Genomic DNA, 990,000 nt, shown 5'->3' on the forward strand with positions numbered 1-990,000 from the left:
CCAGGTCCTCCACCTTGGCTCTGAGCCCTTTGTTAGCCTCCGCCACCCTACAACTCCTCGTCCATCGAAGTGAACTGGTCACAGCCCTAGACAGAGCTTCCTTCACCCCATTCAACTTCTCTCCTTATTCCCGTACCTCGGCCGCCTTCACCGACACAAGCGCCTCCTCCACACACTCCTTCGTCTCAACCGTCATCTCCTTTCGCAGCACCTCCATGTGCTTAATGAACTGCCTCTCGAATTCTCCGGTCATCACCTCGGTCAGAGTTTCCACTGTGTGGGGAGTGGCTCCACCCAGCGATCCAGCCTCCGCCACAGATCAGTTCACTTGACGGCAGACATTCGGTCGCCCCCTTTCCAGTGGCTTCCTTCTGAGTCTTCGAGATCCCCCACCTTCCTTATGCCTTGCTGCACCAGCTTGTTGAAAACTGCCCCTGAAATCAGGATTAAAATCCAAAAACTAGAGCCTCGAGCAGGAGCCATGCAATGTGTGACTCCACCTACATGCTGTCACTGGAAGTCGCCCTATATCATGCCCTTTTACGTCTATTTGTGCGATGAGTTCATCCACTTTATTGCAAATGTTCCACGCGTTAAGGCAGAAAAGCTTTACTCGTGTCTTTTTAACATTACGTGTCCCGCTCCCAATATTTTTCACTGTGGCCCGATTTGAATCCGGCCCTTGTTTTTTCTGCCTATCACTTTCTTATTCCCCTTTCTGTCTTTTTTTGTCCTTGTTTTCTCTTCTTCTAACTCCTTGTATAGGTTCCCATTCCCCTGCCTTTTTAGTTTAAACCTTCCCCAGCCAAGCAAATACTCCCCCTAGGTCCTGCCCAGGTGTAACCTGCCCAATTTGTACCAGTTTCACCTCCCCCAGAACCGGTCCCAATGCCTCAGGAATCTGAAACCCACCCCCTTACATTATCTCTCCAGCCAGGTATTCATCTGATATATCTTGCTATTTCTACTCTGACTAGTATGTGGCACTGGCAGTAATCCTGAGATCACTACCTTTTGAGGTCTGACTTGTCACTTATCAACTTTCTTCCTAACTCCCTATTTTCTGCTTTTAGGACCTCATCACTTTTTTTTTTTTTTAAACCTATGTCATTGGTACCGACATGTACCATGACCACTAGGTGTTCACCCTCCCCATCAAGAATGTCCCATAACTGCTCCGAAATATCCTTGATCCCGCACCAGGGAGGCAACATACCACCCTGGAGTCTCGTTTGCGGCCACAGAAACACCTATTTATTCTCCATACAATTGAATCCCCTATAACTATTGCATTCCCACACTTTTTAATCCTCCCCTCTGCAGCAGAACCAACTGTGATGCGACGAATTAGGTTGTTGATGCTTTCCCCTAAGTGGCCATTCCCCTCAACCGTATCCAAAGCGGTACATCTGTTTTACAGGGAAATAGCCACAGGAGATTCCTGCACTGCCTGCCTAACTCTCTTGCTCTGCCTGGTGGTCACCCATTCCCTTCCTGCCTGTGGAGTCTGAGCCTGCGGTGTGGCCACCTCTCTATACGTGCAAGAGTTTGTTAAACTTGGTATTAAAACATTATTTTTACGAACAGTTGTGGAGAATAACTTCTTGAGTTTTTTAATGATTTTTGAAATCCTCATTTTTAAAAACAAAAATATTCAGTTTTGAGATTTTCAGCTGTTTATTACATCTAGTTTGGGTGGGATTTGTCAAATAATCTCAGCACATGGCATCCACACTCAGTGAGGTGGGGAGAAAATAATTTTTCACTTTTAATTCCTTTCCATAGTCACAGTTCTCCATTAGTGTTTATCTCTGCTTACAATAAACTTCAGCATTGTGTGGTTGGAAAGGAAGAAAATCAGCTGGGATTGTCACTAACTGATATGCTTTCCTGAAAAGAGCATGGGAATATAGCTTTCTTGTAAAGAGCATGGGAATATGGCTTTCTTAGAAAGAGCATGGGAATATGGCTGTTATTTGCCCATGATGCCAAACCACAGTTGAATTGTTTGCTGGCATTCAGTAGCACCTCTGACCAGGAAGAATGGTTATTTGAGCATGGCACTGGTCCATAACTTGCTGTCAAAATAATGGCGTGGTTGTAATGCTCCCTTGGGCGGCACCGCAGCACAGTGGGTAATACTGTTGCTTCACAGCGCCAGGGTCCCAGGTTCGATTCCCGGCTTGGGTCACTGTCGGTGCGGAGTCTGCAAGTTCTGCCTGTGTCTGCGTGGGTTTCCTCCGGGTTCTCCGGTTTCTTCCCACAAGCCCGAAAGACGTGCTGTTAGGTAATTTGGACATTCTGAATTCTCCCTCTGTACCCAAACAGGTGTCGGAGTGTGACAACTAGGGGCTTTTCACAGTAACCCCATTGCATGTTCATGTAAGCCTATTTGTGACAATAAAGATTATTATTATCATTTATCTGTAATTGCGAGAACACCTTTAGGCAAGGGCAGAAACATGATTAGATGTGGAAATCGAAAAATTGTTGCCTGCAATGCGCCATGCCAACAATAATTTTACATTTCAATGTCTGCCTCACCATTGAAATATAATGAATAATGTGAAGTTGCTGTACTTGTGTGGGAGATGCGCACTAAACTTGCCACAGAAAGTCAAGTCTTGCCTATTTCAGCCCAAGTATCATTTAACACTGATGAGTGGCTTAAAAGTACAGAGCGGATGAAAATTTTGAAAACCTGTAAATATTGGACCAGTTTTGAATATGAATGAAGATTACGGAGAATTTCATAAAATTACATGCATTTGCTCTAGAGTTGTAATTTCTTTCAGCTCAACCAGTCCATTATGGTGCTTATCTCCACCAAAATAGTAATCCTAATCTTGTGCCTGCTGTTTCCGTATCCCTTTAATTCTTTTTCTTGGGAATATGTGGTCTAAATAACGCTGTAAACAATTCAACATGAATAGTCTGTACTTCAGTTTTAGTGTATTCTGTTACCTCACAGTTGTTTGAAGAATGCTTCTTTTGTTCTCTGGCCTGGCAGTTAAATCTTCATAGTTCCTGGAGTTCCCACGTGGCACAGGATCTGTTTTATCGAGATTGGAGCAGCCCTGCAATTTTTCTTTTTATTAGTTAACCTTGCTACTGTTGATAAATCTTACCAATACTAATAAACTTTACCAGTAATACTGATAAAGCCTACCAATACTTAATACACCTTAGTAGTGATCAACCTTATTTGAAAATAATAGATAAAACCAGCAACTCGCTTGTTAATTATTATTGACACTTAAATGCTTTTTATTGTTTAACCTGCCAGTTGTTTAGACGCCGTCCCTAAACAGCAATACTCACTGGACAGTCAACTTGGTGACTTCCCTGTGACGTTACACCTCAATTTTTGTTTTTGAACCCACAGACTTTAAAGCGATGACACTGCTCAGCTGCTCTAAATTCCTGCTCTCTATTAGCACTTTTTAAGCCCTGAACTCTCACTCCTTCACTACCTTTTGAGGTCCTACTTTTTAGTTTAACTCCTAACTCCCTAAGTTCAGCTTGTAGGACCTCGTCCAGTTTTTTACCTATATCGTTGGTGCCTATGTGCACCACAGTAGCTGGCTGTTCTCTTTCCCCCGCCCGCCCCCGCCGAATGTCCTGCAGCCGCTCCGAGACATCATTGACCCTTGCACCATCCTGGAGTCTCAATTTCATCCGTAGAACTGCCTGTCTATTCCCCTTACGATTGAATCCCCTACCACTACAGCCCTGCCACTCTTCTTCCTGCCCAGCTGCGCAGCAGAGCCAGCCACGGTGCCATGAACCTGGCTGCTGCTGCCTTCCCCTGGTGAGCCATCTCCCTCAACAGTATCCAAAGCGGTATATCTGTTTTGCAGGGAGATGACCGCAGAGGACACCTGCACTGCCTTCCTACTCTTGCTCTGTCTTTCGGTCACCCATTTTCTATCGCCCTCAGTACCTTTCACCTGCGGTGTGACCAACTCGCTAAACGTGCTATCCATGACGTCCTCAGCATCGCGGATGCTCCAAAGTGAGTCCATGCGCAGTTCCAGAGCCGTCAAGCGGTCTAACAGGAGCTGCAACTGGACACACTTCTTGCACGTGAAGGAGCTAGGGACAATGTCCCTGAGCTCTCACATCGCACACGAGGCGCATGACACGGGTTTGAGATCTCCTGCCATGTCTTAAACCTTCGGTTAACTTCAACAATTACAATTTCTCCCAGAAAAATAAATAAATAAACAACGAAGAAAAAAATAAATAAATATACCAATGAGAAGAAAAAGAAAACAGAAAAACTACTTACCAGTCACTTACCAGGGATAAAAAGCACTTCCTTCCCACCTAGATTCAAATTCCCAAACTCACTCTGGCTGTCTTTTCTCTGGCTCACTGAGAGAACTCACTGGGATGAGTTTACAAGTTGCTCTTTTTAAATTGTCCTGAATTGACTCCCCTCCCCCACCTGCTTTTAGATCAAGGTAGATTTAAGTGACTGACACTTAACTGCCAACCAGTTATGTGAATGGGTGGGGCAGCCCTTGTTAGCCTACACTGCACAATTCTAGCTTCATTTAAATTAATTTAAACTCCTGAAATTTAAAAGGAGCTGCCTTACTGATTTGATTCAATTCCCACCTAGATTCAAATTCCCAAACTCACTCTTGGTTCTGTCTCACCCTGGCTGTGTCTTCTCTGGCTCACTGGGAGTGAGTTACAAGTTACTCTTTTTAAATTGGCCTGAGTTGACTCCCCTCTCCCACCTGCTTTTAGATCAAAGTAGATTAAATTGACTGACATTTAACTACCAACCAGTTATGTGAGTGGGTGGGGCAGCCCTTGTTAACCTACACTGCACAATTCTAGCTTAATTTAAATTAATTTAAACTCCTGAAATTTAAAAGGAGCTGCCTTACTGATTTGATTCATCTTTGTATTTTGTTATTTATGGCAACATCCTGGTGAATCAGCACTGTGCCCTCTCTATTGCCCAAACGTTGTTCCTGCAGTTTGGACCCCACAACTATACTGAGTATTTTGTGGATATCGGCTAACAATTATGGGATGGATTTATGCAAAGTCGGGGAGACTCCTCAGACCTAATGATAGGCGGGGCTCTGATCGTGAAGTCAGGCTTCTATTTCCAGCGGATCCCTTTTTCGTCAATAAGGGAAAGGGGGCAAGGTATGGTTCACACATGATGGAAATCAGAACTCGGCAGGACCATTTGAACTGCTGTGTTGAAACAGACTCTATTTTCGCTGTTGCCAGGACCTTCATTGCAGGAATTACAAATTTACGAAAGAGATGTAAATGCTTATGATGGGCAGTTAGGGTCTGTTGAGCTGTAAAGCCTGTATTGTTTAGAGCTAAAAAGAAATCTGGTCTAGCAGTGAGAATAGTTTTTGTTGGAATGTGAGCGTGCGCGGAGCGGTCGAGGGGGGGGGGGAAGGAAAAAGAAAAAATAGTTTTTGTTACCATTGCCCCAAGGACTGTAATGTCATTGTGATGTTTGGTTGTTTTCCACAACCTACAATTATCCCAACCCCGGGGGTGTTGGTAAGTTCACTGTTTGATTGACAACATAAGAGTTTATTAAATTGGTGTGGGGTTATGAATACAAGTAGGTTGCATTTTATAATTAAGTATTTTAGGGTCTTTTAAACTTTTCAATGGATTCTATGAATGGGAGTATTTTTAACTATAGTAAAGGCTGTAAGAGATAATTAGACATATTTCATTCATGTAATTGCAGCATGGCTTCTGAGGTCAGCCCTTGGTGTATATTGGGTGAGGTGGCATGGAGAGTGTAAGGTGGTGTGTGTGGGGGCATGAGTTGACATGAGTCCGCATGGGGCTATAAGGGATCATGGGAGTCATGAATTGGAATGGAAGGGGCATGGGGGGGGGGAGGGATGAGAGGCAAGGGCCTAATATGTGGCAACTGGGACAAAGATAATTGAGTCGGGCCTCTTAACCAGCCCACCTCGGCATTTGGCAAACCCTGCAACAAACTCCAATCTGCATTGAGGCTCATGGACCTGACGACATTCTACACCCTGTTATGACATCCTGGGCTAGTGCTTGGTCAATTCCAGCCCCACAGGCCCTGTAGTCCCAATATAAGTGAATTAACCAATAATTTGTATGTTTCCCAAAACTCTTTGACCTGTGACTGCTCCAATGATTTACAGGCACCAGGTTTGCCAGTGAAACATTTTTAAAAACTTTATTTGTAACAAGAGAAGATGAAATGTTATGGAAATAATAGAACAATGGTCTACTAATCTAACTATTTCCCAAACCCTGTCCCATCCTCCACCTCGACACACAAGACAGACGCACAGTGGAGGTAGGAAAAGGATCAAAAATAGCAGGGATTAAAAGGGTGTGAGATTAATCTTGCTGCGGAGGTGGTAGTCTTTGTAGGCAGCTATCTTCCAAGGACACACAAATGTTGAAACCATCGGTTGTTTTGGATAAGCGTATATTTCAGTTAGATCATGCAGGCTGTGAATTCTCTCTGCAGAGTCACTTTCATTTGAATGACCCCCACCAGACTGGCTCTCAGTCTCACTGAGATAATATCAGAATTCTTCACCTGAGGGCTTTATATAGATTTTCAATCAGCCCATTTTCCTGCAGGTGGTGCTGGACTGGATCCTCCCGCAGGTTTAACTGACTGCAGAGAGAAAGGTCTTTAAACACAGGCCATCTTTTGAAAGAAATGCAATTCAGCTCCCCAGCCTTTTAATAAGAAGTGAAACTTTCACAGGCTGGACTGAAAATTATTTTAACCGCCAGCCTTGACTGGTAGAACCTGCCGCTTCCTAGGTTTTAATCAGAGGTTAAAATGTTGCTGGCCTGGCTGGGTAGCAGTGTTTGAAAACTGCTTCTGGTTGCTCTTGACGTCTAAGAACTGAATCTTGGCTCTGAAAGTGGAGACTGTCTGTGTTTTTGGAGCATTCAGAAACCAGGCCCCCAATTAGAATCAAGAGCCCGCCAAAGACCCAGATTTCAAAAAAGCAGGTTAGCTGACAGCCAAGTCCATTAAAGTGACATCCCATGACCCTGCGACATAGCACAATGGATCGAGGGGTGTGCCTGGGCCAGTTCAAATAGCAGCTTGCAGCAGTGGGGGTGGGGGATGGTGCCAAATGTCTGCAGTTTAAAAGCAAGACCGGAATCGGAAAGGGTAACCAGGCAAGGACTTAAGAGGTTCCTTGAAGCTCCATCCGCCTTGCCACCCCCAGAATGGAAATTGGTTCTGATAGGGCACTTTTCCCTGAGAGCCAAGAAATATTCCGAGTCGCGCTATGAGCTCTGGGAGTGAAACTCCAGCCCTGCCCTGCATCTTGTCTTTCTTTCCATATCATTTTTACATAAATTTAATTTACTTGCATACCAGCTCAAACTTTGTTTTGAACACCTTCACTGAAAAGTGTATAATATGGGGAAATAGCATTTGCCAATATTGAAGAATATAAACAAATTTGAGTAATGAAAACCCAAGTAATTTGGAAAGGAAATGGATAGGTTTTTGGAAATAGACATTGGTAACAGGGTTAAGGAGTGGGATCAGGATCAGTTGCTTCATTTGGAGAGCCCAGCACTGGGATAAAACAGTGGGCTGAATGGCCGTCTTCAGAGCTGTAATTTCTGTATTTTAATTGGCATTATGATCTGGAATACACCACCAGAAGGGGTGGAGAAGCAGATTCAATAGTAACTTTCAAAATTGAATTCATTATATACTTTGAAAAGAAAAGATCTTTAGGGTTGAGGAGAAAGACCAAGTTTGGGGCTGATTGGTTAGCTCAGAGAAAATGCAACACATGATGTGCTGAACGCCCTCTAAGGTTCTGATCACCAGTTTTTATGGCAATATCCAAACAGCACAGAAGACCCCTGTTGGCCTCTCCCCATCTCTCCACCTATTTTTACTAGCTTGAGCCCTGTTTGATTTTTGACTATCCGTGTGTTGCAAGCAGAAATGTTTTAAGAATTCAACCCAGCAGCTGCTGTCTCCCGAAGAATCGATAAGGTGTCTGTCTACACCTTTAAACTTCCTGACACTGAAACCAGAAGGACCACCTAGCTCAGCATGGTTCCGAAGACAGCAACCTATAAGAACCGCATTGCTTTAATCTCCTTTGCACTTTAAAAATATCATTTACTCTATCCTCACTTTGTAATCTATCCTTGTAAATGTGAACCGTGTGTGTGTGTCTGAAAGTTGGTGCATTTTATTACTCATACCGATTGAAGTACCATAAAAACTATAATTTTTCGTTTTTAAAAAACACTCTAGGAAACTTGTCTGTGGCTTTACAATTATAGCACATAAACAGTTAATCATTTGCTGAATTGGCAAGCATCTCTTTCTCGCTTCAGGTACCATGCCCTAAAAAGGCTTTGGCGACCATGGACTCTTGATTGGTCATTGGTTATGTTTGGCAAGGTGATGGAGTGGTTTTCTGTTGCCTTCTGTAGATGGCTGACCAGGAACCTCTCTTGCTCGTAACACCTTCCATAGGCATCTCAAAAGGTTTGCATATTAACAATCAACCCTTTTGACTACGTTGTGAACGCACCTTCCATGGCCAGCAAGTCCTGTCAGGGACTTCAACCCAGAGCTTCTGGCCCACAGATAGGGACAAAAGACTTCTTGGCAAGCGCGCACTTTTTTTTAAAAACGGTTGCGGTCCAACAAGGGATAGGAAAAGAGGGCAGCCATCCTACCTCTCCTTACCTGATTGTAACAGTGTTGTCACTTGTCAAAGGCTTGCTGAAATTTCATGGGCAATACGGTAGCATAGTGGTTAGCACAATGGCTTCACTGCGCCAGGGTCCCAGGTTCGATTCCGGCTTGGGTCACTGTCTGTGCGGCGTCTGCACCTTCTCCCCGTGTCTGCGTGGGTTTCCTCCAAGTGCTCCGGTTTCCTCCCACAGTCCAAAGATGTGCAGGGGTCGGTGGATTGGCTAAGCTAAATTGCCCTTGAGTGTCCAAAAAAGGTTAAGTAAGGTGGGGTTACGAGGATAGGGTGGGAGTGTGGGGAAAGGGTGGAGGTGTGGTAGGTAGGGTGCTCTTTCCAAGTGCCGGTGCAGACTCGATGGGCCGAATGGTCGTCTCCTGCATTGTAAATTCTGTGAATACATCCAGTATATTTCACATATCCATCCGACCAATCACAACTTCAAAGAGCTTGAAAGGGCTTGTTGAGCATAGTTCTTTCCCCCTCCCTCCACGGCCAGACATCCACTTTAGCCTCTTATTAATCTAGATGTTTTCATCTTTATGAACTTTTGCTGACTATTGAAACTAATTGGCCTGTAATTACCTGGGCTAACTGGTGATATAGGTTCATGGATAAAGTGAGCTGTTTTTATGTTTTGATCTGATAAGCAGATGTGCCAATTGCAGATTGACCTCTCTTTTGTGTACACCAATCTTCTCTGGTGGCACAGTGACACCAGTAGTTAGCACTGTTGCCTCACGCCGCCAAGAACCCGGGTTCGATCCTGGCCCCAGGGCACTGTCTGTGTGGAGTTTGCATATTCTCCCGTGTCTGCTTGGGTCTCACCCCCACAACCCAAAGATATGCAGGGTAGGTGGATTGGCCACGCTAAGTTGCCCCTTTAATTAAAAAAAAAAATCAAATCTTCTCTGCTGCTTGTGATCCCATTTTCACCATTTTTCGAGCAATCTGTTTATCTTGCCTGTGCTGCCCATCTTCTACACACTATAAACAGATATCTATTTTCTATTTTTGTCCAGCTGTGGAAAATCAAATCAGTTTTTTTCTCCTCCACTTCTCTAGGTGATTAGATGTTGAAAATTGTTGCTCTCTAGGGTACATTGTCAAAATATAATAATGTTGCTGAGTTCTCTACCTGTGCAAAATCTATTATGTTAGATCAGAAATGTTTAGCAGAGAAAAAGATTTCAGGAAACTTGGACTTGAACAAATAGAGGAGGGCAGGCAAAGGTTGGAGAGCAGGGATAGAACAAGGAGGGGCTAGCACAGCTGTTAGCTATTTCATCTAGGTAGGGATCATTGAATCTACTTATTTTTATAAATGTCTAAGGAAGAACGAAAAACCTCCCTAGAATCTATGAAAGATCCTTCACTTTGAACGAGGGTTAGTTTTTTTTAAACGGAGGTCAGCAAACAATCTGTTGATTTTCATTAAAAAATATAAGTTGCTGCTATTTACTTTTCTAGTTTTTTTTCATGTCCTCATGATGTCTCAAACGTGCTTCAAAGCCAATGTTTTTGTTTAGGAATGCGCTCACTATTGTTATGTAAGCAAACATAGCATCCAAGAGGCATCAATGGGTTAAATGTTCAGCCAATCTGTTTTGATGCTGTTGATGAGTGACAAAATGCTGGCCAGGACATTGCAAGAATTGCCCTTTGTGAATTGTAGTCTCACCAGAGAGTTTTAAAAATGGTGGATTCAGAGCTGATCTCTGGGCTTACTGTCCCTGGTAGATGGAAAGATCTTCTGAATCCCAAGGTCAGAGCATGACAGTTGAGCCAAGTTGAGGTTTTGTGTGCATTTGTCTTGCATTGTGAGGAATCTTTAAATGGACCAATATCCATTGTAGACTTTGTTCTCAAATACTGAGTGCAGTTTATATAAACCACTGAGAGAATATATTATGACAGCAAAGTGACTGAGCAATTCCTTACATAATTTTGGCTGTTTGAGAGAAGAGAAATTAAAATTGCATTTGAGACAATTTGGCAGCTCCTGCAGATTCGGGAATCTGGTTGATTGAGGAAATGTAGAACTCTGAGAATTCAGCCCTAATTTTTCCAATCTGTTCACTGCAACGGGATTCTGCGCCTAATTCTCCATCCCCGCTAGCAGCAATAGCGAGATGGACTCCAGACCCTACAGTGGCAACAAGAAATAAAGACTGGAGAAAGTTGTGAAAACAAGAACAAAAAATAGGAGCATAGATGCAAATATGCAACTGGGGAGTTCCTCCGTTGTCATTTAATATCTACACACATTCCAAAACAGTCTGTTAAAGAAGATGTGTGATGTCACCGCGGCGATTCATTATTCGGAGGTGTCCATGTATGGAATGGTTATAAAGAGGAGTTCAAGATTAATTTACACGAAAAGGCTATTGATTATTCAGATGGTATTTTATCATGTACTTTTAGTTGTGTGTCCGAAAGGAACAGATTTTGGGGAAGGTGCAAAGCATCTTAATTTTGCCCTGCATTTTTGTGTAATCTGCATTTAGCACAGTCTGAGTTAATTTCAGTGAGTTAATGAGTATTTGGAGGCATAGTGCACCTGTTACCAATTGTTTTTTTGACAGCAATGGAGAGTTAAAATTTGCAGTCATGACACGTGGAAGACCGTAACAAGGGTATCAAATTGCAGAGTGCATGTATTCATAAGAAAAGTTATCTATAGCCAGGTTTCACGTTATCTCCTTCACAAGAGCAACAGAAATCTCTCATAGAAGGCACTTCAAAATTGTTACACTAACTAGCTACAAATTTCAATAAAAATATAGAGCCTACAGATTCGATCCTCAAATCTAAGAGTTATTACTCAGCAGGCAATTGGTGCAAATTTTCAGAGCTAGTGTTTCAAAATGGGGGATAAAGTCTATTCTTAGCATTGCTGTTTAGGAACTTGGCCAGTAATGAGAGCCTAGATATTATAAACCCTTAATTCCAAACCTAATTAATTTTAAATGATGTTTTACGCAAGATTAAGACACCAGGAACAAAGCGGGACTACATAATATCTTACTACCATTTATTATGGTATTGACTTGTATGAGGAGGCAAGAAGATTCCTGTGCTTGCCTAGCTTGTAATCAGGTCAGCAGTAGGTTTCTTACCATTGGCTTCAGTATCCATACACTGTAAAGACGCTTCAGCTGCTTCAGCTGTTTCTGCTGAATATATGTGATTTCCTCGCATTCAGGATTGGATCTGGTTGTGGAGAATGGTCACCTGTGTGAGGTTCTGGAGATTATACACCTCTAGAACCATATGACCGGAAAATCAACCATATCCCAATAGGAGTATAGTGCCTTTAATGTTGCTTTTTTAACATTATGCGCTATTCTGATCCCATTTGATGCTTGCCTAAGCTTTATTTGCCTTCTATTTTGCTTTCTACCTATTACCAGTTTTGCTTCCCTACTACCTGAGTTCTCTTTCAGGTTCCCATTTCCTGCCAGTCTAGTTTTAACCCTCCCCAACAGCATTGGCAAGCTTCCCTGCAAGGATGTTAATCCTGGTCCTACTAAGACACGGCTCGTCCATCTTGTACAGATCCCACCTGCCCCAAAACAAGTCTCAATGCCTCCGAGATCTGATACCCTCCTCCTAAACTAATTCACCGGCCACGATGGTGCAGTGGTTAGCACTGCTGCCTCATGGAGCCGAGGGCCCGGCTTCGATCCCAGCCCCAGGTTACTGTCCTTGTGGAGTTTGCACATTCTCCCCGTGTTTGCATGGGTCTCACCCCCACAACCCAAAAAGATGTTCAGGGTAGGTGGATTGGCCATGCTAAATTGCCCCTTCATTGGAAAAAAAAATTGGGTACTCTAAATTTTAAAAAAGAATTCTCATGTTTCTATGCTCACTCGCACATGGGAAGTAATCCTGAGATTGCTACTTTAGAGATCCTTGCTTTCAATCTCCTTCCTGGCTCCCTGAAATCGATTTTCAAGACCTTATTCCCCTTCCTGCCTAGGTACTTGGTATCAACGTGGACCACGATGCCTGGATGTTTGCCCTCCCTCAGAAGAATGGCCTGCAGCCTCTCTGACATCCTTGGCCCTGGCACCAGAGAGGCAACATGGTATCCTTGGGTCACGTCTACAGCCACAGAAATGCCTATCTGTTCTTCCAGCTAACGAACCCCTTATTAATATTGCTGGTCCCCTCTTCTTCCTCCCCTCCTTTGCAGCTGAGCCGCCTGTGGTGCCACACACTTGCCTGTGACTGCTCTTATCCAGTATTCCAAAGCAGGAAACCAATTAGGCCCATTCCCTTTCTGCTTCCATGCTCCTAGCATGTGTTTTGACCACCTCTGAACATGCTGTCCTTGTATCTCTCGGTCACATGCATGCGCCACAGTGACACCAGCTGCCACTCGAGCTCTGAAACCTGGAGTTTAAGATTCTGCAGCTGGTGACATTTCTTGCACCTGTGGTCGCCTAGCCCCGTGACCTCCCACATATTACAGAATGTGCCTTCCGTGCAACCAAGCTGTCCTGCCATGTCTTTACTTTACTTATATTAACTTTATTAAGCCCTGAGCAATACCGATAAATCCGAATAATACTTAACGCACTTTGTTAGTTGCAATAGGCCATCTGTAATGTGCCCCTTTCCCGTGCCCTGAATTCCCACGTGAACATAATTCACTATTCACTCAGTCCACATCTCACTCAGGAGTTCGCAATGGGCAAGATGCAGCCTATGCTTGAAAAACTCAAAACCGTGTCCAACATTAGATGTGATTCCACAATTGGATAGAATTGGCTAAATAATCCACAATGTGCTGAGAATTACTCTGACAACCAATTTAGGATCGTCAGTCGGGCTCGTAGTGTGGCACATTTTTGTGTACTGGAAGATACATATGTTAATTTACAAGGCTCTGTTCTTTGCACACAAAAGTTGCACCTGTTTCAGCTAAACAAAATAAGTAACAACCATTCGCTGACTCATCCCCTAGGGTAATGCCTTGACCAATCAGGGTCAAACTGCCTGGTTTTAATTTCAATCAATGCTTGGCAGTTATCTGTCGGCCACCATCAACTGGTGCATGCTCTAATGGCATCACCGCTCCCACTCCAAGTCCACTTGCCAATCAATCAGCACTCTGTTCTCATGCAGCAAATTGTTCCCCTTGAAGTAAGCTTGATGGATTTATGTACATCCCATAGTTAGTAATAGCTGTAGCCACAGTGCACCAGTGGCTTTGGAAATGAATGTTCAGCCTAGTTGTGGTTGCTCTGTCTTAAATGGTCTTGAGCTTCTTGATGACAAAGTGCCTTAAATTTCAGAAATATTCCTTTCTTCGCCTAACCCTAATGGGTTTCTCTACCTGGGGTTTAGTTCTTCTTTTGGCTTCAATTTTATCTCTCCTTTTCTACCTGTCTACTCCTTCGGTGTTGGTAAAGACTGCAATGGCTGGAGGTAGTTTCTGAGACTCTGCAGAGGCTTTCTAACATCTTGGCACCAACCCCCATCTATGTTGTTATTGACCATTTTTATTGTGTCCATCCCATTTAAATTTGACTTGTACACTTCTTTTCTCCCCTCGACTGTTGGACTTCTTCAAACCTACACTTGAAATCCTACCACTGGGATGATCATTCCCATTTGAGTCTGTCTAAAACTTGTCAATGGCCATTCTGGCAGTAAAAGTAGCAGAAGAGGAAAATCTAAATTGATGCATCAAATGGGCACCACAAGAATAAGCTGAGGTCTTTTATACATTTGCATGCCAAGTTATTCTCCATCTCTCGAATTGTGCATTTGAAAATCAGTACACCCAAGCAGAACCAGGGTTTCAAAACTCTTTGACGTTACTATTTGACTTCAGAACCATGCCTTATGTGAATCCTTGAATGAAGTAGCATTCAATTCTTTTGACTTCTGAAGTTCTTGTAAAATCATGTAATTTTCCATGCCGGTGAATTTTTAAGTTTTCATGTTGCTAAATTGTCAAATCATTTCTCCTTTGCGAGTGCTAACAAAATTTTTTAAACATCCAAAATGAAATGAAAATAGGTGCCAGTGAGTCGATTCAAAGGTGGAGAAGGAAAGCATTTATTTTCTTTCAAATCTAGGAAGACAGCTTGATGGTGCCTCCTTGAGGGGTCAAATAATCCCAATTATCCTGCAGCATATGAACTCCAAACTTTACCAAAGCAATATAGGTAAGACGATTGATTCAAGGAGCTAGACAGAATTAATATTAGCTACTGATCATATCTGTGTTTACCTGTGTTATCCTCAAGGCTGCCCAATAGTGCCATGGATTTCACTGCAGCGAAGCTGGATAACACCAGCATTTTCTTATTGGTAATCTTTGTGAAAACTGAATCGAGTTTATCCATTCTACAGTGTTCAGTTATACCAGGCAACAGCAAATCCTTTGTTCTTGAAATGAGCGCCTGAAAAAATGTATCAAAAAGCAGCGTATGGAAGTTTCAATGGGCTTAAATGTAAAATAAAGTGCCTTCTTATTTTCTTCAGTAATAGCTGATCATGCTTAGCATGGCTACATTTATACAGGAATCATACTTCTGTGAGCAAACTAAACATTTTTCAAAAATTATTCTTGTGACTCGTCCCAAAGTTTCTTGTGGGAATGGAGGGTACTGGAGCTCTGTGGCAAGCTTCCTCCCTTTAGGATGTTAGTGATTGCTTTCAAATGAAATCATTGTTATTTAAAATGCAGGTAGCCATAGCAAAGAAGAGAAAGAAAGGTGCTAAAAATTCAAGTCTTTCACATTCATCAGATGTCCTGAAGCACTTTATAGCTAATGAAGTACTTTTTGAAATGCAGTAGTCACTGTAACAAATGCAGCAGATATTTTGGATATTGCCAGATCTTACAAACAGTGTGATAATGCAAGATAATCTCTTTTAGTGATATGAACTGAGAGATGAATATTGACTAGGACACCAGGGATGATTCCCTTGCTCTTTTTCAAAACAATGTCATGGGATCTTTCACATCCACTTTGGAGGGCAGACACCTCTTAGCAGAGTAGAACATACTCTACTGGAGTGTCAGCGTAGATCATTTTGCTCAAGTCCAGGAATGGGACTTAAATATTCACACCCTCCTGACTTAGACGTGGTAGTGCTATTATTGATCCATGGTTAACGCTAAGTGGAAGTTTGATCTATTTAGTGTTTATATTTAAAACAAAAGTTTGGGTTTGCTCATCATCTTGATGTTTCTTTTCAAAAGAATTTGGAGATATCATTAGTTATCAGGCAAATTGGCCTTTTAGTGAATACCTAAATTTCAAAAAGCTGCAATGTGTGTCAGCATGTTTAGATAAGGCACGTTTTGTGATCTCCTGGAATTTGTTGTGATTCCCTTAAGAGTTCTGAGAGAAATTTTCTAGATTTTCATTCTATTGGCTCAGAATTTTTGAAATATCGATTTTACCTCCCGTAAGATCAGAGGACTATGTGAGAGGATACACTGGGAGTCATGGTTATGCAGCACAGAATATGTTCCACAAAGAAAAAAAGGGTGGATCTCCCGAATCTGCAATGCCAAAGAGCATACAAAGCGGGATGAGGGAAAAATAAAGCCCGTGCAGGATGCCAGCACCTCGATATTGCAGAAAGTCGAGAAAAAGTCCAGAAAGTATAGATAATTTTACCTCTGCACTGACGATGGAATCACAGAATGGTCAGAGTACAGGAGGAGGCCAATTGTCCCTTTGCACCTGTACCAGCTCTCTAGACCAATCCCTGTAGCCCTGCAAATAGTTTCTGCTCAGATGTGTATCCTTTTCCCTTTTGAAAGCCTCAATTGAATCTGCCTCCGCCACATTCTCGGGCAGTGTATTCCAGACCTTAACTACATACTGCATAAATTAAGTTTCTGCTAATGTCTGCATTGGTTCTTTAACCAGTCACCTTAAATAAGTGTCCTTTAGTCTCTTACTCTTCCACCATTGGGAACTGTTTCTCCTTAGCCACTTTGTCTAGGTCCCTTGTGATTTTGAACACCTCTATCCAATCTCCCCTGAATCTTCCCTTCTATATAGAACATAGAACATTAGAGCACAGTACAGGCCCTTTGGCCCTCCATGTTGCGCCGACCTGTGAAACCATTCTAAAGCCCATCTACACTATTCCCTTATCGTCCATATGTCTATCCAATGACCATTTGAACACCCTTAGTGTTGGCGAGTCCACTACTGTTGCAGGCAGAGAATTCCACACCCTTACTACTCTCTGAGTAAAGAACCTACCTCTGACATCTGTCTTGTATCTAACTCCCCTCAATCTAAAGCTATGTCCCCTCGTGCTAGACATCACCATCCGAGGAAAAAGGCTCTCACTGTCCACCCTATCCAATCCTCTGATCATCTTGTATGCCTCAATTAAGTCACCTCTTCGCCTTCTTCTCTCTAACGAAAACAGCCTCAAGTCCCTCAGCCTTTCCTCATAAGATCTTCCCTCCATACCAGGCAACATTCTGGTAAATCTCCTCTGCACCCTTTCCCATGCTAACACATCCTTCCTATAATGCGGCGACCAGAATTGCACGCAATACTCCAAATGTGGCCGCACCAGAGTTTTGTACAGCTGCAACATGACCTCATGGCTCCGAAACTCAATCCCTCTACCAATAAAAGCTAACACACCGTCCGCCTTCTTAACAACCCTCTCAACCTGAGTGGCAACTTTCAGGGATCTATGTACATGGACACCGAGATCTCGCTGCTCATCCACACTGCTAAGAATCTTACCATTAGCCCAGTACTCTGTCTTCCTGTTATTCCTTCCAAAATGAATCACCTCACACTTTTCTGCATTAAACTCCATTTGCCACCTCTCAGCCCAGCGCTGCAGCTTATCTATGTCCCTCTGTAACTTGTAACATCCTTCCGCACTGTCCACAACTCCACTGACTTTAGTGTCATCTGCAAATTTACTCACCCATCCTTCTACGCCCTCCTCCAGGTCATTTATGAAAATGACAAACAGCAGTGGCCCCAAAACAGATCCTTGTGGTACACCACTAGTAACTGGACTCCAGTCTGAACACTTCCCATCAACCACCACCCTTTGTCTTCTTCCAGCTAGCCAATTTCTGATCCAAACTGCTAAATCTCCCTGAATCCCATGCTTCCGTATTTTCTGCATAGCCTACCGTGGGGAACCTTATCAAACGCTTTACTGAAATCCATTTACACCACATCAACTGCTTTACCCTCATCCACCTGTTTGGTCGCCTTCTCAAAGAACTCAATAAGGTTTGTGAGGCACGACCTACCCTTCACGAAACCGTGTTGACTATGTCTAATCAAATTATTCCTTTCCAGATGATTATTACACCCTATGTCTTCTAAACCTTTCCAAGATTTTGCTCACAACAGCGGTAAGGCTCACTGGTCTATAGTTACCGGGGTTTTCTCTACCCCCCCCCCCCTTCTTGAACAAAGGGGCAACATTTGCTATCCTCCAGTCTTCTGGCACTATTCCTGTTGACAAAGATGACTTAAAGATCAAAGCCAAAGGCTCAGCAATCTCCTCCCAAGCTTCCCAGAGAATCCTAGGATAAATCCCATCCGGCCCAGGGGACTTATCTATTTTCACCCTTTCCAGAATTGTTAACACCTCCTCCTTATGAACCTCAAGCCCTTCTAGTCTCGTAGCCTGAATCTCTATATTCTCCTCGACAACATTGTCTTTTTCCTGTGTGAATACTAAATATTCATTTAGCACCTCTCCTATCTCCTCGGACTCCAAGCACAACTTCCCACCACTGTCCTTGACTGGCCCTACTCTTACCCTAGTCATTCTTTTATTCCTGACATATCTATAGAATGCTTTAGGGTTATCCTTGATCCTACCTGCCAAAGACTTCTCATGTCCCCTCCTGGCTCTTCTTAGCTCTCTCTTTAGGTCCTTCCTAGCTAACCTGTAACTCTCGAGCGCCCTTACTGAACCTTCATGTCTCATCTTTACATAAGCCTCCTTCTTCCTCTTGACAAGTGTTTCGACTGCCTTAGTAAACCACGGTTCCCTTGCTCGACCACTTCCTCCCTGCCTGACAGGTACATACTTATCAAGGACACGCAGTAGCTGTTCCTTGAACAAGCTCCACATTTCCATTGTGCCCATCCCCTGCAGTTTTCCTCTCCATCTGATGCATCCTAAGTCTTGCCTCATCGCATCATAATTGCCTTTCCCCCAGATATAACTTTTGCCCAGCGGTATATACCTATCCCTTTCCATCACTAAAGTAAACTTAATCGAATTGTGGTCACTATCACCAAAGTGCTCACCTACCTCCAAATCTAACACCTGTCCTGGTTCATTACCCAGTACCAAATCCAATACGGCCTCGCCTCTCGTTGGCCTATCTACATACTGTGTCAGGAAACCCTCCTGCACACACTGGACAAATACTGACCCATCTAAAGTACTCGAACTATAGCGTTTCCAGTCAATATTTGGAAAGTTAAAGTCCCCCATAACAACTACCCTGTTGCTTTCGCTCCTATCCAGAATCATCTTTGCACTCCTTTCCTTTACATCTCTGGAACTTTTCGGAGGCCTATAGAAAACTCCCAGCAGGGTGACCTCTCCTTTCCTGTTTCTGACCTCAGCCCATACTACCTCAGTAGACGAGTCCTCATCGAACGTCTTTTCGGCCACCGTAATACTGTCCTTGACTAACAATGCCACCCCTCCTGGTAACAGCGAGGAAGGCGCTTTTTTTGACTCTGTTCATGCGTGTTCTCATACTTTTGTATCTCCTGCCCGATGGAAGAAGTTGGAAGAACTGCTGACTTGTCATTTTAATAATCCATCTTGCTCTCATGCTGACATCCCTGTTTTCTGCCTACTGAACTATTTCAGTGAAGCTAAATGTAAGCTTGAAGAACAGCATCTCATCTTTCAATTAGGCACTTCACAACACCTTCTGGACTCCACATGAGTTAAGCAATTTCAGACTGTAAATTATTTTGTTTCCTTTTTCCCCCACATGTATCAGTTTTCTCCTCTCTTCTACTTCAGTTAGCACCACATCTGCTCTGGGCACATCTTTTGTTTCTTTTTTTCGCCCGTCATCATTCTCTCTCGCCCAATAAGACTCCGTTTTCTGTCATTCGACCTGTCACAAACTTTCCTCCTGTCCTTGTCCTGTCCATTCCTTGCTCAGAACTTTTCCCAACTCTGATGAAAGGTCACGACCCGAAATGTTGACTCTGTTTCTCTTTCCACAGATACTGCCAGACCTGAGTTTTTCCCCAGCACCTTCTGGTTTTATTACATGTTTTTATCCGTTTGCATTCTTTGTTCCAGTGTTAAGCTACACTGGGCCAGAATTTGCAGCAAAAATAATGGCAGGTTTAATGCTGCTTACCATTTATTACGGTGTAAACCTTCCAGCAACCCAGAGTGAGGATGAGATACCATGGGAATTGCTAATCACAAGTTGGACGATTTGCACTTTCTTAACCTTGCAAAAACAACAGTTGGCCATTAATCTCCGTGTGAGTTACATGAAGTAGCTACATTTGCACTTTAAATGCCCATTAAACTCGCTACAGAAAGATATGACTAGTACTTAACAGCGCAAGTCTCTTTTTAATGAGATTTGTGATCCTGCAAGGCTAATCAACCACTCCAGACCAGAGAGGATACTGCTTAAACTGTAGATGTGTTCTCACATTTCGTTATTTTCTCCCTATCAAATATTTATTTCCCTTTTTCGTTTTCTGTACTGATTTGACTCTGATTCACCCTATTTATTTTGCCACCATTCCTGTTTCTTTCTGAATACTTAAAACTCATTGATTGAGATCTAGCTGGGCATACTCTCCCAATTTCTTTTGTCAGTAGTCATTTAAAAAAAGTTTACTTGCATGTTTGGAGGACGAGTTTGGCTATTTTGTTATCTTAACATATCCGACCACACCACCGTAGCCAATGGGTATGCGGTGTTTGCAAAGTTGAAGCATAAATGTGTGAATATAGAAATGGGGACGTAATACTTCAATTGTGCAAACTATTGGTCGGGTCACATCTGAAGGACTTTCGGCTTTGGCTTCTACACTTCAAGAAAGATATATTAGCCTTGGAGGTGGAATGGTACAGCTATACCAGAATGATACTGGGGCTTGGGGGTTGATTACATTATGGGGGTAGGCTTCGAAAAACTATTTTGCATTCCCTTTAGTTTAAAAGGTATGGAGTGGTCCAGTCGAGGTTTTAAAAATACTTCATTTGAGGGGAGACAGGTAAACTCGTTCTAGCAAGGAAATTCAGAACAAGAATAATTTTGCAATTGGATCTAAGCCATTGAGATCTGAAATATATTTACTCACATAAAGGGTGGTTTAAAAACTTAGACCTGTTTTCTCCAAAGGCTTTGATTGCTGAGTGAATTGAAATGGTCAATACTGAGATTCTTAGATTTTTGGGGGGGTAAGAATATTGAGAGATTTGGAGCAAAGCTAAACAGATAGAATTGAGATACTAATTGACCGTGTTCTGAAGCAGGCTCGAGGGGCTGAATGGCCTCCTCTTCCTGCGTTTGCTCTTCCATTATTAAAATTTGTATAAATATAAATACTTAATATGGTATTTAATCAATGATGCTTTTATTGTATCTAAGGGTATGGGCAATTGTTCAGTTTAAAAATGATGTGCAAGTTGAAAGATTTAAGCGTTAGAATATCATTAAATAGATGCTTTCTTTTTATGTCCTGTTCAAATATGAAGAACAATTGGCTTTACGTGTAATGCTGTCCCACAGGTCAACACCAGACCCAGGATGGTGGAGATACAAAATGGCATCTGAAAGTACAGCCTGCAACTGTAACTCCAGTTACAGTAGCTGTTGGCAGCATTGCCAATGCTGCACTGGGCACCGTTAGCCCTAACAGCATCACCCAAGTACAGCTCCAAACAGCTAGTGAGCAGGATGTTCAGCCTGGCAAAAGGCTAAGAAGAGTTGCCTGCTCATGCCCCAACTGCAGAGATGGAGAAGGAAGGTGAGTGATGATAGTAACATTTCATTTGATATTTTTATTTTTACCACATTTCCTAATGCCTGAAATTTTAAAAGCTGTATTAAAAGTTATTTGGACTTAGTGGGTGTTCTGTAAAACATAGCACCAAAAGTTCACTTTGGCATGGAGAATGGGAAGGACTTATTTTTAAATGGTATGTTTTCAATTTTGTTTTCGCCCCAATTTTGAAAACGCCATTACAGTTTACCTTTCATTTCCCTCCAGACTTATCATCAGCACCTTATTTCCCCCTAACAATAATGTGGAAATATGCATATGTAACTTTTGGTTGCAAATATAAATTGGGGTTAAATGCAAGATGTTTGAGAATGGCCCTCCTTTTCAGTCGGGGCAAAGAAAGAAGGGTGTAGTTGGCGAAACTACTTCAAATCTTCAAGACTCACCTGCAGACATTGGAGTAAAATGGACACCCGAGTATTTTTTTTTAAACTGGAATCATTTAGGAAACAATTTGAATTTATGATTGACAAGACAATGAGTCTTTAGGAAATAGATGAGCAAAGATTAAATATACTGTGTTGAAAGAAGCAGCAGCCCGGTTGAACTAGCTCTGTGGTGCTTCAGATGCGGAGCATTGTTTTCAAGTGCATGCAAATTTAATAATACTGTACCAGAATTGGCTGAGGTTGGATTATTCTCTCAAGCAAATTATTAAATTGCATGATACCAGGAAGTAGTGAAATGTGGAATTCACAAACACAGTGAGTAGTTGAGGCAAATAGTATAGATGCATTTAAGGAGAGTTAGATAAGCATATGAGGGTGAAGGGAATAAAGGGGTATGCTGATAGCTAGATGAAGAACACAAAAACTAGGAGCAGTATTGGCATTTCAGCAGCTCGAGCTTGCTCTGCCTTGCAGTATGATCAGGGGTGATCTCATCTCCACCTTCCTGCCCACTCCCCATAACCCTTCATCCCACTACAAATTAAAAGCTTATTTATCTCCTCAATTTTGTTTAGTGTTCTGTCATCGGCTGTTCTGTGGGGTTGAGCATTCCACAGATTCACGACCCTTTGAGTGAAGTTATTCCTCCTCATTTCTGTTTTTAAATCTGCCACCCCTTAGCCCAAAAATATGGCCTCTCGTTCTAGAATCTCCCAACAAGGGGAACCATCCACTCTACATCTACCCTGTCAATCCCCTTTAGCATCTTGTACCTCAATTAGATCTCCTCAGGGCAGCATGGTGGCACAGTGGTTAGCGCTGGGACTGCGTCGCTGAGACCCAGGTTCGAATCCCGGCCCAGGGACATTGTCCGAGTGGCATTTGTACATTCTCCCCGTGTCTGCATGGGTTTCACCCCTACAACCCAAACATGTACAGGGTAGGTGGATTGGACATGCTAAATTGCCCCTTAATTGGAAAAATAATAATTGGGTATTCTAAATTTATAATTTTTTTAAAAATTAGATCTCTTCATTCTTCTAAACTCCAGCAACTATAGGCCTAAACTGCTCAATCTCTCTTCAAAGGCGTGTCCTTCATCCTTGGAATAAATCTCTGAACTGCCTCTAATGCATTTCTGTCCTTCCTCACGTAAGGGGACCAAAACTGCGCAGTACTCCAGATGCGAGCACGAATGGGAGGAGGCTCAAGTGGACCATAAATACCAGCATGGATTGATTAGGCCAAGTGGCCTATTTCTGTGCAGTGTGGTCTATATAATTCCATGCTATCATAAATTCAGCAGCTACATTATCCAGATCAAAATAATTTAACTTTTAGCTGACTAAGTAGAGCTTTGAAAAATATCATGCAGCTGACTCTTTAAGCAAGAGCTGTAAAAAGCCCTGGACTTTCCTCCATCTCGATTCTAATTGTTGTCAACATCGAGTTGACTATTTGACTGGTGTCGGTACTCTTCAGACTGCTGATGGGGGCCTTGCTTGGTTAAAATAAATGCTGTTAAATCCAGGTTCCATTGACTGGTGGCAGGCATGTCTTCTTGGAAGCTGTTCTCCACAAAATCCAGGAGTTTGCTTTGTTTGCAGTCAGCTATTTGAAACCTATGCTTGGAGAACCTGGTGGCACTCGTGCAGACGTTGCACATAGAACATAGAACATTACAGCGCAGTACAGGCCCTTCGGCCCTCGATGTTGCGTGTCTATCCAATGAAGAAACTTTAGGAAGAGAGAACAGTCTGTTCAGCCCTATCAAGTGCGCTCTGCCATTCCATTAGATTGTGGCTCACCTCATCCAGACCCTATTTTATCGGTCGTTGCTCTAAATTCCCTAGATAGCCTTAACTATCAAAGATCTATCTCCGTCATAAATTGTCCTTAACCTTTACATTCTCACCTTTTGGGGGCAAGGTTTTCATATATCTGGTACCCTTGGATACACAACTTCTATTCCTTTATCCAAGTCAAAATATTTGTTATGGCACCCTGGGCTAGTGCATGGTTAATTCCAGCCACACTTGACCTGGAGTCGCAATACAGGTGAAATTAGATTTTATATTAATATCCATGGCTTTGTTTTGAGCTAAATTGACTACAGTCAGCATGTTTGTAAAATTTAAACACCAGTAATCTTTTATTATGAACAATAATTATAACCGGGAGAAAATACAACTGGCTACCTACTATCTGATTCCTAAGCCCTTCTAACTGCCCCCCCCCCCCCAACTCTATATAATATATACACACAGACAAATAACACGGAGGAAAAAAGGTGGTTGAGAGGTTAAAAAAAAAGAAGATAAGGATCTTTGATTCAGATGGATGTCTTCCAGTTAGTTTCTTATGGTTAGGCCTCAGTTGGGTACGTTTCCTTCGCGTCACTGCAGACTCACAGCAGACAGCAGGCAACTGGCAGCAGAGAGAGGAAGAAACACAGTTCCTTTTTCTTGAGGGTGTAGAGGCTTCTGGTTTTATCTGACAAGATAGTTTACTTTTTCTGTAGATTCTGAATTCTTCAGGTTTACAGCAAAGATATGTCATGCACGCAATGCTTTTAGAACAAGAAAGCACCTCTTTCAACAAGTGCATTCCTTCTTGCAAGGTCAAAACACTTATGCCCAACTCTCTCAAAGCATCACACAAGAACCAATCATGGACTGTTGTCGAGCAGAGCACTGTCACTGGCCAACCTACAGATTGCCAGCCAACCAATCGAACTGACGTCCTCCAAAACTGGTTCTGTGATTCATCCGGTGCTATTGAGTGGTATCTCCTCTCCGAAATACGAAACCTAGGAACACACTGCCCTGACAAGCACTCTTCTGCTTAAAGGCACATTCTGGGGCCTTGGACCAAAAATAACAAAATAAATGGCAACAAAGCAAATAAACTGGAAGGGCTCTTATTGAAAGTGAAGGAATTAATCGTCAACTGAAATGGGACCAATTTTCAAGCTTTGATTTCATGTTAGGCCAACTCCGAAGAACTTTGTTTTCCTGATCTGGCCTGTTTATATGGGTTTGGAGTATGGATTATATATTCCACTGAAGCATGAAACTTTGCTAAATATTACAATTGGTCACAATTATTACTGCTCTTCGGCATTTTAATATCTTTGTCTCCAGTGCATTGAGCAATAGCCAATTATTAAAAGTTAACTCCGCAATCTAGCAGTGACATGCCAAGAGCTGGGAACATAACTTGCACTCTTGCTTTGGAGAGCAGAGTCCACATCTCGTATAGACTGGTTCATGCTGCTCCCAGAGTCCACATCTCGTATAGACTGGTTCATGCTGCTCCCTCTAGGGGGCAGATGTTGCCAATCATTGCTAATTTTGTAAAGGAAATTAAATATGCCATCGGTTTAATTTCTTAATACATGGCTGATGTATGCCGTTGAATAGGTTAATCTTGCAGTGCACCATTATAGGGCTATTAGATGAATTCGGTCGGTTTTCAGGATACAAATTGAATAAGGGCAAGAGTGGTGTCTTTGCGATTCAGACGAGGAGGCAGAGAAGAGATTGGGTGAGATGCCGCTCAAGGTGGTGGGAGGGAGCTTTCGATATTTGGGTATCCAGGTGGTGCGGGAGTGGAGCAGCTGCATAAACTGAATTTGGGGTGGCTGGTAGAACAGATGAGGGGGGACTTTCGCAGGTGGGACGCGCTCACATTGGGGGGGGGCAGATACGGACAGTGAAAATGGCGGTCCTCCCGAGGTTTTTGTTTGTTTTCCAGAGCCTCCCAATTTTTATCCCAAGGCGTTCTTCAAAAAGGTGAATGCAGAGATCTCAGGAATTGTTTGAGCGGTAAAACCCCATGGGTGAAAAAGGTGCTGCTGGAGTGAGGGGGTGCTGGCCCTCCCAAATTTCATTAACTACTACTGGGTGGCAAATTCTGCGATGGTCAGGAAATGAGTAGTGGGGGAGGGGTTGTTATGGGAGCAAGTGGAGGCGGTGGGGGCACTGTTAACGGCAGAAGTGCCGGCTCGGTACTCCACAAGCCCCAATAGTAGTGGCAGCCCTGAGAGTGTGGGGACAAATATGGGGTTAGAGAGGGCGTTGTGTGGGCACCGATATGTGATAACCACCGGTTCGCCCTGGGGGGGTTGCTGGATGGGGGATTTTGGAGTTGGCAGCAGGCGGAGATCGAGAGATTTGGGGATCTCTTGATGAGGGTTTCCCTGAGCTTGGAGGAGCGGGGGGAGGAGTTTGAGTTGCCAGGGGGGGAATGGGTTCTGGTAAGTGCAGATGAGGGATTTTGTGCGAGGCAGGTTTCAACCTTCCCACCTGCAGCACCGGGGACTGCAGGATAAGGTGGTGTCGAGAACAGGAGCAGGAGAGCGGACGGTCTCTGAAATCTATAAGGAGCTGATGGAGTGCGAGGGAGCCCCAATAGGGAAGGTGAAGAGAAAGTGAGAAGAAGAGCTGGGTGGGGAGTTGCAGGCCAGGTTATGGGAGGATGCCCTGAGGAGAGTTAATGCATCCTCATCGTGCGCCAGGCTCCGCCTGATACAGTATAAGGTGGTCCACAGGGCATACATTTTAAAAATAAATAAATAAATTTAAAGTAGCCAATTTTTGTTCCCAATTAAGGGGCAGTGCATCGTGGCCAATCCACCTAACTTTCACATCTTTGCGTTGTGGGGGTGAAACCCACGTAAACACGGGGAGAATGTGCAATCTCCACACGGACAGTGACCCAGGGCCGGGATTGAACCTGGGACCTCGGCGCCATGAGGTAGCAGTGCTAACCACTGCGCCACTGCTGCCCTGTCCATCGGGCACACATGACTGTGGCCTGGATGAGCAGGTTCTTTGAGGAGGTGGAGGATAAGTGTGGGTTCTGTGCAGGGAGTCCTGTGAACCATGTCGATACGTTTTGGGCATGTCTGAGGCTGGGGGATTTCTGGCAGGGGTCTGCTGACGTCATGGCAGAGGTCTTAAAAATGAGGGTGGTTCAGAGTCCAGCTGTGGCGATATTCGGTGTGCCGGAAGACCTGGGAGCCCAGGGGGTGAGAGAGGCTGACGTCCTGGCCTTTGCCTCCCTGGTGGCGTGCAGACCGATCTTACCAGTGTGGAGGGACTCTGAGCCCCTGTGTAGGTTAGCGACATGGTGGGGGTTCTCAGACTCGGAAAATTCAATTTGCCTTGAGGGGTTCATTGCATTGGTTTGCTCGGAGGTGGCAGCCGTTCATCGACTTCTTGGAGAAAAATTAAGCTGTCAGCGGGTGAGGGCATGGGAGAGATGTGCAAGGATAGAAGAACCAACGGTGGGGTGGTTGGGGAAGGTGGCATTGTTATGTAAGCCATGTTGGCTGGGGTCTGTGCCCAGGGGGATTGTTAGTTATATTGTTTTTTTTTGATGAAATTTGATGTTTACAATTGTTAAAAGTTTTTTTTTAAATTGTGGAGTGCTCCAAATTGAAGTCAAAAATGCCACCAATGCATCGATCAGCATTTGAAACAAAGTTGTGATCCTGAAGGGAAGAAATTGTCCAAAATAAACCATATCAGCGCACTGCTTTCCTGCTTTAATTCCTGACAATCGTATGCTGCAGACTTTCGGGGAATGTCAAAAATTATTGAAATAAGGATTGCAAATAAACCACAAATGAAACTGGTTACATTGTGGACTGATTATTGTTGTTGGAGTCCAAATGAGCTTATGCTCTGGCTGGCAGTTATTGGGTTCATTAAAATTGGTATTTACCAATTTCCTATTGAAATCCGCGCATACCTCCTACAGAATGTTCCCTTTGATTGTGGCCATGGCTCTGTGGTTGCCTGGGAGGAATTGATTAACGAAATAGCTAACCTATTAAAAAACCATGTTGCCTGCCCCAATTATCACAAGTGTGTATACCCCTTATTATAGTTTCTTAACACCATCATCAGGTGGGTGGAAACTGCCATAAGACTATCCTGGGGCAAAGCAAACATAATGCCAGCACTCCGTGTATCCAGCTCCCGGCCACACTCGCACCTGTGTGCTAGTGGTCTCTCACTGAATTTATAGCAGGAATCTGCTGCAACAACCAAGCAGTTTTTTGTGCCACTGGAGGAACCTTACTTAATTTGAGCAATCTTTAATTGCCCTTACTTTTAATGCTTCAATTGCGAAAAAGCTGCTATTTATACTTAACTGTGGGAACATTTTCACTGGCTTACAGAAAATGTTGGCATGCTTTGTAATTTTTCTCTTGGAACCTTCTAATTGCGATTTCTGTTTAAATAGGGGTCCAATTGAACCAGGGAAGAAGAAACAGCACATTTGTCACATGGAGGGTTGTGGAAAAGTCTATGGCAAAACCTCCCACTTACGGGCGCATCTTCGCTGGCACACTGGTGAGAGACCATTTGTGTGCAACTGGCTGTTCTGTGGTAAACGATTCACACGGAGTGACGAACTGCAGAGGCATAGAAGAACTCATACAGGTTCGTAAATTTCTCTTTGCTGAAGTAACATTCAAAACTTGGGTGTTTGTAAGTGAAAACTGCAACTGAAATTAAAGCCTGTTTTCAATGTTCGAGCCTGTTCTCTCCCTTTTCCGCTGGCTATCGCATTCTTCCTATAATCTGGGGAAAGATACTTTGAAAGAATGTTATTAACTCTGCTCTCGCCAATATCACTTCATAATCAGCCAATCGGAGATTGAGTCGAGTATTAAGGGCTGTGTTCCAACACAGCCTCTTATCAAAAGGAAGAAAAACATGAGTCGCTTAGAGCAGTTATGAGGGGGCGTGAGGGCTCACAAATGTCCCAGTTGAAAGTGAACTTCCTATGAAAGTTTTGTGGTTTTAAAAAAAAAACTTACGGTCTTTATCACTGATTATCTTAAACTCAAAGCTAAGACTTGGGTACAGCATAACCCTGCTAGTGTGAGTATACAATGTTCCCAGTGATCTAACTTTTTAATCCTTATCACATGATTCCAATTCATTCTCTACCCGATTTCATTTAGAAGCATCAATGAATGTTTTGAAGTCCAATTCTTTAATGTAGGGATTTTGTGTATTTCCTGTTCCGATTTAAGTTTTTATTGAGTGGACCATAATGCCAAAAGAAGCTACTTGTATCTGAAATTGGTTGAAAGCTTCCTGATGCCTTTTCGTGCCAGTTGAATATTCAAATTAGATGCATGTCTGAGACAATGTAAGCATACATTAATATTAGTTTATTGTGCTTTTGAGGCAAGACATAAATCAGAGAAGCATTGCCATCTAACGAAGTAGCCATTAGAATAGCTTCAGCAGTTATCCAGTAACACCGCTAAATTATTTTCTTGTAGTTTATAGGAATGTTAGATACTGATGGCACTTAAAGTTTACATTGCAATCTTAAGTGCCAGCATGAAGGCACTGAATGTTCTTCTGTCTTTCCCAACAGAGAAAAAGATCAACTACATAATCATTAGTTTGACAGGAAGATGTACATGTAATTTTGTTGTACAAATATATTGAACCTCTAGCAACATTGTATTTTTATACTATATATTTTTAAGCGCACTTTTTCTTGAAGATCTCTGACCTGTCGGTGTCAGTTCCTTGAATGTACGCAATTGGTACGCCTGCAAATTCCCCAAACGTAGCGGATCAGTCAGCATCTGAAAAGACAAGTTAGTGTTTGAGATTTAAACTGCTATTATTAGATTTGGTTTACTGTGGTTTATAAAACCTCCTCTATGTATGTTGCGCCTTTAATGTAATGAAATTGTTCAAAGAATTTTACAGGAGCATTATGTACAACACCCAGCTATACAAAAAGATATTGGGTCAAGTGACCAAAAACTTGGTCAAAGCGGTAGGCTTTAAGCAATGTTTTGAAGGAAGAAGGTGCTTCGGTCCTAGGCAACAATGACCACCAATGTGGGGCAGTGAATTGGAGATGCACAAGTGGCCAAAATTAGAAGAGTGTGGCTATCTCAAGATTATGGGACATGGGGAGATAACAGAAATGGGAGGGTGGAATTTGAAAACTCAGATAAGAATGTTCAAATCAATATGTTTCACCAGAGAGCCAGTGTAGGTAAGTGAGCACAAGGTTGACGGGTGAGGAGGTCTTGCTGTGAGTTAAGGCACAGGCAGCAGAGTTTTAGATGACCTCCAGTTTACAGAGGGTAAAGCGTGAGACACCAACCAAGAATGGTAATTGGAATGGTAAAGTCTAGAGGTAACAACGTCATGGGAGGGTGAGAATTTCTACAGCATGATAACTGGAAATCTGTATGATTGGTCCAATTGTGTTGCCAGTAGCTTCCATTCTGCTGAAAAATAGCTGATAAAGATGTAACAATCAGTCAAAAGCACTTTCATAGAACCAGTGGACTCGAGCACCTCATTGACTGCTCCCCTTGAGGCAAGGGCAGCACGGTAGCACAATGGGTAGCACTGTTGCTTTGCAGCGCCAGGGTCCCAGGTTCGATTCCCGGCTTGGGTCACTGTCTGTGTGGAGTCTGCACGTTCTCCCCGTGTCTGTGTGGGTTTCCTCCAGGTGCTCTGGTTTCCTCTCAAGTCCCAAAAGATGTGCTGTTAGGTGAATTGGACATTCTGAATTCTCCCTCTGTACCCAAGCAGGTGCCGAAATGTGGCGACTAGGGGCTTTTATGTGCAAAACAGGGTTTTGTTTCCAGGCTATTTTACAAGGGCATTCCAAAATAATGGGCTGTGCTTTATTACAGGACAACCATAATGCTGCAACGGTTTCATAGTTAACTGTTCCGTCGCTCTTTTGGTGGTATTTGGATGTCGATAAATACATTGTTGAATTTAAATAATTTTATTTTCTAAATGTCTACTGGCACCTTTTCTCCCTGTATTGCTAATAAATTGATATCTCTCTAAAGAGAGCTGCTGGTATCAATTAATATTGCTCCCTGTAGCTGAGATATCAAATATATATTTAAAATTACCCTTTCTGTATTCGTTTTTGTCTATGATGTAACTATCTCCCTGTTAGTTGCTTCCTCATCCAATTTTATGCTAGTTCAAATTCGAGGAGACTGCCGTTGCAAGATGACTTCATGTTCATACAATGAAACCCATCTCTTGTTATCCCGGCACCAGATTTTGTGGGTCTACCAGACTGCTATTCAAATGAGGAAGCTGGATTTAGTGTTGTAAACAGAGGGAATGGTTTATTGATATGAAGGTGGGCATACTCTCCATTTCTATGTTGTACTACACTAGCCTCAATGTGCCCAGATCTGTTGCTTATTAAGGTACTATCCCTTGGCTCAGAGGTCATAAGATAATCTGGTCATTGGTTTCATCCCCTCTGCAGAAAATTGAGCATGTAGCAACTACAAGTTTTAAGATTTTTTTTAAAAAAGAGACATGACTCCACTTTTGCAGAACATTGTGTTGCACAACATTTCTCTTTGTGGTCACAGATGTCCTGCTATGCTAGAAATGCTCCCCATCTTTTGTTTGTTAAAGCAGACCACATCAGACAAGAACAATCTCAGCAGGTCTGACGGCATCCGTGGAGAGAAAAGGGAGCTAACATTCCGAGGCTGGGTGGCTCTTTGTCAAAGCTAGAACTGGAAATAGGGTCAGATTTATACTGTTGTGGATAGGGGGGCAGCGATAGGTAGGGATTGACAAAGATGTCGTGGACAGAAAGTCAAAGAGAATGTAAATTGAGGTGATTAAGGCTAAGAAGGGTGCTGATAGTCACACATAAAGAGATTAAAATGTGTGCATGGCAGAACAAAGATGAGCAGGGGAGTTGGGAACAGTTGGCCGGGGGGGAGGGGGGGGGGGGGGGGGGGCGCGGGGAACAATGGTGAGGGAAAACCGATCAATGGACGAAATAAAAACAAAAATTAATGGATAGAAATAAAAATGGGGTGAAGGTGGAGGAGAGAGTTCACAGTCAGAAGTTGTTGAACTCTATTGTTAAGTCTGGAAGGCTGTAAAGTGCCTAATCTGAAGATGAGATGCTGTTTCTCCAGTTTGCAGTGGGCTTCACTGGAACGTTGCAGCAGGCCAAGGATGGACATGTGGACGTGATAGCAGGACGGGGAGTTGAAATGGCAAGCGACAGGAAAGTCTGGGTCCTGCTTGCAGACAGACCGGAGGTGTTCTGCAAAGTGGCCACCCAGTCTGCGTTTCGTCTCTCCAATGTAGAGTAGACCGCACTGGGAGCAGCAAATGTAATTTCTTACATTGCATAGTCAGAAAAGTTACAGGATTAACCATTCTCTCAAAGATACAGAATTTCTTTAAAAAAACATTTTTTCCAATTAAAGTACAATTTAGCGTGGCCAATCCACCTCTTTAAAAAATAATTTACAGGTTGAGGGCATCACTGGTTAGGCCAGCATTTATTGACCATCCCATGTTGCCCTTCAGAAGGTGGTGGTAAGTTGCCTTCTTGAACTGCTGCAGTCCTTGAGGTGTAGGTATATCCACCGTGCTGTTAGGGAGTTCCAGCATGTTGCCCCAGCGACCGTGAAGGAACGGCGACATATTTCCAAGTCAGGGAGTTGATTGACTTGGAAGGGAGCCTCCAGATGGTGGGGTTCCCAAGTAACTGCTGCTCTTGTCCTTCTAGATGGTAGTAGTCATGGGTTTGGAAGGTGCTGTCTAAGGAACCTTGGTGAGTTACTGCAGTGCATCGTTACTGCAGTGCATCTTGTAGATACTACACACGGCTGCCACTGTTCATCGGTGCTGGAGGGCTTGAATATTTATGGAAAGGGGAGCAATCAAGCGGGCTGCTTTGTCCTGGATGGTGTAGAGCTTCATGTTGTTGGAGCTGCACTCATCCAGGCAAGTGGAGAGTATTCCATCACACTCCTGACTTGTGCCTTGTAGATGGTGGACAGGCTTTGGGGGTCAACAGTTGAGTTACTCGCTGTAGGGTTCCTAGTCTTTACCTGCCCTGGTAGCCACAGTATTAATATGGCTAGTTCAGTTTCTGATCAATGGTAACCTTCAGGACGTTGATTGTGGGGGATTCAGCGATAATGCCTTTGAATGTCATGGGGTGGCAGTTAGACCCTCTCTTGTAGGAGATGGTCATTGCCTGCCACTTGTGTGGCGCGGATGTAACTTGCCACTTGTCAATCCAAGCATGGGTACTGTCCAGGTCTTGCTGCATTTGGACATGGACTGTTTCACAAAGGAGTCGTGAATGGTGCTGTACATTATGCAGTCATCCGCAAATGTCCCCACTTCTGACCTTATGATGGAAGGGAGGTCCGTGATGAAGCAGCTGAAGCTGTTTGGGCCCAGGACACTACCCTGAGGAACTCCTGCAGTGATGCCCTGGAGCTGAGATGATTGACCTCCAACCATCACAATCATCTTCCTTTGTGCCAGGTATGACTCCAACCAGTGGAGAGATCTCCCCCTGATTCCCGTTGACTCCAGTTTAGCGAGGGCACCTTGATGCCATACTCGGTCAAATGCTGCCTTGATGTCAAGCGCAGTCCCTCTCACCTCACTTCTGGCATTCAGCTCTTTTTCCCATGTTTGAACCAAGGCTGTAATGAGGTCAGGAGTTGAGTGACTCTGGCAGAACTCAAACTGAGCGCCCATGAGCAGGTTATTGCTGAGTAATAGATCAAAAACAGCTTCTTCCCCGCTGTTACCAGGCTCCTAAACGACCCTCTCATGGACTGACCTGATTAACACTACACCCCTGCATGCTTCACCCGATGCCTGTGTTATGTAGTTACATTGTGTACCTTGTGTTGCTCTTTTATGTATTTTCTTTTCTTTTATTTTCATGTACTTATTGATCTGTTGAGCTGCTCGCAGAAAAATACTTTTCACTGTACCTCGGTACACATGACAATAAACAAAATCCAATCCATCCAAGTGCCACATGATAGCACTGTTGATGACCCCTTCCATCATTTTGCTGATGGAGGGTAGACTCAATTACCCAAGAATAATTGGCTGGGTTGGATTTGTTCTGTTTCTTGTGTACAGGACACGCCTGGACAATTTTCCACATTACCGGGTAGATGCCAGTGTTGTAACTGTACTGGAACAACTTGGCTAGGGGTGCGGCAAGTCCTGGAGCAGAAGTCTTCAGTACTGTTGCCGGGATATGTCTGGGCCAATAGCCGTTGTGGCATCCAATGTCTTCAGCCGTTTCTTGATATCATGGGGAATGAATCATATTGGCTGAAGGCTGACATCTGAGATGCTGGGGACCTCCAGAGGAGAGATAGAGATGGTTCATCCACTCTGCACTACTGGCTGAAGATTGATACAAATGCCTCAGCCTCGTCTTTTACACACATGTGCTGGGCTCCTCTAACATTGAGGATGGGGATATTTGTGGAGCCGCCGCCTCCAGTGAGTTGTTGAATTGTCCACCAACATTCCATGGCCGGATGTGGCAGGACTACAGAACTCCGATCTGATGCCTGTGTTGTGTAATCGCTTAGCTCTGTCTATTGCTTACTGCTTATGATGTTTGGCACACAAGTAGTCCTGTGTTGTAGCTTCATCAGATTGACACTTCATTTTTCGGTATGCCTGATGTTGCTCCTGCCATGCTCTCCTGTACTCGTCATTGAACCAGGGTTGATCCCCTGGCTTGGTGGTAATGATAGTGGGGAATATGCCAGGCCAAGAGTTGCAGATTCTGGCTGAGTGCAATTTTGCCGCCGTTGATGGCCCACAGTGCCTCATGGATGTCCAGTATTGAGTTGCTAGATCTGTTTAAACTCTATCCCATTTAGCATCCACCATGCCACGCAACACGATGGAGGGTACCCTCAATGTGAAGATGGGATTTTGCCTCCACAAGGACTGTGCAGTGGTCACTTCTACCGATACTGTCATGGACAGATGCATCTGCAGCAGGCAAATTGGAGAGGATGCGGTCAAGTATGTTTTTCCCTCTTGGTTCCCTCACCACCTGCTGCAGTCCCAGTCTAGCAGATATGACCTTTAGGACCTGGCTAGCTCTGTCTGTGGTCGTCCAACTAAGCCACTCTTGATGATGGACAAGTCCTCCACCCAGAGCATGTTCTGCACCCTTGCCACCCTCAGTGCTCCCTCCAAGTAGTGGATGGTGGAATACTGATTCATCAGCTGATGGTGGCCGCTACGTGGTAATCAGCAGGAGGTTTCCTTGTCCATTTTTAACGTGAAGCCATGAAACTTCATGGGATCCCCAGTCAATGTTAAGGACTCCCAGGGCAATCCCCTCCCAACCGTATACCACTGTGCCATCACCTCTGCTGGGTCTGTCCTGCCAGTGAGACAGAACAGACCCAGGAATGGTGATAGTGCCGTCTGGGACATAGTCATACTCTCAGAATGTATTATACCTTACAGACTATGTCAGGCTGTTGATTAACTAGTCTATGAGACAGCTCTGCCAACTTTGGCACAAGCCCCCAGATATTAGTGCAAGGACTTGGCAGGGTCGGCAGGGCTGGGTTTGCTGTTGTTGTTTCCGGTGCCTGGTTCAATGCTGGGTAGTCCGTCCGGTTTCATTCCTTTTTATGTTTTCGTAGCGGTTGAATACAACGGAGTGGCTTGCTAGGCCATCTCGGAGGGCATTTAAGAGTCAACCACATTGTTGTGGGTCTGGAGTCACATGTAGGCCAGATCAGGTAAGAAATAGCAAATTTCACTAAACTATATTAGTGAACCAGATGGGTTTTTACGACAATCAACAGTGGTTTCATGGTCATCGTTAGACTTTAATTCCAGATTTTTTTTTTTTTTCATTTAATTTAGCTTCCTTCACCTGCCGTTGTGGGATTCGACCTTGGGTCCCCAGATCATATTCTGGATCTTTGGATTACTAGTCCAGTGACAATACCACTATGCCTCCACGCACGTCTTTGGGTTGTTGAGGTGAGACCCACGCAGGCACGGGAAAAATGTATAAACTCCACACGGACAGTGTCCTGAGGTGGGATCGAACCCAGGTCCTCGGCGCGTGAGGCAGCAGTGCTAACTACTGCGTCACCATGCCGTCTTAAAGATAACATTTCTAAATATCCAACCTCATCTGCTGCCTTTCAGATTCTCTCATCACCTTAAAAGAAAGTATCTACTTGGTAGTATTGATACCTTTTTGATTTATTTCGTGAAACTAGTACAGCTCTAGTGCTTGAACTTGCCTCAAAGGACTTATTGCATTGCAAATTTGTATTTTGCACTTGAATTTGAGAAATGCTTAACAATATCCTGATTGTGCCTCCATATTCATAGATATACATGACCTAGATTTGAAGAGCTATGGCAATATGGTGGACATGGCATTGGTCTAGCAAGCTAAATTATGCAAGTTCTGAAATTGAACTCTATAAAAGCTGTGGGCTAGCAGCAGAAAGAAACTGATCATAAAAGTTGCTGGATGCTGAAAAGTCCAAACTGGTTTGCTGATGTACTGCAGGGAAAGGTACCTGCTGCCCCTAGTGGAGAATGAAATCCCTCTTCACACAGACCACTCTCCCATGTTGTGTATCACTACCATTGTGAATGGAATGAATTGGAACAAACTTAGCGGCTCAAAATTAGGCATCCATGAGACACTGTGGGACAGCTTCAGCAGCAGAATTATATTCGACCACAATCTAATGTGGCTCAGCATATCTCGTTACAATCAAGCCAGGGAACCGACCCTGGTTCAGTGAAGAGTGTAGAATAGCAATCCTGTTAGGAGCACCAGCCAAACCCAAAATAGAGGTGCCAACCTGGTGAAGCTACGATACAGGACTAAATGTGTGCTCAACAACAGCAGAAGTATGCAGTAGAAAAACTAAGCGATTCCTACCACCAATGGATCAGACCAAAGTCCTCCAGTTTTACTGCATCCAGTCATGAACGGTGATGGGCATTTAAAGAACAGATAAGAAGGAAGTTTTATGAAAATCCCGATTCTCAATGGTAGCGGGTACAAAAGATGAGGCTGAGGTGTGTACAACCATCGTCAGCCAGAAGCGCCAAGTGAATGATGATCCACCTCCTACTGTGGCCCCACATTCACAGAAACCAGACTTCACCCAATTTTGTTCTCTCCATGTAGTATCAAGAAACAACAGAGTAGGGTTATGGATCCTAACAGCATTCTGGCTGCAGTGCTGAGGATTGAGCTCCAGAACCAGCTGCATCTTGCCAATATGTTCCAGTAAAGCTACAACATTGGCAACTACTCGACAATGTGGCAAATTGTCCCGGTATGTGTGGTCACAAAAACTAGAACAAGTCCAATCCAGCCAATTATCGTCCCATCAGTCAACTTTCTGACATCAACAAGTGATGGAAGGTGCTTCAGTAGTGCTATCAAGTGGCATTTATTCTCCAATTAACTTGGTCACTTACTTGTGTTCGGTTTGATTTCAACCTGCATCACTTGGCTTGAGATCTCATTAGGGCATTGGTCCAAACATGGACAAAAGAGCTTAGATGAGAATAACTGCCCTTAATATCAAGGTAGAATTTAGAACCAAATGTTACATCAAATAGCCCTAGTAAATTTCAGGTTAGTGACTTAAAAAGCTCCCCTGGATGCACTTTTAAGAATTCTGCCTTCTCTGAGCCTTTCACACTCTTGATTATCCCAATTAATATTGGGGAAGTTGAAATCACCCACTATTATTACCCTAATGTTTTTGCACTTTGCCTTCATATCTGATCTTCTATTCCCCCATGACTGATTTGAGGCCCATAGTACACTCCCAGCAACGTGATTGCCCCCTTTAAAAAAAATAATCACCCACATGATCTCAATTGAGGAACCTGCTAACATATTAGCCCTTCTTACTGCAGTTATTGATCAGTATTGCGACACCACTTCTTTTAGGGGCCCCCGTCTCGCCTGACACTAGAATATTGAGCTGGCAGTGCTGCCCTTACCTCAACCATATCTCTGTGATAGCAATAATATCATACTCCCATGTGTTAATAAATACACTCAAGTTTATCAGTCTTACCTGTAAGACTTCTTGCATTAAAATAAATGCCATCTAGTCTTGCCATATTCCATTGTGCCTTAACATTTCTATCTTTACTCTGCCTTCCAGGCTGACTTGGTTTTTCTATTGTGTTTGGCTGTGCATGGCCCCCTACTCTACCTCCACATTGTGACCTATGCCCCAGCCAAATTAGTTTAACCCCCCCCTACAGCACTAGCAAACCACCCCCCAAGGATATTGGTCCCATTTTGATTCAATTTGTACAGATCCCACCTTCCACAGAAATGGACCCAGTGATCCAGAAAACTAAAGCTCTCCTGCCCCCATCTCTTCAGCCATGCATTCATCTGCTCGATTCTCCTATACCTCTACTCACTAGAACGTGGCACTAGAAGTAATCCAGAGATTACAACCTTTTTGAGATCATGCTTTTTAATCTGCTACCTAACTCCCTAAATTCTTCTGAGTTACCAAATAGAAACAATTTTTTATATTTTTATTTATATATATATATATATATATATATATATATATATATATAATGCCAAAGATATACATGTGATATAACTTTCATAAGAAGCAAATACTAACTTAACCCCCCCCCCCCCCCCCAACAAGCCCTCTAACATGCCCAGGTCCTTAAAGAACAAATTAATTGCAGCCATATCTGGTGGAACTTCCCCACCGAGCCTCTGATGGTATGCTTGACTTTCTCCTGATGCAAGACTGATATCAAGCCTTCCATCCAGGCCAATGCGTTGGATAGAGATGGAGGGGGGGGGGGGGGTCTTCAGTTGAGCAATATCCACCTGCTGGCTATTAAAGAGGCGAAGTCAAGAACATCCGCTCTCACTCGCGAATAGAAAGCCAGTGAGTCTGGAACCCCACATTTTTTGGTTTTAAGGTTGTCCGCAAAATCTTGGATATTGTGTCAAAAAAGGAGGTCCAGAATCCGGCAAGCTTAGGACAAGACCAAAGCACATGCATGTGGTTAGCCGGTAAGTGAACAGCGGTCACACTTGTTCTCCAGGCCTTGAAAGAATCCACTCATCCTTGCTTTCATCCAGTGGCACAAGACTGGTGTCTAATCTACTCCAGTTTGATTTCGAGTCGGACTGCTGTTGTAGGATTTTCTGTATGTTGGCAGCCCATTAATAAAACAGGATATTCGGAAGGGCCTCCCTATCCTCTGTCTCTCTGAAGCAGAGTGCTGCGGACTTTGGGACTCTTACCTGCCCAGACAAATGTTGATATTAATTTGTTGGCCGTAATAAAAAATGCTTGGGTAATAAAATGGGTCCTTACACTCTTTTTTGGAGCACCGAGTTTGTGGCTTAGGCCAAGGATGGGGATAATGATCCCTTAGTGAAACATTGAGCATGTCTAAAATTAATGGTAGTAGCTGCTCTGAGAACCTCTTACAAAATTTGGGTGGGAAACCGTCAGGACCGGGAGCTTTGCCAGACTGCAGCCAACCGATACATTTCTGTATTTATTCTGGGCTTATGGGGGATTCCAGTTCCCGGTTCCTGCCTTCCTCAATGGTCGAGATGTGTAAACCGTCTAGAAACCTCATCATGTCTAAAGTATCTGGAGGAGGCTCTGACTCATATAATTCACAGTAAAATGTACTGAAAGCCGCATTTACCTGGAGAGGGGCTGATATCGGGTTACCTTCTTGCTCCAAATCTGAGGAATTTCTCGGGAGGCTACCTGTTCCTTGAGTTGATGCGCAAAAAGACGCCTGCCTTCTCCCCACGTTCGTAGAGGTGCCCCGAGAACGTCATAACTGATGCACCGCTTTGTTCATAAAGATCAATTCAAATTGCAGTTGCAAGTTTTTTCTGTGAATCAGTAATTCTGGCCTTGGGGCAGCAGAATATTGGAGGTCAACCTCCAAGATGGAGCCCACCAGCCTTTGTCATTTCTCTCTCTCTCGTTTTTCACAATGTGAGCTTTATATGAGATAATCCCCCCCCCCCCCCATGATGGCCTTTGGGGTTTCCGTAGTGTCAACAGAGAAATTGACTCTGTTTTGTTGAGCTGATAAAGTCTGCTATAGCAGCAGACAATCGCTCACAGAATTTGTCATCAGACAATAAGATGGTGTCTAGTCTCCAGGGTGGACACTCAGGAGGGTCAAAATCAAAACAAAATTCAGCAAGGTGACATGATCAACATGGTCCGAGATGGCAATTGCTGAGTATTCAGTTCTCACCGAGGGGAGGAGGGATTTGACTACAACAAAAATCAATTCAGGAGTAGGCACAGTGAACATGTGGGGGAAAAAAAAGAAAATTATTTACTCTTTGAATGCAAAACGCCACGGGTCAACCCCTCCAACCCTATCCACGAAAGAGGTCAATGCCCATGACATCCCAGTTTGGGGCTGGGATTTGGACATGGAGCGGTCCATTTTTGGTTCCAGTTTAAATCTTGTCGCAGAATCATCCGATGTGAGTCTAAATCGTGGAGGGCGTTCACAGGGGAGTTTATGAAGCTTGGGTTGTCCAATTGAGAGCATAAATATTCACCAAAATAACCATTCAGCAAAATAACCAGAGTATTTCCCAGTGAACCACAGCCGATAATGTAGTGACCATTGAGGTCAACTATGATCCGGAAGGGAGTAAATTGTTCTTTTTTGTGGCTTGTCCCACCCAATTTTTATGAAGCCTCATCTGGTCCTTCGCCCCATTTGATCTTTCATCCGTAAGTGGGTCTCCTGTAGGAACACAACACCCGGGTCCAGACCCTTCCAAGTGTGCAAAAATCTTTGCCCCCTTCACTGGCCCATTCAAATCCCTCACGTTCCAGGTTATAAGGCGGAGAGTAAAACCTCTACCCCCCTCCCCACCATGGTCAGTCATAACATCTGTAGTTCAGCAGACAACAACTTGTAACGGCAAGGCACAATGCCACCAGGACAGTAGTCTGTGCTGGTCCTAAAGCCGGACAAGTACAAATTAGTAGACAGCATCAGACTGCCCTTCTGTTCTTTCTTTCCCCCCCCCCCCTCCCTCCCTCCCCCCTTTAACCCCGCAATCCCCAACAAAGAAACCAAATTTATATAAAACCTAAACTCTCTAACACTAAAGCCTAAGCTCCCCCTCACTGAATATCTGCGAGTGGGAGCTGCAGAATACCCACGCTTACGACTTCCCTTCTCTAGGCCCATCTCTCGCTTTAGCTGAGAGGCTCTCCAACAAATCCTATTTTAAAAGTTTCATTAACATTATTCAAAAACAAGAATTTTGCAAATAACAATCCTGTGGTAATAACTGCACTATAAGAACAATATATATAACACTAGCAAAATGAAGGAGGAAAAGGGAGGGAGGAAACTTCAACAGTAATAACTTTACAGTGTAAATCAGCCTAATAAACAACAATTTAACTTTTCAACAACAATAGCGAAATATTTATACAGAATTCGATCCCTGTTTCTTAACAAAAGTGTTTGGCTCTATTGGAGAGCCAATGAAGTGATCCTTTCCCTCGACCAAACTTTAAGGCAGGCCAGGTAAAGTAGCACTAACTGGATACCCTTCTTGAATAGGGCAAATTTTGCCCCATTGAACGCTGCTCTTTGCTAATTCCATGCTACGGTCCTGGTAAAGTCAGATTGAGTGACCATCCCCCCCCCCCATTTAATGTTGTGGTGCTCCCTGGCCCATAGAGGATCTGCTATTTTACTTTGAAGTTGTGAAACCTCAAGTTCAGCACTCGAGGAGGTTCCTCTACAAGACGTCTTGGTCGCAGCAGCTCCGCAGGGAGGGGTTTAAGCACCTCGTTCACCATTTTAAAGACCACATCGGCTGTGAATTCTGTGGGGTTGTTGCCCTCCATTCCCTCCGGCAGACCCACAAGGTGGATGTTTTGCCTTTGAGACCTATTCTCAAGGTCATTTACTTTATTTAGAAACTTATTTACGTCCAGGACTGAAGACCGGTTTTGTTCCAGTGCCGTGATCCACTCACTGGTCGGTGAGGGCCACCTCCATATTCTGGACTGTGTCACCCCATGCTTCCATATTTTTATCCATCACCTCCAATTTTCTCGAGATTTGAGTTAGAGACTCGTCCACTGACCTTTTTATTTCTCCGGCCATATCCCAATGGTGTTTTTTCAATTTGTTCGCCACAATGCGGCTGATGTCTTCACCTGATGGCCACGAGGTCGCCTGCGGGGGGGGGGGGGGGGAAAGAGGAGCATGCCGCCACCATTTTGTCTTCTGCCGACTCCAATGAAGCCTCAGAGTCTGAGCACATTTGGCTCCCTCCTTTTTTATTCCTGTTGCTTTTGGGCATATTAAAGTACTATGCGTTTCCCCTGGTCTCCTGTTTAATTTGTTTTTTGAAGCTAGCGCTGCGCTTTGAGAGTCAGGTTGGAGCATATGCGTGTCTCCCGATGCTTGTCCTCTGCTTATATCTGCCGCCGTAAGTCCCAATTCTCTAACTTCTTGCTGTAGGACCTCATCCCTCTTCCTGCCAATGCCGTTGGTACCAATGTGAACCTCTGACTGTTCACCCTCTCCTTTGAGAATGCCCCGCAGCTGTTCAGTGACATGTTTGACCCTGGCACCAGGGAGGTAACGCAGTATCCTGGAATTACATCAGTAACTGCAGAAATGCCTGTCTTCATCCCTCACTATTGAGTCTCCTACAAATATTGCTCTTGCACACACACACACACACTCTCTCTCTCTCTCTCCCTCTCCTCTTTTTCTCTCCCCCCCCCCCCCCAGCCCTTACAAAGCTGAGCCACCACAGTGCCGTGAACTTGTCTCTGGCTGCACTTTTCAGAACTGTCACAGTTTTCCAACACAGAAAAGCAGTTCTTGAGTGAGATACGTCTGGGGCTTCCTTGACTACCTGCCTGCCCCCTTCTTCTGACTGGTGGTTACTAAATCCCCTTCGGACTGAACTCCCTTAAGCTGTGGGGTGACCATATCTAAAAACATTGTGTCCATGAATCTGAGCCTCACTGATGCACCGCTATGCCTCCAGCCAACGCTCAAGCTCCAAAGCCCAGCTCTCAAGCTGGTCAAACCGGTGACTTCCTGCAAATGTGATTATCCAGACTGCATGGAACAAAGCTAAAAGTAGACCTACACTGCAGCAGCAGATGTGTATCTTGTTTTGCTGTATCCAGGTTGGAGAGTTATACAGAAGGCTCTTCATTCTGACACCAATTTCACGTCCCTTTATAGAAGTGCGCAAGTAGGCGTTTAGTGATGAAAAGATTGGGCCAGAGCTTGTCAGATGAGGTTGGTAGGACTCCGAAGACTTGAGAATAAAAATCACGGTTGACTTTCCAGTGCAATGCTGTGGGCAAGCTGCACTGTTGCAGGTGCTGCCTTTTGGCTGAGAGATTAAACCAAGGTCTCACCTGCCTTTTGAGGTGGATGTAAAAGATCCCATGGCACGGCTTCGAATAAATGCAAGTACTGCAATAACTCCAGTGTCCTGGCCAATATCTATCCCTCAATAGACACCAGAAATAGATTATCTGGTTTATCACATTCCTGTTTGTGGGAGTTTGTAATGCAAAATTGGCTTTCCCTCTTGAGTGCTAAACAGGCGGAAAGTGCATTGAGACGTAGAGTGGTCATGAAAAGTCTGCATTTTTTTCCCTTTCTTGGCTGTGATACCACTTTTAGTCAAATAATACTTTGAGTCTCGTACATGAAGAAACGGTCTCTTGGATAAGGTACCAGGGATGACTGCTGGCTGAGGAACAGTTGCTTTTCAAGAGCGGAAGGCAGAAATTTGAAAGCTCTTTTTTTGTGTTTCTTCCTTTTAGGCAAAGCATCAGGGCACAGCACAACGTAGGATATTGTGATTACAATGCAGCCTCATCCACAATTCCCATATACTAAAGTATGCTTTTAATAAAAATGTAATATTGTAGGAAAATAAAAACTTCTACAATGATCACCTTTGATAAGTGTGTTGACTGCCTGACTTGAGACCCCACAGTAATAGCCAATGGATGAGAAGAGACCATGAAGTTTCTTGATTTATGATGATCTGTTACATGGAGCATTGAGGGAAGTGACAAATAGTCTGTCTCCTTCACAAATCCATTTTAAGCATTTGGATGATTAGCAAAGCTCTGGAGTGGCAGCGTGCACATTATTTATGCACAATTTATCGCCATGCAAGAAAATGTGCACGTCTGTTTTTATTTCTGCTTTTTGTCATTCAGCCAGATGGCTAAAGCAACCGCATAGCTTCTTAATCAGTCAAGGAATGTGAAATTTAACAATGCAAAGACCAAAGGAAGTTTGGAGTGGACAAATTCAATGTCAGATCATGTACAAAAGTTGTGGGGGGGTTTTACATTTTATATGTAACTTTCAAAAAAATCTCCAACAACAATTGAAATCTTTAGGAATGAGATCCCACACTTATAAAAGTTAATTTTTATTGCCAGCGAAGTTGCTTGACAAGAATTACTTAGACTGGTCCGCACGGCATGGTAGCACAGTGGTTAGCACTGTTGTTTCACAGCGCCAGGGTCCCAGGTTCGATTCCTGGCTTGGGTCACTGTCTGTGCAGAGTCTGCACGCTCTCCCCATGTCTGCGTGGGTTTCCTCCGGGTGCTCCGGTTTCCTCCCGCAAATCCCGAAAGACGTGCTGTTAGATAATTTGGACATTCTGAATTCTCCCTCCATGTACCCAAACAGGCGCCAGAATGTGGCAGCTAGGGGCTATTCACAGTAACCTCATTGCAATGTTAATGTAAGCCTACTTGTGACAATAAAGATTATTATTATTCACTTTATCTTCTGTGGTTAGTGCATATGTTAGTCAGCTTCTCATATTGTACCCTTGGTCAACATGAGCTCGTCCATGCTCCTGGCTGTATCCTAACTCTCTCAGAATTGCATTCATCCATCAACCGCTGATCTACTGTGGCTCCTGGTTAAACTAATGTTTCAGTTTTAAAATTCTCATTCTTGTTTTCAGGTCTCTCTAATGTAGCCTGTCCCCATCTTTGTGACGTCCTCCAGCTGTGCAACCTTCCAAGATACTTGCTTTTTCAATTCTGGTGCTTTGAGGATCCCCTATTTAAATCACTCTACCTACCATTCGCAGCCATCCCATTCGCTGCCAGGCCATGAACTCTGAGATTCCCTCGCTAATTACTCTGCTCCTGTCCCTTGCTTTCCTGCTTTCAAGATGCTACTTAAGACCTACCTCTTCGACCAAACTTTTGATCACTTGTCTTTGTATCTCCTTTGTTGCCTGTTGCCAAATTTTGTTTGATAATGCGTCCACGAAACGCCTTGGGATGTTTCATTCTGTTGAGCGCTGCATAAGTGCAAATTCTTGTTCTTATCTACCATGCATTCACTGCAACTTCACAGCATTTAATACATTTCACTGGTGAGTCGGACAGCAAGATAGCATTTTTGAGAAACCAACAGTGGATCAGTGCAACTTTTAGATATTTGAGTTTAACCATGCATCTGGTCCTTGCCTTTGAAGTTGCTCTCTCTCTCTGCATAAATAACAGCAATCACCATTAGGCTCACTGTTACTTTGCAGGAAAGTCTGAGCCAATGCACCCCAGTGCAGCTTAACAAAACTTGATCACTAAACCAGGGGAATATCCTGTTTAGGGCAGCCTTAAGGTTCATAGAATAGAATCAGAGAATCCCTAAAGCGCAGAAGGAGGCTCCTTGGCCCATCAAGTCTGCACCAACCCTCTGAATGAGCAATCCACCATGCACACTTCCCCCATCCTGTCCCAATAACCCAACCTACGCACATTGTTGGACACTAAGGTGCAATTTAGCATGGCCAAGCCACCTAACATGCACATCTTTGGACTGTGGAAGGAAACCGGAACACCCAGAGGCAACCCACGGGGAGAAAGTGCAAACTCCACACAGTCACCCAAGGTTGGAATTGAACCCGGCTCCCTCGTGACGCATCAGTGCTACCCACTGCCACCGTGCCACCCCAATTTGATTCACTCTATGTGATATCACTAAACAGCTAACGGTACTGGAGACCACAATGGCTGAGAACTCTGGCAACATTCATACAGTAGTATTGAAGACTTGTGCTCCAGAACAATTTGCACTCTTGGCCAAGCTATTCCAGGACAGAAACAACACTAGCATCTTTCCAGCAATGTGGAAAACTGCCCGAGGCCTGCCCACAAAAAACTTTTTGTTAGAAGATTGAACATTCAGTCTGAATTTGTCAATTGATCTACAGTTCTAATATGGACTTTATTATTAATGATCCAGGTTTAAGAGATTTATTCCTTGTTTCACTTTAGACATTTTGTGTGCGTTTTTACAATAGAGTATGAATCAGAGGGGGTCGGAGTTGCATTCTGATCTGGTTGTGCTGACATAGGTTTGTAACATTTTGTTGTACAGAACTGGCCTGAATCAACCTGGTGAATGGGCCATCATTGCCAGTGGCATTTTGCCCAGAGGGAGTTCTTTGTTGCATCTGATAGGATGAAACATGGTAAATTATTAATTTGCCTCGGGGCACTGTATTCTAAACGCAGTCATATTTTTATTGGCTGGAGCTGTCTGACAGACATGTTGGTAATGACAATATAGCAACAAGTTGAATGTGTCTCCAAATAGTAGTAAGGTTCAGGCCGACAGCAGCAAATAGGATTCCATTGTCATGGGATTTGGGTTCAACCTTTATATGATTCGATTAGAATTTGTGCATGGTACCCAGTAATTAGATGTGTAAACATAAATATTAAATCAAAAGATAGATTACAATAGATGACCTGGTGAAAGATGTCATGCGCACACAGTGAAAATGATTTGCTGCAGGTTGCCAGAGAACCAGATAATTTTATGCTGGTTTTAAGGGTAGGGCTGTAGCAATGACTTGCATTTAGAATTGACTTATTTCATTGAACGTCTATAGATTTCATAGAATTTACAGTGCAGGAGGAGGCCATTCGGCCATTGAGTCTGCACCGGCTCTTTGAAAGAGCACCCTACCCAAGCCCACACCTCCAGCCTATCCCCATAACCCACTAACCCCATCCCACAAGGGCAATTTTGAACACTAAGGGAAATTTTATCATGGCCAATCCACCTAATCTGCACATCTTTGGACTGTGGGAGGAAATCGGAGCACCCAGAGGAAACCCACGCACACACGGGGAGAAAGTGCAGACCCCGCACAGACAGTGAACCAAGCCGGGAATCGAACCTGGGACCCCAGAGCTGTGAAGCAATTGTGCTAACCACCATGCTGGATATTGAATTAAATAGATTTGGGACTTCAAAATATAGATATATTATCGGTTTACAACTAGTTGAAGAAGGCGGTATCAATTTACTTTGAAGAAATATTTTCGGAGAAAAATGACAATGGGCCAAATCTTGCTTGAAATTTAACGTTGTTAATGCTGCACACTTATTATTGTAACAAATCCACAGACTAGATCGTTAAGTGACACAATGTGAGTTGTTGATCTCCAGAAATTGCTGTTCGATTCACACCATCCCATCATTTGTTTTGAAAACATTGCATCTCATCCTAACCTCCGTCATAGTTTAAAGAGCGGGCTGAAAGAATATCTTCACTAACCATTAATCTTGCCACAGGAAGTTAAGATTGGTAAATAGCAACATGGGTGCCTTTTTAACAATGTGCCAATTGGTGGAAAAAGAGAATTTTTAAATCTTGATCTTACCCGGACAGATTTGTAAGAATACCGATAGTAAAGGGAACAATATACCGCTACTTTACAAATTGGTATTCTTGCGAACTGTTCTGATGAGTGCAAAGTGAAAAGCTTCGACAGCATGTCTCTTTTTTTTTTTCAGCAATACTCTCGAGTTCTGTACTACTGAACGACTAAATGTGATAATTGTTAATGCTTCCCCAATCAATTACTCAGACCCAGAAACTGCAACCTAAACTCTGCAATTTTGTTTCTTTGGTTGGAATAATGTTCTTTGGGATTTTAAAAATGGTCAATATTAAGCTTTTTTTCAACTTTTCGTTTAGTCTATTTTCTCTCTCTCTGGCTCCAATCTTCCTTTCCCTCTTTATATCAGGTTTTTTGTACCTGATTTGGCAATAATTACCCTCCTCCTCAGTCCTTCCTTTCTTTCTACCTCACTCCTTTAGTTTCATTGGTTAAGGAGGTCCACTGTTGGGCCCATTGGTCACACAGGTCCCTCGCCTTGCCGCTGTCTGCTCAGTTGTCTGCCAAGTGGCTGTGGAAAAGTGAGTGGAGGGCTACAGAAAAAAGTCTAATTAACGGGGCACAGAGTTAGTAGATAAGTTATTGGAGAGAATTCTCAGGGACAGGATTTAAACCCATTTGGAAACAAGCGGACTCATAAGCGACAGATAGCATGGCTTTGTTAAGGAGAGATCGTGCCTCACTAACTTGATCGAGTTTTTTGAGGAGATTACAAAAATGATTGATGAGGGCAGGGTGGTGGATGTTGTTTATAAGGACTTCAGTAAAGCCTTTGCCAAGGTGCCTCATGCAGACTGATACAAAAGGTGATATCACATGGGATCAGAGGTGAGGTGGTAAGATGGATAAAGAACTGGCTCGGTCACCGAAGACAAAGGGTAGCAATAGAAGGGTGTTTTTCTGAATGCTTGGGCCTCTGTTATTTGTGGTGTGCATTTGGAGGAAAATGTAGCCGGTCTGATTAGTAAGTTCGCGGATGACACCAAGGTTGGTGGAGTGGCAGATAGTGTTGAGGATTGTCAGAAGATACAGCAGGACATAGATAGGTTGGAGACTTGGGCAGAGAATTGGCAAATGGAGTTTTATCCGGACACCAGTGCCACGAGCTAGTCCGAGTAGGAATGTCAGGATAGATAGGATGAATGCGTGGCTCGAGAGATGGTGCAAGAGGGAGGGATTCAAATTCCTGAGGCATTGGAACCGGTTCTGGGGAGGTGGGACCAGTACAAACCGGACGGTCTGCACCTGGGCAGGACTGGAACCGATGTCCTGGGGAGGGGGGGGGGGGGGGGGGGTGTTTGTTAGAGCTGTTGGGGAGAGTTTTAACTAATGTGGCAGGGGGATGGGAACCGATGCAGGAAGTTGGAAGGTAGTAAAACAGGGACAGAAACAAAAGACAGTAAGAGGGAAAGTGTAAGGCAGAGAAGCCAAAATCAAAAAGGGTGACAGTACAAGGTACAGTGACTGAGGGGACCTCAGTGAATAGGACCAGGAATACTAAAAGGAATAAAACGGGAAGTAAAAACATTAATGGTAAGCGACGCAGCAAGTTGTTAAATGAAGATAAGGGTTCAACGACAAGGAAAATTAGGAGAAAGGTTAAGAGGCAATATAACTTAGGAGAGGTTACTGATCAAGGTGTTAAGATTCAGAACAGAGGTAAAAAAGCCAACATAGGTGTACTTTACCTGAATGCTCGTAGTATTTGGAATAAGGTAAATGAGTTGATGGCGCAAATCATCGTGAATGACTATGATTTAGTGGCCATTACTGAAACATGGTTAAAGGAAGGTCACGACTGGGAGTTAAATATCCGAGGGTATCAAACTATTCAGAAGGACAGAGTGGATGGTAAGGGAGGTGGTGTAGCTCTGTTATTCAAGGATGACATCCGGGCAATAGTAAGGGATGACATCGGTGCTATAAGAGGATAAGGTTGAATCCATTTAGGTGCAAATCCGGAATAGTAAGGCGAAAACGTCACTGATAGGAATAGTCTATAGGCCACCAAATAGTAACATTATGGTGGGGCAGGCAATAAATAAAGAAATAACTGATGCATGTAGAAATGGTACAGCAGTTATGGGGGATTTTAATCTACATGTCGATTGGTTTAACCAGGTTGGTCAAGGCAGCCTTGAGGAGGCGTTTATTGAATGTATCCGCGATAGTTTCCTAGAACAGTATGTAATGGAACCTACGAGGGAACAAGCGGTCCTAGATCTGGTCCTGTGTAATGAGACAGGATTGATACAGGATCTCATAGTTCGGGATCCTCTCGGAAGGAGCGATCACAATATGGTGGAATTTAAAATACAGATGGAGGGTGAGAAGTTAAAATCAAACACTAGTGTTTTGTGCTTAAACAAAGGAGATTACAATGGGATGAGAGAAGAACTAGCTAAGGTAGACTGGGAGCAAAGACTTTATGGTGAAACAGTTGAGGAACCGTGGAGAACCTTCCAAGCAATTTTTCACAGTGCTCAGCAAAGGTTTATACCAACAAAAAGGAAGGACGGTAGAAAGAGGGAAAATCGACCGTGGATATCTGAGGAAATATGGGAGAGTATCAAATTGAAGGAAAAAGCATACAAAGTAGCAAAGATTAGTGGGAGACTAGAGGACTGGGAAATCTTTAGGGGGCAACAGAAAGCTGCTAAAACTATAAAGAGTAAGATAGATTATGAGAGTAAACTTGCTCAGAATATAAAAACAGATAGTAAAAGTTTCTACAAATATATAAAACAAAAAAGAGTGGCTAAGGTAAATATTGGTCTTTTAGAGGATGCGAAGGGAGATTTAATAATGGGAAATGAGGAAATGGCTGAGGAACTGAACCGTTTTTTTTGGGTCGGTCTTCACAGTGGAAGACACAAATAACATGCCAGTGACTGATGGGAATGAGGCTATGACAGGTGAGGACCTTGAGAGGATTGTTATCACTAAGGAGGTAGTGATGGGCAAGCTAATGGGGCTAAAGGTAGACCAGTCTCCTGGCCCTGATGGAATGCACCCGAGAGTGCTAAAAGAGATGGCTTGGGAAATTGCAAACACACTAGTGATAATTTACCAAAATTCACTAGACTCTGGGGTGGTCCCAGCGGATTGGAAATTAGCAAACGTGACACCACTGTTTAAAAAAGGAGGTAGGCAGAAAGCGGGTAATTATAGGCCAGTGAGCTTAACTTCGGTAGTAGGGAAGATGCTGGAATCTATCATCAAGGAAGAAATAGCGAGGCATCTGGATGGAAATTGTCCCATTGGGCAGACGCAGCATGGGTTCATAAAGGGCAGGTCGTGCCTAACTAATTTAGTGGAATTTTTTGAGGACATTACCAGTGCGATAGATAACGGGGAGCCAATGGATGTGGTATATCTGGATTTCCAGAAAGCCTTTGACAAGGTGCCACACAAAAGGTTGCAGCATAAGATAAAGATGCATGGCATTAAGGGGAAAGTAGTAGCATGGATAGAGGATTGGTTAATTAATAGAAAGCGAAGAGTGGGGATTAATAGGTGTATCTCTGGTTGGCAATCAGTAGCTAGTGGTGTCCCTCAGGGATCAGTGTTGGGCCCACAATTGTTCACAATTTACATAGATGATTTGGAGTTGGGGACCAAGGGAAATGTGTCCCAAGTTTGCAGATGGCACTAAGATGAAAGGTAAAGCAAAACGTGCCGAGGATACTGGGAAGTCTGCAGAGGGATTTGGATAGGCTAAGTGAATGGGCTAGGATCTGGCAAATGGAATACAATGTTGACAAATGTGAAGTTATCCATTTTGGTAGGAATAACAGCAAAAGGGATTATTATTTAAATGATAAAATATTAAAACATGCTGCTGTGCAGAGAGACCTGGGTGTGCTGGTGCATGAATCACAAAAAGTTGGTTTATAGGTGATTAAGAAGGCAAATGGAATTGTGTCCTTCAGTGCTAGAGGGATGGAGTTTAAGACTAGGGAGGTTATGCTGCAATTGTATAAGGTGTTAGTGAGGCCACACCTGGAGTATTGTGTTCCGTTTTGGTCTCCTTACTTGAGAAAGGACGTACTGGCACTGGAGGGTGTGCAGAGGAGATTCAGTAGGTTAATCCCAGAGCTGAAGGGGTTGGATTACGAGGAGAGGTTGAGTAGACTGGGACTGTACTCGTTGGAATTTAGAAGGATGAGGGGGGAGATCTTCTAGAAACATATAAAATTATGAAGGGGATAGTTGTGGGCAGGTTGTTTCCACTGGCGGGTGAAAGCAGAACTAGGGGGCATAGCCTCAAAATAAGGGGAAGTAGCTTTAGGACTGAGTTTAGGAGGAACTTCTTCACCCAAAGGGTTGTGAATCTATGGAATTCCTTGCCCAGTGAAGCAGTAGAGGCTCCTTCATTAAATGTTTTTAAGATAAATATAGATAGTTTTTTGAAGAATAAAGGGATTAAGGGTTATAGTTTTCGGGCCGGAAAATGGAGCTGAGTCCACAAAAGATCAGCCATGATCTCATTGAATGGTGGAGCAGGCTCGAGGGGCCAGATGGCCTATTCCTGCTCCTAGTTCTTATGTTCTTATATGTGAGGTAATGCATTTCGGTAGGTCTAACAAAGAGGGGAAATATTCTGTAAATGATAAAACTCTTGGGATATTGAAAGTCAGAGAGATTTGGGCATGCAGGTCCACAGATTTTGAAGGTGGCAACAAGTGGACAAGGTAGTCGAGAAACGTTGTGACTAGTGTTGTTCCCCTGGGATTTGTGCTTAGGTCTCCGTTATTTGTGGTGTGCATAAACAATTTGGAGGAAAATGTAGTCGGTCTGATTAGTAAGTTCGCGGATGACACCAAGGCTGGTGGAGTGGTAGATAGTGTTGAGGGTTGCTACATTTTCCTCCAAATCGTTTACACAAGTGGACAAGGTAGTCGAGAAAGCATACGGAATGCTTGCCTTCATTGGACAGGGCATCGAGTGTAAAAACTGGCAAGTCATGCCACAGTTGTATAGAACCTTGGTGAGGCCGCACTTGGAATATTGCGCACAATTCTGGTTGCCACACTACCAGAAGGATGTGGAGGCTTTGGAGAGATGCAGAAGAGGTTTACCAGGGCGTTGCCTAGTTTGGAGGGTGTTAGCTATGTGGAGAGGCTGAATAGACTCTGAACTGTTTTCATTAGAAAGACTGAGGTTGAGGGTGACCTGATAGAGGTCTACAAGATTATGAGGGGCATGGATAGAGTGGATGGGCAAGCACTCTTTCCCAGGGTGGAGGGGTCAGTCACCGGGGGGCATAGGTTTAAGGTCCGTGGGGCAAAGCTTTAGAGGAGATGTGCGAGGCAGGATTTTTATGCAGAGGGTGGTGAGTGCCTGGAACGCATTGCCTGGGGAGGTTACGGCACAAGGAAGATCTGAGGGCTTTGGCAAGGTTGGTATTATGACCGGTACAGGCTTGGAGGGCCGAAGGGCCTGTTCCTATGCTGTTTTGTTCTTTGTCCTTTGTGATTTAGTTCAGGTTTTGCTTCCTTGCATCATACTTTCCTGAAGTTTGACTGAACCCGATCCAGTATCTGTAGTGGGCGAATGTTAAATATGACTGAATGGCCATTTATTTTTATTGCACTAATCGATGGCACAATATTGAGTACAAACTAAGTTTGTAATCTTAACGTTTAGGTTTTATACAGAAGAGTGATAGTAAAAGAGATTTTGTGGGTGCATCTGCACTAAGTTTACTACTAAACATTCTAAACATTGGTTGCTTAGTATCTGGGGAAAACAAATACCATTTCGTAATTTGTATTGTGTATTTTTGGGAATACCAGTGCGCGGAGTTGGGGTGTAAAAGTTGGATATTTGGTGAGAATGGAAATTCTCTACTAAGTATTGGGTGAACATATAATGGTGTAAACCCAGGGTAAAAGTTGGGAATTCGGTGAGAGTGCAAATTCAGTGCTGCTTTTGCCTCTAATACTAAAGGTGGTTTGTGTAAGCTTGCGTCAGTGTGTATTTGAAATTCTTCTCCAGTGTTTTAATGTTTATTGCAAGTTAATGTGTAGAAAAAGGGGACAAAGAAAAACAAACTAAATAAAAAGTATATATAAATAATCCAGACTAAGATCTATTTTTGTGTCTGAACTGCAGAATGGTGACACGGCATGGTAGCACAGTGGTTAGCATTGTTGCTTCACAGCACCAGGGTCCCAGGTTCGATTCCCGGCTTGGGTCACCTGTCTGTGCGGAGTCTGCACGTTCTCCCCGTGTCTGCATGAGTTTCCTCCCACAAGTCCCGACAGACGTAAATTAGGTGAATTGAACATTCTGAATTCTCCCTCTGTGTACACGAACATGTGCCGGAATGTGGCGACCAGGGGTTTTCCACAGTAACTTCGTTGCAGTGTTAATGTAAGCCTACTTGTGACAAAGATTATTAATTAATGGTGAGAGTTTGTGATCATTGTGACTGTACAGAATATCTCTTATCTCTCTGACAGTGATTGAGCAGGAGCTGGACATAGAAACAGAAAATGCTGGAAATTCCTCTAGGGTCTGACGATATCTGTGGAGAGAGAGCAAAGCTAACATTTTGAGTCTGAGTGGCTCTTCATCAGAGTCTGGGTGGCTCTTCATCAGAATTGGACATACTCAGAGCCACAAATGAGAAGGAGTGGTATATTTTGCTCCAGTCTCGGTAACAACTCATAGAGAGATACAGGGTCAGAATGGGGCTGGTACAGGGCAGCACGGCAGCTCAGTGGTTAGCACTGCTGTCTCATGACGCTGAGGACACTGGTTCGATCCTGGTCCTGGGTGTCACACTGTGTGGAGTTTGCACATTCTCTCCGTGTCTGTGTGGGTCTCACCCTCACAACCCAAAGATATGCAGAATAGGTGTATTGGCCACGCTAAATTACCCCTTAATGGGAAAAAAGAATTGGGTACTCTTAAATTTAAAAAAAATAAAGAATGGGACTGGTAGACCATTAATGTACAGAGTAAGGGGAATCCAAGTTAGATGGAGAATGAGGAACTACAAAACTAATCATATCCCATCACACGTAAGGACCTTCAGAAGGACAGATGGGATGTGGACTATTGCAACTGGAAGGCTGTAAAGTGCGTATTTGAAAGGTGAGGTGCTGTTCCTGGAGCTTGTCTTCTGTTTAATTAGAATACTATAGCGGCATAAGGTCAGAGGTAAAAGCCAGGTGTATATAGAAATATGGACTGGATACCATTGAATGTTGGAACAGGCTTCAGGAGCCAAATGGCGACTTATGTTCCTTAAATTTTAATAGCTCATTTGGATTCTGCTTTTCCTGAGGAACCCACCAGTGGTATTTTGGGGTGAACCTTAGCTCATATGTTTTCTTTATGTATGGTGTGTGTTTCCTTTTTATTTGATGTTTCCAGTTGCGTCCATAAGTTTGTACTGCAGGGTCAGCTTTAAACTATAGAAACTCTGAGAACAAAAGTGCTAATAATCGGCATAATAAAATGTAAAAACTTCCCCTATGAGAGATATCAGAAAATAACAAATATAAAACACACTGATTTATAGTTTTTTTTCTGTTGCTCCCCACCCATACTGAAGGCAGTGACTTTTGCTGAGGTACAGTTGCTGACATATAGTACCCCTGACCTCCGATACCCCACTGAACTGATCATTCTTGTGTAAAGCTCAATGCTGAGGGTGAGCAGGTTATTTTGTAGTAAAATGCATCATAATCAAACCCAATCCTGTATACCTCCCCATCCCCCACCCCTGTGAGCAGGCTGACCGGTTGTGGGAGAGCACATAAAATTGGGTGGTGTGATGGAAGGATTACTGTTGCCTACCTGCCTCCTCATGTATTTTATTGGCAACAGGGTAGCTAACAAGGCAGTGAAGTTGTCTGATTAATCGTGGCTGCAGGCTGGGGGTTCCCCTCTTGTTTCGGCTCCTATATAAAATTTAACCCTATGTTTGCACAGGCTGGGAATTGAACTTGCTATTTGTGGCAGTTATAGTTGGGTATGCTGTAGATACCACCTTGGTACAGTGACACCAGTCTTTAATTTTGTGAAGATAACTACCGCTGCCTATATTAGCTTGTATGATAACATGAGTCAAAGGTATAACCAAAGTGCTTCCTTTCTACCTAAGCATCTTCCATTTCTCCTGAAGGTGGACCGAGCAAACATTTTGGTAGTAGGCCTGATGAGTAATTATGCTGTTTAACATTTTAGTATAGTCAACATACAGAATAGTTACTTTGATTAGATTTGTGTAATTCAATCTATACAAAGTTAAGAATTTGGCATGTTGGTCCACTTTAGTGGGTCACCTTATTTTTGACCTTAAATAAAATAGATTCTAAGTATCCTCTAACCTTTGGCTTTTGTGAAGGGTCTGACAGTTTTGTCTTCAACAAATTAACTATGTTCAGTTTTCCAGTTTAAGTTGTGCTCACACTGTAACCTCCCACTCTTTATAGATTTCTTGACACTATGGGTTTGCAGTATCTCAAGCCAACAAATGACATGTGATTTAGATTGTGCCATTTGAAATACTAACTGCTTCAGCGAGATTACTTTTTCAAAAGAAAGCTTTTAGAATCCATTGTACCTCAGGAAATCCATCGTTGGTGCTGCCTGGTGTTTGTTACAGCAAAATCTTTCTTTAAACCCTTTTCTGTGAAAGCATGGTGAGAAAACTCCTCAAATGTGAGAATGGCTTAGCACAATGCAATGCACTTTTCTAATGAGCAATCTGGACAGTTTTAATAAACTGACTAAATAGGAAATAATGAAGAAAAGTGCTCAGACCTGCAAGTGTGTATTCATTTATTTGAGTGTGTTTATATTCATTTTTAAAATAAATTAGAGTACCCAATTCATTTTTTCCTATTAAGGGGCAATTTAGTGTGGCCAATCCACCTACCCTGCACATCTTTGGCTTGTGGGGGTGAAACCCACGCAAACACTGGGAGAATGCCCAAACTCCACACACTGACCCAGAGCTGGAAATCTGGGACCTCGGCGCCATGAGGCAGCAATGCTAACCACTATGCCACCATGCTGCCCTTATATTCATTTGTTAACCATCAGCATCGGTTTTGCCTTTCCTTTCCTCGAAAAATGGTCAGCATTGTGAAATGTTCCCTAAAATGTTTTAAAATTTAAAATGAAAGAAAACGAGTTCCACTTGTTCAATCACCGTAAACCAATGGGAACAATTATGGACTAATAGAATTGTAGAATGTAATCCCTAAAATTCCCATCTTGCTTGTAATAGAAACGGAATTTGACTTGGTCACAACAAACCTCTGCCCATGCTTCTAGGTAATGAAACAGCTTAGACTTCGAATCAACCAGCTTGGCAAGATAGAGCTCTTCTATATGGTGCGAAATGCAACTGATGATTGTTAACAAAACTTTCAAAGTGGAAACAAGAACCCCAAGTATTTTTTTTTCTCAAGCTGACTGAAACATTAACAAGCTCTGGCTGAAATATGAATTGGATTGGTTTATTGTCCAGTGTACCGAGGTACAGTGAAAAGTATTGTTCAGCGTGCAGCTCAAACAGATCATTTCATACATGAATACTAAATACGTAATGGGGCAAACATAAAATGCACAATGTAAATACATAGGCATCGGGTGAAGGTGTGTGAAGTGATCAGATCAGTCCATCAATCTATAATAGGGTTGCTTAGGAGCCTAGTAACAGCGGAATCCTAAACAACCCTCTTATAGACTAACGGGACTGATCTGATCATAAACTTGAGTATTCTCCCCTCCTACACATGTTTTCTTGGGTAATCACTTTTTAAAAATCTCATCTCATTTGTTTTCAGGTGAAAAGAAGTTTTCCTGCCCAGAGTGCTCGAAGCGGTTTATGAGAAGTGATCATCTTTCAAAACATGTTAAAACCCACCAGAACAAGAAAGGTGCTGCTGTTGTCCAAAGCGTTGGGAGCACCTCACCAGACATGGAGGCATCTGTGGCAGAGGTTCTTGTGTCTCCCAGAATAGTCGCCATAACCACCGCCTCCCAGGATTCCAGTCCTACAATGCCAGCTATGGCAAATAGCATAGATGAATTCTGATATCTTTTAACATGCAGCAGTCCAGATTCAGCACTTATCAGCTTATTTCAAAGAAGTAGGAACAATTTTTAAAATCGACAAGAGTGTCGTGGGCGATGAGGTGGGGGTGGGGGGAAGAAACAACTCCTAGATTGCAATTCGTAACCTGTTGTATAGATTTGGATCTAACATTTTAACTGAACAAAGTAGCAATATACAAAATAGCTGTTCAGCACCTGCTGTTTATAAATTTATTGAGTACTGTGGTTTAAACAATCTGACAGTTTACCACTGTTTATTAAAAATGCCATTATTAGGATAGTCCCTCTTGTAAACAAAATTGCTTGTTTGACACTATCCAAACTAAGTCTATTGTTTAGTTTTTAATTGTACAATCTTAATAAACAGACTTCTGTAAATTATAGAGAGCTCTTTGCAGAAAACTCCATTTGAAAACAATAAAGGTCTCAGAAAGCTTGGTTTCTACCATGTTTTGAGCAGAATGTATCTTAATGGTCATAGTGTAGTAACCACATTGATTATTCTAGGATTACTGATCTTGAACAGAAAATCGGTTTCTCAACTCTCCATCTCCAGAGTGGATGACAATCGGAATTTTAAAATAATTCTATATACTAGAACCATTTGCTTTAACAAGTAACCAAATTACAAAGAATATATCTGAAATAAGTGGATCCAGATACATTGGTAAGTAGCTGCAATAATGTAGAGAGGCTTAAGGTGATCCTATTTTGATTCAACCTCCCGGAGGATGATTTTATTCCAAGTTTTATTTACATGTGGAATAGATCTCAATTTGTTGTTGACATTTAATTGTGATGACCGTTTTTGTAGAAATCTGATGTCTGCAGCTGTTTAGTTATTGGAATAGCTTACTAGGATCCTGTGTTGAAGATGTCAGCGAGGGGGAAATTGTGGATACAGGGTGGCAATAGCAACTCCCCTGGATGTCTAAAAAAGAAAACTACTATTTTTTTTTTTTGTGTAAAATATTTGTTTCACAAACTTTTTCAATTAAACGTGTGCATGATTTTATTTTTTACTCCTATACTTTTTTTTTCTTTCTCACCTGTCATTGTTTAGGCAGAATTTTGTTGATTTTTTCTTAATATTTTCATGGACCAGTTAACTGTTAGCCCTGCGGGAGAGGGTTCATTTTGTTCAAAACCTTGCGAATTGGCTTTTATATGTGCATGTGTCTGTGTCTGTCTTTTTTTCTTTTGTTTCCTAGCTCCACCTTCTAGGAATCATAAATTTATATACAGTCTGCTTTTCACAAAGCTATCCTTGCTAGAACCTTCTGGAGATGGGCTAGGCACTGACCTGATCTTGTGTCTCAGTAAATCTCTTCTTGGACACTGTTTCAGTGCTCATTCCTTTTTGTACAAATATGTTTATACCACCGACTTATTCATGTATTTTGTTGGTCTTGATCCTTGGTACAGCTATATGAAATTATGATATATGTATAGTTCTATGAATGGTCAGTGTTGCCATTAGTAATACTTGTGGTTCCTTTCCCCCCCCCCCCCCCCCCCCCCCCCACCCCCACCCCCCAGTGAGTTACTGTCTGTTGCAAGTGGACATCTCTGTAGAAAATTACAGTTCTGAAATTTGCATCTCAATTTTATTATTTATCACAAGTATTATTTACTTATTGTGTGCAAGGCCAGGAATGAAGGAAACGTATTTGTAGGTGCAAGTAAACTTGTCCTTTTTGGGAGCAGTAAAATATAAAATTATATATAGATTTTCATCAATATAGTCATTCACTACCGTATTGTAATTATACAGTTTGTTTCTGGCCTTGCAAAAGTACTTTTGCTTTAACTTATGTCTGCTTCCATTTGTAGTTATATAATCATGCATGTAATGATTAAAAATAAATAATTGCCCATCAAACTAAATTCTAACTTACAGATGTTTAAGAGTAAGAAGTACACAATTTGTGTAAAAAATATTAAGAGGGAATATTGTTGATGGTAGTGTTTAGGGAAAAAATTTTGGTTTTGAATATCAGACTTTCTACAACAAAATAATTAACCTGAATATTTTGTTACAATAATTCACTTGTAAATCTTTTTTTTAAATGTGTTTTCCTGGCATCATAAACTTTTAATAATGGATTCTGCCAGAATGGCCTTAAAGGCACGATTTGTTCACATTTTTATAATGCAAATTTGTATAAAAGAGTGCATTTTGTGGTGAAAGTGTTTTTTCACCTGCAGCAGAAAATTGAACTTGTCCATTAAAATATCCTTTAAGTTGAGATGCTTGTGCTTGTTATTTTATTGATTGAATATTCCTGAAGGGAAGGTTTCATAAAGCTGTTCTTATATTTTCTTAACATTTTTATTTCTCTTTTTAGTTAAATGACAAACACATCCATTTATTTTTGAAAGGAAATAAAGCCATTTCTTAAATGGAAAAAAATCACTTCAGTGTGTTGCCCTTTTTAATACTGAGTGGGATACTATCCCACCAGTGTCACCAAGAACTGTTGCCTATTTGCACCGGAGACACCAATAATGTTGCCAGTTAATAATGATGATATTGCTTTTCAGGTATCAAATGATACCCCCACAAGGTTCAACCGGATGTTGCTCAAAGACCCAACAACCAGTCAGTTAGTTCAATAATGGTTTATTTACACACAAGATTAACTCACATATGCAACATAAAAACACTACAAGCTAAATTATACCTAACACTACAACAACCTGTACTTAACTTCAGGCACCCCGGCTTTGGCAGAGGAACAAGGCCTTTGTTCGGGGCTGGATCTGGAGAAGTAACTTCGGTTCTGCTGGGCTCATCCGTCTGGTAGCGATCGTTGATCTTGAACTTGCTTATGGTCGTGGTGCTGCAGTTGGCTTCAGGTATAGGCCGGGCCGAAGAGTGCCAGTGTGCCAGGGCCAAAAGAGATCGAACACATGGCAGGGGCTCTCTTTATCCTTTGGGGTTTTGAACTCTTTTGGGCTGACCTTAGCTTTGGACCCAATAATGCGGCAGACTTTGGTTACTGCCTTCGATTTGAGCAAATAAAGGGGTGAGTGCCTTGATGGCTGGGCGTGTCCTGAGTGGTCATTAACCTTGGCTGTTTGGGCTTCCTGGGTGAAGGGAGTGGCGTCAATGTGTCTGGAATTGTCTCTGATACCCGAGTACCAGTCCTTTGTCCTGGGGCAATGGGCCATTAGAATGCAAATCGGCTAGGGGTTTTGATACTATCTGGTTCTCTATGCAAATATACATTTAGGCTCTGAGTTTGCCTGAATTCTGTATTGGCCATATTTCCCTCGAGTCTTTGCAAGTATCTATGTTTCCTTTGTAAGTGGCCATTCCAGATGGCAACAGTCCGTCCTCTTGATCTTAAACGCGAAGCGTCGTGGATCACAATACTGATCCTTCATCCATTCTTTGGTGTGCCAGGTGCCCTTGATCAAGGACAGGTTCTATACTACTTTGTCCTATGTATTGGAGCATTTACCTAAGTTTTTAATACATCACACATTTATAAATTCTAAGGGGGCACTACAATATTTCATCATTCATTTAACTTCTTTTTTTTTATTTTTTATTTTCCAGAGACGCGCGCCCGGGCCCGAGACGCGCGCCCAGGCCCGAGACGCGCGCCCACACACACACACACAGGTAGAGAGACGCGCGCCCAGGCCCGAGACGTGCGCCCAGGCCCGAGACGCGCGCCCACACACACACACACACAGGTAGAGAGACGCGAGCCCAGGCCCGAGGCGCAGGCCCGAGGCGCGCGCGCACACACACACAGGTAGAGAGACGCGCGCACACACACACACACACAGGTAGAGAGACACGCGCACACACACACACAGGTAGAGAGACGCGCGCACGCACACACACACACAGGTAGAGAGACGCGCGCACGCACACACAGGTAGAGAGACGCGCGCACACACACATACAGGTAGAGAGACGCGCGCGCACACAGAGACGCACGCACACAAACACAGGTAGAGAGACGCGCGCACACACACACAGGTAGAGAGATAGACACACACACAGATAGAGAGATAGACACACACACAGATAGAGAGACACACACACACACACACAGATAGAGAGACACACACACACAGATAGAGAGACACACACATACACACAGATATAGACAAATACCCACTGAGTAATCAGCTGAGGCTGTTGGTGGCACTTCCCAGACAGGCCTCGGACCCCGCACTCAGTGAGACTCAGCAGACAGGAGGAGCGGCTCCCAGCTGTTGCCGAGAGTGCGCGGGGAGGGAGGGGGCTGAGAACAGGTTAAGGAAGGAGCCGGGACCATAGCTCCTCATCCCCTACCCCACCCCCAAAACCCAGCAGCAACATCTCCATCCCTTTGTGTGCCGACTGAGCGCTCGCTGAGCTGACACGGTGTGAGTGAGTGTGTGAACGGAGGCAGTGACGATACCTGCTCTGTCTCCCCGGATAATATTCCTGTCTCTTTTGCAGGTTCCGCACCGGGTGTAAAGGAATACTATCCGCCATCTTAAAGTGGGTACGTTCGCCTCATTCATTTAACTTCTTTACACAAGGGGAACCTCTAACAGTCCTTACCTAAACTACACTTGTGCTGCTAGCTAATAACCAAAAAGAACTTGTATTACAATACAAACATTTTAAACAATAGCAGCATCACATTCCTACTTATTACATTTACTGAAACGAGAACTTTATTTATCAGAAAAGGGTTCAAAAAGAGTGTGGGGGTCTTTTGAAGTCCAACAAAAGGGGCTCGGAGTGTATATAGCGGGGAGCGGGAGGCTCTCATTCGCCATTTTAAAAGTCTAAGTGTCTGAATGATACTGCCGAGTATTGCAATAACTAATAGGGCTTCTACCGTGTATGAGAGGGAATACCATTTTCGCACCATGTGGGGGTGTCGGTGTTTATTTTCATGTGAAGTGTGGTGTCCGGGCTAGGGGTCTCATATTGTATGGTCATGTCTGGGGCCAGTGGTGTGGGTTACAGGGGCCGTCGACGCACGCAACTGTAGTGATCGAACGCTGATCATAATGGAGGTCACCAGTTCTGTCTTCATCTTGTCTTTTGTTCCTTGTATTTTCCTGGGGGTGCAAGCATAATATCTATTATTACCTTTGTTTAATATCTCGTTTGTCTCTGTTTCTCCTTAATATCAATTTCCCATTAGAATTGTCACCATGTGTGACTCTTTTTTTATTAAACCAACCATTTTGGAGATGAGACATCCGAAAAGAACATTCTGATAAAGTGCAAGGAATTCTCGCAGCTTGTGGTCGATGCGTTGAGTGGGGGGACAATTTGTCTGTCCAGCGCTGAGGTAGTTTTGTATTGGCAGCAAATTTTGTTTCAACCAAGTGTGTTGAACATGTAAATAGCAGTTGGGGTTAGCGACCGAAGGGTCGCCGGAAACTAAAGTTGAGTGCAGAGACTGTGGCAAAGAGCATTCTTCAAACCACACACAAAAAGAACAGATCAGGGGAAACAAAGACCTGCCAGAGACAGTAAAGAGTTTTGAAAACTTTTCCAAATCAGTGATGGGAACATGGAGTGGGTATGAGCCACGTCAGGGCAAGAATGGGTGGAATCCCCGGGTAGGGCGGTGATCAGTGCCATTGCTCCACTACCCGAGCTTGGCTGACTGAATACATAGGGGGTCTGCAGGCAGGGCGGGGATTAGTGCGGTTACTCCACTGCCTGGGTGATCTTACACGAGCGGAAAGAGTTTGTAACATATGGACTCCGACAATCTGCAGACGAGTAATCATGACTGCATCAAGAAATTTGGTGGACAGGCGACATTAATTAAACATCTGAGACCGGAAGAATAAAGTGTATCAAGAAATTCGAGAAAGAAAGGTGGGCAGCCTCCATCACAAAATAGGACACCATAAATCTCAATCGGTTCCTTTTTCTCATCATCTGGACACCCCAGGGTTCCATATCAAAAAGCATCGTAAAGGGGTTACCATAACGAGAGTCGGACTCTTGAGTCATCACCCATCTCCCGGTTGCCAAACCCGTGTCTGGCGTTTTCGTGCCGTGGCCGTCGTGGGATCCGAGTCTTCGTTCCATATCAATCGACAAGAGTTATCATGGTGCCAATGGGGAATTCTTTGGTCAGAAGGGGCGGTAGCTGCAAAGGGCAAATTTCTATCGTCGAGCGGTGGCTCTGGTTGCGGCAATGAAAGGGGGTATGAGTGGCCAAATATATCTTGGTCGGGGTTCCTGGGGCTGTAGCAACAGTGGCCTGGGCGGTTGTGCCATTGGTCGTTGATTTCAAATAAGTCTGGAGTGCTGTCGCTAGCGTCCGAATCAAGTTTAAGGTGGAAAGTCTTTCCTGGGGGCGGGGACAAGGTTGGGTCTATGGCCATGCTGTCCTGGCTGGGGGAGGGTCGGTCCAGGTTGTCAGTGGGCGGGGCGTAATCGTCTGCTATTGCCAGGGAGACGTGTGAGTGGTTGCACTGGGTTCCATAAACCTTAAGTTGGTTGATATGAAACCATCCTGACTTTCTATTCGGATACGTTATTTTATATACCTAGGGGTTTACTTTATCTGAAATCGAGTAGGGTCCTGCAAATTTAGGGGAGAGGAATGAACTGGGGTTATATAGGGAAACCATTACCTGCTGACCGACTGTATACTGGGTGTACTGTTTTATCAAAGCAGGCCTTACTCTGCTTTTTCCTAGCGCCTAGTCGGACAGCTGCAGCGAGCTGGGCTGCTTTAATATTTTCCATTACCTGTTGGACTGCTTTTTCGTGGGTGCGGGCAGTAACTGCAGGGCTGGCCAAATCCAGTGCTCATAAATATTCAGTTCCTTTCATGGGTCGTCCTGTCATAAGGGTGTGGGGGGTGAAACCTGTGTAACTTGATACCGTGTTCCTAATAAACATAAGTGCAAATGGGAGAACTGTGTCCCATGTAGTTTTGTGCTGTTGCCATTTTCCTGATAGTTGTTTTTAGGGTTCTGTTCATACGTTCCACAATGCCGTTGGATTGTGGGAGATAGGCAATATGGAATTTTTGTTTTATCCCAAAAATCGTCAAACGTTCTGCATCACTCTTCCTGTGAAATGCGAGCCTTGGTCCGATTCAATGCTGCGGGGGAGTCCCCAGCGTGTAAATATTTGCAGTGTTAAAATCTTGGCTGTTGCCTTAGCCGTGTTTGTCCTGGAGGGAAATGCTTCCACCCATTTTGTGAAGGTGTCGATCACCATCAACACATATTTAAAACCATTTGCGCAGGGGGGAAGGGGACCAATATAATCTAGCTGTAAATTCGTCCAAGGGCCATTAACAGGGTGGGTGTGTTTTAACTGACCATTTCTGGAGTATCTTTCTGGATTATTTTGAGCGCAAATTAAACAATTTTCAACATAATGTGTGACGTCTGCTTTTAAATCTGGGCACCAGCACAAAGGTCTTAAGTGGGCAATGGTGGTTTCTATCCCCTGATGTCCGTGTCCGTCATGAAATTGACAATCTGGTTCCTGTCCTGTGTGGGGACCACATAAATTCCATTCTTTAATGCAATTCCGTCCTGTACCGTCAGTGTGTCCTTGAATTTGTCGTAGGGGGCTGGGAAGTTACCGTGTAAAATTTGCTGAAGAGTGTCGTCGGCCTTTTGGGCCTGTGCTAAATCTTGGATATTTGTCTGTGAGACCTTGAGTGCGTATACTGGGTCACTCTCCGGGGGGGGGGTTGCCAAAAGTGACCGTGTCGTGATCCTGCCTTTGCTACGGTCGTCTGCTTTTACGTTACCGGGTGGGGAGGAACGATGATGGCTTCTGACTTTTATTATGCCATATTTGCGGTCTTTAGCCGTTTCAAGAATGTGGGTAGGGATTTACCACCGGCGGGTATGAATCCTCCAGATTCCCACAGGGGCAGGAATTCTGTCAAACTGTCACAGACATATAAACTGTCCGTATCTGCGGGGGTCGGGAAAGAATCTGAGTGCTGCACTTTATGCGATGGCTGCTAACTCGGCTGGCTGCGATCCTAAATGACCTGGTAATTTTAGCGATTACTCCTCTAATGCACGTCCCTGCGCGTCTTCCACATATATCCACATCCTGTAATCCGTTTTCCATTATGAACGGTGGAGGCGCCATCTACATAAATTTTTAAAGATTTATTCGTGGGCTGGGTTCTCTGCGGTCTGATGCCTGCTTTTGTGGGTAGCGATTTAGGAATAAAGGGTCCTGTGTTGTGCCTGGCTGCGATGATTTCACACTCGTGGGGTTCCTTCATACTGCAAATTATCTGCTAAAAATGTCTTTGCCCTCTTTACTGTGATGTCCCTTCCTTGTAAGAGTAGGGTCCAGCACGCTGCTCTAATCTGGCTAACTGAACCGTCCTTTAACCTACCATCTTAACAGTAGTTGCGTTGTGGTGTGCTCGGTTAAAATCGTTACAGGGTTGAGGTCTGTGATGTATGCGAAGTGCCTTTCGCAGGCTGAAAATCCTTGCTCCACTGGGTCCAAAACTCGTGAGGCATAGGCTACGGGTCCTAAACGATCGTGCCTTTCTTGGAGTAGTACGGCCGATAGGGTTCGGTCGGTGGTCGCTACTTCTATGGCGTATGGGGAGTGTGGGTCTGGTACCTGCAAAGCGGGGGCTGTACCTAGGGCGCATTTTAATGCATCAATGGCATCCGTATGCTGTGGAAGCCATTCCCAAGGGGCGTTCTTTTTTAGGAGCTCTGAAAGTGGGGCTGCCTTGGTGGCGAAACCGTCTATGGTTCCTACAGTAACCAACCAGACCTAAAAATGACCGGAGTGCAGTGACATTATGGGGCAACGGCAATTTAACAATCGAATCAATCCATTTTTGCTGTATCTCTCTTTTTCCGTGCGTGATGACTGCGCCTAAATAAAATACCTTTTCTTTTAGGATTTGGGCCTTTTTCTGGTCGAATTTACATCCAATTGAGTGTAGGAGACCTAATAGTTCGTAAAGAAGCTAAATGTGCTCTTCCTTGGTATCAGTTTGTAGGGGCAAGTCGTCCACATACTGAATGAGGCATTCGGGTCAGAAAAATGTGGATAATCCATTTGCCAATTGTCAGTGGAAAATGGAGGGGGAGTTGTGGAAACCTTGCGGAAGGCATATCCACGTATATTGCCATCCTTGGAACATGAAGGCAAATTTGTATTGACAATTCTTATCCAATGGAATGGACCAGAAGCCATTGCTAATGTCTAGTACCGTAAAATACCTTGACTGTAGTCCCTGCTTTAGCATTGTCTCGGACTCGTGGCAACGGTGGGGGCTGCTAAAGGAGTTACTTTATTGAGTTCTCTGTAATCGATGGTCAGTCTCCATGAACGGTCTGGTTTCCTTACGGGCCAAATTGGGGCATTGTTTGTTGAGGCTATGGGCCGAATCACACCTTGGTCTAGCAAACGTTGAATCACTTTTGCAATTTCTCCCGCTGCTTGCTGTGGGAAGCCATATTGTTTCTGGGGTTGGGGATCGGGACCTGTAATGGTGACTGTTCTTGGAATTTTTCCACAATCGTGTTTGTGCTGGGCGAAGAATGCTTTGTGTTTCCTTAGGACCTCTCTAATCATCCTATCTGTACTAATGGCTTGCGGATCAAACCAATAGTCGCCTACTGAGCAGATTCTGTGTTTGTATTCTACTGTGAGTGTGGTGGGGACTCTCGCTGTTCTAGCCATTTTCCGTACACATTTATTCATGGGGTCAAAGGAAAAGTGTGAACTCATGAAGTCGATCCCTAAAATGTGTTCTGCTGTTCGGGGCTAATCTACTAAAATAACGGTGTGCTTGGTATTAACTTTTCCAATTTGAATATCTACGGGGGGCGTAATATATCCCTGCTGGATATGTCCTGTAAATCCGCTAAGGGTGATAGTGTCTGTAGTGGGCCATTTGACTCGGTGAAATATTGTGGAGGAGTTTAAAGTGGTGCGGGACCCTCCTGTGTCCCAAGGGAACTCTACAGGGTGTCCCCGGACTGTGCCTGTGACTACTGGTCTACCTGACTTGTCCCAGAGTGTGTCACAGACCCAAGTTGGGGAGTCCGAACACCGTCAATCTGTGCTATTTATGGCAGAATTGTCTGAGCGGGCGCTAATACTGTGTATAGGCCTGGCATTGTTCCTATATGGGGAGTTTGCCTGCTGATTCCGTTGGTGCTTTGGGAGAGCATTGCATTCGTGGGCGTAATGTCCCTTTTGTCCACAGTTATAGCATCCCTGTGCTCTGGTGCTGTCCGACATGCCTACCTTTGTTTACCCATGCAGGGTCCTGATGTGTCCTTACTGGATTCATATTTGCTTCTGCCTTCTCCTGCTCTTGTCTTTTTATGTAGGGATTGGTCCCAAGCTCTAGAAAGTCTCTTCAGAACCCACACTTCGTTATGTGTGGCATCTGAGGGGTCATAATTCGCACAGGCTTTTTGACCTGCTTCTGTGGCATGGGAGACTAAAATACGGGTCCATTTGGTTGTGTTTTCGACATTTAAGTGTGTGCGGACTAAATCTCCAAATACCACTTGTATCCAAAGGCGCCCTGCGTATGCAGTCGGGTGCTCTCCCTTCTTTTGTCTGCAGCGATTTAGACCTACGGGATCTCCTCTGTTATGACCAATTGCATCTAAAATAACTGCCTTCATGTCCTGGCGGCTTCCTCCTCCTACATTCTGTGGATCGGGTAATGCTGAACCAGCAATGGGTCAAGGCTCATCACCATAAGCTTCACTTCTTCCGGTTCATCCAGACCGTACATAACTGTCTGTTTTCTTACTCGCTCAAAGAAATGGTGCGGGTCTGCTGTGGGTTGGAATGGTTCAATTTTGGCGCAGGCATCTCTCAATTGTGTGATCAGATAATGGGGTGGTGTACACGAAATCAGGTTCGTCGTCAATCTTGCGCTGCGTGGTGACTGGATTCATGGGATTGTGTGCTGCCTGTGCAGTCGGTGGTGCGGGTGCTTTCCTTTTCGGGGCCTGGGGGGCTCTATTGCAAATTTTGGTGTCTTCTACATATATATAGGCAGTTTCATTGAGTTCCTGCCAATCGAGGCCATCTTGGCCATTCCTGGTCTAAATTTGGTCCAAAGGTGTCTCTGAAACCATTTTGCACTGAGAGCAGTGACTGTAACCTTGAAATTTGCTGCCTGCATTTGGCGTGGTCTACTGAACTCTGCCTTTGTTCCGTTGTGGAACTGTGGAGTGCTCGTAAAGCTGCCTTCAAGTCTGCGCATTGCTTCTTTAACTGTTCTACCTGTTGTTCCGTCTCTTCTCTTACCAAGACTGCGCGTTTTGTATCTTGGTAGGCTTTATCGTATTGTGTCTGAAAGCTGCTTAGGTGGATTAAACAAGATTGGTGTGCCCGTTTGACATCAGCCATCTCCTTGTCTTTTGCCGCTAGCTGCTCTCGGAGTTGCTCATTAACCTTCTTTTTTAAAAATTATTTTTATTCAAATGTTTGTCAAAAAACATAATTTTTGCGTAACCGTAAGCAACAATTAACAGACCAAAGAGAAAAGAAAAAGTTAACCGTATGTATAAAGAAAGGAACAATACAACGTAATGATTAACCTCCCCCCGGGATGCTGCTGCTGCTGACATTCAGTACCCTCCTCGAAAGTCGAGGAACGGCTGCCACCTCCGGGTGAACCCGACCATTGACCCTCTTAAGGCAAACTTTATTTTCTCGAGACTAAGAAACCCAGCCATGTCACTAACCCAGGTCTCTACACTCGGGGGCTTTGAGTCCCTCCACATTAACAAGATCCGTCTCCGGGCTACCAGGGATGCAAAGGACAATACGTCGGCCTCTTTCTTTTCCTGAACTCCCGGATCCGGACACACCAAAGATCGCTATCTCTGGACTCGGCACCACCCGCGTGCCTAAGATCTTGGACATTGCCGTAGCAAATCCCTGCCAGAATCCCTTGTGAGCCGGGCATGCCCAGAACATATGGACATGATCTGCAGGGCTTCTCGCACACTTATCCTCAACCCCAAAGAGCTTGCAAATCCTGGTTGCCGTCATGTGTGCCCAGTGGACCACCCTAAACTGGATTAAGCTAAGCCTGGCACATGATGAGGAGGAATTGACCCTGTTTAGGGCGTCCGCCCACAGGCCCACATCCAGCTCCCCACCTAGCTCCTCCTCCCATTTGCCCTTAAGGTCCTCCACTGGGGTTTCCTCCGCCTCCTGAAGTTCCCGGTAAATGTCCGAAACCGTCCCCTCCCCTACCCAGGTGGCGGAGACCACCCTATCCTGTATCCTGCGTGGGGGTAGCAGCGGAAATGATACCACCTGCTTTTTCAGAAAGGCGCGTACCTGAAGGTATCTGAAAGCGTTTCCAGGGGGCAAACTGAATTTCTCCTCCAGCTTCAGGCTGGGGAAGGCCCCGTCTATGAACAGGTCCCCCATCCTTTTAATGCCTGCCCTATGCCAGCTTTGAAACCCTCCGTCTATCCTGCCCGGGACAAATCTGTGATTGTTGCGTATCCCTCCACCCCCCTGTGCCTTCTCCACTGACCCCAGATCTTTAATGCCGCCACCACAGGACTAGAGGCGTAGCGGGCCGGCGAGAACGGCAGAGGACTGGTGCTCCTAGGCTGGTACCCCCAATACCCATTTCCTAATCATGGCTATGTTAGCTGCCCAATTGTAGCTGCAAATGTTTGGCAGCGCCAGCATTCACCCACCCCCCGACTGCGCTCCAGGCACAGTCTCTTTACTCGCGGGGTCTTATTTGCCCATACGAATCTTGTTTACCCGCTTAAAGAAGGACTTAGGGATGAAGATGGGAAGGCACTGGAAGACGAACCAAAACCTGGGGAGCACCGTCATCTTAACGGTCTGCACCCTCCCCGCTAGAGATAGCGGGAGCATGTCCCACCTTTTGAAGTCCCCTCCATCTGCTCTACCAGCCGAGATAGATTAAGCTTGTGGAGGGCATCCCACTTTTGAGCCACCTGTATCCCTAGGTACCGAAAGCTCTTCTCAACCAATTTCAGCGGGAGCTCTCCCAGTCCCTTTTCCTGCCCCTTAGCTTGGATCACGAACATCTCACTTTTCTTCTCGTTTAGTTTGTACCCCGAGAAATTGCCAAAGACCCTCAGAATCTGCATGACCTCTCCCATCCCCTCTAGTGGGTCTGAAATACACAGGAGCAGATCATCCGCATAAAGCGAGATCCAATGCTTCCCCCCCCCCCCCCCCCCCCCGAACCAACCCCCGCCAGTTCTTTGAAGTCCGCAGCGGTATAGCCAGTGGCTCTATCGCAAGGGTGAATAATTAGGGGGAGGGGGGCACCCCTGCCTCGTCCCCCGGTGGAGCCTAAAGTATTCCGACCTCACTCTGTTCGTGCACACACTTGCCACGGGGGCCTGGTAGAGTAGCTGGACCCAACCTATGAACCCCTCACCGAATCCGAACCTTGTTAGCATTTCCCACAGGTACTCCCATTCCACCCGGTCAAAGGCTTTCTCCGCGTCCATTGCTGCCACCACTTCTGCCTCCCCTCCCTCTGAGGGCATCATGATGAAGTTTCGGAGCTTCCGTATGTTGGAGTTCAATTGCCTGCCCTTGACGAAGCCTGTCTGATCCTCCCCTATCACCCCAAGGACACAGTCCTCAATCATATCAGCTAAGATCTTGACCAGCAGTTTGGCGTCTACATTCAGGAGCGATATCGGTCTATAAGATCCACACTGTAGCGGATCTTTCTCTCTTTTGAGGATGAGTGAAATCGAAGCCTGTGACATTGTTGGGGGGAGGGTGTTGCTCATTAACCTTTTCTCACTTGCTAACGTTTCCCTCATTCTTCTCCTCTTTCTCTACAAGCTGTTTGCGGAGCGTCCTCACGATCTCCTCTGTGCCTCGCAATTGTGCCAGACAGGATACGATTGCCATCGGCTTACGAACTTTCCCTAAACTCTTCTTGTGTATCTCGGTTAGGTTGCCCCACCACATTTGTTCTATTAATCATGACCTGACTCTTCATTCGAACAAAACTCAGACCAAAGGGGCCATCCTTTCCCCTTTAGGTACTTCCTTAGTTCCTCTTCCCATATGGGACACTGCTCTGCTCTACTGGTCACTGCGACCTCGGGTTCCTGTGGGTTCATAAGGCGTTCCATTGCCTTTGCTGCCATTTCTACTGGTATTTCTTTTCTGTATCCTAAATTTGGGACAGGGGGGAATAGGGCGGCGATGCAAACAGCGGGTATGGCCTGAGCTATTTTTTGGTTCACAAAACTCCTGATAGTTTTAGGCAACAAAATCTAACAAGTTTACTTTATATCCCTGTTAGTACGCATGCAAATTACTACACACTTCCAAATCTTGGAGGTTTGATCAATACGGGTCTTACACTTGTGGTTTCTTTCGCTTTTCCAATTGGGTTTCTAATTCTCTCGGCGTGACAAAATCATTTCGAGGTCGAGTCCCGTCAGAGGTCGCCAATAACTGTTGCCCTTTTTAATACCGAGTGGGATACTATCCCACCAGCGTCACTAAGAACTGTTGCCAATTTGCACCGGAGAAGCCAATAATGTTGCCAATTAATAATGATGATATTGCTTTTCAGGTATCAAATGATACCACCACAAGGTTCAACCAGATGTTGATCAAAGACCCAACAATCAGTCAGTTAGTTCAAGTTCAATAATGGTTTATTTACACACAGGATTAACTCACACATGCAACATAAAAACACTACAAGCTAAATTATACCTAACACTACAACAACCTGTACTTAACTTCAGGCACCCCGGCTTTGGCAGAGGAACAAGGCCCTTGTTCGGATCTGGAGTGGCTGGGTCTGGAGAAGTAACTTTGGTTCTGCTGGGCTCATCCGTCTGGTAGTGATCATTGATCTTGAACTTGCTTCTGGTCGTGGTGCTGCAGTGACTTCAGGTATAGGCCAGGCCAAAGAGTGCCGGTGTGCCAGGGCCAAAAGAGATGGAACACGTGGCAGTGTCTCTCTTTATCCTTTGGGGTTTCACGCTCTTTTGGGCGGTCCTTAGCTTTGGGCCCAATAATTCGGCAGGCTTCGATTACTGCCTTCGATTTGAGCCAATAAAGGGGCGGGTGCCTTGATGGCTGGGCGTGTCCTGAGCGGTCATTGACCTTGGCTGTTTGGGCTTCCTGGGTGAAGGGAGTGGCGTCAATGTGTCTGGAATTGTCTCTGATACCTGAGCACCAGTCCTTTGTCCTGGGGAAATGGGCCATTAGAATGCAAATCGCCTAGGGGTTTCGATACTGTCTGGTTCTCTGTATGCAAATATACATTTAGGCTCTGAGTTTGCATGAAACCTGTTTTGGCCATATTTCCCTGGAGTCTTTGCAAGTATCCATGTTTCCTTTGTAAGTGGCCATCCCAGGTAGCTACAAATGCACATCAACAGTAAAGCCTGCAGTGCAAAATAGTATGAAGGGTGACTCTGAATATTGAGATAGAATACTTATCGAAATGTCAGTGTGTTATAATAGAAATAGTCTGAAACGCATTCCTTATGTTGAACTTGTTGATTCATTTATAGGTTTGGAAAAAGTAATGTAATGCCCAAGTTCCTTTTTATCAATAAGACTTTTTGTAAGCTATTTTTATGCAATGTTACCTTTCGTTCTGCAATTATTTCCACCTTTGTTTGACTGTGACCTGGCACTGCTGCCAGCTATCTGCCCCCGGTTTCCCAGCATTGCTTTTGTATGGCTGGTTGCTGTCCAGGTAATAATTCCGTCAGATTTCACCTCCTACCCCACACCTTCCATTGTTGGAAAATATTGCCTCCTGCTTGGAATGAGGAATGATTGCTTTTGAACTTTGAACTTTAAACATGGTGATTCCCCATTGCATTGGTACTAAATATGGCTTCTTTTTCCATTTGCCTCTCTCCACATGCAGTGTGATTATTCATGGAGCATTTTTTTGGGTCATCCCAATACGGTGCAGCTTATCTTTTACGATAATCCATGGGCTTGGTTTGATTTGCAATAATATGTTGGCAATACTTGGAATTGTCTCTCGATATTAAAATGGACTGCCCTCACTGTTCATTGCAAAAGTTGAAGTGGAGCAGCTGTAGTCCCAGCATTAAACTAAGTGAGAGGTTCTAACTCCAGTTTCTCAAGGGAGTTGTCATTTTTGAATTTTTGGAAGGCATATTTATATAAAATTGCATAGAATATACAGCAAACAAACAAGCCATTTAGCCCAACACATATTTGCTGGTACTCCCCCAGGTTTCCTCCAATTCATTTAACTCCTCACAGCATTTTAAAATAGCTTTCTATTCCCTTATGTACTCCTAGATTCCTTTCGAAAGCATCTCAGTTATTTGCCTCAACCATTTCCTGTGGTAGCATGTTCCACATTCTAACTACTCTGAGCAAAGACGTTTCCTTTGTTTTCCTTTTGGATTTATGAGTAAGAAACTATGGTCCAATTCGAAAATTTGCAGATGGCACTGAATTGAGGAGGGTAGTTAATAAAATGGGAAACAGTGACAAAATAGAGTTGTGGAATGGGCATTTAATAGTCAAATGAATGTCCATATGGATCAATGGGAGATGAAGCATTTGTAGGAGAAATAAAAGCGATCACAAACTGGTTAAATGTCAAGATGAGATGGAGGCACTGAGGGATCTGGGGTGGCAGTGGTGTTATAGATTAATCACCTTACTGTAGTTATGTGGGTTAATAAAGCCATTTTTAAAGCCAAAGCACTGGGGCTCATTTCAAGAGGGGTAGAATTGGAAGGTGAAATTTTATTGAACATTGGTTCGAGCAACCTTGGAGAATAGTTATGATCTCCATACTGTGATGAATGTAAGAATTTCAGATGTATTATAGGTATTTGGTGCAATAAGTGTTAGAAACGGTTTGGTGTATGTGACTGCTCCAGTCTTGTTTTAAGAGAAGTCCAGGTTTGAAAAGGTGGGAGATAGGGGTGCAATTAAAGCATCGTAAAGACTTGGGCTATTGGAATTTAGTTTTGATTGAGGGGATTCCTGTGGAGTTAATTTGTTTTCAGCTTGTTAAGATGATGATGCTGTTGGGTGGAGCAAAGACATCAGGCATTTTGAGAAAGCAGTTCAGTTCTGATCTGAATGAAGATGTGACCAGAAGTGAAGCAATGTTGCTCTCACTGCAGTTCAGTTAAAAAAGATTAATAGTCTTTAAAGCATTGCAGACTTGTTGTAGAACAAGGGGAGCTCAAACAAGCTGGGAAACAGTTTATGAAGAAATAAGCCAGAGTTTCTGTATGGGTCTGACAGGAGTCAGATCTTTTCTATAAAGTAGTGTGAAGAGATCACTTTTTCTCAAAGAACATCTCTGTAAAGCAAGTATTCCTATCTGCATTGTTAGTTAAAAGGAGATTGAGAGCAGAGATTTTTTTTCCTTCTTTAAGTGGGAATAGAGATAGCAGTTGTAGATATTGTGTTCACTGTATTGAGTAGTATTGTTTAAGGGGTAGTATTGTTTAAGGGGTAATTGTAAGTTTTCCCATGTGATATCACCACTGCGAGTAACCTCAGTATGACATGGTGGTGTAAAGAGAGGACGCACACGAGGTGACTCCCAGTGAAGAACTTTTTTGCCCTTTTACTTGGCGCCAAGGGTTGATTACCCCTTGGAAACTCATGAAAGTTATCGGGGTAGAGTTCTTGCTTTGCTGAGATGCCCAGAAGAAAGAAAGCCAAGGAAGCTTTGAGCATAAACTCGTCAGTGGAGTCTGAAGCCTCTCGGGGCTCAAGGGCATGTAAGATGGCAGTCGGTTTATTTTTCTCTGTCCGCTCCACTAAGTATTCTGGTGAGGGTTTGAGAAACACCGACCAATCTCATCGGAGGATCTTAAAAGATCGATTGAAGAAGCTTTGGCCCCAGTTTGTGTGGTTCTGGAAAAAACTAGTAAGACTAGTCGAAGCACGATTCAGAACATGGAGGCAGCTTTATTGGATCAAAGAGATCAGATTGCCACTCTGGAGACCGATCAGACTTTGGTGGTGGAAACGAATAAATTGTTAAGAACCAAGCTAAATAACCTATAAAACAGGTCCAGGAGGCAGAACATTCGGATTGTGGGGTTGCTGGATGGGATCAAGGTCCATACCACAACGGAATTATTCTCGAACATGTTCCTTAAAATGGCGAGTGAGGGTGGATTCGCATCCCTGCCTGTATTAGACTGGGCCCATCACTCACTTCAACCAAAACCTCGTTCTGAACATCCACCACATGCGGTCATTGTAAGATTTCACAGTTTTACAGAAAAGAAGAGGGTTCTTCAATGGGCGAGGGAGCACCGCAATCACAAGTCGGAAAGCATTCCATTAGACTGTATCAGAACACATGTGCGGAGCTAGCGAATGAAAAGCCATGTTTAATGGAATGAAGGCTGCCCTATACAAGAGTGGAGTCAGGTTTGTGATAGTCCATTCAGCTCGCCTTAGAGAGCCATTTGAGGAAAAGTTTTTTTTATGATACTCCAGAAGATGTGGACTCTTTTCTGATTAAAAAGGCACAAGTTGTGTGCTGTGTAATCTGGTTTATGGCTCTGTTGACAGGCAGGTTGTATTTTTTGTATTTCTTGTTTTTCCTTGTTCTTGGTAGGGTTCTGTTCATAATGCCTTTGATTAGATTTGAGGTTCTTTACTACTTGTTTTGTTTTGTTACATTAATACCTGGGGCGCGCGATATGAATAGCAGGAGAGGCGAAAATTAGAACCGCGGCAGGTGACAAACAGTTTGCGATGCAACCGGCCCACTCCTGTCGGCGAAATCATGATCTTGCCATAGCGTGACGAGAAGCCAATTCTCACCACTTAAATCCTATTTTCATATACTTAAAGGGAGCCACCCCTTATCCAATGGCATCCTATGATTAATCGGTCTCCCCAGCAAGTGGTCACGCTGGCACCAATTAGTATTCCTTTTTAAAAACGTGAACCTGGCAGACAGGCTTCTATGGGGAGCAGAGGAGGTGAGTAACCATCTTTGTTCACAGTCAAAAGAGCCCAGGGGTGCTGGGTTTGCCACCCCTATGCTCAACAGGGGATGTGATGGGGGTGGGCGACCCTCCCTAGGGGTGGGCCGCCATGGAAGGGGGAGGGCAACCGCATGCAGCACTACCAAAAACTATGAAAACTTCCGGTCTGCGAAAAGTAACAGAGGGCAGCAGAGCGGAGCTGCTGATTGGCTGTTGCAGGGAAAATTTGCATCAGTGCATTGCGGTCACTGTATCCAGAACATGTACCTGAGCAAGACACCCTCCTTGTTCAAGTGAAGGCAAGCATCCAGCAAAGGGCAGCAGAGCAGAGCTGCTGATTGGCTGTTGCGGGGAAAATTTGCATCAGTGCATTGCGGTCACTGCATCCAGAACATGGGGAGTAAATTTTTTTTTAAACTTACTGTTGGGAGTTTCCAGCTGAATCCGGTCGGAGTGAGGACAGAGTGACTGCTGGGTAAGTACTAAAGGTTTAAATTGTTTGCGCGGGCCCATAACAGCTGATTTCTGTTCTCGTGCGGGGCGCAGTGGTTCCTGGTTAAGTGTTTTATTTTTACCTGTATTTAAGTTGGGCGGTTCCGAAACCCTAGAAAATGCACTTATATTGTCCCCCACCCTTCCACCTCCTCTAACCTAAGGGGTAGAGTGAATAACAGGTAAGCTCTTTCTTTCTTTTTCTTGTTTTATCTAGAGGGGATGGCAGGGAAGGCAGTGCAATGTTCCTCCTCCAGAATGTTTGAGGTGAGGGATGCCGTCAGTGTCCCTGCTGATTTTACCTGTGGGAAGTGCATCCATCTCCAGCTCCTCAGAAACCGTGTTAGGGAACCGGAGCTGGAGCTAGATGAACTTCGGATCATTCGGGAGGCAGAGGTGGTCATAGATAGTAGCTTCAGGGATGTAGTTACTCCGAAGAATCAAGGTAGATGGGTGACAGTGAGAGGGGCTGGGAGGAAGCAGTCAGTGCAGGGATCCTCTGTGGTCGTTCCCCTCAGTAACAAGTATACCACTTTGGATACTGTTGAGGGGGACGACCTACCAGGGATAAGCCATGGTGAACGGATCTCCAGCACTGAGTCTGTCCCTGTGGCACAGAAGGGAAGGAGGGAGAGCAGGAGAGCAATAGTTATTGGGGACTCGATAGTTAGAGGGACGGATAGATGGTTCTGTGGCAACGAAAGAGACTCACGGATAGTATGTTGCCTCCCTGTGCCAGGGTCCATGACGTCTCAGACCGTGTTTTCAGAATCCTTAAGGGGGAGGGGGAACAGTCACAAGTCGTGCTACACATCAGTACCAACGACATAGGTAAGAGAAGAGACAGGGATTTAAAACAGGAATTTAGGGAGCTGAGAGCCAGGACAAACCATGTTGTCATCTCTGGTTTGTTGCCGGTGCCACGTGCTAGCGAGGTGAGGAACCGGGAGAGAGTGCAGATAAACACGTGGCTGCAGGGATGGTGTAGGAGGGAGGGTTTCGGTTACGTGGATAATTGGAGCACATTCTGGGGAAGGTGGGACCTGTACAGACAGGATGGTTTGCACCTGAACCAGACGGGCACCAATATCCTGGGAGGGAAATTTGCTACGGCTCTTCGGGGGGTTTAAACAAATTTGTCAGGGGGATGCAAAACCGAGCTGTGGTCCAGAAGCCAGTGTTGAGAGTCGTGAGGTACTGAAGAGGGTATCAAGGCCGCAGGAGTGTACCAGCAGACAGAAAGGTGGGTTGAAGTGTGTCTACTTCAATGCAAGGAGCATCCGAAATAAGGTAGGCGAACGTGGAGTGTGGATTGGTACTTGGGACTATGATGTTGTGGCCATTACGGAGACATGGTTAGAACAGGGACAGGAATGGTTGTTGGAAGTTCCGGGTTATAAATGTTTCAGTAAGAGTAGGGAAGGTGGTAAAAGAGGTGGTGGAGTAGCATTGTTAATCAAGGATAGTTTAACGGCTGCAGAAAGGCAGTTCGAAGGGGATCTGCCTACTGAGGTAATATGGGCCAAAGTTGGAAATAGGAAAGGAGCGGTCACGTTGTTAGGAGTTTTTTATAGACCCCCAAATAGTAATAGAGATGTGGAGGAAGAAATTGCAAAACAGATTATGGATAGGTGTGGAGGTCTCAGGGTAGTTGTCATGGGTGACTTTAACTTTCTAAATATTGATTGGAACCTCTATGGGTCAAACAGTTCGGATGGGGCAGTTTTTGTACAGTGTGTGCAGGAGGGTTTCCTGACACAATATGTGGATAGGCCGACGAGGGAGGGCTACATTGGATTTGGTACTGGGTAATGAACCGGGCCAAGTGTTAGATTTGTTTGTGGGAGAGCACTTTGGAGATAGTGACCACAATTCGGTGTCTTTCACTATTGCAATGGAGAGGGATAGGGCCATACGGCAGGGCAAGGTTTATAATTGGGGGAGGGGTAATTATGATGCGATTAGGCAAGAATTAGGGAGCATAAGATGGCAACAGAAACTGTCAGGGAAAGGCACAAATGAAAAGTGGAGCTTGTTCAAGGAACAAATACTGCATGTCCTTGATAGGTATGTCCCTGTCAGGCAGGGAGGAAATGGCCGTGTGAGGGATGCATGGTTCACAAAAGAGGTTGAATGTCTTGTCAAGAGGAAAAAGGAAGCGTATGTAAGGATGAGAAAACAAGGTTCAGTTGGGTCGCTTGAGGATTACAGGGTAGCAAGGAATGAGCTAAAAAAAAAAGGGCTTAGGCGAGCTAGGAGGGGGAGAAGTCCTTGGCAGGTCAGATCAAGGAAAACCCCAAGGCTTTTTACCCTTGTGTGAGAAATAAAAGAATGACCAGGGTGAGGTTAGGGCCGGTCAAGGACAGTAGTGGGAACTTGTGCATGGAGTCAGAAGAAATAGGAGAGGCATTGAATGAATACTTTTCTTCAGTGTTCACCAAGGAGAGGGGTCATGTTTTTGAGGATGGGAGTGTGATACAGACGGGTAGGCTGGAGGCGGTAGATGTTCTGAGGAAGGATGTATTAGCAATTTTGAAAACCCTTAGTGTCGACAAGTCCCCTGGGCCAGATGGGATATATCCAAGGATTCTTTGGGAGACTAGGGATGAGATTGCAGAGCTTTTGGCTTTGATCTTTGGGTCCTCACTGTCCACGGGGATAGTGCCAGAGGACTGGAGAGTGGCAAATGTTGTTCCTCTGTTCAAGAAAGGGAATAGGAATGACCCTGGTAATTATAGACCGGTTAGTCTTACTTTGGTGGTCAGTACGTTAATGGAAAAGGTCCTGAAGGATATGATTTATGACCATTTGGAAAGATGCAGCTTAATCTGGGATAGACAACACGGACTCGTGAAGGGTAGGTCTTGCCTCACAAATTTGATTGAATTCTTTAAGGAGGTAACTAAGTGTGTAGATGAAGGTAGAGCAGTTGATGCCGTACACAAGGATTTTAGTAAGGCGTTTGATAAGGTTCCCCATGGTCGGCTTATGAAGAAAGTAAGGAGGTGTGGGATCGAGGGAAATTTGGCCAATTGGATAAGTAACTGGCTATCACATAGAAGACAGAGTGTGGTGGTGAATGGAAAATTTTCAGACTGGAGACCAGTTACCAGCGGTGTACCACAGGGATCAGTGCTGGGTCCTCTGCTATTTGTGATTTTTATCAATGACTTGGAGGAGGGCGCTGAAGGGTGGGTCAGTAAATTTGCTGATGACACCAAGATTGGTGGAGTAATGGATGAGGTGGAGGGCTGTTGTAGGCTGCAAAGAAACATTGATAGGATGCAGAGCTGGGCCGAAAAATGGCAGATGGAGTTTAACCCTGATCAGTGCGAGGTGATTCATTTTGGTAGAAAAAATTTGAATGCGGATTACAGGGTCAACGGCAGGGTTCTGAGGAATGTGGAGGAACAGCGAGTCCTTGGGGTTCATGTCCACAGATCTCTGAAGGTTGCTACTCAAGTGGATAGAGCCGTGAAGAAGGCCTAAACTGTGTTCGCTTTTATTAACAGGGGGCTTGAGTTTAAGAGCTGCGGGGTTATACTGCAACTGGTGCCCTGGTGAGACCACATTTGGAGTATTGTGTGCAGTTCTGGTCACCTCACTATAGCACTATAGGAAGGATGTGGAAGCATTGGAAAGGATGCAAAGGAGATTTACCAGGATGCTGCCTGGTTTGCAGGATAGGTCTTATGAGGAAAGGTTGAGGGAGCTAGGGCTTTTCTCTTTGGAGCGGATGAGGATAAGAGGCGACTTAGAGGTTTATAAGATGATGAGGGGGATAGATAGAGTGGACGTTCAGAGACTATTTCTCGGGTGGATGTAGCTTTTATAAGGGGGCATAACTATAAAGTTCAGGGTGGGAAATATAGGAGGGATGTCCGAGGTAGGTTCTTTACTCAGAGAGTGGTTCGGGTGTGGTATGGACTGCCTGCTGTGATAGTGGAGTCGGACATTTTAGGAACTTTCAAGTGGTTATTGGATAGGCACATGGAGCACACCAGAATGACAAGGAGTGGGATAGCATGATCTTGGTTTCGGACAATGCTCGACACAACATCGAGGGCCGAAGGGCCTGTTCTGTGCTGTACTGTTCTATGTTCTATGTTACCATGTCGGCCTCTGGATCGTGTGTATCCAATTCAAGGGCAACCCTTGTCTCGACCCATCTGCCCCACCAACCACCCATAACATCCCCATAACCCAAGAACTAAATAAGTACTTTGCGTCAGTCTTCACAGTAGAAGACATGAGATATATCCCACCAAGGGTCAGGGGGCAGAGTTGAATATGGTAGCCATCACAAAGGAGAAAGTGCTAGAGAAATTAAGAGGTCTAAAAATTGATAAATCTCCGAGCCCAGATGGGCTACATCCTAGAGTTCTAAAGGAGATATCTGAAGAAATAGTGGAGGCGTTAGTTATGATCTTTCAAAAGTCACTGGAGTCAGGGAAAGTCCCAGAGGATTGGAAAATCGCTGTTGTAACCCCCCTGTTCAAGAAGGGAACAAGGAAAAAGATGGAAAATTATAGGCCAATTAGCCTAACCTTGGTTGTTGGCAAGATTCTAGAATCCATTGTTAAGGATGAGATTTCTAAATTCTTGGAAGTGCAGGGTCAGATTAGGACAGGTCAGCATGGATTTAGTAAGGGGAGGTCGTGCCTGACAAACCTGTTAGAGTTCTTTGAAGAGATAACAAATAGGTTAGACCAAGGAGAGCCAATGGATGTTATCTATCTTGACTTCCAAAAGGCCTTTGATAAGGTGCCTCACGGGAGACTGCTGAGTAAAATAAGGGCCTATGGTATTCGAGGCAAGGTACTAACATGGATTGACGATTGGCTGTCAGGCAGAAGGCAGAGAGTTGGGATAAAAGGTTCTTTTTCGGAATGGCAACCGGTGACGAGTGGTGTCCCGCAGGGTTCAGTGTTGGGGCCACAGCTGTTCTCTTTATATATTAACGATCTAGATGACGGGACTGGGGGCATTCTGGCTAAGTTTGCCGATGATACAAAGATAGGTGGAGAGGCAGGTAGTATGGAGGAGCTGGGGAGGCTGCAGAAAGATTTAGACAGTTTAGGAGAGTGGTCCAAGAAATGGCTGATGAAATTCAACGTGGGCAAGAGGTCTTGCACTTTGGAAAAAAGAATAAAGGCATGGACTATTTTCTAAACGGTGACAAAATTCATAATGCTGAAGTGCAAAGGGACTTGGGAGTCCTAGTCCAGGATTCTCTAAAGGTAAACTTGCAGGTTGAGTCCGTAATTAAGAAAGCAAATTCAATGTTGTCATTTACCTCAAGAGGCTTGGAATATAAAAGCAGGGTTGTACTTCTGAAGCTTTATAAAGCATTAGTTAGGCCCCATTTAGAATGCTGTGAGCAATTTTGGGCCCCACACCTCAGGAAGGACATACTGGCACTGGAGCGGGTCCAGCGGAGATTCACACGGATGATCCCAGGAATGGTAGGCCTAACATACGATGAACGTCTGAGGATCCTGGGATTTTATTCATTGGAGTTTAGGAGGTTGAGGGGAGATCTAATAGAAACTTACAAGATAATGAATGGCTTAGATAGGGTGGACGTAGGGAAGCTGTTTCCATTAGCAGGGGAGACTAGGACCTGGGGGCACAGCCTTAGAATAAAAGGGAGGCAGGCAGTGTTAATGTAAACCTACTTGTGACAATAATAAAGATTTTAAAAAGATTATCCTGGGGCAGTCGGTCATCCCCGGCTTATCTGAGGGCTGCACCAGGATGGGTGGTTGGCTCTTGGGGATAAGGGGTACCCGCTGAGTGTCATGATATTGAGGACCTGGCCAATGATGGCAGTACGAAGGCTGGAGGCCTAGTATGAGGTTCATGCATCCACCTGGGCTGTCTTAGAGTGCTGCATCGGACTTCTAAAGATGCGCTTCCCATGCATCGGCCGCTCCGGTGATGGGCTCCAGTACACCCCCTGGAGGGTTGCCCGCTTTGTGATGGTCTGCTGTGTCCTCGCGCAGCAACAGGGCTACAAGATGAAGGTTGGGGATGAGTATGTGGCCATCTCCAAGGAGGGTGATGATGAGGCGCTGGAGGACCAGCTGGAGGCTGCAGGACAGGCGGCCCTCATACTCGTCCGATACACATAGGACGTGGCCTCGTCCATCATCGCCACCTAACCCACTCCCATTTCCCACCCTCCCAGGGTCTGTGGCACATCACTCCAGGGTACTGGGACTGTGTCAGCAGCACCAGCGGGTCAATATTAAGGGCATGGGGGTGATGACCCGTAGAGCGCTGACTGCCGGTGCTCCACAATCTATGCTATAGTCCGGTCCCTGCCTGTCTGCTGACTGCTCATTCACACCCATCACCTGCACCTGGTGTGCCCGGGAGGGAGGGGGAGTTGCCTGGAGAGATGGGCCAAGGGTCCCGGAGATCGGCCCGCATTGCAGGAAAAATGACAGAGGCGTCATACTGGTTGAGCACAAGGCTGTTTAATGTGTAATACAATTCTCCACTCTCCCAAAGATGCTGCCTCCCCCCCCCCCCCCCCTCACCACCTACCTACCCGCGCCGCCCCCCCCCCCCACCCCCACCCCCCCCCCCCACCCCCCCTCCTTCCCTGGTGCCCTCAGTGATCCTCGATGTGCTTTGCCTTCCTGACTCTACCGCTAGTCTAGGTGTGTCCCCAGGATGCACATCAGAGGTGGAGGCAGCCAGCTGCTTACCTCATCCCGTGGTCTTTGATGCCCCTGGCGGATGTCCTCCGGGGGCTCTAGTGCCAGAGGCCCTCGGCACACTTAGCGGCACATGCACATCTGTTCCACCTTGTTCCTGGTGCTGACTGAGAGACACGGCCTCAGCAGAGGGGTGGAACTCAGGGGAGCTGGTAGCCACTGTCGCCATTCCATGGGACTGGTCCGGGTTGGCACCTCCCGGTTGGTGGCCATAGGGCCTTGGGGTTTACATTGGGGTGGAGGGGCAGCTGGTTCAAGCCCCAGCTGCCCCGCATCATCTGACTCTGCCATCCCTGGCGGCTCCCCGATGCCTGCACCATCGTGTCGTCACCTTCGACAATGCTCCTCAGTGACTGGGCCATGCTCTGCAGTGCCTTGACAATGCCCACCTGAGACTGCGACAAGCTCTGCAGCGCCTCGGCCATTCACATCTGAGAGCTGGAACGTCTCGAGATTAGCCCTGATTAACATCCCCCAGCGAGTTGGATATTCTGCCGAGACCATCCGCCATGGCCATCGCTGATGCCCTATACAATTCCAACAGCACTTCTTTACTTTTCTACTCAAGTCCTTTTGCAATAAATGCTAACATTCCATTTGCCTTTTTAATTACATGCTGTACCTGCATACCAAATTCATGAACAAAAACACCCAGATCCCTCTGCCCAGACAGATTTTGAATCTACTTTCTATTTAGATAATTTGCCTTTCTATTTTTTTGACCAAAGTGGATAACCTCACACTTATCAGACTGTAAAATCTTAATCTCCTCTTCACTGTCTGCTTTCCCACCAATTTTAATATAATTTGCAACAATCTCTCCTTCTGAATAAGTCTTTTATGCAGCACCTTGACAAACTCCTTCTGGAAGTCTATATATACCACATCCACATGTTCCCCATTATCAACCTTGCTGGTTACATCCTCAAAGAACTCAAGCTAATTTGTGAAGCATGACTTGCGCTTCATAAAACCATGCTGACAATGGTGGATTGAGCTTTGTCTTTCCAAATGTTCAGTCATCTCCTCAATGGTTGATTCCAGCAACTTCCCCACCACAAAGGTCAAGCTAACTAATGGGTGGCACGGTAGCACAGTGGTTAACATTGTTACTTCACAGCGCCCGGATCCCAGGTTCGATTACCACTTGGGTCACTGTCTGTGCGAAGTCTGTACGTTCCCCCCGTGTCTGTATGGGTTTCCTCCGGATGTTCCGGTTTCCTCCCACAGGTCCCGAAAGACATGCTTGTTAGGTAAATTGGACATTCTGAATGCTCCCTGTGTGTCCCCGAACATGTGCTGTAGTGTGACGACTAGGGGGTTTTCACAGTAACTTCATTGCTGTGTTAATGTAAGCCTACTTGTGACACTAATAAAGATGATTATTAACTGGTCTATAGTTTCCTACTTTCTGCCTCTTGTTTCCAAATCACTGGGACCCTTCCAGAATCCAGGGCATTCTGAAATATCATGATCAATGCATCCATGATTTCTGCAGGCAACCCCCTTAATACCCTAGAGTGCAGGGCATCAGGTCCCTGAGACTATCTGTCTTTGATCTAATTAGTTTATTTAATACTGTCTCCCTAGTGGTGGTTATTGCATCAAGTTCCTCTGCATTAAACTGTAGGTTTTGGAAATCTTTTATTATCTTCTACCGTGAAGACAGAGGCAAAATATTGGTTCAGTGCCTCCGCCAGCTCTGTGTTCCCCATTATTACCTCACCATATCAGCCTTTAAAGGGCCAACATTTACCTTAGCTATTCTCTTCCTCTTAATAAACTTATAGAAGCTTTTGGTATCGGTGTTTGTTTCCTGCTAGATTCCTTTCGTAGTTCAGATGGTTCTTTTGATTTTACTTTTATTCGACTTTTGCTGAACCTAAAGTTCTCCCACTCCTCCAGCTTACCACTAGTTTTTGCAGTATGGTACGTCTTTGTGTCTTCCTTGACTTCCTTGTTTATCCATAGAACGTTTTTCTCCCTTTTACAATTCCTCTTCCTCTCACTTGTGTCGTGTGTTCTTTCTCTGTAGCAGCCACCTTTTGTAGCTCTGAATTAATTGCCACTTAAGACAATGCAACATTTCCTCCTTTAAACCTGTGGGGCCCATATTACAATACTTAATTAGTTGACTAGTGTTATATTTCAGTTAGTCAGGATATGAAGACCAGATTAGAACTCAAACACTAGAACCAATCACAATTCAAATTCTTACCCAACCATTTACTGTGTAGAAGTAGGGCAGAAAATATTTAAACTAGGTGCATTTAGTGGATCATGCACTTGGATTTTCAAAAGGCAGGCGAGAGCCTTGTGGCAACAGGTGAAACAGCTGTAACTTCAGAGCACCCGGGGGGGGGGGGGGGGGGGGGGGGGGGGGGGCAGGGCAGGGCAGGGCAGGGCAGGGCAGGGCAGGGGTACCCCAAAGGTGAGCTGGGGAATCTTCCCCGGACCTTCACAGCTAAACACTTAAACGACAACTCCGCAGAAGCACAAGCTTTTTGTCTGGCCCATTGCTGTGCACCATCCAAAATTGTGATTTAAATTGCAAACTTCAGATGGTTTTGGCTGATATATCAATAGTTACTGAGTAGGAGATTAAAACCTCTCTAATTTCTGTGTAAATATCGTAGACCAACCCCCTCCCCCCGAGATACCACCTCACCCTGACTGACCAGGTGTTCTCCCCCAACCCCAGGCCTGACTCATCTCCGACCCACAACTGGAATACCCTCCCCCCCCACCCACCTCAAACTGGACAATCCCCATGGATCCTGACTTTTCTCTCCAGCTGCCCTCAATCCCCTTCAACCACCAACCTGACCTGACCCCTAACCGACACCTCCTGCCCACTCCTCCAATGTCCAAACCACCCCATCCGATGTCTGACACCCCCCTCCCTCACAATGTCTGACCCACCCTCCTCCACCCCCAAATCCTATCCACTTATCTTAGGCACTTACCTTCTTCCTGGCCTTTCAATTTCAGGAGGACCTTTAAATTTACCTGATTTACAGCAGATAGTGCTGTAAAAAAGGAGGTGGTGTCCTTCAATCTGACTCTACTGGTCTGCATGGCTTGGTAGAGCCAGCTGCGCTACCTCCATCTCTCCTGGCCTGAGCTGGAAAGTTTGGGCAAGGTTGACACCAGATAAATTTGGCACAGGTAACAGCATGGACTGGCAACCCGATGCTGAATGCCGCTCCAAGGGAGTTCAGGAAAAAACAGGCCAGGTGGGAAATGGACTGCATGTGTGGACCTCACCAGAAATTGGATGGAGGGAGGAATTACAGCAGCGTGTGGAATTGCACTGAACAGAAATTCTCCATCCGCTCGTGGACTACAGCTAATTATGGGTGGACAGCTGAGGCATGAGCAGAGTCGGGTAATGTTACAGAGGTGATGATAAGTGGTCTTAGTGATGGCACAAATGTGGTCAGAAGCTCATCTAGCAGTCAAATATGACACCAAAAATTGCGAACAGACTTGGTCAAGCGTCAATAGCTGCCAGAGAGAAGGATGTAACTACTTAGGGAAGAGAGTTTATTGTGGGGACTGAAAACAATGGCTTTAGCCTTACCAACGTTGGAGGATAAGAAACATGAAGAAGTCAAGAACAGATCCGTGGGAAATACCAGAGGCAACAATGCAGGGGCAAGAGAAGCTATTGCAAGTGATGCTCTGCATATGACTTGATACATAACTAGTGAGAGCAGTCCCACCCACCTGGTTGATGGTGCAGGCGCGCTGGAGGGAGATGGTAAGGTCAACAATGTCATCGGCTGCAGACAGGATGAGAAGGACAAAAGGGGATAGTTTACCACAGTCACATAGGATGCCATCTGGGAATAAAGCCCATTCAGTACTTCGGCAGCATGGAGGCCTGATTGTAGGGGTTCAAACATAGAATTTGTGGAAAATGAATTTGGGAGGTTAGCACTCACGGATTTTGAAGAGGAAAAGGAAGAGCAGATAAGCTGGTAATTTTAAAGGACGAGGGGATCAAGAGAAGGGAGAGAAAGGTGGATTTGAAAGAGAGGGAGGCAGTACTCGAGGAGAGTGAATTAGTAACAATATCAACTACAATGAAATAGGGATACTTGGAGACCAAGTTTATATGCTTCTTTTGGGCAGTTCTAATATTGATGCTATCCCTATGTTCTATTCATTTTTGAATCGTTAATTTTTAATAGATTGTTTCTTGACTACCAGAGTTGACTTAAACCTTTTCAGTTAAACAATTAAACTGACTTAAATCAGTGTGATCTATCTAAAAGGATTTTCTGTTGCCTTTTAATATTTTAATTATGTAAACTAAAGGAAAGTTTGTCAGACAACTGATTAATCATAGGGCTGAGAGAGCTTAACCAGATTGAAGACTGAACATATTCAATTGCTGTATTGTGAAAATAAATTTGTTCCTTTAATGAGCCCCAAATCAGAAATCAGGTGCACTTTGAGATTTTTCTGTACAGCTCGGTATTGACAATTCAAAAATCCCTTATGATCACTGCACCAATTGCCACTAAATACACAAATTAATTTGTATGCCACCTGGCATCTAAGTTTGACTTGTTTCGACATGCAGGGAAGGTCAATTATTGGAGAAAATGAGAGGTTTCTTTGATCCCTCCAGAGAGCTAGGATGGAAGCTCAGAACTAGAACAAACAGAGTTGTTATCTCTGGGTTGTTGCCCGTGCCACGTGATAGTGAGATGAGGAATAGGGAGAGAGAGCAATTAAACACGTGGCTACAGGGATGGTGCAGGCGGGAGGGATTCAGATTTCTGGATAACTGGGGCTCTTTCTGGGGAAGGTGGGACCTCTACAGACAGGATGGTCTACATCTGAACCTGAGGGGCACAAATATCCTGGGCGGGAGATTTGTTAGTGCTCTTTGGGGGGGGTTAAACTAATGCAGCAGGGGCATGGGAACCTGGATTGTAGTTTTAGGGTAAGGGAGAATGAGAGTATAGAGGTCAGGAGCACAGATTTGACGTCGCAGGAGGGGGCCAGTGTTCAGGTAGGTGGTTTGAAGTGTGTCTACTTCAATGCCAGGAGTATACGAAATAAGGTAGGGGAACTGGCAGCATGGGTTGGTACCTGGGACTTCGATGTTGTGGCCATTTCGGAGACATGGATAGAGCAGGGACAGGAATGGATGTTGCAGGTTCCGGGGTTTAGGTGTTTTAGTAAGCTCAGAGAAGGAGGCAAAAGAGGGGGAGGTGTGGCGCTGCTAGTCAAGAGCAGTATTACGGTGGCGGAGAGGATGCTAGATGGGGACTCATCTTCCGAGGTAGTATGGGCTGAGGTTAGAAACATGAAAGGAGAGGTCACACTGTTGGGAGTCTTCTCTAGGCCTCCAAATAGTTCTAGGGATGTAGAGGAAAGGATGGCGAGGATGATCCTGGATAAGAGCGAAAGTAACAGGGTAGTTATTATGGGAGACTTTAACTTTCCAAATATTGACTGGAAAAGATATAGTTCGAGTACATTAGATGGGTCGTTTTTTGTACAATGTGTGCAGGAGGGTTTCCTGACACAATATGTTGACAGGCCAACAAGAGGCGAGGCCACGTTGGATTTGGTTTTGGGTAATGAACCAAGCCAGGTGTTGGATTTGGAGGTAGGAGAGCACTTTGGGGACAGTGACCACAATTCGGTGACGTTTACGTTAATGATGGAAAGGGATAAGTATACCTTACCGCAGGGCAAGAGTTATAGCTGGGGGAAGGGCAATTATGATGCCATTAGACGTGACTTGGAGGGCATAAGGTGGAGAAGTAGGCTGCAAGTGTTGGGCACAACTGGATAAGTGGGGCTTGTTCAAGGATCAGCTACTGCGTGTTCTTGATAAGTATGTACCGGTCAGGCAGGGAGGAAGGCGTTGAGCGAGGGAACCGTGGTTTACCAAAGAAGTGGAATCTCTTGTTAAGAGGAAGAAGGAGGCCTATGTGAAGATGAGGTGTGAAGTTTCAGTTGGGGCGATGGATAGTTACAAGGTAGCGAGGAAGGATCTAAAGAGAGAGCTAAGACGAGCAAGGAGGGGACATGAGAAGTATTTGGCAGGTAGGATCAAGGAAAACCCAAAAGCTTTCTATAGGTATGTCAGGAATAAGCGAATGACTAGGGAAAGAGTAGGACCAGTCAAGGACAGGGATGGGAAGTTGTGTGTGGAGTCTGAAGAGATAGGCGAGATACTAAATGAATATTTTTCGTCAGTATTCACTCAGGAAAAAGATAATGTTGTGGAGGAGAATGCTGAGCCCCAGGCTAATAGAATAGATGGCATTGAGGTACGTAGGGAAGAGGTGTTGGCAATTCTGGACAGGCTGAAAATAGATAATTCCCCGGGACCTGATGGGATTTATCCTAGGATTCTCTGGGAGGCCAGGGAAGAGATTGCTGGACCTTTGGCCTTGATTTTTATGGCATCATTGGCTACAGGAATAGTGCCAGAGGACTGGAGGATAGCAAATGTGGTCCCTTTGTTCAAAAAGGGGAGCAGAGACAACCCCGGCAACTATAGACCGGTGAGCCTCACGTCTGTAGTGGGTAAAGTCTTGGAGGGGATTATAAGAGACAAGATTTATAATCATCTAGATAGGAATAATATGATCAGGGATAGTCAGCAGCATGGCTTTGTGAAGGGTAGGTCATGCCTCACAAACCTTATCGAGTTCTTTGAGAAGGTGACTGAACAGGTAGACGAGGGTAGAGCAGTTGATGTGGTGCATATGGATTTCAGCAAAGCGTTTGATAAGGTTCCCCACGGTAGGCTATTGCAGAAAATACGGAGGCTGGGGATTGAGGGTGATTTAGAGATGTGGATCAGAAATTGGCTAGCTGAAAGAAGACAGAGGGTGGTGGTTGATGGGAAATGTTCAGAATGGAGTACAGTCACAAGTGGAGTACCACAAGGATCTGTTCTGGGGCCGTTGCTGTTTGTCATTTTTATCAATGACCTAGAGGAAGGCGCAGAAGGGTGGGTGAGTAAATTTGCAAACGATACTAAAGTCGGTGGTGTTGTCGATAGTGTGGAAGGATGTAGCAGGTTACAGAGGGATATAGATAAGCTGCAGAGCTGGGCTGAGAGGTGGCAAATGGAGTTTAATGTAGAGAAGTGTGAGGTGATTCACTTTGGAAGGAATAACAGGAATGCGGAATATTTGGCTAATGGAAAAGTTCTTGAAAGTGTGGATGAGCAGAGGGATCTAGGTGTCCATGTACATAGATCCCTGAAAGTTGCCACCCAGGTTGATAGGGTTGTGAAGAAGGCCTATGGAGTGTTGGCCTTTATTGGCAGAGGGATTGAGTTCCGGAGTCAGGAGGTCATGTTGCAGCTGTACAGAACTCTGGTACGGCTGCATTTGGAGTATTGCGTACAGTTCTGGTCACCGCATTATAGGAAGGACGTGGAGGCTTTCCAGCGGGTGCAGAGGAGATTTACCAGGATGTTGCCTGGTATGGAGGGAAAATCTTATGAGGAAAGGCTGATGGACTTGAGGTTGTTTTCGTTGGAGAGAAGAAGGTTAAGAGGAGACTTAATAGAGGCTTACAAAATGATCAGGGGGTTGGATATGGTGGACAGTGAGAGCCTTCTCCCGCGGATGGAAATGGCTGGCACGAGGGGACATAGCTTTAAACTGAGGGGTAATAGATATAGGACAGAGGTCAGAGGTAGGTTCTTTACGCAAAGAGTAGTGAGGCCGTGGAATGCCCTACCTGCTACAGTAGTGAACTCGCCAACATTGAGGGCATTTAAAAGTTTATTGGATAAACATATGGATGATAATGGCATAGTGTAGGTTAGATGGCTTTTATTTCGGTGCAACATTGTGGGCTGAAAGGCCTGTACTGTGCTGTATCGTTCTATGTTCTATGTTCTAGAGCCTGCAGGGAACTGTGATCAAGCATTCTTCAAAGTAACTGCACCACTGGAATTTAACCCATATTGTTGCTCAAATCTTCACATTGAGGCAATGTTTTGTAGCATTTCAAATTATTGAAGCCATTTAAGTATTTTTTTTCAAGAAATGTTGAAGGTCCATTTATTTCCCTTTACAAAGTGTTGATATTTTCATACTGTATAGTAAATTTGATGTCAGATCTTGGTGTTAGGCATTCTGCTCCTTCAATGATCCCATTTTGCAGGTGTCTGGAGCCTAAAAGATTCATTCAATTATATCCCTATGGGAGATGTGGCGGAGCCTGATTTGTGTAAGAGAAACAAACGATTCTTAAAGTTCGTCTTCCATTTTGAATAAGGAATCTCTTCCAAGTGTTGATGATAACTTCTCCAGAGCACTATTGTTGATAAAAAAGAGAGTTATGATCTGCCGATGGATAGATCTAAAATGTAAATAAGCAGACTTATTGGACCGAAGATATTTGATGAACAAATCTTTTTTGTTGCTTAGAGGTGTATTATACTGATTTAGATAAAGGTGTTGATAAATCGAGGTATATTTTTGTAAAAATCAACTGCGTGATTAAGTTTGCAAAGCTGAAAGAGTCTGTATTTGCACCTTAATATTTATTTCACTCTGATTATAAATGGTCTGCAGACTGTATAATTGAAACATTGGGCCCGAGAGATTATTATCATTTTGCTTGCACTCTTGACACCAATTTCGCAAAGAATAAATTATTTGTTCCTAGGCAATTTAAAATGCTTCCAAGAGGTACTTGACAGGTTTACGGGACTGACTAATAATTCCCTTGGTGAAATGATGTAAATCCAAAGAAACTGAAGAATACCAAAGGGAAAATTTGTGTGCACTAATTATAGATATGAGAGAATTATTGGATGTTCATGAGGGCTATACAACTACAAGCAAGGAAACGTAGTTCCTACATTTAAAAAGCGTGATGAATGTGAATCAATCAAGTAAGAGTCCTATTAGCCTAACATAGGTGGAATCAATGAAGGTGCAGAATGAAGGTAACTGTTTAGCACCAATGTTAAAAACAAGAGGCGTATATATATTAGGAAAAGGAATATTCTGCTTGAAGATCTCTGATATTAAAGAAGCAGCAAATATATTAAATAGTGGAATGAAAATGGAAAATTCTGGAAATACATAGCACATTAGTCAGCTAAGGTGGAGAGAAATGATAGGATATGGGGCTGGATTCTCCATTTCAGAGACTTAAGTGCTGACACTGGGACTGAATCGGTGGTGTTCGACGACCACGGAAGCAGCGCAGGTCCTGGAGAAATTCAGGATGCGTTAATGCACTCGCACTGGCACCATGTGGAACTAGAGCAAATCTAATGAAAAACGGGGTCCGATTCACTGGGGTCGGGATTGGCACTCGAGGCTGACAAGCTACAGCTGCACATCAGCACTCCACTCCCCACACACTTATTCCAGCCAATAAGATGGCAGCCCGAAGAGTGGCACTGCAGTTCGCCGATGCGGAACTCGAGACCCTGTTGGAATCTGTGGAGGAGAGGTGGGGCACCCTGTTTCCCGGTGTGGAAAAGGGGCTGCCACTCTCTGCCGTACACCGGGCTTGGGTGCAGAAGGCAAAGGCCATGAATGCTGTAGGCCTCACCGCCAGGACCCAACAGCAGTGTTGCAAGAAGCTGCATGTCCACCTCAGAGAGGCCACGGTGAATAGTCAGCACCGTGTCCCAGGCACCAACACCTGTCCCAGACACTCGTAACCACCTCCTCCTCCCCTCCCCCCTCCAGCCATGAGGGCGACCGAACCTCAGCCATCCGCCGGCAGTCTGTTTGCACCCCACCCTGCAGCACATGCCAACGCACATACCACCCGCCATGCCGGGTGCCCTGTTCACAATGGCCACCCACCGGTTTCCCACCCCATATACTGCCCACATCCGACTGCCGAATCTGCATTTTCTGTTTCCCATTCCCCCAGGAGAAGGCAGTGCATAACCGCTGTGAGGGAGAAAAGACTGGAGGCGTAGGGCCGGAGCTGTGGCCCTCACCGTCCCGGAGCGTCGGGCACTGGATCTTTTCACTGAGCCCAGGAAGAGGGCAGTCGCCAAGGCAGAGGTCAGCATTGGGAAACCAAGTGTACCCCTGCTGAGTTACAGTGTCCCTATGGCATGCATGGCACCACCCCCACACCACCACCCCAACCCGTGATCCAACCATGCGTCATGTCTTGGATGTCTTGCACAATCACCCGGAGATGAGATGGACCCTTCTGGTGTCCCCTACCCCAGGCCACAACCCCAGGACATGTCCAGCGAGGAGGCAGTAATTGACAGTGACGCAAGTCCCCAACGCCAGCCCACGACACCCTGTAACACCAGTCCGGGGAGACACCGACTTTCCGTCACTTCTCCAACACCCTCCACTATCCCAGAGACGCTCACTTTGGTTGGACATGTTGGTGAAGAGGCACCTGGAGCACTATCTGGTGCGCACCATACACGTGCAGCGGTATATCAGGTGGAGGTAGGAATCCCCAAGGGGACAAACAATATTGTGGAGGATGTAGCAGGCCACCACAATTTGAGAGACTCTCCTAGTGCTATATTGGAGGGCACCTCCAGTATGGTCCAGGCATCTGAACCACATCTCCAATACACCGATGCACCACTCAATCATGGCCCTGGTCGCAGCATGGCATCATTGTAGCGGGTCTCCGCATTGGTGTGTGGCCTCCGGAAAGGCCTCATCAGCCACGACCACAGAAGAAAACCCCTGTCGCCCAAGAGCCAGGCGCTCACCGAAGGCATTGTGCCCACTGCCCGGGTGTCAGACGCAGACGTGGTTGCACACCATGGAGTGATGCCTCTTTTGTTTTGTGAAGATCACCCGCTCATGTGCCAGTGCTGGTCGGGGACTTGCGTCCCATCAATCACCCTGCTGGACCTGTTGCATCCCGGCGATGGCGGTGAACCCCGCTGCCCGGCCATCCTGGTGGGCTCGGTCCACAAAGAAGATGATATATTATGCCGACTGGGCATACAGGGCTTCCGTGACGTCATGAATGCATCTGTGCACCGAAGTTTGCAAGATCCCGAACAGGTGGGCAACACGGTAGCACAGTGGTTAGCACAGTTGCTTCACAGCTCCAGGGTCCCAGGTTCGATTCCCGGCTTGGGTCACTGTCTGTGCGGAGTCTGCACGTTCTCCCCGTGTGTGCGTGGGTTTCCTCCGGGTGCTCCGGTTTCCTCCCACAGCCCAAAGATGTGCAGATTAGGTGGGTTGGCTATGCTAAATTGCCCTTAGTGTCCACAAAAGGTTGGGTAGGGTTACGGGGATAGGGTGGAGGTGTGGGCTTGGGTAGGGTGCTCTTTCCAAGTGCCAGTGCAGACTCCATGGCCTGAATGGCCTCCTTCTGCACTGTAAATTCTATGATGGTTCACACTTGGCAAAGAAGGTCAGGGCGACCATCACATTGATGGCCACTGGGAACGGTTGTCCTCCACAATACCCCCGCAGTTCCAGATGCACAATAATCCAGCAGATATGCCGTACGGTCCTCCTGCTCGACCAGATTCTTCGACGGCATGCCCGGTTCGGCAGGTGCCGAATGACAGGTACTGCCGGTACACACAAAGCCTTATTCGGCACCTCCTTCCCACCTCCTCCTTGGCCTGTTGGGCAGCCGGTTCTCCATCCTCACCGGCTGCCCAACCTGTTCCTCTGGGGCAAGCTCCACTGCTGCACGGCCCTCCCTGAGCAGCTCCCGCTCATACAGCCTCAGTGCGTCCCTCAGGGCTGCGGCGACTAGGATGATGGCAACCATTCCATTTCTGTAGATAGTGACAGGCAGACATGTTAGCATGATGCATACCCTCATGCCCAGCCAAGTCCAACGGGCTGCAAAGTGGCCCTGACCTGCACTGCAGACCCTGCCCTCGCATGTCACCCCCCCCGCCACCACCCCCACCCCCCACTGGCCGCTCCCCCAGCACTCTGTCCTCTGCACCGCATCCTTGGCCCTTTATGGAATGGCACCGTGGGGGCCTCTGGCCCGGGCACCCATCCTTGCTGGCAAGGAATGGTGGTCGAGGGAGGGGGTGGAGGTGGGGTGGAGGTAGGGAGGGGTTGGGGGTGGATGGAGGGGTTGGGGGGGAGGAGGGTTGGGTGGAGGGAGGGGCCATTCTTCATGGCGGAGGCGGAGCATCACATCAGTCTCACTTTTACCGGGAGGTGCCAATTAATGATAAGCCAACGGTGTTTCCTGTACGTGTGGCGTAGGATGCATTCACGCCACTGCCGAGACACCGGAGCATGGCATTCCGTCGGGCGCCTGGCGCCAACCTCTATTTTCGGCTAAAGCTGAATTTTCTGCTCAATCGTGTTTCCCAATTCCAGTGTCGGCCAACGGAGAATCCCGCCCATAATGTCTTGTGTGTTTTTCCATCATCAGGCTGTCAGTTAAAAGACAAACTAAAAGTTGGATGAACAGAAGAAGGAGGTGGCAAAAGATTGTGGAGAGAATGAACACGTACATCGGTCACTATGTTGGCGGGTCAGCTCCGGAGACAGGCTGCGGCAAGGGAAATTGTCCAGGTGCGGGGCAGGGCAGAGAAGTTGGTGGTAGCTCCGGATCAGATTAACAATGTCTTTAAGGATTGTTATGAGAGGTTGTACAGGTCAGAGCCACTTGGGGGAGGCCGGGAGATGCAGGAATTTCTAGATGGGCTGGAGTACCCGAGGGGAGGGGGATAGGGCTACATTAGAGGGGGCGATAGTGGAGCAGGAGATAAAGGATGCGATTTTCAGAGAATGCAGTCGTGGAAGGTGGCAGGGCCGGATGGGTTTCCGGTGGAATATTATAAAAAATTCAAAAATAAGCTGGTACCGCTGATGGTGGGGATGTTTGAGGAGGCGATAGGGAAGGGGGTGTTACCGCAAACATTGGGACAGGCATCGATTTCCCTGTTACTTAAGAAATTTAAGAATCCGACGGAGTGTGGGTCGTATAGGCCCATTGCACTTTTAAACGTGGACGCTAAGATATCGGCGAAGGTACTGGCGGGTAGGCTAGAGGAGTGCCTCCTGAAGGTGATGGATGAAGATCAGACGGGCTTTGTGAGAGGAAGGCAGCTCTTTTCGAACGTTAGGAGGGTATGGAACGTGGTTATGGCACCGGCGGAGAGGAAAGAAACAGAGGTGGTTGTGTCATTGGATGTCGAGAAAGCATTTGACCAGGTAGAATGGGGGTATTTGATGGCAGTTCTGGAATGGTTTGGGATTGGAGACAGATTTGTGGACTGGGTAAAGCTACTATATAAGGAGCTGAGGGCCAGTGTCCGCACAAACAACATCAGCTCTAGATACTTTCCTCTCCACCGTGGGACTAGACAAGGATGTCCTATGTCCCCCCTGCTGTTTACACTCGCGATTGAGCCATTGGCCATCACGTTAAGAAGTTCGGGGGTATGGAAAGGGATAGGGCAGGGGGGGGATTGTTGCTAACTTTCTCCTTGGTTCAATTGCTCTGTTTTATTACCTTTGCTCTCGAGTCGCCAGGTATCTTTATGATGCCGCCACGAGGTTCAAGTCCGAGTAATGATCAATAACCCAATACACCGATTAGTAAGATTTAAATCAAAGCACATTTATTTTTATTTTTTTTAAATAAATTTTATTAAAGTTTTTCGATCAAACAAAAACAAAAATTTCCCATTTTACAACTTTGTAATAATATATACATTGATCGTTTTTTAAATAAATAAGATGCTAACTAACGGCAACTGCCAACAACAAAATAAGAAACAACAGAAAACTAACTAAAATAGTAACTTCGTAAAATCTAATATAAATAACTAATATATAAACACACCCATAAAACCCCTGAGGACCCAAATGAGTCCTCCCCCCCCCCCCCCCCCCAGGGGTTGCTGCTGCTACCTTTCCTATTTTCCCTTATCGCTCTGCGAGATAGTCGAGGAACGGTTGCCACCACCTGGTGAACCCTTGAGCCGAACCTCTTAGTACGTACTTTATCCGCTCCAATTTTATGAACCCTGCCATGTCGTTTATCCAGGCCTCCACGCCCGGGGGTTTAGCTTCTTTCCACATAAGTAGAATCCTTCGCCGGGCTACTAGGGACGCAAAGGCCAAAACATCGGTCTCTCTCGCCTCCTGCACTCCCGGCTCATCTGCAACCCCAAATATAGCCAACCCCCAGCCTGGTTCGACCCGGACCCCCACCACCTTTGAAATCACTATTGCCACACCCACCCAGAACCCATGCAATACCGGACATGACCAAAACATGTGGGTGTGGTTCGCCGGGCTTCCCGCGCATCTCCCGCACCTATCCTCCACTCCAAAAAACCTACTCAGCCTTGCTCCAGTCATATGCGCCCTGTGTAGAACCTTGAATTGTATCAGGCTGAGCCTGGCACACGAGGACGAAGAGTTTATCCTACTTAGGGCATCTGCCCACAGCCCCTCCTCAATCTCTTTCCCCAGCTCCTCCTCCCATTTTCCCTTCAGCTCTTCTACCATCGTCTCCCCCTCGTCTCTCATTTCCCTATATATATCTGACACCCTATCATCACCCACCCATGCCCCCGAAATCACTCTGTCCTGGATCTCTTGCGCCGGGAGCTGCGGAAATTCCCTCACCTGTTGCCTCACAAATGCCCTCACTTGCATATAGCGAAATGCATCCCCAGGTGGCAACCCATATTTTTCTGTCAGTGCTCCCAGACTCGCGAACGTCCCGGCTAAGAACAAGTCCTTCAATTTCACAATTCCTGCTCGCTGTCAAGATTTCAATCCCCCATCTATCCTTCCCGGGACGAACCTATGGTTGTTCCTTATCGGGGACCACACTGAGGCACCCGTCACTCCCTTATGTCGTCTCCACTGCCCCCAAATTTTCAGAGTTGCCACCACCACTGGGTTTGTGGTGTATTTTTTCGGGGAGAACGGTAACGGCGCCGTCGCCAGTGCTTTTAGGCTAGTTCCCCTACAGGACGCCATCTCCAGTCTTTTCCACGCCGCTCCTTCCCCTTCCCTCATCCACTTACATATCATTGACACGTTGGCGGCCCAATAATAATCACTTAGACTCGGCAGTGCCAGTCCCCCTCTGTCCCTACTGCGCTGCAGGAACCCCCTCTTTACTCTTGGGGTCTTTCCAGCCCACACAAAGCTCATAATACTCTTGTCCACCTTCTTAAAAAAGGCCTTTGTAATCAGCACAGGGAGGCACTGGAACACAAAAAGAAACCTCGGAAGGACCACCATTTTAACCGCCTGCACCCTGCCCGCCAATGACAGGGGCGCCATGTCCCACCTCCTAAAGTCCTCTTCCATCTGCTCTACCAGTCGTGCCAAGTTAAGCTAATGCAAGGTTCCCCAGTTCCTGGCCACCTGAATCCCTAAATACCGGAAATACCTTGTTACCCTCCTCAACGGTAAATCATCTATTCCCCTGCCCTGTTCCCCGGGGTGCATCACAAACAGTTCACTCTTCCCCATATTCAATTTATATCTGAAAATTCTCCAAACTCCCTGAGTGTCTGCATTATCTCAGGCATCCCCTCCACTGGGTCCGCGACATACAACAACAAATCATCTGCGTATAATGACACCCGATGCTCTTCTCCTCCTCTAAGTACCCCCCTCCACTTCCTAGAGCCCCTCAGCGCTATGGCCAGTGGCTCAATTGCCAATGCAAACAGTAACGGGGACAGGGGACATCCCTGTCTTGTACCCCTATATAGTCGGAAGTGGTCAGATCGTTGCCTATTTGTAATCACACTTGCCACCGGGGCCCTGTACAGGAGATGAACCCATCTAATGAACCCCTCTCCAAATCCAAATCTCCTCAGTACTTCCCACAGGTAGTCCCACTCCACTCTATCAAATGCTTTCTCTGCATCCATCGCCACCACTATCTCCGCCTCCCCCTCCGGTGGGGGCATCATCATCACCCCCAGCAGCCTCCGTATATTAGCATTCAATTGCCTCCCTTTAACAAACCCCGTTTGATCATCATGCGCCACCCCAGGGACACAATCCTCTATCCTCGTCGCCATCACCTTGGCCAAAAGCTTGGCATCTACGTTCAAGAGGGAAATAGGCCTGTATGACCCACACTGCAGCGGGTCTTTGTCTCTTTTCAGGATCAGCGATATCGTCGCCTCCGACATCGTCGGGGGTAGTGTCCCCCTTTCCCTAGCCTCATTAAATGTTCTCGTCAGAAGTGGGGCCAGCAGGTCCACGTATTTCCTATAGAACTCCACCGGGAACCCATCCGGTCCCGGGGCCTTCCCTGCCTGCATGTTCCCAATTCCTTTTACCACCTCCTCCACCTCAATCTGCGCTCCCAGTCCTGTCAACTCCTGTTCCTCAACCTTCGGGAACTCCAGCTGGTCTAGGAAACGCATCATTCCCTCTTTCCCTTCCGGGGGTTGAGCCTTATATAGCCTCTCGTAAAATACCCCGTTCACCCTCTCCGCTCCCCGTTCCATCTTTCCCTCCTCGTCTCTAACCCCTCCAATCTCTCTCGTCGTCTCCCTCTTCCTAAGTTGTTGGGCCAGCAGCCGGCTCGCCTTCTCTCCATATTCATACTGCACTCCCTGTGCCTTCCTCCATTGTGCCTCCGCCTTACCCGTGGTCAACAAGTCAAAGTCCGTGTGCAATCTCCGTCTTTCCCTGTATAGCCCTTCATCTGGAGCCTCCGCATATTGCCTATCCACCCTCAAAATCTCCCTCAACAATCTCTCCCTTTCTTTACCCTCTTGTTTCCCCTTATGGGCCCTTATGGAGATCAGCTCCCCTCTAACCACCGCCTTCAGCGCCTCCCAGACCACTCCCACCTGGACCTCTCCGTCATCATTAATCTCTAGGTACCTTTCAATACATCCCCTCACCCTTACACATACCCCCTCGTCCGCCAACAGTCCCATATCTAGTCTCCAGAGTGGGCGCTGTTCCTTTTCCTCTCCTACTTCCAGATCTACCCAATGTGGGGCATGATCTGAAATGGCTATAGCTGAATACTCCGTTCCTGCCACCTTCGGGATCAGCGCCCTTCCCAGGACAAAGAAGCCTATCCGGGAGTACACTTTGTGGACATGGGCGAAGAAGGAAAACTCTTTACTCCTTGTCCTAGTAAATCTCCAGGGATCCACTCCTCCCATCTGCTCCATAAAGCCCTTAAGCACCTTGGCCGCTGCCGGCCTCCTCCCGGTCCTAGATCTGGACCGGTCCAGCCCTGGGTCCAGCACCGTGTTGAAGTCCCCCTCCCCCCCCATTACCAACTTTCCCATCTCCAGGTCCGGGATGCGCCCCAACATACGCTTCATAAAGTTTGCGTCATCCCAGTTCGGGGCATATACATTCACCAGCACCACCGCCTCACCTTGCAATCTGCCACTCACCATCACGTATCTACCCCCACTGACCGCCACTATGGTCTTCGCCTCAAACAATACCCGTTTCCCCACCAGTATTGCCACCCCTCTATTTTTCGCATTCAAGCCCGAGTGGAATACCTGTCCCACCCATCCTTTTCTTAATCTGACCTGATCCGCCAGTTTCAGGTGCGTCTCCTGAAGCATGACCACGTCTGCCTTTAGCTTCTTTAGGTGCGCAAGTACCCTTGCCCTCTGAATCGGCCCATTCAACCCTCTCACGTTCCACGTGATCAACCGGGTTGGGGGGCTCTTTACCACCCCCCCCCTCGTCGACTAGCCATCCTTTAGACCAGCTCCTCACCCGGTTCCCACGCACCCGCTTATCCTCCCGACGGCGCCCTCCCGTCCCGACCATCCCATTCCGTAACAGCTCCCCCTTCCCCTTAGCAGCAGCAACCCAGTTAAACCCCCCCCCGCTAGATCCCTCTCTAGCTTAGTTGCTCCCCCCATATTGCTTCCGGAAGTCAGCAAACTCTGTCTGACCTCGGCTTCCCCCGTTTATCCTTAGCCTCCCATTATGTGTGGCCCCCTCCTTCCTGGACCCCCTTTTCCCGCCACAATTTCCATAGCACGAGAACAATGCCCGCGCTTCCCTCTCGGCCCCGCCCCTGATGGCGCAGCTCCCTCTCTCCTTCCCCCTCCCCTTCCCCACCGGCGCCCACATTTCTTCGTGTCCCCCCCCTTCGAGGGGAAAGAAAATTTTCCCCCATCTGATTCACAGTCCCTTGCACCACCTCACTACTTAATTTCAAACACTCTTTCTCCAATCTAGTCCAACCTCTCCTCTTCAATAAATGTCCTCGCCTCTTCTGTCGTCTCGAAGTAGTGGTGTTTACCCTGGTGTGTAACCCACAATCTTGCCGGCTGCAACATTCCGAACTTCACTTTCCTCTTGTGGAGCACCGCCTTGGCCCGATTGAAACTCGCCCTCCTTCTCGCCACCTCCGCACTCCAATCCTGATACACGCGGATCACCGCGTTCTCCCACCTGCTGCTCCGTGTCTTTTTCGCCCATCTCAGGACCATCTCCCTGTCCTTGTAGCGGTGGAACCTCACCACTATTGCTCGAGGTATTTCTCCTGCCTTTGGTCTTCTCACGAGGACTCGATACGCTCCCTACACTTCCAGGGGGCCCGTTGGGGCCTCAGCTCCCATTAAGGTATGAAGCATCGTGCTCACATACGCCCCAACGTCCGCTCCCTCTGCCCCTTTGGGAAGACCCAAGATTCTTAAGTTCTTCCTCCTCGAGCTATTTTCCAGGGCTTCCAGTCTCTCCATACACCTCTTATGCAGTGCCTCGTGCGTCTCCGTCTTCACCACCAAGCCCTGTATCTCGTCCTCATTTTCGGCAGCTTTTGCCTTCACTCCACGGAGCTCCATCTCTTGGGTCTTCTGCGCCTCCTTTAACCCCTCAATCGCCTGCAGCATCGGCGCCAGCACCTCCTTCTTGAGCTCCTCCACACATCGCCGGAGGAACTCCTGCTGTTCCAGGCCCCATACCAACTGGCCTCCCTCCCCCGCCATCTTGCTTCTCACTTCCCTTCTTTGCCGCTGCTCCAGAGGATCCTCCGCAATCTGGCCACTATTATCTCTTCAGTCCATTCACATCAGGGGGGACTCCCTTCTATGTCGCCTCACAGTGGGTTTAGCCTTCGAAAATTTCCGTTGGGGCTCCCGATAAGAGCCCAGAAGTCCGTTAAAATGGGAGGTGCCGAAACGTGCGACTTAGCTGGTCATCGCCGCACCCGGAAGTCCAAAGCACATTTATTATACACAGTAATCGCTACTCATGCACAAATTCTACGTCTAAGCTACTTCTACAACTAACAGGCCTATACTTAACTGCGGACTGGCCCACCAGGTCAGGGGAACAAATGGCCTTTCGTTCGGGTTCTGAGTCTGCGGGATTCGAAGTTGGTACGGATTGGTAGCTAGGAGCGCCTATCTCGTAGCGAGCGTTGAATTAAGACTTACGGGCTTTCGGCGATCACTGCACCGGTCACGGTCAATGTTGGTTCGTGTTGCTGGGTGACCTGGTCAGGAAGAAGAGGTGAAAAGTGAAGAGAGAGCATGAAGAGAGAGCGATTTGAACTTGGGGCTCAACTCTTATAGTCCCCAGGGACTTCCCGCCTTTCGGGGCGGACCCTGTACCTGGTCCCAAGTGATTGGACTTTGTCCCAAGCGCTTGGTTTGATTTTCTCCAATACTGGAGCGGTTCCCTGATCGATGGGCGGTCTTGAGGTGCTCGTTCACCTCCTTTGCGTTGGCTCCTGCTGGCGCCGAGGAGTCTGGCTTTGCTTTGTGTGTCCAAAACGTTACTTATTGTTCCTGGGGATTGCTCATCAGTATGCAGATGCCTGCTACTTTGATATGCTGATGGTCGCTGGTATCTTTGTTGTCTGGCCTTTGCAGAGGTAAATACACAGCAAACCTGCAGCTGCTGGTTTCTGTCTATGTTGGCTGACTTTCCCATCAGCCTTTGCCATTCGCCATTTTCAATCGGGAGTTGGCCAATTTAGGTGGCTTCAGGATAGAGCATAGAGTGTCCTTATATGCCGATGACTTGTTATTATACGTGTCGGAACCGAGTGTGTCAATAAGGGGGGATATTGGAGCTACTTCAGGTGTTTGGGTCTTTCTCGGGGTAAAAATGTAATCTCGACAAGAGTGAGTATTTTATGGTGGTGGGGGGGCTGCCATTCCGTAGGGCAAGGACTCACTTTAGATACCTTGGAGTGCAGGTTGCTCGAGATTGGGGGAGGGGGGGCAGGGGGGGGGGGGGGGGCTCTGTAGATACAACATTTCTAGTTTGATGGGGAGGGTGAAAGCAGATCTGGCAGAGTGGGATGGTCTCCCTCTGTCACTGGCAAGTCCGGTACAGGCAGTTAAAATCAGGGTGCTGCCGCGTTTATTTTCCAATGCCTGCCGATTTTCCTGCCAAAGGCATTTTTTAGAGAGATTGAAGGGATGATTACCTCGTTCATATGGGGAGGGAAGTTGGCCAGAGTTAGAAAGGTGCTACTACAGAGGAGAAGGCAGGCAGGGGGTTTGGGTCTTCCGAACCTGATGTATTACTACTGGGCGGCGAATGTGGGAAGTACGGAGCTGGGTAAGAGGGGTTGACTCCCAGTGGGTCAGAATGGAGGAGAGTTTGTGTAGGGGGTCGGGATTGAAGGCGCTAGCAACAGCGCACTCCCGACGGCCCCGGGGAGATACTCAGTGAGTCCGGTAATAATAGCTTCATTGAGAATTTGGAGGCAGTTTCTACAGCACTTCGGGTTGGGGGCAGGGTCAAGGGAAATGCTGATTCGGGGCAACCGTAGATTTGAGCCAGGGAAGTGGGATGGACATTTTCAGAGATGGGAGGAGAAAGGAATTAGGACACTAAAAGATTTGTTTCTTGGGGGTCGGTTTGCAGGATTGAAGGAGCTGGGAGCGAAGTATGGGCTGGAGCAGGGGGAAATATTTTGATACATGCAGGTTTGAGACTTTGCCAGAAAGGAGATATAGAACTTCCCATTGCTGGAGGAGGTGCTGACGACAGGGGGACTGGAGAAGGGGGTAATATCGGAGGTTTATGGGGCTATATTGGAAGAGGAAAAGGCGCCGCTGGAAGGGATCAAGGCAAAGTGGGAGGAAGAGTTCGGAGAGGGTTTGGAGAAGAGGTTCTGGTGTGAGGTGCTCCGGAGTGTGAACGCCCCTACCTCGTGTGTGAGGTTGGGGCTCAAACAGCTGAAGGTGGTATCTAGAGCACCCCTCACAAGGGCGAGGATGAGCCGGCTCTTTGAGGGGGTAGAAGATGTGTGTGAACGTTGCTGGGGGGGCCCCACAAATCACATTCATATGTTTTGGTCCTGTCCAAAAGCTGGAGGATTACTGCAAGGAGGTTTTTAGGGTAATCTCTAAAGTGCTGCACATGAAACTGGACCCGGGCCCCCAGGAGGCCATATTCGGGGTGTCAGACCAGCCGGGGTTAGAAACGTGTGTGGAGGCAGCTGTTGTAGCCTTTGCCTCGTTGATCGCCCGAAGGCAGTTAGGGCGGAGATCAACCTCTCCACCCTGTGCCCAGGCATGGTGGAAGGACCTGCTGGAATTTTTGATGCTTGAAAAGGTCAAATTTGCACTGAGAGGAATGATTGAGGGGTTTTACAATTCATGGACATTATTCATTATGCACTTTCGAGAATTGAATTACATCGAACATTCCGGCTCTGGGTCACTGTCCGTGTGCAGTTTGCACATTCTCCCCGTGTTTGCGTGGGTTTCACCCCCACAACCCAAAGATGTGCAGGGTAGGTGGATTGGCCACACTAAATTGCCCCTTAATTGGAAAAAATGAATTGGGTACTCTAAATTTAAAAAAAAAAGGTGTGCCATCATGTGGCAGATGTGTCCGACAGTCTCCCGGCTCATCTGCAGTCTCCTCCTGCATACCCGGTCCGGGAATTCCTCAAAGGACATGCGGTCGTGGTAGATGCATGGCCTCATCCGGCGTCTCCTTGGCACCACCTCCTCCTCTTCCTCCTCATCCTGTCCCACGGTGGCCAATATCGATGGTTGATGACCGAACATGATTATCTGCAGGAGGTGAGGGGAAAACATGTCATCATGGTGTATACACCCGTGCACAACCAGGTACCGTGGGCTACATGGTGGCCCCAGTTGTCACCGCGCGCCCCAGCCACGCATGACCCCCACCTCTGCAACCTGGCCCCATCGGTGCCCCTGCTCCTGGCCCACATCCCTGCTGCCAGGGCCACCGTTTGAGGGCACTGCCCTTACTGGGGCTGCTGTCGGTGTGGCCCTGGGTAATCCGCCGGTTGTGTGGGGTTGCCATGGAGGGTGGCGGCACCAACCCATACGGCTGTTCTCTCGGCATCCACCCAGGGGCCGGGGTGGGTGGCCAACATGAGGCTGCCGTAATGGCGCTCGGTGCCTGGGCACTGTCCCTGTCCTGTCGGGAGCTCCCCGGCTGCTCGGCCTGTCCACCCTCCCCTCCCCTCCCCCAGCCATGACAGGCCCCCCCCAACCCCAGTAGGAAGCATGGCCAGTGACCAATACGGGAGCCCGCAGTCCCCCCACGCCAACCTCTACCTCCGCTTGCAGCCGCCTCAGCCAGCACGCCGGCTTTATGATTTTTTAAAGGATGTTAGAAACACGCCATCGGGACATCGGCCCATCCGAGGCGCAGAATCGCTGGGGCCCTGGAGAATCGGTCGTCAGGGCAGATAAAGAGATGTATACTATACTTTCAGGCCGCGTGGCGGGCGCAGCGATTTCGTCGAGTTGGGTGGTCCGGAGAATGCGGAATCGGCCCAAACCGCCGTCAATCCCAATTTCGACGTCGGAGCTGATTCTCCGGCCAATCGCGTTTCGCGATTTTGGAGTCACCGCATGGATAATCCAGTCCACTCTGTTTGCGTGGGACTGTATTGCCTCGCTTTGATCAGAAAGATCAGATCACAGGGAAGGGCACACAGGTGAGTGTGAGGCATAGGCAAAGGGAGCTGACAGTCAGTGGGCATGAGACAGGGATAAGACCAGTCCGGGAAGAGGGCCACCACACACGCGGGGAAAGCTAGCGCAGGATGTATGATAGCAAGGGCGGCGCGGCATACCTCCCGGTAGGGAGGGACCGTCCGCCTGGCGGGGGGAACCCAGGGGCATGGAGGGGGAACGTAAAGGGGGGACACAGTGGGGGGACAGTAGGGGGCACAGTGGGGGGAAAGGAACTAAGGGGAACACAAAGAGAAGAAAGGGAAGGGTGTCAGATTGATTTTGGCAGGTAAAGGACAGGTTGACGATACAAGATGGTGCCGCACGCAGCCACATTGGAGGATCCCTAAACAAAGGGAAACCCCGGAGTGCAGGTGCTCACCCATGTGGTGGACACACAGTTGGTGGCTATGTTGGGAGCCCACTGGACAAAGGGAAACCCCGGAGCGCAGGGGCCTGGCCTCATGGTGTGTACGGCGACTGCAGCCATTTTGGACAGTTCCTCGATGGACTGGACATGCCAGTCATGGCCGCCGACAGACTGAGGGAGCTGGAAGTACCAATAGGATTGGGAGAGGTCATGGAGAGCATCAGCCCCATGTAGGCGGGGAAAGTGCCGTGACCCAATGGGTTCCCGGCGGACTTCAAGAAAACATTCGCACCAACCCTGGCCTCGCACCTACAGGAAATGTTTGCAGATTCGCTAGTGAAGAGCACCCTGCCTCCAATGTCAACACAGGCCACAATATTGCTAATACACAAGAAAGACAAAGACCCAACGAAATGTGGATCGTACAGACTCATTTCACTGCTCAACGTAGATGTGAAAATACTCGCAAAGGTCCTGGCTAAGAGACTGGGGAACTGTGTAACAGAGGTGGTCGCAGAGGACCAGACAGGCTTTGCCAAGGGTAGACAGCTAACTGCGAACATCAGGCAGCTGCTGAATGTAATAATGACCCCTTCCGGGGAGAGAGCACCAGAGGTGATCGTCTCCCTCGGCGCAGAAAAGGCCTTCAACAGAGTCAAATGGAAGCACCTCATAGAGGTTTGAGCTGGGGAAGGGGTTCACCTCTTTGGTGAAAATCCTATACAACGCCCCCAAGGCGAGCGTTCGGACCAACACCACCTACTCTGAATACTTCCAGCTCCACAGAGGAACCAGGCAGCATTGCCCGCTCCTGTTTGCCCTGGCAATAAAAGGCTGGAAGGGCATCCAAAGAGGAGGCAGAGAGCACAGAGTTTCACTCTATGTAGATGCCCTCCCCTCTACATCTCGGATCCACATAACGACCTGAAAGTAATCATGAAGCTCCTGGAAGAGTTTTGGGCCTTCTCGGGCTACAAACTCAACCTAGGCAAGAGCGAGGCCAAGGATGCTGAGGGAAGTATGAGGAGTTATTGACCTTGTCGTCCAATTCTCCTTGGACATAAGGGAGGTCTCAGAACACTGGAGAGCTAAAGAGCCTTGTTCGAAGAAGGGTTAAAGGAAAAACCCAACAATTAAGATCAGTCAGTTAAATTGGTGAAGGGGAACCTTGTTGGAAACAATAATACAGAATAAAATTAAAAGTCATTTGGACACGTGTGGATTAATTTAGGAATGCCAGCATGGATTTGTTAAAAGTAAACTGTACTTAACCAGCTTGATGGCATTTTTTTGCTGAAGTATCATTACGATTTTTGAGGGTAATGTTCTTGATGTGGCATATCTGGTCTTCCAAAAGGTGTTTAATAAAATGCCACACAATAGGTTTCTCAGTGAAGTTGAAATCCATGAAATGAAAGGAGCAGTTGTTGTGTGTATGTGAAATTGACTAAATGACAGAAACAGAGTAGTGGTAAAGGGTTATTTTCCAGACCGGAAGAAGGTATATAACCCTTTACCACTACTCTGTTTCTGTCATTTAGTCAATCCCCCAGGAACTGGTACCAGGACCATTGCTTTTCTTGATGGATATTGATGACTTGGATTTGGGTGTACAGGTCATGTTTTCAAAATTTGCAAATGACAGAATTTTTGGAAGTGATGGACTTCAATAGGACATAAACAGGCTGGTTCAATGGATAGGCAGGTGAAATAACGCGGAGAAGTGTGAAGTGATACATTTTGGTTGAAAGAATGAGGAGAAGCAATATATAATGCTTAGTTCTAAAGGGGGTCCAGAAAAAGACAGCCTTGGGATAAATGTGCACAAAATGTTGAAGCTGGCAGGATAGATTGAGAAAATTATTTTTTTAAAAGCAACATAAAGCATTTTGGGCTTGAAAATAAATGCATAGTGTACAAAAACAAGGAAATGATGATGATGAGCCTTCAGAACAATAATTTGGCCACAGCTGGAGTATTGTGTCCAATTCAGGGCGCAACACTTTAGGGAAGTGTGACACCTTAGAGACAGTGCAGTACGAATTCACTGCACTGGTTCCAGGGGTGGGGGAAATTCAGTTACGTGGAGAAGTCGGGTTTGTTCCCCTTAAAGAAGAGAAGGAGTAGAGGAGATTTAATAGAGTTGTTTAACTTCAGGAAGGGTCCAGCCAAAGTAGATAGAAAGAAACTGTTCCTCTTGGGAGAAGGGTTGAGAACAAGGAGACAATGATTTAAGGTGGCTGGCAAAAGCACCAATGGAAACACGAGGAAAAACTTTCTTATGCAACAAATAGTTATAATCTGGAATGCACTGCCTGAAAGCTTGGTGGAGAGGCCGATTCAATCATGCCACTGGGGAAAGGGCAATGAAGGGGGACCAGTTGGACTACTTTTGCAGAGAGCTGGCATTGCTTTGATGGGCTGAATGACCTTCTCTGTACTGTAACTGTTCTATGATTATATGAAATATTTTAAACAGGTGACAAATTGATTGTTTGCCACTGGCAGGCAGTAATGTTAATTTGAACAATGTTACCTATCAGAATGAGTGGGTGCTCTGATGCGCTGCTTTGGCTGACTTCCCACAGTGCAGAGTACAACTGACTGCACACACGTGGCAATCTGGCCAGCCCAAAACAGTCAGGAATATTAATCAACCACTACAGCTTCCACTCATTAATACACAGCTGGTTTGCAACAATAAAAACTGTTTTGTGCAGGTATACACAGCTGCCATGTTGCTTTCATCCTGCAACAGTCAAGCCCACTGATCATTCAGATCTGAAAGCAGGCATAAGGAATGGTTGCTAGGCAACAATGTATAGCTACTGCAAACATGGTCCCACACACCTGTCAGAAACTCCAGCATCAAAGCCCAACAGCACTACAATAAATTCTACATCACCGACAGCTATGCGATTGAACCGACCATCGGCATGCCAGGGTCTCCAGAATGATCACGATTTACTGTGCTCTGCATAATGTTACACAACGGTGAGGGTTGGACCTGCAGGAAAGACATGGTGAAGAGCTCAGATTCCCCCAGGAAGTTTCAGAGGGGGAACTGGTGAGCACAATTTCAGATTGCTACCAGGGTAGCCCTTATTAATGTGAAGTTTATTGATGTTGCACCTATGGACCCTTGTCACCAGAAAATGCAACTGCCATTCTTCCTGTCCGTGACCCAACTAATGCCACCAAGACAAAACAGTGCTGCAACCAGCCAGCAATCCCTACACCAGCCCCAACATTGGTTTCCATCAATTTATGCCTTCCCATTCATCATTAAACACATTCGAAGACCGTGGACCATTCAGGACCCAAGAATGGACAAAGTGGGAAAGTGGTGAAAAAGAATAACATTACTGTGAGTAAAATAAAGAACCAAAACCTGTCAAAATGTTTTATTCAGCCACCCATGTGTATGTTATTGTGCAGCTACAAAGTCTTGCAAAGCAACTCCAAACCCTTCTGCCCATGTGAATAGTTTCTCACTGCATACTATGTCTGAGTCCCCCTGATTCTAACAGCTTTATCAAATCTCACGATCAGCCAGTGACTCAGTTAGTAGCACTATTGCCTTGGAGTCAGAAGATTATGGGTTCAATTCCTGCTCCAGGACATTAATGGACTAACTTTCGGCTGATGCTCTAGTGCAGCAGTGAGGGAATGCTGAGATGTTGAATCAATCTTTTAGCTGAGATGGTAAACAAGGTTTTGTTTGCTCTCTCAGGAGCAAATTGGTTGTCAGGTTTCCTACATTCCAACAGTCACTCCTCTTCAAAAGCATTTCATTGGTTGATTAGTGCTTTGATAAGCCTGGTGGTCATGATACGTCCTACAGAAATATATTTCATTTTTTTCCTCCTTTTTTGCTATTTTGCACGGTGCAATCTATGTGGTTTCAGCAGATTGATAGGTAAGCTGTTGAGATTCTTACTGTCACTGCTGCAGTGGTGTTGGCTGACATCCTCTAAGTTTTGGAGTGCATGAGGGATCCACCAAAGATTGTTCCACGTGCACCTGAGCACGGTTATACTTAGTCATTGAGAGACAAGACAGCATGTGGCTGCGGTCTGAGGGATGGGTTGTGGATGAGAAGTGGAAGCACCTTGAGCAGAATCTCCAATTCCATCATCCTTCCACCATCAGCACTATTGAGGCCAAGCTTCACCCAACTGCTACTACACCGCTGGAGGGTACTTTGGTGCAGATCAGCACCTCATGGTCAGGCCAAGGTTAAGGATCTGTCAACCTGTTTAATGTGGCCAACATATTGACATCCAGCGTCTCCATAGTGGTGTTGAAGGCTTACGTGGGCTCATTTTATTAAAGCACTTGGCATTCCGTGGCATTGTCTGGCCTCTCAAAGATGAGGGGTATCTAGCTCTTTGAGACCCGATGAATGATACCCAGGAGTGCTGTAATGAGCACCATGTGACTACCAAATGAAACCATTGGAAAGTTGCACATGTACTTTTAGGTGTCTGAACAGATCAGACGCCCCCTTCCGTATGTGTCAGCCATGGTCTGCAGAACGGTCGTGGTTTAAGACCATCAGATGTAGAAGTGGGCCATTCGGCCCACCGAGTCTGCTCCACCATTCAATGAGATCATGATCGATCTGATGTTATTATCCTCAACTCCACTTTCCCGCCTTATGCCCATAACCCTTAATTCCCTAACTGATTAAATGTCTGTCAACCTCAGCCTTGAACATACTTAATGACCTAACCTATACAGCCATCTACGGTAAAGAATTCCATAGATTCACTGCCTCTGAGACACAAAATTCCTCCTCATCTCAGTCTTAAATGAGTGACCCTTTACTCTGAGATTATGTACTCCGGTCCTTAATTCTCTCATCAGGGGAAACAACCTCTACCATCCATTCTGTCAAGCCCCTGAGATGGCTATGGGCTGAATTCTTCCACTCCGTCCACCGCAGGACACAGACAATATGAAGGACCAGTGACATCGGGTGGGAATTTCAGTCCTCGGGCAGGCGCGACCGACGAATCCCACCCTATATGTCTCAGTAAGGTCACCTCTCATTCTTCTAAACTCCAATGAGTACAGGCCCAACCTACTCAACCTCTCCTGATAAAATCCCTCCATACCTGGGATAAACCTAGTGAACCTTCTCTTGACATTCAATGGCATTACTATCGCTGAATCACCCACAATTAACATCCTAGGGGGTTACCACTGATCAAAAACGGAACTGGACTAGCATATTAATACTGTGGCTACCAGGGCAGGTCAAAGGCTAGGAATCCTACCATGAGTAACTCACCCCCTGACCCCCCAAAGCCTGTCCACCATCTACAAGGCACAAGTCAGGAGTGTATGGAATACTCTCCACTTGCCTGGATAAGTGCAGTTCCAACAACACTCAAGAAGCTCAACACCACCCAGGACAAAACAGCCCACTTGATTGCTCCCCCTTTCACAAACATTCAAACCCTCCACCACCAACGAACAGTGGCAGCCTTGTGTACCATCTACAAGATGCACTGCAGTAACGCACCAAGGTTTCTTAGATAGCACATTCCAAACCCACGCCCACTACCATCTAGAAGGACAAGAACAGCAGATACCTGGGAACCCCATCACGTGGAGGTTCTCCTCCGAGTCACTCACCACCTTGACTTGGAAATATGTCGGCATTCCTTCGCTGGAACTCCCTCCCTAACAGCACTGTGGGTGTACCTACACCTCAAGGCCTGCAGCGGTTCAAGAAGGCAACTCACCACCACCTTCTGGAGGGCACCTAGAGATGGGCAATAAATGCTGGCCTAACCAGCGACACCCGTAAATGAATTAAATAAAAATCCTTTTGCTTTGCAACCCGTAACTAGTGGGGTCCCTCTGGGATCAGTGTTGGGCCCGCAGTTGTTCACAATTTACATAGATGATTTGGAGTTGGGGACCAAGTGCAATGTGGCAAAGTTTGCAGACGACACTAAGATGAGGGGTAAAGCAAAAAGTGCAGAGGATACCGGAAGTCTGCAGAAGGATTTGGATAGGTTAGGTGAATGGGCTAGGTCTGGCAGATGGAATTCAATGTTGCCAAGTGTGAGGCTATCCATTTTGGGAGGAATAACAGCAGAATGGATTATTATTTAAACAGTAAGATGTTAAAACATGCTGCTGTGCAGAGGGACCTGGGTGTGCTGGTGCACGAGTCGCAAAAAGTTGTTGTGCAGGTGCAACAGGTGATTAAGAAGGCTAATCGAGTTTTGTCTTTCATTGCTAGAGGGATGGAGTTCAAGACTAGGGAGGTTATGCTGCAATTGTATAAGGTGTTGGTGAGGCCACATCTGGAGTATTGTGTTCAGTTTTGGTCTCCTTACCTGAGAAAGGACATATTGGCACTGGAGGGAGTGCAGAGGAGATTCACTAGGTTGATCCCAGTTGAGGGGATTAGATTATGACGAGAGGTTGAGTAGACTGGGACTGTACTCATTGGAGTTTAGAAGGATGCGGGGGGATCTTATTGAAACATATAAAATTATGAAGGGAATAGATAGGATAGATGCGGGCAGGTTGTTTCCACTGGTCGGGGAAAGCAGAACTAGGGGGCATAGCCTCAAAATAAGGGGAAGTAGATTTAGGACCGAGTTTAGGAGGAACTTCTTCACCCAAAGGGTTGTGAATCTCTGGAATTCCTTGCCCAGTGAAGCAGTTGAGGCTCCTTCTTTAAACGTTTTTAAGAAAAAAGTAGATACCTTTCTAAAGAATAAAGGGATTCAGGGATATGGTGTACGGGCCGGAGAGTGGAGCTGAGTCCACAAAGATCAGCCATGATCTCATTGAATGGCGGAGCAGGCTCGAGGGGCCAGATGGCCTACTCCTGCTCCTAGTTCTTATGTTCTTATATAAGACTACATATCCCCTCTCCAGAACCATCTCCCTCTATTTAGTTTGAAGCCCTTTGCACAATGTTTTGTGACTGCGAGGTTTGGACATAAGAAAGAAAAGGGTGCAGTGCACTGATCCTTTTTGAATGATTCTGAGGGGGAGCAGGAAGACAAAAAGTAGGAGGCAGAAAGTGATATGGGTAATATGGACTTCTGGGTGTCCATGGAGTGAGTGGTCGCACAGTTGGTGGCTCCCACTCAAGGTGGATTTTTTTCAGTCCTTCCCCACCCATATGGGGTTTGTTTTTAGAGCAAAAGTTGTGTGAGTGCCCAGGGACTGTAATACCCCTCTGGTTAGTCTGGTGTATGGATCAGAAGATGTGAAGGAGGGATTGGCGAGGGATTGAGCAGGGATGGGGGTGGGAGGGAAGGGGGATGCCAAGCATAGATTTTGTTATATGCAGATGATTTGTTATCATATATTTCGGACCCAATGGCAAGCATTGGATAGATTATGGAGATTTGGGGGGAATCTGGCCGGTTTTATGCGTATAAATTGAACATGGAAAAGAGTGAGGTGTTCCTAATCAATGCCAGGGGGCAGGAAAAGAGATCATGAGAGTTGCAATTTAGGGTGATGAGGACGAGCTTTAGGTACTTAGGTACCCAAGTGGCGCAAAGCTGGGCACAGCTGCATAGATTGAACTTGGCTCCATTGGTGGAGTAGTTGAAGGCGGATTTTAAAAGGTGGGATGTGTTGCCACTATTGCTGGCTTGGCGGGTGCAGACAGTGAAAATGGCGGTGCTGTCTAGGTTTTTGTTCATGTTTCCGAACCTCCCTATCTTTGTCCCCAAGTCTTTTTTTTTAGGAAAGTCAATGGAATGATTTCTGGGTTTGTGTGGGTGGGGAAGGCCCCACGGGTGCGGTGGACATTTTTGGAACGGGACAGAGGGGTGGTTGACGTTGCTGAATTTGATAAATCTTTATTGGGTGGCAAATATTGCGATGGTGAGGAAATGGGCTTTGGAGGAGAGGCCGGTTGGGGGGCGGGTGGAGGAGGTGTCGTGTAGGGGAACATGTTTGAGGGCTCTGTTGTTGTCGCCTCTGCCGTTCTCGCCTGACAGGTACTCTGTCAGCCCAGTGGTGGTGATGCCATTAAAGGTGTGGGGACAGTGTAGGCAGCATTTTGGGCTGGAGGGCATGTCGTTATGGGCGCCGATCTGCGACAACCATTGGTTTGTGCCAACCAGGCTGGACGTGACGTTCCGGGGTGGTGGAAGGTGGGGATAGAGTATTCAGGGACTTATTTATAGGGGACAAATTCACGGGGCTGGAGGAGTTGGAGGAATTGTGTGAGTTACCCAAGAGGGATGGTTTTAGGGACCTGCAGGTTCGGGATTTCATGAGGAGAGAGGTGCTGTCCTTCCTGGGGCTGCCAGACAAGCTGTTACCGGAGGACAAAATAGGGGGGGAAGGTGTTGGATATTTATAAGGAATTGATGGAGAGGGAGGGTGCTCCGGTGGAAGATATTAAGCGCAAGTGGGAGGAGGAGCTAGGTGGGGAGGTTCAGGCTGGGATTTGGGCTTGCAGAGGGTGAACACGTCCTTGTCGTGTGCTAGGTTAAGCCTCATCCACTTTTAAGTGGTGCATAGGGCCCACATTACTGAGGCGAGGATGAGCGGTTATTTGCGGGGGTGAAGGATAGATATGGGTGGTGCGTGGCGGGGGTGGGGGGGGGGGGGTGGTGTTGCCGTGGATCACGTCCACATAAGTTGGGCGAATCCGAGACTGAGGGGCTTCTGGCAGGGGTTCTTGGATGTGATGCCCGAGGTGTTGGCTGTGGGGGTGGTTCTGAGTCCTGAGGAGGCGATATTTGGTGTGTCGGAATACCCGGGCATCTGGTGGGGAGAGAGGCTGATGTGTTGGCTTTTGCCTCCCTGATAGCCCGGAGACGGAGTTTGCTTGGGTGGAGGGACTCAGAGCCGCCCAAAGCGGGGGTGAGTGACCTGGCGGAATTCCTGAGGTTGGAGAAGGTCAAGTTCGCATTGGACGTGGAAACCATTCATTGATTTCTTCAAAGAGATTTGAGGGGTCAGCAAGGGGGAGGGGGTGGGTTCGGGGGAGTAAGGGGGTATAAAATGGGGAAGGCAGGATGTGGTGAGATGTTGGTGTCAGGGGGTGTGGGATCTGTGTTTGTTTGTTTGGTTGATGTGTTGTTTTTCTGATATTCTGTATTCTGTGCATTAATATAAAATGCCTTGAATAAAAATATTTTTTTTAAAGTGATATGGGCTATACACCACCAGCGGTACACATTACTGTTCTTGTTGTATGGTCCACTTAAGTTCCATGCACACACACCATGAAACTAATAAAAAACAATTCTGCAAAGAACTTAGGTTCTTTTTCATAGTTCTCCATTGTTCAGCATCAATAATAATAATAATCTTTATCAGTGTCACAAGTAGGCTTACATTAACGGGGAAAACATGCAGACTCCCCACAGACAGTGAGCCTAGCCAGGAATCAAACCCGAGTGAAGCAACAGAGCTAACCACTGTGTTACCATATTGCTATTAATCATCACGCAACCAAAAAGGCTACGTGCCGGGCAAGGTGGAAGAATAGTGCAAAAGGATTATATTTGTGTAGCGTTCTCACAAAACAGAAACTTAACAATCCAACATTCTGAAAGAAATTCATGTGCATACCTTTGTGCAGCTACAAATCTTTATTCTTCCTTTTCCAAGTCCTTCTACATTTCACCTGTGGTTTCAGAAGAAGTCGAGTTAAGTTCCTCACATCCATACTTTGATGACTGAGATGCTCTTGGCCAATATCCCCTTGATTTGGGGGTACATAAGGGTCCCGCAAAATACTGCTTAACCTGCATTTGTGCAAGGCCAAACTCAGCCAATGGAACATGAGGTAACAAGCGGTGCCCTGCTGGGAGAGGTTGTAGTGGGGCGGGGGGCCTGGGGGGGAGGGATACAACAGCAAAGAGGGGCATGTCCTTTGAGTCAAATCCCAACTTTCATGTCCCTACTTTCACCTGTAGGGCATATGAAAGGGCCAACTGTGAAGATAAGAGCATTTAACGTTTTCATTACGCACACGGCTATGTTTCATTTGCAGTTGACATCAAGTCATCATTAGTATCGTATGCATGTAGCTATGCAATATTTAATTACATCATCAGGTAGTTGGAAAGACCTTTCTTTGATAGCCAGGCACATCAAGATGCTACTGATTTCCAGTGACTGCTCCTCTGCACTTCCAGGCTGTCAGTTGGCTGGAGGCTGCCTCCAGTTCTCTGCTTCTCTCTCGTGCTCTCTGCATTTCTTTCCCCTGCAAGGTGGGAAAGAGGAGAACAATGAGGGAGAATAATGGCAAGTATTGAATGGATGAGGGCAGCACGGTGGCACAAGTGGTTAGCACAGTTGCCTCACGGCGCCAAGGTTCCAGGTTCGATCCTGGCTCTGGGTCACTGTTTGTGTGGAATTTGCACATTATCACCGTGTTTGCATGGGTTTTGCCCCCACAACCCAAAAGATGTGCAGGGTAGGTGGATTGGCCACGCTAAATTGCCCCTTAATCGGAAAACATGAATTGGATACTCTAAATTTATAAAAAGAAAAGTATTGAATGGATGGATGAAAATCAGCGATTGAAGTTGAGGGAGAGGCTTGGCATTGCATGGTAATGTAAGTGCGTGCCAGTGATGGAGAGACAGGTGGGCATATAAGCAGTTTCAGAGGTAGCGAGAAAATGGTGCACCTGCAAGGTAACTTGGTGTGAGCAGTAATGTTCTGGAGATTCTTTGGAAAACAGAGTGAAGGGATTTGAGGTGATGTGCACATCAGGATGTAGATCAATGTATCATTGCTTTCACCTTTCCTGCACTGTTTAGGTTGTTGAAACACTTGCTGCTTTGGATCCGGGATTGGGGCACCATGCCCCTGATGCCGACCTCCATTGCCACCTCCCACCATGCCTTCTTGTTGTCACCAGCTGGGCTATTCTTCCTGCTGCTTGCGAACAAAACCTCCTCCAGGCCCTCGCAACCCCAGTGGCACATCCAGGAGTAGATAGTGAAGTGAGACACTGCCATGGACCTTCTACCTTCCGTGGCAACTCTTCTTTCTCTCTCCTTCAAACCTTCAACTGTTTCAACTTCCTTTAAATAGTGGAGTTGAAATTGCATCAGGCAGATAAACATCATGCCTGCTGCCACTTGGGAAACCTGGAAATCATATGTTAATGCAGTAGCTGTGTAAAAAAGCCCTTGATTGACAGATGCATTTCACACATCTGTGTTTCCTACATGTTGTATCTTCCCCTCAGCCTGCTGCCAATGTGCCTGAAGATTAAAATCCTGGCCTACATCCCTTTTTCAATGTTCCTATCTCTATTGCAATTACTTAAATGACTCCACTTGCGGCAGTATTAAATTTGCTTCTTCCCTCTCTACAAACATTTCCCTTGGCTATGATCAAGAAGGTGCTTTTCCCCATTCTCAATTCTTTTCACTCTTCCAACAAGAGTAGCTTTTGTTTGTACATTCCATCCTACTGCATCTATCAAAGTGTGTTTTGTACTTTACCTACAATGTTATCATGCCATCAAATACATTCATCCTTCTCCATTCTCTTTCTGCTTTCTGGGAGGCACGTTGCTTGCGTGATGCTGTTCAATCTTCCATCACTTTGTTGCACAAGCACTCTTCCTTGAACAACAACAAAAATAACATACTTCCTTACAAATTGTTGTCCAACGTCCCAAAGACATTTCTATCTGAGACAGTGATTTATATCTACTTCTGCAATCCTCTAGGGTACTGTTGTTATGAAATGTGCGTTATGAAATGTGCATTAGGTAACCGCTTTGCCATCAAGATTAACACAGACTCCAGGAGCAATATTTCTTCTGCCTTTTGTACTGAACAGTGATTTCACAAACTTCACATCTTATCTCACTCTTTGTTTTTGCCAAAAACTCTCAGAGTCTGGATAATAATAATAATCTTTATTGTCACAAGTAGGCTTACATTGCAGTGCAGTTACTGTGAAAAGTCCCTTGGAGCAGCTAGGGAGAAATTGTTCCCTCTTGTGAAAGGATCTGGGAGGAAACGGCCCAGATTTAAAGTGTGGTAGAGGCTGATTCAATCGAAGTATTCAAAGGGGAATGAAACTTTTATCTGAGAAGGAAGAATGTGTCTGTTTATTGAGGGGGGCGGGGGGGGGTGCGGAATAGCACCAGCTGAATTGTTTATTCAGAGTCGGTGCAGTCATAATGGACTGAATGGCCACTTGTGCTGTGAAAATTCTGTGATTCTATGAAACATATGAAGGTGACCAGATCCATTCAGCCTCTTCAGATGTCAGGGTGCAAGTTATGCACACAAAGATTGCCGTCCATCTATCCCACCCTCAACAATGGATCATACAATCTCCTGAGAGAGGCAAATAAACATTGGGCTAATTTAAGGTAAAACCATTTGGCAATTCCTCATTAACCCCTGAAGATAATCAAAGAAGTTCGAGCAAGCTACTATGATGAAAATGAAATGAAAACCACTTATTGTCACAAGTAGGCTTCAAATGAAGTTGCTGTGAAAAGCCCCTAGTCGCCACATTCCGGCGCCTGTTCGGGGAGGCTGGTACGGGAATTGAACCGTGCTGCTGGCCTGCCTTGGTCTGCATTCAAAGCCAGCGATTTAGCCCTGTGCTAAACAGCCCCCGTGGTGACTCATCCCAATACACACAGGCCTCCTATATGTAGATGGTTCGGCTACAGTCAGGCATTCACCCAATTTCCCTTTTGAATGTTTGCAGCTAATCTACATTTGCTGCATGAGTTGGCCATTTGTTCTCAAGGTTGGTGGAATTAAATTTCTTTGTGAAAGGACGAACCTTCTGGCATTTAACTTAGATCTGTGCTTAAATAATTTGTACTCGTATCCCCTGGTTCTCCCTAATTTCCCGAATTTACTAACATGGATTTAATCCTTTTATTGTTTTAAAGACCACAATCTAATCTGGAAGTTTAAATGAGTAAAAATCTTTTGTAATAATAAGGGTCTTTAAAGTGGGCATCAGTCTAGTGGCCCTCCTTTAAATCCTACATGGGACTTCTATATCATCCATCTTTTCAGGGGATCAAAGTGTATTCAATAAGTTGCTGACTATTGGGGACGATATTGAGAATCAGATTGGAAATTAGAGTGGTGCAAGTGCTGTAGTCAGTGATAATAGGAACTTCAACGTAGTCTGGGGTAGTATGGTGTAAAACGCAGAGAGTGGGAAGAGCTTCTGAAGTGTATTCAGGAGAATTTTATTGAGCAGTGGGATTTCGGTCAAGAATGAGTTGGGTCAACAGTCAGTAGGGTAGCTTTTAAGGAACACTAATCATAAGGTCTAGATTAGCTGTGAAAATGATTTAGAGCAATCTAGAATTTTAAAAAATTTAATTGGAGGAGGGCCCAATTTTAAGTAGTGGAGCACAGATCTGTCCCAAATAAATTGGAATCAAAGGTTGGCAGACAAAACAGTGTTAAGAACATGGCTGATGGTAAACGCTGGATTATTCCAAATCCCAGAAGCAAAACTTGAAACAATTGCCCTCAACTGTAATTTGCAATTTGATATACCGTGAGGAAAGTTTTGAAATCCAGAAAATGATGTCCCAGACATTTTGTGATCATTTAAAATAAAATAAATGTTTATTAAATAATAAAATAAATATCAATAAACTCAACTAGAAGTACACTTAGCTGAAACAATGACTATGCACAATGTCACTAACTTTATCCCGTCTCAAACATCTTTATTTAATTACCTTCAGAGCTAATTCTCTCTCAAATTCCACAAGCTCTGATAGGTTTTTAAAAGCTATATAAAAATCCACATCAGGCAGTTATATCTCTTTGTTGTTGCTTCTGAGGAAAAACAAAACAACCGTTTTCAAGGAAGCCTTTCTTAACAGACATGTCTTGCTGGGAATTAAAACAACTATTCCTGCTATTGGCTGAGGTCTCAAACAGTTACCCTTGCATGGGTTGAATACTTCTAATATAGTTTTTCCCTTTTGATCTTCCCTCATCTGACCTAACCTCCTTAAAAGCCAAACTTAATTATCATCATTCTGTGAGTCTGCTTTTTAAAATGTAAATGCCAAATTCACATCTTGGGCGGGATTCTCCCCTACCCGGCGGGGAGGGGGGTTCCGGCGTAATGGAGTGGCAGGAACCACTCCGGCGTCGGGCCGCCCCAAAGGTGCGGGACTTCGGCCCATTGCGGGCCGGAGAATCGGCGGGGGTGGGCCCGCCAACCGGCGCGGCGCGATTCCCGCCCCCGCCGAATCTCTGGTGGCGGAGACTTCGGGACACGGCGGGGGCGGGATTCACGCCAGCCCCCGGCGATTCTCCGACCAGGCGTGGGGTCGGAGAATCCTGCCCCTTGTCTCCTCCTTTGAACCTCTAACACCTTATTCAAACCCTTCATGTTCTATTCCCCATTGTTGTCAGCTTGCCTTAGGTGAACATTTGAGGAGTTTCAATTTTCCAATAGTTTTTAAAAAACATATAACCAGCAGAAAACATAATTTCAAATGTATTGGATTCCCCTGATATTTTCATGTCATCACTATTTATCCTGAAAAATGTAACAGAACAATAATCTACCCTGAAAGAAGTGCAGATAGTACATTCCCGTGAATGATAAAGATGGGGCATCCAAAGCCTGAAACTTCTAGGTGGCAAGAGAGATAGAGTAAGATGAAGCAATAAAAAGAGATGATATGACTGATGTCAGGTTGATAATATAAATGAGAACCAGACTGAATACAGCAAGTGAAGAAAGAAAGTGAAAAGGAAATATGAAAGGCAAAGAGAGAGCATGAGAAGATACTGGCAACTAAGATGAAAAGAAATATAAGTGTCTTCTTTGGGTATGTAAATAATAAAAGGGTAGTAAGAGGAGGGGTGGGGATGACTTGAGAGCAAAAAGGATACCTGCACATGGAGGTGGACAGCATGGCTGAGATACATAGTAAATACTCAACATCTGACTTTACCAAGGAAGTAGATACTGCCAAACTCATGGTCATATTGAAAGTTGTGATACTGGATATACAAAATATTGATTACGAAGGGGCGATAGAAAGGTTGGTTGTACTTAAAGTTGGGAAATCACAAAGATGGAATGCATCCAAAGATGCTGAGGAAAGTAAGAGTGGAAATTGTGGAGGTACTGCCAAAATCTTCCAATTCTTTCTAGATTTAGGGTGGTGCCAGAGGACTGGAGAATTGCAGGTAATTCAAACTTGTTTAAAAGAGGGCGCAAGCTGCCGATTTTCCTGCCAAAAGCATTTTTTAGAGAGATTGAAGGGAAGATTACCTCGTTCATATGGGGAGGGAAGGTGGCCAGTGTTAGAAAGGTGCCGCTACAGAGGGGAAGGCAGGCAGGGGGTTTGGGTCTTCCGAAGCTGATGTATTATTACTGGGCGGCGAATGTGGAGAAGATATGGAGCTGGGTCAGAGGGGTTGACTCCCAATGGGTCAGAATGGAGGAGAGTTTGTGTAGGGGGTCGGGATTGAAAGCACTAGCAACAGCGCCACTCCCGACGGCCCCGGGGAGATACTCAGTGAGTCCGGTAATAATAACTTCATTGAGAATTTGGAGGCAGTTTCTACAGCACTTCGGGTTGGGGGCAGGGTCAAGGGAAATGCCGATTCGGGGGAACCGTAGATTTGAGCCAGGGAAGTGGGATGGAAATTTTCAGAGATGGGAGGAGAAAGGAATTCAGACACTATAAGATTTGTTTCTTGGGGGTCAGTTTGCAGGATTGATGGATCTGGGAGTGAAGTATGGGCTGGAGCAGGGAGAAATATTTTGATACATACAGGTTCGAGACTTTGCCAGAAAGGAGATACAGAACTTCACAGTAGAGCTCGCTTCCACATTGCTGGAGGAGGTGCTGACGTCAGGGGGACTGGAGAAGGGGGTAGTATCGGCAGTTTACGGAGCTATTTTGGAAGAGGAGAAGGCGCCGCTGGAAGGGATAAAGGCAAAGTGGAAGGAAGAGTTGGGAGAGGATATGGAGGAGGGGTTCTGGTGTGAGGTGCCCCGGACGGTGAACACTTCCACCTCGTGTGTGAGGTTGGGGCTGATACAACTGAAGGTGGTATATAGAGCACACCTTACAAGGGCGAGGATGAGCCGGCTCTTTGAGGGGGTAGATGATGTGTGTGAACGTTGCGGGGGGGGGGGGGGGGCACAAACCACATTCATATGTTTTTGTCCTGTCCAAAGCTGGAGGATTACTGGAAGGAGGTTTTTAGGGTAATCTCTAAAGTGCTGCACATGAAACTGGACCCGGGCCCTCAGGAGCCATATTCGGGCTGTCAGACCATCCGGGGTTATAAACGGGTGCGGAGGCAAGTGTTGTAGCCTTTGCCTTTTTGATCGCCCGAAGGCGGATACTGTTAGGGTGGAGATCAACCTCTCCACCCTGTGCACTGGCGTGGCAGAGCGACCTGCTGGAATTTTTGACTAGACAAGGTCAAACGTGAACTGAGGGGTGGAGGGGTTCTACAATTCATTGGGCATTATTCATTATGCACTTTCGAGAATTAGATAATATCAAACATTAGTGGGGGAGGAGGGGGGCTGGGAGGGTTTGGGGGAGGGGGACTGTATGTGTTAATGGTGACTATGGGTGATTCCTGATTCCTTTTTGTCATTTATTTATGTTAACATGCGGGCTAATGTCTGGGGTTTGGTGGGAGGATGGGATCGTTTTTATTGATATGGGGATTGACATTACATTTGTTACTGATTATTGTTTATTGTCGGGTGTAAATTTGGGAGAAAATGTGAAAAAGGAGGAGAATAAAAATATTTTTTAAAAAGAGGGTGTAAGGATAAACTCAGCAACTACAAGCCAGTCAGTTTAACCTTGGTGGCGGTAAAGCATTTTCGAAATGATGATCTGAGACAACATTAACAGTCACTGGACAGGTTTGAATGAATTAAGGATTTGCTAAAGGCAAGTTACGTTTAACAGACTTGATTGAGTCTTTTGGTGAGTAACAGAGGTAGCTGATTAGGGTAATATGGTTGATGTGGTGCACATGGACTTTCAAAAGGTGTTTGATAATATACCAGAATAAAGTTGAAGCCCATGGAATAAAAGGCAAAGTGGCAGCATTGATATGAAGTTGGCTCAAGGAAACAGGCAGTAGCAGAAAGGCTGTTCTTCAGGCTGGAAAAATATATACAGTGGGGCTCCTGAAGTGTTTGTACAAGGTGCATTGGTTTTCTTCATATATTGATAATTTTGACTTGATGCACAGGGCAAAATTTCAAAATTGGCAGATGACACAAAATTTGGAAATATTGTGAACTGAAGAAGCTGGTGATAGTCTTCAAGAGGCTGTATACTCAAATACCTGAAGATGAAATTTAATACAGAGCAATTCAAAGTGACAGCTTCTGGTAGGAATAATAATGAAATCCAATGTAATCTAAAAAGTACAATTCTAATTGGGCTGCAAGCACAGAGAGAACTGGAGGTACATGTGCACCAATCTTTGAAGACAGTAGGCGGATAGCAAAAATGTTTAAAAAGCCATATCAGATCATGGATTTTATAAATAGTGGTACAGGTTACAAAATGAAGAAAGTTATGATGAATCTTTTTCGGTACATTTGTATTTAACCTGTAGTGGGTCCAATACTGGGTCCTGCGTTTTAGGTGTTAAGGAATGGGTTAAGAGACGTTCCAATTAGATGTCTCATTGATGTTAAGTATCCAATAGTTGACACTGATATGTAAAGAGGCTGCAGGTGGCCTTTGAGGCGTGTGATGTGGTGATAGAGTTTTGTACAGAGTGTGTTCAAGGAAAATAAAGGTGTTTGTGTAAAGGAGCAGAACTCTTGAATCTTTACTCAACAGCAGCTGGAAACTAACAATGGTAGCAGAGAATGGTTGCTGTGCAAATCTAAAGGGTTGAAACATACAACTTTTCCAGAAGAAAAAAAAAATTCTGCATCAACCAAGGAGTGAGTGAGATGGAAAGAAATATATATATATAGCTGAACCTAAAATAAAGATGTCCGGATATGACTATCTGCCATTATTTTCTGAAAGGGGATCGTACGACAAATGGAGAAGTGAAGTTGTCATGTGGACTAAGGTAACTGCCTTGGGAAAGAGGAAACAAGGTATGGCATTGGCTCTTTCTCTACCTTATAAGAGTAAAATCCGAAGTAAAGTGTTTTCTGAACTGGAATTGGAAGGGTTAGACTCAGAAGAAGGTCTGGAGATTCTATTGCGTTTTATGGATAAGATTTATCAAAAGGATGATTTCTTAAGTGCATATGAAGCCTCGACAGAATTTGATAGATTCTGGAAAACAGAGGATATCTCTATTGAGGACTACACAATGGAATTTAGCAGACTATACAAAAGACTGCACAAACACCGCCTGGAAATTCCACAGTCCGTGTTGGCATTTAAATTACTGGACTGTGCTAAAGTGTCCAATATGAATAGGCTCCTAGTTTTGACAGGAGTTAAGTTTGCAGATAATGATACCTTTTTCGATCAGATGAAGTTTCTGGGGAAACATTCAATCCCTATAGCTCTTATGACAAAAATGGGTCAGTCAGCAATAAAGCAGACAATGGAAGATAACTACTGACAGGATGGCGAAATCATACGTCTACGAACAGGTTACGAGAGTATGGAAGGAGATCGGGACCTGGAAATTATGAGGACAGAAACCCATTTAAAACCTATAACAGGAGGAGAGACATAGAGAATGGTAATAGGAAAATGAACCCCAGAAATGCCCGGGGTATGATAAATCAATGTTTTCGGTGTGATTCTCAATACCACTATGCTTTCAACTGTTCAACACGATATATAGAGTGTTTGAAGCTACACATGACACGGAAGAGTCAGAAGAGGAAAAAGATAGTGACCAGAAAGAAGGCATTGTCCTATTAATGAGCAGTTTTACTCCGGTAATGAGAGTGCTGGTTGCAGAATCCTTCAATTGTGCTATATTGGACAGTGGCTGCACATCTACTGTGTGTGGAATTGACTGGTTAAAATGTTACCTGGACTCTGCTGAAAATCGTAACAAGGTTAAGAAATTTGAAAGTTCCACCAGTTTCAGGTTTGGGGATGATAATACTCTGAAGTCGCTGAAAAGAGTGGTGATCCCTTGCAATATTGCCGGAGTGAATCATTTCATTAGCACAGATATTTTATCAAGTGAGATACCTTTGCGTCTGAGCAGACTGTCGATGAAGAAAGCACACATGAAACTGGATATGGAACAGGATAAGGCAACAGTTTTTGGAAAGACGGTGGACTTACAATTTACACAGTCGGGACACTATTGTATTTCATTATTGGCAAATAATATTTCAGGTACAGATGTTAAGGATGTGTTATTGGCAGCTGGAAATGAGACTTTAGCTGATAAAAAGATTGTTGTATTAAAACTGCATAGGAAATTTGTGCATCCATCTCCTCGGAGGCTGAAAAATTTATTAAAGGATGCAGGGGTAAGTGATGAATACTATGCTAAAATGATAGAATAGGTTAGTGATCACTGTGAGGTTTGTAGGAAGTACAGAAGGATACCATCACGACCAAGAGTACCCCTACCTTTGACCATGGATTTTAATAACATTGTGGCCATGGACCTTAAGATCTGGGATAAAGCCAACAATATATTTATTTTGTAGATTTAGCAACCAGATTTAGTCAATCAACTATTGTATGAAGTAAAGAAAAGAGAGTAATTCTAGATTGTGGAAAAATGGATAGGGACAGGAATGGGCCCACCGGCAAAATTCCTTACAGACAATGGGGGAGAATTTGCTAATGATGAGTTTAGGGATATGTGTGAAAACGTGAATATCACAGTTAAGAATACGGCTGCGGAAAGCCCATTTAGTAATGGTGTGTGTGAAAGAAACCATGCTGTAATAGACGACATGCTTCGGAAAAAGATGCGAGAGCATCCTGAAACCCATCGTACAAGGAACGGCCAGCTTCTGTCACGATACAACGGATTCTTACAGAAACTCAGCAACGATAGACCAGTTGAACCAGGAACATTCCTCGTCACAATGGACACCTCGGCACTCTACACCAGCATCCTTCATTTTCATATTTTTAGTAGGGTATTTGCAAGTTTTTATAATAATAACAATAACAATGACATAAACGTGGTACAATAAACATTTCCACTCCCATCACAATCTTCACACACCCCAACCATAAAACAACAATCCGGCCCTCTCTCTGTCTTTGCCCCCCCCCCCCCCCCACTTTGGAATACTGCATCTGCTGTCATTTTAATTTTCCCCAAGAAAGTCAACGAAAGGCTGCCACCTCCAGGTGAACCCTACCATTGACCCTCTTAAGGCAAACTTTATTTTCTCGAGGCTGAGAAACCCAGCCATGTCACGCACTCAGGTCTCTACACTCAGGGACTTCAAGTCCTTCCATATAAATAACATCCGTCTCCGGGCTACCAGGGAGGCAAAGGCCAAGACATCAGCCTCTTTCGCCCCCCGACACTCCAAAGATCGCCACCTCCGGACTCGGCACCACCCGTGTTTTTAGCACCGTGGACATTGCCTTAGCAAAACCCTGCCAAAACCCTCTAAGCTTCGGGCATGCCCAAAACATGTGGACATGATTTGCTGGGCTTCCCGTGTGCACCTCGCATACCTGTCCTCTACCCCGAAAAACATGTTCAACGGAGCCACTGTCATGTGTGCCCGGTGGACTACCTTAAATTGTATTAGGCTAAGCCTGGCACATGATAAGGATGTATTAACCCTGGTTAGGGCATCTGCCCACAGACCCACCTCTATCTCTCCTCCTAGCTCGTCCTCCCACTTGAGTTTCCTCCGCCTCTGAAAGCTCCTTGTAAATATCTGATACCTTCCCCTCTCCTACCCAGGTAATGGAGACTACTCTGTCCTGTATCCCCCATGGTGGCAGCAGCGGGAAGGCCGGAACCTGCCTTTTCAAGAAGTCTTGCACCTGCAGATATCTAAACCCAGTCCCTGCTGGCAATTCAAATTTATCCTCCAAGGCTTTCAAGCTGGGGAAGCTCCCATCTATAAATAGATCCCCATCCTTCTAATTCCTGCCCTATGCCATCTCCGGAACCCACCATCCAGCCTACCCGGTACAAACCGATGATTATTATAAACGGGGTCCAAACCGATGCTCCCTCCACTCTCTTATATTTCCTCCATTGCCCCCAGATACACAGAGCCGCCACCACCACCGGACTTATGGAGTATCGGGCCGGTGAGAACGGGAAGAGGTGCCGTTATCAATGCTCCCAAACTTGTGTCTTCACATGCCGCTGCCTCCATCTGCTCCCATACCGACCCATCCCCCACTATCCACTTCCTATCATGGCTATATTAGCCGCCCAGTAGTAGTTGCAGAAGTTCGGCTGCGCCAACCCACCCTCCCCCCGACTGCGCTCCAGCAACACTTTCTTCACTCGCGGGGTTTTACCTGCCCACACAAAGCCCGAAATAACGTTATTCACCCGCTTGAAAAAGGCCCTCGGGATGAAGATGGGGGGGCACTGAAAGACAAACTGAAATCTGAGGACCGTCATTTTCACGGTCTGTATCCTCCCTGCCAGTGATAGTGGGAGCATGTCCCATCTTAAAGTCCCCTTTCATTTGTTCTACAAGCCGGGTTAGGTTTAACTTGTGCAGTGCCTCCCATTCGTGGGCCACCTGGATTCCCAGATACCGAAAGCTCTTTCCTACTATTCTATGCGGCAGCTCTCCCAGTCTCTTGCCTGGATCGTGAACATCTCACTTTTCCCCATGTTCAATTTATACCCTGAAAAATTGCCAAATTCCCCCAGGATTCGCATTACTTCCCCCATCCCCTCCAACGGGTCTGAAATATACAAGAGCAGGTCATCTGCGTAAAGCGAGACCCGGTGCCCTCCCCCCACCGAACCAGCCCTTTCCAGTTCCTAGAGGCTCTTAACCATGGCCAATGGCTCTATGGCCAGAGCAAACAGTAGCGGGCACCCTTGCCTCATCCCTCGGTGTAGTTTAAAATACCCCGACCTCAGCCGGTTTGTATGCACACTCGCTACTGGTGCCTGATAGAGCAACCGCACCCAGTCAATGAAGCCCTCACCAAACCTTCCCAGCGCCTCCCACAGGTAATCCCAGTCCACCCGATCAAAAGCCTTCTCCGCATCCATCGCTACCACCACCTCCATCTCCCCTCCTTCCGAGGGCATCATAATAACATTTAAAGGCCGTCGAACATTGGCCTTGAGTTGCCTGCCCTTTACAAATCCCATCTGGTCTTCCCCTATCACCCCCGGGACACAATCCTCTATCCTTGCGGCCAGTATCTTAGCCAGCAGTTTTGCGTCCACATTCAGTAGAGAAATTGGCCTGTATGATCCGCATTGCTCCGGATCCTTCTCCCGTTTCAGGATCAGTAAAATCGAGGCCTGCAACATTGGTGGGGGGAGGTCTCCCTTCTCTCGTGCTTCATTAAATGTCCTCACCAGCAGTGGGCTCAATATCTCTGAAAACATCTTACAGAATTCCACCGGAGAGCCGTCCGGCCCCGGGGCCTTGCCTGACTCCATGCCCTCCAGCCCCTCGATTATTTCCTCAATCTCAATTCAGGCTCCCAGACCTTCCACTAGATACTCATCAACCCTCGGGAACCTCAACTGATCCAAAAACTGCCTCATCCCCTCCACACCCGCCGGGGGTTCCGACTCATATAATTTACTGTAAAAGTCCTTAAACACCTCATTCACCCCACTGTGTCCAGGACAGTATTCCCACCTCTACACTTTACTCTCCCTATCTCCCTGGCCGCCTCCCTTTTTCTGAGCTGGTGCGCTAACATTCTGCTTGCCTTTTCACCGTACTTGTAGATTGCCCCCCTTACCTTCCTCAACAGTTCCACCACTTTCCTTGTAGTCAACAGCCCAAACTCCGCCTGTAACCTCCGCCGCTCCCTCAGTAGCCCGCGTCCGGGGCCTCCGAGTATCTCATGTCCACCTGGAGTATCTCCTCAACTAACCTATCCCTCTCAGCCCATTCCGCCTTTTCTCTGTGGGCCCGTATAGAGATTAATTCCCCTCTGACCACTGCCTTCAAAGCTTCCCAAACCATCACTGCAGAGACCTCCCCCATATCATTTGTTTCCAGGTAGTTCTGGATGGATTTGTTCACCCGCCCACAGATCGCTTCTTCCGCTAGCAACCCCACATCCAGCCTCCACAGCGGGCGTTGCCCTCTCTTCACACTAACCCGTAGATCCACCTAATGTGGGGCATGATCCGACACTGTGATTGCCGAGTACTCAGTATCCACCATCCCCGGTATTAGAGCCCTGCTCAGAACAAAAAAGTCGATGCGAGAGTATACCTTGTGGACATGGGAGAAAAAAGAAAACTCCTTCGCCCTTGGCCGTGCAAACCTCCATGGGTCTACTCCCCCCATCTGTTCCATAAACCCCTTCAATTCCTTTGCCGTAGCCGGCATCCTCCCTGTCTTGGATTTTGACCGGTCCAATTCCGGATCAATGAGTGTGTTAAAATCTCCTCCCATAATCAGGTTATGTGACTCTAAGTCTTACCTAACACCCGTCTCATAAATTCCACATCGTCCTAATTTGGAGCATATATGTTCACGAGTACCACCCGCTCCCCCTCCAGCTTCCCACTCACCATTATGTGCCTCCCCCCCTTGGCTGACACAATTCTCCCTGCCTCAAATGCCACTCGTTTGCTGATCAAGATCGCGACCCCCCCTGGTCTTTGAGTCCAGCCCTGAGTGGAATACTTGGCCAACCCACCTCTTTCTCAATCTAGATGGTCTATAACCTTTAGGTGTGTCTCTTGTAACATTGCCACGTCCGCCTTCAGCCCCCTCAAATGCACAAACACGCGAGCCCTCTTTACCGGCCCATTCAACCCTCTAACGTTCCATGTAGTCAGCCTGGTCAGGGGGCTCTCCCCCCCCGCCGACTAGCCATCACCCTTTTTATGCCAGCCTCCAGCTCGCGCCCCCGGCCTCCTTGAACCCCCCCCTCGGGCATTCGCCGTCCCCGACCTCCCATTTGTCCCCTAGTAACAGTTCCTCCCCTGTCAGCAGAGCAGCTCTGCCCCCTCTCCTTCCCCCCCTAGCAACAGCACTAGAAACCCAACCCCCCATCAAGCTCTGCTTAACACGCCCGCCCATGGCACAAAACAGTCTGTTTCCCCATTGTTCTCTCCCCTCTCCCCCCACTTGGACAAACATATTCAAAGCATCACATTCCCCAGTAAACAAACATCAGAAAAAACAACCACAGAAGAAGAAAAAAAAACAGCCCCAGAAACCACCCCCCTCTAACCAGCTCCCTATAAGACAAAGTTAACTTTAGCCATCAAAACAGCCCCTTATTGCACACAACACTACTTCTACAACCCAGTACAACAAATCACCACTACAGTACTATCCAAGGCTTCAGTGTCTTTTCGTTCACCTCCAGTCTTTTTTCTTTGATAAAAGTCCATACATCGTCCAGTGTTTCAAAGTAGAAATCCTGTTCCTCATGCGTGATCCACTGACGGGCTGGGTACAACATCCCGAACTTCACCCCCTTCTTAAAGAGGGCCGTTTTTGCCCGATTAAACCTAGCTCGCCTCTTGGCCAAATCCGCGCCCAGGTCCTGATAAATGCGCAGCTCACAATTCTCCCATTTGCTGCTCCGTTCCTTCTTGGCCCACCGCAGAACAGTTCCTTGTTCAGGAATCTATGTAAACATACCACCATGGCCCTCGGCGGCTCGTTCGCTTGGGGCTTCTTCGCCAGGGCTCTGTGCGCTCTATCCACTTCCAGGGGCCGAGGGAACATCTCAGCCCCATCAAATTCTCCTGCATGTTCGTCACATAGGCCCTCGCATCCGATCCCTCACTGCCTTCAGGGAGGCCGACGATTTTCAGGTTCTGCCTCCTGGACCTGTTCTCCAGGTCCTCCAGCTTCTCCTGCATTCTTTTCTGGCGGTAATTCATCAACTCCACCTTGGTCTCCAGCACGGTTATGTATTCCTCGTGCTCGGACACCTTTTTCTCCACCTCCTGGGTCGCTCGTCCGTGGGTCTCTTGATTCTGCACCACCTGATCAATTAAAGCCTTGATCGCGTCCAGCCTTCTTAAGCTTGGCGAAGCAATCTTCAAAAAACTTCACCAGCTGCTCCGTCCACCACTGTGCCGTCTCCCTGCGGCACTTACTCTCCGCTGTGCTTTCCCGCGTTGCCAGCTCTATTCGCATCTTCCTTGTAGGACTTTGTCTTCTCACACGGCCACGTCTAGTCCAATTCTCCATACACCGGAGGGGGATTTCTCCTCACTGTCTCACTCTTCACTGATTTATCCCATAAAATCCAGAAAAAAACAGGGGAAAAGGTCCAAAAGTCCGTCACAGGCAGGAGCTATCAAATGTGCGACCTACTGCTCCATGGCAGCCATCGGAAGTCTACCAGCATCCTTCATGACAACGGCATTGCTGCAACTGCCTCAGTACTCAACACCGACAACTGCCAATCTCCAGGTGCAATTCTGCAACTCATCCGCTTCATTCTGGATCACAACGTCTTCACATTCGACAAGTTCTTCATCCAGACACACGGAACAGCCATGGGAACCAAATTAGCACCTCAATATGCCAACATCTTCATGCACAAGTTTGAACAAAACCTACTCACCGCACAGGACCTTCAACCGACGTTATACACCAGATACATCGATGACATTTTTTTCCTTTGGACACACGGCGAAGAATCACTGAAACGACTACACGATGACATCAATAAGTTCCATCCCACCATCAGACTCACCATGGACTACTCTCCAAAATCTGTTGCATTCTTGGACACACTCATTTCCATCAAGGAGGGTCATCTCAGCGCTTCGCTTTACCCACGGATAATCTCACAATGCTTCACTTCTCCAGCTTCCACCCTTAACACATTAAAGAAGCAATCCCCTATGGACAAGCCCTCCGTATACACAGGATCTGCTCAGACGAGGAGGAGCATAACAGACATCTATAGACGCTGAAAGTTGCCCTCGTACAAATGGGATTTGGCGCTCGACTCATCGATCGACAGTTCCAACTCGCCACAGCAAAAAACCGCACCGACCTCCTCAGAAGACAAACACGGGACACAACCGACTCAGTACCCTTCATCATCCACTACTTCCCCGGAGCGGAGAAAGTACGACATCGTCTCCGCAGCCTTCAACACGTCATCGATGAAGATGAACATCTTGCTAAGGTCATCCCCACACCCCCACTGCTTGTCTTCAAACAACCACGCAACCTCAAACAAACCATTGTTTGCAGCAAACTACCCAGCCTTCAGAACAGCGACCACGACACCACACAACCCTGTCATGGAAATCTCTGCAAGACGTGCCAGGTCATCGACATGGGTACCACCATTACACGTGAGAACACTACCCACCAGGTACGCGGTACATACTCGTGTGACTTGGCCAACATTGTTTACCTCAAACGCTGCAGGAAAGGGTGTCTCGAAGCGTGGTACATTTGTGAGACCATTCAGGCGCTGCGACAACAGATGAACGGACATTGCACGACAATCGCCAGGCAGGAATGTTCCCTTTATGTTGGGGAACACTTCAGCAGTCAAGGGCATTCAGCCTCTGATCTTCGGGTAAGCTTTCTCCAAGGCAGCCTTCAGGATGCTCAACAACGCAGAATCGCCGACCAGAAACTGATAGCCAAGTTCTGCACACATGAATACGGTCTCAACCGCGAGCTTGGATTCATGTCGCATTACATTCACCCCCCACCATTTGCCCTGTGCTTGCAAAGTCCTACCAACTGTCCTGGCTTGAGACAATTCACACCTCTTTAACCTGTGATTACCCCTCTCTCTTGACCTGTAAAGATTTAATTACCTGCAAAGGCTTGCATTCAAACTATCATCCTGCATCTTTGACTTTGTCTATATATATGTTTCTGGAACCTACCTCTTCATTCACCTGAGGAGGGAGCTGCGCTCCAAAAGCTAGTGATTTGAAACAAACCTGTTGGACTTTAACCTGGTGTTGTAAGACTTCTTACTGTGCTCACCCCAGTCCAATGCCGGCATCTCCACATCTTAAATATATTGGACTGGAAATCGGACAGACTAAGTTAGGAGCAACTTTACATCAGCAATCTTATTTGGAGTGCATCAGCCCAATAGCAATTAGTCGTGGTCAGGTTTCACAAAAAGATGCAGTGGTTTCAAAGATGGAAAAAGAGCAACTGCGTCATTTAATTGGGCAACTGAATTGGTTAGGTAGACAGACTAGATCATACGTTAGTTTTAATGTCTTAGAGTTGAGTACAAAAATGAATGATCCTAAAGTGGAAGACATAATGAGAGCAAATGCATTGGTCAAACTAAAAATGCAGGAGTCTGTTTTGAGGTTCCCGGTTTTAGGTGATCTTCGGCACTTGAAACTCATAGTTTATAGTGATGCGTCCTATACAAATTTATGTGATGGGGTTTCAAGTGCAGGAGGTTTTATAATTTTTCTGTGGGGAACAATGGTAAATGTTGCCCTCTTGTGTGGGAAACAAAGAAAATAAGGAGAGTGGTCAAAACGAGAAGTTAAGCCTTGTAGAGGCAGTGGATGTGGCCTTTTATACATCTCAGATATTGACAGACATTTTGGGATTGGGGATTTGGGTAACATACCCATTGAGTGTCAGATTGACAATAAATCCCTGTGGGAAAATGTGCACTCTACAAAAAGTTTGAATGAGAAAAGGTTAAGGAAAGACATCGCAAGTTTGAAGCAGGTGTTGGACAGAGGGAAGATAGCACAAATTAAATGGGTTGACAGTAGCTATCAATTGTCCGATTGTTTTACAAAAAGGGAGGCTAGTTCACAGAAACTTTTGGATATTGTTAATGAATTGTTTCTGTGACTTTGGTTTTTTTTATTCCAAAAAATGAAAAAAAAGATGGGCGGGAAATTGCATGTGTTTTTGAGTTTCTTGTAATTTTGTTTTCATCAACTTATTTTTTTTTCTCCAAGGAAGGGTAGACTTTTAAGTAATGGGTTAAGAGACATTCCAATTAAATGTCACATTGATGTTAAGTATCCAATAATTGACACTGATATGTAAAGAGGCTGCAGGTGGCCTTTGAGGAATGTGATGTGGTGATAGAGTTTTGTACAGTGTGTGATCAAGGAAAATAAAGGTGTTTGTGTAAAGGAGCAGAACTCTTGAATCTTTACTCAACAGCAGCTGGAAGCTAACATTAGGAAGGACGGGAAGGCTTTAGCGAAGGTGCAGTAAAGATTTATGAGAATGATTCCATGGATGGGGGATATCAGGTATGAGGAGAGATTGATAAAGCTAAGTTGTTCTCCTTCGAGAAGGTTGAGAAGAGATTTAATGGAGGTATTCAAAAGGAGATATAATGAGATATTCATATGGAGGTGCAGTATGAGTTGATCCAGATAAACTGCTCCCATTCACGGAAAGGTCAAGAACCAGAGGACAGAGATTTATGGTGAATGGCAAAAGCACCAAAGACAAACAAAATGCTAAATTATTTTACACAGCGAATAGTTAAGATCTGGAATACACAGTTTGAGAAGGTGGAGGAGGCAGGGTCAATTGAAACTTTCAAAAGGGAATTGGATATACAACTGAAGGGGGAAAAACAATCACCATGCTCTGGGAAAGTGTGGGGGAAGGGAACAAGTTACTCTTGCAACGAGCTAGTGCAGATTGACCTCCTTCTGTGCCATAACTATTCAATGTTTCCTTGAAGTACTCTGAATACGCATGGTACCTTCTGTTTCTTTTATTACCATTTTGGAATTAAAAAGCCCCTTGTGGCTTTCATACACTGTATTGCATTTCTCATTTCAGCTTGTTGGAGTTGGGTAATAGGCTGTTAAACGTATTTCTGTCAATTTGTGAATACTTAAACTCTGCTGTTTGTTCTTTCTCCCACTCTTTGTTTCCTTAGGCGTGTGGTGACTTGTTTTGGCCAGTGCTAATAAAAGGTACATCTCCACCCTGACAGTTTCAATTGTGAACAGTCACACCCAGAGTATTAACATTATTGTACCTTTTCTGATGCCAGTTACTCTGCTGTCCATTTTTAGTCTTTCTTATTTTCATTTTAGATTTCCAGCATTTGCTGTTTTTTCTTTTGTCTCACTATCAGTTTTCCAGTCCTTAAACTTCTTAACTTCATGAGCATTTATGCAACATGTTGATTTCTTTTAGCTCTGTGTTCTTGTCATGGGATGATCGGGATCTGGAGGGTAAGGCAGCGGTCAAAGAAGTAATTTACTTAGACAGCATGGGCCAGATTTTCTGATTCTGAGGCCACGTGCTGAGGATCTGTGGCGTTTTACGCGGAAAGAATCGGCGACGCCCCCACACCGATGCTGTGACCGGTGAGGGGCTAACAGCCACGGCACGTAAACCTCCCGGCCTCCACGACATAAACGGCCGGAGAATGGCCGGGCCCGTGCCCGCACATGCGCAGGGCGATGACCTGCAGTGGTTGCGCCATAAAACATGGCAGCGGCCGTGCGTGGACCCGACCTGCCAGATAATGCCCCCCCTGGCCACCCTCTGGCCACCACCCACCAATCCTCCCAGCCCTCGCAAAAGTACCCCCCCCCCCCCCCCCCGGCCAGCAGCATGGCTCCCGCCCGACTGTGGCGGCGCTAGACACGGTCCTCAGCCACCACGCCAGGTTCCTGCATGGCTGAGATCACAAGTGAACCGCGCCATCGGGAAGTTGGCCCATCGGAGGCGGAGCATCGGGGGAGGGCCTTCAGGTGACGTGATGAGGCCGTCCCAATGGCGCATGGGGCATGCCACGATGATGTCGTTTTTTAGGGGGCGGAGCCACGAAATTGCATCATACTGGCAATTTGACTTCGGCGTCAAGAGGGATTCTCCTCCTGATCGCCGATTACAAAACTGACTTTGAGGACCGGAGAATCCCGCCTCATACTCTTCTGTGTGTCAAATTCTTACAATTATTTTGTAATTAAATTATATGATGATCCCATGTTTGTAATCGAAGTTATATGCCTTTGAAACTATAAAGACTTTGCTTTGAAATCACTTCTAAAAGCCACCTAACAGATCAGTTTTCCTAACATTCACGAACGAAAGAAGTCCCAGTGAGCTCTATTTTGAGGCTTCCTTATTCAAAATGAAATATATTTCATTTACAGCACGGTGGCACAGAGGTTAGCACTGCTGCCTCACCGCGCCAGGGACCCAGGTTCGATTCTGACATTGGGTGACTGTGTAGAGTTTGCACGCTCTTGTTATGTCTGCATGGGTTTCCTCTGGGTGCTCCGGTTTCCTCCCACAGTCCAAAGATATGCATGGATTGGCCATGATCAATGCATGGGTTTACAGGGTAGGGCGGGGGAGTGAGCCTAGGTAGTATAATAATATGTATACAGGTACGCCAGTGAAGGGTTAATTATTACATCTCAGTGTAATTCACACACTAGAAGGCGCCACCAGTTCCCAGTATAAATATCAGACCTCAGGGAATCTTGGGTAGTGTTAGCAGAGGAGAAATATTGATCACAGCTCAAGTAGTTTAGATTAGAGAGAGTTTGCACGAGGACATCGTTAGTTAATACTAGATTATAGATTATTAACAGACTCAATCTTACTTGATTAGTAGTTATGGCTCTGTAGTGTGTGCGAACTCTATTTAAATTAATCATTATTCAATAAATTACTTTTGCTTCAATCTAAAGATTGGTAGTTTCTTTATCATCAATTCATCCGACCATTCTGGATTACAAGGCAAAGAATAACGACATATTATCACAAAGTGTAATATAACAGGTCGAGCGCTCTTTCGGAGAGTCAGTGCAGACTCGATGAGCTGAATGTCCTCCTTCTGCTCTGTAGAGATTCTATGGATATATTGTGCTTCTATTTTATATCTGATCGAGTCACCAGGAAGAGGCATAGGTCTAATGTGAGGATAACTGCTTGCTGCTCAGTGTACCCATAGATCAGAGGTTGACCAAGTGAATAAATGAGCACACTGAGTTAAAGAAACAAAGAAAATGTTGGATTTGATCTCTCGTTTGTGCTACCATAATGTGTGAAAATGTTGTACTTCTCATCAGTAAGTTAATGAGACATTGATCAACATTTAGTATAAAGGTAATTTGTGGGAACATAACCAGTCAAGCGCCTTTCAGACTGGTGAGCAATGTGCCTTATGTCGCGTTATGTTTAATTTTTCAGTAACTATTTATTCATGAATTATTATTTCGCTATTAATGGTATTGTGTGTGATATTAGAATAGTAATCCACACTCACCCAAGTCCCTTCCTGGTAGCTCCATCAGGCTGAATCAGGCTGTGAGAGTCTTACGCGTGGTATGGAAAGGAAATTTGGGCGTGGTCTTTAATAAGCAAACAATCTGCTATTGTTTGCTTTCATAGGCAACAAGGTGGCACAATGTTTGCACTGCTGCCTCACAGCGCTAGGGACCCAGGTTCCACCCCAGCCTTAGGTACTGTGTGTGTGGAGTTTGCACTTTCTCCCTGTGTCTGCGTGGGTTTCTTCCGGGTGCTCCAATTTCCTCCCACAATCCAAAAATGTGCAGGTAGGTGGACCAACCATGCTAAATTGCCCCTTAGTGTCCAAAGGTATGCAGGTTAGGTGGGGTTACGGGAATGAAGTGGGCTATGTGGGTCTGGGTGGGGTGCTCTTTCCGAGGGTCGGTGCAGACTCAATGGGCCGAATGGCTTCATTCTGCACTGTAGGGATTCTATGGATCAGATCATAGAATGGTTCCACCCCAGAAGGAAAACATTTGGCCCATCATGCTGGCTCTCTGCAAGAGCAACTCAGTTAGTCTCATTCAACAGCTCTTTTCCTATCCACCAGTGTGGTAGTGTGTCCCCTTTAGGGTGTGGAGTGCTCCACAGATCATGTGACTGGCTCGGGGTCAATCGCGCGGGAGCATGTGAATCCCGAATCACGGCCTATGAGGTGTTTGCGTGGGGTCACGGGAGCAGGGCCCCAGCAGTTTGGACCAGGGAGCTGAAGCGTAAGGACCTGTTGTATAGTTTTCTGTGCCTTTATCATGACACCCTGGGCTAGTGAATGATCAATTTTAGCACACTTGACCTGGAGTTGCAACGCAAGTGAAATTAGATGTTATTTTTAAGATACCTGAGGTTCTTGGCTGGGTCCAATAAACTGTAACTTTAACAAAGGTAACCTTTTCAGAAAAATGTAACTATCTAATACCCCTTTCCCAAACCCCCCCTTTCTAACTCCCACCACTCTATGTACACACACACAGACAAACAGCACACACACACACAAAGAACACAGAGGGGAAAGGGTGATTGAGAAGTAAAGAACATATTAATAAAACTAAAAGGAGAAAAGATCTTGGCAATGAAGTAAAAGGATTTGATCACAGCCGGCAGTTGTCGTGAATCAAGGGGGGAAGGAAGGAACAGTTGAGAAAGTAGAGAAGCTCCAGCAAGAGTCAGAATCATTTAAACCATGAGTGAGAATGCCTACCATTGGGAAAACTAAACCCATTTGACCAAGGGGTTGAGTCATGGAGTCAGTACAGCGAACGGCTCCGCTTCTTCTTTACAGCAACCACAATCACAGGCGAGGACAAGCAGACGATGATACTTTTGACAGTTTGCGAACCCAAAATGTATAATTTGATTAAGAACCTCATGTACTCGGAGGCACTGTACTTGAAGACCTTTGACCAGATTGTGAAATGGTTAAAGAACATTACAACCCAAGGCCCTCGATTATCCTCCAATGTTATGTTTAACTCTGCAGTGAGGGACCATGAAGGGTCTGTCTCAGCCATTCTAGCCAGGCTTCGCCAGCTTGATGAACACTGAATGTGGGACTGCACTCAGTGACATGTTGCATGACCGGTTGGTTTGTGGGATCCATAACTTGTTGCCACATGAGGCAAAGTGTGCCAATGCAAAAAAAAGCAGCAGCATTCCACAGCGCCACTGAAGATATTAGGGAAGAGCTCTGAAGAAGAGCTTGCAATGTATCGGTTGCATGTAGTCTAATTGAATAAGATGGCTCTGATTGAATTTGACTTAAGGGTAAATGGTGGACATCTTAAAATGGAAGTCGATACCGGAGCTCTGGTGATCATAGTGGGTGAGCAGACGTTTCAGTATCTGTGTGCAAGAACACAGTCTTTAAGCTTGAAGAGTACTACAGCCAAGCCAAGCCTTTAAATGATTCTGACTCTTGCTGGAGCTTCTCTACTTTCTCAACTGTTCCATCCTTCCACCCTTGATTCACGACAACTGCTGTGAACAGCCAAAGACCCTAGTGTCCCACAGAGGGTGGGAGGACAATCTGCCTTCAGTTGTCATGGAAGGACATAGACCCAGTCTGTTGGAAAGAGATTGGTTCCAGAAGATTGGGCTCAACTGGCAGGAAATCTTCAAAATACTTGATGGAGTCCTTCAAGATGTCTTTTTTTTAAATAAATTTAGAATGCCCAATTCTTTTTTTTCCATTAAGGGGCAATTTAGTGTGGCCAATCCACCTACCCTGCACATCTTTGGGTTGTGGGGGCGAAACTCATGCAACCACAGGGAGAATGTGCAAACTCCACATGGACAGTGACCCAGGGCCAGGATCGAACCTGGGTTTGGCGCAGTGAGGCAGCAGTGCTAACCATTGCGCCACCATGCCATTCCTCTCTCCAAAATGCCTTAAGGAGGTTTGAAGACATCTTCCATAAAGAATTGGGCCACATTCAAGGAGTAAACGGTAAGATATATGTCAATCCGGATTCGATACCCAAGTTCTTCAGAGCCAAAGCAGTGCCATACGCATTGCAACAGAAGGTTGAAGCAGAGCTAAAGAGATTGTAAGAGCTGGGAATAAATAAGCCGGTTCAGTTTTCAGAGTGGGTGGTGCCGATAGTCCCCTTCCTTAAACCTGACCGGTCAATAAGGATTTGTGGGTGACTATAAGATGGCCATAAATCAAGTTGCCCGGGTTGATCGGTATCTTATTCTTCAAATTAAAGACCTCTATGCCAAGCTAGTGGGGATGCTTCACATATTCAAAATTGGACCACAGTCACGCCTACCTGCAACTAGAGTTGGATGAGGAACCTCGGCAGCTTACGTCAATCAATACCCACAAATGCCTCTTCCAGGCTGCCATTCAGCATCTGTTCAGCCTGCGCTATCTTCCAGCACACAAAGGAAAATCTCCTCCAGGGAATTCTCACGGTGATGGTTTACTTTAATGACATGCTCATCACCGGCACTGCACCAGAAGAACACATGGCCAGCCTTGAGGAAGTATTAATTAGGTATTGTGATGGAGGGGTCCACCTAAAATGTAAAAAAACTACTTTTCAGGCCTCAGAAGTGATGTACCTAGGATTTCCCGTTGGTGCAATAGGGTTGTAATCCATTTCAAGAAAAGGTCAAAGCTATACAAGATATCCCTGCACCCAAAAATTTCAATGAGCTTAAGTCCTTCCTTGGTACGGTCAATTACTATGGAAGATCTATTTTGAATCTAGCCACAACATTGGCAACATCGCATCAGCTATTAAGGAAGAATCAACAGTGGCAAAGGAGGGAGCCTCAAGAGGAAGCCTACCAAGTTGTGAAGCAAGTATTACAGTCATCAAACCTCTTGGTGCATTTTGACCCGGGGAAACCAATCATGCTGACGCGTGACACATCTCCTTACGCTATAGGAGTCGTTTTTTCCCATAAAATGGAAGATGTTTGCTTCAAGGACCCTTTCTGAAGCAGAATGAAACTACACCTAGATTGTGAAGAAGGGCTTAGCATTTATATTTGGTGTGAAGAAACTCCACCAGTATGTATGTGGTCGACGGTTTGACATAGTGACTGACACAAGCCACTACTTGGCCTCTTAATGGAAGATAAGCCCTTGCAGCCCATAGCCTCAGTGAGGATGCAACGTTGGGCCCTGATGTTGGTGACTTATAACTATGCTTTTCAGCACTGGCCTGGGATGCAAATTGCTAATGCGGATGCATTAAGTTGCCTGCACCTACCCAAGAGCATTCCGTCACCACCAATACCCCGGGAGATTATTCAATTTCTAAAATTCCTAGACACCCTGCCAGTGTCCACAGGGTACATCCGCAGCTGGACCCAAAGAGACCTTGTTCCTTTAAAGGTCAAATGGATGATACAGTCTCGCTGGCGTTATGAGAAATCTGAACTGAGGCCCTACTTCACTCATCAAGACTAACTGATCAGTGGTCATCCCACCTCAGGCAGGCGGCCTCCTTCAAGAGATACGCAGCTCCCACCATCATTGCCTGGGCAGGCAAAGATGAAGATATTGGCACGCAGTTACATCTGTTGGCCAGGCACAGGTAAAGCTATTGAAGAACTAGTACAACAGTGCCAACCTTGCAGCAATCATTGCCGCCTTCAACCACCCTTCACCTGTGGGAATGGCCAGATTGCCTGTTGCTCAGGGTCCACGTTGATTCCATGGGTCCGTTCCTGGGCAAGTTGTTTTTGGTGTTGGTAGATGCCCACTTGAAGTGGCTATCAGTTCAAGAGGTAGGGACCACTCCCTCGGCAGCCATGGTAGATGCCTTGCACCGAGTGTTTGCCGTTCATGGCCTTCCAGAGTCAATTGTTTTGGACAATGACACCCCTTCACTGGTGATGATTTCCATTGTTTTGTGAGAGCAAATGGTATATGACATACAAGGACAGCCCCCTACCACCTCGTGTCCAAAGGGTCTGGGTGAGAGGGCCGTTCAAACTTTCAAGAATGCCATGAAAAAACAATGTAATAAACCATTTCACCAGACGTTGGCTAATATTTTGTTGTTGCACAATTCACCCCTCACCCAACCACAGGGGATACATCAGCTGAACTGCTCATGAGTTGTCATTTGAAAACCTGATTGGAGCTTGTATTTCCAAATTTGCTGGGGAGGATGGAGGCATGGCAGGCCTCCCAGAATGGTCATAGCAGAGAGGTGGCAGGTAGTTCTCCAGATGAGAGACCTGGTTTTAGTCTGAAATTTTGCTGCAAGTTTGCCTTAGTTAGAAGGACCCGGAGTCAACAGGTCCAGTGAGCATTGTGAATACTCCTGTAACTCGATACAGCCAAGGGGAGCCAGGGACTCCAGTTTCTGGTCAATCTGCCGCATCAGTCGAGGTCAGTGAAGCTAGTTTGCTTGTTGTCGAAATGAGCCCTTCTGAGGTGGCATCGACTGTGGATTACTCAATCGCCCAAAATTGTGCTGAGCCTGTGGCTAAGCTATGGAGGTCCGGGAGGACCCGGAGGGCTCTGGACCGATCGATTTTTTGATGGACTCTCTTTCCTTGGCTGTCACTGTTAACAGTTGTAACTTTTGTACATATTTGTGGCGTAGTGTGTTAAGGGACTTGAGGGGGGAGCAATGTGATGGCGTGGCCCCTTTAAAGGGGGGGCAGGCTCCACGTGACCAGCTCAGGGCCAATTGCACGGGAGCATGTGAACCCCAACCAATAGAGAATTTGCGTGGAGCCCCGGGTGTAGGACCAGTGAGCTGAATTGTAAAGTAGTGTTCTGCGTCTATTATCTACCTGCCTTTGCCTTTAAACAATTAACCCTTTTTTACTACTGGAAGCCTCCAGGGAATGTCTTGAGCCACCACACCAAGCAATTGTTTCTCTCTTCAGTTGTCTATCCAATTCCCTTTTGAAAGCCCTAACTGTATCTGCCTCTCCAAAAGTCTCGGGTAGTGCATTCTATATCTTCATCGTTTCTAACAGTAAAGGTTTTTGCTCATGTTGCTATTAGTTCTTTTAATCAGTATCATCTGATTCTTGACGCTTCCACCAATAGGCACAGTTTTTCTTTATCCATTCTTTCCAGATCCTTCACTATTTTGAACATTTCCATCTAATCTCCTCCCAACCTTCTCTTCTCTAAGGAGAAGAATCCTAGCTTCTCCAAACTATTCCTTCATCCTTGGAACCATCCCGGTTCACATCCTTCATAAAGTGTGTTGACCAGATCGGACACAATTTTTCAGTTGATGCAGAACCAGAGTTCTGTGAAGGTTCATCATAAATTCTGAATCTCCGGGACTTCTGGTGGCGACATGAAGGTGGAGGTCACATATCAGGTGGCTCCTGTTAGAGTCTTTGTTTTTTGTGTTTTTATGCCTGATCTCAGGGGTATCTTTGGGATGAGCTGGTGTGGAAGTCATAAGGAGTTGGTGGTGGAATGCCAAAGTCCCAGAAGAAAGGCCTTGGAAAGAAGGGACGGGTGAAAGTCCGCCGGCGAGCGTGCAGTGAGTCCAGCAGGAGGAGAGGTGGGAGGGCTGGTTCGTCGGTTGGGACTGCTCCCATCATGGTTGAAACTCTGACCAAAGTGGTGTCGGTGGAATTTGAAAGGCTGTTTGGAAAACATTTAGAGATGCTTCGGAGGGAGATGATGGCTTTGCTTAAAAAGTGGGTGGAGGAGGCACTTGCCCCAATAAAGGTTGCTTCGACAAAGTCATCAGTCGAGGTGCGGGAACATGGGGAGAAGATGAAGGAGGTGGAGAAGGCATTGTCGCAACATAGCTCTCAGTTCACCTTGATGGGTGAGGAGCTGCGGAAGGTGGCAGAGATCAATATATGGCTCAGAGCCAAGGTGGAGGACCTGGAGAACAGGTCAAGGAGGCAAGACTTGAGGATCGTGAGTCCTTGTAGGCCTGAGGGATGGATTACCCGACGCTGACCAAGTATTTTGTGGAGATGTTTGCCGAGTTGATGGGGGAGGCTCTGGTATATGCGTATACCAAGGTCTGCCGGTGCAGTTGGCGAGATGGCAGGCGGCCTTTGGATGGGTGAAGGTGGCATTGTACAGCAGCAGGATAAGGTTCGGAGTGGCTGACCCTGTGAAACTGAGAGTGAATCACAATTTGAAGGACTTTTATTTTTTTTAATACATTTAGAATACCCAATTCTTTTTTTTCCAATTAAGGGCCAATTTAGCGTGGCCAATCTACCTACGCTCGACAACTTTGAGTTTGTGGGGGTGAGACCCTCGCAGACAGGGGGAGAATGTGCAAACTCCATACGGACAATGACCTGGGGCCGGGACCGAACCCGGGTCCCCAGCACCATGAGGCAGCAATGCTAACCATTGCGCCAACGTGCCGCCCTCGGGACTTTATTACAGAGGCAGCGGAGGTGTTCGTTAAGGCTGAAGGACTAGGACTGAGATGAGAGTTGGGATCTGGACTTTGTTGATGTAGTCTGGGAATGTTTTCTTTTTGAGTTTTTTCTTGGATTGTTTTTTTGTCTCTTCATGTTTTTTTTTACGTGTGATCTTGTTTCTTCTTATGGATATGCTTTTTTCTTCGTTTAGGGGATGTGGGTTATTAGGTGTGAGGGGCCAGGTTATTGAGGATGGGGTGGGGAGGAGGGGGGGCGTGGGTGGGTGCTGTGGCAGGGGTCACCCTGCCAACAAATCAAGGTTGGCTAGTGAACGGGAGTGTGGTGGAGGGAGGGGCCGTGGTCATTGGAACCTGGTCGAGCAGGTTTTTAAAAAAAATATTTTATTGAAAATGTTTTCCAAACAACAATTCTTCCCTCTTACAAAGCAAACGAAACAATAACAAAACAGAAATTTTTAACAATACACAGGTAACAAAACCCCATTGTCTATTGACCTAAACTAAACTAAACCCCCCCTCCCCCTGGGTTGCTGTTGCTGGTCATCTGTCTTCCCTCTAACGTTCCCCTAGGTAGTCGAGAAATGGCTGCCACCGCCTGGTGAACCCTTGAGCCGATCCTCTCAGGGCAAACTTTATCTGCTCCAGTTTAATGAACCCCGCCATATCATTTACCCAGGCCTCCAGTCGGGGGGGTTTCGCCTCCTTCCACATGAGTAGGATCCTGCGCCGGGCTACTAGGGACGCAAAGGCCACGACATCGGCCTCTTTCGCCTCCTGCACTCCCGGCTCTTCCGCAAGTCCAAATAGAGCTAACCCCCAGCCTGGTTTGACCCGGGCCTTCACCACCTGCGAAATCACTCCCGTCACTCCCTTCCAATACCCTTCCAGTGCCGGGCACGCCCAAAACATATATGCGTGGTTTGCCGGGCTCCCGCCACACCTCCCACATTTGTCCTCCACTCCAAAGAACCTGCTCAATCTTGCCCCCGTTATGTGTGCTCTACGTAGCACCTTAGATTGAATCAGGCTAAGCCTGGCGCATGAGGAAGAGGAATTTACCCTGCTTAGGGCATCAGCCCACATACCCTCCTCTATCCCCTCCCCTAATTCTTCTTCCCACTTTCCTATTAGTTCGCCCACCGACTCCTCCCCCTCTTCCCTCATCTCTCTATAAATCTCTGACACCTTGCCCTCTCCGACCCACACCCCTGAAAGCACCCTGTCCTGTATCCCCTGTGTCGGGAGCAACGGAAATTCCCTCACCTGTTGTCTAGTAAACGCCCTCACCTACATATATCGCAAGAAATTTCCCCGGGGCAACTTATACTTTTCCTCCAATGCTCCCAAGCTCGCAAAAGTCCCATCTATAAATAAATCTCCCACCTTCCTAATTCCCAACTGGTACCAGCTCTGAAATCCTCCATCCATTCTTCCTGGGGCGAACCTATGGTTGTTCCTGATAGGGGACCCCACCAGGGCTCCCCGCACCCCTCTCTGTCGCCGCCACTGTCCCCAGATATTCAGTGTTGCCGCCACCACCGGGTTCGTGGTAAACTTTTTAGGTGAGAACGGTAGCGGCACCGTCACCAGCGCCTCTAAACTCGTCCCTTTACAGGACTTTCTCTCCAGTCTTTTCCACGCCGCTCCCTCACCCTCCATCATCCATCTACGTATCATTGCCACATTGGCGGCCCAATAGTAATCACCCAAGTTCGGTAGTGCCAGTCCTCCTCTGTCCCTACTACGCTGAAGGAACCCCCTCCTTACTCTCGGAACTTTCCCTGCCCACACGAAGCTCGTGATGCTCCTATCTATTTTATTAAAAAAGGTCTTGGTGATTAGTATAGGGAGACATTGAAATACAAATAAGAACCTCGGGAGGACCATCATCTTAATTGCTTGCACCCTGCCCGCCAGCGATAGAGGCTGCATGTCCCACCTCTTGAAGTCCTCCTCCATTTGTTCTACCAGCCGTGTCAGATTAAGTCTGTGCAAGGTTCCCCAGCTCCTAGCGATCTGAATCCCCAGGTATCGGAAGTTTCTTTCCACTTTCCTTAGCGGTAAGCCTTCTATCTCTCTACTCTCTCCCCTGGATGTATCACAAATAATTCACTCTTCCCCATGTTTAGCCTATACCCCGAGAATTCCCCGAACCCCCTCAAAATTCGCATAACCTCTATCATCCCCCCCGCTGGGTCCGACACGTATAACAATAGGTCATCTGCGTATAACGAGACTCGGTGTTCTTCTCCCCCTCTAATCACCCCTCTCCATTTCCTGGAGTCTCTCAACGCCATGGCCAGAGGTTCAATTGCCAACGCGAACAACAATGGAGACAGCGGGCATCCCTGTCTTGTTCCCCTATATAAATCGGAAATACTCCGATCTATGTCGACCTGTAACTACGCTTGCCGTTGGAGCCCCATAAAGAAGTCTAACCCAGCTAATAAACCCGTTCGCAAACCCAAACCTCCTTAACACTTCCCATAAATACTCCCACTCCACCCTATCAAATGCCTTCTCTGCGTCCATTGCCGCCACTATCTCTGCCTCCCCCTCCACTGGGGGCATCATTATCACCCCTAATAGTCGTCGCACGTTAACATTCAGTTGTCTCCCTTTTACGAACCCTGTCTGGTCTTCGTGCACCACCCCCAGGACACAGTCCTCTATCCTCGATGCCAGTACCTTTGCCAGCAATTTGACGTCCACGTTCAATAGTGAAATAGGTCTTTCGGACCCGCACTGCAATGGATCTTTGTCCCTCTTCAAAATTAGCGATATCGTCGCCTCCGACATCGTCGGGGGTAGAGTCCCCCCTTCCCTGGCCTCATTGAACGTCCTCGCCATCAACGGGGCCAACAAGTCCACATATTTTCTGTAATATTCCACCGGGAACCCGTCTGGCCCCGGGGCCTTCCCTGCTTGCATGCTTCCCAGTCCCTTAATAACCTCGTCCACCTCAATCGGCGCCCCCAGGCCTGCCACCTCCTGCTCCTCCACTTTCGAGAACCTCAATTGGTCCAGGAACTGCCGCATCCCCTCCTCTCCCTCTGGGGGTTGAGACCTATACAGTTCCTCATAGAAGGTCTTGAACACCTCATTTATCTTTCCTGCCCTTCGCACCGTGTCTTCCCTTTCGTCTCTAATTCCTCCTATCTCCCTCGCTGCTGCCCTCTTTCGCAATTGATGCGCCAACAGGTGACTAGCCTTTTCCCCATGTTCATATCTCCTCCCCTGTGCCTTCCTCCACAGTACCTCCGCCTTTCTGGTGGTCAGAAGGTCAAACTCCGTCTGGAGTCGTCTCCTCTCCCTGTACAATTCCTCCTCCGGGGTCTCTGCAAATTCCCTGTCCACCCTTAAAATCTCCCCCAGTAATCTTTCCCTTTCCTTGGCCTCAGTTTTCCTTTTGTGGGCCCCAATAGAGATCAGCTCTCCTCTGACCACCGCTTTTAATGCTTCCCAGACCACTCCCACAGGGACCTCGCCGTCGTCATTGACCTCCAGGTATCTCTCAATACACCCCCGCACTCTTGCACACACTCCCTCATCCGCCATCAGTCCCACATTTAATCGCCAGAGTGTTCTCTGCTCCCTGTCCTCTCCTACTTCCAGGTCCACCCAATGTGGGGCATGATCCGAAACTGCTATGGCTGAGTACTCAGCTTCTTCCACCCTAGAGATCAACGACCTTCCCAACACAAAAAAATCTATCCGGGAGTACACTTTATGGACATGGGAGAAGAAGGAAAACTCCCTAGCCCTAGGTCTAAGAAATCGCCATGGATCCACTCCCCCCATTTGGTCCATAAACCCCTTAAGTACCTTGGCCGCTGCCGGCCTTCTTTCGGTCCTTGAGCTGGATCTATCTAGTCCCGGGTCCAGCACCGTATTAAAGTCCCCTCCTAAAATCAAGTTTCCTGCCTCCAGGTCCGGTATACGCCCCAGCATCCGTCTCATGAATCCCGCATCGTCCCAATTTGGGGCATACACATTAACCAACACGACCTCCATTCCCTCCAGCCTACCACTCACCATTACATATCTACCTCCGCTATCTGCTACGATGTTCTTTGCTTCAAATGCTACCCATTTCCCCACCAAAATGGCCACCCCTCTGTTCTTTGCGTCCAGTCCTGAGTGGAACACCTGTCCCACCCATCCTTTCCTTAGCCTAACTTGGTCCGCCACCTTTAGGTGCGTCTCTTGGAGCATAACCACGTCTGCCCTTAGTCCTTTCAAATGCGCGAGCACTCGGGCCCTTTTTATCGGTCCGTTCAGGCCTCTCACGTTCCACGTGATTATCCTCACTAGGGGGATACCTGCCCCCGTCCCGTGTCGACTAGCCATTACCTTCTCTAGGCCAGTCCCATATCCCGCCTCCGCGCTCCCGCTCGCTCCCCCAGCGTCGCACACCATCCCCGCCCACCCACTCTTTAGCCATTTCCTTTTGGATTTCCGCAGCAGCAACCCAGTTGTCCCCCCCCCCCCACTCCCCCCCCCCCCCCCCCCCCCCCCCGCTAGATCCCTATCTAGCATGATTGCTCCCCCCATATCACTTCCGTAAGTCAGCTGACTTCAACTGACCCCGGCTACTCCTGCTCACTCCTCGACCCCCCCCGTGTGGGGGAACTCCCATCCGCCTTGCGCCTGTCTTCCCGCCTTATTCTTTCTGGCGCGGGAACATCCCTTTACCTGACCCGCCTCTTATGGCGCAGCTCCCTTTCCCCTCCCCCTCTCCTTCCCCATTCTCCGACTATGTCCCGTCTTTCCCCCCTCACCGGCGCCCACATTTCCCCAATGTCTCCCCCCTTCCCTGTTTACTTCTCAATTAACTTCCACCGTAACATTAACAAAACAATAACAATAACATTTCCTGCAGCATCAGTCCCTCAGTTCCGGTCCAATTTCTCTTCTTTGATGAAGGACCATGCTTCCTCCGCCGTCTCAAAATAATAGTGTCTCTCCTGATACGTGACCCATAGTCTTGCCGGCTGCAGCATCCCAAACTTCACCTTCCTTTTATGCAACACCTCTTTGGCTCGGTTGAAGCTCGCCCTCCTTCTCGCCACCTCCGCACTCCAATCCTGGTATATCCGTACCACAGCATTCTCCCATCTGCTACTCCGCACCTTTTTAGCCCATCTCAGGACCTCTTCTCTGACCTTAAGGCGGTAAAATCGCACGATTATCGCCCTCGGTGGTTCTCCCGCTTTTGGTCTTCTCGCCGGAATCCGATTTGCCCACTCCACCTCCATGGGGCCCGCAGGGGCCTCAGCACCCATCAGTGAGCTCAGCATCTTACTTGCGTACTCTCCACAGTCCACTCCTTCCACACCCTCAGGGAGACCTAGTATCCGAAGGTTCTTCCTTCGCGCTCCGTTTTCTAGGGCCTCGATCCTTTCAGTACACTTTTTATGAAGTGCCTCGTGCGTCTGAGTCTTAACCGCCAGGCCCAGCATCTCGTCCTCAATATCTGTCACCTTCTGCTCCACCACGCGGAGCTCAGTCTCCTGGGTCTTTAATGTCTCCTTGAGCCCCTCAATTGCCTGTAGCATCGGGGTCAGCACCTCCCTCTTCAGCAGCTCCACGCACCGTCTCACGATTTCATCCTGCTCAGGCCCCCATGTCGCCTGCGCTTTCTCCGCCGCCATCTTGTACTTCTCTCTTTCTGACCCTTTGGTCGACGATTCCTTGCGCTGCAGCCACCGCCGCCGTTTTTTTCCTCCTTCGTTTGGGGGGGACTCCCTTCTCACACACCCCACACCGGGTTGCGTCGTCGAAAAATTCCCCGTTAGGGCTCTTAAAAGAGCCCGAAGGTCCGTCGGAGCTGGAGCCGCCGAAGCGTGCGGCTAGCTAGGCATCACCGCAACCGGAAATCCCTTCAGTGGCCTTGATGAGATCTTTTCACAGTTGTTCACTCTGCTGCTAGAATTCACCTTTGATACAGGCCCTCAGGTCAGCTTGCAGCTTTAAGCTTGCCCTTCCCCCGCCTGCATGCTGGAAGAGGCCCTGTTTATCCTGCAGTTGCAGCCAAATCTTTTACTGTTTCTGCCGTGTCTGGCAACCAAGAGACATACCCTTCCTGGGGGACACTGTCGGGGGAATGTTGCAGCCTTCTTCCCACACCGGGAAATGGCAAACAAATGCCGTGGGGGCCCTGTAACGAGCCCAAAAGTCCGTTCCAAGCAGGAGCTACCGAATATGCGACCTAGCTCTGCATAGCCGCACCCGGAAGTCCTGGTCGAGCAGGTTTTGATGCACCTGGGAGGTGTGAATGGTGGGGTGAGGGGTTCGATACTGGGTGAGGTGTTTGCAAGAGGAAGTGGATGGGAGTGGAGGTGGTTGACCGTAACAAAAGGATGACTTGGGTCCGGTCGCTTGGGCAGGGCCTGGGTTAATGGTAATGGAGGATAGGAGGGGCGGAGGGGTGAGAGACCCCTGGTCAAAATGGTGACATGGAATGTGAGGGGGTTAGGGGGACTGGTAAAGAGAGCGAGAGGTTTTGCGCATTTGAAGAGTTTTAAAGCCAATGTGGTGATGCTGCAAGAGACCCATCTGAGGGTTAAGGACCAGATGAGGCTTAGGAAGGGTTGCGTGACTCAGGTGTTTCATTCGGGGTTTGATATTAGGGCTTGGGGGGGTGGCGATCTTGGTGAACAAGCGGGTGAGGTTCCAGATGCTGATGGTGGTGGTGGATTGAGGGTGGGTAGGGGGAGCGCATTGGATGGATGTGGTCCTGGAGAAGGGGACAGCCCAGAAGCCGGGGTGGGGGATGGTTTTGATGTTGTCGGCGGATCAGAGTTCCTGTGATAAGGTAGGTGATTGAGGTGTATGTGGGATTCAGCTGCTTGGGGGAGGTCTCGCCATCGGGAGATTAGGAGGGTCTGAAGGCAGAGGTGAAGGGGAGGTGATCTTGTTTAAGGCTAAGGTGGATAGGGAGGAGAGGGAGGAACTTCAATGGTTGATAGCAGAGATTTTGGAGGTGGATGGGTGGTACGTGGGGGACCCGGGTCTGGGGCTACTGATGAACAGAAAGGAGTTGCAGGTAGGGTTTGGTCTACTGTCCATGGGGAAAGTGGTGCATCAGCTGAGAAGGGCGAGAGGGGCTGTCTATGAGTAAGGTTGTATGTTGGCAGGTCAGCTTCATAGGCAGGCCGCAGTGAGGGAAATAGTTCGGCTTTGGGATAGCACGGGGAGTTGGTGGTGGCACCGGAGCAGATTAACAAAGTGTTCATTGGGACTTGTATAAGTCGGAGCTACCAGAGGATGAGCAGGAGATGAGAGAGTTTTGGGGGGGGCTTAGAGTGCCTGAGGTTGGGTGAAATGGAGAAGGCAGGGCTGGAGGACCGGTGGTGGCAGAGGAAGTGAAGGTGGGAGCCGGGAAGATGCAGGCAGGGAAGGGGGCGGGGCCAGATGGGTTCCTGGTTGAATTTTACAAGAGATTTAAGGACAACCTGGCGCTGTTGTTGATGGAAATGTTCAAGGACAAGATGGTCAGGAAAGTTTTGCTGAAAATGAGGCAGGTTTCCGTTTCGTTGCTGCTTAAGAAGGATAAGGACCTGGACTTCTGGTTGCGGCTATGCCGAGGTAGGTCGCACGTTTGGCAGCTCCCACCAGGAACGGACTTTTGGGCTCTTTAGAGGGGCCCCAACGGCAATTGTTCGACGGCTCCCAGTGTGGGAAGGTGACAGCAAGGTTCCCCCGGCACTGTATGGATTGGACTAGGAGTGGAGCGGTTAAGAAAGTGATTCTGGTGCAGCGGAAAGTGCGAGGGAGGCGAAGCAAGATGTCGGCGGGTGGAGACCAAGCAGCGTGGACGCAGTGGTCGCAGGAGCAGCAGGAGTTCCTCAAACTCTGCTTTGAGGAGCTGAAGGCAGAAATGCTGGCGCCAATGAAGGCGTCGATTGAGAAGCTTGTGGAGACCCAGAAGGCCCAAGAGGCGGCAATCCGGGAGATGTGGCAAAAAGCCTCGGAGAACGAGGACGAGATCTTGGGCCTGGCGGTGAAGATGGAGGCGCACGAGGCGCTGCACAAGAGGTGGGCGGAAAGATTTGAGGACCTGGAGAATAGGTCGAGGAGGAAGAATCTTCGGATTCTGGGTCTCCCTGAAGGAGTGGAGGGGCCCGATGCCGGGGCATATATGAGCACGATGCTCAATTCGCTGATGGGTGCGGGAGCTTTCCCGAGGACCCTGGAGCTGGATGGGGCTCATCGGGTCCTGGCAAGGAGACCCAAAGCCAACGAGCCGCCAAGGGCTGTAGTGGTGAGGTTCCACCGCTTTATGGACAGAGTGTGCGTCCTGAGATGGGCCAAAAAAGAACGGAGCAGCAGGTGGGAGAACACGGAGATCCGAATCTACCAAGACTGGAGTGCGGAGGTGGCTAAGAAGAGAGCTGGTTTTAACCGGGCTAAGGCGGTTCTCCATCGGAAGAGGTGAAGTTCGGGATGCTGCAGCCAGCGCGATTGTGGGTCACGTTCCAAGATCGGCACCATTATTTTGAGACGCCTGATGAGGCATGGATTTTTATTCAGTCTGAAAAGTTGGACTCAAACTGAGGGTTTGTCGTGGGGGAACTGGGTTACTGCTGCATTGGCCAAAGGGGAGCTGGAAGTAGGAGAGGTAGTCGGGGTGGGGACCGTCACCTGGGGGACTGGAGGGTGCGGGAGGCGCGGGCACGTGGCTGGCCTAGAAAAGGAGATGGCTAGTCGTCGGGGGGGGGGGGGGGGGGGGCGGGGTTAAGTAGCCCCCTGATCCGGCTGATAACTTGGAATGTGAGGGGCCTGAACGGGCCGGTCAAGAGGGCCCGGGTGTTCGCACACTTAAAGGGACTGAAGGCAAACGTGGTTATGATCCAGGAGACTCACCTGAAGGTGGCAGATCAGGTTAGGCTGAGAAAGGGATGGGTAAGGCAGGCCTTTCATTCAGGGCTGGATGCGAAGAACAGAGGGGTTGCAATACTGGTGGGGAAGCGGGTGTCGTTCGAGGCACTGAATATTGCAGCGGATAATGGAGGTCAATATGTGATGGTGAGCGGTAGGTTGCAGGGGGTGCGGGTGGTACTGATGAACGTATATGCCCCGAATTGGGATGATGCCGGATTTATGAAATGCATGCTGGGTCGATTTCCGGATCTGGAGGTAGGAAGCTTGATAATGGGGGGGGGGGGGGGGGGACTTCAACACGGTGCTGGACCCAGCACTGGACCGTTCTAGGTCCAGGACGGGTAAGAGGCCGGCTGCGGCCAAGGTGCTCAGGGGGTTTATGGACCAGATTGGGGGAGTGGATCCATGGAGGTTTGCCAGGCCGCTGGCCAGGGAATTTTCCTTTTTTCCTCACGTCCATAGAGCCTACTCCCGGATAGATTTTTTTCATCTTGAGTAGGGCGCTAATCCCGAAAGTGGAGGGAGCGGAATATTCGGCCATAGCGATTCGGCGATGATCCGAAAGTGGGTAATGGAGGGAGAGGGGGCGGCGTGGAAGAGGCTAGAGATGGCGTCCTGTGTGGGCACGAGCCTGAGGGCGCTGGTGACGGCACCGCTGCCGCTCTCGCCGACAAGGTACACCATGAATCCGGTGGTGGCGGCGACGCTGAAGATCTGGGGGCAGTGGAGGCGACACAGGGGCGAGGTGGGAGCCTCAGTTTGGTCACCAATTCGGGAGAATCATCGGTTCGTCCCAGGAAGGATGGATGGGGGGTTTCGGAGCTGGCATCGGGCAGGGATCAGAAGAATGGGGGACCTGTTAATTGATGTGACGTTTGCGAGCCTAGGACGCTGGAGGAGAAGTGATGGTCGACTTGTTGGGGTGGGACAATCTCCCTCTGTCATTGGAGGGCATGGTACAGGCAGTAAAGATGAATATTTTACCGTGAGTAGCGCACAAAGACTCCGAGAGACGAATAGAGAGAAGTCGATGAGGCTTTATTAAGCGTGACTGTTCCCCCGCAGTTCAGTAGTAGACTGGCCTGCGGGGGAGGACTCCTGGTTCTTATACTCCGCCTTCAGGGTGGAGCTAGAGGTCAACGGCCAACCAGGACCCGGGATCTGTCAGCCAATGACATCACGGCTTCACAGTCCCACATGACCCCTAATGCATACTACCACATTCACCCCTTGTTAAAAATGAACCCGGCGGGGTGATGCTTCGCATGGTGGTAAGGGTTTACAAGGCTGGTCCTGGGAGGAAAACTTTCGCATGTTATTACAGTATGTACAAGGTTTTTTTTTGTTTCGAACTATTTACAGTAATCGTCAGGAGAAAAAGACAAAATGTTCTCGTTAAAAGTCCACATATTGTAGTGTTAGATCGACGCCACGAGTCGGTAGGGTGGTCTGGTCGTCCGTGTCGATCGCCTCGGCCCCGGTGGTGGTGGTGGTGCTAGTTCCGGTGTTGTCGTCTCCGGGAGCCTTACGGTTTCAGCTTGGGCTTCACTCCTGGTCGGGCCTGGGAGGAGGACTGATCCTCCTGGGAAGGGGGCGGTCGCGGGGTGCGGCGGTGGCAGGGAGGGGGTGATTGGTGTCGGGGGGGGGTGTGTGTGTTGCCGGCGGGCGCCAGATCTCGCAGGGAGACCGTGTCCTGTTGGCCGTCGGGGTACTCCACGTAAGCGTACTGCGGGTTCGCGTGAAGGAGGTGAACCCTTTCGACCAATGGGTCCGACTTGTGCGCCCGCACATGTTTTCGGAGCAAGATGGGTCCTGGGGCCGCCAGCCAGGTCGGCAGCGACGTTCCAGAGGAGGACTTCCTGGGGAAGACAAGGAGGCGCTCATGAGGCGTTTGGTTAGTGCTAGTACACAGTAGTGACCGGATGGAGTGGAGGGCGTCCGGGAGGACCTCCTGCCACCGTGAAACTGGGAGGTCCCTGGACCGTAGGGACCGTAGGACGGTCTTCCAGACCGTGCCGTTCTCCCTCTCTACTTGCCCGTTCCCCCGGGGGTTGTAGCTGGTCGTCCTGCTCGAGGCTATACCTTTGCTGAGCAGGAACTGGCGCAGCTCGTCACTCATGAAGGAGGACCCCCTGTCGCTGTGGACGTATGCGGGGCAACCGAACAGTGTGAATATGGTGTTCAGGGCTTTAATGACTGTGGCCGCGGTCATGTCAGGGCAGGGGATGGCGAATGGGAAGCGGGAGTACTCGTCCACCACATTAAGGAAGTATGTGTTGCGGTCGGTGGAGGGGAGGGGTCCTTTGAAATCCAGACTAAGGTGTTCAAAGGGGCGGGAAGCCTTAATCAGGTGCGCACCATCCGGCCTGAAAAAATGCGGTTTGCACTCTGCGCAGATGTGGCAGTTCCTTGTGACTGTACGGACCTCCTCCAAAGAGTATGGGAGGTTGCGGGACTTTATAAAGTGGTAGAACCGAGTGATCCCCGGGTGGCAGAGGTCCTCGTGGAGGGTTTGGAGGCGGTTAATTTGTGCGTTGGCACATGTGCCGCGGGATAGGGCATCGGACGGCTCGTTCAGCTTTCCGGGACGATACAAGATCTCGTAGTCGAAGGTGGAGAGCTCGACCCTCCACCTTAAGATCTTGTTGTTTTTGATTTTGCCCCGCTGTGCATTATCGAACATGAAGGCTACCGACCGTTGGTCCGTGAGGAGAGTGAATCTCCTGCCGGCCAGGTAATGCCTCCAATGTCGCACAGCTTCCACTATGGCTTGGGCTTCCTTTTCCACTGAGGAGTGGCGGATTTCTGAAGCGTGGAGGGTTTGGGAGAAAAAGGCCACGGGTCTGCCCGCTTGGTTAAGGGTGGCCGCTAGAGCTACGTCGGAGGCGTCGCTCTCGACCTGGAAGGGGAGGGACTCGTCGATGGCGCGCATCGTGGCCTTTGCGATATCCGCTTTGATGCGGCTGAAGGCCTGGCAAGCCTCTGTCGACAGAGGGAAGGTCGTGGTCTGTATTAGGGGGCGGGCCTTGTCTGCATACTGGGGGACCCACTGGGCGTAGTATGAAAAGAACCCCAGGCAGCGTTTTAGGGCTTTTGAGCAGTGTGGGAGGGGAAATTCCATGAGGGCGCGCATACGTTCGGGGTCGGGGCCTATAAACCCATTGCGCACTACGTAGCCCAGGATGGCTAGCCGGTTTGTGCTAAAAACGCACTTGTCCTCGTTGTACGTGAGGTTCAAGGCTTTAGCGGTCTGGAGGAATTTTTGGAGGTTGGCGTCGTGGTCCTGCTGATCGTGGCCGCAGATGGTTACATTGTCGAGATACGGGAACGTGGCCCGTAACCCGTGTTGATCAACCATTCGGTCCATCTCTCATTGGAAGACCGAGACCCCGTTTGTGACGCCAAATGGGACCCTTAGGAAATGGTATAATCGCCTGTCTGCCTCGAAGGCTGTGTACTTGCGGTCACTTGGGCAGATGGGGAGCTGATGGTAGGCGGACTTGAGGTCCACGGTGGAGAAGACCTTATATTGGGCAATCCGATTGACCATGTCGGATATGCGGGGGAGAGGGTACGCGTCTAGTTGTGTGTACCTGTTGATGGTCTGGCTATAGTCTATGACCATCCTTTGCTTCTCCCCTGTCTTTACTACTACCACCTGTGCTCTCCAGGGACTATTGCTGGCCTGGATTATGCCTTCCTTCAGTAGCCGCTGGACTTCGGACCGAATGAAGGTCCGGTCCTGGACGCTGTACCGTCTGCTTCTAGTGGCGACGGGTTTGCAATCCGGGGTGAGGTTTGCAAACAAGGATGGGGGTTGAACCTTGAGGGTTGCGAGGCCGCAGATAGTGAGTGGGGGTATTGGGCCGCCGAATTTGAAGGTTAGGCTCTGTAGATTGCACTGGAAGTCTAATCCCAGTAATGTGGGGGTGCAGAGTTGGGGAAGGACGTAGAGCCTGTAGTTTTTGAACTCCCTCCCTTGCACCGCTAGGGTAACTATGCAGAAGCCTTTGATCTGCAGCTAGGGAAATCTTTTGTGCGCTGGGACGGATGGTCAAAGAACAGCGTCTTACCGTGTCGGGGTGGATAAAGCTCTCCGTGCTCCCGGAGTCGACCAGGCATGGTGTCTCGTGCCCGTTTATCAGCACCGTTGTCGTCGTGGTCTGGAGCATCCGGGGCCGTGCTTGGTCCAGCGTCATTGAAGCCAGATGTGGTTGTAATGGTTGAGCGTCTTCTTCGAACCCCGTGGAGCCATCGACACTGGGGTCCGTTGTTGCCGTCCAAGATGGCGTCGGGGGTGAACAAGATGGCTGCCCCCATGCATCGCACATGGCTGGGGGGTCACAAGATGGCGGCGGGGGTGGACAAAATGGCCACCCCCATGCGTCGCACAGGTCTGGGGTGGTCCAAGATGGCGGCGCCCCTCCTCCCCTCGTGGTGGCCGGGACCCAAAATGGCGGCGCCTGCGGGTCGCACATGGGGCGCTGGGGGGGTTGGGGAGTGTTAGGAGCACGCAGGACTCCCTCTTCTCTGGGGACAGCAGTGGCTGGGACCCTAAGTGGTAGCGCCGGCGGGTCATACATGGGGCGCTGGGGGGCGGGGGGGGGGGGGGGGTTGGGGAGCGTAAAAGGCGTGCAGGGCTCCCTGTTCTCCGGGGAGAGCGGTGGTCGGGACCCAAAGTGGTTGCGCCTGCGGGTCGTACATGGGGCGCTGGGGGGGTTGGGGAGCGTAAACGGCGTGCAGGGCTCCCTGTTCTCCTGGGACAGCGGCGACGTCCCGGGACCGGCACACAGCCGCGAAATGGCCCTTTTACCCGCAGCTCTTACAGATCGCTGCGCGGGCCGGGCAGCGCTGCCGGGGGTGTTTCGTCGGGCCGCAGAAATAGCAGCGGGCTCCCCCGGTGCGACTTGGCGTTTGAACCGCGCAAGCCTGTGGGGTGTCCGGGGGGGGGGGGTGGGTTTGTCGCGACGGGTGCGTACGGAGCCCATGGGCTGCCGTGCGGTCGGGGCCGTAGGCGCGGGTGTTTCGCGCGGCCACGTCTAGGGAGGCTGCTAGGGCCCGTGCCTCTGAGAGTCCTAGCGACTCTTTTTCTAAAAGTCTTTGGCGGATTTGGGAGGAGTTCATACCTGCCATAAAAGCATCACGCATTAACATGTCCGTGTGTTCATTTGCGTTCACCGGCGGTCAGCTGCAGGCCCGTCCCAAAATTAGTAGCGCGGCGTAGAATTCATCTATCGATTCTCCGGGACTTTGCCGTCTTGTTGCGAGTTGATAGCGAGCGTAGATCTGGTTTACTGGGCGAACATAGAGACTTTTTAGTGCTGCGAACGCCGTCTGGAAATCCTCTGCGTCTTCGATGAGGGAGAAAATCTCCGTGCTTAACCTCGAGTGCAGGACCTGTAGTTTTTGGTCTTCTGTGACCCGGCCGGGGGCCGTTCTGAGGTAGGCCTCGAAACAAGTCTGCCAGTGCTTGAAAGCTGCTGTGCGTTCACTGCGTGGGGGCTGATCCTCAGGCATTCCGGGATGATCCTGAGCTCCATAGTCCTTTAGTCACGCTTAATAAATTGTAGCGCACAAAGACTCCGAGAGATGAATAGAGAGAAGTCGATGAGGCTTTATTAAGCGTGACTGTTCCGCCGCAGTTCAGTAGCAGACTGGCCTGCGGGGGAGGACTCCTGGTTCTTATACTCCGCCTTCAGGGCGGAGCTAGAGGTCAACGGCCAACCAGGACCCGGGATCTGTCAGCCAATGACATCACGGCTTCACAGTCCCACATGACCCCTAATGCATACTACCACACCGTGATTCCTGTGCTGGATTCTCCGTTTGGTAGACTAAATCCTCATGCTGGCGTGAAAACGGTGGTGTTTTTCGCCAGGACAACTGGCACAAAACGGACACAGATTCCCTGCTCCGGGGGGTGGGGGGGGTAGGGGGGGCGGGGGGTGCTAGCAGCCAGGCAGTTTAGAGCTCCCAACACTAGCTACCCATGCGGCGTGGAGTATTGCCGGGCCCATGGCCGTGCTTGCTTCATGGCGGACACAGCCTGCGGACCCGGCCTGCAAAAATAGTCCCCCCCTCAGTCCAGCTCGTACGCCCCAGACCGCCCCCCCCCACAGGCCCCCAGCCCTAATAAAGCCCCCCCTTGCCCACGGATCGACCCTCCCCCAACTGTGGCGGCGCTGGACTGAGTCCGCAGTCGCCATGCTGAGTTCCCGACGTGTGAGACCACACGTGTCCTACGCGGTCGGGAACTTGGCCAATCGGGGGCGGAGCATCAGGGGGAGGGCCTCAGCTAACGTACGGAGGCCGTGGATACGGTGTACAGTATACTCCGATAGTACGCCGCTTTTCAGGGTGCGGAGCATGGCGAAAGCGGCGCCGCCTCAATTTTGTTGTCATCAGAGATTCTCCGCCCCATCGCTGAACACGATTTTGGCATCGGGGGTCGGAGAATCCAACCCCCTGTTTTTGTTTCAGTGCCTGATAGTTTTTTTGCCTTTGCCGTTTTTTAAGTGGGTGGAAAGGCTGATCTCTTCATTTGGCTGGGCGGGAATGGTGGCCAGGATAAGGAAACTGGTCTGCAGAGGGGAGGATAGGCAGGGGAGTTAGCCCTCCCGAATCTGATGTACTATTATTGGGCAACGAATGCAGAGAAAGTTCAGGGATGGGATAGGGAGTTAGGATCTTTGTGGGTAAGTATGGAGGCAGATTCATGTCAGTGTCAGGATTGCGGGCGCTGGCAACGGCACCGCTTCTAATAGCGCAGGGAAGAATTCAGTGAGTCCGGTGGTGGTAGCTATGTTGAAGATTTGGAGGCAGTTTCGGCAGCATTTCAGGTTTAGAGCGGAGTCGGGGGAGGATGCCGACCAGAGGATATCACTGGTTTGAGCCGGGGAGGATGGATGCAAGGTTCCAGGGAAGGGAGGAGAAGGAGATTAGGGAGATGAAGGATCTGATTCTGAGAGGGTGGTTTATGAGCTTGGAGGAGCTAAATGAGAAGCTTGGGAGGCGCAGGGGGAGAGTTTTCGGTACATGCAGGTACGGGACTTGCGAGGAAGGTCTTCCCGACCTGCCCGATCGCGCCCGCCTCCTTGTTGCTGGAGGGGTTGATGTCACCGGGCGCTTGGAGAGGGGGGCTGCCTTGGTGATTTATGGAAGGATTTTGGGGGAGGATAAGGTGTCCTGGGAGGGGGTTAAGGCTAAATGGGAGGAAGAGTTGGGGGTGGCACTGGAGGAGGGATTGTGGTGTAAGGTGCTGCAGAGGGTGAATGCCTCGACATTGTTTGGAAGGCTGGAGCTGATACAGCTGAAGGTGGTGTACAGGACACACCTGACAAAGACAAGGATGAGCCGGCTGTCTGAGGCGGTGGAGGATGTTTGTGAGCGATGTGGGAGGGGCCCCGTGAACCATGTACATATGTTTTGGTCCTGCCTGAAGCTGGAAAGGTTTTGGAGGGAGGTGTTCAGCACCATTTTCGGGGGTTTGCATGTTGATGTGGAGCCTCTGGAAACCATATTCGGGGTGTCGGACCAGCCTGAGCTGCAGACAGGTGCGGGGGCAAATGTCTTAGCCGTTGCGTCGCTGATTTCTCGTAGGCAGGTCTTGCTGGGGTGGAGGTCAGCTTCTCCATGCTGTGCCTCAGTGTGGCGAGGGGAACTTGCTGGAGTTTTTAGCCCTGGAGAAAGTGAAATTTGCTCTCGGGTGGGGGGGGGGGGGGGGGGGGGGGGGGGGGGGGGGGGCTTGTGGGTGGAGGGGGGGGGCGGTTGCGGTGTGAGTGATGAGTTCTACAAAAGTTGGAGTTTGTTCATTTTGCATTTTGGAGAATTGGTTACCGTTTGGGGAGAGGGGGGAGGGAGGGGAAGGTGTGGGTAGGTGGGTGGGGAGTTTAATTTGTTGGGTGAGTCTTGTTACTGTTGTAAATTGTAAAAATGTTGAAAATTTGGAAGAAAAATACTTTTTAAAAAAAGATAATTTCTGAGTCTCCTGATCGCTGAGTCTAACCCTGCTCAGGTGCAGATGGAACAGTCTTGGGCTTCAAAACCCAGAGGATATCAGCCAAGAGCTGTCAGAGTAAGAATCAGAACACCTTGCCTCTACCTCTGCAAAGACCACACAGATAGCACCATGTAGGAATATTAGAAAAAGAAAAAGGACACACATTTATATGGTACTCTTCACAGCTACCAATTGTCTCAAAGTATTTTAAAGCCAATGAAGTACTTTTGAAGAATAGTCACTATTGTAATGTAGGAGTTGTGGCGGCCAACATGAACACAGCAAGTTCCCATAAGCAGCAATATAACATAGACCAGATCATATGTTTTTGTGATACTGATTGAGGGATAAATGTTGGCCATGAGTCAGGATAACTTCTTTGCTCTTCTTCACAATTGTGGCATGGGATCTTTTATGTTCACCTGATGGGGCAGAAAAGGCCTGGGTGAACATTCCAGCACTGCACTAGAGTCTCAGCCTTGATTTTTAATGAACAGGCCCTGGAGTAGTACTTGAACCCATAACCTTCTGACTCAGAGGCAAGAATGTGACTAACTGAACCACAGCTGATTAAGGCATTCAATAGAACTGTTAAAGTCATGAGGGGTACAGATAGAGAGATAAATTATTCACACTGACAGAAGGATTTGGAGTTACATTGCAAGGCTTTGTAGCGGCAGAAGATTATATACGTGGATGCCTGAATAAAATGCTATGACAAGTGCCGTTTCCTTTATTTTACTCACAGTAATGTTATTCTTTTTCACCACTTTTCCACCTTGCCCATTCTTGGGTCCTGAATGGTACCCAGGATTTGAACATGTTTCATGATGAATGGGAAGGCATAAATTGATGGAAACCAATGGGTGGGATGGGGGGAGGGCTTGTGTAAGGATTGCTGGCTGGTTGTGGCACTGTTTTGTCTCGGTGGTGTCATGTGAGTCCCTTTAAGAAAAGGGTGTTTTATCAATGGCTGCAGTGATGTCATTGTGTGGGTGGAGCTGGGCTGTGATTCTGTCTTTTACTTTTGTTTTGAGCTGGAAGCTGCTTTGTGGCTCTGAGTTTTGTTGGTTTTGTTTTCAGTTGGGGAGCTGCATTCAAAAAAAGAAGGTATATTTTGGTCTCTCTCTCTGCATGGTAAAGAATGTCTCCAGACCACGTGATAACTTCACAGTAATACCTGTTTCTGCAAGGAATGCAAAACCACTGTTTTGGAGGGAAAAAGGGTGTTTGGCTTATGGATGTTGTGAGGAAAGATATTAAGGGTTACCTATAGAGTACTATATGTTTGGGGGGTATTTGTGTTGATAGTTGATAAGATGTTTACTGTGTGTTTATAAAATGTTAACTGGATTCATAAAAATATTTAAGACTTCGGTTGCATAACACCAGGAAAGTGGGCTCTTGTGCCCCTCATAACCAAAATCTATTAAATGTTGTAGGTCAGGTGAACTCCATGATATACTTTGGTGTTCTCTAAAGCCTGGCCCATAATAGTGGGATTAGTTGGGTCACAGACGGGAAGAATGGCAGTTGCATTTTCTGATGACATGGGTCCACAGGTGCAACCTCAATAAACTTCACATTAGGTGGCATGGTAGCACAGTGATAAGCACTGTGGCTTCACAGCTCCAGGTACCAGGTTCAATTCCTGGCTTGGGTCACTGTCTGTGCGGACTCTGCATGTTCTCCCCGTGGGATTCCTCCGGGTGCTCTGGTTTCTTCCCGCAGTCCAAAGATGTGCAGGTTAGGTGGATTGGCCATGCTAAATTGCCCTTAGTGTCCAAAAACGTTAGGAGGGGTTACGGGGATAGAGTGGAAGTGTGGGCTTAAGTGAGGTGGTCTTTCCAAGGGTCGGTGCAGACTCGATGGGCCAAATGGCCTCCTTCTGTACTGTAAATTCTATGTCCATGTCTTAATGAGGGTAGCAATTTAAAATTGCGCTCACCTGTTCTCCCTCTGAAAATTCTTGGGGGAATCTGAGCTCTTCACCATGTCCTTCTGTAGCTCTTATTAGCCTTAGTTTTATTAGCTCTAATTCTGTCACCTTTGCTCACGAGTCGCCAGGTATCTTTCTGATACCGCCACGTGGTTCAAGCTCAAGTAATGATTAATAACGCAGCACACCGCTTAGTAAATGTTAAATCAACGAGCATTTATTATATACAGCAATGAATACTTTTTTAAAAAATATATATTTTATTCAAGTTTTTTGGCCAAACATAACAATACGTAGTGTTTCTTTTACACAACAATAAAGCAATATAAATAACCGTGGCCAGTTTTAAACAAATAAATAAGTAATATATAAACAAAAACAAAAAACAAAACTAAATGGCAACTGCCTTTTCCAAAATAAATACTCTCCAAAAATACAATCCAACAATCCAATATACAATTACATGTACCAAATACCTATACATATACAATAACATCCCTGAGAGTCCGTCCGATTCCTCCCTCCCGCCCTTCACCCCCCCCCCCCCCCCTTTCCCCCCCCCCCCCCCTCCCCCCTGGGTTGCTGCTGTTGTCTACTTCTTTTCCATTCCCTCTATCTTTCTGTGAGGTAATCGACGAACGGTTGCCACCACCTGGTGAACCCCTGAGCCGAACCACTTAACACAAACTTAATCCGTTCTAACTTTATAAACCCTGCCATATCGTTTATCCAGGTCTCCACACCCGGGGGTTTGGCTTCCTTCCACATTAACAATATCCTGCGCCGGGCTACAACGGACGCAAAGGCCAACACGTCAGCCTCTCTCGCCTCCTGCACTCGCGGCTCTTCTGCAACCCCTAATATAGCCAACCCCCAGCTTGGTTCGACCCGGACACCCACCACCTTCGAAAGCACCTTTGCCACCCCCACCCAGAACCCCTGCAGTGCCGGGCATGACCAAAACATGTGGGTGTGATTCGCTGGGCCTCTCGAGCATCTCGCACACCTATCCTTTACCCAAAAAAATTTACTAAGCCGTGCTCCAGTCATATGCGCCCTGTGTAGCACCTTAAATTGTATCAGGCTTAGCCTGGCACACGAGGACGATGAGTTTACCCTACGTAGGGCATCAGCCCACAGCCCCCCGTCAATCTCCTCCCCCAGTTCTTCTTCCCATTTCCCTTTCAGCTCATCTACCATGATCTCCCCCTCGTCCCTCATCTCCCTGTATATGTCCGCCACCTTACCGTCCCCCACCCATGTCTTTGAGATCACTCTATCCTGCACTTCCTGCGTCGGGAGCTGCGGGAATTCCCTCACCTGTTGCCTTGCAAAAGCCCTCAATTCCATATACCGAAATGCATTCCCTTGGGGCAACGCATATTTCTCCGTCAGCGCTCCCAGACTCGCAAACGTCCCATCTACAAATAGATCTCTTAGTTGTGCTACCCCAGCTCTTTGCCATGCTCCAAATCCCCCATCCATTCTCCCCGGAACGAACCTATGATTGTTTCTTATCGGGGACTGCACCGAAGCTCCCGTCCCTCCCCTATGCCGTCTCCACTGCCCCCAAATTTTCAATGTAGCCACCACCACCGGGCTTGTGGTGTATTTCTTTGGTGAGAACGGCAACGGCGCCGTCACCATTGCTTGCAGGCTAGTCCCCCTGCAGGACGCCCTCTCCAATCTCTTCCACGCCGCTCCCTCCCCTTCTCCCATCCACTTACACACCATTGAAACATTGGCGGCCCAGTAGTACTCACTTAGGCTCGGTAGTGTCAGCCCCCCCTGTCCCTACTACGCTGCAAGAATCCCCGCCTCACTCTCGGGGTCTTCCCAGCCCACACAAAACTCATAATGCTCTTCTCAATTCTTTTGAAAAAAGCCTTCGTGATCACCACCGGGAGGCACTGGAACACAAAAAGGAATCTCGGGAGGACCACCATTTTAACCGCCTGCACCCTACCTGCCAATGACAGGGACACCATGTCCCATCTCTTGAAATCCTCCTCCATCTGTTCCACCAACCGTGTTAAATTGAGCCTATGTAATGTACCCCAATTCTTGGCTATCTGGATCCCCAGGTACCGGAAGTCCCTTGTTACCTTCCTCAACGGTAAATCCTCTATCTCTCTGCTCTGCTCCCCCGGATGCACCACAAATAACTCACTTTTCCCCATGTTCAGTTTATACCCTGAAAAATCCCCAAACTCCCCAAGTATCCGCATTATCTCTGGCATCCCCTCCGCCGGGTCCGCCACATATAGCAACAAATCATCCGCATACAGAGATACCCGGTGTTCTTCTCCCCCCCTAAGTACTCCCCTCCACTTCCTGGAACCCCTCAGTGCTATGGCCAGGGGCTTAATTGCCAGTGCAAACAATAACGGGGACAGAGGACATCCCTGCCTCGTCCCTCTATGGAGCCGAAAATAGTCAGACCCCCGTCCATTCGTGACCACGCTCGCCATCGGGGCCCTATACAGCAACCGTAGCCACCTGATATACCCGTCCCCAAAGCCAAATCTCCTCAACACCTCCCACAAATAATCCCACTCCACTCTATCAAATGCTTTCTCGGCATCCATCGCCACCACTATCTCCGCTTCCCCCTCTGGTGGGGGCATCATCATTACCCCTAGCAGCCTCCGTATATTTGTGTTCAGCTGTCTCCCCTTCACAAACCCAGTTTGGTCCTCATGGACCACCCCCGGGACACAATCCTCTATCCTCATTGCCATTACCTTGGCCAGAATCTTAGCATCCACATTCAGGAGGGAAATGGGCCTGTATGACCCGCATTGCAGCGGGTCTTTTTCCTTCTTTAGGAGGAGCGATATCGTTGCCTCTGACATAGTCGGGGGCAGCTGGCCCCTTTCCCTCGCCTCATTAAAGGTTCTCGTCAGTAGCGGGGCCAGCAAGTCCAAATATGTCTTATAGAATTCAACTGGGAATCCGTCTGGTCCCGGGGCCTTCCCCGCCTGCATGCTCCCAATCCCTTTCACTACTTCCTCCATCTCAATCTGTGCTCCCAGCCCCACTCTCTCCTGCTCCTCTACCTTAGGAAATTCCAGCTGATCCAGAAAGCACACCATTCTCTCCTTCCCGTCCGGGGGCTGCGCTTCATATAATCTTTCATAAAATGCCTTGAACACTCCATTCACTCTCTCCGCTCCCTGCTCCATCTCTCCCTCCTCATCTCTCACCCCCCCCTATCACCCTCGCTGCTCCCCTTTTCCTCAGTTGGTGGGCCAACAACCTACTCGCCTTCTCCCCATATTCGTACCGTACACACTGTGCCTTCCTCCATTGTGCCTCTGCATTACCCATAGTCAACAAGTCAAATTCTACATGTAGCCTTTGCCTTTCCCTGTACAGTCCCTCCTCCGGTGCCTCCGCGTATTGTCTGTCCACCCTCAGAAGTTCTTTCAACAACCGCTCCCTTTCCCTACCCTCCTGCTTTCCTTTATGTGCCCTAATAGATATCAGCTCCCCTCTAACCACTGCCTTCAGTGCCTCCCAGACCACTCCCACCTGTACCTCCCCATTATCATTAAGTTCCAAGTACCTTTCAATACACCCCCTCACCCTTAAACACCCCCCCTCATCTGCCAATAATCCCATGTCCATTCTCCAGGGTGGAAGCTGTTGTTTTTCTTCCCCTATCTCAGGTCCACCCAGTGTGGAGCATGATCCGAGATGGCTATAGCCGTGTACTCCATCCCCGTCACCTTTGGGATCAGTGCCCTTCCCAAAACAAAAAAATCTATTCGTGAAAATACTTTGTGTACATAGGAGAAAAACGAAAACTCCTTACTCCTAGGTCTACTAAATCTCCAGGGATCTACTCCTCCCATCTGCTCCATAAAATCCTTAAGCACCCTAGCTGCAGCCGGCCTCCTTCCGGTCCTGGACCTCGATCTGTCCAGCCCTGGGTCCAGCACCGTATTAAAGTCTCCACCCATTACCAACTTCCCCACTTCTAGGTCCGGGATTCGTCCTAACATACGCCTCATAAAATTGGCATCATCCCAGTTCGGGGCATACACGTTCACTAATACCACCGCCTCCCCTTGCAGTTTGCCACTCACCATCACGTATCTGCCCCCACTATCCGCCACTATAGTCTTTGCCTCAAACATTACCCGCTTCCCCACTAGTATGGCCACCCCCCCTGTTTTTTGCATCTAGCCCCGAATGAAACACCTGCCCCACCCATCCTTTGCGAAGTCTAACCTGGTCTATCAGCTTCAGATGCGTCTCCTGAAGCATAACCACATCTGCCTTAAGTTTCTTTAGGTGTGCGAGTACCCGTGCCCTCTTAATCGCCCCGTTCAGCCCTCTCACATTCCACGTGATCAACCGGATTGGGGGGCTCTTTACCCCCCCCCCCCCCTCCTTGACGACTAGCCATTTCCTTTTTCAATCCAGCTCCTCACCCGGTTCCCACGTAGCTGTATCCCCCCCAGGCGGCACCCCCCCCGCCCTGACCCCCCCCTCCCATAGCAGCTCCCCCTTCTCCCCAGCAGCAGCAACCCAGTTAACCACCCCCCCCACTAGATCCCAAGCTAGCGTAATTGCACCCCCCATGTTGCTCCCAGAAGTCAGCAAATCTGGCCGACCTCGGCTTCCCCCCGTGACCTCGGCTCACACTGTGCGAGGCCCCCTCCTTCCTGCTCCCCTGTTCCCGCCATGATTACCATAGCGCGGGAACAAAGCCCGCGCTTCCCTTTTGGCCCCGCCCCCAATGGCCGGCGCCCTCAGCTCCTCATCCTCCCTCACCCCCTCCCCCACGACATGGGGAAGAGAGAGAAGTTACAGGGTCGCAGGTTTAACAACTTGGGATGTCCTCTCTTCCCCCTTTTCCCCCCTTCATCCCACAAATTCACTCCCCCACTTTTGTCCCAAACGTTCTTTTTCTGGCCCGCTCACTCCAGCTTCTCCTCGACAATAAATGTCCACGCCTCATCTGCCGTTTCGAAGTAGTGGTGTTTCCCTAGATGTGTGACCCACAGTCTTGCCGGTTGCAGCATTCCGAATTTGACCTTCCCTTTTATGCAACACCGCCTTGGCCCGATTAAAGCTTGCCCTCCTTCTCGCCACCTCCGCACTCCAATCTTGATATACGCGGATCACCGCATTCTCCCACCTACTGCTCTGAGTTTTCTTTGCCCATCTGAGGACCATCTCTCTGTCCTTATATCGGAGAAATCTCACCACTATTGCTCGAGGAATTTCTCCAGCCCTCGGTCTTCGCGCCATAACCCGATAGGCTCCCTCCACCTCCAGTGGACCCGTCGGGGCCTCCGATCCCATTAATAAGTGCAGCATTGTGCTCACATATGCTCCGACGTCCGCCCCTTCTGGAAGACCAAGAATCCTTAGGTTCTTCCTCCTCGCATTATTCTCCAGCACCTCCAGCCTTTCCACCCATCTTTTGTGTTGTGCCTCGTGGATCTCCGTTTTCACCACCAGGCCATGTATGTCGTCCTCATTCTCAGCAGCCTTTGCCTTCACGACCCGAAGCTCCTGTTCCTGGGTCTTTTGCTCCTCCTTTAGCCCCTCAATCGCTTGTAATATCGGGGCCAACAGCTCCTTCTTCATCTCCTTTTTGAGTTCTTCCACGCAATGCCGCAGGAACTCTTGTTGGTCAGGGCCCCATATTAAACTGCCGCCTTCCGACGCCATCTTGCTTTGTGCCTGCCTTCCTGGCTGCTGCTCTAGAGGATCCACCGCAATCTGGCTACTTTCCTCTCTTTTTTCCATCCGTGACCAGGGGGGATTCCCTTCTGGATTACCACACAGTGTTATTTGCCGTTAAAATTGCTGATGGGGCTCCTATTAAGAGCCCAAAAGTCCGTTCCACCGGGAGCTGCCGAAACGTGCGACTCAGCTGGTCATCGCCGCACCCGGAAGACACCACAGCAATAAATACTTATACAATAATCCTACTTCTAGACTATTACCTACCACTAACGGCCAATACTTAACATTGGTGATGGCCCACCAGGTCAGGGAAATGAATGGTCTATCGAATGGGGTCTGGCCTGCGGGATTCAAAAAGGCTGGTACGGGTTAATAGTCTGGAACACCTATCTGGTAGCGATCGCTGGAGTAAGACTTACTTGTTCTTTCGTCGAAGGGTCTCGAAGGTTACGAGTAGGAGAAGAAGGGTTGATCTGAACTTGGCCCCTATTTTTATAGTCCCTAGGGGCTTCCCGCCTCTCGGGGCGGACCTTGACCCTGGTCCCAAGTGATTGGACTTGGTCCCAATCACTGGATTCGATATGCTCCAATAATGGGGCGATTCCTTGATCGGGGGGGTGGTCGTCCACCGTTCTTTGTCTCAGCCACTGCTGAGGTCTGGATCGGCTTTCAATTGCTAATTTGTAGCAATTGTTCCCGGGGATGGCCGATTAAAATGCAGATGGCTGGGTTGATGTGCTGTTAATGGTTGCAGGTATCGGTCTGGGCCGACTTCCCCAGAGCCGAATACACTGTTCTGCCTGCAGCTGTCTGTTTCGAGTCCTGTTGGCTCATTTTCCCATCAGCCTTTTTAGTTCGCCATTTTAGATCGGGGTTTGGCCAAATACTCGGGAATCAGCCATTTTAGGTTGCTACACTTCCTGCAGGTCCAACCCTCACCGTTGTGTAACATTATGCAGAGCACAGTAAATCGTGATCATTCTGGAGACCCTGGCATGCCGATGGTCGGTTCAATCGCATAGCTGTTAGTGATGTAGAATTAATTGTAGTGCTGTTGGGCGTTGATGCTGGAGTTTCAGAAGGTGTGTGGGACCATGTTTGCAGTAGCTATACATTGTTGCCTAGCAACCATTCCTTAAGCCTGCTTTCAGATCTGAACAGATCAGTGGGCTTGACTGTTGCAGGATAAAAGCAACATGGCAGCTGTGTATACCTGCACAAAACAGTTTTTATTGTTGCAAACCAGCTGTGTATTAATGAGTGGAAGCTGTAGTGGTTGATTAATATTCCTGACTGTTTTGGGCTGGCCAGATTGCCACGTGTGTGCAGTCAGTTGTACTCTGCACTGTGGGAAGTCAGCCAAAGCAGCGCATCAGAGCACCCACTCATTCTGATAGGTAACATTGTTCAAAGTTAACATAACTGCCTGCCAGTGGCAAACAATCAATTTGTCACCTGTTTAAAATATTTAATATAATCATAGAACAGTTACAGTCAGAGGAGGCCATTCAGCCCGCCAAAGCAATGCCAGCTCTATAAAATCAGTCCAGCTTGTCCCATTTTGCTGCCCTTTCCCAGTGGTATGATTGAATTGGTCTTTCCACCAAGCTTTCAGGTAGTGCATTCCAGATTATAACTATTTGTTGCATAAGAAAGTTTTTCCTCGTGTTTCCATTGGTGCTTTTGCCAGCCACCTTAAATCATTGTCTCCTTGTTCTCAACCCTTCTCCCAAGAGGAACAGTGTCTGTCTACTTTGTCTGGACCCTTCCTGAAATTGAACAACTCTATTAAATCTCCTCTGATCCTTCTCTTCTTTAAGGAGAACAAACCCGACTTCTCCACGTAACTGAATTTCCCCCACCCCTGGAACCAGTGCAGTGAATTCGTACTGCACTGTCTCTAAGGTGTCACACTTCCCTAAAGTGTTGGGCTTTGATGCTGGAGTTTCTGACAGGTGTGTGGGACCATGTTTGCAGTAGCTATACATTGTTGCCTAGCAACCATTCATTGGACACAATATTCCACCGTAAGATTTTTAATATCCATCTGAACATGCAGATTAGGCTTTGGCCTAACATCTCAATGATGAAATTCGATATTTTACAAGTTCCCCATCGAATTCACTTTTGGCGATTTATACCATTTGAACTTTGACGTTTTACATTATGATCTCAGCTCCAATCTTAAAGGTTACTTTTCATTGTAATAAGCACTACTTTCTATCACAAAGACCATTGGTGACTTTTACAAAATTCCTTGTTGGAGGTGGAACTGCACATACAGCAAATGCTATTTTGGAAAATTACAGATGAACTACCTGCAATGTTATGTTAATTTAAATCAATGGCCAGAAAATTGTGCAAGTGCATCCTTTTGTTTTGGCAAGCCCCCTGTTTTGATATGAGGTACATGTATCTTTAAGGATAAGTATCTTAAACTGCTGGTAATCATTGCCACTTCAACAAGATGTGATGTATTTGTCCTATGGCTTGTATTTTGTCAACAAACAGCAGGAGTCGGATAGTATAGTCTTGCAGTTAACTCTATTTATATATTGTCTTATCTCCAAATAAAGAATCCACGTTATTAAAGATAATTATAATAATTATTATTTCATCAATCTTGTCCTGTGGTTGAACATTTATGTCCAGGACTTAAAGCCACCTACTACTATGTGTAAGATCCATTGGTGGTTATAGGTCTTGGGGCATTCGTTGAAGTTTTGTTAGACATTTTGCAGTATGGTACTGTCGATCTCGGCATGTGTTATTTTGTTTCTTTGATAAAAAGTTAAAAACATATTAAACTGAATATTTGAAGAATTACTTTTCACCTTTCTGTACATGGCAGTGAAATAATATGGTGGGCGTTTCAGAGATCTGACCCATGTCCACACCATCACACCCTCCCCCCAGTAAGTAAAGTATAACACTATTATGAATTGCTTTCCTGTGAAGGTTCTCCAGTGCATGCAAGTTTGTTATTTACTCCTGTGATTCATTGTGTGCACAGGTGCTACACTTTTCTACTCATTTCACTTTGGTAACATGTACTATCTTTCCTGAAGTTTTTGCTTGATAATCGAGATATTTGTCAGTTAATGTATGTCTATGAGCCTGTCAAATTGACGCGCAGGTTTCATTGTTTACATTGATACAAACTGATACAATTGTAACACTTGTTACCAGTGCCCACCCCCCTGGTCGTGTTGGTTTGATCCGGTGAGACTGTGTGGATCGAAGGCATCAACCTGAAGTGGGATTGTTCACTGGCGGAAGCGGGGAACAGAGGTGAACGAGAGAAAGGCTACATTTCTTTCCCATTCCCCAGGAAACCAGTCTAGAGCAGAGTCCGGTTCGGAGAAGTCTTCTTCAGTCTGTAAAATGCGCAGCTTCAATACTCCCGCTGAATGAATCGGATACGCAGTGAAAATAAAAGTTGAGCTCCATTTACTTAGACAAAATATACATTTTGTTGGAAGTCTTAAGTGCCAAAAATCAAAGTGAATCAAATGGCCGAAGAAGATGAAGAAAACCATGCTGAAAGTTTCGCAGACGACGAGAGGGTGCAATACATCGCAGACTGGATTGTCTTCTCATTGAGACTGCGAGCTGACAAATGGGTCAAATTCATCGCGAGCAAAGAGAATGAAAAACTCTTGTCCGATTTTCTTGAAAGAGAGTATATGCTGGTGTGGTTTGTCAGCGCCACTGGGCTCCTTTCAGCGTCCTGGGAGGTAAGAAAAGTCCGTGTTTCCACCATCCGCTCGCTCTATCCGGATCAGTTAATGAAGATTAAACGTTGCAACAGGTTGTGTTTAACATCCCTTCCCCTGAGTACCTGGGAAAAACATTGAAAACAAAGTAAATTAATCTTTTCTCATCCTCTTTCACGTTGGTTAACTGCTGCAATGTAAAAATATTGCATGTGTAAAAAATGCCACGAAAAACACAAGTTTTCTCAAATAAAAATGGAGTAAGGTAAAACAATTAATGGACATAAATCCTGTTTGACAAATACGAAGCGTTGCTTTTTCTTTTTAAAAAGAGATGAAGTGTTTTGGTTTTATTAAAATTGTATTTGAAGAAAATCAGCCTTAACAAGTTTCGTTAAAACTTCTAATCGAGAATTTGAATATTGCTGCTATATATTTGCTTACAGCACCGAAACAGGCCATTCGACCTAGCATCCTTGTACTTGTTTATGTTCCACACGAGCCTCCTCCTTCACCCTTCGTATAAAACCCATCAACATATTTTTATATCCCCATCTCCCTCCTATTTATCTAGCTTCCCTTTCATTGGCATCTATGTTATTCACCGTGACTATTCCTTGGGGAAACGTGTTTCACAGTCTAACCACTTTTTGGGTCGAGGTTTTCTCCAGAATTCCTCATTACAGTTATTAGTGACTATCTCATATTTATAGCCCTTACTTATGATTGTGCTTTCAAGTGGAAACCTCTCTGTGTATCCTGTCAAACTCTTTCATAATCTTGTCACCGCTCAGTTTTCTCCTTCGAGAAAAGAGTTCCAACCTGGCAATCTGAATAGGTATACTCTTTGGGATACAATATTCTAGTAAATTTTCCATCTTCTCCAGTAGCTCTGTATCCTTTTTTAATAATATGGAGACCAGAGCTATTTACAATACTGTAAGTATAGTTCAATCAAGGTTCTGTGCAAGTTTAACTTTTCCGATTTTTCAATTCGATCCCTCTGGAAATGAACCCCAATGGTTTGTTTGTTACATTGTTTAATGGTGCTGCTACTTTAATAATTTGTGTATCTATTGTTAACCGTAGATAGTGTTTAATTTATGTAGGTGCTGAGCATTAACTGGTGATTCATTTGAATTCCTTTAAATAGACAAAGACTGAAACTGTGGATGTTGGGTTATGTGTAGCTCTGTGTGTTTTATATATAATTTACTTTCTGGAGTATAATGTCTGTACATCCAGATCCCTCTGTTTCTCTACCCTATGTGGACAGTTATTTTCCAAGCAGTATGCGGCCTTTATTCTTCCCACGGATATGTTCTACCTCACACTTTAGCTATATTTTTCAAATACGTGACTTGTCTACAAGTTTATTCATGACTATCTGTAATTTAGTCCTTTTCTGCATTAATTTGGTGTCGTCTGCAAATTTTGAAATTGTAATTCCAATTCCCATGTCCAGTTATGTGAACAATGATCTGCATTGAATACCACTTCCGCCTTGAACCCCCTACTCTCTGCATTCTGTTTTTTATGCTGCTTGTTATCCATTCTATTTCTTGTTCTCTGACCCCTCGTGTTCCAACCTTAGTCATGGGTCTGCTCTGTGTTTTTTTAATCTTTTGGAAGTCCAATTTTATTAGATCTGCTACATTACCCGGATCTATCATTTTTGTCAATTCTTTCAGTCAGGTTGGTCTTTTGAAACCCATGCTACTACATTTTCTGTTTCTAGATATTTTTTCTATTCTATATTTGATTAAGGATTCCGTTGTCTTTCCGGCCAACCGTAAGCTAATTGGTCAATAGTGCTTTGACTTTTTCTACCTCCCTCTTTAAACATCGGTGTCACACTTTGTCAGCCAGTCTTCTTAACAGCTCTGACAGTAATGACCTTTTATATACATATGTATGGTATAGTGTCTTCACTGTCTTTCCTTAATTGGTTAACCACACATATTAAAAGTTATTTTTATTAACAAAGTAGACCAATGCCATTTTATTCATGTATGTACATGTTGCAGACACAATGGGCCAAATGACCTCCTTCTGTGCCATCACAATTCTGTGATGTTCCAAATGCACTGTTACATGAATATACTATTTTAAAAATTAATTCTTTCAGACAGCTTGTTAAAGGAAGGAGAAAAGATTAAACAGGGTTATTGCAGTGTGTAACTGACCAGATAAACTTGGGCGTTCAGATCCAGAAGTGACTGCGGCCATTCCTACATCAGAACAGTGACTACAATTCAAAAGTGCTTAATGGGATTTAAAGTGCTTTGAGCCATCCTGAAAGATGCTACATAAATGGAAGTTTTAAAAAATAATTCCTGACGTGTGCGTGCAGATGGACAAAGCCTTAAAAAAGCCAAAGGAATTGTGGATTTTATAAAATGGGACCGTAGAATGCAAGAGTGAAGAAGTAATAAATTTGCACAAAACATTGATTAACATACATGTGAAGTATAATGCTGGTTGACATACATGTGGAGTACAGTACAATCTGTAGCAATGGGCGCTTTGTTATACAAGGATCATTAAAGACATAAGCCTAGAAATTTGGGCCCAGCTGTTTGTGAATGAGGAGAGGGTCAAGGAATTGATTTGTGTTGCTGAATGGTGAGGTCTGAGGTGACCCTGGTTTCCTGGAGCCTGCGATTGTGCTGAGTGGGGATTGAGGGAGCTGGAGATGTGGGAGATCACAGGTGGGGTGTGGGACTGAAGTGGATCAAGGTTTTGGAGCTGGCACCTTGGTAATCATAGGTTGGAAAAAAAGACTGGTATGGTTTGGGAATGGGGAAGGGGGGTATCAGGAGTGACAAAGATCAGAAGAGGAGTTAAATGTGGGGTTGTTTTCCACAATCGGGTAAGTTGCTTTCTTTGTTTATTTCAGGTTCCCTAGGGCTGGTTTCCCTGCGTGCAGTTCATAATAGCACTGGCTCCAGAAAGAGGGCAAGGCACCAGGATTAGTTTTGGATTGCTCCATTAAAGAGTTGTTGAAAACACATTGGGATAAGTGGCCTCTTTCAGTGCTGTAAATAATCATGGCTGCAAAAATTATTAAAAGTTAAAACTACTTCAAAAGGCTAGACACAACCATTGAAATGTGACAGCTCTATAAAACTCCTGAATATAGGCCTGATACTTGTAGTTCAGAAATGGGGCTGCAACTTGTTTTAATTTAACCTGCAAATATATCCAAAATGTTACTACTTGTATAATGGAAGCTTTTCACAGAACATGTCAATATTCTTTATTTCTTGAGAAATTCTGGGCTTTTGTGATTATTTACTGGTACTCTCTTACTCAATCTGAATGTTCCAACTAATACAAGCACCATAATGAATTGAGGTACTCTTGTCCCTGCCCCTAGTTCATACAAGCATTCTTCACTTCTGATTTATTTATGCTGGTATTCATTCACTTCCCTCTCTTCCCTTGCTTTACATTGGAACTTTGCTCCTTCCCTCCCCTTTCCTTCATGCAGACGCTGTTATCCCCGTTCCTCTCCGCTTCAAGTTGCACACTCCTCTCCACCTCACCCAACCAAGCTCCCTCCCTCAATTAATGTTGACAATCTTTTTCTCCACCCTCAATTCAAGTTGGCACAATTTAGGCTGATAGTCTTCTCTCCCTATCTACTGCGCCCTCAGCACACTTGTTCTCGCCACTTGAGTTCTCACTGGCACTCCTTTTCCTCCCTTATCCTCCTGGCACTTTCCTTCCTTTCTTCCTCCACACTGCTCCCAGCTCTCACTAGACGATGCTCAAGAGGATTAAATGATGGTGTACACTATGTGCATAGTATAGGCTGTTGCTATAAGACCAACATTTATTGGTCTACCTTTGTTGCCTTCTTGACCTGCTGCAGGTACTCCCACAATGATATTGGGTAAGGAGTTCAAAGTTTTTGACACCACGACAGTGAAGGAACAGCACTATATGTTTAACTTAGGACAGTGTGTGACTTGGATGTGAATTTGGAGATGATCATGTTGTCACATGCACCTGTTGCCCATCTCCTTGAAGGAGATCAAAGGCTTGCGAAATTGAAGAAGTCTAATTTACTGCAGTGTATCCTGTAGATAGTAGACAATATAGCCATTCAACAGTGCTGCAGGGATTGGATGCTCAAAGTGTGGATGGATTGCCGTTGAAGTGGACTGCCCTGTCCTCGATGGTTGTGCTTCTTGAGTGCTGTTCTAGTTGGACTCAATCAGTCAAGTAGAGAGAAGTCCTACTCCTGACTCCTACCTTATAGGTGTTGGAGAGGCTATGGGGATTCAGGAACAATGTTGCTGCTAAGCTGTGTGAGTACGTGGTCACAATGAAGTTCGGAAGGTACTGCGCATGCCTTGCTGAGTTAAATGACGTATGTTGCTATGGCCGCACAAAAAAAAGTCACTGTGCATAGAAAAAATTGGCTGTGCACCACAACAAGATTGTAAGGGGAATATCGATCTGGAGGTGAGCCACTTTCCATAAAATACCCAGCCACCGACCTTCTTTAGTTGCCTTAGTATTTATGTAGCTGGTCCAGTTTAGGATCAGTGATGAATGTCATGGGGAAGTGGTTAGACACTCCTGTTGGAGATGGTCATTTATGTGGCATGAATGTTACTTGCCGTCCAGCTCTTGCAGTTTATGGATAATGGACTGTTTCATTATCTGAAAAATTGTGAATTGAACTTAACACTGCAATCATCAGCAAACCGCTTGTGTCTATAAAGCATTGTATGTGCTGCAGTAGAGTGAGATGCAGTCACTCCACCTCAGAAAGGATTTGAAAGCAGCATCAGGATCTTGAAACTGGTTCATTGAGGCATGAGGAGCAAATGCAAATTAGCTCAAAAGATCAGGCAAGATGCAAGTGAACTTTTGTACTGATGCTAGGTGGTCATTGTGAATGAGTTTTAATTTGTCAAGATCAGTAAACAGAATATTAGAGACGCCAAGCCTAAATCAGTTCTCAGCCACACAAGTGGGGAACAGCAGTTGCAGTACCCGTGTTGCTATTGTGTACATAGAAGTGTAGCACATTGCACATTACAATATTTATGTTTAACAGCTGGCATGTAAAACTCAATTAATGCGTGTAAGTGACTATGTCTAATCACATTTTAATTTATTTTCAGTTACCGTCAAATTTGAAAAGTAAAGTTGTTTATATAATCAAGAAAATTAGAGGTCCAATTCTAAAAGAGAATTACAGAAGAACTCTACTGTTTGGGCACCTGTCTGTAGCTCCACTGAATCAAATAACCACTTTGGTTGAAGAGGTGAGTGGCTTCTCAGATAAATTAACAAAACTAAAGGAGCCGAAGTGCTTCATTTAACACTCTTTTTCTATGAGTTTGCTCTTACCTTGGTTTTAGTACTTCGATAATTATCTTGCCAAATTGAATTTCCGCATTATAACGCTAAAAATGGAATGAAATGTAATATTTTAATTATATGGTCACAAAATCAGCAACTATTCTGGAATGACTGAAAACCAGGTCAATTGTAGGCCCCAAAAACTGGGATAGGGGTTGTGCGGTTAAAACAGATACTCAAACCAGCTTCCAGTTTTAATGGAATCAATTTTTAAAAAAAAATATTTTTTCTTAAATTTCGAGTACCCAATTATGTTTTTCCCAATTAAGGGGCAATTTAGCGTGGCCAATCCACCTAACCTGTACATCTTTGAGTTGTGGGGGTGAGAACCACGCAGGCACAGTGAGAATGTGCAAACTCCACACGGACAGTGGCCCAGGGCCGGGATTGAACCCGTGTCCTCGGTGCCGCGAGGCAGCAGTGCTAACCAATACGCCATTAATGGAATCAAGTTGATGGTAGGACAGTAACTGTTTTCTGGAGGTGAGATGATCATTTGAATATTTTAATTGGGCTGCTTGCCTCAAATTTCAGCAGAGTTTTACTTTTAATGCCCATGGGTCGAGTTTCCTATAGTTCAAGAAATGCAGAAGCTAAAGGGACGAGAGAACACTGGATACATCAGGTGTGGTGTCTTTACTTCTGGAGGTAATTAATTTCTTCCTCTTCTCCCAGAGGAAGTGATTCAAGTTTCCAAGTTAGCGCCTTTCATTTAAAAATGTATGTCTGAATATTGAATGTCAGCAGGTTACTTAATTCGTGGGAGATAGGGGAGCGTACTGGTCCTGTTGTCACCTATTCTTTGCCTCTCAGCAGGAGTCCTTTCTCTGCCTGAGGCTACTTGTAGCACTTGCATTGCTATTCCCGGCTAAGATCTGCTAATTCAACATGCACCTGAGGTTCAACTTGGACACTTCTTGTTCTGTATAGTGCAATATCATGTCAGGTATTGCAATGCCCCTTAGCAACTGAGACAGTGTTCGTCTTATTTAAACCTTTTGTACAATGAGTGAGTCATCACTGGAGATGGATAGACATGACTTATTTTCCGATTTCTACAAGTTCAGCCTCATTTAGCCACTAAGAAATGTTATGTAGAATGACTCACAATTCCCTCCTCCTCAATGCTAGACCTAGGAAGATCATCATCATGATAATAGTGGTTAGAATGGTCTAGTAATATAATTTAAACCAATCTTGCCCACAGTCTAAAGGTTTCATCATTTTTGTAGTTGCTAGACTGTATGTTGAGATGCCGGCGTTGGACTGGGGTGGGCACAGTAAGAAGTCTTACAACACCAGGTTAAAATCCAACAGGTTTGTTTGGAATCACTAGCTTTCGGAGGTGAATTCACCCGAGGAAGGAGCTGCGCTCCGAAAGTTAGTGATTCGAAACAAACCTGTTGGACTTTTAACCTGGTGTTGTAAGACTTCTTACTGTGCTAGACTATATGACAGCCATAGCATAGATTTGGTAGGAGATATTCCCTATGCTTGATGATTTTCCGAAAGTATATATTTATTAAACTTTTAATTTGGACAGCTGTCCACCCATCTTGTCCTGCTGCAATTGTGAGACACCTGTGTAACAGAATGGGAGAAATTTAATTGATGCACATTAATGCAGTGTTAGCAGGCCCACAGCCCCTGGAAGGGAAGGCGGAAATTGAGAATGAGATGAGTAAATATGCTTTCAAACACTCCATTGATTTGGAACTGTTCCATAACTAAAAAGTAAAAATTACTTCTACATCCTGTGTACTTCCTTTAAGCTTTGCTTTTCTTCCCCTGGTGCTACTGTTGGTGCACAGAATAGTTCATTGTGACTGAAGTCAACTGCATAACATAACTTGCACTCTACTGTTTACCTGGTATTAGTCATACCCTGAAGAAATTTGTGGGTTGAGTGCTTGAAAATACAACTATACATCTCTGCCAGGTTTAATATTGAGGATAGATTTGAGTTTGCATGTCATTGCCTGTGATGAAGTACCTAACCCACACTGAACATAAATTGGAGAATTTCAGGTCTGCTGCCTATGATTTTCCAACCATTTGATTTAAGTTTAACCAATCTAAGATATAGATTGGGGGAAAAAAAGATAATGCAGCGGAAATAGAATGAAATCTCACCAGGAAGATTAACTGAAGTCAAAATAAAACTGATGCTGCATTTGTACAGTACTGTCTGGATTCCAGGCAGGCAGTATCCAATTAAAACTCATTGGCTGGACTGTTCATGTTCCAGGCAAATATGATTATACATTTGTGCAAAAAGTCTGTCCTTTAGTTCACAGTTTAAATATTTAGAGACCAGGATTAGCAACATCTGCAAAGACTGAACATTTACCCAAGATACTTTTTAAAAAGAAAGTCGGAGGCCATTTAACATTAAAAAACAAACCTCATTTGACATTTTTTTGGTAGTTGCATATTTTTGATTAATTGTTCAGTTTTTGCTGCATTTCCTCTGCACTAATTCAGATTGCTTTGATCTACTGATTTGTTGCATTGCAAGACAATTGTCTCTAGCTGAAACATAACTTGCAGCACAGTGTTAATGTCAGATGCATAAACACCTGAAGCACCACGTCTTCACTGACTGTTATTTAAAGACCTTCATGTTGCAACAGATCTCTGTGCACTGGGAGCTGCCACAGAAATATACCATTGGCTCCAAGCTGATTTGGAGATTGATTTCTACATTAGAGATTGTTGGAAGGTTGGATTAGACTGGATAGCTTTCAGCCAGCATGGACACAGTGGGATGAATGGCCATCTCCCCTGTTGTCAATTTTTCTATATGCAAATAAAGGACCTTACTTGTAACTTTGACTTGCACTTTGAGCCAGTCAGAGGTAGTACATCATTATAAGAACATTATGGTGGGATAACAATGACAGATGCATAAACACCTGAGGCACGATGTCTGCATTGACTATTGCCTAAAGACCGCCCTGTCACAGCAGATTTGTGTGCACGGGGAAACCAATGCCAAACAGCTCAGTCCTGGTCCAGAAACCTCCAAGTTGATTCCTACCTTCGACCTCCTAGCTCCCCCCTCTCTCTCCCCCCCCCCCCCCCCCCCCCCACCCCCCCATCTCCAATCACACTCTGAGGTCCCTCAATGAGATGGCTGTCCCTCACATCAAGTTGGTCAGGGAGGGTGACAGTGAGGAGCATACAGAGATCCAAAGTGTGATTGGACAAGTTGAGAGGGCAAATGTATCTGAATGGTCAGAGAGAGGAACGTACAACAAGACCTGGGTGTCCTCATACACCAGTCACTGAAGGTAAGCATGCAGGCGCAGCAGCAGTAAAGAAGGCAAGTGTTATGCTGACCTTCATTGCGAGAGGATTCAAGTAAAGGAGCAGTGATGTCTTTCTGCACTTATACAGGGCCTTTGTGAGGCCACACTGGAATATTGTGTGCAGGTTTGGTCTCCTTATCTGAGGAAGGGTGTTCTAACTATAGAGGGAGTGCAGCAAAGGTTTACCAGACTGATTCCTGGGATGGCAGGACTTGCGTACGAGGTGAGATTGAATCGGTTAGGGGTGCATTCGCTGGAGTTCAGAAGAATGAGGGGGGGGATGTCATAGAAACCTATAAAATTATAACAGGACTGGACAGGGTAGATGCAGGAAGGATCTTCCCAATGGTGGGTGTGTCCAGAACCAGGGATCACAGTCTGAGGATACGGGTAGAGCATTTAGGACAGAGATGAGGGGAAATTTCTTCATCCAGAGAATGGGCGGCCTGTGGAATTCGTTAGCACGGGAAGTAGTTGAGTCCAAAACATTGTTTATTTTCAAGAAGCATTTAATACAGCACTTGGGTGAAAGGGATCAAAGGATATGGGGGAAAGTGGGATTAGGCTCTTGAGTTGGATGATCAGCCATGATTATAATGAATGGCACAGTGGGCTTGAAGGGTCGAATAGACTCCTGCTCCTATTTCTTCTTTGATCTTACCCAGCCACTTACTTTCACATTAGCGCATGATCAAGCTTATACTGTAGTGCTTTCTGCATGACCATAAGGCCCGAGGACCAAAATCCCAGGCTTCTTGGACTTCCCCAATACTGCTAGAATTCTGTGGGTGAGGAGTCAAAAATGAATGCTGCCGATGGGTGAGTCATCCAAAAATGAATGCTTCAGAATTTTGGGTCTTGCATATCTTAAAGAAAGTAGCCAGGATAAGGAGGAGACGAAACCTGAGATGCTGCGGAGTGGATGTGACAGTTGCAGAGAAATAACGATTTTAAAAAAATGTGAGGTGAAGGAAAAGCCAATTAAAATTCTACTTGGCATCAATCTGTTAAAAATTGCAAGGTAACAATGTCTGCCCCTTGGATGCCCAAGTGCAGCTAGCTCCCCTTCCCCTTGTACTGACTACTTTGACTCCGCTTACCTGTGAAGCTGTAGTATTTCCCACATCACCATTCTATAGTAGTCTTACTAATGAATGTAACAACATTTTAAGTCACTGCATCGCAATATAGTATTACAGTGAGTTAAAAATATGCGTTTTGGTTATGCAAGTCATTATAAAGTGCAATTGGTTCTTACTGGCGAAATGTTTACACAAAAATAGAAAATTTTATTGTAAATTCATTTGATTATAAGCAGTAAGACTAATATGTCACTTTCTTTGTTACTTGTTACAGAAGAAAAATATGCTTGTTTTCTGTTCCTCATTTTGTTTATTTAAGTTGGTGTGTCGGAGTGGTTAAAGGAAATCTCAGTCTCCTACGCTAAACAAGATTGCAACATGTTGTTTCTTTATCTGGGCCAGATTCAGCTACTGGTTTTCTATTATGTACAAAGCACAGCAAAGAGCTTGTCTGTTCCATCTGTTTTGTTTAATGCACTAGTAACCATGGAGTTAACAAGTAACTATCACCAATACAACCACAGCTAAACTGTTTTGTAGCTATTTGTTTATGCTTACAATAAAATATTGTGGAGAAGATTTATATGCTAGGAAGAGATCTGTGCGTTTGATAACGTAAAACCTCATGATGGTCACGGTTGAGATGCCAGAGTCAATAGCTATACTTGCTAGATATCTGTGTGCTCTAATGATGTAGTGGCAACTTCAATAGGTTTAAGTAAATTCATTGTGGGGTAATTTCCTGAATGCTCATTCCTGGGCTGAAACCATGGACTGAATTCTCCGCCGTTGGGATTCTGCGTTTTGCCAGCAGCCCTGGGGTTTCCCGACAGCGTGGGGCTGCCCCACATTGGGAAATTCCATTGACCAGCCGGTGAAACGGAGAATCCTGATGGCGTGCCGCACCAGAAATCTGGTGTGGCGGGACGGAGAAATCCGCCCCATATCTGCAAACTGTACCCATGCAGCCACATTGGTTAAACCTTGACTTTGTGCATTAGTTTAAAACGTATGGTAGTGAATCAGCAGCCCATTTCATATTCTACTTTAATTTCCATTGAAATCACATTGTCATGCAAAGTCAAAATTTATCTCCTGTTGTGGATGATATCCAACTATGTTGTTTGTAGTGAGATGCCACGCTGTTACTTCCAAATGTTTGTTTAGGAAATTTCAAGGAAAAGATTTTGGAGAAACGACAATTAATTCATTTCATGGGAATCTCTCTCTATCTCTATCTCCCACTCTCTCTCTCTGGAGAGATGTTGGGAGTACCATACCTAGGAGCAACATGCCAACTCTGTAACCTGTTCAAATAATTGTCATGGGAGTGTCCCTTTAAGAATAGTTTTTGTCATATCACATGGCTTCAGTGATGTCATTGTGTGGATGAAGCTGGGCTGTGGCTCTGAGTTTTACTTTCGCTTTGAGTTCGGACTGGCTTGAACTGCACAGGGTGAAAGAAGTGTTTTTCTTTATCTTCATTTTAAAAGCTGTTCCAGACTCTTTGGTAACATAAAAGAGATAATTGTTTTCTGGAAGGAATTCAAATCTGCTGTTTGAAAAGTGGAACAGAGCATCAATAACCAGTCTTATACCAGTGAGAATGCCGTGTGCTGGGCCACGCCTTTGAAAGGGAGTTTCTAGTTTTACTTGGATTTTGTTATTGAATTGGAACAGTTAAGGGGGAATTTGTTAAGTGTTATACATAGATTACTGTAGCTGTGTGGGATCTTTGTGTTTGTAATTGATAAAAATTCTTGCTGTGTGTGTTTATACAAATGTTACCTAAGTTCTCAGAACAAAGCTTATTTTTTTGATTAAAAGTGCCTAAGAAGTTGAATAATACCTGAAAGGCAGGCCCTTCTCACCCTAGCCAAATTCAGCAAAAAGTTAAAGATCAGGTGAACTGTATAATTTGGAGTTTTTTTAAGCCCTGGCCCATAAAAAAACAAATATGTGTTAAGCAGATATGAGGGCATGTTTACAGTCTAAAAACCATGCCAAGCTCATAGGATGGAATTTTCAGGCCCTGACACCAGTGAGCATAGAGGGTGGGACAGGAAAGGTTGGAGGACTTTACAGTCAATGGAGTGCTTATGAAGTGTAGTCACTTTTGTCATGCAGCAAGTATGGCAGCTAATTTGTGGTCAGCAATCAGGCGCAAAAAGCAATGTGTTAATGGCCTGATCATCTGTTGTGATAATTGAAGGATAAATATTGACCAGAACACATGGGACAATTTCCCTGCTCTTATTCAAAATAGTGATTTTTGAGTCCACCTGCGAGGGCAAACAGAGACTCAGTTTTGCCATCCAGAAGATAGCACTTCTGACAGCACAGCAGCCCCTTAACATTACACTAGAGTGCCAAGCTAGATAGATGTGCTGAAGTACCTGGAGTGGGAAGTGAACCCATAACCTTCTAACTCAGGGGTGACTGGACCACCAGCTGAGCCAAGGCTGGCGTACATCGATGAAGGCATCAGCAACAGATATGCAAAGGCATATTCTGATGACATTATGGAAGGAAATTGGCAATCATGGTGATGGCGTAGATTAGTTAGGGTTTGCAAAGCTCTGCCTGATAGGATGGTGGATAAGAAATTGAATAAATAATTGAAGGAAAAATAATTGTACGGCTATGGAGAAAGTGTGGGGGAAGAGATTAATTGTTCTTCAAAAGAGCTGGCTCAAACCTTGGCTGAATGACGTGCTTCTATGCATTACTATAAGATAATTCTTGGTACACTGGTTTATCTGTGCACTAGTTTGGGACTATTTCCCTCAGGTTTTCTGAATTGGTCTTAATATATAATGAAGCCTTTGGTGAGATTTTCTATGCCTCCCTGCAGCACGTTTCGCAGAAGAGAGGCGGCCTACCATTGACTAGTGGCGGGATCTTCTAGTTCACCATCAATGGGACCAGAAGATCCCTCCAGCAGGAATAAATCTTTTAATAAAACAATGCAACTCTTAAACGAGTTTCATTATAATCTTTCTCCAGCTTTTGTTCCAGTATTCTCCCCTTGTCCTGCTGTTTTAAAGGTGGAGGCCATTACTTTGGTAGAGTCAATGATGGTCCTCCAGAATCTCACCACACTCTGATCTTCACCTGAAAACCACGCACACACTGCCAGTTCTGGTCATTTGGATATGATCCAGAAGCGAAATCCTCTTATGATTATTTTTCTTCCTCGCTGTCATGTTGTAATTTAAAATCATGCAATAATATATTTTAAAATTCACAATCTCCTATTTAAGATCACTGAACTGCGCAGAGATCAAACCTGGGCCAAAATGGCCCAGTTACACACAAGATCTAAACTTTGGCCATAGATAAGAAAGGACAGATTACCACATCTGAAAGTGTTTTATGTTCGTCATGACAAAGAACACCAGCTATGTCATAACTAGGCTGAAATGTTTTGATACGTTTCCAGGTTTGGTCACGTTATTATTACTTTGTAATTGTAGCACATATTATTAATGCAATCAATTAAACTAATGAATGTTCTCCTGACATTTTCTTCAGGTTTTGGTGCCAGTTCTTTCAAACAAGAGAAGCCACAGAACATGGCCACAGTTTATTTCACAAGATGTAGACCGTCATGTGGAAAATATGAGAAACCAGGTTTATGTTGTGAAAGGTCAAACACTGGGACGGACCCTCCTGCCTATACCAAGCATCACAGCTAGAATGGGAGGCAACAGTCAGAAACAGGGGAATGGGAACAAGTAAGGTGAAAAAGTTAAATACTTGTAACAAATGCAGGTGTTAACACTGCTCTCATATACAGTTGAAAGTGACATCTTGTTCAGTTAATTACTTTAGAACTCGCCCATCTATGTTAATCAGTAATTTAAGAAAGCCAATTCATGATACTGTGGACACGAAATACACGCTGGCGTAGTTTTGAGTTTTGCTAGCCGTGCAGTAATGTGGCAGAGTGGATTACCTGCCCATCATAGAAATCATCCAATTTGTTATCCAGTGTCACCACTGTCTGCGCATTCTGGCCTGCCACGTTACAGACCAGGTGGTGCAATTCTAAATTAGCCCCTTTGTGTCTCATACACTGATAACTTTTCACGAATGTTCACAGCTGTCTAGGTGGACTGCCTAATGAATGCTAAATACAAAGATCATCAGGGTGTTAGAAACTTTTTAATTGATTACATCTGCTTAGGACCCTGCCAGCTGTCTCATTGGTGAGAAAGATATCATGCTGAATGTGGGCCTCGCTGAATGTGGGCCTTGATCTTTTTTATTAACAGTTCTATTAATATCAATTAATCATGTCGTTTCTTGGTGCTTTTGAAAGTATTTATGATTGGCGCTTTTATTTATTCATTGAAAGATACTATTCGTGGCTTGTATCAGTTAGGACATGTGCCATGTCAAAGTTTCTTGAGTAATACCTTTGCTCTGCTAGGTAGTTACTAGCAGCCTTTTGGAACACTAGAATATTAGATTTCACCTAAGTAGCATCATGGGCATTGGTCCAAAGTGCAAATATCTTTTTTTAAAATTTAGAATACCCAATTCATTTTTTCGAATTAAGGGACAATTTAGCGTGGCAATTTAGCATGGCCAATCGACCTAACCTGCACATCTTTGGATTGTGGGGGCGAAACCCACGCAAACACGGGGAGAATGTGCTAACTCCACACGGACAGTGACTCAGAGCCGGGATCGAACCTGGGACCTTGGCGCCGTGAGCCAGCAGGGCTCACCCACTGCGCCACCATGCTTCACTTAAAGTGCAAATATGATGCCGCTGAGAATAGCTAGAATTTTGAGTTATTTTATTGTTTGAAACAGAGACTACACAAGGATCTGCAACATAGCAAAACCTGCTATTTGCCTCTGCTTCAGTTTGATTTTACTTACTGAATCTGCCCTGTAGCTCTCTACCCTAAGTAGAAGGTCTGCCAGAGTGATATATGTTTGTCAGGCAGAGAAATCAATCGTTCCCTGTGGAATTTTTATTAATTAGTACCTATGCTTCAATGGCGGCAGCATTTAATGTTTGCCCTATGGCTAACTGGTCCAGATTACTTTGTGCATATTGCTAAATGTTGCATAATAGTGAATGTGGCCATGCTTCTCGAAGCAGACACTTGTTTTTTTTTACAGCCAGTGCATTCTAAGCGTGTTTAAATCATAATGTTTAGCATTTTTTGAAGCATGCACATGCATTGCTTCCTACTTGCCAAATTGCTTAAATTAAACACTTAAGTCCTACAACAGAACAGGAACTCGGCTCCTACTTTGTCAGCACAAATGTGGTTTTTCACACCACTGTTGTGTGTCTGCTCCGTACTCCCCACTCCCGTGCCATTCAGTCCCTGCTATCTGCCCTTCCTGTTCTTTTTGCTGCTTTCTTTGGCCATTTTGGCCATTCCCTGCTATTCACTCTGCACCTCCCACCCACTTCCGGTTTCCTCCCATTCCCTTTATCCCTTTCCTCCTCAAGTGGGGGGGAGTGGGACTGGGAGCAGGAAGAGTGGCAGAGGGAGTAGTGAAAATAATGTTCTTTCCTCTCTTTGTTTGCTCTCCGCCATCGTTTTGTAAACAGCTTCCTCATCTTCTTCTTTGGCGATCACTTGCTAAAGAGTATGATCGTCCACCTGAGACACTCTGTGTCACTGGTCATTGGTTTTGTGGGTCCTTTCGTGACTGATGAGCTTTATCCTACAGACGCATCTTTGACCGCACATTTAGCAGATGTTTCCACGACGCGGAATTGGTCTTGTATGGTAAACCACATTATTGTCTTATATTCACTGTGATGTATTGTACATGCCTGAGCTTGTCCAGGCTGGCTCCGCCTGTGGCTCCTCCCCTCGGGATTCTGTATAAAAGTGGCAAGTCTCCACCTCTGGACTCAGTTCGGGTCCAGAGGCAGGAGGCTTGCTGTTTAGTGTATTAAAGCCTCAGTTACGTTTATCACTCGTCGTCTATTATTTTTTTTTAAATATTTTTTTATTCTACATTTTCACATTTTCCTTCAAAGATTTACACCCCACCCACAAACAGTAAATGGTAACAAATACAAAATCAATCCCTTAACAATACGAATTATCCCATCCTCCCACCATCCCAAACAACGGCCCACCTGTCAATATATGCATCCAATAAACCAAACCCTCCCACGGCGGAAACAAAAAACAAAGGAGAAAAAGAAAAAGGAGTCCGGGACCGCCCATGGTCACCATTGACCTATAGAGTCCACTCCCCCTCCCCCCCTACACTCAATGCCATCCAGCCTCTGAAAGAGTACCGTACATGATACCCAAGAGTTGTACACTCCCCCCCCCCCCCCCCCCCCCCCCCCCCCGCCCCCGCCCCCCCCCCCCTCCATATAAATCTTCTAGGGGCCAGCAGCGCTGCCTGCTGCCTGTCGGGGCCACCCCCAGCTGCCGGCCACACGCCATGTGTGACCCGTGGTCGCCGCCATCTTTAATTTCGTCTGACACGTACGACCCACGGGGGCCGCCACCTTGGACGCCATCTTACACCTCACCTGCCACGTGCGACCCATGGGGGCCGCCATCTTGGATGCCATCGTACACCCCACCTGCCACGTGCGACTCACGGGGCCGCCATCTTGGGACCACTCGGCGGCCTCCCGGGTGCCCTGTTCACCCGACTGTATGCTGGCCGCCGCCACCTCCGACCGGCCTACCGACACTCACCTCCGTCACACTCGACCAGTCCTGGCCGCACCACCTCGCAAAGTCCACAATGACCGTCCGGATCAACGGGCACGAGACGGCCTGCCTTTTCGACTCCTGGAGCACAGACAGCTTCATTCATCCAGATACGGTAAGGCGCTGCTCCCTCCCCATCCTACCCGCAACCCAGAAAATCTCCCAGGCTTCCAGATCCCACGCAGTGGAAATCCGGGGGTACTGTGTCGCGACCCTCACTGTGCAAGGCGTAGAGTACACCAACTTTAGGCTCTACGTCCTCCCCCATCTCTGCGCTGCCCTATTACTGGGGCTCGACTTACAGTGCCATCTCATGAGCCTTACACTAAATTTCAATGGACCCCTGCCCCACCTCACCGTCTGTAGCCTCGTGACTCTTAAGGTCGACCCACCCTCCCTCTTCGCAAACCTCACCCCGGACTGTAAGCCCGTCGCTACCAGAAGCAGACGTTACAGTGCCCAGGACAGGGCCTTCATCAGGTCAGAGGTCCAGCGACTCCTGCGAGAGGGGATCATCGAGGCTAGTAACAGCCCCTGGAGAGCCCAAGTGGTGGTCGTCAAGACTGGGATGGTCATCGATTATAGCCAGACCATCAACCGGTACGCGCAGCTCGATGCATACCCCCTCCCCCGCATATCCGACATGGTCAATCAGATTGCGCAGTATCGAGTCTTCTCTACAGTCGACTTGAAGTCTGCGTACCACCAGCTCCCTATCCGCCTGGAGGACCGCCAATACACTGCCTTCGAGGCAGACGGCCGCTTCTATCACTTCCTCAGGGTTCTCTTCGGCGTCACCAACGGGGTCTCGGTCTTCCAAAGGGAAATGGACCGAATGGTTGACAAGTACGGGCTGCGGGCCACGTTCCCGTACCTAGACAACGTCACCATCTGCGGCCGTGACCAGCAGGACCATGACGAGAACCCCTGCCGCTTCCTCCACACCGCAAAACTCCTGAACCTAACTTATAATAGAGAGAAATGCGTCTTTCGCACAATCCGCCTGGCCATCCTCAGCTACGTCGTGGAACACGGAGTCCTAGGGCCCGACCCCGACCGCATGCGCCCCCTCCTGGAACTCCCCCTCTCCCACTACTCCAAGGCCCTGAAGAGATGCCTGGGGTTCTTCTCTTACTATGCCCAGTGGGTCCCCAACTACGCGGACAAGGCCCGCCCACTAATCAAGTCCACCACGTTTCCCCTGACGACGGAGGCCCGACTGGCCTTCGATCGCATCAAAGCAGACATCGCCAAAGCCGCGATGCACGCTGAGGACGAGTCCATCCCTTTCCAAGTGGAGAGCGATGTGTCGGACTTTGCTCTGGCCGCTACACTCAACCAGGCGGGTAGGCCCATGGCTCTCCCGTACCCTCCGAAATTCGACACTCCTCCGTCGAAAAGGAAGCCCAAGCCATAGTGAAGCTGTGAGACATTGGAGGCATTACCTGGCCGGCAGGCGATTCACTCTCCTCACTGACCAACGGTCGGTTGCCTTCATGTTCAATAACACACAGCGGGGCAAGATTAAGAATGACAAGATCCTGAGGTGGAGGATCGAGCTCTCCACCTACAGCTATGATATCTTGTATCGACCCGGGAAGCTCAATAAGCCCCCTGATGCCCTATCCAGTGGTACATGTGCCAGCGCACAAGCAGACCGACTCCGTACCCTCCACAACGACCTCTGTCACCCGGGGGTCACCCGCTTTTTCCACTTAATCAAGGCTCGCAACCTGCCCTTCTCCATCGAGGAGGTCAGATCCGTGACCAGGGACTGCCAGGTCTGCGCAGAGTGAAAACCGCACTTCTATCGGCCAGACAGAGCACATCTGGTAAAGGCCTCCTGCCCTTTTGAGCGCCTCAGCATGGACTTCAAAGGGCCCCTCCCCTCCACTGACCGTAACGTGTACTTCCTCAACATCGTTGACGAGTACTCCAGATTCCCCTTCGCCATCCCCTGCTGTGACATGACCTCTGCCTCCGTTATCAGGGCCCTGCATAGCCTTTTCACCCTGTTTGGGTTCCCCACCTACATCCACAGTGATCGGGGCTCCTCCTTTATGAGCGACTAGTTGTGTCAGTTCATGCTCAGCAAAGGCATCGCCTCCAGCAGGACGACCAGCTATAACCCCCGGGGAAACGGACAGGTGGAGAGGGAGAACGCGACGGCCTAGAAGGCCGTCCTCCTGGCCCTACGGTCGAAAGGTCTCCCAGTCGCCCGCTGGCAGGAGGTCCTCCCCGATGCGCTCCATGCCATCCGGTCGCTTCTATGTACGGCCACAAATGAGACTCCTCATGAGCGTATGTTTGCCTTCCCCAGGAAGTCCACCTCCCGGGTTCTCGCTTCCGCCCTGGCTGACAGTCCCGGGGCCCGTCCTTCTCCGCAAGCATGCGAAGAGCCATAAAACCGACCCCCTCGTCGAGAAGGTCCTGCTGCTCCATGCGAACCCCCAATATGCCTACGTGACACACCCAGACGGGCGGCAGGACACGGTCTCCCTTCGTGATTTGGCTCCTGCAGGCTCCCCGGCGACCATCACCACCGCACCCCACCCTACACCGTCTTCCACCACCTCCGCCCACCTCCCTCATGAACTGACTCCAGCAGGCCCACCGAGGACAGGCACCACCACCTCCGCCCATACACCGCCCCCCGCTTCGCCGACTCAACATCTGGGTGAAGAAGAAGAAGTCAACATGCTCCCGGACGCGCAGGTCTCTACGCCGGCGCCCACACAGCCGTGACTGAGGCGGTCACAGCGGAAGGTCAAGTCCCCCGACAGATTGGACCTTTAAGACCACTTCACCCCCACCGGACTTTTTTTAAACGGGGTGAATGTGGTAAACCATGTTATTGTCTTCTATTCACTGTGCTGTATTGTACATGCCTGGGCTTGTCCAGGCTGGCTCCACCTGTGGCTCCTCCCTTCAGGCTTCTGTATAAAAGTGGCAAGTCTCTGCCTCTGGACCCAGTTCGGGTCCAGAGGCAGGAGGCTTGCTGTTTAGTGTATTAAAGCCTCAGTTACGTTTATCACTCGTCGTCTATTATTGATGGTGTATCATCTTGTACTCGAGGTCGCTGGTATTTCTTTCTCATGCTCTTCCTGCCGTCGGGTATTCTCAAAGAATTGTGTCCCTTCCATCAGGGGGTTCCTCAAAGTAGTCTCTTAGGAGCAAGGGTCTCCCAGTCATTGATGTCTATGTTGCATTGCTTGACGTAAGACTTTAGGGTGTCCTTTGAAGCTCTTTTTTTTGTCGTCCTCTGGTTCAGATGCCTGCCTTGAGCTGGGCAAAGAAGATTTACTGTATCTGCCCTGTCCCAGTCAGGACTTTGACATCCTAAATAATAATAATAATCGCTTATTGTCGCAAGTTATCTTCAATGAAGTTACTGTGAAAAGCCCCTAGTCGCCACATTCCAGTGCCTGTTCGGGGAGGCCGGTACGGGAATTGAAGCCGCGCTGCTGGCCTTGTTCTGCATTACAAGCCAGCTGTTTAGCCCACTGTGCTAAACCAGCCCCTAAAGGCGTGCCAGGTCCAGCGGTGTTGGTTTTGGATGATGATGACCGCGATCTTGGTGCTCTTGGCATTTTCAAGCACGCTGATGTTATTCTGCCTGTCCTCCCAGCTGATTTGGAGAGTGCGTCTCAGTGAGCATTGATGGTATCTTTCCAGGGCAATGAGGTGGTGTCTATGTTTCTGAGCTGGGGGGAGCTTTGCCCCTGTGTATGTGTGGGGGATAGGGAGGTTCCCCGGTGCTTGTATGTGGTGTGGTTTCCCTTCTCCATGTAGGGACGGCGTTGCTCAAGTGCTTGTGTGAGTTGGGATGGATCCCTTTATCCATGGCGAGGCATGTGGCCTTGTATTTAAAGTAAGTCAAGTCAACATTGCCCCAGGTGACCATAGGCTGCTTTCCCCTTTGAGGGGGAGAGCTGACTGGCGATGATTTAACCTGAGGATCAGCACACCTCAATCGAGGGACAAGGTTAAGAAGACTGAGCTTTCATGACTAACCTCAGTTGGAACGGGAATTGAACCCGCGATGTTGGTCTTACTCTGCAACACGAACCAGCTGTCCAACCAACTGAGCTGAACCTGCCCCGTTGCATGTATGGGGGTAAGGGAGGAAAGGTTTTTTTTCTGTAAGTGCAGATTGAGGCATCCACCTGTGCCAGCTCCATCAGGCCCTGCCAGCATGATGGCGTCAGAGACGCCTGTGTGGTGAAACCACTGTGTTGTATTGTGCTGCCACATATTACGTGTTGTACAGTATTGCCACTATATTACATGTTGTACGGTTTTGGCTCTGCCCGTGGCTCCTCCCCATAGGGCCTGGGTATATAAGCTGCGACCTCTCACACTGCCTCATTCTGGGGCATGCTGCCAGCTCTGTTGTAAGTCAATTAAAGCCATAGTTAATTCACTTTGCATTCTCCGTCTTAATTGATGGCATATCAATTTAATTGACTTACATTAAATCAAAGAGCTGTTTAACATGGATCCGGGTCTCAAACCGGACCACCTGCAGTCGACCCCTACCCAGCCGATGCCGATGTTTTCTTCGCACACTGGCTACGTTGTCTAGAATCTTTCATCAATTCTGCCGCCGTCGCCGTCACCGAGGAGCACAAGCTGCGAGTCCTCATCTCCCGGGTGAGACCGCAAATTTTTCTCATCTTCGGGGACATGGCCTCGTTTGATGAAGCCATTAATCTCTTGAAAGGACGGTATGTGAAACGGGTTAACGGACTGTTCACCAGGCACGTCCTTGCCACGCGGCGTCAGCGCCCTGGAGAGTCGCTGGCAGAATTTCTGCGCGTTTTGCGGGTGCTCGGCGGGGCTTGCAACTGCGGGGCAGTGTCGGCGACTAAGCACACCAAACTTCTGATCTGGGACGCCTATGTTGCCGGCATTGACTCGCATTGCGTTCGCCAGCACCTGCTGGAGAGGGAGACACTCGACCTCGGGGAAAAGGTGCAGCTTGCTGAATCGCTGGAGGTGAACTTCTGTAACATGGGTGCCTATGCCTCCGACCATGCAGCACCCTCATGGACATCATCTTCGATGCCATTTTTGAAGTCCACCGCCGCATCTCCGACGCCATTTTTGAAGTCCACCGCTGCATCTCCGACGCCATTTTCGAAGTCCACCGCCGCATCTCCGACGCCATTTTCGAAGTCCACCGCCGCATCTCCGACGCCATTTTCGAGGTCCATCGCCACCTCCCGGAACCCCGGTTCGCCAGTCTGTCAGCAGGCCTCTGCTACTCTCAACCGACCCGCCCGCTGTCCGAAGCCCGCCCGCCGTCCGAAGCCAGCCTGCAGTCCCATGGCCGCCTCCATCACCCTAGACCAGTCTCGGCCCCGTCACCTCGCAAAAGCTATGATGCCGGTCCGGATCAACGGCCATGAGACGGCCTGCCTTTTTGACTCCGGGAGCACAGACAGCTTCATACACCCGGACACGGTACGGCGCTACTCCCTTCCCGTTTTACCCGCAGCCCAGAGCATCTGCCTGGCCTCTGGGTCGCATACCGTGCAAATCCATGGGTATTTTGTCGTGACTCTCACGGTACGGGGCGTAGATTTCAAAACCTTTAGGCTCTACGTCCTCCCACACCTCTGCGCGGAAGTTCTTCTGGGTCTCGACTTCCAGTGCAACATCCAGAGTATCACCCTGAAGTTCGATGGACCCCTGCCCCCACTCACCGTCTGTAGCCGCTTGACCCTTAAGGTCGCCCCTCCCTCGCTCTTCGCCAACCTCACCCCTGACTGTAAGCCCGTCGCCACCAAGAGCAGATGATACAGTGCTCGGGACATGACCGTCATCAGGTCGGAGGTTCAGCAGCTCCTGCGGGAAGGGATCATACAGGCCAGTAACAGCCCCTGGAGAGCTCAAATGGTGGTCGTCAAGACTGGGGAGAAGCATCGGATGGTCATCGACTACAGTCAGACCATCAACCGGTACACACAGCTCGATGCGTCCCCCTCCCACGCATATCTGACATAGTCAATCAGATTGTGCAGTACCGGGTCTTCTCCACCGTGGACCTGAAGTCCGCGTACCACCAGCTCCCTATCCGCCCGGAGGACCGCCAATACACTGCCTTCGAGGGACCTGGCCGCCTCTGTCACTTTCTCCGGGTTCCCTTCGGCGTCACCAATGGGGTCTCGGTCTTCCAGCGAGTGATGGACCGAATGGTTGACCAGTACAGGCTGCGGGCCACGTTCCCGTATCTAGATAATGTTACCATCTGCGGCCATGATCAGCAGGACCACAACGCTAACCTCAAGAAATTCCTCCATGCTGCCCAGCTCCTTAAACTGACACATAATAAGGGGAAATGCGTTTTCCACACAACCCAACTAGCCATCCTTGGAAAACGGAGTCCTAGGGCTCGACCCCGATCGCATGCGCCACCTCCTGCAACTCTCCTCCCCCGACTGCCCCAAGGCCCTGAATAGATACCTGGGGTTCTTCTCGTACTATGCCCAGTGGGTCCCCGATTATGCAGACAAGACCCGCCCACTTATCAAATCCACCGTTTTTCCCCTGACTGCTGGGGCCCGCCTGACCTACGACCGCATCAAGGCGAATATTGCCAAGGCCACGATGCACGCTGCGGACGAATCCATCACGTTCCAGGTAGAGTGTGATGCATCTGACTTTGCCCTGGCCGCTACCCTTAACCAGGCAGGAAGGCCTGTGGCTTTCTTCTCCCGTACCCTCCAGGCTTCCGAAATTCGACACTCCTCAGTTGAAAAGGAAGCCCAAACCATTGTGGAAGCTGTGCGACATTGGAGGCATTACCTGGCTGGCAGGCGATTCACTCTCCTCACTGACCAACGGTCGGTTGCCTTCATGTTCAGTGACATACAGCGGGGCAAGATCAAGAACGATAAGATATTGAGGTGGAGGATCGAACTCTCCACCTACAACTATGATATCCAGCATCGTCCTGGGAAGCTTAATGAGCCCCCAGATGCCCTTTCCCGTGGTACTTGTGCCAGCGCACAAGTAGACTGATTGCGGGCCCTCCACAATGACCTCTGTCACCCGGGGGTCACCCAGCTTTTCCATTATATCAAGGCCCTTGGTCTGAAACCCTCCATGTGTCTATGCTGCATGGTGTCTGTTTTTTGTTGTAACAAAAATAACTTTTTAAAATGGAAAAATATTTTTATCTATATCACATGATTGTGCATTTTATCCCTCAGTAGAGTTTTATAGGTTTGTGCAGAGCAAAACGGGATGTAAAATACATTGCCTACAGAATATTTAATAGAATACCCAGCATTCAATCCAGGAAAATTTAATTGTGTAATTAAAGTCAGTCTTCCAACCTCTCCAGAAGCATCTTTGTACATTATCCTTTTTTTAGGTTGCATTCTGCTTGTTCTCAGCAATCTTCATTGCTTCTGGGTGGGATTCACCATCTTGGGACGCCCGGATTGCGTTCCCCAATGGGACGGAAAAGGGCGACGATTAGATCCCCCGCTGGCAGCGCGAATGAGGTCCACGTTGCACACCAACGGGGTTGGGGGGGGGGGGGGGGGGGGTCATGAGCTCGCTATCAGGCCACCCGCTATCGGGCGGCCCACTCGCAATGGCGACCCAACAGCGGGATTCTCTGGGAAACCCTTGTATTCCATGCTATATCATTTGCATTGCAAGGAATATGGAAGGGCAGCATGGTAGCACAGTGGTTACCACTGTTGCTTCACAGCGCCAGCGTCCCAGGTTCGATTCCCGGCTTGGGCCAATGTGCGGAGTCTGCACGTTCTACCCGTGTCTGTGTGCGTTTCCTCCGGGTGCTCTGATTTCCTCCCACAAGTCCCGAAAGACGTGCTGTTAGGCGAATTGGACATCCTGAATTCTCCCTCAATGTACCCGAACAGGCTCCGGAGTGTGGCGACTAGGGGATTTTCACAGTAACTTCATTGCAGTGTTAATGTAAGCCTACTTGTGACACTAATAAAGATGGTTAAATTGCATGCCGCATTACAACCCCAGGGAATCGTAAAACAGGTGCAATTTAGCTTCGGCGGTGTCGTGTTTGGTGCTCTGATACACAGACGAACTAACACGGTTGCGGATGGTACAACTCAATTTTATTACTAACAATATTTACAATGGTAAACTGGTTACTGTGGTTCGTTCATTACCCTTTAATCTGTGGATCTATCCCTAACACTATCTTGGAGTAGCACTCAGCACATAGTGGATGTCTGAGTGGCTTGCTGTGAGCTCTGTGCCCTGAGCTGTCTCCTGCTGGAATGAACGGGAAGTGTCGTGTTCCCCGTTTTATCGTGTGTCTGCTCTTGCCTGTGATTGGCTGTGGTGTTGTGTGTGTATTGATTGGTCCGTTGATCTGTCCATCAGTATGTATGTATGTTTGCACCATGATGTTTACCTGAATATCATGACAGGCGGGTGAACAGTTTCCCAAACGGAGAATCCAGCCCTCTATTTTTGAAAATAAAGACTTTTATTTATAGCATCTTATCACATCACAAAAATGCTGCAGGCTGTGAATTATTTTTGAGGCACAATCATTGTTTTTGTAGGCAGCCATTTTGAATACAGTAATAGCCCATAAACGGCATTGAAGATGTATTATTAGTTAATCTGTTTTGTTGGTGGCCAGAACCCAGATAGACTTCAAATAGAAAATCTTTAACCTCCACCCGAACTTGCAATTTGACATTGTCCCCAAAAGCAATACAGCATTCCCTCAGCAACTGACTGAAATGTCTGCCCAAATTAGGTGGATTCACCATGGCCTTAGCATCCAAAAAAGTTGGGGTGGGGTTATTAGGGGGACAGGGTGAAGGTGTGGGTGTGGGCTTGGGTAGGCTGCTTTTTCCAAGGGCCGGTGCAGACTTGATGGGCTGAATGGCCTTCTTCTGCACTATAAATTCTATGATTCTATGAATTATGACCTCCAGTGTGACTTAATTCTGCAACCTTCTGATTCAGGTGAGGAGATTGCCGAATGAGCCAAGTTGTCAAGGTAAGTACACAAAAATACAGCAACAAATTCATCTGGTGTCTGGAAAGTACTTTGCATGGCATCAACAGCTATACACATTATATGAATGTATATAGTTGTTTCATAAGTTGGACACTGTTCCATGTTGTAATGACCTCCAATTGACATTATTGGTTGGCCAATTGGAGTATGAGCTCCCTCAATTATAGCTCATTGAGGAGGCCCATATAAGCACCTGTGTAGGCTTTGTGAGGCAGTCTGAAGTTGACTGGAATGCTAGCAGCACTGTTTGGAGCTGCTCTTGTATATAAGTTATTGCAAATAAATACTGGTGTGGTGACGGAACCCCTGCCTCCTGTGGATTATTACAGTGGCGACGAAGATGGGATCCTATTATGGGGAGCCCGGGTAATAGTCCCAGCTCAGGGCCGTCGGGCAATCTTAACCGAGTTATATCACGGACACCCAGGGGTGTCTAAAATGAAGATGCTAGCTCAAAGCTACGTTTGGTGGCCAGGATTGGACATAGACATAGTAGCCTTGGTACATCGGTGCCAGGAGTGCCAACAGGGGCAAAGAGTGCCACCAGCTGCGCCATTGCACCCGTGGGAATGGCCAGCCAGACCGTGGACCCGCCTGCATATTGACTATGCCGGCTCTTTCATGGGCTCAATGTTAGAACATAGAACATAGAACAATACAGCGCAGTACAGGCCCTTCGGCCCACGATGTTGCACCGAAACAAAAGCCATCTAACCTACACTATGCCATTATCATCCATATGTTTATCCAATAAACTTTTAAATGCCCTCAATGTTGGCGAGTTCACTACTGTAGCAGGTAGGGCATTCCACGGCCTCACTACTCTTTGCGTAAAGAACCTACCTCTGACCTCTGTCCTATATCTATTACCCCTCAGTTTAAAGTTATGTCCCCTCGTGCCAGCCATATCCATCCGCGGGAGAAGGCTCTCACTGTCCACCCTATCCAACCCCCTGATCATTTTGTATGCCTCTATTAAGTCTCCTCTTAACCTTCTTCTCTCCAACGAAAACAACCTCAAGTCCGTCAGCCTTTCCTCATAAGATTTTCCCTCCATACCAGGCAACATCCTGGTAAATCTCCTCTGCACCCGCTCCAAAGCCTCCACGTCCTTCCTATAATGCGGTGACCAGAACTGTACGCAATACTCCAAATGCGGCCGGACCAGAGTTCTGTACAGCTGCAACATGACCTCCCGACTCCGGAACTCAATCCCTCTACCAATAAAGGCCAACACTCCATAGGCCTTCTTCACAACCCTATCAACCTGGGTGGCAACTTTCAGGGATCTATGTACATGGACACCTAGATCCCTCTGCTCAGCCACACTTTCAAGAACTTTACCATTAGCCAAATATTCCGCATTCCTGTTATTCCTTCCAAAGTGAATCACCTCACACTTCTCTACATTAAACTCCATTTGCCACCTCTCAGCCCAGCTCTGCAGCTTATCTATATCCCTCTGTAACCTGCTACATCCTTCCACACTATCGACAACACCACCGACTTTAGTATCATCTGCAAATTTACTCACCCACCCTTCTGTGCCTTCCTCTAGGTCATTGATAAAAATGACAAACAGCAACGGCCCCAGAACAGATCCTTGTGGTACTCCACTTGTGACTGTATTCCATTCTGAACATTTCCCATCAACCACCACCCTCTGTCTTCTTTCAGCTAGCCAATTTCTGATCCACATCTCTAAATCACCCTTAATCCCCAGCCTCCGTATTTTTTGCAATAGCCTACCGTGGGGAACCTTATCAAACGCTTTGCTGAAATCCATATACACCACATCAACTGCTCTACCCTCGTCTACCTGTTCAGTCACCTTCTCAAAGAACTCAATAAGGTTTGTGAGGCATGACCTACCCTTCACAAAGCCATGCTGACTATCCCTGATCATATCATTCCTATCTAGATGATTATAAATCTTGTCCCTTATAATCCCCTCCAAGACTTTACCCACTACAGACGTGAGGCTCACCGGTCTATAGTTGCCGGGGTTGTCTCTGCTCCCCTTTTTGAACAAAGGGACCACATTTGCTGTCCTCCAGTCCTCTGGCACTATTCCTGTAGCCAATGATGACATAAAAATCAAAGCCAAAGGTCCAGCAATCTCTTCCCTGGCCTCCCATAGAATCCTAGGATAAATCCCATCAGGTCCCGGGGACTTATCTATTTTCAGCCTGTCCAGAATTGCCAACACCTCTTCCCTACGTACCTCAATGCCATCTATTCTATTAGCCTGGGGCTCAGCATTCTCCTCCACAACATTATCTTTTTCCTGAGTGAATACTGACGAAAAATATTCATTTAGTATCTCGCCTATCTCTTCAGACTCCACACACAATTTCCCATCCCTGTCCTTGACTGGTCCTACTCTTTCCCTAGTCATTCGCTTATTCCTGACATACCTATAGAAAGCTTTTGGGTTTTCCTTGATCCTTCCTGCCAAATACTTCTCATGTCCCCTCCTTGCTCGTCTTAGCTCTCTCTTTAGATCCTTCCTCGCTACCTTGTAACTATCCATCGCCCCAACCGAAACTTCACACTTCATCTTCACATAGGCCTCCTTCTTCCTCTTAACAAGAGATTCCACTTCCCTGGTAAACCACGGTTCCCTCACTCGACGCCTTCCTCCCTGTCTGACCGGTACATACTTATCAAGAACACGCAGTAGCTGATCCTTGAACAAGCCCCACTTATCCAGTGTGCCCAACACTTGCAGCCTACTTCTCCACCTTATCCCCCCCAAGTCACGTCTAATGGCATCATAATTGCCCTTCCCCCAGCTATAACTCTTGCCCTGCGGTGTATACTTATCCCTTTCCATCATTAACGTAAACGTCACCGAATTGTGGTCACTGTCCCCAAAGTGCTCTCCTACCTCCAAATCCAACACCTGGCCTGGTTCATTACCCAAAACCAAATCCAACGTGGCCTCGCCTCTTGTTGGCCTGTCAACATATTGTTTCAGGAAACCCTCCTGCACACACTGTACAAAAAACGACCCATCTATTGTACTCGAACTATATCTTTTCCAGTCAATATTTGGAAAGTTAAAGTCTCCCATAATAACTACCCTGTTACTTTCGCTCATATCCAGAATCATCTTCGCCATCCTTTCCTCTACATCCCTAGAACTATTACGAGGCCTATAAAAAACTCCCAACAGGGTGACCTCTCCTTTCCTGTTTCTAACTTCAGCCAATACTACCTCGGAAGAAGAGTCCCCATCTAGCATCCTCTCCGCCACCGTAATACTGCTCTTGACTAGCAGCGCCACACCTCCCCCTCTTTTGCCTCCTTCTCTGAGCTTACTAAAACACCTAAACCCCGGAACCTGCAACATCCATTCCTGTCCAAATGTTTTTGGACGTCCACCGGGTAAACGCGGCAAGCACAGCATCGACAATTGAAAAGCTCAGGGCCTCGTTTGCAACACATGGACTTCCGGAGGTATTGGTGTCGGACAACGGAACGGCATTCACAAGTGGGGAATTTGGAAAATTCCTAAAGGGAAACGGAGTCCGCCACATCAAAACAGCCCCTTACCATCCAGCGTCCAACGGCCTGGCCGAGAGAGCAGTCCAGACACTAAAAGCGGGACTCAAGAAGCAGCCGGCAGCAGCACGTCAATGGACACAAAGCTCTCCCACTGGCTGTTTGATTACAGGACCACACCGCATTCCACAACGGGCATACCGCCAGCTGAACTCTTAATGGGAAGGCGGCTGCGAACGAGGCTGAGTCTCCTTTTCCCAAATTTAACGGGGAAAGTGGAGAAACAACAGGAGGTCCAACGCAGGGGGCATGATAATAGTCGGCAGCAGAGACATTTCCAGGTGGGGGCACCAGTTTGGGTCAAGAATTATGAGAATGGACCAACGTGGGTCAAAGGCACGGTAGAGTCCCAAACAGGGCCCATATCCTATAAAGTTTTGATAGGAGGTAAGGTGCTGAAGAAACACCTAGACCAAATAAGGGCAGCAGAACCACACCTGGAGGCAGTCGAAGCAGGACCGCCTCAAGCTGGGATAGCTCAGACGGGAAAGATACCCACACCCCAGCCCCGAGCAATTTCTCCAGACCCCGTCATCCAGTCGTCAGAGTCGGAGATGGACACGTTCGACGAGGCCGCCGCGACACCTCTCCCCGAGGAGGAGGAAGTACAACTTCCAAGGAGGTCGTCAAGGAAAAGACGGGCACCTATAAGGTACACCTCACCCACGTCGGAGAATGACCCGGACAGGAGGAGCAGGAAGAAGCTCAGGAATGCCAGCTGGCAAGAATTCCTCGGACCTTTGGGGGGGGGGGGGGGGGGTGTAATGACCTCCAATTGGCATTATTGGTTGGCCAATTGGAGTATGAGCTCCCTCAATGATAGCTCATTGAGGGGGCCCATATAAGCACCTGTGTAGGCTTTGTGAGGCAGTCCTAAGTTGACTGGAATGCTAGCAGCACTGTTTGGAGCTGCTCTTGTACACAAGTTATTGCAAATAAATACTGGTGTGGTGACGGAACCCCTGCCTCCTGTGGATTATTACACATGTCCAAATTAGAATGTCATCATAAGATTACAATATGTACTCAAATTTTGTTTACATCATTCCCACCAGGGCAGGAGCCTCCCAGGATCATTAACTAATATTCAGCAGGAGTTATCTTTCTGCTGTTGTCCTTTTGAAATGCTGTATATAGCTCTGCGGGTCTCTTTTTTTAAACAAAAAAATCTTTCTAGTTGTTTGAGACATCTGGCTGGTTGGCTGCTTAGCTGAGGGATCATTTTCTTGGTGGGAAACAACTTGAAAATGGGAGAGTGCTGTTCAGATTGATAATCAAGAATGACATTTATCTATTAAGGGTGTGTGAATTAGACCCATGAGGTTGAACAGATTGTGTACACAGGCTTTTAATTGCCTTGGTTGTGCCTGTGGTTCCAGTGAACAGGTTAAGTTTATTTTGAACATTTTAATCGGGCCAGATTTCACAATAGATATAATAGTAAATGTGTCGGCGTTTGCCGTCTTGATTCTTCTGAAGCATGGAATCACTGACTGCAACTTCTAGAGTCCACATGTGCACAGTTATATGTGGAAATGCAGAAACTATTGTTAATGATTCTCTGCTTCTCCATACGGCACACTGTTGAAGTGCTCCTTGAATGCAAACAAGTAGAAATTACTGAAGTTGCACTGCTGTCTTGCGTATTATTGAATGAAGTACTATCTGGGTTTTTAAACATGACTACTTTGGAAAAGCTAATTTTTTGTCTGTGAAATGTCAAGTTTTTCACGATGATAAAAGAAAACTCATCACTTTAACATTTATTTTAATGTTTGTTAATGGTATTTTACCATCTACCATAATCCATACGCATGTTCCAATCAATTATTCCACTCTCTGTAAAATTTTAATGAAAAGTGGGGAAAAATGTGTGCCGTTTACTTCCTAGTTTGTTGTCTGAGAAGACTTCAGTATGATTGACTGCTTTCTTTGCTTGATGATATTGGTGCTAGTCACTTGGGGTGCGATTGTACGGCCACATTGCGCCTGAAAGGCAGTGTGCTGTGTTGCAATGTGGCCATAGAAGCCGGGAGACCCCACTCCCTGCATATTAGAGCGAGACAGCTAGCCTCACTCTAATATGCAGTTTCCTGAGTCACGCAAGGCGTTGGGATCTTGGCTTTCGGAGACCTCAGGTGAGCACTGTTCAGTACCGGTCTCCACAAATGGGGACTAGATGGAAAGGCACCCATGGGGGTCTTCCATGAGATTGAAGGCCCCCAGGTGCTTGCTCTTTGGGCAGTGTGGTACCCTTGCACTGCCAGCCTGGCACCCTTGCAGTACCACCTTGGCGCCAGCCTGGTACTGCCAAGATGCTCAGGTGGCACTGGCGCTGACATTTTTCACGTGGCGAAGATTGGGCTGGGGGTGGGTGTTGGAAGGGTGTGGGAGAGCCCAGGGACTCCCCCGTAGTGAGGTGGGGATCGGGGGTTACGCTGGGAGCCCCAGGGATTGGGATGCCATTTTTAATTGGCACCCTGATCTCGCTACACTGAGGAGTTCCGGTGAGCGGAGCTCCTCAGTGCAGAAAACGGGGCTATGTGTGGCCTTGGCCTTGCGTTCCCTGCTGAGACTCCTATCTAACCGGGGGCGTGTTAAATAACGGGGTGTCTCTCAGCATTGTGAGCACCGGGAAACACCCGACTAACCACGCTCGCTATGGAACTTTGTTCTCATTTGGTTAAATCGTGCCCTTGACCTCCTTGACTTGGCGCTGATTCAATTAACATCAGAAAATCCACACCACAGAAGTTGCTGGATCTTTGTGGGCAGTTTTCTTTTGAGGTTACTGGCGAGTTATGTCCCGTTGCCGTTAACCCCAATATCCAGGCTTGAGCTGACAAGTGGCAAGTTACATTTGCGCGACACAAGTGTCATGCAATGACCATCTCCTAAAAGAGAGGATCTAACCATCGCCCCATGACATTCGATGGCATTACCGTTGCTGAACCCCCCACAATCAAAATCCTGGGGGTTACCTGTAATAGGTCCACGGAGGCAGAAGTCTCGTCACCAGAATTCCTTTTATTTACAAATCCAACAGCTGAACAACCATGATCATTCAGTCTGCTGTCTACACCGGGAGTGCAGAGGATCTGACACTCCCTGTTAGATGTACAGAAAGGGCTTCCCTGATTTGGCCACTAATCAGGGAACTCGTATTCTAATTGGCCAATCTCAATATCTGGCCTAAATCATTATATTATCATTGATCAGAAACTGAACTGGACTAGCCACTACCAGGGCAGGTCAAAGGCTAGGAATCCTATGGCGAGTAATTCACCCCCTGACCCCCCCAAAGCCTGTCCACCATCTACAAGGCGCAAATCAGGAGTGTAATGGAATACTCTTCACTTGCCTGGATGAGGGCAGTTCCAACAACACTCAAGAAGCTCAACACCACCCAGGACAAAGCAGCCCGCTTGGTTGCTCCCCCTCCACCACTGACAAAAGGTGGCAGCCATATGTACCATCTACAAGATATACTGCAGTAACTCACCAAGGTTCCTTAGACAACACCTTCCAAACTCACAACCACTATCATCTAGAAGGACAAGAGCAGCAGATACCTGGGAACCCACCACCTGGAGGTTCCCCTCCAAGTCTCTCACCCTCCTGACTTGGAATTATATTGCTGCTCCTTCATTGTCGCTGGGCCAACTAGGCAACATCCTGGAACTCCCTCCCTAACAGCACTGTGGGTTTACCTACACCTCAAGGCCTGCAGTGGTCAAGAAGGCAATTTACCACCACCTTCTGAAGGGCAACTTGGAATGGTCAATAAATGCTGGCCTAACCAGTGATGCCCACATTCTGTAAATGAATTAAAAAAAAAAAAAATCAGGACCATGTTTTTTTCCCCCCCCCCCATGTAGTTATCCTTGCTAATTAACTTTGCTTGCCCTCTGTCTTCCCAGAACCGCATCCCTGAATGATTGTTTAGTTGCCTATACACTAACATTATTATTGAAACAAAACCTTATGTTAAGAAACGTAGCAAAATCACACAAGCCAGTATATTTATTATTGTGATGCTGTGCTACAAATCTATAAAAACAAAATTCAATTTTAATTTAAAAACAAGAAAGTTAAATACTTGTCTTTTTTTTTTCCATTTTCTACTATTTTAATTTTGCAACTACATTTTTCTTAGTGGAAATGATTCTAGTCTTTTTCCCTTAATTTTAACTTGAATATGTGTTTCTTATTCCTGCCCTCCCCTCGATTCTGTTGTCTTATTTGGAGTTGGGAGCTATTTAAGAAATTTGACCTTTTGGCTAAAGAAGAATCTTTTCCAGAGGTTAATTTCTCAGTCACCAGACGGCGAAGATTGTTGTGTAATGAGTGTAGAACATTAGAAAATAGTAAGGCTACTGTAAGCTATAATATTCAGTTGCTCACTGTTAGCTGACAACAGCAACCACTGTAACCAACACAGAGAATTCTGGAAACAGTCGGCAGGTCAGTCGTATCTGTGAAGAGAACAAACAAGTTAATAATTCAGGTTTTCGCTCTGTCAGAGCTGAAAGGCATTACAGATGAACAGCATTTTAACAGAACAAGAGGAATGGGAAAGTAGCACAAACACAGGACAAAGAGAGGATGGCTGGCAAAGTGCTTAAGTGTAAATCAGGAAATGATTGAATGACCGAAGTGATAAAAGCAAGCAAAGATAGGAAGCAGAATGAGAAAAATCAAAGAAATAAATGCCAGCCAAGAGAGCGGGGTGAATTCTCCGCCTCCCCGGCTGCGTGTTCCCCTGCGGGGCACCGTCACTAGCAGCGGGATTCTCTGTTCCTGTTGCAGGCCAATGGGATTTCCCATTGTAGCTATGCCACGCGGCTGGGAAACCAGCTGGCAGGGTGCGCTGCCGGTGGAACGGATATTCCTGCTGGCGGAGAATTCATCCCAGCACCATGTGGTGCTTTGGATTCCCTTTTAGTGGTTTAAGTGCAGTTTCAATTAATAATATTTAATGGAAGGTACATTCTTGGGGCTTTTCTGTCGTCTTTCTCCTTTGTGCACTTTAGGCTGGATCGTTATGACCGGTTAATAGTTCATCCAATTGAATCGATGGTAATCAAATGGACTCATCAAATTCGGGATGTACTGAAGAAGGATTCTTCGGAACCATTGCTGCAAGGATTAAATCCAGATCCAAAGACAGAGTTGGATTTCTGGAAGGCAAGGAAAGAAAACTTGCTGTGCATTCATGAACAAGTAAGTGGAGTACAAACAGATATAATGGAATACTTGTTGATTCTTACTTTACTTTCAACTTTCAGTCAGTACCATAAATTGGAGAAAGTTCAGTTTCCATTGTCATAATTGTTTATGAATCTCCCCGTGCTTGCGTGGGTTTTGTCCCCCACAACCCAAAGATGTGCAGGCTAGGTGGATTGGCCACGCTAACACGCTTAATTGGAAACAATGAATTGGGTACACTAAATTTATATTTAAAAAAAAAAAAAAAAAATTGTTTATGAATATGAGCAGGAAGTTAATCTTGATTTAACTGTCACATTCTTCTTCCAGCTTCAGGCACCAGTTGTTCGAAAAATGGCCAAAATTCTAGAAACAACAGAAAGCAGCTATTTTCCCACTTTCAAGCAAAGTTTACAAGATGTTGTCGGTGGTAGGTACTGCTCATACATTTTGTAACTAACGTGTGGACTATTTTCTAGAGCAAATATGATCAGTAGTGACTCTAAGTAGTGTAAATATTAGTTCTAGCTTGTTGATATGATTGGTACTAAACATTTTGTATCAATCAAAATGATTTTGCATTGTGTTGGTAGAAAACTCTTCCATGGGTGTGAAGTTGCCAAACTTACCCTTTTTGTTTGAGAAAAATCTACAAAGAACATTCTTACTCCACATTAGATCCATATAGGCCACAGTTGGCAGTTAAGATTCAAGAAATTCTCAGGAGGTAAACTATTTTAAACTTGGGATATGATATCCACAAGGATTCTGCTGAGCTCCAGCTTTTTATGCCATTTTCTCCAGGATTTTGTTCAATCTTTTGTTGGCTGGATAGCAAAACAAAGTCAACTCCAGAATTGTTGTTATCTTTTTAATATTATTGGAATACAGAACATTAAAATGGGATGGACATTTTAAGGTCATTGAGTTACGGACACCTGGTCACCGCTCAACTGTGGCTAAGAGATTGGACCAGAACCATAATGTTTTAAAGTTTTAAGACGGTGTGGAAAGATCGATTTGTTCCAGGAGTGATAACATAAGAAATAAGGCTTGGTTATTTTATAAACAAGCTTTATTCACAGAAAAGAAAAATAGTATTTAACCATTTAAACTTCAACCCGAACAATAATAGATTGCATGTAGTTTCTTAACCCGAACACATGAGTTCCCATTAAACAGCACTTCAAAGGAACATGTAGTTCTCGTACCACTTAGGCAGGCATAGGTTATACTTGCATTTATGAAGCAATTTTTCTTCAGTTAGTGAAGTTACTCCAGAACCATTTTCGAACACCTGACCTCTCTCTGTGGCTTTTCAAATCCTTCTCCCGCTACCTGTTCAAACAAGATGCTTTATCTCTCTCACCCTCACACTTATTCTCTCTCTCTCACTCACTCTCATTCTCACTCTCACTCTCTCTTGAACCCATTATTATAGCTGTCTGACTTCCCACTCCCGTTTATACAAAAGAACAGAGCCAAGCTATTGATATGCAACTAACCTCCATTTATGGACAAAAGAGGCCATCAGACTCTGTAATAGGCTAATGGTGGTCAAACAACAGTGTCCCAAAGAAAAACTGATCTCGAGTGGATCATCCTGGGTGAGCAGGGGCACTCTGTGCATTCCCATTAACGGGTTTAAGTCTGAATAAGACATTATAACTCCGGCCAGGTGTGGGCATATCCCTTTAATTCCTTGCTAGCAGCTTTTCCCTCAGTCTGTTATCCCCTAAATTGCCTGCTTCGTCTTTGACCCCATTTCTGGTCCCAAGTTCTTAATATCGCCCTCTCTCTGTTTTTCAAATTAAGGGGCAATTTAGCGTGGCCAATCCACCTAGCCCGCACATCTTTGGGTTGTGGAGGTGAAACCCACGCAAACACAGGGAGAATGTGCAAACTCCACACGGACAGTGACCCAGAGCCGGGATCGAACCTGGGACCTTAGCGCCGTGAGGCAGCAGTGCTAACCCACTGCTCCACCGTGTTGCCCCATATATCGCCCTCTCTTAACAATTTAGTTTACCATACAAAACTGTAAAATTGAGCTGAATCTTTTAAAAAATAAATTTAGAGTACCCAATTCTTTTTTCCCCAATTACGGGGCAATTTAGAGTGGCCAGTCCACCTGCCGTGCACATATTTTTGGGTTGTAAAGTTGAGACCCACGCAGACATGGGGAGAATGTGCAAAGTTCACACGGACAGTGACCTGGGGCCAGGATTGAACCTGGGTCCTCGGTGCCGGGAGGCAACAGTGCTAACCACTGCACCACCATGCTGTACAAAATTGAGCTGAATCTGCAACTCGAGTTTGTTGTCTCAACTTTGCAAACATACTTAACAAACTACTGTGCTCTGAATCCTTATCAAAACAGATAAATCTGATTGCTAGGCCACTGTCTACAGAGAATTAAAACCTGTTATCAGTCTGTAGCACTTGTTCTTACCCCCCCCCCCCCCCCCCCCCCTCAACGCCATTCAACCTCTGAAAGAGTACCGTACATGATACCCAAGAGTTGTACGCCCCCCCCCAGTCTCCAACTCCTCCCGTCCACTGCCTCTTGTAAAACTCCTCCCCCCCAACCTCTGTTCCTTCCCCCCAACTTTCCACCCCGGCTAGACCACTCGGAACCTGTTCTGTCAGGCTCCGATGGCTGCAGCACCTCACTCCCGTTCACTGGCCGGCTTAAACCGGCCAGCATGGAGGCCCCCACCTGGGTCCCTTTCCCCCTTGCCCGGCCCTAGGAAAGCCCAGAGATCCCCTTTTAGCACACAAACCCCGCATATCCACCTACACCCCAAAGAGCCCTCATTTCGAGTGACAGTCCCATCACTTCCCTTGTCCAAATATATACAACATTGGCTCCTTTAGCCCATACACCCGCACGCAGTGAAACAAAAAAAGAAGAAAATACAGTCAGTCATGAGGTCACATCGGCACATGGCCATTTCTCAATTTCTCAGTTCTGCCACAGTCCTTCTGCCTTCGCAAACTCCTCTGCTGCTTCCGCCATTCCAAAATAAAAGTCCCTGGAGCTTGTAAGTCACCCTCAGCTTCGCTGGATATACAATGCCGCACTGCACCTTGCTAATGTACAGTGCCCTCTTCACCCGGTTGAAGGCAGCCTGCCTCCTCGCCAGCACCACCGTAAAGTCCTGGTATACACGTATACCAGCTCCAGTCCACTGCACCGCCCGCTTCTGCTTGGCCCAGCTCAGGACCTTCTCCTTCACACTGTACGTACGGAAGCACAGAGTCACTACCCTTGGTGGCTCACTCGCCATTGGTACAGGCCTCCACGACCGATGAGCCCGATCCAGTTCATATCGGGAGGGATCCTCCCCCTCCCCCAATAGTTTCACCAGAATCGCGGCAAAATACTCAATCGGCCTCGGTATTTCAACTCCTTCGGGCAGCCCCACAATCCTCAAATTCTGTTGCCTGGATCTGTTTTCCAGGTCTTCCATTTTTCCTCGCAGATCCTTGTTAATGTCCATCACCTTCTGCATCTCCTTCCCCATCGACGCAAGTTGATCACCGTGCTGCAATAATGTCTCCTCCACTTCCTTCAGTGCCGCCACTGCGCTCGCCACCGCCGTCATCACCGGGGAAATCGCCTCCTCCACCAGCACACTCAAAACCTCTCTCATCTCCTTCCTCATTGTCTCCATGTATCTTGTAAACTGTCTTTCAAATTCCGCAGCCATCACCTTAGTTATTTCTTCAGCCGTAAGCAATGTGGCCTCCACTGGTACTCTAGTCTCCATTTTCCTTGGTGACCCCGCGGTGACCTTTCCACTCCCCGACAGACCTTCGGCTGTTTTCTTTACGGACGATTTTTTGCTTACCCTCGACATTCTTCTTCATTTGCCTTTACTGTTTCTTCCTGCTTTTGCCGCCTCCGTGGACCCTGGGACCGGGCTTAAAGCCCCGAAAATGCCGTTCCCGAATGGGAGCTCTCCATTGTGCGGCCGCCTCCCGCCCACCGTCACCAGAAGTCCACTTGTTCTTATTTTAAGGAAACAATTAATGTAGACTGATCTACATCGATTTTGTTTGTGACGCTGCAACTAATTTTACCAATATGACCTCTGTTACATGAAGCTTATACAATATTCATTTCATTCAAATTTAAAAATCATTAGGTAAGGATAGACACAGATGACCATAGTCAGCTTTCCCCTTTTGAGGGGGAGAGCTGACTGGTGGTGATTTAACCTGAGGATCACCACATCTTGGGCGAAGGGCACGTTGGAGAAGGCAGGGCCCTCATCAATAACCTCAGCCAGTACAGGAATTGCTGCTGGCCTTACTCTGCATCATGAACCAGCTGTCTAGCCAAGTGAGCTAAACCAGCCCATTGGGGGGTGGGGGGAGGGTTTTTTCTTTTAGTGCAGAACGAGGCACTCGTATCATTAAAATCCAGTAATAACTACACAAAAAAGTGTTTTGAAAGTTAGCCACAGGCCGCAATAGCATGTGACTTACCTTGTGAATTAGGGACATTCAAATGGTGCCTACAGTGGTTCACCAATTTGTTCCTGTGAAAAAGTTGAAGCATCTTGGAAATTTAATGAACTATTATTTGATTTCCTGTGGCATAGCATGCAGCGAATTGGAGAAATGGATACCCACTTTTCTGCCTTGGATGTCTTCCATCTTGTCTTCTATTTCCATTTCTATTTCTCGACACAGCTGGATCTTTCTGTTTAGTTATTTTTGATTCTCTTCCTTATGCATCTGCTTTTTTCTGTCTTTTATCTTTTCTTTTGAGTGGGAGATGATGGGTACAGTTTGACGGGGAAAGATGCAACCAATCAAAGGCAAGAGGCTGGTCAGAAATGTGTTCAGGTAGTTAAGTCTAGAGGTAACAAGAAGGTATGAGGGTTTGATGAGCAGATAAGTTGAGGCAGCGGTGCACTCAGGCGATGTTATGAAGGTGGAACTAGGTGGTCTTGATGATGACAAGAAATGTGGTAGGAAGCTCAGTTGAGCCAAGGTTGTGAACAGTCTGGTTCAGCCTTGGACAGTTGTTAGGGAGATGGAATCTGTATCTAGGGAATGCAATTTGTTGCAGGGACTGAAGACTATTACTTTGGTCGTCCCAATAGTCATTTGGTAGCAAAAAACTTGAGTATCGCTGAAAAACAGAATTTTTGTTAAAGCTTTTAATCTTGCACTTGATCAAGACATTTGCAAGAATACAATGCAAGGGAAATCAACAAATTTATACCAAATGAGAGTGCTGATCAGTTGGCAAGTGGACCCTGATTGGTAGAGGCTTTGCCATGGAGAATGCACCAGTTGATGGCGACTGACCGCTAACTGCCAAGCATTGTTTGAAACTTAAAGCGGGCTGCTTGACTCTGGTTTGTCAAGGTATTGGCCTGAGGAATAAATCAGCTTATTTTGTGTTTAATCATTACTGTCACTGGGCTAGTAATCCAGAACACCAGTGTAATGCTCTGGGGACCTGGGTTCGAATCCCATCATGGCAGACGGTGAAATTTGAATTCAATAAAAATCTGGACTTAAAGTCTATTGATGACTGTAAAAGCGTTGTCGATTGTTGGAAAAAACCATTTCATTCACTAATGTGCTTTTGGGAAGGAAATATGCCATTTTTACATGGTCTGGCCTACCTGAGACTCCAGATCCACAGCAGTGTGGTTGACTCTTAACTGCCCTTTGAAATGGCGTAGCTGCCACACAACTCAAGGTCAATTAGGAATGGGCAAAAAATGCTGTTGCCTGTGATGTCCAAATCCCATGAATTAATTTTTAAAAAAAGTGTCAGGGAGGTAAATATCAGTGTACAGGTGAAAAATAATGCTATGTTTTCGGATAATGTTGCCAAGGGACTACCTCTGGATGTTAAATAGGGGGCCAAGGATGGATCATTGGGGAACACCAGAGGTAATGAGTAGAAAGGAAAGCTATTCCAAGTGATATTCTGGCTCTGGTAAGATCATTAAAGGTGGAACCAGGTGAATGCAGTCCAATCCAGCTGGACCCCCTTTTAATTTTCTCACAGGTAATAGAAATTAGATGACCCACGTTTTGGTGTGATTTGTATTAAAGTAATAGATTACATTCTCTGTTTTCTTTGGTCCCAATCTCTCTCCTTCCCCTTTCTTACCCTTCCTGTACTGTTGGTTTAATATACTTTCAAAAGAAGAAATCTAAAGAACGCAAAACAAAAGTAACAGAGCATTTTCTTTTATGTTTTTCTGCTCCTGGCACATGGAGACAGAGAGACTGGTGGGCATGCATGCACATCCTCATTTTTAAGTGAAATACTTGGTATAAATCTTGCCTCAGTAAAACATTTGAAATTTGCCCTCTTGTTTTCCTAATTATGTAATATTATGCAACTGGAGTAGAATTTTCTCGGAGGTAAAGAAAAATGTCCCATCAGTAGAGCTGATTGAAGGTTATTGATCCATCCAGGGAAACTAGGGACACTGCACATGTTCAGACTGCACAATCTAACTTCAGCCCACAGCTATGGGTAAAAATATCATGGCTCAGCACGGGCCAAAGCCTCCAATAAAAGCTTTAGTGAAGGCACTGAAAAATGCAAAGGGCAATTCCGTAGACACATTTATTCAATATATTGCAAAATATGCGTTATAATGTTTTGTTTTAACCTTCATTGGAGCACTTTCCCCTATGCATCAGATTCATGTACTAATATGAATTTTTACTGTTGTAATTTTATTAAGCACTCGTGGAAGTCCAAGACATCGACCTCCACCTCAGACCACTGCGACGCCATATTAAAATTATGCAAGAGGGCGAACTTGCAGAGATTCTTGTGTTCATTCCAGCTCTCTTTCACACCATCTGTCTCATCTGGAGCCACTCCAAATTTTATTGCATTCCTATTCGCATCATAGTTCTCCTGCAGGAATTCTGCAATTTGTTGATTGAAAAGGTAATTTTAAATAAGCGACAAATTGACTTATAGTTTTCAATAAGCAAAGTGATGGTGATTAGCAATGAAGCAATACCGTTTATTAGGCAGCTATTATTCAGTAAGACATGGTAGACTGTGGTCGTTAACAGCGATAGGTAGTCTAATGAAATCGGAAGGATTTGATCAAGTTACAAATGGTTAAAAAAGAAGAAGCCAATTAGCTCCCATGAATAAACAGCTAAGCAGTCATGGCTTTATTATCTTGAAATATAAGATTATGGGTGTGATTCTCTGGCCCCCCCGAGGCGTGTTTCTCGGTGGGCAGAGGCAGTCCGCTATTGGCCGGCAGCGGAATCTTCCGGTCCCGCTGCTGTCAATGGGCTTTCCCATTGAATCCACCTCACGCCGCTGGGAATCCCGTGGCAAGGGTGTGCCCAGGGGGCAGCTCTGAAGACTAGTCATATGGACTTGAAACATTAACTCTGTTTCTCTCTCCGCAGAGACTGCCAGACCTGCTGAGCTTTTCCAGCATCTTGTATTTTAATTTTTTTTAGTTGTTAACAGTAGAAATGTACATTTAAAAGTAATAGTTCAAATTCAAATATTTCTACTGTCTAGCAGTGGTCTGAACTAGTTTATATAAAAATAATATTGCGTTTAATGACATATATATCTGCCTACATGTTTTTAAAACATTCCAATTTTTCCCCCATTTCTTCTTCCTTTCCCTTTGCTGGAGTGTGGTATTAGATTCACTGAAGTGTGAGGTGTTGTTGAATGTTCTACGTTACCCTTTCCTTATAATCATGCAGAGGTATATTTCGGAATGAAACACCCTCAAGATTGAGCCTCTGACTCATTTACTTTCCATAGCTCAGAAATAGTTAGTGTCATGATATGCACTCATGCACATAATGAGATACAGACAGGCAGTGACAGACACCCAGTACAGCCAATCAACACACAGGACAGAACACAACCAATCACCAGGCAGAATACTAGAGGGGGGGGTTTCCCACTATAAAACACACGAGGCATCAGCACTCTGCCTCTTTCCACTGGTGACAACTGTAGTGACAGTCAGGGTGTATATATCAGTTAGCACGTTCTACACGAGTCTGGTCTAGTTAGTTATAGTTAGCACACTTAGATTAGTAGAGGGTCAACCCACAGCGAACTGTGTGCACTGCTCAGCAAGTTCAATAAAGCGTATTGAACTTGCATCGGTTTGGTGTCTACTTTCAAGTACAACTACATCCAGTTGCAGTCCGTGTTACCCCAGGATGAATAACACAACAGTTAGTTTTGTTTTGGGTCCAGCACAATACAACCCCATTTTAAGATTAGTTTTCCTTTGGTTTTTTAATCTGTTACCAAACCAGCACAGCAAAATCCTTTGCATTGAGTGTGGCAAATTGAGATGTGAATTAATTAAACAGATTAATATGGTGATCCAGTAATGCTTTTGCGAGGTTTCATCCTCAATATATTTGCATTCACTGCAATTTTAAGATCGTTTTGAATGATCAGTCATCAGTGTAAGTTCCCTTATTATAGCTGACATGTGAGAATCAACATTTTAAAAACTTTGAAGACTTCAATCAGTAAAGATCAATGAGTGGAAAAATACTTTCAATCTGGGGCTGTTCTGTTGCCATGACAATCCTCACAATAGGATTGATTCTTGGATACTAGTGCTGAAATTCTGTTGCAAACATGTGAAGAAAATATTTGCCTGTGCATTGTTACAGAATAAGAAAAAATAAACTCTATTGGACAATTAAATAGTACAATAGTTTGAAGAGGTATATTTTCCCATGTTAAACATACCTTCTGCTGACTCCCTCCCATCACCAGGATGGGTGAGTAAATTTGCAGATGACACTAAAGTCGGTGGAGTTGTGGACAGTGCAGAAGGATGTTACAAGTTACAGAGGGACATAGATAAGCTGCAGCGCTGGGCTGAGAGGTGGCAAATGGAGTTTAATGCAGAAAAGTGTGAGGTGATTCATTTTGGAAGGAATAACAGGAAGACAGAGTACTGGGCTAATGGTAAGATTCTTGGCAATGTGGATGAGCAGAGAGATCTCGGTGTCCATGTACATAGATCCCTGAAAGTTGCCACAAGGTTGAGAGGGTTGTTAAGAAGGCGTACGGTGTGTTAGCTTTTATTGGTAGAGGGATTGAGTTTCGGAGCCATGAGGTCATATTGCAGCTATACAACACTCTGGTGCGGCCGCATTTGGAGTATTGCGTGCAATTCTGGTCGCCGCATTATAGGAAGGATGTGGAAGCATTGGAAAGGGTGCAGAGGAGATTTACCAGAATGTTGCCTGGTATGGAGGGAAGATCTTATGAGGAAAGGCTGAGGGACTTGAGGCTGTTTGTGTTAGAGAGAAGAAGGTTAAGAGGTGACTTAATTGAGGCATACAAGATGATCAGAGGATTGGATAGGGTGGACAGTGAGAGCCTTTTTCCTCGGATGGTGATGTCTAGCACGAGGGGACATACCTTTAAATTGAGGGGAGATAGATATAAGACAGATGTCAGAGGTAGGTTCTTTACTCAGAGAGTAGTAAGGGCGTGGAATGCCTTGCCTGCAACAGTAGTGGACTCGCCAACACTAAGGACTTTCAAATGGTCATTGGATAGACATATGGACAATAAGGGAATAGTGTAGATGGGTTTTAGAGTGGTTTCACGGGTCATATAAAATACAGTACAGAACAGGCCCTTTGGCCCACGATGTTGTGCCGAACCTTTGTCCTAGATTAATCATAGATTATCATTGAATTTACAGTGCAGAAGGAGGCCATTCGGCCCTTTGAGTCTGCACCGGCTCTTGGAAATAGCACCCTACCAAAACTCAACACCTCCACCCAACACCAAGGGCAATTTTGGACACTAAGGGCAATTTGTCATGGCCAATCCACCTAACCTGCACATCTTTGGACTGTGGGAGGAAACTGGAGCACCCGGAGGAAACCCACGCAGACACGGGGAGGATGTGCAGACTCCGCACAGACAGTGATCCAAGCCGGAATCGAACCTGGGATCCTGGAGCTGTGAAGCAATTGTGCTAGCCACAATACTACCGTGCTGCCCTTAAGAACAAATAAATCTACACTATATCATTTTACCGTAATCCATGTACCTATCCAATAGCTGCTTGAAGGTCCCTAATGTTTCTGACTCTAAACTACTTCCACAGGCAGTGCATTCCATGCCCCCACTACTCTCTGGGTAAAGAACCTACCTCTGATATCCCTCCTATATCTTCCACCTTTCACCTTAAATTTATGTCCCCTTGTAATGGTTTGTTCCACCCGGGGAAAAAGTCTCTGACTGTCTACTCTATCGATTCCCCATATCATCTTATATACCTCTATCAATTCGCCCCTCATCCTTCTCCGTTCTAATGAGAAAAGGCCTAACACCCTCAACCTTTCCTCGTAAGACCTACTCTCCATTCCAGGCAACATCCTGGTAAATCTCCTTTGCACCTTTTCCAAAGCTTCCACATCCTTCCTAAAATGAGGCGACCAGAACTGTACACAGTACTCCAAATGTGGCCTTACCAAGGTTTTGTACAGCTGCATCATCACCTCACGGCTCTTAAATTCAATCCCTCTGTTAATGAAAGCGAGCACACCATAGGCCTTCTTCACAGCTCTATCCACTTGAGTGGCAACTTTCAAAGATGTATGAACATAGACCCCAAGGTCTCTCTGCTCCTCCACAATGCCAAGAACTCTACCGTTAACCCTGTATTCCGCATTCATATTTGTCCTTCCAAAATGGACACCCTCACACTTTTCAGGGTTAAACTCCATCTGCCACTTCTCAGCCCAGCTCTGCATCCTATCTATGTCTCTTTGCAGCCGACAACAGCCCTCCTTACTATCCACAACTCCACCAATCTTCGTATCATCTGCAAATTTACTGACCCACCCTTCAACTCCCTCATCCAAGTCATTAATGAAAATCACAAACAGCAGAGGACCCAGAACTGATCCCTGCGGTACGCCACTCGTAACTGGGATCCAGGCTGAATATTTGCCATCCACTACCACTCTCTGACTTCTATCGGTCGGCGCAACATCGAGGGCCGAAGGGCCTGTACTGCGCTGTAATGTTCTATGTTCTACGTTCTATCACCAGACTGCTTCGCAAATCCTTATGTGATGATATGCATCACTGTAAATACACAAGGGGTTAATGCAGATACACAAGAACTAAATAAACACTAGAGGGAGCACCAGAGACATCATGACACACAGACATTCAACCAATAGGTCAGTAAGGTAGGACACGACCAATGGGCAGTCAAGACACACCCAGAGTGACACTACCACAAGGGGGCTACCCATATAAAAGGACAGGGCACAATGTTCTTTCTCTTTTCCACAGGCGACACTCGGAGACACGGGCAGATCAGAGAGCATCACATCCACCGAATGGATTAGAGCAGACTGGTTAGTTAGATCGAGTTACTATAGTAAGATTAGCAGGAGAGTCGAAGCCAAGTAGGAGAATTGTTTTTTGTTTTTTTAAAAATATATTTATTAAAGTTTTTAACACAATTTTTCTCCCTTACAAACAATAACACCCCCCCCTCGGTAACAAAAAAAAAGAAACGAGAAATCGCGCGGAGCAAGATATATACATGGCAAAATATTATATTTACATAGCTTTGTACACTGGCTCTCTCCCGTACGTGCCAGTTTCCCCGACTCTTCATGTTATCTCTTGCTCATCCACCCCCCCCCCAGCCAGCTCCCCCTCCCCGGACGTCCCCCCCTCCCCAGGTTGATGCTGCTGCTGACCGACCCTCCTCTAATGCTCCGCGAGATAGTCTAGGAACGGTTGCCACCGCCTGTACAACCCCTGCGCAGACCCTCTCAAGGCGAACTTAATCCTCTCCAACTTTATGAACCGAGCCATATCGTTTATCCAGGCCTCCACGCTGGGGGGCTTCGCCTCCTTCCACATTAGCAAGATCCTTCGCCGGGCTACTAGGGACGCAAAGGCCAAAATACCGGCCTCTTTCGCCTCCTGCATTCCCGGTTCGTCCACTACTCCGAATATTGCTAGCCCCCAGCTTGGCTTGACCCGGACTTTCACCACCTGAGATATTGCTCCCGCCACTCCTCTCCAGAACCCCTCCAGTGCCGGGCATGACCAAAACATATGGACATGGTTCTCCGGGCTCCCTGAGCACCTTCCACATCTGTCCTCTACCCCAAAGAACCTGCTCAACCTCGCCCCCGTCAGGTGAGCTCTGTGAACCACCCTAAATTGTATCAGACTGAGCCTGGCACACGAGGAAGAGGAATTAACCCTACCTAGGGCATCCGCCCACAGACCTTCCTCGATCTCCTCCCCAAGCTCCTCCTCCCATTTACCCTTCAACTCTTCTACCAGCGCTTCCCCTTCTTTCATCTCCTGGTGTATTTCTGACACCTTGCCCTCCCCGACCCATGCGCCCGAGATCACTCTGTCTTGAATTTCTTGTGCCGGGAGCAACGGGAATTCCCTCACCTGTCGCTTTACAAAAACCCTCAGCTGCATATATCTAAAGGCATTTCCCGGGGGTAACTCAAACTTCTCCTCCAGTGCCCCTAGGCTCGCAAACGTTCCGTCAATGAACAGGTCCCCCATTCTCCTGATCCCCGCCCGATGCCAGCTCTGGAACCCCCCATCCATCTTCCCCGGGACAAACCGATGGTTACCCCTGATCGGGGACCACACCGATGCTCCCATTGCATCCCTGTGCCGTCTCCACTGGCCCCAGATCCTTAGCGTTGCCGCCACCACCGGGCTTGTGGTATACTTTGTCGGCGAGAGCGGCAGCGGTGCCGTCACCAACGCGCCCAGACTCGTTCCTTTGCAGGACGCATTCTCCATCCTCTTCCATGCCGCCCCCTCTCGCTCCATAACTCACTTGCGGGTCATCGACACATTTGCTGCCCAGTAGTAGCTCCCCAGGTTTGGCAGCGCCAACCCTCCTCGGTCCCTACTGCGTTCCAGGAACCCTCTCCTTACCCTCGGGGTCTTATTCGCCCACACAAACCCCATAATACTCCTGCCTACTCTCTTAAAAAAGGCCTTAGTGATCACGGTGGGAAGGCACTGAAACACAAACAAAAACCTCGGAAGGACCACAATTTTGACCGACTGCACTCTATCCGCCAGCGAGAGCGGGAGCATGTCCCATCTTTTAAAATCCTCCTCCATTTGCTCCACCAACCTCATCAGATTCAGTTTATGTAGGGCCCCCCAACTCCTGGCTATCTGGATCCCCAGATACCGAAAGCTCCCCTCCGCCCTCCTCAGCGGTAGGTCCCCTATCCCTCTTTCTTGGTCCCCCGCCTGTAATACAAATAGCTCACTCTTCCCTACATTGAGCTTGTAGCCCGAAAACTCCCCAAACTCCCTTGAGTCTGCATGACCTCCACCATCCCCTCCATTGGATCCGCCACGTACAGCAACAGGTCATCCGCATATAGCGACACCCGATGCTCTTCTCCCCCTCGGACCACCCCCCTCCATTTATTAGACTCCCTCAATGACATGGCCAATGGTTCGATCGCCAATGCGAACAACAGGGGGCACCCCTGCCTCGTCCCTCGGTACAGCCGAAAGTACTCCGACCTCTGCCGGTTCGTCACTACACCCGCCACCGCGGCTCTGTAAAGGAGCTTAACCCAACTGATAAACCCTCCCCCGAACCCAAACCTACGCAGCACCTCCCAGAGGTACTCCCACTCTACTCGGTCAAAGGCCTTCTCCGCGTCTATAGCTGCCACTATCTCCGCTTCTCCCTCCACCGATGGCATCATTATCACGTTTAAGAGCCGCCGCACATTGGTGTTTAGCTGCCTACCCTTTACAAATCCTGTCTGGTCCTCGTGAATCACCCCCGGGACACAGTCCTCGATCCTCGTGGCCAGCACTTTTGCCAGCAACTTTGCGTCCACATCAAGGAGCGAGATCGGCCTGTACGATCCACATTGCAGTGGGTCCTTGTCCCGCTTTAGGATCAAAGAAATTGTCGCTTCCGGCATTGTCGGAGGTAGGGTCCCCTCCTCTCTTGCCTCATTAAAGGTCCTCACTAGTAGCGGGGCCAACAAGTCTACGTACTTCCTGTAGAACTCCACCGGGAAACCGTCTGGCCCCGGGGCCTTCCCCACCTGCATGCTCCCTAAACCCTTGCTCAGCTCCTCCAACCCAATTGGTGCCCCCAGACCAGCCACTTCTTGCTCCTCCATCCTCAGGAATCTCAGCTGGTCTAGGAATCGTCTCATACCCTCTTCCCCCATTGGGGGCTGGGATCTGTACAGCTCTTCATAGAAGGCCTTAAATACCTCGTTTATTTTCGTCGCACTCCGAACTGTGGCTCCCCTTCCATCTTTGACTCCCCCTATTTCCCTCGCTGCCATCCTTTTGCGGAGCTGTTGTGCCAGCATCCGACTAGCCTTTTCCCCATACTCATAGGTCGCCCCCTGCGCTTTCCTCCACTGTGTCTCCACCTTCCCTGTGGTCAACAGGTCAAACTCCGTCTGGAGCCGTCGTCTTTCCCCAAGTAATCTTTCCTCCGGGGCCTCTGCATATCTCCTGTCCACTCTCAAAATCTACCCCACTAACCTCTCCCTTTCCATGCCTTCTGTCTTCTCCCTGTGAGCCCTAATGGAGATTAGCTCTCCCCTGACCACCGCCTTGAACGCCTCCCATACCACCCGTACCCGCACCTCCCCGTTGTCGTTGGCCTCCAAGTACCTTTCGATACACCCCCTCACCTTCCCACACACCACCTCGTCTGCCAGCAGTCCCACATCCAGCCACCACAGCGGGTGTTGGTCCCTCTCCTCTCCCAGCTCCAGTTCCACCCAGTGCGGGGCATGGTCCGAAACGGCTATGGCCGAATACTCCGTCCCCTCCACCCTCTGGATGAGCGCCCTGCCCAGAACAAAAAAATCTATCCGGGAGTAGGCTTTGTGTGCATGGGAAAAGAAAGAAAATTCCCTGGCCTGCGGCCTTGCAAACCGCCATGGGTCCACTCCCCCCATCTGATCCATAAACCCCCTAAGTACTTTGGCCACCGCCGGCCTCTTTCCAGTCCTTGATTTGGAGCGGTCCAGTGCTGGGTCCAACACCGTATTGAAGTCCCCTCCCATTATCAGGCCTCCTTTCTCCAGGTCCGGAATGCGCCCCAACATGCGCTTCATGAATCCTGCATCATCCCAGTTCGGGGCGTACACGTTTACCAACACCACCCACGCCCCATGCAGCCTACTGGTCACCATTACATATCGCCCTCCATTGTCCACCTCAATAGTTAGTTAAAAAAAATTCCCTTGGGGCTCTTCTCGCGAGCCCGAAAGTCCGTGGTAGTGGGAGCTGCCGAATCGTGCGGCTCAGCTCCGCATTGCCGCACCCGGAAGTTCCAAGTAGGAGAATTGTTAACTGTTCAATAAATGTGTTAAATCTATCTTCAAGTCTGAACCTCCCTTTGTCAGAGTATATATCAAGGAAGCAGCTTATGCTACATGAAGAAGCATAACACAACGCCTTGAATTATACTTCAAGTTCATTTCTGCTGAGAATATCTCTCTCCTGAAATGCTTGATTCAGATGAGAAACTCACATTGCTCTTGCATAATACGGTTCCATATTGTGATTTAATTTTGCTTAAAATCTCAATACATATATTCCTTAAAAATTAGCCACTTTTGAAATGGTGTGAGCCAAAATAGATATATTTTCCTTCTATTATTTAGAATATTGCTGTTCCCAGTCCCGTTCATGAAAATCCTGTTCCTCCGAGTGGGGATTTAGTAGATAACATTTATTTTGCAATTTACTGGATAACAGTGGTGCCTTTTATATTGCCATATTATTCCAATATGATTTAGGTATTGTATGTTCATGCATGTATGCCCTACATCATTCACTACTGTACAACAAACAGGGTGTCGAGCAACGGTGTATCAGTCTGAAGCACATGGTGGGACCTGGAAATAAAAGCTTCAGCATTTTCAATCTGAAAGCGTTTACTACTTTGAACTTCTGGAAATCGCAAGACATGATAAGATGGTGACAGTAGGCGGCTGTGAGTAAAATGGATGATAAAAATCAACCCACGTTGTTGCCAGAGAGAGATAAAAGACTTGAGTAGGACGCCGCTGCAGCGATGAACACACTGCTCCAACTCTGGATGAATTGGCTGATTTATGTCCGAGAGACATTTGAGAAGTTTAAACAAGGATGCAGTTTGATAGCTTTCAAAAAGACGCCAACAAGGAGGGAATGGCCAGTTGCAACCTTGTTTGGGATGAGAGCAAGAATTGGTCTGTTTGATAACTGGGAGATCCGTGAGGATGAAAGTTAAAATCCCAACAACATTGAGGAATTCATCATGCTACAAATTTGAGGCATGAGTCTCCGGCCTCGTTATGCTCTCGCTCAAGCGAAACGAGGCCGGTGAATAATGGGAGGGGCCAAAAACGAGAACTGCGCCAGGCGACAAACAGTTTGCAATGCAACAGGCCCGCTACCGTAGGTGAAATCGGGATCTCATCATAGCGTGGCGAGAAACCAATTATCACCACTTCAGCCCAATTTCCATACAATTAACTGGAGTGACCCCATATCCAACGGCCTCCTGTCATTCAGCGGCCTCACTAGCAAGGGGTCACGCTGGCGCTGATTCGTACTCCTTTTGAAAATCGTGAATCCAGCGCAAGGGCTTCTGTGGGGAGCCGAGGAGGTGAGTAGTCATCTCTGCTCACAAGGAAAGAGCCTGGGGGTGCTGGGCTTGCCACCCCAGTGCTTGTGGGGGTTGGGGGACCCTTGGCTGGGCGTGGGGACCCGCCGCAGGGGAGGGCCGCCATGGGAGTGTGGGTGGGGTGAGTGGGGGGAGGCGCTGTGGGGGCAACCAGGGGCAATCGCTCGCAGCACCACATGCCACCCCTGGATCATGTGTGCCCGCTCCTGGGACAACCCTTGTCCCTGCCGTCTGCTCCACTGACCACTCATGGGCAGCACGGTAGCATAGTCGTTAGCACAGTTGCTTCACAGCTCCAGGGTTCCAGGTTCGATTCCCGGCTTGGGTCACTATCTGTGTGGAGTCTGCATGTTCTCCCCGTGTGTGCATGGGTTTCCTCCGGGTGCTCCGGTTTCCTCCCACAGTCCAAAGATGTGCAGGTTAGGTGAATTGGCCATGATAAAATTGCCCTTAGTGTCCAAAAAGGTTAGGTTGGGTTACGGAGATGAAGGGGATAGCATGGAGGTGTGGGTCTTAAGTAGGGTGCTCGTTCCAAGGGCTGATGCAGACTCGATGGGCTGAATGGCCTCCTGCACTGTAAATTCTATGATTCTATAACCCTCACCGACTGCTGAGGCCTCTGGCTGTGAGGCTGAAGGCTATTGCTAACAGGGAATTGGCAATCGTGGTTAGGTGAGCACTTCCCACAACCCAAGTGGAATCCTGTGGGTAGGTGGGCTATGTAGCATGTGGGAGTCATTGCCTAGCATCCCAATCACACTTTGATGTACCAACACTGTGCTTGAACACTGGGAGGCAACACCACACATGCAGCAGCCAACATCTTAACACCAGGGGATGGAACACAGCTCCAGGGACATGTCCACGGCCGGAGGGTGGGTGAGTCCAATGGGGAGAGGGAGATGCCTGGAGAGATGGGCCAAGGGTTCGGAGGTCGGCCCGCATTGCGGAAGAAAGTGACAGAGACATCATACTGGTAGCGCACAAAGGTGGTAATTGTTTTTGACAATTTCCCCACCCTCCTGATGGTTTTGCCCCCAACACTTTTCCCGGTGCCCTCAGTGATCCTCGATGTGCTTTGCCTCCTAGCTCTCCCACTACATCTAGGTGTGTCCCCAGGATGCACATCTGAGGTGAAGGCAACCAGCTGCTCACCATGTCCCGTGGCCATTGATGCCCCTGGCGGGAGTCTCTGGAGTCTCTGAGGCCGGAGGGCCCCGGCTCATTTGCCAGAGGCACATGCACAGCCATGCCACCCTGTCCCGTGTGCTGACTCTGAGACGCGGCCTCATCAGAGGGATGGAACTCGAGAGATAGTGGGATGGGCACATGTTGGCACCCAGCGCCCCCCACTCCTGGTCAGTGCCATAGGGCTCTGGGGCCATCTTGGGATGGAGGGGAAGTTGATTTGAGGCCCGGCTACTCCTGCATCATCTGGCTTTGCCAGCCCTGGCAGTTCCCCATGGTCAGCACCATGTGTTGATGCCCTTGGCAATGCTCCTCAGTGATTGAGCCATGCTCTGCAGTGCCATGTCCATGTCCATTGGAGAGCGGGACATGTCCCGTAGAACCTCATCAAGGTCAGCCTGGTACTGGGTGACATCCCCCAATGAGACATTCTGTCGAGACCCTCAGCCATGGCCGTCAACGACGGCTCCATGACTTGGACACCTTCACTAATGTTGCCGATGTGGTGCGCCAGGCTCTCCACTGTGGCTGCCACCCTAGCACTGTTGGCCTCGGTGCCACGCATTGCCGGTGACATCACCTGCGCCTGTAGCCTCTGGGACTCCTTCAGCAGCTATGGATCTGCTGTAGTGACGCTGACATCTCCCTTTGAATGTCGCAGCCACACCCAAACGTCTCCATCAGCTGGGTCCTGGGATCCAGCAGACATCTGACTGCTGTCTCACCTGGGGGTTCCTGCCTCCACCTGATGTACATCAGCAGCTGTGTGGCACTCACCAGATTGTGCCTCAGAAGCCTGACTACTAACGTTTCACACTGAGCTGCATGTATCTGCGCTGGTGGAGGTCAGCGATGGCAGCTGTGACGTGGCTAGTATGGTGGCATCCTTGGAAATCTCCTCCAAAGTGGCCTCCCGGGATGCTGGAGAGGGTACCACCTGGGATGGGTCGGCACCATTGCCTGGAGGACCTGCGGGAGAATGGACATGTGGTCATTGGGAGGGTGGGTCAGCCAGTAAGGCAATAACAACTCACGTTTGACAGGTCCTTTGGCTGGGGCGCGGTGGTTCCTCACCTCTGCGGCGTCTGCCAGCCTCCACGTTGGTGACCACCCTGTTCTTGGCCACACCGGTCACCTCCAGGGTGGTGAGGATCCTGATGTCTGGCATACCACCACCAGTCTGGGTCCTCGCCCGGCGATTGTGGGAGAGCTTTTCCTGAGGAGACACAGAAAGGGCATTGTCAGCCACACCCGTGGTTCATGGTGGTGGGGATGTGAAGGAAGGGTTTGGGGGGTTGAAATAGGAGGGGAGGGAGCAAGGGTTGAGGGGTTGGAAGAGAGAGGGGTGTGCGCGCGCTCCCTTTGCGGGGGGGGGGGGGGGGGGGTGGTGCGGCGGGTGCCTACTCACTCATGAAGCCCGGTGTAGGTCGTAGACCCTCTTCCTGCACTGGAGGCCAGTCCTCCTCGTCGCACTCCCTGACCTCGTCCCAGGCAGCACTGACTTCCCCATGACTGACCCTCCTTGACCCTCGAGGGAACAGGACATCCCTCCTGGCCTCCACAGTGTCTAGCAGCCTCCCCACGCCTACGTCCCCGAATATTGGGGCTGGTCTCCTCGGCACAATTGTTGCGAGCTGGCTGCGGTTGGCCACCTAAGGGCTGCTTGACCTTGCTAGGGGGGTGGCTGGCCAGCCTTTATTTGCGGCGAGAAGCCTGTGAGGCCTCGTTAAGTGGACCAATTAACGTTGAATAACGTTGCTGGACCGAGAGCTGAGAAGCTTGCGGCAATTCCCGCTTGCTACAACATTTAGAAATCTTTCTGGAGAATCACGCCCGGAGAAATTCAGCATGCCTCGCCAGCCAGAGTCAAAGCATTGAATCCATTGATACGAATTTGAAAGCCTGAGGCAGAAGTCAGGTGAGCCCATTGGGAGATTGAGGAATGCAGTCAGAAAATGTAAATTCAAAGAAGTGGATGAAGCCTGGTAGATCAGCTCGTTTGGGGCTCTGCACACCCTGATGTACAAATCCTGATTGGAAAAGACAAGCTCACAAAATCACACTGTGGACACTGCCAAGGCACGTGAAGGCACAGGTAAACAGATAAGGTGCTAACAACCCAAACAGCTAGCTTTCAGTTAAGTCAAAGAAAAGGGAACCAAATTAATGCAGTGAACCAGCAACAAAATAATGCACACCAGATGGAGAGGAAGATGTGCAAGAACTGTGGACGATCACGTGAGTTCACAGACGGAAAGAAATGTACCGCATATGGACCAAACTGCAGAGCTTAAAGAAAGCCAAATCACTGGGAAAAGATGTACAGAACAGAGAAAGAGGATGGTAAATGAATTATTAGAAGCAGAGCAATGGGGCGAATGAGAAAGAAAAGAAACAGAAACACCCATACCCTTGAAGACGACAATGAGTTGAGGACATAATAGATAAATGAACCATAAAACTGGATGAAATGCCAGGGTGCAACAGATCCCAGAGAAAATAAATTCTCTATTCAAATCACAAAGTAACTGAGACATAAGCCCACAACAATAAAGCTTGATGCTTGAGCACAGAGTAACATCATCCCACTCGGACTAAACCAAAATTTGATAGAAAATGGTTACCCAAGGAAAAATGTGCTGAAACCGAGCAATATCAAGCGAACAGAGATTTGTCAGCTCGGAACAATCCAAATCACAAGGACGGATAAAGGAAAATAGATTAACTGCATGTTCAATGTCACTGAAACAGATTGTTCTGCTATCATAGGGTGGAGCAGTGTGAAGAGCTGGAGCTGATCTTCGTGAACCATGAGATGAAGGAGGTGACACTGAGGGTTAAGGTAATACACCCATTGGTCCAAATGTATGCAAAGTGTTTTAACGAGATGATTGGATGCTTTTGAAGGTTTTGAGCTTCACCAGGAAAGTAAACAGTTACTTTGCACCTGTCTTCACAGAAGAAGATACAGAATCTCCCAGAAATGCGAGGAAACTAAGGGACTTGTGAAACTGAGGAACGAAAAGACATTAGTATTAATAAAGAGGTATTACTTCAAACATTACCTGGATTGAAGGTTGATGAATCTCTTGGAGCTTCATCCGAGAGTGTTACATGGCCCGCTCAACTGGGAATTGCTTCCAATTCACACTAGCATTTGCATATCCTGAATCACGGAATGAATAGTGTCCCCCAGTGGATATGCGAATCGCACATTATTCAGCTGGGAGGATCCGGCGAGTGCATACGGCTCATTTTAAATATGCTGATCTGGAGCGCGGCCACGAGGGCGAGAGCCAGAACACGCCATCTCGTTGAGTTTTGGTTGAATCTCGCAAGAAGTCTCGAGCGTTGTGAATCTCTTGAGGTCTCTCGCGAGATTCAATGGTCCTGCCGCATCACCAAGTCGGGCACGACAAGGCCGGTACATCGCCCAATTAGTCTCCCAATCTGAGAATCCATCCATCCATCCCAAGATGCATTCCCTGGCAGGTGAGTCTAAAACCTGAGGATAGAATCTCAGGATTAAGGGGTAGCTCATTAAGACCCAGTTAAGGATGAATGTCTTCATTCAGAGGGTGGTGAATCTTTGGAATTCCCTACCCCAGAGGACTGTGGAAGCTCACTTATTGAACATGTTCAAGACAGAAATCGATAGATTTCTGGAGACTAATAACATTAAGGAATACAACGATAGTGCCGGAAAGTGGATTGATGATCATCCGCAATCAAATTGAATGGCGGAGCAGGCTCAATGGGCCGATTGACCTCCTCCTGTTCCTATGTGTTCCTACACCATTATTGATCCAGAGAAGAAACCAGGAATTCATGCACCATGTTTTCATTCTATAGCTTTGCTGTACAGTAGCAATAGAACTGAAAGAAAAGCTTGAAAGAAAGCTCTTAAGAGATGGAGAAAATAAAGTGATTGCCAAGTTACAGCACCTACAGATGGAGTAAATTCTATCATTGTGAGAGAGAAGCCAAATGGAAGACTATGAATTTACTTGAATTCCAAAGATCATAATCAAGTCATAGAGGAATTACTACCCTGTTCCACGTTGGAGGAGATCACACCATGCTACTATCTATGAAGCAGAACATGACACAACTGAGAGGACCACTGCATCCTAGTTCCAATGGGAACGAATGACCTGAATTGCAACAGACTGCAAGCTTGGGAGTCATGCAAAGGGCTTTGAGCACTGACTTCTTCCCAACAAACATCCAGTCCTACCCAAGAATACTGCTGTTTGCCAGTGCATCGAGTTATCTGATAGTCCTTCCAGCTTTGAGCTGATAGTTGAATTTGACATGGAAATGGTGGATCAAGAAGTGGAAGAAACAAATCCATCTTCTGGAAAAATGAACGCCTCTGATGTGAAGGTTACGTGTTCTGAAAATGCAAATAGCAGCAGCATCGGTTGAGACAAGTGGAAATAAATAACACAGCCTTACAGAGAGAGGTTTATCACCAGTGTGTGGGTTTTGAAACCGAACAAGACTGAATCTTGCGGGAGTTCCTGCAGAGTTCAGGTGAAAGCAAACAAGATGGAAAACCTAAACAAACTGAAGTGTCTAAGTGAGCATCATAGTGCCTAGAAGCCATTGCCTGAAGAGGTGTGTGTGTGTGTGAACAGAGTCCTCTGTCAACAATTCTGTGAAGTCACCTGTCATTTTAATGAGATCCTCAGAAGAGTAAGGTTATTTTGTGGCACCACATTAATTTTAATTAACCAGTACTTGAAGTTGAAAGTTGCCAGGCTGAATATTCATTTCTAAATTCTGTTTATATTTACATGTATCTAAAGGTACGGTGCATGTTCTTATTCAATTAATTCACTTTGCAGCAAAATGAGAGGTTGTGGGGTGATAGAAAGAGATAGTTAGGTCAAGCTACAAATTTGACATCCTATTTAAAATATCATTTCCAAATTGATTCAGATCAAAATGTAATTAGTTACAAGCAAAGTTTATCCAATTAAAAAAAAAAAGTGGGATGGCACGTCGGTGTAGTGGTTATCTCTACTGCCTCATGGCGCTGAGGACCCAGGTTTGATCCCGGCCCCGGGTCACTGTCCATGTGGATTTTGCACATTCTCCCGTGTCTGCGTGGGTCTCACCCCCACAACCCAAAGATGCGCAGAGTAGATGGATTGGCCATGCTAAATTGTCCCTTAATTGGAAAAAGAAAATGCCATTTTGTTTCGTTTAAATTGATAATATGGTAGTTAGATAATCAGGTATGCTATTTTTTAGATGGGTATTCATGTTTAAAGTTAATTTCCATTGTGAATGTTCTCTCTTTCTAGGCCACGGTTTCTTTGTCACCAGAGGAACTTCTGAAAGAGGAGATTGAGGAGTCTGTGGATCGTGTGCAAATATCTGTGAAAATCTTCAAAGCTTATAAAGACTGTTTCTTGAAGCACAAAGAAAAGTTAGCAAACTATTACACGAACTTGCAAGATTGCATCCTCTGGGACTTCCCATTATCAATGGTTTTCACACGGTTTGACAGGTTTTTAAATCGGCTACTACAACTTGAGGTAAACAAATATTTTGTTCAATAATTACTTTTAACAATAGTAAACCTGAATAATAATAATAATCTTTATTCATGTCACAAGTAGGCTTACATTAACACTGCAATGAAGTTACTGTGAAAATCCCTGAGTCGCCACATTCCAGCGCCTCTTTGGGTACACTGAGGGAGAATTCAGAATGTCTAAATTACCTAACAGCACCTCTTTCGGGACTTGTGGGAGGAAACCGGAGCACCCGGAGGAAACCCACGCAGACACGGGGAAAACGTGCAGACTCTGCACAGACAGTGACCCAAGCCGGGAATCGAACCCAGGTCCCTGGCGCTGAGAAGCAACAGTGCTAACTTATGTGACATTTCAGGCTTTAATAATGGATAACAATGGCTACAGTTCCACATTTATATCGAATTAAAAACCTCCCATCTATAGACACTTTCTGTTTGTATGTCCTGACTTTCCTGGCATGGGGTGGGTCCCAATGTCGGGACCATGTACAGGATCTGAGCCCATGCAAGATGGCCTGCGGAATCCCTGCGGCAATCTTCGTGGCAACAGCTAATTATGTGGCTGCTGCCAACCTCAATGCCCAATTAAGGACACTTTCTGGCTCTCCACGTGGCCTTGGCATCGCCACTGGGCGAGGTGGTTACAACTGAGGCTTCAAGGATAACGATGGGCCTCTTCGCAGGAATGATAAAAGATTTGTTCCTGTGCTGGGGTCTGGTAGGCAGGCTCTGGCATGCAGAGGGGAAACCTCTCGAGCAGCGGAGCTGGGGCCACAGGAGGCAGCCTATGTGACCAGCAGTTTCCTCCAGAGGTAATTGGGCAGTGGAGCCTCCGGGGGTGATGTCTGTTTTGTCATTATAAATTTCTATGTCCACATTTATAATGGCTGCTACCTATGTAAATTGATCACTCTTTCCAGAAATTACTCTGAAAGTATTCTGAATGTTTTCTAGAAAGGCTTTATAGACAGAATTGAAAACTACATATTTTGTAAAATGATTCAATAAATGCATCTGTTGAATTACGCTTTGTGTGCTTAGTGCCTGCATTAAAATGTTTTGCTTCAAGGCTTCAGTTGCTTCTAAAAGCCAAGCCTAGCGGCTGGATTTTCAATCAGGTGTCAGAATCTGAGCATGTGGGCTAATTCTGGGTCTTGACTCCACCTGTAGCATTCCGACTAGGGCTTTTAAAGCTGCATCCAATTAAAGGGAACAGAGAGGGAGTAGGCTTGCCATGCAATCAGGAATCAGCCAATAGTAGGCCCTCCAGCATTCGGCCCCATTCGGGTTGGGATCTGCCACCCTGAAGATGGGGCGAGAGAGAAGGAGAAAGTCAGGCATATCAATATCCTTTTTAAAAATGCCACAGCTGCCTAACCATTATCGTGGTGGGAAACCCCTCCAGCGTTTGGCTGGCGGGCGGATGAGACTGTGGCCTGACAGCAATTAAGAATCCTGGATGGAGGCCTTTCCTTGCCAGATCCATCAGTGCCCGTGCCCCCCCCCCCCCAGTACGTTAAATCTAGGTGACCAACTTAAAGGTGATGAGAATATTCAGTAGGATGTGGCAAACAATATGGCTGGGTGAAGCAATGGATGGTGAAGCTTAATGTTTAAAATGGGAAATATTGCGGGCTGGATTCTCCGTTCTGGATACTAAGTGCTTCAGCCAGCGGAGACTCACTACTGGTCAATGCTGGCACTAGGAGTAGCACAGGTGTGAATCCCTCTCTCTTACCATGCTAATTTATGCATGGACCCCCACCCCACAAAACAGCCGCAATACCCAACTTTTGTGGACTTAGCCCTTCCATCTCAAGCCACCTCTCACTTCTCCCCCAACTTATGGCCCCTTATAAAGTTGTTCACCTCCTCTAGCATCTCAAAATAGTTCTCACGGCCGGTGAATGTTACCCAAAGTCTCGCCGGGTACAACACCCCAAAACAAATATTTATATGCACAACACAGACTTGGCCTTGTTGAATCCCGCATGCCTCTTTGTCAGCTCCATGCCATGCCACGTCCTGGTAAATCCGGACGTGATTACCCTCCCATTCATGGACTCGCTTCAACCTGGCCCAGTTCAGGATCTTCTCCTTGTCCACGAACTTGTGCAGCCATGCAATCATGTAATCACCACCCCCGAGTGCTTCCTTGCTCTTCGTCTTCTACCTCAAGGACCCGTGCGCCTATCCACTCCTAGAGCCTTGTCCAGCACTTTCTCCTCCACCAACCTGGCCAGCACCCTTGAAATGTACTTTGTGGTGCTCGTTCCTTCCATGCCCTCTATGCGGCATGGTAGCACAGTGGTTAGCACTGTGGCTTCACAGCTCCAGGGTCACAGGTTTGATTCCTGGCTTGGGCCACTTTCTGTGCGGTATTTGTACGTTGTCCCCGTGTGTGCATGGCTTTCATCTGGGTGCTCTGTTTTCCTCCCACAGTCCAAAGATGTGCAGGTTAGGTGGATTGGCCATGATAAATTGCCCTTAGTGTCCAAAAAGGTTAGGAGGGGTTGGGTTACTGGGTTAGGGTGGAAGTGTGGGCTTAAGTGGGGTGGTCTTTCCAAGGGTTGGTGCCGACTCAATGGGCCAAATGGCCTCCTTCTGCACTGTAAATTCTATGTTCTCTGGCAAGCACGCAATCTATAAGTTCTGCCGTCTCAATCTGTTCTCCTGCTCCTCCACCTCCTCCCACAGCGACTTGCATAGATCCCCCAAGATCTCCACCTCCGACTCCAAAGACACAATCTGATTGCTCTGGCCGGACACCACCTTTTCCACCTCACATATCGTCCCATGCGCCTGATTGTACTTCTCCACCTGATCCAATGGCCACTGCTCCCTCAATCGCCTTTGACCAGTCTCTGTGCATCTCCTTCCTTTGCTGGCGTAATTCCTCCTTGATGAAGCTCATCAACTGCTCCATTTGTGGTTTTCCCACCGACCTTGACCCTTCCCCCTCCGCCATTTTCAAAATTAGTGCTGCGCCGTCTCCTCCGTATCCTTGTCCAGGTCGTTAACTGTCTTTTGCGGGGACTGATGTCCAGTAAACATGACAATCTTGGGGAGAACCTCTCCTCCTACACCTTCTGCTCCACTTTTCTGCCGGAACTACCCCACTAAAACGTTTCAAAAACCAATGCCTTTGAGCCGGAACTGTCTTGTGTTTGACCACTCACTCCATGGCCGCCACCGGATGTCCACCTCCTCTTTTGCCCCCTCCTTTGTCTTGCCTGAAGATTCCATATCCCGGGATGGTGAGTTGTCAATCCTGCCCTTTCCTCAACCACGTCTCCATGACTACTATATCACAATTGCGCTTATCAATCGTCGCACTTAACTCATCCGTTTTACCTCTAATACTCCTGGCATTAAAGTAGAGGCCATCCAGCCTTGTCTTACTCCCTTGAAACGTACTACTGTAGTATTCCCTCCAACTTGATTGCTTTTCTGTGCTATGCTGTGTCCCTATTCTGCTAACAGTCTGCGTCCCCTCCCCCTGCTGAATTAGTTTAAACTCCACCCAACGGCACGAGCAAACCCGCCAGCAAGGATGTTAGTCGTGCTCTGGTTTAGATGTAGACCGTCCCAATTGTACAGGTCCCACCTTCCACAGAAACGGTCCCAGTGGTCCAGGAATCTAAACCCCACCATCCTGCACCAACTCTTAAACCACACATTCACTGTGCTATTCTCCTAGCACATGGCACTGGAGTAATCCAGAGATTACAATCCAAGAGTTCCTGCTTTTTGGTCTACTACTTAACTCCCTGAATTCCTGATGCAAGACCTCATCCTTGTTTCTACCTATATCATTGGCACCAGAATGTACCATGATCTCTGCCTTATCACACTTGCCCTTCAGAATGCCCTGCAGCTGTTCAGTGACATCCTGGACCCTGGCACCAGGGAGGCAACAAACCATCCTGGAATCACAGTGACGGCCACAGTAGCATCTATCTGTGCCCCTGACTATAGAATCCCTTATTATTATTGTTCTTCATTTCTTTCCCCCTTGACCCACTGCAGGGTCCACCACGTCTGGGCCATGCTTGGAAAACTTGCACCAAATCACGCTGGGAGGGTTCCCTGCTGCAGTGGTCGGTGCTAACCGGGTGGGGAGTGGGAGGGGCGACACTCTGGCTTCCAGCCCATTAATCAGATGCAAATGGGAGCAAATCACTGATTTGCATCCTTCCAGTGGTGCGGGGTGTGTAGCTCACTGGCGGGGGACCAGAGTATTCGGAACGGGGTTGGCACCCAATTTTCAGCCGACACTCCATTCTCCGCAGGATCGGGTAACTTGCTACTGGTGTTGGGCAAGGGAAAATCCACCCCTTAATCTTTTTCTGCAAAAAATTAATTCAGGTTGTTAAAATTATATATGCCTTAATAAAATATTTTCCAAAAAAAAATTAATCTGGGATGAATTTAATCATGGAGAGCTCAGCTTTCTCTCACTGTTTGCATATATTTATGCTCTTGGCTGCGATCTTGAGCCCGCACTCGCTGTCCACGGGTGTGGCGGCGAGGACGGAAAAGCTTGTGAGAATTGGGAAACGCGATTCTCGCCGGAGAGATCGCATTTTCTGATCTCCCCCCCCCCCCCCCCCCCCCAACCCTCCACCCAACCCTCCACCCTCCGCTGGCAATGTCCTGAGATTCACGCCCAGAAAGGGTGTGAATCTCATTTTAATACATTTCACAGTTATTACCGGACCCCCTGCCAAATGTGTTCAGGTTGGCGAGGTTTATAACAAGCTTGGCCAGACGTGAGGCAGTCTAGGGGATCCCTGTGGGGAGGGGCGGGGTGCGTTGGCATCTGGGGTTGTAGGTGGGTGGGTGGGGGAGGGGGGAAGATAGAAGAGAGATGGGGTACCGGCAATGAATGTTGGGGTGAGAGGAGCCTCTGATACCTCGGTGATGGAGGCTGGAGGCCAATAGGCTCCAGCGTCAGTCGAGGTGCCCTCTTTGGAGCCAGTTCCCAGCTCTGAGGTTGCGTCCCACCAGAGTGACGCCGGAAACCACACTTACTTTATTTTGGCAAAAAGGCTCAAGATTCCCTGAGAAAATTAATGTGTGCAGCTGGAGAGTTAAATGCCAGTTTTCTGTCTGAGCCTGACACTTTGCCAAATTCTGGTAAGGTTCTGTGCGTTGCCTCTTTTTCTCGCTCACATGTAGAAGTGTACCTGTGATGGTGCATACACATGCCCTCATACCTATCGTTAAGTGATGATCATTTTCAGAAGTGAATGTTTGCAGTCTGTTTAACCTGAAATGTTTGTGATGTTGTTTTTATTACAGGATTTGTTTATTACCATGCTGGAATTCCAAAAGCTGGAAAAGCTGGAGTTTGGTGGCATGAAAGGGAAAATGCTAAGTGAAAACATTTCTAAAATGAACAACGAATTCTTGGAATGCTGTAAGGTTTTCAAGGAAAGCACCTATAATCCTCTGGATTACGAAAACACGGTAAAGATGATTCTTTGTCTTTGGTCACAATTATATGCAAAGGGAAGCTTCAACTCTTGAAATGGTGTGGCCCTGCAATTCTCCTACCCTAGCACCATAACTTTGAGGTGATAAGGCAAAACCCTTGGCGAAGTGACCGGGGTTGTTTCAAAGTGGTAGACAGGATAACCTTCAAAGAACTTGGCCGGGATTCTCCGAAATCTCGGCCAAGTGTTGACGCCGGAGTGGTGTACGCCGGCGTCAACGGGCCTCCTGGCCCAGTTATTTTCGGGATTTCAGGGGGCTGTGCGCTGCTCCGACGCCGAAAGCCGGCCCTGCACAGCCAGCGCGGGTCCGCGCATGTGCGCGAAGGCCATCTCCGTGCCGACGCATGCGCGTGGTTGCCGTCTCCGCGCAACATGGCGGAGCCCTACAGGGGCCTGGCGTGGAGGAACAGAGCCCCCCCCCCCCCCCCCGAATGAGCTTGTCTGCTGATTGGTAGCCCCCGATCGTGGGCCTGGCCACCGTGGAGGCCCCCCCCCCCCACCAGGACGGCCCCCGCAGCCAGAACATTGAGGCACCGCCGGGTGGGAACATATGTGAACCATGCCGGCGGAACTCGGCGGGCACTCGGCCTGTTGAGCGCGGAGAATCGCCGCGGGGGCAAGTTGAAACCGAGTCGACATTCCGAACTGAATGTAGAGATAGGACAGGGAATTGTTTAAAAGATAGAACTGCCATAGCTAACTGAAAGAAAATAAATTGGCCATGATAATACCAACAATAGACCCAACAAAACGCTTCTTGAGTAAGAAATTCAGGCCAATTTAAAATCTTATACAGTTAAATGTAATTTGTAATGCTTTGAAAGAGTGATTTTGCAACAAAAATATGTTCAGTTACATTTAGCAGCCACTGCATCAATGTCACTTTAAACCAGATTTTATTTTTCTTGGAATACTGTGGATATGAAATCTCTTTCTGCGCACGAAAATCAGTATGTACTCATTGACATGCGATCATTTCTTGTAGTGGAATTGCTGCCTGGTGTTATGAAATGCATCCACTTGTAGCAGTATTTTATGCTTATGTCAAGTTTTGACAGATGCCCATGTAATCTTGAAAGTTAAAAATGTTCTTGTGCATTGTGCAATCAACATATTTATGCTGCTTTTGACGAACCATGTTCCAGCATCCTCACATTGTTCTGAAATGCTTTGGAAAATTCTCAGCTTCATGGTTCGAATGAAGAAGATAGCTGCAGGATTTGAGCTTTGGAATTTGAGGATATTAGCAACGCAGGGTTAATAAAAGCCGAAAGCACTGGAAAGTCTCAGCAGGTCTGGCAACATCTGTGGAGAGAGCGAATCATCCGTGACTCCCTCTCAGAACCCCACCAATTTTGGACAGGACCAGAACATGTGGACATGATTTGCAGGAGACCTGGCACATCCTGCACACTGATCAGCCACTTCTGGGAAGAATCGGCTCAGCCTTGCCGGCGTGATACGTGCTCTATGCATGGGTCTACAGGACAGGCTCCTCTCGGAGAATAATATTGGGGAGGGCAAGGTCTCCAATGTGTATGCCGCGTTGGCCAGGATGGTGGGGGTTTCGATGTGGCAATGCGGCAAAAATGGGAGGAAGAATTGGGAGTCACGGTGCGAGGTTGGATTTGGGAAGAAGCATTGCATAGTATTAACATATCCTCATTGTGTGCTAGACTTAGTCTTATTCAGCTTAAAGTTCTCAGTATCATAGATTATCATAGAATTTACAGTGCAGAAGGAGGCCATTCGGCCCATTGAGTCTGCACCGGCTCTTGGAAAGAGCACCCTACCCAAGGTCAACACCTCCACCCTATCCCCATAGCCCAGAAACCCCATCCAACATTAAGGGAAATTTTGGACACTAAGGGCAATTTATCACGGCCAATCCACCTAACCTGCACATCTTTGGACTGTGGGAGGAAACCTGAGCACCCGGAAGAAACCCACGCACACACGGGGAGGATGTGCAGACTCCGCACAGACAGTGACCCAAGCCAGAATCGAACCTGGGACCCTGGAGTTGTGAAGCAATTGTGCTATCCATAATGCTACCGTGCTGCCCTTAACAAATCAATCTACACTATATCATTCTACCGTAATCCATGTACCTATCCAATAGCTGCTTGAAGGTCCCTAATGTTTCCGACTCAACTACTTCCACAGGCAGTGCATTCCATGCCTCCACTACACTCTGGGTAAAGAACCTACCTCTGACACCCCCCCCCCCCTATATCTTCCACCATTCACCTTAAATTTATGTCCCCTTGTAATGGTTTGTTCCACCCGGGGAAAAAGTCTCTGACTGTCTACTCTATCTATTCCCCTGATCAACTTATAAACCTCTATCAAGTCACCCCTCATACTTCTCCGTTCTAATGAGAAAAGGCCTAGCACCCTCAACCTTTCCTCGTAAGACCTACTCTCCATTCCAGGCAACATCCTGGTAAATCTTCTTTGCACCTTTTCCAGAGCTTCCACATCCTTCCTAAAATGAGGCGACCAGAACTGTACACAGTACTCCAAATGTGCCCTTACCAAAGTTTTGGACAGCTGCATCATCACCTCACGGCTCTTAAATTCAATCCCTCTGTTAATGAACGCTAGCACACCATAGGCCTTCTTCAGAGCTCTATCCACTTGAGTGGCAACTTTCAAAGATGTATGAACATAGACCCCAAGATCTCTCTGCTCCTCCACATTGCCAAGAACTCTACCGTTAACCCTGTATTCCGCATTCATATTTGTCCTTCCAAAAACCCTTCCTCACTATCCACAACTCCACCAATCTTCGTATCGTCTGCAAATTTACTGACCCACCCTTCAACTCCCTCATCCAACTCATTAATGAAAATCACAAACAGCAGAGGACCCAGAACTGATCCCTGCGGTACGCCACTCGTAACTGGGATCCAGGCTGAATATTTGCCATCTACCACCACTCTCTGACTTCTATCGGTTAGCCAGTTTGTTATCCAACTGGCCAAATTTCCCACTATCCCATACCTCCTTACTTTCTGCATAAGCCTACCATGGGGAAACTTATCAAATGCCTTACTAAAATCCATGTACACTACATCCACTGCTTTACCTTCATCCACATGCTTGGTCACCTCCTCAAAGAATTCAATAAGACTTGTGAGACAAGACCTACCCCTCACAAATCCGTGCTGACTATCCCTAATCAAGCAGTGTCTTTCCAGATGCTTGGAAATCCTATTCTTCAGTACCCTTTCCATTACTTTGCCTACCACCGAAGTAAGACAAACTGGTCTGTAATTCCCAGGGTTATCCCTAGTCCCTTTTTTGAACAGGGGCACGACATTCGCCACTCTCCAATCCCCTGGTACCACCCTTTTTGACAGTGAGGACGAAAAGATCATTGTCAACGGCTCTGCAATTTCATCTCTTGCTTCCCATAGAATCCTTGGATATATCCCGTCAGGCCCGGGGGACTTGTCAATCCTCAAGTTTTTCAAAATACTCAACACATCTTCCTTCCTAACAAGTATTTCCTCGAGCTTACCAGTCTGTTCCACACTGTCCTCTCCAACAATATGGCCCCTCTCATTTGTAAATACAGAAGAAAAGTACTCATTCAAGACCTCTCCTATCTCTTCAGACTCAATACACAATCTCCCGCTACTGTCCTTGGTCGGTTCTACCCTTGCTCTAGTCATTCTCATATTTCTCACATATGTGTAAAAGGCTTTTCCTTGTTCCTACCTGTCAAAGATTGTTCATGCCCTCTCTTAGCTCTCCTGATCCCTTTCTTCAGTTCCCTCCTGGCTATCTTATATCCCTCCAGCGCCCTGTCTGAACCTTGTTTCCTTAGCCTTACATAAGTCTCCTTTTTCTTCTTAATGAGACATTCAACCTCTCTTGTCAACCATGGTTCCCTCACTCGGCCATCTCTTCCCTGCCTGACAGGGACATACATATCAAGGACACGTAGTACCTGTTCCTTGAACAAGTTCCACATTTCAGTTGTGTCCTTCCTTGACCGCCTATGTTCCCAACTTATGCACTTCAATTCTTGTCTGACAACATCGTATTTACCCTACCCCAATTGTAAATCTTGCCCTGTTGCACGCACCTATCCCTCTCCATTACTAAAGTGAAAGTCACAGAATCGTGGTCACTATCTCCAAAATGCTCCCTCACTAACAAATCTATCACTTGCCCTGGTTCATTACCAAGTACCAAATCCAATATTGCCTCCCCTCTGGTCGGACAATCTACATACTGTGTTAGAAAAGCTTCCTGGACACACTGCACAAACACCACCCCATCCAAACTATTTGATCTAAAGAGTTTCCACTCAATATTTGGGAAGTTAAAGTCACCCATGACTACTACCCTGTGACTTCTGCATCTTTCCAAAATGTGTTTCCCAATCTGTTCCTCCACATCTCTGTTACTATTGGGGGGCCTATAGAAAACTCCTAACCAGGTGACTGCTCCTTTCCTATTTCTGACATCAACCCATACTACATCAGTAGGCTGATACTCCTCAGACTGCCTTTCTACAGCTGTCATACTATCTCTAATTAACAATGCCACCCACCCCCCCCATCCCACCTATTTTACCACCCTCCCTAATCTTATTGAAACATCTATAACCAGGGACCTCCAACAACCATTTCTGCCCCTCTTCTATTCAAGTTTCCGTGATGGCCACCACAAGTACCGATCCATGCCTTAAGTTCACCCACCTTATTCCTGATGCTTCTTGCGTTGAAGTATACACACTTCAACCCCTCTCCATGCCTGCAAGTACTCTCCTTTGTCAGTGTTCCCTTCCCCACTGCCTCACTACACGCTTTGGCGTCCTGAATATCGGCTACCTTAGTTGCTGGACTACAAATCCGGTTCCCATTCCCCAGCCAAATTAGTTTAAACCCTCCCGAAGAGTACTAGAAAACCTCCCTCCCAGGATATTGGTGCCCCTCTGGTTCAGATGCAACCCGTCCTGTTTATACAGGTCCCACCTTCCCCAGAATGCGCTCCAATTATCCAAATACCTGAAGCCCTCCCTCCTACACCATTCCTGCAGCCACGTGTTCAGCCGCACTTTCTCCTTATTCCTAGCCTCGCTATCACGTGGCACCGGCAACAAACCACAGATGACAACTCTGTCTGCCCTGGCTTTTAACTTCCAGCCTAACTCCCTAAACTCGTTTATTACCTCCACACCCCTTTTCCTACCTACGTCGTTGGTACCAATGTGTACCACGACCTCTGGCTGCTCCCCCTCCCCCTTAAGGATCCTGAAGACACGATCCGAGACATCCCTGGCACCCGGGAGGCAACATACCTTCCGGGAGTCTCGCTCGCGACCACAGAATCTCCTATCTATTCCCCTAACCATTGAATCTCCTCCTACTATTGCTTTTCTATTCTCCCCCCTTCCCTTCTGAGCCCCAGAGCCAGACTCAGTGCCAGAGACCTGGCCGCTAGGGCCTTCCCCCGGTAGGTCATCCCCCCCAAACAGCATCCAAAACAGTATACTTGTTTTGAAGGGGAACGGCCACGAGGGATCCCTGCACTGTCTGCCTGTTTGTTTTCTTTCCCCTGACTGTAACCCAGCTACTCTTGTCCTGTACCTTGGGTGTGGTTACCTCCCTGTAACTCTTCTCTATCACCCCCCTCTGCCTCCCGGATGATCCGAAGTTCATCCAGCTTCAGCTCCAGTTCCCTAACACGGTTTTTGAGGAGCTGGAGTTGGGTGCACTTCCCGCAGGTATAGTCAGCGGTACACCGGTGGTATCCCTCACCACCCACATCCTACAGGAGGAGCATGCAACTGGCCTAGCCTCCATCCCCTCTTACCTTACAGAATATAGCTGCCCTGTGGACCAACTGGATCTCCGTCCTCCGACTCTGCTCAGTCAGCTGCACTCTCTATAAACTCGTGGCTCCCTTCTCGCTCTTTGCGGAAATGTAGGAAACAAAATGAAAGGAGCACCTTACTCCCTCCTCACCTAACTCCCTCAGTCACCAAACTCTCACTATCGCACTCAAATGCACCAAATTCAGCACTAACAAAGTCTGCACTGTAGGGGATCACTTTTATACTGTGAATCTAGCCTCTGAAAACTGGCTTAATCCAATTAACTAATTAACAAGCTCCAGCTGCAAGTACCTACAAGTAGAACCTTTGTTTAAAGCTGAATGAAAATTCACCTTCTTCTAAACCAAACAGCAACTTTTAAGTTAATTAACTAAATAAAAGAAAGACTCGACTTTAGATAAAAATGAAGCCTTATACTCCCTCAGTCACCAAACTCTCACTATAGCACTCAAATGCACCAAATTCAGCACTCAGTGCAATTGGGGTAATTCTGATTGCAAGTCCCTTCCACGAACTCTTCTTCGCCTACCTGGCCCACCTCAGAATTCATTCCTTGTCCAGGAAATGGTGCAGTCGCAGTATCGTCCTTGGTTGCTCACCTGCCTTTGGCATTCTTCTCAGCACTCTATGTGCGCGATCAATCTCGGGGTGTGTGTGGGGGCAGGGTGGGGGGTGACTGAACACTTTCTCACCTGCCAGCTACTGCAACATCTGTGCAACGTACTCTGAAGATCGCGAGCCCTCCAACCCCTCCGGCAGACCCACTATTTGGATATTTTGCCGATGCTCTCAATCCTCCAACTTGTCCACCTGATCACGTACTTTATTGAAGCTGTCAGCCATCAGGGAAAGCTCTGCCTCCACCGAATCCAGCCAACCCTCGTGATCGGCGAGACACTCCTCCATTTTTTAGACACAATGCGCCCTGAGCCTCCAAATGATGCTTAACTCTCTCCACTGCCGCCTTAATCAGAGCAATCGCCCGTACCAGGTCTTCAGAGGTTTGCATCCCTCAGTTTCCGGAACTGGGCAGTTAAAAAGTCGCCAAACTGAGCAGTAGACCATTGGGCCGGAAGAGTTGACTCGAAGCCCACCACCATCGCGCCTTCATCCGCACTTTCCATTGCCTTGCGCTCGCGCCGGCTTGCAGCCGCCACCACCCCCCCCCCCCCCTCCCGTTGCTCTTCGTCGCATGCACTCCGGACCCTGTGCAACACCTTCACCAGCAAGAATCAGAACCTCGGGGCCACATTCAAAGGTATGACTGGCATTTATGGGCAGATAAGAGTTTCCTCACGCAGGAGCCACCAAGTACACGGCTGTTTGGTGCATGGCCATCACCGGAGGTCTACCGACCAATTCTTAACTAATTTCCGTCTTCCAACAGTTATGAGTTACTTATGGTACTTTGTCGCCAAGGTAGACATCATCCATCAGCTGTTTCCACTGCTTCCTCCTCACCTCATCCACCTAACTGAACCTTCTAGCATGACCTCACAGGAGGTCTGTGATATGCCCTCAATTAAGACGGCAAACGCAGAGTGAATTAACTATGGCTTTAATTGACGTACAACAGAGCTGGCAGCATGCCCCAGAATGAGGCAGTATGAGAGGTCAGCAGCTTATATACCCAGGCCCTAGGGGGAGGAGCCACGGGCAGAACCAAAACCGTACAACATGTAAGATAGTGGCAATACTGTACAACACGTAATACTGTGGCAGCACAATACAACACAGTGGTTTCACCACATTCACCCCCTATTTTAAAAAAAGTCCAACAGGGGTGAAGTGAACAAGTTGCGTCAGAGATTGAGTCTGACGGGTGCTTTGATTGTCTGCCGTGACCGACTCAGTTCCGGCTGTGGTGTGGGTATCGAAGTCGGCTGAAGCTTTGAGGCCTGTGTGTCCGGGAGCAAGACAGCTTCTGTGTTCTCAGGCGGGTGGGCAGCAACAGGGGAAGGGGGTATAGGGTCGGGTCGAGTAGTAGTGGAGAGGGGAGGAATAGAGTCGGGAGCGCCGGTGACAGTCGCTGGGGAACCTGCTGGTGCCAAATCCCGAAGGGAGACTGTGTCCTCCCGCCCATCATGGTGAGACACGTAGGCATACTGGGGATTCGCATGGAGGAGAAGAACCCTCTCGACTAGAAGATCCGACTTATGAGTCCTCACATGTCGTCGGAGGAGGATGGGCCCTGGAACCGTCAGCCAGGTCAGGAGCAAGACCCTGGAGGTGGACCTTCTGGGGAAGGCAAACATCCTCTCGTGGGGGTCACATTAGTAGCGGTGCAGAGAAGCGATCGGATGGATTGGAGCGCATTGGGAAGGACCTCCTGCCAGCGGGAGACCTCTAGACCATAGGGCAAGAACGTCGGCCTTACAGACCGTCGCGTTCTCCCTCTCCATGTTGTCCGTTCCCCCGGGGATTGTAGCTGGTAGTCCTGCTTGAGGCGATGCCCTTGCTAAGCAGGAACTGACGCAGCTCATCACTCATGAAGGAGGAACCCCGATCACTATGGATGTCGTGGAAATCATAATGAAGACAAAGTCCTCGAGGTTCGATTTAAGGAAATTTATTGACACAAATACATTTGTGGAGAGAGAGTGTTCCAGCTGCAAAAGCTAGTGTGCTGCACTTTGTTATACAGTTGAAAATCATTAAATTTATAGTGTGAAATAAACAACTTTGAAGAGATAAAGCTTGGGAACATACATAAGAGGAAATATGAATGTTTTGCTCTTGGTTTTAAAACAATTCGAGTACGCATTTTGTTGTCCTTCGGAAGAACAACTTATTATCATAATAAGGCCAAGTACAACATACGAAGCAGTATTTAGTTTCATTACTTGACCTACTTATTTTCGCTCAAAAGCAGTGTCAAAATATAGTCAATATTCCCAGCATGCTTCTAAATTGGTAATTCATTAACTTCCCTTCCACAATGGATGTAAGTGGGGAAACCGAACAAGGTGAAGACACTGCTCAGGGCCTTGATGACTGTGGCAGAGGTCATATCTGTGCATGGGATGGCGAAAGGGAAACGTGAGTACTCGTCAAGGATGTTGAGGAAGTACACGTTACGGTCAGTGGAGGGGAGGGGCCCTTTGAAATCAATGCTGAGGCGTTCAAAGGGGCGTGAGGCCTTTACCAGGCGTGCTCTGTCTGGTTTGCACTCTGCGCAGACCTGGCAGTCCCTGGTCATGGTCCTGACCTCCTCAATGGAGTAAGGCAGGTTGCGGGCCTTGATATAATGGAAAAGCTAGATGACCCCCAGGTGACAGAGGTCATTGTGGAGGGCCCGCAGTCGATCTACTTGTGCGCTGGCACAAGTACCGCGGGAAAGAGCATCTGGGGGCTCATTAAGCTTCCCAGGACGATACTGGATATCATAGTTGTAGGTGGAGAGTTCGATCCTCCACCTCAATATCTTATCGTTCTTGATCTTGCCCCGCTGTGTGTCACTAAACATGAAGGCAACCGAACATTGGTCAGTGAGGAGAGTGAATCGCCTGCCGGCCAGGTAATGCCTCCAATGTCGCACAGCTTCCACAATGGTTTGGGCTTCCTTTTCGATGGAGGAGTGCCGAATTGCGGAGGCATAGAGGGTACAGGAGAAGAAAGCCACGGGCCTTCCTGCCTGGTTAAGGGTAGCGGCAGGGCAAAGTCAGACGCATCGCACTCTACTTGGAATGGAAGGGATTCGTCCACAGTGTGCATCGCGGCTTTGGCAATATCTGCCTTGATGCGGTCGTAGGTCAGGCGGGCCCCAGCAGTCAGGGGAAAAACGGTGGATTTGATAAGTGGGCGGGCCTTGTCTGCATAATTGGGGACCCACTGGGCATAGTATGAGAAGAACCCCAGGTATCTATTCAGGGCCTTGGGGCAGTGGGGGGAGGGGGAGTTGCAGGAGGGGGCGCATGCGGTCGGGGTCGGGCCCTAGGACTCCGTTTTCCATGACATAGCCAAGGATGGCTTGTCGGGTTGTGCGGAAAACGCATTTCTCCTTGTATGTCAGATTAAGGAGCTGGGCAGCGTGGAGGAATTTCTTGAGGTTAGCATCGTAGTCCTGCTGATCATGGCCGCAGATGGTGACGTTATCTAGATACGGGAACGTGGCCTGCAGCCCGTACTGGTCAACCATTCGGTCCATCGCTCGCTGGAAGACCAAGACGCCGAAGGGTACCCGGAGAAAGTGGCAGAGGCAGCCAGCTGCCTCGAAGGCAGTGTACTGGCGGTCCTCTGGGCGGATAGGGAGCTGGTGGTACGCGGACTTCGGGTCCAAGGTGGAGAAGACCCGGTACTGCGCAATCTGATTGACTATGTCAGATATGCGGGGGAGAGGGTATGCATCGAGCTGTGTGTACCGGTTGATGGTCTGACTGTAGTCGATGACCATCCGATGCTTCTCTCCAGTCTTGATGACCACCATTTGAGCTCTCGAGGGGCTGTTACTGGCCTCTATGATCCCTTCCCGCAGGAGCTGCTGAACCTCCGACCTGATGAAGGTCATGTCTTAGTGGCGGCGGGCTTACAGTCTGGGGTGAGTTTGGCGAAGAGCGAGGGAGGGGCGACCTTAAGGGTCGCGAGGCTACAGGCGGTGAGTGGGGGCATGGGTCCATCGAACTTCAGGGTGATACTCTGGATGTTGCACTGGAAGTCGAGACCCAGAAGAACTTCCGCGCAGAGGTGTGGGAGGACGTAGAGCCTAAAATTTTTGAAATCTACGTCCCGTACCGTGAGAGTCACGAAAAAATACCCATGGATTTGATGGTATGCGACCCAGAAGCCAGGCATTCTCTGGGCTGCTGGTAAAATGGGAAGGGAGTAGCGCCGTACCGTGTCCGGGTGTATGAAGCTGTCTGTGCTTCCAGAGTCAAAAAGGCAGGCCGTCTCGTGGCCGTTGATCTGGACCGCCATCATAGATTTTGCGAGGTGATGAGGCTGAGACTGGTCTAGGGTGATGGAGGCGGCCACGGGACGGTGGGCTGGCTTCGGACGGCGGGCCGGCTTCGGACAGCGGGCGGGCCGGTCGAGAGTAGCAGAGGCCAGCTGACGGACGGGCGAGCCTGGGTTCCGGGAGGCGGTGGTGGACTTCAAAAATGGCGTGGAGATGTGGCGGCGGACTTCAAAAACGGCGTAGAAGGTGGCGGTGCCCCCGACGTTCACGAAGGTGCCGCGTGGTCGGAGGCAGAGGCACCCATGTTACAGAAGTCCACCTCCAGCGATTCAGCAAGCTGCACCGTTTCCCGGAGGTCAAGTGTCTCCTTCTCCAGCATGTGCTGGCGAACGCAATGCGAGTCAATGCCGGCAACATAGGCGTCCCAGATCAGAAGTTTGGTGTGCTTAGCAGCCAACACTGCCTCACAGTTGCAGGCCCCGCCGAGCACCCGCAAAACGCGCAGAAATTCTGCCAGCGACTCTCCAGGGTGCTGACGCCATGTGGCAAGGACATGCCTGGCGAACAGTCCGTTAACCCGTTTCACACACCGTCCTTTCAAGAGATTAATGGCTTCATCAAACGAGGCTGCGTCCCGGAAGATGAGAAAAATTTGCGGGCTCACCCGGGAGATGAGGACTCGCAGCTTGTGTTCCTCGGTGACGGCGACGGAATTGATGAAGGATTCTAGACAGCGTAGCCAGTGTACGAAGAAAACATCGACATCAGCTGATTAGGGGTCGACCTGCAGGAGGTCCGGTTTGAGACCTGGATCCATGTTAAACAGCTCTTTAATTTAATGTAAGTCAATTAAATTGATATGCCATCAATTAAGAATAGAACGCAGAGTGAATTAACTATGGCTTTAATTGACTTACAACAGAGCTGGCAGCATGCCCCAGAATGAGACCGTGTGAGAGGTCGTCAGCTTATATACCCAGGCCCTAGGAGGAGGAGCCACGGGCAGAGCCAAAAGCGTACAACATGTAGTGGCAATACTGTACAAGTAATACTGTGGCAGCACAATACAACACAGTGGTTTCACCACAGTCTGTCTATTTGTACCTGCCTTTTGTTCCTTTCCTGTCTGTCCTCATGATCTCCAGCCCATAGGTGGAAATAAACAAACCCAAGGCATGTCCATAGGCACAACAATAACTTGGGCTTTTCTAGTACCTTTTACGGGCATTTCACAAAAGTGACATTGAGCACATATTAGGACTGGTGACAAAATCCTTGTCAAAGAGATAGTTTGGAAGGAACATGTTAAAGAAGGAGAAAGAGGTTGGGAGGTTTAGGGAAAGAATTCCAGAGCTTCGGTCATGTGCCGATGAAGGCTTGCCCACCAGTGATGGAGGCGAAGGCCTTGAAAGTCCTGTGAGAGTGGCATTCAGGTTGACTCTAAAGGCACCTACTGAAGCTGTAGTAGCTTCCACTTTGGAAGCCACCATAGATATGTTCCCGGTGTCTTGATGGTGCAAGAATCTCTCACCTGTCTTATCACCAGGTGACCTGCAAGTCATGGACCGCATTGTGATTAATGAACCACCGTTTGTCCATAATCTAAACCACTTGTGTTGAAATCATCTTGATTGCCTGTTCCCTTATAATAGCTGTTTTAGGTCCACGAGCACCTTCCCCCTCATATCCTTTACCGTCCCAATTTCCCTTGCCTGTTTCCTCAGCTGATGTGCTAACATCCGACTAGCTTTGTCCTCAAATTCGTCCACCGCCCCTTTTTACCCTCCTCAGCTGCCCCTCTGCCTTACCTGTGGACAGGAGCCCAAATTCCATTTGAAGTCTCTGACACTCCTTCAGGAGCTCCTCATCTGGAGACTCCGCATATCTCCTGTCCACCTGTAAAATTTCCCCTACCAGCCTGTCCAACTTCGCCCGTTCAGTCTTCTCCCTATGGGCCCGATTCGAGATGAAATCCCCTCTGATAACCGCCTTCAGTGCTTCCCAAACCACCCCTGCCGCAGTCTCACCCGTATCATTGCTCTTTATGTTGAGTGGAAACTCTTTAGATCAAATAGTTTGGATGGGGTGGTGTTTGTGCAGTGTGTCCAGGAAGCTTTTCTAACACAGTATGTAGATTGTCCGACCAGAGGAGGATTTAGTACTTGGTAATGAACCAGGGCAAGTGATAGATTTGTTAGTGGGGGAGCATTTTGGAGATAGTGACCACAATTCTGTGACTTTCACTTTAGTAATGGAGAGGGATAGGTACATGCAACAGGGCAAGGTTTACAATTGGGGGAAGGGTAAATACGATGTTGTCAGACAAGAATTGAAGTGCATAAGTTGGGAACATAGGCTGGCAGGGAAGGACACAAGTGAAATGTGGAACTTGTTCAAGGAACAGGTGCTACGTGTCCTTGATATGTATGTCCCTGTCAGGCAGGGAAGAGATGGTCGAGTGAGGGAACCATGGTTGACAAGAGAGGTTGAATGTCTTGTTAAGAGGAAAAAGGTGACTTATGTAAGGCTGAGGAAACAAGGTTCAGACAGGGCATTGGAGGGATACAAGATAGCCAGGAGGGAACTGAAGAAAGGGATTAGGAGAGCTAAGAGAGGGCATGAACAATCTTTGGCGGGTAGGATCAAGGAAAACCCCAAGGCCTTTTACACATATGTGAGAAATATGAGAATGACTAGAGCGAGGGTAGGTCCAATCAAGGACAGTAGCGGGAGATTGTGTATTGAGTCTGAAGAGATAGGAGAGGTCTTGAATGAGTACTTTTCTTCTGTATTTACAAATGAGAGGGGCGATATTGTTGGAGAGGACAGTGTGAAACAGATTGGTAAGCTCGAGGAAATACTTGTTAGGAAGGAAGATGTGTTGGGCATTTTGAAAAACTTGAGGATAGACAAGTCCCCCGGGCCTGACGGGATATATCCAAGGATTCTATGGGAAGCAAGAGATGAAATTGCAGAGCCGTTGGCAATTATCTTTTCATCCTCACTGTCAACAGGGGTGGTACCAGGGGATTGGAGAGTGGCGAATGTCGTGCCCCTGTTCAAAAAAGGAACTAGGGATAACCCTGGGAATTACAGGCCAGTTAGTCTTACTTCGGTGGTAGGCAAAGTAATGGAAAGGGTACTGAAGGATAGGATTTCTGAGCATCTGGAAAGACACTGCTTGATTAGGGATAGTCAGCACGGATTTGTGAGGGGTAGGTCTTGCCTAACAAATCTTATTGAATTCTTTGAGGAGGTGACCAAGCATGTGGATGAAGGTAAAGCAGTGGATGTAGTGTACATGGATTTTAGTAAGGCATTTGATAAAGTTCCCCATGGTAGGCTTATGCAGAAAGTAAGGAGGCATGGGATAGTGGGAAATTTGGCCAGTTGGATAACAAACTGGCTAACCGATAGAAGTCAGAGAGTGGTGGTGGATGGCAAATATTCAGCCTGGATCCCAGTTACCAGTGGCGTACCGCAGGGATCAGTTCTGGGTCCTCTGCTGTTTGTGATTTTCATTAATGACTTGGATGAGGGAGTTGAAGGGTGGGTCAGTAAATTTGCAGACGATACAAAGATTGGTGGAGTTGTGGATAGTAAGGAGGGCTGTTGTCGGCTGCAAAGAGACATAGATAGGATGCAGAGCTGGGCTGAGAAGTGGCAGATGGAGTTTAACCCTGAAAAGTGTGAGGTTGTCCATTTTGGAAGGACAAATATGAATGCGGAATACAGGGTTAACGGTAGAGTTCTTGGCAATGTGGAGGAGCAGAGAGATCTTGGGGTCTATGTTCATACATCTTTGAAAGTTGCCACTCAAGTGGATAGAGCTGTGAAGAAGGCCTATGGTGTGCTCGCGTTCATTAACAGAGGGATTGAATTTAAGAGCCGTGAGGTGATGATGCAGCTGTACAAAACTTTGGTAAGGCCACATTTGGAGTACTGTGTACAGTTCTGGTCGCCTCATTTTAGGAAGGATGTGGAAGCTCTGGAAAAGGTGCAAAGAAGATTTACCAGGATGTTGCCTGGAATGGAGAGTAGGTCTTACGAGGAAAGGTTGAGGATGCTAGGCCTTTTCTCATTAGAACGGAGAAGGATGAGGGGCGACTTGATAGAGGTTTATAAGATGATCAGGGGAATAGATAGAGTAGACAGTCAGAGACCTTTGTTCATGGGTGGAACACACCATTACAAGGGGACATAAATTTAAGGTGAAAGGTGGAAGATATAGGAGGGATATCAGAGGTAGGTTCTTTACCCAGAGAGTAGTGGGGGCATGGAATGCACTGCCTGTGGAAGTAGTTGAGTCGGAAACATTAGGGACCTTCAAGCAGCTATTGGATAGGTACATGGATTACGGTAAAATGATATAGTGTAGATTTATTTGTTCTTAAGGGCAGCACGGTAGCATTGTGCATAGCACAATTGCTTCACAGCTCCATGGTCCCAGGTTCGATTCCGGATTGGGTCATTGTCTGTGCGGAGTCTGCACGTCCTCCCCGTGTCTGCGTGGGTTTCCTCCGGGTGCTCCGGTTTCCTCCCACAGTCCAAAGATGTGCGGGTTAGGTGAATTGGCCAATGATAAATTGCCCTTAATGTCCAAATTGCCCTTGGTGTTGGGTGGAGGTGTTGAGTTTGGGTAGGGTGCTCTTTCCAAGAGCCGGTGCAGACTCAAAGGGCCGAATGGCCTCCTTCTGCACTGTAAATTCAATGATAATCTATGATTAATCTAGGACAAAGGTTCGGCACAACATCGTGGGCCGAAGGGCCTGTTCTGTGCTGTATTTTCTATGTTCTATGTTCTATGTTCTATGTACCATCGGATGGCCTCCCTCACCTCACAGATCTCATCCTCCACTAGCAGCCCTACATCTAACCTCCATTGCTCGCTGGGTCTTTCCTATGCTCACTCGTAGATCTATCTAGTGTGGGGCGTGATCCAACACCACGATTGCTGAATATTCAGTGCCTGCCACCCCATCTAACAGCGTTTTGCCCAGTAGGAAAAAGTCTATCCTGAAATACACCTTGTACGGTGCGAGTCCAGGTCTGGAATCTTCCCTAGCACCCTCCTGACAAACGCGACATCATCCCAGTTTGGGTTGTATATATTCACCAACACCACAGCCATTCCCTCCAGCTTCCCACTGACCATAATAAATCTACCCCCCAGGTCTGCTTCTATCTTTCCCACCTTGAATGCCACCTTTCTATAACCAGAATTGCCACTCCCCCTTGTTTTAAAGTCCAGTCTTGAAAGAAACACCTGCCTGACCCATCCCTTCTTCAATCTAACTTGGTCTCTCAGCTTCAAATGTGTCTCTTGCAACATAGCCACTTCCGCCTTCAGCTGCCTCAAGTGTGCGAACACACGGCCCTTTTAACTGGCCCATTCAGCCTACATACGTTCCACGTGATTAACCTGGTCAGGGGGCACTCTACCCCCCTCCCCTATCGATCAGCCATGACCTTTCCCAGGCCAGCCCTTGGCCCATGCCCCGCACCTCACCTGGCCCGCCCCCTGGCAGCTACCATCGTCCACTCTCCTCCAACACCTTGAAAGTCCCCTCCTAGTCAGAAGTTCACACCCCCATCCCTACATTGATCTTCAGCTCACCCCCCCCACTTTACTTCCGTGGACTAGCCCTCCCAGCTAGTCTGGCAGCTCCCGCCCCTGGCGCCTAGCATCCTACAGCTGCTGGTTCCCCTCCCCCACTCTTAATATAAGTTCCCAGAACAATGGCAAAGAGCAAAAAAAACAAACAAACCGTCCCCCCCAAGGTCCGAGCACAAAGGCCCACCCCTCCTCCCTTGACAAAATCTTATCTAGTCAAACACCTTCAAACAGAACCAAATGATAAAGACCGGAAAAAAAAAAAAAATTATACATGCAGAATCTCAAACATCGTTTCAAACCTCGCAAAATTAAATTAAAAGTTAATAGTCTAAGGTTTTTACAAAGCAAAACATTACTCCTAGCTCAGTTCTCCACAGTTAAGGTTCAAGGTCCTTATTTCCCATTAAATTATTGTACTTCATAAAGTCTGCCATGTCCTCCGGCGAGCCAAAGTACAGCTCCCAGCCCTCATAGGTCACCCATAGACGGGCCGGGTAAAGCAGTCCAAAGTTTATTTTCTTCTCATACAGGGCTTCCTTGACTTTATGAAAACACGCCCTCCTCTTTGCGAGTTCTGCCCCTGTAGCACAATCAATCACTCACGAGACGAGATGAGAAGGAGTCAAACGGTGGCTTTATTACACAGACTTGTTCCCCAGCAGCACAGTTACAGAATGCGGCTGCTGGGAGAACCCGGGCTCTTATACTCTTATACCGGGCTGATCCAATCGGGACCCAGCGTCTATCCACCAATAGCCTCTCGGCATCACAGGGTACCGTAATACCCCTAATACATACCACCACATTCACCCCTTGTTAAAAAAAGAACCCGGCGGGGTTAGTGGGCCATATGGTGGCAGGGGTTTACAGAGTCGGAACTTAGGATGCCGCTAACACGGCGGCTATGCTCCGATATCAACTACCAGTACTATTTACAATGCCACTTTTACTGGGCAACTGAATTATTTATTTCTTGCTTTGTTATACGGATTTGATGAGTTGAATGGGTGCCCTGGTCATCCTCGCCGATCGTTCCAGCCCCGGTGGTGATGCAGATGCCTGTTCGGTCACCGTTGTATCTGGGAGCGTAGCGATGCCTCTTCCCGCTCCACTACCCCTAGGTGAGGCCGGGGGAAGGACCAATCCACCCGGGAAGAGGGCGGCTGTGGGGTGCGCCGGTGGGAGGGAGGGGGTGATTGGTTTTGGGGGGTTGTGTGGAGCTCCGGCGGACGCCAGATCCCGCAGGGAGACCGTGTCCTGTCGGCCGTCGGGGTACGCCACGTAGGCGTATTGAGGGTTCGCATGGAGATGATGGACCCTCTCGACCAATGTGTCCGATTTGTGCGTCCGCACATGCTTTCGGAGCAGGATGGGTTCCGGGGCTGCCAGCCAGGTCGGAAGTGACGTTCCGGAGGAGGACTTCCTAGGGAAGACAAGGAGGCGTTCGTGAGGTGTTTGATTCGTTGTTGTACAGAGCAGTGACCAGATGGAGTGGAGGGCGTCCAGGAGGACTTCCTGCCAGCGGGAAACTGGGAGACTTCTGGACCGTAGGGCCAGCAGGACGGTCTTCCAGACGGTTCCGTTCTCTACCTGACCGTTCCCCTGGGGGTTGTAACTGGTCGTCCTGCTCGAGGCAATGCCTTTGCTGAGCAGGAATTGACGCAGTTTGTCGCTCAAGAAGGAGGACCCCCTATCGCTATGTATGTAGGCGGGGAAGCCGAACAGTGTAAATATGGTGCCGAGGGCTCTAATGACCGTGGCCGCGGTCATGTCGGGGCAGGAGATGGTGAAAGAGAACCGGGAGTATTCGTCAATCACGTTCAGGAAGTACGTGTTGCGGTCGGTGGAGGTGAGGGGACCGTGGACTGAATGAGGGGACCTGTCCGCGTAGTTGGGGACCCACTGGGCGTAATAAGAGAAAAAGCCCAGGCAGCGCTTCAGGGCCTTGGAGCAGTGAGGGAGGGGGAACTCCATGAGGGGGTGCATGCGTTCAGGGTCTGGGCCTATAACTCCATTTCGCACTACGTAGCTGAGGATGGCTAGACGGTCGGTGCTAAACACGCATTTCTCCCTGTCGTATGTGAGATTCAGGGTGTTTGCGGTCTGGAGGAATTTGCTGAGGTTGGCGTCGTGGTCCTGCTGGTCGTGGCCGCAGATGGTGCCGTTATCGAGGTACGGAAACGTGGCCCTCAAACCGTACCGGTCAACCATTCAGTCCATCTCCCGTTGGAAGACCGAGACCCTGTTAGTGACGCCGAATGGAACCCTTAAAAAGTGATAGAGCCGCCCATCTGCTTCAAAAGCCGTGTATTTGCGGTCGCTCGTGCGGATGGGAAAGCTGGTGATAGGCGGACTTAAGGTCCACCGTGGAAAAGACCTTGTACTGTGCAATCCGATTGACCATGTCGGATATGCGGGGGAGAGGGTACGCATCCAGCTGCGTGTACCTATTGATGGTTTGACTATAGTCTATGACCATCCTCTGCTTCTCCCCGGTCTTTACAACTTTACAACCTGAGCTCTCCAGGGACTATTGCTGGCCTGGATTATGCCTTCCCTCAGCAGCCGCTGGACTTCTGACCGGATAAAGGTTCGGTCCTGGGTACTGTACCGTCTGCTCCTAGTGGCGACTGGTTTGCAATCCGGGGTGAGGTTCGCAAACAGGGAAGACGGGTCGACCTTGAGGGTCGCGAGGCTGCAGATAGTGAGTGGGGGGTATAGGGCCGCCGAATTTAAACGTTAAACTCTGGAGGTTGCATTGAAAATCCAACCGCAGGAGTGTGGCAGCGCAGAGGTGGGGGAGGACGTAAAGCCGGTAGCTCTTGAACTCCCTTCCCTGCACCGTGAGGTTCGCGATGCAGAACCCTTTGATCTCTACAGAATGGGACCCTGCCGGCAGAAGTTTTTTTTGATTACTCGGGTGGATTGGAAGGGAACAGCGTCTTACCGTATCGGGATGTATAAAATGTTCCCTGCTCCCAGAGTCGATCAGGCGGGGCATCTCGTACCCGTTTATGAATACCGTCGTTGTTGCCGTTTGGAGCTTTCGGGGCCGTGACTGGTCCAGGGTCACCGAAGCCAGTCGCAGTTGCTGCATCAGGGCGTTTTCTTCAGGCCCCGTGGGGCCGTCCATCCCGGGGTCCTAAGCCGTCAGCCAAGATGGCGGCGTTCACGGGTCGCACACGGTCGGGGTTGGACAAGGTGGCGCTGCCCATTGATCGCACGTGGCCGGAGGAGCACAAAATGGCGGCGCCCATCCCTCCCGCATGGAATCCGGGGCCCAAGATGGCGGCGCCCGGTGGCCACACATGGATCGTTGGGGGGGTTGAGGTTGGGGTTCTGATTCTCCCCCGGAGATGCGGCGACCCCCCGGGCCTGGCACACTGCTACAAAGTGCCCCTTTTTGCTGCACCGTTTACAGAGGACTGAGCGGGCCGGGCAGCGCAGTCGGGGGTGTTTCGCTTGCCGCAAAAGTAGCAGTGGGGCCCACCCAGGTGATCTGGTGCTCTGGCAGCACAGGCCTGCGGGGAGCAGGGGGTGCCAGGGGTTCGGTCGCGGCGGGGGTCCACGGTGCCCAAGGGGCTGCCGCGCGGTTGGGGGCGTAGGCACGGACATTCTGCGATGCCACATCGAACGAGGCTGCGAGGGCCCGTGCCTCCTTGAGGCCTAGTGAGTCTCTTTCCAGCAATCGCTGGCGAATTTGGGCCGAAAGCATACCTGTCACGAAAGCATCTCGAACCAGTAGCTCCGTGTGTTCGTTAGCCGAAACCGATGGGAAGTTGCAGTTTCTCCCCAGTATTAACAGCGCACTGTAGAACTCATCCAGCGATTCCCTGGGGATTTGCCGTCTCGTCGCGAGCTGGTGGCGTGCGTAGACCTGGTTGATGGGCCGAACGTAGATTCCTATCAGCATGGCGAGCGCCGCTGGAAATCGTCCGCGTCCTCTGAGAGTGTAGATTTCCGGGCTCAGCCTGGAATGCAGGACCTGCATTTTCTGGTCTTCTGTAGGTATGCCGCCGGGGGCCGTTCGGAGGTATCCATGAAAACACGCTAACCAGTGTTTAAAAGTGGCCGCTGAGTTTGCCGCGTGGGGGCTGATTCGCAGACACTCCGGAATGATTCGGAACTCCATGTCCTTTAAAGTCTGCGTAATAAATTGTAGCACAATCAATCACGCACGAGACGAGATGAGAAGGAGTCAAACAATGGCTTTATTACGCAGACTTGTTCCCCAGCAGCACAGTTACAGAATGCGGCTGCTGGGAGAACCCGGGCTCTTATACTCCGCCTTACTGGGTGGAGCCAGTCGGCAGCTGATCCAATCGGGACCCAGCGTCTATCCACTAATAGCCTCTCGGCATCACAGGGTACCATAATACCCCTAATACATACCACTACAGCCCCCAAGTCCTGATACACTCGGATATCAGCATCTTCCCACGTGCACCGTTTCGTCTGCCTGGCCCACCTCATGATGCGTTCCTTGTCTAGGAACCGATGCAGCCGTACCACCATCGCCCTCGGGGGCTCACGCCCCTGGGGCTTATGCATAAGCGCCCTGTGGGCCCGGTCCACCTCCAACGGCTTGGGGAACGAACCCTCCCCATCAGCTCCTCCAACATCTTCCCCACATATGCACCAGCATCCGCTCCTTCCTTCCCCTCTGGCAGACCAACGATCCGGATATTCTGCCTCCGAGAACGGTTCTCCAGGTCCTCCACTTTCTCTAGTAGTCGTTTCTGTTGGTCCTGTAACATCCCGATCCCTGCTGCCATCGCGGTCGACTGCTCCTCTCATTCTGCTGCCAGCTCCTCCAGCTTCTGGATCGCCTGTCCCTGGGTCGTCAATCTTTCCTCCACAAGGTTGACCACAGCCCTGATCGAGTCCATCACCCGGGACAGATCCTCCGCACACTCCCTGCGATGTTGAGTGAACTTCTCGGTCAAGAAGCTCACCAACTAGTCCGTCGACCATTGAGCTGGCAAGGTCAGACCCTACGCCCCTGCCATTGCCTCCCACGAACTCTGGTCCTCACTTTGAACCAACTTTTGATTCCTCCTTTTTCGATTTTCCCCTGAGTGCAGCTCCATAAACTAGGGGTCACCTTCTCTTCTCGCTTTTGCACCTTTATTTTGAAAATTCCTGTCGAAATCCAGCTTAAAAGCCATAAAAAGACCACCAAGAGCGGGAGCTGCCAAATGTGCAACCTTTCACTTCATAGACGCCACTGGAAGTCCGCAAACACCATTTCAGGTATTAGTCTGGTAAATGTTCTCTGAACTGCTCCCAACATATTTACATCCTTCCCTAAATAAGGAGACCAATACTTTGACACAATACTCCAGATGTTGGTCTCACCAATTCCCTGCATAACTGAAGCATAATCTCTCTACTTTTGTTTTCAGTTCCCCTCACAACATATTATAACATTCTATTAGCTTTCCTAATTATCTTCTATATCTACATATTGACCTTTTACGATTCATGTACTAGGACAATCCGATCCCTCTGCATCTCAGAGCTCTGCAATCTCTCATTTTGATAATATGCTTTTTAATTCTTCCTGCCAAAATGGACAATTTCACATTTTCCCACATTACACTCCATTTGCCAAATTTTTACCCATTCACCTAACCTATCTATATCCCTTTGTGGCCTCCTTATGTCCACTTCACAGCTTACTTTACTATCTATCTGTGTCAGCAGCAAATTTAGCAACTATTCCTCTTTTGCACAAGAGTAGAAAGGGAACTGTGGCTAAACCATGGCTTACAAGGCAAATTAGAGACAGTATTAGATTCAAAGAAGAGGCAAGAAAAAGCAATAGACCTGAGGACTGAGAACAGTTTAAAAGTCAGCAAAGGCAGACCAAGAGATTGATTAAGAAGGGGAAAATACAATTTGAAAGTACACTTAGCGGGAAACATAAAAACTGACTGTAAAAGTTTCTATAGGTAAATCGAAAAAGATTAATAAAAACTAATGTAGGACCCTTACAGTCAGAAACGGGGGAATTCATAACAGGGAACAAAGAAATGGCTGAGGAACTAAATTTGTACTTTGCTTCTGTCTTCACAAAGGAAGACATGAATAATGTACCAGACGTTCTGAGAAGCATAGATGCAGGAATTTCCAGATGGGTTGGAGCACCCGAGGTTAAGGGAGGGAGACAGGACTACATTAAAAGGAGCGAGAGTGGAGCAGGAAATAAAGGATGCGATTGGGAGGATGCAGTCGGGGAAGGTGGCGGGGCCGGATGGGTTTCCGGTGGAATACTATAACAAATTCAAGGATAAGCTGGCACCCCTGATGGTGGGGATGTTTGAGGAGGCGATATGAAAGGGGGTGTTGCCAAAAACTTTGGGGCAGGCATCGATTTCCCTGTTGCTAAAAAAAAGATAAGGATCCGACGGAGTGTGGGTCATATTGGTCCATATCACTTCTGAATGTGGACGTAAAAGTATTGGAGAAGGTACTGGCGGGTAGGCTGGAGGAGTGCCTCCCGAAGGTGATAGGTGAAGATCAGACTGGGTTCGTGAGAGGGAGGCAGCTCTTTTCAAACGTTAGAAGGGTATTGAAAGTCGTTATAGCACCGGCAGAGGGGAAGGAAACAGGTGGTTGTGGCATTGGACGCTGAGAAGGCGTTTGACCAGGTAGAATGGGGGTACTTGATGGCAGTTCTGGAGCGGTTTGGGATTGGACCAAGATTTGTGAACTGGGTAAAGCTACTATATAAGGAGCCGAGGGCGAGTATCTGCACAAACAACATCAGCTCGAGATACTTTTCTCTCCACCGTGGGACTAGGCAGGGATGTCCTATGTCCCCCCTGCTGTTTGCACTCGCGATTGAGCCGTTGGCCATCGCATTAAGAAGTTTGGGGGTATGGAAAGGAATAGTGCGGGGGTGGGGGGGGGGGGGGGGGGAGAGGAGGAGATAGAGCATAGGGTGTGCTTATATGCCGATGACTTGTGTCGATAGGGGGAATATTGGAGCTGCTTCAGGTGTTTGGGTCTTTCTCGGGGTACAAACTAAATCTAGACAGGAGTGAGTATTTTGTGGTGTCTTGGCCGGGGGTGGGGGCAGAGGTGGGGAGCTGCCATTCCATAGGGCAGGGACTCACTTTAGGTACCTGGGGGTGCAGGTTGCCCGGGAGTGTGGGGGGGGGGGGGGCTCCGCAGGTACAACATTTCTAGTTTGGTAGGGAAAGTGAAAGCTGATCTGGCAAGGTGGGATGGTCTCCCTCTGTCACTGGCGGGTCGGGTACAGGCGGTTAAAATGAACGTGTTGCCGCGATTTCTGTTTATTTTTCAATGCCTGCCGATTTTCCTGCCAAAGGCTTTTTTCAGAGAGATTGAGGGAAGGATTACTTTGTTCATATGGGGAGGGAAGGTGGCCAGAATTAGAAAGGTGCTGCTACAGAAGGGAAGGCAGGCAGGGGGTTTGGGTCTTTCGAACCTGATGTATTACTACTGGGCGGCGAATGTGGAGAAGGTGCGGAGCTGGGTCAGAGGGGTTGATTCCCAGTGGGTCAGAATGGAGGAGAGTCTGTGCAGGGGGTCGGGATTGAAAGCACTAGCAACAGCGCCGCTCCCGATAGTCCCGGGGAAATACTCAGTGAGTCCGGTAATAATAGCTTCATTGAGAATTTGGAAGCAATTTCGCCAACATTTTGGGTTGGGGGCAGGGTCAAGGGAAATGCCGATTCGGGGGAACCACAGATTTGAGCCAGGGAGGTGGGATGGAAATTTTCGGAAATGAGAGGAGAAGGGGATTAAGACACTAAAAGATTTGTTTCTTAGGGGTCGGTTTGCAGGATTGAAGGAGCTGGAAGCAAAGTATGGGCTGGAGCAGGGGGAAATGTTTAGATACATGCAGGTTCAAGATTTTGCCAGAAAGGAGATACAGAGCTTCCCGGTGGAGCCGGCCTCCACATTGCTGGAGGAGGTGCTGACGACGGGGACTGGAGAAGAGGGTAGTGTCAGCGGTTTACGGAGCTATTTTGGATGAGGAGAAGGCACCACTGGAAGGGATCAAAGGAAAGTGGGAGGAAGAGTTGGGAGAGGATATGGAGGAGGGGTTCTGGTGTGAGGTGATCCGTAGAGTGAATGCCTCCACCTCGTGCGCGAGGTTGGGGCTGATACAGCTGAAGGTGGTATACAGAGCACACCTCACGAGGGCGAGGATGAGCCGATTCTTTGAAGGAGTAGAAGATGTGTGTGAACGTTGCAGGGGGGCCCTGCTAATCACGTTCATATGTTTTGGTCCTGTCCAAAGCTAGAGGATTACTGGAAGGAGGTTTTTAGGGTAATTTCTAAAGTGGTGCACGTGAAACTTGACCCGGGCCCCCAGGATGCCATATTCGGGGTGTCGGACCAGCCAGGGTTGGAAATGGGTGCAGAGGCAGATGTTGTAGTCTTCGCCTCGTTGATCGCCTGAAGGCGGATCCTGATAGGTTGGAGAGCAACCTTTCCACCCTGTGCCCTGGCGTGGCGGGGGGACCTGTTGGAATTCTTCACTCTTGAGAAGGTTAAGTTTGAACTGAGGGGAAGTATGGAGGCGTTCTACAATTCATGGGGATTATTCATTATGCACTTTCAAGAACTGGATAACATCAAACATTAGTTGGGGCTGCCATTATCATGTCACATTACATTCATCCCCTACCATCTGGCCTGCAAAATCCTACCAACTGTCCTGGCTTGATGCAATTCACACCTCTTTAACCTGGGGTTACCCCATCTCTGGATCTGTAAAGATTTAATCACCTGCTAATGCTCGCATTCCAAGCATTGTTTGGCATCTTTGAATTTGTCTATATATGTGTTTCTGGAACATACCTCTTCATTCACCTGAGGAAGGAGCAGCGCTCCGAAAGCTAGTGACATCGAAACAAACCTGTTGGACTTTAACCTGGTGTTGTAAGACTTCGTACTGAATTAGTTGGGGCGTGTGGGTGGGAGGGACTGGCGACTATGGGTGAGCCCTAATTCCTTTTTGGCATTTGTTTGTGTGAACATGCGAGCTAATGTTTGGGGTTTGGTGGGAGGATGGGATGGTTGTTATTGATATGGGGATTGACATATTTGTTACTGATTATTGTTTATTGTTGGTGGGTGTAAATTTGGGAGAAAATGTGAAAAAGGAGGAGAATAAAAATATTTTTAAAAAAGTTCTGAGAAGCACAAGTTTTAGTAAGGACCTGAAGGAAATTAAGATTAGTAAAGAAATGGTTTTGGGGAAATTAATGGGATTGAAGGTGGACAAATCTCCACGGCCTGATAATCCGCATTCCAGCGCACTTCAGGAAGTGGCCCTAGGCATAGTAGATCCATTGGTGGTCATTTTCCAAAATTCTTTGGACTGTGGAATTGTCCCTACAGATTGGATGGGTAGCGAAAGTAACTCCGCTATTCCGAAAGGGAGGTAGAGAGAAAACCAGTGAGCCTAACGTCGGCAGTAGGGAAGTTGCTGGAGTCCATTATCAAGGATTTCATAGCACAGCATTTGGAAAGCAATGGTGTAATCACACAAAATCAGCATGGATTTTGCTTGTGCAATAATCTAAGAATTGAAACTCTCAATACGCAGCTTTTTTCCAACCCTGCATTGAAAATTGAGTTAAGAATAAACAAAAACACATGACCATTTAAACCTCACACAGGAATATTTTTTATGCATAGGAAATAAAGTCCTGAGTTTCAACACTCATTACACCACTGTTATGAGTTTAGATTTATATCGTCTCTTAAACCCACAGCTGAACGCGGGTTAATCAGTAGGAAGGATGCCCGCCAGCTCTATTTAAAGCAATCATCAACTACTTGCAGGGTAGTTGCTGGTTGATTTTTTTTCCAGCTATAACTTTGATTTGACAAGTCTGTGGTGCTTTCCATAGATGTTTAAGTTGTAAATGTTTACAGGGAGTGGTGTGGCAGATGCAAGGATATTTTGCTGACTTCAAGGAGTCTGTACACACAGGCTGCTCCCAGAGAGTGATGCACTGGTAGGCCCTCTTATTGGAATGAAGCTTGAATGGGAGAATGAGCGGAGGCCATGCAAAGCAGCACAGGCTGCCGGAAGAGGGAAGGTGGGTGAGTGGGAGGCAGAAAGGCTCTCAGCTGGAGGTTGTATCCACTCGGTGCTCAGGGAAGAAGGCTGATTCCTGAACCTCTGCGAGGAAAGCTCTGCACCTGCTACAGCCACAACTGTCACCTCAGAACAGGGCAGGGACTGCATTGCCAGTGGCTAACTTTTGCTGGTGCTGAGTTAATGAAACCACTGTGAACTATTATTGGAGGAGCTTTGATAACTTTTTCAAGGAAGTGGTGCTGAATCTTTACAGGGTCCTGCATTGTTGTAGAATCTGGAGGCCATTAGAAAAGACAGGCAGGTCCTGCTTTTGAGATTCCTGCTCCCTGATTCCCATTTTTAATCTGCCTGCCTTGGCATTTGCGAGTCGCCATGGTCACATCTGAACTGCTATCAAGGCCACTGTTGTCTTAATTTTCTATGCTAGTGGATACCTCAAGTGGGAAGATGTGACACCGGTGACATCTCACAGTCCATCATTCATCGCTGCCTTTGGGAGGCCACATAGGCCTTTTAAATGAGGGAAGGGAACATTATTGTCCAACGGACCAGAGTGAAGCAGAAAGGGAGGGCATGTGGATTTGCCAGGCCGCTGACAGGCTCAGTGGTTCATGATGCAAATAACTTCAGAGTTGGCTCTATGGCCCCACGTGTTAATGGGGAGATGATCCATAACCACAAGGCCTGCCTGTCTATAAATGCCCAGTTGGTGCGTGACCGTGATTGAAGACCTTTTCTACGGTTATCTGCTATCCTGGCATTCGTGCTGCCAACCTCAAATGGAATGTGGTGCACATTGCAACACCTGCACCCGAAAATGGGCCCTGATTCTTCTGTCACTCCTTTGAGCCTTGTCTAACCGAATTTGGAATTTTTCTGGATTTAAATTTTTGCTATTAGTTACGATCTTGTTTTGCTCTTCCCTTTCTGCCTTGAGGCTCTTTGTCATAATGAGTTTAGAGCTATTTTGCCTTTGTGATCAGAACTGGACCAAATATTTAAGTTGTGTCTGAGGAGAATCCTGTACATTTTGAGCACAATTGTCTCTAACTCTTCAAATTTGGTTCTATATTTCAACATTCTACTACATTTGCATTTTGCACATGTTGAATACCAAGTCTGCTCCTATTCCTGATTTATTATAATTTTTTCCTCTGATATCTTGACACCATTCACGCTCTCTGTCTTCATGGATTGATAAAATATGTCAATGATGGAAGAAACTGTATTCATTTAATCTGACAGATGCATTCTCATTTAGAGATAAAGCAGTGAAATGTTGTAGCTGTTTTGCGATTATGGGTAGCAGTTAAATAACGGAACTGTTAGTGATGAGGGATTTGAGTAATAACATTTGCATTTCCATTGAAATGTAATTTCACAATACCTAGGTATTCTATCAATGGGATTGAGTATGGGGCTGAGAGAGGTGCTGGATAGTGTCAGGGGTATAAAATTGGGGCAGGTCCCTGGGCCGGATGGGTACCTGGCAGAATTTTATAAGGAATTTGCGACAGACCTGGCACCACATCTGTTGGGGGTGTTTAATGTAGCACTGGAGAAGGGGGGAGTTGTCGGAGACGATGACTCAGGCAGGAATCCTACTAATCCCGAAAAAGGGGAAGGACACGGTGGAATGAGGGTCGTACAGGCCCATATCACTATTGAACACGGATGTGAAAGTATTGGCTAAGTTGTTGGCGGGGAGGATGCAGGACTGTGTCCCCGGGGTGGCGGCAGAAGATCAAACGGGCTACGTGAAGGGCAGACAGCTCGCGAGTAATATAAGCCGGCTGTTGAATGTGATGATGACTCTTATCGGGGGCTCTGGTACCAGAGGTGGTGGTGTCCATGGATGCGGAGAAGATATTTGATTAGGTGGAGTGGCTGTACTTGTTTGAGGTTTTGGGAAGGTTTGTGTTTGGGCCAAGATTTGTGGCATGGGTACGGTTGCTGTATGTGGCACTGAGGGTGAGGACGAATGATATGAGCTCACAAAGCTTTGACTTACACAGGGGTATGAGGCAGGGATGCCCGCTGTCGCCTCTGCTGTTTGCACTGGTCATAGAGCTGTTGCTGATGGTTCTCAGGAGGTCGGCGGAGTGGCGGGGGATTATAAGAACATAAGAACTAGAAGCAGGAGTAGGCCATCTGGCCCCTCGAGCATGCTTCACCATTCAATGAGATCATGGCTGATCTTTTGTGGACTCAGCTCCACTATCCGGCCCGAACGCCATAACCCTTAATCCCTTTATTCTTCAAAAAACTATCTATCTTTATCTTAAAAACATTTAATGAAGGAGCCTCTACTGATTCACTGGGCAAGGAATTCCATAGATTCACAACCCTTTGGGTGAAGAGGTTCCTCCTAAACTCAGTTCTAAATCTACTTCCCCTTATTTTGAGGCTATGCCCCCTAGTTCTGCTTTCACCCGCCAGTGGAAACAACCTGCCCACATCTATTCTATCTATTTCCTTCACAACTTTATATGTTTCTATAAGATCCCCCCCTCATCCTTCTAAATTCCAACGAGCACAGTCCCAGTCTACTCAACCTCTCCTCGTAATCCAACCCCTTCAGCTCTGGGATTAACCTAGTGAATCTCCTCTGCACACCCTCCAGTGCCAGTACGTCCTTTCTCAAGTAAGGAGACCAAAACTGAACACAATACTCCAGGTATGGCCTCACTAACACCTTATACAATTGCAGCATAACCTCCCTAGTCTTAAACTCCATCCCTCTAGCAATGAAGGACAACATTCCATTTGCCTTTTTAATCACCTGTTGCACCTGTAAACCAACTTTTTGTGACTCATGCACTAGCACACCCAGGTCTCTCTGCACAGCAGCATGTTTTAATATTTTATTATTTAAATAATAATCCCTTTTGCTGTTATTCCTACCAAAATGGATAACCTCTCATTTGTCAACATTGTATTCCATCTGCCAGACCCTAGCCCATTCACTTAGCCTATTCAAATCCCTCTGCAGACTTCCAGTATCCTCTGCACTTTTTGCTTTACCACTTATCTTAGTGTCGTCTGCAAACTTGGACATATTGCCCTTGGTCCCCAACTCCAAATCATCTATGTAAATTGTGAACAGTTGTGGGCCCAACACTGATCCCTGAGGGACACCACTAGCTACTGATTGCCAACCAGAGAAACACCCATTAATCCCCACTCTTTGCTTTCTATTAATTAACCAATCCTCTATCCATGCTACTACTTTCCCCTTAATGCCATGCATCTTTATCTTATGCAGCAACCTTTTGTGTGGCATCTTGTCAAAGGCTTTCTGGAAATCCAGATATACCACATCCGTTGGCTCCCCGTTAACTACCGCACTGGTAATGTCCTCAAAAAATTCCACTAAATTAATTAGGCACGACCTGCCCTTTATGAACCCATGCTGCGTCTGCCCAATGGGACAATTTCCATCCAGATGCCTCGCTATTTCTTCCTTGATGATAGATTCCAGCATCTTCCCTACTACCGAAGTTAAGCTCACTGGCCTATAATTACCCACTTTCTGCCTACCTCCTTTTTTAAACAGTGGTGTCACGTTTGCTAATTTCCAATCCGCCGGGACCATCCCAGAGTATAGTGAATTTTGGTAAATTATCACTAGTGCATTTGCAATTTCCCTAGCCATCTCTTTTAGCACTCTGGAATGCATTCCATCAGGGCCAAGAGACTTGTCTACCTTTAGCCCCATTAGCTTACCCATCACTACATCCTTGGTGATAACAATCCTCTCAAGGTCCTCACCTGTCATAGCCTCATTTCCATCAGTCACTGGCATGTTATTTGTGTCTTCCACTGTGAAGACCGACCCAAAAAACCTGTTCAGTTCCTCAGCCATTTCCTCATCTCCCATTATTCAATCTCCCTTCTCATCCTCTAAAGGACCAATATTTACCGTAGCCACTCTTTTTTGTTTTCTATATTTGTAGAAACTTTTACTATCTGTTTTTATATTCTGAGCAAGTTTACTCTCATAATCTATCTTACTCGTTATAGCTTTTTTAGTAGCTTTCTGTTGCCCCCTAACGATTTCCCAGTCCTCTAGTCTCCCACTAATCTTTGCTACTTTGTATGCTTTTTCCTTCAATTTGACACTCTCCCTTAGTTCCTTAGATATCCACGGTCGATTTTCCCTCTTTCTACCGTCCTTCCTTTTTGTTGGTATAAACGTTTGCTGAGCACTGTGAAAAATCGCTTGGAAGGTTCTCCACGGTTCCTCAACTGTTTCACCATAAAGTCTTTGCTCCCAGTCTACCTTAGCTAGTTCTTCTCTCATCCCATTGTAATCTCCTTTGTTTAAGCACAAAACACTAGTGCTTGATTTTACCTTCTCACCCTCCATCTGTATTTTAAATTCCACCATATTGTGATCGCTCCTTCCGAGAGGATCCCTAACTATGAGATCATTAATCAATCCTGTCTCATTACACAGGACCAGATCTAGGACCGCTTGTTCCCTCGTATGTTCCATTACATACTGTTCTAGGAAACTATCACGGATACATTCTATAAACTCCTCCTCAAGGCTGCCTTGACCGACCTGGTTAAACCAATCGACATGTAGATTAATGTCCCCCATGATAACTGCTGTACCATTTCTACATGCATCAGTTATTTCTTTGTTTATTGCCTGCCCCACCATAATGTTACTATTTGGTGGCCTGTAGACTACTCCTATCAATGACTTTTTCGCCTTACTATTCCTGATTTCCACCCAAATGGATTCCACCTTATCCTCCAGAGCACCGATTACATCGCTTACTGTTGCCCAGATGTCATCCTTAAATAACAGAGCTACACCATCTCGCTTACCATCCACTCTGTCCTTCCGAATAGTTTGATACCCTCTGATATTTAACTCCCAGTTGTGACCATCCTTTAACCGTGTTTCAGTAATGGCCACTAAATCATAGTCATTCACGATGATTTGCGCCATTATGAGGGGACAGAGGGAACATCAGGTGTCGCCCTATGCCGATGACCTCTTGCTGTATCGTTCGGATCCGTTGGAGAGTATGGGAAGGATTATGGGCCTGCTGGGGAGGTTTGGAGGGTTCTCGGGGTACAAACTGAATGTAGGGAAAAGTGAGTTATTTCCAGTGAATCAGCTGGGAAAGCGGGCTAATTCAGGGGCGATGCCATTTCTGGTAGCGAGGGATTGGTTTAGGTATTTGGGGATTCAGGTAGCGAGGGAATGGACGGGGCTCCATAAGTGGGACATAACAAAGCTGGTGGAGGAAACTAGGGGGGATCTCAGGAGGTGGGATACACTGCACTTAACGTTGGCGGGGAGGGTCCAAGTTGTGAAAATGAATATACTGCCGAGGTTCTTGTTTATCTTTCAGGCTCTCCCGATCTTTATACCAAAGACCTTTTTTCGTAAAGTGGACAAGATCATTTCGGACTTTGTATGGGCGAGGAAGGTGCTGAGGGTGGAGAGGACCCTGCTACAGAGGCAGAGGCAGCAGTGGGGGGTTGGCGTTGCCGAACTTGCTTCATTATTATTGGGTGGCGAATGTAGACAAGGTGCGGCGATGGTGGGAATGAGAAGGGGTAGAGTTGGTTAGGATGGAAGAGGAATCTGATAAAGGGTCTCGTTTGAGGGCTATGGTGATGGTTGCGTTGCCAATGGCTCGGAATAGGTATTCAGGGAGCCCTGTAGAGAACATATAGAATCAGTTGAGGAGGCATTTTAGAGTGGAAGGGATGTCGGTGCTAACGCCGAAAATCATGGGTTTGAGCCGGGGGGGGAGGAGGGGGGATGGATAGTGTATACAGGAGGTGGAGGGAAGTGGGGCTGGTCGAGGTGAGGGATTTGTATTTGGAGGAAGGGTTCGCCAGTTTGGAGGAGCTAAGGGAAAGGGTAGAGCTGCTGAGGGGGAGTGAATTCAGGTATCTGCAGGTAATGGACTTTGTGCGAAAGGTCTGGGGGGGATCCGTAGGTTGCCGGGATACACCCTGCTGGAGCGACGGCTGCTTTCAGATGTGGAAGAGGAGGGAAGAATTGGGGATATATACAAGTAGCTGGGGGAGCAGGGAGGCGAGCGGGTGGTGAAGCTCAAGGAGAAATGAGAAGCGGAGTTGGGTGGGGAGATCAGTTGGAGAGTATGGAGTGAGGCACTGCAAAGGTTAAACAGGACCTCCTCTTGTGCAAGGATGAGCCTGATACAGTTTAAGGTGGTGCACAGGGTGCATATGACTCGGGCGAGAATGAGTGGGTTCTTTCAGGGAGTAGGAGATGAGAGTGAAAGGTGTGGGCGGGGGCCAGCGAATCACGCGTACATGTTTTGGAGATGCGAAAAATTGGGAAGGTTCTTGTGGGATTGTTCGCGGTCTTAGCCAGGATAGTGGAGGAGGAGATTGACCCGGACACTTTGGTGGCGATATTTGGGGTTTCAGTGAAGTCGGAGCTCATGGACAGAAAGAAGGCCGATGTCATGGCCTCCGCCTCTCTGATTGCACGGCGGTGCATTTTGCTGGAGTGGCGGTCGGCATCGCCACCGGGGGTAGCAGGTTGATTGATCTGTATGACTTCCTGTGATTAGAGAAGATAGAGTATGAGTTAAGGGGCTCAGCGGGGGCGGGGGGGAGGGGGGGGGGGGTTGAGAAAAGGTGGGGGATGTTTGTGACCCTGTTTGAGGAGCTGTTCATCGCAGGGGGGTTGGGGGAGGGGGGTGAAAAAGGGGAAATATCTGTACAGACTGTATAGTTGATTGTAGGGAAGTATTTTTCCTGGAGTGTTTATTTGCTGTAACCTGTTTTGATAGGTTTGTAATAAAATACATTAAAAAAAAAAGAAAATAGTATATAAGTTAGCAAGAATTTTTTAATGTCAGTGGACTCCTGTCAAAGGGGAAAGAGGTGAATTTGAAGACTTTAATCGATGGACATCTTCATCGATGGGCTAATCGAGTGGTAGTAATCATTATGTGGGTCTTGTGGCACAGTGGGTACCGAGCCTATCCTTGAGACAGATGTTCTGCATTTAGGTCCCACTCGAAGGCTTGATGGTTTTAGAAGGTGTGTTCATAACGCAGCCAACCAAGTTGAGTATCAACTGCTAAATCCTTATAACAATAACAGGTGGTGAGAGTGGGAGGGATTCCTGGTCAACCATGTGATGGAAATAAATTGGAGCCTCTACCATCACTATTACTCCAGACTACAACATGCATGTGAAAGTGCATTACAATTGCAACTCTGATTCCTTGGACTCTTTGAGGGCCTGCTTGGCTCAGTTGGTTGGATGGTTGGTATGGAACAGATTGGTGCCAACAGTTTGATCCTCATTCTCACTGGGTGGATTTGGGACCTGCCTACTTGCTCTACCCATGGTTTAGGCTGTGGCACTGTTGGTCAGACTAGCCTTTGGGCAAAGAACTCAAGAAGAACCATTATGAAGTAGTGCCATCTCAGTAATCAAGAGAAAGAAATCTGATTTGATATACAAGCAGTTCCACGTTAATTTAAAAAAATGTTTAATAAGGTTTTTAAGAGCCCAGATTATCCCCTCATACTGCTTGCTAGTCTAGTTCTATATTCCCTTTCATCTTTCTAATCTCCCTTTCAAATTCTTCACTACAGTTTCTATATTTTCTGTGGTTCTGATTGATCGCAAGTTGCTTCGCACATTGGAGGAGAGAAATGCAACATTACTTTGCCTGTCGTTTTGGGTGAATAATTTCAGGAGCATGTCCTATACAAAAGAATTTATTACATAGATGTTGCTGACGGGGATTCAAAGAACATTGGGGTTGAGCATTGATGAAAAAGAATACGAATAAAATTTAGCCACTTTAGATGTACGTTGGTATCCGGAATGTCCTTCAAGTAATTAGTGAAGTCTGATTTTCTTCAGTGGGTTGCAACTTAAATCTATGTCCTACTGTCAGTGGAAACAATTTCACCTTATTTTATTTATCAAACTCTTCATCATTTTGAAAACCTTTACTAAGTCTATCTATTCGAGTGAAAACCAATACAAGTTAGATTCCAGAAAGCTCCAGCATAGTTTACTCCCTGCAGGATTGTTGTACATAGTGGATTGAATGTAACACTATTTGCAATTACTGAGGTTGATGGTGCAACTAACTTTGCAGTAGCACTTGAAAGCGATGCAATTTATGACCTTTGTTCTGACACTTTGGCATGCCCTAGCAGTTCGCAATTGAATTATTTTTGTTTGGTCTGGTATCCTAGGATATATGTACAACACACATGAACGACTCCAGCATTAGCCATGCAGAAGCTAAGAAATTGTTCTCTCATTGTAAGTTTCCATTTGCATGCACCTTGCAGTAAATTATAGGATAAATGTAAACTTCAGGCAGATTGTTCTCCATATTCAAGAGTGTGGTGGCTCGAGATGTACAGTGGAGGCTTCCAGTAGTTAACAAAGGGGTTTAATGATGAAAGGCAAGGGCAGTCAAGTAACAGGCACAGAACACTATACAACAGGTCTTAACACTTCAGCTCACTGGTCCATACTGCCTGGGGTCCTGCTCCCAGGGCTCCGCTCAAATTCCCTATTGTCTGAGGTTCACACGCTCCCACACGATTGGCCTTGAGCCAGTCACGTGGTCTGCAGAGCCCACCCACTTAAAGGCCCGTGCTACCACAAAGAGCATAAAGTAATTGGAATACATGCTTGCTTATGCGGGCTGAAAAAATTAACTATGACTTTAGATGACAAACTAAGAACCACTTGTAATCATGTGACAGGGTGGACCGGAAGTGTACACAACCATTGTCACCTGGCTCAATTAAATTTTTGGGTGGGCTATAGAAGTCCCCCCTCTGCGAACATCTAGTGTCTCAGATGGCCTGGATGGAGATCGCAGAGGAGCTTCGCAATCATGGAGTTGAGCCACAAACATGGATACACTGCTGCAAAAATAGTCAGTGATCTGCCAGGGTAAGTGGAAATGTGGTGTTGCATTAAAGGCCATCTCATGAGTATATGAAGCGGTAGAACTTCACAAGTGGAGAGAGTGGCCAGTCTGAAAACTGCTTGGTCATTTTCATTACTGCATGGCAATAGACAACAGACGTGTGACAGTGGTGAACGATAAAGTATTTGGAATGTGGGACAGTAAGTGGAACATGGGTGCACGAGGACAAGGATAGGTATCTCTTGGACATGCCACAAGTCTCCGCCTTGTAATGCAGGAAAAAGAGACCTTCAGCTCCAAGGAGGGAGCCAAGACTGATTGAGGTGTTCTCGAATTGAAGGTCCTACTGCCATGTGAGGTGGAAGCCATGGAAATTGTGGAAGTCCAGGGTGTACATCTCAATGCAGGTGGTGAGGCTGGATACGCATTTAGCTGAGTGAGAATATCTGCAACTTGGTGCTGAGGCATGGGCATCCTACAGATACGTGTGAAAATGTGGTTCCCTGATAGATTGAACTTCTCCTTAATGTGTTTCTTTTTGTTCACCATGGGATGCAAAGATCCAAATTCGACAGAGAAAAGCGATGATTCCATCTCTTGTGAAGACCAGCAATGCCCAGAGAATACACCGACAATTGCTTCTCCCACATCCTCCACCGGCACAGTGACACTCGCATGGATCTCAGAGGGGTGAACAGTTCACAGACACATGCCAGCAGCTGAAGGAGGCTGTGTCGGGGAGGTACCCGACAGTCGGAGACTGCTAGGAATCAGGCCTACGCTGAGCTCCAGACTGATGGTGGGCCTCAGATCCTAGCCATAATAAGCAGACACAGGGAGAGGAAAATCCCATGGGCATGTCAGAGGTTACTTTGCATGGAAGATGGGGGAGTCGAACTAAGCCATGAGTTCTGCCATGGCTGTGGCATGCAAGAGCATGAATTCCTCCATGGAGAGGTTGGCAACTGCCATGGAGAGCAAGGTCTAAGATATGACTCGCATGCAGGAAGACCTGAATTCTGTTCTGGCCATGCAATCAGTGCACCAGTGGATGGGCGAGTTGGGAATGAGGCATCCGGACCTCCTCCCAGGTGTCCCTTCCCCCAGGGATACAGGGATGCACATTGAAAGGGAGGAGGGGCACAAGCCAACTGCCCAGGGGCAACCTTTAAGGGCATTCCCAGGATGCAAGTTCGCTCCTCATTCTCTCTGCCTCTAGCAGGCACAGCCGAGGAGGGTGTTCCTGCAACTGTGCAGTAGTCACCAAGTAGGCAAGAGTCCTTAAAGCTTTGGGCCACCAGAGCATGGCAGTCAAGGTAACCATCTGAAATTGAGCATCACTCTTAGCAGCCTTCCTGCTCCTTAGCTGCGGATGTTGGTTACACGTCAAGGCTTAGGAGACAAATTAAAAGACATTTTGAGGAAACAATGGTGGCATGGGTGTTGAGACACTGTGGGCGAATTGCCCGATTGGGTGGTGAGTCACATGTTGGCCGAGAAACAGGATGGGCGCCAGGTGGCAGACCCCTCGTGAGTCTGCGGTCCTGCCTCGCCGACCAAACTCCTGCCCATAATTATGTAAATTCCATCTTTTCAATATTAGTGGGCTTGAACTACGATGCTTAGCCCTCCCCCTATGCTCCAGCCCCCTCTTGCGGGAACGCCACAAGGCAAACTTTGGTGCAGGTTTTTACAAGTGCAGACATGCCGCGATGGACCCTGAGGGGGTCAAGGAGGTAAGCCCACTTCCCATGTGCCCCTCTGCCATTCCCAGGCTGCAGAGAGTGGGTCCCCAAGGGTCCTGGGTGTTGGGTGGGCTTGGGTTGGGGGCAAGGGTTTGAGCTCGGGATGCTAGCCTGGGATAAGACTCTTGTGTCTGGACTGCGCCTTCTAGCCCTGGGCAACCTGAAGATCACTCTCCACATGGTGATTTTAGGCAGCTCACAGTTCAAAATCATTATCATTGTTAACTCTGAAAACCTTGAAGTTGTGTTCTCACTTTGAACTGCTCTGCCTGACAGCTGATGAGCAGATCAGACAATTCATTGACGATACAATCCAGGAAGCGTCAAGTACTGTTTCTGGCTCACAACACAAGGCTCTGAAATCCCCTGTGATCCTTTGAAATTCATTGTATTCATTCAATTCACAGTGCAATACCGTTAGCCTTTGATTGACAGCTTAATAGTTTAGATCAGTAGGTTTGTTTCTTTATATTTCCCTTTTGAATGCACTGATGCACCGGGGTGCCCATTAAAAATGACGCTGTGAGATCAGTAAGTATAAGCTGGCCAGCATGCTAGCCGCTCTGCATATTTTAGCATGCTAAAGGTGAGGGCATCTCATCTCGGCAACGCTCCTTAAGGAAACACTCTGATTTTTCCTCTAGCCGGAATACTTAGTCTCTAAACCGGCGATTCAGGCTCACTATAAACTTGTAAATACCTTGCATGATAATTGTGTGCATCATGTAAAATTTGTTTTAAAAGTCGTGAAACTTCCAAATGTTGACACACATGTTAACTTTTGCTGTTTGTTGTACATGTTAGTACAATAAGGGATTAGGAAGGCAAATGGTCTTTATTGCCCGGGGATATATAAGTGTAAAGAAATCTTGCTACAATTGAATTGGACTTTGTTGAGTCATGTGCACATTTTTGATCGCCATATCTCATGAAATGTATGATTGCCTTTGAGGTCACACTGTGATCACTTGATTGGTTCCTGGGAACAGAGGGTTGTCCCATGATGAGAAGCTGAGTAAATTGGGCCTATTTTATCTGGAGTTCAAAAGAATAAGAGGTAATATCACTGAAACAAACAATATGCTGAAAGAGATTGGCTGTGCAATTTAGGACATGGGCACAGTGTTTGGATAAGGGCCAGCCATTTAGGACTGAGATGAGGAAAATTTTCTTCACTGAAGGTTGTGGGTGGTCCATTGTTGTGCATCTTGATGACTGAGATCGGTAGATTTTTGATCTCTCATGGAGTTAAGGAACATGGGGCAGGTTCAAGAAAGTAAGATTGAGGCAGGAGATCAGTCATGATTGTAATGAATGGTGGAACAGGTTTGAGCCAGCTGGTTTACTCTTTCTTTCTGATGTTATCCATGATTGTTACACCTATGGTTCATGTCTGACAGCAAGAAAACTTCAGAAAGATCTCATAATAAAGTCAAAGTTGAGGGTGTGGTATTCAAATGACAGCCACGGTAATGATGACAGATTAAATCGCCTGGAAGTGAACCAAAAGAACAGTATTCTAAAGTCAACAAATTATTTGAAAGGATTAGTTTTGGTTTTTCAAAAGGTACATTGCTGAACCATAAATATTTTTTTTACCTGCAGTGCCTCATCAAAAACAATGCTCTCGGCCATTTGGCAACATTTGTTGTCAGACATGAAGATTTGACTGACAACAGAAGATTAAAAATTTCCTGCTGCATGGTTTTTGATATTGGTATTTTTTGCAGTACTTTTCTAAAATAGGCCATTCACTCAGTTTGGTTGTATTTTCTGACTATTATCATGCATTCTGCTTTGACAGGATTTCGAGAAAGACTACAATGCATTTAAAGAAAACATTCTGGATTTTGATATGCAACTTGGGACCATTTTGTGTGCAGCATTTAAAGACTGCTCTGGTTTGGAGTCCGCTTTTAAGGTATGAATTTGTTTAAAGTTGACATGTAGAAAACAATGTAAATTGATACAGACTGTGATACTATGATTTTTTTGGGAAGTCAGAATTTTTCTACTCTATTGCTTTGGTGTATTGATTTGTGTTTCCTTGCATTTAAAAATCAATTTGAATATTTACTTCTCATCAAAAAGGCTAATTGGGTAGATACACAATTGGATGAAGCTCATTGATAATTAGATTAGTAACTGGTGAAGAGCATGAAAATAAATTCGTGTGATCACGTTAAAAGTGCGCTAAAAGGGGCGGCATGTGGCGCAGTGGTTAGCACTGCGACTGCGGCGCTGAGGGCCCAGGTTCGAATCCCGGCCCTGGGTCACTGTCCATGTGGTGTTTGCACATTCTCCCCGTGTCTGCGTGGGTTTCACCACCACAACCCAAAGATGTGCAGGTTAGGTGGATTGGCCACGCTAAATTGCCCCTTAATTGGAAAAAAGAAGAATTGGGTACTCTAAATTTATATTTAAAAAAAGTGCGCTAAAAGTTGTGATTGAGGAAACCAAATCCAAAATAATTAATTCAAGATGGAGAGGCGGGTGTTGGGAGCATGAATGTTGTCATCCTGCGAGGACAGCATGTTGGTTCTCCATGGAGTCCCTGCCACTCTACCAACGCGGTATCTCATCAGTCATTGCAAGCAGTTGGAGAACAGATTGCTGGACTACTTAGATGTCCTCCAAATCCCTTTGAAGACTGGTATCCAGAGCCATGATGGTAGCAATCTGTGGTCTAAGCTTACACGGCAACTTAAGTTGCATGACAACAGTCTGAGATTCCATTGCAGCACTCGGACTTTGCGGAAACTGCTTGTGCTGCGAAGTTGTTGAATCATCAGAGTTGGACAAACAGAAATTTCCCTCTACTTAAACCTTGCTAAGATCTCAAACTGTGAACTGCATTCCTTAGCTACTGACTATATCCCCCTCCCTGGCAACCATTTGAGGCTGAACCAGACTCTTCACAATCTTGGTGTCATATTTAATCTTGCACTGAGCTTCCGACTGAGCGTCTCTTATCCATCCTGACAATTCCGTGCATTCTTGGATAACCGTGTACATTCCACCATAAACTGGAGGCCATCCAAAACTTTTGTTATAGGGGCTGGTTTAGCACAGGGCTAAATAGCTGCACGGGTTCAATTCCCATACCAGCCTCCCCGAACAGGCGCCGGAATGTGACGACTAGGGGCTTTTCGCAGTAACTTCATTTGAAGCCTACTTGTGACAATAAGCGATTTTCATTTCATTCATGTTGACCAACAAACTAATAGTTTGTTCTATAAATTTAGTTCTAAGGCTAAGATTTCATGTATTAAAACTTTTACTCACCATAAATTAAAGCAGTAACAAGCACATTTTGGTGAATCTAAATTATATTTTAAATAGGAGAACCTTTTAAATTGGAGAATCAACAAAGATAAATGTCTCAAGATTATCAGGCAGGCCACTGAGCACCCGTTCAGCCATGCAGCCCTTCAGAACTTTTGTTTCCACAGGTAGAGTGCCAGTTCCTTTCTCCACAAAGTATTTAGCCACCAACTCCCTTCTGACAAATGCTCTTAACCAACCAGAGTCCCACAGGCATGATCTGCACCAAAATGGCAGGCTCTGGATAATTGGCCTCTTTAAAATAAATGAAGAAGCAGCTGTAAATTTTACTGGTCATCCCTGCTTCTGGATTCAGTCGTCAAATTTCCTCTTTAAACTACCCCAAACACAACTCTCCACAGCCTCCCTACACTGCACTGCTGGACAATCTGAGCTTATGGTACTGTGCCTTTATCTGGTTTCAAGCAGTATCAGTTTCTACTGAAACCTGAGGTCAAAGTATCATTTCCCAGACATGTGAAAGTTCAGCTTGCCTTTCAGTTGGAGACTGACAAAAACAACAAAAAAAAATACTTTGAAATCAGGGCTGGTGCAGCAAGCAGAACATTTGAGCAGTCATCTGTTCAAATGACAGCTCGTACACATTTCTTACTGATTCCACAAACTGCAGATTTCATCATGCTTGACCCCACTGCCGCCCCCCCCCCCCTCCCCTTTCCAAAACCCCCTAACCCACCTTTGAGAGGGGCAGGGGGGGAAAGAAAGCTTTATCATAATAAAGATTTCTTTACAGCTCTTTGGAATACAGTAAATTCTTAGCATAAACATATTGGGAGGAGTTCTCCAGTCTCCCAGCCGTTTGTCTCTCTGCGACGAGCTGTTTCCTGGTGGCAGGATTCTCTACTACCCCCCGCTTGGCCATTGAAACCTGCAGGTGAGGGGGTGTGCAGACTGGAAAAGAGAATCCTAACAGCCGGAGAATTCTGGCCATTATCAAAAAGCTTATTACATACTACACAAGTAACATATTTCCTCTGTCATATTCGCAATTAAACATGTCGCATTTTTAAAATTGGAAAGGCTTAACCAACAACAAAACCAAGCAATTTAACATTTCGGAGTTTAACTTCCACAATTTTGCAACTGCAAATTTCTTGCAAACAAGAGTTTGGCAAACTGCTGTTTGAATCACCGTTTCACCGTCTCAAAGTTTCTCCCTGTAATTTTTCATAATCTTTATAATTTTTTCATGTTCTTTTTTTAAAATGTTCCACAGACTCTTTTAATGCATTCTCGTATTTCAATGGATATCACCATTTACAGTTCTATTTGTAATATCCCATAGTTATCTCTTTTGCCTGTACTGTGATCTCCTGCTCATCCTCTCTGTAGCTGCCTTCCAAAATCTGCTCAGGAAGCTGTGAAGTCATGACCCTGGTGCAGCTTCTGCGAAAGGGACAGAAGTCTTGCAATTTCTTTGGTCTGGTTAATCTCATCAAGAACTGCAAAGTTGATTGCTGGCAGTCCATTTGGCCTCTGGGTACAGTCTGCTGCGAACGAACCCAAGGAGAAATTCCCACTCATATCACTGCTTATCCTCTGACTGTTCTTCACTAACTCTCACCTCACCAATGCCTGTTGAATTTTCCCAAGATGATTACTTCTAAAACCTTATCCACCACTGATGTTAAATTGACTCGTCAAGAGTTGCGAGGAATGCCTTTACGTCTTTTCTTGAAAGAGGGTGTCACATTTGTCACTTTCAATTTCTCTTAACTCCTGGACTTCCGGTGGCAGCCACAGGGTAGCTCCTGCTTGAAGGTTTTGGTTTTGGCCCTTTCTGCCCGATTAATGGACGCATTGTTTGGAAAATTCATGGAAGAAGTGGTGTGGAGTGAATTCTCCTCCGAGGCGGAATGTCAGTTTATTGCACCCAGCAGAGGTCGAATAAGGTGGCGGAGGGTCTGCATGGTGCTCTTACGGAAGACATGGCAGAGGTTGGAGCATCGCCGTCATCTACCCCATTGACAGGGCAGCAATTGATGGAGCTGATTAAAAGAGAACTTCAACAGCATCGGCAAGTGATGCAGATGGATTGGTCAAGGGCGATTGAGGGAGCAGTTGTCCCTCTTTGCGATTCCATGGAGTGGATGGAGAAGCACCTGGAATCGCAAGGTGTGACAATCCAGGAGGTGGAATGGGCGGGCACAGACCACAGTGATCGGATTGTGGTGATGGAGGCAGAGGTGGCGATGCTGGGTGCGGCTTGTCAGGAGCAGAAAATAATGGTGGACAACCAGGAGAATTGGTCCAGATGGCAGAGCCTGTACGTTGTAGGTCTGCTGGAGGAGGTGGAGGGAACGAATGCCAAGCCTATGTCTCGAAGATGTTAGTGGAGCTGGTGGACAAGGGGAGTCTGTGAGAAGGCCCTGGAGCTGGATCGGGCACATTGATCTTAAGGCAGAGGCCGAGAGCGGGGGAGCCACCTAGGGCGGTGTGAGTGAGAATGCACCAATTCCAGGAAAAGGAGATGATCTTGAGGCGGGGAGGACAAACGAGTATCTGTACTTGGGAGGGCCAGTGGATCTGAATATACCAAGGCATTGGTGCCAACCTGGCCAAGTGATGGGCTGGCTTTAACCAGGCCAAGGTGGTGCTCTTCCGAAATAAAGTTTGGTTTGGCGTGCTGTACCTGGCCAAACCTTGGGTAACTTTTAAGGGAAAGGAGCATTATTTTATGTTGCCTGAAGAAGCACACAGTTTTATTAAAGAACATGGTCGGGAGGAGGGTTGATGGGCAATGTTTTATGTGATGTTTGGAATGTTTTTGAAATGTGTGTCTAGTATTTGTCAATGTTTTGTTCTATTTCCACATGTTTGCCAGGTTGATATTTTACAATGGTTGAGGTTGGGGGATGGATCGGAATCCTGGGTGGCCTGAATAGAGTGGATGTGGAGGGGATGTTTGCATTAGTAGGAAAAACTAGAACCAGAGGGCACATCCTCAGACTGAAGGGACGATCCTTTAAAACAGAGATGAGGAGGAATTTCATCAGCCAGAGGGAGGTGAATCTGTGGCACTCTTTGCCGCAGAAGGCTGTGGAGGCCAAATCACTGAGTGTCTTTAAGACCGAGATAAATAGGTTCTTAATTAATAAGGGGATCGGGGTTATGGGGAGAAGGCAGCAGAATGGGGATGAGAAAAGTATCAGCCATGATTGAATGGCGGAGCAGACTCGATGGGCCGAGTGGCTTAATTCTGCTCCTATGCCTTATGGTCGTATGGGAATGGCAAAGGAATTAAGGGTATTTATGGGGGTGGATCCTTGGAGGTTTCGGCACGCAGGGGATAGGGAGTTGTCGTACTTCTCCCACATGCCTCGGGTGCATCCCTGCATAGATTCTTTTTGTGGTAATTTGGTTCTTAGGGGGTGGAATATGGGGCGATTGTGGTCTCTGACTACGTGTCACATTATGTGGATGTGAGGTTAGGCATGGGCCAATCACAGGGATCCCCATGGAAGGTGAACTCGGCGCTGTTGGCGGATCAAAGGTTATGCGGAAGGATAACTTTGGTAAATTAAGGAGTATATAGAGTTCAATCAGAGTGGGGAACATGGATCTGAAGTTGCCGGCGACGGTATTGGTGAGGTAGTTGGATGGGTGTGTGCCAGAGCTGGTGTCAGTGGATCAGACGAGTTTTGTGAATGGGAGCTGTCGAGTATTACCAGATGTTAATTGAATGTGGTCAAGACGTTGTCAAAGGTCAGGGTGTTGGAAGTTGCTGTAGCTTCAGATACAGAGAAGGCATTTGATAAGGTTGAGTTGAGTTATTTGTTCGAAGTTCTAGGGAGGTTTGGGTTTGGGCCCAAGCTTATCTCCTAGGTGAGGTTGTTACATGTGGCTCCCACGGCTTGTGTTAGGCCAAATCTGTTTTCCTGCATGGCATGGAAAAGATGGGCCGAATGGCCTCTTTCTGTGCTGCAACTTGACTATGATTCTATGGTTTCCGGTTATACGGGTGCGAGGCTGGGGTGCCCATTATCTCCACATCTGTTCGCATTGGCAATTGTGCTGTTGGCTATTGCACTCCGGTCATCGGGGGTGGTCAGGTATTTAAGGGGAGGCAGGGAACACATTCTCGTATGCAGATGACTGGTTGTTGTATATTTCAAACCCTTTGGAATGTATCGATAAGATTGAGGGTATATTGGAGGAGTTTGGCATTTTTTCAGGTTACAAATTGAATATGCCGAAAAGTGAAGTGTTTCCCTGGGGAGAGGGGCAGATTTGAGTGTCCTACCTTTTAAGCTAGCTAGGAGTAGGTCCAGGTATCCAGGTATTCGGGTGGCTCATGGCTGGACCACAATGTATAAGTGGAATCTGGCTGGCTTGGTGGAGAAAGTGAAAGGGAATCTAAAGAGGTGGGATGCCCTCCCACTTTTGTTAGCTGTGCAGGTGCAGACGGTAAAGATGAACATCCTGCCAAGATTTCTTTTATGTTTCAGTCATTCCCGATATTCCTGCCAAAAGTGCTTTTTACTGTGTGGACAAGTTAACCTCTGCTTTTGTATGGGTTGGCAGGACACCGTGATTTGGCGTGTGTTTCTATCAGAATCGGCAGGTGGGGGGCACTTGCGCTCCTGCACTTATTGTATTATTGCTGGGCGGTGAATATGGAGAGGGTCAGGCAGTGATGGGAGGGGAGAAAAGTGCAGAGTGGGTGCAGGTGGAGGAGGCATTGTGTATGTGTGGGGGGGGGGGGTCGGTCTGAGAGCTCTGGCTGCCATTTCCATTTGCCGCAGGGAGGTATACGGTGAGTCCAGTGGTGTCTTCATCTTAAAGGGTTGGAACCAGATGAGGTGGCATTTTGGCGTTCAGGGGGAGGGTTGCTGGCTCCTATTTTTTGTGCTAATCATCGGTTCGCCCTGGCAGGGATGGATGCCACATATAGACAATGGCACAGGAAAGGGGTAGAACGGGTGAGGGACTTATTTGTGGAAGGAAAGTTTGCAAATGGTGGGGGTGGTAGCAGGAGAAATATGAGGTGCCGATGGAGGGGAGTTCAGATATGTACAGCTATGGGAAGTTGTGCGGAAGAAGGTGCCCCCTTTCCCTCGGTTGCCAGAGCACACTGTTGGACAGGTTGTTATTGCCAGATGAGTTGGGAGGCGGGAGGATCAGATGGCTGGTAAGCACGGTGAAAGTGTCAATCGAGAAGGTAAAGCAGAGGTGGGAGGAGGAGCTGAGCATGGTGTTGGGGTGGGGGTGTGGAGTGAGTTGTGTATCAATGCAATGTCGTCTTGTACCAGGATGAGCTTGGTACAATTCAAGGTTGTGTATAGGGCGCACATGATGCGGGCATGGATGAGTGGGTTCTTTGCAAAGGTAGAGGATAGGTGCGAGAGATGTGGTGGGGGACCGGCAAATCATGTCCACATGTCTTGTCCGTGATTGGTGGGGTTCTGCATCTTGATAGTTGAAATCTTATTGTGGGGGTGGTGATGTCACTGGACCCTCTGGTGGAGTTAGTTGGGGTTTTGGAACTGTTGGAGGGGAAGGGGGGGGGAAGGATGTACTGGCTTTTGCCAGGCTTAACACCCAGCTGCCAATTCTACTGAGATGGAGGTTGGTGGAGCCACCAAGGGCTTGGCGTGGTTGGGGGAATTCCTTAAGCTGAAGGAGGAGGGGTTTTGGGCGAGATGGAGGCTGTTTATGTCCCTGTTTGAGGACCTGTTTGGTGCCAGTGGGCGGGGGTTAAGAGGAAAAAGGGAGAGAAAATGTCAACCTATGGGGATTGTTATGCATTTGATTGTTTATGTGTTTATGTTTATGTATGCCCTGGTGTGAATAAAAATATTTTAAAAAATTTAAAAAAAAATTCTCTGACTCCTGCCCCATATTCCGGAGGATGTGCCTCTGAGCATGTATCACCTTCTTTGTCCCAAATACCGCTCACCCCACCTCCTACTGCCCGCTTATTATTTTAGGTGCTGGGAGAAGATTTTTAATTTCTCTTAACTGCCATCATATTCCCATATTCTCTCTTTGTAGTCAGCCTTACTTTTCTCTCCCGCTTAGCCTGAGTCGGAAGGCTGGGCCAGATAGGATCGCGTGCGTTTTCAGGTAAGAATTTTGGAGCAGAATAACAAACTCACTCAATTATCACTCCATCAAAAGTTACGGCCCATTGTATTTGGCCTGGTTCTGGGTTGAAGAATTCGCTTGACATTCATTGTGCATCTTTCTTTGTTCATTCATATTCTCCATAACTCACATCATTCACCCTGACTTTGGTTCCCTTGCCTTCCCTGTTTGTTGGAATATAACTGGAAAGGGCCTAAACCATCACTTCCTTTATTTCCTGAAAAGAAGAATGTGCAATAATAATAATAATAATCGCTTATTGTCACAAGTAGGCTTCAATGAAGTTACTGTGAAAAGCTCCTGGTCGCCACATTCCGGCGCCTGTTCGGGGAGGCTGGTGTGGGAATTGAACCCTTGTTCTGCATTACAAGCCAGTTATTTAGCCCAGTGTGCTAAACCAGGGTTACAGGTAGAAGGCGAGGGAGTGATACCAAGTGAATTGAATCTTCAGAGAGCCAGCACAGATATGCCAGGCTGAGAGGCTGTCTTCTATGCTGTAACCATTCTATCTGTGATAGTACTAAATAGTTTGTGTGGTTTTTGCCTCCATTCAAAGCAATACTGGATTAAGATTAGTGCTGCTGTCTCACAGCGCCAGGGACCCGGGGTCAATTCCTTGAGTCACTGTCTGCGGAGTCTGCACGTTCTCCCCGTGTCTGTGGGTTTCCTCCGGGTGCTCCAGTCCCCCCTCCCCCACAGTCCAAAAGTGTGCCAGTTAGGTGGACTGGCCATTTTCAACATGTGGGGTTACGGAAATAAGATGGGGGAGTGGTTCTAGTAGAATGCTCTTTTGGAGGGTCAGTGCTGACCCAGTGGCCTAAATGGCTGCCTTCTGCACTGTAGGGATTCCATGGAAGTTTTCAAGGGTTTTATTATGTAGTGTTTTTAATATTGTGAAGACTGTAAAGATGAAATATACTGAGTAGCTTTAATCCTGAATTTGGTTTTATTGTACTGCAACAATTGAAAGCCAAAACTATTCATCTCCATTAATTTGTTTTCTCCCAAAGCTTCTTGCTGTCTTTGGTGTGTTTCTGGAGAGATCCAACATTAAGGAGATTTTTAGTCCCAAGTACTTCGCTCTGCTGGAGATGTTTGATGAAGAACTGGACAGATGTAAATGTTTATATGATAAGCATGTGATACAGGTACGTTCAATAAAAAGATACTGGCCGGGATTCTCTGTTGCAGATTCTAAGTGCTCCCGCCAGCGAAGAATTAGGACTGTGTCCTGTTGACACTAGGGGTGAGATTCTCCGACCCCCCGCCGGGTCGGAGAATCGCCGGGGGCTGGCGTGAATCCCGCCCCTGCCGGTTGCCGAATTCTCCACCACCGGATATTCGGCGGGGGCAGGAATCGCGCCGCGCTGGTTGGCGCCCCCCCCCCCCCCCCCGCGATTTTCCAGCCCGGGTGGGCCGATGCCCCGCCGCTAAAATGCCTGTCCCGCCGGCATAGATTAAACCACCTACCTTACCGGCGGGACAAGGCGGCGCGGGCGGGCTCCGGGGTCCTGGAGCCCCTTAAGGTTGGGGCTCGGCCCTCAAAGATGCGGACCATTCCGCACCTTTGGGGCGGCGCGATGGCCGACTGATTTGCGCCGTTTTGGGCGCCAGTCGGCGGACATCGCGCCGTTTCCGGAGAATTTCGCCCAAGGAATGTCACCGGGATGCGATTCCCATTGCTTGACGATGCAAAAATATGTATGTCGTTGAATATGGTAGTTTCCCTGATCTTACTGGGGTCGGGCTGCCATTTTGAATGGGCACTTCGATCCCAGGGACAGGCAGCCCCCCAGCCAGCCTCCCATTGTCAAGGGGAGGACCTCCACTCCCTCATCAAGGAGTGTCATCCTCCCTCCGAGCATCACAAGGAATAATAGGTCATTTCCACCCTCCTACACATGCACACATACACCATGCTGCATAAGGGTGACTTGACCCCCTCATTCGCTCTCTCTCTCTCTCTCTCTCTCTCTCTCCCCCCCCCCCCCCCCCCTCCCAAGCTTCACCCCTAATCCACCTCCAGGCCCTCCCCCTTCAGTACCCGCCCCTGGCATTGCCAATGGTGCATTGTCCCTTAACACCTTGGCACTGACACCCTGGCAGAGACTCTCCAGCCTGGCACGATGGACCCCAAGTGGGGTCAAGGGGGTCAACCCATTGCACATGTGCCCCTCTGCCACTGCCAGGTGCAGAGAGAGAGTCGTCCAAGGGTCCTTGGAGTTTGGTAGGCTCTGGCTGTGGGTAAAAGATTGACCCTGGGTTGTTCCCCAGGATGCCCTTTCCAGCCTTGGGCAAACTGAAGATAACTCTTGGTATGGTAAGCTCAGGCAGTCCTCTGTTCAAAATCATCATCCTTATCTGACCTGTTTAAACTCTGAAGTGGCTTTCTCACTCTGAACTGCTCTGCCTGACAGCTGATTCGCAGACCAAACAGTTCAGTGAAGAATCAAGCCAGGAACATTTTTCCTTTCCTCACACCTGCTCCCTCAGTCCTATGCTTTTGAAACTGCTGCTCTTTGAAGGTTCAGACTGTCCCCACAACACTTGAAAAGGCTTGAAATCCCCTGAGGTCCTTTGATGTGCTGAGCATTCATTCAATTTCACAATGCAGTATTTAAAAAAAAATAAACTTAGTACCCAATCCTTTTTTTTCCAATAAGGGGAAATTTAGCGTGGCCAATTCACCTACCCTGCACATCTTCTTGGGTTGTGGGAGGGAGACGCAAGCGGATACAGGGAGAATGTGCAAACACCACAGGGACGGTGACCCGGAGCCGGGATCAAACCAGAGGCCTTGTCATCGTGAGGTAGCAGCGCTAACCACTGCGCCACTGTACAGCCTAACATTGCAGTATCTTTAACTTGCCTTTGATTGAAAGCTTAATGGTTTAAACACAGGTGCCAGGAGGTTTGAGTATTTATCTTTCCAGTCACATTTGAATGCATCTGAAGTACCCTCCATTGATCTGAGGGCAATGTTTATAAACATTCTTATTATGATTGACAATTGCTGACCACTTCAAAGCAACTTCCTCTTTTCTTTTTTATAAATTTAGAGTACCCAATTATTTTTTCTAATTAAGGGACAATTCAGCGTAGCCAGTCCACCTAACCTGCGCATCGTTTGGGTTGTGGGGTGAAATCCATGCAGACACGGGGGAATGTGCAAACTCCACACGGACAGTGACCCAGAGCCGGGATCGAACCTGGGTCCTTAGCGCCTTGAGGCAGCAGTGCTAACTATTGCGCCACCGTGCCGCCTAACCTCACCTTTTCTAACAGCAGAAAGCACTTCGCATTGTTGAAGTGGTTGACAGCTGTCAATCATAAGTATGTGGAAGCAAAGTGATTGCTATGGATGGAGGACAGTTTAGAATATTTTCTCAGGTATGAGCATGAATTACTCCTGAATACTGCACTGCTCAAAGTTTGAAAAATGAGAATATGCGTTACAAATTAGATCCCCGTGCAAGCAATGATACAAAGGTGGCAGCAGGGCCACAGGGAATTGGTCTTCCAGCCTCATTGGTTTACTGTCAGCAGAGGTGTGGCTGCCAGTCGCAGCCCCAGAGGCAGCTTGCTGCTCACTTGATGCAGCATGATTGGCCAATGTCCTGCGAAGAATTCATGACTGGAGCAGTCAGGAGTGGAGTTCATGGTGACCTGCACCGTATCTTCTATTGAACTTGACAGTCGCTTTAAACTTAAACAGAAAAAGAAAATAAATATTTGCCCCCCACACACACACACAACAGTATAAATCTGATCCTGTTTCCAGTTCTCTACAGATTTGACAAAGAGTCATCCAGACTCAAAACGTTAGCGCCCTTCTCTCTCCACAGGTGCCGTCAGACCTGCTGAGATTGCCCAGCATTTTTGTTTGTGTTTCAGATTCCAACATCCGCAGTAATTTGCTTTTATCTTTGTATTGATTAGACCACACCTGGAGTACTGATAGCAGTTGTGGGCACAAACCTTCGGAAGGATATAATGGCCTGCGGCACTTGAGAATTATATCTGGACTCCTGTGATTTGTTAAAGGCCAGGGTTTAGAGAACCCCAAAGTGTATCATGGAGTTCACCTGACCCACAACTTTTACTAGATTGTGGTATGGGGAGCACACGGCCCACTCTACAATGTGGTACAGCAGAAATGGAAAATAATTTTTTAAAGCAAAACAATGTTTATTCTATGAACTCAAGTTAACCTTTTTAAAACATACAGTGAACATCTTAGCAACCATTAATTCAAATACAACCCCCAAAGACTACAACACTAAGTAAACCTTTAAACTTTCCTTTTAACATCCATATGACTTAAAAACAAAACCTTTATCAGAAGCACATCAGGTTAACGTCCCTACTGAAAACATTTATAATTCTGAATTCACCAAATGATCAAGAGATAGTCTTTTGATTCAGAGATAGATTATCATAGAATTTACAGTGCAGAAGGAGGCCATTTGGCCCATCGAGTCTGCACCGGCTCTTGGAAAGAGTACCCTACCCAAGGTCAAAACCTCCACCCTATCCCCATAACCCAGTAACCCCACCCAACACTAAGGACAATTTTGGACACTAAGGGCAATTTATTATGGCCAATCCACCTAACCCGCACGTCTTTGGACTGTGGAAGGAAACCGGAGCACCCGGAGGAAACCCACGCACACACGGGGAGGATGTGTAGAGGAATCGAATCTGGGACCCTGGAGCTGTGAAGCAATTGTGCTATCCACAATGCTACCGTGCTGCCATGCAGCAGTGCACTTGCTTGGTCTGGCTTCAGCTCCAACACTGAAAATGAAACTAAAAAACACCCTGCAGCCTGTTCAAAAACGAAAGTAAAAAGCTGACAGACAGCCCAGCTCCACCCACTCTCTGACATCACTGCAGTAATAAACACCCATTTCCTAAAGGTACTCTCACTACAGATATTTATTTACACACCCATTTATAAACACCCATTTCTTAAAGGTACTCTCACATGACAGATTATAAGGAGACATTGCACAAGCTAGGGTCGTGTGCTCTGGGATTTGGAAGATAAAGGGACGATCGGGTCAGTGCTTTCGAGATATTAAGGGGAGTAGATAGAAACTACTTCCAATGGTTGGGGAATCTAGGAGTAGAGGTTTTACCTTCTTATAAATTAGAGCCAGAAATTTGAGGAGTGAAATTAGGTAACATTTCTTCACACAAAGAATGCTTGAAATTTGGAACTTATCAAATAGAAGTTGATGACAGATCAATTGTAAAATTTAAAGCTGACACTTATAGATGTTAACAAAAGCTTTATGGGAACTGGGTCAAAGGTGGCTATGTGAAGTCAGGCCACAGATCAGTGATCTCATTCAATGGTGACACAGACTTAAGGAGCTCCTGTTCTTGTTTCTATAAGCTAAGCAGTCAGCTGCAATGAAACGTTACAAGGTCACTTGGAGTAAGTTTGTGCCTTAGCATTGAATACACACACAAAATGCTGTATTCCTGTTTCAGTTGCATACTGTGGAACTCTAACCAAAATGATGGGCATGTCATATTGAACCATGAGGCGTCCGTTGTATGCCTGTAACATGGTATCGTGTAATCCAATTTCCAGGCCGGTGTTTTATTATTTTAGTTCACTTTGTTTTCTTTATGAATTGTCTGTGGGGCGTACAATACAGTTTACAAAAACATTGGTGTAACAAATTTATTAACTAATAAAATATTTAATAAATTAAATGAAGAACATAGACTAAATATTTAATAAATTAAATGAAGAACATAGACTGTTTGGTCGGGTTTAAAGTCAGGGTTTGTTTGTTTAATTGTATGTCTGTGTATCTGACAAACAGAAAGAAAAAGGTGCTGAATTATTGCACAAGAACATGCCTGCAACTTCAGGAAACTTAAAATGGGCCAAAGAACTCAAGGAAAGGATTCAGATACCGTGGTCAAATTTAAGGCTCATTGATCACATGTAAGTGTCATGCGTTTTATGTATTAAACCAGAAAATAATTGTATGTTTTGCATTGAAGATCCTTTATAATATTTCTGTGCAATAATTTAATGTTAGGCCCCAATTTTCAGTAGCTTCCCAATTATTTGTCTTCATTAAACAGAAATACTGAAGAAAAAGTACATGAGTTACATGTGAATCAGTTGTATGGGAAACATTGGGCTTGATCCTCCACCGATTGTCAATCAGGACCAATGTTAAAAAACCTCCCACTCCGAAAGTAACACTCATACTTGGGAAAGCCTCCACTTGTAGTTGATTTATGGCAACCCAATGTGAATTGAATTGAATTTGTTTTATTGTCATGTGTACCAAGGTATAGTGAAAAGTATTGTTCTGCGTACAGTCCAGACAGATGGTTCCATACATGAAAAAACATACAAGATGTAAATATGTAGACACAGGCATCGGGTGAAGCATACGGAGTGTAATACTACTCAGTAGAGACGATGTGATATCACTGCCTGACCTTTATGTGGGAGCAGCTGACTGCTTTGCCAGGAAGAGGGAGGAAGACTTTTATGGTATGATGAGGAGCAGCAAGAACATAGTAATTGCTATTTTGTCGTTTCTGTGGGCCATTGTTTGCTATTGGTGCTCCAGGCAAGTGGGACTCAAAATTGAGGGAAAACTTTCAGGAGGAAAATTTTCTTCACTGTAACCCAAACAATGTGTTCAAAGACTTAAAGGTATTCACAACTAGAAGACACACAAATAGTGCTTATACTTTCAAGAGCAGAGAGGTTGGAAGAAAGTTTAATACCCAAAAGTGGATGTGTTTGAGTCAGGTGGGAAGTAACAATGTAAATAAATTTCAAACATGAACCCACCCACCCTGAATGTGCCCACTTTTGTTTTAATGGAGGTGGGTTGGGGCACTGGCAGAGAAATGGGTATCGTGACTGACTGGCCAACCCGCTCCCAGGGTCACTCATTTCAATGTTTTCATGAGGCATGCCTCTGTTCTCTGTTCCAATCTGAGGACCAGCCATCCAGGATTTCTCACGTAAGTAATCTTACAATATTGCCTGTGAGCAAAAAGCAAGAGTGCCTTGTCCTTGTCCACTCAGGAAGCCTATTAATGTTTCCAGCAACAAGATGCCATGATTCAGTGACCTTGGCCCAAGATTGCTCCTGTCCTCCCCACCCCTCACAGGCAATGGCATACTGGTATTGTCACTGGTCAAGTCATCCAGTGACCCAGGTTATGCTCTGCATTCAAATCCTACCATCGCAGATGGTGTAATTTGAATTCATTCAATAAAAGTCTGGAATTAAAAGTCAAATGATGAAATCACTGTCAATTATCATGAAAACCCATCTGGTTCACGAATGTCCTTTAGGAAATCTGCCGTCCTCACCTGGCCTGGTCTACATGTGATTCCAGGTCCACAGCAATGTGGTTGACTCTTAATTGTCCTCTGAAATAGCCTTGCAAGACACTCAGTTTTATTAAACTGCTATAAAGTCAATAAAATATGATACCGAGACTTCCGGGTGCGGCGATGACCAGCTGAGTCGCACGTTTCGGCAGCTCCCTGTGAAACGGACTTTTGGGCTCTTGATAGGAGCCCCAACGGCAATTTTGACGGCTAAAAACACTGTGCGGTAAACCAGAAGGGAATCCCCCCTGGATACGGATGGAAAAAGGAGAGGGAAGTGGCCAGATTGCAGTGGATCCTTTAGAACAGCGGCAAGGAAGGCAAGCAAAAACCAAGATGGCGTCGGAAGGTGGCAGTTTAACATGGGGCCCTGAACAACAAGAGTTCTTGAAATGCTGTGTGGAAGAGATCAAAAAGGAAATGAAGAAAGAGCTGTTGGCCCCGATACTACAGGCGATCGAAGGGCTAAAGGAGGAACAAAAGACCCAGGAGCGGGAGCTTCGGGTCGTGAAGGCAAAGGCAGCCGAGAATGAGGACGATATACAGGGCCTGGTGGTGAAGACGGAGACGCAGGAGGCACATCAGAAACGATGTGTGGAAAGGTTGGAGGCACTGGAAAACAACGCAAGAAGGAACAACCTGAGGATTCTTGGTCTTCCTGAAGGTGTGGAGGGAGCGGACGTCGGGGCATATGTGAGCACAATGCTGCACTCGTTAATGGGAGCGGAGGCCCCGGCGGGTCCGTTGGAGGTGGAGGGAGCATACCGAGTGATGGCGCGAGGACCGAGAGCAGGAGAAATTCCCAGAGCCATAGTGGTGAGATTCCTCCGTTTTAAGGATAGAGAAATGGTCCTTAGATGGGCGAAGAAAACTCGGAGCAGTAAATGGGAGAACGCGGTGATCCGCGTTTATCAAGACTGGAGTGCGGAGGTGGCGAGAAGGAGGGCGAGCTTTAATCGGGCCAAGGCGGTGCTTCATAAAAAGAAGATAAAATTTGGAATGCTGCAACCGGCAAGACTGTGGGTCACATATCGAGAGAGGCACCACTACTTTGAGACGGCGGATGAAGCGTGGACTTTTATTGTGGAAGAAAAACTGGAATGAGCGGGTTATTAAAAAGAACGTTCGAACAAAGTGGTGGGGCGAATGTGGGGGGCAAAGAGGGGTTTTATGTACTAATCCTGCGATGTGGTAACTTTTCTCTCTCCCACAGGTGGTGATGGGGGGAGGTGGAGGAGATGGGGCGTTGGCCATTGGGGGCGGGGCCAAGGGAGAAGCGCGGGCTTGGTTCCCGCGCTATGATAATCATGGCGGGAATAGAGAAGCAGGAAGGAGGGGGCGTCGCACGGTGCGAGCCGAGGTCACGGGGGGAAGCCGAGGTCAGCCAGAGTTTGCTGACTTCTGGGAGCAACATGGGGGGAGTAATTACGCTAGCGGGGGATCTAGCGGGGGGGTGGGAGGGGGGAATTACTGGGTTGCTGCTGCTGGGGAGAGGGGGGAGCTGGTATGGGAGAGGATGGGCGGGGGGGGCACCGCCTGGGGGAGATACAGCTGCGTGGGAACCGGGTGAGGAGCTGGAAAAAGGTGATGGCTAATCGACAAGGGGGGGGTAGGAAGCCCCCCAACTCGGCTGATCACGTGGAACGTGAGAGGGCTGAACGGGCCGATAAAGAGGGCACGGGTACTCGCACACCTTAAGAAACTTAAGGCAGATGTGGTTATGTTACAGGAAAAGCACCTGAAACTGATAGACCAGGTTAGGCTACGCAAAGGATGGGTGGGGCAGGTGTTCCATTCGGGGCTAGATGCGAAAAACAGGGGGGTGGCTATATTAGTGGGGAAGCGGGTAATGTTCGAGGCAAAGACTATAGTGGCGGATAACGGGGGCAGATACGTGATGGTGAGTGGCAAACTACAGGGGGAGACGGTGGTTTTGGTAAACGTATATGCCCCGAACTGGGATGATGCCAATTTTATGAGGCGGATGCTAGGACGCATTCCGGACCTAGAGATGGGAAAGCTGATAATGGGGGGAGATTTTAATACGGTGTTGGAACCAGGGCTGGATAGGTCGAAGTCCAGGACTGGAAGGAGCCCGGCAGCAGCCAAGGTACTTAAAGGTTTTATGGAGCAGATGGGAGGTGTAGACCCGTGGAGATTTAGCAGACCTAGGAGTAAGGAGTTCTCGTTTTTCTCCTATGTCCATAAAGTCTACTCGCGAATAGACTTTTTTGTGCTGGGTAGGGCATTGATCCCGAAGGTGAGGGGAACGGAGTATACGGCTATAGCCATTTCGGATCACGCTCCACACTGGGTGGACTTGGAGATAGGGGAGGAAACAGGAGGGCGCCCACCCTGGAGAATGGACATGGGACTAATGGCAGATGAGGGGGTGTGTCTAAGGGTGAGGGGGTGCATTGAAAAGTACTTGGAACTCAATGATAATGGGGAGGTCCAGGTGGGAGTGGTCTGGGAGGCGTTGAAGGCGGTGGTTAGAGGGGAGCTGATATCAATAAGGGCACATAAAGGGAAGCAGGAGAGTAAGGAACGGGAGCGGTTGCTGCAAGAACTTTTGAGGGTGGACAGACAATATGCGGAAGCACCGGAGGAGGGACTGTACAGGGAAAGGCAAAGGCTACATGTAGAATTTGACTTGCTGACTACAGGCACTGCAGAGGCACAATGGAGGAAGGCACAGGGTGTACAGTACGAATATGGGGAGAAGGCGAGCAGGTTGCTGGCACACCAATTGAGGAAAAGGGGAGCAGCGAGGGAAATAGGGGGAGTGAGGGATGAGGAAGGAGAGATGGAGTGGGGAGCGGAGAGAGTGAATGGAGTGTTCAAGACATTTTATAAAAAATTATATGAAGCTCAACCCCCGGATGGGAGGGAGAGAATGATGGGCTTCTTGGATCGGCTGGAATTTCCCAAGGTGGAAGAGCAGGAAAGGGTGGGACTGGGAGCACAGATCGAGGTAGAAGAAGTGGTGAAAGGAATTAGGAGCATGCAGGCGGGAAAGGCCCCGGGACCGGATGGATTCCCAGTCGAATTCTATAGAAAATATGTGGACTTGCTCGCCCCGGTACTGACGAGGACCTTTAATGAGGCAAAGGAAAGGGGACAACTGCCCCCGACTATGTCTGAAGCAACGATATCGCTTCTCTTAAAGAAGGAAAAGGACCCGCTACAATGCGGGTCCTATAGACCTATTTCCCTCCTAAATGTAGATGCCAAGGTCCTGGCCAAGGTAATGGCAATGAGAATAGAGGAATGTGTCCCGGGGGTGGTCCACGAGGACCAAACTGGGTTTGTGAAGGGGAGACAGCTGAACACGAATATACGGAGGTTGTTAGGGGTAATGATGATGGCCCCACCAGAGGGAGAAACGGAGATAGTAGTGGCGATGGATGCCGAGAAAGCATTTGATAGAGTGGAGTGGGATTATTTGTGGGAGGTGTTGAGGAGATTTGGTTTTGGAGAGGGGTATGTTAGATGGGTGCAGCTGCTGTATAGGGCCCCAGTGGCGAGCGTGGTCACGAATGGACGGGGATCTGCATATTTTCGGCTCCATAGAGGGACAAGGCAGGGATGCCCTCTGTCCCCATTATTGTTTGCACTGGCGATTGAGCCCCTGGCGATAGCGTTGAGGGGTTCCAAGAAGTGGAGGGGAGTACTTAGGGGAGGAGAAGAGCACCGGGTATCTTTGTATGCGGACGATTTGCTACTATACGTGGCGGACCCGGCGGAGGGGATGCCAGAAATAATGCGGATACTTGGGGAGTTTGGGGATTTTTCAGTGTATGAATTGAACATGGGGAAAAGTGAGTTGTTTGTGGTGCATCCAGGGGAGCAGAGTAGAGAAATAGAGGACCTACCGTTGAGGAAGGTAACAAGGGACTTTCGTTACCTGGGGATCCAGATAGCTAAGAATTGGGGCACATTGCATAGGTTAAATTTAACGCGGTTGGTGGAACAGATGGAGGAGGATTTCAAGAGATGGGATATGGTATCCCTGTCAATGGCAGGGAGGGTGCAGGCGGTTAAGATGGTGGTCCTCCCGAGATTCCTCTTTGTGTTTCAGTGCCTCCCGGTGGTGATCACGAAGGCTTTTTTTAAAAGGATTGAAAAGAGCATCATGGGTTTTGTGTGGGCCGGGAAGACCCTGAGAGTGAGGAAGGGATTCTTACAGCGTCGCAGGGATAGGGGGGGGCTGGCACTACCGAGCCTAAGTGAGTATTATTGGGCCGCTAATATTTCAATGGTGAGTAAGTGGATGGGAGAGGAGGAGGGAGCGGCGTGGAAGAGATTAGAGAGGGCGTCCTGTAGGGGGACTAGCCTACAGGCTATGGTGACAGCCCCATTGCCGTTCTCACCGAGGAACTACACCACAAGCCCGGTGGTGGTGGCTACACTGAAGATTTGGGGACAGTGGAGACGGCATAGGGGAAAGACTGGAGCCTTGGGGGGGTCCCCGATAAGAAACAACCATAGGTTTGCCCCGGGGGGAATAGATGGGGGATATGGAATGTGGCAAAGAGCAGGAATAACGCAACTGAAAGATCTGTTTGTGAATGGGAAGTTCGCGAGTCTGGTAGCGCTGACCGAGAAATATGGGTTGCCCCAAGGGAATGCATTCAGGTATATGCAACTGAGGGCTTTTGCGAGGCAACAGGTGAGAGAATTCCCGCAGCTCCCGACACAAGAGGTGCAGGACAGAGTGATCTCAAAGACATGGGTGGGGGATGGTAAGGTGTCAGATATATATAGGGAAATGAGGGACGAAGGGGAGACTATGGTAGATGAACTAAAAGGGAAATGGGAAGAAGAGCTGGGGGAGGGGATCGAGGAGGGGCTGTGGACAGATGCCCTAAGCAGGGTAAACTCGTCGTCCTCGTGTGCCAGGCTAAGCCTGATTCAGTTTAAGGTATTACACAGGGCACATATGACTGGAGCACGGCTCAGTAAATTTTTTGGGGTGGAGGATAGGTGTGCGAGGTGCTCGAGAAGCCCAGCGAATCATACCCATATGTTTTGGTCATGCCCAGCACTACAGGGGTTTTGGATGGGGGTGACAAAGGTGCTTTCAAAAGTAGTAGGAGTCCGGGTCGAACCAAGCTGGGGGTTGGCTATATTTGGGGTTGCACAAGAGCCGGGAGTGCAGGAGGCGAGAGAGGCCGATGTTTTGGCCTTTGCGTCCCTAGTAGCCCGGCGCAGGATATTGCTAATGTGGAAAGAAGCCAAGCCCCCGGGGGTGGAGACCTGGATAAATGACATGGCGGGGTTTATAAAGCTAGAGCGGATTAAGTTCGTCCTAAGGGGGTCGGCTCAAGGGTTCACCAGGCGGTGGCAACCGTTCGTCCAATACCTCGCAGAAAGATAGACGGAATGGGAAAAAGAAGGCAGCAGCAGCAGCCCAGGATCGGGGGGGGGAGGAGGAACCAGAAGGACTCTCAGGGTTGTTAATATATACTGTATAGTATGTATAGGTCGTTGCTACAGATAATTATATATTGGACTGTTAAATTATATTTTTGGAGAGTGTTACTTGTGACAAGGCAGTTGCCAATTAGGGCTAGTTTTCATTTTTGTTATTTATTATTCATTCATTTTTTGTTTATAAAATAGGTCATTGTTATTTGTGTTGTTATAATATTGTGTAAAGGATGCACAATGTACTGTGTTGGTTGACCAAAAATTTTCAATAAAATATTTAATAAAAAAAAAAAAATATGATACCGATTGGACAACCAAGCATCGACCTAGGCATTGGAAACGCTAACGTCAAATTCGATCCTGTCGACCCTGCAAAGTCCTTCTTACTAACATCAAGGAGCTTGTGCCAAAAATTGGAAAGCTATCTCACAGACTCGTCAAGCAACAGTCTGATATAGTCACATTGACAGAATCATACCGTACACGTAATGTCCCAGACACCACCATCCCTAGGTGTGTCATGTCGCGCCAGCAGAACAGACTAGCAGAGGTGGCGGCACAGTGATGTACAGATGGGAAGGAGTTACACTGGGAGTCCTCAACATTGATTTTTGACCCCATGAAGTCTTATGGCACCAGGTCAAACATGGGCAAGGACAACTCCTGCTGATTATCACACACTGCGACCCCACTAAGCTGATGCATCAGTACTCGTCCATGTTGAACATCTACTTGTAATCACAGGTTGGCAAGGACACAAAAGTACTCTGGAAGGGGGGACGTCAATGTCCATCATCAAGAATGGCTTGACAGCACCACTACAGATGAAACTGGCTGAGTCTGAAAGGACATAGCTGCTAGACTGGGTCTCTGGCAGGGAGTGAGGAAGTCAACAAGAAGGAAAAAACATCCTCACCAACCTGCCTGCTGCCAATGCATCTGTCCGTGACAGTATTGGTAGGAGTGACCACCACACAGTCCTTGTGGAGATGAAGTCCCTTCTTCACACTGGGGATATCTTCCATCTTGCTAAATGGGATGGATTTTGAACAGAACCAGCAACTCAAGACCGGGCATCCATGAGGTGCTGTCGGTCATCAGCAGCAACAGAGTTGTACTCGGCCACAATCTGTAACCTCGTGGCCTGGCATACAAGACCATAAGACATAGGAGCAGAAATTGACCATTCGGCCCATTGAGTGTGCTCCGCCATTCAATGTTAGCATGACTGATCTGATGTAATAATCCACTTTCCTGCTGTATCCCCATAACCATTGATTCCCTTACTGATTAAAAATCTGTCCATCACAGCCTTGAACGTGCTAAACGACCCAACCTCTCCAGCTCTCTGCAGTAAAGAATTCCACAGATTCTCTACTCTGAGAGATTACATTTCTTCTCATCTCAGTCTTAAATGGGTGATCTCTTACACTGAGATATGCCCTCTTTTCCTAGACTTTCGCACAAGGGGAAACAACCTTTCAGCATCTAGCCTGTCAAACCCACTGAAAATCCTATATGTCTCAATAAGGGCGCCTCTCAATTCTCTAAACTCCAATGAGTACAGACCCAATTTACTTAACCTCTCCTCATAAGAAAATCCCTCTATACTCTGGATCAACCGTGTGAACTTCTCCAGATGGTCTCCAATGCCACTATATCTTTCCTTAGATAAGGGGATCAAAATTGTCTACAGTATTCCAGGCACAAAAGCAGAAAATACTGGACAATCTCAGCAGGTCTGACAGCATCTATGGAGAGAAATAGGAGCTAATATTTTGAGTCTGGATGACTCTTTGTCAAAGCTGTGATTGTCCAGTATTTTCTGTTTTTGTTTCAGATTCCAGCATCCACAATAATTTGCTTTTATCTACAGTATTGCAGGAGTGGTCCAACTAGTGTCTTGTATAATTTTAGCAAGACCCTCCCTACTTTATACTCCATTCCCTTTGAAGCATGGTAGCATAGTGGTTAGCACAGTTGCTTCACAGCTCCAGGGTCCCAGCTTCGATTCCCGGCTTGGGTCACTGTCTGTGTGGAGTCTGCACGTTCTCCCCGTGTGTGTGTGGGTTTCCTCCGGGTGCTCCGGTTTCCTCCCACTGTCCAAAGATGTGCGGGTTAGGTGGATTGGCCATACTAAATTACCCTTAGTGTCCAAAAAGGTTAATTGGGGTTACTGGGTTAAGGGAATGGAGTGGAGTAGGTGTGTGCTTGAGTAGGGAGCTCTTTCAAAGGGCCGGTGCAGACTTGATGGGCCGAATGGCCTCCTTCTGCACTGTGAATTCTATGAAATAAAGGCCAACGTTTCTTTTGCCTTCCATATTACCTGCTGAATTTGCATGCTAGCTTTTTCTGATTTATGCCGAGAACCCCCAAATCCCTCAGTGCTGCAGCTTTCTGCAGTCTTTCTCCATTTAAATAATATTCAACTCCTTTATTTTACCTACCAAGGTGCAAAACTTCACATTTTCGCACATTATATTGCATCTGTAAAATGTTCACTTAACCAGCATATATCCCTCTGCAGACTTGTGTGTCATCCTTATCACTTGCCTTCCCACTTATGTTTATGTCATCCGCAAACTTGGCAATGGTGCATTCAGTTCCCTTGTCCAAGTCATTCAAAAAGTAAATAATTGTTGGCCCAGCACTGATCATTTTGCCACTCCACTAGTTACAGGTTTCCATCCTGAAATCTCCCTCTTATCCCAACCCTCTGGCCATGATTCTCCAATCCCAGTGTGCCACACTATCGCTGCTAACGAAAATGGAGAATTTGGCGCTCAGCCAAATCTCCCATTCACTGCAGCCGGACCAGAGAATCCAGTTGGCATGAACGGTCGGAGAATCAGGCCCTCTGTCCACTATCAGTTAGGCAATTCTCTATCCATGCTAATATACTACCCCCAACACCATAGGCTCTTATTAAATTGCCTTTTGTGTGGTACCTTATCGAATGCTTTCTACATCTACTGCTTCCCCTTTATCTATCCTGCTCATTACCACCTCAAAGAATTCTAATACATTTTCCAGGCATAACTTCCCCTTCATGAACCATGCTGAGAAATAAAAAGTATCTGTTTAACTCCTCTATCATTTCCAGTTTCACCGTGATTATTTCCACAGCCTCAGGCCCCAAAGAGAATATGCCCACTTGGGTCTCTCTCTTCCATTGTATATATTTAAATAAACAAATTCATTTTTATATTACTTGCTATTTTGCTCTCAATTTTTATTGAGTGGTTTTTTTTGGGCCATTTTTGTTGTTTTTTAAAACTTTCCCAATCTTCTGGCAGCTATTTAGGCAATGATACCCAGAGTGTGACAGGAAGGGACAGAGTGTACATTCATTGTACACTCCCATGTATACAAGGTATATTCCCGTATAGACTTCTTTGTGTTGGACAAAACGCTGCTGGCTGGGGTGGTGGATGCTGAATATTCAGCAATTGTGGTGTCAGACCACACCCCGCACTGGGTAGACCTGCAAGTAAACAGAGGAAAGGCCCAGCGGCTACAATGGAGGTTGGATGTGGAGCTGTTAGCGGAGGAGGAGGTGTGCGAGCAGGTGAAGGTGGCCATTCGGGGATATATAAAGATGAATGACACAGGTGAGGTTTCGGAGGGCGTGGTGTCGGAGGCACTGAAGGCAGTTATTAGGGGGGATCTCATCTCAATTGGGGCACATAAGGAGAAGACTGAGCGGGCGAGTTGGACAGGTTGGTAGGCAAGATTTTACAGGTGGACAGGAGGTATGCGGAGTCTCCGGATGACGGGCTTCTGAAGGAGCATCAGAGACTGCAACTGGAATTTGGGCTCCTGTCCACAGGTAGGGCAGACGGACAGCTGAGGAGGGTGAAGGGGGTGGTATGTGAATATGGGGAAAAAGCCAGCAGGATGTTGGCGCACCAGCTGAGGAAATAGGAGGTGGCGAGAGAGATTGGGAAAGTAAGAGATACAGTGGGGGAGTTGGTTTTGGATCCGGAGGGGTGAATGATGTGTTTCGGGAGTTTTACAATAGATTGTATAAATCGGAACCCCCAGCCGGGGAGGAGGGTATGAAGTGATTCCTGGGGGGGCTGGAGTTCCCGAGGATAGATGAGGAGTTGGTGGAGGGTCTGGGAACCCCAATTGGGCTTGGGGAGGTTATAGACAGGTCGGAGGCGATGCAATCGGGTAAGGCCCTGGGACCTGATGGATACCCGATCGAGTTTTATAAAAAGTTTTCCGGGTTGCTAGGGCCGCTCCTGGTAAAGGCTTTTAATGAGTCCAAGGTACTGGGAGTGCTCCCTCCAACATTATCACAGGCATTGATCTCCCTTATTTTGAAGCGGGATAAGGATCCGGAGAGTTGTGGGATGTATAGAACGGTCTCCCTGTTGAATGTGGATGCTAACTTGCTGGCAAAGATCTTGGCCATGCGCATAGAGGATTGTGTCCCGGAGGTAATAGGGGAGGACCAGACTGGATTTGTGAAGGGACGACATCTGACGTCCAATATTAGACGGTTCCTATATGTGATAATGGTGCCTGTGGAGGGGCACGAGGTCGAGGTGGTGATGGCCATGGATGCAGAGAAGGCCTTTGATCGGGTGGAGTGGAAATACCTGTGGTATGTCCTGGGAAGGTTCGGGCAGGGATTCGTAGTTGGGTCCGGTTGCTATATCAGGCACCAGTGGTGAATGTAAGGACCAACTGGGTCCGATCAGAGTATTTTAGTCTGTGTAGGGGGACAAGGCAGGGGTGCCCATTCTCCCCACTACTGTTTGCCCTGGCCATAGAGCCCGTGGCTGTGGCACTGAGGGCATCGAACATTTGACGGGGGATAGTTAGAGGGGGGGGTGGAGCATAGGGTCTTGCTCTATGCGGACGATTTGCTCCTGTATATAATAGACCCGTTGGGGGGGGAATTACAGGAATGATGGGAATACTGGAGGAATTTGGCCGGTTTGCATGCTACAAACTAAGCAAGAGCGAGGTCTTCGCCATCCAGGCAAGGAGGCAGGAGAGGAGACTGAGGGAGATGCCATTCAAAGTGGTGGGGAGGAGTTTCAGGTATCTGGGGATTCAGGTGGCAAGGGACTGGAGTCAGCTTCATAAACTAAATTTGGGCAGGCTGATTGAGCAAATGAAAGGGGACTTCCGCAGGTGGGACGTGCTCCCGCTGTCATTGACGGGGAGGTTACAGACTGTCAAAATGATAGTCCTCCTGAGATTGCTGCTTGTGTTTCAGTGTCTCCCAATCTTTATCCCCAAGGCATTTGTAGGAAAATCTTGGGTTTTATATGGGCTGGGAAAGCCCCGAGGGTGAAGAAGGTCCTTGAGCTGGGGCGCGGGAAGGAAGGCCTGGCTCTTCCGAACTTTATTAATTACTACTGGGCGGCTAATATTTCGATGGTTAGGAAGTGGGTAGTGGGGGAGGGGTCGGTGTGGGAGCGGGTAGAGGCAGCATCTTGTAAGGGTATGAGTCTGGAGTCTCTGTTAATGGCACCTCTGCCGTTCTAGCTGGTTCGATACTCCACAAGCCCAGTGGTAGTGGCAGCCCTGAGAGTGTGGGGACAATGGAGGCAACACATGAGACTGGAGGGGGCGTCGGTGTGGTCACCGATCTGTGACAATCACCGGTTCGCTCCGGGGGGGGGCTGGATGGCGGCTTTAGTAGGTGGCAACAGGCAGGGATGAGACATTTGGGGATCTCTTCATTGAGGAGGGTTTCCCGAGCCTGGAGGAGCTAGAGGAGGAGTTTGAGTTACCGGGTGGGAATGGATTGCGGTACCTGCAGGTACGGGACTTTGTCCGGAGGCAGGTTCCAAGCTTCCCTCGCCTTTGTCTAAGGGGACTGTTATAACCTGCCTGCTTACCATTGGCTGCGGACTAATGACAATCCCACAATCCTGTGGGAGTATGAGCTTTCCCAATGAGGAGGGCGGAGAAATCATTAGCAGACTCCCTGGATAAATAAAGTTGGCCAGTTTGGAACCAGCAGGAAGGAGTGAGCAGCAAGCGAAGTTACTGCTGCTTTTGTATATATATATATATATGTTATTGTAAATAAATGTTATTTCTTTGTATCCTTAAAACTCATGCTGGATTCTTCGTGGCCCTCACAAAACTGGCGATGAGGGTTAAAGTGAATAGCTGTCTACACTGCAGAAACCACCTCCCTGGATTTTTGTTGGATACAGGTTGGAAGTTGTTTTCTATTACAACATGCCTCTGTATGGACGTTTGGATGTTTTTGATGCTGCGCTGGAAAGCTGGAACCAGTATGCACAACAGGTGCATTACTATTTCCGGGCAAACTATATCACCGAAAACGAGCGCCAGGTGATCATATTGCTCACCGCCTGCGGCCCGCATACGTTTGGGGTGATTAGGAGCCTTACATACCCAGCTGCGCTGGACACCTAAATGTTTGATGAACTTGTGAGTTTAGTGGGGCAGCATTTTAACCCAACCCCGTCCACGATAGTCTAACGTTACCGGTTTAATACCGCTGAGAGGACCCCAGGAGAATCCCTTGCCGACTTTCTATCCAGGCTACGCAGGATTGTGGAGTACTGTGACTATGGTGAGATCTTGTCAGAAATGTTACGCGACCGTTTGGTTTGCGGTATTAACAATGCGGCCACCCAGAGAAAGGTGTTAGCTCAGCCAACATTGACTTTTCAACAGGCCATTCAAATAGTATTGTCCCGAGAGAGCACAGAACAAGGAGTGCAGGAGCTACAGGGAATGGAGGTGCATGCCTTGGGGCACAACCCCTACCGTCCGAAAACAGCCCCCCGCACTCCTGCGGTACCTTGGGCTAGACGACATCCAGGTCGACGCCAGTGGCCATCGGACATTCCTCCCCGCAGGGAGCCTTCTCCAGAACCAATGGATGAGGAGCCATGTCCATGTCAGACTTGTAGGCACCGACCCCGTCGCGGACGGAGGTCCTGGGGGCGCCAGAGGCGCCGTCGTTCCGACCGAAACTGGGACCAGCCCAGGGGCCGTACCTTCCATGTGGATGAACCTGCGGCGACTACTCCTGAAGACGTGGAGATGGAGGATGACTGCCTGCAGCTGCATTGTGTGGCAGCTCCCCGTGTGGCCCCCATTAAGGTAACAGTACGGGTCAATGGTCACCCGCTTGAGATGGAGTTGTGCGCAGCGGTCTCCGTGATCGCCCAGAGGACATTCGACCACATCAAGCAGGGTATACAGACCCTTACATTAACTGACACACAGGCCAGGTTGGCCACCTACACGGGGGAACCATTGGACATTGCAGGAACTACGATGACCCCTGTTGTTTATGGACGCCAGGAGGGGCGTTTCCCACTTATCGTGGTGCGCGGCCATGGGCCCAGCCTGTTGGGTCGGGACTGGTTGCGCCATTTGCGCTTGCAGTGCAGCACATCCTCCAAACAGTTTCTGGAGGGTTGACTGAGGTGCCAGGACGATACCCAGATGTATTCCAGCCCGGTTTGGGGAAAATAAAAGGGGCCATAGCCCGTATCCAAGTCGAACCAGGAGCCACGCCGTGCTATTTCCGGGCGCGCCCGGTGCCTTACGCCTTGCTCGAGAAGGTAGAAGGGGAGCTCACTCGTTTGGAAACTTTGGGTATTATCAGGCCCGTCCGTTTCGCTGACTGGGCAGCACCAATTATACCTGTAATGAAGCCAGATGCCACAGTCCGCTTGTGCGGCAACTATAAACTTACAGTGAATACGGCTTCCCGACTCGACCATTATCCAATGCCTCGCATAGAGGATCTCTACATAAAGCTTGCAGTTGGACTCTCGTTCACAAAATTAGATATGAGTCACGCCTACCTACAGTTGGAGCTGGACCCTGCCTCCCGACCATATGTAACGATTAATAGACAACGGGGCCATACGAATATACACGTTTGCCCTTTGGAGTATCCTCTGCCTGTGCTATTTTTCAACGCGTTATGGAGGGCATTTTGAGAGGTTTACCGCGTGTCGCTGTCTACTTAAATGACGTTTTGATCACAGGGACGTCGGAGCAGGAACATTTGAAAAATCTGGAGGCTGTCCGTAGACAATTTTCGGAGGCTGGAGTCCATTTACGTCGCACAAAGTGCGTCTTTCAGGCGAAGGAAGTAGTCTACCTGGGTTATCGGGTGGACCGTGAAGGTTTGCACCCCGTCGCAGAGAAGGTGCGCGCGATTCAGCAGGCCCCCGCCCCGACTGACATTTCGCATCATCGTTCTTTTCTCGGCCTCGTAAACTATTACGGGAAGTTCCTCCCCAATCTGGGAACTACGCTGGCCCCGTTGCATCTTCTGCTAAAGAAAAATCACACCTGGGTTGGGGTCAGCTGCAAGAAACCGCTTTCCGGCGGGTAAAACAACAATTGTTGTCGTCTGGGTTACGAACCCACTATGATCCTGGAAAGCCTTTGCTCGTCACGTGATGCATCCCCGTATGGTATTGGGGCCGTCCTGTCCCACAAGATGGAGAACGGGGCCGAGCGGCCGATAGCTTTTGCCTCCCGCACATTGACTGCAGCGGAAAAAAAGTCCGCGCAGATCGAGAAGGAGGGCCTGGCGGTGGTCTTTGCGGTGAAACGTTTGCACCAATACGTGTATGGCCGCCACTTCACTATCGTGACTGATCATAAGCCTCTGCTGAGACTTTTCAGAGAGGATAAGCCAATACCGCCCATTGCTTTCGCACGGATCCAGCGCTGGGCTTTGTTGCTCGCTGCATACGAGTATTCTCTGGAGCACAAACCAGGAACGCAGATAGCGAATGCCGACGCACTGAGCTGATTGCCTTTATAGACCGGCCCCATGTCGACCCCCACGACCGGTGAGGTGGTTGCAACCCTAAATTTTATGGACACCTTGCCTGTCACGGTATCACAGATCCGTGAGTGGACCCAGACGGAGCCAGTACTGTCAAAGGTTCGACACATAGTCCTGTATGGTGGGCAGCATAGACAGCTCCCAGGCGAGTTGCGGGCATTTTCCTCCAAGCTGTCAGAATTCAGCGTGGAAGACGGCATCCCCTTGTGGGGGACGCGTGTGATTGTCCCGGAAAAAGGACAGGAGCTGATACTAAGAGACTTGCACAATGGGCATCCAGGTGTGACCAAAATAAAAATGTTGGCCCGGAGTTATGTTTGGTGGCCAGGCCTCGACGCCGACATTGAGAAGGTGGCCCAAAACTGCTCCATTTGTCCGGAGCATCAGAAGCTTCCGCCGGCCGTGTCCCTACATCACTGGGAATGGCCAGGGCGGCCTTGGGCCCGCTTGCATGTGGATTTCGCCGGCCCTTTTCAAGGATCCATGTTCCTTTTATTAATCAACGCCCAGTCTAAATGGCTAGAGGTGCATAAGATGCTTGGCACAACGTCCTGCGCAACAATTGAGAAGATGCGTTTGTCTTTTAGTACACATGGCCTCCCCGAGGTGCTGGTCACAGATAACGGCACTCCATTCACCAGTGAGGAGTTTGCGAGGTTCATGAAGATGAACGGCATACGCCATATCCGCACTGCCCCATACCACCTGGCTTCAAATGGGTTGGCGGAGCGCGCAGTGCAGATATTCAAACGAGGCCTAAAGAAGCAGTCTTCCGGGTCAATGGACACGAGACTGACTCGCTTTTTGTTTTCGTATAGGACCACCCCCCATACGGTGACTGGGGTTGTTCCAGCAGAACTCCTAATGGGCCGGAGACTTCGCACCCACCTTAGTATGGTTTTCCCGGACATTGGCGCAAAAGTACGTCGCACACAAGAACGGCAGGGACAGGGTTTTTTCGGCATCTGCCGATTCGGCAGTTTGCGCCCGGTGACCCAGTGTTCGTTCACAATTTTGCTGGTGGTGCCCATTGGGTCCCTGGCGTAATCTTTCGCCAAACGGGCCCTATATCTTACCAGGTGCAAACCCAGGGTCGTCTCCAGAGCAAACATGTAGACCACGTTCGGTCCAGAAGACTATCCCTTCCAAAGATTCCCCGCCCCCGGAGCTCATTTCTACAGCCGCAGAGACAATGGAAAGTAGCCCTCACAATCTTCCTCTGGTGCCTCACTCAAAGCCTGCGCAGGTCGTTACAGAACCGCGTGGAGATAGAGACGCCGAGATGACAGAGGCAGCAGACTCTGACTCCGAGATGGAGACACAGGACGCATCAGATGGGGAATCCTCGGGCCCACGGGCCGTGGATATACAACCGTTACGCCGTTCACAGAAGTGCCGGTCTCCGTCTCGTTACACGCCGCCCGATCCAGCGCCTCGTGCAAATGATGTCCGGCCTGCGGCAAAACGAGTCCGACGCCCTCCTTCGCCAGGGTCTTCGGTGGATTCCTTGGACTTTGGGGGGGGGGGGAGGGATGTTATAACCTGCCTGCTTACCATTGGCTGGGGACTAATGACAATCCCACAATCCTGTGGGAGTATGAGCTTCCCCAATAAGGGGGGGGCGGAGAAATCATTAGCAGACTCCCTGTATAAATAAAGTGGCCAGTTTGGAACCAGCAGGAAGGAGTAAGCAGCAAGCGAGGTTGCTGCTGTTGTGCATATATATGTTATTGTAAATAAATGTTATTTCTTTGTATCCTTGAAATTCGTGCTGGATTCTTCGTGGCCCTCACAAAAGGGACCACAGGATAAGGTGATGTGAAAAACAGTGGTTGAGGAGGGGAAGGTCTCGGAAATATATAAGGAAATGGTGAATTGAGAAGGGGCCCCAATCGGGGAGGGGACGAGGAAGTGGGAACTCGTGTTTTGGGGTGGGTGGGGGGGGGGGGGAGAGTTGGAAGTTGGGCTATGGGAGAAGGCCATGAAAAGAATCAGTGCATCCTCGTCGTGTGTCAGGCTTAGCCTGATCCAGTTCAAAGTGGTCCACAGGGCTAATATGACTGTGGCCCGGATGAGTTGGTATTTTGAGGAGGTGGAGGACAGGTGTGGGCGATGCGGGGCAGTCCGGCAAAGCATGTACATATGTTCTGAGCGTGTCCGCCGTGGAGGGGATTTTGGCAGAGATTCGCAGGTGTCCTATCAGAGGTCCTGGAAGTGAGGGTGACTCCGAGTCCAGAGGTGACAGTATTCGGAGTGTCGAAAGATCCGGGAGCCCAGGGTGGGGGAGAAAGGCCGATGTTTTGGCCTTAGCCTCCCTGGTGACCCAGATACGGATTTTGCTGGGATGGAGGGACTCGGAGCCTCCAAAGTCAGGAGTGTGGGTCAGTGACATGGCAGAGTTTCTCAGGCTAGAGAAGATTAAGTTCACCTTAAGGTGTTCATTACAGGGGTTCGCTCGGAGGTGGCAGCCGTTCATTGACTTCTTTAAGGAAAACTGACCGTCAGCAGAAGGAGGGGGGGGGGGAGGGGGTGGGGTTGGGGGGGGGGGGGGAGGGGAGGCATGGAAGTGGAGAATAAGGGCAGGGGTTCTAATATATGGGTAGCTAGGGGTTGGGGCGGGGGAAGGTGGGTATGTTACTGTGGGTTTTTTGCGTGTGGTGGACCATTCTGTTATTTAGAATGTTAATATGTTAAAATGTTAAAATTATAAATGCCTCAATAAAATGTATCCTAAAAATAAAAGAATTTGCAAACTCTACATGGACAGTGACCCGGGGCTATGAGGCAGTGAGTTAAATAAATACTTTGCGTCAGTCTTCATGGTAGAAGACACTAATGGCATTTCAAAAATACAAAATAATCAGGATCCAAACAGGGGATGGAAATAAATACAAAAATGATCACTAGATAAAAAAACACTAGGTAAACGTCCACAAAATTCATTTTTATGGGATGTGGGCTTCACTGGAAAGGCGAGCATTGCGTAAATATGAATTTAAAAAAGTTACCTTCGTATTTTTTCTCTAGTGTTAGTTATTAGGGGCGATTCAGCAGCTACGTTGCTCACATGTCAGTAAATTATGACCACACAGTCTGTGATTTAATGTTCAATAATTTACATTTATGGAGAAACTGAAAGACCATGTGTGGAATTTAATGCCCTTCGATTAGGTGAGTTTAGACGAGGGCAAGGAGTTTCTCGGTGGGGATCCTGCTGCCTTTCCGCCTCTGCCCTGATTAAGTCTGCTGTGGGAAGGCTCATGGACGGCCTTCCCAACATGCTACCCAATTCAGGCCCTTAAGTGGGCAATTAATGCATGCTTAAGGGTCACAAACTCTCAACCTTGTTCCGCTTGTTTGAACCAGCCACGGGCAGGGCAGTCACACTTAGAATGCCTGAAAAAAGCAAATGCCTGAAAAAAGCAAAGGCTCTCGGGTGTGACCCTTGTTTCCAGATGCTCAGTGTCAATCTAGGACCCGGGATTGGTTTCACTGTGAGCCATTGCACACTCGCCCGTGGTCTGTGTCCTGTTGTGATCCTAGGCCTTTCTGTGGGTACATTGCCAGTAGCTGCCGCCACATCTGCTGATTCTGCCTGCAATGGAGAGTTGCCAACCTCTGATTGAAGGTAAAATCTCTGACCCGGGGATCCTTGATCTCAGAGAAGGCCCACCACTGGCTAGTTAACTGTCTGATAGCCAGTTAATACTGGTGGGCCTTTCTCAGAGTGGCAATGCTGGGCTCTTTCCAGCTGCCTAGCTGGTGCGTGAGACTCCGGTCACAACATTAAAAACTGCCCTGCAGGTTTGTAACTTTCCGGATGCATTTCTTACCAGTCCTGATCCCCACTGGTGATTGTGGATCATGAAATCACTCAGCACGATGTATCTGAGTTAATGTTCCCCAAAGTTCCCCTTCAAACTGAAATTCCTCCGTCTTCATTTATTCGCCTTTATTTACTCCTTCCATCTTTTTAATGCTAAGTTTGGTCCCACTTGATCAATTTTTCCTGATTTAGTCTTTTGCTTTTTAAAAAACTTTAAATATGTGTCTTTGGGAGCGATTAAAACAAATGGAAACTATGTCCCGTAGCGAGCGCGTGTAATCACGTGTTTCCCGCTGTTTGAGCGCCAAGAAACACGCTATCTAAAGTGACTCCGGTTAGATACAGGGCCTTAGTGGGGAATGTGTGGCCGAGTCTGCACTTAGTCCCTGCTCTGCGGGCAGGGATCGGGACCCCATTTATAAATGGCGTTCAGATCTCTTGAGCCCCCAAGCCCCAACTCACTGTAAGGGGATCCCCGAGCCTTCCCTCACACCCCCACAGGGCACCTCCCCGCCCGATCACGGCACACAAAAAATGGCAGCTTGGCAATGCCAGCCTGGCGTGCCCCCACCAGCTGGCAGTGCCATCTGAGCACCTAGGCAGTGGCAGGCTGGCACCCAGGTGGAACTGCCAGGGTGCCAGACTGGTACTGCCAAGGTGTACAGGTGGCACCAGCAGTGCCAGGGTATCACACTGCCCAGAAGGCATGCACCTGGGGACCTCAAATCCCCTCGGAGACCCCCACAAGTGCAGTTCTGCGTGGTACCCATTTGTGGAGATCAGTACTGAATGGTGCTCCCCCGAGGTCACCAGGGTGAAGGGGATAGATCCCAATGCCTTGGTTACCTCAGGGAACTGCTTTTTAGAGTGGGACTAGCTGTCTCGCTCTACTATGCAGATTTGCCAAAAATAATCCCGCCCACAATGGGCGAGCTTCACATCGTGACGTCTCGCGAGATCACGTTAGATCTCACGAGGTGTGGCGAGCCGGGCAGATATCTGGGGCGGAGTCTCCTGTCATTTACTGGCCATGTTGAGCCTCGGCACACTGCATTTTGGCCGCAGCGTGGCTGGAAGATGTTTGACTTGGTTTTTCAGTTGGAAAAATCAATGACATTCATCTCATTACAATATTTTGTAATTTTCATTAAATACCTGTAAACATTAACTTAAAATTTTTGCCTTGGCCACTTATTTCTGCATAAAGAAATTCCTTACACAAGAGGAAACTTTGCACTCTGTAATGACGCATACAACAAGCTGGTGCTTTAAAAACCTAAAGATTGAAGGACTAAAGAATAACAGAGGGAGGTCATGGTGGGGTTCCAACCTCCACCAGGCGACAGTAACTAGGAGCAAATAATTGAAAAATGTTAATGTTGAGTTTAGAAGCCTGATATTTTTTTTTAAAGAAAGGCAAACTGAAGGAATATGCAATTCTACGATTTTGTTTGTCCAGTGAATCTTGGTTTTGTGGCAATGAAAATATTAATAGGAATACGAGTCTGCAGAATGGAATATTTGCACATTGGAAGAAATAATGAATGTACATTAATTTGCGAGAGAAACAAGAATGATTGTGGTGAAGAGATTTGAGATTTAACATGAGAAGAACGGCCTGCAAAATTACGAGCTTTTTCGTAGATCAGTAGCAAAAAGTACAGATATAAACATTGGCCCAATTCAGGATTATTTTATGAAATAAATGTGAAATAAATGTCTTCCTCTCCGTTTTAGCTTGATAGATATAGTTTACAGATCTCCTGTACCAAGCACGATTCTCGGGTTATGATCCAAGCTGCTGCAAAGTCTCTCTGGAGCTCTGCAGCCAGCAAGCTACTTGTGCACAGGGCATTGGTGCTCTGATTGTCACTGATTTATGTTATAGGATGAACCACATTGATACAATCAGGATTCTATAATAATCCTTGGAACTAGAATGAGATTCATTCTAATCGATTATTCCTTTATTATGTTGTTGATATAAAATAAAATGAATTGGAATGAGTTTTTTGTATAATATCTCCTTTAGAAATCTTGAAGGCCATGAAGCTGGGATGGTGTATCAAAAATATATGGAGATGCTGACTTTATTGGATGAGTATGAAGAACAGATTTACTTGTCGTGGACAAGCGGGGTCCATGAAATCTGCCAGTTCAACTTGGATCAGTCAATTATCAAGCGTAATTTTGAAACTGGTTTTCTCAGTGTGAACTTTGACCATCAGGTACAATACTGGTTAATATTCAGATTCAAATTTATTAAAATGAAACCTGTAAAATTAGATGTTTTGAATTTATGTAAGGATTTCTTAGTTCTTCTTCGTAACTTGGTGACCATTTACGTAGCTGCTCCAGGGTATCTGTAGGAAATCCCAGTAAAGTTACATCGAGAAAATACTGGTGTAAACTCTACCCGAGCATAACATGTTATTGGGTCAAACTTGAATTGTAGGGAATGAAATTCTCGCCACTTCCCACACAGCTCTGAGGGGAAAGAATCAGGGGCGGGATTCTCCCATCGGGCGGCAAAGTGCCGAAGCCGGCGTAAAAACGGGAGTGTTTTACTCAGGCGCCCGTTCCGAGACCTGATTCTCCGGGCCACAGTGGGGTAGCACGGTGCTGGAGCAGCCCCCCCCCCCCCCCGGTGGTCTGACCCCCCCTCCCCCACCACAGGCTGCCCCCGGACCCTTCAACGCCGAGGTCCCGCCGGCTCAGAGGATGTTAGAACAGTGCTGGCGGGACTCGGCTTTTTGTTGACAGCCGCTCGGCCCATCCGGGCCGGAGAATCAGCGCACCGGCCCGGGCCGGAGGGTCGGTGCATACCCCGACCTGTGCCACGCCGTCCCGGCATCGGAGCGACGTGGCGTGATTCGCGCGGCCCGCCGGCGATTCTCCGACCCGCCGGGGGGTCGTTGAATTCCGCCCCCGATGTCACACCACAAGAATGCAGTCCATCCCCTTAAAATCAGAAGAGTTTGTTTCTCAAAAGCTGCTTTAGGAACCTGCATGAGGATCTTAAACCATGGTCCTCAACAAGTACTGCTCTCAATGGGTATGAAGGAGGCCACTGTCAACACATTTTACAGAACAGGCTCTTTTCAGGCTACTCCAGGGGATCTCTGTGACAGGGAGATGCAAGGCCATGCATGCAAAGATTATTGATGCCGTGTGTCATAGAGTATGCTCTTCATTACTTTATATATCATTGCCTGGGAACAGAGAGAAAGTGCCATAAAGTTAGAATGGAAGGTGGCTTCCCCAAGAGCAATCAGTAGCACCCATATTTCATGCAAGGTGCTCAAAGTGCTGAAATAGAACTGGAAATCAGTGGATGCTGACTGTGTAGGTGGAGCGGTATTGCGGTTGAAGGTGTCTGCTGCCTTCAGCATTACCAGATCCACATGCTGCCTAGCCCTGGAGATAGCGCTGAAAAGCTAAGTATTTTTTAAAAGCTTGAGTATGGAGCTACAGGAGCACCTTTTTGATTGTCTCTTGCATTAGATCCCCTCACAGCAAACCAATCTTGCTGCTCCCTGCCATTCTGCTGAGTTGGTTAATAAGTAAGTGAGGCTGGCTGATCAATTTGCCGAGAACCTGCAACAGACTTGTTTAGGTGAATGCAGTGTGTGCTATATCCGAATCACACTCTAACTTGGCCATGGTCCAATTTCTGAGTCCAAATGTTTTGAAACTGTGGTCGATTCTGATTTGTAATCAACTGAACTGAATAAAATATAGAAAGGTGTTAGAATAGAAATAACTTGCCTCAATCTGCCAGAATTCTTCAACAGAAGATACAGAAGAAAGAAAAAGAACACACGAAGCCAGAAAGCAATTTCCTGCAACAACGTGTGTTTTTTTCTGAACTGTGTTAAGAACTCAGCTCATGTTAGATGCGAGGGTATCCCAAAGCCCTGAATAACTTGGAACACCGGTCCTTAGTGGTGTATATTTTCAATTTGATATATTGTGAGAAAAGAAATGCAAACCAAGGAGGAACAGTCTCATCTTTTTATGATCAATTAATTAAGAATGTTTATAGACTTAACAGAAAAACACACAAGAAGGACTATAATAATAATCACTTACTGTCACAAGTAGGCTTCAATGAAGTTACTGTGAAAAGACCCTGTCGCCACATTCCGGCGCCTGTTCGGGGAGACGGTACGGGAATTGAACCATCACTGCTGGCATTGTTCTGCATTACAAGCCAGCTGTTTAGCCCACTGTAATAGTACACTTAACTACACTGATGGCTACGCACACACTGTATCACACTTTATTTCCAGCTACCTACGTTTTCTGAACTCTGAGACACCCCTTTTTCTCAAACAACATCCAATATTATACAGCTCTGTGAGCTAAATCCAGCAGATAATTACCATGCACAGGTTGTTTGTCCACGTTTGGGTAAACCATCTTCAGTTTCAGCAAAGGTATAATTTTCTTAGTTCGAGTTTTTAGTTTTAACCAGCCTCCTTTTAGCAATAACTTGTTTTCGGGGAGACTGTTTTCATAGAATTTACAGTGCAGAAGGAGGCTATTCGGCCCATCGAGTCTGCACCGGTCCTTGGAAAGAGCACCTCCACCCTCCCCGCCACCCCACCCAACCTTTTTGAACACTAAGGGCAATTTAGCATAGCCAATCTACCTAACCTGCACCTCTTTGGACTGTGGGAGAAACCGGAGCACTTGGAGGAAACCCACACAGATACGGAGAGAACGTGCAGACTCCACACAGACAGTGACCCAAGCCGGGAATCGAACCTGGGACCCTGGAGCTTTGAAGCAACTGTGCTACCGTGGTGCCCTCTTTGCAGCTGGGTGTGGCTGTGATGGTAGCTGCTGCTATTGTGTCTCTTTCCCCAATTATTATGGCTATATTATTCTTTCCCTTTGATGTTAACCACCCTGACGGCCCAGTTTTTAAGCATATACGTGCCAATTCCACTTTTAAGCATATATGTGCCAATTCCTGTGGGGGAAGGGTAAATACGATGCTGTCAGACAAGAACTGAAGTGCATAAGTTGGGAACATAGGCTGTCAAGGAAGGACACAATTGAAATGTGGAACTTGTTCAAGGAACAGATACTACGTGTCCTTGATATGTATGTCCCTGTCAGGCAGGGAAGAGATGGTCGAGTGAGGGAACCATGGTTGACAAGAGAGGTTGAATGTCTTGTTAAGAGGAAGAAGGATACGTATGTAAGGCTGAGGAAACAAGGTTCAGACAGGGCGCTGGAGGGATACAAGATAGCCATGAGGGAACTGAAGAAAGGGATTAGGAGAGCTAAGAGAGGGCATGAAAAATCTTTGGCGGGTAAGATCAAGGAAAACCCCAAGGCCTTTTACACATATGTGAGAAATATGAGAATGACTAGAGCGAGGGTAGGTCCGATCAAGGACAGTAGCGGGAGATTGTGTATTGAGTCTGAAGAGATAGGAGAGGTCTTGAATGAGTACTTTTCTTCAGTATTTAAGAATGAGAGGGGCCATATTGTTGGAGAGGACAGTGTGTAACAGACTGGTAAGCTCGAGGAGACACTTGTTAGGAAGGAAGATGTGTTGGGCATTTTGAAAAACTTGAGGATAGACAAGTCCACTGGGCCTGACGGGATATATCCAAGGATTCTATGGGAAGCAAGAGATGAAATCGCAGAGCCGTTGGCAATGATCTTTTTAGTCCTCACTGTCAACAGGGGTGGTACCAGGGGATTGGAGAGTTGTGAGTGTCGTGCCCCTGTTCAAAAAAAGGGACGAGGGATAACCCTGGGAATTACAGGCCAGTTAGTCTTACTTCGGTGGTAGGCAAAGTAATGGAAAGGGTACTGAAGGATAGGATTTCTGAGCATCTGGAAAGACACTGCTTGATTAGGGATAGTCAGCACGGATTTGTGAGGAGTAGGTCTTGTCTCACAAGTCTTATTGAATTCTTTGAGGAGGTGACCAAGCACCTGGATGAAGGTAAAGCAGTGGATGTAGTGTACATGGATTTTAGTAACGCATTTGATAAGGTTCCCCATGGTAGGCTTATGCAGAAAGTAAGGAGGCATGGGATAATTTGGCCAGTTGGATAACAAACTGGCTAACCGATAGAAGTCAGAGAGTGGTGGTGGATGGCAAATATTCAGCCTGGAGCCCAGTTACCAGTGGCGTAGCGCAGGGATCAGTTCTGGGTCCTCTGCTGTTTGTGTTTTCATTAATGATTTGGATGAGGGAGTTGAAGGGTGGGTCAGTAAATTTGCAGACGATGCGAAGATTGGTGGTGTTGTGGATAGTGTTGTGGAGGGCTGTTTTTGGCTGCAAAGAGACATAGATAGGATGCAGAGCTGGGCTGAGAAGTGGCAGATGGAGTTTAACACTGAAAAGTGTGAGGTTGTCCATTTTGGAAGGACAAATATGAATGCGGAATACAAGGTTAATGGTAGGGTTCTTGGCAATGTGGAGGAGCAGAGAGATCTTGGGGCCTATGTTCATAGATCTTTGAAAGTTGCCACGCAAGTGGATAGAGCTGTGAAGAAGGCCTATGGTGTGCTCGCGTTCATTAGCAGAGGGATTGAATTTAAGAGCCATGAGGTGATGATGCAGCTGTACAAAACCTTGGTGAGGCCACATTTGGAGTACTGTGTGCAGTTCCGGTCGCCTCATTTTAGGAAGGATGTGGAAGCTTTGGAAAAGGTGCAAAGGAGATTTACCAGGATGTTGCCTGGAATGGAGAGTATGTCTTACGAGGAAAGGTTGAGGGTGCTAGGCCTTTTCTCATTTGAACGGAGAAGGATGAGGGGCGACTTGATAGAGGTTTATAAGTTGATCAGGGGAATAGATAGAGTGGACAGTCAGAGACTTTTTCCCCGTGTGGAACAAACCATTACAAGGGGACATAAATTTAAGGTGAATGGTGGAAGATATAGGGGGGATATCAGAGGTAGGTTCTTTACCCAGAGAGTAGGGGGGCATGGAATGCACTGCCTCTGGGAGTAGTTGAGTACGAAACATTAGGGACCTTCAAGCGGCTATTGGATAGGTACATGGATTACGGTAGAATGATGGGGTGTAGATTAATTTGTTCTTAATCTAGGACAAATGTTCGGCACAACATCGTGGGCCGAAGGGCCTGTTCTGTGCTGTATTTTTCTATGTTCTATCTAATTCCCTTATTTCTCCACCTTGAAGTTACCTCTTCTGCACCCCACTGTTTTCCCCTACTTACATACGTAGACGCTTGCTTTTCTCACTGGTATGCCAATTTGCATATCAAAACATCACTTCAGGCAGCTGCCCTTATCAATTCCCCTTTTTATTTTATCCCAATTTTATTTTTTAATCTTAATTTCCCCAATTCTTAACAACTTGATGAACTCCAAACAAACAGAGAAAACTGGATAAACTCAGTAAGTCAGGAAGCAAGGGCCTGTGGAGAGAGCAAAAGAGTTAATGCTACAGGTTGGTAACCTCTTATCAGAACTGGGAACTTTTAGAAATGGAATAAGTTTGAAACAAGTGGAAAGGGGAAGGGTGGGAAAAGGGGATACTGTGACAGGGTAGAAGACAGGAAATACTCAATGACAAAATGAGTTGGTGGCGCAGGACCAAAGGGTAATTGGGCAAGTGAAGAAAAACCACTAGAGGAGATGTGGATGGCAGAAGGATCTGTAAAAATAAGAGAAAATCAAGAGTAAATTGGAGACAGAGATTACTGCCTGAAATTGTTGAGCTTAATGTTGAGTCCTGAAGGCTGTGAAGGGTCTCACCAAATAGAATCATAGAATTTACAGTGCAGCAGGAGGCCATTCGGCCCATCGAGTCTGCACCGGCCCTTGGAAAGAGCAGCCCACGCCTCCACCCTACACTCGTATCCCAGTCACCCCACCTAACCGTTTGGACACTAAGGGATAATTTAGCATGGCCAATCCACCTAGCATGCACAGCTTTGGACTGTGAGAGGAAACCAGAGCACCCGGAGGAAACCCACGCAGACACGGGAAGAACGTGCAAACTACACACAGTCACCCGAGGCCAGAATTGACCCCGGATTCCTGGAGCTGTGAGTCAGCAGTGGTAACCACTGTGCCACCATGCTGCCCTTTGCAGAGCAGACCTCATTGTGAACAGCGAATACTGTATAATATATTGAAAGAAGTTCAAGCTAATCATTGTTTCACCTGGAAGGAGAGTTTAGGGTTTTGCACGGTGAGGAGATAGGAGCTATAGAGTAGGTGTTTTGTCTCCTGTGCTTACATGGAAAGATGTGGTGGGAAGGGGAGAGTGCATGCACAGTAGCCTGAATTTTGAGGTTTTAATGACTGAAACTGTCAGCGTTTCCTTCATTGCTCTGTGAAATTGACAGTAACTTCTGGCATCAACGTATTTGCAGGTAAATCCATTAGAAATCATTGATTTGACATGAATTTCTATTTTATGTTATCCCTGCTGTTAAAAGTTACACTTTGTTGAGTAAACCGTCACTGTTTTTTTTTTTTTAACACGCTCTCCCCAGGGTGGAGGGGGGGGGGGCGCTACAGAACAACCTCCCCGGGGTGGAGGGGAACAGGACAGAACACGCACTCCCCAGGGTGGAGGGGGGGGGGGTGGTACAGAACAACCTCCCCGGGGTGGAGGGGATCAGGACAGAACATGCTCTCCCCAGGGTGGAGGGGGGGGGGGGGTACAGAACAACCTCCCCAGGCTGGAGGGGGACAGGACAGAACACCCTCTCCCGGGGTGGGGGGGGACTGAACACACTCCCCGGGGCGGAGGGGAACAGGACAGAACACTCTCTCCCCAGGGTGGAGGGGGCTGGACATAACACCCTCTCCCGGGGTGGAGGGGGGGGGACAGAGCACCCTCTCCCGGGATGGAGGGGTACAGGACAGAACACCCTCTCCCCAGGGTGGAGGGGGGGGGGTCAGAACACCCTCTCCTGGGGTGGGGAGGGGGTGGTCAGGACAGAACACCCTCTCCCGGGGTGGGGGGGGACAGAACACCCTCTCCCAGGGTGGGGGGGAACAGAACACCCTCTCCCCAGGGTGGGAGGGGGGACACAACACCCTCTCCCCAGGGTGGAGGGAGACAGGACAGAACACCCTCCCCGAGGTGGAGGGGGGGGACAGAACACCCTCACTCCAGGGTGGAGGATGGGACAGAACACCCTCTCACCAGGGTGGAGGGGGGGGTACAGAACAACCTCCCCGGGGTGGAGGGGGACAGGACCGAACACCCTCTCCCCAGGGTGGAGGGGGGGTCAGAACACCCTCTCCCGGGGTGGAGGGGGACAGGTCAGAACACCCTCCCCAGGGTGGGGGACAGAACACCCTCTCCCCAGGGTGGGGGACAGAACACCCTCGCCCCAGGGTGGAGGGGGACAGGACAGAACACCCATTCCCGGGGTGGAGGGGGACAGGACAGAACACCCATTCCCGGGGTGGAGGGGGACAGAACACTCTCCCCGGGGTGGAGTGGGGGGGGGGGGGGAGAAACAGAACACCCACTCCTGGGGTGGAGGGGGGGTCGGAACACCCTCCCCGGTGTGGAGGGGGACAGGACAGGTCACCCTCTCCCGGGGTGGACGGGGTCAGGACAGAACACCCTCTCCCGGGATGGAGGGGGGGGGGGGGGGGGGGAGAACAGAACACCCTCTTCCCAGGGTGGAAGGAAACAGGACAGAACACCCTCCCCGGGGTGGACGGGTGGGGGGGACAGAACACCCTCTCCCCAGGGTGGAAGGAGACAGGACAGAACACCCTCCCCGGGGTGGAGGGGGACAGGACAGAACACCCTCCCCGGGGTGGAGGGGGACAGGACAGAACACCCTCCCCGGGGTGGACGGGGGGAGACAGAACACCCTCTCCCCGGAGGGGGGGGCGCGGAGGGGGACAGAACACCCTCCCCAGGGTGGAGGGGGACAGGACAGAACACCCTCCCCAGGGTGGAGGGGGACAGGACAGAACACCCTCCCCAGGGTGGAGGGGGACAGGACACCCTCTCCCCAGGGTGGAGGGGGGGACAGAACACCCTCACCCCAGGGTGGAGGGGGGGGACAGAACACCCTCTCCCGGGGTGGAGTGGGACTGGACAGAACACCCTCCCCGGGGTGGACGGGAGGGGGGGACAGAACACCCTCTCCCCAGGGTGGAGGGGGACAGGACAGAACACCCTCTCCCGGGGTGGGGGGGACAGAACACCCTCCCCAGGGTGGAAGGAGACAGGACAGAACACCCTCCCCGGGGTGGACGGGAGGGGGGGACAGAACACCCTCTCCCCAGGGTGGAGGGGGGGGACAGAACACCCTCTCCCCGGAGGGGGGGGCGCGGAGGGGGACAGAACACCCTCCCCAGGGTGGAGGGGGACAGGACAGAACACCCTCCCCGGGGTGGAGGGGGGGACAGAACACCCTCTCCCTGGAGGGGGGGGGGGGGGGGGCGGAGGGGGACAGAACACCCTCCCCAGGGTGGAGGGGGACAGAACACCCTCTCCCCAGGGTGGAGGGGGGGACGGAACACCCTCTCCCGGGGTGGAGGGGGACAGAACACCCTCCCCGGGTGGACGGGAGGGGGGGACAGAACACCCTCTCCCCAGGGTGGAGGGGGACAGGACACCCTCTCCCCAGGGTGGAGGGGGGGCAGAACACCCTCTCCCGGGGTGGAGGGGGACAGAACACCCTCTCCCCTGGGTGGAGGGGGGGCAGAACACCCTCTCCCGGGATGGAGGGGGGGACAGAACACCCTCCCCGGGTGGACGGGAGGGGGGGACAGAACACCCTCTCCCCAGGGTGGAGGGGGACAGGACACCCTCTCCCCAGGGTGGAGGGGGGGCAGAACACCCTCTCCCGGGGTGGAGGGGGACAGAACACCCTCTCCCCTGGGTGGAGGGGGGGCAGAACACCCTCTCCCGGGATGGAGGGGGGGACAGAACACCCTCCCCGGGTGGACGGGAGGGGGGGACAGAACACCCTCTCCCCAGGGTGGAGGGGGACAGGACAGAACACCCTCCCCCGGGTGGACGGGAGGGGGGGACAGAACACCCTCTCCCCAGGGTGGGGTCTCCCCAGGGTGGAGGGGGGCGGGACAGAACACCCTCTCCCTGGAAGGGGGGGGGGGCGGAGGGGGACAGAACACCCTCCCCAGGGTGGAGGGGGACAGGACACCCTCTCCCCAGGGTGGAAGGGGGGGACATAACACCCTCTCCCCAGGGTGGAGGGGGGGGACGGAACACCCTCTCCCCTGGGTGGAGGGGGGGCAGAACACCCTCTCCCGGGGTGGAAGGGGGGGACAGAACACCCTGTCACTGGGTTTTTAACAACATATTAAGTCATGGATGGTGGCTGTCATGGATTTGAAAGGTACTGTCTAAGGAGCTTCGGTTATTTTCCGCAGTCATCTTGTAGATGGTACACATTGCTACTACTGTGTGTCGATGGTGGCGGGAGTTCTGTTTCTCATCAATGGTAACCTTCAGGATGTTGATAGGAGGATTCAGCAATGGTAATGCCATTGAATGTCAAGGGGCGATGTTCGACTCTCATTGCCAGGAGATGGTCATTGCCAGGTGCATGTGTGGTGTGATTGTTACTTGCCACTTGTCAACCCAAGATTGGATATTGTGTAGGTCTTCCTGCATTTGGACATGGACTGCTTCAGTATCTGAGGAGTCGTGAATGTTCCTGAATACTTTGCAATTATCAGTGAACATCCCTACTTCTGACCTTATGATGAGTGAAGGTCATTGATGAAGCAGTTGAATTTGATTGGGCCTAGAACACTACCCTGAGGAACACCTGCAGTGATGTCCTGGAACTGAGATGATTGACCTCCAAAAGCCGCAATCTTTTGCCCTTTATACTACGTATTTTTAAAAACTAAATTTTTATTTTCCTCCTTTTTCACAGTTCCATCAAATTTACACCCACCAACAGCTAATCAACAGTAACAAATACAATAATAATCTTTTATTGTCACAAGTATGAAGTTACTGTGAAAAGCCCCTAGTTGCCACATCCCCGGTGTCTGTTCGGGTAGGCTGGTACAGGAATTGAACCCGCGCTGCTGGCCTTGTTCTGCATCACAAACCAGCTGTCTAGCCCACTGACAGTGGCAATCCCTGGTCAACAATCCCTTCATCCCACCCACCCCCAAGCAGCCCTCAACATTTTAAATACAAACACCAAAGAAAATGAATCAACCCATACATAACCACTAATAACTTATACACTCCAACCGCCCCCCTCAAATGTTCAACATCCAATTCTTGAAAATGCATAATAAACAAAGCCCATGAGTTGTAGAAACCTTCCATCCTTCCCCTCAACTCAAACTTCACTTTCTCGAGTGTTATGAATTCCAGCAGTTCCCCCTGTCATGCCAGGGCACAGGATGGAGAAGCTGAAAAACTGTCGCAACAAAGAATAACGATTAAAAAAAAATAAACCTCCTATAACAGCATGAAGTAAAAATAAAAATATAAGTCAAAACTACATATATGCACTCGTCCAACTCCCCTTCTGCAGTCTACAATACCTCTTCAGTCACATTCTTCATTTCTGCCCAACCCTTCTGCCTTCACAAACGCCTCCGCCACCTCCACGTCTCTAAATAGAAGTCACTGGCATTGTAGGTCACCCACAGCATCACTGGATGCACCACTTCAAACCGTACCCCACTGTTGTACAATGCCGTCTTCACTTGTCTGAAAGCCGGTCGCCTCCTTGCCAGTTCCACCGCCAAGTCCTGGTAAATGCGACACCAGCACCAGCCCACTGCACCTCCTGGTTCTTCTTTGCCCAGTTCAAGACCTTCTCCTTCATGTGGTATCTGTGAAAACAGATGATTACTGTCCTTGGCGGCTCATTCAACTTTGGCTTAGGCCTCAGCGACTGATGAGTTTGGTCCAGTTCATACCGAGAGGGTTCCTCTCCCTCCCCCATCAGTTCCTCCAACATCTTGGCAAAGTACTCCATCGGCCTCGAGCCCTCCACCCCCTCGGGCAGGCCCACAATCCTCAAATTGTGCCGCCTCAAGCAGTTCTCCAAGTCATCCAGCTTTGCTCGCAGCCCCTTATTGGCCTCGACCACCCTCCGCAGCTCATCTCCCATTGAGGTGAGCTGGTCACTGTGCTGCGACATGGCCTCCTCCACTCCCTTCATCTTCTCGCCCTGCTCCCTCACCTCGACCGATGTCTTCGACACAGCCACCCTCATCGGGGCAATTGCCTCCTCCACCAACGCCTTCAATGCCACTGCCATTGTCTTTCTTAGCACCTCCATATGTGTTGCGAACTGGTTCTCCAACTGTTAAGGACATCATCTCAATCATCTTCTCTGCTGTAAGCAGTGGGGCCCCACCCAGCAGCCCAGCCTCCATCTTGCCAACTCCCGGGCTGGCCCTCTCACTCGACAGTGAACCCTCACTCCCTCCCTTCACGACTGTTTTCCTTTGACTTTTTGACATTCTTTGCCTTCTTTATACTTTCCTACACCCAACCGTTCACAAATTGCCCCCAGGACCGGACATTAAAACCCTTAAAAACACGCCTCAGGCAGGAGCCACCCAACATGCGCTTTCCCTCCACCTGCCGCCACCGGATGTCGTCCTTTATACTCTAACCAATGGCAAGTTTCCCCCTGATTTGCATTGACTCCAATTTTGCTGGAGGTCCTTGATGCCACACTCTGCCAAATGCTGTCTTGATGCTAAGGGCAGTCACTCTCTACCTCACCTTCACCTTGTAACTTCTATGTGTTTGCATGTATATCCATACATACTAGAAATGCCCTAGAAGAGAGTGGAAGCTTGATGAAGGAAATGTGAAAGAAAACTACATTTGTTCCTGCTATTTCACTAGTTTCTTTAAAATTGACAAGACTATTGAATAAAAACAGGAAAGAAGTCCGAGCTGTGATAAAAGCTTCCTTTGCATCGAATGACATCTTTAATCAGGTCATATAAAATAATGGGCAACCGTTTAATAAAAAACGAATTCCAACAGCTTGTAGAACAGAAATAAAAACTAGGTTATGGGGATAGGGTGGAAGTGTGGGCTTGAGCAGGGAGCTCTTTTCAAGGGCCGTGCAGGCGCAATGGGCTAAATGGCCTCCTTCTGCACTGTAAATTCTATGAGTCTATTCTATGCTAAATTGCCCTTAGTGTCCAGAAAGGTAAGATGGAGTGACTAAGTTACAGGGATAGGGTGGAGGTGTGGGCTTAAGTAGGGTGCTCTTTCCAAGGGCCAGTGCAGACTCAATGGACCGCATGGCCTCCTTCTGCACTGTAAATTCTATGATAGTGGGGTGGAAGTTGCCTTCAGCGGGATGGGCCAGTAAAATCCCATCCTGTGTTAGCATTTCAAGTCCAATATGATTTCTTCAGAGCAGCTTGCAGAACGGTATGAGCTCTGTCAAATTATTGATCGCCAATCTCCGCAGTCGATAGACATGATCAACAACCAAAGTGAGATTTGCTGAAAACAATCATTATTTGTAAAAGAACTTAACAGTTTAGTTACATGCTCTGTAACTTTGGACAGGCTGTGTTATGGGCATGTGAATCTGCCCCCTCCATTTGTTCCCTGCTTTGTCTAAAATAAGCTAATCAACTGTAGAAATAAATAAATAGTAAAAGATTATAAAATAAACCAACTATTTAGAGATATTTACCTGTGGTGCATAATGCTGCGACATTAATTATTTAAGAATTTTCTAACTAGTTATGCAATATTTTTTGGTGGAATGTTATGTTGCAGCTTGTTGCTGTATTGCGAGAGGTGAAGTACCTTCAGATATTGAACCAATCCGACATCCCGGAGGCAGCTGCCACAATCTTCGAAAAGAGAGAAACTTTGAACAAGGTTTGTCTTTTCCAAGAGTACTTCAACCCATGGGAGGTCACATTTTTAATTTTAATGAATAACTCAGACATACTAACTTCCTTTGCAATAAAATGCCTTCACCACGTTCATTCAAATTCATGATTAACTCATGTATATTTAATGCAATATCTCCTTTCAAGCAAAGTGTAAAAGAAGTGTTCTATTTCTCTCTTGGTTCTATGTTTTAGAAAAATGTACATCACTAGCATAGGGTTAGGAAGGCCAGAATTGGGTGGTGGGGTGGTTAGCACTGCTGCCTCACGGTGCCGAGGACACAGGTTCGATCCCGGCCCCGGGTCACTGTCCATGTGGAGTTTGCACATTCTTCCTGGGCCTGCGTGGGTCTCACCCCCACAACACAAAGATGTGCAGGGTAGGTGGATTGGCCACACTAAATTGCCCCTTAATTGAAAAAATGTTTTTAAAATTTTTAAAAGGAAGGCCTGAATTACCTCTTGTTGCATTTACGTTTAATACTGCAATTTAAAAAAATAAATTCCACACAGGCAGTGACCTGGGGTCGGGATCGAACCCGGGTCCTCTGTGCCGCGAGGCAGCAATGCTAACCACTGCGCCATCGTGCTGCCGCAAGAAGGTAAGTAACTCATCTGAGCGTGGAGCCATGAAGCGAAGGAGTGCCTTTCCTCCCCACTTCTTCGGCTTACCGAAGAGCTGGAACTGTCACAGACAACAAGTCTGGTAAGTGAGGCACAATTTGAAATGAGTTTAAATGATGCATCCATTAATGTGCATAGTGTTAAGACTGCTATCCAATGTGTTTTGACCTTGAAAAGGTAAAAGCTGACCTGTTTCTGCAGGAATACGGAATACCCCACTTCAACACACATAGGCTACGGTCACAGTTGTGCTCCCATAGGCCATCGATCTGGTCAGGAGATAACGATTCCTGTTCCTCTATCCTTGGTATTCTGCTGTGGAGGCAACTTTGCCATCTCCAGAGTTAAGGAGGTGGTGGGTGACCATCTCCTCATAGCAGATGAAATGTACAAAAATGCTCTGCTGTGGTTGTGTGAATGATTTGGCTCAAAGCAGAAAGTGGCTGGCTGTCTTTCATCTAGACCAATTATTTTAGCCAGTGACTTCAACCGCGTCGTCGATGTGGCCCGATAGTCCGGTAGAGCCGTCACAACTGGACAGGGGTCACAGGTAAAAGATAGCAGGATGCATGATGCCTTGAGCAACCCTGCAGATGGAACGCTGTGCAGATACACTTGGTTGAGGCCAGATTGATCTCAACTTCCTGTTTCCCAGTTAGATCCACCGATGTCAAGCCAGTGTTCTTCTCTGAGCACTGTCACCTACAGGAGGAGCAGAGGGTTGACAGAGGAACATGGAAGTTAAAGGTGTGATTGTTGACCCCAGAAAACATTGAGGAACTCAAAAGGGATTACAAATGGTGGGGAACTTTGAGTCCCTAATGCACACACTGGAGGGAAGCGTTAAGGTGACCATCAAGAGGATCTTCCTCCTCAAAAGATGTTCAGAAGGTGAGAGTGAGACGAAAATGTCCCAACTCTAAAAAAGAACCATGCAGAATAAACCACTGGTCTGTCGATGAGGTGCAATATTAACATAGAACATAGACATACAGTGCAGATGGAGGCCATTCGGCCCATCGAGTCTGCACCGACCCACTTAAATCCTCCCTTCCACCCTATCCCCGTAACCCAATAACCCCGTCTAACCTTTTGAATACTAAGGGCAATTTATCATGGCCAATCCACCTAACCTGCACGTCTTTGGACTGTGGGAGGAAACCGGAGCACCCGGAGGAAACCCACGCAGACACGGGAGAACGTGCAGACTCCGCACAGACAGTGACCCAGCGGGGAATCGAACCTGGGACCCTGGCGCTGTGAAGCCACAGTGTTAGCCACTTGTGCTACCATGCTGCCCCAAAGGGAGAAGCTCCAAGCGGTGAAGAACTAGCAGGCTTCGCTGTTTGCTGTGGAAGCCTCCAACATTAGCTTCTGGTCTAGAGTCTACTCCGTGGAGCCGAATGAGACCTTTTTACATTTCCTCTTCCAAAAGGTACAAAGAGAAGCCTGAAGGAAGAAAATGGCTCTGTAATGTTGTCACAGTCTGACATGCCAAAGGTCAGCTGAATTATAGGACATGAGCCCACAGACGACATGGCCCTCCAACCCTTTTTGCCTCTGAAGGCAGAAAATGTGAGAATCTGGACAAACCATTAACCCTCGACGAGCTGTCAAAGGCTGCCAGGTTCGTAGAGACAAGTCAAAATTCCAGAAGCAATGCCTTACCTTTTGGAGTTGTTTTGACTCTGTAGGACTGGATCAACCCAGGAATTGCTGGAAGTGTATGAGAGTATACTTCTGACCAAAAGCATGGCAGATTCCATGAGGAAAAGCATCATCACCCTCATCTACAAATGAAATGGGAGAGGAGAGGAAGGAAATCCCGAATTGACGATCAATTTCACTGACATGGAATACAGAATTTATGGATTTAGTGTTCCACCCAAATCAGATTTTATCTGTACCCGACAGGAAGGTCTCTGATAGCCTCGTGCTGAGCAAGAATATGATCGCCTATCTACAGGACTTGGGCAGTTGGCTCAAACTGTGTGGAGACTCTCGGTAAGCAAGCATCAGTTGTCACCACTTGCTGAGGTTCTATCTGCCCCTGGTGTTGTGAAGGACACGTTTGGTCATGTTTCATTCAGTCACGCCATGCCATACCATCTACGTTTATGCAGCAAAGTATCTTTGACCACAAGTTCATCAAGCAGTAGTCTGCAAGTAATGTCCTCAAGGCCATGGGAGAAAAGATGTTGTTGGACCCTGTTCGATATTCCAGGCTGGAATAAGATGCAGTGGTGTTTGTTGAGGTTCATCCTGAACAGCCTGGTGATGCAGTTTATGGGCTGTTCCCAATGATGCGCTCCAAGAGGAACTCTGAGACTGATGCTGAAGGACTATTAATTTGGGGAATATGCTTATTCATCTGGCCGAAACATCTTGGTCTTCAACTGCAAAGAGTTGTCCATGTCCAAATGTTGCAGGCTCGCACATTTCAGGTCCAGGACTATGCTGAGAAATGCACTAAAGCTGGGGGAAAATGCTACAAAGGTTCAATTTGGGGGGGGGGGGGGGGAGGACATGACAAGTCTATCTGCCATGCTCTATCCAAGGGTATGGAAACTGTAAAACCCTTTGGGCAGTATCTTTGTCAAGGAATGAATATTGTAAATATCATCTGTAATTGCAATTGTATTCAGGCACCTTAGAGCATCACAGTCGGTATGAAAAGAACATGAACTGTATTGCACTTTTGGCAATATACAATTTGAACTGTTACAGAATTTAATATTTTATATTTTTATGAATGAAGAATTTTTTTGGGAAATACAGTTAAGTTTAGATTACAATTGGAACTGTACAGAACTTGCACAATGCAGACTCTGACCTATTCTACAAGCAACGGAAGCAAAATAGCCCAACAAAGGTACGTGTCAAATTAGTTTTTGAATACTGGAGCAGCTGGGCTGGCAAAAATCATCTGTTTGCTGCTGCCCCTTTACCACACCCTCCAGTTATCTGGCTCCAGGACTGATGGGTCGACTTGCCTACTTGTGCTCCTACTTCTTATGGTCTATGGACACATAATAATAATCTCTATTGTCACAATTAACACTGTAATGAAGTTACTGTGAAAATCCCCTAGTCGCCACATTGCGGTGCCTGTTCGGGTACCGAGGGAAAATTCAGAATGTCAATTCATCTAACAAGCACGTCTTTCGGGACTTGTGGGAGAAAACCAGAGCACCTGGAGGAAACCCACGCAGCCATGGGGAGACCCTGCAGACTCCTCACAGACAGTGACCCAAGCTGCGAATTGAACCTGGGATCCTTGCACTGTGAAGCAACAGTGCTAACCACTATGCTACTGTCCGCCCTAAGTTTGGCATCCCACAGCATTCCGCGTTTAAATGAAGCCGTGACTTCAAGTGTTGCAGGAAACTCTTCAGCTGTGGCCTAAAATTTGGCTCCATGTTTTTGTAAGTACACTGCATCGCTGAACTATAGAATGATATTGTGGATTGGGTTTCACAAATTGGCTCTCAATGCCTCTGATAAGTACTATTTGCAGTATCACTATGAGTTCAACACCCATCAGATGGGGGTCAAATGCTAGCTACCTATCACTGCTCTGGTGTGTCATGCCTGCACATATGACTCCCTTTCTCTTCACTGTGGCTCGTCACTGATTTATCCTTTATCACTTCCATCTTGGCAAAGACTGTAATTCGGCTGAATTACCTTCTGAAACATTTTGAATGTTTGTTCCTCTTTGTGACCCTTCCCTTTAATTGCTCCCATGTTTTAAAATTTCAGTCAGACATTTTGCCTCTTCTACTGCTGGTATCCCTAGAACCGTCAACATTTTCACTGAGTTGTAAATAATTATGCAAATTAACTTAAACTAGAGAATTGAAGGCTATTTGCAATTGACTTGAGGCAAGTGTTAAATCAGTTTGAACCAAATTGGAGCCAACCCACACCTGAAGCCAGAAACCAGCTAATCTCTATTACATTGCAGTTTGATGGATTCAGGGCTAGATTGTGGCAGCGCAAAATCTAATAATGATTGTGAGAAACAGCTGTAGCTGTTGCTACTGACTCAGGACTTCTACTGTTTTAGCATCTTTTTTTGAATAAGGCAGATTGAGATCCTGTGCTCCTCCAGCCTCCTAAAGAATAACCTGGTGAATGATAAATACTACAGTATGTAAAGTTAGATGATAAAATATATTGCTAATATATACACAGTCCCATAAAGGCTCACCATCATTACAAGAAATGTTTGACAACTTTTATTTGTTTATGAACACACAAGATGTAATAGTGAATCGATTCATTTCCATGTGATAATACTGAAAATAGTGTGTGTTTTCACTGTCCTGCCACACCCCCGCCATGAGAAAAATGTAAAATGCTTTCAATGTAGATTGTACTGGAACAAATCATTTAAGAAACTGATATATGAGAATAGAATTCTGGTTTGGTCATTGGTCGGGACCCCCCGAGTTTTGCATGGTTCCCTGCCTTTCTGCTGGGAACACGCTGCATGGGAAGGCCCACACTGGCAGGATCAGAAGATCCGACTGGCAGGAAGGGCTGGTAAATCCAGCTCATTGGTTTATTCATTCATACAAAAAATGCCATTCCTGCATCTATTGGAATGTTAATATTTGTGAAATGTGTTGCTAATTATTGTTTATAAATGATTTAGTATGTAGGAACCTTGGAGTTAATGGTGAAGTGGTACAATAAGCTGAAACAGACTGTCTTGGAAGTGGAATTCCCACTGATATTTAATAAGCTGGAAGCCATTGACGAACAGCTGAAGGCTGCAGAGGAGACCATTACCTGGCAGAGTGAGAACTGCTGGAGCTACATTGTGCATATGAAGGACACGGTGCATGATCTGGCAAGCAGGGTTCAGAAGACAAAGGAGAATGTGGAAACTATACAAACACTTATGAAAACTTGGAGTGAGTGTGCTATGTTTACGAGGAAGGATAACAAAAAAGATTATCTGCTGAACCTGGAAGACCGAGAAGACAGAGTAGCCAAGTGGTACAAATTGATACGGGACGATGGTGTGACGATTCACACATTGGTTGAGGTATGTCTTAAGAAAAGAATAAACTATAATGCAATAAGCTTGACAAAATATAATTGCAAGCTGAAATATTTTGTAGAAAGTTTTAATACAGTGAATGCTATATTCAATGTGCTATAACTAGAGTGCTTGATATTCAAATTCAATTGATGCAATTTTTCCAGCTATTTTTATTAAACGTTTTTCCTGTTCACAAACCTACCTTTGGCTCGGTGATAATGTTCTCACCCTTGAATAGAAATGTAATGGGTTCAGGCCTCCCTCCATATCCTTTAACAATTAGGGCACGATTCTCCCAAAAAAGTTAATTTGTGGCGGGTTTTTAAGTGAGTTTCCCACCGGTCCACCGGTCTGCCGGCTAGCGGTTCCCCACCGCTATTCAATGACACTTAGTCACTTTTTTGGGCCCTGGGGAGGTTTCCCACCGGTTTAGTCCACACTTAGAATTTATTTTGGCACTGGGGAGCTGAACTCGAGATTCGGCCCCAAATTGAAAGGGTGCCCTGATCTCCAAGTGAGCTTGTGGGTCCTCCACACACCCCACCCATGGGCAATCCCCCCCCCCCCCCAACACACACGGACACTACCTCCCTAAGTGAGGACACTCTGCTATGGGGTTCCTGGTGGTCCGCCCCTCTCTTCAGGCCCCCGCATGCCTACTTACAGTCCCCTCCCCTTCTAGGACCCCCACCCATCCCCCCCAACCTCTCAGAGACTCCTACTTACCTGCCCTGTACAACCCCATCCCTCAAACTCCCCTTCCACCCTCCTTTCATGGCAGTGCCACTCTGGTACCCAGGCACCCTTACACTGCCATCCTGGCACCTGGGCAGTGCTCCTGCTCACATGGCAGTGCGACCTGATCACCTTCGCTGTGCCAGATTGGCAGTGCCAAGGTGCCAGACTGGCAGTGTCAAGGTGCCTACATTCCAGAGCGAGGGCCAGGGGGCCACCCGGCACTGACCCTTACCATGCACAGTTCACTGATGGCCTGGCAGACCCCCCCTGGTGCCGTCCCGTCTAGTCCACGTTTGCGTGGACCAGTACTGAACAGCGCCCGGCTTCAGCTTCGCTGGGGAGGCCGGTGGATCCCGTGATGCCGGTGGATACTGGGTAAGTGTGCCAAATCCCGCAAGGCGTGAAGACTGCCAGGAAGCCCACGAGAGGGTTATCCCGGTCGCACCGAACTCAAGTGAGAACGCAACATGATTGGTGGATCACACCCTATGTGTTACTATGACATGAGCTATTTTGCATTTTGTTAAGTTTACAGCACTGGAAGCAGAATCTACAATAATGACTTTTAAAAGGGAAGTGGATAAATATTTGAGTAAAGTAGTAGGGTGGATGGAGTTAAATGATAGCTCGTTTGGCAAGGCAACACAGACATCTATCTTCAAAATGTTCCAATTCTGAGAAATTATTTGCTTATAAAATTATTTCTCCTATTCTGTTCACCCAGCTCTTGCCCTGTTGCCAGACAGCGTTAAAAAAAAAATATATATCTTATCGTCCTGCCTCCTAACACCCATCCTAATTCTGACTCCAAATATTTCAAATTGCTGCATAGACTCTAAAAGGCTGAGCTCACAAGCTGAAACATTTCAGAGTTCCCTTCAGCTAGAAATATCTTAGGCCTCACCTGCATTCATGGAACACGTTGAAATTTGTACATAATTTGAATTAAAGTCAATATAATTGATCAGTAATATATTAAAAAGTATGATATTTGTCCTTTAGTGAGTGAATTTCAATAGTTACTATATGATGGCATTCATTTTGTGATTTACTAAAACCTGTTGTTGATGGTTCCCTTGTTAGTAGAAATCAGTACTGTTTCTAGAACACATTGTTGTAAGTTTTGGTTTTGATAGATCATGTGCAGGTGTGTAAATCCCCACCCGCCAGCCCCGCAGTGGAAAGAGGACCTGTCTCGGCTCAGTTCTTCACACATGCACCCATATCATGTCCTACTCACATCTGCCTTGCAGCCCTGTGCGATTGGATTCAGGTCCAAACTTGAAAGATGATGTAGATCTAGATTTTTCTAGACCTTTTCCACCAGTCACAGATTTTTTAAAAGCAGCAAATTCTGGACTGAAGCAGAGTTTTACATTTTTTCCAGTCTAGTCCAATGCAGAAATGTGGTCCACCAGACTCCTGAAGCAGTTGCAAAGGTGCAGCATAGTTACCATCAACAGTGTTATATTGCTGTTCCTCATGGGCATTAACAATTGCCCAATGACAGTGGCAGTGCCAAGGTCTCCCAATCAAATAAGTGAAAGAGATGAAACATTGCAGTAAGATCCTCTCTATTTTTAACTCTTGGACAGAGCACACATTTGCTTCTTCAACTCGGCAGTCTTGATCACAGCTAGATTCCCATCTCACCGAAACAAACCAGTTCTTGCCAGAGTCCCAATAGACCACTTCTAATTCAAAAAACAGCTCGAGGATTTTTCTGTTTTTTGCTGAGGTATTTTCACTTAACCCATAAAATCAAATGTTCTCACTTTAATTCAAAATATATAGACAACAGATTGAAATATTATAATTTTCACATGATATTTTCTTCAAAAAGTTACTTTGTTTTTTTAAATATTATTTAAGACAAGATCCATAAGATTCTGAAAGGACATCATAGGGTAAATACTGGGAGGATGTTTCCACTTGTGGGAAAGTCTAGAAGTAGGGGAAACAGTTTAAGAAGCAGTCCAACGTTTAAGGTGCAGATAAGGAGAATTGTTTTCTCTCAAAGAGTATTAGTATGTGGCATTTTGCCTCCTGAAAGCAGTGGAGGCTGGATCATTGAATTTGTTAAGGGCTGAGTAAGATAGATTATCGATAGATAGGGGAATCAAGGGTTATGGGGGGCAGACAGCAAAGAGGAGTTTAAAAAAAAAAAAAAAATTTGATTTTATTAAAGTTTTTTTCAACCAGAATTTTTACATAACAGAAAAATATTTAACAAAACTAGGTGGCTGTTATCATTATACAAAACGAAGGTACACATTATATCAAGAATTCCCCCCACCTGAGCACCCCACCCCCCCCCCCCCCCCCCGTTGCTGCTGCTGCTGACACTTACTGCTCCCCTAGAAAGTCAAGGAAAGGTTGCCACTGCCGGGAGAACCCCATCAAGGACCCTCTCAAGGCGAACTTTATTTGCTCCAGGCTGAGGAACCCTGCCATGTCACCAACCCAAGCCTCCACACTCCAGGGGGGGGGGGGGTGTTTCGAGGCCCTCCACATTAACAAGATCCGTTTCCGGGCTACCAGGAAGGCAAAGGCCAGTACCTCGGCCTCTTTTGCTTCCTGCACTCCCGGATCCTCCGCCACCCCAGATATCGCTCCCGCTGGGCTCACCTTCACCGAGCGTCCAAAATCGTGGACATAGCTCTCGCGAAGTCCTGCCAGAATTCTTTAAGCCCGGGCATGCCCAAAACATATGGACATGGTTCGTTGGACTCCCTGCACATCTCGCGCACCTGTCCTCTACCCCAAAAAACTTGCTCATTCTCGCCGTCGTCATGTGAGCCCGGTGCACCACCTTAAATTGAATCAAACTGAGCCTGGCACATGATGCGGACTAATTCACCCTGCTCAGGGCATCAGCCCACAGGCCCTCATCCAGTTCCTCGCCCAGCTCCTCCTCCCACTTGCCCTTTAGCTCCTCGACTGAGGCTTCCTCTGCCTCCTGCAGCTCCTGATATATGTCCGACACCTTCCCCTCTTCTACCCAGATGCCAGACACTAGCCTGTCCTGTATCCTTCGAGGGGGTAGCAGCGGAAATGTCCCCACCTGTTTTTTGAGAAACTCCCGCTCCTGGAGGTATCTGAGAGCATTTCCCGGGGGCAGGCCAAACTTCTCCTCCAGCACCTCCAAGCTAGGGAAGTCCCATCTATGAACAGATCTCCCATCCTTCTAATGCCTGCCCTATATCAGCCTTGAAACCCCCCGTCTATCTTGCCCGGAGCAAATCTATGATTGTTCCATATCAGGGTCCAAACTGAGGCCCCCCCTCCTTCCTGTGCCTCCTCCACTGACCCCAGACCCTCAGCGTCGACGTCACCACCGGGCTTGTGGTGTATCGTGCCGGCGAGAACAGCAGCGGTGCGGTTACTAGTGCCCCATGGCTGGTGCCTTTGCATGACGCCGCCTCCAGCCGCCCCCACGCCGACCCCTCCTCCATTACCCATTTCCTAATTATGGCCACATTCGCCGCCCAATAGTAGCTACAGAAGTTCGGCAGTGCCAAACCCCCCGGCTACGCTCCAAGAATAGCCTTTTGACACGCGGGGTTTTATTTGCCCACACAAATCCCGTGATAATCCTGTTCACCCGCTTGAAAAAGGATTTTGGGATGAAAATGGGAAGGCACTGAAAAACGAACAGGAATCTGGGAAGAATCGTCATCTTCACAGTCTGCATTCTTCCCGCCAGGGAAAGTGGGAGCATGTCCCCCCTTTTAAAGTCTCCCTCCATCTGCTCTACAAGCCGAGATAAGTTGAGCCTGTGCAGGGCATCCCAGTTCCTAGCCACCTGTATACCTAAATAATGACAGCTCCTCTCCACTATCTTGAGCGGGAGTTCCCCCAGTCTGTCCTCCTGACCCCTAGCGTGGATTACAAACAGCTCACTTTTCCCCACGTTCAACTTGTACCCCGAGAAGCTCCCAAAGTCCCTCAGGATCCGCATGACCTCCCCCATTCCCTCTATTAGGTCTGAGATATACAACAACAGGTGATCTGCATAGAGGGAAACTCGGTGCCCCCCCCCCCCCCATCAGCACCCTCCAGTCCTAAGCGCTATGGCCAATGGCTCAATTGCCAGGGCAAATAGTAATGGGGACAAGGGGCATCCCTGCCTCGTCCCTCGGTGCAACCTGAAATACTCCGACCTCAGCCGGTTCGTGGACACACTCGCTACGGGGGCCTGATACAGTAGCTTGACCCACCCTATGAATCCCTCCCCGAATCCAAACCTACCTGACACTTCCCACAGGTACTCCCACTCCACCCTGTCAAAGGCCTTCTCCGCATCCATTGCAGCCACTACTTCTGCGTCCCCTCCCTCCGAGGGCATCATAATAATATTCAGGAGCCTCCTCACATTTGTGTTCAGTTGCCGGCCCTTGATGAAACCCGTCTGGTCCTCCTCGATCACTCCCGGACACAGTCCACTATTCTGGTGGCCAGAATTTTTGCCAGCAGTTTGGCATTTACATTCAGGAGCGATATCGGCCTGGAGGACCCACATTGAAGCGGATCCTTCTCCTTCTTCAAAATGAGCGAGATCAATGCCTGCGACATTGTCGGGGGGAGGGTTTCTCTCTCCTTTGCCTCGTTAAAGGTTCTTAGCAGGAGTGGGCTCAGTAGCTCCGAGAACTTCTCATAAAATTCTACAGGGAAGCCGTCCGGACCCGGGGCCTTGCCGGCCGCATACTTTCTAAGCCCTTAACTATCTCCTCCAACTCAATCGGGGCCCCCAGTCCCTCCACCCGATCCTCGTCCACCCTTGGGAACCTCAATCGATCCATAAATTGCTTCATCCCTTCCCCTCCCCTCGGGGGTTCTGACTCGTACAGCTTCCCATAAAACTCCTTGAAGATTTCATTGATCCTCTCTCGGCTCAACACCGTGTTACCTTCCTTATCCCGCACTCCCCCGACCTCCCTGGCCACCTCTCTCCTGCGAAGTTGGTGCACCAGCATCCTACTTGCTTTCTCCCCATACTCGTAGACTGCCTCTTTCACTTTCCTCAACTGTGCCTCCGCCTTCCCCGTGGTCAGCAAATCAAACTCCGCCTGCAGTCTCCGGCGCTCCTTTAGCAGCCCCCCTCGGGGGCCTCCGCGTACTTCCTGTCTACCCTAAGCATCTCTCCCACCAGCCTCTCCCTCTCCGCCCTCTCCCTCTTCTGTCTGTGGGACCTAATAGAGATTAACTCCCCTCTGATGACTGCCTAAATAGCCTTCCAAACCGCTGCCACTGTTACCTCACCTGTATCATTCATTATCATAGTTCTGAATGCTCCTCCTTATCCGCCCACACACCTCTTCATCCGCCAGCAGCCCCACATCCAGTCTCCAGAGAGGGTGCTGCCCCCGCTACACCCCCAGTCGCAGGTCCACCCAATGCGGCGCATGGTCCGAGACCTCAATGGCCGAATACCCAACCCCCTCCACCCTCGGGATTAATGCCCTGCTCACCACAAAAAAGCCAATCCGCAAGTAGACTTTATGGACGTGGGAGAAAAAGGAGAACTTCTTCGCCCTTGGCCGCACGAATCTCCACGCCCCCCATCTGATCCATGAACTCCCACAGGGCCCTAGACCCCGCCTTTCTCTTTCTCAACCTGGACTTAGACCGGTCTAACGCAGGATCCAAGGCAGTATTAAAGTCCCCCCCCCATAATCAAGTTACTTGACTCCCAAGTCCGGGATTTTACCCAACATTTGCCTCATGAATTCCGCATCATCCCAGTTCGGGGCATACATGTTCATCAACACCACCCGGGCTCCCTGTAGCTTGCCACTCACCATTATGTACCTACCCCCCTTATCTGCCATGATGCTCCCTGCCTCAAACGTCACCCATTTACTAACCAGAATTGCCAACCCTCTGGTCTTTGAGTCTAGCCCCGAGTGGAACACCTGGCCCACCCATCCCCTCCTTAACCTCGTCTGGTCAGCGAGTTTAAGTGCGTCTCCTGCAGCATGGCCATGTCCGCCTTGAACCCCTTTAGATGCGGGAACACGCGGGATCTCCTGACCGGCCCGTTCAGGCCCCTCACATTCCACGTGATCAGCCTGGACCCCCCCCACCCCCCAGACCGACTAGCCATCTCCCTTTTTCGGCCAGCCACGTGCCTGTGCCCCCTGCTCACTCCAGCCCTCCCGCCAGAGGCCCCCCAGCCCGACTCTCCATCTCTCCCCAACAACTGGCTCCCCTTCAGTCAGCAAAGCAGCACGCCTTCCCCGCTCCCACCCCACCTGCCAAGCACCTGCTTAGCACTGATTTCCCCCCATTGCGCTTCCGTAAGTCAGCTGACCCATGCTGACCCCGGCCGCTCCCGCCTCTATCTCCATACTCACTCTTGTCTCCTCCTTCAGGCCCCCAATCCCCCCCCTCCCCCACAGGGTAAGAGGGCAAGTGCCACCCGGGTCCTTCCCGTGTGCCGGACAACCCGTGCGTTACCCCGCCCCCTGAAACAAAAAACAGGAAAAGAAAAGCAAACAAACTTAAACTCTACCAACAATTTACCAACCCCCGATTATACAACTCCGCCAGCGCATTTTGCCCACATGCAGCTGCCCCTTAGCCCAAGTCCAGCTTTTTGTGCATAATGAATGTCCACGCCTCGTCCGGCGTATCAAAATAATGGTGCCTGTCCTGGTATGTTACCCAAAGTCTCGCCAGGTGCAGGAGCCCGAACTTCACCCCTTTGCTGTGGAGGACCGCCTTAGCCCGGTTGAAACCCGCACGCCTCCTCGCCAGTTCAGCTCCCAAGCCTTGGTATATACGAATCTCGCCGTTCTCCCACTTACTGCTCCGCTCCTTCTTTGCGCAATGCAGGACACGCTCCCTGTCTGTAAAGTGGTGGAACCTTATCACCATCGCCCTCGGTGGTTCGTTTGCCCTCGGCTTCCACGCGAGGACCCTATGCGCCCCGTTCAGTTCCAAGGGCCGCGGGAAGGCCCCCGCGCCCATCAGCGTCCCCAGCATTGCAGTCACATACATGCTCGCGTCCGCCCCCTCCGCACCTTCAGGGAGGCCCAGGATCTGCAGGTTGTGACTCCGAGACCTATATTCGAGGTCTTCCAGCCTCTCCTGCCAACTCTTGTGTAGGGCCTCGTGTGCCTCCACCCTGACCGCCAGGCCCAGGACCTCGTCCTCATTCTCAGACACCTTCCTCTCCACCTCTTTGATCGTCTCCTCCTGCATCTTCTGAACCTCCTCCATCTTTTCCATGGAGGCCTTCATAGGGGCCAGCATCTCCGATTTCAGTTCTGCGAAGCAGCTCCTCAAAAAGTCTTGCTGCTCTCTCGCCTCTTGACCCGAGCCGGCCGCCATTTTGTCCTCCCGGACCCGCTCTGCTTTCTTCTCCACAATTGCTCATTTGACGGCCCCGCTCCTGGTTCCCTACATACAGCACCCGGGAAAACCTCTCCAGCGTCCGTTCCCATGCCGGTATCCGCCCTTCAAGTGCCGCTGCCGCCCCGTTCAACGGCCCGAAACCCCGATCCCTGTGGGAGCTGCCGTATATGCGACCTAGCTGGTCATGGCCGCTACCGGAAGTCCAGCAAAGAGGAGTTAAGATCACAGCCAGATGAACCATGGGGCGCGGGGTGTGATTCTCTTGCCATGTTACGCTCAAGCGAGAGCACAATGCGACCGGAGAATCCCGGGAGAGGCTTCCAGCGGACCTCCTGACAGGCTCTGCGCCTCGCGAGGTTCACTGGAGTTCCGCGAGATGTCAGAGTTGGAACTCTGCTCAAAATGGGCGGGACCAAATGATGGTCGCTGGAATAGGTCGTAAGCCTACTTACGACCTATCTGCCCAGGATCCACCGGCCTCCGTCGATTCTCCGGCCTCCCCTGGGAGGCTGCAGACAGGTGCTTAATGTGGACCAGGCGGAACAGTACCCAGGAGGGGGTGGGTTCCCGGCCCATCAGAGACTCCTGGGTGGTCAGGGTAAGTGCAGGGTGGCTCCCTGCCCCTCCCCTGGAACGCGGGCACCTTGGCACTGCCAGATGGCACCTTGTCACTGCCATCTGGTAGTGCCGAGGTGCCCAGATGGCACTGTCAAGCCGGCAGGTGCACTGCCTGGGTGGCAGAGTGGCAGTGCAAGGGTGTCCGAGTGTCAGGATGACACTGCCAAGGGTCAGGTGTACCATGCCCATGAAATGAGGATGGATGGGGGTTTGAAGGGTGAGACAGTGCAGGGCAGGTAAGTAGGGGCCTCCAGGATGTTAGGGGGGGGGGGTGACAGGTGGAGGTCTTGAAGGGTGGGGGTGCTGTAAGGGGGCTTGGGGGAGACTGGAGAGGGGAGAATCTCACTTGGGGGTGTGGGGTAGTGTCCATGAGTGTGGGGTAAACATTGCCCATGGGTAGGGGGTGCCACAAGCTCACTTTCAGATTGGGGCACCCTTTCAAAATGGCGGCCCGATTTCAGAGTTCAGTTCCCCAGTGCTAAACAAAATCTAAGTGTGGGCTAAACTGGTGAGAAACTCCCCAGGGCCAAACAATGGCTAGGATACTGGACTCAAACCCCTATATTTTATTTCATTTTTTAAGACTGCACAGAAAGAATACTTCACTCGAGGAGTGAACGCACAAAGAAATAGGGATGTGGTATTTTAAAACACAATTTTATTGTTAACAAACTATTAGACTCTTCAATATCACACCCGAAAATAACTTACAATTACCTCTTAACAATACTACTCAATACAGTAAATGCAATAAACTTAATTACTATCTCTATTCCCAATTAAACAACAAGAAACAAAAAACATATAGCTCTCAATCCCTCCCACATCCCAATATAATACTTGCTTTCCCGAACCAATTTGGCTCCTGTTCGAACCCCTGCAGACTCTGGCTGGATGTCTTCAAAAAGCTGTTTCAACTGGTTTGTTTCAGCTTTTCCCTTGTCCTCAGACAAGTCTGTTCGGCTTTAAATACTATTACTCTTTTTAACTATGCTACTGTGAGCAAAATACCTTATTTGTGGTCCAAAAAGTTATCAGATCACAACTCAAAAAGCTTTTTCAAAATGTCTGAATACTTTAGCTCCACCCAGCAATGATATCATCTCCCAAGGTGAAAACAAATGAACTCCCCAGGCTGAAAACACAGTGGGCTGGATACTCCGTCCCGCCGTACCCGTTTTCCAGTGCAGTGCACCCCCGCCAGCAGTGGGATCCTCAGTTCCGTCAGCTGGCCAATGGGGTTTCCTATTGTGGGCACCCCATGCCATCGGGAAATCCGCTGGCGTGAGTGTGCGGATGGCGAAGCGGACAATCCTGTTGGCACAGAATCCAGCCCATTAACTCTAGGGACTCCCCCAAGTCAAACAACAGTGCATTAGCCCAGGCTTGTTACCCTGGTCAATTTCACCTCTGGCTCCCAAAAGCTTTCTGGTCTTGCAAAACAAGATTATTTCTTAAAAACGTAACTACTGCAGTCAAACACACTCTAGCCCCAGGCTTTTAACCATTCAATTGCCAAATATTTATAATCCAATATATCTAAATTCCTGCATTCCTCACATTATCAAATGGCTTTGTTGGAAGCACGGAGAGGTGATGTTGAGGTGTAGAAGAAAGCCCACAAACCTCCAAACAACTCATCTGTCTGACCCTCCAAAAACAACGTGCAGGGTGGGTGGTGCTCAATATGCAGATCATGCATCGGACGTAACACCCATCTCAGAACCCATCAAACCAGAGTAGAAGCAAGGACGGCAGAGGAAAAATATGATGATTCTAGTAGACAATTATGGAGATTTTTAAAAAGTTCTCGTTTGTGACCATTACTGGCAAGGCTAGCATTTGTTGCTCAAACCTAATTGCCCATGAGAATGTGGTGGTGGTGAGCCTCCTCCTTAAACTGCTGTGGTCTATGTGGTGTTCGTAAGGGAGTTCTAAGGATTTGACACAATGACAGTGATGAAACAGTCATTTGGTTCCAGGTCAGGATGGCAAGTGGCTTGGAGGGGAATTTGCAGGTGGTGGTGCTCCCAAGCATATCTGCTGCCATTCCAGATGGTAGAGGTCAAAGTTTGGAAGATACTGTTGCATTAGCATGATGTGTTCTACATTGCATCTTGTAGATGTTACCCACTGCTGCCAATGTGCGTCAGTGGTGGAGGAAGTGAATGTTTAAGATGGTGGATGGGGTGCCTTTCACAAATGCTGCTTTGTCCTGGATTGTGTTGAGTTTCCTGAGGGTTGTTGGAGTCTCCTCATCCAAACAAGCAGAGAGTGTTCCATCACAGAGTGAAAGCACAGAGTGGAGACGATGAGGCCTGAGTGCGACAAGGAACAAGTGCTAACTTGGGATTTTGCTGCAGGTGGGAATTCGGTGCAGGGAGGGAAGGAGGTGCTCCTTTTTACACCTTTTTTCAACTGAAAGTAGCTGTTGACTAAGCAAAAGTATTAATTAGGTGAACTGGTAGATGATTGTTTGGTGAGCTTTGAGATTTTATCCCTCTCACCTGAGGAAGGAGCTGTGTTCTGAAAGCTGGTGTTTTGAAACAAACCTGTTGGACTTTAATCTGGTGTCATAAGACTTTTACTTATCCCTCTAAATGGGGGCAGTAGTTTAAATTGGTACTGTAGAGATTAAATATTTATTAAACTTATTGCTTAAATAGTTAAACTACTTATAACTACTGATAAGAGTTGAGTGATATTCTAAACTTGATGGCATAATGGTACTGTCACTGGCCTACAAATCCAGAGATTCAAAGTAATGCAATGGGGACGGCAATTCAAATTCGATGCAGATGGTGGAATTTCAGTCCGATAAAAGCCAAAATTAAAGGTTACAAATAAGCATGAAACCATTGTCGATTGTCGTAAAAACCAGTCTGTATCACCTGATAAGGAAATCTGCTGTCCTTACCTGGCCTGACCTATAGTGTGTAATGCCCTTTGAAATTTCCCAGCAAATCACTCAATTCTAGGGCTATGGGCAATTAATACTGGCCCAGCCAGTGATGCCCACATGAATACAAATAAATGAGAGCAGGATCTGTAGGGCGTATGATGGAACGGTCATTTTGTTCCAAATATCATACCGAAGTTGTAAAAAGGAATTTGTTTATCGTACCGGACTGTCTAATTAGAGAATTGATGCTGTTGGAGAGGAACTTTGAATGGGAGGGGAAGGGCCCAGTTGGCATGGTGCATGCCATTGGTGGGACTAAGAAAGAAGTTCTGCAAAGGGAGTATAAGCATCTAGGGGCTAAATTAAAAGGAGAACCATGAAGGTAATAATCTCTGGATTAGTAATCTCTCTTGATCTCTGCAATGAGCAAATTGGAATAGGCTACATTAAATCATTAAATAGGAGCAGGAGGAGGCTATTCTGCCCTTCGAGCCTGCTCTGCCATTCATTATATTCATGGCTGATCGTCCATCTCAATAGCCTAATCCCGCTTTCCCCCCAAATCCTTTGATTCCCTTTGCCTTAAATGCTGCTTGAAAACATACAATGTTTTGGCCTGTGGTAACGAATTCCACAGGCCAGTAACTCTCTGGGTGAAGAAATTTCTCCTCAACCTCTGTCCTAAATGGCCTCCCCCATATCCTCAGACTGACCATAAGTGTTCATAAGTGAACATCACCAAATCTGACCTAACGATGGAGAGAAGATCATTGATGAAGCAGCTGAAGATGATTGGGCCCAGGACACTACCCTGAGGAACCCCAGCAGCATTGTGCTGAGCCTGGGATAATTGGCCTCCAATCGCCAGAACTATTTCCTTTGCGCTAACCTGTGGACTGTTTTACTTCCGATTCTCATTGAATTTAATTTTACTCAGACTTGTTGATGCCACTCTCTATCAAATGCTGCCTTAATGTCAAGGGCAGCCATTATATCCAGCATTCTTTTTTTCCCCCCACCCACCCTTCCCAATTTCAGCAGGTCTTGTGTCTCAGTTGTGATGGTTACATGTGCCTCAGTATTGAATACAACGTATTGGCATTCTACTTGCACACTTGTGGTTTCTGAAACTCTGCAAGGTTATTGCAAATGATTATATTCCACTGCTGGGGATCTTCTCCCATTCTATTTAGAGTGCAGAATACAGGGAACATGTATAGTGATAGCAATTATAGAGAGATGTCATATCCATGACTAATTATTTTAGTACTAAACTACTGAGGTACCTCTGTCAAATCTTTGCTTGCAATAAAGTGCCCTGCACATTGTGAATGCACATCAAAAAATTGTGGTCCTGCTGCCAACTATTTTCTATATGTTGGTTTTAATCAAATGGGAAAGATGACCGTACAATCATTGCATACAAAACTACAAAATAATTAGCATTTAGAAGCAACATGACACATTGAGCAGTTTTACAAAACGCTACTCCTCAAATAAAGCTTTGACTACTGGGAGTAGAAATTGAGATTTCAAGGCTTGCCCCTCTACGATTTTCTGTCCCTTTATTTTAATGAATTAAGGATCACTGGGAGTGACCCCCAAATTCACTTCCCACAGGTAAGGTTTAGTGCACAGCATGCAATTTCATAAAATTGCACCAATCATTTCAGTTAGGATGTCAATGTAGTGAAGGCAAGCCAGCTTTCACTCCTTCATTTAGTGAGTTCATTTTCACCACTACAGTCTCAATATTTAAAAAAATATATGGTATATCATGTGTTAACGTGTTGGGAATAAAATAGAAATAGATCAGGATTCTAATACATCTCAGGCCCGTGACAAGTAATTCAAATTCCAGTTGGTTTGACTTGACTTATGACAGGTTATTTTGTGAATGAAAAGATTATGTTTTTTTTAAAGCCTCAGAAGGCCTAAGATAATACCATATCTTAATTTGTTTTTAATTAACAGGAGAATCTCAGCCTTCTGAAAGCAGACCCAGGTACTGAATCATGGAAGACCTATTTGGAGTACGTTGATGACATGGTTTTAGATGGTTTCTTCAATGGTATTTCATGCTCTCTAGAGTTTTTCTTTGAGAATACTGAAGCTACTTTGAAACCTTCACCGTTGTTTGTTTCACAAATGATCTTAAATATCCCTGAAATTGTATTCAAACCGTCGCTGGATAAAGATGCCGCTGATGGATTCTATGATTTAGTTGAAGAATTAATAAGTGATGTTTACAAAATGGCTGCACAGGTGAAGAGAGTGGCTGATCACCTTGAGTTTGATAATTACCAGGTAATGAATATGAAATTTAATTTTAATAATAATAATTGCTAATGGTCACAAGTAGGCTTCAATGAAGTTACTGTGAAAAGCCCTTGGTCGCCACATTCCGGCTCCTGTTCGGGGAGGCTGGTATGGGAATTGAATCCGCGCTGCTGGCCTTGTTCTGCATTACAAGCCGGCTGCTTAGCCCACTGTGCTAAACCAGCCCCTATATAGAGAGAAAATATGACATTTAAAAAATAATCCATGTTGTTATAGTCTGATGACCACAAAACTGAAGTGTACAATTCCTTGGCTTTTCTTTTAAAGGTGAATCTGCAATTTTGTACCCAAATTATTTATCTATTGCTGAAAAACTTGATGTGCTGTCAAAGATTTTCATCTTGCACTCATCAGATCAGAAGGAACAACAATTTTACTGCGTGAATAAAGGATGCTGATTGATTGGCAAGCCGACTCTGGTTGAGGCTTTGCCATGGAGAATTCACCAGGCAAGTATTGTCTCGCAGGCTTTTGTTGAATACAAAAAGGCACACAGCCTTTTGCTGGCAGGGGACAGGTTTCTGCCTATAAATATATGCAGCTTCAAGCAAACGTAAGTGAGCCACATTGAGAGCCTGACTGATAATCTTAAATTGGTTTGTCAGTATAATTCTTAGTACACTAGGGGCTGCTCAGCGAGTGCTGTGTGATCATGGAATCACATCTAACATTTGCCTTTAAATTCTGAAACTAAAAACAAAGTGCTGGCAAAGCTCAACAGATCTGGCATCATCTGGGGTCAGGCAAACATAGAATTAGCATTGAGTCTAAAATTCTTCTTCAGAACTGAACAGAGGTAGAAATACGATGGCTGTTATACCATTGAAAAAGTGAGGGAGGGGGCATCAAGTGGAACAAAAGGGAAGGTCAGGGAAAGGTTAGAGGATAAGGAGGAGATTAAATACCAAAGGTGCCATGGAACCAATGGGCAAAGGGAGTGGTAATGGGAGTAGTAAAGAGGCAAAGCATTGTTCCAGAGTAGGTGTTTATAGTGGACTAGAGGTCAGTACTGCAAGCAAAAATGTGAAAAAAAGGTACAAACTGGTACGTGGGGAAGAATAAAATCAAAATGGAAGAGTTGAACTCACCTGGCATTGCTCTGGCACTGAAATTCAAATACTACGTTCCTTTTTTTCCAAAGTAATTACTCATTACGCAAGCCAGAAAATATATTCTGCCTATCACACAAATGAATAATGTGTTATATGAAGTATATGAATACACCAATGCAATCCCTGGTCCATAAACCATACGTCCTAAAGTCGGCTGATAGAATCACACAGCAAGTAACTTTGGGTATTCGCAATAGGCAGAGTGCTGATTGTACTCAACCAGCCCGTGCTTGAAAAAATCAGAACTTAAAGCAATAGATGTGATTCCATGATGAGAGCACTTTCTGAACGATCCCCAGTGTGCTAAGAATTACATTAACAATCAAATTAAGGTTGGGCTTTCAGTTTGGCTCAGTTATGCTTGCTAGAAACTGTTCGTTCGCTAAGACCTGTCCTCAGCTGACAAAAGAAACATTCTCAGGAATTGCATCTTTGAATTAAACAAAAGCCTTGCAGGGCAGCAGCCGTCCTCTGGTGCACTTGTCAACCAATCAACCCCATTTTCTCATGCAATATAAATTGTTGTTCCACCGGAAATTTGGCATTCTTGCATCTGTCCTGATGAGTGCAAGACAAAAATCTTTGACTGCATCTCTTTTTTTCAGCAACAGTCAAGTTTGTTCTATGTTAATAAGGCCTGAACCTCAAATGTTAGCTATACTGCGGCTCACCACATGGGGAAAATCTGTCCCACTGTGTCTGCTATAAAAAGTCCTTGGGCGGGATGCTCCGAGCGTCTGCGCCTCAATCGCGCTTGGTGCGGGGACAGAGAATGGGCGTTGATGCCGAAATTCGGCGCGACTCCGCTCCAGCGATTCATCCGGTCACCAGAGAATAGCCACCAATCGCACGTGCGCGGTCGATGCGATGCCGGTCGGGGGCCATTGATAGAGGCCCCCACGGCGATTCTCCGCCGGCAACTGGCCGAGTTCCCACCAGTGTGGTTCTAAAATGGTTCCACCCGGCGGGCACTCAGGGTGTCAGCTGCAGACTCAGTCCACGACTGCCCTGGTGGGGGGCGGGGGACTCCGTCACCCGGGGATGGGGGGTGGGGGGGGGCCTCCAGGACGGCCAGGCTCACGATCGGGGACCACCGATCGGCAGGTGCGTGCGATCTGAGGGTGGCCTATATTGTGGAGCGGTCCGCTGTGTGGATCCGCCATGTTGCACGGGGTCACCGTGCGCATGCACGGACCCATGGCTGGAAGTGCAGGGCCCCGTATCAGCAGCCGGAGCTGCTCAGAGCACTCCGGCGCCCTGCTAGCCCCCTGTGGGCTACAGAATCGCTGGGTCAAGGGGCCCGTTAACGCAGGCGTGAAACGCTCCGATGTTTACGCCGGCATCAACTCTTAGCCGCCGTTTCGGAGAATCCCACCCATGGGATTCCACATTGAGTAAATTTGGTAGTATGTAAATTGACTAAAAAATCCGACATATTTAGATTTTCCAAATGAAATCAAGTGTTGCCCTCTTGGTTCATTTAGTTTTAATTTGTTCATGAAATGTAGACACCACTGACAAATTAGTATTTATTGCTGACATTCGTTGTCTTGAGGCTATTAAGGATCAACCACAGAGGATGAGATTAATATTAAGACTGTTGGGTTGCTAGTCTAATATCATGACCACTTGGCTAACCATTGTGGCTACGAGGAAAATATAAAATGGGCTGTTTCTTCACACAGAGTGACATGGAAGATATCCTTGACCTGTCAGAGATACGGCAAGAGGTCATGGATAGGGTAACAGAGGTCATTAACAAAGCTGTGGAATACAGGAATTCATTTGACGCACACTCTTACCTGTGGGTCGATGATAGGATAGAATTCATGAGGCAGTTCTTGCTATACAGCCATGTGTTAACTGCAGAGGAGATTGAAACTCATGCTGACGAAGGTGTTCCTGAGTGTCCCCCTACTACAGAACAGTTTAAGGAACAGGTAAGAATAACATTTGCTAAACTATAGTCTTTTATTCATATGAAAAACTATTTTTGTGAAATTGTAATATTAAAGCATAATGAAATTAAACTTCTGGGTTCCTAGTATTCCAAATGTGCGCCGTGAAACACAAAGCGGACCAATTGGATAGCCCTGAAAATGGACGCAGAGATCACAGTGCAAGGTTTTACTTTTTGTTAATGGAATGAGTGTCATTAGCAAGCTCCAGCATTTGTTGTGCATTCCTAATTGCCCTTGAGAAAGTTAGTTTACAGTTGTCACCTTGAACTCCTGCCGTTCCTGTATTGTAGGTACATCTACAGTGCTGTTAGGAAAGGAATTCCAGGATTTTGACCCAGCAACAGTGAAGGAGTGCTGATGTACTTTCAAGTTAGGATGGTTTGTAATTTGGAGGGGAACTTGCACGTGGTGGTGCTCCCATGCATCTTTATACCCTTATCCTTCTTGGTGGCAGAGGGTTTAGGTTTGGAAGTGCTGTCGCAAGAGCCTTGGCAAGTCACTGCAGTGCATCTTTTGGATGGTGTACACTGCTGCCAGCAATACAACTTTGTGCTGCCTGCTCATTTAGATGATCTCTCTGCCCACCTTGTGTTAACCATGCTGTTTGTTGGAAGGACATATAAGCAAGGGACAATATAATTAGTGATCCGCACCATTAAAGCTAGGCTGCACTGTTTAAAGGTAGTCTGTATATCCTTACAAGGCAGACGTTTTGTTGGTGTTGGTTTGGGAGTCGTGGTTGGAGAAAATCTGACCTGGAAAAGAGTGAGGAATGACAACAGAGGAAGTGTGGCTCCAAACGTTTTGGAGGTGGCACTGGAGGTCTTGCTGGAGGAGATGGAAAGGAGAGAAAACCTGTATCTGCGGCAAGGAAATTCTCCAGTCACTGATTTTTTTAAAAAAAACAATTAAGCAGATAGACTGTCTGATCACGAGTCAACCCTAGTGGACCTGGTGCAGTGACAGAAGAAGCTCAGCTGCATGATGTTTTTTGAAAAATTGGTTAGGCCAGCATTTATTGCCCATCCCTAGTTGCCCTTCAGAAGGTGTTGGTGAGTTGCCTCTTGAACCGCTGCAGTCCTTGAGGTGTACGTGCACCCACTGTGCTGTTAGGGAGGGAGTTCCAGCATGTTGCCACAGCGACAGTGAAGGAACGGCGATATACTTCCTAGTCAGGGTGATGAGTGACTTGGAGGGGTACCTCCAGGGGGTGAGGAACTCGGGTATGTGCTGCTCTTGGCCTTCCAGATGGTAGTGGGTTTAGAAGGTGCTGTCTAAGGAACCTTGGTAAGTTACTGCAGTGCATCTTGTAGATAGTACACACGGCTGCCACTGCTCGTCAGTGGTGGAGGGTTTGAATGTTTGTGGGAGGAGCAATCAAGCGGGCTGCTTTGTCCTGGTTGGTGTCGAGCTTCTTAAGTGTTGTTAGACTTGCCCAGTCTTGAGTTGCTATATCTGTTCAAAGTCCATCCCATTTAGCACAGTGGTAGTGCCACACAATTTGATGGAGCGTATCCTTAATGTGAAGACGGGACTTTGGCACATCTACCGACACGTCATGGACAGATGCAGTTGCAGCAGGCAGATAGGTGAGGATGAGGTCACGTATGTTTTTCCCTCTTGTTGGTTCCCTCACCACCTGCTGCAGTCCCAGTCTAGCAGCTTTAGGACCCGGCTAGCTCTGTCTGTGGTGGTACAACCAAGCCACTCTTTGTGATGGATATTGAAGAGTCCCCACCCAGAGCATGTTCTGCACCCTTGCCAACCTCCGTGCTTCCTCTAAGTGGTGTTCAACACAAAGGAGTACTGATTCATCAGCTGATGGTGGCTGGTACGAGGTAATCAGCGGGAGGTTTTCTTGCCCATGTTTAACCTGAAGCCATGAGACTTGATGAGGCCCAGAGTCAATGTTGAAGACTCCCTCCCAACTGTATATCACTGTGCCCCTACCTCTGTTCGCATTCAGGACCCTGACTTCCCGTGCCATTTTAACAAAAGACCCTGCTCCCATGCCCACATGCCTGTCCTTGACCTGCTGCAATGTCCCAGTGAAGCTCAATGCAAACTGGAGGAACAACATCTCAACTTCCGGTTAGGCACGCTGCAGCCTTCCGGTCTCAACATTGGATACAACAACTTCAGATGATTAGCTCCACCCCACCTCAACCCATTTGTTTTCATCCCATTTCATTTCACCTCTCTTTTACCATTTTTTTCTTAATATATATTTATCCACGTTTCCTTATCCCTTCTCACCTTTGCATCCCCCTTCCCCTCCCCCCACATCTCCACCTGTCGCAGTTTAGCCTCTGAAGTTAGTTTCTCTGCTGTTTGGCCTCTCACACCTTTGGTTCTCTCTGGGGACTGCCATTAGCACTCTTTCCCCTTGGTTTCTGTGGCCATTAGCACCCGGTTTCCCTGGGTTTCTGTGGCTATGACTCATCGTTCATTCTCACTCCACAATATAAATATTTCCACTTTCTCTGTCTGTTAGCTTTGACAAAGAGTCATCGGACTCGAAACGTTAGCTCTTTTCTCTCCCTACAGATGCTGCCAGACCTGCTGAGATTTTCCAGCATTTTCTGTTTTGTTTCAGATTCCAGCATCCGCAGTAATTAGCTTTTATCAGGTGGTGCCTTTCCTGCTGGCCAGAATGGTGGGATTTCACCGCATTAATAATGCACAGGCAAGTTTCCCTGCGAATCATCAGGCAGGGTGGCAACATATTTGCCTGGCCGCTGGCAGGTGGTACGGTTCTGGGGCGATATTTAAACACATGTCCGGCACACTTAAATCACCCTCCCTAGCTGACCTGTCCTTGCCACACCGTGCAGGATGTCAGCATCCCAGAGCCAAAATGCTCGCAGCCTCAAGAAGTATGTTCCTCGATTCAACCACCCTCCGCCCTTGCCCTACTTGGATCTCTACCCAGAATATCTGGAGTCTTCGTGCATCCTGTTCATGTAAATGATGTGGTATCCCTTTGACCCCCCCTTGTTGGTGAGTTTTTTTACATAGCCTTCTTGGGGTCAGCTTCCCTCCCCTTGGTGTTCTTTTGTTTTCCATTGTTCATCATCCTCATCCATCTCCTTACATCTCTGCCTGCCATCGTGCCCTCTCGTCATTCCACCCCCTGGTTCTTCTTGTCTTTGTCAGCACCCTCCCTCAGCTTGCACCCCATCCCCGGCCAAACTCTGTACTGTTGGAGTGAAGGGTCCATGATGAATCCCGCAGCAAAGTGTTGTCAATGAAGACCAGCTTGGCACAGAGCCGGAGGGATTGAACTAGTCTGCCCCAGCAGGGTGGCGTTCAGCTCAATAGGAGTGGCACAGTGCTATGGCAGGCAGGTTGTGTATGTTGCACTCATCTTGACGTCTCGAGTGAACTGAAGTCCAGCTTGTGCATGCCACTATTTTTTAAATGGGTCTGATGCCAACATAATTTCCCACTGGCATGACACAAGATTGGAAGGCATAATGAGATTTTGACGATGAGCTGTTTTAAACAGCACTCATAAGATGCAAGTGAATGCAAACGGTATTCACGTTACCAGGAGAACTGACCGTCAAAAACCTCCATTGGGAGAATTGCAAACTGTTTTGTGCTGGCAGATTCACAACTTTTCAGCTCTCGCAGGGTCCTCCACGGGGGCAGGATGGGTGTATTCACCCATGATGTAGTTTATGATTGTCTATGTTTCAGCTTCCATCGCAATGCAAACAGCAGCCAACCAATGTCCGAGTTCTGCAGTGGGAACTCAGACTGAATTAGAGCAAGCTAAAGCTGCTGTCATATGGCGGTGGTGACAGTGTGGAAAGGAGCTTACAGGGTATCACAGACATCCAGAAATCTGTCCTCCAATTACTCTTATTTCTGAGACAGCACCCCAGGACACGAACAGTGGTTCCATGTCACCCTCTCTTGGGAAGAGAGCATTTGTCCTCCCATACCTTTCACCTCCCCTTGCTGTTGCCTATCAGCCGGTGCCCAGGACTTCTGCCATCTATGTTGAGCGGCCCAGGGCTGCTCGAGGATGACCCCCTCCCCCCTGCAAAAAAAAAAAGACCATGTGCCGTCTCCTTCACTGAAAGTCAGCAGCCTTCCACTAGTCATGCAGCATTCATTCACAGAGCACTGCAAAGGCACATCAGGACAGAGAAAGGCATCCAAAAGGTAGACACTAAAGGAACATACAAGAATGATTAGTAGATGTTTGAATACAACAAATACAACACGGCATGTTTGCATTTTTACTTTTTGATTGCTTATTTTATGTCTTATTCGATCATTCGAATCCTTTATTAATCATTGTCATCTTGGGATGCTGTGTAAATTATGCATGTTTACAAAGTACAAAAACATTTGTGAAATAGTTCAATTCTCCAAGAAAGGGAAAGAATTCAGAATCTCCAAGGTGGTGCAGTTAGAAAAATTAAATTGGATTGACAACTTATACAGAGGCAGAGGAGGCTATTAAGTATCTTGGGACCCTGAACAACCAATTTCCTCCAACACACCTACTGCCATCACTCAATCCCACCAATGTTGAGCAGGTGGTGGATTTCCAGTTGCATAAGACAGGTAGATTCCAACAGTCTGACAGTGCATTGCCATCTTGTTCATCTCAGATACTTTGGTTGAATCAACAGTGGAGGTGAAATCCAGCTTAATATCTGAAATTACACCTGTGGATTTTCAGGATCAATAGTACATTGCTTCCCTCCTCCCATTCCCTAACAGCCAGCTACCCAGAACCATCCACTAAAGGAAGCTAATAACTGAAGCTCTCTGTCAATACTGAATATTAGTTGATGGTTTAGAGTGGCCTAGCTTGACTTGACTTTTCTCCCTCCAGGCATGTCTGTTCTGGGTTCTCTGCCTTCTGCAGATGATGCACCCACAATCACAGACACTCTGAATAATTTTCATATATAATTGCTGTATTCCTTATCTCAATATTAACTTGGTGAATTTGTTTTTCCTAATCTTCTAGCATACCGAAGTACAAATGTCACCCACCCTAGATGTGAACCTTCATCTTTCTCTATTATCTCTCATACCTCTCCTCATACCCTGTCCAAGTTCAGCCTGTTCATGAGACCCAGCTGTTGCTGCTCTCGCTCCAATGTTATTGATTACCCCACTGGTCTCTCTCGCTTCAGTGTTATTGATTACCCAACTGGTCTCTGCTCAAGTGCTTCCTTGTTGTGAGACAGCTCAGATGGAGAACTCACGAGGGTAAATCTTGACTTTGTGAAAACCAGGTAAGGGTGAATCAGCAGCCAATTTTGCATCTCCTGGTTTTTATTTATTGAAGTTAATGGAAACAAAAATTGGGAGAGGACTAAAAGGGGCTGTAGATTCAATATTATCCATTTTACACTATCGGACAAAGTCAAGATGCATATCATTGTGTGGAAAATTCTAAGGCAAGCTAATATTCCACCACTCTATAATGCAGTTAAAAATCCAGCCTGTTTTAACCAAGTTTTATTTTACAATATTTGCAAAACTGTTTAATGATTTGACATAAAACATACTATGCTGCAAGTTATAGTTTGCAAGCATAATATTCCAATGCGAGCTTAAAAGAATAGAAATTCTTCTGGTTAATTATTAACTTTGTGTTTTGTTTTACAGATTGATATCTATGAAAACCTGTATATTCAGATCAGCAAATTTGAAGACATTCGAGTCTTCGATAGTTGGTTTAAAGTTGACATTAAACCATTTAAGATGGCATTGTTAAATACAATCAAAAAATGGAGCTGGATGTTTAAAGAACACCTCATGCATTATGTTACTGATAGGTGAATAACTTCCCATTTCAGGGATTTGAAAATAAATGTTTGCAGTCTACCTTTAGGGGTTCCCAGATACACTAGTTGCTTGCATTCATGTTTAATCTTACGGACTTTATCATGTTGCACTGCTGGTCGGAGAAATTTGCTGTAATATACCAAATCAGTAACTGAAGCTATAAACGAAGAGGAAAATGCACAAATTGAGATATTTGTGCTTAGGTGATGGCAATTACACAGAATTGGCTATTCAGCTTCATTTGTATTATTCCACTTTTCTGGTAAACACCCACTTTTCAGGAGGCATGGCAGCACAGTGGTTAGCACAGTTGCTTCACAGCTCCAGGGTCCCAGGTTCAATTCCCGACTTGGGTTCAATTGTCTGTGCGGAGCCTGGACGTTCTCCCCGTGTCTGCGTGGGTTTCCTCCGGGTGCTCCGGTTTCCTCCCACAGTCTAAAGATGTGCAGGTTAGGTGGATTGGCCATGTTAAATTGCCCTTGGTGCCCAAGAAAAGGTTGGGTGGGGTTACTGGGTTACGGGTATAGGGAGGTTGTGTGGGCGTGGGCTTGGGTAGTGTGCTCTTTCCAAGGGCTGGTGCAGACTCGATGGGCCGAATGGCCTCCTTCTGCACTGTAAATTCCATGATGAACAAAGCTAACATTTTACAGCGGGTAATGTTCACAAGGCCCGGGAGAGTACAACCAGCAGTGCTTAGTTATGGAGCGAAAACCTCAGCTTCTAAACGACAGAACAGAATTCTGCCGTTGCTGTTTGTTACAATTCTAAACAAAATCTGGGGCGAGATTCTCCGACCCCCCCGCCGGGTCGGAGAATCGGCGGGGGCTGGCGTGAATCCCGCCCCCACCGGTTGCCGAATTCTCCGGCACCGTATATTCGGCGGGGGACGGGAATCGCGCCGCGCCGGTTGGCGCCCCCCCCCCCCCCCCCCCCCCCGCGATTCTCCGGCCCAGATGGGCCGAAGTCCCGCCGCTAAAATGCCTGTCCCGCCGGCGTAGATTAAACCACCTACCTTACCGGCGGGACAAGACGGCGCGGGCGGGCTCCGGGGTCCTGGGGGGTGCGCGGGGCGATCTGGCCCCGGGGGTGTGCCCCCACAGTGGCCTGGCCCGCGATCGGGGCCCACCGATCCGCGGGCGGGCCTGTGCCGTGGGGGCACTCTTTTCCTTCCGCCTTCGCCACGGTCTCCACCATGGCGGAGGCGGAAGAGACTCCCTCCACTGCGCATGCGCGGGAATGCCGTCAGCGGTCGCTAACGCTCCCGCGCATGCGCCGCCCGGAGATGTCATTTCTGCTCCAGCTGGCGGGGCACCAAAGGCCTTTTCCGCCAGCTGGCGGGGCGGAAATTCGTCCGGCGCCGGCCTAGCCCCTTAAGGTTGGGGCTCGGCCCCCAAAGATGCGGAGCATTCCGCACCTTTGGGACGGCGCGATGCACTACTGATTTGCGCCGTTTTGGGCGCCAGTCGGCGGACATCGCGCCGATACCGGAGAATTTTGCCCCTGAAAACCATTAGACAAGGGCTGGAAGTTATAGTCCCCCATCAGAAATTTGGCAAGAGTGTACATTTTATTATGTTTTCCATTTTAACCTGTTCTCACAAGAATGAGCACAGTTTTTGACTTTTTCTTTCACAACAGCCTGAGTGAACTTGAAGAATTTATAAAGGTGACAGATAAGGGACTTAAGAAGAAAGTGAAAGAAGGAGACTATAATGGCCTTGTTGATATAATGGGACATCTAATGGCCGTGAGAGACAGACAGACCACCACTGATCAACTTTTCGAACCTTTAAAGGAGACAATTACTCTTCTTGAGAGTTATGAACAAAGCATTCCAGACCAAGTTTACATGCAGCTAGAGGTAGATTTTTTTTTTCTTTGTTCACATATACTTTCTGTTAAGTTTATTGAGAAAACCGTATTTGATTTTAAAAAGAATGGAACTTTGCGATATAAAATGGCTCCTTGTTTTGATTGTTGAATTTTAACATTGGACGGTTGAAGCATCCACCTGGGTTTGGTGGACACATTGGCTGGGATTCTCCGCCGGCGTGATTCTCCGTTATGCCGGCGCCTGGAGGTTTCCCGACGGCGTGAGGCTGCCCCACAATGGGAAATCCCATTGAGCAGCTGGTGTAACGGAGAATCCCGCTGGCTGGTCGGGGCATAAATGTGGCTCGGCGGGGCGGAGAATCCTGCCCATTATTTCAGCAGCTGTCTTTGGTTGGACTTCAGTCCTTGGAAATAATTTTTACATTCACTGCCTGTGCAGTAACCTGGCACAGTGGGTCACTTGCCAGCTGTAGAACCCAACCTCTTTGATCCACTAAAATCAATGGAACAAAAATATGGCACAGGTGGCAAAGACATTAATTATCCCCCTCCTCCACCATTGCGTGTAATTCCACAGCAGCTCAACTCGTTTTTATGAATAACATTTGCTTTCAAAATAAAAGTTAAAGGAGATTCGGTAAAAGTATTTTTTGATGCAAACAAACTGTTCAATGATCAATAGGAGTTACCAGAAAAGTGGAATAATACAAAGAAGATTGCTGTTTCTGTGAAGCATGAAGTTGCAGCCCTCCAGACTGCAGAAGTGTCACTCATCAGAAAAAGATGTGTAGCATTTGATGTAAGTGAGATGTTTTTACTTCGAAAAACCACTGCAACCAAAGTTGATTTGATTCACTTTGCACTTGAAAAATCATGTAAGTAATGACATTTGAAAAACTCAGAGGGCATTGTGTATATTTCTTTTTCTTTTAACAGGCTAACCAAATAGAGTTTCGAGAAAAATTCCAAATGGAAGCACCTTTCACATTTAATTCTGCGAACCCGTATGCATTATTAGACAAGGTAAGGGCAAAGTCCTGAGAGTTTTGATGGAAACGCTACTAAGGTTTGATATGGCATATCAAAATAGACATTAAAAAGCATGTCAGTGGAATAGGCTAACGCTCTTGATATATGTTATACTGTTTGAAATATGAAGACTATAACCATATGTATGTGCTTTTCAAGCGATCTGGTCTTTCAAGTTCATTTGCAAAATGGTAGTTATTCAAAATTTGTTTCTAAGTGATTCCACAATGAGAAGCCATTATAAGATGCTTTGTTCCAGGTCATTTCCTACTTTGCAAAATGCCTCATGCGCCTCATTTCCACATGACAGCCTGTGCCAGCATTGCTCCCCTTGCTCACATTATAAGGACTAACTTTGACACTTGTTTAGATGAGAGGAAGTGAAAGGCTGTGAAAACCCATCAAGAATTTATAAGTGCTGCATTGTACTTAAATTCAGGACAGGTCATTATAATCTAAAAAATATTATTAGCAATATTAATGTATCGTAAATTACCTCCACCTGATGTGTGGTGCACACCAGATAATGCCCCAGGAGCCTCTTCAGTAACATGCCCAGCTGAGCTGAATATCTCTGGGATGCGGAGGGTGTTGGAGACAGTTGTGATGGGAAGTCAGTGTCGTCCCAGACTGGTGCTTCGTGGTATCCCGGGCTGGCTTTTGGGGGCTTGCATCACTGTCTGTTGCCTCCTTGTCGCCGGAATCTGCTTGGGGTTGTGGGACACCAGAAGGGTCTGCTTCGTCGCCAGGTGATCTTGCAAGACACAGATGTGGTTGGATCACGGGTTGGGGTGGCGTGATGGTGGGGATGGGGTGAGGAGGTGGTGAGGGATGTGTGGGCCGTGCTACACATGCCATGGAGGGAGGGGAACGGAGACAGAAAGCGCACAGTGTTGGACTGTCGGACACGGGCAGCACAGGGAGTGGACAGCTGGTGGCCTTTGTGGCGGCCGGTAATGGGTGCTACTTTGTGGTCCAGGGTGGGGATCGCGCACACTGCCGGTGGGTGAGGTTCAGTCGACCTCCAGGTGGTTATGGGTGTTTGGGAGGAGGGTTGGTGCCAAGGGCATAGTGCTGCCTACTCACCCTGGCCGCCCTGAGGAGGTCGTGCAGCTTCTTTCGGCACTGCTGTCAGGTCCTGGCGGTGGGGCCCACTGCCTCTGCCACCTGCGCCCAGGCCCAGTGTACAATGGAGGGTGGTAGCCTCCTTCCCACTCCTAGGAACAGGGTAGCCTCCTCTTCCCCACAGCGTCCAACAGGTTCTCCAGCTCTGCGTCCGCAAATCGGTGTGCCGCTCTCTGTGCAGCTGTCTTGTTGGCTGGGATGTGAGTGTCTAGGGAGTGGTGTGCTAATATGCAGCTACAGCTTATTAGTCTCTTGAGTGGCAATCTAGACCCCAACAATTCGGACACTGTTTTCCATTGGAATCGGTCGTGTTCTATCTATCACCGATGCTAGCCCATTAATGGAACATTGATTGCTCCCGAACCGGCACCAATTTAGCTGTCGTAGGTGTCCACCGATTCAGTCCCAGCGTCAACGCTTAGTTTCTGAAACGGAGAGTCCTGCCCCGTAACTTTAATTTTCTTTACAAAATGTGGAAGAACAGAGTGGCGGAACTGCTAATTAATTTAACAACAAGAAAAAAACATTTCTTAAACATGAAAAAATTGGATTATAATACAATACCCCTTTACTCCCCCCATATCTTCCCAATTACAATTTGGGATAAACAAGGATTACAAAGTACATCTTAATCTACAATAGTCTCTTGAACACACAGTCCTTTTTTAATATAAATTTAAAGTGCCAATTGTTTTTTCCAATTAAGGGACCATTTAGCGTGGCCAATCCACCAACCCTGCACACCTTTGGGTTGAGGGGGTGAGATCCATGCAGACACGGGGCGAATGCGCAAACTCCACACAGACAGTGACCAGGGGCCGAGATCAAACCTGGGTCCTTGGCGTCGTGGGACAGCAGTGTTAACCACTGCACCACCATGCCATAATAACACAAAAGTCCTTCTTAAGCACACAAGATAACTGTGGTCAAATACATGCAGCAGTCTGCTGTGAACCCAAGTGGAAGGGTAAAACCTAGTTAGATTTATGCTGGACAAAGCTGTTTGTATGTGTGTTTGGTTTCAATTCCAACTGTAATTTTATTGGGCTTAGAGAAGGCTATGGCACGATGAGTAAATAAACCAGGAGTATTTGCTTGGCAACTGGGGCTTTGTACGGTAGAGAAACTTTTAAGTTATGGTTTTAGCTGAATTATATTGTTTTTACAACTTAAAGTGCCCAATTAGTTTTTTTTCAATTAAGCGGCAATTTTACGTGTCCATTCCACCTACCCTGCACATCATTGGGTTGTGGGGAGTGCGACCCACACAAACTCCACATGGGCAGTGACCTGGAGCCGGGTTCGAACTCGGGTCCTTGGCGGCGTGAGGTAGCAGTGCTAACCACTACTTCACCGTGTTGCCCGAAGGATAGTAACATTTGAAGACACTGATGAAAACCCATTCTCATATTTGATGTTACCATGTCAAACATTATATTGCCGCTCTTCCGTGTACAAGAAGATCATCCTTCCAATCTAGGACATTGCAAGGCAGCTTTCCCATGATTAACTGCCCCCTCAAACACATTTCTCCCTCATCACCAATCTGAGTATGAAGAGTTCATAAAATTAGTTTGCTGTAAGATTGACGCATCCAGGGAGCTGCTACCGTACTTCCGGAATCTCACTCCTGCTTCCCTGTGGTTCTGTAGTTCCCCTCCCCCAGGGCGTTGATGAGACCACATCTGAAATATTATGTCCAGTTTTGGTCTCCTTATTTGAGGAAGGATGTGGTGGCATTGGATGCAGTTCAGAGGAGGTTCACCAGATTGATTCTGGAGATGAAAGGGTTGATGTCTGAGGAGAGATTAAACAGTTTGGGTTTATACTAACTGGAATTTAGAAGAATGAGAGGGGAGCTAATCGAGGTATATAAAATACTAAAAAGGATTGATAAAGTAAACGTAGACCAAATGTTCCCCCTTGTGGGGCAATTTTGAATGAGAGGTCACAGATATAGGTTGAGAGGCAGTAGACTTAAAACTGAGATGAGGAGTCACTGAGGTGAGGGTGGTGAATTTGTGGAACTCATTGCCCCATAGTGCGGTTGAATCTGAGTCATTAAATAGTTTCAAGAAGGAGATAGTTTTTTCTGATTTAAAAAAAATGGGTTAAAGGGATATGGGGGGGAACAGGTGGGGAGGTGGATTTGAGACTAGGAAGAAATCGGCCGTGATCTGATTGAATGGAGGAGGAGGCGCGAGCGTCTGAATTGCCTACTTGTGCTCCAAATTCCTGTGTTCTTCCACCCCCATGCATTCCATGAGATTCACCTCCCGCTGTTGTAATTCCTCTCCCATCCAATGTTTTAGTTTTTTTTAATAAATGTTTTTTATTGGGTTTTTGAACAAGGTATATTTACTTTAATGTACCCAGAATAAGATATATATATATATATATAGAAGAGAAGGGCACACACAAACATACCAAAAAAAAATAATAATAAAGATAAATATAAAATAAAGTAACTGGTAAGGTATTGTGCACCAGCTCAACAGCAGCAACTCTGTACAATTGGCAATATTATTTGGGGGCCAGAGAAACAATTACAGAGGGCAATACTCAAATGGGTCTGGTGTTGGTGTTGTCAGTTGCTTCTCCCGGACGGGTTTCGCTGTCGTTGTCGTCTCGCGCTCACCTCCGCTTCAGCCGTTCCTCCCATCTTTCGCCTGGATTCTCCTTGCTCTCTGTTCCTGTAGATGCCAAATTTGTTATCATTTCCCGTGCTCTTCTTTCGGCTGTCATTTCCATGCCTCCCCCCCAACCTCCCTAGTTCTCCTGTATTGTTCCCTGTCTCTTCACTCTTTCCCCCCCTTCTGCGCCCCCCCCCCCTCCTGTGGTTCGCCTTTCTTTCCTCTTCGGTTTAGCTGTCTCTCTCTCTCCCCCCCCCCCCCCCCCCCCCCCTCCTGGTCTATCTCTCCTTGGCTGCCTTCCCCTGATTCTTGGCTACCTGGCTATTCGTTGGCCACAAACAGGTCCCGGAACAATTGGGTGAATGCCGTCGTCTGACCCTTGGATGGCGAATTTGATTTTCTCCATTTGGAGAGATTCCGAGAGGCCGGGCAGCCAGTCTGCAGCTTTGGGTGGTGCTGCTGACCGCCAGCCGAACAGGATTCTACGGCGGGCGATCAGGGAGGCAAAGGCAAGGGCGTCCGCCCTCCTCCCCAGGAATCGATCTGGCTGGTCTGAAATCCTGAAGACCGCCACTTTCGGACATGGCTCCACCCTCATCCCCACCACTTTGGACATTGCCTCGAAGAAGGCTGTCTAGTACTCCACAAGTCTGGGGCAAGACCAGAACATGTGGGTGTGGTTGGCTGGGCCTTCTTGGCACCGTTCACATCTATCCTCCACCTCCAGGAAGAACCTACTCATACGGGTTCTTGTTAAGTGGGCTCTATGTACCACTTTTAGTTGCGTCAGGCTGAGCCTTGCGCACATGGAGGTGGAGTTGACCCTATGCAGTGTTTCACTCCAGAGTCCCCCACCCTATTTCAATCCCCAGGTCCTCTTCCCATTTCTTGTTGCATCCAGTACGGTGTCGGCCCTTTCTACCAGTCGGTCATACATGTTGCTACAGTTTCCTTTATCTAGTATGCTTGCGTCCAGTAACTCTTCCAGTAATGTCTGTCGTGGCAGTTGTCGGTACGTCCTTGTCTCCTTTCGTAGGAAGTTTTTGAGTTGCAGGTACCTTAGCTCGTTCCACCTGGCTAGCTGGAACTTCTCTGTCAGCTCGTCCAGTGTTGCGATCCTGCTGTCTGTGTATAGGTCCCTGACTGTCTGTGTCCCTCCGTCCTGTCCCCACTTTTTAAAGGTGGCGTCAGTCAGCGCTGGTGTGAACCTATGGTTGTTGCAGATGGGAGCTTTGTCCGATATTTTGGTCAGGCCAAATTGCTGCCATAGTTGGTTCCAGGACTGGAGGGTGGCTATCACCACCGGGCTGCTGGTGTGTTTTTTGGGTGGGGATGGGAGTGCCGCCGTGGCGAAGGCCCGGAGGGAGGTCCCCGTGCAGGAGGCCTCTTCCGCACGCATCCAATGTTTTAGTTTACTCTTTCTTAAGGTGTGGCACGCTTGAATACAACGGAGTGGTTTGGTAGGCTATCTAAGAATCTAATACATTACTGAGATTCTGCAGTTAGACTAGGTATATGCCAGATCAGATAAAGATGGCAGATTTTGTTACTTAAAGGACATTAGTGAACCTGATGGGTTTTCACTGACAATCCGGTTGTTTCATAGACATCATTATTGACTAGGTTTTGATTTCAGATTTAATTTACTAAATTTAAATGTCCCAGCTGCCTAGGAGGAATTTGAACTTGTAGCGTAGCATTATTGGACGAGGTCTTTAGATTACTGGTCAGTAATGTAACAACCATAATATCATATCCTCCTTGACCATTCAACTTCCCTTCAGGGCACCTATCCTAGTTGACATTGTTGATGACTTTCTTTCATCAAATATGGCTTCTCTCCCTTTCAAAACCATTATCATCACTCATGACCCTTCTGCGTTCTCTGGTTAGCACACTACTACAGACCACATTTTTAAAGTTGGTTTATCCTGAAAGGGATCCTTTGGTTGACATGATATGTTTAATGCTTTTCAATCAGGAAGCCACTTGCAGGCATTTGCATGTTTTCTTGATATCGTTAGCAGTGAAGCTTTCGATTGTCTGGGTTGTCAGGACTTTCAACTTGTTGGCCTGATCTCATTGGCCAAAAAGTCAACAACCAAAGGGTGGATGTAATCCACAAACCCATCGTGGGGCTGTGTGACTAGAACACTTCATACCATAAGAGTGGCTTCGGGAGAATCATGTTCTGCAGCCACAACACACAAATCATCAATGAGCAGCTAATTGTTGAGTCAGGGATGCTGAAACCCAGTCGAACTGAGCAACTCCTGATGCTGAACCATGTTACCCTACCTGACAGTTGCCATGGCGCCATCATGCTCTGAGTGATGGAAACATTCATGAAAAGCATCGACCTTCCCCATCATGAAGGCCTGAAAAACGCACCATGGAAATGGTTAAAATTGTGCTGGTCATTGTGGGAAACAGCAGCTGATATTGAAACAGCTGATATCAAGCCACTATCCACATTATGGAATTGTGGAACGAAGGCATCATAAGATCCAACACCACATCACTGGCAGCAGAGATCCCTGGCATCAACTTCCCACAAAGTCAGTGGATGTACACAGGCATAGACATCACGGGCGGGATTCTCCGACCCCCCCCCCCCGCCGGGCCGGAGAATCGCTGAGGGGGCGGCGTGAATCCTGCCCCGATGCCGGCTGCGGGATTTCCGGCGCCGGTTTTTCATTGGGGGCGGGAATCGCGTTGCACCGGTCGGGGGCCGTTGGCAGTGGCCCCCCTGGCGATCCTCCGCTCCGCGATGGGCCGAGTGGCCGCCCGTTTTCAGCCAGTCCCGCCGGCGTAAATCACACAAGATCCTTACCGGCGGGACCTGGCTCTGCGGGCGGCCTGTGGAGTCCTTGCGGGGGGGTGGGGGGAGAAAGAGAGGAAGAGATCTGGCCCCGGGGGGGGGGGGGGGGTGGCCTGTGATTGGGGCCCACCGATCTGCAGGCGGGCCTGTGCCGTGGGGGCACTCTTTCCCTCCGCGCCAGCCGCTGTAACGGTCCGCCATGGCCGGTGCGGCGAAGAACCCCCCTGCGCATGCGCTGGGATCACGCCAGAACACACTGGCATCCCGTGCATGCGCCAACCCGCGCCGGCCAGCGGAGGCCTTTCGGCGACGGTTGGTGCAGCGCCAACCCCGCCGGCGCCGGCCTAGCCCCTGAAGGTGCGGAGGATTCCGCATGTTCCGGGCGGCCCGATGCCGAAGTGGTTCACGCCACCCCTCGGCGCTGGTACGGCCTGCCCCGCTGGATAGCAGAGAATCCCGGCCCATATCTCTGCCACAGACAGATGAGCGATGAAGTGTTATTGTGACTAGACATCCGAATAAAAACTTTTTGGAGAAGTCTTAACATCACACTTTCTTGTGTAAGACCCTGACATGAATTATCATTTTCCAACTCCATGTTTATTGTCTTAAACTTCCCTCTCCAAATCTATGTAATCCAGCTTCTACCCTTAAAGTACTGAGAGAGAACTTTGGCCAAACTCTCAAATTACATCCCTTGTTTACTATGTAAATTAGATGTTATTTTTTCTTGCTCTTCTCAGCCTCTGTTCACTGCTTTGTGGCTGACAATGCCATTATCCCCCATTGCGCCTGACAATGTGCAACTTGAGGGGACTGTCCTTTCACGAATCTACTCCTACCTCATCCTAAATCAGGCAACAGAACTCCAGTAATGGTTTCTCCTCTTGTCTCAACTCTGCCAAGTATATAGTTGAGTAATGGTTGGTACTCATAGATCAGAGAATTTACAGTGCAGGAGGAGGCCATTCAGCCCATCGATCTGCACCGGCCCTTGGAAAGAGCACCCTTTTTAACCCCACGCTTCCACCCCATCCCAGTAACCCCACCTACCCTTTTGGACACTCGGGCAATTTAGCACGGCCAATCCACCTAACCTGCACATCTTTGGACTGTGGGAGGAAGCCGAAGAACCCGGAGGAAATCCTCGCAGGACACGGGGAGAAAGTGCAAGCTCCTACACAGACAGTCCCCAAGGCTGGAATTTCACCAGGGACCCTGGAGCTTTGAGGCAACAGTGCTAACCACTGTGCCATTGTGCCGCCCACAGTACTGGATTAGCATGTCTGAGACAGTGAATCCAAATATACCCATAGCATATTCTGAAAGTGAATTCAGTAATCCGATTTTTGTAAAAAATAAAACTGCTTTATCAATCTCTCTTCGGCAAGGAAAGACCTGCCACTCGTACTAGTCAGTTCTATATTATATAGTTGACTTGATGCATTCTGAAGTGTTTCAATAAATCACTCAGTTGTGAGCAGGTGCAGGATCATGTATGCCTCTTGATACCAGTCTATACTTCACCATTACTGCTTTTGACTCCATGATTTCTCCATCCAGGCAGTGTGCCCGGTGACCATGTAATTGTAGATGTTTTATATGCATTGTAAAATCAACAACAATTTGAAAATTTGACTTAAAGATAAGCATATCAGTTTGCCAGTTTTGTGATGAACAGTGAAAACTAATTACCTGTGAGCAGTGGACCATAAACATTCAAAATCTATGAAATTAATTTGCTGTTATCTGGTCATTTGAGGGGCATTGGTATCAATGTGGCAATTATACCAAAAGCCTGTGCAAGGGTGAAGCACTACAGCAGATAAGAGACAGGTAAATATTACAATCCTTTTGTGCATCATTGTTTTCCTTTGTTATTGAAAGCAACCTTCGTACAACACTCATGAACTTAGGTGCCAGTTGTGCTAGATTTCTCCCGAGAATATGGAGACCCATTGTTTATCAGTGGAGATGGAGATAATTCCATACTTTATTCAAACCGATTCTGTAATCCAACAGCAGATTCATTGACCTACATACTTTTAGTTCTTCAATGCTAAGAGTTCCTTTGATGTTGAAGCGCTAATACAAAAGGTGCAGCCAGCAGCCTCTCCCTGCTTCTTGCCTGCTTCCCTCATCTTTACTTGTACCCTGCTCCAGCTGCTTCTCATGCTTATTTTGTTGGGCATGGTTGGGTTCCATGTCCCCACCCCCCCCCCCACCCCCTGCCCTTGCTTGCTGTGTCGTGGCTACCCTCACCTGTTTTAGACTTCTTAGTTGTTGGCTACAAACAGGTCTTGAAACAACCGAGTGAATGGCTCCCACGTTTTGTGGAAGCCCTCCTCCGACCCTTGGATGGCAAATTTAATTTTCTCCATTTGGAGAAGTTGCGATTGGTCGGACAGCCGGTCTGCAGCTTTCGGTGGTGCTGCTAACCACCATCCGAGCAGGATTCTCCGGCGGGGGACTAGCGAGGCAAAGGCAAGGGTGTCAGCCCTCCTCCCCATAAAGAGATCTGGCTGTTCTGATAACCCAAAGACTGACACTTAGGCAAGGCTCCACCCACATCTCCACCACCTTGGACATTGCCTCGAAGAAGGCTGTCCAAATCCCAACAGGTCTGGGGCAAAACCAGAACATATGGGCGTGGTTGGCCGGGCCTCCTTGGAACCGTTCACATTTATCCTCCACCTCCGGGAAGAACCTGCTCATTCGGTTTCTTGTGTGGGCTCTGTGTATCACTTTCAGCTGCGTTAGACTTAGCCTTGTGCATATGGAGGTGGAGTTGACCCTGTGCAGTGCTTCGCTCCAGAGTCCCCACTCTATTGCAAGCCCTAAGTCCTCCTTCCACTTCTCCCTCGTCTCATCCAGTTTGGTGTTGGCCTCCTTTAGCAGTCACCCATACATGACATCACTGTTTCCTTTCCCTAGGATGCCCGTGTCCAGCAGGTCCTTTAGCAGTGATTGTCGTGGTGGTCATGGATATGTCCTTGTTTTTCTTTAATTGATTGATTTATTGTCACATGTACCGAAGTACAGTGATAAGTATTTTTCTGCGGCCAAGGGAACGTACACAGTGTCATGATATTCAAACACACACATCATGATAGACACACCAACAGACAAATCAGAACACACAACACCACAACCAATGACAGAAAGATATAAAAGCACAGACACGACCCCCGGTGGTCAGTATTAGCTGCAGAGGAGAACCAGGACACATCTATTGCCAAACACACTCAGGGAGACAGCACGTGCAGAGTATCCAGAACGAACTGTATTATAAGAGTTATAATAAAATAGAGTTGTACCACATACAACTGTGTTGGCTCATCTGTGCACCAGAGCACCCAACACCACACACAGTACATACATAGTAGACAAAAGAATAATCAACAGAGTACATTGACAAATGGTACATCAATAAATAGTGATTAGTTACAGTGTGAAACAAACGCCAAACAAAGCAAATACATGAGCAAGAGCAGCATTGGGCATCGTGAATAGTGTTCTTACAGGGAACAGATCAGTCTGAGGGAGAGTCGTTGAGGAGTCTAGTAACTGTGGGGAAGAAGCTGTTCCTATGTCTGGATGTGCGGGTCTTCAGACTTCTGTATCTTCTGCCTGATGGAAGGGTCTGGAAGAGGGCAAAGCCTGGGTGGGAGGGGTCTCTGACAATGCTGCCTGCCTTCCTGAGGCAGCGGGAGGTGTAGTCATAATCAATGGGAGGGTGGCAAGCTTGTGTGATGTGTTGGGCTGAGTTCATCGCACTCTGCAGTTTCTTTCGATCTTGAGCCGAGCAGTTGCCATACCAAGCTGTGATGCAGCCGGATAGGATCCTCTCTATGGCACACCTATAGAACTTGGTGAGAGTCGATGCAGACATGCCAAATTTCTTCAGCTTCCGTAGGAAGTGGAGACATAGTTAGGTTTTGTTGATTATTGCATCAACGTGAGTGGACCAGGTCAGTCTGTTGGTGATGGTGACCCCCAGGAACTTAAAGCTATCGACCATCTCCACTTTGTTTGTACGAAACTTGCAGGAAGTTTTTGATCTGTAGGTACCTTAGTTTGTTCCCTCCCTGTCCCCTGGAATTTTTCTGTCAGTTCTGCAAGTGGTGTCAGTCTGTTTTGGGTGTTAAAGTCCCTAACTCTCAATGTCCCCCCCATCCTGTCTCCACTTTTTGAAGGTGGCATCCATAGTCGCAGGCGTGACGCTGTGGTTGTTGCAGATGGGGGCCTTTCTGGATGTTTCGGTTAACCCGAAATGCTGTCACAATTGGTTCCACAACCGGTGAGTCACTATCACCACTGGGCTCGTTGAGTATTTATTAGGTGGAAATTGGAGTGCCGCCGTGGATAGGGCCCGGAGGAAGGTCCCTCTGCAGGAGCCCTCCTCCATAAGCATCCACTCAGCTTTTGGCTCCTTTACCCACCCCTTTACCCTCTCTACGGTTGATGCCCAGTGGTAATATTGCAGGTTTGGGAAGGCTAGGCCTCCCATGGATCTCGTTCTCTGCAGTCTCTCTTTGGGATCCTTGCGTTCTTCCCTCCCTACTCAAACGCCATAATCAGATTGCCTCGTGAATTAAAAAAGGCCTTGGGGATGAATCTAAACAGGAAGAGGAACCTGGGCAGTATGTTCATCAGGGAGAGTGGGAGTGTGTTCAATCTCTGCAGGTCCCTTTTTACTTCCTCTGTCAGGCTGGTTAGGTTCCCTTTCCAGTCATGAGCGATTTGGATCCCCAGGTAGTGGAATTTGTGTCAGGCCTGTTTAAAAGGCAAACCCTCCAGCTCTGCCCCTCCCTCTTGCGGGTTCACCGGGAAGATCTTGCTCAGGTTAAGTTTGTAACCCGAGAATGCTCCAAACTCTTTCAAGAACGCCATGAAAGAAAGAAAGAAGAAGAAAGAAAATTGCTTACTGTCACGAGTAGGCTTCAATGAAGTTACTGTGAAAAGCCCCTAGTCGCCACATTCTGGCGCCTGTTCGGGGAGGCTGTTACGGGAATTGAACCGTGCTGCTGGCCTGCCTTGGTCTGCTTTCAAAGCCAGTGATGTAGCCCTGTGCTAAACAGCCCCATGATTCCTTCCATGCTGGTTCACGGGCCCGAGATGCAGAGGAGAGGTCATCTGCACAGAGCAAGACCTTCAACGTGAATTTAACTGACTTCCATTTTCACTTTGTAAGTTACATTCGCAATTAGTATTTTTACCAGTTAAGGGTTATTATAATTATTTTAGAAGTCAAAACATGTATCTAGCTCAAAGTGTTGATCTCAGTCTTCCAATTTAAATTGACCCAACATCCTTTTGGGAAAGAGCACTCCAGGTTTTCTGTAACCATTTTCACTCCTGAATGACCTGGCTCTAGTTTTAAGATTGTATCTACTTGTCCTTTCTGAGGTGCAGTGCCCATAACTAAACAAGCCTGATGGGGTCAGACAATGATGTGTACAAAAGGTATATAACTGGTTAACCATATGTGTTCTAGACCTTTTAAATAAAAGCCAACGTTCCTTAAGCCTTTTGTCATGAAGCACACTGATGTTATTTGTGAGGGTATCCCAACTTGGAACACCGTATGATGGGGGTGTATAGTTTTATTTTGTTTTGGTTTGCGGAGACAAGTGAAACCCAATGAGAAGAAATAGCCATTCATCGTGCAACAATTATTGAAGACTTATTCATTAAAGTAAAGAAAAGAACGGGGTGACTCTGCTCTCATGCAATTAAAGTGTATGAATTATTAAACACACATAGTTTCGATAGAATATGCTCCTTGTTGCACAATATATCTTTGATACCTGAAATCTGTAAGTTCCCCCAAAATCCAAATTGAATACCTTGCTGTAGTTACCATACAATGCAGGGATGATACTCACATTTGGGAACCGTCATTTTCCTGGTCCAGTGAAGACATTTTAAAACTGCTGTGTCAAATATTTACTGCACTGCCGTGGCTCTAAGACTTAGAAGGTTGTTTGCTTGACCTTCAGGCTTGGTGGCTGGGAACTGGCCTGTCCACTTTCTGAGACTGCTAGATGGTAACTGCCTCTCCTGGCTTTTCCGCACCTGGACAATTATACCTTTGTTGTTCTTTGATTATGCCTTCTGTGTTCAGCTGTCTGTCCTTCAACTTCCTTCACTCTACATTAACATATGTATATCTCAGCGACCTTCCCAATTGTTTATAATCTGCTTCTCCTCCATAAACTATTTCCACTTCATTACTATCTAAACTGTCATTCTAAACTCGTTACTGGGAGATGCCCCTTTGCACACTGTCTACTGCTGTCTCTAGGCAGGTTCATGACACTTTTTAATTACATTTTATGCTTATTATTCTTTGACAGTGGTTATGTAAATTTTCAAATCTTTGCTAATTGTTAAGCTGTCTGTAAAAAAAAAAAAAAGTATAATACTGCTGCACCATCAGTAACAAAAGTCAATACTGCTGTGAATTGTTCCTTCTGATTCGCTAATATTAACCCTACGGGCAGTAGAAATAACAGTCCTGCGAGAATGCATTGAACTCTTTTCAATTCTGCCATTCAGGCGAACCAGGAGCTTAGTACCCTGGAAGAAATGACAATACAAATGCAAGAATCAGCCAACCTGTTTGAGGTGACTGTTCCGGAGTATAAGCATTTAAAACAGTGTCGCCGAGATATAGTTCTGCTCAAGCAACTCTGGGACATTATTGTATATGTAAAGGTAAAGCATCCTTTTTATTCTCGTGTCATTAAAAAACATTTGTTTGTCATTATTTTTCTTGTAATTTTCATTCCTTTCTATTGGTACTCTTTTTCTATTCCTTCACACTGGGAAATAACACTGTTCAAGATGAGTACCCCTCCATAATAGTCAGAATTAATGTTACCCTGGGACTATACAACAGGGGCTGCATTTTATCAAGGGTAAAACCAGCATGACTGTCTTTTCTTGCCATGCAATGAAATATTCTACTACTTCATGAGAATCCAAAATTTTTAAAGTTTGAATGTGTATATTTTCCATTTAACAGACTAGTATTGATGACTGGACCAAGACGCAGTGGAGACAAATCACTGTGGAGCAGATGGATGTGGAGCTCAGGAGATTTGCAAAGGCAAGGCAGCTTCCTGCATAACATTCTGTTTCAGCCAATTCGGCAAGAGCTTAAATCTTGCTTTCTCGTGCACTATAATCTTAAACACCAAGAGCTGTATATTGCTGTGCTGTTCTATTTCATAGAACATGCAGTGCAGAAAGAGGCAATTCAGCCCATCGAGACTGCACCGACCCACTTAAGCCCTCATTTCCACCCCATCCCCGTTACCCCTCCTAACCTTTTTGGTCACTAAGGGCAATTTATCATGGCCAATCCACCTAATCTGCATGTCTTTGGACTGTGGGAGGAAACCGGAGCACCCGGAGGAAATTCACGCAGACACGGGGAGAACGTGCAGACTCCACACAGACAGTGACCCAGCGGGGAATCGAACGTGGGACCACTTTTCATTTTTAGGGTGTCAACCCCTTCTCTGATTGTCAGTTTACAATTCCAGTTGTGTTTTACATTGTTCCAAGAGCTGGGCAGCTTTGGAGTGTTCCTGATTCAAGCTTCCTTCTCCATTCATCCTCACTCTCTATTTTCAATTAAAATTCAAATAACTTTGATCACAGTATCATATTAATTACTACATTGTTGCTAATTAGTTTGTAGCGCACAAAGACTCCGTGAGACGAATAGAGTGAAGTCGATGAGGCTTTATTAAGCGTGTCTGTTCCCCCGCAGCTCGATAGTAAACTGGCCTGCGGGGGAAGACTCCGGCTTCTTATATTCCGCCTTCAGGGTGGAGCTAGAGGTCAACGGCCAACCAGGACCCGGGATCTGTCAGCCAATGACATTAGGGCTTCCAGTCCCACATGACCCCCAATACATACTACCACATTCACCCCTTGTCAAAAATGAACCCGGCGGGGTGATGCTTCGTATGGTGGTAAGGGTTTACAGGGCTGGTCCTGGGAGGAAAAAAAAACATTCACATGGCAATACAGTATTGTACAATTTTGTCCTGTTGCAACAATTTACAGAGGGTATAGGAAGAAAGCAGAATGTTCTTGTGAAAGTCCATATTTAGTTTTAGATCGACGCCACGAGTCGGTCGGGTGGTCTGGTCGTCCGTGTCGATCGCCTCGGCCCCGGTGGTGGTGGTGCTTGTACCGGTGTTGTCGCCTCCAGGAGCCTTACGGTTTCAGCTTGGGCTTTATTCTTGGTCGGTGCTGAGGGGAGGGGAACCGATCCTCCTGGGAAGGGGGCGGTCGCGGGGTGCGGCGGTGGCAGGAAGGGGGGGGGGGGGTTGGGTTGATGGTGTCGGGGGGGGTGTGCGTGTTGCCGGCGGGCGCCAGATCCCGCAGGGAGACCGTGTCCTGTCGGCTGTCGGGGTACTCCACGTAGGCGTACTGGGGGTTCGCGTGGAGGAGGTGAACCCTTTCGACCAACGGGTCCGCCTTGTGTGCCCGCACATGCTTTCGGAGCAGGATGGGTCCTGGGGCCGCCAGCCAGGTCGGCAGCGACGTTCCAGAGGAGGACCTCCTAGGGAAAACAAGGAGACGCTCATGAGGCGTTTGATTAGTGCTCGTACATAATAACGACCGGATGGAGTGGGGGGCGTCCGGGAGGACCTCCTGCCACCGTGAAACTGGGAGGTCCCTGGACCATAGGGCCAGTAGGACGGCCTTCCAGACCGTGCTGTTCTCCCTCTCTACTTGCCCGTTCCCCCGGGTGTTGTAGCTGGTCGTCCTGCTTGAGGCTATGCCCTTGCTGAGCAGGAACTGGCGCAGCTCGTCACTCATGAAAGAGGATCCCCTGTCGCTGTGGACGTTTGCGGGGTAACCGAACAGTGTGAAGATGCTGTTCAGGGCTTTAATGACTGTGGCCGCGGTCATGTCAGAACAGGGAATGGCAAAAGGGAAGCGGGAGTATTCGTCCACCACAATAAGAAAATATGCGTTGCGGTCGGTGGAGGGGAGGGGCCCTTTGAAATCGAGACTGAGGCGTTCAAAGGGGCGGGAAGCCTTAATCAGGTGCGCTCCATCCGGCCTGAAAAAATGCGGCTTGCATTCCGCGCAGATGTGGCAGTCCCTTGTGACTGTACGGACCTCCTCTAAAGAGTATGGGAGATTGCGGGACTTTATAAAGTGGTAGAACCGAGTGACCCCCGGGTGGCAGAGGTCCTCGTGGAGGGTTTGGAGGCGGTTAATTTGTGCGTTGGCACATGTGCCGCGGGATAGGGCATCGGACGGCTCGTTCAGCTTTCCGGGACGATACAAAATCTCATAGTTGAAGGTGGAGAGCTCGATCCTCCACCTTCAGATCTTGTCGTTTTTGATTTTGCCCCGCTGTGCATTATCGAACATGAAGGCTACCGAGCGTTGGTCAGTGAGGAGAGTGAATCTCCTGCCGGCCAGGTAATGCCTCCAATGTCGCACAGCTTCCACTATGGCTTGGGCTTCCTTTTCTACTGAAGAGTGGCGGATTTCTGAGGCGTGGAGGGTCCGGGAGAAAAAGGCCACGGGTCTGCCCGCTTCGTTAAGGGTGGCCGCTAGAGCTACGTCGGAGGCGTCGCTCTCAACCTGGAAGGGGAGGGACTCGTCGAAGGCGCGCATCGTGGCCTTTGCGATATCCGCTTTGATGTGGCTGAAGGCCTGGCAAGCCTCTGTCGACAGAGGGAAGGTCGTGGTCTGTATTAGGGGGCGGGCCTTGTCTGCGTACTGGGGGACCCACTGGGCGTAGTATGAAAAGAACCCCAGGCAGCGTTTCAGGGCTTTTGGGCTGTGCGGGAGGGGAAATTCCATGAGTGCGCGCATACGTTCGGGGTCGGGGCCTATTATCCCATTGCGCACTATGTAGCCCAGAATGGCTAGCCGATCGGTGCTAAAAACGCACTTGTCCTCGTTGTACGTGAGGTTCAAGGCTTTGACGGTCTGGAGGAATTTTTGGAGGTTGGCGTCGTGGGTCTGCTGATCGTGGCCGCAGATGGTTACATTGTCGAGATACGGGAACGTGGCCCGCAACCCATGTTGATCAACCATTCGGTCCATCTCCCGTTGGAAGACCGAGACCCCGTTTGTGACGCCAAAAGGGACCCGTAGGAAATGGTATAATCGCCCGTCTGCCTCGAAGGCTGTGTACTTGCGGTCACTTGGGCGGATGGGGAGCTGATGGTAGGCGGACTTGAGGTCCACGGTGAAGAAGACTTTATATTGGGCAATCCGGTTGACCATGTCGGATATGTGGGGGAGAGGGTACGCGTCTAGTTGTGTGTACCTGTTGATGGTCTGGCTATAGTCAATGACCATCCTTTGTTTCTCCCCTGTCTTCACTACTACCACCTGCGCTCTCCAGGGACTATTGCTGGCCTGGATTATGCCCTCCTTTAGTAGCCGCTGGACTTCGGACCGAATGAAGGTCCGGTCCTGGGCGCTGTACCGTCTGCTCCTAGTGGCGACGGGTTTGCAATCTGGGGTGAGGTTCGCAAACAAGGACGGGGTTGCACCTTGAGGGTTGCGAGGCCGCAGAGAGTGAGTGGGGGTATTGGGCCGCCGAATTTGAACGTAAGGCTCTGTAGATTGCATTGGAAATCTAATCCCAGCAAGGTGGGGGCACAGAGTTGGGGAAGGACGTTTAGTTTGTAGTTTTTGAACTCCCTCCCCTGCACCGTTAGGGTAACTATGCAGAATCCCTGGATCTGTACGGAGTGGGATCCTGCAGCTAGGGAAATCTTTTGTGCGCTGGGATAGGTGGTCAAGGAACAGCGTCTTACCGTGTCGGGGTGTATAAAGCTGTCCGTGATCCCGGAGTCGACTAGGCATGGCGTCTCGTGGCCGTTTATTAGCACCGTTGTCGTCGTCTGGAGTGTCCAGGGCCGAGCTTGATCGAGCGTAATTGAAGCGAGATGTGGTTGTAGTAGTGGAGTGGGGTCCGTTGTTGCCGTCCAAGATGGCGTCGGGGATGGACAAAATGGCCGTCCCCACGCGTCGTACAGGTCTGGGGCGGTCCAAGATGGCGGCGCCCCTCCCCTCGTGGTGGCCGGGACCCAAAATGGCGGTGTCTGTGGGTCGCACATGGTGCGCTGGAGGGGCTGGGAGCGCTAGGACCGCGAGCGCTAGGACCGCGCGGAGCTCCCTCACCGGGGACAGCGGTGGTCGGGGCCCAAGTAGATGGCGCCGGCGGGTCAGGCGTGGGGCACGGGGTGGGGGTTAGGGGGGCGTTAGGGACGCGCAAAACTCCCTCCTCTCCGTGGAGAGTGTTGGCCGGGACCCAAGGCGGTAGTGCCGGCGGCGGGTCATACATGGGCTGCGGGGAGGGGGGTTGGGGAGCGTAAGCGGCGTGCAGGGCTCCCTGTTCTCCCGGGACCGCGGTGGTCGGGACCCAGAGTGGCTGCGCCTGCGGGTCGTACATGGCGTGCTGGGGGGGTTGGGGCGCGTAAACGGCTTGCCGAGCTCCCTGTTCTCCCGGGACAGCGGCGACCTCGCGGGACCGGCACACAACCGCATAATGGCCCTTTTTCCCGCAGCTTTTGCAGATAGCTGCGCGGGCCGGGCAGCGCTGTCGGGGGTGTTTCGCCTGGCCGCAGAAATAACAGCGGGCGCCCCCGGTGCGACTCGGCGTTTGGACCGCGCAAGCCTGTGGGGTGTCCGGGTGTCCGGATTTCTTCTCATAGAACATACAGTGCAATGTTTCTGCGTATGGAGATGAGGAAATTATTCCAAGGAAGTACTGTTGGACACACTTGAGCAGAGTAGAGGCTGTACTTCAATAAGTCCACCCCCAGCCTGTAGACCAAGTGGTCAAGTGAGATTGTAATCCATAGAATCCCTATCGTGCACAAGGAGGCGAGGTCACGTGGTGGGAGTCATCCCCGGGATCTCGGACAGAGCACAAGTACTGTGTGCAGCTGTTGAGCTTGGTAATAAAATATCTTTGTTTCAAGTTCGATTGCCCAGGTTCGATTCCGGCTTGGGTCACTGTCTGTGCGGAGTCTGCACATCCTCCCCATGTGTGCGTGGGTTTCCTCCAGGTGCTCCGGTTTCCTCCCACAGTCCAAAGATGTCCAGGTTAGGTGGATTGGCCATGCTAAATTGCCCTTAGTGTCCAAAATTTCCCTTAGTGTCAGGTGGGGTTGCTGGGTTATGGGTATAGGGTGGAGGTGTGGACCTTGGGTAGGTTGCTCTTTCCAAGAGCCGGTGCAGACTCGATGGGCTGAATGGCCTCCTTCTGCACTAAATTCTGTAAATTCTATGAAGTCTGTGGTGTCAGTGATTTGAGGAACTCACAACATTCCACATGGTGTCAGAAGTTGGCAGTATGGCACAAGGACTTTGCTGCCTTGACCCATTCGTCTTTGATGCAAATAGTTTTGAAAAGTTCCAGAAGGAGTGGCGTTTTTACTGCAGTGCTGCACTGTCTTGACTAGTCGAAAAAGTGCAGGCATTTATCCTGTTGAACCTCACGAGTCCCAAAGCCGTCAAAAAATTAGAGTAGTTTGTCTCCAGCCAGAGGAGGAGAAAGAAGACAAATAATCCTGAAAAAATTAGAGAGCATTTGTCCTAAAAAAAAACTTAATCTTTGATAGATAGACATGCGTTCAATTCTATGAAGCAGAAAACTGACCAGTCAATACAATCATACACACCCTAAAAATAGTGGCAAAAAAATGTGCCTTACAGAACTCACTGAAGACCTAATCAAATATCACTTTGTTTGTAGAATACATAGCAATTTTGTCCACCAGCAGCCTCTGTGAGAAAAAAGGACTGAATGTTACAAGCAGCCATCAATATCAGTATGTTAAATGAACAACCTGAGCAATGAAGCAAAGATTTTAGGGGGGAAACCAAAGTATTTGTAGTACAGATGGCGCCCTGCTTCAACTGCAGTGGCCAGCACCCACTGACCAAAAACAGCTCGTTTTGCATTTATCAAAAGATGCAATAAATGTGGGAAATGGAACCATTTTACAAAGTGCTGCAGATCCAAACCACAACAGCCCTCCCCTGCCATCAGCAACATGATAGTGGCTTGATCCTTAGGGTTAGAGCATCAGTAAAGTGAACAACTTCAACCAAAGCAGTGAAGCTACAGAGCCAACAATAACGCTATTGCAACAGTGTTGGAAACATCACAGAAAAGAGAGATCTCTATCACCCTCAACACCCTCATCAGTAAAGTGAACAACTTCAACCAAAGCAGTGAAGCTACAGAGCCAACAATAACGCTATTGCAACAGTGTTGGAAACATCACAGAAAAGAGAGATCTCTATCACCCTCAACATAATTAACAGCAACACCAGATTTAATCAACAGCAACACCAGATTTAAAGTCAAAACCGATACTGGAGCGAAGGATAATGTACTCTGCAGCAAAAGCTTATGGGAAGTGGACCCATATGCAGGAGAAGTCTCAGCACCCAGATGCACTTTCTGGCTATGGCAGACAGACAACCCACGACGAAGATGTGACAACCCTTCACTGCACACAGGGAAGTTTAAAGTTCCATGTAGTTGACAGGAATTGAAAGCCTTTATTGGGCCTTCGGGACAGCATTGTTATTCACAACCAGGGGTGACAGCGCAAGAATCAATCCAGTTTACTTTGTTGTGAGTAGGGACCTGCTGGCCGGAATGGTGGGGGCAGAATATTCGGTAATTGCCATATCGGACCATGCTCTGCACTGGGTAGACCTGCAGTTTTTAAGGACAGCTTTCAGCGCCCACCATGGAGGCTGGAAGTTGGACTACTCGCAGACGAGGCGGTGTGTGAGAGGCTGAGGAACTGCATGCAGAATTACCTGCAAGTGAACGATACTGGAGAAGTCTCGGGAGCAGTGCTCTGGGAGGCACTGAAGGCAGTGGTGAGAGGGGAGCTGATTTCAATCCGGGCGTACAGGGACAGAACAGATAGGGCAGAGACGGACCAACTGATTAAGGAAATTCTACGGACGGACAGGAGTTACGTGGAATTCCCGAGGCCAGAGTTACTGTGATGAACGGTTACTGTATTACTATACCCTTATCATCATGTAAGGTGATGACCCCTTTAAGACCGGGCTTGGAACCCTGGGCGACTCCGCCTCCAGCTCCGCCCACCTGGGAGTCGTATATAAGGGGCCGCCTTGTGGGCGACACCCAGTTAGCACCCGTCTCGACACCAGGCTAGTTCTTAGCTTATTAAATCCTTCTTTACCGTTTACTCTCTAAGCGTTGTTATTGAGGGTACAACAATTTAATAAGCTAAACTACATCAGGATGGACGCAGGCCTAAAACCAGAGAGCTCAATCTGGAAGCACTCACACCGGAGGCAAAATAAATTTTAAAATACTGACTACGATGTTTCGACGCCTACCTGGACTCCTCAGAGACTCCCATCCTGGGGCCACGCAAGCTGTGCCTACTCCACGCCTGGGTGAGTCACAGAATTTCTGCCACGCTCGAAAAGGCGACTACCTATGAAGAGGCGGTTGAGTTATTACGCAAGCGGTTCATCAAACCCATCAATGAGGTACATGCCCGGCACCTGCTCTCTACCTGCCGGCATCGCTCAGGGGAATCACTAGACGAATTTGTAGAAAACCTCACCGCGCTTGCCAGGGACTGTGACCATCAGGATGTGACAGGGGAAACCCATATGAACCTGCACATCAGAGATGAGTTCGTGTCCGGCATCCGCTCGACCTACATCTGGCAGCGGCTACTCTAAAACGGGGCAAAAGACCTCCAGGACACGCTAACGCTCGCCTCCTCGCTGGAGATGGCCCGACATAATTTGGGCACTTACCCCGTGGACTCTGCGAGCCCCCCTTGGGACTTCCTTAGACTCGGACACATTACGGGCCTGTGCCGCGCGGCGACCCACTCAGACTGGGGGCACACCGTGCTACTTCTGCGGGCAGGGCTAGCATGCACGCCCACGCTGCCAGCCCGCTCCGCCATCTGCAGCGACTGCGGGAAGAAGGGGCATTTTGCGAGGGTCTGCCTGGCCAGGCCCAGGGGCCAGAAACACAAGGAACAGCAGGCCCAAAAATCAGACTCACAGGCCCGCTGGCCTCGCAATGCAGCTGCGCATCGACCTGACACGCCCCCTTCTGACGCGTCATCCGCCTCGTGTGAATCATGGGGATGGCTATCTTGTCGGTGGCCATCTTCTTGACCCGACATGTGCGACCGACGGCGGTGGCCATTTTACGAATCCGACTCGGCTGAGGACTCGGACTACCCGCGATTGGGAGCGATCACCCTCGACCAAACACGGCCAAAACATCTTCAGAACTCGATGATGAAGGTCCAGGTCAACGGGCGCGACACTTAATGCCTCTTCGACTCCGGGAGCACGGAGAGCTTTATTCATCCAGAAACGGGATGATTATGAGAACTTTTATGATGGAAGGAATACCCTTCACCAGAGAATCGGACTCTTTGGGAAAACTTATCAATGATCAGGAGGTTTCTGAGTCTCCCTCAGGCTGAGAGAGATGTTATTTTTGAGCAAGAAAGCAATGCGATCCATCACCATGGAGACCGACCATCTCACATCATCCATGTTTCTGTGGAGTCAAGTCAGCAACAGCCTTCTTTACCGTTTACTCTTTAAGCATCCTTATTGAAGGTACAACAGTTACTCAGGAAACGACAGAGGCTGCAGGCCGAATTTGGGGTGCTGACTACAGGCAAGGCTGTAGAGCAGCTTAGAAAGGTAAAAGGCACGATTTATGAGCAAGGGGAGAAGGCCAGTAGAATGCTTGCGCAGAAACTGAGGAAGAGGGAAGTGGCCAGGGAAATAGGGAGGGTAGTGGATGGGGAAGGTAGTCTAGTGAGTGATCCAGCAGGGCTGAACAAGGTCTTCAGGGACTTTTATAGGAAGCTGTACACTTCGGAACCACCAGGGGGACCGGGGGAGATGAGGCGATTCCTGGACTGACTGACCTTCCCAAGAATGGGGAGGGGGGGGGTTGGACGGACTGGGGGCCCTGGTCAGGATCAAAGAGGTATTGGGGGGCCTGCAGGTCATGTAGTCGGGTAAAGCCCCGGGGCCGGATGGGTATCCGGTGGAGTTTTACAAAACATTGGCCGCGATAGTGGGGCCGGTGCTGGTCAGGGTCTTTAACGAGGCAAGAGGCAGAGGGAGTTTACCCCCGACGATGTCTCAGGCCACCATCTCGCTCATTCTTAAACGGGATAAGGACCCGGAGGCCTGTGGGTCATACAGGCCGATCTCTTTGATCAACGTAGACGCCAAGTTACTGGCCAGGATTTTGGCGACCAGAATTGAGGACTGTGTACCGGATGTAATTGTGGAGACCAAACCGGGTTTGTAAAGGGGAGGCAGCTTGTGGCCAACCTAAGAAGGCTGCTCAACGTGATTATGATGCCTCCGGAGAGTAGGGAGGTAGAGATAGTGGTAGCCATGGATGCTGAAAAGGCTTTTGATCGGGTCGAGTGGGATTATCTGTGGGAGGTACTAGGACGGTTCGGGGCGGGGTTCATCGACTGGGTTAGGCTATTGTATCAGGCCCCGGAAGCGGATGAACAGGACGACATCGGACTACTTTAGACTGCACCGTGGGACAAGACAGGGCTGCCCTCTCTCCCCACTGCTATTTGCGCTGGCTATAGAGCCACTGGCAATTGCACTGAGAGCTTCTAGGGGCTGGAAAGGGCTGGTCCGGGGGGAAGTGGAACATAGAGTCTCGTTATACGCGGATGATCTGCTGTTATATGTATCAGACCCAATGGTGGGGATGGACGGTGTTATGGCTACCCTGCGGGAATTTGGCCGGTTCTCCGGACACAAACTGAACATGGCTAAGAGCGGGTTGTTTGTAATTCAGGCGAGGGGGCAGGAGAGTAGACTGAAGGGTTTGCCATTCAGGCTGGTGGGGGAGTGTTTCCGATATTTGGGGATTCAGGTGGCACGGGACTGGGGCAGGTTGCATAAGCTCAACCTGTCCCGACTGGTGGAACGAGTGAGGGAGGAGGTCCGGAGGTGGGATGCGCTCCCCCGCTGTCATTGGCGGGGAGGGTGCAGACTGTTAAGATGACGATTCTCCCGCAGTTCTGGTTTGTTTTTCAGTGTCTCCCCATCTTTATCCCGCGGTCCTTCTTTAAGAGGCTGAATAAAATTATTCTGGGATTTGTATGGGTAGGGAAGTCCCCTCGGGTGAAGAGGGTGATGCTTGAAAGGAACAGAGGAGAAGGGGGGCTGGCGTTGCCGAACCTCAGCAACTATTACTGGACGGCCAACATAGCGATGATAAGGAAATGGATGGTGGGTGCGGGGTCGCTTTGGGAGCGGATGGAGGCTGCTTCGTGCAGGGGCACTTGCTTAACAGCCCTGGTCACGGCGCCTCTGCTGCTTCCGCCGGCACGGTACTCCACCAGCCCGATAGTGGTGGCGGCTCTTTGGATCTGGGGCCAGTGGAGGAGGCATGTAGGGGAGGTAAGAGCATCGGTGTGGACCCCAATCTGCGGCAACCACCGATTTGCCACGGGGAACATGGACGGGGGGTATCGACTGTGCAGGAGGGCGGGGATTGTGAGGATGGGGCATCTGTTCCTGGAAGGGAGCTTTCCGAGCATGAGGGCGCTGGAGAAGAAGTTTGGGCTGGTGAGAGGGAACGACTTTAGATACTTGCAGGTGAGGGATTTTGTATGCAGACTGGTGCCGTCCTTCCCACGTCTCCCGCCGAAACGGAGGCAGGACAGGGTAGTTTCTAGGGCAGAGGTGGGAGAGAGTAGAGTTTCAGACGTCTACAAGGAACTAATGGGAGCTGAGGATATGCAGACCGAGGACCTGAAGCTTAAGTGGGGGGGGGGGGGGGGGGGGGAGAGCTGGAGGACGGTATTTAGGCAGAAGCCCTGAGCAGAGTAAACACGACCGCAACATGCGCCAGGCTCAGCCTGATCCAGTTTAAGGTCGTGCACCGGGCCCACATGACGGTGGCCCGGATGAGCAGATTCTTTGGGCTGGAGGACAAGTGTGCTAGATGCGCCGGAGGGCCGGCTAATCGTGTACACATATTCTGGTCGTGCCCTAATGTCATATTGAAAACTGGGGTGGTAATGAGCCCGGAGGTGGCAATCTTTGGGGTTTCGGAGGACCTGGGAGTCCAGGAAGAGAGAGAGGCTGACGTTCTGGCCTTTGCTTCCCTGGTAGCCCGGCGACGAATACTTTTAGCATGGAGGGACTCAGAGCCCCCGTGGGCTGAGGTATGGCTATCGGACATGGCGAGCTTTCTTGGCCTAGAGACAGTCAAGTTCGCCTTGGGAGGTTCGCTACTAGGGTTCGCCTGAAGGTGGCAGCCATTTATTGACTTCTTCGCAGAGGAGTAAGCATCTGGAGGGAAGGGAAGGGGGGGGGGGGCAAGGGTAGAGTAAAGTAGAATAGGGGGATATTGAGGCAGGTCCATGCGTGAACAGAGCCGTGGTTTGCACTATGTTTAATTTGTAATTTGTGTCTTAACTTCATTTTTTTGTTGTACTGTACAATGTCACTTTTTCTATATGCCTAAAATACCTCAATAAAATAGTTTGTTAAAAAAAAAGAATCAATCCAGTTTGGTCTTTTGGGTTCATGCCTGGATTAGTGTGAGAACTTTCATTCAGCTACTAACACACATAAGCTCTCACCCCAAAGTGTTCCAGCTGCCTGCATTTATAGGATAATCAATGTCACATGTTTAACTAGTAATTCCCGTCACAAGGTAACTGACATACACCGTGATTGATGGCACATCGACAGGATTGCATTGGAGCTAATTCAACTTGGTCCAGAAGTGCATGCCCTACATCTACAAACCCCAGGATCTTTTCAACTGTGACATCATTGGTAAACGACCAGTTGTATACTACATGAGATGATCTGGTATCACCAATGGTCTATACTCTGAGAAGAGTACCAGTAGCCATGAAGCAGAAAATAATTGATGAGGAGGCAGTGGCGTAGTGGAATTGTCGCTGGATGAGTAATCCAGAGACAGGCCGTGATCTGGGCTTGAATCTCACCAGGGCAGATGGTGGGATTTGAATGAAATAAAAAATCTGGAATTAACAGTCGAATGATGACCATGAAACCACTGTCAATTGTTGTAAAAAACAATGTGCTTCACTAATGTCCCTTGGGGAAGGACATGGGTGATCCTTACGTGGTCTGGCCTACATGTGACTCCAGACCCACAGAAATATGGTTGACTCTTAAATGCCCTCGGGGATGTGCAATAAATGCTGGCCCAGCCAGCAACACCCACATCCCATAAACCAATTTTTAAAAAGTTGCATTGAATGACGGCACCAGGTGTCATAACTCCTGTAGACGAGGCCATGGAATGGGTTTCAGCAGTATAAAAGGTTGGCATGATCAGGATATGTATTGACCCAGTGCACTTGAATAAAGCGCCACTCAGACCATATTATCGTATGAAGACAGTGGAACAGAAGATTGCCGACATGCCAAATGCAGGTTCTGGTAGATCACATTAGATGAGAAATCCTTGAAACTAATCACATTCATGTCTTCGATAGGCATATGTTGTCTTCTTCATATACCCTGTGGGATCTCCACTGACCTCTACTGGCAGTGAGGTCTTCCAGGGTGCAATAACTGTTTGCAGGTCAACCGTGCAAGATGTTGATGACATCCTTGTTTGGGGTTGTACAATGCAGGAACGTGCTGGACGTCTTCGTCTCATCCTTGACAAAATCAGGACAATAAAATGAAAGCTGATTCAGGGTCAACCAATTTCCTTATGTGCGCTATTGACTGACAGACTATAGTATAAAACCTGATCCAGACATGATGATGGCTATACGACAAAGGTCATTACCGTGGACCAGCATGCTTTACAGTGTTTTCTTGGTGTGACAAATTATCTTTCTGAGGTCATCCCATGTTATATTGAGGTCACTGGACCTCTTCGCCAACTTCTCCACCAGGATGTCAAAGGGTGCTGGCAAGAGCATCATACAGCAGCTTTCAACAGACTCAAACAGACACTCATCGACCCACTGTTGCTACAATACTTTGACATTCGAGCACCTGTACTCAAATGAGCAAACTCCTCCCAGCACGGACTTCGCACAGTCTACATCCAGAATGGCAGCACAAAACAGGGCCCTTACTGACACTGAGACTCGTTATGCACAGATCAAAAAGGAACGGCTTGCCCTAGTCTTTGCCAACAGAAATTTCAGGACTTCATATATGGTTGTCCTGCAACTGTTGAAACAGATCATCAGACACTCATAATTATCTTAAAGAAGCCTCTTCACGCTGTGTTTGGACAGCTGCAACGCATGATCTAAAGTTGCAACGCAACAATCTCAGCATCATCTACAAACTTGAAAGGGAGCTGTACTTGGCTATGCCCTCTCCAGAGTTAAATTATTATTTTTTTAATTAAGAGGCAATTTATTGTGGCCAATCCACCTACCCTGCACATCTTTGTGTTGTGGGGGTGATACCCACGCAGACACAGGCAGAATGTAAAAACTCCACACGGATAGTGACCCGGGGCTGGGATCGAAACCGGATTCTTAGCTCCGTGAGGCAGCAGTGCTAACCACTGTGCCACCATGCCGCCTACCTCCAGAGCTTTCTTACCCACCACATATCAGACAGACTGTGAGGAAGACACCCATCATGACAATAAAGGTGCTGTCCTCTCGTTTAGATTGGATTTGTTTGTTTATTGTCACGTGTACGGTACCGTGAAATGTATTTTTCTGCAAGCAGCTCAAACAGATCATTTAGTACAGAAAAATAAAACAAAATACATAATAGGGCAACTCAAGGTACACAATGTAAATACATAGGCACCGGCATCGGGGGAAGCATACAGGAGTGTAGTATGAATCAGATCAGTCCATAAGAGGGTGGTTTAGAACATAGAACATTACAGCGCAGTACAGGCCCTTCGGCCCTCGATGTTGCGCCGACCTTTGAAACCACTCTAAAGCCCATCTACACTATTCCATTATCATCCATATGTTTATCCAATGACCATTTAAATGCCCTTAATGTTGGCGAGTCCTCTACTGTTACAGGCAGGGCATTCCACGCCCTTACTACTCTGAGTAAAGAACCTCCCTCTGACATCTGTCCTATATCTATCACCCCTCAATTTAAAGCTATGTCCCCTCGTGCTCGACACCACCATCTGAGGAAAAAGGCTCTCACTGTCCACCCTAACTAATTCTCTGATCATCTTGTATGCCTCAATTAAGTCACATCTTAACCTTCTTCTTTCTAAAGAAAATGACCTCAAGTCCCTCAGCCTTCCCTCATAAGATCTTCCCTCCAGACCAGGCAACATCCTGGTAAATCTCCTCTGCACCCTTTTCAATGCTTCCACATCCTATAATGCGGCGACCAGAACTGCACGCAATACTCCTAATGCGGCCGCACGAGAGTTTTGTACAGCTGCAACATTACCACATGGCTCTGAAACTCAACCTCTCTACCAATAAAAGCCAACACACCGTATGCCATCTTAACAACCCTCTCAACCTGGGTGGCAACTTTCAGGGATCTATGTACATGGACATCAAGATCTCTCTGCTCATCCACACTACCAAGAATCATATCAAAGAATCTTACCATTCGCCCAGTACTCTGTCTTCCAAAATGAATCACCTCACATTTTTCTGCATTAAACTCCATTTGCCACCTCTCAGCCCAGCTCTGCAGCTTATCTATGTCCCTCTGTAATGTGTTACATCCTTCCGCACTGTCCACAACTCCACCTACTTTAGTGTCATCGGCAAATTTACTCACCCATCCTTCTACGCCCTCCTCCAGGTCATTTATAAAAATGACAAACGGCAGTGGCCCCAAAACAGATCCTTGTGGTACACCACTAGTAACTGGACTCCAGGCTGAACATCTCCCATAAACCACCACCCTTTGCCTTCTTCCAGCTAGCTAATTTCTGATCCAAACTGCTAAATCACCCTGGATCCCATGCCTCTGTATTTTCTGCAATAGCCTACCGTGGGGAACCTTATCAAACGCTTTACTGAAATCCATATACACCACATCAACTGCTTTACCCTCGTCCACCTGTTTGGTCACCTTCTCAAAGAGCTCAATAAGGTTTGTGCGGCACGACCTACCCTTCACAAAACCGTGTTGACTATCTCTAATTAAATTATTCCTTTCCAGATGATTGTACATCCTATCTCTTATCAACCTTTCCAAGACTTTGTCCACAACAGAAGTAAGGCTCACTGGTCTTTAGTTCCCTGGGTTGTCTCTACTCCTCTTCTTGAACAAGGGGACAACATTTGCTATCCTCCAGTCTTCTGGCACTATTCCTGTAGACAATGATGACATAAAGATCAAAGCCAAAGGCTCAGCAATCTCCTCCCTAGCTTCCCATAGAATCCTAGGATAAATCCCATCCAGCCCTGGGGTCTTATCTATTTTCACACTTTCCAGAATTGCGAACACCTCCTGCTTAAGAACCTCAAGCCCTTCTAGTCTAAAGTATTCTCCTCGACAAGATTGTCTTTTTCCTGTGTGAATACTGACAAATATTCATTTAGCACCTCTCCTATCTCCTCGGACTCCACGCACAACTTCCCACTACTGTCCTTGACTGGCCCCACTCTTACCCTAGTCATTCTTTTATTCCTGACATATCTATAGAAAGCTTTAGGGTTATCCTTGATCCTTCCTGCCAAAGACTTCTCATGTCCCCTCCTGGCTCTTCTTAGCTCTCTCTTTAGGTCCTTCCTAGCTAACTTGTAACTCTCGAGCACCTTAACTGAACCTTCACGTCTCATCTTTACATAAGCCTCCTTCTTCCTCTTAACAAATGATTCAACTACTTTAGTAAACCATGGTTCCCTTGCTCGACCACTTCTACCCTGCCTGACAGGGACATACTTATCAAGGACACGCAGTAGCTGTTCCTTGAACCAGCTCCACATTTCAATTGTGCCCATCCGCTGCAGTTTCCCTCCCCATCCTATGCATCCTAAGTCTTGCTTTATCGCATCATAATTGCCTTTCCCCCAGCTATAACTCTTGCCCTGCGGTATATACTTACCCTTTTCCCTTTTCCATCGCTAAAGTAAACGTAATCGAATTGTGGTCACTATCACCAAAGTGCTCCCCTACCTCCAAATCTAACACCTGTCCAGGTTCATTTCCCAGTACCAAATCCAATATGGCCTCGCCTCTCGTTGACCTATCTACATACTGTGTCAGGAAACCCTCCTGCACACATTGGACAAAAAAGAAACCATCTAGCGTTTCCAGTCATAATTTGGAAAGTTAAAGTCCCCCATAACAACTACCCTGTTACTTTCGCTCCTATCCAGAATCATCTTTGCAATCCTTTCCTCTATATCTCTGGAACTTTTCGGAGGCCTATAGAAATCTCCCAGCAGGGTGACCTCTCCTTTCCTGTTTCTGACCTCATCCCATACTACCTCAGTAGACGAGTCCTCATCGAACGTTCTTTCGGCCACCGTAATACTGTCCTTGACTAACAATGCCACCCCTCCTGGTAACAGCGGGGAAGGCGCTGTTTTTGACTCTGGTCATGTGTGTTCTCATACTTTTGTATCTCCTGCCCGATGGAAGAAGTTGGAAGAACGAGTAAGCCGGGTGGGAAGGGTCTTTGATTATGCTACCCACTTTCCCCAGGCAGCGGGAGGTGTAGATAGAGTCAATGGATGGGAGGCAGGTTTGTGTGTTGGACTGAGAGGTGTTCACGACTCTAGCTTCTTACAGTCTTGGGCCAAGCAGTTGCCATACCAGGCTGTGATGCAGTCAGATAGGATGCTTTCTATGGTGCATCTGTAAAAGTTGTTAAGAGTCAGTGTGGACATGCCGAATTTCCTTAGTTTCCTGAGGAAGCATACGCGCTGTTGTACTTTCTTGGTGGTAGCGTCGACGCGAGTGGACCAGGACAGAGTTTTGGTGATGTGCACTCCCTAGGAATTTGAAGCTGTCAACCATCTCCTCCTCGGCCCCGTTGATGCAGACAGGGGTGTGTACAGTACTTTGCTTCCTGAAGTCAATGACCAGCTCTTTAGTTTTGCTGGAATTGAGGGATAGATTATTGTCGTTATGCCACTCCACTAGGTTCTCATTCTCCCTCCTGTATTCGGAATTGTTGTTGATCAAGATCCAACCCACTATGGTCGTGGCATCAGCAAACCTGTAGATGGAGTTGGAACCAAATTTTGCCACGCAGTCTTGTGTGTACAGGGAGTAGAGTAGTGGGCTAAGTACGCAGCCTTGCGGGGCCCGGTATTGAGGGCTATCGTGGAGGAGGTGTTGTTTATTCTTACTGATTGTGGTCTGTGGGTCAGAAAATCGAGGATCCAGTTGCAGAGTGAGGAGCCAAGTCCTAGGTTTTGGAGCTTTGATATGAGCTTGGCTGGGATTATGGTGTTGAAGGCGGAGCTGTAGTCAATAAATAGGAGTCTGATGTAGGAGTCCTTGTTGTCGAGACGTTCCAGGGATGAGTGAAGGGCCAGGGTGGCTGTTAATTCAGGAACTGAAACAGGCCTCACAGGTGAACATCACGTGGACGTCACATGTAGACAACTGCATAACGTCATCATGAGGGACCCATTAGAATCCTCATGAGCTCTGCATATTCTTCGCCATCAGTTGGGCTGACTGTGCAGAATGGATTGACACTGTGTGGCCAGAAATTCGTCATCCCTACTGTACTCCAGAGGTACTACACACAACAACTACTCCAAGGGCACCCCGAGTTGGAAGCAAGCAGGTACAGGTCCAAGGATTCACTGTACTGGTCCTCCATGAACGTCAACATGGAAAGAGAAATCTACAGATGTGCACTGTGCAATGCACTCTAGCCGCATCAAGCAAATGAACTGCAGCATATATGTGAGATCCCAGACCTCCCATGGTCGTTCACAGCAACTGACTGAGTAGAATGGTGATCAACACTTAGTTTTAGTTAATTCGTATTCTGGATGGTTTGAACTCGACTACCTGCCAAACATGACGAGTAAAACAGTCATGATCACATTCCAGAAACACTGCCACATATGGCATCTAACAGAGTCTGAAGGGTCTGTACTGCGCTGTAATGTTCAATGACAGACAACACTCGCCAATTTGTTTCCGCTGAATTTTGCAACTTTGCACACACATGGGACTTTGACCATATCGCAAGCAGCCCCCTATGTCCACAGTCAATGTTTTTGCGGAAGGCTCAGACGCAAAATGTGCATAGAATCGCACAGATTACTATGCTGCACCCCTTAGCCTGTGAAATCTACCATGATAGGGCCTGTCCTCGTCAACACAATTATCTTTTTCCGGGGAAGCCTAAAGCATATATGGGTCCTGGGTGAGTATGTGGCCATTCTGCTGTACTTCCATCTGTCTGGATTTTTGAGGTGCAAAAGTTTTCAATTCTGCTTTCTTTTAAGGAGCCATCTTGAAAACACATGATAAAGCATCAGCCACCATCTCATTTTATGTGGCTATGCTGGAAGATAACAGTACAAAACATGTGCTGTAATAAATTTGGTGGTGAGCCTGTTTTGGACCTGTTTGACAAAGGTTTGCTCACCTGTAACTCAGCCCAGAATTTACCACTACTTGTAGTGTTCTGTACCCTGATTTTACAAAAACCTCTTGGCCTGACTGAGGTTTCTCGTCGGAGACATAAACTGGCAAAATCAATCCTACTATATCGCAATATAGTGGCATTATATATGGGCTTGGCAGAAAACAGAAAATGCATCGACACCAGGGTGTAAATTCACTAGTTATATACTCTCAACTGACAATTAAGCTCAAAGGGAGCTCAGGTCAAATAATTGGCACATTAGGGTTGTACCCCAAATGTTGACATGCACAGGCTCAGCGAATTTAACTCAATACCTTTAGGCACAAATCAATTTCTCCCTGCATTCGGCATCTTGCAAAACGATTGCTTTTTAGTGTTGCATGAATGTGTTTGTTTCCTATGTGCTATATATCTTTTTACATTGTTTTGCAATACAGAAGCTTTTCATTTTTCTCGTCAATCATGTGCGTGATAAAAATAACCCGAGGTGTCTTGTTTTTCGTAAAAATTCTCATTTCATGTTGCTTTACACCTTGTGTAGGAGATCAGAATGTTAGACAAAGAAGTGCGTGCTTGGGACGTATATACCAGTCTGGACTCCACTGTAAAGAACCTGTTGACATCACTGCGAGCAGTGACAGAATTACAAAACCCAGCCATCAGGGACAGGCACTGGTACCAGCTGATGAATTCCACTGGGGTCAGTTCGAAATAAGTTACTGCAATAATTCAAGATTCTTTACTAAATTAGCCTGGAAAAAAAGCTTGTTTTACTTTTTATCATGGACGGAATTCTCCGACCCCCCGCTGGGTTGGAGAATCAGTGCGGCGCCGTGCGAATCGCGCCACGCTGCCCTGACGCCGGGACGCAATTCTCTGCAATGCGGAGAATCGGTGTGGTCGGGACGGCGCCGGTCGGGGTATGCGCTGACTCTCGGGGCCCGGGCCGGCGCGCAGATTCTCCGGCCTGGATGGGCTGAGCGGTTGTCAACAAAAAGCCGAGTCCCGCCGGCGCCATTCTAACATGCTCTGAGCCGGCGGGACTGCGGCGTTGAAGGGTCCGGGTGCGGCCTGTGGGGGTGAGGGGGGGTCTGACCCCACGGGGGGGGGGGGGGGGGGGGGGCCTCCGTAGTGGCCTAGCTCATGATCAGAGCCCCCCGATCAGCGGCCGGCCTCTCTGCGCCCTGGCATCCTATCCTCCACGCTGGCTCCTGTAGCCCTCCGCCATTTGGCGTCGGGGCCACCGCGGGGGAAGAAGGCCACTGCACATGCGCTAGTTGGCGCCGGCTCAACTGCACATGCACGGACCCCGCAGCGCCGGATTCAGGCCGGGATCGGCAGCTGGGGTAGCAGAGGCCTCTCCAGCGCTGTCCCAGCCCCCTATGGGCCGCAGAATGGGGTCCCGGAACGGGCGCCGACGCCAGAGTAAAACACTCCCGTTTTTACTCCGGCGTCGGCACTTAGCCGCCCGTTAGGAGAATCTCGCCCGATATTCTTGATCTAAAGCCAGATTCAATGTACAAAGGATTAAATCGAAAATATACTTAAAATTTTGTTTAAGGCCAGTCTAATGATTAAATATCTCATAACATAGATCCTGATATCTACTTTAGGCTGTGGAAAGAGTGGTCGGATTTCCGAACAGGAAAACCTGAAGCAAGAGTTTCTTGCATGTCCAGCTGTGAACGTCTGCAGAATTTCTTTTTTCCCCCTGCTGATTTCCTTCCCGACAGCCAACCTGTACAACAGATCATGGCGGGCAGGGCAGTCAGCATGAGTGTGGTGGGTCAGTGCTAGGGACTATGAAGAGGTTTGCTTGCAAGGCCAGGAGGAAACCTGCTGCCTGCTCCTGACCCACATGCAGTGCTGTAAATGCACCTGCCTTATGAATCTGAATCTTCTTGACTCCAGTTGCCGACCCTTTTTCCCAAGCCCAAGGAAACCTGGCTGATTTTACTGGCCTGAATGGCCTTCTGCCACTCCTCTTAACAGTTCTAGCACAACCTTAAGAGCGGCATCATTGAACCTTGGGGCTGCCATGCCATGGGTATCAGTTTCTGCCTTTCCTGCTCGTCACTTCTCCCTGCCACAATAATGGCAGCTACCATCCCTTTAGATTGGGCCTACACCTTCAGATTTGCACCTTTCCACACCCTCCCCTGCTTATTGGCCACCAAACCCACCTTCCAGCCAATGAGGGCCAACATGCACAAAATTGGCATCCTGGGACTAGTTCCCCCTTGGAACTGGTCAGGAGTGGGAAATTATTTTAGACCCAAAACAGAAAATCCTGTGGTGTCCAGAAGGGAGTGTGACCAGAGTTTTATATAACTGTAACATAATATCACTATTCCAACACCCTTGAGGTAAAGACACCACTTCATTAGACTTTTGAATTATTTTTTACATAGAAGCATACATAGAAAATAGAAGCAGGAGTAGGCCATTCTGCCGTTTGAGCCTGCTATGCCATTCATTACAATCATGGCTTGATCATCAAATTCAGTACCTGAGCCTGCCTTCTCCATACATCCCTTGATCCCTTTACCCCAAGAGCTATACCAATTCTTTCTTGAAACCACACAATGTTTTGGCCTCAACTACTTTCTGTGGGAGTGAATTCCACAGATGCACCACTCTACGGGTGAAGAAATTTCTCCTCACCTCAGTCCTGAAAGGTTTACACCTTATCCTCAAACTATGACCCCTAGTTCTGGACTCCCCCCACCATCAGGAACATTCTTTCCGAATCTACCCTGTCTAATCCTGTTAGAATTTTACAAGTTTCTATGAGATCCTTTCTCACTCTTCTTAACTCCAATAAATATAATCCTAACCGATTTAGTCTCCCCTTATATAACAACCATCCCAGGAATCAACTTTCTACCTAATGTGGACAAGGTGCGGTGGTGGTGGGAAGGAGAAGGGGTAGAGTGGGTTAGGATGGAGGAGGAATCTTGTAAGGGGTCCAGTTTGAGGGCTATGGTGACAGCAGCATTGCCAATTGTCCGAGTAGGAATTCAGGGAGCCCAGTGGTGCAGTCCACGGTGAAGATATGGAATCAGTGCGAGAATCATGGAGTTGAGCGGGGAGGGGGGGCGTGGGGGGGAAGTGGGGCTGGTCAAGGTGAGGGATTTGTATTTGGAGGAAGGGTTTGCCAGTCTGGAGGAGATCAGGGAGAGGGCAGAGCTGCCGAGGGGTAATGAGTTTAGGTATCTACAGGTTAGGGACTTCGCACAAAAGGTCTGAAAGGGGTTCCCTAGATTGCCGGGATACACTCTGCTGGAGCGACTGCTGCTTCCGGATGTGGAAGGGGAGGGAAGAATTGGGGATATATATAAGTGGCTGGGGGAGCAGGAAGGCGAATGGGTGGTGAAGGTCAAGGGGAAATGGGAAGCGAAGTTGGGAATGGAGATAATTGGGAAGTACGGAGTGAGGCACTGCGAAGGGTAAACGGGACCTCTTCTTGTGCAAGGATGAGCCTGAGACAGTTTAAGGTGGTGCACAGGGTGCATATGACTCGGGCGAGAATGAGTGGGTTCTTTCAGGGGGTAGCAGATGAGTGTGAGAGGTGTGGGCGGGGCCAGCAAATCATGCGCACATGTTTTGGGGTTGCGAAAAATTGGGAAGATTCTGGGCGGGAGTGTTTGCGGTCTTAGCCAGGATGTTGGAGGAGGAGGTGGACCCTTTGGTGGTGATATGTAGGGTTTCAGAGAAGCCGGAGCTCATGGAGAGGAGGAAGGCCAATGTCATGGCCTTCGCCTCTCTGATTGAACGGCGACGTATTTTGCTGGAGTGGAGGTTGGCATCGCCACCAGGGGTAGCAGCATGGTTGGGTGACCTGTATGATTTCCTGTGGTTAGAGAAGATAAAGTTTGAGTTAAGGGACTCAGCAGGGGAGTTTGAGAAAAGGTGGGGGATGTATGTGACCATGTTTGAGGAGCTGTTCATCGATGGGGGGTGGGTGATGGGGGGGGAGGGGGGGGGGTGGAATCTGTACAAACTGTATAGTTGATTGTTGGGAAGTATGTTTCCCGGGGTGTTTATTTGCTGTAATTGCCCAAGGGCAATTTATCATGGCCAATCCACCTAACCTGCACATCTTTGGACTGTGGGAGGAAACCAGAGCACCCGGAGGAAACCCACGCACACACGGGGAGGATGTGTAGACTCCGCACAGACAGTGACCCAAGCCGGAATCGAACCTGGGACCCTGGAGCTGTGAAGCAATTATGCTATCCACAATGCTACCGTGCTGCCCCGTTATGAATTCCCCAGTTTCTGACTGTAACGGGCCTACATTCGTCTTTGTCAATCTTTTTCTCTTTACATACCTTGATAAACTTTTACGGTTAGTTTTTATGTTCCATGATAGCTTACTTTCATATTGTATTTCCCCCTTCTTAATCAATCTCTTGGTCCACCATTGCTGAAATTTAAATTGTTCCTAGTTCTCAGGTCTTTTGCTTTTTCTTGCTAATTTGAATGCTTCTTCTTTGAACCTAATGCTATCTCTAATTTCCCTTGCAAGTCGTGGTTTGGCCACAGTTCCCTTTCTACTCTTGCGACAAATGGGAATCAACAACTTTTGGAGTTCACCTATTCGTTCCTTGAATGCCTTCTATTGCCTGCCACTGTTGTTCCTTTCAGTAATGTTTCCAGGCCAACATAGTCAACTCATCTTTCATATCATCATCATCATCATTACCTTTATTGAGATTCAGGACACTGGTCTCAGAATCAACTACCGTACTATCTACCTTGATAAAGAATTCTACCATATTATGGTCACTCATCCGCAAGGGTTCTCTCACAACTAGATTACGAACTGCTACCCAATCCAAGATGGCCTGTTCCCTTGTTGGTTCCTCAACATATTTTTTATGTGTCTACTAATTTTTATTGATTCCTGTACTTGGACCTAGAAAACACCTGATCCATTATCTTTGTCCCAAAATGAATTACCTCACAATTCCCCACATTGAATTCCATCTGCCACAGTTTTACCCAATCATTAGTCTATCAATCTATCTAGGGAAAGAATAGGGCCAGTTGTGGACCATATGGGTAATCTATGTTTGGACCCGGAATTTGTGGGTACTGTTCTCAATAAATACTCTGCATCTGTCTTCACAAAGGAAAAGGACGGCGCAGGTATAGTCATCAGGGTGAAGAACTGAAATATTAGAGGAAATTAGAATGGAGAGCGAGGAAGTACAAGCAGGTTTAGTAAGTAGATAAATCCGCAGGTCCGGATGCGATGTATCCCAGGCTGTTGAGGGAGGCAAGGGTGGAGTAATTTTCAAATGCTCTCTGGCCAGAGGTGAGGTGCCAGAGGACTGCTAACGTTGTCCCATTATTGAAAAAGGGAGGTGCCGGAGAATTCAGAAAGTCCAAATTGTCTATCAGCACGTCTTTCGGAACTTGTGGGAGGAAACCTGAGCACCCGGAGGAAACACACACAGACCCAGGGAGAACATGCAGACTCAACACAGACAGTGACCCAAGCATCGAACCTGGGACCCGTGGATGTCATGCTGGAACTGTATAAAATACTGGTTAGGCCACAACTGGAGTACTGTGTGCCGTTTTGGTCACTACATTATAGGAAGGATGTGATTTCACTGGAGAGGGTGCAGAGGAGATTTACAGGATGTTGCCTGGGCTGGAGGGTCTGAGCTGTGAGGAACAATTGGATAGGCTGGGGCTGTTTTCTTTGGAACAGCAAAGGTTGAGAGGGGACCTGACAGAAGATTATGAGAGACATAAATAGGGTGGATCAGAAGGAACTTTTTCCATTAGTAGAATGGTCAACAATCAGGGGCATAGATTTAAAGTATGAGGAGAAGTGAGGAGAAATGAGGGTAGTGAGAGTCTGTCTAAAAGAATGGTTGAGCCAGAAAGTCTCATGGGCACAGTCCAAAGATGTGCAGGATAGGTGGGGTCTGGGGATAGGACGGGGAGAGGGCCTAGGTAGGGTGCTCTTTCAGAGGATCGGTGCAGACTTAATGGACCAAATGGCCTCATTCAGTACTGCAGCAATTCTATGGTTCTAACGCTGCTATAACCTCCAAGGCCATGGGCACCGTGCTGGAAAATGAGATTAATGTAGTCAAATCTTTCGTGACCAGCATGGACACGATGGGCCAAATAGCCTCCTTCTGTGCTGTAAACATTTTTCAATCTATGATTTCTGCTGCCAGCGACATTATTAACTGTGCTACTTAATTGGTGCCATCAGAAAATATTGTGACATAGGTCTGTATTCCTTCATCAAAGTAATTTATAAATATAATTAAATAGTCACATTCTATCAATTTGAATATTTACCCATTCTTCCTGCTCTCTAACTCTTTACGTCGTAACCACTTTCCTATCCAAGCCAACAGGTAGCCTCCCAATTCCATGAGCTCCCGTTTCTTTTTTTTTGAATAAACAATTTTATTGAGGTACTTTTGACGTATAAAACAGCAACATTATACAAAAAACAAATAAGACATAATGCAAGCATCTGCTCACCTCTCGCAAGAACCTGCCTAAGCAACCCCCTACCCCCCCCCTGCTGACGATTAATTCTCCACGAAGAAGTCAACAAATGGCTGCCACCTCCGGGCGAACCCTGACAGCGATCCTCTCAAGGCGAACTTAATTTTCTGCAGCCCGAGAAAGCTCGCCGTGTCCGAAAGCCATACTTCAGATGTCGGGGGCTTTGAGTCCCTCCATGCCAACAGTATTCGTCGCCAGGCTTCCAGGGAAGCAAAGGCCAAGACGTTCACCTCTTTCTCCTCTTGGACTCCCGGGTCCTCCGAAACCCCCAAAATTGCCACCTCAGGACTCATTGCTACCCTAGTTTTCAATACCCGGGACATGATGTCCGCGAATCCCTGCCAATACCCCCTGAGTTTAGGGCATGCCCAAAACATGTGTACATGATCCGCTAGTCCTCCGGCACATCTAGCACATTTATCCTTCAGCCCAAAGAATTTGCTCAACCGGGCCACCGTCATGTGGGCCCGATATACGACCTTGAACTGGATCAGACTGAGCCTGGCGCATGTTGCGATCGTGTTTACCCTACTCAAAGCGTCTGCCCATATGCCGTCCTCTATCTCCCCCCCCGAGCTCCTCCTCCCACTTCAGCTTCAGTTCTTCGGTCTGTGCCTCCTCTGCTCCCATTAGTTCTTTATAGATGTCGGAGACTCTCCCTTCTCCCACCTCTCCTCTGGAAACTACCCTGACCTGGATTCCCCATGGTGGGAGGCGTGGGAAGGATGGTACCAGTCTGCGTACGAAATCCCGCACCTGCAAGTACCTGAAATCATTCCCTCTTGCCAGCCCGAACTTCTCCTCGAACACCCTCATGCTCGGGAAGCTCCCTTCCAGGAACAGATCGCCCAGCCTCGCAATCTCCGCCATAGTTGGAACCCACCGTCAATATTCCCCAGCGCAAATCGGTGGTTGCCGCAGATTGGGGACCAAACTGATGCTCTCACTTCTCCTATATGCCTCCTCCACTGGCCACAGATCTGAAGAGCGGCCACCACTACAGGGCTGGTGGAGTATCGTGCCGGCGGCAGTGGCGCCGTAACCATGACTGCCAAACTGGTGCCCCTGCACGAAGCAGCCTCCATCCGCTCCCAAACTGACCCTGTACCCACCATTCATATCCTTACCATGGCTATGTTAGCTGCCCAGTAGTAGTTGCTAAAGTTCGGCAACGCCAGCCCCCCTTCCCCTCGGATAAAAGGTTATTTTTCGGAATGGCAACCGGTGACGAGTGGTGTCCCGCAGGGTTCAGTGTTGGGGCCACAACTGTTCTCTTTATATATTAACGATCTAGATGACTGGACTGGGGGCATTCTGGCTAAGTTTGCCGATGATACAAAGATAGGTGGAGGGGCAGGTAGTATTGAGGAGGTGGAGAGGCTGCAGAAAGATTTAGACAGTTTAGGAGAGTGGTCCAAGAAATGGCTGATGCAATTCAATGTGGGCATGTGTGAGGTCTTGCACTTTGTTAAAAGAATAGAGGCATGGACTATTTTCTAAACGGTGCCAAAATTCATAATTCTGAAGTGCAAAGGGACTTGGGAGTCCTAGTCCAGGATTCTCTAAAGGTAAACTTGCAGGTTGAGTCCGTAATTAAGAAAGCAAATGCAATGTTGTCATTTATCTCAAGAGGCTTGGAATATAAAAGCAGGGATGTACTTCTGAAGCTTTATAAAGCACTAGTTAGGCCCCATTTAGAATACTGTGAGCAATTTTGGGCCTCACACCTCAGGAAGGACATACTGGCACTGGAGCGGGTCCAGCGGAGATTCACACGGATGATCCCAGGAATGGTAGGCCTAACATACGATGAACGTCTGAGGATCCTGGGATTATATTCATTGGAGTTTAGGAGGTTGAGGGGAGATCTAATAGAAACTTACAAGATAATGAATGGCTTAGGTAGGGTGGACATAGTGAAGTTGTTTCCATTAGCAGGAGATTCTAGGACCCGGCTGCACAGCCTTAGAATAAAAGGGAGTCACTTTAGAACAGAGATGAGAAATTTCTTCTGCCAGAGAGTGGTGGGTCTGTGGAATTCATTGCCACAGAGGGCGGTGGAGACCGGTACGTTGAGTGTCTTTTTTTTTAAGAATATTTTATTGAAAATCTTTGGTCAACCATCACAGTACATTGTGTATCCTTTACACAATAATATAACAGTATAAATAACAATGACCTGTTTTATAAACAAAGAATAAATAATATATAACTAAAACTAAAACTAAATGGCAACTGCCTTGTCTCAGATAAACACTCTCCAAAAATATGGTTTAACAATCCAATATACAATTATTTATAGCAACGACCTATACATATTATACATATATACTAATAACCCTGAGACTCCTTCTGGTTCCTCCCCCCTCCCCCCTGGGCTGCTGCTGCTGCCTTCTTCTTTTCCATTCCCTCTATCTTTTTGTGAGGTATTCGACGAACGGTTGCCACCGCCTGGTGAACCCTTGAGCCGATCCCGTTAGGACGAACTAAATCCGTTCCAGCTTTATAAACCCTGCCATGTCATTTATCCAGGTCTCCACCCCCGGGGGCTTGGCTTCCTTCCATATCAACAGAATCCAGCGCCGGGCTACAAGGGACGCAAAGGCCAAAACATCGGCCTCTCTCGCCTCCTGCACTCCCGGCTCTTGTGCAACCCCAAATATAGCCAACCCCCAGCTTGGTTCAACCTGGACCCCCACTACTTTCGAAAGCACCTTTGTCACGCCCACCCAGAACCCCTGTAGTGCCGGACATGACCAGAACATGTGGGTGTGATTCGCTGGGCTTCTCGAGCATCTCGCACACCTATCCTCTACCCCAAAAAGTTTACTGAGCCGTGCTCCAGTCATATGCGCCCTGTGTAACACCTTAAATTGAATCAGGCTTAGCCTGGCACACGAGGACGATGAGTTTACCCTACTTAGGGCATCCGCCCACAGCCCCTCCTCAATCTCCTCCCCCAGCTCTTCTTCCCATTTCCCTTTCAGCTCATCTACCATAATCTCCCCCTCGTCCCTCATTTCCCTATATATATCTGACACCTTACCGTCCCCCACCCATGTCTTTGAGATTACTCTGTCCTGCACCTCATGCGTAGGGAGCTGCGGGAATTCCCTCACCTGCTGCCTCGCAAAAGCCCTCAGTTGCATATACCGGAATGCATTCCCTTGGGGCAACCCATATTTCTCGGTCAGCGCTCCCAGACTTGCGAACTTCCCATCCACAAACAGATCTTTCAGTTGCGTTACTCCTGCTCTTTGCCATATTCCAAATCCCCCATCCATTCTCCCCGGGGCAAACCTATGGTTGTTTCTTATCGGGGACCCCACCAAGGCTCCCGTCTTTCCCCTATGCCGTCTCCACTGTCCCCAAATTTTCAAAGTCGCCACCACCACCGGGCTTGTGGTGTATTTCTTCGGTGAGAACGGCAATGGGGCCGTCACCATAGCTTGTAGGCTAGTCCCCCTACAGGACGCCCTCTCCAATCTCTTCCACGCCGCTCCCTCCTCTTCCCCCATCCACTTACTCACCATTGAGATATTGGCGGCCCAGTAGTACTCACTTAGGCTCGGTAGTGCCAGCCCCCCCCTATCCCTACTATGCTGTAAGAATCCCTTCCTCACTCTCGGGGTCTTCCCGGCCCACACAAAACTCATGATACTCTTTTCGATCCTTTTGAAAAAAGCCTTCGTGATCACCACCGGGATGCACTGAAACACAAAGAGGAATCTCGGGAGGACTACCATTTTAACTGCCTGCACCCTCTCTGCCAGTGACAGGGATACCATGTCCCATCTCTTGAAGTCCTCCTCCATTTGTTCCACCAATCGCGTTAAATTTAACCAATGCAATGTACCCCAATTCTTGGCTATCTGGATCCCCAAGTAACGAAAGTCCCTTGTTACCTTCCTCAGCGGAAAGTCCGCTATTTCTCTGCTCTGTCCCCTGGATGCACCACAAACAACTCACTTTTCCCCATGTTCAGTTTATATCCTGAGAATTCTCCAAACTCCCGAAGTGTCCGCATTATCTCTGGCATCCCCTCCGCCGGGTCCGCTCCATATAACAACAAATCATCCGCATACAGAGATACCCGGTGTTCTTCTCCTCCTCTAAGTACTCCCCTCCACTTCTTGGAACCCCTCAATGCTATTGCCAGGGGCTCAATCGCCAGTGCAAACAGTAATGGGGACAGAGGGCATCCCTGCCTTGTCCCTCTATGGAGCCAAAAGTATGCAGATCCCCGTCCATTCGTGACCACACTCACCACTGGGGCCCTATACAACAGCTGCACCCATCCAACATACTCATCTCCAAAACCAAATCTCCTCAGCACCTCCCACAAATAATCCCACTCCACTCTATCAAATGCTTTCTCGGCATCCATCGCCACCACTATCTCCGCTTCCCCTTCTGGTGGGGGCATCATCATTACCCCTAGCAGCCTCCGTATATTCGTATTCAGCTGTCTCCCCTTCACAAACCCAGTTTGGTCCTCATGGACCACCCTCGGGACACAATCCTCTATCCTCATTGCCATTACCTTGGCCAGAATCTTAGCGTCTACATTTAGGAGGGAAATAGGTCTATAGGACCCGCATTGCAGCGGGTCCTTTTCCTTCTTTAGGAGAAGCGATATCATTGCCTCAGACATAGTCGGGGGCAGCTGTCCCCTTTCCTTTGCCTCATTAAAGGTCCTCATCAGTAGCGGGGCGAGCAAGTCCACATATTTCCTGTAAAATTCAACTGGGAATCCATCCGGTCCCGGAGCCTTCCCTGCCTGCATGCTCCTAATTCCTTTCACTACTTCCTCTATTTCAATCTGTGCTCCCAGTTCCTTTCCTGCTCCTCCACCTTGGGAAATTCCAGCCGGTCCAGAAAGCCCATCATTCTCTCCCTCCCATCCGGGGGTTGAGCTTCGTATAATTTTTTATAAAATGCCTTGAACACTCCATTCACTCTCTCCGCTCCCTGCTCCATCTCTCCTTCCTCATCCCTCACTCCCCGTATTTCCCTCGCTGCTCCCCTTTTCCTCAATTGGTGGGCCAGCAACCTGCTCGCCTTCTCCCCATATTCGTACTGTACACCCTGTGCCTTCCTCCACTGTGCCTCTGCAGTACCCGTTGTCAGCAAGTCAAATTCTACGTGTAGCCTTTGCCTTTCCCTGTACAGTCCCTCCTCCGGTGCCTCCGCATATTGCCTGTCCACCCTCAGAAGTTCTTGCAGCAACCGCTCCCGTTCCCTACTCTCCTGCTTTCCTTTAAGTGCCCTTATTGATATCAGCTCCCCTCTAACCACTGCCTTCAGCGCCTCCCAGACCACTCCCACCTGGACCTCCCCATTGTCATTGAGTTCCAAGTACTTTTCAATGCACCCCCTCACCCTTAGACACACCCCCTCATCTGCCATTAGTCCCATGTCCATTCTCCAGGGTGGGCGCCCTACTGTTTCCTCCCCTATCTCTAAGTCCACCCAATGTGGAGCATGATCCGAAATGGCTATAGCCGTATACTCCGTTCCCCTCACCTTCGGGATCAACGCCCTTCCCAAAACAAAAAAGTCTATTCGCGAATAGACTTTGTGGACATAGGAGAAAAACGAAAACTCCTTACTCCTAGGTCTGCTAAATCTCCACGGGTCTACTCCTCTCATCTGCTCCATAAAATCTTTAAGCACCTTGGCTGCTGCCGGCCTCCTTCCAGTCCTGGACCTCGACCTGTCCAGCCCTGGTTCCAACACCGTATTGAAATCTCCCCCCATTACCAACTTTCCCACCTCTAGGTCCGGGATGCGTCCTAGCATACGCCTCATAAAATTGGCATCATCCCAGTTCGGGGCATATACGTTTACCAAAACCACCGTCTCCCCCTGTAGTTTGCCACTCACCATCACGTATCTGCCCCCGCTATCCGCCACTATAGTCTTTGCCTCAAACATTACCCGCTTCCCCACTAATATAGCCACCCCCCTGTTTTTCGCATCTAGCCCCGAATGGAACACCTGCCCCACCCAACCTTTGCGTAGTCTCACCTGGTCTATCAGTTTCAAGTGCGTTTCCTGTAACATAACCACGTCTGCCTTAAGTTTCTTAAGGTGTGCGAGTACCCGTGCCCTCTTTATCGGCCCGTTCAGCCCTCTCACGTTCCACATGATCAGCCGGGTTGGGGGGCTTTTTACCCCCCCCCTTGTCGATTAGCCATCCCCTTTTTCCAGCTCCTCACCCGGTTCCCACGCAGCTGTGTCCCCCCCCAGGCGGTGCCCCCCCGCCCATCCCACTCCATACCAGCTCCCCCCTCTCCCCAGCAGCAGCAGCCCAATAATTCCCCCCTCCCATCCCCCCCGCTAGATCCCCCACTAGCGTAGTTACACCCCCCATGTTGCTCCCAGAAGTCAGCAAACTCTGGCCGACCTCGGATTCCCCCCGTGACCTCGGCTCGCACCGTGCGATGCCCCCTCCTTCCTGCTTCCCTATTCCCGCCATGATTATCATAGCGCGGGAACCGAGCCCGCACTTCCCCCTTGGCCCCGCCCCCAATGGCCAACGCCCCATCTCTTCCACCTCCTTTCCTCCCCCCACCACCTCCTGTGGAAGAGAGAAAAGTTACCACATCGCAGGATTAATAACATAAAACTCCTCTTTCCCCCCTTCTTCGCCCCCCATACTCGTCCCACCACTTTGTTTCAAACGTTCTTTTTTTTAATAACCCGCTCATTCCAATTTTTCTTCCACGATAAAAGTCCACGCTTCATCCGCCGTCTCAAAGTAGTGGTGCCTCCCTTGATATGTGACCCACAGTCTTGCCGGTTGCAGCATTCCGAATTTTATCTTCTTTTTGTGAAGCACCGCCTTGGCCCGATTAAAGCTCGCCCTCCTTCTCGCCACCTCCGCACTCCAGTCTGGGTATACGCGGATCACCGCGTTCTCCCACTTACTGCTCCGAGTTTTCTTTGCCCATCTAAGGACCATCTCTCTGTCCTTAAAACGGAGGAATCTCACCACTATGGCTCTCGGAATTTCTCCTGCTCTCGGTCCTCGCGCCATCACTCGGTATGCTCCCTCCACCTCCAGCGGAGCCGCCGGGGCCTCCGCTCCCATTAACGAGTGCAGCATCGTGCTCACATATGCCCCGACGTCCGCTCCCTCCGCTCCTTCAGGAAGGCCAAGAATCCTTAGGTTGTTCCTCCTCGCGTTGTTCTCCAGCGCCTCCAGCCTTTCCACACATCGTTTATGGTGTGCCTCGTGCATCTCCGTCTTCACCACCAGGCCCTGTATGTCGTCCTCATTCTCGGCAGCCTTTGCCTTCACGACCCGAAGCTCCCGCTCCTGGGTCTTTTGCTCCTCCTTTAGCCCTTCGATCGCCTGTAATATCGGGGCCAACAGCTCCTTCTTCATTTCCTTTTTGAGTTCTTCCACGCAGCGTTTCAAAAACTCGTGTTGTTCAGGGCCCCATATTAAACTGCCACCTTCCGACGCCATCTTGGTTTTTGGTTGCCTTCCTTGCCGCTGCTCTAAAGGATCCACCGCAATCCGGCCACCTTCCTCTCCTTTTTCCATCCGTATCCAGGGGGGATTCCCTTCTGGTTCACCGCACAGTACTTTTAGCCGTTAAAATTGCCGTTGGGGCTCTTATTAAAAACCCAAAAGTCCGTTACACCGGGAGCTGCCGAAACGTGCGACTCAGCTGGTTATCGCCGCACCCGGAACTCTCACGTTGAGTGTCTTTAAGACAGAAGTTGATAAATTCTTGATTTCTCAAGGAATTAAGGGCTATGGATAGAGAGCGGGTAAATGGAGTTGAAATCAGCCATGATTAATGGTGGAGTGGACTCGATGGGCCGAATGGTCTTACTTCCGCTCCTATGTCTTGTGGTCTTATAGTTCCTCTCGAGCATCGCCTTCCTCCCCCGTGGGGACTTTCCCGCCCAAACAAATCCCAGGATAATTTTATCTAGCCTCCTAAAGAAGGACCACGGGATGAAAATGGGGAGACACTGAAATATGAACAAGAATCTCGGGAGAATCGTCATCTTCACCGTCTACACTCTCCCTGCTAACGAGAGCGGGAGCGCATCCCATCTCTGGAACTCGTCCTTCACTTGCTCCGCCAACCGGGACAAGTTTAATTTATGCAACTGACCCCAGTCTCGCGCTACTTGTATCCCTAAATATCTGAAGCTTTCCCCTACCAGCCTGAACGGCAGTCCCCTCAGCCAACTCTCCTGACCTCTCGCCTGCACTACCCACAACTTGCTCTTTGCCATGTTCAATTTATATCCTGAGAACCGACCAAATTCCCTCAGGGTTTCCATGATTCCGTCCATCCCCGCCAATGGGTCTGACACATATAACAGCAGGTCATCCGCGAATAACGAGACTTTATGTTCCACTCCCCCCCCCCCCCCGGACCAGCCCTTTCCAGTCCCTTGAAGCTCTCAGGGCGATTGCCAGCGGCTCTATAGCCAGCGCAAACAGCAGTGGGGAGAGGGGGCATCCCTGTCTAGTCCCCCGGTACAGTCTGAAATAGTCAGATGCTGTCCTGTTCGTCCTTACACTAGCCTCTGGGGCCTGATATAGCAGCCTAACCCAGTCAATGAATCCCACCCAATACGTTCCAGCACCTCCCATAAATAGTCCCACTGAACCCGGTCGAAAGCCTTTTCGGCATCCATTGCTACCACTACCTCTGCCTCTCTGCTCTCTGGGGGCATCATAATCACATTGAGCAGCCTCCTTAGATTGGCCACCAATTGCCTGCCCTTTACGAACCCGGTTTGGTCCTCCACAATCATGTCCGGTACACAGTCCTCAATTCTAGACGCCAAGATCTTGGTCAGTAACTTAGCGTCTGCGTTATTCAAAGAGATAGGCCTATAGGACCCACATGCCTCCGGGTCTTCATCCCGTTTCAGTAGAAGCGAGATAGTGGCCTGCGACAGTGTCGGGGGTGAGACGCGCTGTCTCTTGCCTCGTTGAACACCCTGACCAGCACCGGCCCCACTATCTCCGAAAACATTTTATAAAACTCCACTGGGTATCCATCCGGCCCCGGGTCTTTACCCGACTGAATGACCCTTCAGGCCCCCCAGTACTTCTTTGGTCCTGATCGGGGCCCCCAGCCCGTCTACCAACCCCCTACCTACTCTTGGGAATGTCTGTCCGTCCAAAAAGCGCCTCATCCCCTCCGGTCCCGTGGGGGCTTCTGAGGTGTACAGCTTGCTATAGAAGTCCCTAAACACCTTGTTCAGTCCTACCGGGTGCCCCACCAGGTTTCCCTCCCCGTCAACTACCTTTCCTATTTCCCTAGCCGTTTCTCTATTTCTTAGATGTTGTGCAAGCATTCTGCTGGCCTTCTCGTATATTGTGCCCTTTGCCCTTCTAAGCTGCTCTACGCCCTTTCCTGTAGACAACACCCCAAACTCGGTCTGCAGCCTCTGTCGTTTCCTAAGTAACTCTGGCCTCGGGGACTCCGCATAGCTCCTGTCCAGCTGTAAAATTTCCTTAACCAGTTGGTCCGTTTCTGCCCTGTCTGTCCTGTCCCTATGGGCTCGGATTGAAATGAGCTCCCCTCTCACCACTGCCTTCAGCGCCTCCCAGAGCACCGCTGCTGAGACTTCTCCAGTATTATTTACCTGCAGGTAATTCTGCATGCATTTCCTCAGCCTCTCACACACCGCCTCATCCGCCAGCAGTCCAACTTTCAGCCTCCATTGTGGGCGCTGAAAGCTATCTTTGCAAATCTGCAGATCAACCCAGTGCGGAGCATGGTCTGAGATGGTAATTGCCGAATATTCTGCACCCGTATTCCCTGTCAGCAAGTCCCTGCTCATGATAAAGAAATCGATTCGGGAAAACACCTTCTGGACGTGAGAATAGAACAAAAACTCCTTCGCCGACGGCCGACTAAATCTCCATGGGTCAGCTCCCCCCATTTGCTTCATGAACCCTCTCAGTTCCTTTGCCATCGCTGGCACCCTACCCATTTTGAACACGACCAGTCCAGGCCAGGATCAAGAATTGTGTTAAAGTCCCCACCCATGATCAGTTTGCATGAGTCCAAGTCAGGGATCTTCCCCAGCAACCTCTTAATGAAATCTACATCATCCCAATTAGGTGCATATATGCTGACCAGGACTACTGTCACCCCCTCGAGCTTACCTTTAACCGTAACAGATCTGCCACCCCCCGTCCACAACTGTGCCCTCCACCTCAAATTAGACCCACTTATTGATCAATATCGCAACCACCCTGGTCTTGTGTCGAGCCCCGAATGGAAGACCTGACTAATCCAGCCCTTCCTTAATCTGACCTGGTCAGCCACTTTCAGATGAGTCTCCTGTAACATGACTACGTCCGCCTTCAGAACCCGCAAATGCGCGAACACACGCGCCCTCTTGACTGGACCATTTACCCCTCTAACATTCCAGGTGATCAGCGTGGTCAGGGGGCACCTCACCCCCCCCCCCCTTTGCCGATTAGCCATCTCCTTTCTTTGGCCAGCCCCCAAGCCATGTGTCATGCTTCCTCTGGCCCGCCTCCTGGCTGCCTCCACCCCTGACCTCCTCACTGTTACCATGCCCAATTTCCATCATCGTCAGCAGACCAACCCCCCCCCCTTTAGCAACACCACCCTATATCCTAACCCTTGCCACAAACTAGCTAAATGAACACCCCCCACCTGGCTTCCGTTGACTAGCCCACCCAGCTAGCCTGGTGGTTCCCAACTCCGGTGCCAGCGAGTCTCTCACCTATTGTTCCCTGGCTCCCCTCCCCCCGGCCCATCCTCACCACTTCCCCAAATCAGCCCTGCTTGAACAAATACTCTAAACAGGCCATAGACAGCCCCAACAATAGTGCAATTTAAGTCATACAAAACAAAATAGCAGGCACTTTCAACCATTCCTATTCGAACACAGAAAGAGATCGCAAAAATTCCCCCCAAAACACCCCCCATATCCAAACCATTCTAACTATTCTCTTTTTCGAACAAAACCCCAACAGAAAAGTAAAAAAGAGACATGAAGAGAAAAAAGACAAAAAACACATAAAAACCAAGATACAAAAGCATGAAAAAACATGCAGGCATCTCTCAGAAACAAGAGAGAAAGAATTAAAAGTTCCAACACGAGTCCAAGAGTCCTCAGCTCGGGACCAGCCCTTGCCTCTTTGCGAAGTCCATCGCATCCTCGGGTTCCTCGAAATAATGGTGCTGGCCCTCAGTCCACTGGATCGAGCAGCCCAAATTTCACCTGCTTCTTATATAAAGCCTCCTTCTGGTCACCTCTGCGCTCAGGTCTTGGTAAACGCGCAGGGTGCTATTGTCCCAGTTGCAGCTCCGCGTGCTCTTGGCCCATTGAAGAACCCGCTCCTTATCCAAGAACCTGTGGAACTGGACCACCATCACTCGTGAGGGACCCCCTCGCCGCGGCTGCCTCACCTGCGCTCTATGTGTCTTGTCCACCTCCGGCGGGCAAGGGAACATCTCGTTCCCCAGCAGCTTCTGGAACATATCTGCCACATACGCGGCAGCATCCAGCCCCTTGGCCCCCTCCGGGAGGCCAACGATTCTTAAATTCTGCCGGCGAGACCTGTTCTTCATGTCCTCCAGCTTTTCCAGGAGCATTTTGTGTTGGTCTCTCAACCTTCGAATCTCCTCGTCCGCCACCGTTTGAAAGTCCGCCTGCTCCTCCACCGTCTTTTCCAGCTCCTGGATCTTCTCAGCCTGGGCATGCAGCCTTTTCTTCATTCGGTCAAACAATTTCTGGAGCGGTTCCAAATGATCACTTTTCAGTGCTAGAAAGCTCTCCTGCATAACCTGCAACAGGTGCTCCATTGTCGGCTGAGCTAACGATGCCCGGGTCTGGACATCAGCCATATTGGTTTCACTCGCAGCCTCCCCCTTGCCCTTGCTTGTCCACTTCTTCAGTTGTTTGCGATCCTTCCTACTTCTTAGTTCCATACACCTCTGTATGGATTCAGTGCCTGAGTGCTATTACTTTCCAATCCAGTGCTTAAAAGCGCAAAAAAAATCAGGGGAAAAGGTCCAAAAGTCCGACCGGAGCGGGAGCCACCAAATGTGCGACTTACTCCCTCATAGCCGCCACCGGAAGTCCATGAGCTCCCATTTCTGTTACCATTCCCTAATGTGAAACCGTACTAAGGTCCATGTAAATAACATCCATAGACATGAATACATCTACCACATTTGTTACCTCTTCAAAAAGATCAATTAATTTTGTTAGAGATTACTTACCGTATACAAATCCACATTGACTATCTCTGATCAGCTACATCAGCCATTATAAATATGATAAATTGAGAAGTCATTGCATGCCAGAGCGAAACCTGTGCACTTGTTTAATTTTCTCAGTGCCTCAGTAATATTTTCATGCAAAAGCTGCAGAAAAATGTCAGGTCATTTTCACTATATATGTAGTGTTTGTATTTTTAATAAAGGATTGATTTTGTTTCTTGCCTTGTTTTTCAGGTTAAGTTTGTGATGAGTGATAATACAATCCTGGACGATCTGTTAGCTCTGAAGTTGCACAGAGTGGAAGATGAAGTCCGGAATATTGTGGACAAAGCTGTGAAGGAGTTGGGAATAGAGAAGGTTTTTGTCTTTTTCATTTCTGAAAGGTTTTTGGTTCTGGCTTAGAAAACAGATAGTTCAGTTAAACTGAATTTCTTCAAGAGCAAAATGCTATAAATCTGAAATAAAAACTAAAAATGCTGTAAATACTCGAGTTCTTCCAGCATCTGTGGAAAGTGAAGCAGAGAAAGGACAGAATCTTGTGCCCTCTCATGTGGCGGGTTTGGTGGCAGTGTGTCACTTAATCAGGTGGGTGTAAAGCGAGTGGACACCTGCCGTCTTACTGCTTCTCCCTCAGTTAAGAGCCTGGCAGGAAGGTCGCTTGAGGACCTCATCCTGCCGCTGCTGGTATCAACCAAATAGTAGGTGGGGGACTCGTCATGTGGGGAGCTTGACAAGCAAGCTCTGACTTATTTGTTTGCAGGTTTCCATAGGGAGTCCCTTGTTCAATGGCACTTAGCGTCTGATCGAGGAACCTAGCATTGGGAAGGAGGGGACCCGCTGAGAGCCATACACCCTGCCCTTGCATGATGGCACAAGGCAAAAAGAGATGATAAAGGAACAAGTGAAGGAACAAAAGGTGTGTCTAGAGGAGGTGTAAATGTGAAATCAAAATCACCACTGACAGCTGCCACCAAAAAGCAGCAGAAATGATGATCTGAAATGATTGAACTCAATTTTGAGTCCGGAAACCTAAGCGAAGGATAAAGTGCTGTTACTTCATCTTACATTGGTTTTCATTCAATGGTGTAGGAAGACGAGGATAGAAACGTGGGAATGGAATGGAGAGGGTGGGGTCATATTTCCAAAAATAATGGTGGTGTTCTGCAAAGCGATCAAAACTCAATCTGATTGAACAAAACTCAATCTATATTTGGTCTCCCCAATGGAGAGGCCAGTCAGTGGGTTGATAGTGGATATTGGTCATAAGATTCAGCTGATCATTCTCTGCCATTTCCGAAAAGACTTTTCCCTCTGTAGCACTGGTCTTAACATCATTATTCCCAACAGCCCCTCCCCATTTCACAACACCTTCCCACAGAAGTGCAAGAAATGCAACATCTGCCCTTTTACTTCTTTCTTTCTCACCATCCAAAGTCCCCAAAACACCTTCCAGAGTTAACAGTGATTTACATATACTTTTTTCAATTTAATCTACTATATTCACTGCTCACAATGTGGTCTCCTCTACACTGTGTTGACCAAACTCATATTGGGTGATTCCTTTGCAATCTTGAAGGGTAACCCTAAACTTCTGGTCACATATCTTTTTAGTTCATCATCCCAATTACATACTGGCCTTTTTGGGCTTGGCCACCTAAACAGTTCTAGTCAAGGAACCACATCCCATCCCTCAACGGGGCATTTTATAGCCTTCCAGCCTTACCATGAAGTTCGACTATTTTAGAACATAACCTCTTCTTTCCCTTTTTTTGATGTGGCGATGCCAGTGTTGGACTGGGGTGAGCACAGTAAGAAGTCTTACGACACCAGGTTAAAGTCCAACAGGTTTGTTTCGAATAACTAGCTTTCGGAGCGCAGCTCCTTCCTCAGGTGAATGAAGAGGTGGGTTCCAGAAAAACATATATAGACAAATTCAATGATGCAAGACGATACTTTGAATGCAAATCTTTGTAGGTAATTAAGTCTTTACAGGTCCAAATGGAACAACTGGAGAGAGGGATAAGCACAGGAGAGAGGGATAACTTGTGATTATCCCTCTTTAACCTCGTGTTGTAAGATTTCTTACTGTTCCCTTTTTTGACATTGGTGCCCGTGTAGTTTCTGCTTTTACATTTATGCCTCCTCTCAAAATTGCTTTTCTTCCTTCACCTGCCCCATTACTATCCCTTTTTGCTTTCACTATCATTCCTATTGTAGACCTTACCCTGCCGGTTTAAAAAACAGTTACACATCCTAGCACGCCTGGTTCTGCCAAAGGATCATTGACCTGACATGTTAACTCTGTTTCTTTCTACACAGTTGCTGCCAGACCTGTATGTTTGCTCAATATTATTTTCTGGCATGCCTGTCTATTTACATTATCCAGAAAGATTTTACAGACAATTTGGTGATCTAAATCTGTTGTTGATACTTCAGTTGAGGCTGGAAATTTAGTGCTGGCTTTTTACATATTTCATGAGTCAGAAGATACTTGACATTACAAAGACTATGCAATGTTAATGCTGCTGCCTCTAGCATACCGTAACTTCAAAATACCTGCATGTGCAACAGCAGATTACTTTCTATCCAACTACCTTATACATACTGTGATGGAAAAAGAATAGTGGTCCCTCAAATTATTATGATTGTTGTTATTTAATGTTCTGAACTTGACTGATTAATCCTGAAGCTGAACTTGGTCTCATCTGTTCAAACAGTAAGGAAAATGTCATGACCCTACTAATTTGCTTATTTTACATGTATCTAAATGAGGAATAAACATTTCAATTCAAGGTAGATTATGTGAACAATGTAAGATTAGAAACCATAGCAGTTGAATGGTCAATTTCAAAACTAATTCACACAATTAGATAATGCTTTTGAGCACATCTTAGATGAATATTCAATTATCTCCAATTTTCAGGTCCTCACAGAAATCAGTTACACGTGGACCACGATGGAATTTTCATATGAGGAACACCATAGAACGGGTACCCCTCTGTTGAAGTTTGATGAAGAACTCATTGAAATTTTAGATGACAGCCAAGTATGATTCTTTAATATTATCTATCTTATTGAAGCAATGCTATCACTGATGGTACAAGTGAGGATTTTGAGATGCATGGATGTCATTTTAACCTAACTCAAAGTCTATGGAAACTGAAATTGGATGTAAAATGAGTGACCGATCAGATTGCATCAGTTTTACCACAAGTAGGTTAGGTTAAATCTCCCACAGTAGAGAAATTGGACCATGCTAGGGCCACATTTTAGGGTGTAAAATGGAAGAATTATTACAATTTCACAGTGCACTCTGAAAATGCATCCAATTGGATGCATGCTGAAATGCATCCAATACCATATTTAATTGAGCAATTTTTAGCTGCCTCAGCTGGTCTGCAAACCATGCATTGGTCACCTTGTATATGTTAATAAAGGACCCAATATCTGTTTCAGGAGCTCTCTTAGAATTCATTATGACTGAGTGGAGCATGTGCAACTCAGATTTCTGGATTTTTCAGTGGCATAACCATTGATCCTTGAAGGTGGAATTCACCACCTAAAGGTTTTTAGAAAATTAGCTTCAAGTTGAGCCAAAGGGACTGATAACATTGCTTCCTACTTAACAGCACTCTTTGGCTTCTGACCTGTTCTGCCACATTGTTGATACGTTTTATCAAACAATATGGAGAGACAATGCATGTTGGATGGTACAATATTAAAGGGGGTAAAAAAGCAGAGAGGCCTTGTTTGTGAACTAACCTTTCAAGGTGCAAGGGTAGGTAGATAAAGCACATCTGATTCTGGACTTTATAAATAGCGGTATAGATTACAATAGCCAGCATGTTATGCTAAACCTATATAAAACACCCCAGTTGGCCCAAGCCGGAATATTGCATTCAATTTGTGAACCTTCTATTAAAAAATATGTGAAGGTTTGGAAAGGGTACAGAAGAAATCTACAAGAATGGTTCAGGAATTACAGCTATCTAGAGACACTGGAGAAGCTGCGGTGATTCTCTTGGGAGCAAAGAAGTCTGAGAGGCGATTTGATAGAGGTGTTCAAAACCACAAAGGGTTCAGATGGGGGAAACATAATGAGAAACTGTTTCCAACGGCAGAAGTGTCAGCAACCAGAGGGCATATTTTAAATGATTGACAAAAGAACCAGTGAGGAAAAACATTTTTATGTAGTCGTGATTAGAAAATCTTTTTTTTTTCATTTTATACAATACAAAGGAAACAAATCTGTGCAAACCAAATACAATTTACAAAAGCTAAACATAAGAAATAACACCAAAATCCAAACCCCCTTTCCCTTTTTAATTTTTTGACATTTTTATTGGAATTTTAGCAGTTTTATACATAGTTTACAAAAGGTGATTATCATGTATTTATATATGTATAGTTCTCCCCCTTCCCCACCCCAGTGTTCCCTTGGAGTCTTGATGTATCTTGTATTATTTGCTTGTGCCAGCTTGGCAGGACCCTAGGCCCTGTAACTGGCTTTGTCAGTCCGCTGATTGGTATGGACGTTTCCGCCGGGGGGGGGGGGGGGGGGGCGGTTTGCAAGGAATTGGGACTATCTGAATTTCAGTACAAAAGAGCTGATAGATGTGATGGGCTGAATGGCCTCTCCTGTACTGTCCTGTTCTGTTATTTCATGATTCCTGTGTTAGCTGAAATAACTTGGAAAACCATTTGTTTTAAAAGATGCATTTTCCTGAATAGACAGTGGAGTGTATTAATGGCAGTATATGTGTCAAATCGAATTTTATTGCACCCATCAAAATAGAGGTGTGGCATTTACGTTTTCTTTTTACTTAGCTATAAGGTCTTATCCTAGACAGCTCTGTGGGTGACATGGTAGCATAGTGGTTAACACTGTTGCTTCACAGCACCAGGCCCCAGGTTTGATTCCCGGCTTGGGTCACTGCCTGTGTGGAGTCACAGTAACTTCATTGCAGTGTTAATGTAAGCCTACTTGTGACACTAATAGAAGATTATTATTATCTTTTAAAAACAAAATACTGAGGCTGCTGGAGATCTGGGGTGGGATTCTCTGTGAATCCCGCTCCGATGCCGGCTGCTGAATTCTCCGGCGCCGGTTTTTTGGCGGGGGTGGAGATAACGCTGTGCCGGTCGGGGGCCGTTGGCAGTGGCCACCCCGGCGATTCTCCAGGCCCCGATGGGCCAAATGGCTGCCGTTTTCGGCCAGTCCCGCCGTCGTGAAATAGACAAGGTCCATACCGGCGGGACCTATCATTGAGGGCGGCCTGCGGAGTCCTCGGGGGGGATCCGGCCCCGGGGGGGGGGGGGGGGGGGGGGGGGGGCTGCGGTGGCCTGGCCCGCGAATGGGGCCCACCGATCTGCGGGCGGGCCTGTGCCGTGGAGGCACTCTTTTCCTGCGCACTGGCCTGTGTAAAGCTCCGCGATGGCCGGCGCGGAGAAGAAACCCTCTGCGCATGCGCAGGGAGCACGCCAGCGGTTCTGTGCATGTGCCAGAACACGCTGGCACTCCCGTCCCTGCGCCAACTCCCGCTGGCTGGCGGAGGCCCTTTGGCGGCGGTCAGCAACCACTCCAGCGCCGGACTAGCCCTATCCTCCGCACCTTCCGGGTGGCCCGACACCGGAGTGGTACACGCCACTCTTTGGTGCCGGTAAGGCCCGCCCCACCGGTTGGGGGAGCATCCCGAAAGAAAAACTCAGCAGGTCTGGCAGCATCTGTGGAGAGAGAAACCGAGTTAACTTTTTAGAGTTCAATATAACTCTACAGAACTATTAAGGGTTCCGAAGAAGTCATATTGAACACAAAAGTTTAAACTTTGTTTCTCTCACCACTGATGCTGCCAGACCTGCTGAGTTTTTCCAACATCATGGGCGGGATTCTCCCCTACCCGGCGGGGCGGGGGGTTCTGGCGTAATGGAGTGGCGGGAACCACTCCGGCGTCGGGTCGCTCCAAAGGTGCGGAAGTCTCCGCACCTTTAGGGGCCAAGCCCTCACCTTGAGGGGCTAGGCCCGCGCCAGAGTTGTTTGCGCTGCGCCAGCTGGTATGAAAGGCCTTTGGCGCCATGCCAGCTGGGGCCGAAAGGTCTTCGCCGGGCAACGCATGCGCGAGAGCGTCAGCGGCTGCTGACGTCATCCCCGCGCATGCGCAGGGGAGGGGGTCTCTTGCGCCTCTGCCATAGTGAAGACCATGGCGAAGGCGGAAGAAAAAGAGTGCCCCCACGGCACAGGCCCGCCCGCGGATCGGTGGGACCTGATCGCGGGCCAGGCCACCGTGGGGGCACCCCCCGGGGCCAGATCGCCTCGTGCCCCCTCCAGGACACCGGAGCCTGCCCGCGCCGCTTTGTCCCGCCGTTCAAAAGGTGATTTAATCCACGGTAGTAAGACAGGCATTCCAGCAGCAGGACTTCGGCCCATCGCGGGCCGGAGAATCGGCGGGGGTGGGCCCGCCGACTGGCACGGTGCAATTCCCGCCCCCGCCGACCGGCGCGGCGCGATTCCCGTCCCCGTCAAATCTCTGGTGGCGGAGACTTCGGGACACGGCGGGGGCGGGATTCACGCCAGCCCCCGGCGATTCTCCGACCCGGTGTGGGGTCGGAGAATCCCGCCCCTTTTGTTTCTAACTATGTCCTCTCACCCTTGTCGTATTAATCATGAATGAGAATTCTTCTTTGTTTTAGAAGTTATTTCTTCTTGCTTTCTAGGTGCAATTACAAGTTATACTACTGAGCAAATATGTGGAGTATTTTATTGAGCAAGTCTCAACCTGGCAAAAAAAGCTGACAGTGGCCGACTCTGTCATCTTTATCTGGATGGAGGTTCAGCGCACATGGTCTCACCTAGAGAGTATTTTCATTGGATCTGAGGACATTCGAAACCAACTTCCTGAAGATGCAAAGCGATTTGATGGAATAGATTTGGACTTTAAGGTTGAATTATTACTTTGGTTTGTTTTATTTTTATGGTAATATGACACTTTTTAAAGTCTTAAGTCTGGATTTTCCTCATTGCAATAATGCTGCCAGTAGACTAGTGGAGAATCGTTATAAGCACAGAAGGAGGCCTTTCGGCCCAATGTGTGTGCACTGGCTCTCTGAATGAGCGTTTCACCTAGTGCCATTTTCCTGCCTTTTCCCCGTAACCCTGCAGATTGCTTCTTTTCAAATAGTCTAATTCCCTCTTTAATGCCTCCACCACACTCGCAGGCAGTGCATTCTAGTCCCAATCCACCTAACCTGCACATCTTTGGGTTGTGGGGATGAAACCCTTGCAGACACTGGGAGAGTGTACAAACTCCACACAGACAGTTACCCAGGGCTGGCATCGAACCTGGGTCCTCAGTGATGTAGACAGCAGTGCCAACCACTGCACCACGTGCCGCCCAACTGGTCTGCAGTTACTGGGCTCATCCTTAGCCCCTTTTTTGAACAGGGGTCTAATGTTTGCAACTTTCGAGTCCTCTGGCACCTCGGAGTTGAAGGGAGACTAAAACATTATGGCCAGTGTATCTGCATTTTCACTCTCACTTCTCACAGTATTCTTGGATGCATCTCATCTAGTTCTGGTGCCAATCCAATTCTTATCAATTTAAACCCTTCTGGTGACTGAATTTCCTCTTTCACCACGACTGGGTAGCATCTTCTGCCTTGATTATGGACGGATTCAAAGTATTCATTCAATATCTCAGCCTGCCCTATGCATCCATGTGTCAATCCCCTTTATAATGTAAGCCTACTTTTGACACTAATAAAGATTATTATTACTTCTTCTTATACCAGCCTTTTACTATTAATAGGCCAAAAGAAGGTTTTGGTGTTCCCTTTTGTGTCGGCTGCCACCCTCTTTTCATGCTCCTTCTTTGCTTCTCTTATTTGCGTTTTCATCTCTCCTCTGAACCACCTGCATTTAGCCTGGTTTTCATACCTATTTTCTACACATTCGCTTTTTTACCTTAATTTCTACCTCCTTTGTCATCCAGGGATCTCATAATTTCTTTGGTGGGGAACTTCAGACTCATGTTTGGTTGACCAAAGTGAATTTGCTCTAATCAGACCATTTGGAATATTTCTGGTTGGCTCGCACTGGATTCTTCCCTTTGTGAGGAGCTCACCGTTAGAAGGCAGGACAGAGATAATGCAGAAAGCATGCAAGGCTCGTAGCTGCTTCACTCATAAATTTCTTGTATTACAATCCCGAACCAGACTCCAACATTGGCTAGGATACCCGACAGAAACCCCAACATTTATTTTAATTTGTAAAGTTGTGAGGATGGATAATTCGTTCCATTAATGACTCCACACACAAATAGGGATTAGGGACGGGATTCTGCGCAAATCGTCGGGGCGGGAAAAAGCGGCGCAAACCCTGGTGGGAACCACTCTGGCGTCGAGCTGCCCCAAAGGTGCGGAATCCTCCGCACCTTCGGGGGTTAGGACGGCGCCGGAGTGGTTTGCGGCGCACTGGCCGGCGGGAAGGGGCTTGGCACCACGCCAACCGGCGCCGAAGAGCCTGCGCAAGTTGGCGCATGCGCGGGAGCACCAGCGTCTGCTGGCGTCATCCCCACGCATGCGAAGGGGGGGGGGTTCATCTCCGCGTCGGCCATCGCGAATCGGTACAAGGCTGATGCGGAGGAATAGAGTGCCCCCACGGCACAGGGCCACCCGTGGATCAGTGGGCCCCGATCGCGGGCCAGGCCACCGTGGGGGTACCCCCCGGGACCAGATCGCCCCGCGCCCCCCCGAGGACCCCGGAGTCTGCCCACGGAGCTGGGTCCCGCCAGTAGGGACCAACCTTGATTTACGCCGGTGGGACCCTCGTTAAACGGGCGGGACTTCGGCCCATCGCGGGCGGGAGAATTTGGGTGGCCCCGGGGCCCATTGTGTCGCGCCAGTCCCCGCCATTCTCCGAGGCGGGCGGTGCGATTCATGCCGGGGCGATTTTTTGGGGGCCGGAGAATACGGAGGACGGTGGGGGCGGGATTCAAGCCGACCCCCGGCGATGGGTCGGAGAATACCGCCCATGGTTTCTTAAAACAAACTTTCTTATTACCACAGTATTAAACTAACCTTAATATCATAAAAGAACTAGCTTACACTTAACAGTTAAACAATTCTTAACAATAAAATTAAACACTTTGTAACTCCTAACTGCTGCCTTCTTTATCTCCAATCATCAAAACCCAACACAGGTCAAAAGCCATTTTTAAATAAAGTTAGAAAACACAGGAGTAATTGCTGTATGGAGATGTCTTGGAGAGAGAGATAGATCCTTCGGATGCAGTCTGTAGGTTCTTGGTTGTGTCAAACCACTGTTTAACTTAACAACCTTTTCCAAAAGCTGCTGTTCTGTTCACAGACAAATCTCAACTGACTGACTCAAAACCTGACTGCTTCAGCCCTTGGCTCCTCCCATTAATTATATAACCCTTATCCTCCTCAAATACCAAGAGCTGATTACTTAAGTTTAACCACAATGTCTCTAATTATCTACTACCCAAAAATCATAAAAATCCATTAGGCTAGTCCTTTTACACATAAGCATAGTTTGAAATAACGATGATCTCATTTTTAAGATGCCGTAATTACCCTTTCTGTAGGCAAAGTGTCTACCTGTCCTTTAAACTAGGATTTTAAAAAGCCTTCCTGCAGCAGATACATGCATACATTAACCCACGCTTTTAACTGTTTAACTGTTAGTCGATCCATCCCTGTCAGAATTTTATATGTTTCAAATATACATATAATAGAATATACATCTGAAATTACTACATTCATTGCACTTACTTTGATGAAGGGCCAAACCTAATGATGTGTAATTTCTGCTCCTTTGTGGCTTGGCCAATTGGTCATCCTTGTTCAGATCTTTGCATGCAGGATATAGTTGCACACCCTCTGACAAAGGGGCGGCACGGTGCCACAGTGGTTAGCATTGTTGCTTCACAGAGGCAGGGACCCGGGTTCAATTCCAACCTTGGGTGACTGTGTGGAATTTGCACGTTTGCATGTTCTGCTTGTGTCTGCATGGGGTGTCCGGGTGCTCCGGTTTCCTCTCACAGTCCAAAGATGCGCAGGGTAGATGGATTGGCCATGCTATATTGCCTTTAGTGTCCAAAGGTTAGGTCCATCGAGTCTGTACCGACCATCTGAACGAGCAGCCTAAACTAAGCCCACTCCTCCATCCTACCCCATAATCCCACCTAACCATTGGACACTAAGGGGCAATTCAGCATGGCCAATCCACCCAAGGTCAGAATCAAACCCAGGTTCCTGCTGCTGTGAGGCAGTACCGCCTTTCTCTTAAAAAAAAATAATAAAATTTTTAATTTAAATTTTTACAAAATATCAACAACAAAATACAGAAAGAAAAGAACAAACCCCATCCCCCCCCATATATATAAATAATAAATTAACAGCCTTCATCAACACAAAGGCAAATATACACGCCCACTCAAGAAAAACGAACCAACCACCCCCCCCCCCCCGAGCTGCTGCTGCTGACCATCTTCTAACGTTCTGCCAGGAAGTCTAGGAACGGTTGCCACCGCCTGAAGAACCCTTGTACCGATCCCCTTAAGGCAAATTTCACCCTCTCCAATTTAATAAACCCCGCCATATCGCTGATCCAGGATTCCACGCTTGGGGACCTCGCATCCTTCCACTGAAGAAGAATCCTTCGCCGGGCTACCAGGGACGCAAAGGCCAGAATACCGGCCTCTTTCGCCTTCTGCACTCCCGGCTCCTCTGCCACCCCAAATATTGCGAGTCCCCAGCCCGGCTTGTCCCTGGAACCTACCACCCTCGACACCGTCCTCGCTACACCCTTCCAAATGTCCTCCAGCGCTGGGCAATCCCAGAACATGTGGGTGTGATTTGCTGGGCTCCCATAGCACCTAACACACCTGTCCTTGCACCCAAAGAACCGGCTTATCCTTGCACCGGTCATGTGAGCCCTATGCAGCACCTTAAACTGTATGAGGCTGAGCCTCACGCAAGAGGAGGAAGAGTTCACCCTCCCCAGGGCATCCGCCCACATCCCCTCATCAATCTCCTCACCCAACTCCTCCACCCACTTACCCTTTAGCTCCTCCACCGAGGCCTCCTCCTCCTCCTGCATCACCTGATACGTTGCCGAGATCCATCCCTCTCCAACCCACACCCCCGACAGCACCCTGTCCTGGACCCCCGCGTGGCGGCAACAGTGGGAACTCCACCACCTGCCTCCGAACAAACGCCCTTACCTGCATATATCTGAAGGTGTTCCCCGGGGGGAGCCAAATTTCTCCTCCAGCTCACCCAGGCTCGCGAACTTCCCGTCCACAAACAGGTAGGTCCCCCATCCTTCTAATACCTACCCTGTGCCAACTCAGAAACCCTCCGTCCATCCTCCCTGGGACAAACCGGTGGTTCCCCCGAATCGGGACCACACCGAGGCCCCCACCTCCCCCTGTGACGCCTCCATTGCCCCCAGATTTTGAGGATAGCCGCCGCCACCACCGGGCTCGTGGTATACCTCGTTGCATGAAGCGGCAGCGGCGCCGTCACCAGCGCCTCCAGGCTCGTGCCCACACAGGACGCCATCTCCAGCCTCTTCCCTGCTGCCTCATCCATCACCCACTTACACACAATCACCACGTTGGCGGCCCAATAATACCCACAGAGGTTAGGCAGCGCCACCCCCCCCCCCCCCCCCCATCCCTGCACCGCTCCAGGAACACCCGTCTCACCCTCGGGGTCTTCTGCGCCCACACAATCCCCATAACGCTCCTGTTAACCCGTCTGAAGAAGGCCCTAGGGATCAGGATGGGGAGGCATTGGAACAGGAACAAAAACCTCGGGAGCACTGTCATTTTAACTGACTGCACTCTACCCGCGAGGGAGAGTGGCAGCACGTCCCACCTCTTAAACTCCTCCTCCATCTGCTCCACCAGCCTCGTGAAGTTAAGCTTATGCAGGGCCCCCCAGCTCCTAGCCACCTGGACCCCCATGTACCTGAAACTCCTTTCCGCCCTTTTTAGCAGGAGGGTCCCCCGGGTGCACTACGAACAACTCGCTCTTCCCCATATTAAGCTTGTACCCGGAGAAATCCCTCATCACTTCCGGCATTCCCCCCACCGGGTCCGCCGCACATAGCAGCAAATCTGACCTCCTTCTGTTCATGGCCACACTCGCCAGTGGGGCCTCATACAGCAGCCTCACCCACCTGACGAACCCCTCCCCGAACCCGAACCTTTTCAACACCTCCCACAGGTACCCTCACTCCACCCTATCAAAGGCCTTCTCCGCATTCATCGCCGCCACTATCACCGTCTCCCCTTCCATCGCCGGCATCATTATAACATTCAAGAGGCACCGTACATTAGTATTCAACTGCCTCCCTTTCACGAACCCCGTCTGATCCTCGTGTTTGACCTGCGGCACACAGTCCTCTATCCTCATGGCCAAAACCTTTGCCAGCAACTTTGCATCTACATTTAAGAGTGAGATCGGCCTATATGACCCACACTGTAGGGGATCCTTGTCCCGCTTCAGGATCAGGGAAATCAGCGCTCTAGACATCGTCGGGGGCAGAGCCCCCCCTTCCCTTACCTCGTTGAAGGTTCTTACCAACAGTGGGCCCAGCAGGTCTGCATATTTCTTGTAAAATTCAACCGGGAACACATCCGGCCCCGGTGCCTTCCCCGCCTGCTTGTTCCCTATCCCTTTGACCAACTCCTCCAACCCAACCGGCGCCCCAACCCCGCCACCTGCCCCTCCTCCACCCTCGGAAACCTCAGCCGGTCCAGGAGGCGACCCATCTCTCCCTCTTCCAGTGGGGGCTCAGACCGGTACAGTTCCTCGTAGAAGTCCCTGAAGACCCCATTGATACCCACCGCACTTCGCACCGTGTTCCCTCCTCCATCCCTAACTCCCCCCGATCTCCCTAGCTGCCTCTCACTTCCGAAGCTGGTGCGCCAGCATCCGGCTCGCCTTTTCTCCGTATTCATAATCCGCCCCCTGCGCCTCCGCCTTCCTGGTGGTCAACAAATCGAACTCAGCCTGGAGGCTACGCCGCTCCCTAAGCAATCCCTCCTCCGGGGCCTCCGCGTACCTCCTGTCCACCCTCACCATCTCCCCCACCAACCTCTCCCTCTCCTGTCCCCCCTCTCCTTGTGTGCCCTAATGGAGATCAGCTCTCCTCTGATCACCGCCTTCAGCGCCTCCCAGACCACACCTACTTGCACCTCCCCATTGTCATTAGCCTCTCTATACACTTCCGGACCCGCCCGCTCACCTCCTCGTCCGCCAGCAACCCCACCTCTAGGCACCACAGCGGGTGCTGGTCCCTCTCCTCCTCAAATTCGAAGTCCACCCAGTGCGGAGCATGATCAGAAATGGCTATCGCCGAGTATTCCGGATCCTCCACCCTCGGAATCAGCGCCCTGCTCATGACAAAAAAGTCAATCAGTGAGTAGGCCTTGTGAACATGGGAAAAGAATGAAAATTCCCTGGCCCCCGGCCTCTCAAACCTCCATAGATTTACCCCTCCCATCTGGTCCATGAACCCCCTCAGCACCTTGGCCGCCGCCGGCCTCCTGCCCGTCCTAGACCTAGAGGGATCCAATGCCGGGTGCAGCACAGTGTTGAAATCTCCCCCCATTATCAGGCCCCCTGTCTCCAGGTCCGGAATCCGGCCCAGCATACGCCGCATGAACCCCGCATCATCCCAATTCGGGGCATATACATTGACCAACACCACCCGCTCCCCCTGCAGCTTGCCACTTACCATCACATACCTACAGCCATTGTCTGCCACAATGCTCGACGCCTCGAACGACACTCTCTTTCCCACCAAGATCGCCACCCTCCCGATTTTTTGCATCCAAACCCGAATGAAACACCTGCCCTATCCACCCCTTTCTCAACCTTACCTGATCCGCCACCCTCAGGTGCGTCTCCTGTAGCATGGCCACATCCGCCTTCAGGTGCGCGAACACCCGGGCCCGCTTGACCGGCCCATTCAGTCCCCTTACATTCCAGGTTATCAGCCAGATCAGGGGGCTATTCACCCCTCTTCCCCGCCGACTAGCCATAACCCTTCCTAGGCCAGCCACCTGCCCGCGTTCCCCGCACGGCCCGTTCCCCGCAGCGGCAGACCCCTGACCCGACCTCCTCTGCCAACTCCAGCTCCCCCGTGGCCATTCCAGCAGCAACCCGCCCCCCCCACCCCCTCCCCCAGCTAGGTCCCCCCCCCAGCTGCAATGCTCCCCCTCCTGCACTCCCGTAAGTCAGCTGACTCCTGCTGACCCCGGCCACTTCCGCCGCTCCATCGACCCCCCCGCCCCCCACTATGGAACTTCCCCTCTCCCCCCCTGTCCACCAGCGGGATCTCATCCATTCCACTCCCAGCGCGGGGGAAAAAGCCCGTGCTTCCCAGCTCTGGCCCCGCCCCTTCAGCCGTAAACGTGGGAAAAAGCCCACGCTTTCCACTCGCCCGGCCCCGCCTCCCCTGGCGCAGCTCCCTTTCCAGGCCCGGTCCCACTACCCCCAACTCAGGCCTCTTCTCCCCCCACCCCAGCGGGGCCCCATCTCCCCTACCGACCATCAACCCCCCAAGCAGTTTACCTACCCCCCCCCCACGAGCCCGCCCGGCGGACCTAATCAAAACAATGCCCAATCAACCCCAAAAAAACAAAGAACTCCCCCTCGAAACACAACCCAACAATCCCCAACCCTTAGTCTGAATCTCGTTTTTCGGCCTGAACAAAGGCCCACTCCTCCTCCGGGGATTCAAAATAATGGTGTTCATCCTTATAGGTGACCCACAGACGCGCTGGCTGCAGCATACCGAATTTCACCCCCTTCCTGTGCAGCATTGCCTTCGCCCGGTTGTAATCGGCCCACTTCTTCACCACCTCCGCGCTCCAATCCTGGTAGATCCGGACCTCCGCGTTCTCCCACCTGCTGCTCCGCTCCTTCTTAGCCCACCTTAACACACACTCTCAATCAGCAAACCGGTGGAACCGCATCAGCACCGCCCGCGGCGGCTCGCTGGGCTTGGGCCTCCTCGCCATCACTCGGTGGGTCCACATCAGCGAATTCAGCATGGTGACCACGTAGGCCCCCACGTCCGATCCCTCCAGCCCCTCTGGGAGACCCAGGATCCGCAGGTTTTTCCGCCTCGACTGGTTCTCCATCTCCTCGAACCTCGCCTGCCATTTCTTTTGGAGCGCCTCGTGCGCCTCCACCTTCACCGCCAGGCCCAGGATCTCGCCCTCGTTCTCCGAGACCTTCTGCCGGACCTCCCGGATCGCTGCCCCTTGGGCCGTCTGGGTCTCCAGCAGCTTATCGATTGAAGCCTTCATTGGCTCCAGCAGCTCTGCTCTCAGTTCCTTCAAACAGCGCTGGAGGAGCTCCTGCTGCTCTTGCGCCCACTGCCTCCACGCTGCCTGGTCTCCGCCCGCCGCCAGCTTGGTCCTCCTCCCTCGCATCTATCTTTGCTTCAGTGCCACTTTTTTTTCTAATCGCCCCACTCCTGGTCCAATCCATACACTATTGGGGGAATGTTGCTGTCCCCTTCCCACACTGGGAAACGTCGAACAAGCGCCGTTAAGGGCCCTAAAAAGAGCCCAAAAGTCCGTTTGTAGCGGGAGCTGCCAAACGTGTGACTTAGCTCTGCATAGCCGCAACCGGAAGTCACCCGTGCTGCCTTTCTCAACACAATATTCCCACATTCCCCCCATTCCCCATGACACCTTTTTAGTCTGGAAAATCTTATCTTTTTCCTTCCTAAATATATTCAGTGACTTGGCCTCCCCAGTCTTTTGTGATAGAGAATTCCACAGGTTCATCATCCTCTGAGTGAATAACTTTCTCCTCATCTCAGTCCTAAATGGCCACCCTGTATCCTGAGACTGTGTCCCCTTGTTCTAGACTCCCCAGCTAGAGGAAATAACATCCCTGCATCCAGTCTATCCATCCCTGTCAGAATTTTATATGTTTCAAATATATACTCCCCTATTCTTTCAAATTCCAGTGGATACAGGCTCTGTCAACCCAATCTCTCCTCATACGACATTCCTGCCAGGAATCCATCGAGTGAATCTGCCCTCTATTGCAGGTATATCCTTTCTTAGAGAAGGAGACCAAAACTGCGCACCATACTCCAGGTATGACCTCACCACGGCCCTGTACAGCTGCAGTAAGACACCCTTGTTCTTGTACTGAAGTCCTCTTGCAATGGAGGCCAACATACCATTTGTCTTCCTAACTGGTTGCTGTACCTGCATGCATGCTTTTAGTGACTGGTGTACTAAGACATCCATAAGACCATAAGACATAGGAGCGGAAGTAATGCCATTCGGCCCATCGAGTCCACTCCACCATTCGATCATGGCTGATTTCAACTCCATTTACCCGCTCTCTCTCCATAGCCCTTAATTCCTCGAGATTTCAAGAATTTATCAACTTCTGTCTTAAAGACACTCAACGTCCCGGCCTCCACCGCCCTCTGTGGCAATGAATTCCACAGACCCACCACTCTCTGGCTGAAGAAATTTCTCCTCATCTCTGTTCTAAAGTGACTCCCTTTTATTCTAAGGCTGTGCCCCCGGGTCCGAGTCTCCCCTGCTAATGGAAACAACTTCCCTACGTCCACCCTATCTAAGCCATTCATTATCTTGTAAGTTTCTATTAGATCTCCCCTCAACTTCCTAAACTCCAATGAATATAATCCCAGGATCCTCAGACGTTCATCGTATGTTAGGCCTACCATTCCTAGGATCATCCGTGTGAATCTCCGCTGGACCCGCTCCAGTGCCAGTTTGTCCTTCCTGAGGTGTGGGGCCCAAAATTGCTCACAGTATTCTAAATGTGGCCTAATTAGTGCTTTATAAAGCTTCAGAAGTACATCCCTGCTTTTATATTCCAAGCCTCTTGAGATAAATGACAACATTGCATTTGCTTTCTTAATTACGGACTCCAAACCTGCAAGTTTACCTTCAGAGAATCCTGGACTAGGACTCCCAAGTCCCTTTGCACTTCAGCATTGAATTTTGTCACCGTTTAGAAAATAATCCATGCCTCTTTTATTTTTTTCAAAGTTCAAGATCTCACACTTGCCCACGTTGAATTTCATCAGCCATTTCTTGGACCACTCTCCTAAACTGTCTAAATCTTCCTGCAGCCTCCCCACCTCCTCAATACTACCTGCCCCTCCACCTATCTTTGTATCATCGGCAAACATAGCCAGAATGCCCCCAGTCCCGTCATCTAGATTGTTAATCTATAAAGAGAACAGCTGTGGCCCCAACACTGAACCCTGCGGGACACCACTCGTCACCGGTTGGCATTCCGAAAAAACCTTTTATCCCAACTCTCTGCCTTCTGCCTGACAGCCAATCGTCAATCCATGTTAGTACCTTGCCTCGAATACCATGGGCCCTTATTTTACTCAGCAGTCTCCCGTGAGGCACCTTATCAAAGGCCTTTTGGAAGTCAAGATAGATAGCATCCATTGGCTCTCCTTGGTCTAACCTATTTGTTACCTCTTCAAAGAACTCTAGCAGGTTTGTCATGCACGACCTCCCCTTACTAAAGCCATGCTGATTTGTCCTAATCCGACCCTACACTTCCAAGAATTTAGAAATCTCATCCTTAACGATGGATTCTAGAATCTTGCCAACAACCGAGGTTAGGCTAATTGGCCTATAATTTTCCATCTTTTTTCTTGTTCCCTTCTTGAACAGGGGGGTTACAACAGCGATTTTCCAATCCTCTGGGACTTTCCCTGACTCCAGTGACTTTTGAAAGATCATATCTAACGCCTCCACTATTTCTTCAGCTATCTCCGTTAGAACTCTAGGATGTAGCCCATCTGGGCCCGGGGATTTATCAATTTTTAGACCTCTTAGTTTCTCTAGCACTTTCTCCTTTGTGATGGCTACCATATTCAACTCTGCCCCCTGACTCTCCTGAATTGTTGGGATATTACTCATGTCTTCTACTGTGAAGACTGATGCAAAGTACTTATTTAGTTCCTCAGCTATTTCCTTGTCTCCCATCACTAGATTACCAGCGTAATTTTGGAGCGGCCCAATGTCTACTTTTGCCTCCCGTTTGTTTTTAATGTATTTAAAGAAACTTTTACTATCATTCCTAATGTTACTGGCTAGCCTACCTTCATATTTGAGCCTCTCTTTCCTTATTTCTCTCTTTGTTATCCTCTGTTTGTTTTTGTAACCTTCCCAATCTTCTGACTTCCCACTACTCTTTGCCACATTATAGGCTTTCTCTTTTGCTTTGATGCATTCCCTGACTTCCTTTGTCAGCCATGGCTGCGTAACCCCCCCTCTGATAACCTTTCTTTTCTTTGGGATGAACCTCTGTACTGTGTCCTCAATTACTCCCAGAAACTCCTGCCATTGCTGTTCTACTGTCTTTCCCACTAGGCTCTGCTCCCAGTCGATTTTCGTCAGTTCCTCCCTCATACCCCTGTAGTTTCCTTTATTTAACTGTAACACCTTTACATCTGATTCTACCTTTTTTTCAAATTGCAGACTGAATTCTACCATATTATGATCACTGCCTCCTAAGTGTTCTCATTCTTGAAGATCTTTTATCAAGTCTGGCTCATTACATAACACTCAGTCCAGAATGGCCTGTTCCCTCGTGGGCTCCATCACAAGCTGTTCCAAAAAACCCTCCTGTAAACATTCAATGAATTCCCTTTCTTTGGGTCCACTGGCAACATTATTTAACCTGTTCACCTGCATATTGAAGTCCCCCATGATCACTTTGACCTTGCCTTTCTGACATGCCCTTTCTATTTCATAGTGCATTTTGTGCCCCTGGTCCTGACCACTGTTAGGAGGCCTGTACATAACTCCCATTATGGTTTTTTTGCCTTTGTGGTTCCTCAACTCTACCCATACAGACTCCACATCATCTGACCCTATGTCGTTTAGTGCTAGTGATTTAATTTCATTCCTAATTAACAAGGCAACACCGCCCCCTCTGCCCACCTCTCTGTCTTTTCGATAGGTTGTTGATCCCTGAATGTTTAAATGCCAGTCCTGAACCCCCTGCAACCATGTCTCTGTGATGCCTACCACATCATACCTGCCAGTCACAATCTGGGCCACAAGCTCATCTACCTTGTTCCGTACACTGCGCGCATTTAAATATAGCACCTTTAATTCTCTATTGACCGTCCCTTTTTGTTTTCTTAGTGTGGTGGACCTTGGTTTACTGAGCCTTTCCATACACTGTGTCATATTTTGTGAGATGGGGACTATCGTAACCTCTCCTGAGTTCTGTCTTTTCGTGCTCTTTTGTATTCCTAAGCAGCTACGCTTCCCACTGATTACTTCACCTCTTGGTTCCCTGACTTTCCCTGTCCCCCCAATCTCTAGTTTAAAGTCCTATTGACCACCCTATTTACTCTTTTCGCCAGAACACTGGTCCCAGCTCGGTTCCGGTGGAGACCATCCCAACGGTATAGGTCCCCCCTGTCCCAAAACTGATGCCAGTGTCCCATGAAAGGAACCCCTCTTTCCCACACCACTCTTTCAGCCACGTGTTAACTTCCCTTATTCTTGCCTCCCTATGCCAATTTGCACGTGGCTCGGGCAGTAATCCGGAGATTATGACCCTTGAGGAACTGTTTTTTAATTTGAATCCTAGCTCTTTATAATCTCTAAACAGGTCCTCTTTACTAGACTTGCCTATGTTGTTGGTACCGACATGGACCACAACAACTGGATCTTCCCCCTCCCTCTCCAGTATCTTTTCAAGCCGATCAGAGATGTCCCGCACCCTAGCACCGGGCAGGCAACATACCATGCGGGACTCTTTATCCTGCTCACAAAGGATACTATCTATCCCCCTGATAATAGAATCCCCTACAACTACAACTTGCCTATTTACTCCCTCCCCTTGAATGGCCTGCTAAACCATGGTGCCTTGGTCAGCTGACTCATCCTTCCTGCAGCCCTGTTCGCCATCCACACAGGGAGCAAGTGCCTCGTACCTGTTGGACAGGGTCAAAGGCTGAGGCTCCTGAGTTCCTGACTGCTGGTTCCCTTTACCTGCCTGACTTGCAGTCACACCCTGCTGTACCTGGCCACTGGCAGGATTTAAACTACTTACTCTGACAGGTGTGATTGCCTCCTGAAACACAGTGTCCAGGTAAGTCTCCCCCTCCCGGATGTGCCTCAGTGTTTGAAGCTCAGACTCCAGATGTGGTCGCTGCAGCTCGCAATGGGATCTGCCAGCTCCCACATCAAGCAGCTCAAGCACATTACCTGACCAGCCATCTCTAATTAATTAATTAGTTTAATTTAAGTTTACCAGTTTAGCTGTGTGTTTTTTAAAATTTGGGGCAGATTTGCTATCAACCAATCAGATTGCAGCTTCCCTCTGACGTCACTTTTGAAGAAAAAAAAAGTGGAAAACAGGAAGTTACCGTTAGGTTTTTATACTCACACAAAGACTGCTCCACCTTCTCCGAACGGCTCCCGTTTCGGTTACCTTCCTGGTTACCTCACTGCACCAAATTACCAAGTTTCAAAGTCCCCACTCTGGATATGTCTCACTCACTCAGGCTGTGTCTCTTTGACCTGCGCAACGCTTACTGAATGCACTTTCTGTCTGTCTTTTATACAGACTTCAGGATGACTCACACTAAAACTTCAAAGAGAAGAATACAATGTGTACCTTTGTGCCCCTAAACAGGCCTCAGGTGACTGCCAGATAACTGCCTCTCAGCAATTAGGGTGGGGGCAGCTTCAGCCAATCAGACACTAAACTACACTGCACTTTTAACTGAAAAACAGCAGAATTAGATTAACCACTTACCTTTCCTGGTTACCTCACTGCACCAAATTACCAAGTTTCAAATTCCCCACTCTGGATGTGTCTCACTCACTCAGGCTGTGTCTCTTTGACCTGCGCAACATCCCTTTTTATCAACGTTTTCCAATCTATCACAATTTAAATCATATTTTGCCATTCTGTTTCTCCGTCCGATGTGTCTAACTTTACCTTTATCCACTTTATATTGCATCTGCCTTGTGTAAATCACCCAAATCCTCTTAACATCCTCCTCTCCATCACATTCCCACCAATTTTTATGTCATCAGAAAACTTGGAAATATTACATTTGGTTCCCTCATCCAAATCATTGACAAATATTGTGAATAGCTGAGTCCCAAGCAGTGATCCCTGTGAGACCCCACTAGTCACTGCCTGCCACTTTGGGAAAAAACCCATTAATTCCTATTCTCTGTTTCCTGTCTGCTAACCAATTCTTAATCCATTCCAATATATTACTCCAGTCCCATACAATTTCATTTTGCACACTAACCTATTACGTCAGACTTTGATCAAAAGTTTTCTGAACACCCAAATACAACATGCCCTCCAATCTAGCTAGACTGTTCCAGAATCTACAGAATTTTTGGAAGGTGACGACCAACAGAACTATTATTTGCATGACCACCTCCTTTAGAAATCTGGGATCTCGATTATCAGGCCCACGGGATTGATTGGCTTTCAGTTCCATTTGTTTCTCCAGCACTATTTATTAGTAATAATAATTTGCTTCAATTCCTCCTCTCACAACCCTTGATTCCTTAATGTTTCTGGGAAGTTATTGTGTCTTCCTCCATAAATACAGAACTGAAGTTGTTGTTTCAAAGACTGAAAATATTAGACAATGTTGGTCCAGTATTTTCTGTTTGTTTTAGATTCCAGCATCTGCAGCAATTTGCTTTTATTAAAGTAGTTGTTTAATTGCTCTGCCATTTCCTTGTTCTCTATTATAAATTCTCCTATTTTGGGCTGTAAAGATCCTACATTTGTCTTCACTAATCTTTTCTTTTTATGTACTTATAGAAGCTTTTAGTGACTGGTGTACTATGGTCTGCTTTTATGTTAGTTGCAACTTTTCTTAATTTCCCCCCTCTTAATTTCTTGGTCCTCCTTTGCTGAATTCTGAACTGCTCCCAATCCTCAGGCTTCCGACTTAATACCCGTGGCCAGTAGTGTCTCCTCCGACGCTCCGCCATCTGTGGCCCTACTCCCAGAAGTTCAATGGGCCCTGCCTCCCTGTCCTCTGCAGGGTACTGTTCCTGACGCATGCAGTGGCACGTCAATGTCGCTGCTGCTGGCTGATCGCAATCAAAAGGTCTGCCAGCTCGACTGGCTCCGTGAGTCTCCAGAATCATAAACTGAAAGGAAGATAGCATCAAAGTGAGCAATGAGAAGTCCTCACAACATCCTAACCCACAGCCCTCTCAGGATCTGGGACATCCACCCAAGCTCCCCCTTTCCATTAAGTTGTGCTCCCTCCACTATCACACAATAGCCACTTCCCTACAGTTATCCCTCTCAACTCACTTCAATAAAGTTTGTTGACCCTTGAGAGCCTCAGCAGGCCATGTACTCCCCATGGGTGAGGAGTTAGGGCAGTTGAGTGCATTCACTGGACCTGCGTTCTGACCATGGGGGAAACAAGAAGCTGCCCCCTGTCATATCCTGAATGGGGTGACTGATGAGCGACTTTACCATAACTTGCATTATGTCAATGTGACTATGAGTCTTGGAGCTCAATGCTGCACACCAATCAGTGGCACACTCAAGCATTGCAATACTGAATAAATGAGCAGAATTTACTGGTCATGGAAGGGTAAGGGAGCTGATTCGGCAACTGGCTTCCTCTAGTCAGTAGAGGGGTATCAGTCGGGATGGGGTGGAGTATCCGTTGTCTTAATGTGGATGACCTACTTCCGCCTTGTGCCTCTGCTTGGTTGGGCGACTTAATGTCACTCCTACGGTTGGAGGAAGTTAAATTCACCATCAGGATCGATGGAGAGTTTCTGTCCAAGATAGCAACCATTTCTTTCTTTTTTAAGGATTTAGTCACCGTCAGTTGTGTGGGGGTTGAGGTTAGTTTTATTATTTAAGTTAATTATGTATTATGTGGGTTTTTTTCTTCTTACTTTTATATTGGCTTGTGTTTTTTTAAATTCTCTTTTGTTCTGGTTTGTGTTGATTATTATGAAAAAAATCGAATAAGCATTTTTTTTGAAAAAAGGACACTGGAAGTGCTGCCTGCAAACCAATCACCAGACCCCTTTTAACCTAGAGACTCTCACCCATGAAGGGTTGTGAGACATGCGAGCGATCCCACCATCCAAGATTCTAAGATTGAACCCCTCTCCCCTGCTCAGGGGTCAACTTAATCAAATCACTCACGTCCTCTCCGCTGCTCCCTCTGCGACTGGCACCCTGGAGGGTGATGCTGACGTGAGCACTCCCCTCCCATATTCCCTTCGGAGGTGAGGTTGGCAGGTTCTTGTTTTTACAGAGCTGTTGTAAATCGCGCCGGCATGATGACATGCCGACAGCGGGGGGGCTCAATAATGATATTATAATGTATTAAAATGAGGTACCGCCATTTTCTCTTTATGCATCGGCAATGGACCTGGAAAATCGGGAAAAGTGATCTCGCTGGCGAGAGTTGTGTTTTCCGATTTGCGCCAAATTTTCTGCCCGTGTAGCCATTCTTGTTGATGGCGAATACAGGCACAAATCCCTTCCCTCTCTCTTTTTATGTTCACAAGGCAGGGGTATGTCTGAAATTAGTTTTGAAGGGGTTCATGTCATTACTGATGTCATTCATCCTGCTACAATAGTTATTACTTCAAATCTAGACAATTATTCTTGCTCTCTTTTATTTAAAAAAAAAAAAGGAATTAATGTCTGAAACAGCCCAAACAAAGAATGTTATTGAAGCAACAAATAAACCAAAATTATATGAAAAACTCGAAGCTCTCCAGCAAAGGTAAGATTTTAAAACTACTGCGTTTAACACATTCGGATGTGTATGCTTACATGCAGCTTTGTCTATATTTTCTTGACGATCTGGTCTCCTTAAACTTATAATATGGATTATTGGAGATAATTGTTTCACCAATGAGAAATAACAGCTCTCTTCTTCAATAAAACATAATTGTTCCCCCTGATAGTATTGTGGACTGAGCTCTAAGGATACTTCTGCACCACTGAAACTCTACCACTGCAAAACCAGAAATGCATTGATTACGGTGGACTGTCTGCCGGCTTGAGTCATACCTGGCACAAAAGAAGATGGTTGTGATAGTTGGAGGCCAATCATCTCAGCTGCAGGGCATCACTGCAGGAGTTCCGCAGGAGTAGTATCCTAGGCCCAACATCTTTAGCTGTTTCATCAATGACCTACCTCCCATCATAAAGTTAGAAATGGGGATTGTGCAGTCACCAGCGAACATGTTCAGCATCTCAGACACCGAAGCAGTCCACATCAAAATGCAACGTGACCTGGACGTTATCCAAGCTTGGGCAGACAAGTGGTGAGGAACACTTGTGCCACACCAGTACCAGGCAATGACCATCTCCACAGGAGAGAATCAAATTCTCGCCCTGATGCGCAATCAATTACTCTCAAGACGAAGTGATTCATAACTGAAGGCTTTAATCTGCTAGAACTCTTCCCCAGCAGCTTCGATACAGAAAGTGAAGGCTGCTGGGACGGCACCATTTCTTATACTTCGCCTTTCAGGGCGGAGCTATGTCCAACAGCCAATGGTAGACTCCTGGGTCTAACCAATGGTCATCCACCTCTTAGGTACCGCAATACCTGCTACTACCACATTCACCCCCTGTTTAAAAAAAAAGAGCCTGGCGGGGGTGGTGGCCAGCGTTAATAGTCGCCTTTCGCATGGTATGACCAGGTATGGAGGTACCGTGATGTCGAGGGAGTTTACAAAGTGTTCATAGTGCAGCAATCAGTCGATCGTGCGGCCTGGTCGTCCTCCTGGAGCGTCTGGGCCTCGGTGGTGATTCTGATGAGGGTCCCGGCGGTTGCGACTCCGGGAACGTGATGTCATCCTCCCTGGCAGCTTTGTCACCCCTAGGCGGCGCTGTTGGGGCAAAAGGTGGACAGGGGGGGAAAGCGCCTGTAGGGGGCGTCAGTGTGTGGTCAGGCCTAGGCAGGAGCGGCAGGAGTACTGACCCTCCAGTCAGGTGCTGCGGGGAGGGTGGGGGTGGGGGTAATGTTTCGGGTGTGCGTGGGGCTCCAGCGGCCGCCAGGTCCTGAAGGAGACTGTGTCCTGCCGGCCGCCAGGGAACGCTACGTAGGCGTACTGGGGGTTGGCGTGCAGCAGGTGGGCCCTCTCGACCAACGGGTCTGACTTGTGCGCCCTCACATGTTTCCGAAGTAGGATGGGTCCGGGTGTCGCTAGCCAGGTTGGGAGCGAGGTCCCGGAGGAGGACTTCCTGGGGAAAACAAGGAGACGTTCGTGAGGTGTCTGGTTTGTGGTTGTACAGAGCAGCGACCGGATGGAGTGAAGGGCCACCGGGAGGACTTCCTGCCAGCAGGAGACTGGGAGATTCCTGGACCGTAGGGCCAGCAGGACGGTCTTCCAGACCGTTCCGTTCTCCCTCTCTACCTGCCCGTTTTCCCGGGGGTTGTAACTTGTCGTCCTGCTCGAGGCGATGCCCTTGCTGAGCAGGAATTGACGCATTTCGTCGCTCATAAAGGAGGACCCCCTATCACTGTGAATGTATGTGGGGAAACCGAACTGTGTAAAGATACCCTGGAGGGTCTTGATGACGGTGGTTGTGGTCATGTCTGGGCAGGGGATGGCGAATGGGAACCGGGAGTACTCGTCAATCACGTTAAGGATGTACGTGTTGTGGTCGGTGGATGGGAGGGGGCCTTTGAAATCTATACTGAGGCGTTCAAAGGGACGGGAAGCCTTTATCAGGTGCGCCCTGTCTGGCCGGTAGAAGTGTGGTTTGCACTCCGCGCAGATTTGGCAGTCCCTGGTGACTGCCCTGACGTCCTCGATGGAGTAGGGCAGGTTGCGGGTCTTGATAAAATGAAAAAAACGAGTGACCCCTCGGTGGCAGAGGTCCTCGTGGAGGGATCGGAGGCGGTCCACTTGTGCGGTGGCACAAGTGCCGCGGGACAGGGCATCGGGAGGCTCGTTCAGCTTCCCCGGACGGTACAAGATTTCGTAATTGTAGGTGGAGAGTTCTATCCTCCACTGCAAGATCTTGTCGTTCTTAATCTTGCCCCGCTGTGCATTATCGAACATGAAGGCAACCGACCGTTGGTCCGTGAGGAGAGTGAATCTCCTGCCGGCCAGGTAATGCCTCCAGTGTCGCACAGCTTCTATTATGGCCTGGGCCTCCTTTTCGACCGAGGAGTGGCGAATTTCGGAAGCATGGAGAGTACGGGAGAAGAAAGCCACAGGCCTGCCCGCTTGGTTGAGGGTGGCCGCCAGAGCTATGTCGGACGCATCACTCTCGACCTGGAAGGGGAGGGACTCGTCGATGGCACGCATCGTGGCTTTTGCAATGTCTGCTTTGATGCGGCTGAAGGCCTGGTGGGTCTCCGTCGACAGTCGGAAGGTTGTGGACTGGATCAGGGGTCGGGCTTTGTCTGCGTAATTGGGGACCCACTGTGCATAATGGCTGAAGAACCCGAGGCAGCGCTTTAGGGCCTTGGGGCAGTGAGGGAGGGGTACCTCCATGAGGGGGCGCATGCGCTCAGGGTCGGGGCCTATGACTCCACTTCGCACTACGTAGCCTAGAATGGCTAGACCGTCGGTGCTAAACACGCATTTATCCTTATTGTATGTCAAATTAAGGATTTTCGTGATCTGGAGAAATTTGCGGAGGTTGGTGTCGTGGTCCTGCTGGTCATGGCCGCAGATGGTGACGTTATCCAGATACAGGAACGTTGCGCGTAAGCCGTACCGGTCGACCATTCGGTCCATCTCTCGCTGGAAGACCGAGACCCCGTTCGTGACACCGAAGGGAACTCTTAAAAAGTGATAGAGTCGCCCATCTGCTTCAAAGGCAGTGTACTTGCGGTCACCATTACGGAGGGGTAGCTGGTGGTAGGCAGACTTGAGATCCACCGAGGAGAAAACCTTGTATTGCGCAATCCTGTTCACCAGGTCGGCTATACGGGGGAGAGGGTACGCATCCAGCTGCGTAAACCTGTTGATGGTCTGACTGTAGTCACTGACCATCCTATGTTTCTCCCCGGTCTTTACCACCACTACCTGAGCTCTCCAGGGACTGTTGCTCGCTTCGATGACCCCTTCCCTCAGCAGCCTTTGGACCTCTGACCTGATAAATGTCCGGTCCTGGGCACTGTATCTTCTGCTCCTGGTGGCGACGGGTTTGCAATCCGGAGTGAGGTTCGCAAACAGGGAAGGCGGGTCGACCTTAAGTGTCGCGAGGCCGCAGACAGTAAAGGGGGGTATTGGGCCGCCGAATTTAACGGTCAGGCTTTGCAGATGGCACTGGAAATCCAGCCCAAAGAGGGTGGCTGCGCAGAGGTGCGGCAGGACATACAGGTGGAAATTGCGGAATTCCCTGCCTTGGACAGTGATGTTCGCTAGGCAGAACCCATTTATCTCCACCGCGTGTGACCCGGAAGCCAGGGAGATCCTTTGGTTTACGGGATGGGTGACAAGAGAACAGCGCCTTACCGTGTCGGGGTGAACAAAGCTTTCCGTGCTCCCAGAATCAATCAAGCAAGACGTCTCGTGGCCATTGATGGAGATCGTCGTTGTAGCTGTTGCAAGCGTCCAGGGCCGGCTCTGGTCCAGAGTCACCGAGGCCAGCTGAAGTAATTGAGGGTTCTGGTCGGGCAGCGTGTAGTCGGCTGTGCTGGGGGCCTGGGGCCCCATCCAAGATGGCGTCACCCATGGGTTGCACATTGTGTCCGGGGATGAAGAAGATGGTGGCCGCGAGGGACAAAATGGCGGCGCCCACCCGTCCAGCGTGGTGTCCGGGGGGCAAAATGGCCACGCCTGCAGGTCGCATGTGGCCTTAGGATAGGGGGGTGGCGGTGAGCGCTGGGTGGTCGGGGCCTGAAAGGGGAGTTGCCGACAGTCGCTGGAGACCTCAGCCACGGCGCGGGCCTGGCAGACCCCCACATAATGGCCCTTCTTGCCGCACCCATTGCAGGTGGCGGTGCGGGCCGGGCAACGCGGGCGGGGATGCTTCGCCAGCCCACAGAAGAAACAGCGGGGTCCGACAGCGTAAGCGGGCCCTCTCGCCGCGCAGGCTTGTGGTGTCAGGCGGAAGGTCTGAGGGGCTGCCGCTGTGGGGTGCCACGCAGCCCAGGGGTTCGACGCCCGTTCGGGTGCAAAGGACAGCGCGTTTTTATCGGCACCATCCATGGGCCCTGCCAGGGCCCGTGCCTCTCTAACTCCCAGTGTGTCCCGTTCTAGGAGCCTTCGGCGGATATCGGGGGAGCTCATACCTGCCACGAAAGCATTCCTGACCAAAAGTTCCGTGTGCTCGCTCCCCGAAACTGGCGGGCAGCCACAGTTTTGGCCCAGCACCAGCAGCGCCCGGTAGAAGTCTTCCAACGTTTCCTCGGGGCTTTGCCGCCTAGTCGCCAGCAGGTGACGAGCGTAGACCTGGTTCACAGGGTGGATATAATGTCCTTCTAGCAGCTCGATCGCGGCAGCATAATTCACCACCTCCTCGATAAGAGGGTAGATCCCAGGTCTGACCTGTGAGCGTAGGAGATGCATCTTTTGTCCTTCCGTGGGTGTGTCGGCGGCCGTGTCGAGGTAGCCCTTAAAGCACGCCAGCCAATGTTTAAAAATAGCAGCAGAGTTGTCCACGTGGGGGCTGAGCTGAAGGCACTCCAGTTTGAGACGGAGATCCATCCTTCCAACTGAAGTTGTAGCAGATTAAATTGATGCGCAATCAATTACTCTCAAGACGAAGTGATTCATAACTGAAGGCTTTAAGCTGCTAGAACTCTTCCCCAGCAGCTTCGATACAGAAAGTGAAGGCTGCTGGGACGGCACCGGTTCTTATACTCCGCCTCTCAGGGCTGAGCTATGTACAACAGCCAATGGTAGACTCCTGGGTCTAACCAATGGTCATCCACCTCTTAGGTTCCGCAATACCTGGTACTACCACACGCCCCTTGACATTCAATGGCATTATCATCACTGTCCATTGACCAGAAACTGAACTGGATTAGTCATATAAATGCTGCAGCTCAAGACCAGGCCAGAGACTAGAAATCCTGCAGCAAGTAACTCACCTCCTAACTCCCCAAAGCCTATCCACAATCTACAAGGCACAAGTCAGCAGTGTGATGGAATACTCTCTCCTTGCCTGGATGAGTGTAGCTCCAACAACACTGAAGAAGCTCAACATCATGAAAGATAGTAGCCCGCTTGATTGATACCCCATCGACAATCATTCACTCCTTCCACCAGATTGATACCCCATCGACAATCATTCACTCCTTCCACCACCGATGCACAGTAGCAGCAGTGTGTACCATCTGCAAGATTAACGACAGAAGCTCACCAAGATTCCTTAGCCAGCACCTTCCAAACCCACGACCATCTAGAAGAGTAAGGGCAGCAGATACATAGGAGTTCGTGTCCAAGCCACTCACCATCCTGACTTGGAAATATATCGCCATTCCTTCAATGTCACTGGTCAAAATCCTGAAACTTCCTCCCGAGCAACTGTCTTGAGTACCTACATTACATGGATTGCAGTGGTTCATGAAAGCAGCTCACTACTACCTTCTCAAGGACAATTGGGGATAGGCAATAAGTGCATGTCCCATTCAACACCCAAAGGAGAAGGAACTGCATTAAAGAACAGAGCAACAGAGTTAAGTTGAATGTTAACAGCTTAGAATAAGGTCATATTAGACGAACGTAGCTGATGTAGGGAGGGCATATAAACAAGCTGTTAATAGCACCACATTTTGGACGTTAAAGTTTCCAGAACCATTTTAGTAGCTTTGGGACAGAGAACAGGGGTGGGATTCTCCCCTACCCGGCGGGACAGAGTGGCGTGAACCACTGCGGCGTCGGGTCGTCCCAAAGGTGCGGAATCCTCCACACCTTCAGGGGCTAGGCCCGCCCCGGTGTGGTTTGCGCCCCGCCGGCCGGCGGGAAAGGGGCTTTGTCGCCACGTAAACCGGTGCCGAAGGGCCTCCGCCGGCCGGCGCGAGTTGGTGCATGCGCGGGACCGCCAGCGTGTGCTGGCAAGATCCCTGCGCATGCGCAGAGGACTTCGCTTCCGCACCGGGAATGGCGGACCAGTACAGCCTTCGGTGCGGAAGGATAGAGTGCCCCCACGGCACAGGCCCACCCGCGGATTGGTGGGCCTCGATTGCAGGCCAGGCTACCGCGGGGGCACCTCCCGGGGCCAGATCCCCCTGGGCCCCCCCAAGAACCCCGGAGGCTGCCCACACCGCCAGGTCCCGCCGGTAAGGGACCTACTCCAATTTACTCCGGCGGGACCATCGCGGGCCGGAGAATTCGGGCAGCCCCGGGGCCCATTGAGTCGCGCCGGACCCCGCCATTCTCTGAGGTGGGCAGCGCGACTCATACCGGGCCGCATTTTGGGGGCCCGGAGTATTTGGAGGACGGCGAGGGCGGGATTCACGCCGACCCCCGGCGATTCTCCGACTCGGCGGGGGGGGGTCGGAGAATCCCTCCCCACACTTCCAATTACAGCATAAATTGTCTGATTTCTTAATCTTTTTGTATCCATTAAATACACTATCAAACAATTTACAAAATGCATAGACATTTAAAAATGAAAACAAAAACTAGAGATTCTTGAAGTAACAATTGGAACTAGAAATTGCTGAAAACATACTTCCAGCCTACCAGCATCTGGAAAAAGATGGGAATCTTATTCTGTTGAAGAATGGCCGTTAAAATTTTGTTTCCTTTCTTTCTGAATATTGTTAAGTCTGCTTTCCTTAATTTTGGGGGTCATTTTCTGTTTTTTTTTTTTAATATGCCTGAGGTAATGGGTTTCCAATCAGTTCAATAGGACTGTTCGAGTATGATGATTTCCTGCCCCTATTATCTCAAAATGTTTTCTGGGCCCTTTTTAAAACTGTACATTAATGACAAACATGATTTTCCTGTCCGTGTGTTTGTGTGTCCTCCTGCCCAAGGACCAAGGGTAAATGAAAAAAGAAGGTCTCCATTGCTTTGAGTTATCCCATGAATTTTGGGGCTTCTCTCCAGGTTGGGTGACATGTCTGGGATTCTATTAAATCGAAAGGGAACATAGGTAGGAGGACATTGTCCTTGTATTTCAGTCTCATCTTCCTCCACATGTGCCAGAAGGGAACTGAACGGCAAAGGCATTGGAAGAACTTGGTGATGGACCTTTCATCTGGATTCAAGTAGAGCAAAATATCTGAGGGGGGCTGGCAGCATGGCTGTGGAAGCCTAAGAAGGTAAGGAAGTATCTAGGTCTGGAAGCATTCTGCCCAGAGGCAGGTCTGCAGTGGAGTTGATTATACATTCTAATGATCTTAACCCAAAAATATGATGGGTTCAGGTTTCTGCATATAGAATGGACTTTGGTACACTCTGTGTACCAGTGCCCAGGAGCAGGCAAACTTGCAAACCTGCCTCCTTGTCTCTCATTCTGAAAACACATATAAATAATACTCATTCCTCACTTTGAAGGTATGGTTAAGCAATAGAATTATATTGAAAACATTTAATTGTAACTTAATAACAAATAACTTGCATTTACATAGCACCTTTCATGTCTTCAGGATATTTGAAAACACTTCACAGTTGTATCCCACAAAAATACTTTAAAAACAAGTGTTTCTGACAAGGACATTTATTCCCCATCCCTAATTCCCCATGAGAAGGTAGTGGTGAGCAACCTTATTGAACAGCTGTAGTCCGAGTGATACAGGTACACCCAAGCGCTGTTAGGATTGGAGTTCCAAGATTTTGACCCAGCGACGGTGAAGGAAAGATACCACTTGCCACCAGTGGTGGAGGGCGTGAATGTTTATGATGGTGGATGGGGTGCCAATCCAGAGGCTGCTTTGTCCTGGGTTGTGTTGAGCTTTGTGAATGTTTTTGTAGCTGCACTCATCCAGGCAATTGGGGTGTATTTCATCACACCCTTGACTCGACCCTTGTGGATGGTAGACAGACTTAGAGAGTTAGAAGGTTTATTGAGTAGTTTTAGTATTTTTGAGATGTGGTCACAGTTCTAATCAAGGGAAATGAAAGTAAATTGAATCTCTCTTTTCCTGTAGGTTAGCCCTATGTGAAAAAGCATTAGCCGAGTATCTGGAAACTAAGCGTTTAGCTTTCCCAAGATTTTACTTTGTGTCCTCGGCAGACCTACTGGATATCCTTTCCAAAGGAACTCAGCCTGGACAGGTATGCAATCAATTGATTTTGACGTTTTTACTATTAAGAAAAAACTATAAGAAAAGCTACAGAATAGTTTACATTCCTACATTGCAAACATCAGAGGACTGATCTTGCAAGTTTGTGCAGCTTACAGTTGAGATTCCCTGCCAATAATGCACACTCGGCAAACAATTAGCATATTGAAAAATATGTCAAAGTCAAAAGTAATCCATGCAATTATGCTAAAGAATAGATTGTTTGTAACAGGTCTGGGCCAGAGCCATTAATTCATTTTTGAAACTGTCAGCCAAGAATATTGATATAATTGAAGCACTGTTTGAACTTTTCACTGTTTGATTTCATGGCATCAGGGAACGGTGATGTGGGTTCAATAGGCGTTGCTCTTGTTTTGAATGTCGGCCACCCGAGGACTGCAGTAGAATCATACAAAAGTATCCACTGTTGAAATACAAAAATACAATTAATTTCCAGGACTGAATAAAAGGCTAATAATGTTTTCGTAATATTATTGTGCAAACCCTGAACAGACTTGTATCAAAGTTCTCTCTCAACTTAAAGTCGCATTGATCCATTTATTTTGATATTCGTAAACAGGCTGGATTTAGTGTTGTCAGGCAAAGATTTCAGTAAAACAAAAATCACCAAATATGCGAATAGATCAAAGATATGAAAATGCAAATTCTCTTGCCGTAAGAATACAATGCGTGCGATCTAAAGGAAAAAATGTCATTTGTGTTGGGTTTTGCTGGGAATCCAGAGAGTTCCCCACCCCTATCTAATTACACTAAGTCACTTTTTTGGGCCCTGGGGAGTTTCTCACTGATTTAGCCCATACTTCAAATTTTCTTCATCACTGGGGAGTTGAACTCCGAGGTTGGGCTGCTACTTTACACGGGTACCCCGATTTCTAAGTGTGCAGTGTCATCCCCCACATACATGGGCATTACCCAAGACCCCAAGTGAGAACACCCCACTATGGGGACCCTGTGGGCCACCACTCTTCAGGCCCACCCACGACCCCCCTTCCAGGACTCCTACCTGTCAACCCCCCCCCCCCCCAACCTCCCAGAGGCTCCTACCTATTTGCCCTGCATTCCCCACACTTCATACTTCCCCTACAACCTCCTTTCATGGTCCCAAATTGTTTCAAGAGCTGGGGTGTTGGCGGCGGGAAGAATTCTTCCCTTGCCCCCACTCACCACAAATTGTTCCCTCTGCCGCCTACCCCTGGCCTCGGCCCTTTAGCTGTAGGGTTTCCCCAAAGACCGGTAAACCCAGTCTTTAGTCGTTAACTTTAAACGGCTCTCAAAATATGAGCAATGGAACTTCATTTAAATATTAAAATCACTGATCAGTCTCTCCAGAACCGATTGCTCAGCTGACCCTACATCTTCTGCAATCAAACCTGAGGTAAGTTTGTTCATGGTGGAGTTGGGATTCACGGTTTTAAACCATTTTGTCTCTTCTGTCCCCTTCTAAGACCCTTTCCCATCCGCCATACGCCGACGGGGTTTAAATTTCCTCACTGAGACCCGTTATACTCTCACTGACCCTAGGTTGAGCTCAACTAACTTATGACAAACTAGAAATCACACTTCGAAACATTTTGCTCTTTCATCCAGTCTGCCTTGACCAAATGTGCTTTCAGAGGCAAATTACTTTTCAAAATATTTTCACATTATCTTCTTTATGGACAGCATTACGTTTGGTGTAGTTACTACATTCTATTATAACATGGTTTAAATATTTGTATTGGCCTAAAACTATATATAGGTGTTGTCTGTAAACACTAGTTAGTTGCAGCTATTTGAATGGTGTGAGCACTTTCAAAACAACCATCTTTCTTACCAAGCAGGCACTGTTTGTGAATTTTTGTTCTGCCATGACAATTTAATTGTCTAAAAAATGCAAGCGCACAAGGTGGCTATTATGTTTCTAATTGTTTAGGACAGTTCCTCTGCAAAAGGTATACACTGCAGCGGTGAAATTTAGTACAATAATTAGTTTATTATTGAAGTAAATATATGTTTTTAGCTTTCTTCATTTATGACTGTAACAAATGGTAGCAATTTACTTTCCTCAGAATTTGGATTTTTGTTACTGTGATCAGATTTAGAGTTCCTGACTGCTCGATCATGCAACAGAGCAATTCATTGAATCCACAGCCTTCTCACCTTGTATGCTGGATTTGTGCGTCAGTGCAGACCTACCCTCACGCCCGAGATAAAAAGCTGTGGGGATCGAGCCTGCCCATGATCTCTATGCCTGCCCTGCAACAGTGTATCACAGGGGCTGGTTTAGCACAGGGCTAAATAGCTGGCTTTTAATGCAGACCAAGGCAGGCCAGCAGCGCAGGTTCAATTCCCGTACCAGCCTCCCCGAACAGGTGCCGGAATGTGGTGACTAGGGGCTTTTCACAGTAACTTCATTTGAAGCCTGCTTGTGACAATAAGCGATTTTCATTTTTTTTCATTTTATTATAATGCTGGAGTCAGCGTTAATAATATTAAGGTGGAACCTCTGACCCTTTCTCGAAAATAAGTCCTACCCTAGCTTCCGGTCAATCAGATTGGGTCGGGGTCTCAGCCAGTGGGGCTAGGAAGATCAGGAGCCGAGTTCCAGAGACTGAGGGAAGGTTAAAGGAGGGTACCAGCGATGGACCTTGGGGATCCACAAAGGAGTTTCCCTTCCCCCTGGCCTGACACCAGCCCATGTTGCTAAAGTTGCCGGGCTTCCTGCATAGTGTGAACCTCTCTCTGCCGCAGGTAAAATCCTGGCCGGGAGGGGGACTCACACCCTTAAAGGGCCATTCATTGCCTACTTAAGGGACTTTATATGCCCAAGGGTAGCTTGGTTGCCCCTACCCCTCGTAAAATTTCAGACTGGTTGGGGAGTGGACAGGTAGGTGGGGGGGGAAGGCCACCTGCTGGGTTTTAGGTGCCTCCCCACTTTCAGACCCTCTGGCAGGGGAGTGAAAATCCAGCCTATTTTGTTGAAGAATTGGACTGCACAGTTGTTGATCTCTGTGCTGGGAGAGCAGGATGAATGCATTTGCTTTTAAGAGGCTTCTACAATGTAGGATTGGATAGCAGCTTCGCTGCATATTTTTATAACATTATAACAGCAAAAAAAAATATTGTTTCAATTAAGGTTTTGCCATAAAGTTGCTGACATAATGAACTACACTTTCTATCCTGAGGTTGTCTTTTTAATCCCTCAACCACTGCCTAATTTTGAAAATATTGCACTTTAGGTTACTCGCCATCTTGCTAAACTCTTTGATAACATGGCTGATCTTAAGTTTGGAGAAGATGGAGAAAAGGAAATAAATAAGACTGCAACAGGAATGTACAGTAAAGAGAAGGAATATGTCCCATTCCAAGCAAAGTGCAAATGCATTGGGCAGGTAAGATTGATAATAGATTTGCTGTTCACAATCCATAGCAGGACGCCCCAAAGCTTTTTTTGATGTGTAGTCATTGTTGTAATGCAGGAAACATGGCAGTGAATTAATTCATATCAGGGTCCCACAATTAGCAATGTGATAATGACGAGATACTCTGTGTGTTAAATGTGAATTAGTTTTTGCAATTTTTGAAAATAATTACAAAAGCACTAAATTTGTCTTTCCTTGGAGATCAGTTTATTTGCAATTAATAATCGTTATTATTGTCACAAATAGTATTACATTAACAGTACAGTGAAGTTACTGTGAAAATCCCCTAGTCGCCACATTCCAGCGAATGTGTGGGTACAGTGAGAGAGAATTCAGAATGTCCAATTCACCTAACAAGCACATTTTTTGGGATTTGTGGGAGGAAGCCGGAGCACCTGGAGGAAACCCACGCAGACACGGGGAGAATGTGCAGACTCCACACAGACAGTGACCCAAGCCAGGAATCGAACCCGGATCCCTGGCGCTGTGAAGCAACAGTGCTAATCACTGTGCTACCATGCATCCTATTATACCCATTATAATGGTGCCAGCAACTCCAAAAACATCTGCAATAACACTGTGTGATCAATTAAAAAACTCCTGATAGGTACATGAGAGATACAAAGAACAAGCAATGTTGCAGCTGTGGAATGGAGAAAGCAAGATATAGAAAGAACAGCATCAAATGACAATAGGTGGTATTCAAGAAAGGTGAAATGTACTGTACAATTCTGATAGGCACAAATTGAAAAAACGAATGTGAAAACAGGGCGACATTATGGGAGGGGACCTGTAATTGCAATGTGAGAGACTCTGTTCTTGGAAAACTGTTGCAAAAAGGTGCCCAATTAAACAAAAAATACATACCAATGAGAAATACTGTCAATGGTCTTATATCTAGACATATAGATTTCCAAGGATTTATGTGTCTATGTTTCACAAATGGCATTTTTAACCCAAATCCATTAGTCTGCTGGAATTCAAACACAAAAGTCATCTCAGGTGAATGTGACAGATGTACTATACCAGACTACAAATAAATACACAAGTAAAATGGCAGCTGACAATGATTGCCAAACTTTTATGCACACCCAAAAATGGAAATTTTCCGTATTCATTTCAAACTAACTATCAAGGTGGTACATATTTTGTCCCATTATGCTTAGATAAACCCACTGCCATAAACTGGTTCAAATCTTTCCATGATCTCTCTAAAATATACTTTTGTAACCTATATTAATCTCTCTTCTTCAACAATTACTTTGGAGAAAAGACTAATTGTGACATGTAACAAGTGAAGATCTTTATCTTCCATGAAGTTATAATGGAGTTTACATGCTAACTAGAGATGTGCTTTCGATAACATCACTGACAGACGATGAGCAAATAAATTTCTTTACAAAACCATCATCATCTCCCCCCCCCCCCCCCCCCCCCCCCAAACGCACCCTTGACCCCTTTGTCCTTGCCAACTAGCATCCTATTTCAAACCCCTGTTTACTGTCCAAGGTCGGTGAATGGGATATCGCCTCTCAGATCCATATTCTGTTTTTGTAGAACTTACAAAAAAGCAACCTGAACCAAAGTCACGACTAGCATAGAAGATCGAAGATACCCTGCTCTGCCATAAGTGATGAGATGCCTGCTTTGTGCCTGCTCCTCCTTACTGGTTCCATTTAAGTGAGATCCACAACTGAAACCAGCTTTCGATAGAATGCCTGTAGTGCAGAAGGAGGCCCATTGAGTCTGCACTGACCCTCTGAAAGAAGATCCCATCTAAGCCTGCTCCCCCACCCTATCCCCGTAACCCCACCTAACCTGCACATCCTTGGGCACTCGGGGGAACTTTTAGCATGGCCAATCCACCTGACCTGCACATCTTAGGACTGTGGGAGGAAACTGGAGCACCCGGAAAAAACCCATGCAGACACTGGGAGAACGTGCAAACTCCACACAGTCATCTGAGGCTGGAATTGGACCCGGGTCCCTGCACTGTGAGGCAGCAGTGCTAACCACTGGGCCATCCTCTTTGGACAGGCAGTATCGCTGCTCAGCTAACTTCATGTTCATTTTGGAGCAGAAATTAAAAATCCTTCAGCACCCCAAGACATTCCTTGGGTCTGTTTTTTTATTGTGGGGTGGGTGGTGGTATTAACTCAAAGTAAATGGACTGACATTCAATAAGCTAGGAAAAGAGTATCATACAAATAATTTCTGATTTTCTTTGTTCTCTCTCTCTCTCTTCTCCCCCGCCCCCCTTTCACACTTCACTCTTTGTCACATCTTCTGCTGATTTTCTGTCAGACTAAGTCGTTTTCTGAAGTTTATAGAATATAAAATAAAAGATACTAAAGGCCTGAAATTAGTCGATTGTCACATTTTCCCTGTCTCACTAAGCCATATGTTGGACAATCTCATTTATTAATAGCACTAAATTGTGGCACAATCAAGATTTTAAACTTTGGTCTCTTGTTTCTCAAAATTATTTGAAGAGCAGCTGCTAAGCACAAATAAAATGAAGCCGAAGAACAATATTACACTCACGCAGCTGAGTGGGTGGCACCGATCTTTTTAAAAATTAAGACGATGACCTCAATTATTTTATGAATAAATGCTGGCATAGGAATGTACAACGGCATAAATTGACACATGAGGGGAGATTTTCCTGGGTCCAGCTGCAGGCTCACTGGATCATATGGTTATAGAAAATTATGGGAAATTGAGGTGGATTAGACACACGATTGTAAATAAAACCTGCTAAATTATCTTTACGATTAAAGTAATGGAGTGAAAATGGGTTTGATGTTCCCGGCAGCTCCTCAAAGAATGAGGGTCAACTGTAGAAACGTAGCTTGATGTGGTGCCACCTTCGTACTTCCCCCTCGGTATGGTGGACAGTCGAAACTTGAGCTTCACCAACTAGCCCCTGCTGTTCTGGGTCAGGTCCCTGCTGTGCAGGGGCTTCCCTGGGCTGGCACTGATGTCCTCACCAATGGGCACCGCGACGGCAGCAGCAGCCAGGTAGACAGCTAGCATGGCAGGCTGAGTTCCAAATTCCATGGGTGGGACTCTCCGTTGCCCGATGCCGAAATCGGGGCTGACGCCGGGTCGCGATGCTTCGCACCCTCCAATCGGCGTCATTGGGATGCGCCGCGTGCGCAATTGCAACCCCATTGGAATGTCCTTGGCCGGCCTACCTGTAATGCTCCGCCACCGATGGGCCGTGTCCCTGACAGCGCAGGCCATGTGTGGCAGCAGGAAGGGAGGGAAGGTGTATGGATAGCGTCCAGCACCGCAATACTCCGCCGAGAGCCGTGGCTGGCCGCGGGGCTTCTGCCAGGGGTGTGCGAGTGGTGGGGGGTGGCCAGGACGTGGGCTGTGGGGTCGGGGTGGGCTGGTACGCTATCCAGTATGGCCGGCGCCATCTTATGTGGGGTGGCGGGGTAGGCATGCGCGCGGCTGCAGCTCGTCAGCCCTGCACATGTCACATGTGCAGCACAGGACCCGCCGATTCTCCAACCATTTTCCGCGTGTTTCATGCGGAGCCGGTGCTAGCCCCTCACCGGTAGCTTAATCGGTGAGCTTTTCGCGCCGATCTTCCTGTCGCGAAACGCCACGGATCCTCCGTTATCGCGGCCTTAGCCTCAGGAATGGAGAATCGAGCCACATTTCTTTTGGGGGGGGGGGGGGGGGAGGCACAGAGACCATCATCAAGGTGATGCTTCCCTTGCCCATCCTGAAATCACCCCCCAAATTACATGATCATCCTGAGTTTGACTGTTCAGCTACCTCCCTCCCCATGACCCTTCGTGATCATTTACTTGATACTGCAGCCCTGTCTCCATCAGTTATTTGCACCCAGCCCTTGATGTGCAAATCCTCTAACCTCACCACCCATCCCTACTAAATGGGTTAATAATAATCGCTTATTGTCACAAGTAGGCTTCAATGAAGTTACTGTGAAAAGCCCCTAGTCGCCACATTCCAGCGCCTGTTCGGGGAGGCTGGTCCGGGAATTGAACCTGTGCTGCTGGCCTTGTTCTGCATTGCAAGCCACGGTGCTAAACCAGCCCCTAGGTTGTGACAGCCACCAGGTTACCAGTGGCTGTCACACCAGATGTTAGCATTGGGCCCTGAGGCCCCTGTCCTGATTCTCCCAGTGGGGTCTACTGTGGGTGTCCTTAATGAATGAATGTTGTGCCGTAGGAGTGCAGTTCTATGCTACAAGACTGGTGTGCAGGCACGTCCTACAGATGGGGGTCACTGCAGGATGTGTCTCTTTGCTGGGAGCTTGGCTGCAGTGTGATGTGGAGCCTGGGATCAACACCGAGGCTGTGAAATGTTTCATGTTTCCTGGGTGGATGTGGGATCCAGACACTCCTACCGTGATACCAATTTGGCGCGGTTGACCTGCGGGACCTGGAGAAATAGTCTGATCCTTAGGACTGGGTTGGCTGATTGTCTCACTAGTGAGGCTGTTACTCTGAGAGGGACTGTGTGCCAGGGATGGTTCCAGTGCCTACTGGTGCATGTGTCCTTTGTGTGGGGTTAGCTCTGTTAATCCCCTGCTTCATCTGCTGTGGAGCTGTGCATCTGAGGAGTGCAATGAGGAGTCCCAACACCTGGTGGTTCAGCGATTGAGCATGGCCAAGCCCAGCCCCTTGATTTGAGTGTTAATACATGATGATTTCCAAATGGACGAGATGGATATCTACACGATCAGGAGATCTCAGAGCATTTGCAGGATACTGGCAGCAGACAACAGTTTAAATAATCAGGTGCCGATAAATAATACCTAAGGGGTGAGTTGCGGATCTTTTACAGCAGCCATGGGAGGTTCAGTCAAGACACCCCGATCATGAGAGGAACATCCCAAGTCCACACTCTTACCATCAAGTCGGTCCCAACTAGTTCCAGAGCTCCAGACATACACCCCCAGACAACCCCGAAGACAATTAGACAGGTACTTGCCTCCTTGCTCCCCCTTAAAAGCCATAGTGCCAGGACCCTATTTGTAAATACTTGCACCAAATCAAGCCTGCGAGACCCCTGGCTGGGAAGAGTGGAGCATAATGGACGGGGCGGGGTGGAAATTCAGACTACCAGCCCATTAATCGCATTCATATGAGCTGTTTGCATATTCCCGCCTGCCATAGCGAGCTTCCTACTGCGCTGGCGGGTCTGGAGACTGTGGATGGGCCTGGCACCGACCTCGTTTTTGGGCTGAGGCGGGATTCGGGGGCCGATGCTGGATTCTCAGCCTGATTGGGATTCCCAATTTTAGCAGTGGGGAGCAGAGAATCCCACCCAGAGATTTGCAGCAGATTCCCCACACTGCTTGTTTTATTTGGTTAATAAAGCTACATGAGGTTTATCATCTGATCCGTATAGGACTAGAAATCCGCAGATTGATTCTGCTAACACAAGTGTAGCTGTGCAGGTGCTGATACTGTCCAACACCTGACTTTTCCAGGTCGGGTCCATTTAATTTGGAGGCCAAGATTATTGTGGGTGTTCTCCAGAGGAAAGTAGGGGGCAGGGCATCCTTTGTCAAAGCAGCACCAGTTGTGCATGCATTCTGCCCCTGGTGAACCTGATCAGAACAATTTTCAAAGCACTACTGAATTGGCCGCATATATAAGCCTGGACTTCACTTCAGCCACAGAGCAAACCTGTTTATTCTTTTATGCTGCGGTCCAGGTCACTCAGCAATACGGGGCTTGGTGCCAAGGAAATTCAAAATATGGCAATTCAGTCCCCTTGGGCTTCCCATTCTGACATCGAGGGCCAAATTTGGAGTCAGTGGATATTGCTCCTAGATTCCTGCGTAAACTGCAAGTCAGGAATCTGAGGATAGCCTGGCCGTTTCTGTCAGAAGCCTCGACTCGGTAAGGTTTCCTGTATCCAATTTGTGCTGCAGCAGAGTGTTTTCAATCCCAAGGTATTCATTCATTTGGTGTTAACAAATTATTGCTAGCGATAAACATACTTCATCAAAGGTAACCTGTGAATTAAACCTGCCCAAATCTATTGAGGTTTTTATGACTTGTATACCTGATGGTGTGACTAATGCAGCAGCGTAAATTAATATCCAGTGAGCTTTTAACATAAAAACCAAGGTACCACTTTTTCACCATTCTGACTACAGTTGATTTAATGCTTGCTCAGATGTCCATATAAAAACTATGCTTCCTCTGCGATTTTTAAGGTTGAAACTTGGTTAAATCGATTGGAGGAAACTATGAAGGAAACTGTCCGTCATCAGATTACAGAAGCTGTCGCAGCATATGAGGAAAAACCAAGAGACCAATGGATTTTTGACTATCCAGCTCAGGTTGTGCTCACCAGCACACAAATATATTGGACCACAGATGTAGGAATTGCATTTGAAAGACTTGAGGAAGGCTACGAAACGGCACTGAAAGACTATAACAAAAAACAGGTATACAAAAATATTATATGTGGCAACAACTTGTATTTATGTGGTTCCTTTTGTTATAACCTGCCTGCTTACCATTGGCTGGGGACTAATGACAATCCCACAATCCTGTGGGAGTATGAGCTTCCCCAATGAGGGGGGCGGAGAAATCATTAGCAGACTCCCTGTATAAATAAAGCTGGCCAGTTTGGAACCAGCCAGGAAGAGGTGAGCAGTAAGTGAAGTTGCTGCTGCTGTTGTATATACATATATGTTGTAAATAAATGTTATTTCTTTGTATCCTTGAAACTCGTGCTGGATTCTTTGTGGCCCTCACAAAACTGGCGACGAGGGTTGAAGTGAATAGCTGTCTACACGGCTGAAGCTACCTCCCTGGATTTTTGTTGGATACAGGTTGGAAGTTGATTTCTATTACACCATGCCTCTGTACGGACATTTGGATGTTTTTGATGCTGCGCTGGAAAGCTGGAACCAGTATGCACAACGGATGCGTTACTATTTCCGGGCAAACAATATCACCGAAAACGAGCGCCAGATGGTCATATTGCTCACCGCCTGCGGCCCGCATACGTTTGGGGTGATTAGGAGCCTTACGTATCCAGCTGCGCCAGACACCAAAACGTTTGATGAACTTGTGAATTTAGTGGGGCAGCATTTTAACCCAACCCCGTCCACAATAGTCCAACGTTACCGGTTTAATACCGCTGAGAGGACCCCAGGAGAATCCCTTGCCGACTTTCTATCCAGGCCACGCAGGATTGCGGAGTACTGTGACTATGGTGAGACCTTGTCAGAAATGTTACGTGACCGTTTGGTTTGCGGTATTGACAATGCGGCCACCCAGAGAAAGTTGTTAGCTCAGCCAACATTTACTTTTCAACAGGCCATTCAAATAGTATTGTCCATAAGACCATAAGACATAGGAGCGGAAGTAAGGCCATTCGGCCCATCGAGTCCACTCCGCCATTCAATCATGGCTGATTTCAACTCCATTTACCCGCTCTCTCTCTCCATAGCCCTTAATTCCTCGAGAAATCAAGAATTTATCAACTTCTGTCTTAAAGACACTCAACGTCCTGGCCTCCACCGCCCTCTGTGGCAATGAATTCCACAGACCCACCACTCTCTGGCTGAAGAAATTTCTCCTCATCTCTGTTCTATAGTGACTCCCTTTTATGCTAAGGCTGTGCCCCCGGGTCCTAGTCTCCCCTGCTAATGGAAACAACTTCCCTACATCCACCCTATCTAAGCCATTCATTATCTTGTAAGTTTCTATTAGATCTCCCGGGAGAGCGCAGAACGAGGAGTGCAGGAGATACAGGGAATGGAAGTGCATGACTCGGGGCGCAACCCCTTCCGTCTGAAAACGTCCCCCCGCACTCCTGCGGTACCTTGGATGAGACGACATCCGGATCGACACCAGTGGCCGTCGGACATTCCTCCCCGCAGGGAGCCTTCTCCAGAACCAATGGATGAGGAGCCACGTCTGTGTCAGACTTGTAGGCGCCGACCCCGTCGCGGACGGCGGTCCTGGGGGCGCCAGAGGCGCCGTCGTTCCGACCGAAACTGGGACTAGCCCAGGGGCCGTACCTACCATGTGGATGAACCTGCGGCGACTACACCTGAGACATGGAGACTGAGGATGACTACCTGCAGCTACATTGTGTGGCAGCTCTCCGTGTGGTCCCCATTACGGTGACAGTACGGGTCAATGGTCACCCGCTTGAGATGGAGTTGGACACTGGCGCAGCGGTCTCCGTGATCGCCCAGAGGACATTCGACCGCATCAAGCAGGGTATGCAGACCCTTACATTAACCGACACACAGGCCAGGTTGGACACCTACACGGGGGAACCATTGGACATTGCAGGAATTACGATGACCCCTGTTGCTTATGGACGCCAGGAGGGGCGTTTCCCACTTATCGTGGTGCGCGGCCATGGGCCCAGCCTGTTGGGTCGGGACTGGTTGCGCCATTTGCGGTTGCAGTGGCAGCACATCCTCCAAACAGTTTCTGGAGGGTTGACTGAGGTGCTAGGACGATACCCAGATGTATTCCAGCCCGGTTTGGGGAAAATAAAAGGGGCCGTAGCCCGTATCCAAGTCGAACCAGGAGCCACGACTATTTCCGGGCGCGTCCGGTGCCTTAGGCCTTGCTCGAGAAGGTAGAAGGGGAGCTCACTCGTTTGGAAACTTTGTGTATTATCAGGACGTTTCGCTGACTGGGCAGCACCAATTGTACCTGTAATGAAGCCAGATGCCACAGTTCGCTTGTGCGGCGTCTATAAACTTACAGTGAATATGGCTTCCCGACTCGACCGATATCCAATGCCTCGCATAGAGGATCTCTACGCAAAGCTTGCAGGTGGACTCTCGTTCACAAAATTAGATATGAGTCACGCCTACCTACAGTTGGAGCTGGACCCTGCCTCCCGACCATATGTAACGATTAATACACACCGGTGCCTTTATGAATATAGACGTTTGCCCTTTTTAGTATCCTCTGCCTGCGCTATTTTTCACCGTGTTTTGAGAGGTTTACCGCATGTTGCTGTCTACTTAGATAACGTTTTGATCACAAGGACGTCGGAGCAGGAACATTTGGAAAATCTGGAGGCTGTCCTTAGACGCTTTTCGGAGGCTGGAGTCCGTTTACGTCGCACAAAGTGCGTCTTTCAGGCGAAGCAAGTAGTCTACCTGGGTTATCGGGTGGACCGGAAAGGTTTGCACCCCGTCGCAGAGAAGGGGCGCACGATTCAACAGGCCCCCGCCCCGACTGACACTTCGCATCTTCGTTCTTTTCTCGGCCTCGTAAACTATTGCGAGATGTTCCTCCCCAATCTGGCAACTACGCTGGCCCCGTTGCATCTTCTCCAAAAGAAAAATCACACCTTTGTTTGGGGTCAGCCGCAAGAAACCGCTTTCCGGCGGGTAAAACAATTGTCTGGGTTACTAACCCACTATGATCCTGGAAAGCCTTTGCTCGTCACATGTGATGCATCCCCATATGGTATTGGGGCCATCCTGTCCCACAAGATGGAGAACGGGGTCGAGCGGCCGATAGCTTTCGCCTCCCGCACATTGACTGCAGCGGAAAAGAAATACGTGCAGATCGATAAGGAGGGCCTGGCAGTGGTCTTTGCGGTGAAACGTTTGCACCAGTACGTGTATGGCCGCCACTTCACTATCGTGACTGATCATAAGCCTCTGCTGGGACTTTTCAGAGAGGATAAGCCAATACCGCCCATTGCTTCCGCACGGATCCAGCGCTGGGCTATGTTACTCGTTGCATATGAGTATTCTCTGGAGCACAAACCAGGAACGCAGATAGCGAATGCCGACGCACTGAGCCGATTGCCTTTATCGACCGGCCCCATGTCGACCCCCACGACCGGTGAGGTGGTTGCAACCCTAAATTTTATGGACACCTTGCCTGTCACGGCATCACAGATCCGTGAGTGGACCCAGACGGAGCCAGTCCTGTCAAAGGTTCGACACATAGTTCTGTATGGTGGGCAGCATAGACAGCTCCCAGGCGAGTTGCGGGCATTTTCCTCCAAGCTGTCAGAATTCAGCGTGGAAGACGGCAGCCTCTTGTGGGGGGCGCGTGTGATTGTCCCGGAAAAAGGACAGGAGCTGATACTAAGAGACTTGCACAATGGGCATCCAGGTGTGACCAAAATGAAAATGTTGGCCCGGAGGTATGTCTGGTGGCCAGGCCTCGACACCGACATTGAGAAGGTGGCCCAAAACTGCTCCATTTGTCCGGAGCATCAGAAGCTTCCGCCGTCCGCGCCCCTACATCACTGTGAATGGCCAGGGCAGCCTTGGGCGCGCTTGCATGCAGATTTCGCAGGCCCTTTTCAAGGATCCATGTTCCTTTTATTAATCGACGCCCAGTCTAAATGGCTGGAGGTGCAGAAGATGCTTGGCACAACGTCCTGCGCAACAATTGAGAAGATGCGTTTGACTTTTAGTACACATGGCCTCCCCGAGGTGCTGGTCACGGATAACAGCACTCCATTCACGTGTGAGGAGTTTGCGAGGTGCATGAAGATGAACGGCATACGCCATATCCGCACTGCCCCTTACCAACCGGCTTTAAATGGGTTGGCGGAGCGCGCAGTGCAGACATTCAAACGAGGCCTAAAGGAGCAGTCTTCCGGGTCAATGGAACGAGACTGGCTCGCCTTTTGTTTTCCTATGGGACCACCCCCCATGCGGTGACTGGGGTAGCTCCCGCAGAACTCCTAATGGGCTGGAGACTTCGCACCTGCCTTAGTATGGTTTTCCCGGACATTGGCGCAAAAGTACGTCGCACACAAGAACGGCAGGGACATGGTTTTTCTCGGCATCGGCCGATTCGGCAGTTTCCGCCCGGTGACCCAGTGTTCGTTCGCAATTTTGCTGGTGGTGCCCAGTGGGTCCCTGGCGTAATCTTTCGCCAAACGGGCCCTATATCTTACCAGGTGCAAGCCCAGGGCCGTCTCCAGCGCAAACATGTAGACCACGTTCGGTCCCGAAGACTATCCCTTCCAAAGATTCCCCGCCCCCGCAGCTCATTTCTACAGCCGCAGAGACCAGAGACAATGGAAAGTAGCCGTCGCAATCTTCCTCTGGTGCCTCACTCAAAGCCTGCACAGGTCGTTACAGAACCGCATGGAGATAGAGACGCCGAGATGACCGAGGCAGCAGACTCTGACTCCGAGACGGAGACACAGGACGCATCAGAGGGGCCGTGGATGTACAAGCGTTACGCCGTTCACCACGGAAGCGCCGGTCTCCGTCTCGTTACACGCCGCCCGATCCAGTGCCTCGTGCAAATGGTGTCCGGCCTACGGCAAAACAAATCCGACGCCCTCCTTCGCCAGGGTCTTCGGTGGTTTCCTTGGTCTTTGGGGGGGGGGAGAGATGTTATAACCTGCCTGCTTACCATTGGCTGGGGACTAGTGACTATCCCACAATCCTGTGGGAGTATGAGCTTCCCCAATGAGGGGGGCGGAGAAATCATTAGCAGACTCCCTGCATAAATAAAGCTGGCCAGTTTGGAACCAGCCAGGAAGGAGTAAGCAGCAAGTGAGGTTGCTGCTGTTGTGTATATATATGTTATTGTAAATAAATGTTATTTCTTTGTATCCTTGAAACTCGTACTGGATTCTTTGTGGCCCTCACAAAACTTTATTGCAACAAAATGTCCCAAGGTGCTTCCCAGAGGGACTTGGAAGCAAAATATAACACTGAGACACACAAGGAGCTATTAGGGAAGCTGTGTCGGAGAGCTTGATCAAAGAGATAAGTTTAAAGGAGTCTGAAAGGAGGAAAATGAAGTTTTAAAAAAAGGCTGAGAGGTTTAAGGCAGAGTATTCTAGCTGAATTTGCTAGCTTTGCTAGCTGAACATACAGGGGGCGATTGTCCAACCATATCGACCGGCGCAAATCCCACTGTGTCGGGAAAATACCGGAGTGCCAGGTTGGCACCACCAAGGTGCGGGGCCTTTGGGAACCTCATAATAGAATGTCGCTCACTTGGCCCGGGGAGGGAGGGGTGATCCTAACATTTGGTGGTGTGGCGGTTTCCTCTCTCTGGCTAAGGGTAGGGGTGTTATGTCGCCTCCAGGGTGTCACAATGTCCGTTGGGGGCGGGGGGGGGGGGGGGGGCACTTAATTTGAGTTTGTGGCGCCCTTTAAAAAGGGCACCCCGATCTCTGAGGAGCCGGACTGCCACCGTGTTTAGGCCTTCTCGGTGCCGGTGCAAAACACGCCCCCTTACAAAAAACTAAGTGCGGGAAGATCTTGATCGTTTTGCGTCAGAACTGGCAGTGCCATTTGCACTGATATTTGCGCTCAGAATGACACTCAGTCGTTTTTTGGGAAACTTCTGCCCACAGTCATCATTGGTGGAGTGATTAAAATTGGGAACAGAATTGGAGGGTCACATATATCTTAGAGACTGTGGAGCTGCAGAAGATGGCAGTGATAATGAGGGGCAAAGTCAGGAAGGAGTTTAAAACCAAGAATGAGAATTTTAATCTGAGGCTTTGCTTAACTGGGTCGCAAGGCAGTGAGAACAGGGATAATAGGTGAATGGGATTTTGTGCAAGTTAAGACACTAACAGCAGGGTTTTGGATGACTTCAGGTTTATGGAGGGTAGGATATGGGAGGCCGACTAAGAGTATGTAATAATCAAGCCTGGAGGTTGGATAGGCATGAATGAAGATGCCAGCATGAGGTGAGCTGAGGCATTGGTGGAACCGGGCGATGTTATGGAGGTGGAAATAGACAATCTTACTGGACTTGTGGATATATCATTGAAAACTCATTCTGAGGGACACCAAGGCTGCAAAAACTCTGGTTTAGCCTCACGATGGTTGCCTGAGAGAGGGATGGAGCTGGGGCGAGGGCACAGTGTTTGTGTGACTAAAGACAATGGCTTTAGTCTTTTGAATACTTAATTTGGGGAAATGTGGGCTCATCTAATACTGGATATCAGGCAAACAGTCTGACAACTTAGAGATACTGGAGGGTTTGAAGTAAAATTGGGTGCCATCAGAGACAGTTGTTTGATTATAGATGTAAATGATCCACATTTTTAAAAAAATGTTCAAGTATAAGTACTTGAAAGATAGTAGTTGAAGTTAGGTTTCAACTGTCCCATTAATAGTGAACATGCAGCGATGCATGTTGAAAAATAGCAACCATAACATATGTGTCATGAGAATGTCGCTTTAAGAAATGTTTGGCTGCTCATGTTACTGCAGTGATGTCAGACTGTGGGTGGAGCTGAGCTCTGGTTCTGCTTTTTAGTTTCACTTTGAGAAAAGCTTGGGTGTGTCTCTGTCTTTTTGGTTTCGTTTTTCAGTGTGTGTTGCAGCTGAGGTCAGAAAAAACAGCTGTACTGCTGAGCTCTCTGCCATGAAGGACTATCTCTTAATCATTTGGTGAATTCAGAATTATAAATGTTTTCAGTATTGAATGTAAACCCTGATGTGCTTCTGTTTAGAGGTTTGTTAAGTATTCTGGGTGTGTAAAAAACATTTTTTTTTAGAGTAACCAATTCATTTTTTTCCCAATTAAGGGGCAATTTAGTGTGGCCAATCCACCTAGCCTTCACATCATTGGGTTGTGGGGGCGAAACCCACGCAAACACTGGGAGAATGTGCAAACTCCACACAGACAGAGCCGGGATCGAACCTGGGACCTCGGCACCGTGAGGCAGAAGGGCTAACCTTCTGCTCCACCGTGCTGCCCTTGTCTTCTGGGTGTTAAAAGGACAGCATACAGATTACTTAGTGTTGTATTCTTTGGGGCGAGTATTTGATTTACTGGTTGCTAAGATGTTCACTGTTTGTTTGAGAAAGGTTAACTTGAGTTCATAGAATAAACATTGTTTTGTTTTAAAAAATACTTTTCCATTTCTGCTGTACCATACCTGTAGAGTGGGCCGTGTGCTCCCCAGACCACAATCTATTAAAAGTTATGGTCAGGTGAACTCCATGATACACTTTGGGATTCTCGAAACCCTGGCCCATAACAAATGTAAGAATTAAAAATGACAATGTAGAGCCAAAAGTCCCTCTAAGGTGAAAAGAGCATCAAAGAAACTAAATTTGTGGACAAAATCAAAATGAAATTTATAATGCAGTCAATGGTACTGTTGGATTTTGCAAGTGAAATGGTATTGTTGGAAGTGAAAAGAGATGGTTAAATGCTGGCAAATAATATGACAGGAAATAGAGCTTTTTTTTTGAAAATCTTTTTATTGGCTTTTCTCATATTTATAAACAGTTGTTACATATACATTACATTTTTCTTGCCCGCGCTAATTTGCTTTATTTTACAGAGAGGATTGTTTTATCCTTCATTTGACTAACTATGTACATTTTGCTGCCCTCCGGATCGGTCTATGATATTCCCCCCCTCCTCCTCTCATTGGTTTCAGCACCCTTCCTCTTTTCTTGTGGTTTCCCCATTTTTCTCCCCCGGGTTGCGCAGTCCTTTGGTTCTGCATCTTTTTGTTTCCCCTGGCTTACTCTTCGTTGCTGGCCTCGAACAGGTTTTGGAACAGGCCGGCGAACTGCCCCCCAGTATCCAGGAAGCCTTCCTCTGACCCTCGGATGGCGTACTTAATCTTCTCCAGGTGGAGAAATTCCGAGAGGTCAGCGAGCCAGTCTGCAGCTTTGGGTGGTGCTGCTGATTGCCAGCCAAGGATTCTCCGGCGTGCGATTCGGGAAGTGAAAGCAAGGGCGTTGGCCCCCTTCCCCATGTGTAGCTCTGGCTGCTCCGATACCCCGAAGATTACTACTATTGGGCATGGCTTCACCCTCACCCCCACAACCTTGGACATTGCTTCGGAGAACGCTGTCCAGGACCCAGCAAGCTTGGGGAAAGCCCAAAACATGTGGGTGTGGTTGGCCGGGCCCCTCTGGCAACGTTCACATTTGTCCTCCATCTCCGGGAAGAACCTGCTCATTCGGGTTCTGGTTAGGTGCGCTCTGTGCACCACTTTGAGCTGCATTAGGCTTAGCATTGCGCAGGAGGAGGTGGAGCTCACCCTGCTCCGTGCTTCACTCCAGAGTCCCCATCCTACCTCTGTCCCCAGTTTATCCTCCCATTTTTGCCTGGTCCCGTCCAGTGGTGTTCGGGCTCTGTCCAGTAGCTGTCTGTATATTTTCCCACATAGGCACAAGCAGCGAGAGGGGGGGGCTATCAGGTCCTCTAGTAGTGTGCTTTCTGGGGTCCCGGGGTACCCTACTGTCTCTTTGCGGAGGAAGTGCTTTATTTGGAGGTGTCTCAATTCCTGTCCTCTTGCTAGTTTCCATTTCCTCGTCAGTTCGTCCAGTGTCGCCAGTCTGCACCCTACGTAGAAGTCCCGACCATCAGTGTGCCCCCTTCCCGCCTCCATTTTTTGAAGGTGGTATCTATCATGGCTGGGGGAATCTGTGATTGCCGCAGATGGGGGCCATAAGGGACATTTTGGTTATCCCGAAGTGCTGTCTCAACTGGGTCCACGTTCTCAGCGTGGCCGCTACCACTGGGCTTGTTGTGTATCTTGTTGAGGGGAATGGGAGTGCTGCTGTGGCCAGGGCCCAGAGGGTTGTTCCTTTACAGGATGCCTCCTCCATTTGCACCCAATCTGTCTTGGGCTCTTGTACTCATCTCCTCACTTTTTCTGCCGTTGCTGACTTTCCCTCTTTGCAGTGTCGGTTTGGGAATTCTCGGGTCCTTGCCCCCCCCCCCCACACAAACACCATGATTAGCCTGTCTGTGTTTTGGAAAAAGGCCTTGAGGATGAAGATCGGGATGCATCTAAACAGGAAGAGGAACCTTGGCAGTACGTTCATTTTGATCGTCTGCACTCTTCCCGCCAGGGAGAGTGTGAGTGAGCCCCACCTTTGAAGGTCTTTTCTAACTTCCTCCACCAGGCTGGTCAGGTTCCACTTGTGGATCTGTGTCCAGTCTCTGGCTATTTGGATCCCCAGGTAACAGAACCTGTTATGGGCCGTTTTGAACGGGAGCCCCTTCAGCTCTGTCCCTCCCCCTTTTGGGTTCACTGGGAATGTCTCGCTTTTGTTAAGTTTGTAGCCCGAGAAGGTTCCAAACTCTTTCAGCATTTGCAGTATTGCCTTCAGTCCCTCCTGTGGCTTCGAGACATAGAGGAGCAGGTCATCTGCATAGAGTGAGACTCTGTGCTCTCTGTCTCCTCTCCGGATTCCCTTCCAGCTTTGTGCGTCCCGTAAGGCTATCGCCAGGGGTTTGATCGCTAGCGCGAACAAGAGTGGGGACAGGGGCAGCCCTGTCTTGTTCCTCGCTGTAGCTGGAAGTATTCAGAGCTGGTGATGTTAGTTCGGACACTCACTTTGGGAGCGTTGTACAGGAGCCTCACCCAGGCGGTGAATCCCGCTCCTAGCCCAAACCGTTCCAGTACCTCGAGGAGGTAGCTCCATTCGACTCTGTCAAAGGCCTTTTCTGCGTCCAGGAAGACGATCACCTCTGGTGTTCTCTCCCCGGGGCGGGGGGCATTATCACATTCAGCAGCCGCCTCATGTTCGCTGTGAGTTGCCTACCTTGACTAAGCCCGTTTGGTACTCTGCGCCTGATGCTCAATCAAATACTCTCGAGACAAGGTGAGTCATAACTAATAGGCTTTAATCTGCCAGAACTCTTCCCCAGCAGTTTCGATACAGAAAGTGAAGGCTGCTGGGATGGCATTGGTTCTTAGCTCCGCCCTGAGAGGCGGAGTATATGTACATCAGCCAATGGTAGACTTCTGAGTCTAACCAATGGTCATCCACCTCTCAGGTACCGCAATACCTGGTAATACCACATTCACCCCCTGTTAAAAAAGAGCCCGGCGGGGTGATGGCCAGCGTTAATAGTTGCCTTTCGCATGGTATGACCAGGAATGGAGGTACTGTGATGTCGAGGGTAATAACAAAGTGTTCATGGTGCAGCAATCAGTTGATCGGGTGGCCTGGTCGTCCTTCTGGAGCGTCTGGGCTTTGGCAGTGATTCTGATAGGGGTCCCGGCGGTTGCGACTCCGGGATGGTGATGTCGTCCTCCCAGGCAGCTTCGACACCCCTAGGCGGCGTTTTTGAGCCGAAAAGTGGACAGGGGGGGAAGGCGCCTGTAGGGGGTGTCGGTGTGTGTTCGGCCTAGGCAGGGGCGGCGGGAGTACTGACCCTCTAGTTAGGTGCTGCGGGGAGGGTGGGGGTGGGGGCAATGCTGCGGGTGCGCGTGGGGCTCCGGCGGGCGCCAGGTCCCGAAGGGAGACCGTGTCTTGGCTGCCGTCAGGGAACGCTACGTAGGCGTACTGGGTGTTGGCGTGCAGCAGGTGGACCCTCTCGACCAACGGGTCCGACTTGTGCGCCCTCACATGTTTCCGAAGCAGGATGGGTCCGATTGTCACCAGCCAAGTTGGGAGCGAGGTCCAGGAGGAGGACTTTCTGGGGAAAACAAGGAGACGTTCGTGAGGTGTCTGGTTCGTGGTTATACAGAGCAGTGACCGGATGGAGTGGAGGGCCACCGGGAGGACTTCCTGTCTGCGGGAGACTGGGAGATTCCTGGATCGTAGGGCCAGCAGGATGGTCTTCCAGACCGTTCCATTCTCCCTCTCTACCTGCCCGTTACCCCGGGGGTTGTAACTTGTCGTCCTGCTCGAGGCGATGCCCTTGCTAAGCAGGAATTGACGCAGTTCGTCACTCATAAAGGAGGACCCCCTATCATTGTGAATGTATGCGGGGAAACCGAACAGTGTAAAGATACCCTGGAGGGCCTTGATGACGGTGGTTGTGGTCATGTCTGGGCAGGGGATGGCGAAAGGGAACCGGGAGTACTCGTCAATCATGTTAAGGAAGTACGTGTTGCAGTCAGTGGAGGGAAGGGGGCCTTTGAAATCCATGCTGAGGCATTCAAAGGGACGGGGAGCCTTTATCAGGTGCGTCCTCTCTGGCCGGTAGAAGTGCGGCTTGCACTCCGCTCAGATTTGGCAGTCCCTGGTGACCGTCCTGACCTCCTCGATGGAGTAGGGCAGGTTGCGGGTCTTGATAAAATCAAAGAAAAGAGTGACCCCCGGGTGGCAGAGGTCCTCGTGGAGGGATCGGAGGCAGTCCACTTGTGCGGTGGCACAAGTGCCGCGGGACAGGACATCAGGAGGCTCGCTCAGCTTCCCTGGGCGGTACAAGTTCTTGTAATTGAAGGTGGAGAGTTCGATCCTCCACCGCAAGATCTTGTCGTTCTTAATCTTGCCCCGCTGCACATTATCGGACATGAAGGCAACCGGCCGTTGGTCCGTGAGGAGAGTGAATCTCCTGCCGGCCAGGTAATGCCTCCAGTGTTGCACAGCTTCTACTATGGCCTGGGCCTCCTTTTCGACCGAGGAGTGGCGAATCCCGGAAGCATGGAGAGTACGGGAGAAGAAAGCCACAGGCCTGCCTGCTTGGTTGACGGTGGCCACCAGAGCTACGTCGGACTCATCGCTCTTGACCTGGAAGGGGAGGGACTCGTCGATGGCGCGCATCGTGGCTTTTGCAATGTCTGCTTTGATGCGGCTGTAGGCCTGGTGGGTCTCCGTCGACAGGGGGAAGGTTGTGGACTGGATCAGGGGTTGGGTTTGTCTGCGTAATTGGGAACCCACTGTGCATAAATAGCTGAAGAACCCGAGGCAGCGCTTTAGGGCCTTGGGGCAGTGAGGGAGGGGGAACTCCATGAGGGGGCGCATGTGCTCAGGGTCGGGGCCTAGGACTCCACTTCGCACTACGTAGCCTAGAATGGCTAGAAGGTCGGTGCTAAAGACGCATTTATCCTTATTGTATGTCAGATTAAGGATTTTCGTGGTCTGGAGAAATTTGGGGAGGTTGGTGTTGTGGTCCTGCTGGTCATGGCCGCAGATGGTGACGTTATCCAGATACGGGAACGTTGCGCGTAAGCCGAACCGGTCAACCATTCGGTCCATCTCTCGTTGGAAGACCGAGATCCCGTTCGTGACACCGAAGGGAACCCTTAAAAAGTGATAGAGCCGCCCGTCTGCTTCGAAGGCAGTGTACTGGCGGTCACCATTACGGAGGGTAGCTGGTGGTAGGCAGCCTTGAGAGCCACCGTGGAGAAAACCTTGTATTGTGCGATCCTGTTCACCAGGTCGGCTATACGGGGGAGAGGGTACGCATCCAGCTGCGTAAACCTGTTGATGGTCTGGCTGTAGTCAATGACCATCCTATGTTTCTCCCCGGTTTTTACCACCACTACTTGAGCTCTCCAGGGACTGTTGCTCGCTTCAATGACCCCTTCCCTCAGCAGCCTCTGGACCTCTGACCTGATAAAGGTCCAGTCCTGGGCACTGTACCGTCTGCTCCTGGTGGCAACGGGTTTGCAATCCGGGGTGAGGTTCGCAAACCGGGAAGGCGGGTCGACCTTGAGGGTCGCGAGACAGTAGACAGTAAGGGGGGGTATAGGGCCGCCGAATTTAAAAGTCAGGCTTTGCAGATGGCACTGGAAATCCAGCCCAAAGAGGATGGCTGGCAGAGGTGCGGCAGGACGTACAGGCGGAAATTGTGGAATTCCCTGCCTTGGACAGTGAGATTCGCAAGGCAGAACCCCTTTATCTCCACCGCGTGTGACCCGGAGGCCAGGGAGATCCTTTGATTTACGGGATGGGTGACAAGAGAACAGCGCCTTACCGTGTCAGGGTGAACAAAGCTTTCCGTGCTCCCAGAGTCGATCAGGCACAATGTCTCGTTGATGGAGATCGTTGTTGTAGCTTTCGCCAGCGTCCGGGGCCGACTCTGGTCCAGAGTCATCGAGGGCAGCTGCAGTAATGGAGAGTTCTGGTCGGGCAGCATTTAGTCGGCTGAGCTGGGGGCCTGGGGCCCCATCCAAGATGGCGTCACCCATGGGTCGCACATGGTGTCCGGGGATGAAGAAGATGGCGGCGGCAAGGGACAAAATGGCGGCGCTCACCCATCCAGCGTGGTGTCCAGGGGGCAAAATGGCTACGCACGTGGGTCGCACGTGGCCTTAGGATAGGGGGGGGTGGCGATGAGTGCTGGGCGGTCGGGGCCTGAAAGGGGGGTTGCCGATAGTCGCTGGAGACCGGGGCCACGGCGCGGGCCTGGCAGACCACCACCTCTTGGCCCTTCTTGCCGCACCCTTTGCAGGTGGCGGTGTGGGACGGGCAGCGCGGGCGGGGATGATTCGCCAGCCCGCAGAAGAAACAGCAGTGTCCAGCGGCGTTGGCGGGCCGTCTCGCCGCAAAGGCTTGCGAGGTCAGGGGAAAGGTCTGAGGGGCTGCCGCTACGGGGTGCCACGCAGCCCAGGGGGCCGCCGCGCGATCGGGAGCAAAGGACAGAGCGTTTTTATATGCAACGTCCATGGACCCCGCCAGGGCCCGTGCCTCTGCAAGTCCCAGAGTGTCCATTTCTAGGAGCCTTCGGCGGATATCGGGGGAGGTCATACCTGCCACGAAAGCACACTGATCAAAAGCTCCGTGTGCTCGTTCCCCAAAACTGGCGGGCAGCCACAGTTTCGGCCCAGCACCAGCAGCGCCCGGTAGAAGTCTTCCAACGTTTCCTCGGGGCTTTGCCTCCTAGTCGTCAGCAGGTGACGAGCGTAGGCTTGGTTCACAGGGCGGATGTAATGTCCTTCTAGCAGCTCGATCGCGGCAGCATAATTCGCCGCCTCCTCGATAAGAGGGTAGATCTCAGGTCTGACCCGTGAGCGTAAGAGATGCATCTTTTGTCCTTCCGTGGGGGTGTCGGCGGCCGTGTCGAGGTAGCCCTTAAAGCACGCCAGCCAATGTTTGAAAATAGCAGCAGAGTTGTCCGCGTAGGGGCTGAGCTGAAGGCACTCCGGTTTGATACGGAGATCCATCCTTTCAACTGAAGTTGTAGCAGATTAAATTGATGCGCAATCAATTACTCTCGAGACAAGGTGAGTCATAACTAATAGGCTTTAATCTGCTAGAACTCTTCCCAAGCAGCTTCGATACAGAAAGTGAAGGCTACTGGGACCGCATTGGTTCTTATACTCCGCCTCTCAGGGTGGAGCTATGTACATCAGCCAATGGTAGACTCCTGGGTCTAACCAATCGTCATCCACCTCTCGGGTACCGCAATACCTGGTATTACCACAGCGTCCACCTCTGCTATGCAGCCCTCCAGCCTTTTGGCCAGGACCTTTGCGAGTATTTTCGCATCCACATTCAGCAGTGAAATGGGTCTGTATGAACCACAGTCCATCAGGTCTTTATATTTTTTGGGTATCAGTGAAATTGTGGACTGCGCTAGCGTTGGGAGCAGGGTGCCCCCGCCAGTGAGTCCGCAAACATGTCCCTTAGGTGTGGGGCCAAGACTGGTGGAAATATTTTGTAGAAGTCCGCCGGGAACCCATCGGGTCCCGGTGCCTTCCCCGGCTGCATGGAGCTGATGCTCTCCATGATTTCTCCCAGGTTAATTGGTGCTTCCAGATCCCCCCCATCTGTCTTCCCCCACCACTGGTAGTTCCAGTCTGCCTAGGAACTGTTTCATTCCCGCACCCCCATCAGGGGGCTCGGAGGTGTACAGTCTCCTGTAGAAGGTCTTGAATGCCCGATTGACCTCCTTAACCTGCGCTATTTCCCTCGTGGCTGCCTGCTTTCTCAGCTGCTGAGCCAATAGGTCGCCAGCCTTGTCTCCGTGTTGGTAGAAGGTCCCCCGTGTCTGGCGGAGTTGGTACACAGCTTTCCTAGTGGACAGCAGGTAAAGTCCATTTGCAGCTTTTTCCTCTCTGCCAGCAGCTCTACGGTTGGGGCCTCGGAGTACTTTCTATCGACTTCCAGAATGGAGGCCACCAGTTGTTGCCTGGCCACCCTCTCTTCCCTAGCTCTACTTGCCTTGTCGGCTATGATCCCTCCTCTGATCACGGCCTTCAGTGCCTCCCAAAACGGGAAGGGTGAGACCTCCCCATTTTGGTTGTTACTAACGTAATCGCCTATGGCCTGTGATATTTTTTGGCACAAAGCCTCGTCGGCCAAGAGGTCCGTGTCCAGCCTCCATGTGGGGCGCTGGGCCCAGCATGTCTCCAACATCACATCCATATAGCGTGGAGCGTGGTTGGAGATAACGAACGAGAACTCCTTTTCACCCGAGTGCAGGAACCTCCTTGGGCTCACCGCCCCCATCTGTTCCATGAAGGCCCCTTGCTCCCTAGCCATGCCAGACGTTCTCCCCGTTCTGGGGTTTGATCAGTCGGCCAGTGGGTCCTGTACACAGTTGAAGTCGCCCCCCATGATCAGTCGGTGTGTGTCAAGGTCGGGGATTTCTGCCATGGTCTTCTTCATGAATTCTGAGTCATCCCAGTTGGGAGCATACACATTTACCAGTACGACAGGTGCCCCTTCCAGGACACCGCTGACCATGACGTACCTTCCCCCTGGGTCCGTGATTGTCTTGGTTCCCGTAAACCTCGTCCTTTTGCTGATTAATGTTGCTACCCCCTAGCCCTCGTCCCGTAGCATGAGTGGTTCGTCTCCCACCCAGCCCTTCCTTACCAGCAGTCGGTCCTTCTCCCTCAGGTGCGTCTCTTGTCGGTAGATTATGTCTGCTTCTAGGCTTCTGAGGTGGGCGAAGACTCTGGATCTTTTCACTAGTCCGTTGAGCCCCCTTACATTCCAGGTAACAATCCTGGTGGGGGTGGTTTCTGACCCCCCGATCCTGTGGGATCACCCATACTTACCTGGTGGACGCGCCCCTGCTCTCCGGGGGTTTCCCTTTGCTAGGGGGCCGTCCAAAATGACCAGGGTCACCGCTCTCACCATGGGGTCGGGCCCCAGCGCTCAGGGGTTTCCCTTTGCCCAGGGGGCACCCAATGTGGCCACCAGCTGTAAGTACGCCACACGGGTGCGCTCCGGGTTCTCCCTCCGCCCTGATGCCCTCTCGACTGGCTGTTTGCGGCGCCCGCTTGGTTCCTCGCCCTGCTCCATGCCCGCCGAAACCAATCTCTGTACTGCTTCACTATCTCACCCTTCTCTTTGCTTCTCTTTTTTGTCCTGCGTTCTCCCTCAGACTTCTCCCCCCCCCCCCCCCCCGTCCCTTTGTTCCCCCGCCCTGCGTTCTTCCCCCCCCCCCCCCGAGCCCCTGTCCCTTTGTCCCCCCCCTGCGTTCTCCCCCCCCCCCCTCCCTCTTCTGCCCCACTCTCCAATCCTTGCGCCAGGCACTCCCCCTCCCCTGACAGGGGCGCCGCGGCACTCCTCCTTTCCTGCCTTCGCGTTCTGGCCCTCCTCGCTAGTACGGTGGCCCTCCTCCCTGTATTCGCCCAGTCCTGGCCCTGTTTAACCTTCCTCCCACTGGCCCTTGTCTTGCCCTCCTGTTTGCTTCCCTCACCTTCCCTCGCTCCACCCCCCCCCCATTGCATTGAGAGAGGAGACAAGCTCTGAGACCAGACAGCACAGTCTCGCGCAAGGCATAACACATGTGCACAGTTCATGAGTTCATTGTCCCCTTTGTTCTGGTTTTCCCTTCCTTTTCCGCTCCCATGTCTTTCATTGTGGTTGGGTGGGCTCCTCCCCCAGCTTGTTCGCTCTAATGAACTCAGCAGCCGCCGCTATGGTGTTAAAATACAGCTCTTTCCCAATCTTACCCAGAGTTTGGCCGGGAATAACATCCCAAATTTTACCTTGCTTTTGTGCAGTGCTGATTTCACCTTGTTGAATTCAGCCCTTTTTTTGGCCAGGTCCGCCCCAATGTCCTGATACACCCTTACGGTCTTCCCTTCCCACGTGCTCTGTTTTGTTTGCCGGGCCCACTTTAGGATTCTTTCCCGGTCTTGGAACTGGTGCAGCTTCGCAATAATTGCTCTGGGGTGGAGCCCGGCTTTGGGCTTGGGTCGGAGCGACCTGTGCTCCCTGTCTATTTCCGGTGGGTTTGGGAATACCTCTGTAGCACCATCGATCACACACGAGGCGAGACGTAGAGAACTTCAATCGAGGCTTTATTGAGCAGACTTGTTCCCCAGCAGCTCAGTCACAGAATGCAGCTGCGGGGATTAAACCGGTTTCTTATACCCCACCTATCTGGGTGGAGCCCAGTAGGCGGCAGATCCAGTCGGGACCTAGCATCTGTCCTCCAATAGCTCCTCGGCATTCATGGTGTACCGTATTACCCCTAATACATACCACCACATTCTCCCCTTGTTAAAAAAGAACCCGGCGGGGTGGTGGGTGGTATGGTGGTAGGGGTTTACAGGGTCGGTGCCTTAACCATTGAACTATATACAATCATGCCGCTTTTACTGGGCCACTGAATTATTCACATTTTACCCAATTAGCAGCGTTAACTATTTACAACAATGCCGCTTTACTGGGCCACTGAATTATATACATCTTAAGTCAATTTGATGAGTCGAAATGGTGCCCTGGTCGCCCTCTCCGATCGTCTCAGCCCGGCTGGTGGTGGTGGGGGTGGTGCTGGCTCGGGTCCGGTCGACTCTGGGAGCATCACGCTGTCCCTCTCTGTTTCCTTACTCCTGGGCGGGCCTGGGAGGAGAACCGATCCCCCCGGGAAGGGGGTGGCTGTGGGGTGCACCAGCGGGAGTGAGGGGGTGGTGATTGGTGTTGGGGGGGTGTGGGGAGCTCCGGCGGGCGCCAGGACCCGCAGAGAGACCGTGTCCTGTCGGCCGTCTGGGAACGCCAAGTAGGCGTACTGCGGGTTGGCGTGGAGTAGATGTACCTTCTCCACCAGTGGGTCTGATTTGTGCGCCCGCACATGTTTCCGGAGCAGAATGGGTCCCGGGGCTGCCAGCCAGGTCGGAAGTGACGTTCCAGAAGCGGACTTCCTAGGGAAGACAAGGAGGCGCTCGTGAGGCGTTTGGTTCGTGGTGGTGCACAGCAGGGACCGGATAGAATGAAGGGCATCCGGGAGGACTTCCTGCCAGCAGGAAGTTGGGAGACTCCTAGACCGTAGGGCCAGTAGGACGGTCTTCCAGACTGTTCCGTTCTCCCTCTCCATCTGCCCATTCCCCCGGGGGTTGTAGCTGGTCGTCCTGCTCGAGGCTATGCCCTTGCTGAGCAGGAATTGACGCAGCTCGTCACTCATGAAAGAGGACCCCCTATCGCTATGGATGTAGGCGGGGAAACCGAACAGGGTAAAGATGGTGCAGAGGGCTTTAATGACCGTGGCCGCGGTCATGTCGGGGCAGGGAATGGCGAAGGGGAAACGGGAGTATTCGTCAACAACGTTAAGAAAGTACGTGTTGCGATCGGTGGAGGGCAGGGGGCCTTTGAAATCCAGACTGAGGCGTTCAAAGGGACGGGAATGCCTGTATCAGGTGTGCTCTATCTGGCCTGAAAAAATGCGGTTTGCATTCTGCGCAGATTTGGCAGTTCCTGATGACTGTTCGGACCTCCTCGACGGAGTACGGGAGGTTGCGGGCCTTTATAAAGTGGTAGAAGCAAGTGACCCCCGGGTGGCAGAGGTCCTCGTGGAGGGCTTGGAGGCGGTCCACTTGTGCGTTGGCACATGTGCCGCGAGATAGGGCATCGGACGGCTCGTTCAGCTTTCCGGGACGGTACAAGATCTCATAGTTGTAGGTGGAGAGTTCGATCCTCCACCATAGGATCTTGTCGTTCTTTATCTTGCCCCGCTGTGCATTATCGAACATGAAGGCTACCGACCGTTGGTCAGTGAGGAGAGTGAATCTCCGACCGATCAGGTAATGCCTCCAATGTCGTACAGTTTCCACTATGGCTTGGGCCTCCTTTTCTACTGAGGAGTGGCGAATTTCTGAAGCGTGGAGGGTCCGGGAGAAAAAGGCCACGGGTCTGCCCGCTTGGTTGAGAGTGGCCGCCAGAGCTACGTCGGATGCGTCGCTCTCGACTTGGAAGGGGAGGGACTCGTCGATGGCGTGCATCGTGGCCTTTGCGATATCCGCTTTGATGCGGCTGAAGGCCTGACGGGCCTCTGTTGACAGGGGAAAAGTAGTGGACTGGATTAGTAGGTGGGCCTTGTCTGCGTACTGGGGGACCCACTGGGCGTAATAAGAAAAGAAGCCCAGGCAGCGTTTCAGGGCTTTGGCACAGTGGGGAAGAGGGAACTCCATGAGGGGGCGCATGCGTTCAGGGTCGGGGCCTATCACTCCATTACGCACTACGTAGCCCAAGATAGCTAGACGGTCGATGCTAAACACGCATTTTTCCTCGTTGTAGGTGAGGTTGAGGGCGTTAGCGGTCTGGAGGAATTTGCGGAGGTTGGCGTTGTGGTCCTGCTGGTCGTGGCCGCAGACGGTGACGTTGTCGAGGTACGGGAACGTGGCCCGTAAACCGTGCTGGTCAACCATTCGGTCCATCTCCCGTTGGAAGACCGAGACTCCGTTCGTGACGCCGAATGGAACCCTTAAGAAGTGGTATAGCCACCCGTCTGCTTCGAAGGCATCCCTCTTTCTGTTAGGATTCTATTCCAATGTTCCAGTTCTTCTGTCTACATTGCATCTGTTCTGATGAGGCCACCTTTTGGGGTGGGGGGGGGGGCGTCCACGCCAGCCAGCGGAGCGCCAACCACTCAATCGCGGGCCTAGCCCCTCAAGGTGAGGGCTTGGCCCCTAAAGGTGCGGAGACTTGGGCGGCCCGACGCCGGAGTGGTTCCCGCCACCCCATCACGCCGGGACCCCCTGCCCCGCCGGGTAGGGGAGAATCCCACCCCCTATCACTGACCTTCATTCTATTTCATACCTTCCTTTCCCCCATAGGTTTCCCTGCTTCTGTATTTGCTTATAAATCTGTTTCAACTCTAACTTTTGCCAGTACAATGGCAGCACGGAGTTTGCACATTCTCCCCATGTCTGCCCCCCCCCCCCAAAAAAAAAGATGTGCAGGGTAGGTGGGCTGGCCATGCTAAATTGCCCTTTAATTGGGAAAAAAAACAAATTGGATACTTCAAATCCAAAAAGCTTTTGCCGGTTTTGATGAAAAATCCATGAGCTGAAATGTTGGGCTGGATTTTACTCTTCCCCACACAGGTTTGGAAACAGGGCTTTAAAATCTCCACCGCATGGTGTCAGGCAAGGTGGTGGACCTCCTTTGCTCCTTGGGCCTTTGGTTCATCCCCCCCATCCCATTTAACCCTCCCACTAGCCTCTTCAAATTAGCCCCAACCACACTCTTCCACCTTGCTGAGACCCCGACCCCGAATTGATTGGGCTTCTTTTTTTTAAACAAATTTAGAGTATCCAATTATTTATTTTTTTCCAATTAAGGGGCAATTTAGCATGGCCAATCCACCTAACCTGCACATCTTTGGGTTGTGGGGGTGAAACCCACGCAGATACGGGGAGAATGTGCAAACCCCACATGGACAGTGACCCAGGGCCGGGATCCGAACCCGGGTCCTCAGCGCCGCAGTCCCAGTGTTAACCACTGCACCACTGTGCTGCCCTTTGCTTGGGTTTCTTAATGTGGTCAGGCTGCCTGTAGTCCCAGCAGTGGCCACTAATTTTGACTGATGCTGCTAGGTATACAGACGGCACTTCCTTCCGAGTTCGGGGTGGAAGTCTCCCTTCAAAGCAATTAATGCTGCTGCCGGCATTACATTTCTGCTGGGCTGCCATCCTGATCGTGGGAAGGGGAGGGGGTAGGAAGCATTGCACTCAAAAAATTAAGCTTTCTTTCTCTGTAGATGCTCCCAGACCTTCTAAATATTGCCAGTATTTGCTGTTGATGTCTGTATTTGCAACCTGAACACATCTGCTACAATGTGAGGAACAATTGGAATATCTTGGGCGGGATTCTCCCGCAGTCGGCAGGGTGGGCCGTACCGGCGCCAAAGAGTGGCGTGAACCACTCCGGCGTCGGGCCGCCTGGAATGTGCGGAATCCTCCACACTTCTGGGGGCTAGGCCGGTGCTGTAGTGGTTGGCTCCGCGCCAACTGGCGCCGAAGGGCTTCCGCCGCCAGGCGCGAGTTGGTGCATGCGCAGGAGCGCCAGCATGTTCTGCCGCATGCGCAGAACCGCTGGCGTGATCCCTGCGCTTGTGCAGGGGGTTTCCTCTCCGTGCCGGCCATGATGGAGCCTGACAGAGGAAATCGTGGAGGGAAAGAGTGCGCCCACGGCACAGATCGGCCGGGCCCCGATCGCGGGTCAGGCCACCGTGGCCCCCTGGGCCGGATCCCCCGCACCCCCCTGAGGACTGTGCAAGCCGCTCTCAAAGCCAGGTCCCGCGGTATGGACCTTGTCTAATCCACGCCGGCGGGACTGGCCGAAAACGGGCGGCCGCTCGGCCCATCGGGGCCTGGAGAATCGCTGGGGAGGCCACTGCCAACGGCCCGCCGACCGGAGCGGCGAGGGCCTCACCCCCGCCCAAAAACGCGATTCTCCGACGCGGGGGGGGGGGGGGGGGGGGGCCGGAGAATCACGCCCCTTGTTTATCTTGAGACCCATTTCTACTTCTGTCTTCTAGTTCTATGTATTTTAGTTGAAAAATATTCCACTAACATTGAAATTCTACATTTCTTTTAGGCTCTTGTTTCTCTCCGTAACCATTCTTGTTTGTGCTATGGGACAGATTTTCCTATTATTGTACTAGGCATAAAGAATCATCGGGACACAGAGCAAAACAAGACTGGGAAGATAATGCCCATAGCAGGTTTTCCATCCATTTGAACTAATTGGCTCAAAAATCAGCAGTCTTTATCTCTGCCCAGTTTTTCTCTGCAGGTGCCCAGGCGACACTACACTCTAAAGCGCAGTAATTGAAACAATTTGTGTTCAGCAGGATCATTTTCGCAACTCCAGAAGCATCTACCCTCTTTAGTCTTCACAATTAATGTTTCAATGTACTCCGTAAAGAGACAAAAGACTACCAGTAGAATTTGAGGAAAATGTAATATTTCAGAGACAAGTTCGGCAATAGTTAAATTAATTGAGTTGACACATCTTCATTCGGATACCTTAATGAGAAATTATGAAAAGCTTCATTGATTGTGAAGCTGTCAAGTTATATAAGTTACGTTTCTCAGAGATAATTTATGTGAGCTTTATAATTTTCTTTGAAAAAGCTTTTAAATAAAATGTTGCGCATCCTCGATCTAATTCTGTCTTTGTCCTTGTAGAGATTTTGCACTTTTCAGAGTGGATATAAGCTGTCAAAAGAAGTAACGAGTTTGGTGATAGTCTACAGGAACATCATATTCGCTTCTTAACTACATTCAGACTTCCAAAAGATGTCAAAATTACATGCTAATTTGCTGAATGTGCTATTCTTTTGGAATACTAAATGAAACAGACAATGTGCTTGAACTCCCAGTTGACTGAGTTTCCAGTCATTTGACAGTCTCACTGCTAAATAATTGTTCAGTATGTAAACTTCACTCTTGAAATCCATGCTCTAAAGTCAAACATATTCTCACTTTATCAGTTCCATTACCTCTTGTAAATATCTGTAACAACAAAGTATACTCAGATGTTTTGGTTATCTTTGTTACCTGCAGAAATTGTAATATACATTGTATCATAACTAAAGAGTTTTCATTTATATAGTACATTTTGCAATCTCCTAAATCAATTTATAGGCACTCAAGACCCTTTGAAGTGTAGTTGCTGTTATAACATAAAGAAATGTGTACAAAAATATTGTTTTCAAAACTTTAATAAAAGTAATTTGCACAGTAAAACAGTAAGCAGGGTGACTTGCAATAATTACAAAGTGTAATTAGAAATTGTCTTATGCTTTCTCTGGGGCTTTTTAATAAGGTGATTAACTCCACTGTTGTTCCAGTGTAAGGATCAAAAAAGTGTTGATTTTGGTTGGTAATATATCAGGTCCCATTTGCAAATTAATGAGATAGCACATGATTAGAAAACATTTAGATGCGGGAGAAATACACCTGAAAATGCCTGTTTGTGTGGTGTGGTGTAAAGATTAGGGTGGCACGGTAGCACAGTGGTTAGCACTGTTGTATCACAGTACCAGGGACAGGGGTTCAATTCTCGGCTTGAGTCACTGTCTGTGCAGAGTCATAGTATCTCTATAGTGCGGAAGGAGGCCATTCGGCCATCAGGTCTACATCAACCCCTTTGAACGACCACACTACCGAGGCCTAATCTCCTGCCCTATTGGATTGGATTTGTTTATTGTCACGTGTACCGAGGTACAGTGAAAAGTATTTTTCTGCGAGCAGCTCAACAGATCATTAAATACATGGGAAAAAAAGAAAATACATAATAGGGCTACACAACATCTACAATGTAACTACATAAGCACTAGCATCGGATGAAGTATACAGGGTGGAGTGTTAATGAGGTCAGTCCATAAGAGGGGTCATTTAGGAGTCTGGTGACAGTGGGGAAGAAGCTGTTTTTGAGTCTGTTCGTGCGGGTTCTCAGACTTCTGTATCTCCTGCCCAATGGAAGAAGTTGGAAGAGTGAGTAAGCCGGGTGGGAGGGATTTTTGATTATGCTGCCCGCTTTCCCCAGGCAGCGGGAGGTGTAGATGGAGTCAATGGATGGGAGGCAGGTTTGTGTGATGGACAGGGCGGTGTTCACGACGCTCTGAAGTTTCTTGCGGTCCTGGGCCGAGCAGTTGCCATAGCAGGCTGTGATGCAGCCAGATAGGATGCTTTCTATGGTGCATCTGTAAAAGTTGGTAAGGGTTAAGGTGGACATGCCAAATTTCCTTAGTTTCCTGAGGAAGTATAGACGCTGTTGTGCTTTCTTGGTGGTAGCGTCGACATGGGTGGACCAGGACAGATGTTTGGAGATGTGCACCCCTAGGAATTTGAACCATCTCCACCTCGGCCCCGTTGATGCTGACAGGGGTGTGTACAGTACTTTGCTTCCTGAAGTCAATGACCAGCTCTTTAGTTTTGCTGGCATTGAGGGAGAGATTGTTGTCGCTACACCACTCCACTAGGTTCTCTATCTCCTGCCTGTATTCCTACAGTCCTACCCTAAGGGGCAATTTTGCATAGCTAATTCACCTAAGTTGCATGTCTTTGGACTGTGGGAGGAAACTGGAGCGCCCGGAGGAAACCAAATATTAAATTGCATGGTTTCCTATTCCTATATTATAGGAAAGCCCATCGGCGGGATTCTCCGTTTCTGAGACTAAGTGTTGACACCAATGCAGAATTTGTGGATCTTCAAGACCGCAAAACTGGTGTCACACGTGGACTGATTCCGCTACTGTTAAGGGGCTAGCACCGGCGCCACATGGAATACAATCGATTTCAATGAAAATCGGTGCCGTATTCGCAGACATGGGGAGAACGTGCAAAATCAACACAGTCACCCGGGGTTGGAATTGAACCCGGGTTTCTGGCGCTGTGAGGCAGTAGTGCTACCCATTGTGCCACCGTATGGAATCTGCAAGTTCTCCCCATGTCTGCGTGGGTTTCCCGGGTCCGGGTGCTCCGATTTCCTCCCACAAGTCCTGAAAGATGTGCTTGTTATGTGAATTGGACATTCTGAATTCTCCCTCAGTGTACCCGATTTACGCTGGAGTGTGGCGACTAGAGGATTTTCACAGTAACTTCATTGCAGTGTTGATGTAAGCCTAGTTGTGACACTAATAAAGATTATTATTATTAAAATACTGCAAGGAAGCATTTCCTAGTTATATCACAAATCAAAATGCATAATATGCATTATTAGGATCTGGATGCAGGTTCTTGACAGTATGGTGCAACTGGTGAGCTTACAAATTTGACTTTAGAGCTACAAGTACCTCCATCTTCAATCCAGTGAGTTTCATATTCTCAGTTATAGTGGTTGGATTATTTTTATGTAGTAGTTATAATGACCTGAAAGCCACTGAGCTGAGGAATCTGTTACTGCCCACCGGTACCAACTGGTAATGTGGGAATAAATGCAAACCCATTTTGTTTCTGCATGACTTAGAAATGAACCCTTTAACATGGTATCACCGTTTCCCTAAGGTTTCTGTTGATCACGTGTAAGAGAACCCTTGTGGAAATTCCAGATAAGTCTTTTCCGCTGGAGAAATGTTCAGGCATGACTGGCGGGATTCTCCGTTCGCCGATGCCGATATCGCAAAACGCAATTGGGCAGAGAATAGGTTCCGACACCGACATCGCGGTGGGCGCCGATTTGACACCACATCACGATTCTCAGTCATCTCGACAGCGGCGTCAATGCGTACCAGAACGCACGTACAGTGGACACCATTTGCATATCATTAGCGGGCCTGACCCGGTATTCTCCGGGGCCTCTGCAATGCTCTGCCTTCGATGGCCCGAGTTCCCAACGGCGGCGTTCACTTGTGTTTTTAGGAATCGTGAAACCGGCGTGGTAGCGGCTGAGGTAGAGAGAGGGGGTACCGAAAGTATCCAACATCACCATAGTTTGCTGACAGTTGTGCCGCTGGCCGGGGGGGCTTCTGCCAGGGCCAGGGTGAGTAGCCAGAAGGTGGGCTGTGGAGTCGGGGTGGACAGGCACGGAACGGCATTGCCGCAGCCAGCGAGGCGGCCATGCAGCTGCACATACGGCTGACTGCCCATTGTGAACTTGGGGCCATGGGTGGTATAGGTCTGTCCCGTTCCTCCCCCCGCCCCCCTGGGTGCCCTCTGGCCCCAGCTGACCTATCAGCTGTATGGGCGCACTCTTGCACAACCAGTGCCATCATATTGGCTGGGATGAGTGTGTGTAGGGATTATAATGTGTATATGCGGCTGCAGCTTGTCAGCCTCCCGAGTGTCATATCAGACCTGGCGAATCCGGCACCGATTTTCATTGAAATCGATTGTATTCCATGTGGCGCGGTGCTAGCCCCTTAATAGTAGCGGAATCAGTCCAGGCGTGACACCAGTTTTGCGGAATTGAACGTCCACAAATTCTGCCTTGGCATTAACACTTAGTCTCAGGAACGGAGAATCCCGCCGATGGGCTTTCCTATAATATAGGAGTAGGAAACCATGCAATGTAATATTTGCAATCATTGGTATGTAAGATGCCTGATAAGAATTTCTCTGGAACCTCTTCAGATGTCCTACCATATTGAATATATGCAGAAATGCTGGAGAACCATGGCTTACACAATTGCTCTACATTTCCACCAAAGTTACAGTGGGAGATTGAAAAAATCCTTGTGGTAATTCTGCAGAAGCAAACCATGTGTACTTTATTTTTATTGGTGTACAGAAGATGCTGGTCATTTGACAAATGAAGCATGTTCAACAAGTAGGACTTCTTTCATATTGAATTCCATCAATGTCAGTTATTCAGTCGACCTTTGGAGCCTTAAAGAATTCTTCCAAAAACGGGGGTTGACTGATATGCCGAGCATGAAAATGAACTGTCATTGGCATCTAACACAAAGATTGAGCATGTCTTCAACTTCCGCACATCTTTGCAACATAGTCCATACTGCATGCTTGATCCCTTGCATCCAGTACCGTGAGGTAAAACATCCACTTGTTGGGTGAAAAATTGCGGCTGACTACTGTAGAGAAAAGGATTAATGCGAATAATAACTACTGAGCATGTGCATAAGGAGTCACAGTGATGTCACTCACTGAGAGAAGATGCCTGAGATGCATCTTAGAGAGTAGTTCCAGTTATGTCTTGGTCTTATTTAACCTTTATAAATAGTATGTAAGTAAATGTATTTTCAACAAAAAGACCATTACCTCTAACAAGATCTAGAGTAAGAAGCTAGCGAATTCTGAGGTTAAACCACGATAACAACTACTATACCACGTCATGTGAAAAACAGCATCAACTTATATGCAATACACTGAATTTTGGGACTGGGAAAATGGGGTCATCTTATGTGCCAGGTTGATTTATATGCCGTAATTAATGGTATTCTGGTGAAGTCAGATATGATGAATTCCGTGTAGAAACAGTGGAAGCGCAACATCAAGCTATTCTGCTCTAATGCTGCATGTACCATGTTACATAAAATAAGGGAACATTTATTCGAGAAATTTTCATTTTAAAAAATCATCTGTAAAATGGGCACGGCAGCTATCCAATTTCCAGCCCTTTATTTTAAATTTAACATTAAAGCTAACAATTTTGGAATAAAAATTGCCAGACAACAATCATGCCAGGAATGGAGATGTCATTTGTCAAACTATCTGAAATCTAGCCACAAAATGAAGTTAAGTATTGTAAACTTTCTTTGTGTTCCACCCTATCAATTAGTCTGAAAATTCTGTTTATTTTGTACTTGTTTTCCATGCATTGAGTTCCTGTGACTAAAATGAGTATTTATTTTTAATTTACAGGTGGTGCAGTTGAATGCTCTGATCAACATGTTGCTGGGTGAGCTGACATCAGGTGACAGGCAGAAGATTATGACTATATGCACTATAGATGTCCATGCTCGGGATGTTGTTGCAAAGCTCATTGTTCAAAAGGCATGTTAGAAACTTTATTTTTATTTTTTGTGAGGAGGTTACTTTCCTCTCATGCTCCTTTTCTTCTTGTAACCTTTGTGTTGTTCATGCATTTTTTACTAAAATATAAAACACTGCCTTTAATTAGGACATTATTGCTTGGATTTCCGTGGAGCTCTGGCGACTCTGCGGACCTTCCAAAATGGTGTGCAGAACTCCGATTCAGATGTTCCATCCCAATTTCTGATCGATCTGGTTTTTGCCACTAGAGGAAAAGGGGCAAGGGCATCTCACATGACGAGGAAACTAAACTCAGCTGTGCCATTTAAACTCTATGCTGAGTTCCAACAAACCCCATTTTCGCATTAGCAGGATCGTTAACCCATAGTGTGGCAGTTATGAAATTTTAGAGTAGAAGTAAATGATCTTGAAAAGCAGAGAGGGACTGCAGAACTGTCAAGTTGTAAAGTTATTTAAATCCCCAACACTAAGAAAAAAAAACATGCCTCTTGTCAGTGAGAGGTAAAATAAAATGGCCTGGTAGTTACAATATTGTTTGTTGACATTGCCCGAAGGATTATCATTCTGTCAATATTAATACTTGGCTGATTTCCATAACTTACAATTCTCCCAACGATGGAGGGGGGTTATAGATTTACAGTTTAACAGCTCAGGGGTTATTAAAGGATTAGCTTTCTTTTGAGTACAAGCCTGTTTTATAAGGGATTAAGTACTTGATGGGATTTAAAAGGTTTGAATGGGCTTTCGTAAATGTCATTTTCAATACAGTGAAGTCTGTATTAAATGTTTAGGACTTGTTTTATTTCATCCCATCATGGGTCTGGTGAATGCTGCTGAATTGACTTGGAGGGTGGAATGGAAAAGGGTGATGGGTGGGTTGGCATGATTGACCATGAGTTGGAATTAAGTTGGCACTGGGGTTATTGAGACCATGGCTATGTGTGGAAAGCACTCGTTTGCATGGACGGTGGGGTGGGCCATTGAGGATGAAGGGGTGCAAGGAGTTAGCATGGAAATAGATGAGGGGAAGAGGGTTAGAGGGCCAAAAATATATGCAGACAACTGGGATAAAACCGCAGAGAACTACTGCAGGCCTTTTAAACAGCCGACTCATCATTTGGCAACACTTGAGCTACCTTCGACCTGAGTCTGGAGTGGCGGCCTTGACTGCATCCTGCACCTGCCATTTTGGAAGAAATGTTCTACCACACTTGATAAAAAGAAATGTATTCTAATTTCACTCCCGCCTTGAATGCTCTGAATCTAATTTTTAGTCGATGCCTCCTAATCCTAGACTCCCCAACCAGCAGAAATAGTTTATCCAATCTACCCTGTCTGTTCCCCTTAATACCTCGAAAGATTTTATTAAATCACCCCTTAACCTTGTAAATTCCAGGAAATGCAACTTTAGTTTATTTAATTTCTTCTCATAGCTTGGCCTTAGGTTATCATTCCAGTAAATCTGCATTGCACTTTCTCCAAGACCAATGCATTCTTCCTAAGGTGTAATGTTCAAAATTGTTTGCAGTGCTCCACTTGTGGTCCAACTCAGGGTTTTTATGCATGACTGAAGCATAACCCTTATATTCCAGCCCTCTGAATAGAAAGGCCAAAATTCCATTTGCCATTTGGATTATTTTCTATACCCGTTTATGATAATTTATTTCACCATTTTGAAAATACCCTGTTCTATCCCCAGTAAAGAGTGCAAGCTGAGGCATTGAATTTTTTCAATGCTGAGTTTGATCAATTTTTGATAGCCGAGGGAACATAGAACATACAGTGCAGAAGGAGGCCATTCGGCCCATCGAGTCTGCACCGACCCACTTAAGCACTCGCTTCCACCCTATCCCCGTTACCCAATAACCCCTCCTAACCTTTTTTTTTAACTAAGGGCATTTTATCATGGCCAATCCACCTAACCTGCACGTCTTTGGACTGTGGGAGGAACCCGGAGCACCCGGAGGAAACCCACGCAGACACTGGGAGAACGTGCAGACTCCACACAAACAGTGACCCAGTGAAGAATCGAACCTGGGACCCTGGCGCTGTGAAGCCACAGTGCCATCCACTTGTGCTACCGTGCTGCCCATAAACTCGGGGGTTATGGGGACAGACAGGAAGGTGGAGTTGAAACCACAAACCAGATCAGACATGATCTTGTCACATGACAGAGATCGAATGGCCACCTGCTCCTAAGTTCTATGTTCCAATGACTTCACATTTGCTTTCGTTGAAATCCATTTGCCATATTTTGCCAATTCGCATAATATTAATATTTCTTTCTAATTTAATATTTTCCATTTAAACTCTAAGAATGCTGATTATCTTTTTGTTGCCAGCAATTTTGGATACGTGGCTTCCTATTCCATCATCTTAGTCATTAACGAATAGTTGAGACTCCACCACAGATTCAAACTAGTCACATTTTGCCTATTAATGTATCTGGCAATTATCCCTTCTCTCTTGTTACTTCCATTCAGCCAATTTCCTCATCAGATGAACATAAATATATTTGCCTTTTCTCTCAGGTTTTGAACGGCCAAGCCTTTGCTTGGTTGTCTCAATTGCGCCATCGTTGGGACAATCACCAGAGTCACTGCTTTGTCAACATATGTGATGCTCAGTTTCAGTACTCTTATGAATATTTGGGCAACACTCCACGACTGGTGATCACTCCTCTGACCGACAGGTAAATACTACTAACTCACTTTAAACTCAAAACTTCAATCTTAGTTTAACAAATTTTTCGGATAGCAGGTGCTGCCCTCTGGCCATCCAAAAAGTTAGCGTGAACATATCCCCGCCGATTCCGATTGTCCCGCAGCCAATTTACGTTCCAATTAGTGTTGATTGGCTGCAGGCGGTACTTTTGCCTTAAAGAGGAATTAAAAATTTCCAATTCACTTAACAAGCACATTGTGGTAAACCACTGTGTTCCTATATTAAGGGTTGTACGGTAGAACCTGCACTACAGGTTCACCTGGGCCCCTGCATGCTAGCTCCGCCCAGGAGCTGGGTTATAAAGCTGCGTGGCCTTCAGCTCGCAGCCATTTCGTCAGCTGCTGTAGGAGGCCACACTTCAGATACTAATAAAGCCTCAGTTTGAATTCAACTTCGTCTCCAGTCAAACTGATTGTGCCTCACACATCTTTCGGGATTTGTGGAAGGAAACCAGAGCACCTGGAGGAAACCCAGGCAGACACAGGGAGAATGCATTTTATTCTTCTCATTAAATGAGTGTCCTCTGATTCATGATCCTTTGCGAAGGAAAATGGTTTATCTCTATCTGTCTAGATTTCTCATGGTTCTAAATATCTTCTGTGGTAGTACCAGGTATTGTGGTACCTAAGAGGCTGATGACCATTGGTTAGACCCAGGAGTCTACCATTGGCTGTTGTTACATAGCTTCGCCCTGACAGGTGGGGTATAAGAAACGGCGCCATCCCAGCAGCCTTCACTTTCTGTACCGAAGCTGCTGGGGAACAAGTTGTAGTAGATTAAAGCTTTCAGTTATGAAATGACTTCGTCTTGAGTGTAATTGATCGCGCATCAATTTAATCTACTAGACTTAAGCTGGAAGGATGGATCTCCGAATCAAACCGGAGTGCATTCAACTCAGCCCCCACGCAGAGAATTCGGCTGCAATATTTAAACACTGGCTGGCGTGCTTTAAAGGCTACCTCGAGACGGGCGGAGGCATCCCCTCAGAAGGACAGAAAATGCATCTCCTGCGCTCAAGGGTCAGCCCTGGGATCTACCCCCTTATCGAGGAGGGGAGAACTATGATGCCGCGATCAAACTGCTAGAAGGACATTATATCCGCCCTGTAAATCAGGTCTACGCAGGTCACCTGCTTGCAACTAGACGGCAACGCCCCGGGGAATTGTTGGAAGACTTCTACCGGGCGCTACTGGTGCTGGGCCGAAACTGTGGCTGCCCGCAAGTTTCGGGGAGCGAGCACACGGAACTTTTAATCAGGGCTGCTTTCGTAGCAGGTATGAGCTCCTCAGATATCCGCCGAAGACTACTAGAAAGGGACACCTGGGACTTAGAGAGGCACGGGCCCTGGCAGGGTCCATGGACGTTGCCTACAAAAACGCGCAGTCCTATGCGCCCGACCTCGGGCCCTGGGCCATGTGGCACCACGCAGCGGCAGCCCCACAGACCTTCCCCCTGACCCCGCAAACCTGCGCTGCGAGACGTCCCGCTAACGCCGCTGGGCCCCGCTGGTTCTTCTGCGAGCAAGCGAATCATCCCCGCCCGCGCTGCCCGGCCCGCACCGCCGCCTGCAAAGGGTGCGGCAAGAAGGGCCACTTTGTGGGGGTCTGCCAGGCCCGCGCCGTGGCCGCGGTCTCCAGCGACCCCGGACTGCCGCGGCAACCCCCCATTCAGGCCCCGACCGGCCAGCGCTCACTGCCACCCCCCTATCCTAGGGCCTCGTGCGACCCACGGGCACGGCCATCTTGCCCCCCCGGACACCACCCTGGACGGGTGGGCGCCGCCATTTTGTCCATCATCGCCGCCATTGTGTTCATCCACGGACACCATGTGCGACCCATGGGTGACGCCATCTTGGATGGGGCCCCAGGCCCCCAGCACGGCCGTCTACATGCTGCCCGATCAGAACGCGCCACTGCTTCATCTGGCCTCAGTGACACTGGACCAAAGTCGACCCCGGACACTCGCAACAGCTACAACGATGGTCTTCATCAACGGCCACGAGACGTCTTGCCTGATTGACTCTGGGAGTACGGAGAGCTTTGTTCACCCTGACACGGTAAGGCGTTGTTCACTTGTAACCCACCCTGTAAATCAAAGGATCTCCCGGCCTCCGGGTCACACTCTGTGGAGACAACGGAGTTCTGCCGAGCGACCCTCACTGTCCAAGGCAGGAAATTTGACAATTTCTGCCTGTATGTCCTGCCGCACATCTGCGCAGCTACCCTCCTGGGGCTGGACTTCCAATGCCATTTGCAAAGCCTGACCTTTACATTTGGCGGCCCTATACCTCCCCTTACTGTCTGCGGCCTCGCGACCCTTAAGGTCGACCTGCCTTCCCTGTTTGCGAGCCTCACCCCGGATTGCAAACCCGTCGCCACCAGGAGCAGGCGGTACAGTGCCCAGGACCGGACCTTCATCAGGTCAGAGGTCCAAAGGCTGCTGGGGGAAGGGGTCATCGAAGCAAGCAACAGTCCCTGGAGAGCTCAAGTAGTGGTGGTAAAGACCGGGGAGAAGCATAGGATGGTCATTGACTACAGCCAGACCATCAACACGTTTACGCAGCTGGATGCGTACCCTCTCCCTCGTATAGCCGACCTAGTAAACATGATCGCACAATACAAGGTCTTCTCCCCGGTGGATCTCAAGTCCGCCTGCCGCCAGCTACCCCTCTGTAATAGTGAGCGCAAGTACACTGCCTTCGAAGCAGATGGGCGGTTCTATCAATTTTTAAGAGTTCCCTTTGTGTCACTCATGGGGTCTCAGTCTTCCAGCGAGAGATGGACCGAATGGTTGACCGGTACAGCTTACGCGCAACGTTCCCGTATCTGGATAACGTCACCATCTGCGGCCATGACCAGCAGGACCACAACACCAACCTCCGCAAATTTCTCCAGACCGCGCAAATCCTTAACCTGACATACAATAAGGATAAATGCGTGTTTAGCACCGACCGTCTAGCCATTCTCGGCTACGTAGTGCGAAATGGAGTTATAGGCCCCGACCCTGAGCGCATGTGCCCCCTTAAGGAGTTCCCCCTCCCTCACTGCCCCAAGGCCCTTAAGCACTGCCTGGGGTTTTTCAGCTATTATGCACAGTGGGTCTCCAACTATGCTGACAAAGCCCGACCCCTAATCCAGTCCACAACCTTCCCCCTGTCGACGGAGGCCCGCCAGGCCTTCAGCAGCATCAAAGCAGACATTGCAAAGGCCACGATGCGCGCCATCGACGAGTCCCTCCCCTTCCAGGTCGAGAGCGATGCGTCCGACGTAGCTCTGGCGGCCACCCTCAACCAAGCGGGCAGGCCCGTAGCTTTATTCTCCCGTACCCTCCATGCTTCCGAAATCCTCCATTCCTCAGTCGAGAAGGAGGCCCAAGCCTTCGTAGAAGATGTGCGACATTGGAGGCATTACCTGGCCGACAGGAGATTCACTCTCCTCATGGACCAACGGTCGGTTGCCTTCATGTTCGATAATGCACAGCGGGGCAAGATTAATAACGACAAGATCTTGCGGTGGAGGATAGAACTCACCATCTTCAACTACGAGATCTTGTACCGAGATCTAGGGGAAGCTAAACGGGCCTCCTGATGCCCTGTCCCACGGCACTTGCGCCACTACACAAGTGGACGGCCTCCGAGCCCTCCACGAGGACCTCTGCCTCCCTGGGGTCACTCGTTTCTTCCACTTCATCAAGACCCGCAACCTGCCCTACTCTATCGAGGAGGTCAGGACAGTCACCAGGGATTGCCAAATCTGCGCGGAGTGCAAACCGCACTTCTACCTGCCAGAGAGGGCGCACCTGATAAAGGCTTCCCGTCCCTTTGAATGCTTCAGCATGGATTTCAAAGGCCCCCTCCCATCCACCGACCGCAACACGTACATCCTTAACGTGATTGACGAGTACTCCCGGTTCCCATTCGCCATCCCCTGCCCAGACATGACCGCAACCACCGTCATCAAGGCCCTCCAGGGTATCTTTACACTGTTCGGTTTTCCCGCGTACATACACAGTGATAGGGGGTCCTCCTTTATGAGCGACGAACATCGTCTATTCCTGCTCAGCAAGGGTATTGCCTCGACAGGACGACCAGTTACAACCCACGGGGAAACGGGCAGGTAGAGAGGGAGAATGGAACGGTCTGGAAGACCGTTCTACTGGACCTACAGTCCAGGGATCTCCCAGTCTCCCACTGGCAAGAGTGCCTCCCGATGGCCCTCCAATCCATCCGGTCGCTGCTCTGTACAACTACGAATCAGACACCTCATGAACGTCTCCTTGTTTTCCCCAGGAAGTCCTCCTCCGGGACCTCGCTCCCAACCTGGCTAGCAACACCCGTACCCATCCTGCTTCGGAAGCACGTGCGGGTGCACAAGTCGGACCCGTTGGTCGAGAGGGTCCACCTGCTGCACGCTAACCCCCAGTACGCCTACGTGGCATTCCCTGACGGCCGGCAAGATACAGTCTCCCTTCGGGACCTGGCACCACGCGCACCCGAACAATTACCCCCCCCCCCCACAGCACCTCACTGGAGAGTCAGTACTCCCGCCGCTCCTGCCTAGGCCCGCCCACCCACCGACGTCACCTACAGGCCCCCCCCCCCCCCCCCCGTGTCAACCTTTAGCCCCAACAGTGCCGCCTAGGGGTGACGAAGCTGCCAGGGAGGCCGAAACCACGCTCCCAGAGTCGCAACCACCGGGACCCCCACCAGAATCGCCACCGAAGCCCAGACGCTCCAGAAGGATGACCAGGCCACCCGATCGACTGATTGCTTCGCTGTGACTTTAACTGTGAACTTTGTAAATATCCTCGACAGCACGGTACCTCCATACCTGATCGTACCATGTTAAAGGCGACTGTTACCACTGGCCACCACCCCCGCCGGACTCTTTGTAACGGGGTGAATGTGGTAGTACCAGGTATTGCGGTACCTAAGAGGTTGATGACCATTGGTTAGACCCAGGAGTCTACCATTGGCTGTTGTTACATAGCTCCGCCCTGACAGGCGGGGTATAAGAAACGGTGCCGTCCCAGCAGCCTTCACTTTCTGTACCGAAGCTGCTGCGGAACAAGTTCTAGGAGATTAAAGCCTTCAGTTATGAAATCACTTTGTCTTGAGTAATTGATCGCGCATCACCTTCAGCAAATCTTTCTCTACTAAAGAGAACAACTCCAGCTTCTCCAATCTATTTTTCTAACTGGGCGGCAAGGTGGCACAGTGGTTAGCACTGCTGCTCACAGCTCCAGGGACCCGGGTTCAATTCCAGCCTCGGCTAACTGTGTGGAGTTTGTACTTTCTCCCAGTGTCTGCGTGGGTTTCCTCCGGGTGCTCTGGTTTCCTCCCACTGTCCTAGGATGTGCAGGTTAAGTGATTGGCCATGCTAAAATTGCTCCTTAATGTCAAGATGGTTAGGTGGGGTTACCGGATTACGGAGATAGGATGGAGTTATGGGCATAAGTAGGGAGCTCTTCCCAAGGGCCGTTGCACACTCGATGGGCCAAGTTGCTTCCTTCTCCACTGTAAATTCTATGATACCAGGAACCATTCTTGTAAACCTATCCCCCGCCCACTAACGTCTTCCCATCCTTCATCAAGAGCAGTACCTGGATATGGACACGATACCCTAGCATGCTATGTCTTTGTTTACAACTCCCAGGATACCATCTGGCTTTTAACCACTTTCTCATTCTGCCCTGCTACTTCAATGATTTGTGCACATTTACCTGCAGGTTTCCTTGTCCTCAACATGTTTTATAATTGTACACTTTAAACTCCCTTTCTGTGTGATGTTTACTCTTTGAAAAATACTTGAGAATTATCCGAAGAACTTCGGATCATTCGGGAGGCAGAAGGGGTCATAGATAGCAGCTTCAGGGAATTAGTTACACCAAAGATTGGAGATAGGTGGGTAACTGTAAGAGGGACTGGGAAAAAGCAGTCAGTGCAGGGATCCCCTGCGGTCGTTCCCCTGAGAAACAAGTATACCGCTTTGGATACTTGTGGGGGGGATGACTTACCAGGGGTAAGCCATGGGGTACGGGCCTCTGGCACGGAGTCTGTCCCTGTTGCTCAGAAGGGAAGGGGGGAGAGGAGCAGAGCATTAGTAATTGGGGACTCTATAGTCAGGGGCACAGATAGGAGATTTTGTGGGAGCGTGAGAGACTCACGTTTGGTATGTTGCCTCCCAGGTGCAAGGGTACGTGATGTCTCGGATCGTGTTTTCCGGGTCCTTAGGGGGGAGGGGGAGCAGCCCCAAGTCGTGGTCCACATTGGCACTAACGACATAGGTAGGAAAGGGGACAAGGATGTCAGGCAGGCTTTCAGGGAGCTAGGATGGAAGCTCAGAACTGGAACAAACAGAGTTGTTATCTCTGGGTTGTTGCCCGTGCCACGTGATAGTGAGATGAGGAATAGGGAGAGAGAGCATTTAAACACGTGGCTACAGGGATGGTGCAGGCGGGAGGGATTCAGATTTCTGGATAACTGGGGCTCTTTCTGGGGAAGGTGGGACCTCTACAGACAGGATGGTCTACATCTGAACCTGAGGGGCACAAATATCCTGGGGGGGAGATTTGTTAGTGCTCTTTGGGGGGGTTTAAACTAATGCAGCAGGGGCATGGGAACCTGGATTGTAGTTTTAGGGTAAGGGAGAATGAGAGTGTAGAGGTCAGGAGCACAGATTTGACGTCGCAGGAGGGGGCCAGTGTTCAGGTAGGTAGTTTGAAGTGTGTCTACTTCAATGCCAGGAGTATACGAAACAAGGTAGGGGAACTGGCAGCATGGGTTGGTACCTGGGACTTCGATGTTGTGGCCATTTCGGAGACATGGATAGAGCAGCGACAAGAATGGATGTTGCAGGTTCCGGGGTTTAGGTGTTTTAGTAAGCTCAGAGAAGGAGGCAAAAGAGGGGGAGGTGTGGCGCTGCTAGTCAAGAGCAGTATTACGGTGGCGGAGAGGATGCTAGATGGGGACTCTTCTTCCGAGGTAGTATGGGCTGAAGTTAGAAACAGGAAAGGAGAGGTCACCCTGTTGGGAGTTTTTTATAGGCCTCCTAATAGTTCTAGGGATGTAGAGGAAAGGATGGCGAAGATGATTCTGGATATGAGCGAAAGTAACAGGGTAGTTATTATGGGAGACTTTAACTTTCCAAATATTGACTGGAAAAGATATAGTTCGAGTACATTAGATGGGTCGTTTTTTGTACAGTGTGAGCAGGAGGGTTTCCTGAAACAATATGTTGACAGGCCAACAAGAGGCGAGGCCACGTTGGATTTGGTTTTGGGTAATGAACCAGGCCAGGTGTTGGATTTGGAGGTAGGAGAGCACTTTGGGGACAGTGACCACAATTCGGTGACGTTTATGTTAATGATGGAAAGGGATAAGTATACACCGCAGGGCAAGAGTTATAGCTGGGGGAAGGGCAATTATGATGCCATTAGACGTGACTTGGGGGGGGATAAGGTGGAGAAGTAGGCTGCAAGTGTTGGGCACACTGGATAAGTGGGGCTTGTTCAAGGATCAGCTACTGCGTGTTCTTGATAAGTATGTACCGGTCAGACAGGGAGGAAGGCGTCGAGCGAGGGAACCGTGGTTTACCAAGGAAGTGGAATCTCTTGTTAAGAGGAAGAAGGAGGCCTATGTGAAGATGAAGTGTGAAGTTTCGGTTGGGGCGATGGATAGTTACAAGGTAGCGAGGAAGGATCTAAAGAGAGAGCTAAGACGAGCAAGGAGGGGACATGAGAAGTATTTGGCAGGAAGGATCAAGGAAAACCCAAAAGCTTTCTATAGGTATGTCAGGAATAAACGAATGACTAGGGAAAGAGTAGGACCAGTCAAGGACAGGGATGGGAAATTGTGTGTGGAGTCTGAAGAGATAGGCGAGATACTAAATGAATATTTTTCGTCAGTATTCACTCAGGAAAAAGATAATGTTGTGGAGGAGAATGCTGAGCCCCAGGCTAATAGAATAGATGGCATTGAGGTACGTAGGGAAGAGGTGTTGGCAATTCTGGACAGGCTGAAAATAGATAAGTCCCCGGGACCTGATGGGATTTATCCTAGGATTCTCTGGGAGGCCAGGGAAGAGATTGCTGGACCTTTGGCTTTGATTTTTATGTCATCATTGGCTACAGGAATAGTGCCAGAGGACTGGAGGACAGCAAATGTGGTCCCTTTGTTCAGAAAGGGGAGCAGAGACAACCCCGGCAACTATAGACCGGTGAGCCTCACGTCTGTAGTGGGTAAAGTCTTGGAGGGGATTATAAGAGACAAGATTTATAATCATCTAGATAGGAATAATATGATCAGGGATAGTCAGCATGGCTTTGTGAAGGGTAGGTCATGCCTCACAAACCTTATTGAGTTCTTTGAGAAGGTGACTGAACAGGTAGACGAGGGTAGAGCAGTTGATGTGTTGTATATGGATTTCAGCAAAGCGTTTGATAAGGTTCCCCACGGTAGGCTATTGCAGAAAATACGGAGGCTGGGGATTGAGGTGATTTAGAGATGTGGATCAGAAATTGGCTAGCTGAAAGAAGACAGAGGGTGGTGGTTGATGGGAAATGTTCAGAATGGAGTTCAGTTACAAGTGGAGTACCACAAGGATCTGTTCTGGGGCCGTTGCTGTTTGTCATTTTTATCAATGACCTAGAGGAAGGCGCAGAAGGGTGGGTGAGTAAATTTGCAGACGATACTAAAGTCGGTGGTGTTGTCGATAGTGTGGAAGGATGTAGCAGGTTACAGAGGGATATAGATAAGCTGCAGAGCTGGGCTGAGAGGTGGCAAATGGAGTTTAATGTAGAGAAGTGTGAGGTGATTCACTTTGGAAGGAATAACAGGAATGCGGAATATTTGGCTAATGATAAAGTTCTTGAAAGTGTGGATGAGCAGAGGGATCTAAGTGTCCATGTACATAGATCCCTGAAAGTTGCCACCCAGGTTGATAGGGTGGTGAAGAAGGCCTATGGAGTGTTGGCCTTTATTGGTAGAGGGATTGAGTTCCGGAGTCGGGAGGTCATGTTGCAGCTGTACAGAACTCTGGTACGGCCGCATTTGGAGTATTGCGTACAGTTCTGGTCACCGCATTATAGGAAGGACGTGGAGGCTTTGGAGCGGGTGCAGAGGAGATTTACCAGGATGTTGCCTGGTATGGAGGGAAAATCTTATGAGGAAAGGCTGATGGACTTGAGGTTGTTTTCGTTGGAGAGAAGAAGGTTAAGAGGAGACTTAATAGAGGCATACAAAATGATCAGGGGGTTGGATAGGGTGGACAGTGAGAGCCTTCTACCGCGGATGGAAATGGCTGGCACGAGGGGACATAACTTTAAACTGAGGGGTAATAGATATAGGACAGAGGTCAGAGGTAGGTTCTTTACGCAAAGAGTAGTGAGGCCGTGGAATGCCCTACCTGCTACAGTAGTGAACTCGCCAACATTGAGGGCATTTAAAAGTTTATTGGATAAACATATGGATGATAATGGCATAGTGTAGGTTAGATGGCTTTTGTTTCGGTGCAACATCGTGGGCCGAAGGGCCTGTACTGCGCTGTATTGTTCTATGTTCTATGTTCTAAGTTAAACTTATGACGTTACTTGAAAGTTAACATAATCGGGCAGCATGGTGGCTCAGTGGTTAGCACTGCTGCCTCACGGCACCGAAGTCCCAGGTTCGATCCCGGCTCTGGGTCACTGTGTGGAGTTTGCACATTCTCCCCGTGTCTGCGTGGGTGTCACCCCCCACAACCCAAAGATGTGCAGGGTAGGTGGATTGGCCACTCTAAATTGCCCCTTAATTGGAAAAATGAATTGGGTACTCTAAAATTTAAAAGAAAAGAATGTTAACATAATCTATCCAATCAACCAGTCAGGATTTAGGTGCAACCGATATGGTTGGATTTTTAGTTTTGATTAAGAATTTATTATGCTATGTAACATTACTAGTTATGCCGCAACATACAACTGTAACAAGTAGAGAGTACTGGCCTGGATCGGGCAGGGTGGCTGGCCTGGATCGGGCAGGGTGGCCGGCCTGGATCGGGCAGGGTGGCCGGGCAGGGTGGCCGGGCAGGGTGGCCGGCCTGGATCGGGCAGGGTGGCCGGGCAGGGTGGCCGGCCTGGATCGGGCAGGGTGGCCGGCCTGGATCGGGCAGGGTGGCCGGGCAGGGTGGCCGGCCTGGATCGGGCAGGGTGGCCGGCCTGGATCGGGCAGGGTGGCTGGCCTGGATCGGGCAGGGTGGCTGGCCTGGATCGGGCAGGGTGGCTGGCCTGGATCGGGCAGGGTGGCCGGCTTGGATCGGGCAGGGCGGCTGGCCTGGATCGGGCAGGGTGGCCGGCCTGGATCGGGCAGGGTGGCTGGCCTGGGTAGGGCAGGGTGGCTGGCCTGGATCGGGCAGGGTGGCTGGCCTGGATCGGGCAGGGTGGCTGGCCTGGATCGGGCAGGGTGGCTGGCCTGGATAGGGCAGGGTGGCTGGCCTGGATCGGGCAGGGTGGCTGGCCTGGATAGGGCAGGGTGGCTGGCCTGGATCGGGCAGGGTGGCCGGCTTGGATCGGGCAGGGCGGCTGGCCTGGATCGGGCAGGGTGGCCGGCCTGGATCGGGCAGGGTGGCTGGCTTGGATCGGGCAGGGTGGCTGGCCTGGATCGGGCAGGGTGGCTGGCCTGGATCGGGCAGGGTGGCCGGGCAGGCTGGCCGGCCTGGATCGGGCAGGGTGGCTGGCCTGGATCGGGCAGGGTGGCCGGGCAGGGTGGCCGGCCTGGATCGGGCAGGGTGGCCGGGCAGGGTGGCTGGCCTGCATCGGGCAGGGTGGCTGGCCTGGATCGGGCAGGGTGGCCGGGCAGGGTGGCCGGCCTGGATCGGGCAGGGTGGCTGGCCTGGATCGGGCAGGGTGGCCGGGCAGGGTGGCCGGCCTGGATCGGGCAGGGTGGCCGGGCAGGGTGGCCGGCTTGGATCGGGCAGGGTGGCCGGCCTGGATCGGGCAGGGTGGCCGGCCTGGATCGGGCAGGGTGGCCGGCCTGGATCGGGCAGGGTGGCCGGCCTGGATCGGGCAGGGTGGCCGGCCTGGATCGGGCAGGGTGGCCGGCCTGGATCGGGCAGGGTGGCCGGCCTGGATCGGGCAGGGTGGCCGGCCTGGATTGGGCAGGGTGGCCGGCCTGGATCGGGCAGGGTGGCCGGCCTGGATCGGGCAGGGTGGCCGGCCTGGATCGGGCAGGGTGGCCGGCCTGGATCGGGCAGGGTGGCCGGCCTGGATCGGGCAGGGTGGCCGGCCTGGATCGGGCAGGGTGGCCGGCCTGGATCGGGCAGGGTGGCTGGCCTGGATCGGGCAGGGTGGCTGGCCTGGATCGGGCGAGGTGGCCGGCCTGGATCGGGCAGGGTGGCCGGCCTGGATCGGGCAGGGTGGCCGGCCTGGATCGGGCAGGGTGGCTGGCCTGGATCGGGCAGGGTGGCTGGCCTGGATCGGGCAGGGTGGCTGGCCTGCATCGGGCAGGGTGGCCGGCCCGGATCGGGCAGGGTGGCTGGCTTGGATCGGGCAGGGTGGCTGACATGCATGACCAGCCCTTTCTTTCTTTCACTTCTATTCCCAGTGCCTAGGTCTTGACTTCTGGAACCTTTCAGGATTGTTTGACTGGAGGTTTCCTTCAGAGACCTTGTCGACCTCGCATTGCAAAGAACCCTCCGAAAGTCTCTTTCTTTATATATTTTTTTAGGAGTTAATGCTTTGATGGATTATTAACGTGACCTTTTGGTTCTACAAAGATTTATTTTATCTCAAAATATCATAAGGGTGTCAAGCTCCATATCTAAACTTTGGGTTCCATTTTTGATGTCATTCATCTTCCGTTACTCTTTTGGTCTTCATGCATATCATGTGGCCATATTGGGTCATCCTTAACTCATATCCATAGAATCTGTACAGTGCAGAAGAAGGCCATTCGGCCATCGGGTCTGCACTGATCCTCAGAAAGAGAAATTTGTGTAGGCCCACTCCTCTGCCCTATCTCCGTAATCCCACGCATTGAGCATGGCCAATCAATCTAACCTGCACATCTTTGGACATCTTCCTTATCATCTCCAGAACTGTCTTTCCTAGATGTGTTACATCCTCCCATAACATTCCATCTCTGGTGCCTTACTAATTCCACATAAAGGTTTTATTTCTCTCACTATCATTTATTTGTTTAGGTCTGTTCATATGACTTACTAACAAACATTCATAGTGGCCATTAAGTGCAGCTGTTCTTAGTTCACATTGTTAGCTCAGTTGGCTGGACTGCTGGTTCATGATGCGGAGTGAAAGCAACAGCATGGGTTCAGTTCTTGTACTGGCTGAGGTTATTCCTCTCAACCTTGCCCCTCAGGTTAAATCACCACATGTTAGCTCTCAAATGAGCCTAAGGTCCTCTGGGACTGTGGGGACATTTACATTTTAATACCCATCAACTGCATTGCTCTCATTGACCCTTTCAATCAAGTAAGTTATATGCAAATTGTCTTCAGTGAGTCTGTACTGGCTTTCCTTAATTAATCCATATTTGTCTATGTAATTTTGTCCCTCATTATCGTTTCTAAAGGTTTTCCCACTACTGAGGTTAAACTTACTAGCATTTATTCTTGCTCCCTTTTTGAACAAAGAGTGCAACATTTTTGATTCTCCAATCCCCTGGTACCATCCTCACATCCAAGGAGAATTGGAAAATGATGACAGGTACCTCTGCAATTTCCCACCCTCCGCATCATCAGATGCTTCTTATCCAGTTATAGTGAATTGTCCACTATAATCAGAGCCAATCTTTCTAGTACCTCCCCTTAAGGCCATTCCTATATCTCAACTACCTCCTGCTTAACTATGATTTGGTAGCATCTTCTTCCTCAATAACGATGGATACAAAATACTTATTTAGTACCTCAGCCATGCCCTCAGCCTCCATGCATCAGTCTTTTTGGTCTCGAATTGGTCCCATATCCTTTTACTATTTATATACCTGTAGAAGACGTTTGAGTTAGCTGTCAGTCTCTTCTTAAACTTTCTCTTTGCTCCTCTTATTTAGTTTTTCATCTGAAATTTCTTGCCTTGTATTATCAAACTGACACTTGTCATATGCACTCTTTGTTGCTTCACTTTATTCGATACCTCTTTTTTTATTCTTTCACGGGATGCTGGATGATAGACCAACATTTATTGTACATCCTTAATTGCCTTCCAGAAGGCGCTGGTGAACATCCAGGAAACTCTGGCTTTGATTACCTTATGTTTCCCCCTTAGAGGAATGTCCTTCGACTGTACCCAAACCACCTTAAAGGCAGCCATTGTTTCATTACAGTTTTGCCTTCCAATCTTTAAATTCCAATTTAACTGGGACAGGCCCACTCTCAATCTGCTGAAATTGACCCTCCTCCAATTAAGTATTTTTACTCTAGACTGGTTATTGCCCTTTTCCACAGCTAATCTATACCTTATGAAGCTTAATGTTACCTAAATGTTCCCGACTGACACTTGATTCACTTGACTCACCTCATTACCCAGAACTTGATCTAGCAATGCTTTCTTCATTCGGCCAGAAACATGCTGTCAAGAAAATTCTCCTGAACACATTTCAGAAATATTTTTCCCTCTCTGACCTTTTACATTGTTAATATCCCAGTCTATATTCGGATAATTGAAGTCCCCATTGCCACTGCGCTATAGTTCTTGCAGCTCTCTCTGATTTTCCTTCAAATTTGTCCTCTGTATCTTTCCCATTAGTTGGTGGCCCATAGAATACACACAGATAGGCATCACTATTGTTTCTTAACAATAGATTCTGCCCTTAATTCTTCCATGACGTCCTCTTTCTTCAGCACTCTAATATTCTCCCAAATGACTCCTACCACCATATCTCCATTTTTTTCCGAAGCATCTTGCCGCGGATTTTTGTCTCGGGCTGAGGAAATGTGGGTCGGGCTAGTTTCCGACTTGTGATGCCCAGGCCTGCCACTGAATCCCTTTCCTTGCCATATTTTTATCTCTGAGAGACATGGGCTGGAAGGGCTCAGGTTTTGTAAGTCGCGATATAGTGCAGGAGGAGTGTGAATGCAGAGGCAGGGTGGTTAGAAGTTCGCCTCAGTTCTCGGGGACAACAGCCCAGAACCCAACTGCATTTCTATGCTCCTTAAACCTCACCCCACACACTGTCCATGCACCTGTGTATCCCTATGTAACCCCATGCACCCTCCATGCACCCTCATACTCCCCATGGTCCTTTGCCTCCTGCATGCCTGACATGTATACTCCATAGCCACTCACCCAATATCCATGATGGGCAGACCTCAGGATGCCTTTGAAATCAAAAGGGCCCTTCCTGTTGATTCCCTTATTTCCCGTTTCTTTATTTTTTGCCATTATCATTTTGATCCCTGCATATTTAATGGACATATATCTTTTAAGTTGAGAAGAGGAAGTGAGGAACTCAAAAGTTACAACATAGTACACTGTGTTAGCCTTTGGACTGCAGAACTCAAGACATTTTGGGTTTAGCTTTACTGGTGACTGTAGCTATTGGACAGCCAAGGGTCAAAGACTTTGGATGTCAATTGTGTTGTGACTCTGGGTCAAGTGGGGCTGGAATTGACCGCGCACTAGCCCAGGTGGTCGTTACAAAATGAACATTAAAAAGTCAACTTTTAAAGGCACACGATGTCCCAATGGTTAGCATTACTGCATCACAGCGCTGAGGTCCCAGGTTCGATCCCGGGCCTGGGTCACTGTCCGTGTGGAGTTTGCGTGGGTTTCACCCCACAATCCAAAGATGTGCAGGGTAGGTGGATTGGCCACGCTAAATTGCCCCTTAATTGGAAAAAATGAATTGGGTACTCTAATTTTATTTAAAAAAAAGTCAACTTTGCACAATCAATTGAGCTGCCATTCAAATACACATCCTGATGAAAAAAACTCTCACTCATAAAAGCCATTCAAAAATCTAAATGCCCCAAAGTCAATCAATCTGTTGTAAAAACACTTACTCATTTACCACATCAAAGACAGGTCCTTTAGTAACCTTCTTAAACGTGATCAAAATGTAAACTTGGCCGCTGCTGATTTAATTAGTTCTGTTGCTTTTTGAAAACTCAGTCAAGCATTCATAATGGCCACAGCTAACAAAATAAACCACAAAGAGTGATACTGAAAAAACAGATTGTGTTTCATTTCCACTTCAAAGCAGACTGCCTGCCAAACTAGGGTATGGAGCAGATTTGTTTTGGACTTTTAACAACAGTCATTTTTTTCGAAGTTTAAATATCTCTTGAAATTTCAGTCACCAAATATTCCCAGCATATTTTTCTACTGTTTCAAATGCATTATGGTATTTTTTCCAAGGGTACTCTAATGCATCTCAATACTTAATCAATCCTTGTCAACGTAATGGTCAATTCATCCTTTCATAACAGAGTCATATGAAGGATCATTGCAGTTAGAACATATCTACATTACAATATAACATCAAATAGTGACACTTGAAGTTGTCAAAATATTTAACACTTAGCAATCAGTGTTGCTGGCTCCTCAGAAGCTTTCCCCCAGTGGTCATGAACTCTCCAACAAGGTTTTTTTTTAGACATTCCAAAACTCACACCGACACATGAAAATATTTGTTGAGGGGGGGGGAGAAAATTCACATTCTATAGGGCTGGCAAAGACGACCTCAACCTCAAATGATGTTATGCTGGTTGCGACACACCGCCTTCCCAACATGAGAAACAGTCACACAAAAATAGCACGAGAGGCCTTGATGTAGTTGCATTGTCACTGGACTAGTAACCCAGAGACACAGGGTAATGCTGTGGGGACCCATTTCGAATCTCACCAAGGCAGATGATGAAATTTGAATTTAATGAAAAAGAAAAGCTGGAATCAAAAGTCCGATGATGACCATGAAATCATTGTCGATTGTCATACAAACCCATCTCATTCACTAATGTCCTTTAGCGAAGGGAATCTGCCACCCTACCTGGTCTGGCCAACATGTGAGTCCAGATCCATGGCAATGCGATTGCCTTAAACGTCCTCTGAAATGACCTAGCAAGCTACTCAGTTCGTCACAGAGTAATTGGGGATGGGCAATAAATGCTGGCCCAGCCAATGCCACCCACATCCCATGAATGAAAATGAAAAATTGAAATCAGTAGAAAAAAATTTAGGTTTTGGCCATGCTGACCCCATTCCTGCCTCCGTTACTTGGCGAAAATCTGTCTCTTTGTATCCAGAAATATTCAGTACCAAATTCTGCCTTTCGTTTGAGCCAGGTCTGTTCCCCTCATCATTATGGCACTCATACATACAGTGATATGAGGCAGGTGTTCCTACCACTCATACTTAAATATGCTCTTTCCTTCCAAAGATGAAACTGACCTATGGTCATTAGATAAGCACCATCACCTCTGAGAAACAAACTCCCAAGAAAGCTGTCTCAAGCTGATAAGGTGGACTTCCGTAGGTTATATCAGGGTCCCCTGGTGACACCCTGACTCTGGTATTATAAACCACCTTGGCACTGAACAGGTTTTAACAAGTAATGAAGGAGATGCTGCACATATGTAGCTGCGATATCTGCATGGGTGTGTCAGAGACAACAATTGTAACTACCAGCACGTGAGCAATTCTTATTCTCCTGTGTCAAATCATGCATAGGATATACCAAACATCCACACCATTTTAAAGACAACGGGCGGGATTCTCCACCCCCACGCCGAAGTGGCCGCGCCGTCGTGAACGCCGTCGAGGTTCACGACGGTGCGGAACGGCCCCGGTCCCGACCGATTCAGGCCCTGACAATGGGCCAGTATCGGGGCCGTGTCATCTACCCGCGCCAGGCCTTGTCGCCCGCGTAAAAGCGGCGTCGAATAGATGACGCGGCTGGCGCTGCATAACGGACGTCATCCGCGCATGCGCTTGCGTAGTTGCCGTCCTGTCCAAATCCGCCCCGCAAGAAGATGGGGGACGGATCTTGCGGGGCCGTGGAAGGAAGGAGGTCCTCCTTCAGAGAGGACGGCCCGACGATCGGTGGGCACCGATCGCGGGCCACCCCACATTCAAGGTGAAGCCCGGTGCAGGATCCCCCCTCGCCCCCCCACAGGCCGCCCCCCCCAGCGTTCACGCACTGCCCACGACTGTAGCGACCAGGTGAGGACGGCGCCGGGGGGAACCCGTCGTTTTGGCCTGGCCGCTCGGCCCATCCGGGACTCAGAATAGCGGGGGTGCCGGAGAATCGCCATTTTCGATGTCTCCGCCGATTCTCCGGCCTGCGGCCCACAAAACTCGACCGGCCCGTTCCCGCCACTTGGGAGAATCGCGGGAGGGCGTCGGACCGGCGTCCCCGGAAATTTTGGCGGCCCAGGCGATTCTCCCAACCGGCGTGGGAGTGGAGAATCGCGCCCATCATGTGAATGTACATGTTTCTTCCCTAAGTAATGCTCGATTTCCATGTCCAGAGGTTTAGCTGCTTTCCTTATAATTTAAGAATTAACAGTAGCCACCTAACTGAATTTTCCCCAAATACTGAGCTATGCACTATTTATCCCATACAGTACTTTTTTCATTAATTAATCAATTCAATTTTTAAACCATATTTCTTATGGGCGATATCTCAGTTGGTAGGAGTGATGTTCACTTTAACTCCCTATCTGCTTGGATTTTACCAGGCAGTAGAAATTAAATTCTCCCTTGGCTGTTACATTTACTAGTCAAGTAGCTGTCAGCCACCTTGAAACCAACATTTCATAGCTAAGTGAAAATCAGCCAGATGTCCAATATCCATGCTAATGCCAAAGTGATGAAAGATTGTGACATGGGGAAAGCATGTCATTTCCTCAGGGTATTTGCTTTGTAAAGCTGGACATTAGCATTAGTAAACTTGGAGAGAATTGGTTTACTAATGCTTCAAGAACAGAAAATTAAGGCAGCTGTTTCCATTTCTTCTTTGACTGCAGCGACAATAAAATCTTCTCTGACCTGCAAGTATTGCACCGCTTACTCTCTCAGACAATAACATAGTAACACTAGATGGCAGTGTCAGTGGTTATTACATTGCTAATTCTAAGATTTGTTGCAAGGGAATTATTGGGCCATACGTTTCTCAAATGACAATCAGCATCAGATTTCCACTGTGCCAATCTAATTGAGGTATATAAGATGAAAAAAGGTATTGATAAAGTAGACGTGGAGCGGATGCTTCCTCTTGTGGGGCAATGAAGAACGAGAGGTAATCGTTTTAGGATTAAGGGAAAGGCAGATTTAATAATAATAATCACTTATTGTCACAAGTAGGCTTCAACGAAGTTACTGTGAACAGCCCCCAGTCGCTACTGTTCGAGGAGGCCGGTACGGGAATTGAACCCACGCTGTTGCCTTGTTCTGCATTACAAGCCAGCTGTTTAGCCCACTGTGCTTTTATTTCTTCTGACTTACAGAGTAACGATGACCATAAAACTGGCATTACTATCCGAAGGTAACTATTTAAAACACTTTGTCGGATGGTTCCCAGTGCAGCACAATTGTCCAGGGGAAGTTAGCACTTCTGGACAATTGCCAAGTAAACCCTCACCTGGTCCAAGAAGGATTCACCAGCACATCTTTGGGGTACCCTTCCAAATCTGACGCTGGGGAGCCAAGACGTTAGGGCCCATTATCTCTTAAACTGCCACTGACTGCAGTCATTTTCACAAGTCATGTGAAGCGTATTTCCTACATTTAATCTGTAAGTGATTGTAAAGGTGTTAAAGTAAACATCAGAGCAAGATAGTAAATTGTACTGTACAGGATGAATTCTATGGAGTAAATTGTATAGGAAGATAAATTGGAGCAGGACTTTAAAATAAAATATAACAATTACACAAGTGGCAAAGGTTCAAATTCGTGAAAGAAAACTATAAAGACTGATGTGAGATAGTACTTCCTGCAATGAATAAGCAACATGTGAAGTATATTTCTGGCCATGGTGTTGCCCTAGAATCAATTTGATATTAGGGCTGCAGTTGGTTCTTATTTATAAAATATATAGGCAATTCTTGATTCACATTTCATCTTTTATCTTGTGAGACATTGCGAAAACATGTTGGTACTAATTCAAGAGCATATTTAATTTTGAAGATATCCAGGTAGTTATTTTCTCATAATTTATTTTTGAAGATTTTATTAAGAGTTCCTTGGGAGAAACTAAAAAAGTGTATTTCATAATTGGCCTGGAAACAGTCTGCCATCAGTGATGTATGGGAAGCACATGGACATGTTCTGCATTTAGTAATCAGAATATGTGTGCACAATGATTTATTGAATAAATGTTCTCTAGAGAAATCTCTTATTAAAGTGTAATTACTTCCAAAACAAAGTTTTATTTAATCCATTTAGAACATGCCTGGCAAAAAATTACAATACAAAATAGATCTAACACCGATAAAAACATTGCAAAAAAGATTAGTGATGATAAAAGGGATAATTTTACAACATTCCACTGCTGGTATATAGCTTTATCTACCAGGAGTGAAATATGAGAATTTGGAGGCACAGTTCTGTCCAGTAGATTATCATCTGTAGATTACCAAATTTAGTAAAATTTACCTGACATAAAAATAGCCCTAAAACACCTTTCAAAGATGCATGATATTTTATCAGTAGTGTCACAGAATTTAAAAAATAAATAAGTTAATGGAAGACTGAAGGCATGTATTTATCTCTGAAGAATTATTTGGCTTTATTCTATTACAAACCGTATATCTGTATGCACTTCCTGTCTGTGCTACTTAATTTCTTGTTGCCAGATTTTTTGCCTCACTTGTTTCAATGTTTTGCATTATATCTTCCTGTGTTCTACATGTAGCATTGATAGTTTTGCCTATGTGAACTCAACACTTTGATCACATAGTTTAGCCACTGGGTTTCCACAAATTGCTAAAGATGCTGTCTAAAATTTCCCTCATCTCTTTTTTATTATCAGTAAAAAATATTTTTATTGTCGAAGTGAGCGTTTAGACAGTGTAAACTTCAAAAAAGGGGCTATTAACAATAGAAATCACAAACTTATCCATTTTGTTATCTCTTGTGCATTACAACTCCTTCATTAAATTTCTTAGTTGATATCGCGGCACGGTGGCACAGTGGTTAGCACTGTTGCCTCATGGCGCTGCGGACCGGGTTCGATCCCAGACCTGGGTCACAGTCCGTGTGGAGTTTGCACATTCTCCCTGTGTCTGCGTGGGTTTCACCCCCACAACCCAAAAAGATACGCAGGGTAGGATTGGCCACGCTAAATTGCCCCTTAATTGAAATTTTTTAAAAAACGTTCTTGGTTTTTGCCTTTGAGACGCCCTCAAAAGCCTGGGTTTGGATTCTGACAACAGTTCAGCTGAATTTATGCATTTGAAGCTTGTCTAAATTCTCAAAATCCCAGGATATGAACTTTTAGTCAGTAGTTTTTCGCAAATTATTTCAAAATCTGAAATGACAAATTCAAATGCTTCACTGAGATAAAATCAATGTTTGTTTTAAAAACTAAGACAAGATATACATATGTATGAATGGGTATGTGAGTTGAAAAATGACAAGTGCACTAATCGTATGCCTGTTGTATTTGTTTTGTGTTGTATAACCTTCAGAGGGTATAAATCCAACGGATTGAGAGAGGTAGAAGATTATTTGACTTCCTTCAGTTTTTGAGAAGGCAACTGTTGCATTTAAAGCCAACTAATTATTCCACCTGTGTTTTTTTTGCTAATTACTAATACCTGTGAAACAGGTTCTAATTTCTAATACCTATGAGATCAAAATGAAGGAACCAGAGATATAAGGTGGGATTCTCCGGAATCGGTGCGATGGCCTGATGCCAAAAACGGCACGAACCACTCCGGCGCTGGGCCGACCGGAAGTAGCGGAATCCTCCGCACTTCCGTGGGCTAGGTGGACCCTGGAGGGGTTGGCGCCGGGCTAGCCGACGCCAAAGGAACTGCACGAGTCCGCGCATGCTCCAAAGGGCCAGTGTGATCCCGTGCATGTGCAGAATCGCCGGCGTATTCTGGCGCATGTGCAGGGGGATGTCTTTTCTGCGCCAGCCATGGCGGAGCCCTACAGGGGCCAACGTGGAAGGAAGGAGTGCTCCCACGGCACAGGCCCGCCCGCAGATTGGTGGGCCCCGATCTCGCGGGCCAGGCCACCGTGCCCCCCCCCCTCCCCCCCCCCCCCCCCACCCCCGGGGTCGGATCCCCCCCCGCGCCCCCCCAGAGGACTGCCCCAGCTGACATACCTGCCAGGTCCCGCCATGTGGGACTATGTCTAACCCACGCCAACGGGACTGGCCAAAAACCGGCGGCCGCTCGGCCCATCGGGTCCCGGAGAATTGCCGGGGGGGGGGGGGGCGCTGCCAACGGACCCCGACCGACGTGGTGTGAACCCTGCCTCCGCCCGAAAACAAGCACCGGAGAATACGGCAGCTGGCGGCGGGGCGGGATTCGCGCCGCATCCCGGGCATTCTCCGACCCGGCGGGGGTCGGAGAATCCCACCCATATTGTGTGATAAAGACAGGGGGAGGTTGGGAATGAAGAGTTAAGATTAAGAAAAGTATAAAGAGAAAGACAGTTTATTTACCCCTTTTCTTTTTTTTATATGGTGTTAAGTTCTGAAAGCAATGCTTCTTTGAGGGGAAACTTAGGAAGCAAACATAGGAAGGCAAAGAGAAGTGCCTTAGGGCAGCACGGTAGCATTGTGGATAGGTTTGATTCCCACTTGGGTCACTGTCTGTGCGGAGTCTGCACATCCTCCCCGTGTGTGCGTGGGTTTCCTCCGGTTTCCTCCCACAGTCCAAAGATGTGCAGGTTAGGTGGATTGGCCATGATAAATTGCCCTTAGTGTCCAAAATTGCCCTTAGTGTTGGGTGTGGTTGCTGGGTTATGGGGATAGGGTGCAGGTGTTGACCTTGGGTGGGGTGCTCTTTGCAAGAGCCTGTGCGGGCTCGATGGGCCGAATGGCCTCCTTCTGCACTGTAAATTCTAAGTCAAACATCTTACAAGCACAAAATTAAACATTGTATGTGGAGCTGTTAAAAGCTGATGTAAAAAATGCATCCTTTATTATACTTTTCAAGCTGTTGTTAAAATTAAGTAATTATAATGTTTTCGGTTTGAAGGTGCTATATTACCCTCACACAGTCTCTTCACTTAACCATGAGTGGAGCACCTGCAGGTCCTGCTGGGACAGGCAAAACAGAGACCACTAAAGATCTTGGACGTGCCTTAGGTGTAATGGTGTATGTCTTCAACTGTTCTGAGCAAATGGATTATAAGGTATGTTTGCTAGTGACTAACATCGTGTGTCTAACTCATGTTTATAAAAGAAAATATATGAAGACTACAATACAAAACCAAAATACTATGGATTCTGTGAAATCTGAAATAAAAACAAAGAGTGCTGGAAATACTCAGGTCAGCAGCTGTGCAGAGAAAGAGTTGACATTTCTGTACATCAGCAGAACCTGGTATGCATACTACTGTATATGAATTCAACTTTTGCATTGTCCAGTCCATAGGAAATATCTACAAAGGTTTGGCACAGACTGGTGCTTGGGGCTGCTTTGATGAGTTTAATCGGATCTCCATTGAAGTTTTATCAGTTGTTGCAGTGCAGGTCAAAACAATACAAGATGCCATTAAAAACAAGAAAAAGAGGTGAACTCAAAAGAATAAAAGAATAGTTTTGTTGTCATCATTTAATAATTAACACTAATTTAGACAGTTTATCTTATTTATTGTTTGCAGATTTGTCTTTCTTGGGGAAGAGATTTCTTTGAAACCTGCTATTGGCATATTTATAACAATGAATCCAGGTTATGCTGGTCGAACAGAGCTGCCAGAAAATCTTAAAGCACTTTTCAGGCAAGTGCAATTAGCTCTTTTGAGTACTGCTGGTACAGATATCAACTCTTGAGTACTATGACAAGATCACTGAGATTTCCATTGGAAGTGCCTGACTAATACATTTTAAAAACTGGCCTATAAAAACAGGCCGATAGAGGTCTCGCCCAATGACCGGAGAACTGTCCGGGAATCCCCATGAGTTTGTAGGACAGATCCAACATGCATTTAAATGGCCACGGCCTGGTCTACCCCCCCCCCGATCGAGATTCCTGGTGGCGTAGGTCCTGCCCACCAAGAGCTGCCAGCCAACCTGAGGCTAGCAGCTCCTCATGCCACCAACAGAATCAAGGATGGGGGATGGCTTTCAACAGTTTACATCCCCACCTATGCTGAGTCCCTTATCATAGATCATAGAATTTACAGTGCAGAAGGAAGCCATTCGGCCCATCGAGTGCATCGGCTCTTGGAAAGAGCACCCTACCCAAGGTCAACACCTCCACCCTATCCCCATAACCCAGTAACCCCACCTCCCCCACCCAACACTAAGGGCAATTTTGGACACTAAGGGCAATTTATCATGGCCAATCCACCTAACCTGCACATCTTTGGACTGTGGGAGGAAACCGGAGCACCCGGAGGAAACCCACGCACACACGGGGAGGATGTGCAGACTCCGCACAGACAGTGCCCCAAGCCGGAATCGAACCGGGGATGCTGGAGCTGTGAAGCAATTGTGCTATCCACAATGCTACCGTGCTGCCTTATTTGGTTAGTTAAAAAAGAAACAGTCTTTGAATTAGCCAGCAAGTGGCTAATTCACTGGCTCCAAGTGAGCGCTGTATTGGCTGCAGCTTTCTAGCTATGGAACAACTGGAAATTGAAGTTTCCCTCCTGGGTCAATTGGCAGATCAGGCCTGGGGGAAGCTCCAAGAAAGGACCAAGCACCAAGTGACAGTGGACTACAATATTTGTAAAGTACCCGGGAGGCCGCTGGCAAACCCGTCAAGGTTTGCTGGCAGCCTGCTGAGGCTGAGGAAAACTGCAATGGGTTTAGGGATAACAGGTATTCATTGGCTCTTTAATGAGCCTAATTGGCATCACTTCTACCCTCTGACTTAATCAGTAGAGGTTTTGCTGTGGCTGGATATTGACGTGGGGTCCCTCGCATGATTAAGTGGTCCCAGCCACTATGTTTTTACTGCAGTGGGCTGTGTTCAATCCAGCCCAATATCCTGCGATAGAAATATTGGCAACCAAAACACTAAATGCAGCAAATGAAAGCTGCTTTAACAAAAATAGATATAATCTTTGTGTCCAAAATATAACCTGCTTTTAATGCAAACCATGCTCATTTGGAGGTAATTTTGTCTTCCAGTGATAGTGTATCATAGGTGATATTGGATCAGCCCCTCGTTATACATCACTTCTGATTTCCATTTCACCGGGAGAGCTGTGAAACGGGTAACTGATTCTCTGTTGATCAAAGTGCGAATTATCCCATTTGAACGTTGCTTTTTATGACTCTGAACAGAAGACCTTTCCAGTGCATTAACATTGATAAAAATTATATATTGAGTATTAATTGTTGACGCATTGCATTAGTCACTGGCCTTTCATCTCTCTGATTGGCGGAAGGACCAGCCTCTCTGTATCCTGACTGTAAGGATTTCACATCAGATGAACAGGGATTATGCCTGCTGCAGTTGCACTGCCATTAACTCTACAAATACTGGACTTCCGGTTGCGGCTATGCAGAGCTAAGTCACACGTTCGGCAGCTCCCGCTTGGAACGGACTTTTGGGCTCTTTTCAGGGCCCCCAACGGAATTTTTTTGACATCTCCCGGTGTGGGAAGAAGACTGCAACATTCCCCCGACAGTGTATGGCTTGGACCAGGAGCGGGGGCGACTAAAAAAGTGGTGGTGAACCCAATGAAAGTGTGAGGGAAGAAGAGCAAGATGGCGGCGGGCGGGGACCAGGCAGCGTGGATGCAGTGGGCGCAGGAGCAGCAGGAGGTTATCCAGCGCTGCTTCAGGGAGCTCAAAGCGGATCTGCTGGAGCCGATGAAGGCTTCTATCGATAAGCTGCTGGAGACCCAGACGGCCCAGGAGGTGGCGATCCGTGAGGTCCGACAAAAGATCTCCGATAACGAGGATGAGATCTTGGGCCTAGCGGTAAAGGTGGAGGCGCACAAGGCGCTCCACAAGAAATGGCAGGAACGGTACGAGGAGATGGAGAATCGGTCGAGGCGGAAGAATCTGCAGATCCTTGGCCTCCCGGAGGGGCTGGTGGGGTTGGACGTGGGGGCCTATGTGGTCACAATGTTAAACTCGCTGATGGGAGTGGGGTCCTTCCAGGGGCCCCTGGAGCTGGAAGGGGCCCATAGAGTGCTGGCGAGGAGGTCCAAGGCTAACGAGCTGCCGCAGGCGGTGCTGGTGCGGTTTCATTGGTTCGCTGATCGGGAGTGTGTGCTCAGATGGGCCAAGAAAGAGTGGAGCAGCAGGTGGGAGAACGCGGAGGTTCGAATATATCAGGACTGGACTGTGGAGGTGGCGAAGAAATGGGCCGGGTACAACCGGGCAAAGGCGGTGCTGCACAGGAAGGGGGTGAAGTTTGGCATGCTGCAGCTGGCGCGACTGTGGGTCACCTACAAGGACCGGCACCATTATTTTGAGTCTCCGGAGGAAGCGTGGGCCTTTGTTCAGGCCGAGAAGCTGGACACAAACTGAGAGTCGGGCTGGGTGGTCGGGGGTTGCTGTTGGTGTGTTACATTTTGAGGGGGGTTCTTTGCTCTTGTTTCTTTTTGATTCGGTGTGGGTGGTTAGGGTGGGTTGGGCACTGTTTTGGTTGGGTCTGTCGGGTGGGCTCTTGGAGGGGGTCAAGTAAATGGAGTAGGGGTGGATGGCCAGTAGGGGGGATGGGGCCCTGCGGGGGAGAGGGAGGCCCGAGTCGGGGGTGACCCGAGTCGGGGGTGACCCGAGTCGGGGGTGAGGGGACTGGGCCTGTAAAAGGAGCTGCGCCAGAGGTGGCGGGGCCGGGCAGGTGGAAAGCGCGGGCTTTTTCCCGCGCTGGAGGGGGCGGGGCCGGGGCGGGGAAGCGAGGGTTGTTTCCCGCGCTTGGGATGGAAGGGGGAGGCGGAGAGCCTGCTGATGGGTAATGGAGGAGGAGGGGATGTCCCACAATGGGAGGAGTCGAAGGAGAGGCGGGAGTGGCCGGAGTCAGCAGGAGTCAGCTGACTTGCGTGAGTGCAATGGGGGGAGCAAAGCAGCTAGGAGGGGTCCTAGCTGGGGGGGAACCGGGTTGCTGCTCGTATGGTCAAGGGGCAGCTGGAGCGAGTAGAAGGGGTTGGGACAGGGGTCTGCCGCCGTGGGGAACGGGCCAGGCGTGGGGTGCGGGCGCGTGGCTGGCCGAGGAGGGGTTATGGCTAGTCAGCGGGAGAGGGGGGCGGGCAGCCCCCTGATCCGGCTGATAACCTGGAATGTAGGGACTGAACGGGCCGGTCAAGCGGGCCCGGGTGTTCGCGCACCTGAAGGCGGATGTGGTCATGCTCCAGGAGACACATTTGAAGGTGGCAGGCCAGGTAAGATTGAGGAAGGGGTGGGTAGGTCAGGTGTTTCATTCGGGGCTGGATGCCAAAAATCGGTGGGTGGCGATCTTGGTGGGAAAGAGGGTGTCGTTCGAGGCGTCGAGCATTGTGATAGACAATGGCGGCAGGTATGTAATGGTAAGTGGTAAGCTGCAAGGGGAGAGGGTGGTGTTGGTCAACGTGTACGCCCCGAACTGGGACGATGCGGGTTTTATGCGGCGCATGTTGGGTCGGATCCCGGACTTGGAAGTGGGGGGCCTGATAATGGGAGGGACTGGACCGCTCCAGGTCTAGGACGGGTAGGAAGCCGGCGGCGGCTAAAGTGCGGAGGGGGTTTATGGACCAGGTGGGAGGGGTGGACCCTTGGAAATTTGCAAGGCCGGCGGCTAGGGAATTTTCATTCTTCTCACATGTCCATAAGGCCTATTCCCGGATCGACTTTTTTATTATGAGCAGGGTGCTGATAGCGAGAGTAGAGGATACCGAGTACTCGGCGATAGCCATTTCGGATCACTACCCGCATTGGGTAGACCTAGAGTTGAAGACGGTGGTCAGGGGAGAGCTGATCTCCATTAGGGCCCACAAAAAGAGGAGAGAGCAGAGGGAGAGGCTGGTGGGGGAGATGGTGAGGGTAGACGGGAGGTATGCGGAGGTGCCTGAGGAGGGACTGTTGAGGGAGAGGCGTAGCCTCCAGGCCGAATTCGACCTGGTGACCACCAGGAAGGCGGAGGTGCAGTGGAGGAAGGCCCAGGGGGCGATTTATGAATATGGGGAAAAGGCAAGTCGGATGCTGGCGCATCAGCTTCGGAAGCGGGACGCAGCTAGGGAGATCGGGGGAGTTAAGGATAGGGGAGGGAGTGTGGTGCGGAGTGGGGGTGGCAGCAATGGGGTCTTCAGGGACTTTTATGAGGAACTTTATCAGTCCGAGCCCCCACTGGAGGAGGGAGGGATGGCCGCTTTCTAGACCAATTGAGGTTCCCGAAGGTGGAGGAGGGACTGGTGGCGGGATTAGGGGCCCCGATTGGGCTGGAGGAGCTGGCCAAAGGGATAGGGAGCATGCAGGCGGGGAACGCACCGGGGCCGGACGGTTTACTGGTCAAATTCTACAAAAAATATGTGGACCTGTTGGGGCCGTTGCTGGTTAGGACCTTCAATGAGGCAAGGGAGGTGGTGGGCTTTGCCCCCGACGATGTCCCAGGCACTGATCTCCTTGATCCTGAAGCAGGACAAGGATACCCTGCAGTGTGGGTCTTACAGGCCGATTTTGTTGTTAAATGTAGATGCCAAGGTGCTGGCGAAGGTCTTAGCCACAAGAATTGAAGATTGTGTGCCGCAGATGATCCACGAAGACCAGACAGGGTTCGTGAAGGGGAGGCAGTTGAACGCAAATGTGTGGAGGCTCCTGAACGTTGTTATGATGCCGGCAAGGGAGGTGGAGGTGGAGATAGTGGTGGCGATGGACGTTGAGAAGGCCTTCGATAGGGTAGAGAGTGGGGGCACTTGTGGGAGGTGCTGAAGAGGTTCGGGTTTGGGGAGGGGTTCATCAGGTGGGTTAGGCTGTTGTACGAGGTCCCGATGGCGAGTGTGGCCACGAACAAGAGGAGGTCTGAGTACCTTTGGTTGGGACGAGGCAGGGGTGTCCCCTGTCCCCCCCTGCTCTTTGCACTGGCGATTGAACCCCTGGCTATGGCACTGAGAGAGTCGAGGAACTGGAGGGGGATGGTGTGGGGTGGGGAGGAGCATAGGGTGTCGCTCTATGCGGACGACTTGCTGCTCTATGTGGCGGACCCGGTGGGAGGAATGCCAGAGGAAATGAGGATCCACAGGGAGTTCGGGGATTTCTCGGGGTACAAGCTCAACATGGGGAAGAGCGAGTTATTTGTGGTTCACCCAGGGGACCAGGAGAGGGGGATTGGCGAGCTCCCACTAAAAAGGGCGGAGAGGAGCTTCAGGTATTTAGGGGTCCAGGTGGCCAGGAGCTGGGGGACCCTGCGTAGACTTAATTTCACGAGGCTAGTGGAGCAAATGGAGGAGGACTTCAAGAGGTGGGACGCGTTGCCGCTGTCCCTGGCAGGTAGGATGCAGTCAGTTAAGATGATGGTGCTCCTAAGGTTTTTGTTCCTGTTGCAGTGCCTCCCCATTCTTATCCCGAAGACCTTCTTTAGGCGGGTCAACAGGAGCATAACGGGGCTTGTGTGGGCGCGAGGGACTCCGAGGGTGAGAAGGGTGTTCCTGGAGCGGAGTAGCAATGGGAGGGGCTGGCACTGCCCAACTACTGGGCTGCCAATGTTGTGGTGGTGCGCAAGTGGGTGATGGAGGGGGAGGGGGCTGCATGGAAGAGGCTGGAGGCGGCATCTTGTGATGGTACGAGTCTGGAGGCGCTGGCAACGGCGCCGCTGCCGCTCACTCCAATGAGGTATACCACGAGCCCGGTGGTGGTGGCTACCCTCAAAATCTGGGGGCAGTGGAGGCAGCACAGGGGGGAAGTGGGGGTCTCAGTGTGGACCCCAATACGGGGGAACCACCGGTTTGTCCCAGGGAGAATAGATGGAGGGTTTTCGGGGTGGCACAGGGCAGGGATAAGAAGGTTGGGGGACCTGTTTGTGGATGGGAAATTCGCGAGACTGGGTGAGCTGGAGGAGATGTATGGGCTCCCCCGGGGAACACCTTTAGGTATCTACAGGTAAGGGCGTTTGCCAGGCGGCAAGTGGTGGAATTCCCGCTGCTGCTGCCACGCACGGTACAGGCCAGGGTGCTCTTGGGGGGTGGGTTGGAGAGGGGAAGATCTCGGCAACTTACCAGGTGATGCAGGAGGAGGAGGAGGCCTCGGTGGTGGAGTTGAAAGGTAAGTGGGAGGAGGAGTTGGGGGAGGAGATCGAGGAGGGGACGTGGGCAGATGCCCTTGGGAGGGTGAACTCTTCCTCTTCGTGCGCGAGGCTCAGCCTCATACAGTTTAAGGTGCTGCATAGGGCACCCATGACCGGAACAAGGATGAGCCGGCTTTTTGGGGGTGAGGACGGGTGTGTTAGGTGCTCAGGGAGCCCAGCAAACCACACCCATATGTTCTGGGCATGCCCAGCGCTGGAGGACTTTTAGAAGGGCGTAGCAAGGACGGTGTCGAGGGTGGTAGGATCCAGGGTCAAACCGGGCTGGGGGCCCGCAATATTTGGGGTTGCAGGGGAGCTGGGAGTGCAGGAGGCGAAAGAGGCCGGTATTCTGGCCTTTGCGTCCCTGGTAGCCCGGCGAAGGATTCTTCAGTGGAAGGATGCGAGGTCCCCAAGCGTGGAAGCCTGGATCAGCGACATGGCAGGGTTTATTAAATTGGAGAGGGTGAAATTTGCCTTAAGGGGGTTGGTTTATTTTGTGTTGTATTTAATTCTATTGGGTTCCTTTTTCATTTTGTTGTTGATATTTTGTGAAAACATCAATAAAAATTTTTTTTTTTAAACTACAAATACTGTAGCCCACAGTCCACATGATGCTTGGATCCTCTTGGATCAGCTCCGACTCCCCACCCAGGCCTGACTGTCAGCTGGCCCAGAATGGTAACAGTTCTTCCACAGTTGGAAATCTGCAGAGCAGCCTTCATTTGGAGTTGTAGTTTTCTGCCGACATTAAAATAAGGGTTTGTTTCAATTAATTTGCCATTGGTTTGCCTGTATACATTATGATCCCATGTAAATCTCGCATTTGTGAGCATGACAAATATAGATTTGTGCTAGATCATGGATGGGATTCTCCGAACCCCCCCCGCTGGGTCGGAGAATCGCGCCGTCCCCGCCGGCTGCCGAATTCTCCGTCGCCGGGGATTTGACGGGGACAGGAATCACGCCGCCGGCAGCGGCCCCGCCGGCGATTCTCCGGCCCGCAATGGGCCGAGTGGCTGCCTGTTTTCGACCAGTCCCGCCGGCGTATGTTACGACAAGTACTTACCGGCAGGACCTGGCTCCACGGGCGGCCTCGGGGGGAAGTAGGGGGATCTGGCCCCGGGGGGTACCCCCATGGTGGCCTGGCCCGCGATCGGAGCACACCGATCCGCGGGCGGGCCTGTGCCATGGGGGCACTCTATTCCTCCGCGGCGGCTCGTGTAACAGTCCGTGATGGCCGGCGCAGAGATGAACCCCCCCCCCCTGCGGCAGCACACGCTGACGCTCCCGTGCATGCGCCAACTCGCGACGGCCGGCACCGAAGGGCCCCCACACCTTCGGGGCGGCCCGACGCCGGAGTGATTCACGCCACTCCTTCGCGCCTGAGTTGCTCGCCCTGCCGGTTTCCGAAGAATCCCGCCCCATGTTCTGGCTTCCATGTACTGGTAATTAAAGGTGAACCACACCAGGACAAATTCAGTAATGGGAATTCCTACCGCTAATTTAATAGCCAGGATTTTTAAAAGGGTTCGGTGTCCAGACCAGAGGGAGGTGGTGAGCAATCTGGTGCCGTTGACCTTTATGGTAGATTCCTGTCATGATCCCAACTCCGAGCCCTATTAAATGGGGGTTCCTTGGGGTTGTATCAGCTGCCCACGGGCAGTTAAATTTATTCCGGTGCCTATATCCAGGCGAACATCGTCGGCTCAATGTGGGGGAAATGCGCATTTGTGGGTGTCACAGACCCATAATGGTCGGTAGGCCACAGCTGCGATTACTAGCCATCCCCTAGAGTGTTTGCCCTTCACAGATTGCAGCCAGGCAGCTGTGGTGTTTTTATAAAGTAAACGTGCCTTCACTGGGAGTATCATGGTGGCACAGTGGTTAGCACATCTGCCTCATAACGCAAGGGACCCGGGTTCAATTTCGGCCTTGGCTAACTGTGTGGAGTTTGCACTTTCTCCCAGTGTCTGCGTGGCTTTCCTCTGGGTTCTCTGGTTTCCTCCCACAGTCCAAAGATGTGCAGGTTAGGTGGATTGGCCATGCTAAATTGCCCCTTAGTGTCCAAATAATGTGCAGGTTAGGTGGGGTTATGGGGATACAGGGCTAGGGTAGGGGAATGGGCCTATGTAGGGTGCTCTTTCAGAGGGTTGGTGTAGACTCGATGGGCCGAATGGTCTCCTTCTGCCCTGTAGGAACTCTAAAGATAGAGACTTGTCTCTACCTTTACACAGCAGCCCCCAGATTGGCCAGTGGGGTTAAAGATATCCGGGTACTGGACAGCCTCCCATTGGCCTTCCAGTGTCAGCAGTCCGCCTGCCACAAAAACATTTACTGCAGATTGAATGGCAATGCCACAGAAATTAAGCATTTTGAAACTCACTTTAGCACATAGAATGCTATTATATGTTAATAATGGTTACTTTAGTAGTATGGTTTGGGATTTACCGGCTGCTCACGCCAGTGGTAAATTCTCCTCCCACGCCGGCGTTTCCCAGTGAACAGGGGTACAGTCAGCCCAAAATCCTGTTGACAACGGGCGGAACCGGTAGATACCACTGGCGGGCTGCCTCCCCTACCGAAAAACACGTGGTGGGGTGGGCGGTAAATCCCGCCCATTGTATAGAATTAATTAGGTACGCAACACAAAAACTTGCTATAGAATCAATTAGATACACAACACAAAAACTTGCCATAGAATCAATTAGATACACAACACAAAAACTTGCTATAGAGTCAATTAGATACACAACACAAAAATTGCTATAGAATCAATTAGATACACAACACAAAAACTTGCTATAGAATCAATTAGATACACAACACAAAAACTTGCTATAGAATCAATTAGATACACAACACAAAAACTTGCTATAGAATCAATTAGATACACAACACAACTTGCTATAGAATCAATTAGATACACAACACAAAAACTTGCTATAGAGTCAATTAGATACACAACACAAAAACTTGCTATAGAATCAATTAGATACACAACACAAAAACTTGCTATAGAATCAATTAGATACACAACACAAAAACTTGCTATAGAATCAATTAGATACACAACACAAAAACTTGCTATAGAATCAATTAGATACACAACACAACTTGCTATAGAATCAATTAGATACACAACACAAAAACTTGCTATAGAGTCAATTAGATACACAACACAAAAACTTGCTATAGAATCAATTAGATACACAACACAAAAACTTGCTATAGAATCAATTAGATACACAACACAACTTGCTATAGAGTCAATTAGATACACAACACAAAAACTTGCTATAGAATCAATTAGATACACAACACAAAAACTTGCCATAGAATCAATTAGATACACAACACAAAAACTTGCTATAGAGTCAATTAGATACACAACACAAAAATTGCTATAGAATCAATTAGATACACAACACAAAAACTTGCTATAGAATCAATTAGATACACAACACAAAAACTTGCTATAGAATCAATTAGATACACAACACAAAAACTTGCTATAGAATCAATTAGATACACAACACAACTTGCTATAGAATCAATTAGATACACAACACAAAAACTTGCTATAGAGTCAATTAGATACACAACACAAAAACTTGCTATAGAATCAATTAGATACACAACACAAAAACTTGCTATAGAATCAATTAGATACACAACACAAAAACTTGCTATAGAATCAATTAGATACACAACACAAAAACTTGCTATAGAATCAATTAGATACACAACACAAAAACTTGCTATAGAATCAATTAGATACACAACACAAAAACTTGCTATAGAATCAATTAGATACACAACACAAAAACTTGCTATAGAATCAATTAGATACACAACACAACTTGCTATAGAATCAATTAGATACACAACACAAAAACTTGCTATAGAGTCAATTAGATACACAACACAAAAACTTGCTATAGAATCAATTAGATACACAACACAAAAACTTGCTATAGAGTCAATTAGATACACAACACAAAAACTTGCTATAGAATCAATTAGATACACAACACAAAAACTTGCTATAGAATCAATTAGATACACAACACAAAAACTTGCTATAGAATCAATTAGATACACAACACAAAAACTTGCTATAGAATCAATTAGATACACAACACAAAAACTTGCTAGTCGGCCCAACTTCTCTTTGTTGGTGTTTATACCCAACATGGGTCTCCTCCCATTCTATCTGTCTCATCTCAGTTTTTCAGCATATCTTTGTATTCCTTTTATCTCATATACTCGTCTAGCTTCCTTCTGATAAAAACTTAAGCTGTTTGCGTTGACCATTTGCTGTGGCAGCGGGTTACGCATTCTATCCACTTTCGGAGTTATTTCTCCATATTCCCCTGGAAGTGTTTCATGTATTTATCGCTCTAATTTCAGATTGACTCACAATTGGAAATATTGGGCGGGTTTCTCTGGTCCCCCAGCCGCGTGTTTCTCGATGGTGCACCGTTCGCTGGGTGATAGGATTCCTCCTTCCCACTGCTTGTCAATGGGAATTCCCACTGAAGCACCCCGCACCACCGAGAAACCCGTGGGTGAGGGTTTGCTGTCAGGGAAAAGAGAATCCCAGCAGTCGGAGAATTCTGGCAATTCTCTCTTTACCTACTCTGTCAAACCCTTCCATAATGGTAAAGATCTCAATCAGCACATCCTAATTCTTATATTTTCCAGGGAAGAAAAACCCCATCAGTTGTTGCAAATAATATGTCAGGTCTGATACCACTGTTGCAAAAATAAGAAATTCAACTTTCTCCAGTGATTCTGTGTCCTTTTTATACAAAGTGCATCAAATCCATTAATTCATTATATTTAGAACACTATGGGTGGATCTTCCGGGTATTCATGCTGGCTGGATCTTCCGGTCCTGCCGATGGCATATCCCTGCGGTGGGTTTCCCGGCGGCATGGTGTGGATTCAATGGGACATCCCATTGAGAGCGCCAGGAGCAGAAGAACCTGCTACCGGCCAATGGCAGACCACTGAAAATCACGCCGCAGGGAGGCCAGAGAATCTCGTCCACTGTATATCTAACAAGTGTGGAGTTGATACTGTATTGAAATAAAGTACATAACATAAAGTAAACATGCAGCAACTGAGTAAATGACTCATGTATAAATGGCTTACTGAGATAGTGCATGGATATGTTTGCAATATATGTACAAATTCCATGGTTCCAGTAGAGTGTTCGTGTGTACAGTGGACTTGCAATTAACATTGTCTTGTGTATCTTGCTTCTTTTTTAGGCCTTGTGCTATGGTCGTCCCTGATATTGAACTGATTTGCGAGATTATGCTGGTTGCTGAAGGGTTTTTAGATGCCAAATTGCTGGCCAGGAAGTTCATCACTTTGTATAGTCTTTGTAAAGAGCTGCTTTCAAAACAGGTTTCTGCAAAAAATTCTTTGGCTGATACTGTTTTTCACAATCATTGTTTGCTTACAAAATCTGAAATTCAATATTTTGTGTGAAAACGCTCTGAATTTGACATGGCACGCATGTTAGAAAATCATCTGCAATGTATGCCAGAGTTTCCGATCTGTTCCAGTTGATGAGGTATCCTGCCGACGTTAGAGAGTCTGAAAATTACTTCTTTATCGTACCACGTTTTAATGTGAAACCATATACATCTGATGCATATTTATGTCAGGAATCTTTCATCCAAAGTGTAACAAATCTCATAAAAGGGGCTTTGCCGCACTTCTGAAATTACGATGGCAGTGTGAGAATATGTCTGATGCAAGTTTTGACTTAAGTCTGTACGTATTAATAGTGGTGTATCCTGGCAGCAGCTATTGTAGGTTAAATCAAGATAATTTAAAGGTCAACTGACACCGTATCGTGTTTTGAAACAATTGATTTATTTAAAATAAGTGCGTGACCAGAGGTCGTCACATTTGTTTTCTGTATAACATCGCCCAGAATAATGAAAAAGAGTGAGAAAATGTCATGGCAACTGCATGCTTTCATTGCCCACAATGAAGCTGTCGGTACTCATGATGTCATGTATTATAAACAGGAAATTAGATGAAGATTAAAAATTCCAAAAAGGGAAAAGATTTCCATTAGTACTAACCGCCCACCATCCTGATAATTATATAGAACTAAAATGTCAGCCTTGTCAGCAAGCATTTAAAACCAGAATTCCAGCAACAAAAGACCTCAGTCTGGCAGTGTTATTTGCTATGTCCCTGAAGTATGCTTTGGTATTTTAGGTATAAACTAATCATCAGTGGAAAAAGACTGCATGAATTGTAGAGACAAATAATTGCCAGTGGTGTGGAAAAGCATAAGATATCCCAGTAAGACTACATTGCTGTTTTAACTTTGAGAGAACAATACCGTCTCCCTTGAGAAATTCCTTTTTGGGTTTCCAGAGAATTATAGAATAATGTGACATCAAGCTCATCTTCAGTATGCATTTTTAAAAAAAAAATATTGTGATGGGCAATGAGTGATACAATACATTGGAACCTTTGTTTTCCTTTTGCTGTATCCTCGTAGTGTTGAAGTCCATGATTTGTCCATATTGTGAGGACCAAATTGCAGCCCTGCTATCAGAGCAATTTGCTCGGGTGATTTCCAGTTGAGGGAGAGAGAGTTCAGAGTACATTATATCCTTGGAACATGAACGCTTCAGCTCTTGCCCTTCAACCACAAATTCACCAGTTTAATATGGCACTCGCTTGCTTTCGTGCATGTGAATTCCCTGGACTCTCAGTTGGTCATTTCAGGAAATTCTGTGTAACACTGAGGTGTTCAGTCTCAGACAGGTGAGGGAGGGGTTGGCAGTGGAAGCTGGCACAGTGAGACATGCTTCACTGCTGGACAAAAATCAAAGTTTACCACTTCTTTATTTTTCGCTTTTTGTTTGCTGCAGTGTGGTTTAGAAATGCACAACAATCACAAAGAAAAAAGACAATTTGTTGCTGTTGCTTGCTCATAAGATTCACTTTGTTTCCTGTTAAGGATCATTACGACTGGGGTCTTCGTGCAGTCAAATCTGTTTTAGTTGTTGCTGGTTCCCTGAAGAGAGGCGACAAGAATAGACCAGAAGATCAGGTAATTCAAAAATTAATAAATCATGCAACCTCCTTCAGCCTATTTTAAATCCTAAATCAGCCAACAAGTTCAGATAAATTGCAATCTTATTGGGCTGGCAGGCTTTTGTGATTTATAGTTCATGTGCTGTGATTTGGAAACAAACAATTTAGTAGTTAAGTTATTCAAGCATAAAGGTTACCGATATTACTCTAATATTAACCCAAAGTTAAATATTTCATTTAAAACACAGTCTTGTACAAAAAAAGTAAACACTTCACATATACTTGCTCCATTTTATCTTGCCATCCATTTCTCTACTGTTCCCTCCTTGTCCTATGTTTATTCACAATTTAATTGGCATTCATAATCCAACTGATAGACTTGGCCTACGTAATTTAACTTTGTTTGTCTAATTGTTACACACAAAATTTGTACTTTACCTCAAATGTACTGCTACCTTCTATCCAAGGTCAACCGGCCAAAAAGGTTTAAAGGTCATTTTCTTTAATTGAAAACAAGATTCCATACGCTGTGTCCGAAAATAAAATGCTGCTGCCACATCAGCTTCTCGCATGAATGAGGCTGAACAGGCATGAGCAAGTAATTCTGCAGAGGTGCTCAAATCTTTATGCAACTTCACATACTGAAAGAAACTTACTCCAGTGGAAAATTGTTCTTTATTTTTCAAACGCCCATGATATTTAAATAAAACAAGTAGCCTGGAGTGTTACACCAGCAGAACTACAGTCGGGCAGGGTTAATGTCAGTTGTAAGGTTATGGCCCTGACCTTAGCTGATACAGGTTATGGTCACCTGAATAATTTTTGGGGCTCTCTGGCTTCCACGGGAGGATATTCCTAGAAAGCGAGACCAGGACTTCCGGGTGCGGCTATGCGGAGCTGAGCCGCACGATTCGGCAGTTCCCGCTACCACGGACTTTCGGGCTCGCTAGAAGAGCCCCAACGGAACTTTTTTTGATACTAACTCGTGGGGAAGGTAAGAGGGAGGTCCCCCTCCAACTTTTATGAAACGGACTCGAAGCGTAACGGCCACAAAAGTGGCACTGGAGCAACGGGAAAAACCGGGGAAAAAAGACAAAATGGCGGCGGCCAGAGACAAAGTGGAGCTGCAGGAGTTTATCAAGCACTGCTTCGTGGAGCAGCGCGAGGAGATGCGTAAGGAAATGCTGGCGCCTATGCTTTCGGCAATCGAAGGACTAGGGATCACCCAGAAGGCCCGCGCGGTTCAGATCTAGGAGGTACAAAAAAGAGTTGGTCAGAACGAGGACGAGATCTCGGGCCTGGTGGTGAGAGTGGAGCAGAACGAGGCGCTACACAGGAGGTGGGCGGGAAGACTCAAAGACCTGGAGAACAGGTCGAGGAGAAAGAATCTGCGGATCCTGGGTCTCCCTGAAGGAGCGGAGGGGGCTGATGCCGGGGCATACACGATGCTCGGGGCGATGATGGGCACGAAGGCCCCTTCGAGGCCGCTGGAGTTGGACGGGGCACACCGGGTGCTGGCGAGGAGGCCCCGGGCAAATGAGCCGCCAAGGGCGATGGTGGTGAGGTTCCACCGGTTCACGGACAGAGAGTGGGTCCTGAAATGGGCCAAGAAGGAGCGGAGCAGTAAGTGGGACAATGCAGAGATCCGAATATACCCGGACTGGAGCACGGAGGTTGCAAAGTGGAGAGCGGGTTTCAACCGGGCCAAAGCGGTGTTGCACCGGAAAGAAGTGAAATTTGGAATGCTGCAGCCAGTGCGACTGTGGGTCACATACAAGGGCCAACACTACTATTTTGAAACGCCTGAAGAGACGTGGACATTTATACAAACCGAAAAGTTGGACTCGGGTAACTGAGGGTTTGTGAGGGTGGGGGGGATATTTGAGGTTTGATGTGTGATGGCTGTTGTATATAGGGGGTCAATCATAATCACGCGCAGGAAATGTTACATGGGCTGGGGAAGAAAGACAAGGCTGCGACAGGAGCTGCGCCAGAGGGGGCGGGGGGACTGGAGGGTGAGGGAGGCGTGGACACGGGACTGGCCCAGAAAAGGAGATGGCCAGTCGGCAGGGGGTGGGGGGGTTGGGGGGGGGGGGGGAGTGAGAGCCCCTCCAATCCGGCTGATAACGTGGAACGTGAGGGGCCTGAATGGGCCGGTGAAGAGGGCTCGAGTGCTCGCGCACTTAAAGGGACTGAAGGCAGACGTGGTCATGCTCCAAGAGGCACACCTGAAGGTGGCGGACCAGGTCAGGTTAAGAAAGGGATGGGTAGGACAGATATTCCACTCGGGACTGGACGTGAAGAACAGAGGGGTGGCAATATTGGTGGGAGAACGGGTGTTATTTGAGGCCAAGACTATTGTAGTGGACAATGGAGGGCGATATGTAATGGTGAGTGGTAGGTTGCAACGGACGCGGGTGGTGTTGGTGAACGTATACGCCCCGAACTGGGATGATGCAGGATTCATGAAGCACATGCTGGGGCGCATTCCGGACCTGGAGATAGGACGCCTGATTCCCGAGGGTGGAAGAGCAGGAGGTGTCTGGCTTGGGGCTACCAATTGGGTTGGAGGAGCTGAGCAAGGGTTTGGGACCGGACGGGTTCCCGGTGGAGTTCTACAGGAAGTATGTAGACCTGTTGGCCCCGTTACTAGTGAGGACCTTTAACGAGGCAAGAGAGGAGGGGACCCCGCCCCCGACAATGTCGGAAGCGACAATTTCTTTGATCTTAAAGCGGGACAAGGACCCACTGCAATGTGGATCGTACAGGCCAATCTCGCTCCTCAATGTGGATGCAAAGTTGCTGGCAAAAGTGCTGGCCACGAGGATCGAGGACTGTGTCCCGGGGGTGATCCATGAAGACCAGGCGGGATTTGTAAAGGGCAGGCAATTATACACAAACGTGCGGCGGCTTTTAAACGTGATGATGATGCCATCGGAGGAGGGAGAGGCGGAGATAGTGGCAGCTGTGGACGCGGAGAAGGCCTTTGACCGAGTAGAGTGGGAGTACCTCTGGGAGGCGCTGCATAGGTTTGGGTTCGGGGGAGGGTTTATTAGTTGGGTTAAGCTCCTTTACAGAGCCCCAGTGGCGAGTGTAGTGATGAACCGGCGGAGGTCGGAGTACTTTCGACTGTACCGAGGGACGAGACAGGGGTGCCCCCTGACCCCCGTTGTTCGCATTGGCGATCAAACCATTGGCCATGTCATTGAGGGAGTCTAATAAATGGAGGGGGGTGGTCCGAGGGGGAGAAGAGCATCGGGTGTCGCTATATGCGGATGACCTGTTGCTGTACGTGGCGGACCCAATGAAGGGGATGGTGGAGGTCATGCAGACTCTGAGGGAGTTTGGGGAGTTTTCGGGCTATAAGCTCAATGTAGGGAAGAGTGAGCTCTTCGTATTACAGGCAGGTGACCAGGAAAGAGGGATAGGGGACCTACCGCTGAGGAGGGCGGAGGGGAGATTTCGGTACCTGGGGATCCAGATAGCCAGGAATTGGGGGGCCCTACATAAACTGAACCTGACGAGATTGGTGGAGCAAATGGAGGGGGACTTCAAAAGATGGGACATGTTACCGCTCTCGCTGGCGGGTAGAGTGCAGTCGGTCAAAATGGTGGTCCTCCCGAGGTTTCTGTTTGTGTTTCAGTGCCTCCCCATTGTGATCACCAAGGCCTTTTTTAAGAGAGTAGGTAGGAGTATTATGCGGTTTGTGTGGGCGAATAAGACCCCGAGGGTAAGGAGAGGGTTCCTGGAACGCAGTAGGGACCGAGGAGGGTTGGCGCTGCCAAATCTAGGGAGCTACTACTGGGAAGCAAATGTGGCGATGATCCGCAAGTGGGTTATGGAGGGAGAGGGGGCGGCATGGAAGAGGATGGAGATGGCGTCCTGCAAAGGAACGAGCCTGGGGACGTTGGTGACGGCACCGCTGCCGCTCTCGCCGACAACGTATACCACGAGCTCGGCGGTGGTGGCAACGATAAGGATCTGGGGCCAGTGGAGACGCCACCGGGGCGCAATGGGAGCATCGGTGTGGTCCCCGATCAGAGGTAACCACCGGTTTGTTCCAGGGAAGATGGATGGTGGGTTCCAGAGCTGGCATCGGGCGGGGATTAGAAGAATGGGGGACCTGTTCATTGACGGGACGTTTGCGAGCTTAGGGGCACTGGAGGAGAAGTTCGAGTTACCCCCGGGAAATGCCTTTAGATATATGCAGGCGAGGGTTTTTGTGAGGAGACAGGTGAGGGAGTTCCCGTTGCTCCCGGCACAAGAAATTCAAGACAGGGTGATCTCGGGTGCATGGGTCGGGGAGGGCAAGGTGTCGGCAATACACCAGGAAATGAAAGAAGAGGGGGAAGCGCTGGTAGAAGAGTTGAAGGGTAAATGGGAGGAGGAGCTGGGGGAGGAGATCGAGGAAGGTCTGTGGGCTGATGCCCTGGGTAGGGTTAATTCCTCCTCCTCGTGTGCCAGGCTCAGCCTGATACAATTTAAAGTGGTTCACAGAGCTCACTTGACGGGGGCGAGGTTGAGCAGGTTCTATGGGGTAGAGGACAGATGTGGAAGGTGCTCAGGGAGCCCGGCGAACCATGTCCATATGTTTTGGTCATGCCCGGCACTGGAGGGGTTCTGGAGAGGAGTGGCGGGAGCAATATCGCAGGTGGTGAAAGTCCGGGTCAAGCCAAGCTGGGGGCTAGCAATATTTGGAGTAGTGGACAAACCGGGAGTGCAAGAGGCGAAAGAGGCCGATATTCTGGCCTTTGCGTCTCTAGCGGCCCGGCGAAGGATCTTGCTAATGTGGAAGGAGGAGAAGCCCCCCAGCGTGGAGGCCTGGATAAACGATATGGCTGGGTTCATAAAGTTGGAGAGGATTAAGTTCGCCTTGAGAGGGTCTGCGCAGGGGTTGTACAGGCGGTGGCAACCGTTCCTAGACTATCGCGCGGAGCATTAGAGGAAGGTCGGTCAGCAGCAGCAACCTGGGGGGGGACTGGGGGGGGGAACGTCCGGGGAGGGGAGTGGGGGGTGGGGGGGAGGGGGAGCTGCCTGGGGGGGTGGATGAGCAAGAGATAACATGAAGAGTCGGGGAAACTGGCACGTACGGGAGAGAGCCAGTGTACAAAGCTATGTAAATATACTATTTTGCCATGTATATATCTTGCTCCGCGCGATTTCTTGTTTCTTTTTTTTTGTTACGGGGGGGGGGGGGGGGGTTATTGTTTGTAAGGGAGAAAAACTGTGTTTAAAAACTTTGATAAATATCTTTTTTTTAAAAAAGAAAGCGAGACCAGGAATTTGAACAGCTGGTTAAGCAGTCCTCTCGGAAATTCAGCCTACAGCATGAAGAAGCCTTTATTCTTAAGTATGCAGAATAGAGTCCCCATAACCTACTAGGCCGTTTAGAATTATTAGTAAAAATATGTAATTTAAAAAAATATATAATATATACAGTTTGATATATGTGTCTACATAGAGAGAGATATGAAAATATGCAAACACACAATATGCCATGGCTCATGCTATAGATGGCATTGGGACTTTTGGCCCTCTAAGATGTAAATACTCTCTATGCCACCTATTGTATATTAATAAATCTGCCTATGTTTAGGCAATAGTTGCTATGTCCTCTGTCATCTCATCTCTTCAATGAGAAATTTGGAAGTGGAAAGGACAAGTAGGGAACTGCCAGAGTACACAGGGAATAAACCTCTGCCACATTTGACCAGAATTAACCCAGCTCTCCAGCATAACTTCCAGCACAAATTTTGGGTCTTCTCTTTTTCTTGTATCACTGTGATGAAAATGACATAATTATTTTGTAACAAGTTATTTCTTTTCCAAGGTGTTAATGCGTGCTTTAAGGGATTTCAATTTACCAAAGATTGTGACAGATGATGTGCCTATTTTTATGGGACTGATTGGTGATCTGTTTCCTGCCCTGGATGTTCCGAGAAAGCGAGACCAGGAATTTGAACAGATGGTTAGGCAGTCCACTCTGGAACTCAGCTTACAGCATGAAGAAAGTTTTATTCTTAAGGTGTGAAATATTTTGTCTTAATAGAAACAATTTTTCGCACCTTTTCTTTGGTTGAACTAGGAGAATTACACAGATTGATTGTTGAATCGTACCATTTTAAATCTGTCACAATTTTCCTAGTGTATTAGTGTTTGCATACAAATGAATAAGAGGTTCATTTCTACCTTTTTTTAAAAATCAGGTGCTGTTTAGTAATGCAGGAGAAATGACTGCAAAGCACAAGAAAGCTGTCAGTGACTATTTATTCCTGTGTTAATGTTTTTGTTTAATGTTAGAAAGAGTTGGATTTTATAGAGTCTATAAGACAGGAAACATGAATGGGTGGGGTGACTTAATTAGGTGAGAGCTGAAATTTCCCAATGGCACTTTAAGATGCAGTGATTAAATCAGCAGCGTGGCAGTGACAGACCTCATGCCATCCACTATTCCATGAATACTCATTATTTTAAAATATTTTGTAATCATGTTCTACCTCCAAGATTAAGTCAGTGGTGCACAGGAATTTTGTGATGCCCAGTTCAAATCACTTGCAGTTTTGTCTGAGGTCAGCAGTTTTTTTGGCTGAACTCTGCGGCACAAGGGAGGCGATCCAAGAGAAAACCGATTGTAGGGTTGGGGGCTTGGCGGATTGAAGTCGGAATGAGCTTGGCGTACTGGGTGTGGTGTGGGTGGTGACAGTCCGTCAAGGGAACGAAACTGAGAGGCTTAAATGGCAGAGTCTGTACTGCCCACATGTGGATCCATCACACTGTAGTATTTGGCATATTCACACGTACATGGGGAGGTCGATTCGGTCGGTAGGCAGGTCCATTCTGAAGTTGGGATAATCAAAAGGTCATGGGAACTAATAAAAACTCTTAAGGGTTTTTAGGGGAGGGTCTAGGATCAGAGAGAGAATGTTAATGGGGACCAATGTAGGCTCGGGGGGAGGGAAGGCACCTCGAATTTAGGTCCACGATAATGGGGGTAAGGGGCAGGGGTTGATGGGTTACAATTGTATAGGTTGGTGAGACCACATCTGAGTATTGTGTCCAGTTTTGGTCTCCTTATGTGAGGAAGAAAGCAGTTCAGAGGAAGTTCACCAGATTGATTCCGGGATGAAAGGGTTAACATATGAGGAGAGATTAAACAGTTTGGGCATATACTCACTGGAGTTTAGAAGGATAAGAGGGGATCAATCGAGGTGTATAAAATACTAACTGAAATTGATGAAGTAAATGTAGAAAAAAATGTTCCCCCTTGTGGGGCACTCTAGAAGTCAGAGGTCACGGATATAGGTTGAGATGCAGTAGATTTAGAACTGAGGTGAGGAGGAACTACTTCTAGCAGAGGGTGGTTAATTTGTGGCACTCGCTGCCCCATAGTCTGAGTCATTAAATGGTTTCAAGAAGGAAATAGATATATTTCTGATTGAAAGCAGGTTAAAGGGGTATGAGCAACAGGTGGGGAGGTGGTTTTGAGACCAGGAAGAGATCAGCCATTGTCTGATTGAATGGCAGAGCAGGCTCGAAGGGCTCAATTGTCTACTTCTGCACCTAATTCCTATGTTCCTATGTATGTTCCTACAATGGAAAGGTGCAAAATGGTGATGGGTGAGCCAAGAGTAATGGGAACAAACATGAAGATGACAGGAGGACGGTGGAGAGTAATGGCTTCTGTCACAAACCTGAGAAGTACCATTTTGCAATGTCTCCAAAAACGCATTTGGTGCCAGAATTGGAAATCGAAATGGGAGCTCATGAGGAGCCAGGTGTGTGCTGCATGGCGTTTTGTGATAGACCGTGCACATTCCATGGGTGAAATCAATGGATACATATATTCTCATCACTATCTGCCTGTACATTTCTGGGTAAACCGAGGTACCAGTGCTTCATAAGTACCTAATTTCTGAGAACAGGAGCACTTTCTCCATTTCTTTCATCCATTGTCAATCTCCTGAACCCAAAGTTCACCCAGGCTACAGAGCAAATCAGTTAGATACAGGCTAAGTGAAGGTGAAATTCAATTTGGCCGGTGAGCAGAAATGGATGGTAGTGAATCACATACCCATTGTAAACCAAAAGAAAATTGAGCAAGCCATGTAACATGCGGCCAATCTGCTACCGCTTTTGTTGCAATGGTGTCATTATCGATTTTTTCAAATGGGTGTGATTTAAACACTGCGTGGATCTGGATGTGCCGGATAATAGCAGGAAAGGCCAAAATCAAGGGGCTGGATTCTCCGCACCCCGACGCCGAAATCTGTCCGACGCCGGGGCAGAGAATCCATTTCCGCGCACGGAATCGGGACTGGCACCGGTTCCCCAATTTTCCAGACCCTGAAAAGCGGCATTCTTGGACGCCGCGCCGCGTATCCCCTACCTGCGGCCATTGCTGGAGGCTCACCCCGCCCCCGACCGGCCGAGGTCCCGGCAGCATTGATCTAGAAATTGGCTAGCTGGAAGAAGACAAAGGGTGGTGGTTGATGGGAAATGTTCAGACTGGAGTCCAGTTACTAGTGGTATACCACAAGGATCTGTTTTGGGGCCACTGCTGTTTGTCATTTTTATAAATGACCCGGAGGAGGGCGTAGAAGGATGGGTGAGTAAATTTGCAGATGACACTAAAGTTGATGGAGTTGTGGACAGTGCAGAAGGATGTTACAAGTTACAGAGGGACATAGATAAGCTGCAGCGCTGGGCTGAGATGTGGCAAATGGAGTTTAATGCAGAAAAGTGTGAGGTGATTCATTTTGGAAGGAATAACAGGAAGACAGAGTACTGGGCTAATGGTAAGATTCTTGGCAGTGTGGATGAGCAGAGAGATCTCGGTGTCCATGTACATAGATCCCTGAAAGTTGCCACCCAGGTTGAGAGGGTTGTTAAGAAGGCGTACGGTGTGTTAGCTTTTATTGGTAGAGGGATTGAGTTTCGGAGCCACGAGGTCACGTTGCAGCTGTAAAAAACTCTGGTGCGGCCGCATTTGGAGTATTGTGTGCAATTCTGGTCGCCGCATTATAGGAAGGATGTGGAAGCATTGGAAAGGGTGCAGAGGAGATTTATCAGAATGTTGCCTGGTATGGAGGGAAGATCTTATGAGGAAAGGCTGAGGGACTTGAGGCTGTTTTCGTTAGAGAGAAGAAGGTTAAGAGGTGATTTAATTGAGGGAGACAAGATGATCAAAGGATTGGATAGGGTGCACAGTGAGAGCCTTTTTCCTTGGATGGTGATGTCTAGCACGAGGGGACATAGCTTTAAATTGAGGGGAGATAGATATAGGACAGATGTCAGAGGTAGGTTCTTTACTCAGAGAGTAGTAAGGGCGTGGAATGCCCTGCCTGCAACAGTAGTGGACTTGCCAACACTGAGGGTGTTCAAATGGTCATTGGATAGACATATGGACGATAAGGGAATAGTGTAGATGGGCTTTAGAGTGGTTTCACAGGTTGGCGCAACATCGAGGGCCGAAGGGCCTGTACTGCGCTGTAATGTTCTATGTTCTATCTAACGTGGTCCCAGCCGTTCGGGATACTCATGTGGTTGCTGCGGACTCAGTCTGCGGCCGCCATGGTCAGGGGCGGGCCGATCGGAGGGCGGGGGGGTTGGGGGAGAGGGGGGGGTGGCCTCTTACGGGACCGGGCAATTTTTGGGCGGGCGGCCTGGGTCGGGTGCACTATTTTTCAGGTCTAGCTCCGCTGTCTGAGTCCGCCATAGAACACAGCGCAGCCACTGGAGGCTGCACCCGTGCAAATGCGCGGTCTCTGACCCGGACGTACGGGAGCCCGTATCTGCAGCTCAAGCTGCCAGGTTTACGCCAGGTCCCTGCTAGCCCCCTGCAGGGCTATGAAAATGGAGCCTATTCACGCAATTTTTCTGGCGTGAAAGGCCACAGTTTTTACGACGCCGTGGAGACATAGGGGGTGATTCTCCGAGCCTCGCGCCGGGCGTAGAATCGGCGCAACCGCGCCCCAATGCGGTGCGCGATTCTCCGAGGTGCGGAGAATCGGCGCCATTTTGCCGACGCGGGCCGCTGGAATCGGCTGGGCCGCCGATTCTCTGGCCCGGATGGGCCGAGCGGCCACGCAGATCCAACAGAGTCCCGCCAGCGCCGTTCACCCCTGGTCGCTGCCGGCGGGAACTCTGCTTGAACGTTCGGCGGGAGGGGGGCTCCTTCACCGGGGTGGGGGGCTCCGATGGGGTCTGGCCCCCGATCGGGGCCCACCAATTGGCGGGCCAGCCTCCTCCCCCCCCCCCCCCCCCCCGGGCCTACGTCCTGGCGTGGCCGGCCCCTGAACACCGACGCCATGTTGAGTCGGGGCCGGCGCGCTAAAGAAGTCCCCTGTGCATGCGCGGTTGGCGCAGCATCCATTTGGCGCCGGGAAAGGAGGCTGGAGCGGCATGAACTGCTCCAGCGCCGTGCTGGCCCCCTGTGGGGGACAGAATCGGACAGCGACGGCGTTCACGACGGCTCGAGCACTTGGGCTCCATATTGGAGAATCGCCCCCTGTGTCCCAGAAACAGAGAATCCAGCCCAAGATTCGTGCCGGATGCAAACCAGTTTGCAATTCACCGGGTCCACTCCTGATGGCGAGTTCCAGGTCTCGTCCAAAGATGGCGAAAAATATCAGTAACCCTCATTTGTATTCATTTTAATCTCATTTTAAAGATTGAAGTCAAAAGCAACGGTCTCCCGGGAATGACCTGACACCTCGGCGAGAATTCACACGGGCGAGTTTAGCACTCCTTTTTAAAAATGTGAAGCTGGCGCAATGGCTTCTGAGGGGAAGTGAGGAGGTGAGTAGCCATTTCTGCTGTCCAGTGGTCGGGAGGGGTTGGGGGACTCCCCAGGAGAGTTAGGCTTGGTTAGGGGACTGAAGCGTTCTAGGTCAGGGGAATGCTCCTAAGCCGGCAGGGGGAGGGGAGCCTTCAAGCTATCTTTAAATACTGTGAACACCCATAACAGGGCCAACCACAGCTGCATCCTGTCTGCTGCAGCTTATTTCATGAAATTTAATTTTACCCCCTTGGACAGTGAGCAGCCTCTAGCTTCATAGCTGAAGGCTATTTCAAATGAGGAAATAGCCTTGATAGTTGTGATAGCACTTCACACTCCTCAACTCTCAAGTGTCTCCTCGAGGGCACAGCTACCATGTTTCAGACGATGATTAGTGCACTGCATGTCAAGCAAACTTTGATGCCTGAACAGTGTGCCTGATTTTTAGGAGCATTAGTACCATAGAGGCAGCATTCAACAATCAAATGCAAAAGAGCAGGGCTTCAGCACAGGAGGATCCTCTCGCGACCAAAGAGTGTGTGTGTGTGGATCAGGGAAGGGCACCTGAGCACGGTCTCCGTAATGTTCCCAGGAGAGGTCTGGGTGCTCCTGATGTAGCTGGGGGTGAGTCAGCAGAACAAGGTTTGCCAGCACAACTGGCTCACTTGATGGCACTCCGAGAAGGCCGGTCACGTTAGAGTAGGGGAGGCTTTGGGGATTTGTGGGTCCCGGGATGGAAACTCTAACTGATTGTTGGTCTATCTCCTCCAATTTCGTACAGGAACAAAAATAGTTGCTCGTGTCGATCCTGCAGTGGCTGCCCTCACATTGCTGCTGGCAGCCGAGGCGGCCATCAAGCTGAGGAGGGACTCAGAAGGGGAGACCAGCGATGGCCTAAGGAGTACAGGCATTGCTGCTCATTCGATAAGCTGACAGAGAGCATGTGTTGCAGAAGACTCTGTCTCAGAAGGGGGTCAGTGCAGCACCTGTGCCACGTCCTCGCGGATTGGCATCCCGTGGAGGAGGACACTCGCTCCCCGTGGCTGTGAAGGGCCCCGCTGCCTTCAGCTTTTACGTCACTGGTTCATTCCAGGGCTGGAGCAGGGGCTTGTGCGGCACTTCATAATCTACAACCCACAGGTGCATCTGGGAGGTGACAGATTCTCTGTTTGCCCGGACATCAAACTTCATCACCTTTGACCTGGACCAGGCCCACCAAGATGCCCGGGCTGCAAGATTTTCTGCCATCGCCAGGATGCCCCAGGTCCAGGGGGCCATCAATCGTACGTATGTCGACCTGCGTGCACCGGGGCACCAGGGAGTGACCTTCAGGAAGGGGTTCATATCATGCACGTTTGTGCCTGCTAGCCAGGGAGTGTGCATGATAGCTACATCCTAGTGCACTCTGCGATCCACATTGTCTTAGAGAACCAACCCAGGATGACAGGTTGGCTCTTGGGGGACAAGGGACAACAGCTGAGGTGATGGCTAATGACGCCGGTGCGGAGGCATCAGACCGATGTGGAGACCTGTATAATGAGATCGATGTTTTCACCCGTGCTGTCATTGAGCAGGACATCGGCCTGCTGAAAATGCAGTTCTGATGCCTGGACCGCTCCACCCCCAGAGAATTTCCCGCTTTGTGGTTGTCTGCTGTGCCCTCTACAATCTGGCACAGCAGCAGGGTGACATGCTGGAGGAGGAAGAGGAAGGACATGTGGCCTCGTCTGAAGAGGAGGAGGCAGACTAGGACGGGCTGGAGGACGAGCCCAAGGAGGAACCAAAGGATGGAGGACAGGCGGTTCCGACAAGGCTCCAACATGCCTAGACGGCCAGGGAGGCCCTCCGTGTCTCCAGATCCTCTTAGGATGAGGCTATGTCCTTCAGGTCAACCCCCCCTCCCATTTCCCTCTCCTTCCCCCTCCCCATTTTCACCCCCCCCCCAATTTCCCACACCACCCCCCCATCACTCTCCCCCTCCCCAACCACCCTGTTCCACCCTCCAAGGGTATGTGTGACATCACTCCAGGGTGATGGGCCTGTGTTGACACTGTCACCGGTCACTATACAAGGAAGGAGAGTGACAATAACTTTCTGTAAGGAAAGCTCTGGTGCTCCTCAGTTTCTGCAGAAGTCTGACTCCCTGTCTTTCTGCCGACAGCACGCATCCTCTGAACAAGGTCTGCATTGGGGGCGTTTGATCATGGATCACTGTGCCCAGGAGATGGGATGGGGGCAAGTGGAGGGCAACAGGTGGTGGGGCTGCAGGCATGCCCGCTGTAAGATTAATGTGAGAGAGGCTGCACATGATTCAGGTGTCACATGGTTTAATAATGAACATTTTACATTTCCATTCACCCTAATTACAGATAATGAACTCCCCAGTGCCCACTCAGTGCTCCTCACTCATGGTCTTATGCTATGTGTAGGTGTGTCCCCAGGATGCATATGAGAAGTGGAGGCAGCCTGCTGCTCTCCGTGCACTTTGGCCTTTGATGCCCTTGGCAGATGTCCTCTGGAGGGCATGGAGCCGGAGGGCTCTGGATGACTTACCGGTGTCACCGTGCCACCCTGTTCTGCCGCTGACCTTGAGATGCGTCGGAGTCAGGAGGGAGACTTCGGAAGGACGGGAGACTGCCGTCGTCTCCTTGGGCAGGCTCCGGGTTGGCCTCCAACACTTCCTCCTCCCTGACAGTGGCCGTAGGGTCCTAGGGACTCCACGGGATGGAGGGGCAGCTGGAGTGAGTCCTAGCAGCCTCTGTGTTGACTGCTCTGTCAAAGCTGGTGGCTCCCCATCATCTATATCATGGTGCCAACGACCTCAGCGATGGTCCATGCTCTGCAGTGCCTCCGCAATGTCCACCTATATCTGAGACACGTCCCTCAGCAACAGGGACCTGATGTTGAGGCCCTCCGACATGGACGTCACAGACTGAGCCATGCCTTGGACACCATCACTCAAAATGCAGACGTCATGATCCAGGTTTTCCACTGCAGTCGCCACCCTATCAGTGTTGGCCTCAGTGCCACGCATTGTCATGGGGTAGCCCAAAACCCGTGAGACTCCTCCAATCAGCTATGCAGTCACTGGAATGTCATTGACATCCCCTCCTGAATCTCACGGCTATGTCATGTCATCTGCATCAGCTCTGGGAAAACCTCTGCGTGCTGCCATGCTTGTGTATTGACTGGGAGTGAGTGGTGAAGGGAGTGTTTAAAAGAAGCTCCTTCTTGTTAGTGGCAAGAAGCTGAGGTATGAGTCAGACGTATTAGACAGCGAGGGAGTCAGTAATGTCGAGAATGTCGTCTTGGCTACTTTTTGGCACTAAGTTCCGTTGAATACGAGCCACGATCTCGCCAACATGGTCGTCAAGAAACACCTCGGCAAACGCGTCCAAATTGACACTTAGAAATGTTTCCATTGAATCGTGCCCAAGATTTTTTTATTCTGTCCCAACAATTGGCTAAACTCTAAACGGAGAGGAGTCCTTATTAGTTTATGGTGTAAATGTCTCCATTTCCAATCAATGCCAGCTTGTCTGAGTGTGATTGGCAGTATTTATTTTAGGTTATTTTTAGATCCTGGCCAATTTTGTGTCTTGGGCCTTACGTTAAGGAGAAACAGAGTCAGATTTCCACAATGCAAACTGGATAAAAATTCAGTGGTTAAGGATTGATAAAGGGATGTGATGAAGCACTATCGTTTCAGGTGAAAATGGGATAAAAGTTATTAAAGTACAACGGCCTGCTAAAGTATTATAATATTACAGGCACAGAAATACAAAGCTTGGCTACATTTCTAGATATAAGTGGAATTTTTCAGAAATAAAAATATCAACTAATGTATTCTTCTGACCAGTTCCTTCAGTTTAAATAATTGTCAATGTTATCTTTAACCCAGGTGGTTCAGCTGGAGGAGATGTTGGCTGTCCGTCATTCAGTCTTTGTGGTTGGAAATGCTGGGACAGGAAAGAGTCAGGTGAGCATACACCATCTGCCGAGCTGTAAGGTTACTCAAGTAACAATGGCAACATATGTTAAATAGCAGATTGACCTGAATGGTGTGTTAGAAAAACTGCAAACCACCATTTGTTCCAATGCAATTTGTCGCCAATAAAGGTGTGTTGAAGTGTAGTCATTGCAGTAACATTAGGAAATCTGGCAAGCTCCCATGAACAGCAACATGATAATGACCAGATAATCTGTTTCTTTGATATTGATTGACATCAGAGAGAATGCAAATTCCTTTCCTCTCCTTTGAAATAGAGCCATAGGATCCTTTATGTCCACCTGAGAGATCAGGGAGGGACTGGGTATAACATGTCGCTCCAAAAATGGCACTTCTGACACCGCAAAACTCAGCTCTGCACTGGAGTGTCGGCCTGGATTTGTGTGCTCCGGTCTCCTGAGTGGTGAGTGGGGCAGAGTCTGCAACCATTGGTTTCAGAGGCAAGCGTGCCAGCAACTCACCCGCAACTGATTTGGTTGAGCATGGCATCAGCTTGTGGGCAACACTGACAAGTATGCTGTTATTGCCCATCCTGGTCCCCCGAAAACTGCTGCGTGCCTTGTGTTGATGATTCTCCCACAGCTGAAGGAACAAGAAAATATTTGCAATCTAGGATGCTGTGTAATTTGGAAGGGTACCTGGAGCTGATGGTACTCTTGTCCTTTTTAATGGTAGAGGTCACAGGGAAGGAATGTGTTGTTGAGGTTTGGTAAGTAGGTGCAGTGCATCCCGCGATGAGTACATACCTCAGTCAGAGTTGGCTGGTGCTGCACATTGAGCTCAGCGCCTGAGGTATTGTTTAAGCAAACGACTTTATCTCAAACTGCAGAGGCACACTTGCAATGAAACACAGCGCTGAAGAGTGGGGCCCCAGCCAATGGGAGTGGGTGGGGCGGGGGGGCATCCTGAGAGGTGACTACCAAACAGAGTCTTGGTAGCTCTGAATTTGCTGATAGCCTCATTCGAATTTCTCGAGCCTAATGAGCTATCAGCAGGCAATGCAGAACAACATCAGGCTCTGATCGGTCCTGTTAGAGTGGGAAAACATTGTCCCAGACATTGAGAGGTAGTGGAGACTTGAGAGCAATCTGAACGGATCTCCTGATTGTCCGGTGTGAAGTTTCTGAACTTCCCTTTAGTGAAACAGCAGCCAGATTTTTGACATTCCGGCCTAGTGACATGAGGCAAAAGTGAGGTCACCGACCTTGCATCAGAGTGTGATCCTGCACAGCCTTCAGCAAGGCCTGAGAAGGAGGCGCTGGCCAATGGCCGTCGAGTGAAACAACAGAGTAACTATTGACCTCCAGGCCAGGGCTGAGGAGTGCAGGTGGGCAAACAACCGACCAAAGAAAGAACATAGGCCGGGAGGGTCACCTGAAGAACAGGTGAGCAGCGGGAGGTGTGAGAGCCAGGCAGGCGGCAACGTGATTTTCGGGCAGCAGTGAGGCGACTCGACTACATGCCAGGGTTGAGAGTGAGGAGGGATGGGCAACCAGAGTGGCGAGGTCTAGGCTGCCAACCGAGGCCGAGAGTAGAGGCCAGGGCAGACCAGATAGAGCCAGTAGCAGCTAGGCAGTCTCCAGGAGCACACCCGGTCGTTGAGGCCCGGCCACCCAAACATGAGGTGTGAGCAGTAAGAAGGTGCAAGGGCCAGGCAGCCGCCAACATGGATTTTGGGGAGCAGTGGGTGGGCTTGACCAGAGACGAGGGCTGAGCGGGAAGAGGGATGGGCAACCGGACCAGCGAAGATGAGAGCTGAGGTCAGGCCACATAACCAGCAGCTGCAGCCAGGAAGCCAGTGAGCCACCAGCACACCTAAAAGCTTGGGTCATCGAGGCGAGCAGCTGCAGGGGTGACCCGACCCCGAAGCCAGGGCTCAGGAAGACAAAGAGGTCTGCTCTTTCTGAAAATTCATATTTGTTGAAATCAAGACAGTCAGTATGAAGAGACACTTCGAATCTCGCAGTCAAAAATGCAGAAAGTTGAAGGTTAGGCAAGAGGATAAAGCTAGGCAAAAAGACGGGTTGGCAGTTTACTTTAAAGGTTTGAAGTATTGAGCAGTGCCCAAACTGCACATTCATCCTCAACAACAACATCCATCAAAGGTTTTGGTGACTTGTCTGATAAGTTCCACCTGCTGCTCTCTGAAGGCAACACATCGCCTGAAAAACTTGAACAAGAAATGGACTCTGAAATGGGAATGGAACTGTAAGATACTGTTCAAACTCATTGTTCTGCTGCTGAAGTGAGGGCAGAAGTCTACCCTGAAAACATTGCCTTATGGTCAAAATCTGTTGCACTGGCTATGATTGAATATTTTGTAATAAATAGACCATCATGGAAAATTTGAGAAAAGAGTTTGAGGTTCAAGCTGAAAACAGTTTTGAAGTCTTCGTGAATCCCATTTTCTGAGGGTGGAGAAAAATGGCATGACGGAAAGGAGAAATGGATTGATTTTTGTTTCAGAAATCTCTTAAAGCAGTTTACTGTTATGGTCACAAATTATTCCATGACCCGAGTAAAGAGAAACAATTTTCTGCTGTTGGCGAATTACTGCAAAATGTTGATAGAACTTTATTGAATGCTTCACTATTGTTAGCCTGAGTTAGAAGTCATGGAAGTTCGAAATGACTATACCTCAGTAGAAACAAAGACACTAACATTAACAAAGAATACAAGTCCCTCTGATGATAAGAAGTGTACAAGACACAGGTAGTTATTTTTTAAATAAACTAGAGACAACTAAATCACTTTAAAAGGAAAAGAGAAGATTATCGTTGAGAGTGTCCGTATTATTTGTGACACACTAATGGTACAATTGCAGAATAGAAGTGAATCTGTGAACAAAACTGTTGAATTATTTTGTGTGCTTTTCGACAACAGTTTGGAAGAGAATGCTAAGAGCTGCTGCATTAAGAGGTTAATTGAATTCTACCGGGAGGACATGAATATATTTTTGAAGATGAAGTGAAACAATGAATTCATTTTATCGATAATGATGAACTCTGTACTTTGAGATCACCAGCTGATTTGTACAGACTTGTACATGAAGGTTTGCAGGCAACCTTTCCAAATGTGGAAACCATTCTGAAAATATTTAAAAAAATACCTGTCACAAATGCGAATGTTCTTTCTCTGTGTTGAAAAGAGTGAAAAATTACCTGTGAAGTACAATCAGTCAGGAACATTTCACAAGTTCAGAATTCTGACAATTGAAAATGCATTCTCACAAGATTTTACCTACGATGATGTGATTGATGAATTTGTGAAGAAAAATGCAGAAGAAAAGTTATCTAAATTACCATGGATTGCAAACAACTGACGAAGCAAGAAAATCTAAAAACATCTGCCCCTCTACCATGTTTTTCAGTCAAATTCTCTACAAAAGAAAACATAAGCTGGTCTGATAATGGCTGGTGATTGCATGCAGACCGTTGTAACTGCCAACCCTTATCACTCTCAATACTGGTCTTCAGAAAGTCTCTTCTGGACAAAGAACAGACTCCTGCCAGCCAGTTGCCAGCAAAACCACCTATATTAGTCTTGGACTGGACACTCCACTTCATTTAGTATTTGCTCCTGCACTGGACATTTTCTGGCTCATTCTGCCCTGCACTGGCCTGTGCTGTGTTGCAGTCATATCATTTGCTGATTTCTCCATCCCATTGCTCACCAGCCAGTTCCATGTTTACTGAACTGCAGACAGATATATCACAATGCTGACTATCTCTAATACATAGATACGTCGAAGATAGGAGCAGGAGGAGGCCTTTTGGCTCTTTGAGCCTCCTTCGTCATTTATCACGATCATGGCTGATCATCCAACTCAATAGCCTAATCCTGCTTTCTCCCCATAGCCTTTGATCCTATTCGCCCCAAGTGCTTTATCTAGCCGCCTCTTGAATATATTCAGTGTTTTAGCATCAACTATTTTCTGTAGTAATGAATTGCAGACACAGGTAGGCTTGGATTTTAATTCAACAGGGTTGTTTCCATAAGTTAAAAAGCTCTGAAGCAGTGATTTGTGTACATTTTTGGGGGTTTTGTGGCTTATATTGTGGATTTCAATTAATCAATTACAAGCTTGTTTTCATAAGTTAAAAAATACTAAAGCAGTTAAGCAATGATTTGTGTATTTTTCTGTAATTTTGTGGCTTGTGTGAGCGGAAGATAGGCGGGGTCAGGAGGGCATTGGCATCATTGAGGGTGTTATTTTACATAATTTGGGGCAGGACTTGATACCATTTGGGGCAGGCTGCCATGTCACTCAAGTGTAGAGGGTGACAGGCCCCCAAAAGTGCAATCCCCCTCTGCCTGAATAAACATTCGTACAAACATACGAATTAGGAGTAGGAATAGGCCTCTCTGTCCTTTGAGCCTCTTCCACCATTTAATAAGATCATTGCTGATCTAATTGCTTATGAAGAATCTATCTTGTTCTGCCTAAAGATATTCGAAGACTCCGCCTGAATCATATTTTGCCGTAGAGAATTCAAAAGTCTTAGAATCATCAGAGAAAAAAAAATCCTCATCTATCTTCAATGGGCGACCCCTAATCTTTGCATTTATATAGCAGCTTTAATGCAACAAATTATCCCAAGTAGCTTCACAAGTGCGTCATTCATCAAAATTTGACATTGAGCGGCAGAAAGAGGTATCGGGCTAGGTGATTAGAAACTTTATCAAATAAGTACTTTTAAGACACATCTTAAAAGAGGTGCAGAGGGGAGAAATTTAAGAAGGGAGTTGCAGAACAGAGGTCCAAAGCACATAAAAAAACAATTCCCAGGAAGGAGCAAAGCAATTAAATAAAAAAAGAACATGCAGAAAACTCAACAGGTCTGGCAGCATCTATGGAGAGAGAAACAAAGTTAATGTTTGGAGTCTGTATGTCTTCTTCAGAGCGGAAGAGAGGTAGAAATGTGGTGGATTTTATGTTGTTGACAAGTGGGAAGGGGAATGGAGGTGGAGCAAAATAGAAAAAACAGAAGGTCAGGGATAGTTTAGAAGTCAAGAGAGATAAAATGATGAAGATGTCATGGACACAAGACAAAGGGAGTGGTAATGATAGCGTTAAAGATTGAAGTAGGTGTTAATAGTGGCATAAAGGCCAGATAGCAGAATATGTTAATAGCAGAACATGAGAACAAGTTACAGATTGGCACTTGGTGAGGCTAGAAAAAAAAAATCAAAATGAAGGACAGAGTTCATGATCTGAAGTTGTTGAACTCACTATAAAGTCTGGAAGGTTCTGAAGTGCCTAATCCGAAGATGAGATGATTTTCTTGCAGTTTGCATTAGACTTCACTGGACCATTGTAGCTGGCCGAGAACTGAAATGTGAGCGCGAGAGCAAGCTTGCAGATTAATTGAAGGTGTTCTACAAAGCCGGCAACCGAATGTAGAGAAGACCTTGGAATTCTTTACCTCAAAGAGTTGCGATGCTCCAGTATCGAATACATTTCAGGATGGGATGGACAGATTCTTGGTCTCTGGGAATCCAGGCTTATGGGGAATAGACTATAAAGTGGAGTTGAAGCCCAAGATCAGCCATGATCGCATTGAATGGTGAAGCAGGCTTGATGGACCATTTGGTCTACTTCTCCTATCTCTTGTCTTTTCTTGTGTGTGTGAAGTTTGCACAATGATTTACAGACTTCCCTGTGGTGCAGGGTACCGTTAAATGCAAATGCATTGCTTTGGGGGAATTGCATGTCAACTGTGCCATGTACCAGAATAAAAAAGGGATTCCACTCTCAAACTTAGGCAGCACATTATGCAGGTCAGTGCAAAGTATCCTGGCAGCAGTGAAGGGTACTTTCATTCTACAGCAGTGTGCTGTACCAGCTGTATTACAGCCACCATTAAAAGAACAAAGAGTGGCTATCAGACGTCAAGGCAATCTGCGGAAGATATGGTTAATGGCTCCAGTATGCAAACAATGCATGCACAGCATGCATGCAATGAGAGCAAGCCACCACACAGAATGTGATGGAGCTGATCAATGGCATGCTAAAGCAAATCCCACTGCTTGCACGACATTGGAGGATCCCTACACTACTCCTGCTGGGATGATTTGTGGTGATAAGCTGTGTGCTGAGCAACCTTGTCATCGTTAGGCGAGAAGCTGAGGAGCAGGAGCACGTGGAGGAACAAAAGGAAAATGTGGAACAGGAGGAGGCAAGATGGCAATGTAGACATCTTCTTTCTGCCTGGGTTGTTTGTGAAGAACTAAATCAACTGGAATATCAGTAATATTCTAGCTGGAGAAATTAATGCTTTGTGGAGTTTAAAATCTTTTCATTTTTATCAACAACTGGAAGTTCTTAAAGTGGAACAAGGAAACCATTCGAAGAAGCCATGTTTTTAATCAACCAACTGAAACCCAGAAAAGCAAGCTCCTGCATTTGGACAAAATAACATTTTTTACTTATGATTGGAAAGGGGGAAGAAGTATGCAAATCGGAGAAGTGTCTTACAGGGAGGGTGAGCGAGGCAGTGGAGGGATGGGTTTAAAAAGCGAACAGGGTGGCTCCTCAAACTGCAGGTATTGAGTGATGTAATTGTACAACTCATACAGTGCACAGTCCTGGCCTCTGTATTTCTAAAAGGACATTGAAACACTAGAGAGGAGAAAAAATAGATTAATACAAATGATATCAGAACTGAGAGGATACAACTTCAAGAAAGGCGAAGCAAGGTGGATTCCCTTTTATAGAAATGAGAAGACTGAGGTGTAACTGAATAGAGGTCTTTAAAATTATTTTTTTTAAATTATTTTTTTCCTGAAATTTAGAGTACCCAATTCATTTTTTCCAATTAAGGGGCAATTTAGCCTGGCCAATCCAACTACCCTGCACATCTTTGGGTTGTGGGGGCAAAACCCACACAAACACGGGGAAAATGTGCAAACTCCACAGGGACAGTGACCCAGAGTCGGGATCGAACCTGGGACCTCAGCGCCGTGAGACAGCAGTGCTAACCACTGCACCACCATGCTGCCCTTGGGTCATTAAAATTATGAAGGAATTTCATAGGGTAGATGTAGGGAAGAGGTTTCAGCTTGTAAAGATCTAAAACTAGGGGACATAAACATAAGATAGTCACCAATGAACCAAACAAGTAATTCATGAGAAATGAGTGCTGAGACTGTGGGCTCGTTACCACCTCAAGTGGTTGAGGCAAATAGCATAGAAGTACTTAAAGAGGAGCTGGATAAGTATCTCGGAGCGACTGCAGAACATTCTGGAGGGGGAGGGTGAACAGCCAGTTTTTATGGTGCATATAGGCACCAACGATATAGGTTAAAAAAAACTTGATGAGGTCCTACAAGCTGAATTTGGGGGGTTAGGAGATAAACTAAAAAGTAGGATCTGAAAGGTAGTAATCTCAGGATTGCTACCAGTATGACGTGCTATTCAGAGTGGGAATGTCAGGATAGATAAGATGAATACATGGCTCAGGAGGGAGAGATTCAAATTCCTGGGACATTGGAACCGGTTCTGGGGGAGGTGGGACCAGTGCAAATGAGAGGGTCTGCACCTGGGCAGGACTAGAAACAATGTCCTGGGGGAGTGTTTTGCTAGTGCTGTTGGGGAGGGTTTAAACTAATATGGCAGGGGGATGGGAACCGATGCAGAAGTCGGAGGGAAGTAAAGTGGGGGCACAAACAAAAGGCAGTAAGGGGAAAAATGAAAGGCAGAGAAACCAAATTCAAAAAGGGCCACAGTACACCGTACAGAGACTGTGGAGAACTCAGTGAATGGGTCCTGTAAGGCTAAGAGAAATAAAACACAGGGAGAGTGTACAAAACATGACCGGACAGGTGGTCTGAGAAAGCAGTGCAGAGAGCAAAGGAAGTCTAGATTCAACTGCATTTATTTCCATGCAAGAGGCCTGATGGGCAAAGCAGATGAACTCGGGGCATGGATAGGTACATGGGACAGGAATATTATAGCTATTACTGAAATGTGGCTAAGGGAGGGGCAGGACTGGCAGCTCAATGTTCCAGGCTACAGATGCTGTAGGAAAGATAGAACAAGCGGTAAGAGAGGATAGGGAATTGCGTTTTTGATTAGGGACAGTATCACGGCAGTACAGAGAGGGGACATACTTGAGTGTTCACCTACTGAGTTTATGTGGGTAGAACTGAAAAATAAGAAGGATGAGATCACTTTGATAGGACTGTAGTATAGGCCCCCAAATAGTCAGCGGGAAATTGAGGCGCAAATATGTAAGGAGATTACAGATAGTTGCAAGAAAAAAAGGGTGGTAATAGTTGGGGACTTTAACTTTCCCAACATTGACTGGGACAGCCATAGCATTAGGGGCTTGGATGGAGAGAAATTTGTTGAGTGTATTCAGGAGGAATTTGTCATTCAGTATGGGGATGGCCCGACTCGAGAGGGGGCAAAACATGACCACCTCTTGGGGAATAAGGAAGGGCAGGTGACAGAAGTGTTAGTGAGGGATCACTTTGGGACCAGTGGCCATAATTCCATTAGTTTTCCATTAGCTATGGAGAATGATAGTTCGGGTCCAAAAGTTCAAAGTATAAATTGGGGCAAGGCAAATTTTGATGGTATTAGACAGGAACTTTCAAATGTTGAGTGGGGGAGTCTGTTGGCAGGCAAAGGAATGTCTGGTAAGTGGGAGGATTTCAAAAGTGTGTGAACCAGGGTTCAGAGTAAGCACATTCCTTTTAGAGTGAAGGGCAAGGCTGGTAGAAGTATGGAACCCTGAATGACTCGGGATATTGAGGCCCTGGTCAAAAAGAAGAAGGAGGCATATGGCATGCATAGGCAGCTGGGATCAAGTGGATCCCTTGAAGAATATAGAGGTTGTCGGAATAGAGTTAAGAGAGAAATCAGGAAGGCAAAAAGGGGACATGAGATTGCTTTGGCAGATAAGGCAAAGGAGAATCCAAAGAGCTTCTACAAATACATGAAAGGCAAAAGAGTAATAGGGAGAGAGTAGGGCCTCTTAAGGATGTACAAAGTCATCTATACGCGGATCCACAAGAGATGGGTGAGATCCTAAATCAATATGTCTTATCGGTATTTACTGTTGAGAAAAGCATGGATGTTAGGGAACTTGGGGAAATAAATAGTGATGTCTTGAGGAATGTACATATTACAGAGAAGGAGATGCTGGAAGTCTTAAAGCGCATCAAGGTAGATAAACCGGCAGGACCTGATGAACTGTATCCCAGGAAATTGTGGGAGGCTAGGGAGGAAATTTCAGGGCCCCCAGCAGAGATATTTAAATCGTCGACAGCCACAGGAGAGATGCATGAAGATTGGAGGGTAGCAAATGTTGTGCCTTTGTTTAAGAAGAGCCTCAGGGAAAAGCCTGGGAGCTACAGACCGGTGAGCCTAAGCCTGTGGTGGGTACATTGTTAGAAGGTATTCTGAGAGACAGGATCTACAGGCATTTAGAGAGGCAAGGACTGATTAGAGACAGTTAGCATGGCTTTGTGAGTAGAAATTTATGTCTCACGAATTTGAGTTTTTTGAAGGGGTCACCAAGAAGGTAGATGAGGGCAGTGAATTTGACATTGTCTGCATGGACGGTTTAGCAAGGTTGTTGCATAAGGTTAAATTTCACGGGATCCAGCGTGAGGTAACCAATTGGATACAAAATTGGCTTGACGGCAGAAGACAAAGGGTGGTTGTAGAGTTGTTTTTCAAACTGGGGGCCTGTGACCAGCGGAGTGCATCAGGGATCAGTACTGGATCCACTGTTATTTGTTATTTATATTAATGATTTGGATGAGAATTTAGGAGGCATGGTTAGTAAGTTTGCAGTTGACACTCAAGATTGGTGGCATAGTGGACAGTGAAGAAGGTTATTTCAGATTGCAATGGGACCTTGATCAATTGGGCCAGTGGGCCGATGAATGGCAGATGGAGTTTAATTTAGATAAATGTGAGGTGATGTATTTTGGTCGATCGAATCAGGGCAGGACCTACTCAGTTCATGGTAGAGTGTTGGGGAGAGTTATAGAACAAAGAGATCTAGGAGTACCGGTTCATAACTCTTTGAAAGTGGAGTCACAGGAGGACAGGGTGGTGAAGAAGGCACTCAGCATGCTTGGTTTCATTGGTCAGAACATTGAATACAGGAGTTGGAAGTCTTGTTGAAGTAGTATAACCTGTAAGGCCACACTTGGGATATTATAGAAAGGATATTATTAAACTAGAAAGAGTGCGTAAAAGACTTACTAGGATGCTACTGGGACTTGATGGTTTGAGTTATAATGAGAGGCTGGATAGACTGGTACTTTTTTCCCTGAGGCGTAGGAAGCCTTGGGATGATCTTATAGAGGTCTGTAACATAATGAGGGGCATAGATCAGGTAGATAGTCAATATCTTTTCCCAAAGGTAGGGGAGTCTAAAACTAGAGGGCATAGGTTTAAGGTGAGAGGGGAGATATACAAAAGGGTGCAGAGGGACCCTTTTTTCACACAGGGTGGTGAGTGTCTGGAACGAGTTGCCAGAGGCAGTCGTAGGGTCGGGTACAATTTTGTCTTTTAGAAAGCATTTATACAATTATTTTGGTAAGATGAGTATAGAGAGATATGGGCCAAATGTGGGCAATTGGGACTAGCTTATGGTAAAAACTGGGCGGCATGGATAAGTTGGGTCGAAGGGCCTGTTTCTATGCTGTAAACCTCTATGGCTCTAAGTAAATGAATAGAATGGAATGGTGATAGAATGAGATTAATAGAGTGGCCCCAGGGCCTGTATTGACATAAATAATATCAACAAACCAACTGTTCTGTTTCTGTGCGGTAAATTCTATGTGATTAATATACACAAAGTGATTCCAAATAGATTCTCATACAAATCTATAATTCAAAAATATTAATAGTAATCAAAGTAACCATGGAGAAAATGATTCCTATAGCTGTGACATAATACACGTTTTCTCAGTATCTTAATTGAAATTATATATGCATTTTACTTGCAATGCACCACTGATAGCAAACAGATCAATTCTTCTCCCCTATGTCATCACATACTTTAACTGTCAGTAGCTATCACTGTTGCCCTTACTTTTGCATATATTGATTTTGAGTTGCAAAAATCAATTTAACAAAAATAGGATGGTTAAGTGCAAATGATTTTTAATCGATTGTAAGTCCCAGATATGTGCTCTGACAATATGAGTATGTTTGAAAATTCCTGTCCTCAAGAAAGTAATAATCTCTGTTCATGAGCACGCACTGAATGCAACTAGACATGTAATTGCATACTGGAATATATTATCAGGTAGCATGTCTTGAATTGAAAATGCTTTGTTTAAAGAAAAGCAGTAGTGTAAATGACTTTGTGATTACTCTGTTATTAAAAATGAACTGAGATACTTAAGGAACTTTGCATTACAACTGAGGAAAAACAATAAATTGATGAAGTGTAATTTACCTAATTTACCTTCAAAATTATTATAAAGTTTTTAATGGAGTAGCATTTGTAAAATAAAATAATAGTTTTCACAGTTGATTGACAAGTATAACTGTACCTATATTGTCAACAGGCACTTCTGAATAATTTGAACTAATAGATAAAAGCACCAAAATGTGCCTTATGTTTGAATTTTCATTGTTTGTCCATGGTTAAAATACAGAACGTTCATGCTGAAATGCTGGTGAGGGTTTTTCCAGGCAATGGGGTAGGTTGGCTTGAGTTCATGCAGGAAATTAAATACCTTAACAATGACATTGGAATGGGATCCCGCATCATTCTACCTCCCAGTTTTCACCTGGCTGGTTTTCTGACTTAAGTGCGGAGTCTCTGTCCAGCAGCCAGAAAAATGATGACACAAGCAGCCAATTAAGTCTGCCTTTAAGACCCTGCATTCTGACTTTTAAGTGCCAGCAATGGGTTCTACGTTTTCATCAGGATAGAAAAGGTGGGTGAAAATTGGGAAGTCATTGCTGACTGAAATGTACCTGTTTGGAACACTATTAAGGCTGAAATTGACAAGCTTGTGGTCAGCCTATCACTGAAAGAATTAGTTGTGTTCATGACTGACACCGCTGGTTTCAGAAGGAATTGCAGCTTTGTGCAATAACTTTCCAAGTGCTTTATTTATCTGAGATTGGATTCTCCACCACCCGCTGTCGGTAGCGGAGTTCCCTATGCGGTGGAGAATTCAGGTTTGGCAGAAAAACAGTATTGGCGCCATCCGTTTACGATGCTCCGGTCCCCCACTGGCGACAGCAATGAAGTCTGCGCTGCGCGCCAGTACAAATTGGTCATTTAACAACAAGGCTCGACATCGGATTCTCCACGTCTCTGTGATGCTTCGGCCCTTTGGACCGGGATTCACGTGGGTGTGGAGTGGTACAAGTATTTGTCATTGTGGCCCTGATGCGGTGGACCTTGTGGTGAGCCAAGGGTAAGTACTTAAGATAGGTGCCCCCCTCGGTATGGGAACTGATGGAGGCAGCCTCATGTAGGGACACGGGTTATGGGGCACTGTTAACGGTGCCTCTGCTGTCCTTGCCGGCTCGGTACTCCACAAGCTCGGCAGTAGTGGCTGCCCTGAGTGTGTGAGGACAGTGGCGGCAGCACATGGGGCTGGAGGGGGCCTCGGTGTGGGCACCGATCTGTGGCAATCATCAGTTTGTTCTGGGCGGGTTGGATGGGGGGTTCCGGTGGTGACGGCGGGCAGGGATCGAGCGGTTTGGGGATTTGTTTATTGATGGGGGCTTTCCGTGTATGGAAGAATTGGAGGAAGACTTGGAGCTGCCTGGTGGGAATGGGTTCCGCTACCTGCAGTTGAGGGACTTTATGCGGAGGCAGCTACCGACTTTCCCCACCTACTGCCCCAGGGACTACATGATAAGGTGGTGTTGAAAGAGGGAATGGGGTAGGGGAAGACATCGGAGATCTATAAGGAGCTGATTGGATGGGAGGGAGCTCCGTTAGGGTAGGTGAAGCGAAAGTGGGAGGAAGAGCTGGGCAGGGAGCAGGAGGCTGGGTTATGTGAGGACGCACTGAGGCGAGTCAATACATCCTCGTCGTGTGCCAGGCTTAGCACGTTACAATTTAATATGGTCCACAGGGCGCACATGACTGTGATCTGGATGAGCAGGATCTTCGAAGCGGTGGAGGATATGTGTGGGTGGTGTGCGGGTGGGCCTGCGAATCATGTCCATACGTTTTGGACACGTCCGAAGCTTAAGGGATTCTACCAGGGGTTTGCCGATGTCATACCGGAGGTGCTGAAGGTAAGGGTGGTTCCAAGTCCAGTGGTAGTGATTTGTGGTGTGTCAGAAGACCCGCAGCTCCAGGGGGCGAGAGAGGCCGATGTCATGACCTTTGCCCCACTGGTAGCCCGGAGACGGATTTTATTGACATGGAGGGTCTCTGAGCCCCCGAAGCCGGGGGTATGGATCAGTGACATGGCTGGGTCTCTCCGGCTCGAGAAGATTATGTTCACCCTGAGGGGATCGATGCTAGGGGATCAATGTTAAGATTTGCCCGGCGGTGGCAACCGTTTTATCGACTTCTTTGGGAAAAATTAAGCAGTCAGCAGTGGCGGGGTGTTAAAAAAGTGGAGGCATGGGGGGTTTGAGAAGGTGACGAAGGTCAGTGGGGAAATTGGGATTGGGGAGTCGTTGATGTAAGTGATGTTGGCTGGGCTTTGTAATTGGTTGGGGGTGTGTTCATTTTGTTACTTTGTTATTTTGTTGTTAAAATTATAATATAAAGACTTCCGGGTGCAGCGATGACCAGCTAAGTTGCACGTTTCGGCACCTCCCGTTGAAACGGACTTTTGGGCTCTTATTAGGAGCCCCAACGGCAATTTTTAACAGCCAAAATCATTGTGCGGTGAAATAGGAGGGAATCCCCCCGGATAAATATGGATAAAGGAGAGGACAGCGGCCGGATTGCAGTGGATCTACTGGAGCAGCGGCAAGGAAGGGAAGCTCGAAGTAAGATGGCGTTGGAAGATGGCTGTTTGGTATGGGGCCCGGAGCGACAAGAGTTCCTGCGGTGCTGTGTGGAAGAGCTGAAGAAGGAGGTGTTGGCCCCGATGGTACAGGCGATTGAAGGGCTAAAGGAGGCGCAGAGGACCCAGGAGTTGGAGCTTCGGGTCGTGAAGGCAAAGGCTGCGGAGAATGAGGATGAAATACAGGGCCTGGTGGTAAGGACAGAGACGCAGGAGGCACAGCACAAAAGGTGTGTGGAGAGGTTGGAAGCCCTGGAGAATAACTCGAGGAGGAAGAATTTAAGAGTCTTGGGTCTTCCCGAAGGCACAGAGGGGGCGGACGTCGGGGCATATGTGAGCACGATGTTTCACTCACTAATGGGATCGGAGGCCCCGACGGGCCCTTTGGAGGTGGAGGGAGCTTATCGAGTTCTGGCGCGAAGACCAAAGACAGGAGAAATACCTCGAGCCATAGCGGTGAGGTTTCACCGCTACAATGACAGAGAGATGGTTCTAAGATGGGCGAAGAAAACTCGGAGCAGCAGGTGGGAGAACGCGGTGATCCGCGTGTACCAGGATTGGAGTGCGGAGGTGGCGAGAAGGAGGGCAAGTTTCAACCGGGCCAAGGCGGTGCTCCACAAAAAGAAGGTTAAATTTGGAATGTTGTAATAAAGTGGTGGGGTGATTATGTGGGACGAGGAAGGGGAAGGGGGGGGAGATTTTTTTTTTCAATTTTCAATTTTGTAACTTTTCTCTTTTCCCCTTGTGGGGGGGGGGGGGGGAGTATGGGGAACTGTGGGCGCCGGTGGGAAGGAAAGGGGAAGGAGAAGGGAACTGCGCCATCAGGGGCGGGGCCGAGTGGGAAACGCGGGCTTTGCTCCCGCGCTATGGTAATTGTGGCGGGAACGGGGACGCAGGAAGGAGGGGGCCTCGCACAATGAGGGGCCGAGGATAAACTGGGGAAGCTGAGGTCAGCCAGAGTTTGCTGACTTCTGGGAGCAACATGGGGGGGTGCAACTACGCTAGAAAGGGACCTAGCGGAGGGAGGGGGGGGGGAGTTAACTGGGTTGCTGCTGCTAAGGGGAAGGGGGAGCTGTTATGGGGCGGGGTGGTCGGGACGGGAGAGCACCGTCGGTGGGATATACGGGTACGTGGGAACCGGGTGAGGAGCTGGGTTAGAAAAGGGGATGGCTAGTCGACATGGGGGGGGGGGGGGGGGCGTAAAGAGCCCCCCAACCCGGCTGATCACGTGGAACGTGAGAGGGCTGAATGGGCCGATTAAAAGGGCACGGGTACTCGCACACCTAAAGAACCTAAAGGCAGATGTGGTCATGTTGCAGGAGACGCACCTGAAACTGGCAGATCAGGTCAGACTATGTAAAGGATGGGTGGGGCAGGTGTTCCATTCGGGCTTAGATGCGAAGAATAGGGGGGTGGCTATTTTAGTGGGGAAACGGGTACTGTTTGAGGCAAAGACCATAGTGGCAGACAGTGGGGGTAGATACGTGATGGTGAGTGGCAGATTGCAAGGGGAGGCGGTGGTTCTGGTGAACGTATACGCCCCGAACTGGGATGATGTAAACTTCATGAAGCGTATGCTGGGGCGTATCCCGGACCTGGAGGCGGGAAAGCTGGTAATGGGGGGAGACTTTAATACGGTGCTTGATCCAGGGCTGGACCGGTCTAGGTCTAAGACCGGGAGGAGGCCGGCAGCGGCCAAGGTGCTTAATGACTTCATGGAGCAGATGGGAGGAGTAGACCCCTGGAGATTTATTAGGCCTAGGAGTAAGGAGTTTTCATTTTTCTCCCATGTTCACAAGGTGTATTCACGGATAGACTTTTTTGTCCTGGGAAGGGCACGGATTCTGAAGGTGACAGGGACGGAGTACATGGCCATAGCCATTTCGGACCACGCTCCACGTTGGGTAGATCTGGAGGTAGGAGAGGAAAAGGAGCAGCACCCACTCTGGAGATTGGATATGGGGTCGTTGGCGGATGAGGGGGTATGTCTAAGGGTGAGGGGGTGTATCAAAAGGTACCTGGAGCTTAATGATAACGGAGAGGTCCAGGTGGGAGTGGTCTGGGAGGCGCTGAAGGCGGTGGTCAGAGGGGAACTGATATCCATAAGTGCCCATAAAGGTAAGCAAGAGAGTAAAGAAAGGGAGCAATTGTTGAGAGAACTTCTGAGGGTGGACAGGCAATATGCAGAGGCTCCGGAGGAGGGACTGTACAGGGAAAGACAAAGGCTACATATGGAATTTGACCTGCTGACCACGGGCAAGGCAGAAGCACAGTGGAGGAGGGCACAGGGAGTACAGTATGAGTATGGAGAGAAGGCGAGCCGGTTACTGGCCCAACAACTGAGGAAGAGGGCAGCGGCGAGGGAGATAGGTGGGGTGAGGGATGAGGAAGGTGAGATGGAATGGGGAGCGGAGAGGGTGAACGGGGTGTTTAAGGCATTCTACGAGAGGCTGTATAAGGCTCAGCCCCCGGAAGGGAAGGAGGGAATGATGCATTTCCTCGATCGGCTGGAATTCCCGAAGGTGGAGGAGCAGGAGAGGGCGGGACTGGGAGCACGGATTGAGGTGGAGGAGGTGGTAAAGGGGATTGGGAGCATGCAGGCGGGGAAGGCCCCGGGACCGGATGGGTTCCTGGTGGAATTTTATAGGAAACACATGGACCTACTGGCCCCGCTTTTGACGAGAACCTTTAATGAGGCCAGGGAAAGGGGGAAGTTGCCCCCCCCCCGACTATGTCGGAGGCGACGATATCGTTACTCTTAAAGAAGGAAAAAGACCCGCTGCAGTGCGGGTCTTACAGGCCTATTTCCCTCCTGAACGTGGATGCTAAGCTCCTGGCCAAGGTGATGGCGACAAGGATAGAGGATTGTGCCCCGGGGGTGGTCCACGAGGATCAAACTGGGTTCGTTAAGAGGAGACAGCTGAACACGAATATACGGAGGCTGCTAGGGGTGATGATGATGCCCCCGCCGGAGGGGGAGGCGGAGATAGCGGTGGCGATGGACGCTGAGAAAGCATTTGACAGAGTGGAGTGGGACTACCTATGGGAAGTGTTGAAGAGATTTGGTTTTGGAGAGGGGTTTATTGGATGGGTACAGCTGCTATATAGGGCCCCGGTGGCAAGTGTGATCACGAACAGGCAGAGGTCCGACTACTTCCGTCTTTATAGAGGGACAAGACAGGGGTGTCCCCTGTCTCCGTTACTGTTTGCATTGGCGATTGAGCCCCTGGCCATAGCCCTGAGGGGCTCTAGGAAGTGGAGGGGAGTACTCAGGGGAGGAGAAGAACACCGGGTATCATTGTATGCCCATGATCTATTGCTGTATGTTGCGGACCCAGTGGAGGGGATGCCTGAGATAATGTGGACACTCAGGGAGTTTGGGGAATTTTCGGGGTACAAATTGAATATGGGGAAGAGTGAGTTGTTTGAGGTGCATCCGGGGGAGCAGAGCAGGGGAATAGATGACTTACCGCTGAGGAAGGTAATAAGAGATTTCAGGTACTTGGGGATCCAGATAGCGAGGAACTGGGGAACCCTACATAGGCTTAATTTAACACGATTGGTGGAACAGATGGAGAAGGATTTTAAGAGATGGGACATGGTGTCCCTGTCACTGGTGGGCAGGATGCAGGCGGTCAAAATGGTAGTCCTCCCGAGATTTCTTTTTGTGTTCCAGTGCTCCCGGTGATGGTTACGAGGGCTTTTTTCAAAAAAATTGAGAAGAGTGTTATGAGCTTTGTGTGGGCTGGGAAGACCCCGAGAGTGAGGAGGGGGGTTTTGCAGCATAGCAGGGATAGGGGGGGAATGGCACTGCCGAGCTTAAGTGATTATTATTGGGCCGCCAATATCTCAATGGTGTGTAAGTGGATGGGAGAAGGGGAGGAAGCGGCGTGGAAGAGACTGGAAATGGCGTCCTGTAAAGGAACCAGACTACAAGCATTGGCGACGGCGCCGTTGCCGTTCTCCCCGAAGAAATACACCACAAGTCCAGTGGTGGTGGCAACGCTGAAAATTTGGGGGCAGTGGAGACGGCATAAGGGAATGACGGGTGCCTCGGGGCGGCCCCCGATAAGGAATAATCATAGGTTTGTCCCGGGGAGAATAGATGGGGGATTTAGAACATGGCAGAGAGCAGGGATTGTGCAACTGAGGGATCTGTTCCTAGACGGGACGTTTGCGAGTCTGGAGGCGTTGACGGAAAATTACGGGTTGCCCCAGGGGAATGCATTTCGGTATATGCAATTGAGGGCTTTTGTGAGGCAACAGGTGAGGGAATTTCCGCAGCTCCCGACGCAGGAGATTCAGGATAGAGTGATTTCGGGGACATGGGTGGGGGATGGTAGGGTGTCAGATATATACAGGGAAATGAGAGACGAGGGGGAGATCATGGTGGATGAGCTGAAGGGAAAATGGGAAGAAGAGCTGGGGAAGAAGAGATCGAAGAGGGGCTGTGGGCAGATGCCCTACGCAGGGTAAACTCTTTATCCTCGTGTGCCAGGCTTAGCCTGATACAATTCAAGGTCTTGCACAGGGCGCACATGACCGGAGCAAGGCTCAGTAAATTTTTCGGGGTAGAGGATAGGAGCGGGAGATGCGCAAGAAGCCCAGCGAACCACACCCACATGTTTTGGTCATGCTCGGCACTGCATGGGTTCTGGGTGGGGTTGGCAAATGTGCTTTCGAAGGTGGTGGGGGTCCGGGTCGAGCCAAGCTGGGGGTTGGCTATATTCGGGGTTGCAGAAGAGCCGGGAGTGCAGGAGGCGAGAGAGGCTGATGTTTTGGCCTTTGCGTCCCTAGTAGCCCGGCGAAGGATATTGTTAATATGGAAGGAAGCTAAACCCCCGGGCGTGGAGGCCTGGATAAACAACATGGCAGGGTTTATAAAACTGGAACGGATAAAGTTTGCACTAAGGGGTTCGGCTCAAGGGTTCACCAGGCGGTGGCAACCGTTCATTGACTATCTCGCAGAACGATAAAGGAACTGGGAAAGTAGCAGCAGCAACCCAGGGGGGCGGGGGGGGGGGCTCAGGTGGGTCCTCAGGGGTGTTTTTGTATGGATATTTTTACTTGGATATGTATATTGGCTTGTTTGACTTTATTATTTGGGAAAGTTAATATTTTGTTATGGCAGTTGCCATTTAGTTTATATATTATTTATTTATTTGTTAAAAACGGTCACTATTATTTATATTGTTTTATTGTTGTAAAAGGGAAAAATCTTTGTACTGTTTTGTTTGGCTGGAAAAAATGTGAATAAAATATATTTTTTTAAAAATTATTATATAAATACCATAATAAAAATATTTAGAAAAAAAGATGGATAGGTGCCCCCAAGGTCCATCGGAGACCCCTTCCCCAAAAATGCAATTTCTGTCCATCCCTCCATCAGACCGCCTCCACCAGACACCCCCATCAGAGATCCCCACCAGAGGCCCCCATATCAGAGCCCCCATCAGTCACCACTGTCTGGATGCTGAAGGGCAGTCCAAGCAAAAACTGTGAAACAAAATCACTGCTTTTCACTCACCTGCCCCTGGCTTAGGCTGATGTCTAGAAAGCAGTAACTGTAACTTTATTGAAAGCGGAAACCACATCACAAGGCTTTAAACTGCCTCAGATCCTTGATCTGCAAGGCTCCTATTCACTTCAAAGAAAAATAGCTTTTAGTAGGATGTAATTGACAGCTTCCAGACTGCCATATGTCTGGATTGTTTATTTTCATTTCCCTTCACACTTGAATGGATCTCAAATAGCCGAATGTGAAACTAACCACAATGTTGGTAAACATCTAGGAGCCAAGTGCTTTCACTTCCTCTTATTCTCAGCATAAAGCACTGAACTGCTTTTCGTGTGGTAATGAGTTGACAATCATAGCTAGATGTTTCTAAACATTGTGGTTGGTTTCACAGCAGGACAGGAATCTTTAGGATTGTTGTAGTCCATCCTTAAGAGGAGTGGAGCTGACAGGAGTAATTGGAGTGCCTGGCATCCAAAGAGGAGACTGGGACCTGCCGTTTATGGTGCCTACAGCCACACACCTGACTGCCAGAGAAACCTGTTATGAACTCATCCAGTGCTGCTTCACTTTAGTGTGCTTCCAGAAATATAAGAATGCCATCAAAACCACTGCATCACTACTGCCATCCCCAGCACACCTCATTTATACAGTCCATCAGCCACCCATCTCACTCACACCCTTTCCACCTCGTCAAGATTGATTATTCCATTCATTGGATGCAAAATGATTAGGGTTAATGGGACATTCAACAAAGTAGAAGCTAAAGAATGTGAAGTTCACATGGACTGCTGCTTTCATTGAAATAAAGATTATGATCAAAACATTAACATTGTAATAAGCACCCAAGAATCCTTTCGTGCATCTTAAATGCCATCCTCTTAATGTTTTTACTACTTCTGCGTGGTGCAACCCCAGAGGCTTCGGCAGAGCTGGAAGCAGGATGTTCGTTCCCCAACTCTGACATGAAAGGTGCCTGCCACAGGTGTCTTCTGGGATTTGGAGCCCATAGCAATCCTGCAAAAGACTGTTCTACCTTTGCCTCAGCACCTCAGTCTGGTGGTTGAGGCTCAAGGGATGAAGAGTGGGAGCACCTTGAGAAGAGTCGTACTACCGTGTTCCCCTTTTTCCATCTTCCTTCTCTTGGCCAAGCTGCACCTCTCTGATGGTCAAGTGTTGGAACACTATGCTGCATACCACTGCATGAACTGCCAAGGTGAGGCTTTGCTCCATTATCTGCAAAGTGGCAGTCAGAGTCTGCAGGCCATTGCTCAGGTTCAGCATGCATTTGGAGGCCCACAGCATTTGATTCTCCATGCAGCAGCCACATTTTCCATGGAGATGAACATAATGCAAATACCCGAGATATCCTGGCCCTATAGGTTCAGATGGACCCCTCCATTCTCTCTCCAGTGATGTGCACTGCCTAGGGAAATGTTTACAGTAGCATATGCATTTCATGTTGCTGTTCCACAAGTTCCTTTTTCATGCTTGAGCCTGATGCTCAGCATTTGTGTACACCTCATTCCCTATTTCCATTGTGAGCCCTGCAGAGATACCTTTAAATTGAAACCTTTCATTGAATGATTTGGTGCGTCTTAAAAAGACCTCTTATTTTTAAACTGTGTCCACTAGGAATTGTCGTCCCTCAAGAGGAAACATCCTCCCAGTATCTACGCTATCATCCCCCCTCAAGAGGAAGCATCCTTCCTGTATTTACTCTATTGTTTCCGCCCCCTGCCCCCCCACAAGAGAAAACATCCTCCCTGTATCTACTCTATTGTCCAACCCCCCCCCCCACACACGAAGAAACATCCTCCTTGTATTTACTCTATTAAGTCCCCTCAGGAGCTTTTTTGTTTCAACAAGATCTTCTAAACTCCAATGGGGATCGGCCCAACCTGTTGAACTTTTCTTCATAAGACCTTCCCAGGAATGAGTGAAGTGACCCTTCTATGTACTGCTTTTAACTGGAATTATATCCTTTTCCAAAACGTGAGCCTAAAACAGTACTCCAGATGTCTTCCCAAGGCCCTGGATAGATGCAGTAAAACATCTACACTGTTATATTCCATTCCCCTTTTAATAAATGCCAACATTCCTAATTGCTTGCTGTATCTGCATGCTAACGTTTTGTGATTAACTTACCAGGGCACCTAGATCATCCCGCCTGCCCTGCAACATGGTTGGGTAATCCAAAATTGGCTGGTAATATCGTGGCTAAGTCCATTGGGGAGTTTGACCAGGTTCTGTCTTCCTAATGGTCCTGTCATTTTGGCAGGGGCTGAGGTGACAAAATGCTGTCCACTATAACCTGGAAATCCACTATGCTCTTGCATAGATAATTTACTGTTAGATAATTTACAAAAATTATAATCATGCTCAAAACTATATTCTGCCAAAAATCTTCTTGTTTAGCTAAGGTCCTTTTTTCCCCTACATTGATTTGGAGTTTCACAGATTGATTTAACAAAATGCTTGTAATTCAAAATTCATTCAGGAAAACACTGGGCGGGATTCTCCGATCCTGGGGCTAAGTGTTGACGGCATCGTAAACGCCAGAGCGTTTTACAACAGCGTCATCTGGCCCCTAGGATCAGCGATTCTGCAGGCACGGTGGCCAGCACGGCACTGGAGAGCCTAACACTGCACCAGCTGCTGATACGGGCGTCAGCACGGGCTCCGCGGGACCGCGTAGGCGCGCCACGGCTGGCGCGGGTTCACGCATGCGCCCCATGGTCGACGTGACTTCAGGCATGAGCGTGGGTTGCCGGCTCTGCGACGGCCCTGACGCAACATGGCGGAGACCTACAGGGGCCCAGCGCGGAGGAACATAGACCCCCACTGGGATAAGCCCACCCACCGCTCGGTAGGCCCCGATCCCGGGCCAGGCCACCGTGGAGGCCCCCCCGGAATCGGATACCCCCCTCCCCTCCCACCAGGCTTCCCCCTCGCAGCATGAACGTCGAGGTCCCACCGGGTAGGACCACACGAGAACGACACTGGCGGGACTCGGCCTAACTCGGCGGGCACTTGGCCCATCGCGTGGGGAGAATCGCCTGCGCAGCCCCCAACCAGCGGCACGCCAATGGCGGTTACCGGAGAATCGGTGGACCGGCACTGGAGCGGCGTCATGTGATTCATGCACCCCCCCCCCCCCCCCCCCCCCGGCCAATTCTGCGACCCGGCACGTGGTCGGAGAATCCCGCCCCATGTCAACATCCAAATTTAAATAGACAGTCTATAAAAACAAAAGCAAATTACTGCGGATGCTGGAATCTGAAACCAAAAGAGAAAATGCTTGAAAATCTCAGCAGGTCTGGCAGCATCTGTAGGGAGAGAAAAGAGCCACCATTTCGAGTCCAGGTGACCCTTCGTCAAAGCTCTTTTAGTCATCGATGTACCGGTAAAGGAGTTGTGGCAGGGGACCCGGGAACAAGGAATGTTCCACATATCCCATAAAAAGGGAAGCGTAGCTCGGACCCGTGGGGGTACCCATTGCTGCACCTTTGATTTGGAAAAAGTGGGATGAGTTAAAGGAGAAGTTGTTGAGAGATAGAATGAGTTCAGCCAGGCGGAGGAGAGTGGTGGTGGATGGGAATTGTCCGTGCCTCTTTTCGAGAAAGAAGCAAAGAGCTCTCAGGCCATCCTGGTGTGGGATGGAGGTGTAGAGAGATTGCACATCCATGGTGAATAGGATGCGGTTAGGGCCTGCGAACTGGAACTGTCAATATGATGCAGAACATCAGAGGAATCCCGGATGTAAGTGGGGAGGGAATGAACCAGAAGAGTGAGGATGGAGTCAAGATAAGAGGAAATAAGTTCGGGGGGGCAAGAGCATGCTGACACAATGGGCCTTCCGGGACAGTCCTTTTTGTGAATTTTGGGAAGTAAGTAAAAGGGGGCTGTCCGGGGTTGGGAGACTATGACGTTGGAAGCCTTAGGGGGAAGGCATCTGGAGGAAAGGAGGTGGCTAACGGTTGGAGATAATGGCTTGATGTTCAGTGGTCTGGTCATATTCCAGGGGGAGGTAGGAGGAAGTATCTGAGAGTTGGCGCTCAGCCTCTGCAAGGTAGAGGTCAGCACGCCAGACGACAACAGCACCTGCTTTGTCAGCAGGTTTGATGACAACGTCGGGTTTGACCTGACAGAGTGAAGAGCAGAAAGTTTGGAAGGAGAGAAGTTGGAATGGGTGAGGGGCGCAGAAACATTAAGACGGCCAATGTCCCATCGACAGATCTCAATTAAAAGATCGAGGGTAGGTGATTGTCCCGGCGGGGTGTCCAATTTGAAGCAAAATGTCGGAGGCACATGAAAGGATCGGTGGAATGGGGGGAGGACTCTTGCCCAAAGAAGTGGGCAAGGAGGCGACGGATAAAGAGTTCAACATCATGTCGAGCCCGGAATTCATTGAGGTGGGGACGTAAGGGTACAAAGCTGATTCCTTTGCTGAGAACAGCAAGCTCAGCCTCTGAAAGGGGAAGGTCGGAGGGTATGATGAACATACGGCAAGGGCTGAGGCTAAAAGAAATGGGGTATGAGGGATTGGGACTGGTGGAGGGCTGTGGATGGGCCCTTATCTGTTGATAAGTTGACAATTTATCTGTTAAGTTGTTGAAGCTTGTGTTCCTTAACATCTGCAAGAAACAGGAAAAAATTATTTTTATGGCATTGAATAATGCGAAGGATGTGAAGGATGAAATGAAACAGAAGAGCTCCTATGTGACTGGTTGGAGACAGTGGTCTGGTTCATATTTAAGAACTCCGCTTAAATGACCAACTTAAATGAGTATGCCACCATCGTCACAGACTTCATCAGCAAATGTGTGGACGACTGCGTGCCAAAGAAAGCAGTATGTACGTTCCCCAACCGGAAACCATGGCTCAATCGCGAGATTGACTCCCTACTGAAGGACAGGTCTGAGGTGTTCAAGTCAGGCGACCCTGACCTATACAAGAAATCCTGATACGACCTCCGCAAAGCCATCCGGGATGCCAAGAGAGAATATCAGACCAAGCTAGAGTCACAGACAGACTCTTGGTGATTATGGTAAGGACTAAACAACATAACGGGCTACAAAGCAAAGCCGTGCAGTATCTCCAGCAGCAGCGCACCCTTCCCCGATGAACTCAATGCATTCTATGCTCGGTTCAAGCAGGAAACCATCAATCCGCTGTCGAGTGCCACTGCAGCCCATAACACACCCATACGCAACGTCACAGCTTCCAAAATCAGATCGGCCTTCCTGAAAGTGAATCCTCGGAAGGCGACTGGTCCGGACGGGATCCCTGGTCGTGCACTCAGAGTCTGCGCGGACCTGCTGGCAGATGTGTTCGTGGACATCTTTAACCTGTCCCTACTCAGCCCCAATGTCCCCGTGTGCTTCAAGAAGACCACCATCATACCGGTGCCAAAGAAGAACCAGGCAACGTGCCTCAATGACTACTGTCCGGTGACCCTGACATCAGTCGTAATGAAATGCTTTGAGAAGTTGGTCATGAAGCACATCAACGCCAAACTCCCACAACGCTTTGATCCGCTGCAATTCGCATACCGTGCAACCGGTCCACAGCAGATGCTATCTCCCTGGCCCTATACTCCTCCCTGGAGCATCTCGACAACAAGGACTCCTACATCAGACTCCTATTTATTGACTACAGTTCCGCTTTCAACGCCATAATTCCACGAAGCTCATATCAAAGTTTTGACAAAGGGTCATCTGGACTCGAAACGTTGGCTCTTTTCTCTCCCTACAGATGCTGCCAGACCTGCTGAGATTTTCCAGCATTTTCTCTTTTGGTAAATAGGCAGTGTTTTGGGTTTCAACCAACCTGATGAATTACATACAGGCTGTATATCTGAGGCTATACAAGGCTCTGGTCAGACACCAATTGGAGTATTGTGAGCAGATTTGGGCCTGTATCTAAGGAAGGATGTGTTGGCCATGGAAAGGGTCCAGAGGAGATGTACAAGAATGATCCCTAGAATGGAGGGAGAGCTTGTCATATGAGGAGCGGTTGACGACTCTGGGTCTGTACTTGTTTGAGTTTAGAAGGATGGGGAGATCTTATTGAAACTTACAGGATATTGAGAGGCCTAGATAGATGGGCGTGGAGGGGATGTTTCCACTAGAAGGAAAAACTAGAATCCAAGGGCACAGCCTCAGACTGAAAGGACAATCCTTTAAAACTGAGACGAGGAGGAATTTCTTCAGCCAGAGAATGGAAAATCTATGGAACTCTTTGCCGCAGAAGGCTGTGGAGGCTGTGAGTTCTTTAAGTCAGAGATAGATAGGTCCTTGATTAATAAGGGGATCAGGGGTTATGGGGAGAAGGCAGCAGAATGGGGATGAGGAAAATAACAGCCATGATTTAATGGTGGAGCAGACTCGATGGGGCGAATGACCTAATTCTGCTCCTATGTTTTATGGTCTTATATACTCACCTGAATATAGAGATTGGGGTGGAATTCTTTACATGTAACAGAGATCCTGCTGCTGTGACCAAAAGCTGGAGGCGACTCTGCTGCAGTGGGACCTGGAGCCACATATTGCCTATGTCAACCAATTAAGTGGTTGCCTCGATGGCTGGCATCCTTATTAAGGGCAACATGTCATCCCCAAGAACTGCTCGAATAACCAGAGGGTGCCAATCAGCACCATCTACCCAGAATGGCACGCCACTCTTGTCCCTTGCTGGAGCCTGCCTGCCCAGTCCGACAAACCCAAATCCTACTTGCCTGTCTTCAAGGGCACACAGCCATCAATGCATCACCATCCTGCATGCGCAGCCCCAGCAATGGTCACCATTCGTGAATAGATGATGCTCCAATGCAGATCCTTGTGAGATGCCACTAGCCTCATCCTACCAATTTGAGTACATCCCCACTATTCCTACTCCTTGTCTCTTATTGCCCTACTTCAGACACCTCTAAATATGGCAATCACGTTCACCAGGCATGACCTTCCCTTTACCAATCCATGCTGGCTCTCTTTGTTTAGCTCAAAAATGTTAATGTATCCAGTTACTCTTATGTTTAATTGCAGACTCTAGCAATTTCCAACAACAGAATTAGGCTAACTATTCTACAGTTTCCTTGTTTCCCTCTTCCAACTTCTTAAAATAGTTGATTAGTGTGTGCAATTTTCCAATCTAAAGGAATGGTTCTTGAATTGATAAAACTTTGGTTAGGGCACCTGCAAGACTCTCACTCACTTCCTTTAAAATCTTGGGGTGGGAACTATTTAGGGATTTGTAACTCATTAGTGCAATTATTTTCTTCATTATATTACTTTTTTGTGTCCCCTATCCTGAATCAGTATTAGTTTCCTTGGCATGTTCGGAATGTTTTGTTGTAAACACTGATACAAAGTAATCACTAAACTTGAATGCCATTTTCTTATTTTCATTGGCAATATCACCATTATCATTTTATAAGCAACCCATATTGCTCTCGATCACACTGTTTTTACTTATAAAATTATATTGCGCACTGAGAGGCCCCAGGTCTCTGTGTTTAACTTGATGTTAGAGGGTAGTCGCTGGAACTTTTAGCACTCTTGCATTATCAACCTCACTGTTGTGTGAAAGTAGAATACATGCCCCAGAAAACAGAATCAGTTACGGTTTTAAAAGGGAGAAAGGTACTTGGTGAATAATGTTATGAAGGAATGTGGGGGAGTGGAAGGGAAATTGGAAATCTTACAGTAGAACCAGCATGGCAGACCTGGCCTATGCAATGGTACATTAAAGTCTGGGATGCTCACCGGAAATAACCACCATCGATGATTTTGCAGTGTCAGAAATCAGGATCAGTATTTTTAATGTATTTCTTTGATTTTTAATGGAAAAATCAAGTGACTTAACAATGAAACTTGTGTAATGTGTTCCACTTTAACAATTAACATTTGTTCTATGTATAGATATTAAAGACTATGTACAGGACATATGTAAATATGAAACGAAAGCCCATCTGGAATGATCTTAACCCAAAGGCCGTCAGCACAGATGAGATGTTTGGTTTTATACATCCTGCGACCCGAGAGTGGAAGGATGGCAAGTATCCCAAATACAGTATTTTGAACAGCCGCAGCTCTGCTGATAAAACTGGAGTCAGGATTATGGATGAAGGCATTCATCTGACTACTTAATTTGCTTATAAGCAGCACCTTACTGCTGCCAAATATTCAAAGAACTATTAAATTACAATCCATGTTCACTTCTCAATTTTGTCAATGAAAATAGGTGCATAAAGTACATAAGTTGGCAATATCCTGCAGTAGAGCAACATTTTAAATCTTTTGCCATTTCATTTTTATAATCATCAATATGTCAATATTGGGGAATGAAATACTTGTGAACTTTCGAGAATTTAGTTTCAATATCAGTAGAGTACAGTAGCACAGTTATGTTACACAACTGGAAACCCAGAGGCCTGAACTAGTGATCCAGATCCCACCACAGCAGCTGGAGAATTTACATTCAATTCATTAAGTAAATCTGAAATAAAATACGCTACCATCAGTAACGGGGTCCAATGCAACTACCAGATTGTTGTAAAGATGCATCTAGTCCACTAGCATCCTTCGGGGAAGTAAATCTGTCACCCTTACCTGGTCAAGTCCATTCATGCAGCCCGACCGACTGCCTTCTGAACTGACACTGAAGCCACAGTGAAAATGCCTAATAAGACTATGACCAGATGAATCACCTATCATTGACTGAGGCATCAGACACAGCAAAGGCACACCCAACCCAGCTTGTCCTGCAGAGCCCACATAAGAACATAATGTAAGAAATAGGATCAGGAGTAGGCCATTCAGCCCTTGGAACCTGCTCCACAGTTCAGTGAGATCATGACTGATCTTCTCTTCAACACCATTTCCCCGATCTGTTCCCATATCCCTTGATGTTTTTAATCTGTAGAAATCTGTCAATCTCAAATATGCTCATCGCTAACGGCAGGGGACTTGTGCCAAAATTAGCAGAGTGCTCTCACTGACAGACAACAACTTGACATCGGCCCAGATCAGATTTCGCGGCTTAACGAGCCCAGCTTTTATAAATGTCTGTCTGCAGGCCGGATTTTTGTTCACGAGGGATGGGCTGAAATAGGAGTTGGGGTGCAATGGGTCTCTCTGAATGTGGAAGTACACCAGGCGGAAGGACTGTTTCTGTGTTTAAATAAATAAAATAAAAGATTAAAATGAAAAACAATCCCCTCTCCTCATCCCCTACTCACTCCACTACACATCATGCCCCATCCATGCCAGCCTATGGCACCTCATTCCTTACATCCATCTTGCTTGGCCCTTAATTTCCTTATGTCAACCTATACCCCTCTACCTAACCCCATGGCCCCTTCTACTACCTATGCCAGCCCATGGCTGCCATCCACCATCATTTACCCTTACTGACCTAGCATGCTTGGATACTTCCTTGACAGCTTTGACACATCTTTCACAACTGGACAATACTTTGACAGCTTGACAGTTCTTTTTTTTTAAAAAAACATTTTATTAAGGCGTTTATGATTTTATAAGAACAATTAAAAATGTAAACATAACTCAGTAAATAACAACTCACCTAGCCAGCATCCATTCCCAGCCAACATGGCTTACACCCACAGTTCCCCAGGACAGCTTGACAGTTCTAACGAGTTATGTGTAAAAAGTGCTTAATCAAGTTTACTTTTAACAATTCCAGAGGGCGTTACCTCTCCCAACGGTGTCCTGGTACCTTACCTCTCCAAAGGGATACCCTGACCACATCACCACCTTCAGACTTCCTCTTGCCTGTTCGGATCTGTACAATTGGAATTCCTGTTCCTCCAAAGTCCCATGTCCGTGAAGGCAGCTGGTAATTTAAATATTCAGCTGCCTCCACAAATTGCACATGCATTGCCCCGGCCCAACTCCAACCTCACCCCCGTGAAGATGGGAAATTCCGTGTTCGGTGGCGGGACTTAAAATTTTCGTCCATTCCTGGACTGACTGAGAACCTCACTGTCGTGGTGCAAATCTGGGTGATAGACACACTGACAGAATTTTACCTTCCAGCCAATATTCTACAATCCTCCATCAGCATCTCTGAGTATGTCTTGTCTCACTGGAGTTGGGAGAGAGTCATCTGGGAGTCTGGACCCATGAAGCCTCACGGTATCAGGTCAAACATGGGCAAGGAAACCTCCTGATGCTTGCAACCTACTGTCCTCCCTCAGCCGATAAGGCGGTGACCCTTGTTAAACATCTTTTGGAAGAAGCATAAATGGTAGCAAGGGATCTGGGCAAGGGACTTCAATGTCAATCACTAGGAATGGCTCAGTCGCACCACGGTTGAATTTGCTGGCAGAGTACTGATGGACATACCTGCCAAGCTGGACCTGCAGAGAGCCAGTGTGAACGAAAAACCTACTTGGTCTTGTTTTCATCAACCTAATTGTTGTGGAGGTATCCGTCCATCACAGTATTGGTAGGGCTAACCACCACACAATGCTTCTGAAGATGAAATCACGTCTTACACTGAAGATATCTTCCATTGTATGGCAGTACTACTTTCCTATATGTGATAGATAATTGTGACAAGTTGGCAATATTTGTTGTGCTCTGTTTGTCGCTACTGGGCATTAGTTGCTGCAATTAATGGGTGGGATGCTCCGCCCCGCCATGTCGCATTTCTGCCTCAACCCGCCAGCAGGATTCCCCGCTACGCCGGCCGGTCAATGAGGTTTCCCATTGTGGGGCAGCCCCACGCCATCGGGAAATCCCCGAGCTGCCGGCAAAACGGAGCATCCCGCCGGCCGAATATCTCTTAAGCCTCTTTTAGCAGACAGAAAGAAGGGAATTTTGTGTCATTAAATGAAATTGGATCGGCATTTGAAGGAAATACACTTGCAGGGCCAGGGTGACTGACTGAATGGGCAAGTGGATTGCTCCCTGGGGAGCTGGCATGGACTCAATGAACCAATTAACATCCTTCTGTGCCGTAAATGACTCTAAATCCAGGTTCCAAAGCTGAATGAACCGCACCTTAATCCTGTGATCGCATGGTCTTTATTAATTCGGAAAAAGCTGGCAATTAAAGGATTTCGAAGTAAAACAAAGTAGCCATATCACCGACTGGATCCAGTACAGTTCATCACAGTTGCCTCCCACCTAGCATTTCTTATGTTTAGGGGATTACTTTCATCAGCCATGCAGAAAAGGGAACAGGAATTTCTACTGAAAACCTGAGCTCCATCACTTTGCCATGCCATTTACATGCACCGGGTTGAATGACATCTGTCACTGGAAGCAGCGGTGGTGGAGAAAAACTTCGGCAGTGAATTTTAGTGTACGGGATTTAGCAGAAGATCTCCTTTACACATCTGCCTTTATTTTGAATCCTGAAACCCTAATTATTGGGAAGTGGCAATCAGAAAAGTGCCCCACCTGTCCCCAGTTTTCTAAACATAGCCCATCTATCCAACACTTTTCCACCTGAGAGAGTTTAATAAGCAGCGTATTATTGCAGTGATATGGAGCATTTTGCTCTTATGTGCTAAATTACCTTAGATGAACTCACCCATATCTCTAAACCAGAGTGCTATTGTGCAAAATCTATTGCAAGGAGTTATGCACATAATCTAGGATGGTACTTCAGTGCAGTACTGAGACAGTACTGCAATGTTTGAGGGGCCATCCTTCAAATGAGATGTTAAGCCAAGGCTAATGTGACCATTCAGATGGATGTTCACAAGTTAAGAGTCTCAATCAAACCATGATAAAGTGGTTTTGGGATACTCTCAATAATTCCCTCCCATCAGCCTGCATCATCAAAAACAAGAAATTATCATTCATCTCTTTATTTGTGGGAGATTGCTCTGTTTAAAATAGCTACCGTGCTTGCCTGCATAACAACAGTGATTGCGCTTCAGACATGATAAAGTATCAGATGAATCAGAATCCCTTCTTTAAGTACCCAAAATATAGGGGGCAGAATTTACTGCCCACCCCTGTGGTGAGTTTGGTGGTGGGGTGAGATTTAATCAGATGGGAGAGTGATTGTTGGGAACCCCGTGGCCTGTCTGCCTGCACTCCAAGTCAAGACCATGGCAGGAAAACCCATGGACAACCTTCCTGCCCCATCACCAATTAAGTGGGTCAGTAACGTCAACATAAGGGCCTAATTCTGCCAACACTGGTATTAACTTAGGTTCACTATGTGTGGAGCAGGTTCACTATGTGTGGAGCACAAAGTTCACTATGTGTGTAGCACAACAAGCAACCCCATGTCGAATGCAGCGGCCTCCCGGGAATTACCGACTCCCCAGTGGCGAAGTCATGTGGGCTTTGTTTAATACTCCTTTTCAAAAACGTGAAGCTGTGTAATGGCTACTAAAGGAAATTCAAGAGGTGAGTAGCCCTTTCCATTTAGAGACTACGATCTTGCCAACGCGACCGATGCGAAACACCCTGCTAACTGTGCTCAAAAATGGACTTTAACTTTTATCTGCTGAATTGCTCCTTCAGTGTTTAGACGCTTCCCCACCTTCGACTTAAGCTGTTGTGCCAGTACATTTCAGGTTTATCCCTCTCCCTTATTTTGAACAGGGATGTAACATTTGCAACTCTCCAATCCTCTTAGCACTCCCGCATCCAAGGAGAATTGAAAGATTGTAGCCCAAAACACCCTTACTTCCCTCAGCAACCAGGGCTATATGCCACCTGGATTGGGTGATTTTTTTCCCCTCTAAATTGAGCACTGCCAATCAAATTTACCTTGTCAAATCCTGTCCTGTCTCATGTGCATTTACGTTTGCACACTATGGGAGGTATTGCGGGTCAATCATCGGGGGTAAAATAATTTTTCTATTCACTGGTCTACTGGCGCTTAAACTAATTATAGTAACTCTGCTAATAGCCCAGGTAAAAATATGTTAATTCAGCACAGGCCACACTGTTTTGTATAGCTCCACGCCTTAATACTAAGTACATTGAAATTATTTACTACGTCATTAGAAAACAGCCAGCCGTAAAATCTAAATGGACATCGCACTCTCATCTTTTGCATATTGTAATGTTTTGGTAGGCAGAAAAATCTTGAAATATAGTTGAAAGTTTGTTTCAGTAAAGCTGTGTATAAACTACAGTTCTTCTATATTTGCTGTTTCTGTTGTTTGCAGGTCTTTTTTCTTCTGTCATGAGAGAACAAGCCAACGTCACTCATGATGGTCCAAAATGGATTGTGCTGGATGGTGATATAGATCCCATGTGGATTGAGTCATTAAACACAGTTATGGATGATAATAAGGTAGCTAATGCTTTCATTAGAGAATGGAAAAGCATGTGTCAGGAACCATCAAAATGCTTGAGATTAAACTATTCCAAAAATATACATGTATGTTTCTCTGTTCTCTTGTAACTCCTGCCCATCACACGGATGTACTAATAGTCTTAAGCATCCCTACATAAAATCTTTCATTTCATTTTTAAATCTATTATCAATGCTGCTAAGCAAAATCTTATTTTTATCTATCTTTTGCTCCCACTCTTGCCTTGATAGTCGAAACAAAGAGCCTCTCTTCTGTTCTGTTCAAACTATTAGAACTACACCAATTTTTACCCCATCAGTTCCAATCTATCTTTTTCTCTCCATTAAGGATTCCATTAAGAACTCTGGTGCTGTTGATACCTTGATGTAAACATATTTCTGTTCTGTGCAATCTGTTTGCCTCTGAATTCTGGAAACATTTCTGGAAATTTGTGGGGGTTTTTTTTTACAAAAGATCCCCATGAAAGATGTGGTGAAATTCTCCCAATGCGCCTTTGGTGTGCTTGATCGTTAGTGTGGGGGGAGATTATGCTCAGATGCCCCGAAATGTGGTTCACTCGGCGTGAATTTAAAGTGGGATCTTCCACTGGTGCCCGGCATGGCAGGTAGGAAAACCCCGCTGAGAGGCCGACGTGAACCTCATTTGCATCTCATCAAGGCCTGATGAAGGCCTGACACCCCCACGGAGTCGATGGGAAAAAGTGCCGGCATGAAACACATTCAGAACAACGTGGCATGCAGATGTTAGGACTTATATGAGCAATGCCTGGGTCTGCCTCTGGAGTTCGGGATGAAGGCCACCCGCAACCCAGGAACACCACGGCAGTGGGTCAGGAGACCATCTGCAGGTGGACGTTCCAGACGAAGTAACCTGGAAGGGTCCATTTTACAGCCTCAGAATACTCCGGAAGATCCATCTTTGTTCTCAGAGTTTCCGGTCTCAGAGTGCACACGGAGACCTATCTTCATTTTCAGGAGAACTACTTGCTTTCTTCAATAGTGGGTCCATAATGTTGGGCGCCTTTTCAGTATTGGGCCCGGACATGGCAGCGGACAGTGCGCCATGCAAGCCTATCTCGCTACTGAATACAGATAAAACACCCTAGTGCATAATTAATGAGGTCGGATCTGGAAGATTTGACGTGTTTTCCTGCTGGCCGCCGCAGTGGGAAATATTCCACACCCCTGCGCTTGCCATGGCACTTAGTCTCAAATTGGGAAAATTCCATAATAATAATAATCTATGCTTCAATTGAGTTACTGTGAAAAGCCCCCAGTCGCCACATTCCGGGGCGCCTATTCGGGGAGGCAGGAAAATTCCATCCATGGTCTTTTCTCCAGTTCCTCAAATAATGAAATCACCAGACATACATTGTAATGGCTAAATCACTACATCTTAATTTGCATCCTTCCCTTTTTGATTTATTCTTTCAGAGGATGTGGGCAGCGTCACTGGCTATGCCACCATCTATTGCCCATCTCTAATTGCCCTTGAGAATGTGGTGGAGCAAAGCTGATTGTTGAGTTCCGGTTGCGGTGATGCCTAGCTAGCCGCACGCTTTGGCGGCTCCAGCTCCGACGGACCTTCGGGCTCTTTTAAGAGCCCCAACGGGGAATTTTTCGACGACGCAACCCGGTGTGGGGTGTGTGAGAAGGGAGTCCCCCCCCCCACAAACGAAGGAGGAAAAAACCGGCGGCGGCGGCTGCGGCTGCAGCGCGAAGAATCGTCGACCAAAGGGTCAGAAAGAGAGAAGTACAAAATGGCGGCGGAGAAAGCGCAGGCGACATGGGGGCCTGAGCAGGATGAAATCGTGAGACGGTACGTGGAGCTGCTGAAGAGGGAGGTGCTGACCCCGATGCTACAGGCAATTGAGGGGCTCAAGGAGACATTAAAGACCCAGGAGACTGAGCTCCGCGTGGTGGAACAGAAGGTGACAGATATTGAGGACGAGATCCTGGGCCTGGCGGTTAAGACTCAGACGCACGAGGCACTTCATAAAAAGTGTACTGAAAGGATCGAGGCCCTAGAAAACGGAGCGCGAAGGAAGAACCTTCGGATACTAGGTCTCCCTGAGGGTGTGGAAGGAGTGGACTGTGGAGAGTACGCAAGTAAGATGCTGAGCTCACTGATGGGTGCTGAGGCCCCTGCGGGCCCCATGGAGGTGGAGTGGGCAAATCGGAGTCCGGCGGGAAGACCAAAAGCGGGAGAACCACCGAGGGCGATAATCGTGCGATTTTACCGCCTTAAGGTCAGAGAAGAGGTCCTGAGATGGGCTAAAAAGGTGCGGAGTAGCAGATGGGAGAATGCTGTGGTACGGATATACCAGGATTGGAGTGCGGAGGTGGCAAGAAGGAGGGCGAGCTTCAACCGAGCCAAAGAGGTGTTGCATAAAAGGAAGGTGAAGTTTGGGATGCTGCAGCCGGCAAGACTATGGGTCACGTATCAGGAGAGACACTATTATTTTGAGGCGGCGGAGGAAGCATGGTCCTTCATCAAAGAAGAGAAATTGGACCGGAACTGAGGGACTGATGCTGCAGGAAATGTTATTGTTATTGTTTTTGTTAATGTTAAGGTGGAAGTTAATTGAGAATAAGGCGGGAAGACAGGCGCAAGGCGGATGGGAGTTCCCCCACACGGGGGGGGGGTTGAGGAGTGAGCAGGAGTAGCCGGGGTCAGTTGAAGTCAGCTGACTTACGGAAGTGATATGGGGGAGCAATCATGCTAGATAGGGGTCTAGCGGGGGGGGGGGGGACAACAACTGGGTTGCTGCTGCGGAAATCCAAAAGGAAATGGCTAAAGAGTGGGTGGGCGGGGATGGTGTGCGACGCTGGGGGATCGAGCGCAGAGGCGGGATATGGGACTGGCCTAGAGAAGGTAATGGCTAGTCGACACGGGAGGGGGGCAGGTATCCCCCTAGTGAGGATGATCACGTGGAACGTGAGAGGCCTGAACGGACCGATAAAAAGGGCCCGAGTGCTCGTGCATTTGAAAGGACTAAGGGCAGATGTGGTTATGCTCCAAGAGACGCACCTAAAGGTGGCGGACCAAGTTAGGCTAAGGAATGGATGGGTGGGACAGGTGTTCCACTCAGGACTGGACGCAAAGAACAGAGGGGTGGCCATTTTGGTGGGGAAACGGGTAGCATTTGAAGCAAAGAACATCGTAGCAGATAGCGGAGGTAGATATGTAATGGTGAGTGGTAGGCTGGAGGGAATGGAGGTCGTGTTGGTTAATGTGTATGCCCCAAATTGGGACGATGCGGGATTCATGAGACGGATGCTGGGGCGTATACCGGACCTGGAGGCAGGAAACTTGATTTTAGGAGGGGACTTTAATACGGTGCTGGACCCGGGGCTAGTTAGATCCAGCTCAAGGACCGGAAGAAGGCCGGCAGCGGCCAAGGTACTTAAGGGGTTTATGGACCAAATGGGGGGAGTGGATCCATGGCGATTTCTTAGACCTAGGGCTAGGGAGTTTTCCTTCTTCTCCCATGTCCATAAAGTGTACTCCCGGATAGATTTTTTTGTGTTGGGAAGGTCGTTGATCTCTAGGGTGGAAGAAGCTGAGCACTCAGCCATAGCGGTTTCGGATCATGCCCCACATTGGGTGGACCTGGAAGTAGGAGAGGACAGGGAGCAGAGAACACTCTGGCAATTAGATGTGGGACTGATGGCGGATGAGGGAGTGTGTGCAAGAGTGCGGGGGTGTATTGAGAGATACCTGGAGGTCAATGACGACGGCGAGGTCCCTGTGGGAGTGGTCTGGGAAGCATTAAAAGCGGTGGTCAGAGGAAAGCTGATCTCTATTGGGGCCCACAAAAGGAAAACAGAGGCCAAGGAAAGGGAAAGATTACTGGGGGAGATTTTAAGGGTGGACAGGGAATTTGCAGAGACCCCGGAGGAGGAATTGTACAGGGAGAGGAGACGACTCCAGACGGAGTTTGACCTTCTGACCACCAGAAAGGCGGAGGTACTGTGGAGGAAGGCACAGGGGAGGAGATATGAATATGGGGAAAAGGCTAGTCGCCTGTTGGCGCATCAATTGCGAAAGAGGGCAGCAGCGAGGGAGATAGGAGGAATTAGAGACGAAAGGGGAAACACGGTGCGAAGGGCAGGAAAGATAAATGAGGTGTTCAAGACCTTCTATGAGGAACTGTATAGGTCTCAACCCCCAGAGGGAGAGGAGGGGATGCGGCAGTTCCTGGACCAATTGAGGTTCCCGAAAGTGGAGGAGCAGGAGGTGGCAGGCCTGGGGGCGCCGATTGAGGTGGACGAGGTTATTAAGGGACTGGGAAGCAGGGAAGGCCCCGGGGCCAGACGGGTTCTCGGTGGAATATTACAGAAAATATGTGGACTTGTTGGCCCAGTTGATGGCGAGGACGTTCAATGAGGCCAGGGAAGGGGGGACTCTACCCCCGACGATGTCGGAGGCGACGATATCGCTAATTTTGAAGAGGGACAAAGATCCGTTGCAGTGCGGGTCCTATAGACCTATTTCACTATTGAACGTGGACGCCAAATTGCTGGCAAAGGTACTGGCATCGAGGATAGAGGACTGTGTCCCGGGGGTGGTGCACGAAGACCAGACAGGGTTCGTAAAAGGGAGACAACTGAATGTTAACGTGCGACGACTATTAGGGGTGATAATGATGCCCCCAGTGGAGGGGGAGGCAGAGATAGTGGCGGCAATGGACGCAGAGAAGGCATTTGATAGGGTGGAGTGGGAGTATTTATGGGAAGTGTTAAGGAGGTTTGGGTTTGGGAACGGGTTTATTAGCTGGGTTAGACTTCTTTATGGGGCTCCAACGGCAAGCGTAGTTACAGGTCGACATAGATCGGAGTATTTCCGATTATATAGGGGAACAAGACAGGGATGCCCGCTGTCTCCATTGTTGTTCGCGTTGGCAATTGAACCTCTGGCCATGGTGTTGAGAGACTCCAGGAAATGGAGAGGGGTGATTAGAGGGGGAGAAGAACACCGAGTCTCGTTATACGCAGATGACCTATTGTTATACGTGTCGGACCCAGCGGGGGGGATGATAGAGGTTATGCGAATTTTGAGGGGGTTCGGGGAATTCTCGGGGTATCGGCTAAACATGGGGAAGAGTGAATTATTTGTGACACATCCAGGGGACCAGAGTAGAGAGATAGAAGGCTTACCGCTCAGGAAAGTGGAAAGAAACTTCCGATACCTGGGGATTCAGATCGCTAGGAGCTGGGGAACCTTGCACAGACTTAATCTGACACGGCTGGTAGAACAAATGGAGGAGGACTTCAAGAGGTGGGACATGCAGCCTCTATCGCTGGCGGGCAGGGTGCAAGCAATTAAGATGATGGTCCTCCCGAGGTTCTTATTTGTATTTCAATGTCTCCCTATACTAATCACCAAGACCTTTTTTAATAAAATAGATAGGAGCATCACGAGCTTCGTGTGGGCAGGGAAAGTTCCGAGAGTAAGGAGGGGGTTCCTTCAGCGTAGTAGGGACAGAGGAGGACTGGCACTACCGAACTTGGGTGATTACTATTGGGCAGCCAATGTGGCAATGATACGTAGATGGATGATGGAGGGTGAGTGAGCGGCGTGGAAAAGACTGGAGAGAAAGTCCTGTAAAGGGACGAGTTTAGAGGCGCTGGTGACGGCGCCGCTACCGTTCTCACCTAAAAAGTTTACCACGAACCCGGTGGTGGCGGCAACACTGAATATCTGGGGACAGTGGAGGCGACAGAGAGGGGTGCGGGGAGCCCTGGTGGGGTCCCCTATCAGGAACAACCATAGGTTCGCCCCAGGAAGAATGGATGGAGGATTTCAGAGCTGGTACCAGTTGGGAATTAGGAAGGTGGGAGATTTATTTATAGATGGGACTTTTGCGAGCTTGGGAGCATTGGAGGAAAAGTATAAGTTGCCCCGGGGAAATTTCTTGCGATATATGCAGGTGAGGGCGTTTACTAGACAACAGGTGAGGGAATTTCCGTTGCTCCCGACACAGGAGATACAGGACAGGGTGCTTTCAGGGGTGTGGGTCGGAGAGGGCAAGGTGTCAGAGATTTATAGAGAGATGAGGGAAGAGGGGGAGGAGTCGGTGGGCGAACTAAAAGGAAAGTGGGAAGAAGAATTAGGGGAGGAGATAAAGGAGGGTATGTGGGCTGATGCCCTAAGCAGGGTAAATTCCTCTTCCTCATGCGCCAGGCTTAGCCTGATTCAATTTAAGGTGCTACATAGAGCACACATAACGGGGGCAAGATTGAGCAGGTTCTTTGGAGTGGAGGACAAATGTGGGAGGTGTGGCGGGAGCCCGGCAAACCACGCACATATGTTTTGGGCGTGCCCGGCACTGGAAGGGTATTGGAAGGGAGTGACGGGAGTGATTTCGCAGGTGGTGAAGGCCCGGGTCAAACCAGGCTCGGGGTTAGCTCTATTTGGAGTTGCGGAAGAGCCGGGAGTGCAGGAGGTGAAAGAGGCCGATGTCGTGGCCTTTGCGTCCCTAGTAGCCCGGCGCAGGATCCTACTCATGTGGAAGGAGGCGAAACCCCCCGGACTGGAGGCCTGGGTAAATGATATGGCGGGGTTCATTAAACTGGAGCAGATAAAGTTTGCCCTGAGAGGATCGGCTCAAGGGTTCACCAGGCGGTGGCAGCCATTTCTCGACTACCTAGGGGAACGTTAGAGGGAAGACAGATGACCAGCAGCAGCAACCCAGGGGGGGGGGGGGGGGGGGGGTTTAGTTTAGTTTAGGTCAATAGACAATGGGGTTTTGTTACCTGTGTATTGTTAAAAATTTCTGTTTTGTTATTGTTTCGTTTGCTTTGTAAGAGGGAAAAATTGTTGTTTGGAAAAAATTTTCAATAAAATATATTTAGAGAATGTGGTGGAGCGTCACCTTCTTGAACCGCTGCAGTCCATGTGATGTAGGCACATCCACAGTGCTGTTTGGAAGGGAGTCCAGGATTTTGACCCAATGACGGTGAAGGAGCAGCAATATATTTCCAAGTTGGGTGGTGTGTGAATTGGAGGAGTAAATTGCAGATTGTGGATGCATCTGCAGCCCTTGTCCTCGCACCCCTCCGCTGCCATCATAAATATATTAAGAATGTTTGATGTCAGGTGCCTGCCCTTTATAAATCCCACCTGATCCTCCCCAAGTATCTCCGCGACACAATCTTCTATTCGAGTGGCCAGGATCTTTGCCAATAATTTGGCATCTACATTCAAGAGGGAAATTGGCCTGTACGATCCACAGCTCTCCGGATCCTTGTCTCACTTCAGGATGAGAGAAATTGATACCTCTGATAACGTTGTGGGGAGTATTCCCAGCTCCTTGGACTCGTTCAAAGCCTTAACCAGGAGCGGCCTCAGTAACCCAGAGAATTTATAAAATTCCACTGGGAATCCGTCAGGTCCCGGAGCTTTCCCCGATTACATCACCTCCAGTCCATCTATCACCTCCCCAAGCCCAATCGGGCCTCCCAGGGCCTCCACCAGCTCTTCATTTACCTTCGGGAACCCTAGCTTCCCCAGGAATTGATTCATGCCCTCCTCCCCGACCGGGTGTTCCGACTCGTATAGCTGGCTATAAAATTCCCGGAACACTTCATTCCCCGCCCCCAGGTCCGTCACCATCTTCCCCCTCATATCCTTTATTTTCCCTATTTCTCTCGTCGCCTCCTGTTTCCTCAGCTGATGCGCCAGCATCCTGCTAGCTTTCTCCCCATGCTCATATATTGCCTCTCTTACCCTACTCAGCTGACCCTCAGCCTTATCTGTGGAAAGCAGCCCAATCTCCATTTGAAGTCTCTGTCGCTCCTTCAGGGTCTCCTCATTTGGAGACTCTGAATATCTCCTGTCCATCTGTAAGATTTCTCCTACCAAACTGTCCAGCTCCGACCGCTCAGTTTTATCCCTGTGGGCTCAAATCGAAATACGTTCCCCTCTAATAATCGCTTTCAGTGCCTCCCAGACCACATCAGCCGCAATTTTCCCCGTGTCATTGATCTTTATGTACCCCCGAATGGCCTCTCTCACCCGCTCACAGATCTCCTCATCCGCCAACAGCCCTGTATCTAGTCTCCAATGTGGGTACTGGGATATTCCCGTTTCTGTCCGGAAGGTCTATCCAGTGTGGTGCATGATCTGAAACCACAATTGCTGAGTACTCAGTGGCCACAACCCCTGCTAACAGTGTTTTATCTAGCACGAAGAAACCTATCCTGAAGTACGCCATATGTACATGGGAGTAGAATGAGTATTCCCTGCTCCTTGGTCTCTCAAATCTCCACGTATCTACCCCTCCCATGCGCTCCATGAACCCCCGCAATTCCTTTGCCATTGCTGATAGTTTCCCCGACCTAGCACTCGACCGGTCCAACCTCGGGTCCAGGACCGTATTAAAGTCACCACCCATGATCAGCCGGTGCGAGTCAAGGCCTGGGATCCTCCCCAGCACCTTCCTGACAAACGCGACATCATCCCAGTTTGGGGCATATATATTCACCAGCACCACTGCCATTCCTTCTAGCTTCCCGCTAACCATAACAAATCTGCCTCCCGGGTCTGCCTCTATCTTCCCCATCTCGATGTCACCCTTTTGTTAGTCAGGACAGCCACCCCCCCTGATTCAGCTCTCATCCCACTTTGCTCCCGTGAACTAGCTATCCAGCTAGCCCATCAGGTCCCACCCTCTAGCATCAAAATATCTGCCAGATTCCATCCCCCCTAAACAAAGCATAAGCACTCAACACAATAACAACAATCCCCAAAAGCAAACACACCATCCCCCAACGCACAGGTAACAGGACCCCACCCCTGCCCCAACGCACAGGTAACAGGACCCCACCCCTCCCCCTTTAACCGATTCTTATCAGTCCCATCACCTTCAAAAAGAATCAAACAATAGAAGAAGCTTCAAGCAGGTTAAGCAAAATTATGCATGCAAGAATAAACAATCTTTCTTACAGAAAAGATAACCCCCGTCGCAACTTAAAAGTTTTTTCCTTTGAAACCCAGTACATAAAGCAATAAATTAAAATCAAATTACACAAGGAAGAAAAAAAATCTTTTCTTCACGAACCTCGCAACTTAACGCAGAGAATTAGAAAGACAGAAATTTTAAACAAGACGAAACAAAACACAGAACTATTCCCCCCCCCCCCCCCCCCACTTTATCCCTTCCCCCAAACTCAATCCACCACAGTTTGAATTTGAAGTCCTTAATCCAGATTATTGTACTTCATAAAAGTAGCCACCTCTTCCGGAGAGTTGAAGTACAGCTCCCGGTTCTTGTAGATCACCCAAAGACGAGCCGGATATAGCAGTCCAAATTTAATGTCGTTCGCCTTAACTTTGTTGAAACTTGCTCTCCTCTTTGCGAGTTCTGGTCCCCAATCTTGGTACACCCGGATCTCTGATTCTTCCCACGTGTACCGTTTCGTCTGCCTGGCCCCACTTCATGATACGCTCCTTGTCGAGGAATCAATGTAGCCTCACCACCGTGGCCCTCGGGGGGCTCACGACCGAGCACCTTATGTGCCCGGTTCACCTCCAGCGGCTTGTCAAACACATCGGCCCTGACCATCTCCTGCAACATATTCCCCACATGCGTACCCGCATCTGATCCCTCCTTTCCCTCTGGCAGCCCGATGATTCGGATATTTTGCCTGTGAGACCGGTTCTCCAAGTCTTCTACCTTATCCAGCAGTCGTTTCTGGCTGTCCTGTAGTATGCTAATTTCCAAAGCCATTGCAGTGGACTCCTCCTCCCGTTCAGTCACCTGCTCCTGCAGCTTTCGAATCTCTTGTCCCTGGGCCGTCATTTTCTCCTCCACCCGGTCAACCACCTCCTTAATCGAGGCTATTGCCTGGCTCATGTCTTCTGCACACTCCTTACGATGCCGGGTAAACGTCTCATCCAGGTACTCGACCCAATGGTCCATCGACCAGTGAGCCGCCGTGGACACCCTTTGTCTCGTTACCATTGAGCTTGATGGCCTCTGAGCCTTGCTTTCACTCATCTTTTGGATTCTTCTTTTTCAACTCTTATTTGGACACGATTCCATAAATTGAGGGTCACCTCCTTTTTCTCTCCCTTCGATCAACTTATGTTGAGACATTTCCTGAAAAATCCTGCTTAAAAACCATTAAAGAAACCACGAAGGGCGAGAGGTGCTGAATGTGTGACCGTTTATTCCATGGCCGCCACCGGAAGTCCACATCTCCCAGCTGTTGGGGGACGTGTCCCAGTCCCAGGTGGATCTTGATGAGGCATTGTGGACCATGCCTCAGTCTCAGGTGGGCATAGCAGAGGCACTCCAGAGAACATCCCGGTCGCTGGGGGGTGGTGTCCCAGTCGCAGGTGGGCATTGCCAAGATGCTCCAGAACATGTCCCAGTCACTGAGGAGCATCACCGAGGGTGGCGACACCATGCTACAGGAGCAGCCAAGGCTGGCAGAGCCAGATGACAGAGGGGCAGCCGATGTTCGGCCCGGTCTGCACCTCCATCCCGAAGTGAACACCAGGGCCCTATGGGGACTGACCAGGAGGACGGGGTGCTGGGTGCCAAGCTGGAGCCACCTTATAGAGTGGTGACAGCAGCCACCAGTGCTCCAGAGTTCCACCCACCCCCCCCCCACCCCCGTTTCGTTGTGTTGGGTCTCTGCATCGGTCACTAGGAAGTTCCCGCTCAAGCCCTGGAATGATCCTGATGCATAGAGGTTCAGTGCTGCGGAGACCTTGATGGCCACCGAGAGCGGGTATCCCCTCCTCCATGTGGTGCCAAGTCCAAGAGGACTTGGCACAGGTGCCACACTGTCTCCTTGTTGAGGCGGAGCCTCCTGTGGCACATGCTTGCCATCATCTGTTTGAAGGACCAGCAACACCTGGACACTTTAGGCAGGCCTGGTGTCCCCTTCTGGGTCCCTCTCTGGCCTGATGGGTGGCCGGGTCCTCAGGATGAGGGGTGGGGCCCTGCACATGGGCCTCTGTCTTGTGCCACTGTCGACACTGCTGCTGCCGCCTCCAAAGGTGCCTGTCCTGCCAGCAGCATTACGAGGGCAGCCTTCATGGGGTCCAAGATATAATCCAAAAGGAATTGGAGAGGGTGTGAGACTGACAACCAGCAGTGTCCTCCATTCCGGGATCCTCCATTCCTCCCACTCCCCTGCCATCCGACACGCCCATCCCATGCACCGACCCCTGGTCACCGGTCCCCAGTCCCTCTACCGCAAACACGCACACGTAACATTACCAGGACTGAGCGCTGGTCCCCTCACCGGTGCACACATCCACCTCTGGTCGCAGAGATGACCCCCCTGCTGGGGCCCAGCCCCTGGGTGTTCAGATGTTGGCCGCTGCGTCCGTGGTGTTGCTTCCTGCAGTGCTCAGGCATAGTGTCTGGGATCCACGTATCACAGTCTGATTGGGATGCTAGGCAATAGCTCCCACGTGCCACATGGCATGCCTATCCACAGGCATTCACTTGGGAGCTGTGAAGTACTTAACTATGATTGCCAATTCTCTATTAGCAATAGCCTTCAGCCATGTGGCCAGAGGCCTCCATGGTCAATGGGAGTTCTGTGTGGTTGGTGGGACAGACAAGCGGGGCACATGATCCACGGGGTGGCATGGTGGATCTGCAGGAGCTGAGACACACACAACCTCCCAGCCCAGCCCCCAACCCCCAATCGCCATCACCGATAACGGCCCACCCCGACCGAGGTTTGCACTCTTGAAGGCTCCCATCAGTGGCCTACCTCATGTGTTACATTAGTTACTTTATATTCCGGACCCCAGTATAAAACACAGAATCCAATTTAAACTCTTTGGCTTCATCTACCTGAAACCCAACCATTAAAGAGCTTTGAGATAAAATCTTTGACTTCACCACCTGTATTGTATCCAGACAAGCTGGATCACTTGTTCATTTTAGAATCCAGCTGATTGTCAATCTGTTGTCAATGGAATGAAAATGAAGTAGCTTCCACAATGAGGAGGTGACCCAACCCTCCAGACTATCAGCCAGGGTGCTGAGGATACAAATCTTCCTCTATGATCTTCACCGTAACACCTGGGGCTGGATTTGCCACTCCCCGACACCGAAATCGCGTTCGGCATAGAATCCGTTTTGGTGCCGAATCGGGGGCTGCGCCGGTTTCGGAATTCTCCACCTCCTGAAAAGCGGCGTACTCTAGGAGTACGCCACACCGATTATCCACCGCCTCAGACCATTGCCTGAGGCCCGCCCCGCGATTCTCCGTTGCCGACCTGCCGAATTCCAGACGGCATGGCTTACATGTACTCACACGTCCAGGATCCTCACGTGGCGGCTGCGGATTCAGTCCAGAGCCGTCATAGTTGGGGGAGGGTCGATCGGCAGGCAGGGGGGGGGGTATATTTGGGGCTGGGGGCAATGTGGGCGGGCGATCGCGAACGTTTGGAGGAGGGCACTACTTTGGCGGTCCAGGTCCGTGGGCTGAGTCTGCCATGGAGCACGGCCACATTGCTGCAGGCCACCGTTGTATGCATGCGTGGCCACGGAACCGGAAGCGCTGGGTGCCGTATCGGCAACTAGAGCTGCGAGCTCTCGTTGCCTCCCTACTAGCCCCCAGCAAAACAGGGAATCGGTGGCCTTTTGATGCCAGTTTACGTGGCACACAAGACCACAGTTTTCACGCAGGCGTGGGGACTTAGTCTCCAAAACGGAGAATCCAGCCCCTTGTTCCTCCACTTTAGAGAAGTTGAATTTCTGTTTGATATTGTACAGGGTTTCCACGGCTTTCTCTTGGTTTCATAATACACCTATTTGTTTTGAAGAAAAATATATTTATTTTCTTTCATTTAAAACGTTGAGCTTTAACTATTTTACTGTTGTTATAAATTGTGGTATGTGTTGATAATATTTTTGGGATATTTTCATGCAGGTCCTGACACTTGCCAGCAATGAACGTATTCCACTTAATCCTTCCATGCGCCTTTTGTTTGAAGTGAGCCATTTAAAGACAGCTACACCAGCCACTGTTTCCCGAGCGGGCATTTTGTATGTTAACCCTCAGGACTTGGGCTGGAATCCGTGAGTTTTTGAAATTTGTTTGTGCTGGTGACAATACAAATGTCTGTGCATATTTTGCATCACACCTTTTAGTAGATGGATTTTCTTGCATGTTTCATGTTCGCCATGGTGCAGTTAGTAGCATTCTCAATTCTGATTAGAGGGGTGTGGGCTTAGCGCCAGCTCCAGAGACTTTTTAAAAATGAATTTAGAGTACCCAATTATTTTTTCCCAATTAAGGAGCAATTTAGTGTGGCCAATTCACTTATCCTGCACACCTTTGGATTGTGGGGGTGACACGGGGAGAATGTGCAAAATCCACATGGACAGTGACCTGGGGCTGAGAACCCAGGTCCTCGGTGCCGTAATGCAGCAGTGCTAACCACTCTGCCACTGTGCTGCCCCCCCCCCCCAGAAACTTAAATGAACACTCCAGTGCACTAATGGTATGCTGCACTCTTGGAGGTACATGTTTTAGATGAGACATTAAACTGAGACCCTGCCTGGTATCTTGGGTGGAAAAATCACATGGCACTATTTCAAAGAAGAGCAGGACAGTTATACCCAGTGTCCTGGCCAATATTTGTCCCTCAAGCAATGTTACTAAAACAGCCTATCTTATCAATAACACTTTGCTGCTTGAGGGAACATACTGTACACAAATTAGCTAACATGTTTCCTAAAACAGTGCCATTGCACTTCACAAATAAAGCACTTTAGAACATCCGAAGATCCTGAAAGGTGCAACGTTAAGTGCAAGTCTTTTTTTTGTTTGAGACATAGTGAAGCGACCTGTAACTGTAAATTGAAGGATAGGTAGCTTTATACATATATGGAAACATTATATTAATAGTCCCTTGGTAGTACAGAACCTGAGAATTGCTGAAAAAGGAAACATGCTGTTGAAGCTTTTCACTTTGCATTCATCAGACACCACGTGTAGTTCAGATACAGTTTATATAGTTAAATCTCATTACTTTATTTCTAGAGTTAGTTCAGTAGAGTGTCAAACTCATTTATTAATTTTATCGTTACTTAATAAATTTGTTTACATCGAGGACTCTTCAAGGTCATCTGCAACCAGTAACAAGAGATATTACTTTAACCAAGTAATACAACATGGTATAGTAGCAATATAATATAACAGTGAGCAGTGTTTCAAAGGTAAAGGAAGGCAGGCATTGGGATGGAATGTTTTGGGAATCAAAATAGAATATTATGAACAACCTGAGACAATAGACAGCGAGGAAAATGGAATTTGGTAAGATTAGAGAGTTTATGGTAGGGTCAAACAGGGCATAGAAGGATACAGGCGGTTGGTCTAGATAGGACACATGATCGGTGCAGGCCTGGAGGGCCGAAGGGGCTCTTCCTGTGCTGTATTCTTTGTTCTTTTGTTTGTCTCAAGGTGATGGTTTCAGTCTCCCCAATGTTCAACTGTGAGAAATTGCAATTCATCAACACTGGAGAAAGGATGAGCAGTGTGTCAACGCAGAGCTAGTGGAGGGGTCAAGAGAGGTACTGACAGTAGAACTATGCGTCATCATGGTAGACATGGAAGCTGGCCCCATGACTGTGGATGTCCATCACAGAGTTTGTTCCCTGGCCACCAACTCCATTCCTCTTCCTGGCAGCTGTTTGAGGCTGAAGCAGACTGCTTGCAACCTGTGAGTCCTATCTGATCTTGAGCTGAGCTTCTAAACTCCTTTTCTCTCAAATTGCCAACTTCCACCTTGGTAACATTACACATTTCATTCCCTGCCTCAAGTCATATGCTAATGGCATCCTCATCGATAGCATTGTTGCCTTTTGTATCAACTGTTCCAATGTTTTCCTGGCCCCAATATTTCAACTTGTACTTTTTGTAAACTCGAGGCCGTGAAAGCTCTGCTACCTATATCCTAATTCACCTCAAGTCCTGTTCACCCATTAACCCTGTGCTCACTGACCTACATTGGCTTCTGGCTCTTCAACACCTCAATTTTAAAACTCTCAGCCCTGTTTTCAGTTCATTGAGAGATGTGATTTATGAGCCTTGCTTGTGATCTCATGCTTGAAAATGCAAAAATTTCATGATTTTGGCTTTTTTGTGTAAACATGTACCCATGTGCCCATGAAAGAGGCCAAGCCTTTTCCCAAAGTTCACCAGATGGAAGCTTCAGCAGTCGTGGGGCAAACATGCGTTGGGTTGTGGCTGACTAACTATTACTATCTTCTGTAGATAGTCAGTCTGCTAGTGACCAGAGCTCCATGGATTTTAAATTTTGTTGAACTTCGAACAGATTTTATTTACTTTTTCTGACTCGTTTACGTTTTATGGTGAAGGTTAGCGAAAGATTTCTAGGGCACAGGGGGTGCACATTTTTAAGATTATTTAATAAGATGCAACCACCTAATATTTTATTCAAACTGAGAACCAGTCCATACAGGGGAAGCTATTTGTGAAAATAACAGCCATTTGCATTCAGCACACTTTCTTTTGAATTCTCTTCTTTCAGTTCAGTTTAACCTCCACGGGATCAATAATCCTAGGGGTTTGTTAGATTTTCTGAGACAGAAATTTAACTTCTTAAGTATTCTTTAATTTACATATTAATTATTACTTTGATTTTTCCCACAGGGCAGATCTGGTCATTGGTACTTATGCAATTAATATTTAATAGATTACAAGGAGATATGTTTTCCTTTTTGACAATTCTATATCTTTTCAGTATTTTCCTCCATTTTAGTTTTAGTTCCATTTTGATTTTTAAAAAACAACATATGATTCGCAGAGCAAATCTCTTGTTTTTTTTAAAGTTTGTAGCTTGATTTATGAAATGGTGGAGTGTCCGTTTCTCGTGACCTCTTTCAGCACTACAGTCTTCTAAGATCTCTGTAACTTCCAATCCTGAACTCTTGAGCATCCCCAAACTTAATCCCTCTACCATTGGCGGCCATATTTCAGCCGTTTGGGCTCTAAGCTCTGGAATTTCATCTTTAAACTTTTCTGCCTCGCTTTCCCTTGTCTAAGAAGCTCTGCCGGCCTATCCCTGACTAAACCTTTGGTCATCAATTCAAATATCTTATTATGTGGCTTGTTGTCAAATTTTGTTCACGAATGCTCCTTTGACGTGTTACATGGATAATGGTGCATGAGTTGTGCTTTGTTGTTGCTATGGGGCAGTACATAGATGAGATACTTCTGAGGAAACAGTGTGGGGATAGGAAGAAAAACAGTTGCTTGAGGTTCTCTGACAATGAAAGGATAACCAAGAGTGGAAATAAATGACTGAGCATGACAACATTGAGGAGGTTGATGTGGTTGACTGTGTCAAAGGCTGCAAAGCGGTCAAGGAGGAAGAGGAAAGTGTCATAATATACACCAGTATATCATGGTGCAGACACACACACTGATGAACACACAGCAAGACCAATCAACACCCACAACACCGCAGCCAATCACCAGTTAGAGCACACTCATTATATAGACAGAGGGCATCAGAGTTCCCGCTCATTCGGGTTGCAGCTTCTCAGAAGGACAGAGCTTACAGCTTACAGCACAGATTTTCACCATGTGCTGAGTGCATAGACTGGTTAGGACAGGCATAGGTCTTTAGTTTAATCTAACATCGTGTTAACCCACAGTGAAAGTATGTTCAACAGTTTCTAACTTAATAAAATAGTGTTGTACTATTTTAAGTGTTGGTGGCCTGTATGTGTTCCACGGATCCAGAGCACCCAACACAACATGGTACCAGGAGTTGAGGGATGTTAGAACCTGCAAGTGATCTGCCTTCCACCAGCATACAGCCATCCTGCAAAATGGACAGCGTCTGCACGCCGCCGCCGCTCCACATCACCGGTAACCTAGGGGCCAACTGGAAGATATTCAAACAACGCTTTCAGCTCTACCTTGAAGCCACAAACTGGGAAGCTGCCTCAGACACCAGGAAGATCGCTCTCTTTCTATCCACGGCCGGGGAACATGCCATCCACATTTTCAATTCTCTCACCTTTGCTGATGGTGAAGATAAATCAAAATTCAAGATGGTCCTCCTCAAGTTTGACACTCACTGCAACATTGAGCTGAATGAAAGTTTCGAGCACTATGTATTCCAACAGCGTTTGCAGGGTAAGGATGAACCTTTCCAGTCCTTTCTCACCCACCTCCGCATCCTTGCGCAGTCCTGTAATTACGGGCCCACCTCCAACTCCATGATATGCAACCAGATCGTTTACGGTGTTCAGTCAGACCCCCTACGCCAGCAGATCCTCAAGGTAAAGCAGCTCACCCTAGCGATTGCCATCGAGACCTGCATGCTACACGAACACACCGCTAGTCGGTATTCCCACATCCAAGCGGCTGAAACGGCGCGGCAAGGCCCCCACGAGACAGAACGGGTCCAAGCAATCGAGCAACTCCAGCGCCTCAGCCTGGATGAGGGCGGCCATTTTGCGCGCTTTTCACTGACTCCCGCGCTTGTGCGCACCGAACGAGGGGACGGTGACGTTGACAAACGTACTGCGCAGGCGTGCACCACGTCCGACCGCACCGCGCATGCACGGTGGCGCAGCGAATGTACTGACGCTACAACGTGCGGCAACTGTGGCTCTGCCCACTTAAAGCGGCAATGCCCTGCCAAATCCCGACGCTGCCTGAGATGTGGCAAACTTGGCCACTATGCTGCTTTATGCAGACCAGCTCAGCCTGCCAACTCTTGTCGCTCCAGTCAGCCTTGCAGGAATGTCCGGGCCATTCAACCCACAGTCACCGAGTCCGATTCGGACCTGCTACCCGATATTGACACCGAGGACCCGAAACAGCATCGATCCAGATGATGAGTGGTGTGCCACCCTTACGGTCAACCGGTCCCATATACGATTCCGCCTGGACACTGGTGCCTCCGCCAATCTCATTGAGCGGTCTGACCTCCAAAGCCTTTGTGTTAAATCAGCCATCCTTCCATCAGCCTGCCAGCTATTAGATTATAATGGCAATGCCATTGCTGCCAGCGGCTCATGCCAACTTGAAGTGACGCACAGGTCACGCAAAGCCATCCTTCCCTTTGAAATTGTGGGCTCCTTGAAAGCCTCCCTGCTGGGCGCGCAGGCATGCAAGCTGTTGAACCTAGTTCAGAGAGTTCACTCTCTCTCTCCTGCTGACGCGTCTGCATTTCAGGACACCGACTTCAGGGCGCAGCTCGACGCCATTATCAACCAGTACCACGATGTCTTCGAGGGCATGGGCACGCTCCCGTACACCTACAAGATTTTATTAAAACCGAATGCCACGCCTGTGATGCACGCACCGCGCAGGGTCCCAGCACCCCTTAAGGACCGCCTCAAGCAGCAGCTACAGGACCTCCAGAACCAAGGAGTGATTTCCAAAGTCACGGAACCGGCCGACTGGGTCAGTTCCATGGTATGTGTAAAAAAAGCCTTCCGGCGAATTGAGAATTTGCATTGATCCCAAGGATGTAAATCGCAATATTATGAGAAAGCACTATCCAATTCCCAAGCGCGAAGAGCTCACATGTGAGATGGCTCGCAACAAGCTCCTTACCAAACTCGACGCCTCAAAAGGATTCTGCCAAATCCAGCTCGATAAATCCAGCAGGTAACTCTGCACATTTAACACCCCCTTTGGCAGATATTGTTACAACAGGATGCCGTTTGGGATCATCTCTGCATCAGAAGTATTCCATAGGATTATGTAACAAATGATGGAAGGTATTGAAGGTGTTCGCGTCTATGTCGATGACATAATCATTTGGTCCACCACCCCGCAGGAGCATGTTAGTCGCCTCCAGCGTGTATTCAGACGTATACATGAGCATGGCCTCCACCTTAACAGGGCCAAATGCTCTTTTGGTCGGACGGAACTCAGGTTCCTCGGGGACCACATCTCCCAATTGGGGGTGCAGCCGGATGCGGACAAGATAGCTGCCACTACAGCTATGAAAACACCAGAGGACAAGAAGGCAGTTCTCCGATTTCTGGGCGTGGTCAATTTTTTAGGGAAATTCATCCCGAAACTCGCCTCTCATACCATGGCTCTCAGGAACCTGGTCAGGAAGACGACAGACTTCCAATGGCTCCCTGCCCGCGAGCGCGAATGGAGAGAACTCAAGACAAAACTGACCACGGCCCCGGTCTTAGCTTTCTTTGATCCAGCAAAGGAGACCAAAATTTCGACCGATGCCAGTCAATGCGGCATTGGGGCAGTGCTCCTTCAACATGATGAGGCCTCATCATGGGCCCCCGTTGCATATGCATCACTTGCGATGACCCCCACAGAGTAGCGCTACGTGCAGATAGAAAAGGAGTGCCTGGGCCTTCTGACCGGTGAGGTTAAGTTTCACGATTATGTCTACGGACTTCCTCAATTCTCCGTTGAGACCGACCATCGCCCGCTGGTCAATATAATACAGAAAGACTTGAACGATATGACGCCTCGCCTCCAGCGTATTCTTCTCAAGCTCCGGCGATATGACTTCCAGCTGGTATACACCCCAGGCAAAGACCTCATCATTGCTGACGTTCTCTCCAGGGCAGGCAGCACTCCATGTGACCCAACGGGATTTGTCTGCCAGGTTGACGCCCATGTGGCATTCGCAGCCTCCAATCTACCTGCCTTTGATGAAAGCCTCGTCCAAATTCGCCGCGAGATGGCGGCTGACCCCTTGCTACAGCGTGTCATGCGCCACCTAACGGACGGGTGGCTCAAGGGCCAATGCCCTCAATTCTATAATGTCAGAGATGATGTGGCGGTAGTAGACGGGGTTCGTCTAAAACTGGACCGCATTGTCATCCCGCATAGCATGCGCCAGCTTGTCCTGGAACAACTACACAAGGGCCACCTTGGCGTGGAAAGGTGCCGCCGACGGGCCTGAGAGGCAGTGTACTGGCCCGGCATTAATGAGGACATAGCCAGCACAGTGCTCAACTGCCCCACTTGTCAGTGCTTCGAGCCGGCCCAACCACGTGAATCCCTGCAGCTCCATGAGTTGGTCACGTCAGCATGGACCAAGGTGGGCATCGACCTGTTCCACGCGCTGGGTAGAGACTATGTCCTGATCGTGGATTACTTTTCGAATTACCCGGAGATGATACGGTTGCACGACCTCACCTCGTCTGCAGTCATTTGTGCATGTAAAGAAACCTTTGCTCAACACGGCATCCCACTCACGGTTATGTCGGACAAAGGCCCCTGCTTCGCCAGCCAAGAATGGTCCAACTTTGCCAGGCGGTACAATTTTGCCCATGTGACGTCCAGTCCCCTGTACCCCCAATCCAACGGCAAAGCAGAGAAGGGAGTACATATCGTCAAACGGCTCCTATGCAAGGCTGCCGATGCTGGGTCCGATTTCTACCTTGCCTTGCTGGCCTATCGCTCCGTCCCACTGTCCACTGGCCTGTCGCCAGCCCAGCTGCTCATGGGTCGCACCCTGAGTACGACGGTGCCGTCCATCCATGTCCCAGGCCGCGACCACGTTCCGGTCCTTCGCCGGATGCAGCTGTCTCGTGCACAGCACAAGGCGGCTCATGACTCCCGTGCAGCTGACCTCCCTGCTCTGGCTCCAGAGGACAACGTCTGCGACCATCTTCCGGATGGTGGCTGGTCTGCAACCGCTGTTGTCCTTCAGCAGGTGGCCCCCCGCTCGTTCCTGGTTCATCTACCGGATGGCTCTATTCTGCGCTGCAATCGACGAGCCCTTCGTCTCGTTCCACGCTCGCCACGTGATCCTCCAGTGTCGCCTCGCCCTCCTGCTGACCCTGCCACGGACTATGCAGAGCTCCCTGTCACTCTGCCTCCCCCTGACTTTGATATAGTGTTGTACTATTTTAAGTGTTGGTGGCCTGTATGTGTTCCACGGATCCAGAGCACCCAACACAACAGAAAGAAAATTTACTTTGGTTACAGTCACAAAGGATGTCTTTAGTGGTTTTGTTCAGGACGATTTTAACCCCCACTCACCCCCACACCTATACCTCCGAAAACGATTCCCGACTCCGCTGTCTTTGAAAATTCCTGTCTTGTCTCCTCCAACCCTTTCCTTTGCAACGTTCCAAATGTGACCTATTGTCGAGATATTCTGGGAAGGTTCCCCCACCCCGCAGTACAGAAATATGGCTGCTCCCTCATCCTAAGCCAAGAAGCAGCTTTAAAATGTAAAAGAAAACCTCACCTCTACACACCAAGCCTCAACACTGCTGGATGTCATTCCACCATTCTCAGCCAGGACTCGAGTTGGCTCTATCCCCCTTTAATCGATTACCTTGTTGGTGCGAGAGCAGCTCCACCCTCACAGCCCAATAAAGAAAACCTTCACTTAAGGCAAGAACCTGACATATGCCCAGATCACAGTCAAATCTCCAGCCATTATAGCAGGTCTCTGTACAATCCCAAGACCTTTTATTTGCATTTTCTGAAAGAACATTGCATGTAGCATAACGTTATGATTCTTAATGCACAGATATGTAACCAGCTGGATTGACACAAGGATTTATCAGTCAGAAAAAACCAACCTGACCATTCTCTTTGATAAATATGTTCCTTCATGTCTGGAACTGCTACGATCTTCCATTAAGACCATCACCCCCATTCCTGAAAACAGCATGGTACAGGTACTGTCACATCTACTCTCTCCCATTGTCTTATTTATAGCGATTGCTGCTTTTCATAAGTCACCTAAATACGAGAAAACTACTGCTGCTAGTGATAACTTTAAATTATTTAAATCATGTCACTGCAGTAATTGTTAAGACTTTCAATATTTTTTACTGAGGAACAGGAATCAATAAATATAATAATAATAGTAATCTTTTATTGTCACAAGTATGAAGTTACTGTGAAAAAACAGGGAGCATGTGTATGGAATCTCAGCTGCTGGGTGTGCATGGTAGAAATTTAGTTGCAACTGCACGATTTTCTCACCATTTAAAATAACAGCCAAAACATTTTGTGTAGCATGTGCTCAAACTTCATTTTGGACACCAGCAGGTGAGGTTTCCCAGGGTCAACATGCAGTCAGAAAGTTACAATGGTCATGTGATGAAATTCCAGGTGGTTCACTTACGAGGTTGCCAGTAACCATCCACCAGTCTAATGCATGTACTGCACATGGATTTTTGTCTGAGGTCTCAGAAATCTTGGAAAACCCCCTGTTCCTTGGCTTTGAGGAAGAAATGGTAGAGCATTAGTAGGGACTGCAGGGATGCCAAGATTATGGTTTGCAGTTTATGGTTCTGTTTTAGACAATATTTTTATTGAGGCATTTATAATTTTAAACAACTAAGAAATCCAACACACACAAAAACCCCATAATAACACACCCAACTCCCCCCAGCAGTAGACCCTAATTACCCATCCATTAGATTCCCCGCCTTATTTGTCACTTCCATGTCTCCCCCCCCCCCCCCCCCCCCCCCCCCCCCTCCTGCTGATGGTCAATTCTCCTTGAAGAAGTTGATGAATGGCTGCCATCTCCAAGCAAACCCCTGTAATGAACCCCTTAAGGCGAACTTAATTTTCCAGAACCGAAGAAACTCTGCCATGTCACTGACCCAAACCCTCGACTTTGGAGACTCTGAGTCCCTCCATCCCAGCAAAATCCGTCTCTGGGCCACCAGGCAGGCAAAGGCCAAAATGTCGGCCTCCCAGAACATGTGCACATGATTCGTAGGACCTCCCCCACACCTGTCCTCCACCTCCTCAAAAAACCTGCTCATCCGGGCCACAGTCATACGAGCCCTGTGGACCACCTTGAATTGGATCAGGCTAAGCCTGGCACACGACGAGGATGCCTTCTCCCATACCCCGACTTCCAACTCCTCTCCCAGCTCTTCCTCCCACTTCCTCTTCACCTCCCCAATTGGAACCCCTTCCCACTCCATCAGTTCCTTATATGCTTCTGAGACCCCCCCAACCCCTGTTTTGACACCACCTTATCCTGTAGCCCCCTTAGTGGGAGGTGAGGGAAGCCCGGGATCTGCCTCCGAACAAAATCCCGCACTTGCAAGTACCGGAACACATTCCCCCCCGGCAACTCAAACTCCTCTTCTGTCTATTTGTCTGACAATCTTTATTGTCACAAATAGGCTTATATTAACACTGCAATGAAGTTACTGCGAAAAGCCCCTAGTCGCCACATCCCAACGCCTATTCGGGTACACAGAGGGAGAATTCAGAAAGTCCAATTCATCTAACAGCATGTCTTTTGGGACTTGTGGGAGGAAACCGGAGAACCCGGAGGAAACCCACGCAGACACGGGGAGAACATGCAGACTCCATACAGACAGTGACCCAAGCCGGGAATCGAACCTGGAACCATGGCGCTGTGAAGCAACAGTATTAATCACAGGGCTACCGTGCCACCCGGGTATCTTTAATGTTAACACAAACTTTAATATAAACACAGAATTAACCACATTAACATTAAAGAAATAGTTTTACAATTAACGGTTAAACAGTTCTTAAATAAAAGGAAAAACTTTAATTTACTATCTGCACTTGCCACTATATATATTCAACAAACCAACCTAATACAGCTCAGAATCCACTCATACATCAAGTTAACAATCAGGATTACTTGTTTTTCTGTGCAGACGTTGGAGAGTTCGAGAGGGAGACCCTTTCAGGAATAGCCTGAAAATCCTTCTGGCTTGTCAGACTAAAATCCTATAGCAAATTTCTAGCAGACTGCAAAGCCATAGACAGACCTGGCTCCATCTATTAATGACATAATTTGTATCCAACTAAGTTGCCTCATGACCTGCTTACCTAGGACTAAACACCATTCCCTCATAGATTATTTACATCCCATGGAGTCACCTGCAATCACAACATTATTCCATGAGCCAATTCTCTGTAAACAAGTAAATGGTTGAAATCAATCATTATGGCACCATTTCCGACTCCTTAATTATAGCTTTAGTAGACACACGGCCTGTATGTACTTTAAACGGTTCTTAATAACATTACTGCCACAAATATGAAATACAATTGGCGGGATTCTCCATTGGTGGGATTCCCCGTTCTGCCGGTAGTGCACCCACACCCGTGGGTTTCCCAGCGATGTGAGGAGGCCACAATGGGAAGTCCCTTTATCAGGTGGCCGGATGGAGAACCCTGCGAACGGTGAGGATGTGCTGCCAAGAAATACACAGCTGCCGGATCTGAGAATCCCACTGAATATATCTAAATTCTACATCCATCACAGTATGTTGTATTGTCAACGATGCGATAAATTTCTGCCAAGTATCTATCTGTCTTCACTCGGCGCTCACATGTGCTTCTGGCAATTGAGTCAAGAGAGTAGATTTTGACCTTGTGCAATAGCAAATCAGTGGCATCTTTTAGATCACACCCAATTTTAATGGAAATTAAAATTGAAAGAAATGTCACATGGCTGTCAATTTCCCAGTGTCCATTTTACACAATCCCTCAAAAATAAAAGCTACCCTGGCAGATGGGATTGTGTTGGAAACAGATCTGTGCACCAAATCTACTGCTACTTTGGCTAACACAATACAGAGCAGTGATTACTCCAGTCTGTAAAGTGTCCTACACTGAAAAAAAAAATAAACAAATCTGGTGGGCTCTTGTGGGAATGAAGCTGTAACTTTTAATTCCATGTTTTTATCAATTTTTGTGCTAATCTAAACATGTTAATACCATTTAGACACTCTGTTCCCTTTTGGACTGCCTACTTACTCCAAAGAATGTGCCTCCTGACTCTCCACGAGAACTTTATGAACTTTATTTTGTCTTTGCCTGCATCTGGGCCTTCGGTGGCGCAGTATATCAGGATCAGGTTAGTTCTTGCCTATTCTTGGTTTGACTCTTTGAAATTCATTTGCATAGTTTCCCTTTGAGTGAAGCTGAGTTGATTTATGTTGATTCCTTGGAGGCAGGTAATGCCAGCAGGTCGCTACCTGCACAGTCAGCTTGGCATTTCACATCGATATCTTTTGACAGTGATGTACACCGCTGCCTGTCCTTGGGGAATCAAGTCAAGTCTGCAATTGACATAGATTTATACTGTTTTGAAAATGGCTATGTTGTACAAACTTGTTTTGCTGTGAGGTGATTCCACTAATGAGGAGAGTGAACAGATCTCATAGGTCTTTGGTTAGACCCTGTTAGGGGCCAATAACATTTTGTATATAGTAGACAAAGTTTGCGATTAAGTCACTTGCTTAATGAAGATAGCCACAAGATTCTTCAACGTTTGAACAAAAATAAACTTTACTATACAAGATAAAGGAAGATAAAACAATTTACAATATCTACCTTATACTCTAACATTCATGGTAAGTGAGGTACATGTAAATTAACAAGCCTACTGTGGTCAAACATACCACTCTGCACAATAAATGGCAGATGCGACCAAGGCATGGATTTCTCAACAACCCACCAAGATATCAGTAACACGGTGAATCAGCCAATCTCACTGAAACTGTTTCTCTCACGAGGGATTCTAGTCTTCACCTTCAAAGCTCATGCCTTGGAGTTACCTCAATCTTGTCTCCTGAGAGTCCATTCTCCTGGATTCCTGAGTATCAAATGCCAACTCACAAGCAACTTCAGCTCTTCAGCTTTACCAAGCAGAACACAACTGCTCCAAAGGGATAACTTCACCTGAACGGCCTGCAGCACGGAGTCACCATCCTTGAGTCTACTGAATCCCTACTCTCCTCGACTGTTTTCCGATTTGGAGCCTTTTTCTCTGCTCCCCCCGTTTTTTCCTTAACTATGACCGGTTTCTGTCCCTACCTGAGACTTCCATTTTGGGACCTCGCCTGTTCCCTCTCTGCTATTAAAGACCTCTCCCTGTCCCCTGCTTGGGAAACCTGCCTGCGATGGTACATCTCTCCTGGTCACCTACTGTGGACTATTTTGTGCCATTCTTCTGCACAAGTGCACTGGGCCAAAACAAAACGTAAAAATGCTGATCTGTGCACGTGCAGCCCAGTCTCAGTCTGTGCAAGCTCAAATGCTCCAAGGCCTGTCGGGAGTTGAAGTTCCTGACCTTTGTGCTCTCCAACCAGGTAGGTTTGGGTTTTGCAACAGAGAGAAATAGTTAGCTGCTATGGTATAAAGCATGGTTTCCACCAAACCTCCTGTACTCATCCACCCGCACCAGGATTCTGTGGGGCCAGTGACAAAGCTGCCAGTTTTTCATATTACAAGAGGGAGAAGTGACAGGCTGCTAGCAATGCACCCACCAGTGGCCTGGGATCAATGTTTGAGTGAAGGCAGGATGGGGAGGTTGGGAGAGAAGGCATGGCAACGGTGTCGGTGGCAAAGACAGTGGGGTGATATGCGGTGAAAACCCTCTGCTCCAACCTGTGACGATCAATTTGCATCGCGCGCCTGTTAGTGAGGGAACCCCAAAGCCCCCCCCCCCCAACCCCGGGCGGCCATTGACAGGGTTTGTTGGGCTTTCCAAGCCACAGGAAAGCGATAAATTGTGATGGGCTGATGCATAATAGGAATCAATTAATAATAATAATAATGATAATTGCTTATTGTCACAAGTAGACTTCAATGAAGTTACTGTGAAAAACCCCTGGTCGTCACATTCCGACGCCTGTTCGGGGAGGCTGGTACGGGAATTTAACCCGTGCTGCTGGTCTTGTTCTGCATTACAAGCCAGCTGTTTAGCCCACTGTGCTAAACCAGCAGCTCATTGATGAGCCTAATTGGCATCCGCTGGCATCGGCCATGAATACCGTGGTATCCCTTTCGCCACCTGACTGGCTGGGAATACTATGTAAGCTCTTTCTGCTCTCCAACTTACTCATGGGAGGTTACCCATCACCGGAAGATTAATGCGGGGCCTCTCTCGTGATTATGTGGGCCTGGCTGCCTTGTTTTCCTGCCATGACAGGCTGCATTAAATCCTGTTCATTGATACTGTAGTCAATTTTCAAAGGAACCACAAAGAGTTTCTTGCTAACATGGGTGAAAATTATTTCTGCCATGGCTTTGATTTTGGCGTTTGTTTACAATACACTGGATTATCCTGGTCTGAGAACTGATTTTGGTTTAGGAATGTAAAATTGAGATTTTTTGATATCAAATGTTCAACTATAACGTGGGAGATAAGAAATCCTACACTTGTATACATACACTTGTCCTAAGAATTACTCATTTATAGAGAAGGCGAGGGGAAACTTTTCTTCAACTTTTTTTGCAAAGGAAAATATAGTAAGATGATCAGGTAAGGAGGAATGTGTACTAATAACAGCACTTGATGATTTTCTCTCCATCCCTAATTGCCCCTCTGCATTCTGCCTTTGTGATTACTTGAAATTATCGGGAAAATGCTACCATCTATTTGTAGAAATCACCCAACATCAGTAAGTAAAAGTTCTTAAGGAACCCAGAAAAACAGTAGACGAGCCCTTAGGATCATCATAGTGGCAGGAATGCTCAAAGTTCAGTAGGTGGTACATGCACACTGTTCATCACACATCATATGAAATGGTATTTGATACATTAACATGAAGTGTGACCACTTTGACTTCATTATGCAAGTCACTTCGAGATTTCTAGATTGCACACTTGAGGGCAGATTTATGGCTGGCTTGTTTTCTTACGCACACTTGTGAAGACAGCATGTGTTCAAGCTAAGAGGCCCAAATGTTGCCAGGAATTGCTTCTCGAGCTCAACGACATGGTCATCCAAGGTGACCTGTTGGTGCCAGTTGTGCCAATGCAGGCAACTTTACCTACAAGAAAGATCAATTTCAAGCTATCTGTCTTGCAGGCAGAAGTTCTCCGATAAGTTCCGGGTAGGGGGGCTTTCCAGGACTGTGAAATTGGGAAAAGCACATTTGACTCTGCAGAAAGATCTTGTTCCCCCAAAAAAATCTTCATTGCAGTTTGCCGCCTGCGAAAGAACCTCCAGCAAAGCAGGCCCAAAGCCTGCTCAATCGCAATTGATCCCGATTTAACGTATTCAAGGAGCCTAGTGTCTGTTTTAGATGGTTGCCCATGGCACCTAAACAAAATGGACCCCACAAACTTAGTCATGGGCCCAATGACTGTACAGATTGGACGCAGTCCATCCCAGTGCCAGATTCGCACACCTATATTATATCTAAAAATGGGGACAATGCATCAATCATTTCTCTATGTAATGTTAAATTTTACAGCAGTCTGGCAGCCCACCTTTTTTTAAGTTCCCAGGCTTTAAAAGGCTGGCTTGTGGGAGTCAATGGCGCCTACTGGCACCTTGGCTTATGTTCGTGGCATTCAAAACCACACAGAGGTATTATATGACCTATATCTCCATAAGAACTACCAATGAGCAGTCAGTTCAAATTCAATAGCAGCATTGCTGATCCATGGACAGGTTGGTGACAATGTGCAGTCCAATCCTTCCAAAATTCAGGATTGTCATGGTGTGTTGTATTCTGCATAATCTTAGGCTACATTTTACATGGCCCTGCTGGGCCTGTTTTCAGGGGGATGGAGGGGTGGGAGGGGCATATAAAATAGCCATCCCACCACCTCCCACCCACCTCCGACCTCAACCCTATAATTGTGGGGGTGGGCAGATACTGAAATTGGCAGCTCGCCTGCCATATTCAAATAAATAATCAGTGGTCAATTGGGCTTGTGGACAAGCCAGTTGACCCTGAAAATAAGCTGCAAATGCCATAAAACGTGTGGAGTTGGGCGGGTATAGGCATGCTGCTTTTTCAAACAAAAAATCTCAAAGGGCAGGAAGGAAGGGGGTTACTATTTTCTGGGGGTTCCTTTGCGGACCAGGGAGAAGCTCCCCTAAAATAGTATCCCTTGCCGTCTTCCGACCCGCCAACTCCATTAAACACATCGACCCCACCCCCTGCATAAACTGCCCAAACCCTCCCTGCCCAAAACCCCAGACTTACCTGGCTCCGGAATCCATGGGCTGCTGCGTTGTTCTGTTTGCAGTGCCGGCAATGGCCACTAATGTGCTGTTGGCACTGCCGGGACTGATGGAACTTCCCACACCCTCCCCCACTATCCAATTGGCAAGCAGTTCCCAGGGTGGGCTTTCTACTCCGTGATGGGCAGAAGTCTGCCCACCCACAGTTCAATATGCGAGGCAGGTTGGCTGCACGCTAACTTTGTGTCTAGTGGTGGGCGGGAGAAAGCACTTTCAACCCACCCTTTGAAATGGTAGCCCAATCTCTGCCCAGCCTCCCCTCCTGTCCCCTTGCTTGAATCAGGCAAATCTTAGTCTTCCCCATGTTTAATTTATAACCGGAAAACTAGCCGAACTCCTCCAAGATATTCATAATCCCCCTAATGCCACCCAACGGATCCGAAATGTAAAGCAGCAAACCGTCCGCATATAATGAAACTCTATGCTCCATGCTGCCCCCCCCCTCGCCCCTCACTATCCCTTTGCAATTGCATGATGCTCTCAGCGCGATTGCCAGTGGCTCTATCGCCAGGGCAAAAAGCAACGCGGAGTGTGGGCATCCCTGCCTTGTCCCACGATGTAATCCAAAATACCCCGAGCTCACCCGACTCATCCTTACACTTGCTACCGGCACCCTATCTCGCAACTGGACCTAATCCACCATCCCCTGCCAAAACCTGAACCGTCCCTGGACTTCCCACAAACGTTCCCATTCTACCCGATCAAAGGCTTTCTCCGCATCCATAGCAACCGCTGTAAAGGAGCTTAACCCATCTAATAAACCCTCCCCCGAACCCAAACCTGCGCAATACCTCCCAGAGGTACTCCCACTCTACTCGGTCAAAGGCTTTTTCCGCGTCCATAGCTGCCACTATCTCCACCGCTCCGTCCTCCGATGTCATCATTGTCACGTTTAAGAGCCGCCACAACTGTGGCTTTATTTACCTCCTGTCTTACCGGGGGCACCATAAACACATTTAATAAGCACCTGACGTCCGCTGACTGTGGTGAACCACTGTGCACCTGTATTAGGGGATGTAAGGTAGGAACTGTACTACAGGCTCGCCGGTAGCCCCTGCTGGCTGGCTCCGCCCAGTAGGAGGGGTATAAATATGCGTGTCCTCCATTCAGCTGCCATTTTGTCAGCTGCAGCAGGAGGCCACGCATCTGACTGCAATAAAGCCACAGTTGTGGCGGCTCTTAAACGTGATAATGATGACATCGGAGGAGGGAGAGGCGGAGATAGTGGCAGCTATGGACGCGGAAAAAGCCTTTGACCGAATAGAGTGGGAGTACCTCTGGGAGGTATTGCGCAGGTTTGGGTTCGGGGGAGGGTTTATTAGATGGGTTAAGCTCCTTTACAGCGCCCCGGTGGCGAGTGTAGTGACGAACCGGCGGAGGTCGGAGTACTTTCGGCTGTACCGAGGGACGAGGCAGGGGTGCCCCCTGTCCCCCCTGTTGTTTGCATTGGCGATCGAACCCTTGGCCATATCACTTCGGGAGTCTAAGAAATGGAGGAAGATAGTCCTCGGGGGAGAGGAGCATCGGGTATCGCTATATGCGGATGACCTGCTGCTATACGTGGCGGACCCAATGGAGGGGATGGTGGAGGTCATGCAGACTCTGAAGGAGTTTGGAGAGTTATCGGGCTACAAGCTTAATGTAGAGAAGAGTGAACTTTTTGTATTACAGGCAGGGGACCAAGAAAGAGGGATAGGGGACCTACCGCTGAGGAGGGCGGAGAGGAGCTTTCGGTATCTGGGGATCCAGATAGCCAGAAGTTGGGGGGCCCTACATAAACTGAATTTGACGAGGGTGGTGGAGCAAATGGAGGAGGATTTTAAAAGATGGGACATGCTCCCGCTCTCGCTGGCGGGTAGGGTGCAGTCGGTCAAAATGGTGGTCCTTCCGAGGATTTTGTTCGTGTTTCAGTGCCTCCCCATTGTGATCACCAAGGGCTTTTTCAAGAGAGTAGGTAGGAGTATTATGTGGTATGTGTGGGCAAATAAGACCCCGAGGGTTAGGAGAGGGTTCTTGGAACGCAGCAGGGACCGAGGAGGGTTGGCTTTGCCAAACCTAGGGAGTTACTACTGGGCAGCAAACGTGGCGATGATCCGCAAGTGGGTCATGGAGGGAGAGGGGGCGGCATGGAAGAGGATGGAGATGGCGTCCTGTAAAGGAACGAGCCTGGGGCGTTGGTGACGGCACCGCTGCCGCTCTCGCCGACAAAATACACCACAAGCCCGGTGGTGGCGGCAACACTAAGGATCTGGGGCCAGTGGAGAAGGCACAGGGGTGCAATGGGAGCATCGGTGTGGTCCCCGATTAGGGGTAACCACCGGTTTGTCCCGGGGAAGATGGACGGGGAGTTCCAAGGCTGGCATCGGGCGGGGATAAGAAAAATGGAGGACCTGTTCATTGACGGGACATTTGCGAGCCTAGGGGAAATGGAGGAGAAATTTGAGTTACCCCCGGGAAATGCATTTAGATATATGCAGCTGAGGGCTTTTGTGAGGCGACAGGTGAGGGAATTTCCGTAGCTCCCGGCACAAGAAGTTCAAGATAGGGTGATCTCGGGGGTATGGGTCGGGGAGGTCAAGGTGTCGGAAATATACCAAGAGATGAAAGAAGAGGGGGAAGCGCTAGTCGAAGAATTGAAAGGTAAATGGGAGGAGGAGCTGGGGGAGGAGATTGAGGAAGGGCTATGGGCTGATGCCCTGGGTAGGGTCAATACCTCCTCCTCGTGTGCCAGGCTCAGTCTGATACAATTTAAGGTGGTTCACAGAGCGCATTTGACGAGGGCGAGGCTGAGTAGGTTCTTTGGGGTAGAGGATAGATGTGAAAGATGTTCAGGGAGCCCGGCGAACCATGTCCATATGTTTTGGTCATGCCCGGCATTGGAGGGGTTCTGGAGAGGTGTGGCGGGAGTAATAGCCCGGGTGGTGAAAGCCCGGGTCAAGCCAAGCTGGGGACTAGCAATATTTGGAGTAGTGGATGAGCCGGGAGTGCAGGAGGTGAAAGAGGCCGGAATTCTGGCCTTTGCGTCCCTAGTAGCCCGGCGAAGGGTCTTGCTATTGTGGAAGGAGGCGAAGCCCCCTAGCCTGGAGACCTGGATTAACGACATGGCGGGGTTCATAAAATTGGAGAGAATCAAGTTTGCTTTGAGAGGGTCTGCACAGGGGCTTTACAGGCGGTGGCAACCGTTCCTAGAATATCTCGCGGAGCGTTAGAAGAAGGTCGTTCAGCAGCAGCAGCAACCCTGGGGGGGGGGGGGCGGGGGGGAACGAGAGATTGTTTGAGGGAATGGACGAGCGGGAGATGGCATGGAGGGTGGGGAGAAACGGCACGTGCGGCCAAGAGCCAGTGTATAAAGCTATGTAAATATACCATCTTGCCATGTATATACTTGCTCAGGGAGATTTTGCGTTATTTTGTTACGGCGGGGGGGTTATTGTTTGTATGGGGAAAAAATTGTGTTGTTAAAAAACCTTAATAAAAAATATTTTAAAAAAAAATAAAGCCACAGTTGTACCCAACTTTAGTCTTTGTGCAATTGATCATAGATTATCATAGAATTTACAGTGCTGAAGGAGGCCATTCGGCCCATCGATTCTGCACCGGCTCTTGGAAAGAGCACCCTACCCAAGGTCAACACCTCCACCCTATGCCCATAACCCAGTGACCCCACCCAACATTAAGGGCAATTGTGGTTACTAAGGGCAATTTATCATGGCCAATCCACCTAACCCGCACATCTTTGGACTGTGGGAGGAAACCGGAGCACCCGGAGGAAACCCACGCACACACGGGGAGGATGTGCAGACTCCGCACAGACAGTGACCCAAGCTGGAATCGAACCTGGGACCCTGGAGCTGTGAAGCAATTGTGCTATCCACTATGCTACCGTGCTGCCCCGAGGGCAGTGATAGTGCATCACTGACACATGCCTCCCCTTTACAAATCCTGCCTGGTCCACCCCCATTGCCTCGGGTACACAGTCCTCGATCCGCAAAGCCAAGATCTTTGCCAGCAGTTTGGCATCTACATTTAGCAGCGAGTTCAGGCAGTAGGACCAACACTTTTCCAGGTCCTTATCCTTCTTCAATATTAAGGATATTGAGGCCTGTGATAACGTAGGGGGAAGCTCCTCTTTCTCCCTCGCCTCATTATATGCTCTTACCAGCAGGGGCTCCAGGTCCCCTGAAAACTTCTTTAAATATTCCACCGGGAACGCATCCGTACCCGGGGCCTTCCCTGCCTGCATTGCCCCCATACCCTCCAGCACGTCCACAGTGCAATGGGTGCCCCCAACCCCTCTACCAAATCTCCCTTCACTTTGGGGAACTCCAGCCCATCCAAAAAACGCTGCATTCCCTCTCCCCCCACTGAGGGCTCCGATTCATATAGTCTCCTATAAAATTCCTCAAATGCCCCATTCACCTCCACCAGGTCCAGGACCACCCTTCCCATCCCATCATTCACCTTTCCGATATTCCTCGTCGCCTCCTGCTTCCTGAGTTGGTGGACCAACATCCTGCTCGCCTTCTTTCCATATTCATACACTGCCTCCCGGTCCCCCGCAGCATCCCCGTTGCCTTCCCCATGGACACCAACCTAAACTCCATTTGGAGCTTCTGCCGCTCCTTCAACAACCTTGCCTCCGAGTACCTCCCATCAACCGCAGGTTCTCCTCCACCAACCTTACCATCTCTGCCCACTCCGTCCTGTCCCTGTGCATCAGAATCATTATTCACTCCCCACTGACCACTACATTAAGCGCCTCCGATAGCGCAGCAGCCGCTACCTCACCCGTGTCATTCAGTTCCACAGTTCCCTCGAATGCCAGCCCTCACCTCATCTGCTGTCAATCCCACGTCCAATCTCCAGTGTGTGGGTTGCCCCCCCTCCCCCAAATCCACTTGCAAGACCACCTAGTGCGCCGTGTGGTCAGAAACCACAATTGGTGAGCACCCTGAGTCAACCACCCAAGCCAGCAGAATCTTATCTACCCCAAAGTGAGCCCAGGTCCAGGATCTTCCCCAACACCCACTTCATTAATTCTACATCATCCCAATTTGGGGCATAAACATTCGCCAAGATCACTGGCATCCCCTCCAATTTCCCGCTCACCATCACAAACCTTCCCCCCCAGATCTGCCACTTTGTTCCTCACCTCAAACGCTACCTGCTTATTTATTAGCACAGCCACTTCCCACATCTTCAAATCCAAACCCGAATGAAAAACATGTCCTACCCACCCCTTTCTCAGCCGAGTCTGGCACCCAATCTTCAAATGTGTTTCCTGTAGAAATACCACACCGCCTTTTATAAAAAAATATTTTTATTGGCATTTCTCATATTTATAAACTTGTGTATATACATTACATTTTTCTTGTCTGCGCTAATTTACTTTATTGTACAATGAAGTTTATTTTGTCCTTCATTTAACTGCCTCTATGTACATTCCATTGCCCTCTGGATCGGTCTCCAGCCCCCCCCCCCCCCATCTTTTAAAAGAATTCTTAGCTTACTCCTCGTTGCTGGCTTCGAACAGGCCCATCTGCCTTTTAACTCCTCAGGTGTGTGACCGTTTGACTGGCCCATTCAGCCCCCTCACATTCCGCATGACCAGCCCCCGCCGGTTGCCGAATTCTCCGGCACCGGATATTCGGTGGGGGTGGGAATTGCGCTGCGCCAGTTGGCGGCTCCCCCCCTCGGCAATTCTCCGGCCCGCGATGGGCCGAAGTTCTACTGCTGGAATGCCTGTCCCGCCGGCGAGAATCAAACCACCTCTCTTACCGGTGAGACAATGCGGCGCAGGGCGATCTGGCCCCGACGGGTGCCCCCACGGTGGCCTGGCCCACGATCGGGGCCCACCGATCCACAAGCGGGCCTATGCTGTGGGGGCACACTTTTCCTTCCGCCTTCGCCATGGTCGCTATGGCGGAGGCGGAAGAGACCCCCTCCACTGCGCATGCGCGGGGATGTCGTGAGCTGACGCTCCCGCGCATGCGCCGCACGGCAAAGTAATTTCCGTGCCAGCTGGCGGGCCACCAAAGGCCTTTCCCGCCAACTGGCGGGGCGGAAATCAGTCCGGTGTGGGCCTAGCCCCTCAAGGTGAGGGCTCGGCCCCTCAAGATGCGGAGAATTCCGCACCTTTGGGGCAGCGCGATGCCGGACTGATTCGCGCCGTTTTTGACGCCGGTCGGCGGACATCGCGCTGATTGCGGATGTCTTGAGTCCTGGCTCATTTTCAGAGCCTTTCATTGCACTTCTGCCAGTTTGGCGCTCCTGTTCTGTTAGGTTATTCTGCATCGCAGAAATCTTTACTAAATCAATTTAAAGAATCATGTAAAGGCAGTGGCTTTAGTCTTGCTCCAGTCGTAAATTAGACCGTATGAGACAATAAACATGATTGTTGACTATCTTTTTCAGCTGATCGATTATCGAGTTGAATTCAGTCATTGGTGGTGCAAAGAAATGAAGGCTGTTAAACTTCCATCCCAGGGAACTGTCTTTGATTATTACCTTGACCCTGAAACAAAGAAATTCATTCCTTGGTCTGAAAAGATATCAGCATTTGAAATGGAAGCAGATAGTCCTCTGCAAGTAAGTATACTCCTGCTTATTCAGATGGAAAGAATAAAAAGCTGCAAATGCCAAAAATATCAAAATAGAAAATAATGGATTTACACAACTTATCCATCAGTAGCTGGAAAGAGAACAGGGAGATTAACATTTCAAACATGAACATTCTTAGATCATTGTTGTCAGTTTCCCTCCGTTATCGAAGTTGGTCATTTCTTGAATGTGTAAAATCATCTGTTGTTGGAACCTGGTTGTGGAGCCTAATCGCAGACTTCCATGGCTTTCCACTGCGGGCAGAGGTGAATTGTCTGATCTTGTTGGGCCTGTATTATCTTTCTAGTTGAGAGTATTGTAGATTCAAAACTAAATGTGAAATTTTCGATATTGAAGGATATATTATAAATGTGTATTTCTAAAGGTTAAGCCCCCAACCCTCACAGGCAATGGCCACAGGTTTAAAAATTGGGGCCTGGCCTCATGACCTATTTGAATAGAACCCAATTTGCAGTTGGCTGATTTGGGGACAAAAGTGTGACTGTGGACAAGGACAGCCTAATTTCAATATTAAAAGCCCCTCATTAAAGGCCCTATGCTGGTGCTTTGAAGCTACACCCAACTTGCAAACTTTGCCCAGAAAAATAGGCACAGGGCTGTCCGAGTACTTCATTTCAAGGTGCATTTACTGCATTTTTATTTCCCTCATACTACAGTTCGCTTTAATGTATTATTTAGATTTTGTCGTTTTCTTTATTTATTCTTGATATGTTTGCCAGCTTTTAAAATGCTTCGCACAAAGAATTAAGAGAGAGGAGTTCATGAAGGGCTAATGTCCCAAATTCCCTTTCGTCCTTTGGTCATGTTCGTCACAGTATGGGGACCTGTGATCACCTGGATTTACTGCCTGGATTTACGCTCCCAAGTCCTTTATTTAAGAAATAAATAAATTTAGAGTACCCAACTCATTTTTCCAATTAAGGGGCAATTTAACGTGGCCAATCCACCTACCCTGCACATCTTTGGGGTTGTGGGGGTGAAACCCACACAAACACGGGGAGAATGTGCAAACTCCACACGGACAGTGACCCAGAGCCGGGATCGAACCTGAACCTCAGTGCCATGACCCAAGTCCTTTATAACCACTTGGAGCTGTCAATCAAACTGAAAAATGACATGCCTCCCAATGTGATAATGATAGGCTGTGGAAGCAGTTAAGTAGCACTAATACTGTAACAATAGCCTTCAAGAGAAGATGGTGGTATTGTGGTATTGTCACTGGACTAGTAAACTAGAGACCCAGAGTAATACTCTGGGGACCCAGGTTCAAATCCTGCCATTGCAGATGGTGAAATTTGAATTCAATAAAACTCTGGAAGTAAAAGTCTAATGATGACCATGAAACCATTGTCGATTGTCATAAAAACCCATCTGGTTTACTGATGTCCTTTAGGGAAGGAAATCTGCCGTCCTTACCTGGTCTGGCCTACATGTGACTCCAGATCCACAGCAAGGTGATTGACTCTTAACTGCCACCTCGAGGGCAATTATGGATGGGCAATAATTTAATTATTATTTATTTATTTTATCAATAAATACTGGCTCAGCCTGCGATGCTCACGTCCCATGAACAAATTTTTAAAAAAGTTTGAGTCAACAAACAGCTTTTGAAGTTGCATAGAACATAGAACATAGAAAATACAGCACAGAACAGGCCCTTTGGTCCACGATGTTTTGCCGAACCTTTGTCCTAGATTAATCATAGATTATCATTGAATTTACAGTGCTGAAGGAGGCCATTCGGCCCTTTGAGTCTGCACCGGCTCTTGGAAAGAGCACCCTACCCAAACTCAACACCTCCACCCAACACCAAGGGCAATTTTGGACACTAAGGGCAATTTATCATGGCCAATCCACCTAACCTGCACATCTTTGGACTGTGGGAGGAAACCGGAGCACCCGGAGGAAACCCACGCAGACACTGGGAGGATGTGCAGACTCCGCATAGACAGTGATCCAAGCCGGAATCTAACCTCGGGCCCTGGAGCTGTGAAGCAATTGTGCTATCCACTATGCTACCGTGCTGCCCTTAAGAACAAATAAATCTACACTATATCATTTAACCGTAATCCATGTACCTATCCAATAGCTGCTTGAAGGTCCCTAATGTTTCCGACTCAACTACTTCCACAGGCAGTGCATTCCATGCCCCCACTACTCTCTGCGTAAAGAACCTACCTCTGATATCCCTCCTATATCTTCCACCTTTCACCTTAAATTTATGTCCCCTTGTAATGGTTTGTTCCACCCAGGTAAAAAGTCTCTGACTGTCTACTCTATCTATTCCCCTGATCATCTTATAAACCTCTATCAAGTCGCCCCTCATCCTTCTCCGTTCTAATGAGAAAAGGCCTAGCACCCTCAACCTTTCCTCGTAAGACCTACTCTCCATTCCAGGCAACATCCTGGTAAATCTTCTTTGCACCTTTTCCAAAGCTTCCACATCCTTCCTAAAATGAGGCGAGCAGAACTGTACACAGTACTCCAAATGTGGCCTTACCAAAGTTTTGTGCAGCTGCATCATCACCTCACGGCTCTTAAATTCAATCCCTCTGTTGATGAACACGAGCACACCATAGGCCTTCTTCACAGCTCTATCCACTTGAGTGGCAACTTTCAAAGATGTATGAACATAGACCCCAAGATCTCTCTGCTCCTCCACATTGCCAAGAACTCTACCGTTAACCCTGTATTCCGCATTCATATTTGTCCTTCCAAAATTGACAACCTCACACTTTTCAGGGTTAAACTCCATCTGCCACTTCTCAGCCCAGCTCTGCATCCTATGTCTGTCTCTTTGCAGCGGACAACAGCCCTCCTTACTATTCACAACTCCACCAATCTTCGTATCGTCTGAATTAAAGAGTGTGGTAGTATGTATTGGGGGTCATGTGGGACTGGAAGCCCTAATGTCATTGGCTGACAGATCTCGGGTCCTGGTTGGCCGTTGACCTCTAGCTCCGCCCTGAAGGCGGAGTATAAGAAGCCGGAGTCCTCCCCCGCAGGCCATTCTACTATCGAGCTGCGGGGGAACAGACACGCTTAATAAAGCCTCATCGACTTCACTCTATTCGTCTCACGGAGTCTTTGTGCGCTACAATTTATTAAGCGTGCCTAAAAAAAAGGACTATGGAGCTCAGGATCATTCCGGAATGCCTGAGGATCAGCCCCCACGCAGTGAACGCGGCAGCAGCCTTCAAGCACTGGCAGACTTGTTTCGAGGCCTACCTCAGAACGGCCACCGGCCGGGTCACAGAAGACCCAAAACTACAGGTCCTGCACTCGAAGGTGAGCACGGAGATCTTCTCCCTCATCGAAGACTCGGAGGATTTCCAGACTGCGTTCGCAGCACTGAAAAGTCTCTATGTCCGCCCAGTTAACCAAATCTACGCTCACTACCAGCTCGCGACGAGACGGCAAGGTCCCGGAGAATCGATGGACGAATTCTACGCTGCGCTGCTGATTTTGGGACGAGCCTGCAGCTGCCCTTCGGTGAACACAAATGAACACACGGACATGTTAATGCGCGATGCTTTTGTGGCAGGTATGAATTCCTCCCAAATCCGCCAAAGACTTCTAGAAAGAGAGTCGTTAGGACTCTCAGAGGCCCGGGCCCTAGCAGCCTCCCTAGACGTGGCCGCGCGTAATACCCGCGCCTACGGCCCCGACCGCGCGGCAGCCCATTGGGCTCCGTACGTACCCGTCGCGACAAACCCACCCCCCCCCCCCGGACACCCCACAGGCTTGCGCGGTCCAAACGCCAAGTCGCACCGGGGGCGCCCGCTGCTATTTCTGCGGCCAGGCGAAACACCCCCGGCAGCGCTGCCCGGCCCGCGCAGCGATCTGCACACCAAAATCATTTTTAAGAAAACACACCAAAATCATTTTTAAATCGTGACAGTTTTATGCACGTCTTCTATTCCTTTTTTAAAATAAATATTTTTATTGAATTTTACATTTGTACACGATGCAGGATTATTTACAATTAACATGATTTTCCTTTTTTTGGTACTCTTTCCACCCCCCACCCCCACCCCGGTATGGATCCAAACAGGAAGAGGAACCTTGGCAGTACGTTCATCTTGATCGTCTGCACCCTCCCCACCAGGGAAAGCGGGAGTGCATCCCATCTCTATAGGCCCTTTTTTACTTCCTCTGCCAGACTGGCCAGATTCCACTTGTGAATTTGTGTCTAGTCGTGGACTATCTGGATCCCCAGGTCGCGGAATTTGTTTTGTCTATTTTAAATGGTAGACCTTCCAGCTGTGTCCCTCCCCCGTACGGGTTCACCGGGAATACCTCACTTTTGCCCAGGTTGAGTTTGTAGCCCGAGAAGCCCCCAAGCTCTTGCAGGAACTTCATGATTTCCTTCAAGCCGTTCTGCGGGTTTGAGATGTAGAGGAGCAGATTATCCGCATTGAGTGAAATTCTATGCTCTCTGCCTCCTCTTTGGATACCCTTCCAGCCTCTTGCGTTTCTCAGGGTGATTGCTAGGACATTATTGCCAGGGCGAACAGGAGCAGAGACAGCGGGTATCCCTGCTTGTGCCTCTGTGCAACTGGAAGTATTCAGAACTGGTGGTGTTGATCCGAACGCTTGCTTTGGGTGCGTAGTACAGGATTTTCACCTAAGAGGTGAACCCCGTCCCCAGCCCAAACTGCTCCAGTACCTCAATGCGGTACTCCCATTCGACTCTGTCGAAGGCCTTTTCTGCTTCCAGGGAGGCGATCACCTCTGGTGTTCTCTCCCCCGATGGGGTCAGTATCACATTCAGCAGTCGTCTGATGTTTGCAGTTAGCTGTCTACCCTTCTCAAAGCCCGTCTGGTCCTCTGCGACCACTTCTGGTACGTAGTTCTCCAGTCTCTTTGCCAGGACTTTCGCAATTATTTTTGCATCTACGTTCAGCAGCGAAATGGGTCTATATGATCCGCCATCCATCAGGTCTTTGTCTTTTTTGGGTATCAGCAATAGATGGCCTGTGTTCGGGTAGGAGGCAGGGTGCCCCTTGCTAGTGAGTCTGCAAACATCTCCTGTAGGTATGGAGCTAGTACCAGTGTAAATGTTTTGTAGATGTCCGCCGGGAACCTATCCGGTCGCAGCGCCTTCCCCGCCTGAGTGGATTTGAAACTCCCCATGATCTCACACAGTCCAATTGGTGCTTCCAGCTCCCCCCGCCCCTGTCTATCGTCCCCCACGACTGGCATGTCCAGTCCATCGAGGAACTGTTTCATCCCCGAGTCCCTGTCGGGCGAAGATTCTGCATCTTTTCACTGGGTGGTTAAGTCCCCTGACGTTGCAGGTGATAGCCCTGATGGGGGACTCTTTCCCCCCCCCCCCCCCCGCCTCCTGTGGGATCATCCATACTTACCTGGTGGATGCGCCCCTGCACGTCGGGGCTTCCCTTTGTGAGGGGGCCATCCAAAATGGCCATGGTTGCTGTTTTCACCATGAGGCAGCCCCCTGCACCCTGGGGTTTTCCTTTGTCCAGGGGGCACCCAATATTGCCGCCTACTGTGTGTACGCCACATGGATGCACCCCTGCACTCCGGGGTTTCCATTTATTTACGGACCCTCCATAGAGGCTGCTTTCGGCGCCATCTTGTTCCCTCAATCGTACCTTACTTGCTGAAGCCAATCTGAAGCTCATCCTTTCCTTCTTGTAGTCCCCTCGTGGTCCCCCTTTCCCCCCTCTGCCTCACTTTCTACCCCCACCCCCCAAGACTGCCCCCTCCCTATTTCCCCCTGATATTCCCCATCCCTGCCCCGTGTGGTCACCCCCCGTGCCAGACGCTCCCTCCCTGCCGCGAGGCGCGCCGCATTCCCCCCGCTTCTCACTCTCATGCTTCCTAGCACTAGCATTCCCCGCTAGTGTGGTGGCCCCCGTCCTGGGCCTGATCGTTCCCTTTTCCTATGTCCAATGGATAGCCGTTCCCTCTGTCTCCTCTTCACTCTCTCCCGCTCTTCGCTGCCCTCGCCCTTTCTTGTGACCTCGTGTTTTTGCTGAATGCGAGGCAGTACTGTCTCGCGCCCACGCAAACATTGTTCAAGCCCATCACAAGTATTTTCACTTTCCTTTCTCTGCTTTGTCTTCAATTGTCTTGTCTGCCCTATGTCCAGGCCATTCATCTGCGCGAACCCGTCTGCCTCTGCCAGGGTGTTAAAATAGTGTTCCTCGTTTTGGAACATAACCCAGAGTCTGGCTGAGAACAGCGTTCTAAATTTTACTTCTCATTTGTACAAGGCTGATTTTGCCTGGATGAACTCGGCCCTGTACTTTGCCAATGTCCTGGTGCACTTGTATTCTATGTCCTTCCCAGGTGCTCGCTTTTGTCTGCTTTTCCCACCGCAGGATCTTCTCCCAATCCTGGTATCTGTGTTGTTTGGTGATTATTGCCCTTGGCTGCTCCGGTTGGAGCGAGTTGTGTGCCCTGTCGATCTCCGGCAGGTTGGAGAATCTGTCTCTTCCCCCCTAAGGTGTCCAGCATCTGCACCACATAGTCTGTCGGTCGTGTTCTGCCCTCAAGCCCCTCTGGCATGCCCACAATCGGATATTCTGGTGCCGAGACCGATTCTCCTGATCCTCGACATTTCCCTTCAGGCTTCCCTGGGTTGCCACCAACCTTTTTATTTTGGCCTCCAGAGCAGCAAACCTGTCATTTTGGTCCATCGATGTCTCTTTAAGTTCTAGGATCGTCTTCCACTGAGTTCCCAGTTTCTTCCCCATTCCGTCTATCACCGTCTGCACGACGACCAACACCTCCGTCACCACCACCTGTATTTCCACTTTAATCGCCTCTCTCATCACCATCAATTCGTTGGTCAGGAATGTCTTCCATCCATCTCCAGGTTTCGGGGGGTGGGGCACCTCACCTCACCTCGTGGATCCGCCAACACGCTCACTGCTTTTGACCTTTTCCTCCGCTTCTACCTCCTCCTTCCTCTTGAGCGTCCATCCGCTGGCAAACTGGCTCACAACACAATCCTGATGCGTATGAGTGCTTTTGAGGAAATTGTGTCCCATGATTTTCTGTTTAGTAACTTTAATAAGTATGAAATTTACTTAAAGTTGAAGATAACCACTGGCTGACATGAAGTGGCAGTGTACCATGTATTGTTCAAAGTGGTTCACAGAATTTTGAGTTGCCGTTGCTCCGCATCACGAACCAACCATCCAGCCGAATTTTCAGCAGTAATTATGAACTTAGTACACTGTTAAAAGTCCATTTACACCTTGTTCAACTAGGTGTAAAGTTTTGCCACAGTACTAATAGCATACCAGGGATTCCAGGGATGGCGGCACTGTCATATGAGGAGAGATTGACTAGGTTAGGATTGTGCTCGCTGGAGTTCAGAAGTATGAGGGGGGATCTCATAGAGACTTATAAAATTCTAACAGGACTAGACAGGGTAGATGAAGGGAAGATGTTCCCGATGGTGGGTGAGTCCAGAATCAGGGATCACAGTCTGAGGATTCAGGGTAAACCATTTCAAACAGAGATGAGGAGACATTTCTTCACCCAAAGAGTGGTGAGCCTGTGGAATTCATTACCGCAGGAAGTAGTTGATGCTAAAACATTGAATCTATTCAAGAGGTGGCTAGATATAGCACTTGGGGCAAATGGGATCAAAGATTATGGGGAGAAAGCAAGATTGGATGATCAGCCATGAGCGTGATAAATGGCGGAGCAGGCTCGAAGGGCAAAAAGGCCTCTTCCTGCTCCTATCTTCTATGTATCTATGTAGGCAAGTTCTTTTAAGTTCAGTGATTTCTAATAGATTGGAGACTGAGGGACCCTCAACAATGCACCTAATAATGAAATGTAGGATCACTGACAGCTACTTCCCGATTTAAGCATTTAACTGCATATGTGCAGACCTCAAAAGTTGTTATCAGTTTCAGAGGCGTGATGATGGCGAATGCTGAAAACTTTGGGGCGGGATTCTCTGACCCCCTGCCGGGTCGGAGAATCCACGGGGGATGGAGTGAATCCCGCCGCTCCGACGCCGGCTGCCGTATTCTCCGGCACCGGTTTTCGGGCTGGGGTGGGGATCACGCCACGCCGGTCAGAGGCTGTCGGCAGCACCCCCCCCCCACGGCAATTCTCCGGGCCCCGATGGGCCGAGCAGCTGTCGGTTTCTGGCCAGTCCCGCCGGCGTGGATTGAACATGGTCCCACACGGCGGGACCTGGCAGGTAAGTTGTCTCGTGCGGTCCTAGGGGTGGAGGGGGGAATCCGACCCCGGGAGGGCCCCCCACCGTGGTCTGGCCTGGCCTGGCCCGCGATCGGGGCCCACCGATCTGCAGGTGGGCCTGTGCCGTTGGGGCACTTCTTCCTTCCACGCCGGCCCCTGTAGGGCTCCGCCATGGCCGGCGCAGAGAAGACACCCCCGTGCACATGTGCCAAAATACGCCGGCTGGTCTGCGCATGCGCTGAACCACGGCAGCGGTTCTGCCCATGCAGTAACTCGCGCAGTCCCTTTGGCGCCGGCTGGCGCAGCGCCAACCCATCCGGCACCGGCCTAGCCCCCGGAAGTGTGGAGAATTCCACGCGAACCACTCTGACCCAACGCCAGAGTGGTTCTCGTCGTTTTTTACGTCGGCGTCGGGCCATCGCACCGATTCAGGAGAATCCCACCTATGGTGTCATTAATCTCAAAATTTGGGCCAATTTGCAAATCAGCTAACCTTGCAATATTGTTCAAGATTAGCTGAATAATAATAATCTGTTTTTAAAATAATCTTTATTGTCACAAGTAGGCATGCATTAACACTGCAATGAAATTACTGTGAAAAGCCCTAGTCGCCACATTCCGGCACCTGTTCGGGTACACGGGGGGAGAATTCAGAATGTCTAAATTACCTAATAGCACGTCTTTTGGGACTTGTGTGAGGAAACCGGAGCACCCGGAGGAAACCCACGCAGACACGGGGAGAACGTGCAGACTCCGCACAGACAGTGACCCAGCCAGGAATCAAACCTGCGACCCTGGCACTGTGATGCCATAGTGCTAACCACTATGCTACTGTGCTGCCCTGCAGATGCGCAGAAGGTCAGCAGTTCTGCCACTATTATGGGTTGTATCAGTGCTTGCAGCATAGATGAGAAGTAACCTAGAAACATACCATTGTCCAAGCAGCTGTTCCCAGATCTATCCTACTTGACAGCTTCATACCAAAGTGGTATTGCCCCATTGTTATTAAACTGGGTGAGCTATGGCATTGGTCTGGAATAATTGGAGTTCTGTGTTAATGCTTTTATTAATATGACTTTACGACAAAAGTTGTTCTTTGTTCATTGCAGACAGTGCTTGTCCCTACAGCTGAGAGCACCCAATTACAATACTTTGTAGATTTGTTGCTAGAGAAAGGGAAGCCAGTTATGCTTGTGGGAAATGCGGGAGTTGGCAAAACGATCCTAGTGCAAGACAGACTTGCTAATCTGTCAGAAGACTACATGGTGTCCAAAGTACCTTTCAACTACTACACCTCTTCAGTGATGTTACAGCGTAAGTTATTTGTGTTTCATCGACTATTTCACAACTCGCGTTGTTGTCTAATGAGACCTCATGAGATCAACTCCACTCAGAATATGGTAAACTGCAGCTAATGTGAGTTTAGATAAAGTTGAATTCAAAAACATTCTCCGTCCTGGCTATGTGAGAGAATTCCTGTACAGCTTAGTAAATGATGGAGCCTCTGCCTACTCCTTACCAGGTGAGGGCGAGCACCACCATGAGTTCCTGCATTCTCAATTAAAAAAAAAAAAAAATTGAAGAGTATCCAATTCATTCTTTCCAATTAAGGGGCAATTTAGCGTGGCAAATCCACCTATCCTGTTCATCTTTTGGGTTGTGGGGGCAAAACCCGCGCAAACACGGGGAGAATGTGCAAACTCCATACGGACAGTGATCCAGAGCCGGGATCGAACCTGGGACCTCGGCGCCGTGAGGCAACTGTGCTAACCACTTGCGCCACCGTGCTGCCCTGAGTTCCTGCATTCTCAACCATTCGAGGAACTCAATTCAACATTGCAGTAATGTTCCAGTAGTATAAGTGGGATCCATCTGGTGGTTTATGTTCGAATTGTGAGCTGGATGCATCAAAGAAGAGGGTTTTTGTGAATGATTTGTATCTGGATCCACACTAAGAGGGCACTAGGGACTGATCTCAGTTCCTTTGGAGAGGAGGTGGTTGCAGGAAGGTGGAATACCTGGTCTCTCCTTCAGACCTCACAAATGGCATGAATTTCTGGCCTTTTGGGATTGGCAGGTACCCCAGATACTCCCCAGTGATACAGATGCCCATCAATGGGATGCACACTAGGAAGATCACACCACCGTCAAGATGAACTTTGGGTGGGTCAGTGGCGGAAAGCACCGTCACTGCTGCAATGCCCTTGGAATTTTAGCCCCCAAATTGTTTTTGTCTGTAATTAATTTCTTGAATTTCAGCAAATGATACTTTCTACCCATAAAAATGAATCAATGGAAAATCCTCTGCAGACCCCTAATAGCATCAGAATATTTCCAATATGTCTTTTTATTTGAATGCACATTCATAAATTCTACGCTCATCTGTAAGACATATTTATTAACTTCCAATAGCGTGATAATTACAGTTACATGTTTTTATTTCTGTGAATACAAATCAGGTGTTCTGGAGAAGTCTCTTGAGAAAAAGGCTGGTCGTAATTATGGACCGCCCGGAAATAAGAAGCTAATTTATTTCATTGATGACATGAATATGCCAGAGATAGATACTTATGGAACAGTTCAGCCTCACACACTTATCCGCCAGAGCATTGACTACAAGCACTGGTAAGTATAACATTACACACATCCAGCGTTTGATGGGTGTACATCCCAAAGTTGAGATATTAACTATGTATAAATTGATTATTTCATGCAGAGTGCTCCTTGCTGTTTTAGTACATAAATGCAAAAAAAAACCTTTTTTTTTTTTTGTTGCAATGGTGAATTCTGTTCTTTTCTGTAGTAAAGAAAACAGAAAGAACAAGGACTTGCATTTATAGAACACCTGTCGTGTCTCAGAACATAACAAAGCACTTATGATCATGTTTTGAAACGCTGACACTGTTGTGTAGGTAAATGCTGGAGCCAATTTGTATTCCATAAACTTTCACAAACAGTGAGATAATTGACAAAATTATTTGTTTTAATGGTGTTGATTGAGGGATCAGGAAATCTCACTGCTTATCATTGAATAAGTGATTTATTTGATGAGATAGATGAATCCCCATTTAACATCCAAAAGATGGCACCTCTAGCAAGTAGCATTCTAATACTGCACTAAACTATCAGCTAAGTTTAAACCTTGTAGTGGGGCTTGAATCACAGACATCTGTTTCAGAGGTGAGAGTGCAGTATGAATAAATAAAATGTACAGTTGTGCAAATTGCAATCAATAATGACTTCAACTTTGAGAATCTCAGGTTCTGAAAGGGTTATGGCCACAGATCATGCATGAGTGGAACCATTTATCTTCTAGAAACATGGGTCTTGATATTAAATGCCTGATACCACATTGAACTATTTCAACCTGTCTTAGTATTTTCACCATTCTGACAAAAATAAATTCAAATTTGAGGCTACATTACTGAACTTTAATAATTTTGTGTCACAGTACAAGTTTGAGAGATTTTTTGAAGTAATTTTGATAAAGAGCTAACATTCAATTGAGGCATTGCCAAGGTTGAAGATTAGGAGAGAAAGTAATTAAATGTTCTCAAGTTTATGTTTTGAACGACTGAGAAAGAGGATGGAAGTTTTGTCCTGAGATAGAATGAGTTTGAATAGATGACTCTGGGTGCGATTTAACGGCCTTGGTGCACCCGATTAGGTATCAGGATAAGGCTGTTGAATCTCACGAGACGACGCAATCTGGATCTCACCCTCACTGGGCGTGATCCAAATCTGCATGTTTATATGGGCTATTAGGCTCATTTAAATATGTGTTTGTGGGATTCTCCCCGCACCCAGGACCTAACGGCCACACCTGAGAGACCTCGACAGGACGCCATTTTGTATTGGTTTCCACAAATGTGAACCAGTCATAATGGCATCTCTGGGGGGGTGGGGGGGGGGCTCCCAGGCCATTAGAGACCCTTGCGTAGTTGAGGACACTTCCTAGGTCCGTATCCCTCTATTCCCATCCTATTCATGTATTTGCCAAGATGCCCCTTAAATGTCACTATCGTCCCTGCTTCCACTACCTCCTCCGGTAGCGAGTTCCAGGCACCCACTACCCTCTGCGTAAAAAACTTGCCATGTACATCTACTCTAAACCTTGCCCCTCGCACCTTAAACCTATGCCCCCTAGTAATTGACCCCTCTACCCTGGGGAAAAGCCTCTGACTATCCACTCTGTCTATGCCCCTCATAATTTTGTAGATCTCTTTCAGGTCGCCCCTCAACCTCCGTCGTTCCAGTGAGAACAAACCGAGTTTATTCAACCGCTCCTCAAAGCTAATGCCCTCCATACCAGGCAACATTCTGGTAAATCTCTTCTGCACCCTCTCTAAAGCCTCCACATTCTTCTGGTAGTGTGGCGACCAGAATTGAACACTATACTCCAAGTGTGGCCTAACTAAGGTTCTATACAGCTGCAACATGACTTGCCAATTCTTATACTCAATGCCCCGGCCAATGAAGGCAAGCATGCCGTATGCCTTCTTGACTACCTTCTCCACCTGTGTTGCCCCTTTCAGTGACCTGTGGAACTGTACACCTAGATCTCTCTGACTTTCAATACTCTTGAGGGTTCTACCATTCACTGTATATTCCCTACCTGCATTAGACCTTCCAAAATGCAGTACCTCACATTTGTCCGGATTAAACTCCATCTGCCATCTCTCCGCCCAAGTCTCCAAACAATCTAAATCCTGCTGTATCCTCTGACAGTCCTCATCGCTATCCGCAATTCCACTAAGCTTTGTGTCGTCTGCAAACTTACTAATCAGACCAGTTACATTTTCCTCCAAATCATTTATATATACTACAAACAGCAAAGGTCTCAGCACTGATCCCTGCGGAACACCACTGGTCACAGCCCTCCAATTAGAAAAGCATCCTTCCATTGCTACTCTCTGCCTTCTATGACCTAGCCAGTTCTGTATCCACCTTGCCAGCTCACCCCTAATCCCGTGTGACTTCACCTTTTGTACTAGTCTACCATGAGGGACATTGTCAAAGGCCTTACTGAAATCCATATAGACAACATCCACTGCCCCTACCAGCATCAATCATCTTTGTGACCTCCTCGAAAAACTCTATCAAGTTAGTAAGACACGACCTCCCCTTCACAAAACCATGCTGCCTCTCACTAATACGTCCTGCTTCCAAATGGGAGTCGATCCTGTCTCGAAGAATTCGCTCCAGTAATTTCCCTACCACTGAAGTAAGGCTTACCGGCCTGTAGTTCCCTGGATTATCCTTGCTACCCTTCTTAAACAGAGGAACAACATTGGCTATTCTCCAGTCCTCCGGGACATCACCTGAAGACAGTGAGGATCCAAAGATTTCTGTCAAGGCCTCAGCAATTTCCTCTCCAGCCTCCTTCAGTATTCTGGGGTAGATCCCATCTGGGGTAGATCCCATCAGAACGAACAGGAAACTCCAGATAAGCAAAGACCAAAGTAGAATTGGTACAAAAGAAAGACAACATGGTTGTTAAAGGGAAGAGGGACCATCTGTTAGACGATGAGCTTTTTTATTTTTCATGTTAGAAGTATATTTTGCCCTGTAATGGTTTTACATAGAAACATACAAATAAAATAGAAGCAGGAGGCCATTTGGCTCTTCGGCCCTGCCCTCCATTCATTATGATCATGGCTGATCAAGTTCAATATGCTGACCCAGCCTTCACCCATATACCTTGATCCCTTTAGCCCCAAGAGCTATAGTTCCTTCTTGAAATTACACAATGTTTTGGCCTCAACTACTTTCAGTGGTGGTGAATTCCACAAATTCACCACTCTCTAGGTGAATACATTTCTCCTCATCTCAATTCTCAAGGTTTATCCCTTATCCTCAAAATTTTACCCCTAATTCTGGACTCCCCCACCATCGTGAACATTCTTTCTGAATCTACCCTGTCTAATCCTGTTAGAATTTTATAAGTTTCTATGTGATCCCGTCTCACTCTTCTAAACTCCAATGAACATAATCCCAACCGACTTACTCTCTCCTCGTATTGCAGTCCCGCCATCCCAGGAATCAGCCTGGTAAAACTTTGCTGCACTTCCTCCAGAGCAAAAACCTTTATGGGGAAGAGGGTGGGGGAGAGCGATGGCCATGTTCCTGCAACCTGTGATCTGTTTTTTCTGGTTTTGTTTATTTTTACGATTGTTTTATTTAAGTATTTATTTATTCCAAAATTGCAGCGACATTTATAAACAAAAATGTCTTGTGGTTCTCTTAAATAGAAGAACTAGAAGAATTTGCCCTTGTATGTTATTTGTGATAAAATGCACAGAAGGTCATTTGAAACTGTTAGAGGTTCGGATACCAACTGTATCTTCCAAGTTTAAAAGATTCCTAATTGCTTTGAAGGTTCATTTGATTAACAGATTGAGCACTTAATGTACTGGTACCGTACAGTGTGTAAAGAACAGAAAACTATTTTGTTTATTTTTGGTAGGGGTAGGGAGGTTCTTTCATATCCGCTAATTAGGAAAAAAAAATAAGAAAGAAAGTAAAGTCATGTCTTAATGCAAGTCATAATTGTTGAATTTACCTCTGGCAGTATAATTATAGTGGTGTTCACACCTCAGATTTTTGTCAGCTGTTCATGTGTATAAGAATGGACTTTGGACTCTTGAATATGTTTTACTTGCATATAAATGCAAATTTGCACATATAAAAGTGACAACAATTCCAACAAATAACAGAAGCATAAATAAGGAAAAAAATACAGTACTTCATAAAGAAGTAGATTTTGCATTTATCAACTTTATTTAAATATGGATTCATTGTATAGAGTTAAACCAATAAATCACGAGTGTCCATAGAATCCCTACAGTGCAGTAGGAGACCATTCGGTCCATCAAGTCTGCACTGGTCCTCTGAAAGAGCACTCTACCTAGGCTCACTCCCCCACCCTATCCCTGTAACCCCACCTAACCTGCACATCTTTGGACACTTCAGGGCAATTTAGCATGGCCAATCACCTAACCTGCACATCTTTGGACTGTGGGAGGAAACCGGACCACCCGGAGGAAACCCACGCAGACACAGGGAGAAAGTGCAAACTCCACACAGACAGTCACCCGAGGCTGGTATCGAAACCTTGTCCCTGGTGCTGTGAGGCAGCAGTGCTAATCACTGTGCCACCGTGCTGCCTGTGTTGTGATTGTTAGTTTTAGGCTCTAATCCTAGTTTCATTTTTCTAAATGAAATAATCTGTTGTAACACAGTAAATACTTTCAAAAAAAAAATCCAATTAAGGGGCAATTTACCTACTCTGAACATCTTTGGGTTGTCGGGGTGTAAATACTTACCAAAGTAAATACTTACCAAAGCACATATGTGAATGCATTCAGAATGTGGTTTTATTTTCCCTAAAACAAATACAACAATATTATCTAATAATAAATCCCATGCATCTAACTTGGTTGTTATGAAGCTAAACAGGCTTCTTGTTAAATGTGAGAGGTGGTGAAATTGGGATATGGTGGTAGCACTTTCCTGTTATGTAAAATAAAAGTTGTGAGAGGTGCAGGGAAGGCTGCTGATTAGTTGTCACCCATTTTGCCACTACTGCCTAAGATTAGTTTAACTTATGAAAATTCTGGTTACTTTTTCTTTTTATTCATATTTTATCAATTTGGTCAGGTGCTTGATTCTATTCTCAATTCTTCCTATTTAACAATGATCAGGTATGATCGACAGAAGTTAACACTGAAAGAAATCCACAACTGCCAGTTTATCAGCTGTATGAATCCAACAGCAGGAAGCTTCACGATCAATCCCCGGCTTCAGGTAAAGATGAATCACGAGATAGCTAGGAATGGATGTCAAATAAGACAACATTTTCTGACAATACACCTATTCATTTTGATATGAGTGATAACAGTTCCAGGATTACAGGTTCCCATTCTCCGAACCAAGGTTCTGTCAACTGAAAAATGACAATAGGTTAGGATGAATTAGTAAATAAATGGATTACTTTGTTTGAACCACATTCAGCTTGGTTTACTCAACACATGTATCTGAATAGAGAGAGGCCTGATTTTTCGCTACTTGGTCGGGGGTCCAAAGTCAGGACAATTATTGACTCTGCAAATCCAAACCAGGAAAATGTGCCCCTGAAGGTCAGATTTTCGGCCTTTGGGGATGATGGGTGCAGGTGAAAATGGAAATCATGGCGGGTGACCGTGGAGAGAGTTTGGAGGTTGCCGAGTGCAGAGGCAGGCTGAACGGAGGCCAGACTGAGACTACCAGCACTTTGTCGCAACAATGAAAACAACTAATAAACAAAAAGCTGCCCTCCAACCTGCATCCCTCACTTCCCTCCCCTCCAAACATACCCTTGGCCCTATGCATACCAAACCATGCCACTTCAGACCCCTTCACCCACCATACATACAACCTCGCATCCACTCCATGCTAACCTTTGGCCCTTTGTACCACCAATGTCAACTTACTGCAAACTCATGCAAATCAATGCCATCCATTTACCATCCTTTGCCCTTACACCTATCATGCCAACTCACCCAGTATCCACCATGGGCAGACAAAGTTATGTGTCTATTGATCAATTCACTATTTCAAAAGAAAACTTGTCATTTATAAAAAACACTCATCATATTTAAATTCCTTTACTCGCTTATGAGAATAAGCACTGGAATCCGCAGTCCCACTTAAAACAGTTTATAACCACTTGGAGTCAATTAAACTATGAACTGACAGGCACTCCGCTGTGATAATGGAAGTTTGTGGAATTAGCTAGTCGTACTAATCTGGTAATGATAGCCCACAGGCTATCATTATGTGAGCAGACATAGTGAAACAGCAAGCATTTAAAAAAATACTCCAAATAGTTTAATTTCAAGTATTTAAAAGACAGGGGATTTAAACGCCTTGGCAGCTCCATTTGACAGCCCTCTTGACAGTTCTGTTGATAATTCCAGTGGATGTGACTGTTTCAGTGAACCTGGCAATTCCAATGAAGTTTGACAATTCTAATGAATGTATGCACTTTTTACACACATTCCTGTCTACCTTTAACAATCCCAAAGGGCAGCTTACCTCTTTGAAAGGGCATGTGTCCTCCCCCAGAGGTCTCCCAGGTCCATATCCAGAAGGGTACCTTACCTCTCCAAAACGGTACACAACCTCTCCAAAGAACTCTGGCTTTAGACATTCTTCTATGACTAAAGTGCACAGGCTAAATCAGATATGACTGAGACAGCTGCACTTTAACATGCGCAGTTACTTCTGTTAACCATGGGTGTGTAACTTAGAACTGCCTTAGTTACCCCCACACCCCCTATGAAAATAGTAGGTGCCGTGCTTGGGGCATGACTTTTGGATTTGGACTTCTGCAGCCATTTTCGTAATGATGGGGAGGCCATGTGTCTTTATGAAAATTCAGACCTGATGCAGCTTTACTCTTATTTCAGTGAAAAGAGCTATTTTAATATAAAATTTGTATAATTGTACATTTCCTATCAGTCCATTATACGACTTGTATCACCCCTGCAGATTTAGATTTCTTTGTCAGTCTTGGAATTGATTAACTGAAATCTGTTAAAAGCAGAATCATAATAAAACAAAGATTCATAGCTACCTGGGAATTAAGTGTGCCCATGAACATATTGCAACCAATGAAAACATGATTTCAAAAGTGCTTCCAATCAAAAATTGTCAGTTAAGCGATAGTTTCAAAATCTTTTTGTTTGATGTCTTGATTCCTCAGTAAGTCAACAACCAAGTTAGGCAAATGAACCTTCTAAGACTTTAAACAAAAAGAGGAAATGGTCAGAGCATTATTATTAAATTTTCTTTAGGAAATAGCTTTACAAGAATTCAAATACATAGGGTCACCTTACGAGGTGCACGGGTGATTTCACAGTATCCACCCATGCCAACCAAAGTTCAATGCCAGACTTGCAAATTCTTAAGTTACTTATAGAGTTGTATTTTGTATGTTTGAACGTTATGCACCTTTAGGTCATGATTTTCTGTGAAGTCTGGAGATAAATTTCAGGACACAAAGATACAGAACCCTTTCCTCTGGACCTGGGGTCAACCCTTTGGGAACAGCCACTGTTGACCCTGCCATAGTCTGAGGGGGGGGGGGGGGGATATCCCTCAATTTTATATTCCCAGTGTGCACCCAAGCCACCAGGCCCACGGCACACAGTAGGGTGTTTCAGGGGAAAATAGCAGACGGCTACTGCCATCCAGCTTGAGATGAGATTGAAGTTTTAAAGCATCTTTGTACAAGGGTCTGAATGAGTTTCACTACTCATTTCTATCTTTTGTGTACGCAACCTGAACCACTAGATGGAATCCACTATCCCTTGCCATACCAGGTGTCCTTAGAGCCCAGCTGAAAGGACAGTAATTCCAAAGGGAATTCTTCCCCAGTTTGTATTTTCTCTGATTTGTAATGGAGGTTCATCTCAAACAAGGTAAACAGCTGCTTGCTGCTGGGACCAAGACTGAGTACATCTAAATTAGTGTGAAAGTGCGCAAAAAAAGGTCTGTACATACTGGGGGCCCAAGAGTCGCCAGCATTGTTACTTGTTTGGATGAGTTTTCAAGCTTTGTTTAACTCTCGATGGGCTTTTCACTGATGTGAGGCCTCCTTATAGTAGATAGCTAATGTGTGATTGAATCCCGAAATTCATGGAGCACCTTGATTTTCTAACAAAATTGATTTTGTTTTCATTTTTCCCTATTCTAGAGACATTTTACAGTGTTTGCGGTCAATTTTCCTTCAGCCGATTCCATGGAGATGATCTACAGCAAAATTCTAAGTTTTCATTTTCAACATTTGAATTTTGCAGCATCAGTAGTAAAGACCACACCTGCGGTGGTCCAAGCAGCTATCTGGCTTCAACAAAAAATGACCCACATGTTCTTGCCAACAGCCATTAAATTCCACTACATTTTTAACCTTCGCGATCTCTCCAATATTTTTCAGGTGAGTAAGGTTGCAGATAATATAGCTGCAACTTGTTATATCTGATTTCCGTTAGAAGGAAACAGTTGACTGGTGTCTGCATTTTTCTAGAATAAATTCTTATTCTAGTGTGCAATGGAAATAGAATTCAGAACATGTAATTAATGTGTAACACAGTGAGAGATTGGGGGATAGACCTAGATTCGACATTGCACTTTCTTGTTTGTGACTTGAACACATCAGACCGTTTGACGAAAATCTTCTTCCTTTGCTGACTGACCCTAAATTAAGTGAGTTTGGACCATCTCACTCCAGTTAATCCCAATTCCTAGTATGTGTCCAGAGCACAAACTGCTACAACTTTAACATTGATTTGTAATTTTTCTCAGAACTTCCTTTCCACAGTGTTAGGATCCCCTTAGAGACAGGTAACTTTCAAAAAGAGATGAATTTCCCAAGCAACTAATGGTAATAACCAAAGGACACGATTTCACGTTTCAAGATTTTAACTGTATCAAACAAACAAAAGGCAATATGAATCAAGTGTTGCGTAACAGGCAACTAACACATCAAACTAAAGAAAAAGTACACTTGCGTTAGCTAAAGCAATTGAAATACGTCTTCCAACTTCTTTCGCTGTGCACCATATTCCTGGCAGATGTGTGTAGGATTGTAAGAACAAGTCAAATCCAGTGTTCCTCCTGGCCCTCCAGCAGATTCACTTCTCTCAGCCGTGATAGGTTCAAACTTCCCATGTCCTTCAAACGCCATTACACTTGGCCTGAATCTTCCAGTTTTGACTTTTACCAGCAAAGCCTACCTCGGCGACTCCTTGTTCCTAAATCTCTAAAATGTAATTTGTTCTGTTTCCTTCCTTTCGAACAGAAAACAAATCCTGACAAGTATTCTCCTCTACAGCAGTATCTGTCCTGTCTCTCTCTCTCTCTCTCTCTGCCTGTACACCTCACAAAGGAGCTTACCTCTTTAAAGTGAGTCACTGTGGAAAGTTGTGAAACAGTCACTTGATTTCAGTACATTTCTCGGATTCCCAATTGTACCTTGTGTTTAAGGAGACAATTTAAATATAACTGTCTTGTGAAATCCATTATTCATGACAATAGCTTTTTCCCTGGTTCAGCTATAGAGATACAACTTATTCTAGGAAAACATTGAGTGATACCCCATCGTGCTGTGCAGTGGTATGGCACATTAGTGCAAAAGTGAGCTACTTGCCAGACTGACTCTGTTCTATATTTATAGTAAACTATTTCTGAACTTTATGCCGTTGTCAGCTTGGTTTAATTGGTAGCACTCTGTCTTCTAAGTCACTTGGGCTATTTGTACAAATCTCACTCCGGCAGCTGAACCTATAGGGGTTGAGGATGGGTGAATCGGGGTTGGATGGAAAGTTAATTTTAAAAACTGAAGGAGATCTCAACATACCTCGAATCCATTGACTTCAAAATTTATTACAGGTGGGTCAATGGACAGGAAGCCTACCGAAGCTCAGTAGATTAGTCAGTCATTGAAATCTTTTAAAGCGGACAATATCTCCTTTTTGCATCTCCTTGTGATAGGCTCATCCTCCTTATTCCCTCACAATAGGCTGAGTGTAGCCCCCATGCAACCAACCCCATTCACAGCAATGTCCAATTCACTTGACCTCACCCTCGCTTGTCCCACAATGTCAGAATTACCTGACATCTGTTCCTCAGCTGCTTTCCCACTTCAACAATCTGATAAAGCGTCATTCAAGCACACAACTATTGATACTGAAGAAAAATCCCATTGAAAATAGTTAAATCCTCTCAAGTAGTAATCACAGAAACAACAGATATTCCTTTAATAACCTCTTAAAACCGCCAATCAAACTGTGCGCAACCACCTGCTGAGTGCAGTGTATCAGCAGCTTTTTTGAAATTCAGACAAACATTCATAATGGGGCACAGCTTTTAAACAAACCATTACAGCACCAAATGATGGAAGCTATTGGAGCTGCAAGAACGGGTGGCTAGTTTATTTTAAACTACACCAGCAGGCCCCTCATTTATAGAATTTCAGGAGCAGGTATGGTGAAACCCAGCATGTCAGTGCAAAAGATGAAGCTGAAGCATTTACAACCATTTTCAGCCGGAAGTACCAAGTGGGTGATCCATACCTATGCCCTTCTGAATACTCTACACTTGCTTGGATGAGTGTAATCCAATAACAATGAGGAAGCGCAACACCATTAAGGACAAAGCAGCCCACTTGATAAGCACCCATCCACCATCTTACACGATCAATTTATTCCACCACTGTAGCGCAGTGGCAGAAGTGTGTACCATCTACATGAGGCACTGTAGTAACTTGCCAAGGCTGCATCGACAACACTTTCCAAACCCACGACTTCTACCACAAAGAACCTGGCAGCAGATGCATGGGAGCAACACCACCTGCAGGTTCCCCTCCAAGTCACACACCAGCCAGACCATGAACTATATTGCCATTTCTTCATTGTCACTGGGCATAAGCCCTGGACCGCCCTTCCTAATAGCGCTGCGGGTGTATATACAACACGTGGCTTACAGTGGTTCAAGAACGAGCTAACCACCACCTTCTCAAAGGCAATTGGGGATCGGCAATGATAGCTGGTCTTGCCATTAACACTCATGTACCATGAGCCAATGATAAAAAAGACTGCCAAATAGACAGAAGAAAAAAGGCATCCTGCAGTTAATTACTGCAGCACATCTGGGACACCGATTCTTCCAGACCTCCTGTTAAAAAGTCTTTACAACTCCACCCGCTCTCTTCTCGGCCCTGAGTAAATAATGGAGTCTCAACCTTGGCTGACACCTATTGACAGAGTGCTATATAATTGGAGATGCTGCCGTAGATATGACTTGTTCAGATATATATTAAACATTCCAATTCTACCTACCACCTCTCTTGATTCTTCCATTGGGTGCGATTTTCCCACCACATAGTGCCCGAGTGAATTGCGGGAGAACCCCAAGTCTGGCTCCACAACGGCCGCAAAATTTTGCATGATTCACCTGACTTGCGGTGCCCAATGCGAGGGCGTGATCCAGGTAATATTTAAATGAGCCCTTATGCTTATTTAAAGATCCGGATGCCGTAATCACACAGCGCCAGGTGGGCAACGGCCATGCCTGTGAGGCCTCAACTGGCCAACGTTTAGCACTGGAAACCACAATCGTGGACTAGCTGTGATGGCACCTCTGTGGGTATTTGGGGGTGGGGGGGGTTCCCGCTGGTCATTTGAGCCCCCTATGTGGCTGGGGACTGGTCAGGGTAGTACTCATGCACTCCCCCTGGCACCTGGGCAACCTGACAGTGCCAAGCACTGCCAGCATGTTCGGTTGGCCCTGACAGGGTGCCAGGCTGGAATGTGCCCAGGTGCTAGGCTGCCCAGTGTGCCCAGGTGGTAGGTTGGCACTGCCAAGGGTCAGGCATGGGGGCCATTTCCATGAAAGGGGGCCGAGTTGGGTGGGTTTGAGGGGGTCGAAAAAAGATTGTGGGGGGGGGGGGGGGGGGTGGCTGTGAAGGGATGTTCCTGAAAGGTGGGTGCAGAGATCAGGACAGCCTTTCAAAATAGCGCCCTGATCTGTGAGGAGCAGGTCCTGCTGGCGAGCTCAGCTCCCCAGTGCAGGAAAACTTCTGTGTGGCCTCAACAAAGAGAAATTCCCCGAGGACCAGAAAGACAGCAAAGTGCCGTTTAATAGTGGTGTCATAGAATCATAGCATTTCCAGTGCAGAAGGAAGCCATTCAGCCCATTGAGTCTGCACCGACTCTTTGAAAGAGCACCCTGCCCAATCCCACACCTCCACCCTATCCCATAACCCAGTAACCCCACCCAACACTAAGGGCAATTTTGGACACTAAGGACAATTGAGCATGGCCAATCCATCTAACCTGAACATCTTTGGACTGTGGGAGGAAACCGGAGCATCCGGAGGAAACCCACCGGGGAGAACGTGCAGACTCCGCACAGACAGTGACCCAGCGGGGAATCGAACTTGGGACCCTGGAGCTGTGAAGCAATTGTGCTAACCACTATGCTACCCTGCTGCCTACCATATCACTCTCAACACTGCAGCCGCCGAGAAACACCCTGCCAAATATGCCCAAAACTGGACTCGGAAATCTTTCCAATGAATCGCACCCATTGTCTCTAAATTGCGAGATCGTTTGTCCAAAGTCCAATACTGAATGTAAATTCCTGCAAACTAAATATTGGGAAGACCAAAACATTTTCTTGAGTTCCTGCCACAACTGCATTTACAAGCCACTTAGTCAGTTCCTCCACCTTGTCAAATGTCTGAGGCTGAAACAGATTGTTCACATCCTTGCTGTTGTATTTGGTACCAACATTGGCTTTCTCCACACATTTGTGCCATCACTAAAACTGCCTATTTCCACCTCCATAGCACTGCCTGATACCACCCCTGCTTCAGCTCTGAAACCTTCATTCACACCTTTTTTCCTCTAAACCTGACTATTCTGGATATCCTCTCTGCTGCCTGTGTACCAAGTTCTGTTCACCCAAAACCCCTGTGCTCACTGAACTGCATTGTCTCTTGGTCAAGCAATGCCTCAATTTTAAAATTCTCGTTCTTATTTTCAAATCCTTTCATGGCATCAAGTTTGCTGATGATACGACCATAGTGGGCCGGATCTCGAATAACGTGAGTCCGAATACAGGAGGGAGATAGAGATCCTAGTGGAGTGGTGTAGCGACAACAATCTCTCTCTCAATGCCAGCAAAACTAAAGAGCTGGTAATTGACTTCAGGAAGCAAAGTACTGTACACACCCCTGTCAGCATCAACGGGGCCGAGGTGGAGATGGTTAGCAGTTTCAAATTCCTAGGGGTGCACATCTCAAAAAATCTGTCCTGGTCCACCCACGTCGACGCTACCACCAAGAAAGCACAACAGCGCCTATACTTCCTCAGGAAACTAAGGAAATTCAGCATGTCCACATTGACTATTACCAACTTTTACAGATGCACCATAGAAAGCATCCTATCGGGCTGCATCACAGCCTGGTATGGCAACTGCTCGGCCCAGGACCGCAAGAAACTTCAGAGAGTCGTGAACACCGCCCACTCCATCACACGAATCTGCCTCCCATCCATTGACTCCATCTACACCTCCCGCTGCCTGGGGAAAGCGGGCAGTATAATCAAAGATCCCTCCCACCCGGCTTACTCACTCTTCCAACTTCTTCCATCGGGCAGGAGATACAGAAGTCTGAGAACACGCACGAACAGACTCAAAAACAGCTTCTTCCCCACTGTCACCAGACTCCTAAATGACCCTCTTATGGACTGACTTCATTAACACTAAACCCTGTATGTTTCATCTGATGCCAGTGCTTATGTAGTTACATTGTATATGTTGTGCTGCCCTATTATGTATTTTCTTTTATTCCCTTTTCTTCTCATGTACTTAATGATCTGTTGAGCTGCTCGCAGAAAAATACTTTTCACTGTACCTTGGTACACGTGACAATAAACAAATCCAATCCAATCCAACCCTCCCGATCTGTAATTTCCTACAGCTACACTGTCCTCTGAGATATTTTTAGTCCTTCAATTTTGGCTTGTTAATCATCCTTCATTTTAATTGTGATGCCTTGGGTTGCCTCAGCTCTGACATTCCACCCTAAATCTTTCTACCTCTCTATTTCACTTTCCTCTTATTACAGCGACTCATTAAAACCCACCTCTTTGATGCAGCTTTTGGTCATGCGCTCTAATATCTCTTTGTATGTTTGGGTGCCAAATGTTATTTGCAAAGGCCCCAAGACATTTTGCTACATCAAAGGCATTATACAAATTCAAGTTGTTGTAACCTCTGGTACTACCTGAAGAGGAACCAGGGGCTGGATATACCGCCCTGTCACGCTACATTTCTGTTGCAGTACGCCGCCGGGATGCTCCGTTACGCCCGCCGGCTGGTCAATGGGGTTTCCCATTGTGGGGCAGCCTCACGCCGTCGGGAACCCCCCGGGCTGCCTGCAAAATGGAGCATCCCGCCATCAGAGAATCCAGCCTCCAGTGTTCTATTGTCCTGGCTAAACATCTTCCCTCAGCTGATAACTTATGATTCACCTCATTAACTGCGCTTCCTACATTACAACAGTGACTACACTTCAAAAAGTACATCATTGGCTCCAAAAAGTTTTTTTGAGACATCTGGGGCAGGATTCTCTGTGAATCGGCGAGATGGCCCGAACCCGGCGCCAAAAGCGGCGTGGGCCCCCGAAACATCGCAAATTCTCCTGCCCGGAATGGGCTAGCAGCGGCATGACGCCGTTCGCGACGGCGTTACTCATCATGGACGCGCACACCGCCAGTGACGCCGCGCGGCGTCGCAGCACAAAGGACGGCCTCCCCGCGCCTCAGCACAAAGGACGCCCCCCCCCCCCCCACGTCGCAGCACAAATGACCCCCCCTCCCACGTGTCGTAGCACAAAAGACAGCCCCGCCCCCCCCCCGGAGACCCGTAAAGAGGGCCGCACGCAGCGCTGAGGTTCCAGGAGCGGGACATCGAGGCGCTCCTGGACGTAGTGGAGCAGAGGAGGGAGTCCCTGTACCCCGGACACGGCCGCAGGGTCGCCCCACGCCTCAGCTGGCGCCTGTGGAGGAGGTGGCAGAGGCCGTCAGTGCCGTGGCCGTGACAGCAAGGACAGGCGTCCAGTGTCACAAGAAGGTCAATGACCTTGTCAGGGCAGCCAGGGTGAGTACCCCCCCCACCCCCGATGTGCGGCACAGCCCTAGGTGCAACCGACATGGCTGCACCCACCCATGCAGGCTGCAGTGGCAGGATGGGTTGTGAACCTCTGCCAACATACACTCAACTGCTGGTCCGCATGTATCTGTCTGCCTAACACTGTTGCCCTTTATCTCTGCCACCCTCCCGCCCCCCCACAGGAGAAGAGTGCTCACAACAACCGGGGGCGTGAGAGGACCAGAGGGGGTCCACCCGAACTGCGACCACTCACCATCCATGAAGAGAAGGCCCTGGACCTTGTAGGCGGACCCGAGGACCGGGAGGTTGCGGATGCAGAGGTCGGGGGCGCACCACCAATTGAGACCCTCCCATCCTGCCCCCCTTTCCCCTTACCCCATATCCCCTTTCCCCTATATCCCCCTTATCCCCTATATCCCCCTTATTCCCCATATCCCCCGTCCCGCATATTCCCCTTCCCCCATATTCCCCTGCCCCCTACCCCCGTCTGCGTGTCTAACCATGCATGCTGTAGTGTGTATTGTAGGACCAAACGTCGACCCACCCGTCCCCGCGGATGGCGAGCGCCCCCAGGACGATCCAGACTGGCCACGAGCCAGGGACAGACCCGGAGCACCAGGGAGATGACGCCCCCACCTAGTGCGAGTGCGGCGATGCCGGCGGGCCACACCCAGCGACGGGGAGGGGGGCAGCCACAGCAACAGGCCCCTGTCGCAGCCGACCCAGGACACACCTACCCAGGACACACCTACCCAGGCCACACCTACCCAGGCCACACCCACACAGGACACACTTACACAGGGCACACCTACCCAGGACACACCTACCCAGGACACACCCGCACAGGACACACCCGCACAGGACACACCCGCACAGGACACACCCGCACAGGACACACCCGCACAGGACACACCTACCCAGGACACACCCGCACAGGACACACCCGCACAGGACACACCCGCACAGGACACATCCGCACAGGAGACACCTACCCAGGACACACCTACCCAGGACACACCTACCCAGGACACACCTACCCAGGACACACCTACCCAGGACACACCTACCCAGGACACACCTACCCAGGACACACCTACCCAGGACACACCTACCCAGGACACACCTACCCAGGACACACCTACCCAGGCCACACCCACACAGGACACACCCGCACAGGACACCTACCCAGGACACACTCGCACAGGACACTGACGCACACGACACCCACGCACGGGACGGATGGACAAGAATCACCACTCCAGGGGACCCTGGACTTCGGGTCGGATGAGGAGCACGACATTATGCCACTGCTATCTCCTACACCTTCCACCATCGCAAAGACACTAACCTCGGTTGGGCACTTTAGCGATGAGGCATCTGGTACACTCACTGGTGCGCACAACACAGCCTTCCCGGTACAGCAGGTGGAGGGAGGAGCAGCCGAGGGGCCGGGCGGTCGGAGGGCAGCCCGGCGCAGGCAACCATCTGCTGCCCAGATGCCGGTCATGCGTGCCACCCAGGCTGATACTGCACGGGTGGCTCCGCGGTGGAGGCAATGGGTGCGACGGTGTCAGACATGGGTCGCAGAATGCGAGGCTTGGGGCGATCCGTGCGGGTGGCGTCTGTGGCCCAGGACATGGCTGCCCTTTCACAGTCAGCCATGAGTCAGAGCCAGCAGCAGATCGCAGAGGCGCTCAACGCCGTGGCCCAGTCTCAGCAGGCAATGGCCCAGTCTCAGCAGGCAATGGCCCAGTCTTTGCAGGCCATTGCTGAGGGCATCGGCGCCATTGCCCAGGTGCTGGCCGGTGTCGCCCAGACTCAGACAAGGGTAGCCAACTCCCTGAGCTCCATGGCTGCAAACTTGTAGACCCTTGTTGATACCAGGGTGGGCCTCCAGGACTGGCAGCACCAGTTGTCGGGGGGGGGCGTCGGGTGCCCGGTCCGTTCGCATCCCTGACCCATGTCGAGGCCCGGGGGCCATCGGGCACCTCGAGGGAGGAGGAGCTGCTAGGGCCCGTTCCGGGTCCCCCTGTCCGCATCCGCCCATAGACCATCCTCTATCTCTCCTCCCAGTTCCTCCTCCCACTTGCGCTTCAGCTCCTCGGTCTGCGTCTCCTCTGATCCCATATGTTCCTTGTAAATGTCAGAGATGCTCCCTTCTACCCACCCTCTGGAAACTACCCTGTCCTGAATCCCCCTTCGCAGTAAGAGCGGGAAGGTTGACACCTGTTTACGTAGGAAGTCCCGCACCTGCAGATACCTGAATTTGTTTCCCCTCGCCAACTCAAACTTCTCCAGCGCCCTCATACTCGGAAAGCTCCCCTCTATAAACATATCCCCCATCCTCTCAATCCCTCCTCTCCGCCATATATAGAACCCTCCATCCATACTTCCCGGGGCAAACCAGTGATTATTACAGATTGGGGACCAGACCGATGCTCCCTCTGCTCCCACATGCCTTCTCCATTGCCCCCAGACTCTCAGGGACGCCACCACCACGGGGCTGGTGGAGTACCGTGCCGGAGGGAATGGCAGAGGTGCAATTACCCCAGACAGGTGCCCTTGCATGAAGCCGCCTTCATACGCTCCCATGCCGACCCCTCCCCCACCACCCACTTCATGGCTATATTCGCTGCCCAGTAATAGTGACTAAAATTTGGCAGCGCCACCCCGCCCTCTCCCCGACTCCGCTCAAGCATTACCTTCCTTACCCACGGGGTCTTGCCCACCCAAACAAAGCTAGTGATCATTTTGTTGACCCGTTTGAAAAAGGACCGCGGAATAAAGATGGGGAGACATTAAAACACGAACAGGAATCTCGGGAGGACCATCATCTTCACTGTCTGCACCCTCCCAGCTAGTGACAACGGAAGCGCGTCCCACCTCCGAAAATCGTTCTTCATTTGGTCTACTACTTGGCTACTTGGGCCAGATTTAATTATGCAGCCGGCCCCATTACCGCACCACTTGAATGCCTAGGTACCTAAAGCTTCCCCCTACTAATCTAAACGGCAGCTCCCCCAATCGCCTCTCCTGTCCCTTCGCCTGGTCCGCAAAAATCTCACTTTTCCCCATATTCGGCTTATACCCCGAAAACCGGCAAATTCCCATAGAACCCTCATGATTTCTTCCATCCCCTCTGTTGGGTCCAATACATGCAGAAGCAGGTCGTCTGCATAGAGCGAGACTCTGGGGCCAGCCCCTTGAGGCTCGCCGAGCAATTGCCAACGGCTCTATAGCTAGCGCGAGCAACAGTGGGGAGAGGGGGCATCCTGTCTCGTTTCCCCGGTGCAGTCTAAAATAGTCCGATGTTGTCCAAATCGTCCGTACGCTTGCCACAGGAGCCTGATACAGCAACCTGACCCAGTCAATAAAGCCCCGCCAAAATCCGAACCGTCCCAGTACCTCCCACAGATAATCTCATTCTACCCGATCAAAAGCCTTTTCTGCATCCATTGTGATCACTACCTCCACCTCCCTACCTTCATGATCACGTTTAACAACCTTCTTACATTGGCCACCAACTGTCTACTCTTAACAAACCCCGTCTGGTCCTCCCCAATAACGTCCGGAACACAATCCTCAATCCTGGAAGACAAAATTTTGGCCAGCAATTTGGCATCCACATTCAACAGGGATATCGGCCTGTAGGACCCAAACAGCTCCGGCTTCTTGTCCCGCTTCAATCAGCGATCAGCGAAATCGAGGCCTGTGACATCGTCGGGGGCAGCACCCCTCTTTCTCTTTCCTCATTGAACATCCTCATCAACACCGGCCCCAATATCCCAGAGAACATTTTATAAAACTCCACTGGGTACCGTCAGGCCCCGGGGCCTTCAGACCCTCCACGATCTCTTTCAATCCGTTCGGGGCCCCCAGCCCTTCTACCAGCTCCCCGTCCATCTTTAGGAAATTCAGCCCCTCCAAGAAGTGCCTCAACCCCTCCGGCCCAGTAGGGGGTTCCGACCTATACAACCTACTGTAGAAATCCCTAAACGCCTTATTCACCCCTGCTGAATCTCCAACCAGGTTCCCATCTCAGTCATTTACTTTCCCTATCTCACTGGCTGCCTCCCTCTTTCTAAGCTGCTGTGCAAGCATTCTGCTGGCCTTCTCTCCATACTCATAAATTGCCCCCCTTGCCTTTCTTAGCTGCTCCACTGCCCTCCCTGTGGTTAACAAGCTGAACTCCGCCTGTGGCCTCCGCCGTTCCCTTAAAAGCCCTGCCTCTGGGGTCATACCTATCGATCTGTAGTATCTCCTTTACCAGTCGGTCCGTCCCTGCCCTGTCCACCTTCTCCCTATGGGCCCGTATCGAGATGAGCTCCCTCCTGACCACAGCCTTCAGTGCTTCCCAGACCACCGCTGCTGAAATTTCCCCTGTGTCGTTGATCTGCAGGTAGTTCTGTATACATTTCCTCAGCCACTCGCGCACCCCTTCATCTAACCTCCAGTGCGGGTGCTGGTTACTGTCTTTACTAACCTGCAGGTCAACCCAGTGTGGAACATGGTCTGAGATTGTGATCGCCGAGTACCCCATGTCCACCACCCCTGCCAGTAAGGCCCTGCTCAAAATAAAGAAATTGATCCAGGAGTACACTTTATGCACGTGTGAGTAGAAGGAGAACTCCTTCACCCTCGGCTTCCCAAATCTCCATGGATCCACTCCCCCATCTGCTCCATGAACCCTCTTAGTTCCTTTGCCATTGCCGGCACCCTGCCCATTTTCGAGCTTGACCGGTCCAAGCCAGGGTCAATAACTGTGTTGAAGTCCCCTCCCATGACCAACCTGCGCGAGTCCAGGTCTGGTATCTCCCCAGCATCCTCTTTATAAACTCCACACCATCCCAATTTGGTGCATACACGTTTACGAATACCACCTGCACCCCCTCCAGTTTCCCACTGACCATAATATACTTGAACTATTTAATTTCTTATGAAAACAAACATTTCACTCAAGTACATATTCCCTATAAAAACAAAAACTTTACAATCACTTGGAGCTGTCAATAAACTGAATTTACAGGGACCACCCCACAATGATAAAGATGTGCTTTTGAATCAGACATGCAGCACTGATCCTTCACGACATCCCTCAGGCTCATGTCAGTAGACACAATGAAGTTGCAAATGGCCAAAGCAGGCTGTTTATTTAATTTAAACCTCTTGGTCATTTAAATGCCTTGACATATTGACAGTTCCAATGAGTTGATCCATTTTTTACACACATTAATGTTTGTTTCAACAATCCCAGAGGGCAAATGACCTCTCCCAAAAACATAATTGGACCCAACCAAAAGGGTCCCTTACCTCTCCAAAAGTGCACTCTCGTTCATCAAGTGACTGGCAGCTTCAAATCTTTTGTTCAAATGTCTAAAGCCTGTGAATCGTGTTTTGCATATCCTACTAATAAAAATTAGATTTGTTTGAAGACAGCTTCGCTTTTACATATTCCGTGAACCACAGATATGCAAGTTATGACCACCGCCCACCTCCGTCTTCCCTGGTGCCCACCTCACCCACGAAGTGAACTGGTGACTGCTGGGGTCAGGGGTAGAAAATTCTGGAATCGGGGCTCTGGCGCCATTTTAGCTAAGTTGGAGATCCCTTGTGTTCCTGTGTAAATCAGGTCATACTGTCTGACTTAGTCAGTGTTTTCCAGAATTTACTGTTTTTATTTTGATTTACAACATTCACAGGATTTAAGAAGAAATTCATCAATCATCTGGTTTTGATGAAACCTTGCTGTTTGCAAAAACAGGGCGAGTGCCTACATTTCAAGCAATGTATTTTATTTTGAACCTTTTCAGAATGTTTCTGAGGGATAGTAAGGCGCTACTAATTAGCTGTTTTCTTTCTTGTTTTGTTTTGAATGAGAAAACCTGAGAGCATTTGCATATTTTTCCTCTCCAGTAAATAATATTAGAAATCAAAGATATGGAGGTAAAAATTGCAATGCACTCCACCTATTTGTTAAGGCTTTGACCCCATTGCCAAATTGTTGGGACCCATTTGATTGGTGCCCTGGGTAGAAGCCGAAGATAGGCAATGGGTTTCACTATTCTCACAGTGCTTTGGCGGCTACGATGCGGCCACCAATCAAATGTAATGCTTGAATTCTTATTTCAATTTTAAACACTCTTCTGTCAAAGGAGGGGTAAGTGTGCTGGCCCCTGTCCAATTGCCTGCTCCCTGGAGCCCACTACAGCCCTCTTCTTGACACTTATCTGATGGGTTCTTCTGGCCAGACAGGTGGAGCTATGTTGATTCCTCTTGTCAAGTGAGTTAGCAAATAGATTAGTTCTATGTATTTTAGGAAAGTTCCCTTGTTAATGTCCTTAGCTTTAATCCCTATCTAATATCCCTATTTGTATTGAATACAACTTTTCATGTAAACTTGTTGAAATTGATTGCTGAAAAGCTCTAAACAATATTTTGTGTCATTTCAGGGAATCCTGTTCACACTTCCCGATTGTTTAAAAAAGCCAATGGATTTGGTGTCGCTCTGGCTTCATGAATCATCCCGTGTCTATGAGGACAAGCTGGTACAAACACGAGATTCTGAACTCTTCCAGAAAATACTCTCGGACACTGCCAAAAAATTCTTTGAAGTAAGCCTATTGTCATAGATTCTTAAAATAATGCAGCACCCGAGGTGATTGGACTCAACATAACTGCTGTTCTCTGAAGGAGCTTTCCAAATTATCCCATTTCTCCTGATTTTTCTCTACAGCCCAGACAATTTTTGCATTTTTATCAGATTCCCTTTTGAAAGTTACTACTGACCCTGTTTCCACCATCCTTTCAGGCAGTACGTTCGAGATCATCTAACATGCTGTGAAAACAATCCTTATGTCATGCCTAGTTCTTTTGCCAGAGACGTTAAATGTGTGAGTTTTAGTAATTGACCCTCCTACCACTGAAAATAGCTTCTCCAATCAAACCTTTCATGATTTTGAACACATCTACCAAATCCCCTTTTTAACCTTCTGTGCTCCAAGGACAAAAAGCCCAGTTTCTCCAGTCTCTGCACGTAAACTGATTGCTTTCTTTCGGAGCACCATACCAGTAAATCTCCTCTGTACGCTCTCCGAGGCTTTGATATCTCTCCTAAGGTGGGACTAAAGGTCTGCACTATGGAAAATGGCCAGCAGCTGCTGAAGAATGCCTGTGGTACTTTCTTTAATTATACAACTAACCTGTATTTTGTACTGTTCATCTGCTACTGTAATTGACATTTGTAAAATATCGCAAGTAGTGATTTTTTTTTTGTATCTGACGATTTTTATGAATTCCTCAAAATTTGCCTAAGCGGTTGCTGCAGGTCAAATAAATAATCTTATTTTGTTGTTCCACTGAAAAATTGTTTAATATGAAGACTTGATTTGCTTTTTAATTAATTTTTTGAATCATTTTGAATTAGATTGTTCGACTTAATTTGAGGTGTTAATTTTGGAAAGGGCGAAAATTAAAACATATGTGAAAGTACCCATTTCTGCTCTCACCTTTTCCCTTTCCTCCCCACTGCCCAGAGCCACAATAAGCTATCCATTGTCCTCAGCTTCCACCCACCAGACTCCACGTTTATCAGATGCTCCTCCGCCATTTCTGCCGCTTCCAACCTGATGCCATCACCAGTCACAACTTTCTCTCCACTTTCAGCATTTTGAAGGACCTGTTCCCTCTGAGGTATCTGGTCCATTCCTCAATTACTCCTTCCCACGGCACATTCCTATGCAAATACAGAAGATGCAATACCTTCCCTTTTACCCCCTCCCTTATCACCGTCTAGGGTTCCAAGCATTCCTTCCAGATGAAACAGCAACTTATTTGTACTTCTACCAATTTAGTACCCAGTATTGCTGCTCAAGATTCCATTTTGTCAATATTTGAGAGACCCAACACAGCTTGGATGACTGCCTTACAGAACACCTCCATTCAGTCCACAAATGTGACCCTGAGTTGCCAGTCGCCTGTCAGTTTAATGCTCCACTCTACTCCTGTTCTGACATTTCTGCCCTCAACCTCCAACACTGCTCCAGTGAAGGTGATCTTTCAACCATTCCGACTCGACATCAGAGGTTCATCAATTTCAGATCATAATCATTGCCCTCATTGTGCATTTTGGACAGTAGCTATCAGTGATGATATCTGCTGAGAAAGTAAGACATGTTGTCGAAGATTTTTGTCTTGCATTCATAAGAACAGATGCGAGAATGCCAAATTTTAAAGAGAGCTACAATTTATATTGCATGAGAAAAGAGTCTTGATTGGTTGGCAAGCCTACTCTGATTAATTGATGTGCTGCCATGGAGGATGCTCCAGGGAGCTATTGTCTCCAAGATTTTGTTTAATTCTGAAAATATGCAATGCCTAGATATGTTCCATTGGCCTGCAAAACACAGGTGCCTGCCTGCGAATATGTAGTTTCCAGCAAGTGTAAGTGAATCACATTGCAAGCCCGACTGATGATCTTAAATCGGTTGTTAGTTAATTCTTACATGCTCTGGATTGTGGGATACATCTAACATTGGACATGGGGTGAATTCTCTGCTGGTGGGATTCCCGATGCCAGTGACGGTGCGCTGACGAGGAACGTGTGGCTGGGGAGACGGAGAATTCACCCCATTCGAACATAGAACATACAGTGCAGAAGGAGGCCATTCGGCCCATCGACCCACTTAAGCCCTCACTTCCACCCTATCCCCGTAACCCCAATAACCCCTCCTAACCTTTTTTGGGTCACTTAAGGGCAATTTATCATGGCCAATCCACCTAACCTGCACGTCTTTGGACTGTGGCAGGAAACCGGAGCACCCAGAGGAAACCCACGCAGACACGGGGAGAACGTGCAGACTCTGCACAGACAGTGACCCAGCGGGGAATCGAACCTGAGACCCTGGCGCTGTGAAGCCACAGTGCTATCCACTTGTGCTACTGTGCTGCCCCTGTTTTGATGCTGCCCATTATGTTTTGAGTTTTGACTGCATGGGCTGGTTGAGGAAGATCAATATTCTGCCTATTGCGAACAGCAGAACAGATCATAAAGGAACGGAATGTCCCCAAAGATAGCAATTGCGGCAGCCTTGTACACCATGGCAGTTTGAATCATAATTTTAAAAACTTGGCTTGTCGCAAGTAATTACAGATGTATCTTTTTATTTTGATGTTCTCAGCATTGGAAAGGAAAGGAATATAAAGGTAAAAATCCTGAATCTTGATCAAATGTTCCCTTATTCAACTTGGTTCTAAATGGAGATTTCCTTCTTTTATATTTCAGGGTGTTGGTGATAGTATTTTACTGCAGAATCCATTTATTTATTGCCATTTTGCTCTTGGAGTTGGTGATCCCCATTACATGCCTGTAAAAGATTGGACGATCCTGAAGAAAATATTGACTGACACACTTGACAACTATAACGAGCTCAATGCTGTGATGAACCTAGTTTTATTTGAAGATGCAATGGAACATGTGTACGTATAAGTAAAGGGTTAATTGTATAATTTATTTGTTTTTCATTCATTCCTTGCTTCTAATAAAAAGACACAGGGAGTCAGCACCATCATATTCCACAGATAATGCACTTGGGAGCCTAAATTCTTGACTGATAACTGCTAATTTTACTCGTAACAGCTCTCACTTAGGCCTGAAATTTCAGTCCCGAGTTGGGAGCACCACAAATCTGACTTCGGGAAAAGTGCACCAGATATTCTCACTTTCGCTTTGGAGGGGTGAGGGCTGGGGGGATTGGCTGTTAAAAGAAACTGGGCCCACTGCCCTGGAAACAGGGCGCAGGCATCCACAGAGGCTCCTATGTGCTGAATTAAAGGCTAGCTTTGGTGATCCAGAACTTGTAAGAGAAAGAATAAAATAAAAACACCAGCACTCTGGTCCTCACACTGAACACCCCCTTACCCTCAGCCCAACAACTCCCTATCTACCATCCATGCCAACAGATGTTATCTCAGCCGCCCCCCCCCCCCCCCCCCCCCATCTCCCTTGCATGGCCTCTCATACCCTCCAGGCCAAGCTATTCCATTGTACCCACCCCCCATTGCTCTTAATATCGTCCATAATGAGCTGTGCCCCTCACCCCCCTATTGCCTTTATGGACCTTATGTCAGCTTAGTGCCATTCCATGCTCCCACCCTTTGCCTTACACTCTCTATGCTAACTCACCCAGAATCCACAATGGGCCGACATGCTGAAATTAAAATAAATTCGAAGAGTAATATTGACATCATTATTTTAAAAAAAGCACTTTCATGGATAAAAACACATGCACTGCACTTAAATGTCTCCAATTAATTAATCTCTTTTAAAATAAACATTTCATTGAAGTACTTAATCCCTCACAAGAACAAGTATTTGTATTCATAGTCCTCTTCAAAAATGTTTTAAGCCATGGAGCTGTCAATCAAACTGAACTGGCAGGCAATCCATTGTGATAATGATAGGTGTAAAATCAGTCATGTAGTGAAATCCTATAATAATAATATCCCTCAGGCTTATGTTTACAAGTAAAATAGAAATGGAAAGAAACGTTTTCTTAAAACTGCAACTTTATTTAAATTCAGAGGTCAGGAGATTTAAATGTCTTAACAACTTGACAATTCCAATGCCTTTGTTCACCTTTTATACGCATTTATGATTACTTTTAACTACTCCAAAGGGCACTTGACCTCTCCAAAGGGCACCTCACCTCTCTCAAAAGGGCACCTGGACCTATCCAAGAGGGTCCCTTATTTCTCCAAAAGAGTACCCTACCTCTCCAAAAACTCTGATAAGTTTAGATGTTCTGAAAATTGCAAAGTCCACAAGTCATGTTTTGGACATCCCACCAATAAAAATTGGATCTCTTTGAAGGCAGCTGCACTTTAACATGTGCAGCTGCCTCCATGACCATGGATGTGCAGACTACAATCTGTCGCCATTTATCTGCTGGTGAAAATAGATGAGTTCTGGGTTCAGGGGCAGGCATTCCAGAATCAAATTTGCTTCCGCTGCAAATTGGCAAAACCATAAACCATTTCTCTCCCCGAGAAAATTCACCCCTTGGTTATAATTGATTTTAGAACTCACATGTAGAACAAAGAACAAAGAAATGTACAACACAGGAACAGGCCCTTCGGCCCTCCAAGCCCGTGCCGACCATGCTGCCCGACTAAACTACAATCTTCTACACTTCCTGGATCCGTATCCCTCTATTCCCATCCTATTCATGTATTTGTCAAAATGCCCCTTAAATGTCACTATCGTCCCTGCTTCCACCACCTCCTCCGGTAGCGAGTTCCAGGCACCCACTACCCTCTGCGTAAAAAACTTGCCTTGTACATCTACTCTAAACCTTGCCCCTCTCACCTTAAACCTATGCCCCCTAGTAATTGACCCCTCTACCCTGGGGAAAAACCTCTGACTATCCACTCTGTCTATGCCCCTCATAATTTTGTAGACCTCTATCAGGTCTCCCCTCAACCTCCTTCGTTCCAGTGAGAACAAACCGAGTTTATTCAACCGCTCCTCATAGCTAATGCCCTCCATACCAGGCAGCATTCTGGTAAATCTCTTCTGCACCCTCTCTAAAGCCTCCACATCCTTCTGGTAGTGTGGCGACCAGAATTGAACACTATACTCCAAGTGTGGCCTAACTAAGATTCTATACAGTTGCAACATAGAACATAGAACAATACAGCGCAGTACAGGCCCTTCGGCCCACGATGTTGCACCGAAACAAAAGCCATCTAACCTACACTATACCATTATCATCCATATGTTTATCCAATAAACTTTTAAATGCCCTCAATGTTGGCGAGTTCACTACTGTAGCAGGTAGGGCATTCCACGGCCTCACTACTCTTTGCGTAAAGAACCTACCCCTGACCTCTGTCCTATATCTATTACCCCTCAGTTTAAGGCTATGTCCCCTCGTGCTAGCCATTTCCATCCGCGGGAGAAGGCTCTCACTGTCCACCCTATCTAACCCTCTGATCATTTTGTATGCCTCTATTAAGTCTCCTCTTAACCTTCTTCTCTCTAACGAAAACAACCTCAAGTCCATCAGCCTTTCCTCATAAGATTTTCCCTCCATACCAGGCAACATCCTGGTAAATCTCCTCTGCACCCGTTCCAAAGCCTCCACGTCCTTCCTATAATGCGGTGACCAGAACTGTACGCAATACTCCAAATGCGGCCGTACCAGAGTTCTGTACAGCTGCAACATGACCTCCTGACTCCGGAACTCAATCCCTCTACCAATAAAGGCCAACACTCCATAGGCCTTCACCACCCTATCAACCTGGGTGGCAACTTTCAGGGATCTATGTACATGGACACCTAGATCCCTCTGCTCATCCACACTTTCAGGAACTTTTCCATTAGCCATGACTTGCCAATTCTTATACTCAATGCCCCGGCCAATGAAGGCAAGCATGCCGTATGCCTTCTTGACTACCTTCTCCACCTGTGTTGCCCCTTTCAATGACCTGTGGACCTGTACTCCTAGATCTCTTTGACTTTCAATACTCTTGAGGGTTCTACCATTCACTGTATATTCCCTACCTGCATTAGACCTTCCAAAATGCATTACCTCACATTTGTCCGGATTAAACTCCATCTGCCATCTCTCCGCCCAAGTCTCCAAACAATCTAAATCCTGCTGTATCCTCTGACAGTCCTCATCACTATCCGCAATTCCACCAACCTTTGTGTCGTCTGCAAACTTACTAATCAGACCAGTTACATTTTCCTCCAAACCATTTATATATACTACAAAGAGCAAAGGTCCCAGCACTGATCCCTGTGGAACACCACTGGTCACAGCCCTCCAATTAGAAAAGTATCCTTCCATTGCTACTCTCTGCCTTCTATGACCTAGCCAGTTCTGTATCCACCTTGCCAGCTCACCCCTGATCCCGTGTGACTTCACCTTTTGTACTAGTCTACCATGAGGGACCTTCTCAAAGGCCTTACTGAAGTCCATATAGACAACATCCACTGCCCTACCTGCATCAATCATCTTAGTGACCTCCTCGAAAAACTCTATCAAGTTAGTGAGACAAGACCTTCCCTTCACAAAACCGTGCTGCCTCTCACTAATACATCCATTTGCTTCCAAATGGGAGTAGATCCTGTCTCGAAGATTCTCTCCAGTAATTTCCCTACCACTGAAGTAAGGCTCGCCGGCCTGTAGTTCCCGGGATTATCCTTGCTACCCTTCTTAAACAGAGGAACAACATTGGCTATTCTCCAGTCCTCCGGGACATCCCCTGAAGACAGTGAGGATCCAAAGATTTCTGTCAAGGCCTCAGCAATTTCCTCTCCAGCCTCTTTCAGTATTCTGGGGTAGATCCCATCAGGCCCTGGGGACTTATCTACCTTAATATTTTTTAAGACACCCAACACCTCGTCTTTTTGGATCTCAATGTGACCCAGGCTATCTACACACCCTTCTCCAGACTCAACATCTACCAATTTCTTCTCTTTGGTGAATACTGAAGCAAAGTATTCATTTAGTACCTCGCCCATTTCCTCTGGCTCCACACATAGATTCCCTTGCCTATCCTTCAGTGGGCCAACCCTTTCCCTGGCTACCCTCTTGCTTTTTATGTACGTGTAAAAAGCCTTGGGATTTTCCTTAACCCTATTTGCCAATGACTTTTCGTGACCCCTTCTAGCCCTCCTGACTCCTTGCTTAAGTTCCTTCCTACTTATATTCCACGCAGGCTTTGTCTGTTCCCAGCCTTTTAGCCCTGACAAATGCCTCCTTTTTCTTTTTGACGAGGCCTACAATATCTCTCGTTATCCAAGGTTCCCGAAAATTGCCGTATTTATCCTTCTTCCTCACAGGAACATGCCAGTCCTGAATTCCTTTCAACTGACACTTGAAAGCGTCTCACATGTCAGATGTTGATTTTCCCTCAAACATCCGCCCCCAATCTATGTTCTTCAGTTCCCGCCTAATATTGTTATAATTAGCCTTCCCCCAATTTAGCACATTCATCCTAGGACCACTCTTATCCTTGTCCACCAGTACTTTAAAACTTACTGAATTGTGGTCACTGTTACCAAAATGCTCCCCTACTGAAACATCTACCACCTGGCCGGGCTCATTCCCCAATACCAGGTCCAGTACCGCCCCTCCCCTAGTTGGACTGTCTACATATTGTTTTAAGAAGCCCTCCTGGATGCTCCTTACAAACTCCGCCCCGTCTAAGCCCCTGGCACTAAGTGAGTCCCAGTCAATATTGGGGAAGTTGAAGTCTCCCATCACCCCAACCCTGTTGTTTTTACTCTTTTCCAAAATCTGTCTACCTATCTCCTCCTCTATCTCCCGCTGGCTGTTGGGAGGCCTGTAGTAAACCCCCAACATTGTGACTGCACCCTTCTTATTCCTGATCTCTACCCATATAGCCTCACTGCCCTCTGAGGTGTCCTCCTGCAGTACAGCTGTGATATTCTCCCGAACCAGTAGCACAACTCCGCCTCCCCTTTTACATCCCCTCTATCCCGCCTGAAACATCTAAATCCTGGAACGTTTAGCTGCCAATCCTACCCTTCCCTCAACCAGGTCTCTGTAATGGCAACAACATCATAGTTCCAAGTACTAATCCAAGCTCTAAGTTCATCTGCCTTACCCGTAATACTTCTTGCATTAAAACATATGCACTTCAGGCCACCAGACCTGCTGTGTTCAGCAACTTCTCCCTGCCTGCTCTGCCTCAGAGCCCCACTGTCCCTATTCCCTAGTTCTCCCTCAATGCTCTCACCTTCTGACCTATTGCTCCCGTGCCCACCCCCCTGCCATACTAGTTTAAACCTTCCCGTGTGACACTAGCAAACCTCGCGGCCAGGATATTTATGCCTCTCTGGTTTAGATGCAACCCGTCCTTCTTATATAGGTCACACCTGCCCCGGAAGAGCTCCCAGTGGTCCAGATAACGGAAACCCTCCCTCCTACACCAGCTGTTTAGCCACGTGTTTAGTTGATCTATCTTCCTATTTCTAGCCTCACTGGCACGTGGCACAGGGAGTAATCCCGAGATTACAACCCTCGAGGTCCTGTCTTTTAACTTTCTGCCTAGCTCCCTGAACTCTTGCTGCAGGACCTCATGCCCCTTCCTGCCTATGTCGTTAGTACCAATATGTACAACGACCTCTGCCTGTTTGCCCTCCCCCTTCAGGATGCCCTCTACCCGTTCGGAGACATCCTGGACCCTGGCACCAGGGAGTCAACATACCATCCTGGAGTCTCTTTCACGTCCACAGAAGCGCCTATCTGTGCCCCTGACTATAGAGTCCCCTATTACTATTACTCTTCTGCGCTTTGACCCTCCCTTCTGAACATCAGAGCCAGCTGTGGTGCCACTGCTCTGGCTGCTGCTGTTTTCCCCTGATAGGCTATCCCCCCCGACAGTATCCAAAGGGGTATACCTGTTCGAGAGGGGGACAACCACAGGGGATTCCTGCACTGACTGCCTGCCCTTTCTGGTGGTCACCCATTTCTCTGCCTGCACCTTGGGTGTGACCACATTTACATAACTGCGATCTATGACGCTTTCCGCTACCTGCATGCTCCTAAGTGCATCCAATTACTGCTCCAACTGAACCATGCGGTCTGTGAGGAGCTCCAGTTGGGTGCACTTTCTGCAGATGAAGCCATCCGGGACGCTGGAAGCCTCCTGGACCTGCCACATCTCACAGCCAGAGCACTGCACCCCTCTAACTGACATTGCGTCATTTAATTAAAATCTAAATTCAAAAAAATTTTTTTTTAAATATATTTTTTTTAACATTTCAATGTTACTGTTAACTATCTGTTTCCTAGCACTAGATTTCTAATAGAAATGCGAAAGTTAAATATAGTACTCTCCGATCTCTGGCTTAGATACCCCTCTAAATTATAATTACGTAATTATGTTTAATTAGTTACCAATGCTTAATTTTTTAAATTTAGTGTAGATTCCCAACCAGCCACTCAGGCCACAGCTTTTCTGTGATGTCACTTCAGTTTCCCCCCGACACACACAATTTGAAAAAGGTATAAAAGTAAAAATGAGTAAAAATCACTTACTTACCTTCTTACCTTCTGAGTGCCTTAGATGTTCTCAGGTTCTCTCCCTGACAGAGACTGCTCCTCCTCCACCGAACGGCTTCCGAAACTAGGCCGCGATCTTTTAAAATCTCCGCTCCGACTCGCAGCTCCTGCGCTTTTTAAATCTCCCGCGCTGTTTTCAAAGTCCCGGCTCACTCAGCTCCCGCGCTGTTTTCAAAGTCTTGATGTAGCTGTGATATTTAACATTCCATACTGCATGAAACCTTGGAATTTTTTTATAATTTCCTTTTTGGGACTGTCTACCTAATTGCTTGCTGCACCTGAATGCTAAACGTCTAAGTTCCTTGTATGAGCGAGTACACCCAAGTCCTTCTGGACATTAGCATTTACAAGTTTCACACTAAAAAAAAATATTTTCTATGCTGACTACAAAGTGATTAACCTCACACTTCCCCACATTACACTCTATCTACCACCTTATTGTGCACTCACCTAACTTGCCTATATTTCTTTGCATCCTCTTTCTGTCCTCTTCCCGGCATACATTCCCACCTAGCTTTGTATCAGCAGTAAGCTTGGGTACATCACTCTTGGCATCTTTATTCAAGTTAGTAATATAGATTCATAGAATCCCTACAGTGCAGAAGGAGGTCATTCGGCTCATCAAGTTTACACCGGCCACTGAAAGAGCACTCTACCTAGGTCCCCACCCTATCCCAGTAACCCCACCTTACCTTATTGACACTAAGGAGCAATTTAGCATGGCCAAACCATCTAACCTGCGCATCTTTGGACTGCGGGTGGAAACCGGAGTACTCAGAAGAAACCCATGCATGCACAGGAGAATGTACAAACTCCACAGTCACCTGAGGCCGGAATTGAACCCAGGTACTTGGCACTGTGCCACCATGTAAATTGTAAATAACCGAGGCCCCAGCACTGATCCTTGAGACAATCCACTAGCTGCAGCCTGTTAGTTTGAAAATGGCCATTTATCTCTACTCTTTGCTTCTTGTCCGGTAACCAATCCTTTATCCGTGTTAATGTATCACCTCCATTTCCATGAGCCCCTGTCTTCCGTATTTATATTTTGTGTGGCATTTTATTGAATGCCTTTTGGAAATTCAAGTATACTACATCTACTGGCTCCCCTTTATTTTATTCTTCTATTTACAGCCTCAAAAACAGTTAAATAGATTTGTCGTGGCTGGTTTCCCTTAGAAAATCATAGTAAAATCTGAAACCAAAAGAGAAAATGCTGGAAAATCTCAGCAGGTCTAGCAGCATCTGTAGGGAGAGAAAAGAGCTAATGTTTCGAGTTTGACAAAGGGTCATCTGGACTCAAAACGTTAGCTCTTTTCTCTCTCTACAGATGCTGCCAGACCTGCTGAGATTTTCCAGCATTTTCTCTTTTGGTTTCAGATTCCAGCACCGCAGTAATTTGCTATTATATAGTAAAATCAGATGTGGTTTGATTGTAAAGTCTTCCTTAATAATAAATTCCCCCAGCATTTCCTGATGATTGATGTCAGACTTAACTGGCATGTAGTTCCCTGTTTTCTCTCTCGCTCTTTCTTGAACTTGTTTTTATTCATTCAGGGCCTGTGGGTGTCATCAGCCGGGCCAGCATTTATTGCTCATCCCTAAATGCTCTTGAACAGAATGGTTCACTAGGCCATTTCAGAGACCAATTAAGGGTCAACCACATTGCTGTGGGTCTGGAGTCACATGTAGGCCAGACCAGGTAATGGTGGCACATTTCCTTCCCTACAAACCAGAGTTTTTTTTTACAAACATCAACAATGGTTTCATGGGCATCATTAGACTTTCCTGCTTAGCCCAGTTGTCTGAACAACTGGTTTGTGATGCAGAGCGATGGCAACAGCGTGGGTTCAGTACTTGCACCTGGCTGAGGTTATTTATGAAGACTCCGTCTTCTCAACCTTGCCCCTAGCCTGAGATGTGGCGAAACTTATTTGAATTCAAATTGCATTATGCTGGATTTCTGAATTACTAGCCCAGCGACAATACCATAACATCACTACCTTGAATAGTGGTGTTGCATGTGCTAACTTCCAATCTTGTGCGACCATTTTAGAATCTTCAGGACCGTGGAAAATTACAAGCAGTGCATCCACTATAGCTCTTTTAAGGTTGCCTTCAAGGCTCGGGATTTATTAGGGTGTCTCCTTCTCTTTGTGGCTGCAGCCATTAGTGTTCCCCTTTGCATTTGTGTTGCACAACCTTGATTCTGGTTAGGTGCAGAGGAAATCTGGGTCAGGACAGAGCTTGTTTCTGGTGTATCCACCCAAATTATTCCTGGACAACAGCGGACAAGAATATTATCCTCAGAATGCCTGCTTAGTTCTGTAATCAGTTAAAGTACATCTTGTGCAATTTTACTTGCTGGCATTGGAAGATACTTATCACACACAATTTTAAAGGTTATGTTTTTTTGTGGCAGGTGTCGGATAAATCGAATATTAGAGAGCAGCCGAGGATATGCTCTACTGGTGGGAGTTGGTGGCAGTGGGAAGCAGAGTTTATCCCGATTGGCTGCTTACATTAGTTCTCTAGAAATATTCAAAATCACACTGAAGAAAGGCTATGGGATGTCAGATTTGAAGGTAAGTATGTTCCATTTGTAATCCTGCATTTTTAAAATGGTGATTTCGCCTTGCTATGTGCTGACATTCTGATTGGTGCCCGAGTTGCTCTTCCAATGTAGCTGAATAGCTTTTCTGAACCCAAAAACTGGCACAGATCCTGGCAAATGGGAAAGATACTAAGAATGGCAAAGAGGAGATGAGATGAAGCTCAGCCCCCGGATGGGAAGGAGAGAATGATGTGCTTTCTGGATCAGCTGGAATTTCCTAAGGTGGAGGAGCAGGAGAGGGCGGGACTGGGAGCACAGATTGAGACGGAGGAAGTAATGAAAGGGATTGGGAGCATGCAGGCGGGGAAGGCCCCGGGACCAGACGGATTCCCAGTTGAATTCTATAGGAAATATATGGACTTGCTGGCCCCGCTACTGATGAGAACCTTTAATGAGGCGAGGGAAAGGGGGCAGCTGCCCCCGACTATGTCAGAGGCAACGATATCGCTCCTCCTAAAGAAGGAAAAAGACCCGCTGCAATGCAGGTCGATTAGGCCTATTTCCCTCCTGAATGTGGACGCTAAGATTCTGGCCAAGGTAATGGCAACGAGGATAGAGAATTGTGTCCCGGGGGTGGTTCATGAGGACCAAACTGGGTTTGTGAAGGGGAGACAGCTGAATACAAATATACGGAGGCTGCTAGGGGTAATGATGATGCCCCCACCAGAGGGGGAAGCGGAGATAGTGGTGGCGATGGATGCCGAGAAAGCATTTGATAGAGTGGAGTGGGATTATTTATGGGAGGTGCTGAGGAGATTTGGCTTTCGAGATGGGTATATCAGATGGGTACAGTTGCTGTATAGGGCCCCGATGGCGAGCGTGGTCACGAATGGACGGGGGTCTGATTATTTTCGGCTCCATAGAGGGACGAGGCAGGGATGTCCTCTGTCCCCGTTATTGTTTGCACTGGCGATTGAGCCCCTGGCCATAGCATTGAGGGGTTCCAGGAAGTGGAGGGGAGTACTCAGGGGAGGAGAAGAACACCGGGTATCTCTGTATGCGGATGATTTGTTGCTATATGTGGCGGACCCGGCGGAGGGGATGACAGAGATAATGCGGATACTTGGGAAGTTTGGGGATTTTTCAGGGTATAAATTGAACATGGGGAAAAGTGAGTTGTTTGTGGTGCATCCAGGGGAGCAGAGCAGAGAAATAGAGGATTTACCGTTGAGGAAGGTAACAAGGGACTTTCGGTATTTGGGGATCCAGATAGCCAAGAATTGGGGTACATTACATAGGCTTAATTTAACGCGGTTGGTGGAACAGATGGAGGAGGACTTTAAGAGATGGGACATGGTGTCCCTGTCACTGGCAGGGAGGGTGCAGGCGGTTAAAATGGTGGTCCTCCCGAGATTCCATTTTGTGTTTCAGTGCCTCCCGGTGGTGGTCACGAAGGCTTTTTTCAAAAGAATCGAGAAGAGTATTATGAGTTTTGTGTGGGCCGGCAAGACCCCGAGAGTGAGGAGGGGATTTCTGCAGCGTAGTTGGGACGGGGGGGGGGATGGCACTACCGAGCCTAAGTGAGTACTACTGGGCCGCCAATATTTCAATGGTGTGTAAGTGGATGGGAGAAGAGGAGGGAGCGGCGTGGAAGAGATTGGAGAGGGCGTCCTGCAGTGGGACTAGCCTACAAGCTATGGTGACGGCGCCGCTGCCGTTCTCACCGAAGAAATACACCACAAGCCCGGTGGTGGTGGCTACATTGAAAATTTGGGGGCAGTGGAGACGGCATGGGGAAAGACGGGAGCCTCGGTGCGGTCCCCGATAAGAAATAACCATAGGTTTGTTCCGGGGAGAATGGATGGAGGATTTGGAACATGGGAAAGAGCAGGGGTAACACAATTGAGAGATCTGTTTGTAGATGGGACGTTTGCGAGTCTGGGAGCGCTGACGGAAAAATATGGGTTGCCCCAAGGGAATGCATTTCGGTATATGCAACTGAGGGCTTTTGCGAGGCAACAGGTGAGGGAATTCCCGCAGCTCCCGATGCAGGAGGTGCAGGATAGAGTGATCTCAGAGACATGAGTGGGGGATGGTAAGGTGTCGGACATATATAGGGAAATGAGGGACGAGGGGGAGATCATGGTAGATGAGCTGAAAGCGAAATGGGAAGAAGAGCTGGGGGAGGAGATTGAGGAGGGGCTGTGGGCTGATGCCCTACGTAGGGTAAACTCATCGTCCTCGTGTGCCAGGCTAAGCCTGATACAATTTAAGGTGTTACACAGGGCGCATATGACTGGAGCACGGCTCAGTAAATTTTTGGGGGTAGAGGATAGGTGTGCGAGATGCTCGAGAGGCCCAGCGAATCACACCCACATGTTCTGGTCATGCCCGGCACTACAGGGGTTTTGGGTGGGGGTGGCAAAGGTGCTTTCGAAGGTGGTGGGGGTCCAGGTCGAACCAAGCTGGGGGTTGGCTATATTTGGGGTTGCAGAAGAGCCGGGAGTGCAGGAGGCGAGAGAGGCTGATGTTTTGGCCTTTGCATCCCTAGTAGCCCGGCGCAGGATATTGTTAATGTGGAAGGAAGCCAAACCCCCGGGTGTGGAGACCTGGATAAACGACATGGCAGGGTTTATAAAGTTAGAACGGATTAAGTTCGTATTAAGGGGATCGGCTCAAGGGTTCACCAGGCGGTGGCAACCGTTCGTCGACTACCTCACAGAAAGATAGAGGGAATGGAAAAGAAGAAGACAACAGCAGCAACCCAGGCAGGAGGGGGGGGGGGGGGGGGGGAGGGGGAGGGGGGGGGGGAGAGGGGGAGGGGGGTAGGGGAGGGGAGGGGGGGGGGAGGAATCGGACGGACTCTCAGGGATGTTATTGTATATGTATAGGCACTTGTTTTAGGTAATGTATATTGGACTGTTGGATTGTATCTTTGGAGAGTATTTATTCTTGACCAGGCAGTTGCCATTTAGTTTGGTTTTCGTTTCTGTTCATATATGATTTATTCATTTGTTTAAAACTGGCCACTGTTATTTATATTGCTTTATTGTTGTTTAAAAGAAACACTACGAACTGTTATGTTTGGCCAAAAAAAAAGAATGGCAAAGAGGGACAGAACAGCTAGTAAGAGCTACTAAAAGAGTAGACAAAGAAACTTGCAAGGGGCATCAAAACCATAGCCAAACAATTTTACAATTATTATTAGGAAAGGGAGGGTGATCAGTAATAATGTGGCCTCTTGAAACTTGGTCATGGTGGCATGGCCAATAAAATAAGGAAGTAGCCGACATGGTGAATTGTTACTTTGGGTAAGATTTTAACTCGCTCAAAGCCGACTCATAGAAACATAGAAAATAGGAGTAGGAGGAGGCCATTTGGCCCTTCGAGCCTGCTCCGCCATTCATTGTGATCGTGGCTGATCATCCCAACTCAGTAACCTAATCCTGCTTTCCCCCCATATCCTTTGATCCCCTTCGCCCTAAGTGCTGACAGGGGAGTGTTTGGTGTGGCGCAGTTGGGAAGCGGGAGATGGTGGCGGACATCCGAGGGTGGGTCTGGAGCGGTGCGTGGCACGTGCCGAGGGCTGGGGGGTATGGCTGAACGGCGAGGGAGGGGAGCAGGGATGCCCAGACTAGGCTGGCCACATGAAACGTGCGAGGGCTGAATAGACCTGTTGAAAGGTCATGTGAGCTCACTCATTTGAGGAATTTGAAGGTGGACATTGTATTTTTGCAGGAGATGCACCTGAAGTTGGGGGATCAGACGAGGCTGAGGAAAGGATGGGTGGGGCAGGTGTTCTACTTGGGGATGGATATGAGGACGAGGGCGTTAATAAGAGAGTGGCGTTTAAGGTGGTGAGCATTGTGGCCGATCCGGATTTTAGGTATGTGATTGTCAGTGGGAAGTTGGAGGGGATGCCGGTGGTCCTGGTAAATATTTATGCTCCGAATTGGGAAGACATGGACTTCATGAGGCGGGTATTGGGGAAGATTCCAGACCTGGACATGCATCGGCTGATCTTTGCAGGGGGGGGGTGGATTTCAATACGGTCCTGGACCCGGGTCTCGACCTTTCAAGTGTTAAGTTGACGAGAGTGTCGGCGGTGGCTCGGACGTTGAGGAAGTTCATGGAGCTCATGGCGCGGCCCCTTGGAGGTTTGGGAGGCCAAGGACGAAGGTGTTTTCATACTTCTCCCATGTGCACCGGGTGTACTCCCGGATTGATTTTTTTGTGATGGGCAAGGCACTGCTGGCAGACGTGGCCGACTTGGAGTATTCGCTACTTGTGGTCTCTGATCACGCACCGCATAGGGTGGATTAGCAGGTGGTTCGGGGGAAGCCCAATGGCCGCAGTGCAGACTGGATGTGGGGCTGTTGGCAGATGAGGAGGTGTGCGAGTGGGTGAGGGCAGACATTCAGGGCTACATGGAGTTAGTGACACGCGGGAGGTCACAGCTACAAGGCTGTGGGAGGCACTCAAGGCGGTGGTCAGGGGGAGAATTTATTTTGATTCGGGCGCACAGGGCGAGGGTGGATTGGGAGAAGAGAGCTGGTAGATGAGATTTTGCGGATGGACTGGAGACACTCCGTGCACGCTGGAGGATGGTTGTTAAGGGAGCAATAGAGGCTCCAGATTGAATTTGGATTAGTGCTCCCGGGGAAGGCAGTAGGGCAGTTGCAGAGGGCCAGAGGGGTAGTGTATGAGTACGGGGAGAAGGTGAGTATGATGCTGATCCACCAGTTGAGGAAGCAGGCAGCTGCGAGGGAGACCAGTAGGGTGAGGGACGGGAGGGGGAAGGTGGTGACGGACCCAGAGGGGGTCAATAGGACATAGTATTGGTTAGTGGTTAGTACTGCTGCCTCATGGCACCAAGGTCCCAGGTTCGATCCCGGCTCTGGGTCACTGTCCATGTGGATTTCGCCCCCACGACCCAAAGATGTGTAGGCTCGGTGGATTGGCCAGGCTAAATTTCCCCTTAATTGGAAAAATGAATTGGGTACTCTAAATTATTTTTTAAATGAGGCATTTGAGGTCTCTTATCGGAGGCTATAAAAGGTAGAGCCCCGACGGTATAAGAAGAGATACGGCAGTTCTTGGATGGGTTGGAGTTTCCCACGGTGGAGGAGGAATGGGTTCAGGGCCTCGGGGCCCCGATTGGGCTGAGGGAGGTGATGAATGGCATGGGTGTGATACAGGCAGGGAAGGCCCAGGGCCGGACGGGTTCCCAGTAGAATTTTATAAAATGTTTGGAATGGAGCTGAGGCCATTGCTGTTGAGGACGTATAATGAAGTGAGGGAGAGGGGGGATCTTCCCCTCCACACCGTCGAAGGCTTCTATCTCCCCGATTTTAAAGAAGGATAAAGACTCGGAGCAGTGTCGGTCATACCACCCGATACCGCTGCTGTTACTAAGCTACTGCCGATGGTGCTTGCATCACGGATTGAGGATTGTGTGCCGGGGATGAAAGGGGAGGACCAGATGGGATTTGTGAAGGGAAGGCAGTTGTCGGCAACTGTGATATAGGTAACTTAATGTGATTATGATGCCCTTGTTGGAGCAGGAGCTGGTGGTGGTGATGGACGCGGCGAAGGCTTTTGATTGGGTGGAATCGGCATATTTGTTTGAGGTGCTGGGGCAGTTTGGGTTTGGGCAGGGGTTTGTGGATTGGGTCCGGCCATAGTACAAGGTGCCGGTGGTGAGCGTTCAGATGAACCAGGTGGGTTCAGGGTACTTTGGGCTCCATCGTGGGACAAGACAGGGGTGCCCTCTCTGCGCATGTTGCTTTTCGCCTTGGCGACAGAGCCATTGGCAATGAGGCTGAGGGCATCGAGGGATTGGGGGTTGCCGAGCACAGGGAATCGTTGTACACGGATGATTTGTTATGATATATCTCGGACCCGATGGCATTGGAGGGATTATGATGATTTTTGGGGAATTTGGCCGTTTTTCAGAATGTGGCCGTTTTTCAGAATATAAATTGAACATGAGAAAAAGTGAAATGAAATGAAAATCGCTTATTGTCACAAGTAGGTTTCAAATGAAGTTACTGTGAAAAGTCCCTAGTCGCCACATTCCGGCGCCTGTTCGGGGAGGCTGGTACGGGAAGTGAGATGTTCCCAATCAATGCCAGAGGGCAAGAAAGGAGATTTGGGGGGATGCCTTTTAGGGTGGTGGGGACGAGCTATAGGTACTTGGGTATCCAGGTGGCAAAGAGCTGGGCCCAGCTGCATAGACTGAACTTGGCTAAATTGGTGGAGGGAATGAAGACGAATTTTAAGAGGTGGGATGTGTTGCCATCAAAGCTGACTGGGCGGGTACAGACAGTGAAAATGACAGTGCTGCCCAGGTTCCTGTTTATGTTCCAGAACCTCCGTATCTTTGTCCCATGTCTTTTTAGGAAGGTCAGTGGAACAATTTTGGGGTTTGTGTGGGCGGGGAAGGCCCTGCTGGTAAGGCAGGTATTTTTGGAACAGGTGTGTTGCCGAATTTGATAAATTATTATTGGGCAATGAATATTGCGATGGTGAGGAAATGGGCTGTGGCGGAGAGTTCGGTCTGGGGGCGGATGGAGGCGGCTACGTGTAGGGAAACGCATTTGAGGGCTCTGTTGGCACCTCTGTCGTTCTCGCCGGCCAGGTACCCCGTGAGCCCAGTGGTGATGTCGGCATTAAAGGTGCGGGGGCAGTGCAGGCAACATTTTGGGCTGGAGGGCATGTTGCTCTGGGTGTTGATTTGCGACAACCAAAGGTTTGTGGGGGTGTGGCTGGATGCGAGACTTTGAGGCGAGTGGCAGGTGGGAATTGAGTATTTTGGGGACTTGTATATGGGGGCAAATTCGTGGGGTTGGAGCTAGTGTATGAGTTGCCCAAAGGGAATGGCTTTTGCTTCCTGCAGGTGCAGGATTTCGTGATTGCCTCCCTGATAGCCCAGAGACAGATTTTGTTTTGTTGGCGGGACTCTAAGCCGCTGAGGGCAGGGGTGTGGTGGCAGAATTCCTGAGGTTGGAGAAGGTCAAGTTCGTTCTGCTGGGGTCAGCAGAGACGTTCACCCGGAAGCGGAAATCATACATTGATTTCTTCAAGGAGAAATGAGGGGTCAACAAGGGGAAGGGGGGGTTGTGGTGGTGGTAAGGGGGTTGAAATGAGGAAGGTGGGATGTGGTGGGGTGTTGGCGATCTGTGGTTGTTTGTTGGGTTAATGTGTTCTTCTGATATTCTGTGTATATATGTAAACAGCTTTGAAGAAAAGTTTTTTTTGAAAATCCTTTAAACTTTGTCATTTTCCAAATTCCCTGATAGTGCTGATAGTCTTTATGAGCCTGAGCATTTCTTTTTGCCTAGTTAATGCTCCTCCATAAACCTGGACATGAGAAATTTTCCAACGTCCAGATCACTTGGTTGCTCAGAAGGCAGGAAAACCTGGAAATCGGGCAGATGAAGCCGTACCACCCACTATTCCACCCACCCCAGGCCCCATCAGGAATTCATACCAGAGCACTAACAGTGAAGCACTGAGATGAAATACCCAACACTCCCCCCTCCCCCAATCCAATCCTTCATCTTTACCAGATCTCTTTCACATCTTCGTTCCCAACTTATTCCCCAGTCTCCCAAACAGATCAAGGGCCTCATTACAATGTGTCCAAAACTAGCATCTGAAATGTTTAATTGATTTCTCACTCCACACCAATGACAGATTCTCACACACGTCGGATGAACATTGTATCAGAAAATAAGCTAACTGCTGTGTGCAAGATTTGCAGATGGGAAGAGGTCTTTGAAAATGTATCTGTACAGATTATTATTCTGTCCCTAACCATGTACCTGTCATACTTTAGAGAACTAACCTGCAGTTATAGTTCTGTATGGACAGGTTTAGCACAACCATGTTAAATTGCAGTGAGTTAAGAACATAAAACCTTTTAGAAACAAGAAAAGACTTGAACCAATCAAAATTTTGTTTTTTCAATAGATTCTATAAAACGTCCATATCATTGAACTTGCTATTTGAAATCTTCTCCATAAAGAGTTATTTGTGTGAATCATTTTGGTTGTCTCCCTTCAGGAGCTTGAAGACTTCACTGATATCCTTGGAAGTTCTTCTCCAAAGCAATCTAGCCCAGCTCCTTACAATTTCTTCATCACATAAATTGTTGATAACAGTGTTCTTGGGCGTCATTCTCCGACCCCCCGCCGGGTCGGAGAATGGCCGTTGGCCGCCGTGAATCCCGCCCCCGCCGAAGTCTCCAGTACCGGAGATTGGGCAGGGGCGGGAATCGGGCCGCGCCGGTTGGCGGGACCCCCCGCTCAATTCTCCGGCCCGGATGGGCCGAAGTCCCGCCTAGAAATTGCCTGTCCCGCCGGCGTAAATAAAAGCTGGTATTTACCGGCGGGACCAGGCGGCGTTGGCGGGCTCCGGGGTCCTGGGGGGGGCGCGGGGCGATCTGGCCCCGGGGGGTGCCCCCACAGTGGCCTGGCCCGCGATCGGGGCCCACCGATCCGCGGGCGGGCCTGTGCCGTGGGGGCACTCTTTCCCTTCCGCCTCCGCCACGGCCTCCACCATGGCGGAGGCGGAAGAGACTCTCCCCACTGCGCATGCACGGGAAACTGTCGGCGGCCGCTGACACTCCCGCGCATGCGCCGCATTTCCGCGCCAGCTGGCGGGGCACCAAACGCCATTTCCGCCAGCTGGCGGGGCAACAAACGCCATTTCCGCCAGCTGGCGGGGCGGAAATCCCTCTGGCGTCGGCCTAGCCCCTCAATGTTGGGGCTCGGCCCCCAAAGATGCGGAGCATTCCGCACCTTTGGGCCGGCGCGATGCCCGTCTGATTGGCGCCGTTTTTGGCGCCAGTCGGCGGACATCGTGCCGTTGGGGGAGAATTTCGCCCCTTGTCTTTCTACCCTCTAAACAACAGTAATATTTTCCCTCTGATCATGGAACACACTAGCATATGGTGCATCAGAGGTGCTGGACAGTTAACACAGTCTAATATTATTTTGATTTGTAATCTGTCCATTTGCGAATACAACCTATTGACTCTGCCGTTTCTACTGAAGCTAAGTACTATGCTAGTGATTTTGCAGATTCCCCCACTATAATACCAAAGTCTATTTTGTAAGTAGCATTCTGATCCACAGTTCTTTTCTCATTCCTTGCTCCCATGCTAGACATTTATATTAATATAAAATTTTATCTTCCACCCATTGGCCTATTTACTTATAATAAAATCAAAATGCTTATGATTCTGTATATGCTTGTCCATCTATTTTAATCTCTGTCCCACTCATTCAAGTCAATTATATATATATATATATATATATATATAGAATTACATAGGTTTCGAGGGTGACTGCTTGCCCCATTCATAACCTTTTCCAAGCCTGAAAAATCCTCCGTTATAGTAACACACTTCATTATTTTTAAGGCAATATTCTATTGAAAGCATATTTGATCTATTTCTTGACTTTTTACAACTCTCATTAATCACCATTAATTGACCCAAGCAAGGTTCGACCCCGGGTCACAGCGCTAGGGACCCGGGATCGATTCCCAGCCTGAGTCACTGTCTGTGCGGAGACTGCACGTTCTCCCCATGTGTGCGTGGGTTTCCTCCGGGTGCTCCGTTTCCTCCCACAAGTCCTGAAAGACGTGCCTGTTAGGTGAATTGGACATTCTGAATTCTTCCTCGGTGTACCTGAACAGGCGCTGGAATGTGGCGACTAGGGGCTTTTCACAGTAACCTCATTGCAGTGTTAATGTCAGCCTACATGTGACAATAAAGATTATTATTAATAATATGGAACCTGCTCAAACGTTTCCTGAAAATCTAAGTGTATGGTGTCAACAATGGTTTCCCCCACCACCAATCATGTCATTTAATGTCTTCAAAAATATCTCGCAGGTGAGTTCAGCCAGATCTTCATTTCCTAATTTTGACATTCCAAAGTTTGTTTTTCCAGGAGGTAACTGATAGATATCTGAAGATTATTTTGAAGTCTTTTCCTGCAAGTAGTGTTAAGCTCACTAGTCCAAATGCCCTTGGCAATTAAATAATTTAATTATATGAATGTAATGTCAACTAAACCTCATATTATAACTGTTCCACCTACCCTATTGCGCTTATTTCCATTCTTTAGACTATTATACCCTTCTAGTCTATCTTATAAGAAATGTTGCAGTTTAATGTGTCCTCAACTATTCAGGAACATTGGGCGGCACAGTGGTTTGCACTGCTGCCTCACGGCGCCGCGGTCCTAGGTTCGATCCCAGCCTTGCGTCACTGTCGTGTGGAGTTTGCACATTTTCCCCATGTTTGGGTGGGTTTGGCCTCCACAACCCAAAGATGTACAGGGTAAGTGGATTGGCCACGCTAAATTTCACAGCCAGTGGGTGGAGAATCTGTGGAACTCTTTGCCGCAAAGGCTGTGGAGGCCAAATCACCGAGTGTCTTTAAGACCGAGATAGATAGGTTCTTGATTAATAAGGGAATCAGGGGTTATGGGGAGAAGGCAGGAGAATAGGGATGAGAAAAATATCAGCCATGATTGAATGGCGGAGCAGACTCGATGGGCCGAGTTGCCTAATTCTGCTTCTCTGTCTTATGGTCTTATATTCTAAATTGGCCCTTAATTGGAAAAAATGAATTGGGTACTCTAAATGTATTTTAAAAAATAATTCAGGAATATTGCAGATTCCTTCAACACAAACTTACATTCTGAAACTTATTTCATATGCTCCCATTGTTAGGATAAAATACACATCTTTCACCGTCTCTTTTATTGTGTCTCTGGGGTTACAGGGATAGGTTGGAGGTGTGGGCTTAAATGGGGTGCTCTTTCCAAGGGCCGGTGCAGACTCGATGGGCCAAATGGCCTCCTTCTGCACTGTAAATTCTATGATTTCTTATTGCCATTGTTTCCCCTGCCCCCCCTCCCCCACACACATGCAAACACACCATTCACTGTCCCTGATGGAAGTGATAACTCCCGGGGGGGTGTATACTTGCCATCTGTTTATATGACGAGCAACTTAAGTTTGATTTTCTGTTCAGTTGAATCTATGGACATCCAGAATTTGTGCATACCTGGATTGTAAATCTAACATTTAAGTACATGAAGAGAGGGTAGTTACAGAATTTATCAATTTATTTTTAGGTATTTTATCCCTTTTTCACATACTGATCTGCAGCTGAGAGAAGAGGCAGGTGGTCACAGGTCTCTGCCAGAGCACTTCTGTGACCAGCTGTTGAGGGCAATGAAGGTCAACCTAATACGCATCCCTTGCACAGTTACCCTTTTCCCAATTGGTCAGACATGACGCTGTGTTTCAAAACTTGCTGACTTTCAATTCTCGTTATCATAGTCTTCTGTGTTGCTCTCTTATGGATTGTGGCATTGGGTCACTCCTTTTTAGTAACATTGTAATGTTTCACCTTCTGCTCCATTTAGGTTGATCTTGCTAATTTGTACATCAAGACTGGAGCCAAAAACCTGCCAACAGTCTTTCTCCTGACAGATGCTCATGTTCCAGATGAACGTTTCCTGGTCCTGATCAATGATTTGCTGGCATCAGGTAAAGAAACTAATATTGCGGCACAGGTTCCATTTCCGAATACAATCAGTGTTTGCGAAGTGCTGCCAGACCTCTGACGGTGCATTGAGCATTTTGATACAGCTACACCTTCACACAGGATTTCCCTCTGATAAAGCCAGCCAAGATTGTCAGTCTACAATGTGGTGAACTGTATCAATTTCAAACTGCAAAATAAATGACTCTGTGAAAATGCCAATGAAGGGTCAATGGTTGGTAACTGAAATAAAACACTCTTTGTTCTACCTCTATCCTCACTGAATTGAAATTCAAACTTACCACACATTGCTGAAAAAAAGAGAGATGCTCCGTAAGCTTTTCATCTCATCAGGATAGCCCGCAAGAAATTGTAATGGGGAACAACTATTAATACTGCATGTGGTAAATGAATTTCAATGCTGGTGTGATGCCAGGTGTATAGGCTGCATGTCCCAATGATTGGCAGATCATAACACACAGCACATCCCTTCGGCAGTTTGAAAAATGCGAAGCACTGATTACCCAACCAGTCCGTGCTAGTAAAACTCAAACGTAGGCTGTGATTATGCGTTCGGCGCATGTGCAAATGGCGACGTGAACAGAAAATATTGTGACACTTGGAAAACGAAAATCTCGCTGGTGAGATTTTGTTTTTCCATTCTTCCTGCCCCCCATCAGTGGTGAGGTTCCCAACCTTAAATATAATGAGCGGACTTCCCTGGCATAATATCTCCCCCCCCCCCCCCCCCCTCCAACATTTAGAATTCCACAAGATTTACAGCTACTTTTTAAAAACAGGAACTAGGTGAAGGAGACCTGCTGGAGGAGCACGGTTAATTATAACCCAAGGTGGTGGGGGGGGCATGTACATGCCCAGGTAGTACCCTGACACTGCACTCTAGCATTGAACGCTGGCAGTCAGGGGTGCCCCTCTAGACCGTTCTATTTGGGAGGGGGTTTCCCCGTGTCCATGGGGTGGGGGAGTAGCTCCTCTGCTTTCGAGGAAGCACTTGAGAGAGGAGAGGCAGACTCATAAAAAAATTACGCCCAAGAAAACATCTACTCCCCTGAGTTAATAGATCCCTACAGTGCTATAAAAATAAACAATCTGATTCACCCCTTTGAAACTGCTTTGACCTGTCAATCAGTAAAGCTTTCAGCAGACAATGGGGCATGAAACTGAATGTAAACAAAGCAGTTCAAAGCTTCCAGTCTTCGATGCATACACACTTCTATACTTTAGAGGTGGGTGTGTGCTCCTGGCGGTACCAGAGAATCCACCACCCATGAAGGACTTCCCTCAGCACCTCGAAGGCAATTGTTGGGAGGGTACTTACGACCTAGGACTGCAAACCGCCAGGTCCACGTTCCTCAATACTGGCACCAAATTATGGCTGTGTGACTACTGGCTTGGGGCGGAGGGGAGCGTCACGGGTGGGAGGTGAATCGGACTTCCAGCCCGCTAATCACATTGAGGTGAATGCTTTTTTAATATATATTTTAGCCAAACTTATGTAAAAGGATACAAAACAGAAACAATTCGGGGAACAAACTCCCCAACACACAACTATACAGTTTGTACAAATGTTTCCCTTTTTCGGGTCATATGTACCTGTGTACCTACTTGAGCTGTGTGAGGCTCATCCGTGTGCACGAGGAGGTCTAAAGTATAGAGGTCACATTTACCCTTCATAGCGCCTCACTCCATATTCCCCAGTTTATCTCCTCTCCCACTACTGCTTAATCTTGACCACTTGCTCACCTCCCTGCTCTCCCAGCCACCCATATATGTCCCCGATACGGCCATGCCCTTCCACATCCGGAAGCAGCGTTCATTCCAATAAGGTGTACCTTGGCAACCTGGGGAACTCTTTCCAAACCTTCCACACAAAGTCCCTTACCTGGAGGTACCTAAACTCACTTCCTCTCGGGATCTCTACCCTCTCATCAGTTCCTCTATACTGGCAAACCCTGAACCAGACCCACTTCTCTCCACTTTCTATACATAACATCTATCTCCCCCCGCCGCCCCCGCTCAAAACCGTGGGTTTCGCATAACGGCACCAGCACTGACATCCCTTCTATCCTGAAATGCCTCCTCAGCTGGTTCCAGATTGTGGACTGCACCACCGGGCTCTCTGTATTTCCTCTGCGCTATTGGCAATGCTACCGTCACCATAGCCCTCAAGCTAGACACCCTACATGATTTTTCCTCCATCCTAACCCATTCTGCTCCCTCTCTTTCCCATCACCACCTCACCTTCTCCACATTCGCTGCCCAGTAATAGTGTAGCAGGTTCGGCAACACCAATCCTCCCTTCTACCTTTGTCTCTGTAACAGGATCCTCTTAACCCTTGGCACCTTCCCTGCCCATCCAAAGTCTGAGATAATCATATTCAGTTCAAAAGAAGGCCTTCGGTATAAAGATTGGGAGTGTCTGGAATATGAACAGGAACCTCGGCAGAATGTTCATCTTCACCACTTGGACCCTGCCTGACAGAGTCAAGTGCAGCATGTCCCACCTCTTCAGATCCTCCCTAACGTCCTCCACCAACTTTGTTAGATTCCATTTATGTTGCATCGCCCATTCCCTTGCCACCTGAATCCCCAGGTATCGAAACCTGTCTCTGGTCACCTTGAATGGCAACCCCCCCTAGATTGGCTGGCCAACCCAACTCGTTCACTGGGAACACTTCACTTTTCCCACCAGTTAGCTTATATCCTGAAAACGTCCCAAACTTCCCCATAGGCCCATGATCCTTTCCATGCTCTCCAACGGGTCCGAAACATACAATAGTAGGCCGTCTGCGCATAGCGACACCCGGTGCTCCCTTCGTCACCTCGTAATCCCTCGCCACTCTGTCGATCCCTTAAGAGCCATTGCCAGGGGCTCTATCACTAGCGCAAACAACAGTGGTGTCAGCGGGTACCCCAGCCTTGTTCCCCTGTGCAATTCAAAGTTTCATGAGCCCATATCGTTGGTCTGCAAACTCGCCTTTGTGCCATGTAAAACAAGTGCGCCCAAACCCCAAACTACCCAGGCTCACAAACAAGTACCGCCACTCAACCCGGTCAAATGCCTTCTCTGCGTCCATGGACACCACTACCTCGGGTACCTGAGCTCCCGAAGGGGTCATGATCACATTTAACAATCTCCTTATATTACTAGAAAGCTGCCTGTCCTTTACGAAACCTGTCTGATCTTCCGCCATCACACCCGGGCACAACCTTCCATCCTTCCCGCCACCAACTTAGCCAGCACTTTCACATCTGTATTTAATAGCAATATGGGCCTATACGACCCACATTCCAACACGTCTTTCCCCTTCTTTGGTATCACTGTGTTGTTGCCTGCATCATCATCTATGCAGCTCACCCTTCTCCAACGCCTCATTAAACGCCCCCAAGAGATGTGGCACCAGGTCCATCGCGAACTCCTTATAGAATTCCACTGGATAAGCATTGGACCCCAGGTCCTTCCCCGACTTCATACCCCTTATACTGTCCAATACCTCCCTCAGCCCAAGGGCTTCTCTAGCGCCTGCCTCTTCTCTTCCTCCAGCTGTGGAAACTCCAGTTTGTCTAAAAAAAGTCCCATGTCCCCCTCTTCACTCCCTGGGTCCGCCCTATACATCTCCTTATAATAATCCCTAAATGCCTCGTTTTACTTCCCCGGCTCCGACACCACATCCCCAGCTCCAGTCCGTATCTTCAATATTTCCCTGGACGTGGCCTGCCTTCGTAGCTGATGCGCTAACATTCGACCCGCCTTCTCCCCGTGTTCGTACTTCAACCTCCTTGCCCTATGCAGCTGTCCTACCGCCCTCCCCGCCGACAACCTATCGAATTGCCTCTGCAATTTGTTTCCTCCTCACCACTCCCTCCATGGTGGGCGCCCTCACGTACTCCCTATCTCCATCAACTATCTCATTCATTAGCCGTTAATATTCCTCCCTCCTTTCCCTATCCGCATGTGCCTTGAACGAGATAATCACTCCCGTGCCACCGCTTTTAGTACCTCCTAAAATGTGGCCGCTGATACCTCCCCGTTTTGGTTCAATTCTATATAATCTTTAATCACAGTCCACACTTTATTGCAAAACCCTCTATCAGCCAACAATCCCGAATCGAGCCTCAACCCCGGCCTCTGCTTCCGTCTCGATCCAAGCTGAATCTCCAGCCATGATCTGCGATTACTATCCCCCCGTACTCTGCCCTCTCCACCCTGACCAAAACCTCCCGGTTCACCACAAAAAAGTCAATTCTTGAATACACCCTATAAACATGTGCGAAAAAGGAATACTCCCTTTCCCATGGGTTCTTAAAACGCCACGGGTCCACCATACCCAACTTTTCCATAAACCCACCCAGCTCCTTTGCCATTCGTATCCTGCCCATTGACCTGGGGCTCGATCAGTCTATCCTCGGCTCCAGGACACAATTAAAATTTCCTCCCATAATCAATTGGTGCGTGGCGAAGTCCGGGATTGGTGCAGCAACCTCCTCATAAAACCTACATCATCCCAATTCCGTGCATGCACAATCACCAACACCACCTACATCCCCTCTAATACCCCACTCACAATCACATATTTCCCACCCGGGTCCCTCAATTCCTTCTCGCTTACAAACCCCATTTTCTTACTCATCAAAATGGCCACCCCAGCAACTTTGAATCAAAACCAAGTGGAGAACGTGTCCCACCCACCCCTTTTGTAGCCTAACCTGGTCCTTCAGCTGGAGGTGCATCTCCTGCAGAAAGACTTTCGCCACTTTTAAACTCCTGAGGTGCGCTAAAACCAGAGATATTTTCAGGTCCATTGAGCCCTCGCATGTTCCATATTAACAGTCGTACCGGGGGTTTACACCTCCATTCCCTCTCTACATCTACCATCCTCCAATTTTGGCTTTCCCCAGGTAATTTCATCCTATACCTGGCCATCCAAGATGGCCCCTTTCTCCGCCGCTGACCATGTTTCGTCTTCTAACTTGCTGCGTCGCATCTCCCACTCTTCACCCCCCTACGGCCACCCCTCTCGGCCTTCTCCCCCACCTCACTTCCGTTCACCAGCATTACCTGCCAACGTGGCAACTTCTGCCTAAAGGCTCCTCATACTGACCCCCCCCCCCCCCCCACCCTCACCTCTTTGTTCTGTGAAGAAGGTTCCCCACTGACCTCACATTCCTCCACCCAAACAAAGACTCATCTCAAACTACAGCTCGCCTTCCCCAAACATAAACAAAAAGAAAAATCAGCCACAGGCAGCAGGACGGCGGAGGGAAAGGTGGGGGTGGGGAGTGGGGGATGGGGGGGGAAGGGGACAGCCGCCCCGTTACAAACGTTTCACCCCAGCTAACCTTTGCCAACCCAACAGAAAAAGAAGAAAACCCCTCCACATCAGAGAAAAGAACACTCCCCTCAACCTCTACTCTACCCGCATTCTCCATTATTCCAGAATGCCAGCACTTCCGTCTCCCAACATTGTTCATTTCTTTCCCAGTTTGTCCTCCTTGATAAAGTCATTGGCCATCGCTGGCTTTGAAAGCAGACCAAGGCAGGCCAGCAGCACGGTTCAATTCCCGTAACAGCCTCCCCGAACAGGCGCCGGAATGTGGCGACTAGGGGCTTTTCACAGTAACTTCATTTGAAGCCTACTTGTGACAATAAGCGATTTTCATTCATTCATTTTCATTCTGGGGTCTCAAAATAATATTCCCGGCCTTCATAAGTCACCCATAGTTTTGCCGGATAGAGCACCTCAGACCTGATCTGCCATTGATATAACATTGTCTTGGCCATGTTGAACCCGACACGCCGTTTTGCCAGTCCAGCTCCAATGTCCTGGTAAATTCAGACTTTATTCCCCTCCCATTCGCAGTTCCGTTTTCCCTGGCCCACTGCAAGATCTTCTCTTACTCCACAAATATGTGGAGTCCAACGATCACCACCCGCGGCGGCTCCCGAGCTCTTTATTTCTGCCTCTGACCACCTCAGGGGGCCTTGTCCAGCACACCCTCCGCCACCAGCCCCACCAGCATCCTCGAAACGTACCTCATGGCACTCGCACCTTCCACTCTTTCAGGCAGGCCAACTATTCGCAGATTCTGCCTCCTCAACCTGTTTTCCTGTCCTACATCTTTGCTCTCAATGTCTTGCAAAGGTCTCCTAAGAGCTCCGCCTCCAGTGCCATTACTCTATCGCTGTGTTCAGAGATCACCCTCTCAATCTTTCAGATCTGTGACCCTTGAACCTCCAGTCATTTTTCCACCCTCTCCATTGAGCCCTTCAGGGATGTCACAGCCCCTTCGATGGCCTTTGATCTATCCTCCTGCATATCCTTCCTCTGCTGGCGGAACTCTTCCTTGATGAAGGTCATCAACCTTCCCACCTGGGGCTTTCTAACGTGCCCTGACCCTTCCCCCTCTGCCATCTTTCCACTAGCTGCTACGCCACAGGTCTTTTCCAATTCCGTGGCCAGATCGTTTACCTTCTGCCAGGTTTGGTAACCAGCAGACATGCCTCTCCCAGGGGGAACTTCTCCGACCTACAGTTACACTTTTCCTTCAAAGTTGCTCCCTATTTTGGGTAAAAGGAGCTCTTTTCTACGCCTTCAGGCAGGAGCTGCCCTGTGTGCGACCGCTCACACCAAGGCCGGAAGTCTCCAAATAAATGCTTATTAGTGCTTTGCATGTTCCTGCTAGCGTGGGGCGGGAATCCCATTATGGCCAGAGGGGTGGGCCCGGAGGCTCACGACGGGTTTGACGTCTGGCACAAATCTCGATTTTGGGCCAATGCGCTATTCTGTGGCTGATGGCGAATCCCACTTCTAGTGGATGGACCCGGAGAACCTCGGCCATAGTTCTGTAAACATTCTAATTGAGCAATATTTGACCTAATTTAGGTATTTCCCCCTCACATTTCTGTGAATCATCTTCCATGATGTTTCAAACACTATGGGGAGATTTCCCCCCACCCATTTTCAGTGGGCAGGAATGGTGGGGAATTGATGGGAGTCCGACAATGGCTTAACACAGCAGGAATTCTTCCGTCGATTGTCCCTGCCCCCAACCTGTGGCTTAACAGGGTTCCCGCCAGGCAATGACAGGAACCACATTGGAATACATTGGAATATAATAAGCAGGCCTCCCACTGCAATACTCCCCAACATAGGAAAGTCCATCTCTTCCCAGTGGCGTGACGTCATGTTGGTGTGGTCTACAACAGGTTTTTAAAAACTGAACTGTCGAGAACAGTACCTGATGGGGGTGCACAGGAAGTAAAGCCCCAGGGGAGAAAGGGTCATGCCTGGGAAGTACCCCACCACTGCCCTGGCACTGCACCCGACACTTGCCCTTGGGGAGGTGCCGGGGGCTCTGTGTGTTGCTAACTTTGCCTGAGTTCAATTGCTCTGTTTTATTACCTTTGCTCTTGAGTCGCCAGGTATCTTTATGATGCCGCCACGAGGTTCAAGTCCGAGTAATGATCAATAATCCAATACACCGATTAGTAAGGTTTAAATCAAAGCACATTTATTATACACAGTAATCGCTACTCATGCACAAATTCTACGTCTAAGCTACTTCTACAACTAACAGGCCTATACTTAACTTGGAACTGGCCCACCAGGTCAGGGAAACAAATGGCCTTTTGTTTGGGTTCTGAGCCTGCGGGATTCGAAGTTGATACAGATTGGTAGCTAGGAGCACCTATCTCGTAGCGAGCGTTGAATTAAGACTTACGGGTTTGATCTTCACTTCTCCGGTCACGGTCAATGTTGGTTCGTTGTTGCTGGGTGACCCGTCCAGGAAGAAGAGCGTGACGAGAGCGAAGAGGTGAAGAAGAGAGCGATTTGAACTTGAGGCTCAATTCTTATAGTCCCCAGGGGCTTCCCGCCTTTCGGGGCGGACCCTGTACCTGGTCCCAAGTGATTGGACTTTGTCCCAATCGCTTGGTTCGATTTTCTCCAATGCTGGAGCGGTTCCCTGATCGATGGGCGGTCTTGAGGTGCTCGTTCACCTCCTTTTGTGTAGGCTCCTGCTGGCGCCAAAGAGCCTGGTTTTGCTTTGTGTGTCTAAATGTTGCTTATTGTTCCCGGGGATTGCTCATCAGTGTGCAGATGGCTGTTGTTTTGTTATGCTGATGGTTGCTGGTATTGATAGTGTCTGGCCTTTCCAGAGGTAAATGCACAGCCAACCTGCAGCTGCTCGTTTTTGTCTTGTTGGCTGACTTTCCCATCAGCCATTGCCGTTCACCATTTTGAATCGGGAGGTGGCCATTTTAAGTGGCTACATGTGTCAGTGGGGGCTTTCTTTTATTCTATAATTAACTTTTAGACATCAGGGCACCCTTTCAGTCAAGAGCCAAGGTTGCTGGAGGGCCGGCTCTGAATGAGCCCATCCTGCCAGCATGATGTCATGGGATCCGCATTCTTGATTCTTTTGGCTATTTTGACTATGTGTCAAAACATTTGGCAGGAATGTTTTTCCCACCTGCTTTTCCCACCTGAGTTGACACTTGGTCAAAAAATGATAAAATTCTGCCCGTAGTCAAAAAATAAGAAAATTCCATCCTATAAAAAATGCTGTGTGTGCTTTGAGGAGAGAGGGACAACAAACAACACAAATGTAGATTAACAGCTTACGATGTGTGGTTAACAGAAAGCTCGAGAGGGAGACAAATATGGACTTACTTTATTGCTGGGCTTTCTGCGTGCTCTTGATTTTCTATCCACTTCAGTCAATTGGTGGAAAATCATGTGCTCACAGGAATAGATGTAAAAACCTTAGTCTGTAATTCTATGCACTCTGACTTCATGCTGTGGAATTTTGTACTGACTCTCACTTGGCGACACAATTCAATGAAACAGGTTTCGTCCCTTGTTATGCACCACATTGTACTGCTCTCCTCGCAGTCTGCATCCAGTTGCAAATCAGAGAGGTGAATTGGCAAAATTATTAACATATTATACTTAATGATACTATGCCATATGCCATCACTAATCATTGCCAAATGATTGCTGTGATCATGCTGCATCAAGTATACTGTAGTTGGCAGAAGTACAAATAAATGGCTTTAGCTGTAAAGTAGAATGGATTTGCATGAACTAGCAGGAATTTTGTTGTTTTGACTGATCTCAATATGTAGTCAAAATGCAGTGAAATGATTTCTTGTGTTCTGAGATGGGGTGGCTGTAATTCAAGAGACTCAGGGGGCATTTTCAAAATGTCATTTTGGAAGCACTTGAGAATGAAACAAACTGCAGATTACTCTTTTCACTGTAAGGCCATCTTCCAGAATTTTTAAAAAGGAAGGAAAGATAAAATGATGATAATGTGCTTAAATTAATATTTGAAGAAAATAATCAAGTTTTCTTTTGAAAATATTGAGGGCGGGATTCTCCGGCCTCCCAGCTTCGTGTTTCTCGGTGGCAGGAGGCTGCGTGCTGTTTGCTGGCGGTGGGATTCTCTATTCCCACTGCTGTCAATGGTAATTCCACTGAAGCCATCCTCCACCGCAGGGAAACACGCAGGGTATGGGGGGTGGAGGGAGGGGGGGTGCTGCTGCCGGCGGGACCAGAGAATCCCGCCGCCGATGAACAGCCAGAGAATTCCGACGTTAGATTTCATCTCTGCCCGAAATATCAGCGGAAAGTTTACTGTTTGCATTGTCACCTTTTTGGTCAGATTTGCAGAATCACAATCCTGATTTATTTTAAACAGGTGAAATTCCAGATCTGTTCAGTGATGAAGAAGTTGACAACATCATTGGTGGCTTACGTAATGAGGTCCGCGGCCTCGGGTTATTGGATAACAGGGAAAATTGCTGGAAGTTCTTCTTGAACAGAGCCCGGCAGCAGCTCAAGGTATTTATGCTCTACATAATAAAACAAAAAGCACAGCAAGTTTTCTTTTCCCTTTTGAAGAAACTGCAGAGAATTTTTAAACTGTAAACTTAATATGTTCATTCCTAATCAAGTAGTTTTTGGAATTTTAGATTAATTTTTAGTTCACTTTCAATTGGAAAATTGATTTTTAATCCAGTTGCTTAGTTCTGTCGTCTTGCAGGTCAGCTAGCTGGAGTCCCAGCTCAACAGCGAGTCGATCGCAACTTGTGATTCATGGAAAGTAAAAGCTTGATTTTGCAAGTTTGACATTTTCATTGCAGAATTGTAATAACCTTATCACCAAATCTCAGAAATCATGACTTGCAGTTCTTATTGTGAAAATATCTAATTTGATGCTTGTTAAAACATGGCACCAGCTGGATACTCCGTTTCACAATGCTCCAAAGAACATCGGAGGGGTCAACATTGGTGTGTCAACTCCCCCCCCCCCACCTCAACAATGCAAGACCTGCCCACCCCACCCCCCATCAGAACCCCCCCTATTTTGAAATCCCTCAACAGAAAACTCCATTACACAGACCCCCCAGCAGAGACCACCCTGTAAGAGAGACCTCTGCCTGGAAGACCCCATAAGAGGCCCATGACTGGAAACTAGAGAGCAACAAACAACACAGAACAAAGAAAAGTACAGCACAGGAACAGGCCCTTCGGCCCTCCAAGCCCGTGCCGACCATGCTGCCCGACTAAACTACAATCTTCTACACTTCCTGGGTCCGTATCCCTCTATTCCCATCCTATTCATGTATTTGTCAAGATGCCCCTTAAATGTCACTATCGTCCCTGCTTCCACCACCTCCTCCGGTAGCGAGTTCCAGGCACCCACTACCCTCTGTGTAAAAAAACCTGCCTCGTACATCTACTCTAAACCTTGCCCCTCTCACCTTAAACCTATGCCCCCCTAGTAATTGACCCCTCTACCCTGGGGAAAAGCCTCTGACTATCCACTCTGTCTATGCCCCTCATAATTTTGTAGACCTCTATCAGGTCACCCCTCAACCTCCGTCGTTCCAGTGAGAACAAACCGAGTTTATTCAACCGCTCCTCATAGCTAATGCCCTCCATACCAGGCAACATCCTGGTAAATCTCTTCTGCACCTTCTCTAAAGCCTCCACATCCTTCTGGTAGTGTGGTGACCAGAATTGAACACTATACTCCAAGTGTGGCCTAACTAAGGTTCTATACAGCTGCAACATGACTTGCCAATTCTTATACTCAATGCCCAGGCCAATGAAGGCAGTTCAGACAGAGTCTGTGAAAAACATCACTGCTTTAAAACTCACTTGTGCAATACACCTCTGGCTCAGAGGAAGCAACACCTGTCAATTCCTGGAGAAGAGAAAACCAGTCAGCTGGGTTTAAACCCCCTCAGATCTTTGATCTGAAAGTCTTTCATTCATATCTTTGTGATTCACCTGGCTTTGATTGACAGCTTCCACACACACAGCTACCTACATTGTTTCATTCATTGCCCTTCACACTAGAGTACCCAGCTGTAAAACTAACCTCAATGTTTATAAACATCTAGCTATGATTGATAGTCTGATGCCACATCAAAGACACTTGCTGAGGCCTTGACAGAAATCTTTGGATCCTCACTGTCTTCAGGTGATGTCCCGGAGGACTGGAGAATAGCCAATGTTGTTCCTCTGATTAAGAAGGGTAGCAAGGATAATCCAGGGAACTACAGGCCGGTGAGCCTTACTTCAGTGGTAGGGAAATTACTGGAGAGAATTCTTCCAGACAGGATCTACTCCCATTTGGAAGAAAATGGACGTATTAGTGAGAGGCAGCATGGTTTTGTGAAGGGGAGGTCGTGTCTCACTAACTTGATAGAGTTTTTCGAGGTCACTAAGATAATTGATGCAGGTAGGGCAGTGGATGTTGTCTATATGGACTTCAGTAAGGCCTTTGACAAGGTCCCTCATGGTAGACTAGTACAAAAGGTGAAGTCACACGGGATCAGGGGTGAGCTGGCAAGGTGGATACAGAACTGGCTCGGTCATAGAAGACAGAGAGTAGCAATGGAAGGATGCTTTTCTAATTGGAGGGCTGTGACTAGTGGTGTTCCGCAGGGATCAGTGCTGGAACCTTTGCTGTTTGTAGTATATATAAATGATTTGGAGGAAAATGTAACTGGTCTGATTAGTAAGTTTGCAGACGACATAAAGGTTAGTGGAATTGCGGATAGCGATGAGGACTGTCAGAGGATACAGCAGGATTTAGATTGTTTGGAGACTTGGGCGGAGAGATGGCAGATGGAGTTTAATCCGGACAAATGTGAGGTAATGCATTTTGGAAGGTCTAATGCAGGTAGGGAATATACAGTGAATGGTAGAACCCTCAAGAGTATTGAAAGTCAGAGAGATCTAGGAGTACAGGTCCACAGGTCATTGAAAGGGGCAACACAGGTGGAGAAGGTAGTCAAGAAGGCATACGGCATGCTTGCCTTCATTGGCCGGGGCATTGAGTATAAGATTGGCAAGTCATGTTGCAGATGTATAGAACCTTAGTTAGGCCACACTTGGAGTATAGTGTTCAATTCTGGTCGCCACACTACCAGAAGGATGTGGAGGCTTTAGAGAAGGTGCAGAAGAGATTTACCAGAATGTTGCCTGGTATGGAGGGCATTAGCTATGAGGAGCGGTTGAATAAACTTGGTTTGTTCTCACTGGAACGACGGAGGTTGAGGGGCGACCTGATAGAGGTCTACAAAATTATGAGGGGCATAGACAGAGTGGATAGTCAGAGGCTTTTCCCCAGGGTAGAGGGGTCAATTACTAGGGGGCATAGGTTTAAGGTGAGAGGGGCAAGGTTTAGAGTAGATGTACGAGGCAAGTTTTTTACACAGAGGGTACTGGGTGCCTGGAACTCGCTGCCGGAGGAGGTGGTGGAAGCAGGGACGATAGCGACATTTAAGGGGCATCTTGACAAATACATGAATAGGATGGGAATAGAGGAATACGGACCCAGGAAGTGTAGAAGATTGTAGTTTAGTCGGGCAGCATGGTCGGCACGGGCTTGGAGGGCCGAAGGGCCTGTTCCTGTGCTGTACATTTCTTTGTTCTTTGTATGTGCTTTCTGCAGGAAAAAAAGGATGCGAGAGCACTTAAGTGGGGCTACCAGGCAGGGTTTTCTGACTTGGGGGAGTCTCTGGTGTGGGTCTCTTACGGGGGTCTCTGTAATGGGGGAGGGTGTCTGGTAGGAGTCTCGGGAGGGTGTCTGGTAGGAGTCTCTCTCATTGAGGTCTCTTGGGGGGCTGGGTCACCCTTGTATTGTGGGGGGAGGTACTGAATTGCATTGCGGGGTGGCGGATGGCCTGGCCGCCAAATCTCGCTATTAGGATGCCCGCTCAAAATGGCGGCCCAATAGCAGGATTCATTAGGGAATCCCTTGCAATCCCCACTCTGCAGAAATTTGCGTGGCTAAGGATTGTGAATCACTTCCGGACTGGCTTTCACGCTGGGAGTGCAAATCAAGTGCAATTCAGCTCCGGCAGGGGAACGTAATCTCCCAAACAGAAAATTCCAGCCAAAGTGGCAGATTCTGACTGAAAACCAGAGAAACGGGCGGCTTTCCATCGCCATCTTCCTGCACTATACCATTTATTTGAAGGGGGGACATGTTTTACACCATCATTGTGCGGGCAGGGCCTAAAGACACCGGCAGACCAGGCTCCACCAAGATAGGGGCGGCTAATCTCAAATTGAAGTTAAAGACCCCCTCCCCACGGTCCTTGGGACCACCCACCCAATCTGTGATCGCTGACATCAACCGCAACCCCGGTCCCTGCAAGGATCGGCAGCATCAAACCTCTCCCGCAAGGATCCGTGGCATCGGGGCCTTCCCAATGGCTCTCCCTTCAGGCCCTGCCCCCTTCAGCTCCCACTCCCTTCATGCCCCACCTGCTCTGCTGTTCCATGTTTCTGACCACCCAAGAGGCACACTGGCTTCCGAGCCCCTGATGTGGTCATCATGTCTTGTCTCCATTTTTGGAAACCAGTAGTGATTTGTGGTGGCGTTACATCACGCTGGTGGGTGGGAACATCTGGCGTTCCCGGCAGATTCTGTATAAAGTTGATTTTGAGGGCGTGAACCTAATTACATCACTAGCAGGGAGTGGGAAAGATCTCATTATGAGATCTCCCTGTCGCAAATCCCGCTATGGCCCTCTCATGAGAGTTTCCGGCATAATGGGATTTGTGCCGGGGCAGGAAGGGGCTGGAAAATTACCCCCAAGGTTATGCATGTTGGTGCGATACACCTGCTAAGACAATATTTTGTACCACGTTTCGGCATGATTTAGCTCCTCACAGAGTGCCTAAGTTCAGCATTGCCTTCGGCAGCGGTGCCTAAATCAAGCTTCACACATCTCATCATGGCCAGTCCATGAGTGTCTGTAACAAAGTCCTGGAAAGAGTTTGTCAAATAAAGAATAGTATGATTCTTTGAACTAATGTGAGGGTATATTATTAACAATGGAATTTAAAAGATGGAAAAATAAACTCCTGAAATGTCTTCCTTGCATAAAACACTTTGGGCGCGATTCTCCACTCCCGCGCCGAAGTGCCCACGCTATCGTGAACGCCGTCGAGGTTCACGACGGTGCGAAACGGCCCCGATCCCGACTGATTCAGGGCCTGAAAATGGGCTAGGATCGGGGCCGTGAGAAACTCGGGGGGGGCGTGTCGCGAAGGCCGCGTCGTCACCGCGCGACGCCTGAATGATGCGCCGCTGCGTCATAAATGGCGCAATCCGCGCACAGAGGACCCGGAGGAGAAGAGAGGAGATGGCTGAGCCCCGAAGAGCCGCACCGAGGTTCCGGGACACGGACCTGGACACCCTGGTGGATGAGGTCGAACAGAGAAGGGACACCCTCTGCCCAAGACGTGGGCATCACCAGCCATCCAGCGCGGTGAGGCGCGGCTGGCGTGAGGTTGGCACTGCAGTCAGTGCTGTGGGGCTGACACACCGGGCGGGGGAGCAGTGTCGCAAGAAGCTGCACGACCTCACCCGGGCTGCTGGGTAAGTGCCATGAGGGTGTCCCCAGGCCCCCCCCCCCCCGTGTCGGGGGGGTTGGGAGTGTTGGGGGGGATTGGGGCATCGGGCGGTGGTGGGGGGGTCAGGGGGGGTTGGGAGTGTTGGGGGGGATTGGGGCATCGGGCGGTGGTGGGGGGGTCAGGGGGGGGTTGGGAGTGTTGGGGGGGATTGGGGCATCGGGCGGTGGTGGGGGGGTCAGGGGAGGTTGGGAGTGTTGGGGGGGATTGGGGCATCGGGCGGTGGTGGGGGGGTCAGGGGGTGTTGGGGGGGATTGGGGCATCGGGCGGTGGTGGGGGGGTCAGGGGGGGTTGGGAGTGTTCGGGGGGATTGGGGCATCGGGCGGTGGTGGGGGGGTCGGGAGTGTTGGGGGGGGATTGGGGCATCGGGCGGTGGTGGGGGGGTCAGGGGGGGTTGGGAGTGTTGGGGGGGATTGGGGCATCGGGCGGTGGAGGGGGGGTTGGGAGTGTTGGGGGGGATTGGGGCATCGGGCGGTGGGGGGGGGGTCAGGGGGGGTTGGGAGTGTTGGGGGGGATTGGGGCATCAGGCGCGGTGGTGGGGGGCGTCAGGGGGGTTTGGGAGTGTTGGGGGGGATTGGGGCATCGGGGCGGTGGTGGGGGGGGTCAGGGGGTGTTGGGGGGGATTGGGGCATCAGGGGCGGTGGTGGGGGGGTCAGGGGTGGTTGGGGGGGGGGGTCACGGTGCCCAACTATCTACTCGACCCACATGAGCCCTGGGACCCCCCTGGAGCGAAGCCATGGCGTGCTGTCTCCTGAACCAGCAACAATATAGTCTATATCTGCATGCCCTGATGATACCCGCCTAATAGTGATGTTTTATCCAACCCCCCCCCCCCCCCCAGGACAAGACAGCCCACAACCAGCGTGAGCGCATGAGAACCGGAGGGGGTTCTCCTGTCCTGCACCCCCTAACCGTTCACGAGCAGAGGGCCCTGGACCTCGCTGGGGGATCCGCCACCCGGGAGGTCGCGCCATGCCAGGTCGGAGGCGCAGAAGCAAGTGAGAGAACCCTGCATGTCCTCCCCACCCCCAACCCGTCATCGCCCCCCTCACACTCTGGCCATTGCACCCCCGATCACATCCCGCCTCACATTCTGGCCACTGCACCCCCGATCCCATCCCCCCTCACACTCTGGCCATTGCACCCCAGATCCCATCCCCGCTCACACTCTGGCCACTGCACCCCCGATCCCATCCCCCCTCACACTCTGGCCATTGCACCCCAGATCCCATCCCCCCTCACACTCTGGCCATTGCACCCCAGATCCCATCCCCGCTCACACTCTGGCCACTGCACCCCCGATCCCCTCCCCCCTCACACTCTGGCCACTGCACCCCCGATCCCATCCCCCCTCACACTCTGGCCATTGCACCCCAGATCCCATCCCCCCTCACACTCTGGCCACTGCACCCCCGATCCCATCCCCCCTCACACTCTGGCCATTGCACCCCCGATCCCCTCCCCCCTCACACTCTGGCCATTGCACCCCCGATTCCCTCCCCCCTCACACTGTGCACCCACCACCACCATACACCCAGGCCACCGTGTCTAACAAACCCCGAATCTTTATGTTCCCCAGGGCCACCCACCGAACCTTCAGGGACTTCTCGCCCAGGAAACAGCGCAACATCGCCAACCGCAACTGCCCCCAGGGACGCACGGCAGAGGTTGGCAGTCGGTCGGACAGGAGGGCAGACCTCTCAGTCTGGGACGCAGGACCGGGACGCTCAGACCACCGAGACAGACATTGGTGAGGGGCACAGGGTGGACAGTCATGTCGAAGCGCACATCACGGCCACACACCCGCTGGATCCACCTGGAGGTCAAGACGACATGGCCCGCATGGAGCTTGTGCCGGGCCATGAGGGGGACCAGCACACACCAGACTTCCTGACGGATGATGACCTCGGGCTTGCGGCACTGCTGTCTCCCACACCATACACCATCGCAGAGACACTCACCTCGGTTGGGCAGAAAAGTGATGAGGCTCCCAGGTCACTGTCTGGTGCGCACCCCACAGCCGGGCCGGTACAGCAGGTGGAGTTTGGAGCAGCCGAGGGGCTGGACGGTCGGAGGGCAGCCCAGGCCCAGCAAACAGCTGCCACCCAGACGGTTCCCGGGTTCCTGGATGTAATTGCTCCACCCGGACAACAGATGCATGTGGACACCCAGGGACTGAATAACGGGATGAGGGCCACCTTCCAGGACCTGCACACGCAGTTGGAGGAGTCTAGCCGCGTCCAGGAGCAGGGAGTGGTGCCACTCATCGCAGCCACCCAGGCCGACACCGCACGGGTGGCGTCCGCGGTGGAGGCAATGGGTGAAAGGGTTTCGGCCATGGGTCAGGTTCTGCAAGGCATTGGGCTTAACGTGCACATGTCATCCATGGCCCATGAAAGGGCTGCCCTCTCACAGGCAGCCATCTCACAGAGCCAACAGGACATTACCGCCGCTCTCGGGGCCCTGGCTGAGTCTCACCATGCCACGGCACAGTCCCAGCAGTCGGTCGCGGAGACCATTGACTGTCTGGCGCACGTGATGGATGGCGTCGCGCACTCACAGGTCGAGATCGCACAGTCCTTGGCAGGAATGTGGCACTCCCTGGGCTCCGTCTCGGCGAACATTCGGACCATGGTCGATCCCGCTGTAGGCCTCCAGGACTGGCAGCGCCAGGTGTCGGTGGTGCGACGGGGCATGTCTCTGATCGCATCTCCGTCCCACAGTGAGGCCCAAGGGCCACCAGGCTCCCCGAGGGAGGAGGAGGTTCTGGGGCCCGTCCCGGTAGCTCCATCAAGGGACGTCCCGGTACACTCGGCCTCCCCCCATTCCGTCCCTGGCGCATCTGGTGGGGAGCGGGCAGGTCAGGGTGGCACCACGCCATCCAGCACGCCCGCCGAGCAGCCTGGCCCATTGAAGCCGGGCCGCCCCAGGAAACGTGTGCCGACGGGGAGCCATGTCGAAGGGCGTGATTCACAGCAGTCCACCTCCACTCCTGCTGCACCATCTGGGAACACACCTAGACGTAGTGGTAGGGCACGTAAGGCAAAGACGTTCGGCACGTAAGAAGTTGGCACGGGTGCAGGGCACAGTCTAGTTGTAGTGGGTAGGGCACCTATGTTCACCACACGAATAAACTCACTGTTGAATTTGACTTGTAAGACTGTGTGCTATGTCCGGTGCCAGGGGGCTCGTGAGGGTGCCCGATTGGCGTAGTGGTATACGAGCGGTTCAAGGTCTGTTCCGGATGTGCTGACCCTTTTTTCCCCCCCCCCCTGTCTCCCATAATCAGACACCGTTGTCCTCGGTACACCGACGCCAGCCACCCCACGGGCATGTGGTGAAATATCCGTCAGGAAGGCTGTGACCACCGGAGTGCATGGTTCAGCTATAGCCATGAGTCAGACCTTGGCTGGCGAATCTCAGCTCACAGCTCATCGCAGAGCGGGCCGTCATCATTCAACATGGCACTGATCACACCCGCTTACCCAATCATCAATGTTGTGCAATCCCGTAGTGCCGCAGTGGTAAGGTATTGTGGAATTGTTGCCGTGAACGCGGTTGGGGGGGGGGGGGGGGTTGCTGTGTGGTGCCCGTGTACAGGAGTGACAGTGTTCAGCGAATCCCACCCCCACAGTGCGTGAACCGTGCGGCCACCAATGCGTCGCGTGCCCGCTGTCCGCGGCGGTGCCGTCGCGCAGCCTCCTGGGCGTAACGAGCTGCCGGGCAGTGTCTGCGCCCATCCCCCCACCCTGATGCGCCCCATCATCCTCATCCTCCGCATCCTCCTCTTCCCCATCCCCCTCGTTTGCATTGGCTCCGGTGCCGTCGGGTCCCCCCTCCGACTCCTCCACCAGGTCATCTCCCCTCTGCATGGCAATGTTGTGCAGCGCACAGCAGACCACAACAATGCGACCCACCCTGTCGGGCCGGTACTGCAGGGCCCCTCCGGATCGGTCCAGGCATCTGAATCGCATCTTCAGCAGCCCGAAGCACCGCTCCACCACACCCCTGGTTGCTGCATGGGCCTCGTTGTATAGACTCTCCGCGTTGGTCTGAGGCCTCTGTATTGCGGTCAGCAGCCTTGACCTCAATGGATAGCCCTTGTCGCCCAGCAACCAGCCCCTCAGCCGGGGGGGGGGGGGCAATCCATCGAACATTGCGGGGATGAACGACTGTGCAGAATGTAGGCGTCATGCACACTCCCGGGGGTACTTTGCACACATGTGCATGATCTTCATGTGGGGGTCGCACACCACCTGAATGTTCATGGAGTATGCGCCCTTCCTGTTCATGAACACGTCCCTGCTGTCTGCAGGCGGGCGCATGGGGACGTGCACACCATCGATGACACCCTGGACCATCGGTATCCCGGCCACCTTGGCGAATCCACGTGCCCGTGCTTCCTGCTGTGCTCGGCCCTCTGGGAATTGAATGTACCTGTCCGCGATGGCGTACAGGGCGTCGGTGACGGCCCTGATGCACCTGTGGACCGATGCCTGTGAGATCCCGGATAGGTCCCCGCTCGGCGCCTGGAAGGAACCGGTCGCATAAAAGTTTAGGGCACCGTCACCTTGACGGAGACTGGTATCGCGTGTCCTCCTCCCATTCCACGTGGTGTGAGGTGCGCCACGAGCTGGCATATATGTGCGACTGTCTCCCTGCTGAACCGTAGTCTCCTCCTGCATGTGATGTCCGGTAGGGCCTCGAACGACATTCTGTCACGGTACACCTAGGCCTTGCTGGACGCCTGTGGCACCCTGGCACCACCATCAGTGGATCCTCCTGCTCCTCCCCCTCCTGCTCGCCCCCAAGCACTTCCTCTGCATTCCTCGCCGTCTGGCGGTCAATGTTCCCCTCGGCATCCCCCTGTACATTCGGGCCCTGAGCGCCTGCGGCCTGCGTGTCGACGACGGGCCACTCCGCGGCCACTGTGGGCCGTCTGACTCTACGCTGCCAGATGACAATCTCCAGAGCTACGGCTCCAACCACGGCAGTGAACATCGCTGTCTGGTTGGCATACATGGTGACCTGCAGGAGGGTGGTGGGGGGCAGAGAAACGACATGTTACACCAAGGTTTTTCCACACCTAGCCAGCCGGGTTGCATGGGATCCCTGTGTGCCCCGGTGGCCTGGTCGCGCTGCAGATACGCAGCCAGCCTAACACCTGGTCACTGTCTGCGCCCAACGGTCAGTTCACACCGTACTCCTCACCAGTGTGCCACTCGCTTGTCCCATCAGCCACACGCAACCTGCGGCCGTGTCCTCGTCACCGTCCTGCCATATCAGGCGGCTGACATGTGGCATCCGTGGATGGACGATACCATCCACACTCTCCCTCCCCCCCACATCCACACTCTCCCTCACCCACCTGCACGCCGCTCCCTCATCCCCCCCCCCTCCCACCTGCACACTTCTCCCCCATCCCCCCCTCCACCTGCACACTCTCCCTCATCCCCCCTCCACCTGCACACTCTCCCCTCATCCCCCCCTCCCACCTGCACACTCTCCCTCATCCCCCTCCCACCTGCACACTCTCCCTCATTCCCCCCTCCCACCTGCACGCTCTCCCTCATCCCCCCTCCCACCTGCACACTCTCCCTCATCCCCCTCCACCTGCACACTCTCCCTCATCCCCCCCTCCCACCTGCACACTCTCCCTCATCCCCCCTCCCACCTGCACACTCTCCCTCATCCCCCCTCCACCTGCACACTCTCCCTCATCCCCCCTCCCACCTGCACACTCTCCCTCATCCCCCCTCCCACCTGCACACTCTCCCTCATTCCCCCCTCCCACCTGCACGCTCTCCCTCATCCCCCCTCCCACCTGCACACTCTCCCTCATCCCCCCTCCACCTGCACACTCTCCCTCATCCCCCTCCACCTGCACGCTCTCCCTCATCCCCCCTCCCACCTGCACACTCTCCCTCATCCCCCCTCCACCTGCACACTCTCCCTCATCCCCCCCTCCCACCTGCACATTCTCCTCATTCCCCCTTCCCACCTGCACACTCTCCCTCATCCCCCTCCCACCTGCACGCTCTCCCTTATCCCCCCCTCCCACCTGCACACTCTCCCTCATCCCCCTTCCCACCTGCACACTCTCCCTCATCCCCCCTCCCACCTGCACACTCTCCCTCATCCCCCCCCTCCCACCTGCACACTCTCCCTCATTCCCCCCTCCCACCTGCACACTCTCCCTCACCCCCCTCCCACCTGCACACTCTCCCTCATTCCCCCCTCCCACCTGCACACTCTCCCTCATCCCCCCTCCCACCTGCACACTCTCCCTCATCACCCCCTCCACCTGCACACTCTCCCTCATCCCCCCTCCACCTGCACACTCTCCCTCATCCCCCCTCCCACCTGCACACTCTCCCTCATCCACCCTCCCACCTGCACGCTCTCCCTTATCCCCCCCCCCACCTGCACACTCTCCCTCATCCCCCCCTCCCACCTGCACACTCTCCCTCATCCCCCTTCCCACCTGCACACTCTCCCTCATCCCCCCTCCCACCTGCACACTCTCCCTCATCCCCCCCTCCCACCTGCACACTCTCCCTCATTCCCCCCTCCCACCTGCACACTCTCCCTCATCCCCCTCCCACCTGCACACTCTCCCTCATTCCCCCCTCCCACCTGCACACTCTCCCTCATCCCCCTCCCACCTGCACACTCTCCCTCATTCCCCCCTCCCACCTGCACACTCTCCCTCATCCCCCTCCCACCTGCACACTCTCCCTCATTCCCCCCTCCCACCTGCACACTCTCCTCATCCCCCTCCACCTGCACACTCTCCCTCATTCCCCCCTCCCACCTGCACACTCTCCCTCATCCCCCTCCCACCTGCACGCTCTCCCTTATCCCCCCCCTCCCACCTGCACACCTCCCTCATCCCCCCCCCCCCCACCTGCACACTCTCCCTCATCCTCCCCTCCCACCTGCACACTCTCCTCACCCCCCTCCCACCTGCACACTCTCCTCATCCCCCCCCCCCCCCACCTGCACACTCTCCCACACACCCCTTTGGCCGCAGCCTTCTCGGATAAGCCGACCGGTCTCTAGGAGCTGCGGAACAGTCCGCTCACCTCCCTGCTCAGCGTCAGCCAGCACGACTGGCTGACTCTTTAAAAAGCAGGTGTGAATGGCCCCAGTTCACGGCCGTCGGAACTTCAGCCCATCCGTGCCTGAGAATAGCAGGGGTGCCGGAGAATCGCCATTTTGGGTGCAGGGGCGAATCTCCGGCCTGCGCAGCGCGGAATTCGACGGGGCCGTTCCCACCGCTTGGGAGAATTGCGAGAGGGCGTCTGACCGGCGTCGTGGGAAAATTTGGCGGCCCAGGCGATTCTCCCAACCGGCACGGGAGTAACTAACCTTTGTGTTAGTTACATGAATTTGGTTTGAAAACGTTCTCTGTTTTGTTGGGAGCCACATAGATACCTTTGATACATTCACAAAGGTACTGGCAAACCTGGGGAACTGGCAAAATCTCTCTTGCAGTGTTGCCGTGCCTTAAATCCAGTGGGGGTGTCGAGGAAGGATCACAGGGAAGGCCAGGACCTGGAAACATGGAGGGTAGTTTAACTCCCCACAGCCAGGTGGGTTTGGGTTGGTTAGCAAATTAGAATGTTAAGATTTTGAAACAGGCACAAAACTCACCTCAAACTGAGCACTTGCATAGAGCTCAGATGAGGAGCCGGTGACCAATGTGCTCCCAGGAAACTGATCAGTCATTGGGACCTTTTGAGTCTACTCACCTCCAATTTGATAGGATCTCAATGTTTAACAAGAGCCATGCTGGCTTCCTGCTGACAGGTGAAAGTAAGCGAGAAAAGGTGTATCTATTAGATAAGTAGCTAAGCAATGCTCATGGGCCAGGAAGCCAAAAAATGCTTTCCCCCAGGCCTAACAAGCTACCCAGTAAAGAGCCCGGGCGCGATTCTCCGGAAAACTTTCAAAGTTCATTTGTGGTGGGCTTTTCTGCCGGCGAGTTCCCCACCGCTATCAAATGACACTTAGTCACTTTTTGGGGCCCTGGGAAGTTTTCACTGGTTTAGCCCACACGCGATTCTCCTGAAGAAGTTTGAAGTGTGGTAGCGAGTGGGAATTGCGAGTTTCCCGGCGCTCTGCCCAGCAAGGTTGGCAACGCAATTCAACGTTAATTGGTCCACTTATCGAGACCTCACAGGCTTCTCGCCGCAAATGAAGACTCGACAGCTGATTTGCTGGATCTGTGATCACCAGCCCCCCGCTAACGAGGTCGAGCATCACTTAAGCTGCACCTGCAGAGCCAACCACAGCCAGCTCGCAACAATGCCGCCGAGGAGACCGGCCTCAAGATTCGGAGATGCTGACCTGGGGAGGCTCCAAGACACAGTGGAAACCAGGAGGGATGTCCTGTTCCCCCGAGGGTCCCGGAGATTCAGCCATAGGGCAGCAAGTGCTGCCTGGAACGAGGTGGCGACAGCTCTGCATTGCCAAGGTGCTGCAGAGCATGGCCCCAATCACTGAGGAACATCGTCAAGAGCGTCGACACAATGGTGCAGACCATGGGGAATCGCCAGGTCTGGCAGAGCAGATGATGCAGGGACAGCCGGGGCTCGAACCAGATGCCTCTCCGTCCCAAGGTGAACCTCAGGGCCCTATGGGTACCTTGCGGAAGGAGGGAGCGCTGAGTGCCAACCCGAACCCATCCCATGGAGTGGCGACCGTCGCCACCAGCTCCCCGAGTTCCACCCCTCTGATGAGGCCACATCTTGAAGTCAGCACACAGGACAGGGTGGCACAGCTGTGCATGTTCTGCCGACAAGTGAGCCGGGGCCCTCCGACCTCAGAGCTCCCAGAGGCTGCCTACCCGGGCATCGAAGACCATGGGACAAGGTAAGCAGCTGGTTGCCTCCTCCTCAGATGTGTATCCTGGGGAAACACCTAGACGTAGTGGTAGAGCTAGGAAGGTCGAGCACATAGAGGATCACTGAGGGCACCGTGGGAGGAGAGATGGGGTTGGGGGGCAGGGTTTGGGAGGGTGTGGGAATTGGGGGGGTGGGGGGGGGCGGCACCATCGGGAGAGTGGGGACTTGTATTACACATTAAACACCCATGTGCATAACCACTATGATGCCTCTCACCTTCTTCTGCAATGCGGGTCGACCTCCGAACCCCTGGCCCATCTCACCAGGCAGCTCCCCCCTCTCCCCCGGACACACCGCGTGCAGGTAATGGATGTGAGCGAGCACTCAGCAGGGATCAGACTATGGCATAGATTGAGGAGCACTGGCGCTCAGCACTCTGCGAGTTACGATCAACCCCCTGTGCTCGACAATGATCTGCTGACGTTGCCGACACAGTCCCTGCACCCTGGAGTGATGTAACCCAGAGCCTGGGAGGGTAGGAAATGGGAGTAGGGGGTGACGGACCAGGCCAGGTCCTGAGTGAATCGGGCAAGTATAAAGGCCTCCCTGGCCCTCCGGACATTGCTGGACCCTCACCGCTGCCGCCTGTCTTGCAGCCTCCGGCTGGTCCTCGGGTTCCTCCTTGGCCTCGTCTTCCAGCCCCTGCTGGTCCGGTGCCTCCTGATCATCCTTGTCCTCCTCCGCAGAGGTGGCCACATGTTCCTCATCACCAACATCCAGCTCATCACCCCACTGCTGTGTGAGGTTGTGGATGGCACAACAGACCACTACAATGTGGGCGACCATACAGGCGGTGTACTGGAGGGCACACCTCTGGTCGAGGCATTGGACCGCATCTTGAGGAGTCCGGTGCAGTGCTCAATGACAGCCCGGGTGGTCACATGGGCCTCATTGTACCGGGTCTCCGCTTCGGTCACCGGCCTCCACACGTCTCCATTGCCAGGTCCTCAGAGGGTGCCCCTGTAGCCACCTGGGTTGGTCACTTCCTGACTTAAAATGGAGATCCGCAAAGAATGCAGGGAAATTCAGTCAAGCCAGGAAAAACTAGCAGGTGCAAAGTTCCTGTGTATCAAAACTTGCAGAAACCCAGACAGCACTGAAACCAACAGCCATCTGCATATTAATGAGCGATCCCCGGGAACAATTGAAACATTTAAGGTGAATAAAGCCAAGCCAGACTCCTCGGCGCCAGCAGGAGCCAAGACAAAGGAAGGCCAACGGACACTCAGGAACCACCCAGTGATCAGGGAACGGCTCCAGTATTGGAGAAATCAATCCAAAGTGATCGGAACGTAGTCCAATCACTTGGAACCAGATACGGGGTCCTCCCCGACGGCGCGAAGCCCCTAGGGACTATAAAATAGAGTCCCCAAGTTCAATTCGTCCTTCTTGGCAGGGTCACTCAGCAACGCGAAACAACCCTTGACAGTGACCTGCCTAGCTGCCGCATCAACCAAGTAAGTCTGCAGTCAACGCTCGCTACGAGATAGGCGCTCCTAGCTACAAGTCCATACCAGCTTTGAATCCTGCAGATTCAGAATCGAACGAAAGGCCATTTGTTCCCCTGACCTGGTGGACCAGTCCCAAAGCGAAGTATCGGCCTTTTAGTGTTAGAGATAGTCTAGTAAGTAGAGTTTTATGCATGAGTAGTGATTTACTGTGTATAATAAATGTATTTTGATTTGAATCTTACTAATTGGTGTGTCGAGTTATTGATCAGTACTTGAACTTGAACCTCGTGGTGGTATCATAAAGATACCTGGTGACTCTAGAGCAAAGGTTATAGAAACAGAGCAAATTAAGTAAAGACACAACGAACAACAAATTAAGAGCCAACCAAAGTTAGCAACACCCCTTATCCCCCAAGGGCCAGCCACCCATCCTATGGTGCTCCTCAAAGAGGCCGGGGATAACCGACTGCCCCAGGATGGTAGCTGTTGTGCACACCCCGGGAAGCGGGCACACTGGTGCATTATCTTCATCTGGTGGTTGCACACGAGCTGTATGTTGAGGGAGTGGACAATGTAGTTTTCCGCCCGGGCAAACAGGGCATCTGTGACCTGTCGGATGCACTTGTGGGCTGTGGGCTGTGGCCTGTGCGATGCCACACAGGTCCCCACTTGAGCCCTGGAATGATCCTGAGGCGTAAATGTTCAAAGCTGCTGTGTCCTTGACAGCCACCTAGAGTGGGTGTCCCCCGCCTCCATGTGGTGCCAAGTCCATGAGGACATGGTACAGGTGCCGCACCATCTCCTTGTTAAGGTGGAGCCTCCTGTGGCACGCGCTGTCCGTGTTCTGTTCGAATGACCAGTTACGCCTATACACCCTGGGTCGTTGTGGGACTGTCCCTCTGGGTCCCTCCCTGGCCTGATGGGCAGCTTGGTCCTCAAGGTGTGGGGCAGGGTCCGTCACGTGGCTCTCCACATCGAGACTCTGCAGCCGCTGCTTCTGCCGCCGTCTCCAGCATCTGGCTGCCCAGCAGCAGCAGCACCACTAGGGCAAGTTCTGCATCCAATATCCCTGCCATAGCGTTCAATATCTGTCAGAAATTGGGAGAGGGTGTTCTGCTGACAGACAGCGGTGGCTTCCAAACCAGGCCCCTCCATTCCTCCATTGATCTCCCCCCCCCCCCCCCCCCCCCCCTCCCTCCCACCCTCCGACCGTGGACATGTCCCCGGAGCTGTGTCCCACCCCCCTTGGTGTTCGGGTGTTGGCTGCTGCGTGTGTGGTGTTGCCTCCCGCAGTGTTCAAGCACAGTGTCCATGCATCATGGTCTGAGATCTCGGAATTTTAAGTACAAATGCATTCCGCATGTTTGAGTTTTGTTATCTTTTGAACTAATTTTAGAAGCAGTATACTGGAAGTTGGCCTCACCCACAAAATTGACCATATTCCAAAAGTGAAATAATTACAACTGAGAGTTTCTGTTAATTGCACTAATTTGCCTTGTTCCTGGTGATTGACATCAATTTCACTGTCTGCCACACTTCCAAGTTTGGCATCATTGGCAAATTTTGAAGTTTTACTCAGAATCCAAGTCAATTCTATGTGTCACTGAATCTTGGGGGAATCCCACTCTACTGTGCACCAGTTTGGAAAACACCTATTGAATATAACACATTGTTCTCTATCCTTAAGCCAGTTTTTAAAATGCAGGTTTATATTAATGCTCCTATTTATGAACATCAATTTTGTTAACCAGCTTTTCATGTGGTACTTATAGAATCTCATAGAATTTACAATGCAGAAGGAGGCCATTCGGCCCATCGAGTCTGCCCCGGCTCTTGGAAAGTGCACGCTAGTTCAGCCCACACCTCCACCCTATCCCCGTAACCCTGCAACCTCATCTAACCTAAGGGCAATTTAGCATGGCCAATCCACCTAACCTGCACATCTTTGGACTGTGGGAGGAACCGGAGCACCCGGAAGAAACCCACGCAGACACGGAGAGAACGTGCAGACTCCGCACAGACAGTGACCCAAGCCCCAAATCGAACCTGGGATCCTGGTGCTGTGAAGCCGCAGTTCTAACCACAATGCTACCGTGCTGCCCCCTATTTTGTTAAATGCTTTCTCAAAGTCTATACAGGCAACATTTATTGCATTCCCTTCAGCAATGTTCTCTTGTTAGCTCAGCAAATAATTCAAGCAGATAGTCCACAATCTGCGTTTTACAAATCCCTGTTGACTCGCCTTAATGAATTCAAGCTTCTCCAAGTGCCTGTTGATTTTTTCCCCCTAGTTATTGTTTCCAAAACATTTAACATTTCCAAGGTTTGTTTTGACTAGGTAACTTTCATCACATGGCGGAACCAGAGGTACATTCCTGGTGACACAGACACCCAACCAAAGTATTTAAATGAAGTAACTCTCCCCTTATTCCCTTCGTACCCATTGACAGGCTGCTTCTGCCTCTCCACTCATCTCCCTCCTCCAATCTCCCTCTCCTCTATCCCATTATCTCCTTCAATACCCTCCTTCACCCAGATTCTGTACTTATCTTTGTCCTGACCCAATCTCTTCCCATTCCTTTTCTCCTTTCACATCTATTCCTGGCCACTCTCCAACTATTCTTCCCCATTTCTGTCCACCTTCCCCTCTGTCCTTCCCTCCCTTCACCTTCCTGCCACCACCTTCTATTTAGCTCCGTTCCCTCCTCTTATCCTTGATCCAGTTACCTCCCTGCTAGGTTAATGCTGTTTGAAATGAATATTGCACTTGTCCTTGCCTCCCCATAAGCAAAGGTGGAGGACATTAATTAGTATAATAATAAAAGTGACTATCCTTGGGAAAACAATATAGTCCAGAGCAATGCTCTTAATATCATTGCTCTTGTCACAAAATAACCTTGCTTCCGTGGTCTCCCACTGCAGTGCAACCTATTATTAAATTCTGTATGACATAGACACTGCATATTCAATATTTAATCTTCGTTAAAGAAGAACCACATCTTCTGTAACAGTCACCAAATTGTATCAAGTATTTATTTATTATTTACCCAAACCTTTACAACTTAAACATGTAATTTTCTACTTCACTTTTATCTTTTGATAAAGAGTAAGAATTTAAAGTTCAAACTTTAATCTTCACCATTCATTTTATAGTATTCATTTATCTACATGCTGTTATAAGCATTCAGTTTCTCACAAGGATATTCGGGCTCACCCTACAAGCACACACACACATAAGGGCAGCACGGTGGTTAGCACAGTTGCTTCACAGCTCCAGGGTCCCAGGTTCGATTCCCTGCTTGGGTGACTCTGTGCGGAGTCTGCACGTTCTCCCCATGTCTGTGTGGGTTTCCTCCGGATGCTTCGGTCTCCTCCCAAAGTCCAAAGATTTGCAGGTTAGGTGGATTCGCCATGATAAATTGCTTTTAGTGTCCAGAAATAAAAGTGAGGTGGGGTTACGGGGATAGGGTGGAGGCGTGTGCTTAAGTAGGGTGCTCTTTAGAAGAACCGGTGCAGACCCGATGGGCCGAATGGCCTCCTTCTGCACTGTACATTCCATGATTCTGTGATACGAACTCCTCAACTGAAAGGCTAGAAATAGGATCCAGATATGTTGGACCAGGCTTATGCTGAGAATTCCTATGGAACCTAGGACAGACTCTTTGTCTGTTGCAGTGCTGGTGTGATAGAGAGAAAGGAACATTGGCAGTTCCATGACCTCATCTTCACAGAGGTTTGGGGCATCTTCAGAGCTCAGTATGCCCTGTAGGAAAAGGTATACTCACCACTTTGCTAATGATATTGGAGCTCACCTGGGATTTTCCCTGGAGCAGTCATATTCTGTCAGACTTTTGGAAATATTGCAGGTAACGTTCCCAACATGTATACCTAGTAGCACTGGCATCCATCAAAATTGCTGAAATGTGTTGCCCCCTCACTGACTCCAAACAGTCCGATGGTTCAATGCCAGCGGTCATAAGTAGGATCAATCCCAATTTAAATTGCTGGGTTCAGAACCTGTGGATCACCGGGCAACTTTCTCACTATAACCAAAATAACCTTTTTTTTAAAAAAACAGCTATTCAGAATTCATTATTATACAAGGCTGTGGAGAAATGACAATTCACTTAAAATGTTTTACACTTTCCTTAAGAATAAATGTTTTTTGCTTTGAATAAGTACTGTCCATTCAGAGCAAAACAGCCTTCTGCTAAAGTAAATTTGACCCAATTCATAAGTAGCTAAGTGGCTTCTTATCCATACTTATTGGAACTCTGATCCACTAATAATCTTCTCATGTGATCATAATTCACCCTGAGCACTTGCTTTGATCAAGGCTATTATATGGTTATGCTTTTAATCTTGTCCCCTGCAGGTTGTTCTCTGTTTCTCCCCAGTTGGTTCAACCTTGCGTGTGAGAGCCCGGAAGTTCCCAGCCATAGTTAACTGCACAGCTATTGACTGGTTTCATGAGTGGCCACAGGAGGCCCTAGTGTCTGTCAGCAGGAGATTCATTGAGGAGATTGAGGGGATTAAGGTGCGTATCTTATCAGTGTCAGTCAATGCAGAAATGCATCAACGTATGAGACTTAAAGGAAGTTCTTACCTTAGTCACGTTGTTTTAAGTGAAAATGATCATTGATAGATCTTTCTGTTAACTAATCTCGGGAAGTTGAAATTTTCCTTATAAATGAGAAGTACTTCAGAAATCTCATTGCTGTGACTAATCACAGGACTATGATGTGCACAATACATGTCTTTGAGGAATAATTTTCGGTCAGAAATTTGAGTTGCAACATCCTGCAAATACTAAATTCGGCATATCTTTATGCGTTTACTAAAACATTAATTTCAAAATATTGCAGTTTTACCATGGGACAGCATGGTAACACGGTGGTTAGCACAGTTGCTTCACAACTCCAGGGTCCCAGGTTCGATTCCCGGCTTGGGTCACTGTCTGTGCGGAGCCTGCACGTTCTCCCCGTGTCTGCGTGGGTTTCCTCCGGGTGGTCCGGTTTCCTCCCACAGTCCACAGATGTGCAGGTTAGGTGGCTTGGCCATGGCAAATTGTCTTTAGTGTCCAAAAAGGTTAGGTGAGGTCACGGGGATAGGGTTGAGGCATGGGCTTAAGTGGGGATCCTCTTTCCAAGGGCCGGTGCAGACTCGATGGGCCGAATGGCCTCCTTCTGCAATGTAAATTCTGTGATTCTATTCATTATAATGCCCACAATCATTTAGCAATTTTATTTATCGTTTTGGTAAAGAAATATCAATATTAATATCAACTGTAAAATTGATTTTGGATGTAATTGATAGGAATTTCTAAAGTTCTAGGTTTCATTTGTGTCATATAGTTCAGAACATGGCGGGATTTCCCCCCCCCCCTCCCAAGGCATGGTTTCCGGTGGCGGAGGTGGCTCTCCATTGGCTGGCAGCGGGACTTTCCAGTTTTACATTGTTGACCGGCCACACCACTGGGGGACCTGCCACAGGGGTCGCCATGGGCTGGACCGGATCATCCGGTCAGTGGGAAGGGTCTGAAAATTCAGCCCAATGTAAAATGTCACATCGAGTGATTTCAAATATTATTTGTTGCAATTATGAATAAAGCACTATTAGCAGAATTTTGGGCTTCAAGTATTGGCTGGAAATCAGTAACGATGTTGCTTTGACCTCAGAAGGAACAACAAAGCTGTTTCAATTACATAGGCCAGTTAGCCCTGGGCTTTATCGAAGGTTTTTATCAAGTCAAGGAGTCAATTACATTGATTTTTGCATTTATAGTTTGTTTTTAAAAGGGACTGCTTCAAATATCTATACGCAGAAACTTCTCTTAAAAAAAAATACATGGGCTGAGAAATTGAATCGCATGCAAATTGGTCCAAATGAAAGCAGTGGCTGGAACAGAGAAAATTGTTCCGCTGGCTCGCAGCTACCATTCCTCGCCTCATAAGTAGCCCCAGGTTGGGGAAGGGAAAACAAGACAGGTTGGCTCAGATGTCAAATGAGGACCTTAGGTGGGGGTGGCGTGGGGGGGGGGGGAGAAGAATGCGGGGGGGGGGGGGGGGGGGGGCAATTGGCTCCACAATGGCATAGATCAAAACAAAATCTTTGGGTGGCAGACTCCATCGATCCTTTGCAGAACCATTTGTTTGGCTGCTGGTTGCCTGAAATAACTGACGACAGTATGACTGGCATACGTCCTGTGTTGGGTCATCAATTTTCATATGCAATGGCCGGAATTCAGGTTTCAGGCGTGCATCCTGAGCACCTATCGAGACGCCTCCTCTGATCGAGTAAGTGACGCATTTCCAGTGCAGAATGAGCACATGCATAACATCCACCGTACTGGTCCCTCAGGCGTCCATTTTACTCCTGTGAAGCAAGTGTAACAGGATTGACTTTCACAGAATCACAGAATTGTTACAGCGCACAAGTAGGCCATTTGGCCCATAGTGTTTGCATTGGAATTTAGGGGCTATGCTGTTCAGTTATAGTTGTGAAAAATAGCCTTAAGGAGTTTATGCAGGTAATTAAATAGAATTGTACTGTGTGCACATTTAATACTTTTACATTTTCAAGTTCCATTTGAAATCTGTAGAAGTTAATTATAGACATTAATGATCATAGCAGTCAGAGGTTCACGTTCTGTATTGTGGTAACTACTGGTAATTCCATAACTGTTCATGTCTGGTTTGTTTTTGTGAAATCTCCAGAAGGAGAATTTAAAATTATTCCGCGAGTAAGAAGTTTCTTTTATCCCTTGTCCTGTCTGAAACTTTAACATAGATTCTGAATTAATAGTAGAAGAAGCAGAATGTGTTTTCTATTTTGGGCAATCGGAATTATATTCATAACCTCAACATTTTAGTTAATTTGGCTCACGCAGTAGCTCATTAGTAACCATGCAAAACTTCACAAATCAGTATAAGTGTGTTAAAAAACAACTTTATACAACTGAAGGAAAATGCCACAATCTTATTTCCTCTTGGGTTTTTATATGTTTACACAGTATTAGTCTAATTCATTTTCACACATTTGCTACATTTTTTTTTCTGACAGTTTTTCTTTGAAAATATCCCTAGTTATTAAAGCTATGGACTCTTTAACAGATAATAAAATAATACTCCTGGCGCCAAAAACAAAATGTCTGAGCGAAAATTTGTCTTAAGTGAAATTTAAGCACATCAAGACGACAATTTCATCTTTCAAATCCCAAAAAAGGATGATTGATGCTTCTTTTGACATAAAACAAGGGCATTAGTTGCATGCATCACTGCACTGTGCTCACAGACAAATGCAAAGAGGATGGTGTTGAAAAAAATCATAGCGATCAATCATTGGCAGGACAAATAATTTATGCTAATGAAATTACAATAATTAGTAGTCACACAATGACCCTTTGAGAAGCCACAGCTGTTAAAGTCAGGAAGTGCTGTCACCACTGAGCTTATCTGAACAGACGGGACAAATTGTGAATGAAGGATAGAGCAGTCATCAAAGAGTTCTGTTCTGGGGCGATTATCGTTATCTGAAAGCAGTGTGAATTACTACCAGCTGCTCTCTGACTGACTGCGTCCTCCATGCTGTGCTGTTTTGTTAAGTTGATGGCAACTGCCGTTTTACCCCTTGAGAAGTGTCTTCTCAAAGAAATTTTAGTGGCTACGAAGATACAGGTTTGGCAAATTAGCTTCCGGTGCAAGCGTTTTTGAATTGGATGTGCTACCTCCCAACAAAGATTACATTAATGTATTGTATTGGTATATGCAATCAGCTTTACAGAGCTTGAGACACTTTGACAAGCAAATATTGTACCTTTCTTTAATTAGAGAGGTATCCCTTATTCTAAATACCCTCACAAGCATTGTAAAAAATGTGGCAAAGGCACACATAGCCCAGTCAACCTTGCAAAGTCCTCATCGCTAACACATGGACATTTGTGCCAGATATGGGAGAGCCATCCAGTGACTAGTTAACGAACAGTCTGACACAGTCACACTTACGGATAGTCATCCATCAATTGATGAATCAGTACTCCACCATGTTGAACACCACTTGGAAGAAGCGCTGAACATATCGAGGGCACAGAACGTACTCGAGGTGAGGTGCTTCAATGTCCTTCAATGTGGTTCAGTAGCAATATTCCTGAACGGGCTGGCCGAGACCTGAGGCACATGCCTGGCCCTGTGGCTGGTTGGAGAGAACCAACAAGTATGAAAAACTGACTTGATTTAATCCCTAACAACCTACCTGACATTACTGGTGCGAGTCATCATGGCACCGTCCTTGTGGAGATGAAGTCTACAGTGAGGACATCCTTCGTCATGTGTGGCTTCACCAGTATACTAAATGGGATAGATTCAGAACAGATCTAGCGTCTCATGAGGATCTGTGGGTCATCCGCAGCCAAACCATATTTCAACTACCATGTGCAACCTCAAGGCCTGCCATGTCCTTCATCATGCCATTGCCATCAAGCCACAGGGGTAGCCCTGGTTCAATGAGGAGTGCAAGCCAGAAGCACCGCGCATATACTGAAAAACGAGGCGCCAACCTGGGGAATCCATAAGACAGGACCACATGCATGCTAAGCAGTGGAAATGGCATGCTATAGACAAAGCATAAGCAATCCCACAACCAACAGATGAGATCAAAGTTCTGCAATCCTATCGCATCAAGTTGTGAATGGTGGACTATTTGACAATTAATGGAGGGAGCAGACTCCCTAAACACACTCATCCTTAACAATGGCAGCGCACAGCAGATGAGTGAAGCATTTGTAAGCAGCTTCTGCCTGAAGTGCCGAATGGATTATCCACCTTGGCTTGTTCTTGAGGGCTAAGCATCACAGTAGCCAGTTCTGCTCACTCCAAGTGAGATAGCAAGAAACACTCAAGCGCAAAGGCTTGGATACAGAAAAGGCGATAGGCCCTGACAAAGTCCTGGATGTGGTGATGACAACTTGTGCCCCAGAACTAACTGCACCTCGGTACAAGCCATTTCAGTAGTTCCAACACCTTCTCAAGGACAGTTAGAGATGGGTAATAAATTCTGTAATTGCCTACGATGCCCGCATCCCATGAATGAAAAATAGACATTGCTGGAACTTTCCAGCTGTTCATGCCAGCAGGATCTTCCGGTCCTGATGACAGTGCATGCCTGCTGCAAGTTATGGCAGCGAGGGGTGCATTTAACAGGTTGTACGGAAAATCATGCCCATCATTTATACAAAGAAGTCTTGCTATGGATTTAGTCTATTGTGCTTGACACATGAAAATATGGAGTATAAAGAATAATGGGGTACAGTGGAAATAGGTTTTGTTTTAAACAACAGTTGGAAATCATGTAGGTGGCTCCCAAATTCCAGATGTGAACTCTCTGTGCACGGCACTCTGCACAGGGATTTCTCATGACAACATTTTCCCTTGTAGATTAGAGAATGCACTTAAAATCAAAACGTTCATTCCAACTGAGCAAAAGCACAACCAATGGGAAGTTTTTAGAAACACTAGATGGAGAGTTGGAATTTAAACAAAGCTTTAATTTGGTACAACTATCTGCAGCATCAATAATTTATCTGTCCATTTCTAAAATCAATTATGCCTGACTTTTATCTAAAGATGCTAAGCATCTAATGACAGTGTGATGGTGAATTATGTATGGCCTTGCTTAGTGTTTGTGTACCTCATTTAATTCATATTAATTGATTTTTGGGCATCTGTTGATTAATTAAACTAGCTACATGTGTGCAAGATTCATTAGATCAACCATTAGATGTGATGTGATATAAAATAAAGCCAAACAAAGGACATCAAGAGGACGATGTGGTTTAAAAAAATCTGTAGGTGACTCGAGCGTTAAAGGAGAATGTAGGCACAGGCATGGTTGCGAGGTTTTTCTTCTACTAAACTAGTAATCCAAAGGTCTGCACTACCAGTGTGGAACCCGAGTTCAAATCCCACCATGGCAGCTGGAATTTAATTTAATTAAATGAATCTAGAATGAAAACTAGAATGAACAAATAATTGGGATCATGAAATTAGTGGAATGTTGTAAACAAAAACCCAATTTGCTTCACTACTGCCCTTTTATAGAAGAAAATCAGTGGGGTGGAGTATTACGACCCTTCCCGTTGGCAGGATCCTCTATCCCGCCAATGTCAATGGAGTTTTGAATGGCTCATCGCAGTTTACAGCCCTGCCATGACAGGGCAATAAAAATCCACCCGTAGTCTTTACCTGCTCTATCCTGTATCTGATTCCAAACCTACGAGAATGTGGTGGACTCTTTGCCGACCAAGCCACTCTCGTGTACTAAACCACTACAAAAAAGACCAAGAATAAAATTCGGACAGACCACTTGGTGTTGAGCCAGACACTGCACATGATAGACCCACAAACAGCCCATTCAACCCTATAATGTCTTCCCCATTAAAATCTCAGTGCCAAAATTAGGAGAGTTGTCCCATAGGCTAACCAAGCAACACAAAGTCTCGATGGGAATTGCCCAGGAAGTTTGAACTTCCGTTGGGCAATTCCTCTACTCCAATAAAGTTTGCCAAAGAGTTAGAGACTTTGGACCATTCTGTCTCACCTGAAAATTTTAGACAGGAAATAACCGAGCCTACCATCTGGGTACTTATGCAACTGGCCCCAATCACTCACATTGGCCGGCTATCCCCAACTCACACCACCCCCTCCCCCCACCACCCTCTTCCCTCACACACCTTATCCCCTTACCCACCCCATCCACTTAGCTTACACACTTCAAAAGATCTGGGCCTATAGTTACAAGCGCATGTCAGAGGTTGGGAATGCTCTTGACAAATTACTCACCTGCTGCCCAGCGTCCCACCACATGCACCTCCCCCACCATACCCCCAACCTCACCCCCAACCTCCAAAGCTTTTCCACTATTTGCCAGACACAAGTCAGGAGTACAGTGGAATATTCTCCACTTGCTTGGAAGAGTGGGGCTCGAATAACATTCAAGTAGCTCAGCAACACCACCCAGGACAAAGTGGTCCAATTGGTTGGCATCCTATCCGCTACCGCAGGGCAGCACGGTAGCACAAGTGGCAAGCACTGTGGCTTCACAGCACCAGGGTCCCAGGTTCGATTCCCCGCTGGGTCACTGTCTGCAGAGTCTGCGCGCTCTCCCCGTGTGCTCCAGTTTCATCCCACAGTCCAAAGACGTGCAGGTTATGTGGATTGGCCATGACAAATTGCCCTTAGTGTCCAAGAAAACGTAAGGAGGGGTTATAGGGTTCTGGGGATAGGGTGGAAGTGAGGGCTTAAGTGGGTTGGTGCAGACTCGATGGGCTGAATGGCCTCCTTCTGCCAGTATGTTCTATGTACCTTAAGTATTCACTACCTCCGCCACTGACACACAGTGCAATGTGTACCATCTACAACACTGCAGCAATTAACCAAAGCTCATTTAACAGCACCTTTCAAATCCTTGACCTCCACCACATTTAGGCTCAAGGGAACATCACAACCTGCACTTTCCCCACCAAGGCACGTACTATCCTGACTTGGAAATTGAGGCACAATCAATTGAACAAAGACTAAAGTTGGATACAACTGAGGCTTTATTGCTCTAAGATGTGTGGCCTCCCACAGCAGCTGGCGAAATGGCTGCTGAATGGAGGACACGCATACTTATACTCCACCTACTGGGCAGAGCCAGCAGGCAGCGACTATCAGCGAACCTGCAGTACAGGTCCTACCTTACACCACCTAATACAGGTGCAACTGTGGTTTATCACATTCATCCCCTGTTAAAATTGAGTCCGGCGGGGGTGGTGGAGAACTATATACAGCAATGAATTTATATTTACAGTATTTGATCAGAAAAAAAAATGTCTTTTGAAGTCTGGTGCCAGTTAGAGATTTAACCGGTCTCGTGCCTTGATGTTCCACTGGGAGCAACGTAGCGGTGGCGGCGATGTCGATGCTGGCCTGATGTTCGGTGACTCCGGGAGCGTGCCAAAATCCTCTTCATCCTCGGGCGTGGGCAAGGGAAGGACGGATGGTCCTGGTGGGGTTAATGCTGGGAGCGCCGGGGGAGCGGAGGGTGGCACCGGGCCAGAGAGGTGTGTGTGAGTGGAACCGGCTGGTGCCAGGTCCCTGAAGGAGACAGTATCTTGGTGGCCGTTGGGGTAAGCCACAAAGGCATACTGGGGGTTGGCATGGATCAATTGCACCCTTTCCACCAACAGGTCCACATTGTGGAGGCGGACGTGCCAACGGAGCAGGACTGGTCCTGGAGCTGCGAGCCAAGTCGGGAGCGACACCCCGGATGTGGACTTCCTGGGGAAGGCAAAAAGGCGTTCATGGGGTGTGTTGTTCGTAGCGGTGCACAGCAGTGACCGAATGGAGTGGAGTGCATCAGGGAGGACCTCCTGCCAGTGAGAGGCTGGGAGGTTCCTGGACCGTAGGGCCAGTTGGACGGCCCTCCATACTGTCCCGTTCTCCCTCTCCACCTGCCCGTTTCCCCGGGGGTTATAGCTGGTCGTCCTGCTGGAGGCGATACCCCTGCTGAGCAGGAACTGACGCAGCTCATCGCTCATGAATGAGGATCCCCTGTCACTGTGGATATAGGCGGGGAAATCGAACAGAGCGAAGATAGTGTTTAGGGCTTTGATGACGGTGGCAGACGTCATGTCGGAGCATGGGATGGCGAAGGGGAACCTGGAGTACTCATCGACCACACTGAGAATATACGTGTTTTGGCCGGTGGAGGAGAGGGGCCCTTTGAAATCCACGCTGAGGCGTTCAAAGGGGCGGGAGGCCTTCACCAGGCACGCATGGTCCGGCCGGTAGAAGTGCGGCTTGCACTCCGCACAGACCTGGCAGTCCCTGGTGATTGTCCGTACTTCCTTGACAGAATAGGGCAGATTGCGGGCCTTTATGAAATGGTACAACCGTGTGACTCCCGGGTGACAAAGACTGTCGTGCAGGGTCCGGAGTCGGTCTACTTGTGCGCTGGCACATGTACCTCGGGCTAGGGCGTCCGGGGCCTCGTTGAGTTTGCTGGGGCGATACAAAATCTCGTAATTATAGGTGGAGAGCTCGATCCTCCACCGCAAGATTTTATCGCTTTTGATCTTGTCCCGCTGTGTGTTATTGAACATGAAGGCTACTGACCGTTGGTCAGTGAGGAGAGTGAATCTCCTGCCGGCCAGGTAATGCCTCCAATGCCGCACAGCTTCAACAATAGCTTGCGCCTCTTTTTCGACGGATGAGTGCTGAATTTCAGAGGCTGAAGGGTGCAGGAAAAGAATGCCACGGGTCTGCCTAACTGATTGGGGGTGGCGGCTAGGGCAACATCCGACGTGTTGCTCTCTACTTGAAAGGGCAGTGTCTCGTCTACTGCGTGCATCCCGACCTTGGCGATATCGGCTCTGATACGGGCGAAGGCCTGCTGTGCCTCGGCCGTCAGGGGAAAATGGGTGGACTGAATGAGAGGACGTGCCTTGTCCGCATAGTTTGGGACCCACTGGGCATAGTACGAGAAGAACCCCAGGCAGCGTTTGAGGGCCTTGGGGCAGTGGGAGAGGGGAAGCTCCATAAGGGGGCGCATGCGGTCGGGATCGGGCCCCAGAACTCAGTTCTGGACCACATAGCCAAGTATGGCTAAGCGGGTCATGCTAAACACGCACTTCTCCTTGTTGTAGGTGAGGTTGAGGAGAGTGGCGGTGTGGAGAAATTTGGCAAGGTTGGCATCGTGGTCCTGCTGGTCATGGCCGCAGATGGTGACGTTGTCTAGGTACGGCAAAGTGGCCCGCAAACCGTACCGGTCGACCATTCGGTCCATCTCCCTTTGGAAGACCGAGTCCCCGTTAGTGACGCCGAAGGGAACCCTGAGGAAGTGATAGAGACGACTGTCCGCCTCGAAAGCAGTGTATGGACGGTCCGATTTACGAATGGGGAGCTGGTGGTAGGTGGATTTGAGGTCTACCATTGAGAAGACCTGGTACTGCGCAATCTGATTGACCATATCAGATATGCGTGGGAGGGGGTACACGTCGAACTCGTGTACCGATTGATGGTCTGACTGTAGTCCTCGACCATTCTGTGTTTCTCCCCAGTTTTAACTACTACCACTTGGGCTCTCCAGGGGCTGTTGCTGGCCTCGATGATGCCTTCCCGAAGCAGCCGCTGGACCTTGGACCTGATGAAGGTCCCGTCCTGGATGCTGTACCGTCTTCTCCTGGTGGGGACGGGTTCGCAATCCGGGGTTAGATTGGCGAAGAGGGAAGGCGGATCGACCTTTAGGGTCGCGAGGCCGCGCACAGTGCGGGGTGGTAGGGGCCCGCCAAATTTGAGGGTTAGGCTCTGGAGGTTACACTGGAAGTCCAGGCCGAGTAGCAGGGCAGCGCAGAGGTTAGGGAGGATGTAGAGGCGGAAGCCGCTGAATTCTACGCCCTGGACCGTAAGTGTGACCGTGCAGAACCCCCGATCGCGACCGAATGGGATCCGGAGGCCAGGGAAATTATTTGGTTGGTAGGGTGAACCGCGAGGGAGCAGCGCCTTACCGTATCCGGGTGTATGAAGCTTTCGGTGCTCCCTGAGTCCAGCAGCTAAGGGGGTCACGTGGCCGTTGATTTTCACACTGGTCGATGCGGTGGCCAGGTTGTGCGGACGAGACTGGTCGATCGTCACTGAGGCGAGTCGTGGTTGGTCCTTGCTGATGTCGGATGATGGGGAGCTTGGGGGGCCCAGGTCCTGGAATGCTGTCAGTGTCCATGTCCCGTGGGGGAGACAAGATGGCGGCGCCTGAAGATCCTGCGGGGGTCAAAATGGTGGCGCCCATGGGCCGCACGTTGCGGGGTTTGGACAAGGTGGTGGTGCCCATGGGCCGCACGTGGACTGAGGGGAAGAAGATGGCGGCGCCCACTGGCCGCGCATGGCCCCGGGAGGTGAAGATGGCGGCGCCCACTGGCCGCGCGTGGTCCGGGGAGATGAAGATGGCGGCGCCCACTGGCCGCGTGGTCCGGGGAGATGAAGATGGCGGCACACATTGTGTGTAGGCTAGGGGTGTGGGGGCGAAAGCGGCGACTGCACGTTCCTGGCACACCGCGGCAAAGTGCCCCTTTTTGCTGCAACCCTTGTAAAGGGCAGCGCGGGCCGGGCAGCGTTGGCGAGGGTGCTTCTGCTGGCCGCAGAAGTAACATCGGGGATCCATGGGGTGCACGGGCTGGCATGTGGCGCAGGCGTATTGGCTGGGTAAGGCCCCCACTGGGCCAGCCGTCTGTGGGGTCCACGAGGAGTAGGAGGGGTGGGCCGCGCGGCTGGTGGGGTAGGCTTGAATGTTACGTGAGGCAACCGTCATGGAGAGCGCTAGCTTCTTTGTTTCAGCTAGGTCAAGTGTGGCCTAGTCTAACAGTCTTTGGCGTATGAGGTCCGACCCAATCCCCGTTACGAACGCGTCCCGCATAAGAAGGTTGGAGTGTTCGGTGGCCGTAACGGCCTGACAGTCACAGTCCCGGACGAGTGGGATTAGGGCCCGCCAGAAGTCTTCTTATGGACTCACCAGGGAGTGGAGAGCGAGTGACGAGTACATGCCTGGCGAAGAGCGTGTTCGTTTTCTGTGCGTAGTTTTCTTTGAGAAGCGCCATGGCATTGGTGTAGATCGGGGCGTCCTGGATCAGCGGAAACATGTTGGAGCTCAGCCTTGAGTACAGGATCTGTATCTTCTGAGCCTCCGGAACAAGGGTGATCGCTGAGTTGATGTACGCCTCGAAGCAAGCTAGCCAGTGGTTCCGGATCCAGCTGCAGGCGATCTGGTTTGATTCGGAGGTCCATCTTTTAGAAAATCTTAGAGCAATAAATTGAGGCACGATCAATTGAACAAAGACTCGAGTTGGATACAACTGAGGCTTTATTGCTCTAAGATGTTTGGCCTCCCACAGCAGCTGGCGAAATGGCTGCTGAATGGAGGACACGCATATTTATACTCCGCCGACTGGGCGGAGCCAACAAGCAGGGACTACCGGCGAACCTGTAGTACAGGTCCTACCTTACAAACTGGAAGTTTAATTATTAAATAGGTAATTTTACAACAGATTCTCTGGCCAGCTTTCATCCTCTCTGCCAGGCAAGAATGCGGTGACGTGGCAATGAAAATTGCAATGCAATATTGACTGTCCCATTTATGTGACCACTGCCCTCTACAATTTTGCAGGGTGCTCATAAACAGGAGAGTGTTACCATCCTAAAAAGATGTGAACCTACTAAATATATGAAAGTCGGGGTTCTGTGACTTACCCTGATAGAATTTGGGCTACCACTGAGCAGACAGTGCTGTGTAAGCCTCACCTCATAGAATCACAGAATCCCTCCAGTGCTGAAAGAGGCCATTCGGCCCATTAAGCCTGTACTGACCCTCAGAAACAGCACCTTACCCAGGCCTACGCATCTTTCCTATCCCCATAGCCCCACCTACCCTTTTGGACACTAAGTGACAACTTAACATGACCAATCCACCTCACCTGCACATCTTTGGACTGTGGGAGGAAAGTGGAGCACCCGGAGGAAACTCACGCAGACATGTGAAGAATGTGCAAACTCCACACAGACAGTCACCTAAGGTCCGAATCGAACCCAGGTCCCTGGTGCTGTGAGACAGCAATGCTAACCACTGTGCCACTGTGCCGCCCTCATGGAATTAAACAGCCTAACCTGCTTTCCTGAAAGACTATTGGTGATCACCAATGGGTGACCCTTACCATGCCAGCTGGAGTGGGCAGGGAGAATGGGAAACTGATTTGCCCATTTCGGGGCTCTCCCACAATTCTCCCAACATAGCGGGACTTGCGGCGGGAGCAACCCAGCTGGATAATTGCCCCATAGAAATTATTCAGTTCTCAAAATATCCCTCAGATAACAAGATGGTGCAATACAAAGATATAGTAAAGACATACATTGCTTTAGATCACAATTTCTTCCTGACTCAATATTGCAATTTCAGAAGGTTTAAAAAGTTCAAATGTACCTCCTAGTCTTCTGTGAATATCTGTGTCAGTGCTTTCAGTGATAAGTGAAGTAATTGCTGATTAAATGTCCATTGTATAGTATTTAAATTACATTTTGCTGTGAACAACAAAAGATTTTATTTATAATTAGATTAAAATACCCTCTCTTCTTCACTATTTTGAAGCCAAATTTGCAAGATTCCATCAGTCTATTCATGGCTTACATTCACACCAGTGTAAATGAAATGAGTAAAAATTACCGCCAGAATGATAAGCGATACAATTACACAACTCCGAAGAGCTTCCTCGAGCAGATCACACTTTACAAAAACTTGCTGCAGAAAAAACAGAAGGAATTAACGCAGAAGATGGATCGCCTTCTTAATGGTATCCAGAAACTAAAGACGACAGCGTCACAGGTAAACGTGGATTTGAATGTTGCTGCATTATGTTAAATTTTATATCATTCACTCAGTAAAAGGATGAACCTGGTGTTAATTGTAACAAGGACAAGTATCTTATGGGATGCAGGGAGACTCAAAACATTGTACAGGATATCATTCGGCAAGTTATTGTTTTCTCAGCAGGCTTAGTACATGCTAGAGCAATTTGATTCAGAGACTTCATTTTAAAAAGGCCACACAAATTTAATAGTGGGACTAACACAAATAGGCTGAGTTGTTGAGCTTTACGCCGAAAACCTTGGATCCATCTCCCACATGGAACTTTGAATGGCAGATATCCGCACACAGCTCACCAGCAAATCAGAGAAAAGCTAATAATATAGTAATCTATTTAGAGTCTAACATTTTTGCCTGCCATGTATATGTTTTGGTGTCATGCGTTTATCTATAGTTTTGTTTTTGTACCAATTTTTTGATTGATTTAAACGGAATAGCTGTGAACCAGATTTGAGTAGGTAAAAGTCAAAAATAAGTAAAGAGACAGGAAAAGGGGCAGCACGGTAGCATTGTGGATAGCATAATTGCTTCACAGCTCCAGGTCCCAGGTTCGATTCCTGGCTTGGGCCACTGTCTGTGCGGAGTCTGCACGTCCTCCCCGTGTGTGTGTGGGTTTCCTCTGGGTACTCCGGTTTCCTCCCACAATCCAAAGATGTGCAAGTTAGGTGGATTGGCCATATTAAATTGTCCTTAGAGTCCAAAATTGCCCTTAGTGTTGGGTGTGGTTACTGAATTATGGGGATAGGGTGGAGGTGTGGGCTTCGATAGGGTGCTCTTTCCAAGAGCCGGTGCAGACTCGATGGCCCGAATGGCCTCCTTCTGCACTGTAAATTCTATGAATCTATGAAATCAACAAATTGGAAACTACTATGTACTCATGAAAACAAAGAATCCCAAACGACTCTCATACAGCATTTTATCATGTCTCAGAAACATCTGAAATGCTTTGCCACGCAGTGAATTACTTTTTGAAGCACAGAATTTCTGTTCTTTGCTCCCTGTGTATCTGAATGCTCTCATTACAATTTTGAATAAAACATTGCACTTTTAGAAAGCAAAGTGCATATGTATTGAGCAGATATTTACTTAACATGGTTATTCTATTGGCCAGGTGGAAGATCTGAAAAGCAAGCTTGCCTTTCAAGAGGTTGAATTGAAATTCCGAAATCAAGATGCTGAAGCTTTAATAACTAAAATAGGATTTCAGACAGAGAAAGTGAGCCATGAGAAGGCAATTGTCGATGCTGAGGAGCAAAGGGTCTGTATTTATTTTATTTTCCAGTTGTCTCCTCTCTTCTAACTTCACAAGCCCTGGAATTCTGACCATAGCTTTCTTAATTAATCAGTCAATTGTCCAATCTGAAAAATGTAATTGTTCTCTTCAATTGCGATCATTTTACAGAAATCCCCCGAAACGAACAGGTGCTTTTTATCCAAGCTCTACATTCAGTTTGCTTCTGCTTGTAAGACCTGATTTAAAGACCTTGGCTGAAATTTTCTGGCTGCCTTCGTCAGGTGGTAGAGTTTACTGCCTTGATTTCTTGTTTGTAACTTGATGGTAATGTCTGCTGGAGCACAAAATTGTGTTTTTCCTGCTGCTGTCACTGCCTATAATGAAATATTGGCAAAAGGACAGGGTAAGGTAATTACAATGAACATAACAAGTCCTTTTCCCTATTGTCACAGACTCACCAGTAAAAAGAAATAAGTAGATTGTGGTCATCATCATGTGTGCTCTCTCTGCCCTTAGGCAAGCCCTTGGCTCAGAGTAGTCTTCCATACTAGCAGGAATTTCAGCCACTTTTCCAGTTTATTTATTGCTGCCCCTTAGTTAATGATGGTCAATGGGATGGAAGTTTTTTTATTGGAGGGTAAATAGGCAGGTTCAGATGATCTACTGTAAATAAGGGTTCGAGGCGGAAAGGGGCAATTGAACAAAAGCATTGGTTAATAATCTGTTATTTTACAATTCTATCTGTAGGTTGATGTTCCCAATCTGTACCACCCACTAGTACTGGACATGTGTGGCATTGAATGATTACCATGCTAAAGTACATGAAAATAATATTCCAGTCTTATTGACAAGTAGGCCACCTGGTTACATGCATGGATGAGGCTACAATTAATTTCCAGCAGGGTCTTTGGATGCCTGTGTTTTATTTAGATAGGTGAGAGTGGAGCCAAAGCAAAGACCATGTCACTCACCTGGAAACCATGTCCTCTGTATCTCTTGCCTGGGAATAAAATCCAGGACTGCCAAAACAGCTGAAAGGGTCAGGGTGGTCGTTTTATATCTTTAATCGGGGCGCAATTGAGCTGGGTGCGATAGGTAAACTGTAGGAGAACCCCAAATCAGGCTCCAGGCTGGGTGTAAAACCTTGCGCCAGTCACCTGACTCGTGATCTGTATCACCTCCTCGAGCGTGATCCAGATAATGATATTTGAATGACTCATTTAAATGTCCTGACACCATATTTGCCTCGCACCCAGGGTCACAGCTGCCCCTGCAAGGCCTCAACTGGGTGCTTTAGCACTGGCTTTCACAATCATGGACCAGACGTTGTGGTACCTCGGGGGTCTCCCAGGCCATTAGAGCTCCCCGGTGGTTGAGGACAGTGCAAGGGTTGTCCATTGGCACTCCCCCTAGCACCTGGCATCTTGCTATTGCACCTGGGCACCCTAGCAGTATCACCCAAGTTCCAGGCTGGTAGTGCCAAGGCGGCAGTTTTGCACTGCCAAGGTTTGGTGCCTAGGGAGCCATGCCAATGAAAAAAGGGTTTTGATAGGGCAGCAGGTAGATTGGGGAGTTGAAGGGGGGCAGGGGTCTTAAAAGGGGGGGTGGTGTAGAGATCGGGGCAGCCTTTCAAAATGGTGCCCCGATTTGTGAGGTACCACTCCTGGCAAGCTCAGTTCCCCAGTACAGGAAAACCTTCTAAGTATGGCCTCGAAGGGGAGAAACTCCCCATGGATCAAAGAAACGGCTAAGTGCCATTGAATAAAGGTATCTATCTCGGCGCTGCAACAACAGAGAAATGCCCCATCAAATGCATCTGAAACCGGAATTTGACATTTTTCTGTGAATCGCACCCCAGGCTGCTTAATGCACTACTCAGGCCAGTGCTGCTCCTAGGGAACCCAGCCATAAATTTATATAGGGCAGGTTTCTCTGCCCTCTCAGCCATGTGTATATTGGGTGCAGAAGACTGCGCTCCATTTGCTGGTAGCGGGAGTCTTTGTTACCGCCGCTGTCAATGGTATTTCTCATTGAAGCTACTCCACGCTGCCCGGCAAACCCACGGGCGGGACCAGAGATTCCCACCACAAGTGAACAACCAAAGAATAGTCGTCAACTGAGATGTTATTGGCAGTTATCTGGCAAAGGAAGAGTTTTTTTGCTCTAGGGAAAAGCACAGGAAAGGCCAAATGAAGACTTTGGCAATGGGTACCACCTAGCACCCATTGAGGATTGCCTTCTGAAATCTGGGTTACGCTCCATAAGTTGACTCACACAACGCCTTCTTAATATTCTTTTTTTCTTAAAAGGGTAGCTGATAATCAAACACAAGGAAGTAGCGCCTCAAACCCAAAAGTGGCTGCTACAAATCATGAATCAACCAGCATAGAACCTTATGCTACAGATGAGGATGAAGGGGCCATAACAGTAGGCACCAGTGACAGCAGTAGTGACCTTAAACAATAAGTAGATAGTCAAATCTGCATATCAGTGAGATGCTTCACTGATATGCAGAATCATTTGAGGATATCTGAGGAAGTGCCAACGTAGCACAAAGATTCCGAGATGGGAGCCTGAGTAGTTCTGTAGGAGAGCTACGTGTCGTTGATCAGCTGAGTTGACTTTGTTGCTATAAGGGCATCACGATGAGAGGGGATTTGACAGTGGTCCCAGGTTATAGTTAGCTGAAGATCCGCACATTGGGCTAAATTGCTGGTTTGTAATACAGAACAGTGCCAGCAGCGGGGGTTCAATTCCCGTACCAGCCTCCCCGAACAGGCGCCGGAATGTGGTGACTAGGGGCTTTTCACAGCAACTTCATTGAAGCCTACTCGTGACAATAAGTGATTATTATTATTATGAACTGTCTGACAATTGGCACACTCAGTTATTGCTTTGTGAGGAAGGTGAGGCCTTTACAAACATTCTTGAGATTCACCATGAAGTAAACTGCTGCATTCTCACTCTACCCACATCCTGCCATTTACACGAGGGGAAGTGAGGTTAGAATATAGTGGCTAAAATTGTCCAGTTCCCTGCAGGTGTTGAGGAAAATCTGTTTCAAAACAGGAACCCAGACGAGGGCCGTAATACCCACCCTATCCTGTAATTTACCCTCATGGCAGCTCCAGGTACAAAATAAAATGTGGGATCTAATGGAGGAAAATCCAGCCCCAAGTCTCAGTAAGTTCTAAAATGCATTCAAAAAGAAGGAGGCAAGACTATGGAATTATCTTTAAATATATAATAATATTTTTTGTAGGTAGCAGCAATCCAGACTGAAGTAGCTTTGAAGCAGAAAGAATGTGAAGATAACCTTGTCAAAGCTGAACCGGCACTAGTGGCAGCTACTGCTGCTCTAAATACCCTGAATAAGGTATGGTTACATCGTCACGCTTCTGCAACATTGAAATGATGAATGGTAGGATACTTATTCAGCGAGTCGTGAAAATGGCCAGATCTGTGGCGTCTTTTCCTTTTCATGTGTGTCATTACCACAGTGCTGGGACTTGTGGTCCCGGGGCTTTGAGTGTCGGGGTCCATTAGCATTGCAATCAGGGTAGGTGGACCAAAATTTGGGAGGGGACCTTGTTCCAATGGGCCCCCACACTTTTATTTATTGTTGGAAAATTTAGTTAAAAGTGGATTCGGCCTGCGGCCTGTATCACCCAGAAGAGGAAGAGCAGCACCCCTCCTAAGTCACACATCATCCTGACTGGGACAAAACACTTAATAAAAACATGGAATTTACAGTGCAGAAGGGGGCCATTCGGCCCATCGAGTCTGCACCAGCCTACCTAAGCCCATACCTCCACCCAATCCCCATAACCCCACCTAACCTTTTTTGGACACTAAGGGCAATTTTGTTTTTATTGAGGTATTTTTGGTATTACAACAACAACAAAATAAACAATGTGCATGAATCTATAAACATAGTTCAAAAGACATCTCCCTCCCTTACTGGTCCCACCATTATTAACCCCCTACTCTAAACTAAACTAACCCAGCCCCCCTCCCCGCCTTCTGCTGACGATTAATTTTCCGCAAAGAAATCGACGAACGGTTGCAACCTCTGGGCAAACCCTAACATTGACCCTCTCAAGGCGAACTTGATTTTCTCCAAACAGAGAAAGCTAGCCATGTCAGATAGCCAGGCCTCTGACTTCGGGGGCTTTGAGTCTCTCCAAGCTAATAGTATCCGTCTCCGGGCTACCAGGGAAGCAAAGGCCAGAACGTCTGCCTCTTTCTCCTCCTGGATTCCCGGTTCTTCTGCGAAAATCGCCACCTCTGGACTCGCTGCCACCCTTGTTTTTAACATGACATCCGCAAACCCCTGCCAAAATCCCCTAAGTTTCGAGCATGCCCAGAGCACATGAACATGGTTCACTGGCCCTCCTGCACACTTTGCACACTTATCTTCCACCCCAAAGAATCTGCTCATCCAGGCCACTGTCAAGTGAGCCCGGTTAACGACCTTGAATTGTATCAGGCTGAGCCTGGCGCATGTTGTAGACGTGTTGACTCTACTCAACGCGTCAGCCCATAGACCATCCTCTAACTCTCCTCCCAGCTCCACCTCCCACTTGCGCTTCAGCTCCTCGGTCTGCATCTCCTCTGACCCCATAAGTTCCTTATAAATGTCCGAGATGCTCCCTTCTCCTACACACCCTGTGGAAACTACCCTGTCCTGAATCGCCCTTAGCGGTAGGAGCAGGAAGGTTGACACTTGTTTACGTAGGAAGTCCCGCACCTGCAGGTACCTGAATTTGTTTACCCTCGCCAACCCAAACTTCTCCTCCAGCGCCTTCATACTCCGAAAGCTCCACTCTATAAACATATCCCCCATCCTCTCAATCCCTGCTCGCCGCCATATCCGGAATCTCCCATCCATACTTCTCGGGGCAAACCGGTGATTATTACAGATTGGGGACCAGACCGATGCTCCATCTGATCCCACATGTCTCCTCCATTTCCCCCAGACTCTCAGGGCCGCCACCACCACGGGGCTGGTGGAGTACCGTGCCGGTGGGAATGGCAGAGGCGCAGTTACCAACGCCCCCAGACTGGTGCCCTTACATGAAGCCGCCTCCATGCCGACCCTCTCCCCACCACCCACTTCCTGATCATGGCTATATTAGCCGCCCAGTAATAGTTACTAAAATTTGGCAGCGCCAGCCCGCCGTCTCCCCGACTCCGCTCAAACATTACCTTTCTTACTCGCGGGGTCTTTCCCGCCCAAACAAAGCCAGTGATCACTTTGTTGACCCGTTTAAAAAAGGACCGCGGAATAAAAATGGTGAGACGCTGAAATACAAACAGAAATCTCGGGAGGACCGTCATCTTCACCGTCTGCACCCTCCCAGCTAATGACAACGGAAGCGCGTCCCATCTCCGAAAATTGTCCTTCATTTGGTCTACTAGTTGGGCCAGATTTCATTTATGCAGCCGGTCCCATTCCCACGCCACTTGGATGCCTAGGTATTTAGCTTATACCCCGAAAACCGGGCCCCCCCCGGACCAGCACCTTCCAGCCCCTTGAAGCTCTCAGAGCAATTGCCAGCGGCTCTATAGCTAGCGCGAACAACAGTGGGGAGAGGGGGCATCGCTGTCTCGTCCCCCAGTACAGTCTAAAGTAGTCCGATGTTGTCCTATTCGGCCGTGCGCTTGCCACAGGAGCCTGATACAGTAACCTGACCCAGTCAATAAAGCTCCACCCAAATCCGAATCGTCCCAGTGCTTCTCTGCATCCATTGCGACCACTACCTCCACCTCTCTACCTTCCGGGGGCATCATGATCATGTTTAATAGCCTTCTTATATTGGCCACCAACTGCCTACCCTTAACAAACCACGTCTGGTCCTCCCAATAACATCCGGACCACAATCCTCAATCCTAGAGGACAAACCTTTGGCCAGCAGGTAAGCGTCCACATTCAACAGGGATATCGGCCTGTAGGACCCACAAAGCTCCGGGTTCTTGTCCCGCTTCAGGATCAGCGAAATCCTGGCCTGTGACATCGTCGGGGGCAGCACACCTCTCTCCCTTGCCTCATTGAACATCCTCATCAACAACGGTCCCAATATCCCAGAGAACTCTTTATAGAGCTCCACTGGGTACCCATCCTGCCCCGGGGCTTTACCCGACTGCATGGCCTTCAGATCCTCCACTATCTCTTCCAACCCGATCAGGGCCCCCGGCCCTTCTACCAGCTCCCCGTCCACCTTTGGGAAATTCAGCCCCCCCCAAGAAGTGCCTCATCCCCTCCGGCCCCGTTGGGGATTCCAACCCATACAGCCTACTGTAAAAATCCCTAAGCGCCTTATTCACCCCTGCTGAATCTCCAACCAAGTTCCCATCTCCGTCATTTACTTTCCCCATCTTTCCCCATCTCCCTGCTGCCTCCCTCTTTCTAAGCTGCTGTGCAAGCATTCTGCTGGCCTTCTCTCCATACACATAGATCGCCCCCCCCCCCGCCTTTCTCAGCTGCTCCACTGCCCTCCCTATTGTTAACAAGCCGAACTCCGCCTGTAGCCTTTGCCGTTCACTTAAAAGCACTGCGTCTGGGGTCACCGCATATCTCCTATCGATCTGTAGTATCTCCTTTACCAGTCGGTCCATCCCTGTCCTGTCCGCCTTCTCCCTATGGGCCCGTATCGAGATCAGCTCCCCTCTAACCACCGCCTTCCGTGCTTCCCAGACCACCGCTGCTGAAATTTCCCCCGTGTCGTTGACCTGCAGGTAGTTCTGAATACATTTCCTCAGCCGCTCGCACACCCCTTCGTCAGCTAAAAGTCCCACATATAACCACCAGTGCGGGTGCTGGTTACTGTCTTTACTAACCTGCAGGTCAACCCAGTGCGGAACCTGGGCCGGGATTCTCCCCTACCAGGCGGGGCGGGGGAATCCGGCGTAATGGGGTGGCGGGAACCAGTCCAGCGTCGGGCCGCGGAATTCTCCGCACCTTTAGGGGCCAAGCCCTCAGCGGAGCCCGCTGACTGGCGCGGCCCGATTCCCGCCCACGCCGATTCTCTGGTGGCAGCCCCGTCAGTAAAGCCCTGCTCAGAATAAAGAAATCAATCCGGGATTAAACTTTATGCATGTGTGAGCAGAAGGAGAACTCCTTCACTCTCAGCTGTCCAAACCTCCATGGATCCAACCTCTCTCCCCCTCCTCTCTCTCCCCCTCCTCTCTCTCTCTCTCTCTCCCCCCCCCCCCCCCCCCCCCCCCCCCCCGCCATCTGCTCCATTAACCCTTTTAGTTCCTTTGCCATTGCTGGCACCCTGTCCGTTTTTGAGCTTGACCGGTCCAAGCCAGGGTCAATAACTGTGTTGAAGTCCCCTCCCATGACCACCCTGTGCGAGTCCAGGTCCGGTATCTTCCCCAGCATCCTCTTTATAAACTCCACACCATCCCAATTTGGCGCATACACATTTACTAATACCACCTGCACCCCCTCCAGTTTCCCACTGACCATAATGTACCGACCTCCCACATCCGAAACTGTTCTACCTGCCTCAAACACAACCCGCTTATTGATCAGGATCGCGACCCCTCTAGTCTTTGAATCCAGTCCCGAGTGAAAGACCTGACTGACCCAGCCTTTCCTCAATCTAATCTGGTCAGTTACTCTAAGGTGCGTCTCCTGCAACATTACCACGTCCGCCTTCAATCCCTTCAGATGCGCGAACACGCGTGCCCTCTTGTCAGGCTCATTTAACCTGCGAACATTCCAGGTGATCAGCCTAGTTGGGGGGCTCATTGCCCCCTCCCTTCACCGATCAGCCATCCCCTTTTTTGGGCCAGCCTCCAGACCGTTCTCCGCGCTTCCACCGGCCCGCCCCCAGGCAGCCTCCGCCCCCAACCTCCTTTCTGACCCTTAGTACAGGTCCCTCCCTCGTCAGCAGAACATTTTTATCCCCTCCCCCCCCCCCCCCTCCAGTAACAACACAATGTAACTCAACCTCTTTAATAAACCTAACGTATGCACACCCCCCACTACGCTTCTGTGAGCTAGCTTGGTGGTCCCCATCCCTGGCGCCGAAAAGTCTCCCACCTATTGTTCCGTCCCCCCGCTCATACATACATACTCCAATAATAAACAATCCCAACACAATTGCCCGACAGAAAAAACAGGAAGAAAACAAAAGACGCTAACAAACATCAAGTAAGAGACCCAAAATCTAAAAAAGCACACCTCCATCCCCCAACAGTGCAAATGTAAACCTTAACTCACTCAGCTCTGCCACTGGTCCCAAATCAAAACAAAAGGCATTACAGACAGCTTCCACAAAATGAGAAACTTTTTTAAAAAAAACATGAATGTTGCAGCAAAGTTCAAAAGTTCTGAGTCCACCACCAGTCCTTTCCTTTTCGCGAAGTCCAGCGCATCGTCAGGCAACTCGAAATAAAAGTGCTGTTCCTCGTACGTGACCCAGAGACGGGCCAGATACAACAGTCCAAACTTCACCATTTATTTAAAAAGGATCGACCTGATCTGGTTGAAGCCCACTCTTCTCCTGGCCACCTCCGCACTCAGATATTGGTAGATCCGCAGGATACTGTTGTCCCATTTACAGCTCCGTGTCTGCTTGGCCCACTGTAGAATGCGCTCGTTATCCAAGTACCTGTGGAATATCACCACCATTGCCCTCAGGGGGTTTCTCATTCGCGGCTTCCTCGCGAGTGCTCTGTGAGCTCTGTCCACCTCCAAGGGTCGGGAGAATACCCCATCCCCCAGCACCTTCTCAAACATGTCCGCGATGTATGCCCCAGCGTCTGCTCCTTCGGACCCCTCCGGGAGCCCAACGATTCTCAAGTTCTGCTGGCGGGACCTATTCTCTAGGTCCTTCACCTTCTCCAGGAGCTGCTTCTCCTGGTCTCTCAGCATCCCCACCTCCAACTCCACTGCAGTTTGATGTTGCTCCTGCTCAGCCAGCACCTTCTCTACCTTCTGGGTCGCCCGATCTTGGGCATCCAATCTAAGCTCCAGCCGCTCAATTGACTCTTTTATCGGGTCCAAGCAGTCCCATTTCTGCTTAGCGAAGCCTTCCTAATAACTTGCATCAGCTGCTCCGTTGACCGCTAGGCCGACAAATCAGGTCCTCCGCCATGCTGTCTCCTGCTGCAACTTTAGCCCAAGCCTTCTCTGACTTTCTGTTTCTGCCTTTATGAGCACTTCTAGTCCTCCTCTCCATGCACCGATGTGGGAATTCAGTACACAATTGCCTCTGTCATCAATTTTTCAATTCAAGATCCGGTAGAAAATCGGGGCAACAGGTCCAAAAGTCCGACTCGATCGGGAACCACCAAATGTGCGACTTACTCCTTCACAGCCGCCATCGGAAGTCCTAAGGGCAATTTAGCATAGCAAATCCACCTAACCTGCACATCCGGAGCACCCGGAGGAAACCCACACAGACACGGAGAGAACTTGCAAACTCCGCACAGACAGTGACTCAAGCCAGGAATCGAACCTGGGACCCTGGAGCTGTGAAGCAACTGTGCTACCGTGCTGCCCTCCACTTGTGCCTCCACCACTGTGGGGTCAGAATCATGGAAACCCCAATCTAATTCCCTATCACCAGCGTTGATGCTCATCACTGAACAGCACCAGTTCAAGAACAGGGTCCACCACCATTTTGCCAGGGCAATTAGAGATGAGCAAAAAATGTGGCCTTTCCAACTTTACTCACAAATTAACAAAAAAATTAATACTGACATTTATTATTAAAAATATAGATATGTAAATACAGTCATTTATACTGTAACAGTAATGTTGAGCTCATGTGGACATACATTTGTTGTAAAGTATAAAATTTTCTGCTATTTCTATTCCAGATGAATTTGACAGAGTTGAAAACCTTCCCCAATCCTCCTGTGGCAGTCACAAACGTTACTGCAGCAGTTATGGTGCTGTTGGCTCCCAAAGGCAAAGTACCTAAAGACAGAAGTTGGAAAGCTTCCAAGGTGTTCATGGGAAAGGTAAAATCATTTTACTACTTAAAAATTGTTCCTCGGCAGCCGTAATTTAGTTACAAAAGGCTTGATGAGGCCGAGACAGTAAATATCAGAGTAAAATAGAAATAAATCAAAGGGAGGAACTTGATGTATTTGATGTAAGTTAAGATATTTGAAGGAGAAAATAATGAGAGGCAAGATTTTTTTTAAACTCCAGAATCTGGTGGTTTCCACATCAGGGTATTAAAAAAAGCAGTTGTGGAAATTGTAAATATATCAGTCATAATCTTTCCAAACTGTGTTGATTCAGGAATTGTGCTCTTGGATTATGAAAATGTCAATGCCATGCCATTATTTGGGAGAGACAAAACCAGGAAATTATTGACCTATTAGTCCAACATCAGTTATGGAGAATTTACTAATTTATTACTAGAGATAGTGACTGAGCATCTGGAGAAAGCTAAACTGATCAGAGAAACCTTTGTAAGGATTTGTATCGAGTAAATCATACTTGACTAATCTAGTTGCATGTTTTGAGATCATTAGATAGGCCTGTAGCAGTAGATTGGACTTCCGGTGGCGGCTATGAAGGAGTAAGTCGCACATTTGATGGCTCCCGCTCGGGTCTGATATTTTGACCCTTTTCCCCGAATTCTTACCGGACTTGATTTGAAAAATCTATGACAGAGACAATTGGGTACTGGATTCCCACATCGGTGCATGGAGGGGAGGACTAGAAGTGCTCGCATAAGCAGAAACAGACGGACAGAGAAGGCTTGGCTGAAGCTGCAGGGGGAGAAAGCATGGCGGATGACCGGACCTCTGGCTTGTCGACCCAGCGGTCAATAGAGTAGCTGATGCAATTTATCCAGGAAGGCTTCGCCAAGCAGAAGCGGGACTGCTTGGACCCGATTAAAGAGTCAATTGCGCGGCTGGAGCTTAGATTGGATGCCCAAGATCGGGCAATCCAGACGGTAGCGAAGGCGCTGGCTGACCAGGAGGAACATCAAACTGCGGTGGAGCTGGAGGTGGGGATGCTGAGAGGAAGTCGCGAATGGGAGACCCCCCCAAGGGCAATGGTGGTGAGATTCCACAGGTATTTGGATAAGGAGTGTATTTTACAATAGGCCAGGCAGACACGGAGCTACAAATGGGAGAACAGTATCCTGCGGATCTATCAGGACCTGAGTGCGGAGGTGGCCAGGAGAAGAGCGGGGTTTAACCAGATGAGGTAAACCCTTTTTAAGAAAAAGGTGAAGTTCGGACTGTTGTATCCGGCCCATCTCTGGGACACGTACGAGGAGCAACATTTTTATTTCGAGTCACCTGAGGAAGCGCTCAACTTCGCAAAAAGGAAAGGGCTGGTGGCGGACTGAGAACTTTTGAACTTTGCTGCAACGTTCATGTTTTTTTTAAAAAGTTTCTCGCTTTTCGTTTTGTGGGCGCGATTTGTAATGCCTTCTGTATTGATTTGGGGCCAGTTGCAGAGCTGAGTGAGTTAAAGTTTACATTTGCACTGTTGGGGGATGGAGGTGTGTTTGTTCAGATGCTGGATCTCTTGCTTGATCTTTTCTTTGTTTAGCGTTTTTTTTTCCTATCATGTAATTGTGTTGGGGTTGTTAGTCATCTGAATATGTGTGTATGAGCAGGGGGGAATGTGGGGAGGTGGGGAGGGAACAATAAGTAGGAGAATGTCTGGCGCCAGGGGTGCGGGCCACCAAGCTAGCTGGGCGGACTAGCTCACGGAAGCGTAGTGGGGGGTGAGCAGATGTTCGGCTTATCAAAGCGATCGATTTACAATGTGCTGTTACTGGGAGGAGAAGGGAAAATGTTTTGCTGACGAGGGAGGGATTGTTGCTGAGAGACAGAGAGGAGGACGGGGCGGGCCGGTGGTGGAGCGGGGCGCGGGCTGGAGACTGGCCTAAGAAAGGTGATGGCTGATCGGCTAGGTGGGGGCAATGAGCCCCTCAACTAGACTGATCACGAGGGCCAAATGGGCCGGTCAAGAGTTTGCGCATTTGAGAGGACTGGTAAAGGAGATACAACAGGTCGACAGGAGGTATTCGGAGACCCCAGAGGCAGGACTATTAAGGGAACGGCGGAGTATACAGGCGGATTTCGGTTTGTTAACCACAGGTGGTGGAGCAGCTGAGAAAGACGAGGGGGGGATTTATGAGCATGGAGAGAAGGCCAACAGAATGCTTGTACAGCAGCTTAGAAAGAGGGAGGCAGCCACAGAGATGGAGACTTAGCAGGGGTGAATAACGCATTTAAGGAGTTTTACAGTAGGCTGTATGTGTCTGAACCCCCAACGGGGCCGGAGGGGATGAGACACTTCCTAGGGGGGCTGAATTTCCCTAAGCTGGACGGGGAGCTGGTAGAAGGGTTGGGGGCCCTGATCACGATGGAAGAGATAGTGGAGGGTCTGAAGGCCATGCAGTCGGGTAAAGCCCCGGGGCCGGATGGGTACCCAGTGGAGTTCTATAAAACGTTCTCTGGGATATTGGGGCCATTGTTGATGAGGACATTCAATGAGGCAAGGGAGAGAGGGGTGCTTCCCTCGACGATGTCACAGGCCACAATTTCGCTGATCCTGAAGCGGGACAAGAACCCGGAGCTCTGTGGGTCTGACAGACCAATATCCCTATTGAATGTGGACGCCAAAATGCTGGTAAAAATTTTGTTCTCTGCAATTGAGGATTGTGTTCCGGACGTTATTGGGGAGGATCAGACGGGGTTTGTTAAGGGAAGGCAGTTGGTGGCCAATGTAAGAAGGCTATTGAACGTGATCATGATGCCCCCGGCAGGTAGGGAGGTGGAGGTAGTGGCCGCAATGGACGCAGAGATGGCCTTTGATCGAGTAGAATGGGAATATCTGTGGGAGGTACTGGGAAGGTTCGGATTTGGGCGGGGCTTTATTGACTGGGTCAGGTTGCTGTATCAGGCTCCTGTGGCGAGCGTTCGGACAACATCGGACTATTTTAGGCTGCATCGGGACGAGAGAGGTATGCCCCCTCTCCCAACTGCTGTTCGCGTTAGCCATAGAGCCGCTGGCAATTGCAGTGAGAGCCTCAAGGGGCTGGAGGGTACTGGTCCGGGGGGGTTGGAGCACAGAGTCTCGCTTTACGCAGACGAGCTGCTCCTGTATCGGACCCAGCAGAGGGGATGTAAGAAATCATGAGGATTCTAGGGGAATTTGGCCGGTTTTCGGGGTATAAACTAAATATGGGGAAAAGTGAGATGTTTGCGGGCCAGGCGAATGGACAGGAGAGGCGGCTGGGGGAGCTGCCGTTTAGGGTGGTAGGGGGAAGCATTTGGTACCTAGGCATCCAGGTGGCACGGGAATGGGACCGGCTGCACAAACTAAACCTGACCCGACTAGTAGACCAAACGAAGGACGCTTTTCGGAGGTGGGACGCGCTCCCGTTGTCACTAGCTGGGAGGGTGCAGACGGTGAAGATGACGGTCCTCCCGAGATTCCAGTTTGTGTTCCAGTGTCTCCCCATCTTTATTCCGCGGTCCTTTTTTAAACGGGTCAACAAAGTGATCACGGGCTTTGTATGGGTGGGCAAGACCCCGCGAGTAAAGAGGGGGATGCTTGAGCGGAGCCGGGGAGAGGGCGGGCTGGCACTGCCAAACTTCAGTAACTACTATTGGGCGGCGAATATAGCCAGGATCAGGATGTGGGTGGTGGGGGAGGGTCGGCATGGGTGCGTATGGAGGCGGCTTCATGTAAGGGCACCAGCTTAGGGCGTTGATAACGGCGCCTCTGCCGTTCCCGCCGGCGCGGTACTCCACCAGCCCCGTGGTGGTGTTGGCCCTGAGAGCCTGGGGGAAATGGAGGAGGCATGTGGGAGCAGAGGGAGCATCAGTTTGGTCCCCAATCTGTAATAATCACTGGTTTGCCCTGGGAGGTATGGATGGGGGTTTTGGATATGGCAGAGAGCAGGGATTGAGAGGATGGGGGATATGTTTATAGAGGGGAGCTTTCCTAGCTTGAGGGAGCTGGAGGAGAAATTTGGATTGGCGAGGGGAAACAAATTCAGGTACCTGCAGGTGCAGGATTTCCTACGTAAACAGGTGTCAACCTTCCCGCTCCTAGCGCTAAGGGGGATTCAGGACCGTGTAGTTTCCTGAGGGTGGGTAGGAGAAGGAAGCGTCTCTGACATTTACAAGGAACTTATGGGGTCAGAGGAGTCGCAGACCGAGGGGCTGAAGCGCAAGTGGGAAGAGGAGTTGGGAGGAGAGATAGAGGATGGTCTATGGGCTGACGCGTTGAGTAGAGTTAACGCGTCCACAACATGTGCCAGGCTCAGCCTAATACAATTCAAGGTCGTTCACCGGGCTCACATGACAGTGGCCTGGATGAGCAGATTCTTTGGGGTAGAAGATAGGTGCGCAAGGTGTGCGGGAGGGCCAGCGAACCATGTTCATGTGCTCTGGGCATGCTCTAAACTTAGGGGACTTTGGGAGGGGTTTGCAGATGTCATGTCCAAGGTGTTAAAAACAAGGGTGGCAGCGAGTCCAGAAGTGGCGATTTTCGGGGTGTCGGAAGATCTGGGAATCCAGGAGGAGAAAAAGGCAGACGTTCTGGCCTTTGCTTCCCTGGTAGCCCGAAGATGGATACTTTAGCTTGGAGGGACTCAAAGCCCCGAAGTCGGAGACCTGGCTATCAGACATGGCTTGCTTTCTTTGTTTGGAGAAAATCAAGTTCGCTTTGAGAGGGTCACTGTTCGGGTTCGCCCGGAGGTGGCAACCGTTTGTCGACTTCTTTGCAGAAAATTAATCGTCAGCAGAAGCGGGGGTGGGTAGTTTAGTTTGGAGTAGGGGGTTAATAAAGGTGGGACCTGTAAGGGAGGGAGACGGCTTTTGCACTATGTTTATAGATTCATGTAGATTGTTTATTTTGTTGTCGCTGGGAAACCAAAAAATACCTCAATAAAATGTTTATTAAAAAAAAAAACATGGTAGATGGGAGTGTCTATGGATATTTTTTGTATAGACTTCCAGAAGATATTCCACAAATTTCCACACAAGACTGTTAGGGAAAGATTGAACCTCGTGGAATTGGAGGCAACTGTTTAACCTGAAGGAAGAGAACTAGTTTGAAGGTAGGAAATAAAAAGTAAGGACAATGGAAATACACTTTTCCATTTGGCAGAATGTGACTAATGGTGTTCCCCAGTGATTCATACTGGGCCTTAGCTTGTCAGTATGTGTAGAAATCACTTAGATGACTAATTAGTGAACTCCAAGTTTGCTAATAGCAGTAAGTTAGGTAGCACAGTAAACAATGTACATTGGAGCAGAAAGTTTCAAAGGGACAATTTTGTGAGTAGGCAAAAAAGTGGCAGACGCAGTTTAACGTGGGAGTACAAGGGCCGGGATTCTCCAATCCCGTGGCCACGTTCTGACGCCGGCGTGAAAAGCGGCGCCAGCCACTCCCGCATCAACGGTCCCCGATAATAAGGAATGCTCCCGTTCCTAGGGGGCTAGGTCGGCGCTGGAGTGGTCCCCGCAGCTCCAGCCGGCGCAGAATGGCTGCCGCGAGTTCACGCATGTGCGGAACAGCCGGCGTGATTCCGCGAATGAGTGTGGGTTCCCGTCTCTGCGCCGGCCCCCGGGCAATATGACGACGCCCTACAGGGGCCCGGCACGGAGGAACATAGGCCCCCACGGAACTAGCCCACCCGCCGCTTGGTAGGCCCCGATCGCGGGCAGGCCACCGTGGAGGCACCCCCCCAGGGTCAGATCTCTCCCCCCCCCCCCCCCTTCCAGGACGGCCCCTCCAGGTCCCGCCGTGTGGGACCTGAGTAACCCATGCCGGCGGGACTCGGCTGAACTCGGCAGCCAGTTGGACCGTCGGGGCCCAGAGAATCGCCGGGGGGGGGGGCCACTTTCAACGGCCCCTGACCAGTGCGACGGCGATCCCGCAGGCGCCCGTGAATCGGCGCCGGAGAATCGGTAAGCCGGCGGCGGGGCCCGATTCTCAGGACATCTGAGGTCACGGCAGCCGACAACATTAATTTTGACCTGGACCAAGCCGAACAAGAGGCCCAGGCAACAGGATTCTCCGCTATTACCGAGATGCCCCAGATCCAGGGGTAATAGATGTAGCCTTACGCGCACCAGGTGGCCTGGGAGTGCCCTTCATCAACAGGAAGGGTTTCCACTCTCTGAACGTCCAGCTCGTGTGCGACCACCAACTCAAGATCATACACGTGTGTGCACGCTTCTCCAGGGAGTGTGCACAACAGCTACATCCTGGGGCAGTCAGAGATCCCGGCATCTTCTAGGACTACCCCAGGATGACCGGTTGTCTCATTTGGGGATAAGGGGTACCCACTGAGATATGGCTAATGACGCTAATACGGAGGCCGGAAACCCGATATAACAAGGCCCATGTGGCCACCGGGGCTGTCATTGAGTGGTGCATCAGACTGCTTAAAATGCGATTCCAATGCCTCAACTGCTCTTGTGGTGCACTGAAGTACACCTCCTAGGGGGATGCCCGCTTTGTGGTGGGTGGTCTGCTGTGATCTCCACAACCTGGCACAGCAGCGGGGCAATGTGCTGGAGGTGGAGGAGGAGGAACATGCAGCCTCTACACAGTCTCTACAGAAGAGGAGGACGATGAGGAGCCGGGGCTGGAGGACGAGTCCGGGGTGGAGCCAGGGACCAGCTGGAGAATGGAGGACAGGCGGCTGCGAGGGTTCGGCATGCCCCGAGGACCAGGGAGACCTTCATTCTCGCCCACTTCTCATGGGACATGTCTTCATCCATTATCTCTCTCCCTTTTCCCATTCCACCCACCGTCGTCCCCACCAGTGCATCCCCCACCTGGTCCACCTGACACTCCCTCTCCCTTATCCCTGACCATCCACCCACCCAACCCACTACCCGCCCCATCATCCTATACCACCTCCACATGGGCCTGTGTCAGCGCTGTCAGCGGGTCAATGTACAAGGCAGGAAGGTGATGATAACCCGCTGTGAGCTGAGCTCTCGTGCTCTTCAATCTACGCCATAGTCTGACTCCTTTCTGTCTGGTGACAGGGTGCTCACACCCACCACCTGCACGTGGTATGCCTTGGGGGAGGGGGGGGGGAGTCCAGGGCCAGCGGGCCGGAGAATGGGGGAGGGCAACCAGCAGAGTGGGGTGCAAGCCAGCCCGCTATGCGGAATAACCTGATGGAGGCTTTACATGTTTCGGGTGTAACGTGTTTTAATGGTGTACAATCATGATCCCAACTGTCCCCGATGGTGCCGCCTCCCCCCAGTGATCTTCAAACTGCTTAGCACTCCGTACTCTACCGCTACATCGAGGTATGTTCCCAGGATGCACATCAGAGATGGAGGCAGCCCGTTGCTTACCATGCCCTGTGGCATTTGATGTCCTGGCGGGCATCCTCTGGTGGGTCTGGGGCCCGAAGTCCCCGTCCGACTTGCCGGGGTCACAGGTTTTACTGTGCCATCCTGTTCTCCACGCTGACTTCGTGACTTGCCGTTGTCCAGGGTAGGGTGGCTCCGGGATGGCCGCCAGTACCCCCTCATCCTGGTCGGTGCCGATAGAGCCCTGGGGATCACCTCGCGATGGAGGGGCAACTGCACTGAGCTCCCGATGCCCGTGCATCATTTGGCTCTGCCAGCCCTGGTGGCTCCCCATTGTCTGCACTATGATGTTGATGCCCTCAGCGATGCCTCTCTGTGACCAGGCCACGCTCTGCAGTGCCTCACCAATGTCCACCTGTGTCTGGGACACGTTCCTCAGCGACCAGGACATGTTCTGGAGCGCCTTGGGAATGCCCACCTGAGAATAGGACATGCTCTGCTGTGCCTTGGCAAGGTCCACCTGAGACTGGAATGCGTTCTCCAACGACGGGACGTGCTTTGGAGCACCTTCGCAATGCCCACCTGAGAATGAGACATGCTCCGCAGCATCTCAGCAAGATCCACATGCGTCAAGGACACATTCCCCAGCAACTCGGAGTGCTGTTGTGGCACTCAACCATGGCCACCACTGACTGAGCAAGGCCTTGGACACCATCTCTCATGGTGCTGATGTCGTTCTCCAGGATCTCCACTGTGGTTGCTACCCTAGCAGTGTTGGCCATGGCACCACGCATTACCGGTGCCACCTCCTCTGCCCATAGTCTCTGGGACTCCTCCAATCAGCTATTGACCGCTGGAGTGTCGCTGACATCCCCCTCTGAATTTCACGGCTGCACTTTTGTGTCTGCATCAGCTCCGCGATAGCTTGGTCCAGAGGCTCAACATCTGACTGGGACCCAGCTGGGTCCAGGGATGCAGCAGATCTCCTATTGCTGTCTCCCCTGTACATTCTTGCCTCCATTGCTGTGCATCTGCAACTGTGTGGTCCTCACCAGATTGTGTCCCAGAAGCCTGTCCACTACTTTCATCCACCGAGGTGTGTGCCTCTGCACTGGTGGAGGCTGGGGATGATCTCTTGGGCAGCAGGGGGGGAGATGGGCCGGCATTGCTAGCTGGAGATCCTGCAAGAGAATGGACATGTGGGGGGGAAGGATCATCATGCTCACATGAACAACACATTTGTGACATGACATCTGGGTGCGGACCGATGGATACTTACCTCTGCGGCGCCAATCTCGACGTTGGTGACAGATCTGTCCTCCACCACACCCGCAACCGCCAAGGCCCGTTACTCAAAGTGGGTGAGGGCTCTGATGTACGGCACCCTGCTGTCCGTCTGGGCCCTCTCCAGTCGGTTATGACCAACTTACCCTGTGGGTACACAGACAAGGGATTGCGAGCGGCACGCTGCATGCTTCGCAGGGGGGGAGGGGCATGGTGGGGGACAGGTATCACAGGGACAGGCATCGGCACCACCGCTGGGTGTGGGTGGGTTATGCTGGTGGGTGCCAGGGTGTGCTGGGCATAGCGCCACATCATGGTTGGGGAGGGGAGGTACAAAGTGCAGGGTTATTGTGTGAAGGGAGGTTCCGAGGGTGTCATGGGCCCAATGCCACCTCACCTGTGTGGCCAAGTGGAGGTCGTTTTGCTTCTTATGGCACAGGGTGGCAGTCATCCTGACGACACTCTCCGAGCTGACGGTCACTGCCCCTGCCACCCAGGCTGCGCTGGCTGCCCTGTAGCTGACCCTCGCCAGGGTATCCATTCTGGACTCCATTAAGTCCATCGGTCTGGCCAAGTCGGCAACCCCGAATTGTGCAGCTGCTCAGCATGGTGACATGGCTGCGTCCTGTCTGGGGTTTGCTCCGTTGGATCGGTTTAAGAGCTGCTTTCCCTCATTAGTGGGGAGCTGCCTAGCGCGGTTGCGGCAAATCAGCTACCGGCCTAGCCTTTTCTGGCATGAAGCTTGTGGGGCTACATTAAGTGACCTAATTAACATTAGATACCGTTGACGGATTCGCCGGGTCAGCTGTCAGGAAACATCCGGCTGCTCCTGATCCCCACCACACTTAGAAACGTTTCCGTTAGCTCGTGCCCTCTGTTTCTCTCCACAGTTGTGGCACAACCTATACCAACCAATTCAGCCTTTTCTGTACTTTACCTCTGATGGGTTTGTCTTACCTGAATGCTCGTTAGTTATGTGTTCACATAGCTCCTTTCACATCTACAGAGCATCCCAATGGGCATCACAGCCAATGATTCCTTCTGAAGTTACAACAGTGCCTACAGTTCAAAACCTACTATTGGCTGTGAAATGCTTTGAGATGTCCAGTAGCTGTGAAAAGCTTGATGTAAACGCAAGTCTTTTTAAATATAGCCATTGCTGTTCTGGGACAAAAGGAGCAGCCAATTTTCAACGTCCCGCACACAGGAAATATATTAAATGACCAGGTAATTTGCCTTAGTTGGATAAGGAATACATGTTGCTCAGAAAACAGGAAGAACTCACTGTTCTTCTTTGAATAATGTTATAAGGGCTGGAATTCTCTGGCCGTTTGCTGGCTGAGGGATCCTCTGGTCCCGCCAGGAACGCATCCCCGCCCCGGGCTTCCCGACGGCATTGGGTGGCTTCAATGGGAATTCCCATTGACAGCGACAAGAGCAGAGAATCCCGCTGCCAGCGAACGACGCGCCGCCCCCCCACTGCCAAGAGACATGCGGCTGGGACGCTGGAGGCCCCATCTTTTACATCCATTTGAGCAAGCAGAGAAGGGTCTCGGTCCAATATCGCATCCAAAAGTCAACAACCTGTGATGGTGCAGCAGCACAGCTGTACTGCATTGAAGTGTTGACTGAGATTATGTCATCTAGTCTTCAGTATGGTTTGACTTTTAATATTCTGATTTAGTGAAAACATTGCTAGCAAAACAAGGTAGGCTAACATGTAAAGGAAGGATAAGGTTAATGGGTTTAATTGATTTGCTTGTTTTTATGATGAAGGAGAAGAGCAGCTCTTTATATGTTGCATATTATTTGCAACCACTGTAAGTAATCAGTTGAGGAAAAGATAACATGGAAGGAATGTTACAAGGACACAGGACAAAGTCACTGTACACCATCAAAGAAAGTGTTTCTCAAAGGCTAGGCTGTTTTGAATGCATATCACAACACAATTCTATTCTGAGAGTGAAATAATGTAAATCATGAGCAATCAGCCCATTCTTTCGGAGGTGCCACCCTTTGGATAAGACATTATTACAAAGCCTGGCTTACCCTTCAAGCGAATGTAAAAGATTCCATGACACTATTTCGCGGAAGAAATTGGACGTTCTCCCCAGTGACCTGGTCAATATTTATTCCTTAATAAACACCTAGGAACAGTTAACAATAGATATGACATGGTGAGATGCAGTAAGGTAGGAGGAGGTTCATAAGGAGTATAATAGAACATACAGTGCAGAAGGAGGCCATTCGGCCCATCAAGTCTGCACCGACCCACTTAAACTCTCACTTCCACCCTATCCCCGTAACCCAATAACCTCTCCTAACCTTTTTGGTCACTAAGGGCAAGATATCATGGCCAATCCACCTAACCTGCACGTCTTTGGACTGTGGGAGGAAACCGGAGCACCCGGAGGAAACCCATGCAGACACGGGGAGAACGTGCAGACTCCGTGGGGAATCAAACCTGGGACCCTGGCACTGTGAAGCCACAATGCTAACCACTTGTGCTACCTGCTGCCCAACATAAGGACCAGCATCCATCTGTTGGGCCATAATGACTTGTTTCTGTGCTGTATAATTCTATGTGATAATGGGTGCAATTTTCAACTTATTGCAAGAGCATAAACCAACACAAAATATAGGGTGAGAAATTAGGTGAATTCCATAGATTTTCTTCCCAACTATAAATTGAAGTTGATCCAAAAATCATTTAAAAACTTGGCTTCAAGTTCCTCGAATTTGCATATAATCCTGGTTTGGTTTTAAAAGGAGTTTGTCAGAGAAGTTCAAGTTTGTGTGATTTTTGTTTTCAGTGCAATAATGACAGTTGTGTTTTGTGCCGTATCCATCAGGTTGATGATTTCCTCCAAACGCTGATAAATTACAATAAAGAACATATCCCTGAAAATTCATTGAAAGTAGTGAAAGAACAATATCTACAGGACCCAGATTTCAACCCTGATCTGGTTCGCACAAAGTCATTTGCAGCATCAGGTCTCTGCGCCTGGGTTATTAACATCATCAGATTCTATGAGGTGAGAGATATTTTTTAACCAGCGTACCGCTGTTTCAGTACTTTGAAACAAGTATTTTGTTGGCAGAAAAAATATTCATGCATAAAATAATAGTAATTATTAGCTTATTTTAAATTCTGTAATTATGAACGTATGAGAGTTTGTCTGTCATGTATCTCAATTTTTTCTCCCATCTATTAATTAAATAATTTAGACAGTCTGCGGCTGTCGAGAAAGCAGTTCTATATAAACTTAATTATATTGTCCCAACAGTAAACTACAAAAACAGTTTTGTTGAGCGAGTAAATTGCAGATTTTTTAGTGATAATTTTAAAAGCTCCCTCGATTCAAAAGTTGTGCCTTTGGGTTGGAAAATTTAAAATATCACTTCATTATTCAGAAGAGAGGGAAAAAACAGGTAACTGCTGATTCATCAGTTGTGGGGAGGTTAATGGAATCCATCTTCAGGCACTTGGCAGGTGTCACTTGATCAAAGAGAGACAATATGGATTTGTGAAGGCTGTGTCATATTTGACTAATCTAGTTGAATACTTTTGAGGAGGTCATTAACAGATGGTTGGAAGGAAAACATCTGAATGTTGCCAATATGAATTGCTAGAATGCATCTGATAAAGCTTTCCAATAGAGATTATTTAAGGTACCCATGGGCACGGGTTGGTAATTCAATGGAAGATGGCTGTGGGGCGGGGTTTTGTGGCAAAGTGCTCATTCTCTGATCGGGGCACTGTGACAAGTGGTGTCCTCCAGGTGTCTGCATTAGTGTCTGAGCTCTTCATTCGATATATAAATGGTTTGGAATGATAGAATTGTGAGTTGTAAAGCCTAGTTTGGAGATAATGGACTGGATTCTCCCAAAGTGGGACTATGTCCCCACGCCAGCGTAAAAACGCTGGAGTGTTACTCTGGAGTTTCCTGCAACAAAGATCAGCTAATTCAATGCCCTGCAGGGGGCTAGCAGAGACCCGGAGTAATTCACTCAGCTTTAGCTGCGGATACGGGCCTCCGCACTTCCGGTTTTGAGTCCACGCATGCACACAGCGGCGGCCTCCAGCGGTCGCGCCTAGCGCCATGGCAGACTCGGACCGCGGAGGCAGACTGAAAACTTACACCCCCCCGATCGGCCGCACGCTCAAGGATCTGACCATGCAAAAATTAACCCCGGCCACCAAGAAGGCCCCTCCCCGGTGTCCGATCCGCCCGCCCCCACCAGGGCGACCAAGGACTGAATCCGCAGCTACCACGCAAGCATCCCGATCGGCAATAGCTGGTTAGAACCACGCCATCGGGAACTCGGCCGGTTAGGAGCAGAGGATCACTGGGCAGGCCTCTGTCAATGGGCCCCCAGCCGCGCGACATACTCCACGATGACACCGATTCTCAGGTCCCAGAGAATCGCCGGGCCAGCCCGATTTCAGTGTGAAATTGGATTCTCCGCCCCCGCGCCAAACGTGATTTCGGCACGGGGCTGTGGAGAATCCAGCCCAATAAGTTTGGAAGGATGGTGGGTTGTGTAGATGGGAGCAAGAACTGTAAAAGGGGCATGGGCAGACTAATTCAAAGCTAAAACCTTGGCAGATAGATTAAAGTGGGCAAGTGTCATTCACCGTGAATTGGAGAAAGACAAATTGGTTTTCATTATAAGACACTAAGAGCTGTGGAGAAGCAAAGGGATTTAGCTGTTCATGTGCACAGAATATTCAAAGCTAGTGCACAAGTACAAAACGTTATCACAAAAGTGTACAGGTTGCATGAAATTGTCTTTAATTATTCTCTTGAGTGTAGAAGGTGTAATAGGTGATGTCCTTCCATCTCATAAAATGATGGTTGTGCCAGCGTGGTCAACACTGCGTTAAGCGTCGCCTGGTGTGACTTAGGAGCCCCACTTTGGCATGGCAATCACTGTCACGTTTACTCAGAGGAAATCAGAGGGCTAAGAAGATGAACGTTTCTCTGGATATTGTTTTTATCGGCCATTCCTTGACCAGCTGAACTTTTCATTTCTGTTCATTTCTGTTCGCTTCTTCAATGCCTCTCCAATTAACCTTCAACGTTCACGGGCATTAGCAACTGTCTCCAGTTGTCAGTGTCAATGTTGCCATCTTCATATCTTGTGTGCAGCTGTTGTTGTAGTGGAGATAAGGAAACTGGCACGTACGGGTGAGGGCCAGTGTACAAAGCTGTGTAAATATATCATTTTGCCATGTATATATCTTGCTCTGCGCGATTTCTCGTTTTTTGTTACGGGGGGGGGTTATTGTTTGTAAGGGAGAAAAATTGTGTTAAAAAACTTTAATAAATATATATATTTTTAAAAAGTTGTCGTGGAAATATGGACGCCCAGAAGGTTGGGACCCAGTGGCCAATTCGCTGTACAGAAGGTCTTCAGGTATACGGCTGTCATCCATCTGAAGAACATGCTTGAGGCAGCACGACTGTCATTGGCTTAGCAATGAGTATATTCTGATGGAACTGGCATATTCCAGGAACTCTGAATTGGTGACCTTGTCCTGTTAAGAGGTGCTGAGGATACATCTGAGCAAGAAAATGTGGAAACTGCTCAGCCTTTTCTCCTGCCTAGCACATGTTATCCAGGTCTCACAACTGTGAAGGGGTGCGCTGAGGAGACAGGCTTGATAGAGTTTGGTGTTCTCAGTCAGGTTGCTGTTGTTCCACCATCTCTTACTCAGCTTGGACATAATAGCTGCAGCTTTTGTGACGTGTGTGTTGATTTCAGCATCGAACAACAGATTGTTGGTGATTGTGCAGCCTAAATATGTGAAACGATCAACAATTTTCAGCATTGCAGTGTCAATGTTGATGGATGCAGTATGGCAACATCCTGGATCATGACATTCATCTGCTTGATGCTGATGGTCAAACCAAACTCTTTACAGACATAAAAGGGAATTCCGTTTGTCGCTGAAGATGTTCCTCAGTATAGAATGCTAGTGCAGCATCATCAGCATTGAGCAACTCTCCGATGAGGACGCGGCACACCTTTGTCTTGAATCTCAGGTGAGCAAGGCTAAACAGCTCATCTTCCAGTTCTGGAACAACACTGGGATTCGGGGGAGATGCTTTCAGGATCTGCAGTCTGACAAGGGCAACATAATCAAATATCATACATTCAGTAGGGATTTGCCTTGATAGTTGTTAGAATGATGGTGGTCACCCTTTTGCTTGTACAGGATCACAATCTTTGCATCACACATATCCTGGGTCACTGTCTACCCCATGCAGCAGAGACAGAGGGTGGGATTCTCCGCCTCGCTTCGCCAACAACACGGATTGCGATTGGGTGTCCGGCCAAAATCGAGGTTCGAGCTGGGCGCTGAACCGACCGCTATACGCCGCTGGCGGTGGGATCAGTGGCGCCGTGTTCCCGTGCGTCAGTGGGAGGGTAATTAGCGGACCTGGCACCAGAGTCAACATCTGGACCTTTGTTCATGGCAAGCAAGTCAATATCTTTGCTATGTTTCTCCACTGTGGGTTCTATATTCAGTTCTGTCATGGCAGTCAGTCTTTCTATGTCGTCTAGAGCTTTTTCAGGGGCTGTGTTCTACCTAGAGTACAACTCGAGGTAGTGTTCCACCCACCTCAACAACTGCTTATTATAGTCGGCGATGAGCTCCCCAACCTTTGTTTACAATGGATCCTTTTTCTTGCTGACAGACCCTTTGCCTCTTTGGTACCTTCTTACTGTTATGGGTCCGGGTTTACAGAACCCCAAAGTGTTTCATGGAGTTCAACCGACCCACAACTTTTAATAGATTGTGGTGTGGGAAGCACACGGCGTACTCTCCAGGTGTGATACAGCAATTATGGACAAATTGTTTTCAAAAGAAAACAATGTTTATTCTATGAACTCAATTTAACCTTTAAAAAAACAAACATTGAATATCTGAACACCCATTACTTCAAAGATAACCCCAAAAGACTACAACACAAAATAATCCTTCAAACTGTTCCTTTAAACATCCAAAAGGCTTCAGGCCTTCAAAACAGACATGAGGTTACATTCAATATATTTATAGTCTTTGGATTTGCAGACATCAATAGACCAGCTCTGTGTTTTCTTCATGCAGCTCTCAGCAAAACACACAGACACTCCCAGCTTTCTCCTCAAACTGAAACCAAAAGCAGAAGTGAGCTCAGCTCCCCCCACCCTCTGACACCATATCACTTCAGTAATATGATCAGCTCCATTTCTAAAAGGTACATTGCTTAAACATCTATTTCTTAAAGGTACTCTCACATGACATTACGTACCCCTAGCATTCCATGTGTCAACAGACACCTGGATGTTCTGGCAAAATTGTAACCAGTAGTTACTGGCGCACCAGCTATCAATCTGTTGGACTTTATTTTGAACAGCTCTAAGTGATTCAGTGCCTCTTTGCATGGATCTCTCTTTTAATTAATGAGACCAGTGAGCTTAGCTTCAATGACATGCCACGTCACAGTGACATTAGCCTTGAACCAATCAGCATTGCACTATCGTAGATGGATTTGGATTTGATTTATTGTCACATGTACCGAGGTACAGTTAAAAAGTATTGTTCTGCATACAATTCAGATAGTTGTTCCATACATGAAAAAACATCGGACATACATAAATACACAATGTAAATCCACAGGCATCAGGTAAGCATACGAAGTGCAGTACTACTCAGTAGAGAGGATGTGTGAAGAGATCAGTTCAGTCCATAAGAGGGTCATTCAAGAGTCTAGTAATAGCAGGGAAGGAGCTGTGTTTCAACCAGTTAGTGTGTGTTCTCAGACTTTTGTATCTCCGCCCAATGGAAGAAATTGGAAGAGAGAATAATCCAGATGGGAGGGGTCTTTGATTTTGCTTCCGGCTTTCCCAAGGAAGCTGGAGGTGCAGACAGAGTCAATGGATGGGAGGCGGGTTCGCTTGATGGACTGGGCTGTGTTCATGACTCTCGGCAGTTCCTTACGGTCTTGGGCCGAACAGTTGCCATACCAGGCAGTGATGCAGCCAGATAGGATGCTCTCTAAGGTGCATCTGTAAAAATTAGTAAGAGTCAATGTGGACATGCTGCATTTCCTTAGTTTCCTGGGGAAGTATTGCCACTTTCTTGGTCATAGTGTCAATGTGGGTGGACCAGGACAGATTGCTGGCGACGTGCACACCGAGGAATTTGAAGCAGTCAACCATCGTCACCTAGGCACCATTGATGCAGACAGGGGTGTGTGCAATACTTTGCTTCCTGAAGTCTATGACCAGCTCCTTAGTTTTGCTGACATGAATGAAAAAAATGATATGAAAATCGCTTATTGTCACAAGTAGGCTTCAAATTAAGTTACTGTGAAAAGCCCCTAGTCGCCACATTCCGGCGCCTGTTCGGGGAGGCTGGTACAGGAATTAAACTGTGCTGCTGGCCTGCCTTGGTCTGCTTTAAAAGCCAGCGATTTAGCCCAGTGTGCTGAACATTGAGGACGAAATTGTTGTCGTTGCATCATGCCACGAGGTTTTCTACTTCCCTCCTGTACTCTGATGCATTGTTGTTCGAGATCCGACCCACTACGTTCGTGTCATCAGCAAACTTGTAGGTGGCGTTGGAGCTAAAGGTTTGCCACACAGTCGCGTGTATGTATAGGGAATATAGAAGGGGGCTAGGTACGCAGCCATGTGGGGCCCCGGTTTTGAGGACTATCATGGAGGAATTGTTGTTGTTTATCCTCACTGATTGTGGTCTATGGGACAGGAAATCGAGGACCCAGTTGCATAAGGAGGAGCCAAGTTCTAGGTTTTGAAGTTTTGATATGAGGTTGGTTGGGATTATGCTGTTGTCAATGAATAGGAGTCTGATGTAGAATTCCTTGTTGTTGAGATGCTCCAGAGATGATGTAGGGCCAGGGAGATGGTATCTCTTGTATTCCATTTCACTTTTGCACTCTGTGCAAAACAAAGCACCTGTTCAGACGAGTCGAGGAACTACTGTTTTTTATCTTGGTGGGCAGCCTGGTTGACATTGATAACTTTTTAAAAAAAACTTCAGGGGTCGCACCCTCATCTTGGTGGACATCAAGGAATGATATGTATCATTGTCAGCACTGTAATAGCTGCATGAATTAAGAATGCTGTTCAGAGAGTCATATTTGGTGATGGTCAGATCAAGCTGGTTCCTATGCCCTAATCTGAAATGTCTTTAGGACACCTTATGGCATGGTTTGTTCTGAAAGAAAGGGTTAGTTACCCAAAGTTTGTGATGACGCCAAATCTCTGTCCATTCTCATTTTCTTTCCCAGGCAATGATGTCTAAGGCAGGAGAATCATGCACCGTAGTCCAAACCCATTCTTGCATTGAAGTTCCCCAGTAGGTAAAGGTATCCTGACTGACATTCTATTGAGAGATTGTCAAACACTCCATAAAAGCTGGTAAAGATTATATGTCCAGCGATGCTGGAATCCGATGTGGCGGAGAATTGCACGTGTGCCGAAAATCGTGGCCGGCATGGGCACCTGATGGAATGCGATGCTCCAGTGCCTCGACAGCGACGTCAATGCATTCTATTCCGCACATAGAGTAAACGCCATTGGCATATCATTAACGGGCCCGACCCGGTATTCTCCTAGGCCTCTGCGATGCTTCACCTCTGCTGGGAGGAACTACCGATGCCAATGTCCACGTGTGGTTTTAAAAATGGGGAAACAGGCGCATGGCAGCTGAGAGAGAGGGAGGATATAGGTCACATTCCCAGAGACATGGCCATGGGCTGCTGGTCCTGCCGCTGGAAGGGCTGGTGGGGGGTGTCTGTGAGGGACCGGGGTGGGAGTAGCAGGGGGTGACCAGGGGATGAGCCTTGGGGTTGGCAATGGCAGCCTCCTCCACCATATACTCCAGGATTTAGGGAAAAAAAACTTAAAGTTAAAGGGGGGAGAGTTAAGAATTAGATAATAGTTAATAGTTGTATTTGCTGCATATTTAATTATAGTTATTGTTATCAATAAATATTAATTGTGTTTAAAATTATAACCCTGATAAGGTTTAGAGTATACATATTGGGCAGCCAAAGACTAGAGACTTTGGGCATTTTTAAAGAATTATTTGTTAATTTCAATTGTGTTGTGACCCCGGTTCAAGTGGGGCTGGAATTGACATGCACTAACTCAGGGGGTCGTAACATAATTTGGGGGCTCATCCAGGATCTTTGGAACGGTAGACAGCGAAGTTTCGGTTACAGTATACATTAAGAAGAGGCACCAGGTTGATAGTAGAATAGCAGGATGACTGGAGGCTGCTGAGGTTTTTCTTCAGGTGGACGACTTGCCTTTGGTTTATTTACAAGGGCTTCAAAAAGACATGCTAATCAAATTGTTAGGTAAATTGAAAATAGAGGTTCCGGCTAAAACTAGGAAGGCAGATATGCACGATATATTTGTTAAATGCTTGGGTTTGTTAGAAACACAGGAGTGCCCACAAGTAGTGCAGCATCAAAGACATTTTCTGGCGTGAAAATGGGCTGGAGAGAATTTGGTTGCAGTTCGAGCATGAGAGGGAATTTTTTAAAAATGGAAAAAGAAATGGAAATGCAGCAAAAAGAAAAAGAAATGGAGATGCAGCAAAAGAATGAGAAAGAGCTTTTCAACTGGAAATTGAAATGAAGAGGTTGGAATTAGAGAGTGTGGACAAAGAGAAAGAGAGAGAGTTCCAGCTTAAGGCATTGAAAATTAAAATGGAGCCAACAAGAGCTAGAGGAGAGCGTAACCCTAGAACGGAACCCAGTGGCGATATGTTTAAATTTATACAGGCCCTCCCAAAATTTGAAGAAAGGGAAGTCAAAACCTTTCTTCGGGCATTTGAGAAAATAGCAATTCAAATGGAGTGGCTGAAAGAAAAGTGGACATTACCTATGCATAGCAAATTGAAGGGGCGGGCACAGGAAGTATATGCTCCCCTATCAGAGGAGGTGAATTTAAGGAGACAGCTGGGCCAGACGTATGCTGAATTTGTTATGGGCCAGGGTTTAGGGAACCCCAAAGTGTATCATGGAGTTCATCTGACCCACAACTTTTACTAGATTGTGGTATGGGGAGCACATGGCCCACTCTACAGGTGTGGTGCAGCGGAAATTTAAGAGTAATTTTTAAAGCAAAACCATGTTTATTCTATGAACTCAAGTTAACCTTTTTAAAACATACAGTGAACATCTTAGCAACCATCAATTCAAATACAACCTTCAAAGAATACAAAACTAAGTAATTCTTACTTTCCTTTTAACATCCATAAGACTTAAAAACACCTCTTAACAGAAAGACATCAGACTTAAATTCACTACTGAGAACAGTTACCACGTTGAAATCAGCAAATGGACTCTCATAAGCTTGCAGAGATTCACACACATCCTGCTGTGATTGCAGCTTCTCCAAAACTAAAAATGAAACCAAATCCACCCTGCAGCAAAAAGCCTAAAGCGAAAGTAAAAAGATGACAGACAGCCCAGCTCCACCCACTCTCTGACATCACTGCAGTAATAAAGACCCATTTCGTAAAGATACTCTCACTACAGATATTTACATACACACCCATTTATAAACACCCATTTCTTAAAGGTACTCTCCCATGACAAAGGGTTAAACAGAATAACAAATGGATACGAACATTGGGAGTTGAAACCACCAATGAGGCTCTGGGAGAGGTCATTCTCTTAGAAGAATTTAAGGATTCCCTACCTTCTGTGATAAAAATCCACGTTGAAGGCCAAACGGTTATGACTGCCGGACAAGCAGCAATAATGGCTGACAATTATGAGCTGAACCATAAATTTAAACCTTTGTTCCATCACCCCTGTAATTTTAAAAAGTATATGAGGTGGGAGAGTGAAAGGAAGGCAGGTAGCCACTGTAAGGAATGGATAGCTGGGAATATTCCGAGATCCCCTCTTCAGACAAGGAAGGAAGGTACTGAGCGTGAAGATGAGACTCGAAGACCAAGGTGTTACCCTTGCAATACAGTGGGACATGGTCGTTCAGCATGTTGGAAGTTGCGTTGAAAGCCTATGGGACTTTATAAAAAAAATTTTAAAATCCAATTAAGGGGTAGTTTATCGTGGTCAATCCACATCTTTGGGTTGTGGGGCTGAGACCCACGCAGACACGGGGCAAATGTGCAAACCCACACGGACAGTGACCCGGGGCAGGGATCAAATCCGGGTCCTCAACACCATGAAACAGCAGTGCTAACCACTGCGCCATCATGCCGCCCCTAGCCCATGGGACTTGTTGAGGTTCATAAGAAGGACTCTGAAAAGGGAACTAAAGTGGAGAATACTACAGGGTAGACTGTAACTCAAACTGGACTTCGGAGACCTGAGATAAACACCGCTGCGGGAACAGGTGCGATGAATGAATTGGATGAGAGATATGCAGGGCTTTGTCTAAGAGGAAGATCCACCCCATTTTCATCAACTGACGCAGCCAAACCTATTTCTATTTTAAGGGACACAGGTGCTATGCAAACTCTCTTACTGGAGAGGGATTTGGTTTTCCCCCCAGAGAGTTCAACAAAATCTAGAGCGGGCGATTCTCCAATATGGAGCCCAAGTGTTCACGACGGTGCGAACCGTGCCTGGGTACAACCGATTCTGGCCAGCATGACTCTGGAGCGGTTCACGCCGCTCCTGCCTCCTGCCGCGCCAACCCGCACATGCGCAGTTGGGCCGCGCCAACCCGCGCATGCGCGGTGGACTTCTTTAGCTCGCCGGCCCCGACTCAACATGGCGTCGGTGTTCAGGGGCCGGCAGCGCCAGAAAGTAGACCCGGGAGGGCGAGAGGTTGGCCCGCCGATCAGTGTGCCCCGATCGCGGGCCAGACCCCATCGGAGGCCCCCCCTAGTGAAGGAGCCCCCCTCCCCACTGGCCGCCCGCCGACCGTTCGCGCAGAGTTCCTGCCAGCAGCGACCAGGGATGAACGGCGCTGGCGGGACTCTGTCGTATCGGCGCAGCCGCTCGGCCCATCAGGGCCAGAGAATTGGCGGCCCGCCGATTCCAGCGGCCCGCGACCGGCACCGACCAAACGCGCCGGCGCAAATGCCGCCGAGTTCTCCGCACCTCAGAGAATCGCGCACCGGCGTCGAGGCGTCGTGGGGCGGTTGTGGCGATTCTCCGGCGCGGGGCTCGGAGAACCGCCCCCAAGGTATTAGTGAATGGGATAAGTGGAGATTATATCCCAGTTCCACTATAGAAAGTACAATTGGAGTGTGATTTATCGGCAGGTCCAGCAGTTGTCAAAGTGGTTAAGCAGTTATCAGTGGACAGAGTAGACTTACTTTTGGGGAATGTTTTGGCAGGAGTGAGGGTTGTAGCTTCATCCATAATTACCGAGAGGCCGAGGGAAGAAAACGAGACAGAACAGTTAAAGGAACAATTTCCAGATATTTTTTCTTTTGTGTGGTGACCAGGGAAATAGCTAAACAAAGTTCACCACCAGAGATTAAAGTCATGCCACAATCATCATGCCACAATCAGATGGTCGAGTAGCTGAAACTATCCTTGAGAATGAGCATAACTCCAAGGGAGTGTTTGGTAGGACTTCATTAATTGAGGCCCAGGGGGCAGGTCCAGAGATTCATAGATTAGCACAGTCAGCTCTACCATACGTTGAAGCTGAGGGGATTCCAAAGTGCCGATGCATTAAGAACGGAGTGGAGACATCCTCATAGACCCGCAGATGAGGAATGGACAGTTGTTCATCTGATAGTGGTACCATCCAAATATCCTAGGGAAATGCTGCGGATAGCACGGGACGTACCAATGGCAGGACACTTGGGAATTCGAAAAACTCAAGCATCAGTCAACAGGTATTTTCCTGGCCATGACTGCATAAGGGTGTAGTGCAATTCTGTAGAACCTGTCATACCTGTGAGGTAATAGGTAAACCACAACATGTGATTAAATCAGCATCATTAATACCCATACCGGTGTTTGTAGAACCATTTAGTTGGGTATTGGTAGATTGCATAGGGCCGTTGCCTAAAATTAAGGGCAGGCATCAATACATTCCTAAAGGTCATTGATGTGACCACCCGATTTCCGGAAGCTATACGTTTGAGAACAATTACAGCTAAAGAAGTAGTGGAAACGTTGATGCATTTTGTCACACACTGTGGCCTACCCTTAGAAGTACAATCTGACCAGGGTTCTAACTTTATGTCTAGAATTTTCCAGGACATAATTGGTAGTTTAAGTATCAAACAATTAAAATCATCCCCCATCGTCCACAAACTCAGGATGCTTTGGAGAGATATCATCAGACTCTCAAAACCACGAGTAAGGTCTAATGTCATGAATATCCAAGAGATTGGGACAAGGGATTGCATTTTTTATTATTTCCACCATTGATTCTCCGAACTAATCTATTGGGTTTACCCAATTTGAATTTGTGTATGGCCATGAAATATGGGGTCCAATAAAATTAAAGAGCAGTTTCTAAAACCACCGGACAAATCCTCAATGTGGGATTACGTGTCCATATTTCTGGAGATTGTCAGGTTGCCCAAGAGCATTTAAAGGTTTCAGGAGCAAGAATGAAAATGGGGCAGACAAACATGCTAGGTCCAGAATCTTCCAGGCTGGAGATGAGGTATTAGTATTGTTGCTGCTGCAGGGTGAACCTCTGAAAGTGAAATTCAGTGACCCCTATAAGGTGGTTCGGAGAGTGAGTAAAGGTAATTTAAATTATCGATACTCCAGACCTGAGGAAGAAGGACCGATTATGCCATGTAAATATGTTAAAGAAATACCATTGTAGGCAAGAGGGTAGGAAGGGACGGTGTTACATGGTACAAGTAGTGGAGGAAGACAGAGATAGGAAGAGTGAGATAGGAGACGAGCTCGACAGTTCACAGAATGACCCTCCGGTGGTACGAATACAGACATCTTAGAGCAATTAGAGGCCAGGTTTGCCTAATTAGGAGATGAACAACCGAAAGATCTAATAAAAATACTCAATAAAATATGAGCAGATTTGTAGGGACACACCAAAGTGCACTCTGTTAATTAATCATGAAGTAGACATAGCAAATTCTGAACCAATAAAGCAACATCCATCTCAACTAAACCACTGAGACTGGCTCGATTAGAGGTGGAAATCCGGTGCATGTTGGATATATTGCGACAACGAGCAAAAACGGTGTGGTCCACAGACTGCCAAGCAGAATTTGAGAAGTTGAGGGCTGTATTAATAAGCGAACCGGTGCTGGCTGCCACAGAGTTTTCCAGACCTTTTAAAACAGCCACGGATGCCAGCGACCTGGGGGTGGGGCCAGTGCTACTACAAGACGGCGATGCCGGAATAGAGAGGCCGGGTGAGATTTTCTTTTAAAATCTAAGTTGAAGAAAGTATTCAACCATTGAAAAGGAAGCTTTAGCATTGCTACTAGCCATTTAGCACTTTGAATTATATGTCTGACATGACAATAAACAAAGATTAATTTATATGGACCATAATCCGCTTGCGTTTCTAGAAATGTTTAAAACCCGAAACACATGATTATTCCGTTGGATTTCATTATTATGACAGTTCAATGTTAAAATTGTAAGATCCCCAAAAAGGATAACGTGGTCTTGGATGCTTTGCCATGGGTTTAAGGGCTGACTGGATATGAATGTAGGAACTGGGAAGGGAACCTATATAATGAGGATTGATGAACAGATGTGTTTGTTCTGGGCGGCACGGTAGCACAGTGGTTAGCACTGTTGCTTCACAGCGTCAGGGACGATTCCTGGCTTGGGTCACTGTCTGTGCAGAGTCTGCACGTTCTCCCCGTGACCGAGTGGCTTTCCTCCAGGTGCTCCAGTTTCTTCCCACAAGTCCTAAAAGACGTGCTTGTTGGGTGAATTGGACATTCTGCCTCTGTGTACCTGAACAGGCACCAGAATGTGGCGACTAGGAGCTTTTCCACTAACTTCATTGCAGTGTTAATGTAAACCTACTTGTGACAATAAAAATTATTATTATTTCTGTCTTGCATACCTCATAATGAAGCGTCCGTGCCCTGACGTTTCATTCCTTTTAGTGAGGGCGGTAGCTCACGGCCCTTCCTGTTGATTTCCATTTTTCCCATTTCTTTTATGTTGTTGTTACCATTTTGATCCAGGATAATTAATGGGCGTATATCTTTAAGTCGTGCGGAGGAAGTGAGGAACTGAATGGGAGGAAAGGCCTGCTAGTGATCCCTCCGAGATTGAATGATTGAGCCCTAGCTCCGGCCCTGAGTTGAACTTATCTATGTCCTCCACACCCTCGTCGGTACACGCTGAGCAGTAAAGAGCCTGAAGAACTATGGCTGCCTGAGCGCTCACCTCTGATATCCCCCTCTGAGATGAGGCTGCCAGGTTCACGCTTTTGTAGATCTGTTGGAAATGACGCCTGCGTGACATCACGCCAACTCCCAGTTAATATTCCGTGAAGGGGGAAAGGCCTGGAGACAGTGCTTGCTAATGACGCTAATGTATTAAAATGTGGTTCCCGAGCTCCTGTGGAGCGATTAACACTACTCCACCAAAGAGAGTCGGGGATGAAAATTCCAAAATCCAATCACGCCAGAGAGAATTGCATATTTTGATTCCCTCTGGGTTTTGAGCCTGTGTTGAGTTTCTCACAGGCATAAAGTGTGGGCTGAAAATCATAGAACATAGAATATACAGTGCAGAAGGAGGCCATTCGGCCCATCGAGCCTGCACTGACCCACTTAAGCCCTCACTTCCACCCTATCCCCGTAACCCAATAACCCCTCCTAACCTTTTTGGTCACTAAGGGCAATTTATCATGGCCAGTCCACCTAACCTGCACGTCTTTGGAGGAAACCGGAGCACCCGGAGGAAATTCATGCAGGCACGGGGAGAACGTGCAGACTCCTCACAGACAGTGACCCAGCGGGGAATTGAACCTGGGAACCTGGTGCTGTGAAGCCACAGTGCTATCCACTTGTGCTACCGTGCTGCCCCCTAGGGCCCCCTAGGATTCTCTGTGATTAGGCAACTCACACAGCTAATCAAAAAAATGTTTCATTGGTTTGCCTGTTATCAATACAACCTATAGGATGAGTACACACCCAGAATTGTTTATTCAGCCACGCTTTAATTATTTTCATAATTAGTTTCAAGTTTAGAGCTGTGGTGACTGAGTCGAATTAGCAAGGGACATGGCATTTCGACGCCAAAGTACAATTATTTCACAAACTGACAATCTCACTGAAGCTTAATCAGAACCAAATTGTCAGGTGTAAACAGTTAAATGCAATTGAATAAATTTCTGTGCTACATCTTCAAATAATCACTTTCTGTTCATACTTATCTCCTACAGTTTTGGATTAATTGATGTCCAATCTGATAGTTTCCTAATAGCAAATTACTGCAGATGCTGGAATCTGAAACAAAAGAGAAAATGTTGGAAAATCTCAACAGGTCTGGCAGCATCTGTAGGGAGATAAAAGAGCTAACGTTTCGAGTCCAATAACTCTTTGTCAAAGCTTTTTGATTGGACTCGAAACGTTAGCTCTTTTCTCTCCCTACAGATGCTGCCAGACCAGCTGAGATTTTCCTGAATTTTCTCTGATAGTTTCCTATTTTTATATTTAGCATTTCTACCCAAAGTCACAACTTCACCAACTTTCCATTTGTCACAAAATAAATTACAATCATAATCAGGTGGAGTTTTTATTTTAGATATTAGGGATTGGAAATAAATGTTTGAAAAAAACTATTCAAAAATTGCTTACATCCTAGGAACAAATTTTGAAAAATTTACAATTGCATTTTGTTATTTCTGCTAGGTGTACTGTGATGTGGAACCTAAGCGACAGGCTCTAACCCAAGCAAATGTTGAGTTGGCAACAGCCACTGAAAAATTGGAAGCCATCAGGAAGAAACTTTCAGTAAGTACTTCAGAATAACATACTCAAACGACATAAGTAATCTGTTGAACAAACAAAAACAAGATTTAATCAATCAAACCCATGTTCAGTTTGCAGTATTCAGGACTGAAACTCATTCCGATTTGTAAGAGAGACAGCTAATCCGAGATAAAAGCTTCAAAAAGATAACGCCCTTCCATGTCCCTTGAGAGTGAAGTGAATGGGAAGAGGTGGGCGGTGCATGGAAGGAGGTAGGGACTGGCAAAGAGATTGGGAGCTCAGAGTTGAATGGAAGAAGCTAGGAGCAAAATTAGGATGGGACAAACCTGATAACACTAGGAGAAGTGAGATCTCCACTAAAGGGGCAGAAAGACCACAAAAATCGCATTAAATCTTTCACTTATGGCCTTGCCTGAGTTCTAGATCTGGGAAAAATATTTTTGTTTTGTTTCCTAAGATGGGGCTTTGACGAGGCTTTCCTCCTTCTACCACAGAGACTTTGTCTAGTCCTAAGGTTTTCTGGCCATTGTTTGAAACGATTTACTATCATGGCCTGTGTGTGTACAATTTCCCAAATGGTAATCCCAGAAGGCAAGCATGCGACTGGAAAATATAGCTACATCTTATTAGATGATATGCATAGGGATGACTTTAAATGTCACTGCAAAACTTGAATTGAATCGCTAGAGAGGTATAGTACTATCAGAAAATCCGACTGTGGACAATCTTTTGATTACTTTTAAATACGAGAAAGTGTTGGCAAAAGAAAAGTGTGTGTGTGTTAAGGGTAATATTGAGGGACAATGATCCTGAATCTACAGTTAGTAATACCGATGAAACATTGAGCATGTCTGTTGATTATCTAAGGAATGTATCCGTAGGTATAATTATGATACATCTTCACAGTGTGTAATCTCTACAGATAATCACAGCTTTTCAGTTTTACCATTAAAGCCTTGGTGACTAAATTAGGTCAGGTACTGCTGAGTCATAGATGTTTTCTTCTTTATGTAACTTGAGAGTCTAATTAACAGAAAGTAATTTTGACTTTTACATTTCGGGGTTGATTTTCCTTTTGACTGCAAAGGCAATGGAACGAGACCTGCACCCACTACTTGCCTCTAACTACAACCTATTTCCTGAGCTCAATGTCTTTTACACTTTGAGAATGAACACTGGGTTACCGTAAAACAGCAGTGTCAACTAAAGGGGGGAAATAGTTTTAAAACACTTTACATTTTTATAAAACTCCCGTTTTGATTCAACCTTTATGAAAGCAAATTAGCACTTAAATTTTAACCACTCCCCCACCAAACCCATGACCAGGCTGAAAAGCTGAAACTGCTTCTTGCCAGTAAAATAGAGCTCCCCGCAGCAATACAATGCTTATTGAAATTGAACAGAAATGAATGTCAGTATTCGTCGACTTTCTCGGAGAAAATTAAAATGTCAGCAGAGGCAGAAGGGGGGTGCTAGGCTATTGCCTTACTGTTAGGGGAGTGAAGAACAGGATAGGGATGGAATTGTTTTATGTACCATGTTTATGTTGCTGTTATCGTTATTATTATAAAAACTACAAATACCCTAATAAAATATTTTTTAAAAAGAAATGAATGTCAGTAGATTGCATATCTCATAATCACGTTATATGCACATGTAGCTGCATTTCTCTTATCAATGTTGAATGAATAGACAATCTTTTGACAAGTTCGTTTGTAATTGAAGGTGATGGATCAAGCCATTTAAGCAATTCACCCCTTGGACATCCTATTGTGCTTTCAAAAGCAAACACACTTTGTTGAACCAAGTGCACACAACTTATTTGGTCGCTGAATTGATGTTTTTTTCTTTGAGAAATACCCTTTTTTACTTGGTGTTAACTCCTTGCATGTGGTTTCTATTAATGCAAACCTTCAAGTGAAAAATTGAGTGCAGAAAAAATGTCTTCCTTTAAAGTACATTGGATTGGTTTTCCTTCCAAATGCTTTCTCCATTTGACTTTACCTCTGGCCTGAGTTAATTATCTTTTTTGCCTGCTCTCAACATTTGTGAAACACAGACAACACTCCTATGCTGCACCAACATTAGCCTCCAGCCTGATCACTGCCAAATTTGTCTCTGACTCAGAAGAAACACTCCTACCCATGTACATGGCAACTTGTCTTCAATAGGTTTTCTCAGGGTCACCCAGCTAAGGGAGGTTTTAATTGATATTTCTTGATAAGTTTGACATATGTGTCAGTTCCTCAGAAAAGTATTAAAGCAGTCAAAATCCCAAAGAGATCTACTCTCATATTAACAACTTATAATTGCAACAAGGTGTGCCGCAATGGCCCCAAACCTTTTGAGAAGGATACGGAGTTGAGCAGGAAAAACTTGGAAAGGCTGGGAAACTGAGGTTCTGCCAGAATTAAAGGGAGGACCTTGTTTTGAGTTTTTTATTCCGTTGTCCTCCAATAGCCAGACAAATTGGAAAAATAACAATTGGAGAGGGAAGGACGGAGCTATCAGGACATGTTGTTGGGGGTGGGGTGGGGAGCAATGAGGGTCATGATTGGCAGAGGTGAGGTTGAAGGCAGCTTTGGGGGTGAACGAGGCGAACACCTTCTTGAACTGGCAGCTCCTGTCTACTTTTTTCTGCTAGGTTTGCAAAGCCCTTTGAAACTCAGCCACAACTGTAAAGCCAATGTATTTAGAAAAAATTGTTTTCAAAAATCTTAATCATAAAATACAATTTCTTAGCATTTTTACAGTGTAATGTTTATAACAGACAATGAATTATGTAATACTCTTGTAGCCTTGTTATTTATGTTATGTAACAGCAGAACACTTGTCAGCTATCGTCAATCCCTTGGAGTTAAGCATAGCCACTTGTAACTATTTTTTCCCTCTGTAAATTGAGAGAAATTGTAATTGTTTAATGAAGCGCGGACAATTAGGATGACTACTGCATTACGTGAGAGATAAAACACTTACTCTATTTGATTCTAATTTCTATTTACTTTGGTTTTATATTTGAACGTAAATTGCTGTAATTCATGAGATTGACGTCTTTGATTTAGCGCCACTCAATCAAATGAGGATATGAATATTTTTTCTCACTTCCTATGTACTCCTGTTTAAGTCATCCCTCTCCTTCGTAAAATATTTTTAAAAATTAAAAGAAAGATCACATCTAAAGTCTTATCCTTAAATAGACATGAGTATGGATCTTTCAATTACTGCTTTAACAGCAAATTATCTACTTTCTGTAAGCAAGCACTTAATTTTCCATTTTCTGTATAGGATCTAGATACTAACCTATGCAAACTCACTGCCAGTTTTGAAAAAGCCACAGCAGAGAAGCTACGATGTCAAGATGAAGTAAATCGAACCAACAGGACAATTGAACTAGCAAACCGACTTGTCAAGGGGCTTGAGGTAAGATTAGGAAAATAGAATTTTTAGGAACATAAAAAGTAATTTAATGCAAACAAGTCTTAATTTTCAGTCAGGTCTACCTCCTCCTCACTTCCCTCAATCCCTTCTCTCCTAAAATAAGATACAGTTGTCTCTTTATCGTATGTTTGTAATCTACTCCAATAACTTCCGTGACATGCTTACTATTAGTATGTGCACAACGCTGGAAGGACTGTTATTTTTGCCATATCTAGTTCTCCTGAGGGCACTGAAAGCTAACCACATAAGCCCCAATCTTAACCAGGACCAGGAAATCAGGTGGGTGGGCTGCAAAGCAAACAACCTCAACATGGGCAGTATGAAACTGGGTCTCACTAGTAGTGGCATTGGGCAGCATCCCACCTGCAGTGGCCATGAAGTAGCAGTTGACTGATGGGAGTGTGTGGCAGGAGGCCACAAGCCTGCATCACAGGGAGGCTCACCAGCCTTAAGCAAATTCAGAGGGTGGGATGGGGAAGTGTTCAAATTTGCCTTGTGAAATCCAGAGGATTCTAGCTTTTCCTGACCCAACAGTTAGTGAAGATATTTATCTGTTTGCACTTCCAATGGTGCCAGGTACTCTTCCCATTATTTTCACTTGTTAGGAAATCCGAAATGGTCTTTCTGATCAGACACAGTTAAAATTGTAGTCTGTTTTCGAATGAAGACATGGGACCCTGATTGGCATATTAAAAGGACACAGTCGGGTTGAGAAAGATGACCCTGCCACTGTTCAGGAGGAAGTCTTACAACACCAGGTTAAAGTCCAACTAGTTTGTTTCGAATCACTAGCTTTTGGAGCACTGCTCCTTCCTTAGATTCACCTGAGGAAGGAGCAGTGCTCCGAAAGCTAGTGATTCGAAACAAACCTGTTGGACTTTAACCTGGTGTTGTAAGACTTCTTACTGTGCTCACCCCGGTCCAACGCCGGCATCTCCACATCATGGGCGTGATTCTCCGATCGCCGTTGCGTTTCACAACGGCACGAAACGGACGCGGGCACTAGGGATTCTGGCCCCCACAGGTGGCCATGGAGCGGTTCACGCGGCTCCAGCCTCACTTTCTGGCGCGCACTCGGGGCGACGGCAACATGCGCAGTGGCGACGCGCCAACGCGTGCATGCACGGTGGTTTTACCCTGACGCAACATGGCGCGGGGGTCCTGGGGCCGGACACGCAACAAAGTAGGCCCGGGTGGGGGGGGGGGGGAGGCCGGCCCACCAATTGGTGGGCCCCAATCGTGGGCCAGACCCCATCGGAGCCCCCCCCCCCCCCCCCCCCCCACAGGCCACTTCCCGATCCTTCGCGCAGAGTTCCCGCCAGCAGCGACCAGGTGTGGACGGCGCCGGTGGGACTCTGCTTTTTCCGCACGGCCCATCCGGGCCCGAGAATCGCCAGCCCAGCCTCGTACAGCGACCGGCGCCGCGCCAAACACATGCCGCAAATGGTGGCGATTCTCCACACCTCAGAGAATTGCGCCATGGCGCAGGGCGGCATGGCGTGTTTGCGATGAATCTCCGGCCCGGGGCTGGGAGAATCACGCCCCATGGCTGTTCAGAAGAGCAAATGGTGATGGTTTCTGCCAGTTGGGACAGGTCTTATGGGTAGAGTAGGTATGGGCTGAGCATTGGCTTCCCCGAAGGACATTATTGAACCATCTCAGATTTTACAATAATCCGGTTACTTATGTGGTTATTTTCCTGCTGCAACTCATATTATTACATTAATTGAACAAGAAATGGGAGCAGAAGTAGATCAAAAGGCCCATTGAGCCTGCTCCTCCATTCAATATGACCAAGGCTGATCCTGGGCTTCAGCTTTTCGCCCCCTCCCCATACCCCTTGATTCCCTGAGAGAACAAGTATCTGACTATCCCCAGCTTAAAATGGATGAAACAATCACAACCCTCTGAAGTAGAGAATTCTGGAGAATTTCAAAGATTTAAAACTCTTGAAAGAAGTCATTTCTCCTCATCTCAGTTCTAAATGATTAACCCCTTATCCTGAGACTGCGTGTCCTGGATAGGAGGAGTCCTTGATTATGCTGCCCCCTTTCCCAAGGCAGCAGGAGGTGTAGATAGAGTCAATAGATGGGAGGCAGGTTTGTGTGAGGGACTGGACTGTGTTCACGACTCTCTGAAGTTACTAGCGGTCTTGGGCCGAGCAGTTGCCATACCAGGCTGTGATTCCTGATGAGCGGAAATAATCTCTCAACGTCCACTCTGTCAAGCCCCTTCATAATCTTGTATGTTTCGATGAGATGAATGGATGGATTTGTTTATTGTCACATGTACCCAGGTACAGTGAAAAGTATTTTTCTGTGAGCAGCTCAAACAGATCATTTAGTATATGAAAATAAAAGAAAATACATAATAGGGCAACACAAGGTACACAATGTAAATATATAGACACAGGCATCGGGTGAAGCATGCAAGAGTGTAGTATTAATCAGGTCAGTCCATAAGAGGGTAACAGCGGGGAAGAAGCTGTTTTTGAATCTGTGTGTGCGTGTTATCAAACTTTTGTATCTCCTGCCCATTGTAAGAAGTTGGAAGAGTAAGCTGGATAGGAGGAGTCCTTGATTATGCTGCCCGCTTTCCCAAGGCAGCAGGAGGTGTAGATAGAGTCAATAGATGGGAGGCAGGTTTGTGTGAGGGACTGGACTATGTTCACGACTCTCTGAAGTTACTTGCGGTCTTGGGCCGAGCAGTTGCCATACCAGGCTGTGATGCAATCAGATAGGATGCTTTCTATGGTGCATTTATAAAAGTTGGTAAGAGTCAGTGTGGACATGCCGAATTTCCTTAGTTTCTTGAGGAAGTATAGGTGCTGCTGTGCTTTCTCGGTGGTAGCGTCGACGTGGGTGGACCAGGACAGATTTTTGGTGGTGTGCACACCTAGGAATTTGAAGCTGTCAACCATCTCCACCTCGGCCCCGTTGATGCAGACAGGGGTGTGTACGTTACTTTGCTTCTTGAAGTCAATGACCAGCTTTAGTTTTGCTGACATTGAGGGATAGATTGTTGTCATTGCACCACTCCGTTAGGTTCTCTATCTCCCTCCTGTATTCTGACTCGTCGTTATTCAAGATCAGGCCCACTATGGTCGTATCGTCAGCACACTTGTAGATGGAGTTGGAACCAAATTTTGTCACGCAGTCATGTGTGTATAGGGAGTATAGTTGGGGGCTAAGTACGCAGCCTTGCGGGGCCCCATAATTGAGGACCATCATGGAGGAGCTGTTGTTGTTCATTCTTTCTGATTGTGGTCTGTGGGTCAGAAAGTTGAGGATCCAGTTGCAGAGTGGGGAGCCAAGTCCTAGGTTTTGGAGCTTTGATATGAGCTTGGCTGGGATTATGGTGTCGCAGGCGGCGCTGCGGTCAATAAATAGGAGTCTTTTTTTAAAAGAAATTTAGAGTACACTATTATTTTTTTTCCAATTAAGGGGAAATTTAGCATGACAAATCCACCTAAACTGCACATCTTTGGGTTGTGAGGTGAAACCCACGCAGACACGGGGAGAATGTGCAAACTCCACACGGACAGTGACTCGGGGCCGGAATTCGAACCCGGGTCCTCAGGGCCGCAGTCCCAGTGCTAACCACTGCGCCATGTGCCACCCCAATAAATAGGAGTCTGATGTGGGAGTTCTTGTTGTCGAGTTGCTCTAGGGATGAGTGTAGGGCCAGGGAGATGGTGTCTGCTGTGGACCGGTTGCAGCGGTATGCGAATTGCAGTGGATCTAGGCGTTCTGGGAGTATGGAGTTGATGCGCTTCATGATCAACCTCTCGAAGCACTTCATTCCGACTGAAGTCAGGGCCACCAGATGGTAGTCATTGAGGCACATTGCCTGGTTCTTCTTTGGCACCGGTATTATAATGATCTTGTCGTGTTGGGTGTTCTGGTTCACAAACAAGCCAACAATGCTGGAAGTGGTATAACGCTATTTTATTAACTGTTCAACTATGCTAACATACTGTAAAAGTGGGTATAAGCAATACCAGCTTAACTGTAGACCCTTTCCTATCACTAGCTATGGTGAGGCACTCAGCACATGGTGAATGTCTGTGATGCAGGCTGTGAGCTCTGTGCTCAGAGCTGGCTGCTGCTAGAATGAGCGGGAACTCTCCTGTCCCCTGTCGTTATAGTGCTTGTGCTCTCACTGGTGATTGGCTGCGGTGTTGTGTATGCTGGTTGGTCCTACTGCATGTCCATCAGTGTGTGTATGTGATTGCACCATAATGTACTGATGTATATTATGACAGGTCTTCTTGAAGCAGGTGGAGACCTTGGAGCGGAATAGGGAAAGGTTGAAGATGTCCGCGAACACGATAGCCTCTCATTTTTCTAAACTCCAGAGAATATCAATCCAATTTACTCAGTCTCATCATAGGTCAGCTCTCTCACCCCAGGGACCAAACTATTGAATGTTTACTATGCTGCCTCTAATGCAAGTATATCTTTACATAAATATGGAAACCAATACTGCACATAATACTCAAGGTGTGGTTTCAGAATAACGCCGTATAATTATAGAAAGACTTCTTTATTACTGCTGTCTAATTCATTTGCAATAAAGGTCAAAATGAAAGTTGCCACCCTAATTATCTTTCCTTCCAGGGGCCGCGTAGCCAGGCTCTCTTTTCAGGGGAATCGCAGCCAGGCTCTCCTACCCAGAGCCTCGCACTCAGCCTCTCCTTCCCGGGGCCTCGCAGCCAGGTTCTCCTACCCTGGGCCTCGACGCCAGGCTCTCCTTCCCGTGGCCTCGTAGCCAGCCTCTCCAACCCAGGGCCTCGCAGCCAGGCTCTCCGAACCAGGGCCTCGCAGCCAGGCTCTCCGAACCAGGGCCTCGCAGCCAGCCTCTCCTTCCCAGGGCCTCGCACCCAGCCTCTCCTTCCCAGGGTCTCGCATCCAGCTTCTCCTTCCCGGGGCCTCACAGCCAGGCTCTCCTTCCCGGGGCCTCGCACTCAGCCTCTCCTTCCCAGGGCCTCGCACTCAGCCTCTCCTTCCCGGGACCTCACAGCCAGGCTCTCCTTCCCGGGGCCTCGCACTCAGCCTCTCCTTCCCGGGGCTTCACAGCCAGGCTCTCCTTCCCGGGGCCTCGCAGCCAGGCTCTCCTTCCCGGGGCCTCGCAGCCAGGCTCTCCTTCCCGGGGCCTCGCACTCAGCCTCTCCTTCCCGGGGCTTCACAGCCAGGCTCTCCTTCCCGGACCTCGCACCCAGCCTCTCCTTCCCGGGACCTCACAGCCAAGCTCTCCAACCCAGGGCCTCGCACTCAGCCTCTCCTTCCCGGGGCCTCGCACCCAGCCTCTCCTTCCCAGGGCCTCGCACCCAGCCTCTCCTTCCCGGAGCCTCGCACCCAGCCTCTCCTTCTCGGGGCCTCACAGCCAGGCTCTCCAACCCAGGGCCTCGCAGCCAGCCTCTCCTTCCCGGGGCCTAGTAGCTCGGCTCTCCAACCCAGGGCCTCGCACCCAGCCTCTCCTTCCCGGAGCCTCGCACCCAGCCTCTCCTTCTCGGGGCCTCACAGCCAGGCTCTCCAACCCAGGGCCTCGCAGCCAGCCTCTCCTTCCCGGGGCCTAGTAGCTAGGCTCTCCAACCCAGGGCCTCGCACCCAGCCTCTCCTTCCCGGGCCCTCGCACCCAGCCTCTCCTTCCCGGAGCCTCGCACCCAGCCTCTCCTTCTCGGGGCCTCACAGCCAGGCTCTCCAACCCAGGGCCTCGCACCCAGCCTCTCCTTCCCGGGCCCTCGCACCCAGCCTCTCCTTCCCGGGGCTTCACAGCCAGGCTCTCCTTCCCGGGCCCTCGCACCCAGCCTCTCCTTCCCGGGGCTTCACAGCCAGGCTCTCCTTCCCAGGGCTTCGCAGCCAGCCTCTCCTTCCCGGGGCTTCACAGCCAGGCTCTCCATCCCAGGGCCTCGCACCCAGCCTCTCCTTCCCGGAGCCTCGCACCCAGCCTCTCCTTCCCGGGGCTTCGCAGCCAGGCTCTCCTTCCCAGGGCTTCACAGCCAGGCTCTCCTTCCCGGGGCTTCGCAGCCAGCCTCTCCATTCCAGGGCCTCGCTGCCAGCCTCTCCTTCCCGGGGCCTCGCACTCAGCCTCTCCTACCCGGGGCCTCGCACTCAGCCTCTCCTTCCCGGGGCCACGCACTCAGCCTCTCCTTCTCGGGGTCTCGCATTCAGCCTCTCCTTCTCGGGGCCTCACAGCCAGGCTATCCTTCCCAGGTCCTCGCAGCCAGCCTCTCCTTCCCGGGGCCTCGTAGCTAGCCTCTCCAACCCAGGGCCTCGCAGCCAGCCTCTCTGTCCCGGGGCCTCGCACCCAGCCTCTCCTTCCCGGGGCCTCACAGCCAGGCTCTCCTCCCCGGGGCCCCACAGCCAGGCTCTCCTCCCCGGGGCCTCGCACCCAGCCTCTCCTTCCCGTGGCCTCGTAGCCAGCCTCTCCAACCCAGGGCCTCGCAGCCAGCCTCTCCTTCCCGTGGCCTCGTAGCCAGCCTCTCCAACCCAGGGCCTCGCAGCCAGCCTCTCCTTCCCGGGGCCTCGCACCTAGCCTCTCCTTCCCAGGGTCTCACAGCCAGCCTCTCCTTCCCGGGGCCTCGCATCCAGCTTCTCCTTCCCGGGGCCTCACAGCCAGCCTCTCCTTCCCGGGGCCTCGCACTCAGCCTCTCCTTCCCGGGGCCTCGCACTCAGCCTCTCTTTCTCGGGGCCTCGCAGCCAGCCTCTCCTTCCCAGGGTCTCACAGCCAGCCTCTCCTTCCCGGGGCCTCGCACCCAGCCTCTCCTTCCCAGGGTCTCACAGCCAGCCTCTCCTTCCCGGGGCCTCGCATCCAGCTTCTCCTTCCCGGGGCCTCACAGCCAGCCTCTCCTTCCCGGGACCTCACAGCCAAGCTCTCCTTCCCAGGGCCTCGCACCCAGCCTCTCCTTCCAGGGGCCTCGCACCCAGCCTCTCCTTCCCGGGGCCTCGCACCCAGGCTCTCCTTCCCGGGGCCTCGCACCCAGCCTCTCCTTCCCGGGGCCTCGCACTCAGCCTCTCTTTCTCGGGGCCTCGCAGCCAGCCTCTCCTTCCCAGGGTCTCACAGCCAGCCTCTCCTTCCCGGGGCCTCGCACCCAGCCTCTCCTTCCCAGGGTCTCACAGCCAGCCTCTCCTTCCCGGGGCCTCGCATCCAGCTTCTCCTTCCCGGGGCCTCACAGCCAGCCTCTCCTTCCCGGGACCTCACAGCCAAGCTCTCCAACCCAGGGCCTCGCACTCAGCCTCTCCTTCTCGGGGCCTCACAGCCAGCCTCTCCTTCCCAGGGCCTCGCAGCCAGCCTCTCCTTCCCGGGGCCTCGCACCCAGCCTCTCCTTCCCGGGGCCTCGCACCCAGCCTCTCCTTCCTGGGGCCTCGCACCCAGCCTCACCTTCTCGGGGCCTCACAGCCATGCTCTCCTTCCCGGGGCCTCGCACTCAGCCTCTCCTTCTCGGGGCCTCACAGCCAGGCTCTCCTACCCAGGTCCTCGCACTCAGCCTCTCCTTCTTGGGGCCTCACAGCCAGGCTCTCCCTCCCAGAGGCTCGCAACTAGCCTCTCCAACCCAGGGCCTCGCAGCCAGCCTCTCCTTCCCGGGGCCTAGTAGCTAGGCTCTCCAACCCAGGGCCTCGCAGCCAACCTCTCCTTCCCGGGCCCTCGCACCCAGCCTCTCCTTCCCGGGGCCTCACAGCCAGGCTCTCCTTCCCGGGGCCTCGCACCAAGCCTCTCCTTCCCGGGGCTTCACAGCCAGGCTCTCCTTCCCAGGGCTTCGCAGCCAGCCTCTCCATTCCAGGGCCTCGCTGCCAGCCTCTCCTTCCCGGGGCCTCGCACTCAGTCTCTCCTTCTCGGGGCCTCGCGCCCAGCCTCTCCTTCTCGGGGCTTCACAGCCATGCTCTCCTTCCCGGGGCCTCGCACTCAGCCTCTCCTTCCCGGGGCCTCGCACTCAGCCTCTCCTTCCCGGGGCCACGCACTCAGCCTCTCCTTCTCGGGGTCTCGCATTCAGCCTATCCTTCTCGGGGCCTCACAGCCAGGCTCTCCTTCCCAGGTCCTCGCAGCCAGCCTCTCCTTCCCGGGGCCTCGTAGCTAGCCTCTCCAACCCAGGGCCTCGCAGCCAGCCTCTCTGTCCTGGGGCCTCGCACCCAGCCTCTCCTTCCCGGGGCCTCACAGCCAGGCTCTCCTCCCCGGGGCCTCACAGCCAGGCTCTCCTCCCCGGGGCCTCGCACCCAGCCTCTCCTTCCCGGGGCCTCGCACCCACCCTCTCCGTTTCGCGGCCTCACAGCCAGGCTCTCCTTCCCGGGGCCTCACAGCCAGGCTCTCCTTCCCGGGGCCTAGCACCCAGCCTCTGCTTCCCGGGGCCACGCACCCAGCCTCTCCTTCCCGGGGCCTCGCACCCAGCCTCTCCTTCTCGGGGTCACACAGCCAGCCTCTCCTTTCTGGGGTCTCGCAACTAGGCCCTCCTTTCCGGGACCTCGCAGCCTGGCTCTCCTTCCCAGGGCCTAGCAGCCAGGCTCTCCTTCCCAGCACTCACTTCCTATCCCACCACCTCGCCTGAAAGAAAACCTCTTTCTCCCCAGCATACCTAATGTCACTTGTGTTTTCCCACGACGGCTGCTGCTGATAGGCCTGTGATTGGAGGAGCATCTCCTTGCAGAATCTTTCATTCCAATTAATCTGTTTGACTTGCATTTTGAAAACTGGCCACACAGATAAACTGGGGAGGCCAGAGGTGGGGGCCAGATGTGGGAGCCAGTTGCGGCCCACGGGATGCAGTTTGGACAAGCCTAGTCTAAAGCTATTCTTAACTTCCCGAGTGAGCGGCGGGATGGGCCTTTCTTGCTTGTTTTTGCCTTTTAATGGAATGTATTTTAGTTGAATGTTTTGAATTGTTTATTTAATCGTTTCCCTTTGTTCAGTTATCTCCATACTTAGTCTATTTACCCAATCAACCTTAGTTGTTTTTCTCCAGATATCGATGTAATTGACTGTGTAATTCACAGCGTGTGATAATGAGAATTGCTAGCCCAATACTACAATTAGTAGGCTACAGTATCTTTTTTTGATATGTTTTTCTACAGATCTACCACTCTTTGCCTGACCTCCCTGCTTACTTTGAAATTATTGTTGCTATTGGTATTTAAATTCTTCACAGTATTGAGTAATTTATTTGGATCAATTATGTCAATTCTTTGTGATCACAAAAATATTATTTGGGCCCCGTCAACGTGTTATCCATATGCGTGCTGTGAACTCCATTCCCTAGTCACCGATTCCACCCCCCTCCCTGGACACTCTTTCAACCTGAAACAGACTGTTCGCAACATCCCTGTCCTATTTGACTGAGCTGAGCTTCCAAAACCATATAATCATCGCTAATTTCTCCTATTTCCACCTCTGTAATATTGCCCGTCTCCACCCCTGTCTCAGCCCAGCAGCTGCTGAAACATCCATCATGCTTTCTTTGATCTCCAGACTTGGATGTTTTGGTGTTCTGCTAACCAGCCTCGTATCCTGACTTGCTCCTAGTAATCCTGAACTTGCTGACCCAGTCCGCCAACAACTCAAATTATGATTCTCGAGATGGGGGATGTGACCCAGTACCAGGCTGACCTTGGTGAGATTCTGTGGGACATGTCCTGCTCTCAAACAGTCATGGCCGACGTGCTGCAGAGCATGTCCCAATCATTGAGGAGCATCGCCGAGGGTGTCCACTCGATGGTGCAGACTATGGGGAGCCGCCAGGGCTGGCAGAGCCAGATAATGCTGGGGCCCGAACAAGCTGTCCCTTCTACCCCAAGGTGAACCCCAGGGCCCTATGGGCACGGACCGGGAGGAGGGGGCACTGGGTGCGAACCCCGATCCGTCCCATAGAGTGGCAGCGGTGGCCACCAGCTCTTCCGAATTGCACGCCTCTGATGAGGCCATGTCTCGAAGTCAGCACACGGGAAAGGGCGGCACGCCGGCTGTGCATGTGCCGCCGACAAGTGAGCCGGGGCCCTCCGGCCTCAGAGCCCCCACAGGACGCCCGCCAGGGGCATCAAAGCCACAGGTTGAGATAGGCAGCTAGCTGGCTGCCTCCACCTCAGATGTGCATCCTGGGGAAACACCTAGACATTGTGGTAGAGCTAGGAAGGCAAAGCACATTTAGGATCACTGGGAGAGGGGGTGGGGGTGAGGAACCATCGGGGGAGTGGGAAATTGTAAAACACATTAAATACCCTTGTACACAACAAGTATGGTGCATCTGTCACTTTCTTCAGCAATGCGGGCTGACTTCCGATCCCTTTGCCCACCTCTCCAGGCATCTACCCATCCCCTTGGCACCCACCCACCCTCTGGCTTTGGATGTGTCCCCAGAGCTGTGGCCCATCCCCTGGGTGTTTGGATGTTGGCTGCTGCTTCTGTGGTGTTGCCTCCTACAGTGTTCAAGCACAGTGTCCAGGCACCAAAGTGTGATTGGGATGCTAGGCAATGACTCCCACATGGTTCGTCCACCCACAGGAATCCACTTGGGTTGTGTGGAGTGCTCACTGAACCACGCTTGCCAATTCCCTATCAACAATAGCCTTCAGCCGCTCGGCCAGAGGCCTCGGCAGTTAGTAGGGGTTATGGGTGGTCGATGGAGCAGCCGTGCAGGGACAAGGGTTGCTCCTGGAACAGATAAACAATCCAGGGGTTGGCATGGTGGTGTTCCCCCCCCCCCCCCTCTCCTATGATGGGCCACCTTGCGGAGGGTGGTCCCCACCCCAAGCCAAGATTCCCCCGCACCCCACCAAGCACTGGGGCAGAATGCCCAGCACCCCTGGTCTCTTTGCCTGTGAGCAAAGGTGGCTACTTCCCTTCTCGGCTCCCCACAGAAGCCCTTCTGCCAGATTCACATTTTTCAAAAGGAGTACTTATCGGTGCCAGCGTGAATACTTGCTGGGGAGCCCGCTGACTGACAGGAGGCCGTTGGATATGGGGTGGATTCCGTTAATTGTATGGAAATTGGGCTTAAGTGGTGATAATTGGTTTCTTGCCACTCTACGGCGAGATCCCACTTTCGCCTACGGGAGTGGGCCGGTTACATCGGAAACTGTTTGGCACTGTCACCCTGGCACCCAGACAGTGCTCCTGCCAGCTGGGCAGAGTCATCCGGGCACCTTAGCAGTGCCAGTGTGGCAGTGCCAAGGTGCTAGCTGGGCAGTGCCACGGTGCCCATATTCCGGAGAGACGGCCAGGGGGCCACCCTGCATTTACCTTGGCCACCCAGGTGTCTCCGATGGCCCGGGAGATCCCCATGTAATGTTCCACCTGGTCCACGTTTGTGTGGGCCAGCATTGCAGCCTCCCTGGGGTGGCCGGAGAATCGAGGGAGGCCAGTGGATAAGGGAAAGGTAGGTCATAAGTAGGTTTAAGACCTACTTCCAGGAATGTCATTTGGTCCCGACCCTTTTGGGTGGCGTTCTGACTCCAACGTCTCGCAGGGCTTGGGTGAATCCCGCAAAGCACGGAGGCTGTCGGGAGATCTGCTGGAGGCTTCTCCCGTGATTCTCCGGCCTCTTTGTGCTTTCGTTTCGCACCCTTGGTCTTGATGATTTTTATCTGGGGAGAGTCATTAAGGTTTGTGGAACCAGTGTAGGCTTTCACCTTGAGTGCACAGTATGTCAGAAATGGGTACTTCTCTCTGTTTACAAGTCCCCAAAAGTCTTTGTCCCTGGGTCTACTTTCAGCTCTATGTCTTTTTGCTTGGTGATGGTTGCCATGTCAAGACCAGTGCTTTGTTCAAACACCTGCTGAAGTTTGGCTGTCAGTTCTCCTGTGTCTACTTGAAGAAAATAATTTGAGACTAACATAATGATTTGTTCCATCTTGCCCACCTCCTGAAATCGTTTGTTGAATTCCTTTTCCAATTTGTTCAGGCGGTCACAAAATTTGTTTGGATTAGGGTTAGGGTGAAAAGCCCAGCTTATTCCACATTTGGGCATGGTTTAACAATGAGCAACGGCAACTGAACGGTGGCCGCAGCAGTTCAGTGACAGTGTCAGAGGTGGATAATTGCTTAGTTTAAACATGAAGAATTTCTGATTGATCTGTATACCAACATTTAGCTTCAAAAGAAAACCTCTCCAGCAACTCGCACTTGCGCCTCACGGACTCCACAGGTTAAAATACAACCGCCATACAGAATCTCCCGTTCAGTGTATATATTTTTCCAAGACTGGGATCGATCTGTCAATTGTGATTAACTGGTTGGAGACCACTGATTTAGAGTACTCAAAATGTCATTTTACTTCTTGCACTATTTTCAAGTTACCACCAAAACCACCATTTGAGCTCCACGTATTCATATGAGGTTAGTGCTGTTTGTTTATGCCCTCATCAAAATTTGCAATATGTTTGATGATAATAAATTAACTTCACAGCCTCGGTTTCCTTTACAACTAAGCTAAGACTAATCTGTGCATGCCAAGCATTCCATATGTGCCAATCAGGCTGGGTGACAAAGCTCCCAAGTTGTGTGCAGGTATCCAGTGGAATTCATCTTTAGTCAGTAATGCCAATTATAAGAGGAATGAGTTTGCAGTAAGTGTGATGGAGGTACAGTCAGCTTCTGTTCAGAGTACATTATTCAGAGTACATATATTGAATAATACAATTTGACCACTGGTAAATTTAATAATGTTTCTAATTTGTTTAGATTAGTTGGCAGACTACTAATGACTCAGAACATTAATTATGGAGCTAGTTTGAGAGACATAGCACATTCAATGATTTCAAGACAGATGATTTTGTCTATATATCATAGGAAAGCATTTGGGTAATAAATCACATGGATGGACCCCAATATATATTTAATCATTAACTTACTCCCAGGCCGAACAGCTGCTGAAAATTAGAAAGGGTCACCTTAGACTAAATGATATTATGTGCAATCTATAACACATTAGGATAAAATTATAGTGATTTTTAACTGTCTAAAATTTTATTGCAGTACATGAAATAGCTTCTAAACCCTTGTTGCTAAAATATCACTAGTGATAAATTATGTAAGGATAACATGTTACAATTATTACAGCTCTAACCAGAGCCCAAATTGATGACTTGTGCATATTTTCACAAAACTCCCAATGCCATTTACAATATCAGCGTGTATACTTTGTTATAGCCCACCATCCAAAGATGAAAGGAGGATGGATTAACCAAAGTATGTATTTTGCAAATTAATTGCTTCATAGCAGGATTGATCATACTCAGTGATTTATTGAAAGAGGATATTGTACATATAAAAATAAAGAAAAGGATACCAGAGGAGATATTTTCTGTTGAATTACACAGAGATTTACGTCATAAATCGTTTATTTAATTTTTGTATTCCAAGACAAATAAAAATTACATTTGCACACGGCATTCACAAAGTTAGCTTATGTTTTACAATTTATATAAATTACTTGAATGAAGGGACTTAAGGTATTGTTGCTAAATTTGCTGACGCCACAAAGATAGGTAGGAAAGTGAATTGTGAAGAGGGCATAAGAAGGCTACAAAGGGACATAGATAGATTAAGCGAGTGGGCAGAATCTGGCAAGTGGAATATAATGTGGGCAAATGTAAAATTGTCCATTTTGTCAAAAATCACTATAATTTTATCCTAATGTGTTATAGATTGTACATAATGTCATTTAGACATCTTCAACCTCTCTTTACAACAATCTGAGGTCCCTATCTGCTTCAAGAAGATGACCATCATCCCTGTACCAAAACTATCTCCATGGCCCTGCACTCTACCCTGGAACACCTGGATAACAAAGACACCTATGTCAGACTCTTATTTACCGACTACAGCTCAGCCTTCAACACCATCATTCCTACGAAACTCATCTCCAAACTCCGTGGCCTTGGCCTCGGCTTCTCCCTCTGCGACTGGATCCTGAACTTTCTTACCCACAGACCACAATCAGTAAAGATAGGCAACAACACCTCCTCCACGATCATCCTCAACACCTGTGCCCCACAAGGCTGAGTCCTCAGCCCCCTACTATACTTGTATAGAACATAGAATGATACAGCGCAGTACAGGCCCTTCGGCCCACGATGTTGCACCGAAACAAAAGCCATCTAACCTACACTATGCCATTATCATCCATATGTTTATCCAATAAACTTTTAACTGCCCTCAATGTTGGCGAGTTCACTACTGTAGCAGGTAGGGCATTCCACGGCCTCACTACTCTTTGCGTAAAGAACCTACCTCTGACCTCTGTCCTATATCTATTACCCCTCAGTTTAAAGCTATGTCCCCTCGTGCCAGCCATTTCCATCCGCGGGAGAAGGCTCTCACTGTCCACCCTATCCAACCCCCTGATCATTTTGTATGCCTCTCTTAAGTCTCCTCTTAACCTTCTTCTCTCCAACGAAAACAACCTCAAGTCCATCAGCCTTTCCTCATAAGATTTTCCCTCCATACCAGGCAACATCCTGGTAAATCTCCTCTGCACCCGCTCCAAAGCCTCCACGTCCTTCCTATAATGCGGTGACCAGAACTGTACGCAATACTCCAAATGCGGCCGTACCAGAGTTCTGTACAGCTGCAACATGACCTCCTGACTCCGGAACTCAATCCCTCTGCCAATAAAGGCCAACACTCCATAGGCCTTCTTCACAACCCTATCAACCTGGGTGGCAACTTTCAGGGATCTATGTACATGGACACCTAGATCCCTCTGCTCATCCACACTTCCAAGAACTTTACCATTAGCCAAATATTCCGCATTCCTATTATTCCTTCCAAAGTGAATCACCTCACACTTCTCTACATTAAACTCCATTTGCCACCTCTCAGCCCAGCTCTGCAGCTTATCTATATCTCTCTGTAACCTGCTACATCCTTCCACACTATCGACAACACCACCGACTTTAGTATCGTCTGCAAATTTACTCACCCACCCTTCTGCGCATTCCTCTAGGTCATTGATAAAAATGACAAACAGCAACGGCCCCAGAACAGATCCTTGTGGTACTCCACTTGTAACTGAACTCCATTCTGAACATTTCCCATCAACCACCACCCTCTGTCTTCTTTCAGCTAGCCAATTTCTGATCCACATCTCTAAATCACCCTCAATCCCCAGCCTCCGTATTTTCTGCAATAGCCTACCGTGGGGAACCTTATCAAACGCTTTGCTGAACTCCATATACACCACATCAACTGCTCTACCCTCGTCTACCTGTTCAGTCACCTTCTCAAAGAACTCAATAAGGTTTGTGAGGCATGACCTACCCTTCACAAAGCCATGCTGACTATCCCTGATCATATTATTCCTATCTAGATGATTATAAATCTTGTCTCTTATAATCCCCTCCAAGACTTTACCCACTACAGACGTGAGGCTCACCGGTCTATAGTTGCCGGGGTTGTCTCTGCTCCCCTTTTTGAACAAAGGGACCACATTTGCTATCCTCCAGTCCTCTGGCACTATTCCTGTAGCCAATGATGACATACAAATCAAAGCCAAAGGTCCAGCAATCTCTTCCCTGGCCTCCCAGAGAATCCTAGGATAAATCCCATCAGGACCCGGGGACTTATCTATTTTCAGCCTGTCCAGAATTGCCAACACCTCTTCCCTACGTACCTCAATGCCATCTATTCTATTAGCCTGGGTCTCAGCATTCTCCTCCACAACATTATCTTTTTCCTGAGTGAATACTGACGAAAAATATTCATTTAGTATCTCACCTATCTCTTCAGACTCCACACACAACTTCCCATCCCTGTCCTTGACTGGTCCTACTTTTTCCCTAGTCATTCGCTTATTCCTGACATACCTATAGAAAGCTTTTGGGTTTTCCTTGATCCTACCTGCCAAATACTTCTCATGTCCCCTCCTTGCTCGTCTTAGCTCTCTCTTTAGATCCTTCCTCGCTACCTTGTAACTATCCATCGCCCCAACTGAAACTTCACACCTCATCTTCACATAGGCCTCCTTCTTCCTCTTGACAAGAGATTCCACTTCTTTGGTAAACCACGGTTCCCTCGCTCGACGCCTTCCTCCATGCCTGACCGATACATACTTATCAAGAACACGCAGTAGCTGATCCTTGAACAAGCTCCACTTATCCAGTGTGCCCAACACTTGCAGCCTACTTCTCCACCTTATCCCACCCAAGTCACGTCTAATGGCATCATAATTGCCCTTCCCCCAGCTATAACTCTTGCCCTGCGGTGTATACTTATCCCTTTCCATCATTAACGTAAACGTCACCGAATTGTGGTCACTGTCCCCAAAGTGCTCTCCTACCTCCAAATCCAACACCTGGCCTGGTTCATTACCCAAAACCAAATCCAACGTGGCCTCGCCTCTTGTTGGCCTGTCAACATATTGTGTCAGGAAATATTGTGTTAAGGGGCATCTTGACAAATACATGAATAGGATGGGAATAGAGGGATACGGACCCAGGAAGTGTAGAAGATTGTAGTTTAGTCGGGCAGCATGGTCGGCACGGGCTTGGAGGGCCGAAGGGCCTGTTCCTGTGCTGTCCATTTCTTTGTTCTTTGTTTGTTCTTTGAAACCCTCCTGCACACACTGTACAAAAAACGACCCATCTAATGTACTCGAACTATATCTTTTCCAGTCAATATTTGGAAAGTTAAAGTCTCCCATAATAACTACCCTGTTACTTTCGCTCTTATCCAGGATCATCCTCGCCATCCTTTCCTCTACATCCCTAGAACTATTTGGAGGCCTAGAGAAGACTCCCAACAGTGTGACCTCTCCTTTCATGTTTCTAACCTCAGCCCATACTACCTCGGAAGATGAGTCCCCATCTAGCATCCTCTCCGCCACCGTAATACTGCTCTTGACTAGCAGCACCACACCTCCCCCTCTTTTGCCTCCTTCTCTGAGCTTACTAAAACACCTAAACCCCGGAACCTGCAACATCCATTCCTGTCCCGGCTCTGTCCATGTCTCCGAAATGGCCACAACATCGAAGTCCCAGGTACCAACCCATGCTGCCAGTTCCCCTACCTTATTTCATATACTCCTTGCATTGAAGTAGACACACTTCAAACCACCTACCTGTACACTGGCCCCCTCCTGCGACGTCAAATCTGTGCTCCTGACCTCTATACTCTCATTCTCCCTTACCCTAAAACTACAATCCAGGTTCCCATGCCCCTGCTGCATTAGTTTAAACCCCCCCAAAGAGCACTAACAAATCTCCCCCCCAGGATATTTGTGCCCCTCAGGTTCAGATGTAGACCATCCTGTCTGTAGAGGTCCCACCTTCCCCAGAAAGAGCCCCAGTTATCCAGAAATCTGAATCCCTCCCGCCTGCACCATCCCTGTAGCCACGTGTTTAATTGCTCTCTCTCCTTATTCCTCATCTCACTATCACGTGGCACGGGCAACAACCCAGAGATAACAACTCTGTTTGTTCTAGTTCTGAGCTTCCATCCTAGCTCCCTGAAAGCCTGCCTGACATCCTTGTCCCCTTTCCTACCTATGTCGTTAGTGCCAATGTGGACCACGACTTGGGGCTGCTTCCCCTCCCCCCTAAGGACCCGGAAAACACGATCCGAGACATCACGTACCCTTGCACCTGGAGGCAACATACCAAACGTGAGTCTCTCACGCTCCCACAAAATCTCCTATCTGTGCCCCTGACTATCGAGTCCCCAATTACTAATGCTCTGCTCCTCTCCCCCCTTCCCTTCTGAGCAACAGGGACAGACTCCGTGCCAGAGGCCCGTACCCCATGGCTTACCCCTGGTAAGTCGTCCCCCCCACAAGTATCCAAGGCGGTATACTTGTTTCTCAGGGGAACGACCGCAGGGGATCCCTGCACTGACTGCTTTTTCCCAGTCCCTCTTACAGTTACCCACCTATCTCCAATCTTTGGTGCAACTAATTCCCTGAAGCGGCTATCTATGACCCCCTCTGCCTCCCGAATGATCCGAAGTTCTTCCAACTCCAGCTCCAGTTCCCTAACTCGGTCTTGGAGGAGCTGGAGATGGCAGCACTTCCTGCAGGTAAAATCAGCAGGGACACTAACGGCATCCCTCACCTCAAACATCCTGCAGGAGGAACATTGCACTCCCTTCCCTGCCATCCCTCTAACTTTCTACCAAGATCTGGCTAACAACTAAATTAAATTTTTTTTAAATAATAATAAAATATGGTACTTACCTCACACCAATGGGTTTTATTATTAGGTTAGAGGAGGAGGGCGGGTGGGAGATCTCGGGTTTCCTCTCCACCAGAATTTATTGGTGAGGGTCTTCCCAGAGGTCCGCGGGTCGAACTTCCTGTTCCCGCCTTAAACACTAAAATTTAAAAAAACAAAAACAGCAGAGGGACTGAAAACGGGACCAGGTAAGTGTTTACCGCTGAAATTGACTAGCCTGCTCCTGTGAAGGTCTCCCAGAAATCACTAGCGCACCGCTCCCGCTGAAATCGACTGGCCTGCTCCTGCAAAGACAAGTGTTTTTAAAGGAGAGACTTACCTCCCAGAAATCACTTCCGCACTGCTCCCGCTGAAATTGACTAACCTGCTCCGCTCCCGCTGAAATCGACTGGCCTGCTCCTGCAAAGACAAGTGTTTTTAAAGGAGAGACTTACCTCCCAGAAATCACTTCCGCACTGCTCCCGCTGAAATTGACTAACCTGCTCCGCTCCCGCTGAAATCGACTGGCCTGCTCCTGCAAAGACAAGTGTTTTTAAAGGAGAGACTTACCTCCCAGAAATCACTTCCGCACTGCTCCCGCTGAAATTGACTAACCTGCTCCGCTCCCGCTGAAATCGACTCAATTACCTATTGACTGTGTGGCCAAATTCCCCTCCCAACTCGATTTTCAAATTTGCTGATGACACCACAGTAGTGGGTCGGATTTTAAACAATGACGAGACAGAGTACAGGAATGAGATAGAGAATTTGGTGAACTGGTGCGACGACAATAATCTCTCCCTCAATGTCAACAAAACGAAGGAGATTGTCATCGACTTCAGGAAACGTAGTGGAGAACATGCCCCTGTCTACATCAATGGAACGAAGTAGAAAGGGTCGAAAGCTTCAAGTCCTTAAGTGTCCAGATCACCAACAACCTATCCTGGTCCCCCCATGCCGACACTATAGTTAAGAAAGCCCACCAACGACTCTACTTTCTCAGAACACTAAGGAAATTTGGCATGTCACCTACGATTCTCACCAACTTCTACAGATGCACCATAGAAAGCATTCTTTCTGGTTGTATCACAGCTTGGTATGGATCCTGCTCTGCCCAAGACCGCAGGAAATTACAAAAGGTCCTGAATGTAGCCCAATCCATCACGCAAACCAGCCTCCCATCCATCGACTCTGTCTACAATTCCCGCGACCTCGGAAAGGCAGCCAGCATAATTAAGGACCCCATGCACCCCAGACATACACTCATCCATCTTCTTCCGTCAGGAAAAAGATACCAAAGTTTGAGGTCACATATCAACCGACTCAAATGGACCTACCTCGTATTAAGTTGATCTTTTCTCTACACCTTGCTATAACTGTAACATTATATTCTGCAGTTTCTCCTTCCTTCCCTATGTGCGGTATGCATAGTTTGTGCAGCGTGCAAGAAACAACACTTTTCACTGTATACTAATACATGTGACAATAATAAATCAAATCAAATCAAAAATCAATAAAGAAGAATAAAAAAAGAAGCTTATTGTTTAAATGGTGAAAGATTGCAGAGCTCTGATGTGCAGAGGGATCTGGGTGTCTTAATGTATGAATCAGAAAAGGTTAGAATACAGATACAGCAAGTGTTTAGGAAAGCTAATAGAACATTATCATTGATTGTGAGAGGAATTGATTACAAAAGTAGGAAGGTTATGCTTCAGTGTACAGGGCATTGGTGAGACCACATCTGGAGTATCGTGTACAGTATTGGTCTCCTTTTTTAAGGAAAGATGTAAATTGATCAGAAGCTGTTCAGAGAAGGTTTACTAGACTAATACCAGGAATGGGCTGATTGCCTTACAAAGAAAGGTTGGAGAGGCTAGGTTTGTATCCACTAGAGTTTAGAAGAGTAAGAGGTGACTTAATAAAAACCTTTGAGATCCCGAGGAGTATTGACAAGGTGGATGTGGAAATGATTTTTCCTCTTGTCAGAGAACCGAGGAAGTAGAGATCACTGTTTAAGAAGAAGGGGTCACTCATTTTAAGAAGAGGAGAATTCTTTTCTCTTAGAGTCTCTGGAGATCTCTTCCTCAAAAAGCACTGGAGGCAGAGCCTTTGAATATCCTTAAGGGGGTGCTAGAGAGATTCTTGATTCACAAGTGAGTGAAAGGTTATTAAGGTTATGCAGGAATGTTGTGTTGAAATCACAATCCAATCAGCCATGGTCTTATTGAATGGTGGTGCAGGCTTAAGGAGCCGAGTGGCCAACTCCTGCTCCTAATTCATATGTTCGTGTTTGAATATTGCCATTATTACTTTCCATCTTCAAGTGTATGTCCAGAATGTGTGATCATAAACTACGACATAGTATTTCATAAACTAATTATCAATGAAATATTAAACGTTCTTTTTATATATGGAGAGATAGTATCTACGTATTATATTGACGCAGTCTTCATGAACAATTAAAGCATTCTTTTGTTCGTTTTTATCTGTCAAACTGAATATCATTTTATTCACCAGAAATTTGAATACTTAGTTTATGACAAAAACGTAAGGCCCATCAAGGAATAGGTAATAGTCTTCAGCTTCCATGACACAATTGGTTATTTCATACCTGTGAGTGTGTATGGTTATGTGTATTATAAAGCAAACAAAACTAAGAGCCTAATGTTTGTAAAGTCAAGAAGACTCCACAGACCTTTTACAGTGGTGGGCAGGCGAGATGTGGAAGTCCTGCCTCCATTTTTGATTGACTCAATTTTTTTCTGTTGTGAGAAGTGAACCAGGTGTGAATCACATAGACATGAAATTTGAACTCCACCGAGTTATTTGAACATACTGCTGAGTATAAGCAGCTATCATTTTGACTGCTCCAAAAGCCGTAATCAGAGTGTTGGAGCCACTAATTGATGGGAGAAGACATTAACACTTGAAATGCAGATAGGCCTGATTATGTCTTATGATCTGAAGTTTTTTAAATCTCCCACTCTTGTAACATGAAAAAAACAAGCTTAAACTTTCAGTGAGGTTTTTTTTTAAAAACAAGCATAATCTGCTGGACAACTTTGATTGGCAAGCTAGTGTAGTTTAGGAAAAGAATAACCATCTGTTCATGCAATTTTAATCATTAAAATCTTTGTTGACATTTCCCAAGAGCTATTGTGCCATCATGAATGCCTGGCTGAGTTAAAAAAGTTATGATTATCTCAGGGGATTCTGAGTTCACCGCTTGAGTGATAGTTCAAAGATGTTTTAAAGGGTGTGGGATCTGAGTGGAAGTTTATTTTTATAAGAGATTATTTGAGATTGAAAACCTGTTGATTGAGTTTCGTGAATGGGAGACTTTTTACTGTCAAGTGTGTAGGAATGAGAGCTATATTACATTGTTGTAAGTTTATCTTTTTGATTTCCTTGTGGCCCCTGAGGTTTGTTCATGATAGATGTTGAGTTACTGGCATTGGAGATAGCATGGGGACTATGAGGGGGACTTGGAGGTAGGTGGGGTGCATGTGATATTGTGGCAGTAGGTGGGGATGATGAAGAGATGTAACGAGTGAGGGATATAGAGGGCCTAACAACTTCTTTTTTTTAAAAAATATTTTATTGAAAATTTTTGGTCAACCATCACAGTACATTGTGTATCCTTTACACAATAATATAACAGTATAAATAACAATGACCTGTTTTATAAACAAAGAATAAATAATATATAACAAAAACTAAAACTAAATGGCAACTGCCCTGTCTCAGATAAACACTCTCCAAAAATATGATTTAACAATCCAATATACAATTATTTATAGCAACGACCTATACATATTATACATATATATTAATAACCCTGAGACGCCTTCTGGTTCCTCCTCTCTCCCCCCCCCCCCCCCCCCCCCCCCTGGGCTGCTGCTGCTGCCTTCTTCTTTTCCATTCCCTCTATCTTTCTGTGAGGTATTCGACGAACGGTTGCCACCGCCTGGTGAACCCTTGAGCTGATCCCCTTAGGACGAACTTAATCCGTTCCAGCTTTATAAACCCTGCCATGTCATTTATCCAGGTCTCCACCCCCGGGAGCTTGGCTTCCTTCCACATCAACAGTATCTTGCGCCGGGCTACTAGGGACGCAAAGGCCAAAACATCGGCCTCTCTCGCCTCCTGCACTCCCGGCTCTTGTGCAACCCCAAATATAGCCAACCCCCAGCTTGGTTCGACCTGGACCCCCACTACTTTCGAAAGCACCTTTGCCACCCCCACCCAAAACCCCTGTAGTGCCGGGCATGACCAGAACATGTGGGTGTGATTCGCTGGGCTTCTCGAGCATCTCGCACACCTATCCTCTACCCCCAAAAATTTACTGAGCCGTGCTCCAGTCATATGCGCCCTGTGTAACACCTTAAATTGAATCAGGCTTAGCCTGAAACACGAGGACGATGAGTTTACCCTACTTAGGGCATCCGCCCACAGCCCCTCCTCAATCTCCTCCCCCAGCTCTTCTTCCCATTTCCCTTTCAGCTCATCTACCATAATCTCCCCCTCGTCCCTCATTTCCCTATATATATCTGACACCTTACCGTCCCCCACCCATGTCTTTGAGATTACTCTGTCCTGCACCTCATGCGTCGGGAGCTGCGGGAATTCCCTCACCTGCTGCCTCGCAAAAGCCCTCAGTTGCATATACCGGAATGCATTCCCTTGGGGCAACCCATATTTCTCGGTCAGCGCTCCCAGACTTGCGAACTTCCCATCCACAAACAGATCTTTCAGTTGCGTTACTCCTGCTCTTTGCCATATTCCAAATCCCCCATCCATTCTCCCCGGCGCAAACCTATGGTTATTTCTTATCGGGGACCCCACCAAGGCTCCCGTCTTTCCCCTATGCGGTCTCCACTGTCCCCAAATTTTCAAAGTCGCCACCACCACCAGGCTTGTGGTGTATTTCTTCGGTGAGAACGGCAATGGGGCCGTCACCATAGCTTGTAGGCTAGTCCCCCTACAGGACACCCTCTCCAATCTCTTCCACGCCGCCCCATCCTCTTCTCCCATCCACTTACTCACCATTGAGATATTGGCGGCCCAGTAGTACTCACTTAGGCTCGGTAGTGCCAGCCCCCCGCTATCCCTACTACGCTGTAAGAATCCCTTCCTCACTCTCGGGGTCTTCCCGGCCCACACAAAACTCATGATACTCTTTTCGATCCTTTTGAAAAAAGCCTTCGTGATCACCACCGGGAGGCACTGAAACACAAAGAGGAATCTCGGGAGGACTACCATTTTAACCGCCTGCACCCTCCCTGCCAGTGACAGGGATACCATGTCCCATCTCTTGAAGTCCTCCTCCATTTGTTCCACCAATCGCGTTAAATTTAACCTATGCAATGTACCCCAATTCTTGGCTATCTGGATCCCCAAGTAACGAAAGTCCCTTGTTATCTTCCTCAGCGGAAAGTCCTCTATTTCTCTGCTCTGCTCCCCTGGATGCACCACAAACAACTCACTTTTCCCCATGTTCAGTTTATATCCTGAGAATTCTCCAAACTCCCGAAGTGTCCGCATTATCTCTGGCACCCCCTCCGCCGGGTCCGCTACATATAACGACAAATCATCCGCATACAGAGATACCCGGTGTTCTTCTCCTCCTCTAAGTACTCCCCTCCACTTCTTGGAACCCCTCAATGCTATTGCCAGGGGCTCAATCGCCAGTGCAAACAGTAATGGGGACAGAGGGCATCCCTGCCTTGTCCCTCTATGGAGCCGAAAGTATGCAGATCCCCGTCCATTCGTGACCACACTCGCCACTGGGGCCCTATACAACAGCTGCACCCATCCAACATACTCATCTCCAAAACCAAATCTCCTCAGCACCTCCCACAAATAATCCCACTCCACTCTATCAAATGCTTTCTCGGCATCCATCGCCACCACTATCTCCGCTTCCCCCTCTGGTGGGGGGCATCATCATTACCCCTAGCAGCCTCCGTATATTCGTATTCAGCTGTCTCCCCTTCACAAACCCAGTTTGGTCCTCATGGACCACCCTCGGGACACAATCCTCTATCCTCATTGCCATTACCTTGGCCAGAATCTTAGCGTCTACATTTAGGAGGGAAATAGGTCTATAGGACCCGCATTGCAGTGGGTCCTTTTCCTTCTTTAGGAGAAGCGATATCGTTGCCTCAGACTTAGTCGGGGGCAGCTGTCCCCTTTCCTTTGCCTCATTAAAGGTCCTCATTAGTAGTGGGGCGAGCAAGTCCACACATTTCCTGTAAAATTCAACTGGGAATCCATCCGGTCCCGGAGCCTTCCCCGCCTGCATGCTCCTAATTCCTTTCACTACTTCCCCTATTTCAATCTGTGCTCCCAGTTCCCACCCTTTCCTGCTCCTCCACCTTGGGAAATTCCAGCCGGTCCAGAAAGCCCATCATTCTCTCCCTCCCATCCGGGGGTTGAGCTTCGTATAATTTTTTATAAAATGCCTTGAACACTCCATTCACTCTCTCCGCTCCCCGCTCCATCTCTCCTTCCTCATCCCTCACTCCCCCTATTTCCCTCGCTGCTCCCCTTTTCCTCAATTGGTGGGCCAGCAACCTGCTCGCCTTCTCCCCATATTCGTACCGTACACCCTGTGCCTTCCTCCACTGTGCCTCTGCAGTACCCGTTGTCAGCAAGTCAAATTCTACATGTAGCCTTTGCCTTTCCCTGTACAGTCCCTCCTCCGGTGCCTCCGCATATTGCCTGTCCACCCTCAGAAGTTCTTGCAGCAACCGCTCCCGTTCCCTACTCTCCTGCTTTCCTTTATGTACCCTTATTGATATCAGCTCCCCTCTAACCACTGCCTTGAGCGCCTCCCAGACCACTCCCACCTGGACCTCCCCATTGTCATTGAGTTCCAAGTACTTTTCAATGCACCCCCTCACCCTTAGACACACCCCCTCATCTGCCATTAGTCCCATGTCCATTCTCCAGGGTGGGCGCCCTTCTGTTTCCTCCCCTATCTCTAAATCCACCCAATGTGGAGCGTGATCCGAAATGGCTATAGCCGTATACTCCGTTCCCCTCACCTTCGGGATCAACGCCCTTCCCAAAACAAAAAAGTCTATTCGCGAATAGACTTTGTGAACACAGGAGAAAAACGAAAACTCCTTACTCCTAGGTCTGCTAAATCTCCACGGGTCTACTCCTCCCATCTGCTCCATAAAATCTTTAAGCACCTTGGCTGCTGCCGGCCTCCTTCCAGTCCTGGACCTCGACCTGTCCAGCCCTGGTTCCAACACCGTATTGAAATCTCCCCCCATTACCAACTTTCCCACCTCTAGGTCCGGGATGCGTCCTAGCATACGCCTCATAAAATTGGCATCATCCCAGTTCGGGGCATATACGTTTACCAAAACCACCGTCTCCCCCTGTAGTTTGCCACTCACCATCACGTATCTGCCCCCACTATCCGCCACTATAGTCTTTGCCTCAAACATTACCCGCTTCCCCACTTATATAGCCACCCCCCTGTTTTTCGCATCTAGCCCCTAATGGAACACCTGCCCCACCCAACCTTTGCGTAGTCTCACCCGGTCTATCAGTTTCAAGTGCGTTTCCTGTAACATTACCACGTCTGCCTTAAGTCGTGCCTTAAATCCCCCACTAGCGTAGTTACACCCCCCATGTTGCTCCCAGAAGTCAGCAAACTCTGGCCGACCTCGGCTTCCCCCCGTGACCTCGGCTCGCACCGTGCGACGCCCCCTCCTTCCTGCTTCCCTATTCCCGCCATGATTATCATAGCGCGGGAACCAAGCCCGCGCTTCCCTTTTGGCCCCGCCCCCCATGGCCAACGCCCCATCTCCTGCACCTCCTTTCCTCCCCCCACCACCTCCTGTGGAAGAGAGAAAAGTTACCACATCGCAGGATTAATAACATAAAACTCCTCTTTCCCCCCTTTTTACCCCCCTCTTCGCCCCCCATACTCGCCCCACCACTTTGTTTCAAACGTTCTTTTTTTAATAACCCGCTCATTCCAATTTTTCTTCCACGATAAAAGTCCACGCCTCATCCGCCGTCTCAAAGTAGTGGTGCCTCCCTTGATATGTGACCCACAGTCTTGCCGGCTGCAGCATTCCGAATTTTATCATCTTTTTGTGAAGCACCGCCTTGGCCCGATTAAAGCTCGCCCTCCTTCTCGCCACCTCCGCACTCCAGTCTTGGTATACGCGAATCACCGCGTTCTCCCACTTACTGCTCCGAGTTTTCTTTGCCCATCTAAGGACCATCTCTCTGTCCTTAAAACGGAGGAATCTCACCACTATGGCTCTCGGAATTTCTCCGGCTCTCGGTCCTCGCGCCATCACTCGGTATGCTCCCTCCACCTCCAGCGGACCCACCGGGGCCTCCGCTCCCATTAACGAGTGCAGCATCGTGCTCACATATGCCCCGACGTCCGCTCCCCTCGCGCCTTCAGGAAGACCAAGAATCCTTAGGTTGTTCCTCCTCGCGTTGTTCTCCAGCGCCTCCAGCCTTTCCACACATCGTTTATGGTGTGCCTCGTGCATCTCCGTCTTCACCACCAGGCCCTGTATGTCGTTCTCATTCTCAGCAGCCTTTGCCTTCACGACCCGAAGCTCCCATTCCTGGGCCTTTTGCTCCTCCTTTAGCCCTTCGATCGCCTGTAATATCGGGGCCAACAGCTCCTTCTTCATTTCCTTTTTGAGTTCTTCCACGCAGCGTTTCAAAAACTCGTGTTGTTCAGGGCCCCATATTAAACTGCCACCTTCCGACGCCATCTTGGTTTTTGCTTGCCTTCCTTGCCGCTGCTCTAAAGGATCCACCGCAATCCGGCCACCTTCCTCTCCTTTTTTTCATCCGTATCCAGGGGGGATTCCCTTCTGGTTCACCGCACAGTACTTTTAGCTGTTAAAATTGCCGTTGGGGCTCTTATTAAGAGCCCAAATGTCCGTTCCACCGGGAGCTGCCGAAACGTGCGACTCAGCTGGTCATCGCCGCACCCGGAAGTCCTAACAACTTCTAAAACAGCAGGTTAAAAAGTCCCAAAGCAACAAGGCAGGCTTTCTAAACAAGACTGCCTTGTCACTCACCTGTTCCCGTGGCCACCTAGGAACTACTTCCATGTTGGTGGGCCTTGCTCAATCCCGCCTCCCTGGAGAAAAAAGTGGTTCTAACAGGGCCCTTTACACCATGGCAGGTCAGTTGAGTCAGGAAATCTCCATATTAGTGCTACCCACTTCAGTAGCAAAAATCCGTCCCTCAGTCCTTAATCAAAGTTTTTACCCTGTTATGTGAAAGTGGGTCATTCGTCATCAAGGATTAAGTGGGTGCACCCTCTCTGAAGTAATTCCAATTCCTATTTTACTTCCATAAGTGTACAGCTTTATTCTGCGCATGTATAGGTGGGGCAAAGATTGAATATTATAAAACTATTGAATGTTACAGCTCATATGATCCTAGTATTAATAATTGCGCTTTACCAGAAAGTTTGTATTTTGCACAGTGGCATGACTAGTTTATGCCATTTTTGGAATGATTAAATTTCTAAAACTAACTTTTTTTTCAAAATGCTTATCAGCTGCTCCTGCACATTCAATAGTGTGGAATTTGGAGGGTAAATAGGCACCAAACAAAGAATAGGTCTGGGGTTAATTAACAGTCTTTGGAGAAGTAATAGAACTAAAAGTAATGAAGCTTTGGTTAAACGTCACAAATTTATTTTCCCCCTCGCTCAAAGCTGCACACCAAAATCACCAATTCAAAAATCCATTTTCTTAACCAACTGGAAAGCAAAACTCATTAAGTGCGAGATTTTATTTTTTAATTTCCTTCACATAGAACACATTAAGTTTGGTGATGAAGTGAAAGTAGACAAAAAGTTGGGTCTGTTTTTGATTCCTTTTTAGTTTTTTTAAAAAAAGAGTTTATTATTTTAATGAGTAATGCTGAAGAGAAAGATAATAGAAATTGTGGATCATGCAGCTTTAATAGTACTTAATGACAGTACTTAATTCTGTAAGGGTGTCATCTACAGCTGTTTATAGTGTTATGGGAAACTGGATCATAGCAAGTATAAGACTATCTCCATTACCCTAGCAACGTGGATAAAACAATCAAAATATCTTGCAGTGTTCACATAGTGTGTGGGGCAAATTATGGGTTTAGTTTATGGACCCAGCTTCAGTATGAGGTGATTATGGTAAGTATTTTTTCTTGATAAAATCCAATGGATCTACCATAGATAAACTAAATTTCTGCTGTTAAACTCCCTAAGCACATGACTGATGATAGTGACTGCATCATTTTTGTCATATATATCCAGCAATGCCTGAGTTGTCATTCTGCTGATCAGGTTGAACAGACTCAAAAACAGCTTCTTCCCGCTGTTACCAGACTCCTAAATGACCCTCTTATGGACTGACCTCATTAACACTACACCCTGTATGCTTCATCTGATGCCGGTGCTTATGTAGTTACATTGTGCTACCTTGTGTTGCCCTATTATGTATTTTCTTTTATTCCCTTTTCTTCCCATGTACTTAATGATCTGTTGAGCTGCTCGCAGAAAAATACTTTTCACTGTACCTCGGCACACGTGACAATAAACAAATCCAATCCAGGTGAATCTGTATCCCTTTAAGACCACAAAGTCTAATTGTTATTCAGAAAACTTTTGCATTTAATATTCACAGCCTTCTAACCTAAAAGCAAAAGGCCCACTAACTGACTGAAGCTTACAGTGAACCTCTGTGTCTACAATGGGGTGAATCCTAATGTCACATTATTTCCCTTACACCCCTGTTTATATGCACAGGATTATATAATCAGATTTTCATTTTGATTATTGATTGTCTTGAGTTTAAATCCACTCAGTCTGGCATGCTTTGATCATTCTAAAAAAAAAACATTTATGTTGCGATGAGTTTGATAGAACTGGGACAGGCATGAGTGGGAAATGGGTCAGAAACATATTTTGTCAAGGTTCCCATATATTTATCTACTTTCCTACTGGAGATGCTCAATACATTTACCCATTCTTGGGCATCCATTTTATAATCAGCAAATTATGTAAAATATTTTTCCTTCTGCAGTTCTATAATTTGCTTTAGAAGAATGCTTCATAGGAGACAGCTGTTTGTCCATGGATTGCATCATTGGAATGTTCAGCAGAAAGGGAATTTCAAGTTGATGGGACCACTTTATTGTACATCCTTCAGTAGCTATAGAAGAGTTTCTGGTTGCTCATAAAATACCGTAATGTTATTTTTACAGTGAAGTCTTTAGAGGCAAAAGAAGTGTGGTCCAGGAATAGGTGAGCCTCTTAGATTGAGATGGCTTTTCAATGGAAAAAAATGTACTAGTTTTGAAGTACCTGTTTTGAATGGCTGCTGGATGTCCACAATGGCGCTCAAGGCACCCAGTCACATTATGAGAAGCATCCCTAATTTAGATGAAATTCAGGACTTTAAGAAGTCCAGTCATAAGCAAGCATGCATCATACGTGTTAGGGTATTCTAGCACACTAGGTAAACAGAATGCCGTGGAGGCCACAGGGTGAAGCTGTCCGATGTGCATCAGTATTATGGAAATCAAGCATGCATTCTCGACCCTGCAGAGTTCACATAATACCGCAGAGAAGTACTCTTGGCACGAACATATGACCTTATCTCACTCATCGGGAAGGAGGGGAGACCCCGTAATTGTGACCATCTTCAAAAAAGGAGACAAGACTGACTGGTGTATACAGAGGGGTATTTGAAGGTTTTTGCCAGTTACATTCCTCCCATGGCTGAAGAGCTCCTACTTGAGTCACAGTGTGGATTCTGTCCCATCAAAAGGCACAGTGGACATGATCTTCACAGCATGCCAAGTCCAAGAAAATGCAATGAGTAGAGCATACTCTGTTCATGGTCTTCATTGACCTCACAAAGGCCTTCAACTCTTATCAACTGGGAGGGATTGTAGAGCATCCTCCTCACATTTGGCTGCCTGCAGAAATTCATCACTAAGTTCCATCTGCTGTATGATGATATGCTAATCAGCCATGTTGGGCCCACCACATCCTGCCTAACACAAGACTCTCAAAACAAGCTCTTTACTCCAAGCTTTGTCACGGCAAACAGTTTCCAGGAGGGCAGAGGAAACGTTTCAAGCATGTCCTCAAAACCTCCATGAAAAAATGCAACATCCCCATGGATATATGAGAATCTCTTGTTTGAGACCAATCCAAACTGGAGAAGAAGCATCCGCAAAGGTGCCAACTATTTTGAGCATCTTCATCAGACCCAGGTGGAGATCAAATGCAAACAGTAGAAGGAGCGTACCAAAATCTAAGCACCTCATTGAACACTGCCCACCTGTGGCAGTGTATCCGGATCCAAAATTGGACTTTATAGTCACCTCAGGACGCACAGCACCTAAGTGAAAGAAAGGCATCCTCGATCCCGAAGGACTGCCTAAGAAGAAGAATGTGGGATCAGTTACCAGTTCGACAACGGACAATCAAGAATTGAATTGCATCCACCCCAAAACTGCAAAGCCACATTTCATTGCTGGTCACAGATACACCATTGTGAAGAGATTTTTCATTACCTTATCTGAATTAAGAGAGGTAAAGATATACACAAGACTCAATAGCCTTGTAACTTAGTTACATATTTATACAGAATGGAAGTCAGAAAGTTTTTTTTTTAATTGTGCTAAATTTGGTCATTTGGTGAATACATATATATTGTCAACTTCACGTAACAAGTTTGATGTGGAACTCATTCCTAAAGAAACTATTAATATTCTTTTAACATCCAACATTATTGAATGATTTTGAAATTGAATGCTGTAGAAAATTGACTTTAGCTATTCCGACATTATTGAATGATTTTGTGAAATGTTATAAGTAAGGCATTTGTGTGTGAGTGTACGGTTCTGTTGTATAGTAACGTTATACTATCCAATCTTCTATCACTTCACACTCCGTTAAATGTGACTGCTTCATATTGGTCCACAGTAAGTTAGCTATAGAGAACTGTCATTACAATACATGAGAATGCATGTACCCTACAGATACTAAATGTATCGCCCTAGTAAAAAGGGGTAGGAAGAATTATGTAATTGTTAATTAATACAACAAATATATGAAGTTATATTGTATAATAGTGGAAAAGTAGTTCTGTTTTAAGCTTTTTTTGAGCTGTGTATTGTGCAGTTGGGTTATTTTTTGTCATTGCATTGTTATTAGCAACATATTACACCAATAACATAATATTTTGTTGTTAACATGCAAGAGATCTCCAGTAATCAAAGAATGCAGATTCAGAATTGCTATTAAAATTGTAATAATTGAATCATCTTCTTGTTGAGTTCTCTGCCTGAGGGCAGGCCCTTGGCAATTATTTACTGAACCACGGCAAGTTGCTGTGATTTTTGTTTTATTGCAAGTAGGGCGTGGAGGCAGGTCCCAAGTCTGTCTCCCCCTGAACAGGAATCGATCCCCCATGCTATTGCCGTTAGTCCGATCCACATGCTAACCGTTGAACCAACTGCCCCCTCCCAATAGTTAGTACTAATGGTAATTATTAGAATTACATTTTTTCTAATGTCTTTTCCAAATTGACCAATTCCAATAAGAAGTAAACCAAACCAGTTTGTGTTTGCATTAAGATTAATTCAAAAAATTGTTTATTTCCTCAGTCAGAAAATGTCCGCTGGGCTCAATCTGTCCAATTTTTTGAAGCTCAGGAAAGGACGCTATGTGGAGATGTATTGCTGACAGCTGCCTTTGTGTCATATGTTGGATCCTTTACCAAAGGATACCGTCAGGAATTAGTTGCGGGCATGTGGCTTCCTTTTCTGAAATCATTGAAGGTTTGTTCTCTTTTCTCTCTTCCCACCCACTCCTTTTGCCAGTTCTTAACTGTATGTCCTCAGTTGTTTCGGACAATTATGTGAAATGTGCTCAGGCACCATTCTGGTCAGCGATACTATTATTTACCATGGCAGAAAATTAATACATTTCAGTTAAGAATGTGTCACTCCAGTGAACTTTCATTTTGAATTTCATAGAGGTGATGCCACGATTAAGAAAATGTGTCTGAGAAAGAAGAAACAATCCACAGTGAAACCAGTGGCATGGGTTAACAGTCAGCTTCTCAACATATTTTGCATTTAAAATCTTACCATTTCTTGTGATTCTGTTCATTTTAATTCAATGACTTGACTAGCTCAGAAGATAAATCATATAATGCAGAGCTGTAAGATGCTGGTGTTGCTGCTACAGCTCAAATGCAGAAGGGCACATTTTGCATAAGAAAAAGATTACAGTTTAGAGTTGTCATTTAATTCTCAGTATTTGCAGCAGAATGTGCAATACTTTATTAGCCATTAACCCTTCATAAGAGATGAATGAGTGGAACCCATTTAAACTGATCACCAATAGGTAAGCGTTAGGACAAGTGAGTTCTCAAGATGTAAACATAGTTCTTTTATTGCTTTTTTTGTTTCCCTGGTGAAGGGGGAGGGGGGTCATACTATTTTGGTTGATCTACACGTGTATATTTAATTTATGTCATTACAAAAGCAATCAAAAACTAAATTGCCCGCAAAGTGGCCAGAAAACTATTCATAAATAAATACCAGCAGAACCAGAATATCCTTAGAAAGGGAAGGACTGGCCAAGTAGCTTCTGTTTTCAAACTCCAACTCCAACTCCTTCCCACGGTGTGATGAGACATCCAACAGGTCATTACAGAATTTCAACCTGTTTGATGAGACAATATTGAATTAACAATGGGCGTTTATTTTAATGTCCATAATAAAAACCTAAGAAGTTAAAAAGGTTAAAAATGAAAGATTTTAATCGGTACACCTGTAGCAGTGTCAGCATCTTATATCTATCATGTCACAAATCCATATTTTCAAACCCTGGGTGCACCTACTTGGCAATGATTGAGGATAACTGCTTTCGTAGGCTCCAGTTCCAAATCAGCACAAAGACCATTGCAGAGCTGTGCCTTCTGCTGTAAAGAGACTTTCAGCCAACTTTCACAATAAATATATATATATATTATCTATATACATATATATATATATATGAATATATATATATGTATATAAAAATGTATATATGAATTACACAAAATACAAAGTGGTCAATCTCAATGATGTCTTGCTCCACCCCTGGCAGCACTGTCTCCCCCATATCCATCCCAGAAAATGGGTATAGCTACAACAAACCTAACACAGCAATAGTAGAGATAAATTGGACTCTTTTGTAGAAGATGAGCAATTTGTTTATAGCGCTTGACGCTAACCTGATTTTAAAAAGAAATGCATCACTTGCTGTAGAGAAAATCAGCAATATTTTTCATTATTTTCATGGAATATTATGGACTAAAAATTGTAGCTACAGGGGCCACAATTACCAACCTCCTCATGCCTGTTCAGGAATGTGGATAGCATATAAACTTGGTGCTGCCCCCTCATTTACCTGATTGTAGGGCCACACATTGCCTGTGAACAGTTATCAGCAGGGTGCCGAGCCGCATTTGCTAATAACATAGTGTGCATCCAGCCTTCTCTTCTTAAAGAGGAGGCTGCTGCCAAATACTATTTCTGCAATTGTAAGCAAGGAAAATCAAACACCAAGGCAGAGAATGGGCTCCAGGACCACGCATGAGCTAGAGGTGGACAAGTGGAGGGATGCTATGGTTCCGCAGGGGCCAAGGAGGCATTCATGAACTGCCCTCAGAAGAGATAGGAAAGCTATGGAGATCAATTCCTGGCATTTGTGCTGAATAATCTTAAATGGATACAGCACTCCTCCATCATTCCATCACATCAGCAGTTCTTGACACTCAGATTTCACATATAACATCCATGTATTTCACTTTGCCTGAATCCCCACTCCAATGAACCCAGCCCATACCAAGCTCTTTCAGATTCCACATAGCTTCAGATGTTCAGCCACGGCAGGCACGTTACCCAAACACAGTGGGCGCAATTCTCCCATTGGGAGTCTAAGTGCCAACGCTGGAGTGAAAACCGGAGTGTTTCACTCCGGAGTCGGAGCCGCTCCCAGCCCCCTATTCTGCCGCCCCCGGGGGCTAGGAGCGGCGTTGTGTCATTTACGCGCGCCGGGCCTTGGCGCCGCGTAAAAGTGGCGCCGTATAAATGATGCGGCAGGAGCCGCGTAAATGACGTCAGCGCCAACCCGCACATGCGCGGTTGCCGTCCTCCCCGAGGTCGCCCCACAAGAAGTCGGATGGATCTTGTGGGGTGGCGGAGGAAAGGAGGTCCTCCTTCAGAGAGGCCGGCCTGCCGATCGGTGGGTTCTCGCCGCGCCGGTTTTGGGGGGGGGTGGGAGAATCGCGGGCGGCGTGGCGGGAAATGCGTGGCGCCCCCGTGATTCTCCCACCCGGCGTGGGGGGGAGAATTCCGCCCAGTGTTTCCCAATAGATGACATTCTCCCCTCTCTTTTGCAACACATGGGGCGGGATTCTCCGAAATGGAGGCAGAGTGTTCGCGCCGTCGTGAACGCCATCGAGGTTCACGACAGCGCTAAACGGCCCCTATCCCGACCGATTCAGGGCCCGATAATGGGCTAGGAGCGGCGCCGCGTCATTTACGCGCGCCAGGTTATGCGGCGGCGCATACATGATGCGGCCGGCGCCGCATAACTGCCGTCGCCCGCGCATGCGTGGGTTGGCCGGCTCAAACCCGCGCATGCGTGGTTGCCGTCCTCTCCAAGTCCGCCCCGCAAGAAGATGTCTGACGGATCTTGCGGGACTGTGGAAGAAAGGAGGTCCTCCTTCAGAGAGGACGGCCCGACGATCGGTGGGCACGATCGCGGGCCAGACCCCATTTGAGGCCCCCCCAGTGCAGGACCCCCCCCGCAGGCCGCCCCCCCCCCCCCCCCCCCTCCCCAGCGTTCCCACGCTGTTCCCGCCGGCAACGACCAGATGTGGACGGCGCCGGGGGGAACCCGCCGTTTTGGGCTGGCCACTCGGCCCATCCGGGCCTGAGAATAGCAAGGGTGCCGGAGAATCGCCATTTTGGGTGTCTGGGGCGATTCTCCGGCCTGCGCCGCACGGAACCCGACGGGGCCATTCTCGCCGCTTGGGTGAATCGCGGGAGGGCGTCGGACCGGCATCGCGGGAAAATTTGGCGACCCAGGCGATTCTCCCAACCGGCACTGGAGCGGAGAATCGTGCCCAAGGTGACACACATTAGTAGGGACCAGAACAGAACTGGCAAGGAACAAAATTGCATTCAATTCCTGAGCCCAATGGAGGAGCTTGTTCTCGACATCATGGGACTGTCTGCAGTAGAGCTTGTAGAATCCGGTGTCGCTGAAAACGTTGAGGGAGACTCTGTGTTCCTACCTCATGCCCTCCTTAACACTCAGTTCACCCTCATCCTGCAGTCTGGCATGATGATCATGCTGCAGATTGTGTGGCCATGGACCACTTGCTGTTTACCCACTTACCCCTCACACAATCCAACCTTCCCCTTCTGATTTTCCACATTCAAGATGCCCAAGAACATCCAAAGTATGCCCTGGAGGAGGAGAGAGAGCAACAGCACACCACTCATGGGGGCGCTGTCACTTGACCTGGAAGTCAGAGAGACTAGCTCAGATACTGGCACTCTCTGTCCCTTTTAAGCCTAGAATAGAGTTAGAATCTGCCTGAGCAATGTTGGGAAGATATTAACATGTGAATCCTGGGGCGGGGGCTGGTTTAGCACAGTGGGCTAAATAGCTGACTTGTAAAGCAGACAAAGGCCAGCAGTGCGGGTTCAATTCCCGTACCAGCCTCCCCGGAAAGGCACAGGAATGTGGCGACTAGGGGCTTTTCACAGTAACTTCATTTGAAGCCTACTTGTGACAATAAGCAATTTTCATTTTCATTTCCTGTCTTTCTCATTTCCCTTCAGCCGCCAGGTTTCCCAATTACTGGAATGCCCAGTTCAGCTTGTTGTATTCAAAATGTATGCTTGTAGCATCATTAACATTTGGGGCAGCACGATAGCATAGTGGTTAGCACTGTTGCTTCACCGCTCCAGGGTCCCAGGTTCAATTCCGGCCTCGGGTGACTGTATGGAATTTGCACGTTCTCCCCGTGTGTGCGTGGGTTTCCTCCGGGTGCTCCAGTTTCCTCCCACAGTCCAAAGATGTGCAGGTTAGGTGCATTGACCATGATAAATTCCCCTTAGTGTCCAAGAAGGTCAAGTGGGGTTACGGGGATAGGGTGGAGGTAGAGTGCTCTTTCCAAGGGCCGGTGCAGATTCGATGGGCCGAATGGCCTCCTTCTGCACTGTAAATTCTATGATAATAGAGAAAAACCTGAAGTGGGCACATTCCAGGCAGGTGGCGTTAGGGTTTCAGATTTTTGAAATTTTAACCTAACCCACCCTACCCTGCCCTCTCCTGCCCATTGTAGGATTGTTACCCCAGTGAACCTAGTAGGCAAATGGAGAGATTGATGCCGTTCCTTCACAAATACAACCTTGAGATCTACTTTTGATGTATGACACTTTCTTGATTAACACACTGCTATCAAAAGAATCTAACTTGCTGCACAAACTAATGACCTAGTAGAACATTCAAGAAAAAGCTTGTATTGAAAAGTACAACTTCTTTACTGATCTCTCAGGTTTCCATACCAATAACAGAGGGCCTAGATCCTACGTCAATGCTGACTGACGATGCCACAATTGCAACCTGGAATAATGAAGGATTGCCCAGTGACAGGATGTCTACAGAAAATGCCACTATTCTGACCAACTGTGAACGCTGGCCACTCATGATTGATCCACAGCAGCAAGGGATCAAGTGGATTAGGAACAAATATGGAAGTGAGCTGAGTATTGTTCGCATAGGACAAAAAGGGTAAATAGTCTGATGATATCTTAAATGGCTGTCTTTTTTGTAAAAGTTTTTAATTGAAGCATGCTCAATTTAGTGTTCTTGCAAATTAATTTGAACACCAACTGTGCACTCTGAATTTTTTTTTAAAGTTACTTAGACATCATTGAACATGCACTATCGTGTGGTGATACCATACTGGTTGAAAACCTTGAGGAGACCGTTGATCCAGTTCTCGATCCAGTACTTGGGCGAAACACCATTAAAAAGGGAAGGTGAGTGCTCTCGATGAATAAATGATCAACCAAATTACTTAGTAATAATCGGGCAATAGCACGTCAGCTGCTATTATTCGGTCGCCATTTTACATCTGTGATTTGAGGTGATGTTTTCTCTCTGCTTTTTACCTGCCATATGCCTATCGCCTGGGCGTAAAGCAGAAGTAAATGGGGCAGAGACCAGTTATAGCAGGTTCCTACCCTTTTTCATTTAACATGCAATTTGAGAAGTTTTCCAAAAGGGGAGAGCAGTGAAATTGTGCCTGCAATAGGAAACATCAGTCAAAAGCCATGTTAAAGCAATGGAAGTATAGGTGTAGCAGGTCGAGTAGCTATATTAAGTTTTCATAATGAAGCATATATTCAGGCTATGCCAGCCATGTTTGCAAAGCTCTCACTTCTGAGTCATGTGGTTGTGGGTTAAGTCCCACTCAAGGGGCAGGCTTTTCACCTAGTTGTGGAGATTCCAGAGACCTTTAAAAATGACTGGACCTGAATCAGGAAATCCAGCCCCCATTTACGACACATCCATTTTCATAGCTTTGGGGACTGGGGAGGGATGTGACTTCCACTTATGGGAAACCTAGACTCAGAAGAGCGTCATTGCCCGCATTTCTGCCCATCCCTGATTCCCCTTGAAACTGAGTGACCTGCTAGGCCATTTCAGAGGGCTGTTAAGAGTCAACCACATTGCTGTGGATCTAGAGTCACAGGTAGGCCAGTCTGGGTAAAGATTACAGATCTCCTTCCCTGAAGGACATTTGTGAATCTGCTGGGTTTTTATGACAATCGTCACCATTACTGAGACTAGCTTTATATTCCAGATTTTATTGAATTTAAGTTTCACCAGCTGCTATGGTGGTCTTTGAACCCGTGTCCCCAGAGCAGGAACCTGGGTCCCTGGATTTCTAGTGCACTTCCCCATTGTATCCCCATTTTAGGAAACATTACTCTATTAACCATCCGTGAGATATGAAAAATAAAGTAGGTATATGGTAAATCAGTAAATGAGACTGTAGGAGCTATGAATAGGTTTGTTTTCTGGGTGTACTGGGAAGAGATAGAGTTTAAAGGCTACAGACGGTGAATGAGCACTCTATAATGAGATTCTATAACACATTCACATATGGGCGATAAGGATCTGTAACAATACCATAGAATTGTACGGTACAGAAGGTCACTTGGCCTGTCGTATTGATGCTGGCTCTCTGGAGGAGCAATTCAGCCCCCACCTTTTCCCTGTAGCCCTGCAATTATTTATGCTTCAAATAATTATCATCTCTTGTGAAGGCCTCGATTGAATCTACCTCCACCGCACCTTCAGTAAGGACATTTCAGATCTTAATCACTTTCTGCGTTAAAACGCTGTTCCTCATACCACTATTGCTCTTTTGCTATTCGCTTTAAATCAGTGACCTCTGACCCTTCTGCCAACAGAAACTATTTTTCCCTTTTGCACTCTGACCAGATCCCTCATGATTTTGAAAACATCTTATCAAATCTGTTCCCTAGGGAGAACATTCCCAGCTTCTCCAATCTGTCCAAGTAACTGAAGTTAGTCATCCCTGGAACTGTTCCCATAAATCTTTTCTGCATCCTCTTGAATATCTTCACATCCTCCCCAAAGTGTGATGCCTAGAGTTGGACTCAATACTCTAGTTGAGGCAGAACCAGGGCTTTATACAGGTTCACTGTTACTTCCTTGCTTTTGTATGCAATGCCCCTATTTGTAAAGCTCATGATCCTATCTGCTTTATCTTTTTCTTTGCTTATAAATTTAGAGTATCCAGTTATTTTTTTTTCCAAGTTAAGGGGCAATTTAGCGTGGCCAATCCATTTACCTTGCACATCTTTGGGTTGTGGGGGCGAGATCCACACAGACACGGGGAGCACGTGCAAACTCCACACGGAGAGTGACCCAAGGCTGAGATCGAACCTGGGACATCGGCCCTATCTGCCTTACCAACCACTTTCTCAACCTTCCCTGCCTCCTTCAATGGTTTGTGTATATATACCCCCAGGTCACTGTGGTCCTGCATTCATTTTAGAATTGTCCCCTTTATATTGTCTTGTCTCTTATTCTCCCTACCAAAATTAATCTCTTCATCTGAGACTTGTCCACGCATTCCATCAGCCTGTCGAAGTCGTCCTCATAGTTCACGACACTTGAAAGTTTTGTGTCATCTGAAAATTCTGAAATTGTGCCCGGTACAAGGTCATTAATATAGGTCAATAAAGGATGTGGACTTAATACCGACCCCAAGGCACCCTTGGAGGCCCCCTGTGCCAATCGGAGGCATTATCTCCCATGGTTTTATCCCCATCCCCAGTTTAATCCTCCTCACCTGGCCCCTCAAACCTTGCTGAGACGTGTCAGCCAGTTCCTGTTAATTCCACCCCTAGACCCCAACCAATCACACAATGAAACGTTACCCTCCTGTTATCTATCCTATGCACCTTATTCTGCTTTATCTTACCTCTTACCCCCATGGAACCCACAGAATTGTTATGAAGCAGAAGGAAGTTATTTTGCCCATCTTGCTTGCACCAGCTCTCCAAATGAGCATTGGACGTATTGCCAATCTTCTGCTTTTTCTCCGCACCCCTGCACACTGTTTCCATTCAAATAATCATCTAATGCCCTCTTGAATGCTTTGATTGAACCTGCCTCCACCCTATTTCCAGGTGGTGCATTCTAGACCCGAACCACTCGTTTTCCACAACACGTTTGCTTCTTTTGTAAATTACTTTAAATCTGTGCTTTCTTGATCCTTTTACGAGGGGGAACAGTTTCTCCCTACCTGCTCTGTCCAGCTTCCTCATGATTTGAACACCTCTATCAAATCTCCTCTTTGCCCTCTATCCCTCCAAAGGAGAACAGTCCGAACCTCTCCAATCTATCCTCATACCTGACGTTTTGTATTCCTGGTACCATTCTTCTAAACCTCTTCTGCACTCTCTCCAATGTGTTCACATTCTTACAAAGTGTGGCACCCAGAAGTGTACACTATACTCTAGCTGAGGTCCAAGTTCAGCATAACCTTTGTGCTCTTGTACCCTTGGCCCATATTAATAAAGCCCAGGATACTATATGCTTTCTTACCTGCTATTTCCACTGGACCTGCTGCCTTTATGAGATGAGGAGAAATTTCTTCAGCCAGAGAGTGGTGGGTCTGTGGAATTCATTGCCACAGAGGGTGGTGGAGGCCGGGACATTGAGTGTCTTTAAGACAGAAGTTGATAAATTCTTGATTTCTCGAGGAATTAAGGGCTATGGAGAGCGAGCAGGTAAATAGAGTTGATATCAGCCACGATTGAATGGTGGAGTGGACTCGATGGGCCGAATGGCCTTACTTCCGCTCCTATGTCTTATGGTCTTTACCTATCTATGCACATATACACCCAGGTCCCTCTGCTTTGACACCTTCTTAAGAATTGTACCCCTTATTTTATATTGTCTCTCTATGTTTTGGGGTACATGCTACCCAACCTGCACCTAGATATAGAGGAGACTAATGGATTATATTTTTACAAGCCGTGTTTATTGACTTTTTATTAGAACTATGCTGTGTGTTCCTATGTGGCTCTGAATAGCTTCTTGTGTACTTTCTAAAACAAAAATGCTGCCAAAATAGTATGGAAACATTGCAATTGTGTTACTTCACTAAATAATAAATACAAATACTTCCTGCTAAGTGTTTCACAAGTAGTTATTTAGTAATCACAGTTAATTTAGCCGAATAATATCACATTAATTTGTAGTTAGTCAACTACAAATATCTTTAGTAAACGGAACTAAAACTATTAAATGGTGAAATTGACTACTTTCAATGTAGGTTTTTTTTTAACAAACAATTTTATTGAGGTATTTTAGGCATATAGAAAAAAATGACATTTTACAGTACAAACAACAAAAGAAGTCAAGACACAAATTCCACATTAAACATAATGCAAACCACGGCTCTGTTCACGCACGGACCTGCCTCAATATCCCCCTACTCTACTCTACACTACCCTAGCTAGCCCCCACCCCCCCCGCCCTGCTGACACTTACTCCTCTGCGAAGAAGTCAATAAATAGCTGCCACCTTCGGGCGAACGCTAGTAGCGAACCTCTCAAGGCGAACTTGACTTTCTCTAGGCCATATAGCCATGCCTCAGCCCTTGGGGGCTTTGAGTCCCTCCATGCTAAGAGTATTCATCGCCGGGCTATCGGAAGCAAAGGCCAGAACATCGGCCTCCCTCTCTTCCTGGACTTCCAGGTCCTCCGAAACCCCAAAGATTGCCACCTCCAGGCTCATTACCACCCCAGTTTTCAAACACCCGGGACATGACATCTGCGAATCCCTGCCAATACCCCCTGAGTTTAGGGCACGACCAGAACATGTGTACATGGTCAATGGAGGTTTTTTAATGTCGAAGAAATATCATGTATATTAATATAATTGTATTTTTAACAGGCTTGGAGCAGTACATTTATCTTTCTCCCAGACCTACCAATACTTTAACTGTGAATATTAAGTAACCATAAAAATAAGATAGAACATTTATTTAGTATTTATCATCTCCAAGCAGTCTGTCACAGCTGCTGATGCAACATAATTGGACTAACTTGGTGAGAGGTACTCGAGAAACGGGTTAAGCAAAATTACTACTTAAAGTTACCTTTGGAAGGAAAGGGATCTAACCAGATCTCGTGAGGCATCGCGATCTGTGGACAGGCTCAGTTAAGAGCTCACTTAACTATGCTGACACCGGATCTGACTGGCTCCCGGAATCTATCAGCCTCCCAAGGCGGCCCAGCCGGAAGCCTTCGGAACGGCACCCAGGGGGTCTCCCAGGCAGTTGCCAGCCCCTGAGTGGTCAGGAACACGGCACCCTGGCTCTCTCCTGGCACCTGGGCACCTTGGCACTTCCAGGGTGACAGTGCACAGGTGCCAGCTTGGCACTGCCAAGGGTCGGAGCTTGATGCGGGCCATGCCTACGAAAGGAGGGCATGAAGGGTGGAGGGGTGAAGGACAGGTATGAAGGGGCCTGCTGAAGGTTGAAGGGGGTTGTAGGATGGGAGTCCTGGAAAGGAGGAGGGCCTGGAAGGGGGCGTGGTAAGGCCTGAAAATCTCAGCAGCCCCATACTGGGGTGTCCTCACTTAGAGGGGTGTGGGGTAATGCCCATGTGTGTGGGGGCACGGTGCACAGCCCTTCAGTGATAAAAGAAATTCCAAGTGTGGGCCAGCCCGGAGTGAAATACTCCAGGGCCTGAAAAGGTAACTAAGTGTGGTTAGATAGCGGTGGGGAACTCACCGTCAGAGCTGTGGAGAAACTCCCAGCCAAACCCTGCTGAAATTACACTTGGAAACTTTTCCGTTAAATCGCGCCCACTATCGGAAAAATTTAAGAGGCTGATACGTTTACTATTGCTACGGAAGCAGTGAATAGGTTGTTGATGTTTGTTTTAAGTTAAAAAGGTTTGGCCAAAGTCCTGCAGAACTTACAAAACCTCTTTCAGATAGGCAGTGAAAAGACATTAAAAAGGCAAACGTAAAGTAAAAGTGATTCCAGACTTGAGGGGAATTACGTGGCTAGGAGAAACAGAAAATATCCGATGTTTGTCAAGTCACCATTCAGACCAGGGAGCTGTGAAATTCCAAGGAGAAAAAAGAGGTACTAAGATAAATTTGGTGAAGAAAGGTGAATCTCATTGTACAGTTCCTCACTCGTTATAAATTTGCAGGGGAGAATCAGGCAAGTTTAATACACATCTTGGGCGTCATTCTCCGACCCCCCAGAGGCCGTTGGCCGCCGTGAATCCCGCCGGTTGCCGAAGTCTCCGAAGGGAGAAAAGTCGGCGGGGCGTTAATGTCGCCGCTGACGTCGGAGAATGTCACGGGTCTGCGCAAGGCAGCCGATTTTCGGCCTGCCGATATTCTCCCTTCCGGATGGGCCGAAGTCCCGTCGACGTGATGACCGTTCACGTCGACGTAAATTAAACCTCCTTTTCATCGGCGTGACCCTGTGCTCCAGGTTCACGCCGACCAGCGTGGAGGTGAGTGACGGCCTGGGGGGTTGACTCTGGGCAGGCGATGGCATGGCCGCAGTCTGAATGTGTGAGGAGAGGTGTGTCTCGGGGTGTGTGTGTGTGTTTGCGGCGGGGGGGGGTGGTGGTTAGAGTAGGCTGGGCTCCGGGGGAGTGCCGGGAGGGTGTCTGTGCCGGGGAGGGGGATGGGGGGGGGGTCCGTGCCGGGGTGGAGGTTGGGGGGGGTCCGTGCCGGGGTGGAGGTTGGGGGGGGGGCTCTGTGCCGGGGAGGGGGATGGGGGGTCCGTGCCGGGGTGGAGGTTGGGGGGAGGCTCCGTGCCGGGGTGGAGGTTGGGGGGGGTCCGTGCTGGGGTGGAGGTTGGGGGGGGTCCGTGCCGGGTGGAGGTTGGGGGGGGTCCGTGCCGGGGAGGGGGATGGGGGGGTCTGTGCCGGGGTGGAGGTTGGGGTGGGGGTCCGTGCCGGGGTGGAGGTTTGGGGGGGGGGGGCGTCCATGCCGGGGAGGGGGATGGGGGTCCGTGCCGGGGTGGAGGTTGGGGGGGGGTCCGTGACGGGGAGGGGGATGGGGGGTCCGTGCCGGGGTGGAGGTTGGGGGGGGTTCCATGTTGGGGGGGAGTCCGTGCCGGGGAGGGGGATGGGGGGGGCCCGTGCCGGGGAGGGGGATGCGAGGGCAAGTGAGTTGGTCCACCTGGCCAGGTGCCAGCCTCCAACAGTTGGACCCATGTGGTCCATGCCACCTGGCTGGGGGGAGGAGGGGATATGGGCAATGGTGACATGTCATCGTTCCCCCCCCCCCCCCCCCCCCCCCCCCACCAGGCCGTCATGTTTTTGCGATCATCCAGCGGTTGGCCGCTGTGGCGGCAGCCGCTCATGTCTATGTTGCCCTGGATGAGGAGGAGCGTGCCAGAGAGGCGGCGCAGGCTGCCGCAGAGGGACAGGCGGCAGCCGCCCAGGCTGGAGGGACACCTGACCGACAGGACGAGGAGGGGGAGGAGGACGTCACGGCCCCACGGCAACGGAGGCACCCGAGGGCGCCCCGTGTGTACCGGCCCCGGCAGTCATACCAGGACGTCACGGACCGGGAATGCAGGAGGAGACTCCGGATGAGGCGGGAAACCGTGGCACACATCTGCCACCTGCTGGCACACCTGTCACCGCGTGGCACTGGCGGGGGACACCCTCTCCCCGTGTCCATCAAGGTTACGGTGGCCCTGAACTTTTATGCAACGGGGTCATTCCAGGCACCGGGTGGGGACCTGTCCGGCATATCGCAGACATCGGTGCATCGGTGCATCCGGGCAGTGACAGATGCCCTATATGCCATGGCGCACCGCTACATCCGCTTCCCCGTGGACCGGGCCAGCCAAGATGCCCGGGCCGTGGGCTTCTCTGCCGTGGCCGGGTTCCCCATGGTTCAGGGCGCGATCGATGGGATGCACGTCGCCGTGCGGCCACCTGCAGATAACAGGGCCGTGTTCACTAATAGGAAGGGGACCTATTCGATGAAAATACAGGTGGTCTGCAACCACCGTATGATGATCCTGCACGTCTGCGCTCGTTACCAAGGCAGTGTACACGACTCATACGTGTTGTCGCGGTCATCCATCCTCGGCATGTACGAGGGACGCCATCCCCGGCTGAGGGGCTGGTTGCTGGATGACAGGGGCTACCCATTGTGATTGTGGCTGATGACGCCTATACGGAGGCCACGCAATGAGGCGGAGAACCGCTACAATGATGCCCATGTAGCGACAAGGGGAGTGATCGAGAGGTGCTTTGGCGTGCTGAAGATGCGTTTCAGGTGCCCTGGACCTCTCTGGGGGCGCCCTCCAGTATCGGTCAGATAGGGTCGGCCGCATCATTGTGGTGTGCTGCGTCCTGCACAACATAGCCCAGCAGAGGGCCGATGTGCCGCAGGCAGAGGAGGGCGGAGTGGAGGAGCAGCAGGAAGAGGCGCAGTCCTCCCCAGATGAGGGGGATGGGGGTAATGGTCGGGGTAGACGGGGTAGACACAGGCGGGTGGCTGTCCACCGTTACCGGCTGGCCCAGCGGGCACGGGACAGACTGATATCCGCCCGCTTCACTGACTAGATGGGCGTGGGAATCGGGTAGTATGGCCACAGACCGCACACCATGGCAACAGCCGACCACCCACACCCCCCACCCATCCACCCACCCAGCACCCTCACTCCCCTCCCCAACCCCACCCACCCCACCCGCATGCACCCCCCCCCCCCCCCCCCCCCCATTGCCGATCCACCTGCGGCACAACGGGCCGGGCTCACACAGTTGCGGGTGGACGCGTGTCTATTGCAGGCCATGGAGGATGATGACAACCCGCCCTGCGGTGAGCTCCTGGCTCTACATCGTTGGACTATGTCTGACCCATGGCCACAATACCACCATCCACCCGGACCATCCCTGCATGCGACTGTGACACTGCAGCGCACGGTCCCGTCCTCTGCCCGGGGGATGTTGATGGCGGCCCAGGGGGAAGGGGGCAGACTCACCTGGGGCTGAGGTAAGACCACCCCTCACACACACACTTGCGCTCGACGTACATGACACCCCCGCACGCTTTGGACAGAGCACAAAGGCAGCTTCTGTAGGTGTAACATTGACTTTAATAACCAAAGGAGTTCATGCACGTGCCCTAGCCCCTAAAACTCATCTGTGCCCTGCACCCGTGCCAACTTACTCAGTGTCTAATTGTTTGGCCTTACGGGCCCTTTGACTACGTCTACGTGGTTCCCCAGACGGTACAGCAGAACTGGAGGTGGACTCCTGTGATTCCTGCCCTCTGACACTGGATCCCTTTGGCGGCCGTTTCCTGGGGCGTCCTGGCCTAGATGGGCCAGGCTGCGGCCCGGGCGACTGGGATGGCGAGCTGCCAGCCTGTCCTGCCCGTTGCCCACCCGATGCACCTGGGACGGAAGTGGGGGGGAGTCCGAGGTGTCACGGTGTACCGGAACCTCCCCTACAGGGGGAGCCGGGACGGACCACACCACCTCCTCCTCCCTCGGGGTGCCCGATGGCCCCCAGGCCTCTACATGGGTGGTGGATGCGAACGGACTGGCCATCCGACGCCCCCCCCGACATCTGGCGCTGCCAGTCCTGGAGGCCCGTGCTGGTATCAACAGGGGTCTGCAGGTTTGCAGCCATGGAGCCCAGGGGGTTGGCAAACCCTGTCTGTGACAGTGCGACGCCGGCTCGCACATGGCCACTGGCGCCGATGCCCTCAGCGATGGCCTGCAGAGACTGGGCCATGGCCTGCTGAGACTGGGCCATGGCCTGCTGAGACTGGCCATGGCCTGCAGAGACTGGGCTATGGCGTTGAGCACCTCTGCCATCTGGCGCTGGCACTGGCTCATGGCCCCCTGTGAGAGGGCAGCCATTTCCTGGGCCACAGAAGCCGCCTGCACGGAAAGCCCAGGCCTCGCAAACCGTTCCCCATGTCTGACACCGTCGCACCCATTGCCTCCACCGCGGACGCCACCCGTGCGGTGTCAGCCTGGGTGGCACGCATGACCGGCACCACTCCCAGCTCCTGGACGCGGGTGGACTCCTCCACCTGCGACTGCAGCCGCCGCAAGCCGCCCGTCACACTCTTCGCTCGTCTCCGGGTCGGTGGTTGCATCGGATCTCTGTGTGGGTGTGGTAACTCCAGGAACCCGGGATCGATCTGGGCGGCAGATGTTCGCTTGGGCTGGGCTGCCCTCCGACCGCCCGGCCCCTCTGCTGCTCCTACCTCCACCTGCTGTACTGGGACGGCTGTGTTGTGCGCACCAGTGAGTGTACCAGACGCCTCATCGCTAAAGTGCCCAACCGTGGTGAGTGTTTCTGCGATGGTGGAGGGTGTTGGTGACAGCAGTGGCGTTGTGTCGTGCTCTTCGTCCCACTCTTGAGTCCATGGCACTTTGGGGTGGGGGTTCGTCTCCACCCATCCACTCTGAGTCACTGTCCGGTATTTCGTCTTCCTGGGTAGTGCTGTCCCGGGTAGGGGTGTCCCGGGTAGGGGTGTCCCGGGTAGGGGTGTCCCGGGCAGTGCTGTCCCGGGCAGTGCTGTCCCGGGCAGTGCTGTCCCGGGTAGTGCTGTCCCGGGTAGTGCTGTTCCGGGTAGTGTTCCGGGTAGTGCTGTTCCGGGTAGTGCTGTCCCGGGTACTGCTGTCCCGGGTAGTGGTGTCCCGTGTAGTGGTGTCCCGGGTAGTGGTGTCCCGGGTAGTGGTGTCCCGGGTAGTGGTGTCCCGTGTAGTGGTGTCCCGGGTAGTGGTGTCCTGGGTAGTGGTGTCCTGGCTCGGATGTGACGGGGGCCTGTGGCTGCCCCCCTCGTCACTGGGTGGTCGCTCCCGCATGTGACGGGGGTGTCGTCTCCCTGTTGCGCCAGGTCTCTCCGTCTCCCGTGGTGTGCGAGGGGCATCCTGCGGACGTCGCATGCTGGAGGATCCGGGTCTCTCCGTCTCACGTGTCCTCCGAGGGGCATCCTGCGGGCATCGCATGCTGGAGGGTCCGTGTCTCTCCGTCTCCCGTGGTGTGCGAGGGGCATCCTGCGGGCGTCGCATGCTGGAGGGTGCGGGTCTCTCCGTCTCCCGTGGTGTGCGAGGGGCATCCTGCGGGCGTCGCAAGCTGGAGGGTCCGGGTCTCTCCATCTCCCGTGGCCTCCGAGGGGCATCCTGTGGGCATAGCATGCTGGAGGGTTCGGGTCTCTCCGTCTCCCGTGGCCTCCGAGGGGCATCCTGCGGGTGTCGCATGCTGGAGGGTGCGGGTCTCTCCGTCTCCGTGGCCTCCGAGGGGCATCCTGCGGGCGGTCTGCATCTGCGGGGATGGGTGCCTGGACGTTTGGTCCTGCGATACACAATGAAGCATGCATGGTTAGACATCAGGCAGTGATCAGGTGATATGGGGGAGGGGGATATAGGGGAGGGGGGATATGGGGACGGGCTGTCGGTGGCTCACTTGCTACTACGCCCCCGACCTCTGCATCAGCAACCTCCCGGTCGTCAGGTCCACCAGCCAGTTCCCGGGCCCTTTCCTCGTGTTCGGTCAGTGACCTCTCATCAGCGGGGCCTCCTCCAGTCCTCACATGCTTCCTATTGTTGTGTGCGCGCTTATCCTGTGGGGGGGGGGGGGGGGGGGGGGTGGCAGGGGTAAAAGGCAACACTGTTAGGCAGATATATGAATGCACGCCATCGGTTGCGCGTGCATTGCAGAGGTTAAGGTTAGGGCTGGATTCACTTGGGGATATGGGGGAGGGGGGGATATGGGGGAGGGTGGATATGGGGGAGGGGGGATATGGGGGAAGGGGGGATATGGGGGAGGGGGGATAGGGTGATGGGGGGGATATGGGGGAGGGGGGATGGGGGATATGGAGGAAGGGGGGATATGGGGGAGGGGGGGATTTGGCTCACCCTGCCTGTTCTGACGAGGTCGATCCCCTTCTTGTGGCACTGGGTGCCTGTCCGTGGTGTCAGGGCCGCAGCGGTGACGGCCTCTGCCACTTCCCTCCACAGACGCCGGCTGTGGCGTGGGGCAACTCTGCGGCCGTGCCCGGGATACAGGGCGTCCCTCCTCTGCTCCACCGCGTCCAGGAGCGCCTCCAGATCCCGTGACTCGAACCTCGGGGCTGAGCGGCGGCCAGCCATCCAGTCGGGTGTTCCGGTCGGGTGTTCCGGTCGGGTGGGGAGAGCAGCGCGGCCTTATGAGCCGTCACGCCGTGCGGCGCGTATGACACTGCACGGCGTGAACCACTGCGCAAGCGCGGATCCCGTTACGTCGCTGCTAGCCCATTTCGGGCCGGAGACTTTCGACCCATTTTTCCGATGTGACGCAAGTCGGATTTGCGCCGTTTTTTGCGCCGATCAGCGGACTTTCCGCCGATAACGGAGAATTTCGCCCCTTAATTTCTGACATAGATTCACACTCCGTTGCAAATTAGATTCATAAAATTACCCATTATATTTATAATTTCACAGATAAAACACTGAGGTCCAATTATGTCATAACAATAATGTTATATTTCAAAGAGCATTTCTTCTGCTCCAGCAATGAATATGCAGACAGAAAACCTTATTTGCATGCGTAACCATGAGGCAGGATTCTCTGTCAGCCAACGCCGGAATCAGGAAATGCAATTGCGTGGAGAATTGCGCGTCAGCCGAATATCGTGGTTGCCTTTACCCTAGCCGCCACAGCCCTGGGGATGCACTGAGGCTGTACGAGCAGGATAAAAGCAAATTACTGCGGATTCTGGAATCTGAAACCAAAGAGAAAGTGCTGGAAAATCTCAGCAGGTCTGGCAAGATCTGTAGGGAGAAAAAAGAGATAACGTTTCGAGTCCAGATGACCCTTTGTCTGTACGAGCAGGAGCTGCTCGAGGAGGACCCTGCAACAGCGGAGCCTGCTCCAGAGGAACAGGAGGCAGCCAGTTGGCCAGCTGCCCAACAGGCCAAGGAGGAGGTTGGAAGGAGGCGCCACATTAGGCCTCGTGTGTATCGGCGGCACCTGTCATTCATGGATCTGCCGGACCGGCCAAGCCGTCGAAGACTCCGGCTGAGCAGGGGAACCGTACAGCATGTCTGCAGGATCATGGCGCAACTGGAACCGCGGGGATATGGGGGAGGCCACCCGTCCTGATGGCCGTCAAAGTGACGGTCGCCCTGAACTTTTACGCCATGGGGTCCTTCCAGGCACCGAGTGGGGATCTGTCTGGAATGTCACAGACCTCAGTGCACAGGTGCATCCGTGACGCCACACTCGACGGTCCCGACACCTTTGAGGCACATCCCCAGGTGAGGGGTTGGATCTTGGGGGATGGGTTATCCACTGTGGTTGTGGCTGTTGTTGCCTATCCAGAGACCACAAACCGAAGCGGAGACCCGCTGTAACGACGCCCAAGCAGCGACCAGTGGCATGATCGAGCAGTGCATCGGCATCCTAAAAATGTGGTTCAAATGCCTGGATCACTCTGGAGGGGTCCTCCAGTATAGCGCTAGGAGAGTGTCCACATTGTAGTGGTCTGCTGCGTCCACCACAATATTGCGCCAACGTGTGCGCCAAGGCCACCTCGCAGAGGGCGCTCCAATCGCCTCCAGGTTCACCGGCTAGGGAGTCTGGCCGACGGCACAAACATCCCAAACCACCTCCCGCCCTCCACCCCTCCCATGACCATCCATCCTGCACAGCACCCCTAACCCACCCTCTGTGAGTTCCTACCCACCTCACTATGGGGTACGGGCCCTGGGTTAGCAGCAACAGTGGGTTTGGTCCATGGATGGACGACCTGCTCTGCGGTGAGTTCTGGTGCTCCACAACATGTGACTCCTGCCCATGGTAGCACTTTCCACCATCTGCCTGCTTGATCCCTGCATGTGAGCCGGCCATTACACCCAATGGTCCCACCAAACCCTTGGGTTGCGGCGATGGGGACAGGGTGCATGGGGGCTGGGGCTGTGAGAGGGGGGCAGGGTCCCCTCCCGGCCTGTGATCACCTCCACCGTCTGCCCATCTTCTCTGCCCCCCTCCCCCCAAATCCTCCAGCGCCCCCTCTTCAGCCAGCCCAGCTCACCCCTCACACTCTTCTGACAGAGCACTGAGGCAGATTGGAACTTTTGTGCACAGGTGTTTGTTTTGAAAATAATATGTGAACATCTTTATAAAGGTTTGTGCCGTGGTCCCCAACGCTATCCTGTGTGCTGCACCCGTGCCAACTTAACTGGTGTCTAACTTTCTGGCCTTACAGGCCCTAACACTCCATCTAGGTGGATCCCCAGGCGGGTACATCACAGGTGGAGGTGGCCTGCTGAGAATCCCGCCCTGTGGCCTGGGTCCCCTTTAGTGGCCATGCTCTGGAACGACCAAGCCTGGGTGGGCCTGGCAGTTGCTTGGGTGTCCCAAGTGGTGTGGTGCCACCTTGTTCTGCCCACTGCCCATCGGATGTGCCAGGGACAGGAGACGGTAGTCTGCAGCGCTGTGGTGTTCCGGCACCTCCCCTGCAGGAGTCACCGGCATGGACCCTGCCACCTCCTCCTCCCTCTGGGTGCCCGACGGCCCCTGTGGGACGATGTGCGACCGGAGTGAACTCCAGGGGTTCCCCTGGTGCCGCCAATGCTATAGAGGCCATGGAGCACAAGGACTGTGCCACATCACTTTGTGAATGTGCCATCTCTCTCCAGGCCTGGCACAGGTAGTCAGCATTCGGGCAATGCTAACGATGCCTTCAGCCATAAACAGTTGTGACTGAACCAAGCTCTGGAGCGCCGCTGCAATGTCCAGGTGGCCCTGCTACATAGCTGCCTGTGACAGGGCAGCCTTGCCCTGTGTCTCGGCCACTGCCTGCACAGTGTCCCAAGTCTTGGACATCCTGTCTCATGGCACATGGCTTCACCTCCAAGGCCTCCATCGTGGACGCCTCCCATGCGGTGTTAACCTGAGTGACCTGCATTTTTGGCATCACCTCCTGGCCCTGCAGGCGGTTGAACTCCTCCAGCTGCATTTGAAGGTGCTGGATGGTTGCTGACAGCCCCTCATGTAGTCCCTGGCTCTGTGTCTGCATCTTCATTATCGATGGGATGCTCTTTCCAGAAGGCTGAGACCCATCTGGATTGAGCTGGTCCCTTGAGTCGGATCGTCCTCTGTCCATCCGCCCCCTTGGAGGTTCCTACCTCCACCTGATGTACTGCAGCACGTGTGTGGTGCTCACCAGATAGTGCCCCAGGAGCCTCTTCGCTAAAGTCCCTGTGCTCCATAACCCAGGCCGCCTGAGAGGTCATGTAGCTTTTTCCTGCACTACTAACCGGTCCTGATGGTGGGGCCCATGGCGCCCTGGCCCAGTGCACGCGGCATGTGGCAGCCTCCTTCTCAACTGTGGAATAGTGTGTCCCGTCTCTCCTCCACGGCGTCCAGAATATTCTGTGTCCGTGAAGCGGGGTGCCGCTCTTCCTGCTGCCATCTTGTTGGCTGGGAGTGTGGGGAGTGATGTGCTAATATGCGGCTGGACCTTGTCAGTGGCAACCCCGACCCCAGCAAATCGGACTCCGTTTTTCATGAGAATCGATCGAGTTCCACGTCGTGCCGGTGCTAGCCCATTAACAGATCATGAATTGCTCCGGGACTGGCTCCAATTTAGCTGTTCTTGAAGTCCACCGACTCAGTCCCTGTGTCAACACTTAGGGCGGGATTCTCCGATTGCCAAAATCGCATTCGACGATTGAGCGGAGAATCCCTTTTCACGCCAAGGTTGGGGGCGGGCACCTGTTTTTGGATTCTCTGCTCCCCTCCAAAATGGCATCATCGTTGAGTACGTCGCACGCCGTTGGGACAGCCTCAGGACCTCACCTGAAAGCTCTCGCCCGATGCTCCGCCCCAATGGGCTGACTTCCCGACGCTGTAGATTACTTGTGGTCTGAGGTTTCGTCAACCTCGCATGGCGACCACAGACTGTGTCCAGCGGTGCCACAGTCAGGGGGTGAGGGGGATGTGCCATTCCGCTGACCTGGTGGGCTTCGGCAGGGGCTGGTGGGGGGGTGGTCCGGGGGTAGCAAGGTGGATTACAGGGGGGGCACTATCTGGCAGGCCTGGTCCGGGCATGGCCGGCGCCACGTTGTACGGCGCGACCGCTGAAGGTTGTCGCCATGTTGTACGGCGCGCGCAGCCACCGATCCGGCAATTCTCCGCCCGTTTTTGCCGGAATGCTGGGGGTTTTAAGTGGCGCGGCTGCGAGCGCCCCAACGGGTGGAGCATCGGTGGGGGGGCACCGCCGACTTTTTCATTGTAAGACTAGACACATGCTCCGGACATAGCCTCTAAATCAGAGAATCCAGCCCTTAGTTTCTGAAATGGAGAATCCCACCCATGGGTTTCTGTCGTGTGCAGAGTGAGCACCTGTGAAGAAAGTTTGGGCTATAATGTTATTGTAGTTTGTCAATGTTTTAAGTTTTTTCTGACATCATCTTAAATGTTTTTTTTATATCCCTGTTTTTGCCATTGCTGCGTCTTACTTGTTCTCTGATTAGTAATAGCTACAGAGAGGTTGGTGATGGATTTTGCACAGTCTACAAATTGAACTTTATTAATAATTGGAATGTTGTAGAGTGTGAAGTAATGAATACTAATTATTCCTTTCGTGTCTTACAGTACCCTATCGGCAATCCATCAGCAGAGATTTTAATTTGCTTTAGTAATGTTCTATCAATAGTGCATTAATTCTGTTTTGAGAAGTGATGCAGTTGAATGTGTCCTATCAGGGCCAATTTGTAGTTAGAGTGACTAAACCCACTCAATTTTGAAGAGAAAAACCTGTCCTGAAAAAATTTTTCTGTGAAGTGAAATATGTCAAATCCTGCCGAGAGTCAAACAAGAGAGCAGTAATGCAGAATTGTTCATTTAAGTTACAAGAAACTGGTTGGCACAGTGGCTAGCCCTGTTGCCTCACAGCGCCGAGGTCCCAGGTTCGATCCTGACTCTGGGTCACTGTCCGTGTGGAGTTTGCACATTCTCCCCGTGTTTGCGTGGGTTTCGCCCCCACAACCCAAAGATGTGCAGGGTAGGTGGATTGGCCACGCTAAATTGCCCCTTAATTGGAAAAAATGAATTGGGCACTCTAAATTTTAAAAAAAGTTACAAGAAACAACCCTGACCTTTGATCGTGTGATGTATTTAATGCATTGACCAGTCATAACACTGACAAGTTAAAGTTGTGAAAAAGAGTCAATGTTGAGGGCTCTCTTCATTAGAGTGGTGACAGGGAATCGAATCATAAAAAGTTCTGAAATGGTAAATAATGAGGAGCCGATTGGTGACTTAATAATAAAGAAGCACAGACTCCAGATTATCACTACAAGAATGATGGAGAAGTTAAAATCATGGGCTGGATTCTCTGCCCCGCTGCGCCACATTTCTGTTTCACCCCGCCAGCAGGATGCTCCTTTACGCTGGCTGATCAATGGGGTTTCCCGTTGTGGGGCAGCCCCACGCCGTCGGGAAACCACCAGGTTGCCGGCAAAATGGAGCACCCCGCCGGCGGAGAATCCAACTCCATATTTCTGCTGAACATAGTATTGTCACAGCAATGATAACATAATTCAAAAACCAATTGCTATTGAAGAATTTAAAGGGAAGGACAGGATGAAGAGATAGCCGTGGCAAGATCGGATTAATTATAAATTCTAAGAATTCAGTTGTGCATTATTATTCTGATTTGCACTGCGATACAATGGCTGCATAGAAATGTATAGTATGGAGGGCGGCCATTCACCCAATCGTGTCCATGCCAACCGATAAGAAGCCATCCAACCTAATCCAACTTTCCAGCTCCTGTTCCATAGCCTTGCAAGTTGTGGCACATCAAATGGGTTGTATTTGTCCGTCTAACAAACTATTGATTTGTTTCACAGATACATAAAGATTGGTGACAAAGAGTGTGAATTTAACAGCAGTTTCCGACTCATTCTTCATACAAAGTTGGCCAACCCTCACTACAAACCGAGATGCAGGCTCAGACTACACTCATTAATTTTACTGTCACGAGGGATGGGCTTGAAGATCAGCTGTTGGCTGAAGTGGTCAGTACTGAAAGACCTGACCTGGAACACCTGAAGGTACTTTACTTGTGAGGTGAACATTTCTGGGAGTTGGAACAGAAACAGCTGTTAACCCCGTTAGGTGCAATTGCAAAAGAATTTCAGGCTCCTTTTCCATTTTTAATAAGGTAAGATTCTGTTAACTTTACATTTTGGGAAGTATTTCAATCTCCAGAGCTGATGAGACCAGAGCTGGACAGGCCGACAGTTTCTCAACATCAGCCAGCTGCGCCCACCTTTTAATAATAATAATCTTTATTATTGCCACAAGTAGGCTTACATTAACACTGCAATGAAGTTACTGTGAAAATCCCCTAGTCGCCACACTCCGGCGCCTGTTCGGGTACACGGGCAGAATTCAGAATGTCGAAATGACCTAACAGCACCTCTTTTGGGACTCATGGGAGGAAACCGGAGAACCCGGAGGAAACCCACGCAGACACAGAGAGAATGTGCAAACTCCGCACAGACAGTGACCCAAGCCGGGAATCAAGCCCAGGACCCTGGCGCTGTGAAGCAAAAGTGCTAAGCACTGTGCTACCCCTGTCGGCATGTTCCTGCCTCCGAGCCATTTCGGATTATGCTAGTTCGGGTTGGAAATAGCTAACCTCATGCAAGTGGTCGGTAGCCAATTACACATATTAATGGACCTATTCAGGAGCCTCTATGGTTGTCAATTTGAATTTTCCAGTTGGCAGATGGTGCCCTGAACTTCCCAGTGGCTGCAACACAGCTGGAGGGATGGAGATCGCCTCTTGGCACCAGAGCAAGGAAAGGGAGGGTGGAGGTGCGGGAGGGGTCAGTGCTCCAGTTGGCTATTTAACATCCCCCTCCCAATGCAGTCGCATCGTTTAAATGACCACAGAGGAAGGGTTTCCTTCGACAAGTTTTATTGAAGAAATTTTATAAATTTGGAGAAGACTTCTGGGCTCTCCCAACTTGAGACACCCTCTATTTCTCTGTTACCTGTATTGATAGTGCTTATCTCTGAATGGTGGGGATGCCACTGACCCAATGCTGAATGGACTCACTGCACATTCTTCCCGTGTCTGCGTGGGTCTCACCTACACAACCCAAAGATGTGAAGGATAGGTGGATTTGCCGCCCTCAATTGCCCCTTAATTGAAAACAAATAATTGGGTATTCTAAATTTATTTTTTTAAATAGAATCGTAGAATTTGCAGTGCAGAAAGAGGCCATTCAGCCCATCGATTCTGCACCGGCCCTTGGAAAGAGCACCCTACTTAAGCACCACGCCTGACCCTGTCCCTATAACCCCATAATCCCAGCTAACCTTGGACACTAAGGGGCAATTCAGTATGGCCAATCCACCTAACCGCACATCTTTGGACTGTGGGAGGAAACCGGAGCACCCGGAGGAAACCCATGCAGACATGGAGAGGAAGTGCAAGCTCCACACAGACAGTTACCTGAGGCTGGAATTGAACGCGGGTGCCTGAGCTATGAGGCAGCAGTGCTAGCCACTGTGCCATCCCCAGGGCCGGTGCTATAGTTGCAAGTCGCGGGGAGGTCTGCATAGCACCAAAGTCATTATGAAACCCGGCCTGAGGCAGAAGCGTGGTCAGAAGAGGCCAGGGTAAGGAGCACTTTTTCATGTTCATTGTTTTGTAATTCTGGGAGTTACTCATGTATGTATGGACTTGGGGATAGTGTAGATGGATTCCAAAAGATGAAGGTAAACTTAGTGGACAATGACTCATGTTCCTCCTGGGCAACAAGCTGTGTTGCATGGCACTTACCTATACCCGAAAGTTGAACTCATCTCCCTTCAGCTACCAGGAATCCGGAGGCCCTGAAAACATACTTGCAAAACAAATTAAATCTGAGACTGCATGTGGTAAACGACGTTATTGCATGATATGTATTGTATTATGCACGCCTGGGCTTGTCCAGGCTGGCTCCGCCTATGGCTCCTCCCCTCGGGATTCTGTATAAAAGTGGCAAGTCTCCGCCTCCGGACCCAGTTCGAGTCCAGAGGCAGGAGGCTTGCTGTTTAGTGTATTAAATTGATACACCATCAATAACACGAGACAAGTGATGATCGTAGCTGAGGCTTTAATACACTAAACAGCAAGCCTCCTGCCTCTGGACCCGAACTGGGTCCGGAGGCGGAGACTTGCCACTTTTATACAGAAGCCCGAGGGGCATCGCCTCCAGCAGGACCCCCGGGGAAACGGACAGGTGGAGAGGGAGAACGTGACGGTCTGGAAGGCTGTCCTTGTGGCCCTACGGTGAAGATGTTTCCCAGCCTCCCGCTGGCAGGAGGTCCTCTACGATGTGCTCCACTCCATCCGGTCGCTCCTATGTACAGCCACCAACGAGACTCCTCATGAACGTATGTTTGCCTTCCCCAGGAAGTTCACCTCCGGGTCTCGCTCCCGTCCTGGCTGACATTCCCGGGGCCTGTCCTTCTCCGGAAACATGCGAGGAACCATAAAACCGACCCCCCTCGTCGAGAAGGTCCTGCTGCTCCTTGCAAACCCCCAATATGCCTACGTGACACACCCAGACGGGCGGCAGGACACGGTCTCCCTTCGCGATTTGGCACCTGCAGGTTCCCCGGCGACCATCACCACCACCCCCCACCCTACACTGTCTTCCCCCACCTCCCTTGCGAACTGACATCCGCAGGCCCACCGGCGACAAGCAGCCCCCCCCCCCCCCCCCCCCCCCCCCCCGATACACCGCCCCTCCCTTCGCCATCTCAACATCTGGGTGAGGAAGAAGAAGACAACACGCTCCCGGACGCGCAGGTCTCGACACCAGTGCCCACACCACAGCCGGGACTGCGGCGATCACGGCGGAAGGTCAAGGCCCCCGACAGACTTGATCTTTAAGACCACTTCACCCCCACTGGACTCTTTTTTAAACGGGTGACTGTGGTAAACCACGTTATTGCATTATATGTATTGTATTGTATTGTGCATGCCTAGTATTATGGGCGAGGCATTTTCAGAACCCCAAAATGTATCATGGAGTCAACCAACCTCTCCCTTTAATGGATTTGTTGCTTTTCCGAGCATATGGCTTTTTCCCTAGGTGTGGGATTACAATTATGGATACGTGGGTTTGTAAACACAAAACACTGTTTATTCCTTGAACTCAACTTGACATCTTCAATAAACATTGGATCTCTTAAAACCCCTTACTTCAAAGATAACTCAGAAAATATTGCAACAGTAAATACTTCCTTAAAATGTTCCTTCAAACTTCCAAGAGACTTAACACCTTTAAACAGTATCACATCAGGTTAAAGGATATATATAATTTCTGTAGAATGGCAGAGAATGGCACAGCTCCAGGGTCCCAGGTTCGATTCCGGCTTGGGTCACTGTCTGTGCGGAGTCTGCACATCCTCCCCGTGTGTGCATGGGTTTCCTCCGGGTGCTCCGGTTTCCTCCCACAGTCCAAAGATGTGCAGGTTAGGTTGATTGGCCATGATAAATTGCCCTTAGTGTCCAAAATTGCCCTTAGTGTTGGGTGGGGTTACTGGGTTATGGGGATAGGGTGGAGGTGTTGACCTTGGGTAGGGTGCTCTTTCCAAGAGCCGGTGCAGACTCGATGGGCCGAATGGCCTCCTTCTGCACTGTAAATTCTATGATTCTATGACTGTCGCAAACTGGCTTTCTACTTTTAAACTGCTCTCAGCAAAACCAGCCAGGCACTTTTTAGCTGCTTTCAGCAAAACCAAACTGTGAAACTTGCAGCTCTCTGGAAACACATAGACACTGCTTTTAAACTGAAACTAAAAACTTGCAAAATGGCTGACCTAAAGCCCAGCCCCACCCACTCTCTGACATCACTGTTTTCTTAAAGGTACATTGCTTACACATCCATTTCTTAAAGGCACTCTTGCATGACACTAGGCTTGTCCAGGCTGGCTCCGCCTGTGGCTCCTCCCCTCGGGCTTCTGTATAAAAGTGGCAAGTCTCCGCCTCCGGAACCAGTTCGGGTCCAGAGGCAGGAGGCTTGTTGTTTAGTGTATTAAAGCCTCAGTTATGATCATCACTCGTCACGTGTTATTGATGGTGTATCACTGCAGTCTCAATGTAATATTTAAATTGCCAACCAAATTCCATGGAGGGAGTTGGCTGTCCATTTTGCATCCCATTCCCACGCCCACATCCTGATTTCACTAATCTCGGAAGTGAGTAGGTTGGGATCAGGTTTGAGATTTTAAGATTTTAACTGCGCATCCAACCCTAACCCTTATACTGAGTAAAATTTATTCGATGATGGCCCATTTATGCCAAAGACACTGTCATTAATTTTATCAGCAATCTGAGGTTAACGTAGGTTTGTTTTAAAATGTCCAATACTGCCGTGGAAATGTTAAAAGCTACGCTTGAGACTTACATTCAGCTAGATCCAAACAGGAAAAAAACACGAATGATCATATTTTGCAACCACTTAAAAAAAAAGTAGCATGTATTTATGCTGACTCTGGAGTTCAACTATTCCAATGCACTGAATATGTTGTTTTCTGTGCACAGTCTGAGTTGACGAAGCAGCAGAATTATTTTAAGATCGAGCTAAAACGACTTGAGGATGAGCTCCTTACCCGTTTGTCTGCTGCGGAGGGCAACTTCCTTGGTGACACGGAGCTGGTGGAGAGGCTAGAGACAACCAAGCTGACTGCAGCAGAAATTGAGCAGAAGGTAAAACAATATAGTCTCATTACCGGTATTGCCTTGCAAAAATTGTATTCCGAAACCTAAAACGTATATGTCAAATTCAGTTGTCTGCAGGTGTGGAAAAGAACAAATTGTTATAATGGCACAGAATTCCCATTACAATAGATATTGCCAGAAAATCTTCAATTCCACGGCAGCAGTCATTTGGAAGAGACATGGCAAATTTGTGGATTCAGGCAGGATTGGATTATAAATTTGTCTTGGGCCTCTGAGCAAAATGCACAGTGGCGAATCCACAGCCTAGTTTAGATTCCGTTTTATTTTCCATTCATTGCAGGGAGTATCAAAGAGGTTCACTGCTTTGAATCACAGTAACAGATGCTGGCACCATTCAGAATGCATTTGGTGCTCCTTCTAAACAGCTTCCTGCTACAAAATCTAATGGAGGGGCCTTGGACATCTATATAACACTTAATATTTGATATTTTTGCAACAGACCCACCAATTGCATTGCCTTTCCAGTCTTTGAGGAAATGTCTTATGTTAAGGAGTATGCTAGCAAAGTAGAGGGAATTGAGAAGAGAATTCCAGTGGCATATAGTATCTGATCCATGAGGTTTCCAGAAGCTGGAATCAGATGTAACGGTATTCCAATTGAATAAAGGTAACTACAAAGACATGAGGCAGGAGCTGGCCAGAGTTGATTGGAAGAGGAACCTTGCAGGGAAGATAGTGGAACAGCAATGCCAGGGGTTTTGGGGATTATTCGCGATGCACAACAGAAATTCAACACAAGAAGGATAAAATATGCTTCAGGGGAGGACGAGGCAACCTTGACTGATGAGGAAAGTCAGGGACAGCATTAAAGAAAAAGCATACAATATGGCGAGGATTAATGGGAAGCCAGAGAATTGGGAAGCCTTTAAAAGCCAGCAGAGGACAATGAAAAAAGCAATAAGGTGGGATAAGATGATATATAAGTGTAAGCTAGCTAGTAATATCAAAGAAGATTGCAAGAGTTTTTTTCCATAAATAAAAGTAAGAGAGAGGCAAGAATGGACATTGAGTCACTGGAAAATGAGGCTGGAGAAGTAGTAATGGGGAAAAGGGAAACGGCAGAGGAACTGAATAGGTACTTTGCATCAGTCTGCACGGTGGGAAACAGTGGCATACCAGAACTTCAAGCGAGTCAGGGGGCAGAGGTGAGTGTAGTGGCCATCGCTAAGGATAAGATGCTGGAGAAGCTGATAGGTGGACTTCTGTTGGCAGCCATGGTGTGAGTGGTTGCACCCAAGGTAGCTCCTGCTTGAAGGCATACAAAAGAGCACCTTTTACCCAAGATCGTGTGTAACTTTGGCGGAAAAGTGTACCTGAAGGTCGGAGGAGACGTTCCCCCTGGGAGTGGCATGTCTGCTGGTTACAAAGCCTTGCATAAGAAAGTGAAAGACCTGGCCAAGGAGTTGTAAGAGTCCTGTGGCACAGCAGTTATTGGAAAGATGGCGGAGGGGGAAAGCCTCAGATGGCACAGTTGATGGCCTTCATCAAGGGAAGAGTTCTGTCAGCAGTGGAAGGAGATGCAGGAAGATCACTCGAAGGCCATCGAAGGGGCTCTGGCACCCCTGAAGGGCTCAATGGAGAGGGTAAAAAAGTGTCTGGAGGCTCAGGGGTCACAGATCCGAGAGAGTGATCTCTGAACATAGCGATAGTGCGGTGGCACTGGACGCGGAGGTGGGGATCTTAGGAGACCTTTGTAAGACGTTGAGAGCAAAGGTGAGGAGTAGGAAAACAGGTCGAGAAGGCAGAATCTGCGAATAGTTGGACTGCCTGAAGGAGTGAAAGGTGCCAGTGCCACGAGGTACATCTCAAGGATGCCGACAGGGCTGGTGATAGAGGGGGTGCTAGACAAGGCCCCGGAGGTGGACAGAGCGCACAGGTCTCTAAGGCAAAAGCCAAGAGCTGTGAAGCTGCCGTGGGCGGTGATTGTGACGCTCCAAAAGTTTGTGAAGAAAGAGAAGATCCTGCAGTGGGCCAGGGAAAAGCGGAACTGTGAATGTGAGGGGAACAACGTCCGAATATACCAGGACATTGGAGCTGAATTGGCACAACAGCCACATCGGGCTCAACAAGGCCAAGGCCGTGTTATATCGATGACAGATCAGGTTTGGGGTGATCTACCCAGCGAAACTATGGGTGACTTGTGAGGGCCGGGAATATTATTTTGAGACCCCAGAAGCGGCGATGACTTTATCAAGGAGCATAAACTGGGGGAGAACTGAGCAATTTTGGGAGACGAAGGAGCCGGCACTCTGGAATAATGAAGAATACGGGTAGAGTGGGGGTTGGAGGGAGGTTTCTTAAATCTTTTCCTCCGACGTTGAGGGATTTTCTTTTTTCTGTTTTGGTCGACAAAAGGGATAGCAGGGGTAAAATGTTTGTAAGGAGGCAGCTGCTTCCCCCCCTGTCTCCCAACCACTTGCTGCCTGTGACTGTGTTTTTCTTTATGTTTGTCTTTGGGGGAGGTGGCCTGTGGTTTGAGATGTGCCTTTGTTTGGGTGGGGGAGGGGGAGGTCCGCGGGGAGCCGCCTTCATGGTACAAAGAGGTGGGGAAGGGGAGGTCAGTAGAGGGAACCTTTGGGCAGGAACTACCACGCTGGCTGGTAATGCTGGTGAACGGATGTGAGGTAGGGATAAGGCCGCGAGCAAGGTGGCCGTGGGGGGCGGGGGAGGGGTGGTACAAGATAGCGGGGTTGGAGATGAAGCGTGGTCAGGGGCGGAGAAGGGGGCCACCTTGGATGTGCCAGGTCCAGGGTGAAATTAGCTGGGGCTGAGCCAAAAAGGGAGGATGGCGGATGGTAGAGGGGAATGTAGGCGTAAGCCCCTGGTAAGGCCGACAACATGAAACGTGCGAGCGCTCAATGGACCGGTGAAAAGATCTCGGATCTTTGCGCACCTGAGGAGTTTAAAGGCGGAGGTGGTCTTTCTGCAGGAGATGCACCTCGTAGTGAAGGACCAGGTTAAGCTAAGTAAAGGGATGTTGGGTCAGGTATTTCACTCGGGGTTTGATTAAACGTCACGGGGGTGGCCATTCTGGTGAGCACGTAAACGGTGTTTGTGAGCGTGAAGGAAGTGAGGGATCCGGGTGTGAGATATGTGATTGTGAGAGGGGTATTGGAGGGGACGCCGGTGGTGCTGGTGAATGTACATGCACCAAATTGGGATGATGTAGGTTTTATGAAGGGGCTGCTGGCAGCGATTATGTAGACTTGGCCACACTCCAGTTGATCATGGGAGGATTTCAATTGTGTCTTAGAGCCGAGGGTAGACTGATCGAGCCCCAGCTCAATGGGCAGGATACGAATGGCAAAGGAGGTGGGAGGGTTTTTGGAAAAGGTGGATGTGGTGGACCTGTGGCACTTTAAGAACCCAGGGTGAAGTGAGTACTCCTTTTTTTCACATGTTTATAGGGTGTATTCACGAATCAACTGTTTTGGGCCAGCATGGTGGCGCAGTGGATTAGCCCTGCTGCCTCACGGCGCCGAGATCCCAGGTTCGATCCCGGCCCCGGGTCACTGTCCGTGTGGAGTTTGCACATTCTTCCCATGTTTGCGTGGGTCTCGCCCCCACAACCCAAAGATGTGCAAAGTAGGTAGATTGGCCATGCTAAATTGCCCCTTAATTGGGAACAAAAATGAATTGGGTACTCTAAAAAATTTTTTTTTTTTTTAAATCAACTGTTTTGTGATGAGCCGGGAGGTTTTGGTTGTGGGGGAAGGGGGTAGAGTACGCGGGGATAGTAATCTCAGACCATGCGCCCCACTGGCTGGAGATTGGGCTGAGATCAGACGGGAGCTTAGGCCAGGATGGAGGCTTAATTTGGGGTTGTTGGCAGATAGAAGGTTTTGTGATAGAGGGGTGATTAAGGATTATGTAGAATTCAACCAAAACTAAAACGGGAGAACAAGACAGCTGTCGCCGCTGTTGTTTGCGGCTAGCGATAGAGCCTCTGGCAATGGCTCTTAGGGGGTCGACAGAGTGGCAAGGGATTACAAGGGGGAGTAGGGAGCATCGGGTGTCGCTATATGTGGACGACCTAGTTTAACATGTATCAGACCCACTGGAGAGCATGAAGAAGATCATGGGCCTGCTGGGGAAGTTTGGAACGTTCTCGGGATACAAGGTAAATGTAGGGAAAAGTGAAGTTTTCCCGGTGAACGAGCTGGGTCAGCGGGCCAACCTAGAGGGGCTACCATTCAATGTGGCCAGAGACAGGTTTAGATGCCTGGGGATTCAGGTAGCGAGGGAATGGGTGATGCTACACAAATGGAATCTGAAAAAGCTGCTGGAGGAGGATAGGGAGGATCTGAAGAGGTGGGACACGTTGCATTTGACTCTGGCAGGGAGGGACCAAGTGGTGAAGATAAACATTCTGCCGAGGTATCTGTTCATATTCTAGACCCTTCCGATCTTTATATCGAAGACCTTCTTTCGAAACTGGATACGATTATCTCAGATTTTGGATGGGCAGGAAAGGTGCCAAGGGCTAAGAGGATCCTTTTACAGAGACGGAAGGGAGGTTTGGTGTTGCCGAACCTGCTGCACTATTACTGGGCAGCGAACGTGGAGAAGGTGAGGCGATGTTGGGAAGGAGAGGGGGCAGAATGGGTTAGGATGGAGGAAGAATCCTGTAGGGGATCCAGCCTGAGGGCTATAGTGATGACGGCATTGCCAATGGCATCAAGGAAATAAATGGAAAGCCTGGTGGTGCAGTCCACCGGTCTGAAGTAAAGGTCTGAAACCAGCTGAGGAGGCATTTCAGGATAGAAGGGTTGTCAGTGTTGCTGCTGCTATGCGAAAACCCATGGATTTGATCCTGGAGGGGACAAATGGTAAGGATAGGAAGTGGAGGGAAGTGGGGCTGGTTAAGGTGAGGGATCTGTACCCGAAAAAGAGGTTTACCCGTATAGAGGAACTGAAGGAGAGGAAGTGAGTTTAGGTACCTGTAGGTAAAGGACTCCACGCGGAAGGTTTGCAAAGAGTTCCCCAGGTCACCCTGCTGTAGCGATTGCTGTTTCCGAATGTGAAAGGGGAGGGCAGGATCGGGGACATATACGGGTGGCTGGGAGAGCTGGGAGGTGAAGATTAAGGAGAAGTGGGAGGGGAGATAAGCTGGGGAGAATGGAGTGAGGCACTACAAAGGGTAAATGCGACCTTGTCATGCGCAAGGATGAGCCTGATACAGTTCAAGGTGGTACATAGGGTACATATGACCCGGGCAAGAATGAGTGGCTTCTTCCAGAGGGTGGCAGACGAGTGCGAGAACTGGAAAATCAGGCACTTATGTTCTGGGGTTGCAAAAAGTAGGAGAGATTCTGGACGGGAGTGTTTGCGGCGCTAACAAGGATAGTGGGGGAGGTGGTTGGGCCGGACCCTTTGGTGGCGATATTTGGGATGTCGGAGAAGCCATAGCTGATGGAGGGGAGGAAGGCAGATGTTGTGGCCGTCACCTCTCTGATTACCCGGCAAAGGTTTTTATTGAAATGGCAGTCAGCAATGCCGCCGGGGATGGCAGGCTGACTGGGGGAATTATATGACTTTCTTCGACTGGAAAAGATCAAATCCGAATTATGGAGTTCAGCAGAGGGCTTCGAGGCAAGGTGGGGGTGTTCATGGCCGTGTTTGAGGAGATGTCCGTGGGGGGGGGGGGGGGGGGGTGAAAAATTGGACAAATTTGTACAAACTGTCTAGTTGGGTGTTGGGGAGTTTGCTCCCGGATTGTTTATGTTTTGTAACATTTTATATAAGTTTGGAATAAAATGCATTTTTAAAAGAAGAAAAGCTGAAAGGTCTGAAGGTGGATAAATCTCCTGGAGTAGATTGACTGCACCCAGGGTTCGGAAGGGGATAGCTGAGGAGATTGTAGAGACATTGGTGGTGATCTTTCAGGAATCACTAGAGTCAGGGAGGGTCTCCGAGGACTGGAAAATGGCTAACGTAACACCCTGTTTAAGAAGGGGATACAAGAGTTGGGATTAGGGACAGGGAAGTGGGAGGAGGGGGACTTTTGTTCTTTTGGTGGTTGTTTGTTTGGTATTCGGAATGGTATGGGGAGTAGGGGGGGAGGGGGAGACTGCTGACGGTGATAGTTTCTTTGTTCTTGTGTTAACTTTATAGGGGGTGTGGCGGCCACCTTGGGATCTTGGGTGAGCCCAGAGCTGGTGCAGACTGAGGCACCCCTTAATGATTGCCTCACAGGGTGGATATGGCTGAACCTGGGTCGGGGGAGTGATCCAGAGGTCCACTGTATGTTTGTAAGGGGGTCAATCGGCCCAGTAAAAAGCTCCCAGGTTTATGCGCACCTGAGATGTTAGAAGGTGATGTGGTCTTTCTACAGGAGACCTATTTGAGAATTAAGGATCAAATAAGGTTGTGGAAGGGATAGGTGTCGCATATATAGCATTCTGGTTTTGATTGTAGGGCGCGGGGAACCACTGTGTTGATGGCATATGTGTTAAGGGGGTAGCATTTACTGCTTAATATATTGTCAGGCCCAGGTGGGAGGTACGTAATCATCAGTAGGTCGTTGGCGGGGACACCGGTGTTATTGGTCAATATGTATGCACCAAACTAGGATGACACGGCATTCATCAGCACGGTGGCATAGTGGTTAGCACAATTGCTTCACAGCTCCAGGGTCCCAGGTTCGACTCCCGGCTTGGGTCACTGTCTGTGCGGAGTCTGCACGTTCTCCCAGTGTGTGCGTGGGTTTCCTCCGGGTGCTCCGGTTTCCTCCCACAGTCCAAAGATGTGCAGGTTAGGTGGATTGGCCATGCTAAATTGCCCTTTGTGTCCAAAATTGCCCTTAGTGTTGGGTGGGGTTACTGGGTTATGGGGATAGGGTGGAGGTGTGGGCTTGAGTAGGGTGCTCTTTCCAAGAGCCGGTACAGACTCGATGGGCCGAATGGCCTCCTTCTGCACGGTAAATTCCATGAATATGATGCTGGCTTCTATCCCAGGTCTGGATTCACATCAGCTAACTGTGGGGAGGGAACCTCAATTGCGTTCTGAATCCCAAGTCTCTGAGTCCATCAGGGGTAGCAAATTAATTATTGGCATTCATGGAACGCATGGAGGGGGGGCAGACCCGTGGAAAATAAGGAGGTTTTTTTTTCCCACGTTCATTGGGCCTACTCCCCAATTGACTTCTTTTTGGTGGGTAGGTCTCTTCTCCCTGGGCTACGGGGTACTCGGGTGATCATTAGCTTGGATCATGCTCCGCATTTGGTGGACCTGATGTTGGAGCCGGGCCACTCTCAAGTGATCCCTGTGGAGATTGGACATGGCGTGGCTCGTGGATAAGAGATTTTGTGCATGTATTTCCTCCACCATTGGGAGTATTTTGAGTTTAACAGGAATGAAGTGGTCTCGCTTTCCAACGCTCTGGGAAGCCCTGAAAGTGTCATTAGGAGGGAGATAATCTCTTACGAGGTGCATAGGGATAAATCTGAAAGTGTGGAGCGGCAGGACTGATGGATTCCATTCTTGGGGTGGACCGTCAATTCTCGATTACCCCGACACCGGAGTTGTTGGTGAGCAGAAAGAAATTGCAGACGGAATTCCAGTTGTTGTCAACAGGCAAGGCGATGAATCAGCTGCGACCCTTGAGGGAGACCTTTAATGAGTATGGGGAGAAGGCCAGTCGTCTGATAGCTCACCAGCTGAGACGGCAGGCTGCCTCCTGGGAGATATTGCAGATCAAAGACTCGGGCGGCGGGTTGGTTTCCGCCCCTGAGAAGGTTAATGAGTCGTTCAAGGCCTTCTACTGTATAAGTCAGTGCCCCCAGAGGAGAGGTCATCAATGATACAATATCTGGATGGGTTGATCTTCCGGTAGGTGGAGCTGGAGAGAAGGCAGGAGTTGGAGGCGTTGATAGGGCCAGAGGAGGTCATAAACTATGTTTGGTTAATGCAGACGGGCAAAACACCGAGTGCGGATGGATTCCCTATCGAATTTTACAAACCGTTTGCGGGTCAGTTGGTCCCACTTCTGCTGGAAATGTTTAATGATTCCATGTCCCACGAGGTGTTGCTGACCCTGTTGGCGTAGGCATTGATTTCCTTGGTCCGGAAGAAGGACAAGGATCCCACGGAATGTGGTCTTGCCGACCTATTTCATTGTTGATCACTGACACTATGCTGTTGGCTAAGATGTTGACAACGTGCTTAGAGTCCTGTCTGCCTGGGGTGATTTCGGAGGAGCACACTGGTTTTGTTCAGGGCCGGCAACATTAGGCGATTTGGGGGAGGAGGGGAGGGTTTGAGGCTTTAAAAAAAGGAGGTGGGGAGGTAGAGGGTAGCGGCAGGAAGGGTGGACGGTGAAATGTTGGATATTTATTTGCTATGTGAATTCCTGTTTGCGCCCTTTTTGGTTGTGGTTGATGTATATACACAAATGCCTTCATAAAAACATTTTTTTTCAATGATCGAATGGCGGAACAGACTCAATGGGCCAAATGGCCTAGTTCTGCTCCTGTATCTTATGGTCTTATGTTAGTCTTAATTTACCAAGTTTCTCAGTGCTACTCAATTCAAAATCCTCAAGAAGCTTTGCCAATATACAATTCAGTGCTCCTGGATATTCGGAGAGATTGAAAATGTGGATTCACTTGTATTAGCCTTGTAGAGTAATTCACTGGGAATCTGTTGTCGTACAGGTGAATGAAGCAAAGGAGAACGAATTGAAGATCAACGAAGCTCGTGAGTGTTATCGACCAGCAGCAGCAAGAGCTTCACTTCTTTATTTCATCATCAATGATCTCAGAAAAATGAATCCCATTTACCAATTTTCACTCAAGGTACTAAATTACACACAAAACTGAATGAGTCATTTTCCACAGAAGGAAACGGGCTGAAAATAGCATATAGGTCACTTTGGGCTTGACAGAATGCATCAAGTGGGGTACTGCAAGGATCAGTTATTGAGTTTCAGCTATATTTATATAATATATATTCTATTATCAATGACTTAGATGAAGAGATTGACTGTATTATATTCAAGCTTACTCACATTGCAAAGTTAAGTATGCGAGTAAGCTGCAAGGACGATGTAATGTAGCTGCAAACAATTTGGAAGGCATTAGGTGTATTGGCATTGATTACAAGTGATTGGAGTAAAGGAGTGCAAACGTCTTACTGCAACTGGAGTACAGTACACAGTTGTGTTCTCCTTACCAAAGGAAGAGAATACTTGCCTGAGTGGGGGAAGTACAACAAAGATTCACTACTCTGATTCCTGGGATGAGGAGAGATTGTGTAGATGATAGGAAGTAGGAACAAGAATAGACCATTCAGCCCCTCAAGCCTGCTGTGCCATTCAACTAGATCATGGTTGATCTACCTCAATGCCATTTTCTCGCATGATCCCATATCCCTTGATATCTTTAATATCTAGAATCAATCTGTCTTGAATGTACTCTAGGAAGAAATTCCTCCTCATCTCAGTCCTAAATGGGGTACCCCTTATTCTGAGACTGTGCCCCCAGGTTCTTGACCACCCATCCTCCCCCACACCCACCCCCAGCCATGGGAAGCATCCTTCCTGCATATACCATTAAGCATGCAGATGCAGCAGGCAAATGGTATATTTGCCAACATAGCGAGAGGATTTGCGTACAAGAGCAGTGATGGCTTGCTGCAGTTATTTTCTTTTGATTCGATCATGGGATGTGAGCATCGCAGGCTGGGCCAGCATTTATTGCCCATACCTAATTGCCCTTGAAGGGGCAGTTAAGAGTCAACCACATTGCTGTGGGTCTGGAGTCGTATGTAGGCCAGACCAGGTAAGGACGGCAGATTTCCTTCCCTCAAGGACATTAGTGAACCAGAAGGGTTTTTACGACAAACGGCAATGGTTTTATGGTCATCATTAGACTTTTGTTGAATTCGAATTTCACAATCTGCAATAGCGGGATTCAAACTCGCAATAAGTCCCCAGAGCAATAAGTCCAGTGACAATACCACGATGCCGCCGCCTTCCCGTTTAGAGGGTCTTGGTGACACCACACCTGGAATATTGTGTGCAGTTTTGATCTCCTTGTCTGACGAAGGATGTTCTTGTTATGGAGGCAGTCCACAAAGGTTTACCAGACTGCCTGCTGGGATGGCAGGACTGATTTATGAGGAGGATAGAGTCAATTAGGATTATATTCTCTGGAGTTTAGAATAATGAGATGGGAATCTCATAGAAACCTATAAAATTCTAACAGGACTTTTAGACCATTTAGGATTGAGATGAGGAGAAATCTCTTCACCCAGAGATTGGTGAGCCTGTGGAATTCTCTCCAACAGAAAGCAGTTGAGGCCAAAACATTGATAAAAGCAAATTACTGCGGATGCTGGAATCTGGAACAAGAAACAGAAAATACTGGACAATCTCAGCAGGTCTGACAGCATCTGTGGAGAGAGAAGGGAGCTAACATTTCAAGTCTGGATGACTCTTTGTCAAAGCTAGAGCGGACTTAAAATGGGGTCAGATTTATACTGTTGGGGGTGGCATAGAGCGATGGAGCCGGATAGGGAGCCAGCGATAGGTGAAGATTGACAAAGATGTTATGAAAAGAAAGACAAAAGGAATGTAAATGAGGGTTATTAAGGCTAAGAAGGGTGCTGATAATGGCACATAAAGAGATTAGAATGTGTTAATTGGAGAACATAGGTGAGCAGTGTGTCAAAGGGCAACTAGGAACAGATGGCCCGAGTGGAGGAATGGGGAACAATGGTGAGGGAAAAACAGATCATTGGAAGAAGTTAAAATAAATGGCTGGAAATAAAAAAATGGGGTGAAGGTGGAGGAGAGAGTTCACAGATGAAGTTGTTGAACTCAATGCTAAGTCTGGAAGGCTGTGCCTGATCGGACGATGCAGCCAAAGCACTGTGAGTTTTCAAGAATGCTTTAGATATATATAGCTCTTGTGGAAAAGGGAACCAAGGATATGGGGGGAGATGGGATCGGGCTATTAAGTTCTATGATCAGCCATGATCATAATGAATGGCCAAGCAGGCTGAACGGACCGAATGGCCTCCTCCTGCCCCTATTCCAGATATTCTGCTTACATTAATCACTTCCAACAGAGCTAGTGGGAAGCTGGAGAATGCATTATCTTAAAGGAGGCTTTGACAATTTCAGATAACCAGTGAAAAGGCAGGACACGAGTGTGAAGCACGGGAAATTGGATTTTATTTTTACAAAATGGGATGGGGCAGTAAATGGTATATTTTTCATTTCAACATGCTTTAACAACATTAGAAATCATTTGGGATTCTCTATTCCAAAACTGATTTCATTGGCAGTAGAATCACTACCAGCAATATTAAATTAAAATACATTAGGTGGATTGGCCATGCCTCTTAGTGTCCAAAAGGTTAGATGGGGTTACGGGATTGGGATTAGGATTGGGGTGGGGGGGTGGGCCTAGGTAGGGTGTGATGCACAATCAAGTACCCGTGAGACAAGGAGAGTCATACTAATCGGCTTTAATCAGCTAGAACTGTACCCAGCAGCTTCGATACCGAAAGTGAAGGCTGCTGGGACGGCATGGGTTCTTATACCCCGCCTCTCAGGGCGGAGCTATGTGCATTAGCCAATGGTAAACTCCTAGGTCTAGCCAATGGGCATCCACCTCGCAGGTACTGCAATACCTGGTATTACCACAGGGTGCTCTTTCAGTGGGTCGGTGCAGACCCGATGAGCTGAATTGCCGCCTTCTGCACTGTAGTGATTCTATGATTCTATATCAAGTTTCTGTCTCATTTGAAGCAGGATTTCCTCCTGTTGAACAATATTGGTCACCATTTTGAATGTTGGCAAATTACTTTTAAGTTTGGAGGCAGATCCATTTTTCAAATAATTATAACAGCAGGCAGCAAAGGACTTACTTTATAAATATGTGCTGCCATCTGAGGACCTCGCCCATCAAAAGCATATATCTGGAAATCATTCCTTCCATTAATTTAAATGTACAGTAGATTATAGCAAACCGACTTACAATTTGTCTATATTGCACTTTCCATGAGGGAACATGCATTTGTAAAATGGTTCTTCAGAAGATCATCTTTTTGCCTTATCTGGAGACAAAGGAGAGGTACGACAGGAGCAAAGATTGAAAAGTTAATGGATTGATTCCATATTCTGTTGAGAATTGCAAAATAATGTACAAAAATGATTACAAAATTAGTAACCACAGTTTAGCAGTGCTGTGCCATGAAGAAGAATCGAGTATTGGCCATGTGCTGTTTCACAGGAAGGAAGAGAAAAACAGAAAAAGACATGCCAAAATTATACTCCAAGATGCCATATAGATTGGCAATCACAATAATTCCGGTTGAATAACTGAATTTTCCTTTAATTTCCTTTAGGCCTTTAACATTGTATTTCGTAAAGCTATTGAAAGGACAGAAAAATCCGAGGATCTGAAGGAGCGAGTAGGAAACCTTACAGACTGCATCACATACTCTGTATTTCTTTATACTAGCAGAGGCCTCTTCGAAAGGGACAAGGTTGCATTCATTTCTCACACAACGTTCCAGGTGTGTAATGGTATTTTTCAATGTGGATTGACTCTGGTATTACAGTCATTCCAACTGTCCTGTTGCCTGCTTCACTGCATTTCCAGCATAATCAACGAATCAACGATCAGTAAGGTGTTGCAATCCACTTTCCAATGGCAGGATAGATTATCAAAGCCTTTGGGTCTTCATTAATAACACATTTATAGGGATATCTAACACAGGGTGTTAATTATGCCACCATTTGCTCCTAATGATGTTGTTAATGAGATTACTCTATATTCAGTCAGTAACTTTCTTGTTTGTAACTGGGAAATCCTGGATGACACTGGCCCTTTAATATATTTTGCCAACAAGCAATTTTTTTTACTGCAGGAAAAATATGTTTTCCATTCTCACACATTAGCAGAAAACTGTGAATTGAAAGCTAGGTTTACAAGCATGTTGGACCACGATGAAAACTATTTGGGATCTGTAGAAATTGGAACTTCTTTGCAATTACATTATGAGGCACTTATCCTAAATATTTAATCTTGACAAGTCGTTTGCAAAAATAATTTCGTTTTTAATTACTGTTGTGTGTTGAATGCTGATCATACGGTTTTATCGCCGCTGAATACCTTGATGATAGCGAAACAAGTTCGGCCTAAGTGCTGTGGAGACTTTGCAGAGTCCCACAAACAGAAATGCACTAAACATTTTCTATTTTAAAATTGAGTACTGTGATTATTATTTTTGTTCTTTTTGAAATGTTCCAGTGTAAACTATTTTTGAAAGGACAGTAGAGAAACAGGAAGACATTCTGCAATTTTCACTTGGGAGTTCTTGGAACATTTCATGTCCAAAATGTTCCCAATCAATGTTACTCACAATTTGTTGTGACCAAGATTTAAACAAGGGCTGTGAAATTCTGTGAGGGTTCTCCCAGTCTCCTGCTGTAATTCCATCAGGACACTGATGAGACTGCCACCTGACCCAGTAAAGAGAGGTGACCTTGTACAATCTACAATTTCAATGCAAAATTATTAAAGTGAAATTTACTCGAATTGTTCCGTTACAATTGCACCTAAGATTAATTTTATTCTTTTACTCTTCCTTTTATATTTGTTTTTCAACTCCTGTTTTATTCAATAACAAATTTTTACCAATAGAATTTCTGCCCTTACTTGCATCAAAACACTCTCCTTTTATACCTGATTCTTTATATTGGAACTTCTCTAAAGAAGGATCCAATAGCAAGTTTTGGATGTTATTCCAGGATATCGTGGATTAGTGTATGAAATAAAATAATAAATGTTTGTCATGCCAAGGACCAAAATAAAATATTTTCTCTAATTTTAATAATACATGAGGGGATAATTTTGAATATATGCAATAGTGTAAAATAAGTGATAGCAAATCTGCAAATTAAGTCAGTAGAAATAAAAATTGTGAACTGTGGGTTGGTTATCATGTATTTTGCACTATTGCTCAAAGTTATTCCAGAATTAAAAAGAAACTGTGTTCAGGAGTCATGTCCACAATATATCTTAATACAATATTACCAACACAGCTAATCAGACTAATCTCTGAGGAGATAATTTGAGTAAGGAACCAACACATACAATTCAAAGACAAATAACTGTTTAATTTGTTCATATCTGTGCAGGGCTGACAGCTGCTTTTGAATTTACTTAATAGTTATTAAAATCCATGGATCCCTGGCAATAGGGATTGCATAAGTAGCCTGCAGTGTTCAAATAAAAGAAAGTGATCAGTTTGAACAGTAAAGAGTCCAGATAGTTAGTTAACATTTTGGTAAAATTAAATATATTTTTTACTGTTATTACTTATTCATCTCAATTTTATTTGCCAGTTAAAGCCTTTCACAAAGTCAACTTTTAGTCCGACTTTTCCAATTTTCCGTGGAGCTTGAGGATAAATTCAGTTATGAACAACAGGTTTTCTGTTATCTTGGACTTGCTGTCAGAAACATATCTGTAGTGACCTGTATATCTGCTGGTATGTAATGGGTTAACAACTGTATCATAGTATTAGACAACCACTAGATGGCAGCACTAGATTCAGGTATATAAACTGAACTCAGAGGATCTTGGGTCTATTCAAACCAGGAATGACTAGACAGCAGAGTGTTAGAGAGGTATAGCATAGTTAGCACGTGTAGTTAAATATAATTAATATTTCTTCTGATTTATTTTATCATCAGTTATAGTTCTGTAAGAATGAACAAACTCATTAGTATTTAATTCGTTATTCATTAAATCTATTTTGCTTTGAATTGAAGATTAGTAGTTTCATTGAAATCTAACCATCAGACCATTCTGGAAGTAAAGCAAAGAATAACGACATATTACGATCACGTAATATTAGAATATCGAGATATCAGGTCCAGTGAAATGTCAATAAGGAGCTAAAATTTACCCATGAGAGTTTATCTAACATATGTAAGAAGATTGGAAAGACCCCAAACACGGCATTTAAAATTGATTTATTTTCCAGATCCTGTTGATGAACAATGAAATAGATCTTGAGGAGCTGGACTTTTTCCTGAGATTTAATGTTGAACAAACATACAAGAGCCCTGTTGATTTTCTCTCTACTCAATCTTGGAGTGCCATCAAGGTCATTTTCGCATTTTTCTTTGGTCCCTTACACTTGTGTAAAATGACTTCAAATGTTTGCTATGATAAGAGCACTACATAAATACAAATAAAAGTGTGTATGATTTAATGAGAATAAAATCTAGCATATGCCAAGTTGGCCTGCTAAATTAATAAGTTGTTTTAGACTAAAGCAAATCTACATGATTTGAATCAGGACCTTCTATTATTCTTGCTCTGAAACAAAAGCGGATTGTGTTTTTTGTCGTCCTCGCACTTGTGTAGAGATCATTGCCTAGATACAAAGAAGATAAGAAAATTGTGTTATGGGCCAGGTTTTAGAGAGCCCCAAAGTATATCATGGAGTTCACCTGACCCACAACTTTTAATAGATTGTGGTATGGGGAGCACAAGGCCCACTCTACAGGTGTGGTACAGCAGAAATGGAAACTTATTTTTTAAAGCAAAACAATGTTTATTCTATGAACTCAAGTTAACTTTTTTGAAACAAACAGTGAACATCTTCGCAAACATTAATTCAAATACAACACTCAAATAATACAACACTAAGTAATCCGTAAGCTGTCCTTTTAACATCCAGAAGACTTAAGAAAAAAACCTTTAAACAGAAGCGCATTAGGTTTACATTCACTACTGAGAACATTTATAATTCTGAATTCACCAAATGATCAAGAGATCGTCTTTTCATGACAGAGAGATCAACAGTGCACCTGCTCTGTCTGGCTTCAGTTCCAACACTGAAAACGAAACTGAAACACACCCTGCAGCAAGTAGCCACAAAACAAAAGTAAAAAGCTGACAGACAGCCCAGCTCCACCCCCTCTCTGATATCACTGCAGTAATAAACACCCATTTCTTAAAGGTCCTCTCACTACAGATATTTATAGACACACCCATTTATAAACACCCATTTCTTAAAGGTACTCTCACATGACACCTCCCCCAAAGAAAAAAATATAAACCACCAACTTCAAGATGGTTTCATCTTTCACCTTTTCACTATGCTTTAAGAAATGCACGCAGTAAATGTACATTTTTGTTTCAAAGAACAACAAACGGGTATAATAATATAGTTCATTTTTATTCTTCTTCCTCCAACTGAAATCCTTCCTGATTGACAGTCTCTTTGAACAAGAAGGTCTCTGCACGATCCATCCATTCCTCTACACCTCGGCATTTATCTTTAAAGTCAGATACTTTAGTTCAATCTGATCACATATCCCTTGCAATTCTCCAACACATGAGCATTGGTTATCACAGCTTTCAGGCAGTCAAATGCCTGTTGAAACTCCGCTGTCCATTGAAATTTTTGACGTTTCTTCAGCAGGTCCATCATAGATTATCATCATAGATTATCATAGAATTTACAGTGCAGAAGGAGGCCATTCAGCCCATCGAGTCTGCACCGGCTCTTGGAAAGAGCACCCTACCCAAGGTCAACACCGCCACCCTATCCCCATAACCCAGTAACCCCACCAACACTAAGGGCAATTTTGGACACTAAGGGCAATTTATCATGGCCAATCCACCTAACCCGCACATCTTTGGACTGTGGGAGGAAACCGGAGCACCCGGAGGAAACCCACGCACACACGGGGAGGATGTGCAGACTCCGCACAGACAGTGACCCAAGCCAGAATCGAACCTGGGACCCTGGAGCTGTGAAGCAATTGTGCTATCCACAAGGCTACCGTGCTGCCCGGAGCAATCACGCTACAAAACTTTTGCACAAATGTTCGATCAAATCCACTCATGCCAAGAAATCGCATTATTTCCCTTCATCTCGAGGGTATCGGAAACTCGTCAATAACTGTGTGACCATTCGACCCTGTCCGTTTGTATGGCCAAGGAAAGTGACTTGGGCTTTTACAAATTCACTTTTGGCTCGTTTTATCACCAAACCCGCCTCCTGAAGTCGATCGAATAACTCCATCGGATGTTTTAAATGTTCTTTCCATGTCTGGCTGAAAATGACCAGATTGTCAATATATAACGCACAATTAGGTAACCTGAAACGACTTTGTTAGTTAACCGTTGAAATGTGGCTGGGGCATTTTTCATGCCAAATTGCATAACTTTGAATTGGTATATACCATCTGGAGTCACAAAAGCTGAAATCTCCTTCGCCCTCTCAGATAAAGGTACCTGCCAGTAACCTTTAAGTAAACACAGTTTGGAAATAGAAGCTAATTGTCACACTTTCTCAATGCAATCCTCCAAACGTGGGATAGGATAAGAGTCCGTTCTTGTAACTGCATTAACCTTTCTATAGTCCACACACAACCGTTGGGTACCATCTGGTTTAGGCACCATCACCATGGGTGAGCTCCATTGCCTGCAACCCACTTCAATTACACCATTTTTAAGCATACTCTCAATCTCTTTGTTAACCTGTGCCAATTTTAAAGGGTTAAGTCTGTATGGATGTTGTTTGATTGGAACAGCATTTCCCACATCTACATTGTGTATAGCCATTTTAGTACATCACAATTTATCTCCACAAATTTGCCCATGTGGTATCAATAACATTTTCAGGTCAGTCCGTTTTTCCTCTGGAAGGGAACTCAACAATTGATCCCAATTTTTAAGAACATCCTCGTTTTCCAATTTAATTTGAGGCATGTCAAATTCACAGTCATCTAGATTTGGTTTGTCACTTTGAGTTAGAATCATTAAAAACTCCTTTTTATCCTCTCCTTCCCTTTCAAAGTACCTTTTAAGCATATTCACATGACACACTCGGTGAGTCTTCCTTCTGTCTGGTGTTTTTACCACATAATTCACCATACTTAATTTCCTTTCTATCTGATAAGGTCCACAAAACCTAGCTTTTAAAGGTTCACCTACCACTGGTAACAACAGTAAAACTTTATCTCCAATGGCAAAACTACGAACTTTGGATTTCTTGTCCGCTACCCGTTTCATCACATTTTGTGCAACTTTCAAATGTTGTCCAGCCAATTCACCTGCTCTATTTGATCGTTCCCTAAAATTTGACACACAATCCAATAATGTAATTTCAGATTTCTCACTCACCAATATTTTCTTAATCAATTTAAGTGGTCCTCTTACCTCATGACCAAATATTAGTTCAAAAGGACTAAATTTGGTTGATTCATTAGATGCATCCCTAATTGCAAACAGTACAAATGGAATTCCTTTATCCCAATCCTCTGGATAATCTTGACAATAAGCCCTCAACATTGTCTTTAATGTCTGATGCCACCTTTCTAACGCTCCCTGCGATTCTGGACGGTACGCAGTTGATTTAAATTGTTTTATTCCTAAGATATCCATAACTTCTTTGAATAACCTTGAGGTAAAATTGATCCTTGATCCAATTGTATTTCTATGGGTAGTCCATATCTAGTAAAGAATTTAAGTAATTCCTCCACAATCTTTTTAGCTGTAATATTACGTACTGGAATGGCCTCTGGAAACCGAGTAGACACATGCATTGTAGTCAAAAGATATTGATTCCCACTTTTTGTTTTAGGAAGCAGTCCTACGCAATCAATTAGCACCCTTGTATAATGTTCCTCAAATGCAGGAATGGGTATTAAGGGCGCTGGTTTTATCACTGCTTGAGGTCTCCCTATCACTTGACATGTGTGACATGATTGACAAAATTTAACTACATCTTTATGTAGTCCAGGCCAATAAAAATATTTCTGGATTTTAGCTTGAGTTTTCCTTATTCCCAAATGACCTCCCACTGGTACCTCTATTGCAACTCGCAACACCTTCTTTCTATACCCTACCGGCAATGCTACTTGATGAACTTCTGCCCACTTTTCATCCACCTGCATATGTAAAGATTTCCATTTTCTCATCAAGACATTACTTTTACGGTAATAACACTCTGGTATATACACAGGTTCCTCTTCAGTATATGCTTTCTGATACATCCGTTTTATTTCTACATCTTTGTTGTAACTCCGCCAATTTTCCTGACCTAAAAATATCCGTCACATCCTCCACCTGTTCTTGTTCTTTTTCAACGATTTCCGTTTCTAATAATTGCACTTCAATCTCATCTTCAATCTTTGATTTCTCCTCTTGTATTAACCTGTGACTTTGCGACCTTATCACTACACAATCCGGAAAAATCTCAGGATATTTGTCCTTCAACACTTCAGTTGTCTGATTTTCCACTGGCTTATCAACCACAGTAGGCATCACTCTCACCTGCGATCCAGCTATATCATTACCCAAGATAAACTGTACTCCTGGAAAAGATAGTTTCTCGATTACTCCTACTACCACTTCACCACTCTTCACTGGACTTTCCAACCTCACCTTATATAATGAAACACTACTCCTCTCACCCTGAATTCCACATATTACCACCTTTTCTGACAACATTTTTCCCAAACTACATAACTCCTCATCTCTTACCATTAAAGATTGACTAGCTCCCGTATCACTTAAAATTGTGACTTCTTTAGCTCCTGATACACATGAATAAACTTTACCCACACAAGTAAATTCTTTAAAGACATCTGGCACCTTCTTAACAATTACTTCTTGATCAGGCTGTACAATCTTTTGCACCTCCTTTGCTTCACTTGGGCTTTCCTTTACCACTTTAACAAACGCTACTGCCTTATCCTGTTTTACCACATCAGCCTTCCCAGTGATTTTCTTCAACCACCAACACTGTGACTTTACATGGCCTAATTTATTACAGTGAAAACATTTGATCTGAGGTACCCTCTCCTTATTATTTCCCATCAGATCACCTTTACCTTTACCACTTGAGTATTTCTCATGTCCCCAGTTTCTATCCCTCACAGGCTGAAACTGATGTTGGAAACCAAGCTTTGATTTATGAACTAATTCATAATCATCTGCCATTTCTGCTGCTAACCTCGCAGTTATAACCCTCTGCTCTTCCACATGGGGCTGGTTTAGCACAGGGCTAAATCACTGGCTTTGAAAGCAGACCAAGGCAGGCCAGCAGCACGGTTCAATTCCCGTACCAGCCTCCCCGAACAGGCGCTGGAATGTGGCGACTAGGGGCTTTTCACAGTAACTTCATTTGAAGCCTACTTGTGACAATAAGCGATTTTCACTTTCACTTTTCATGAGTTCTCACTACATCAGGAATTGAATTTTTAAACTCCCCCAAAAGTATAATTTCTCTGAGAGCTTCATACGTTTGGTCTATTTCCAAAGTCCTTCTCCACCTATCAAAATTACTCTGTTTGATCCTTTCAAACTCCATATATGTTTTACCAAATTCTTTCCTTAAATTTCTAAACCTTTGTCTGTAGGCTTCAGGCACTAGTTCATATGCACCTAAGATGGATTTTTTCACCTTCTCATATGCCCCAGATACCTCCTCCGGTAGTGATGCAAACACTTCACTAGCCCTACCTACCAGCTTTGTTTGAATCAGTAATACCCACATGACCTGTGGCCATTTCATTTGTTCAGCTACCTTCTCAAATGAAATGAAAAAGACTTCCACTTCCTTCTCGTGAAACCTTGGCAATGCTTGGACATATTTAAATAAATCCCCACCAAGCCTTCGACTATGACGCTCTTTCTCACTATCATTATCATCACTATCATCCAACTGTATGTTTCCCTTTACGCCTGCCAATTTTAACTGACTGTCATGTTTCATGGCTTTTTTCTGAATTTCAAACTCTCTCTCTTTATCTTTTTCCCGATCTGTATCTCCCTTTCTCTTTCTTTTTCCTCTCTATCTCTTTCGTATTCAAGCTGCTTTAATTCTTTCTCATGTTCCATTTGTTTAATTTGCAACAGAATTTTTGCCATTTCCAATTAGTCAAACTGTATCTCAGGCAACTTTAAATGCTTAGCCACCACCATAATTACCTCATCTTTTCGCATTTTGTCAGGCAATGTTAACTGCAATGTTTTTGCCAAATCTAACAATCTGCTTTTAGTCTCTGACCATAAGGTACTGCGTGTGACCGTCTCCACCCCCAAAAACTTCAGAGCATCTGAAAGAGCCATTGTCCACAACACACTCCCCACATCTGATAAGCAACCACAATATGCTCACCCCTCGCTGTCTTTAAGTTCACTAAGCCAATCCAATAGATAGACTTTTAGCCCGGACGAGCCCCCAATTTGTTATGGGCCAGGTTTTAGAGAACCCCAAAGTGTATTGTGGAGTTCACCTGACCCACATCTTTTAATCTATTGTAGTATGGGGAGCACAAGGCCCACTCTACAGGTGTGGTACAGCAGAAATGGAAAAGTATTTTTTAAAGCAAAACAATGTTTATTCTATGAACTCAAGTTAACCTTTTTGAAACAAACAGTGAACATCTTAGCAACCATTAATTCAAATACAACCCCCAAAGAATACAACACCAAGTAATCCGTAAGCTGTCCTTTTAACATCCAGAAGACTTTTTAAAAAAAACTTTAAACAGAAGCACATTAGGTTTACATTCACTACTGAGAACATTTATAATTCTGAATTCACCAAATGATCAACAGATAGTCTTTTCATGGCAGAGAGATCAACGGTGCACCTGCTCTGTCTAGCTTCAGCTCCAACACTGAAAACGATACTAAAACACACGCTGCAACAAACAGCCTAAAACAAAAGTAAAAAGCTGACAGACAGCCCAGCTCCACCCCCTCTCTGACATCACTGCAGTAATAAACACCCATTTCTTAAAGGTACTCTCACTACAGATATTTATATACACACCCATTTACAAACACCCATTTCTTAAAGATACTCACACATGACAATTAGACAGGAAGGAACATGTGCCTGTCATAGAGCCTGTTTAATATTTCTTCCATGTTAAATGTTCTGTTCTAAGAAGAATTCACCATTTATTGTGGCTACAAATACAGTACAGCTTTCCAGTACATCTGTGCTAGAATATTCTTTATTTCCCTGCTGCCCCTCAGAGACATCATCCAAAATCACAATGACACATGTACAGTGACAATTCTCAGATTTGCCTCATCAGCAGCTCTCTCAACCCCTCCACTGTTCCTCATTTTTTGGTTTTGCTCTTTGTCCAAGATCCAATGCTGGCAGAAATTTCCTCCAACTAAATATTGGGAAGACCAAAGCTAATGTCTCTGTCCTGCCGTAACTTCATTCTCTTTTGCTGCCCTCCCAGACCATTGTCTGAGGCTTAACTTGACTGTTTGCAATCCCGGCATTCTATTTGTCCCTGAGATGAGCTGCCAACCCTGTTTTCCCTTCACCACCAATACCTCTGATTCCCATCTCCATAGTAACCCCCATCTCCACCCTTGTGTCAGCCCATCCTTTACTACTATTCGACTCAACTATTTCAACATTCTCCTTGCCAGCCTCTAATCTTTCACACCTGTAAACTTGAGCTCATTTAAAACCCATATCCTAACTCACACCATCCCATTCACCCATCAGCCGACCGCAAGATGTAAAATACTTATCCTTCTTTTCAAATCCTTCCCAGGCCTCGTGCCTCCCAGCTCAGTAACTTCATCCAGCCCTGTAATCTTTGGCATTCCTCCAATTACAAGCTCTTTTGTGTCCTTTATTTCAAAAGCCTTCAGAAAGTCCATATAAACCACATCCACTGGCTCCCCTTCATCAACTCTACTAGTTACATCCTCCCTAAACCTCTCCACCTCTCTTCTACTTAAAGATGCTTCTTAAAATCAATGCATATGACCAAGCATTTGTTGATCTGTCTTCATATATATCCTTGTGTAGCTGGTCTGAGATTTGCCTGATGACACTTGGTGAAGTGTCTTGAGATGTTTTTCCATGTTAAAGATGTGTGCAGATGTGAGTTGTTGATGAGCAGGCAAAAAGAGCAGATAAAAGCACGGTTGTTGGAAGTGCACTAATGGTGAAGTGAAGGAGGAGGCATGAACAAGGATGTGTACTCTTTTCCCACGAGTAGTAAAAAATATGTAAAAATAGAAATGATGCAAGTGTTGCTTTTGAATGTTTTTAGACAATGGCAATGATGGATGAGTTCCGTGGGTTAGACAGAGACATTGAAGGCTCAGCCAAACGCTGGAAGAAATTTGTTGAATCAGAATGCCCCGAGAAGGAGAAGTTTCCTCAGGAGTGGAAGAAGAAGAGCTCCCTCCAGAAACTTATAATGCTCAGAGCTTTGAGGCCTGACAGGATGACATATGCAGTGAGGTAATTACACAAAATCATACAAGGAAGGTGTGAGATGATGTGAGGGCTTCATTGCTAGACTTTCTCAAAACACCATCTTCAAATAAATCCATCACTAGAGATCTGCATTGTTGATCATTATTGGTTTCCTCCAAAACGTTAGCGTGTATTTTTTTCTTTACCTATCTGATTTTTCACCCATTTTGTATGTCACCATCTTTGGATTTCCAAGCTTTAAATCGACATGAGCCACAAGTGCTGATTTTTCGGTAACAGAAATCTGCTCTTGGGGGTTTAGGTAGAAATGGTTGGCGAGAGTTAAAGACATCAGAAAAGTGATAACATCCAGGAGACAGTTCCTATGAGTCAGCATCCAGGTTTAACACATGTGACTTCAAGGCCAGAATTTTACCTTGCTTGAGCAGATGTGCGCCCAACCGAAAGAGCATGAAATTGCGTAAGACCTCGGGCACAGGTCCCAACATCATTATGAACTTGCGCAATATTTTGGTTGGCGGGCACGCACCTACTGACAATCGAGCAAGCAATTTAACCCATAAAGGGACCAATAGAACACAATTTTACGTGGCCTCTCAGCGTGAAATTACATTGAAGGGCCAAAAGCAGCCGGCAGCGTGTTTCGTGCCCACCTCCGGGCCAGTGGAGTGCACATGGACAATGATGAAAAATTCAGACCAATGTGCGCAACCCCCTGCAGAGAAGCACAACAATATTCTAACTGTATATACACCAAATTTCTGCGTTCCCTGAAACTTGCCATTGAAACCAAGCCAAGAAGAGAATGGCAATTTATGGGGTTAATGAAAAGTCAACCACATACAGCAGTAAATAGTCAGTGCAAATATTCCCTGCAAGCTATGCAGATGTATGGCCGCATAATAATCTGGTATAAAAACCCACACTGGCTGCTCATAAGTAGTCGCCTCTAAGATATTTGACAAAGGGTCATCTGGACTCGAAACGTTAGCTCTTTTCTCTCCCTACAGATGCTGCCAGACCTGCTGAGATTTTCCAGCATTTTATTTTTGGTTTCAGATTCCAGCATCCACAGTAATTTGCTTTTATCTCTAAGTTCTTGTTCAATCACTGGCACACAGAAATATTTAAAGTGAACAGGACGCATCCAGTGAAAAGAAATTTGGAAAGGAATTTGTTCCATGCTTCTGACTGATTTCTTACCATTGGGAAAGGGTTTGCTAGGAGTACTTGTGCTGAGAGGTTAGTTTCTGAATTTTGTAGATATTGAGCCTCAAAATCAGGATTGGTACTGCCATAGCTGCTTTAGGTTGGTCTTTGGACAAAGCAAGATGATGATCGGCGGCTGCAACAGCCTGTTGTGGTGATACCTACAACTCGTCAGCAGAGAGGGGAGCAGCAGACGAAGGGTTGAGGTTGCCGAAGTCAATATCTGCATAACAGGGTGTACAGACTCAGTTGCCTTCATCTCTCAGAAGAGCAGTGCTTCAGGTGGCTGAGCTTGTCGTGTTAGTTGTAACAGACATCTGCAGCCTCCCAAAGAAAACCCGCTCCCTGCTGGACTTGGGGCGTGATTCTCTGAAATGGAGACAGAGTGTGAACGCCGTCGCGTTTCACGATGGCGTGAAACGGCCGTGGGCAATAGCGATTCTGGCCCCCGAGGGGGCCAGCACAGCGCTGGAGCGGTTCACGCCGCTCCAGCCTCCCTTCACGGCACCAAATGGGCGCCGCGCCAACCCGCGCATGCGCAGTTGGGCCACGCCAACCCGCGCATGCGTAGTTGGGCTGCGCCAACCGGCGAATGCGTGGGGGACTTCCTCAGGGCGCCGGCCCCGATGCAACATGGCGGGGTTCAGGGGCCGGCCGCGTAATAAAATAGGGCCGGGACTGGAGAGGCCAGCCCGCCGATCGGTGGGCTCCGACCGCGGGCCAGACCCCATCAGAGCCCCCCCCCGGTGAAGGAGCGCTTTTCTCTGCCCCACAGGCCGCCCCCCCCCCCCCCCCCCCCACCCTACGCGCAGATTTCTCGCCGGCTGCGAGCAGGGGTGAACGGCGCCGGTGGGACGCTGCCGTTTCCGCGTGGCCACTCGGCCCATCAAGGCCGGAGAATCGGCGGCCCAGCCCCGGACAAACGTGCCGGCGCAACTGGCGCCGGTTCTCCGCTCCTCAGAGAATAGCCTGCTGCCATCGGACCGGCGCCGCGGGAAAAAATGGCGCGAACAGCGATTCTCCCATACGGCGCGGCATGGGAGAATCGCACCCTTGGTGTCCACACATTTCCAACTACTGTGAAAGTGACCACTCAAATGTTTTTCCTCTGCATGCACTCGAGACAAATCCAGGATCCCCTAGTTGGCTGGACAAACGTTCATAAGGCAAGGTCGCTGATTTGATGATCACCAATGCCAGCAGTTATATCAACTTTGCCTGTGATGATGCAAGTCAGAATGAACAGCTGCACATCTGGTTGGCTTCTCATGGGTGCAGGGCTTCAATGACAGCACAAATGTAGAAATCCACACAATCTCAGGTAAATCAGGTGTATTCATAAAGTGCAAACTCCACACAGTCACACAAGATCGGAATTGGACTTAGATCCCTGGTCTGTGAGTCAGCAGTACCACCGTGCCACTTCAGCACCACTAATGAACTATGAACTTGGACTCCTTGATCATCCTGAATTCATTCTGAGACTTCTCTCTCTGTTGATTCAAACTCCTAACTCCGTCACTGGATTGGTCTTTCAAATACCTGTTGAGATTGTATCCCTCGAAGCAGCATTACATCTGCTGCTGTGCATTTAACCCAAACCCAAAAGTTATTTTCTATTAGGTTGCTGCATTAAATGCAGCAGGCAGGCAAACTGAAAGTTCTTCTTTGTTTCTTACTGGTGCCCCGCCAGCCCAATCCACAACCACTCTGCTCCGAACATACCTCAAAGTTATTATTGGGATCTTTCTCTTCCTGTCCTCCCCTCTGGCTGTAAACAACTCCAGTTATAAAAAATAGTAAATCTTCCAGCTTCAACGCATCACAAAAATTGGAGAGAGACTGATGACATGCATTATTTCTTTCAGTGTACTTTTTAATGTGATTTTTGCCAAACTTTTGTTTTTCATACAAAACAGAAGATACTGGATAAATTCAGCAGGTCTTTGACAAAGAGTCATCCAGACTCGAAACGTTAGCTCCCTTCTCTCTTCACAGATGCCGTCAGACCTGCCAAGATTGTCCAGTATTTTCAGTTTTTGTTTCAGATTCAAGCTTTGCTGGATTGCTTTAATCTCTTTGTTTTTCATATTTGTGATTTTTTAAATTTGTGCCTGTTTTTAAGATGTCCAATACATAGCTGCCACGTCCCGGGAATATTTTTCAAAAATAAAAGTTCAGCATGCGGAAATTTAAGCATAACTATAAGGTTGAAAATAAAATTATCCTAATTCCAGTTGTTACTTCTTCAAACTGCTTTTGGAACATTCTCGAGAACATTGCCTTCCCACATAATGTTTGAACTGAGGAAGCAAAGAAGGGCAATCACGTGGCTGGTGGTGCACCAAAGATCCCCAACCTATCAGAGAGAAACAAACGGCAGAAGAAATATGTTGGCAAACTGCTATGAAATGCAGAACCAATCAGGCAGTAATGGTCAAAGTTTTCAATTATCCTAATGTTAACTGGTATTAATTTGGTGTGGAGGGTGTAGAAGGCACAGAATTCTTCTGTGGCAAACCCAACACGAAAAGCCGTTCTGGACTTTGTGTTATGGAATGAGGTTTGAGTAGGTAGAAAGGGCGTCAGTGGGAGAGCGCTTATTGGTAGTGATCATATTTCAGTTCGATTCAGATTAGTTATGGAAACGGGTAAAGAAAGACCAGGAATAAAAGTTTTAAATTGGAATACGGCCGCATTTACTAAATTGAAATGTCATTTTTTTTTTAATTTAGAGTTCCCAATTCATTTTTTTTTCCAATTAAGGGGCAATTTAGAGTGGCCAATCCACCTAGCTTGCACATCTTTTGGGTTGTGGAGACGAAACCCACGCAAACACAGGGAGAATGTGCAAACTCCACACGGACAGTGGCCCAGAGCCGGGATCGAACCTAGGGCCTCAGCGCCGTGTGATCGCAGTGCTAACCCACTGCGTCACCGTGCTGCCCACAATTGAGATTGTAATTTGACAAGAGTGATCTGGAAACAGGTACTTGAAAGAAAAACAGTGACGGAGCAGAAAGAGGTCGGCTGGGAGAGTTAAAGAGGATTCAAAACAAATGTTTCCATCAAGAAAATCCAACTGTTGATGCCAACTGGATGTCAGAGAGCTTACAGAGTAGGCTAAGGCAAATTTTTTTTTAAAAAGCTTATGCCAAAAGCTCAATGCTGTGGAAAAGCTAGAGGAGTGTAGAAATTGCACGGGGTGAAATTAAAAAGGAAAGCAAAGAGAGGGCGTGAAAAATATATTGGCAAGTAGAATTAAGGGAAACCCAAAGATGTTTATAAATACTTAAAAAGCCAGAGGATAACTAAATAAATCATGGAGTCAGTTACATTCCAAAACATTAACTTATGTGTGGAGACAGAAGATGTGGCTCTGAATGGATAGTTTACACATATTTTCAAGGGAATGAAGCAGATATTGGCCTTGATTTCCATTGAGCCGAACTGACTCGGGAGCCCTGTGAAAATTGCAGGGGTGGGTAGTTTAAAACCCCCTGTAATTTTAGTGGAAATGGCCCTTTCAGTAAGTAGGTATATTTTATGGCCTTTCAGAGGAGGCATTAACCAAGATTAACTGGGGAGCCCCAGTTTCAAGTGGGGAACAAAAAGAAAACAATCATATGTTCCTGGAATTCTTTCATTGACAAACATTGAAATATGAAAAAGGATTTTACTCCTTCAATTTGAAATGAAAAAATGAAAATCGCTTATTGTCACAAGTAGGCTTCAATGAAGTTACTGTGAAAAGCCCCTAGTCGCCACATTCCGGCGCCTGTTTGGGGAGGCTGGTACGGGAATAGTTATCTACCTTACAATACAACATCTGTGATTTTATTGTAGTGATTATGAACTCTGGTGCACTAATCTGAAGTGATTTACATGCCTAGAGATCTCTTATAATGAAAAGAAAACCTTGAGCAGCTTTTACTTAGATTACAAAATACCCCACCTGCTCCTAGATTGCTTTGATTGACAGGATGTATGGTGCAGCTAAGGAAAGTAAAAGCCATCTGGTTTTTCAATTCCAAAAGACTCCATTGTTTATATTTTCCAAGGTTGGTTATTATAGGGAGTCTGTTATGAATACGTGACTGAGTTTCAAAAGGTCCAGAACCACTTACCTTAGCAGGGACTGAATTCACATTTTGATTGACAGTTTTAAGAGGTTATTAAATGATTATCTGTCTTTGATATTGTTAGTGAAATTGATGTATATTTGTTTTTACACAGACTGGCCATTGAGGGGATTTAATATTTTGAATCAGTTTTTTAATGAATGATTTATTTGAATATCATGTGTTTGAGTGAGAGCTCCATTTGATTGTGAGAAGTTTATTTTTTCTCATCTCCATTTCAAAGACAAGGGGCGCGATTCTCCCAGCCCCGCGCCGGGCCAGAGAATCGCCGCAACCGCGTTGCCCCGACGCTGGCGCATGATTCTCCGAGGTGCGAAGAATCGGCGTCATTTGCGCTGGCGCGGTGCCGGTCACGGGCCGCTGTACACGGCAGGGCCACCGATTCTCCGGCCCGGATGAGCCGAGCGGCAGCGCGGAAAAAGCAGCTGGTCGCTGCCGGCGGGAACTCTGCGCGAAGGGTCGGGGGGCAGCCTGCGGGGGGGGGGGCGGTGAGGGGGGCTCCGTCCCCAGTGGGGGCTTCCGATGGGGTCTGGCCCGTGATCGGGGCCCACCGATCGGCGGGCCGGTCTCTTCCCCCACCCTGGGCCTACTTTGTTGCTCGTCCGACCCCAGAACCCCCGCGCCCTGTTGCGTCGGGGCCGGAGCGTTCAGTAAGGCCACCGCACATGCACGGGTTGGTGCCGCCCCCAGTGCGCACCAGGAAGTAAGGCTGGAGTGGTGTGAACCACTCCAGCGCTGTGCTGGCCCCCTGTGGGGGCCAGAATCGCTACAGCCTACGCCCGTTTCACGCCGTTGTGAAATGTGACGGCGTTCACGACGGCGCGGACACTCTGTCCCGCGATCAGAGAATCGCGCCCATGGCTCCTGAGGTCTGCCAATAGTGGATACTGGTGAATGGAGGACACTTGGGCATGGAGAAGGAGTTGGGAATTTGAGGGAGCCTGGTGGTTTCATGGAAGCATGGCGGTAACATGGGGAATATAAGGAAGCATGTGGGGTCATGAGGAAGTATGGAGAATATGAGGGAGCATGGGAAGTATAGAGTACCATGGAGAGGACCTGGGAATATAAGGGGGAAAAGTGGTATGGGGGCATAGAGTACGCATTGGGGAATATGAAGCCACATGGAAGGGGCACGTGGGGTATGGGGGCATGAAGCCAGCATGGGGAATATGGGTGTCATTGAGGGGTGTGAGGAGTGAGTGTTGGAGGCCTGATATTCATCATTAAAACTGGGAAATGACCCAATAAATGGAGGTGGCAATGTTGCCTCCAGAGCCAGCAGGCCTCCCTCATGCAAGAATGTGGCAGGCGGAGGGGGCCTTTTTAAAGGAGAGGGGTCTGCCAGATCGTGAAGTGTCCCATCTCAGCCTTCCCGCCTCCTCCATGAAACCATGTCGCTTAGTAGTCAAGGAGGAGTGTGAAATGTTGGATGGGATAAATACAGTTATGGAGGAATATTAAGATGTTTAGCATCCTTGAACATGGATGAATTACCAAGCCCAGATGAAATGTATTTTAGGTTGTTGAAAGAAACAAGGAAATAATTGCAGGGGCTTTGACAAACATCTTCTAAATCTGTGGTTATAGATGTGATGCTGGAAGACTAATGTAATTGCACCATTGTTTAAAAAGGAAGGAAAGATAGCCCCAGTCAGCCTAACCTCGGAGGTGGGCAAATTATTGGAAAAAACTCTGAGACAGTATAAATTGTCATTTCGAAAGGCACTAATTAATCAAGGACAGTTAGCACAGATTTATTAAGGAAAGGTCATAGCTGAATAACTTGATTGAATTTTTTGAAGAGGTAACAAGAGGGATGGGGTAGTGCATTTGATATCGCCTTCATGGTTTCTTGCAAGGCTTACAACAAGGTTCCACATGGCAGACTGGTCAGAAAAATAAAAACCCATGGAATCCAAGTGAAAGTAGCAAGTTAGAATAAAAATTGCCCATGTGGCAGGAAGAGAAGCCTATTGGTGTTTATCAAGTTTTCCTGGACTTTATTGGGTGCCTTGCTGTTTGTGGTATTTCAATAATTCAGCCTCAAATGTCGGGCCTTGATTTTTTTTCCGATGATATGAAAATTTGTTTTGTGGTTGATAGTGAGAAAGAAAGCTGTAGATTGCAGAAAGATATCAGTGGACTGGTCAGGTGGGTGGGCAGAAAAGTAGCAAATGGAATTCAACCTGGAGAAGTGGAAGCTACTGGATTTGCAGAGGACAAACAAGGCAAGAGAATACAATAAATTGTAGAATTCTGTGAAGTATAGAGCGACAGAGAATTCTGAAAGTGCATGTCCACAGATCCCTTCAGGTAGCAAGGCAGGAGGATAAGGTAGTGAAGAAGACATTTGGGATACTTGCCTTTATTTGCCTAGGCATAGGGTATAAGATCAGGAAAGTTATCCTTGAATTGTAGAGGGCAGCACGGTGTCGCAGTGGTTAGCTCTGCTGCCTCACGACGCCGAGGTCCCAGGCTCGATCCTGGCTCTGCGTCACTGTCCGTGTGGAGTTTGCACATTCTCCCCATGTTTGCGTGGGTTTCACCCCCACAACCCAAAGATGTGTAGGTGGATTGACCACGTTAAATTGCTCCTTAATTGGAAAAAAATTAATTGCGTACACTAAATTTATTAAAAAATAATCCTTGATTTATATGAAACAAAATTAGACCACAGCTAGAATACCACATACAGCTTTGGTCACCGAATTACAGGATATGATGGCACTAGAAAGCATAGAGGAGATACAAAATGTTGCCAGGTATAGAGAATTTTAGATACCAGGAAAGATTAGATATTTTGGGAATGTTTTCTTTGGAACAGATTAAAAAGATGGGAGATTTATGTAAAGTGTATAAAATTATGAGGTGCCTAGAACGAGCAAATAAAAAGGACCCATTTCCATCAGCAGAGGGGTCAACAACTGTGGGGTGTAGATTAAAAGCAATTGGTGGAAAAATTGGACAAGAGTTAAGGAGTGAAAGACTGAAACACTCAGCCTGAAAGGCTGCGATTCCGCAGTTTCTGGCACATTTGACGGGATGATTCCTGGCTGCTGCAACGCTGAGAATTACCCCACTATTCAGTGGCTCTTCACCTTTTTTTTGGCCTGGGGGTGTTTCTCCCCACCGAGGCTGCACGTGGGAGATTTCCTTCTGGCGAGCTGATCTCACCAGCAGGAACAACTGTTCGCAGGTTGGGGCACCATTTTGATTGCCAGCCCCGATCTTTCTCCTCCACCCCTCCAGGGTGGCACTTCTTTCATTCCCAGGTGACAGTCCTAGGGTGCCTGGTGTCACTGGCAAATGCCAGTCTGACAGTGTCTGGGTGCCAGGTTGGCACTGATAGGTTACCATCCTGCCCTGTCCCCGACCACCCAGGAGTCTCTAATGGCCTAAGAGACACCCCCGAAGTGCCGTTACGCCTGGTCCACATTTGTGCGGACAGGCGTGGGCGCGGCCGGTGAGTACCAGGCACTGGGTGAATCCAGCGTCTGGGTGTTTAAATTAGGCTCGTTTAAATATGCAGATCTGAATCTTGCCCGGTGAGAGCGTGACCCAGACCGCGCCGGGTGGAGCAAGCTGGGTTAAGCCTGGCGCGGAGCCCGATTAGGGGCTCTCGACAATTCACCCATTGTGCCTGGATCTGCGAGGGGCACAACGTGTTCGCTGAATTGCACCCCCTCATCACATTTAAACAAAATTTGGATATGTACTTGAGGTGGTATAATCGACAGGGCTACGGACCAAAAGCTGGAAGGATTAAACTCAATGGCTCTTTCTCAGTTGGCATGGATACAATGGATCAAGTGACCTCCTGTTGTGCTGTAATTTTTCTTGTGTTTTGAAAGCAACTTAAATGCTCTGTTTAATTCTGGCAAAAACAGCTGTGCTTAATCACTAATCTTGAAATAGTCTATGCACTGTCTTCCATTTCTCTTCTGATTTGTACAGTATTGTGAAGAATGTAAGTGCTTAAAAACTGAACCAGGTCTATGCCGCCACCCCGGACCTTTGCAACCCGGTACATCCCTCCTCTTTCACCAGTGAGGCCTCCTCTCCTGGCCCTGCCAAGAGACCCCTCAACTTAACTTCATCCTGGGTTTTCTGCACTTCATTCTGTGTGACACAATATTGTCCCTCCCTCACCACCGCTCATATCAATATCTTTGCGTTTCTTTATTTGCTTGAGTTGGCGACTTTTAAGCAAGCGGGTGGAGTTTTCTTTGCATGTCAGATAACCAACTGGCCACAAATATAGTATTAAATTATCTGAAGTTGTCTGTAACTAACGCAACTGTGCTAATTTGTTGTTACTTTACTTTTTATTGCATACCACTAAACTTGCACAATACTAAAACTACATACAAACGAGCTATTAGTGGTTTTTGTCACACTTTATACTGCTTAAGCTGTCATCTTTAGGTAAGTTGGTTGGAGGGAATGATCACAATTTGTGCTGCTAAAGGGTGATTCCTCCTGTGTTCTTCTGTTCTAGTAAAGTTTATAATTACAGAAAAGTGGATTTTTATTTGCATTACTGTGTGTGTGTTTCTTTAATTTATTTATAAAATAGCATTTAAGACACAAGTCTGTGACTGTTCCACATATAAAGGTTTTATGAACAACAGCACACAAAGCTTGCGTGCCAACAAATTTCAAAAATGCTCTGTGATGTTAACTGTTGCTAACGACATAAAATTGATCAGCGTATGTGCATGCGCGCTTCTGCGCGTACAACTACAAATCTGTACATTTGACAGCAACCAGCACAAGTTTGATTAATTCACGTTAGTTAAAAGTTTTAACAAAACAGAGCTATGGAGCAAGTAAAAAGCTTATTAAAGAGCTCAAATAAAAAGTATTCACACTTTGATGTTTTATATAGGTAACCATGTGTTTTCAAACTTTTGAGGCTTGGATATAATGTCCAATAAGGCAAAACAACTGATTGTGTAGTTTTCATAAACTAATCAGAGGCCTGAGTACTGGGTGGTGCAGCATTCTGTAACACGGCTCTTTCAGCTCTATGTTGTTCTCCCTTTCTCCGTAACCTTCATAGGCACTTGGCTGTTTTGGTACAGTGTGCTTTTCAAGTTTGCCACAAGAGTACTTTTTATTATTGTCGTAAAGACACTGAGGCTGAGTGTTAATGGCTGTTTCAATAGATTCCTGCTGTAATCTACCGGAATAGATGCAAATTCAGCTAAACCCGTGTGTTTCTTGTTTGAACACAGAGCAAAATGTCCTTTATGGCATCATAGGAGCAAGAGCCTCTTGCCTCTACCAGGCAGTCAAGAAGTCTTACAACACATTCACCTGAGGAAGGAGCTGTGCTCCGAAAGCTAGTGATTCGAAATAAACCTGTTGGACTTTAACCTGGTGTTGTAAGACTTCTTACTGTGCTCACCCCAGTCCAACGCCGGCACCTCCACATCCTGTCTACCAGGCAGCTGATGTCAGAGACAGCAAAGTCGGAGGGCACGTTTTGACAGGGAAAAAAGATTCCCGTTTTGGGCGCATTTAGCGGGGTGTTTCTCGGCGCTTGCAGGAACACCCTGCTGAGGCCGCTTCCTGCACTGACTAGCTCGGGTGCCCAGGTGGCAGCAGGAGTGCCACTGACAATCCTGCCGAGAGCCCAATCATCTGGGGGCCTCTGATGGGTGACCCCCATAGGTGCCGTTACAGCTGGTCCACCATCATGGCAAGGTCTCCTAGACGTGGGTGTTCATCCTCTGGAGAATCGGGTGCCGACATACTTAAGTGAGATTAACTGATTATTTAAATACATAAATCTGCCACGGATTTAACCCAATCTCTTTGATCAAGCTTTTAAGTATCTACCTTAACATAATCTGATTTGGGGGCAGCACGGTGGTGCAGTGCTTAGCACTGCTGCCTCACGGCGCCGAGGACTCGGGTTTAATCCAGACCCCGGGTCACTGTCCATGTGGAGTTTGCACATTCTCCCCGTGTCTGTGTGGGTGCCACCCCACAACCCAAAAAGATATGCATGGTCGATGGATTGCCCACGCCAAATTGCCCCTTAATTGGAAAAAAATAATGGGGTTCTCTTTTTTAAAAAAACACATGTAAATCCACTGGGCGAGATCCAGATCACAATGTCTCGCGAGATCTCGTTAGATCTTGCGAGGAATTCCGTGCGTTTAAAATTTTAACGGCCTCACCGAGTCAGGTGCGACAAGGCTGTTCGATTGGGCCTAGAGAATTTCCTAAATCAGGAGTTCCTGCACGCGGCTTTCTGTTGGGATTGTTATACCTATTGATGGGAGGTTGTGGAGCCCAAATGGAGGCCAAAGCCAACGTTGGAGACTGGACTGTGGAGGTGAGATGCAGAAATGTTTTTTTAATAGTAGAAATAGCCCCCTAATCAGTAAACAGGAGATAGTCTGTCCTCCCCTGGAGACCTACATACATCTGCCAGACTTTCCAGTCACTTCCGTGTGGGACCATCCCAGAAAAAGCCCCAGTCCAACAGTGGCCCAGTTCCACAGATCATTTCCTGCTGACTTTTGAAGACTATTAGCAGTGACTGCAGGTGTGTACATCCAGGTTCTTGAGATGGAATGTACCCTCCCACTTCCACAGACTTTTGGGTCATGATATTCTAGATACATGTTATATTGTTATGTTATTTGAGTAACATAAGTCGCGACTAACTGTAGACAATGTTGAAAGATACTCCAGTCCTTGAAGTAAGTTGAAAGTATTTATTTAGTAACGACAAAGCTATTAGTTGAGTTTGACACTCTGCTGATCTAACTCTAGTAACACAGTGAACTTGACTAGCTGACCAAACTGTATCTCAGCCACATGTGGTGGCGTGATTGAGATCTATGTTACACTCCTGTTGTTACTCCAGTCTCTGCTGGGTGAGTGAGGCGGAGAGCCTGTGTGTGTTGTGTTTTATAGTGGTCGTGTAATGCCCTATAGTGGTGATGCCACAGCTGGGTGTTCTGATTACCCATGGTTACATGTCTACATATCATTACACATGTATTTTATTTAATTTTTCCAACATTTTTGACTGACACTGTGTGCTATCAGCAGGCAAAATACACTCAAAGCATTACTAGAAAGTTCCAAATTACATTCATTTTCAATATATGAATAGAAATTAGTGAAGTAACTTCAATCACTGAAAGAAAAACTCTTCTCCTCTGTCACAGTAACTTTGTTGAAGAAAAGTTAGGACCAGCCTACGTCGATGGTCTGCGGATAGACTTTGCAAAATACTTCGAGGAAAGTAACCCAGCAACTCCCATGTTTTTCATCCTGTCCCCTGGTGTTGATCCTCTTAAAGATGTTGAATCGCTTGGTATGAATCAATGGAATACTGAATATTTTATTTTTATGCATTAATGTTACAAATCTTCAACCATGTGTAATTTAACTATGGCAGTTTAGAGATATACTTAAAGGTAAAATTTACATATCTTATGATCTGAATTTCACAGTGACTTTACTCTTGGAATGAAGCCACATGCACTCGAAATGCACTTTCGAAGGATTGCAAAAAAACAGAAAACAAAATAGTCATTAGTCAAATTCTGGAAAACCTCAAAACTATTTAACGTTTGTTAAAAATTTAGACAAGTATCTTCATTAAAAATCTTGACAGTTGTCTTAATAAAAGCAAATTACTGCAGATGCTGGAATCTGAAACCAAAAGAGAAAATGCTGGAAAATCTCAGCAGGTCTGGCAGCATTTGTGAGGAGAGAAAAGAGCTAACGTTTCGAGTCCTGATGACCCTTTGTCAAAGCCCCGTCTTCAGCTTTGACAAAGGGTCATCTGGACGATGTGAAATTTCTGAATTGGATGTTAGCAATTTGAGGCATATACATTCACCAGCACCACCGGTGTCCCCTCCAGCTTCCCACTCACCATCACAAACCTACCCTGGGTCCGTCACAATACCCCCCACCTTGAAAGCCACCCTCTTATTGATCCACACCGCCACCCCCCTTGTCTTCACATCCAACCCCGAATGGAACACCTGCCCCACCCAGCCCTTCCTGAACTTGCGGGGGGAGGGGAACAAAGACTCCTCCCCACCAACTTCTCGAACATATTCGTCACATACTTTGTGGCCTGTGTTCCCTCAATCCCTTCAGGCAGCCTCACAACGGAGATTCTGCCTCCTGGAACAATTGTCCAGGTCCTCCACCTTCTACCTCAGCTGCTTCTGGCCCTCTGCCACAAGCAGCATCTCTGCCTCCAACGAGGCCAGCCGGTCCTCATGTTCCACCACTGACTCCTCCACCTTCTGGAGCGCTGAACTCTGCTCCGCTCTCTCAATCGCCACCCTAAGTGGCTCCACCAATTTGGCCAGGTCATCTGAGGCCTCTTGCCTCTGCTGCGCATTCAATAAGTCCACCAGTTACTCTGTCGACCACTGGGCGGTCAATGATGCCCCAGACCCCTCCGCCATCTTTCCTTCTGTTGCAGTTCAAAACACCTCCCGGTCAGACTGCTGCCTCTTGCTTGTTACACTCGTCGTCTGAAAAGCCACAAACCAGCCCCACCAAGGGAGCACTTCTATCTCTCTGTGCTCCTGCACCTCACACCAGCAAACACCCCCTAAATCGGGTGAAAAAGGACCAAGCAATTCTGCCTCAAGCGGGAGCCAGCAAATGTGTGACCACTCGCTCCATGACTGCCACCGCAAGTGCCACTTTCACAGTTTATTTACAGGTCTCCTATCACTGGTGGCATTGTAGGAACTTCCCTTTCCTCTCCCCCAACATCTTTACCGCAACACAAGAGGTTTAACCCAAGCAGTCTGCCTTATAATCTGCTATATTCCTTTAGGGAATCCCTCCACTACCCTGTCACTTAAGCCTGCCATTTTCCAACCCTGCTCTTCCACCTTTTCGCTTCACTTTTCAGCTTCAGCCTTTTCTTGACCCACCCTCACCTTGTAAATTTGTTTTTTCCTGGAAATTTTTTTATTGCATTTGTAATTTTCACAGTTTAACAAATTAACGTAAATTTGTTTTATTCAGTCACGGCTCAACTGCATCTTCAGCTTCCAGTCCATTCCTAAACTGTTTTTAAAAATTCAAGACCCTCACTTCAGCCTCCGACTCTGTTTTCTCCTGAAGCCCACTTAAATATTAAGTGAGCTTCAGCCTCAGTAGTTATTGCCTCCTCCTGCTCGATAGCTCCATTTTCCTTCAACCAGTCTGAACCCTAGCCTCAGCCCCCTGGCCTATTCAAGTGCCAGCCTTAACCATCATAACCCACCTGAATCTTGACCTCCCCACACTATTACCCTCACCATGTGTTTTTTAATACCAAAGCCCTCTTGACAGCGTCCTAATCTTCTAGTTGTTACAAGGGAGCAGCAGCCAGAGGGCCCCAAGTCCAAAAATCATGCAGACCAATTAATTTTCTGTCATATTGCTCAACATTCTTCCATCATTGATCTTCAAGATCCCCCCAGGACCACACAGTAACAACACTGGCTTGACTAACAGGTTTTTGAGACAGGATTTCTACCCCACCCCATGGTGTGGTTTCCAATGCCGGAGGCTGCCGGTGGGATCTTTCAATCCCACCAATGCCTACACCGTTTCATGTGGCTGGCCTGTCCCACTGCCAGAGAACCTGCTACAGGGGGAAAGATGATTTAACCTTTCACCTAGCCAGGATACTTACACCAGTATTCATACATTCTAGAAATTAAATATATTTATTGGGGCTTTCTGCAAAGTCAAAGCATCCAAAAAGCTTCTTGATGGATTTAAATGAATGGGGTTGCCCCTTTGATTGCCAAGCCATATTCCCAAATGAACCATCACGGTTTATTCCAAAGGAAAATTTAAGAATTGATGACAAGTCTGTGTGACCACAACATGTGAAACTGTGGTGAAAAGCTCGTCTTTTGTTTTCTTTTCAGGTAAAAAGCTAGGATTCACCATTGATTCTGGAAGATTTCATAATGTTTCTCTGGGTCAAGGACAGGAGGTGGTTGCTGAAGCGGCTTTAAAAAAAGCTTCCAAGGAAGGCCACTGGGTCATTTTGCAGGTACACTGTAAAGACCATTAAAAGCATAATGATGGTCAAATTTAATCAACATATAATTCCGACTTGTCTCAGATGAAAAAAAGAGGCATTTATTTGTAAGTAACTTTGTAATTTTACCCCCCTAGTTATTAGGCCCATGGGCCTCAAAAGTCAACTTTTGAGAGCGGAGGTTGGGGAAGAGGACAGGTGCTATTTCTATTCTTTTCCCATTTACTGGTCTTTCCATGCCATTCCAAATACTTGATGTGGTTTCTCCATCCTGAATTGACCATAGATCAGGAATGACGGTAGCTCTTCCTCCATCTTGATGGAAAAGTACCTCGGGCGAGATTCTCCGACCCCCCCTCCGGGTCGGCGAATTCTCCACCACCGGATATTCGGCGGGAGCGGGAATGGCGTCGGGTTGGCGTCCATTCCCCCCGCGATCCTCCGGCCCGGATGGGCCGAAGTCCTGCCGCTAAAATGCCTGTCCCGCAGGCGTAGATTAAACCACCTACCTTACCGGCGGGACAAGGCGGCGCGGGCGGGCTCCGGGGTCCTGGGGGGGGGGGGCATGGGGCGATCTGGCCCCGGGGAGTGCCATGACGGAGGCGGAAGAGACTCCCTCCACTGCGCATGCACGGGAATGCCGTCAGCGTCCGCTGACGCTCCCGCGCATGCGCCGCCCGGAGATGTAATTTCCGCGCCAGCTGTCAGGGCACCAAAGGCCTTTCCCGCCAGCTGGCGGGACAGAAATTCGTCCGGCGCGGGCCTAGCCCCTCAAGGTTGGGGCTCGGCCCCCAAAGATGCAGAGCATTCCGCACCTTTGGGGCGGCGCGATGCCCGACTGATTTGCGCCGTTTTGGGTGCCAGTCGGCGGACATCGCACCATTTCCGGAGAATTTCGCCCCAGGTCTGCACCTAGCACTTAATTACAGCTGAGACATGGCCCTAAACTTTACAAGCCCTCTGCTGGTGTATATGAAGATAGGGGCTCTTCAACAAAAAACAGTGACCAGCCTGCCACCTTCCCGCCCACCTCCGACCTGTCTCCCATACAACAGTGGGCAGGTAAGGCATCAGGCAGCCCACCTGCCCTTGGGCCTATTGAGGCACTAAAGTGGCCAATTAAAGTCAGGAGAAGGGGACAGAAAGGTAGAAGTCGAGTAGCTTTCATTACATGGATTGCGGTGGGGCAGGATTGGTGGGGTTCATCATTTGGGGTCTCCTATGCCCATCGGAAGCATCCCCCAAGATCTTACCCCTTTTTAAGCCATCTCCTGGCCTCTAAAACAGTGATCTTCAAAGTGGGGGCGCAGCCCGCAGGTGGGTCGTGGGCATGTGTCGGGAGGGGCGCGGAGCCATCCTTCGCAGCGCTCCCGATTGCGCAAATTTGCGCGTAACAGCCGGCTTTTAACTTTGCAGAACTCTGCGCATGCGCACCGATGAGCAGGCATGCACACGCAGTGTGGCCGCATTTTATTTATATGGTAAAAAGGCTGCTCGCAGGTGGCAAAGTTAAAAGCCGGCTGCTGCTCGCTCTGCCTGGTTCGGAAGTGCTCGGTTCTTCTGAACGAAGCTAAGGCCGAGTTTCCCCCTGGCGACTAGCACCATCGGACCCACCCGCAGAGATCCAGCGCCATGGCCTCCACCTCAGAACTCGCCTGTATCTACAGCGCGCTCATCCTGCACGACGACGAGGTCACTGTCACCGAAGACGAACTCAATGCCCTGATTAAAACAGTTGGTGAGACCATTGAGCCTTTCTGGCCTAGTCTGTTTGCCAAGGCATTGGCTAATATTGACGTCAATAGTCTGATCTGCAACGCTGGTGCTGGTCATCATGCCCCAGCTGCTGCAGCAGTTGTTTCCACCGCTGCCCCATTGCTGCTGAAGAGAAAAAGGAAGAGAAGAAACAGGAAGAATCTGAAGAGTCTGACAATGACATGGGCTTTGGTCTCTTTGATTAAACGTGCTGTGCAACAACATTGTTACAATTTACAAAAAATAAATAAAAATTGAATATAAAAGTCGGCTGCTGCGGTTGAAGACCGCAAATTTGCGCAATCGGAGACGCAGAAGATTTTTTTAAAATTCTATGTAATCTTCCTGCCTGAGGGAGGCAGAGAGCAGGTCACAGCCCCCGAATGTTGCCATCACGTGCTTTGGGTGCGGTTGCGATTCCTCCATTTTGTCAGCAGCAAATGAGGTAAGAGAAAATGGTGGGTCGCGATGGTCGGCTGGCGTGGGTCGCGACGGTTGGCTGCCATGGTTCCCAAAGGTTGGCCAGTAAAATGGGTCCCCGGAAAATAAGTTTGAAAAACACTGCTCTAAAACAAGCCTCCCCAACCCTCTAATCTTTCTTCTCTCCTACTGGCTTCTGTAAGGCAGTCCCATCCAAAATCCCCAGACTTGACTGAAGTCTGGAATCCATGCCACTTTTCAGGAACTGCCTGTAGACCCACTGTGACCACTCCGCAATCTTGGTTGTGATGGAGGAGCAGTCCAAGAGACTTTATTACCAACAACTCTAATTAAGGATTACCATTCTTTTTACTTCCTTTCTATTTAATGAAATGAGCTATGTTGTCACTCTCAGCATATAATAAATGCACAAATTGTTCAAAAAATTAATTGCCGGATTTTAAAAACCAAAACTCTTGTGCATTACTTTATTTCCAGAATATCCATCTCGTAGTGAAATGGCTGGGAACCCTAGAAAAGCTGCTGGAGCAATTCAGCGAGGACAGTCATCCTGACTACAGGGTCTTCATTAGCGCTGAGCCTGCCCCAACCTCAGAGGAACATGTAATTCCTCAGGGAATACTGGAAAGCTCAATCAAGATCACCGATGAGCCACCTACTGGCATGCTGGCCAACTTACATGCTGCCCTCTATAACTTTGACCAGGTAGGAGACGGATGCAGATTGTTTGCATTACTTTGTCTAAATGGCAAGCTTACTTTCAGTCAAGGAAGCTTTGAAAATTTACAATAATTTTAGTCCAGTCAGAAAAGCAAAGTGACTAGAACTGAAACATGCAGCCCGTACTATTTTTATTATGTTTTGTTTCGAGAACTTACCAACACACAACTGGTAACAAAATCTGGGGCGAGATTCTCCAACCCCCCCGCCAGGTCGGAGAATCGCCGGGGGCTGGCGTGAATCCCGCCCCCGCCGGTTGCCGAAGTCTCCGGCACCGGAGATTCGGCGGGGGCGGGAATCGCGCCGGTTGGCGGGCCCCCCCGCGCGATTCTCCGGCCCGGATGGGCCAAAGTCCCGCCGCTAAAATGCCTGTCCCGCCGGCGTAAATTAAACCACCTACCTTACTGGCGGCGCGGGCGGGGTCCTGGGGGGGCGCGGGGCGATCTGGCTCCGGGGGGTGCCCCCACGGTGGCCTGGCCCGCGACCGGGGCCCACCGATCCACGGGCGGGCCTGTGCCGTGAGGGCACTCTTTCCCTTCCACCTCCGCCACGGTCTCCACCATGGCGGAGGCAGAAGAGACTCCCTCCACTGCGCATGCGTGGGAAGCTGTCAGCGGCCGCTGATGCTCCCGCGCATGCGCCGCCCGGAGATGTCATTTCCGCGCCAGCTGGCGGGGCACCAAAGGCCTTTTCCGCCAGCTGGCGGGGCGGAAATTCATCCGGCGCCGACCTAGCCCCTTAAGGTTGGGGCTCAGCCCCCAAAGATGCGGAGCATTCCGCACCTTTGGGGCGGCGCGATGCCCGTCTGATTTGCGCCGTTTTGGGCGCCAGTCTGCGGACATCCCGCCGTTTCTGGAGAATTTCGCCCCTGATGTTGTGTCAGGATTAAAAAACCATGACAGTAAAACTTATGATTGCAAATTGGATGCATTTTTGAATGATTGCTGTCACTATATAAACAAAACAAACAGACTGAAACTTGAATGGGTTCGCTGGTATAAAATGGGTGATTCTGATCAGCCGCCAGTTATATACTCTGATTTCCCTGTCAAGTAGAACAATAAGAAGTCTTACAACATCAGGTTAAAGTCCAACAGGTTTGTTTCAAATCACTAGCTTTCGGAGCACTGCTCCTTCCTCAGGTGATTGAAGAGGTATGCTCCAGAAACATATATATATATAGACAAAGTCAAAGATGCAAGACAATGCTTTGAATGCGAGCATTTGCAGGTAATTAAGTCTTTACAGATCCAGAGATAGGGATAACCCCAGTTAAAAGAGGTGTGAGTTGTCTCAAGCCAGGACAGTTGGTAGGATTTCGCAGGCCAGATGGTGGGGGATGAATGTAATGCGACATGAATCCAAGGTCCCGGTTGAGGCCACATTCATGTGTGCAGAACTTGGCTATAAGTTTCTGCTCGGCGATTTTGCGTTGTTGCGCGTCCTGAAGGCCACCTTGGAGAACGCTTACCCGGAGATCAGAGGCTGGATGCGCTTGACTGCTGAAGTGTTCCCCGACTGGAAGGGAACGTTACTGCCTGGCAATTGTCGCGCGATGTCCGTTCATCCGCTGTTGCAGCGCCGCAAGTAGAACAAGGTGTAGAGGGGGCAGCTGATTCAATGTCACTCACAGCATTACTGAAAATTAAACTCTTCTCAAAGTGCCTAAACTAGGGCAGACTTACCTGATTTGACCCAATTAGGAATTCTTTTGAGTTTATGATCATAAAATATTGATTATCATGCAATGCAGTCATTACAATAAACTTTATAATTTAAAAGCTTTGCAACTGATACATTTTTTCTATTACATCTTACAGAATATCCTGGAAATATGTTCTCGAGAACAAGAATTCAAAACCATTCTCTTCTGCCTCTGCTACTTTCATGCATGTGTTGCAGAAAGACGTAAATTTGGCCCTCAAGGTTGGAACCGAAGCTACCCTTTCAATGCTGGAGATCTCGCTATATCTGTCAATGTCCTTTTTAATTACCTGGAGGCAAATACTAAAGTAAGAATAATAGTTTTGATTATTTATGACAACTAATAACACAATAGACATTTATCCAGTAGAGTACAAATTAATGCTGAAAGAAGTTAACATTGAAGGGCACAAAACAGGATGGTGGGCAAGAAAGGTTAGCGGTCACTGAAAGTATAGACTGGCATTTGTCACCTCCATACCAAGGTGGAAGAATGTATTGTTGCTTATTTTTACCCCGTAAAATGGGGTTATGGGCATAGCGTGTGGGCCCAGGTAGGGTGCACTTTCGGTGGGTCGCTGCAGACTCGATGAGCCGAGTGTCCTCCTACTGCACTGTAGGGATTCTATGATTGCATGAAAACGAGAAACTGTTCACGTGTGTAGCTTAAACATTATGGTCTGCACGCAAAACCTATAGGGCGCCAAATTAGATAGCTCATGAAAACTGGCATGGATCATGATGCTTGATGAACATAGAAAATAGAAGCAGGAGGGAGGCCATTCAGCCCTTCGAACCTGCTCCTCCATTCATTATGATCATGGCTGATCGATAAGTTCAATACCTTGATCCCACCTTCCCCCCCACACATCTTTAGCCCCAAAAGCGATGTCTAATTCCTTCTTGAAATTACACAACATTTGGCCTTGAATTCGCTATCTGTGGTAGCGAATTCCACAGATTCATCACTCTCTGGGTAAAGACATTTCTCCTCACCTCAGTCCTAAAAGGTTTGTCCCTTATCCTTAAACTATGACCTCTTGTTCTGGACTTCCCACCATCGGGAACATTCTTTCTAAATCTACCCTGTCTAATCCTTTTAGGATTTTGTAAACTTCTATGAGATCCCCTCTCAATCTTCTAAAACGCCAATGAATATAATCCTCACCAACTTAGTCTCTCCTCATATGAGAGTACCGCCATCCCAGGAACAAACGTGGTAAACCTTCGCTGCACTCCCTCCATAGCAAGAACATCCTTCCTCAGATAAGGACACCAAAACTTCACACAGTACTCCAGGCGCGACCTCACCAATACCCTGTACAATTGCAGTAAAACAGATGGCACGGTGGCACAGTGGTTAGCACTTCTTCCTCACGCCGCTGAGGACCCGGGTTCATCCCGGCCCCGGGTCACTATCCGTTTGGAGTTTGCACATTCTCCCCGTGTCTGTGTGAGATACGCCCCCACAACCCAAAGATGTGCAGGGCAGGTGGATTGGAAATGCTAAATTGCCTCTTAATTGGAAGAAAAAGAATTGGGCACTTTAAATTTGCAAAAACAAAATAATTGAAGTAAAGTATCTCTAGTCTTATACTCAAATCCTCTTGCTGTGAAGGCCAACATACCATTTGCCTTCTTTACTGTCTGCTGTACCCGTGTGCTTACTTTCAGTGACTAATGCATGAGGACACCAAGGTCTCACCAAGTATCCACCTCTCTCAATTTACACCCATTCAACTATTTTTGCTACCGAAGTGGATAAACTCACATTTATCTACATTATACTGCATCTGGCATGCATGTGCCCACTCACTCAGCCTGTCCAAATCCTGCTGAAGCATCTCTGCATCCTCCTCACTGCTCACCCTCCTACCTAACTTTGTATAATTTGCAAATTTAGTTCCCTCGTCCAAATCATTAATATATAATGTGAACAGTTGGGATCCGAGCACAGATCCTTGCGATACCCCTCTCAACACTGCCTGCCAATCAGAAAAAGACCCATTTATTCCAACTGTTTGTTTCCTGCCTGCTAACCAGCTTTCAATCCATCTCAAGGAACAATCAGTAATCCCATGCACTTTAACTTTACATCGTAATCTGCTATGTGAGACCTTGTCGAAAGCCTTCTAAAAGTCTAACATCCACCGGGTCTCCCTGGTCAACTCTACTAGTTATATCTTCAAAGAATTCTAGTTGATCTGTCAAGCATGATTTTCCTTTCGTAAATCCATGCTGACTGTCTGATTACACCACTGCTTTCCAAATGCTGTGCTCTGAAATCCTTGATAATGGACTCCAGCAACTTCTCCACTACTGACATTAGGCTCGCTGTTTTCTCTCTACCTCTCTTTTTGAACCCCTACCCTTTCCTTCCAGTGTATACAGCAAACAATCTTGGGGGTGTTTCATCAAAGTATTTAACTCCAATGCATCAAAACTAGCCATTAGGTCTAATCTGAGAGCACAGGCAGCTCAACTGACCAATCAAGTTTCACATTGATTCCTTTCTCTAGATCCACTATCACTTTTCTGTGATGATCTATTACAAATTACCAGGATGGGAGTAACATTTCCTCAATAGGATTATCGAGTTAAAGTTAATATCATACCTACTTTACTTAATGTAAAAAAAAGTTATGCGTTTAAAAGCCCCACAAGCCACAATTTTAAATTCTACCCTAATCTTGTTATTAACACATTTCTCAAATTCGGCAGTGCCATCCCAAAATAAATTGTAAAGATGCCTGAAACGTTTCCTTCATGAGGCCAATAAAACATAGCGGGATCACCTTCAGCAAAGTAGATCTTATGAAAAATACCAAAAGCCTCATTCGGACCACAGGTTCTTCTGTTCAGTTCTCAGTTTTCTTTCTTCATCTGCTGCCACTTTGCGTGGTTTCAGAAACACTTCTCTAAATCTCTAAACATTGTCAACCTGCAGATATGTGGCTTTCATACCCTAAAGAACCAATAAAAAGCCTTCTAATCTTTGTGTCACAACAGAATGCCTCATTTTGTACGTGAAGACTGACTGAAGGGAATGTCTGTTTCCTCAAGGTTCTTTTTTTGAAGCTACAAGTATCAAAATCTCCTCTGTGAACTAGATAGTTGGAACCAGTTGTGTATCCATACGAGACACCTTAGCACAGTCTACTAACTTAAACATTGAATTTTGTTAAACTTTTGTGCAGTTTGCTGATGTCTATGGTTTATTTTTCTATAGAATTACCTTCCTTCCATTTTCCAGTATCTATCAAATTCTGTCCAGCCTCATCTGCATTAAATAAGTTATTGTTGTTGGGGCAATACGGCAGTGCAGTGGTTAGCACTGCTGCCTCACCGCATCTAGGACCCTGGTTCGATCCCGGCTCTGGGTCACTGTCCATGTGGAGTTTGTTCATTCTCCCCGTGTCTGCGTGGGCCTCACACCCTCAACCCAAAGACGTGCAGGGTAGGTGGATTGGCCACACTAAATTGCCCCTTAATTGAAAAGAAAAATTGAGCACTTTACATTTTTTTTAAAGTTATCGTTCTTGTAAATTGCATCCAGGAATTCTATTAGAAGATCCAAACCTTCATCTCTATCCAACCGGCTGGCATCCATCTCAGAAAATATCGTACTTCTGATTTACTTCATGCAGGAACTGATAAGGCCATACCCTGCTTTCTCTTTGTTAGAGCGATAACCAGTGGCCATAGTACAACCTCATTCTTCCATTGGTCACATGGCTCAGACTTCCAAGAACATTCAGAGGGTGATCGTATCCCATCAATAATGCTCACTTTCTGCCATTTTACACATTGGCTGCTAGGATTTTTATTTTATAGCCGAGGAAAAAATATTTGCTGTTTCCTACCCTAATCTTTAGAAACCATCTTCTGCTAGAAGACAGTTGGCCATTTAAATCATTAGCTGCCTTCACAGAAGTCAGATTTTTGTATTGCAGGAGTGTGAACCCAAAGTATGTGGCGTAGACCTGGGAAAGTCAGGCCTGAACTTTGTGCGTTTATTTGGATAGCCAGGGTTCCTCCTTTGGAGAGGTATGATACTACTTTAGGGATGGTCCTGGGACGCCTATGAGAGTGGTACGGTATCCCTTGGAATTGTCATAGTAAGCATATGTGCAATAAAAGTGCACAGACTAGGGCAGCACGGTGGCACAATGGTTAGCAATGCTGCCTCACACGCCGAGGTCCCAGGTTCGATCCCGGCTCTGGATCACTGTCCGTGTGGAGTTTGCACATTCTCCCCATGTCTGCGTGGGTTTCGCCCCTACAACCCAAAAAATGTGCAGAGTCAGTGGATTTGCCACACTAAATTGCCCCTTAGAAAAAAATGAATTGGGTACTCAAAATTTTTTTTTAAAGTGCACAGACTAATTTACTGTCAAGTCCATTGGAATTGGCAACAGACCTGACAATATCAACTGTCAGGAGAAAATGCCAAAGGGATCTGTCAAGTTATTGAGCAGTTTAAAAGTCCTGCCCTTTTAATCTTTAAAAATATCTAGAGTGTTTAAAAAGTCATTGTTTGATGTTTCACTCTGCTGACATAGCCTGAGGGCTTATATTACTGGACTAATGCTGCATGACTGATTTTACAGCCATCCATTATCACAGTAGGTGCCAGCCATTTCACAGTATGATTGACAGTTACAAGTGGTTATAGACTTTTATAAGTGGAACTATGAATTCCAATGCTTGTTGTTATGATGGATTGTGCATATAAACCATGGGCGGGATTCTCCGCAATCGGCGCGAATCAGTCCGGCATCGCGCCGCCCCAAAGGTGCGGAATTCTCCGCATCTTGAGGGGCCGAGCCCTCACCTTGAGGGGCTAGGCCCGCGCCGGACTGATTTCCGCCCGCCAGCTGGCGGGAAAGGCCTTTGGTGCCCTGCCAGCTGGCGCGGAAATGACTTTGCCGTGCGGTGCATGCGCGGGAGCGTCAGCGGCTGCTCACGGCATCCCCGCGCATGTGCAGTGGAGGGGGTCTCTTCCGCCTCCGCCATGGTGGAGACCGTGGCGAAGGCGGAAGGAAAAGAGTGCCCCCCCGGCACAGGCCCGCCCGCGGATCGGTGGGCCCCGATCGCAGGCCAGGCCACCGTGGGGCACCCCCCGGGGCCAGATTCATAGCCTCCATGCCAATCCATTCCCTTGTATCCACTCCAACGGAGCCCGGCCGCGCCACCTTGTCCCGCCGGTAAGAGAGGTGGTTTGATTCTCGCCGGCGGGACAGGCATTCCAGCAGCGGGACTTCGGCCCATCGCAGGCCGGAGAATCGCCGGGGGGGGCGCCAACCGGCGCGGCACGATTCCCACCCCTGCCGAATATCCGGTGCCGGAGAATTCGGCAACCGGCGGGGGCGGGATTCACGCCAGCCCCTGGCGATTCTCCGACCCGGCGGGGGGTCGGAGAATCCCGCCCCATATGTTTGTTGTTAAGGCGCTATGTAGTTGAAGGAATGCATACAGTATTGTTTTTTATGAACAAGTGTTTTCAATAGTTTGAAGTCTGCAATAGACACTTTAATGTGTAGAACCTATCTTCACATGGGCCCTGAGTTCTTCCCATGGTTCATACTGAGTGAGTTGGCGTTGTTGTTTAAGGGCAATGGGGGGGGGGGGGGGGGCATGGGTTGGCATTAGTTGGCAATAAGTTTGCATAGCAGTTATAAAGGTCCATTGGAGTGGATACAAGGGAATGGGTTGGCATGGAGGCTCTGAAGAGCCGTGAAGATGATGGAGAGTATGCAAGGAGTGTGTGGCGGGCTGTGAGGGCTAAAGGGATGTTTTTCTTACTTTTGGACATCGTTCTGGAGCCCTGAGGCTCTACCCATCTCTGCATCAAGCCGTCTCCTCGCTACTTCTGGACTCACCCCCCTCGACTTCTGATAGAGCCCACTCCCAGACCAAGAATCTCAATTCTAGGCAGCCATTTTTGACAGTCTGGTATGGGGAACCGGGAATTCTTTCAACCCCGGAAGTGCATCCAAGTCACGGTCAAACATCCAGGCCTAAGTGTTAGTTAGTGTTAGTACAGTTGCAATGACAATATTAATAGAAGCTATAAAATTATCCACATCAACTTGAATCTCTTTTTTTTAAACTAATGAAATATTTAACCACTTGCATATTCTATATAACTCATTTCAATTACTTTTTCCTGACTTGTCTCCCTTCCCGCTATTTATTTTCCAAAGCAGAGACTCACAAGGTAGATATATGTATGGATGGTCATTTGTTCCCATCTGTGCTCATCATGCAGGCGACCTCCAGTCACAGCACTCAACAAATGATTCAATGTGGTTTTTTTACATTCACTACCCTTCTTGGAGATCTATTTAATTGGCTGATAGGATCTCCAACTTTGCTTGGCCATATTCCTCAATACCATCACATGACCTCCTGCACCCACTCACCCTGCTAACTCAGATCGCTCGACATGTCCATCCTCATGGCTCACCCCTCTCCATGCCCATTAGAAAATCAATAACCTCTTCATTATTTGATTTGATGATTCCAGCTAGACGTCCATTTTTCAATCTTGAAGTATTTTTATTCTTAATGAATAAGTTTATTTCTCAAGGCACTAATTTGAACACTATGGTTTTACTCCTGGGTTGCAATACTCTCAAGTTAAGCCTTTCAGTCTTGGAGACCACAGGGAAATACTGGAGGGGGAGTAAGCTGACACGTTGAGCACACTGTTGTGTGAAGAGGATTTCCTGGTATTAGTCCTAACTGTGTCTTTCAACATATAGGACCTGTGCCACCTTGTCCTGTAATGGTTGAACTTGGAAGTCAACCCACTGATCCATTTGGGCTACTGTTCAAGTTTACACCGCAGCATCAGCTTAATTTATTTTGCCAGTGTGGCTATTCCTTAAAATCCCATCGTTTTGGATGAACTTTAATTTTCCTCTGGCTTGCCATATCGCTGTTTCCACCTCCCCAAACAACACTGAATATTTTCTTTCTGGAAGATCCTCAAGTCTTTTTATTGGTTTTGTTTAAGCTGTGTGATGTGTTTTGGTATTTTCCCATCATCTGCTTTTATTAAATTTTGTAAAGACTTTAGGCCTAATCCTTCAAGTCAATCTGTGGCTCAACCATAAATACATCCCTGGAGATTGGAGCTATTTCTTTTGAACTGAAGTGATTGCCCATATAATAATAATCTTTATTAGTGTCACAAGTAGGCTTACATTAACACTGCAATGAAGTTACTGTGAAAAGTCCCTAGTCGCTACATTCCGGCGCCTGTTCGGGTACACAGAGGGAGAATTCAGAATGTCCAAATTACCTAACAGCATGTCTTTCGGGACTTGTGGGAGGAAACCCACGCAGGCACGTGGAGAACATGTAGACTCTGCACAGACAGTGACCCAAGCCAGGAATCAAACCCAGGAATCAAGACAGATTTTTTTAAATGGCCTGGCATAAAACAGTTTCTCTGTGTTTCTTAGAATTGTTGGCTCCTTCAAAAGATAGCTTTCAGATGATGTGGTAATTGAACACAAGCACTTCATTCAATTGACTGGCAATTAAACATGGGTATAAACTCCCATCAATTAGGGATGATGATGCTAGGATTCACTCTTGGAAAGGTGATGGATGGTATTTTAAGTATACTTTAAATTTTGGGGGTCCATGCTTAATTTTACACATTGAATGAGTAGGCAGCACACTAGTTATGCTGTTGGATGAGTAACTCAAGAGTCCAGTATTAACAAGGAGGCACAAATTCCATGGAAGTGAGCTTTCAAATCCAATCACCAGCAGTTGGAGAATTTAGTTCCAGTTAGTTATATAAATCCGGATTAAGAAGCTAGAATGATGGCTATGAAACAACCCAACTGGTTCACAAACATTCTTTAGGGAAATAAACTTGCCATCCTTCCCTTTATATATGTCCTTAACTGCCTTAGAAATGGCCTAGCAAGCCATTCAGCTGTATTGAACCTGCTTCCAAAAGTTTAATTCACTTGGACTGCCGCAGTTCTAGAAGACAACTCCCTGCCACTTTCTCAAGGAGGAAAGATGGTAACTCCTGGCCTTGCCAACGAAGCCCACATCCTGTGAATGAATAAAAAACAATCTTAACATATAAATGTTATCATCCCCAATTCTTTTGAATCAATAATCTTGCTGGTCATGTGGGAAAATCTAATAATGTGTGGATACACATCCAGTAGTGTAGCTAGGTGAGCTTAATGCTGACTGGAGTTGCTGTGAGTGCCAAGGAACAGCTGTTTGCTGCTCATCTTGCATACAAATGCCCAGAATATTTTGTGTGAGTTGATCAGTTACTGTTCCTAATGACCCCTCCCCCTCCCCTCCTTAAATCAGCATAGAGGGAGCAGAACAAAGATTGGAGCATGAAAATGGGATTAAGAGAGAGACATAAAAGAGAAAACAGAAAAAAGCTTCATTTTTAAGAAACAAATCTGTAACATTAACTTTCTTCTGAGAAAATGGGGTGGGGAGAGGAGAGCGGTTACTGAGGGAGGGAATACCGACGATACCTCGGAGGGGGTGGAGTGGGGCAATGTCGGTGATGATTGTCGATACCTTGGTAGTGGGGGGAGGGGGTGTTATATTTGGTTTTCTGTGGAGCTGGTGGCTTCTGGCTCTATCAGACCCCTCTCCATCAGAGTGGTTGTGTAAACCACGTCCACTCATTTTCTTTGAAGAGGTGCAAGATCTGGAAAGAAAACTGGTCTGTGCAACTGGAGAGTTACACATCAGTTTTCAGTCTGAGCCTGATACCTTGCCAAATACATTTTTCAGGGCCAGAGAAGCTGTCATCAGTAATTATTGCATATTACATGGTTTAAAAGCTCCCTCGCATCTGATTGCAGCAGTTCTAACTTTTCCAGCTTACATCAGCACAAACCTAGTGGTTAATTAGCCCTTCTTCACAATGTTAAAATGCCTTATGTACAAATTCCAATTGAACAAAGCCCTGCGGAGGAATGGATTATTGCTGACAGCAACCCTTGGATTTCTGCATTTAACTATCCATGTATGGACACTACAGCTTGCTATTTATTTATCCCATACAAACAAAGTGTTGACAGCCCCACCGTTACTGCTACAGCAAAATGTCATTGCTCTGAAAACATCAGAGTAAAAGTGTTTGTTCTTGTTTTTGCTTTCCTTTTAAATTTTTAACACGAATTGTGTATAATAATGTAAGAGTGCATTTTGACTTTCCCAATCTGGCTGCAAACCTTTTCCCGTTAGAGCCGGAGTTAGGAAAACTAAATAAGCCTCCTATGGGAGTGAGTTACGAAACTCTCAAGTTTCTAATTTAAGTGTATTATAATAACGGTTCACAAAGAATGGGGAAATAGAAAAAGTAACTAGTCATCTTAATTTGAATGCTGTGATAGAGTTGTGATAACATTCTAGTTAAAGCGCGCAAGAGTACTTTAGCTCGAGGCAAGGTAAATAAAAGGTCTTGTGATGGATTTAACCAAGAATGAATGTTTGAGGACAGGTGCGCCCTTATCAGGAGTAAAGATAAAGTAAACTCTGGTTGAAAGCACTTTACAATTTGCACAGGGAATGTGAAATATCATGTTTTCTTTTTGAGTTTGAATGAAGAATATTAAATCTTGCAAAGAGGGCTCCAATAGCTGGAGACATTTTAACAATTTCCCTTTCGAAATGTCTCAACTTGCAAGACCTTCCTAAACAATATTTGTATTAAAAAAAGGTAATTACAGTTACTTTAAATGCCCCAATTGCTTTGTCGGAATCGGTGGATTCTCCATAGTGTACACTGAAAACTGCACATACATTTCAAGAATGTGAAAAATATATTTTGGCATTTTTCCAAGGGATATGATGTGCTCCTTTTGTAAAATGAAATGCCTGTCCAGTTCCCTTCAGAGATAATAGCCAGAATCTTCCGCTCTGAAGTGATTACGGGCATGGAAATGCAACTGATTGTCGCTGCAATTGAGATGGCTGAACACACACGTTCTTGCACTATTCAGCTAATTACTTATGACTCTGTTTGGAAAACAGCAAATGTTGTGGCGGCAGACAGGAATTCCCCCTCCCAACAGTTACCTCATTGGCTCGAAGGTCCATGTGCCATATTTAAAAGGCACCCAGAAAACCTCACCTCCTCCCCCAGCCACCCACTCTGTTAGGCTGCCTCCCAGGTCCAGCCTCTGCTCCACGCTGCCACCCTGCACTACTCTTCTAGCCTTGCCAGAGTTTGTGCTGCCTGTACCCTATATGTGTGATGTTATAAGCGATCCCCAGAGAGCCAAAAGTGGCATCTACAGGCCTCAAAGTCATGGAAGAAGTGAAGCTTGCTAGTGCATGCCAATTATACACAGTCATAAAAGGGATGGTATGGTGGTACAGTGGTTGGCATTGCTGACTCACAGCGCCAGAGACCGGGTTCAATTCCGACCTTGGGTGACTGTGTGGAGTTTGCACGTTCTGCCCTTGTCTGCGTGGCCTCCTCCGGGTGCTCCGGTTTCCTCCCATAGTCCAAAGATGTGGGGTTTAAATGGATTGGCTGTGATAAATTGCCCTTACTGTCCAGGGATGTGCACGTTAGGCTATGGGGATAAGGCAGGATGGACAAGTGCCCTTTCGATGGGTCGGTGCAGACTTGATGGGCCAAATGGACACCTTCTGAACTGTAGGGATTTTAAATATTTCTAACCCAGGTAGTCAGCCAGTGAAGCATAAAACTGGAGTCTAGTCATTTTATCTTTTCACTCTTTTATTTAAGAAGACATTTTACATATTATACATCTCCAACTGATAACCACACTTATCGGGCGCAAGGGTAAATGCCAGAAGCTGCCTCCCCCGGGCATCCCGACATCCGCAATGCCTTGCGAGGTCTAACGAGATCCTGTGAGGCATTGTGATCTGGATCCAGCCCACAATGGGCAGGACCCAGACTCCCATGGCAAAGTGGGTGTAAGAACACCTTTAACCATGCTGACGCTGGAACTAACCGGCTCCCGGCATCAATCAGCCTTCCCAGGGAAATCCCAGCCGGGTGCCGTTTAGTACTGGTCCACGTATCCAGTGGCACTGCCAAGGGCCAGGGCCTGAGGGGCCTATGCCCATGAAAGGAGGGGTGGGAGGGTATCAAGAGTAAGGGGTATGAAGAGTGGGTATGAAGGGTCTTCTAAAGGGTTAGGGGAAGTTAGGGGGCCCCAAAAGGGGGCATGGGAAGGATTGAAAAGGGGGGGCCTTGGCGACCCCTTAGCGGTGTGTCCTCACTTGGGGGTTGTGGGGGAATGTCCATGTGTGGGGGTGAGGGGGGGGGTGGGAGGGGATTGTGTGGGGGAACCTCAAGCTCATTTACAGATTGAGACACCCTTTCAAAATCGTGGCCCGATCTTGAGGAGCGGGTCTGACCAGCAATTTCAGCTCCCAGAAATGAAAATAATTTGAGATGTGGACTTGACCGGGGAGAAACTCTCCAGGGCCTGAAAAAGTGACTACATGTGGTTAGACAGCGGTGGGGATCTCACAGTGAGTGGGAAGAAACTCCCAATCAAACCCGCCTGAAATCCCCCACCTTTCCGTTAAATTGCATCAAGAGTCTGCTCTTGTATACACAAATGCAGGTGACTCCCCAGTTAATGCTCACCACCTGAATACAATTAACCCTGAATTGATATACATTTGACAATCCATCTGAATCTAAAATCAGGATCACAGGTGGGATTCTATGGCTTCCCAGACATGTGGGGCGTCATTCTCCGACCCCCCGCCGGGTCGGAGAATGGCCGTTGGCCGCCGTGAATCCCGCCCCCGCCCCCGCCGAAGTCTCCGCTCCTGGAGATTGGGCGGGGGCGGGAATCCGGCCGCGCCGGTTGGCGGGACCCCCCGCTGGATTCTCCGGCCCGGATGGGCCGAAGTCCCGCCCAGGAATTGCCTGTCCCGCCGACGTAAATCAAACCTGGTATTTACCGGCGGGACCAGGCGGCGTGGGCGGGCTCCGGGGTCCTGGGGGGGGGGGGGCGCGGGGCGATCTGACCCCGGGGGGTGCCCCCACGGTGGCCTGGCCCGCGATCGGGGCCCACCGATCCGCGGGCGGGCCTGTGTCGTGGGGGCACTCTTTCCCTTCCGCCACGGCCTCCACCATGGCGGAGGCGGAAGAGACTCTCCCCACTGCGCATTCGCGGGAAACTGACAGCTGACGCTCCCGCGCATGCGCTGGGAAACTGACAACGGCCGCTGACGCTCCCGCGCATGCGCCGCATTTCCGCCCCAGCTGGCGGGGCAACAAACGCCATTTCCGCCAGCTGGTGGGGCGGAAATCCCTCCGGCGTCGGCCTAGCCCCTCAATGTTGGGGCTAGGCCGCCAAAGATGCGGAGACTTCCGCACCTTTTTGCCGGCGCGATGCCCGTCTGATTGGCGCCGGCTTTGGCGCCAGTCGGCGGGCATCCCGCCGTTGGGGGAGAATTTCGCCCGTGTTTCCTGGCAGCGGGAGGTAGTGTGCCATTTGCTGGCGCGGGGATTCTCTGCTCCCGCTGCTGTCAATGGGAATTCCCATTGAAGCCACCTCACACAGCCGGGAAACCCACGAGCAGGGGTGCAATGCCGGTGGGAACAGAGAAAATCACCGCCAGTGAACGGCTGGAGAATTCCAGCCCACGTTATAATTCAGTTGTCTGCCTGGTAGCCAACCAGGTTGACAGCTTGGCTGTCTGCCGGGTGGGAAATCCAGTAGAAGGAGGATGCAGCCAAGGATCTTGGGGATGGTCCTGACAGTTGGGAAGGGGAATGGTCAGAGATCAGAGCTTGTGGGGATGGAGAGTGTTGGCCACAATCACAGTATAGAGACCATTGGAACATTGCCGGTGGAGTTATGTGATTGAGGTAGGAGGAGAGAGAGAGAATCTACAATCAGCAGAGGGGAGGCTGATGGCTTCATTAACAGCCTGAGGAAAGACACTGTGAAATCTGCAATGCAATTGTTACATTTAAATTAGGCTTCTAATTGCACAATGCAAGCCTGATTTAAATATATTAATGAAGTGTTCCGCCTCTCCATAGCAGGACATTCAAACGCCATGTAAATTTAATGCCATGCTTTGATAAAAGCAGACATGTAGGCAGCAGGCTGAGGTCATGCTTCAGATTTTTTTTTAAGGCCCCCCCCCTCCCCAAACCACCTCTTTGCAGCATTGGGGAGCTGTGGGTGTTAACATCAAGTCAACTCTATTGGCAAGACAACTAAATGTTATGGATGCTGCTTGTTAAATTGTACACACTGTGCATGTTAAGACAACAAGATTTGCCTTCTAACAACGTTGCAGCTCTGGACAAAATTACAAATCTCTGCCCACATTTTGAAAGAGGCTGAGGCCTTCAAGCAAAACTTTATTAAATAGACTTAAAAGACACAGGGTGTGAAATTCAATTTAAGCAGTTGTGCTGAATGGGTACAGTAGACTGACAGTCCATTATACACCAAATTCAGTTTTCATTTGCGATGCAAAGGAAAATCAGATGGGGTCCATGGCAGGCAGACAATTTGCTGCTTCCCATTTTGCACCCCTACTGAGTTTGAGTTTCAACTTTTGTAGGTATAAATGTTCATTGAGTAAAATTTATTATGTTACATAGGTATTTTGATTTTTTAAAAAATTTTGTTTGAACCCATAGAAGTTTCTACATCAGGGAGTTGAAAATGGTCCATGATGGTAGTGTAAAACAGGCTTTATGAACCAGCAGCTCATTTATACCCCATCTGATTATCTCTTTTTGAGTTCATTGCTAACATCCTACCTGAGAATGCCTGTGGAGAATTCCTGGAGAGTTGATAGATTTCAAGTTGTTGTAATCTCATCTCGTGGTAATCCTGGACTGGCGATTAGAAATTTTATTTTGCATGTTTTTTATTGTAATCGAATCCATTACAATCTCAATTCTACATTTGGTAAGGATCGTATTCAACTACCATGTTACTTCCGCAAAGTCAAGCTTTTGCGTTTTTAAAAGAAAAACACTTGCGCTTATAACGTGCCTTTCACAACCTGAGAAAGTCTCAAAGTGTTTTACAGCCAATTAAATATTTTTCAAATATAGCCATGGTAAGGTGCGATTTAGTCACTGCGTTGAGTCCGGCATGGAGCTGGGCGCGACAAGTGAATCCCGGAAGAGCCCCAAATCGGACTTGGCGCCGGGCCGATCATGCGTCACCCGACTTGCTACACCCGGTGTGATCTGCATCACGCCATAATGATGTTTATGGCTCATTTAAATATTCCAACACCACATTCACCCGGCACCCAGAGGTTAGCGGCCGCGCCCATGAGGCCTCTACCAGATGCCGATCAGTACTGGTTTTTGCAAGAGTGGACTAGGCATGATGGCAACTTGGACGGCGGGGGGTGGGTCCTCAGAGGGAGCTCCTGGGTGGCAGAATAGTACCCGGGCCCCTTGGCAATGCCACTACCAGGGTGCCTGGTTGGCACTGTCAGGGTGCCCAATGCCAGGTTGGCACTACCAAGGGTCAGGGCCTCGACCGGGGGTAAACTCCCAAAGTACAAAAAAGTGGCTAAGTGCCATTGAAAGCAGTCTCAATCTTGGCATGGCAGCCATCATGATGCACCCTGTCAAACGCTCCCAGAACCACACTTTGAAATTTTTGCGGTGAACCACACCCTCAATTCAGGATTAAGGTTGGTGGCTTGCCACTCCGCGAAAGGCTGTTACCCACCTCAACAGCCCCTTCCTGATAATAAAGGCCATGCCAAAATCAGTCAAATATATCTTTTGTGTTTTCTGTTCCAGTTAAACTGCAAATTACTGACCAGCATATCTGGATTACAGTCTGTCTAATATTTTACAGGGATCAAGAGGCTAATTTCTTGTTTGTTAATGTGCTAAACCCTAATCATTATGCTTGGGCTCTGATTAGGTGGCTTAACATCCAATCGGGCAGGAACCATGCTGCATATTTGAAGCATGCTGCATTCCTACCAGAGTGGCACCTTGCATTTAAGATGTAAAGGACTCTAATTCTTGACTTTTTGAAAATTACCATTGTATTCCTATGGGAAAACCCCAGGTCATGTGGATCGTAAAGAAAAAATGCCCTTCATTATGTTAGCCAAACATGGTTTACATGTGAATATACACAAAATTCATTAGGCAGGCAATGAAGCATTTGAAGAAAAGTAATTGGATACAGCGTATCTGACAGTTTGTTGCACCGAATGAGGAACATCAACAATTAGTTATGATGATGGTAGCTATTTAGAACTTGTCAGATGTACAAATGAGTGTATATTTTCCGATATTTGTCATTATTATGAGTTTAAGCTTCCTCCTTCCTTTGACTTTCTCAGTTCTGATACTTCATATACATTTTAACAGATGTATATCACTTAGTGAATCATGTTTTGATTGTAATCGAGGTTGATTAAAAGTAATTAAATCTGCCTGAGACCTTAATGGTTCATGTAATTTGAATCTGAAATGTGAATAAGTAAACAATCCACAGCATCTAAAGTGTAAAATATTTTGTGCTGATTTGATTTGAGCAATTTGTATAATTCTAATATTTAATTAAAACAAAGTAGTTAAACAAAATGCATTCTAAAGTAGATTATAATTTGGAAGATAATTAATTTCACATCCTCCTGGCTTGATAGTGCTTTTTTGTCAGTAAATTCTGGCAAGTGCGAATGAATACTGTATGCTATTAACCAGAAGCAGATTATATTTATTAGCCAAACCCAACTTTAAAAGTGATGAAATTATTTAACCCTGGCAATGCTAAATGTGCTTGTCTATAATTTATAAAACATTTACTTTTTCAGATATGTAATTTGCATAGTTACTTTATATTAACTTCTAGCAGTGAATGATGTGTTGTGAATGAGTCATAAAATACATACATAAATTGGAGGTGAATTGTCCAGGAATGTTTAACTAATAACGTGCACATCTATCAATTTAGCATTAGCAAAACAAGAAAGAAAAATAAACTTGAGATACGCATATTTCAGAATGGGTACAGAAACATCCACAGCTGCTGTGTGTATTGTTGTGAGTCTGAAGAGAGGCTTGATCATTGTTGAAGATCACATCAGTTGCCGGCTATCTGCTCTAAATGATACAAAACTGAGCTTCTAAGTGCACTTACTGGGAACAGACTCAGAGCCAGAAAGAAATTATCACCAGTCTCAGCCAACTCCACCACGAGAGCAAGATATTGTCCCTCTAATAAAGAAATCCTACCTCACTCAGCAGTGCATGTTCCACTTCTTCCAAATCAAGCACTTCACCCAGGAATATTGCATTGTCCACTCCAAGACCTCCCCACAACTCTTGGCATAGTTTAGCCTCTAACACAAACATCACATACGTACATGCCCACACTCTCGATAGCCTGTTCACCTTCATGAAAACAGACTCCATGGAAGAATGACAGAGAATTTTGGTGCAAAATTAAATAACTTTGAATTGAAGAAATAAATATGAAACAAATCCTTATAATCACCACATGAGTAAAATACAAGAAAACCAACTCATTCTGCTAAATAAATCTAAGAACACCTATAATGATCTCTCCAGTTGATGTGTGCTGAGAATACAGTGTCCAGCCTGGAGCTCCACATATTTTACGTATCGTACAGTCTTCCTCTCAAATTAAACCATTCTGATCAATGTTATAAATAGTGATGGCCTGCATTATATGTTTCCTGCTACGTGGGCATGCCCCACGAGATTTACAAATACAACTTGTGATACACCTGATTTTACAAATTATAACCTATAGCATGTGAAGCACCACCACAAAAATGTGGGACATAATCCAGGTGGAACAGGTGCTCTATAGCCATGCTTAAAATCTGCATCAATAGATCTCCTCTTCAACTCCAAAACACATCTCCACAGGGAAGGACAAGTCGATATAAGAGAGAAGGTAGTGTTCATTAATAACCATCCCCAGATATTAGGCATTACCCTTCAGCAGCCCTGAATGCCGTCCATCCAAAGCTACGTCAATCCTGAAATATATATCATTATCATACCAATTTACATAATTATGAAAACAGACTTATTACATCAATATAGGGTCCTATAAATGTACAATTGCACAGAACCAGTCTAAGCATTTTTTTAATTTAGAAAAATGTGTCTCATATGCCACAGTAATGGCTGTCTTTGGGAACAATATTAATTTTTTAAGGATGAAATTGTTTGCTACAGTTCATGTACACCAGTGTTTTACTCATAGCTGAACTTATATTAGACCATCTAATTTTGACAAGGATGTAGAATAAATATATTCAAAATAATTATCTTTTGAAAATAATTATATGATTGCATTTTCACATTAGGGGTTGCAATGAATTGGTGGGTACAAGGTGAAACACATGCACCAGAAACACTGTGTGTTTGGAATGCTAACAATCTCTCCTCTCACATTCCCTAATAACTGAATTGTAACTGGTACGGATGCACTTAATGATTAAGAGATTAGATTCGAGCAGGGTTTTTCTAAGTGCGGGTTGTGACCCACGCGTGGGTCGCGGGCGGGTGGTGGTGGTGGTGGGGGGTCACGGAGCGATCGGTTGCTCCAATCCCGCGGTGGCCCCAATCGCAGGAGAAGCACTCAATGGCCACGACCGGCTTTCAAGCAGCCGCCTTTTAAATGAAAAGCGGCAGCAGTGGAAAGGTCTCGTGCCCTACACATACACCTGACATCAAGCGCCCTCTATATACGTGCTTTTGCCGCTAAATCAAACTTCTGGTAAGCAAGGCAAGAGGACTGTGAAGATGGATCACGTAAGAGACCACCAGAGACACAAATAGGCAGTGTACCTACTGGACAGTATCTCATAACTGAAGCTGCTGGAGAGAGCTTCTTAGGAGAGTCCAGGGCAGGACAGAACAGTGCTAGTGTTCGCTCTGTACAGAGCTCCAGGGCTTCTGGTTAACAACCTACAAAGAAGAAACTTAACTCAGGAACAAAGCAGCTTAAGATAATTTCTTGAGGTATGGTTTTATCAACTGTGCCAATGCAAATAAGGATACAAAGCCCATGTGTGTTAAATGCAAGGAAGTACTGGCAAATGAAAGAAGTTTCAGATTTTGAAAGAGAACTGGTGGGTGAAAAATAATTTTTGAGATTGAGACCCTAGAGTCAGTTATTAACTTACAGCTGACTCCAAACTAGTGCTGTACCTGAGCTGTGATACCACATTAAAAACATTTAAAACGCCCATGAGGCTGTCAACATTCTGGAGTAGCTTCTCCCAGGAGTATCCAGTGCTGAGAAAAACAAGCATTTCTTTGCTATTGCCCTTCACAACGACCTACATGAGCAAGGTTGGATTTTCCTTTTTCACAAAGATGAAGACAGCACAAAGGAATTGGCTGAAGTCGCATTGATATGTGCATTGCCCTCTCCTTTGAACCTGATTCAAGTGAGATTGTGAAGTACAAACAGGCTCCCCTTTGGCATTAAAGGGAAGCGAACGTGGCATGAGTCGCGAAGGTCGGCCTGCGTGGGTCCCGAAGGTCAGCTAATTGACAAAAAGTGGGTCCCGGGGTAAAAAAGTTTGAAAATCACCTGGATTAGAGTACTGTAAAGGCTGATTTTAACTTTGCCTACCCAGCAGGGTATAGTAGGGTTGGGTGATGGTGGGGGATTAAAATGGAATCCAGGCTGAAGCCTCAACATTTCTGCCCAACATTTTAACTTCCGGACTTTCAGGAGCACTAGCTAGAAACAGGCCACTAGAAATAGGCTGGGGCCTCATAACTATTCAAATGACAGAGTGAATTTAAATCTCCCAGGCCTCTCTCCCTGGGGAACTGAACAAACCCCATTCAATTCAATCTTCACTCAGTTCCCACCCTTAATTAAAATTGGGGATGTACTGTCTCAGAGCTTATATTTAAAATTACTGATTCAACCTGCTAAGTCCTGAGTAATTAAAAAAAAACATTATGTAGTAGTCCATCTATTTGACTAACCACTACCTTTCCAAAAAAGAAACAAGATCAATGAGCCACAAATAAGACAGTGGGTCAACACTTCAGATGCCACTGACTAAGTTGATACATTATTATTTCATTACATCTCATTTTTCTTTACTTGTTCATGGGATGTGGGTGTCACTGGTTAGGTCAGCATTTATTGCCCATCCTCAGTTGCCCTTGAGAAGGTGGTTATGTGCTACCTTCTTAAACTGCTGTAGTCCACGCGATGTAGAAACACCCACAATGCTGTTAGCAAGGATGGTGTGTGACTGGGAGAGTCATTTGCGGTAGGTGTTGTTCCACCCATCTGCTACCCTTGTCCTTCTAGATATAGAGATCACTAGTTTGGAAAATGGTATCGAAAAATTTCCTGTTTACTACCAGCTAATAAGAGATTTATTTCATTAATAATAGAAATCTTTTTTAGTGTCATAAGTAGGCTTACATTCACACTGCAATGAAGTTAGTGTAAAAATCCTCTAGTCGCCACATTCCGGCGCCTGTTCGGGTACACAGAGGGAGAATTCAGAATGTCCAATTCACCTAACAGCACATCATTTGGGACTTGTGGGAGGAAACCGGAGTGTCCGGCAGCAGCCCATGCAGACATGGGGAGAACGTGCAGACTCCGCACAGACAGTGACCCAAGCCAGGAATTGAACCCGGGTCCCTGGCGCTGTGAAGTAACAGTGCTAACCATTGTGCTACCATGCCGCTCACAAAACATTTGGATTCTGAGTTAGGGGTGGAATCTATGAAATGCATCCCAGTTATGGTATGTTTAGTGTGAGTTGTGCTTCACACATTGGGCGCAATCAAACGGCTACGTTGCACCTGAAAAGCAGCGCACCACAGCACAACGTGGTCGATAGAAGCCGGGAGACCCTGCTCCCGGGAACTACCCGGTTCACAATGCCTCACGGTATCTAACATGATCTCGCGAGATGTTGCAGTGTGAATCCCACCCATTGTGGGCGGGATCACGTTTTGTCAAATCTTCATATTACAGCGAGACAGCTAGTCTCACTCTAATAGCATTTTCCCAAGGCACCCGAGGCGTTGGGATCCCCTTCGCCTCAGAGACCTTGGGCAAGGCCTTTCAGTACTGGTTTCCACAAACAGGGACCAGATGAAACCAGATGGGGGTCTCCCAGGTGATCAGAGTCCCCCGGGTGCTTGCCCTCTGAGCAGGGTGGTACCTGACACTGCTGCTGCCACCTGGGCACTCTGGCACCACCAGCCTGGCATCCTGACAGTACCACCTGGGTGCCAGCCTGGCACTGCCAAGGTGCCCTGGTGGTACTGCCAGGGAACCAGGCTGGCTCTGATAAGGTGCCATGCTGGCATTTTCTGTGTGGCAGCGATTGGGCCAGGGGTGCCCTGCGCAGATATTGGGGGGGTTTTGGGAGTGTCGAAGGGGGGGGGGAGGCCCCTTTTAGTGAGTTGGGGCTTGGGGGCGCGATCGGGGGGGTGCGTTTTGGGCACAAAAATGGCTTCCCGATCTCTAGCTACACTAAGGAGTTCCAGTGAGCTGAGCTTCCCAATGCAGAAAACGGGTTTGATAGCGTTGTGTTTCTCAGCGCTGGGAGGAAGGGATGAGAGTCATGAATTACAAGGATAGATTGCAGAAGCTGAGCTTGATTCTTTTTTTTTTAAAAGAGACGGTTGAGAGAAAATTTGACAGTTGTTCAAAATTATCGGGAGAAATACTTCTCATTGGTGGAAGGATCAAGAACCAGAATGCACTGCCTGAAAATGTGGTTAAATTATGTTCAATTATGTTCAATCATGACTTTAAAATGGGAATAGGATAATTATCTGTAAAGAAAAGATTTGCAGGGCTACAGGGAAAAGGCATGGGAGTGGAAATAGCCGATTTGCTCCTGCAGAGAACTGGCACAGACACAATGTGCCGAATGACATCCTCTGTGCTGTAACATTCTATATTGCTGTGGGTGGAATTAAAAGGACTCCTGGGGGAAGGAGCAGACAGGGAAGTGAGGGAGGGGCTGCATAGTGGAGTGGGAAGTGGGCAGGAGGGGTTGGACCATGTCGTGTGGGCAATCTGGTGGGCATGCCTGAGGTGGGATAGGTGTTGTGGGCCCCTCCTGTTCAGGCATTCAGTACGCAATGGATGGACCCACTAGCACCAAGGATTGCTCCCACAGAAAGACCCATTCCCTCCTCCCTCCCTGCATCCTTTACACCAAGCCCCCGCCTGTCCCTGCTCCTCCACCTCACCGGGACCTGCCTGACTCGGTGAGCCTGCTCTAGTTACCAGTGGTCTGAGGCTCCAGCAATAGCTCTTCTCCTGGGACCCATAGCAGTGCAGGTAGTAGCCACCGTTCCTCATGGCATTGCTGATTCCTATGAGCTGCTGATCTCTGATTCGCCAGAAGTGCTTGATGGCAGGACATCTGTACTCTAGGACCCAGGAGCTCCAACACAGCCAGCAAACTGCCGGAAAGGCTTTTAATCACATTGAGGGCTCTTGGAAATAGCCACAGAAAGGTTGCTACCCACCCTCAGCTATTAAATAGACATATACACCAGCCATTAAAATCCACCCTATGATTCATTCACATCCTCAAAGAATTTCCTATATTTAATCTTGATGTGTGGAAGAAATGCTATAGCAGAATATTTACCCTGAGTTACCAATCTTCCTTGACCATTGCCTCGACTGACTTTTGTTTTGTGAGTGCTTCACATGACAAATAAATTATTCTTTTATCTATCTGCTTTTTTATTGGCTTGAAGCCCAGAAACAAAATGCAATAAAAACAAAAATTGTCCAAAATATGCAGCAGATACATGACCTTGGTGCATTTCCCAACATTAGTTTACCCTTTGCAATATAAAATAATATATTTAATAAGCTTTAAGAGCTGTCTCTTCGTAATTGTAGGCAGCATGCATATACTTTTGGCCTCCATTTGTTGTTTTCCTCAGTTGTACCTGGGTTTGTACAAGTCAGCTAGTCTACAGAAAATTAATTAAACAGCATCATTGCCAGGAGATGACTCTTGGATACCAGGCTCCCAGAATCCAAATTTTAAAAGACTAATTTGAAAGGCCCTTTTACTTTAGTTATTCCCAAAATTTGACTTTCTTGCCTTTTATTCTCAAAGTCTTAAGAAGGCTCTCTGTCCAAAATGTTGACTTGCAATTTTAGCATCTTCTGTTCTTATTTTATTTCAACATTTGTAGATTTTTGTTTATCAAAACTGCAGCAAATCATAAGACATAGGAGCAGACATGGGCCATTCGGGCCACCGGGTCTGCTTTGTCATTCAATGAGATCATGACTGATCTGATGTGATAATCCTTAACTCCATTTTCCCACCTTATCCCCATTGATTCTCATACTGATTAAAAATCTGTCTCTCTCGGCCTCGAACATAGAATCATAGAATCCCAACTGTGCAGAAGGTGGCCATTAGGCCCATTGAGTCTGCACCGACCCTCTGAAAGAGCACCCTAACCTAGGCCCAATCCCCCACCCTATCCCTGTAACTCCACCGAGGGACAATTTAGCATATCCAACCCACCTAACTTGTACATCTTTGGACTGTGGGTGGAAACCAGAGCATCTGGAGGAAACTCACACAGACACTGAAAGAATGTGAAAACTCCACATAGTCGCCCGAGGTCGGAATCTAACCTGGGCCCCTGGTGCTGTGCGGCAGCAGTGCGAACCACTGTGCCACCATACCACCCCAACATACTTTTTTTTTTTTTATAAATGTTTTATTGAAATTTTTTTCCCAAACAACAATTTTTCCCCTCTTACAAAGCAAACGCAACAATAACAATACAGAAATTTTAAACAATACACAAGTAACAAAACCCCTTTATCTTTGACCTAAACTAAACCCCCCCTCCCCCCCCCCCCTCCCCCTGGGTTGCTGCTGCTGGTCATCTGTCTTCCCTCTAACGTTCCCCTAGGTAGTCGAGAAATGGCTGCCACCGCCTGGTGAACCCTTGAGCCGATCCTCTCAGGGCAAACTTTATCTGCTCCAGTTTAATGAACCCCGCCATATCATTTACCCAGGCCTCCAGTCCGGGGGGTTTCGCCTCCTTCCACATGAGTAGGATCCTGCGCCGGGCTACTAGGGACGCAAAGGCCACAACGTCGGCCTCTTTCGCCTCCTGCACTCCCGACTCTTCCGCAACTCCAAATAGAGCTAACCCCCAGCCTGGTTTGACCCGGGCCCTCACCACCCGCGAAATCACTCCCGTCACTCCCTTCCAATACCCTTCCAGTGCCGGGCATGCCCAAAACATATGTGCGTGGTTTGCCGGGCTCCCGCCACACCTCCCACATTTGTCCTCCACTCCAAAGAACCTGCTCAATCTTGCTCCCGTTATGTGTGCTCTATGTAGCACCTTAAATTGAATCAGGCTAAGCCTGGCGCATGAGGAAGAGGAATTTACCCTGCTTAGGGCATCAGCCCACATACCCTCCTCTATCTCCTCCCCTAGTTCTTCTTCCCACTTTCCTTTTAGTTCGCCCACCGACTCCTCCCCCTCTTCCCTCATCTCTCGGTAAATCTCTGACACCTTGCCCTCTCCGACCCACACCCCTGAAAGCACCCTGTCCTGTATCCCCTGTGTCGGGAGCAATGGAAATTCCCTCACCTGTTGTCTAGTAAATGCCCTCACCTGCATATATCTCAAGAAATTTCCCCGGGGCAACTTATACTTTTCCTCCAATGCTCCCAAGCTCGCAAAAGTCCCCCACCCCAACATACTTAACATACATAACAAACTTAATGACCCAACCCCTACAGCTTTCTGCGATAAAGAATTCCACAAATTCACTACCCTCTGAGAGAAGAAATTACTCATCGCTGTCTTAAATGGGTGACCTTTGACCTGAGATTATGCCATCTTGTCCGAGACTCTTCCATAGCATTTACTCTGTCAAGCCCCTTAGAATCCTTTATGTCTCTGTCAAGCCCCTTAGAATCCTTTATGTACAGCCCAATTTACTCAACCTCTGATAAGAAAATACCTCCATACCAGGGATCAACCTAGTGAACCTTCTCTGGACTTCCTCCAGTGCCAGTATATGTTTCCTTAGATAAGGGGACCAAACTGTTCACAGTATTCCAGATTTAGTCTAACTATTGCCTTGTATAGTTTTAGCAAGACTTCACTGTGTTTATATTCCATTCCCTTTGAAATAAAGGCCAACATTGTATCTGCCTTCCTTATTATTGCTGAACTTGCATGCTAGCTTTTTGTGATTTATGGACGAGGAACCCCAAAACCCTCTGCTCTGCAGCTTTCTGCAATCTTTCTCCATTTAAATAATATTCAGCCTCTTTCCTACCAAAGTGCATGACTTTACACGCACCTGCATTATATTCCACGTGCCAAGCTTTTGCCCACTCACTTAACTTCTCTGTATCCTTCTGCAGACTCTTCATAACATCCACACCACTTGCCTTTCCTTCTATTTTTGGCATCCACAAACCTGGCAATAGTACATTCACTTCCTTTATCCAAGTCATTAATATATATTATAAATAATTGTGACCCCAGCACTGATCCTTGTGGTATTCCACTAGTTACAGGTTGCCATCCTGAAAACGTCCCTCGAAGACGGCGAGTGGTAGTGGATGGAAAGTATTCCGCTTGGAGGTCGGTGACCAGTGGTGTCTGTTCTGGGACCTCTGCTCTTTGTGGTTTTTATAAATGACTTGGATGAGGAAGTGGAAGGGTGGGGGTTAGTAAGTTTGCCGATGACATGAAGGTTGGTGGAGTTGTAGATAGTGTTGAGGGCTGTTGCAGGTTACAACAGGACATTGACAGGATGCAGACCTGGGCGGAGAAGTGGCAGATGGAGTTTAACCTAAATAAATGTGAAGTGGTTCATTTTGGAAGGTTGAATTTGAATGCTGAATACAGGGTTAAAGGCAGGATTCTTGGAAGTGTAGAGGAACAGAGGGATCTTGGGGTCCACATACATAGGTCCCTCAAAGGTGCCACTCAGGCTGATAGGGTTGTTAAGAAGCCGTATGGTGTGTTGGCTTTCATTAACAGGGGGATTGAGTTTAGGAGCCGCGCGGTTTTGCTGCAGCTTTATAAAACCCTGGTTAGACCACACTTGGAATATTGTGTCCAGTTCTGGTCGCCTCATTATAGGAAGGATATGGATGCTTTGGAGAGGGTGCAGAGGAGATTTACCAGGATGCTGCCTGGACTGGAGGGCAAGTCTTATGAAGAAAGGTTGAGGGAGCTAGGGCTTTTCTCACTGGAGCAAAGAAGGAAGAGAGATGACTTGATAGAGGTGTGCAAGGTGATGAGAGGCATGGATAGAGTGGATAGCCAGAGACTTTTCCCCAGGGCGGAAATGGTTGTCACGAGGGGACATAATTTTAAAGTGATTGGAGGAAGGTATAGGGAGATGTCAGAGGTAGGTTCTTTACACAGAGAGGGGTGGATGCATGGAATGCACTGCAAGCAGAGGTGGTGGAGTCAGAGTCATTAGGGACATTGAAGCGACTCTTGGACAGGCACATGGACAGCAGTAAATTAAAGGGGTGTAGGTTAGGTTGATCTTAGATTAGGATAAATGGTCGGCACAACATTGTGGGCCGAAGGGCCTGTACTGTGCTGTACTGTTCTATGTTCTATGTATCCCAACTTTCTTCTATTAGTTAGCCAATTCTCTATCCTTGCTAATATCCTAGTCCCTAACACCATGGGCTCTTATCTTATTAAGTAGCCTTTTGAGTAGTACCTTATAGTACACGTTTTGGAAATCCATGGTGCCATTGCACATGGTCCTGGTTACAAAAATGGAACTCACTTTAGTTGTATGCAAATATTAGTCCAAATTAGAATATTAAAATATGATGAGTACTGATTGATATTTTTAGTTGAATCGTTGTACGATATTGAAGCTCTGACCAGCAATATCACGACAAATTTCTTTTGATTATTAGGATTGAAGAAAGCTTTGTAGAAGAATGACAAGTTGCCTTTCAGTGTAATTTTTTAAAGCAAATTATAACATTGAGAATACCAAAGGAACCATAGATATGTTGATATTACAAAGAGTCTCGTGGTTTTAATGACTTGAATAGCTCTGGAAAGAAGTGAAAAATGTTGGATAAGTACAAAGGTCATGGATATGTTCTGTATTTCTAGCAATTCCTGCTTTTTGGGTCACTTTGTACTTTTATTGGCCTGAGCAACTCACTTCTCTCCACCAATGTTTGCTTGAACTATTAACAATCAAAAAAATTTCCCCATAACACCACTGGTTACAGCTTCAAAGCCTCACAGCAATTTAGGTTGTTAATTAAGCAAAAGAAAACCTAAGATGCAGGCATAAATCTGCGGGCAAGTGACTGCGCAGTCCAGCGTCTGACTGCCTGTTTGATTGCTACCGAAGTACAGTTGGTGCTTCAGGAGGTAGTTGTAAGGAGGACTGCGTCTTTGCCGCTGCACAGCAATGTCCCCATAAATTCCAATCACAGCAGGCCTGGAAGGTGGTGGGAACAGATTTGAGGTTGCCGCTGATTGGTCGTATCATTGGCGGTGCCTCCCTACATCGTGTAATAGCAGTAGGTTGTTTTTACATCAGATTCACAGTCGTGTACATGGTTTCCCTTGACCTGGATCCTTTGAAGATGGTTCCTACTGTTGGTACCAGGTAGGCATGGCAATACCTGCAACCCTTGCCGACGGAACCATCGAGGACTAATCCAATCAGGCTTTGCCAATTGATGATTAGCCTTTCAAGCAGCACTATATACTATGGTGGGGGTGTTTCCAGTTTAATATCTACCCAAAACCATTACACACATCGGTTATCTGCTTGAGTTTCAATCTACCTTGAGAATTGGACCCCCTGTAGCACAAATCGCCTGGAGAAGTGACTGAGTTATGCTCACCTCTGTTATGGATATGCGGACATTGGTAGGTGGACAGAGAGCTCATGTTGTGATTACCTGGCTTCTTTCTGATCCTCCACCTCTCCTCACAAGCTCATTAATTTGAGGGATCTCCATTGGGAAAATTTGTACTTTCAATAACGATGCTGGGGGCAAACAAGAATGAGAACAATCGGCACATAAGCTCATGAGAACCTAAGTACCTACTGAAAATCAAAAAAGGTTGAGGGAAAGTGGGGTAGAAATGGTCTAAAATTGCTGAGTTAACAGTCTATTAAACTATTTCACACTTACCGTTGCAAGCAGCTTCGTTCCTAGCAGCCTGAAGCACTCAATCAGATAGGCATGATTTGAAAACCGTGGGAGTTGGTATTACATCGCTCCAGCATCATTTGAAAAGTTTTATCAAGCTCCTGCCATGAACCTCCTGAAACCAGCGTGCAGAAAAGGGTCGGTGTCCTGGCATTCTTTCCCCCCACAAGCTGACCTCAGCGAAGCACTAGCTTGCAGGGACTTCAGAATTTGAACAGGGCTGTAAATTGTCAGGACACTTCCAGATGTCGACCACAGGCCTTCACTCTGATCATCCAGAGCACTCGTTCCTGAATTACAGAAATAGTGTGGATGTCTCAGAGCACACTTTGCATTTATCATGTCATTGTAATGAATTGCAAAACCTCAACAAGACAGTGGATGTTATTCATCATATATGTGAAACGGCTATTTTTGATTTTACAATATGAATGTTTAATATGACAAATTAACCTTGAGTAACTTAGCTATAACTGGGAATAATTTAAGTGATCTTCTGTTGCTGTAGGTGCCTTGGGAAGATCTGCGATATCTCTTTGGGGAGATCATGTATGGAGGGCACATTACTGACGACTGGGACAGAAGGCTGTGCCGTACTTACTTAGAAGAATTCATGCATCCAAACATGGTAAGTATTGTAATCCTCGAGATGACTTTGACACTGATTCTAAAAAGGATACTTGGAAACAAGGAAATGCCAGAACAAAAGGATTACATATACCAGATAATTTCAAAAATTCATGAAAATATATTGAAGCCTCATTGGTATTCGGGTTGTCCACATAAAGAAAACACAACAAAAGGAAAGAGTGGAAAGATTACACCATGGCAATGAAATTCCATCATACACCATTCAACAAAGACGTGTTGCTGACAGACAAACAATACGTTCATCAGTAATTAAACTCCTTTATCCAGGAATTATCCAGGAATGAAGTTATGTCATTGGAAACCTTTCTATCTTGTTTTCCTTTCTCAACCTCATTTGTCCTTCAAACAATATCTCTTCAGACTAGGAGAGTGAGTGGGCGGGTAGCTTGTTATTGGGTCATTACCAAAAAGCCTTGAACTAATTTTAATTTCCTTTACCGCTTTGAACAAAGGACATCGAGATTTTGTGGTGGACACATGGGGCGGGATTCTCCGACTGTTGACGCCGGAATTGCGTTCGGCAATCGGCCAGAGAACCCATTTTTACGCCTAAATCAAGGTGGCGCTGGTTTTCCGATGCTCCACCCCCTCAAAAGCAGCATACTCGAGAAGTACGCCCCACATGGTTGGGATGGCCTCAACGTCACCTGAGGCCCTCCCCCGATGCTCCGCCCCCAATGGCCGACTTCCTGACGGCGTCAGTCGGGTGTACTCTGAATTTTCGTAAACCTGGCGTGGCGGCTGCGGACTGTGTCCAGCACCGCCACAGTCGGGCGGGGAGGGGAGCCTTTCCGCTGGCAGAGGGGCTTCAGGGGGGTGGCGAGGCGGGTTACAGGGCGGCAGTTTTTGGCCGGCCGGATCCGCGCACGGCGGGTGCCATGTTGTACGGCGCGGCCACGGACCTGGCCATTCTGCGTCCGTATCTGCAGGTAAAGCCGGACGTGGCGCAGATGCTAGCCCCCCACCAGGCAGAGCATCGGTGCGGGGGCGTCGCCAAAATTTTGGTTATAAGACCAGACGCATCCTTCAGACATAGCCGCAGAATCAGAAAATCTAGCCCATGATGCATGCCATAGAATGCAGGTACAGAAGGAATTTGGAAAACTAATAGAAAATTATAATGTATTGCAAGGGGAATTGAATACAGAAGTAAGGAGATTACGCTCTAGTTATGCAGAGCACTAGTGACACCGCATCTCGAGTATTGTGTACAGTATTGGTCACCAAGAAACTTCAGAGAGTCATGAACACAGCCCAGTCCATCACACGAACCTGCCTCCCATCCATTGACTCCATCTACACCTCCCGCTGCCAGGGGAAAGCAGGCAGCATGATCAAAGACTCCTCCCACCCGGCTTACTCACTCTTCCAACATCTTCCATCGGGCAGGAGATACAAAAGTCTGAGAACACACACGAACAGACTCAAAAACAGTTTTTTCCCTGCTGTTACCAGACTCCTAAACGATCCTCTTAAGGACTGACCTGAATAACACTACACCCCCGTATGCGTCACCTTATGCCGTTGTTTAGATAGTTACATTGTGTACCTTGTGTTGCCGTATTATGTATTTTCTTTTATTTTTGTTTCTTTTCATGTACTTAATGATCTTTTGAGCTGCTCGCAGAAAAATACTTTTCACTCTACCTCGGTACACGTGACAATAAACAAAACAAATTTAAAAACAACAGCAAACAAACCTTATTTTAAGAAAGGATATAAATGCATTGGAAGAGTTCAGAGAAGGTTTATTAGATTAATACCTGAAATGGATGGGTTGTCTTATGAGGAAAGGTTAGACAGGTTAGGCTTATATCAGCTGGAGTTTAGAAGAATAAGAGAGGACTTGATTGAAACATAAGATCCTGAGGGGTCTTGACAGGGTGAGTGTGGAGAGGATGTTTCCTCTTGTGGGAGAATCTAGAACGAGGGATCACTGTTTAAAAATAAGGCTTTGCCCGTTCAAACAGAGATAAGGCAAAATCTTTTCTCTGAGAGTCGTGAGACAATGGAACTCTCTAACTGAAGAGACAGTGGAAGCAGAGTCTTTGAATATTTTTAAGGCAGAGGTGAATCGATTCTTGGTAAGCATGGGGGTGACAGGTCATTGGGGATAGGCAGGTGCAGATTCGAGGTTACTATCATGATCTGATTAAATGGCGAAGCAAGCTCGAGGGGTCAAATGGCTTACTCGTGCTCCTTGTTCATGTGTTTGCATGACACAAACAATTGACGAGAAAGTAGCATCAATTAATTAACATTTAACATAAAAGTTTTTTAAAAATACATAAAAACCTGGAATCAAAGTAGAGTTTGCGTTTGTTGTATGGTTGCCCCATTGCAGACGTTCAGTGTGTTGGCTGCATCCAATCGGGGTCGCTGCCTTATTGATGATGGGAATAGTCATGCAGAGATCAGTCACATAGCACCAGAGCAGATTAGGCTGAAATCTAAGTCTGCCTGGACTGACCAACATTGCCAGTAGTGGCCAGTTAGGGAATTGTACCTGCTTGGAGACCTGTGCAATTGTGTACACTGCACAGGCGGCCCTGCGTCAAACCAAAGCATAAACTTCTTTATTGGAGAATTTAATTCACCATTGTCAATAGTGGGACTTCATAATGAAAATACCACCTAACCCGTAAATTGAAGTGTTGCCTAATAACAGAGTGGAAGGAGAAAGAAATGGCAAACAAAAGTACATAAGGACACATGAATCACTATTTTTATAACCTTTAATATTATTTGGCAATTCTGATAAAGTACAATTTCCTCTACAGTGTGATTGCATAGTAACAGCAAACAGAAGGTTGGACAACAGACCTAATTGAGGACAGACAGCTTGTTTGGAGGACTTGACCTTTGTTCTTGTGTTCTTCAATCGAGTAATCTATTAATTACAACCTCGTGCTTGCTTTTGTTCTATTTATTGCTTTCACCTGTAAAATGTCTCAGCTGCAATCACTATCTACAGTACTTTGATTTAACATAAGATGATTAATAAAAGGTTGCAAGAAGCCCTAGTCAACCTGCTCATGGTTTTGTACAGAAAGTAACTGAAGGAAATATCTTAGCATCATTCCAAGAACTTAATTCCGAATTCCTGTTTTATGATGGCTTCTTGGATAATATTTCCACATATGAAAATGAAACTGGAATTCTTCCATTGATATGGTTTACAATATATATTTTTAAACATAAATAACCTTCAGATTCCACACCAGAATGTATAGGGCTCTTGGCACCCTCTACTGGGAGGTCAAGAGAAATACATCACATCTCTTTAAAATTTTCCTTGCTTCAGCTGTTAAATATCAGTCACGGCTATTTAATGGAGTTCAAAACAATTAAAACTTCTGAATTACTGTGTCAAAACTTCATATCAAAGTTGCTTAAGCGCTATAACTGACATATTCAAGGGAAAATTTTCAGCCTAAAAAAAACACAGGGCCTCTAAAAAAACGACTAAATGTCATTTTGGGCGGGAAAACTGGTGAGAATCCCGTTGGCTGTTCTGGTATGATTTATATATAGAAACGTACATTGGGTGGAATTTACCAGCTGTTCAGGCCGGTGGGATATTCCGGTCCCACCGATGCTGCCTCACGTTTCCTGGTGATGAGGAGTGCATTCAACGGGAAATCCTGCTGATGGCGGCTGGACTAGAAGATCCCACTGGTGGGCTGCCTCCGCTGCCCAAAAACACGTGGCGGGTTACACAGAAAATCCCACACATAGAAAATTCCACAGATTCACCACTCTCAGAATAAAGAAATTTCTCCTCACCCGAGTCCTAAAAGGTTTGCACTTTATTCTCAAACTATGACCCCTAATTCTGGACTCCCACACCATCAGGATCATTCTTTCTGAATCTACCCTGTCTAATCATGTTCAAATGTTATAATTTTCTGTGAGGTCCCCTCTCACTCTTCTAAACTCCAATGAATATAATCCTCACCGACTTATTCTGACCTCGTATGACGGTCCTGCCATCCCAGGAATCAGCCTGGTAAACCTTTGCTGCACTCCCTCCATAGCAAGAACATCCTTCCTCAGATAAAGACACTAAAACTACACACAATACTCCAGGTGTGACCTCACCAATGCCCTTACAATTGCAGTAAAACATCCCTCTTCCTATACTCAAATCCTCTTGCTATGAAGGCCAATTTACCATTTTGCCTTCTTTACTGCCTGCTGTACCTGCGCGCTTTCAGCGACTGATGCACGAGGACACCAAGATCTCGCTGAGTATCCACCTCTCTCAATTTACACTCATTCAAATAATAATCTGCCTTCCTAGTGTTGCTACCAAAGCGGATAACCTCACATTTATCCACATTATAATGCTTCTGCCATGCATGTGCCCACACACTCCACCTGTCCAAATCACACTGAAGCATCTCTGCATCCTCATCACAGCTCACCCTCCCACCTAACTTTGTATCATCAGCAAATTTGGAGATAATACATTTAGTTCCCTCGTCAAAATCATTGACGTATAATGTGAATAGTTAGGATCCTTGCCCTGCGGAACCCCTATCGTCACTGCCTGCCAGTCGGAAAAAGACCCATTTATTCCAACTTTTTGCTTCCTGTCTGCTAACCAGCTTTCTATCCATCTCAAGACACTACCCATAATCCCATGCGCTTTAACTTTACATAGTAATCTGCTATGTGAGACCTTGCCAAAAACCTTCTGAACGTCTAAATGAACCACATCTACCAGTTCTCTACTAGTTACATTTTCAAAGAATTCCAGTAGATTTGTTAAACATTTTGTAAATCCCTGCTGACTTTGTCTGATTACACCGCTGCTTTCCAAATGCTGTGCAGTGAAATCCTTGATAATGGACTCTAGCAACTTCCCCACTAATGATGTTAGACTCGCTGGTCTATTGTTCCCTGTTTTCTCTCTACCTCCCTTTTTGAATAGCGGGGTTATATTAGCTACCCTCCAATCTGTAGAAACCATTACAGAGTCCAAAGAATTTTGGAAAATGACCAAATGATCTACTATTTCTAGGGCCACTTGCTTAAGTACTCTGAGATGAAGATTATCAGGATCTGGAGATTTATCCACCTTCAATTCCATTAATTTCCCCCAAACCATTTCTTTACTAATACTAATTTCCTTCATCTCCTCACTGAAACTTGTGTTTCTCAGAACTTCTGGTGCGTTATTCATGTCTTGTTTTCTGAAGACAGAAGCAAAGTACAAATTTAGTTCTTCAACCATTTCTTTGTTCCCTATTATGACTTTCTGACATTAGTTTTTATCAATCTTTTTCTCTTTACATACCGTAAGAAACTTTTACAATCAGTTTTTTTGTTCCCCGCTAGCTTACTTTCAGATTGTATTTTCCACTTCTTAATCAATTCCTTGGTCCGCCTTTGCTGAATTTTAAACTGTTCCCAATCCTCATTTTTGTTACTAATCTGTATGCCATTCCCATCGCAATTCACCTATACTTAAGTCATTTTTGGGGGGGAATTTGGGGAGATCCTCACTAAATTATCCCACACTTTGAATTTTTTCTGGAGTGGGGAATGAAAGATGCCGGCAAGACCGGCTCCTCAGAGATCGGAGTGCCCTTTTTAAAGAACCTCCCCACCCCCCAGGCCTGAGGGTGACCCAGCCCCATCCATCTCGTTGTCTTCAGAGCATCAACTGGTCCCTCCCCCCAGAGTGAGCATATCCTGCTGTGGGGTCACTCAGGCCCCCCACATTTAACGCCAACCCTCCTTTCAGCTACCCCCCCCCCCCCCCCCCCTCCACACTTTCAGGATACCCCATGCACCCGCCCCAGTTGAAGGCCGCCCGCGTACACTGCCAGGAGTGAGAGAAGACAGGAGGAGGACCACCAGAGACTAGCTGCTCGGCCTATTTCTCTCCCCCCACCCCCAACTCCACTCCCCCAGCCCTGGCAGGGGCCTCCCCCGCCGCAGCCAGCATCGCTGGTGTCTGGGCCGGCAGCCCACAGCCACTCCACACCATTTGCTTCTGCCTCTCTCTCGCTCTGCAGTCAGGTTCACGATTTGTGAGAGCACAAGTGAACCACGCCATCAGAAGCGCTGAATCGCGGAGGCCCCGGAGCATCGGGCGTCAGGCCCGCTAATGATATGTCTACTGCACTTTCAGCCTGCGCTGCGAGCGCCACATTTACACCATTTTGGGGGTGCCGGAGCACCCTGATTTGGCGTCAAACAGGCTCTACCGTGATTTCGGCGTCAGAAGCTGTTCTTCGCCCAATTGCAGTACTTCAAAACACTTAAGCTCCCTGTCAACCCACGGCCTCTATCACCCAAGACAAATACTTCAGTTGCAAGGGAAATCCCACACATCTAACACAGGGCTAAATCGCTGGCTTTAAAAGCAGACCAAGGCAGGCCAGCAGCACGGTTCGATTCCCGTAACAGCCTCCCCGAACAGATGCCGGAATGTGGCGACTAGGGGCTTTTCACAGTAACTTCATTTGAAGCCTACTTGTGACAATAAGCGATTTTCATTTCATTTCATTTCACAAGCATCCTTCTCTGAAACATACATGGCATCCTGAGATACGGAGTATCCACTTCCTTCACTGTGTAGCACTCACTCTCATGCGTCTGACATCTTTCCCTACAGGCTTGTTGGTTGAAGTGCACCAGACGAACTGCGTTTTATCGATAAATCGTAACATTGTTCGTCCATCAAAAGTACCTAATGATGGACAACAACTGCTGCAATTACACTCTCAATCTGCAACCCTCGGGCTATCACCTTCTGTTAACATCTGGATAACGAATCCTAGCCTTCCGTTACCAGACGTGCATGGGCACAACCTTGACCCTTGTGCTGTCGATGAGAGATGGATTTCAGGTTATAGTCTCCAGTATCAAAAGCAAGAAAATCCTGCTTTCTGTAGGCCTGCTAATTAAAGCTATTAGTATACAAAGACAGATCAGCATATCCATTGCACAAAGTATATGTATTTACCAAGTGAATGATTCAATATCTTAACACAGTGCTCCAAAATTACACCATGATGAACCCATCAATGATCGATCCACCACGGCACTAGGGCTCGTGAATACTCCTACATGGTGCCCCCCCCCCATGTTGCCTCAGAGGAAGTGTGGACAAGTCATTCAATTGTCCTGCTATATGGCACTGAGGAGTGTGGTGGCTAGCCTTGCCGTGCCATAGCCCTGTATGAGAAGTGCCAGCTCTGCATTTCTGCAGTGGCAGCTGTTGTCACTTGGGCACTTGCTGCAGATGACATCTCTGACAAAGGGACTAGGGAAGGAGTAAGAGCTGAGGGAACCAAGATGCACTCAGAACTGTTGCCCGTTTCATAGATTATCATAGAATTTACAGTGCAGAAGGAGGCCATTCAGCCCATCGAGTCTGCACCGGCTCTTGGAAAGAGCACCCTACCCAAGGTCAACACCGCCACCCTATCCCCATAACCCAGTAACCCCACCCAACACTAAGGGCAATTTTGGACACTAAGGGCAATTTATCATGGCCAATCCACCTAACCCGCACATCTTTGGACTGTGGGAGGAAACCGGAGCACCCGGAGGAAACCCACGCACACACGGGGAGGATGTGCAGACTCCGCACAGACAGTGACCCAAGCCAGAATCGAACCTTGGACCCTGGAGCTGTGAAGCAATTGTGCTAGCCACAAGGCTACCGTGCTGCCCCTGTTTCGATCCCAACAGCATCGCCAATACTGTTGCTAATATTAATGACGTTAGTGAACCACAAACCTTCCCTTATATCGATCAAATGACCACACAACCAGTTAGTTATTTCAAAAGATGGTTTATTTACATACACAAGGGTTGCCTCAACATGCAAACACAATATTTACTACGAGTTAAACTACACCTATCAGCTACAATAACCTATACTTATCTTCAGGGCGACCGGCACTGTGCAAATGGATACGGCCTTTATCTGGATTTTACTTGGCTGGTTCGAAGAAAGTGGCTCTCTCTCTGCTGGGCTAATCCGTCAGGTGTTAGCTGGCTGTTCCTGCTACAATTGGTTTGGCAGAGGCTGGATCCAAAAGAGACAGAACACATGGCTGTGTCATCTTTTATCCCTCTGGGATTTCACGCTCTTTGGGGCGGTTCTTAACCTTGGACCCAATAGTTCGACAGGGCTCTGATCACTGTCTTCGATTTCGGCCAATAAAGGGGTGGGTGCCTTGGTAGCTTAGCGATCATTGGCCTTGGCAGTTGGGCTTTCTGAGTAAAGGGAGTGGCCGATCAGTCTGCGGCTGTACCGGTTGCTTGATTGGAGTTCTATTGTCCTTGGAAAATGGGCATTAAAATGCAAACGAGCGGGGGAGGGTTTCGATCAGGTCTGGTTACCTGCGTTTCAGATACACATTGGCTCTGTATCTGTCTGAGACCTGGGTTGGCCATAATTCCCATGGTCCTTTGCAGGTGGCCATCTTAGATGGCTACATCCCGTCCTCTTGATCCTGAACGTGGATCACAGTATCGATCCCTGTTCATCCTTGGTGGACCAGTCACCCTTGGTCAAGGCAAGGTTCTACTCCAATCTATCTTATGGTTTAGGACATTTACCTAATATTTCATTATACATCCATAAATTAATTCATCTCTAACTGGCACTATATTTCAGGTCACTATAAAACATTTAATTTGTCCGCACAGTTGATCTCTAGCTAACACTATCTAAACTACTCTCATGCTGCTGGTGAATGTCAAAGAACATATATACAGTACAAAATTTAAAACAGTAGCATCACATTTCTACTTTTACCTAATAAAGTTACAGAGGTACATGGTTTATTCCTAGCAGTGATTGGTACATGAATTTAATTTTGTTGAATTCCAAAGAAGAAGGCTCGGACTGTATATATCGGGGAGCGGGAGGCTTTTGCTCGCCATTTACGGAGTCGAAGTGTCTGAATGACACTGCAGATTATTGCAATCACTAGAAGGGCCTCTACTATGTATAAAAGGGGGTTCCATTTGGCAATGTTTTCACACCAAGTGGGGGTATCAATGACTGTCTTTATGTGTGGTGTAGTGTCCGAGCTGGTGGTGGCCAGTTGTGTGGTAGTGTTCAGGTCTGGTGTGGGGTTTGTAACAAGAGTCCGTTGCGCGTGCAGTTGCAGAGGTCGAGCGATGATCCAAACGCATGTCAGCAGTCCTTGCTTCATCCTGTATTTTCTGTTTTCCGGGTAATCCTGGGAGTGCAAGCATAATATCTGTTATTATCTTTGGTTAATACCTTGTTTTATTAGTCTTTCTCTCCTTACTCCAATTACCCGTTATGATTGTCACCATGTCTGAGTCCCTCATTTTTTTTTAGAAATACCATTTTGAGAGACAAGAAATGCAGACTTTTTTTAAGTACAGAGACTTTCGCAGCTTGAGGTCGATGCGGGGAGTGGTATGGCAATTTCCTCGACCAGTCTTTTCTTTACTTGCAACCAGTGGTGGTTGAGGCTTATCTTAACCAGCCGAATTTCAGGGCGGCCAGTTTTATAGAGTTTCATCCCAGGGTTCAGAGGTAGTTCGCGTGTAGCAGCGTCTATAGCAACCAATTGTGTCATATGTGTAAATCGCTGGTGGGGATTGACCAGGGGGTTGCGGAAGGTAAAGGAAAAAAGGGGTGAGCTTACAGAACATGGCAAAATGCATTCTTTAAACCACAACCAAAGGGAGAGCAGAGAAGGTGAAACTAAGGCCTGCCAAAGGCAATGCAGAGTGTAGAGAACCATTCCAGAGCGTATGAAGTGACGGGAACATGAGGTGCGTGTGGGCCACTGCGGGAGAAGAATGGGTGGAATCCCCGGGTAGGGCGGGGATTAGTGCCGTTACTCCACTGCCCGAGCTTAACTGACCGGATGCATTTGGGGTCCTCAGATAGGGCGGGGATCAGTGCCGTTACTCCCTACCTGGGTGGACGGTAAGAGTTTGTAGTCGTGTGGAAACTTGTCATAAAGATTGGGAGAACAGTGATCTCTTTTTCGACAAACTTGTGCCTTTAACTGACATTGGGTATCGCACCCTCGAATCAGAAGAGTCATTTTGTGTCGGGCGACATGAGTTAAAACCATGTAGTAGAAAAAAGAAGAAGGAAAAAAGCGGGCAGGCTCCATCAGAACTTGGACACCTTAATACTTAGGCGGTGTCTCTTATCATCTAGGGGCATGTTTGTCGTGAGGCGTAGGGGCAGTGGGCATGGAGGGCAAGTTACTGTCGTTGGGCTGTGGCGGTGGCTGGGGGAGGGCATATAGGGGGTCGAAGATATCTAAGTCGTGGTTCTGGGGGCTGGGGTGACTGGGGCAGCGAGATCGTGCCAGTGTTCAGGGATAGTAATCAAATCCGGGAGGCTCTCGCTGTCGTCGGAGTCAAGTTCAAGATGAAAGTCTGTACCTGTGGGCGGAGACAAGTTCGGGTCTGTGGGCGTGGACAAGGGATAAATGCTGGCATGGCTGGGGGAGGGTTGGCGTAGGGGTTGGACTAGGTTGTCGATGGGTGGGGCGTAATCGTGTAATCATCTCCTAGTGCCAGAGAGATGTGGTGGGAGTGGCTACATTGGGATCCGTAGACTTTGAGTTGGTTGATGTGGAACCAACCAGTTTTACCATTGGGGTACGTTATCGTGTACACGGATGGGCTCACTTTGTCAGAAATGGAGTAGGGTCCTGCAAATTTGGGGGAGAAGAAAGAACTGGGATTGTAAAGTGAAACCATTACTTGCTGACCGACTGTGTACTCTACTGGGTGGACGGTTTTGTCAAAGCATGCTTTACTCTGCTTCTTTGTAGCGCCTAATCGGACAGCTGCAGCGGGTTGTGCTGCTTTAATGTTATCTGTAACCCCTGTTGGACTGCTTTTTCGTGGGTGAGGGCGGTTACTGTGGGGCTTGCCAAATCGAGGCCTAATAAATATGCAATACCCTTCATGGGCCGTCCGGTCATGAGAGTGTGGGGGGTGAAACCTGTTGAACTGGAAACGGTGTTCCGAATAAACATGAGAGCAACTGGGAGGACCGTGTCCCACGTGGTATTGTTCTGTTGCACCATCTTCCTAATGGTCGCTTTTAAAGTTCGATTCATTCTCTCGACAATGCCACTGGATTGGGGGTGATATGCTATATGGAATTTCTGCCTTATCGCATAAATTGTTAAAACATTTTGCATGACTCTGCCGGTAAAGTGGGAACCTTGGTCTGACTCAATGCTGCGGGGCGACCCCAGCGTGTGAATATCTGTTGGGTCAAAATCTTAGTGGTGGCCTTTGCTATGTTTGTACGTGAGGGAAATGGTTCTACCCATTTAGTGAAGGTGTCGATTACAACCAGCACATACTTGAAACCATTTCTGCAAGGGGGAAGGGGGCCAATGTAATCGATTTGCAAATTTGTCGAAGGGCCATTCACAGGTCAGGTGTGACGTAATTGTCCTTTCTTTGAGTAATGTTCGGGATTGTTCTGCGCACAGATAAGGCAATTCTCGACATAATGGGTTACATTGCATTTTAAATCGGGCCACAACCACAAAGGTCTTAAATGGGCAATGGTATTGTCTATGCCCTGATGTCCGTGTCCATCATGAAATTGGTAAATGAGATGGTTTCTGTCCTGGGTGGGGACCACATAAATTCCATTTTTTAAAACTATGCCATCTTGTACAGTCAGTGCGTCCTTCCATTTATCATAGGGGGCTGGGAAGTTGCCGTCTAAAACCTGTTTGAAGGTGTTGTCTACTTTTTGGGTTTGGGATAGATCCTCAATATTGGTCTGGGAAACCTGGACTGAGTGTATCGGTTCGCTTTCGGGTGGCTGCCAGAAGTGACCATGGCGGGATCCTGCTTTGGCTAAGGCGTCTGCCTTTACATTACCGGGTAGGGAGGAGCAATGATGGCTTCTTACTTTAATGATACCATATGTGCGATCTGAGGCTGTCCTGAGAATGTGCTTTAACAACGGGGCAGAGCGTAGGGGTTTTCCATCGGCTGAAACAAAACCTCGAGATTCCCAGAGGGGCAGGAATTCTGTTAAACTGTTGCACACATACAGGCTGCGAGTGTATGTCTGCGGGGGTTGGAAAAGAATCGGGGTGCTCAATTACAGAGGCTATGGCTGCGAGTTCCGCTGCTTGTGAACCTAGGTGGCCGAGCAATTTTAAAGACATCTCTTCGAGTGGGCATCCCTGCACGTCTTCTACGTAAATTCCACAACCAGTAATCCTAAGTCCATTTTCGATTGTGGAGGAACCGTCTACATAAATTTTTAAAGCATCCCCTGTGGCTTGGGAATTCTGTGTCTTACTGCCTGCTCGTGGGTGTAGTGACTTTGGGATAGAGGATCCTGTGTGGTGTTGGGCTGTTATGATCTGGCACTCGTGGGGTCCCTGCATATTGGAGATTATCGGCCAGAAATGTGTGGGTCTTGGTGCGTTTTACCGTAATGTCCCTGCCTTGTAACAGTAGTGTCCAGCGAGCTGCTCTGATTTGGCTAACTGAACCGTCCTTTAATCTACCGTCTAGTAATAGTTGCGTGGGGGTGTGCTCGGTCAAGATCGATACTGGGTTAAGGCCTGTGATGTACGCAAAGTACTGTACTGCCCAAAAGACTGCAAGCAAGTGCCGTTCGCAGGCTGAGAATCCTTGCTCTACAGGATCAAATACCCTTGAGGCATAGGCTACGGGTCCTAAGTGATCGTGTCATTCTTGCAGGAGTACTGCTGATAGGGTTCGGTCAGTGGTTGCTACTTCTATGGCATAGGGCAAGTCTGGGCCTGGAACTTGTAAAGCAGGGGCTGTGCCTAGGGCGAGTTTTAAATCATCAATGGTGTCTTTGTGCTGCGGATGCCATTCCCATGGGACGTTCTTTTTAAGGAGCTCTGAAAGTGGGGCTGCTTTAGTGGCAAAACCATCTATATGATTTCTGCAATATCCTACCAAACCTAGGAATGACTGAGTGCAGTGACATTTTGGGGCAGGGGCATATTGACGATGGACTCGATCCGTTTTTGCTCAATTTCTCTCTTCCCATGGGTGATGATGGTGCCTAAATAAAGAATCTTTTCCTTTAAAATCTGGGCCTTTTTGGGGTTGACCTTGCATCTGATGGATTGCAATAGGCCTTGAATTCAGATAAGAGCTCTACGTGTTCCTCTTTCATGTCCGTTTGCAGGAGCAGATCATCTACATATTGTATGAGGCATTCGGGTCGGGAAAATTTACCAACTGTCGGTGGAAAATGGAGGGGGAGTTATGGAATCCTTGTGGGAGGCATGTCCACGTGTACTGCGGCCCTTGAAACATAAACGCGAACTTATACTGGCAGGCCTTGTCTAACGAGATGGACCAAAAGCCATTGCTGATGTCCAGCACTGTGAAATATTTTGCCTGTACTCCCTGTTTGAGCATGGTCTCGGGACTCATGGCAACAGTGGGGGCTGCTAAAGGGGTTACCTTATTAAGTTCTCGGTAGTCGATCGTTAGTCGCCATGAACCATCGGGCTTTATACGGGCAAAATTGGGGCATTATTTGTGGACGCTACGGGTTGAATAACTCCTTGGTCTACAAACTGTTAATAATCTTCGAAATCTCACCCTCGGCTTTCTGTGGGAAACCGTATTGCTTTTGCGGCTTTGGATCGGGTCCTGAAATCTTCACTGTCCCTGGGATCTTCCCACAATCGTGTTTGTGTTGTTCGAAAGAAGCTTTGTGTTTTATGAGGACCTCTCTAATCATCTGGACTGCACTAATCGTTTGCGGATTAAACCAATAGTCCCCTACCGAGCAAATCCTGTTTTCATAATCCCCTACTGTGAGCGTAGCGGAAGCCATAGTTGTTTTGGCCATTCGCCATACACATTTGTTTACGGGTCAAACGAAAGGTTATGGGAGCTCATAAAATCAATGCCTAAAATGTGCTCTGCTGTTTGGGGTAAGTCAACTAAAACAACGGGGTGTCTGGTCCTAATGTTCCCTATCTGAATGGGTACGGGAGCTGTGATATATCCTTGCTGTTTGTGGCCGGTGAATCCATTCAGGGTAATGGTGTCTGTGGTGGGCCATTTGTCCTGTTGAAACTTGGTGGAGGAGTTTAAAGTGGTGCGGGATCCTCCTGTGTCCCAAAGAAAATCGACTGTATGTGCCTGGACTGTGCCTGTAACTGCTGGTTTGCCTGATTTGTCCCAGCGTGTGTCACAGACCCAAGTTGGGGACTCCGAACACCGTCAATCTGTGGCATTAAACCCAAAATCGTCTGAACGGGCGCTCACATTATGCATGGACCTAACATTGTTCCTAGGTGAGGGATTTGGTTGTTGGTATCGGTGCTGGTTCGAGGGGTTTTGTCGGCAATCGCGGGCGTAATGTCCCATGTGGCCACAATTGTAACAACCTCGTGGTGCCTGTGCTCTGGGGTGCTGTCCCTCATGTCTACCCTCGTTTATCCATGCTGGGTCCTGGCTAGTCCTAACTGGGTGCATGTTTGCTTCTATATCGTCCTGATCTGTCCGTCGGTGTGGGGTTTGTTCCCATGCTCTGGAAAGTCGTTTCAATACCCAAACTTCATTGTGTGTGTGGTCTGCGGGGTCGTAGTTTACACATGCCTTTTGACCTGCGTCTGTGGCATGCGAGAAGAAAGTGCGGGACCATCTCGTGGTGTCCTCCTCATTTAGGTGTGCGTGCGCGGTCGGATGCTCTCCCTTCTTTTGCCTGCAGTGATTTAAACCCGCGACTGGATCTCCTTTGTTATACCCGATGGCATCTAATATGGCTGTTTTCATTTCCTGTAGGGTCCCTCCTGCTACATTCTGGGGTTCTGGCAAAGCTGATCTTAAGGACTGGCTCATAACTATTAGCTTTACTTCTTCTCTCTCACCTAGGCCGTACATAACTTGTTGTTGGCGCACCTCCTCAAAGAAGCTGTGCGGGTCTGCGGTGGGCTGGAATGGACTAATTTTCGGGCAAGCTTCTCTTAATTGGGTTATGGATAATGGGGTGGTGTGAATGATATCAGGCTCATCCTGATCCAATGACTTTCGTTGTGTGGTAACCGGATTCATGGGGGTCGAATTGTGAGTGGGGGTGTGTTCTGCCTGTGCAGTCGGTGGTGCGGGTGCTTTTCTTTTTGGGGCGTGGGGGGCCCGATTTTGATTTCCCGTGTCCTCCAGGTATCTTTGGACGCTTTTGTTTAACTCTTGCCAATCGGGAGCAGCTTCCTCATCTAAATCCTGCCCGAAGGTGTACCTGAAGCCATTCTGTACAGAGAGTAGCGACTGTAACTCTTCTATCTTCTGTCGGCATTTAGCATGGTCAACGGTACTCTGCCTCTGTTCCTTAGTGGAGCTGTGGAGTGCTCTCAAAGCTGTTTTTAAGTCTGCGCATTTGCTAGTTAGCTGGGAGACCTGTTCTGTTTCCTCTCTTACCAGGACTGCACGCTGTGTATCTTGGTAGGCTTTATCGTACTGGGTCTGGAAGCTACTAAGGTGAACTAGAGAAGATTGATGTGCACGTTTTACATCGGCCATTTCTTTATCCTTGGCTGCTAACCGTTCCCGGATTGCTCAATTATCCTCACTTTCATTACTGTTTCCCTCATTCTTTTCTTCCTTCTCAATTAACTGCCTACGCAGCATCTTCACGACCTCCTCTGTGCCTCACAACTGTGCCAAACAGGACACTATTGCCATCGGCTTTCTGACTTTCCCTACATTTTTCTTGTGGACCTTGCTTAGGACAAACTTGGTGGGAAAACCTATCTTTCCTGGACCTGACTCATCATTAGCACAAAAATTCAACCAAAGGGGCCATCCTTTCCCCTTCAAGTATTTCCTTAACTCTTCCTCCCATATGGGGCACTGCTCTGCTCTGTTGGTCACTGCGACCTTGGGTTCATGTGGGTTCATCAATCTTTCCATTGCTTTAGTGGCCATTACTTCTCTCATCTCTTGCTCTACGTTTAATATCTCTTTCTCTACTTTTAATTTGGGACAGGGGAATAAGGTAGCGATTTGAACAGCGGGTACGGCCTTAGCTACTTTCCGGCTCACAATCACTCGATAGTTGTACACAATTCTAACGAGTTACCTTACTCTTCCTGTTAGGTACGCATGCGGGTTAGTACACACTTCCGAAATTTGGTTATTTGGTCGATATGGGACTTGCACTTGTGATGCTTTCTCTTTCTCGTAATTGGATTCAAAGTTTGTGGGTTCTCTCGGAGTGACAATGTCACTTCTAATCGAGTCCCGTCAGAGTCGCCAATAATGTTGCCCGTTTCGTCCCAACAGCGTCGCCAATACTGTTGCTAATATTAATGGTGTTGGTGAACCACAAGCTTTCCCTTATATCGATCAAATGACCACACAACCAGTTAGTTAGTTCAAAAGATGGTTTATTTACATATACAAGGATTACCTCGACATGCAAACTCAATATCTACTACGAGTTAAACTACACCTATCAGCTACAATAACCTATACTTAACTTCAGGGCGACCGGCACTGTGCAAATGGATAAGCCCTTTATCTGGATTTCACTTGGCTGGTTCGAAGAAAGTGGCTCTGTTTCCGCTGGGTAGCGATCATTGGTCTTGAACTTGGCTGGCTGTTCCTGCCACAATTGGTTTGGCACAGGTCAGATCCAAAAGAGACAGAACATATGGCTGTGTCCTCTTTTATCCCTCTGGGATTTTGTGCTCTTTGGGGTGGTCCTTAACCTTGGACCCAATAGTTCGACAGGGCTCTGATCACTGTCTTCGGTTTCGGCCAATAAAGGGGCGGGTGCCTTGGTAGCTGAGCGGGTCCTTAGCGGTCATTGACCTTGGCAGTTGGGCTTTCTGAGCAAGGGGAGTGGCGCCGGTCAGTCTGTGGCTGTACCGGTTGCTTGATTGGAGTTCTATTGTCCTGGGAAAATGGGCCATTAAAATGCAAGCAAGCGGGGGGGGGGGGGTTTCAATCAGGTCTGGTTACCTGTGTTTCAGATACACGTAGGCTCTGTATCTGTCTGAGTCCTGGGTTGGCCATAATTCCCATGGCCCTTTGCAGATGGCCATCTTAGATGGCTACATCACCCTCATCTTCCTTGGCACCTCCACAATCCTGGGTTGGGTTTCAGTTGATTTAACTGGGGTTGGCTGCTGGGGCACATCAGTCGTCAATTCCAGCAGCCACTATGTCACCAGTGTGATTGTCCTGTTATAATAATATAATAATCTTTGTTGTCACAAGTAGGCTTACATTAACACTGCAATGAAGTTACCGTGAAAAGTCCCTAGTTGCCACATTCCGGCGCCTGTTCGGGTACACGGAGGGAGAATTCAGAATGTCCAAATTACCTAACAGCACGTCTTTCGGGACTTGTGGGAGGGAACCGGAGCACCCAGAAGAAACCCACACAGACACGGGGAGAACGTGCAGACTCCGCACAGACAGTGACCCAAGCCGGGAATCGAACTTCACAGTGGTGCTGTGAAGCAACAGTGCTAACCACTGTGCTGCTGTGCCGCTCGATACACAGCTCTTCCGTGTATTCCGTAGAGATCAATGCTCATACTCTGAACAGGCAGCTCTAGGTTACCGGTTCTATTGTTTTTTTAACTAAAGAGGGGAATGCTGACAAAACATCAGTGGAAGCGGAGATGGTGGAGATGAAGGATCAGATGAAAACTGTTGGGCAGGATTTACTTGAAAGGCTATGCTTAGAGTGGATAAGTTGCCTGGTTCTGATGGCTTGTATCCCAAGCTGCTGAAGGAAGTGGGAGTGGGGACTGCAGAAAGTCTTGCCATAATCTTTCAATCTTCCCTAGATATGGAAAGGTGCCAGAAGATTTTTAAAATGATAAATGTGAATTTATTCAAGGGATGTGGAAAGGCAATCCTAGTTACTAGGCCAGCGAGTTTAACATCAGTGGTGGGTAAGTTTTAAGAAACAATAATCAAGGGGAATAATGAACAGGTCCTTAGAGAGGTCTGAGTTAATTAAGGAGAGCCAGCACAGATGCAATTTAATACAGGGAAGTGTGAGGTAATGGACTTTGGTAGAAGAGACAGGGCGAGGCAATATAGACTAAATGGCACAGTCCTAAAAAGAGTACAGGGAGAGAGGGATCTGGGGATCATGTTCAATGATCTTTGAAGGTGACAGTATATATTCATAGAGAGTAGTCAGCATAATATATGCAATCTTCATAAATAAAGATATTGAGTACAAAACCAGAGAAGTTATGTTGAACCTTAATAAAGCTCAGGTTAGGCCACAACTAGAATATTGCATCCAGTTATGGTCATCACAGCTTAAGGCCCTTGAGAGGGTTTACCATAATAGTTCCAGCGATGAGGGAATTTGGCTCAAGGTTACGTTGGAGCAGCTGGTGTTCTCTTTGGAGCAAAGGGGATTGAGGAGAAATTTGAGAGAGGTTTATAATTTATAATAATCTTTATTATCACAAGTAGGCTTACATTAACACTGCAATGAAGTTAGTGAAAAGCCCCCAGTCACCACATTCCGACAGAGGAAAGACGTTCGCATTGGCTGACGGTACAAGACTAGGGGACACAAATTTAAGGTTTTGGGCAAGAAATATGGAGAAGATTTTTTTTTTTAGGCAGCAAGTGGTTATGAACTAGAACTTGACGACTATGAGGATGACAGAAGTGGAATGTAAATGATTAAGAAAGAGAATTGTTTGAGCACTTTAAAGAAATAAACTTGCAGCGCTGCAGGAATAGTGGGGGAATAGAACTGATTGGATTACTCTACAGAGAGCTAGCATGGTCCTAATGGCTTGCTTCTGGGCCGTTATCACTCTATAGGCTGGATTTTATCAATCCTCTCAGGTGGCCTGATAAGCAAGAGGAGGCCATAAATTAGCTACGGAAGGTTTTCCATTATCATCATCCTCCCACCCTACCCTCCTCACCACCATGCCATCTTGTCAGCAGAGACGGCCCTCCCAGCCAGAGGCCTGTTGAGTCACTTATGGATGATTAAGGGTCTCTTCCTGCCACCACTGATATTTTAACAGTGCAGGTAAGCACAGGCAACCTTCCGTCTGGGACAGGAGAGGCCTCTTACACTGGCACTCACCCAAAGAGTGACCCCTTAACGGCAGCAGTCACGGCATAGCATGCCTGCCCTCAAACCCCCATCCCCTTACTGGGCCTGCCTGACTGACCCCTATACCCCAGACCCCACCTACCTAGCTGTGAGGGCGGACAACCATGGCTACACCCTCCTCCTCCAGGTTCAGTCCCAACATTGGCCACTGAGGGCTGTTAAGGGTGGGTGGCCATTCTTAATAAGTACAATTACCCTAACTCTGGGAAGCTGGGGCTCCAGGTCAGGCTGCCTATGCAGACTGGGTTGCTTCCCCTCGCCAACACCAAAGCACCGCTCCAGCTCACACCCCCACCCCTAGCTATCTGGGCAGCTGGTGAGATGCCCATGCCCACTATTATAGTCAGTTCTTTAACTCTATTAAAAATAGTGATCCCTGAATGGATTGCTATGAAAGTCCACCGATTGCTCTTTATTTGCAGGCAAAGCATTTTCCATTTATCATCAGCCCCTGTCTTCTGTTGTTGTGGAAGTTCATAATCCATGTAAACAATCTATTAACTATTCCCTGAACCTTACGTTTCATCACTGGAGCTGTGTTTAAACAACTCAAAGAGCCAACTGTATCTATAGGAACACTCTAGTTTAGTTTAGTTACTCCCTCAAGAACGCCAAACGGTTTATTAGGAATTATGCTTTCATTTTCTAAACAATGATGACTCCCAAATAATACCCTGTAATAAGCTGCGTTAAAATCCAAAAGGATAAGGATGAAAGGAAAAAGAGTACATTTATGCCACTTTTGCACTGAAATGGGGTGTAGAAACAACCATTTTTATTAGAGTTGTAAACGTAGAGAGCTGCATTTTTATAGCTCATTCACATCACCCTGGGAAAACAGAGCTCAAACTGACAATGTTAATTTATCGCATTGCATAGAATGCCTTCAAGCTATTTTCCACTGTTGATGTAGGTTAACTGGCTTATAAATAGTAGGATTGTGCCTTTTTCTAGCTTTAAATATTAGAACTTTAGTTACCCACCACCAGTGCTCAAAGTACTTTTTCATAATATGTAAAGCTGTGAAAAATATCAAGTAAAAGACCATTGACCATTTACTCATTTAATTCCTTAATAATTCTTGGGCATATCCTGTTTATTCCTGGAGCTTTATTGATATTTATTTCTTATGGGTTATGTATACTATGTTCTTGGATATCAAGTATCTGAAATATTCATGATATATGATTTTTTTTTTTTTAATCCGACATGGAGGTGGGGGGGTTTGGGCAGGAGGAAAACGAGGGGATGGGGAGGGGGGTAAGGAGGAAGAGGGGCTGACGGGGGAAAGAGGGGATGCGATGGCGGGGAAAGGAGGAAGAAGGGATGGCGAGTTGGCAAGTGGGAGGAGGTAAGAGGTCAAGGAATAAAAGGGAGGGCAAGGTAAGGAGGGAATAAGATGGGACAGCGGGGGAAGTGAGGTACTCTGGGGTGGGACTTTGAGTGGGATAAGGGGAGAGAGGAATAAAAGGGGGAAGATTTGGGAATAGACCTGGTAAGTGGGGAGGTAAGAGGGGTGGAAGATTTGGGAATAAGCATGGTAATCATAGAATTACAGTGCAGAAGGAGGCCATTCGGCCCATCAAGTCTGCACGGCCCTTGGAAAGAGCACCCATTTTAACCCCATGCCTCCACCCTATCCCAATAACCTCACCTAACCTTTTGGACACTACGGGGCAACATAGCATGTCCAATCAACCTAACCTGCACATCTTTGGACTGTGGGGGGAAACCGAAGCAGCCAGAGGAAACCCACACAGACACAGGGAGAAAGTGCAAACTCCGCACAGCCAGTCCCCAAGGCCGGAATTGAACCTAGGACCTTGGAGCAGTGAGGCAGCAGTGCTTACCACTGTGCCACCATGCCACCCAAGTGGGGTGGTAAGAAGGGTTGAGAGTAAGGGGGATAGGGGAGAGAGAGAAAGGGGGATGGAGAGAAAGAATAGAACAAAGAACAAAAAAAGTACCCATGATGTGGAGGTGCCGGCGTTGGACTGAGGTGGGCACAGTGAGATGTCTTACAACACCACGTTAATGTCCAACAGATTTGTTTTGAATCACTAGCTTTCGGAGCACAGCTCCTTCCTCAGGTGAATGAAGAGGTGGGTTCCACAAACACATATATAGACAAAGTTAATGATGCAAGATGATACTTTGAATGTGAGTCTTTGCAGGTAATTAAGTCTTTGCAGGTCCAGATGGAGTGACTGGAGAGAGGGATAATCACAGGTTAAAGAGGTGTGAATTGTCTCAAGCCAGGAATTTATCATGGATTGGATTGGATTGGATTTGTTTATTGTCACGTGTACCGAGGTACAGTGAAAATTATTTTTCTGCGAGCAGCTCAACAGATCATTAAGTACATGAGAAGAAAAGGGAATAAAAGAAAACACATAATAGGGGAACACAACATATACAATGTAACTACATAAGCACTGGCATCGGATGAAGCATACAGGGTGTAGTGTTAATGAAGTCAGTGCATAAGAGGGTCATTTAGGAGTCTGGTGACAGTGGGGAAGAAGCTGTTTTTGAGTCTGTTCGTGCGTGTTCTCAGACTTCTGTATCTCCTGCCCAATGGAAGAAGTTGGAAGAGTGAGTAAGCCGGGTGGGAGGGATCTTTGATTATACTGCCCGCTTTCCCCAGGCAGCGGGAGGTGTAGATGGAGGCAATGGGTGGGAGGCAGGTTTGTGTGATGGACTGGGCGGTGTTCACGACTCTCTGAAGTTTCTTGCGATCCTGGGCCGAGCAGTTGTCATACCAGGCTGTGATGCAGCCTGCTAGGATGCTTTCTATGATGCATCTGTAAAAGTTGGTAAGAGTCAATGTGGACATGCCAAATTTCCTTAGTTTCCTGAGGATGTATAGGCGCTGTTGTGCTTTCTTGGTGGTAGCGTCGACGTGGGTGGACCAGGACAGATTTTTGGAGATGTGCACCCCTAGGAATTTGAAGCTGCTAACCATCTCCACCTCGGCCCCATTGATGCTGACAGGGGTGTGTACAGTACTTTGCTTCCGGAAGTCAATTACCAGCTCTTTAGGTTTGCTGGCATTGAGGGAGAGATTGTTGTCGCTACACCACTCCACGAGGTTCTCTATCTCCCTCCTGTATTCGGACTCATCGTTATTCGAGATCCGGCCCACTATGGTCGTATCGTCAGCAAACTTGTAGATGGAGTTGGAATCAAGTTTTGCCACGCAGTCGTGTGTGTACAGGGAGTAGAGTAGGGGGCCAAGTACGCAGCCTTGCGAGGAGCCGGTGTTGAGGACTATTGTGGAGGAGGTGTTGTTGTTCATTCTTACTGATTGTGGTCTGTTGGTCAGAAAATCGAGGATCCAGTTGCAGAGTGGGGAGCCAAGTCCTAGGTTTTGGAGCTTTGATATGAGCTTGGCTGGGATTATGGTGTTGAAGGCGGAGCTGTAGTCAATAAATAGGAGTCTAATGTAGGAGTCCTTGTTTTCGAGATGCTCTAGGGATGAGTGTAGGGCCAGGGAAATGGTGTCTGATGTGGACCGGTTGCAGCGGTATGCGAATTGCAGTGGATCAAGGCGTTCTGGGAGTATGGAGGTGATGCGCTTCATGATCAACCTCTTGAAGCACTTCATTACGACTGAAGTCAGGGCCACTGGTCGGTAGTCATTGAGGCACGTTGCCTGGTTTTTCTTTGGTACCGGTATGATGGTGGTCTTCTTGAAGCAGATGGGGACCTCGGAGTGGAGTAGGGACAGGTTAAAGATGTCCGTGAATACCTCTGCCAGCTGGTCCTGAGTGCACGACCAGGGATCCCATCAGGGCCCGTCGCCTTCCGAGGGTTCACTTTCAGGAAGGCCAATCTGACTTCGGAAGCTGTGATGGTGGGTATGGGTGAATTATGGGCTGCTGGGGCACTCTGGCCAATCCACCTAACCTGCACATCTTTTGGGTTGTGAGGGTGAAACCCACGGACATGGGGAGAATGTGCAAACTCACTCCCCATGGACTGTGACCCAGGGCCGGGATTCGAACCCGGGTCCTCAGCGCCACAGGCCCAGTGCTAACTACTGCGCCACATGCCGCCCTGTTCGTCTTCATCGATGATGTGTTGAAGGTTGCGAAGAAGGTGGTGTCGTTTCAGGGAAGTACTGGACGATGAAGGGTACTCTGTCAATTGTGTCCCGTGTTTGTCTTCTGAGGAGGTCGGTAAGGTTTTTTGCTGTGGCACGTTGGAATTGTCGATCGATGAGTTGAGCGCCATAACCCGTTCGTACGAGGGCACCTTTCAGCATCTGTAAATGTCTGTTGCATTCGTCCTCATCTGAGCAGATCCTGTATATACGAAGGGCTTGTCCATAGGGGATGGCTTCTTAATGTGTTCAGGGTGGAAGCTGGAGAAGTGGAGCATCGTGAGGTTATCCATGGGCTTGCGGTAAAGCGAAGTGCTGAGGTGACCGTCCTTGATGGAGATGAGTGTGTCCAAGAATGCCTCCGATTCTGGAGAGTAGTCCATGGTGAGTCTGATGGTGGGATGGAACTTATTGATGACATTGTGTAGTCATTTCAGTGATTCATCGCCATGAGTCTAAAGGAAAAAAATGTCATCGATGTATCTGGTGTATAAAGTCGGTTGAAAGTCCGGTGCGGTGCGAAGGTCTTGTTCAAACTTGTGCATGAAGATGTTGGCGTATTGAGGTGCGAATTTGGTCCCCATGGCACAGCACAGGAATAGGCCCTGCAGCCCTCCAAAGCTTGTGCCGGCCATGTTGCCCGTATAACCTAAAACTTTCTATTCCCATCCTATTCATGTATTTGTCAAGATGCACCTTAAACGTCACTATCGTACCTGCTTCCAACACCTCCTCCGACAGAGAGTTCCAGGCACCCACTACCCTCTGTGTAAAAAAAACTTCCCTCGCATATTTCCTCTAAACTTTGCCCCTCGCATCTTGAACCTATGTACCCTAGTAATTGACTCTTCCACCCTGGGAAAAAGCTTCTGACTGCCTACTCTGCCTCAGAATGTAGGGAACAAATGGCAGGGGCAAGAGGAAGGGGATACAGGAGGTTAGCGGAGAGGACGTAAGGTAGTAAAGGGGATAGGGTGGAATAGAGAGGGGATAGCTGGATAAAATCATTGTGGTTCAGTGGCACAGTGGTTATCACTGCTACATCACAGTGCTAGGGATCCGGGTTCGATCACGACCTTGGGTGATTATGTGGTGTTTGCACGTTCTCCCCGTGGCTGCGATAGTTTCCTCCGGGTGCTCTGGTTTCCTCCCGCCCTATAAAGATGTGTAGGTTAGGTGGATTGGCCTTGCTAAATTACCCCTTAGTGTTCAAAAAGTTAGGTGGGGTTATGGGGGCAGGGTGCACTTTCAGAGGGTTGGTGCCGCTTCGATGGGCCAAATGGTCTCCTCCTGCACTGTAGGGATTCTCTGATTCTACATTCTTATAGTCCAAACCAGCACTTTTTCATTTTTTTTAAATATATTTTATTCCAAACATGCTGAAAAATACAAAAACATAAATAATCTGGGGAACATTCTCCCCAACTCAAAATTTTCCAGTCTGGACACGTTTTCCCCCTTCGGCCCCCACGACAAACAATTCCTCAAACATGGTCACAAGCAATCCCCACCATGCCTCAAAGCCATCCTTTGAACCCCCCAATTCAAACTTAACCTTCTCCAGCTGGAGGAAGTCATACAGGTCCCCTAACCAGGCCACCACCCCGACGGTGTTGTCAATCTTTATAATCTTTATTGTCACAAGTAGACTTACATTGCAATGAAGTTACTGTGAAAAGCCCCTAGTTGCCACATTCCGGAACCTGTTCGGGTACACAGAGGGAGAATTCAGAATGTCCGAATTACCGCCCAGCATGTCTTTCGGGACTTGTGGGAGGAAACCGGAGCACCCGAGGAAACCGACACCGATACGGGGAGAACGTGCAGACAGTGACCCAGCCAGGAATCAAACCTGGGACCCTGGTGTTGTGAAGCCACAGTGCTAACCACTATGCTACCGTGCTGCCCCATTCCTGCAAAATTCTTTGCTGGGCAATCCGAGAAGCGAAGGCCACGACATCGGCCTTCCACCCCTCATCAGCTCCGGCACTTTCCGATACCCCCAAAATCACCACCTAGCGTCCGGCCCAACCTCTGCCCCCACAATCTATGATAACATCCCAAACACCCCCTCCCAGTATCTCTCTAGCTTCTCACAGCCCCAGAACATATGCATATGGTTCGCTGGTCCTCGCCCACACTTCTCACACTCGTCCACCACCCTCTGAAAGAACCCACTCAACCTCGCCTGAGTTATGTGTACCTTGTGTACCATCTTAAACTGAATCAAACTCATCCTCTCACACAATCAGGTTGAATCCACCCTGCACAGTGCCTCACTCCACACTCCCAACCTATCTCCCCCGCCCCCAACTCCTCCTCCCATTTCTCCTTTATCCTCACCACTTGCGCTCCCCCAGCCACCTGTATATGTTCCCAATCCTATCTTCCCCTTCCACGTCCAGAAGCAGCGACCGTCCCAATACGGCATACTTCGGCAGCTTGGGAAATCCTTTTAGCACCTTCCGTGCAAAGTTCCTCACTTGTAAATACCTAAATTCACTTCCCTTTGGGAGCTCTATCCTCTCCCACAGCTTTTTCAGACTTGCGAACCTCCCCTCCAGGTATAAATCTCCCGCCCTCACCAGCCCCACCTCTCTCCACCTCCTACACATGTCATCTGTCCCCCCCGGCTTGAACCCATGGTTCTCACACAACCGTGTTAATACTGACATCCCCTCGACCCTTAAGTGTCTCCTCAGCTGGTTCCACACCCTAATCATGGACTGTACCACCGGACTCTCCGTGTATCTCCTCAGTGCCAGCGGTAGCGCCGCTGTCACCATTGCCCTTAGGCTGGACCCCTGCAGGACTATTCCTCCATCCTAACCCATTCCGACCCCTCTCCTTCCCACCATCGCCTCACTTTCTCCACATTCGCTGCCCAATAGATGGGCAGCAGATTCGGTAACTCCAACCCCCCTTTCTGCCTCTGCCTCTGTAGCAGGGCTCTTCCTGCCCAGACAAAGTCCAAAATCACTGCGTCCAGTTTCTGGAAAAAGGCCTTCAGAATAAAATGTCTGGAATACAAATAAGAACCTCAGCAGGATGTTCATTTTCACTACTTGGACCCTCTCCATCAGCATCAGGTGCAGTTTATCTCACCTCCTAAAGTCCTTCTTTATCTCCTCCACCAACTTTGTTACGTTCCACTTGTGCAATGTCGCCCACTCGCCCGTCACCTGAATCCCCAGATAGCTTAACCTATCCCTGGCTACCCTAAATGGCAACCCCCAAAAATAGCTCCCCGACCCACCTCATTCGCCGGAACACCTCGCTTTTCCCCATGTTCAACTTGTAACCCGAGAAAGCCCTGAACCTCTCCAATAAGCTCATAATCCTCCCCATAATCTCCAGCGGGTCTGACACAAAACAAATCAGGTCATCCACATACAGCGACACCCGGTGCTCCCTACTCACCTTCCAAATCCCCTGCCACTCTGTTGACCCCCTGAGGGCCATCGCCAAATGCTCTATCGCTGGCACAAACAGCAGCGGCGTCAGCCGACACCCCTGCCTCCTTCCCCTATGCACCTGAAACTCCGTGAGCTCATCGCATTGATCCGTACATTCGCCACCGGAGTCACGTCCAGCAGATGCTCCCATGCCACAAACATTGGCCCAGACCCAAACCTTCCCAGGACCTTGAACAGGTACCGCCACTCCATCCGATGAAATGCCTTCTCTGCCTCCATAGATACCACTACCTCTAGTGCCTGTCCTCTCGACGGGGTTGCTTGTCCTTCACGAAGCCGCCCGTTTGATCCTCTGCAACCACCCCCGGAATGCATTGATCCATGATCCCCGGCACTAACTTAGCCAATACTTTTACGTCTGTATTCAACAGTGATCTAGGGCTTGTATGACCCACACTCTTAACAGGTCCTTCCCTGTCTTTAGTATTAGCGTAATCACCACCTGTGCCATTGTCTCCGGCAGCTCCCCCTTCTCCAGCGCCTTGCTATATGCCCCCAGCAGATGTGGTGCCAGCTCCGCCGCAAACCCCTTGTAAAATTCCGCAGAGTAACCGTCCGGCCCTGGCGACTTCATCCCTCTTATGCTTTCCATTGCCTTTCTCAAACTTAAAGGCTCCTCTCACACCTGCCTCCCTTCCTCATCCAGCCCATCCAAAAACCGCCCCAAATCCCCTTCCTCACCTCCCGGACCGGCCCTGTACAATTGCTCATAATACTCCCTAAACACCTCGGGCGGGATTCTCCATTAGCCAACACCAAAATTGGGAAAGGCGATTGGGCGGAGAATCGGTGCCGACACCGAAATCACCACAGGTGCCAATTTGACGCCAAATCGCAAAGCTTCAGCACCTTGACAGTGCCATCAATGCGTTCCGGCATGCACATACAGTAGACACTGCATACCGTTAGCGGGCCCGACCCGGCATTCCCCCGGGCCTCCACAATGCTCCGCCTCCGATGGGCCAAGTTCCCGACGGCATGGTTCACTTGTGCTTTCAAAAATCGTGAAACCGGCATGACGGCTGCTGAGGGAGAGAGAGGGGGTACGAAAGGTGTCCTACATCGTCATACTTTGCTGACAGTTGTGCGCTGGCCGGGGGGCTTCTGCCAGGACCGGCGTGGGGGAGTAGTGTGGGGTGGCCCAAGAGGTGGGCTGTGGGGTCAGGGTGGACGGGCACGGAGCACCATTGCTGAGGCCGGCAAGGCAGCCATGCAGCTGCGCACACTGCTAACAGCCCACTGTGAATCTAATGCCACAGGTCTATTAGGTGTCCCCCCCATGGCACCCATGGGTGCTCTCTGGCCCCAACCGACCCATCAGCTTTGTGGGCATGCTCCAGCACAACCAGTGCCATCTTTTTGGCTGGGATAAGTGTGAGTAGGGAGTGTAATCCAGCTGCAGAAAATCCTCCATTTTCCTTCCTTGTTTTATGGTGCTGTGTTCTGCCAGAAAGCCAGACAGTGCCACAAGACCCCAAAATATTCCCAAACACTTTAAGAGCAGGGGCAAATGGCCTGTCCAGTACCAGGTCAGAGGAGGGTGCCCCAAGAAAATCAGCCCAATCATTTTTAAGAGCCCTTTCTCTTTTACTGTTAATGCTGGCATAACTCTTAACTACAGTTAAAAGTTTCTAGCTTTCTATCATACCTGAGACAGAGGAAGAGATGCATATTAAAGTCAGAAAATCCCTGGAATAAGCCTGCTGCAAAAAACTCCGAAATCCTGACTCCCCCAAAGCCTGTGCATCATGGACAACACACACATAAGTAGTGTGATTCAATACTCTCCACTTGCCTGGAATAGTGAGAATCGAGCAACACTCCAGAAGCTCGTCACCATCGAGGACAAAGCAGCCTGCTTGATTCGCACTCCATCCGCTACCTCCAACATCCCCTCCCTCCACCACTGATGCAGTGTCAGCAATGTGTACCGTCTACAAGATGCAGTGCAGCAACTCACCAAGGCTCCATCAGCAGTGACCCCTATAGCCTAGAAGGACAAGGGCAGCAGATGCCACCATCACTTGCACGTTCCGCTCCAAACCACTCACCACCCTGACTTGGAACTATATCGCTATTCTTTCACCATTGCTGGGTCCAGAGCCCGGAATTTCCTTCCAAAAAGCACAATGAGTGTACCTATGCCACATATACTGCAGCAATTCCAGTAGGCAGCTCATCGCCATCTTCTCAAAGACAGTTTGGGATGGGCAACAAATATTCATCGAGCCGTCAACGCCACATGCTACAAAATCTTTTTTTAAGTAGTGCCACTTTTACATTGTACTGCAGCATCCACTGAATAGCACAGCTGTACTCGTGGAAGCTACATTTTTACAACTTGTCCAAATGGCCTGAAGTTGGGAAAGGCAGGACATAAACTGCTGTTGTAATTTTTAATGAAGGAAAGAAGCTAATCAGCTGAAAAGTCCCTCTCGGTCACTGAAATACGAATGGCTAGCTGAAATCAGTGTGGGCAACAGAAGAAACCCTCCAGTACCATTCCATTTGCACTTCAGTACCCCTTGGCCAGAGAGGAGAACACTTTCCGAGTCCTGTGTGCGTGTGTGTATAGAAATTAGGTAAGGATAGAATTGAGTTCAGCTATGACGGCTCTGCAGTAATAGATCCTGCCAGCACTCACCGTCTAGCTCGCAGGTGAAGAATTGTTATTTGGTTAAGGTACCAGAATGTGCTTTCTGGCAGCGAGCTGATCACCCAGTTAGGAGAGAAAGACAGGAAAGGAAAACTTTAAAATGGGTCCATAAGAACATAAGAACTAGGAATGGGAGTAGGTCATCAGGCCCTTCGAGCCTGCTCCGCCATTCAGTGAGATCATGGCTGATCTTTTGTGGACTCAGCTCCACATTCCCACCCAAACACCATAACCCTTTATTCCTTTATTCTTCAAAAAACTATCTATCTTTATCTTGAAAACATTTAATGAAGGAGCCTCAACTGCTTCACTGGGCAAGGAATTCCATAGATTCACAACCCTTTGGGTGAAGAAGTTCCTCCTAAACTCAGTCTTAAATCTGCTTCCCCTTATTTTGAGGCTGTGCCCCCTAGTTCTGCTTTCACCTGCCATTGGAAACAACCTGCCCGCATCTATCCTATCTATTCCCTTCAGAATTTTATATGTTTCTATAAGATCCCCCATCATCCTTCTAAATTCCAAAGAGCACAGTCCCAGTCTACTCAATGTCTCCTCGTAATCCAACCCCCTCAACTCTGGGATTAACCTAGTGAATCTCCTCGGCACACCCTCCAGCACCAGTACGTCCTTTCAGGTAAGGAGACCAAAACTCCAGGTGTGGCCTCACTAACACTTTATACAGTTGCAGCATAACCTCCCTAGTCTTAAACTCCATCCCTCTAGCAATGAAGGACAAAACTCCATTTGCCTTCTTAATCACCTGTTGCACCTGTGAGCCAACTTTTTGCAACTCATGCACTTGGACACCCAGGTCCCTCTGCACAGCAGCATGTTTTAATATTTTATCATTTAAATAATAATCCCTTTTGCTGTTATTCCTACCAAAATGGATAACCTCACATTTGTCAATATTGTATTCCATCTGCCAGACCCTAGCCCATTCACTTAGAACAAAGAACAAAGAAAAATTACAGCACAGGAACAGGCCCTTCGGCCCTCCAAGCCTGCACCGATCCAGATCCTCTATCTAAAACTGTCCCCTATTTTCTCAGGATTTGTATCCCTCTGCTCCCTGCCCTTTCATGTGTCTGTCTAATATACCTTAAATGACGCTATCGCGCCCGCCTCTACCACCTTCGCCGGCAATGCGTTCCAGGCACCCACCACCCTCTGCGTAAAGAACTTTCCATGTACATCTCCCTGAAACTTTTCCCCTCTCACCTTGAACTCGTGACCCCTAGTAATTGAGTCCCCAACTCTGGGAAAAAGCTTCTTGCTATCCACCCTGTCTATACCTCTCATGATTTTGTAGACCTCAATGAGGTCCCCCCCTCAAACTCCGTCTTTCTAATGAAAATAATCCTCATCTACTCAACCTCTCTTCATAGCTAGCGCCCTCCATACCATACCTGGTAAACCTCCTCTGCACCTTCTCCAAAGCATCCACATCCTTTTGGTAATGTGGCGACCAGAACTGTACGCAGTATTCCAAATGTGGCCGAACCAAAGTCTTATACAACTGTAACATGACCTGCCAACTCTTGTACTCAATACCCCTTCCGATGAAGGAAAGCATGCCGTATGCCTTCTTGACCACTCTATCAACCTGCGCAGCCACCTTCCGGGTACAATGGACCTGAACACCCAGATCTCTCTGTACATCAATTTTCCCCAGGGCTTTTTCATTTACCGTATAGTTCGCTCTTGAATTGGATCTTCCAAAATGCATCACCTCGCATTTGCCCAGATTGAACTCCATCTGCCATTTCTCCGCCCAACTCTCCAATCTATCTATATTCTGCTGTACTCTCTGATAGTCCCCTTCACTATCTGCTACTCCACCAATCTTAGTGTCATCTGCAAACTTGCTAATCAGACCACCTATGCCTTCCTCCAGATCATTTATGTATATCACAAACAACAGTGGTCCCAGCACAGATCCCTGTGGAACACCACTGGTCACAGTTCTCCATTTTGAGAAACTCCCTTCCACTACTACTCTCTGTCGCCTGTTGCCCAGCCAGTTCTTTATCCATCTAGCGAATACACCCTGGACCCCATGAGACTTCACTTTCTCCATCAGCCTACCATGGGGAACCTTATCAAACGCCTTGCTGAAGTCCATGTATATGACATCTACAGCCCTTCCCTCATCAATCAACTTTGTCACTTCCTCAAAGAATTCTATTAAGTTGGTAAGACATGACCTTCTCTGCACAAAACCATGTGCCTATCACAGATAAGCCCATTTTCTTCCAAATGGGAATAGATCCTATCCCTCAGTATCTTCACCAGCAGCTTCCCTACCACTGACGCCAGGCTCACCGGTCTATAATTACCTGAATTATCCCTGTTCCGCTTCTTAAACAAGGGGACAACATTAGCAATTCTCCAGTCCTCCGGTACCTCACCCGTGTTCAAGGATGCTGCAAAGATATCTGTTAAGGCCCCAGCTATTTCCTCTCTCGCTTCCCTCAGTAACCTGGGATAGATCCCATCCGAACCTGGGGACTTGTCCACCTTAATGCCTTTTAGAATACCCAACACATCCTCCCTCCTTATGCCGACTTGACCTAGAGTAATCAAACATCTATCCCTAACCTCAACATCCGTCATGTCCCTCTCCTCGGTGAATACCGATGCAAAGTACTCGTTAAGAATCTCACCCATTTTCTCTTGACTCCACGCATAACTTTCCTCCTTTGTCCTTGAATGGGCCAACCCTTTCTCTAGTTACCCTCTTGCTCCTTATATATGAATAAAAGGCTTTGGGATTTTCCTTAACCCTGTTTGCTAAAGATATTTCATGACCCCTTTTAGCCCTCTTGAGTCCTCGTTTCAGATTGGTCCTACATTCCCAATATTCTTCCAAAGCTTTGTCTGTCTTCAGTCGCCTAGGCCTTATGTATGCTTCCTTTTTCCTCTTAGCTAGTCTCACAATTTCACCCTTCATCCATGGTTCCCTAATCTTGCCATTTCTATCTCTCATTTTCACAGGGACATGTCTGTCCTGCACTCTAATGAACCTCTCTTTAAAAGCCTCCCACATATCAAATGTGGATTTACCTTCAAACAGCTGCTCCCAATCCACATTTCCCAGCTCCTGCTTTTGGTATGGTTGGCCTTCCCCCAATTTAGCATTCTTCCTTTAGGACCACTCTCGTCTTTGTCCATGAGTATTCTAAAACATACGGAATTGTGATCACTATTCCCAAAGTAATCCCCTACTGAAACTTCAACCACCTGGCCGGGCTCATTCCCAACACCAGGTCCAGTATGGCCCCCTCCTGAGTTGGTCTATTTACATACTGCTCTAGAAAACCCTCCTGGATGCTCCTTACAAATTATGCTCCATCTAGACCTCTAACACTAAGTGTATCCCAGTCAATGTTGGGAAAATTAAAATCTCCTATCACCACCACCCTACATCTTTCCATAATCTGTTTACATATCTGTACCTCGATCTCACGCTCGCTGTTGGGAGGTCTGTAGTACAGCCCCAACATTGTTTCCGCACCCTTCCTATTCCTGAGCTCTGCCCATATCGCCTCACTGCTCGAGTCCTCCATAGTGCCCTCCTTCAGCACAGCTGTGATATCTCTGACCAGTAATGCAACTCCTCCACCCCTTTTACCTCCCTCTCTATCCCGCCTGAAGCATCAATATCCAGGGATATTTAGTTGCCAATCATGCCCTTCCCTCAACCAAGTCTCAGTAATAGCAATAACATCATACTCCCAGGTACTAATCCAAACCCTAAGTTCATCTGCCTTACCTACTACACTTCTTGCATTGAAACAAATGCACCTCAGACTACCAGTCCCTTTGCGTTCATCATCTGCTCCCTGCCTACTCTTCCCCTCAGTCACGCTGACTTAAACTATCCAAATCCCTCTGCAGACTTCCAGTATCCTCTGCACTTTTTGCTTTACCACAATAGTACAGTGATTGCGCAGTCGGACAATCCCAACCTAGAGCAGTACTGGCAGAGAATTAGATAGAACTATTGCTCCTGTGAGTGTGGGAGTAATTGACCATGGGATGAACTTGTCTTCATTTTAGACATTTGTTCTGATAAGGCTTTGCATTTTTGTTCTCCAACCAATGACCATTCTTGGTAGTCTGAGACCACCACTCTGATGGCATCAATGACAGCCGCAATGCGCAGTTCCTAATTTTAGAAATAAGCTAATGAGATAAAGTAGGAGCAGTAATTTGCATCTTTCTTCTGTGGACGAGTTAACTAGTGCAGCACTTTACCCCCCTCCCCCCCCTCCGTTTGTTTGATAAAGGGCAGCACGGTGGCACAGTGGTTAGCACTGCTGCCTCATGACGCCAAGGACCCAGGTTTGATCCCGGCCCGTGTCACTGTCCAAGTGAAGTTTGCACATTCTCCCGTGTCTGCGTGGGTCTTACCCCCACAACCCAAATAGATATGCAGGGTTGGTGAATTGGTGACACTATATTGCCCCTTAATTGGGGAAAAAGTATCAGGTACTCTAAATTTATATATATTTTTTTAAAGTTTTTAACCTAATTGTACTGATCAGGGTCAAAATGAAGAATACATAAAAACAAGCATACTTTTAAGGAGTGAAACTGGTAAAATGTAAAATCCGATTCCTTACTTGAAATGTGCATTTAACAGTGTTGCTAATTTTCTCCTTAGTTCAATTGCTCTGTTTTATTACCTTTGCTCTCGAGTCGCCAGGTATCTTTATGATGCCGCCACGAGGTTCAAGTCCGAGTAATGATCAATAATCCAATACACCGATTAGTAAGGTTTAAATCAAAGCACATTTATTATACACTGTAATCGCTACTCATGCACAAATTCTACGTCTAAGCTACTTCTACAACTAACAGGCCTATACTTAACTTTGGACTGGCCCACCAGGTCAGGGAAACAAATGGCCTTTCGTTTGGGTTCTGAGCCTGTGGGATTCGAAGTTGGTACGGATTGGTAGCTAGGAGCGCCTATCTCGTAGCGAGCGTTGAATTAAGACTTACGATTTTGATCTTCACTGCTCCGGTCATGGCCAATGTTGGTTCGTTGTTGCTGGGTGACCCGGGCAGGAAGAAGAGCGTGAAGAGAGCGAAGAGGTGGAGAAGAAGAGAGCGATTTGAACTTGGGGCTCAATTCTTATAGTCCCCAGGGGCTTCCTGCCTTTCGGGGTGGACCCTGTACCTGGTCCCAAGTGATTGGACTTTGTCCCAATCGCTTGGTTCGATTTTCTCCAATGCTGGAGCGGTTCCCTGATCGATGGGCGGTCTTGAGGTGGTCGTTCACCTCCTTTTGTGTAGGCTCCTGCTGGCGCCGAATAGTCTGGTTCTGCTTTGTGTGTCTAAATGTTGCTTATTGTTCCCGGGGATTGTTCATAGTTTGCAGATGGCTGTTGTTTTGTTATGCTGATGGTTGCTGGTATTGATATTGTCTGGCCTTTCCAGAGGTAAATACACAGCCAACCTGCAGCTGCTGGTTTTTGTCTTGTTGGCTGACTTTCCCATCAGCCTTTGCCGTTCGCCATTTTGAATTGGGAGTTGGCCAATTTAAGTGGCTACAACAGGTTACACTATGCTATGCAATATAGAGAAGTTCAAACTGGGTCTCCAGATAGATTCAAGACACTGTATACTGTTATTTTGTCTGATATGTTATTGGCCGGTTAAGAAATATGAATCAGATACAGGTTTCTGGGTGTTAAACCTGTCCCATCACTGATTTTGTAACGTTAAATGGACTTTTATTTTGTAGCGTAAACGTACCTGAGACATTCCACTACATCTTAGTGCATCACATGGGGCTGTATTACAGTCCTATTATTTTCTAAAATCACTGTGTGGCAATTTCAATTAAACATTATGTATTATATATATTTCTGAACATCACGGCCAGGATTCTCCAAAATCCCGGCCAAGTGTTGACGCCGGCGTCAAAACCGGCGCGAGCGACGCCGGCGTCAACGGGCCTCCAAGCCCAGTCATTCGCTCCATCCTCGAGGGCTAGAACGGCGCCGGAGTGCTGTGCGCTGCTCTGGCGCCGAAAGCCGGCCCGTCACGGCTGCCGTGGGTCCACGCATGCGCACCACGGCCGTCTCCGCACCAGCCCACGGGCAACATGGCAGAGCCCTATAGGGGCCCGGCGCGGAGGAACATAGGCCCCCTCCGGAATTAGCGCACCAGCCGATCGGTTGCCCCCAATCGCGGGCCTGGCCACCGTGGATGCCCCCCCCCCCCCCCGGAGTCGGCTCTCCCCGCATGCCCACCAGGATGGCCCCCGCAGCCTGAACACCGAGGTCCCGCCAGGTAGGACCATACGCAAACAACGCTGGCATGACTCGGCGGGCACTCTGCCCTCAACCGGCGCCGTGGCAACCGCGCAGGCGCGATTGCCGCCGATTCACCGGTCGCCGGAGAATCGGCGTCCCGGCGTCGGAGCAGTGTGGCAGGATTCGCGCCCCTCCCCCAGGCAATTCTCCGACCCAGCGTGGGCTCGGAGAATCCCGGCCCACATTTATCTTGTTCAAACTCCTGTCTTAAAATTAAATTGTTTATTAAAGTCCAGATTAACTGGTATTACCAACATCATTTAGCTTGAGTCGGACAGTTTGCAAGAATACCAATAGTAAAGGGATCTGCAGTTTATACTACTTGAGAAGACAGTATGCTGCGTGAGAAGATGGTGCTGATTGGTTGGCAAGAGGACTTTTGATTGGTAGAAGCGTTCTCATGGAGAATGCACCAGGGAACAGATAACTGCCAAGCTTTTGTTCAAATTCAAACAATGCCTCTACCAATCCAAGTCCACTTGCCAACCAATCAGCACTCTCTTCTCTTGCAGTATAAATTGTCGTTCCATGTTGTTTCCTTTGTTATTGGTATTTGTGCGAATGTCCTGATGAATGCAAGTTGAAAAGCTTTGACAGCATGTCTTTTTTTTTCCAGTAATACCCAAGCTCTGTACTGCCAAGCAACTATAATTTAGCTCCATAATACTTATCAACTTTAAGCACTATCTTCAATTAGAATCAGAGAATCCCTACAGTAGAAGAGGCCATTCGGCCCATCAAGTCTGCACCAACTCTCTGAAAGAGCACCCTACCTAGGGTCAGACCTCCACCCTATCCCCGTAACCCAACTTTTGGACACTTAAGGTGCAATTTAACATGGCCAGTCCACCTAACCTGCATCTTTGGACTATGGGAGGAAACCGGAGCACCCGGAGGAAACCGACACAGACACGGGGAGAAAGTGTAAATTCCGCACAGTCACCTGAGGCCGGAATTAAACCCAGGTCCCTGGCGCTGTGAGGCAGCAGTGCCACCATGTCCTTTAATAAAATCTTGATATTGTGCAATTTTCTCATTATGTATCAAAGTATGTTTTCTGAATGCAAATCTTTTGTCGTAATTTAGCTTGAAGGAGATCTGACACTGACACCAGGTTTTATTGCTCCTCCCAACTTGGATTATATGGGTTACCATAAGTACATTGACGAAATGCTTCCTCCAGAAAGCCCAGTGCTGTATGGACTGCACTCCAATGCTGAAATTGAGTTCCTCACAGTAATGTCAGATAATCTCTTTCGAACATTAATGGAGATGCAACCGAGAGATTCATCTATTGGAGAGGGATCTGCACAGACTACAGAGGAAAAGGTCAGATTTGCTGTACAATAGTATATAAGGATCATTAATTTTTCTAATATATCATAATGTTAATATACAAAAATTGTATTATGTCAGAGTTGATTTAACTTGTATTTTTCTTAATTTATATGTAAAAATGAACAGGGTGAAAATACCCTTTTAAATTAAAAAACACTAGTGGTGCACAGCAAATCAATCGGCATAGAGAGAATATCTCTTCCAATTGTATAATAAGACACCCCAAGGCATTTCACAGGAACTTTATCAAACATAGTTTGTGGAGTCACATAAGGAGATAGGACAGATGACCAAAGCTTGGTCACAGAGGTTTGTAAGGAGAGGGGAGGCAGAGATATTTAGGAAGGGAATTCCAGAGCTTATGGACTAGGCAACCGAAGGTATGGCTGCCAATGGTAGAATGATTACAATTGGGAATAAAATAGAGACCAGGGGCGCCATTCTCCCACCCCCCAGAGGGTCGGAGAATGGCCGTTGGCCGCCGTGAATCCCGCCCCCGCCGGTTGCCGAAGTCTCCGAAGGGAGAAAGGTCGGCGGGGCGTTAATGGCGCCGCTGCCGCGGAGAATGCCACGGGTCTGCGCAAGGCAGCCGATTTTCGGCCTGCCGATATTCTCCCTTCCGGATGGGCCGAAGTCCCGTCGACGTGATGACCGTTCACGTCGACGTGAATCAAACCTCCTTTTCATCGGCGTGACCCGGTGCTCCAGGCTCACGCCGACCAGCGTGGAGGTGAGTGACGGCCTGGGGGGTTGGCTCTGGGCAGGAAATGGCGTGGCCGCAGTCCGATTGCGTGAGGAGAGGTGTGTCTCGGGTTGTGTGTGTGTGCGGCGGGGGGGGGGGGGGGTTAGAGTAGGCTGGGCTCCGGGGGAGTGCCGGGAGGGGGTCCGTGCCGGGGAGGGGGGGGGGTCGTGCCGGGGTGGAGGTTGGGGGGGGGGTCCGTGCTGGGGTGGAGGTTGGGGGGGTGCCGTGCTGGGGTGGAGGTTGGGGGGGGTCCGTGCCGGGGTGGAGGTTGGGGGGGGGGATCCGTGCTGGGGTGGAGGTTGGGGGGGGTCCGTGCCGGGGTGGAGGTCCGTGCTGGGGTGGAGGTTGGGGGGGGGTCCCTGCTGGGGTGGAGGTTGGGGGGGGGTCCGTGCCGGTGTGGAGGTTGGGGGGGGGTCCGTGCTGGGGTGGAGGTTGGGGGGGTGCCGTGCTGGGGTGGAGGTTGGGGGGGGGGTCCGTGCCGGGGTGGAGGTTGGGGGGGGGATCCGTGCTGGGGTGGAGGTTGGGGGGGGTCCGTGCCGGGGTGGAGGTCCGTGCTGGGGTGGAGGTTGGGGGGGGGGTCCGTGCTGGGGTGGAGGTTGGGGGGGTGCCGTGCTGGGGTGGAGGTTGGGGGGGGTCCGTGCTGGGGTGGAGGTTGGGGGGGGTCCGTGCCGGGGTGGAGGTTGGGGGGGTGCCGTGCTGGGGTGGAGGTTGGGGGGGGGGTCCGTGCCGGGGTGGAGGTTGGGGGGTGGGTCCGTGCTGGGGTGGAGGTTGGGGGGGTCAGTGCCGGGGTGGAGGTCCGTGCTGGGGTGGAGGTTGGGGGGGTCCGTGCTGGGGTGGAGGTTGGGGGGGGGTCCGTGCCGGGGTGGAGGTTGGGGGGGGGTCCGTGCTGGGGTGGAGGTTGGGGGGGGTCCGTGCCGGGGTGGAGGTTGGGGGTTGGGGGGGGGTTCCGTGCTGGGGTGGAGGTTGGGGGGGGTCCGTGCCGGGGTGGAGGTTGGGGGGGGAGTCCGTGCCAGGGTGGAGGTTGGGGGGGGGGGGGGGTCCGTGCTGGGGTGGAGGTTGGGGGTGTCCGTGCCGGGGTGGAGGTTGGGGGGGTGGGTCCGTGCTGGGCTGGAGGTTGAGGGAGGGGTCCGTGCCGGGGTGGAGGTTGGAGGGGGGTCCGTGCTGGGGTGGAGGTTGGGGGTTGGGGGGGGTCCGTGCTGGGGTGGAGGTTGGGGGGGGGTCCGTGCTGGGGTGGAGGTTGGGGGGGGTCCGTGCCGGGGTGGAGGTTGGGGGGGGGGGTCCGTGCTGGGGTGGAGGTTGGGGGGGGGGGTCCGTGCTGGGGTGGAGGTTGGGGGGGGGGGTCCGTGCCGGGGTGGAGGTTGGGGGGGGGGGGGTCCGTGCTGGGGTGGAGGTTGGGGGGGGGGGGTCCGTGCCGGGATGGAGGTTGGGGGGGAGGGTCCGTGCTGGGGTGGAGGTTGGGGGGGGGGGGGGTCCGTGCTGGGGTGGAGGTTGGGCGGGGGGGGTCCGTGCTGGGGTGGAGGTGTTGGGGGTTGGGGGGGGGTCCGTGCTGGGGTAGAGGTTGGGGGGGGGGGGGTCCGTGCCGGGGTGGAGGTTGGGGGGGGTCCGTGCCGGGGTGGAGGTTGGGGGGGGTCCGTGCCGGGGTGGAGGTTGCGGGGGGGTCCGTGCCGGGGTGGAGGTTGGGGGGGGGGGGTGTCCGTGCCGGGGTGGAGGTTGGGGTGGGGGGGGTCCGTGCTGGGGTGGAGGTTGGGGGTTGGGGGGGGGGGGTCCGTGCCGGGGTGGAGGTTGGGGGGGGGGGGTCCGTGCTGGGGTGGAGGTTGGGGGGGGGTCCGTGCCGAGGAGGGGGATGGGAGGGCAAGTGAGTTGGTCCACCTGGCCATGTGCCAGCCTCCAACAGTTGGACCCATGCGGTCCATGCCACCTGGCTGGGGGGAGGAGGGGATATGGGCAATGATGACATGTCGTCGTTCCCCTCCCCCCCCCCCCCCCCCCCCCCCACCAGGCCGTCATGTTTTCAGATCATCCAGCGATGTTGGCCGCCGTGGTGGCAGCCGCTCATGTCTATGTTGCCCTGGATGAGGAGGAGGAGGAGCGTGCCAGAGAGGCGGCGCAGGCTGCCGCAGAGGGGCAGGCGGCAGCCGCCCAGGCTGGAGGGACACCTGACCGACAGGACGAGGGGGGGGAGGAGGACGTCGCGGCCCCACGGCAACGGAGGCACCCGAGGGCGCCCCGTGTGTACCAGCCCCGGCAGTCATACCAGGACCTCACGGACCGGGAATGCAGGAGGAGACTCCGGATGAGCCGGGAAACCGTGGCACACATCTGCCACCTGCTGGCACACCTGTCACCGCGTGGCACTGGCAGGGGACACCCTCTCCCCGTGTCCGTCAAGGTTACGGTGGCCCTGAACTTTTATGCAACGGGGTCATTCCAGGCACCGAGTGGGGACCTGTCCGGCATATCGCAGACATCGGTGCATCCGGGCAGTGACAGATGCCCTATATGCCATGGCGCACCGCTACATCCGCTTCCCCGTGGACCGGGCCAGCCAAGATGCCCGGGCCGTGGGCTTCTCTGCCGTGGCCGGGTTCCCCATGGTCCAGGGCGCGATCGATGGGATGCACGTCGCGGTGCGGCCACCTGCAGATAATAGGGCCGTGTTCACTAATAGGAAGGGGACCTATTCGATGAACGTACAGGTGGTCTGCGACCACCGCATGATGATCCTGCACGTCTGCGCCCGTCACCCAGGCAGTGTACACGACTCATTCGTGTTGTCGCGGTCATCCATCCCCGGCATGTACGAGGGACGCCATCCCCGGCTGAGGGGCTGGTTGCTGGGCGACAGGGGCGACCCATTGCGATCGTGGCTGATGACGCCTATACGGAGGCCACGCAATGAGGCGGAGAACCGCTACAATGATGCCCATGTAGCGACAAGGGGAGTGCTCGAGAGGTGCTTTGGCGTGCTGAAGATGCGTTTCAGGTGCCTGGACCTCTCTGGGGGCGCCCTCCAGTATCGGTCAAATAGGGTCGGCCGCATCATTGTGGTGTGCTGCGTCCTGCACAACATAGCCCAGCAGAGGGGTGATGTGCCGCAGGCAGAGGAGGGCGGAGTGGAGGAGCAGCAGGAAGAGGCCCAGTCCTCCCCAGATGAGGGGGATGGGGCAATGGTCAGGGGCCGGGCTCACACAATTGCGGGTGGACGCGTGTCTATCGCAGGCCATGGAGGATGATGACAATCCGCCCTGCGATGAGCTCCTGGCTCTAAATCGTTGGACTATGTCTGACCCATGGCCACAGTACCACCATCCACCCGGACCATCCCTGCATGCGGCTGTGACACTGCAGCGCATGGTCCCGTCCTCTGCCCGGGGGATGTTGATGGCGGCCCAGGGGGAAGGGGGCAGACTCACCTGGGGCTGAGGTAAGACCACCCCTCACACACACACTTGCGCTCAATGTACATGACACCCCCGCACACTTTGGACAGAGCACAAAGGCAGCTTCGGTAGGTGTAACATTGACTTTAATAACGAAAGGAGTTCATGCACGTGCCCTAGCCCCTAAAACTCATCTGTGCCCTGCACCCGTGCCAACTTACTCAGTGTCTAATTGTTTGGCCTTACGGGCCCTTTGACTACGTCTACGTGGTTCCCCAGACGGTACAGCAGAACTGGAGGTGGACTCCTGTGATTCCTGCCCTCTGACACTGGATCCCTTTGGCGGCCGTTTCCTGGGGCGTCCTGGCCTAGATGGGCTAGGCTGCGGCCCGGGCGACTGGGATGGCGAGCTGCCAGCCTGTCCTGCCCGTTGCCCACCCGATGCACCTGGGACGGAAGGGGGGGGGAGTCCGAGGTGTCGCGGTGTACCGGGACCTCCCCTACAGAGGGAACCGGGACGGACCACACCACCTCCTCCTCCCTCGGGGTGCCCGATGGCCCCCAGGCCTCTACATGGGTGGGGGATGCGAACGGACTGGCCATCCGACGCCCCCCCGACATCTGGCGCTGCCAGTCCTGGAGGCCCGTGCTGGTATCGACAGGGGTCTGCAGGTTTGCAGCCCTGGAGCCCAGGGGGTTGGCAAACCCTGTCTGTGACAGTGCGACGCCGGCTCGCACATGGCCACTGGCGCCGATGCCCTCAGTGATGGCCTGCAGAGACTGGGCCATGGCCTGCTGAGACTGGGCCATGGCCTGCTGAGACTGGGCCATGGCCTGCAGAGACTGGGCTATGGCGTTGAGCGCCTCTGCCATCTGGCGCTGGCACTGGCTCATGGCCTCCCGTGAGAGGGCAGCCATTTCCTGGGCCACAGACGCCGCCTGCACGGAAGGCCCCAGGCCTCGCAAACCGTTCCCCATGTCTGACACCGTCGCACCCATTGCCTCCACCGCGGACGCCACCCGTGCGGTGTCAGCCTGGGTGGCACGCATGACCGGCACCACTCCCAGCTCCTGGACGCGGGTGGACTCCTCCACCTGCGACCGCAGCCGCCGCAAGCCGCCCGTCACCCACTTCGCTCGTCTCCGGGGCGGTGGTTGCATCGGATCTATGTGTGGGTGTGGTAACTGCAGGAACCCGGGATCCATCTGGGCGGCAGATGTTCGCTTGGGCTGGGCTGCCCTCCGACCGCCCGGCTCCTCTGCTGCTCCTACCTCCACGTGCTGTACCGGGACGGCTGTGTTGTGCGCACCAGTGAGTGTACCAGACGCCTCATCACTAAAGTGCCCAACCGTGGTGAGTGTTTCTGCGATGGTGGAGGGTGTTGGTGACAGCAGTGGCGTTGTGTCGTGCTCTTCGTCCCACTCTGAGTCCATGGCACTTTGGCGTGGGGGTTCGTCTCCACCCATCCACTCTGACTCACTGTCCGGTATTTCGTCTTCCTGGGTAGTGCTGTCCCGGGTAGGGGTGTACTGGGTAGTGCTGTCCCGGGTAGGGGTGTCCTGGGTAGTGCTGTCCCGGGTAGGGGTGTCCTGGGTAGTGGTGTCCTGGGTAGTGGTGTCCTGGGTAGTGGTGTCCTGGCTCGGATGTGACGGGGGCCTGTGGCTGCCCCCCTCATCGCTGGGTGATCGCTCCTGCACGTGACGGGGGTGTCGTCTCCCTGTTGCTCCAGGTCTCTCCGTCTCCTGTGGTCTCCGAGGGGCATCCTGCGGGCGTCGCATGCTGGAGGGTCCGGGTCTCTCCGTCTCCCGTGGTCTCCGAGGGGCATCCTGCGGGCGTCGCATGCTGGAGGGTCCGGGTCTCTCCGTCTCCCGTGGTCTCCGAGGGGCATCCTGCGGGCGGTCTGCATCTGCGGGGATGGGTGCCTGGACGTTTGGTCCTGCGATACACAATGAAGCATGCATGGTTAGACATCAGGCAGTGATCAGGTGATACGGGGGAGGGGGATATAGGGGAGGGGGGATATGGGGACGGGCTGTCGGTGGCTCACTTGCTACTACGCCCCCGACCTCTGCACCAGCAACCTCCCGGTCCTCAGGTCCACCAGCCAGTTCCCTTTCCTCATGTACGGTCAGTGGCCTCTCATCAGCGGGGCCTCCTCCAGTCCTCACATGCTCCCTATTGTTGTGTGCGCACTTCTCCTGTGGGGGGGGGGGGAGGGTGGCAGGGGTAAAAGGCAACACTGTTAGGCCGGTATATGAATGCACGCCATCGGTTGCGCGTGCATTGCAGAGGTTAAGGTTAGGGCTATATTCACTTGGGGAAATGGGGGAGGGGGGATATGGGGGAGGGGGGATATGGGGGAGGGGGAATATGGGGGAGGGGGGGAATATGGGGGATATGGGGGAGGGGGGGATATGGGGGAGGGGGGATATGGGGAGGCTCACCCTGCCTGCTCTGACGAGGTCGTTCACCTTCTTGTGGCACTGGGTGCCTGTCCGTGGCGTCAGGGCCACAGCGGTGACGGCCTCTGCCACTTCCCTCCACAGACACCGGCTGTGGCGTGGGGCAACTTTGCGGCCGTGCCCGGGATACAGGGCGTCCCTCCTCTGCTCCACCGCGTTCAGGAGCGCCTCCACATCGCGTGACTCGAACCTCGGGGCTGAGCGACGGCCAGCCATCAAGTCGGGTGTTGCGGTCGGGTGTTCCGGTCGGGTGGGGGGGAGCAGCGCGGCCTTATGAGTCGTCACGCCGTGCAGCGCGTATGACGCTGCACGGCGTGAACCACTGCGCAAGCGCGGATCCCGTTACGTCGCTGCTAGCCCATTTCGGGCCGGAGACTATCGACCCATTTTTCCGACGTGACGTAAGTCGGATTTGCGCCGTTTTTTGCGCCGATCAGCGGACTTTCCGCCGATAACGGAGAATTTCGCCCCAGAATTAAAGAAGCAGATATGTTGGGGGGAGGTAGATTTAGGGTTCCCCTAACAAAGTGTGTTTGTGTGCGTGTGTGAGGGGGGGGGGGGGGGGGGCAAGGCCATGGAGAGATTTGCAAACAAAAATGAGAATTTGGTGTTGTCAAAATGGGGGCCAATGTAAGTCAGCAAGCACAGGGCTGAAGTGTTGGTGAGACTTTCTGTGGGTTAAGGTATGGGCAGTAGAGTTTTGGATGAGCTCAAATTTATGGAGGGCGGAAGGTGAGAGGCCAGAAATAACAGTATTAGAATTGTTGGCGCGATTTAACCACTTCATTGTGCCGAGCACGGATCTGGGAGTTCCGGTTAAATAGTGGGAACGGCCAAAATCGAGATTCGTGCCAGGTGTGAAACGTTTGCTATCTAATTGGCCTGGACCCGATGGCAAGTTCCACATTTCGCCCAAATATGGCAACCATATCATTGACCCTTATTTGCATTCCATTTGAATATCATTAGCGAGATTGAAGTGAAATGCAACGGCCTCTCCAGCGAGAGTGCTGGCTGAATGCAGAAATCATAGAATTGACCAGGCAGCATTTCATCCTGCCTACACTGTAATGAGCAAACTCGGGTTAATTGTGCATTACAATCTGTGTGTCTATTTTGGGGGATTATCAAACTTAACCTCTTTCCTTTTGTTCTTTTTGTAGTGATCCTAAATTTATGCTGTTCAGGTATTTAAATTAGTCATTAAACAATACAAATAGACATTCCCTATTTATCTGTCGTAACTTTGAGGGGTTTAACTAGGTAAGTGTCCAGCAGTGCAGTGAATTGACTGCCCCTAATGTTCTGCTTCACTTTTCAATACTTATGCAGAGTTGTCAATGTAGTTTTGCCTTTGTGTGGGGACCAAGCCTCACATGGGATGTGGAGAACCTCGCGGATCTAAATTTTTAAAATCTGTACACTTAAAAGATAAATACTTGTACACGGGGACAAGTATTTCTTTGGGCCTTTGTCAAATGTAAATATTTGTCAGGCTTGAGAGAGGGGAAGAAGTGGCAAGCATAAGCAAACCCAATGCTGCGGCAGAAAACAGATTCTGTGGACGAATTTTGTGTCCAGTATTTTCTGTTTTTGTCTCAGATTCCAGCATCCGCAGTAATTTGCTTTTATCTTCTATGGACGAGTTACCTAGTGCAGTACCTTACCCCCTCCCCTCCATGTTTGTTTGCTAAAGGGCAGCACAGTGGCTAGCACTGCTGCCTCACGACGCCGAGGACCCGGGTTGGATCCCGGCCCCGGGTCAGTCTCTGTGGAGCTTGCACATTTTCCCCCTGTCTGCATGGGTCTCACACCCACAACTCAAAAGGATGTGCAGGGTAGGTGAATAGGCCATGCTAAATGTCCCCTTAACTGGAAAAAAAGAATTGGGTACCCTAAAAATTTTTTAAAAATTAAACAATGTTTCATAGATGAATAAGTGGATATGCAGCTCTGGTGAGTGTGAGGGGTGTTGGCCAACTTGGCATTTCTGGGCCCCTTCCCCACAACTCAGCAGTGCATGACTCATGACCTTTTGCGGTCAAGTAGGAATCTGAAACTTGGGATGAAAGCAATTGGAAGGTTTTATCTGACAGTTGAGGTTATGGCCATGGTCACCATTCTTATTCTTGCCACACCATGTTTCCTTGTAGGGCACAGTAGGCACAGATAATCTTTGATCCCAGTGATATGTTTGACCAAAGCCATGATAAAAAGCATGTGCCATATGATTTCTTTCCTCGGGTTGTCTTCTTGAATTATGCAATGGTACATTGTTAGTCACAATTTCAGTACACATTATTGGTCCCCCAACAGCAATTCTTACTGTCTTTATAGTTATTGACTTGTAGAATGAAGGGGCCACCAGGGAAAAAGGCCTCAAAAGTATAAATCTATTCCTGCGCTGCAGATTAACTACACTTTTGTGATAGCCCAGTCATTCATGAACAGGGTACCATTGAAACATATAACCACACAAGTAGTCAATTCTGCCCTGCAATCTAGGGATTTCTACCACACAACAGAAGTGAAAGTTCTTTCCTGCTACTGGCTACACTCTACTGATAATTATCTGCCTTTGACACGCAATGCATCAGAGACCTGTATGCTGCAAACATACACTCATTGAAGATCTGTCGACTCCTGCAACTTCTTAGAAGGACCTCCTACATTTCAATAGCCAAGGTCTGAGCCATTCCAGTCCTGGCAACGATTTTCAAGTTCTGGGTGAACGAGTCTACATTGGGCTGCTGGGCGTGGGGAATTGATCTTAATGGGTCTGTTTACACTTCAGACACTTTTATTAAGTACGACCCCTTTGATTTTTTTTCCAGAACCTGCAAATGGGGAGGTTTGCAAATTGGGACGCTCTTTAGCTTATCCAAACCAATACAGTAATATCTTTTGCAGGTCTAACGGACTGTATAGCTTTATTGTCAATAGGGCTCTAAATGTTTTCACAACCTTTTATAGAAGCAAAGGTTTAATCAGTGTTGTGCACACTTGCACTCAGTAAGCCAGAGCACGCCTTACATTATGAAATTATAGAATCTTGCAGCGCATAAGATGGCAATTCAGCTATCATTTCTGTGCAAACTCTGAAAGGAGAATCCTCTTGGGCTCAGGCCCTTGCTCTTTCCCCCAAAACCCTGCATATTTCGCTTTTGGAGTGTACCTCCAAATCCTTTTAACAATTACAATTGAATTTGCTTTTACTCTTTTTAAGTATTGCGTTCCTGACATAACTATTCACTGTATTAGAAAAATATCTTCTTGTTTCATCTCTTGTTCTTTTAGCAATTATAGATTATTAATCAGATAGTTATCTTAACTCAATGTACTTTGGTTGGTGACATTTCCATTGGTGGAAACACTTTGGGCAGGATTCTCCATCCCAGGACGTATGGAATGGGTTGGAGAATTGGGCAGAGGAACAAAAATTGGGATCGGCAGCGGGCGATCTAAATGCCATGCTTCAACCCCACGCTGGCAGCGTGAACGAGGTCCATAATGCGCGCTGACGGGGGATATAAATAGGACCCATTCGCATCTATTTATCGGCCCAGCACCCGATTATCCGGCCTCCCGTGATTCTCCGGTCCCCTAGGCCGGGAATCATGCGGGCACGGATCATGAACCTGACGTGGTGGACCTCACGGTGTGCCAAACGGCCCCCTTGACACACACCAGGGCCATGCTGGTGGAGAACATCTGAAGGCCACCGACTCCACTCCCAACAATGCACTGCCGGCCCACGCCTCCTCTAGCAGACCCTCCCCCCACCCACAGGGACCCCTATAATAGGACCCCCCTCAGGGACCCCCTGCCTAAAGGATCTCAGCACAGATTCCCCCTCCCCCCCCCCCCAAAAAAAGGGACCCTGTCTGGAACCTGGAGAGCATTCCAGACAGAGGCTGTGGGAAGCATTATAGCTGTACTATTTACCTTGCAGCTCCACTTGTCCATTCCTGGAAGGAGGGCAGCTGTATCTGTGTCTGGTTCCCACAGATCCATTATCTGCAAACCATTCAAAGCTTTCCAGTAGTGGTTTGTGATAGACAGCTAGTAAAAACCATCTGCAGCTTTGATCCATTCATATCCTTTCAAGCTTCAGAGGCCTAAGTGGTGAAACCTAGGGTAAGTGCAGTGAAATCACACACTTGAGTGATTGAAATGCACTTCGTGCTTGGAATGCACTTACATGGAGCTGCAAGGTAAGTATTACAGCTATAATACTTCCCAATGTCCCTGTCTGGACTGCTCTCTAGCTTTCATTCAGGGGTCCCTTTTCTCCGCGGGGGGGGGGGGGGGGTCTACCTATTACAGGGATCCTGGAAGGGGGGGGGTCGACTTGCGGTGGGAGGAGGGGGTGGCCAGCTGTGGGACCTTTTTATTGTACCTCCCGCAGAAGATGGTGGCCTGATAGCGGGATTCCCTGTGATTCCCTCGTATTCCATGCCATGCATAAATTTGCAACCCATGGAAACTGAATTGCATCCTGCTTTATGACCCCAAGGGGATCGAAAAACTGGTGCAATTCAGCTCCGGAGGGAGAACATAGGGTGGGATTCTCCGTGGACAGGATCCTCTGCTTCTCCGGCAGTGCACTCACGCCCGTGGATTTCCTGACAGCGGGGGGTGGCCACAATGGGAAACTCCGTTGGCCGGCTGCTAGGACGGAGGATCCTGCGGGGGTGCACTGCGCCAGAAAACTGGTCTGGCGGGACCTAGAATCCCGCCCATAATTTCCCAAACGGAGAATACAGCGCCACATCTTTTATGCAATCATATGCTTAATCGACAGGTTTTTCTAACAATGTTCTCTTTGATGCTTTAGAAAGACATCTCAGTAAGTTACAGGGTGGCTGAAAAGAAACGGGTGAAGACAAAAAAAACGGTCCAAGAGAAAAGTCTCAGGAGGCTTTTTGGAGATAGGAAGGAAGGAAGGAATGTGGCAAAACAAAAGTGATGTGGAAGGATGTTCCAGAGAGGCAGGGTAGTGGGGCAGCACAAACTGGTGGCACAGCTGAAATAACTAGGTGGCTGTAACAATTATTCACTTTCTTTATCTGAAACAGACCATTTCTCAGGATCATATTTGTGTGGGCCACATAAAGATGTACTTTTGAGGGGACTTCCGGTGACGGCGGGCGGGAGGCAGCCGCGCGTTGCAGGGCTCCCGTTCGGGAACGGCATTGTCGGGGAGTAACGCCTGGTCCTAGGGCCAGCGACGGCAGTAAAAGTCGGGAGACAGCGCACAAAGAAGGATGTCAAAAAACAGCAAAAAAACGGCCGTGAAAAAAGCAGCTGAATGTCCGTTGGGGAGTGGAAAGGTCACCGTGGGGTCAGCAAAGAAAATGGAGGCTGGAGCACCAGGGGAGGCCGCAGTGCTTACGGCTGAAGAAATAACTAAGGTGATGGCTGCGGAATTCGAAAAGCAGTTGGCGCAGATTGCGAAATGCATGGAGACGGTGAGGAAGGAGATGAGGGAGGTTTTGAGTGCGCTGGTGGAGGAGGCGGTTTCCCCAGTGATGACGGCGGTGGTGAGCGCAGTGGCGGAGGTGCGAAAGCATGGGGAGGCGCTGAAGGAAGTGGAGGAGACATTATTGCAGCACGATGATCAACTTGCCTCGATGGGGAAGGAGATGCGGAAGGTGATGGACACTAACAAGGATCTGCGAGGAAAAATGGAAGACCTGGAAAACAGATCCAGGAGACAGAATTTGAGGATTGTGGGGCTGCCCGAAGGAGTTGAAGGACCAAAGCCGACTGAGTATTTTGCCGCGATGCTGGCAAAACTATTGGGGGAGGGGGAGGATCCCTCCCGATAGGAACTGGATTGGGCTCATCGGTCGTGGAGTCCTGTACCAAAGGCGAGTGAGCCGCCAAGGGCAGTGACTCTGTGCTTCCGCAGGTAGTGTGGAGAAGGTCCTGAACTGGGCCAAGCAGAAGCGGGTGGTGCAGTGGGCTGGAGCTGGTATACGTGTATACCAGGACTTTACAGTGGAACTGGCGAGGAGGCGGGCTGCCTTCAACCGGGTGAAGAGGGCACTGTACATTAGCAAGGTGCAATGCAGCATTGTATATCCAGCGAAGCTGAGGGTGACTTATAAGCTCAGGGACTTTTATTTTGGAACGGCGGAAGCAGCGGAGGAGTTTGCGAAGGCAGAAGGACTGTGGCAGAACTGACAAATTGAGGAATGGCCATGTGCCGATGTAACCTCATGACTGTATTTTCTTCTTTTTTGTATCACTGCGCGCGGGTGTAGAGGCTAAAGGAGCCAATGTTGTATATATTTGGACAAGGGAAGGGACGGGACTTTCACTCGAAATGAGGGTTCTTTGGGGTGTAGATGGATATGCGGGGTTTGTGTGCTAAAAGGGGATCTTTGGGCTTTCCTAGGGCCGGGAAAGGGACCCGGGCGGGGGCCTCCACGCTGGCCGGTTTAAGCCGGCCAGTGAATGGGAGTGAGGTGGGGGGAGGGGCTGCAGCCATCGGAGCCTGGCAGAACAGGGTCCGAGTGGTCTAGCCGGGGTGGAAAGTTGGGGGGAAGGAACCGAGGTTGGGAGGAGTTTTACAAGAGGCAGTGGACGGAAGGAGCTGGAGACTGGGGGGGGTACAACTCTGGGGTATCATGTACAGTACTCTGAGGCTGGACGGCGTTGGTTGGGGGTGGGTGGGTAGATTAAGGGTGACTACGAGTAATCCCAGATTCCTTTTTGTCATTTGTTTATGTAAACATTCGGGTTGAGGTTTGGGGGTTGGTGGGCGGATGGGATCGTTGTTATTATGGGGATTGACATATCTTGCTGATTAATGTTTATTGTTGATGGGTGTAAATGTGGGAGAAAATGTGAAAAAGGAGAATTTAAAAAAAAAAATTGGTTTTTTTTTTTAAAAGATGAATTGGTGAAAGGCTAGCAAAATTGGTTGTCAGGTATGAACAACATCATGTTGAGTCATGTAACCAATTTGGCAATTTGTCACACTTTAAAAAAAAAAAAAAAAAATTTAGAGTACCCAATTCATTTTTTTTTCTTTCCAATTAAGGGGCAATTTAGCGTGACCAATCCACCTAGCCTGCACATCTTTGGGTTGTGGGGGCGAAACCCACGCAAACACGGGGAGAATGTGTAAACTCCACACGGACAGTGACCCAGAGCCGGGATCAAACCTGGGACCTCGGCACCATGAGGCAACAGGGCTAACCCACTGCGCCACCGTGCTGCCCTACAATTTGTCACACTTAACATTGAATTGTTTCATGCAGTGCTGAACTTCATCAGTCACACCATTTATAGTTTTGTACTTTAGTCTGATTTAATGGCATGCAAGCTAAAATAGACAAACATAAAAGATGAGAACAACAGGAGTACTTTAAGAGTCACTGAGTCATACATACACATGGGAGGTTAAACAAAAAATATTCATACGGTCTGTAATCTAAGTTCAGATGTACATTTTGTTAACCATAAATTGTTCCAATGATTCATATCACTGCCAAAAAACAATTAAACATATTTGAAATGAAAAGCAATTAAATGTGCCACAGTTCTAACTCTACACTAATTTCCTTCAGATGAAGAATATTCTGGATGATATTTTAGAGAAACTTCCTGAAGAGTTCAACATGACAGAAGTTACAGCAAAGACAGCAGAGCGTACTCCTTATATTCTTGTTTGTTTCCAAGAATGTGAACGTATGAACATACTTACACGAGAGATCAGGAAATCACTTAAAGAACTGGACCTTGGACTGAGGGTAAAGTTATTTTACAATGTAATATCTTGAGGAAATGAAAAAGGCACTGACACCCATTTTTAACTGGTGGGCTGGTTGCAAATCCAGGTCAGACTGATCCAACAAAAGCCTTTACTGTGTAACAGCTTTTAAAAGGCTCTAACTAAAATGAGTCTGAGCTGTCTCAACCTAGTTCCTAATGATTAGGAGCCAAGAGAATAAACATACTGAAACACTAAATTGCTGCTCATTATCAGACATACTACAAGAATAGCTGGCATGCAAAATTTGAAATGTCACATTGGTACAGTTGGAAGCTCCTTATATTTAGGACGAAGCACTGTTCTTGTGGAATGTAAAATAAACTTTAGCCTGAACTTCATGTCAGCATTTAAAAATATCTAAAACAAATAATGGAAATGTGCAGGTTCCCAATTAGGAGAGTGGAACAGAAAGCGACATATTTTCTGTGTGAAATTCAAGATTAGAAAATACAATTAACAGAACTAGATGAGATTTTTCTATTCCTCTTTCTGCTACTTTGTACACAGGGAGAGCTGACTGTCTCAGCTGAAATGGAAGCATTGCAAGCAGCATTGTACTATGATAATGTTCCTGAAATGTGGAGCAGAGTTGCATATCCATCTTCGTATGGACTGGCACAATGGTAAGAAAAATTGGCTTCATAAATGAATCACTTACTAGTTAATTGTACAATTCAAATGAACCGCAAGGAAAAATACTTTGAATAGTTTTTTTGAAGTTTTTTTAAAACTTGATTTTAATTTGAAAATCAACATTAATCTATTAACACTACGCATCTAATGCCATTTCAAAGTTAGATTAACATTCCCCTAGGGCTGCACTGTGGTTAGCACTGCTGCCTCATGGCACCAAGGACCCGGTTCGATCCCGGCCGCAGGTCACTGTCTGTGTGGAGTTAGCACATTCTCCCCGTGTCTGCATGGGTCTCATCCCAAAAAACGAAAGATGTGCAGTTTGGATTTAGCACACTAAATTGCCCCTTCATTGGAAATAAAGAATTGGATGCTTTAAATTTATAAAACTAAAAAAAATGTTTTAAAACATTTCCCGGCAGAGTGGAATATGAATAAAAGGGAAATACTTCAAAAGGAGTCATCTTTCGACTTCAGACTTCCCAATGGGGAGCCTAACCCTCCAAGAGCAGAGATCAAAAATTCAGGCAAGGTCTGTGCATGAGTTCCATCTGTTCAGTTAAATGGTTGGAAAATCAAGTGGCAGTGCATGGATTTGCATTTCCTGCTTGCAGTAGAAAGTTAGATTGCATCAGATATTCATGATAGATTAAAGATGATGCTTCGTAGCTATTCCCAATGAAAGACCGCTCTATGAATGCCAGATGAGGTATTATTTGACATTTAATTTTTAAGTGTCACTGCTCCCATGAGCACATTTAAAGGTATTTTAACAAATTCACACGGCCATCAGATGCGCTCCTTGAAGGATTCATTACAATGGATCAATGAGACTCCCAAAAGCACATTGGAGGTCTCTAACAATGTCGAGAAATTGCACAGGGTACCATGGATCTTTCATGGCAACTTCACTGGGGGGGGGGGGGGGGGACAGCAAAAAACAAATTGCATTAAAGACCACTTACAACAATTGTCTTTCTACTGAAATTACGGCAGCAGCTTAGAGACCCAGAGAATTTGAGGCCCCAAATTATAGAAAATATTCCCATTTTTTATAGAATTCACAATGCAGGAGGCCCTTTGGCCCATCGAGTCTGCACCGGCTCTTGGAAAGAGCACCCTACCCAAGGTCAACACCTCCACCCTATCCCCATTACCCAGTAACCCCACCCAACACTAAGGGCAATTTTGGACACTACGAACAATTTAGCATGGCCAATCCACCTAACCCGCACATCTTTGGACTGTGGGAGGAAACCCACGCACACACGGGGAGAACGTGCAGACTCCGCACAGACAGTGACCCAAGCTGGGAATCGAACCTGGGACCCTGGAGCTGTGAAGCAACTGTGCTAACCACAACAATACCATGCTGTCAAACGTGTTGACTGAGTTGTGGGAATTCTGATGTACATATTTTTGTTGCAACGTAACTCTTTGTTTCGGAGGTTCAATGATGTTATTCTACGTTGCCGTGAACTTGATACTTGGACTCAGGACCTTGGACTTCCTGCTGTTGTCTGGCTTTCTGGTTTTTTCAATCCGCAATCTTTTCTTACTGGTAAGTTTAACTGGTGCATAACACACAGGTAAGAGCCATTACTATGTTCCAATTTCACAAAAAGACATTTGAAAATATAATCTAACGGGATAACAAGGTCCTGATATTCAGGTGACCTCAGAAATTAAAATCCAGGGGTCCTTGGTGTACTCAAGTTGGGACTATAAAATTGCTAAGATTTATGACAAAGTGAGATTCTCTTTACTAGTTTCACATAAGAGTCATCAATCATTGGCATCTTCTAGTATTCAGAAAATAATGCGCTGGGTTGTTTTCAGCAAACAAGTCTCAAGCTCTTTAAGTGGCCATACAATAAAGCAAAATAAACCAATGAAGCCAGTGGGTGTAAAGCATAAATTGAAGCTATTCAGCAACATTATTTATCACATTTATTTGCCACATCATGAGAAACTTTCTTTACACTGCACGTTTTAGTCATCAAAACAACTTTCATTTCTATAGACTTTTTAATATAATAAAATGTTCCAAAGCCGTCGACAGAAGCTATTATCAAACACAATGGAGCGGCACAGTGGTTAGCACCATTGCTTCACAGAGTCAGGGACCCGGGTTCAATTCCCAGCTTGGGTCACTGTCTGTGCAGAGTCTGCACGTTCCCGTCGTGTCTGCGTGGGCCTTCTCCGGGTGCTCCGATTTCCTCCCACAATCCAAAGATGTGCGAGTTAGGCGGATTGGTCATGCTAAATTGCCGCCCGTAGTGTCCAAAACGTTAGGTGGGTTGCTGGGTTCGGGGATAGGGTGAAGGTGTGGGCTTAGGGTAGGGTGCTCTTTCAGAGGCCGGTGTAGACTAGATGGGCCGAATCGCCTCCTTCTGCACTGTAAATTCTATGATAATCTTTGACAATTTGACACAGATATATAAAGATATATAATGAAATGTTAAAACAAAAGCTTGGGCAAACTGGTAGATTTTAAGACACATCATAAAAACTGAATGAGTGAAGAAGTTTAGGATGGAAATTGCAGAGCTGAATACATTTCCACTTGAGATGGAATAAAGAAACTAACTTGGCACAAAAGGCCAGGAGCTGGATTCTCCATCCCACTGCGCCACATTTCCGTTTCAGCATGCCGGCAGGATGCTCCGTTACGCTGGCTGGTCAATGGGGTTTCCCATTGTGTGGCAGCCATATGCCGTCGGGAAACCCCCGGGCTGCCGGCAATACGGGGCATCCCGACGGCGGGGATTTCAGCCCCTGAATTTGAAGAATGTAGAGATTTAGGAAGTTGCAGGGCTGGAGGAGGTTAGAGCTGGGCAGAGTGGGGCAGACTGAGGGTGCACACCGAGGGGGACAAACAATGCGGTTTGAAAACAAGGAGGAAATTAATTTACATCTTTTAATCAGGAAGTGCAGGATGTGCTATTTCCCGATGTTGCATTCCCAACTTTGGAAAAGCAGCCATTCAATCTGGAATTTTTGTTTCCAAGAGTTGTTTGCAGGCTGGAGTCGGGGCCACTGCTTCCCGTGGCAGGGATGAAGTGGCAACAAAGGCAGATGGGTGCCTAGACTGGCACGTTAGAAATGCTGCCACTGTTCATTGGGACATCAGCCCACTTCTATTCATGGTCGTTGGGCCCTCTTGACCCTAACCCTCTCTCCCATGCCCCCCCCCCTCCCCCATGCCCACTCAACTAGTGTATACATAGAATTCCTGCAGTACAGAAGGAGGCCAATCAGCCCATGGAGTCTGCACCCTCTGAAAGAGCACCTAACCAGGCCCATTCCCCCCCCCCCCCCATGCAACCTTTGGACACTAGGGGGCAAATTATCATGGCCAATCCACCTAACCTGCACATCTTTGGACTGTGGTAGGAAACCCACGCAGACATGGGGAGAACAAATACTTCATTCACAGTTAAGTGACCCAAGCCGGAATTGAACCCTGGCCCCTGGTGCTGTGAGGCAGCAAGTGCTAAACACTGTGCCTCTACACTAGATACAGAACTCGCGAACCATGCCAATCAGCCATTCAAAATTCTTTTCAAAAAATTTGCCCGCTTGCAAGCTCATAAAACTGTCAACCATTCATACTCCAGTTCAAAAGAATCCAATTAACAGCTTCTGATCTTGTCCAAATAAACAAACAGGCATTGAAAACCCAATACAAAGAAAAATTAAAATATTACAAGTTGTTAAACTTGACCCGTGCGCAAATATATGCTGTTTAGAGTAGCAGGTCAGATTGGGAAAGAATGTAAAGACATGAAAGTAATTTTTAAAAAATGATGAGATAACTAGAGTACGAGAAAAAGCTAGCCTGTAATATAAAAATGGACAGTGAGAGTTTCTATAGATATTTAAATCAGAGTTAACAAAGTCAGCTTTAGTACGACATAAAGTGCATCTAGGGGAATTGTAATGTAAAGTAGGGCTATGGTGAAGTATTTTGGGCGGGATTCTCCGTTGGCTGGCACCTAAATCGTGAAATGCGATTGGGCAGAGAATAGCTTCCGCCGATAAATCGCGGCAGGTGCCGATTTGGCGCCAAATTGAAATTCTCCGTCACCTCGACAGCGGTTTTGTGCAGTCCGGAATACACATACAGTACACACCATTTACCTGTCATTAGCAGGCCTTACCAGGTATTCTCCGGGGCCTCCAGGATGCTCCGCCTCCAATGGGCTGAGTTCCCAACAGCGTGGGTCACTTGTGCTTTTAATAATCGTGAAACCAGCGTCATGGCTGCTGAGGGAGGAGTACAGAAAGTGTCCCAACATCGCCCTGGTTTGCTGACAGTTGTGCCGCTGGCTCGGGGGCTTCTGCCAGTGCTGGGGGGGGGGGGGGGAAAGAGAGAGAGGAGTAGCAGGGGGGGTTCACCAAGAGGTGGGCTGTGGGGTGGACAGGCACGGAACCCCATTGCCACAGCCGGCAAGTAACCATGCAACTGCATACGCTGCTAACAGCCCACTGTGAACATACGGCCACAGGTCGTATAGGTGTCCCCCCCAGTCAACACATGAGCTGTGTGGGTGCGCTCCAGTACAACCAGTGCCATCTTGTATGGGTAGCGCACTGTTGCTTCCTAGCGCCACAGTCCCAGGTTCGATTCCCGGCTTATGTCACTGTGTGGAGTCTGCACGTTCTTCCCGTGTCTGCGTGTTTACTCTGGTTTCCTCCCACGCATCCCGAAAGACGTGCTTGTTAGGTAAATTGAACATTTTGTCCTGACAACAGGCTGTTTCAACATCAAGTCTTCTGCTTAAAGGCACATTCTGACTGACCAAACATAAAATGAATTGAAATAAACAGGAAAGACTCTTTACACTAGCCACATGTTCAGGCTTTTCCTCACATTGTTCATGTTTACTGACTCCAGCCATAGTTTTGGTTTACCTGATCTAATCGCTTTATAATTCTAAACACCGTTATCAAATCTCTGTATCATTTTCTACTCTTAAGAACTCACTTTGTGCTTTCCATATCCCTTATCCCTGCACCAGAATTGAGACACACTACTTCCACTCGGGCTGAATTAGTGTTTGAAATAGGTTTATCAATAACTTCCAAACTTTTATACCTCTATTTACGGAACCCAGGAACCTCAAAGATTTATGCACCACCCCCCCCCGCCCGTTAATTGACACTGACCCGTTTGTCCCACCCGAGCTACATTTCACCTTCAGGATAACTAAGATCAAATGTCAGTGATTACAATTTCAAAATCCTATGGGAAAACTCGTAACTTGTCCAAAGGCAAAAGTTATGAATATTCGCTGTTGACCTGTGCATAAGTATATATAAAGATAAAATGTCAGCAGTAAATTAGCACTCTTCACAACGGAATCAAGTTTGAATTCGCTTGTAGGATGGACGTAACTTCATTGTTGGCTGTAGACCAATTCACAAAGTTTGGGCTGTCTCTACTTAATAGGCTTGATCTATAACTTAGCAATGGCTGATATTGGAAATAAAAAAGAATAAGCGTCGTGCAGGGTACTGTAATAAAGTTACAATAATGCCTGGTGTTTGACGAGAGTCCCTAAATATTAAAAAATTCCAATCACTCAAATTTCAATCAGGAATGCCGTGTTCTCAGCAGCTCAGGCAGCATGTGAAGCGAGGAAGGCAAGAAGTCACAACAATTACAAGTCATCAAAAATATAACACTAATTCTGAAGGGGGAGAGAACTAATTATGTTACATTTTTAAAGCAATTATGCAGAGCATAGCCCGAAAGAATGAGTGGCCTTTGGATAAGATGTGCCTGTCTGTGGATGTCACCAAGAAGACCAAAGAAGATTACGGTCACCCACCGAGGGAAGGTGCCTACATTCATGGACTCTTCTTGGAAGGTAGAGGTGAACATTTCTATTTTAACCAAATTGGAATCTTAAATTGTCACCCACATAAAATGATAAAAGTCTTTTGTTACAAATTCGTTTACAGGCTCTTAAGCTGGCAGGCTTAGTTTATACAGTGTAATGCTTGAACAAACACTTATTTAGCAGGAAGTAAGATAGTCAGACTATTATCCTGACAGCCAATAAAATTGAACATTTCCAAAATAGTAGAATACAACAAAGAGGAAAATATGATCAAACAAATCACACCTTAAATTATATCAGTTCTTGTCATCAAGACAAAAAAGAGAGCCACAAGGCTGCCCCTGGGGACTTTGGGTGTGAGAAACTACTGGAGAAACTTGGGCTTTGCAGAATGGAACAGAAGGACCTGAGAGATTGTGTTAACTATATTTTACAGTTATATAAAATGGAAGAAAAAGATGCATCTGGTGTGTTACTTTGGAGTTAAACTGGTAAATATAAAATATAGATTCAAACTAGACTTCATTCAAAAAACAAAGAAAAGTACAGCACAGGAAGACTCTTCGGCCCTCCAAGCCTGCGCCGAACATGCTGCCAGTCTAAACTAAAATCTTCTACACTTCCGGGGTCCGTATCCCTCTATTCCCATCCCATTCATATCTTTTCTTCTACATTAATACCATGTTTCTACTGGCAGCCAATTGCAATTCAAAATGGGTAAAATTACCACACAAGATATTCACTGTCAAAATTATAAAACTTCAGATACTTTGTTTAATCTTGATAAGAGATATGGAGTGGCCAACATCTAGGAACACTGATCGTAGCGTTTTTGAATAAAAGAAAATTAAAGCCACTTATGACAGGTACTTAATTGAAGCAATTTAATTTATTAGATAGAACGGATATCAAGCAAATTGTAAAAAGGGAAGCTGGGGTGGGTCAACAGCAGTGTTTCGTGGAGTATCTTTTAAGTATTGAAATATTCACTGTTAATGCCAAATATACAGTTAGATTGGTGGTTTACCCCAGTTGATGAGAGCATTTCCAAAACATCTTAAGATGCATTTTTATATTTGACACTATTTTAGGTGCAAGATGGGACATTCAAAGTGGCATAATTACAGAAGCACGTCTTAAAGACCTGACTCCCACAATGCCAGTTATCTTTGTACGGGCCACTCCAGCGGACAGGCAAGAGATTAAGAACATTTATGAATGTCCAGTTTACAAGACGAAAACCAGAGGCCCTACATATGTCTGGACGTTCAATTTGAAGACCAGAGAGAAGCCTGCCAAATGGATTCTTGCTGGAGTAACATTGCTGTTATCTGTTTAGACACAAGAACAAGGAACAAAAGCATTAACCTACCTGCATTTACCAAAAAAGCCTTAAATCTCTGATAAGTCCAGAAAAATATGTAATCAGTAGGCAACAGTCCAAAAAGGTGTAACTCTAAAATTGGTTTCATAAATTAGGAATTCACAATAGGGTAGGTAACTAATCAAATGGATTGCAGATTACTCACTTGTAAAATGCCTTATTTATTGTACTAGAAAGAAAATTAATTATCTGTATAACGGTGCAATCTACAAGTTAAAATATGAAATGCAAAGTCCACTGCAACAAGTTTATTTTTAACAGTTTTAATCAAAGATTGTGCATATATATTGGTATTTTCTCCTAAATTTTCTGTTTATTCAGTTTACATTTCTTTATGTAAAAAAACACTAATGCTTTCAAGGATTCTTGAATAAAGAGAGAATGGATTACCAAAACTAAATGTAAAACCATGCATCAACACCAATTTGCTTGACCTATCTCCTTGTATGCAACAAGACACAAAACAGCAGTTTGCGTCTGTGCTGCTGCAGGGTAACACACTAGAACAGGATTTAGTGTTAATGTGGTCCATGTAAACACAACATTACCTTAGAATGGCAATAATAAAAAATACTTGCAATATGTGTGATCCCTGACATTGCAATTAACATGAATCATCCATTTGTGTAGACTAGATTCTTTAAGGTTTAACAAAGGATTAGAATGAACAAACAGCCAAAACCCAAACATTTCAATTATTATGAAGTTTCATTTTACACCTCACTACAGACCGCATTTACATTATTTTTGCTAATTATTTCTAAGTTCTGGTAATTGCCAGTAATTGTAATATTAAAATAAAATGTGCTTTTTATACATGCTGCTTAAAAAAAATTCAACGGTCATTTTACTAAACGAGCTGCAAGAGGCTTCTTAATTCTTTAAACCTGTTTACAGATCCCAGTAGTTGCTGTTTCAATCTTCAGTTAGTTGCTTCTGTAAGCTAAAATAGAGGACAATAATTAAAAAGTTGTCAATTTCTAGTCCTCATTAACTGATGAGTTCTTTATGGAAGTTATATTTTACAACTAAACAAGAAACTTCGTTACCAAAATTTAACAAGTCAGTCAACTTTGTACTATCATTCTGAGAGGTGTCACTAAAAGTGACATGTTTGCATTATCTCAGCTGGGATTACATGCTTCCAAGAGACAAGATGATCCCAATTTACTCCCTATACGATACAGTATACCTGAGATGACAACTCATTATAGGAACGAGTATCCTATCACACTCCCAGCACACACAAACAGGCCAGAATTTTCCTTTTAAATGCCTCATTGTGACCTGTACAGACCAAATTCAACCCCTCGACCGCTGTTGAGTAGGCCAATCTTAACCAGAATGCTGGTTGGATTTCTGCAAATCATCCTCATTATCCAGAGAATCCCTGCAGTGCAAAAGGAGGCCATTCAGCCTATCGTGTCTGCACAGACCCCCTGAAAGATCACCATACCTAGGTCCACTCCCTTGCCGTATTCCCATAATCCTACCTAATCTGCACATCCCTAGATGGTAGAACATTTTAGCATGGCCAATCCACCTGGCCTGCACATCTTTGGACTGGGAGGGGAAACCGGAGTGCCCGGAGGAAGCCCATGTAGACACTGGGGGAACGTGCAAACTCCACACAGTCACCCATGGCCGGAATTGAATCCGGGTCCCTGGAGTTGAGGCAGTAGTGCTAACCACCATGCCACTCCGTGTCTCTGGGGACAAAGGAAAAAAATTAGAATCCCCTTCCAAATAAATTCAGTAATTTGAATTTTACTTGGGTTGAGTAAATAAATTATAGTTCTTATAGTCAAATAATCTACCAAATGTAGGCTCACGGGAGAAGTGGCCACTTAGAAGAATGTAAAACAAAATCTCAGAATGACTAGGTGTGGAGAAAACGCTCATTCCAGGGGCTCACATTCTATTTCTGTAAATCTGACCAACACCTTTTTCTTCCTTGAATTAGATTCTAATGGTCAACAGGTTGGAGAATGGAGTGGTAATGATACAATTCCCAATTATTTCCAGTGGTTGTTCCAATGTCCTGCCATAATTTCTGAAAATAAGTTAAATTCCAGTTTTCAAAACCAAATTAACTTCACTCGCCTACCTTTCCAAATAGGCTTGAACATTGTCATATCCATAAAATTTTGCCAAATGAACAAGGATGCCAGTAGCACAGCGTCCATCCCGACGACGACAGAAGCTGCAGTTACAGATCCCTCTGCAAGGAGGGCAGACCCAGTCCTGCGCAAAACAAAAAAAAAATGATGATGTGGTGTGGATGATAAAAATAAAACTTAAACCGTCTATTTGTCAACAGAATCTAGGACTGAAAATCCTCAGGATTTGAGACCCTCACATATTGTCAGCTCAAATAACACGACTTGCCTTCTTGGGAACTCTGCCATTGGCCCCACTAAGGTTTGGAGTGTCAGGGGGACATCTGTTGATTTACATGTGATTTTACTAGTTGCTGCAGCAGGGGTCAGCAGGCTTTCTCCCCTGGTTTCCACCCAACCCCTGAAAGAAATCTTGAACCCCTTCAGTGACTCCTTTTTACAAGGAAGGACATTTCTGAAAAAAAAAAATACAAAGCATCGCTTCCACATTTGAGAGTTCCTGCCCTGGGCAGTTGCCATTGTGCAGGTTAGGTGGATCGGCCATGCTAAATTGCCTCTTACATGTCCAAAACTGTGCAGGTAAGTGGGTTTACAGGGAAAGGGCAGAGGAGTGGGCCTGGGTAGGGTGCTCTTTCAGAGGGCTGGTGCAGACTCGATGGGCCAAATGGCCTCCTTCTGCACTGTAGGGATTCTAAAGGACAGATAAGACCCATGGAAATCCCAGCATCTCTGGTTCCCAACTCAATCTGGGCCATTTTCACAAGAATTAAAGTGGGATTGCATTTCCTAGAATTTGATGGGAAACAGAATTTCAACACCCCTGCTTTGGCAAGAGTAAAATATCAACTCATGTTGACCGCTGACCTACAAATCCAAATCATGTATGCATGTTCTGCTGGATTCAGTTGGTGCAGGATCAATGTCTAATTGAACATTTAGACGTTCAATCCGGATTAATTCTTTCACAGGACAGAAAAGTATGTTATACCGTTACTTAAAAGCAATACAACCGGTTTAAGGATTCTCAAGTATGTTGCCTTTCAGGTGTTACAAAATAAAATGCAGTTTAATATATTTGAATTGAGATAAAATCATAATAAATTGGAAGAAAACTATGGTGTGATTCAGCGGAAAAAAGTTGAAGTCTGCTTTTGGGCGCGTTCTGGCAAGATTCACCTTGATACCCACTGGCATTCTGCTGGGGTCTTTTTGCAACCCCCCCCCCCCCACTAGCACTGCCGGCCTGGCACCTGGTCAGTACCACCTGCGAGACCACCCCCCCCCCCCTCCCCCCCCCCGAGGTGCCGGCACACCTGGTTCACATATGTGGAAACCGGTACTAAACGGCACCTTGACGAGACCTCGCAGGCGTGGCCGTTGACTCCCGGGCTGAATTGCGCCCTATATCTCTTCCCAATAGTAAAAATAACCAACAGTTAAACCCTAGCTGTGTTTCCATGTAAAAAAGGATGAGTCATTAATAAAAGTTGCCCAGGCCAACCAAAATGGATCACATAATGCTGTTAAATATGTACAAACTTACAGGGTTTAGAAGGGCTGATCTCACATTTTCACCATACCGATTGCGCAGACAGGGTCCACAAAATTGTCCTCTCACGCCATAGCAATCATGACTACGGCATATTGTTTTTGTATCTATTGTTTTCTGTCGGCACTGATGGCAGGTGCTGCCCTACAAGTAGAAAGGAACAAACATTTTTCTGTCAATATGACATTAGTGGAAAAATGTTTTAGTGACTATAACTCAATAGTAACGGTCAGAAATGTGGAAAACAAGAGATTTCTCAGTGTGGTGGGCATTTCGCAGGTTTCATAATCAGTTGTCACCCATGCAACAATATAAATTACATTATCGGCACAGATGTTCATTCACACTCGGAATTAGTACCTGTAACTAAAATGAGAATGTAAGCTTTTGTGGAAGGATTTGCAATTAAACGGACTTTGAAATAGTTCATGTTTGTGTGGAACTAGCCATACTATTAGCCGTAAGACAAAAGCAAATTACTGCAGATGCTGGAATCCGAACCAAAACAGAAAATACCGGCCAATCTCAGCGGGTCTGACCACATCTGTGCAGAGAGAGGGGTGCCAACGTTTCAAGTCTGGATGACTCTTTGCCAAAGCTGGAGAGAACTGGAAATAGGGTCAGATGTATACTGTAGTGGCGGTGGAGCAGTGGGGCTAGATAGAGAGCCAGCGACAGGTGGCGATTGACAAAGAAGTCATGGACAGAAAGACAAAGGGAATGTAAATAGGGGTGATCAAAGCTAAGAAGGGTGCTGATAATTGCACATTAAGAGATCAGAACATGTCAATGGCAGAACAACTGTAAGCAGTGTGTGTGTCAAAGATCAACTGGACCTGAACAGATGGCCCAAGTGGGTGGGGGGGAAACAATGGCGAAGGAAAAATGGATTGATGGAAGAAATGAAAATTAATTGATAAAAATTAAAATGGGGTAAAGGTGAAAGAGAGTTCACCGAAACAGTTAAACTCAATGTTATGTTAAGTCCAGTCAAATATTAGCCATGACGGATGAAAAATATCAGCATTCTAACTCCAGCAATACAGCTGCAATGCTACATTAAATCTCATAACTAAAATATTGGTTTACAAAAGCAACTAATAAACAATTTTGTTTAAAGTCGAACTCGAATAGTTTGGTTTGAAAAGAAGTTATTAAAACACCGAGGGTCAGTTGTACTCCAAAAGATAGGAATTACCAAACAGCGATCATAAATTTTATCTTTAACGGTGATGGCAATATTTTCCAAATCCTCTTCGGTTATGTCATCAGCAGGCCTTGGATTGCCTTTTGAAGATCTTCGTCTTCTTTTGCTCGAATTTCCATCCTGTTAAAATACATCACTACTTAAAATTTTGATCACAACTAACAACATGAAATTTGACAAGTGGTCCAATTGCTGCTTAAAAAAATATATGATGTGGAGATGCCGGCGTTGGACTGGGGTGAGCACAGTACGAAGTCTTACAACACCAGGTTAAAGTCCAACAGGTTTGTTTCGATGTCACTAGCTGTCACTAAAAAATACAGTTCAATATGTTATGGGGAGGCGTTTTCAGAACTCCAAAATGTATCATGGAGTTCAACCAACCTCTCCCTTTAATGGATTTGTTGCTTTTCCGAGCACGAGGCTTTTTCCCTAGGTGTGGGATTACAATTATGGACACGTGGGCTTTAAAACACAAAACACTGTTTATTCCATGAACTCAACTTAACATCTTAAATAAACATTGGATCTCTCAACACCCCTTACTTCAAAGATAACTCAGAAAATATTGCAACAGTAAATCATTCCTTAAAATGTTCCTTCAAGTGACTTCCGGGTGCGGCGATGACAAGCTAAGTCGCACGTTTCGGCAGCTCCCGGTGGAAAGGACTTTTGGGCTCTTAATAGGAGCCCCAACGGCAATTTTAACAGCTAAAAACACTGTGCGGTAAACCAGAAGGGAATCCCCCCTGGACACGGATGGAAAAAGGAGAGGAAAGTGGCTGGATTGCAGTGGATCCTCTAGAGCAGCGGCCAGGAAGGCAGGCACAAAGCAAGATGGCGTCGGAAGGAGGCAGTTTAATATGGGGCCCTGACCAACAAGAGTTCCTGCGGCATTGCGTGGAAGAACTTAAAAAGGAGACAAAGAAGGAGCCGATATTACAGGCGATTGAAGGGCTAAAGGAGGAGCAAAAGACCCAGGAGCAGGAGCTTCGGGTCGTGAAGGCAAAGGCTGCTGAGAATGAGGATGACATACAGGGCCTGGTGGTGAAGACAGAGATGCACGAGGTACAACACAAAAGGTGTGTGGAAAGGCTGGAGGTGCTGGAGAATAATGCGAGGAGGAAGAATTTAAGGATTCTTGGTCTTCCCGAAGGTGCATAAGGGGCGGACGTCGGGGCATATGTGAGCATGATGCTGCACTCGTTAATGGGATCGGAGGCCCCGACAGGCCCGTTGGAGGTGGAGGGAGCGTATCGAGTTATGGCACGAAGACCGAGGGCTGGAGAAATTCCTCGAGCCATAGTGGTGAGATTTCTCCGATATAAGGACAGAGAGATGGTCCTCAGATGGGCAAAGAAAACTCGGAGCAGTAGGTGGGAGAACGCGGTGATCCGCGTATATCAAGATTGGAGTGCGGAGGTGGCGAGAAGGAGGGCAAGCTTTAATCGGGCCAAGGCGGTGCTGCACAAAAGGAAGGTTAAATTTGGAATGCTGCAGCCGGCAAGACTGTGGGTCACACATCAAGGGAAACACCACTACTTTGAAACGGCAGAAGAGGCGTGGACATTTATTGTCGAGGAGAAACTGGAATAAGCGGGCTAGAAAAAGAACATTTGGGACAAAGTGGTGGGGCGAATATGTGTGTCGTGGGGGAGGGAGGATGAGGAGCTGGGGGTGCCGGCCATTGGGGGCGGGGCCAAATGGGAAGCGCGGGCTTTGTTCCCGCGCTATGGTAATCATGGCGGAAACAGGGAAGCAGGAAGGAGGGGGCCTCGCACAGTGGGAGCCGAGGTCACGGGGGGAAGCCGAGGTCGGCCAGAGTTTGCTGACTTCTGGGAGTAACATGGGGGGTGCAATTACACTAGTGAGGGATCTAGCGGGGGGGGGGGGGTTAACTGGGTTGCTGCTGCTGGGGAAAAGGGGGAGCTGGTATGGGGTGGGGTGGTCGGGGCGGGAGGGCGCCGTTGGGGGGACATACGGCTACGTGGGAACCGGGTGAGGAGCTGGATTGAAAAAGGAGATGGCTAGTCGACGGGGGGGGGGGGGGGGGGGGGGTAAAGAGCCCCCCCAACCCGGCTGATCATGTGGAATGTGAGATGGCTGAACGGGCCGATAAAGAGGGCACGGGTACTCGCACACCTAAAGAAACTTAAGGCAGATGTGGTTATGCTGCAGGAGACGCATCTGAAACTGATAGACCAGGTCAGACTACGCAAAGGATGGGTGGGGGCAGGTGTTTCATTCGGGGCTAGACGCAAAAAACAGGGGGGTGGCTATACTAGTGGGGAAGCGGGCAATGTTTGAGGCAAAGACCATAGTGGCGGATAGTGGGGGCAGATACGTGATGGTGAGTGGCAAATTGCAAGGGGAGGCGGTGGTCTTAGTGAACGTATATGCCCCGAACTGGGATGATGCCAACTTTATGAGGCGTATGTTAGGACGTATCCCAGACCTTAGAGGTGGGGAAGTTGGTAATGGGTGGAGATTTTAATACGGTGCTGGACCCAGGGCTGGACAGATCGAGGTCCAGAACCGGAAGGAGGCCGGCTGCAGCTAGGGTGCATAAGGACTTTATGGAGCAGATGGGAGGAGTAGACCTCTGGAGATTTAGTAGCCCCCAATGGCCGGCGCTCCTCATCCTCCCCCCCCCCCCCCCCCCCCCCCCCCCCCCCCCCCCACACGACATGGGGAAGAGAGAAAAGTAAGGAGTTTTCGTATTACTCCTATGTCCACAAAGTTACATAGGATAGACTTTTTTGTTTTGGGAAGGGCACTGATCCCGAAGGTGACGGGGACGGAGTACACGGCTATAGCTATTTCGGATCACGCTCCACATTGGGTGGACCTGGAGATAGGGGAGGAAAAAGAACAGCGTCCACCATGGAGAATGGACATGGATTATTGGCAGATGAGAGGGTGTGTTTAAGGGTGAGGGGATGTATTGAAAGGTACTTGGAACTCAATGATAATGGGGAGTGGTCTGGGAGGCGCTGAAGGCAGTGGTTAGAGGGGAGCTGATATCTATTAGGGCACATAAAGGAAAGCAGGAGGGTAGGGAAAGGGAGCGGTTGTTGAAAGAACTTCTGAGGGTGGACAGACAATACGCGGAGGCACCGGAGGAGGGACTGTACAGGGAAAGGCAAAGGCTACATATAGAATTTGACTTGTTGACTACGGGTAATGCAGAGGCACAGTGGAGGAAGGCACAGGGTGTACAGTACGAATATGGGGAGAAGGCGAGCAGGTTGCTGGCCCACCAACTGAGGAAAAGGGGAGCAGCGAGGGAGATAGGGGGGGAGAGAGATAAGGAGGGAGAAATGGAGCTGGGAGCGGAGGGAGTGAATGGAGTGTTCAAGGCATTTTATGAAAGATTATATGAAGCTCAGCCCCCGGATGGGAAGGAGAGAATGATGTGCTTTCTGGATCAGCTGGAATTTCCTAAGGTGGAGGAGCAGGAGAGGGCGGGACTGGGAGCACAGATTTAGACGGAGGAAGTAGTGACAAGGGATTGGGAGCATGCAGGCGGGGAAGGCCCCGGGACCAGACGGATTCCCAGTTGAATTATATGGACTTGCTGGCCCCGCTACTGATGAGAACCTTTAATGAGGCGAGGGAAAGGGGGCAGCTGCCCCCGACTATATCAGAGGCAACGATATCGCTCCTCCTAAAGAAGGAAAGAGACCCGCTGCAATGCGGATCCTGTAGGCCTATTTCCCTCCTGAATGTGGACGCTAAGATTCTGGCCAAGGTAATGGCAACGAGGATAGAGGATTGTGTCCCGGGGGTGGTTCATGAGGACCAAACTGGGTTTGTGAAGGGGAGACAGCTGAATACAAATATACGGAGGCTGCTAGGGGTAATGATGATGTCCCCACCAGAGGGGGAAGCGGAGATAGTGGTGGCGATGGATGCCGAGAAAGCATTTGATAGAGTGGAGTGGGATTATTTGTGGGAGGTGCTGAGGAGATTTGGCTTTGGAGATGGGTATATCAGATGGGTACAGTTGCTGTATTGGGCCCCGATGGCGAGTGTGGTCACGAATGGACGGGGGTCTGATTATTTTCGGCTCCATAGAGGGACGAGGCAGGGATGTCCTCTGTCCCCGTTATTGTTTGCACTGGCGATTGAGCCCCTGGCCATAGCATTGAGGGGTTCCAGGAAGTGGAGGGAGTACTCAGGGAGGAGAAGAACACCGGGTATCTCTGTATGCGGATGATTTGTTGCTATATGTGGCGGACCCGGCGGAGGGGATGCAGAGATAATGCGGATACTTGGAGAGTTTGGGGATTTTTCAGGGTTATAAATTGAACATGGGGAAAAGTGAGTTGTTTGTGGTGCATCCAGGGGAGCAGAGCAGAGAAATAGAGGACTTACCGTTGAGGAAGGTAACAAGGGACTTTCGGTACTTGGGGATCCAGATAGCCAAGAATTGGGGTACATTACATAGGCTTAACTTAACGCGGTTGGTGGAACAGATGAAGGAGGACTTTAAGAGATGGGACATGGTGTCCCTGTCACTGGCAGGTAGGGTGCAGGCGGTTAAAATGATGGTCCTCCCGAGATTCCTTTTTGTGTTTCAATGTCTCCCGGTGGTGGTCACTAGGGCTTTTTTCAAAAGAATCGAGAAGAGTATTATGAGTTTTGCGTGGGCCGGGAAGACCCAGAGAGTGAGGAGGGGATTTTTGCAGCGTAGTAGGGACAGGGGGGGGGGCTGGCACTACCGAGCCTAAGTGAGTACTACTGGGCCGCCAATATTTCAATGGTGTGTAAGTGGATGGGAGAAGAGGAGGGAGCGGCGTGGAAGAGATTGGAGAGGGAGTCCTGCAGGGGGACTAGCCTACAAGCTATGGTGACGGCACCGTTGCCGTTCTCACCGAAGAATTACACAAGCCCGGTGGTGGTGGCTACATTTAAAATTTGGGGGCAGTGGAGACGGCATAGGGGAAAGACGGGAGCCTCGGTGCGGTCCCCGATAAGAAATAACCATAGGTTTGTTCCGGGGAGAATGGATGGGGGATTTGGTGCATGGCAAAGAGCAGGGGTAGCACAATTGAGAGATGTTCGTAGATGGGACGTTTGCGAGTCTGGGAGCGCTGACGGAAAAATATGGGTTGCCCCAAGGGAATGCATTTCGGTATATGCAACTGAGGGCTTTTGCGAGGCAACAGGTGAGGGAATTCCCGCAGTTCCCGGCGCAGGATAGAGTGATCTCAGAGACATGGGTGGGGGATGGTAAGGTGTCGGACATATATAGGGAAATGAGGGACGAGGGGAAGATCATGGTAGATGAGCTGAAAGGGAAATGGGAAGGAGAGCTGGGGGAGGAGTTTGAGGAGGGGCTGTGGACTGATGCCCTACGTAGGGTAAACTCATCGTCCTCGTGTGCCAGGCTAAGCCTGATACAATTTAAGGTGTTACACAGGGCGCATATGACTGGAGCACGGCTCAGTAAATTTTTTGGGATAGAGGATAGGTGTGCGAGATGCTCGAGAAGCCCAGCGAATCACACCCACATGTTCTGGTCATGCCCGGCACTACAGGGGTTTTGGGTGGGGGTGGCAAAGGTGCTTTCGAAGGTGGTGGGGGTCCAGGTCGAACCAAGCTGGGTGTTGGCTATATTTGGGGTTGCAGAAGAGCCGGGAGTGCAGGAGGCGAGAGAGGCTGATGTTTTGGCCTTTGCGTCCCTAGTAGCCCGGCGCAGGATATTGTTAATGTGGAAGGAAGCCAAACCCCCGGGTGTGGAGACCTGGATAAACGACATGGCAGGGTTTATAAAGTTAGAACGGATTAAGTTCGTACTAAGGGGTTCGGCTCAAGGGTTCACCAGGCGGTGGCAGCCGTTCGTCGACTACCTCACAGAAAGATAGAGGGAATGGAAAAGAAGACGACAACAGCAGCAACCCAGGGGGAGGGGGGGGAGGAATCGGACGGACTCTCAGGGATGTTATTGTATATGTATAGGCACTTGTTTTAGGTAATGTATATTGGACTGTTGGATTGTATCTTTGGAGAGTATTTATTTTTGACAAGGCAGTTGCCATTTAGTTTGGTTTTTGTTTCTGTTCATATATTATTCATTTATTTGTTTAAAACTGGCCACTGTTATTTATATTGCTTTATTGTTGTTTAAAAGAAACACTACGTACTGTTATGTTTGGCCAAAAAATCTTGAATAAAATATATTTTTAAAAATAAAAATGTTCCTTCAAACTTCGAAGAGACTTAACACCTTTAAACAAAATCACATCAGGTTAAATGCTTCATTATTATAATTTTAAATCACCCAAATGATCCAGAGATAGTCTTTCATGGCAGATATCCAGTTCACTGCAAAAGACAGACACACACACAGCTCTTTTCAAAACTGAAACTAAAAACCTGCCAAACTAAACTGCAAAATGGCTGACCTGACTCATCCCCACCCACTCTCTGACATCACTGTTTTCTTAAAGGTACATTGCTTAAACATCCATGTCTTAAAAGTACTCTCACATGACAAATAGTTTTGTAGCAGCTAAGTTATTTCAGAGCACTATGGCTACAAGTTGAAAGCGGGAAGAATTTTGCTGTATTTCATTCTACAAGATTATATTTGCATTGTCTGGGACATTTCCATGCAATATATCATAAAAATCAATTTAAAAGTATTTTATAGCTACCTCAACAAAACAGTTTGTTAGATCAGCTCTCATGCGGAACTTTTTCACTTGGTTCATAAGTTTGGTTGGAGAAATTGCAAACTTGTCAACAGAGAAACCCTCGGGGGGCCTTGCATTTCTGGTTGGATTGACACGGCGTTCAACCTTGCCTTCAGAAAACGTCCTTTTTGGAGTGCGTTTTGGTTTCTGGAAAGAAAAGGGTGCTACATTTAAGAACAAAGAAAAGTACAGCACAGAAACAGGCCCTTCGGCCCTCCAAGCCTATGCCAACCATGCTGCCCGTCTATTTATATATGGATCAACTAATAAATATTGTGTACATCGTCCAAAATAAGGATGAGTGTTAAAATACAATAATAGAAACTGCTGACTGTCAACCACCATTTACCTGTTCTGACATGGCAGTGGAGCCCTTGGGTTAACAACTAACAGGAACGTCAGCATCTCCTACATTGCAGCACTCCCTCAGTAGAATCCATAGAATCCCTACAGCGCAGAAGGCCATTCGGCCCATCGCGTCTGCACCGGCCCTCTGAAAGAGAACTCTAGCTAGGCCCCGTGCCTTGGATCATGGCCCATCCACCTAACCTGAACATCTTTGGACTGTACAGAAGTGCCAGCCTCGATTATATGCTTATACGTTAATTCAGTGGAGGTGAAACCACACATTTCAGACTGGAGAGGGAGGATGCTACTACTGACATTTATAAAGTTTCACTAGTCACATGGCTGCTTTCATTTTGGCATTTTAGTTGGCCCAGCCTGATGTGACACTTTTTAAGTTTCTGTTCATACAGTCAAAGATACTGAGTTTGTATATGTCCCTTCTATTAAGAGTAAACGGCTTTAGTACACAGAATTTCTGTAGTTCGTTCAGTTTCTAAAGAAAACCATAATTCCGAAGTCTTGATAGTTAAATGTGACTAGATTACAAATTATCCGAATACTAGAATCAATGATGAACCAAGAGCACATTTTTTAATATTGCAATTTCATCAAGAGGTGAAAGACTATACAACATAATTATGTACATTAGACAATACAGTATACTTACTGGAGGTGATGATGAAGTGCATACTTTCATTGGAAAGAGTCCAGGCATTGTTTTTAATTCTGCCATTAGTTTAGCGAGCTAAAAAAAATTAACAGATTGAATTTCATTTAAATATAGCACCAATAAATAGGAATCCATAAAGCAATCACCAGAACAAAGACATTAAAAGCATAATTTGCAGGAACATGAAAGACTGAGAATGATCACAGAAATAGGCTCAACTCACCAAAAGATTATAATAGTCGGACTGGCAATATTAGTATATTCCCCAATCACAGCTTTCCCAATTGTAATGGAAACACTATTAATGACACCACATCTCTCGTGTACCACGGTTATCTGATTTCATTCTTATTTCACCAGGCTAATCAACCTCCTCAATAGCTAGCACTCATAAAGATACCCGCACACACAAAACAATACAATGTTTAGCTCAAATTTCACTGCTTTTTGTTTTTAAAAGAAAAACAGAAGGTGAAGGAAATTTAGGCCAGAATCTGAAATGGATTTAGGAATGGTTCAAATCCAAGAGTGAATAAAAGGTGTTTGGGTTTCAAAGTGTTAATAGCTACGGTATGTTTTTGATAAATGTAAAGTATTACGATTTAGTACATCCACGGAACCAAAGTGTAGGACTTAAAAAATTTAGTATGAGTCTCTCATCGTATAGATTAAAAATAGCTTCAAAAATGGAGCTGCCTTACAACCACACTCCTGCTATAAATCAAGCAGAAGACTGATAGAGATCAAGCAGAGGTCCGAAAAAATGGATCCCGATCATCAAGCAATACACTGTATTCACAGTTAACATGATCTCCGCTGTCTAAGAAAGCAAAGCCAGGGAATAGATTCCAAGGCCACTTTGATCTAATTCTTGGATTTACAAGATGGCCGGTATGGAAGAGGATCATGAGGCACATTGTCAGATGGAACTCTAGACATAGATTATGGTCTTACCGCACCGCCCCCCCCCCCGTTCCCCAACGCCATAGAAAAATTCTTGTTCCTGACCCACTATTTTTGTGGAGTGCAGGCAAGTTACCTGAAAAATTCAAATAATGCCACTGATATCCAAAACAGGAATCTCCCACTGACACTAGAAGGTAGGGCAGTCAACATTGCAGGTTTCCAGAGGGAATATCCTGACACTTGGATGTCTGCCCTGCATTTTCATGTCTCTTATATACTGTACTGCAGACTGGCCAAATGCAGTTTCACATCAATTGTTTCATAAACCTTTAGTCATTAACACAGTCTATAATAGAAATATATATATATATATTATATATATATATATATTATATATATATATATATTATATATATATATATATATATATATATATATATATAGAGAGAGAGAGAGAGAGAGAGAGAGATAGTGCAGGGCTGAGAAGCTATTTTCCCCACAAGGGATCGAGTTATGGAAATACACTGTTCACTCACTAGTGACTAGTAAAAACAGCAAAAAAAGTCAAGTTATATATTCACAGGCCTTTGATCATCTTCCTGGAGAGGGAGTGTAGGGAAACTACTGAGGAAAGAAATACTGTTGGGGTTTGTCAGCTGTTAAGAGAATACTGTTGCCTTTTGTGCCAATTAAATAGAAAGGCTGCATTCCAATTATACCAGTCTGAGGCACGTCAAACTCCAGTGCAAGGAAGGTTCCAGCAGTGGCAACTTACTTAGAACATAGTGCAGAAGGAAGCCATTGGCCCATCGAGTCTGCACCGACCCACTTAAGCCCTCACTTTCAACCTATCCCCGTAACCCAATAACCCCTCCTAACCATTTTGGACACCAAGGGCAATTTAGCATGGCCAATCCACCTAACCTGCACGTCTTTGGACTGTGGGAGGAAACCAGAGCACTCGGAGGAAACCCACGCAGACAAGGGGAGAACATGCAGACTCCGCACAGACAATGACCCAGCAGGGAATCGAACCTGGGACCCTGGCACTGGGAAGCCATAGTGCTATCCACTTGTGCTACTCTGGCAAGGCTTGCTTGAAAACTTTCATGTCATTTCATTAATGTTTGAAACAGGCATATTATTACACTCCAAACGGTGGTTGCAACTATATGCTCTGCATTTGAAGTTTTAGTAGTGTTTTTATTTGATGCTATGCTGTTGAAAAAGGGTGCTGGAAAAGTAACAATTTGCTTTTATATAACAATGTTAACATCCTAAAACATTTCAAGGCACTGCACAGGAGTAACCAGATAAAAAGGCAGCATCATCATTTCCCATTAACTGTCCATCAATTTCAAAGATAAAACAAGATGTGGAAAATACCATTTCTTTATTTTCTTTGATGTTCATGGCCCTCTTCAGTAATACATTAGAGTTTTTCTTTCTGCACCCTAAATCATCCTCTGATTCAGACTCAGAATCCTGGATCTCTTCCTCTTTTCTTTTCACTGGTCGCCTTGTAGGAAATTTAAATGCCACACGCAGTCCAAAATGACCTTTCTTTGGTGTTGCTTCCATCTCACTTTCTACGGAAGATTCATCATCTTCATCATATTCAGTGAAGCCTTCATCTTCAGTCTCCATTTCCGAACTCTCAGACTGGAAGAAACACAAATTCATTACAAAAAAGCTGACATAAAAACAAGGACAAGCAGTCGGCGATTTGGCCCCTTGCGCCTGCTCTGCATTTAATAAGATCATGGCTGACCTGATAGGAACAAATAAACAAATAGAGAGAGGCGAGGGCTTTGTGGTCAATAGAGTAGTAACCAGGGGCCGAGGCTAATGCTCTGGGGATTGGGGCTCAAAGAATCCCACCACGCCAGACGGTGAAATTTGAATTCAATAAAAATCTGGAATTAAAAGTCTAATGAGACCATGAAACCATTGTTGATTGTTGTAAAACCCCATCTGGTTCTCCAATGTCCTTTAGGAAAGAAAATCTGCCATCCTTACCTGGTCGATATTCTTAAATGCCCTTTGCAATGGCCTAGCAAACCATTCAAGGGCAATAAGGGATGGGCAATAAATGCTGGCCCAACCTACAATGCTCTTATCCCATGAAATAACTTTTAACAACACATTTATACTGGAACACAGAAAGGTTCAAGACTGCCTCCATGTAATTTTGTGCTTAAATTAGACTTGATAACAAGATTTATTCATGTTGCGTTTGGTATGGAGATGGAATTGCATTTTCTTTAACTGATGCTAGTTACCTACATTAGACCCAATACCTGCTCTTTAGGAAACAACTTATCTCGCAATACTTATTTACGTACTGGATTGACAGTGGTAATTTTGATGGAACTCCCATAGCAGGAGCTGATTTAGCACAGTGGGCTAAACAGCTGGCTTGTAATACAGAACAAGGCCAGCAGCGCGGGTTCAATTCCCGTACCAGCCTCTCCGAACAGGCCCGGGTAACTTCATTGAAGCCTACTTGTGACAATAAGTGATTATTATTATATGCTAATCCCCAAGACAGGAAACAATATACACAGAAAGCAACTAGATATTCATTTAAGTTTCATTGCATTTCTTACCTTCAAATCCGTATTGCCATTAGATTCAACAGTACATTCAGGGAACCCTTTAAAAACATAATCAGTTGACCAACCACCTTCAGTGAAAATTTCAATAAGCTCTTCTGTAATAAACTTGGACTGGAAACTGGGAGCCTGAGTCAAAAAAGAACAGAGAGCAAGAAGTCCAAATAATTAAATTTGTTTAAGCTAGTTTTTCAACTTTTAACACCAACTTTGAATATTTAACAAGGATCTCCGCTTCACTTTTTAAATCCATTGCCATTGCTACAGCTCTGAAAGATAAACCATTTGGATTTGGAGCAGGTTTTGGAACTCAGAAAAGGGGAAGTGGTCACTAACCTCATAAGGAATTCTCAGTTGTTCAGCATTTGTATTTTAGCTATGCTTAGGTCACTGGCGGAAGGGTGGGGGGGAAGAGAAACTCCTGCTAGCAGGGTGCAAGCCAATGAAGAGAAGCTGGCCTGTAGCATTCTAGAGCCAGCCACCTTTCCCATTTACTCATTTACTGTACAAGATTTGAAGCAGGTTTCAGACGATTTACGTCAAAATGAAACACCAAGATTTAGAGTGTACAATTTTGAGTGTGCTGCCTCACAGGTTTGTTTCAGGCACTGACTGCATAACTCAGCATTTAGTTTTGGTTCTTTAAGATAGTTTATCACTAGGTTTTTTAATGTTTGGCTTCCTGGTTGTCAAATGGGAGAGGAAAGACGTTGTGTAGGCAAGTCGGCGATCTCCTTGATTATATTGAGATGACACAACCTAGTTCTAGGGTGCTCTATGGATCACAAAGCCAAGATCCTACAGATGGGGCAAATTGTCATGGGGTGAAGTGCTGTAATGCTGCAGCAGAAGTACTCTTGTGCAGTTGATTCTGAGTCATGTTATCTGGCAAAGACAGAGCCTGGCTATACCGACTTGGGAACGGTTGATGATACATTGAGCATCCAAAATCAAATACACTATCCAAAACAATAAAATACCCGATGGAGGGGAGAACAAATTTAATATATAGAAGATAATGTTAAAATGTGGAATTCACGGTCTCAAGAGTAGTCAAAGTAACAGCCATATTCAGGATGGGAAAGAAGATTAAATTGGGTAACGAAGACCAGTTAATCTAAAATAGAAGCAGACAATGCTAGAAACACTCAACTGGACAGGTAGCATCTCTTGCTAGAGAAGTCCATCAATCACCTTTCATCAGTACTCATTAAATCTATTGTCAGTTGTAGACAAGCTCTCAAAATCATAATTCACTTAGAAATGTCTGGGTTGACCAGGGAGAACCAGCACAGAAAAAGGTCATATCTAATTATTCACATATTGGATAAAGAGAATGCAGAATGTGTGGTATATTGTGCATTTTAAAAAAATGATATTTAACTAGCAAAAAATTAAGGTACACAGTGAAAGAATGAATGGATTTTTAAAAATGGTTAATCCACAGGGAGGTGGGGTATACTGCTCAGACAGAATTGGTATATCGCAGGTATAGTGCTGAGTCCACTTTTGATTTCAAAGCATACAAGGATGATTTAGACTTTGGTATGGAACACAATCTCAAAAGTTTCTTGATGGCACATATGGACAAAATGTGGATGTTCCTTTCTAGGATGGGCACTAAAGCTATAGAGAGCACAAAACACAGACTAGGAAAGAGAAGCTATAGTAGAGAAAAAGGTTTTAATAGGACAGATGTTGAAGAGAATTAATAGAAGTCCTCAAAATTGGAAAACTTTTTATCAAAACAATAGGGAAAGATTGTTTCCTAACTGGTCGGTTGGTAATGGGTAAACGGGATTTTTTTTTTAAAGAATCAATAACGAGATAAAGGTTATGAGGGTTGTTAAGAATGCTTTCCTACTTTGACTGGCTGAGGTAAATACCATGAAGTCCTTTTAGAGAAAATGGTATAAACAAGGGGAAGATAAAAGGAACAGGCCGATTTGGCTCTATCACTGTGGAGCTGGATGGGTGACTTGCGCCTGTGCGGTAAACTCATTATGGTTCTAATTCTTGTAGAAAGGAGTGAGTGGTTTGGAAGGAGTTAGTGGTTTGGAAACAAATTTCGGAAAGTGGGGTCAGTCTAGATGATAACAAAAATTTCTGCAAATGCACAGATCTGATAACAGCTGTTGAGAGAAAGGATATATTCGGTGTAATCTGTTGTCAGAGGGATTTGAACTCCAAGTCCAAATGGATTTGATGAAAATCAATCTGCTGAGTATTACAAAGGCATGGGTTCAGCCACATTTTTTTCCATGAATCCAAATACTAAGGTGCCAAGACTCTCACCACATTGTGATAGCATGAGGTGGCCTCACTTACCGCAGAGGAATAGGCCATGTGGAAATGACAATAACAAACTCAAATCTTTCTTGAGAGGCAGGAAGAGGAGATCACGGTTTTTGAAAATTTGGGGTCAGGGTTAGAGGGGAGAAGTTAAAATCTGATCGACTCCTCCACATTCTTAACATGGAAGCAACCATCTGGCTGGATGGTCTTATCTACTGGATGCTGGGAACCCTCAAGTCTTCAGAATGCTCAGTGGGAACTGCCAGAGCAGTTTACTTTGCAAAAATGTTTTTTTTTGTAATTAAATTTAGAGTACCCAGTTATTTTTTCCAATTGAGGGGCAATTTAATGTGACCAATCTACTTAACATGCACATCTTTGGGTTGTGGGGGTGAAACCCACGCAGACACGGGGAGAATGTGCAAACTCCACACAGACAGGATCAAACCCAGGTCCTCAGCGCCATAGGCAGCAGTCCTAACCACTGCGCCACCATGCTGCCCGTTTACTTTGCAAAAATACTTTGTGGATAGTAACAATTATTTTATCTAAAATTTTCAATGCAAAGAACAAAGACACCATTCAACAAATTAACTAAATATCAAACAAGTGAACAAAAAGTATGAGATGGGGGGACAATGGTGCAGTGGTATTGTCACTGGACTAGTAATCCAGAGACCCAGGGTAATGCTCCGAGGACCCAAGTTTGAATCCCACCACGACAGATCTAACGTGATTCTGAAACCATTGCTGATTGTGGTAAAAACCCATCTGCTTCACCAATATCCCAGAGGGAAGGGCTTACGGCAATGTGGTTGACTCTTAAATGCCCCCTAAAATGGCATAGCATGCAAGGATGAGTAGGATGGGCAATAAATGCTCGCACAGCCAACGATGCCTACATCCCAGGAACAAATATAAATAAAATCAATATTTTTAATTAAACTACTTCACACAACTTGCCCCATTTATTGTACCAAAGCAAAAAGCAGAGGTACACTACTTCACATCAAGGGTGGAAGAGGTATTTATTTATCTTGCCAATCACAATTTAAACCAAGCTAAAATCAACTATTTGAGAAAATAAGGGGCAGGGAAGGAAACTTTCCAGAAAAGATTCCAAACTTTTTATAAGTTCCATTTACGTCAACTTACACCCGTGCTCTGGGTCAGTTCATCAGCATCATCATAAGGTGTTTTGGATTCAAGATCTTGAAAACCCCAAAATTCATCATCACTTGGTGCCTCAAAGATGTCGGCTATTAATTTTGGTATCTGTGAATATAGAGGGAAAATAGTCAAAGTGGCATGCTCAAGAAATGTATCCTGATTGCAGCTTTACTCTCTTCATAATGAGAATTTATTGACAGTAACCTGCAGGTCTTAATGGAGTTAGCATTGGAAACATTAGCTTGCCGCAAGATGCCGAGGCAGGAACAAAGAGGTTAAAGTGCATTTGTGGATGCTAGGTATGAATGGGGTTGCACTTGGGTGAAGGTTAACATTGTTGAATAACCTGCGGAAAACCATTAATCTAGTTCACAAAGAATGATCTTTTCCTTAAGTGAGGTTAAGTTTCCCAGCAAATGTTGTTGCTATTGGAAATTGAAGAAAATTACTTGGAAAAATGCATACACAAGTTGCCCTCTGGATCTACACAACATGATTTTAAAGAGAAGAACTTACATTTAAAAAGGACTGTTCACAACTTCAGGACAATCACTTTACAGAAAGGCCCAGAAGCAGCAACAAGATACTAATCAGATAATCTGTTAATAAGTCTCGACTAAACCAGCATGTCACTAAAATTGATTACCATAGCGAACAACGTCAACATAATGCGTACACACTTGATGTTTTTAAATGTTCAGATCTCTAAACCAATAGAAAGTATAAATGTAAACTTTTGTATTACTATTCTAAATTATGTTTTTAAAGTCACATCAACCCCAAAACACATTTGTCTATAAGTGTATAATAATTCTGCAATCTCAGGAACCTGTAACAATTTCCATTGGTTAAATTATACAACTCAGCACTTCCAGGGACGTCAGAGAAGAGCAAATCCCATGAAAATTGGATCCTGGCTGGGTCTTTGCTTTTGTTGCCATTTACCCATTTTTGCAGGGGAGTTTGATGACCACACGCTTGCTGTGGGCTTAGGGAACTGTAACTCGACAGAGTCACGTTGAAACGGCTGACAAAGAAGCCCAACTTGAAGAAGGCTCAGGAGGGTAGCCCGGCAAACGGCGATGAAGGAGGGAAGATGATCGCTGCACCCATTACTTTAGCCACATTGGCTGAAATGATGGTGCAGGAGCCAGAGAAATCCGGCAAGGAAATGGATGAGCAATTTGAGCAGCTGGCAAGAAGGAAAGAGAACCGTTCAAAGCCACTATTGAGGAGGCACTGAGTCAGGTTCAGGAGCAGGTGGCAAAGACCTTGAACGAGGTTAAAGCACAGGGTGAGACTTTGAAGTGTGTGGAGAAGGCCCTGTCACAGTACGAGGATCAGCTTGCCTCATTGGATGCTGAGATTGCAATGGTGGCAGATAGCGACAAAGGCCTGAGGCTGGCGAGGAAGGATCTGGAAAACGGTTCAAGGCGGTTAAACCTCAGGTTGGGGCAGCTGCCGTAGGGCTTGGAGGGTTCGAAGCCGGCTCAATACTTTGCGGAGGCATTTGCTCGGTTGGTGGATGGGGTTGAGGTGTTCCTCCTCCAGAATCAGATAGAGGTCACTGGGAGCTCAGGCAAAAGTCAAGGCCGAATGGACCTCCCTGAGCTGTGATTATCCACTTCCATAATTACCAACGGAAGTAGCGGTTTTTGGAGTGGGCGAAGAAGATTCGGAATATCGATTGGGATGGGCACACAGTGCGGATCTATCAGGACATTGGGAACGAGCTGGCGAAGAGTTAGGCCACCTTCAACATGGTGAAAGCGGTTTGCTACAGCGAGGGCTTGCAATTTGGTTTGGTGTACCCAGCAAGGTTGAGGGTCATCATGGACTCAAAGAATCACTACTTCAATACACTAGAACTAGCAGAGGCCTTCATCAGAGAAAAGAAGTTGGGGCCGCTGTGAGATGGGCTGTTTGGGACTCTTGATACGAAGGGAAATGCGTGTATTCTGTATTTATACCTTTGTGGGTTAAGTGCTTTTGGTCTTGTTTTGAAGGTGGGGGGGGGGGGGGGGGTTAATAAAGGAGACGGTCTGATGTGTTATAGAATTTACAGTGTAGAAGGAGGCTACTCAGCCCATCGGGTCTGCACTGGCCCTCGGAAAGAGCACCCCACACCGCCACCCTATCCCCACAACCCCACCGAACCTTTTTGTACACTAAGGGGAATTTAGCATGGCCAATCCACCTAACCTGCACGTCTTTGGACTGTGGGAGAAAACCGGAGCACCCGGAGGAAACCCACGCAGACACAGGGGAGAGTGTGCTAACTCCGCAAAGACAGTAACTAAAGTCAGGAATCGAACCTGGGACCCTGGAGCTGTGAAGAAACAGTGCTAACCACCGTGCCACCTACAAGTGTTCTGGAAGGGAAAGAGGCTCGTTAATGATACTGGGGTTTGGGCATGTTGGAGAGTTTGGGCCAGAAAGGATAGCTGTTATTTTTGAGGGGGGCCATGGCTGGGAGCCACTTGGATGTGATGAGAGGGGAGGCTAGCGAATGTGAGTGAAGTTGGGCAGGTGGCTGTGGTTTGTTGGGTGGGCTACAATGAGCGTAGTTCTCTCGTTGGGGGGAGTATTAATAACACTGTCCAAGGTTTTTTCTTTGTCGCACCGCAGGGTGGGGCCGGTTGCCATCTTAGGTGGGCCTGGGATTTAGGCAGGAAGGACAAGTCACGCGCCGATGGCTGTTTCGGGGGTTGGGGGCCGGAGAAAACCCCAACAAGGTTGATCACTTGGAATTTGAAATGAAATGAAAATCGCTTATTGTCACAAGTTGGCTTCAAATGAAGTTACTATGAAAAGCCCCTAGTCGCCACATTCCGGCACCTGTTCGGGGAGGCTGTTGCGGGAATTGAACCGTGCTGCTAGCCTGCCTTGGTCTGCTTTCAAAGTCAGCGATTTAGCCCTGTGCTAAACAGCCCCTTAACTTGCAGGGCCTGGTAGGGGGCAAGGGCTTTTTCCCTATTTGAAAGGTTTGGGGGCCGATGTGGTGATCATGTAAAAAACTCACCTTCGGGTGCAGGGCCAGATCAGGTTGTGAGTGAGCCAGATTTTTCATTCAGAGTTTGATAGCAGAATTCTCTGCTTGGCCAATGGTGCCTCGTACAAGAACCGCACCACAGTCAAACCCAAACTTCCCCAGAACTGTAAATAAGTATCTCCATTCAACCTCATTATAGGAAGGATGTGGAAGCATTGGAAAGGGTGCAACGGAGATTTACCAGGATGCGGCCTGGATTGGAGGGTAGGTTTTATGAGGAAAGGTTGAGGGAGCTCAACCGTTGGAAGCAAATGGACGTATTAGTGAGAGGCAGCATTGTTTTTGTGAAGGGGAGGTCGTGTCTCACTAAATTGTTAGAGTTTTTCGAGGAGGTCACTAAGATGATTGATGCAGGTAGGGCAGTGAATGTTGTCTATATGGACTTCAGTAAGGCCTTTGACAAGGTCCCTCATGGTAGACTAGTACAAAAGGTGAAGTCACACGGGATCAGGGGTGAGCTGGCAAGGTGGATACAGAACTGGCTAGGTCATAGAAGGCAGAGAGTAGCAATGGAAGGATGCTTTTCTAATTGGAGGGCTGTGACCAGTGGTGTTCCACAGGGATCAGTGCTGGGACCTTTGCTCTTTGTAGTATATATAAATGATTTGGAGGAAAATGTAACTGGTCTGATTAGTAAGTTTGCAGACGACACAAAGGTTGGTGGAATTGCGGATAGCGATGAGGACTGTCAGAGGATACAGCAGGATTTAGATTGTTTGGAGACTTGGGCGGAGAGATGGCAGATGGAGTTTAATCCGGACAAATGTGAGGTAATGCATTTTGGAAGGTCTAATGCAGGTAGGGAATATACAGTGAATGGTAGAACCCTCAAGAGTATTGAAAGTCAAAGAGATCTAGGAGTACAGGTCCACAGGTCATTGAAAGGGGCAACACAGGTGGAGAAGGTAGTCAAGAAGGCATACGGCATGCTTGCCTTCATTGGCCGGGGCATTGAGTATAAGAATTGGCAAGTCATGTTGCAGCTGTATAGAACCTTAGTTAGGCCACACTTGGAGTATAGTGTTCAATTCTGATCGCCACACTACCAGAAGGATGTGGAGGCTTTAGAGAGGGTGCAGAAGAGATTTACCAGAATGTTGCCTGGTATGGAGGGCATTAAGCTATGAGGAGAGGTTGAATAAACTCGGTTTGTTCTCACTGGAACGAAGGAGGTTGAGGGGAGACCTGATAGAGGTCTACAAAATTATGAGGGGCATAGAAACAGTGGATAGTCAGAGGCTTTTCCCCAGGGTAGAGGGGTCAATTACTAGGGGGCATAGGTTTAAGGTGAGAGGAGCAAGGTTTAGAGTAGATGTACGAGGCAAGTTTTTTTACGCAGAGGGTAGTGGGTGCCTGGAACTCGCTACCGGAGGAGGTGGTGGAAGCAGGGACGATAGTGACATTTAAGGGGCATCTTGACAAATACATGAATAGGATGGGAATAGAGGGATACGGACCCAGGAAGTGTAGAAGATTGTAGTTTAGTCGGGCAGCATGGTCGGCACGGGCTTGGAGGGCCGAAGGGCCTGTTCCTGTGCTGCACATTTCTTTGTTCTTTGTTTGTTTGAGCTAAGGCTTTTCTCATTGGAGCGGAGGATGAGAGGTGACTTAATTGAGGTGTATAAGATGATGAGAGGGATAGATAGAGTGGACGTTCAGCGACTTTTTCCTTGGGTGAATGTAGCTGCTACAAGGGGGCATAACTCTAAGGTTCATGGTGGAAGATATAGGAGGGATGTCAGAGGTAGGTTCTTTACTCAGAGAGTGGTTGGGGCGTGGAGCGCACTCCCAGCTATGGTAGTGGAGTCGGACACTTTAGGAACTTTCAAGCGGTTATTGGATAGGCATTTGGAGTGCACTAGAATGATTGGGAGTAGGTTGATTTGATCTTAGTTTCAGACTAGTTTGGCACAACTTCGTGGGCCGAAGGGCCTGTACCGTGCTGTACAGTTCTATGTTCTAACCCTATCGAATGCCTTCTCGGTGTCCAATCACACAATTATCTCTGGCTCTCGTCCCACCGCTGGTGCCAGAACCATGTTGAGTAACTGCCTCGCATTAGACAACAGCTTCTTGCCCTTCACAAAGCCCATCTGGTCCTCTCCCACCACCTCCGGGAGGCATAGCTCTGACCTTAATGCCAAAACCTTAGCTAGAGGTTTTGCATCCACATTAAGCAGAGAAATCACCCATCAGTTATGCCCCCACCCCCAGAGACCCTATAAACAAATTACAACAGGCACATTTAACACGGTAAATGATTCAAAGGCATTCCACAGGAACATCATCAAATAGAATCTGACCCTGATGCACACAATGATTATTTCCAGAATTTTCTGTTTTGAAATTAGGCAACGTCTGTTGAGAGAGAATTCTGACAAAAGGTTTGAAACATTAACTCAGTTTCTCTTGCCCCAGCTGCTGCCCGACCTATTGGAGTATTTCTAAAATGTTGTTTTTATTCCAGATTTCCAACATCTGCAGTGCATTGCTTTCATGCAAGAATACATTAGGAGGCAATGAAAAGCTTTGACATGATGTACATTTTATGGAGTATCTCAAAAAGGGGTGCAGGGCAGTGAGCATTAAAGAGATAATTCCACAGTTTAGGGCTGAGACAGCTGAAGGCACAGCTACCAGCAATGGTAAAATAATCAGAAATGTGCATCAGAATTGTCGGAGCACAGAGACGGTGGAAGGTTGCAGGAGATTATGGATGAACGAGGTAAGAAAGATTCGGAAACAAGGATGAATTTGCTTTTAAATTAAGGAGTTGCCAATTTGGAAATCAATGGGGGTCAGCGAGCACAGGAGCAAGAGGTGAATGAGACAATCCTTGGTGAACTCTGCATTTCCCCAACTTCAGCCTGTCATTCACCCCCCCCATATATTTCACTCTACCATTAGCAGCTAGGTCTACTGCTCTGAAATATTGCCCCAATCACTCACTTTCATTCAAACCACACTCTTTAACTTTTGGTCACCACCAGTGTCTGTTTCGTTGGCTCAGTGTCATTTTTTCTTTGAATGGTTATGTTCCTGTGAAGTGCCTTGGGACATTTACTATGTTAAAGGCTCTTTAGAAATAAAATAGCATCCTTTCATAAAGATTTTTCCTTCACTAATTCAGCTCACAAAAGCTACTGATCCTAGTATCAACTTGCCACAAGTGTGCACTATGTTTTACTGGTTCGAGCAAGTAGGATTCCTTAGTTTATGGCGACTTGCCAGCTTCTTATGAATTCATTCCATTTTCACATATTCTGAACCAGAAGCATCCGTCACTTAGACAAAATGTATAAAGATGCAGTCAGAACATTAAGGTAGCCTAATACTTCTGTGAAATTGTCGACAAAACAAAATTCAATGGAAAAGTTCCTTATTCCGTATTTATTTTTTTATTGTTTACTTACATATTTAAGATGGTCACATCTATTCCTAAAATCAGTTTCTTGAAAACCCATAAATTCTTCATCATCACTCTGAGCATTAAAGATATCTGCAACCAATTTTGACATCTGCGAATGAGAAAACGGACAAACTGAATTTTTCCTTTAAGCTTTAAACACAAATTAACTTTATAATCCATGGAAATATCTACTACATATAGGATTTATTAAATTTTTGAAAATGATTTGAGCTACAATTTTTTTAAATAAACATGGAAAAATACAAATATAATTATTATAATGGTTCCTTGTCAAGGTCAGGTTTCTGCATATGAATATGTAGCTTCTAGCAAGCTTAAGTGAGTCCCATTGTGAGCTCAACTGATAGTCTTCAATTGGTTATTAGAATAATTCTTAGCACATGTAGGATTGTTTAGCAAGTGCTGCCCAATCGCAAATTATGTTTTGCAAGCACAGGTTGGCATTCCAAGATTGGCCTCAATGGTAGTTTTGTAAATAAGGCCTGAGCCACTTGCTCACCATACAACCCAAACGTCAAATTAGGGTGATTCAAAGCTATCCTGTGGGTTAATGGTTACCCTAATCAGATTACTGGTCACGCAAACTCGTGAATGCATCCAAGGCTGCCACTTTCAGAGTTGAAAGTGCCCAGTCTACCTCAAATTACTCTGGAAGGTATTTCAAAAATTTAAGGAACAGGTGAAGCTAGCCCTTTCACATTGCTATGCAGTAGTAATACAGATACAAGTTGTATTATCCACTAACAAGATGCTGCCATCAGCCAAAATTATGTCCTGCCTATCACACAAAACGAGTAATGTGGTATATGAATCAGTGACAACATGATGCCAGATATGTAGTCCACACATCCCAATGACCAGCAGATCATGGTCCCTTCGGCTTCTTTCAAAAGGCAAAACACTGACTGTCTTCACAAAATTCAGAACAGAACATCTAATGTCAGATATGATTCCACAATTAGGCAACACTTGCTGAACAATCCTGTGTATGCTAAATATTACTTACACCCAATTTAAGATTGTCAGATCACAATGTAGCTTATTTACACTTGTTAGATGTTGCATATATTCATATCCAGGAAGCTGTGCTCTACCAGCAAAAGAAACATATCATTGCATCTTTTTGTAAAACAATATTCAGAAAAATTATATGGGTTACAAGCGAAACAAGTTAAAATCAATTGAAAAGCAGTTTGTTGCACACAGCTTCCTGTTATTAAATCTTGCGGTTTACAAACACAACATAAACAAGAAAACCGACTACCCAAGACCAAAATAACCCGCATTTTACTGAGCTGGTGGAGTTTGATAAAAAACATCAGTAATTGAAAGAACACATGTACTGATCTCCAAATGCAAATAATCAGGCATCTTGCTGCGCTACTGAAAACATATTTAAATCTGGCGAGCGGGCGTTTTAAAGGAAGCGTACTCCCGCGAACTAAGGTTTATTTATTTTTTAATCGTAATTTTAAACTAGGTCCCGAGTGTTAACCCAGTCGCTCGTTCACCGGGGCTCTTTGTAGGGGAGGCGTGAACAGTTCGCGCCAAACCAGCCAGCTGCCATCCCCCGCCCCCCATTGTTTACAAAACAAAACGCCAAAACAGATTTAACAAAGTGAGGAAAAGACAGCAAAACTGCACGGGCCACCCACTCCCCGAATGACAATTGTAAAACGGTCGCGGGGTTGAAGCTGCACAACGAGCTCCTGCACTCACCCTCGCCGCTTCTGATGCTCGGAGGTTGCAACAATCAGGGACACCTGTATAACCTTCACTCCGATAGCACACCGAGACTGAATGGAACCCCGCGGGACAATGGGAATGTTCCATCAGCGGAAAGAGAGGGGGGGGTCAGCGCAAATTACCAGCTCTCAGTGCTCGCAGAGACGGCGTTACTACCGTTACTGTTCGCTGCACACCGATTGCTTTTCTCCTGAAATTCTACCGGCTAATTCATTTTATGACTGACGGAGTTCACATTTTATGCCACAATGATTGTTGGATGACTGAGCTCCCCTCTGATGCGCCAATGGTGCGGCCCTGCTGTAGGAACGCGCGCTTGTCTTTTTGGCGCGCTCAGCCTGGTCGCTCTGACTCGGTGAGTGCGGCTTGCAAGCGGGCCTGGGGAGGAAGAGAACTAGGCTTGTGGTTGTGAGTGAGGGGAAAGGAAATGGAAAGTTGTTTTTCAACACTAGTACTTCTGGCCCAATGTAATCTCCAGGCTGGTCACTTAGCTGGCGATCGCGGTTTTATTTTTCAGAAAAAGGATAGCCCATGCTGGAAATTCTGGAATTTAAAAACTGAAAATGCTGCAAATACTCGGCAAATCAGGCAGCATCTCTGGATATTCCTTCAACCCAAGAATAAATTAAGTCTTGCATTTGTTTAGTACTTTTCGTTACCGTTGGATATATTATGGGTAACCACATCTCCCGGTTTTACATTATATTTACTGGCATCCTAACAATTTTCTCAAAATAGCTCAAATCGCAGAATTGTTTCGGCACACTAGTAGGACATTCGTTCATGGTATCTGCACCAGCTCTCCAAATGAGCATCATGACTTAGTGCCATTCCCCTGCATTTTTTCCATACCCCATCTAACACCCACTAGAATGTCTCGACTGAACTTGCCTCCAGCACACTTCCAGGCAGTACATTCCAAACCCACAATATTTGTGTAAAAAGTATTTTTCACATCACATTTGCTTCCTTTACAAATCACTTTAAATCTGCCCTCTCATTCGTGATCCTTTTGCGAGGGGGGACAGTTTCTCTCTAATCTGCCCAGCTCCTCATGATTCTGAACAGCTACCAAATCTCAGCCTTCTCTCCGAGGAGAGCAGTGCCATCTTTTCCAATCTATTCTCTTAACTGAAGTTTCTCATGTTCCTGTTTGCGGTGTTTCCCTCTTTACGTGAACCATATCAGAGCTCAGTCTCGCACACAACGATGTGGCATTTACCCTTCACATTGCCTCACTACATATGCCTCCAGTATTGGCCCCAATTCCTTCACCCGTTTAGCCTTTACCCCCTTCCACCAAACTCAACTCTTCCCCTATGATCCATTGATACATGCCAGACGTACTGCCCTCCTCTGACCCCGAACAGGAGAGAATCCTCTCCTGTAAGGATGATGACGGCATCACCGGGAAATCATTATCATCATAGAATTTACAGTGCAGAAGGCGGCCATTCGGCCCATCGAGTCTGCACCGGCTCTTGGAAAGAGCACCCTACCCAAGGTCAACACCGCCACCCTATCCCCATTACCCAGTAACCCCACCCAACACTAAGGGCAATTTTGGACACTAAGGGCAATATATCATGGCCAATCCACCTAACCTGCACATCTTTGGACTGTGGGAGGAAACCGGAGCACCCGGAGGAAACCCACGCACACACGGGGAGCATGTGCAGACTCTGCACAGACAGTGACCCAAGCCGGAATCGAACCTGGAACCCTGGAGCTGTGAAGCAATTGTGCTATCCACAATGCTACCGTGCTGCCCAAATCCGAGAACATCCTCCTAACAAAGCTCTGTACATGGAGGTACCTAAACATGCGTGTTCTGCACAAGTTTAGTATAACCTGGCATTTATGCTCAATATCCCTATTGATAAAGTTGAGGATGCTGTAAACTTTATTACCCATTCTCTCAACCTATCCTGCCAACTTAAGTGACAAATGCGCACAAACATATGGATGATAATGGAATAGTGTAGATGGGCTTTAGATTGGTTTTACAGGTCGGCGCAACATCGAGGGCCTGTACTTCGCTGTAATGTTCTATGTCCAGGTCCCTCTGCTCCAGAATCTCCTTTAGAATGATATTATTTGATATTTTCTTCAGACCAAAATAGGCCATTTCACACTTCTCTGCAATAAATTCCATCTGCCGCTTGTCTACCCATTCCACCAACCTGTCTACGGTCTTTTGGATTTCTACACTATCCTCACAGTTCACATTGCTTTAAAGTTTTGTTTCATCTGCAAGTTTTGAAATTGTGCCCTGTACACCAAAGTGGAGATGATTAATTTATATCAGGAAGAGCAAAGATCCAAACAATGACCCCAGGAGAGCTCAAATACAAATCTTCCTCCAGTATGAAAAACGCCACTCTGTTTCCTGTCACTGAAATCAACTGCATATCCATGTCACTACTATCCCTTTTATTCTATGAGTTATAATTTTGCTCACAAGTCTGTGTGTGGCACTTCATCAAATGTCTTTTGGAATCCATGGACACCACATCAGCAGCATTACATCATTTGCCACTTTTACTTCATTAGAAAACTCCAGCAAGTTAGTTCAATACAATTTGCTTTTAACAAATCCATACTGGTTTTATTTAATCACCTCACATTAATTTTACCTGAATTATTTCAGCTTCCCACCACTGAGGTGAAACCGATGGGCCTGTAATTGCTGGGCTTATTTTTAACATCCTTTTTTGAACAAGGATATAATATTTGCAATTCTCTCATCCTCTGAATCCACCCCGAGTCTAAGGAAGACTGAAAAAGTATGGCCATGTTTTTGCAATTTGCACTCTCATTTCCCTCAGTACCCTTGAATGTATCTAATCCACTCCTGGTCCCTTATCAATTTTAAGTACATACAGCTTATTCAGTACCTCCTCATGATCAATTTTAAATCCTTCAGGTGTCTGAATTACCTCCCCTTTCATCATGATCTGTGCAACATCTTCCTTGATGCAGTCTCCTATACATTGGGGGACCATATACTGATCACTGCTGAACTCTTCTGTTCAGTCCCCAAGCTTTACCTTGTTCTACTGATTACTGGTCTCTTCAATGCTTTATCTCACTGTAACCCTCTGCTTCCTATACTTTTCCAATAAAGGTAAATACAAGTTTGAAAAATACCACCTAATTTTTCTACAATGCCTTCCGTCCTCAACATTGAGTTTCAGCAATCGAAAGCTTAATCATCACCCCCAATTAACAAAATTGAAGCTTGTCGGTGGGATAGCAACAGCTTGGATAAAAGAGTGGCTTAAGGACAAAATAAGCCAATCATGGTAAATTATTATTTTTCCATACTGGAGGATGGTAGACTGTGATGTTCCCCAAGGGTCAGTGCTGAGATCGCTATTTTCCTCCCCGGGGCTGGAGAGGAACTTAGAGTGGGAGGAGAAGGATCTAGTTATTGTGGTCCATGTGGGTACGAATGACATAGGTAGGACTAAGGAAAAGATTTTGCTGAGAGAAAATGAACAGCTAGGGGCAAAATTTAAAAGCAGAACCACAAAAGTAATCATCTCTGGATTAATACTTGAGGCGCAAGCAAATTGGCATAGGGTAACTACAATCAGACAGTTGAATGTGTGGCTCAAAAATTGTCATGGGAGAAATGGGTTTTGATTCATGGGTCACTAGCACCAGTACTGTGGAAAGAGAGAGCTGTACTGTTGGGATAGCTTTCACTCAAACTGCACTGGGACCAGAGTACAGGTAAATAGTATAACTAGGGCTGTAGAAAGGACTTTAAATGGTCATGGGGTTCATGCGAGGGAATATTTACAAAGTTACCAAGAAAGAACAAGGCAATAGTGCAGGGTCAATATACAAGTAATGATAACCATAGTGTGATAGGATGGGATAGAACATATAAAGCAGAAAATAGAGTCAGGGTAACAACATGGATGAATTGACTGCACAAATTGAAATAAATGAGTATTATATGATAGACGTTACAGAGCTGTGGTGCAACGTGACCAAATCTGGTAACTGAATATTCAACAGTATTTGACATTCCAAAAGGATATAAAGAAAGGAAAAGGAGATGGGGTAGCTCTGCTAAGACAGAATGAGAAAAGAATAGTAATGAGATATTATTTTGGCCTAGCTGTTCAAGATGTAGAATCAGTTTGAGTGGAAATAAGGAATAGCGAGGGAAAGAAGTCACTGGTGGCAGTGGGATATGGGCCACCTAGATGTAGCTACACTGTAGGAAATAGCATAAATCAAGAAAAAATGGGGGCATGTCAGAAAGGTACTGCAATAATCCATGGTGATTTTAATCTTAATATAGTTTGAAGAAATCAAATTGGCAAAGGTAGCCTTGAGAATGAGTTCTTCGAATAGTCAGGGCATGTTTCTGAGATCAGAACATTCTGGAACCAACCAGAGAACAGGCTATTTTAGAACTGTTAAATGTGCAATGAAACAGGATTAATTAATTGTCTTATAGTAAAGGATCCTCTAGGAATGAGTGACCATAGCATGATGGAATTTCACCTTCAGTTTGAGAGTGAGAATCTCTGGACTAAAATTAATGTCTTAAAATTAAGTATAATGGCAGAGTTGGCTAATGTGGACAAGGAAAACAGTTTACAAGGTTATCAATGTATTATTAATTACATGTTAAGATTTAATGGAAATTACATTATTAAACAGGGGATTGGTATTTGTATACCTATAAATGAGGAAACCCCTCACTCCTGACCGACAGGCACCTGATGCGGAAAGGGATGGGGAAGGAGGAGGACCTCCTCGTGAACCTGCTCCTGGGTCTGCCAAACTCACCATAAACAGGTCCAGGCAGTGAATAATTAAGGGGGAATTGAGCGGCTACGTTCGCGGCTGGGTGTCCCTGGAGAGGGAGCGCGGGTGTCTAGCAGCACTGTCGAGGCATTCCGTGCCCCAGCACAGTAACAATTCCTCAAACTTGGTCACCAGCAATCCATATCGTGCCACAAAGCCCTCCGCTGAACCCCTCGATTCAAACTTAATCTTCTCCAACTGGAGGAAGTCGTACAGGTCCCTTAGCCAGGCCGCCAGCCTCAGCGGCGTTATCAACTGCCATTCCATCAAAATACTTCGCCGGGCAACGAGAGCGGCGAAAGACATCGGCCTTACTCCCCTCCATCAGCTCCGATATTATGATACCCCAAAAATCGCCACCATAGGACCCGGCGTGACCCTATGTGGGGCTGTTATAGAATAGAATAGAATTTCAACAGTGCAGAAGGAGTCCATTCGGCCCATTGAGACACACCGACCCTTGGAAACAGTACCCTACCTTGGCCCAAGCCCCAACCCTATTCCCGTAACCCAGTATACCCACCTAACCTTTTGGACACTATGGGGCAATTTAGCATGGCCAATCCACCTAACTGCACATCTTTGGAAACTAGAGCACCCAGCCAAAACTCATACAGACATGGGGAGAATGTGCAAACTCCACACAGACAGGCCGGAATTGAACCCGGGTCCCTTGCGCTGTAAGGTAGCAGTGTTAACCACTCTGCCACAATAAAACCCTCCTCAGTTTATTTGATTTAATTTAATTGGTTATTCCATTTATTCAAAAATGGAAATAGGTCCAAGCAGTGGTGATCAAGGGGATCGTCCTGCCCACTGTCTGCCCCTCTACTGTGGCTATATTTGTGTCCGGGTGGGTGTCCCGAGAAGGGAGTACACGGTGCCTGCTGGCACAGTCAAGGTCTTCCATGTCCGGTTGGCACCGTGAGACTGGGATGTTTTATCGATCGCATTAATCGCATTTTGATTTAATGTTTTAATTTCCTTTGTGATTTGTATTTGTTTGATGCAGTATCCCTTTAAAGAGCCAATCTCCTGATTTGGAATTGATCTCTTGATTTATCCCTTAGTTTGTTTAATTTAGATTAATTGGTTATACTAAAGAGTATACATGGGGAAAGGCCCCAAAAGAGTATAAATGGGGATAGCTGGGACACTGCTATGTTGGAATAATGTTGACACTAAACTAAATCAATAAACTTTTTCCAGCAATGATAATTACTGTGCCTTAGTTTTAACTTCACCAATTGGTGTGGATCCAGTTAACAACATTACGATGGTGATTGACATTAAATGAGATATTTCATGGGGCAGCACGGTGGCACAGTGGTTAGCACTGCTGCCTCACGGCGCCGAGGACCCGAGTTTGATACCAGCCCCGGGTCACTGTCCATGTAGAGTTTACACATTCTCCCCATGTTTGCGTGGGTTTCACCCCCACAACCCAAAAGATGCGCAAGGTAGGTGAATTGGCCACGCAATATTGCCCCTTAATTGGAAAAAAAATTAATTGGGTACTTTAAATTAAAAAAAATATATTTCACAACTCTCAATAAAGATATATTCCATTGAGAAAGAAATACTTTATGAGAAGGATGCATCGTAGAATATGTGAGTAAATTAGCAGGAAGTATAAAACAGTAACCTTCCACGGCTATATAAAAAAGGAAGAATAGCTAAAGTGAGCTGACGGGATGAGACTGGGGAATTAATGAGGAGAAACCAGGAAATGTCTGAGGCTTTGAACACATATTTTGGATGTCTTCACTGGAAAAGAATCAAAACGTCCCAAGAATAGTTGAAAATGAAGGCAAAAAAGAAAGTAAAGAACACCATAGAATCCCTACAGTGCAGAAGGAGGCCATTCTGAACATCCAGACTGCACCCACCCTCTGAAACAGCATCCCACCTCGGCCCACTCACCCACCCTATCCCTGTAATCCTGTAAACTCACCTAACCCGCAAATTACAGGATCCTAAAGGACAATTTAGTGTGGCCAATCTACCTAACCTGCAGATCTTTGGACTGTGGGAGGAAACCGGAGCATCCACAGGAAACCCACGCAGACACAGGGAGAATGTGCAAAATACAAACAAACAGTCACCCAAGGCCGAAATTGAACCCAGGTCCCTAGTGCTGTGAGGCAGCAGGCTAACCACTCTAACACATGCCACCCATCCAACCAACTGCACCCCCACTCCTCACCAAGGAGTCCAGATTGCTGTGGAGACAAATATTTTTACATGCATGTTGTCGCCTGGTGCTATGGATAGTGATGCTAGAGGCTGAGATTTCTTTCCATCACATTGCTCACCAGGAATCTCACCCATTCCTATCACTGCCATTGACGTATGATGGAAAGACTTACAGACTGATGTTCAACCTGATTGGTCATTTCATGAATGCACCTTCCTTGGCCATCAAGTCCTGGCGTGGGAACTGAACCCAGAGCTTCTGACGCAGAGGCAGGGACGCTACCGACTGCACAACTAGACCTCCAAAACAATCATTAACACTACAGAAAAGCGGGCCCTAAAAGGTGGGATGTGCCGCACCTGACATTAGCGGGGAGGGTGCAGGTGGTGAAGATGAACATACTGCCAAGATTCCTGTTTGTGTTTGAGTCCCTCCCGATTTTCCTCCCCAAGGCCTTTTTTCGGAAGGTAGATGCGTTAATCTCGGAATTTGTGTGGGCAAGGAGCTGCCTTTATTCCCTCAGATGCTGGAGTATCCAGTTTTGGAGAAAATGTTGCTCCCGGATGAGGGGGGGATAGTATTATTGAAGATATATGGGTGGTTGGGGGAGCAGGGCACGGTCTTAGTGAAAAGGATGAAGCAGAAGTAGGAGGAGGAGTTGGGAAGGGAGATAGGATGGAGACTTTGGTGTGAAGTAATGCGCCGAGTGAACTCAACCTCCTCCTGCACAAGTGTGAGTCCTATACAATTTAAGGTGGTGAACAGGGTCCACATGACTCAGGCCCGGATGGTTGGGTTTTTTCCAGAGGTAGCAGCTGGGTGCGAGAGGTGTGCGACGGGGACGGCGAACCATGCCCATATGTTCTGGAGGTGTGAGAAGTTGGAGAACCTTTGGGAGGTGGTGTTCAGGAACGTATTGAGGATTGTAGGGGTTGAGATGAAGCCGGACCCTTGGTGGTGATCTTTGGATTTGGATGTATTGTTACGTGTTCCGAGGTACAGTGACAAGTATTGTTCTGCGTACAGTCCAGATAGATGGTTCCATACCTGAAAAACATAGGACATATGATACAGACATCGGGTGAAGCATACGGAGTGTAGTGCTACTGAGTAGAGAAGATGCGTGGAGAGATCAGTTCAGTCCATAAGAGTGTCATTTAGGAGCCTGGTAATAGCGGGGAAGGAGAGCGTTTGAATATGTTACTGTGTGTTCAAAGACTTCTGTATCTCCTGCCCGATGGAAGAAGTTGGAAGAGAGAATAACCCGGATGGGAGAGGTCTTTGATTGTGCGGCCCGCTTTCCCAAGGCAGCGGGAGGTGTAGATAGAGTCAATGAATAGAAGGCGGGTTCGCATGATGGACTGGGCTGTGTTCACGACTCTCTGTAGTTTCTTACGGTCTTGGACCGAGCAGTTGCCATACCAGGCTGTGATGCAGCCTGATAGGATGCTTTCTATGATGCATCTGTAAAAATTGATAAGAGTCAATGTGGACTTGCCGAATTTCCTTTGTTTCCTGAGGAAGTATAGGCTTTCTTGGTCGTTTCTTGGAGTGTCAGAGGTGCCGGAGCTGCTGGAGGGAAAAGGGACCAATGCCATGGTCTTCGTCTCTCTGATTGCCCGACGACGGATACTTTTGACTTGGAGGTTGACCACGCCGCCAGGGGTAGCGGCATGGTTGGGAGACTTGTGCGAGTTTCTCAGGTTGGAGAAAATCAAATTTGCCCTTAGGGGGTTGGAGGAGGGCTTTGAGATACGATGGAGGTCGTTCATGGCTATATTTGAGGAGCTGTTTGTCACGGGGGAGGGAGGAGTAAATGGGGAAAAATGTACACACTATTGGATGTTAAAGTTGTGTTATTATGTTGAATATGTTTGGAATAAGATATCTTTTTAAAAAACTACAGAAAAAGCATGATGAAACCTAATGGGACTAAAAGTTGACAAGTTGCTTGGACCTGATGGCCTGCATCCTTGGATCTCAAAAGCAGTGGCTGTAGAGAAAGAGGATGCATTGGTTATAATCTTCCAAAATTCCTTAGATTCTGAAAAGGTTCCAGTTGATTGGTAAATCACTAAAGTAACAATTCTATTCAAGAACTGGGACAGACAGAAAACTATATGCCAGTTAGTCTACTGTCTCATTGGGAAGATTAAGAAAGTCATAGCAGGATATTTAGAAAATCATAATACAGTTACGCAGAAGAGAAGAACAGGGTAAAATTGTTTCCCTTGGTGGAGAATTCTACAACCAGGGGACATAGATTCAAGATAAGTGGCAGTGTGGAGAGGACATGAGGAAAAACATTTTTACACAGACGTTACTGGGTGTCTGGAATTCGCTGTCCAAGTTGGTGATGGAGGCAGAGACCCTGAACTCTTTTTTGTTAAATTTAGAGTACCCAATCATATTTTCCAATTAAGGGGCAATTTAGCATGGCCAATCCATCTATCCTGCACATCTTTGGGTTGTGGGGGTGCAACCTACGCAAACATGGAGAGAATGTGCAAACTCGACATAGACAGTGACCCAGGGCTGGGATCGAACCTGGGACCTCAGCACCGCGGGGCAGCAGTGCTAACCACTGCGCCACCACACAGCCCTCGACCCTGAACTCTTAATAAGCACCTGGATCTGCATCTTGAGTGTTGTAAACTACAGGACTATGGACCGGGTGCAGGAAGGTGGGATTAGAAAAGGCACCTGGGTGTCCTTGGACTGGCATGGACATGATGGGCCGAATGGCCTCCTGTGCTGTAACCATTCTATGGAGAGATGGCGGTGTAATGGCAATATCAGTGGACTGGTAATCCAGTGACCCAGGATAATGCTCTCTGGATTGTTAAGGAATGGGCTAAGAAACATTCCAATTAGATGTCTCATTGATCCAATAATTGGCACTGATATGTAAAGAGGCTCCAGGTGGCCGTTCGTGCATGTAACATGATGATAGAGTTTGGTGCTGAGTGTGTTCAAAGGAAAAATAAAGGTGTTTGGGAAAAGGAGCAGAACTCTTGACTCTTTACTCAACAGCAGCCAGAGGCTAACATTGGGAGCAGAGAATGGTTGCTTATAAATGTAAAGATACTTTTCCAGGAGAAGAAAAAAAAATATGCATCAACCTAGGAGTGAGTGAGAAGGAAAAAAAGAAAATATGGCTGAACCTAGGATACAGATGTCCGGATATGACTATCCACCATTATTTTCTGAAGGGATCGTACGAGCAATGGAGAAGTGCAGTTGTTATGTGGACTAAAGTAACTGCCTTGGGAAAGAGGAAACAAGGTATGGCAGTGGCTCTTTCTCTACCTTACGAGTAAAATCCGAAGCAAAGTATTTTCTGAACTGGAATTGGAACAATTAGACTCAGAAGAAGGTCTGGAGACTATTACGTTTGATGGATAAGATTTATCAAAAGGATGACTTGTTAAGTGTGTTTGAAGCTTGGTCAGAATTCGATAGATTCCAGAAAACAGAGGATATCTCTATTGAGGACTATATAATGGAATTTAGCAGACTGTCTAGAAGGCTGCACAAACACCGCCTGGAATTTTCAGTCTGTGTGGGCATTTTAGTTATTGGAGTGTGCTGGAGTGTCCAATATGGATAGGCTCCTGGTTTTGACAGGAGTTAAGTACGTGGCTAATGATACCTTATTCGATCAGATGATAGAGACCTTAAAGAAGTTCCTGGGGAAGCATTCAATTCCTATGGCTCTTATGTCACAAATGGGTCAGTCAGCAATAAAGTAGACTATGGAAGATACACTACTGACAGGACGGCGAGATCGTACGGCTACGATCAGGTTACGAGAATATGGAAGGAGATCGGGACCCGGAAATTATGAGGACAGAAACCCATTTAAAACCTATAATAGAAGGAGGGACATGGAGAATGGAAATAGGAAACTGAACCCCAGAAATGCCCGGTGTATGATAAATCAATGTTTTCGGAGTGACTCTTAATATCATTATGCTTTCAACTGTCCAACACATTACAATAGAGTGTTTGAAGCTACACATGACGTGGAAGAGTCAGAAGAGGAAAAAGATAGTGACCAGAAAGAAGGCATTGTCCTATTAACAAGCAGTTTTACTCCGATAATGAGGGTGTTGGTTGCAGAATCCTACAATTGTGCTTTATTGGACAGTGGCTGCACATCTACTGTGTGTGGAATTGACTGGTTAAAATGTTACCTGGAATCCTTCAATGCTGAAAATCGTAACAAGTTTAAGGAATTTGAAAGTTCCCCAAGTTTCAGGTTTGGGGATGATAATACTCTGTGAAGTCACTGAAAAGAGTGGTGATCCGTTGCAATATTGCCAGAGTGAATTATTTTGTTAGCACGGATGTTGTATCAAGTGAGATACCTTTGCTTCTGAGCAGACTGTCGATGAAGAAAGCACACATGAAACTGGATATGGAACAGGATAAGGGAACTGTTTTTGGAAAGACTTACAGTTTACAGAGTCGAGACATTATTGTATTCCATTACTGACAAATAATATTTCAGATACAGTTGTTAGGAATGTGTTATTGGCAGCTGGAAATGGGACTTTAGCTGATAAAAAGCTTGTATTAAAACTGCATAGGCAATTTGCGCAACCGTCTCCTCGGAGGCTGAAAATTTTATTAAAGGATGCAGGAGGAAGGGGTGAAGACTATACTAAGCTGATAGAACAGGTTAGTGATCGCTGTGAGGTTTGTAGGAAGTACAGAAGGACACCATCACGACCGATAGTAACCCTACCTTTGGCCAGGGATTTTAACAACATTGTGGCCATGGACCTTAAGATCGGGGATAAAGCTAACAATATATTTATTTTGTAGATTTAGCAACCAGATTTAGTCAATCAACCATTGTACGAAGTAAAGAAAAGAGAGTAATCCTTGATCAGATCGTGGAAAAATGGATAGGGACAGGAATGGGCCCACCGGCAAAATTCCTTACAGACAATGGGGGAGAATTTGCTCATGATGAATTTAGGGATATGTGTGAAAACGTAAATATCACAGTTATGAATACTGCTGCGGAAAGCCCATTTAGTAATGGTATGTGTGAAAGAACCCATGCAATAATAGATGACATGCTCTGGAAAATTTTGGCAGATAGACCAAATTGCAAGTTAAATTCAGCCTTACCATGGGCGGTACATGTGAAGAATTTGTTGCAGATGGTTGGGGTCTATAGTCCCTATCAATTAGTGTTTGGTAGAAATCCTAAAATTCCATCCATTTTGGATGACCAGCCTCCAGTTTGGGAAGGGACTACAATTAGCTCTGGTTTTGCTGAACATTTAAATGCATTACATAGCAGTAGAAAAGCTTTTCTGGAAGCAGAAGTCTCTGAAAGAATTCGCAGAGCTTTAAGACATAATGTACGGCCATCAAGTACCGTTTTTCAGCAAGGAGACATAGTATACTATAAGAGAGACAATTTTAATGAATGGAAAAGCCGAGGGAAGGTCAGAGGCATAGATGGCAAAACAATTATTTAGCAACATGGCAATGAGACTGATAGGGTACATTCATCAAGGATAATGGGTACAGATTACAAATTTTCAAGTTTAGACAGAGCAGTCAGACATGATGAGGAACCAGGGTCATCTGGTACGCACGTGTTACAGAAATATCAAGACCAGTTAACTGATAAAGACAGGGTTACTGTAGAGGAACACAATACTTTTGATGAATTAGACAGGCCATTTTTCCGAAAGGACAACTGTCAAAAGTTGGTACAAAAGTGACATACTTGCCTGAAGGGTCTAGTCAATGGAAGGATGCAACTGTTATTAGTAGAGCAGGAAAGTATAAACAATGGACTAGTGATTTCAAAGCTATTGTAATCTCTGGGTTGAGGAAAGAATTCAGGGTTGGAAGTCAGGATTCTGGTGCATTTAAATATATTGGACTGGAAATCGGACAGACTAAGTTAGGAGCAACTTTACATCAACAATCTTATTCGGAGAGCATCTGCCCAAATCAATTAGTCGTGGTCGGGCTTCACAAAATGACGCAGTGGTTTCAAAGATGGAAAAAGAGCAACTGCGAAGTTTAATTGGGCAACTTAATTGGTTAGGTAGACAGACTAGACCGGACGTTAGTTTTGATGTCTTAGAGTTGAGTACAAAAATGAATGATCCTAAAGTGGAAGACATAATGAGAGCAAATAAAGCGTTGGTCAAACTAAAAATGCAGGAGTGTGTTTTGAGGTTCCCTGTTTTAGGTGATCTTAGGCACTTGAAACTCATAGTTTATAGTGATGCGTCCTATGCACATTTATGTGATGGGGTTTCAAGCGCAGGAGATTTTATAATTTTCCTTTTGGGGAACAATGGTAAATGTTGCCCTCTTGTGTGGGAAACAAAGAAAATAAGGAGAGTGGTCAAAAGCACTTTGGCTGCTGAGACTTTAAGCCTTGTAGAGGCGGTAGGTATGGCCTTTTGTATATCTCAGATATTGACAGACATTTTGGGATTTGGGTAACATACCCATTGAGTGTCACATTGACAATAAATCCCTGTGGGAAAATGAGCACTCTACAAAAAGTGTCAATGAGAAAAGGCTAAGGATAGACATCGCAAGTTTGAAGCAGATGTTGGACAGGGGAGATAGCAAAAATGAAATGGGTCGACAGTAGCTAGCAATTGTCTGACTGTTTAACAAAACGAGGGGCTAGTTCACAGAAACTTTTGGATATTGTTAATGAAGGGCACTTGTTTCTGTGACTATGCTTTTTTTTTTGCTTTAAGAAAGAAAAGGGGGGGGAGAAATTGCGTGTTCTTGAGTTTCTTGAAATTTTGTTTTCACAATATTATCTTTTTCCTCCAAGGAAGGGGAGACTATTAAGGAATGGGTTAGGAAGCATTCCAATTAGATGTCTCATTGATCCAATAATTGGCACTGATATGTAAAGAGGCTGCAGGTGATGTGATGATAGAGTTTGGTTGTGAGTGTGTTGAAAGAAAAATAAAGGTGTTTGGGAAAGGAGTTGATTTCTTGACTCTTTACTGAACAGCAGCCAGAGGCTAACATGGATGTTGGTTCAATTCCCAATGCAGCAACTGGTGGAATTTGAATTAAATTAATAAAATATGGAATATAAAGCTAGTCTCAGTAATGCCGACCATGTAACTATCATCGATTGTTGTAAAAACCAACCTGGTTCATTAATATCCTTTAGGAAAAGAAATCAACAATTGTTACCTGGTCTGGCCTACATATGTTCCAGATTTATACTAATATGTCCTCTAGTGCCTTCAAACTGGGAAAGCTTCTGTCTATGAACAGATCTCCCATCCTTCTGATGCCTGCCCTCTGCCAGCTCTGGAACCCACCATCCATCCTACCCTCAAATAATCTAGCCAGCCACTCAGTTCAAGGGCAATTAGGGATGGGCAACATATGCCGGCCTTGCCAGTGACGCTCAAATCCCATGAAAGAATTTTTAAAAAGGAATCAACATTGTTTGATGAAAGGGAAATCATGTTTGACAAATTTAGTAGAGTTCTTTGACGATGTGATATGCAGGGTGGATAAAGGAGAACACGGAGATGCTGTGAATCTGGCCCATTCAGCCCATCGAATCTGCACCACCCTCTTAAAGAGCACTCTACGTAGAACCACTCCCCTGCCCTTTTCCCTTAACCCAATGCATTGATCATGCCCAATATTCAGAACTTGCACATCTTTAGACTCTATGGGCAATTTAGCATGATCAATCCACCTAAACTGCGCAGCCTCCCTGTTTCCAGCAGATTGGAAAATTGTTAATGTAAACCTGTATTCAAGAACAAGGGGAGGCAAAAAGCCTCCAATGAGTGCAAAGAGGGCTTCTTCCTCAGCAGGGGGGAGGACTTTAAGATTAGATACGCCTTCGAGGCAGGGGTGTCCCTCTCCCCGTTACTATTTGCCCTAGCTATAGAACCGCTAGCTATGGCGCTGAGAGCCTCGAGGAACAGGCAGGGACTGGTTCGGGGTGGGGGGGGGGGTGGAACATCAGGTCTTGCTATATGCGGATGATTTGCTCTTGTACATTTCGGACCCTGTGGAGGGAATGGGGGATTTTTGTAGATTTTCAGGGTGTAAACTGAACATGGGAAAGAGCGAGTTGTTTGTGATCCAGGCCAAGGGGCAGGATGAGAGACTGAAAGAGCTGCCACTCAGGATGGTAGAGAAAAGTTTTTGTTACCTGGGTATACAGGTGGCCAGGAGATGGGATGCCCTGCACAAGCACAAACTGACCCGGTTGGTGGAGCAAATGGAAGGGGACTTTAAAAGGTGGGACATGCTCCCGCTGTCACTGGCAGGGAGGGTGAAGACCGTGAAAATGACTGTACTCCCCAGATTTCTGTTTGTCTTTCAGTGCCTCCCCATCTTCATCCCTAAGGCCTTCTTTAAGCGGGTGAGTAGGATCATTTCGGGCTTTGTTGTGAGCGAATAAGACCCCGCGAGTAAGGCGATCGCTGTTGGAGCGCAGTCGGGGGGGGGGAGTTGGCACTGCCGAACCTTCGCAACTACGACTGGGCGGCCAATATAGCTATGATTAGGAAGTGGGTGATGGGGGGTTTGGGGTGGGGGGGGGGGGGGGGGGCGTGGGAGCAGCTGGAGGCGGCGACATGTAAAGGTACGAGTCTGGGAGCTTTGATAACGACTCCTTTGCCGTTCTCACCGACCCGTTACTCCACAGGTCCGGTGGTGGTGGCAACAATGCGGATCTGGGGACAGTGGAGGAGGTACAAGAAGATGGAGGGAGCGTCGGTCTGGGCCCCGATATGTAACAACCACAGGTTTGTCCCGGGTAGGATGGATGGTGGGTTCCAGAGCTGGCAGAGGGTGAGAATATGGCTCAAGCTATAGAATGTCAAACAGAGTTTTAGTCTGGAGCTAGAATCAAGCTTGATGGGAAAATGAAATGTCAAAGAGAGCTTTTGGTCTAATGGAATTTCAAGGCATTTTTGTTATCTCTTATGTTTTTTTACCAGACAAATTGCAGTAACAGCCTTGGGAATGGTTGCACCAGTTTTAAAGATAATTATAATTGAGGGGGGCTGAATTATAATTGAGCTGAAAGCACAGACAGAATGCGAGGGGGCTGCCCTCAGCAATGAACCAAAAATGTATAAAAACTGCTGTCAGATGTATTGACTTTGGCTTACTGTTGTAACTCTCAGAGATACAGTGGTTTTAGCACCGGCCGAGAAATAAACATATGTTAAAAGTAAATTGGTGTTCGACTGATCATTTCATCCGGACTGAAGGGAAACGAAAATTCACAAGGGCAGGCATCAGAAGGATGGGAGATCTGTTCATAGACGGAAGCTTTCCCAGTTTGAAGGCACTAGAGGACAAATTTAATCTGCTGCCAGGAAACGCCTTTAAATATCTGCAAGTACGAGCCTTCCTGAAAAAACAGGTAGTGGCCTTTCCGGCGCTGCCTCCACTGAGGGTACAGGACAGGGTGGTCTCCGGCACCTGGGTGGGGGAGGGGAAGGTGTCAGATATCTACCAGGAACTACAGGAGGCGGAGGAAACCCCAGTGGAGGAGCTCAAGGGCAAGTGGGAGGAGGAGCTAGGTGAGGAGTTGGAAGTGGGTCTGTGGGCAGAGGTCCTGGGCAGGGTTAATTCCTCCTCATCATGTGCCAGGCTCAGTCTAATTCAATTAAAGTGGTCCACCGGGCACACATGACGGCAGCGAGAATGAGCAAGTTTTTTGGGGTAGAAGACAGTTGTATGAGGTGCAAGGGCAGTCCTGCAAACCATGTCCACATGTTTTGGGCATGCCCGGAGCTTAGAGAGTTCTGGCATGGGTTCGCGAGGGCAATGTCCAAGGTGCGTAACACACGGATGGTGCCGAGTCCAGAGGTAGCGATCTTTGGAGTGTCAGAAGACCCGGGAGTTCAGGGGGCGAAAGAGGCCGACGTCTTGACCTTTGCCTCCCTAGTAGCCCGGAGACGGATTTTATTAATGTGGAGGGACTCGAAGCCCCCGAGTGTAGAGACTTGGGTTAACGACATGGCTGGGTTTCTCAGCTTCAAGAAAATAAGGTTTGCCTTAAGAGGGTCTACGCTAGGGTTCTTTCGGAGGTGGCAGCCGTTCGTCGACTTTCTCGGGGAATATTAAAATGTCAGCAGCAGCAGCAATCCGTGGGGGGGGGGGGGGTGAGTGCTTCATTGGGATGGTGTGGGAAGACTGAGCCGCATGGGGTAATGTCTATTTAATTGTTATTGTATATTCTCTTTTTTCACTATGTTAATGTTCACTCTAGTTTGTTTTGTTATTATTGTTACTACTGTTTTATTATGAAAAATTCTGCAAAATCTTAATAAAAATACTTTAAAAAAAAGATTAGGCACTCCTCCCCAGGTCTTTGTCCTTTTCTTCAGTTTACGGGTCTCCTTGTCTTGCTGGAGAAAGTGAAGATGTAATGACTTGACAAATGTCAACTGACCACCTTATCTGCACACATCTCCATCACACATACTGGTCCAATGTGTTAGTTTAAATCCAATTGCTCACACAGCCAAACTGTGATGTAGTCCGGAGGCTAATCATACATCCACCCACCCAACCTAGCTGCATGCTTGTACAAATTTACAGCCTAATCTCCTCATGATAGGCAATTCCATGCCACTCGGCCACTTTACCAGCCAGGTCAAAGGAGGCAATTGACCCTTTTCTAACACCCCAACCATGATCTTGGTTGGACCCCACCGTTGCTAACCTCTATCCAAGTCACCTTTGTCAGGTGGGAGGGTCTTTTGTTGCCAGCAGTTGGGAAGAGCACCTCCCACATCACCTGGCACTGGACCATGAGGCTGGTCCAGGTATTTGCTCGGACATATTTTGCCTTGGATGTCTTGGCAGTGGGGGGGGGGGGGGATTTTAATGAGTGAGTGGGAAGTGGGGCATAAATTTGAAGGCAGCTAATGGTTATGAGGGGTTGAAAGCAAGTTTGACTGAACTAGAAAATGAATAGAGGTAGAGTTGCCGCTATGGCCTTGATGCAGACCCTCCCTGAATGTTCAAGCGGCTCTTTTATAGCTTACCTGGACCTGTCGTCCGCTGTTGTCAGGATACTCCAATGGAAAAGCAGCTCTGCCACATATTTGCACATTTTTCACGGGCACATCACCAACCCTATAAATATTCATATGAGTCACAGTGGTGCTGACTTCCAACACAAGTGGAAGTGGCACCCACTTCTGGTTGCAACATTTAAATTTCTCATTTAGAGAAAGCATTGAGGTTGGGACTGTACGTGATGAGCCAATGGGCATGTGGGGCGGGTTTCTCCGAGCCCGCGCCGGGTCGGAGAATCGGCGGTGATACCGGAAATTCCCGCCACGCTGCTCCGACGCCAGGACACGATTCACAAGCGACCGGAGAATCTGTGCCAGTCGCACATGCGCGGTCGACATGGCACCAGTCGGGGGTCGTTGAAAACGGCCCCCGCAGCGATTCTCCGCAGTCGACCGGCCGAGTTCCGTTGGCAAGGTACCAACCTGGTATCACCCAGCAGGAGCTCGGACCCGCGGCCGCGGTGGCCGTCCTGGTGGGGTGGCGGGGGGATCAGACTCCGGGGACGCCTGCATGACGGCCAGGCCCGCGATCGGGGGCTACCGATCAGCAGGCATGCGCGATCTGGAGGGGGCCAACCTCCTTCCGCATGGGCCCGCTGTGTCGCTGCGCCATGTTGCGCAGTGCCAGCGAGGAAATGGCCACGACGCACATGCGCCGGCGTGGAAATGGCCACCATGCTTGGACACGCGCCAGCAGTGCAGGTCTGCGTATTGGCGCTGGAGCAGCGCGTAGCACTCCGGCGCTGTGCTGGCTCCCTGAATCGCTGGGCCAAGAGACCCATTGACGCCGGTATCAAACACTCCGGTGTTTACGCTGGAGTAAACACTTGGCCGGGACTTTGTAGAATCCCGGCCACAAATGGGACAGTGTACTGAAGAATGCTGATGGATATACACAACAAATATCTTGGTTCATTCATTGGGAACCCTGCTAAGAATCCTGCAGTCAATGTTAAGGAGCATGGAGAAATCTGGCATCAATTGACACGGGGCTTTGTGCAGAGCTTGGAGCCCAACCGTTCCAGTGTGGAAATGGTGGCAAACTGCATTCACAGACTTGTGGACCAAACCAATATGGGCGGCACGGTAGCACAGTGGTTAGCACAGTTGCTTCACAGCGCCAGGGTCCCAGGTTCGATTCTCAGCTTGGGTCACTGTCTGTGTGGAGTCTGCACGTTCTCTCCGTGTCTGCGTGGGTTTCCTCCGGATGCTCCGGTGTCCTCACACAAGTCCCGAAAGACGTTAGGTGAATTGGACATTCTGAATTCTCCCTCTGTGTACCCGAACAGACACCGGAATGTGGCGACTAGGGGCTTTTCACAGTAACTTCATTACAGTGTTAATGTAAGCATACTTGTGACAATAAAGATGATTATTATTATTAAGATACAAGGTCTGACGGCTGCGAGATCTCCACTTCCTTTGCACAGGGGCAGCTGCCAGCAGAAGTCTGAGTGCCGCAGTGGAAACTCAGACTGAAGTTATGCAAAGTCAACTTGCTGCCTTCATGACTGGATAGTGTTCAAAGGGGCTTTCAGGATGTCACATCAGTCCAGCAATCTGTCCTCCATGAAATCAGCTGTCATTGTTAGACACCTGCCTCTCCACTATTGATTTTGTTTGGTTGACGGTTAATTAAATTCAGATGTGTGTAAACTGGGGTCTCACCTCTGTTCATTTGTAAAAGAGCAGGCTGAAAATTTAGTTGTTGGCCAAATGTGCAGAATATGAGATGTGTGTCTCTGTAAATTAAAGCTTGTCAGTATTTTAAGGTTTAGATTTAATCATTCCTTCCCTGGCTGTTCATATTCTAACACCCTTGATAGTGCCTGTCAACCAGACAGCCTAAACTGCTACTGCTGCATTCTAGGCCAAAGCTGCTCAAGATCAAGCTACAACTCCTCCCTGAGAGTCAGCATCCTTTTGCCACTCATATTGCAACAATGGAGGTAACACTGCATAGGAACACCAAGGCACACAGAGGACAATGAATGAACAAAGGTGATTAGTTGACTTATGGATGCAATACAGAATGATTTGAGTTGTAAATTTTGTTTGTAATGTTTATTTTGTGATGGCTTTTATTTTTACACTGTGGCCAAGGTAACAGTGTTATAGCCCCCACAAGTCCCACAGGGATACCTTGGTTGATCTCCTCGTGGGACTCGTGGAATACAAGCTTCCACGCTAGTGGGCACAGGCCCGCCCAGCTGGCATTCATAATTATCTTGTATAAAGGCCGGCCAAAACAGGGACCGGCATATTGGAATGGGACTAATACTGTTGTGTATTTACTGCCTTCGGACGGTTTCTTTTGACCATGAATAAACTAGCGTTTACCCAACTACTCAGCTGCCTGGGTTTTTATACTGGTGATGAGATTTAAAAAACTATGATTCTGATTCCGGATGTCCCGGCCTCACCGGGATATTACCATGCAGCAAAGTGTTGGACAGACTTTTGAAAAATTCCGCTCTTTGGGAATTTAGGCACCTTCGATGCAGGCCTGGAAGATTGGACCCAGTGCGCTGAGCAGATGAGATACTTTTTCCAGACTAACAGCAGCAGTGGAGAGGGCCAACAGAAGGGAATCCTCCTGGGCCCCAACCTTCGTAATATTTAAAAGCCTCATGTACCCGGCTGCCCCGGATTCAAAATCTTTTGACGAATTGGTGGAGTTGGTATCTAAGCACTATGGCCCCAAACTGTCCGTGATTATGCAACTGTACTGATTCAATACTGTTTGGACTCCAGAGAGCCTGTTATGGACTTAGCTCAACTCTGAAGACTGGCTGAGCATTGCGAGTTTGGTCCATCCCTTTCAGAGATGTTATGGAACCGGTTAGTGTGCGGGATTAATAATATGGCCACTCAGAGGAGGTTGTTGGCGGAACCTATACTTGACTTGAAGAGAGCCATCAAACTAGCCCTGTCCCACGAGAACACTGAGAAGGGGTTCAGAGACTCCAGGAATCTAGTGCCCTTTCAGGGCAGTGGTCATATAACTAGATCACCACCAAAATAGCAACCAACTATGCAACGCCGCATCCAGACTCAACGATCAAGGGCCGGCCACCACAGAGCAGTGTGACACCTCGCCAGAGTACCGGCAACATTGCCAAGCCTATGATCGTAGAATGCATGGCAACCAAGACTGCTAGAATTGGCAAAGAACACGCGGCTCAGGTCAGGTGATAAAATCACCGTGAGCCAGGGCCTTGCACATGGCCCACCCTGAGAAGGATGACATGATGCAGTTGAGCCACATCACGGCCCCTAAAGTGGCACCAATTCAGATCTAACTGCAGGTAAATGGACACCTAGTGATGGAGATAGAAACATGGGCTGCCGTCTCCAGCATTGGTCAGCAGACCTTCCACCGGTTTTGCACAGGAATCCTGCCTTAACTTCCGCGATACTAAGACCAGATTGATGATGTATACTGGGGAACCACTGAACATTGTTGGAACCACTTGACCCCAGTGACCTACGGGCAGCAAACAGTCTGACCGCTGCTAATAGTGGTACAGGGGCCGGGATCCCATCTGCTGGGCCGTGATTGCCTGTGAACACTTTGCTGTATTTGGCAGCAGATGTTTTGGGATAGGCACCGGCAATCTATACAAGGTCCTTGGGAAGTATCCGGAGGTATTCCAGGAATGCCTGGGAAAAATAAAAGGGGCTGATGCGCGAATTTACATTGATCCAGAGGCCCAGCCCAAATACTTCAAGAGCATAGCCATTCTCCTACACCTTGCTCACAAAGGTGGAAACTGAGTTACGCTGCCTGGAGAGTTTAGGCATCATATGCCCAGTGTGATTTGCAGAGTGGGCCGCACCAGTGGTCCCAGTGTTGAAGCCAGACAAGTCGGTTTGCTTCTGCAGGTTTTATAAAATGACCGTGAACAGGGCCTGGACCGTTATACCATGCCGAGTGCAGAGGATTTGTCACAGGTGGCTCAGCCTCTCCAGGGAGATGGTGACAGCAATATTTCACATGATAGGTCCAAAAATCACTTCCAACTGCCTGGACGGTCACCCCATGCCGAATGCTTGGAAGGTCACTTTGGTCCTCAACTTCTACGCCTCCAGTTCCTTTCAGGGCTCTGTGGTGGATCTGTATGGCATCTCTCAATCAGCCACGCACAGTGGTGTCAAGCTGGGGGCTTCCACCATCTTTAGACACATCCGCACATTCATCAGCTACCGGACAGATGAGTGCAGCCAGGTGGAGAGCACAGGGGTTCAGTGTGATGTTTGGGTATCCCCACATCTAGGGTGTAATAGATTGCACTCATGTGGCCATCAAGGTGCCAGCAGGTGAGCCAGGAGTTTTCATCAACAAGAAGGAGTACCACTCGGTGAATGTTCAGATTGTTTGTGCGGATGTGTCACCTGAGGAAGGAGCAGTGCTCCGAAAGCTAGTGATTTTAAACAAACCTGTTGAACTTTAACCTGGTGTTGTAAGACTTCTTACAGATTGTTTGTGACCCCAGGACACAGATTCTCCACCTTTGTGTCCGTTATCCTGGCAGCTCACAGATTCTTACATCTTGCGGCATTCACAGGTACCAAGGCTGTTCGTGGATCTTACACAATTGGATGGATGGTTCGTGGGTGACAATATCCCTTGAAGAGGTAGGTGATGATCCCACTCCGTCACCCAAGAACTGAGGCAGAAGAGAGACATATCAGGAGCCATGCCTCCTCAGGGCTGCTGGAGATGCACTTCAGATGCACTTCATTTTCTCCCAAAATTACACTCAACAATAAACAATAATCAGTAACGAATGCAATGTCAATCCCCATATCAATAACAACGATCCCATCTTCCCACCAAACCCCAGACATTGGCCCGCATGTTAACATAAGCAAATGACAAAAAGGAATCAGGAATCCCCCATTGTCACCATTAACACATACAGTCCCCCTCCTCCCAACGCTCCCCCCCCCCCCAGCCCCCCTAATGTTCGATGTGATCCAATTCTCCAAAGTGCATAATGACTAACGCCCATGCATTGTAGAACCCCTCCACCCTTCCCCTTTTTCAAGCGTTAAGAATTCCAACAAGCCACGCCAGGGCACAGGGTGGAGAGGTTGATCGCCATCCTAACAGGATCCGCTTTCGGGCGATCAACGAGGCGAAGGCTACAACATCTGCCTCCGCGCCCGTTTCCAACCCCGGCTTGTCCGACACCCCGAATATGGCCTCCCGAGGGCCCGGGTCCAGTTTCACGTGCACCACTTTAGAGATTACCCTAAACACCTCCTTCCAGTAATCCTCCAGCTTTGGACAGGACCAAAACATATGAACGTGGTTTGCGGGGCCCCCCCGCAACGGTCACACACATCTTCTCTCCCCTCAAAGAGCCAGCTCATCCTCGCCCTTGTGAGGTGCGCTCTATACCCCACCTTCAGCTGTATCAGCCCCAACCTTGCACACGAGGTAGAGGCGTTCATCCTCCGGAACACCTCATACCAGAATCCCTCCTCCATACCCTCTCCCAACTCTTTCTCCCACTTTGCCTTGATCCCTTTTAGCGGTGCCTACTCCACCTCCAAAATAGCCCCGTAAACCACCGCTACTACCCCATTCTCCAGCCCCCTGTCGTCAGCACCTTCTCCAGCAATGTGGAAGCCGGCTCTACTGGGAAGTTCTGTATCTCTGGCAAAGTCTCGAACCTGCATGTATCTAAATACTTCCCTGCGCCAGCCCAAACTTCGCTCCCAGCTCCTTCAATCCCGCAAAACGACCCCCAAGAAATAAATCTTTTAGTGTCCTAATTCCTTTCTCCTCCCATCTCCGAAAATTTCCATCCCACTTCCCTAGCTCAAATCTATGGTTCCCCCGAATCGGCATTTTTCCTGATCTTTCTATCCTGGTGGCCATCATGACTGTGGTGGTTGTCCTCTGGCTGCAGGAACCTCAGTTGGGAGTTGGAAAGGGGTATTTAGTCCCATGCTGGGTACTGTTCAGTCGCCGCGGCATTTTCAGATGCAGCGGTTACTGGCAGAGGAGCGAAGGGACTGTTGCTCTCGTCCGAAGTCCTGAAAGGAGCCCACAGAGACGACACACAGCTCGTCCACCAGCGCGAAGTGCGATTGCATCTCCCTGCTTACATTGACTGAGGGCACCTAGCAGAGAGACTAGGTGTGTCATCCATCTCTCATACTGGCAGTAACCTCCTGAAACCACCACTGGTGTGTTGGATTGTAGGTCTGAGTGCGACCCATGGAACCCCTGATTCTGCTCCTGGAACTACTCCTCCATGAGAGTCACCATCTCAATGGAACAGGACGGGTGATCGGTGCTCAGGCTCAGCGCAGTGCTCACGTTCTGCATGGACCCATCCATGACAGAGACCATGGTATGCAGACCCTCCTGGATCTCTGCCAGATCTCTCCATGCATCCTGTAGGACAGCCAGCATCTGTTGCCTGATGGAAAACTCCAGAGGCTCACCATCTGCCTCAGACTCAGCAGTGACCCCATTGTTGGCATCCTGGGACCTCTCTGTCTCTGCCTCCACCTCTTGTGAGTGTGATGTGTCCTCATCACTGTACACTACCTGCAGTTATGATGATGTAATGCATGGGTTTATGTGTGGGTTTCTGCACTGGTGCCTGGTTCCAAGAGACAGTGTGACACAGGTTCAGTGACAATGTCATCCTGGCTGCTTAAGTGGAGGGTCCTCTGGGTCATCTGCATCTCCTACAGGTGACACATCTGCGGAAGGAAGGCACAACATCTGTAAATTCAATCATCATTGTCACTATACATGCTTGGTGGTCTGATGAGACAATGGAGTTAGCTGCATGGTGCTAACTGCATTGGAGCTTTAGTGGGCACTCTGGTGGTGACAGTTCACTTTCTGATGAGAGGAGCCCGCAATGTTTCCCATACCTGCAGTACACACATCTGCGACCTGCACGTTTACCTTCACCCCAGATCCCCGCCTCACGATGACTGGAGGAACGAGCAGGTCAGTGGCACTCCAGCCCTAGAGGATCACTTTCATTCTTTGTGAGGACAAGTAGCTTTAGGATTACCCCACCGGTTCAGCAGTGTTCTACTGCATTGTGACTTGTCTCTGCCTGACAGGGAAAAATAGAAAGTGTCATTGTTCGATCTTCTTTAAGGTCTATTCCAGATGCCGCCTCACCCCACCTGAGCATTAAGTGGGACATTTCACTGTGGCATACCTGCTCCTCCAATGCACTGAGGCCTATTGTGTTAACATGCTAGTCTTGGCAGGGCAGGCTTCAGTGCTGGTTAGTATACTCAGGCACTGAGTGCACAGGGGAATGGACACCCGACTACAACTCTCCACACAGGTCGATGCTTTCTCTGCACTTACCCTTGTCGTCCGCAGAAGATCGTTGAACCTTTTACGGCACTGAAGCCAGGTGCAGAACATAATGCTGAGCCCACAGACCTGGGAGGCAACCTCCAACCAGGCCTTCTTTGTCAGGTGGTGCAGCCTTCTCTTGCCATCCTTGGGTATCAGAATGTGCCACCTGGCACTGATCTCCTGCACTAGGGCACCCAGGCACAAATGGATGAAACTAGGGGCACACGAGTGCCTGGTGTTAATGCCATTACTGTTCACTAAACTCCTTCCAGTTGTTGAATTAAGCTCTCCAACCTCTCCTACAACTACTGGCAGCCTTCATGGAGCTGTCTCTTCTGGTTTTAAAACTCCCCCCCCCCCCCACTCCCCCCCCCCCACTTCCCCCCACCAGTTCCTCATTGGACTTTGCGCCTGATGCGTTTCCACCCCTGCTCAGTGCGAGCGCAACTGGCAGAGGTGTTACACGTTGGGCAGGCCTCAATTGGCACCCAGCATGATATTTCATTCACTATGTGATCTCAGGCGGATGTGGGTTTCACATCCACTTCCTCTCACGCCAACTTGGGGCGCACCCCAAACTTAAAATTCAGTTGGAGAGAACTGGAAATAGGGTCAGATTAATACTGTTGTGGAGGGGGGTCAGAGGGGGCAGGGGGGTGTGGAGCAGTGGGGCTGGATAGAGGGCCAGCAATAGGTGGAGATTGACAAATATGTTGTGGACAGAAAGAGAAAGGGAATGTAAATGGAGGTGATTAAGGCTAAGAATGGTGCTGATAGTAGCACATAAAGAGATTAGAATGTGTGAATGGCAGAACAAAGGTAAGCAGTGTGTCGAAGGGCAACTAGGAACAAGGAAGAGATGGTCCAAGTGGGGTAGGGGGAGGGAGGGGGGACATTGGTGAGGGAAAAACAGATTGCTGGAAGAAAGGAAAATAAATTGATAGAAATAAAAATGGGGTGAAGGTGGAGGAGAGAGTTCACAGTCAGAAGTTGTTGAACTCAATGTTAAGTCTGGAAGGCTGTAACATGCCTCATCGGAAGATCCTCCAGTTTGTATTGGGCTTTAATGATTCACTGGGCTTCACTTCATCCAGACTCGAAACATTGGCTCCCTTCTCTCTCCACGGATGCTGTCAGACCTGCTGAGATTGTCCAGTATTTTCAGTTTTTGTTTCAGATTCCAGCATCCGCAGTAATTTACTTTCAGCTTAAAATTCAGGTCTATGTCTCAGCAAATATTTTTGAGGCTGAAAGAAGACAGGCCTTTATTTCAAATGGTCTTTAAGTAGGCAAATATAGTACAATACTATAGTGCTTACCCCTATAGTTACATTTCAATTTTAATTCAAGAAAGTTTTTCAGCGACTGAGAACTGTATTGTTTTAATAACCTTTTTGGTGTGAAAATCAGCTTCCCTTTATTCCGCTTCCTTGCATTGTTTAAAAGCGAAAATTTAATGATGTGTAAAGGAAATTCTCAGCAATGAAATACTACTCAAATTGAAAAGCCATTATTTTTTGAATAATTTATAGCAGCCCATGTAAACACAAAGCTTTTGTGTTGGGATTTATTGTCATGTTTCAACTTCAATGGTAATTGCTGCAAAGATTTATGTTAACTGGGGCAGGTTTCTTAGCACAAAAGAATTTCAATTTTCAATTGTAGCTCCCAGAATGGAGAGTCAAAAGCTGCTGTCACTTAACATTTTCATCCTTATATGTCTACAAACACTTAACTTTAATTGCAACAGTTAGTTTTAACCTCAGCCAGCAAGCTCTGTGCTAACCAAGACCCTCCTGTTTTTTTTAACATGGGTGTCTGATCCAATCATGGTGACAAATAATTCTGCAATGTTAATCTAAACCGATATTTTCAAAATATAGAACTTCTTGCATTGAAGATGTTTCAGTATCTCAAGAAATATCTCAGGTTATTGAACAAATATGATCCAGAAGCAAATAAATCAAGTTCAAATTTTCTCTCCTTTTCACCCTTTCTCCTTTCCTGCAGAATGTAGATCACGTTGGGGTACAATATCAAAGCTGCTGGCTTGAAATGCTGTACCGCTTCATGGGTTAATCGAAATGCAAATGTTGGCAAGTTACGCAACTTGCCAGGTCATCACATTTAAGCCTCATTGAGTTCTTGCTCAACATTCATAAACATTTTCATCTTTTAAGGTTCAACTGGGCATGGAGCAGGAGCATTAGTTGTTTTTTTTTTTGCATGCTACCAGTTTTACGTGCTTCACCCCAACCGCTAAGGTACATTAGGTGACTTTAATTGATCCCTATTATCTTCCTGGCTATGACCTTTCTGATATGTATGGCTTCAGAATTCCATAACATTTACCCACTAAGAGAGAGACATACATTTCCTTAAATTCCTGGAAGTTCTCTGCGATAGTCAATTTTCTGATCAGAGAATGGTATTATACGCTCAAGTAGAATCTGGGATCTCATAAAGGAATGAAGTAACAACATTCTTGCAACCAATGCCATTCCCTTCCACAGCCAACTAAACATCTGACACTTATATTCTCTCCATCACAAAGGTTGTAAATTTTAATTTCCACAACACTGCCCACTTCACCCTCTCCTTCAACCCATCTCTTGCTGAAACCTGCATCCAAGTCTTTGATACGGTAGACACAATTATTCCAAAGCCCTCTTCACGGTTCTCTCGTCTTCTACCTCCATTAACTGCAGGTCATTCAAAGCTCTATTGCTTGCATCGTATCCTGCACCATTTTGCTCACCCATCTCACTTGTCCTCATTGACGTACACTATTCTCCCAGTCCCCCAGGATTAGTTTATTGCAAAACCACTGCTGAAAGTTACTCGTGTAAAATTAAAACGTTATTTTATTGAACATTTTTGATCAACCATCACAGTACATTGTGTATCCTTTACACAATAATATAACAGTATAAATAACAATGACCTGTTTTATAAACAAAGAATAAATAATATATAACGAAAACTAAAATTAAATGGCAACTGCCTTGTCTCAGATAAACACTCTCCAAAAATATGATTTAACAGTCCAATATACAATTATTTATAGCAACGACCTATACATATTATACATATATATTAACAACCCTGAGAGTCCTTCTGGTTCCTCCCCCCCCCCCTCCCCACCCCCCCCCCCCCCACCCCACCCCCTGGGCTGCTGCTGCTGCCTTCTTCTTTTCCATTCCCTCTATCTTTCTGTGAGGTATTCGACGAACGGTTGCCACCGCCTGGTGAACCCTTGAGCCGATCCCCTTAGGACGAACTTAATCCGTTCCAGCTTTATAAACCCAGCCATGTCATTTATCCAGGTCTCCACCCCCGGGGGCTTGGCTTCCTTCCACATCAACAGTATCCTGCGCCGGGCTACTAGGGACGCAAAGGCCAAAACATCGGCCTCTCTCGCCTCCTGCACTCCCGGCTCTTGTGCAACCCCAAATATAGCCAACCCCCAGCTTGGTTCGACCTGGACCCCCACTACTTTCGAAAGCACCTTTGTCACCCCCACCCAGAACCCCTGTAGTGCCGGACATGACCAGAACATGTGGGTGTGATTCGCTGGGCTTCTCGAGCATCTCGCACACCTATCCTCTACCCCAAAAAATTTACTGAGCCGTGCTCCAGTCATATGCGCCCTGTGTAACACCTTAAATTGAATCAGGCTTAGCCTGGCACACGAGGACGATGAGTTTACCCTACTTAGGGCATCCACCCACAGCCCCTCCTCAATCTCCTCCCCCAGCTCTTCTTCCCATTTCCCTTTCAGCTCATCTACCATAATCTCCCCCTCGTCCCTCATTTCCCTATATATATCTGACACCTTACCGTCCCCCACCCATGTCTTTGAGATCACTCTGTCCTGCACCTCATGCGTTGGAGCTGCGGGAATTCCCTCACCTGTTGTCTCGCAAAAGCCCTCAGTTGCATATACCGGAATGCATTCCCTTGGGGCAACCCATATTTCTCGGTCAGCGCTCCCAGACTTGCGAACTTCCCATCCACAAACAGATCTTTCAGTTGCGTTACTCCTGCTCTTTGCCATATTCCAAATCCCCCATCCATTCTCCCCGGCGCAAACCTATGGTTATTTCTTATCGGGGACCCCACCAAGGCTCCCGTCTTTCCCCTATGCCGTCTCCACTGTCCCCAAATTTTCAAAGTCGCCACCACCACCGGGCTTGTGGTGTATTTCTTCGGTGAGAACGGCAATGGGGCCGTCACCATAGCTTGTAGGCTAGTCCCCCTACAGGACGCCCTCCCCAATCTCTTCCACGCCGCCCCCTCCTCTTCTCCCATCCACTTACTCACCATTGAGATATTGGCGGCCCAGTAGTATTCACTTAGGCTCGGTAGTGCCAGCCCCCCCCTATCCCTACTATGCTGTACGAATCCCTTCCTCACTCTCGGGGTCTTCCCGGCCCACACAAAACTCATGATACTCTTTTCGATCCTTTTGAAAAAAGCCTTCGTGATCACCACCGGGAGGCACTGAAACACAAAGAGGAATCTCGGGAGGACTACCATTTTAACCGCCTGCACCCTCCCTGCCAGTGACAGGGATACCATGTCCCATCTCTTGAAGTCCTCCTCCATTTGTTCCACCAATCGCGTTAAATTTAACCTATGCAATGTACCCCAATTCTTGGCTATCTGGATCCCCAAGTAACGAAAGTCCCTTGTTACCTTCCTCAGCGGAATGTCCTCTATTTCTCTGCTCTGCTCCCCTGGATGCACCACAAACAACTCACTTTTCCCCATGTTCAGTTTATATCCTGAGAATTCTCCAAACTCCCGAAGTGTCCGCATTATCTCTGGCATCCCCTCCGCCGGGTCCGCTACATATAACAACAAATCATCCGCATACAGAGATACCCGGTGTTCTTCTCCTCCTCTAAGTACTCCCCTCCACATCTTGGAACCCCTCAATGCTATTGCCAGGGGCTCAATCGCCAGTGCAAACAATAATGGGGACAGAGGGCATCCCTGCCTTGTCCCTCTATGGAGCCGAAAGTATGCAGATCCCCGTCCATTCGTGACCACACTCGCCACTGGGGCCCTATACAACAGCTGCACCCATCCAACATACTCATCTCCAAAACCAAATCTCCTCAGCACCTCCCACAAATAATCCCACTCCACTCTATCAAATGCTTTCTCGGCATCCATCGCCACCACTATCTCCGCTTCCCCCTCTGGTGGGGGCATCATCATTACCCCTAGCAGCCTCCGTATATTCGTATTCAGCTGTCTCCCCTTCACAAACCCAGTTTGGTCCTCATGGACCATCCTCGGGACACAATCCTCTATCCTCATTGCCATTACCTTGGCCAGAATCTTAGCGTCTACATTTAGGAGGGAAATAGGTCTATAGGACCCGCATTGCAGCGGGTCCTTTTCCTTCTTTAGGAGAAGCGATATCGTTGCCTCAGACATAGTCGGGGGCAGCTGTCCCCTTTCCTTTGCCTCATTAAAAGTCCTCATCAGTAGCGGGGCGAGCAAGTCCACATATTTCCTGTAAAATTCAACTGGGAATCCATCCGGTCCCGGAGCCTTCCCCGCCTGCATGCTCCTAAATCCTTTCACTACTTCCTCTATTTCAATCTGTGCTCCCAGTCCCACCCTTTTCTGCTCCTCCACCTTGGGGAATTCCAGCCGATCCAGAAAGCCCATCATTCTCTCCCTCCCATCCGGGGGTTGAGCTTCGTATAATTTTTTATAAAATGCCTTGAACACTCCATTCACTCTCTCCGCTCCCCGCTCCATCTCTCCTTCCTCATCCCTCACTCCCCTTATTTCCCTCGCTGCTCCCCTTTTCCTCAATTGGTGGGCCAGCAACCTGCTCGCCTTCTCCCCATATTCGTACTGTACACCCTGTGCCTTCCTCCACTGTGCCTCTGCAGTACCCGTTGTCAGCAAGTCAAATTCTACGTGTAGCCTTTGCCTTTCCCTGTACAGTCCCTCCTCCGGTGCCTCCGCATATTGCCTGTCCACCCTCAGATGTTCTTGCAGCAACCGCTCCCGTTCCCTACTCTCCTGCTTTCCTTTATGTGCCCTTATTGATATCAGCTCCCCTCTAACCACGGCCTTCAGCACCTCCCAGACCACTCCCACCTGGACCTCCCCATTATCATTGAGTTCCAAGTACTTTTCAATGCACCCCCTCACCCTTAGACACACCCCCTCATCTGCCATTAGTCCCATGTCCATTCTCCAGGGTGGGCGCCCTTCTGTTTCCTCCCCTATCTCCAAGTCTACCCAATGTGGAGCGTGATCCGAAATGGCTATAGCTGTATACTCTGTTCCCCTCACTTCCGGGATCAACGCCCTTCCCAAAACAAAAAAGTCTATTCGCGAATAGACTTTGTGGACATAGGAGAAAAACGATAACTCCTTACTCCTAGGTCTGCTAAATCTCCACGGGTCTACTCCTCCTATCTGCTCCATAAAATCTTTAAGCACCTTGGCTGCTGCCGGCGTCCTTCCAGTCCTGTACCTCGACCTGTCCAGCCCTGGTTCCAACACCGTATTGAAATCTCCCCCCATTACCAACTTTCCCACCTCTAGGTCCGGGATGCGTCCTAGCATACGCCTCATAAAATTGGCATCATCCCAGTTCGGGGCATATACGTTTACCAAAACCACCGTCTCCCCCTGTAGTTTGCCACTCACCATCACGTATCTGCCCCCACTATCCGCCACTATAGTCTTTGCCTCAAACATTACCCGCTTCCCCACTAATATAGCCACCCCCCTGTTTTTCGCATCTAGCCCCGAATAGAACACCTGCCCCACCCAACCTTTGCGTAGTCTCACCTGGTCTATCAGTTTCAAGTGCGTTTCCTGTAACATAACCACGTCTGCCTTAAGTTTCTTAAGGTGTGCGAGTACCCGTGCCCTCTTTATCGGCCCGTTCAGCCCTCTCACGTTCCACGTGATCAGCCGGGTTGGGGGGCTTTTTACCCACCCCCCTTGTCGATTAGCCATCCCCTTTTTCCAGCTCCTCACCCGGTTCCCACGCAGCTGTGTCCCCCCCAGGCGGTGCCCCCCCCGCCCATCCCACCCCATACCAGCTCCCCCCTCTCCCCAGCAGCAGCAGCCCAATAATTCCCCCCTCCCACCCCCCGCCCCCCCCGCTAGATCCCCCACTGGCGTAGTTACACCCCCCATGTTGCTCCCAGAAGTCAGCAAACTCTGGCCGACCTCGGCTTCCCCCCGTGACCTCGGCTCGCACCGTGCGACGCCCCCTTCTTCCTGCTTCCCTATTCCCGCCATGATTATCATAGCGCGGGAACCGAGCCCGCGCTTCCCCCTTGGCCCCGCCCCCAATGGCCGACGCCCCATCTCCTCCACCTCCTTTCCTCCCCCCACCACCTCCTGTGGAAGAGAGAAAAGTTACCACATCGCAGGATTAATAACATAAAACTCCTCTTTCCCCCCTTTTCGCCCCCCCATACTCGCCCCACCACTTTGTTTCAAACGTTCTTTTTTTTAAATAACCCGTTCATTCCAATTTTTCTTCCACGATAAAAGTCCACGCCTCATCCGCCGTCTCAAAGTAGTGGTGCCTCCCTTGATATGTGACCCACAGTCTTGCCAGTTGCAGCATTCCGAATTTTATCTTCTTTTTGTGAAGCACCGCCTTGGCCCGATTAAAGCTCACCCTCCTTCTCGCCACCTTCGCACTCCAGTCTTGGTATACGCGGATCACCGCGTTCTCCCACTTACTGCTCCGAGTTTTCTTTGCCCATCTAAGGACCATCTCTCCATCCTTAAAACGGAGGAATCTCACCACTATGGCTCTAGGAATTTCTCCTGCTCTCGGTTCTCGCGCCATCACTCGGTATGCTCCCTCCACCTCCAGCGGACCCGCCGGGGCCTCCGCTCCCATTAACGAGTGCAGCATCGTGCTCACATATGCCCCGACGTCCGCTCCCTCCACACCTTCAGGAAGACCAAGAATCCTTAGGTTGTTCCTCCTCGCGTTGTTCTCCAGCGCCTCCAGCCTTTCCACACATCGTTTATGGTGTGCCTCGTGTATCTCCGTCTTCACCACCAGGCCCTGTATGTCGTCCTCATTCTCGGCAGCCTTTGCCTTCACGACCCGAAGCTCCCGCTCCTGGGCCTTTTGCTCCTCCTTTAGCCCTTCGATCGCCTGTAATATCGGGGCCAACAGCTCCTTCTTCATTTCCTTTTTGAGTTCTTCCACGCAGCGTTTCAAAAACTCGTGTTGTT

At 47.9% G+C, this 990,000-nt stretch overlaps 3 protein-coding genes across 4 annotated transcripts in view; 2 read left to right on the top strand and 1 right to left on the bottom strand.

Moving 5' to 3' along the window:
* sp4 (sp4 transcription factor) overlaps nt 1-60,135 on the top strand; it is an 86,824-nt gene extending 26,689 nt beyond the window's left edge. For both annotated transcript variants that reach the window (XM_072509212.1, XM_072509213.1), the window contains exons 4-6: nt 21,511-21,748; nt 28,429-28,628; nt 57,616-60,135. In XM_072509212.1, the coding sequence (XP_072365313.1) occupies nt 21,511-21,748; nt 28,429-28,628; nt 57,616-57,866 (689 nt within the window). In that variant the 3' untranslated portion in view covers nt 57,867-60,135. The remainder of the gene's footprint in view (nt 1-21,510; nt 21,749-28,428; nt 28,629-57,615) is intronic.
* A 113,171-nt stretch (nt 60,136-173,306) lies between these two features.
* LOC140425201 (dynein axonemal heavy chain 11-like) lies at nt 173,307-928,892 on the top strand. Its single transcript, XM_072509215.1, is given in 83 exon segments — nt 173,307-173,774; nt 178,895-179,038; nt 187,063-187,265; nt 207,879-208,068; nt 208,384-208,483; nt 214,785-214,996; nt 231,266-231,499; nt 236,806-236,973; nt 275,922-276,038; nt 284,560-284,697; nt 289,390-289,514; nt 311,049-311,244; nt 323,754-323,858; nt 329,157-329,552; nt 343,141-343,473; nt 346,304-346,558; nt 352,220-352,389; nt 354,038-354,260; nt 354,915-355,031; nt 355,169-355,255; nt 368,402-368,560; nt 368,871-368,954; nt 387,991-388,149; nt 406,481-406,603; nt 409,170-409,292; nt 412,958-413,182; nt 429,982-430,073; nt 438,366-438,492; nt 441,740-441,892; nt 448,131-448,364; nt 476,066-476,197; nt 478,729-478,889; nt 501,061-501,217; nt 501,453-501,598; nt 501,689-501,805; nt 513,516-513,654; nt 515,237-515,329; nt 521,144-521,338; nt 529,992-530,069; nt 557,499-557,631; nt 562,739-562,866; nt 575,797-575,945; nt 584,384-584,534; nt 587,591-587,722; nt 598,265-598,438; nt 607,774-607,978; nt 609,124-609,289; nt 614,368-614,470; nt 617,403-617,642; nt 630,832-630,993; nt 633,663-633,856; nt 642,899-643,061; nt 654,481-654,604; nt 664,323-664,465; nt 684,298-684,459; nt 697,089-697,322; nt 698,476-698,622; nt 701,861-701,974; nt 708,436-708,579; nt 720,024-720,206; nt 735,005-735,106; nt 738,371-738,505; nt 770,323-770,496; nt 775,284-775,519; nt 775,648-775,770; nt 793,191-793,279; nt 793,282-793,394; nt 797,891-798,055; nt 806,743-806,883; nt 810,443-810,613; nt 813,092-813,214; nt 821,169-821,362; nt 833,883-834,031; nt 836,616-836,743; nt 839,405-839,632; nt 841,468-841,659; nt 869,085-869,204; nt 905,997-906,239; nt 920,414-920,596; nt 921,127-921,242; nt 922,701-922,813; nt 926,988-927,128; nt 928,193-928,892. Coding segments are annotated over 83 exon segments (13,413 nt in total). The 5' UTR covers nt 173,307-173,549; the 3' UTR covers nt 928,441-928,892.
* Nucleotides 928,733-956,396, bottom strand: cdca7b (cell division cycle associated 7b). Its single transcript, XM_072509216.1, has 11 exons — nt 956,268-956,396; nt 954,532-954,636; nt 948,052-948,171; nt 944,596-944,730; nt 943,373-943,648; nt 941,078-941,155; nt 940,024-940,209; nt 933,353-933,481; nt 932,149-932,298; nt 930,593-930,729; nt 928,733-929,428 (listed from the first exon to the last, which is right to left on the bottom strand). Exons 1-11 carry the CDS (start codon nt 956,379-956,381, stop codon nt 929,401-929,403), a joined length of 1,458 nt encoding a protein of 485 aa, XP_072365317.1. The 5' UTR covers nt 956,382-956,396; the 3' UTR covers nt 928,733-929,400.
* Nucleotides 956,397-990,000: the final 33,604 nt, after the last annotated feature.

This window comes from Scyliorhinus torazame, chromosome 6 (assembly GCF_047496885.1).
Source record: "Scyliorhinus torazame isolate Kashiwa2021f chromosome 6, sScyTor2.1, whole genome shotgun sequence".
In the NCBI taxonomy this organism is placed as follows: domain Eukaryota; kingdom Metazoa; phylum Chordata; class Chondrichthyes; order Carcharhiniformes; family Scyliorhinidae; genus Scyliorhinus; species Scyliorhinus torazame.

Coding starts and splice junctions, on each gene's coding strand:
- cdca7b (XM_072509216.1), bottom strand. CDS start 956,381: ATGGAACATTCCCATTGTCCCGCGGGGTTCCATTCAGTCTCGGTGTGC. Junction 941,156..943,372: donor TCAAAGAAAATAAAGAAATG/GTATTTTCCACA, acceptor AATTTTTTTTAG/CTCGCTAAACTAATGGCAGA. Junction 940,210..941,077: donor GCACTTCATCATCACCTCCA/GTAAGTATACTG, acceptor TTTTCTTTCCAG/AAACCAAAACGCACTCCAAA.